The sequence below is a fragment of the Alligator mississippiensis genome, chromosome 2, assembly GCF_030867095.1.
Source record: "Alligator mississippiensis isolate rAllMis1 chromosome 2, rAllMis1, whole genome shotgun sequence".
Lineage (NCBI taxonomy): Eukaryota > Metazoa > Chordata > Crocodylia > Alligatoridae > Alligator > Alligator mississippiensis.
The window spans coordinates 38,006,506-39,126,622 of record NC_081825.1 but is presented as its reverse complement, the minus strand read 5'-3'; the positions used below and the strand labels follow the sequence as shown (position 1 = coordinate 39,126,622).

General features: G+C 42.7%; 3 protein-coding genes and 3 long non-coding RNA genes across 8 annotated transcripts; 5 read left to right on the top strand and 1 right to left on the bottom strand.

Annotated features, from left to right (window-relative positions):
- Positions 1-83,542: 83,542 nt before the first annotated feature.
- On the top strand, positions 83,543-170,150 carry DHX15 (DEAH-box helicase 15). The gene is made up of 14 exons (XM_006260425.4): positions 83,543-83,691; positions 96,210-96,543; positions 103,900-104,093; positions 105,460-105,619; positions 106,002-106,220; positions 135,901-136,068; positions 148,210-148,296; positions 150,367-150,516; positions 150,737-150,845; positions 155,241-155,432; positions 158,622-158,744; positions 163,098-163,288; positions 167,845-168,014; positions 169,586-170,150. The coding sequence occupies exons 1-14, from the start codon at positions 83,621-83,623 to the stop codon at positions 169,701-169,703; spliced, it is 2,286 nt and encodes a 761-aa protein (XP_006260487.1). The 5' UTR covers positions 83,543-83,620; the 3' UTR covers positions 169,704-170,150.
- Positions 170,151-185,591: 15,441 nt separating this feature from the next.
- On the top strand, positions 185,592-749,144 carry PPARGC1A (PPARG coactivator 1 alpha). Of its 2 annotated transcripts, none has more exons than XM_019480208.2 (13): positions 185,592-185,815; positions 669,616-669,795; positions 710,343-710,537; positions 712,136-712,258; positions 713,129-713,333; positions 718,528-718,573; positions 718,682-718,755; positions 729,214-730,126; positions 730,679-730,783; positions 730,918-731,038; positions 741,730-741,851; positions 742,207-742,358; positions 745,462-749,144. In XM_019480208.2, the coding sequence occupies exons 1-13, from the start codon at positions 185,729-185,731 to the stop codon at positions 745,563-745,565; spliced, it is 2,427 nt and encodes an 808-aa protein (XP_019335753.1). In that variant the 5' UTR covers positions 185,592-185,728; the 3' UTR covers positions 745,566-749,144. The 2 variants fall into 2 exon arrangements, with proteins under 2 accessions (XP_019335753.1, XP_019335757.1); XM_019480212.2 differs by lacking the exon at positions 185,592-185,815 and adding an exon at positions 664,426-664,599.
- LOC109281350 (uncharacterized) lies at positions 567,361-631,699 on the bottom strand. The gene is made up of 4 exons (XR_002087963.2): positions 631,541-631,699; positions 601,426-601,533; positions 586,576-586,721; positions 567,361-567,860 (listed from the first exon to the last, which is right to left on the bottom strand). It is a non-coding gene; the product is annotated as an uncharacterized LOC109281350 (long non-coding RNA).
- Positions 749,145-772,991: 23,847 nt separating the features above from the next.
- On the top strand, positions 772,992-860,655 carry LOC109281327 (uncharacterized). The gene is made up of 4 exons (XR_009459739.1): positions 772,992-773,158; positions 799,711-799,768; positions 824,956-825,072; positions 858,951-860,655. It is a non-coding gene; the product is annotated as an uncharacterized LOC109281327 (long non-coding RNA).
- Positions 860,656-919,430: 58,775 nt separating this feature from the next.
- LOC109281329 (uncharacterized) lies at positions 919,431-936,285 on the top strand. The gene is made up of 3 exons (XR_009459481.1): positions 919,431-919,751; positions 929,784-929,832; positions 936,156-936,285. It is a non-coding gene; the product is annotated as an uncharacterized LOC109281329 (long non-coding RNA).
- A 66,465-nt stretch (positions 936,286-1,002,750) lies between these two features.
- Positions 1,002,751-1,023,735, top strand: LOC132248524 (endogenous retrovirus group PABLB member 1 Env polyprotein-like). 2 transcript variants are annotated; one of them, XM_059721612.1, is made up of 2 exons: positions 1,002,751-1,003,043; positions 1,021,124-1,023,735. In XM_059721612.1, the coding sequence occupies exon 2, from the start codon at positions 1,021,732-1,021,734 to the stop codon at positions 1,023,214-1,023,216; it is 1,485 nt and encodes a 494-aa protein (XP_059577595.1). In that variant the 5' UTR covers positions 1,002,751-1,003,043; positions 1,021,124-1,021,731; the 3' UTR covers positions 1,023,217-1,023,735. The 2 variants fall into 2 exon arrangements, with proteins under 2 accessions (XP_059577595.1, XP_059577596.1); XM_059721613.1 differs by lacking the exon at positions 1,002,751-1,003,043 and adding an exon at positions 1,014,477-1,015,073.
- The last annotated feature ends 96,382 nt before the right edge of the window (positions 1,023,736-1,120,117 follow it).

Sequence of the window (1,120,117 nt, the reverse complement as noted above, 5' to 3'; positions counted from 1 at the left end):
TCCCCTGCCGCCGCAGAACCCAGCTGTGGTTTACTTGGAGGGAAGCAGTCCTCCTGCTGCAGACTGGGCTGCATCCCCAACCAGGCTTGCAACATCCACCTCCTTGTCAGCCAGGCCTCACTGCTCCAGCTATGGAGCAGAGGGGCAGGCAAGCCCTGCTTTCTGGAGCAGCCAGCACAGCCCAGCCCAGGGCTAGAAAGCATGCTTGGATGCTGGAGGACTCTGATTTAACATAAACCAGGAAGGGATCTCGAACAGAAGTTTCATAAACTGGTTTGACCTGAATCAGTTAAGTCTGATACTACATTTAACCAGGTTTATCTTGCACCAAGGATCTTTCAGCCATTTTGAAACTGGTTTATGTGTCCTCAGTTTCTGTTGTGTTACAGGTTTAAACCAGTTTCTGATTACTTAAACCGGTTTATATGCAACTTCAGTCCCTAGCCTTAGAGTCCAAGGTACACATGAAATGGAAGGCTTGTAGAGGCTGATGTTCAGAGTTAGAAACAAGCAACTGTGTTCTCCCTCTTTAAAAGGACCACAGAAAACAGCTTGGCGAGGCAGCATTTTCCCTCATGGAAGTGTTCGCAGCAGCAAACATCCCACTGGAGAGATTTGATCACCCAAAGTTAAGAGACTTCCTGAACCAAAAAGTGCCAAATGCTGGCAGTTTTCTGTGTGCCAACAAGCTTCACCAAGACTATCTCCTTGCAGTGATTGCTTTGCATGTGCAGCCCACAAAGGCTGCCTTGTCACAGTATGACTCCTTTTCCATTGTGGCTGATAAAGCCATCGCCCCCTTAAATAACTATGTGCTGCACATTTTATTTGTACCAGAGAGCTGAAGAGACCGATACCTGCCTGTGTTTCAAACACAGCCAGTCCACCTCACGTCTGTCAATTTTTCTACTGTCTCAAGCCATTGTGAAGTAAATTGTCAGCTGTGGCATAGATTTTAACGAAATCTCAGCATTCCTGTCTGAAAATGCCATGTACATGTGCAAGGCCATCTCCAATGTGCTCCAAGGAATGCTGCCCAACATGGTTCTTGTCACTTCCAGTGCAGACATTCTGTCCATAGTATGTGACATCTGATGCAAGCACTTCCCTGATGTGGATAGCCTGGTGTCTTCTTTCAAGAAAACCTTTGAGCACTGTCCAGGTCATAAAGTCCAGTACAGGGAGTCCATAACCAGTCAAAGCGGGGACTCACATGGCACTGTGCTACTGCCTCCAGAGCCTGTGCTCAGACGGTGGAATTTGTGGTTCAATGCAGTCCATTACCGTGACAAGCATATGCAGTACTACCAGCAGCTTGTGAGCAAAGAGCTGGAAATCACATCCAGCACACAGTGCATGCTTGAACTTCATAATCTCTTAGGGCAAGGTGACATTCAAGATCAAGTGATGTTTGTGGCTGACAGTGCCACCTGGTTTATGGAGCTCCTGACATGGTTTGAAGACCAACAGGCTGTGATCCACCACGCACACAACAAGCTGATGGATTTGATAAGCTGAGTTGTAAACAGGGCATCACAAGAACTGTCAAGCTGTCCTCATGAAAACCAGTGCAGAAGTTACCTGTTCCAGGCAATAGCTATGAAGCTGAACCAGTACTACAGGTACTACAGGTCCAACCTGTTACTGCCACCATAGTTCAGACAACCGGCTGCCCGCTTCCTTAGTGCTGTTCACAACCTAGGTGCCTGTTCTGAGTTGTGACCCTCGGCTCCTGAAAGCAATCCCAGGACAGAGGAAAAAGCATGACAAGGAACATGCTGCTTATGTGAATTTTGTCAAAGACTACCAGATGTCTGTGCCTGTGCCTGTGTTTTGGAACTCTGTGACTGATTTCCACATATTTATGACCTGGCAAGAAGCTGCCTCACCATTCCAATGGACTCAGTGGGTGCTGAGCATGCTATCTTAATGCATGGACAAGTGTTCACCCTACAGAGAATGTCTGCAGCAATTGCGGCTGAATGCAGTATGCTTACATTTAATAGCTAGCATGAACTGCCTGTGGCAGAATACTTCAACCTCCCCAGATGTTTCATCGCTGACCTTAAAATTAGACAGCAAAATTTGAAAAAATAATTTGAACAGGAAATTGTGGAACAAGAAATCATCCACAGACTGGATTGCATTAAGCATGGTCTGAACAGGGACTACAGATTCTTATCCCATTATCAGGATTAGCTTTTGTGATCCCTTTGGCCCTATGGCATTATTGTTTGTTTGCCTCACCCAGCACTGCCCCCACTCCCATCTCTCCTTCCCTTCCCTGTCTTTTGCATTCAAATCACTCTCTTCTGTGGGTATACTGCTTTGTGCATGTCCTTTCACAGCATCTGATGATGTGAGTTTGGGCTGACACGAGATTTTGGTATATATTTCCAATTTAGTTAGTCTATAAGGTGCATGTCACAAACCTGGGGGGCGGTGGTTGTGGGGTGTCTTACATGGTTTCTTGAGGTTGTTTTACTGTTAGGATATCTGTGGTCTCTACAGATAGGTAGCATCAACCTGTTTTCAGCCTCACTGGGTGTTTATACATGTGCTCCAGGAGTGTATGTGGTGGTGGGGGGCTTTAATTAGAGTGGATCCAAGAGATGCTCTAATTTAAAGCTCCTGGAGCATCACATGTATCAGCATCCCTGCATTGAAAAAAGGAGGCAGGGATGCTTTAACTAAAGCTCATTAGATAAGCTTTAGTTAAAGTACCCCCCATTGCCATTTTTCATTGCAGGTGATGCTTGAGTCTGCTGGAGTGCAGTAATTACCACACTCCAGCAGGCTTGATTAATTGAGTCTGCTTCCATGTGCCTCTAACACCCTGGCCCCCTGGCCCTGCAGGTGCCTCTCACTCCCCCCCCCCCACACCCCTGCTGGTGGCCCTCGCCCTTGATCCACAGCCCCTAGCTTTCCCCAGCCCTGCTGGAGGGGACCCCCAGCTGCCAGGACTAGAGGGTCAGGGACCCGGGTCTGCAGCCCCCTGCCCCTGGCAGAAGGCGGCGGCTGCTGCAGCAGAGCAGAGCCTGGCTACCCCCTGCTGCCTGCCTGCTACTGGCTCACATGGGGAAGGCTGGCTCCCTACTGAGGCGTGCACTCTCCAGGAGGCATGGGGGACCCAAGATCCCCAGATCTGTGCACAGGGCAGGGGCAGGACAGGCTGCGGGCTTGAATGGGGGGCCAGCTCCCCACTACTGTGCACATTCCCAGGGGGTTGGGGGGACCCACGCCTCCTAGATCTGTGCATGGGGTGGAGCTCTCACCCTGCTGCCCTTCCCTGGGGCCTCCATAGCCCAGTGGGCATGACCCAGCATGGCAGGAAACAGTGGGGCTGCACAGAAAAGCTGCCTGCCACAGCAAGCTCTGTGCTGCCCTGGCAATGCTCCCCCTGCATGCATGGCTGCACTGGGTGTGGCAGTGCAGGGTTGTGCCCCTCAAAGCTGCCATGCATGCAGGGGGGGCATCAGCAGGGGAGCGCAGAGCTCACAGCAACAAGCAGCTTCTCCACATGGCCCTGCTGTTCCCTGCTGCACTGGGTCGCACCCACTGGGCTGCAGAGGCCCCAGGTAAGTGCAGAAGGGCAGGGAGCCCGAGCCCACAGTGGGCAGCTTGCCTGCACCCCCACCCTGCCCATAAATCTGGCAGATGCGGATCCCCCTTGTTCCCCAGAAGTGTGCACAGTGGTGGAGAGCAAGCCCATGGACTCCCACTTCCCGCTGGGGCCCTGCAGCTGTGCATTGTGGCCCTGGGCATCAGCTGCAGGGCCCCAGCTCAAACCTCACTTACCACCCTGCTGGGCATCAGCCCCAGCCCCAGCCCTGCCCAACTCCCTCCCTCCCTGCCTCAATTTCCTCTCCCCCAAGTTACCTGCGGGAGCTGCTCTCCAGGCTGCCTGGGGCCATGTGCATGTACATGCATGTGGCACCCCACATCTGACCACCCTCCTCCCATTCCCTCCCAGACTCCTGCAGGCTGGAACTCAGGCAGCCTGCAGAGGGCTCCTCACAAAACTGCAAAATCCACAGGTTTCTCCAGTAAAATGAGAAATCTGTGTTTGCCTCCAGTAAAAGCTAAAATCTGTGGTTTACTCCATTTTTCCATGGGAAACAGAAAACCCAGATCTCTGCTTATCACAGCGCTTTGACCAGGCTTGCAGGGAGTTTTCCTGTTACTGTTCTGCCCTAGACTGCATTACTCAGTGGGTTGCCAAGACTGGGCAGTGATGAGAACTGGTTGGTTGAGGTTCAACCAATTTTCTTTCCTTAGACTACATATATCATCTTTCTTTAAGTCAAAAAGCTTTTGAAATTTACCTCCACCTTTGTCTGGGGGCAGGTATTATCATTTGTTACTGATGTTCCTTGTTCAGGACTCTGGTTAGTGTCGTTGTTACTCTTGGATGATCCAGTAAAACTGGTATCCAGGATGGGGGGTTTTGTTGTATTATCTCTGGTCATGAGCCACACATCTATCATCTCAAAATTGGTAGAATTCACACTGTAGTAAGCAAAGGTGGCCCAAGCAGGATGGGCAGATCAACCCATGCAGGGCCCTGCCCCCTATCTGATCCCACGGGCCCCAGACCCAAAGAAGCTGCTGCTGCAGTGACAACAGCAGTGGCAGGGGGTGGGAGGGAGCTGCTGGACATGGAGCCGCCATTCCACCCGGCTCCGCGGGGCCTGCCAAAGCGCGGGGCCCAGGGCAGTCACTCCGATTCGCCCCCTTCAGGGATGGCCCTGGTAGTAAGTATATGGAGCTACATCTTAGTCCATTTGGGCATTGAATCCAGCTTGCTCTGGGCAGTAAATTTCTTGTATGTTACCAGTGTTTCTTACTTCTATAATGACTGGCTACCTGCTAGTAGATTAAAAAAAAAAAAGTATTGGATAAAGAGAGCCTTACATGGCCTGGGTCCTGCCAAGTTGAAGTTTTTTTTGTCACCATTTGCTCTTATCACAAGTGAGATCAGACAAATTTAAAGGGAAGCGCTACTGGGAGGATGTCACTGCCTACTGACATAGCCTCCTGACCTAAAGGACAGGTTGCAAAGCTCATGCCTAAAGGTGGTAAGGTGAAACATTCACTCTTTTCACTATGAGGATTAGACAGCTATTGCTGCCACATGGTAGTTTGCTGCTGGCTTTGTCTTAGTTACAATAAGTGTTTACCAAGAAATCCCAATGGCTCCTTAGAGCCTGGGTTAGGCTTTTTATATATATAAACACAAACAAATACAACTGCAAAGAATTTGCATGCGTTTTGAGATGCCTAGCATGCTACACAGTGAGAACTGAAGCACATTCACAAGTACCATGCTGCTCTGCAAAGAAACTAATTTCTGCTAGACCAGGCCGCTTTCAAGTTAGTCTGCAAATCTGATAGGGTAAGCCTAGTCAGTCAGTTCAAAAATAATGTTTAAATTTTAACAGTGTGAGAAAATCCGTTTCTACGTGGAAAGAAATGAGCCTTTAGTAAGCTTGTTTGGAAACAATGTGTCTAAGAATTAGTACCAGTTCTGCCAGCATTATTTAATAGGTGTTGATGTTTGTGTGCAAAATGTTGTTTGTCCTTCACAAGCGAAGATGACTACATCCAGGAGGTGAGGAAGGAGAAGACAGAAAGGAAGCGGGAAAGAAAAAGGGAGGGAGACAAGAGAAAGGGAGAAAGAAAGGAAAAAGGAGAAAGAAGAGAGGAAAGAGAGAGGAAGCAGGGAGGCTAGGTCGCATGGGTACACAGGTGATTTATAAGCCCAATCTTTGGCCTGAACAATCTGCTGAAGCAGGGGCAGGAGAGCGACGAGAACTGGACATGAGAGGCCCTCATTTTCCTGGCCACACTCTTCCTCACTGCCTCTGCTATGTGCCGTTGTTCAAAGGCCAGTCCTCTGCTCTGGATTGATGACCTTCAGGATGGATGGGCATGAGTGATTTGCTTCAATGGCTCCAGGTCGATGCTGAAACTCTTTAGGGACATCTTTAGGGTGTCTGTGCACTGCTTCTTTGGTGCACTATGAAAGCGTACTCCATTTGACAGCTTGCCGTAGAAGATTTCTTCAGCAGGCAAGTGTTGGGCATTCTTGAAAGGTGACCGACATATCTTAGCTGCACCAGTTTCAGTAGGGTGTGGATACTGGAGAGAGCTGATCTTCCAAGCACCTCAGTGCCCAGAATATTATCCTGCCACTTGATCCTTAGCATCTTTTGCAGGCAGCACCAGGAGGAAGTGGTTTTGTTTCTTGACATGACGCTAGTAGATGGACACGCTGTGTGTAAAATATGTATACCATAAAAAGGGAGCGAATAAACTCAAATATTAGGAAATGTTGAGTGTTTGAGTTAATTCTCTGTTTCATTATTAAATATATATAGCCTGTGGTAAATTGTAGGTGCATCGCATTGAACTGGAAAGGTCTGTTTTCCAAATGAAGGAGATTTGTGAAACTAAATAAGCTTTGAAGTCTGATGACCACTGGCTGCAGAGAAGGGAGATCAGTACTTGCTTAAAAATGAAGAACTCAGTATTTCCTGTTGTTATCACTGTCTTCACTGGGTGTTAGTGATGTGTTGTTAGTGCTGAAGTCTCAGGGACTGCACTACTGGCAAAAAGTTGCAGCCAGGAGATCTCAACACCAATCTCATCTTAAAGAACAACCACAGACTCGACCAAGTTTATTGTCTACTAGGCATGGCCCTAACACTTGTGATCTGACAGACCAGGTATTAATACATGTATGCCCATGACAAGGTATAGGCACAGCGCCACATAAGCTCCCCAGGCCAATACAAAGTTCTCATTATTTCCAATTCTTCTTTTATACAGTGGCTGAAACAAATTACATATTACATTCCACCAATATTTTGAATATCTTAAGCTGTCCTGTACAATGGGTTCGTTCCATATTCTCATTCTAGCCTTATTATCCTGGTACTGTTCTACACTTTGTACAGCCATCTCCCCCTCCCATCTCCTGGCAGGAGTGCACATCTGGCCCACATACCAAGTCTTGCTTATGTAAGGAGTTCATGCATTGGTTGGATTCACTGATCAGGCCTACTCTGGCCAATGCTGTAGCAAAGCCTTTGTGTAAGCAGTATATATATTGATCAGTGTTCCAGCAAGGCCTACTTGCTTAAAAAGTATCCATGGTTTCAAGCTGAAACTCAAGAGCCAGAGAATGATCTGGATATTTGTTCCATCAGACAGCAAACAATGTAAACTTGAATCAGTCAGAATCAACCAGTATTCCAAAGAACAGCTCGGTATGTTGCCATTGCCTTTTTCAATGGGTATGTCCGTCAGGTACATGAGCAACAGTTTTAACTTCTTGTTGGTACTTACCCAGTCACCAGGCACTGTTTCTAAATATTAACCAGCAAAAATGCTTGGGTTTTAATACTACCTTTGCACAAACTTTCTCATATTCACTTCAAGTTGGATCCAAGAGTTAGGCCTTTTCTCTCTTGTCCTACAATATTCTGCAGAATAGGGAGGATCATACTTTTGGTTTCAGTCAGAAACCCTCTGTATTCTTGGCTGGGATTCTCTTTTACTGGTCCCTGTATTCTGTTTAGGTACAATGTATGTTGATACCACTATTTACTGTATTTAGAACTGGTTACTTTATGTTGTAGTCAGTAGGAAACCTTGGTTAGCATTGTGGGATGCAGCTTGCATGTGGGATGTTTATTCTGCCCCCTATCTTCTCTGTCCCCAACCCTTGTGGTCTTGGCTTCCCTAGAGTCCTGGTGTAATCTTAAATAATTCAGCATGCCTGGCAGTCATTCAAAGGGAGCTAGAATCCTGAGTTCTCTTGTCTGCCTACTTCTACACGAAGCCCTTGCAATTTTTCTCACTTTGATATTTCTAACTTTATATGTTGACTCATTGGTGGTTGCAGACAGACAACAAAACTCCTGAGTTTCTCTCTAGATGTGATTAATTCTCAGTATCTTAGTCTCATCTCGTTCTTAGCTATTCTGTTTCTTTGAAGTGTTATATTTTCTCTAATCAGCAAACTATGTATTAAGATGTTATCAGCTCCGAGCACAGAACTAATCTAGAAAGCAACTCCCTGAGGCATGCAGTACCAGACAAAGCAAAGACACAATCTTCTGGCCGTTGACCTTGCATTCCTTTTTGCCTTTTCCACTCCTCAGGTGCTGATGATTCTCTTCATCTTCAGTGATCCCTCACAGTCAGAGATGACTGTTATTCATGATTGTCCTATCTGTAGGTCCGAATGTAGCTGATGAGGCTGATACAGGATCAACAGACTCTGCTGCAACTCAGGAATGTGTTTCCGTGGGGGGTGGGTAGCTCCGAATTCTTGATTCAGTCTACAACGCACTATTTCTGCCACTCCCACTTTTCTGTCTCCTGTTGTTATCATAAGGCTACGAAGTACTGAGATCCTTGCAGCAGACTCTTCCTCCACTTGGGGCAGTCTTGGGCAGTAGTCTCCCATCGGTTGATGTTGCTGTTGCATTTTTTTTTAAGTTGGCCTTGAGGATGTCCTTGAAGTCCTTTTTTTGCCCTTGTGAACATAAGCCTTGACTGAGCTGGGAGAATAAAACTTGCTTCAGGAGTCTGGAATCAGACATCTAAATGATGTCTGACTTACATGGCTGACTTACATGGCTGGCCCAGCAAGGTTGATGTTGGATGATCTTTGCCTTGATGCTCATGGAGTTTGCTTGCAACAGGATGCTAATGTTGGTGCATCTGTCTTCTCCCTGGATTCACAGGCAGCACTGATGGTATTTCTCCAGTGACTTGAGTTGTCTCCTGTTGTAACAGTGGGCACGCTCAGGGCCGGATCTCATGCCGGCCTGCCCACCTGTCTCCCTGGGGCAGTCCGCCCAGTCTCACCTGCCATGACCTTGCTGTTCCCATAAACTGGTGGAAAATGCGGGATACTACCTATTACATGCCCTGATACCAGGGGGCGCTATCTGTGGCTCCAAACCTTCCCTACACTGCAGCCCATGCCTCACAAGATGGCATCCACAAGATACGCGTACCCCACACCATGACGGGTGCTCCAGGGTCTCATGGGGACTATCACTCCCCCACTTGGGGCAGCAGGTCATTGTGTTCAAACTACAGGTCTTACTTTCAACCCACACTTGGCCTCCTAGCAGTGGAGGACTTACCAGGGTCAGGACTCGCCCTTAACTCTCTGACTCAGCCCCCCACTCGGCCTGTGGCCCAACTACAGCCTCAGGCATCCTTAGACATACCTTGGCCTATTCCCCACTCCTGGGGTACCTACCGTGCCCGCTCTAGGGACTCCACACCACTCCCCACCCTGGAGTTTTTGTATCATCCTTACTATCACGTCCTGAGTAGACATGGTGAGTATGACTCCGCCCGCATGGTTGGGGGCCCCCCAAACTCTCCTGCCGTGACTTTGATGGTATATAGAAAGGGAGGGGGTTCAGTGGTGTTTTTCTTCCCCTTTAGTCATGGAGACAGAGGTACTCACGGGTATCCCGCAGTGTTCCATGGGGCTCCACCTCCCCTACACCCTGTCCACTTGCCAGCTGCTTGGGTATCCTGGTCTTCATCCCAATGATATTTCAACCCCCTGGACAAACTAGGGTGCAGTATAGATTCTAAATATCCGGTTCAGTACCTGGATGGAGATTCTGCCTGGAGCTTCAACCCCCAGCCTTGGGACCCTCACCACTGGTGTCACATGTCCTCCATGAGATGAGTGCCTGCTTAAATCTCCTTATTACTGGGAGGGCTGGGAACTGCCGGTGCCAGCCACAGCCCCCACTCTTCTGCCGCAGGGCAGTGTCAGTGGAGCCAGCATTGCCTGCGCACAGAGTCTCCTGTGGCCCGGCTTGTCCCCAGCCGGCTCCCCTTCTGCCAACTTCTGATGGGGTTTTTAAACTTCCCACAATGGCGGCTCCAGCTGCTGTAATCAGCTGGCCTATGTGCCGCCTGGGAAGCAGCCGCTTGAAGAGCCGGTGAAACGCCAGTTCGTGTGGCTCCTGCTCCGCCCCCGCCTGCTCCAGAGGTGAGTTCCCCAAGGTGTGGGCATCTCTCTTCTCTCCTCCGGGAATGTTGGGGTTTGACCCTGGCATTCCCGAGGCTTGTGGGGGTTCCTTGCCACCACAGACCTCTCCTGTGAAGCTGCCTTGTGATGTCTTGGCATTCTGCCATGTATCCCAATTGGTCTGATGTTGGTTCTGGTGCGCTTGTTGTGCTTCCTCAGTTGCTTCATCCTGACTGATGTACCTGGAGAGGAAATGCTCTATGAGGTTATCTTTACCAGGGGGATGTATCACTGTGAATTTAAAGGGTTGCCAGGCCAGCAGGTGTTCTCTATATGGGCTTTGGTTAGCCACTGAAGTGGGGCGTGATGTGTGATTACTAGGAATTCTCAGCCCATCAGGTAGTATTTAAAATACTCTACTACCCAGTGTATGGTGAGGCACTCCTTTTCTATTGTAGCATACCTGGCTTTTATAGAGTTAAGCTTATGGCTTGCAAATGTGACTGGGTGCTCATCTTCCCCACATCGTTGTAACAGGGTAGCCCCCAAGGCACTACTGGATGCATCCGTCTGTAAGACAAAAGGGGCAGAGAAGTCTGGGGTATGCACTACCACCTCCTGACACATGGCCTCCTTTAACCTCCCAAAGCTTTTTGCCATCTCGTCTGTCCATTGTGGAGCTTTTGAAGCCCTTCCCCTGAGGGCATTGGTGAGAGGTGCAGCCAATTCTGCGAAGTGCAGAATAAACCTCTGATAGTAATTAATGAGCCCTAAGAAGGCCAGGAGTTGGCGATGGTTGCGTGGTACCTGAAAGCGGCGTATCGCTTCTACATTATGTTTGAAGGGACAGACCATTCTTCGTCCAACACTAAATCCTAGATACTTGGTCTCTCGCCTGGCCAGTTTACACTTCTTAGGGTTGGCTGTCATTCCAGCCATTTTGAATTCCCCTAGGACGGCCCTTAGGGCACAAAGATGACTTGGGACTCCACACCACTCCCCACCCAGTCTATGGTAAAGACAATTATGTTGTCGATGTAAATGGTGGCATAGGCTGCATGTGGGGCATTCGGAAGGCCACTTTGGCGCAATCTGCAGGTCTCATCAGAATTTGCCAATATCCTTTGGCCAGGTCGATAGTAGATATATACCTTGCTTCCCGTATCTTCTCCATGAGGTAGGTAATGTGGGGCATGGGAAAAGTATCAAAGGTCACCGGTGCATTCAACTTCTAATAGTCTATGCACAGGTAAAGTTACCCTTTGGGTTTGGCCACCGGTACTATTGGGCTGTGCCAAGGGCTTCAAGAAGGACAGATAATCCCTTGCCTCTACATCTTCTCTATTTCCTGTTGAACCTCTTGTTGCAGTCAGTAAGGTATAGGCCTCCACCGCTCCCTGACTAGAGCAACAGGTGGAGTCCTGATCTCATGCTGTACTCCTTGGGCCCAACCCAGGGCCTCTTGGAACACATCCCGGAAGGCTTCCACCATCGTAGCTAGCTCCCAATGTTGCTCAGTGTGCAAACCTTCCCCTAGCTGGACTTGTATTCCAGGAGCTCCTCTGTTGCCTAATTCTAGGCAAGGAGGTCCTAACTCTTCCTCCTCCTCCTGGTGTTGTGCCATCCAACCCTGTGGCACTTTCCACTCTTTGAGAAGATTGACGTGGTAGATTTGATGTCCTTGACGGTGTTTGGGTTTGTATACCTTGTAATGTACCAGACCCACTTGCCTGGTCACCTTAAAGGGGCCTTGCCACATGGTGAGCTCCTTGTTTGTTAAGGCTGGAAGTGAAACTTGTACCATATCTCAGGGTCAGAATGTCCTGGGCTTTGTTCCTTGATCGTACTGGGTCTTTTGCCACTCTCGCACTGCCCAAAGGTTCCGATGGGCAATCTGTTGTGCCTTATTTATTTGCTTTTTTAGTTCCTGCTGGTACCTCTCTGCTACAATCCCAGGCCCCACTGACCTCTCCCACTCTTCTCTGACAATATATAAGAAGCCCCTCGGGTTGTGCCCATATACCACCTGGAAGAGCGAGAACTGGGTAGACTCTTGGGGAGCATCGTGTAGGGAAAATAGTAGAGGGGTTAATACCGTATGCCATCTACATGGGCCCTCCTGTGCACACCTCCTAAGCATCCTCTTGATGATCCTGTTGAGCCTTTCCCCCAACCTGTTAGTCTGGGGGTGATATACGGACATCTTCAGGTGGTTGATGCCCAGGTTGCTACATAGTGCTTTCATTACCTCCGACATAAGATTAATCCCATGGTCAGTGAGTATTTGCTTGGGAATCCCCACACATGAAATCCACTTTAAAAGCTCTTCCACCACACGGGTAGCTGTGATGGACTTAAGCAGGACTGCTTTTGGGAAATGTGTCGCATAGTCAACTGGGACTAATACATATTGGTACCCCCCCATGAGACTTTGGCAGGGGCCCCATGATATCCAGCACTACTCAGAAGAAGGACATCTCAATCACTGGCATAGGCTGCAGGGGGGCCTTCCGAGGCCACCACTCCTGTGCTGTCTGGCACCTGGGACATGCCGCTTCCCATCTACCCATGTTGTCTTGTAGCCGGGGCCAAAAGAAATCATGGACCAGCCATGCCCTGGTCTTATTGCACCCTAGATGGCCTCCTAGCAGGGTGTTGTGTGCCAGTTACCAAATTTGCTGGTGGAACGGGATTAGGACCACCAGCTGACATCTCTCAGCACTACTCTCCTGACCCCTCTGGGCCCGATAAAGCAGACACCCCATTACCTCATAATAGGAGGGGCTCCTTGACTTCCCGTCTCTTGGGTCTTCAGCTACTAATCACTGCAGCTCCAGATCTTCCCACTGGGCTTGACAGAATTGAGCCGCACTGGTCACTTGATCCATATCTATATGGGCCTGGCTGTCACAGGCCAGCTGGGCACTGTGAGCGTATCAATTTTATCACAGGCCAACTGGGCTGTTTGGTTCAGTTTTGGATCGAGGAGGCAAAGTTGGGAGTTAAGTAAAGGCAAATTTATTATAGCTTACACACACACAACAGTTAACAAAAAGATAAATGCGATAAGCAGATAATGCAGTATTAAAGAGATAATAGTAAATAATAACAGATAATAACAACAGATATATACATCAATTCTGTCGCAGGCCAACTGGGTACTGCGAGGGTATCAGCCACTGGGCTGTTCAAAACAACAGATACACAGACATGGATTGGCAACTTATTGATAGTCCCTCAATGCCAGGTACGCGTCAAGTAATTCCAGCAAAGTCAGGCGTCCCTGATCGATGCTGCCAGAGGGGTTACCAGGGAAGTTCCCTTGATCAGGATCTGATCCTCACTCACCGGCAGTCCGGGGTTCAGGCCTGGAACAGAAATGACTGTTCTGTTCCTTCCTTCCTGCTGGTCACCTGATGCACGCACTTTTTATACCCAGTCTTGTGCTAATCTGTTGGTTTTAGAGCCACTCACAATGTTGCCCTATAGCTGTTACCTTATGGGATTGAAAGGTGTTAAAAATTATCATAAAAGGTTATTACCTAGACTCGGGTTTATCCAATAAGCAAAGTATAATGCAGCACCTTTAGGTTTGAAATTGACATTGCTCCGCCTAAGCTCCAACCCCTTTTAGGTTTTCTTTGAATATGCTTTCTTGGGATGTGCTTTCCTGGAATGTGTTGGGTGTGCCAGGCAGCTGGATCTAGTTTTTATTGTTAAAGATGAACCCTGAGCAGAAACCATTAAGTCAACTAATCTTAAACTACAGCTTTGCCTATGGGGCCCAGTCAGTTCCACGAACAGTTAATTTGATCATTTTGGTTAAGTTTATGACAGACAAGTTACATTTGCAGTTTACAAACTTATAAACTTTATATTAACTAATATTACCCGTTTAGGCAAAATACCAAATGCCTCTAAGAAGCACATATTTATTGCTTATTAATCCCTCTGGTTCTGGCCGTCACACCTGGCCCTGCTCATCATGCTGGGAGTGTGTTTCCCCTGCCCAGCCTTCTTCTCTCTGTAATCACTTTCTTTCTTTCTCTGTTGCTTTTACTTTCTCTAGTACTGTGTAGATTGGTCCCCACCTGCAGCCTAGGATCAGTTTGCAGGCCAGCACCAGGGCAAGCCCAACCCTCAACTCACCTCAAAATTCCATCACTCTTAATGGGAGGTAGTATCTCCAGAAACACACTTCACCTCCCAGAATGCAGGTCATAACCAGGGGCCCGGCCTCCCTCACACCCACTTTGGGAGCCACGTCAGCACGGAGTAAGGATTGAGAACATCCTGTGTCCAGGGTGGCTCATACTGCCCAGTCGCTGATCCAGGCTGTCACAACTGGTCATTCCTGGCCTCCCTCCTGCAGGGTTGCACCGAAACTGCAATCCATAGGCTCGGTCCTTTCCATTTCCCTGGGCTTGTCTCTAGGGATTGGTGCTCGCATTAACCTGTGGCCCAGCTCACTCAAGCCCAGCCCATGCTCCCTCGTGAGATGGCCGATCCGGTTGCAACGATAACAAATAATGCCCCTAGCTGCCCACTTCTGGGGCCCTATCTTCTTCTCCTCTTCTTGGACCAGGTTTCCTGTTGGGGTATGGATGCCTTGATTGTGCCCACACTTGTTCTCTGAAATAGAAAAAGCCTCAGCCAGGTGGAGGGCCTCTTCACTGTTCTGTGGGTGATGTTACCTTACCTATATCTGGGTGTCTTCCTCCAGGTCCCAAAGGAATTGTTCCAAAAGAACCTGGTCTATGACCCCATCTCAGTCAAAATGATTCACGGAGAGCCATTTATTTAATGCATCTCACAGGTATTGGAGTAGGCTGTGAGGCCTCTTGACCTCTTTTGCCTTCTGTGCTCAGAAGGCCTGTCTACAACTTTTGGGTGAGATCTCAAGCCACAGGATAGCCACTTTCAGCGCATCATAATTCTGGGCCTCTTCCCTTGCCAATGCCTGGTATGCTGCCTGCCCTCTATGTAGACTTTGGGATCATCATCCCTCATCATCTTAGGCATTTTGAATACAGTGGCATTCTGCTGCATTCATTCTTGCTAGTGGGCACCCAGAAGCTGCTGTATCTCAAGTACTTGGCCAATCACCCGGATGGCCTGAGTCAGGAGTTCAGCATGGGCCACAGCTGGAGGCTGCATGGTTGACTCTACCTGGGTCAGGATCACTGATCTGCTATGGCAGGCACTGCCTTCCTAGCCAATGCACCACTGTCACATCCTGAGTAGACGTGGTGAGTATGACTCCGCCCGCATGGTTGGGGGCCCCCCAAACTCTCCTGCCATGACTTTGATGGTATATAGAAAGGGGGAGGGGGTTCAGTGGTGTTTTTCTTGCCCTTTGGTCATGGAGATGGAGGTACTCACGGGTATGCCACAGTGTTCCATGGGGCTCCACCTCCCCTACAACCTGTCCACTCACCAGCTGCTCGGGTATCCTGGTCTTCATCCTGATGATATGTCAACCACCTGGACAAATTGGGATGCAGTATACATTCTAAACATCTGGTCCTGTACCCGGATGAAGATTCTGCCTGGAGCTTCAACCCCTAGCCTCAGGGCCCTTGCCACTGGTGTCAGGTGTCCTTGACAAGAGGAACACCTGCTTAAATCTCCTTATTACTGGGAGGGCTGGGAACTGCCCATCCCAACCTGGTGCCAGCCACAGCCCCCATTCTTCTGCCACAGGGCAGTGTCAGTGGAACTGGTCTTGCCGGTGCACAGTCTCCCACAGCCTGGCTTACTTCCAGCCGGCTCCCCTTCTACTGGCTTCCAGTGGGCTTTTTAAACTTCCTGCAGCAGCGGCTCCAGCTGCTGTAATCAGCTGGCCACCGCCTTGCCCAGGAAGCAGCCACTTGAAGAGTCAGCGAAACGCTGACTCGTGTAGCTCCTGCTCCACCCCTGCCTGCTCCAGTGGTGAGTGCCCTGGGGCGCAGGCGTCTCTCTTTTCCTCTCTTGGAATGTTGGGGTTTGCCCCCAGCATTCCCGAGGCTTGTGGGGATTCCTTGCTGCCACACTTATGATCAACTACTCACAGAATTGGCCCTTGTGCTGCCCTTCAGGCTTACTCCCAGTTTGGCCCTACTCAGGCCCCATCATGCACAGTCCTTCAGGCCTACTCCTGTTCAACTCTACTCTGTGGGGGCCATCTACATCCTTGCCCTCTCAGGGCCTTCACAACTACCCTCTCTCTTCATGGCCACGCAGCTATCTCTGACCAGGGGCCTCCGGGGTCTTCCTCACCTGCGGGCTCAGGTGGCCGCAGCTGTGCCTGGCCCCCACTCCTCTCCTGAGTTCTTCCACCCACTAGCGCTCAGGTGGCCATAGCCATGCTGGGGGCTAGGGGTTAAGGTGCCCTGACCTGCCTTTTGCCGGGCTGGTAACTGGCCTGGCATTTCCTGGGGGCTCCCATGCCACCAGGAGCCCCTCCAGACCACCCATCCCCAGCAGGGTGCAGTTTTAGGTCATGTCCAGGACCAAGAGCCTCCTGCTCTTGCTTGCGAGATGTTTCATACAGCCTTTTAGCCAGGCAATGTTTCTGCCTGGCTGCTAGCAGCAAACTGCTGTGTTTATATAGGCAGCCAGTGTTTTAAAATATCTGCTGCAATCAAGCACCTTCTGGCTGCTTGACTCAGCCCTTAAAATGGCAGCACTGCAAGTGTACTGCCACACCTGTGCACTGTCTCCATCTCAGCTCCATACAGTAAGGTGGGAATCATGACTGCTTGATAAACCAGCAGCTTGGTTTCAGATCTGATGTCACATTCTTCAATCACCTGTTTCCTCAGGTGTCCAAAGGCTGCGCTTGCACATTTGAGGTGATGTTGGATTGCTTTGTCAATGTCAGCCTTCTGTGAGAGATGGCTTCTGACATATGAGAAATACTCAACATTCACCAGTCTCACTATGAATCTGAATTATCAGGGACTGCTCATTAAGGGGACTTCAGTCTTCTGAATGTCAAGTGTCAGTCCCATTTTCTTGTATGTCCCAGTAAAGATGCCGATGATTGCCTGAAGGTCTGTTTCCAAGTGAGCACAGAATACAGCATCATCAGCATACTGGAGTTCAATGAGTGAGCTCAAGGTGGTCTTGGTTTTGGCTCAGAGTCAGCTGAGATGAAACAGCTTCCCATTCATTTGGTAGCTTAGCTGTACTCCGGCTGGAAGTTTGTTGGTGGTCAGATGTACTATCACAGTAAGGAATATCAAAAAGAGTGTTGGAGTGCTGATGCAGCCTTGCTTAACTCCTGTCCAGCCGCAAATACATTTGATATAAACCTGCAACAGTGCTCAAGCTTGGGTGGCCTCATAGAGCCTGCCTACAACATGTCAGACAGTGCTTGGGAGCACCTCTGCGAAAAAAAGTCCTATGTACACACATGCTGGAAAAATATCATGTAGTTGCACTATGGTTCACGTCTAGGACATACCTGGTGTCACACTAATGTTTTTCCTATGTGACATTTTTCAGCACATTCACTCCCAGAGCTCGGAGCTTGTTTTCATGGTGGCACCCCTGAGCACAGGCTGTTGCATGTTGATGTGCCCATAATGTACCACAAATAATCATCTTAAATTTAAAACTGTTCTTGTCTATTTCCAAATCCCAGCCATTAGAACTTCAGAGCAAAGGATGCTATACCTTTGTCTTGTCTATATTATCATGTTTTTATTCCCTTGGTAAGTACTTACTTAGTCAACGAGTCACTGCTTAACCTGTTTAGGCTAAACAGGTTATTTTTATTTCCTAAAAGTCCTTTTTTAGAAGATGCATTTTTCAACCCTTTAATCATTCTCCTGGCTCTTCTGTGAACCTTTTTCATGAAGGTTTAAGAAACATGTTGGACAGACTTTTAGCCATGAGTCCATGGGTTTCTTTTTTTTTGGTTCCTACCAAATAATCAGCTTGGGTTTATCTCCCATGTTCCCCTTTTTAATTTTGTGATAATGCCAAAAACTTTATTTAATATCTCATTCTGAATGCAGTGAGATTTGTGGTTGTGCTGATGTAGTGGACTCCTGCTTATCCGTACAACTGCAGCAACTATGTTATTTTAATGAATTTTAGTAGGTGTTTTCATTGTATAAACAGAATGATGTGTATACACCATATTTGCTTGAATATCACACATACCATACCACCAAAAATTAGCCATCCAAAACTGAGGTATATGCATTAAGTGAGGAAGTTGATTTTCTGCCCAGAATAGAAGCCTGGAAATGCTGTAGTAAGATGACTGCTGCTTCTGTTCCTTCTCTTCCTTTCAGTAGCCTCATGGAGGGAGGAGTGAAGTCCAGCAGAAGTAGATGTGGGGAGTTGGGGTTGCAGTGGTTTGGTCCTGCTTTGGTTTGATTCCTACTCCACCTAAAAATTTAAAATCAACTGCCTGCAGCATCAGTGACATTTCTACTCAGGCAACACTGTTGGAGTCAATTGACTTGACAGCTCATTCTAAAATACTTGATTCCTACTAATTGCTCTGCCCTCCACAGGTGTTAATTATCGTATTTCCTTTTTGAAGGTCTTGATATTCCACTAATCAAGCTATTCATTGTGTGGTAATTTTGCTGCCTGTTAGCTCCTTCTGTTCTCTCTTCTATTTCATGGCCCTGCAGACTGCGTTTAGCTCTTTTCAAAATCCTAGATCCACCCATAAAGTCCAGCCTTCAGCTACAGCTAGTTTCAGTTTTTGGCTGAGCAGCTAAGAGTTGCTGACAAGTCACCTGTGAATGGGTTATAAACTAGCGTTTGGCTGAGTAGGAAAAAGAGGGTGGGTGAGATAAAGATTAGGCTGTCTCTCTGCTTTATGCAGCAATAGCTATGAAAAAAATTGTTCTTCATTCTGCCTTCCCAAAACAGTGTGCATGTCTTATTTAGTGGGGTGTGGTATCCAAGAAAATATAGTAATCAACGGTAGTCACATTGGGCACATCTACACATGCTATTTATGCACTGTAAGTTTACTGAACAGTAAAATAAGCTTTCCCTGGGAGCATGTCTACATGTGTGCCCATTGGCAGCAGGGCTACTCCTGCCTTGCCCTGCTCCCCTACAGCAGCCAGGGGAAGCTCCACGCCCCCCTGGGTGCCAGTCCCAGGCTGGCAGAGGGTATCAGAGTCAAGCCTGGGCTCCAGGGGCAGGGGGAGTTATCCCGCCTCTGGGGCAACTGCCTCCCAGGCCCACACCCCTGCCCCTGGCAGCTGCCTCCTGCTCAGCCCCCACTCTGATTTACAGGTAGTAGCCAACAGTGCAGTAGACTAATTTACTGAGCAATAAATACCTCACATGTGTAGGCAGTGATGCTTTACTGTTCAGTAGATTAGTCTCCTGCACAGTTAAATGTCTCGTGTAGATGTGCCCACTGAGGAGTTCTGAATTCTTTTAACATGGCTTTCTAACCTGGCAGTCTCTCATGTATAGCTTATTTGTAAAGATTATGAATTGTCACTGCTCTTGTAATTCAATGCAAAGCTAAATGATAAAAAAAAACAGACAGTCCCAAAGAAACACACATTGACCCATGAAAAGATATGAATTTTATTGTCTGGCCATCTATTGCAATTTGTTCTGCATTTGTGCTAGTGTGGCAGTGTGGAACACAGGTGGCTTGTTAGATCTTTTCATATTCTAGCAAGAAACATTATTTTCACAGTTAATGACAAGTCACTGCTAGCTGTCTTAGGAAAAGACTTGACTGTGTTTATAACAAAAGCTGAAGTCCAGTTAACCCCTTTCTGTCACTCATGTGTATTTTTTTTCATGCTTGAGATTGGGTTTGTTCAGTTGATTCACTTGGGGTGCCTATAAATGAGTCGGGAGGTTGCTCTGATGCACTGTAATTACAGTGTGTTGGAGAAGACTTAATTAACTGAGTCTGTTGGAGCATGGTAATTACTGTGCTCCGGCCAGCCTCCATGTCTCATGTATCAGCATCCCTACACTTCAAAATGGTGGCAGGAGTGCTTTAACTAAAGCTCATTTGATGAGCTTTACATAAAGTGCCTCCGCTGCCATTTTGAAGTACAGGGACACTGATACATGAGACGCTTCAGAGACACCCCAACCCCCACTCCCAGAGCATGTGTAAAAATGCCCTTGCATGTTTTAGCCTACTGTTCAGTAAAGCTAGGTGTTCAACAGGATTACCTCTGCCTACTAAGTCTGTGCCACAAGTACCATCACCACATGGCAATTAATTTGAGTCTGGAAGCCACTCAAAATGCTGCTGTTGCTAATATGAGGCCTCGAGAATGTTGATGTGCAGATTCACTGGCGACAAGGGCTTTAGGATCCTGGCTTGTGTTATAGACATTGTGTACTGCTTTGAAACCAGCTTCCTCAGCCTCCTGAGAGATTCTTTCAAATTCTGTCAAAGCATCCTAAAGTGCATACCTATATATGACAGTTTGGGGAATCTGTCTCCCCAGTTATAGATAATCTTTGAGAGTATGAACTCTATATAGGTCAGACTGCAAATTCCCATAAAGTTGGTTATTACCTTCCTGCTCTCTCTCACCCCTCTTTGGACTAAGCTCCTAAGATGAGTTACAGAAAGTTGACAGAAGAGCTGCCTTTGAAACTTAAGTTCCCTAGACTCTAAACTAGCATCTAGTGAGGAGAACCAAGTTATCTGAGAGGTTATCTTGGCAAAAAAAGTCACCCTACAGCTGTCAGAGCAGCTGATGATGGCTGCTTTGAAAAAGGGAATGGAACATTATGAAGGGGCAAAAGTAGAGCCATACATCCATGTCCTCTTTAGGAGCTTAAGTTGAGGACAGGCTGCCTCTGGCTCTGTGTGTGTGTGTGTGTGTGTGTGGCCCCTAAATCTTAATTCATGTGCTTAATCCTTAAGTAAAATAATGTCAAGATCAGAGTCTGTTCAAAGCTTTTTTTCTTTCTCAGTGTGTTTGCTGACATATATCACATGCCTCCTAAAGAGTTACAAACCAGAAGGTTGACATCTTCAGTGAGATTCTGGGAAAGGCTGTGTTCAAGCTACATGTGATCAGAGGGTTTTGGGCTGGGCCCTGGGGACAGGCAAGGGGACTGTGAGATCCAGCTTCCAAGATCAGGGGAGGGGGAGGGCTAGAGACAGTGTTTCCTCCTGCCAAAGAATCTGCCCAGCGGTCCTAAAACAGCAAAGCAGTATCTTGACTTACTTTAGGCTACAAAAATTTAAAACCAGAAAATTATTAGCTGGATTCCCTACAATCAGTCTGTAGAGCGGCCAGCCCAGGAGCACTCAGTCAGATACCATCCCATTAGGTTAGAACCAATAAAAGCCATAAGCAGAATCAGGGTATGAAAAATAAAAGCCATGATCCAAAAAGCCTCTGCTTGGTTGCCCATATTCCCTTCCCGGGCACCCTCATGTTCAACTCTAAAGTACCTCGAGTGTTTAGAGCACATGCCCAGAACTCTTTCCACCTGAGCAGCTCAGCACCTACCTAAATCCTCTGAGAGGCCAATGCACGAGGCATGCTCTGAGAGTGTGTAACACACACACTGACAGAACCAGACTCCTTATAAAATGCAGTGACAGCTTTCTTTAAAAAGGCAGGTAATGGTTGCAGTGTCCCTGTTTATATAAATTCTAGACAGGAAAAGTATTTGCCCAAGAAAGAAGAGGTTGTATTTATTCCTTCCCCCATCCCTCTTAGTCCATGGAGGTTCAAACCCACACTTCCATCTCCCAGGTAAGGGCTTTACCCACAAGGCTATAGCCCAAGAGGAGCGGGGGTGGGGTGGAAGTTTTAGAGAGTTAATATAGGAAGTTTAGAAACTCTGGAAGTTTTAGAGAATTAATATAGTATGATGCTGCCTGCTGTCTGTGTTCTGGAGAAAAACAGAAAGTTAGACGTTATCTTTCAGTGGAAGAAAAATAGTTTTCATGGCAAAGTGACTGCCTGCCTTTAACAGTGTTTAATCTAATCTCTTAATTTTTGTAAACATAATTTGAACCCCAGGAGACTAATGAAGTTTAACAGTGTATGTTAATTATTTTCCTTTTGTTGTCTCAGTTGAAATACAGAAGCCTAAATCCTGCATCAAATCTGAAATTCCAGAAGTTCCAGGCCTGGCATCGGACCTTAACCTCTTTGAGTTTCATGCACTATTTATAAGTAGACACACTTTATGCTATCTTCTTTTTCTTAGAACAGATGAATAGCGATTTATAAACATGAGACTCTTCTAACCCTATTTAAAATAATTTTGTCATCTAATTATAAAGAGTAAAGGCTATTTTTTTGGTATTATCAATCAGACCAAGCCTTAGATGGGGAAATGGTAGAAATTTGGGGAACTGATAGAAATGATAGGTGGGGAAATGATGGAAATTATAGAAATGATAGAAATCTGTAAATAAAACTGTTTCAATTTCTAAATTACTCTCCTTCAATTATTTAAATTGTAAATTTTGTAAATAAATTCTGAAGCACTTATGAACAACAGTCTTCTGTTGTGAAGTATGTATCATGGATAATACTTTCACAGAAGTAGATCCCCATAACAGTAAAGAACTTGCACTTGTGAACAAATTTGAAGATGTTTTCTGCATTTTGTTTTTTTTTCCCTGAAAAGGGTATGCTTGGGAAATATGAAGGTATGTATCACAGGGTGACATTCTATTCCATGTAGTGGTCTAAGTTATATTTTCATTTGATCATCCATTTCAAGCCATTAAACTTAATGGCTACTTAGATAACCTAATGGAAATAAAATGTCACCCATAGCGTCTGGTTTCAGGAGTTTGCATAGAGATACATAGCTGTTTAGATACACTCACTCTGTTGTCAGACCAGGTGAGTCCTCTTAGTTCCAGCCCAGGAGTACAGACAATTTAAGTGTATGTCTGAAGCAGGGAATTTAGGAGATAAAAAGAGTGAGTTCCTGCTGGGGAAAAAGCATTAGGAGCAGTTGAGCTGAAGACGGAGCTTGTATTGAGGTTTATTTTGTTGCATAAGTTAACAATAAATGCAAATCTCAGAAAGGGATTAAATTTTAGCAGATCCAATGTATGCGCTGTTAGGAGCAGAGATGGGAATGCCACCTGCCTACAGAAAAAAACTTCAAGCTCTCAAGATATAGAGATTTCACAACCATTCCATTAGCTATAGTGAGGTTTACAGGAACAGTATTTCCCCATGAAACTGGTATACATTTGCACAAAGTTGGTTCCTGCTGAGGCATTTTATGAGTGATGGGTTTTGCCATTCCAGTTGAATAGTATCCTATTATACTATCCTGTATTAGCTACTTCTAAGGGTACATGGTGGAGTCTTAGACTACCAACCATCAGACCCTGATATTTGAACGTCTATTAATGAAAACTTCTCTAAGTATGAAGGTAAATAGAAGAATGAAAATTCAGAACAATAATGTGCAGTGACTTTGCTGGAAGGAATGCAATGAAAACTAGTTCTGGGAAAGAGTTAAGAAAAAATCTGTCAGCTTTCAAATTATTCTTCTATAATTTCATTACAAACTAGAATTCCTGTTCAGCTTCCAAGATGCCCTCCCATAAGTTGTCATCTATCCATCACTTACAAGACTTATTCTGAAAGCCTGCAGACTTTATTAAAACTGTGGATTAAAAGGTTATAAAGTGCCTTGTAGAAGCCAGATACAGAATGAATGTTTTTATTACAGGATTAGCAAATTTTGTCAACAGGAGTGAGTCTGAATAATTCCATTGCAAATGTAACTGTAGTTGTTATGATATGTCTGATCTTGAAAAAGATATACAACTGTACTTTATGGAGGTACAACTCTCTAGCTGTACAAGTTTGACAGGCCATGTTTGTGGTGTATTCAGGTTGGATCTCTGCAAAACCCCATTGTCTTCCAGGGTTTATTGGTCACTGTAGCAGAGTTCTACTCCAGGGGGGGCTGTGATGCCCCTGGAGCCCCCTCAGTCCTTGTAAAGGAGCCTGCCTCTCTTTGGGCACTCTCCCCTTGTCCTCACTTGCCCTGCCTTGATGGAATTATACTTTCAGAAAAGGGAGGCTGCCTCAGGGCTTCCCATCACGGTAAGGACTAATTACACAGGCTCCGTCTTCCCCAATACCCATACCCATGCCTTGCAGATGTTACTAATCAATCACTTATTATCAATCAGTTTCCTGGGTGTGGCCATCAGGCCTCGAACACCCCGTCACGAGCGGCTTTACCCCACATGGTGGGTGATGTTCTCCTCGCCCACTCTGTTTGTTGCTCGAGTAGTTGTTCCCTCCTGAGGCGGTTCGCCCGTATCTCGCCTACCACGACTTTGAGTGTTCCCAGTGGGGGCTGCCTACTCAGGGTCACTCGTCGGGTGTGGTCTGCTTGATGATCACTTATGGGACTCCACCACCCCTACACCCCGCCCTTACTCCCCCTTGCCAGTTGGATGGGCCACGTCACTCCTGTATGGTGAAGTCAAGGATACCAGGATGATCCCTGTTCCGGGTCTATTCTTCTACACCTGCCTGAATAATCTCTGTGTGGTTAATGCCCTTTTGCGGCCTCCTGGCCTATATCCCAAGGGGATCTCTAATGCTCCTTCCTTCAAGACACCAGGGTAGCTGGGCCCCTTTTCTTAGCTTCCCAACCCCTTTGTTTGGGGAAAAATAAAAGAAACACCACAACCACACTGCTATCCTGGGACCTTAAGCTCTTTCCGCTTTTAAGCCGATCCGCTTCTACTCTCAACCCCTTCATTCAAGGAAAACAAAAATTAACCTTGCAAGAAAAAAATGTTTAGCTTAGCATCAATCTGGGACTCCTGGTAGTTCCCTATCTACATCTCTGGGGTCCTCATGCCCTTGAGGTTCCTCCCTGTAGACATGATTCCCACGTTGTCCCCGCCATCTCCTCCCTCTGGACCATACTGAGCCGGTTATCTCAGGTCCTCCCCACCCGCCTCTATTCCTCTTCTGGCTTCAGGGCCCCTGCCCTGTTCTTCCAAGGACCTCCCCGCTGCTCCTGTTGCAGCTTTCCCCACAGGGTTGTTTCTTCCTCCTCCCCGTTGTTCCTCCCCATCTCCCACCTGATATCCTGCAGGTCGCCATGGGCTTGTTCCTCCTTTCCTCGTTTGTGGTGTCTCTGCAGTCTGCAAAGGCTGTTTTAATTCCTTTATGTATCTGCCGGTGCGTTCTCTGCCGTCGCCGGCACACTCCTCTTCAGGAGCCTCCTCTGGCTCCCTCTCTGAGGCTTTGTGCCTCCTAAGCCTCTCTGTATGCTCGTTTGTCTCCCGCACGCTTCTCCCACTCTCTCCTTTCCGTTCCTCACCACCGGTCACCATCTTTATCTTCGCCGGCCAGCGTTTGTTGATGATGTCACCAGCCGTTTTTAATTGGATAAAGACATGGCTGACGAGCCACGTGGGTTCTCCTTCTTGCTCCTGCTCTGCTGCTGCTCCTGCTGCGGGTAAGTGTTCTTTCTTTATTTTTTTTCTTTGTTTTACGGTGTCCCCTCCTTGCTCTTCCCTGTGACACTGGGCCTTCGGCCCCAATCTCACTCAATCTAGCAGGCACTCGGCTCCAGTCCACTTCACTGTCTATCAGTCCCTCCCTGGGCCCTGGGCTCTTTAGCCCCTAGTCGGCTGTGGTCCCAGGATCTGGCATTACTCCCAGGCCTCTCTGCCCTCCCTCTGCCCTGTTCCCAGGCCTATTGGAACTTCCTCCTCCCCTTTGTCCCTTCCTCAAACCCCCAGCATTGCATACTCCAGGCAAGATGTTACCCAGGAGCCCTGCTGCCAGGAGCCCCCCTCCCCAAGGCTCTCAGGGATAGATTGCCAAACCAGATCAAACCCTGAATTTATATGCTTTGAACCCAGTCCCCCTCTGATCAAGTTACTCTCTAATTGGCCCCTGCACACCCACAAGCTGCTTCTCATGCAGCCTGCCTCCTCTTAAAATAGCAGGAATACCAAGCCTCCTGTTATAGTCATGTTAAGAAGAAACTTTGACTCACTACAAAAATATCCAAAGGGCCTTATTTTCTGTAATCCTTTTCCTGTTCATAGAAGAACTCTAGTGGGAGCACTGGCAGTGTGATTGCAGTGCTCAATGAAGAAACATTTTTTAACATTTTCACTAGGATCCACCATTTGAATCAGGAGGTAGGAAAAAGATTAAGACAGAAGTAGTAACCCATGGGTAAAGTTAATCCATTTAATACTCAAGTTAGGTGAGTCCATTTCTGAGTTGTGAATCAGTCATCCAGATCCAATGTTGGTCAAGTAGAGCAACTTGTAAGTATGTGGGGTTTTTGTGGTTAACAACTTTATTAACCATTGGTTGTGTGATTATACATGTGGTGAGGTTATGTTTGTTTTGGTTATGACTGCTTACTCATGCTCCCGTGTGGATATAATCAAATGCACTTAGCTTTGTTTTAAATTAATCAGATTGGAATGGTTCTTAAGCAATTTTCAAGATTTTTTTTTTTTGCGGGTTGGGGAGGGGTAATTTAACAGGAATTTCTTATCTCTACTTGTTCTGCCCTATTGTTCTTCTTTATTTCTTCCTTTTGTTGAAGGGAGTCCATTTGAAATTAAATTAAAATGTGAACATTTTGAGAAATTAATCACTGCACAAGAGAAGCCAGTTGGAATAAATAACAAAATTCATTGTATAGTAGACATCTATTCTTCAGATAGTTACCAAAAATAAATATTATCTGTCAGACAAGAAAATGCTGTCTAATATGTCTTAAGGCTAAGTATTCATTTTCAGTATGTTTCTGTAGTTAGGCCACCACTGTTCATAAATAATATTGGCATATCACAGGATGAGGCGATATCTTGTGGTTACAATACATGTCTGGAGAACTGGGTTTCCATCTCAGGTCATTGTCTCTCTTTCTATGTCCTAACCTCCTCAAAACTCTTATTTCCTCCTTCTATAGAATAGAAATAACAACAACTGGCTCAATTCAATGTTGTTGTTTGTGGCCCTGAGATGGAAGATATTAGAAATCACAAAGAATTCTTGTGATACTGCAGTACTTCAGAATAAATAAAAATAATTAACCACAACCTAAATACTTCTCTCTTTTTGTTCATTTTGCAAAAGTTTTTGAAATATCAGAGCTCAAACTTAACATACACAATAGAAAAGATAGTGGATATTCCTGTCTTGTAGCTTTCTTAAACAAACAAGGGACAGAGCCCAAGTTATTAGTAAATACCAAGGCTTCATTTAGGTTGAATAAAGCTGCAATCCAACAAATAAATGAGCCATCAAGTTTGAATTTATGTAGCATACGAAACACATTAAAACCATCTGACCATGACAAAGGCCATTTCTGCTGTGAATAATGAGGCCAACACACTATAATATCTGTCAGATGAGACATTAAACCCAAGGTCCTTTCTGTTTGTCTCTGGTGGCTGTCCAGGTGGAAGTTAAAGACTCCATAGCATTTTACACAGAGTATGAAATATCTCCTGCATTCTGACAATGTTTTCCATTTCCATAAAACAGATTGGAATGTCCAAGGCTGTGTGTGCACTAAATACTATTTGGTAAGTGTGAACTATGTGCCAATTTGCCTATACAAAGGAACATAGGAAAAACTCTCGCTGACTCCTATGGGTGCATCCTCATGAGTGCGCACGTGTGTCTTGCAGCATCTCAAAGTCCTTTGAGACACTTCAAGAGGCATGTGCATGAATGAGAAAAAGTTCCCCACACCACAAATTTGCAGCACAGGGGCAAAATTGGACCCCTGGAGGGGTAAAAAAAAACTGCGACAGAAAAAAGGGGAGCAGGGCATGGTCCCAGACCGTGCCCTGAGGCAACCGGAGGCTTGGTCCTCCACAGAGACGCTGTGGTAGCCTGCCAGACAATCTCTGTGGTTGGCCCTTTCCTCAGTGCTGAAGCACACTGCTTGCACTGACTGGGACCTGGGCTCCGTGCCAGGTAAGTAGGGGGTGGGGGGAGCTGGAGGAGTGAGGGGTGGGCCCACTGGCTCCCCCCCCATGGCTCCAGCCCCCACCACTTTCTCTGCGGCCGGGTGCAGCCCCCCACTCACGTCCCTGCTTGGCTACACCCCCTGCTTGGGCCATACCTGGCTCCAGCCCCTCAACTTGGCCTGCGGATGGGTGCAGCCACTTGCTCACCTCTCTGCTTGGCTGCAGCTTCCTTACTTGGCTCCAGCCTCCCCTCCCCCCCCCAGCTAGGCCCACAGCCAGCTACAGCCTGCTTGCTCACTTGGCAGCTGGCTGCAGTTCCCCCACCCACTCCCCGCCCAGCTGCAGCCCCCCCCACGTGCTCCCCACACAGCTGCAGCCCCCCCCACAGCTTACCAGCAACAACAGCCGCGCTCTTGGCCTTGTGGCATAGTCCCCGTGCACAGTGGAAGGCAGAAAGCAGGCACAAGGAGGTGAGTGGGAGGGGCTGCACCCAGCCATGGTGCAAGTGTGGGGGGGCTGGAGCCATGCCGGGGGGGCAGCCAGCAGATCCACTTCTCCTCAGCTCCCCCCCACATGGTCCCCCACATCCTTAGTAGTCCCCCCCCACTTCTCCAGCTCCCCCCATCCTGTACTTACCTTGCATAGAGCCCAGGTCCTAGTTGCTGTGGCCCCTGTGGTGGGGGCAGTCCATGAGGTGTGCAGGGGGGCTGTGCCCTGCGGGGAACAGGGGACCCACTCCTCCTGAGCAGCCTCCCCATAGTCCTGTCAACACCCACACTCTCCCCACAAAACTCCCACAAACCCCACACCCTCAAGCCACCCACAAAAATCCCTCACCCACATTCCTGGTCCTGTGGGGCAGGAGTGAGGGGAATGGGGTGGGGAGTAGGTTGTGGGTTGAGAGTGAGGGGCAAGGGCATGGGCAGGGCAGTGACATATCAGCGCTGCTCAACACTGCACATCCTAGTGAGCAAAGGGGTAGCTCTGATTTTTCTATGACAGAGAAGCCCAAAGTCAATGCCAAACTGTATAGATAATTAGAATTTATTTTCATAGTTTCATAGTAGGTAGGGTTGGAAGGGACCTAAGCAGATCAAGTCCGACCCCCTGCCATGGCAGGAGAGAGTATTGGGGTCAAACGACTCGGGCGAGGTGTTCATCCAGCCTCCTCTTAAAGACCCCCACGGTAGGAGCCAGCACCACTTCTCTTGGAAGTTCCTAGCCGATCCTAGCCGCCCTGGCAGTGAAGTAGTGCCTCCTGATGTCTAATCTGAATCTACCCTCTGCCAGCTTGTGACAGTTATTTCTTGTCACGCCTGGGAGTGCTCGGGGGAACAGGGACTCCCCCAGTGCCTGCTGGTCCCCCCTGACTAGTTTGTAAATGGCCACTAGATCCCCCCTCAGCCTTCTCTTGTGGAGGCTGAACAGGTTCAGGTCCCTTAACCTCTCCTTGTAGGGCCTGCCCTGCTGACTCCTGATCATGCAGGTGGCCCTCTTCTGGACCCTCTCCATGTTGTCCACATCCCTCCTGAAGTGCAGCACCCAGAACTGGATGCAGTACTCCAACTGCGGCCTGACCAGTGTCGCATAGAGGGGGAGGATCACCTCCTTGGGCCTGCTTGAGATGCATCTGTGGATGCATGACAAGGTGTGGTTGGCCTTCCTGACTGTGTCCCCACACTGTCGGCCCACATTCATTTTGGCATCAATAATGATTCCAAGATCCTTTTCTGCCTCTGCACTGATGAGAAGGGAGTTCCCCAGCCTGCGTAGGTATTTTATTATGATGGAGGCACTGGTAGGCTTCCAAGTTGCTTTATAATTGTAAATATATCAATATAACATTGCCCAACTGATCTCTCTCTCTCTTTACATATATATATATATATATCTAGTAGTCTTTTGTTTTAATTGTGGAGGAACATGGATTTTGGGGTATTTTAAGGAGTGAATTTGGGATTTTTTTTCAGAGATTTTGCAAGTTTTAAATAGGGAACACTGGAATTTCTGCTAGGGAGGCAAGTGGCAGGACCATGCTGGGAAGTGGGAGTGGCAGGACCCAGGCAGAAGAGCCTGCTCAGGGCTGGCACCTGGGGCCCAGCTGGAGGTGTCCTGGCCCCAAATGTCAAAAATGACAGGAGCCAGGGGCAGTAGGACCCAGGGGAATCCCGGTGGGCTCCCACAACAGCAGGGCCCGCCCCACCCCGCTCTGCTCCCATGTGGCTGCACCGTGCCGGAACCTCATGTAAGGGGGAGGGAGGGCAGGGGAGGACCCCGGGCAGGGAAGGAGCATGGGGAAAAGTGGCCCAGGGAAAAGCTGAGTGTGGGGAAAAGCAACCCTTCCCCTGCCCTGTGGCCAGCATGCCATGCTACAGCCACTCGCAGTGCATGTGGGGCTGTTTTAAACAGGCACAGGCAGCCCCACGCAGGCTGCGAGTGGCCAGCGCTCCCTGCTGCAGCCACAGGATGGGGGAAGAGCTGCTTTTCCCTGTGCTCAGCTTTTCACCAGGCTCCTTCCCGGCGCAGAGGTAAGCATCCCCTCCTCTGCCCCGTGGCAGGTGCTCCCTGCTGCAGCCACTTGCAGCCTGCATAGGGCTGTCCTGAGCAGGCACAAGCAGCCCAACATAGGCTGCAAGTGGCTGCAGCACAAGGTGTTGGCCATGGAGCGGGTGAGGGTCTGCTTTTCCTGTGCTCATCATCAGCTTGTAAACTGCCCCCGCTGCCAGCCTGGGCCCCGTGCTGGCTCTGGGCTCCCCCGTCGGGGCTGTGCCATGGCAGCAGCTGTGGCCCCCCCACTTGCTGCACTGGGCAGTGTTTGCCAGCTCCGCCTCTGTGCTGCCCAGTGCGCAAGCTCCGGGTGGGCAGCAGTAACAAACACAGCCTGGCACAGCAAGCGGGGGGACCGCTTTCCTCTGTCCCGAGAAGCTTCTGCTGCCATGTGCAACCCCGATGATACTGGCTGCTGTTGCATGTGGCCCGCAAAAAGATACTGGCTGCTGTTGCATGTGGCCCACAGGCAGTCAGCTGTACAGCCCTGTATTAACATAACATCTACTCATGATAGCAAGATGCTTGATTTGTATATTAAAAAAGAAATCAATGCCTACCTAACTTGAATTTAATATCCCTTTACTAAGAGAGATTTTCTAAGTGTAGCCTTTTTTAGTATAAAACTGAGATGGATTTATATTAACAAGTAGAATTTACACTTCCATTGACAGAAAAGGGCACCCATTGTCTCAGTTACTTAGACATTTTGGACATAGATGCCTTAACCCATGGGTGGGCAATTATTTTGTGCAGAGGGCCACTTACTGAGTTTCAGCAAGCCATTGAGGCCTGCATAACAGACAGCCCAGGGCAGATTAATATTAATTTTCTAAATTTTTTAGGGGCTCTGCGGGCCAGATAGAATGACCTGGCAGGCTGCATCTGGGCCGCGAGCAGCATTTTGCCCACCCCTACCTTACCCTGAGACCATGGCACAGCAGATCATTAAAAATATACCTTTGCAATCTAGTTGTTTAATATAGTTGTCTCCTATCTTTTTGCTGACTGAACCTTTAAATAAACATAAGGGTAAAACAACAACAAATACTGAAAGTGTTTCTGCAGGGGGAACCAGTGTAAGACTCATGCTGGAGCTGAACCATTTAATCTAAGAACCAACATATGGCTTTTCACAATGAACTGACTGACTGAATCTGGGCATCTTTCTTTCTTTTTTTTTTTAATAATGGGCCAGTTGCTCCCCCCTACAGAGGAACATATGGAATGAAAGGAAGTCAGCTGGAAATTCTGCCATATTTGTTCTGTATCTTCTCCACTAGATGGAGGAGTTTTATACCTTGTCGAAGAGTATGTATTTGGGAGGGAGAGATAGGGCTTTGTGTCATAGCTGAGGCAAAGGATGTATAAATTAGTAAGGGTACAAGGGACCTCAAAAGATCATCTGTTCTAACCAGGGATCAAACCTGTAACTTTAGTGTTATTAGTAGCATGCGCTAACCAACTGTACTGAACAGTAGCTTATCTTGATGCTCTTACTGTTGCTCTCTTGCAGCCTATTAGTAGTATTAGTATGAATTGTGCTACCCACCCATATCTGGGATTAACACTGGAAAAGGGAGTTAATGCTGTTTAAATAACTTAAAGAAGTTTCTATGAGGAAGCCCCTAGTCCTGAGGCAGCTCTGTAAAGAATGGCTCCTCACATCTTTCAGCACATGCCATCTCCAAACTAGGGAACCCCAAACTGATAGCATAGTTGAGGCTCCCAGTGGGGAAGGGGAGGGTAAAGCAAACTTGTCATCATTGGCGGTCCCTCCAAGTCAAGGATGACATCCTTAAGGCTTGATGAGTCCTCAGGTGACTGAGGAGCCTGATTCTGGATGCACAGGTTCTTCAGCAATGGGGGCATGTTGTTGCATGGGAGAGTGCAATTCACAGCCCTGGGTTGGTCTCCTTATCCTTCCTCTGCTGCCATGGTTCCACCTCAGTATCGAGCTGTTGGGCCTCAAAGTGGCATGCATCTTGGTGAACCAGGTGGTGCCATGCTGAGCAGTCAGCAGCTTGCCCCTCCCAGCCATTGGTATCAATGCCCCTGTGCTTGAAGGTGACCTTGAGCCTGTCTTTGTACCATATCCTTTGGCCACTCTTTGGGCATTGGCCAACTGAGAGCTGGGAGAAGAGAATCTGGCAAGGGAGGCTGTTCTCAGACATCTGGACACAGTGGCCCATCCATCAGAGTTGATTTCTCAAGAGCAAGGCTTCAATGCTGGTGGACGCAACTTCCTAGAGGATGCTCGCACTGGTCCAGCAGTCCTCCCATTTGATCCCCAGGATTCAACTCAAGGACCACTGGTAAAAGCTCTCAAGGGTCTTAATGTGGCATAAGTAGATGGTCAGCTTCACTGCAGTAAAGGAGGGTGGTCAGCGTGACAGTCTTATAAACCAGGACCTTTGTCACCTTCCGCAGATCTCTATTTTTAAAGACCCATTGTTGCAGCTTGAAGAAGGTGGCACTTGTGCAGTTGACCCTGTAGTTGACCCACCTTCACAGACATTGAGCCACCTTCACAGCTGTTGGGGCCACACTTGACCCACCACAGTTGGGGTGCAGTTGACTCACCTTCACAGCTGTTGGGGCCACAGCCTTCCCTTGCCTGCTCTTCCATTGAGGACTTTTTGGATCGTTCTTTGTCTTGAACCTCCCCCTCGACTTTAGCGCCATGGGTGGCCCTACCAAGATCATGATGTCCAGATGGCATCAATCTTGCAGTCATTAGACCATGCAAGCCTCTCCACCACAACAAGGTGACGATCCTTGGAGAGGAGCAAGCTTGTACTACTACATCAACACCTCAATCTGGCTCCACCTCATTTTACTGATATCTTCCATATAAGGGATGGGAACCATCTGTCCTAATAAGTAAAGATTACTAGTTCATATCAGGTGGGATTTTCAAATGTGTCAAAGGGACAGGTTTTTAAAGGCATACGGGCCCCTATGCACCTGTCTTCATAAAGATGCAGACAGGTGCACAGTGAGACTCCAAAAAGGACCTCGGTTTAGTGTTAGAGTTCAACTCATAGGCAAAGAAGCTAGGGGTGCTTCAATGCAAAAGCAGGGTAGAAGAATTGGAAGAAAGGCCAACTAGTCCCAGCAAACTACCTCAGACTGTAGTCTATGGGGGAGTGGAGGGTGTGGGGATCAGAATTGCAGCCAACAAAAATCATTGGAGACCATATTCTATCTAAACCAAAGTGAAATAGACTACTTGGGGTAGCTGATCCAAACTGAGAATTTAAGAACTGTATGATATAAAAATTGTTTCACTTGAATGATATAAGATACTATTTTAATTCAAGTAAAGTTTTTATTAGAAGTACTAATAGACAAGGGTGACTGGTGCCACTTTAGTCAGGGGGGGCACATGCCCCCCCAGCAACCAGTCAGTGATTGGGGGGGTCCCCCATGGCTAATCATGCTGACTGAGAAGCAGCTGCAGCACTCCTGGAAGTGGCTGCGGTGCTCCCACTCCCCAGCCAGTGCTTGCAGGGGGGGCACCGGCTCTCCTACCTGCCACGCCTGCCCATTGCCTAAGCGGGGAGTGCTGCTGTCAGGGGGTGCACCAGTGCTCTCAGGGGGTGCACATGCATCCCTGTGTACCCCCTACACATCACCACTGCTAATAGGCCAGGCTAAAGCAGCAACCTATTAATCTTTACTTTGTGTAATGGAAATGATAAGCCTTGCTAGTGGCACATAGTGGATTTAAAACAGCCAGAAAGGGCCAATGGAAAATTTTCCCTGTCCAGGGGGCCTCTTGCATTTGGCCAGAATGGAGCATACACTCATAATTTTTAACCTGCTTTTGATACTTGTATAAATTTAGGATTAGTGGTGTCCCAATCAGGTACATCTTTCATATGATCTGAGTTACTGGTGTGATAATTCCCTTTTACAGTCCATGTATCAGGCCACAACCTTAAACCTACAGCCTCAGTTTTCCTGGATCAGCCACTCACTTTGATCTGCCACCTTCCCAGCTTGCCCTTCAGGCTGAGCAAATACGGCTGGAAACCTTCATTTAGGTCTAGCTGCCCACCCGCTCCCTGCCACTGGAGTGGCCAGCCAGAATCAGCTGACTTTTCACACCCTCCCATATAAACCCGCCTGACCTAGAAGAGGAAGTGTTTGGGCAACAGGGCTTAACTTTTATTCAGGTTTCCTTGCTGTTCTATGACTGGTGCTTCTGCCCAATCATCTGGCTGCTTGACCTGGCTTGCCCATTGATTCCATGCTCTATTTGATCCTCTGGCTTTCTGACTTGGCTTGTCCCTAAACCCAGTTATTTCTTGGACTGCCTTTCTGATTTCCTTATCCAGCCCATCTGGATTCTGTTCACTTCTCTAAACCTCAGTCAGCCCTTTGAACCCTGAGTGACCCCCCTACCCCTGGCCACCCATGATCCAGCATGAGACCATGTGTGTATCTTTATTGTGTAGATTAGAACAGGGATGCCCAACTTCTAAGCAGCTGGGGACTGCTAAGCAGCTGCATGGGTCACATGTTTTGGATACCACTCCCCCACTGCCTCCCTCCCCCTTACTGGTGCACCACACACCTGCACTTGCACCCACTGAACCCCACGGTCACTTAGTAATTACCCTTCCCCCCCCACCTCCTACTGCATCATGTACATGGCCTCAGGCTCACCTTCAACTCTCTAGGCCGTGCAGTGCTTCACTGCCTGCCCCGTGGAAGGCTGGAATAAGAATAGGGAGCCTGAAAATGCCAGCTGCTGTTGCAGCTGGAATGATGTGGGGGACCTGCAGCTGGACAGGAGCCCAGATGCCACAAGTTAACCCCTCAGCCTACGGCCACCAGTTGAATACTCCTGGGTTAGAATATTTTAAATGTGTTATAAGCTTGTTATACTCCACTGGAAAATGTGTATTTTATATATAAACATAAATGTGTGTGTGTATGAGTGTGTGTACATAAAGCTGTAGCTCCTAGAAGCTTCATAGTTTTTTCTACTCAGCAACACAGGACAGAAAACAAAGGTTTCAGAATGTGAATATGCTCCAGAAACAGAGTCATACCACTTTAGCCTTATAGCACGTGTCCAGACAAGCGTGCACATGCCTCTCGCCCTTCCTCAAACCCCTTTGAGGCGGGGTAAGAGGCACATGTGGGAATGAAAAAATGTTCCCCATGCTGCAAGTTTGCAGCGCAGGGAGAAAATTAGACTCCTGGGTATCCAAGGATCTAAAAAAAGTGAAACAAAAAAAAAGCAGGGCAGGTCACAGTCCCAGACCGTGCCCTGAGGCAACTGGAGGCTGGGTTCTCCAGGGAGATGCTCTGGCTGCCAGGCTGCATGTTCAGCATCAGGGTTCCAGTGATGGTGAGTAGGGGCTCGGGGGAGGGCTGGAGGAGGGGGGAGGGAACCATGGGGGGGACCCCCGCCAGCTCCATCTGCTCCCCCAGCCCCCCCGATCCCTGCCGTGCCTGGCCCCTCCCCCTGCCAGCCCCCCAGCTCTCTGATCCCTGCCCGGTCTCTCCCCCTGCCAGCCCCCCAGCCCCCAATCCCTGCCCAGCCGGGTCCTGCCACCCTTGGAGCTCCTGTGCCACCTGCCTGGGCCAGGCCCAGGGTGGCAGGACCTGGCGTGGCTCGCAGGGACCACGCGCTGCACTCGCTGGATCCTGCTGGCCCTGTGGCTGCTTCTACTGCCCAGTTGGGTGGCAGGAGCAGCCCCAGGGCTGGCAGAACCTGTCTGGGCACAGCGCACAGTCCCCTTGCGCCACGCTGGGTCCTGCTGTTTTGGGCCCAGCCTGGCGGCACTAGGGCCCCAAAGGTGGCAGGTTCTGCCACTAAGGGCCCGGCCTGGCAGCAGAGAGTCCTCAGGACCTGGATGGGCCCAGCATACGGTCCCCGTGTGCTGCGCTGGGTCCTGCCAGCAAGGGCCTGGCCCTGCTGGGCAGCAGATGGTCCCCAGGGCTGGCAGGACCCAGCTAGGCCCGGTGCATGGTCCCCATGTGCCGTGCTGGGTCTTGCCACCATGGCTCAGAGTGCCCCAATCCTGCTGCTGCTGCTGCTAAAGGTAAGTTATGGGTCCTAGGCAGGGGAGCTGGGGCCCTCCAGGGTGCCTGGGCAGGTGGGCTGTGGCCCTCCAGGGGGAGCTGGGACCCTGGGTGGGGGGCTGTGGCCGTCCAAGGTGCCTGGGACCCTGGGTGGGGGGCCTGGGGCCCTCCAGGGGGAGCTGGGACCCTGGGCATTGGGGCTGGGGCCCTGTGGGGGATAGAGGCTGTGGCCCTCCAGGGGTGGAGCTGGGGCCCTGTGGGGGGGCATTCCATGTGCTGTGGCGGGGGCTGCACCCTGTGGGGGCCAGGGGACCCACCCCTCCTGAGCAGCCCCCCCAGAAGGTCCCCCACTCCCACAGTCCCCCCAGCAATCGCCCCACACCTACCCACACACCAACCCACATCTCTCCACACACACCCACCCCCTTCCTGCAAGTACCACATCCCCCCATCACATACCCATCATGTGCGAAGAAAACCAAAAGTACACATCAACACATATAGGTATTTAGAATTTATTTTATCATGATGATAGAGACACTGGTAGGCTTCCACATTGCTTTAACATTGTAAATATACCAATAAAACATTGCCAACTGATTGCTGTTTCTCTCTCTCTCTCTCTCTCTCTCTCTCTCTCTCTCTAGATATATGTGTGTGTGTGTGTGTGTGTGTGTATAGAGTGGTCTTTTGTGTTAATTGTGGAAAAACATAAATTTTGGGGTATTTTAAAAAATGGATTTGGGATGCTGCTGCAGCAGTCCAGCTGGCACAAGGGGTAGTGTCCCCAGGTACCAAGTGGCTGAGTCCAAGAAGCTCCAGAGAGCAAGTAGCCCTGAGCTGCTTGCCAGGGCACATGTTTGTATGGATGGGGCCAGGACAGGGCAGCTTTTTATACTGCTGGAGACAGCACAGGTGCTGGCCCCAGGCTCTAGCTCCCCCTGGCTACAGATCTGGGAGGAGCCAGGCAGGGTTATTTTGCCCCAAGTGGTACAATTTGCTCTACAACAAAGTGCATGTCTGAGCACGTGCGCTGAGGCAAAAAGCCCCGGCTCAGATTTGCACTGCTTCTATTTGAGCTGTTGCAAGCCCACGTGCTTGCATGTGTGGACGCGCCCATACTGTTTACAGTATGGGGTCCATGATATGTAGCTGAGCAGTTCCAGTCCCATGCAGGAGAGAGTAGTGGTACACACACACACACACACACACACACACACAAAACAATTCATTACAGTATATTTGCAAAGGCAAAGTAATTTGAAGGCCAAATCAGTGGCACAGATGTTAAGTCAAGAAAGTATCCTCTGTGAACTCTGACCTGCAGAAATGTTCTCATGAAACCAAGGTTTGTGGCTTATTTTACCCAGCTGAGCTGTTCTCTGCTCATTTTGCATGGCTTGAAAAGCAAAACAAAGAAAAAGAGGTGCAAAAACATTAAATGACAGCATACAGAGGTAATTAACAGGGGCATTTGAAGGGAAAGCAGGACCAGACCATTAGCCTCTGCAAAAATCCACTGGAGTTGATGAATTATTTTAATGGGACAGAATGACAAAAAAGGGACTGTTCCGCTCAACAGGGGCAGCTGGTACCTTTGACAAGGATGCATTGCTGTCTTGTTAAGTCTGCCAGCCAGCAAGACTGAAATAATAGCATCAAGAGAGGTGTGAACATTCCCCATTCACCTTAATTGGGCCTTAATATAGAGTCTAATTATGACCACATATATATTAACTCTTTAATAGCTGAATCAACAGCCAACCAACATGCATGCAACATATTTAGGGCAAGGCCTTTTTTTATTTTGTGCATGATATTGTGTGTTACAGCTGCTGGATGGGCATAAATTTTGCAGGTGATAGCATTTGCTTCTTTTGCTGTCACAGGAGTTTCATCTTTGGACAGAATTTAAATCGGAGACCAAGCTGCAATTTTCTCAAAAGCAGAACTTTTCAGTGTGTGTTTAGGGGGGCAACCTTCTTGGTATTTGCAAAGCCATATGGCAGCCCTCCAGTACATTCTGTACCTTCACAGAAGTCTGCCCTTGCTGTGAACCGTACTGCAGCAGCCACAGCCGCCGCCAAGGAACTGGAATCAGCCTGGTTCCTGGAGCCCAGCAGGCCTGTTTCAGAATTCTGCCGTACAGAACCAGCATCACTAAGGATGGAAGATAATGGAGATATGGGCACCTACCACATGTATCAAACCATCTGCCAGGATTCAAAGCACGCCAGGTGGGATTAGAGGATTTAGGCAACTAATTACAGAATTTACTTTCCTATAAAGTGTTGTGTGTGCGTGAGAGAGAGGAGGATTAAGTAAATTGGAGAAATCTCTGGCAGTTATTTGAAAGGTTGTTGTAAAATGATTATTTAATCTTGCATCTCAACTGCTTCAGAGACTACTATTGCTTACACTTAAAAAACAGCAGCAGAGGACAGGGTGGTTTACAGGAACAGGAGCAGGGGCACCACACATTTACTTGCAGGTCACAATACTAAGTCCTGCCCATGATGCAGAGCTCTTACCAGTTGATCTTTTGTGGGATGTGTCCTGGGTAATTGGTTATAGTCCACTGATAAAACCATATGGGTCTGAGTGTGCTTCCATTTAAATTAATAGCTAATGATTGAGAGTTAATTAGCCACATTTCAACCATAAGGGGCAAGCTTGTTGGTTATCTTGGCATGGAAGCCAAGCAAAGAATAGGATCTGAAAACTCATATCTTGGCAGCCTCTCCAGTTTGGGGTTGAGGGGGCACCATCATGGCAGTACTGGGAAACTTGTATTGTCTGTTTTTGGTAGACAAACAGAAGACATTGGTCAGCAGGTTCCAAACCCCACACCTTTCATCAGCATTAAAAATGGAGGTGGGTGAAGCAACAAGGAATAAAAAGAAACCCAACCCCTCTCTCAGCCTTACAATCAAAACAGCTTTGATCAATGGATCTATTTTCAGAACCACTTTATTTTGTTAGTTGTTTTCTAACAAATAAAGAATTGCTCTGCAGTTTCTTTCCAAAGCTGGGATTCAGCTTCGTAGAGCAAGATGAAAAGCTAATTTTCCTGAAGTTTAGCATATTTGTGTAAGCATGTCAGGTGAAATAAATGACATTGATATTCAGTGTGTAGATAGGTGGCACCAGCTCCCAAACTCTATCTCTTTTTCATCTTACTGGAACATTAACTTATGCTCCTGAGGGCTATGCAGCATGCAAAGAGAGAGCACAGACTTCAAGATAATTTATCATAGCTCTCCCTCCTGTGTATCACTCTCCTGCCCCAAACTTTTCCATATCAGAAAAAGAATGGAAATCATTTACTTTTGCCTTAGCTGCTCCAAACTAAACTCATTTAAGGTTTTATTCAAAGCAAGTGTTTACATCCTTAAAATTGACTTTACACTTAGGGTCTTCTTGTTGTTAACCTTGTATTTTCTTGCTACGGGGATGACTTGGGATCTTTCTGTAATAATAAAGGGCATAGGAATTTTAATAGATGGCCTGGTGAATATCCTTGTATTAGCAACAGAAAAATATCTCCCAGCCAAAAATGCATTTAAATCAGTAAACCTTTATTTCAACAAGTTTAATAATTCAGGGGAAGGACAGCCTTTAGGTTGTCATCTCTCTGGGGCTCCTTCTTTACTATTCATTTGTATGTTATCTAGTAAAGTGAAGCCCATTAGTGGTCCCAAGAACCACTTTAATAAGTATGATTATCAATAATAATGCAAATAGAATAAAAATCAGAGTTTAAGAATATCAGATACTATGTCATGCCATCTGTCTTGTAATAGCAATTCATAATAGTGATGAAAATTAGAGTGCTTTGTCCTTTGATAGGACACTATAAATTGATATATTAAATACCACATTTTACAGAAGGGGAAACTGAGGCAGGGAATAATTCCATGCCTTGCATAAAGTCACAATGCAAGTCTGTTGGGAAGTGAGCCCAGGCCTTCTGACTTCCTTACTACAGTTTCCTTTTTGACCTGCCCTTAACCAGGCAAGAATCTTGTTTTTATGACACACGCCCACAGAGTTCAGTCATAGCTATCTGGAGATGGCAGTGCACACAGGTATAAAAAAGGTTAGTTCTCATTCTGATATATTATATATTTTTATTAACAGGGGTGTTTTTTGTCTGTACCACGAGCTGTAGAAAACAAATTCCCTGCCACCCTCTCCAGATGAAGGCCACTGAATAGAAATAAGGAAGAGCAGGGCAAAAACCGGCTGTTGTTTCTGAAGACAGGCTCAAGCACTGCATTTAATCCTACAGGAAAGGAACTGCAAAGCAGGAGTAACTGCCCAACGTGAGACAAGGCCTTCTTCCTTTGAAGTGTCAGGCTTCGGGTAACACACCTTCCCTACCCCTATCCTATCCAAGGCCTCCAGGTAACACACCTTCCCTTCCCCTATTTACAAGCTAACTGCAGAACTGTCTAGTGGCAACACCCTAGATAATGGCATTATCCTGTTGTCTTCCACGATGCCAGACCCCAAGCATGGCAAAGGTCTTGCTATTCAGGATTAAACTCTCTGCCATACCCTGGGCATCCACCCCCACTTCTCTGTGCACTTCATCCTCTTTTTCTATCCCAGCTCTAATCAAGAAAAAGTAGCTCAGACCAAGGAAGTCAGATGCCTGGTTTAAATTCAGAGATTCATAAAACCATAGAAAAATAGGGCTAGAAGGACTCTTAGATGGTCATCTATTGCAACTCCCTGCTCAAGACAGAATCATCCCTGTTTAAACCATTCTAGATAAGCACTTGCCTAACCTTAAAAGCTTTCAACACAGTCTCTTGAGGTAATCAATTCCAACTTTTAACCACCCTCAGAGTTAGAACACCTTTCCTAATATCCCCTGTAAATTTCACTTGATGCAGTTTCAGTCCATCACTTCTTGGCCATAGAGAAGTCTATCACCATCCTCTTTATAACCACCCTTTAAGTAGTGTATTTACTCAAATCTAAGATGACCTTGAATTTAAGAGGACCCCCAATTATTACACTGTAGACATGGAAAATTATAAATTTGTTATAATTCCATGTCTATAATCTAGTTATTGGAGGGTCCTCTTAAAGTCATCCCTCTACCATTACCACAGGGAAACAGTAGAAAGAAAAGCAATGGCTGGGGAGCAGGCAGCCTGCCCCATGCCCCTTACCCTCACTTTGCCACTTGTCCCCTGTACCTGCCCCCCAGCTCCCCTTGTGCCTTCCCCCTTGTGCCTGGCCCCTTCTCCCTTACCTTTGCAGCTGCTCTTTTTCTCTTTCTGCTGGGTTTATGGAGCATCCAGCCAGGCCATGCAGTAACAGGGACTCTAGCTTCAGCCTCCAGCCCCAGTCACATTGGGGCTGAAGCCACACCAGCTCCTGCACCACTCCATGTGGCCTTTCCCCATGCTCCAAACATCCCTTTCCCTGTACCCCCCATACCACATACCCCTTCCCCACACCCTTTCCTACACTCCTCACTTCCCTGCACCCTATGCATCCCTTTCCCCACACTCCCCCCATTCTGCACATCCCTTCACTCCCTGCCACCCCTTCCCACGTGTTCCCCCTGCACTATGTTCCAATTCCCCACGCCCTTTCCCTGCACTCCTCTTGTTCCATGCACCCCCTTTCCTGCAATTCCCCAGCTGTCCTTTTCACCATGCTCCCCCTTGCACCATGCACCCCTTCCCTGTATTCCCCCTGCATCCCTTACCTTGTCTTCAGAAACTTTATCCCTTACCTGCTACATGAGCCACCCTGGCCTGGTTCTGAGCTGCAGCAGCTGCTTGCCTGGCCCATACTTGAATCTAAGAAGTTCCCCTATGCTAAATGGGGGAAAAAAAACCTTGTCTTATATTTGAATAAATAAAGTATTTGAAGACTGTTATCAGTTTACCCCTCTCAGTTTTCTCTTCTCCAAGCTAAGCAATCCCAGATGTTCAAACCTGTTCTCAAAAGTCATGTTTCCCTGACTGCTAATCATTTCAGTTGTTCTCTGCTGGCTTCTTTCTATGTCTATCTTGACATGTGGTGCCTAAACCTGGACACAGTAGTTTAGGTGAGGCCTTACCAGTGCTGAATAGAGTGGAAAAATTAATTCCCTTGACTTGCAAGTGACACTCCTGTTAATGCAACCCACTATGATTTGAGGGTTTTTTGCAGAAAGAATAGCCATCTGTTGCACACAAGTAGCTCCATGTACAGTCCTGATCAGGTTTAAAGTCTCAGTCTTCGTCATCAACGGGGGGGGGGGGGGGGGGGGATTGCATCTACCTGACTCCTCTAAAAATGGCTTCACTAAATGCAAATATATACTGAAGCACATACTGGGATAAAAAGTTAATTGAAGCTTACTCCAGTTTACATTGGTCCAGTGTGTCTACCCTATAATAAAGATCTGCACCAGAGTAGGTACAATGTCATATAGTGCTGTAGAGTGTTATATATGCTGCAGAGCAGGGGTTTCCATCCTTTTTGTGCTGAGGACCAGCAAACCACAGAGCAGCAAGCTGCAGACCAAAAGTGAGTGCAGATCAGCAAGCTGCGGACCAGCAGTGACCAGTAGGGTTGTGCGAAGCTTCAGTCCCTGATTCAATTTGGCAGGGATTCAGCCCGATTCATTGTCTGAATCTCTGAATCCAAATCAAATCAGGAAACCCAATCCGAATCAGGAAACTTCTGGTCCACTTCCGAGTCTGCTGTGGAGTGCGCATGGGGACTCCCCATGCCCTCCTGGCTCAGCAACTGGTACCTCCTTGGTCTGGGGGGCACCCAGGGTTCTCCCTTGGCCGATCGCTGAGTCAGGGGGTGTGTGGGCACCCCAGTGTGTTTGGCAACAGACCCAGAAGTGGACCAGAAGTACTTCCAGGTTTGCTGCCGAGCACATGGGCCCCACCCCAACAATCCTGTGGGACGCTCCATCCGCCCCAACATCACAGCATTCACAAGCCATGCCTGGTACCTCAAGATATGTCAAAAAAACTTTTAAAGCTGTGTCTATGGTCAAATCGCTGATTCTCCGAATCAGCATCGAATCTTCAGATTTGGATTCAGCCAAATCAAATTGGGGACAGTGATCCAAATCAATGAATTGAATCACTGTCCCCAACTCAGGCTAAATCTGAATAAAATACGGCCTGTTTCGCTCACCCCTGGTAACCAGCATACTGCGGGCAGATAGCCAACCCTTTTTATACTCAGTATAAAAAAGTGTTGGCTGCCAGTCTGCAGTATGCCTGTCACTTCCAGTCCACGGTTTGCTGGTTCACTGTTATTTCTGGTCCTGCAGCCAGCCCTCCTGCCAACCAGCAGCCAACCCTTTGAGGCCTGGCACCGGGCCGTGATCCAGGGGTTAAAAACCTCTGCTGTAGAGTAAGGTCTAAAATCCCCAGACCTTGATCATATTTACAAGAGTCTTGATGTTTTGGGCCATGGATACTGAAGTGCCCACCCCAGTCTCCTTTAACCACCTTTGACTTTTCTATTATCTCCTGATAATAGAGCATTGTTACCTTATACTCAAGGTGCACCTTGGATTAGCAAAAGACTTGGAACAAAAACAAACCTCACGTTCTTCCAGCCTTCATGCAGAACAGAAGTGGGCACAATGTGGCCCACAGGCCAGATGCGGCTTGCCAGGCCATTCTATCCAGCCCGTGGGGCCCCTAAAAATTTAGAAAATTAATATTTATCTGCTCCTGGATGCCTGACATGTGGCCCTTGATGGCTTGCCAAAACTCTGTAAGCAGCCCTCCGCCCAAAATAATTGCCTGCCCCTGATGTAGAACCTGCTTTATCAGCTTTGCATTCACCCTATTCAGTAGCTCTGCTATTTGGTAAACATGTTAGGCTCATACATGTGAAAAAACATGCATGGAAATTTTTTCATCTGGGGAAGGAAAGAGAGGAAATCTCTTATGACAAGTGCTAGTCTCCTTATTAATTCTTTGCTGTGGGAGGCACTTAACGGCCTTCTGTGTTAGGAATCAAAATAGAACACAGTAGAGTTTCTGGTTTCTGGTTTACTAGGTCATTCTATTCTGTTCATGCCCTTATTTTGATTAAGATATGATCATGGATGATCTGCTATGTGACCATAGCTTTTTTTTCCCTGTAGTATTAGTTGTTCCTTTTTTACTGAGCATTATGTTGGGACACTTTGCCTGGAATAATATGTGAGAAATATGAAGATTTGTCCTGGAGCTCCCAGTAATATTCAAATAACACCAAAACTAGTGGTATGGACGGGTTCCACATGAGGCTTCCATAAGAGGCTAGGCCTATTCAGTTTAAAAAAGAGACACTTGAGGAGGGACATAAGGGTTTACAAAATACTAAATGGTGAAGAGAAAGTAAATAAAGGTTTATTATTTATTATCTCTCACTATACAAGAACTAGGCATCAGAAAAGAAAACAATTAGGTACTAAATTTAAAACTAACAAAGGGATGTTCTTTTTCACACAACATGTAATTAAAGTGTGAAACTCATTGTCACCAGATGTTGTGGAAACTGATGGTCTAGCCAGATTCAAAAAGAGATTGGATAAATTCTTGGAGGAAAGGGGCATCAGTAAATATTGAGCATGAGAGTTAGGGATACAGCCTCTAAATCAGAAATTCCTAGACCAGGGTGGGCAACATATGGCTGGTGGGCCACACCTGGCCTGCCAGGCACTTTCATCTGGCCTGCAGCGTCCCCTGGTGGGTAGGTCAGGGTGCCTGGGCCCAGCACAGGAGCCCAGTGGGGTGCGGCTCTGGCCAGCACTGCGTGGTGGGGGGAGGGGGGAGTGCAGAGCATGCCCCATCACCAGGACTTGGCACCCTGCGCCTCCAGCTCCAGCACTCACAGCAGGAGGAGCCCCACACTGGAGCTTGCTTCTTCCCCCACTCCTTGCTGTGCAGGTCCCTGTACTCGGCCAGGAGTGCAGGGACCCCTGTCTCTGCTTCCCAGCGGAGTTCAGTGTGCGTCTTCCCTGCTGCAAGTACAGAGCCCCTGCAATATAAGTGGCCAGGCAGGCTGCACAAGGGTGCACTCCTCACTCCCAGTGCAGCACTGGCCCCACACCTGCAGCTTCATACTCACAGCAGGGAAGCCCACACTGGACTCCATGGGAAAGCAGGGGGCAGGGCTCCCTTCACTCCCTGCAGAGTGTGGGGACCTGTGCAACAGGGATGGGGAAGGCAGCAGGTGTGGGCTTTCCCCATTGTAAGTGCTGGAGCTGCAGACACAGGGCATAGAGCCCTGGCGATAGGGCAGGCTCTGCTCCTCCCACCCCCACCCTGCGCAGCGCTGGCCAGAGCTGCGCACCACCAGGCACCTGTGCCAGGCATAAGCACCCTCATCTCCCCACCTGCTGTTGCTGCCAGGCAGCGAGAGCTGCATACCATGGGGGGAGTGTGTAGGGCTCCCTACACCCTGCACCCTCCCTCACACACCACATACCCACACCTTGCTCCCACAACCCCCACCAACATATACATATACCCCAACATACCCTATGCCTCCCCACCACCACACCCTCTCACAACCCCCCCACTCTCCCACACCCCACCACACACATGCACATATGCACACATTAAAAGAATTACACTTTATTTTTGATTTATGAGTTATTAAGCAGTCACTTCTATATACAGTACACAATCACAAGTCATGACAAATATTTTTTAAATAAAATTACAATATATTATAGTAGGTGTTTGACTTCTAGTATATAATTTTTTTTTTTTGTGGTTCTAAGATAGCAGCCCCTTCCCCCCCCCCCCCCCAAAGGAGTATTTGGGAAGGGGAGAGCATGAGGAGGGACTTTCGGTGGCAAAGGTCAGGGGTTAGGGGGCAGGACTTCTGATCCCAGTGTGGCAACCAGGGGGTGGGGCAACTGTCAAGGCATGGGGCTACCTATGCGCCCTGCAACAGCTCACCAAAACTTGTTAAGCAGCCCTTCACCCAAAATAATTGCTCACCCCTGTAATGGCCTCATTGACCTGGGCATGTCGATTTAAGAATCAAATAAGCAGTAACAAGCCTTTCCCAAAAGCTTTGCCTACTGAAAATAGCCAAGTTTGCTAATCAGCCACATTTCTTGAGCCTTTTTGAAATTCACACACGTAGTCGTATATCTCTCTGACATGAATATTCCAGCTGTCTTCTGATGGCCATCAGCATTGACCAATTTCTTCTCCCAAACCCGGCAGAATAACCCTTTCTGTCCAAATGCAGGTAAATATAACAGCAGCCAAGGTTTTAATAAATATTTCTTGAACATTTCTTGGGACACTCAGTACTAAGCAATTCCATATAGAGACCATGGTTACTTTAATGACGCTCATTTATTGACTAAGGGATAAGAGGAGTTTTTATCTTACAGCAAGGTCAACCCTACCCATTTTTGCAGCTACATTTTATTTCAGGATTTGTCTCCATGAATAGCTCCTCTTATACCTTATTTAAATAAGATTTCCCATGCTATTGAATTAACATGCTAAGCCAGTATGAAAATTAAGGGCCACAATGGTGGAACAGTCTTTACATGCTTCATTGTTCTTTGTGTGCCTGAGAAACTTCTATAAATCAGAGGTACTTTCTAGAAGTAGACCTTGCAGTTGGATTTTTGTACATTGGAGGTATCTGTGCCCAGCGTACAACTGGGCCTCCTTGTCAGGAGACGCACACTTTTAGAACTCCCTTCTCCAAGATGTGGCCACAGCTCCCGCCATCTTCTTCTTTAAATGCAAAACCTAATGGTTATTTACTTAGGTTTTTACAGAACATTTGACATATTCTCCTGGTGGAACCAGATAGGGGTTTACCAGCAGAAAATGCAAGTGGGAATGAGGCTACTATCATGCAAGCCTCACACTACCTGGAGCTAGAATTCACTCATCCCAGAAAAGGAATTGACTGGTTGGAGAGCTGCAAGAACCAGAGTTTTGAGTTATTTGGAAAACATTACTGAGTTAAGGGTATTAGCTCCCTTAGCCAGTCTTGCTTAGGTTTGGAGTTGAATAGTGGAAAGCCCTGGTTGTACTGCCCTTTTTTCAGGTGATAATCCCTGGGGTAAAACTTCATGGTGTGTAGTGTTGGCACTGAATTTATGACTCAGATACCTTGTTCCAGATGGAACCAAACCCTCAGACCAACCACAACTTCTTCCATTAGATAATAGGCAATTTTTATTGATACACAGTGATAGCAGATAAGAATAATTCAGACAAGGCAAACAAAATCTCCCTCCCCAGCCCTGATTCTATATCTACCAGTCCTAGGGACTGCTAGATATAGAGGGAAGGTACATCTGGCCAGTATGTGAGCTTCATCCTGTGGTTCCTTCTTGAATATCAGATGTCAGCAGCCTGGAGGTTGAGGGCTGAGGCCCAACCCTCCTCCCCCCAATAGGTAGGTGAGACAGGCTGGTAATGTGACCTCTGTCCATGGTGGCCTTGGGTTCCCCCCTCAGAGACTCTTTGCGGCTCTGAAATTCCTCCCTTTGTATCCTTTTTCTCCTCTGATGACTCTTCATTTCCAGGTACTGTTGATTGGTTTCCCTGTGGTCATCATGTTGTCCATGTTCTGTCTTGTCAGCATATCCCTTTGTTCCAACAAATCCATCACATGCACACATCTTAATTTGGTAATTTACCAGTGTCTTAATTTGGCCATGCCCCAGGCTATTAATTTGGTCCACCCACGAAAACCAGAAATCCCAAGGACTCTGCAGCTGGTCACTGTGGCCTAATTCAACCTTATCTCATGTTAAGTGTACATGGTTCATGTTTTTGGGCTTTTAGGGAACACTGTGGTACACATCTTCAATTTCTCAGTCTGTGTATGTCTGCTTGTCTGTTGGCCTCAAACATGGTGTCTGACTTGAAAGAAACTTTGTCATAACCAGGCTCTTAGAAACCAATTAACCCTTGCTGTTGCCTGGGAACACTGTCCTTATGCAATATCTACTTTACCTACAAGCCAATTCCCAAAAGCAAATCTCTAACTACCATTTTCTAGCCATCATGTAGGAAGTAAATTAAGCTGTATGTCTTGCTCAAAGGTAGTATATAACTTTCTCCCCTCCCCAAAATGTATATATTTCCTTAGCACATTATAAGGAAAAGGAGGACTTTCAGATAGCTGGCTTCATTTATAATTGGTAATGCTCAAATGCCAGGGTGATGTCTCACTGCAGACAAACTGACATTGAATGTAACATTTAAGCTGGCAGCATATTCTACATTTAGATACAAGATGGAACAAGTAACTGTCTCTTTAGCAAGGTTACTAAAGCGGTTACCTACTGCATTTGATGTGACTTACAAACATTCCGACAAGTTGTGATTTAGTTGACACCTGTTAGATTTCAAACCGTATGTAAGTTTGCATAAAATACTTTAAATTTTCCACTGATAGCCATGGGGTTCAGGAGCCTATGAGCCAAACTGAATTTGCGTGAAATGGAAAAGATTGTGCCTGACCTCATCTTTAGTAAGAAGTGTGACCTCAGGAGACTGACAGTTCTAGTATCCAGTACTCCATCTTAATCTAAGCAATCTCCATGGAATTCTAATATTGTAGCCTGAACTTGGATAAAGATAGAAACTCAGATGCTGACCTGTTCCTTTGTAGGTCAGCCATTGGAAGAAAGTGGAATCTATATCCCAGGTGCTTTAAAACAGTGATTCTCAACCAGAGTGCCAAAGCACCCTGGGGTGCCATGAGATCTTTTAAAGGGTGTCATAAGGTGCCACACAATATTAGCACTGTTAAAAACATCTACACATGTTTCATAAGATGAACCCAGAAATTTCAAATAGGTGAAACATGAACATGAGTGAAATCTAAGAGCCAGTATTTTCCAAGGGAAGCACTGAGTCTAACAAGCAGTGCCTTGGGTCTATAAAGGTTAAGAATCACTGCTTGAAATCTAAATGCACACTTTCCATATTAAAATGTGCCAATATAATGATAATTTTTTATAGATGTTCAGTATTCACCATTAGTTGGTAGAACACATACTGATGAATACATTTGGATTGTAAGTCCTGGATTTTATTTGCAAGGTCTGCAGTTTTATTGGGTCATAAGAACATAAGAATTGCCATTTAATGGGTCAAACCATAGGTCCCTCTTGTCTAATATCCTGTGTCACACAGTGGCAGAGAGTGGCTACTGAAATGGAAAGTGAACTGGGTATGACCTGGGTTTTTTTCCCCACTGTTCCTCTTCCACTTGCACCCTCTAGCATTTAGGGTGCTTACAGATGTGGAACAAAAAACAAACAAACAACACTTTACTTTCAGCTTGGTGTGGCCCTGAGTTGAACACAGCACATGCCCAGAAGAGGAATTGAGTCAGTATGACCCTGCTTGCCCAGTGTCTGTATAGTTCACATGCTTCAGTGGGGCTTTATGGTGTTCTTATCTAATAGCTAATTAAATTAGCTGTTAGATAAAAGTGCCAAAAGGGTCTGCTGAAGCACATGAGCCATATAGATCGTGGGGAGCCGGGTCAAACTGATGCAGTTCCTTTTCCGGTACATTGCTGGTGTGTTTTTTTTATCCACATCTGTCAGCACCCTTAAGGTCTAGGACAGGGGCGGGCAATTATTTTGGGCAGAGGGCCACTTAACAAGTTTTGGCAAGCTGTTGGGGACTGCATAGGTAGCCCCACACCTTGACAGTTGCCCCACCCCCGAGTTGCCACATTGGGACCAGAAGTCCTGCCCCTTAACTCCTGACCTTTGCCACCAGAAGTCCCTCCTCTTGCTCTCCCCTTCCCAAATACACCTTTTGGGAGGTGGGGGCTGCCATTGTAGAACCAGAAAAAAACCCCAAATCATAAACTGGAAGTCGAACACCTACTATAATATATTTTAATTTTATTACAAAAAATATTTGTCATGACTTGTGAAGGGATTGCAAAATAACTCATAATAATTAAAAAATTAAGTGTCATTCTTTTAGGGTGTGTGTGTATAGTGGGGTGTGGGAGTGTGTGTGGGGGTTGTGAGAGGGTGTGGCTGTGTAGGGGGCATAGGGTATGATGGGGTATATGTATATGTTGGTGGGGGTTGTGGGGGCAGGGTGTGGGTGTGTGAGGTGCAAGAGAGGGTGGGGGGTGTAGGGACCTCCCACACACTTCCCCCATGGCATGCAGCCCCTGCTGCCTGGCAGCAGCAGCAGGTGGGGAGATCAGAGTGCTTGTGCCTGGTGGTGCGCAGCTCTGGCTGGTGGTGCACAGCTCTGGCCAGCACTGCGCTGGGTGGGGGCAGGGGGAGTGGAGCCTACTCTATTGCCAGGCCTCCACGCTCCCTGCCTGCACTTCAGCACTTGCAGCAGGGGAAATCCCACACTAGAGCCTGCTGCCTTCCCCACCCCTGCTGCACAGGTCTCCACACTCTGCAAGGAGTGAAGGGTGCCCTGGCCCCTTCTTTCCCATGGAGTCCAGTGCGGGGCCTTCCCACTGCAAGTATAACACTGCAGGTGCAGGGCGCAAAGCCCCTGTGATAGAAACAGCCAGCACTGTGCTGGGAGTGAGGAATGTACCCTCATGCAGCCTTCCTGGCCACTTCTATCTCAGGGGCTCCACACCTGCAGCTCCTCACGTGCAGCAGAGAAGCCCCACGCTGAACTCCGTGAAGAAGTAGGGGCTGGGGCTTCCTTCACTCCTGGTAGTGTGCAGGGCTTGATGAAAGTGCCTGGTGGGCTGAGTGTGGCTTGCAGGCTGTATTTTGCCTTCCCCTGGGCTATTGTATAGTGTGCTGTGATGGGGCTGTCTTCGGCTGCATTTTAAAAAAAAAATATGTTGGTAAGTGTTCCCCTGTCACGTCTTGCTGGATTTTTCTTCTCCGGGGATCAGCTTCCCCACTCTCCCTCTTTACTTTCCTGACACTACTTGGTGTTACTTGGTTCTAAAGAACGAGGGAGGCTGACCCACAGGTTACCAGACAGGCCCCAGGCTCACCACCCGTAGCATAATGATGTGTTGCCTTAAGGGCAAAAATACACACTCCTACCTCACCTTGACATGCCCCATGCCTCACAAATGGTTTTATAAGTTTTTCTTTATGTCGGGGTCTCAGTCACCGTGGGCTTACCCCCTCTCTCTCTAGCTGGCCTGTCAGTCAAAACCTACTAATTGGGGCTTGACTCCGAGGCTCTAGCTCTCTAACTCACTTGGGCTCAGAGCCCTCCGTTCCATGCTGTCTGTGATACCAGGCCTATTGGTCCTTCTACACTGTCCACCCCTGTGGTGCCAGATTATTGGGACCTCAGCCCCCTTCGGCTTTGCCCCTCTTTCTGTAGTTAGGGCCTTTTGCCTAAGTCCACCTGCTAGGGCCTGGCTTCAAGGCTCCTATCTCCCCTTCAAGCGACTTTGAGCTCATGGCCTTAGTGCGGGGCCCTTAGTGCAGCAGGGCTTTTTGAGCTCTCTATCACAGTGCCCCCTGGCACTAATGAGGCCTCCTCCACCCCTATAGCCACAAACCACCATTTTTTTTAATATCAAACATAAACCACAGGCTCCTATGGCCATATAATGAAAATAATAATAATAATGAAATAAGAGAGGCAAAGTGCCCACTTACTTTATGTGATCATGCTTCTGTCTCACAGCATGGCATATTCTTCCCAAAGAGGCTACTACAGCTGCACCATAGTCATCAAGAGAGCCCCTCTATGCTGCCTCTCTGGCCTTTTCCACTTGCAGTTTATATAGTTCTGGCCTTCCCCTTCTTGTCACCTGACCAGCTTGCAGGGCTCGATCCTTATCCCTACTCAACCGGCCAGCCACGCCTCGAAGGTTCTGGAGTTAAAGGGACCACCCTGTTTCTTGGTAACAGGGCTAGGGTTCCCTGTTGCATGTGCCCTGAGAAATTTTAATTCCCCTAGCTGACTTCCTGCCCTTGGGGCAGGGGGCTGGACTCAATGATCTCCTGAGGTCCCTTCCAGCCCTAATGTCTATGAAATCTATGAAATCTATAAGATTTTATTCTGTCTTGGAATGCTTAAGGCTAAGTACAGACAGTCAGAAAACCCAAACTTAAATCGATTCAGTCTTCACAGGTTAGTCTAAGCTGTGTAGACTGAACCAATAAGCAAGTGAACAGACATTCACTTTTGATTCTGGAAATGCAGCCACATGCTTGCAGTGGCTCATGCCAGGAGCCAGGGAGTGCTAGAGCACACCTCCCTTCTTGACTGGAGCAGACAGTTTGAGCCAAAGCTAGCCTGCCCACTCTGTGAAGAGGCTCTGCAGAGGAGGTGCAAAGCATCCTGGGATGCTGGGGCCTGTGAGTTACTTTGAATCTGGAGGGGATCTGGGATAGAAGTTTAATAAACCAATTTAACATAAATCAGTTAAGTCTGATACTACATCCATCTGGGTTTATTGTAAATTGGTTTTAGCCATTTTGAAAGTGGTTTATGTGCACCAAACTTCTGTTGTATTATAGATTTGAACTTGTTTCCAATCACTTATATCAGTTTATGTGTAATTTCTGTCCCTAGTCTAAATGTGGACTCCATAAGTAATGCGGAGTGAAGGGCAACCTTCATGAGTATGGTTTTCAGTACATATACAATTAAGACTTTTCTCAGTAGCTATTCCACAGTACAGGACAAGTTGGAAGATAAACTTGATATCATCCACTTAAAACCCTTAGGTTTTGGGGATGCAAATTTTGTAAACTTTAACCAGAATTTAACCAGGCGTATCTTAGCTTTGTGTTACCAGAGCTAAAGCTCTGATTATGTTGACACTCCCATGGAAGGTCTTGATCTTACAAGGAGTTAAATGCCTTCAGTTCATCATATTGAAGGTAACTGGAGCTCAAGATACTCATCTTCTCATATGAGCAGGCTTTGAATCATAGGCAACTGGTGCCTCCCGAGTCTGGAGGGGCACCAGCAGGGCATGACTGGGTGCTCCCCCAGTGGCCAGCACAACCCAGTGGGGGAGGTGGGATCCTGCAGAACCAGGAGGCAGAGTGGCGGTGGAAGTGCCAGCACTTTCACATGTCATGGTAGCGGCACTTCTGCTGCTGGCACTTCTGCCACCAATGTGCTGCTGGCAGAGCCAGTTTCAGATTGGGGCACTAGAACTCTCCATGCCCCACTACCAGCTGGAGTGCTCACTGTCAGGGGGGCACCAGCGCTCTCAGCGGGGCACATGCCCCCCTCCCCCGTGCCCTCCCTATATATCAAATATGCTCTGAATCCTTTTGTTCTGGTTCTTTTGCTCTTAAAGGTTTTATTAGGAATTAAGTGGTTTGTATTTGGGTTCAGGCCTGAAACACTTTTTGCACATTGATAAATTTTGCTAGAAACACATAGCTGAAAGAGGTTAAGCCTACTTGGGAAGGCCAGTTATATACTTTGAGAAACCTGTTTCTCCTCATGACTCAGTAATAATTCAAATGCATTTTAAATTAAATATGTACAAACACTCCCTTTTCAACAAAGACATTCTTCTATTCATTCTTTCTTAATTAATTAATTAAAAAGGATCAAATTCTGATTGTTATTATATAGGTATAAACTCAGATTAATTCCACTGGCTACAGTACGGTTATGTTGGATTAACTTTGGTATAAGAGAGCAGAAGTTGGCACAGTTTCTTCAAGCTAATAAACCTAAATGTTTTTAGACTTTGTGTAACTACTTGAGTATGATTAAACAGATCTTGCTGCTAATCTGTGGAAGAAAAATGTGTGTATGCCTGAGCTGTGAAGCCAATTTTGATCATGGGACGAATATCAGTGATCAAGTTTTAATCCACTGAAAATAGCTGAAGTGGAGAACGCTAATACAATAGCCTAACTATGGCTATGGAAAATGGTACTCAAATAATACCTAAAGTAAATGGAGATAATAAGTGGGAAAAAAGCACTGAGGTGTGTATTTCCTTAAAACTATGTAATTCTGATCATACCGAGTATGGGGATAAAGGAAAAGAAAGAAATAGGAATCTACAGCATGTGGTAGAAAAGTCTGCTGACATTTGCAGAGCATTGTGTTGTTCCAGCATTGTTGTAAGAAATGTCTGAGAGCAAGAACATTGCAAAGTAATGAACTCTGAAGGTCTGTGAAAAAGGATTACATCTGTGTGTGCATAAAGATATATATGTGCATGACTTTATATAGATACATGCATATTTATTAAAATAACATAATGAGATGTATATCTCACCTGTTTTCCAGGTGAGATATTTCTCCTCCTTCTCCTTCAATATACTTAGAGTAGCAGACTGAAGTGATGTGTTTTTGAAAGACACATAGCTGAGATGGAATGCTGACTCTGTGTTTCTTCCACAATCAGAGTAATTTTACAAAAAAGTAAAGCTTGAAAAATGCAGATAGAAGCAACTATAAAGTACTCTTTTTATGTTGCTAATAGATCTTTTAAAAATGAATACTTTAAGGAGGATTATCTTTAGAACGCTCTTAGAATTATTACTACAAAACATATGAATCATTGCTCTTCTGTAGCACAATTAATTATCATAGCTATGTGTGTGACCTACTTATACAGACCACAAACACTAATCTTGCTAGATAATTAAAAGTGTGTAAATATCATTTGTCCAGTCCCTGATGATTTGTTTTAGAATCCAATGAGCTTTCTACAGTAAATTTGCAGATAAGAAATCCTCATTTACGCATAGACTTTAATTATCATATCCTACTAATGATTCTTAATATTAGGTTCTATATTTTATGTTGGGAATAAAACAAATGGTATGTAATATGCTATGAGATATTTTCATCTATACATTTTATTTTCATAAGTGTAACATTCTGAGTGACTCAGGCATGAATGGGTTATACCAAATAGATAAGTACATTACAATCTTGTTGATAATGAGTTTTAGAAAAATATCTTTAACAGAAGTTCCTTTTATTGATGTAAACCATACTTCTAACTGTCTTCTCCTCCTGGCCTCTAGATGGCACCTATGTGTTTCAACAAGTGGTCAAAGCAGTCAAGAATGAAAACTGGCTAAATGCCCATTGCTGTTCAGTGGTGAAATAAAGGCAGTAATTAAAAATAATAACAACATAACAAATGGGAGCAAATGGATAGCAGTAGATATAAATTAGATGTTGTAAAGTCATTAAAATTGATAAGGAAATCTAAAGACATCAAGAGAAAGTCCATAACCAGGATGCATATAAACAATAAAGAGAAACTTTTGAAGTATAGTGGGAATCAAAGAAACCTTACCAGTGGTGCAGGCCCATTACTAGATGAAAATGGCAGAATTGTTATTAATGTTGCAAAAAAGGAAGGAGTGCTAAATAGGTATTTCTGTTCTCTGTGTGGTAAGAAGTAGGGTGATCTATTATTATATGGTAGGGTGATTCCTATTATACAAGGATAGCAAAGTACTTTTCGGTTCATTAGTAACCAAAGATGTTAAACAACGTCTGCTAAGGATAAACAATTTTAAATCAGTAGCCCAGGATCATTAGTCCCCAGGAGTCTTTAAAGAGTTGGCTAAGGAGAGCTCTGGCTTCCTGATGTTTAGTTTTAATATATCTTGCATATATTAAGTGGCGATGTGTAGCGGGGTGCACATGCGCCCTCTGAGAGCTCTGGTGCATCCCCAGACAGCAGTGTTCCCTGCTTAGGTGACGGGCAGGGGGGGCAGGTGAGAGCACTGGTGCCCCCCCTAAGAGCATCGGCCAGGGAGTGGAGGCACCAAGAAAAGTGATCCCCGTGGTACCCCTGCAGCCGATTGCACCAACTGGGGGAGGGGAGGTTCTCCCATGGCCGATCGTGCCGGCCTGGAAGTGCCAACAGCATGCCGCTGGCACTTCTGTGTCGGTGTGATCAGCCGTGGGGGGACCCCCCCCCCAGGTCACTGACTGGCTGCTGGGGGGGCAAGTGCCTCCCCTGACTCAGGAGGCACCAGTCGCCCATGCATATATGCCTATTTCGTCTACTCATGCTTTTAATTTCTTTTATTGTTGTCTAAGATTTTGGTACTCAGTTGTGGTGTTTAGCTTGCATATGACATAATTACAGCTTTAAAAGTCAATTGCTGTTGTTTGTATGCATCATAGGAACTTGCATTTCTCAGGAGACACTAGCAATAGGTATATTTTCTGAAATCACTTCATGTCCATGCATGGTGGCTAAATCACAGTGTTTTGTGGATTATTGCACAATACTCTGTAATAGCCTTGGCTGGGTAACTACATAAGTCTATTGTTACACTAGCTGTCTTTCCTTCCCCAGACTGCTTCTGCTTACCTCTTTGTTTTTATCATGTGAAATTACATTGTCAGCTCTCAGGGCCAAGGACCTTGTCATCTCATATTTACTATGAGGTGCCTAGTACATTTTAAGTGCTATAAAATAATAACTAATAATAAACAGAGCATGGAACTGATGAGGTCTCACATGATTCATTATCAATTACTGTTAGTGGCCAGGACCTCAACTTCGCATCTTATCTGAAAGATGGCATTAGCTATAGCACAGTGCCACAGGAGACCAGACTATAGCTGGCTAAACACAGACATAGAGGGCAGCAGGTTACACACTGAATCACTAATGTTAGTTGGTGCAGAACTTGGGGTTTCTTCCCATCTAAGTATTTAATGTTTAACATAATGAGAGGATGGTTTATTTCATAGCTTAGTGGGCATGTCTACCTGAGACAGTTCACTGCACAATAGACTAACCTACCCAGCCCCCACCTACTCCCCAGAGCTGCTCCAGAGGGCAGGCAAGCTGGAAACCCAAGTAAGAAAGCTGCTGGTGAGCCCTGTGTCCCATCTCCCCTTCCGCCCCAGATCAGGAGGCTTGCCAGTAGCTGTCCCACATCCAGAACAGCTCCCAGAGACCCTCCTGCCCAGCACGGGGCTCACTGGCAGCTATGTGTCCCAATGGGCATGGGGCCAAGAGAGCTCTGCCCTCTGTAGGAGCTGCTGTCTCCTGGCCTGGTGCACATCAGGGCTCCTCCTGCTGTGCACGGAGCAAGAAGATAGCTGCCACTGCAGCTAGCAGAGCTCTACTGGCCCTGTGCACATTGACACCAGCTCTGTGCCAGCCCCTAGGCTAGCACTTGGGGAAGCCTGGAGCTCCCCCTGGCAGCTGCAGATGAGCAGAGCAGGGTGGGAGCAGCTCTGGTGCAGGCTTGCTTTCTTTGGGTGTGTCCACACATGCAGGCACATGAGCTTGTAGCAGCTCAACTAGGAGCAGCACCAGTTTAAATCAGGGATTTTTGCCTCAGTGAATGTGTCCGGACATGCACTTTGGTGCGAGGCAACTTGTGCCACTTGGGGCAAAATAACCCTGCCCAGCTCCTCCCAGATCTGCAGCCAGGGGGAGCTAGAGCCTGGGGCCAGCACCTGTGCTGGTCCCCAGCAGTATAAAAACCTGCCTGGCAAGTAGCTCACAGCTACATGCCCTGAGGAGTTTCTGAGGCCCAGCCAGTTGGTGCCTGGCTGAAACTACTCCTTGTGCCAGCTGGACTGCTGAAGCAGCTCTAACCTGGAGTGGCCCCTGCCCCCTCTACCCAGTGCAGCAGTCTGGCAGTGGAGGCTGCTGCCTGGCTGTGACCTGTTTTCACCTGAGACAGCATCCGCCCCCTTGGACCTGCGGCCCCATGGCTGCACGCCTACCAGACTCTGATGGGGTGCCCCCACACTGGCATCTGGGCAGGTATTGCCCAAAAGATTTGCTCCTCACAGTGGCCCACTTTGAACTGTCCAAAGGTGTCCTCCTGGCCCCAAATGATCAACAGGTCAGCCACCTCCTCTACTGTCCAGCTGGGACCCAAGTGGTGGCCCTGGACAGGCTCCTCTGCACGGGTCTCACCACTCATCTCCACAGCAGAGATCCTGGTGTTCCCTGCTTAAAAATGACATATTCTCTGATAGTGATAAGCAATGCAAATTCTCTCATTAGAATACTCAAAATAGTGTTCTTTTGCTATTAAAATGAAATGCCACTATATATAGAGAGATCAGCTGGGCAATGTTTTATTGATATATTACAAGTTTAAAGCAATTTGGAAGCCTACCAGTGCCCCTATCATCATAATAAAATAAATTTGAAATATCTATACACTTTGGTATTTACTTTTGGCTTTTTTGTCATAGAAAAATCAGAGCTGCCCCTACCCACTTTGTTTACCAGCATGCTCAGTGCTGAGCAGCACTGATATATCAGTGCCCTGCCCTTGCCTTTGCCCCTCACTGTCAACCCACAGCCTGCCTCCTGCCCCAGTTCGCTCACTCCTGACCCACAGGGCCAGGTATGTGGGTGAGGGGTTTGTGGGGTGGCTTGGGAGTCTGGGGTTTGTGGGTGGATTGTGGGAGGACTGTGGGTGTGGTGGGGTCACATGGGGAAGAGCTGCTCAGGAGGAATGGGTCTTCTGCCCCATGCATGGTGCAGCCCCACCGCAAAGCTCCCGGACTGTTCCCCCGCCCACACAGGGACTATAGCTTCCCCCACAGGGGCCACAGCGCCCTCCCCCAAGGGTTACAGCCTCCCCGCAGGGCCCAGAGCTCCCCTGCAGAGCCCCACCCTCCTGCACAGTCCATAGCTCACCGGCAGCAGCAGCAGCCATCAGGGCATTGGCACAGCCCTGGCATAGCCACTCCACACAGTGCAGGGCAGCGGGGCTCAGCCTCGGCCCCCTGGCACCCGGTGCTGCCTCTGCCATATTGTGCGGGCCCCTCCCAGCTTGGCATAGCACTGTGCGCCTTCGTGCACCTTTGGGCAGGTCCGGGCTGCTTGGGCTGTCATCCAGGGCCCTGTGCTGCTTGCAGGGACCATGTGTTGCGCCAGGCCGGGTCCTGCGTGAACAGAACCAACCCAGGTGGGGCCCATGCATACAGGACTGGGCCCAGCATGACAGGTGGTTCCCAGAAATGGCATGGAGCCCCAGGTGACAGCCCGAGATGCCCGGAGCTGCCTGAAGGCACACGACGCTGTGCCAAACCCTGCAGGACCCACCATGCAGCGCCAGGTGCCATGGGTCTGGGGCCAAGCTGTGCTGCCCCACACCATGGGGGGGCTTTGCCAGTACGGCCCTGAGCACCCCAATGGGCTGCTGCTGTAGGGGGGGCGGGCTGTGGGCTATGTGGGTGGGCAGACAGGGGACCCACCCCTCCTGAGCAGCTCCTGCCCCCCCACACCCACATTCCCTCACACCTTTACAGCTCCCCCACTCCAGTCCCTCCCACCCCCAGTCCCTTACTGACCTCCACGAGCTGGGGTCCATGCAACATGCACTCGTCCATGCTGTCCCGCATGTGGAGGCAGCGTGCTTCAGCACTAGGGCAAGAGTCAGCCACAGAGACACTCTGGCCAGCTACCAGAGCATCTTTTTGGAGGACCCAAGCCTCTGGTTGCCTCAGGGTATGATCCTGGACTGTGCCTTGCCCTGTTTTTTTCTGCAGGTTTTTCTTTTTTTGATACTTGGATATCCAGGTATCAAATGTTGAGCCCCTGCTGCAAATATGCAGCGTGAGGAATGCTTTTTTGTTCCCAGTATGCATCTTGCTGCATCTCAAACTGCTTTGAGATGCGGCAAGAGGCACATGTGGGCTCATCTGGACCAAATCTGGGCTCATTTGGGAGCAAATCTTCTCCCAAAAGGGAGCATGTGTAGATGTGCTCCCAGGAAAGGCTTACTGCACAGTATTTTTTACTGTGCAGTATTTTACTGTGCAGTAAGCCTAATGCATATTAATAACATGTGTAGGTGCTCTATGGAGATTGAATTTATTGCATCACCAAACCCTTCTTGCTTCCCTCCATTTCCTTCTACTAGCTCCCTTGTGACTGCACCCCAGGATCCTCTACTTCAGACTCCCTACCCTTCCCCTCTCAACTGGCTTCTTCATGCCAGGAACTCTGTGTGCCCATATTTTAATGTCTTTTCATACCAAAGTCCCCTACTCTGTCCATGCCAGCTGCTTTCTGTATTCCCCAAGTCCACCTAACCCTGTACTGTTCTCATCCATTCCTTTCTCATGTCAGGGTTCCCTTCATTCTTCCCTTCACCCATGCCTGTTCTTCCTCCATTTTCTCCATGCCAAGAATCCATTTTTCCCTTCCACCCATCTATGCCAGGGTTCTCCCTGAAATCCTCCATTAGAGTCTCTGTATGTCTCCCCAATTTCCTCCTCCTAAGCCATGTGCCCATGAGCTCATTATTACTCCATGTCTGGAACCAAATGTGCAAAACCAATCCTCCCTTTCCCTCTGCCATTAGTATTTCCCTCCCCACCTTTCCCTTTTTCTTCTCCTCTCCCCACTCCAATCCAACCCATTTCTGGTTTTAACCAAAAGCCATATGACTCTTGTCTAGTCTTTATAGAATGTTCCTTGAAATTGTGGAACTTAACCATGTCCAAAAGTTATGGCATGACAGGCAGACAGACAAGCAGAGAAGCTGCATCAATTAGAATACTACCTCACTTCACTCTGTAAATTGATGTATTATGAAATTTGTTATAACAACTTGTTCTGGGAACACTATGCCTGCAAAAATGGAGTTCTGATTTGAAAATCATAGTATAAATTTGTTATTAAGAGTGGGTTCAGAGACATAGCTGAATACACAAACTGGCCAGCTGGTAGATTAAGTGTAAATTCATTCTGAGAACTATAAGATCTTGGCATGATTAGGGCTTTATTTAGGGTTCTTTTATTTTTCCTCAACCATGTGCATATATATTTTTCTTTGTCTTTCAAATCTTCTTTGAAGCTTAATGGGTACTTAGCACTCTGTTCCGTCCTTTGGGCATTGTTTAAAAGTAAAAACATAGCCACATATTCATGGGAAGGGAAGCTTCACATATGGCCATGGAAAATCATTTCCTTTCTTTACAGCTGTATAAGAATGTAATGTAGCTTAAGAATGTAGAATCAAATATGCACGTCCCCACTATGGGCAGACCTCTGAAATGTATTTCATTACAACAGGTGTCACTTTCTTCTCAATGCTGCCTATATTCTTCAAAAATGTGGTGTCCTCTCATTTTTGTTACTGATTTTTTTAAACATTAGAAATAGAAATTTGTGACATTGAAATTGTAGACAGGCTTATTTACACTCATGGTATGTATCCTACAACTCAAAATTCTGCTTGAATCATTTTTTCTCTCTCATTTTGAGTTTGTAGCACATAATACCATAGGTAGGGACAGAAGTTACACATAAACTGGGACAGTTTACGGAAGGGACAGAAGTTACACATAAACTGGTTGAAGTGATCAGAAACTGGTTTAAACTTATAACATAACATAAGTTGTGTTATGATGCACATAAACCAGTTTCAAAATGGCTGACAATGATTTAAGATAAATCTGGTTGAGTGTAGTATTATTGTAGTTTTTGGATCAAACCAGTTTATGAAACTTCTGCCCCAGACCCCTTCCTGGTTCAAGTTAAATCAGAGTTCCCCAGCATGCTTTCCAGCCCTGGGCTGGGCTGGGCTGTGCTGTCAGCTCCAGAGAGCAGGGCTGGTCTCACTCCTTTGCTCCCTAGCTGGAGCAGTAAGGGCTGGCTCACTGCCCACCACCCAGGCAAACCCGTGGTCTGGGGCCAGGGAGAGGGGTTAAACTCACTTTCTCCTGTGTACGGAGCTGCCCTGTCCTGTCCTGCTGGCTTAGTGCTGGCTGTGACTGTGGACTACAAATCTCAGAGATACCTGGAAGCAGGAAGAGGAAGTGATAAGGAATCCTGTGGAGTTCTGCTGCTCTGATGCTGGACTGCAAATCCTAGAGACCTCAAGGGCAGCAGGAAAAGTAAGCAAACACACCTCCCAGGCTGTGTTTATAATGATCAGTTTATAGTTTTTCAGAGAAAGAACTATTCCTGTTAAAGCTTTTATGAATTCAATGCTACTACCTCCCTCCCTCTGGCTATGCTCCCTCTGCTCCAGCAGGGAGGGGGGAAAAGCCTTGGAGAGGCTGGCAGGCGTGCTCTAGGGAACCCCTTCCCCTGCACCCAACTTCTGGCTTGAGCCACTGTAGGCACGTGGCTGCATTTCCTGAATCAAAAGTGAATGTGTGTTCATTTGCTTATTGGTTCAAACTCTGCAGCTTAGACTAACCTGAAAAGACTGAATCAATTCAGCCTCAGGCTTTTTGACTGTCTGTATGTAGCCCCTGTGTTTAAACCTTTGCAAGTTAAGCAGTATTGCTATGTTTTTTGTTAAGACTGAGAACTCCCATGACGGTTAATTTCCCTCTGAAGAATGAAACTGAGAACTAACTGGAGGAGAACAAGAGAGAGAACTTTCATAGGAGTTGCATCTAGGTTATAGAACTTGCTCCCATAGAGAATCGCAACTAATTTCTTTGGTTCAGTGTAATGGAGCTTACACAATCCATAAGTTTATATAGTCACAATGAATGGGACCTATTGTACCTTACTGAGGATGATCACCACCAAAAAAAAATCTTAGTTTGTCTTCTGCTTGAGTATTTGTCTCAAGCCTCACACACATGGCTATTCTCATCTTTATCTCCATTTTTTCATACACAGAAAACTAACTTTGATGCTAAAAAAGGTATTTCTCTTACTGGTTGAGAAGGAAGAAGGAAACAAATTATTGCTTTGTCTATTTTTAAATACTGCATTAGGGTTCAGATACTGCAGAGAGAGAGAGAAAGGGAAGAAAATACCAGAACAGACTGACCTCCTTGCATCCACTGCTATTCCATCTAATGTAGCCCCTGTTTTTCAAAGAAAAGTGATGCTGAGGGTGCCTGAGCTTGGGCTAAAAACAGTAGAAAGGAGAAACAACTCTTCAGGGAGATCACTGATAAAGAAGGCAGATGACCTTTCTGGTGTAATAGGACAACTAAGCTGGAAGGAAGTAGAGATACTGGCAGAGAAACCAAACTAAGTATTGTCTATGGACAAACCAGTCAGGAACTGAAGATTAACAAAATCTACCAAGGGTACAGATAATAATCCTAACTTTCTGGGACTTCATGAGACCTTTTGATTTTCACATTTTACCATTCCTCCTTGCCTTCTTAACCAAAAGGTAATATGACCCCATCTGAATTGGAGGTGTGCTTGAAGCAAGAGTGACATGTTTGGCTGCTGTCCTCAGTAACGCAAACAAACAAAATCCTATCTGCAAATCAAAATGATGGCAACATGCTAAAAGTTGCAGTGACATAGACCTTAGTTTGTAAATGAATCCTTGATGTTAGTGCCTGAAGTTGTTCAAGGAATTATACAACAGACCTTTTTACACTGTGCTAGTGGTAGTTAAGAAGTGCAAAGAAATACGTGTAGTCCTGATCATAACTGCAGAAATTAGACAGCATATTTTACCTGAGGACCAATGGCTAGAATAATACATGTATTTAGGCATCTTATTGGAATCAAATGCTTTTAAAATTCTGCTCCCCCTTTAAATTAATAAAAATTATATATCTGTGCACAAGCATGATCTCATCTGTAAATATTCAGACATTAAAGCTGCGTGTAAACAGTATTAAAATTGTGGAAGAAAACAATAACATCCAGGAAATACAAAGTTAAGGGTGGAGTATGCTGTGGCCTTCAAGATCTAAACACAGTAGGGGCAGAAAGACAGTTGTTAATGTGGTGCCTTGCTGTGCTTAGTTATTGAAAGACATATGGTGCATTTCACTCTTAACTGTGCTTTTTCTTGTTCGCATTACAATTGGTCTGGTTGCCAGTGAATGGCAATGTGAGTTTATGTGCCTGACTATATATACCTTTTTTCTTTGAACACCTGAAAGCTAGTATGCTTTTAGTAAGGAAAATGAATCGCCCACCTATGCCATTCTGAAGAATTCTCAAAGCCTGAGTATCTGAGGCTTTCAGCAATATGGAGAGTGTACTGGAAGAGAGGTTGGGTGGCTGCTGTAAGAAGTAACTTGGAGCAGCCTGGGGAAGAAATGACAGGTAGTATAGCAATAGGTTTATTTGGAATAAGCCTGCTGTTTGAATCTCCTCCTGGCCCATATATCATCTGCTAACCAAATTTACATTGATTCAGCTTCTCTTACACCTTCTCACCCCCTCCCCGTACACAGGGCTGGATTAACCCTTTAGTGGGCCCTAGACAAACAAATGTATGGGCCCTGGGCCGGTCAAGACCCCCCTCCCCACCCTAGTGCTGCCACCCACAGGGAACAGGGCTCGGAGCCCCCGCTAGAAAGCAGCTGCTGCTGTGGCGAGGCCAGCAGAGGCGAGGGGAAGGGAAGGGAGGCGGAGGGGGCCATTCATGCCACCACCACAGAGGGAAGGACTGGGCCCCTCCCACAGCTCAGGGCCCTAGGCATGTGCCTAGTTTCCCTATGGATTAATCTGGCCCTGCCCTTATGTCTACATTCAGTACAGAGAACCGCTCTGTATGGAACATACATTTGGAAATGTATTTGTTTAAGGCAATCCCAGGTCTAATCAAGTGAGCTGTCATCTACTACTTCAAAGAGTGCAGGGAACACACGTGAAGTCTGACTGTCCCAAGGCAACCTTTTTTGTGCAGGAAAAGACTGACAAATGATTTCTCATGTTTCTTCCTCCCTGGAGAAGCAGAAGACCTTGGTGGGCTGCTCCTTCACTAAAGTTAAGTCCTGTGGAGCTAAAAACTTTCCCTCTTACCCCATCAAAGTGTTTACAGAGTACAGGTGGCTGGCCAGGAATAAATGTTGAAAGGTGTCAACTAGTTTGGAGGATCATAAAGGGGTAGATGGGGTGGGGGACCTTGTGCTGCTGGTACTACCCATGCAGTAGCAGGAGGACTATGGCCTCCACCTCCACATTGTATGGTCAGCATGGTGTGTGCCCCTTTGGCTGCGCTTAAGTTGGACAGCCCTGTGCTGATTGGCTCACTTAACAGAGAGGTTGAAAACTACATAAGTCTTTGGAAAACTGACTTGGTTGTTCATAGGGGATGTGCTCTTGCCAGACCAAAGCTGGAGGCATGTTGACATGGCAGTGATGGCAGTGTATATGGGAAGCTTCTTCTGCAGATAAACAGGACATTTCATTCAAACGAGCTGTCACTCTGATCATTTTAATCAAGACTGTCTTTTAAATTGAAGTTTATAATTATGTGCAAATTAAGTTATTTTGCGAAGTTGAGCATATCTGCATAAATGTCACACACAGAGCCGCATGCAATTTGGCAGCATGTCTCTGTATCTTCTTTCTCTACTTACCTGGTGTATGTTATTTTTCTTTTTCCTGGTGGTTTTTTTTCTTTTTCCTCTGTATCTTTTCTTGTCTCCCTTTTTTTGTTTCATCTTTCCTCTAGTTACTTTTCTACCCCCCTGCTCCATGGCTTGCTGTTTCTCCATCCCCTGATCTTGCTTCTGTCCTTTGCTGCTCTGCTCTGATGTGAATAAATATAGGGAAGCAACACAATATGTTTACTGATAAAAACAGCCAGATGCCATCCTTTCAGGATATAGGCTAAAGCAACACAAAAGTTTTGCTATAAGGGTTAGATCTCATATTGGTTATAGACTTAAAAAGTCTATAGCCCATAAAGAGGTAAGCTTTCTTGGCCTGTCCAAAATGAATCGGTGAGCTCTGGCAGGAGAGGCCAGGGCCGTGTGACATTTCTAGGGAAGTAGTCCTACTGGAGTTCCCATGTGGAAGATAGTTAAATACCTGGCAGAGGAGAAATACTTGTAGCAAGATGTATTATTTGTTTCTTAAATATATTTTATCTGAATTGCTTTTTCCCCTTAAATACTACTTTGCTGAAAGGAAGCTCTTTAGTCACCGATTACCCCACCAGTGCTCCAAAGGTGACCAAACTACAAGTCAGACCTACCAAGGCAATCACAACTAATACAAGAGCAGAATAATTGCTTAATTCCATCCTGAGCAAAAATGTTGTGTTGAGGCCTAAAACCTGAGAGGCAGGGTACACTAGAGATGAGAACAAGGTCACAAGTATAGTTCACTTTTTATTTGGGACATACATGTGACACTTAAAACCACTTCTTTTATTTGCACATCCAAAGATTTGCTTTAACGGTTGAAAAACACCATTTTAACACTTGGACAACTATTTCTCAGTTAGACAGTTTTTGGGAAGAATATAAACACCATAAATTTCATCCCTAAAAGTCATGCTTGGGACCATTATACACCACTTAAAGGCTTAGACAGAAACTGTCTTTCAATCATTACTATGCTACAACTGCATTACTGTAATTTAGATTTTCCAGCACCTTGGAAAAGTGGAAAAACTTCTGTCACTTAAAAAGGTAGCCATGAAACAACACTGTGGGTTTTGAAAACCCATAAATATAAGTGGGTTAATTGTTTCTTAGGCATAGTTAGGTTTGCAGCATCATATAGCATGTCCATTGCTCAGCCAATAAGAATTTTGTTGTTATAATGTAGTTGATATAATGTTTTAATTGTGCATTGAATTGGTTGAGCATGTGACCACTCACCTGCCTTATGTAGTTCTTAAAGGAGAACTTTACAGATGCTCATTAAGTTGTTTCACTTGATAAGCAACACTACTGCTACCTTTCTCACTCTTAAATATTGCAAACACAGTAAATCTCTGCAAAATAAACTGGCTTTCATGATCTGCGTCTGCCACCCTACAGAGGCTTCAAAAAGGTAGATGTTTGGACAAATTTTGAAAACTGGTCAAGATCTTTCCTGAGGCAGCAAGGTCTTTGTCATCTCTTTTCGATCAACAAGTCTTTTAAAAATAAACTGTGAATCTAGGGCCAGATTTTGTCCTTTATCTGTGCTAGCCTCTTATGGATATAACTGGAGCTGCATGCATGCTCAGGCAGAATTTGTAAACAGAAGTGTTTGTGTGCCACCAAAGATCTTAGCTTACACTGGGGATTGAATCAGAGACCTCAAGGCTTGAAGAATAGTTTTGTACAGCTTGAGCACTAGGTCCTCAAACTAAGAAGTGTAGTAGTGTCAAATTTTCTGTGGAGGAGATATATAATAACCACAGAACAGTGGGTTACATACTCCCTCTGGACATAGGAAACTCACCCTACTCTTGCCAACTCAGCATTTTTTATCATTACACCAAGTGACTTCTTAGGGTTCCTAGTGACAACATTTACATATTCATGATCCTGTATGAGTTTGCAGTGTGTAACACTTGATTGACTGCCTAGTGACATTTTTATGACTATAGAAGGCCTGCCAAGTGATATATAGTGACTTTTTGAGGCAAGTCTGGCAAATTTCTCCTTTCAGAAGTTGGCAGCACTGGCTCATCCAAATATCTGAGTCTTCACCATCCAAATCCTAGATGGAATATTCATGTATATGACAGTTGCCATCCTGACTCATCTCTTGGGGATTAAACCAAGGACTTCTACTGCTGACAGCAGAAGCCTTTACAACTTGAACTAAAGGGCCAGTCTCTTGGCTAAGAGCTACAGGGGACTGACATCGTCTGTAGTTGTGCCCCAGAGGGTGACTCATACTGCACAGATAAGTGGGTTACATTTGCATTGAGTGTGTCTTGTTGTATGATGTCTTATGGGCTCTAATATGCTATGGATCCACATATAAAGCACAGTGAATTGTTATATTCATGTAATACGCTTGATTCTACATGTTCCAAAAATTAACATTTGTTGGATTGTTTATAGTTTAATTGCAAGAATGTTGTATTGCGTATAATACTGAGAGAAATACTAGATGTAATTTAAGCTCCAAACTCCAGTACAGTGTTTCTACATGCTGGGTTTTTTCTCACCCTCCCCTCATATCTGCCAGATGGTGTGGAACAAATTATTCTAGCACTCAGACCAGCTGAATTTTAAGCAGATGAATATAACAGTCTTCACAGTGCTTTCCCTCTTTTTATCATTGGCTGTAGTGCTGGCCTGTTTGATCACACCACAGAACAAACAAATCTCATTAATCAGAGTTTTCCCTTTTCGTTTTCCCATTCAGATGCCTTGGAAAATGTCTTTGGGAAGTATCTTACCTTTGAAATAATATAAATTTTATTGTATAAAAAATATTCTGTGTTTTTTCTTTTAAATAAATTTAGCACTAATGAGAAGTCTGAGATGGACAATGTGGAAGTGAAGGTTGAGGTGGAGGTGAAGCCTGCTGGTCACACGTGGACTGGGCAGTCAAGGTGTAAATTATCTGCCAGAGCCCCACAACCCTAGTCTGTATTTCTGTAGCTGAAAATGTAAAAGAATGAATATCCAGGCCCCTTAGTTAAAGGGATTTTTATGCTGTTGTCAGGAAGCATGAACATTATGATTGTGATGTCATGGATGTGCACTTAAAATGGAGGAGACATTGCCTAAAGAGTCATTCAAGGATGTCATTAAATCACCTGTGCCATGACCAGACCAGATTTGAACCCCTGACTTTGTCTCTGCCCCACTATAAATTGGTTGAGCCAATCTCCCTATTCTTCACTATTAAAAAAAGTGATTTCCTTTTCATGCTTCTGGCTAAGGGGGGTTTGTGGTAAGACTTTATTTGGATTAGTGCCTTTGGCTGTTGAAGAATATTCTCCCCTTGTTGCATACACAAATGCCATTAGCACTAATGAGCATGTTGGCCCTGATCCTGGGTTGCTTTTGGATAGCTTTTGGGATAGCTTTAAAGGTAAAAAGCAGCCATGAAGCTAAAAGAGCAGGTTCCTGTAAGACCACTCCTGTAGGAAGAATTTTCTGTTGGCTGCTAGGTCTGCTGCCACCACAGGTGTCCTGGGGAGAAGTGAATATAGCCAGGCCTTCCTGGCATACCAACAATCATGAGTGGAGATCCTGGGAGGTTAAGGAACCTTTTCATCTACAAAAGGCCCAGGTATCACCAATAGGTTTAAATATAGCTGGCACAGTATCCTTCTGGCAGTGCCTAATGCTAGCTACTGGCTTCCCAAACGTGCAAGTCAAACTCTGCCAATGCCAGCAACCCTACCTATCATCATCAGACACCTTTTAAAGGAATTTTATGCAAAAATGTAGCCTGTTACTTGTTCCAATACACATTTTTTCTCCATTCCCTTTTGTCATGCTGATTTCAATTACTCAGAGTAGTCACATGGCAAATCCCACTCCCTTCATCCTTCCTCCTGCCCCCCTCAATAGTGTTTGAAATCTGAAAAGTAAAATTGGGAAACTACAGTCTTAAAATGAACATCTGTTTAAAAAATATACCATATTTTGATAACTCAGCTCAATCCAAAATACACTTTCAAATGTTTCACACTCCCCACATGCTTTTTGCTGAGGGTGCTCAGAATTAGGCCAAGGGGCCCACTTGGCACATTTCTTCAAAAGCCTCTGTGCCACCCCTTCTCCTGATTTGCAATGTACATTTCACATCTGCAGATGAAGATCAGGAATGGTTTTTGTAATAACCAACAAAAAGATTGGAAATAATATTTCTGTCCCTAAAAGATTTTTTCTCTTTACAAAAATTGATATTTTCTTTGCAGGGGTTTAGGTTGTAGCCGTGTTGGTCTAAGGATATAGGCAGACAAGGTTCCTTGGGTGAAATTGATATCTTTTATTAGACCAACCCAAATGGTTGGAGAATAGTTATTAAGCAAGCTTTCGGGTTCAAAAACCCTTCGTCAGGCTAAGGAAGCTGCAGCAGTTGGTGTGTGCTCTTCCTGGATGGAATGAAAAGTAAAGAAGCCAGGGGCTGGGCTGGGGAGTCAGTTGCCAGGCAGATTGTAATGTATCAAAAATCCAATGTCTATGTTTAGTGCCTGATCTCTAGTATCCAGCAGGTTGATGAAATGGAGCTCATAGGCTCGTCTCTGGGAAGTGTTGTGTAAGTTTCCCTTGAGGATCAGGACTGAGAGAGTGGCCCTCCTGTGAGAAATGTGCCCCCACCGGTAATTGAGTGTTTCTGTCTTTGATGGATTTCCGGTGTGCGTTCATTCTGGTGCGCAGTTGTTGTCTGGTCTCTCCTACATATCTTCCATCAGGGCATTTGGTGCATTGGATGAGGTATATCACATTTCTGGAGGTGCAGCTGTAAGATCCTGGGATGCTGATGGCTCTGTTGTGGGGTGTAGTAGTAGTGGGGGTGGTGGAGACGTGCTGGCAGGTTTTGCATTTCTTGTCCTGGCACGGTCTGGATCCTTTTGGTGTGTTCTGGGCTTGAGGAAGTTTGCTTCTGGTGATGAGGTTGGTGAGGTTTGGTGCTTGTCTGAAGGCTAGGATGGGTGGCTCTGGGAAGATCTTTTTAAGAATAGGGTCTTTTTCTAATATGGGTTGCAATTTTTTGAGGATTTTCCGTGCAGGTTCAAGGGAGGGGTGATACGTCATAACCAGCGTTGTGCGATTTGTGGGTGTTTTTCTTCTGTACTGCAGCAGTTCTTCACGTGGTATCCAGGTGGCTCTTTCAAACGTGCGATCTACCTCTCTGGAGGAGTGTCCTTGCTGGGTGAAAGCCTTTTTAAGATTGGTGAGGTGGCAATCCCGGGTGTTCTCTTCAGTACAAATGCGGTGGTATCTGAGGGCTTGGCTGTATATCACAGCTTTTTTGGTGTGTTTCAGGTGATTGCTGGTTCTGTGCAGATATGTATGTTGATCTGTGGGTTTCTTGTATACTGTGGTCTGCATTTTACCCTTCTGGATACTGATCATTGTGTCTAAAAAGGAGCCACCTGGAAGAAGACTTCCTCAAGAACTGCATCATCAAACCCTTATTATACCTAAGATACATTGATGACATCTTCATCATTTGGAGTGAGAACCTGCAATCTCTGATTGAGTTCCACCAGAAATTCAACAGTCACCATCCCTCCATCCGACTTTCTTTAGAATACTCCAGCACCAACATCCCCTTTTTAGATATCCTTGGCCAAGTCACTTTGCTGCTTTTTGTATCAATTTCCTGATTATGAAGTGGGAATAACATATTTTAGTTGTTGTAATCTCTCCATAGTCCCATATGGGTGCATGTAGGACCAAATAAGGTTGATACAATGATCTTTGAATATCCCATATGCCCACTTTGTCTGGTACATCTCAAGGTTTTGTTACTTTTGTGTCTGTCACACTTTTTCTCTAGCTCAACACTGGAAATCTTCTAGAATGTTAATACATTTTTTCAATGGAACCACAAATGTGCAGTGCCATAGAAGGTCACATTTACTTTACTGACCAACTAGTGTTGTATTGAGACAGGCAACTTCCCAGTTCATGTATGCCCACTCCCATGCCTCAGGGATAATGGAAGCAATAGAAGAAAGGAGTTCAAGTATAAGTTGAATTAATGTATACTCAATAGAGGAAAAAATAATTGGGCTCCTTGTAGCTCCACTCTGTACAGACTTAGGAGTATGCCACTTTGTAATGGGCTGGCTCATAAATGGAAGCACTGTATTAGTTTTCAACATTCATTAGCAAAGTACTTTCCAATACATCCTATGTATGCTATGTACTGAATTGTGTTCAGCAGTAGTGTTCTACCATTATTTTAACCAGGGACTCAGCCTTAATCTGGGGTAACCTTCATGAACCTGAAATGAACCTGAACTCAGTCAAGGATGAAGGACTGGGGGAATCTCTTCATTGATTTTCTGTTAAAGTATTTTTTCAGAAGTGTGTCTGAGGCAGGAAGCAGCACTGTTTGGTAACCAACTTCTATTCAGAACATTTATTGAACATGCTTGTACTTTAGTGTTGAAAAGTTATATTTAGCATATGAATATAACATATTGTTATGATGGCATCATTTAAAATGAGAATTTAATAGGGGAAACCGTTAAGGGAGCAAAAGCTGATGGAGTTCCTCCACACTCTCTGGCTAAATACAGTGGCTGAATTGATTCAATCTTTGCAGGTTAGTCTAAACTGCATAGATTGAACCAATAAGCAAGTGAACAGACATTCACTTTTTATTCCAGAAATACAGCCACACACTTTCAGTGGCCCAGGCCAGAAGCCAGTGGTTTTAGAGCATGCCTCCCTGCTTGGCTGGAGCAGACAGCTTGGGCCAAGGTTAGCTTGCCCACCCTGCAAGGGTGGGCTTTTGCGGGAGGCACAAAGCATCCTGGGAAGCTGGGGGACTGAGTTAACTTGAATCTGAAGGGGATCTGGCACAAAAGTTCAATAAACTGATGTAACCTAAATCAGATGAGTCTGATACTACAACCATCCAGGTTTATCGTAAACCGGTTTCAGCAATTTTGATTTGAACTTGTTTCCAACCACTTATACTGGTTTACTTGTAATTTCTGTCCCTAGCCTCTAACAACGGACACATCCTAGATCTGGTCCAAAACTTTCATTCATCCTTAAGCTTGCCTTATTGTTCATCACTGCGTTGTATATTGTGTGTGTATGTATGTTCTGCACTCTATCAGCAGTGGGCACTGCCCAAACTGCATTTGTTCACGTTGCCATTTGCTGTTCTGCTAATACAATATAGTGTTAAGAGGTTTTAATTGTTAATAAAGATGTTTATTAACAACCCTGCAGATACAAAAAAACCCCAAAACCTTGAAATCCTACAGCTTCCCCATGAGCATGGCTCTTCCTGGGTTTGGGTTTTTGTTCTTCTGTCTCGAGACTAAATGACTTTTGTACTATGGAATTAAAACTAATGTGTTCTGGAAGTGATACCCTCTTTCTGGGATCTAGAATGCCTCCCCAAATTTCTCCCCTAACTTCTAATTTCTTTCTTTTCTTTTAAAATGTTTGACACAGTATAGTCTGGTTCATTATAAAGACAAAGCATGTGCTCTCCAGAAATGAGGCCCAGACAAAAGCTGTTACTGGCAGACACGGTTTATCAAGACAGGGAATGACCTTCATCATCAGAGTCAGAGAAAAGTCCTTCATCTCTTCTTCAAAATGATTAGGACTCTGAGGAGCCCTTGTTAAAATTCCAGCACACCACTGATTTATGAAGCTGCTGAAATAGCAGAAGATCTACTTGACTCAACATCAGCGAATGTCTCCAGCCAATGCAAAGAAGCAAAACTACAATGCAGCAGCTGAGAGATGACATCCATGTATCATTCACAGCACACTGAAAAATGAGCAGCCATAAAGACTCGTAGAGTATGGCATTGAGCAGAATAGCATGCATTGTCACACAGGTGCCTAGAAACAAAATAAAAGTTCCACTTTGTGACATTATTAGTTAGTTTAATCCAATGATAGCAACAACATTTAGAGTTTAGACTCATCCCCAGCTCAGCTTACAGCTTAGCTCACAGCTGAGGTGTCCACAATAAACATTGTATGAATTTTTCTCTTTGCTTTTATCTTCTCTTTATTACTTGTTCTCACCTGTTTCAATCAATTGAATCTGGTCATCTCCTTGGAAATTGTGGTTACTTCTTGTACATCTGGAACACATGCTCACTCGATTCATTTCATACTGAACCTTCTCTTTTCTGTATGTGCACTTCTTCCTCTTTTTCTGTCTCAGCAGTGTACTTTCTTCTTTTTGTTTCTCTTCTCCTTGAGGTGTGGTATTAGTCTCTCAAAATGAATAGCTCATGACCTTTCTCTTATTCTAAATGGGAAGTCAATGTTATATTAGCATTTGTGTACATATATATGTCGATATGCCCACACACACAGGGATGGAGGTGTTGAAGGCTGCCTAAGACCAAGTCTAGTCAACACCAAAACTTTGGCATGAACCGTGGGTAAACAGCATTAGCTATATATATACTTTAGAGTAGTGGGCAAGAGGAAGGACAGAAGCTGAATTAATTTGAAGTTTTCATATCACACCTAATTGCAAGCAAAGAAAGTGGATTTGCATAGGTGCAATGTGGATGACTGTATAAAACTGAAGGAATGCAATATCCTTCTTCCTCTTCCTCTTTGAATGTTTTTCATTTTTAACCCTATATCAGGTGATTTATCTCTTTTCCTTCCCTTGAGACTTCAGCCTTCATTTCAAAGCAATGTCTCCTTGCTAAGCTGAGAAGAAATGTTTGTCAGGATAGATTTTCCTTCAACTTTCTTTTCTTTTCTGTATCTTTTTTCTTCTGGTGTCTGTCAACTCTTATCCTCTTCTATCTGTCATGGATATTTTCTCTTTTCTTCCTCTGCTATTTTCATTTTTTATCCACCCTCTTCTCTCTCTTTTCTTCTCCTTTTATACTGTTTCTCTTTCTCTCTGCTTCCTGGTCTCCATTTCTCTTCTGTGCCTGTTCCCTTGCTAGTATTTCTCCTCTGCTAAAAATTAAAAAAGAAAACTTTTTTAATATCTTGTATTTTAGGAGGTTCTCCCCCCACAACAAAAACATTTTTGGCATCATTTCCCAAGTATCCTTGCTATAAAACCATGTCCCTACATGTTGACCCTCTGCATGGTCGGGTGTTATTTGGTTATACACGTACACATATACAAAGTAAATTTGTTAAAAATATGTCTGCTCTAACTGCTTTTAAATATGCTGACTTGATGTCTTGATAAGAAGGTTCCATTCTATGGCCCTTGATCCAGAGTTGTGCCTGTGCACTATAGGTTTGACACCTATCCTTAGCATCTTCTCTCATTCTGCAGTGCAGAGTCTCCTGGGCTTCCAACTACTGCTCTTCACAGCACAGTCTAGGCATCCCTGTCCAGTGCTTATCCAACCCCTTCTTGAAAACCTCCAAAGAAAGAAATTTCACTATTTCCTTAGGTAGTCTGTTTCACAGTCCAAATGTTCTAGTTGAAGAAGTTTCTCCCGATATCCAGGCTAAGCCTACTTAGTTGCAGTGTCAAGCCATTGCTATGTATCCTGCTCTCTGCAATGATGGAGAAAAGGTGTCTTTTCCTCCTCTTTATGGCAGCCTTTCAGATATTTGAAGATTGCTATCATGTTCCCTCTTATGTGCTTTCTGCAAATTAAACATAACTATTTCTCTCAACCTCTCCCTGAATGACTTGCCTTCTAGGCCCTTTATTATTTTTGTCACTCACCTTTGGACCCTGTTTGACTTCTCAGTTCTTTTTAAAATTCAGAGCCCAGAACTGCACACATTGTTTTAGATGAGGCCTAGTGTCTCCTATTTAGTACTTCTGTTGATGCAACCAAAAAAGGCTTTTGCCTTTTTTGCTGCTGTCGCATGGCTGGCTCATATTAAGTCTGTGATCCATCAAGTCTCCAAGATCCTTCTCCACAGCAGTGCCATCCAGCTTGTTGTCATCCATTTTATGTTTGTGCTTTTGTTTATTCTTCCCTAAGTGTACCACCTTGCATTCGTCAGCATTGAGCTTGTTTTATAGTCTCTAGCCTAGTTTTCCTATTTATCAAGATCTTCTTAATTGTACTTGTGCCCTCCAGTGTGGTTGTAATCAAGGCGCCATAAGGCCTACAGATCTACAAACTTCATTGCAGCTACCATTTTCACATCATACTTGCATAGAAACTTCAGTTATTTATCATCCACAATGGTTGCTTCAGTCTAGAGAGCTGTGAGGAGCTCTCTTTTCCCTGCAGTGCTGATAAGCCTCTAAATAAGATGACTCCATAAGTTCCTTCATTGTAAAAGTGTTGTTTGTTGTTAATAGAATTTCTGCAGAAAGGCCGTGGGTAAAGAAGATGTATTGCTGATATATATGTATCCAAACCAACCAGAATATCACTCAAGTGCAGTATAACAGTTATTCACAAACAAACATACCTATAATAGCTTTGAGTAAACTAGTAGTTTACTCTTACACTAAAAACATTATGGTTCTGGTCCCACAAAGATCTATGTACCTACTTACTCTTTGCTCTCTTAACACTCTTGTTGGTTTTTATGGGACTACTTGCAGTGTGTTAAGCATAGGCACAAGTTTTTGTAAAACTGGTCCTAATATTATCCATAGAATTCCATGCAAAAATCATGCATTCAAGTAACACTGATAAAGTTGCAAAATCAGGCAATTAAAACTTATCAACTATCTGTGCCACTTTAATTCAGTCTCCTTCAGTACGTGCATCAACATCAAAATAGGTCTTTATGTCATTGTAGTAACCAAAAAAATACTTTAAACACATAGGGTTCTGTATGCAGTCCTGTAGTAAGTGCAGGCAGGAGTAAGATATACGCACTTGTGGCTATATGCATTTGTCTGGATAACCATGGTCTGATCTTTAAGGCTAGGGACAGAAGTTACACATAAACTGGTTTAAGCGATCAAAAACTGGTTTAAATCTGTAACAGAATAGAAGCTCAGTATACATAAACCAGTTTCAAAAAGGCTGAAACTGGTTTAAGATAAACGTGGTTGAATGCAGTATCAGATTTCACTGGTTTAGGTCAAACCAGTTTATGAAACTTCTATCCCAGACCACTTCCTGGTTCAAATTAACTCACAGTCTTCCAGCATCCTAACATTTTGCAGCCCTGTGCTGGGCTGCCTGCTTCAGAGATGAGGGCTGGCTCCACCCCTCTGCTCCCTAGCTGGAGCAGTAAGAGCTAGCTCACTGGTCAGCTCACTGCCCTGACCTAGGTAGACCTGCTGGTGTCTGGGGCTAGGGAGGGGGGTTAAACTTCCCTTTCCCTGAATACAGAGCTGCCCTGCCTGCTTAATGCTGGGTGCCACTGTAGACTACAAATCCCAGAGGCACCTAGAAGCAGGAAGAGGAAGTGATGAGCAATTCTGCAGAGGTCTGCATATGTGATTCTGGACTGCAAACTTCAGAGACCTCCGGGCAGCAGGAAGAGGAAGCAAACACACAGCATATGGTGGTTACATGCCAGAGATCTGTGTTCTAGTGCCCCCCAGCTTTTGGCCTGAGTCACTGTAGGTATGTTGCTGCATTTCCTGAATCAAAAGTAAACGTCTTTTCATTTGCTTATTGGTTCAATTTTTGCAGCTTAGACTAACTTGCAAAGCCTGAAACAATTCAGCCTCAGGCTTTTTGACTGTCTGTACTTAGCCTAAATGCACTGTACTCTTGCAGTTCCTTTTGTCTTCAGTGGGAGCTGGGTTGCTCAGCACTTTGGCAAATTAGGTCACTAGTGTCTTGTGTCAATTTGCATGTTGTTGGAGTGGGGAGTGACTTACATGATATTTTATGTTCTCTTCTGGGTATAGTCCCACGAAGTGAGAAGAAAGGATACCATTACAAGCTCTGTAATGTAATCTAATAGTGAAGAAAATGGCTTAGCCTGAGTCTGCTCTCTAATCCTTTAGGGCTTTTATGCTAGTGTTCAGATTAAACTAAAAATAATATTCCCAGCTGTCGGGGGAGAAAGGGAGGGATTGCAAACAACCTAGTTTCTCCCATTCTAGGGTTTTATAGAAACAAGCTGTCAGGAGGAGGAGGTGGTTCCAGCCCATTTTGACAGAGCTGTGGAAGTTCGAATCCCCTTGTCAATTGCTTTCATTGACTGCTAAAGTCTGTTTTGCAAGGACATTTTCAACACAAATCAACCTGAAAGTGGGAAGAGACTATAGAAGCCCTTAATAAACTGAGTCCAGCAGCAGTTGCTAGGCAAGGTGTGGCAGTTAATGCATGCACAATATTCCAGCCTGTTCCTGGCACAAGCTGTAGATATTCTTTTGCATAACTCTGTCACTGTTGGCTAATTATTCACTCAAATGTCCTCAGAAAGAATACAGACCAGACTCAAAACTCTTGGACTTTACTAACCTGGCAGGTGTATGTAATTATTTGATACCTCCGTAACTTTCTGTTCATGTAGCAGTATTTAGCACCTCACACACAGATGGCAAACAGGTCCCAATCCTCAACAGTCCATATGCTTATTTTGGGGCATGTGAGCAGGTCCATTGACTTTAAAAACACCAGAAAAGTGAAGCATACACATAGTTATGTGTATTGGTGTTTGATCTGTCAAAAAGAGTATTTTTCTAAAATAATTGTGAATGAAAACATGTTTGCGCCCAATAGAAAATAAATGTAAAATGTACAAGTAAAATACAGTTTCTCTTTCACTGCTTTAATAAACTTACAAAGAGACAGCAAGAAAGAATTAGACCTTCACAAGAAAAATCATGACTAAGAAAAACCTGCCTTTTATCGAAGTCTTGACATGTGACCAAACAGCAATGCATAAAACTTAGTCTTGGTCTCTGCCTGGATTCAGCAGGTCCCTGTGAAATATTTATTATTCCCTAATAATGCCTTACATGGAGAATGGCACTCCCAAGATTATGGCCTAGAAATTAACCTGGTGGCAAGGAACTCAAATGATTAATTGTATTCACCTGTGATGCTTAACTTTTTGGTTTCAGCAGCCCCAAGTACCTTAAGATGGCATTAAGCAAGCCTGATTCTACCCATAAATTCCTATAAAAGTTCACAGGACAACATGTAAATTTAGTAGGGTGGTTTTATAGTGATAATACTTTTCACTTATGTGGTATTTTATATCTAAGGCTCTCAAAGTACTTGACAAATACTTATTTTTACAAGGTCTTTGAGAGGTAGGTGGGAGTAAGCCCTTTTTTCCAGGTAAAGAGATTTAAAGATATTGGGCAAGTTGCTGCCAAAATTTGGAAGCAGGAGTTCATGCTTAGTTTCTAGTATAATGGAATCAATGGCAAAGTCTGCCCTGTATGGTTGTATTGTTGAATTGCTCTTCAGAAAGTGAAAATACTTTCTTTTTAAAATACAGTTTTGACTTTTCTTGCTAATAAACTTAACCACTTTTGGAGTTTTCTTGTGCACAAATTAGAAGGTACTTGCTTCACAGCTTGCAAGAAGAGGAGGTTAGACTAGAGCTTTGTGGTCAACTATTGTAACTTTTTCTGCTGCTCCTTGTCAGGCCTGCATAGTATCTAGTGAACCCAAGAGCTTGACTGAGATGGATCTGGCTATGTTTGAAATGTAATCTACCTAAGAGAGAGGTGCTATCAGTTGGCTGGTTACATAGCTTCTTTCCCCATTACTGAGAAATGTATTCTCATGATGTATGCTGCTGAGGAGTCCTTCTTGACCTGTATTTGCTTCTGGTGTTCTGGGTGGTGTTGATAGCAAGGACTGAATTTTCCCACAGCAATTGCTATCTGCCCCCCCCCCCCCCCCCAAATGTAAAACATTGACAATATCATCCAGGCTTTCTGATCTCTAGGTTAAATTGCAATGATGAACAGTATATGGAGTTATCTTTTGAAGATGACTCACAAGCCTTCGGTTGTGCCCAAGCTGCAGTGCTTGGTAAAACGGACTGTAGGGAGCACATGACATCTTTGCTTTAAACAGTAGGCTGGTTTCCTATTTATTTCCTGGAACAATTCAAAGTGTTAAGTATTCTTATTGGTAAAGTTTGACAATTTAGTTGCTGTAAATACATACAAGAAACTGCTGCTCTCGTCGCTGCACTTGTTGACATCAGTCGATTCGCTTTTTTGCTAATATATTTGAACGTGTGGGTTTGTTGTCATATTCTTGATAGAGGTGCTTGCCTCTGAAAGTAATTTCCTCTGTTGATATGACAATCCTGTAGGGATTTTGTGTAGGGTCCACTTATTCAGTTAGAGCTAGATCCAAGAAAGGAATTGCATATAGCAGCCCTGATTGTTAAGGTGCTGAGCATAGAATGGAATCCAGAACCCAGTGTTAGGAATGTTGGTTCCCTATACAGTATAATGGAAGACTAGGGCTGGTCTGGAATAGGTCTTGTGGGAGACATGGTTGAATATTCATTCTCCACCTGAGTCCAATGACCAGCTCCTGATCTGGAAGTCTGCCAGTGATGCTGCACTGGGCTAGTCCCCGGTACAAGGTGTTAGATCTGCTAGAGACAGAAGGCTTAAGAGCAGGCTCTGATTATGTCAGCTTTGTGGACAGACAAGCTTTGGGGCATCTCTGTAGACCCGAGTGGTTGGTTGGATGTGCTCAGTCCTGCCCTCCCTAAGGCCTGCTACAGATACAGTACAGACAAACCCCAAGGCATTTCCAAATGACAATCTCTTAGTGGCCTCCCAAACATTTCATTCCTCTGCATGGTGGCCCAGCTTCAACAAGGTAGGTGGAGAAGGTTTCCACCCAGCCTAGCTGATACAGAGAGAAATAACTAGCTAGTTCTACACCCTGGGCCATGGTACCATGTGGTGAAGGGCAGCAGCCAGAAGTTTGCTGGGAGGGGGGGAGGCAAAAGGGGCAAGTTAACCACCTCTGATGCTTCCCTTTCTCTCCTGCAGCACCCTGTTTCTGCTGGCTACTTACTGCCTTTGTACCATATCCTATCAACCCCATTGCTGCTGCTCTGCCCCCTTGCTGTTGGAACCAGAGCAACTGCATATGAGGGGATGATGAGTACTGTACCCCCCAGCTCCATTCCAGTGTTCCCCCCTCCTGACTCCTTTTAGGCACTGCCCTTGGCTAGTGCCCCATGTTACCCTACTGCTGATATCTGGTCATTGAAGTGATCTGTTTGGAGATGGGAAAAGTGAGTCTGATCACCCTCAGGCTGAAGAAAGATTTGAACTTACTCTTTTACTTCCTGGGTAAATGCTCTGCTATGCTATCATATAAAATGTTGGTATTTTTTTCCTTCTCATGCCATGTTTTAAAAATAAAGTACTCAACTGCATTTGGTGAAGGAGGTTGGTTTGCTTGGTATGCATTGCCTGTGCTCTGAGTATGGCCTAGCAGATTGGGACCTTCCAGGCATGTAGGCATCCAGCTCCTATATTCTGATCAGGGGAAGGCAAGTGTAAGTGGTGTTTTGCTCAGATTGGATCTGTGCCCATGCTCAGAGGCATAATTTTAAGCGCTTACAGGACTTTCCAATTAAATAGGGAGGTGCCTAGTAAGGTAAGCAGCCACCAAGTGGGGTTGTTTTGGGTTTAAGCATCTTGGTCCTTCTTTGGATCTATTTCTTAGACTTCACTCTCGCAAATTAGCATATTTTAAATAAACAATAAGACATTTGTATCCAATACCAGGGGAGCCAGGGTGCTTAAAGTAATATAATCACACAGATTCAGCCTGCAGTTCTACATCAACTTGATACAAATCTCTTACAGATGGTTTATTGTGGGAACTTTAGTCTCCAGAGCTGCATTTCAGAACTGAAGTAACAGTTTAAACCAAACTTTCAGGGCTTTTTTGATGGTTATAAACGTTTTAATAGTTTTAAATGTAAAGAGTTTTGGTTTGGGTTAAGCATTTTCTTGCCATGGAAACAACCCACTATAGCACTTCATTGTCCTTGTGTTAATTTGAAACTTGCTAGAAATTTATTGAAAGGGTTATGAAGCTGACTAATCAATCTTTGATTAGGATGAAAAATGGCTTTATTTTGGGTATGACTCTATTCTTAAAAAAAAAAAAGAGAGAATAAAGTGAAATGGAAAAACTGAAGTTTAAGTCATTTTAAAGTGTGTGCATATATAGATGCATGTAGGTCAAAGTATTTTTAATTTTTTTTTTTTTTTATCAGCTTCCTTTGGAAGATGAGGATGCATAGAATATGCTCAGTTTTGGGCATATCTGCTGCATCATTTGTGCTTCTGGTCAGTAGTAGCATCTTACCAATAGTCTCATTGTTACCTGGTCCTCCCTATCTTTCTGCCTGGTTACTGTCTCAAGTCTTGTATTTAGGCCTGATCCTGTGAAAAATTGCATGTGTTTAATTACTTCAATGTTTTCAGGCAGATAAGGTTCTGAAGGCTTCATGGTTTAAAGAATTTCAGGATGAAGACTTCAGATTGTAAACTGTTTGGGCTAAAGCGGTATGCTTATTATTAGGAATCTACACAAATACAAGGGAGTAGGGACCTTTATGTACTACCACAGTGTAACTAATGCAGCGCAAGTAATAAATAATGCTAATATGGCCTTTGGTTGGTTAGTTAAAATTTAGAATTATGTCACATCCACGTAAAGCCAAGATCCAATGACCCCAGAAATAGATATCCCAGTGTTGTCTGTAAGCTTGAAAGTTTGCTAGACAATAACTCTTAATAGAAACTCAGAATCTTGAGCGTCTAAATTCAAGCCCATAGGTTAGTAAAAAGTGTTCCAAGTGGGGGAGCCGAGCAGAGCAGTGACCAGCACCCCCCGGGACAGTGTTACTTACAGTATTTTATTTAATTTGATATCTTCAAATACAAATAATTTTCTATTACAGTTATGCTTAAGACCCCTGAGTCCCCCCTAGTTCATAGTGGAAGACAATCCCAGGCCTGAAGAACTTCTTGAAAAGATATCTCTATAGGGTGTTATTTATCAGTTCCAGACAGGCATAACTCCCCTTATTCAGCAATATGACCGTCCCCATGGGGAGTCATGCCAACGTAACAGTGGCTTTAGTCTGTCTCTTGGGCCATGCTAATACAGGATTTGCCCTGGTGGCTTGGAGGCACAGTCTTTTGCCAACACAGCTGCACTGGCAAAAGCCCAAAGCCCCCAGTTACACTGCAAAGCTGTCTTTCTCAGTACAGATGCTCCACAGCTGGGAGGTGGGTGCCGTCTGGTGCAGCACACCCCGCAGCTTCGCTGTCAGGGCTGTGCCTAGCCCGGGGGCGCTCTGCAGGCCTTCCTGGCTCCCTAGGCGCTTTGCAGTCCGCGTGACCTACGCTTGCAGCGACACCGCCTTCTCACCGCTCGGAGGGACACGGGCGGAGTCAGGGACTGGGCCCTGCCCAGTGGGGCCCTGGGACCCGAGCCCAGGCGCCCTGCGGGGCTTTGCTGTGTGTTGCAGGGCCCGTGTTCTCCTGGGGGTGCCGGGCTCTGCTCCGTGCCCCCTTTGAGACCCTGCTTAGGAGCCGAGGAGCATCACCCGCTTCCCTGGGCTCTTCCACGGGCTGCCCTAGGAGAGTGCAGAGGCCTCGGCCCAGGGACAAGCAGGTCGGGCCTGCGCTGCACGTGCCGTCCATGCGGCTTGACCCCCACCTCCCTCTGGGGCACGGGCGGGCAGCTGCAGCCGAGGCCCAGTCCTGGCGGCCCTCAAGGAGCCGGGCCATGCTCCGGGCCCGCCCGCTCTCCCTCGGCCCCGGCGAGTGGCGGGGCGGGCGGAACCCGCGCGGCGGGGCCGAGTTCCCGGCCGGCGCCAGCTCTGCGCACCGTCCCCCCCGCGCGCGCCGCCAGCTCCAGTGTCTCGCGCCGCCCGGGCGCTTCCTTCCGGCCGCCATTTTAGTCGCTGTTTCTGGCCTCGCGGCGCGGCTGCTGCTGCTGCTGCTGCCGCCGCCGCCGCCGCCTGAGGAGCGGAGCCGCCGCCATGTCCAAGCGCCACCGCCTAGACCTGGGGGACGACTACAGTTCCAGCAAGAAGCGCGCCGCCTCCGACGGGTGAGGGCAGCGGTGCCGCGGCGTGTGGGGACCCGGCCTCACGCCTGATCCGCCCGGGCCCGGAGCCGCGCGGCGCCTCCTCCCGGCTCTGCGGCTTCGCCCGCGCTCCGCGGGGGGGAGGGGGCGGCGCTCCCCCCCGCTCTGCCCGGCTGGCGGCAGATCCCCCTCGCGCTGCCTTGGGTGGTCGCTGCGCCTGTGTCGGCGGGAGCAGCCGGCCGGGCCCCGGGCCAGCGCTGAGGGGGAAACGGGGGCTCGGCCTCGGCTGCCCCGGGCCCAGCGACGCGACGGGCTTCGCCGCACTTTCCGGGCCGCAGCGGGCGACCGCCTCCTTGCCGCGGGTCGGGCCGGGTCGCTCTTGCCTCAGGAGAGGAGTGGAAACGCTTCCCTGCGCCCTTGGCGGCCTCCTCGTGCCCTGCTCGGGCTCGGCCGCTTGCTCTTGTTGTGTGGCCCCGAGCCCCAGTGCGCTTCTCGTCTCCTCCAGTATGGGGCATTTGGGACCTCCCTGAATTCACTCCATTCACTCAAAGTTGGTGCCTGAACTAAGGCACCTCTAGAGAAATAGCCAGTCGCTATCCTTGACAGTGTCTAGTTATGGGAAATGCAGCCCAGGCTGGTTCTCCGAGATAAATGGGGTTGTGGTGGTGTTGCTGCATTTAAAAAGGGAGGTGTGGGGGAGGGACACAGCATTTCTCAGATGAATCCGCTCAGCTTCCATGGCTTGGCGATGCCTCTCTGCTAGAGCGAAGAGCCCTGTTACCAAGTTCCTGGTTTCCATGCGTAAGTATTTCTAGACCCTAACCAGTTGCACCTTGAAACTTCCGTTTGTTCAACTGAACAGATTGGGTTCCTTCACTTAATTGTCATAAGGCATGTTTTCTGACGCTTTCCCCAAAACGTCCTCTCTTTCAACATTCTTACTGACTTGTAGTACTGGCGCTCAATGGAAAGGTAATCTAATTTGTCTTCTCCACAGTACTCCTTGCCTAGACATCCCAAGTGATCATAGTAACCCCCTCTAGTACTAGGAGTTCATATTCGTGGGGTTGTCCCACTGTGATTCCTAAGTCTTGTTGAGAGTCTCTGCTTTCTTATATAATCTCTTATCTTGAGGTATATCCTAAATCCTGGTTTTCTAGATGTCACCTTAAGTGTGGCAGTGTTAGAATGTGGATTGTTTGCCTGAATCCAGCTTATAAAAAGATCCAAAATGTTCTGAATCGGTGTCCTGTTTTCTTCATTATTTATCACTCCTTTGATCTCTGTCATCCACAAACTCTGCCTCTGGTAACTTTTTTTCTTTCAGATCACTGGTCGAAAATAGCCTAGAATAAATCGCTTAGCAAGTCCACCAGGAATGCATCTGCTTGAGAATTCTCAGTTATGATTACATTTTGGCACCTAGCAATTTTTTTAGTCAATGTAATGTGTGTTTGATTTAATTTTATTTTGTAGTAAATGTTAGTAGTACCAACTCAAGTATCTTATAGAAGTCTAAAGGCTTTTCTGCATGAGCACTCTTTTGCACCAACTTTCTGTATGCCACTTGCATTACATGAAAGTGGACACTGGTACCCAGTTGATCATCTTCAAAAGTAGAGTTAGTTACACTGCAAATAGGATTATCATGTTTTACAAGGGTTTACACAGGCAGTGGCATGGAACAGCTAGTGCAGTTTACAGTCACACTGGAGCTTATTTTGCAATACCTTTCTTGGGTGGACAAATCCCTGGTGTATTACATCAGCACTTTTGCATTTATTAGCCAAACTTGTCAGGTAAAAAATGATAGTGTTGTCCTTTTTTAATTCTCATTTGTAATTTGGGTTGTGTATTGGCTGTTCTATTTATTTTACTTGAGTTTGATGTCGGGTTGGCAGGTTTAAAATTGCCTTGATCATCTTTATGTATGTATGTATGTATATGTCTCTTGGAGCTTCCTAGGGTGTGCCAGTTCTGCTGGGACCAAGCCCGAGGTTCCAGGCTAGAAGGTCTAGCCCCTCCGCTCATGGTCTAACTGACTGTCATATTTGGGGTCAGTAAGGAATTTTACCTGATGGTCAGATTGGTATGGACTACAGGGTTTTTTGCCTTCTTCTGTAACAGGGCCATGACCCTCTACCCCAGGATCTGTTGTGCATATGTTGACAGCATTTCACAGAAACAGGACATTGGCTTCCATGGTTCCCCTGCTTTACCTGTGGCAGGTTAGGATGTTAGATCTGTGTTGTTGCATTGGGGTTGACAGTAATCTTATGTAGAGTTTAGATTATGGATTGTGTGAGATGGTTTGGGTAGGGATGGACTAGATGGCCTCTGGATGTCCCTCCTGGCCCTGCTTCTCTATGATTCCTCAGTGTTTCAAGCCATATTGAAAACAACATTAGGGGCCCACAGAGTCCTTTGGACATCTTACTTGGGTGCACATTGCCTGGTGACCTGTATCTATTAATTTCAAATGTCTCACTTCAGTAGCTGCTGTTTGTTGTCATCCAAAGTAATTGCTGCAGTGGAAAGTGTTTCATCATCTGATTTAATACCAGTTTACGTTTTTGCATTATCATTCACTTCACTACCATGTCTAATTATGAATAAAGAGGTAGTTAGCCATGTTAGTTTAAAGTCAGGTAAAAGGCAGCCCAGGATGACATCTGCCTTTTGCATGAGTACTTTAATCATAATGGGCCATTATTAGATTACTCTTGTTCTTGGTGTACTTAAACTTTTTAAATAGCTTTAACTTTGGTGTTTGGTCATTGGATTTCCTTGTGTCTTTGCTTGGATTTTTTGTGTGCATGTTGGAGGTTTTGCTTTTTGTTTCTTTTATGTGCTTCCCAAGTTCTAGTTTATTCTTTTTTCTCTATTTCATGTATGTTTACATAGCTGACCTCTCTTCTAAAACAGGTTATCATTTTTAATCAATATAGTTGCCTTTCTTACTGTGGGACTGTGGCTTTGTGCACATAACGGATGCGATCGAGTCATCATCACTTTTAACCTAAGCAGTTACTGGGACGTTTTTGTTTTTCTAATTTTCGAGAATCGGTTCTTTTTTTATTTATCAAGATTAGGTCTGTGTTATATGCAGCACTTACTAGGTTAAAAAAATTTTCATTTATAATTTAAGACATCCCAAGGATATTTTTAATACTGACTGTATGATGCATCTAGCAGATGTCAGATTGAAGTCTCCTGTAGGATCTTAAGAAGCCACTCATCATGTTTCCTAGTGCGAGCTGGTGATCTTTAGAATCTAGACATAAATCTAGTGTCATATTGTTTTGCTTTATTAGGATGCTAATCTGTAAGTATTTCAGATCAAATGCTTCAAAGTTGTCAGTGACTGGGAAACTGGGAGTTCTATTTTAAACACAATGCCACTCCCTTTTTGCCTGCTTCATTATAACTAGTAATTCTAATTCTCTGTCTCTTCTGAGTTTTAGTAATATGACCAAGAGAGGAGGAAAATGGGATGTGTGTGTAGTGTAGGGAGTTCTGTTCTTTTGAGAGTGTCAGTGTAAAGCCATAAACAATGGAAGTGGCAGGGGGGATTGGTAGATGAATTTGCATAGAACAATTTACTGAGGCTGAAAGTTGAGCAAAGTAGTGTGGGGAGGTGGAAGCTCTTTAAAATGCCATTTAAAAAATCAAAGGTGAGTTAAATTGGTTTAACTTTAGGTTGAACCATTTACATTTTGCAATTAAAATAACATTCTGGGTTGTCTTGTTTGTACGTATGGAAAGCTGTAAAAATTAAACAGAATAATTGGAAATGATTGGAAACAACTAGAATTTACCCAGCTGAATTAGATTAATGGCCCACTGGGTCCACTATCTTCTTTCTGATGGTGCTTAGTACCAGAAGCTTCAGAAAAAAATGAAGGCCAAAGCTGTTGATTGTGGAATAATCCAGCCTTTAATAGAAATTTCTCCTTAACCATGTCAGTGTAATTGGTATGTGCACTGAGACATGTGGAATCGTGGTTTCTTAGTTCTTGCTTCTTTTAATGACAGTTACCCTGTCTAGTAATACTGCAAGTGTTGTTCAAGAACATCTAACCTTAATGAAGTCACACTCAAAGAAATATGAAAGCCATTTGCTATGTTATCTGGCCTCTTTACAGATCTTTCTCTCCAGCAAAATCTTTCTCTGTATGGAATAACTTCCAGTACTGTGAGGCCTGACATTAGACTCCTCTCTGCCCTATTGCACAGGGAGCAGGTCTTGGGGTCTGGCGCCACCCTGTGGGCCCCATTGCTGCCCCCTCCAACCCCTTCCCTTCCAGGATTCGTCCCCAGGGGTCTGTTGCCACCCTCTCCTATTCCATCATGCCATGATTGGGTCCCAGGGGCCTGGCATTGCCAGGCCCTACATCATCATACTAGGGTTGACACCATCCCTTCTCAGCCCTGCATGTGCTAGGATTGGGCTCTGAGGCCCAACACTATCTGCTCCTGGCTCTTTGTGCTATAATAAAGGGTGCCCAATCCAGTGCACAAGGCCCAAGGCACCCCTTGGGTATGGAAACTTGGAGGTGGGGGAGAGGTGCCAGTGATTTCTCACTGCTAAATTTCTGGACCTGAGGGGAAGTTGGCATGCTGGGAGTTGAGCATCCCTGAGTTATGATATGAGGAAATAAGTTTATCAAACTCCAGCAGAGACATTGAGAAGGGTAACGGTGTCACAAAGTATATTTTGAATACAGTTTGTAGGTTTGAGGACTCTTATTTGTATTCTTTAAAAAGACTTTACAGATGTCAATAATCTTGTAGAGCAGGGGTTGGCAACCCCTGGCATGCATGCCGAGCGTGGCACACAAGGCCATTTTGCTTGGCATGCTGCGGCCAGCCCCGGCTCTGGGAAGCTGCTGCCGGCGATGAAGCCCGGGCTGCTTCCATCCAGCAGGGCTTGCGGTGTCCCAGCTGCCTGCTGGGAGCAGCCTGGGATCCTGGCTGGCAGCAGCTCCCCAGAGCCGGGGCAGCTGCGGCCGGGAGGCTCCAAACAGTTATGCCGGGCTCCGGCACCAGCTCTGCACCGGCACTTCCAGGTGCGCCTTGGAATGGGTGATGGGGGCAGGGTCTGAGGTGGTGCAGCCCCGGTCTCTCCCCCACTCCTGGCATGGGGGTGGTGAGCCCTGCACAGCTGTTTGGAGCAGAGGAGAGACAGGGGCTGTGCTGCCTCAGGCCCTGTCCCCACCACCTGCTCTGAGGTGTGCTTGTACATGCCGGTGTGGAGCTGACGCCGGAGCTCAGCACAGCTGTTTGGAGACACCCAGCTGCAGCCGGCTCTGGGGAGCTGCTGCTAGCTGGGATCCTGGGCTGCTCCCAGCAGGCAGCTGGGACACTGCAAGCCCTGCTGGGAGCAGCCCGGGCTCCAGTAGCTGGCCAGGGCCAGCAGGGCTGGGGGCTTTGGGTGGGGGGGAAGGGGCACAAGCAGGGCATCCTGCCATGTACCCCTTGCCCTTATTTTGTTTTTCTGCTATGCTGGCATTCCAGCACCTTCCAAGGTAGGCATTATGGTGTTTTTTGGCACTCCAGCCAAAAACCTTGCCTACCCCTGTTGTAGAGCATGTGTATCAAACTAGGGATGTAAATACCAATTAAAAATATCTATATAACCTGTTGTAATTACAATAGTTAAATGATTAATTGGTATGGCAACTTCTGGCCTGGTCCACGTGGGGTGTCTGTGCCAGGCCCAGCACCTCTGGGGTGGTTTTAGCCCCCTAGGGTGTGGTAGGGACTCAGCAGCTCCCCATGGCCATGCCTTGCAGTGAGCTGGGTGAGCAGGTGGGTCCTCTCCAGGCCTGGGCACAGCACACCATGGAGCTGAGCTGTAGGCCTGGAGGAGCCACCCGAGGCCCTTACCTCTACCTAGCCCTGTGGATCAGGCCCTTTGTGACCTGTGGCAGGTGGTCTCTGACTTCCCATGCTTTCCAGAGAGGGGGCTGAGCTGCTTTTCTTGTAGACAGCAAAGTAAGGGGAAGGGAGGGGACTAGTACCTAATAGCTAGGCTCTGTGGACCCTGGTGCGGCTGCTTGCAGCCTCCCTTCAGTCTGCTATGAGCAGCCCGGACTCTGTGGTGGTTGACAGAGGCCTGCCTGGAAACTAGGCTCCTTGTGGCAAGCAGCGGGGAGGCTGTAGCTAGCAGTAGCTGTTGTGCGAGCTTTCCCCACGCCTGGCTGGGTGGACGGTGTGTGCACAGCAGTGCATGATAGTGCATGGTGGCACTCTGTCCCTGCCTGCCTGCACATTCCCACTTGGGCCTTCTCAAGTACCTCTGGGGATATGCATACCCCCAGTTGACAACCCCTGTCCTATAGTTTTCAAAATGTGAGCAAGGTGTTCCTGAAAAGCTTAGTTGACCATTTTCTTTTAAAGTCTTCCGAGTGCTGTTGTGTGGATTTGTCAGGCCTTTAGGCCCTTCAGATGAGATTATTATGAATGATTTTGTGGCTTGAAGTTGAGGGAGTTATCTTGTTTATGGGTAAAAAAGCCACTAATGCTTTCCTTCTACAAATGTTAGTTTAACAGTCATAGCAACAAACAAAAGTAAATCTAACACTTGAACAAGGCAATTTGATTTGTATTAGCAGTAAACTAATCAGTTATTAGAAGAAATTAGGTTTTGGTTTTAAATTTGTATGAGAGACTTTATTTAATTTCTTCAGCCAAGTTTTCCAAGTTAATCATGATATTCTTTGTTTCAGGAGAGGGTGCTTGAGTTAACACACTTTATGGATAAATTTCTTACTGGAACAGGAATATCCTTCACTGCACATTCCACTACAGCTGACTGTTTCCTGGGGGCGTATTTTCAGAAGTACCTTAACTTTTGGCTTCTCAGCTTTTAGATAGCTTGAGCCTGGTTTTGAGAAGTGCAGAACTTCCTCAGCTCTAGCTGAAGTTAATAGCAGCGCTTTGCAACTTTGAAAATCAGGTCCTATGTTTTTAGGAGTATGGATTCTTTTAAGTCACTGATTTAAAACACTAAGTGCAAAATCACAATTTGAATAATCAATTTTAATCAACTTTTCCCGTGTCCACTTTCTTTATTTTCTAAAGACAGGTGGATTCTTAGTGGTTTATAAAATCACTATTTGTAAATGTATGTTTTTAAATATACCAAGCATAGGGCAGAGACTTTTTTTTTTTCTTTTCTTTTTTGTTATACAGCAGGGTCTACTAACCGTGTACATGTTGTTTAATTATACAGCTTAATGTTCTCAGATTCTTATTCATTTTACATGCTTGCTAGTCCTCTGCAGGTTCAAATCATTAATATAATTAGGGACTTACTCAAATTCCAATTTTGCATTTTTCATAGAAACTGACTTGCAGCAGTTTCTGCAAAAAGCAGCATTCCCCATTGTTTTTGGTGAAATTGTCCAAAACTGCATGATGGGCAATCAGTGGGTGAGGGGCAGAACTGTCACTGGGGCCCCTCAGCCAAATGGCAGTGGGGGTGGGCCTTGGAGCAGTAACCCACAAAAATAGCAGTGGGTGCCATGATGGGCCTGTGAAATCACCCACCTGCCTCCTTGATTTCAGTAGGTCCCTAAATATAATACAGAGCTTTTCAACTTCTAAGTAACTAGGGGCTGCATATCTGCAGGCTGTACCAAGGCAACTTTTGCAGATGCCACTGCTCCCTTGCGCGCACACACACTGCTGCACTATGTGCCTGCGTGAGCCCCCAAACTAGGAACAATCAGCAAAAGCCAGAGACATGGAAGGAGTCTGAAGACTCTGACTGTGGAGTGATGGAGGGAGTGGCATTCAGGCACTGCAGTTCAAACTCCATGGACTGCCAGCTGAACAACCCTGAGATATGTCACCTGCAGTAGTTTGTGCGCTAGTTTGCTTTAGAAAACTTGGGCCACAACCTTATCTTAATGATTTTCAACCTAAATATCTTAATTGATTTATTTTCCAGTATTACATCTGATGTATGGGTGTTTTAGAATTCTTCAATAATTTTATCTTTTCTGATTCTTTTTCTTTTCCTCCTTCTTAGTCTTTCAGCTTGAACAGTGGAAACTTACTGAGGGGGTGGGGGTAGGCAGGAGGCAGTCCATACAGATTTTGTACACATGCTCAGTGTTATGCAATTAGAGGCCCATTGACTTAAAAAATAAAGTATGAATGCGTACAGTGGATGAAGTTAACCACTAATTTCTGCAGAACTAGAATCTTTACTTATTTAGTTAGTTTTTTATCTGTTTCAGGGAACTATTACTACTAACAGTCAGCTGGTTGCAGACATGTCAGGGAAGGCTTTATTTGGAGGGATACCATTACATATTGTCATATTCGCATGTTGCTGTTATAAGTAACACCTAGGATGAAAAAAGTGTTTCAGTTTGTTTGATAGCACTTTGTTCATAGTCTGTTTCACTGTTTTCCCTGTACAACATCCAATTTTTGTTTGTATGAGTCTCTCAAGTTAATGGAAAGAGAAACACCTAAACAAAGCAGAAGCAATTGTAAAATCACAAATTGCTAGCATTATTCAAGGTTAGGTGTAGTGTGCAAAACTGTCTTGTATAAATTAGCGGAATGCCTTTTATTCTAGGCTCTTCTTAAATGTGGTAAAAGAAGAAATTAATTCTTTGAAACCTAAACTTGAGGCCAAATTCATTTGGCTTCTTTCAGGTCACTTGCCTGCTGCTTGCCTGGAGTCAAGTGTCATGGAAGGATTACTGATACTCTTCTGACCCCCATGCTGGTCATCCATGTGGGTACTAGTGATACTGCCAGGGGTGACCTTGAGCAGATTGAGAGTGACTGCAGGGCTCTGGGTGAAGGGGATGGGGGCACAGGTGGTGTTCTTGATTCTCCAGTCAAGGGGGGGGTGGAGAGGAGTGGACACATCCTACAGATCAGTGTATGGCTGCACAGGGGGTGTTGTTTTCAGTGATTTGACTCTCTTGATCATGGGATGTTGTTCCAAGAAGGCTTGCTAGGAAGTGATGGGATCCACCTGATGAAGGGAGGGAAGAGCATCTTCATAGACAGGCTCAATAACTTCATAGTTTCATAGTAGGTAGCGTCGGAAGGGACCTGAGCAGATCATCAAGTCCGATCCCCCTGCCATGGCAGGGGGAAGAGTACTGGGGCCAAACGACCCCAGCAAGGTGTTCATCTAGCCTTCTCTTAAAAACCCCCAGGGTAGGAGCCAGCACCACTTCTCTTGGAAGTTGGTTCCAGATCCTAGCCACCCTGACAGTGAAGTAGCGCCTCCTGATATCTAGTCTAAATCTACCCTCTGCCAGTTTATGACCGTTATTTCTTGTCACTCCTGGGAGTGCTCAGGGGAACAGGGACTCCCCCAGTGCCTGCTGGTCCCCTCTGACTAGTTTGTAAATGGCCACTAGATCTTCTTTCCCCCCCACCCCCTCTGCCACCAGTCTTCTCTTGTGGAGGCTGAACAGGTTCAGGTCCCTTAGCCTCTCCTCATAGGGCCTGCCTTGCTGCCCCTGATCATGTGAGTGGCCCTCCTCTGGACCCTCTCCATGTTGTCCACATCCCTCCTGAAGTGCGGTTCCCAGAACTGGACACAGTATTCCAACTGTGGCCTGACCAGTGTTGCATAGAGGGGGAGTGTTGCATCTCCTTGGACCTGTCTGAGATGCATCTATGGATGCATAACAAGGTGCGGTTGGCCTTCCTGACCATGTCCCCACACTGTTGGCCCATGTTCATTTTGGCATCAGTAATGACTCCAAGATCCTTTTCTGCCTCCTCAACTTAGTGAGGAGGTTTTAAAGTAAGTTCACTGGGGGATGGAGACTAAAGTCCTGAGCTAAGTGGGGAAATGGGAGACCTGGAGGAAGCTCAAGGAGGAGAGGACAACAGGAGAGGCCTCTTCATTCTTACTGAGAAAGTAGGACAATTGGCTAGTTACTACAGGTGTCTGTACATGAATACACAGAGCTTGGGAAATGAGCAGGAAGAACTGTAAGTCCTCGAACAGTCTTGAAACGATGATGAGGTTGGAATAACAGAGACTTGATGGGATAGTTTGCATGACTGGAGTTCTGTCATGGATGCGTTCAAACCGTTCAGGAAGGACAGGCAGGGGAGAAGAGGAGGAGGAGTTGTGTTTATATGTAAAAGACCTGTATAATTGCTCAGAGATCCAGTATGAAACTGGAGATGGACCCATTGAAAGTCTCTGGGTTAAGCTTAGAGGAAAGAGCAACGACGATGATGTTGTGGTGGGTGTCTGCTATAGACCACCAAACCATGAGGATGAGGTAGATGAAGCCTTCTTCAGACAACTAGTAGAAATTTCTGTATCACAGGCCTTGGCTCTCATGGAGGACTTCAGTCACCCTGACATCTGCTGGGAGGGCAATACAGCAGTGCTCAGGCAATCTGTATGCCTAAATGGTTAGGCAGGGTTTTGTTTTTCATTCACCTGGTTATAAGAATGTGTTAAGTGCCTAAGGCCCCAGCAGAGATTGCACTTAAAATGTAATTAACTTGTTAATTGCACCTTTAAATAATAACCTGTTCACACTTTCAAGTCAGTTGTGACTGTGGTGCAACTGTGCCACAAAGTTCTTCCATGTATTTGGTAAAACATCTTTGTGGCTTGTTTGTATCACACCTTAAGTTGAACATGTGGCAGGTTGGGGTGCCTCATGACAGATCTCAATTCTCAGCTGAGTGTCGGAATCTGGCATGGAAGCAACTCCACAGTTTAAGACACAGCTGTCCCTACCCAATAGGGCTGGGGACAGAACTGGTTCCCAGACTCTGTGCCCCACCCTGCCCCAATCCCCAGAGTTGGATGGGAAGAGGGGAGATGCCTTGAGCTTGACATCAGTGTGCCCCCCAGTCTTAAGCTCATTGTGCTTGAGGCCTTCAAAAATCAGGTGTGTAGTTGGGCTGCATGCTCAAATTTTTAAAATCCTGGTCCGTTGATACACCAGGATCAGAGAACCTTTTCATTAACTATGGGTCCGTGTTTATTGGGGATGTCAGAAAAATTCTGGGGGTACCAGAACTAGGCTTGGGGAGAGAATTCTTGATCCTGGGGTCCTGGCATGCTAGAACCTGTGAATACTGTGTATGGAGTCCTTTGTTTGTTTTTTGTTGGTTTTTTGGGGTTTTTATTTGTGGTGCATGGGTGGAGAGAACCTGAAATTTGGGATTGGGCTACCGCTACCTGATGCCAGAGGCCTAGCACCCTAGGATCAAGAAGCCTCTCCCTGATCCCAGCATCCTGTGGGTGCAGGTTTTAACATCCACAGCAGGGGAAGTTCTTTGGCTCCAGCACTCCTAGCAGGAAAGCCAGAGCTTCTGAGCATGGAGTCTTGAAAATTAGCTGATTGTCAGCTTGGCAGGGACCACATAAGGAGTATTTCAAGATGTAACTGACAGCTGATTGTTGGCCCTGTGGGGACCATGCTAGGGCCCGTTCCAGACCCTAGTGCAGTCTCCAGCTTGAGCTGAAAAGTAGCTGATTGTTGGGCACCTAGCTTTCAACTTGCTGGTTCAAGGGAGAGCCCAGGATCATGATTCTGCGTTCCCTCTGCACTGGCAAGTTTGGCACAATTGGAATCTCATTCTTGATCCCAAAATTGTGCCTCCTGTTATGAACATGTAGCGTGGCAGAAGCTGTGATTGTTTGGGTTGGGAACTGGATCATGTCTTTAAATGAATGCCTGTCAGTGACCTAAGGCCCCTCTCAAATGCAGCCCTACATTTCTTTAGATATAAATTTGGGGATGGAGTTATGAGGGAAACACTCTTTTGATATAATTCTGTGATTGGGTTTTTTTATGTTTGAGACTTGGTGACTTCTATATCAAATTTGCTTGATTTGCAAATGTGAAGGGGTCTGCTCAAGTTAAAGAAGTATGCTAGAATGTAGGAATGAAGCAATGTTCTTATCAGTTTCTGCATTCTCTCTAGTAATGGATTCTGCAGTTGTTAGAATTCTGTTTGTGTGCAGAATAGCATTTCACTTTCTCCCTGTAGCTACAGTGATTCTGCAGCGGTAACAAACAAGGAAGAACAGAAAAAGTTGTCAGAGAAGTCATTTGTAACTCTGGTTCTTGATGTTTGTTAATTGATTTAGGAAGGGGCCACTCTTCTGATCTTGTCTGTACTTAAAGGCATTTTGCTATTGTGAAGAACAATGAGCATTTTTGTATAACTAATACTGTATTTGCATCAGATATTACATTCTGCTTTTGAAATGACACAAGCAAGTAAAATTATGTTTATCCCTTTTTGTGATGTCCTTATGTGCAGCTGCTTGCAAGATTGTTAAAAATATTTACTTTCCATGAGCTGTATAATGTAGCTCACAGTGAACCATCAGCCTAATTAGAGTGGTATTTATTCTATTGTCAAAAATTATGGTGGTGTTTTAAGGGGGGAAAAAACCTAAAAATCTAATTCCATCAAGATTTCTTTGTACTTTTTGCACTTGAAGGAAATGTATCCTGTTCTTGAGTATTTATATTAACATTCCGTATTTTTGCTGTGTTCTGCAAATCCTTTAGGAAAGATCGGGATCGGGATGATCGTTCTAAAGACCGTGACAGGGATCGTGACAGAGATAGAGATCGTGACAGAGAAAGAGATAAGGAAAAAGATCTACGTCCATCTAATGCTATGGTTCTTACTGCTTCGGGGATGCAACCTTTAAAACCAGCGGTACTTCCACAGGGTATTAATCCATTCACAAACCTACCACATACGCCTCGATACTATGACATCCTGAAGAAACGGCTTCAACTCCCTGTCTGGGAGTACAAGGAAAGATTCACAGATATTCTGATTCGACACCAGTCTTTTGTCCTGGTTGGAGAGACCGGATCTGGTAAAACAACACAGGTCAGTTTTAGCTTATTTGATATGATGCTCTTAAAATTTAAGACTTGTTGCTGAAGGGTTTAATTTTATGTTTTTTTAATTGCTATATGATAACTTGTCTAAGAATAAGAGTTTTTATTTCAGTGTCTTAGATTTGTTGTCTACGATCATGTCACAAGTCTCAGTCACTTGAGTAAGACTTGTTTAATGAAACTTTCTGATTGCTTAATGACTGAAAATGGAGGAATTAGATTAATCTCTCAACCCCCCCCCCCCCAGTTTCTGGAAGTCTGTTAAGAGTTTCAGTGAAGTCTTAACTGTTGAAGATAAACATTTATAGAAACACTTAAAATGTTAGTTCCTATTTTGCACCTTATAGTTGCAACGAATGCTTCAAAAGTAAAATAAAATAATTACTTGAAAGACGTATCTGCCACTGAATGAAAGAACTGAATGACATGAACTTGAACTTCATAAGAACTATAGAAAAGCTAGTGTTACAGTAACATTTGACTGTTACTTTGTACTGAAAAAAACCCCATGTTAAACCTCAGCACTTGCCAGTGAGAGGATTCACTCTTCAATTACCTAGTCTCCTTTGTGTAATTTATCCAAAGCTTAGGCTATGTGCATCTAAGAAACTGAGTTCAGATCTTCCATGTAAGACCAAAAAAACCCATTTTCTGTTTAACTATTGGCTATTCCTTGTTCTACTACTTCACAGTAGGCAGCTGGCTACTTACTAGGATAGTGAGATGCTCTTATGCATCCTAGCTTGTGCCTTGCTAGGGATATAGTTCTGGTGAACTAGGGTGATTTAGTCCAGGAGTTCCCAACCTTCTTACACCGCGGACTGGCAAACTGAGGACTGGTGAACTGCAGTCCAAAGCGCATACAAAAGGGGTGGCTGCTGCTCTGCAGTATGCCAGTCATATCTGGACTTCTGGATGGGCAGCCAACCCTTGTGGCCTGGTACTGGGCCGCGGCCTGGGGGTTGGGAACCTCTGGTTTAGTTGCCATTGATCCTGCCTTTAGCAGGGAGTTGAACTAGATGGCCTAGGTGAAGTCCTTTCCAACCTTACTTAGCTTTCAAAGCCACTAATTACCTGAATGATGAGATATTTTTTGTGTGTGTGTGTGTGTGTGTGTGTGTGTGTGTGTGTGTGTGTGTGTGTGTGTGTGTGTGTGTGTGTGTGTGTGTGTGTGTGTGTGTGTGCCTAAATAATCCATCCAGAGATTAAGGGATCTCTAAAACATGCAAGATATTGGGAGTGGTAGACTGAAGGGTTTCTTTAAAAATGCAGAAATTTCCTACTTTTGAGTTTAGGTACAAACATATATATTCCCTAGCTTAATGCATACTTTCTCCACAAAGAATTTATGGCAAGAAGTACTTTACTGCATTACTTGAATAAATCCCCCTGTATAGGCAAAAAAAATAGGTACTTAAGTGCGTCTTACCTTTCATGGTTTTAAATGGATTGCAGCTAATTCTAATAGATATTGCAGAAATATATTTAGTTTATAAAATTAAATATGAAGAGTCCCTGCTCTCTTAGAAGAAACCATGAATTTACAGAAGTTTGTAATTTTTCTCCCAAAGTAGAAGTGGCCACTTGGGGAGAAGAGTAACTCAGGAACAGCACAAGTGAAGTGGCTTCCTGGAGAGTCTCAGGAGATAGAACTTCTTTACAGCTACCCAGTGTGCACTTCTCCTTCTCCCTCCCTATCCCACAGAGGGTGACAGCATGTGTCAGTCTCAGCCAAGCAGGGAGCAGAACTTGCCCCCTGAGGGTAGCGCTGAAGCAGATGGAGGGGGCATGTTCTCTGCATAGATTCATAGATGCTAGGGTCGGAAGGGACCTCAATAGATCATCGAGTCCGACCCCCTGCATAGGCAGGAAAGAATTCTGGGTTTAGAGGCATCTAGCTGGGGTCATATCTAACCTCTTCTTGAAGGCCCCCAGGGTAGGGGAGAACACCACCTCCCTTGGGAGCCCATTCCAGACTTGGGCCACTCTAACTGTGAAGAAGTTCTTCCTAATGTCTAATCTAAATCTGCTCTCTGCTAGTTTATGGCCATTGTTTCTTGTAACCCCCAGGGGCACCCTGGTGAGTAAAGCCTCACCAATTCCCTTCTGTGCCTCCATGATGAACTTTATAGGCAGCCACAAGGTCGCCTCTCAACCTTCTCTTGTGGAGGCTGAAGAGGTCCAGGTGCCCTAGTCTCCCCTCATAGGGCTTGGCCTGCAAGCCCTTAACCACACGAGTGGCCCCTCTCTGGACCCTCTCGAGGTTATCCACCTTCCTCTTGAAGTGTGGCACCCAAAACTGCACGCAGTATTCCAACTGTGGTCTGACCAGTGCCCGATAGAGGGGAAGTATCATCTCCTTGGTTCTGTTCGTCATGCATCTGCTGATGCACGATAAAGTGCCATTAGCTTTTCTGATGGCTTTGTCACACTGACGACTCGTGTTCATCTTGGAGTCCACTAGGACGCCAAGATCCCTTTCCGCTTCTGTGCCACCAAGCAGGTCATTCCCTAGGCAATAGGTATGCTGGACATTTTTCCTCCCTAGGTGCAGCACTTTGCATTTCTCCTTGTTGAATTGCATTCTGTTGTTTTCTGCCCATATGTCCAACCTGTCCAGGTCTGCTTGTAGTTGTTCCCTGCCCTCCGGCGTGTCCACTTCTCCCCACAGTTTTGTGTCATCCATAAACTTGGACAGAGTACACTTCACTCCCCCGTCCAAGTTGCTGATGAAGACATTGAAGAGTATCGGTCCAAGGACTGAGCCCTGCAGGACCCCACTGCCCACACCCTTCCAGGTTGATACCGACCCATCCACTACGACTCTCTGGGTACGGCCCTCTAGCCAATTCACCACCCACCAGACTGTGTAGTCATCCAAGTCACAGCCTCTTAACTTGTTCACCAGTATGGTGAACAAGCGGCCATATCGAAGGCCTTCCTGAAGTCTAAGTAAACGACGTCAACCCCATCTCCTGCATCCAGGTGTTTTGTAACCTGGTCATAAAAAGAGACTAGATTAGTCAGGTATGATCTACCTGCTACGAGCCTGTGCTGGTTTTCCCTCAGCATAATCTCTCCTGCCGGGCTCTTGCAAATGTGAGCCTTGATATTTTTTTCAAAGACTTTGCCAAGGATGGAGGTGAGACTGACTGGCCTATAGTTGCCTGGGTCCTCCTTCCTCTCCTTCTTGAAAATGGGGACCATGTTGGCCCTTTTCAAGTCCTCTGGGACCTGGCCCGTGCGCCATGAGTGTTCAGATATTCCCGCCAGTGGCTGTGCAGTGACGTCAGCCAGTGCCTTCAGTACCCTCGGACGGAGCTCATCTGGGCCTGCCGACTTAAACGCATCCAATTCCTCCAAGTGCCTCTGCACCATCTCAGGGTCTACACTTGGTAGTCTGGCGCCCTGCTGCTGCCTCTCTACAATCCCAATGAGAGACTTGTCTTGCCCCTCGCTTAGGAATGAATTGCAGTGCAGCACTTGGGTGCTGGGTAACTTAAAGCATGTTCCCTGCCCAGCCTCAGCTGGGCTGGAACATAGCATGGGGGAGGAGAAGGCTGGAGGATTCTTCACACCACAGACATGTCCCCACCTTCCCTGTCTCTGCCTACATTCACTTAAGAAAACAAAACAAACCCCCCACCCCCCACAAAGTGCTCTCCTGGGCTTTATGCTCCAGGGACCCCTGGCTGCCCAGCATCCACATTGTAGGGTTGCTATTCCTCATTTAAACTTCTGTACGGGTCAGTTTTTCTCTCAGAAAAACTAATCTGGGATAACTGTCCTGGATGATTTGAATGTTTTTATGCAGCCAGAGACTGCCCATGCCATTTGTAGCTCATGAGCCATTAGTTGGCTATACCTTATACACGCCTTTTCGTAAATTAATTAGGCTTCATCTTAAAACTGGTTGAGTTCTTTCCCTCACTCCTGTTGGAAAGCTGTTCTAGAATAGTATTCCTTTGGCCAAAAACCTTATAGTTTCCATATGAAATGTATTCAGTGGCTGCTTACACTCCTTTGTTCTTGGTCCCACATTGAGACAAAAACGTTCAAAAAATGTAGTTCAAGGTGATTCATATATACATGTCAGTAATTGTAGGTTAAAATCAATTTCAGGAATATTTCAGTTACACCAAAACTAAGCATATTAGACAGAATTTCTGGCTTTTGGGGCACCAAAAACTAAGTGTGTTTGCTTATGGGAAAACAGTGAAAGCACATGCAGTATAGCGCTAACTTTTGGGGTTATCATATGATTAATGCATTTGAGCATGCATTTTTCCAAGTTAGATTAAACTGATTTTAAGTAATTTCATCTTCCACTATGTCTTTATATAGAATAGTTGGGACACCTTGTAAATCTCTCTGTTTTATAATGTAATATGTGTAGGTTTCTTATTTTAATTCTAATTATGAATTTACAGGGTCATTCCTCCAAACCAGGAATTAGTGTGCAACTTCATCTAAACATATTAGTGACTTAGGGTAAGAGTTGAAAGTGTATGGAGTCTTTGTTTGGAATGTCCTTGTTTTAGAAACTTTTCATATTTTCTTTATATAAAGATAGGCAGTCCTTTCAGCCAGTTGTTTTTGAGCGGGGGGGGGGGTGGGTGCGCTGTGCTGCCATCTTGGCTGCTTCCTTGTGGCCCCCCCTGCAGAACTTTGCAGCAGGCCTCAGCGGCCATGAGGTTCACTGGGTCCTACTGTGGAGCCAGCAGTTTATTTTTAGTAAGCTGCTTCGCTTCCCTTCTCTCCCCCCCCCCCCCCCTCCCCCCGGGTATAGCGGACAGCATCAGCTTCTTGCAGCTTCTGCAGAATTACAAATTGAGTCCTTACGCAGGAAGAAAGTCCTTATGAAAATTAGCACCCACATCAGGTTTTTTTGTTTTTTTGTTTTTCTTTCAAGTGAACTTAAAGGTAAAACTTTTAGGCTTTCCAGAGTTTTCAACCTTTTTGGATCAGTGTACCCCCAGCAGCCGGATTGGGGGGGACAGTGTGAGGCAGTGTGAGGCAGTGGCAGCCACTGCATGCGAGCTTCCCCCACCTCCTGTGTCCTTTCTACCTGTGTAAGGCAAGGGTTGTTGTGTACCCCTGGGGGTACTTAAGGCCCTAGGGAATATGCGTGGAGGGGTGCGCCCATCCTGCACTGCCTGCCCAGCTGGACACAGGAGGTGGGGGAAGCTCGCATGCAGTGGCTGCCACTGCCCTGCATTCAGCTGCCGCCGCGCGCCGCCGCCCCCCCCCCCCGCCAATCCGGCTGCTGGGGGTACACTGATCCAAAAAGGTTGAAAACTCTTGCTATAAGGAAAGCCTAAAAGTTTTACTTTTTTAAGTTCACTTGAAAGAAAAAAAAAGCTGATGTGGGTGCTAATTTTCATAAGGACTTTCTTATAAAATACAACTTTAAATTATTAGTTAACCATTTTAATGGTATTTTTCAGAAAATGTCTTGATCCAGAATAAGTACTTTAATTACTGGGAGGATATGCCACATCCTTATATAACAGAGTAGCTGAATACTTGCTGTAAATGTAAAACTCGGCTCCTTCTCAATTATGGAACGAAATGAGATGCTTCCATAATATCTTTCAGCTTCCTAAGCATGGACTGAACTACATGGATAATAGCTGTCCACATTTGTTATTTACATATGGCTGCTGGGAAGGTTGAGACTATAGATTTTGCTTTTTGATCCATTACAAATGGGTCCAAGATAGACCACTGTCTCTACAACTAATTTTCACCAGGCTGATCTGGTGGATTTGGAAATCTCTGTCTATTAGAAGCCTCTTAGGACAAGAGATATTAATACAAACCTAATGAAAGTACCGTTTACTACTGAAGAAGTAGCTTGCTTTCAAAAAAAAGTGCAGGCTTTTGGTGGCATTAATTTTTGGTTATGGAATGAGTGAGCTTTATGTTAAGTTCTACAAAGAGAGGGTAGCTATAGATTTTTTCCCTAAATTCCTACAAGGGATGGTGACTGAGTTTCATTTTGGTGTGAATCAGTTGTCTGACTTTGTGCTTGTATGCCCTTTGCAGTGAGGCTCTTTGTAGAAGCTGCGGCAGCTGCCTCCTTTAGTTTCCACCCCCTCCCCCCCATGCTTTGTATTTGAATTTTAACATGAAGGGCTTTTTCCTGGAGATGTGTTTATGATTTACAGAACCTCATCATTGTATTGACTGTAATCTAAGATTATCCTGTCCTCTTCACTCGATGGTTCTCAACCTTTTCAGAATCAAGGCACCCCTTGAAAAATGCCAACTCTTAGTTTTCAGCCCTTTGACTACAGAAAATAGAGAGATTCTTCTGTTGCAAGGAACTCCAAAAGACTGCAGCAGGCCAGAAAGTTATGGATTCCTGTTGAAATTTCTGGACTAATCTTGTGAATTGTGTTGGCACACCTAACATTGCATGGTACCCTTGAAAGGATCTCAAGGCAGCCTTGTGTGCCATGGCATTCTGGTTTTCAAATTATTATTTCATGTGAATAAAGTGTGTGGTGTTCTTGAACCCAGTGTTGTATATCTGTGGAAGCAACTTTTAGGTTGTGGTAACACAAAGTAGCTCATCAGGCAAACACTCTGATTCTAGTAGTAATACATTCATATTGGTATGAGGGAAAACTAATTTTTCTTTCCTAGCCCTCCAGGAAAAGTAACCAAGCAAAGGTTCCTAACTCCTTTGTAAATTTTACTTATCACTGATGATTTTTTTTTTTTAGCCAGGCGTATTTGTTCTTTCAGCATTTCTTTTCAAGAAATTACCCATGTGATTAAGTATTTTTTTTAAGCACACTTCAGAACACATTTGGTTCAAAACTTATGTCCTAAACCAGAATATGTTGTCTTATATGAAATTTTATACAGGCATTTACTTTTATCTTGGATGTCAGTGGAACAATGTGCTGATACTGACTATATTACAGAGCTGCATAGGAAGATATATCTGACAATTGCTTAATGTACTGTCAACCAATACATTTCCGCATTGACTATACCAGGTGGTTAATATGCAGAAAAATAGGAAATCTTATGAAAATTTAGGATTTCCATAGAAGTTAACATAACCCACGTGTACAACCTGATTGTCAGTATTTAATTTAGGTTTAAAAGATTTGGAAAACGTAAACTTTTGCTTTCTTTTTTACCACCAATCAGATGACTTAAAGTATTTAATCTCTTGTGCCTAATTGAGGGAATAAGCATCAAAAATATAATTGTGACTGTAAAATAGCATTTTCATTAACTACCTTTTTGATACAACAGCTTATTCCATATCGTTTGCATCTGAGTGGACATATAAGGTGTACTTAAGCTTTAAATTTGTTCTTGACAGATCCCTCAATGGTGTGTTGAATATATGAGGTCATTACCTGGACCGAAGAGAGGTGTCGCATGTACCCAGCCTAGGAGAGTAGCTGCAATGAGTGTGGCACAACGAGTTGCTGATGAAATGGATGTTATGTTGGGCCAGGAGGTTGGTTACTCTATTCGATTTGAAGACTGCAGTAGTGCAAAAACTATTCTGAAGTAAGTATTGTAACAATTCATCGGAAACTGAAAGCAGCCTAATTTGGGGCTCTGGTTAGCCCATTGTGCTTTGCTTTCTCTTCCTGCCCCATCCCACACGGGGAGAGAGAGTGTTTCTGTCTCAGCCAGCCAGGGAGCAGAACATGCCCCCTGGGTGCTTCAGGCTAGAAAAGGCTGGTGTGGAAGCAATTAGGGGGTGTGTTCTGCTCTTTGCTTGTTCCCTGCCTGAATCGCACTGCAGTGCTTGGGTGTTGAGTAACACACAGGCATACTCCCTTGCCCAGCCTTAGCATATTCTTGCCTACATTCACTTGGAAAAAAAACAAACCCCCAAACCCCTGCAGTTCTTTGCTGGTCTCTGTGCTCTAGGGCCCCTGGCTTCCCAGCATCCACACTGCAGGCTCTGTTTCTGTCTGAACTTCTGAACAGGTCAAGTTTTTTCTCTCAGGAAAACAAACCTGGGAGAGGATGTTCTCAACGATTTGAATGTGTGTATGCAGCCCATATTTCTGCACTCTTTTTAGTGCGCTGACGCTTCAATAGTGCTGCATCTCAGTATCTCGAAAATCACTGTTTTTCATTCAGCTAGACCTGTGCAGTTTTAGGATACTTCTAGCTGGCACTGTACATAGCCTGCCTTTTTTCTGTGCCCCTCTTGTTTTCATTGTGTACCCTGACACATGAAAGGATGTGGCTACTTTTGTTTCCAGCACTGCCAGCCTGCATCCCCATAGTGTGTAGCTGAGGATACAGGCTGGCAGTGTTGGAAACAAAAGTAGCCACCACATGATGAGACCACCACTGTCACCATGTGCCCCATGTTGGAGCTAAAGCTGCCACTGCAGCATGGGGCTTGTGACAGCTCTGGCATGGGAGCTGGAGCTGCTTTCACTGCATGGCCTGCATTGGAACCAGACCTACTGCTATTTTATTGGCGGTGGTGTGTTCTGGGGCTGGAACCGGCCAGTGTCCCAGGCTAAATCTGGCCTGAAAGCAGTATTTTGTTCTGGATCCAGTCTGGGGTGCATGGTGAGTCTGACACCCTGACTTAGTTTGTTAAAAATTTATTCTCATTTAAAAAAAAAAAAAAATTCTCATCAGAATAGTTGCCTAAACTTTCTTAGTTTTGGCCTTGTACCTACTTTGCTTGAGCAGAACTTACTCAACTGCAAGCCTCTATGCCTCTCTTACTTTTTACTCATCCATCCCTTTGTTCAGCACCATTCAAATCAAATGCCCAGAAGGAGTGATAAAAGAAAGATTATAGTGACTATATAGAAGATGCTCTTTTGCTATGGAAGTAGGCAAATATACTTGAGTACCATTTTGGAATTCACTTTGGGGTTTTTCTTCTATTGATGTTCAGGTATATGACTGATGGTATGTTACTTCGTGAAGCTATGAATGACCCTTTGCTGGAGCGCTATGGTGTTATAATACTTGATGAGGCTCATGAAAGAACACTGGCTACTGATATTTTGATGGGAGTTCTGAAAGAGGTTGTAAGGCAAAGAGCCGACTTGAAGGTCAGTTACAGTTATAAATTGGCGTCTCCACAGCATATTCTAGTTTCTCTATATTTCTTTCCATCCTAAGGATTTCACCAGGCTTATTGTTAGTAAAATCTATATTGGTAAGGATCAGATTTGCTTTCTGATGTGCATATGGCTTATCTTTAGTAGAAAATAAACCTGTGTAAATGTAAAAAGTTTGTTATATGCAATGCATCAGGGCAAATGAACATTTTCTACAAATGCTAAAGAATTCATAGAATCAGTAAGTCAAGGGAACTTGGAATAAAGTTTTTAAGTTCATCATTAAATCGCACAATTACAATTATCGATCTAAATTTATATGTAATTCTTGGTGTCGGCTGTGAAGTAATGGTATTTTCTCCCTAACTTGCAGGTCATTGTTATGAGTGCTACTCTAGATGCTGGCAAGTTTCAAATTTATTTTGATAATTGTCCTCTCCTAACTATCCCTGGTCGTACACATCCTGTGGAGATCTTTTATACTCCAGAACCAGAGAGGGATTACCTGGAGGCTGCAATTCGAACAGTGATCCAAATTCATATGTGTGAAGAGGAGGAAGGAGATCTTCTACTATTTCTTACTGGACAAGAGGTATATTTTATATTCTTTGTTACGTGTTTATATTCAAAGGCTTGTGCACATTAAGAAGGGGTTTATCTATGCTTCAGTTTTTTGTCCCTGTTCCCTTGCAGTTAGTTTTAAAAAAGTCACGCATGGTAATTTTAGCTGCTATGAGTGCTTTCTGTCTAGAGCTTTAGGCAGTGAATTAGGACAGAAGATGCATAATAAGTTGCCATATATGAGGAATTACTGACCCCCCCCCCCCCCCCCAGCTTGGAGTTAAACTAAAGTGATTCTCCAGCACCTTTTTATGCCAGTCAAGATGGGTATAAGTGCTTTTTTATGGAATTGAAAGAGTAGAGTGAAGCAAAGCTGTTTTTAAATAAGGATGGTTGTATTCAGAATTCTGGTGTTCATTAGATCAGTAGAGGGGAGATCATTTAACCAGGAAGAGTGCTACATGTGTGTGTTTGTACTTGCTTGTCTGGTGAGTTTAAGTTTATATTGGGTACTAAGGAAGGGTCAGGCCTGGCTGTGACACGGCTTGTGGCTTGCTTGGCTCTTCTTACCTACATGCTGCTTTCATTGGCTCTACTCTCATCCTCAAACCCAGCTGCTTATTTGTCTTGCTCTTGCTGCATGGTTGCCTTTTGAAGGATGGACTTTCAAGTGCCACATAGCAGTTTGATTTTCTTTTTCCTCTCCTCTCTCTCCTCTTCTGGAGCAGGCTAAATGGTGCATATAGTGTGACTATGCTGGAAAGCATGGTACAGATAACTACTAATGTTTGCTCTGCTTGGATAGCTTTTCTAATCATAGAGATTTAGTTGGTAAAATCATAGAAAATTAGGGTTGGAAGGGACCTCAGGAGGTCATCTAGTCCAACCTCCTGCTCAAACCTGCACTGTCCCCAACTATATCATCCCAGCCAAGGCTTTGTCTATCTGGGTCTTAAAAACCTCTGAAGATGGAGAATCTACAACTTCTCTGGGTAGCAGGCTACTTCCAGGGCTTTACTCCTCTCCTCATGAGAGAGTTTTTCCTAATATTTAACCTGAACTTCCCTTGCTGCAATGTGAGTCCATTGCTCCTTGTTCTGCCATTTCCTACTACTGAGAACAGTCTAGCTCCATCCTCTTAGTAACCACCCTTCAAGTATTTGAAGGCTGTTAGTAAATCCCCATTCAGTTTTCTCTTCTCTAGATTAAGCAAGCCCAGTTCTCTTAGCCTCACCACAGAACTCATGTTCCCTAATCCCTTGATAATTATCATTGCCTTCCACTGGACTCTGTCCAGTTTGTCCCCATCCTTTCTGTAGTGGGGGCCCACAAAACTGAACACAGTACTCCAGATGTGGCCTCAAGTCAACTCCAGTCCCAAGGCCACGCTGACCATTGAGGCATCTTTTGATGTAGCAATAACCTTCCTCCATTCTTCCTGGTTTTTTGCAATCCTTGTACAGTCAGTTTTAATCTCGTCCAGTCTTTGATGTTGGTGGTTCCATCTTGTCCTAGGTCTTCCTTTTCTTCATCCATCTGCAGTACCCTGCAGGATGGTGTTGGTAAGGGTGCCTGGATCATCTTGTTTGTTCAAACAACTGCATCTTTCTTATGATTTTCTAGTAAGGGTTCATATTTGCTGACTTGTCTGATTTTGATCTTTTACAGATTCATTTGTTCTATGTACAATGTAGGGTATGCATCTCAATTTGCTTTTTCCAGTGCCGTAGTGAATGTGCAGGACTCACAGCCAAAGAGTTGTTGTTGAAATGATAGCAGCATATAGTAGATGGAGTTTTATTTTCATTGTGATCTTGCTGTTAGTCTAGACTTTCTTCAGCCTTGCTAGTTGTCCAATGACTATTCTTGTTTTTGCTTTTTGTCTGATGAAGCATCTTTTGTGATGGTTGATCCAAGGTGTTTAAAGTGTGTTACTTTTTCTAGTTTCTCATTACCAATTGTTACTGATGCATCGTCATTGCTAGCCTCACCAATGCTGAATAAAGGGGAATAATCACTTCCTTCAGTCTTCTGGCAGTGCTCCTACTAAAGTAGCCCATTATTTTATTAGCCTTCTTTTCAACAACAGCACATCATTGGTTCATATTCAGCTTATTGTTGACTGTAACCCCCAGGTCCTTTTCTGCTTAGCCAGTCAGTCCCCAACCTGTACTGGTACGTGGGATTGTTCCATCTTAAGTGCAGGATATTGCACTTGTCTTTGTTGAACCTCATGAGATTTTCTTTTGGTCCAATCCTCCAAGTTATCGAGGTCACTCTGAATCCTAGCCATACCCTCCAGCATATCTATACCCCACCCTGCAGCTTGGTGCCATCCATAAACTTGTGAGGGTGTGCTCCATCCCATCTTTCAGGTTGTTGCTAAAGATATTGAACACAACTGGTCTCAGGACTGACCCTTGGGGCATTTCATACTAGCTACCAACTAGACATCAAGCCATTCATTACTGCCCTTTGAGCATGATGATCCAACCAGCTTTCTATCCACCTTACAGACCATTCATCCAATCCATACTTCTTCTTTAGCTTGCTTGCAAGTATATTGTAGGAGACCAAATAAAAAACCTTGCTCTAAAGCCTTGTATATCACAGTTGTACTGTTACCTAGAAGATTAAAAAAAACCTAACTTGATAAACTGGCTTCTGGTATCTTATTTCTTCCATTCAGAGGCTAAGACATCAATTGCGTATGCCAACTTGTTTATCACTTTTGGGATTCTGGTTCTAGATTAGTGGGAGTGAATATTGCAGTTCAAGGGATAATTTACTGACATTTATGACTTGAGAAAAAGCAGATTTTCCAGCATATTGACAAGTATGTGACCATCCAGGATTTGAGAGGAGAATTCCATGCAAAGGGGAGATGTATTCTAAAAAGGTCACAACATCTGAGGCATTATCTTCATATTTTGGTTTGGTTTTTTTCTTTGTTTTTTTTTTTTTTTTTAAATGGGGTGTTCTGTAGTCTTGTTATGAGAGATCCCTCCAGATTTTGAATCAATACATTGGAGTGTAGGTTGCACTGCTTAAATGAACCTTTCCTTAGGTCTTTTCTAAGACTGGATTAAAGTGACCAGATCCCTTTTGGCTGTCCCCATATAGCTAACTCATACTTTAGAAACGAAGAAAAGAGCTTTCTGAGGCATTTGAGGAAGTTGTAAGACAAATTACCTCCTCCATGTTTTTTGGGGTTTTTTTCCCGCTGATTTAGTCGAATCTGAAAGAGACTGGGCGGAGAACTAGTGAACAGGTAGGTATTTCTAGTCAAATTTTCTAAGAGGCCTTTGTAATACTTTTTTTTAAACTTCACTGACATTGTTTTGGATAAAAAGATTCTTGCTGAAGCACCAGTACATTTGCCTGTGTAATGCGTTCAAACTGAGAAGAAATACCGCATATTTTTTTGAGCTCTTCAGCATCACAAAAGAGTAACCTTAGCATTCCTGAGGTAAAAACAAGCAGAAAAAGTCGAGACCTAAATTAAACCTTCAAGGCTTTATTTCTATAATTTAGAGAGAAATAGCTTAAGAATGTAAAAGTGGAATATAATTTTGGTGACACTGACCATGAAATGTGACAATAGAATGGAAAGTGCAACAGGAGGCCAGCCTGACTAGATGGCAGTCTCTTTAAGGAGTTGAAACTCAGAAAGTAGTCCTATAAAAAGTGGGAACTTGGTCCTATTGCTAGACAAGAATATAAGATCATTGTATGGGCATTGCAGGAGAATATTAGGTCAAGGCACAGTTTGAGATACAGCTGGTAAGGAACATAAGGTAATAAGGGATTCTACCTGTATGTAAAAAGAAAGAGACCAGAGAAACCATTGGTCTTCTAAGGAATACAGAAGGCAATCTAATTATGGATGATGCAGGAAAGGCCAAAGTATTTAATGCCCTGTACTTTGGCCTTCAGAAATAGGGTGCAGCTACCAGATGATGAGTCCAGGTGGCAGCAAGTATAGGGAAAAAGACTAACAGCCTAGAGTAGTAGAAGCACAGGTTTATCTAGCTTAGAGAAGCTAGATACTTTTAAGTGGATAGGGCCAGATGGAATGCACCCTGGATTACTGAGGGAACTGGCTGAAATAAATTTAGAAATATCGGTTATCCTCTTTGAGAACTCATGGAGGTTGGGTGAATTCCTGAATGATTGGAAAAGGACACATATATAGTGCCCATCTTTAGGAAAATGAGGGAGAATCCAGGGGACGGCCTGTTAACTTACCAACTTATAGAAGGAAACTGGGTTGGTCAGGTGTGACTAGCTCTTGGTAAATGCATACTGTATATTCCCGATTGCGTTGTTCTCCTCTAGGTGCTTCACAATAGATTCTCTGGGGATCTACTTCATAATCTTTTCATGTACAGAGATCAGGCTATGTGGATTGTGGGGAGAGCATTGGGTATGATGTACATGAACTTCAGCAAGTTTTTTTGACAGTCTCCCATGACATCCTCATTAACAAGCTAAGGAAGACTACCGACTAGATCAGGGGTTGGCATTTTTTGCCTTGAGTGCTAAAAACACCCCAGCCTCCAGCCGTGCCTTGACTTGGCATGCCAGAGGCAGGGGAGCTGAGGGGCTTGATCCTCATTGCTGGTGTCAGCTGCATGCCTGCAGATGGCGCAGGAGGGGCGAGGGTTGCACTGCCCTGGCCCCTCCCCTGCTGTGTGTTACAAGGTGTGCGTGCAGCCACCACAGCCTTGGAGCCAGTGCCAGGGTTGTGGAACCCTGTGCAGCTGTTCGTGGTGTCCCGGCTGCAGCTGGCTTGGGCTCTGGGCAGCTGCTGCCTGCCATGGGACCCAGGCTGCTTGCAGCCTCTCTGCCACCTGCAGGCTCTGTGGCTGGTGGCAGCTGCTCTAAGTCCAGGCTGGGAGGAAAATAGCCTCACATGCCATGCTCTGGCACATGTGCTGGGGGTTGCTGATTTCCCTGGACTACAGCAAATCTGATAAGGTGGATACATACAGTACTTGGTTAGCTCATTTTACTCAGTGGCCTAATCTCTAGTTGTGAGGAGGTATCAAGTGGGGTTGCCTAGGGGTTTGTCCTGGGTCTCATATTGTTTAACAGCCTTAATGGTTTGTAAAACTGCTTAACTGACAATTCTAGACAATCCTCCAAAACTCCAGTAAAGGCCAATGGCATCATCAGAAGTTTTATCAACAATAGAAAATTCTCAAAAGCAGACAAACTTCTCCTGCATGGTGAACACAACATTGAAAGAGGCCTAGAACTTTCCCTTAGTAGACTCAAATCTCTGCATCAACTTTGAATTCAAATAGATGATGGAGGCCACCAGCCCCTTCAAAGCTGGAAAGTCTCTGGGCCAAGACCACCTCCATCTGGAATTCTTCATCCACCTCAGTGACCCCATTCTCCTGGCTCCAATGCTTTTTCTCCCATTGCCTAAACAGCCTTAAAACCCCCAAAATCTGACGGCATGCCAAAGTTGTTGCCATTCTTACACCAAATAAACCACTAGAAGACCCAGGTAGCTACAGACCAGTCTTCTTTCAGTGGGATTTAAACTCGTGGTAGAGACTTCTTTACAATCACCTGTACCCCATCATCGATCTCCAGCTCCCAGAGCAACAGGCCATTGGGGCTGCCCAACTACTGACCAGGTCTCTTGCCTCACTGCGGACATTGAGGCAGCTTTTGAAAAAGGACAGAAGCGCAGAACAGTTTTTGTAGACTTATCTGCAGCCTGTGACACGGTATGGCAATGAGGCCTCACTCTGAAGCTCCTTCACAAAATCCCCAACAAACATGTAGTCCACTTTCTGCAAGAACTCGTCTTCAACTGTTACTTCACTCTTCGTATTTGAAAAAATGCATCTACCAGGCACCCTGTGAAGAACAGTGTGCCTCAGGGATCCATCCTAGTACCCTTGCTCTTCAATATTTACACCTCAGACTTGCCCCCCATGACATCCAAAAATACATCTATGTAGACAACATTGCCCTTATGATCACATGAAAAAACTTCAAGACTCTGGAGCAAGGTCTGACAAAGTACCTCACTACAATGAGCACTTGCTCTCAGTGGCCAGTGGTGTCCCTCAGGGGTTGGTGCTTGGTCCAGTACTTCTTAACATCTTTATCAATGATTTGGATGTGGGGGTGAAGAGCTCACTGGCCAAGTTCACAGATGACACCAAGTTATGGGGAATCGTGGTCACACTTGAAGATGGTCCACCAGTATCTGTAGCCTTAGACAGGCGGGCAAGCTGGGTGGATTGGAACCAGATGAAATTTAACATCAAGAAATGTAAAGTGCCTCCACCTGGGGACAAACAGTTTCCTACACGCCTACAGTCTTAGCAATGCTGATCTGATCAGCACGACGAATGAAAGAGACCTGGGGGTAATAATAGACCACAGTATAAACATGAGCCAGCAGTGCAACGCTGTAGCCGGCAGGCAAATAATACTCTGGTGTGCATCAATCTGTGCATTTCCAGTAAAACCAAGGAAATGATTTTTCCACTCTGCTCGGCATTAGTGAGACCACAGCTAGAGTACAGCATCCAGTTCTGGGCATCGCGCTTCAACAAAGACAGAAAAGCTTGAGAGAGTACAGAGAAGGGCCCACCTGTATGATCAGAGACTTGCACGGCAAGCCATATGAAGAAAGGCTGAGGGACCTGGGACTGTTTAGCTTGAAAAAGAGAAGGCTGAGAGGGGTCTTGATACCAGTTTACTGCTACACTAAGGGAGTACATCAAGGGCTTGGTGAGCAACTGTTTACCAGGGCACCCTTGGGAAAAACCAGGAGTAATGGTCACAAACTCCTAGAAGATAATTTGAGGTTCAACATTGTGAAAAAATTCTTCACACCTAGGGTGTCCAGGCTGTGGAATAAGCTCCCTCCAGAGGTGGACCTATTGCCTACCCTGGAAGCCTTCAAGAGGAGACTGGACGGTCACTTTGCTGGGGTCACCTGACCCCAGTTGTCTTTCCTGCTTGGTGCAGCGGGGCTGAACCCGGTGATCTTCCAAAGTCCCTTCCAGCCTCACAGTCTGTTAAACTGGAGGCTCAAACTAAACATCATGAAGACAGTCAGTAGCACTTTCCACCTTTCCCACAAACTTGCCAAAACAGCATTGAATATCATGTGTGGAACAAACTCCATTCCTTTTGAAAACCACCTAAAGTACCTTGGAGTTGCCCTAGACTGCACCCTTACCTATCTTACCCAACTGACAGCCAAAGTACAAGCTTTCAACAACCTGCTCCATCAACTAGTTGGCCTCAGATGCAGAGTTAACTCCATCATACTTTGGATATTCACCCTGGCACTAGCATACTCAACAGCTGAATACTATGCCCCAGTGTGGTGCAGAAGTGCCCACAGTCACCAACTCGATGGCACTTAACAATGGCATGCAACTCATTTATGGCTGTATCCACCCTACTCTTGCATCACAGCTCCCACTTGTCAGCAGTATTGCTTCCCCTGACATCTGCCATGAGCAGCAATGCTTCCTCTTCCATCGCCGCATTGAGTTAGAGCAGAGGTTTTCAAACTAGTCTGTGGACCACCACTGGTCCGCGAGCCCCATTCAGGTGGTCCATAGAAAGGTTGAATATCTGTGGACGAGAATATCTGTATTTGTAAGATAAGACTACTGATACTAAAATAAGAGTTGTGTGCTTTGATCTGTAGAACAAAAAAAAAAGTTTATTAAGAGGTCTGCTGAGTCCCTCAGCAATTTTCAAGTGGTCCACAAAAAAAAAAAAAAGGTTGAGAACCACTGAACTAGTCCATAACCACTACCTACATCACATCTGCTCTGACCCTCCAGTCAAGCAGTGCCTTCAAACTAGGAAACCCCTCATTGCCCACGTGCACCACCTGAGCTCTGTCACCAAAGGTTCTTCCTCAGACGACTGGACTGAACAACTGTGGGGAAGAACAGTGAGCCTCTGAGAACTGCAGATGCAAAACATTCATCCCAAACCCCTCTGAGGCCTCCAAGCTTCGATTTGAACAGACTCTCTCCTGGGTTCACCTCAGACTCCAAACCGGCTATGGCCACTTTTGCCATAACATGCATCAAATGGGCCTGAGATCAAATGCCACTTGTGAATGCGGCACCCCCTCACAGACCAAAATCCACGTAGTTACAGAATGCCCTATCTTGCGTTGCCCTGGAAATCTCAATACCCTCGACAACCTATCTTGATCCTGGCTCAGCTCTGTCCAATGCGAAATATGACTGCACTGTTTTTGTCATACAAAAAAAATTTGTAAAATGGGATTTAGTGCATGCTTAACCAATTTGTGAGTGACATTTGTTGTTCTGAGATACTTGGTGGTTTGGGAGAGTTCCCATCCAGCCTCCTACCTGCTGTCACTCTTGGTGTTCAGGATGCTTGGGTTGGAGTGTTCTTGGAGGTTGTCTGCAGCCAACCCCCTGGAGCTCAGGTGCGACACAATAAGCATTACTTGAATCCATGTTTGGTAGTGAAAGCTCAGATTAGGTTTATTGTCTTTTTATAGGACAGTAGCTAGTGGGTCTGCATAGCAAATCAGCCCGGCTCAAAAAAAATGTCCAGACAATGGTAAATGACATATTATGTGCACAGATGCCCCCTAAGTTGCTAAAAAAGAGTGAAGCTTGCAACCCCTGTATTTATAACCCAGATGCTCCCATTCTCTGCCAACTCTTACTTCTATCTCTGTTGAGATGTCCCTTTTTACTTATCTCTGCCAAGTCCAGACACCTGCAGCTCTTTCCTTGCCAACTGTAGCTCCCCCCCTTCCGAGTTTGGGCATCTAGAGCTCATTCCCTACTGAGTCTGGGCTTTTCTAGCTCATCCCCTACTGAATTTGAGTATCTTCAGCTTATCCCTGCTAAGTTCAGCTCACTTGTTGTTACCTCTGCTTTACTAGCAAGTTCTAACATTACCCCCTAACTTGTTCATCTACTGTTCCTTTCTCTGAATTAGCTTGACTGCTTACTGCATCTCTTATCAGGTCATTTAGCAGTCAGTGAAGCCTGTTTCCTCCCAAGGTCCTTTGCATGTCCTAGCTTAACTAAGCAGAATTGTGGGCTAGCATAACTGAAACTCCTACAACATCAGGTTGAGCGGAGATGATCGTTCACAATGATCTGGATACATTGGAGAAAAGGTTTGCAATCAGTCAGATGAGATTCCTGCGCTTGAGATGGAATAATTGCATGCACAAATACAGACATAGGGAATGATTGGCTAGGCTGCAGAAGGACTGGGGGTTAGAGTAGACCAGTGCTTCTCAACCGTTTCAGACTTAAGGCACTCCTTGTTGGAGTTGAGGCATCCCTCCATAACTTTTGTGAATTCAGCAGCACCCAATATAAAGAACATATTTATGTATTGCAGTGCTTACCTTCTTGCAGAGGGGCTGGGCTGGGCTGGGCAGGGCAGGGCAGGGTAGCAGGGGATTGATGTCCAGGCAGGAATGAGTCTGAGTCTGTGCTTATCTGTTTATCTCTTCACGCTTCATGGCACTCTTCAAAGGATATGTCAGCACCCGAAGGTTCCCTGGTACCCTGGTTGAGAATCACTGTAGTAAAACAGGCTGACCAAAAACTAAGAGGGTACTCTTGTTACAGAGAAGTTAACAGCATACTAGATTGTATTAACAGGAGTGTTGCTAGCAAATCAAGAGAAATAATTCTGCTCTGTTCAGCACTGGTTCAGCAATGGGGGTGCATTTCATGGAAGTCTTTAAAATATCTGGAGCAAGGGTTTAAGCAGCAGCAGGGGAAATTTAGGTTGGAGATTAGGAAGAACTTTCTGAGTATGAGAGTGGTCAGGCATTGGAACAAGCTAGAAATGTTCAAGAGCTGGTTAGACAGGGATGATCCTGCCCTGTGCAGAGAGCTTGATTAGATTACTTTGTTGATGTTCCTTCCAGCCCTACTGAATAGTTGTGCTTCAGATTTAGATACACCTTTTAATAGTGAATATTCTCGCTGTTTACACAAAGTTCTGATTAAATCATGTTATGTGGCTGGGGCTTCAATGAGATGGTTACAGAGGTTGGAGTTGGGATGCTCTAAATCTGCCTTCAGAAACAGAACCCTTGATAAAATTAGAAGTGTCCAAGTTATTCTGGCAGACAAGGTTCCTTGGGTGAATTTGATATCTTTTATTAGACCAACCCAAATGGTTGGAGAATAGTTATTAAGCAAGCTTTCGGGTTCAAAAACCCTTCGTCAGGCTAAGGATGCTGCAGCAGTTGCTGCGTGCTCTTCCTGGATGGAATGAACCCGAAAGCTTGCTTAATAACTATTCTCCAACCATTTTGGTTGGTCTAATAAAAGATATCAAATTCACCCAAGGAACCTTGTCTGCCTATATCCTTAGACCAACATGGCTACAACCTAAACCCCTGCAAGTTATTCTGGTTTCATGACGATCTCAATTTTGTATATTTTCCTGCGTGTCACCTTCTAGTGTGTGGGGGCTCCCTGATTTTATGGTTTGGACAATTTTGTTGAGTTTCTCTGTACTTTAGACCCAGAAGACATGCATTTGCCTATACACCTTCAATATATCAGTGATCTTCCCTTGATTAAGTCATTGCCCTACCTGTTAACAAGGGTGTTATTGTTTTGCTTCTCTGAGATTTAGGAGTTCTTGCTAGCAGGTTGTTGCATCAGTTGCAGAAATTAGCTCCAAGGGAAGCTGATACAGACCTGAGCAAGTAGAATCTATACTGCTATATAGCTGACATGCTGATGTGTCCAGAAAAATGAGATCTAAGAGCTGGATCATGATTGCCCAGCACCTTTTGCTAGAGAACTCACTGGTTACTGTAGCAGCCGTTGCTACCTCGGTTCTCTGCTTGTTAACAAAGTCTACTACTGCTCAGGGTCATCATTACAGGGGGTGGGTGTGCCCAGAATAGCACTAGACAACAGCACCAGGCACTGAAGAGGTTTGGCTTTGCCCACTTTTGGTTCCTCATTAGCATTTATACCTGCCTAATCTTACAGGTTTTGTTTTTTGCGACTTCCTGAAACTTAATGAAATTGAGAAGAAAAGCTGAAACAGAAAAATGCAACTGAAAAATTGGGAGTTCTTAAAGAACTTAGGTAGAGGACAGCTGGCCAAATTTTTTTGTTTTGGTGAAAAAGTGAAGGCAAAAGGAAACAATCTGATAAATGGAAACAGGCAATACATCAGTCATAAAGCATAGAAAAAATGATCAGGCTAGAACATGGGTGAGGCAAAATATCGGTTGTGGGCTGGATCTGTCCCATGGTGTGATTCTTTCTGCTCCTCAGCAGGTCCTTTGGCTCAGGCTAGGGCAAGAGGGTAGCCCAGGCTATGGCATGTGCAGGCAGTTTAGCTTCCCCTGGGTGCAAAGTGCCATGTGGCACAGCCCACCTTGTCCCCCATGTGGCTCTTGGGCACACCAGGAGCTGTAGTTCCATGCGTTGGGGTGAGGGTTGTGCGGTGGCTGGACTTGGCTTTCTGCCAGCCCACGCCGCTGCCTAGGAGCGGGTGCATGCCCTGCTGCCCAGGCATCGTAGCCTGTCTACTCCATACCCATGGCCGTAGGTATTGGATGGGACAGGCAGGTGAGCTGGATCTCCATGGAGACTGGCCTGGGACCCCTGGAAGCAAGATGCGCTTGGATGGGTGGATGGGATGGGGCTACAGGTGGACAAGGAGCAGCTTCCATGAGTGGGATGGCTGGGGCCAGGATCGCAGGGTGGTGTCAGCATGGGGCTGGGGCCTATTGCAGGGATGTGCAGGGAACGGATTGCGGTACAGTCCTGGGCTTGTACTGTCACTGCCCCTTAATTGTGGCCCTGACTCAGACTCCACCCATCCTGCTCCTGGATACCGTGCCCTGTCCACAGGTGTCTTGGGCTTGTCTCCATGAAGACCTTACCCACTGTGTCCAGCACCCCCAGCAACCTAGGGCTGGATAGGATAAATTGGCCTTTTTGCTGGCTGCCGCGCGCGTGCCCCCCCCCTTCCCCCCCCTCCCCCCCAGGGACAGGGGGCTGAGCCAGATGGGCATCCCTTGCCCCCTGGCCTTCAAGAGCTTACCAAAACTTGTTAAGGGGCCCTCTAGCCCAAATAATTGCCCACCTCTGGTGAGGCATCAAGTAAGATTCAGGGCTGATAGGCCTTCATGAGAGTAAGGAGGGTTCTAGAAGCCAAAGCAAGTCTAGTGATTATATAGACCAGGGATCTGCAACTTAGGGCAGACCTGGCCTGCAGAGACATTTGATTTGGCTTTGGGGGCCGGGGGCTTTGGCAGTAGTCGCTCTCCCTGTGCTACTGTGAGGAAAAGTGCTGGCAGCAGTTGGGTCATAGCACCTTCCCACCTCTAACCCGATCTGGGTTAGGGCCCAAAAATGTTGTCTACTGGTGGTATAGACCCATTATTAGATGGTGTTGATAAAAATTTTTGATGATGCAGAAAAGGGATGAGTGTCAAATAAATATTTCTGTATCTAGAAAGAAACATGATAGTATTGTACTGTATGAAGATGAAGTGCTTTCCAGTTCATCAAGAAAGATGTTTACCAACATATATTTGAAATAAATTGGCGGAAATTGATAACTTGACCCCAGGAGTTCTTTAAGAACACCGTGAGGACATCTAGCCTGCTGATGCCTATTTTTAAAAAGTAGCAGGATACTTAAAACATTCCAGAAGACTGGAGATGTGCTAATGTGCCAGTATTAAGAAGAGCAAGCAACGTGAGTTGGTAATCATGGGTTCATTTGATAAAACCTGGTATGCTAATACCAGGTGAAATAGTGGAAAAAGCTGATGGGGGAATTCAATAAATAAATAAATAAATGCGTAATTAATCATTTGGGAGAAGAGTTCTTAAACTTCATCCCATTTGTTTTGTAGTTTGGCTGGCTAATTGCATAGAAGTAACAGTTGGAGACATTTGACAAAGTGCGTCTTAAATGGATTGAGAGCTGGCCAACTGACAGATCCCAAAATAGTTGCCAGAGGAATCATCAAAGGGGAAGTCTGATTCCACAATGATCTCTATTAGGCATGGTACTTTTCATATTTTTATTAATGATCTGGAATTAAATGTGAAATTATTGCTGATTTAAAAATGTGCAGGGGACTTGGGTTCTTCTGTGTGGTTGCTTATAATTTGTTTATGTGGATTGTTTGGCTTGGGCCTTTTCATATAAATGTACATATTTGTATCAGATATTTTAGGAAAAAGAACTTGGACCATATGTTTAGAATAGACTACTGTATCCTGAAAAATGGTGACTGAAAAAATTGGGGTCGGGGTGGGGGAAGAAACTCGGCACGAGCTCCCATTGCTTTTGCTATGGCAAAAGGGGCTGATTTTTGGGGGTGTATAAGAAAAGGAGTAAGGAGGTGACTTGTTGGGGGCTTGATTTTGAAAAAACTGATGGGGGTGGGGGGTCACATGACCACTCAAGCAGATGGCTGCCTGAAGCTAGATCTTCCTTGGAGAGATGGCACAATCCACAAACATTGCCAATTTCCTGACCCTTTTAACTCCCAAAAGCATTCCCCCTGTTCATAGAATGCATACCCCACATAAGGGAACCAGTTGGAAAAGCTGCTTCCCCAGAAGAAACTGAAAGACCCTCATTCTGATTGGCTCATAGGTCTACAGAATTGAAGATGGCTGCTGCAGGGGGAAACGGAACAGGTAGAGCAAAGGAAGATACAGAATAGCCTCTTCAACTAGAGAAGGCTTTCAGTTAATCTCAGAAATCAGAACTTTTAAATTGTCTATGGAGTTTGATAAAATAGAAGCAGAGTTGAAAGTAATTGGGGACAGGGTCACAGACCCGGAGATAAAGATAGATAAAACCTGTAATCAGCAGTAAATCTTTAAAATACAATGAATACGATTTTAAAAGAAAGTTTGCAGAGAAGTTGGGAATAATAGAAAACTTGAGAGAGAAGAAATAAGAATAAGAGGGCTCCCAGAACATGTGGAAAAGGGAAATCCAGCAGAACGTTTAAAGCAGATATTCTATTCCTTCCTACAGATGAAAATAAAGGCATCAGTTTTTGTAGATCTTGTGCACAGAGGTCAATACATGATCCCCAATTGAAATAAATTGGGAGACATGGTAGTGCATTCCTTCTGTTTTAAACAAAAACAGCACATTCTGAAGATTAGAGAGACTTTTGATTGTATGTTGGGATCATATAACAAGTGTTTCAAGACTTGTTACAGTCAACATTAAGAAGGAAGGAACTGAATGAAATTATAGCATTCCTCAGAGAAATAAAAGATACCGATTTGGGTTTTCCTTTTACAGTTAACACATGAAAAACAGCAGTAAGTTACAAAGCAGAAAAAAGGTCTTAAAATTTTTGAGAACTAAATTTTTCCAAGGATGACATCATGGGGGGAGGGGGGGGGGAGGGCCTGCTATAGACCACCAGACCAAGAGGAAATATGGTGGATGAGACTTTCTTCAAACAGCTAGCAGGAGTTTCCTGATCACAGTCTCAACTTCTCAGTCACCCTGACATTTGCTGGGAGGGCAGTACAGCAGTGCACAGGCAATCCAGGAAGTTTTTGGAGAGTGTTGGGAACAACTTCGTGGTGCAAGTGGTTTAGTCGCCTTCCAGGGGTCATGTTTTTGATCTGCTGCTCACAACCAGGGAAGACTGGGCAGGGAATGTACTAGTATATGGCAACTTAGGTAGCAGCGGCCGTGGGATGTTTGAGTTCAGGATCCTGAGGAAAAGAAGGATGGAGAGCAGCAGAGTAAGGCCCTTGGACTTCAGAAAAGCAGACTTTGACTCGCTCAAGGAACTCCTAGGCAGGATCCCCTGGAAAGCCAAACTGAGGAGGAGAGGAGTCCAGGAATGCTGGCTATACTTGAAAGAAGCCTTACTGAGAGTGCAGGAACAAACCATCCCGATGTGCAGGAAGACTAGCAGAAGACCAGCTTGGTTTTAGCAGAGAACTCTTTAATAAGCTAAATCACAAAAAGGAAGCTTATAAGAAGTGGAAACTTGGACAAACAACTAGGGAGGAGTATAAATGTATTGCTTGGGCATGCGGGGATGAAGTCAGGAAAGCTCATTTGGAGTTGCAGGTAGCAAGGGATGTAAAGGGGAACAAGAAGGGTTTCTACAAGTATGTCAATAGCAAGAGGAAGATCGGGGAAAGTGTGGGCCCCTTACTGAATTGGGGAGGCAACCTTGTGACAGGATGCAGAAAAGGCTGAAGTGCTCGAATTTTGTTTCTTTTTTCACCCAGTCTTCACAGGCAAAATCAGCTTCTCAGCTACTGCAGTAGGCAGCACAGTTTGGGGAGCAGGTGAGCAGCCAACTGGGCAAAAGAACAGGTTGGGGACTGTTTAGAAAAGCTGAGCATATACGAGTCCATGGGGCTGGATGGGATGCATCGAGGGTGACAAGGAAGTTGGCTGATGTGATTGCAGAGCCACTGGCCATCATCTTTTTAAAACTCACAGCGATTGGGGGAGATCCTGGATGATTGGAAAAGGGCAAACAGTGCCCATCTTCAAGAAAGGGAAAAAGGAGGATCCATGGAACTACAGATCAGTCAGCCTCTGCTAAGTCACTGAAAAAATTGTTGAGCAGATCCTTAAGTAATCCATTTCTAAGCACTTGGAGGAGAAGGTGATTAGGAACAGTCAGCATGGATTTAACAAAGGCAAGTAAAGCCTGACCAACCTGATTACCTTCTATGATTAGGTGACTAGTCTCCCTGCAGCCACAGAACCAGTGGCTGTGATGCACCTTGATTTTTTAGCAAGGTTTTTGATACAATCTTCCACAACGTTCTTGCAGACAAGCTAAGGAAGCATGGGGTGGATGAATGTACTGTAAGGTGGATAGAAAACTGGCTGATGCATCAGGCCCAGAGGATAGTAATCAGTGGCTTGATGTCTGCTTAGCAGCCAGTATGACTACCCCAGGGATGGCTCTTGGGGCTGGTTTTGTTCAATAGCTTCAGCAGCGACTTGGAAGATGGGATGGAGTGCACTCTCACAAGCTTGCAGATGACACCAAGTTGTAGGGCGTAGTAGATATGCTGGATGGTAGGGCTAGGACTCGGGGTAACCTAGATAAATTGGAGGATTGGGCCAAAAGGAATCTTATCAAGGACAAATGCAGAGTCCTGCACATAGTGGTGCAAGGGATTCTTCCATTCTATAATTTGGAGGACTGACTGGCTGAGCAGCAGCTCTGCCAAAAAGGAACGGTGGGTTACAGTGGACAATAAGCTGAATATGAGCCAACAGTGCCCTTGTTGCTAAGAAGGACTTTATTGGTAGGAGTGTTGCCAGCAGGTCAAGCGAAGTGATTGTTTCCCTATATACAGTATGGGTGAGCCCACATCTGGAGTACTGTTTTCAGTTTTGGGCCCCCCGCTATAGAAAAGATGTGGACAAATTTAGAGAGAGTCTAGCAGAGGGCAACAAAAATGGTGAGGGAACTGGGGCCTATGACCAATGAGGAGAGGCTGAGCAAACTGGGCTTATTTAGTCTAGAAAAGAGAAGAGTGGGTAGGGATTTAATAGCAGCCTTCAACTACCTGAATGGTGGTCCAAAAGAGGGTAGAGCTAGATTGTTCTCAGTGGTGGCAGAGGATGGAACAAGGAGCAACAATCTCATGTTGCAGCAAGGGAAATTTAGGTTAAATATTAAAAGGAATTCTCTCAGTAGGAGGGTGGTAAAGCACTGAAACAGGTTACCCAGAGCAGTTGTGGAATCTCCATCCTTGGAGGTTTTTAAGACCCGGCTAGACAAAGTCTTGGCTGGGCTGATCCAGTTGGGGATGATCCTGCTTTGAGTAGGAAGTTGGACTAGATGACCTCCTGGGGTCCTTTCCTACCCTAATTTTCTATGATTCCATAAACTTAATGGAAATCACCCTAGAATCTCAGTGAGACTGACAATGGGAAGCAGCAGCATAGTACTAAGTGGCAATTTCTTAAGACCAAGAGAAAGATATCAAAATACAAGGACAAGGAAAATGAGTGATGTTACAAATGTAGGGGTATTCAAGAAGATTTGAGTGGGAAATGGGAAAGGTCTGAAATATAGCTCTGCACAACTCCCTCCAGAAAACAGTATTTAAGAAAATTTAAAGTAGTGTCATGACTCCCCTAGGGTGGGAATTGGAAGCTTTCCTGGAAGGAATTTGCTACTTAGTTATGGAGAGATTAAATATTTCCATCTGAGGGTTAAGGTAAAACTCCACGTTTTAATAAAGGGTACAAAAATAAAGACTGTTTGGGAATCCGTATGGGAGAGATATTGGACCAGATAAATAATATGAGGGGGGAAGCAGGGTCTTTAGTAAGTAAAGGTAATTTTAGGGTGCAAATGTATAAAGAATATACAGCAGTGCTGTTTTAATGTATTAAGTAGGCCAAACTTAATCTAGATATGCTTTACTCCTTTGCCTTCACGTCTTCATGAGAAAATGTTCTAGCCAATAAACAAGCATCTCTAGCCAGATTGTTTGAATTTTAACATATGTAAACATTATGTTGATAATGTAGATAATAACTTTATACAAATGTTGTATAACATTTTCTTTGTATATATGTAATAACTAGAGCTGTCAATTAATTGCAGTTAATGCACATGATTAATGCGTTAATCGTTTCTTGCATTTGTCTTTTTAATGCGTTCATTGTGCACGTGGTTTTGGAGCCTGCTCTGGGGTTCCACTCTGCTGCCTCTGGGCAGGACAGTGGTGTCAGCACAGAGGAATGCAGCGCAGCCCCGGCACAGGCTCCAGGTGCCTGCAGCAGGAGGGGAGGTGCACGCACAGGCACACACAAGCAGCTGCAGCCTGCATGTAGTCAGGAACACAGCCCGGCTGTGTGTAGAGCAGTGCTGTATGGATAAGTTGGTAGGGGGAGAGGGAAGGCGGTGGGGTGCAGATAGAGGCCTCCACAGTGAGAGAGAGTAGGGCAGGGGGAAGGGCAGGTTCTGGGGTGAACAGGGCCGGGGCAGATCGTCCATGGGTGTGTGGGGTGGGAGGCATGGGGTGCATGTGCCTTCTGGATTTGTGTGGGGTGGAGGCGGGCTGCCTGCTGTGGTCTAGGACTCTGTGCCCTGCTGCCTTTACCCCAGGAACTGTGGCACCATATTGTGCCTCCTGCGTATCCCCCATGCACCCAGGGGTGCTTGCAGTGGTGGAGAGCTGTGTCCTAGCCCCCCCCCCCACACACACACACACCCGTGGACGAGCTGCTTGCGGCTCCATCCCACAATCTGCCCCAGCCTTGGGGCCCCGTTCACCCTAGAGCCTGCCCCACCCCCTGCCCTACTCTCTTCCTCACTGTGGGGTCTCGATCTGCCCCTTCCCTCTTCCTCTGCCCTTACCCACACAGCACTGTCTCTGTCCCTCACTCCCAAGCCATGTGCTCCCCCCCGCCTCCAAACCCCACACAACTTCACATTCCCCCCCCCATGTGTACAACCCACACTTGCCCTTCCCAAACATATAATGTATCTGCAGAACTTTGAGATTTTCTGCTCATAATTTTGAGCTGTTAACTGTTTGATTAAAGTCACAATTATTTGCAACTAATTTTTTAAATCATGCAACTAATCAGTCACATTTTTAATCATTTGACAGCCCTTGTAATAACCCCAACTTCATGTTGTTCCTGTGTATTTTTCCAGTGTTGGACTTTCATTTTTATATTTACCTGAAAAAAGAAGAAATTGATTTTGGAAAAAATTGGAGAGGGTGCAAAGAAGGTGTAGGAGAAAAAAAGTGAAGGACTGGAGGAAATAGCTTGTATAGTGACACTCTTCAGAAAGACAGATTGAGTTTTTCATCAGAATGAAGGTTGAGAGGTGGCTAGACCACAGTGCAAAAATACTTTCATTGGGAGAAAACAAGGGCTTTTCAGTCTAGCACAAAAGGTGTAATGTGTCATTGGAAGCTGAAGGCAGACAAACTGAAATGGGAAATAAGGCATGATTTTTCTATGGTAAAGATGGCTAATCACTGGAACAAATTGCAAAGGGAAGTATTGGAATCTACATCTTTTACTGTCTTCCAAACTGAGCTCCCTTTCTGGAAGATGCCTATTCACCAGAAAAGTTGTTCAGCTTAACGTAGGGGTAACTGGATGAAATATAATTAATCTCTTATACGCAAGATGTCAGACTGGGTGATCTAATTGTCCCTTCTGGCCTTAAAAATAGGTACAGATTCATTGCACGTTTCTCAGTAGAAGCGGCCCTTTAAAGGGGTACTAAAGGAGGATAATGTGGTGACCTGGAAGACCAACTTGGCCAATCTGCATTTAATGCAGAAGGTGATTCTTGGGAAGAATAATCATAAATGCAAAAAAAGTGACACCTGGCTGGATGGCAGCACTGCAGAGCAGGATCTGGAAGTCCTGGTAGATTGCAGACTCGCCATACCTCTGTAGTATGATGCAGTCGTGCAAAAGGTACACATGGCTTTAGGATGCATCGATTGGGTGCAAGACGTGGGTGGTGCTAGTCATTTTACCTGGCATTATTTAGGCCTCATCCAGAGTACTGTGCAGTTTTCAGTTGTACATTTTAAAAAGGATATGGAGAAGTTGGAGATGGTCTAGAGCAGGGGGTAGGCACTGTTTTTTGGCCGGAGTGCTGAAAAACACCACAGTGCCCTGACTCTGGGTAGTTGCTGCCAGCCAGGAGCCCGGGCTGCTCCCAGCAGACAGTTGGGACACTGCAAGCCCTGCTCGGAGCAGCCCGGCCTCTGTCGCTGGCAGCAGCTACCCAGAGCCGGAGCTGGCCGTGGCGTGCCGAGCAAAATGGCTTTGAGTGCCGTGCTTGGCATGCATGCTGGGGGTTGCCGACCCCTGGTCTAGAGGTAGGTGACAAAGGGTTTGGAAGGCAAGTTGGACAAGGAAAGGCTGAAGAAGCTTGGCAGGTTCAACTTGTGGAAAAGGTGCTTAAGAGGGGACATGATAGTAGTCTTCAAATACCTGTCATAAAGAGCTTGAAGTTCCAATGAAGTAGGTTTAGATTGGATATCAGGAAAACCTTAAGTGTTACAACAGTGAGGCAGCAAAATGTACTGCATAGGTGAGTTGTTGGTTCCTCATCGCTGGAAGCATTAAAGTAGTTGGACAGACATTGGTCAGGGTTGATTAGGCGTAGTTATGCTTATGTTCCACTATTTTGCATTCTTCTGCACTTGCTGTGTGCTTGTAGCATGGGAATGGGAGGGACTTCCTCTGCTCCCCAGCCCCCTTCCAGGTGTCAGAGTGGTTTGTTTGTTTTTTTTAAGTCTTCTTCAGAGGCTGGATTTTGACTGGGGCGTGCTAGTGCTCCTTTGGGGACTTAAACCCAGAGGTTCCTGGCTAGAGGGTCTTGCTCCTCTGCTCAGGATTAGACCAATTGTCACATTTGGGGTCAGGTAGGAATTTTATCCCATGGTCAGATTGTTATGGGTTGGGGGGGATGGAGGAGGGGGTGGTGCAGATTGTTATGGGCTGGGGGTTGCCATCTTGTAGCAAGAGTCATGGCCCTCTTTCTGGCATTTCTTGAATGTATATTAACCTTTGCAGTAGCAGGATGCTTATAACTGTTTGAGTACTAAAGGAAAATGTCAGCATAATATTCTTCTCGTAGGCTTTTGTGAGGATGCTTACATAAAACATCTCGGGGCAGGGAATGGGTCAATGAAAAGTCCCTGAATACCATATTGACTCAAATACAGGGTGAGATTTTTTTCCCTCCTTTAAGGTGGGGATGTGGCAAAGCCCCTCATCTTGCGAACAAGTACAAGGGATAGAAACAGCTGCTGTGGCTCTGACATTGGCCCTAACAAAGCACAGGAGGACAACTGCAGGTGGAGGGGCAGGCACCTTGGGGTGGGGGGGGCAGGTCAGGCAATGGGTGACAGGTGGCAAGGGGCAGGCTACTTGACTCCCCTATAGCCTACCCCACTGCTGTTGTGGTGGGGGAGATTTAAAAAGAACCCTCCAATAAATAGATTCTGTACATGGAAAATTATAACATATTTTATAACTTTTCCATGTATAGAATCCAGTTATTGGAGGGGAGGGTTCTTAAATTCAGAGTCTTCTTGGATTTGGATAAAATCAGTAGTAGTTTAGCTCTGATGCAGCAAACTCCCCAGGGTACTGGCACTGGCCCTGTGCTCTTACCCACTGCTACTTCCCTGCCACTGACCCTTCTGCTACTACTTCCCTACTTTTCCTCCTGTGTGACCACCCATCACTGCTGCTGCTGCTCCTCCCCGCTTGCCCACTGCTGCTTCCTTTTCTCCCCTCCCTCCATACTTCACCATGCAGTCCCAGGCATGCAGCCATGATCTCTGTGGTGCTGGCCAAGGCAGGCTGGCTCTAGCAGAAACTGGGTCCAGCTGCATGGCTGGGACCACATAGTGCAGCATGGAACCAGCTAGGCTCAGCCTGGCCCCCTCAGAGTGGGGTGATTCCCAGCGATTTCCACCCCCCCCCCCTTCTTATCTGAAACTCCCTTGGACAGAGGGTGGGCAGGGGAACATCAGGATGGGCACCAGGCCAGAAGCCTCTGCTAGGCTAAGCTTCTGGTTGGGGCTGGGTGTGGGGCGGATTCAGATGGGCCTTGCTGCTGCCACCGGGCCCTGGCACCAGCGGGTCCTGCTGCTGGTGCCTTGTCACCTTTGACAGGCAGCCACTGGCAGGTAATAGAGGGGCCCTCTAGAATGGCCTGGCAGGCCATATTTTGCCCACCCTTGTTCTGTGTGCTCTGAAGTGTGTTGTCTCAAATTTCAAGTGTGTCTTGAAAGTTGCTCTGTGGGGCTTCTGGGTATGTGATCATTTAAGTAAGGGGGTTCAAGTAATACTCAAATATTTACAAAATTACTTAGTTCTTTTAAGGCAGACAAGGTTCTTTGGGTGAATCTGATATCTTTTATTAGACCAACTTAAATAGTTGGAAAGAAAATTTCAATTATTTAAAACTACAACCTACTTTTAAACCTAATTTTTTTAATTAGGTTTTAAAATTTATTTTAAAAAAAGTCCAACTAAAAAAAACTACAGCCTACACCCTTAGTTCTTTTAATACATTTTGCACACGGTTGTGGCCCAAACTATGGCGCTAATCCTTCCCAAACTAATCTTGCCGGTTCATATGGTCATTGCCCTTTTGAGGAAACAGAATTTCTTAAGCTGTTGAGGGGCAGAGGTGTGGGAAGAAACTCCAGATTGGTGAAGCCAGATTGAAGTATGTGTGCAAGTAGCCTAGAGTTCTCGTGACCTTCTGGCTTGGGGTCTATTTCAATAACTAGATGGCTACCAAACCTGAGCAACAGCCTTATCTGTGACAACTTTCAAAGGAAGTTGAGTGCATTCTCTGCCTGCAGTCCTTAGGGAGTTTACCCTGGTAAGGAGGGAATTAATTTGTTATCTATAACACATTAATGAATAACTGGTTCCTACTGCTTGAAGAACAACTGCATATTAAATGCTAATTTCCCATGACAGATCTATCTATTGCAGCTTTGCTCAAACCCCAGCTTTGGAGCGATGTGCAGTTCCCATGCAGTTCTAAATGGGGCTCCTGAAGAAAGAATAGTAGTTAAATGAAAGGCACTTTTTTTCTGTTTTGTTTTTTCTGTTCATAGATTCATAGATTGTAAGTGGCTAGAAGGGACCTTACAAGATCATCAGGTCCAGCCCCCCCCACACTAAGCAGGGAAGACGGTTCTCCTCTTGAAGACTCTCTTGTTGAAGATTCTCCTCTTGAAGTTCAGTCTCCTCTTGAAGACTTCCGGGGTAGGTGATTGCACCACCCCTGGAGGGAGTTTATTCCACAGTCTGGACACCCGACTGTGAAGAAGCTTTTCTTAGTGGTAAGCCTGAAGTGGTCTTCCAGGAGTTTGTGGCCATTACTCCTTGTTTTCCCCAAGGGTGCTTTGGTGAACAGTTGTTCGCTGAGCCCTTGATGTATTCTCCTGATTTAGCGGTAAGCTGCTACCAAGTCTCTTTTCAGCCTTCTCTTTTTTTTTAGGCTGAAGAGACCCAAGTCCCTCAGCCTTTCCTCGTATGGCTTGCCTTGCAAGTCTCTGATCATATGGGTGGCTCGTCTCTGAACTCTCAGGCTTTTCAACGTCTTTTATTGAAGTGTGGCGCCCAGAACTGGACGCAGTACTCCAGCTGTGGTCTTACCAGTGCTGAGTAAAGCAGAAGAATCGTTTCCTTGGTTTTCTTGGTAGATGCATCAGTTGATGCATGCCAGTGTTGTTTGCCCTCCTGGCTAAAGCATCACACTGATGGCTCATGTTCATACTATGATCTGTTATTACCCCTAGTTCCCTTTCAGTCCTGGTACTGGTCGGTTTGGCACCACCGAGCGTGTAAGTATGTTGGGGATTGTTTGTCCCTAGGTGGAGCTCTTTACACTTCTCAATGTTGAACTTCATCTGGTTCCAATCTGCCCAACTTGCTAGTTAGGCTGCAGATACAGGTGGACCTAGACAATCTTCAAATGTGACCACGCTCCCCAATAACTTGGTGTTGTCCATGAACTTGGCCATTGAGCTCTTCACCCCCACATCCAAATAATTGATAAAGATGTTGAAAAGCACCGGACCAAGCATGGACCTCCGGGGGACACCACTGGCCACTTCTTGCCAGGATGACACAGATCTGTTCATTAGAACTCTCTGGGTCCTACCCCACAGCCAGCTTCGTACCCGCCTGTCAATCAGTTAAGCCTGCAGTTCTCCAATTTTCCTGTGAAACATCATGGGATACCAGATCAAAGACCTTTTGGAAATCTAGGTACAGTGTCAACCTCCTCTCTCTTATCCAGGTGGTGAGTTACCTGGTAATAGAAGGCGATGAGATTGCCCGCAATGAAGACGTGCTGGCTGTCGTTCAGAATCATACCTTCTGCAAGCTTATCATACATGGACACCTTGATAAATTTTTCCAGGATTTTCCCTGGGATAGAAGTTAGGCTAATTGGCCTATAGTTGCCTGGGTCCTCTCCTCCCATTCTTGAAGATGGGCACAACATTGACCCTCTTCCAGTCTTCAGGGACCTCCCCTGAATGCCATGTTTTGGAAGAATTTCGCCAGATCATGCACAAGCTCAACGTCAACAGTAGGAAGGCCATCATTCCCACCATGCCCATTCGGAATCGTATCTAGTATGATTTTCCCCTTAGTCTGGTGAACTACTGAAGCAAAATAATCATTTCAGGAGTTCAGTTTTTTCCTGAATTTTGGTAACCAGCTGTCTTGAGCTGTTAAGCAGTGGTCCCACATGTCCATTTGTTTTCCTCCTGTTCCCTACATACCTGAAAAAGTACTTCTTATTGTCCTTGATTTCTGTTGGTAGTTTAAATTCAGTCACTGCCTTAGCCTTTCTAATCTGCACCCTACAAGTGTGGGCCGTTGTTGTATAGTCCTCTTTGGGGACTGTCCCAAGCTTCCATTGTTTTTATGCCTTTTTTTTTTCCCAAGAAGATCATGGTATCCCTATTAAGCCAAGAGGGCTTGCCAGCTCTTCTGCTACCTTTCCTTTGCATGGGAATAGACTTTGTTTGTGCTTTGAGGATCATGTCCTTGAGGAATGACCACTCTTCATGCACTCCTTTCACCTTCGGTCCCTGGTCCCACAGCGCTTCCCCTTTTGTTGCCCTGAGCCTATTGAAATTCGCTTTTTTTTTTTTTTAAGTCCAAAACTTTGAACCTGCTAGCTGATTTGCCTGCCTTGTGACTGGCAGTGAACGTGATGGCTTCGTGGTCTCTGTTGCCCAGGCTACTCTCTATGTTTAAGTTGCGCACCAGATAGTTTCCTTTGGCCGAGACCAAGTCTAGGAGAGCATTACTTCTGGTCGGCGCGTGCACTTCCTGAGTCAGGTAGAGCTGTTTGATACACGTCAAGAAGCAATCCGACTGACCTGACTTAGCCTAGTGTTCCTCCCAAGAGATGTCTGGGTAATTGAAGTTGCCCATGATGACCACGTCCTGTGCGTGTGTGGCTTGAGAGAACTCCAGATCAAGCTCCTCCCCCTGGTTTGGTGGTCTGTAGTATACACCTACAGTTAGGTCTCTCTCACCGAAGCTCCTTTGCCCCCGTAGTTTGACTCGGAGGGTTTTGAGCCACTTTTCTTTGGAGCCAATGTCGGCCTTCAAGGAGGTGTACTGTTTCCTCACATAGAGAGCTACATCTCTACATTCCTTCCCTACTCGGTTCTTTCTGTACAGGGTGTAGCTCTCTATGGCTGTTTTGAACATTCTGCAGTTCTTGCTTATTTTTTGTAAGCCATTTAACAACAAACAGTCGAGCTGAAGTATTGTGTCTGTATCACTGACTTGTCTGTAGATGCAGCTCTTGGGTGGTTACAAGGACCAGGAATGTGGCCAGCCTGGTCCAAGATGCCCTTTACCTCCCTCCCCGCTTTCCCCTCTCTTGATCTGCCTACACTGTTTACTACTGGTACCTGATTTCATTTTTAAAAATGTGTCTTGATGTTGTTTCTAAATAGAATAAAGGTAAATTATTTGTATAAGCATTTAGATTGAGATGGATACAAAGTATTTAGTTGTACATGGAGAACCACCCCAAATGATCATGCTGTCGCAAAAAAAAATTCTTAAATTTTAAAATCTTGCTCACTTACTATTTTTACAGACTAAGCTGTGGTAGCTCAGTAGAACTTGGATGATTAGGTAGAAGGCAGGGTAAACTTGGACCTTCTAGACCAGGACTGTTAAACTTCTTGGCAGTTGGGGACTGTTTGCTGTGTAAGCTTCAGACTGTGTTACTACATGCTGCTTGGGCCACTTGTTTGAGTATTTTGATGGAAATTTGATTTACATGTAGCCAAGTTATGATACAAGTCTGTGAAAGTTGCTTTCAACATGCACAATGAACTTTCAGATGCACCACAGATAATCCTGTTGATGGGTTCTGTGAAAATAAAGTATACTGCTTGTTTATGGGTACATGCATACATTTTAAGGATTTCCTGGAACATTAGGATGAAGTGGAATCCTTGCATCCTTCACTGCTTTGTTCAGTGTGTACTCTTGGGAGATTTTGTTGATCACAAGCTATTTTTCAAATCATACTCTGACTTTATCTAGTCTTGTAAGAGACCCTTGACATCCTAATTCTAAATAATGATTACTCACTGCAGCAAGGGGTCCACAGAAGGTTAATTTCATCTTGTCTTGCTTATGTACATATAATCATTTTAGGAGTTTGTCTTGCAGACCCAGAGTAATAAAGTTTAGGTGCCAGTTTCTGAAATTGTGAAAAGACGGAAAAAGTTTTGGAATGTTCCCACATGGGGGGTACAGGATTGTATATTCAACATGTATACCATGCTTTCCAGATAGTTATGGGCTCAGGAGCCCATTTTCTGAATGTTTAGTTTTGAATTCTTAATGCTTTTTTGGTGGTTGTTGATATTTGTGGTGTTTTGTTCATATGCATGAGAATAACATTTCAGAAAGGCACTTTGTTTTCCATCAGAAGTCACTTCTGCTTAGAGGTTTTAAAAGTTTAAATTTGCTGCTGGGAGAGGTAGGAATTTGGTTAAAGTAGCTGTAGATAAAACTAAAATAGTGTTTGTTGGCAGAGGGCAGCATTTAGAGAAATAGTGTGCCCTCTGAAGGTAGTGAAGCTCGACTATTTTATCACAGTGGTGTGTAACCCCGAGGTCTCTTTTTGTATTCATTATTCTTGTTTGGCTGTTGGCAGGAATTACATTTAATGCTCCATAAAATGGCAAACCATCCACAAAGATGTCCCACATATAATGTAGAACATTTTTGTGGTAGGTTTGTATGGTGCCTTAAACAGAATGTGTTGCATAAGGTGTTTTACAGCTGGGACTTTCCCAACCCATGCCAACAATCAGCTGATTGTCAACATCAGTTGGCCCTGGTCCTGAGCCTGGAACCATACCCAGGAGTGTCTGGGGCCAGTGTCAGCAATCCAGTGATTGTCAGTTCTGGCCTTGCACAGCCCAACTCAAATCCCCAGAATCCGGTTGGAGGCTGCTCCAAGTCTGGAACAAGACATGCTTCATTCTCAACGGAGTGTTAGGATCGAGCATGGGGCAGCCTCAGGGTCTGCGAGCAGCCCCACAGTGGTGCATTTGGGATATGAGGAATTTTATGCCCCATCCTAAATGCACATCATGGCAGGACCGTGTTTGGGCTGGGACATAAATCATATATCAAATCCCAGTGGCACCATTACTATAACATCTGCCAGGGGCCTTATACTGGCAGCAGTCATTCTTGGTGCATTGCATTCTTTTTCCTAACTGCCATGTGAGCAGTCCACTGGGAAGTGATAGCTATGGTCTTACATGTATGCATTTTTCATCTCCAGGCTGGACTCTTTTAATGAATTAGGGCTACTTCTGTACCAGCTGGAGTGTCTGAATATAATTTTAGAGCTCACTCTCTGAGAAGATACCTGGGGGCTATAAACACAACACCAGGTCTGCACTGGTTTTCTGTTTGAGGCTCACTGACAGACTGTTCTATGCTCAAGCTTAAATATCCAGTTAGCCCTGAGATTCCAGCAATTGATATGAAGCTTTCTGCACTCTGAGCAGCTGCAGGGCTTTCTCACCACAGCCTCTGGCATCTCTTCTGATGGAATGCCGGTAGTTAGTATGGTGGTGTTCAGGGTGTGCTGCAGAGTACACACTTTGTACTTCTAACACATACAAAGCAGTATATTCACAAATCCAACAGTCAGACATTAAATATTTGTAATGGAAGTGTCCAACCATCAAATTCTGTAGATTTTTTTTGTGGTAAACATGCATGCAAGTTTAGAGGAATGCGGGGGACTAAGTGGCTTCAGGTTCTTCAGTATATCCTATTTCTAACATTTAGAGCAAGGGAAAGCAGCCTACGTTGTGTGGAACCATCGGATCCAGTTCGTTCAGCTGGTCTTTGGTGGTGGGGGGCTTTGTCTATGCCACATCACACTGCTGGGCAGTGGGGAGCTTCACCCATTCTGCACTGCAGCCAGGCAGCAAGGAGAAGCAGGCGACCAAGTCTTAGCACCAGTCTGTCTTGGGTTCATGCTGGACCGTTCTGGCCTGTCTCTGGAAAATAATTGCCAACTGCTGATGTAGGCTTTGAATTTATTCTTTTATGAATATACCAATAGGGGCATTCCAGTCCAGATTCTTCAAGGCATTTAAAGGAACTAAATACTTGATTTGTTTGTAAAGTTTACCTTTGTGGGGAAAGGTTAAGAAAAAAAAAATCATCGTAAGTTCTTGGTGCCCTTGAATTTATAACATTTCTGAAGCTACGGTCTGTGTTACCAAATGGTACTTTGTCAAAGCAAAGCAGGCAAGCCAGCAAAGTCTGTGGTTTGCTGGGTCTACATTGGCATTACCCAGACTGTAAAATAATCGGTCCATGTTTGAGTCATAACTATTGAGCCACTGTTGACCAGTATTGTGCTAAAAACACTTTAGTGCAGAGTATCTATGATAAGTTTCATCTAAAGCTATAACTGCAATATGTTTATTTTTCTTTATCCTGATGAATAATTTTCACCTGCTTACCTTTTTAGTTTAAAGGATATTTTTTTCAAAGATTATAGTTGAGAGGAATTTATGCATTTACCCAAATATAAGACAACCCTGAATTTAAGGCAGCAACTCCTCAATAATTAGTTTCTGTGCATGGAAAACTTATAAATGTATTATTATTTTCTATGTATAGAATCTAATTATTGGAGGATCATCTTAAATTCTTCCCCCTACTGCCTGCAGATGATAGGGGGGCAGGAACAGAGTAATGGGGCAGGCAGCGATGGGTTGTTTGCGGATAGTTAATAGTACCATTTTCAGTAAAGCCAGTAGGGGGCATTGTAGTTTCTAGTCTGAGAATTTTAGCATATTAGCCACTGGCTTAAAATTTTGCTGTGGTACTTTTCTGTTAATCAATCATTCCTATAACTAGAGGTCACTTATTTTACATGCAGCTCATTTCTGGAATGAAACCGAGTTGTAAGTGAATGGATAGGGTTAAATATTTTCAGTAGCTCATTTTGATACAATCTGTGGTGTCAGATTATGTGGGTAATCTTATGATAGAAATCCACAAAATACATCCTAGTCTTTATTTGGAATAGTTTATTGATGCATTTTTTTTCTTAAGTTCGGGGGGATTTTAGAAAAATGCAGGATGGAGTTAAGTCTGGTTCTTGAGCATCCATGTTTATACTGTAAAGGTGTTTGTTCTCATTAGGTACAATGAAGCAAATCTTCCATATAATTGCATTAGTGATACGTGACATTAAAGCTTAATTGGGTTATTTAAAATATCTTGCACATCAATTTCCTTTAGATTGTGAAAATTGAAAAGGTCATGAGTGCATTTTAATATTCCTGGGTGAGAGATTTCAATTTTAGTACAATTTGTAGAGAATTAATTAGAAAACATGACTAAAAGAAAAAGGGTGTTGAATGTAAATAAGGTTGTTATATGTTCATTAGAGTGTAAAAGTTACGATATCTTGGACTGTTGAGGAAACGTCACTAGAAATTCAGCAAACATCCAGGCTTGTTTTTATTTTCTGGTTGGACATAGCTTAATTGCCATGCAGAGTTCTTAAATGAACTACTTTATTTTTCATGGTTTTTTTTTTTAACCTTTGTTTTTGCCTTTGTTTTGCTTTTGTCTTATAGGAGATTGATGAAGCCTGTAAGAGAATAAAGCGTGAAATTGATGATTTGGGTCCCGAAGTTGGTGATATCAAAATCATTCCATTGTATTCCACTCTTCCACCACAGCAGCAACAAAGGATCTTTGAGCCTCCCCCTCCAAAAAAACAAAATGGAGCAATAGGAAGAAAGGTATCAATATTGGCAAAATGTTTCGTGTTTTGACAGTCTCCAAGGTGTTACAGTACTTGCAGTTGTAACTGAAATATAACGCGTTTCAGCTATTGGTCTTCAATACATTTGGATAGCTATAAGTAGAAAATTTGGTCTAAGTCTTATTTTATAGCAGTTTTGTACAATATTTCTTTGTCAAATATTTCTCAAATTAAGATCTTAGTAATGTCAAGAGTTCAAATTATATCAGTGTATGGTAGTATCCATTGACTTTGTTTACAGATGTTATTTGGAGCACTTTTTTTTAACCTGTAAAAGCTCTGAATGGTTTAAAATTAAAATTCTGAATAACAAATGCTCTCCCATGGTAGATCAAATCCATTGAAATACTGGACCCTAAGAATCCTGTTTGTTGAAATGCAGGCAGGATGACTAGTTAAGGGACTGGCCACCTTACTGGTTTTACACTTACTTGGTGAGGTGGGGAAGGATGAGTCCTGGGTGCTCTCAGTTCTGGCTTTAAGCATCCAATGCAGGCTGGACCCAACCTGCTTTGGGGACAGTGTCTGGTGGGGAGTTTGGGGTGGTACATCTGTGAAACCATAATGCAGGTGTCCTAAAGTTGAGCTTAGAGAGGACAGAAACCTCTCATGAAGCAAAAAGTTAAAAGCTTGCTTTATCTTGATTTTCAGTTAGGGGACATTGATTCTGGAATTAGCTCTCATCAGAAACCAAGTCTATTACTTTCAAAGCAAGGTCTGTTGGCTTTTTTAGATAACAAGAAAGGTGTGGGCTAAGATGAGCAAAAAGTGTACTGTCAGATTCATAGATGTTTGGGTTGGAAGGGACCCTGCCTTCAGCAGGAAAGAGTGCTGGGGTTAGACAACCCCAGCCAGGTGCATGTCTAGCCTCTTAAAGACCCCCAAGTGAGGGGAGAGCACTACCTCCCTTGCAAGCCCATTCCAGATTTTGGCAACCCTTACAGTAACAAAATTCTTCCTGATGTCTAACCTAAATCTGTTCTCTGTCAGTTTGTGGCTGTTGTTCCTAGTTACTACATGGGCCCAAGGGTTCCTATTCCTTGCTGTTCCCCTTGAATTTATAGGTGGCCACAAGAACACCTCTCAGCCTTCTCTTGCAGAGGCTGAAGAGATCCAGGACCCTCAATCTCTCCTCATGGATGGGTATAAACTGTTCAGGAAGGGAAGGCAAGCGAGAAGAGGAGGACTTGCTCTTTATGTAAAAGATTTCATAGACATTACGGCTGGAAGGGACCTTGGAAGATCGAGTCCAGCCCCCGCCCGAAGGGCAGGAAGTCAGCTGGGGTCATAGGATCCCAGAAAGATAAGCATCCAATTTACTCTTGAAGGTGTTCAATGTAGGTGCTTGAACCACCTCCAATGGCAGGCTGTTCCAGACCTTGGGGGCTCGGACAGTAAAGAAATTCTTCCTTATGTCCAGCCTGAAACGGTCTTGCAGTAGTTTATAACCGTTAGACCTTGTCATCCCTTGGGGCGCTCTGGTGAACAAACGTTCCCCCAGATCCTGGTGGGTCACCCCTTATACACTTATAGGTGGCCATCAGATCACCCCTGATCCTGTGCTTTTCCAGGCTAAAGAGCCTCATAGCTCTCAGCCCGTCGTCGTAAGGTCTGTTTTCCTGACTTCTGATCATGCACATGGCACTTCTCTGGACTCTCTTAAGCTTCTCCACATCCATTTTGAATTGTGGGGCCCAGAACTGGACGCAGTACTTCAGCTGCAGCCTCACCAAGGCTGAGTACAAGGGGAGAATAACGTCCCGGGATTTGTTTGAGAAGCATCGATGCAAGCCAGCGTTTTGGTCACTTTAATAGCTGCAGCATCGAATTGCAGGCTCAAGTTCATCTTCTGGTCAATGATGACCCCCAAGTCTCTTTTTTCTATAGTGCTAGCCAGCATAGCACTGCCAAGCCTATAAGGATGCTGCAGGTTTTTCCTCCCAAGGTGGAGAACCTTGCATATTTTGGTGTTAAACACCATCAGGTTCTTGTCCGCCCATTTCCCGAGCCTGTCCAGGTCAACCTGGATCGCCCTCCTGTCTTCAGGTGCGGATGCTTTACCCCAAAGTTTGGTGTCATTGGCGAACTTGGCCAGTCCGCTTCTAACTCCAATGTCCACATCATTAATGAAGATGCTGAACAATATGGGTCCAAGGACAGAGCTTTGGGGGAGTCCCCACTGGTCACAGGGCACCATGACAATTCCCTTCCCTCGTTTACCACCCTCTGGTTCCGACCACAGAGCCAGTTTCCCAGCCAGCGGATCATGGTGGACCGAAGGCCACAATTGGCCAGTTTCGCCAAGAAGTGATCGTGGGATACCAGATTGAAGGCTTTTTTGAAGTCAAGATATATGCCATCAATCTCTTCTCCCTTGTCCAGGTGGTAGATCACCTGGTTGTAAAAGGAACTGAGACTGGTCAAGCAAGACCCACCTGCAACAAACCCATGCATCCCTAAAGGTGTTGGTGTCGGCCAGTCCATTAAGGATGGCCTCTTTGATAATTTTTTCTAAGACCTTCCACGGGATAGATGTCAGGCTGATGGGCCTGTAGTTTGCCGGATCCACTTTCCTCCCTTTCTTGAAGATGGGCACCACATTGGCCTTTTTCCAGTCTTCGGGCACTACACCAGAGTGCCAGGAGTTCTCAAAGATTCGTGCCAGAGGCTGGGCTATGATGCTCGCCACCTCCTTGAGGACCCTGGGGTGTAGATTGTCAGGGCCAGCTGTCTTGAAGGTGTCCAGCCTCTCAAGGTGTTCCTTCATGAGGTCAGCATTGATGAAGGGCAGGGGATCTCCCTCACCCGGACCTCCCTGTCCTGTAGTGGGCATGGGCATCCCATGGGACTGATGAAAGACTGACGCAAAGTGCCCATTTAATAGGTTGGCTTTTTCCTGGGCGTCAGTTGTCCTATCTGGTTTTAGCAGGGGTCCAATGTTGTCCTTGCTTTTCCTCCGGCTCCCCATGTATCTGAAAAAGGACTTTTTATTGTCTGTGATACTCAAAGCTAGCTGGAGTTCAGTTGCAGCTTTGGCTTTTCTGTTTTGCTCCCTGCAGGACCAGACCAGTGCAGAATATTCCTCCTTGGAGGTGAATCCCATCCTCCATCCTTTGTTGGCCTTTCTTTTTAGCCTCAGGAGGTCTGCTAGATCCCTGGAGAGCCAGGGGGGCTGCTGTGCCCTCTTGGTGCCTTTCCTCCAAGATGGAATAGAATTAGCTTGTGCACTGAGGATCGCTCCCTTGAGGAGCAACCAGTCTTCCTGGACTCCCCTCCCCCCTTTAGGGCCTCACTGATAAGCCTTCTGAGCTTGTCAAAGTTGGCTTTCCTGAAGTCAAGGACTTCAGTGTTGCTGACTGACTTGCCAGCTTTACAGTGGATGGTGAAGGTGTTTAGCTTGTGGTCGCTGTCACCCAGCTTCCCATGGATCACTAGGTCACCGATTAGGTCATCCCCAGCGGCCAGTACCAGGTCGAGCAGCGCTTTACTTCTTGTTGGCCAGTCGACTTCTTGAGTCAGGTAGAGGTCATCCACGCACGATAGGAAGCTTTGCGACCACTTGGATTTTGCTGAGTGATCCTCCCACGAGATGTCTTTGTAGTTGGAGTCATCCATGACAACCACGGTCCTGGAGCATGCAGCGTCAGCCAGTTCCCGGGCGAACTCCTGGTCAAGCTCTTGACTTTGGGTGGGAGGTCTGTAATAGACTCCCACCGTTGTGTCCCCTGTGCTGTGTTCCCCACAGATTTTAACCCAGAGAGTCTCCAGTTGTCCACCCTGGTCACCAACATCAGCTTTCAGTGACGCATAGCTTTCCTTAACATGGAGAACTACACCCCCACCCCTTTTTTCTATTTGATCTCTCCTGTACAAGGTATAGCCATCTATACCCGTGGTCCAGTCATGGGTGGAATCCCACCAGGTCTCCGTTATCCCGATTACATTGTAATTATTTGTGTTAAGCAGTAGGATGAGATCCTGCTCAAGTTCATCTTGTGGTCAACCATGACCCCCAAGTCCCTTTCATCCGTAGTGCTAGCCAGCGTAGCACTGCCGAGCCTGTAAGGATACTGCAGGTTTTTCTTCCCAAGGTGGCGAACCTTGCATTTTTCGGTGTCAAACACCATCAGGTTCTCGTCTGCCCATTTCCCGAGCCTGTTAAGGTCAGCCTGGATTACCCCTCAGTCCTCAGGTGTGGATGCTTTACCCCAAAGTTTGGTGTCATCGGCTAACTTGGCCAGTCCGCTTCTGACTCCAATGTCTACATCTTTAATGAAGATGTTGAATAATATGGGTCCAAGGACAGAGCCTTGGGAGACCCCACTGGTCCCAGGGCACCATGACGATGACTTCTGTCGACCACCACCCTCTGGGTCTGACCACGGAGCCAGTTCCCCAGCCAGCGGATCGTGGTGGACCTGAGGCCACATTTGGCCAGTTTTGCGAAGAGGTGATTATGGCAGATTGAAGGCTTTTTTTAAAGTCAAGATATATGACATCAATCTCCTCTCCCTTGTCCAGGTGGTAGGTCACCTGGTCGTAAAAGGAAATGAGATTGGTCAAGCAAGACCTACCCGGAACAAACCCATGCTGGCTGTCCCTCAGTATGTTGCCATTGGCCAGTCCGTTAAGAATGGCTTCTTTGATAACCTTTTCCAAGACCTTCCCCGGGATAGAGGTCAGGCTGATGGGCCTGTAGCTTGCCGGATCCACTTTCCTCCCTTTCTTGAAGATAGGCACCACATTGGCCTTTTTCCAGTCTTTGGGCACTTCACCAGAGTGCCATGAGTTCTCGAAGATCCATGCCAGAGGGTGAGCTATGATGGTAGCCAGTTCCTTGAGTACCCTGGGGCTGGCTGACTTGAAGGTGTTCAGCCTCTCAAGGTGTTCCTTCACGAGGTCAGCATTGATGGAGGGCAAGAGATCTCCCTCACTTGGGCCTCCCTGTCCCATGATGGGCAGAGGCGTCCCGTGGGACTGGTGAAAGACTGATGCAAAGTACCCATTTAGCAGGTTGGCTTTTTCCTGGGCGTCAGTTGGACTAGATGACCTCCTGAGGGTCCCTTCCAATCCTATTTTTCTATGATTCTTCTCCGTGCTCTGGTCCAAGGAGTTAAGGCCCTTGTTCTTCTGTAGACCAAAGTAGATTGGCAAACAGGTTCTGTGAACACAAACCATCAACTGAGAAATGAAGAGTGTGTATGTATACCAAGATGAGTAGTTTGCAGTTTATATGCATATTCTGCAAATGTTTCTGTGAACTCTGTGAAAACGTGTAAGGTGATCTACATATTGAGTTAATTTGCACCCTAAACTAATACTTTGTTAAACTGCACATTCATAAAGTTGAACAGAAGATTTTGAAGGTCAGATAAAGCTCAGTCATTTTATGTGCTCTAGGCAGGGTTTGTTCCTTGATCATTGCCTTTTCTCTGCAGTATAATGCATGTAGAATACTAGTGACAACTTAATGTTCTGGGTGAATAAATCACTTATTAAATCTAGTGAAACGATCCTTTTTTCCTATTGAAGTTAGTTGATTGCAGAAAGCACGCACTCTGAAATCATGAAACTAATGCTGCAACAAGATTGTTTTAGCAAATGACTTGAATGAATGAAATTGCTTCTTAGCGATGAACAACTTACAGCCTTGTATTTCATTACATTTTTATTTATGGTTAAAATGTAGCATGCCTCAAAACAGGCAGTGTCTATTTCTCTTGATAAATGGGTAGCAAATGCAGATACACAGCATTCAGCTGGTCTTACTGATAAAGCTGGTGCTGAGGATTGACTAACAAGAAGGCACTCTCTAGCCTCATTTAAGTAAGTGTTGTGCCACAAAAAGGATTGCCAGGCTGGAAAGGAATAAACTGTGGGCAAAATATGGCATAAAAATATATGCTTCTAACTTAGAAAGTTAAAATCAGTACATAAAAATAGAACATTATGGAACGGATCTCTGTAACCTGAATTGAAATTACTTCAACAGAAATATGTTAGTAGATTCGTTTTGCCTCTTGCATAGTCAATACAGTATTGAGGAGAGTAAATGTATTCTTTTCTTATTTGGCAGACAAGGTTCCTTGGGTGAATCTGATATCTTTTATTAGACCAACCTAAATAGTCAGAAAATAGTTATTAAGCAAGCTTTCAGGTTCAGAAACCCTTCATTAGGCTAAGGAAGTTTCAGCAGTTGGTGTGTGTTTTTCCTGGATGGAATGAAAAGTAAAGAAGCCAGCGGCTGGGCGGGTATGCATACAAGACAGGTAGTCAGTGAAAATGTAGATTGAGGAGTCAGTGGGTGAGAGACAAGCTGGGGGGGGAGGGGGTTACACAGGGAAGAGAGAGAAGGGGGATGAAAGTGGAGAGATACCTGGGGAGTCAGATGTCAGGCAGGTTATAATGTGTCATCAATCCAAAGTCTATATTTAGTCCGTGATTTTTAGTATCCAGGAGGTTGATGAAGTGGAGTTCATATTTTTCTTATTTGAACACTTTCACTAGAGTTGTTACTATATATTCTACTTTTAAATCTGTATTAGTGACAAATGGTCAAACCAAGATGCAGCTTGAGGTTAGCTAACAAGAAGCTAGCAGCTTTAATGGAAAAACCCCTCTTATGGGGGCATGCAACTTTTAATTTCATGGACAAAGGAAGTGCTAAATCTTTTGCCATTTAGCATTTTATACTAATTGCTGTGGTATAGTCATTATTGGTATTTCTGCTGACTTGTTAAAAACTTTTGGCTGTCTTACTTCTCATCTTTTGGACAAAACTAGCTACTTCTCCAGGGCACTTTGAAGTTTAGCATAAAGAAGACCTTCTTGCTTAGGTTCAAGTAAGCCAGAAAAAGCCGTTCTTTTTCTTCCTAGTCTCTGAAGGAAGATGACTTAACAAGGAAAGATCCCCTGTTTCCCTAGTTTTGACGGAAGCTATTTGTCTGTCCCCCCCAACCCACAATGGGTCTGGAAATCTACTTTTTCAGTACCTTGGCCAAGACTCCTGATCAAAGTTGTCACTTTACCTTTTGATAGCACTGGGGACCACCTGGTAGAGTACTGGATTTCACAGAAAATTGCTTTAGCTCTTAACGTAACAAGACCTCCACCATATACACAAATTCTTGCTGTCTTTAGCCAGTTCTGTATGGTGTGCTTTTAAAAATGTGCACAAGCAGTATAAGCAATTGAAAATAAACATTGTTAATCAGTGACAGGAATCAGGTCACATTTGAGGTCTTTCAGGCTGTGTGGAGGCTAATTCTGGCTGCTCTTTATACTTGGTTCACATTTATGGTTATCAAGAAAATTTTAAAAAGCTATGGGCTTTTAAAAGAATGTCTTGTTTTGTAAACTCTGACACGATTGTTATTTTACCATGGCTGCTTAAGCAGGTCTTTAATCTAATCTATTTACCTAGTGTTCTAGTAATTGTATTTTACTAGATCCTTGATACTTGATTTTTTTTCCTCCAGATGCTTTTAAGGTATCTGAAAACAACTTCATTTTTAAAGAAGTTGTCCTTTTTGGGTGCCATCATGTTATACTTTTCCAAGACATAACTGTTTCTACTTGGTTTAAAATCCATTATTTTAGAGCTGAATTTTAGGAAAAATACTTTAAAAACACTTAAGTAACTCTTTAAAAGTGAGACTCTACCATCATTATTGTATTTTGAGTTTAAAAAGTGAATAAGCATAAATATAACTGCCATAATAATAATTCCATTCCTTTAAATGGACACAATCTAATAACTTTAGAAATGTTTGGTATTAATGCTTAACCATTTTGGTAAGTAGCAGGTAAGGAATCTTACTTCTTTTTCTCTCAGTAATTTTTTTGTAAATTCAATTAATAAAAAAGTAAAACAACACTTTGACAAACGCTCTTTTACGAAGAAGCACAACATTAGTCACGGAGGCAGACTAGAAATATGGACAAGTGTACACTTTAGCTGCTCTAAAAGTTGGGAGGAGCTGCTTTGATGTAATTTTACTAGCCCATGGTAGTCCAAGTTAGCTAAATCACTACAACTTTTACTACAAATTAAGCTGGTTATATTTGTACTGCTCCATAATCATGCAGGTGTGACAGTTGCATCATCATAACAGCTTGCATGGGTATGTTACAGGATGGAGCTGGTTAAGCAGGCATGCTCTTGCAGCCTGTTAACTCTTTCCCGATTTGGTGTTGTACAGGCCATCACAGGTTACTTAGCATTTCATTAGTTGCATATTTAAAACTTGAATAGGATGCTTGGTGTAAATAGGAGAATTCCAGTCAAGTCATGAAGTCCTGCTTTTAGCAATTTAACGTCTCTAAATGGAAGAGTTCACCAGAATTAAAATCCCACATTGAGTTTTATTATCTTAAAGTGTTTCAGATACGTTGGAGGCACTGGTTAAACCCATTATATATACATATATAATATTTAATCTAATATTAAAATAACTTGTTAAATTTGTCTTTCAAACAGTTCATTGTATTGGGCTATTAAATATCAAGTTAACTACTTCTGGAAGAACGAGACCATTGTTTATCCTAAAGTCTATCAATAAATAACAATGTAATTTTTTTAACCTCATAACAACTACTCATGCTTTTACTTCTGTTTATGTTTTTTCAAAGATTTTTTTTTACATATTGTGTAATAACTATGCAAATCATTGCTAATATTGAGTGTGTAATTACCCTTCATGGACCTTTCTTCTTCTAAAAGGTACCAACATGATGGGTTTGAGGGAAAGGGTTGCTATGTTACCACGTACCTGAAAAAGTTCAATGCATGTTGCACAAATGGTATTTCTGGAAGATTGTGTGAAGCACCTAAACTATTACTGGACATTTGTGGACTGAACACAAAGCAGCAAGATGATTTCATTAGCCATTCATCAGGGAGATGCCTTAATGATAGCAGGCTGGCAAAGGCGGTACTTAACTGTGTTGTATGTAGATGCAAGGGCTATTAAATATCAAGTTAGTTACTCTTTAGCTGAACTGTTCATGTGGGCATGCTTAGATTTGCAGCACATCTGCAGAGCTAGAAAGGTTAGGCCTGGTTGGATCATATTATTTATTGAATAGCAAGCTGAATTAGGTATGTATGCTTCCCAAATGCGAAGCAAGTAGCCTTTTAACAAAGGCACGCTACTGTTTAGTTTACAATTTAAGTGATTTATAGCATTTCTATGAAAATGGATCAAGCTGCTCTGTCAGCACTTACTTTAATTGTGTTGATGTGCTTGAAGCTTTTATCTTTGTGCCTAATTTGTATGGATTACCTCCGGATGAAGTGTGTTCATTTCTATATGAGCTGTTCTGTAATAGTATGTTTCTTTCTGTAACATGATACAGCTCCAGTTCATGTCATACATATTTTTCTCTCTGGTTATCACTTTGATTCTGTATTGGCAGTTATGTAAGCCCAGACTCTCTAGAAATCTTGTTGGAAACAGATGAATTGGTATAATGAGTAGCAGACAAATGTAATTAGTGAAGTGATTAGGGCAACGGAATGGGGAATTGGACTGGGGTTATAAACCCAGCCAGGCACTGAGTGCTGTGATCGTGGACAAATCCTAATTTGTCAAGCTCCTGATCAATAAAAAAGAGAGAATACTAACATTTATCAAATGTTTTGTGATTCACAAATGAATCGCCATTTGTGACCATTTACATGAACTGCATTTACTTGAATAGAAGATGATCCTGAATATAAGATGACTGCCCCAATAATTAGGTTCTGTATATGGAAAATTTATCATTTTTAAAATCACTGTCCAGGTATAGAATCTAATTGTTGGACGTTGGAAGTTGAATTTGTCCCTTCCCACTGCTACAGCAGGGGGTAAACAAATCTGAGGGGTCAGGTAGCTCCTTCGCTCTCTACTTCCCACCAACTTTTTCCTTTTGCAGCCCCTTCCTCTTCTCCTCACTGCTCTCCTTAAACATGTGGAAGTGAGGAGCAAATTTGAAAACAATAACTTCGAAATTTAAAGATGGCTGCAGCAATTTGTATCTAGTATCCATGCACTTAATCCATCCAGAATTGATGCATGCTACCTTTTTTATTTATTGAAACTGCTGCAAGTTCTAGTATAGGTACTCTGTAAACACACTTCTGAGCGGCACTTTGGTACCTACTAGTATAAAGCCAGAGTCAACAGCATTTCCACAGTGACCCCATAGCTCAGCTGTGTTCAGTGTATGTGTCTGTGTGTACTTCAGATATCCCTACCACCACACATAAATGATCCCTGTGCTAATTAGCCCTCACTCATGACTGGAACCTGGTGTTCTTGTCACAAGTCCAGGGATGCTCCAAAATTTTATAAGTAGATGAGGTGCAGGGCAACCTGGTCTGGCTTCATGTCACTGGGGCCACACTAATCATATGTACCAGGCTGAGAGAAGGGGTGACAGGGATTTTGGGTGAACTGTATGCAATATTGTGGCTCACCATGACTTGGGGGGGGGGGAGTCAGGCGAGGGAGACTGTGCTTAATGGGTTATCTGAATAAGACTACCATGCATCTCATTCAAATGGGCTATACTAATCTATTCTTTTGCAGGTTCCTATCAGTATGTTTGCCCAATGTGGGCCATGTGTTTTTATAGTCATGCTCAGTGCTGGCCGCATTTAATCAACTTCATAGTTGGTTTCCATTGTTGAGCATATGCTGCTTTTGGCAGCAGTTTAATAATAGTGTATTTAGTAAGATTTTCTTTGTATGTGATTTATAAGGCAACAGGCTTATTTTCCCCATGCCACCTGGGGGGAAACCCTCATCTTGTATTCAAATAAATATGGTATACGTTTTGTTCTATATATATCTATATATAGATATGGTTGGCCATTTGAGAGAGTCTCTACCTGTTTAAATACTTCTCTGATGTGGTTTACAGTCATTCTGTTTAGATGACAACTTAAGTTTTTTCTAGCTGTTGTACTAGGTGCCCAGACAGCAACTTTTAGGCATCTCCAATCCAAGTAACCTATCTACAGAAATCCTATGTAAGGGCTTAGGTGCCTGGGAGTCCATAGATCCTTATGTTTTTGCTGTCATCTTACGTAGACACCTAAAGTTCTGCTGTTTGTAGATAACAAGAAGTCCAGCCATCTTAGCTGACCAAAACATCTTGGTTCTTGATTCATGTCTAAAACTTCTTGGAATTTATAAATAGCATTCCCATTCCTTAGTCTTCTGAGATGCCAAATCTGCTAGGCATGCTTACAGCATATCTAAGGCACATTGACAGTGTTCAGTTCAGCCCAAAGCATTTTAGCTGCCAACACTTCCATTCAGAAGAAGGTTATAAACCCAGCCAGTTTGTGAAGGCAATTGTGATGTGCACCTTTTTAAAATAATGGCCTATTGCAGGGGAGTCAGAAATAGGCCCCATGAGCTAGATACGGCCCACAGAGCCATCCTGCCCCTCTCGCTCTTTCTCGCGCTTTTTCTCTGATTTATGTCTGGGTCTTGCATCATAGCTCTAACCAGGTAGTGATAATGTGGCATAACTAGAAAAACTGCTAAGAAACTGTAAGATGTTTGTGTGTAGACAGTTTGGCCTGGCACATGTTACATTTTAAGGTGCAGTTATGGTGTCAGTCGCTCCATAAATAGTACATACTACACATGCAACTGACTTACGGTGCTGTAAAATGGCAAACCAACCACACAGATATTCCATAAACTATGTGAAACGTCTTTGTGGCTTGTTTATATGGCATCATAAACCAAACGTAGCACCCCACCCTGATCCTGACAATCAGGTGATTGAATCATTTGGGGTTGAAAAACTTCCCAGGACCAGGGCAGGTGGTCAGCCATTTGACGGGGCCCTGAGCTAAACTACTGGCATCTAGCTTTGAATTTGCCAGCTTGAAGAAAGGGTGTGCTTAGGATCTGATCCTAAAAATAGCACCTTCTGCCATGCAGATGTGGTACAGCAGGAGGCACGATAGTTGGGATCAGATCCCATTGTGCCACCAAATGAATGTGTGTCTGGGGTCTGAATTATTATTCTCTTTATAGCTGACTTGTATGTTTTAAGTGGTTTGTATTTACAATAGAATCTGTGTTTTGACGTGCATGTTCTTGTTCTTCAACAGGTTGTTGTATCCACTAATATTGCTGAGACATCATTAACGATAGATGGTGTTGTATTTGTGATTGATCCTGGGTTTGCTAAGCAAAAGGTAAAATTTTTGATGTATTAACCTAAACTGCTGCTTCCTTAGATAGAAAATGTTTTAGAATCTGGTTTTCACAGACACATTTCTGTAAAGATTTCTCTCTCTTAACAGAAAAAAAGTGAAATTTTTTTAGTTCCAATTTTTAATTGTTTGAACAAGACCAGATAATTTTGCAAAGTTCTGTCTTGCATGGATCCATTCTCCTGTAAAAGTGTGAAACTTTGACTGTGGCAATCTCTTCTTGGTTCTACAAGTAAAAGCTAGACCCGTTTCCACTCATTCTTTTCTCTGTTCTATAGTATCATCTGTGTCAGTGCAGGATTTTGTTTCTACAGTTCTATATTTTTTTTCCTTTGCACCTGAGCCATAGAGCAAAATGAAGCTAAGAGTTAACATGAACGTTACTCCAGAATGAAGTTGGGCATGAATAACCCTCTGGATTAATCCCAGTATGTGTCCGCACTAAGTGACCCACAGATACCCAAATGGTTTTGTGTGTATGATTTTGGTGATTACCCTTGGATAGCTGGTGAACCTGAGAAATGCAGGACAGGTGCAATCCTGCAGGGAGAGGACAGGGCACAAGAGATGTGGTTTGACTAAAAGAACTAGTTATGGCAACAAAACTTGTAATGTGATGTTCAGTTGTTAATGTTAAGGCTTAAATATTCTAGACTATTTTGAAGGAAAGTTTACAGGGCTATTGAATATAGTCAGTCATAAGAAGAATTACTGTTAAGTGTCAACTTCAAGGGTGAGAAGAAGTGAAAGTTCTAGCTTGGTCTGATCCTCCTCCTTTAAAAAATATTGTTCATTATCTTTTGAAATGTGGGTTATCATTGTCTGTTTGGTTGCAAGCCGAGAAATTATTTTTTAATGTTTAAGCAAAGCAAGTTAACATGTTTTTGAAATCTTAATGTGTTTGTTTTAAGAACAAATACAGAAGTCCCTTATATGCAGTCATAAATAACATATGAATCAAAGCTGAATTGGTCATTTTATTTCTCTCTGTTTTGCCAACTTTGAAATAATAAACAGTAAGTTATTTGAAATGATTAAAAACACAAAATGTTCAACGATGTTCTCTTGGGTATAGTAGGATTGTACCTGTGGCTTATTAATCTAAAGCTGAGGTATCAAAGTATTGGAATGTTTCATGTGTGCAAGTCAGAAATCTCTCTTTCGACACAGAGGGTATCCACAGTGTTGATCTGCTGATTCCTTTGTGGGGAAAGAACTGTTTAATCATCAGTGCAGTTGCATTTATAGCTTTAATGTTGGGTTTTTATTTTCCCAGACATCCCAGTTCTTGATTATTCAGCTTAGTAATTACACTGAGAATATTTCCTTTACACATGACATTACCTGAGAGCCAGGAATGTTTTTAGGATGGTACAGAAAAAATTTAAGGCGTTAGTCCTTTCAGGATGATCTGATCTAAAAAAGTGGTTGTTCTAAAGAGAACAGAGTCTGAGTGACATGAGCAAATGAATAGAAAGCATGCATCCTTTATAAGGGAATTAAATGTATTTGGACCTTTGTTAACACTCCCATTGTAGGGTGTAGCCAGAATTCTCTTTTCAGGTGGACTGCTTCTAACCAGGAATATGTTTTAAAAAATTAGAGCTAAAGCAGAGTCATCAAACATTCATCCTATGTAAATAGGTAATCTGGCCTTGCTTTTGACCACAGCTGCCAGCAGTGAAGGAATTACCACCACCATACAACCCCTGTCTGGGTGGCTACTGGGGCTGCTGTTTTGATATAGGAAGCACTAAAGTGAACATCACCTCAAATGTAGTGTTTCTAATTGTTGCTGATCACTAACATTGGTGGCAGTTGGCGACAGGGGTTAAGATGAGGCCTGTTTCCCTGGCTATGCCAACATAGTAGCTGTGGCAAGAAGCTCTGTGGGCTGGATCCAGAGGCATCTAGTCTGCCAAATCATTTGAGTTTCAGAACCCTTGTCTAAAGCCTTTATTTTCTGTGTGGCCTTTTCCTCTGTGTGAACATTACTCATTTTCCTTTTTTCTTGTTTTTTTCATTTTACCTCTGCTTCTGACTCCTTCATAGGTGTACAATCCCCGCATTAGAGTGGAGTCTCTTTTGGTGACTGCCATCAGTAAAGCATCTGCTCAGCAGAGAGCTGGCCGTGCTGGTCGTACTAGACCAGGCAAGTGTTTTCGACTGTATACAGAGAAAGCCTACAAAACTGAAATGCAGGTAGGATTAATTACATAAAAATTAATTTGGCTTAGCTTTTGGGGAGGCATGGAATAAAACCCTTTATAGACCCACCTAAGTTTGATTACTTTTGTCAAAGCAGTCACAACTTGTTTTTCTTTTCTTTTTTTTTTAATCAAATATCAGTTTTCCTTATTTAAGGTTGATGGGGAAGAAATGGTTTTACAAGCAAAATGAAAATAATATGTCTCTTTGCCAGGACAACACCTACCCTGAAATTCTGAGGTCCAACTTGGGATCTGTGGTGTTGCAGCTGAAGAAACTTGGTATAGATGATTTGGTACACTTTGATTTTATGGATCCTCCAGGTATGTATTTTATCAGTTTTCTTGAAAATGTTTTGTGGTTTTACTTCTGCAAGCACCTTACTTTGTGACTTCAGAAAACTTTTATTTCAATAATATTATGAATGCAATAATGAGTATGAACTAGCATTTTTTGTTTTTTGAATTTGAATGGTTTTTGCAGTCATCTAAAAGGGATATCTTCTGTTCTCCTGATTGTTAGCACTTTTACCCTTTTGTATCTACCTTCTGTAAACTAAATAGGATAAGGCAAAACACTATGCTTTGGAAAATCTGTTAGTTCTGTTAATGAGTTTTATTATTTAAAACATTGATTATACAGTCTAATTGCACATCAATTAACAGTGATATGTAAATAACATTGGCCGACAGTTTTAAAGTGTAATGCACACTTTCTGGCATATCTGCTAGGGACAGACATTCAAAAAGCCTGAGCCTGAACTGACTCAATCTTTGCAGGTTAGTCTAACCTGGCTAGGTTGAACTGGTTTGCATATGCACAGACATTCCCTCTGGACTGATAAAATGCAGGCACATGCCTTTAGTGGCTCAGACTAGAAGCTGGGGAGTGCTGGAACAGCCCCGCCTCCCCCGCCCCCTTCCCTTTTACAGTGCTGAGCAGAGGGCGGGGCATGGCCAGGCCTCAGCAGAATGCTCTGATTAGGGAGGAGTTTTTTTCCCCCACACACACCCTGCTCCTGACCAGCCCAGCAAGGAGTTGATAACAGTGTTTTTCAGCCTGTCAAGAAAACAAAAGCCTCTCATTAGTTCAAGCTTTTCTTAAACAGCTTTTTCCAGGGAAGGAATGGAGGGACATTACCAGTTACCTGTTGATTAGCAGGGATCTGGGTTTTCCGTTTCCCACAAAAAACAGAGCAAGCAGCGGATTTTACCTTTTTCCCTAGGCAAACATGGATTTCTCATTTTACTGGAGAAACGCATGGATTTTCCAGGTTTGCAGTGAGCTCCCTGTAGGTTGGCAGAGTTCCAGCCCATGGGTAGCTGGGAGGGAGCAGGAGGAGGGTGGTGGTGAGACAGGAGGCGCCACATGTATCTACACGCACATGGCCCCAGGTAGCCCAAGAGCAGCTCCCGCAGATGAGCGGAGGGGTGGGAGGGGAAGAGGGGGATTGCGGCCCCTGAAGGGAGGGAGGGAGGGAGGGAGGGAGCTGGGCAGGGCTGGGGCTGGGGCTGCTGTCCAGCCGGGAGGTATTTAGGGCCTGGGGCCAAAATGCGCAGCTGCAGGGCCCCAGCAGGGAGTGGAACGGGGCCCCCAGGCATCTTGTCCGGGGGGTGGTGCTGGCTCCCTGCCACAGTGTGCACTCACAAAGGGGGGAGGGGGAACCTGCACCCCCCACATCTCTGCACAGGGCAGGCACGCGGGCTGCGGGCACAGGCTCCTGCCCTACTGCCCTCCCCAGGGTTTTTGCAGCCCGACGGGCACAACCCAGGGCAGCAAGGTACAGTGGGGCTGCATGGAGAAGCTGTTCTCTGCTGTGAGCTCCGCATGGCCCTGGTGATGAGCCTCCTGTATGCAGGGCTGCTTTGAGGGGTGCAACCCCATGCTGCTGCCCTCTCTGTAGCTCTGCATACAGGAGACACGTTGCCAGGGCAGCAGGGAGCTCTCAGCCATGAGCAGCTTCTCCGCACAGCCCCACTATGCCTTGCTGCTCTGGGTTGTGCCTGCCTGGTTATGGAGGCCCCAGGTGAGGGCAGCAGGGCGGGAGCTTGCGCCCGCAGCCCATATGCCTGCTCCGTGCAAAGATCTGGGCGTTGCGGATCCCCCCTTGTCCTCCTCGGGAGTATGTGCCACGGCAGGGAGCCAGCCCCACCCACTCTGGCAGGAGGGAGCAGGTGCAGGGGGCTGTGGACCCAGGTCTTTATACCTGGCAGCAGGGGGTCCCCTCTGGCTGGGGGAGCAGGGGCTGTGGGGGGAAATAAGGCATGGGGGGCATGCTGTGGGGAGCCTTTAATTTTAATGACAGCTTTTTGGGTTTTCATTAGAGAATGTGATTCTTTATTTTAATTATTAATATTTTCTTTATCAGAGAATTTGCGATTTTTATATGGGGGGGGTGTGGAAACCAGGATCCCTGTTGATTTAGCTTCAAAAAGCCCTAAGTGGACACTGTCCTGTCTGCCTTACACACAGACACCTCAGTATTAGCTACTATACCACATGCTGGCTACAGTCTGTGCTGTGGGAGAGGGGAGGGGGATCCCTGCTTGGGGAGGGAGTGGAGGCGGTATGGGGAAGCCAGGCAAACCCTGCTGTGCCTGAAGTTTCTACTGGAGCTCCAGCGAAAGAGTAGAGGGGCAGGGCCAGCCCTGCTGTGAAGTGGACAGAACAGCCCAGGCCTGAAAGCATCTGGGATGCTGGGGGACTTTGATTTAACGTAAACCAGCAAGGGGTCTGGGACAGACATTGCATAAAGGTGTTTGACCCAGATCAGTTAAGTCTGATACTACGTTCAGCCAGGTGTATCTCAAACCAGTTTCAGCCATTTTCAAACTCATTTATGTGCACTGAATGTCTGCTTTGTTACAGGTTTAAATCAGTTTCTGATCACTTAAACCAGTATGCGTAATGTCTGTCCCTAGCCATTGAGGTATGAAATGTATGTACATCTTAGTTGCAGGTTTACTTTAATAAAAGTTTTAAAACTAAAAGGAAGTCAGGTTCTCTCATTTCTTAAAAGCTCAACCTGATTGTAGCAGGATTCTTTCCCAGGGGTGGCTGTAGTGTCCCTGGAGCCTCTTCAGCCCTCATCCCTTTGGGGAATTGCCCTTTCTCTGACCTGCCACGTCTCAATGCATTTAGCTTTTAGGTAATGGGAGGCTGTACCAAGGCTTTCCAAACTTGATGATCTGCCCCTGAGCACAGGTGTTTCCACTGTGTCTTAAGGGCTAATTATGTGGCTCTGACTGTGCCTTACACCATGCCCATGCTTCTCAGATGTTACTGATCATACTGATCATTAGCTATCTTGGACCATCAGTCCCAATGACTGGGCCTCCCTCTGGCCACATGCTTTTCCCATCTCTGACCCTCTCTGGCCTTGCTCCTAGGCCTCTGACCCTCTCCCAGGCCTGTTGGGACCTTCTCTGCCTCTTAGTCCCTTCCTTAAACCTCCAGTACTGCTTACCCTCATTCATCTGTTACCCAGGAGCCCTGCTGCAGCCCTGCCAGGGACTCTTCTCTCTCTGGCTCTCAGGGCTAGACTAACTGATCAGCTCAGGTCCTGGGCTTGTATGCTTCAAGCCCAGCTCCATCATGGTCAGCTGACTCTAACTGGCCACTACCACCTCTTCCCTCTTAAAGTGACAGGTGCATTAAGCATCACGCTTATCCAATTAACTTAACAATAATACATTTTAAACATGGCTTCCCTTTCCATACCAGAGAAATATGCATGATAGTACATTATGAAAACTAGTAGTTTCTGTCCTATTTATCTGTGTATAGATACTTTTGCTTTGGAGGAACAGAGGACTAGGATAACATTCTTGCATGTCCTAAAGGACATTTGTGGGAGATTGCAGACATCTAAAGCACACAGCTTATTCTGAGTGTGTGGTATAAAATAGTGATTTAATAAGAAACTTTGTATTTATTTTGCATAAAAATAAAGGAATGAGAATATGCCAGTGCATTAGGTATAATAAGATTTTAAATTGTCTTCATGTTCTTTTCAGAAACCGTACAAGTAATTTTTAGAAACAGAATTCAGCCTTATATGTAAGGGCTGTATCCTAGTTGTAAGGATAGCAAATTTCTGTTAAAACAGTGATTGCTAAAGAAAACAAAGTCTATCAAGAAACAGGACAATAAATGATAATGATAAATATTTCATGTTCAGTTTTAAGCTAGATAAAGTCAGCTTCTTTTGATTAGTAAGAGTCTCTTCACTGACAGAAACCTTGTCTCTTCATCATCATCTTAACCACAACAGCAGATATAGAAACCACTGCTGCTTGTTGTATATATCAATGGATAAGATCTGTTGGGCATTTTATATGTAAATAGACCCCCAAATTACTTTTATAAACAAACATATTTCCAAATACAGTCAGTTGAATAGAAAATATTAGGAATTAAGTTAGTGTTTTGGTAATAAGAGACCTTGAAATTCATTTTAAGAAAATTTGTATTAAATCTTTACTTGACACTACTTTGTCCACTTAAGTACCTTGAATCTTGTCTAGAACTGTCTAAAGTGAAACTAAGTCTTATGTGATTCATTGGTTGCTAGGTCTCTGTAATTGAATTTGATGACAGCTTGTGTTCAGAGTTTGGTTGACTACAGAATGAAAAATGAGCTTGCTTATAATAGTTTGTGCTTTGTCACATTTTTGCTTACCAAAAGCAGCTTGACTAATAGAGTGTTTTTCTTCTAGCTCCTGAAACTCTGATGAGAGCCTTAGAGCTTTTGAATTATCTGGCTGCTTTAAATGATGATGGAGACCTAACTGAATTGGGATCTATGATGGCAGAATTTCCACTGGATCCACAACTGGCTAAAATGGTTATTGCAAGTTGTGACTACAACTGCTCTAATGAGATCCTATCTATTACTGCCATGTTGTCAGGTAATAGCAAGGGAAGCAATGTCAAACAAAGTTCCTATCTCCGATTTGGGGAAACTTTACTTAGTTTGCCAACATTTAATCAATATAAACACGCTTTAAATAAATCTGACTTCAAAGTTTAAGCCATTATGAGTGACTTTCTAAAGTTTAGACATTGCAATTTCTTAAAGCAAACAAAATTAGCATGCATGACATAGCAAAACAAGAATGTAATGTTGTGAACTGTAGCTGATATACCTTTGGTTAATATGGAAAAGTTCTGGGCCACTGGAACAAGTTTCTCTTACACATTTTTCCATTTCTGTTGAACAGGACTATCAGTTCACCTAATCTAATTTGTGGTGTTCCTTTTATACAGTTGGTAAATTTCACTCTTTCTAAAGTGTTCTGATTTTTTTTTTCTGAACAATATGGGTAAATTGCAATACAGTATACATTTTCTAATTTTCAAAGTAAAAGGGAAACTCATAGAGAATAGACATTTATTACTACTCTTAAGCTGTAAAAGGAAATGTCAGTTGAGACTGCCTATCTATAATTTAATGGATTTGTCTGCATAGCTGCTGCAGTAAATGGATGTTAATACGCCATAACAGATGCTTGTCAAGAAGAGATATTTGGAGGAAAAAATGAAGTCAAACAGACTTTGTTTAGAACCCCAGTCATATAGAAGAATTGGCTTTATGCCTCGTCTTAATAAGATGAGAGCAAATTTTAGCCTGATTTTTGGCAATGGGGATACTATATGTTGGTTCTTATTGTTTTACAGACTTCTTTCAATACACACCTACTTCTCATCCTTCTTGAAATGGTTACGTATTTCATATAGATGGTTAGAAAAATGTTTTGGATAAGTGTAAAATTTCTTTCTTCAGTTTAGTCTTGTAGCATATTATGATATGAAAAGTTGTTTGTTTTTTTAAGAACAAGCTAAAATGTTTGTTTTAGAGTTATGATTGTTCAGACTCAGAGCAGATGGGCAGGGCAGAATATAATTCTTTTTAATTTAAATGGTAACTTTTATTTGCGGAGGTGGTGGTAGGTTGGTGCCTGCCTTTTTGTCCATCTTTTTTTCCCCTTTTCCCCTTCCTACCCACCCCAGAATCTGTAGTCTGATTAAATCGTCTAGTATATTTCCTGTTGTCTTTAGCTGCAATTTATAGTCTTTTTTTTTTTTTTTTAATTTAGATTCTTCCCTCACAGTCCATGCTTTTTTAAAATACATGTGTAGCTTTTAGCATAGCAGTAACATGCAAAAAGCTGCTGAAGGATGGTCCCATTCTTTGCTGCAGTTAAAATATAGTCCTTTTAAAGCTCCCAGATCCATTATTTTTAGTGGATGTTCTACAAGGCAGGCAGCTGTGCTGGTAACTAGACTCATTGTATTGTAGAAAGCACAAATGGGAGCTTTCTAGTATCGATTCAGAGATTAGCTGTTTAGGATAAAAGGAAGAACTAAACAACAAAGGAGGAAGGCACAGTGTTATTGAACACAACAGCACATAAAATGAGTTAAATCTCACTTCATGTAGTCCTTGTACAAAAGGTTGTTTTAAAGAGTTTTGAGGGTCTGTCTTAAGCTAAATAAATCTAGGGTATTTTGCAGCATTTATTCCTGAACTCACTGTATTTTCTTGCTGCTGTGGCAGAAGTCTCATAACGATGTGCCTTTTTTGTGGCGCATGCTGTGTATAAGTATTCAAAACAGCGAGCTAATACAGTGACAGTACAATTTTGAATTTCTTTATTAACTGAAGCTAGATGTTTAAACAACACTTGGTTTCCTTTGTTTTCACATATTGAACTGTAAAAGTAATGGGTGTTCCTTCAGCTCCTGCATTTATATAACACCTTGGTGTTTAAGGTTTGTTTTTTTTTCTTTTTACCATGTGAATTGAACAACATGGTACTTTACTAGTATTGATATTGCAGTATCCATCTCTTGCTGCGTTCCATGCAGTATACCTGGTATTTAAAAATAACATGTTCAAGCTTTATATGAATAAAAAAATAAAAAGACCCATTTATTTGTTAGGGACAAATGATATATGCAGAAGTGTGATGCTGAGGTATGTGGTCTTTAGGTGTGAAGAGATGTGCATGGTCCTCTGTGCCTGGTAAAATGAAGGACATAGGCCTTCAGGGCTGTACGTTTCTCATGTTTCATAGCATTTAATTATTTAACATTTGAAGTTTATATAAAAGCTTAGGTAATTTGTTTTTGTTTTACATGTGGTCGACTTAAAGGAAAGTCAGACTCTGAGCATTTTATATGGGGTGAAGATGCATAAAAACTTTCAAATTTATATAAACTTAGTTCAGTGTTAACAAACCTGTGAGGATGGGGAGATTATTCTTGGAATGCAGACAAACTGTGAACTAAGTGATGCTGGAATAACTATTTGTTCACTCAGTTGTCCATAGTTCTCTTAGATTTTGGCACTTAATATTTCTGGTTTCAAATACATGTCAAAGTATTCTTGAGGGATAAAATAATGTAAGAGACCATGAGGCTAGGTAGAACTTGATGACCTTCAGATTTGGATTTTTACTTCAATTAGTACCAAAGGGCGGTATAACCTTCCACCACTACCGCTACCATCACAACTGTAGACCTGTTGACACTTTCTTATTCATCTAAGCTTTTTTTTTTGTATACCAGTGCTGATAGCAATACCTACTGGAGGTGACAGAACACTATTGAAGTTGCGTAGTAGCAGGCTGATAATACAGTTGATGTGCAGCTGGCACAGAATAGTGCAATATAGCTTGAAAATTCCTGGACTTTTCAGAGAGTCTCTTTAAGAAGACCCTGTCTTAGAAATTCACTGTCACTTCAGTGTAGTATTGGTACAGCTATGAGCACTGCGTCTTAAATTAAGATCTATTGAACCTTCTAGTATATTTAGACAATCCTGATGGCCTTCAGTATGAAGATTTTGATGCCTATTTATAGTGCTAGTCAAAATAATCAGGTACTCTGTAGCTTTGAAACCCTCTTGTCTTACAGATGTGGTTAGGTGTTGATGTACCAAATCAAGGTAGTAAACAGTCCAAGATGCAGTTGGAGGCCATCCTGCCCTGCCCTATGCTCTGTGAACTGACCTAGCTAGGCCTTGTTCCTCTATCTGTGAATGCGTGACTCATCGATATGGGCGTTTGTGTTGGGCCCATACCAACCTTGTTTAGTCCCACAGTGTTTTGTTCGCCCCACGGAAGCCAAGAAAGCAGCAGATGAAGCCAAGATGAGGTTTGCCCACATAGATGGAGATCATTTGACTTTGCTGAATGTCTACCATGCTTTCAAACAAAGTAAGTATGAACCCAGGTTTTAATGTGATATTTGACAACAAGCTCATTATGTAATATGAATTAAGAGATCCTATCTCAAAGAAATCAGATGGTTATACTCTGGCATTTCTGTAAAAGAAAAAAATTTAGCATGTACAATAACACAGTAGTGTTTAGTCAGCAGGACTGTCACTGTTTCCTTTTTTTGCATTTGGAAGTAATTTCATTTTACTGGAAGATCGATGCATTAAGACCTGCACATGTATGTTCTCCTAAACTGTGTTTTCTGGCTGTTAGGTTCCTCTACTACTGCTGCTCTCTCATTTGTTTCTCAGGTCTTCATAGTTTCATAGTTTGTAGGGTTGGAAGGGACCTTGACAGATTAAGTCTGACCCCCTGCCATGGCAGGAAAGAGCACTGGGGTCAAACAACCCCAGCAAGGCATTCATCTAGCCTCCTCTTAAAGACCCCCACGGTAGGAGCCAGCACCACTTCTCTTGGAAGTTGGTTCCAGATCCTAGCTGCCCTGATAGTGAAGTAGCGCCTCCTGATGTCTAGTTTGAATCTACCCTCTGCCAGCTTGTGACCGTTATTTCTAGTCACTCCTGGGAGTGCTCGGGGGAACAGGGACTCCCCCAATGCCTGCTGGTCCCCCCTGACTAGTTTGTAACAGGCCACTAGATCCCCCCCTCAGCCTTCTCTTGTGGAGGCTGAACAGGTTCAGGTCCCTTAGCCTCTCCTCGTAGGGCCTGCCCTGCTGCCCCCTGATCATGTGGGTGGCCCTCCTCTGGACCCTCTCAGTGCTGCCCACATCCCTCCTGAAGTGCAGCACCCAGAACTGGACACAGTACTCCATCTGTGGCCTGACCAGTGCCGCATAGAGGGGGAGGATCACCTGCTTGAGATGCATCTGTGGATGCATGACAAGGTGTGGTTGGCCTTCCTGACCGCGTCCCCACACTGTCGGCCCATGTTCATTTTGGCATCAATAATGATTCCAAGACCCTTTTCTGCCTCTGCACTGACAAGAAGGGAGTTCCCCAGCCTGTAGGTATGCTGCTGGTTCTTCCTCCCCAGGTGCAGCACCTTGTATTTGTTAGTGTTGAAACCCATCCTGTTCTCATCCGCCCACCCCTGTAACCTGTCTAGGTCCAGTTGTAGCCTATACCTCCATTCTAGCATGCCCACATCCCCCCACATCTTAGTGTCATCAGCAGATTTGAATAGGGTGCTTTTTCCCCCCTCGTCCTGAACTGATGAAGATGTTGAACAGTGCGGGTCCGAGGACTGAGCCCTGGGGGACCCCACTGCCCACATCCCTCCCTGTTGAAAATGACCCATCCACCACTGCTCTCTGGGTGCAGCCCTCCAGCCAGTTAGTGACCCATTTGACTGTGTTGGTGTCAACGCCACAGTCCCCTAGTTTTTTAATAAGAATGGGGTGAGAAACAGTGTCGAAGTCCTTCCTGAAGTCCAGAAAGACTACGTCCACTGCTACACCTGTGTCTAAGGATTTTGTGACCTGGTCATAGAAGGCCACCAGGCTGGTCTGACAGGACCTGCCTCTAATGAACCCATGTTGGTTGCCCCTAAGCATAACCTCCCCTGCTGGCCCCTCGTGGACATGTGCCAGGATAAATCTCTCAAAAAGCTTACCCAGGATCGAGGTAAGGCTAACTGGCCTATAGTTCCCTGGGTCCTCCTTCCTCCCTTTTTTGAAAATGGGAACCACATTGGCCCTTTTCCAGTCCTCTGGCACCACACCAGAGCATCACGAGTGCTCGTAATGCCATGCCAGGGGTCCTGCAATGACCTCTGCTAATTCCCTCAGCACTCTGGGGTGGAGACAGTCAGGACCAGCTGATTTAAATATGTCCAGTCCCTCCAGAAGTTCCCTGACTAGATCCTCACTCACCCTAGGCCTGGGTGCACCTCCCCTGGGGCCTGAGGGGGCCCCAGGGGATGGGCTGATCTGGTCCCTGTTGAGGAAAATGGAGGCAAAAAAATCGTTAAATAGGTTAGCCTTGTCATCTGGTGTGAGAACCAGATTTCCTAGCGTGTCTTGCAGAGGCCCCACATTACCGGCTACAGGCACTTGGTTCCGTGGGTGAAGGTTAAAGGTGGACCTAGAGACTACTAAGTTTCTGATATTCCTTAACCTGTAGTTATCTCAAGAACTGAAAGAGAGATGGGCTAAATTAACAAATGTGAAATCTTTCCATAATTACCTAAAGTAGCAATCTGTATCTGCCCTTTCAGCCCCTGAACACTTCCCACCCCCAAGTGGGTAATATTATACAGCAAGAAATTTACCTTTTCTAAACATTTGAGGGATTTGAATCTGTGATATGAGGTCTAGGAAGTCTATGCTGGACTGAATTTTGTTTGTTCCCATAGAGGTAACTTTTAGGTAGAGTAAGGCAAAGGGGATTTCATATCTAGGTGAGCTATATTGGTAGTTCCAGTCTCATTTGGAAAGAGTAATTTTTTTAAAGCTGCTTAAAGGTTGGAATAGGTCTCAAGGATGTATTGATGGGCAGAGAACAGGTTGTTTTTTAGCATTAAATGATATCTTTATCACACGAGTCTGTAATTTATTATGGGAGTATTGCTACTATGATCTGTATGTATCTATACAAACACAGTATGCTCTTCTCCAATAAAATCAATCTTTATTTGAGAGTATTTTGGCAGCGTGCGCAAGATCAAAGTGACAGAGAGGTGAAGATAAGAGCTTTGTTTTTGAAACATTACTATAAAAGTGGCACACTGGATTTCAGTGTGTATTTTTTTTCTATTAATGACTTTTTAATGATGAATTTACCCTGTTTTACAAGTCAACCAATCACTTAAATGGCTGAGCAAGATTAACCTGGAACTTGATAATCCACCTGTGGTCTTTTCTTATAATTAATAAATAAAAAGATTTACAAATCAAAGATTTGGCTAACAACTGTGCCTAACAACTATGAAGCAGAATTGAGTCTATTTTACTCATTTCTTTACTCTTTCTGCTGCCACTAAAGAAGGCTGGTTATTTAAATCATATTAACTTAAACGTGCATTTTTACACCACTGTGTTTTACAGTAACCACGTGCAACTCTAATAAAGGAATAGAGCATTTATGTTATTCAGTAGAAGAAACTAAAGATGCCTTTTCTTTAAAAACTGTGACTGAGAAGCTTTTGCAAACGTTCATCATTTGGAGAATTTTGCACTGTTTCCATAGATCCCATTAGTTTCTTAGTTTGAGGGTTTAAAACTCTACAGATTAGTCCATCCTCTAATATGATATGGATACCAAATGTACATATACTGTATTTGGAAGCATTTTAAATTAACTGCCTACCTGATGTGGAGTGTGAAAATAGTGATGATTTACAAACACCCACCCACAACAAACCCCATATATAGAACGTCAGAATGCTCTACCAAGGAGAGTGGCAGCTTTCTGTCCTCATTTAGCACTGAAATAATACTTTCTAGCTTATAATGTAGGATAGCTAGTCTGGGTTGCTTCTCTTTCAATAACATTCATTCAGAACTGTTCTTGTTCCAATAAAGAACTATTTGTTGAGCCAAAGAATGAGGGAGAGACTGACTAGCCTGACAGCCAAGGCATTTGCCTAAGCTATTAGAGGTTGGAGGTCAAATCCCTGTTCCAGAGTATGTACTTGTTCAAAATGAAGCAGATCTAGTGGAAATGGAAGGATGCCTTTTTTGAACAATAACTTGAAAGTACTTCTCCCCTGTAGTTGAATTCCTTTTTCAGTTGTTGAAGAGGGTCTGTTCCCTGTGCAGGCTTTGAGAAGATAGCTACCCAAAGATAGTAACACTTTTATTTTGGAGTAGGAAATGCATAAAAATGTAGTACAAGTTCACGGGTAGCCTTGGTAGCTGGCTACTCTGAGTAATATAGGAATCTAGAGGTGTGGAATTTTTGAAACGTTACAAATCTAGTAGCATGTGCCTAGCCACAGAAATCTGCTTTAATTTTTCTTTCCAGCATTAGAAATGTTAGTTCAAAATGTCAAAGATGTAAAATTGTTCATTATTTAAAGAGGATGTTTTTATTAATTATATGTAGCTGTTAATTGAATACAGTATCACATTGTGTATGTATAATACACACACACACACACACACACGTGTGTGTATATATGTGTGTGTATGAAATACTTTATACATGGTACATTTATATAGTAAGGATAGTCTCATCATTGTTGTTTGATTCTGTAGTTTAGTAAAAAACCCTTGTGCATTTATTTCATATGCAATGCAAAAGAGTCTTCAGTTGGTCACTATTTTATTTACTTGTTTTAATTGGAGGAAATAATTCATTTTTGGATGATTCATGTTTTTTAATGTTGCAGATCATGAGTCGGTTCAGTGGTGTTATGACAACTTCATTAACTACAGGTCCCTGATGTCTGCAGACAATGTACGCCAGCAGCTGTCACGAATCATGGACAGATTTAATTTGCCTCGTAGAAGCACAGATTTTACAAGCAGAGACTATTACATCAATATAAGAAAGGCTTTGGTTACTGGTTATTTTATGCAGGTACGTGTGTGTAGTTGATGGACATTGCCTCTTATTTCCATTGTGTGACTTCTAATCTATTGCAATGAAACTGTTATCAGATTATAAAAACTCTCAATATTGCCTATAAAATAAATTGTAATTTAGGTTATCTTATTAGACTTATTGATTTAAAAATGAGGAAATAACCTGTTCAGTATAACACTAAAAAAAGACTTAGTTAATTTTTTTCAAAATATTTATCTGATAGTTAAGTTGCTGAATACTTGATTGTGACTTATTTAAAAATAATTAAAAATAACAGACCTAATAACTTATTTATAAATTGATATCATTTGAGTTTAAAATGAAAAGACACGCAACTTCCTAATATCAGGAATCTGATAAGTACAGTCTACCTTTTAGAAATATTAGGTTAGTTAATACAAAGAGGAAAATTCTCTTGGGGCTTGCATTGGATTTCCATTGTGAAAGGTGGAAAACCATGTAGCTTCTTTGAAAATGATGCAGTTTCTTAGTTACATTTTTTCCCCATTTGGATAATGATCTGCTGCTTCTAAAACCACATAAATACTCTGACTTAAATTATGAGCAGGGACCCAGATTTTCCATTCGCGACAGAAAAACACAGTTTTTCTCTTTTTAAGGGGAAAGGCGTGGGAAATGGCAAGTTTTTCATTGTAGTCTGGAAGAGTTCTAGACTGCTAAGGCAGGGCTGGGCAAATACAGCTTGCAGACCAGATCTTGCCCACTAGGCACTTTCTTTTGGCCCACAGCACCCACCAACCAATTGTACCATGCTCAGCCCTTCCGCCCGCAAGAGTGAGCATGAGGCACCCACGTATACACTCCTCCCTGCCAACATACTGCACTGTGCCTTGCTCCCACCCTCATGGGCAGAAGAGCCCAGCTCGGCCAGCACACAGCTTTTAGGAGGGGATGCTCCTGCCACTGTTGCAGCTGCTGGGGGACCTGCTCAGCTTTCTCAGTCTTGCTTGCTCTGAGTACCAGGTAGGGAAACAGCAGGGGCTGGCTGGGCTGGAGTGTGGGGCTGGGGCTGGCAGCAGTGGGGAACCTGTGCCCAGGGTGGTGGTGGCAGCAGCATGGAGCTCAGGTGGGCAGAGTGTGGGTGTGAGTGAGGCGGTAGGGTGGGAGGACCCCCCCCCACACCATACACACACTCTGCCCATTGCATGCAGTGCTGGCAGACGGCAGCAGCAGGTAGGGGTGCTCATGCCCACTGCTGGCACTGGTGTCTGGTGGTGTACTGCTCTGGCCAGTGCAGCACATAGCAGCAAGGAACAAAGCCCAGCTTGGCCATCTCTATTGCCAGAGCTTCTCACCACGCGCACACAGCCCCCACACTTGCAAAGCGCCAGAAGGAAGCTCCACACACTGGAGCCAGCTGCCTTCCCCACCCCTTGCCACTAAGGTCCCAGGACTCTGCTGGAAATGGAGAGGAGCCCCGGCACCTGTTTCCCCGCAGAGTCCTGGGACCTGTACAGCAGAGAGCGGCACAGGCAGCCAGCTCCAGTGCATGGAGCTTCCCTCTGTTGCTGTACAAATGCAGGGGCTGCATGTGCATGGCAGGGAGTGCTGGCCATAGAGGCAGCTTGGCTAGGCTGTGCTTGCCACAGTGTGCAGCACTGGCCAGAGCTGCATGCCATCAGGCACAAGCACCCTGAGCGCCCCCACCTGCTGCTGCACTATGAGCGGAACATGGGGGGAGTTCCCACACCTCCCCTCCCTTCCTCACACCCCACAGATGCCACACACCCACACTCCCTCCCAAACACCACCCCACACACTCCACAATACCCCCACGTGCTCACCCCCCCCCACATTCCACCACACGTGTGTGTGTGTGTGTACGCATGCATGCACGCACATGCATGCACACCCCCCACCATACATGCACACATTCCCAACCACACCCCTGACACAATATACAACACTACAGATTTATTTTTGAGTTACTAAGCAATCACTTCTATATAGAGTACGCAAATACAAATCAACAAAAATATTTTAATTTTGTTACAAAAGATATGTTATAGTAGGGTGACTTCTAGTATATGATATGGTTTTTTTTCTGGTTCTAAGATAGCAACTCCCCCCTTCCAAAAGGAGTATTTCTAGAGGGAACGGGGAGGTACTTGCAGTGGCAAAAGTCAGGGGTTAGGGGCTGGACTTCCGGTCCCAAGATGGCGATCAGGGGGGTGGGGTGACTGTCAAGGGGCGGGACTACCCATGTGGCCCTCAAGCTCATCAAACCTCATTAAGTGGTCCTCCACCCAAAATAATTGCCCACCCTTGGGCTAGGGGGGGAGTGGGAGGAGAGTAACTAGGTAGGGGGCGCCACATGCATGTGCATGCTCACACATGCATGTGGTGGCCAGGCAGCATGGAGAGCAGTTCTGTCAGATAATTCTGTGGGGGAGGAAGGGAGATTGAGGCCCCCATAGTGAGGGAGAGGGAGTTGGGTAGGGCTGGGATTGGGGGTGCTGCCCAGCCAGGGTTGTGCTGGGCAGGAATGTGTGACTGCAAGCCCCACGCAGGGAGTGGGACAGAGTTGCAGGCAGCTCGTCTGAGGGACAGCACAGGGGCTGGTTCCCCACTGCTTTGTGCACTTTTGGAGGGGGTTGGCAGCTGCGGCCTTGGGGCTCCCTGCCTTGTTGCCATCCTCCTGAGGGCTTCCACAGTGCTGTGAGTGAGACCCAGCACAGGAGGGCAGAGTAGGATGCAGAGTCTTGGTGCCTGGAAGCAGTGGAGGTGGTGGCACATAATTGTGCCCCCCATTATTGCCAGGCATGCAGGGGGAACCTTGCTATGGCAGCACAGGGCTCCTGGTAGTGGCACCAGGCTTCCTGAGCCCTGCTCTGCCCTCCTGCGCTGAGTCTCACCCACTGCGCTGTGGAGGCCCCCAGGGGAAGGGCAGCAGGGCAGGGACAGCGGGGCAGTCTGCATCTCATCCGCCCCCCACCACGGACTCCACTCTGGCTGGTATGGCTGGAGTGATGAAGGGGAGGGCTCTGGGTCAGAGGTGAGCAGGGGAGTGATGAGCAATGGGATGGGCAGGGGCAGAGCACTGACCTATCAGGGCTGCGCAGTGCCACAAACTAGCAGAGGGGACAGCTGCAGCTTGACCCATGTCCTGGGGGGCAAAGGGGGAGCTCTGATCTTCCATGAGAGAGAACCCAAAATCAAATGCCAAAATTTATCTGTATTTAGAATTTATTTTACTATAGTGATTGAGGCACTGGTAGGCTTCCAGATTTATTGATATATTTATAATTTTAAAGCAGACATTGTGTTCAACTGATACCTGTATATATAGTGGCTTTTCATTTTAATCATGGAAAAACATAGATTTGGGGTCTTTAAATCAGAGAATTTGCAGTTTTTTAATGCAGAAAGCCAGGATTCCTGCTGATTAAGCAGAAATAATTAAAAGTTCCCTGCAGATCTTTTGACTAAGATTTTTGTTAAATTCCCCAGATAGTTAACTATAAAATCTAGTGACAATCCATAACTATAAAAAATCTAGTTTACAAAAGAGGCCAAAGACTGATTAACCAAAAAAAAAAAAAAAGAGAGAATGCACATGCTCCATGATTTGTACTGCTCCAGCTTTGCTATATTTCTTTTTTCTGTCACTTTTTAATATCTTTGTAGTAGATAAAATTATTGGCAGTAGATGTCTTCAATAAAAATATAACTGAGTATAAGGATGACTTTTTTATGTTTAAGTTTAATTATACTTGTGGAGCTAGCCAGTTAAGAAACTCTGCTTTACCAAATCCTAATGAATTTAAGTGTTGCAGTACTTTCATAGATATGAACTTTGGCAGAGAAGTTAACTGACTTAATTTGTGTTGCTGAACCCAGTTGGTTCAGCAACACAAATGGTTTTATGCTGTAACTTCAAGATAATTCTTCTTGAAGTCTTGATGTTTCCTCTGACATACTAGATCTCCAGCTTTTCTATTGGGTTTATTTTTCAGAATCAGTGTCTCAGGACCTTTAGTAAACTTTTCTATTACAAGGCAAAGTACTATCAAAGTGGTATAATGATGACAATTTGAATGTTGTTATCAGTCCAGAAGGAACTACTGCACCTTGTGTGCTCAAAACAGATGTCCTTGTTGAACCAGTACTGGCTTTAAAATAGATTGGACATAAACTTTTTAGCAAGCTTACATTTCAAAGAACCATATTTGATATGCTGTTTTGCTTGTGACTTCTGTCCTAAAATAACAATGAACTAATTTTGTGTTTTTGTTCAGAGTTGTTCACAAACGCATGTGTTCTTTGGCAACTGACAGAAATGTATGAAATATGTTAGTAATATAAATAGGTACTTTTGGGTGGCAAGCAGTGTGCCAAATGCATGTGACATGTTTGAAAGTGAAGATTACTCATTTTGGACAAAGATAAATATTTCCAAGACCACAAGTGTCTTATAAAATTGTATAGGAAATAAGTAGTCTTTAATTTGACACACTGGAAGAAATCTTTTTTGCATAAAGGTTGAAAGGTTGATTTCATCTTATTTTATTTTATCGCCTTTAACTTAGGTGGCACATTTGGAACGAACAGGGCATTACCTAACAGTGAAAGACAACCAAGTGGTGCAGTTGCATCCTTCCACTGTTCTTGACCACAAACCTGAATGGGTGCTTTATAATGAATTTGTCCTTACGACAAAGAACTATATCCGGACATGTACAGACATCAAGCCAGAATGGTGAGCAAAAACATTTATGCTTAAGGATTTTTTTTTAAATAATAGGGAGTTCTGAGGGAATGCACTTCCCTAATATTCCCCTCCTCTCTCTGAGTGGTCTGCTGTAAGATGCTTTGGGAGATGGGCATGATATGAGTGTACTTGCAGCCAGTTGAGTTTCCCTGACCTGTACTGAAAGCTCCCATTTATGTAAATGGGAGCTGCTTGTGAAACAAGAGGAAAACATGCTCTTAATCGTTTTTCAGAGGCACAGTGAGTTCGTTCAGTATCTGGGTGGTGGAGGAGCTGGAGGATGAGGGAATGGCAAAGCTTACCTGCCCTAGCACCCTGCACACTGAAGGGAGCAGCTCCCACTGCTGCTGTAGTAGTATTGGCTCTGGTGGCAGTAGGCCCATGGTATGGGCTGCCTGGAAGTTGCTCCTGGTGCCCCATTTGTTCCCCTAGCATCCAAGATGTACTGTTGGGCACTGGGCTGCCTCTGCTATGGCAAAGACTCATTGAAGGGGTGGGAGGGATTCTAGTGCCTGGCTGGACCCTGACCTCCTCCTCCTGCCAGTTACAGTGTTGCCTCTTTATCTGTTTATTTGATTCTGATTTAAATGTTGACTTACTTGAACCCTTTTTTAAGGACTGAGTAAGAAGATGCAATATTACCTCAACCTTGAGGGGACATCCTCCACTTCACTGAAGTAAATGACAAGTTTGTTATTGACAAGCATTGACTTCTGTGGGGTCAAGATTTCACCCTTGAAAAGCAAAATAATAGTTATTTTGATTTAAAATTCTAGTGTCTTGATGATGCACTTGTTTTTAGCTGCTGCTTTGGTAGCAGCCAGAGGCTAGTTTCTTGGTTTTAATATATGACTTAAATGTCAGGGGTTACTACAAGCTCCTTTATTTGTTTTTTTTTTAATCAAGTGGCTTCTTATGTTTTTTCACTTAGTTGCAGCCATAAAGTTTCTTGTACTTGGAGTGTTTTGGAATGCTGACTGCAGCTCACTAACTTTTTTTTTAGAATGCTTATCTACTATTGTCAAGAAGTAAATCATTGAGCATAATGCAACATTTAGTAGATTTTAAAACAAATAATGTAATTCAGTTCTGTCTCAAGGTTTCTTCTAGGGAGATTTTTCTGGTTTGTTTAAATATTTCCTAGGCACGTAGTCAGTCAAAGTTTGATTGTCTATTAAATGGAAATTGAAAATCAGGTATCGTGTTCCTCTGGCACGTGATGGGATTGAAGTCTTTGATAAGAACAGCTGTACGTGCTAGAGAGTCTGTTTAATCTTTGAAAGGACTACTGCCAGTCCAGACACACTTTATAACTTTTTCTGCTGCTTATATAAGGTTTTAGACAGTTCTATGATAAACCACTTATCCCTGTGAAATTTCAAAATGACCCTTTCTTTTATGGCTTAATTTGGGATTCACAAAATGGGATATGTATATTTCCAGACAGTATTAAAGATTGTGTATCTTTAATTATTTGATGTAGTTGCTAATTGGGCAGAGTTGCTACAGGCTGTATGATCAGAGTTGTGTATTAATTACATGCTTTTGTTTTCTGGCAGGTTGGTGAAAATTGCCCCTCAATATTATGACATGAGCAATTTCCCACAGTGTGAAGCAAAGAGACAGTTGGACCGCATCATTGCCAAACTTCAGTCCAAGGAATACTCGCAGTACTGAATTTATGCTTTGAACTGAAGTTACTCAGAGGACAGCTTTAAAGGATGAACAAACTCAAAGTTCAAGTTGTGCTCTTCACTTCGGTTCAATAATGGCCTTTATTTGAAAGCTTTTTATTTTTTCTTTACAGTAAATATTCCATTCTGATTTCATAAATTAAACATTTATGCCTCCCTTTTGTGTTGACACTGTAGCTCATACTGGAAAAGCTGATCAATGTTTTGCAGTTTATTGAAAGTAGTTCTATATATAACAATGTTATAAGCATTTCTTTAGAAATGGTTGAAAATGCTTCTAAAATGTGATTATCGACCATGGTATGCATGATCGTTGTAATTGTTGACATTCCTTTTAGAAGTTGTGAAATGTTACAACTTGTGCTTATGTAGACACAATCTTCAGCCTCAGTACAGAAGTACTGACTTCAATAAAATCTATTTATACTAACTTTGTGCCCTAGTACATCAGTATTTCTGTTTTTAGCCAATTGTGAAGAAACATTCAGTCTTAACTTAAACTGCTTATTTTGTTGACATTGCATTAGTGTGTTGGTTTTAGATCATTGCAGTTCTGCGTCGCGTCACAGGTAGTAGTGATCAACTAAGTAGCATGTGCATTATGAATTCTCATGCCTGATTCATGAAATTGTGTTTGCTTTATAAATTGAAATGCTATGTGAACTATATACAGTTTCAACAGAGCACATCCCCTGGACATGTTCTTTGATATTTTCTTGGTCAGTACTGTAGTAATAAGAATCTACCCTATCAAGTTTCTGGGCATTTATATACATATATTTGTGTGCTCTGACACGCCGGAAATCCAGCGCATCAGAGTAGACTTAATTAAGTCTGCTCCGCATGTGAGCTGATGCACCTGGTGCTGCATTGCATACATTTGTATAATCAGTGAAATGCACATCAGCACTGAGAAAATGGTGGTGGTGCGCTTAGAACTAAAACACCTCTATGCATTTTAGTTCAAAAGCGCCCTGCTGTCATTTTCTCAGTGCTGACACGCATCTTGCCATTTTATACAAATGCATGCACCGAAGCACCAGGCTCTTTTAAAAGCGCCCAGCGCTGCAGTGCAAACGTGTACAAATGCCCTCTGTGACCAGCTGGAAGTTACCCTTCTGGGCACTGTTCAGATACAGTTCTAAGTAGAGATGGCACAACTCTGTTAAGAATGGAAAGTTCATATGAATTTGGTGTAAATAACAGTAAGTGTAATATAGGACTAACAAGTTGTGCTTCCCCCTGTCAGCCCCACTAATGTAACCAGGGGGCATGACACTGATTCTCAGTGAAATAAGACTTGAATACATTTTCAGAATGGAGATATTGGGATTTGTTAGTCCCAGGTGAAATTATCAAATATTTTATAAGATTTAAGACTTCCTTACCCTGAAATGTACAATAGTCCTTTCTTCATAGAAGAGTTGCTGTACTTCTAAGAGTCTCGGTTCTGTATCTGAATTGCCTATAATGAATCTGGATCCTTTTCATTCTCACAAGGCTAAAATCTAAATCCATCTTGACTGGAGAGCAGAAAAAACAAGATAGTTCCTCTTGCTCATTAGGCTGTTTCCTCTCAGAATGACTGATCCTGAGCACTACTTTTTAGGACACTTTTAAGTTGTAGCACTTGACTACAAAAATACATGGGAGCCAATATATGAAGATTCCTTTCTCCTTTTCCACTACAAACTGTGTTCATTATTCTTAAGGAAGGAGTTATATAGGGCCAATGAAAACAGCATTGCAGAAGGTGAACCTGATGCAAAATTGTTCTAAGATTTTTGAGTGGATGAAGAAGTATGATGAAATCATGACTTGTAATGATCTCTGAACTGACTTGCTTCTTGCTTGTTAATCTGTGAAATCTTACTCCCTTTGGTGGACTCTACTGCCCCCTGTCAGATGATTTTAATTACAAGCATAGGAAATTCAGGCAGGGAAGCAGACTGTTTAGAGTAAATTTAAGATGAATATAAATGTGTTAGTCCTGTTTGCAATCTTAATACTAAAATGTAGACTGGTACTTAACATTTGCAAATAAGTTAAAAAATTAATCACTTCTTATCACGAGTCAAACTGAAGCTCTGCCCCAAGTAAAATCAATTTGTAGGGCCACCAATTACATTTGCTTAGTGCCCACCTTTGCAGTGGAAAAGGTACCGAGGTCACATTCTCTATTCGTCTTCTGGTTGTCTTGTACTACTCCAAAAAGAGGCTGGAGTCTGACTGATTGCCCAGAGAATTCTTTTGAATGCCTAGGGTAGCACTCAGCTGGGTGATGTAAAACCAGCCTGCATGGCAGTGCTTATGTACTCCAAAATCAGGAGAAAGCTGCCAATTTTCAGGTAAAGAGAGTACTTGAGGAACCCAATAGCTTGCAATAAGCTACAGAGCCTTAGATTCCACTGTAGCTTATACTGGCTTTGGAGCAGCCTAAGAACTGGGGAGCAGCTGGGTATAGTGCTGAGTGGATTTTTAACGCTGCAGAGGGGCTGGCCTGTTTTTCTTTATCTTAACTGTTATCCCCACAAACTCAGCTTGGAGCATGACAGCCAAACTGGAATCTTTCAATCACATGCATCATTGGTACCAGAAATGAAAATATTACAGGCCAAATTAATGTCTTTGGTGACAGCTGTGCAACCCATAGTCTTCCAATTAAGTCAGTGACACCTGTGCAAACCACCTAAAGGAGTTAGGGTTGCACAGGTGTCACTGACTTAATTGAAGACTACAGGGTTGCACAGCTGTCACTAAGTATAAAATTTGGCCTGTAGTATCTCCACTCCAAATAGAAATGATGCACAAGATGGAAAATGTTCAGCTTGACTGACAGAACCCTGTCAGAGTCTGGGGCTTGCAATTGAGGAAAATACTGAAACCCACAAGCCCTGGGAATGTAGCAGATTTTACCCCGGGAATGTCTCAATTGCATATCACAATGTTGCTTGCAGACACTTTTAAACTTTAAACTGAAGTTCAAAGCATTAGCAGAACTCCACATTTTTAATAAAATGTTTTAAAAGTTCACACTTGACAGGCATGCTGTCATGTATGTATATTGTCAATAGAGACTCAAATATGTTTGTGTGTTGTATAGCTTATGACATTTCTTGCTAGGTGGGAGTTGTTTTTTGGTGTGTGTTTTTTTTTTTGTTTTTTTTTTTAGGCAGGGTGTACAATTATATTGCACTGTGCACTAGATCAGTGGTTCTTACTTGGAGTGCCATGAGACCCCTTTGTGGTGCTGTGACACTGCTAATGCTGCTGCTGCCATAGCAACTAGGTGAAAGTGCCCTGTGTGCCCGTTTCCAAGAGGTGCCTGCAAAGCCAGACCTGGAAGCAACAGCAGCAGGCGAAGGTGCTCCTGCCCTGTGTTAGCTTACAAACCTAGAATGGAATGGCCTAATGGCAGGCAGGAGTCTGCCTCCGCTGCAGTTGTTTCTTGGTCCAGCTGCACAGATGCCTCCTGGAAACAGATGCTGTGAGTTTGTTTTACATGGTGGTGGTGGAGCAGCAGCCTGGAGATAAAGTAGGTAAGCTGAGACATTAGAACAGTGGTTCTCAACCAGAGCGCCACGAAGTGCCTAAATGTTATAGAGGGCCAGGAGTCAAAAAGGGTTGAGAGCCAGTGCTCTTTCTAGATGATACTACTACTACAACATAATGTTCTTAAGGAAGAGTGGGACTTAATGAGTTTAGGTTAAAACTGACATAGCTTATACTCTTAGGTATATTCACCTTCCTCGTAGTAATGTGCATTTTTTTTAAATGTATTTTTCTTGTGTAAAGCCATAAAGTAAATGGAATGAAACAAGTTAACAGGCATGCTTGACTTTGCTGAAATAGGAAGGAAGTAATATCCATGAAAGAGAAAAGGAAAGGAGGGAGTGGAGATGGGCATAATTATATGATGAAATTATTAGAAATAGGAATTTTTTTTTTCTGTATCGATACTGCATCAGAACCCATTATTTTTTTTAATGAAGTGCTTAAGCATTATCTTGAGAACACAACTTGGATACATTCATCTTTTCATACGTAGATTTCAAAACTGTTATTAAGTGTTAATAAAAATTAAATCTTAAGAATTAATAAAATTGATTTTTATTAAGTTATTTTATCAATAGAAGAATTGAGGGATATAGGGTAAGACCTGTTTATTATATAATCAGTGACTGGGCTAGGAATCAAGTTTTTGTGGCAGTACTTATTTCAGTGACAAGCATGGAAGTTCATACACCATTTAGGTAGGCAGAAACAGAATTATCCAGCTTATTGCTGTAACTGACTCGAGCTGTGTATAATAGGGAAAAGTAAATCAAATCAAACGTTAAATCCCATGTTAATGTTGAACTAAGCAATGGGAAAACTAATTGCTTATTGTTTTAACATTTAACCAAATCCTTATTCATTTTGTGATGTGAAATCCCGTAACTGACTGCAGTAATTCAAAACAGGATGCCATAATTTAGGGGGCAGTAGATGACTGCCCCCTAAATTTTATATTAGGGGGCAGTCATCTACAGCTGTAGGGCCAGATCTGACCTGTAAAAGTTCAAACTGGCCTGGAGTGGCAGTGCAGATCAGGAAGCACACAGTTGTACCAAGCCCTGCATCCCCTTCATGGTACTCTCCTTTGCAGCCCTATTGGCAACTCTCTTATGTCTGCCCTTCCACTGCTGCCAAAGGCCTGGTCTGAGTTTGGTGGAAGAAGGTAGCAGGGAGTTCCAACCCACAGGGGCAAAAGGTTGCCACAACCGTTGTGGATTAAATGACATTTCAGTTTTTTCTGAGGAGACTAGACGTACCTTTTTTCAGGGACAGTCAGTTCTGCTTAAGTGGGGAGGGGTACTGATGGATGAAGTAAAATATTTTACACCTTTCTGCTTGCCCATCGAAGAAAAGATTTGAAAGAAAGCAGTAAGAAACATTTTAGTTGTACAAACTTAGATTGTTATCGTTCTGTGGCTGTGTTCCCAGCCTCACTCATTTCTGGTAAATAGGTTGATGTGTTAAACACCAGCTTGTGCATGAAAGCAGCTTTCTAGGATTTTGGGAATACTGAGGAGTTGAATAATTTGAGATTAGCTTTCAAAAAGTGCAAAACAGTTGCATTCTTATCCAACTTCTTTGGAATGAATAGAAGGAAGATATTGATCTCTTTGTAAAGAGGTTAGCTGTGGAAGTTCCATTCTTTTATTTGAAAATGTGAAGTAAAATAAACTATTTGGATTGTTGATTGTTTGTGCCTGTGTGAATTAGAATAGGAAACAGCATATTAAAAGAGATTGGTAGTGATGTTGTAGCCAAGATGGTCCAGGAATTATTTGAGACAAGCATTTTTGTGGGTGACATATATATTTTTTAATTGCACGAACTGTCCAGTTGGGATAAAGTTAAACAAGCTTTCAAATTCAAGGGATGTATTAGGAATGTATTTTTAGAAAGGACAGAGAACCTTCCACCTTAAGAGTGCTTCTGCATAATATGTCATAAAGTATCCAGGGCTAATGTTGACCTGTGATAAGTGTGTTTAGCTTTATCATCTATACAGAATTAACTTCTGATGATTGGCTGCATAAAACTGCGTTTAGGTATGTGCCTCCTAATATTGTTGGTGATTTGTCATATAGAAGTGACCAGTCATGCTTGCTTTACAGATTTCTATGCATCTTTATAGTATTTGTTCATTTTTTTCATTATATTAGAATAAATTAAAGCCACTTCACACTTCAGTACATTTTAATGTATACAATCTGACAGATTTTGGTTACTAAATTTTTCTTTCTATCCATATGAAAAACAGCATTGATTTGCAAAAGTTGTGCATTTGAATTGTGTTTGCAGTTAAAGCAGTGTGAATTGTTTTTGTTAAGCTGAAATTATCTTGGTATAGGGTGATTGTTTGCTGTGAACTGATCAATTTTGTACTGATTAGTACAACATCACGAATTCTAAAGACTATTTTCCTTTTTTGGATCAAGGCTATTGTGAAACTGACCGAGCATAAGTCTTAAGTGTGTGGTTTTGACTTAGTTTGGTATGTGAACTGCTATATATCTTAAAAATACATCATAAAATGTAACGGTATTTAAATTTGCTTTAATTATAGTGTAAGCGTTTAAAAATGTTCTAGAAACTGGTCACAGGGAAAAAGTTAAAAGGCAAATTACTGAAGATAAATTTATCTTTTGTTAGACACAAAATCATGAATATCTTTCAGCCATGGACTGATAGAATTCTAGGAAAATCCCATGTCCAGTCCCATATCAGGACCTCAGGGAAACGAGACAGAACCTGTATAAGTGAAGTGTACACTTAAAATATGGGAAGAGTAAATATTTCTATTCTCCAACTAAGGAGTGAAACACTTAGGACAAGCGTATTTTAGGATAGCCAAGGTATGATCTTATGGCACAATGTGATAGGCCTTTTAGATCTGATTGGGCTCATCTACACATGCTTCTATGATGCTGTTGTTACTCTGCCGTCATTTAGTACTTCCTTTGGGAAGTACTCTTCCTTGGGAAGTACTCTGCTGTCATTTAGTACTTCCTTTGGGAAGTACTAAAGTACAGTCTGTGCTGTGTTGTGGATGTGGTGAAGGGTTATTTTTAGCTGCTACATCGCTATAGTGATGCACTATACTGAGCAAGCATGTTGATATGGCGACGTAGCTGCAGCATCACGATGTTTGCCTGTAGATCCGATGTCACTAGTGTATTGCTACGGCAACATAGTGTCACATGTAGATGCAGCCATTGCCTATAGTTAGGACTTCTTTTAACCAATAAGCTTGTACTAGTCGCTATTTTCTAGAGCTTTTAAATTAGATTGGACAAAGTTCCAAGTGATACAAAATTTAGATATTTTTGAATTTGAAATGGGTAGCTTTAATATTTCACATGAAAGCAATACGAGTAGGGTTTTTTATTCATCCTTCTTCAGTGTGCAGATGGCTGATTGGCTATCTCCTGATTTTCACTGATGTAATTACTTATTTTAAATACCACTGAGGAAATCCTAACTTCCAGTATCAGGGAATTAAAAGAAATATGATGGCAGTAAAATAACTTTTTAATTGATTGCTATAAATTTACAGTGTAAATTGTAGTTTCTTTCTGATAATTTTGAGGTAGCTTAATTTTGTAAGTTCAGTTAAGCCAATGTAGAGTCACTTAAGCACAGTGAATGTATTTTGTAGGGAAACAAATAATTTTCACTTGTATCTCTTTTGGCTTTAAGTGATTCTTTAAACTTATTCCAGCTATGATATAGCTATGCATTAATTATATCATATTGTATAGAAAAAGAAAACATTTTCACAAACTAATGCTGGCAATAAATCTCTCCTGTGGCTCTAAAGTTTTCTTATTTTTGGTTGGTTTTATTCTTTCATGTAAAGTCTGCCCTTGCTTTTCATTTGAATTCAGTGTCTGTTTTGTAGGCATATCATATTAATGTTCCCAGCCTCATTGCTTCCAGCAGCATAAACAATAAACACTTAAACCATCAAGCACTTATCAGGCTTCAAGCAGTGGAGGATTGCAGGTGGACCAATTTTCTGAATGCTCTGTCAATTCAAATATTCAGCCATGTAGTAAAACCACTTCTGTTTATAAGTGACGGGTTTTATCCGTTAAAATATCAACTTTTTCAGCTCTACAAAAGATGCTAGTTTTCTCCATCAAAATTCATGTACCACTTAGAAGCACTACAAACTGAAATAAGAAAAACTTGACCTTTCAGACCTTAGAATAGTGTCTTTGAAGTTATTATATTTTGCATGTTGAATAAAAGGTAATTTATAAGCTTTTTATTGTGGAAGGAGGAGATAGTTTAGTTCTTTTAAGAAGTTTAATGTACTGTGAACCTTTCCTAAAAGGCTTACAATTTGTACAGTGGCAGAAGGTTAAAAGCAGTGAAATTCACAAAAAGTAGCTGTCAGGATATCAGAAATATTATTTTAATAAGTCACTATATTATATAATATAATAGAAGTAAACTTAAATTGCTGTTAGTTTTACAGACTATAAAAGGTCATTTGATGAACAGCAGAAACTAAAAACCAAAGATTGGCAAAATTTTAACATTCAAGACTTCCATTCTTAAAATCCTTTAAGCTGAAAAGTGAGGCTGGTTTTCATTTTCAGGAAATTTATGGACAATAAACAGCTTCTCTCTCTAATCAAATCCAGTGTTAAAGAAAAATCCTTAAAGGGAATGGAAACAGGAATATTAAAATACTTTGTTTCATTTTGGATGTTGGATCATGGCTCTGCCTTCTATGTTTTGGCTCAAAACTTTGTTGGATTTGCTGCTACATAAATCCTAGTACTCTACTACTTCAAATGCCTACTCTCTGCAGACATAGTGTTGTCAAATACTGGGTTAAACAGCATGTGGTAGTAGAATTGTGATTTTTCTCAAGCCCCAAAACCCTCCTTTTTTGGTAGCAAAAAAAGTTGGAGGGAGAAAAAGTAAAGTATCCGTAAGTTGTGAAACAGGCAGTTTAATGATATAGAATCTTAAATGCCTAGTTGTCACTTACTTCATAAACCCATTTATTCCTCAAACATCTGTCTAAAATGAAAATTGTCTTTCTACAAGTAAAACAACATAAGAGGTTTCTAGTCTATTGACAAGTTAGGCTATTAACTTTAGGTCTGCCTTTGGGTGCAATAAGTTATTATCAACATATTTCAGTATCGAGCCTGTTTGGATCAAACTAATCTGCATGCGTTAGAAACCTGGTTTTGATGCTGAGCTGGTTATACAGGAATATAAGTATACAAAAATTTGATAAAATTGTGAATTCAGCTGTTGTTTTCTCCTTGTTTTTATTTTCACAACTTTATACTATTATAATATAACAATATGGGTGTGTCTACACATGTGCTTTAATGCTCGTTAAAATACTAATGTGCATTAAAGTGTAAAAAAAAAAACCTGCGTTTTTGTTAATGCACATTAAAATACGATAACACCTTTTTCTAGTACCTCACAATGGAGGTACCAACTTTAATGCGCATTAGCAAAAATGCATTAATGAATGTGTAGATGCACCCTGTGACATTTTCTTTCCAAAGAATTAAACATTTCACTCTGCTATTCACATTTCCATCTGTTCTAAGCTCAATTTATTATAGAAAGTAAAATAGTTTAAATGGCATAGTGATATGGATGGTATAAAGACCTAAATAGGGCAGAACAGTTTCCAGGTTTCTCCTGAATTATTTTTAAGATTTTGTTTGTGTTAGGTTCAAATTCTTATTAATTAGATCAAATCAGATTTCAGCTCTGAGGATGTCCTTAGACTCTTTAAAATGTCCTTCAATTACTTCTGTAAGTTTCATGCTTCTTTGCAGAATCTTTTGTGAAAAATGGAAGTTCTCTTTTCTCATGCATAGAGCCTATCACATTGTACCATAAAAGTGCAAAAATAGGGGGAATCTTCTTGACTTCTGCTTGGCTGGGAGTCGTTTTTCCTATCCATGATAAAGCTTATAGTGGCAAAGAAATAGCAAAAGAAAATGCTTTATGACTGTTAGGTGTTATTACTTTCTCAATAAGATTTTAATAATGTGCAGGACACTCATACTTCAGAAGTTTATGATGGCTGTTCTGGAGAAGGTCTTACCTTTTACATTGTCTGAGCAAATGACCGAGACCTTTCAGTGCACTTCACCTTAGATGACAACTTGAGAAACCTGTGCACAATGGTCTTGCCCTGGTCCATCAAAGTTGCTGGAACCTTTGACTTGAATGTGCACAGAATATTTTTTGGTTTTCTTCAGACTACAGAATCGATGACAATCAAAAGACTGGATTTAATTCCTGCATCACAGGAACCATTATTAGGTCATGTCTCATGTTTGGTCCATCATCTTATATTAATGTCAGTTTTGATTCTTTCAGGGTTTGTTTTCCCCACACTCTTCTGTCTTCTCTTATAGTAGGGAGCATTGGACTTGTGAATTTAGAACTCCTCCTACAGAACTTTCGATTGTGGACTAAGTGCTTTAAGCATTTTTTTTGTTGTTTGTTTCAGGTATAACAGAAGGTGGCAACCAAGTTTCTAGTCTTTGCTGAAGGTTTAATGGCATGTACTCACTTTGCTATTTTTGAGGTGTTGCTGGCTCGTGGATGTTGATGTTGAAAAGTTGCTTGAACTAGGAATTAAATTATTGTTGTGGTTTTCTCTTTCAAAGAGTAGCATTGAAAGTATCTGGCTTATATGATCATCAAACTCATGATTGTTGTCTTTAATTTCAGTAGGCAGAGTTTTGGCAAGTGGCATACTTGATCTTGCAGAATCCACAAAATATAATTTAATGCAGTATTTGAGATGAGCACAAATCCAGTTTATCTTGTCGTTTTACTCTAGACAGATTTTTTCATTCACTTTTGAAGACTCACATCTTACTCCAGTCCACTTAGTTGCCTCTTGCTTATCAATTCTGTCACCTATATTTGGGTGAAATCAGTTCCCAGGTAAACAATAATTAGTTGAAGCTGTGATCTTCCAAGCAATGCAGAAGTTAGGCTGATTTGAGCAAACCATTTTGATGACCTTGAATTCAGGAAATAATTTCCTTTGGTTGAAAGTATAATGTACGTTAATAATTACTTGATTCAGTCTAACTTTGGAGTGTTCTTGGAATCACCTTTGATATGAGTAGTTTTATACCATCTCCAGTTGACTAAGAAACTCCATCCCTGTTGATGACCAATGACCTGGGATCAGCTGTGCATGGAACCTTCAGGTTTTAGAAAATGCACAACTGTCACAGTGTACTGCAGCATGTCTATTTACTAACCAATACCAGCTATGACAAATGTTTAAGGCCTATCTACCATTCCTTTTGCTGGTTTTCTATAGAATATATAATCAAGTTCAAAATTTTGGTCATGAATTTCAAGGCAGTCAATGGCTCGGGCCCAGGATGCTTAAAACAATGACTAAAGCTCCAAGATGGAGCTTTAGGCATTCTTCACTCTTCATCACCTGTTTGAATTGCAAAGCACATTTTTACTTGCTTTCTCTAACATATTATAGCAAGAATTCCAAAGTAGAAGCACTTCATACCACATACATTTCTCACGTGGGGGAAAGGATGAGAGAACAGATACTTGACATGTTAGTCATGTTGCTTAATGTCCTGCTTGAAGATACTAGGTATTATGTAGATGAGTTCAATATCTGAATCTATGTAGTATATAATAGAATATTTTTTTTAGAAAGTTGGGTTAGATGCATTCCTACACTGATGACATTTAATAATTATCCATTATACATCTGCTGTATTGATTAGTAGCATTCACACTTGCAGCGTAAATCCTCATGGCATCTGAGTCTTGCAAATTTTAAATGTATATGTACATAAGGGAAGACTTCTATCTTCCCATTTTTATGCAGAACCTGTATTTAGTATGTGTATGTATTTGTTTTGAAAGGATTAAGAAGTCTTATTCAGGTAAGGATAGGTTGAAGAATTAAGTCACAAATTTTACTCAGATGGTGCTGTGATTTATCTTGATCTGTCCTAAGGACATTGTTTCCTGTACACTCAAGTTTCATGATTGAGCTTGATGATTCAAGTGTGACATAGGTTTTGGGAGCTTATAATGACTTGTATTGGGTAACTTAGAAAAATCTTTCAGAAGCCTTTGAAGGTGAGAGCAGGGATCTTGGATTTTACCTAGCATGTAGCAGGAGGCCAGTAAAAGGAGAACTCTGGAGTGATGTGCTGAAAGTGTCCTGGCTTCTGTGTTCTGATCCTGTGGGCTGGTTGGTAGTTTTATTTTTAAATATGTCTAACTTTACGTTGTTCTATTATAAATATCAGCTTATTAAAGAGACATATTTACGCACTAGATTTTTTGTATTTAAATGAAATGAGAGCAATGTCACTTACCATACTGTTTCAGCTTTCTGACAGAAACTATTTTGCTCTTCTTTGATCCTGTTTAGTCTGCAATTTCACAATTGCTTTCATAAACACTATCTTACACACTTACACTCCATGTATTTCATTTCCATTGATTGCAAAGGATCAGGATTTGGTTGTTAATCTTTTGATTTCCTTACCTGCTTTAAGTGCTTAATACTTACCTCTGAGGATGTTCATAAAGCACAATGAGATCTTTTCATAGAGGTACTAGAGAAGCTTTAAAGTATTACCTTAATAGAAAATGTATCGGTGTACGTTTAAAGCCTTTCCTCTTCCATTTTTATGGACTTGTCTTAATTAAGTTTAAAAGGTTTTTAGGCACTTATGAATAGGCTAAGTAGAAAGCTACTTTTTTCTAGCTTTCGAGGACACATGGACAGATAGCTTCACACTTTTGTTATAGAAGGTCTTGGATTATGAGCATTGGTTCAAATGAGAATAAATTTTCAACTAACAGTTAGTTGATGTTTTGGTAAAGTTGGGAGTAAAAAAAAAAAAAGGCTTGTCTCTGTTAATGACAGAAATAAAAATGGCAAATACACTATTTGGCTTGAGATAACATTTATTGTTAATCCAGTTATCTTAGAAAAAAGGTACATGACCAAAATCATTGTAAAATGTAAATTTGTGGTTACTGGCTTAAAAAACTGGTAAATTGTGGTTATGCACAGGACCGTGGATACTCTGCCCTTCAAACCCCATCACTCCCCCCCTCTTCAAATATTTAAACATACCAAATACCTGGCTGTATAATATATTTTAAATAATCTAAAATTCAGATAGCAAATCCAGGATTAAAATGTATTAAAGTGGAATTCCGATTTTTACTGGATAGTCCTCATACCAATTTGTCTGTTTGAAGGCCATGCTTGGTTTAAAGATAAATTAGGTCTTAGTAATTCTTAAGGCTCAACATCCTGATCCAACAGCTAAGATGCTTAAGAGACACCATATTTGCCTTTCATGGAATTTTGTTGAGCAAAATTTTCATCTAGAAAAATAGTACTATATGTGGGAGCAGCTCCCAACCACCAGGGTGGAACACAAGCCTTAGGCTTGTTTTAGTAAAGCATGCCATTCTGGGAGAGACAGAAATTACAATATTCTAAAACCTGTCTCTTTCATGGGAAAAGTGAATTCACAGTTGAGCAGGGCAGAAATGGCTCTCTGATAGGAATGATCTTCAGATGGTGACACCATGCTAAAGTATTGGTGTTTAAAAGTCCCCTTATTCCAGTGTTGGTTTATCTCTTGTTTCTGCATTATATGAATAAAATCCACACACATTTTGATTACAGAAAAACATTTACATATGAGAAAATACTGTGCAAGTAGGAAACTATGATGTGTGGGTTGAAAAGACTGCAAGGGAACATTTATATTAAAAACTTTTTCACTGGAATTAAAAAAAATTGCTATAAGATTTTTATACAACTTTTAAAAAAATGCAGCACAATTTGGGGCATCTAAGGGTATCCCTATGACCACTGTTCCAGGATAGAGGCAAATACTGGAGTGGAATTTAACTTGGTTGCAAATTCTTGTTTGTACCATGTTCTCTTCTCCTTCCACCTGCAGTCTTCAGATCAGAATAACCATGACTTCACCTGCTAAAAGATTAAGGAAATTGCTAAAGCAGGCTGTATACACATAGATTATTAAGTGTTACAACGATGATGGGTTGAGTGATAAACCAGCAGATGGTCTGGAAAATAATGCATAATATTATAACTGCCTTTTTAGACCATGCATTGTGCTAACAGAAGATGGCTACTCAAACTATTTGTGAATTATATTTTTAAAAATATGCAGGTTAAAACAGGAGCATGTAAAAGCTCCATTAAGTATGTGATCACCGCACAATTAAGTTTGACCTCCTACTAAATGGTGACTCTTCTGGGGTAACTCAAATGAATTTCAAATGGAAAGATTTTAGACTGGAGGAAACAGTTAACAGTAGGCTGAGGGGCAAAGTTAAAAGAAAAAAAACTTCAACACAGAATCTGCCTAGAGGCTAGTTAAGAAACTGTATTAGAGGCGCAGATGGTATGTATACCTATGAGCAAAAGGGAAAAAAAAGCAAAGTAAAGAGAGCAGCGTAAAACCTGCATGGTTAAGCACAGAAGTGCACAAGTTCACTAGGGATTGGGGAAAAAATCCAAACTGCAGCATCTTTTAAGTGCCAATTTTGCCTGAACAACATAAATAGATTAGAACACAGACTATGCTAGGATACAGATTCAAAAGAGAATACACAAAGACATGATACGAAGATAAAATACCTAACAATATAACTTTTTTTTAATGTCAGAAGCCAAAAGCCTTGAACATTTGACCCCAGGGCCTCTCGAAACAAAAAGAAAGAAAGAAAGGGTGGGGGGAGGGAAGGACAATATAAGAGAAATGATGAACTACCAAGGAAATTAAAAGAATTGTCTGCGTTAGTTGCTGGTATCTCAACTGATGGTAAAACTCATGCACCATGGGCAGTTCCTGTAAGCGGCTGATGCATGACCTTAATTGAGATTGAAGGCATGTGTGCTTTCTCTTCCTGTCAAGGAAATGATGGAGCAATTTGAGAAACAAATCATTGGGTTAATATTCAATAGTGCAGCAGGTAAGTGTCCCATAATCAATTCCTGGGGGCCTTTCCTGTTGTGTTTTTCACATGGTTTGGGGGAGATAAATGGGGTGAGCATCTCTTTGCATCAACTGAACCATCAGTCATGGAGATTCTTCTGCATGATAACCTCTAATATTCTGACTCACTTGCATTCAGTCAGCCAGAAAAGAGTATGCTTCCCTTTAGGATGCTGAGATGCTTGCTGAGTTGATCTGGTAGTATGTTATTCCCTGGCCAGATATATATGAGTTGTGCTTCTGCAGCGCGAGACTGCAGCATGGAAATGAATGGCTATAAGGATCCCATGGCTTCTACCGGACAGCAGGGTCTTCTTCGGGGAGTGAGAGGTCACGGGGAACTTCAGAGGACCCCCCCCCCTCCGCGACAGGGTCTTACGGGCATGAAAAACCCTTTCGCTGTTCATTAAATGTTCACAGTCCAAGCCCCTGTTCCGGAGAATCCCAGAAGATATTCAACAGCTCTACATGTGTTGCTCTGTATCTGTCCCTTTCTCTAGTTCTCTCTCATGATTTGGGAAGCAAAAATTCTTGACAAGATTCTGTCTCTTTCACAGACACCCAGCTTAACTTGCTTGTCGTTTCTTTTCTTCCCTCCCCCCCCCCCCCCCCGTTTCTTTTCTCTCGGTGCTGCTGGTTTCCTGCTCGTGGCCTCAGCGCTGGGAGCGGGGGAAGTGGCGGAGGTGAGGGCCGCGCGCTCAGCACGGCGGAGCTCCTCGGGGCGCGCTGACCGCCGCCGCTCGCGCGCGGGGCCCGCACCGGACCCGAGCCAGCGAGCACTGCCGGCCCCCGGGCTGCGGGCGCCGCGGGGGAGCCTTCGCTCCCGCTCCTTCGGTGTCGCCAAAACCATCGATTCGCCCTCGGCTCGGCCTCCCCTGCGCGGTGGCACTGAGGAGAGCGGCTCCGTCGTTTCCTCGGGGGAGCTGCGGCACGCCGGTGCCCTGCCGGGCCCGCCTCAGCGGGGGCGGGCCCGGGGGGGCTGCCAACTCCTCTAAGTTTCCTAGGATCCTCCTGCTGCCGGGAGAGCCCCTCCTGCCCCCCCCCCCCCTTGCTGCGCGGGAGCTGGAGCGGGGCTCCGGGCTGAACATGAACTTTTGATCCCCTCGCGCGGGCTGGTGCCGGTGCCGGGGAGGGGAGGGGGCCGCGGGCAGGGCGAGGCGGGGCGGGTGCGGGACCCCGCGGGCGGCGGCGGGAGCGCACACACGTGACTCGGCGGTGGCTCCTCAGAGCGCCACAAACAGCCGCGCGCACACACACGCACGCAACCCGCTCCGCTCCGCGCCTCGCTCCCGCCGCCGCCGCTCTCGCACGCACACGCCGCCGGCGGGGCACAGCCGAGCCGGGCACCGCTCCGCGCTGGCAGCCGCCGCCGCGATCCAAGAAGAGGCAAGAGTTTGCCCGCCCGAGGATGGCCGGCTGCGGGCTCTCGGAAGACGCCTTCTTCTCCTCCTCCCTGTGCAACTACCCCGCGTCCTGGGAAAGCTCCTACAACCAGGTAGGGACGGGCACGTCCTGCGCCCGGTCGGGCCACCTGCGCCGCCACGAGCCGCTCCGAGGGCACCGGGGCAGCCGCTCCCGCCGCCGCGCGCTCAACTTCCCCGTTCCCGGCCCCGCGCTGCCCGGGGGGCGCGGCCGCCCGACGAGGAGCCGCGCTCTGGAGACACGGAGCCGGTCTCCAGGAGACCGAAATCCCCAAACTCGCCGCTGCCAGTTCGAGGTCCCACCTCCGGGCCCGCGGCTGCCAGCCCCCGCGGCGGGGAGCCCCGGCCGGCTCCGCCCCCGCCAGCCGCGGCCGCCCGGGGACGCGGAGCGCGGGGCTCGGACAGCGCCTGGAGGGGCGCGGGGCGCGGGGGCTGCTCTTCGCCTGCCTCGTGCCAGCCCTCGGCCCGGGAGCGGCGCGGGTGCGTGCGTGGGACGCGGCCGCCTCCCCCCGGCCCTGCAGGGCAAAGCCCCGGGCCCGGGCGGCCGGGGCCCCCCCCCGCGCGTCACGCCGCCCGACCCCGCGAGCGAGGGGGAACTTCGCTGCGTTTCCCCAAGCGCTGCGCCTCCGCCTGGCACGGAAACCCCCCTCGCTCCCCCCTCCCGCTGCGGCGGTGCTGGGTCCCCGCGTCCGCCACACGCGGCACGGCTGCTCTGTGCTGCTGGAGCAGGAGTCTCGCAACTCTTTGCCATTAAAAAAAAAAAAAAAAAAAAAGCTCGATCGGATTTAAAAGGCAGACAATCACGTGAAGACTCCTTTGAAACCAAAAGGCGGGGGGGGGGAGCTAGGAAGAATGCAGGCAAAATCAGGTCCAAACCAGTTTCTTTAGATAAAGTTAGTTTCACTATAGTGAGGCATATTTCCATAAGAGGACAACATTGTTAAACGGCAGGTGTTTTTATGCCCCTTCCCCCTTTTCCTTTTAAAGAGCAAGGCCGAATTGTAATGAGAACTAGGAAGAATTACTGGCAAATCTATAGCTGATTTCTTCCAGACCTATATTGTATTATATTCAAAGGGGAAGCCGAGAAGGTAATTTGGGTTGCTAAGGTTCTGTTTTTAGCAGGGCTATATACACTCCAGGATATAGTACACACAGTTGAATTAAATATGCATGATTAGTAAGGGAGCTTACAAGCAGAAGATGTAATCATTATATAGCATTGCAACAAGAAAGGATGGGCTTGCCAGGATTTCCAGGAGATAGAGCAAGAAGAATTGAAGAAGCATCTCCTTTCTTGCATCCGCTGTTCTTTTTCTATTGCCATCTTACAATTCTCAGGTTAGCATTTATAAGAATCAGGTTCTTCAAATGGGAATTACCCAAAGGTGCTACTGCTGATATGCAATCGGAAGACTAATATGGTATTGCTGGGAATATTTTTTTTCTGAGTTTTAACACTTTAAAGGTAGGGTTGGCCCAAATTTGACAGCCAGCTTTTTTTAAAATCTGAATTGCAGCCAAGATCAGATTGCTCCCTAAATATAGCAACATTGCTCAAATCTTATTTGGTTTGTTTACTCTACTGCAATTTAAAAAGAGCCTCAAAGTTTTTAAAACACTACAAAGGAAGGGATGTCTTGTCTCTGCTAGAAAAATAGCTTTTTATTCCTAGATCAATATGATGCACTTTCAATATCTAGTACAATGTAAAAGGATCCCGTGTACAATATTGATAGCAGTTCAGCTGGAGCTCACTAAGATGTCCTCCTGGCATCACTAGACAGGTTTTAATAAAACTAAAAGTAATCAAAATAACACCTAATAGTATCACCACCAAAGTGAAGGAGAATCAAGTACATTTTTCTAAAAGCATAATTTAATACTTGGCCACTTTGAAATCCAGGTGCAGAATAGTTACTTTATGACTCTAAAAAGTGTTAAATTAGGAGTTCTATTTTTTACATTTTTGACAATCCATTTCAGTCTATCATTCAGCCCCAGATATAAAGGAGTGATTTGTTGGTAATGTTCTTAGACAGAATTTTAGTATTGCCTATATAACTGCATGACCTATCCTGGAGATGCCATATCTGGAAGATGGTAGTGTTAAGTGATCTTGTAGCCATGACAGTCCAGAAAATTATGCAAGACGTAAGGATTCCTTAGGGTGATATCTTTTATTGGCCCAACAGCATGGTTTGGATAAAGTTAAACAAGCTTTTGAATGCAAGGCATTTGAAAGCTTGTCTAACTTTATCCCAGCTGTGTAGTTGGTCCAACAGAAGATACCACCCAAAAATCCTTGTACCTGGAGAACATATGGGGAAGTCTATTTTGAATCCAGTTCCAAGGCACTGTCTTAAAATGAAGTACTTATTACAGTTCTTCATACTGTTCCCTTGCACTAAAAATAACTACTGTACTGAAGTTTTATTTTTTTAATTTTTATGAAGAGCATTTAAAATGTTTAGGCAGTTCTGGATTGACAACCCCTGAAACTGAAATTGTCCATTTACAGAAGAGGTCAAACTGGGCAATGGCTGTACAAGCTTTTACACATTAGTCTGCCAGTGTGCTTACACATAAAGTGGAGAAACAGTAGTTTTTACATTGATTCTCATAAAGGAGGTCAAAGAATGGCTGCCAACAAGGCTGTCTGTGCTGGTGGTGGCTTTTGTGTGTACTTGTCCTGCCCCCCTTCCTGAAATTCTCTTTTAATTTCTCTTAAAAAACAAAAAAAAGCCCCATTATTTCTTACTCAATATAGTGACATTGCTCAAGTCTAGCTTGTTTTGTTTACTTCACTGAAATAAAAAATAAATTCCAAACTCTCACTCCATAAGGAAGAATGGTTTGATTTGATTGGGAAAAATAATTCTTGTTTAGGAGTCATGGGGAAAATTACCGCCCCTTCTGCTTGCCAATTCCTCCTCCTTCCCTACCACAAACCTGTTTCCTCCCTGCTCCCTCCACACCCCAAGCGTTTAACAGTATTCTTGTCCATAAATTGTTTTGCCTGCTAATCTGTTCGCTTTTGGTGCGCTGTTTAGCTGTCCTTCTTTACTCCAGAAGGGGCTGCACTGCAGTGGTGTTCAGTCTGTGTGGTGCTTGTTTGGAATGAAAAGTATCCTATGGGTATGACCCTGGACTTTCATTTTACCTGGACTTTGAGAAAATCTCCATAGTACAAATGTAAGGCTAGATGTGATGTGATATGTAAGCTATCTGATCTCTGCAGGCATTTTTGAGCTTTCCCCTTGGAACTCAAAGCTGTGTGTCCTTCCTTTCTGTGTTACTGTTTCGTACATGTCAGTACTTTTTATAAATATGTCCACTGAAAGTAGTTGGTGGATATTGGTAAGTAGTTAAAAGCTTGAGCAGAGTGCTGGTTTTGTGGCTTGGCTCTGTGTCTGAATATGGAAAAGCCAAGGAAAAATGAAACCAGAAAAATATTGACAAAATGCTTTCTTTGGTGATAGACTGAATGTAATTCATTGCTTTATATGCATTTTCTTCCTCTTATGTTTAGAGTACCTCCTGTGGTCCTGGCTTATTTTGGTCCATAGTCAAATCAGACTTTTGATTTGTTATTCTTTTGTAATTTCTAGCTTTATTTGATCACCAAGCTTCAGATTTTCTGTACTTAAAAAAAAATGCTGTTTACATGAACATACTTATGCTCTATGTTACATGTGTATGTGAGAGAATCAAGTAGTTCTGAGACATATCTGCAAGTTTATATGTTGGCAAAGCAATGTATCTTTTTTTTTTTTTTGGTAAAATGGGACTTCTTTTATTATGAACAAAATTGTCATCTGTGATGCATTTTCTGACTCAGAAACCTGCAAAACACTGTACTAAAATTATCATTCCTTTTTAAAATTGTTACCTAGGAAAATTTGTACTAAGGTTTCTGGAGATTAAAAAGACAAAAAAAATAGATTATAGTTGGCTCTTTCTTTTAACAGACACTAATCATGGAGATGTTTTTGTCGTCCTTTAAAATAATAAAAAAAGCACGTTAATATTGGACTTAAAGATTCCCTTGTCTTTTATGCAATCCAGTTGGCATCAGCTGCTACTACATCAGAATCAGAAAGTGAAAGCAAAGTAAAATGAAAGTGAAACTGACGAGACCCCTTTGCCTAATCTAAAAAAAATGGAAAAAAGAAAAATATCCCACTGTTTAGGTTATACATTGGCTTTTAAAACAATGTAAAGTGAGATTACAGGATTTTTAAAATATACTTTTAAATCTGATGTCTTCTTATGGAATAGTGTAGTCTTCAGCTTTTCTTAATAAAAATATTTTAAGCACTTTGGTGATCAATAGAAACTGTTGGTTGAAGACTTATGTAAAAGGGTTGTCAAATAATACTATTGAGCAGCTTGTTGGGATATTTCTAAATGCACATTCTACTTCCCCTTGGTACTACTTTTTTGCAGCTTGATAAACCCAACCATTCCCACAATGAATAAAGGAAGTACTTTTGTTTTTTAATGCCAGTGCCATCTGGTGACTAACTGCAGTTTACACTGGGTGCAGACCATTTCTTCCTGCCCCAGAGCAAAACAGTAAATGATACAGTAGAACAAAGTAATGTCACTGTAAAAACTCATGGACAAATGGGCAAGATGATGCTTATTTTTCTGTGTGTGTGAGAGAGAATTTTTTATAAAGGATATTACCTTAGAATGGAAGACTTAACTTTATCTTGCAGTTTGTAGCTATGTATATGATAAACTAATGCTTTTTTGTGGTTCACAAATTAGATTAGGTTTTCAAAACTTTAGTTGCATAAAGAGGAAAAAAGTGGTAGCAGTTACAGCGATGAATTCTGTAGGAAGAGGGCAGAGAGTTTGTAGCTGGTCACGTGATCATGGTGGTCTAACTGGAAATGTAAAAGTGCAGGGTTTGCATTGGAATGAGAATAGGGTCATCCACCCTTTGTACTCATCATCAGGGAAGCAAAACCTTCTTCCAGAGAGACCATAGGAAATCAATGAGTACACTTTGCTAGTGAAGAGATAAATGTGTACTGCAGAAAGGTATGAAATATAAAAGGGCAGCAGTAAAATGATTTACTACTTGAAGCAGGAAAACTTTTTCTTTTTGGTCACCTAAGAGAGAATTTCCTTTTTTTTGATAGAATTCTCATATCCTACTAGGCTTTTTCTATACTAATAGCCACGCAAAAAAAAAAAAAAAAAAAGAATTGGGGTTAGAACTCAGTAGGCCAGGCTGTTGTGCTTGTTTATAAATGCAAGCTTATTTAGGAATGTTTACATATTTTTGAGCATATTACCTGATGTTTATAATTTAGATTATAATCAACTGACCTGACTTACCAAAAGTTAATGGATTTTTTTTTTAATGTTCTTTTTCCTGAGGCAGCGTGGATGCCTGCTATTTGGTTAGTCTCGCCATGACCAGAAGGTATCACTGAGGGATACCAGCACAACGGACGTGCATAGGAGAGAACTTGACGTACATTTAGGTGTAGAGGCTTAATGAAATGTGGAAAAGCAGGTGCACAGTCCTAATGTGCCTCTGTTTGCTGTGTGAGCAAATCTTCTCATAGATTTGAAACACGTAGCACTAAAATTGCTGAAAAGGAAGGAAAAATAATGCTTCTATAGTCTCCTTCATCTAAGATTCTGGCTCTGCCTACAAGCATTAATTAAGGCTTAAGTAATACCTTTGAGGTAGGTAGGTATTACTATCTCCATTTTACAGATGAAACTGAGGTTTGAGGAGACCAAGAACATAGTTTTAAAAGTAATTTTTGGTTACCTCCGGACCTGATTTTTGAAGGAGAACCTAAGTACTCACTGCCTCCTGCATTTACTGAATGCTGGTCTGGCTGTCAGAAAATTGGACTGCATATGTCTTAGTTTAGACATCGATAGATGGCTTGGATAAACACTTGAGTCCACATTTTCACATGCAAGGATGGGAAACAAGTGGGAGAATCAAGAATAGAACTGAAGTTGTCTGAGTCACACTCCTGGGTTTTAATCACAAGATCATCAGTCCCTCCTTAAAAAAGAGCCTGGTCTATGTTAGTGTGGAGAGAGAAGAGTTTTATCACCTGGCATATAACATGTGAGTGTGTCTGAAACTCTTACTTATACACACACTCTCCACACTTTTAACCCATTTTATTATTTGCAAAAGTAATTTAGTCCCTAATTTTAACAATGATTCTATATTTCCGTTTACAGAATAAATTAGCATTTTGTTTTCCATTACAGCTTTTGAATGAGGAATTATAATGTATAATTTGCTGCAAATAGATATTATCATCTCTTTGGATGAGAACAACCACATAAACTTTTGCAAATGATAAAAATGGAATCAATTACTTCTCAAATGGAAGTAGTTTACAAACCTTCACATACAAAGTGGCAGTAGTAGATGGCTATTGTAACAAATAATTAGGTTTTTTTTAGACCCAACATTTGAATTCTATTGACAATTTAGTAATAGTTCACAAAAGGCAGAAACCCTCTCCCTCACAAAATACATGCCACTTAATATCTGCATTTATAAACTGCATTTTGCCTCTATATTCATTGTTACAGAGTGAATGCACATTTATTTGTCCATGTAGCCTTTTTAAAATAGGTGAACGCTGAGCTGCACTTTTTACACAGGTTCTTATTATCATCAACATTCATAATACATAATACTCAAAGGTTTACCATGTTGAAGTTGGAGAAGGAGAAATGGAGTGACCGTGGTATTGGCCTCATGTAAAGCCTGTTAAAGATGATGGGAGCTTTTTCACTGACTTTACTCGGCTTTAGATCTGGACCTATATGTTGTAGGAGCATGGAGGAGGGAATATTATTGCAAGAATATAATGAAATACTGTATCTTCTAGCATACAGGATGCCCCAAATAAAATATATATCTTGTTCTGGACTGCAGAATATAGGGAAAAATATATATTTCTGGAGTCGTGGCTGACTCTGTGACATGGAGTAAGCCCTCCTGGGAACAGTGTTGAGGAAGTGTAGCATCCCAGGAGACAGTCTGGTGAGGCAGCAGGACCTCTGGTATGGCAGACTTGTCTCTTGGTATGCTACGTTTCCTGGACATTCTGTGTTCCCAGGAGAACTTTATCACACAAGGTTAGGCCCCAGACCTTGCAAAAACAGTAGTAAGACTATTAGTTCTTTAATTTAAGTCAGGGGTATCAACTCCACAGGTCCTGTGGGTGATGTGCGCTAGATCCAGCATGTGGAGCTGGTCCAGTGCAAGTGCCACATGCAGTGTGCACTATGGACTAGCTGTGTGCACTGTGTGCAGTGTATACCCCAGACTGCACCAGCATGCCTTGTGCAGTGTGCATACTGACCATGACCCTACATGTCACATGCAGCATGTGCCAAACTGGTCCCACACATCATACCCAGTGTAGGGCTGGGGCCAGGGCTGGTACGCATTGCATGTGACATGTGGGCTGGTTTGGGGCTCACTGCATGCCATGTGCCCATCCAGTCTGAGACCCATGGGCAGCACTGTGGACCAGATGATGGGCCTCTGTGGGCTAGATCCAGCCTGTGGACCATATCTAATACTTCTGCTATAAGTAGTTCTTCATATAAGTTCCTGTAAATAAAGTGTTGTTTCAGCTTCACAAGCCTCATCAAGATATTTTTGCAGCTCACTTTTTGCTTCAGGCACAAGCTACAGTGCTCAGTCAATAGTTATGGTTGTTAGAGAATTAATACAAGACTTTGCCCCTTCAACTTCCTGAGCCAGACTGGTGATGGTCATCTTGGTAGCTGCATGGCATATACTGTGTCTCCAGGTGTGCTTCTTTTCTGATGAAGAAAACGGCTTCCATGCTTAAACCCCCCCCCCCCCCCCAATTTTGGGGGTGGGAGTGAGGGAAGGTGAGTTGTATGCAAGAAAATACAGTACGTGGAAGCTGTCAGTCGCTTCTAGTTGCACTTGCCCTTGTGTTATGCCTTGCTACATTTAATGTTAGGTTTTGCCTCTACTGAATTGGGTCTTAGGAAGAAGAGCCATTTTCTCTGTCATATTTTTGTTTATTTATACAAGTTTTTATAATTTTTATTTCATTCTTGGATAAAAATAATTCCACTAGCCAAAATTAACTGAAACCATTTCTTCTTCAACCTGCTCACTGTTATGTGTAATAATACCACTCTTCACCATGTCATTTAGGACTACAACATGGAGATCATCTTTTAACTCATTCTTTGCCACATGCATCTTGAGTCGGTCCAAATTCTGATGCTTTTTTATTTTCACTCTGCAATGTTTCTAAGTTCTGACCTCTCTTTCTAAACATCTTAAATCTCTAGCTGGGTCCATATTATCTCTTATCTTGATTTCTCTAGCTGCCTCCTCTCTGGCTTCCCATTTATCCACATACCCATCCAAACCTTATACATACAAATAACATTCCTGTCTTGATGCTCTAAATATGTTATTCCCTTGTGGTTTTTTCCCCCACTAAATCCATCTTCCTCTTTTGCATCGACAATTACACTTATCTTTCTCTTTAAGTCTGTGCATAACTATGGCTTTCCCTATTTTTCTTGTTGCACTACTACCTTTTTCTTTCTACCAGTGAATTTAGACTTGCTCTATTTGATTGCTCCTCATGCAATCTTTTGAGTGCTGTTTCCACACTTTCCCCTGAGATACTGTGGACAAACTTAGGAAGAGTTTTACTACCTTTGCCTCAATCAGAAAGTTTAAGAGCTGTTTCTTTCCAAAGATAAAAGGAAATGAGTCAGAACATCTTTATTTTCTACACCTAAGAAACCAATCATCACTCTGGCTGCTGCTTAGATCTGTTGTGTTCCCTCTCTCCTCTCCTCATCTGTTGTTTTTTGTTTGTTTGTTTGTTTGTTTGGTTTTCTTTTTTAAAGATTGTAAATTGTCAAGATGGGGACTGTCTCTTCCTTTTCTATTTGTACAGCTCAAAGCACACTTGGGTTTGCCCTGCAATACAAAAGTGTCCCCACATACACTCCTTCAATCTGAACTGCTGCATTAAAAACAATTAAGAATATGTTAATTAAGATAAGGAAGAAGTAGTAAGTGCTAAAATGGGAATAGTGTGAAGTGCAATTCAAGATGCGGAGTTTAACGTTAAAGTCCTAAATGATTTGGTTAGTCAGTGATTGCTTTCATTGGACATTGCCGCAGGTTACTTATAATGTAGCCCTCTCATAGTAACATAACTGAGAGGGGACAGCTGCTGGGCATTAAAGTTTCCTCTCTGGAAGTCATTTTTTCCTTTTGCCTACCCAGTATCTGGGTTTCAAAACTTTTTGTGAACCTTCTTGACCATTTTTTTTCCTTTGATTTGAGGAAAATATTAATATGATAGCTGTAGCATTGTAACTAGAACTATAATTACAACCTCCAGAGCTCAGAATGGGCACCTGCTGAAATAGTAGGCATCTTTTGTAAATAGTTGCTAACGAGTCACTGGTTAATAATACTTGGAAAGCAGCATTATGCAACTAAAATGCAGGCAGAGCTAGCACTGGGTTTTTGGCCTTAACTGTTTGCAATCTCAGAACAATATTAGGATTGTTGAACTTGTTGCAAGTAGAAAAATAAATACAGAATTTTTTAAAGAGCCAAAAAAATTGTGATGCTAGATGAAATCTGCTAAACCTCGACTGTTCGTTGCCTTTGATTAGATCTCATTCACTGCCTATTTAGGCAGTGAGAGCGTTTATAGATGTGCTTTGGGAGGAGGGGTAGGGGTGCTTTAATTGGCGAGTTGTGCCAACTAAAAGCACCAGATTGTCATGTGTATCAGCGTCCCTGTGCTGAAAGAATGGCAGTGGGGCACTTTGAAATAGAGCTCGTTTGATAAGCTTTTGTTCAAAGCACTCTGCTGCCATTTTTCAGCATGGGGAGACAGACACACATGATGCTGGAGGTTTTTTGACTTTTGCACTCCAGAAGATTCGATTAATTGAGTCTGCTCTGATGCTCTGGATTTACAGTGCATTGGAGCAGCCCTCCCTGTATGTGTGTCAGTACCCCGAGTGCCTAACTTACATTGTCTATTTAGGCCTTGATCCAGCATAATGTGCGTAACTGTAAATGCCTAGAGTTCATGGAACTGCTCACATGTTTAAGCTGTTTGCTGGATGGAGCCTTGGGTATTTAGCCTTCCAGGATGGGGATCTTTTTCTCCTGATCTGTCAAACTTTTCCTGATCTGTCAAACTATTAATGCTATATAAATAATGATGGTGTTTATAACTAATATATAAAAAGTATGAAGAAAATGGTAAAGAAATCAAGGAAACTTTAGAAGGACAGCATTATTGATTACTGCCAGTAGTCTATTAAATGGATTTGCAAGTAAATAAGAATGTTGAAAAGGAAGACTGTGAAAACCAATTTGTGACAGAATAAATGGGTGTTGCATTAAAAATGCAAAATTGTGTTCAGTGACAGAAGAACATGCATGAAAGGTAATTAAGGACAGGATCTGCTCCTGGACCATATGCAAGCTTGGAAAAAAAAGAGGAAGAGGAGATGTTGACTGTATACATGCTTATTCAAGGTAAGAAGACCTTAAATGGGACACAAATGCGAAATATAAATATTTAAGACATTAAGAACGGAATAAATGAACTGCTGACCAAATTTACAAAGCAAAAGTAAGGTTACATTTGTGATTTTTTTTTTTTAGTTTAGTTTTCTAATAATTAACAATCTCTTGGAAGTAAAGTAACTCGAATGCAAGCACAAAAAGTGATGACGGCATAACCCCCTTGTATTAGATGAGAGTTCCTCTCAAAATGTCTGTTGTGGGAAGGTCACTGAGATCCTTTTCAGCATACTTGGTGAGGAAACAGTGGTGATTGGTAATGTTGGGTGTATCACTGAGACTGAGGAGACTAAACACTATCCTAGCTGTCAGGTTGGAGAGTGTGGCAGTATGATCCAGAGTAGAGGGATCTGAGGGAAGTCTCTGTAAACAGGGACAGAGTCTAGCTGACTGTACTAGATTGGCCTTTTGAAAACATTGACTGATCAGGGCTGGGTGAGCTCTGGCTCCTGCTGGCAGACGAGTGGCAAATCTGTCCAGTGTCCCAGGGACTGAAGGAGGTTGAGGGGAAATTTGATGACTTTTCTTTCAGCCAGAGAGGCATGCATCTCTAAGTACCTGCTGGGAAAGAAATAATTTGTGTGTGTTGGATCCATCCAGAGAAGGCAGATTCAATCTGCACTAACTGGACTCAAGAGTACGAGTAGCATCAGGGATGGTGAAGCTGGTTAGCACCTTATTTGCTACAAGCAGCAATATAATGTATATATTGTGATTTTTTTTTTTTTACCATTTTTCTTTGTAATGTTTTCATTTGTTGTTTGTTGTTCATTTGTTATTGTGCTTATTGTTGTAGGAAAACGACTAATTTGGCCTTTTTTATTATTCATTATTATTCACTGACAAAAACTTGGTACCAAGTATATTGGGTGCTGCTGGTTTATATATACTGTGTACAGTGTACGTGTGTATGTATATATGTTTGTGTAGTAAACCCAGAGGGGTCATGCACTTGGTATTGCATAATTCTTTCAGTATCATATAGTGTGTGAAGTAGGGAGGTTTCAGCTGTACAAGACGCTATAAAAGGAATACTTTTCTCTGTGTGATGTCAAAACAAAAAGAAGAGGTTACAGCTCTTTGATGTCACATTTAGAATAAAAATAAGGCTGTAAAAGAAATGGTACATTCTTTTTCTGTTTTTCTAAGACTTTTATTCTAGAAAGTTAGGGCAGCATTGCTAATTGATTTCTTTTTTTTTCTTTTTCCTGACATTCCTAACAGTTGCATTAAAAATAATTTACAAAGGAATTATTTTTCAGAAGCAGAGCCTTGTAGAATCTGTTATATAAAACTGGATAGAAAATGCATTCATTGTACATTACTGTTCTCACAGAAATATAATCTCCTTCATCAGTAAAGAACATGTTTGCGTGCTTATATTGCCCATACCCAGCCAATGGTATCTTTCAAATAAAATATTAATTTTAAAATTAATTAAAAAAAAACTGTACTTTTGTGATAATGACACCATGGTATCTTGCATCTTTTTTACTATAAATAAAGGCTGTGGCTAACAGCTGCACAGATTTTGCTGGCACTGTATCTTTCTTTTCTGGGGTGTCTCCTTTTTTGACTAAATTGTATTTACAAGAGCTTTGCTCTGGTTACAAATGGTCAAATCATTTCCAGCTGTGAACAGATGCATGTGTATTGTGGGGAGGAGGGAAGTAAAGATAATTAAAGGAGGTTTATGAAATAAGTTTTTGGGGCTGAGGAGAGGATACTTTAGAAAGTAAGTGAGAAATTGGACAGACAATGAATATAGATATCAGTTTATGGAAAATGATGGGTATATCTGTGATTGAAAAACTAAGCATCTCTTCTTTGATTCCTCACTTTCTTAAAGAGGCATGAGGAGACAGTCTTCTTAATTGATCACTTACTATTAAAATGTGACAGAAATAGCAAATACAAACAGTTTTCTCAGCATGTATATTAAAATTATTATTTGGCTACTTTGGCAAATAACATTCTCTTTATAAAAAGAAAGACTAGGAGGCCACGTATTTGTCACATATTTGCTGTTTAGTTGTTTTTGTCTCCACTGCTTCAAAGGAACTTTTAGATGCAACTCTTTGGAAAACACGTAACAGAGCACCTGTACCTTTTTTTTTGGGGGGGGGTGGGGGCAGACAGCCTGAGAGGCAGCTTGCAGGTGGTGTGGGGCTGATTTAGAGGCTCACCTGCTCGGAAGGGGCCTGGGCTTGAGCCATATAAGCCCAGCGTTTGAGCCAGTCAGATGGTCCAGCTCAGAGAGCTTTGAAGGTAGGAGCTCCTGGCAGCAGAGCAGTAGGACTCTTGAAACTAGGTAAAAAATTCTGCTGAGCTGGGAACAGGGGAAGTTGGGAAGTTGCCTGGGTCAGAGAGAAGCTTTTGATGCAGGCAAGTAGCCTTGTTTTGTGTTTAAAGCCAGAGCAAGTTTGGAGGGGGGTGATGTCTGTCAGAGGGCTGGGATGCTTTATATTTAAGTTGTATTGGTGGTTTAGCCTTGGGCCCTGCTGTGGGCAGCTCAAGGCATACTCAGAGACACGGTAATCCAGGAGGGCCTGGAGGGACCCCAAGGGTCCAGAAGCTCAGGGAGGAGCTGCCTGGCGACACCCCAAGGGCCCAGGACCTCGGAGAGGGGCTGCATGTGGGACCGGGGGTCTGGGAACCCAGGAGGGGCTAGAAGTCCAGGAGTGACTGCAGCTGGGGGCTGCCAGAGCCAGTGAGTCTAGTGATCTTGACTAGCCCAGAAGTGGGGCCAGGGCAAAAGGGGCTAAAGGTCCAGGAGGCCGCTGCCAGGACCTACAGTCAGGTAGACTTGGAGCCAAAAAGCCAGGTCCGGTATCGTACACCTGTGCTAAAAGGCCCAGCAAGAGCAAGAGGGGAGGAGGCTGATAGGGCAAAGATGAGAAAGCCCTACAATAGTGTGATGGTATAGTAACACCCCCAAGGCATGAGGTGTGGTGTAGAGGAGGGCAGAGCCATTGGATCCTTAAGGCTCTGGGTGCTCTGGAGGGGCACAGATATGTAATTAACTCTTAAAGCTACCAGCAACCCTGCAGGGGCACAGACATGCTGAGAGGGCCCATCAAGCTTAAGGACTGAACCAAAATTATTGGGGTCTTGGAGAGATCTGGTGCTAATTTAAATGGACTAAGGCTTACTCTATGGCCTGTGGGCAGCTTCCTTTATTCAACTTTCAGTAAGAACCAGGTGTGGCAGGCAAGCAATCAGCTTTCAGAGCCACTGTAATTAAAGCACGTGCAATATGTGTATTCAGCATCCCTGTACTTCAAAATGGTGGCAAAGGCATTTTTACTGAAGCTTGTTCAGTGAACTTTAGTTGAAGTGGATGCTGAATACACGAGATGTGGAGGATGTTGGAGCATGCTAATTAGCATACTCCAGTAGATTCAATCGATTAATTGAGTCTGCTCCAACTTGTGCTAATTAGCATGTGTCAGAGCAGAGGTCCATCATGTGTATAGGTGCCCAATATGCTTAAATCTTTCCTAGTGACGAGATTTACTCCTTTGCTATTACATTAAATAAAAGGTGAAAGATGCAAATACAATTCGCAGCATCATATTTAATGTTTGTTACCCTTGTGAAAAAATGAGCGGTATGAAATGGAATCTATTTGTCTCTGCATCTTGGATCAAGAGGAACAATGTGCAAATGCTAGAGTTGTGAAGTGTGCTACATACTAAAGCTCTGGATATACAAATGTGTCTTTTGAATTGTCACTAGATCTTCATGTCTAAATAAATCTATAAGCTCATTCAGTATCCACTGTCCTTTTTGGCTAAGATTACAATGGGTACAAACCAACATTACCCATACCAGAAAGACTTATCACATTATATAAGTTTTCCTTTAAAATACTTGCATTTTTTAATTCAGAAAAAGGGACCTCAGAGAGTGTAATGTAACAAAACTATGGCAGAAATCACCACATCCATGTACTTATGAAATCACAGGGCATGTGTATGTGGCTTGTTGTTTTTTGTTTCTTTTCTTCCTCCTCGGTGGTGGTTGAACTGTCCTATGTACACTGGAGTTGCTTTGGTTTCTTGGGTGGGCTGCCACTGAAAGAACTTGGATGAGAAACTTAGCAGATTTCAGAAAATGTGCTATAGACCTAGACTTTGGGGAAAAAGGAGACATGGCGAGTTTAAATGTCAGAAATAATAATAATAAAAAATAAATAAAGCAGTGGTTCTCAACCTCTTACATTGTAGGGCACCCTTGCCACTTAACAATACAGGTAAGGCAGTGCAACTGCTTGCTTGTGACTGCCTTGAGTTGTGATCATGCAGGCTGAGAACCTCTGAAACAAGTATAGGTCTATTATAGGTGTCTCCAGTAGTTATCTACCGTGGAAGCAACCAGATGGTTTCCATGATAAGATTCTATTTTCTGCTTTTAACTTTGCCTAACTTTAATCAAATAGGCTGAAACTTTCTTTATTGTTTGTTTTTGGTTTTGTTTCAGTAAATATATATTAGCCATTTCCAAGAATGAAATTGGAGAACAAGATGCAAGTTTGTATGCATTTTGTATTGTTTCATTATATATTGTGGTGATATACCAACAGCAGTGAAGTCAGTAACAAAATACCCATTCACTTCACTGGAGACAAGATCTTACCCACAGTTTTTAATAATGCAGTTATGGTGTTTCTTTCCACACTGTTCCCCAGCCCAGTTTTTTTTTTTTTTTTAAGACAAAGCCTTCTTATTGTAGGGCAAAACAGACACAACTATAAAATAGTTTAGAGGTGTGTGTTTTTTCCTTTAGACTATCATTAGCATTAATTTATATCATATAGTCTGGAAGATATATGTAACCCTAGGCACAACACTACCTGTGCCTTCACCTGACTAGTGGGATGCTGGGGTACCTGGAAGTCAGTTCTCCGAGCGCAGAGCCTCCCCTTACAATCAAACAATCTTGCAGACCGCTATAAAACTATTTACAGGATTTAATTATTTATAAGTAACCTATAACCAATGCAATAGAACCAATATTATTACACTGCATGACCTTGTGATGGTGGCTTAAGGGTTAATGCTTCTTGGATATACATTATACTAGGGGAAAATATTCAAATTACCCATGATAATAAGGAACAAATAAATACATTCATTAATACTCCAACTAATAAACCATCAAGAACTTATTTACAGTCTATAACTTGTACACTGAGGACCCTGTGTGCACTGCCCCTGGCTGGGTGTCTCAGGGAGCTGGACTCTGTCTGTGTCCCAGCACAGGATTTGTGGGCAACCCTGGTGCTGGCATCCCTCGCATGAGCTCCAGGGGTCTCGGTGCAGCAGGCAGTGGCTCCTCCTCTGCAAGAGAGTGATTCCTGCCCCGACCCCTTCCCTGGCTCAGCAGGGAGCAGGGTCTGGGCTGTAGGTTGTAACAGTTTCCCCTGCCCAGCACAGCCTCACAGCACCGGGCAAATGCAGCTCCTTCCTGGGCCCTGCCTGCCCCGGGGCTTCTGGTGGCTGGAGCAGTCCCTGCCCCTGCAGCCCAGGGCTCCCTCCAGCACCTGAGCCTGCCCCTCCCTGGGGCCTTCTCACTCGCAGGGGAAAACCAGGTCAGTCTCCCCACCCCTGCTGTGCTTACCCAGCCACACGGGGGCTTGCACGAGGGGCTTCCCAGGCTTGGAGTCTCCTCATGGGCAGCTCTTCTCTTGTCCTGCCCTGGCAGGGCTCAGAGGGGAAGGGAGGGAGAATGGACACAGTGCAGCACTCTCCGTGCAGCCTCTGCTGCTACTTCTGCAGGGCTCTGCCAGGGGCTCTCGGAGGGGCAGCCGTGGGGAGATCCTTTTCCTGGTCTCCAGCCTGTATCTAACCCCCCCCACCCCTTTTTCTTTCTCCCCAGGAAAACTGCTCCCCTCTTTTAACCAAGCCTCTTGGCCAATCCCTGGCCAGGACTCTTCCAGGGCTTTTACTAATGTCTCTCATTCCACCCCTGCTGGGGTTACATCACCCCTCCCACTTCCAAGAGGGCTGCCTCCAAAACTGCTTCACTCACCCTCACTGCATATGGTGTCCCTACTGGGACAAACTCTGTCTCTTCACACTCTATCCCTCTCCAGGGCAGCCCTTTAGTGCCTGCTCCTTCAGGTGGGTCCATTTTAAATGCTGCTACATGTATAATAGTAACAGCTAATGTAAAAGCAGCAGCAAAAATCAGAGCTGTGTTTGATTTAGGAATCAAAGGTTATTAATAGTGCTGATTACCTGAGCCTAGTTGTTTTTCCTCTAATGTTACACTTACATTTGTTTGTGACACTAATCAAGCTCTCTCTAAGTTCTTATCTTTGACCAAGCAGAATAAACTGTAAAAGGAATAATTGTGTAGTGAGACAGGTTGTGATAACAGAATGACTCCAATTTGGGAGACAAGGAGTAAGCACCTTTCTCAGTGAAATTTATATGGCAAAGGTCCCCAAGATGATGCATTCTGGAGGAGCTGTCTTGTCTTCAGTGAGTCATATATATATATATCTCAAGTAAAATAATATCTTCAAAGAATTCCATGTGCCTCTTTTAAGAATCTTACTAAACACCTAATAACCTTTGTAACGTTTACGGGAGTAGAAAAAGGCTGGGTATTTAAAATAACATTAATTAGAAAAACTGTAGCATTTACTCATAATTGATAGAATTCAAGGCTAGAGATTTTGTTCCTGAGCTCCTGTATATCTTTTGCTATCAAATTTTACCCATTTACCCCTGAATGGATCACTGTGTGGATAACTAAAGCATGTCCTGCGTTTCACTAAGCATATCTTTTACAAACGTATCGAGTTTAGATCTGAAAACATTACAAGATGGCTAATTTACAAGTTTCCTGGGCGGATGAACTGCTAGAGCAAGCTATCTCACTATTTAAATGTTGTGTGCCCTGTTTCTAATTTGAATTTGTCTAGCTTTGGTTTCCAGCCACTAATTCTCATTAAACTCCTCTCTGTCATCTCTCAGTATTCCTTGTGATATGTTAAGCAGAATAAGCTTTCTCACTGTAAGACACTGCCTCCAGCTTCAGTTAATTTTTATGGCACTTTGGACCCTCTTCAATTTTTCAGATTAAAAAAAAAATATGGACCCCAGACCTATATGCAATGTTTAAATATTAGTGTTGTTAATGCCCTATAGAGAAAAAAAATAATTTTCCTACTCCTCTTTAATACTTCCATAATCATACCTCCACAGACTGAATTGGCTCTTTTTGCTACACCATTACAGTGACATCTCATTCTCAGTTGGTTATTCAGATGGATCCCTAACTCTTTATTCAGGTCCCTTGCTTCCCAGGATATAGCTTCTATGAAGGATATGGCCAATATTTGTTATTCCTAGATGGGTAACTTTGTATGTGGAATTATTAAAGCACTTTTTAAAATGGGGTCAGCGTTCCTATCATTGCCCATACCATTATTTACTTTTCTGCCATTTTTATCAGTAGTGACTTTTTCACCAATTATCAGACAGTAAAAATAAAAGTCAATAGTGCTGGGGCTCATACTGATCCCTGTGGAATCCCATTAGAAACTCTACTACTCTATGATAATTGGGGATCTCCATAAATCGCACTGGAAGTGCCCCCTGCAACAACTTTAATGTTTTCATTTTACCGCTTGCCCCCATCTGTCCCTGATTGGTGGAGGTGTCCTACCAGATGGGCCATTTGTCTTTGTTTTAAATTTGCTGCAATTTTCACTTCCCCAACCATCAGTGGCAAATGGCCTGGCCAGTAAAGCCCCTTCACCAATCGGCAGGGGGGGAGCAAGTGGCGAAATGAAAAACATTTAAAGGAGCTGCTGCAGGGGGCACTTCTGGTGCAATTTACAGGGCTCCCTAATGATGGTCCCCACTGACGGATCATTTTTGAGATAGGTTAGCTGTTTTTTAATATTCAGTATTCTAGAGTGTTCTCCAGTACTAAATCAAACTCCCTTGAAAAATCTATTGAGTACACATGGCTACAGTTTACCAACCAGATTTGTGATCTTGTTAAAGACTGCAGATAATATTATCTGAGATGTCTCTGCATGTTCTTTATTCTATGAATGAGACTAGTCTCATGGAGTTCAGATGGATCAATCACCTGCATAAAGACAAGTTGTTTGCATGATAAAGTCTTGTATCCATAGCTGAATTTTCACTTATTTCTACTTGCAGTGCCTACAAGAGAGAGAGGATGTGCTAGTGACCGTGGCACATGGTAGGATTGGGCTGGATGCTTTGGGCATCCAGCCCAAATGCAGAGCTGTCAAAAGGGTTCCAACACTTCCATCACTTCTCAGGTAGAGTTAGTATTAGAATAACCCAGAAATTAACCGACTTCAGGGAATTTTTGTTCTTCAGGACTAGGTAAGGACATTCAAAACGCCCAAGGGAGATTTGACCCGACCTGCATGGGTTTCTCTAAGGGGCATAGATTGGTTTGGGAGTGAACAGAATGCACATTCACTCTTGGGTCGGAGGGAGGGAGGAGGTACAAATGCCTTCATTGGGCGAGACAGGAAGGCAGGGGGCATTCCTGCATACCTCCCAGCATGGCTTCTCTCCAGAGCCACCCCCCGTCCCCTCCTTGCCAGTGGCAGCTATGATAGGGCAGGGTCCTGTGCTCCCTCCACCTTTCCTACATCACACAGCACTGCCCAGCTCAGCTGATGACTGTGTGTGGCTCTCAGTCCCCTCTCCTGCCTTCCCGTGTCAGTAGAGTGGCACAGCAATGGGTGGGTGGGGGAGCAGAGATCCCTGTTCCCAGCTGTGCTTGCTTAAATCTGGAATGGGGTTGAGGCTTTTGCTCCCCCACACTCCCAGCCACTATGTAGCTTGGCTGAGAGAGGCAGCCAGGAGTTGGGGCTGCCAGCTGAGCCGGACAGTGCGGGGGAGGGCAGGGGAAGCTCGGGCCCACAGCCTGGCTCTTCCTCCACCACCCAAACCAGAGAAAGCACAGCTGTGGGGAGGACCCACTTCTAATTCCACAACCCCTTGCCTGTGCCACCACTGGTAGGTGCAGACAGGATGCAGGGCTGGGGAGCAGATGCTTTGCTGCCTGGGGGGTTGGACCAGGTAGACGGTCAGCCAGAGCAGCCCAGCTGAGTTTCCCCCTCCACCCACACCAACCCCTGCCTCCGTGCAAGGGGGAGGAGCAGCGGCAACCAGAAAAAGCCCCTGGGATGCCGTGAATCAATAGGGGATCTGGTGCAGAAGTTCGATAGACTGGTCTAACTAAACTGCTTAAGTCTGGTGCTACATCCTTCCAGATCTTAGATCAGGTTTCACCATTTTTAAACCAGTCTGTGAGCCCAGAACTTCTGTTCTGTTTCAGGTTTAGACCAGTTTCCGAGCACTTATACTGCTTTATGTTTAATGTCTCTACCTGGAGCTGCTGCTCTGAAGTGTGCATCAACTGTTACAAAATGTCACTGTTATATCTGTGTGCTCCTGTAGTGATACAGGTTAGCTGTAATTTATGTACTAATCAATGTAATTCATCAATATAACTTCAACCTTGAATGTTGTGGTTAAAGTTGCAATGGTTTGTTTACACTTGGTTACTACAGGAGCAATGCATATGTAACAGCTTACCTGTATCATTTGATATCAGTACAATTGTTACTTTTGTCTATACCAGGTGTTTAACACAAAGAAGAAAGAAAAGGTAATTCCATTTTACTCAATGGGCTTGCACCAGGACTCAATGTAGTCCAGTAAACTTAAATCTGGGCTTTCAAACTTGCTGTATTGCAGTGGAAAAATTATGAAAACCAGTAAAAAAAAGAGAACATATAAAATCATAATAAAATATCCTTTTCCAGGAAAGCATAGAGTGAAGTTCTGGCCACAAGTGCAGTCATCTGGAGTTTTTGGCACTCACTCCCATGTAGGCAGGACTTCCTCTGTTCTTTTTGGAGCCATAGTTTAAGCTAATCCAGTCTTCCTTAGGTACAGTAGAAGCTAGTTGTTTTTGTAGCCACATTGTTTACAACCAGCTTAATTTTCAGTTCATTGCTGAATTAAGAATTACTTAAGCTTTTTCAGTGCTTTGCTGTTTCTTTTACTTCCAAGGGCACTTCTCAATTACTAGAGTCCATCATCACTCCCACACAGTTGACAGGAGAAGCAAGCAGCCTTTTGAAATAAAAGCCACAGCAAATAGCTGGGGTATAGGTTGTAGCCATGGTCTAAGGACATAGGCAGGCGAGGTTCTTTGGGTAAATCCAGTATCTTTTATTAGACCAACAAAAATAGTTGGAAAAATTCTTCTTTGCAAGCTTTCTGGTACAAACACCCTTTGTCAGGCTGAGGAAGCATCTGCAGGTGGTCTGTGCTCTTCCTGGATGGAATAGAATAGAAGCCACAGGCCAGTATGCGAGTGGCCATCTGTGAAAATGCAAATTGAGGCAGTCAATGGTGAGAAACAGTGGGGAGGGAGAAGGGGAATGTAGACCTGGTTAGAATATACCTGGTAGTAGAGGTTACTTGGGGTATCAGGTGTTAAGCAGGTTATAATGTGTCATAATTCCAATGTTTGTATTTAATCCATAATTTTCTGTATTCAGTAGATTGATGAAGTGAAGTTTGTAGGCTCATCTGCAAAAGGTATTTTTGTAATTAGAAATGAGAGATGAGAGAGAGAGAGAGTGGTTTTCTTGTGAGAAATGTGCCCCCACAGGTAATTGGAGTAATTGCCCCCTACCTGTACCTGTCTGTATTAATATTACTTATTATAGCACTAATGCCTAGGAATGCCAGTTACCAGTCTGATCCCCACTGAGCTAGGCTGTGTTCCTTGTGTATATCTGAGAGCTTTCAATCCCATTTTCCCCACTTATTAAAGGTTAATTTGGTGGTGATACGGATTGATGTCAGAAAAAGTGACCCTATGGCAGTTCTGTGTTCCAGTTTATGTAGCAAGAATTCCTTTGGTAGGCAAAACTGTGCTGTTTTGGGGGCCAGGATGATTGGTTACAGTTGAAATCTCTAAAGCCTAGGAGAAATACTCGGAGAGGAAAGGGCCAACCTTGACAGATGCACCAGTATGCTCCAAAAATAAAGTGGCCTACAATAGTTCACTGTGAAATGTCAGGAACTTTCAAGGGTTTTGGTTTGACAATAACAGTTGTAACTAGAACTGGTGCTTACAAGAACTGTTAGCTAACACCTTCCCGAGTCCTATTTTCAAAAGTGACATAGGCATTTAAGAGACAAGCCCAGTTGCCTTTCACTAAGGCATGGGGTTCCAAGCATGTATATCACTCCTGAAAATGGAATTTAAGAGCTTTGGAATTTTTTACCCTTTTAAAAACAAGCCAGAAAAATTCTCACAAGAACTTCCAAGCCAAGTCCAGTAACAGATATATAACTGTTTTGGAACTGAACTTGTTATAAGGGAGAGGAAGTTGTTGGTGGTTGAGTTTTTTTTTTTTCCCCCTTGGACTAAAACAAAAGTCAAAATTCAGAAGTCAAATTTTATGTTAACTTTGATTTATTTGTATATGTATCAGTCACACAGAAACAATGCTTTCAGCAAAAGATAGTTATATGTGCCTACTAAGAGTTGGAATGGTGGTTTTTGTAGCACAAAATAGTTTATCGCAAGCAAGTATCTTACTAAACAATGAGTTAGGCAAATTAAAAAAAAAAAAAGTTATTTAGCAGAGAGGTAGGTATTTCATAAATAAATCATAATAAATGCCTTGGGCACAGCAGTTTGCTAGCTTTAGTGTTTTCCTGAGCTAAATTTTCTCCCCGCCTCCTAACTCCCCTTCTGCCAACTTGACTCTTTTGGTGAGTAACGCAATTTATGGCATTTAGTAGCCTCATATCCCTTTTTATCAGATCTTCATCTGGCAGGAGTTTTAAGAAATATGTGAGTAGTTTTGTAGAATTGACATACAGAATGATTTTCTTTAGCTTTAATAATGCCTTTCTCTTTTACCTAAGTGTCTTTCATTTGAGGACCTCACAGCTTTTTGCATATAGTAGCCAAATGGTAGGGTGATTACTTTCAAGGTGAAGCTGTACTGTGCTGCTTGAACTGATGCTGCATGATTAAGGTAATACAGTAAGTGCTATTTAATTGGTACAGGCTTGATCAGACGACATTCCAGGTAACCGATTTAGGCCCAACAATGCTTAATTGCAATGACTGCTGCTCAATGAGGATGGTAATTATGTGCAATGGGGATGCCTTCAAATGATTTATTGATGCTTGGTTCTTTTGTGTCTTTCTCATAGTTGGCTCTGTTTGCTTTTCTACAGACAGCTTCCAGTCCCTCCATAAATAATTGTGAAATGCTCAGAAAGTATATTTACCATTTCCTATTGCTGGTGCTTACGCTGCTCCTTTCATGTAGTAGTATTGCCAACTCTACGTGTTCTAAAATTATTTCCATCATGTATCTTGTTTAAAATTCTGAGACTAATAATAATAATAAATTTACAGTTCTTTTTATTATCCTTCTCTGATTTTAATTTTTTAATTTTTGAGTCTTTAATAATCATAATGGTCACATTTTTCAACTTTTTCTCTAACCATGAGAACCAGGAACTTAAATGCCAGTTTAAGTTTAAGAGAAGAGTTTCTCAGAATACTTTTTTTTTTTCTCTCCAGGAGGTGGGTTTGCAAGCCAAACTTCAAATATCATGAGACTTAAAAATCACAAAGGTTGATATGCTGATAAGGGTAGCCCCCAGCTTGCTTTTAACTCAGCATATTCATTGGTACGGTCTCTATCCTATTGTCTTGTCTTTCCTGACCAGTAACACAATGTTTTTTGTTTTTTTTTAACTTCCTGGCATTTGTAGCTCTTCATTTAGAGAAGTGGTGTTCAATCTATGGTCCACGGGCTGAAGTAACTGGATCCAGCCCACGGCCTGACGGATCAACAATAAGCAGCTTTACCCAAGGTGGCCACTTCCTAATCCTGTGTTGTACTACTGATTTCTGCAGCCCTACCTGCTCTTTTCTGTTTCCCATTCCCTAACAGCAGGTGCTGATAACTTTCCCCCTCCCCTTCTCCCTTACCCTTCCTTTCTCCTAGGGAGGGGAGGAAGGGAGGTTATATCCAACAAGCACTGTTTACCTCTCTTTTGTCTCTCCCTCCCCTCCTCTAACATTGGCAGCCATCTCCATCCCCTTCCTCCCCTACTGGAGGAGAGTGGTGACCTGTGATAAAGCTGTATCGCAAGCCCCCTGCCTGCCACTCTGAAAGGTTGAGCTCCGCTAGTTCAGTTAAAAATACAACCAGCTTTGTTCATAGAGCCCTGTTTTATTTATCTTTAAACTTTGGCCTGAGAGAACTTGTTTGTGCATTTGGAGGTCGGCCTTACTTAGTTTAGCTGCTCTGCTGACTTACGGTATCAACAGTCACACTCTCCTCTTTACTTGTGACGCCAGTTTCAGTTGCCTGCTGTCTGTTCGTAACTTCTCCCATAAACACTTCCACATTTTCTTTCATGGTGTCTCCTTAGTGTTGAAGGTACCTTCCTCAGAAAGGTCAGTAAAGCTACAACCCTGCTTTTCTTTAAAGTCCTTCATAAGACCCACTTCCACTGTGGTGTTTACAGAATATTGATAATTGATGTTGAATGAGGAGATAGTGTGTTGTGAAAGTCTGTGAAAGAAGTATGCTCTTTATCATTATTTCCTTTACTATTCTCCTCCTGCTCATGCATTTATCCCAAAGGGAACTGGTCATAGTCTTTAGGTATCTCTAGCATCCTAATACAACATTTTACATGTTGACATGTACTTAATCAATGGGGTATATTCAGTGAATTTCTAGATGGTGTCCTAGAGAAAGGAATGGGGAAGTGGAAGAAAGGAAAAATTATAAATGGAAGCTGGGTGGGGGAGGGGAGAAAAAAGAAGAGTAACTCGACGATATGTCTTAGGCTGTTGGCAAGTTACTGTGCAGTTACCAGGGGCATAGCATGTTAGTCTGTTTCATCATTCATAACACAGAATTGTGGGTACAAACCATTATAACAGATGTGGAAAGAGGCACGTGATCCAGAGATTTTTGTGAATCACTGCTCTAACAAAAGTAATAATAAAGAAATGGCTTGCTACCAAACCTTTAGGCTTTCCATATATTTGTCTCATTTTTAAAATGTGGGCCAGCTCTGGTTAGTTAGTTTTGGGCTCTAGTTCTCTTCCTCTAGATGCCACTGTGGTTTTGTGTGTTTTTTTTTTTTTGTTTTGTTTTTTTGTTTTTTTAACCCATTCATTTGAATAGAAAGAGAACACCCTCTCTATGGAGTGGAGGGAGAAGAAAAGGGATTATTGCCTTGAATGGCTGATTGTGATGGTGAAATGAGGTAATTTTGATAGCTTCCAGCCATCAAGTGTGTCCTGGTAGCTCAAAATATGTTTCTGGAGCTGTAGGCTGAAGGTTCTAGTTCCAGGTCTGCAGGTGTATTGGTGTATTATGGAAAGCTGGCATTCTGCATAATACAGTTAATGTACTATTACACATTTTTGTGATTTACTTTCTATTATTTCAAGAATGGTGTTTCAGGTTTGTTTCTGACAACTAAGTGTACCATGACACTTTGATTAAATCAAGTAAGTGTTTTTTTTATATTAAAAAGACTTAAAATGGTTCTTTGTATTATGTTTGTAAAGAGTCTAATGTTTCTCTCCCATTACACCAAAAGCTCAAAGCTTAGATAGGTTTTGACATTGACTTCTGCAGGAAGCTATTTTCAATGACAGGAACAATAACACGTTTAAGGAACTGCTATTATCTGAAAACTAGGTGTGATTCTATGTCAACAAAACCAATGGAGGTTTAAAAATATGATAGGGGAGAATATTTTGTCACCAACTTCAAACCCAGGCTACACTACCTTATGTTCTGAAAGTGAAATGAGCCTTTAGCCTGGTAAAATTATTATTCTTCCTGCTTTCCCTTCTTGTCTCTCCCCACCTTATTGTTTCCCTTTTTTAAGGGTGACAGAATAACAAAGACTCTAAAGTAACATGCCAAAAGTTGCTTAGGAAGACTTGTGACAGAACCAGAAACACATCTCTGAATTGGAAAACTCATTTTGTTTCTAACCAGCTTTTATAAGATTGCTTCAAATCTCTGTATTTAAAATAAATCTTAGAATCATAGAAAAATAGTCTGGAGGTCACCTAATCCAACCTCCTGCTTCAGGCAGGATTATCTCTATCCAGCCATCCCATACAAATCCTTGTCTAACCTATTACTAAAACTACACAATCAATCCTGTCACAACCAGAAAGCATGGCACCCAAACCTGTCACAGGTAAGCAGCGGGAAAAGGGCGTCCGTTTGGGCTGGTTGGCTAAGTTCTTGTATAACACCAGAGGAGAGATGTTGCAAGAATTTGGGTTGTGGAGCAGCTATTTAACTGAACTCTGGTGCACAGAAGATGTTTTTTTGGCTATATTTGGAAAATGGCCTCTTTGCTTAAGAGTGAGGAGTTTCTGCAGCTCCTTGTCTCTCTCCCTCATGTGCATAAGGGGAGACCTGAATACTAAAAGTGATGATGTGTGAGAATTCTGGCGGCTCAGCCCAGAGTGAGGGTGCGATTTTAATCAGCACTGATCTATCACTGGTCTAACATGCAGAACAGAGTGCTTGACAGCAGCTATTGCTAAAACAGTTGTTCCAGAGCTTGAAGCTCAAGGCCCTAATAGCCTTTTGTTATTGTTTGTTGTACAGTGCCCAGAAGCTTGCTCTGTACTCCAAATGTCAAGATAAGAAAAGTCAGTGCCTTGAGGAGCTTCCAGTCTTAACTTTTGTGTATGACATACTGCATGTAGGCAGCAGAACAGAAGGGATGGCAATGAAGAGAGAAGCAGTTTCCAGCAACAAGTGTAGCTCATACGCTTTACTCAAGGAAGAAGTGTGTGTGCTGCGGTGGGGTGAAGATTATTTGTAAACCTAGAATAAATTGCAGAAATGTACTTAAAAATTGTGGTAGATGTGGAGTTTTAGGCGGGATTTAAATGAGAAGGTGGGAGACCTTAGGAAGTAGCATAAGCAGAAAAGATATGGAGAGAAATGTTAAAGAAATGGACAAATGGGTCATCTGTAATATTCAAGATGCTACAACTAGATCCTGTTAGTAGCTTCAAATGTCATAAACTGATAATGCTATTAGTGTTAAATGCTAGAACAGTTCCTGGTGCCTAATGCTAGGAGTGATTTTTTTCCTTTGGGAGAACGAGTCATGATTTCCCTGTGGAGAGAGGTATTAAAAAATTGGAAACTGGTGATTATGCCATTTTCTGGAAAATGCTGAAATTTGTCATATTACAGTTTCCATTGTTGTATTTCAAGTAGGTTCTTATGTGTAATCATGAGAAATAATCTAGAGAATTTACGTTCTCAATCTAGAAAATATTATTAATCATTAAATTACATCATACTTCCTAGACTCTTAATAAGAACAGGACGCTGTTGTGCTATGTGCTGCACAAATATCTACCTCCTAAGTTTCTGATTTTTGAACAGGTTGTTGTCTAAAAAATCAAAGTCTAATGAAGGTGACATGATCTGTTAGGTGCAAAGGTGGGGAGGGGAAAGAAGAGGTAACAAAATAATTTAGCGCACACTAGTGGTATATACGATTTATAGCAAATTGTCAGCATTTGCTGTAATCACAACCTGACTTCCTATCTTGTTTTTTCTCTGCAAGTAAAACAGAAAAAAGAAAACAAACAATGTCCTCCCACCCTAATGCTTAAGCACTATTGATAACTAAGGAATTTAAAGGAGAATTGTCATGGGCTTTGATTTAAATGGGGCAGAATCAGTAGTAGAGAAAATGCAAGCAAGAAGGAATGTGAAAGTCCCTTGATGTGGTAGGAAGGATAAATAATATGGGGATAAGGCAAGTTCTCTTAAAGCTTTATATCTGGGGAAAAGGGGTGCAGAAGTGCAGTTGTATCCCCTCTTTACAGTAGGATAGCTAGGACAGACTGAGAAGGAACCAGTCCTAGGAACTGATGTAGGTGGAATGGCACCAGCATCCTTCACCCTGTCAGACTTGTTAGTTCCAGAGCATGCTGGGAAATGTCTGGAGGCTCCCTCTAGGCATCTCCCTCCTCTTGTAATGATTGGCTTCATGGGCTGAGTGGCACCCCCAAGGAGCCAGCTGAGCGCACATTTCCTATGGGTGAAGGCATGCTTTTCCAGAGTAGGGCAGTGCTGGGGGTCAGGACCGTTTTCTACCCTTCAGGAGAGAATAGAGTGGCCTGGTGCAGTGTCCTGCTGGGTCACAGTGGACCTGATCTTGGCCTCATCCCCCTTCTTCCCCACATCTTGAGAATCAGCCTTTGTATAAATCCATGGGGATTGGCAGCTCATGGCCCGTGGGTTTGATCCAGTCTGTAATCGAATCCACCCTTCGATGGAGGTGGTGGCACCAATTTATGGTAGTGCTGTCACTGCTGTTTGAGTCGGTAAACGTCTTGTAGAAATCATTAACCTCTGTGAGAACCATGACAAGCTTAGAACCCATTTAATTGCAACTACTGTCAGGTATCACTTACAGACAGCATATCATTATTACTTATTTTATTATTGTGGTAGCACTTTGTAACCCAAGTCATTTGCTGGGACCACTTTGGGTTAGGCTGTGTACAAAAACAGACCAAAAAGACAATGTGAGCAGCAAACAGCTTTTAGTGTGAGAAAAGAAAAACAGTACATCTAGATGGACAGATGGGGGAGTACAAGGAAACAATGAGACACTGCTGTGCAGTTACTACCATCCTGATTCAGTTACTACAGTCCTGATGCTGCAGTCATGCCCCTGCACTCCTGATGAGCCCCACTGTGAATTCACTGCCTCACTAGCAGCTGTATCAGATACTTTTCTTTTGACTTCAGTGGGACTCCTTGTGGATGGTGAAGCCTGCCTGTGTGATTCCTTTAACAGAGGTATGGGAAGGAAGAGAAAAAGATGGACGGGAGTACTGATAACTTGGGGTGGAAACAGACATCACCTTTTGTCACCTTTGTGCCGCTATAAAATTTTTTTATGGCACCACAAAGGCCAAGCAAACAGAGGTCCATGCCAGTTGTCACACCACAGATGCCCAACATTTGTGGCCATGAAAAAGGTGGTATCAATTTGCCATTATTTAGTGACAGACATTTATTTGCTTTGTGGCAGGAGAACCTGGAGCTGCCCAAGTAGGGAGGTGCTTGAGGGGTCTGATCCTGTGCACCTCAAGAATTCCAGTGAAGGATTGAGCCCCTTGAGCTGTGGGAGGGCCTGCCTGGCTTTCAGCTCTTACAGAGACATGCCCTAGGGAATATTGACATGAATCTCTAAGTGGGGAAAACTCCAGGTTCCCTGCTTACAGAGACATGCTCCTGAGATCTCCAAGGGTGAAGGGCATGTCTCTCTAAGCGGAGAAACCCCGGCTTTACTTGCCTATATGATTCCCCATGATGCCATCTCAATGAGGGAAAAGTTGGGCAGGTGTTCCTGGGGTTTATGGGCACAGGAATACCCAGGGCATGTGGGACCAGGGTTCTTGAGCCTTAAGAGAATACATCACCCATTGTCCCATAGCATCAAAGAGCAGGACAATAGGCAATGTATATTTTGCCCACTGAAGCAGATCCGCTGTGCTAGGACTTCATTTGGCAATGATGCTTCGTTTGGTGAAGTCTGTTTCTAGCCTTCAAGTCTGTCTGCTCCATTTTAACAGCTATAGTACAAAGCCAACCAGAATAGGATGGAGGTCACATAACAGAAGGTAAAATAACTGTCACATTTATTGGCTCCCAAAAGGTTCCCAAAAGGTTATGATTTTAATGACCATGGCTTATGGTGACTTGCCACATTCTTTAGTTCAGAACATGGAGCTCAGTCACTTCACTGCTAGCGTGATCTAGTGTAGCATATCTTTTGTAACTTGGACAATTACTTCTACAGAGTTTTAACAGACCATATCTACATTTACAAAGTCACTTGATATATCAAAACAATTATGTACTGTAGACAACTCTGGTTCCCAAGAGACTGATCTGTATTAAATGAAAGACCAAAATACCACCTAAGGTCACAAATCAGACTGCAGAACATAGTCATTCTGCCTTTCATAGAAAATATATACAAACAGATGTGAAAATGAATCCATGAAATATATTTGACTATTTCAGACTTTTTAAAATAAACTCCTGCCCTGCAATCCAAAATAATGTAATCTAAAAAGTAAATAAAGAGAAACTCTTGCAGCACACATCTCCCCTTTTCTGGACCTGTCATTATATAAATGAAAACTTTGTTTTCATTCCTACTTGTATCAGATAAAATCTAAGGGTACCCTTTTCATTGTAGATCAGTAAGATACTAATACAAGAAGAAAACTCTAGCTCATATTTGGCTGAAGAGAGTCTCTTGACAGGACAGTAACTTTCTGTTGTTTAAATCTCCTGAAGTTAGTTTTGACAGTTGGCCATCCCATTCATTTATGCACATGAGAAGATTCTGACTTGCTGCAATTGAATTAGACAGGGAATGCTGACTGGACCTTGTTTTTTAATCCTCCTCCTTTGGATTATTTCCTTTTAAATGTAACTCTCTCTATGAAGCAGTCAGTGAAATTTAATGGAATTCCAGTCTATCTGTTTGGATGCTACCAGAATGAATATATGTAAAAAAAATTAAGGATGGGCAAATCCAACAGAATGGGAGGTTTAGTGAGTTTAAACTGTTTTGCGAATACTTAAAATACATCTTGTTTTTGCAAAATATTTGATTCCAATAAATGAAAACCATGTTTTGAAACGATAATAAATTGGAAAAAATGTTTTTCTATATAGAAGAGCTCTACGTAAATGCTGAAGAAAACTAAAGATGACGTTTTATATAGCAATGCTCACGCATTCCATAAAATATCACCAACGTAGGTGAAAATGGCAGTTGAATTCCTGAGGAATTTAATATGCTCTGTTCAAAATAGATTGAATAATTCACTAAAATAAAAGCATGTGACACTGATGGAAGCCATTGTCTGTGCGTGTGTGATGTGTAGCATTGTAAGTTTGCTCTAAGCAAGAGGCATAAGAAGACTCAAGTATCCGTTTACTGAGTAGAATACCTAAAATGGAGTTAGTAGCATATGGGTGAAGCTTTGTTCTCAAGGCTATAACTCCTTGTCCAATATACATGGGGATAAGTTTTTTGTAGCTTCCCCTTTGCCCTCTCTACCAGTATCTTGACTAATGGAGCAGAACTTACATGGAGGGAGGGATGATCAATGACAGTTGTAGGTTGTGTTGTTGATTATTTGCCTAAGGAGCACAGAAGGAACTAAAGACCAAAACCAGCATGTGAAAGTATCATGGCTTAAAAGTACTTAACTTTCACAAAAAAAAAAAAAAAAAAATTTGATGGCTTTTATTCTTCCTTGTTGTATATCAAGAACATCTGAGAGATCTTCCAAGCATTGCTGTCTAAAACACTTTAAAGAGGATTGGAGAATTGGTTGGGTTAAAATATCACAATCCTCAGCAAGTGTAACCTGATGAAGGTGGGAAGTGAACTTAATCCTGGCTCTTTAAAGCTCTTTGAGTTAAGTAAGTGTGAACAAAGACAGATGTAAATCATTCCTTGCAAACAACAGAAATATCTCTGTGTCTTTTAAAGAAAGATCCAGCAAAACACGGGAATGCCAGACTTCCCATTAACAGTCTAGGTTTGTCTATGATAAATGACGGTATACAGTAAGCAAAAGCTATTTACTTAGTTTTCGTCTGAAAATAAACATCTAGGCCATCTTCATGAAGCAAAGAAGGGCACAAACACTTACTTTTTTTGCTTGGTTTTTCAGGTTATCCTCTGTCTTTTTAACTCAGTTTTTCTCTCTGGTTCTATATTAAAAAAAAAAAAAAAAAAAAAAGGCTGGAGTCTTTATCATAGGCATTTCATTTTTTTATTAATCTCTTCTCAGGGGGTGATATCTATATCTATCTATCTATTTTTGCACAATTAGAAGTTTTAATCTGTCTTGAGACAGGAATATCAACCCATCATTTGCAAATCTTTCTGCCAACTTTTGCTGTAGCCTCATGTCACATTTAATAAACAGATGCAGAGCAAAACATTGTGTAGTAAAAAGTTAGGATTTGCCCCATGCCAGATTAGATTAGAAGGTAGAACATGCCTGGCGGGATGAACAAACAAGACAGCACAAGACCTAGTACAGTAATCATTAATTCAGTCTAACAGTGCTGTTTCTGATGCAGCCTGGTTTAATACTCAGATGTGGAATAATTAGTGTTGCAGTCCATTTACCACAATTTTTTTTATACTGGATAGTAGGATTATGAATCACTTGGGTAAAGAACAGTGAGGGCATGAGTAGTTGAGCACTAAGAAGCAGTGTAACCAAGGGCTGGTGTGTGTGTGTGTGTGTGTGTGTGTGTGTGTGTGTGTGTGTGTGTGTGTGTGTGTGTGTGACAGGCGGGGTGCAGTCACATAGTTGCACCCTCCTTCAGCAATGTAGCTGACCTGCCAGTGCCTCCAGTTCATTGCAGCCACAGACTGAGTCTGAGGCATGGCTGGAACCCTGGGCTGGTGGGGGAAAAAGGGAGGGGACCAAGAGGAGAGCAGGTGAGGAAGGCAGCATCAGCCTGATGCCAGCTCTGTTCTCAGCTGGCTAGGGGTTGGGGAAGGCTTAGGCTGCTTGTGCCCTGCTCCAGCTGTGGGCTGCTGACTTGCAGAGAGCATCTGAATGGGGTGCTAGGCTCATCAGCCATGGCAGTGGGCAGATCCCTGCTTCCTGTCTTCTGCCCTGGGTTTTCCCTACTGGCCCTTTGGGCTCCAGCTGTGGGGAGTAGCTACACAGGGTGCTGGGCTAGGCCATGGAAAGCGGTATTAGTTTCCCCACTCCTACCACCACTGGCACTTGCTCTTGACCAGTGAGGAGAACCCAGGGTGATCTGGCAGGGAGCAGGCACTGGAATGGGAGGTGGAGCGGGGGCAGGGAGGACCTGCCAGCTGCCACTGCTGTTCCTGGCTGAACCTGGCATCCCATGAAGCCACTAACTTCACCCCCTGTCTGTAGTAGGGCAGAAGTGACTCTAAGGTTTCCTGTACTGGGTCACTTGGGGACAGCCATGGGAGTGAGTGGTTCCCTATTCCTACACCTAGAGCAAACCTGGGAGGGGAAAGGGAAATGGGAGGAGAGGTGCTGCTGAGTGCTGGAGGGGAGGGGATGCCCAGAGTGGGGTGGGGGTGGCAGAGTAAACCTGTTTCAGGGAATCAAAGTCACTGGCAGATGCTGCCATGGTGCAGTCTCTCACGGGTGGAGGGGGAGGGCCAGAGGGGGGGGTGTTGTAGCCATCCCTGTGACACTGGTTTCATAATCTTTACTGCGTTCTTGAAATCCTAGATCCACCCATGACTGTAACCATTGTCTGCTTATTTATGAATTTGAATAGTATATTTAGCAGAAGAATTTAGTTAAATTTGGGCAGACCCATGATCAGAGACAATGGAAATTCTGCATTAATATTGACAGGCTGGATTTCTGACTTTATGATACTTCCTGCCATGCAGAATCTTTAGAATATATCATATCTGCCCAAATCCAAGACAACTTTGAATTTAAGGTGATCCACAATTGGATTCTATTTATGGCAAATTTTTATATATGTTATAATTTTCCATATATAGAATCTAATTATTAGAGTGTTGTCTTAGATCCCGCCCCCCACCACACACACTGCTACAGCGGGGAAAACAGTAGCAGGGGCCAGGTGGCTGGGTAGCTCCCTCACTTTTTTTTTTCTCCCTGAAGCCTGCCTGCCCCCTTCCTTCCTTCTTGTGGCGTCTGTCCCCCACCATTTGCTCCCTACAGCCTCAGCCATCTTCTCCTTCCCCTTACTGTCAGATGTGGGTATGGCTTCATTCTTTGCCAGAGCGGGGAACACTTGGAAGTGTGGCCCCAGTGTCCCAGGGCCTGGAGCTGCACTGCTGCTGTTTGGCTGGGAAGGGGATGGAGCTTCCATATGCTCTGTGCCCAGGAAGGAATGGAGCAGGAGCTGGCTCTGGAGCCGTGCCTGGCTGCAAGGTCTGGGGGGTTGCAGTGGCTGCTGTGGCGCTTGGGGCCTGCCTCCCTCCCTCCCTCCCTCCCCTCCTCCCCTGACCCCCCCCCCCCCCAAATCCAAGAACAGGGGCATTCCCCCACACCCATCATGCTGAATGGATTTGTATGAATAGTCTCATATTCGTCTTGGATTTGAGTAAATACAGTACCTGTGCTTGTGAATGGTTTAGTAATTTAAATCTAAAGTGACAAAGTCAGAGTGCTATCTTTCTTTTCAGTGTGGTTGTGAGATCCTTAAATTGTTCATTAGTGTAGCCATGTACCATTAATGTAGTCTCACTTGGAAAGAAGCTGCTGGCCCTGGATTGTTTCAAGAGCTACTCATAGAAAAATAGGGCTGGAGGAGACGTCAGGAGGTCTTCTAGTTCAGCCCTTTGTTCAAAGCAGGGTCACCCCTGTCTAAGCCATTCCTGGCAAACCATTGTCTAACCTGTACTTAAAACAGTTTCAAGGATGGAGATTCTGCAGCCTCTCTACATAATCCATTTCAAAGCCTAACCACCATAAGAAAGCTTTTGTTAATATCCAACATAAATTTTCCTTGTTGCAGTTTAAGAACCTTAATTCTTGTCCTGCTCCCTGGAGTTTCAGAAAATAGTTTGTTGTCAACCTCTTTATAACCACTTCTCCAGACTAAATATTTCCAGTTCTTTCAAGCTTTTCATGCATATCATGTTCCCTAGTGCTCTAATCATTTTTGTTGCTTTACCCTGGACCCTCTCACGTTTGTCCATATCTTTCTTGAAATCCAGCACCCAAAACTGGACAGTGTATTCCACACCTATAAAATCTTGACCCTTAATTGCAGCTACAAAATGAGTTCCCAGGGAGAGCTGTTCTCTGTGCCATGGTGAGCTAAGAAGAATATTCTGTTTTCATTTTATTTGCCTTCTTGCATGGCCAGAATTCTATCACTCTCTTAACCCAGTCTGCCTTCTGGAGAAACTGTGAAGCCTTGATTCTTGGATGCTTTAGTGTACCAGACTTCTTTGTGCACGCTTAATTCATTATGTTCTCATGAGAACAGTTTTATGCTACCCAAGTCTTGTGAATAGTTTGGTTTGAATGCTGACTCAGCAAACGTATCTCCTGTAGCAATCTCAAATGCAGCAAGTATTATGCATATCTACTATATCAAATTCCATTGAGCTTGTTGGTAGTTTGGAAATAATGTAATCTAAGCAATTTTCAAGCACAGCTTGTATCTGGATGAAGGCACTGGAGCCTGTGTAGAGTGCAGCTTTTTAATATATATTTTCCTATACACTAAACAGGGAAGGTGCAGACTTAGAAGAGATATGGTCATTGAAACCAGATTCTCTTATGTTCATGGATTTCAGGAGAAAACAGAAATAGAAAATTGAAAAAAGATATGCCATTTCATCATGTTTGTAAAGGTACTTTTCTTTAAGAGTATCCAGTGCACTGCATTGCAGTTCAGCTTTTTTTTAGTCCTTAAAAATGAGCCCTTCTTTTACTAATGCTTTCATGATGCAAAATTTTAATCATATTTTAGGCATAACAGTTAAAGACCTGCTGCAAGTGACTTCAGGTAAGTGTCAGTGAAAACAGAAAGATGTAAAACATGCTCTTCTTGTTTACATGACCATAACCTAGTGTGCAATTTAACTTATTCCATTCTCAGAGCCTGTAGTACAAAGACTTGACACAGTTTGGTGTATATTTTAGGAACTGCAGCAGTACAGAAGTTAAAACTAAAATAACTTGTGGTTTCAAGCGCTATGGGAATGTCTGGAAATAGATATCATTTAACATTGAGAATAGTAGATCTGGCAGTGTTACTTCATATTTTTTTCAAGTAGGAACAATAGCTCTGTGATATTCCTATTTTAAGCTTTGCCTTTTTCATTTTTAGGATCACAGAAAAATAGGGCTGGAGGAGGTCATCTAGTTCAACCCTCTGCTCAGGGAAGAACCATCCCTATGCATACTACCCCAGACAAATGTTTGTCTAAAATTAGAAACTTCCAGTGACAAGAGATTCCAGAGGTCCTGCATAACCACCTCGATAGTTAGCATATTCTTCTTTGGTAGGCTTGTTGAAAAATGATTTTCAACCTGGAGATAGTAATAGCAATTGTGTTGCAAACTAAAATCTTTTTTACAAGGATCAGTGGTGCTGGTGCCATACAGTAGTAGGCTAAGACGTAATGGAGAAAGAATGACACCTGCTGATGGCTTCAGAAATGTGAGTAAGAATATTATTGTCTAGTATTGTTCCTGCAATTGGAACCCATTACTGAATCAGGACAGGTTTTACAGAGGTGTTGGAGGGCTAATATTGCCAGGTCACCATATTTTCATCCTCATTTTGTTTTTCTCACTTAAAGGACACTCAGAAAAACAGTATGCAGATGGCATCTGTTTTCTTTCAGTGGGAGTGAGAATATAATATGTGGACTGGCCTGTAGCGTGGAGCTTATGGACAGGAAGAGCAGGTGTAACAGGGACTAGGGCTGGTGTTATGACGACTTGTTCCACTGTTCTCTCTGTGATCTGAATCCGTTACAGTTTAAACCCTGGAAGAGGATAGTAAAAGACTTCAGTTTTTCCCAGTTTTAGAAGTAGCATTCAATTCCAATTCCTTGTTCATAGAACAGAGTTTTTTGCTGAGGAAACTGAGGGCATGATGTCTCCTGCTTGGTTTTTCCCTAGGGTGAGGTGGGTCAAAAGGGTTCTGTGTTATTGAATGCTGCTAATGTCATCTTCTGAAGCACCATTGACAGCTTCACTTTCCTGCAGTATGTTAAGATTCTTCTATCTTATCTGTACTTGCAGCTGTAGCCACATCAGCCTTCTTCCCTTTGCACTGCTGAATCACAAGCTGGCCTATTTTATAATCCAACTGGTGGTAGTAATGTTCTTTCCTATCCAACTGACACTTCTTCTTTGTCAGACAGATTATTGTGTTTTGACTTGCACTTGCTCACTGAGGCAGCGTGTTTTTTGGGGAGGCGGGGGGGTAAATTTTTTTTTTCTCATAGGTAGCAATATTGTTATCTTTGCTTCTGTTACCTCTATTGCCAGAAACCATTTTCTTAACTGCAGCTGGTACTAGCATGAGTCACTGAATTGCTGTTTGGGCCTGCCATGTTTGGTGATGATGAAACAAATGGTATAGGAGAGAAGATGTCCTCATATTATCAATGGAAACCATTTTATGAAGGGTCCTTTTTATGTCAATAATGGAAATATGTCAACTGTCAGTCTGGCTAGAAGCAATTCTCAGGACAGAACAACAGGTAGTAAAGCAACTCTCCTTTACGTGGGAAAAGCATTGGTTGCCTCTACTTGAGGGACCAGTTGGATCACTTGTCAATTATACAGTCTGTTTCCCTGGTGCCAGGACAAAACCACATACATCCCAAAATGTGGTGGCCCAGTTAGGCCTTAGAAATTGTTGTTTCTGCCAGACATTATCCAACCTTCTTATTTCTGAAACTCATTTTATGGAGACTAATACTTGACACAAGACACTGAATCAGCAGAGCAGCAGCTGGCGAAACACTACAGGAGAGGTCAAAGTAGGCATCTTATTCCTTTAAAAGAAGGACAGTAGTTAGAACAGGTCCCAAGTAATGAGAGCACAAATAGTGACCTTCTTTATCAAATGAACAATTGAATTGCTTGACAGTACTTGATGAGCATGCCCATCATTGCTATATGCAGTAGTACTAACAGTGCGTTGTCTGTGCTATCAGTATGTTATCTTGGGAATTATTATTTTTTCTCCACTCTGCTTTATGTGGTTCTTTGCTCTACTTTCTGTATTGCAGGAAAAGACTTTCTCCCACTTCAGTCTCTGCTTTCAAAAGGCTTTCCTGCTGGTGTGGTCTTGACTGTTTGATTCATATATTAATTTTTGAGAGGATATTTTCATATGTCAGTATATAATCAACCATCCAGTGATCTGAACCCTATTTAACAAGAACCCTTTTCTGTCCAAATGTCAGGGATGGTCACTGAGAAATGACTTTACTGCATAAGTCTTTGGGTGCTGGCACACTGGTCACACTTCAGCACATAAATCCTTCCCTGCATTGGCAGGTAAATGGACTGGATGACCTATTAGGTCTTTTCCATCTCTGACTTCTATGATTCTGTGTGTTGGAAGCCCTTGAGTACCACTGTTGCTTCCTCCTGCTGAGCCAACTGGCCTCGGGGAAGGAAGCTGTCTGTCAGTGACTGAGGGAGCCTGCCAACAGGCTCTGAATTGTGTGCTAGCTCATGGGACCCTAACTGCATATATTTTACAGCTGGCAGAACTGTTTTCCTTAAGTCTCCAAACCCATGATTTTTTGGAAATTTTTCTCTCTGACCTGTGTTCAGCTTTTATCCAGTGTTCAGCTTTTATCCACTGCATAGTGCTCTCTTGCCCTTTACTTTTGAAATACTATAATATGAGTTTAAAAGCAGGTTAGACAAAACTTGCCTGGGGTGGTTTAATTGGGTGTGTTCTTCCTTGAGTGGAGGATTGGACTACATGACCTCCTGTAGGTCCCTTTCAGCCCTACTTTCCTATGATTCTATGATCAGAAGGAGAAGTACAGTAACAGTTCTTGAGATGGTGTGAAAATAGAGGCAGCCTGCATACAGCTGCGAACTGGTTGGGAGTATCTTAATTTCTTCCCTGTGAGTCAGGGATTCGGAGCTGAGTGTTTGAGCTTCTGCCTCCAGCTGTTCTTCCTCCCAGACACCAGTGGCAGTTGTTTCCACTACTCTTGGAAGTTGCCTTTCCTTCTCTCCTGCTGCTTTTCGCAGCTGACCTTTGCCCTCTGGTTTTCACAAGTGCTGGGACTGAAGGACAAGAAGGGTCAGCTATCGTCCTGTGCTCATTCTCCTATGCAGCTACAGCAACACTAGTGCTGGAGAAGCAACTCCATTGGGGTGGGGGTGGGGGGGGGCAGAGGAGGAGGGAGGAGGACAGGAGAACACACCCAATACACCCATCACACCTTCTGTTCTTGGGGGTCAGAGTATAGGGGCAGGGAGAACAAGGAAAGCACGGATATGGCCAGCACAGTCACGGCTCCACTGATCCCAAATCTGCGTGCTCTTGGTGTAACTTCTAAGTGGGATTAGCTGTGGAAATACTGCCAGCACTCCGTCAGTATGATGAATTCTCAAGGCAGTGCTAGGCATATGGGAGGAGGTTCTCTGTGCTACTGATGAAATGTAATTAAGATACCGTGTAATACCTGGTAAGATGGAAGCCTGAGTAATTGGTATATGAACCTTTTTCCCCTTGGTTAATATTTTGCTTAATTTTCTGAGTGTTTCTTTTCACTTTCATAAAATATTATTATGACTTTTAGAGGTTTTCTGGATAAACGTGTGTATTTCAAATGCTTTAAAACATGGTTGGTCCAATGAAAGAGCACTCTAAGAAATCCTTGCTTTTTGCATTAAAACATCTAAAGCGGAACACATCTTCACATAACTGGTTTATCTGTAAATACATGCCCATGGGTCTGATGCTCTTTGTGCTGCAAATCAGGAGTAATTCCATTGAAATCAATGTATAAAGCTAGTGAAAGCAAGAAGAGAAAAAGGGTTATATAATCAGTTGAGTATGATGAGTTTTGTTTGGATATTATTTTGGAAAATATTCACAGCTATTACATCTGATCAGTGGCAAGCATTTTGGCATAACACGTCTGATTTCCTACCCTGCATTGTGCCATTAGTTTTCTCTTCCCCTCTCCTATGGTAGGTGCCACTTATTTTCTACTTCCCCTTTTCCCAAGGCAGCTTCTGCTTATCAGAGGTAAGTGCTTGCTCTCCCACCTCTCCTTTAGTAGGTGCTGGTTATCCAAGGTAAGCTCTTTTCCTCTCTTCTTCTGCTCCTAACCTGCTAACATTAGCAGCGTCCCCCTTCTCTCTGTTTCCACTTACCCTACCAGAAGGGAATGGTGGCCTATGGTGTAGCTGGGTTGCATGTGGTCAGCCTGCTGCTCTAAAAGGTTGAGCACTGTTGGTCTGTACTATAAGCAGAATGAGAGAGGCACTGGCAGCTTTGTGGGAAGATGACCATCCTGGTTTGCCATCCTAATAGTGTCTTCCTTTTTCTGAACCCAAGCTGTTCTACCATTTCAGCTAAAGAATATTAATGTGAGCTAAGGTGGTTGTATTTGTATAACACTCATGCAATGGAGAAAGAAATGTTTGTGTGTCAATGCAGCATTTTCTTCTATGTATGAAGAGTGGCTTTGGGTGGACACGAGGGCTTCTGAGAGGGGAGAGGCATGAGGTTATATAGATAAACTGGGAAAGAGACAGTGCAAGAGTGAAGAAGAGATAACTGGGTTGGAGTACCAATTGGAGAGCAGGAGTGGAAGAGACATGCGAAAAAACAGAAGAGGTAGGATCTGAAGAAGAAGTATTCTCAAAAATGCCTAAATGACATAGGAACATTGTCTTTTGTGAAAAAGGCTTCTTATTGCCAAAGTGACTTCTGGATATGCTTTTTAGGTTCCTGAGTCATTTAAGTGATTTGTAAAAAAAAAAAAAAACAAAAAAAAAACCAATTTGCTCAAAGTCTATTGTACTAGAAAAGGTTTACCTTGCCAGTCACACCAGTTTGGGCATTGGGGAATGCAGTAAGCAGTGGGGAAGGCCAACTAATCAGAAGTGAGAGAGAAGAATATGTCAGAATATATAATAATATATAGTAGTAAGACATGAAGTGAAAGAATGTCCTTTGAATGCTTCCAGATGAGAGGAGTTAAGGGCCTTGATGCCATTGGTCTGATTGTAGTTCAGATCCAGCCAAACGTTTTCTGCTGGCCTTTGCAACCTCAAAGTAAATTGATCTCTGAACAAGTTTGATATTTTTCAGTGTTACATTCAAATTGCAGTGTGTAACCTATGTTCAACACAAGGCAATCATTTTGGCACTAAAGTTGTTCTTCCTGGAGGAACTTTGAGGAGGTTCTTTCTGGGCCTTAGTCCTGCCAGCAACATTAAGGAGAAGCTATAATAATATCAGCATGCTTAAACAGCAACTACGTATGTATGGAAAATCCTAAATTTAGCCTTTGCCAAGTTGTGCCTAGTCTAAGATGCATACCTAGAATTATTCCCATAGACCACATCCTGTGCTACGCTGTTATATGATGATTAAATACTATTTTTTTAATGTGACACTATTATTGGACAACTTTTGGCAGCAGTTCTGATATTTGCACCTCTTTTCGTGAAAAGTAAAAAGACAAAACAGCTTATTTGCGCATACCTGAGAATTGGGCAAGTCGGTTCACTGGAACTTAATTTTCTGCATGCTGAAAGGCTAGTGTCAAAGGTATTACACAGGCAAAAAAAAAATTAATGCAATTCCTTGGCAGTAGGAATACATGTTACATTTTATGACCTATGGTGTCAGTTTAAAATCTTGCCTTGGAGATTGCAAAGTGAGTGCAACAGGATTTGTGATGCACCTGATACATGTACATGTACCAAATCTGAAAATACCTGTAAAATTTTCTTTACAAGCCCACATGTTCTAACCCAGGGATGGGCAATTATTTCGGGCGGAGGGCTGCTTATTGAGTTTTGGCAAGCCACTGAGGGCCGTATGACAGGCAGTTAGGGGCAGATAAATATTTATTTTCTAAATTTTTTAGGGGCCTCGTGGGCCAGATAGAATGGCCTGGCAGGCCAAATCTGGCCCCTGGGCCACATTTTGCCCACCCCTGTTCTACCCTAATTAGTTTACCATATGCTAGGGAGAAGATTATTTGGAAGTTGTTTGCAATGAATTGCTTGGGGAAAAAAAGCCACAGAAAGAGAACAAAGGAAAAAGAGCTGATGCCCCCACTAGGCTTCATATTGACTATGAGAGAGATGGTTCCAACCACCTTTGTTTTCCACCAGCAGCTTCTTTTAAATGGAGCCTAGATTTCAAGGTGAATGTGCTAAAAACATAGTGGCCAGTGTACTAAAAGAACATAGCAAGGTAAGGAAGTGTTGGTATTGAGCAGGATAGTTAGGATCTTCTGGAGTCACAAGAATGTAGATGAGAGAGCCTGTTTTGGTTACATTGTGCTTTTTCACTGGAATACTACTTAAAGGCTTTGGATGCAAAAGTTCAGAATAAACCAGGAAATTACAGAAGTTGGGGTTGAACCATATTTATTGGTTTATACAATGGCAAATGTGTTGAAAGTTCCTTAGTGTAGATTTGAGACCTTGTTCTTTAAATTCTTCCACTCCTTTTACTCCAAAACTTTGCCTCTTTAACTTAAGTAAGCTCTTGTTCTGGGAGGTGAGATGGTAAATTTATGTAACCAAATAAGATGCTCGCACAAGTCAACAGTGGTCTGTAGTTGAGTCTGTAGTTCATCAGTAAAGACCAATTCAAATATTGGCATCATAAGAATAATACATATTATGTCTTTGTTTGCATTCTGCATTTTTGAAGGGTCCATTTTCAAACAACTAGGAAGGTTAGTAACTTAAAAAATGAAAATCTAGATTTTCCTTTAATTATATTAAGGCTCAGGTGTGACTTGGTGGCAGCCTATAAGTATATAAGGGGTGTGCATCAGGATCTGGGGGGACCATGTGTTCACCAGAGTGCCCCATGGGATGACAAGGTCAAATGGTCACAAACTCCTGCAAGACTGTTTTAGGCTGGACATGAGGAAAAACTTCTTTACTGTCTGAGCCCCCAAGGCCTGGAACAGACTCCCTCCCCAACCCCCACCCCAAGAGGTGGTGCAAGCATCTACTCTAGACACTTTTAAGAAACAATTGGATGCTTATCTTGCTGGGATCCTTCGATCCTAGCTGACTTCCTGCCCCTTGGGCAGAGGGCTGGACTCAATGATCTCTCAAGGTCCCTTCCAGCCCTAATGTCTATGAAATCTATATGACTTTAGGAAATGTGTCTTTAAGAAACGCACATATTGTGAGGCTTGTGATGAAATTGCATGAGTTTGCAAACTAGAACCTCATCTGTTTGGATTCATTTTGTAATGTTACTTTAAACCAAGTTCCTTTACAGTTTAGTAGAATGTATGCTGCTCATCATGACCTATTTATATGTGAAGTTTGAAGTAGCAAAGTCCAGCTGTTGCTACGTTTTCCTCTTCTTCAAAAACAGTAGACACATCATAGAATCAGAAAATTAGAGTTGGAAGGGACCTCAGGAGGTCATTTAGTCCAACCCCAATTAAATCATCCCAGCCAAGGCTTCATTTAGCCGGGTCTTTATAAACCTCCAAGGATGGAGATTCCACAACCTCTCTGGGTAAACTGTTCTAGTGCTTTACTACCCTTCTCATGAGAGAATTTTCCCCTAATATCTAGCCTAAACTTCCCTGAACGTTGTTTTATTATTTTATAACCTCGAGGGATTTTTGTTCAAACGTTACATAAAATAAGTAAACTTGCCATAAGCATGAAGCCTTTGAAATAAATACTCCTACTACAAATGGTGATATAATTTTCAAATATTAGTTTTCTCTAAAAGAACTTAGTGTCCATGAAAGGTGCTAGTTTGACATCTCTAGAAGACTCTGCTTTTCATTCATATTAATGTCCCTGACAGATACTGCACTTACAATTAAGTGGTTATTCTCATTTTATCTTAAAGTGTAATGTGGCCACATGTTCAAGCAATTGATGGCACAACAAAAAGAGAAACCAGCCACAAAATTGTTTTCACAAACATTTTTTTGGCTGTTTTCAATTGTACCTTAAAATGAACATGTGGTTGGATGGACTGCATCAGTGCTTGAATGGGCAGCGTGGGGACTGCTTGGGGGCTTGCATGGGCTCCAGTGTGGTTCTCAGACTGCTCCTGATCAGTTTATCAGTGGCTAGTTCCAGAGGCTCAAACCAGCCTGCTGGACCTCCAGAGCCAGCCAGCCAGCAATTACCTGGTTCTTGGGCAAATATACCAGTGCAGAGAGAGCCTGGGATCATGATCCTGGGCTCCTCCTGTACTGGCAAGTAGCATGTGATTGGTGTCTGATTCCTGATCCCAAAATCGTGCCTCCTGCCATGCAACATGTATCCACAGCCCCAAGCACTATCAGGCCTTTAACAGGCTGCTGACAGATGTTGAAAGTGAAGTAGCCCAATGTAACTTTCCACACAGTTTTGCCTCATTCTTGATTTGAGGTAAGTGTTGTGAGCAATGAAAGGGACTTTGGCCTCAATATTTATTCAATCCCTGGCCTTTGTGTTGAGACCAGTAAAGAAAGAGCTATTTGTGATTTCTTCCCTTCCTAGTTTGGACACTGTTGTTGTTGTTGCTAAGAACTGCACTGAAAGACTTAACTTATTCACTGTTAAAATGACGTTTAGTGGCCTGGCCCTGGAATGAACTAGTGACCTAGAGGTAGAAGACTTCATAGTCCATTAACAGTCCCCTGAGCCATCTATTCCCCCCACCTCCGACATAGCTATTGACACTGATAGCTATGAGTGGCATGCAATGTCATTTCAAGACGAGAGACTACAACAGAGTGAAAAATAATCCTCTAGAATAATCCTCTCATGACACCAGAGCAGCAATTAACTGTCCTGTCTTTCCCCTCTTGGAGATGACTAACATTTCGATTATTGCCAAATTGCTAATACAAAACAAAAAGTTGACCCTTTCCAAATGACCCTTTGTAGTTTTGGATGCTGTCTCTCCTTAAATTAAAAATATTTGTGGTACAGGAAGCAGTTTTAATTATTTCTGTACTAGGAATCAAAGGCAATGCCACAAGGTTACCATAACATTTAGAGGTAAAAATATGCTCAGCATCGCTGGTATTTATATCTATTGACATGTGATTGGCCATGCTTTGTATCAAGGCTGTGCTGTATGATGGGCAGCTGAGTGGGTGGGTTACGGACTCATTACACAAACCAGCTCAATTCTGTGTCATTTTGTCAATAGAGGCTTTATAAAAATCAGTAGGAAGCCATCTGAGATGGAGATTTTGCCAGACTGAAGAGACTTAACAGCTTCTTGCATAGCAGGGGTAAAAAGTGGGTTATTTAGGTAATCAGCCATGTGCTCTGGAATACTGTGGCACTGTAGTTTGTTTAATAAGTATGATGGCTTAAGCCTTAAGCTTACTGTTGAGAATGAAATGGGGATCTCTTTGTGTGAGTAGAGCTGCTAGTAAATGTGCAAAATATAGTAATTTATGTGTTGAACCAAACAAATCTGGTTGCCAGCTTCATCTTTGGTAATGAATGCTGGAATGGACTCTTGTTGCATAAAGACTTTAATTCATCCTCCTTTCTAACTTCCCCATTTATACACTATGGTTGTTAAAATACGCCATATTTGTTAGAATTAGTAACATCAAAACTAACACTGGCTTCTTTGAGTTTAGAGTAGGCATTTGGTCTTGGCTGAAAGAAATGCATTAGTTTCCAGCTTGTAAAAATTGTTATATTGTATTATAAGCCATACTGAAACATAATAACTTGTTCCATGAAATTAAGCACGGAAAGAATTGATTGTCCCCTAAAGAGTCCTCTCGGAAGAACTGGCCAGAGCAAGAAGAAATCCTGTTTCTCTATAGCAATACAAGAATAAAACAATCTGCCTCCTGTGAAGGTTGAGTTTCAGACCTAGGACCTTTAACATAGGCAGCTACTGAACCTCTCTTCTGGGGAGAAGCTTTGAGACAGAATTCTTAGTACTGTACACACAAGAGTTGGTCAACAATAATAGTGTAGACTGGGAACATTGAAGTTCATTAGGTCAGTTGTCAGTAGTCAGTGCTACTAATGTGGTGGATGAGGAACTTTTATGGTTCCATAGATAAGAAGTAGACTGGATTTAGCTTTCTGGATTCAACTTTCTGGATTGAGCTCTACTACTGACCTATTTTTGTGATCTTGGTTAGGTTACTTAACTTCTCTGTGCTGCAGATTTTGAAGGGCAATCTTACATGTGATCTGAAGGTGGTGGGGGCGGTGCTTTAATTACAGCAGCTCCAATAATTGCACTAATGGAAGCACTGCTGCGTCTTGTGTGTTGGTGTTCCTGCACTTGAAAATGGCAGCAGGGTTGCTTGAATTAAGGTTGTTCAACAGACTTAAATTCAAGCACCCCTGCCACCATTTTTAAGCACAGGGATGCTTATACTTGAGACATAGGAGGCTGCCAGAGCATGGCAAATGCCACGCTCCAGCAGATTCGATTTAATCAAGTCTGTTCTGAAGTGCTGGAATTCCAGTGCATCAAAGCAGCCTCCGCACTCGTGTATAGGTGCCCTCTTCTGTGCCTATAAAGTAGGTGTAATGGTGCTAATGGTGAAATTAGTTTTTATAGAAAGAGATATATCTTTAGCATACAGTAATATTTAGTAATTATATCAATAGAAGCAAAGCTTCGGAAGGCAGACAAATGAAAAACCTTAATTAAAGCAGCAGTCAAATTGTAGGTCATGGACCCAAATGGGGTTGCAACATCGGCGGATGGGGTCATGGGGGTGGGGTGCTGTGGGTTGGGAGTGAGGGGCTGTGCTGAGGAAATGGGGCCATAAATGGGGTCACGCTGAGGAAAAGCTTGGGAAGCACTGTATGCCTGTCTTGCTTCAAATACCTGTTCACACGCTGCCCTAGCTTGTGCGTCTGGTCGTGAGTGCAGTGAGGGTTTGTGTGGCCACTGAGAGGGACCTCGATCACCCTGGAGAAAGCCCCTAAACTCGTGTGCCACAACTTTGAATGTATTTCCAGTGGAGGGGTCTTCCTCTGTAGGTCCCTCGGTCAGTCACTCCTCCCAGTGGCTATTCGTGGGGCTCTACCTCCCCTATACCCCTTCCTTATGCCAACACCCCTTCCTTACACGGCCACTTGATTTTCATGTGTCCGTCCCTCTGGTTTAGATGACGTTTGATCTTCACGGCCTCTTCAGGATTGGTTATTACCTTCGTTTCTTTGATAGGCTCTGGGCCTACTGGATATGCCTGTTTTGTCTATCTTCCCCGTTGTCAATGGCTGCTTGCTGAGACTTGTGATCACCCTGGTGGTGCGGTGTCAGGTATATATCCCCCTCGAGGCAGACCTAACCACTGAGGCACCCACAGAAAAAAAGACAGACCACAACAGCAACACAAAAGACCAGTAGCAACTATGGAGAAAAAAGGATTTAAAGAAAAGGATAAGAGAGCGGACAGAATAGAAACAGATCAGGATCCACTGCTGCTTCCCTCTTTCAGCCTGAGAACCTGAGCCAGGTGGCGTCCCCTGGCGCTGCTTTGCTCTGCACTTCTGTTGGGGTATCTTCTGCCCTTCGCCAGGTCACAACTTGGTACCTGTGAGAACCCGGAGTAGAAAGCCTCTGCCGCCTCTGGGTCTGCTATGGCTCCTTTAGGAGCAAGGTTGTTCCCTGGATGCCGGTGCTGCTCGTGACCAGTGCAGGGTTTATTCTCTGCCACTCAGGGTGTCTCACCCCAAGTGTAATCCGCCCCTTTGCACCGGGGCTGCCTGCCACTAATGCAGAATGCCTCTGCTGCCGCTCTCTGGTCCGAATCCTTTCTTTCATGCTGGTGTTGTCTGCTGCCAGTGTGGAGAGCCTCCACTGCCTCTCCCAATCTCCCTGTTTCTCTTCCAGCACTCCCTTTTATCTTCGCTGGCCGGTGATTGCTCCTGATGTCTCCCACCGGCTCCAGCTGTATATAGGCGCGGCTCATGAACTGCGCGGGCTTTGCTCTCTGTTCCTTTGGTGTCTGGTGTCCTGTGGCCGGAAAGTAGTTTCTTTTTCGGGGGGTTTTTACCATGGGGTGTGTAGCCCTCATCCCGGGGTCCCCTAAGGGGAGGGTCTCTTGCTCCCCTGTGGTTGTGCCCCTGGGACACACTGCCTTACAGGAAACTCTAGCATCAGTGTAGTTGCATTTTTATCTTTGCCTTCTCTCAGATAAAGGTTGAATAGCTAACCTCTTTACTAGGAATTCTTGTAAAGAAGTTGTCACTGGTATCAGCTTGAGCTACTAAAATGCTCATGACCTTTGATCATACAATGAGAGAACCTCCTCATAAATTCATAGGGATGTAAAACCAGACTTTTTTCCACCTTACTGCTGCATTGCTTCCTTTAATAAAGTATTTGGCCAGATTTTCAAATGAGTTCAGCTCCCATTCGGGCACCTCAATTTTATATGGCCTGTTCAAAAGTGCTCTGTGCCCAGCAGCTACTTCTGTTCACAAATAGATGCCCAAGTGGGAGATGAGCTCTATTGATAATGCAACCTATTATTTTTTGTGTTGCGATTTAAGGCTCTTAGCATTCCAGGAGCACTCTCTTAAAACACTCATAGATGGGAGGCCTTATGGGGCCATTTATAAAACTATGCCACTGGGCTAATACAAAAAAATTCTAGAGCTGTAAAACCATGTCTAGTAAATAAAAAACAAAAAACAGGAAGGGTAAATTGTTGCTTGTTGTTTCCTTTTCTTCTGAGAATTGGGTTGGAAATCAGGTGAAACTAAGGGCAACGTACCCACTAAAAATATATATATTGAATCGACGTCTCATAGGCTCCTTGTGTTTGGCTCTAAAAATGTACAGGCAGTCCTCAGACATAAGATGCATTTTCAGGAACCAATTGTGTCATAAGTCAAAATGTTGTAACTCGGAACCAATTTTTTCATAAGAAACAATGTTATTTATAATGTTATAAATGGGGGATTGGTTCCTGAACCAAGGCCCTATTATCCTATTTTCACCGAAAATACCCCAGAATTTTGTCACTGTCTTTTACCCTGTCCACTTCCCTTCCCGGTGCCAAGAGTCTCTTTTCAAGGTGGCATTGGCTGTGTCCTCTCTCACTGCTTTCCAGTTATAGGACTGGAACTTGTTCAGAAACATTTTAATGCAGTCCATTTTCTTGAGCTCAGTGTGACTGTATACCAGTAGGTTCTTCCACAGGGCACTCCTGATGCAGGACACAAATTGGTCAAAGTGGGCTGTCTGGGACCCCTGATGTTTAGTCAGGTGTCCATACAGCATCACCTCCCTTGTCATCAGCCTGACTCCTGTCACTTCCTCAAGGAGTTGGCTTACCTTTTTCCACGCTCCTTTGGCTTAGGGGCAAAGCCAAAGGAGGTGGTTGATGGTCTCATTCTCACCTTGGCAGCTTGCCCTGGGGCAGCTGGGTCTAGTCTCTCACCTCGTTCTGTGCCTCCATGCCTTTTCTGGGAGTACACAGTGAGCTCTGAGCCAGTTTAAGTCTCTGTGGTCTTTTTGTAGGTCTTGTGGAAGATCCAGTCCCAGATGGCCTGGTAGTTGTTGTCAGGGAGCAGCTCCATGGTCGATAGCATGTCTCTGTTTCTGACTGCCTTTTGTATCTTCCTGTGGTTGGATATGGTCTCTGGGCTTTCCTGCTATAGCCTGTACTCACTCCAGAACATGTTCAGCACACTGTAGAACCAGGGGTATTCCATGGTGCACAGTCTCCCCTTGGCTGGTGCGTACACTCCCCATGGTCTCAGGAGGTGACCTGTAAAATACTTGACAAGACAGGCTGTTTTGGTTGCTGGCCTGGTTGCCAGCTTGCAGATCTGGCTTGTGTACCATTCCCACAGGAACAGGTGGATGTCTGGCATATGCCTGCCCCCAGCCTATTTTTCTTTGTATAGGGTCTTCTTTGCCACCTTCTCAATTCTGGATTCCCAGAAGAAGACACACATGGCTCTCTGATTCTGCAGGTGATGCACTCGGGGTGAGGGAAGACCAGTGCAGTGTACAGAAGGACTGGTAGCAACACTGCCTTCGTGAGAGCCAGTTGCCCCACCATGGAGAGGCAGCACACGTGCCACAGACCCAATCTTTATTTCATTTTTGCCGCCTCCTCCCAGGCTGTCCTTCTGCTCAGCTCAGGGTCAGACTGCACCCCAAGGATCTTGACCCCCTCGTGGGGAACTGAGACCTTTCCCCTCCCCCCCCATGGTATTCTAGGTCCCCAAGCTGACCCACGGCCAGGCAGGTGCTTTTGCTCACGTTGAGCTCTGCCCCTGCTGCTGCCTCATAGACCTGTGTGTGCCACAGGGCTGTATCTACAGCACGCTTATTCTGGCACAGGATGTTCAGGTCATCCATGTAGGCCAGGACCTTGGTCTTTTCCTCGCTTCAAGATTAATGATTTATTATATATTTAATTTACTGTATTTCACTGGATGCGGACCCAGCAAAATCAACTGCATTTAAGGCCATCACGACCCCACAGCTCAGCACTACTCAGTGTGTGTACTTATACTCCAGAAGCCCGAGACAAACAATCCATGTGCTAATTAGATCCTTTCTCGTGACTGGAATGGGGTGTTCTTGTCACAAATCCAGGGATGCTTAAAAAATTTATATGCAACTGAGGTGCAGGGCAGCCTGGTCCAGCTTCACATCATGGAGGGTGGGTCGGACTACACTAATCATATGTGGCAGGCTGAGAGAGGGGGCAATGGTGGGATTTTGGGAAATGGTTTGGGACTCCATTTCATGATGTTTCCAGACGTTCAGAAATTGAAGGCTGCTGAAGTAACAGGAAAAATTGTAAATGGGAAAGAAAGGCACATCTCAGCCATGGGAGTGAAGAGGAAATCAAAATGTTTTCAGTGTAGTGGCTTACTATGACTTGAAAAAGAGTTGGCCTTGAGGGGCACTGTGCTCATGTATCTTATTCAGATGGGTTGCATTAACCTATTTTTGTGGTAGGAATGACCACTAAGGCAGTTTTCCTAGTCGCTGGGGATAACTGCTTTTCTGGCAAGGCATAATACCCAGGAGGAGGTAATGTATAGTTAACCTCCCAGTTTCATTTCCAATGGGAAGATCTTGGCTTTATGCCCACTTTGTGGAAATGGGAGACTCCTCCATAGCTTGTTCCTGTGGCCATATGGCTGAAGGCAGGTAAAAGAATGGGGGCATCCAAACCCCAAGCCTCTGGGCTTGGGCCTGCACATTGGAAACCCACCAAATGATTCGGAAGCATCTGAAACCCCGGGTGGGGGACGGGGGGGATGTTTTCTGGTATTAGGGCCGCATATGGTTCTTGAATGACTTGCAGACTTGAAATTGATTTGGCTTGGAACACGAAAAAATGTCCTTAAAAAGAATAAAATAAAAGTGTGGTAGGTTCCCATCAGCATGTTCGCCCATATGGGCCATATGTCTTATAGTCATGCTCAATGTTGGCTGCATTTAATCAACTTCATAGTTGGTTTTCATTCCTTAGTATGATCTACTTTTGGCATGACAGTGTATTTAATGAAGTTTCCTTGTATATGAATGTAAGAGGAGGGGCTCTCCACCATGCTGATACGGGAGGAAAACTTTGTCTTGTATTCAAATAAATACAGTAAATAATTTATATACCTGACCACCCTCTGGGTTACTGAAGTTAAAGGGTGCACAGTGGCTGCATTTACATAGTGCAGTGCAGTGCTGTGGATGTACCAGAGCTGGCTCAGTCATACAGGAAGCAGTATAACTATTACTCTGACTCTGCTTGGGGTGATTTACCCTGCTTCTCAACTCAGTTCACAGACAGTTCAGGTCCTGCTTTGTGCTGTGGCACAGTATACTCAGTGGGGTCTCTGGAAGAGCCAGAAATTGGACTTGGATCTCTTGTGTTTTGAACCAAAATTTACACCACAAGATAGTTCTTTAATTTACTTTTCATAATTTATGTTGTGTGCTGTACTAGCAACCACAAGCCGGATTGTGCTAGACACTGTACAGGCACATAGGCATTTATCACTGAAGGCAATAAAGAGGTTCTCCTCATCTTATATTCACTAGAGATGCGTTGGGCCCATCCTGGTCTAAAAGTGTAAGACCCACAGAGCTTACAATTCAGGATGGTCAATAAATTAATTAGAGAAAAGCAGCACTAAGAGATGGTGTTTTGTGCATGAGTGGATGCCCACATATATCTGTTAATAAACACATAAGTGACCGCTAACTTGTGGACATGCCTAAAGTGGGAGTGCTACCAAAATACCTACTTTCCTGAGACCTGTATTCTCTGAGTTGTATTTGGCTTGATATTTTTTCCTTTCAACACAGTACTGTTTCTCAAGGTACATATTTTTTAGATCATTATAAGGATTCCTGGTGGGATAACATTGGAGAGGAAAAAATCCATGCGTGCAAGTCAGCTTTGTAACAGTCTGAGCATTTATGGTGAGATTGCATTACTTAGTTCCTAGCTACACATTTGCTGTGAGCATCAGACCATACTTAAACTGTAACGTATGGTTTTAAGGTCACTACTGGTCATTATCTGATCGGTAATGCCTGAGAAACTGTACATCATTGTTATTATGAACTGGTTTTGTAGTATTTTCAGTTTCCTGTTTTATTGAATAGCTGCCGAAACCCTTAGAGTTTCTTAGAGTTGAATTATAGTGCTTGACGCTCAGGACAATTTTACTGTTTTTTCCTGTGTGTGGAGAAGAATGCACATATCTACTGCCTTCATAGGTGCTCTTAGTAGCATGGGCTCTCCACAGAGGAGCAGGAAGAAGATGGCAAGATGCCTGGGGCAGGGGGCTGGACTTGATGATCTTCAAGGTCCCTTCCAGCCCTAATGTTTACGAAATCTATATCCTGTTTGTTTGTTTGTTTATATGCTGCCTAAAAGTTTAAGTATTTTTGTGTGAAATCAGCTGATATTTTATGACAACTGAACTAATGATCCAGTTTTCTCTCCTCTGTGTTTCTTTTAATAAAAGTATTTCTTGGAAGGAAGAAAGACAGATTTTTTTAAAATATTTTTCCTGCAGCATTCCTAATGATTGATCATTAATAACTCTGACATAGATAGGCGGCAAACTTCTATATTCTTATCACAAAAATAAGGGTTTTCTTTTTGGAGGGGAGAGGTTTTAAAAGGCAGATGGGGCTATATTTATAATTACTAATAAGAGCTTTATCAAGCTTTCATTCTATTGTATTTTTTTATTGTGTGTTTTCCTTTTCTTATAATTAGGACAAGTAGAATATTTTGGTTTTGCTGGTTGCATTTTTTTTTTTTTAATTTTTCAGATTAGGTTATTTAATTCTGGCATACAGTTATAAATCTATACAACATTATGTGTGAAATCTTGTTGGCTATTGTATATTCTAATATTATTTTTCATACAGATATGAAAGGATTACTTGCAAAATAATATAGATAGGGAGAAAATGAGAAATGGTACAACATAACCATTTTCATCTAGATGTGAATTCTTTTTCCCCCTAAGGTGTAGAAATGAAATGAAAGATATTCAGCTGAATAGCAGGATAAAACGGTCTTAATATTAGTAACAGTGTGTGACAGGAAATATACCTCAGAAACCTTGACCATTAGACAGTCATCCTCAGTTTCATTTGCTACTCTGAATTAATATTTTAACTTCTCTAATGTCTGCATGGGAGGTGTATAGTGATTTCATTTGTCTTCTCACTGCAGTGCTGCTGTATTAAAGGGCTATATTAACATTTATAACAGGCAATTTTATTGAGGACTACTAAATAATATAAACCCATATTAATTACTGCCCTTGTCAGAAGTGAAGGAATAAAACATCGTATATCTCTGCCTGTTTGTTTCTGTATGCATTAGAGTACTGATTACTATAGCCAGGTTGCTGAGGGGGGGAACCCCCACATATTGCCATTTTATATATCATTAAGTAAATGACAGTGGGAAGCTTTAAGATGGACTAAAGTTTATAGAAGTCACGATTCTCTTGTAAAAGAATCACTTTTATATGTGATTTATCAGTGCAGTCCAGCTATTGTATAAAATAGCTATAATGCATACATATAATTAAAATACATCTCCCATAATTTCTATGATCATAATACATTTTTCTTCCACAAGAGAAATTAGATGTTTAGTACTATGTGGTGCATGATTTTGCCATCTTAAAGAGGTGTTGAGTATTTGAGTGATAGCTGAATTACCTATTTTATACTTAAGTACATAATCCCAAGAAGGTTTAAATCAATGTGTTAATTGGTAAGTGATACTGTAATTATATGTATAATCATGGAAATTTCAAATTCAGATTATTTACTTGCTCTCAGGAAATTAATCTACAGAGGTCATATATTAGATTGCTTGTTTATTAAGTGGAACCCCTGTAGTTACAAAGTACTGATTGGCTATAAGCTGAATGAAGCATTCTTATAGTTGTATCCAGCAGGTGTCAACAGTTCAAATCTTTGAGTGCTTATTGATCCAGATTCAAACAGTTCATTAATCTAAGCACACATTATATAGATTTTTCAATGTAATTTTGAAAGGGTTGAAAAACTGTATTGAATGATGAGAGATGATACTCAAATTATGTTTTTCTGGCACATCTCCCTTGGGCTTCCAACATATTCATATGGGGATAGGTGCTAAACTTTACAATGGCTAGCATCTGGAATTTTTTTTTCTTTTTTTTTTTTTTTTTTTTTTTTTCTGGCATGAAAAATGCATCCAGTCCAGCAGGCTCAGATAACTTCGAAGAATCCAGATGGGCTTCTTTTTTCCCCCCTCATTGTGCTTGATCCGGAGAATACTTTAGTTCTAAGACACCAGGGCAGGGGACTTAAGCACTTGCATAAATGCAAGGATACTAGCAGGCTCAGTGAAGTCAGTGGGGCAACTTGGCATCCTGAAAGTTAAGCACACGCTTAAATACTTCTCTGTCCAGAATTCATAACACCTGGTTGCCCTGTATTATTGTCCAAGATATTGGGTTTTATTTTCCATTCAGTTACAGTGGTATAACTCGGAGCAGAAATCAGCCTGTTGTTTGGATCCTTCACCATATACTGTTATTCTGAGACGCTTTGAATTTAGTAGGAGAAATGCCGTTTTACTTTCACATTCAATATCTGAATTATTATAGAAACCTGTTTGTCACTGTATCCATAAATTTTTATTTTGCATTTATAAGAATTTGACTCTATTTTTCCAATAATTCCTAAATATTTTTTGGAGGAAAAAGCTAATTAAAAAAATGGTTCTCTGTTATTATAGGTAAGACTGTAAATGAAGGCAGATGTATGTTCTATTTTAAGGGGAAAAGGCCAATATATAGAAACAGGTTGAGGTTTTCAGTAGGTATTACATTTTCCTTTGCTATAATGATCAAACTAGAGAGATACTTCAGTCCTGCTAACCAGTTTTGATTAGATTGTCATAATACCTAAAAGTACCATACATGAGGGTAGCAAGAATGCTTACTCAAACATTTACAACTTATAAAACCTTTTTATTCTTCGTTTTCCACTCCCTTGTGGGATCTAGAAGAAATCTGTGCAGTATTATAAAAGTTACTATGATACCCCTGACACACTTGCTAAAATTAAATATAAAAAGCCAAGCTGTAAAGATGATAGAAATTGTGCAGTAGATCACTATAGATCTATCGTAGCATATAAAAGATATCAAATCTGATCCAAATCTATTTTTTTATTTTATGTTTCTTTTATTCTGGCAACTCTGTGTCCTATTACTATTTTTAAAGTACATTTTGATTTTTCCAGGTGCTTTGTTTAATTTTGATGAATGCTTGTATATTTTAATAATAAAATTTTAATGCAAAACTACAATAAATCTTAAAAAAAAAATGGGTATGAGTTTTCAAGAAGAGTTGACATGCTTGTCAAGATAATGCTGATAGAATTTCATATTTGTGCAGTAGGACACAAATTAATTACCAAAGACTTTGACATTGTTAGTCCTTTTCATGCAGTTGTATGATGGCTTCAGTGCAATGGAAAAAAATTATCAAAGAAGAATAACTCTTTTTTCAGAATACCAGTTTTTCATTTGAAAAATGTTAATGTACATTAAACTTGTAATTAAAAAGAAATCATATAATAAGTTAGTCTGTTTTTAATGTAGAATACTCTTCAGATCCCATAAAGATATGTTATTTAACAAAAAAAAAAATCTGTTTTAAGCATAAAGGTACTATGTTTTTCATAATTTCAACCCAAATTTGGTCTTCCACTTGCAGTGTTTGGGATTGTCATACGCAGTGGTATAATCTTTAGATTTGTGTGAAATGCAAGAGTGTAATTTAATCAAAAAGTTATGATAACACTTCCAACATCAAGTGTAGATTGAACACTTCATGAAAAAATGAAATGCTTAAATCCTTTTACAGCCTTTTTATTTTAAGATATTTATTCAGGCCATCAGTAAATGTTTTGGCGCACACAAAGGTGTAAGTTCTGCCACGTTCAAGAATCAATGTTTGTATGCAAGCAGTCTTTGTACTTTAGCACATGCTGTTAATTCTGTAGATATTTGTATGGAGTTAATGTATTATTTCTTCCTTCTTAAAAGAAGCCATTCAAAACATGGCAAACAAAAGTAACTTAAAATAAAAGTGATGTGTTGGTGAATAAGAAGTTGGTTTGTAAAATTATGTTGACTTTTAAACTGCAGGCGGTATAAATAGCTTGATGTATAGAACCTTTGAAAGGAATACAAACTTTACATTAACCTACCTGCCCACTAGATGTCACTGTAGCTCCATAATAAAGTGGCTGCACATGCATTTTTTTGGCTGTGATTGTAGAGTAGCCTTAGAAGGTAGAAGTTTTAAAAGAGTCGTTCAGTATGCCTGGAGCAGCTGTGAAATACAACAAGTTTCAGAGCCAGCATAAGGGGAGCCAGCATAAACTATAACATAAGGGGAAAAACAAATTTCCATTTTATGCATCAAGAAAAGCTAATGTATTTGGCAGTTGGATAGGAGCTTCTCTCCAGCATAGTCAGTGGAGATGGCAAACACCATTCAGTACTCTGAAGTTTCCACATCTTGGAACAGTAGTTCAAATTCCCGATTTATCACTGGTGAGGACAAGGGGAAGGACAGAGGAGGTACAAGAACACATGCCCAGCATTCCTTCAAGAATAATTTTATTCCCATAGGTAAACAGCAACGTTAAAATGAGACAATAGTAAGGGAGCTGTGACAGGGAATACAGAAGACGCTGTTCAGTGATGGGAATGTTACTAATGATGACTGTTCAGGAAAGATTGATTTAAGATCGGAAAAATCTGTCTGACAGTGAAAGACTAAAATGAAGCTCAGTTAATTCAGTTTAAGTAACTTGATCACCTATATGAAGAGATGATTTCTAGAAGCAGGAAGTTCACCTAGGAAAGAAAAGCATGGTAAGATCCAGGGGCTATTAGCTCAAATTAGAAAAATTAAATCTCGAAATAAGATGCATGTTTTTAAGGGAAGGTAATCAGCTTAGTTACTGATGTGTTAACTGCTCCATCACTGCTAATTTTTAAATAAAGACCGTGGGGTGTCCTCCTAAAAGCCCAGCTGTAGCTAAACTAAAAGTGATGGCCTCCATGCAGGAATTAGTCAATGACATTCTCTGGCCCACGTTATGCAGGAACCAGAGTAGGCGGTCCATGTTGAGATTTATTAATCTTTCTTGACTCCCAGGTAGTCTCTGAAATGTTTCCAGGCATCTCATATTGCTAAATAGGAAGGCCCAGACTATATCCTGACTGAGTAGGAAAGACTGAATACTTCTGATCTAACGTATATAAAATATCAATGCACTTTTAAAATTTTGTAGTGCATTTCTCCTCTGGAAATGACACTATAAAATGGAGTTCCTGTTTGTTGTCTCAGTGATTTGCATATAAAATCGACTCTGTTTACAAGAACGTATTTCATTTCCTAATTCTGGCAAACAAATTCTTGGTTCTTTCTTTCTAACGCATTATCCCCACTAGAAACGATTCTGTGGACATACTTATGTTAAACTCATTGCTTCTGTGGTTGGCTTAGGTGTAACTGAGTTTTAACTTGGTAAGCAATTCTAGACAATGCAGAAGAAAGAACAGAATTAAGCTCACTCTCGGCTGGGTTGGCTCTGCAGTGCTTAGAGCAGGGAGAAACAAATCCAAAATTATTTTACCATTAATTTTAATGGGCAGAACTGAAAGTTTGCAGGGGCATTTTTGTAGTGTAAGAATGTGTTATATTTGAGTATTCACTGCAGAGTAGAAATGCACCTTCAAGCATTAAGGACCAACGTGGTAAACCATAGGTAATTAATGGCAAGGGTAGTGTGACTCAGCAGGTCTCCATTTTACAGGTAATTGATTGCTACAGGGAACCTGTTATAAACTAAATGGGGGATACCTTGCATTACAAACATTTTTAGAAGTAAAATTAGTTTTCTGTACCCAACTAAATCTGGACATGACACCCTCACTGTACTAGGTGTGGTATTTTGACTAAAGGTCTTATTACTTGGGCCCATGTACCCATGTGGGTTAGTGGGGTTGCCTTATTGAGATATTTATTGTGGGTGAATAGGAATACATGATGGATATAATTTTGCACAGGGACAATTACCACTGATGTGCCTCAAGGTGATCCTTTGTCAATGAAAGTTCTGCCCCAGAAGGACTGCAGGATTTGTCTGTCAACACTATTGAGCAGCTTTTAGGAGAGATAAATGAAACATTACTGTTAAACATTGAATTTATCTTGGCTGGACTTTGATTCACACCCTAGGACTAACTATCTATTTCGGATACAAAGGTTAGGGACAGAAATTACACAAACATTGGTATAAGTGCTCGGAAATCGGTTCAACTCTGTAACACAACAGAAGTTCAGTGCACATAATCCACTTTCAAAATGGCCAAACCCACCAGTTTAAGATATACTTGGATGGATGTAGTATCAGACTTAACTGATTTAGGTTAAATCAGTTTATTGAACTTCTGTCATAGATCCCTTCCAGATTCAAGTTAACTTACAGTCCCCCAGCATCCAAGGGTGCTCTGCACCTCTGCTACAACCCCCCCCACCCTCCTCCCTACCCCCCTCTGCAGGATGGGTGGGCTAGCCTTGGCCCAAGCTGTCTTCTCCATCTAAGCAGGGAGGTGTATTCTAGCACCCCCAGGCTTCTGGCCTAGGCCAGTGCAGGCATGTGGATGCATTTCCAGAATCAAAACGAATGTCTGTTCCTTTGCTTATTGGTTCAATCTATGCAGTTTAGACTAAACTACAAAGATGGAATCAATTCAGCTCTGAACTTTTTGACTGTCAGTATTTAGCCAAGAGTATTGGTTCAGTACAACCTCAAAGAAATATGCCATTTATCTTCCTACAGCAGTACTGTGCTTGGTTTGGATTGTCACGCTGATGCCCAGATTTACTTATAGGGTCTTATGTCATGTTTTAGCCTACAGAATTTTGATCCAAAGTCCACTGAAGTCAGCTGGAGTCTGACTTCAATACCATGCTTCCTCCTTCTTCTTTCCTTCCCATAGGATACCATATTTTTCTGGCTGCAGAAGAGGTGAAAGAGCCTGTGTTTAGCTTTTCTGTCTCTTCCCACCCTCTAAATTTGTGGGAGAACAGTGTTCAAGTTGCTGTGACCTAAGGTATTATTGTTTTTGCCTATTACTTTTCTACATGTCAGAAGCCTCTTTGAGTACCTTAAGGGGGATGGACAATTGCAAAGTCCAGGAACTTGTGGAGGAGCAGGAGTTAGAAGGAGCTTGGAAACAGGTAAAGGCCATTTATGTATTTTTCTTCTGTCTCCTTTGGCTCTTTTGGGATTTATGGATTCTGGGTATGGATCTATGGATTCTGAATTTGGTTTTTCCATGGTAGGCAAATCTTGCTTCCCGTTACCTGACAGGATTTCTAGGAAGCTCTGGGAGCTGACTTCTGTCTCATTTTCTCATGCAGACTTTCTGCAGTTCCTTCACTGCATCTGGTGAAATAAGTCCCCTGCTTATAGTATGAGCTTTCATACATTTCTGATTGAGTTAGTCTACAAGGTGTAATACTACCCTGCCTTCTGCATTTTCTTCAAATTTGGAAGTGGAGAAGAATAAGGACTTCCAGTTGGGCCGGGGAAAGCATTGTTATGGCAGTTCTGTGGAGCCATTGAACTAGGAGATGATAATCTAGGGACCAAGCTTATCCAAACACTCCTATTTTATTTAACATGAGACCATGACCCCAGGGGGAGGATAGTTCAGGAAGAGTGGTTGCTCCTTAAGGGAGCAGTCTTCAATGCACAAGCTAATTCTATTCCATCTTGGAGGAAAGGCAGCAAGAGGGCACAGCAGCCCCCCTGGCTCTCCAGGGATCTAGCAGACCTCCTGAGGCTAAAAAGAAAGGCCAACAAAGGATGGAGGATGGGATTCACCTCCAAGGAGGAATATTCTGCACTGGTACGCTCCTGCAGGGAGCAAACCAGGAAAGCCAAGGCTGCAACTGAACTCCAACTAGCTTCAAGTATCATGGACAATAAAAAGTCCTTTTTCATGTATGTGAGGAGCTGGAGGAAAAGCAAGGGCAACATTGGACCCCTGCTAAACCAGATAGGACAACTGACGCCTGGGAAAAAGCCAACCTATTAAATGGGCACTTTGCGTCAGTCTTTCATCAGTCCCATGGGATGCCCATACCCACTACGGGACAGGGAGGTCCGGGTGAGGGAGATCCCTTACCTTCCATCAATGCTGACCTCATGAAGGAACACCTTGAGAGGCTGGATATCTTCAAGTCAGCTGGCCCTGACAGTCTACACCCCAGGGTCCTCAAGGAGGTGGCGAGCATCATAGCCCAGCCTCTGGCATGGATCTTTGAGAACTCCTGGCACTCTGGTGTAGTGCCTGAAGACTGGAAGAAGGCCAATGTGGTGCCCATCTTCAAGAAAGGGAGGAAAGTGGATCCGGCAAGCTACAGGTCCATCAGCCTGACTTCTATCCTGGGGAAGGTCTTTGAAAAGGTTATTGAAGAGGCCATCCTTAATGGACTGGCCAACGCCAACATCCAGAGGGATAGCTAGCATGGGTTTGTTGCGGGTAGGTCTTGCTTGACCAATCTCATTTCCTTTTATGACCAGGTGACCTATCACCTGGACAAGGGAGAAGAGATTGATGGCATATATCTTGACTTCAAAAAAGCCTTCGATCTGGTATCCCATGATCACCTTTTGGCGAAACTGGCCAATTGTGGCCTTGGGTTCACCACGATCCACTGGCTGGGAAATTGGCTCCGTGGTTGGACCCAGAGGGTGGTGGTTGATGGAAGTCAATCATCATGGTGTCCTGTGACCAGTGGGGTCCCCCAAGGCTCTGTCCTTGGACCCATATTGTTCAACATCTTCATTAATGATGTGGACACTGGAGTCAGAAGCGGACTAGCCAAGTTCGCTGATGACCCCAAACTTTGGGGAAAAGCATCCACACCAGAAGACAGGCGGGTGATCCAGGCTGACCTTGACAGGCTCAGCAAATGGCTGGACGAAAACCTGATGGTGTTTAACACCAAAAAATGCATGGTTCTCCACCTTGGGAGGAAAAACCTGCAGCATCCTTATAGGCTTGGCAGTGCTACGCTGGCTAGCACTACAGAAGAAAGAGACTTGGGGGTCATCATTGACCACAAGATGAACATGAGCCTTCAGTGCGATGCTGTGGCTAGTAAAGCAACCAAATCGCTGGCTTGCATCCATAGACGCTTCTCAAGCAAATCCCAGGATGTCATTCTCCCCTTGTTCTCGGCCTTGGTGAGGCTGCAGTTGGAGTATTGCATCCAGTTTTGGGCCCCACAATTCAAAAAGGATGTAGAGAAGCTTGAGAGAGTCCAGAGAAGAGCCACATGCATGATCAGAGGTCAGGAAAACAGACCTTACGACGACAGGCTGAGAGCTATGGGGCTCTTTAACCTGGAAAAGCGCAGGCTCAGAGGTGATCTGATGGTCACCTAAAAGTTTATCGGGGGGACCACCAGTATCTGGGGGACGTTTGTTCACCAGAGCGCCCCAAGGGATGACAAGGTCGAACGGTATAAACTCCTGCAAGACCGTTTCAGGTTGGACATAAGGAAGAATTTCTTTACTGTCTGAGCCCCCAAGGTCTGGAATAGCCTGCCATTGGAGGTGGTTCAAGCACCTACATTGAACACCTTCAAGAGAAAATTGGATGCTTATCTTTCTGGGATCCTATGACCCCAGCTGACTTCCTGCCCTTTGGGCAGGGGTCTGGACTCGATGATCTTCCGAGGTCCCTTCCAGCCCTAACGTCTATGAAATTTATTTCAATAGCAAAACTCTTCCTCTGATTGTTAAACCAGCATTAAAGCAGTCTGGAAACTGGTTTACAACTCAGGAAGGCAGCCATGCATCATCAGTGTCATAATGTATGTCCTTTTTTAGCAAGATATTGGCAGCTAGCTGAAAGGGTAGAAATAACTTATTTTATTTTCAAATTCAATTTGCAGTTTATCCATGGAGAGAAATGATCAAAATGGATGCAGCTGTCTTTTAAATTAACCCCATAGAGCCATCAGTCTTGAAGTTCCCAGAGAAGTGATGATACATTCAGTATTCTCTCTTCACATCAGGAAATTCCAACTCTTCATGGCATCTAAGAGTTAGAGGGTGAAAGCACATGCATGTGTGTCATTGGAGAACACAGGTTGCCATAGTGACAAACCCCCAAAAGAAAACAATGGCATAGCTCACAGGGCATCGGTTCAACAAAAGATCCACTTGTTTTGGTACCACAGGACACTGCTTGATAATGCAAAAGGCTTGCTCTTCTGGGAGCTTTTAATAGAGAAAATACTTTATTTTTAAAGTTTATAGCATTAAAAGTCACTTTGAATGCAACTAGCAATGGCTAATTTTACCAGTTGAGTTATAATTGGCTAACTATACCTTGGTCATTGTTGGAACACTCATTCATTTCTTGGAATTTTTTCTCTTGAATAATACATGTCTCCTGTTTAGGTGATTGCCCTGCCTTGGACAGCTGCTTTAGGTGTGAATATTTAAAGACCTTATGTGAAGAGCAGAGATTTGGCATTAGCTCAGTTTATTTTTATGTTGTTTTTCTGATGCATATTACACTGTCTGCAGGTCAGTTTCACAGATAAATATGCAACATAAGAGAGTAACTTCTGAATTAATAGATCCAGTGGCTCAGCATTCTTGTCAGGCTACCCTGAGTTATTTTAAAATGATATATAAAATGATTTTTAAAAACAGCAAGCCCCCTAGGTTGTTTAATTTTCAAATCTATCACTCAAGCAGAGATGGTTTACAGTACGTGTGACACAGCAGAAGAAGGATTACTGTGTATGGGAAACATGAGGGCACAGATTACTCAGGAAATACTGTGGTAAAATGTACTAGGAAATCATCCTTTTGTGTATAGAAGGTATTAGTTATTTACAATATAACTTATTTGGATATGATAATGACAGTGGGTACCACACTGAGCATGCAAGTTAAGTTAGAAATACAGTCAACTTGGTATAAATTTATGTTTCTTTACCATGCAGCTGCATCATTAAAACTCAACATTTTGGTTGCTTGCTTCTTAAAATACTTTTCTGCAGCACGTGCTTTTTCAAATGTACAAAGAAAGCTCATATAACAGTTCCTATCCCAGTGTCTTGTGACCTGGGAACTGTGCCTAGTGTATAAAAACAGAAGGCAAAGACTATGGAGCCTTGCAATGAGCTTTGAGAGCAGGCAGTTCATTTAAAGTCTAGTTAGATAAATCATAGTTGAAAGATTTTTTTTTTCTTGAGGTCATATTGCTGAAGGTTTTTAAAAGGAAAGCTATAGAATCACTGGAGTCATTCCTGAACCAAATTTTCTCTGCGTGTTAGTGGTATATTCCTTGTGTTTAGGAAAATCAATGTCAGTGATGTAATGGGAGTTTCTACATCACACTTGTATGTCATTCACACGAAGAGAGCATCGTGGGAGCCGGGTGAGATTGATGTCCTCTCTAAGAATAGCACTGATTATAGAACAGATTTTCCCATATACAGAGCCATTTTTAATTCACTGCCTACTGCAGCTGCCAGCCTGCGGAGATAATTCCTTCTAGCAGAATAGCTCTAGATTATTATAGGGAAATCAAATTTGCATAAAAGCATTTTATCTCTCCCTTTTTTTTCTTGTCAAAGTTACCAAACATTTGCTGTCAGTTACTTTTTTTTTGTAAGAACTTTTTTACAGCTACTTGAGGAAATGTTATTTTAAGATCTGTCCCACTCTGTTGTTTTTCACATTTTGGAATGAATGAAAAATTTGAATAAAATTATAACTGCTTTGAATGCATACAGGATAAAGAAGAAATAAATGCATTTTGAAGTCCAGTCCTGCAGTCTCTTATTAACTAGAATTGCCATTTATTTCAGAGGAGTCAGTGAGAAGTCAAATGCCTAAGGACTGAGATGCAAGTAAAATTCGAAGAACTGAGTCCTCATTGCCCAAAGGCAAAGGGAGACAAATGGTATACAAGCATTATTAGTCATATGTGGGTGACTTCAAGCTGTATAAGCATTATTTTGCCCATTTTACATGTAAAGTTACTGAGGCACAGAGATGGTAAGTGAGTTTAGGAAGCAAGTTGCTCAGAACTGTGCATGCTAATCTATTTCTCTATGCTAAAGTATTAGAACAGTAATAAAAATGTTAGCCATAAGTGCTAACATTTCAGGTTCCTATGATGAGCATTTGGAAATAGATGTGAGGGCTCCTGAATTGCATTAGACTGCCTGTTCCACTGGGTCACAAGGTCAAACTTGTGCTATTTAAGGGTGCTATTGTGTGTATTAAAATGTTTATTTAAATAGATTCAACAGCAGTGGCAGTACTTACAGCTAACAGTATTATTTCTGTTTTAATACTTTAGCATAGAGGAGCACAGTTCTGGCCAGCTTACAGCCGAAGTGAAAATAGCTTATACACAAAGAGTACAAACTCAAAGTGAACGTTGCATCAAAATCTTACAGGATGGGAAAGAGGATTCTCTAGTCCCAAGCTTCCTGCCAAAATCAGTGGAAGTTTTGGGGTATGAATGATTTCATATTTTCTGTTCTCTTTAAACTTGCCCTTAAATGTTTATGCCTGATATTGCATGGTATAGAAGTTCTGAATCACTCTTCCTACCAAGTGAGGACTTCTAGCGTCTAGAAATGTCAGCCATGCCCTCTACCACCTTGATATGGCCTTTGCACTGAGGTCTCAATGGTTTTGGTTTGGTGGTCAGCAATGAAATAATTAACAGAACTGATGGTTAAGTGATCACAAACTGTTACACATTTTACAAAATTAGTTGGTGACATTTTGCACTTTCTTTGGCTCTGTTGATTTTAGTCAGTCTGGCTCCAGACACAAAGGTCCTGTTTACACTAGTATTGGAATATTAGTGGCAACAACAGAATATAAATAGGGTTCTAGTATGGTTTCCTTGAATAGTTTTTCTGAGAACTGAACCAGTCTGTTTGAGACCTCTGCTCCTTCTGCTCTTTGTTGCTAACCTAGAGAGTTTATGGTAGTTATAGGCAAAATTACTTTGGAAGATTGTGCTGTAACAGGATAGTTTTCCCTTACCCACAGTGTTATAACATGATTTGGTGTTTTCCGTGGATGGAAGCAAATTGTATTTTACCTTTGCTGCTAAATTGTATTACAGTCTTGACCTTTTATAGATGAGATAAAACTGTATTATAATGTGGTTATAGGAATGCTGTGTTATACAGGTAAAACCTGGTTATCTGAAAGCCTGAAGGGAAAATCTAAAACCTTTTGGATAACCGGTTTTTAAGCCTATAAAACTCCTAAGTAGTTCTGAATTGAAGCTCCATTCCTGCAAATCTGGAGTTCCAGTTGATCAGGAATCACCTGCTTTTATGGTCCATGGTCAAATGATTTGGAACAGATCCTTAGATGGTCTAAGGCAGGGTGGTCCAACTTGTGGCCTGTCTCTGCAAGGGGTTAAATTCCAGATCACAGACACTTTGGCGGGTGCCCTGGCTGCTGCTTCCACTGGAATCTCTGGACTCCCCCCTTCCTCCTCCTGCTTTTGGCAGACCGGCCCATGTGGCCTGTAGCCCAGGGTTGCCGGTGCCCCAGGTAGGTATGACCTGAGTGGCATGCAACTCCTGGCTGCTCTAGAGTTGGACTGTTTTAGCTAAGGTACTGATAGTTTATATCAACTGAAGATCTTTCTCTTTGCCCAGCTGGACTCTTTGGCATGGGTTTCTGACTCTATTCTGTTTAAAAATAGAAACGTTTAAAGAAAGCAGATAACCAACAAAATGTTTGGTGTTCCCAGCAACCAGGAAAACTTAGCTAAAGGCCCACTAGTGACAAGCCTGCTGAAACATGCTTACAGCAGTCCTGTTGAAATGCCGGTATTGTGTGTTTGGTTTTAGCTAATAAGATTCTAGCCATTCCCCAGCTTAGAATATCTTTGAAAATGCAAACGGATACCTACTTAAGACTGAAACCGTGTCATTGATCTTCCCTGTGTAAATGGTCCCATTCTACAGCCACCTCAAATTTGTTGTGTGATGGTATCATGAAAGGAAGGTCTCTTGGCCTTAATTATGATAGGCCTCGGATGAATTCAAAAGTGCAGAGGGCACTGATGGCACTAAGACTGCCACTAATTCTTCCTCCAGCTGGCTCTCAGCAGCTGACTCAGTTGTCCCTCTGAAAAGTTTTGGCCAATGTTGGCTTCCATTGAAGAGCAGCTTAATTATATGAAAGGCAATATGGATTAATGGACCCTGATAGCAAAGGTTTCCTATACTATAGTATTGGCTCTGCTGATGGGGTTGAGTGAATCATGCAAGTCATTCAAAGTTGAGTCTAAAGTTAGGCATCTAAAATTCATACTTAAACCAATGTGGCCTAACATGTAAAGGCACTGGGCATTCAGTTGCAGTTCACAATTAAGTCTGTGCCCTGATTCATGAGCTGTGGATGATTGTGCTTCATTTATACATTGGTCCTTGCAAAAAGTGTTTGTAATGTTGCCAGCCCCTCACCAGTAAAACCATTAGGGCTTCTCCTCTCCTGCAGCATAAGCCTGCCAATGGAGGGGCTGAAGTTGTCTCCCTGGCACCTCCTTCCACTCATTCTAGTTTTGTAAATCAATTATAATTGTTATAGTCTTAGTTATTTTTAAAGGATTTTCCACCCCCAAAAAGTCTCCAGCTGAACATTTCATAGATTATTAGGCTACTCAGGATCTCTATGCACCAGAGCCATTTTAACTAACATTTTGTTTCATAGTCTTTTAAAAAAAAAAAATACAAATCTGGCTCTGGTTTCAGTTTTAATGAAAGCTGGAGCATGACAGTGAATAGCTTACCTCATCCTGGTTATCTGCACAAGAAGGAGGTGTGAGGCTTAACATGGAAGTTTAGGTTCTGGGAGAATATTTATGAAGGCTCTGTCCCAGATCTTTGGCTGGTGTAAATTGCCAATGTGGTGTCAATACAGCTATACCGATTTTACTGTTGATCTTGCCCCATAAATCCTCAGAACTTATGATTTGCCACATCAACAGATTTCTATTGCCACAGCTCATAAGTTATAAGAAATATTACTGTGATTCTTTTTTGTACTTATATTTGAAGGCCCAGAATACAAACACATCTGTCACTTGGCAACTAAAGCAGGTAGGCTATAGTGTGCTTGAAATATAATATCCTATCACCCCAATAAAATTGGAGCTGACATTAGAAGAGTCTAACTGGTCAGTTAAATGAAGCCTACAGTAGTATATCTACAATTTTGATATGATTCTAGCAGACATCAAAATTGATGTCAAAGCAGTTAAAAGAAAAAGTGATCATAATTACTTACTGCCTTTCTACAGATAGTAGTAGCTTGCAATTGTTCATTAGCTGTAAAATAAAAATAATTTTTGACTGGTTTTTGTATAGAAAAGACTGAACTTCATTTTTGACTCTTACTATCTTGTGTATATGACTATCTTGACAAATGTGTAGCAGTGGTTACGTTATTGTAACAATTGGATAAGAAGGGAATGATTAATTGAAGACACAATAAATTAAGAGTACAATAATGTTGTGTGTCAAAATTTTGCAAACTAAATAAGACCTGGCTTGCAATTTATCTGGTGTATTTATATTAAATTGGGAATTACGCTTAGAGATTTGTATAATTGATTTGCTTTTCCATTTTTTTTAATAACAAATTAACTTTTGAATTATGTGCTATTTGCTTTAAATAACAATGATTAGTTTGGTTCAGGCACAGGATGAGGGAACCACCAGACTGGAACAAGAACCACGCCAGATGAACAGCACCATCATCCTTTACAGTTTACACTGGCAGTTAAATTAAAAGTTTTTTCCCAGTAGGACTCTCTTCTCCAGGTTTTAAATAAAGTGTTGGTATGTTCTTAGTGGGTTTTTAAGCTTGCCATTATCAGCAGTTTATGGAAGCAGCTGTACAACACACAGTGTTTCTCTGCATAAGCATTTTGCATGCAAGGTTATAGAATTGTCCACAGCCACTCATGAGGAAGCTAACCTTAGGCTAAAGTAAAAGAGAGGACAAAAATGTTTTTTTTATTGATGATGCACTAATCCATCTCGTTGACTACTTGCTTCATTTTAAGCCCAAAAGACAAGAGTCACTGGCCAAACATAATGGTAATTTATCAGTGGGAAAGAGAAATAAAATACTTAGTTTTTATACTCCTGTTATCCTTATTGGAGCTTAAATAAGGAACTTTGCACAGTCGGAACAGGCATCAGTATTGGGAGAAAGAGTGCAGAATAAGAACAATGGATGTGTTGTTTTTTTTTTTTAAGAAAGTGGTCAACTTTTGTTGCAGGTGTAAGTTCTGAAAATGATAAACAAAAGTAGACTCTATGCAACTATACAAACAATTAAGTTGGTTTAATAGCATTTCAACTTGTTATTAATAAAGCAAACATTTACTAATCTTATCTCTTGTAAGCAGGAAGGAAGTTAAAATGCACAGTAATGCACATTACTGTCAGGAAAAGTGGTTTATAATATCATATGGTATAATTTGCAATGAAGCAAAAACAGCAAATGGCTATATGGGAACACTCTTTATCCTCTTGATTTAACTTCTTTTCCTCCCCTCCCCTCCTCCTATTTTTTTTAAGCTTCCCAATCTTGCTATATTCTGTTTAAATACCTATAGCCATGCTGCAGCAGAGATCATGCTGCTGACGAGACGATGGATAAATGGTGTGAAATCTCCTTCCCTCAGGTTTTTCTTTTGCTTTCTCCAAGGATGCAGCTACTTTGAGGAGCAATCAGCGTGATAGTTTAATTGTACTCTGAGGAATGCTGTGGTACAATCAGGACTGACAAATGATGGTCTGACTAGAGAGAGCATTTATTTAAAAAATTTACTTGTCAATCATTAAAAAAAAAGAGGTGAATCTTACAGATTAATAATGAATCACTCGTCCCCCCCCCCTTTCCCATCTTGTAGACTTTTTTCTTAACCTTCCTTTTGGTGTAAAATCAGGGACAAGATTTTTTTTTAAAGAAATGGGAGACTAAAGCAAAGCTCTGAAAATCCTTATGTAAGACAATGAAAAAATTGCCTGACTTTATGCACTGGGCACCCAACAGCTCCTGCTGTGGTGTAGAGGGGCTGGTATGTACACTTCTGATATTCAGGCATCTAACTTGAGGCTTTTTCTTGACCAACAAAGAATCTGTGCACAGAGGAGCAACTGACAGAGAATCACCAAATTCAGCAGTGTCCCCCTTGTTGTAGTGAAGAGAATGAATTGCTGATTGATTTGATAGTTTTGCATGCAATCCTGATTTCTGCAAACATTCCCCACCTCTTTTGTCTGGAAACGATCCTATAGTCTGCTGACATTTGAAAGAATATACAGCTTATCAATTGTGAAGTCCACTGAAAAATAATTTACTATTCACATGTTAAATATAGGGGCAGTTGGTCTTTCTGTACTAGTCCAATAATTCTGTGAAGGAAATTTCAATGATGAAAATGAAAAAAATTAAAATAGTGATAATTTACTGCTTCAGTCTGCCGGGCAGCTGTTTTCTGCCTCTATCTGTATTCTAATAAGTCTTTTAAATGAAGAGATTTATGAGATTATTTTAATTTTGATGTCTTTTTAATGCTTCATGCATTTTAAATACAACCTTTTAATAGTTTTTGAGATTGAAGAATTTAATTTTATTTTATGCTGCAGAAATAAATGTATTCTCGGGAGACTGCACCATTATTATAGAGGTTTTTTTTTCTTTTAATTCAGCATATCTGCCATATATAACTAGAGTACCAACTGGTATTGATGCACTGAGCCTCAAATATGTGCCTTCATTTGAACTGAGATAGTTGGACTACAAATACATTGACAAATGTACTGCAAACACCCAGCATCCTGTGGGGAATAGTCTTCTGTTGACTTCACTGCATAGAGAGCCAAATCTAGCTCAGGTGAAGGCCACAGAGGGCATTTTTACATATGCTTCAGGGGCACGGGGGATAATGCTCTAATTACAGTGGCTCGGAGAGCTGCTCTAATTGAAACGCTGCAGCGTCCTGTGTATCGGTGTCTCTGCACTTAAAAATAGCAGTGGGAGTGCTTGAACTAAAGCTTGTTCGATGAGCTTTAGATCAAGTGCCTCCACTGCCATTTTTAAGTGTCTGGACACTGATACATGAGATGCAGGAGGATACTGGAGTGTGGCAATTGCCACACTCCAGCAGACTCAGTGAATCAAATCTGCTCCGACGCACTGGAATTCCAGCGTGTCAGAGCAGCTTCCGCGCTCGTGTGCAGGCACCCAGAATGCAGTGAAGTAGGTGTGGTCTTTGTGGTGCAAGCTTCATTTGCATCTCTCAAGTCTGCATCTGTTGCAGGCTTTTAGATGGAGGAAATTTGGGGAAGGGTTAGAGCATGGCTGACAGGCCAGCCAGCCATCAGTCCCCCTGTGTCCTGTAGAGTGCGCAGCTCTGCAAGGGTAGGGACAGACATTCAAAAAGCTGGCACCTGAACTGATTCAGTCTCTGTAGGTTAGTCAACCTGCCTAGACTGAACCAATTTGCAAGTGAATAGACGTTCCCTTTTCACTCGGGGACGTGCAAACACATGCCTGCAGTGGCTCAGGTTAGAAGCCGGGGAGCACTAGAGCAGCCCTCAGCTGCAGGGAAGCTGTGCCAGCCCTGGCAGTAGCCTCAAGTGAATGGGCCAGGGAGGGATTTTAATTCTCTGCCCCCCCTCCCTGTCCCACCAGGATGCTGTGGCAGGGGCATGGCCAGAGGCTGGCTGGCATGGTCCCCAGAAGCAGAGGGGGCAGGGAGGGGGGTTATTTTCCGCCCCCCCTCCCCACCTCCTTGGCCCCAGGAGGACCACAGCCTGTCTGCCAGGCCCAACCACAGCCAATTGCTATCTACACAGAGCAAACAGTATGATAAGCTCCCTCCCTGGCCCCTTTGTCAGATGCTGGAGGGAGGAGGGAAATAATTTCCCTCCCTTCCCCTTTGCCCAAGGGGGCTGTGCTGACTGGCCTCTGGGGGCGCCCCCATCTGCTGGAGCAGCGAGTGGGGAGGGACTCCAACTGGTTTCAGCCATTTTGAAATGGGTTTATGTGCACTGAACTTACGTTCTGTTACAGGTTTAAACCAATTTCTGATCATTTAACTAGTTTTGTGCAACTTCTGTCCTTAGCCCAAGTGTCTCTGACCACAGTAAGAGGACTCTCAGCTCTTACAGCACTCCTCAGTGCAAGTATTTTGTACTCTTGTTAGCATGTAGGTCTATATAGTATGGTATATGCAGTATGTAGTTGTATGCATATAGGAGTTATGATAGTCTGTATAGAGGAAGGAGCAAGCTGCTTTAAATGAAAGAGCCTGGTAGTTATACAGAGACTAGGATCTTGTTTCCAGGGAGCAGGCTGCATATTTTAATTTTATGATTTGAAAAGGTAAAGGTGATGAAGACTGATCATAGCTGCAGGCTGGCAGATGGCTCAGGCTGAGTGCTTTTTAGTCAGACAAACAATGCATCTCTTAGCAGCTGACATGAGGGCATATTCCTGTTTAGAAAAAGGCAAGAAGGTAGATGATTTTGTCCTACCATTGCCAAAGCTGCTAGAAGAGTGTGGCTGCCTACTGCAGTATTTGGCTAGAGCCCTGACTCTCGAGCCCTGCTGAAGGTTCATAGATTTCATAGACATTAGGGCTGGAAGGAACCTTGGAAGATCATCGAGTCCAGCCCCCTGCCCAAAGGGCAGGAAGTCAGCCGGGTTCATACGATCCCAGCAAGATGAGCATCCAGTTTGCTCTTGAAGGTGTTCAATGTAGGTGCTTGAACCACCTCCGGTGGCAGGCTGTTCCAGACCTTGGGGGCTCGGACACTAAAGAAATTCTTCCTTATGTCCAGCCTGAAACGGTCTTGTAGTAGTTTATGACCATTCGATCTAGTCGTCATCCCTTGGGGCGCTCTGGTGAACAAACGTTTCCCCAGATCCTGGTGGTCACCCCTGATAAACTTATAGGTGGCCACCAGATCACCCCTGAGCCTGTGCTTTTCCAGGCTAAAGAGCCCCAGGGCTCTCAGCCTGTTATCGTAGGGTCTGCTTCCCTGACCTCTGATCATGCGTGTGGCTCTTCTCTGGACTCTCTCAAGCTTCTCCACATCCTTTTTGAATTGTGGAGCCCAAAACTGGACTCAGTACTCCAGCTGTGGCCTCACTAAGGCCGAGTACAAGGGGAGAATGACGTCCCGGGATTTGCTTGAGAAGCATCTATGGATGCAAGCTAGCGTTTTGGTCGCTTTACTAGCCGCAGCATCGCATTGCAGGCTCATGTTCATCTTGTGGTCAATGATGACCCCCAAGTCTCTTTCTTGCATAGTGTTAGCCAACATAGCACTGCCAAGCCTATAAGGATGCTGCGGGTTTTTCTTCTCACGGTGGAGAACCTTGCATTTATCAGCGTTGAACACCATCAGATTCTCGTCCGCCCACTTGCTGAGCCTGTCCAGGTCAGCCTGGATCATCCGCCTGTCTTCTGGTGTGGATGCTTTTCCCCAAAGTTTGGTGTCATCAGTGAACTTGGCCAGTCCACTTCTGACTCCAGTGTCCACATCATTAACGAAGATGTTGAACAATATGGGTCCAAGGACAGAGTCTTGGGGGACCCCACTGGTCACAGGACAACACGATGAGTGACTTCCATCAATTACTACCCTCTGGGTCCGACCCCGGAGCCGGTTTTCCAGCCAGTGGATCGTGGAGGACCCAAGGCGACAATTGGCCAGTTTCTCTAAGAGGTGATTATGGGAAACCAGGTCAAAGGCTTTTTTGAAGTCAAGATATATGACATCAATCTCTTCTCCCTTGTCCAGGTGATAGGTCACATGGTCATAGAAGGAAATGAGATTGGTCAAGCAAGACCTACCCTCAACAAATTCGTGCTGGCTATCCCTTAAGATGTTGGCATCGGCCAGTCCATTAAGGATGGCCTCCTTGAAGGTATCCAGCTTCTCAAGATGTTCCTTCACGAAGTCAGCATTAATGGAGGGCAGGGGATCACCCTCACCTGGACTTCCCGGCCCTGTAGCAGGCATGGGTGTCCCATGGGGCTGATGAAAGACCAACGCAAAGTACCTATTTAATAGGTTGGCTTTTTCCTGGGCGTCAGTTGCCCCATCTGGTTCAGCAGGGGTCCAACGTTGCCCCTGCTTTTCCTCCGGCTCCCCACATATCTGAAAAAGGACTTTTTATTGTCCTTGATGCTCAAAGCTAGCTGGAGTTCAGTTGCAGCCTTGGCTTTCCTGGTCTGCTCCCTGGAGGTTCTTTCCTGGGAGGGGAGAATACCTGCTTCCAGGGCTATTTATGTATGTTATCTAATGACCAGTAGCACAACCAGCAGCTACTGCAGGTGCTACCTTTGGTGGGGGGCGGAGGGCACAAAAAGCTGCTGCCAGCTAGCACTGCCCTATGTGCTGCAATTGAGGGTGCAGAGCTGCCCTGCTGTGCTAGTAAGACTTAAATATTTTAAAAAATATATGCTTAAAACAGTCCTGGGATCAGAGACTAGAACCCAGGGCTCCCCTTTTCTTGGAAAGTGCCCATGCTACTGGGCTACAGAATTGTGCTTTCCTGCTCCCTTCCTTTCTGTCCCCATGAATCTTGCCCAGTGTCTCAACTTATGATTGAGATCTTCTATTTTCTGGGAAAATGCTTTAGCTAACTAGGTTATAATATATTAGATGGGCATCACCACTTCCCTCTTGACCTATTTTTTTTTTTTTTTTTAAAGGAATGTAGTGAGCCAGTTGCTTGTACCCAAGCTATGATTTAAGTGCCTAAGCTCAAAAACAAGTTTCAGGTTGTGAATCCTATCTCATGCCTGTGTCTAGGAACAAAGGAAGATTTGAGACATACTTCACTCTCCAGTATTTCCTGTTGGCTGGTTTTGGTGTCTTCCTGTTCAGTATGCTGATTGTTGTGAAGTTAGTAAGCCTTTCCCATGTTGTCACTTACTTTGAGGAATTAATGAAGAAAATAATAAACAACTACCTGCCTTCTCAAGGCAAAGCACACCTGCTGGTTCTCCCAAATGTTTGGATTCATCACTGTTCTAGTGGTAAGGCTTCTGTTGCAGTCCTCCATACTTCTGAGTTTTATGTAATCTCTAGGAAGAAAAAGGTAGAAAAAGTGATCATGTAAATAATGGTTTATTTATTGAAGGGTTTACTTTACTTAAACTATGGGAGTGATCATCCTCAGCCATGAGAAATCAATGCCACCACCAATTTATTGAACTAAGGTACATAAGGAGCCAAGCGAGTTAGATCAATTGTGGAATGTCTTCTTTCCAGTTGGTTTTGCATATTTTGAGACCGCCCTGCACTGATCTACCTCTTGCTAGTTGTTAGGCTAAATCATCAGTATTTGCTGTGCATGCATGTTAGGTTTCAGCTATCACACTTTAGGTTTGTAATTAAGAAATTAATTAAAATACTATACAGTTTACTGCACAGTCTATCAAGAGCAGGGCAGTTTACAAGATTTTTCATGTTATGTGTGCTATAAATTGTATGCTACAGATGTACAGAATTCTATTCATACTGACATTAAAGTTATCCTCCTCCTTCAAAGGAGTATCACTAAAAATTATTGAAAAGGACTGGTTATGGAGTAATTGTCTCAGCAGAAAATCAAGAGATAAGAACCTGGAAGGTTAAAACTCAGTCTAACATAGAATCTGATATGAGCATAGAAGAGAGTGAGTCGTGAGCTTGACCAGGATGCACCCAAAGTCCTGAGCTTGACCAGGAGTTTGCCCAGGAACTGGCTGAGGCAGCTTGCTCCAGGACCATGGTTGTCATGGGTGACTTCAATTACCCGGACATCTCGTGGGAGGATTGCTCAGCAAAATCTGAGCGGTCACATAGCTTCCTCTCATGCGTGGATGACCTCTACCTAACTCAAGAAGTCTATGGGCCAACGAGAGGCCGAAGCGCTGCTCGACCTGGTGCTGGCTACTGGGGTGACCTAGTCGGCGACCTAGTGATTGATGGGAAGCTGGGTGATAAAGACCACGAGCTGATCACCTTCACCATCCGTCGAAAAGCTGGTAAGTCAGTCAGCAACACGGAAGTCCTTGACTTCAGGAAAGCCGACTTTGACAAGCTCAGGAGGCTTGTCAGTGAGGCCCTAAGGGACTGTGACCGCAGGGAGAGGGGAGTTCAAGAAGAGTGGTTGCTCCTCAAGGGAGCGATCCTCAATGCCCAAACTAAGTCTATTCCATCTTGGAGGAAAGGCAGCAAGAGGGCACAGCAGCCCCCCTGGCTCTCCAGGGACCTAGCAAACCTCCTGAGGCTAAAAAGAAAGGCCTACAAAGGATGGAGGATGGGAGTCACCTGCAAGGAGGATTATTCTGCACTGGTCCGGTCCTGTAGGGAGCAGACCAGGAAAGCCAAGGCTGCAACTGAACTCCAGCTAGCTTTGAGCATCAAGGACAATAAAAAGTCCTTTTTCAGATATGTGGGGAGCTGGAGGAAAAGCAGGGGCAACGTTGGACCCCTGCTGAACCAGATGGGGCAACTGACGCCCAGGAAAAAGCCAACCTATTAAATAGGTACTTTGCGTTGGTCTTTCATCAGCCCCATGGGACGCCCATGCCTGCTACAGGGCCGGGAAGTCCAGGTGAGGGTGATCCCCTGCCCTCCATTAATGCTGACTTCGTGAAGGAACATCTCGAGAAGCTGGATACCTTCAAGTCAGCCGGCCCTGACAATCTTCACCCCAGGGTACTCAAGGAGCTGGCGAGCATTATAGCCCAGCCTCTAGCGCAGATCTTTGAAAACTCTTGGCGCTCTGGTGTAGTGCCCGAAGACTGGAAGAAGGCCAATGTGGTGCCTATCTTCAAGAAAGGGAGGAAAGTGGATCCGGCTAATTATAGGCCCATCAGCCTGACTTCTATCCCAGGGAAGATCTTAGAAAAGTTTATTAAGGAGGCCATCCTTAATGGACTGGCCGACGCCAACATTTTAAAGGATAGCCAGCACGGGTTTGTTGCGGGTAGGTCTTGCTTGACCAATCTCATTTCCTTCTACGACCAGGTGACCTATCACCTGGACAAGAGAGATGAGATTGATGTCATATATCTTGACTTCAAAAAAGCCTTCGATCTGGTGTCCCATGATCGTCTCTTGGAGAAACTGGCCAATTGTTGCCTTGGGTCCTCCACGATCCACTGGCTGGAAAATTAGCTCCGGGGTCAGACTCAGAGGGTAGTAATTGATGGAAGTTACCCATCATGGTGTCCTGTGACCAGTGGGGTCCCCCAGGGCTCTGTCCTTGGACCCATACTGTTCAACATCTTCATTAATGATGTGGACACTGGAGTCAGAAGCGGACTGGCCAAGTTCGCTGATGACACCAAACTTTGGGGCAAAGCATCCACACCAGAAGACAGGCGGATGATCCAGGCTGACCTGGACAGGCTCAGCAAGTGGGTGGATGAGAATCTGATGGTGTTCAACCCTGATAAATGCAAGGTTCTCCACCGTGAGAAGAAAAACCCGCAGCATCCTTATAGGCTTGGCAGTGCTATGTTGGCTAGCACTATGGAAGAAAGAGACTTGGGGGTCATCATTGACCACAAGATGAACATGAGCCTGCAATGCGATGCTGTGGCTAGTAAAGCGACCAAAACGCTAGCTTGCATCCATAGATGCTTCTCAAGCATATCCCGGGACGTCATTCTCCCCCTGTACTCGGCCTTGGTGAGGCCGCAGCTGGAGTACTGCGTCCAGTTTTGGGCTCCACAATTCAAAAAGGATGTGGAGAAGCTTGAGAGAGTCCAGAGAAGAGCCACGTGCATGATCGGAGGTCAGGGAAGCAGACCCTACGATGACAGGCTGAGAGCCCTGGGGCTCTTTAGCCTGGAAAAGCGCAGGCTCAGGGGTGATCTGATGGCCACCTACAAGTTTATCAGGGGTGACCACCAGGATCTGGGAGAACGTTTGTTCACCAGAGCGCCCCAAGGGATGACGAGGACGAATGGTCACAAACTACTACAAGACCGTTTCAGGCTGGACATAAGGAAGAATTTCTTTACTGTCCGAGCCCCCAAGGTCTGGAACAGCCTGCCACTGGAGGTTGTTCAAGTGCCTTCATTGAACACCTTCAAGATGAAACTGGATGCTCATCTTGCTGGGATCCTATGACCCCAGCTGACTTCCTGCCCTTTGGGCAGGGGGCTGGACTCGATGATCTTCCGAGGTCCCTTCCAGCCCTAATGTCTATGAAATCTAAGAAATTACCTAGGTTACTTAATATTTCTGCCACTGAACTGTGCTACTTTAACTTTCTGCTGATATCCACTAAATGTCAACATTTCAGAACCTTGAAGTACAAGCTAGAAACTTGTAATTCAGTGCTGTAATATTAGTGTAATACTGAGCCTAGGTTTCAGATATTCTAGATTTTGGATGTATAGGGTCAAATTTAATTTTGGAGCAACTCCACCAAATTCAATGGATTTATATTGGAGATCAGTTTAAGAAATTTAAAGTGATGTTCCAGTCTGTAGGTTTTATAGAAATACTTGAGATGATAGAGCTTTATTTCAATTCCAGGCAGTGGTTAAGGGTGGTCTTTTGAAAGCAACTCGCATATAAATTAAATTATAAAATTTTTCTCTTCAGTAAAACAGAAACTAAGGAATAAGGAAACACAATATACTGGAACTAGCATATCACATGGACCTATGGTATTGGCAGAGCTTTTCTGATTGACCTTTTAGTACTGCCAGGTGTTTACTGCCATTAGTAGAATTGCTAGGAGCATTGATGCCACTGAGGCCATAGAAAGGGAGGAAAATGAGATGGTGCTAGTAGGGGAAAATAAAAATAGAATGTAATGACAAACAAAACCAAAATGTTTCCCCTATCTTGTTGCTCACACTCCAGGCTTATATTGAATGTTTATTTAAAAAAAAAAATTCAGGAAAGTGTTTCACAGCTATTCCAAGTTTGTCAAGAAATGCTAGGCAATCAATATGAATTGGGACAATAGGTTTTGTAAATATGAAAGGGTTTGTGCCTTCATAAACAGATTAGGGTAGCTGTATATGTCATCTGGGTTATGCTGGTGAGCCTAGACTGGCTTGGAGGAAATCTGAGAAAAGGCTAACACATTGAGGGAAGCATACTGGTTTTAAATCAAGTGCCAAAAACCTTTGTGTTCATACACTGAAGAATTGAGTTGTATATAGTGTGTTTGTGAATTGTGGCTAAGTACTGCTAAATTACAGGATCAGATTCTGACACCCACAAGGGTATGTGCTGAGTAGCACTTCACTCGGCAAATGGTCCCACATTATTCAATGAGAATAGGAGCATCTGAGTTTGGGAATTTGGTTGCTGTTGGCTCTGTAACTAATAAACATTCATTAGAGATCCTGTTGTGTCAGAATCTCTTGCATAGTAATGTAAACTGGAAGGCACACTGTTTAAGTCAGTGGAGTTACATTGGCAGATAAGCATGAGAGAGAATTGGGTTGAATTTTATTTATAATAATCTTTTTTTGCACATTCTAGTGGGTGCTAGCACAGACCAAAAGGTGGAGCAGGGCTATTCTTTAGAGCTGCTGTTGTTTTGATTATTGATTATTTCAGGACGTAGTAACTACGGATCTGCTGTTCCCTTCTCCCTGCAGTATTCCTGTTTAGTGTTACTAGGAATTATAGGGCTTTGTAGAAGAGGACAGCCTATCTTCTTAAGATGTATAACAAAAGCTAGATTGACTCAGTTTGCACTGTGGAGTAAGGGGAAATAGGAACTCGGCATGGACTGCCACAGGCTTGGGTCAGGTATTTCATTCTGGGAGCAGGAAGGCAGGAAAGATAGGGGATGGTGTAATCAAACCTGCCTCTAAATGTGTCTGTGGTGCTCCCTAGCAACCATTCTAGGCTCATTACCCTTTACAAACTAAATAGTCAATACTGCACCTCTCGGGGAACCCCATTGTGGCCTCTGAGCTCCCTTTCTGGCCATCCCATGCCACACAGCCTACACAAACAAAAACTATCAAGACTTAAGTGAAAATAACTAAACTCTGGATCCTTTTCATAGGTGGTAGAAGGCGTGGGGGCTAACAGGGTTTACCCCACCAAATGCGGGGCAGCAGTAGGGCTGCAAGACAGCCCGGCTGAGGACTTCTGGTGGCTGCAGCAGGGGTGGGGAGGGAGTGGGGCTGGGGCTGGAACTCAGGGAGGGGCAGGTGCTGCAAAGCTGGCAGGGTGCAGGACTGAGCTGCAAGCAGCTCACCCAGGGGGTGCTGCTTCTGCTGCTATGCATACCCCAGGAGGAATGGGGATGTGTGCCCCCCAGATCTGTGCAGGGCAGGGCAGGCAGCTGCTGTGGGTTGGGGCCGGGCTGCACTCAGGCAGGCAGCAGTGGTGCTGGGAGGGAGCTGGGGAGAAGGGCTGCAGCCACCCCAAAATTTGCTGTAGCCCACCTAACCCCCCCCCCACCAGTGCCAGCGCTGCCCACCCCACATGCAGCTCACCCTACCCCACACAGATCTGGGGGCATACGCCACCCCGTGCATTCCCAGGATGCGTGTAGTGGTGGGACCTCCCTGCCCGCCCCGTGCCTCCTGGACAAGCTATGGCTTCATCCCCCACCCTGCCTTGGCTGTGCAGGGCCTGCCCCAGCAGCAGCATTAGTGTTATTGTAATTATTATTGTGATTATCATTAACAACAACTCAGGATGGGAGTGGGGGTCCCAGGGGCTCCGTCCCTTCTGGCCCAGTGGTGCAGCCAAGGCTGGCTCCACTCTGGCCCCTGACTCCAGGTCCCCCTGGGTGGTGTGGGAGGCAGCCGGGGCTGGTGCAGGGCTGGGGCATGCTGTAATCATTGGCGTGGGAGGCACTGGTGCCAGGCAGTGACTCCAGGCATGGGGGAAGGGGCAGTTGTATGGGCCCAGCCCCAATGCTCAACCTGAGCCTGGCTTGGCTTGGCTCCCTCCTGATCCCTGCTCAGTCCCAGCCCCAGCCCCACTATGTTCCCCTCCCCTTCCCTTGCAACTTTCCTGCCTGGCGGGGCATGCATGCACACTCAGCACCCCCCAATTGTTTTCTCCCTCTGCCTATGGTCCTTACTGTAAAAGAAACTCTGTCCCTATCAGCTCCTCAGAGTACTTTGTCTGTGGATCCCTCAGTGAAGCATACTGCCCAGAGTTCCAGTCCTCATGCTCAGGGCCGTAGAGATTTTTCCAGCCCAGGAGCCAGGTTTACTTAGCCATAGACTCCAGCCCCTCATCTGGTCACATTCTGTGACTTATTCTCTTAACCAGGTGCAGAGACTATTCATTGGCTTCATTAGCGGCTCTCTTTTTCTACAGCAGCCATTACTTATTTAGCTGTTTGAAGCTCTGCCCTTGTAGCCTACTAATGGAGACCGGGAGTCCTGCAGCTTTTTGTCTCTGCTGTGTGGCCCCATGAGTTGGGGCTCCTGTTACAGATGGGAACAGTCTTGGACTGAGTACAGATAGTTAAAAAGCCTGAGGCTGAATTGATTCAGTCTTTGCAGGTTAGTCTAATTGCAGAGATTAAATTGAGAAACAACTGGACACACACTCACTTTTGATTCAGGGAATGCAGCCACATACCTGAAGTGGCTCAGACCAGAAGCCAGGGGACACTACAGCATGATTCTCTGGCAGTAGCCAGCATGGGCTGTGTATTCACTTCCTCTTCCTGCTGCCCCTGAGGTCTCTGGGACGTGCAGTACAGAATCACAGAAGCAGGACTCTGCAGGATTGCTCATCACTTCTTCCTGTTTCCAGGTTCTTCTTGGATTTGTAGTCTGCAGTTACAGCACCAGTAACTTTCAGTAAGTTTAGCAGGGCCGGACAGCTCTGTACTCAGGAGAAGAGGGGTTTAGCCAGGGGAAGGGGGGTTTAACCCCCTCCCAGACCCCAGCCAGGGTTTGCCTGGGTGGAGGGGTGGGGGAAGGATGGTATTCCCTACCTTCCCCAAAGCCCCCCCCTCCCCCCCCCCCTTTCTCTGCTGGAGCAGACAGCACAGCCCGGCCCAGGCCAGCTCAGCCCAGGGCTGGAAAGCATGCTGGGGGACTGTGATTTAACTTGAATCAGACAGGGGTCTGTGACAGAATTTTCATAAACTGGTTTGACCCAAATCAGTTAAGTCTGATACTACATTCAGCTGGCTTATGTGCACTGAACTTCTGTTCTGTTACAGGTTTAAACCAGTTTTTGATCACTTAAATCAGTTTACATGAAACTTATTTTCCTAGCCCTGGTGCCCTTCCCTACTTCCCGGCATACATGAGATGAACCAGTGGGGGGCTGGGCACAGACTGGTGGTGGCCGGACCATGCCCAGGAAGATGTGGCAACTGAGGCAGTAAGTATAGCTATTGCTGCAGCTCCATCAGAAGGGGAGGCAAATGCAGAGCTGTGTTGCTATCTCTCCAGGGTTCTAGAGGTGAAGAAGACTGAAGCTGTTTTAGATAAGGGTGCTAAATCATGTGAAAAAGTGGTGAAGATCTTGGTGTCTGATGCCAGATGAGGTTTTAAAGAAACTGAAAAAAGAAGCTTCCAGTTGACCTAAACAAAATCAGGAAATGGAACTTTGTGTTTTGGTAAATAATTTCTTTAACTAGTAAAAGGTGTGGGGTGAGGGGGGGCACTTTTAAATAAGAGATCATCCAGAAACAGGCTGTGGGTAACTTGGGAGAAACAGACTCCAATATGTACAATACACAGAATCTCCTGGTGATACAAATTAAACTGTTTTTTGCTGTGCCAATTAAATCATTTCCTTCTATGACCAGGTGTTGCACCACCTGGACAAAGGAGGAGAGATTGATTATCATATATTTGGATTTCAAAAAAGCCTTTGACTTGGTTTCCCATGATGTTCTCATGGTAAAATTGGGGAACTGTGGCCTCAACAACCTTACAGTCCGATGGCTGGGGAACTGGCTCTATGGTTGGATCCAGTGAGTGATAGTTGATGCAATTGAGTCAACATGTTGCATGGTGACCAGTGGTGTTTCCCAGAGTTCAGTACTTGGAACAGTACCCTTTAATATGTTCATAAATGATTTGGATTTGGGTGTCATAAATGGACTGGCTAAGTTTGCAGATGACACCAAACTATGGAGAAGTGTGGTCACACTAGAGGACAGGCTAGGGATTCAGGCCGACCTGGACAGGCTCACAAGGTGGGCAGATCAAAACCTGATGACATTCAACACAGAGAAATGCAAGGTGCTCTACCTGGAGAGAAAACCTACATCATACATATGGGCTCAGAAGTCATACACTCACTAGCACTACAACCAAAAGAGACTTGGGAATCATGATTGATCACAAGATGAACTTGAGCCACCAATACAATGCCACAGCTGGCAAAGAAAATACTGGCCTGCATCTACTGATGCATCTCAAGCAGGACCCAAGAAGTCATCCTCCCACTTCACTCAGCTTTGGTGAAGCTGCAGCTGAAGTACTGCATCCAGTTCTGGGCTTTGCACTTCAGAAAGGACATGGAGAAGCTTGAGAGAGTCCAGAGGAGAGCCACGCACATGATTAGGGGTCACAAGAGTAGGCCCTATGAGGAGAGGCATGGGACTCTTCAGCCTGGAAAAGTGAAGGCTCAGGGGTGACTTGGTGACAGCCTATAAATATATAAGGTGTGTGCATCAAGAACTGGGAGAATGTCTGTTCACCAGGGCACCCCAAGGGAAGACAAGGTCTAATGGTAACAAACTACTAGAAGACCATTTTAGACTGGACATAAGGAAAAACTTCTTTACCATCCGTGACTCCAGAATCTGGAATAGACTCCCCCTAGAAGTGGTCCAAGCACCTACTCTAGATACTTTTAAGAAATGCCTGGATATTTACGTTGCTGGGGTGATCTGATCCCAGTTGACTTCCTGCCCCTTGGACGGGGGGCTGGACCTGATGATCTCACGAGGTCCCTTCCAGCCCTAATGTCTATGAAATCTATAACACATTGTTACTGAGCCGCAATAAATTACCATCCTTGGGTCAAATAAGGAAGAGGGGCAGAAATTGGCTGATGGGGCGCACCCAGAGAGTAGTGGTGGACAGGTTGTATTCAGCCTGGCAAGATGGAAGCAGTGGGGTACCCCAGGGCTTGGTCCTCGGGCTCACACTGTTTAACATCTTCATCAGCGACTAGGCCAAGGGGGTGGAAAGCATGCTGTCCAAGTTTGCTGATGACACTAAGATGTGGGGCGAGGTGGACACACTTGAAGGGAGAGAGAGGCTGCAACTAGATTTAGACAGACTACAAAAGTGGGCAGGTGAGAATAGGATGGGGTTCAATGTAGACAAATGCAGGGTGCTGCACCTTGGGAGAAGGAATCCAGAGCATACCTACAGGCTGGAGAGTTCCCTTCTTGAAAGCACGGAGGTGGAAAGGGATCTTGGAGTCATTATTGACTCCAAGATGAACATGAGCTGCCACTGCCAGACCGCAGCCAGCAAGGCCAGTCATACCTTGTCATGCATCCAAAGGTGCATCTCAAGCCTGTCCAGAGAGGTGATACTCCCCCTCTATGCAACTTTGGTCGGGCCGCAGTTGGAGTACTGCGTCCAGTTCTGGGAGCCGCACTTCAAAAGGAATGTGATCAGCCTGGAGAGGGTTCAGAGGTGGGCCACCCGCTTGGTGAGGGGGCAGCAGGACAGGCCCTACGAGGAGAGACTGAAGGACCTCCACCTGTTCAGTCTCATCAAGAGGAGGCTGAGGGGGGACCTGGTGGCTGCCTACAAGCTCATTAGGGGAGATCAACAGCAAATAGGCAGATCCTTTTTCTCCCCAGCACCACCTGGGGTGATGAGGGACAATGGTAATAAGCTGATGGAGAATAGGTTTAGGTTAGAGATCAGAAGGCAATATTTTACAGTTAGGGTGTCCAAAATCTGTAACCAACTTCCCAGGTAAGTGGTCCTCGCCCCTACCTTGGGCAAATTCAAGAGAAGGTTGGATGATCACCTGTCTGGGGTCTTGTGAACCCAGCATTCATTCCTGCCTGTGGCAGGGGGTCAGGCTAGATGATCTGTTCGGCTCCCTCTTGACTGTAGCTACTACAATACTATGAAATTGTGGCTCAAGTATCTCTGAGGCACAATGCCACCTGGAGCTATTCTTAGATCAGCTTAGATTACACTTTTAAAGCTTTTTCTCAGTATTGAGTCTAATATGAAGTCACAGTCCAGTCTAAAATGAATAGCTGGTCTAGAAGTGGAATTTAAATGGTTGCCTCTACCCTACAGAGTCCTAAAAGGCTCGGCACTTGTCTGAGAGACTGCTTCTTTTCCCCTGTAGTGCTGTACCAGCTACAGTCAGTAAGGTAGGGAACTCTTGTCTCTCTGTGGTAAAGGGAAGAAGGCTCCTGGCAGAATGGCCTCTACAAGTGTCTCCTTCTTTTGCAATGCGCTGTGCTTCCATGCTCTAAAGACTTTCTAAGCATGTTGCAAAGCACATAAGGCTGAGTCAATGTCAGGCAGAGCTGCAGCGTTTAAGTCACGTTGTAATGAGACCACATCAGACTTGGGTCCAGCCAGAGGATCAGGGTAGTTCATCCCCTGATGCCATAGGGGAACCATTGCCACTTGCACTGGGCCCAGATCAGAGCTCTCATCCCAACTAGTCCTAGGGAATTGCGGGGCAGCCTGCAGCCACAGGTAACACACTTCATCAACTCCAGCTTTTAAAAGCTAGGCCCAGCCTGCAGTAGTTTATACGGGCGAAGACTTGGGAACTTGCTTTTGACCTCCCTGTCTTTTTCCTCTCCTCTTTCTCTTGTTGGATCACTGGCTCTAGACCTTGATGCACCATGACTCAGCTCTGGCTCTTGATTTTGGTTCTGGCTCCTGGTGAATCTCAGCTTTGGCTTTGAACATCGGTAAATCCTGGCTCTAGCTCTGGCTTACTTTGACTTGTCTCTGACTCCTGATTCTGGTTCTGAGTCCTGGTTCACACTGACCTTGGTTTCTGATTCAGGGTTCCCTGGGACCCTGGCCCATGGACTTGGCCTGTTTTCCAGGTCCTAGCATAGGTTGGCAAAGTGTAGCAGCAGTTTTAAGCTGCACTGTTTACATGACATGATGAAATGGAGTCCACTGGGATGGGAGGAACTAGAAATACTGCTGCTCTGGTCAATTCTCACTTTATTTCTCCTAGGTAGTATATATGTTGGTGACTCCCATGGCTTCAAATAGTAATGTCTCCTTCTGTAAGACCAGAAAACAAATAAATACAGATTGGTCATGAAATTATGAAATATAAATGAATAAATTGAGATCCAGAAACCTGATAGTGATTTGGGTATCTGTTGAAGACTGTTCATAAGTTCTTTGCTTTCCACTACATTATGAGAAGTATTTATTTCATGTTCATTTAATAATGCAGTAAAGATGATGCCTGAAATGCTAAAGTACAATGAGGAATTATTAGTTTTTCTGCAAGAAAAGTAAAGGTACTATGTCTGATTGCCCTGGAGGATAGGCAAGATACAGAAAATGAAATAAAATAAATAAAAAGTGGCAGATGACTAGTTTCTGGATATTGCTGAGTGAATTTATTAATTGCCAATATAGCACTGAGCCATGGATTACTCAGTCATTGCGATTGTTTCAATTTTATGACTTTCCTCTTAAATACAGATTCATTAGGAAGAATCAAATGTCACTGGGCAGTGAATTATACAGAAACAAATGTATGTTTGTGAATGCTGATTTCCCATAATAAGTTATGACTTTAAAAGGACACTGTCAAGGTATTTTAATAATTTTTTAGCATGATTTTTTGTTCCTGGTGTCTATAATAGCACCTCGGATGCTGGCTGATGTAAGTTGCCTCAGACGTTCTGTAAGTCTCATCTCATCATGTATGAAACGAGTTTGGCCACTGGTATATTTTAAAATTCATGTCTTTATTTTAGATAAAATAATTTCAACGTATTTTTGTTTTGGGGAAAAACATACTAGAATAACCTTGCTTGGAAATGGACATTAACATACACAAGCTCATGTTTAGGAAATAGCAATCTTGAGAATAATTAATTCTACATACATAGCTTTTCATTGCCATGGTGTAACTTCAGCATATCCAAAAGGGTCAGTTGTCTTGAAACACTTTCCTGCTGTAATCTCAGAGCATGGCAACTTCACATTTGACCTGTCAAAATCTCTTTTTCATGATCCGAGATGCTTTGCATAAAAGCAGTAGATGACTGATTGTGGGTCCTTATTGCGTAGTCCATGTTTGATGGTTAAGGAGTAGTTTTATAACTGTTAGGACTCAAGCCAATAAATAAAAAGAATATGGGGGAACTGTGTAGCCTTGTGGATTGACATGCATCTGAAAATATCTGCAGTCAGTGTGATTTCATGTTTGTTAGAGCCCCTGTTATTTTATTGTGTTTTGGGAAAATTATGGCTGAAAATCTAAAATGGTTCTGTTGAGTTAATCTTAGCAGAATTATTCAAACAATGAAAAGCAGATACCTGTTTAGTGTGGTAAAAATGGAAGTAGGAATATCCTTTGGCATTTTTCCTTTATATTATTTATTCTCCTTTTGTTTTACAAAGTAAAACAGTTTTACAAGTACTGGTCCAGTTGTTCCCTTAGACACCATACTCTGTCAGTTGCTCAATATGCAATGTAATCAAGTGTAGGATTTTTCTCTATGGCATATTTGTATATATATATTTTTGTGAGTACAGGCAGTCCTCAACTTACAACGTTTCAAGTTACAATGTTTTGCACTTACAACATTTATAAATCGACACCTTGTTTCAACTTTCTGATGTCAGTTTTGACTTTACAACGCTTGATCCGATGCGACGCCACACCAGTGAACAAGTTCGCTGCATCACTCATCTCCCTGGAGAACATCTGTCCAAACTTCCTTGAACACTTTCTTTAAGAAAGCAGACAAGACTCCAGAAGAACCTGCAGCCAAGACTCCTGAGAAGACTCCAGCCAAGAACCCTTCAAAAAGTCCAGCAAAGTCACCTCAAAGAAGTCCTTCCATATCAATACGATTGCTCTTTACAATATAAATATACTAATGTAGTAGCTATATTACTCATCTATAATTGATCAAGTTCAAAATTCTGGGGTATTTTTGATGAAACTAGGGTATCGAGCCTTGGTTCAGGAACCAATCCCCCATTTATAACATTGTTTCTTATGAGAAATTCTGAGTTGCATTGTTTCGACTTAAGATGTGGTTTTCAGGAACCAATTGTGTTATAAATCCAAGGACTGCCTGTATACTGCCTTTCACTGCCATAAATATTTTTTCTCTTTGGTGTTTACAGTATTCAGATACTTGTAGCTATTTTGTTACAAACTGTCTTAGTTGTTATGTAACTAAGTTCTGCCTTCTTAGTTCCTTCACCCTTTTCCTCACTTCCTAAGGTCATAACAGGTTGTGTTCCAAAAAAAGCTGGCATTCCTTCATCTTGTAGTTTAGGAACCAGGAAACTTGTCTGTCCTGCTGCTGCCATCAGTTCATTGACTCTCCAGAGACAGAATTGTGTTTTATATCCCAGATCTATTTATATTGGATTGTAGATAAGGTAACAAGAAGGAATTGCAATGAATCTACTAGGTATGAACTGGTGCCATGGAGCCTGGCACACCTCTGAAATCTTTTTCAAGGTATTTGGGTACCTAACTTAGTGCCTAGTAGATTTAAAAAAAAACGAACAAAAAAAAAAAAACCCATCTAATTTTTTGTTCCATTAGGTGCTTATTTCTAGATCCCTTTTAAGAACTGGTCGTAAGGTTGGTATCAGCCCCACACGGCTCTACCCAATGAGGTCAAAATCTGGAGCCTGATGTGTGGCAGGTCCAAATTAAAAACCATGCTGGAAACTTAAAATGCTTAGGGAGTTGTTCATGCAGTGTACATAACCTGCTTCATAGCCTCTGTGTGGGGGCACCAAATTTGCAAGGAACATAAGTCAACCTGGGATGAAAAGGAGGGAGCACTGTTGGAAATTGAGCACCAGCAAGTTTTCCACATCCCCACTACTGGTTTGTGGGAGATTATTATTAATATATATTCATAATGTCTTAGTGCTTAAAGGCCACCACCAGGTGGGCTCCCATTTTGACTAGGCACTGGATAGTTACATTCATATGCCTCTCTTACCCCTTTTATTTTCAAGGACTTTTAGTCTAAGCAAAATCCTTTACATTATTTTGGCGGTCTGTGTGAGCCAGTCATTGTTGTAGCATCTATATGCTGGTTTCCTTAAAGCTGATGTTGGAATGGAGAATTTCCTTTTTCAGAAGCCACGCTTTATAGAGACTGTAAAACTGTGGTGAAGAGAGGTGCTTTATTGGTCCATAGGCATGAAGAAGAGACTGTAGAAAATGTATGCATAGGAGATCACAGGAGTAACGTAGCAACTTGCTGATATTGCAGTAGATACCTGAATAGCAGTTTATAGGAATGGTATAATAGAAACATATGGCTTTCAAGATTTGTTAAGTGCTTATAACTTTTTTATGTAGCACTTTGCGTCTGAGCATAACTTTTTTGTTAAGTGAATTGCCTTTTGAAATGCCATGCAAACAGAACTTTACAATGCAGTAACTCACTGAGGAAAGGTACAGTATAATTGCTGACAGGGATTCCGTCATAGGCTATGCGTTTATTAGAAATAATCTGCCAGTCTCATAACTGAAAAACACCTAAATTTATAGGGAGAGGTGATTGGTCTTTATTTTACAAACCTGTAACAGTCAACCTACTGGATGTATTGGCAGTATATTTAAGTGTACGGTTTTTTCTAATTATTATTTTTTATTTAAAGAGCGTCAACTGGTTCTGAAGATTTTGCTAGCTAAAGCTTAATCTGATAAGAAAATCTTTAGCCAAGTCAGGTTTTTAATCGCTGTGTTAGTCATCCCATGATTACATAAGGAACACAGTAGGAGCATTTCAAATACCATCAGCCCTTGGCAGTGGAATAACAATGAGGATGAAGTATTAAAAACTATGTACTCATAAAGACAAACATGTCTAGATTGTTACATAGAGAGATCATCCCAGTATTTGTGGCTGAATATATATCTTTACATTATTTCAGCTCATTTCTGAGACAACACACTAGAAGAAAACATAATTTGAATTAATTATTTGCACATATGGTGTGTGCCTGATGTCAGCTAATGCTACATTTAGGACAGACATGCTGGGCACACATTAAATAATAGAGTAAATATTTGTTTTCTTTATGATAAACTGATTCCTTCTGCAGATCTTTGTTTGTGCCTCTGTAAACTTTCCCATTGGGCTTATTTGCTGTAATTCATATAGTGCAATATGTTAAGCATTATAAAAATGTGTTTTTTAAATCTATATTCTGCAGGAAGGACTCGCTATGTTTTCAGAGTGATTGAATATTTAGTAACACTTTAAAATAATAGCCAAAGCATTATGGCCCATCATTATTGTACTGCATGTTTGATTATCATTAATCATGAGGGCATGTTTTGTATCAAAAGTACTTCTGTAAGATTTCTATTGTAATGCAAAAGTAATAAAATATGCATTTATTATGAAGTGTTTCCAAATCCTTATATCAAGCACTGGTTTTTTTGGGTTTTTTGTTTTTTTTAAAGGAAAAGAACTTAGGCTCAGATGCCCTAAACTGCTTCAGCAAAAATCAGAAGAGAGGAGACTAAAAAGGTGCCAGGTTCTAGAGTGCTGCATAGGAAATCAAGGTAGCTCCAGAGAAGAACCCTAGATTCAACTGCTATAAACCTGCATAAAAATATATAATTACTGTAGATCAAGGCATATGGGGACACAGAGTAACTTTCTTAGGACAGAAGGAACCAGAACTGAGGAGGTTCTGAAAATTCTAGAAGAGTCAAAATTGGGGAGAAATCTTAGGTTAAAGTTGATATTTTTGTTGTTTGAAATTTGATAAAAGTTCTTTCCAGGTTGTTTTGTGCTAGAAGGATTCTCCTAGATGGGGCTCAGCACATCTGCACTGGCTCTGTTTCGTAGTGTATGAGCCTGATTTATACCTAACCTTATGTACTCTTCCAATCCTAACTTACTTCTCCTGCTGTGTGGAAATCTGGTGCAGGCAGGGGAAATGTGTAGAAAGCAACTTGCATTCAGTACCAATAAACAGCTTTAAAATGTTGGGGTAAAAAAGTAAAGATAACCTGAATTAGGTCTTTAATTCCTGAAAAAGAAAATACCAGGGATCTTTGTCTACAAAGATTTGTCTACAAAGATTCTTGAATAGTATGGTTGAAAATATTTCCTTCAGCATCTCCAAATCGATAATGGTGGATGCCAGGGGTAAGTAGGGGATAGATCCCTAGATGTATTCAGTTCAGTGCTCTCTTTCTATAGCATCTTTTTTGCCACAGTTGGTAACAGGCTACTGGGCTAGATGGACTATTGGTTTGTCCCAATATGGTGCTGCTTATATTCTTAGGTAAGTAAATTGGAATATATTTGTGCCTTTGTTTTCCCTACCAGGCCAATGTGCATCTGTGTATTTGCTACGTGCACATATCTGATCTTTCATATATAATTTATATAATAATGTGTATAAATACCTTGGATAGCCCATACATTCTATAGATAAATTGGTGGATATTTTGTAAGTCTCTTTAAATGTCTTCATTTTTAAAATATTAAATACTTTTTCACATTTTTTCAAAATATTACATCCAGCTAAATAGATGCATCAGTGATTCTCAGTCTTTTTAGCTCCAAGGTATCTCTCAAGAAATGTCAGATTTTAATTTTCATTCAATTTTTGACTACAGAAAAACAGCAATTCTTCTTTTGCAGAGAACTCAGCAAGACCATAAAAAGTGAGAATATTTTAACACTAGGGATTCCTATTTGACATCTGTGTTTATCTTATAAATCATACTTGCACACGTAATAGTGCTGACATTGGCACCCCATGGTACCTTTGAAGGGATCTCATAGAACCAAGCGTTTTACAGCAAATCAGTTGAGAATTGCCGGTTTAGGTTCTGAAATAAAACTAGCCACTCCTCCAACAATTTTTGTTTTGGCAATTGAAATGGGGTAGGAAATCAGGTCTCTCAGAGCACAATGGAGAACAAAAATGCAATTGTTTTACTTAGATACTAGGAAAAGAATAGGACTAATAAAATAGGCTTTAAATAGGAATAACGGTATGAAAAACCCAATTGCATGCTCTGTAATCCTACACTGTAGGTCATTTTTAGAGCCAGTATAACTGGTAAGAAAATGTGTGATAGAAATTAATCTCAGGAAAGCATGGAACAGTAGATGAATAAAAGCTTTAATTTTTCAATTATTGGGTCACCCTTTTTCATTGGTAACTTTATTGACATAGCATAATAAAAATTACCTTTCCCCACACACCTCATACCCTTTCCTCAGACCCTCCATGTATTTGGAGAATCATGGAAAATTAGGGTTGGACGGAACCTCAGGAGGTAATCTAATCCAACCCCATGCTCAAAGCAGGACCCATCCTCAATTAGATCATCCCAGCATTGTCTAGCCAGGTTTTAAAAACCTCCAAGGATGGAGATTCTACAACCTCTCTGGGTAACCTATTCCAGTGCTTTACTCTACCCTCCTGGTGAGAGAATTTTTCCTAATACTTAATTTAGGCCATGTGTAGACGAAATGAGAGGCATGTGTGCATGACACTTTAAAGTGGGCTAAATGCTTTTGCACCGCTTTAATGGTGTTGCTGCTTGCACACATCAGTGGTGTATTGCAGCTCATCTGTCCTGTACTGAGGGGAGATACCTGGACTGAGTTACTGTCAAGTGACTCCTCCCCTGAGATTATAAACAGCTTGGGCTGTTTCAGCCCCATTTTAGTGTTTCCAAATAGGGCTTTCCCTTTCCAGGGGTTCTGTTTCTCAGTGAGAACCTTAAGGAGGCCGGACTGTCTCTGTTTTCCTGGGGCTTTCTGCAACAGAGGGCTTTCCCAGCTGGGATACTTCTCCCCTCTGCCTTAGAGTGCTCTGCAGGTAAGAGTTTAGTTCTCTCCACACTCTCAGACTTGTCTAGGGGCTTCTTCTGTTTGCTGCCTCCAAGCAGGCTCTGCAGTTGCCCTGTTTCAGCCATTCCTGTGGCCTCCCCTATACTGTTGGGGCTGCTTGTCTTCCAGATACTAAGGGGAAAGGAGTGAGCATCAATTTCTCTTCTCCCACTCCCCCTACTCTTCTACAGGCACACTGTTGGCTTACATTCATCTTATTGTCCAGTGTAACCTCCACATCCTTTTCTTCAGAGCTGCTGCTTAGCCAATCAGTCCCCAGTCTGTATTGGTACATGGGATTTTTCTGTCCTAAGTGCAGGACTTTGCAATTCTCCTGATGGAACCTCATGGGATTATGTTTGGTGTCCAGTCCTCCAGTTTGTCTAGTTCTCTCTGAATCCTAGCCCTATCCTCCAGCGTATTTACTACTTCCCCCGACTTGGTATCACCTGCAAACTTGCTGAGGGTTCACTCCATCCCATCTGCTAGGTTGCTGATGAAGATGGTGAACAAAACAACCCCCCGGGACACCCCAGTAGATATTGGCCTCCAACTGGACATCAAGCCATTGATCGCTACCCTTTGAGCCTGATAATCCAGCCAGTTTTCTATCCACCTTTATAGTCCATTCATCCAACCCACATTTCTTTATCTTGCTTGCGAAAATTTATGGGAGACCATATCAAAAGTCTTGCTAAAATCAAGGTATATCATGTCCATTGCTCTTCCTGTATCCAAAGAGCCAGTCATCTTGTTGTAGAAGGTGATTAGGCTGGTTAGGCAGGACTTGTCTTTGGTGAATCCATGCTGACTCTTCCTAATCACCTTCTCCTTCAAGTACTTAGAAATGGATTCCTTGAGGACCTGCTCCATGATTTTTCCAGGGACTGAGGTGAGGCTGACTAGCCCGTAGTTCCCTGGTTCCTCCGTCTCTTTCATAAAGATGTGCACTATATTTGCCCATTTCCAATCATTTGGGACCTCTCCCAATTGCCATGAATTTTTCAAAGATAATGGCAATCACATTGGCATATTCCCTCAGCACCCTTGGGTGCATCGTATTCAGTCCCATGGACTTGTATATGTCCACCTTTTCTAAATAACCTTCATAAATAACATCCCTAACCTGCTTTTTCACCAGTGCTGGCTGCTCATCTCCTCCCCAAGTGCAGTAGTCTGGGAGCCGGCCATGACTGTGAAGACTGAGGTGAAAGTGAATTGAGTACTTCAGCCTTTTCCATATCATCTGTCACTAGCTTGCCTCTCCCAGGAACCCACAGTTTCCTTTGATCTTCCTCTTGTTACTGACATACTTATAGAAATCCCTTTTGTTATCCTTCTTGTCCCTTGCTACCTGCAGCTGCAGTTGTGCTTTGGCCTTCCTTATTTCATCCCTGCATGCCTGACCAATGCTCTTATACTCTTCCCTCATTGCTTGTGCAAGCTTCAACTTGTAATTTTTTTTAACTTTCTTGTAAGCTTTCAACTCCTTCCCCCCTCAGGCTGGTCCCCCCAAGGGATCCTGCTCATCAGTCCCTTGAATGAGTCAGAGTTTCCTTTTCTGAAGTCCAGGGTCCTTATTCTGCTGTTCTCCTTTCTTCCTTTCCTCAGGATTCTGATCTCAGTCATCTTGTGGTCATTGCTTCCCAACTTGCCTTTCACTTCTCCATTCTCCAGTAATTCTTCCCTGTTTCTGAGGAGGCCAAGCAGAGAATGGCTCCTCGTTGACCTCTTCAACACTTGTACCAAGAAATTGTTCTCAACACTCTCCAAAAACTTCCTGTATTGGCTATGTGATGGTGTATTGCCCTCCCAGTAGATGTTAGTGTGATTGAAGTCCCCCATGAGAACCAGGGCCTGTTATCTGGAAACTTCTGCTAGTTGTCTGAAGAAAGAAAGCCTCATCTCCCTCATCTTACTGGTCTGGTGGCAGACACCCACCACAACATCACCCATCTTGCTCTGCCCTATGACCCTAACCTAGAGACTTTCAATAGGCCTGTCTCCAGTTTGGAGCTCTGAGAAATTATACAGCTCTTTTACATAAAGCACAGTTCTTCTGCCTCTTTTGCCCTGCCTTTCCTTCCTGAACAGTTTTTATACCCATCTGTCACAGTGCTCCAGTCATGCAAGCTATTTTACCATGTCTCTGGTCATTTTAATCACGTTATTATTCTGCAACTATGTAAGGACTTCCAATTCTTCCTTCTTGTTATAGGCATCTGAGGTAACTAGCCATCTGGTGCACATTCGCAGGAAGAATAAGAAGGCCTCTCCTGTTGCCCTCTGCTGCTTGTGCTTCTTCCAGGTCACCTGCTTCCCACTTATCTCAGGGCTTTGGTCTCCATCCCCTAGTGAACCTAGTTTAAAGCTCTCCTCACTAGGTTAGCAAGTGTATCTGCAAAGATGCTGTTCCCTCTCTTCATCGTAGATCTCGTCTCTTCCTAGCAATCTTCTTTCTTGGAACAACATTCTATGGTCGAAGAAGCCAAAAACCTGCTGTTGGCACCATCTGTGCAGCCATACATTGATCCGCCAGATACATTGGTCCGCACCTACCCAGGGCGTTCCCTTTGACCTGAAGGATTGAGAACACCACCTGACTTCTTCACCCCTGCACCGGTAGTCATTTTTGTTTGCTTAGAGTCATCCCTGGCTGTATAATTGTCCACATGGATGAGCATCATGCATTGTAGTAGTAAGAGGGCCAGTTTAGCCTCAGTGATCCTTCTGTGACATCTCGGATCCAAGTTCTGGGCATGGAGCGGACTTCTCGAGATGGCAGGTCAGGCCAGCAGATGGATGCCTCTGTCCCCCACAGGAGGGAGTTTCCAAACCCCATCACCCGTGGAATGTGCTTCTCTTCCTCTGCTTCTAGGGCTCCATATCTGTTCTCTAGGCAAACCACTGCAGGCAGAGATGAAGATTTCTTCTTGCTGCCAGAGGTCACAGGCTTCCACCTTCCTGGAAGTCCATGTCGTCTTTCTTCTCTAGAGCCACATCTGGCAGTCCTTCCTCCGCAGTCCTTGAGGTTTCCTCCAAATTGATGAAGTCCTCATGGTGGACGATGCTGGCTATCACTTGAAGGAATCTGCAAGCTGCAGTCTCTGCAGCACCAAACCAGGTCCTGGGTGGAAGCCTTGATGGTAAGCGGTCCTGCTTGAACAGACACCTCACAGGTGGTAGCAGAGGAAGAGATTGCAGTGGCTCTAGCATTGCAGCATCCTCCAGCCATTTCTTTGGGTCTGTCAATCTGCCATCTGTCTTCCTGTCCCTACCTCCAAGCAGAACTTCCCTAGAAAATTCCCCTATAAGTCAGCCTGTTCGCTACTCCTTGGTCCTGAAAGGTTCCCTTTTCCCTGCTAACCTGCCTCTTCTCACCAAACCTACAGTGAAGGTAGGCAAGAGAGTTTCCAGGCAAACTCCCCCTTGCTCTGGACTCTAGCTAAATATGGGGCTTTAGCAGGCATGGCTGGTAAACTCAGACTGGTAGGGTGGTGGAGCATCCCATGGACATGGTGCAGGGGTTTGCAACTGGCTGGCAGTGGGGGGTGGGGGAAGGGGGGCGATTTTGCAGCTGTCCAGGAGCGGGGTGGGGGAGGGTTGCAGCCTCCCCACTACTGGCCAGACTACCCTGCCAGCTGCCCCTCCCCCCACCCCCGCTCCCATTGTATGCTCCACTTGCCCCACCAGTTTGAGTTCATCAGCCGTGCCTGGGCTTTAGTATTGGTCTAACTGCTGAGTGTTAGCTATTTACGCTAAATGTATGTATGTTAGTTGCTCTTAATAAAAGAAAAAACTTAAAGGCTCCTCTTCCAAAAGTGGAGTGACAAACTCACCTTCAGTCTGCTTGCAAGCTGCCCTGTCTGCTGTCCCTATTTACTTGTTCCCTGGTGTCTCAGAGTCTTCTTTTGTAACCTCCTTTTATAGCCTAGGCCTGGACTGGCTCTGCCCCCTTGTTAGGGCTTTTGTCAGACGCAGACAGCAGTCACCCAGCTAGCAGCTCTCTCAGCAGCTTGGAGTACGTGCCCAAACAAACACTGAGCAAGCCAAACACACAGACAGCCCTGGCTTACTTACCTTCCTGGAGCAGGATCCTGGTGCCTGTCTCTTCTTCCTCTTCCCCTTCCTCCTCTTGCTTCCAATGAACTGCTTGCAAACTGCCCTGTCTCTGTCTCTGTTTGATGACTCCCTGGTCACTGGGAGTCTCCTTTTAGACTCTCCTGGGCCTGGAGGAGTAATGTGATAATACGAATTACAGTTAATGCGGACAGAAGACAGCAGCTAGTAAGTGGGTTTTCCACCCTCTTTGATATTATTTATCCTCCCCACTTCTGTCCCTATTCCTAATTCTGGTATATCATACTGAGAAAGATAATTCTTTCTGCATTAAAGGGCCCGGAAGTAATCCATAGTGTGTCTGTTCTAAAGATGGATGCTGAGACTATTTTACATCTTCAGGAGGCACAATCCAGGTGGTGTAGAGAACAGGTAAATTTAAGCAAATGTTGTACTGACTTAATCCTGGAATGAAATGGCCCCTATTGTAAACTGGAGCTGCTAGCATATGGGCTACTCCACTGACTGACTGCTATTTTTGGAGATGTGGGAAGATGAGCTGGAGAAGACAGCTGCTTTCCTCACGTGTGAGAGGATGAAGGTCTGAGCATGGAGGGTTCCCTCCTATGAATCTGTCAGGAGTAATCCAGGCACAGGAGATGGGAAGACCCATGACTGGCATATGAACTGGTAAAATGTCACTTCGTATTTTTGTATTAAATCTGTGAGAAAGTTGACATGTCACTGTCCAGTTCTTGAAATTTAGCTACCTCTGTTATAAGCCAGATAAATTCCATCATTTTAAGTGATGTTATATTCACTTGCATCAGTGGAAATTTAGCCCCTTAGCTTGAAAATTCAACGTAGTAATTTTGCTTAAAGTTTCAGCAAATTCTTCAGGTAAATGGGGCATTATCCTAATTTTTAAAAATATATAGGAAGCCATCTTAAAGAATGTATACCTTTCATGACAAAATTGCAGTAGGCTGAATGGTGTTATGCTACATATGGATGTAGGGCAGTAAATGTATATCAATGCGTTGTTTCACTTGGCAAAGCACTGATGAGTATAGCCCCTGGTCTCAATTTTGCTTCACGGACAGCCAGGCACTGATCCAACTCTACAGCTCCCTGTACCCATTTGCTTATCTTGCTCACTAATCAGCTACACAGTATGGCCCACAGAATAGGCACCTAATCAGTTTGTAAAGAATCAGTAGTTTGTTATTTAGGGGAAAATGGGGATTAAAATAAAAAAAATTGATTTTTTTTTTTAAATGTCATTTGGGACTGGTTTATAGATTTTACTGCATTAGAGAGACCTTGGTTCGATTCTTGGCAACACTAGTTGGATTAGGAATGTCTAGCATGTAACTGAAATCCTGAGATTGTGCCAGGTATTAAATAGTTGCATAAACCAAGTATTGGGAGAAGGATCATTCTAATAAATGATTGTTGTTTTCTTCTGAAACACAGGAATATATTTTCTTGATAGAAGGCTGGATGTGTTTATGCATTTTCAGTTAAGATGAGACAATGTTGCTAAAGTATTCTCAAACACGTTAGGAATGTAGGCAATCAATTTGTATTAAAAGTAATACAGATTAAGACTCCTAAATATTTTGTTTTTGTTTGGATTTTGTTCGGGTTTTTTCCTTTTTTATTCTCTCAATACTACAAAAATGTTCCTTCTGAGTCAGTTTTAACTTGCTTTCTGTATAAGGAATGGTGTCCCCCAACCCCCCCATAACCATGGATATGTGCATGTACTAAAAAGTATAATGTATCCTGTTACTCATTTACACTTTCTTTGATATGGGATGATGACTATTCTAAAAGAAAAGAAACAAAAAGCATCACATTTTCTATTGTACCATTATATCAACAAGTAGCCAGTCGCCTGTCAAGAAGGTTGGGGCGAGTGGGCGGGAATAGAGCCCCATGCCCCCCCACATCTCGTCCCGCTCCCCGCTTCCCTCCGGCTGCTTGGCGTCCGGGCCCACTCCCCCACTCCCCGCTGCAGCGGCAGGGGGAGGGGAGGGGAGGGGAGGAGCGGGCCTGGGCCCAATGTGAGGGCGGACCGGGCCCAAAGGTGGAGAGAAGCCAGCCCGCAACGGTGGGAGGGAGTAGTGGGATTGGGCCTACTCAGCGGCAGGGGCATGGGAGGAGTGGGCTCAGGTTGACATGAGGGGAGTGTGGGGGAGGAGTGGGCCCCAGGCCTAAGCTGGGGGAGGAGGCTTGCTCCTTCCCTTTCCCAGCTGCTGCCACGTGAGGCCGTATCAGGCTGGGGCTGCTGCTTCCCCCCCACCACAGCAGGCCAGTTTCTCCCCCTGCTAGGGCTCACTCTCTCCACCCCTCCCCCTGTTGCCACTCCTGCAGTCATGGCGCGCTCACTCCTTCCCCCCTGCCCCCTCTTCCCCCCCTGCATCGGGCCTGCTCTTCCCCCCACCATCACAGTGTCAGCCCTGCAGGCAGTGATGACTGAAGGGGGGAGGGGAGGAGCGGGCCAAGGCCAGCGCCCATGGCCTCACTCCACCCCCCCATGGGGTCCTGATCCCACTCGCTGCTGGCCTTGTTCCCCCGGTTCTGTCCACTCCATTCCCACCATCTCCAGGGAGCAGGGCAGGGGAGGCCCTGCCCCGTCCCCCGAGTCCCTGCCATCATGGCTGTGCACTGCCACCTGTCCAAATGCTTCTTCACACTCTGGCTGTTTGTCAGCCAATCAGAGCACGAATAAAGCATTATAGACAGCCGAACTGATTAAGGCTTTTATAATATTAGATTGCCTTCTTGGGCATGTATATACTGTATTTTCTTATATACCACGCACCCCCAAATAAAACATGGACCTTGTTTTTGGAAAGCAGAATGTAGGAAAAAGATTTTTTTCCAGAGTCATGACCAACTGTTCCAGAGCTAAACCTCCTGGATACTTCCTGGTATGGCAAGATAGCAACAAGACTAGATCCTAGACCTTTACAAGAGCAGTAGTAAGACTATTATTACCTTACCGTGAATAGTTCTTTACAGTTCCTTTATAAGTTCCTGTAAATAAGTGTTTCCATACCACAAACCTCATCAAGATATTACAGGCTGCCTGTAACAGCTCATTTGTCCCGAGTTAGCTCAGTGGCTCCTCAGCCAAAAGCTCTTGACTCACCAGCTGGTATGAGAGAGCTAAAACTGGACTGTGTCTCTGTGGTTTGCAGCTCCAGGGAGAAACAGCAGCTCTATTCTACCCTGCTTCTATTTCAGCAAATAGAATTGATCCATGGGAATGATCATCGACCATGGGAGATCACTGATGACAATTCCAGCAAAGAAAAAATAATCAACTCCCCCCTGAAGACGCACATTCCCAGTTTTGGAGGGCTGATTTTTTTGGGGAAAAAGGTGTATGCAATATGTGAATTAATACTGTATGTTCCCAGTTTGCTTGTGTGCTGGGTTCTAGATGTGTAATGGATAACTGCTTTGCGTGGATAGAAGAGGTACATTTTTCTGTTCTCTGCTCTCTCTTTTAGGTAAAACCAGGAACTGATTTAGCCTCTAGCATATGTCAGAGGTCACAAGGCAACTTCAATGTATGTTTCTGTGCCTCCTATGCATCATTTTCACTACTCCAAGATCACTGGAGTATGATGTGCTCTGGCTACTCTGTTTCCTACCCAAAGCAACCGCAGCGTGGCTGCACCAGCCTAAGGCTGCTAAAGGATTTCTCTACAGTAAAGTAATTCCCTACTGTCTTTTGGGGCAGCTTCAGATCTCCTTTGCACAGCTGGTGTGTGAACTGAAGTTGGCCCAATAAATTGAAGATCGAATAGTAACTAAAAATATCTACAGCAATGTATATATGTACAACAGCTGAGCTCTGTTCTCCTGTTGCCTCTCTGGAGGGAGGAGGAGGAGGGGGGAGAGTTCCCCCCACAGCATGGAACAGAGCCTCTCCTTGCCTCCCCACCCCTGCTCTGGGGCAGGGCAGCATCGCATGGAGCCCCACCCGTCCCAGCCCCAGGGTGGCGGGGGGTGGGGGAAGGCGGTGGAGGAAGAAGATTCCCATCCAGCACCTTACAGTCCCCCTCCCTACATTGGGAGGAGGAGGGGGAAGAGTCCCTCCCAGCATGGAAGAGAGCTCCCCTTCCCACCCTGTGGGACAACCAACCCTGCATGCCCCGTTAAGGTGAAGGGGGCAGGGGGAAGGGTTAATTTTCCCTCCATCCCTTCCCTGCAGCTGGAGTCTGGCAGCTCCAGGGGCCACCACTGCAGTCCTCTCCCCTATGCTCCCAGATAGACGGGCTGACCATGACTATGGTGGGGGAAGAGGGGAAAGAGGGAAGAATTAATCCCCTCCCTGCCCACTTTGCCTTAAAGGGGTCTCCACTAGGGCCGGTCCCTGCTCCAGCTAGAGAGCAGAGCAGAGGGGCCAGCTCTGTTGTGCAGCAGAGCCCCTCCCAGCCCAGCTCAGAGGGCATGCTGGGATGCTGGGGGTGTCTGGTTTATCTTAAACTAGCAAGGGGTCTCGGACAGACATCACATAAACCGGTTTGAGCCAAATCTGTTAAGTCTGACAAAAACATTCAACAAGGTTCTCATTCTCAGATTAGTTTTGGCCATTTTGAAACTGGTTTATGTGCACTGAATGTCTGTTCTGTTACAGGTTTAAACCAGTTTCTGAACACTTAAACTGGTTTATGTGTAACGTCTGTCCTTAGCCTAGGACTACTAAGTTTAGGGTAAGAAAAAAATGTAACTTTGCTCAAGTTTGGCAATTATGTGCCATAATTAATCATATAATTAAATGAAGTGACTACATATTTCTTGAAAATGTGTCAAATTATAATACATTTTAGTAATTATGTGCAATGAAACTAATTAAACATTTAAGGATTCAAGAAAAGTATTCATTGATGTGAATGATACATTTGCCTATCTTCTGGCAAAAAAAAAAAATTATGATTATTTATTATGGCTGACTCAACCTTGTAACTGGTCCTTTATGTTTTTAAAGACCTTATGGACTTCCAATATTAGTATTTTTGCCACAAAGTTCTTAGTAAGAAATTTTCTTGGGATTTTGTTGTGTCCTTTAATCTTTACAGTATTATTGGTCACTCAATACAGAAATCATTGGATCTCTTGTTAGATCATTACTCAGGAAAGATGCAACACTGCTTTTATCTAGGGTTGATTTCTTCCTTTGCTGCTGTGAAGTTACACAGAGTGTTTTTAAAAGAAAGGGAAGGAAAACTAGAGGAAACAAGTATTACCCAAGTGTAAGGTGGTACCCTCAGAGGTGTTCTAATATTTTTTTATTGGCATTTGCCAGAAGCACTGAACACACAGAAATTTTCTCAACTGTTGTGGTGGACTAAACTGACCTCCCTTTCATGTTGCAACATTTTTTATACTTGGTTCTCATTTTCATTGCTGCTGTAAGAAATTTTGCTGCCACTGCACATGATAGTGTTAGAAGGGGAAGAGGCATAAGAGAGAGCCATAAAACCATGCTTGTGATATTAATTTTGTCACCTCGGGCTTAATAATCATTTTATGATCATTTTTTAAAAGTTTTTAGCCATAATGTTTTATCTATCTTTATGGTCTCTTATGCTGTGTTTAATCAGTGTAATTATGGAAGAGTAATTAAATATAATGCTACTTAGTTCTTAAGATTTTAGCACTGTTGCTATTAATGTGACTAAAAAAACCCCCCATGTTTAAATCATGGTGCCTTACAAATCTCAGTCAGAGCAAAATACTAGTGCTGCATTTTTGGTATGCAGCTAAATAAAGGAAGTAGTGGTGCCTTTTTGTTGGTATAGCAGCATGGTTCCTCATTTATTAGTTCATTTACAGTCGAAGAGAGATTGCTTAGCACTGATTAAAAACAAGTAAAAGGATGAAGAAACTCTTTCCATTTAGGTGTATTAGAAACGGTTTAGGCCCCAATTCAACAAAGGACTTAAGGCCTTATTGCACATTGCACTTAGGACGTATTGGGTGCCTGTAGATGTGTGGGAGGCAGCTCTGACATGCTATAATTAATCAAGTCTGGAGCATGCTAATTAGTATGCCTCCAGCAGTCTGTGTCTTGTATCAGCATCCCCATGTTTTAAAATGGCGATGGGGGTGCTTGAACTAAAGCTCATTGAATGTGTTTTAGTTAAAGTGCCCCCGCTGCCATTTTGAAGTGCAGAGATGCTGATACACAAGATGCTGCTCTCTGAGAGCTGCTGTAATTAAAGCACCCCCTCCACCTCCAGAGCACATGTAAAAACACTGATTAATTGCACTTAAATTATGTGTGTCTGTGCATTCAAGCAGTAAAACACTTGCTAAGTGCAATCATATCATAGCAAAGTTAAGACTTCTTGAAGGAAGAGTATTTCTGTATCATAGTAAGTAATACCTATTCAGTTATTATTGGACTGCTCCCCAGAGATAATACCAGCACAGTTTGGTGGTTGTTGGTCCCAGCCCATGCACTGTACTGGAGTCCTGAATTGGCTCTGGTGTGCTACCAAGGCTTGGACCAAAAGTCAGCAGATTGTTGGTCTCAGCCCTAGAACTATACTGGAGACAGTTGAAGACTCTGGTGCAGTGCTGGGGCTGGAACTGATGGTTTTGAACTGGTTCCATTGCAGTCCTGCACTGTCGCAGGTTACCCTTGGAGATTGTAGGAGACCTTGTTAGGCGACGGCTCAGAACGTGTTCTCACTTTATTTTATGGGTTGGATTGGTTAAAAAAAAGTTTCAACATTTAAAAACATATCCAATTATCCAGAATATGCACAAGGATAGACTGTAATCTTCTATGGGGTTGCCAACCCTCTGGTAGAATACCGGCCAACCCTTTGGTAGACTTTCAGGTTGGCTGGGATTCTACCAGAATCGGCATTGATCTCCCAGTGACTATTGAAAGCAATTCAGGAGATTGATATTGTGAATGGGTTGAACAGTACAATTAATGAAATTGTCATGTTGGGGAAAACAAATCTCCTGGAATAGCTTCAGTCAAAATTGGCAACCCTAATCTTCTATCAGCAGCGCTACCACAATCCAAATCAGTGTTAACAGAAATCTTGTGTTCCCTGTCTCTCCTCCCTCAGTTCCTTGATGCCAAGCTCCTGTGTTTCCTCATCTCTGTGCAATAATTGACTCTTTTTCCCTAGAACTCTGCATAACACATCTCATTATCTTTTTCTCATCCCTGCTTTTAATTTTTTTAATTTATTATAATTTTTTCTCAAGTATTAATTCATAGAACTTGCACTTAAGTATACAGAAAAGTTTCTCAAATTTTCTGGTTTGGAGGCATGAGAAGATTTATTTTTATAAAGCAAATTAAAAAAATTTCCACCAGATGTTTAAGTAAGCATCTTTTTTGCCTTCTCCCTTGCAGAACACTGACTTGATAGGACAGCTTTTCCATTAGTAAGACTTCCCAAACTTTTTGAAACCAGTCAGTGACTTTATGGTTGTCCCTTCTCTTTCAGGTTTTCGCAGTTCTAATTCGTGCAGCAGCTAGCGATTAGTTCCCTAAGCAGTTACATTTTGCAGAGTTCTCAAAGAAGGCTAAATAGGTACAGTAAAGGATTATCTGATAGTTGGCATCCTGTTGTTTCCCTCACCATGTCTCCAGCCTTCTTCTGGAACAGTTTAATTCTGGGACATGTCCACCACACAGTGGAATCCTCCCGACTGACTGCTCTGTCTCCAATGCTTGCCTGTTCCTATACCATAGATGCACTTAATTTTAAGTATGTCATGATAAAGCTTACTCTGATCTAAATAAAATGCCTGATCAGTGTCCTGTGTGATGAAGCCATTAGCCATGTGCTTAAATACTTTGCTGAGTAGAGACAGGTGTTCTTAAATACCTGCTTGAAACTTTAAGCATGTTGGAATACTTCACTAAATCGTGGTCTGATTATCTGCAAGGTTTGTTGTGGCTTTACATTTTAAATGCTGTATTTATAGATGTATGTGGAAGAAATCTAGGGTCTGAGCTAGTTTTCCACTAAGGCTGATAGAAAACTCCTAATGACTTAGTGAACCTCCTAGTGTACACCTGTTTCCTTCTATAAATATCACCTGAAGTAAAATGTGATTTTTAGAAGAGGGCTTTTCAGGCCTGAAAATGTCTTGAAAGATCTTTCGTAGTTGAAAGAATATCAAGTTCAGGTTGCTACTCCAAAAAAGGGTAATTGTTGGGGTTTTTTTTTTTTCATTCTGCAGAAGCACTAAAATAGATCAGAGAAGGAGGTCGTTTTTCCAGTGTTTTGGGAAGACTGTGCTGTAAGGTAGGAGCTGTGAAGACATTCTTTAGGTCAAATATTGCCCTGGACTGGTAGGCATCACTGTTGATGGTGTGCTACTTTTCTACATTACAGATAATGCTGCAGTCCAGTTACATACCTTTTTGTTTATTTGTGATGGTGATTCTTTGTTTTTTGTTTTTTCCCCCCAAGAAAATAACCTACAACACAGGTCAGTAAATACAGCACAAGTCTTGTTGCTGTCTCTACCTCCTACTTACTTGGCATGCCATTTGGAGGGTCATATATGTCAGTGAGAAGTTTGCCACATACTTCATTCTTAAATAATTGATATAACTAACATGACTAATGAGGAAGATAGCCTAGTGCAGATTAGAAGACAAAAACTGTTGGACTAGGAAATTTGCAAATAGATGAAAGCTGGTTCAGGGTATTTCAAAATGTCCTGGAAACATCAAGAGTGAATTTTGATCGATCCTAGTACAAAAAACTACTGTGGTAATTTGCACTAATTGGCAACACTGCTAGCATTCTTAGGAAAAAGGCCACAAAAATGAATGTGCTTGGAGCATGAACTTTTCTCTCATCCTTTTCAGCTTGTAGTTGAGGCACGTTGGTAGGGCTGAACAGGGGAGTGCATGCTGCTTCTGCCATGCTCCACCTGTCCCAGGAATATCGGTTTGTAAATGTTCATCAGTTTCCAGAATCTTTAAATCAGTCATCTTTCACAACCATGGCATTTGTTAGGAGTTTAAGAAAGAAATAGGATAATTTTGTAGGCCAGGTGCCTAGTTCTAGGCTAAGCCCCACTGAGATGTAGAAATTAGGTGCAGTGGCACAAAAGGCCATGGGCACCAGAATATGGCATTTGTCTTGGTTTAAAAAACCTGCAGACTCCTGACACAACCTATAGAAGAGGTTTGGTCCTGCCCCAACAGTAGCAAATCTACCTCTTGATCGATCAGAACTGAAGTGATCATATATGATCACCTTACAATAAAGGGCCTGTTTATTTTTTATATATTTGAATGTACAGCCTACTTGTTCATATGCAGCTGCCTTCTGTCCAGTTTGCTCTAGGTTTCTGCAACATGATGCAATGTGGCATTCCTCATGTTTTTGAGGCACTAAACCCCAGTTGCTCTGTGCTCTGGCTTCCTCTACCAGCACAGAATGGCTGAGGTTTAGTGTGGCAGGAACGTGGCACTGCAGGAATTGAGGAATCATGGTTCTCTGCAGCTTCATGCTCTCACTTCAGTAAACTGTGGTGGCCCAGTGCTCTGGCTTCCCCTACAGGCACAAAATTGGTGGGGTTTAGCACAGCGGGAATATGGAGTTACATGGAACGAGAAAGCCTTCTTCCCTTCAGCTCCATGTTCCCACTGCACTAAGGTGGCTGGTAGTGGAGTGGCTGGGGCTTAGCATGGTGGAAGCATGCAGTCTCTGCTCCCTGCGGTTCTGTGCTCCTGCCCACACTAAACCCTAGTGGCCCTGTGCTCTGGCTTCCAGCTGTTTCATGGCACAGCCCTCCTCCACCTCCCCAAAACAAGGATGGGAAAAGACAGGTGAGGAGTGGAGCCATAGCCCCGGTCCAATTGTCTGGTCAGTGGAGAGCTGGTAGTGCTTGGGACAAATGGGGCCACATAGCATGGGGAAAATTTGTTAAACTTAAGTAAACACAATTAATTGAACTTTTCCCTGGCTTTTGCCTGGCTAGGCACAGCCCTATCCAGGAAAGGTTCAGGAGAGGCTGAGATCGAGTCAGATGGGACTGGTGGAGAACTGCATGCAGCACAACTGTCTCCTCTCCACCCGCCACTCCAAGACAGGAACATGGAGGGCCTGCAAAGGGAAGCCACAGCCCCCATGCTCTCCTTGCTTCTCTGCTTCCCAGCTCCATGCTCCCACCACTGCAATCCCTCTTCCTTTCCAGGCCCCACTGACAATCCAGAGCAGAGAGAGCTCCCAGGTGTCCAGTCCCCTGCTTGCCAGTTCTCTAGTGGCAAGTCAAAGTTGTGCAGGTCAGAGATGGTAATAAGCCGTAACATGTGATTGCTTAGAGTATGTTTTAACTTTAATACCACATAACATTCCATAGATTTAGTATGGTCTATGTGTAACATGTAACAACACCCTTAGATTTAGTATGGTGTATGTGGCAAAAATATGGCAAAAGTCTAGAAGTATGAATTACTTTTACAAATTAAATTTCCCAGAGCACAATGGGAAAAGTCAAAGACTGGAATTGTCTTAGTTGTGGGAAACTTGCTGTGTTCAAAGGGCTGACCCAGCTTCTTATTTCTGAAAGTTCCAATGAGATTTATGTAGGGCACGTGTCTTGAGCTGGCAGCCTGCAGCAAGGGTGAATGTCACCCCCTAGCTCTATGTTCATGGGTTTAAGTCAGACTTTTTCAGTAAGTACAAGTTCAAAGAACTACTGAGAATTTTAGAATCCTAGAAAATTAGGGTTGGAAGAGACCTCAGGAGGTCATCTAGTCCACCCCTCTGCTCAAAGCCTGACTGTCCCCAACTAGATCATCCCAGCCAAGACTGTGCCAAGACTCAGAATTCCTATCAAAGTGAATGGAAGTTTCCTAGCTAAAGTCCCAAGTAGGTTTTTAAGTCAGTCATGAGGATATCCTGATATTGTGAATGTGTTGGTGATTAATACTTTAGTACACATGTAACTTGTGTTGCTGCTCCTCATATTTCAGTAAAATACAAGATTACAATTTTCAAAATAAAATGTTTATTTATTACATAATTTGCTGCTTAGAAAGGTGCTGTCACTACATATTTTGGTGGTGGGCTCATAAAGAAGGAATTGGGTATCTGTGTGTGGGATTAAAAGGAACTTTAATGAGTTGAAAATGCAACAGAAACTACGTTTCACATCTAGCAAATAAATTCTTGCAGTGTGCACTGATAATTTTAAGCTACATAAGAGATTCAGAGACAGGCTTTTACAGTTTTCTTTCTCTTTTCTCCTCTGTTGAGGTAATTACTTCCTTTGAAAATAAAGGATTCTCTAACTAAAATGAAATGGGGTTCTTTTACAGCACATAAGGGAATGTTTTAAAAACAGAAAACAAAACCTCAACCAGGGTAATGGAACAAGTAACTTAAAATATATGTCTTGTCACTCTTGGATGACTGCATTTTTATTAACTCTTATTACTTTTACACCATGGTAAAAATAAAAAGCTTTAATCAGAAATAAAATGACTGGAAAGCAATATGGACCTGTGGTAAGTAGAAATCCTGACACCAACTGTAGCTTTCCAAACAGAGCGTGAGTCAAAATGAGTGCACACGTGCGCTTTGTGGTGCCTCAAAGGTATACATGAAAGGGTTTTCTGTGCTGCAGCGCAGAAGCAAAATTAGATACAGGGAACTCCAGGTAAAAAAAAAAAAAAAAGTGGGGTGGCACACATGGCTGCAGTGTGTGCTGTCCGAAACCAGAGTCTGGCTGGCCAGAGCCACACTCCAGCTGCTGGCCAGGCTCTGCATACCTGGATCACCACCACTGCAGCCCTGGAAGCCCCCAGGACCCCAGGTAAGGCTGCTGCATCCTCCCCTTCCTCACCTGGGGCAATCTGCTGCACATCAGAGTATGTGTGCAGGGGTGCTCTTTGTCCCCAGGAAAACACATGTGTGCACTCATCTGGATGTGCCCAGTCTCTCTATGCCCTTACACTATTTTTAGAAATACTTTGTGGGTGTTCATGTTTTAATAAATGAGAGCATGTGTTCAGAAAGTTAAAACAATCCATGAATAAAGCTTGGCATTTTTTGCTTTCTGTTTACAATCTCTGCTCCCTGTAGACTCTCTGAAGCATCTGATGAAGTAAACTTTTGTTTACTCTGATTTATGTCTCTCTCATTTAGTTAGTTTATATAGTGCAACTCTACCTTGTCTGTGTTTGGAGTATTACTAGAACTCAACAATAAAGTCGACTGGAAACCTAGGAATGGATCTGTCATTATGAATTGATTGTTTTTTCCCTAGTGGTATCAGTATCAATCTAGCTACAGCTATATTTAGTTGTATGGCTCAGTGTTTCCCAACCTTTTCCAGCCTAAGGCACACTTACATTAATAGTTTATTCCACAGCACACCTGTTAAGGCATTCCCCATCCTCCTACCTATTGTAGTTCATTGCCATGGCAAAATTATGCGGAGCACCTTTTCATTTCTGATGGCACACTTTTGTGCTGTGGCACACTGGTTGGGAAACGCTGAGACAGCTTACATGGTCACCCTCTAACTGCAAAAATTACTGTTTCATTTAGAGTTAAGTATTAAATACTATTCTAGCATGTGTTTTTCTGACCACGGAGAATGGTTCTTTGTTGTATTTTTATTTCTCTGAAAACCCCTGTTATACAGCACCTGGAGAGAGAACTTGCAGTACTTCTCAGAAAAGAAACATAGCTATCCCTTCAGGCCAAAGAAACATTTGCCAGAGATCTTGCTGGCCAAAGGTATTTTTAAAATGTTTGTGGCTAGTACATGTCCACTCCCAGGGGGATGGACAATATTTGAGGGTGAAAGAATTGGTTATCTGCAAGGAAGGCATGTTTCTTGTGGTGCTGCTCTTCTTCTCTGCAGCTGCCAGCTTAGGACTCTGCACCCTCTTGCGTGAGAATCTGCAGAGGAGTTACTAGTAGTATGTGTAAGGGAAATAGTTGATACTGTTACCTATACCATTTCTCCTCCCAACCCAGTCTTCTCTCCTGTCCCTCCTATGAGTTACCTCCTTGTATTGTCTCTGCCAACCTCATCAATTGGTGAGAATCCTATTCTCAAATTCTTGCCTCGGATCTCTTCCCTGCTGTTCTGTCCCGCTTCCCAACAGTTCGCTCTCCAGAAGCATCTCACTTAACTTACAAAGTAGGGCACATCAAACCAGCTGGTGTTAATCAGCACCATAGTTTTGCGTGCAGTGATCAAAGGGTTTCCTGGAAAGCATCCCTCTTTATTGGATGGGCTCTCTTCTGCCATTTCTCTTTCTTCTTCCTGTTCATTCCTTCATCTCTCCTTGCTCCTTACCTTACAAGACTTTTTCTGTACCCCAATAATTGGCAGGCTCTTCCCAAGATGGCTGGCATAAGAGTGACTCCTAAAGCATGTCTGATTTTTCTGCTGTTCCTCTCTTTACTGATACACAACTGCTACCCCGCTATTCTTCCACATAAGGAAGGTGAAAGAGGTATAGGTGGGATAAAAATACTAGTTTGTTTTAAATAGGGGAAGCAAAGCCTTTACTGTGTTGTGCCCTTTGGCACATGCCACTGCCAGAAGAAACAAGTATAGATAAGAAGAATGCATCCTTGCTGCTGACTGATCTGGATCTTCTGCCAGTGAGCACTAATTAATTTTGTATTAGTGTCTTGGGTTGACAGATCCTGATTCTTCTTGCTAAGGGTTTCAGAGCTCTCCTACAGAAGCAATAAGCAGAAAGCGGCATTTTTTAGTAAATTCTTTCTTTAATTAGCAGGAACTGATATCATGTGCAATTAGGTATAATTCAACTAAGTCATATTCTTTGTGACAAAAAATTAAGGTAGGTAGTACAGCACATGAACTTAACATAGGTGAATATGTTCAGGCATTTTAAATAATTTTATATGTGAAATATTCTCAATCTAGATTTAAAAACTTCCCGTTTGGAGCCATGTTATCCTTTTGTGATCTCTCTTCTTTTACTGTCTGATTGTTCATATCTCAGTACCACAGTTGCTGGAAACATAAACATATGACAGGAGGTATAGCAAAAGGCTACAAGGATGGTCCAAGGATTGATGATTCTGCCTTACAAGAGGGGACTGAAAAAGCTCAGCTTGTTTTGTTTAGCAAAACAGAGGCTGAAAGCACATGTGATCACTACCTATGTGGATCATAAGCAACCTGGAAGGAGAAACATTGCTGAATCTAAGGGGCAATGCTGGCACAAGAACTAATGTGTATAAACTGGTCATGAATCACTTTAGGCTGGAAACTAGTGGTTTCTAATCATCAAGATAATATATGGTTCTGGAATAGCTGTTCAAAAAACCTCACTGGTTTTAAAATAGAATATGATTTTGTGAAGATGACATGATGCAGTTGCTTGTGATAGCAGGACCCTGAACTTGATGGCCTCCTAAAAGGTTCCTTACAATCCTATTGATCCCATGTTCCTGATTCTCAAAAAGGTTACAGAAATGACAATGATTAGGACAAGGTTTTAAAAATAGGTCTTTGAGATTATAGCCCTAATTTCATAGTTAGATGCTTAATAAGTGGACTGATTGTGAAAGGTGCTAGAAACTCTGCAGCTTTGAAAACCAGGCCATTTATATGATGTAAAGACTAAGACTCCTAGCTTCAGGTATTCATGTTTTAGATGCTTGCTTATCATTTGCTTCTTTCAGAAAATATGATCAATTTAATCTTTTCTGAATAATTTCTGATGATAATATTTGCCCTGTATAAGGCCATTGTGTATGGCCATTTGAATCCTTTGAGCAGATCAAAGCTTGACCAGGTACAGACATTACATTTTTGCCGGTAAGTGATTGACTGGAAACTGGTCTAGTAACAGAAGTTCGGCACATAAAACTAGTCTATACCTGTAACAGAACAGAAGTTCGGCACACATAGACTGGTTTAAAAATGGTGGAACCCGGTCTAAGGTTTGCCCTACCCCACACATGCAGGTGAATGTGTTGTGTTTGCTACCAATCTAAACTATGCCATTTATAGAAAACTGCTAAGCCTGATTCTGCCTCGGGCTTTTTGAATGTCTGTACCTAACCTTTGTTTACTGGTGAAATATTAGTTACCACTTTGGACTCCTATGTTCTAATCTTAATGCATGGTTTAGCTAACATGGAGCAAAACTGTCAGTGTCAACTAATTTAGGAAATCAAGAGTTGCATTTTTGTACCATCCTGTTTAATCCCTGCAGAGCACCTACAGCTTCAATTTAAAAGTAAAAGGAGTTGTGGGATTCCTCAGAACCTCGAGTAGTAACCTACTTGTTTCAGGTTGAATCCCAGTCACTGAAGCACTCAAAGTTAGTTAACACTTGACTTTTGTTCCTCAGTTTCCCTGTCTGCAGAATGGGTTATCTGTTCAGGTGCTGCGCAGGGAAGCTGGAAGGATTAATGTTTACAAAGTGCTTTGAAGGTGTGATCAGTTCTATAATACACCCACACCTCTATGAATAATACTCTCTGTTCCATTTTTCATGCCAATTAAAGTATTAGGAGAAATTGCATAACTTGGAAAAATCACGGTAGCTGAGGGAATGAAAATCAGAAAATGTTCTTCTTTAAGAAATAATAATAAAAAAGAAAAACTAATGAACTTGGCAAAATCATTTGGGAGAAAAGCATGTGAATGAGCATTAATCCTACCAAATCAATCAACAGCTTCCTCAAGATGGAAGATTTGACTATTTCAGGTTCAGTTGTCATAAGTAAGATATCAGTCAGGCTTCCTCTCTACACCTGTTTCTTAATTTAATTGTCCCTCACACTTTAAACTGGAGGAAAATAAATTAAGCTGTAACCTTAGCAATAAGTAAAATTAACCTTGTATCTTTCAGTTGGAAAAAGTCTCTGCATGCAACAGGCAGGCAAATTATGTGGACCTTATCAACACATGCTAGCTCCGTCTACCTAGATAGGCAGAGCTGAAATGATTCCAACCTTGCAGACAACTGCATCATACAAGTCCAAGCAATATCCAAAAAAATAAAGCTGGCACTATCTTCAGATCAATCCTGTCCATTAATTTGACATCAGTTTTGAAAGGAAAACTGTCCAGTGTGGCAAACAACTCTTCTGAATTTTAGCACTTTGGACAGAGATGTGAATTTACATGTGCAATCTTACATAATGTTTTCATTTTAAATGAGAGAAGCAAAGATTTTCATTTTATGTGGGTACCACACACAGTTCTGAGATCCGAGAATCCTTTTGGATCATTGATTAAATCTGGATGAAGTTATTTGGCTGAGATCTTGTTTTGGAGAAAAGTCTGTTAAAACTAAAATGTTTTGTAAATTTGATCAGATTTTGCCTGTTTTTTTTTTTAGGTTTAAAAAAAAATCAAAATTCATAAAATTGATATGCTTGGTTTTCAAATTTACTCATTTCATTTTTTCAATTCTAAATGACTCCTTATTTCATCATTTTAAAATTTTAATTAAAAGAATTAGTAAAAATTTAAATGTTTAACGTCAAGTGAAGCATTTAATCCTTGGTTCAAATAATTTTTCTAACTTTTTGATTCTATAAAAATTACAAATATTAAAAAATATAAAAAATGTAAAAGTTTGACCCCAAACTTCCCCTCTTCCTTCCCCCCACCCTGATTTTACCCCACCCACCCACCTACATTGTCAGTAAAATGAAAATCTGTTATTTGTCCATCTTGGGTTTTGGCCATTTCTTAGTCTGGGATTATGTTTTTTAAAATATAAAGAGGAAAGCAGTTACTGTGCTTTTGGTCTTTGATCTGAATTAATTTGTTATATGAAAAGTAACCAGTGTCCATCTTGCTATTTTCTCAGGCTATATACATTTGGCAGGTAAATGGAGTCTTACAGCATAGTTCAAATGACCATATAGTTGCAGGTGTGTGTGTGTGCGTGCACGCACATGTGATGGTTCTCTGTGTGCATGTATATGCCATTTCTTTAGCAATAGATTCTCTTGTAGTGAAATTACAACAAATTTCAAACTTGATATTTTTTGGTTTCCACAAATGCTTTTTTAAGGCTGAAATTAGCTCTAGATTTCCACTTGGGACACAATAGTACCACCTATTTCAGAAAGTTTGCCTCTAGGTATACTTAGCAGAAGAATGAGTCAAAGCTTTGAGGAACTGCTATATTTGTCATCATGGGATTATGTATTATTCTGAGATACAAGTTCAAAGAGACAGTGGAATGACAATCAAATCAAATTCAAGTAAAAGTTTTTTTTAATGCTATTAGTTCCAATGTTCCATTCTTTTAAAAAGCTGCTGACATCAGTGCCATTATGTTGGTTCCCTTTTTTCTGACCTGTTACTGGTTTTGCTTTGCTATCATGTTGTCACAAGTGCTGCCCTATTGGTGAGCATCAGCTAAAGGTACTTTTCTCTAAAACAGTTGTTTATATTTAGAAACTTTACGTCCTTTTTGTCAAACACCAACACCCGTGCTAGATTCTGCCCACAAAATGGATATTTGTGGCTAGCTTGACACATCCAGCCTCTTCAGTGTCTAAGCTTTCACTTAAACATTAGGCTTTTCACCATCATGATTGCTAAGAAAAATTTCCAAATGTGCACTAAGTATGACAAACATGCTGAGAGGTGGCTCCAATGTGCTGTAATTACAATGCGCTGAAGCATACTCAATTAATAGTCTGCTGGAATGTGGTATTTACCACACTTTAGCAGACTCCAGTGTCATGTGTATCGGTGTCCCCACGCTTAAAATGATGGTGCAGGTGTTTTAACTAAAGCTTGTTCAAACACCTTTAGTTACAGTGTCCCCACTGCCATTTTTCAGCATAGGGATTCTGATGCATGTGATGCTCCGGGCACTTTTAATTAGAGCAGCTGTCAGAGCCACCCTAATTAAAGCACTCCCCCTCCCCCCTGCCTCCCAGATAATGTCTATAATTGCCCTAAATATGGAGCAATGTTGTGTAATTTGCCTATGTTTGCAATCAGATAGTTAAATGGTTGTAATGGGTACAGCATTTATCTCACTGGGGCATTAACTCTAGAGCAGTGGCTCCCAACTTTGGGTTGTGACCTGGATTTAGGGTTGCAGCAAAAAAAGATTGGGAGTCACTGCTCTAGAGCAATGGTTTTCTATCTTTTTAGACTCGAGGCACCCCTTGGAAAATGTCAGCATTTAGCTTTCACTCATTTTTTGACTTTGGAAAAATAATACAGTAATTTTTCTGTTGCAAAGAACTCAGAAAGACCACAACAGATCAGAATGATTTTGACACGGTACATTCCTATTTGAAATCTCTGGATACATTTTTATGAATTATGTATAGGTGTTTGAATGCCCAACTCTGCTAGTATTGTATAGCACCCTATGGCATCCATAAGGATTTTGCAACTCCCCAGTGTGTTGTGGCACCCTGGTTGAGAATCACTGCTGTAGAGCCTGATGGTGATACTGTGAGCATCAACATTATTTTTTCATTGCTGATTTATTTTAGCAAATGCAGATGGGTGAAAAGGTAAGAATGAAGCTAGGAGGTAAGGGATTGGGATTTATTTCTTGTAGGAAAATTAAGGGGAAAGGAGTGTCATAAAGACAGAAAAGGGAGTCAGACTGAGGGAACAAGGGAAATAGAGAAAGGAGAAGGAAGTGGAGAAACATGTTTTCCTATAGGGAACATATATTCCCATTGAACCACGAGATGATAGGTTAGACCAGGTTTTCAGAAGAACTTAACACTAAGCCACCCCTGGTGTTTACAAACAGTATGACAAAAATGTTCTCATTGAAAACTGTTGGGTTCTGGCTTCTCTTTAAAAATCTTGCCATTGATTTTACCATTATGTATCACTTAATGTTACTACAGAAAGACATCTTCTACCCTTGATCTTTGAGCAAATATCATGTGGAAATCAGGTGCAGGCTGAGAGTATTATGGAGTCCTGTTATCAACTGGGGAAAAAAATTAGAAGAATTAAAAGCTTCCCCAGAATTACAGTCTTTCCTCCTTACTTCTCATGAAGATAGTATCAGTAATTCATGATAGCAGCTTGTTCATTTTTAGTCACTAGTATTAATCCCAATAGGAGAATTCCCGATTAGACTATTGATATGTTTGATTTTGGTATGTGACCAAAACATTGTTTTTTCTAGATCTACCAATTTTCCCCCTACCCCAAATCAAGCTAAAATGAAAGAATTGGGGGTTTTGAGGTGGGGAGAGAAGGGTGTGTTTTGTGGGTTTCATCCCCCTTGTCGTCTTCCTTGTCTTTTTTGCTAAAATTTAAAACCTAGCGATATTTTCATTTTGGGTCAATAAAATATGATTACCTTAATATAACACAACATTTTGTTTGTGTTTAAAAAAAAACCCAAAACCTTTATTTAATTTTAATTATATTGCCTCAAAAAACATTAACTTTGAAATGAAAAACTGAGAAATGTCACTTAGAAAATGTTGAACTGAAAAATTTCAACCTTCCGTCCCCCCGGCCCTCTTATTTTTAGCTGAAACTATATACTGGATTCAACCCAGATTTACAGATGATTGTCACTCTGAAATTCCTTTCTCTGCAAATAACACTTCTTCATTTTTTTTATCCTTTCATTTACTAAGGCTGAATTTTACTTTTCTTTCCCTTGTCCAAAATGAGAATAAATGGACTTTATGTGAGTGTTGCGTGGAATCCATTAGTTTGCCTCTCCCCACCTCCATTTCTCCTCCCCTGCAATAAACATTGAAAACCAATCTGTTAGTCCTCCATGGGTACTACATGAAACATACTGCTAATCCTCCAGTGTTTGGATTGGGTATCTCAGTGATTTCTATATTTTGCTTTTCAATGATGTGATAATGAATTGGTGCTGGCAGCCATGCTCATCGTTTCCTTAGCCTGTCTCAGTACCATCACTGTGCAGAGCTAGAATGGAACCTGAATTTGCTATCCGTAAGGAGTACACAGTCCTCATCTGTCCAATCCTCATGCAGTAGAACTGTGACTGTTTGGGGCCCTGAAAGTTTGCTTTCTGATGTATGAATTTCCCTAAAAGGGAAGAAGGGATAAAAACAAATGAGTGCTGGCACTTGGGTTGGCTATAGAGAATTGCTTCTTGGGAATGAAGTACTTTCATAACTTTATCATACGATTTTGTTATAGCTGTAGTTCAGTGGAGGGTTCAGTATTTTTGTGTCTTATAATCAAGAAATTATAACCATGTGTCATATGTAACCTGGAATCTGAAAGTCTTGACTGTATTTCAAATACAGGAATCAATGGAATGATGTCTACTGGTAAGAGAACTGATATAAAATAAATTAGTTTCTCTTAATAAGATTTTTTTTTTAAAAAAGGAAGTAAAGTAAATGAAAAGAAATTGTGTTTTTTATAGTGAAAAACTTGTGCTACAACCTGAAAACAGACCGCCAGAGCTGTAAAACAATTCAGAGCTAAAGATGACACTTTAGTCTTTTCTAACATGACAAATATTATGGCACAATGTGGGGGTGGGGAGGAGAGGTAAGTTAGAGAAAATGTAAATTTTGAATTTCCTGGGATTTGTCAGCTTTGATCCTGACCACAGCTTAATATGACTATATCTGGATTACCACACAATATTCTGAAAATATAGAGGGTGGGAGAATTCTGTGTTGGACAATGCTGAATGTACTGGTTGAGATGGACATACATTAGGCAAAGAAAGCAACAAAATGGGGTCACCCAATTCCTTAAGTCCAGCCATTTCTTTCATTCATTATAAAGAGGATCATGATACTTAAATGTTACTATGAAGTGGGCTATTACACAAGTACTGTGGTATAATGGGAGTCATGTAAGACTAAGAAGAAGCCACTAAGGATTTCAGATGTGGTGGGATATAAACCTGGTATGTAGATACAATTGAAAAAGGACATAGGAAAGCATAAGGAAGTCCTGAGACCCTACATATTATGCTACCTGACAATTTAATCATCTCACAAGTTTTAGCAAATCATAGCTTTTTGTGCTATGTGTAAAAAGGCATATGCCTCTATTAGGTAAAACTTTAAAACTAAAATGGCCACCATGATGGAAAAATAGAAAAATAAACATGTTGGAGTTTTGGAACTGTCTTACTAGTTAGAATAGACCAGTGTTATGTTTTGTATCTAAAATTGATCCATCTACAGTAAATGTTTGTGAGGAAGTGTAGCTAAACAGTGTATATCTGTTCAGGATAGTTTCATAGTAGTTAGGGGTCAGAAGGAACCTGAATAGATCATCTAGTCTAACCCCCCCCCGCCACTGGTTGGAGCACACGCTGGGATCACATGACCCCAGGATCCTGAGGAAAAGAAGGAAGAGCAGCAGAGTAAGGATCTTGGACTTCAGAAAAGCAGACTTCAACTCACTCAAGGAAATGATGGGCAGGATCCTGCGGGAGGCCAGTCTGAGGGGGAAAGGAGTCCAGGAGAGCTAGTTGTATTTTTTTTTTTTTTCGAGGGAGCAGGAACAAACCACATGCAGGAAAACTAGCAAGTATGACAGAAGACCAGCTTGGCTTAGCAGGGATTTCTTCAGTGAGTTAAAATACAAAAAAAGTTTACAAGAAGTGGAAACATGGACAAAAACTAAGGAGGAGTGTAAGGGTATTGCTTGGGCATGCAGGGATGAAGTCAGGAAGGCCAAAGTGCAATTGTGGAGTTGCAGCTAGCAAGGGATGGTAAGGGTAATAAGAAGGGTTTCTACAAGTGTATCAGCAACAAGAGGAAGATCAGGGAAAGTGTGGGTCCCTTACTGAATGGGGAAGGCAAGGCTAAAGTACTGAATACTCTTTTCACTTCAGTTTTCACAGGCAAGGTCAGCTTCCAGACAATTGCACTTGGTGGCACACTTTGGGGAAGAGGTGGGCAGCCAGAGTGGCAAAAAACAGGTTGGGGACTATTTAGAACATCTGGATGTTTATAAGTCCATGGGACTGGACACAATGCACCCAAGGGTGTTGAAGGAGTTGAACAATGTGATTGCAAGGCCACTGGCCATTATCTATGAAAACGTGTGGCAATTGGGAGAGGTCCCGAATGATTGGAAAATGGCAAATATAGTGCCTATCTTTATGAAAGAGGAGGAGGAGGATCCAGGGAACTACAGACCAATCAGCCTCACCTCAGTCCCTGGAAAAATCATGGAGCAGGTCCTCAAGGAATCCATTTCTAAGTACGTGAAGGAGAAGGTGATTAGGAAGAGTCAGCATGGATTCACCAAGGGGAAGTTATGCCTGACCAACGTAATTGCCTTCTATGATGAGATGACTGGCTCTATGGATGCAGGAAGAGTAATGGATGTGATATACCTCGACTTTAACAAGGCTTTTTATATGGTTTTCCACAAAATTCTCACAAGCAAGCCAAGGAAGTATGGGTTGCATGAATGGACTATAAAGTGGATAGAAAATTGGCTGGATTGTTAGGCTCAAAGGGAAGTAATCAATGGTTTTATGTCTAGTTGACAGTTGGTATCAAGTGGAGGGCCCCAGGGTTTGGTCCTGGGGTAGTTTTGTTAAATATCTTCATCAGTGGCCTGGAAGATGGGCTGGAGTGCACCCTCAGCAAATTTGCAGATGACACCAAGCTGGGGAGAATAGTACATCCACTGGGAGGGTAGGGCTAGGATTCAGATAGACCTAGACAAATTGGAGGACTGGACCAAAAGAAATCTCATGAGGCTCAATAAAGACAAGTGCATATTCCTGCACTTAGCACAGAACAATCCCATACACCAGTACAGGCTGGAGACTGACTTGCTAAGCAGCAGCTCTGCAGAAAAGTACTTGGGGGATATAGTGTACAATATAAGCCAGCAGTTTGCCCTTGTTGCGAACAAGGCTAACCACCTACTGGGTTCCATTAGTAGGAGCATTGCTGGCAGATTGAGGGAAGTGATTCTTCCCATCTATTTGGCATTGATGAGGCCACATCTGCAATACTGTATCTAGTTTTGGGCCCCTATAGAGAGAGGATGTGAACAAGTTGGAGAGAGTCAAGTGGAGGGCAACAAAAATGGTGAGGGGACTGGGGCACTTGACTTCTGAGGGGAGGCTGAGGGAACTGGGCTGATTTAGTCTGGGGAAGAGAAGGCTGAAGGGAAGATTTAATAGCAGCCTTCAAGTACTTTGAAGGGCGGTTCCAAACGGATGGAGCAAGAATGTTTTCAGTGGTGGCAGATGAGAGAAGGAGCAATGGTCTCAAGTTGCAACAAGGGAAGTTTAGGTTGGATATTAGGAATAATATTCCTAATATTAGGAATTGTCTCACTAGAAGGGTAGTAAAACACTGGAACAGGTTACCCAGAGAGGTGGTGGACTCTTCATCCTTGGAGGCTTTTAAGATCCAGCTAGACAAAGCCTTTGGCTGGGATGATCAAGTTGGGGGTGGTTCTGCTTTGAGCATGGGGTGGGACTAGATGACCCCATGAGGTCCCTTCCACCCCTGAAATTCTATACTTCTATGAAAACTAGAAAATATTATGTGCCTTGACAGGAAGTGTTGTCATCAGTTGATGTCCTGAACCATGCCTACCAATACTTATAGCCTAACTCATGAAGTTGTAGTTACATAACTGTTTGATTTAAATATAATGTTGCAAGGTATTCCACAAGATATGAATACATAAAAATATTTTTACTCCTCTTATTGGCATTAATTTTATTTGGTATTACTGGTACATCTAATTTCTTTATCACTTCCTATGTTGTGTTCTTCTATTAGCACTGTTTCTTACTCCTCTTCTTTCCAAACTAAATAACTCCACTTTTTAAAAATACAGTCTTATATGAAATCTCTCCAGGTTTTTGATCAGCTTAAATTTAGGCAAGTCAGATTTTCTATATAAAACTGGACGAGTGGTTCAGTTTCCTACTTCTGGAAGTGAGTATTACCACTTCTTTCAGATAAAGTTATAAGACCCTGAAGGAACTATTTAAAATCTGCCCTCAAGGAATCATTCTTCCCCCTTTGTTAAGGAATGAAACTTTTTATCTTTGGTGTTGTCCTTAAACATTTTAATTTATTTTATGTCCTTTGAGTTAAGGTGATGAAAAATAAGATATGTTGGAAGGGAAAATATACCATTAATATATAGCAGTGGCAATGTAAATAGTAATGTTATCAGTTTTCTGTAGTATTGTCTATTCCCTCTTCAGCATATCCCAACATGCTATTTACTACTTTGCCTTCTTGTGTGTATTGGGCAGGCATCTTCACTGTACTGCCTATGATGAGTCTTGCATCTTTTTTCCCCTAAGAGGTTATAACTAATTCAGAATCCATCAGTACATATAAATAGCTCTATTTTTTCCCCTTCTAGTGTACCCTAGTCTGCATTTTTTACAGTGAATTTCATCTGCTCTCCATTTGCTCAATTACCTAGCTTCTGAAGTTCCTTCTGGAGTTCTTCACAATTCTTTGCAGGCCTGACTAACTTAAATAGTTTTGTGTAGTCAGCAGTCTTGCCATCTCAGTATGTCAGCTCCTAGTAGTTAGTAAATATAGATAAATGCACTTATCATATCACTTACTCTTGAACCATTTTAGTTATGACCACTTTCTACAGTGAATATTAACATTTTTTCCTACCATTGCCCCATTCCCAATTTTTTAGTCAATTTTAAGTCTATGACAGTTTACCATTTATCTTTTAATTTAATTTGAATGATGATTAATTATTTTGTTTAATAATCTTAGTTGAAGCATTCTAACAATTTTAGAATATTTATATAATGTTTTCCTTTAGCCACCATTTTGTAATTTGGATAGTTCTGGACAGATTTTTAAAGCACAATAATTTACAAGAACAAAGACCTTCCTGTTATGTCTGTTATATTCTAGAATCTTAAAGCACTATCTTGTATAATATTAATCAACCTTTTTCCAGCTAAAAGTAAAGTGTACATACATAAACTTAATTAGGTGGATTATATATAACCTCTTCTAAAATAAGGGTTCTGTATTGCCCAGCTTCAGTATTCAGTCTAGGAAAGTAAAAGAAACATCCCCATGAGTAGCTTAGCTATTTTAGTCCTCAGTTTTTTCAGGACTTTTGGATGAGGGCCACTCATCCTTGGGAGAGGTGATGGTTGATTTGTCAAGTCTTATGAATTTTTGATGACTTTGTCTCTGATTGCTTATATAAATAGTAGCCCATACTAGGCACATCCTCATTATTAATTGTGAATAATGACGTAACAACACCTTTTAGATTCTGTGTAATTTACTTTTTCTCTGTAACTGAACTGTTGATACCCAGGTGGTCTAATGAATCCACGGCCTCCTTGGTGAACTCCTTACTTGAGGGGTTCTTAAAGAATCTCGCATCTGACTGTCATGGTGTGTCTGGCTGCTTTCCAGGTGTCTTCCTTAGCCCTCTTATTAATCTTGTTACATTTTACATGATGAAGTTTGTTTTTTTTTTGTCTATTAGCCTTACATAGGCTAGGTTTCCAGTGTTTTTAAAGGTTATGTCTTTGGTTTGAATAAACTGTGTTTTGTTATTTAACCATACTACTTAATTCTTGACTTTTTTACTTCTTTTATTCTGGGGTATATGAACCTGCTGTGACTCTAATAAGGTATTTTTAACAGCCTCCATGCTGTTTGTATGGATTTTAATTTCTTAAATTTTCTCCTTCAGGCTCTATAACTAACTTCCTCATTTAAAAATCCCCTTTTTGAAGTTCAGTGTCACAGCACCACCTCTTAGTAGGATGCCCCTGAAAGGATGTCAAATGTAATTATACTGTGACCACTGTTACTTAATGACATAACTACACTTACTCCTAAACTAGTTCCTGTGTGTTACAATAAGGTGCTCTTGTTTGAGTAGCTACTTATTGAGTGCTACACAATGAGCTGTAGCAGACAGTACAAGGTTAATGGTTGTGAGAGATTTTTTTTTCTCCAGTCTCTGTCCTTGTGTGATACTCATCCAGGTTGTCTTAGTAGCTGAAGCTGGCCATTCTTCCTATTCTAATTAATATCATTTATACATGTGCACAGCTGCTAAACAAATTAGAATCCAGGTGAACTCTCATTCTAGCTTGCCATTGGACTCAGGCTAATCACGTATATGACTTATTCATCTTGAATATGGCTACTACATCCTTTTCCTTCTGCTTACCTATAAAGGGCAGAAGAGGCAGCATCCTTTCCTTATTCCTTCTTATAAGGAGAATCACACTGTAGATTCTTCTCCTTTTTTGCTTCATAATAGGTTAGAAGCCCAGCACTGCATTAATTTCTTCCCCTCTGAGCAGAAGTAAGAGCATCTGACAGGGATGTTTTTTTGGTCTTCCCTTTCCTCTTCCAAGGCTGGAAGGAAAACTAGGGTCCAAGAGCCCAAATGATGGTGGATCAGTGGAAAATTTTACCTAGAAGAACCCCATGTGGATAAAATAGCAGCATGCAGCTTTCCACCCCTAGTCTCCAAAAACTTCTGCATTACTTCCTACCAAAACACCTCGGGCCTAGGTTCTTCTTCATATATGTCTGCCTTCAGCCCCCATCTTCATTCTCATTATGAGATCAGAGATCTCTGTGCCCACAAAACAAATCATCCTTCGGTCAGGAGAAACATTTCATATAGAAGAATTATTTATATTTCTGTTCATGCTTACTCAGAACAATTGGATCCCCTTCTTTTAAAGTAACTTCTTTTCTGCTTGACTCACTGCATCAGTGTGTAATCACTCTTATTTAAATGCATCCTTTTTTTACATAAGCTGCACCTTCATTGTTTTTGTTGGAGAATTTGCTGCTACTGTATTTTCATGATATTTTTTCTGATCTTTGTTTAAATAAGAGCACCAGCAAAGCATATGGTCCACAATCTATCTGGATATGAAGAACCCTAGTTTAAAGTATCAGAATGAAACAACAACAGATTCCATAACTCCCCTCGCACTCCTGGTGCTATACAACAATTTTTATTAGGTCAGCTGATGTACTTGGCTCCAAAACATTCATATGAAAAAAATTGAAGAATTGTGATTAAAATTGATTTTTCCCCTTTGGGAAGTTGGAATCAAAAATGGTTACCTGCTCATTTATGAAACAGATTTATTCTGTTGACATGGAGGCTTGTTTGAAATGTAATTGAATTTCTGTTACCTAATGGAAAGTGACAGTTAACAGTATTTATTTTCCATTTGTGTCTTAGCAGATAACATAACACAATTTTGATTTGTAGTTAGCTTTGGAATCTGAGACTGCTCTATCTCTGTAATTGAAAAGATGGGAGTGTGATGGCCTAATATAATGCTTTTTTTGTTTTTACACCAGTACAGACTGCATTAATATAGTAAACAACATCCATTGTAGTTTAATGGCTATACTGAGATGTTATTTTTGCATTGTGCCTTTCTTATTAGACTCTGAGATGTGGTGGTCTGTTCTGATAATCTTTCCATTTAGACTCTGTTTTCTCTAACTAATTTTTATGAAGAATACCTCCCCTCCCATCTCCACCATAAAATAGGTTAAAAAAAAAAAAAAAAAAAAAGCTAACAGGTAGAATGAATTTCTTAGTAACAACTGTGTTTTTCTTGTAATAGTTCACTAAGAAAAAACTGAGTTAATGTAAATCAACGTAGCAGCTTTTGCCCATATTTAACGATAAGGAACAATTGATAACAAAATTGGTTACAAAATGTTGTAACCTTCAAACTGTACTTAACCAGTTGTAAATCACGGTATGTTAGACGTTGGGCAAGAGCTTCGTTCACACTGGAAGTTTTTATATCCTGTCAGGTAAGTTCTTTCACTTTCAGACCAGGGCTGTCCAACTTCTAAGTGGCTAGGGGCCCCACTAGCATGGACTGCATACCCTGCAGGCTGCACCAGTGGGGTTCCAGGCCCTCAGTTGCATGAATGCACCCCTTGGACCATGTACCCACACTCCCTGCACTGAACTGTGTCCCTGTGCAGGTGTTCTTCCTTTCCCACTGCTGCCATGAGCCCTGCACGGATGCTCCTGCCCAACTGTTGTACTGTATGCCTTTGTGGGCACCCCACCACTGCAGTACACACCCATGTGGGTACCTTCCCAACCATTGCTCTGCCCTAAGCCACAGCATCACTGCGAGTGCCCTATGTCGTGTCCTGCTGTGTCCTTTCCCAGGGCAGGCACTGACCACAAAGGAGCGTGAGGGAGCCTGGAGACTCCAGCTGGTGTTGTGGCCAGGCAGGAGCCTGGGGGCTTCAACCTAACCCCTTGTGGACCACATGTGACCATGGGCTGCCAGTTGGACAGGCCTGCTTTCAAACAATGCCACATCTGTCCCTAGTTGAATCAAGCAGTTCGTAAGCATAATGGCACTTAATGTAATGCAGCCTGATTAATGACTTCTACTTCTTCTTCCCCTTCAAATATTTTTATAGTCTTCAAACACTGCCTAATGTTTGTTCTCCGTAGAATTTTTTCACTGTGACTAATTCATGTTACTACACAAAATGAATCTTGCCCTTCACACTACAGATCCCATTGATCAAGCCTATATCCCAAATCATCCAGTCTGGGGTAAAGATCAACCAACACTTTAACCACTGCTGCCATTCACCAGCTTAAAAAATGTTCTTTATTGCTACCATTTTAAATTACTCAGCAATCATTGTGCAGTGGCAGACTTCCTGCCATGACATAATATTGAGGAAGGGATATTATTCAGGACACACATTTACTACTGTAAAGTTAAGAACTCATGAAATCAAGTTTTTTTTATGTTGCGTCAGATGCATAACTATTAATTATTTTAGCATCAGAGCCTTTTCTTGTTCATATTGATGAATGAATCAAAAGGAAGTCAGATTTTTGAGCTGACTTGAATCTAGAATAATGCAGGAATACATTAGTACAAAGAGTCATAGTGAGTAAAGTAGCTTAAACAAATCTATAATGGAAGTGAAGGAGGATGACATTTTGCAAAAAGATAGTTAAACTAGAGTGATTATTTTAAAGGTTCTGTGCATATGAAAAACAAAGAGCATAGATACAGATTTCTGAAAACTTGGAGTTAATTACTAAAATACAGATAAGGGGTAAATTTTATAGTGCCTCTTTAAAAACAAACAAAAGAAAAAAAACAAACAAGAAAAAAAATTTAAAACACACTTGCCTACTCTTTACATTTTTAAATTTTAACAGAAAGTTCTTATTTTCAGATTACACATTACAAAATCAAAATAATTTTCAATATGAGCTTAATAGAAGTTGAATCTCCCAGTTCAATAAAATGATGAAGTTGTAAAGGTTAAAAGTGCCCACAACACATGCAGTTCTGTCTGCATTTAGTGTACATATAATGTGTTGCTTCTGAAAAACATGAATTATGTTCTTCTGAAGGAGAATGACACGGGCTGTTTGTCCAGGCATCTAAGTTTCAAAGAGCTGCTGTGCTGTTTTTATGAACAACATGTTTTATTCTTGTTGTGTGATGGGCCTATTCATAATTTGAGACTTCTATTTACAATTTTGGGGACTCCTAGTGAAAAATTATGTAATACTATGTAGACATGCTTCTAAAATTGTAAATAAACAGTTCCAAGTAATGGACATCCAAGCTTATAAAGAATAAATATTATTTTAATCTGATCTGATATGGCGATTTCACTATAAATTTTATTAATTGTAGTAAGTCTATGGTTGAGGTGTTTATCAAGTAAAGAAGGTGACCAATTCTGATCATAGATGAACAATTCCCATATGGAAGCATAGAAAAGTTGGGACCTCAGATGTCATTTAGTTCATGGCAGAATTAGTCCTATCTAAACCATCCCAGCCTTGTGTTTGCCTAACCTTCACTTAAATATTTCCAAAGATAGAGATTCCACAACCTCTCTAGATAACCTGTTCCAACCATCCTTACAGTTATCAAGGTCTTACTAATGTCCAGCTAAATTTTCCTTGTTGCAATTTCAGCCCATCACTTTTGACTATTTATTGTGTACAGGTTTGATTTTTACTTGGGATTGGGAAACGCTTTCTCAAATCTTAACATCCAAAACTGCCATCTGATGAAGAACAGTACACTCAAAAGAAATAAATATATCTGTATACTTATGAAGTCCAGAGAACCACCACAGCAGCTTTCTTTATTCTTTCATGTCTGTGCATCCAGAATGTCTGTATTGGCCTTTCTAGTTGGTGTTTAACCCTCTTCTGGCCATGTATGGAACTGTTTTAGTCTTCTATGTGCTTCTTTCTTCTTGCCTAATCCAAGATGGGCTTCCCAGTAATTTTTTTTTACCTGTTTGAACATCAATGAGCATAATAATTAGGATGTTATATGAAATAAGCAATTGGTGGGTGGAAGTTCAAGGTCTGCAGAAGTATCATATATGTAAATACATGTGTGTGCATATACACACATACTATATGAAAAAACAATCCAGTGTCTGTCATATTTCCTCTATTTTTTCCCCATTTTGTTTGTGCTATTGTGGTAATAAATTGTATATCCTTATAACATTATATAGCTGACTAATGTGTGAGGATACGCATGTGAAACAAGTGCACAACTTCAACATAAAACAAAAATAAGATGATGCAGTCAAAGTGATGAGCGTTGTGGGAGCTTCTATATGGGAGGAGTAAAAAGATTAGGATTATATAGTTCAGAGAGGAGATTAATAATAAAGGACGTATTAGAAGCATAGAATATAATGAATGGTATGAAGAAGGTCAACTGGGTTATTATATTTACCCTTTCTCATCATGCAATTTCAGGGAATTTTAATTAAGGTAATCTCTTTTTATCTAGATATTTGTTTATCTATCACTGTAGTGGTTTGAGCAGTTCTAAAGTGTTAATGGATTTATCTTCACAATACTGCCATCATGCACGGAAGTATTATCCCAATTCTTAAAAACCTGAGTTGAGGCAGAGAGCTAAAGTTGCACGTACAAGACGCTATTACCTACTGTGGCACCTACCCCGAAATAATTAGTTGTCTGTCTGCTCTGGACCTGGTGTAATTTACATTGCTGTAGAAAACATTTAAAAGTATGCTTTCTTGATATGATATGCACCTAAGCTCATGAACTAGTTTTTTGCTTTGTGATGCACCACTTAGACTGTGGCAAGTTTGCTCTAGGGGAGAAATTAGATTGCTACGTATGACTGACATCACTGAGAAACTTTCCACAAGGTACTGTGCTCCTCTTGTTGTTTGCTTTTGCCATCTTGATTCAGTTATGTTCTCTCGTGCACTGAGTTTTCAGACAGTTAAATGCAATGAAGATTGTTGCAACAGTGACTTGGGCTAAATTATGTTAATAACATGTATTGAATTATATTTGGATTACTTATTAAATCAAGAATATTATCCATATTGTATCTGTCACAGATGAAAAAAACTTACATATGGATGAGTGTAATCTGCTCATTGGTTTATGAGCATGTAGTCCTCTAGGGAGCATTACAAATCCACACGATGTCCCTGAGTGCTGGATTTAGTATTTAGATCTCTGTGTAGGCTGAAAGATCTGTAAAATCACAGGCAGGACGACACTTTCCCTTTGACTAAACATTTGATGGGGCTTGTGTGCAGTACTTATTCCAGCAGGTGTGTGGAAGATATTGCACTTAAATCCATTTCTGACATGGCAAGACACAAGTGTGAAAATAACTGCTCACCAATTAAAATGTCATTTTCTTTACATTTTGCCTTGATTTTGTTACCTTCAACAGCATTGTCAACTCATGGGGTTTTTTTGAGAGGGGTAAGAAGAACTGGGGTGGTGCAGGAGCTAGTCTAGTGCTGAAATGAGAAACTCTTCATTGTTGCCTGTTTTAGCTTTTCCAGGGGAAAAAAAATCCTTCTGATTAGCTGCTTGCCACATTTGCCTGTCTCCTAGGGAAAAACAGCCATCAGGACTGCTGCAGGAAGTGGAAAGAGGTCTGCCTGCCTTGTTTTCTTATGAGAAGGCACTATTGTAGGTGGTTAGAAAGGCAGGAGGAGGTTAGAAAGTAGAAAGAGCTCAGCGTAGCTCTGTTTTCCTCTTTCCGCTCCCATCTTGTGGAAATCAGGACAGTTGCTGTACGCTACGGAGGATCCTCCCTTCCTACAACAGATCATTTGGAAAGAGGGAAAAGAGAACCCTGTGGCAGGATGATGAAGAACCCCAGGAGCAGAGAAGAGACTAGGGGTGACAGACCTAGGAGATGAGGGGCAGGAAGGTGTCAAGATCCTGACAGGCCACGCGTGAGGAAGCATTGATATAGAGCAGTGGTTCTCAACTGGGGTGCTGTCAGTTTCTTTGAAGGGTGCCATGAGGAGATAAGCAAGGTGTCACGAAGTAAGCAGATAAGCCAGGCTCAGGCTTGTCCCTTCCTGGATGGTCCCCAAGACCTGCTGCCCAGCCCCTGTGTAAATAGGTAAGCCCTCTAATATATAAATCAGTTTTTGAAATTGGGCATGACTCAATTTACAAACTCTATAGAGGGGGGCCTGAAGTCCAGTGAGCCTCAACTCAGGTTTTTAAGAATTGGGATAATACTTATGAATTATTACAATTTTGCATTTGGCAGTACTGCTTCAAACATAGGCCCATCAGACATGCTTATCTGACATAAAAATACTCTTTGGAATGGAGTAACATGCCAGTGGACTAATAATTTATCCTGGAGATGATGCTAGGTTGTGTGTGGATGTGATCAGAAATGTACTTAAATGAGGCGAGTGATGGTGTACAGAAAGCAAAAATAGTTTTGAACTTGGCCCCAGCTACATCTGGATCCCAAGTTCGTTCTCTCCATTAACTTAATTAGGCCAAGACTTTGGACTAGATCCTGACTATGTCTACACATTACGGTGGTTGCTATTGCTTGTCATGTCCATGCAAAACCAAGGGTTGGCTAATTACCATGGACTAAACTAACTGCAATTGTTGCACGGCAATATTTCTTGGCTTTCAATATTTCAAAGTGCTGCACAAACAAAGCTGGTTCTGGTTTAGAAAGGAGCCCATGCAAAGCAGTGTGGTGTATTTTAGGGTATCAGTGCCAGGGATAGGAATTTTGAGTTGACAGGACCTCTGAGAGTCCTCATTCCAAATGCTGCCTTGGTGCCTTTCAGGTATCAAGGAAGCTTAAGGAAGAACTCCATAATTACAGCTGTTTTCAGATGAGCTGTTAAAATGGGAATTAAATCTCTGTTTTAGCATGTATGGAAATTATTGCATGCGAGCAACAAACATGCAACACTTTCTCATCGGTCAAGGACCCAATTTTCAGGAATGTTGGTAGCAATTCCAACTAGTAGTTAGGAGTAAGACTTGGTTTAATTGCTTTCTGAGTCTGAGATTTGCATAGCATTTTTTTCTTGCATTTCATTTCTCACCATCTGACACTGGCCAGGCTTTTGTGCCCTCGAGAAGGCACTCCAGCTTCACTTTTATCTTTCAAGTGAGGATTGTTTTCAGTGAGCTGATGTCTCACTCGACATATAATTATATTGTCTCGCGAGACAGACAGATGCCTATTACTTCTGCTATCTGACAAATGCCTGTTGTAATGCTTCCAACTCTTAAGTACCTGAAAACTATAAAATGTTTAGCATTGCTTGTCACAACTACTTTTATTGATATCTAGGGAGGCAGATAGAGAATGTCTTTGATAAACAACTGAATTACATTACCACTTGTGCCAGGTCTCCATTCCATTGCCCATCCATTCTTCTGATTTTTACAGAATCTCGGCAGTTCCTTACATGTCATCATCCATCTGCTTTTACTTACCTCATCCCTCAGCATTCTGTGGACATTTTAGTGAGCCAAGAAGTTGGTCTAAGTACCAAGTTTAGTGATAAGTAGCCAGCAGGACTGTGTAGGACCTGACCACTTTCTTCACCTAGAACCCCATTTAAACTTCGTCTTAGTACTTAACCTGCTCCCTTCACACCCATATACATACCTAATGTGACTCACTGGAAAGATGTTTAGGAATCATGTGGCTCTGCAGGCAATCACAGGAAGTGCCAGATCTAAAACCTCCTCTTTTTAGGGAACTATTGATGTATGCCTGACTCTTTCAGTTCTGCTATTCCCCCTATTCCTAGAATGAGGACAGGTATGAAAGCTTGGGGGGGTAGGGGGAAGAGTCCAAGGAGGGAGGGGGGACTGTTGGGGGATAAAAAAACCTCAAAACCAAAAACTTTTCTAGTGGTTTATTTATTTTTCTTTACCCAAAAAGAAAAGAAAAGAAAAAAAAATTGGAACTTTTTCCCAATTAAAAAAGCTGACCTGTTGATCACTGGATACGAGATCATTAAATTTTCAAAGCTGAATTACTTTATATTTATATAAGTACATCATGTGTGTATGAAGAGGGCTGTTGAATAGAACAGTGGAAAATAAACTTTTTTCTGAGACGATCACTCCTGGGTGATCATAAATGTCTTAGAAGGTTTGGTTCAGGCTGTTTAGACAGCAAGAGCCAGCAGGAAGAATATTAGGATCCTAGAACAAACTTTCCTTAACCTCAAAAAGACTGGAGTCTGAATCTCTTCGAGAGAAAGTTAATGATTCATGCTATTTCTTGTTTCAACTAAATTGGTTTGCTCATTCATATGTCTGTTCCAAAAATCTTGACCTCAGCTATACTGTTTTTTCAGATTCAGTTGAACAAGAAGTGTTTCTAACTAAACTAGGTTAAACCTACTGTATTTGTGAAGGAAAACCTTGGAAAATGTTCAAACAGTGAAAGCACATAAATTAAGCCTGGCATAGAAAGTCTAAAGGATGCATTTTATGTATGTAAAGCTATTGATTACTCATATATTAGTGGTCATTAAGGCATCATAAGTCAGTAGCTGTTCATTGAATTAAAGTTGTAATTTAGCTTTTATTTTGAATTTAATGTTGAGGGGAATGTGTACAAATATTGAATCCTGTTGATGAACTTCTTAGTTTAGTTCATAGGCTCGATCCTGTGAGATGTGTTAGCAACCTCAAGCCCCTTGGCCTTTCATAGATGTGGTGGCTTACATGAAGCTATTAGCAATTTGCAGGAGCAAGCCCTACACATACTGATATTCGGATTGAAGTCAATGGGAACAAAGTCAATTGTTCAAATATTGTAGCTTGTTACTACTCAAATCTGTGATCCCCTTTTTTAAGGGCTTTTTGAACACTAATTTTTTCCAATATTCACCGTACTCCATTGCTAGTAAATTCAATCAGCAAGCCTCTTCAGTCCTCACGTAAAGGTATGTGCTGCCAAAACGCATGAAGAAATACAGGAGGAACACATGAGGGAATGTGCTGCTGTGGCTGGGAGTCCCGTCAGCCGATGGAACTCCCATCTGCAGCAGCACATGGGGCTGCCACAGATCAGAGACTCCCAGCCACAGCAGTCTATGGGATGGTGCTGTGGCTGGGAGTCTCCTCAGCTGCGGGGCTATTAAATAGAAATCAGCTATAAAGTTAGTACACATTGTCCAGCTCTGATTTTCATTGCTGGATGGACCTTTTAATGGTGTGATGGTTCATTTGCACTTGTAGGTGGTCTAAACTAATTGTGCAGTTAACCTGGTAATCGTGTGGTACATGAAATGTGTACAAAGGGCCTAAGTGACACCACTGTGTAGCTGTTTAGTACATTAAATAGCTATACACTTTTGTCTGTATTGTTAACCAAAGCCCGTTGGTTACATATTTCCCTTGCTTCCCATTTCAGATCAATTTACTTTTTGTATCAGTTGCGTGCTTTTGTCTTTTATGGAAGATCTCTATATGTCTGAATTACACAAACAGCTTCTATTGCTTTAGATAAAAATCCAAATGAAACAACTATATTTTGAAAATTTGAAATGTACCATCACATGCTTGCAGTTATGGTGGTCTAATTTACAAGCACAAATACTAATTGTGGGTACAAATCAGATGTGTGCATGCACATCTGGTATTTGTGTGCGTAAGTTAGGCATGGACAGTTGCACATGCCTGACTTGGAAAATCTCCCCTTTAGTTATTAGACGATGTCATATTTTTGCAGTGCATTATGCAACACAGTGGGGAAAAAACCCACAAATATGAAGCTAACAAGAAAGGTGCTGTATATTATGTTGGCAATGGAGGGAATTTTGAAAAGAGGCTGGACAAATCAGTTGATTTGGGGTAATTCTCCACCTCTCCCTTTACAAGGGGTTACAAGGCAAGGTAAGTGCTGTCTAACCTTTCTGTGTTACTAGACTAAAACCCTGCTGTATATTTTGGTACTCTCTGCATGCCATTGAGAGAGTATCCTTTATTTATTTTATCCTTTGCTTACTCTCCTTCCCTTTCAGTTATTTACTTTCCTTCTTTTTTCTTTTCTGCCTATCATTACCCCTTCCTTTTCATCGTTTTCAGCCCTTTGCTTTTTATCTAGAGAGACCACAAATGTGAAACAGAAAGCCATATGGACACTTTGCTGAGAATTTGGTAGCTGTATTTAGTATGCATTACATCTCTTTTCAAAGATAGGACAAAATAAACAATAATGTGCCAAGGATGAGTAGATACTTACTTACCTCTTTCCTTAGTAAGATGATTGAAGTTGCCGGTTGGTTGAATTTACCAGCAATTGGGTGAGATTATTAAAAAGGAATAACAGATTTAGGCTCTCACTGTCAGAATCCTTGAGCCAAGGTCCTTTAAAAATCCATACTTACCAATCATAGTAAGTGATCGGATTTTGAAAAGCACTGAGACCCTAATAGCACCCATTAACTTTAATGGGAGTTGTTCAGTCCTCAGAACTTTTGAACAACAGGCCACATATTTGGGTTCCTAAATATGGACATAAGAGATTTAGGCACCCACTATTGAAAAACTTAACCTTAGTTGTAACTGCCTGTTTTTCTGTGTTAATAATATGATGACTGGCGTTCTATAAACGTTTGATGCTCATAAGAGAGAGAATGTGAAAGTGGACTCACATGCCTAACTTAGTGGGCCATGTTTGGCCCTGGTGCCATGCTCACTTGTTTGTGTGTGTGTGTATAATAAATATATATATATATAATATAATGTGTGTGTGTGTGTCTATATATCTATATATAGATAGATAGATAGATATATTTTTTGGCAATTAGTTAGCATTAATCAGTGGCTATTATTACTATCTTAAAAGAGAACAAATAGCCTCTTGCAAAGAATAATTATAAATGGATTCATGTCAAAATGGCAGGAGGTTTTGAATGCAGTCCCATAGGGTGGATCCAGATGAACATGCATGTGCCACTTGCAGTGTCTCAAAGCCCTTTGAGACTCTGCAAGAGTCGTGTGTGGGAACAAAAACACATTCCCTGCACTGCAAATTTAGACCAATGGATATCCAGGAATATCCAGGAATAGGTTATTGAAAAATAACCTAGGTGAAAAAAAGTAGGGTCACAGAGCATCTCTGGCTGTCCCTTGCCCTGGTGCTCAACCACGCTACCTAAGTAGGGGGGTGGGGAGGAGACTGAAGGAGGGGGTAGGGGACCATGGGGCGACCCCCGCTTGCACCATCCCCTGCTCACTCCCTGAGTCCCCTGATCACTGCCCTGCCCAGCCTCATCCCCTGCCTGCCTCCAAGCCCCCCCCGCCCACTCCTGAGCTCCCCCATCGCTACCCTACCCGGCCCCATCCTCTGTCTCCCCCTGAGCCCTCTGATTGCTGCTCCATCCAGCCCCAGCATCCCAGCAATTAAAAAAAAGCAAAAAAAGCCCTGCACTCACTGGCAGTAGCAGCTGCTGTCAGGGTTACTGGTGAACACTTGAACCATATAAACTCCCTTAAAGAATACCCATAACTATATAGACCTTGACACAACAACAATCGCCCAAAATAGAGAGTGTACTCAATACCTCCCTGAGGGGTTTCCTTGGAGTCCCTCCCCTTTAGGGGCCTGGGCTGTGGACATGCCCTTCCCGCAATGGAGGGTGGAAGCAGTAAACCCTCCTGTCCCATGCCCACCTCTGCTGCAGAGCCCACTTCCCCAGCAACTCACACTTCCTCTCTGAAGCAGCCAGGGCTTGTCCTGTGGAGGCCGATCCTGTGAGAGCCTTGCTCCAGCGGTGCTTTTGGCTCTCCTCAATGGCCTGGTGCCCCGCACTAGGCAGGTCAGGGCTTGCTGTCTCTCATGGGAGCTGAACCCATATAGGCTCTTTTAGTTAGAGGCGGAGCCACACTTAAGGGTGCTGGTTACTTGGCCTGGGGCCAGGGCTAACTTGAGTAGCTGTGAGTTGCTCCCAGGTGGGTCCTTCATGCACTGACCCATGCACCGGGTGAAGCCCTAGTAGCCATGAGCTACTCCCAGGGCAGATTCTCCATGCACTGATCCATGGACTGGGTGAGGCCCAAGCAGCTGTGAGCTGTTCCCAGGGCAGATTCTCTGTGCACTGACCCATGCACTGGGTGAGGCCCGAGCCGCCATGAGCTGCTCCCGGGGTAGATTCTCCGTATTCTGATCTGCACACCATGTGGAGCCTGAGCAGCCTCGAGTTGCTCCCAGGGCCAGCTCTCCATATGCCGATCTGCACACCAACTACCCAGCCACTTGCCAGGTTCGCAGGCTCAAGCCGCCTTGAACGACTCCTAGAGCCTGATCTTTGTGTGCCAATTCGTGCACTGCTGAAGCTCAGGCAGCTTCGGAGCTCCTCTCTCCTCACCATCTCTCATGATCTCTCTCCAGTGCGCTGAGCATGCTCCCCTTTTGTACCCGTTAGGGGCTTCACCCCCAAAGTTCTCTGGATCTGGCTGGCACAGTTCCGATTCAGGTCCAGCTGCTCCTTGTCCTCTCCCTTCAGAAAAGGGCATGGTATTGCTTCCCTTTTGCTGCCTCCAGATTGGTGGGCAGGCTCCACCAATCAAACAGCAGACCCTCAAGTCTGGGACTCAGCTCAAACCCCAAAAAGGTAAGCCTGCTAGATATAGTGGTCTATTGTTTTAATTGTGGAGGAACATGTATTTTGTGGTATTTTACAGAGTGACTTTGAGATTTTTTTTTATCAGGGATTTTTCAGTTTTCAAATAGGGAACACCAGAATTCCTGCTAGGGAGGCAAGTGGCAGGACCCAGGCAAAGGAGTCTGCTCAGAGCTGGCATCTTGGATCCAGCTGGAGGTGGCTGACCTCCTGGCTAATTGGGGCCAAGAGGACATGCTTTGACAGTTCAAAGCAGGCCACCACACTGGGAACATTCTCTGGGTGATAGGTGCCCGGATGGCCGGGCAGGGGTACACATGGCAGTAGTGGCACACAAAGGCCAACTCTGCAGCCACAGCTCACTGGCAGGTGGCCCAGAGGGGCAGATGCCTCTACTGGCTGTGTAGTCCCCATCCGGGTCTGGCAGGTGCACAGCAGGTCACAGACTGCTGCAGTGGGTAAAGGGTGCAGGGAACTCTCAGGCTGCTTCAGCAGTCTGGATGGCAAAAGGGGTAGTGCCCACAGGTACCACTTGCCTGGGCCCCAGAAGCTCCTGAGAGTGAGTAGCCCCCAGCTACTTGCTAGGGCAGTTTTTTGTACTGCTGGGGCCAGGACAGGGCAGCTTGTTTACACTGCTGGGACCAGCACAGGTGCTGGCCCCAGGCTCTAGCTCCCCCTGGCTGCAGATCCAGGAGGAGCCAGGCAGGGTTATTTTACCCTAGTGGCACAACTTATACCACATCAAAGTGCACGTCTGGGCACGTACGATGAAGCAAAAATTTGCACCGCTTCTATTTGAGCTGCTGCAGCATATATGCCTGCACGTGTGGATGCACCCGCAGGGTGTCCAGGGCTCAGTGCTTTATTAATGCTTGGGATGCTGGAATAGAGAGTGCAAATTTGCTCAAGATGACATGAAACAAGAAAAGATTGCAAACACACTTGAGGATAAGAGTGAAATTCAGAAAGATCTAGACCAGCGATTCTTAACCAGGGTGCCACAGCACCCTGAGGTACCTTGAGATTCTTTCAAGGGTGCCACAATGTGCTGTGCAATGTTAGCACTTTTAGGTATGCAAACTTGATTTACAAGATAAACCCAGAGATGTCAAGTAGCAGTCCATAGTGTTAAAAACATTCTGACCTGTTGTGGTTTTTCTGAGTTCTTTGTAGCAGACTTGCTCTATTATTTTTCTGTAGTCAAAAACAAATGAGAGCTAAGAGTTTACATTTTCCAAGGGGTGCTTTAAGTCTATTGAAGGTTTTTGTGTGTCTATTGAGAGGAGCCTTGAGCCTTAAAATTTTGAGAACCACTGATCTAGATGGACTGGAAAGTTGGGCTGGACTTAACAGGATGTTCTATGCTGACAAATGCAAGTAGTTACACCATGGATAGAATAATAAAAAAACCCACATGTACAAGATATGGTAGCACTACAGAAAAGGGTCTAGGAGTCTTGGTGAATCACAGACTCAATGTGTGGCTGTAGTGTGATGCAGCTGCACAAAAGGCGAATGAGTTTCGCTTGTGCTTCATCAATAGGAGCATTAGGTGCAAGACATGGGATGTGATAGTGCCAATACTTCTGGATTTTGCTGGTTACTGTATGGGGCTGGGAGGGAATTTTCCCCCCCTCCTGTTACTACATGTCCACATTTATTTTTTCCTTTCTCAGAAGCACTTGGTGGTGGCCACAGCGAAGGTTGGGGATTTTGACTGGAGTGTGTCAGTGTTCCTGCTGGGACTAAAACCCAGAGGTTTGACTCGGGGTCAGATTGTTTGCCACTTTGGGAATCAGGAAGTCATTTTACCCCATGGTCAGACTGGTATGGGCTGTAGTGCTGCCACTACAGGAAGAGGGATGGCCCTCTTCCTTGGATCTCTCAAGCATATTTTAACAACTCTTACAGCAGTAGGATATTGGCTGTAGTTGTGTCCCTGTTTTATTGTGGCAAGTTAGGGTGCTATGCTTTGTTATTGTGACAAGATTGCCTGTCCCTTTAGTAATAGACTAGGCAAAGATGTGCGTGGGATGGCTTGGATAGGGACGATCCTGCCCTGGGCAGGTTGTTTGGCTAGATGACTTCCAGGGATCACTTCCAGCCAAATTTTTCTATAACTCGTTGAAAAGACAAGGAACTGTGGGTAGGAGGAAAGTTTGGGCAGCATTCAGTATTTTTGCTGTGCATCCATGAATAGGTCTAAATTTTGTGGTACTTGCTGAAACCTGAAATTGCAAGAGAACAGGAGCTCAGCCTGTATAAAAGCAGTTCCTTTTGGGGGCCAAGAATCACCCACATCTAAACCATTTATAATAATTTCCTCCTAGGTGGTCTTGTTCACAGACACTGTTTGATCTTTCCGATTGTTAGAGTGGACCAGATACTGTGTACATGTGCCCGAGCCCTGATTTATACTTAGGAACATCAGGCCATGATGCTGCCTAAAATAATTTCCCCTGGTGAAGGGAATGAGAATAAAACTACACCAGTGTTTTATGGCTTGTTTGAGAGACCTCAAAAAGATCTTCAGGGCTTTGTCTGGTCGAGGAACCAAGATGTTTGTACCATTGTAAGTCCCCTTTGTGTTTCTCCAGTGGTGCAAAGGTAAGTTAAAGCTGCCTTAAGGCAGCAGATGAGGATTTCCCATATAGCTTATTTAACTTGTGCTGGAGGCTGGCTTTGCCTGTGGCAGCCCTCTGAATCCGAGACAGCAGAAAGAGGATGTAAAGCCACTTACGCCTCCATTTCTCCAGATGTGCTTAGCTTTGCTGTGGTGCAGGTAGGCATCTGGGGCTATGAGGGTTGCAGAGAGTGCTCGCAGAAAAGACTAGTAATGCAGTCTCATACGGCCTTATGAATTACTTCACTTGAATACCTGGTTGTTCATAACTAAGGTTGTTCCTTTATAAATATAATTGAAGTTAATCTCAGCTGATCAATTGCACCTCAAACATGAAGTTTAACAGATGTTTTGTAACAAGTGCCTTTCTCTGTCCCTTCCATTAGTATGATGGGAAGAACCAGAGAGAGTGGATGGGACTGACAATTTGTAGGTCTTTTGGTACAGGTGGGAGGAAGGGCTGGGCAGAGTTGCTGATTTCCAGCTCCTATGAGAATGTCTACACTGACTCTGTTGTGAATCTGGGAGTATGGCTGAGAAGGACACACTGTCTCGTCTTTGCTATTCAGCACGTGCCAAAATATGGATATATGTTCAGCTTGGCTGATTTAATGCAGCTGTGAACATTCCCCCCAAACTGCTCTCAGGCTCTTTGTCTATAGTGTGATTTTTGGCATGCACACAGACTTTCACTAAGCTGGATACACTGCCTAATTTCCAGGCTTCAGTAAGCATGACAAGGAAAAATGGGCAGGCAGTGCTTCTTAGTGGGATTTCTGGGCTCATTATGGAGGCAGTGCAGACATACCCAAAATAAGCTGCTCCCTCCATGAGCAGGTTTGATGTCAGGCTAGTGGCTGCATTCACAAACTTCTTCTTTTACAAAAGATGACTTGGTTCAGGGGTTGCAAACACAGGACAAAGTACAGACCACCTACCAACACCTTAAGAGCAGTACCAGTGGCTCAATCAGGGCACAGGAGATATGGAAGGAGGAGGTGCTAGTAAGCATATGATGTCAGGGGGCAGCAGGGAACTATGGATGAACATGACCTGTTAAAAGGAGGAGTGGAAGGGGAAGTGGGGAGAGGGACCTGAGACTTGGTAAGGGAAGATAAGGATTGGAGTGCAGGGTGATAGAGAGGAGCAGCCATGAGAGCTACAGCAAAGGGATGACTGGTGGGCTGGAATGTATTTTTTGAGAAGGGAAGTGTGCCCCAAATTGTTTGGCTTCCTGATTTTGTAAGTTACCATGTTCAGAATTATTTTTATGTGGGGAGCCGTATTTTGTAAGGATTATAAGGGTGTGAGTGGGATTTGAGAAGGTGGTGATTGGCATCTTGGGCATCAGCCATCACTATTCTTTTTAGGTGTGGCTGTTTGTTGCAAATAAATGATATAGCTATAGCGAAAGAGGTATGCCGGGTTCATTTTGGACAGAGTGATAGATCATCAAACAGTACTGTAATTAGCAGAGTGGACTATATGGCTACATTTTCAATATAAGCTTGTCTTAGGTACTTGCAAAGTGCAAGTTTGCATGCACAATTGCGTGCACAAGCACAGGCATATTCAGACAGGACTGATGCATTCAAAGCCATCTGCCTACTCATTGTGCAAATTTTCCCTGTTTGTGCAAATATGATGCTATTTTGTGAAATTTTTCTCTGTGCCTTTTTAAAAATATCCATGGAAAATGAAATCCTTGTGAATCAATGTTTCTTGAAGGAGTAACTCCATGTAAGGCACATACACATTTCTACTATAGAAAAGTTTGAAACGGAGAAGAAAAAAAAATTGTCAAAATAAAGGACAAATTAAGCAAAATTTATTTGGAGAACTGAACCAAGCCATCTATTATACAACAAGATTCCACATAAGGCCCAAATTCTATTCTCACAGGCATGTTTACATCACCTATTAAAATGCCTAAAAGGTTCGGATGGGGCATTGAAAGCAAGGATTTGTCCCTTAAATAAATTATCTGTTTAAAAGAGTAAACTTTTTAAAATCAGCTCAGTCTCTTATGGCTATTTGACAATGTACCTCTAACACTCTATATATCTAAAAACAATGAATATTTTAACATCTGTATAACATTTTAGTATTCCTCCCCTCCCACAAAATATTCCTTTTACTTACACTAACATGGGTTAAATAAGCTGGTTGCTGTACATTAAATTCCAGCATTAAAAAGTGTTAAAACAATATGTTTTATGTATGTACAACAAATTTGTTTTTCATGTGACCCATGTTCAAAGGCTATCTTTGGGCTGTGGGATGCCAGGTGCAGACTGAAAGTTTTGAGTCCAACTTAAAGCAAGCAATAAGGTTATACATTTGGGCTAGAGACAGACATTACACATAAACTGGTTTAAGTGATCGGAAACTGGTTTAAACCTGTAACAGAACAGATGTTCAGTGCACATAAACCAGTTTGAAAATGGCTAAAACCAGTTTGAAATAAACCTGATTGAATGTAGTATTAGATATAATTGATAGGGGTTACACTGGTTTATGCAATGTCTGTACCAGACCCCTTGCTGATTTAAGATGAACCAGATACCCCCAGCATCCCAACATGCTCTCTGGGCTGGGCGGGGCTCTCTGCTCCACAGCAAAGCTCTCCCTTCTGCTCCCTGGCTGCAGCTCTGGCAGAGACTGCAGGCTGCTCCCCCTGCCCTCCCCCTCACCACTCCCTGCTAAACAGGAATTCTCCCCTCCCCTCTACCTTGCCAAGAGGTGTTTGTGTATTAACTAGCAGACCACATGCTAGCTAGGGTCATGCTGAGGCAGATGAGGACAAAGGCAGAATCAACAGGTAGCTGGTAATGTCCCTCTTGTTTTCTTAATGGGCTGATAAATACTGATTTAGGGGTGATAGACACTGTAATCAATTCCCTGCTGGGCTAATCTGTCCTGCCAGGACCTGGCCATGCCCCCTCTCAGCTCAGTACAGTGGAAGGGAATAGAAGGCTACTCTAGTGCCCCCTGGCTTCTAGCCTGAGCCACTGCAGGCATGTGCCTGCATGTCTGGGATGTTTGTGCCCCCCCAGACCTAAGAGGCACCAGTTACTGAGCTTGGGGGGGAGGGGGTTGGGGCGCTCCCTTGCAGATCCAGAACTGGACTGAAAGTGCTTCTGGTCCACTTCCGGGTCTACTGCCAAGCACGTTCGGGAGCCTCCCGTGCTCCTGTGGGACGCTCCATCTGCCATACCATCTCAGCATTCACGAGCTGCCTGGTACCTTGAAGTATGTAGAAAAAACGTTTAAAGCTATGTCTGTGTCCGAATTGTTGAATCTTTCTGAATCTCTCCAGATCGATTCGGAGGGTTCTGATTCGATTTGGAGAGATTAAAGGGTCTTCTGATTCAGTTTGGATTCAGAGATCCGGCCACCGAATCAGGCCAATCTCTGCCAAATTGAATCAGTGACCAAAGCTTCATACAGCCCTAATGTCTGTCCCTAGCCTTTATTGTAATGTGATTTACTCAAGCCTTCAGGCTAGGGACAGAAGTTACACATAAACTGGTCTAAGTCATCAGAAACTAGTTTAAACATGCAGAAATTCATTGCACATAAACCAGTTTCAAAATGGCTAAAACTGGTTTAAGATAAACCTGGTTGAATGTAGTATCAGATTTAACTGATTTGGGTCAGACCGGTTTATGAAACTTCTGTCCCAGACTCTTTCCTAGTTCAAGTTTAAATCGCAATCCCCAGCATCCCAGCATGTTTTGCAGCTCTGAGCTGAGCTGTGCTATCTGCTCCAGCAGAGAAGGGTTAGGGGGTGGGGAGGAAAGGGAGGCAGCCCAAAGGAGACTGTTGGGCACTCCCCCCCCACCCCCCAAACCCCAGCTGGGATCTGGGGCCAGGGAAAGGAGTTAAACTTCCCTTCCCCCAAGTACAGTACTGTCCTGCCCTGCTAAAAACTTTCTGCTGGCTGCAGCTGTGGACTACAAATTCCAGAGGCACCTGGAAGAAAAAGTGATGAACAACCCTGCAGAGTCCTCCTGTGGTGATTGTAGACTGCAAGTCCCAGAGACCTCGGGGGCAGCAGGAAGAGGAAGCAAACACACAGCCTGTGTGTCAGAGAGCCATGCTGTAGCACCCCCTGGATTCTGGCCTGAGCCACTGCAGGTATGTGGCTGCATTTTCTGAATCAAAACCAAATGTCCATCCAGTTGTTTTTCAGTTTAATCTCTGCATTATAGATTAACCTGCAAAGACCAAATCGATTCAGCCTCAGGCTTTTTGACTGTCTGTACTTAGCCCCAAAGTGGGTATTAAGCTGGCTAAAAACTGATGCTGTCTTTTCTTTGACTGTCCACCTCTGCCATTTAAATATACTGTTCAAGTTTGCTAAATTTTTTAGAAAATGCTTTGCCTGACAACCTGGCTATGTGGGCTTATCAAACAGTGACACTTCAATTGTAAAATAGTTTGGTGAATGATTTTAGCCTGCTTGTGTTTTTCTCATGCTGTGGTCTTTTTTCTCATGCTGTGGTCTTAAATATCTTTGCTAAATAGTGATTTTGAGATGCACTCCCTTTGTAGGATATCAAAAATGGAAATTAATAGGTAAATTTCATATTCATTGTCTACTTGAGCATTAAGATCTATCTATTATTACTGTTGTATTGGAAGCAAATGCCCATAAATGCTACTATAAAGATATGTTCTTCCATACAAGAAGAACATGAAGTTGTTAAAAATAGTTGATGGGGAGGCATCTTTTTGTACAACAGTTTTATGCTGCTGTAGCTTGTAGCTGATAACAATAGTAGGAGAAGCATTTTACATTGTAAATCTGATGTAAACTAATAAAGTAATCAATAATTGAATTATAAAATGAATATTCGTATAATTAAGGTACTGTAATTTTTGTTCATTTGATGGCTCCACAACTATTCTTGCTTGTACCTGTCCCTAGCAATTATTATTATAGATACTTAAAATTCTACTATATTTTTTTCCCTTTTTTATAACAACTGCATTATGTGTCATATCTTTTCAAGATATTTTGCTTGAATAAATAAGTATGATATTAAATTCAACTAGGGTATTAGATTATAAATTAGTTCTGTAACAGGCGTCATAATGTTATTTAGATTTTCAGTTTACACAGATCTTGTAGCAACTCCCTAGAGCTATGCTACAGAATTAGAGGAAGATGTGAGTTGATGTAAGAAAATTGGTTTTTGTAATATGCTGATGTCAGTAGAGTTTTGCTGTGTGGAAAGGTATTTAAATTAACATTTCTATTTACTCTATTGTACAGACTAAAAATTGGTAATGATTTCAAATGACTTTTGGTGGTGTTGGTGTTTGGACTTAGCATACATGACAATAAAAGTCTTTTCACTACTTGAGCAATATTTATAAGGAGTGTGAAAACACCCCAAAACATCCGATTAATGTAAAAAAAAAAATTGCCTTATATCAATGGAATCATTTTTTGCAAATTTAACTGATCAGAGTTTATATATTTTTGGTCTTGCTGATTGATCATGGTCCAACTGGTACTAAGTTCTCTGTGACAAGGAAGAGAGAACAGACGTACAATATTGAATAATTATATCACTGATTAGCAAGCAGAATGACATTTTACTGATGAACAACTACTGGAGAGAGCTGTGAAAACATGCATGTTTAATAAATATGTTTATTAACCAGATGAATGGTTATAGTGTCTCATAAAGAGAACTATTAAGTAATAAAAAGAGTTATAGTTGCTTACATAGGTATTCTCTAATTATTGGAAGCCATAACCTTTGGGATATTTTGTACATTCAGCAGGGAAGAGAATTGTTGAGGGGGGAAGGAGAGGAAGGGCACAGGGGGAGCAAGGGGGTAGAAAAGACTGAAAAGAAACGCATGTCTTTTCTAAGGCATTTTCCTGAAATGTGGGGTAGGAACAATGTTAGGCCTTAATTTAAAAAGTGGGGGGAAAAGGAGAACTGTTTGATTTTTACTAAGGATGCATACTAGATTTAGGAACCAGATCATCCCCTTCTCCAGGGAAAGCTGGCAGATAGGGAAGAATTTTTTAGACTCATGTTTATCTCAGTCTGCTTGTTGAGATGGAATTTCACAGAAAGGACAGGACCATCCTTGGCCATATGCACTGAAGTCTATCAAAACCTCTAGTCCTAATTTCCTACCTCTCTAGCCCAGTACATGGAGACAGGGGACAAGATTTGCTGGTGTAAATTTGAGTTACTCTATTAGGCTAAGTACAGACAGTCAAAAAGCCCAATGCTGAATTGACTCAGTCTTTGCAGGTTAGTCTAAGATGCAGAGATTAAATTGAGAAACAACTGGGCAGATTTTAATTTTTGATTCAGGAAATGCAGCCACAAATCTGCAGTGCCTCAGGCCAGAAAGGGGGGGGGGGGGTGCTAGAGCATACTGGCACATAGCCAGCATGGTCTGTGTGTTCACTTTCTCTTCCTGCTGCCCTCGGTCTCTGGGATTTGCAGTACAGAATCACAGAAGCGGGACTCTGCAGGATTGCTTATCACGTTTCTCTTCCTGCTCCCAGGTGTCTCTGGGATTTTCAGTCTACAGTTGCAGTCAGCAGTAAGTTTTTAGCAGGGCAGGACAGGGCAGCTCTGTATTTGGGGGAAGGGAAGTTTAACCCCCGTCCATGGCCCCAGACTCCCTGCCTTCTGCTCTCCCCTCCCCTCCCCGCTCTGTGCTAAGCAGGCATTCTTCCACCTCTCACAGACACTTCTGCATTAGTTAGCAGACCACATGCTGGCAACAGTCCATGCTGTGGGAGATGACAAGGGCAGACAGGCTTTTTGAAGCTATCAACAGGTAGCTTAATGTCCTTCCTTGGAAAAGCTGTTTAAGAGCTGTTTGCTCCCTCCCTCACCACTTCCTGCTAAGCAGGAATTCCCCCCTCCCCTCAGCCTTGTGGAGAAGGTATCTGTGTATTAGCTAGCAGACCACATGCTGGGTCCATGCTGAATCAACAGGTAGCTGGTAATTAGGCCTGTGCGAAGCGGCTAGTATTCACTGTGGATTCAGATTCAGCCGATTCAAGGAACAGTGATTCAAATAACTGTCCCGAATTGATTCAGCTGAATCTGATTAGGAGATTCAGCCACTGCTGAATTGGCCGAATCTCTGAATCAAACAGGTCCCATCCCCTGCCCGCTCTCCCAGCCCTGTCAATGGCTTCCCCACCCGGCCCAGGCATCCCGGCTTTAAAAAAAAAAAAAAACAACAAAAAACCCCCAGCTGCTGCCATGTGGGGGGGGGCAATCCCTGCTGCCCCCCCAGTTCCCCATGCTGCATGGGGGAGCTCTTCCATGAGCCCCCAGAAGCCCCAACAGCCACTGCAGCAGCTGGTGAGTGTGGGGCTTTTAGAAAAAAAAGAGCCGGGACACTGGGGCTGGGCAGGGCAGCCATTGACGGGGCTAGGAGAGCGGGCAGAGGTCAGGGGGATGGTCAGGGGCCCTGGCAGAGCAGGCAGGGGATGGCCCTCCCTCCTCCATCAGCCCCTTCCCCCTACTTATGGGCACAGAGCCTGGGTCCAGCTCCATGTGGTGGCGAGTGGGGACTGCTCAAATCTCCAAATCTGTCTCCGAATCTTTTTTAATCAATATGGAGGCTTCGAATTGATTCAGACCTTTTTAGTGGTCTCTTGATTCAAGTCTGATTTGGAGATTTGGCTGACAAATCGGGCCAAATCTCCTCCAAATCAAATCAGCACCCGAAGCTTCACACAACCCTACTGGTAATGTCCCTCTGTTTTCTTAATGGGGCGATAAACACTGAGATAAGATTGAGACTGTTATCATCCTCCCACTCCTGGCCTGCTTGTGTGTTAGTTTGCTGCAGACAATATACAGAAGCAGGAAGGGAGATTGAAAAGCTCTGTATCATCAACAGAGGCATGCACTGCACACCCCACCTTTGCCTCAGTGCTAGCTGGGGGCTGGCAACACTCCCGCCCCTCGAGCAGCAAGCTGGGAAAAACCTGGGACTGCAGGCAGGCTGGGGGTTTACACCCCTCCCTAATCAGAGCCTCCTGCTGGGACCTGGCCATGACCCTGCTTCCTCCCCTCGTCACCCCCAGCTCAGCTCTGCAAGGGAAGGGAGGGCTGCTTTAGCCTGAATTTCCTCAGTCCAGAGGGACTGTCTCTTTGGTTTGAAGCTGGTTTAGCCTAGCCAGGTTAAACTAACCTGCAAAGGTTGAATCAATTCAGGCTCAGGCTTTTTGAATGTCTGTCTCTAGGCATGGTGGATTGTCACTGCTCCCTCCCCTAGGGAGGAGGCTCTTCTCAGCCAGACTGGCTGACCTGCTCCACTGGGCTTTAAACTAAGCCCGCTGGGGGACAGGGGCACGACCGCCACTGCTGGCCCGCTGAACAATCCTTGCAAAGCCAGCAGATCATGGCACTCAAGGGAGCCCGCCCCAGCCCCAGCCCTGGTAAAATCTGTGGGCAAGGAAGGAGCCCCCCAGGGGGCACTTGCCTGCCTGTACACTAATGCCAGGAGCTTGGGGAATAAGCAGGAGGAGCTCATCCTCCTGCTCAGTGCAAACAGTTACGATGTCATAGGGATCACGGAGACCTGGTGGGACTCCACCCATGACTGGACCACGGGGATAGATGGCTATACCCTGTACAGGAGGGATCGTGTAGAGAAAAGGGGCGGGGGTGTAGCTCTCTACGTTAAGGAAAGCTACGCGTCCCTGCAAGCCGATATTGGCGACCAGAGTGGACGGCTGGAGACCCTCTGGGTTAAAATCCGTGGGGAACACGGCACAGGGGACACAATGGTGGGAGTCTATTACAGACCTCCCACCCAAAGTCCTGAGCTAGACCAGGAGTTTGCCCAGGAACTGGCTGAGGCAGCTTGCTCCAGGACCATGGTTGTCATGGGTGACTTCAATTACCCAGACATCTCGTGGGAGGATCGCTCAGCAAAATCTGAGCGGTCGCAGAGCTTCCTCTCGTGCGTGGATGACCTCTACCTGACTCAAGAAGTCTATGGGCCAACGAGAGGCAAAGTGCTGCTCGACCTGGTGCTGGCTACTGGGGAGGACCTAGTCGGCAACCTAGTGATTGATGGGAAGCTGGGTGACAGCGACCACGAGCTGATCACCTTCACCATCTGCCGAAAAGCTGGCAAGTCGGTCAGCAACACGCAAGTCCTTGACTTCAGGAAAGCCGACTTTGACAAGCTCAGGAGGCTTGTCAGTGAGGCCCTAAGGGACTGTGACCGCAGGGAGAGGGGAGTTCAAGAAGAGTGGTCGCTCCTCAAGGGAGCGATCCTCAATGCACAAGCTAAGTCTATTCCATCTCGGAGGAAAGGCAGCAAAAGGGCACAGCAGCCCCCCTGGCTCTCCAGGGACCTAGCAGACCTCCTGAGGCTAAAAAGAAAGGCCTACAAAGGATGGAGGATGGGAGTCACCTGCAAGGAGGATTATTCTGCACTGGTCCGGTCCTGTAGGGAGCAGACCAGGAAAGCCAAGGCTGCAACTGAACTCCAGCTAGCTTTGAGCATCAAGGACAATAAAAAGTCCTTTTTCAGATATGTGGGGAGCCGGAGGAAAAGCAGGGGCAACGTTGGACCCCTGCTGAACCAGATGGGGCAACTGACAACTGACGCCCAGGAAAAAGCCAACCTATTAAATAGGTACTTTGCGTAGGTCTTTCATCAGCCCCATGGGACGCCTGTGCCTGCTACAGGGCCGGGAAGTCCGGGTGAGGGTGATCCCCTGCCCTCCATTAATGCTGACTTTGTGAAGGAACATCTTGAGAAGCTGGATACCTTCAAGTCAGCTGGCCCTGACAATCTTCACCCCAGGGTACTCAAGGAGCTGGCGAGCATCATAGCCCAGCCTCTAGCGCGGATCTTTGAAAACTCTTGGCGCTCTGGTGTAGTGCCCGAAGACTGGAAGAAGGCCAACGTGGTGCCTATCTTCAAGAAAGGGAGGAAAGTGGATCCGGCTAACTATAGGCCCATCAGCCTGACTTCTATCCTGGGGAAGATCTTAGAAAAGTTTATTAAGGAGGCCATCCTTAATGGACTGGCCGACGCCAACATCTTAAGGGATAGCCAGCACGGGTTTGTTGCGGGTAGGTCTTGCTTGACCAATCTCATTTCCTTCTACGACCAGGTGACCTATCACCTGGACAAGGGAGATGAGATTGATGTCATATATCTTGACTTCAAAAAAGCCTTCGATCTGGTGTCCCATGATCGTCTCTTGGAGAAACTGGCCAATTGTCGCCTTGGGTCCCCCACGATCCACTGGCTGGAAAATTGGCTCCGGGGTCGGACCCAGAGGGTAGTAATTGATGGAAGTCACTCATCGTGGTGTCCTGTGACCAGTGGGGTCCCCCAGGGCTCTGTCCTTGGACCCATACTGTTCAACATCTTCATTAATGATGTGGACACTGGAGTCAGAAGCGGACTGGCCAAGTTTGCCGATGACACCAAACTTTGGGGCAAAGCATCCACCCAGAAGACAGGCGGGTGATCCAGGCTGACCTGGACAGGCTCAGCAAGTGGGCGGATGAGAATCTGATGGTGTTCAACGCCGATAAATGCAAGTTTCTCCACCGTGAGAAGAAAAACCCACAGCATCCTTATAGGCTCGGCAGTGCTATGTTGGTTAGCACTATGGAAGAAAGAGACTTGGGGGTCATCATTGACCACAAGATGAACATGAGCCTGCAATGCGATGCTGTGGCTAGTAAAGCGACCAAAACGCTGGCTTGCATCCATAGATGCTTCTCAAGCAAATCCCGGGACATCATTCTCCCCCTGTACTCAGCCTTAGTGAGGCCGCAGCTGGAGTACTGCGTCCATTTTTGGGCTCCACAATTCAAAAAGGATGTGGAGAAGCTTGAGAGAGTCCAGAGAAGAGCTACGCGCATGATCAGGGGTCAGGGAAGCAGACCCTACGACGACAGGCTGAGAGCCCTGGGGCTCTTTAGCCTGGAAAAGCGTAGGCTCAGGGGTGATCTGATGGCCACCTACAAGTTTATCAGGGGTGATCACCAGTATCTAGGGGAACATTTGTTCACCAGAGCGCCCCAAGGGATGACAAGGACGAATGGTCACAGACTACTACAAGATCGTTTCAGGCTGGACATAAGGAAGAATTTCTTTACTGTCTGAGCCCCCAAGGTCTGGAACAGCCTGCTGCCGGAGGTTGTTCAAGCGCCTTCATTGAACACCTTCAAGATGAAACTGGATGCTTATCTTGCTGGGATCCTATGACCCCAGCTGACGTCCTGCCCTTTGGGCGGGGGGCTGGACTCGATGATCTTCCGAGGTCCCTTCCAGCCCTAATGTCTATGAAATCTATGAAATCATGGGTGCACATTCTTACAATTTGCATGTTGTCACTGATGTTAGAGCTGCCTTCTTACAGAAGCATGCAGCGTGTCTGGTCCAGTTTCCTTTCCTGTGATTAGTTACACCTGTGATTTCACAACAGAATACCAACGTGCTTAGGCTAATGCTGGTGTATAGCTTAGCTGTTATTTCCCTTTACATAGGAACTCTACTCAGTTCTGCATAGTTGCTTTGTTTCACATCATGCAGTGCAAGCAGCAAATAGCACTAGGTTCTGTGGACAGTGAGGTCAGGGTGGGTACCTGAACTTTTAATCAGTTATTTAGATATATAAGCATGGATTAAAGAACTTTTTTATTTTGGCTCCTTAAAAATACTTAGCCATGGTGAAAAACGGACTCAACTACCATCAATTATTACACTATACACATAGGAGGTCCTTGGGCCCGCACTATTCAACGTCTTCATCAGTGACTTGGGCGAGGGGGTAGAAAGCACCCTGTTCAAATTTGCAGGTGACACTAAGAAGTGGGGTGAAGTGGGTATGATAGCAGGAAGGAACAGGCTGCAAGCGGATCTAGACAGGTTACAGGGGTGGGCCGATGAGAACAGGATGGGGTTCAACACTGACAAGTTCAGGGTAATGCACCTGGGGAGGAAGAACCAGTGGCACACCTACAGGCTGGGGAACTCCCTTCTCGCCAGTGTCGAGACAGAAAAGGATCTTGGAGTCATCATTGATGCCACAATGAACATGGGCCAATGAAGTGGGGATGCGGTCAGGAAGGCCAACTATACCTTGTCGTACATCCACAGATGCATCTCAAACAGGTCCAAGGAGGTGATCCTCCCCCTCTGTGCAACACTGGTCAGGCTGCAGCTGGACTACTGCATCCAGTTCTGGGCGCTGCACTTCAGGAGGGATGTGGCCAATATGGAGAGGGTCCAAAGGAGGGCCACCCGTATGATCAGGGGTCAGCAGGGCAGGCCCTACAAGGAGAGGCTAAGGGACCTGAACCTGTTCAGTCTCCAAAAGAGAAGGCTGAGAGGGGATCTAGTGGCAGTCTACAAATTAGTCAAGGGGGACCAGCAGGCTTTGGGAGAGTCCCTGTTCCCCCGAGCGCTCCCGGGAGTTGCAAGAAACAATGGATACAAGCTAGCGGAAGGTAGTTTCAGTCTAGATATTAGGAGGGGCTATTTCACTGTCAGGGCGGCTAGGACCTGGAACCAACTTCCAAAAGAAGTGGTGCTGGCTTCTACCCTGGCGGTCTTTAAAAACAGGCTGGACGAACATCTGGCCGGGGTTGTTTGACCCCAGTACTCTTTCCTGCCACGACAGGGGGTCGGACCAGATGATCTCCTCAGGCCCCTTCTGACCCTACCAACTATGAAACTATGAAATTTCAACATCCTTGTGCCACACATCTGCTGATACTGCAGACATGTACATTTTTCAGTACAGGACAATGAGTCGTGTCATACTTTTATATGAAAAACACATTGGAAGTTCATATTCTTTGCCTCATCCTGAACATGCTATAAACGCTCATCATTTGAAATGTGATTTGTCATCTAAATGTAGCCTGTTGTTACACACTAAATGTCTCTATACTCTGAAGCCTTTGCTTCTTTTAAAACAACTTGAACAAAGAGAGCACTTCACTTTACACTTTGATGTGCGTCTTTATTGAAAAAGCGCCTCTCCGTTGCTGAGGTATTGAAGCATTTGCATTAAGTGATGCAGGAGATGCCATAGCAATTTCATGAGAATTACCCTTTGCAATGAATGTTAGATTAAACACCTAAGTAAAATCCCTTGAAAGTAGCCAGAAGATAAATTAGAGCAGAGCTGCACCTAGGTAGAACTAAATGATGTACCTTCCTTTTAAAATTGTTTTTAATTGATTTGGCACCTACTCTTTAGTTAGTTAATAAGGAATATTGTACCTGTGGCTATGTGATCACTCATGTGAGTTAGATCTATAGCACTAAGAAACTCCTTTCATCAAAGGAAAACAATTTCATGAAGGGGCTGTCTCCACTTACTGCTTTGCTGCTGATAATATGTCCAGTCTTTTCTGATTAACACTACAGTGTTACACTAATATTGAAGATGTCCCTTAAAAGATAAATACAGGTTTATTGCATCATTTTAGCACTCTAATCTGTTTCTCTTGCATACCACAGGCATTTTCTCATTTCATATATTAAGCTCCTCTGCATCAGGACTTGTATAAGTACTAAAGAAATTGAGGTGGGAGAAGTTGTAACATAAAAAGATGGGCAGAGTAAAAGGGGCCTAGAAGTCATGGAAAAATGGCAGGAATTTACTCCTCCTGTTTTTATCTTTGTGGAAGTTCTGAATAGTGATTTACATAGTGCCGAGCATCCACCATTCTCATTAGAATCAATGAGAGCTGTAGGTGCTCAGCAACAATCCAGATTAGATCCTAAAAGGCAGGTAACTGAGAGAAAATGTCCAGAATAAAATTAACTTGGTCATTCAAGAGCAGGTTTAAGTGGTGTTTTGACCTTTGGCATACCTTTCAAAATGTTTCGTAGATTTCATAGACATTAGGGCTGGAAGGGACTTTGTGAGATCATCAGGTCCAGCCCCCTGCCCAAAGGGCAGGAAGTCGGCTGGGGTCAGATGACCCCAACAAGATAATCATCCAAATGCTAGAAGCTGGCAAAGCAAATGTAAAATATAAGATCAATGTGCTTTGTTTGAAGCCAAAAGTGAATTGTCCCTAGTCAACACAGGAAAGAGCATTTTGTGATGGGGGTCAGGCTCCCTTCTCTTATTTCTTAGACCTACCGAGATGGAGGAGAATAAATGGGGCAGAGGAGGTGAGAGGGTTCTCATTCCTCTCAAAGGCTCTGAAGGCCCTGAGAGAGATGCTACCACCTTAGACTTGGGCGTTAGTACCTTTTCCATGATGTCATCCCTTCCGAGTCCAGGGGAGTTGTGATGACATGGAGAAGTCCCTAGCATTGCCACTGCTAATAACTCTACATAATTAGCTTTGGTCTTTCAGGTTTCCCAAAGCATATAAACTTTGAGAGTCAGCTGTACAGCCTGGTTTTGGAGGTAGTAAAAAGTCTGCTTCTTTTTTATCAATGAAAGTATATGTGAAAGCACCCTCCTGCAAGGTTTCTCATAGCCCCTTTAACTGTTGGTCATGCATCAAATCCAGGCTTGAACACAGAAAATGGCCCATGGTTCCTGTCTCCAGGTACTCTTAGTTTGAAAACATTGGCCTAAACATGTATAATTAAAAGAACACTTATAAAATCAATATCCATACGAGTAAAAGATTTAAAAAATATCCCCCCACCTAACAATTACACATCAAATATTTGCATAATTTTAATTATCATACATTGCAATTATTCCTAATTCATTTCGGTATACAAATCACTACTTTATATATGGCATGTTGTTAATGTTTACTACTATAATTACTAATTTGCAATATAAGGCAGCAATTTTATAGTTATTCAGTTACATATAATTATTATGTCAAATAGGAGATGGCAATTAACAGTGAAATGTATGAGAAATGATTGTACTAAAATTACTCTAAGAATATTTGACACATAATTGTCATGTAACAGAGGATGGATTATATTTTTCTACTATTTTCTGCCCCACTTCATGCATCTAGGAATATTTTTACTTAAAATCCTAGGTATTCCCATTACAGAATCAGGTCAAAGACCAGGGTTTGGGTTAGGACTAGGACTTAGATTAATTTGTGTAGTTTATGTATGATCCAGCACCATTCTTCAGGTTTAGTAGTACTTTCCTTACTAAAGGGCTACTTGTGGATTTAGGCTCTACCTACTGTGAACAAGATCATCAGAATCTGGCCTTAAAATATCAGGGGAATCATTAACAGACCCTCCCCACAAGAATTAACACCATGATTTAAATAAATTCTGATACTTTGTGATAAAATATTTTTCCCTGTAATAATCTGGTTTTGTTATGAATTTTTAATTTGTGCAGCTCTGAGCCCTACCAAACAAAATCCACGGCTGCACATCTTAATAAAGGAAGGACAAGTGCACTGTGCTGAATAAATGCGCCTCCTTCTCTGGACTAAGTGCCAAGCTGAGATAAGTGCACACAGCTCAGGGAGAGCCAAATAGAGCCCTGAGTGTGTTAACACAGCATATTGACTTATATCAGTCCTTTTGCCTGGTTTAAAATTGATCCCCTTAGAAAAGTTAAATATCACCTATGTTTGTAGAATGCTAGACAGCTATTAAGATAATTCTTTTATAAATACAGATGGTGCCCTTATCAAAATTACATGGTAGTAAATAGATGCCAGTAGAAATAATATGACACTTTGATTAGCTAATAAAATGCAGCACAAAGGAGATGGGGGATGCTAAGTTGTGTTGACAGTTTTCATACTGTCTTATTTATTGCTTATTTAGATTTGATAAATGACTATTACAGTTTTTGCTTCTTACACTTTTTTTCAAACTTTTAATTTTTTAAAAGTAATCTGTGTTTTATTGTCTAAGGTATAAAACCCTCATTGTCGATAAACCCTTCATCATGACAGTAAACAGCTTTCATTCTTTTTTAAGCTAAATTGATAAGCCAACTTGCTTGCCAAAAGCTATGGAAACAAAAGGGATTGAGTGTGCCAATTAATGTTATGTGAAAATTATTGATTTAAATAAATAATTGCCAGGAATTTGGCGAGCAATATTGGTTCACTGTTGTGCTGCTCTCTATGCCATGAGAGAAATACTGAAAGTATTTTTCATATACCAGAGCATAGATTGAAGAGAGGAAAATTATACAGAAGGATGATTATACTGTGGGGAGGGAATTATACTGAGAAATTAATTTAAATATTTAGGGCTAGATTCTCAGATGTCTTAAATCGACGTAGCTCTGTGAGCTTCAACGGAACTGAGATCTAGCCCCGTCTATTTCAAGCATTACTTCAGGCAGGTGGGAAATACTAACTGACCTTTTAGAAATATCAGAGTAATCCAGTAATTGATGTAGAATTGACTTACAGCTATAATCAAATGGTACAACCATTGGGTGAGATCTGCACAATTGAAATGTAGCTGGTAAAATGAACATAGTTCCTAGTATGTACAAAAGTGTGATGCTGAGAAGCTATTTTATCTTTTTTAGGTACATAACAAAGATTCACTTACCAACCTTAAAGCAGACAATTATAAAACCCATCAAAGTTTTTAAATGTTACAGTTAAGTGCTGTTAGAGTCTAAGATTTCCAAAGGGACTCCTAGCTGAAATGCCAGGAACCCTGTTGTGGGGAAAACTCAGTTTTGGTTGTTTGGCAGAGCTTAGGAATATGGAGTGTAGTGCTTATAGTGGAGCCTCAAATATATCAATGTTCTTTTAAATTTTTTAAATTTCATTTCCAGGGCCAAATCGGTTCCAAATTCTATTGGACAAAACCCAATAGTTGGATTCCAAATTTGGACTGCGTAGAGCTCAATTGTCCAAGTCTGTGGGTGTGGCTTTACCACTGGGCAAGTGTTCTCCCTCCCAGTCCCATCAGTTTTGGGCTTTGGATACTCCACAAATCTTATGTGCAAGCCTCTAGAGGCCTTGGGGTTCAGATGCTCCATCTTGCTTGCCCCTAGCAAAAAAGGCCAAGAAGCCAGCAATGTTTTGGGTTGGTTATTATGATCCATATTTCCCTCAGGTTCACTCACGGAGAAGAATGTCTCCTCCATTCACCTAGCTGGTTCATGTGAGCTAGAGCCCAGGCTGAACAAGTGAAAATTGGATAGGCAGAGAAAGCAATGGATGGAGTTGTGGAGAGATGCTTATTGTTCTTCTAGTCTCACATTAGGCATTAATACAGCTTTCTTACAGCCTCTTGAAGTTCATTGTATACATGCTGGCTAACAGGAGATGCTGACTATAGTTCCCTGCTATTTCTAGCACAGGAATTTGCATTATGCCCCTGTCTATTATAATAGTTAGAAGTAACACCTATCTGGTGATAGCCTTGGCCTCCGTGCCTGTCCAGGGCCTCTGGGTCCAGGGGCAGTGTGGTGGTGAAGTTGCCACCCCTCTTTGATTCCTGCCCTACCCAAAATTAAAAACCAGTAGCCTCACACCAGCAGCAATATTTCTTCTTGGGCAGTGCTGAGGGAGTCAACTGACTGCATGGCTCTTTATAACATAACTGATTCCTGGTAACCTGACTTCACTCCGCAGGTATTAACCACCTTCTCCCCTTAATGGTCTCGATCATCCACAAATCAAGCTATCCTTTCTGCAATTTTCTAGTCTGTTACTTATTCCTGGCATTGTCTCTCTTCACAGCCTTGCAGACTGTTTTTAACTATAGCTAAAAATTTAGGTGCGGAAACATTAACACAGGTGAACATTAGCACAGATGTGGAAATAACTGTCAGTGCATCCAGCAATAACACTTTGTTGGATGCACTGTCAAGGTATTGAAAGAGACTAGATTTGTTTTATGAATCTGAATATGGATGTACATTTACTTTTAATTACTAATAAAACAACATATTTTGATTATTATTTGCGTAATTTGTTGCGTCTGTGTTCTTAGTCTATAATACAGAAAATTAACACCATTGATTTTAATTATCTTAAACTGAATAGTATAGTCCTAGGCCCCTAGTGTATTAATAAAGCTTCTAGGTTTTTTTAACTGGAGAAAAGCTGGAGAAAAATGTGTTGTGTGATGATGCACCACATTATCAGTACTTCCCTTTTCAAAAACATTATCACCCATGTGCCTATCCAGCAGTCCACTATTTTTACATTGAAGTTATTAAAAATTAAAAACTAGTTTCCAATGTGCCCCCCCAAAACAAAACAAAAAACCCTTCAGATTTCGCATCTTTATGGCTATATTGTCAATATGATGCATGAGGTCTGTGCTGTGCAAATCCCTTTAATGCTACTGGGAGCTGTACTGCTAAAGATTTACACATTGACTTAAGAATAATATTCCTTCATCCTTCTTCTTTTTAGTCTGCTTATTGATTTCCTTCCTCCCCAGCTCCCCTCCATGTTCTTTCTTTGCTCTTTAATAAAAATGCAGACTAACTTAATGGTACTTTTTTGGTAGTGAAATGCAGGCATTCATGAGTGATCCATCCCCCACCTACCAACCTCAGACAAGCATTGTTGAGGAGCTACAACTGATAGGTAAACTCTATAATAACTAGCGATGCAAACTATTTATCTTGCTGATGTTTTTTCCCCAAAAGCAAGCATGGTACAGTCGTGTGACTTCTGCTGTATAAAATGGATATTCATATAAGATGATGTGGCTAAACTTTCTACTGAGAAGTAATGTGGTTGACAAAAACAGATGCACATAAATCTAACATTTCAAGGAAGATCATGTCTATATATATATGACAGGGCAGAATTTTAACATTATTTTGCTAGCCTGGGGCATAATGCAGATTCCCTGGGCTAGAGAGACTTGCTTTTGCTCCCTGAATTTCAATTGGGTGCCTTATTTTAAAAAGGCTTTTACACCACACATTTAAGTGTTAGCTCTTTCCCTCCCTGTCTTAGCAGGTGACAACTGACCTAAACACTGAATCTTTTTGGCCGGTGAACAATGAAAACACCTTTATCTCAGAATTATATGAAAAAGTGCATTCTCGCTCTGTCTTTTCCTAAAGTATTTGTACCATTTCCACTAAACACCTATTGAATTTGGAGAATAGCATGTTGTTGATCTGCTAAGATACACAGTTAAATATAGTTTTTGCAGCCTCTATAACGGGGAAGGGAGAAACTGGTACCTTGCTGGGTGGAGGAAGCAGTTCTCTGCACGTCAACCCCTTTTCAAAATGAGAACTCAACCCAGATGGAATATAGAGCACGGAGAAAAAGGCATTTTGCCAAAATGTTTGTCTACAGAATGGCAGAGATTGAAGCACTTCTAGCTCTGATTGGATTACCATGGACCAGAAACACTAATCTCTACCACTGCTGCTTCAGGGAAACCCAGGGATTGAGACATGTGTGGCAGGACCATGCTGAAGGATCAGATGACTGAGTTTAGTTCCTTAATCTTTTAGTCCAATAGTTGTAGTAGAAAAATGTTGAACCATTGCAGTGGAGATGGAGAAAATAGATTGTAAATAGTTATTTTAACACTATTGTGGGAAAAAGAAATCTCTCCATCATAACGTGGTGGAAGCACCCTCTGCATCATAGGCTGACTAAGGGTTTGCCTACAATTTGTATTAAAATAGGATGTCAAGTTAAAGAACAGTAGCTATCCCTGAACAATTCCACGTGTGGCCACTCTTACACCAATTAAGAGCGTTCTGCTTGGTTTAATTCATTGGAAAAGAGTTTCCACCCAGGGAGTTATGAAGGAATAGTTATGTTGGAATAACTCCATGTGCATAAAAGCTGTAAGGCACAATTAGAGAACTGAACAACTACAGAATCTCAATAAAAGGAAGAAAGAAAAAGGTTTATTAAAAGATTCTAGAATAGAATAGTACAAATAGTTATGGAAAATATAATATGTTATTTCTGTGGCTGGCTAGGAATTATATATGTTTGGAGAGCCTTGTTAGAATGGCTTGGAGAGGCTTGGAGAGCTGTTAGAATGATGTGACTGACGAGTGACTTGTGAGAGTGACGTGAGGGGGGCCTGCAAGTGATAGTGTTTTGCTGTTAACCAGTAAAGCAATTTAATGTGTAAAGGGCTCTGCTGGTGTTGACAGGTTTGGAGGTGTCAGTCCAAGAGTATGGCCCCACCTGGACAAAAGATTTTCTTTGCCACCTAGCTTTTCTCTACTTCCTGTGCATGTTAAAGAACCAATGGTATGCCATTTCCAGGCATAAGGTATGCTAATATCACCATCTATCAGGTCAGAGGACCCTGTCTCACCTCTGTAGGACTGGGGGGAGAGCTACATTTAATGAAGAAAGTCTTACAGCTATTTTTTTAAATTAGCCCTGGATTGTTTGTGTTCCTACAGCAACCACACCAGAGTTCTAGTGAGTTGCATGTTCTTTGAAGTCCTAGTGGTTGAAATTGGGCTTGCGATAGCAGTTGGGAAGGAGAAGAGGGAAATGGGAAAGGTGGCATGTAGTTTCCAAGCATAGGCTGTGTGGTTGGTTTTCTTTGTTTATCTTGGACATGGCTGCTAACTAGTCTGGCCCTTATAGAAAGCTTAGCTCCTAAGTGGAAGTTGACAAGTTTAATAACATGTGGACTTCTTTAATCTTTAAATTCCCCTTCAGACTAGTAGGGGAATGTTGTTTGATCCATGTTTCTTATAGACAATTGTACTAGCTCTGCACTGTGCCTGACTATATATCCTTGTCATTTTAGTTAGTTTATATAACCTTTTTCTATTCCAGGCACGTTGACAGAAATAAAATGGCTGATGCATACCACCCCTGATGTCTGCATTTGGATGCTAGATGAAGTTAAATGAACCCTATAAGCCAAATTCTAAGTTCCTGCTTTTGTTTTTATTAGCTTTTACTTAGGTAAACTCCCATGGAATTTATATTTGTATATAGAATGCAATGTTGTAAAATGTTTTATGGAAGACACTCCGTAAATCAATGAATAAATGCCATATACACATTAGATTGGAAGCTGTTACAGAAGATGCAGAAACTGCATACAGTGCTGAACATGACTGCCGCATGTTTGTATAGTAGGCTACATTTGTACAGTGTGCAATAGTTCTTGTTGGTGATTACAATGAGAACAATAATAATGATGACCAGTGCCATTGCTTGCAGCACCTTGATTTTATCTTGTAACTCTCCTACCAAAAAGATGAACAAGTCTAAACCTGCTTAGATCACAGCCTCACATGGTAGGGTGGTTGTTCACTGGAATATCTGGGACTTTTAATCTAAAGATTTTTACAATTTAGTTTACAGGGATTGGTTTGTATTAACCTGATCTCTCTATATAGGTAGATGTAACACACATACCTAATATACTACTACTAAAGTTGTTAGGAAAACGCAACTGCATGTTGTTGTTGTTGTTGTTGTTATTATTATTACAACCTAATTGAAGAATGGACTTTAGAAATGGAAACTGAAAACAGACATGAAGAAAGTTTTTTCAGAAAAGCTATTTGGAAATAATCTTGAATCCAATATGTCATGAATGCTTGGAGTTGCCTGACAGACCTATGCTGAAGTACCTGTTTTTCAAATTCATGTTTGTTATATTTTCTGGAGACAGAGAAGAACCATATATAGAAGAATGGTTATGTTAATGTGACAGCAATCACAGACACCACTATTGGGAAAGGACGAATGCTGTCCCCTCCAAAATTAACATCATAACCTTATGTCAGTGACTCGCTATTATCCTAATATCTGTTTTTGGATTCTGTCCAGTCCCATTAGATATCCCCGTGTTGATTGCCCTGTTACTGGTGAATATTAATTGCCTCCAAATCTCTTCAGAGTTCAAAAGCATGGGGAAAAGTACTGGCTGGTAAAGCTTCTAGTTTTATTAAGAGGCAAGTAAATAATAAATCTGTTTAGAGATTTGAGTGAAGTGCCTGGGACTTGAGGTATAAACAGCTGATATCACATCTTTCTTTGCATGTCTGTCTTCTGTTAGTAATGAGATAGCAGAGTAAGCCATATTGACTTTCAACATTTAAATGATATCAGCAGTGTCTATCCAAAATCAGTGTACGTTAAGAGGCAGTCGAGTTCTGCATCCTTCCCTTTGGGATTCTCATCTGCTTGACATTAAGTGATGCCCCTATTACCTTTAAGATTATCTTAGATTTAGTGAGACTGTTTAATTAAAACGGTGATGTCAAAATATGGATATAACAAGGCTTGTCACCTGTCACTTAGCATTTTTCTTCCTCCTCCTGGTAATGCATATTTGATGTATCTTCTTCTGAGAAGCTGCTGTTAGGTTTTTCTTTAAAATCAAAACAAAATCTTATGAATATGCTTCTTTTTATTTAGTCACAGAATCCTTTAGAAATAATAGATGGAAAATTCCATTGTAGTTCCATGGCAAAATTGCTTCTTCTAATTAATTTTTTTAGGATATATTTGGTAAATTCTGAGGCTCACATTTGTGCATGTCATGTATGTACACATGTGCACACATACACACTTTTGTTTAAAAAAAGTTAATAACATTTTATGGTATTGAGATTAATTATTTCAGGAGTAGGATAATGTTATCTTTTTATACCATTAGATTCCAGTCTGGATAATATTTAGTATCCTGTTAGAGATCTGTAATGGCTCATTTTAAATGCTGACCCTCCAACTTCTAATTCAGGATTTAAATGTGTTCTAAATACAGTACTATATGCCTATACTGCAGTGCAGTTTAGATAAAGAAAAACAACTCTTGCTATCAACTATGGGACTCCTTGGAAAAATGTATGTCAGCAAGTTATTTGGGGATGCTGGTCAGAAGCTGAGTGTGAGCTGAATGTGTGTTCTGGCCATATAAATTCTACATTAGAGGAGGTAAATTAAAGTTGCTATTTTTGTTATTTTTATTTCAAGTGGTTGTTAGACTGATAAAATATAATAAAAACTACAGAAAATCCTCATCTCTTTTGAGGGTTTTTTTACACTCTGTTGGAAGCCAGTATAAGGGCAAGCTAACATGAATGTACTTAAGCAGTGGAACAAGGTAGCTCCTGTCACTCAGTTATTCTATTGATGGTGAAAATGTGGAAGAAAAAGAACTTAAGAATTCTTTTGTGAGACATACCGAGAGAGAGAGAGTAATTAATGATAATTTTTCATGTAATTAGGAATTAACTTGAGTTGAATAGCCATGGATCAACAATATTTCCTAAAACACTGGCACATCTGCACTTACCATTTGAGATTTCTAGTTGCATTGAATCCTGTGAATATAGTACTTCAAACTACCATGATTTAATATGAAGTGTTAGTCCTTTTCTGCTTTTAAGAAATTGTACTTATGAGAGTAATTCACAGTGTCAAACAGTCAATATTTCTGATGTTTCTAAAACAGTGGTGCTCAACATCTGGCCCACGGGCTGAGTCCAGCCTGTGAGGCCATGTCATCTGGTTTATGAGGCTTTTCACAGGTCTGGAAGTTTAGCAGTGGGGGAAGAACTGGTAGTGTTAATTGTCATGGCTCTGGAAACCATGACAATTCATGCCGTCACTTCTCACCTACCGTTACATTTCTGGACCTATGGGGATTCCCATGGGCTGGATGACATGGTTCCACAGGCTGGATTTGGCTGTTGTGTGGGGTCAGATCTAGTGCTTGTGGGGTTGCTCCAGCACATAGAATCACTCTGGTGCTGTCAGAGTTGGATCTCATGCATGCAGAGTTGAGTCTGGCGTGCACAGAGTCACTCCACGGCTAGATTCTGCCCTGTGACATTCACCTGGCCTGCAGGGCTAGCAGGTTGAGTATTCAGGGTAGTGTCCAGGATTAAGGACAACAAAAAGTCCTTTTTCAAGTACACTGGGAGCAAGAAGATGGCACCAGGCAATGTAGGGCCCCTGCAAGATGCAAACAGTAATCTTGTGGCTATGCCAGACAAGAAAGCTGATATTTTTAACAGTTTCTTTGCCTCTGTTTTCTTGAACAGGGACTGGGATATCTCACCTACCAAAGGTAGGGACAATCTCGGGGATAGCTCTGTCAGGCCTTCAGTCAGTGCTGATGTAGTTAGGGATCTTCTGGAAGGGCTAGACATTTTTAAATCTTCAGGTCCAGATGCCTTCCACCCAAGGGTGTTGAGGGAACTGGCAGGGGTCATCGTGGAGCCCTTGGCCCAGCTGTATGAGCATTTGTGGTCATCTGGCCAGGTGCCGGGGGATTGGAAACTGGCTAATGTGGTCCCAATTTTCAAGAAAGGGAGGAAGGAGGACCCAAACAACTATAGGCCTGTAAGCTTCACCTCAGTGCTCAGGAAGATCTTGGAGAGAATCATCAAGGAGCACATCTGTGGGGGGCCTGCAGGGGAGATCATGCTCAGGGGCAATCAGCATGGGTTCATCAAAGGCAGGTCCTGCCTGACCAACCTGATTGCCTTTTATGACCAAGTAACTAAATCCTTGGATGATGGTGTCGCCATGGATGTAGTCTTTCCAGACTTTAAGAAGGCCTTTGACACTGTCTCTCACCCCATCCTCATCAGTAAATTAAGTGACTGTGGCATTGATGCCTACACAATTGGATGGGTGAAAAATTGGCTGATGGGGCACACCCAGAGAGTAGTGGTGGACGGGTTGTACTCAACCTGGTGAGATGTGAGTAGTGGGGTCCCCCAGGGCTTGGTCCTCAGGCCCGCACTGTTTAACATCTTCATCAGCAACTTGGACGAGGGGGTGGAAAGCACGCTGTCCAAGTTTGCTGATGACACTAAGATGTGGGGCGAGGTGGACACACTTGAAGGGAGAGAGAGGCTGCAACTAGATTTAGACAGACTACGAAAGTGGGCAGACGAGAATAGGATGGGGTTCAACGTAGACAAATGCAGGGTGCTGCACCTTGGGAGAAGGAATCCACAGCATACATACAGGCTGGGGAGTTCCCTTCTTGAAAGCAGAGAGGCGGAAAGGGATCTTGGAGTTATTATTGACTCCAAGAGGAACATGAGCCGCCACTGCCAGACCACAGCCAGCAAGGCCAGCCATACCTTGTCATGCATCCAAAGGTGCATCTCAAGCCTGTCCAGAGAGGTGATACTCCCTCTCCATGCAACTTTGCTCAGGCTGCAGTTGGAGTACTGCATCCAGTACTGGGTGCTGCACTTCAAAAGGGATGCTGCCAGCCTGGAGAGGGTTCAGAGGAGGGCCACCTGCTTGGTGAGAGGGCAGCAGGACAGGCCCTACGAGGAGAGACTGAGGGACCTGAACCTGTTCAGCCTCAGCAAGCGGAGGCTGAGGGGGGACCTGATGGCTGCCTACAAACTCATCAGGGGAGATCAATAGCAAATAGGCAGAGCCCTTTTCTCCCCAGCACCATTTGGGGTGACAAGGAACAATGGTCATAAGCTGATGGAGAATAGGTTTAGTTTAGAGATCAGAAGGCAATATTTTATGGTTAGGGTGTCCAAAATCTGGAACCAACTTCCTAGGGAAGTGGTCCTCGCCCCTACCTTGGGCAAATTCAAGAGGAGGTTGGAGGATCACCTGTCTGGGGTCTTGTGAACCCAGCATTCATTCCTGCCTGTGGTAGGGGGTCAGGCTAGATGATCTGTTCAGGTCCCTCCTGACCCTAGCTACTATGATACTATGATTACTGCTTTAAAATAAAGGTAGTGACCCAGATGTTTTTAAATAGGTACCCCAAATTAAGCCCCATGTATCATATTCAGGTTCTTTAATGAAAGAATTTCTGTTCAGTGAGAAACTTCCATTAACTTTTATTATGAAAATCTTGTCTTTTGTACCTAAGACCTTTGCAGATGTTCTGTTTCTACTGGGAGAATCAGTGCTATCTTTGAGAAAAGCACAAGGGTACAGACATTATAGTGTTTTTCTCCCAGAGCATAAATGGTGGTTCCAGTAGAAAAGTTACCTAAATCCAGCCAATTACAAACTGGTGCTGGAAGAGATTCTTCCAGGAGAATGAATGTTTATACACTTTCCTGTCCCAGAGACCAAGAGGAGTGCAGCTGTAGGGGAAGTCTCTTGTGCCTTCTGGAGTCTGGGATTTGGTCTGGAGGAGACAGCTCCTGTAGACCAGGAAAGGTGCCAGGATACAAATGCTAGCTACTCTCTGCTAGTTCCTCACATACTGGAGTCCCAGTTTGAGTGGTAGGCAAGGGGTTTTGTTCTGCTGCTCTGTCTGCTTGGCTTCTGTATCCTAGGAAGTGAGTGGAGGGAACAGTATCCTGAGCTTTTTAACTGCTTCTCACTCCAAAATCCCTGGAACAAGAAGCAAGCACCTTTGGCTAGGGAGCTTGCTAGGGAAGATCTGCTTGGAAAGAGGAGCAAGAAGAGAAAGGTGGCAGATTAAGAGACCCAGAGAAATGGCTGGAGGATGTTGCAATGCCAGGGTCATTGCTACTGCCAGCTCTTCCTCTGCTTGTCATATGAGGTGTATGTCAAGGAAGGATTGCTCACCTTCAAGGGTTCCACCCAGGTCCTGGTTTGGTGCTGTGGAGACTGGTTTGCATGTTCCTTCCAGTGCCAGCCTGGTGGGGGAGAGCCTATGATGTGATCAGTGCCTCCTGGTGGTGTCCCTCAGAGAGCAGTTAAAAGAGCTACAGGAGGAGTCAGCAAGGCTCTGAAGCATCCCCCAACATGGGGACTTCAATGATTTGATACTGGAGGAGGCCTCTAGGACTGCAGAGGAAGGACTACCGGTGGCAGTGCTAGAGAAGAAAGAGGACATGCACTCCCAGGAAGGTGGCAGCTGAAAGCTTGTGACCTTTGGCAGCAAGGAGAAGTCTTCATCCCACCTTCAGCAGTTTGGCTAGAGAACAGATATGGAGCCCTAGCAGCAGAGGAGAAGAACCAGGTTCTGTTGGTGGAACAGACCAGGCCAGGCTTCCCCAACTTTGGGAGGATCGAGACCACAACCACCAATAGGAAGTGACCGGTGGTTGGAGGCGCACCCTACTGTGAGGGACAGGGGCATCCATCTGCTGGCTTGACCTGTTGTCTCAGAAGGCCTGTTGCTTGCCTAGAACTTGGATCTGAGATTTCATGGGAATTCATGAGATTATTGAGATTCATCTGGCCCTCTGACTTCTACCCCATGCTGCTCATCCATATGGGCACTAGTGATACTGCCAGGTGAGACCCTGAGCAGATAAAAAGTGACTACAGGGTTCTTGGTGCAATGGTGAAGGGTTAGGGTTCAGGTGGTGTTCTCTTTGATCCTTCTGGTCCTGGGAAAGGGGGTAGGCAGGAGTAGACGTATCCTGCAGATCATTTTGTGGCTGTGCAGATGGTGTTGCCAGCAGGGCTTCAGCTTCTTTGACCATAGGATGTTCTTTCAAGAAGAAGGATTGCTAGGAAGAGATGGAATTTACCTGATGAAGAGAGGAAAGAGCATCTTCACAGACAGGCTTGGTAACTCGGTGAGGAGGGCTTAGAGGATGGAGACCAGAGCCCTGAGGTATGTGGGGAAGCAGGTGACCTAGAGGAAGCACAGGGTGGGCAACAGGGGAGGCCTTTTCATTCTTCCTGAGAAAGTAGGGCAATTGGCTAATTATCTCAGACATCTGTATGCAAGTGCATGAAGCCTGGGAAACAAGCAGGAAGAATTAGAAGCCCTTGTACAATCCCAGAACTATGACATGATCGGAACAACAGAGACTTGGTGGGATAGCTCACATGAGTGGAGCACTATCATGGATGGGTATGTTCAGGAAGGACAGGCAGGGCAGAAGAGGAGGAGCGGTTGTGCTTTATGTAAAAGAGCTATATGATTGCTCAGAGTATGAAACTGGAGATAAGCCTATTAAGTCTCTGGTTAGGGTCAGAGGGGAGAGTAACAGGGGTGAGTGTCTGCTACAGGAAGAGGTGGATAAGGCTTTCTTTAAACAGCTAGTGGAAATTTCCCAATCCCAGGCCCTGGTTCTCATGGGAGACTTCAGTCACCCAGCACAGCCCCCACCCTTCCTGGTCTGTTACTCCTCGCACTGCTGGTAGTGCAGCTGGCACAAGGGTCCCAGTGGTGGTAGCTGCAGTGATAAGTCTTGCTACTCCTCTCTACCATGCTGCCCGTGCAGGTCTGGCTAGGTTGACATCTGTGCCCACTGTGGGTGCACAAATCTGGGGAGGGGGCATGTGCCCCTATTCCCCCCCCCCGGATGCGTTGCCTCTGGCTCCCGACCCTCTGCCAACCCTGCCCCACTCCCTCCCTCACTGTGGGGGCTCAGAGTGAGCTGCTGCTGCCACCTCAGTGCCCCCTCCCATCTCCGCTGCATCGCCTATTCCCACCCCCCCATAGACTTACTTGTGGGGAGCTGCAGGAGTTACTCTCCATCACACTGCCTGGTTGTCATGTGCATGTGTGCATGCACACAGGTATGTGGCAGCTCCCTGCGTGTGATCACCCTCCTCCTGTTCCCCCCCAATCCCAAGCAGCCCTTTACAGGCTAGAACTCTGCCAGCCTGCAAGGGGAAACCTGTGTTTCCTGTGTTTTTCTCCATTAAAGGAGAAAATCCATGGTTTTCCACAGCAAATGGAAAACTTGGATCTTTATTTATGAGGAGAGGTTGAGGAAACTGGCCTTATTTAGTCTAGAGAAGAGAAGACTTAGGGGGGATTTAATAGCAGCCTTCAAGTACCTGAAGGGGGGTTCAAGCTAGACTGTCCTCAGTGGTGGCAGATGACAGAACAAGGAACAATGGTCTCAAGTTGTGGCATGTATGGTTTAGGTTAGGAAAACCTCTTGCATGAGGAGTGTAGTAAAACACTGGAACAGGTTACCTAGAGAGGTTGTGGAATCTTCATCCAGCTAGACAAAGCCTTGGCTGGGATCATCTAGTTGGTGCTGGTCCTGCTTTGAGCAGGGGGTTGGTCAAGATGACCTTCTGAGGTCCTTTCTATGATTCTATGAAGCAGGTGGTTTGCTGGGCTGCTCCAGTCCACCTGGGAATGGGAGGATTGGGGCAGCCTACAGTTTCCCCTGGCAGGGATAGTCCCAGTCTCATGAAGGCTCAAGAAGTGGAAAAAGGGAGTGGTTGCAGGCTAAACTCATGTACTGATCTTTCTCTCAGTATCATTTCTAGCCGGGGAGATTTTCTACCGCTAGAATTGTACATACCCTTACTTAGTCAGTGACACTCGCTGTGAAGATACACTTGTCCCATCAAGGCTGTTTGATTGCTTTTCCACAGTTCTGTTCACATTTATGATAAATTCCAGGAGCAGGAAAGCCTGTGTCTGTTGTGTTTTATAAATAGTTTTCATTTTCTTTTTCATTTGAGAGTTTATGATTACACAAATCATATGCAAAGCAAGAAAATATTATTTTCCATTTGTTTAGTTTTATTGTGCTTTTATGTTGCATAATGTATTCAAATGTAATGAAATGTATTAATGATTTATTATTATATAATAATTCTGATCTGGAGGTCTAATGCTGCAGCCCTTACTGGTGGGCATGTCAAAACCAGTTTAGGTTTTCTATTTGTAGACAGTATGAAATGAAATGCTATGTGATTCACAGTTGCAATTTAATAGTTTTCTATCTTTGCTTTAAGTAACATGTCTCTCAGCCTTCGCTGTAGTTTTACTGGTTCAGATGAGTTTTCTTTCTGTGCTGATGTTGATGTGCTGGCAAACATGCTGGAGGCTTCCCTGTTGGTTCACTCCCTTCCACACACATACAGAAAGGGGTTAGCATGATGGACAGAGTATTAGCAGATGGAAAGAGTATTAGCAGAGGTTGAGCAGGAGTGGGAAGAGCCTTCACCAAGGTAGCCAAGAAGTTCTGGGGTCCCTTTTGACCTCTGTATGGGAATGGGATGGTATCTAGGTTATTCTGTTTAGTAATAACATGCTCTAGCCTTTGGTGTATACCTCTTTTCTACGGTGGCTGAATATATATATATTTAAAATTAAACAAGCAACAAAAGGGATCTGAACTTGTGCAACACTGATTACTGGGCCAAAATCACCTCTGGTTTAAAGTTAATCTTGGATTTGTACACAATTTATGGGGTTGTCAGGACTAAATTTTGACCATTGATTATATTCAGATCAGATTCTTTGTATGTGGATGGATTAGGATGTCAACAAGCGCGGATGACTTTTCTTGCAAAGTTTCTAGAGGGAATAAGCCAAAAACAGAATAATTGCCATAAACCAAGGGAAAAGCCCATAATCATAAAACGTAATCAGGTATTGGAAAGATTGAATTCAGTACTTTTTATTTTGCAGAAATCCCAAAAATTGCTACTGTGCCTAACTGCTCATTAACATAGTAGAACATAATTACATTATTAAATACAATGTAGAATTTCAATAATGGGGAACTTTATCTTCTCATCACAATGTGTAAATTGCTGATATTGAAACTCATGCTGAAATATTTTAACTAGTACCACATACTTGCATATCATGTACAATGCAGGATTTTGCTTTAGTGACACTTTCGAACTTTGAGAAAAATACCACATTTAACCAAATCCAAGAAGACTCCAAGATGATGGAGGAAGGACGGGGGCAGGGGAGCAGGCGTGGGGGGGGGGAGGGGAAATAAGCAGCTTGACTCCTGCTCTTTGCCTTCCCCCCTGCCATTGCCTCCTCTTGTTGGCTGCCCCCCATGTCTGTATCTCCTGGCACCTGTCCTTCCAACCTGGGCCCCTTGCTGCCTGGCTCTGTCCCTGAAGCCTCTGCCCCCACAGCCCCTCCACTGCCTTTGCCTCCCATCCTGTCTCCCTTCCTCTTGGGCTAGAGACAGAAGTTGCACATAAACTGGTTTAAACCTGTAACAGAACAGAAGCTCAGTGCTCATAAACCAGTTTCAAAATGGCTGAAACTGGTTTGAGATAAACCTGGTTGAATGTAGTATCAGACTTAATTGATTTGGGTCAAACTGGTTTATGAAATTTCTGTCTCAGACCCCTTCCTGGTTCAAGTTAAATTACAGTCCCCTAGCATGCTTTGCAGCCCTGAGCTGGGCTGTGCTGTCTGCTCCAGAGAGCAGATCTTGCTCTGCCCTTGTGCTCCCTAGCTGGAGCAGTGAGGGCAGCATGAATGACTCGTACCTACTGACGCTGGGGGGGCATGACCGCCCACAGGTGTTGGCGCTGGTGTCGGCGGTGGGGGTGTGTTGGCGGTGAGTGGGGACTGCCCACAGGCGGCCACGGTGATGTTGATGGTGAGGGTGGGCCAAGCAGGACCTCCTGCAGGCAGTCGCAGTGGTGTCGGTGGTGAGTGTGGGGTGGTGAGTGGTGACTCCCCGCAGATGCCAGCGGCAGCCAGTCTTAGGGTGGGCATGTGCCCCTCCAGGCCCTCCCTACATGTTGCCTATGGAGGGCAGGCTGGCAAGGGGGTGGAGGGGTGACAAGCCCAGCTGAGGATGCAGCCCAATCTGCAGGGGGGACTGCCCTTGCAGAGTCCTGGTGTTGTAAGTCTGGACTGCAAATCCCAGAGATCTCGAGGGCAGCAGGAAAAGGACTAGAGCACAGCCAGACAGCTGTGCTCTAGTGCCCCTAGGCTTTTGACCAGAGCCACTGCAGGCATCTGGCTATATTTCCTGAGTCAAAGGTAAATGTCTGTTCACTTCTGTTTCAATGTAATCTGTGCAGCTTGGACTAACCTGCAAAGACTGCAAAGAATCGATTCAGACTGGGCTTTTTGACTGTCTGTTCTTAGCCCTGCTCTTTACATGTGCTGTGCAGAGCACTGGTCCCGCTCCAGCCTGGGGTACGGAGCATGTGTTTGCTCTGGCCACCACCTGGCCTGATACCAGTGGCAGCAGTGGTAGGAGCTCTGGGAGATTGGGCTCTGGGGCTCAGCCAGAGCTGCTGCTTGTACAATTGTTACCCGGTTTATCTGTGGCTGGAGCAAACATGTTCTCCATGCCCCAGTTAGGAAAGGGGCTGGGGCCATGCTGAAGCTGGAGCAATGATAAACAATGGGTGTGGGCAGGCCAGGGACAGAGGCTGCAGGGAGGGAAAAGGCATGGTGCGTAGGTGGTGCATGAGGGTAGGGGCTGCAGTGGCAGAGACAGCAGGAGGGCCGACAGCTGCTGCAGCTCTGACCCTGGGTCAGGACCTGAACTGCAGCAACTGCCCATTTACCTGCCATTGTACTCGAATCCAAGACAAGGGGCTTGTTTCCTCATTTTGGGGGGGGGGGTGGGAGCCCTCGTTTTGGATTTGAGTAAATATGGTAGCTTATTGTAGACAGAGATTTTACAGGGAGGATGCCTAAAATGTGACTTTCAGCTAGAAATGCATCTCATTAACAGAATGAAATGCGTAACTTTTAATTGTTTTCTCACTACCTCTGGAAGTTTTCTAGTTGGTTCTGTAGATCCGATGCATGGAATCAGTGATGCTTATTTCTGGGTAATTGCAAATGTGGCAATGGCTTTTTAATCTAGCTACACTGAATGGGTTTTTCTATTATGTCTCTCTTTCTCCATTTGTTATCCATTGGGATACTTAAACATTTGGCCTAGTTTTATTGCTGTGCCTGTATTTGGAGATTTCTTTGGGTAAAGCTTCAGAGTGCAGAAGATTTGAATTGAAGAGCCAGGTTGGAACTGAGCAAAAGCACTGGCAGACCAATACTGGCTGCTACTGTCTAATGGGAAGTGGTCATGAAGACAGGGTGCTTGCAATTAGATGAGTGAAGGTTTTTTGTTCTTTAAATGTTTGATACTGTGTGGTAGAAAATGAGATCAGGCTGTGGGTTGTCTGTTAAGGAGTGGATGCATGTGGATGTGGTATCAGGAAATGGTACCATAAGATGCATAACAGTGTTCAGAAGAAGCGCCTGTGGGGTATCATCCTGAAGTTAAAAGTGCTCTTGGCCCCAGGGCTTCTTTTGGCAACGTGGGTGCAGTTAAGGGTAAATGTGAAATATTAATTCAGAATGAGAGAATGGTTTCTGGCTTACTAGCATGGCTGCAGAATTCTGTTTTTGTTGACTCCTTTGCTCTATGTTTTTCCTAATTCTTCTCTCATTCCTTTTGTCCTGCCCCTACATCCCCTCATGCACCAGTTACTTTCATCTTGGTGCATTCTGTGCATCTTCTTAGGAGTCTGGCCCTATTGTTAAAATCAGATCCAAAGCAATCATTTACTGCTGTGGTGCCGGATCAGACCTGTGGCCCAGAATTCTCTGCCTGTCCTTAACAGCCAGATGATTACCTTTTGTTAATTTAATATCACTTATAATGTGCATCTGTAAAGAATCATTTAAACCACCTGTCAAGTTAAGAGGAGTGTACCCCCAGAAGTTTCAGTCATCAAACACTCGTGAAAAGTCTGTGCTCATGTAAGTATTATTTGTGTTTGATGTCAATGGTACTGCTCAGTGAGTAACAACTTTTCATACAATTATGGGTGTGAAGGATTGGGGCTGAGATGTCCTTCAAGCACTATTCAGAATCCAACTCACTGAAAAATATCAGTAAATAAAACATTGAACAATTTTATTTGTGTGTTGGGAGGAACCAGGGGACAAAGGATATTATCTCTTTGTTATCTCATATATACACAGTCTTATACAGCTAAAAATTATTGCAGATGTATTTATTATGGATTCAACATGTCAGTTGTATGTAAACTTAAAAGAAAATATGTAAAAGATGACAGTCAGCCAAACTGGTTTAAAACATTTCCAAGATAAGATGTCTGTGACATAGAAATGTTATTAAAATTCTGGTTTCTAAATGTTTTAGCAGTAATTTGGTTTACAGATTGCAAGATTGTAGTTTTCATTTGACTGAAGGAAGAAACATGAAATTGTAGGACAAACTAACTGCAGGTCTAACTCTGTTAAAACCTATTATAAATCAGTAAAAGAAAAAAAGCCAAATGCCATAATAATAATTTACTTGACAATGCTATTGAGTATACATGTAGCTCACAGCCTATGTATATTTCTACTGCCCTAAAAATATAAAAGGCTAACCCCAAGAACATTATTTTTAATAGGAGTCTGTGATGCTGAAGGGAGAGGAGATGTAGATTTTGTGAAATGATAATTTCTGCTGGAGGACCTGTTATGCTGACTATTTATGCAGCTTCTCATGCCAGTTGCAAAAAGACAAACTGTAATGTGCAGAAGAGAATCAGCTTGTCATTGCTATGTATTTCTTCTTTTCTTCATAGTCTTATAAGTAAGATAACACTAAATTTCAAAATGGCTTTCCTAGCTCTGGCTTTCCAAAGTCTAGTCTCAAAACTGCCAAAGCATAATATGGATTAGAAAAATTGTGATGGCTTAGCTGGCATATATATGTTTTTTTGGGGGTTGGTGAGTGAGTGATTGTATGACTGCTGCTTGTCAAATGTGAAGAATGAAAATCTAGCTGCTATTCTGTCTTCTATATTCCCAAAAGGTTATTTAAATCCCACTGGTCACCACTGGGATTTATTTTGGGAAGCAGATTCTGCAGCAGGGTTTAGAAATACAGCTCTGATGCTCTGACAGGATATAGGTAAAGCTATAAGGATTTCAGATATATGGAAACATGGGTTGTTCTGTGATGGGCATTTTTGATCTTCTTACAAAATGGATTTACAGCTTTTTTGAGATTTCCATTTGGCTGTCAATGATATCATATACCTGCCAATAATAATCCTGATGGATTCCTTTTTCAGGCAAAATTCTCATTGAGCAGTGTTGGCATTAGCAATATTATTGGCATGCGTATGAATACAATATTTGTTGTTCAGGATAAGGCCTAAAGTCTGGTCAACAGGCGGGTTTATCCTTCTCTGTGGGCACATCTACTTGAGACGCTTACTATGCAGTAGCTTAATAACCCTGTGCAGTAGCGTGCCATGGCAAAAACCGTATAATATACTGGAGATTCATTTGAGAATGTTGTTGCCCTTGAATGCGTATCTGCTGTCTTGTATGGATAAGAACTTTGTTCATATTTACCAAATACTGAGTTGAAGGGATAACAATCAATAACACTAAAAATTATATCTAAACATCTGGGTCTGGAATTTGATGCGACTTGTTTTGGGGGAAATATTTTCCCCTTTTTCTGTTTTCGCCAAATGCCATGCCAGTATAGTTGTATATGTTGACCTGCAGGGGGTGCTATATAAATCATTTTGTCAGCAATGCAACTTTCTCAGACTGTCAGTGTGACCTGTCCCTTGTAGCCCTGTTAAAACAGTATAGTCACAGTTAAAAGTTTAGATATAAAGGAGACTTGGGAAATATGCCTGAATTTTTTCCCAGAAATAGGAGCATTCTTTGAATAGTTTGAAATCTAATACACTACATACTTTCATTACAACAGCTCAGTCAATGAAATGGAAAACAAAAAGGTGTTGGATCATGAGGCTTCCAGTGGGTATGTATTGCAAGTGAAATGTCACATTCTGAAAGGTCCTAAAATTAATAGTCTCAGTGTCTCATCACACCATGGTCTCTGTTCACATGATTCAAGCCCTTTTATCTGACCCGATCTAAACTAAGATGGCTTTATGCTTTATTTATGAGCACTGTGCCACTATCACCATGATGTATGTAACCTTGGGGTACATATCATTTGATCACTTCAATTTACATTAGCTACCTGTTTCTAAATGGGGAAAAACATTTATTTGACACGTGTTATTCATGAGAAGACACAAAGCAGCTTGTTGGGCTGTCATTAGGGCTGCTTAACACGTAACATAATCCAGCTGTAGAAGTCTGTAGGTTTTCTGTTTCTCGGTATAATGTTTTTTGTTGCTTAAAAAGGACTCTGGCCTCGTTCCAGAGATCTTGGGATGTAACTGTATATCAGGAAGTGAGACACAGTTTTGTGCCTCACCATGGAAAGTTAAAGACCTAGAGATGGCTGGCAGAGATGTCACTTTGCATTACAAGAGCATTTAGCATGCCAGGGTACTGTATCATAATGTATGAAACCCATCATCAGGCCTGTCGTCAGGCAGCTCTTTCATGTTCACGACATATCCACAGGAATTTTTGCTTGTTACAGGAATTCAGCCAAGAATAAGAAAAGAATTCAAATGAGGTAAAATGCTAGAGGGCTTTGGCAGCCTCACTAAATGCTGCTGCTTCTTGTCTACTCTTCTTAGAGGGTCTGGTTCTTGTACCCTGGAAGCATGCAAGAAGTCTGGCTCCTATGATCTTTACTTATAGATGAATATGTTATGAAGCTGCAAGGGATCATTGCAGTGACCTAGGCTGACCGTCTGTATATCTGAGGCTCAGAATTAATTCATATTTGGATCAGAGCATATCTTTTATAGAAAACATCCGATATTGATTTAAAAAATGTGAGTGATTAAGAATCTGCCAAAATCCTCAATATGTTTGTTCATGTGGTTAATTAATCTAAGAGTTAAAAAACTGTTAGCCTGAAATTGCCTAGCTTTGACTTCCAGCCATTAAGTTTTATCTCACTTTTGTTGGCTAAATTGAAGAACCTCTTACCAGACATTTATTTCTCATGTTAGGTACTTGCAAAGACCATGCTTACTCTGTGTCTTCCCTGAAAACATGGGTAAAAATAGACCTGAACTAATACCTGAGATACAAATTTTCCCAAAATTCAAGGATATCTGTATCTGTCACTTGGACCCATCTCTAGTCAAGAGCTACATCTCCTTGTAAAATTTTACTAGTTGGTACAATCACAAATCCTCTTCTTTTGACATAAATATTTGATTTACCTGAATATAAGATGACCCTGACTTTAAGATGACTCCTCAATTATTAGATTCTGTTCAAGGAAAATGTATATATTTGGTATAATTTTCCGTGTATAAAATCTAATTATTCCAAGATCATCTCAAATTTATCCCACTCACCACTGCAGGTGGGGGGGGGGACGGACAGACAGGAAATGAGGGTGGCAGTAATAAGGCAGGTGGTGCGGGGAAGGAGGGGATAGACAGTAGGGGAGGCAGTGAGGGAGTAGGGGTTAGGCAGGCAGTGAGGGGGCAGTAATGGTCCAGGCAGTGGGGGAAGTAGTAGGAGGGCAGGCAGCTTCCACCTGTTGTCCGTCCCCGTCCCCCACTCACCCCCCCATGTGCCTGCTCCCCCACAGTCTTAGGCCCTGCCCCCTTCCCCTGCTCCCCCTCTTCCCCGCTCTGCACTGCTTCTGTCCCTTTCAGCCCCAGCCCCTACCTTCCTCCTGTACCGCTTCATAGATTTCATAGATATTAGGTCTGGAAGGGACCTCAGAAAATCTTCAAGTCCAGCCCCCTGTCCCAGGGGCAGGAAGTCAGCTGGGGTCATAGGAGATCCCAACAAGATAAGCATCCAATTTATTCTTGAAGGTGTTCAATGTAGGTGATTGAACCACCTCCGGTGGCAGGCTATTCCAGATCTTGGGGGCTCGGACAGTAAAGAAGTTCTTCCTTATGTCCAGCCTGAAACAGTCCTGGAGGAGTTTGTGACTGTTCGACCTTGTCATCCCTTGGGGCGCTCTGGTGAACAAATGTTCCCCCAGATCCTGGTGAGTACCCCTTATAAACGTATAGGCAGCCATCAGCCACTTATATCCCTTGTAACCTCAGGCTGTCACCCCCTCTTCTCCTGCCTCCTCCTTCCCCCTTCATGCTGCTTCAGCCCCCAGTAGCCTTGGGTCCTTACCCACCCCTCCCTGCCTTCCCCAGTACCCCCCCCCACTTACCTTTGCTCCAGCGCTGGTAGGCTCTGTCCCTGCTGCAGTCTGGGGCATGGAGCACGGCTCCAGCCTGGTCCTGTTGCAGAGGCATGGAGCTGGCACTGCTGCTATAGGGCTGGGCCATGCTCCGGGTGCAGTAGAGATAGTCTGCCATCACCAGGGTAGAGGTGCAATGGGGGGGAAAGGGGAGGAGAAGCAACATGGTGGGGAGACAGGAGGCAGCAGGGACTCAGGGGAGGAGTGGTGGGGGTACAGAGGCAGTGGGGGGGGGAGGAAGGGAGGCTGCATCTGTGGGTCAGGCCCTGACCCGGGGTTGGGGCTGGAGCCGCAGAAGCTGTCTGCCCAATGCCACTTCATACTCGATTGTATAGAGGGGCTTTTTCCCCTATGTTAAATGGGGAAAAAAAACTTATTTTAATGGAGTAAGTATGGTAGTGTAATTTTTTTTTAATAGTCTGAGAAACAATCCATATGCCAGCTGATCATTATTGTGGGGAAGGGAAGAGAAAAGGCAGTACATACTTAGCTGAGTGTACCTTGTACTTAGAGTTGAAATAGACTAGATGGGTAGAGTAACAAATATAGTGGCATAACTGTCTGCACATTAAAAAGGAAGAGAAGCTTGCTTCCTTCTGTATCCACAGAGCCTCCAAGATCTGTTAGTGACACCAAGGCTGTCTCCTGCCCTACTTGATGGGACTTCTTGGTTTCAAGCAAGATTGCTCTGAATAGGGTCTTGCTGCGAGGGGACTGAACATAGATGTTCAGAGGCATTTGGTAGGGAATGATTCTGTCTGCCCACACGGATTAGCATGTGCAGATCCTGAGCTCCAACAATCCAGATACAGCTGACTCATGCTATTTTGGCCAGGGGGAAGGGGGGCATAGGCCTGGTTAGGCTTCCATTTTACAATGGATCCGAGGGAAAATAAACACCCTGAGAAAACTATTGCACATTTATGATTTTTTCAAATTTGCCAATAAGAAATCAAAAGGATGAAGAGATTGCATCACTGGCATGGGTTTGTTAATTTATCTTGACAATTTTGAAGTATATATAATGCTTCCTAATATTATTAATAAACATACTATAGTAGATGTAAGGGAAGCATGTCTCAATAGTATGAAATGAGATATGACTACAGCATTTTTGCTATTAAGTCTTCATTGGGAGATAGGTTCATCCTGCCATTTTGTGTTGTGTAGACTGTAAAGTCCAGTGATTATGGAGTTTCTGCTATGTAGTTGTTCTGTCACTTATTAAGATCAATTACTGCTGAAAGCACCAGGGCATTTCATGTAATCTGTTAAACAGATACTGGGTTCAGTGGACAGACAGCAACCTACCTCTACCAAGAGCTGAGCAAAGAAATACCTGCTTCAATACCAAATAGAAAGGAAACAGAAAATGAAAGTAATGGAAAAGCCGTTCCAACAAATATGGAAAGACTCCAGTGGGAATCTTTGGAGAGGGAGTCTGATAGACAAGGCACCTGTTCTCAGAAAACCCTGTCATAGATCTAATAGAATTTGAAAAATCTGATGGTATGTGACCTTAAGTGACTCAGTTGATCAGGCAGACTGTTGGGTGACAGATAATCTTCTAAATTGGTCAGTTCTAAGTTATAAAGGGTGTTAATTTTTAGTAGTGAGATCTTGAAATCAGTGGTGACTGGTTTACTGGACACCAGTATAATTTGGAGAGGACAAAATTCTCCAGGTTGTTTCAAGAAGTTTCACTTCCCTGACCCTTTGATAAGGGCCTCTCTTTTGTTGCAGTTACAAAGATATTCCAAAAGGGTGGGCTATATAACCTTAGGAGTATTTTTTATGGCAGCCTGAACCAAATAAATTCCAAAAGTTTCCATAACTTACAAAACTGGTATAAATTGTATTATCAGCCATGACAAGATTATCACTTCTGTGGAGGCAGATTCAGATTAACTTTTTAAGGGATTTTGCTTTGAGTTTTTTCCCAGTTATATTGACTGGAGAAAGTTAACCTTGACCATCTGGTTGATATGAAACTGTATTTTTCATTAACAGTTAAAAAAATTAAAGTCCCTCTCAACTTTGCTTTTGACACCATAAATATGTTATTGGTTTAATTCCCTAATAAGTATCATGTTTTATTTAAAAGCTGTGAGATCTAGCATGTGTTAACTCTTTTAAGCTACAGGTACTGTATTTCATTATAGTACATTTTAAAGACAGCGACTCTGAAAACATATTTGCAGTGGTATAACTCTGTGATAAAATACTTGGATTCGCACATAAAAATACTGCATATCTCTTGCCCCAGTTTTCTTTGCTGGGAGCCTTTTAGGATATAGGGGTCATGTTTATGCTTCTTATAAGAAACCAAAATGCTTTGCTGGCAGTTTAAAGCAATTGAACCACTGTCAACTTATAGTCTTTAGTTGATCAATACAAAATTGCTTTATTTCCTAGTTTTTGATGATATTAGCAAATGCATTTAAATAGAAAATAAAATTAATTGGCTGCTGTTCAGTAAAACGCAATGTGTTTACCTCAGCCTTGTAGCTATTTTGCCCTCCTACAGGGGCTATTTTAATTAGCAGCATGAGTTTTCTATAGTTTAATTTATTTTATGATTGTGTAAAAATACTCCTTTGGAAGGGTGCATTTATAAACTGCCCAGGTAATTAGCAATAATATTTCAATAGCAGTTGTAAAAGCCGGGTGTCCTGGAAAACATGGCTTTCCACTCTTTTTCTAGACCAAGATGACATTTACTAGGGTGTCTTTCTTCTTCTTGCTTTTAGCTGAAGACAGCAAAGTATAACAATGGGGAGATCAGATAATTAAATGAGAAAATAAACATTTAATTAATCCCCTCCCCTGAAATGCTCCTTCCATATAATATAGTAATAATAATGCCTTGTACTTCCACGGTAACTTTTATTTCCAAAGGATCACGAAGAACTTTACAAAGTGTAGGTCCAGTCTTATAGTCACTGAAGTCAGATTCCCCCTTATTTTATTAGGCTTAAGACTGAACCTGATACAGAGAGACATTGTTTGCCTTTTTATATCTTGTTAATGTTTTGTGAGAACTGATAACGTTTAAAATCTTTGAAAATCAAGCCCAAAAAGCCTGAACCTTCCCCATGTGAGTAATCCCACTGGACTTCATTAAAGTTACTTGTATGAATAAGTGTCATTCATGTAAATAAATTTTTAGGAACCAGGTATTTAGGATGACATACAAATATACAGTCATCACTTCACAGATCCTGCTTTATGCTGCCCATTTTATGATTAAAGTACTACAATACTTAAAATTTTTATAATCTTATCTCAGTTTAAAACCAGGTTTATTTCCAAACTATGGCACTTTGAATTTACAGTAGACTACAATGGAGAAGTCTGTTGGTAGTACAGAACTTAATACCAGAAAAAGCCTTAATGGGTAGAAACATTTGTAAATTAGGTAGCATTCCCAGCAAGGCTTTTTCACACAAGTAATCCTAGAAAACTTTTTTTATACAGATTTTTTTTTCTTTAAATTGTGTTGTAATTTCTGTAGTGAATAAACAGAACAGCATATATGATCATGTTTAAAAATGGACTTGTTTTAACATTGGATTATAAGGGAGATCAAGTGTTTTTGATGGATTTTGGACACAAAAGAGAGATGACGTTAGTATATGGTAGGCATGTAGTAATTAGGGATCAAAGTCAGAATATTCACCAATGATCCACTGACATAAGTGAAACTTTTACCTGAAAAAGGGCTAAGTAAAACATGATTAAAGATTATGGCATTTGTACTGTTGATAAAAGGTTCAGCTCTACTTTGAGGATGATGTTACAAGTTACCTTTAAAACATTTTAAATCTGGAATATTATGCTGTTATAAAATAGAACAATTTCAGATCAGTCACAGATTAAGGCTTAATGCCATCTCAGATCTGTACAGCTGTGATTTACCACTAAAGGGCCTGGCAAGGTACCAGGACTCTATCCCCTCTCTGGGATGGGAGAGGAGTGGAGAGGATAGCATGTAGCTTGGAGGTGGGGACATCACCATGGGGGTTGTGGTATCCCTCACTTCTCAGCCAGCAGAACTCAGCTGGAGCTGTGGGTGGGAGAGGAAAACCCTTGGAGAAAAAAAACTATTTGAACAAGAGATAAAGAGAAAGGAGTGGAAAAAAAGAATGACATACATAAAGGATCAAAATCTTGCACGTATTTTATTGAATTTGGATTGGGTTGGGTGGGGAGTTGAGTCAGTGCTCACACCAGGGCAGAGCAGAGACCTAGAGGGCTCACTGTGTGTGCATGACACACCAGGGCAGAATTCAGACTCAGCAAGCTTGCTGCATGCCTGCACCTCAGCATGGGTCCAGTTTGCAACCTGCCTGGTGGCTTTCATTCTGTGGCTCATTAATTTTATGGAGGTAGGTAGCAGATCTGCTGCTGATGTTTGCCTGAAGGTGCTAGAGCAAGCAGCAAACTGGTGAGTTGCACCTGGATGCTCAGAGTGGTTATGCTGTCTTGGGGTCGCGCTGCTTGGGGTCAATGCCGCCCCTCTGGGCAGTAGAGATCAGGAGGGTTGAAAGTTTGACCATGGAGCAAAGGAGTGGGAAGGTCTGCAATTAGGATGTCCTGGAATGCTGGACAAATTAAAAAAAAGTTTTATTTTCCCAGAGCAGACAAATAATCAGGGATCCAGGTTTTCTGTTCACCATGGTAAAATGTGAAATTTTCGTATTTTAAGGAGAAAAACCTGGATTTTCTCTTTTAAAGGAAAAAAATGTGGGAAATGGTAGGGTTTCCCCTTGCAGACTGGCCAGTTCCAGCCTGCAAGGGGCTAGGGGAGAGGGAAGAAGGTAGTCAGGCAAGGGGGTGCCATGTGCATGAACATGGCTGCCAGGCAGCTTGCAGAGGAGCTCCCACTGGTGAGTCTGGTATGAGTGGGGTGGTAACTGGGGAGGGTGGTAACTGAGGCCCCAGGGGGAGGGCAGCAGAGCAGGGAGCCTGAGCCCTCAGCCAACACCAGCCCCATGCAGAAATCTGGGGGGCACGTGCCCGACATACCCCACCCGGGAGTGCATGCAGTAGTGGGGAGCTGCTCCCCCTACCCTAGCCTGCAGTGGGCAGCCCACACGTGCTCCCCCTATGGGCTCCACTCCAGCTGTGCTGCCCATGGGGGAGAGGGAACTGGACTCCATGCTCTGCTCTGCCCTGCCACAGCAGCCGCTGCCTCCTACAGGTGACAGCTGGGGCTCGGATGCTGCCTTGGGGGGCAAGGGGCAGCCAACCCAGGTGCCTTGCCCCATAGCCCTGGCAGCTAAGGGCCCCCTTTGGCAGGGGGAGGGGGTCATGGGACTGTGGGTGTGGAATGAGGAGCACCGGCAGGGCCAGGTGCCTGTGAGTGGGGAGTAAGGGGCACTAGCATGGGCAGTGCACCAGCATATCAGGGCTGCTCAGCACCCCAAAGCAGTGGTGCGGGACAGCCGCAGCTGGACCTTGTTCTGGTAGGCATAGGGGGCAGGGGAAGCTCTGATTTTCCATGGTAAAAAACCCCCACCAAAATCAAATGCCAATTTAGAATTTATTTTATTATAGTGATTGAAGCAGTGCTAGGCTTCCAAATTGCTTTCAAATTGTGAATATATCAATAAAACATTATGTTCAACTGATAACTATATATATATAGATATGTGTGTGTGTGTGTGTATATGTGTGTGTATATATATAGTGATGTTTCATTTTAATGATGGAAAAACACAGATTTTGTGCTTTTTAATCAGAGAATTTGCAGGGTTTTGGCGTGTGCGTGTGTTTTATTTTTTATTTAGTTTTGCTTGAGATCAGCCAATTTAAAACTTTTAAACAGTGAAAACCAGGATTCCTGCTCCTAATACCCGGGGAACAACCTGAGTAAAATGAATCTCAGATAACCCTAACTTGAAGTGGCATAACTTTAAAATGTTTAGAGGGTACTTAGCACAAGTTAATACCCTTTAACGAGTGAACACTCCCCTTTTGAGTGCCTTTATGACAGTTTAAAGGTAACCTGTATAACACTACCCTTTGGCTAGGTGCAGACATGGCATTTTTTCTGGTTTAGGTGGTCAGACACCGGTCTATACCCATGATAGAACAGAAGTTCAGGGCACATAGACTGGTTTTAAAATGGTGGATCGCGATCTAAAATAGATCTTGATCAATGCACCGTCAGACTTACTTGATCTAGTTTAGACTGATGCGTCAAACTTCAGTACCAGTTTTGGTCCTTGATCAAGGTAGGTCGCTGTCCGCAAGTATACCACTTGCCTTTGCAGCTCTTCCACTGCCCCCACCTCATAGGGAGCCTCTGCATGGGCTGCAGAAGCCTGTCACGCTGACTGTTGATGGGGAATGGGGGAGAGAGGGGGAACTGGCTCCCTGTGTTTTACAGATTTATTGGTTGAGCTGGACGTTAGTTGTTGTTGTTGTTTAAAAAAAAAAAAAAGTTCTGCCCCCTTGATGGTCACTGGGAGAGGGATCGAAGAGAGAGGGAGAGTGCAGAGGTGTTGGGGGGAGGGGTGAGACAGAGAGATGGGGTGAGAGAGGGAGCACGGGAGTGAGAGGAAGAGATAGGAAGAGTGTATGAGGGAGAAAGAAAAATCTTTTCAGATCTCTTCCCTCTTTTTTCTTTTGTTTCCTCCCTTGGTTCTTAGCTTCTCTGTAAAGCTCTTTGGCTGTGAAAAGTGCTGACCACCAGGGCTGTGTGAAGCTTCGGTTGCTGATTAGATTCAGCCCGATTCAGTGGCCAAATCTCCGAATCCGAATCGAATCAGGAGACCCATTAATCTCTCTGAATTGAATTGGAAGCCTCTGATTTGATTTGGAGAGTTTCAATGATTCGGCCATAGACACAACTTTATTTGTGGGTTTTTGGTTTTTTTTTTTAATGTACCTCGAGGTTCCAGGCATGGCTTGTGAACACTGAGATGCTGGGGTGGATGGAGCATCCCATGGGAGTGCAGGGGGGCCCTCTGCGCACTCGGCGGCAGACTTGGAAGTGGACCAGAAGTACTTCCAGTCCACTTCCAGGTCCACTGTGGAGTGCGTGGGGGACCACCCTGGCCCCTGGCTTGGCAACTGGTGCCTCCTGGATCTGGGGGGCACCCAGGGTCCCCCTCAGCCGATCGCTGAGCCGGGAGGGCATGTGGGGTCCCGTGCGCACTCAGCGGCGGACCTGGAAGTACTTCTGGTCTACTTCTGGGTCCGCTGCCAAGCACACAGGGAATCCCCTGTGCTCCTGTGGAACGCTCCATCTGCTTCACCATCTCAGCATTCACAAGCTGCACCTTGTACCTCGAGGCACGTAGAAAAAGCATGTAAAGCAGTGTCTATGCCTGAATCAATGATTCTCTGAATCAGAATTGAATCTTCAGATTCAGCCAAATTAAATCGGGACAGTGATCTGAATCAGCAAATTGAATCATTGTCCCCCGAATTGGGACAAATCTGAATTGAATACTGCCTGCTTCGCACACCCCTACTGGCCACTGCAGGAGGATGGAGATCTCTGTATAACTTGGTTAGAGTGTGGTGTTAATAACCTCAAGGTCACCGGTTTAATCCCTAATTGGACCAGAGATAATATGGCCAGGCTGTGCTGGGCTATTTAAAATTTCTTTTTAATTCTTTTTAATTTTTCCTCTCCTGTCTCCACCTTAGAGATGATTTCCATCTGTCCTGCTCCTGCAGCACTGGGGAATTGTGCCCTGCTGCCCCCTGTGGCATCCATTGGCCAGCTCAGCCCAGCCGAGGTGGATTTTTGCCGTACCTGGCCTCTTCGCTTTGATGCACCACAGTGCAAGGGGTCTGGGGGGTGTGTGTGTGTGTGTGTGTGTGTGTGTGTGTGTGTGTGTGTGTGTGTGTGTGTGAGCTTAGGGTGGTAGGTTTGTGTGAGTTGCTGCTTTGGGTATTAGTTTCCTCTCTCCCACCAATCTCCCTGGTGCAGACCCAGCTGCTCCCCATCTTCCTCGTTTCCCTGCTGGCCAAGGCGGTGCTTCTGTTTTGAAGTAAGAATAAAGCAGGTGCCTGTCTTTCCCATCTCTGCACAGGTGGTGGCTATATTTGCACCATCTTCCCTCCTCCATCAGCAGTCAGTGTGACAGGCATGTCCAGCTCATCTGCTCCCTGTCACTGACTCCAGCACTCAGTGATCCCTAACAGCCCAGGGAGGCTGAGTGTCATGCTGAGAGGTGTACTCAAGCTCCCCCACCCTGCTGGCCTTGGCCAGTGCAGGCAGTCTCTCCCCGCCATCTCCCTCCCCATCAAACAACAAACTTCTGTACTGTTCTTTCCCAACCTAAACTGGAGTGCTTGCAGAAACCTGTGTAGGTTTGAGCGATTCTGCCTCCAGCTTTTTGAATGTTTGTACTTAGTCCTTGTTTGGACATTCTTTCATTAGTGGGTGCTCCAGAGACGTATGGAGAACAAATCTATGGATCTAAGAATATGTACAATAGGAGTCTGAGGGGAGAATTTTGTCCCAGTTCTATGCCTTAAGCAAATTAAAATGGTTGTGACAAGTAGTGTCTGCTCTTACACATAAATCATAGCTGCTGCACATTTGACCAGTCCCACTATGATGTGAGTAAGTCAAGAGGTTGCCTAGCTGATTTCATAATGGCCAAAATCTCACACAAAAAAAAGGTACATTACAGAAATAATCCCAAATTTTATGTGATGTAAATCGATAAGAAGCTTTTCTTGACCATCAAGACTAGTAAGTAAACCATAATGTGCAAAATATGCCACTGTGTTTTTATTAGTCTTGCTCTTTCTACAAGATAGGCTTCTGAATTATAATTAAATGAGATACCTGGATCTTTATTTAAACATTTAAATCTATTTTTTTTTAAAGTAGCCTGTTTTCTTTGTGGAAAATAACGTACCATGGACAATACTCTGGTTCCTGCTGTTAAAAAAGAGTAATTACTTACAGCCAGTGTTCTAATATGCTTGCTTGCTAAATGCACAAATCTAATAATGCTACAATACAATGCTACAATGAGTTTCATGAATTGGAAAAGATAGAATTTAAATGCTTTTGGCACCTGACAAACACTTCCTAAAGAAGGTTTGTAATTTCCTGTACAAGTGCTAGCTATATCCTTTAATGAACGCAGCTCAAAAGAGGGGTAAAGGATGTTTCACAATTCAAGTAATTTAGTTTTCAGTCTGCCAGGTGTGCCAGTTTGTTTAGTGCATTCAGTTTTTAAATTGTCAAACTTATTTGGGGATTTTGGGGGGGGGGGGCAGGAGGGGAGTGTTACACAAATTGCCAATTGCTCGAATCACAAGTGAGACCTTATAAAGGGGGATAAGGCAAAATGCCATGTTTATTGATTACATGATTAGACAGAGGTTCAGACACACCACTCATATAGACACACACAGATTATCATGCACAAGACTTACACACAGGCACACACAAACACAAAACAACAATTCCATTCAGACATAGTTACCAGCAGCAGTTGTTCAATAATAGCACTTGGAAGATGCAGATAGCAGGTAGGGTGGTTATTATGAGAGAGAGATCCTGTAGATAACAGCTTAGAGTGGGGTTTTAACAGATGTGTCTGTGCTCCAACGAAATAGCAGTTGAGAGAGAGACTCACCCAACTTGGCATTCTCAAAAGTTCTCTTTTATAGGGGTTGGCATCCTTTGTTTCAGTGCTTTGGGGTTTTTTCATACCCAGCTTCTGTTTTTGCGGGGTTTTTTTTCCCGTCTTCAGCTTCTCAGCCCAAGGTCAGTTTGGTCATCAAAGTTGGTATTTTAGCTTTGGAGTGTCCTTGCTGCCCATCTGGCAGGATGGGTGCATTCCTTCTCCTCATTATCTTGTGTTCTAGGCCTTCAGCCATTCATTAATTAGTTAACTGACTGGTAACTTACATTTGGTGCCTTGTTGCTTACATAAACAATTAAATCTTCTCCCATCTCTGTCATTCTCTCACCATTCACCCTTTTACACACACACATACATAAAGGCTATGCAGAGTTCATTCACTTATGTCAGGCAGAAAGATACAAAATGGAGTTTTCAAGTTGGTTACAGGACAAGACTAACATGGTTACATTTCACTATTATTACGCTTACGTTAACATCAGCTACATTAGTTCAGTTCATGCTACAGGAGGAGGGAGTTGCATTGCATTTGGAATGTGAGACAACACTGCAATATCAAAACCAGTAAGTCAGCCTGTTACTTAAGGTCTCGGGCAGACATTACAGTTACGACATGATTAACTAGTTAATTGCATCTTAAGTTGTAACTTGCCTACCTGTTTAAGCCATTAATGACCTTATAAAACAGGGAATAAGCCACAAAGTTATCACACACAAAATATGTCAAAGCCATTACACAAAATTTGTGTAATAACTTTGTGGCTGGTTCCCATCAGTGGATCAGAGCCTTTCAAGACTGATGCACTCTTGAATTTGGGAGTGCCAGTCAGCTGACTGGTGTGCCCAGCCATGAGAGCTATGGGCTCCAATGTTCTCCTGCAGTTAGAAGCACCAGTCAGATGACCCATACTCTGAGCCATGGAAACACTGAGACCCCAGCTTACTACTTGGCAGTGCAGAGGGAGCATGGGATCATGATCCTGGGCTCCCTCTGCACAAGTAGTAATAGTGCACAATTGGGATCTGATCCCCAATCCCACTCTTGTCTCCTACTTTTCATTTTTGGCATAGCAGGAGGCACAATTGTTGGAATCACAGATCAGGTCCCCTTGTGCCTTTAACTGAATGTCTGCCAGGGGTCTAACTCAATATATTTAAAATGTGCTGGGTGCTGCTTGTATGCATTTAGAGAAGTCTGTATTTGTAAATGTTAATTTAAGCATTCATGGCTCGCTCTACATGTATAAGAGCAGTAGATTATATTGTAGCTCACTGGAGTTTCTTTGACCTAAGCATCAGCCATGGACTTCTTTAATGTAATCTTATCTAGTGTACTCCACAGTTATACAGGTGTAAGCACAAGTCATTGTTCCCAGAGTGACCTGGGCATCACTGATGCAGGACTGTGCAATTTCCCACAGATGATAAAATAAGTGGCATATTTTTTCACCTAAAAGAATTTTATAGATCACTGGCAATGCAGCATTTTCCTGAGAGACAATAAAACTGAATTTATGATGAAAACCATTGTAAGTAATTCCAGGAGCACTGCTAGGAATGTGCACATGTCTGGCCATTTTGGAAATCAACTCTCACATATTGTTTGCTTGGGAAGACTTGGCTCATGGTGCTAGGGAGAATTTGTGTAACATGCACTTCTCCCATAAATGACAGTGCTGTCTCCACAAGAGAGCAACTAGAAAGTTCCCTGCAGGATCTTTCAGAACATGTCCTGCTGTCCCCATGACTTGAGCAGTTCATGCTGCTGTTTGGTGTGGTACTGCTTCTTATTCCCCTTCTGCTACTGCTTAAGGGAAGCTAGTGGGTTCTTACACGTAGGTTGTCACTGCAGACTAAATTTAGTTCTCAAGAGATGGAATAGTTGGTGCAGATGCATTAAACAATGCACACAACCTGTTTTTGGTACCTCAGATACCTAAGCTGCACAGCCTCCTCCAAAAGGCAATGACATCTTTAAATCTTTATGAACCTGTTTGGTTTAATTTGTTGCAAAAGCCTCAGGAATGTTTAGACAGCTCATAATATAATGAAGCAAGTCCCTTTCTCATGCACTGGCTTTTCCCTCTGGCCTGATGGTGAAATGTCACTGTTCCTATGGTTCCACTCATATTTCATGCAGCAGAGTTGCCCTGTGACTGTGTTCCATGCAAGCTTTGAAATGGTTCTACCTTGGCTTTGCCCTCAGTCTGATTTAATTAGAAAGAAGTCCACATACAATTCAGGGTAGTTAGTTTCTCAGTACAAGTTGCTGTTTCTCTTTTGGCTAACTCTCCATTTCTCTTGTGATTGAAACTGTGGGATCTTGTAATTCATTTTGTTCTACCATTATTGATTTGGTGGCAACAGTCCAAATGTTGAAAAATATTTTTCCAGGTTGTTGTTGCCCTTGGTTTACAAAGGCATTGCATACAATGAAGAGCATGGATCAAGAAATTGAAGTATCAGTAATGTCACCAAGATTTGAAGGTCCTTTTTCAAATGCAGACACAGTTTATTGTTAATTATAAAGATTTCCAAGGGCACCATGCTCTTCTGATGATGTGTGAGGAGTATCCTTCTCTGATCTGTCTTCCTCGTTTGGGAAGGCTTGCCAAGACCATTGCCTGTGTAAGTTCTGAAATTACTCTCTCATGGAGGAGAGGTGTAAATATGTTCAAGGTATATGAAGGAATATATTAGTGAATTTCCTTCCTTTATATTTGTAAAAATCAGTTTATAGTAGGTTTTCTTGTCACTACTTGCCATGGTCACTGTCTTGGAGATTTGAGGCAAGGTGTGTGTCAATAGCAGCCTGCAACCTGGGGCATCTTTCCTCAACTAACTTGACCCTTAATAGTATGCTAGCCTAGAAGGAGGTGATTTTACATCTAACAAAGCTTACAGTGGTAAGTGCCATGCTTAAATACTAAGTATTTGCAGGATTGGGTCCTGGTGTATATTATGCTACTTCATACCTGTCTTCTTGTTAACTTGTTAAAATGGGGTGGTAGAAAATCAGATAGCTTACTTTTGCAGACAGGTATTTTTATCTCTTGCTCTACTCGCATTTCTCTGTGATATCATTTGATGCCATAGAGAATAGCATTCTGGGAACCATGTACTAGATTACAAAAGAATGAAATGGCACCAATAGGATCCTATTTTCTTTAGTATCTTCAAGTTATTCCAAAATACATGCTTTGATGACCAGTTTGAATTAGTGTAAAATCACACTATTCTCCATTTCGGCTCTCTGGCTTGTCTTTAATCTGTTGCACAGCTTGTGCACACACTTGATTTTTAGCTGAAACATGTGTGTAGACATACAATTTTTTTTAATAGAGAGTCTTTTTCCTGTGCCTCACCTAGTGCTGATTTGTTATAATAGAATGAACGCCTGTAAATAATAAAGTTGACTGAGAAGCTGAATCAGTGGTTGGTATTTTGTTAATAATAAGCTGAGCTGCCCCCCATCAGGTAGTGTGAAAATGAATTCTGAGTTATTATGAATGCCAAATAACTTTGTAAAGATTAGTAAGTCATTTCATCAGACCTGTTTTGTCATATGTCACTCATTTTGACCTACTGTGTGATGAGATACTTGTTTATAAACTAATACAGGAAGGAATTTCTTACTGTCCATTGTACAGACTTGACTGACTGATTAAAATGAAGATGCTGCAGGCAAGAATTCTTGCAGGCTTATCCTGTGTTTTACTTCCAGATGCTTATTGTGTTCATGTCAAACTAATGAATTCCCTCTATTCTGCTATACTTTATTTTAATAAATCTTCTAGAGCATGAATAGCACAGATGAGAATTATGCAGGTAAGGTACTAACCTGCTTCGATTTGTGTGGTATACTTCCCAGGTTCTGTTGCTATTACGTTAGTTTTCAGTTCTGTGCCAGGCTGAGTTTTAAATCCTGATCCTGACATTCACTGGATTATATGGATCAGCTCTTTCCTGTCTTTCTGAATTACTTATCTATTAAACTTTTCACCTCCATCATCTCTGTGTCAGGTCAGAGAGATTCCAGTCTGTTATGATTTTCTAGGCTGGACCTGTTTTAATTCTTTCCACTCTTGGTTGTATCCTCTTTCAATCTTGAAATGCTTCCCTAAATTGAGCTCTTTAAAGTCAAGTAAAATTGGAAATAATATTTTTGAGCAGCGAGTAAAAGTGGAAGTTTATAGATTCTGGGAATAATAATAGTTTTGCTTTGAAAAACTTGCCGTATTTTAAAAGCGATTCCCCCTCACTTGGAAAGAGATATTGAAGAAATAAGGTCCTGGATGACCTATTCTAGTGACTCTGTCTGGCATCCTCTTCCTCAGCCATGGCCTCATACAAATCTGGTCCAGAGTGGACACTGAAAAGAGCTTACACACCAAGGGCAAGGTCACATGCAAGCAACATTTATTATTTTCTTAACACAAGTGTTTGCAAGGTTTTGTTCTACTTTAAAACAAGAAATGTGGGGGAAGGTGATAGATACAGAGGGAGGTTGAAAGGAATAAGGACATGATGACAGTGTATGTGCTCACTGAGGTGAGTGATTGGGTTTCTTATTAACAGCTATGTGGTGTAGGGATAGTACGTTTGAAAATGTGGTTCTTTTGTGAAAAAGGAATTTTAAAGAGGAAAATAGAAGAGACGGCGACTTGTGATGGTAGAGTTAGAAGGAAGACTTAATGTTCTAAGCCCTATCCTGAAGCTGCACACATTCATAAATTTGTTCACATGATCGTTCACACTGGCCCATCTGGGCCCCCCAACAAACACATGGGTAACCCACCCGGTGGTGGTGGGAGCTAGGGGTTAAGGTGCCCCGACCCGCCTTTCACCGGGGTGATAACTGGCCTGGCATTTCCTGGGGACTCCCGCGCCACTGAGAGCCCCACCAGACTACCCACTCCCAGCAGGGTGCAGTTTCAGGTCATGCCCAGGACCAGGAGCCTCCTAACCATCCCCATACAGCTCCCCCTTACCTCCGGGTCATTCACAGCAGCCCTACAGCCAGGCAATGTTTCTGCCTGGCCTCCTGCAGCCAAACTGCCTTGTTTATATAGGCAGCCTAGGCCTCAAAATGGCTGCCCTAATCAGGCACCTGGAGGCTGCCAGCTCCAGGCCCTTAAAGTGGCAGAGACACCCTGTGCTCTGCCACATTCATATCTAACCTAACCTTCCCTTGCTGCAACTTGAGCAAACTGCATCTTATTTTGTCATCTGCCACCACTGAGAATAGTCCAGCTCCATCTTCTTTGGAACCCCCTTTCAGGTAGCTAGAGGCTTTTATTAAGTCCCGCCCTCAGTCTTCTTTTCTGCAGACTAAATAAGCCCAGTTTCCTCAGTCTCTCCTCAGAAGTCATGTCCCCCAGCCCCCTAACCATTTTCATTCCCCTCTGCTGGACTCTTTTCAGTTCTCTATATTCTTTCTGTAGTGAGGGGCCCACAACTGGACACAGTACTCCAGTTGTCACCTCACCAGTGTGGAATAGAGGGGAAGAATTGCTTCCCTCAATTTGCTGGCAACGCTCCTACTAAGGCAGCCCAGTATGCCATTAGCCTTCTTTACAACAAGGGCACACTGTTGGCTTATATTCAGGTTACTGTCCACTGTAACTCCCAGGTCCTTTTCTACAAAGCTGCTACTTAGCCAGTAAATCCCCAGCCCTTATTGATTCATGCACTTGTCCCATCTTATGTGCAGGACTTTGCACTTGTTCTTATTGAACCTCATAAGGTCTCTTTTAGTTCAATCCTCCCATTTGTCTAGGTCTACCTGAATCCTAGCTGTACCCTCCAATATACCTACTACTTCCCCCAGCTTGGTGTCATCTGCAAACTTGCTGAGTATGCACCCCATCCCATCTTCCAGGTTATTGCTGAAGATATTGAACAAAACTGGCCTCAGGACTGACCCCTGGGGTACTCCACTAGTTATCGGCTACCAGCTAGACATTGAGCCATTGATTACTATCCTTTGAGCCTGATGATCCAGTCAGTTTTCTGTCCACTTTACAGTACATTCATCCAACCTGTACTTCCTTAGCTTGCTTGCAAGAATGTTGTGGGAGACTGCAGGGTTCAAATTACACTTTGATTCTTTGGGGGAAGGGGTGTGTCTGAGGCAGTGGCAGCTGGAAGTAAAGTAAGTTTTCTTTAAAGTACAACCTGGTCTCTTGGACCCCTTTCCCCCTCAGATTAGCTTTCCTGGGGATCCTCCCCATCAGTACTCTGTGTCAGTTGACATCTGCTTTTCTGAAGCCCATAGTCCTTACTCTGCTGTTCTCTGCTTTCCTCAGGATTCTCAATCATCCTGTCCCTGCTGCCCAAGTTTCCATCCACTTCCATGTTCCCCACCAATTCTTCCCAATTTCTTCCCTATTCTTCCCTATCCTGTAAGCAGCAAATCAAGAAGACCATGGCCCTTAGCTGGCTTCTCCAACACTTGCACCAGGAAGTTGTCTCCAACACTCTACTCTCCAAAAACTTCCTGGATTGCTTATGCAGTGCTGTATTGCCCTCCCAGCAGACGTCAAGGTGATTGAAGTCCCCCATGAGAACCAGGGTCTGTGACAGGGAAATTTCCGCTAGCTGTTTGAAGAAAGCCTTATCTACCTTTTCCTACTGGCCTGGTAGTCTGTACCAGACACCCACCATGACATCACCCTTATTACTCTACCCTCTGACCCTAACCAAAGACTTTCAATAGGCTTATCTCCGGTTTCATACTGAGCTCTGAGCAATCATACAGCATTTTTACATAAAGAGCAACTCCTCCTCCCCTTCTACCCTACCTGTCCTTCCTGAACAGTTTGTACCCATCCATGACACTGCTTCAGTCATGTGACCTATCCCACCAAGTCTCTATTGTTCCGATCATGTCATAGTTCTAGGATTGTGCAAGGACTTCCAATTCTTTCTGTTTGTTTCCCAGGCTCCATGCATTTGCATACAGACACCTGAGGTAATTAGCCGATTGCCTTACTTTGTCAGGAAGAATGAAAGTGCTTCACCTGTTGACCCCTCCTGCTTGTGCTTCCTCCAGGTCACCCACTTCCCCACTTACCTCGGGGCTTTGGTCTTCATCCCCTGGCACCTAGTTTTAAAGCCCTCCTCACCAGGTTAGTGAGCCTGTCTGTGAAGATGCTCTTCCTTCTCTTCATCAGGTGGATCCCATCTCTTTCTAGCAACCCTTCTCTTTGAAACAACATTCCATAGTTGAGGAAGTGAGTATCCTGCTGGCAATACCATCTGTGCAGTCATGCATTGATCTGCAGGATGTGTCTGCTCCTGCTTGGGCCCTTCTCCATGATCAGAAGGACTGAGGAGAACATCACCTAAGCCCCTATTCCCTTCACCCTTACACCCAGAACCCTGTAGTCACATTTGATCTGCTCAGGGTCACCCCTAGTAATACAATTGGAGCCTATATGGATGAGCAGAATGGGGTAGTAGTGAGAGGGCCAGATGAGTCTTGGTAATATCTCCATGACATCTCAGTTTCAGGCTCCAGGCAAGCACCAAACCTCCTGAGACAGCAATCAGGCTGGAAGATGGATGACTTCATCCCCCTGCAGAATGGAGTGTGCAAACACCAGCACCTGTTACTTTCCCTTGGTGGCAGTGATCTTGATTCTTCCAGCCATGGGAATACCAGGCCTGGCCTCTTCTACCAATGGAGTGTGCTTCTCCTCTGCTGCTAGGGCTCCATATCTGTTCTTTAGGCAAACCGCTGCAGGTGGAAATGGACTTCTGCTTTCTACTAGAGGTCCAAAGCTTCCAACTTCCAGCTTCCTGGGAGTCTGTGCCCTTGTTCTTCTCTAGTACTGCCTCTGGCAGTCCTTCCTCTGCTGTCCTAAAGGCCTCCTTCAGTACTGAATCGTTGAAGTCTTCATGGCAGGAGATGCTTCAGAGCCTCACTTGACGACTCCTATAGTTCTCTTGCCTGCTCCCTGGGGGACATCGCCAGGAGGCATCACTCACATCACAGGCACCGCCCCATCCCACCTGGCCATGACTGGAAGGAACCTGTAAGCTGCAGTCCCCACAGCACCAAACCCAGACCTGGATGGAAGTCTTATAGATTCATAGATGTTAGGGTTCGGAAGGGACCTCAATAGATCATCGAGTCCGACCCCCTGCATAAGCAGGAAAGAGTGCTGGGTCTAGATGACCCCAGCTAGATACTCATCTAACCTCCTCTTGAAGACCCCCAGGGTAGGGGAGAGCACCACCTCCCTTGGGAGCCCGTTCCAGACCTTGGCCACTCGAACTGTGAAGAAGTTCTTCCTAATGTCCAATCTAAATCTGCTCTCTGCTAGCTTGTGGCCATTGTTTCTTGTAACCCCCGGGGGCGCCTTGGTGAATAAATACTCACCAATTCCCTTCTGTGCCCCTGTGATGAACTTAAAGGCAGCCACAAGGTGGCCTCTCAACCTTCTCTTGCGGAGGCTGAAAAGGTCCAGTTTCTCTAGTCTCTCCTCGTAGGGCTTGGTCTGCAGGCCCTTGACCATACAAGTTTCCCTTCTCTAGACCCTCTCCAGGTTATCCGCATCCTTCTTGAAGTGTGGCGCCCAGAATTGCACGCAGTACTCCAACTGCGGTCTGACCAGCGCCCTATAGAGGGGAAGTATCACCTCCAAGGACCTATTTGTCATGCATCTGCTGATGCACGATAAAGTGCCATTGGCTTTTCTGATGGCTTCGTCACACTGCCGGCTCATGTTCATCTTGGAGTCCACTAGGACTCCAAGATCCCTTTCCACCTCTGTGCCACCCAGCAGGTCATTCCCTAGGCTGTAGGTGTGCTGGACATTTTTCCTCCCTAGGTGCAGCACTTTGCATTTCTCCTTGTTGAACTACATCCTGTTGTTTTCTGCCCACTTGTCCAACCTATCCAGGTCTGCCTGCAGCTGTTCCCTGCCCTCCGGCGTGTCCACTTCTCCCCATAGCTTTGTGTCATCTGCAAACTTGGACAGAGTACATTTCACTCCCTCGTCCAAGTCACTGATGAAGACATTAAAGAGTATCGGTCCAAGGACCGAGCCCTGCGGGACCCCACTGCCCACACCCTTCCAGGTTGAGACCGACCCATCCACCACGACTCTCTGGGTGCGAACCTCTAGCTAATTTGCCACCCACCAGACTGTGTAGTCATCCACATCACAGCCTCTTAACTTGTTCACCAGTATGGGGTGGGATACCGTATCGAAGGCCTTCCTGAAGTCTAAGTATACAACATCCACCCCTCCTCCTGTGTCCAGGCGCTTCGTAATCTGGTCATAGAAAGAGACTAGATTGGTCAGGCACGATCTGCCCACCACAAACCCGTGCTGGTTTCCCCTCAGCATAATTTGCCCTGCCGGGCTCTCACAAATGTGAGCCTTGATAATTTTTTCAAAGACTTTACCAAGGATGGAGGTGAGACTGACTGGCCTATAGTTGCCCGGGTCCTCCTTCCTCCCCTTTTTGAAAATGGGGACCACGTTAGCCCTTTTCCAGTCCTCCGGGACTTGGCCCGTGCGCCACGAGCATTCGAATATTCCCGCCAGTGGCTCTGCAATGATGTTGGCCAGTGCCTTCAGCACCCTCGGACGGAGCTCATCCGGGCCTGCCGACTTAAAGGCATCCAGTTCTTCCAAGTGACTCTGCACCACCTCAGGATCTACGTATGGAAGTCTGGCGCCTTGCTGCTGCCTCTCTACAACCCCAGTGAGAACCTTGTCGTGCCCCTCACTTAGGAACACTGAGGCAAAGAACTCGTTGAGAAGTTCAGCCTTGTCCCCCCTGTCTGTCACCAATTGTTTCTGCCCATTTAGCAGGGGTCCTATTCCTCTCTGGGTCTTCCTTTTACTCCCAATATATCTAAAAAACAATTTCTTGTTGTCTTTTACTTGGGTTGCCATCCTCAGCTCCATGGTAGCTTTGGCCCGTCTAACTGCCTCCCTACAAGCACGAGCAGAGGAGATATATTCATCTTTAGTGATCTCACCTTGTTTCTACTTTTTATGTGCTCCCCTTTTGGCCCTTAGGCTGCCCTGGATTTCTCTGGTCAGCCATGGAAGCCTCCTGGCCCCTTTCCCTCTTTTGCCTCGCTCGGGGATCGTCTTGCTTTGTGCCCGAAGGATCGTTTCCTTAAGGCACAGCCACCCTTCTTGGGCTCCCATCCCTTCAAAACTTCTTTTCTGCAGTGTACTCTTGACTGTGAGTGGTCCTGCCTGGTTACACACCTCACAGGTGCAGGCAAAGGAAGAGCTGACACTGGGAGTGGCTCTGGCATTGTGTCATTCTCCAGTCATTATTCTTTCATAGTCCATCTTTTTTGTGGCAGGGACCGCCGGGACCCAGTATTTTTTCCTGGATCATTGCAAGATGTTAAAATATGATATGTAAGAATCAGTATTGCAGTATATCTCTTAAGGAGGTGGTTTCTTTCTGTATTTCAATTCATCAAAGTACATTTGCTGAATAGCCCCCTAATTGATTACTGTGGTTGCTGTATTTTTTAATGCAATTTATGCATGTTCACATTCATATACTCAAATATTCAAGGAAATTTTGACCTTTTTTCTTTTTTTTTCAAAAGGTAAGGTATTTTCTGTATCTCATTAGACTGAAACTATTTTAAGCTGAGGGAAATGATAGGTATATATCCTTAATGCATTTATCAAATTGCAGGTACGCAACATAATGATAGTAGTAATCTCTGTTTTGCTGATTATGAGCTCAGCTAAGATTGCTTTTGTTTGTGGAGAAACCTGGGCAGTGTAACTCCACTTCGTCATTAAAAAATAGGCACAAATATTTTCTCACTGGGTTTCTCTTGAGTTTTCCAATCAGCTTACAGAGAGCAGTAATAATAGGGAACATTGAAGTTGCTGGAAAGTGCTAGTCATTATTTTTTGTGTTGCGTGTGTTGAGCTTTCTGGTCATTTTATTGTAAAAGTGAATGTGGGAATGATGAATGTCGAATGAGCTGAGTTAATTTGGGGAGGTTGTCACTAAGTGTTCTTCTAGAAAACTAGAAACCAATATTTTGTTTGATAGCAAATACTCCTGGTCTGTGAGCTTGTTCATAAAAGGGATTGTCTTTGTTCAAGGTGCTTGTATAGTTTAGAGCACAAACGAGCTCTAAAACCTGACTGATATCAGGCATCCCTGTAGTATAAATGACAATATTTAATGGATTATTTTTCTGGTACTTTCTGACATTTTTTAATTTTTATTTTTTTTAAATATCATAACTATATGGTAATATCACCTTTGATTTTTAATACTGATTTTATCTTATCATTACTTGCAGACATTTATTCTTGTGACTCTTTAGTGCCTTACAGATATATGTACTTAGAACCTTTCTCTTTTGTTTTTGGGTACTTTGTACCACAGAGGATCATATGAAACCTTTAAGTAATCACTTCTCTTGTTCTCAAGGGTTAAAACATTGTTTACTGGCCATTAGGTTTCCAAGCAAACAAACAAACAGAATCAACATTCCCACTAAAAACCCAAAGTTCTGAACATTAATGTACTCTAAAGAGGGAGGCATTTATTATTCAGCAATTTGGAATCAGTCTTTTATGCTTTTGAGTTTATTTTAATTTTATCATGCTTCCTTTCTAATGTTATATACTAATTTAAATATTAGAACTTGTACATAAACATAGTCATGCAAGAATGACTAAGGATGATAAAATTGGAAAAGCTATGCTAAGTGCAGCACTGCAATCAATAGGACTGCAATGGTAATAACACCAATATGTCTAGTTAAAGAGATGTAAATTGCTCTTAATCTGAAAAAGGTTAGAACTACAATGGAACAAGGAAATGAATAAGCTGTAGTACAGAAGCCAGCTAAGATGTCCATGCCTATTCAGAATATGTCTTGTTTCACACACAAAAAAATAAAAATAAAAAACAATCTCAGGGCACCATCCAGGAATTGCTTCGAAGTGAACAAATACTCCAGAAAACAGAGGAGAGCTCAGATATGGCAGAAAAGCCCTATTACCTAACAAAGTATTAGAGAAAACCAATAGTGAGATTTAAAAAAAATAAAAAGTGAAGCAAGCTAAACAATTGAAAACTAAGCGCCTGATTCTTTAACTCTAACTCATGATTTTAATCTGATAATGTCCATCAGTAAATTTCTGTCAGGTCATGCCTCTGTTGGTCAGGTAAATGGTACCAGGTTAACTAGTACAGCCTGTTCTTTGGTTAGGTTATTGGTGACTAAACCAGTGCCCCACTTGCACCTAGCCAAGGTGAGGATGGTGTATGGACACCCAGAAGGACTGAAAACAAGACCTGTCAAAGAGCAAATGAGCTCCCTGTGAACTAATGGTCATCCATAATGGTTCACCAGAGTGCCCCAACGGATGACAAGGTTGAATGGTCACCAACTCCTCCATGACCGTTTCAGGCTGGACATAAGGAAGAACTTCTTTACTATCCGAGCCCCCAAGGTTTGGAATAGACTGTTGCCAGAGGTGGTTCAAGCACCTACTTTGGAAAATTGGATGTTTATCTTGCTGGGATCCTATGACCCCAGCTGACTTCCTGCCCCTGGGACAGGGGGCTGGACTTGATGATCTTCTGAGGTCCCTTCCAGCCCTAGCATTTATGAATCTATACCTGGAGAGGAGAAGGGTATCACCAGGTCATTTTGCCTGAAGAATCACCAGTGATGCCACAGCATCTAAGGTGGCCCAACAGTCACAGTGGCCTCGGGACTGACTTGACTTGACATCAGTAAATACTACATTTTGGATGTAGGTGTGAAATAGGCTCCCATTGCATTAACCAGGGCAGACAAGATCTGATGCCCCTTGGACATTAACTATTCTTTACCAGTAAAAGTCACTGCTCTTTTAAGATACCATCCTTTGTACATCCTGGTATTTCTTAGTTATTATAGAAAATACTATTTTATAGTTGGCTCATAACAAAGTAGATTCTTGTATAAAAATGAAGGATCTCAAGAAAAATATTCAGTGGACAAATCTAAGAACACTCATAGGTTGTCATTTAATCTCTAACCTAATATCTTCTTGTACCTACTCAAGGTAATTCAGCTCCTTCAGCATTTTTGAAGGATGTTTTTAAGACCTGGCTAGTCAAAGCCTTGCATGGGATGATACAGGTGAGGACAGTCCTACTTTGAGTAGGGGGTTGGACTTGATGACCTCCTTAGGTCCTTTCCCACCCTAATTTTCTATGATTCTAACATGCTAATGCACTTGATGTTCAGAGATTCCTGAGATATCTAGCTATGGAGGGAGGTGAAGTAAGGATACGGCATTTGTCTTACCTCTGAATTTCTTTGATTTTTGCCATCTGCTAGGTCTGCAAAGCCTTTCTAACATTTTCTGCAGTTAATTTCTTCATGGTGCCTTTCAAAATAAGGAAAACCAAACCAAACTCCCTCTCTCCTCCCCCTTTTGCCCTGTTTGAAAACAGATTTTGAAAATTTCACCTGTATATTCCACCTGTAAATTTTGGGTGTACAGACCCACATGTTCCAGGATGTGAATCAACTTATTGCTATGAACAAATCTTTGTGCATCCATATGCAAAGCCATAGTGCAGGGCCTATGCGTTATTTATATCCCACTAGATGAAATTCTGTTCCAGTGAAGTTAACAGAACTCTTGCAATACGGCCTTGATTTAATCCATAATATTTAAGTAAGTGGGTGTCTACCCACAAAATAGTTTGAGGAGATTGACAGGTAAGGTTTCAGAGAAGCCTTAAAACGTGGATTTTACGTTTACAAGTAGAGTTGATGTATTGTGTGCCAAATTCTAGCTCACTATAAAATTACATGGCCAAATTAGAAATACCATTTCATTAAACTTACTAGGAAGTGTCAGCTACTGTAGTTCTTTATCTGTGCCCTTTTATATATAGGCCTATCATACAAACTTTTCCGCCCAAACATAAATCTTTCAGCAACTTGAGAGTATTTGAAAAACTGGAAACAAGTAGCAATAATAATTATTGCAAGCTTTTTTATCAAAGACAGTTGTGGTGATCACTAGAGTATTTGGCAAGAATGGCAGTTGTCTTCTTAATGGCTAACAGATGAGTTGTTTGTGTCCTACTGAAATAGTTGAGTGAATTATTTATATTCAAGGATTTCAACTTTTGAAAAGCATGAATTCTTAACTCTATAAACTCTTATGTAAGAAAACTATTTTTGTCTGTTTCTATGGCACCATCAAAAGATCAGAAAACAAGTTTATATTTGCAAACAAAGAGTTTGGAGAGAAGGGCCGTAGGTATTTCAAAAGAATATAGATGAAGTTGGAATGCTGAATAAATAGGGGGTTTTTTCCAATCAGTAAGGTTTCTTTGAGGTTTTCAGTTTGATTTTTGCACTGCAAGATGGCGGAGGCACAGACGGGAGAAACAGCAGAAAAATACTGATATGTTGAGCTCAGTGATATGAGGACATTGTATCACAGAATAGATAACCTGTTTCCTTTTATTTGTGAGCTTTCAACCATGAATGTAGAAATACCACTCTACGATTATCGATTAGCTTACCCCACTGTTTGCTATTAGACCATGTTCCAGTTAAATCTACCGCCAAATAAAGGACATCAAAATAGATGCCATGGAAAACATGGCTTGCATATTGCTTGCTTACTGAGGTAGAATATTGTATTTACTTTGTGAGGCTTCTAATATTTCAAGAATTACAAGATAAGTGATTTTAAATCTCTGGCTCGACAACATTATCTTATAAGGGCTATTTATGGTATCTGCATGAGTAAACTGATAGCAGACTAGTTGCTTATTGTGGTCCTCCAAATTCATTTTCCTAATAGCTTATTGGAAACTTCTTTGTGGACAGTGCTTTTTGTATGGTTTCCCATCACTCCTGATACAACTGGCTTTCAAATAATTAAAGCCACTCCATTCTAACTGAAGGTTCAGTTCACCACAATAGTATTTTACTTCAACAACAAACGAACAACAACTTGAACAAAATGCACTCTTAATTTTATAGGATGAGCAGACACAACTAAGAAACAAGGGCTAGGTTAGACTCTGCATTGACCTGGTGGTCCAATACGTACATTTTTTTTGTCAAGGTGTAAAGAATCTTTATGCCTTTGAGCTGTAAAGGTGGAGGAACCTTATCGGGGACAGTTTGAAGAAGGGTTGCTGACTCCAGACTTGCATGGAAGTAACCAAGAAAGGAGATTATGGCCAAGACACTCTGGAGAATATTGGGCAGGGAGGTTGAGGATAGAAGTAAGAGGCATAGTACAGGAAAAAGGCTGTCTGGAGAAATTGTTCTAGAGGGTTGAGAGGCCAGGTTAGAGAAGGGAGGCTCTTTGGGGCAGACTGAAAGAAAGTGAGGGAGGTCAGCCTAGATAAAGCAAGGGAGAAGCCATTAGATAGGGTTGTAGGAAACCATGTTAATTAGAGCAGTATGAGGAGAGAAGAGGAAGGATCACAGAAAGGGAGAAATTCCAGCATCCATAGATTAAGCCTCCAGCCCCCCACAGGTTGCAATCTCTTTGTGTACCAGCTAATGCATTGTGGTTATTTCATCATCTAGTGTGTTTTAAAGTTCAGCATAGCCCTCCTCTTGCAGTTTTCCAGCTTTGGCTATAGCTGGTATTTCCTAATCCTTAGGAAAATAATTTGAAATAATGCTGTTGTTTTCAGACAAGCATGTCATTTGTTTTACCGGTCTGTAGTTGATTAATTTGCAAATGATATTCCCAATAAAGTGCTTAGAAGTAGATAATTACAACTATATTAACAGTTACCGGGGAAGCAGATGGTATTCTGAGGAGCTGCCATGTAGAATTAGTGCTGATGCTCTACTGTAATGTACCATATACCCCAGCAACCCACAAACAACAAACTAAAATCCTGCTGATATTCCAGATTGTAAGTAAATTGTGCTATTGCTTCGCATTCAGTTCTTATCTGAATTTTTATGTGCGTTTTCTAGATAGCTACAGTGCTCAGTGAGCTGATACTTTTTATGTTGTCACATAACTCCAAGTCTGTATTTTTGTATTATCTTAGTATTAAACCTACTAAAGACAAGTTTTTAAGCTGTCTATCAGTGTTTTCCCCACATCCTACCAGATATTTTAAAACATAGATTACTTCTGTACAAACATGGACTTTTAATTTACCAAATTACTCAAACCAAAATTCCATGCAAGATAATAAGTTAAAAATGCTCTGAAGCAAAACAGCCCTATTTCACACTCTCTCTCTCTCTCTCTCTCTCTCTCTCTCTCTCTCTCTCTCATGCACATACACTTTCTTTCTCTCTCTTCCTCGTTTAGTTAACATCCATATTTTATTGTGCTGTCTGATAAAATAGGATCCTTTTTATGTTTCTAGCTATCAAGTAAAAGGCCATAATGTCACTGCAGTTCCGCTTGTGCATCTAACCATCAATAGTTTTTGTTTTAAGCAGGCTGGAGTTATGTAAGCAATAACGCACAGCAGGACATGAGGTTATAGTGAAGTTTATATTTGTACCAAGGGTTGACAAGTGCCTTTAGCCTCCAAATAGAGCTCACTATTGCCAGCTGGCCTGAGGGTGTGCTGAATGCATTTCTTTGTTTTACATTTTTAAATAAAAACAAAGTGTGGAGATTTAAAACAAAAAAAATCAGAAACACAAGGAGAGTTTAAAAACAACCAGCTACATTTTCAAGTCTCCCTTCCCTCCCGTCCCCCCAAGGATTGGAAGTCTGCTGGGCTAACTGGAAGAAATCCTTGGGAATTAGGAGCCATTGTCACCTCCCCACCTTCAGCTCTGAGAACAAGATGTGGTGCCTTTACTACACCACCTTCTGTAACAGAAACATATAGCAGTGTGTTGGTAGTGTGTGTATGTATGTATTGTATGTGCAACAATAAGCATTCTCTGTCTTGGGGGAAGGATCATAGAAGAAATGTATGACAGAAACAGGAAGTCACACTGCTTAAGGACCGATAAAAAGTATGCTGGATGGTGTATTAAAATTGGTTGAAGCTGATGGATGTAATAGCTACCTGCATTAAAGGTAAATGCCAGAAACAGGAAGCAACTTTTGGAGGGAGCAGATACCACTCCAGAGGTCTGAGTCTTGTTTTGGTAGGACTGTGCTTGCATGCACATGTGTGTAGACCCAGCAGGTGGAAGAGGCAGCAGGAAGCCAAGGACAGGCAGAGAAGCACCTGTTGCATGACAGAGAAAGGTAAGAGGAAAGCTTTTTGAGCAGAGCACAGACTTGAAAATGGGGCACAAAGGAATTATCTCATTTGTTTAAAAAAATAGGATTTTGTAAATAGGATATCATCAAAGGAATACCCAACTCTTTCTGCAAGTTCTCCTTCTATGGACCCCCCCTCCCCCCCACCCCCATGACCCTGGATATTGGCCAACTGCTCAGGTCAAAGTGAGAGTAACAAGGGAAGATTCTGTCTCCCCGTGTCTCTCTTGTCAATGAAATGGGATTGAAACTGTTGACAGATTTTTAGTATAATCTGAAAAATATAGAAAAGTTCTTTATCCACCAAGGCCCCATATGTATCAGAGTACATCTCTGGCTTCCTTACAAGGAAGCCCAAGCAAGGTTCTTTCATTTTCTTTAATTTTGTTGCTTGGAGTGTCAGGTTATTGGGTTAATTATAAATAGGGAAGATGGCACTGCATGTTTGTAAAGTTATAGGGCACTTCCAGTCATAAGACTTTTTTTAAGTTGCTTATAAATTTTTCAGACTTTAACTCTTTGGGCCAAAGTTTAATTGAAGAAAATGTAGCTGAAATGGTTCAGTTGGAGAATAAGGCAAATCCTTACAGTTCTGGGGCTGACAAAGCTGTGTAATAACCATCACCACAATCAAGAGAGTATGGCGAAGGACTTATTTGCTGTAATGACTGCTTTGTTGAGCTCTGCCTTGGATAGGACCAGCACCAGAACACAGGGTAGAGCGCCTAATTCTGTGCTCTTAGTGGGACAGCAGGCTGGAATTGGCTGGGCAGTGAGACTGGGATTGCAAACCTTGGGAAGAGATAAGGGACTAAAACCCTGTGACGGAAAGCAGGTGGAATTGGAAACAAATTCTGTGTGGGGGGAATAAAGATGCTATTGGTTGGACAAGGAGATTAGAACTAGGAACCAAAGAGAGATATTGAGAAAGAAGGAAGGAGAGATGGATCTGACAAGTTAAAAGACAGAGAAGTAGAACTAACTGGACAGAAAAACTGGGATAAGAAACCTACTATATAATGGGTAGGAAGACTGTGATTGCATAATTTCTGGCAGGAAACTGGGAGAAAAAATGGGAATGGGAGAGAGATAAGGCAATAATTTGCGGACTGCGATGGGTTAAGCAAAGACACATGGGACAAGATTTGGTGCAGGGGTAGGAAGATGGAATTGGCTAGCTAGAAAACTGAGTCTGGGCATTGGGAAAGGGAGAGACAGGTAACCTGAGCAGAGATTGGGACTCAGACAGCAAGCTAAAAAAGGACACCGTAGCTAGCTGGAGAAAGGAATGTATCTCGTCCCTCTCAAGCGCTGGTCTGCATGAGGGGTGACAACCTACTGTTGCTGTTTGTTGCTCCCTAAGCTTGAGTGGTGGATATCTGTGTAGCATATCTAAAAAAGTTCAGTCCTGCTGAGGAAGCATGTAGTGTGGATGGTACCTCCTATTTTTTCAGCTTTCCTTAAACAAAAGGGCATTTAATAATTCCCTCATTTAGATGGAGTAGACCTCTGCTGTTATACCTTCCAGCTTTAGTAAGGTTTCTCCCAGTCTCCAGCATAACAATAGTATGTAATCATATGTTTATATAAGGGGGTTGAATTAAGGTTGCAAAGTTGACCTTATTTCCATCATTTCCTAATTTTTGAGTGTTTGACTGAACTCCAAAAATGTTCTTTTAACATAGATGTAGGGGTGTGTGTGTGTGTGTGTTATTAGTAGTTATGTGAAGCACTGAGAGTTCTCCTTAAAAGATTGTTTTATTTGATACATAATTCAGTTTTTCCAGATGCTTTTTCTGTTTTCATTTTCGGTACTTAGAATTTCAGACTTTGACGTTGTTCTTGTTTTTCTCCCCTCCATTGAGAGTCCTTTAGCATCACTTATTTATTCTGAGTTACATTTATTCATGCTGTTGTTAATATATAATTATATGAAGACCTCACAACCTTTATTGACTTTTCATTCAAAGTTCTGAAAGATCTTTAAAACCAGAAGGTGAGCCACAGCAAAGTTACCACACTTGTTAATTTTTTTACTGAAGCAGTAGCAGTGCCCAGAATCAGACAACCCTCAAATTCTGTCAAAAAACTTGAGCATTATCCCATTTAATTTGATACATTTAAAACTCTATACCAGTAGCATAACTGACAGGGAGATGGGGGAGTGACTGGGGCAGCAGCCGCAGTGCTGCTTTTGATGTGGGGGTGGAAATAGCAGCTGCCACATCTGGTGGCTGGCTATGCTGCTGTAGTGCAGCAGCCAGTGCTGCCCTGTGTACTAGCACTGCCAAAGCATGCACCTGCTGTGCTACACCTGCCCTGTATGCTTAGATGGATGGAAACCCAGGAATGAGTTTTCTGCTTAGGATTTTGGAGACTGGGAAGCTTCCTTTCGGTTTGATGTCAGCAAAATCTGGAAGTGAATTACAGCTGTAGATTCTGTCTCTGATGGAATGTGTTTAAGAAGAAATTGCAGCAGTAGTGGGTGCCTTGTGGTTCAGTGAAACCCAAACTGATTAAAAAAAAAAAAAAAGCTGTCATGAATGTATCATTCTGCAGTGTTATAGCTTTTGGGTTTGTTTTCTGATACAAAGTGGACACAAATTAGTATTTTAATTTTACACTGCTTATCAAAAAAATATTATTTTATTGTGAATTGTGATAATATTCTTTGTCCATGAAAATTAAGTAATTATCATTAGAACAGTTCATAAAAAATCAAAAGTAGGTATAGCACTATCATTCACTAAAAGTAAAAAACCCAAAATACATCTTCTAATTTTCTTTGGAGGTACATGTCTCACTTGCTCAGAATAATTCTTTGTGGGAACTTCAGAATTTACACCGAACAGAAGCATTTATTTACTTTTTTCATGGCCAGAGGAAGTCAAATTTGCAGCCTCTGTGTTCAGAAGTATATTTTTTAACAACCAGATCATGAGGTTTTGCTCTGTTCTGTATATCAAAAATCCTGATATAAGCAAGCTTAGCCAAAGTGCTACTACCGAAGTGCTTAGCCACAAATTGTTCCATCTGTTTTGCAGTGATAGCAGACTTCTGATGTATTATACAAGTATGTAGATCATTGCTAATTTTATCTACATGTGGTTTGTTTCAGTTGGACTGTTAGAGCTGCATAATGCAGATGACAGTGGCAGATCTGCATGTTGTACATACCGTAATTCCACCTGCTGAATGGAGTTATTTAGGTTGGCTGTGCTGATATTGATAAATGTCATAGGATACCAAGCACATAACACATTTTAAAAATATCCTCAAAATGTGTTTACAGATAGGAACTGCTCTCTTGGAACAGACTGCTGAGTTCATCTACTCTAGTATAATTGTCATTAACTGTGCTCTTCCTCAGCAAGGTGGGTTTCCTTCCTTGCCCATGGCCCCAGACTGATTCCCAAAATTGTGACATTCTGTGCCATGAGCAAATGGAATTGCAGATCCTGTTCTTAGTCTCATTTTTTCCTGATGCTCAGTGAGTATTTTGCAGTAACACCTTGCATGAGGAAGTCCTACAACTTGCTCTAATTATTCACAATGGTTCTGTGACCTGGGGGGGCCTGAAATCCAGCAGTCTGCACAGAACTGTCAGGGTTATTGAATAGGGTGAGTTTTGGAGCAGGAAGATACGGGAGTGCAAACCAGCTGCTCTCTGTAGTGACAATCCTGTTTCCAAGTGAAAAGCAGCATTAAGCCCATGTCTGTAGTAGGAGTGCTTTGCTGATATAACTGTGTCAGTATACTATACCAGCAAAGCAGTTTTAGCGAGGAAACAGCTTATATGGGCAAAACCTTGCTTTGGTTAATATTACAGGACCATCCCCAAAGCAAAATAAACTATTAGCAAAAGTTCAGTTTTGCTGCTATAAACTGCATCTATACTTTATCTGCAGTGTAACTGTGTGTACCTGGTGGATTTTGTCTGCAAAGCTGGGTTGGTCAGACATAACTCTGCAAGGAAAATCTGCATGGTCTAAGACCTTTGGAGTCCAAGCCTCCTGGTGCCACAAATCCAGTGTTGTCTCTCCTCGTGGAGCCTCTGAACTAGGGGGACTGGGGGACTTTGCTTTGTGTACCCAAGAGATGCATAGTGTCTTAAAAACTCTGCACAGTTGTCAGCGCCTGCTCATCCTCTCTTGTTGCTCTTGTTAGTTTGTGTTTTGGATTCATTGTATCCATTCTACATATGCTATCTCTTAATTTAGTAATATCCATCTATTTTTTATTTATACTACTCACTGTTTTACATGCCTGTGTTTGCTGTCTTTTGTGTCTTCCACAGTGAATCACCTAGCACTAAATTCGTCTCTTAGTTCCATGGAGTTAACCCCATCTAAATCATCAGAGAGGCATCCATACCAGAAAACAGATACCTGTACTTCACATCTTGTATAGAAACTGTTTCCTTGCCTCTAGTAACGTGCCTGCCTCTATCTGATTAAAGAGTTGGTTCATTGTAATGACCTGCTTTGTGCATCTGTCTGCATTTCAGCATGGCTGTGTGTTCTTATCAGCTGACATTTATTACGAAGTGAACATTTTTGGGACTAATGCCCAGTGCATGATCTTTTTGCCTGATGGGTCCAACTGACTTCCCCTTTTGCAGCCATAAAACGATTGGGGTATTCCAGCAAGAATTTCACCATGGAAGGCTGTAGCTTACAGCCAACAGGAGACTGGTAAAGGAGGTCAATAATAGGGAAAGATGAATGTTCTTTCTACACTCCCAGTTAAATTATAAAATTTGCAAGCATCTCTTTCCTTCTCTGAGGTGATGAACATTGCTGTAGCAAGAGGTAGAACGAAGTGCCAGCAACTAGTAGTTGTCAAAATTGGATTTATACTTGCTATGCTTTCCCTATATATCTTCAACAGGAGGGGAATAATTATATATAGATCATAGATGGCAGGCTAGCCTTTTCCCTTGACATGTTCAGTTGATAAGAACTGGCATCCAGTCTATAACAGCCATCTAAGCACCAGGAACCAACAATAATGTTTGTCTGTCCCTTAGGATAAAAATGGCATCATTATTACTATCATCATCATCATCATCTGCTAGTTGAAAGAATAAGTCCTTTATCAGCATAGTACTAAAGCACCACTATAGACCTTTATAACATCTAGATTACTTCAGACAAAGAACCTAGTTCTAGTTCCCACTGCTTCAATACTTATTTTTGGGTAGTTTGACCCAGGCTCACTTTGTGAAGCCATTCCCCAATTCAGGTTTTAGGAGAATGCCAGCCTTAAACAGCTGTCTAAAGATTTGAGGATTGGGTTCAACCCAATTGACAGTAAATTCCAAAGGGTTGGCCATTGAGAATCTTATGTCCCAGCCCTGTGAGTTCAAATCTGGACTCCATATATATGTAGCTGTTACTTGAAGGGGACAGAGGAACAGTGTAGTTAGTCTGGAATGTCAGTATTTCAATACCAATTTCAGGTACTTGAGTGGTATATATACACTGGGAGTGTAACAGTATGGGAGCAGTCTGCCAGCTCAAGGAGCCTGGGAGCAGTCTGTTGGCATGCAGGGGTTACAGTCCAGCTGGTGGCAGTAAGGGATGATTGCAAGCTGTCTTGGCAGCAGGGTCAACTAAGAGAGATAATTAGCAGGCAGGAAGCTAAAAGACTCCTAAGGAGGGGAGCCAGGGAGAGAGACTTCCAGGGAAAAGAACCAGGGAGAGAGAGTCAGGCTCCCAGGGAAAGAAGCCAGGGATGAGGAGAGTTGGGATCTGGGAACAGAGAGTGGGAGACTTCCAGAGGGAAGTTGAGAAGAGTGGTTACCCAGTGCTGAGCGAGAGAACTCCCGGAGAGCTGACATCCAGGAGCTGGGAGCCAGAAGCTGAGAGCAGCTTAGAGAGAGGCCCTTAAGGGCTGAAAGCTGGAGCTGAGAGAGAGCGAGCCAGCAGGTCAGCTCATGGTGGAGCCCAAGGACCGTGACAGCAGTGCCTCTCTCCCAGAGGACCGTGAGCAGAGAGACTAAGTGAGCCTGTTGCTGAAGAGATTGGAGGGACAAGAGAGAGAGCAGCGAGTGGCGGCAAAACCATGCCTGAGGACTTTCTTCGGGTCTGGGAGAAGACCCCATGCTGTTGAAGCGTTTTTGCCTGTTGGGATTTGTTTGTGTCAACTCCTTGTGGAAGGGACCTTGACCCAGAGAAGTAAGGACAAGAAACAGAGGATGTGAACCTCTAAAAGGACACTGAAGGATGGTGTAAGGAAGCTAATTAACTCAAACCCACTACAGGGAGTTATGAATACATGATACACGCTCCTTGCCTCTTTGGATATAGTAAACATGGGACATTATAATAAAAAAAATTAGGAGCACAGCTGTTCCTCTTATAACCAGTGTGCCCTGTATGCAATAATAATTAAGAAATATATCCACTGTTGTTCTCTGTGGTACTAAATTTTCTCCAGTGAGGCATCTTGCTTTAATAATAAAAACACATTTTCTTAAACAAGGAAACATCAGATTTCCATTGGTAGTTAGTCAATGTTTTCAAAGACCACCAGGATAGGATATTCAAGATAACCAGAAGGTTAACTAGGATGGCTGACTGCATGTAAACTGAAGCCTAGTGGAACAATCCACCATTAGTCTTCATTTCCTTTTACCATCAAAATAGCTGTATTTATGGCACAGTAACTTTAATTTAAATGCCCATTTCCCACAATCAAGGAAAGATGTAACTTTACTAATTTTTGTTTTCTATTATTTGTACTATAGTTAGGAATTAGGGTCATAGATTTACATACTATATGAACATTTACTGGAAAGACAGTTCTTTCCCCAAAGAGCTTATATTTGTAGTCCTGATCCTGTGTCTGAGTAAAGTTAAGCACGTGCTTAAATGTTGGACGATTAGGATTTAACTTCCTATAAATTAGCTTCCCTTGCTGTTAGTTAGAAAATATTGAAATGTTACATCAATGATGTTATGAAGCTTAGTCTAGCAGTCCTTACTTATACTGGTATTCTTTATACGAGTAATTTTATTGATTTGTATGAATAAGGGTGCCATAACAACCTTAATCATACAGTGTTTGAATTACACCTTGACTCTTGGGAGGGTGGGAGGGAGGGGTCTGCCAAAAAAAATTAAAACAGTTTATCAATTAACAAGTCCATCTAAGTGAAGGAGCAGTCTGACTGGAGACCTCCCCCAGGTTGATTTTCAAATCTTACAGGGGGGCTCTTGTCTCTTATGGTGGGTCTCAGCCCCCCTGAGCTGCCCTTTCATTCGTACCCTGATTATACAAAGAAATGTGTTGGTGGATGTCAGGGCATATTTATCAATATTGTTCTCCCTGCTAGGAGGAAAAGGTGTCAGATTATGGTCTAGAGAAAAGAAAGAAATGAGAAGAATATGACAAAAGATGTAATGAAAAATGTAGAGGCAAATACTTCATCACTAATAATCCTGCACCAACCTGACTTTCTGCAAGTAGTATCTCATTCGTTTATCCTGTCTGCATTATATTTATCATCACTGGGGTAGCTGGAAAATGGAGGTCAAATTTCATTTTGGCCTGCGACTTGATAAAAATGACCTGGAAAAGGTAGATGACAGGCTGTTATTTTATGCACTGGAAAATAGCAAAGATCAGATACTATCTCCAGCATGTCCTCTTTTTCTTGCATGTCTGATACTAACTTCTTCCTTTAATGCATCACAAGTAAGTGTCCTGATTTGTTGGGAGGGTGGTCAGGGTTTAAAACAAGCACAATCTATTTCAGACTGGCAATCTCAATCAGTATGGGTTGACTAGGCACCTTTTACCTTGTGAAACACCCCCCTGAATCACTAACAAGTCATAAAAATACCAAGTGCACAGATGTAGCAGTCCAATGTGCTCTTTCTTTTGATTTTATAGTTCATTGAATCTCTAAAGCTATCTATTAATAGTAATTAATGATTCTGAAGCAATTATATTCATTGGATCTCAACATCTTTCATGAGGTAGGAAAAATCTTGTTACTAAATACAGTGTACCAGCTAAGCTAGTAGAATAGAAATAGTGTAAATAGTGTAGACTCTACAAGGGAGGAAAAAAACCCAAACACATGTCTACACCAAATAGAGACTGTAAAGGATTAGTTTAGGATTAAGAATCCTTTAAACTGATGAAGTGCTTAACCTTCATTGTGTCTGTTTCCTACACTGGTTTGCAATATTGCTTTGCTACTTTTGCAGGGAAACTAGTAGCAGAGCGATATTGCTGCATTGCAGCCTTCTCCACGTTGGGTCTTTATGATTCAGTACTACTTTTGGTTTGCTTTGTAAAGATCATTGCAAGGGCTTCTCTTGTGTAATTGTTATTACTGCCATCTGCATTACAGTATAATTACACTTCAAAAATGGTAGATCTCGTTTTCCAGTGTTTAAAGGCAAATAATAGGTAACTAAATTGCAAAGTCATAGGATGTAGTAGAACACAGGTGTTAGTAAAATGATTCATATATTTACAGCATATATTTCTTTACCTTTTTTCCCTGGGAATGGTAGATGACGATTGATTTTTTTTTCCCCTCCTCCCCCCTCCTCCCTCCTGCCTGTCCTCTTTTTGCACAGAGTTATGATTAACTCGTGGCTTTTAGAATTTGTCCTTATCCGAATCTGATAGCTATCATATAGCACAGGCAGGATGATTATTCTGGCATTCTCCAAAGCTGTATCATGTTAATAAAAAATAATGGTTAACAAATGTTAATGTAATGCCTTGCATAGTTTGAACAGAATAATAGGATATTAACAAAAAAATAAATTAGGAATCCCTGGAAAAATAATCATTACTAAACTAGCTTGAGTTTTAGTGTGTTTTAATACACTTTTAAAAATCTATCTATCTATCAAACTTCTCAGCTCGTCACTTTGAAGCCTCTAAATGCCCTAAGGTCCATGCTATAGTTTGATAATATCTTAAAGTTTTCTATTTCCAGAAATTATGTATCAGGAATTACAGTGTGTGCCCTTAGTTACATGTGAATGCCTTTTTCCTGGATGCTGCTGTAAATCATGTATTACCTGAAAGGTTAAAATATGGAGGGTAGGATATTAAAAAGGCGTTCAGAAAATGTAGATGACAGGAAAAAAAGAAAATATGGCGACAGAGGGGAAATACCATAGATAAAATGATAAGGCAGAGAAATAAAGCATGACAAGACCATGATAGTTTGCATAAGTAATGAGAATTCAATTCGTGGTTTTTAAATTGCTGTTTAAATTCCTATTTGCATGTTTATCAGAAATCTCATTTGCTTAAGCAAAACTGGCCTATATACATTTCTTTATCCATGTATAGTACTGATTGTGTTAAACACAGACGTCAGATCCAGTTATGCTGATACCAGTGTATATATTATTTTAAAAGTGGCACTGTACACCTCCTAAAAAGAAAGTTGTCACAGAATATTTCCCATGAAGGACCTGATCCTGATTCCATTGAAGCCAGTAGTTAAACATCTCATCTTATCCTGAATGTTAAATAAAGAACTACATGGATGAGCATGTATGGTGTTGAGCCTCTTAAACCTAGTGAGTGCCCTTTCACAGGTGGCTAACTTCAGCATTTTATGGGGTGTGATCGAAAACCACATCTTGCAAGATTGCGCCCCTCCTACAGGTGTTGAGTAACCTCAGTTTCTACATAGAAGTTGAGCATGCTCAGCCTTAGAAGATGAGGCTCCTGCGTTGTGCCCTTTCCCCTTGTTACCCCCCCCCCCATAATTATACTGTATAGAGATTTGTTACCAGTGATTAATTACACTGGCCACTGGGTGCTCCTGTTTCCCTACATAAATGCAGCTGTAAGACCATATTTTTGCTACAGAAAATGTTGCATTTAATGGTATGAAATGCGAAACTCTAGAACTCTTAGATATCTTTTATTAGACCAGCTAAGAAATTGCAAAAAAAATTATCTTTCTTTTCAAGCTTTCGGGCACATGCCCACTTCTTCAGGCTAATGACAAATCCAAGATTTTAATGGTGACATTCTGGACTGCCTCTTTTAGGAAATACAGCCTCATCTTTTCTCTTCCCGTGGATATGATTTGGCTGCATTTCCATTTGCTTTGTGTGTGTGGCTACGTACAGACAGTCAAAAAGATCAAGGCTGAATTGATTTAGTCTTTTTTTGGTTAATCTAAGGTACAGAGATTAAATTGAAACAGAAGTGAATGGACATTTACCTTTGATTCAGGAAATGCAGCCATGTGCCAGCACTGGCTCAGGCCAGAAGCCAGGGGGCACTGGAGCATGGCTTTCTGGCATGTAGTCAGCATGGGCTGTGTGTTTTCTTCCTTTTCCTGCTGCCCCTGAGGTCTCTAGGATTTGCAGTCCAAAATCACAATAGCAGGACTCTTCTTCTTCCTGTTTCCAGGGATTTGTAGTCCACAGTCACAGCCAGCAGTACGTTTGAGCAGGGGAAGGGGTTTTTAACTCTCCTCCCTGGCCCCAGATCCTGGTGGGGGTTTGCCTGGGAGGTCAGCCCCCTCCCTGTAGACTGGGCTGCATCCCCAGCCAGGCTTGTACCCTCCCAACACCCTTGTCAGGCAGCCCTCATTGCTCCAGCTAGGGAGCAGAGGGGTGGGCCAGCCCTGCTCTCTGGGGCAGACAGCACAGCCCAGCTCATGGCTGCAAAACATGTTGGGATGCTGGGGGCCTTTGACTGAACTTGAACCAGGAAGGGGTCTAGGGCAGAAGTTTCATAAACCAGTTTGACCCAAATCAGTTAAGTCTGATACTACATTCAACCAGGTTTATCTCAAACCAGTTGCAGCCATTTTTAAACGGGTTTGTGTGCACTGAGCTTCTGTTCTAAGTTCAAACCAGTTTCTGATCACTTAAACCAGTTCATGTGTAACTTCTGTCTCTAGCCTGTGCGTGCGAGAGAGATGTGTGCCGCTGTAATAACTGCAATTCTCATATCTGTCACTTAAAACTTACATGCTTAAATGACACAATCCTGTGAGATCCTGATCACCCTTGTGTCTAGTTGAGAGCCATGGGAACTTGATGATATTCAGCAGCTTTAGAAGAGGTATTTGACACCTCTGAGGGCCTGGTCCATAGTGGTCAGTTGTGCTTTCAGTGGTTAGACTCTTATATGAAAGCTTTCTGTGAGGAAAAACAAAAAGCCTTCTGACTAAATTCTTCAGCATGTAGAAGATCAGAATTAGCAAAGACAGAAGTAGCTTTTCTTGGGGCATAATTTTGGCACCTTTCTCACCAGATAAGATAGCCATCTGAAGGCTACAGTAGCTTATAAAGCATGGAGCCACTGCAGACCCGAGTCATGTGCCTACTCCTTATATGCATTCCTATGGCATCTCTGAAATGGATGCAAATTGAATTTCAAACAAAAGGTACCACCACTGCTGCTACCATGGTGAATGACCTAGTCTTTGAAAACTGACACTACTATACAAATTTGCAGATATACACCCTGCACTGATAGTTTTCTGGTACAGTGCAGGATTCCTAGCATAAAAGTAATCACTGTAGATTTTTCTGTAAGATATAAACAGTTTCTCTCCCTCTCTTTTTTTAAAGAAATATATATTTTTATTACACAATCTAAATAGTTGAATTTCCATCTAACATAAATACAGTTGCAGTTTTCAGTTACAGCCTATGTAATAAATCTAAATATCTCTTCTGGTTTTTTCTTTTCTAATACGCTGGTACCATGGAAAGTCATATGTCTAATTTACATGTCCAAATTAGTTTCAACTTAGTTATATTGAATGATAATAGATTTTTTTTCATATAATTAATGTTGTCTGCAAACGTAACGTGGATTAAATTTATCATTGTAAAGATCTTAAGATTTTAATATTTTTGCAGAGGCATAAATACAGTGTAGCTATAATTATTTCATTATGTATGTATAAAAATAGGATACGGGGAAAAGTGCATGCTTTCCCTCACTGATTACTCTTAATGTCTCCCAAATTTCCTGATTTACAATATTCTCTAAGGATGTAGATTTTTCTAATTGAAGTACAGTAATTTGCATATTTTTAGACCTTGTGACACTGTTAATTGATATGTCATTACTTATACGGTACTGCATATATTTTACACATTCTCTGCAGAGCAGGTTTAACTTGAGATTCTGTATCATTTTTCAAAAAAAATTAAAACTATTGCAGTTAGTTTATCTTCTCTTGCCTTCTCTTACCCCTTCCTTATTCAGGCAAAGCAAAAATGGATGATGTGGTAATTGGTATAGCTCCCATTCAGATATACTCATTACAATAATGTTACTGTGTAAATGGCAGGACAAGAAAAGTAAGAGCAAATAAACAAAGAAAGGAAGAATAATGGAAGACACAAGGACAAAGAAGATAAGGTTATAAGACTAAGAGGGGGAAAAAGCTAAATGTCAATAGTATCAGTGCTGAGTGCCTGAAAACCAAACAGTTGTTTTCTTTTTTTAGTGTTCAGTATAAACTTGTTAAATGTTCTCTGTGTCTAGGAATATTTTAAATGGACTGCTTTCAAATTTAGGAATACTGTATGCCTCAGAGAGAAGAGTAATGTGGATAAATCTATATTATTTTGATGATAGAGGGTAATTTTCTCTGTGGCAATGTATTTATTTCTCCAGCTGGATTCTCTTAGTAGAATTGAAGGCTGTTGTGGGGGGGGAGGGTTGTGTGTGTGGTTTGTTTGTTTGTTTGCTTTTGCAGTGGTGGGTGGGTTGGGGTTCCCCCCCCCCTTTTCTCCCCACCCTAAGCTTCAAGAAGGTGGCTCAGTCATTTAAAAAGTATTGAAGAGATTTAAGTTCTTCTTTCCAGGGTTCTGGTTAGATATGTGGCTCATTGACAGGACTGTTGTATTATTTTAAGGAGCTTCAGGAAGCTTATAGTATCATCTGGGTTTATTATTAGTATGGTTACTTTTGTTTATACAGCGTTAGCAGTATAAGAAGGCAGAAAGCTACTCCTTTTAGTTTCAAGAAGACAGCAAGTAAAGATTAACAGATAACAGTGGAAGGAAGTAGAGAATAAGAGTTGCAATGTAACAGGAGTACTAGTTAAATTTAAAAGTGATATAAGTTGCGCTGTAAGTTACACATTAGTGGGTTGTGTTAAGGGAGTTGAATTTACATATGGAAAGGACAGACTGGAGGGTGCACTAGAACAAAGTATGATAATGCAGTGTACCTGCTATGGTAGAGGTACAGGTTGTAGCCGTGTTGATCTAAGGACATAGGCAGACAAGGTTCTTTGGGTAAATATGGTATCTTTTACTAGACCAACTCAAATAGTTGGAAAAACCCTTCTTTTTAAAGATGGGTGTTTAAGTCTTGTATTTTGGGTACAAATACCCTTTGTCAGGCTGAGGAAGCATCTCCAGTTGGTCTGAGCTCTGGAAAATGCTTCCTCAGCTTGACAAAGGGTATTTGTACCCAAAATACAAGACTTAAACACCCATCTTTGCAAAGAAGAATTTTTTCAACTATTTGAGTTGGTCTAATAAAAGATATCAGATTTACCCAAAGAACCGTGTCTGCCATGGTAAAGGTACTGAATTATTGTACACCTTCTCAAATCTCTCCAGTTGCTTGCTTTTTTTTTGTTCCAGTCTCTCACACTGTAAATTACAATCAGTAACTGAAGTGTAACTCTGTCCATGTTTATATTACTTGAATTTGGCAATATGATTTGCATTGCAAGGTTCTTATCAGTGTAGTTCGCTCTTATTTTGTTGTGACCTCTTTTTTCTCTTTCTTTCTGTTTTGAGAGACTAAGGTCAGGCATAAAAGTAGGAGAAGATGTTACAGGACTGGCGCTTGGCAGGGGCAACTTGCATTTTCTTAAGTGTACTGGCTCTATGGAGTTTCTTCTAAGCCATCAGTAAAATTAAACATGAAGACAGTGTATGCAGCTTTTAAAATACTCACGCACTGAAGGCCAGTCACTCACAGATTTTGTTGAATTAAGTTTAGGAGATGAAGCAGTGATTCTGACTTTGCATTAAGTGAAGTGCACCTTTCTTACATATCTCCCTGTTGTGTTTGACTAACAGAATAAATTATAAACAAAAACATACTGATACAAATGGGAGCACTCCCTCTCTCATCCTCTGCAGTTGGAGTTCCATCTTCTCAGAATGGAGAATTCATGTTGCTGGAAGGGATGAGAACAGCAATGCAATGGCAACCTAGCAGCCTATGTGAGAGGGACCATGGTTTGGCTTAGAAATTAATTTTCTGAGAGAAAACTGCAGTGCAAATGTCTGACAGAGGAGGCATCATTGGAAATGATCATTCTCCATACATATGGGCACATGCTACTAAGTCCCTAGGCTAGCTGGAGGGCTGCTTAACGAGTTTTGGTGAGCTGCTGAGGGCCACAAGGGTAGCTCTGCCCCCTGGTCACTATCTTGGGACTGAGAGTCCTGCTCTGACCTTTGCCATCATAAGTCCCTCTTTTTACCTCAGAAGTACTCATTTTGGAAGAGGGATTGCTATATTGAAACCAGAAAAAATGCTAAATCATTTACTGAAAAAAATTAAACATCTACTATAACTTATTGTAATTTTATTTTAAAAATATTTTTGCCCTGATTTGGTGGGTGGTGAAGTGTGTGTGGGGGTGTGTGGGGTATGTGGTTAGGGTGGGGTTGTGTGGAAGGGTGTGACTGTGGGTATGGTGGAGTTGGGGTGGGAATGTGTGTGGGGATGTGTGGGGTTATGGTGGAGGGGTGGGGGATGGCAGTATTCCAATCTGCGTGGGGCTGCTTGGAGCTGCCTGGACCAGGACACTGGGGATGCCACGTGTATGCGTGCACTCGCGCAAATACACATGGCTAGGAAGGCAACCAGGCAGTTTGGAGAGCAGCTCCCTGGAGCTATCTTCAGTGACAGGGCAGGGTGGGAGGGGGCAGATTAGGGGGTACATTAGGGGGCAGGTAGGTCTATGGAGGGAGGATACCTGCTCCCTGCAGGTAAGTCTGTGGTGGAAGGGAGGGAGCTGGGGGTGCTGCCCAGCCAGGGTGGTGCATGCGGCTCAGGGCAGGGGTGGAGAACAGGATGGAGCCACAGGCAGCTTGTTGTGGGGGGCAGCTCCCTACTGCTGTGTACACTCCCAGGGAGTGGGCATGGGGAGACATGTGCCCCCCAGATTTATGTACATGGTGGGATGCGGGCTGTCTGCAAAGGGCTCAGGGCTTCCTGTCCTGCTGTTGTGCCCCGGGAGACCCATTCTGGCTGTGTCACCATGGCAAGGTGCCCCCTGCCCACCTGGCAGTAGCAGGTGTGACAGTGGTGCAATGGAGTTGTGGCCCCCACTGCTGCTGGGCAGGCAGGGGGTGCGTGGCTGGTACAGAGCTCTTGGGGGGGAAAAGCAGCAGGGTGGCGAGCCCTGAGCCTGTAGTGAGCAGCCTGCATCTAGCCCTGCGCGGCCCAGCTTGGCTCTGCTTCAGCCATGTCACCAGCAGGCATGTGCTGCGCCTTTCCAGTTTGAAAAGGTGGTCATCCTACCTCTACTCCACCCCGGGCAACTTGTGCCAGAGCACGTGTGCATGAGTGTTCTGCAGGGACAAGTAGCAGTAGCACAACTGTGCCACTGTTGTTTGTCCCAGGGGAAACGCACATGAGCGCTCATCTGGAGGTGCCCTATGAGAGGAACAGAGTATTGATAATGCATGCAAACAGATGGGGTTCCTGCAGTTCTAGCTATTGGCACTGAGTGAGTCCATGGCCTGTCCAGAAGGGCTCCTGTCTCTGATCAAAGGTTGATTTGAAGTGAATGAAAGAGCTCATTTTGACTTGAATGGGATTTAGGCCATGTCCTAATTTTCCAGAGGTTCTGTACTGGCCACAGGTTTAGCTGTCTACTGGGGACGAAATATTTCCCTTTAATTACTATGTCTAATATTGTGATCCATCTAACTTGACACAGCTACCTCACAAAACATGCACATTGCAGAATTAGTAAAAAGAATTCCTGATGTTTGTAATATTAGACATGCAGCTTCAACTATTTTACAAAGTGCAGTTTCAGGATAGTTGGAAGGTAGGAAGCATTCAAATGATTTCATTAGACTTAAACACCCAACTTCAGTAGAACGTTTCCTGAATACTGTAATAAAACAGAAAAAAAATACCAATGTTTTAAATCCTCATTTTGACTCTTTTAAAAATAATTATAGTTTCCCTTTAAATCTTTTTCTGCACCAAAAAAGTGCAGAACAGTAAAAATCAGCTCTTATAATAAAGACCTCTTAATATAGATTGTCCTTGATTATTGAATTAACTCAGGTGATTTGGATTTTATACTGGGAAATATTTTTTTCTTTCTAGAATACTTTTAATTATCTGAAGAAAAGATATTAAATAAAAGTACATAGCACTAAAGAAATATTTTGTCTGTTTAAACCACTTCTGAGTAGCAAAAATTATACACAAAATCAGAAGTTCTTAGGTGAGTGTGGGTGTTTTTTAAATAATGCTTTTAATAGAGGTTTTCAGGCAGTTCTACTTAGTTGTGGGATTAGCAAAGTGAGAAGTACAACTACCAGATCTTCCTGCCCTTGAGAAATAATGGTAGTGATGTATTGATTGTGTACATATAGAATGCTATAATTTCATAGATGAGTACATAAAGTGCTGCTGTGCTGCAGTTCAGCAATGCTTATATGACTGGTGCTAATCTTCTGTTATTCTGAAGGTTACTCTGTAAATATTAATAAGTTTTGTGCCTTTGTTTTAAGGTGGGAAACCTATTAACCTTCATGTATTTCCAAGAATAGAACTTATATTTTACTTTTTTGTGTTTATTGTAATGTTCATAGATCTCTTGTTAGTGTTGTTAAAGTTTTGAGAAGTTTCACTTTCCAGAGTAGTTTTCACCGGTAGAAGAAACTGGAAGATGTGGAAGAGTCAAGAGGGTGAGTGTGGAGTAAACCTTGAAGACAGGAATATTTTTGTTGTAAATGCATAAAGAAGATATTTTGAATTCTGAAATATGAATATGCCCTGAAAGCTGTTCTGCAGGTTTTGTCATCTGGTAGATGGAATTTCTTCTTTATGACACAATTTCTTCTTTATGACGTTTATAAACTGTACAGGTGGGGATTATTTGCTCACTACTGAAGTGCAGCTACTTCTGGGGTATTCGGTGACAGGAACACTATCATGTAGGTTCTTTAGGAGGGGAAGATTAACTTCCTCAGGCTAATCTTCAAAGGAATTTTAAGAAGGTAGAAGATAATTACCCGAGTTGAAATTTGGCCAAGACAAAAGTTAAAATTGTTGCAAGTTTCCTATGATAGCTAATGATCATAGATAAAATCAGGGCCCTGTAACAGTAAGTGGGGGTTTTAAGGATTTGATCCCTTAAGTAGTCTGTTATTTTCCATCATCTAAATCGCATCTTATCTTGCAGTCCTTGACCACACAAAACTCCCATTGTCTTCTGTGGGTGTTTGTGTAAGTACAAGACTGATAAGTTGATTTCCAAATAAAACTGAAGAACAGCTACACTTATAGCTGGACAAAAGGTTATTAAACAGAAGCTGGGGGGTAGAGCTGGTTGAAAAATGCCAATGCTAGTTTTTCCACTGGGAAGCTTTTCAACTTTGCTGACAAAGGCATAACAAGATCCAGTGGCTGGAAGTTGAAGCTAGATAAATTCAACCTTGAAATGAGATGCAGTTTCCTAGCTGTGAGGGTAATTAAACATTGGAACAGCTTACTGAAGGGTGGGGGAGTGGACTCAACATTGGACTTTTTGAGATGAGATTTTTAAAGGATGTCTTTTTAAAGGATGAGCTTTAGTGGTGGAAATTATTTGACCTCTGTGTGTCAGTGGGGGAAGGAGGAAGGCAGAATGGATAGGTCATGATGAACCTTTCTGGAACTGGTGATCTGAGGGCTCCTATTTATGCCTTTCTTTCAAGGACCTTGGTGAGAACAGGATCATCTACATTTCCTTCAACACTTAAAGATCCATAGCAAGGGAGTGGTTATAATCAAACCTCAGACTTCAGGGCTTCAACCAGTCATCTGCAGGGATCAGGGAAAAAAAATTTCCTGGCACAACTGGCTAGAAGTATTTTGGTTATTTTTAGAGTCAGGACTCTGTACAAGTTGGGAGGGAAGAACCACAGCTTTGAGGTGGCAGAAAACCCTCAGTCTGAAAAGTCTGGCTGGTGTGACTTACATTCTCAAGATCAACCTGATCATCAGATTTGCCGTTGGTAACAATTTCCCTCTACTGATGCCACACTGGCCTTTCCTTTTTCCCCCACCTGTGTCATAACTTAGTTTCCTAAGGACTGAAATATTTCAGAACAAGTGTGTCCAACTCATTCAGCCCTGTGTGCAGGATCTAGAGCACGGGACAAGATCTGGGGTGTGGGACTGGTCCAGAGACTGGATCTGGAGCATAGACATTGGGGAAGGAAATCTGGGGATGGCAGCATTAAGTGCTGTGGCTCCTGCCATCTCCAATTGCCAGACCCAGAGGAGCCCCATGGGCCAATAGACATAGTTCTATGGTCTGGATCTGGCCTGTGGAGCTGTGTCATCCAGCCTGCAGGCTTCATCTTTGATGCCCCTGATTTAGATTAATTGGAGTCTTTGGATTTACTGTAGGACAGCTGAATGAAACTTAACGGACTGTGATATATAGAGGGTCAAACTCAATTATCAAATGTTTCCCTTGGACCAGAAACTCTGAAAAATCTCTCTTTTTTTTTTTTTTCAAAATTCCCCGAACATCGCCCTGTTTTGATTCCTCCATATATCTTTTTTTAACATTGTCATTCAAAGGTTAAAGAGTAAAGGTTAAACGAGGCTGATACGAGAATGTTTACTGCATATGAATGTCACCAGGTGTTTATTCACTTCTTGAGCAGCTAGTCAAATGCTAATTCAGTACTCATTTTCCATCCCTCTCAATGAAATAATTTTTTTTGTCTAACATTCACATATAGATCCATTTTAGAATAATAAGAACTTTTTTTTCAATAAAAATGGTTACCCTAAATGCTTGCAGAAAATCACAAAGTAATAACATATACCCATTAATTTAAATTGTTCAACCACTACTTTACTGAAAATTATATTTTTCTAATTTCTTGATTGTTTTTAAAACAATTTATTTTTATTAACCAACAAGCTTGCTTTGTTGGGTGGTTCATTAGCTGTAGACAGATTTTACTGTTTGTACCAAAAATCTGTCATAAAATTCTAGCAATACTGTTTAGAGATAATTTTTACATAAGTATTAAGCATCAGGTAAATGATCTGCATATAATTGTCTTTTTCAGTCAGAGGCAATTGCAGCATAGAAAAAAGATAATTTTGACTAAAAAATCAACTGCTTTCCTTTTTATCAATGTACACTTTCAAATTGGCTTACACTAAACATATTAGGCTAGCAACACTTTAACATAGAAACAATAGTAATGGTGGTTAAAATTATTCACTATGTAATAGGTGATTGTATCAAATATGCAGTAGAGTAACTAAGGCGGGAGGTGGGGATGGGGTGGGGGAGGTGACCTGGGTAGTGACTTGGCAGAGGACCAAGTGCAAAAATAGCTCCTGCTGGCTGGTCACACTGGTGCCACTGGAACGTGCTTATTGCCCAGGGTGCAGACCTGCCCTTTGCAAGCATGATGGAAACATCTTGGACTAAATAGTAGACCTTACTTAAGCATAACTCAGTAAGAATTGACTTCAGGGTCTGGCCCACTAAAATAGTAACAGTGCTTATGTAATTAATAATAATAGTAATAATATCTTGCATTTTCTTAGAGCTGCATGTTCTGAAATATCCTAAAGCACATTACAAACAAAAGAGTAATTCCTGCTAGCCTTCCCCTTGTAAATAGCCCATTGACTCTGGTGAGACTACTCTTATCAGTAATGTAGAGAACTGATCCTGGAGCCCTTATGAAGGATGCTTTTACAAGGTAAGCACCTCTTGTGTTGAGCATCCTCTACTCCAGTTAACTTCAGTGAAAGCTGCTGGATGCTCAGCATTTTAAAATTTAAGAAACTAAACTTGAGCCCTGAGGGGTTTTTTTGTTGTTTTTTTTAAAGAAATCTTGACCTTGATTTTAATGTTGCGTCTGCAAATAACACCCTTGGCAAGCATATTTGTCCCTATCACCTCAGGGACCACTTCTCACAATAGGTAAAATTGGATCATTAATGATTCTGGAGAATGAATGCCCCTGATACTAATCTTTTTTCTTCTGCGGGCTATTTTGTCAGAGAGAAATTCTCATAGGTCACTGCCTGTTTCAGCACCCAATCCTTCTGTTGCTTGTTTCTCATGCTGTTTCACTTTGTGAGTAATTGATGGTCCATGGACTGCAGTCTGAGAACCACTGCAGAGTTTTTCCTAGTACAGAGGTATAGACAGGGCCTGACCACACATAAATTGCAGGGTCTTATGAGATCACAATTTAATGTGTTCTGGCTGAAAAGTGAAGTGAAACCAGAGCCTGTTCATTTTCTTATTTCCAGCAAGGTTTGGTTACCTTTTATCCTGTTTGGTGTGCTTCTATATTTTCTGCTTTGGGGTATATTCAGAAGTATGCAAATACTGCAAGGCAGACCCAAACGGAGGAATAACTGACAACTCCATTCATGTGAGCTTTCCAGCAAGAATGTCTGATTAAAATAGTTTGGCTAGGGGTAAACAAATGTATGGTCTCTCACTGCTATATATGGCCCCTCTACTAATAGCTGAACTTCATAGAAGATGGCATAAGTTGTATTTCATTTTCTTAGCATTTCATTTTTCATGACTGAAGTTTAATTTTCATTCCATGAGCAGCAAACCCTTGTACAGACAAACCTGTAATATAATTTTTAAGGTGGGAAAACTGAGGCAAACAAAGTACTTTCCTAAAGAGTCCATTTAGGAGTTCCAGGCTCTCAGCCCTCTGCTTGGTCCATTTGTGTTTATGTAAGATTGATACATTAAAGGCAAAATGGGCTCAAAGGTCTGCTGACACTTCCACAACAAGGCCTGTCTGAAGTGATTCTAGGTGGGTTGCAAAATTTACTTTGTGCTGAACCTGGTGCATATTTTCAGGCAGCCTGTTTGTGAATAACTTTTTTCCTGAAATTCAGAAAACTCAAAGACTGCCCATTTTCAAAGTTGTCAGAAAGACATAGAAATGTCTTCACTTTAAATTCTTTCTTCCATGCTGTAAGTTAACAAATTGGATTAAAATTACCTTTCACAGGGTGTTACTGTTTAATGTGGACTTGGCCCATTTGCTATTTATATAAAAACAGTGAAAACAACCAAGAGAGTAATCTTTAAAAACACTCTGCTGTGCAAGGCCAGTGGCTTTTATCACTAAGTGTGATAATCTCTTTATTATGGACAGCATGGATGGACTGACATGGCTCCCAAGGAGAAGCTCCATTTTCTTGGGTAAATAATACATGTTTTTTTTTCCCTGTAATTACCTGATAGAGTACAACAACTCCTTGGGATCCATTCCAGTCTATTGGGTAAATGATACCTTTTCTAATTGCATCTTTGCGCAACAGTGAAGCTTGTGAAATAATAATATATATACTGAAGGCTCTGTGGGGGACTGCAGTGAAGCAGTAGTTACTTTTCATAAAGTTTTTTAATAGGACGTGAGCTCCAGGATTCAAGGGAGAAAACATTTATGTCCTTTGCAGAATATCTTGGAAAATAAATACTGTGCAGTAGCAATCTCTTGGCAGTTTCAACAGATGTCTAAAGAGGATCATTATGAGACCATTTATGATGGGAACATGATTCCATTGCAAGTCTTTGGAGACCCTGTTGGGATGTTGTTACCACTATTTGAGATTATGAGACTAAAGCAATTTCAGTAGAAATCTTAGGAGACTATATGGCAATTATGTTACTGACAATGTCAGGATGATTTTAGTGCAGGCCTACAGAGACTCTAACTCCATAGCGAAATGGAATGCATTGTTGTCCATTCAAATTATATTATTGTTAGAAATAATACAGGATAAAAGTTAAACACATTAAGAGTGTTTAAATGATACAAAGGTGTAGATCTACATACTTTGTGGCAATGTAGGCAGAGAAGCCTTTTAGCGCAGCCTTGCTGTGGGGTCACTACCAACTACAATTCTTCTTTCTAAAAGTGGCTACACACTATGAAACAATAGATTGGAGGTAGACTTTTAAAAAATACTGCTGCTTCTCTGTGTTTATATTGGAAGAACTACTTAAACATAACCTAAATAGTTTTAACTTTGTCTAAATGACTCTCCCAGTAGTGATTTGTAAGTCCCTGCAAGCAAAGGAGGGAAGTATTGGCTTAAAAAAAAGTTGTTAGCTCTGCGACTTTGGGATGTAAAAGGAGAACTGCAACATTACCTGTTCAGAAAGAACATAGTTTGAACCAGCCAGGGTAAAGTGTGTTTGCATCTTATTGATTCTTACCTATTGATTCCGATGGGATGAGCTGTCTGCAAAACAGAAATAGGAGTGACAGCAAGATGAGAACTTGGGCATCTGATACAAGGTAGGCCCTGCATGACAAGAACAAAATTATATAAACAAACATACCAGATATTTTTCTAGGTTAAATCAAACGAGAACAAAAGATTTAAAAAAACGTTTTGTGTTCCTAGGAGAGATGCAGGTGGCATGATATTTATTGAATGAAGTTTAGTTTGCATTTGGTCACTTTTGCAGATGAGAGAGCCAGACAAATATGAATTTCACTACATATCACCTTGTGCTGACTATATTTATGATCCTCTGTTACAGTTATGTACACATGCACACGTGCACGCACACACACGGTGTTTCTACCTCTGTGACTTGGGAATAGGAATTAATGACCTTCCATGATCAAAATATGATCTTCCTGATATCTGGAAAAAGGACAAATGGGTATTCAGTATGCAGACATATTACAGTATCTAAAAATGAGTGCATTAAGAGGCTGTTTTTTTTTTCTTTTCTGTGAGTATTTTTAATGAGTTAATTTTTTTGAAAAGTCCCAGCTATTTATTGAAGGCAATGTCTTTAAGAATATTCATCTTAAGGGTTTCTTTGCAGCTGCATGTACATAGAATAACAAAAAAGACTCTAACTGAATAAAATGGCCAGTATATTGTTACCATGTGTTCAGTTTCTTTTATGTGTACACTTGGGCTAGGGACAGACATTCAAAAAACCTGAGCCTGAATTGATTCAATCTTTGCAGGTTAGTTTAACCTGACCAGGTTGACCTGGTTTGAAACCGGACAGACATTCTCTCTGCACTGAGGAAATTCAGGCACATGCCTGCAGTGGCTCAGGCTGGAAACTGGGGGGCACTAGAGCAGCCCTCCCTTCCCTTCTGCAGGGAGCTGAACTGAGTGGGGCATGGCCAGGCCCCGGCAGGACTCTCTCATTAGGGATATCTGCCTGCACGGTCCCAGGCTTTTCCCTGCTGGCTGCTCAATGGGTGGGAGTATTGTCAGTCCCCAGCCCTGGCCTAGCACTCTGAGGCAAAGTGGGGTGCACAGAGCATGCATCTGTTGATGATACGAAGCTTTTCAGTCTCCCTCCCCATGGGTGACTGCTGCCACCTTAGACAGTGACCGGGGTGAGGATGTAGCCAATCTCGGGGGGGGGGGGGGAGAGGAATGAGGTCCCCCCACGGCAGAAGTTCCAGAAGTGGCCATGGCCTACATCCAGCACTTGCACTCCCCAGGCAGTGCTCACCGGGGGGGGGGGGGGGGGGCGGCACTGGTGCTCCCTCCTGCCGCACCTGCCCATCGTCTAAGCAGGGAGTGCAGCCAGTTATGGGGTACACGTGCACCCCCTATGCATCACCACTGTCCCTCCCTGCTTTGTCATACTGTCTGCAGCAAACTGACAGGCGAGCAAGCCAGCCGGGTGACGATAAGTCTTTATCACCCGATTATCAAAACAGTAGCCTTTCTCCACATGACTTCAAACTTCTTAAATAGCTTACTGGCTGACCTGGTTGATTAGCTCCAAAAGCCCTAAGCGGTCATGGTTCTGTCTGCTTATCCCAGTGAAATTGGAGAGAGAGACACACACACACAGACACCTCTTGGCATTAGCTAGCATGCCGCATGCTGGCTACGGTCCATGCTGTGGCAGAGAGGAGGAAGGGATCTTTGCTTAAGCAGTGAGTGGTCAGGGAGGGGGAAGGAGGGGGACATGGGGAAAGCCTGCAGACCCCACTGTTCTTGCAAGTCTGTGCTAAGCTCCAGCCAGGGAGCAGAGGGGAGGGGCCAGCTCTACTGTGGAGCAGAGAGCCCTACCCAGCCCAGAGAACATGCTGGGATGCCGGGGGACTCTGACTTAACTTAAACCAGCAAGGGGTCTGGGACAGACATTGCATAAACCGGTTTGACCCAAATCAGTTAAGTCTGATACTACATTCAACCAGGTTTATCTCAAACTGGTTTCGGCCATTTTCAGATTGGTTTGTGCGCACTGAATGTCTGTTCTGTTACAGGTTTAAACCACTTTCTGATCACTTACACCAGTTTATGTGTAATGTCTGTCTCTAGCTGTAAAGAACAAACCAGGTGATGGCTAGAGACAAAAGTGGATTAAAATTACCTTGTGCCATCTAGATTCTGGGTGCTGCAGGAGCTAAAAATGTCCAGATGGGTGCTTTAAGTTAGGGTAGTCTTCAGTGTTGTCTGTGTCCCAAACCAGAATCATTTTAGTGGCCCATTCCAGGTAAATCAATATATCTGGTTTTGTGGTGTAGAGGCACAGCAGAGGAAGGAACAAAAACCTATTTTGTTACTGACCAGTAACACAGGAGTTTCAAGGCTTTGGCTTGGACCAAGAAAGCAATTGCTTCCAAAATAAGGAATTCTAAATCTACTTCTAGCTTTACTATATTTACGTGAGAAACTCAAAAACAGAAGAGACAAGGAAAGGAAGGAAAAAAAAAAACCAGGTTTTCACTAAGCCATATATTTCTCACTCTAATCTGGAATTGAACTTGTTTTGTGCTGATTTAGCCCTTTTTAAAGAATTAAGCAGAAATATGAACATGCACATCACAGATTAGATCAGACTTATTTCATTAAGTCAGGTAGCCTGCATCCAGATTAGGCAATTCTAGATGATTTCACCATGCATGATCAGTTCTTCTCTTCCCCTGAATAATCACTGAGGCCAACTGTGGATAGTGTTGGACTGTACTAGGAGATATTTGGTTTATTCTTTCTTCAGTATGTTATGACTGGTGTCCAAAAGAAATAGCAGAAATGGACATTTTATATCTGGTAAAGTTATTTTTCTGCCCTCCCCACCCCCAACTTGCTTCCTCCAAAATAATTTCTGATTAAGTAACATCAGTAAAACACCTAATCAATTGAATCTTTCTCTACAACTCTTATAAACTAGCACCACAGATGATCTGTTGTGGGCAGTGGCAACTCTTACCAGTAGCAACTTTTTCCTGAAAATGAATAGGCAGTATTACCCCATGCACCCCGTTTCCCAAACAGTCCTCCTTGTTCCCTTGTTTTCCCTTTCATGCCTCACAGCCCCCACCAGACTATAGGTTTCTGCTCTCCTCTCCTCACTGTCAACTTAAATATGACATTAGATAGAGATTCAGGGGTGGGGGGAGGGGAGGAAAGCGAACCCTAAAAGTAATAGAAATATTACTGCTTTGCTGGCTTAAATCAAATGGAGACCTTTCTTTTTTTTCTTCTTTCTTTTTTCCTTTAAAAAAAATAAAGCCTGCCCCACCTCACCACTCTGCAGTTGTGAGAATCCAGCTATTCAAGTATTGCCAACATGACAACGATTTGGATCACAGACCAAATAAAAACTGACTTCACTGGTTTTCATTGTCTAAACTGAGAAAAAGGAGAAAGCAAATAAGGGGTGCAATCAGTTATAAGTACATTGGCTATTTATTCAATCAAAGGGTTATTAATAATATACAAAAATAAATTATATGTTTTATTATCTTGCAAGTACTTTGTGCTTAAGGATAGGCACATGCTTGAGAGTCTTTGCAGAATCTTATGTTTACGGTTCCTTTGTATTTTATGTGTATGCTTATGTATTTTAGTCACTTATTTGTTCAAGTAGAATTGTGTGGCTAGAAGGGGTGTTGGGAGTCATATGGTCCAATTCTCTGGCTGGCTTTACAGTACCTAAACTACACTTGACAAATGTCTGTTGAGCCTCTTCAGTGATGGGGATGCTATGATTTCCCTAGGCAGTTTTTTCCTATACCTAGGTGTTGTTTTACAGGAAGAAAAATATTACTTTTGAACATTGTCACGCTTCTATTTATAAAATAAAAATAAAATGAATATTTTCCCTCTACTTCCCCTTTTTTTACATAGATGCAAGAAGAAAGAAGAGTTTATTCGGTCCAACTGTATCAGTGTCCCCACAGTAGCCAGTTGGAATCTCCTGTCAGTATCCAGCTGTAATTCGAAAGCTGAAGTTTCTTTGCTCCCTTTCCCAACTCTGAGTCACTAATTGATTTTCCTCCCATCTCTGTGCCCTGCCAAATAGTAGATTGTTTGAGTTAGAATAAGACAGACACAGGTGGCACCACCTGCTACATGTTTTGTAGTTGCTTTTTGTTTTTTAGCAGCTGTTGGTTTTGGGCTTTGAAAAGTTTATTCAGTAAAGAGGGTAGATGGGAGATTTGATGTACACTTATGTGTTCTCAGCCTTTTTAGACTCAATGCACCCCTTGGAAAATGTCAGCTCTTAGTTTTTACTTATTTTTTTGACTACAGAAAAATAATAGAGCAATACTAATGGTGCAAGCCACTCAAAAAGACCACAACCAGTTGGGCAGTTTTGAGACTTTTTGAAATCTCTGCGTTTATCTTGGGAATCATATTTGCACAGCTAACAGTACTAACATTGTGTGGCATTCCAGAGCACCCTTAAAAGGATTTCAAGGCATCCCAGGCTTCTGCAGCACCTTGGTTGAGAATCATTGGTTTAGAGCCAAAAAAGGATGTAAAACCTGACAAATTTGGTCTAACTGCAGTACATAAAGTCTAGTCACCTGACTCTCCAAGTGGAATCCAACACCCAGAGTTAGGTATCCTGGCTTTCTGTCCAATATATTTGGAGAGTTAGATGCCACAGAAAGCAATCCAAAAACCTCAGAGGTTCACAAGGAAGCTGCCTAGAGCTACTCAGCTGGAAATGATAAGTACAAGAGCATGTTTGAAACTCCTGTCCCTCACCAGAATTCAGATGCTTTACTTAGGGTTTTAGCTTAGATACTTCCATCTATTTAGGGTCTAGAACTCAAAATGCTGCCCTGAGGGGAGCTGCCGACATCCGTTCTTTCAAATAACTGTGCACTGCTTGTTTCTTTTTCTACAATGGAGGAGTGAATACTGCCTCCTCCCTTTAATTGCCTAATGGTTAGAGCACTCACCCAAGAGATTTGAGACCTAGATTTAATGCCCTCCTCAGCCTGAAGAGTGCTCTAACCCCTGAGTGGGTATCCCCCTTTTTTCTTTGAAAGTGTGTGTCTAGTACCATCCTTTTGTGAGTACACAACCCTGTTGGTGTGTACTAGTCTGGTGGATTGGCCTGCGGGGAACTTTGGTGGGAAACAGACATCACCTTTGCTGCCATAAAAAAGTTATTGGCAGCACAAAAGCCAGGCAAATAGACATCCATAAACCATGCCAAAAATGTGGCAGTGACAAAAGCTAGTATAAATTTATGCCACTTTTTTGTGGCATACTTTGTCTTTTTTGGGGAGGGAGAGCACAGGCAGCCTGGACATGGCTGTACTCTCCATCTGCCCCTGGCAGGTGCTCCCAGGGATTCAGGTAACTGATCCTGTGTGCCCCAGAAATCTGCTGCTGGGAAATCCCGGGTCAGCCTCTGCAAGTTGGAAGACTGTGATTCCCCAGTTTGCAGAAGTGTGATGTGAGTGTTGTCCCACAAGATTAGGACCCTGGCCCTCCAGGGAGTTGGAGGTGACTGACCCTGTAGGACAACAGGCAACATCTGTTTTTCCAGTGAAGTGGATCCGCTGTGCTTGGACTCATCCCAACACAGCTTATCTGCTTCATTTGGCAATGTCGGTTCATAACTTCAGGCTCAGCTTCACCTAGTAAAGCCTTAGGCAGTGTTTACAAATGGAGCTTCTCAGACAGGGGCAATTTTGGGCATACTCAGAAGCAGTATGCTAGGTCCCTAGACAACTTTAAGATCAAACAGGGAGTTTCCTAGTGACCTTTGATACCTCCAGGTTAGGCAGCAGCTGAGGATCACAGGTTTAGACTTAGGCTGTGTTGTATACATGTTCAAATAATCTGGGGGAATTCTCCCAGATTTCTTCTCTATGTTGTGGCTTTGGTGCCTGAAGTAAGCCTAGGTACCAAAGATTTTTATTGGATTCAGCTCTATGTTACAAAACTGTGAACCTTTTCCAATTATTGTGGATCTCACAAAACTCCTGTTAATTTCAGTGAGTCAGGACAGCAGAATCAATCTCTGTGCTAGTTAAAGTTGACTTCACACAGGTATTCAATTCCTCCTGGGAGAGTCACAGATGTTCAGGCTTTTTCTCCCAGAGTAAAAATGGTTACTTGAGAAGAAAAGTAAACTGGGAACAACCAGTGTGAAATCACTCCCAGGAGACTTTCTCCAGGGAGAGGGGATATTTGTTCATGCTATGGCTTTTCTCAGAAAAGAACATAATCCTCCAGCACCCCCTATTTGGGAGCATCTGTTATTAGCATGCAGCAATAAACTCTGGTACACATCACTCTGGAGTTTATTGCTCCTGGGTGTGCCATTTGAATATTCTCCTAGGACTGCAGCACATTGAGCCAGGTTAGAGCAGCCCTGGCTCTCAGGAAGTCCAGGGGCAGGGAATCAGCCTGCCAGCCCTGGGCTTCTCTGACCCAGCTCAACATGCTGCAGAGGGGTTAGCTGAGGCACAAGGGTGGTCTGGCAGGCAGCTTCTGCACTGAAGTAGCCTTGTGCTCCATCCTCCTGTGTCAGCATCTACACATGCCCTGCTGCGGAGTTAATTAGTCCCCTGCAGCCTAATAGGGCCACACATGTAGACACAAGACATTTACAGTGGGGCTAATTAGTCTACTCTGCAGTAAACATCTCATGTAGATGTGCCCAGTATGTTACTCACTAGGCTCCACTGCACTCTGAAGGGAGCAAAACATGCCCCCTTCACAATTCCCATATTGTGCTATAGGGAACTGTGCTATAGGGAATTCCCATATTGTGCTGACCATGGGTAGTTGGGCCCAGCCAATCAGGGCTGGCTTTGCACTGCTGCAATTTGTCACCAGGCAGATTAAGGGAGTGGGTAGAGCAGGGTGAGATGTGTCCCTCCAGCTGCAGTGTCAACATGGCAGTAGGGTGGCCATTGGTCCTGTTTTATACTGGACCATCCTGTTTTAAAACCTTTGTCCCATGTCCATTTCTGAATGAGGGCCAGACTGCAAAGAGTACCATTTTTTAGTTCATTGGTGGAAATACATGTCAATTGTTTGTCCTCACAATTCTATTGGCTGTATCTAGAGGTAGGGTGATGCACAGCCAGGAGGAGCAGAATTCTGTGCCAGGGAGGAAGGGAGATGGAGGATCCCAGAAGCTGGTACTTCTGCATCTGTGTAAAGAGCCCTGGCTGCAATGGACATGCAGGCACAGCAAGAGCTGAGGCACTGCTCTCTGCCTGAGCTCTCTGACCCTGGGCTGGGTGTGTGCACGTGGGCCTGGGCCTCAGGGAAGCTGAGCTGCCAGAGATGGGCAGTTGGTCTGCGCACGCACATCTCTGTGCTGTCTCAGCACAAGGTGATGGCTTTGAGAGTAGGCAGGTGGAGCACTGCATTTGTATCTGCTGGAACGCTGGTGGGATGGGGAGGAGGCCCTTGTTACCATCTTTGCGTCCACAGAGAAGCCCCACAAGTCCCTGGGGGGTCTTGTTTCATGGGGAGGGGGAGCTTTGGGTAGAGGGGCCTCTGGGCAGCTGGGCCAGTTCATTAAGTCATTATTTCTCCTCCAGGACAGGCAAACCTGTCTGTCTCCTGGAGAAGGAAGGGATGGTCCTGCTGGGAAGCTGGTTTCACTGCCACAGGTATCCAGTGCCCACTGACCCCACTCAACCCAGCTCTGATCAAAATGTGGCCAGGGCAGATTCCCAGGTGCCTAGTGTCTGTGCTGAATGCTAATAGGTGGGGAAGGTGAGGTCCTTTAGGTGGGGAAGGTGAGGTCCTTGTGCAGTGTCTGCCCCTGGCTCCCAAGCATGGAGCTGGGCTGGAGTGAGACCAGATCTCAGTGGAGGGTAGAGGTGCTTGAGCCTCACACCTGCTATGCCATGTTCTCATAAGGCTGGACTGTCTGGAGAGAATGGCATTGCTGTGGGATATGTGAAACCAGGGGGAGCAAGGTGAGGCTCTCTGCTGACTGAACTGTAGAAGCTCACAAACTTGCTGCAGAGCCTAGCACTTGCTTTCCCTTATTTCACGGGGCGTGGGGTTCATGGACTGAATAAGTCTTTTTGTGGTGGCCACACCCTTTGCTGCTGATTAGCTGAGGTGGCAGCTCCACCCCTTACCGCTGATTGGCCCCAGGGGCTGGTGGTCCCACCCCTCACCAAGGGAATGCCATGTATTCTGGTAATGCATCAGTGGCCACCCTACCCTGCAAGCTCTCCACTCTTCAGGCTTCAAGTTTTGAACGTCCGTACATGCAGCTCTGGGTAATCTTCTCTTCCAGGAGAACAGGCCTTGGAGAACTTTCCCAGGTTATTTGAATGAGTGTATGCAGCCTTAGTGATGTCATTTTCAGGCTCGGAGATGAAGGCATTCACCAGCCTTAACTATTCCTGAGTGCACAAACATGGTTTTTACAGCATGGTCTGGGCTTGAATGCATGAGATCTCCAGCTCATCCCAGCAGTTTAGGTACAGGAGTATGGTCCCCTTGGCCTGAGTGACTAGTTGTTGCCCTGGTTAGAGAAGCAACTGATGATATAGTTCAGGACTAGTATAATCCTATTTTTTTACAAAGAATGTAAAAAGTCCTATGTCCCTTCTCTATTGGATTGGTCTTTCTTCTTTCTCCCACCGAGTCCTTTATCTGCTTGTCAAGTGAATCAAACTACCTCAACCCAATAAACAGCTAGCAGCAACAGTTAGCTGCTCTGCTGCTTTCCTCTGATGTATCTGACTCATTAATGTAACCAGGTCTGGATTCCAGAGATCCTAGGATCCTGACCTGATCTGATCTGTGTCCATTTAGTCAGATATGTAAACAAGTCCTCTTCCTTTTTGCTGATGATTATATTCTTTATTTGCTTCTACATGATTTTCACATCCCATCATGGTAATTGTTTGGCCAAAACATGTAGATTAGGATCTTTTAATCTTTCCTCATATGTCATTCCTTAATTGTTTTTGTTGCTGTTCTCTGTCCCTCCAGCTTGTCAGCATCTTTCTGGCACTGATGTAGTACGAAATGGATACAGTATTCTTTTTCTCCCATGCATCAGTAGGGGCTTTTAATTTGATTGCATGATGTATTTTGTAAAATAGTAATTCAGGCACAATTCAAACAAGGTAGGAAAAATTATGTGATCTGTACAAAAAAGATTTAGCATTCCATGTCACAGTTTGATTTTTAAATGCCTACATTTAATACAAATAACATAGTGGCATATCCTCAAGTTAGTGTGTATAAAATGGAATTATTCACAGTGGATCGAAATGTTACAGTGATTTAGTAAAGAACTTAAAAAATAGACCCCTCCCCCAGGTTCTTCAGTGAAGTTCTAAAGTCCAATTCCAAAATCTCCACTGTGTTCAGTTTGGGAGAACTTGATGGAAATATTACATCTGCATGTTGTAAAAGATGTATGAAATGCAAAATCCCTAGTCCCTGGGTGCACAGGGAGAAGAGAGATGGTGCTTTTCAGCCAAACTGTGATGTTTTGTTAGCTGGAATGTTTAAGCTTAGCCTGATTTTATACAACAGCCACCATCATCACCAAAACAAAAAGCCAGCCAAGTTCACCTAAAGCTTACTATGGTTTGCTACAAAACTGACTGGCATACAAGCTCAGTTGTTGTATTACTTGACATTTTTTTCATGGATCTATGCGTCATATCACCCATAGCACCTGGTTGAATGTATTTATCCTTTTTTTAATTAAGAAAGAATATCAGCAGGAGGAAAATTAAAATGTGGCAGGATGTAGATCTAAAAACAATGTGAAGCTGAAGCTACAATATTTATTTCTGAAAGCAAGAAATCTTCAGCTCATAACATCCTGTTACCATGAGCTTGTTGTTATATTAACGAATGAAAAATATGTACAATGACCATCACTTAATTACAGTCTAATATAAAGGGCATCTGATATTTGTTAGGGCTCTAGATTATACCATTAAAAAAAAGAAAAATAATTAAGAAATATAGTACGGCATGATATGGACACACACACGTATTGTCTTACAACCTATGGAATAAATAAAAGTCTCTGTTAGTTAAAGTAATGCAGTCCCAGGCCTGAGAGCAATTATTTTATTTATAGTGCTCTATGTGCATGTGAGAACTGGTACCTACTTTTCAGATTTTTAAACAGATAAGCAATTTTTTAATTGATGCTTCGTCTGAATACATCTAATGTCAGCCAACTGTTGTTAATAGGAGCTATTATAACATAAAAGTGCTGATATTTTAAATGCAGTTGGTCAATCCCAGCAGGACTATACATTCAGGCCTGTTCTACAAGGTTGTATTAGTCATTTGACACTGGTGCTGAATTTATGTTGTCAAATCCATGCCAGGTATTGAAACTTGACAACTAATTCTGGATAAGAATGATTGGAATTGATAAAACCTTCCTTTATTTTGGGGAAAAAAATTGGAAGTGGCTGCTAGTTCAAATAGAATATCTTATCTAGTATGGCACAATGGCATTTAATAAAAACAAACAAATCTACTCTTGGATTCCACTGAAGATAGAGAGTTGGATGCAATTCAAATCAGTAGTTCTTTATTTTGCATAACTTTGGGGGACATTTCATCAGCCCCTGATATCATTAGCTTAGGCAGCTTCCGCGTAAACTTCTTGGTCCATGTACATGCAAGACATTATGTTAAAGGACCGTTTCAAGATAAGTTATTTGTGTTTTTCTCATCGGTTAAATTATTACATATTACATTTTTAAATCTTACGTGATTTTATAAATTAAGAATGATACTTGGTGTTCAGAGTGCTGTAAAGGAATTTACAAATACTTGATTTCATGGAGAAATTTACTACTAAAATTTGAAATACAAGCTTTGCTTCAAATTTTTACATGTAGTTATTAAAAGGAAATTAATATTCAGCACAGAATAGACCAGGAATAGGCAACGTTTTTTGCCCAGAGTGCTGAAAAACCCCACAATACCTACTTTGGAAGATGCCAGAGTGCTAGCATGCCAGAAAAAACAAAACAAGGGCAGGGGGTACATGGCAGGATGCCCTGCTTGTGCCCTTGCTCCCCAGGCCTGCTGCTCCTTGCTTCCCTCCCAAAGCACTTGCCCCCCAGCCCGGGCTCCATGGCTATCATCAGCTCTCCAGAACTTGGGGCAGCTGCAAACGTTTGCTGCCTCTCTGCCCCAGGCTCGGCCCCAAGCTCCAAAGAGGCAGCAGATATCAGCAATGCTCCCCACTGTGCTGCCCTCACCGCTGCTTCTGCAGGGCAGCATTGGAACCTGGTGTGGCAGGGCACAGGGGGGGCCACAGAAAGCTGTCTGCTCTGAGCTCCCTGCTGCACTGGCTACACTTCCCCTGCAGGAGGGGGAACCTGTGAGGGGCACAACCCTGCGTGCTGCCCACGCCGCTCTCATGCACACAGGGGAAGTGTGACCTAGGCAGTACGGAGCTTGCTTCCAGCAGGGCTTGCAGCCTCCCGGCTGGGAGCAGCTACACAGAGCTGGAGCTGGCTGCAGCTGGGAGGCTGCAAACAGCTGCTGTCTCCCCAGCCCCAGCCCCAGCGCATGCCTAGGAAAATGACTTCACGTGCCATGCTCGGCACGTGTGCTGGGGGTTGCCGACCCCTGGAATAGACTATGCTGTAGTATACTGCATTGTGTAAATGTTGAATTGGACCCACTATGTTTAATAGGTGTTGGCAGTTTCAAAGACAGGTTTGGCAAAATAACTTCCAGTAATGTTATATCTGTGGCATATTGTGATGGATATGGCACTGGGTGGTGTGTTGTGCTATCCAACAAGGAAGACACTCACTCAGCAGACTACCTTACTGATGGGAATTGACTCTGATCATAGAGCTGTTTTGAACCAGCTTTCCTAAAACTTGTGTGCTATAGTTACCTTTAAAGGGATATTTGCTGATGTTATTTCCTCAGTTAAGCTGAGGTTAATATTGTGCTAACTCAGCTACAACAGCCTTGTAAATGTAGGTAAATGGTAACTTTTGAACAGCTACTAATTCAAACTTGTAGTAATCTGATTGCAAAACTTGGTACATTCTGAAAGACTTTAAACAGGTTCAGGGAAGATCCAAGGGGGTTGCAATAGTGCAGTTGCACCCTGCCTTGATTCCTTCTTCATCCAAATTTTAAAAGCAACTGCCTGGCAGTGGCAGAAGTGAGGGAGTCAGCTGAGGCCCTTATTTATTACAATGTACCTGATTCCTTCCACAGGTGTTAAAGCCCTCCTCTTCATTTTAATGGTCTTTAATGGTTCCACCAATCAAGCAATTATTTATTCTGTAATTTTGCTTTATGTTATCTGATCCTGGTGAAGTAACAGCTATTTCCCAGCCCTGAAGACTGTTTTTAACTCTAGCTAGAAACATTAACTTAGGTGTGGAAAGAACATTCAGTGAAGCACTGGGTGCACTGTCAAGATGCTTAAGAAAGCTAGATTTTGTTTTATGTATCTGAAAGGGATGTATATTTAATTCTAATGACTACAGGACTAATGAAACATCTTTTGATTATTTTTGCCTAGTTTGTTTTGTTTTTTATACATAATCTATGATATAGCTAATTAATACACATTCCAGTAAATTATAATTATTTTTGCTTCCATCTTAAACTGAAGAATGTAGTCCAAGGTCCCTTGTCTATTAGTAAATTTCCTAGTTTATTCTTAAATTGTGTAGTGGTTTACGTGGTGATGCACTACACTATCTGCACCTCCCTTTTCAAAATCCTAGATCTGCCCATGAACAGGTTCTATTTTAATATGAATGGTAAATCATAATAATAATTGGTAATGTCTTTTTATCCTTATACAGTAAAAGGATTACTTTATTCTGGGATATGTTGAACTGCACTTCTCCAGGTATATCTTTTGTGCCTCAGCTTTATCAACTGTCTCATTTTCATAAACCCTTCCAGTGGGTTTTGAAAATGAGAATAGGTCTTTAAGAGTGGCTCTTATTTGTCTCTCTCCAAAATTAACTTAGGTATTCCCTGTTTCTTTTCCAGAATAGATGAGACAAAATGTAGGCAAAGAAATGACCACCAGGGGGATCCAAAATTATTTTGCCCCTGAGGTATTTTTTATTTTTGTTGCTGTGCTAAATTTTGTGAAAATTCTGCCTAGAGCAATGTTTTTACGGCTTAGTTATAAAGCTCCTGCAAGTAGAGATTGATTCTGGGAGTGACAGAACCTAGCTAGAGTGGTACAAATGGCACAATATTGATACAAAAGGTTTTTAAAAGTACAGTTTTGTTGTTTAGACCAGGAGTGCTCAACCTCCAGCCTGTGGGCCAAATGTAGCCTATGGAGCCATTGCATTGGGCTCATGGGACTCCCCACAGGTCTGAAAATTTGGCAGCGAGGGATTGGTGACCATTAATATGGTCACCCTCCTCCCTCCCAAGCCCCTGCATGACTGGTTGGAGCCAAGCTATGTCCCCATCCCCGCAGGACCGGGCATGCCTTCCCTCCAACCTTCCCAACCCAACCTTCCTTCCCAACCTCTGGATTGGGGCCAGGCCATGCCCCCTTCCCTCCCTGTGAAGCTGGGTTGGGACCTAGCCATGCTCCTTTACCCCCACAAGGCCATGCCATGCCCCTATCCCTCTTCTTGGGGCCAGGTTGAGACCTGGCCATGCCCCCTCCTCACCACCCCCTTCAGAGATGGCCCACACCCCTTCCTTCTCCGCAAGGCCCAGGCTGGGCAAGGCCATGCCCCCTTCACCCATGGAGGGCCAGGTTAAGCTCCTTTCCCCTGTGTGGCTGTATTGTGGCCATCCTGCCCCCCACCCCCACCCCTTCCTGCAGGGGCAGATGTCACCCACTGTGCCTGCCCCAGGTTCTGGATCAGGACCACTGACTGGATCCAGTTCACAGACAGACTGGGCACTGCCAGTCTTGCTTTTTGTGGAAAAAGGTTGAACGTGACTGGTTTAGGCAACTTGCAGTGCAAAAGATGCTTCTTTGCTCTTTAACAAATATGGATACCCCTGCAACAAATGTGGTTGCATTTAGACCAGGGGTTTGCAACAGTTTTGGGCAGCATGCCAAAAACCCCTTCAACCTTCACTTGTAAGATGGTGGCGTGCCAGGGGCAGACAGTGGGGGGGGGGGCATGAGGGGTCCAACCTTTGTGGTGGCAGTGCAGCCCCCGCCCCTTCCCCACTGTCCACCCTGAGGTGTGTGTACATCTGCCACCAGCAACGGTCCAGGCTGGGGATCTGCAGACAGCTGCCTGTCACAGCCAGCCCAGGCTCTGGCCAGGCCCCTGCTGCCCACCACAGAGCCCAGGCTGCTGGCAGCAGGCAGCAGAGGGGCTGCAAGTGGCTGCACTGGTGTCTGCAGAGTCTCAGCCTGGCTCATTGCCAGCAGCAGGTGCATGCACACCTTGAGGCTGACGGCAGGGAAGGGACCAGAGCTGCACTGCCACCACAAGGATTGGGCCCCTCGTGGTTTCCTCACTGTCCACCCCAAGGTGTGCAGGCCCAGCAAAATGGCTTCACATGCCACACTCTGGCACATGTGCCAGGTGTTGCCTACCTCTGCTTTAGGATGTCTTACTTTTCCTCTGAGTTGTCTCTACAGAAACATTTTTTAAGAGAGGATATTAAATGATTGGAATTAAAAATGCTCACTGACCATTTTTTCCTAAGTCTGATGATCAGGGTATTTATATAGGACTGTTTATCTTTTACTTTCTTATCCAGATGGCTAAGGGGCAATAAAGTACATAGAACTCTCTATTCATATCTTATTATATGAAAAAAGACTGAAATAGCAAAGTAGGAAACTTAATCTTTGGCATTTAGGATGATGAAGAGAATCAGGATATGAAATTCACTTAAAATATGATTCCATGTTCTAATATACATTTTGAATTTATAGAGAATTGACTCATGCCATTTGTTCAGTGCCAGAAAATGCATGTGATCTGCAGTTGAACTTATCGTGCTATAATAATGCACCAGGCAGTTTTCCGAAGTGATTGATATCATTTTTCATGAGTCCTTTCTGCTGAGCTGATTCAAGGCCAGCAACAATCAAAATGGTGATAACCATTAGTAATGCCCCCTGCAAAGTTATTCATTTAGGAACCCTGTGAATAAAGCATTCAGTATTCTGTGACGTGTACTGCCCGAACTCTTGACAAACCAACAGGAAGTGTTCAGTGCTGCAGGGGAGGCAGGGATAGACCAGGAAAAAAGAAGGGTGCGAGTATAACTTCCGTACATGTAAAGAGATACTGGGGAGATTTCTTATTGAATACTTGATGTGCTTTACCAAGTCTTAGAGCCACCATAGAGGCTGACAAACCAGTTCCTAGGGAGCTCAAATTTATTGTCAGCAAAAGCTGCTTCTACGAGGCATCTTGTTCTCCACCTGATTAAGTAGGTGAAGCTTGCTCAAGAAAAGTCACAAATTGAAGGGCTTTTCATTATCTGTAGGCCACCTGCAGTTTAAGGCTTGGCAGCATTATCCGTACCAGACCTAAAGATTTTAAATCCAGTAAGATACATTGGGTAAAATGTATGTAATCTTACTGCGGTCAAAATAGAACATAAGGTTCCACTGAGGGTTGATGCGCTGCCATCTGGATATTTGCAATGTTGTAACTGAAAACATTTACCATGGAAGCATTGTGAGGACTACTCTAAGAATGGCAAACAGAAAGGAGTTTTGGAGGACAAGGAATGCAGACTTTTGGCTTAGATTAGGAACATGGTGATTAATGTGAAACTTTGTGAAAAATGCTTATTTGAAAAAAGAGGTAACAAACAAACCAAGGGCACTTTACCTCTGCCAGACTGGAATGCCGGGGCCTGGGAAACTAAACAAAACTGAGAAGCTTTCATTTTTTTTATCCCACACTATAGGCCTTGGAGGATATAAGACCAATATCTCAACTCATTTTTAAAAATTATTATTATATTATACAATTAAATAAGCTGCTTTTTATATGAGGTTTGTAACCGGCAGCTACTGCTTCCCTTTCTGATGCAGATTGGAAGAATGCTGGGCTGGAGTGTCTACTTTTATGTTGCGTGGAACAAAAGATAAAAGCAGTGCTCGTAGACCAGAGAGCAGAGTTGAAAGCTCTGGTGCATCCGAAGTCAAGGGCTGTCACGTGTCCGAGAACAGTATTTTGCCTAGTATTCAGTAATACTGGGATACAGGCACTTGATACATTGCTACCACAGGTATCTATGGACTTTCTTTCCTGCTTTCCACAACACTTGGAATGAATCTCCTATCTTACCTGCTGTGTAACTCCTTTCAAATCTCTCCTGCAACAGAGTACTGACTGTTTTGACTGTAGATTTCCATGAAGTGTGGTGCATAAAATATAAAAACAAATAAGCCAACTCATTCCTATATTCTGCCATGCCCTGTCTTCTTTTATCTAACCTAAAAGCAGAAATTGTATTTTATACTTATTATTTTTGATACTATGTGCACTATTAATAAATTACTAAATAGTGAAGCTCTTAGTTCTATCATAATATTTTATTCCATGTGCTGTTCCCAGTTGGAATACTCATGGAATTAAGGTAGTATTTATTGTCTGAGTAAGGCTATCAGACTGTCTTGGAGAACCCGTATTAGCTATGTTTTACTTAGGCTACTTGACTCTCCAGTGTGTGGAGTAAAATTCTGCCCTGAGTTGCCTGTGACAGGTTGCAGTGCTAGTGTCCAGCTCTGCTCAGCACCCATCGATACTGCATTTTCTTGCATATAACACAACCCTTGAATATAACCACTCTATTTTTCAAAGGCCCCAAGAAGGAAAATAATTTCTTACTGTGGAGTACAGGTAAATACCTGAGGTCTGGTGTCTCTGGGGCTTGAGGCCATATGCTGGGGCTGGAGGCTTGGGAGCTGGTGGTTGTGTACTGGTCCTGGGGGCTTGGGAGCCAGGGGCCAGAGCTGGAGGGTTGGGAGCCAGGGGGCCATGTGCTGGGGCTAGGGTCACATGCTGGCCCCAATCCTACAGGCCTGCCCAATCCACCATAGCAGTGCTGGGGGCCATGCGGCCTGGCCCAATCTGATTGTGGCGGGGCTGAGGGCTGTGCGGTGACTCCAACCCAACATGCTGGCTCTGGAGCTGTGTGCCTGGTCTGACCTAGCACACAGACCTGGAACCAGCTCATGATCCCGGATTCAGTGTGCCAGATCCAACACAGCACGTGGTTCCAGGCCCATTGTGTGTGGTCTAGCCACAGGCTAAGCTTACATGCCAGCCCAATTCTTTATTTGGGAGCAGGGCCTAAATCCCCTAGATCTGGACATTTGGTGATGAGGGGGAGGCACGGCAGCAGTTTTAACTACTGTGGCTCCCAGAGCTATGACAATTAATGCTATCATTACTCCACCAAATGCCCTGACCTATGGGGAGCCATTTCCTTGAGTATAAATACACCCCAATTTTTCCCAGATGCTTTGGGGAAAAAAAGTTGCTGGGTTATATGTGAGAAAATACAGTATCTGTGTAAACTGCATACATGTAGGGTAGAAAATCTGTGCATACAGAGAAACTAGAACAATGGAGTTAAGATCTGCCATGTGAATCTGGAAGCAGAATTTTGCTTCTGTTGATATAGTTTGCAAAATCACAATTCACTACAGCTGTGATTACAGAGGCATGCACAGTAGCAGAGTACATTAAGATATTCAGCAAATGCTACGTATTTCAGATTAGAATTTGGCCTTTATGGCTGGTGATCTTATTTCCCTGGAAAGACATACAGTAGATGCATAGACACTTGTAGACAAGTCAAATAAATAATAAAAAGGGTCTTTAAACAACCTACTCTTTTAAAGGAATAATGGTTGAAATATGTGAGAATATGATAAGTATCAAACACTTATTTTTCTAACAATGACAAATGTGTCTGGTTTAAAAAGGGTAATTGGGTAATTCAGAGTACAATAATATCTCTGCTTTCTCCCTTATTTTTTTTAATGAAGTACAAACCATAATGCACATTGCTGCAAGCCAACATACAGAAAAAAGCCAACTCAGAACCACTCTTTCCTGTCACGCATCTTGGTCAATAACTAGTTCCTGATCGAAAATATTTGGGTGAATGGAAAGCAAATAAAAAAATCTTGATTCAGTTGTTTTCTTAATCATGTCAACCATTGCATATTCCTGCAAATTTAAAAAGAGTTTAGCACCTCTCACTAAGATCTTTACAGATTATAACATTGCTATCCATCCATATATACTAACCTTTCCCAGAAAGGCTGCTTCTTCTGCTACTGTCTTTGGGATAGTTGCTTCATTCCATTGCAGTTTTTGTGGTAGGTACCTTTTAAATGGAGCCAAAACATGCTGCATGCTTCAAAAGATTGAAGTTTAATAAACAACAAAAAACTGGGATCCTCATGTGTACTAAAATAAAGCTTTGCAGAGTTAAAGAAGATGAAGACAAACCTGATTTCCTGCATTTCTCTATCTGTCTCCTTGTCAAGGATTCTCAGAACCATCTTTCTGCGGTTACGATAGGATGATGATTGAATACAGCTTCTGTAACTTGTCTATGTATCTATTCACATAGGTTTTCCCTATGGCTCACTTTTTTTCATTGGCTAGGGAAATAGGGACTGCAGTATGTGATTCTGGGAAATACTTTGATGCTTACAAAAGCACAGCATCAGTCAGTAAGAATGTGGGCTCCTACACCATTGTATACAATCAGTCTGTTTTTCATTAACAGTTTTCTCATTTTTGTTAAAAATTGCACCTCTCATTCCTCATCCTATACTCATGATAAGACATTTCTCAGACATTTAAAAGAAAAGACTACACTCTAGAATAAAGGCCATCTGTGATTTGTTCAAAGTTTCAGGTCTTGATTAAAGGTTTTACATGGCATTTCACCTTTAGATATTCTTGTACATTTTAACCACTAATATTTTTTTTTTTAAATGGAGGGGATTCAAGTGGTTATATGACAGTACTGTGATCTAGGAAATAAAGAAGCTCTGAGGATGGATAGATCATGAAATTCTTTGCTTCTGTTTCCCAGTTGTCAAATAGGAGTGACACAAATTGTTTGCTGCACTTCTAGGGGTTTCATGCAGCTTGTTTTGTAATGTTTTTGAGATCCTTTTATGAATGATGCTATACACATGTAACTTATTATTATAATAACTTCTAACATCTGGCAATGTCAAAGGCAATCAGAATGCATGGAGATCTGATATATAAATATTAGCAACAAAAGCATTCTCTGGGGTTTTAAATCAACTGCATCACTCAGGCCATGTACAGACATTCAGTTTCTCCTTTACTGCTGCTCTCCTAGGAGAAACCACAAGTGTAGAGATGGTCAGGATTTTTCTCCCAAAGCAAAAATGGTGGCTCTGGGAGAAAAATAACTTGCTCCCTCTCCCTTCCCCCACCCAGGGAGACAATGTGTTACTCAGGCTGGACTTCACTGCTCCAGCTGATCAGGAAACAGAACCACCTCCCTTTCACAATTCTACATTGTGCTGCAGGCTGACCCTCAAGCTGCTCCGTGCACTGATGCCATCCTGTCCCCAGGTGGACTGAGGGAGCCGCAGAACCTGCTAAGATGTGTGCATAGGGGCCCCCTGGCTGCGCGCTGTCAGCACTGAAAGCTCTCTGCTCTTCAGGGGTTTAGCATTCGAATGTCTGCTCAGGCATCTCTGGGTAAGATTTTCCTACCAGGTAAACAAATGCAGGAAAATCCTCCAAGATCATTTGAATATGTGCACACCTGTACCGGTAATGGCTGTGTACAGATGTTCAGTTTCTACTGGGAGAATCATTGTTCTCCCGGTGGAAACCAAAAGTGTAGAGACATAAAGGCTGTTCCTCCTGGAACAAAATATTTTTGTCTCCTCCAGGAGAAAAATAACCTAGGAACAACCAGGGTTACACTGATGGTGGGAGAGTTTATCCTCGGGGACTGAACGTGGTTGAGTGCTTCCACCCTAGAGGAGTGCAAGGAGAGGGGCTATTCCCCTGTAGGGTAGAGCCAGGAGAATACCAACCTCAGAAGAATCCTTCCCTCCCCTGCCAATCAGCTGACTGCTAGGATGGGAGTGCATTCACCCTGGGTGGGAACCTCCCCAGCTGTTTGTGGCAGCTGTTGGTTTTCAGCAGATGCCATTTGACACTTGACAGCTGTCCTCCTTCTCACATTCTGGAGAAGGCAAGCTGTCAATTAGTGAGCTCCCATAAGGATGGGGCTGGCCTAGGGGTTAGCCCTTCAGTGCCCCCTGGATGGAGAGCTTGTTGGTTTTTTGCCTTGAAGGTATTTCTTCCAGTAGAAATGAACACTGCATACAGCCTGTGAGTACAGACAAAAGAATTTAAGGTTTCTCCCCGAATATTTGCTTCTATATGTAAAATGTACTAAGATACTCCCAGGATGGATACCAAACAATTGCTTGTATAATGTTGGATATCGAGGTCTATCTTCCTTCCACTTTACAAATGGAGAGGTTTTTCCTTCTCAGTGCTCTAAGACTTTACACATTATTTTTGCTTGCTTTTTAAATTTAGACTGATGCAGATGTCACAACATTGTTTTAAACATTTCTTCTAAATTACTACAAATGTAAAATAAAAGGAATTACCTGTAGATTGTATTTGATTTTTAAAGCATCATAATATTGTCATTTCTAACTTGATTTCTAAGTTGCTTATATCAGCTATTAGATAAAAGTGCCAAAAAGTTCCACTGAAGCACACGATATATACAGACATTGGGTGAGCCTGGTCAAACTAAAGCAGTGCCTCTTCTGGGCAAGTGCTTTGCTTGGCACAGAGATGCACCAAGCTTAAAGCGCTGTTTTTTCTCATGTCTAAGCAGCCCAAGTGTTCATAGAATTTTCTTTGCCTTTTCCTCTTGAGATGGCAGGAGTTAAGTTACGCTTTTGGGAGCTCCTTGTAAACCTCTCTCACATAGGATAACAATCACCTGTTGAGTGGTCTGGGTATTAGGAAAAAATTGTAAATTATCAAAGATATGTTCAACAAGCAAATTCTTCCCACAAGAGACTTCATCATAAAAAGGCTGCATATAGGTCACCATTCCTCCCATTTTTACTGGGACAGTTTTGGATTTTGGAGGATGCAGGATGCAGATTAAAGCGAGCATCCCAGGAGTGAGGTGTAGTTCGATGGGAAAGGCAAACAGTGTGGTTTCCCAGGAAGGTGGCCAGGTAGGCTGGCTGTTGCAGCATGCCACTCCGCCTCTGCCTCCTCTCCCTGCAGCATGCCACCAACTTGGGAGGGACAAAGAAGGACGGGAGGGGGAAGAAGGAGAAGGGGCAGTGTTCCGGATGTCCCGTATTTCCATCTGGGATGGATGATCTGATCTCCCTATGCATATATGAGACTACAGCCTTAGTCGTTTGTACATTCATTCCCATGTTTGGCATAGGAATGGAAGGAGATGGAGGTAAAATGGTTTTTAAGCCATACTTTGTTTCCTGTGCTTTTATGACACAACTCCTGGCATAAGTTAAAGCATCCTAATAGCTATTCTAACTTCTGCTTCTGCCTGGTGTTCAGGAACTCTGGAAAACTAATGTGTGTTTCCTAGTAGTGTGTTCTCCTTCTGGTGGGGGCTTGTGAGGGAAACAAGCACCATCTGAGAAACTCCCTCATGTAGGAAATATTCTTGCGTAGGAGGTCTTCTGTCATTAAGGATCTTAATGCTGCAAGAGCAGCACAGAGACCTCTTTAGGGCAATAGAGAATTCAGTCCAAAGTGTTTAGAAGAGTAACTGTATGGAATGTAAGCAGCTACGGTTAAAATCTTTGCCAGACTCTAATACAGGCTGCTCTGCCAATGATGCTATTCAGAGTTCAGTTACGAATTTCAGTCATCTAGTACAGTTTATCTTCAAACAATGCTAAATCTATGACAAAAATGGTGACCCTTATCTTTAGGAAATCTGTAACTAATATGTTGATTATGTTTATGATCTGACACACTATGGGTTTTAGTTTAGTTGCAGAAGTCACCGGTGGCTATGAATGTAGGGTGCTTAGCTAAAATAACTTTTTAAACAGGCTTTTTAATCTTAGGTTAAAAAATGTAGATTTCTTGCAGATGCAAAGAGACCCATAAACCTGGAGTGCCGTGGTTTGCTGAAGCAAAATAAATTTAATGTTAGTTTACGTTCTTTGGATACTCAGGATTTTAGATTTCAACTGTCTCTTAGGAACATAAATGTAATGACAGATTTTCCCTCTAAGAAATATAGTAAATCAAACAGCTTCTAACTGGCCCTTATCTAAATTCCTGATGCTGTTAGCTGTCCCTTTCAAGAAAGTTCCTAGTAGTGAGACAGATCATTCATTTTCTCTTTGGAGTGACTCAAGCTTCACTGGACGTTGGACATTGTTCTAGAGGCAAGTGGCAATAATTGTTAATTGTGAGCACATAAGTGTTTCTTATTCTGTAAAAGACACATTTTATTTAGGCTCTGAGCGGTTACAACATAGGACTTAGTTCTTGACAGACGTTGAGCACAGTACCTCGGGACCACCCAAGAAAACCAAACAAGGTGACACGATGAGAGAACAGTTCAGGTTTTGTTTCTGGTTTTCTGCATTTCTTCGGTGGATTATTATGAACAGACTTTGCAAGAGAAACATGTTTTAAAGATGAATTTGAAGGAGGATCGCTAGTTGTTTGACAAACATACAAGAGAGCCATGGGCAAAGCAAGGGAGCAGGAAGAACATTGAGGGCAATATACAGGCAAGTCAGAGTTGTACACGCTTTTGAAGGTGAAGAGTATTAATTTAAGCTTAACCTTGAAGGAAAATAAAGAAAGAGATCTTAGTAAGGGAGTAATATGGGATTATTAACATTTGTTTTTATTTAACCCCTCTCCGCCCCCCCGATCCCATCTTACCGCATTCTATTATTCTGTGTAATTCACTACCGGAGACATGGAGGTCAGGTACTGAAGTTACACTTATTGTGTGGTAGGTACTCAGTAAGTGCTCTACAGCAGTAATTGAACAGATGGTCAGGACACATAAAGCATGGTAAAAAGGGCAGATCCCATTCTGAGAACCCTAGATGGATACGATATCTATCTTCAGCTCTGTGGGTTCGAGTGCTGTAATGAACATCTGTACCAGATCCCATCGTGACTCATGGTAGGTTGCATTCTGCCAGCAACCCACAGGGTTTTGCAGCACCCCACTCCCCCGGCCTTGCGGGCCAGCGGTTTTTAGCCTTGGCCAGAGCTCGATCCCTGTGCCCCAGTGTCAGGCCGGCCCTGCTCCTGGGCTGTCACTGACAAGAGTCAGTGAAGCCCCTGTTTCCAACCCTCATGTGCCATCTGGCCAGCTATGAGCCACTGTCTGGTATTATCGCTTAACGTGCGGATTCCATCGACCCTGTCTGGGCACTTGTAAAGCCTTCAGCTTTTGATTAAGTGCTGTGCTGTTTGCTGGGCACCACATTCACACAGGGTGCTGTCCAGGATAATCATTTTATATAGCATTGTTTTGAAGCATTCGTATCCAGATCTCAATCTGTTCAGCTTGACCCACACTTTGTCAAGGTTGTGCCCAATGGGGCACTCATTTGGTGTAGGTATAAAATGCTTTAGGAATACATTTCAGACTCCTCTTGTAGGGAGACCATTGCCCTCCTGGGCCGGAGTGCTAGGGCAGGCTGCCACCCACCTTCTCCCCTCCACCATGGAGAGCCCTGTTCTCCCTGGAGCAACATGTCTGAGAGTCTTGGAGGGAGGAGGGGGCACCCTGGGTGGTGGCCATGGGGGAATGCTTCACACTGCACATGGAATAGGAGATGCTGTGGGATGGGTAGGCCCCAAAATAGGAGATATGGCACATGGGAACCTCTGACCCGTGGTCCAAGGAGCCAGGAAGGTGTCCAGTGGGGCCAGCTCCGCAAAGTAGCATTGTGGGAGTGCATGGGGACCAGGCTGCTCAAGACCATTGTATACTGCAACATTTTATACTGAGCCATGTCTTTTCATCACCCTGCATTCCCCCACGCCCCAGTGTGTGCTCTTAGGGGCAGTTGTAGAGGGAGAGGGGAAGGGGGATGGTGCCTGGGCAGCACAGCCTGTGATGTAGGGTCAGAGAAGCCCATGGCAGGAGACCTGTGGCCCAGTGCCAGGGCATGGTCACTCAGAGCCCTCTGGCCCAACTCATCTGGGGAGGGCTCATGGTTCACATGGGTGAGGAGTTACTCATCTAGGGCTTTGTGGATCCTGACAGCCTGTTGCAGTGTAGGGCCAGGGTCACCAGTAATGGGTGAAAGAGGAAATACAGGCATCTGGGACATCCGGTGGTGCATGTGAGCACCACCCCTCCCTCCCTCCCTCCCAGGCCCCTGATACACCCACCCTAGGTGTCTGGGGCCTGCACATGCACAGCCCGGGCATCTGGGACACACACACGCACACACTTGGAGGTTGCAGGGTGTACTGGGTGGGCATTCACGGCACAGCCAGCTGATAGCTTGTAGCCATGATAAGCTGCTGCTGCATCAGGATCAGGTGGGTGGCCGTGATGTCTTCACCAGCTAATCGAGGGCGGCTCCGCCATTCGGGTCTGCTCAGGAGTCTTTGGCAGCTTGGGGAACCCGCGGAGCATGCTGGGAGGCATGTGAGAGCCCCCTCCTCTCCCCCAACCTGCTGTGCTCAGGCCATACAGGCAGGCTTCAAGCCCCCCTGCGCACAAGGGCTAGTGTACTTCCTCCTGCCCTAAGCAGGGGCACTTAGGGTAAAGCCTGAAACTTTGAGCATTTGAGCACAGGTTTCTTGAATGCCTTTATTTAGCCAGAGAGCTCCTTCAGTGCTGGAGGCGAGCGAGAGTGTGGTATGTCAGCTACTGTAAATGGTGGGGCTAATAAGGTTGCCAGGGAAGGGGAAGGGGGTATCTTACCAGTCCCAACCCTGCACAGTGAAGGCAGCAGCAGCCCCATGGCATAGACTTCCTGGAAACCACCCTGGTGCTCTGTTTCTCTTTCTCCCTGATATGCTACTGGGTGCAGAGCTACGCCTGCCATGGCAAAAATTTCCTGAGGACAACCATTTTGCTTCCCCACTCACCTCCTGCCCCACATGCACTGCTAAGTGTGGATCCAGGCAGTGCAAGGCTGCACCTGCTGTGGCAAAAACTCCTGTGGGGCCATTTTGGCACCTATTCATAGTCAGCAGCACCTGGGGCTGATGCCTTGTTTGCCTGCATCCCTCCCTCCTCCGCCTCCCCTCCACCCCCACAGTGACACTACTGCTGGCTATTAACTGATCTTCTAAGCCTCAGGATGATCACATTTGTTATAGGCACTTACTGCAACTAGTTTAAGGTACTCAGAAATTTCACATACTTCAGGTTTGTATTTGATCCCCAGTGTGCATCTGGCTTCGTTGAAGCTTAGCATTCACATCCAGCATTCCATCCTTCCATCTGTCATGGGATTTCCCTGTGCTTCCTGGACTTGATCCATGCCACTTATCCCTCTATAAGGCACTTGCATTCATTTTAAATCTCTCCTTTCAGGCCGTCACCTGTTAGAGGCTGTTTTGCTAGCGTTATGGTTGATATAGCAGCCCACAGGAACAAGGGATATGTTTTTTTTTCTCTTCCTTTCTCAGCCACATCCCTTCTCTCTTTAGCTCATAAAGCATTCTAGATCAGCATCTGGGAATGGCTTTAATAGCTGTTCAGAATCCATGCTTAATGATTTGCTTGCCTATGAGCTCTCCAGACTGTTTGGATTTTCTGCTATCTGAAATTTTATTCAAAATGGTTTGCAAAAAAGCCTATCTTGCTCTGGACAGATTATAGGAAATCATGTTAAGTAGCAGAAGCATTCTTTCCTTCACGAATATTCTGTCTAGTCACAAGATAGTTTTCTCTTGTCCAGGTGTTCCAAGAATAAGAGTGACAGTGACTGGGCATAGGCAAGCTCCGTGGATCACATTGTTATTTGATACTTGCACAAGACAGACAGAATCTGTTTTCCTTAGACTCTTCCCATTAATCAGTGTACTTATTTCCAGTTTAATACCTTATGATGCAAGGTTTTTTTTTAGCTAAAGCATGGGTCTTGCATTTTTCTAAGTCACAAGGCCCCTAGTAGAAGTATTATAGTGCATCTCTAAAGGCAGTCGCTTAAGGGACTGTACAACTCTTGTCTCCTTTCCCATTCTGCTTTATTTAAACCAATGGGGCTTGATAAGAACAAGTTCCAGGGCCTGTATGGTGGGAAAACAATTGGAATTGTATGTGAATTTCCAGTGGATCATGTTTAGCGGGATTTCACAATAAGACCAGGTTTTGAAATGCTCTAAACCAGAGAGCTGTGCGTTCTGCTCCAGACATTCAGATCCTGGGCTTTTGTTCAGATGACTGAGTACCAAGACTAATGTGTTTCTGAGTGTAATTCAAAAGGTAAAAACAGATAAGGCCCAGGTTAACTAAAATGGCCTCTGAAGGTGGCTGCGTGGTCAAACTTACCTCCATGGAGACTGCTGTTAAAATTTAATCTTAGTTACCCTGATGTAAATTTGGAGTACCTCAGTTAAGAACAGTAAGTTGCATAAATGTAAATCTAGAGAAAAGGAAGGCAGAATTTGGCCCATGGGATTTGATGTCCTTCTACACATTTCTTTGATGATAGTGTGAAAAATATAAGTGTTTGAGAGGTTAAAATTGCATACATCTCTTTTTGGCTTTAATTTTTATACTCGGGTGTTGCCAGGTTCCCTTTGATTATCTAGGAGCTTGAAGAGTCAGCCAGTGCCAGAAATCCTTTGATTTCTTTTGTCATACAATAAATTTAAATGCAAAACTTAGTTTTTAAACGTCCTTTCCACCATACTCTAGCTGTGTTATATTATCATTCATACAGTGTATCACTGGTATTTTACATAATATAAATAATTAGTCATAAAACAATATTGGAATGTAGCACATTGTCACAGAGTTCATTAAATACAGCAATAAAAATAAAGTTTTAAACCTATTTTTAAACAAGATGTGCTGTCATATGAGCTGTATTTTTGGAGGAAGAGAATTCCATTAAATAAAAGCTGTTACTCCATAAAGCTTGCAAGTGAATCCTTATAAGTGACAGATTTCCCTCAGCAGATCCGGGTGTACCTCCAAGAACATAAAGTTGAGATGCTGGACTGAGGCCATGTAGTACCTTGTAGGTTAAAAGAGCAATTTTAAAATCAATACTTGTGTTTAACTGGCAACCATGGTAGTAGTTTCAGGCTGTGTGAAATATGTTAAGAACAACCTTTTGGTGCAAAGAGCACTGTTGGGTTATCTGTACTAGAGGGCTCTGCAATGTCTTATTAGACATGTAAATCACCGGGGAATTGCAAATAATCTAATCTTGATGTGACAAAAGCATGAATAATCATTTTGAAATCTGATGGAGGCTGAAAATGGCCATAACTTGGTAGATAGGCAGTCACAGAATTTACAATGGATTTTTTCTAAAAGATGAGAAGGAAACTTAAAATAACCTCTTACCCTACGGCAGCATTAATATGCTTGCACTTTTAGTCAAGGGCTTTTGAAGGGGCCTGAACCTTAGTAAAACATTTCTGAAGAGCAACCTGGCAGTAACCCTGTCTGTCCCTCATGTACTAGGTGCTCACTCTTACTCTGCATTAGTGTGGCATGTTGTCACATGTCCTACAAAAAACACTGAAAATGCAGAAGCCATTTGAGTGTAGGTATTCATATGCTCTCAGGTATCGGAATTTAGGATTGATTTTTACATGCAGGGAGTTCAAATGATAAGCCAGTGCAACGAGGGATTGAGTCTGTGACTATAATGTTATTATAGTAACATCAGGGTAACTGAGTTAAACTGACTCGTAAGCAGAAATCTCTACTTCTATAGGATATTTTCTTTTTCTGTTAGATAAGAGTATGTGAATCAGGTTTTGTTTATATGGCAGCTGGACATTTTCCAATATTTCCTTCAGAAGGTGAGCTTAAATAATATAGACTGCAATATTGTAACCGTATTGTAACAGGCATAGCCCTCCTGTAGAGAGGGAAGGAGAGCACCTGTGGACAGCGCCACCCTCAGTATTTAGAAAAAGCAAAGTGAGAAGTGCTGCTTCTTATTCCTTTTATCAATGTTTATCAATGTTGTTGTGATAACATTGTCATAAACATTCTGGTAGTCCAGCCCTCACTGCTTTTCGGTACAAGGTAAAGTAATACCTTGGCCAATAATACCATGGTTCTGGGCTCCCAATCTCCCTGCAAACAGAACAGATTACAAAGAACTCTGTTATTTGCTAAATTCTCAACTGGTGGGTGATCTACTCCAGTGTTCAGGTTCTTTTCTTTCCTTTTCCATGTCCTTGTGATAAGGTATTTATAGGTGGTAGTAGAATTTGTAGATTCATTGGTATTTGATAGGGTCATGTCATGAGCGCTTCTGCTGTGGCCTTAAACTTGCAACCTTTGGGCTGTCAACCATCTTAATGCCCATGCCATCTCACCCCCACTGAAGTATCAGTGACCATGCAGTTCCGATTGTGGTTTGAATGCCTGAGAGTGTACCTCCTGCTTTTCCTTTTAATAGTCTCTGTGATAGACACATAGGTCTGTTTTGTACCAAATACATCAATACATGAGAACTGATTTATGTGCCAGCTATTTAGCAGTTAGGGCCAGATCCAAAAAGGGATGTAGGATCTAAAAGTGAATCTTAGATGGAAACGAGATGCTTCTGCCCAAAAGTGCAGTCCATAAAACCGAGGCAAGGGTTGATGGACCCTGCCAGTCTTGATCTGGCAGTAATCAAGTTTCTCTCCTGATAATTGTTGGTCTGATACCCCTGGGACTTTCTCCCCCACTTTGATTTCACAGCTCTATCCACTGTTGTTAAAAATTACTGTGCTTGCTTTCCTTCTCAGACCTGAAGTAGAATGCTTTGCGTTTGAAAGATTATTTAACTGTATCCCAGCTATACAATTGGTCCAATAACAAATATCACCCATAAAAATTCTTTCCTTTTGCATAATTCCTGAACCATCAAGGCTACAACATTACTGTAACTCAGTGGTGTAATTAGGGTGGTATGAACGAGACAATCACCCTGGGCTCTGACTTGCAGAGGTGGTGATAAAAAAGCAGCTGCTCATGATTGCAACGGCAAATGGAAGTTGCTGCCCCTGTGTCCCGGGCATCCAGCTGTGTTCCTGCACTGCTGCTGTAACACAGCCATAAAAACCACATCTAACTACATAGGCCTCTGAGAATTTGTAGGTACCTGAGCTTTCATTAGTTCATTTACTTTGGTTCTTAAAGTTCTGCTACTGTGTGACCTGAAGCACTTCTGTGTTGGCTGAGCTAAGCATCTTGGTACTAGGGGTGTGCGAAGTGGGCCCTATTCAATTCGGATTTGGATTCAGCCCAAATCAGGGACAGTGACCTAGAGGATAGTGACCGTCGATTGATTGCATTCACTATCTGGCGAAGGGTGGGTAAATTAATCAGCATGGCTGAAGTGCTAGACTTCAGAAAGGCTAACTTCAATACACTCAGGAGATTAGTTAGTGAGGCATTAAAGATCAAGAGCATTGACGAAATTGGGGTCTAGAAAGAGTGGTCATTCCTCAAGCAAGCGATCCTACGGGCGCAGAAGGAGACAATCCCATTGCGCATAAAAGGGGGCAAAGGGGCCAAGAAGCCCTCTTGACTGAACAGGGAAGTCCAGGAAATCCTAAGGGCAAAGAAAGAGGTATACAGGCTGTGGAAACAAGGGGTAGCTATCAAGGAGGAGTATACCTTCCTGGCTCGCACTTGCCGGGAATCAGGAAGGCCGAAGCAGGATTAGAACTTAGGCTGGCAACAAAAATTAAGGACAACACAAAATCCTTCTCCAGGTATATAGGGAGCAAAAAGAAGGCTCAGGGTAGCATAGGACCCTGACAAGACAAACTAGAGCAATTGGTGACAGAGAGGGGGGACAAAGCTGAGCTCTTCAATGAGTTCTTTGCATCTGTATTCCTAGACACAGACCAAGACAAATCTCTCAATTGGATCATAGATAGACACAGGAGGAACACCAGCCCACCAACTGTTAGTGCAGACTTAGCAAAGGGGCACTTGGAGGGGCTGGATCTGTTCAAATTAGCAGGCCCGGATCAACTTCATCCAAGGATGCTGAAGGAATTGGCTAGTGTCATAGCACAGCAGCTGGCGTGACTGCTCAAGAAGTCATGGTGCTCCAGTCAGGTCCCAGAGGACTGGAAAAGGGCCAATGTGGTCCCTATTTTCAAGAAGGGGAGGAGGAAGGAACCGGTAAACTATAGGCCAGTTGGCCTCACCTCTATTCTTGGGAAAACTCTGGAAAAATCATTAAGGATCACATTTGTGGGAGCCCAGCAGGGGAAATAATGCTGAAAGGAAATCAGCATGAGTTCATTGCAGGAAGATCCTTCCTGACTAGCCTTGTTTCTTTTTATGACCACATCACAATATGCTTAGATGCAGGAGTCAAGGTAGATGTCATCTACCTAGACTTTAAGAAGGACTTTGATATGGTATCTCATTCTGTTCTCCTAAATAAACTGACAGGCTGTGATGTAGATGATTACACAGTCAGGTGGGTGGCAAATTGGCCTAGGGGTCACACCTAGAGAGTGATGGTGGATGGGTTGATATCAGCCTGGAAAGTTGTCGGCAGTGGAGTCCCGCAAGGCTCAGTCCTTGAACCGGTGCTATTCAATATCTTCATCAGTGACTTGGATGAGGGTGTGGAGAACACCCTGTCCAAGTTCAGAGATGGTACCATATTATGGGGCAAAGTTAACACACCAGAGGGTAGGGAACAGATCCAGGTGGATCTGGACAGGTTAGAAAAATGGGCGGAACAAAATAGGATGAAGTTCAACAAAGTGCCAAGTGCTGCACCTGGGCAAAAAGAACCACCAACACACTTACAGGCTGGGGGATGACCTTCTCAGCAGCACGGCGGCAGAAAGGAATCTTGGAGTCATAGTTGTTTCCAAGATGAACATGAGTCATCAATGTGATGAAGTGATCAGTAAAGCTAACTGCACTTTATCATGCATTAGCAGATGCATGACGAACAGGTCCAGGGAGGTGCCGCTTCCCCTATATGTGGCACTGGGCAGGCCACAGTTGGAGTACTGCATCCAGTTTTGGGCGATGCATTTCAAGAGGGATGCGGAGAATCTTAAGAGAGTTCAGAGGAGGGCCACTCATATGGTCAAAGGCCTGCAAGCGAGGCCCTACAAGAAGAGACTGAGGGGCCTAAATCTCTTCAGCCTTCACAAGGGAAGGCTGAGAGGTGATCGTGTGGCTGGCTATAAATTCATCAGGGGAGGGCAGCGGGGAATAGGAGATACTCTATTTACTAGGGCACCCCCTGGAGTAAGTAGGAACAGTGGCATGAATTGATGGAGACTTGACATTGAAAGAATTTCTTCACAAGGGTTTCCAGAATCTGAAATGGGCTCCAAGGGAGGTGGTTCTCTCCCCTACCCTGTGGGTCTTCAAGAGGAGACTGGACAAGCACCTCTTGTGCTCTTTCCTGCCCACAGCAGGAGGTCAGATTCGATGACCTACTGAGGTCCCTTCCGACCCTAATGTCTGTGAATTCAATTCAGAGACATTAAAGGGTCCTCTGATTTGATTTGGATTCGGAGATTTGGCCACCAAATTGGGTTGAATCTCCGGTGAATCAAATCAGGGACTGAAGCTTCGCACAACCCTACTAGGTACCTATCACAAATTCAAGACCATGAGGGGCTCAGGGCCATAGGTTTGCTCTGAGCAGGCCTAAGAGATACTACAGCATTAATTTCAACATAAACACCCAGCAGCCACAGCCACTTCCATTCAGAAACATGGTGGTGATGCCAGTGCTCACATTTCATATGATAGCTTAATGGTTAGGGCACTTGCAAAGGAAGTGGGAGACCTGCATTCAATTCCTTCCTCACTCTGAGGAGTTTAAATTTACATTTGCTACTTCTCACAATACAGCCTTAATCACCAAGCACTAGGGCTAGGGATAGAAGTTACAAAAGTTCAGCGCACGTAAATCAGTTGCAAAATGGCTGAAACTGGTTTAACATGTACCTGGTTTAATGTAATATCAACTTAACTGATTTGGGCCAAACCGGTTCATGAAACTTCTGTCCCAGACCCCTTCCTGGTTTAAGTTAAATCAGTCCCCCAGAATCCCAGCATGCTTTCCAGCCCTGGGCTGTGCTGTGCTGTGTGGTCCAGCAGAGAAGGGCTGTGGGGAGCAATCGGGGACTGCCTCCCACCTCCCTGGCAAACCCTGGCTGGGGTCTAGGGCAGGGAGTGGGGTGTGACGGGGCCATCCTAAGGCCAGTCACAATATCGGCCTGCTCACTTGTCTAGGGTAGTCTGCCCACCCAATTCTTCTGCCACACCTTTGTTGTAACTAAATAGTATTTTTCTAGGCAGGAGGCTGCCCATTTAATACTCTGATGTCAAGGGTGTAATACACAGCTCCAGCCTCCCCTTTACTGTTTCCCATGCCTTGTAAATGGCATCCAGAAATCATTTAAAACTCTCCCAGCCCCATTGCTTGGACACACTTGGCCACTGGCCCCAAATGAGGCCTCAGGCATCCCAAGACAGCCTCTGGCACAAACTTGGCTTCAGGTGTCCTTAGACATCCCTTGGCCACATGCCCCTTCTCTGGGACCTCTACTCTGACACACACTCTGGGCTCCTTGCCTCTCATTAGTCTCCTTGCCCTTCACACTCTTCCCCCTCACAGGAGCTCCTGGGCCTTATGCCCTTTGGGCCTCAGGTGCCTGGACTTCACTGATAGCCTATGGCCCATTCAGGCCTGAGGTGTGTATCGACGTGTCTGGGCCTCACTTGTATTCAGGCCTCCCACTAGGCCTCACTTGGCTTTGGACCTTTTGTCTTGGGCCCTCCTAGTCCCTGTGCTATTGCCCAAGCCTGGTGCTTTTCTTTCAGCGTGTGCTCTCCTAGGTTTTTCCCTCCATAGGGTCACCCACAAGGTGCTGAGGCTTTCCAGTGCCGCATACTCACCTTTCACTAGGGTGGCACAAGTGTGGCATTTCCTGGAGACTGCCCCACCACAGGCTGCCTCGCCACACCATCCTACCACAGCAGGGTATAGTTTTAGGTCATTTCCCACGACCATTGCATACCTACCTGCCCTTCTGTATACACAGCCCCTTACTATAGGCTGGCTTCTCCACAGCCCCCTGGACCCCACCTGGGATAAGGGCTCTGAACCCCACCTAGGTGCCTAGGAACCTCCTCCTTCCCCATAGTTCCTACCCTAACCTCTAAATGTTCTTAGAGCAGCAGATCTCTGGCTGGGCGATGTTACTTCAGCGGCATCTCTTCAGCAACTGCTGGCTCTTGTCTCAGGGCCTGGTCTTATACCAAGGCTGCCCAGCCCTCCACCAATCAGGCAGCCTCTTGACTGCCTGACTGGGTATGCTCCCACCTGCAGGCTGGTCCGCAGCCTGCTTAAGCCCTTAAAGTGGCAGGCACCCAAACATGCACTGGCACAGGAGGTTAAACCCACCTTTACCTGAGTACAGAACTGTCCTGCTGCTAAACTTACTGAAACTTACTGGCTGGCTGTGACTGTGGACTAGAAATCCCAGAGGCATCTGGAAACAGGAAGAGGAAGGGATGAGCAACCCTAGAGGGTCCTGTTGATCTGATTGTGAACTGCAAATCCCAGAGACCTTGGGGGTAGCAGGATGAGGAAGCAAACACACAGCCCATGCTGGTTACCTGCCAAAGAGCCATGTTGTCATGCTCTGTTGCCCCCCGCCTTCTGGCTTGAGTTACTGCAGGCATGTGGCTGCATTTCCAGAATCAAAAGTCCAGCTGTTTCTCAGTTCAGATTAACCTGCAAAGACTGAATCAATTCAGCCTCAGGCTTTTTGACTGTCTATACTTAGTTCTGGTAAGCCTGGGAGGGCAATTTAAGAGTCTCTCTGAATCTGGGCCTTTATTATTTTATTAACATTTATTTTATTTCACTTATATATCAGCCCTGGTAAAATCTGTGGGCAAGGAAGGAGCCCCCCAGGGGACACTTGCCTGCCTGTACACAAATGCCAGGAGCTTGGGGAATAAGCAGGAGGAGCTCATCCTCCTGCTCAATGCAAATAATTATGATATCATAAGGATAACGGAGATCTGGTGGGACTCCACCCATGACTGGACCACGGGTACAGACGGCTATACCCTGTACAGGAGGGATCGTGTAGATAAAAGGGGCGGGGGTGTAGTTCTCTATGTTAAGGAAAGCTACATGTCCCTGCAAGCCGATATTGGCTACCAGGGTGGATGACTGAAGACCCTCTGGGTAAAAATCCGTGGGGAACACGGCACAGGGGACACAATGGTGGGAGTCTACTACAGACCTCCCACCCAAAGTCCTGAGCTTGACCAGGAGTTTGCCCGGGAACTGGCTGAGGCCGCATGCTCCAGGAACATGGTTGTCATGGGTGACTTCAATTACCCAGACATCTCGTGGGAGGATCGCTCAGCAAAATCTGAGCGGTCGCAAAGCTTCCTCTCGTGTGTGGATGACCTCTACTCAAGAAGTCTACGGGCCAACGAGAGGCAAAGCGGTGCTTGACCTGGTACTGGCTACAGGGGATGACCTAGTTGGCAACCTAGTGATCGATGGGAAGCTGGGCGACAGCGACCATGAGCTGATCACCTTCACCATCCGCTGAAAAGCTGGCAAGTCAGTCAGCAACACGCAAGTCCTTGACTTCAGGAAAGCCGACTTTGACAAACTCAGGAGGCTTGTCAGTGAGGCCCTAAAGGACCATGACCCCAGGGAGAGGGGAGTTCAAGAAGAGTGGTTGCTTCTCAAGGGAGCGATCCTCAATGCACAAGCTAAGTCTATTCCATCTTGGAGGAAAGGCAGCAAGAGGGCACAGCAGCCCCCCTGGCTCTCCAGGGATCTAGCAGACCTCCTGAGGCTAAAAAGAAAGGCCTACAAAGGATGGAGGATGGGAGTCACCTCCAAGGAGGATTATTCTGCACTGGTCCGGTCCTGCAGGGAGCAAACCAGGAAAGCCAAGGCTGCAACTGAACTCCAACTAGCTTCGAGCATCAAGGACAACAAAAAGTCCTTTTTCAGATATGTGGGGAGCTGGAGGAAAAGCAGGGGCAACATTGGACCCCTGCTGAACCAGATGGGGCAACTGACAACTGATGCCCAGGAAAAAGCCAACCTATTAAATGGGTACTTTGCGTCAGTCTTTCATCAGTCCCATGGGACGCCCATTCCCGCTACGGGACAGGGAAGTCCGGGTGAGGGTGATTCCCTGCCCTTCATTAATGCTGACCTCGTGAAGGAACATCTTGAGAAGCTGGATACCTTCAAGTCAGCCGGCCCTGACAATCTTCACCCCAGGGTACTCAAGGAGCTGGTGAGCATCATAGCCCAGCCTCTAGCACGGCTCTTTGAAAACTCTTGGCACTCTGGTGTAGTGCCTGAAGACTGGAAGAAGGCCAATGTGGTGCCTGTCTTCAAGAAAGGGAGGAAAGTGGATACTACAGGCCCATCAGCCTGACTTCTATCCCGGGGAAGATCTTAGAAAAGTTTATTAAAGAGGCCATTCTTAATGGACTGGCCGATGCCAACATCTTAAGGGATAGCCAGCACGGGTTTGTCGCGGGTAGGTCTTGCTTGTCCAATCTCGTTTCCTTCTATGACCAGGTGACCTATCACCTGGACAAGGGAGAAGAGATTGATGTCATATATCTTGACTTCAGAAAAGCCTTCGATCTGGTATCCTATGATCACCTCTTGGTAAAACTGGCCAATTTTCGCCTTGGGTCCACCACGATCCACTGGCTGGGAAATTGGCTCCGTGGTAGGACCCAGAGGGTAGTAATTGATGGAAGTCACTCATCGTGGGGTCCCCCAAGGCTCTGTCCTTGGACCCATACTGTTCAACATCTTCATTAATGATGTGGACACTGGAGTCAGAAGCGGACTGGCCAAGTTCGCAGATGACACCAAACTTTGGGGCAAAGCATCCATACCAGAAGACAGGCGGGTGATCCAGGCTGACCTGGACAGGCTCAGCAAGTGGGCGGATGAGAATCTGATGGTGTTCAACGCCGATAAATGCAAGGTTCTCCACCTTAGGAAGAAAAACCTGCAGCATCCTTATAGGCTCGACAGTGCTATTCTGGCCAACACTATGAAAGAAAGAGACTTGGGGGTCATCATTGACCACAAGATGAATATGAGCCTGCAATGTGATGCTGTGGCTAGTAAAGCGACCAAAACACTGGATTGCGTCCATAGATGCTTCTCAAGCAAATCCCAGGACGTCATTCTCCCCTTATACTTGGCCTTGGTGAGGCTGCAGCTGAAGTACTGCGTCCAGTTTTGGGCTCCACAATTCAAAAAGGATGTGGAGAAGCTTGAGAGAGTCCAGAGAAGAGCCACGTGCATGATCAGAGGTCAGGAAAACAGACCTTATGATGACAGGCTGAGAGCCCTGGGGCTCTTTAGCCTGGAAAAGCGCAGGCTCAGGGGTGATCTGGTTGCCACCTATAAGTTTATCAGGGGTGACCACCAGTATCTGGGGGAACGTTTGTTCACCAGAGCGCCCCAAGGTATGACAACTAGGTCGAACGGTCATAAACTACTACAAGACCATTTCAGGCTGGACATAAGGAAGAATTTCTTTACTGTCCGAGCCCCCAAGGTCTGGAACAGCCTGCCACTGGAGATGGTTCAAGCGCTTACATTGAACACCTTCAAGAGCAAACTGGATGCTTATCTTGCTGGGATCCTATGACCCCTGCTGACTTCCTGCCCTTTGGGCGGGGGGCTGGACTCGATGATCTTCCGAGGTCCCTTCCAGCCCTAATGTCTATGAAATCTATGAAATCACTTGGATATGCAATCAAAAAAAGAGACTAGCATTGAAAAGTTCTCCAATCAATAGGCATTATTTTCACCCTCTGTTTCTGACATCTCTGAATACACAGACACTTTCCACAGACCAGATTTAGAACGTGAAAAACAGGCCAAGAATTTCATCTTGTCTGCTTGTCTTCATGTCCACCAAAAAACTACTAATTTCCTGCTTCCCCTTTTCTGGATTTTATTTTCAGGTAGCACTTTAAATAAAATTGATAAATATGCACAATTGCTTTTTTGATTTTGGTGGAATAGTCTTATCGTTAGTTAATTGTTTTATTTCATATTTAATCCCTCTTCCATGTTGTAGAGCACTAGCTTTATCCCTCTGCAGTGCTAATTTGGACTCTGGTTAGTCCTTTTCACACTATTTTCCTTAGCTTTCTTCATTTCTAGTAGTTGTCTAGGAGAGAAGTGGTCTTTCTCTTTGTCTCAGTGACTTTCCATTTCTTTTTAACACACTGACCTTCAAACTTGCATCTTCTCTGTTTTCTAGTTATTCATGCCTGCGTTCCTCTTCAAATGTTTTTTATTCTCTTTTATACCTTCTGAAATTTCTTTTTGTCATGTTGCAACATTTTCTATAATATGCACTGTTATATATTTATATGAACTTTTGGAAGGTTAGATGATTTGCATTATCATAAACATACATATTAACAAAAGATGCCCCAGGCTTGAAGCCTGGTGCCTTACTTTAGGTATACAGGTTCCATTTTTTTAAAGGTGAGTAGTGGTTCTTGGTTACATCAGTATTTGGGTAACCCCATCTGAGAACCCTTGAAGAACCCTCATGTTCAGAGGGCAGATGCTCAATATTTCTGAAAAGTAGGCCCTTTTAAAGTGCTTTGTATTGAACATTCAAAATCACTGGTCACTTTTGATAATCCTAACCTCATTTTTAAATTTGGGCCTGCTGCCAAAGACACACTGGGAGAAATTCAGTTCTGGGTAATTCCTTCAAGGCGATTTGTTCAACACTTTACCAGTCTTCCCCAAATATATTTTCAGTGATCACTTGAGAGATAATATAACAGCTTATTGTGGTTAAAGATTATTTAAATTAACTAATTTAAAGTCAGTTAAATTAAGTAAATTGACTTTGTATCTAAAGAGATGTATTTACAAGTAGATAAGTGCAGATTTTTAATCATCATTTTCTTATTAGAGTGATTAGGGAGAAAATATACAGGTTGAAAATCCTTCGTTCAAAATTGGTTTGAACTGTCACCTGACAAAAAGGTTGATAACCAATTTTAAACAGTGTAAGCAACTGAAAGGAGTCTACTCTGTGTCTTCGCATTCTCACCGCTTGGAACCAGCTAACTCATTTCTCCTGGAATAGGCCTAGATAGAAAGTGGAGCTATTAAACAGCTTAAAAAGAACCCTGATAGTGATGCCAAAAAAACCAATATATTGATCCCCTTGGTATATACCAAATTCAAAAGTGATCGATTAAAGCACAAAGATAAATCTACTAGATCAGTAGCAATTCACTGGCTCTAGACAGAACTAGGCATTTAGCAGTTTGATACAAAAAGACACCCCTTGGTTTTCTATCAAGTGTTGAGGTAGCATGTAACAAAAATCTTTACAGCATCTGGTTTTGAAGATTGTGAGGGAAGAAACACAAATGCTACAAATACACAATGTGGTATAATTCAAGAAAGCAATTATTTCTTTTTAATAATATAAAGCTTAAAGAACAACAAGACAAGGGAAGGAGAACAAAGAGACAGTCATTTAAAATGAAAAGGATGCTCCCAACCTTCTGACTTGGTCTTCAATTAGGGCAAAATTCTGCTCAGAGTCAGCTCTGGTGTAAACCAGTAAAATGTCCTTCACTGTTCCAGGACACCAACTAAAAGTCTACTTAACCTATTCATCTAGTTTTATATATTAGTATTACTCACCACTGTCTGAATATATGTGTGTGTGTATATATATCTATATATCTATATATATCTATAACTTCTGCGTACAATACAATTGTTCTCCTGTAAAAGTGAACCCTGCACTGATCTCATTGGAAGTTATAAATTTCATTGCTTGACCTGATTGCAGGTGCTTTAGTGGGAAGTACAGGAGAGGAGAGATTTTACTGACAGTTATTTGAATTGGGAAATTTCCTGTAACAAATGAGAAAGTGAGTTCAATAATCACAGGTGCAAGAGTGGAAAAATATAAGAAAAGAAGAAAAGGTGGTAGGAAAGAACCACAAGAAAAGCTTCCCAGCAGAGATTCCCTATGCCTGACAAAGGGTGACCGCACCCGAAAGCCTGCTAAGAACTTTTTTCCAGCTACTCTATTGGTCTAAGAAAAGATACCACATCTACCCAAATCTCTAAGTGATATTGGCCAGTATTTATTAGTGATTTTTGAGTACCCCAATTTTTGGTACTCAAGTCTTTCAGAAGGCTCTGAATGCACATTCTTAAAAAAAAAAATAGGGAAATGCAGCTACTTTTACATGTCTTCCACTGAGTTCCCCTGAGGAATCCCGGGAGTTACAAGAAACAATGGACACAAGCTAGCGGGGGGTCGTTTCAGGCTAGACATTAGGAAGTGCTATTTCACTGTCAGGGTGGCTAGGATCTGGAACCAACATCCAAAGGAGGTGGTAGTGGCTCCTACCCTGGGGGTCTTTAAAAGGAGGCTGGACATACATCTGGCCGGGGTCGTTTGACCCCAGTACTCTTTCCTGCCACAGCAGGGGGTCGGACTAGATGATCTCAGGTCCCTTCCGACCCTACCAACTATGAAACTACCCAAAAATCTTGGTGCTCCAGATTACTTGTTACTAAAAAATATATCTTGCCCTTTTTCCTATTTACAGAAAATACAAAAACTACAAAATTAGCTATGTTAAAAATCTTCTCTGATATGACACCCACAAGAAAAAAAATGACTTTAAAGACCCTATACAAAACATCCTACCGTATATGCCTGACTTCTACTAAAATAGTTTTGTTTTCTTGAAGTATTTATTGGAAAATGTATTCTGAAACATTGTAACGGCTTGAATATGGTGATCTAATCGCTGTTTCAGTAGCATTTTGAACATGCAAACATACTTCCTATGCAAAATGTCAAAAAGGCAGCAACGAAAATGGGGCATTAAGCTTCAAAACAAAGAAACACTGAACTGATTTGTAAACATTTATATCTAAGGGGGTTTTTTTGTTTATTTTTTTAAAGGGCAAAAGGAAGGGATTTTGAGACACCATAGCAAATTTTTCTTACAACACATGAGCAGAGTGAAGGATCACATTGACTATAACATATACTTGGGATGCATGAAGGATTCACTCAAAGTTTTGATGGAGCTGCTTTAGACAATATTTTTTTTCCAGATTCAAACAACGATCAAGTCTTTGAATATGGAAGCATAAATGAAAGTATGCATAGAGACCTAGGAATCTTTTATGTTGAGAACATAATTTAGCATTTATCTTTATTTACAATAATATGCCCTTTTTGTTGATGTAGTTTACTTGCCATGTGATTGGGGTCAATGGCAATGTTTACTTTTACTACAGCTATTGACTGAGGCAGGTTTGGCTTCTCTGTTCTGGGTTATATCAGGATTTAGATTGACCTAGCAGTCCTGTACAATTCTTAGAACTAATTGGTTCAGGGGATCATGTTTGTTCAGTTTGATTGTGTTCTGAAAGGACAGATTATAATTTGAAGGTACAGTGTGAATTCCCTTGTGGTTTTAACAGCCAAGCTTACCAAGTGTCTTCTAAGTAGTATATAATAAAAATACTGAATCTCCAACATACAATAATAAACTTATTGCAAGAATGATTTTATTGTACATCAATCTTGACAAATCCTATCTGTATGGCAAAGCACTCTTAAAAATCAAATATCTGGTGAAGAAATAAAATTAATAAATCAATGCAATTCTGAATCTTTCAGAGGGACGTGTAATTGTCCTGCGTAGCAGATGAATAATCTTGTAGGGTCGGATTCCCCTCTCATGCATAGTAGGAGTAAGCTTAATGGAATTATAGAATTCTAGAAATCAGAATCAGGCCCATAAAAAAGAAAATATCTGCTGTGCACCAAATTATGCCAGTTGCATACAACAAAATCCCTTTTAAACATATACCTGATAAAGAAATAAATCTGTTTGAAGAGTGAATTTACTTTTCACCTAGGCTATGCATTTGTAAGATTTCTACTGTATTGTGCTTGCAAATAACATTTATTTCTGTAGTGTAAATATGCAAGAGTTCATTTTAATAAAAAGTAAGCCCTAAAATAAGATAAACCCCATGACTAGACTTGCATTGAAGATTTAAAGTGCATTCATCTGCTGTTTTTCTATATAAATATTCATTGGTTTAGTGCTCTCAGGTGTTGGAACTTTTAATCTGCATTCAGATGGAGGTACTTTAATCAGAGAGTTCATAAAAGTCTCTAACTTTTTTCATAAAAAATAGAGTAGTAGATATAACAGAGGGTTGCTAAAGCTTAAAAAAAGCTAAACTGCATCTTTAGGAAAAAAAGTAAACACCAAATGGCATTTTGTGCCATAATATCAATATTCTATTAAAAATAAATCTCTCACTGTTAGACCGAAGAATCTCAAACAACCTGTCACTTTACTGCAGTCTTCAGAGATGACTGATAATGGGTAAAAAAATCCCATAGCATCTGTTTACCATGTACTCACACAAACTGTTAGGAATGTTTTTAAATGTCAGCAGTAATGTATGCATGTATTAGCTATCACAGAGCAACAGCTCAACAAAGACAGCATCCATGCCACGCTAGGGTCTGATGCTATAAATTAGGGAGGCCAAGTGATGGAGATGTAAGCCAAGTACTTCTTGAAACATTGTTTGCTGTACAAAATCCAGAATATACTGCACACTATGCTGCAGTTAACAGTAATGCCGATATATGGAGTTCAAATACTGATACTTCGAAAATAGCTAAGTGGGATTACAGTATATCTTTCAATTGCAAGAAGGTTAACCATGAAAGACACCAAATTTAAGGTCAGTAGGGGAAAAAGAAAGCAACACGGGCTAGGCTATATTTTGTATTAGCAAGGTATCAGATTTCATTTGTGAACCTGAGCATTCATCAAGTATAGCGTGTCATACAGGTACAATTGCTGACTAAACAATGTTTGTGTGACAGCATTGTTAGCAGCTGCTATATTACTTGACAATTCTGCACTGTTTAACTACTTAGATATGAAACAAGGTATGTTGTCCTGGCAAAGTCATTGTATTACAAGCCACTTTTCAAGCTGAAATTCATAAATCAGGGTTTTTTTTTCTGCTACTACATAATAGAAACATTTTTTATGTATGCAGGGGTTTTTTGCTCTACCTGTTTGCTCTTAAGGGGATAAATCGTGGACTCCTAACTCTTCAAATAACATTTTTACCTGATTGCTTTGAAGTCCAGAGTTAAATAGTTTAATATTGTCATACAGTAAAATCCCTGTTATCCGGCATTTGAGTAACTGGAACACTCTACCGAGTGGAATTTCTGGCCGGCCGGCCGGGGGGGGCGGGGGGGGGAGCTCACATATGGCAGGTGCCGTCTCCACCTGCCACCCACCACCCTGCGTTTGAGCTGCCACTCCCCCACCACTCCGCGTATGGCTGCTGCTTCCCCCTCGTTCTGCGTCAAGCTGAAAACTGCCAGCCTCATGTACCCGGTGTTTTTAGATGCCCGGAACCCCCCATTTCCCACTTGTGCCAGATAACAGGCTATTTACTATAGTTAAATGTTATAAAAAGTATCTTATAACTTTAGTATCTGCTGTATTTTGACATTTTTCATTTGAATTTTTAAAATGTAGTTAGCTTGTTACTATGTAGAGAGGTATAAAATAAGATGGATGCTAAGACAACTGGCAGTTCAAATGCATGAAAAATCCTAAAATTTATTTCTTTATCTTCATTCTTAATGGTCATTTCCAGTACTGCAGGCATCTCTGTGTTTACAGGTTCTGTGCCATCAACCTCTGTAGAGTATCAGGCAGGCAGGAGTGGATTGAATTGCTGGAAAAAATCCTTAGAACTTGAATCCAGTGGGGAAAATTATCACTGGTTGAGGCTCTGATTCAGCAAAGCAGTTAAGCCCAAGCTTAACTTTATTCCTGTAAGTATTCCCATTGAAGTCAACAGGACTACTCCTGCTTTAACTTTCAACATGTGCTTAAATGCTTTGCTGGATGGGGGCCAGCATTATGGGATATCTGACTATAATGTACACTTTCTGCTAAGGGGAGCTAAGAGGACTTCACTGAGCATTCTTTAGAGCAGTGATTCTCAACCAAGTTTCTGTGATCCTCTGGGTTGTCATGAGATGCTTTTGAGGGTATTGTGCAATATTAGCACTGTCAGGTATACAAAAACATACATAGGATTTTGAAGGTAAACCCAAAGATTTCAAATAGAATCCACAGTATCAAAAGCATTCAGACTTGTTGTGGTCTTTTAAAGTTCTTTGCAACCTGAAGAATCGTTCTATTATTTTTCTGTATCATAGAAATAATATAATCATAGAGAATTAGGGTTGCAAGGGACCTTGGGAGGATCTACTCAACACCCCTGCTCAAAGCAGGACCATCCCTAACTAGATCATTCCAGCCAAGGCTTTGTCTAGTTGGGTCTTAAAAACCTACAAGGATGGAGAGTCCACAACCTGTCTGGGTAACCTGTTCCAGTGCTTTACTACCCTCCTGGGCTAGGGACAGACATTACACATAAACTGGATTAAGTGATCAGACACTGGTTTAAACCTATAACAGAACAGATGTTCAGAGCACATAAACCAGTTTGGAAATGGCTGAAGCCAGTTTGAGATGAACCTGGTTGAATGTAGTATCAGACTAAACTGATTTAGGTCAAACTGGTTCATGCAATATCTGTCCCAGACCTCTTTCTTCTTTAAGATAAACCAGACCCCCCCCCCCCCCAGCATCTCGGTATGATCTCTGGGCTGGTTGGGGCTCTCTGCTCCATAGCAGGGCTGGCCCCTCCCTTCTGCTCCCTGGCTGCAGCTCCGGAAGAGACTTGCAGGCTATTTCCACCCCCTCCCTCTCACCACTCCCTGCTAAGCAGGAATTTCTCCCTCCCCTCTGCCTTGCCGAGAGGTATGTGTATTAGCTAGCAGACCACATGCTGGCTCTGGTCCATGCAGTAACAAAGGCAGAATCAGCAAGTAACTGGTAATGTCCTTTTTATAATGGGGTGATAAACACAGTTATCAATTCCCTGCTGGGTTAATCAGAGCATCCAGCCGGGGCCTGGCCATGCGCCCCTTCAGCTCCATATTGTGGAAGGGAAGGGAGGGCTGCTCTTGTGCCCCTCAGCTTCTAGCCTGAGCCACTGCAGGCATGTGCCTGCATTTCTGGAATGAAAAGGGAATGTCTGTCCACCTCCAAATCAGTTCAAGCTTTGCAGGTTAGACTAACCTGCAAAGATTGAATCCATTCAGGCGCAGCCTTTTTGAATGTCTGTCCCTAGCCCTGGGGAGAGAGTTTTTCCTAATACCTGACCTAAACTTCCCTTGCTGCAACTTGAGATGATTGTTTTTTGTTCTTTCATCTGCCACCACTGAGAATGGTCTAGCTCCATCCTCCTTGGAACAACCCTTTAGGTAGTTGGAGGCTGTTATTAAATCCACCCTGTCGTCTCTTTTCAAGACTAAGTAAGCCCAATACCCTAAGCCTGTCCTCAGAAGTATTGTGCCCCAGCCCCTAAACCATTTTCATTGCCCTCTGCTAGACTCTCTCCAATGTGTCCACATCCTTTCTGTGCTGAAGAGGGGAATAATCATTTCCCTTGATCTGCTGGCAATGCTTCTACTAATGCAGCCCAGTATGCTGTTAGCTTCTTTTGCAACCAGGGCAAAGTGTGGGCTCATTCAGCATATTGTCCACTATAACACCCAGGCCCTTTTCTGCAGAGCTGCTGATTAGCCAGTCAGTCCCTAGCCTGTAGCAGTGCATGGGATTGTTCCATCCTAAGTGCAGGACTTGGCACTTGTTCTCATAAGATTTCTTTTGGTCCAGTCCTCCAATTTGTCTAGGGGTCTGAATGCTAGCCCTATCCTTCAGCATATCTAGTACTCTCCCAAACTTGGTGTCATCTGCAAACTTTCTGAGGGTATGCTGTATCCCATCTTCCAGATTGTTAATGAAGATATTGAACAAAACCAGAACCGAACCCTGGGGCACTCTAGTTGATACCAGCTGCCAAGTAGACATCAAGTAATTGATTCTTACCCTTTAATCCGGATGACCCAGCCAGTTTCTTATCCACCTTGTAGTTTCCAACCCATACTTAGGAGCTTGCTTGGAAGAATATTGTGGGAATCCATATAAAAGTAAATCACATTCCCCGCTTTAGTTAGTGTTCTGTCCTGACATTTCTTTTACATGGGTATGACCTGTTATGGTGGATAGGCAGCTTCCGTAAATCTGTAATGACCTTTAAATCTAGCAGTTTTTTAAGAGAGATCCAGAAAGAATAAAGATAGACCAAGGACATGATGTTCCTGATGAAACAGAGTGAAATCCCTGAATGACAGAGAGAAGTTTTTATTTTTTAATTGTCTACTTCATTTGGCCAGCGGTGAGCCATGAACACAGCTAGTCAGCTGTGGGTTTGAAAGAGAGAGATATACCGGGCTTACATGTTTGTGTAACTAAGTTATAGCTAAGCAATAAAAGTGGAGTTTTTTTATCATTGCAAAATGGTTCTCATGACCTGGAAGAAAAGTCTCTTAGCTACACCCAGCAGGAGATGCCACTGCTTCCTGGGCTGCTTAGAAAGGTGTGGCGTGGGCCAGCATCTGTGTGCAGTGGTGCATGGGCTCCAAGCTGGCTGTTGTGGCAGGGGGGAAAGAGGTGCTAACCAGCCTGCCAAGGGGGATCGCATCTCTTATGGGGGGAGCTCAGCCCCCCTGTGCTCCCCTGTAATTTGAACACTGCCTCCACTGATACAAATTTTACATAATTGGACAGCATGAGTTACACTGCTGCAAAAAATGGAGCCCAATATGGAGAGGAATGTACTCTTTCTAGAATGAAGATTTAAAAAAAAAAAATTGTTTTTCCATATCCAAGCCAAATTTACCCAAACAAATTCCAAATCCAGGAGTTGGTTCAGAACCATAAGTGGCCCTACTACCAGCTCTACCCCCATCTGGGGCTTCATAAATTTCATAGACATTAGGGGCTGGAAGGGACCTCGTGAGATCAAGTTCAGCCTGCCTGCCAGAGGCAGGAAGTCTGCAGGGATCAGATGATCCCAGCAAGATAAACATCCAGATGCCTTTTGAATGAGTCCACTGCACCACTGGCACTGTTCCAGGCCTTGGACACTCAGACTGTAAAGAAGTTTTTCCTTATATCGAGTATAAATTGGCTGTCTAGAAGTTTGTGACCATTAGACCTAGTTATCCCTTGGGAAACCCTGGTGAACAACTGTTCTCCCAGATCCTGATACACCCCACTTGTATACTTATAGGCAGTGACCCCCTGAGCCTTCTCTTCACCAGGCTGAAGAGTCCTATGTTCCTCAGCCTCTCCTCGAAAGGCTTGCTCTCTTGGCCTTTGATCATACAAGTGGCTCTCCTCTGGACTCTCTCAAGCTTATCCACATCCCTCCTGAAGTGGAGGGCCCAAAACTGGATGGAGTACTCCAGCTGCGGCCTCACTAAGGACGAGTAAAGCGGGAGGATGACATCCCTGGTTTTGCTTGAGATGCATCGGTGGATGCATTCCAGAGTTTGGTTTGCTCTGCTGGCCACAGCATCGAATTGGATGCTCATGTTCATCTTGTGGTCAATCAAGACCCCCAAGTGCCTTTCCGTCACGGTACTAGTGAGAGTAGCACTGCCGAGCCTATACTGATGCTGGTTTTTTCTCCCAAAGTGGAGTATCCTGCATTTCTCTACATTGAATGCCATCAGGTTTAAGTCTGCCCACTTTGCAAGTGTCCCCAGCCTGTCATCCAACATGACCATCTTCCCCCATAGTCTGGTGTCATCTGTGAACTTTGCCAGTCCACATCTGATGCCTGAATCCAGATCATTAATGAAGATATTGAAGAGTACCAGCCCCAGCACTGAACCCTGGGGTAACCTTGGTAACCTTGTGCCATGTTGATTTGTTCCCATCAACTAGTATTCTTTGGGTCCAACCCTGGAGCCAGTTCCCCAGCCATTGGACCATGAGATGGTCAAGGCCACAGTTCCCCAACTTGGTCATGAGGACATCATGGGAGACCAAGTCAAAGGTCTTCTTGAAGTCCAGATAAATGACATCAACCTTGTCTCCCTTGTCCAGGCAATGCATCTCCTGGTCATAGAAGGAGATGAGGTTGGTCAGGCAAGACCTTCCAGTAATAAAATCATGTTGTCTGACATTCAGTAGGTTGCCTTCTGTTAGCCTGTTGCAGATGGATCCCTTGATAATTTTCTCCAAAATCTTTCCAGGGATGGACATCAGACTGATAGGCCTGTAATTCCCTGCATCTTCTTTCTTCCCTTTCTTGAAGATTGGGACCACACTATCTCTTTTTCAGTCTTCTGGTACATCACCCAAGCACCATGAGCTTTCAATACCTTGGCATGTTATGATTTCCACCAGCTCTTTTAAGACTCTTCGGTGTAATCTCTCCAGGCCCGCGGACTTATGGATGTCAAGCCTCTCGAGGTGTTTTCTCACTTGATCTACATTAAATGTGGGCCCATCTTCTGAGCCCTGGTTGCTTTGCATCCTGTCTGACAGCATGGTCCTTGTGGGTGGGTGGAAAACTGATGCAAAGTAATAGTTTAGGAGATTGGCTTTTTCTTGTGCGTCAGACATCAGCTGCCCCATTTGATCTCTCAGGGCGCAATGTTGCTTTTGTTCTTCCTCTGACTTCCCACATATACGAAGAATGACTTTTTGTTATCCTAATTCCAGTGGCTAGCCTGAGCTCAGTTGCCTTGGCTCTTTTGGATTGCTCCCCACAGGTATGGGCTAGTGCTAGTAGTCCTCCTTGGTGATGATTCCAGTTTTCCATATGGTGTAGGCATCTCTTCTTTGTTTCAGGAGACCCAGAAGTTCCCTGTTGACCCAAGGGGGCTTCCCTGCCCTCTGACTGCATTTCATGCAGGATGGGATGGTCTTCCCTTGCACTTTGAGGACTGAGTTTTTTAGGAAAAACTATTCCTCATGGACTCCCCTTCCTAGGGGGCCATGGTCCCTTAGTTCCTGACTGACCAGTTTCCTGACTTTGTGGAAGTCAGCCTTCCCAAAGCTGAGGATTTCTGTTTTACTGAGGGATTTGCCCACCCTGCATTGGACAGAGAAAGTAATCAGATCATGGTCGCTGGCACTAAGCTTGCCTTCAGTCTTCGGATCACTCACCAGATCATCCCCTTTGGCCAGAACCAGATCCAGCAGTGCCTCTCCCCTAGTTGGCCCATAGACCTCTTGTGTTAGGTACAGGTGGTCAGTGCACGCGAGGAAGTTATGTGACTGGTCAGACCCGGCCGTGTGCTCGTATCACAAGATGTCCGGAAGGTTGAACTCTCCCATGATGATCATACATCAGGAACATGCAGCCTTGGTGAGTTCCCAGGAGGTCTGTAATAGATCCCTACGAGTATATCCCCTTCCCATGTTCCCCCCGTATTTTAACCCAGGGGGTCTCAAGATGCCCTCCATGGTTAATGAATTCATTTTGAAAGGAAGTGTACTGCTCCTTGACAGAGAGAGCTATACCCCCACCCCTCTTCCGAACATAGATTTCATAGACATTAGGGCTGGAAGGGACCTCGGAAGATCATCGAGTCCAGCCCCCCGCCCAAAGGGCAGGAAGTCAGCTGGGGTCATAGGATCCCAGCAAGATAAGCATCCAGTTTCATCTTGAAGGTGTTCAATGAAGGCGCTTGAACAACCTCCGGCAGCAGGCTGTTCCAGACCTTGGGGGCTCGGACAGTAAAGAAATTCTTCCTTATGTCCAGCCTGAAACGATCTTGTAGTAGTTTGTGACCATTCGACCTCGTCATCCCTTGGGGCGCTCTGGTGAACAAACGTTCCCCCAGATACTGGTGGTCACCCCTGATAAACTTATAGGTGGCCATCAGATCACCCCTGAGCCTGCGCTTTTCCAGGCTAAAGAGCCCCAGGGCTCTCAGCCTGTCATCGTAGGGTCTGCTTCCCTGACCTCTGATCATGCACATGGCTCTTCTCTGAACTCTCTCAAGCTTTTCCACATCCTTTTTGAATTGTGGAGCCCAAAACTGGATGCAGTACTCCAGCTGCGGCCTCACTAAGGCCGAGTACAGGGGGAGAATGACGTCCCGGGATTTGCTTGAGAAGCATCTATGGATGCAAGCCAGCGTTTTGGTCGCTTTACTAGCCACAGCATCGCATTGCAGGCTTATGTTCATCTTGTGGTCAATGATGACCCCCAAGTCTCTTTCTTCCATAGTGCTAGCCAACATACCACTGCCGAGCCTATAAGGATTCTGCAGGTTTTTTTTTCCAAGGTGGAGAACCTTGCATTTATCGGCGTTGAACACCATCAGATTCTCATCCGCCCACTTGCTGAGCCTGTCCAGGTCAGCCTGGATCACCTGCCTGTCTTCTGGTGTGGATGCTTTGCCCCAGAGTTTGGTGTCATCTGCGAACTTGGCCAGTCCGCTTCTGACTCCAGTGTCCACATCATTAATGAAGATGTTGAACAGTATGGGTCCAAGGACAGAGCCCTGGGGGACCCCACTGGTCACAGGACACCACGATGAGTGACTTCCATCAATTACTACCCTCTGGGTCCGACCCCGGAGCCAGTTTTCCAGCCAGTGGATCGTGGTGGACCCAAGGCGACAATTGGCCAGTTTCTCCAAGAGGTGATCATGGGACACCAGATCGAAGGCTTTTTTGAAGTCAAGATATATGACATCAATCTCATCTCCCTTGTCCAGGTGATAGGTCACCTGGTCATAGAAGGAAATGAGATTGGTCAAGCAAGACCTACCCGCAACAAACCCGTGCTGGCTATCCCTTAAGATGTTGGCATCGGCCAGTCCATTAAGGATGGCCTCTTTAATAAACTTTTCTAAGATCTTCCCTGGGATAGAAGTCAGGCTGATGGGCCTATAGTTAGCCGGATCCACTTTCCTCCCTTTCTTGAAGATAGGCACCACATTGGCTTCTTCCAGTCTTCGGGCACTACACCAGAGCGCCAAGAGTTTTCAAAGATCTGCGCTAGAGGCTGGGCTATGATGCTTGCCAGCTCCTTGAGTACCCTGGGGTGAAGATTGTCAGGGCCGGCTGACTTGAAGGTATCCAGCTTCTCAAGATGTTCCTTCACGAAGTCAGCATTAATGGAGAGCAGGGGATCACCCTCACCCGGACTTCCCGGCCCTGTAGCGGGCATGGGCGTCCCATGGGGCTGATGAAAGACCGACGCAAAGTACCTATTTAATAGGTTGTTTTTTTCCTGGGCGTTAGTTGTCAGTTGCCCCATCTGGTTCAGCAGGGGTCCAATGTTGCCCCTGCTTTTCCTCCGGCTCCCCACGTATCTGAAAAAGGACTTTTTATTGTCCTTGATGCTCAAAGCTAACTGGAGTTCTGTTGCAGCCTTGGCTTTCCTGGTTTGCTCCCTACAGGACCGGACCAGTGCAGAATAATCCTCCTTGGAGGTGACTCCCATCCTCCATCCTTTGTAGGCCTTTCTTTTTAGCCTCAGGAGGTCTGCTAGGTCCCTGGAAAGCCAGGGGGGCTGCTGTGCCCTCTTGCTGCCTTTCCTCCAAGATGGAATAGACTTAGTTTGGGCATTGAGGATCGCTCCCTTGAGGAGCAGCCACTCTTCTTGAACTCTCCTCTCCCCGTGGTCACAGTCCCTTAGGGCCTCACTGACAAGCCTCCTGAGCTTGTCAAAGTCGGCTTTCCTGAAGTCAAGGACTTGCGTGTTGCTGACTGACTTGCCAACTTTTCAGCGGATGGTGAAGGTGATCAGCTCGTGGTTGCTGTCACCCAGCTTCCCATCGATCACTAGGTCGCTGACTAGGTCATCCCCCGTAGCCAGTACCAGGTCGAGCAGCGCTTTGCCTCTCGTTGGCCCATAGACTTCTTGAGTCAGGTAGAGGTCATCCATGCACGAGAGGAAGCTCTGCAACCGCTCAGATTTTGCTGAGCGATCCTCCCACGAGATGTTTGGGTAATTGAAGTCACCCATGACAACCGTGGTCCTGGAGCAAGCTGCCTCAGCCAGTTCCCGGGCAAACTCCTGGTCAAGCTCAGGACTTTGGGTGGGAGGTCTGTAATAGACTCCCACCATTGTGTCCCCCGTGCCGTGTTCCCCATGGATTTTAACCCAGAGGGTCTCCAGCTGTCCACCCTGGTCGCCAATATCGGCTTGCAGGGACGCATAGCTTTCCTTAACATAGAGAGCTACACCCCCGCCCCTTTTCTCTACACGATCCCTCCTGTACAGGGTATAGCCATCTATACCCGTGGTCCAGTCATGGGTGGAGTCCCACCAGGTCTCCGTGATCCCTATGACATCATAATTGTTTGCACTGAGCAGGAGAATGAGTTCCTCCTGCTTATTCCCCAGGCTCCTGGCACTAGTGTACAGGCAGGCAAGTGTCCCCTGGGGGGCTCCTTCCTTGCCCACAGATTTTACCAGGGCTGGGGCTGGGGTGGGCTCCCTTGAGTGCCGTGATCCACTGACTTTGCAAGGATTGTTCAGCGGGCCAGCAGTGGCGGCAGTCCCCCCGTCCCCCAACGGGCTTAGTTTAAAGCCCGGTGGAGCAGGTCAGCCAATCTGGCTGAGAAGAGCCTCCTCCCTAGGATCTATCCTATAGAAGGTATAGCCTTCTATACATACTGACCAGCCATTGGAGGAATCCCACCAGGTCTCCATTATCCGTATGAGGTCATAATCATTATCTTTCAGGAAAAGGGCAAGCTCCTCTTGCTTGTTACCCAAGCTCCTGGCATTTGTGTACAGGTATTTGAGTCTGCCATGGAAAGCCCTAGGCTTCCTTATGTGATGGGATGTAACCATTCCTTGGGCTCTCCTCAGAGTGGGTTCCCTTGGACTACCTAAGCTGATACTGCTGTGATTGGCATGACCTGGGCTAGAACTGTTGTTTGACTGCTCATCCCCCAGCGATCTTAGTTTAAAGCCCTGTTGACTAGGTCAGCCATTCTGGTGGAGAAGAGCTTCTCAGATGTTTCGAAAACCTTTGGCAGGCATCCTACTTGCCGGCCCAAGCCCGGAGGCTTGAGGTTCGGATGCCCCTGAGTTTTGCTTGCTCTCAGCTGTAAGATCCCAGAGGCAACCCAGGGAGGAATCTCCTATTTCCATAACGTGGGCTTAAAGCCAAGACCTTCCTACTTCAGCAGCTAAGTGAGAGGTTTACTATACATTACATTGGCAGGTACTGTCCCCATGCCAGGAGAGCGGTCTTCCCTGGTGCAACTAAGAAGTCCGCCTCTGTGGTCATGGTGTTTCCCTTGCCAGGTAAGTATAAACTACACTTGATCTGAGCCTTCAAGAGGATATATTGAAAGAAGAACCCAGGTAGTCAATCTGAATAGAACAACAGCCCTACATGAAGAGTCTCACAAATACATCACGCTTTATAGTAAGGGTGACCAGAATCTGGAATAGACTAACTAAGGAGGTGGTACAGTCCCCAACCTTGGAAGTCTTCAAGAGGAGACTGGACAGACACTTTGCTGGGATCATTTGATCTCAGCAGTATTCCTACCCAGAACAGGGGGGTTGGACTTGATAATCTTTTGAGGTCCCTTCCAGCCCTTAATTTCTTCTGTGTCGATGGCCGAATCACTGATTCAGAGAATCAGCATCAAATCTTCAGATTCGGATTCAGCTAACTTGAGTTGGGGACAGTGATCTGAATCAATGAATTGAATCGCTTTCCCCAATTTGGGCTGAATCCAAATCTGAATTGAATACGGCCCATTTCGCACACCCCTAGTAACACAGTAGTCCATGGTACAGTTTAGGTAGGAACAAGCTCACCCAATCAGCAAGGAGAAAACAGATCTTCTCTTTGCTTTTTTAGGATAACAGCATCTATGAACCAGTAAAACATCCATTTGCAACATCATATCAATCAATGTATCGTTTCAACTTCACTGATGCTTCTTGTCTGTTTGGCCAGGAGTTGTAAGGCAAACCTGTTGAATTCTGAGAAGTACCAAGGACAAAAGCAGTCTCTAACTTCCACTTTAATATATATATATGTATATATAATGAGACCATTCCTATATTTTGGTTTTCAGCATGTTCACTTTTCAGGGCATGTCTGTACAGCAGTGATAAATCATAGGCAGCCTTCTTTCCCACATCACACACTTTTTTTTCTTTCTTGCATTAATGTGGTTGTAGATGAATAGAAGTCTGGAATGTTTTAGTAGCGATAACTGCATTTCTTTAAAACATTTTTCCTAGTCTCTCATCTGGAAATTTGGGATGGTCATAACTCTAATTCATGAAAAAAGATGAGAAGTTAATGGCCAAATCCTCGAAGATAAATTGTATTTTTATATGTCAGTTTTCCTGGTCAGTAACAGGGTCTATGAGACAATGGCACTCGGGTAAGTGACAAAAGGAATGTTGATGCACCTCCCTCCAAATTACCTAGTACTCAAACTAAAAAAATTGTCCTGTGTAGGCAATGTGTATAAATATATGGCCTATCTTGCTGTTATAAATATTCTTGTCAGGTTAAAATTTTGGGCATATGTTAAGTTTCCCATTTCAGCAACTCTCTTAAGTATGGTTGTAACAGTGCATGTTCATTTTTGCTTCCTGATGTTTTGTAACAACTTCTGAGGTATCTCTGACATGGTTATGGTCCCTTAACATTAGTCTTCAGGCACTGAAGTGAATGCATAAATAGCTCTATTTCTTCAGCTATCCACTTGCTTTAAGAAGCTGCTTCGGTATACTTATAATGCCTTCATTCAAGATACTCTAAATGCTTTAGACATTAATAAAGGAAGCATCCCAACACCTTGCTATTACTCTTTTATAAGCAGTAAAACTGAGGCATAAAATGGCTCTTAGGACAATTACGTGATATTGAAAATCTGCCCAAAACTGAAGTCTAATTTTCAAAAGCAACTTAAGTGTTTTTGGAAGTCTGTAGACTCTTAGTTTAGACTCTTTAGCCATGTCCAGACAAGCGCACACGTGCCTGTTATGGTGTCTCAAAGCAGTTTGAGATGCCACAAGAGGCACGCTGGGAATAAAACAATGTATTTTTTTTCCTCTACTCTTTTTTTTCACTCTAATTTTGATACTGGCCAGAGTGTCTCTATGGCTGCCCATGCCCCTTCTGCCCCAGGAAGCTGCCTCAGCATGCTGGGGCAAATAGGAGTGGGGCAAGGCTGCAGCAGTGGATCAACCCAGGCTCTGTCCCAGGTAAGCAGGAACATAGGGGTGGGGGGGACTGTGTGGGAGGGATGGGACACAGCATGGCACACAGCACTTCCCCCCCGCAGCAGCAGCAGCAGCAACAACAGCAGCAGTGGCAGATGTTGGGGGCTCGTGGCCACTCATGGCAGAGCCCCCTGGCAGCTGCATATGGTGCAAGGCACCAGCCCAGACCCACTGGCACTTGTCCTCGGGCAGGACCAGGCCACTCTTGCTGTCACCTGTGGCTCCCAGCACTGCACACCAGAGCTGCCTCCATGGAGCCAGCCTGGCCCGTTGATGTGCAGGGCACATGGAGACAGGACCCAGCCTGGGCCACAGGTGCACAACTTTGGCATGTGGGGCCAGGAGCCATGGGTGACCGCAAGAGCTGCCCGGTCCTACCCGGGGGTGAGTGTCAGCGAGTCTGTTCTGGCACCCTGAGCCATGTGCAGCCTCTGGGGTCTCTGCCAGGAACAGCCATGAGCGCCCCGATGGCTGCTGCTGCTATGGGGGTAGGGGGGACCCACCCCACCTCACATAGTCACCACCACGCAAGGGTGACAAGACCTGGGTAGAGAAGCCTGCCCATGGTCAGCACCGGGGACCCAGCTGGAGAACAGATAAGTTGGATGACCTCCTGGCCATTTGGGGCCAGGAGCACACGCTTTGACATTTGAAAGTGAGCCACTGCAATAAGCACATCTTCCAGGCAATAGCTTCCCAGATGGCAGAGCAGGGTCACCAGAAGACATGCCAGCAGTGCCACCCTGAGGACAGCTGTGTAGCCGTGGCCCACTGGCAGCTGGCCCAGAGGTTCAGGAGGCTCTGCTGCAGTGTCCATACCGCAGCTCAGGCAGCCGTGCAGTCCCCATCCAGGTCTGGCAGGCGTGTGGCCGCAGGTCCAAGGGGATGGGTGCTGTCACAGGTGGCAGCAGGTCACAGACAGGCAGCAGCCTTGACTGCCAGAGGGCTGCAATAGGCAGAGGATGCAGGGGCCACTAGGCTAGGGCTGCTTCAGCAGTCCAGCTGGCACAAGAGGCTAGTGTCCCCAGATACCAACTGGCTAGGCCTCAGAAGCTCCTGAGGGCAAGTAGCTCAGAATTACTCACTAGGGCAGCTTTTTATACTGCTGGGTTGCTGGCCCTGGCCTCTAGCTCCCCTTGGCGGAAGATCTGGAAGGAGCCAGGCAGGGTCAGTTTGCCACAGGTGGCACAATTTGCCCCACACCAAAGTGCATATTCAGGCACACGTACTAAGGCACAAATCTCTGGCAGAAGTTTGTGCCACTTCTGTATGAGCTGTCGCAGGCACATGTGCCTGCATGTGTGGACATGCCCGTTAAGTGCATAAGTTGTTTGCAAATATAGGCTCCTACATAGCTTAGGTACTTTAAAAAAACAGTATCTAAAGTGAATTGCCCAAGGTCAGTATCTAGGGTTTTTTCTGTAGCTCCTATCATTATATTAATAATTGATCACAAAGTATTTCAGGTGCACAAAGACAGCTGAATTTTTGTAATTTCAAGTTAATTATTTTAACCACAAAACTATTCTTTTCTCTTTGCTTTTACTAAGGAAAGCTGGTCTTGAAAAGTAATTCATATTAACCCCTGCAGTCCTTTGTTATTTTGCTTAGATAGTTGCAAGACAAGCTTTTGAGTTACCCCAATATCTCACTTGAGCTTCATTCATGATAACCTGACATCAAGAGACTTGGCTATAAATAGCATCTTTCAAAATAAATTATGTTTTCAAAAAAGAAATGTATACTAGCTCTTAATCTAGACATCCACAAAGACCATGAGAAATTTAGTATTGGTAATGTTGGCGATCCAACTGCATCATGCACAGTGATAGACACTTGTGAAATATCTATGCTAGACGAGCATCATCATCAATGGTTAAAAACTGAGAGCTGGGAAGCTGGGAAGACCTGAGTTCTGGTTCTGGCCCTGCTATTGACAAGATGTGTGGCTTTGGACAAGGCAGTTTGTTTCTTTGTGCCACTGTTTCCTAGCCTGTAAAATGGAGATAACATTTCCAAACCTGCTTCTCAGAACTGTTGTGAAAATTAACTAACCGGTAGGTTTTGGGCATACAATACATTTACTTCAATGTGAGCAATGTTTACAGGTATATGAGAAAAGAAGCAGACATAAGTTGTATACCCTACTCCAGTGCAACTTTTTAGAATCTGGTGTAAAATTACACCAGGCAAAAAGCAGCAGTAAAAATATATGATAAATTGCACTTGTTTGGGTATTAAATGCCTGCAGTTATTCCAGGATAGCCATTTGCTCAATGCAAGCAGGCTCTTCCTACGCCACCTATTGCTGAGAGAGAGTACTGCAGGCAACTACCCTGGGATAACTGGATGTCTGTCCACTCTAGATTGTAGTATAATTTGCATCAGGCTACAAAAATTATGTAAATTACAGAAGTTTAACATATTGTACTTCAGGCACATAAAGAGAGCCATTTATAAAACACTTTGAAAACATAAAACACTATGTAAGTGCTTTAAGAGTGCAAAATGTTGGTCTCATCTAAGGTGGTATAATCTAGAGCCTTGTTACACAGTAATTTTGGGTGGCTCCTGTAGCTCTTAAGCCCTGGACTCTCTGCACATTAACACCTGAAACTAATTTTAAGCACTCATTAGACAGCTCAAAGTTATGTCACTCCAGGACAGGATTACCTCTGATTCATTTGCTTTGAAAATCTCAGCCCAAGGTGCCAACCAAATAAGTCAAAATATATTTTGGGGGTCGGACTCGATGATCTATTGAGGTCCCTTCCGACCCTAACATCTATGAATCTATGAATCATGTTACCCAGCTTGATATAGCCATTCTAGGCTATGCCTTAGTTCAGGGGGTTTCAACCTTTCTAAGGAGTGTACCCCTTCTGGTGGCAGTGGGGGGGGGGGAATGGGGAGAGGTGGCAGAAGCCAGAAGAGGGGGGGGCTTACATGCAGCAGCATGGGGTGATGGCTCCCCTGCCCTCCCCCACCCCGTGTCCGGCTGGGCAGTGCCTGTGCGGCCTACAGTGGAGAGCTGCTGTCCTCAGCACCCCCCACCAGCCCTGCTCCTGGGAGGCAGCAGCATGGGGTGGTGGGTGGCAGCGGTCCGTCCCTGCCCACCCATGCATACCCCCTAGCACCTTTCCAAGTACCCCCAGGGGTACACATACCCCCGGTTAACAACTCCTGCCTTAGTGTAAACACCCCCCCTGCCCCCCTCCCCCTCTGGCCTGGATCGGGCCCACTGCCCCCTCCCACCCTTCCAGCACCCCAGATCCCTGCTCACTGCCCCCTCCACCCCCTGCTTGTGTGTGGCTGCTCATGCTGTCTGACCTGGGGGAGTAGGCAGGGGAGGGATAAACTGCTGCCACTGCTGTTCTCTGGGTGGGCTCCTCAGCTGGCAGAAGAGCAGGCAGGCAGGTTAACCCTTTTCTTCCTGCTCCCCTAGGACAGGCGGTGCTGGTAGTAAGCGGGGTGGGGGGGAAGCCCCAGGGGTGGGGGGGAAGGGGAAGCCCTGAAGGGCAGGAGGGGAGCCCTGGGGATGGGAAGTGAACTGGGGGAGCCCTGGGGAGCAGGGGTTGGGGGGAAGCCTGGACTGGGACTGGGATGGCGTTGGGAGTGGGATTCTTTCTTTTCAGCCCTCCAAGGCTCTGCTGGCCTGAAGTGTGACTGCTCCAAACTCAAGCTAGCACCAACACCAATCAACATTTTTGCAGCTCACAATGTAAGGAGTAATGAGGCCCCTAGAATAACTCTACTACCTTCTTGGAGTCAGTCTGGAGTGAACAATTTAAATAAAATCAGAATGTGACCCATAAATAGACTGTTACTTTAAGGAAAATGTAAGAAGTTTTTTGTCCACTTTGTTTCTGTGCTTGCTTTCTTCACCTATCCTGTGTCCTCAGATATCTATATTTATTGGGAGTACCTTACCCATCTTGCTTGGGAAACACTATCTCATTCTCAGTCTATTTTCATCTATTGCCTTGTAATGTTTGGCACTGAATCATACCGAACTACAGTGATTTACAGTTTATAAATGTCTAACTTAATTCCCATTATTTAGAAATCAATACTTAATTTGAATTGATTACGTTTCTATGCCCTTAGATCTTTTATTAGGAAAAGAGCTGACTGTGGCACTGGCAGATGAAGATCAAATTTCTCCAGAAAAACAAATTCCTAGGAAGTCATTCTGGTGATTGGTGCATACTTTGAGAAGTATACATACAATCTTCCTGCAATTCAAAAATGTTAGTGTTTCCTTCAACTGAAGTCTGAGAATCCATTTCAGATCTTGCTTATTCTGTTTTAATACCAATGAAATCCTACTGGCTTTAGTGCTGATACTTCTGATGTACATTGATGTAATAGAGAGTGGAATAATCATAATAAGATTAGGATCACATTCTTGGCCTCCTTGTATCTTTTATGGTCAAGGTACAAGACTGGAGAATCAGACCTTCTCTCTTGAAAACTAAAGAGGACTGAGCTATTGATCTGATTGGAAATCAGAAACTCCTGATTTTGATGTCTTCCAAGCAAATACATATTTTTGCCTCAGTTTCTTGTTCTGCAAAGTAGGGATAACATTAATGCATGTGTAACTCACAGTGTGATTGCAAAAACAAATGGCAAAATCCAGATTTATCACTTGGTTACTTCTAGCTTAGTTGTCACAATGTCTGCCCCCTTGAGTGTGATTCATAGGAAGATTAACCACCTACAGTCAATTAAGAGAATTGGTCACTTCAAGGGATGGTATAGAAAACCCAAATGCTGAATGGGGAGCTGTCTATACCTAGCCAGTAGGAAACTTCTGTTGGACTAGTGGTCCTGTGCCCCTGACACTGTTTTACTAAGGCTTCAGCAAAATCTTGGCTGAGCAAAGCCTCAGATTCTGGGATGCCTTCTTCCTCCTCCACTCCTATGTCTCCTTAATTTAATAAGGTCTTTGCATCTAACCGAGTTTCCCTTTTCATTTTGCCTTCCTGGAAGATAGTATCAGGCTTGCTTGGGCTGCTTAAAATATAATGATCAAGGAGTTTCAAGGATACATAAACATATACCAAAGTAGGGTAAACTGCATGGGTACCTGGGTGATACCTGCTCAGTGATCTTTCTTATGCGACTCATTAGAATATGATTGGTTTCTGTAGTTATTCAATTTATAACAAAGGTATAAAAGATGTAACTGTTCTGTCATGCTTTGTTTGGGTGTATAAATACCGCACGTTTCTCTGTGAGCTGGTATGATCAGCTGGCTAACAGTGATTAAAGGTTGTCCAATAATATGTGTCATTTCTTAAACTTAATATGTACTGTATTCAGTAAAAAGTGATGAAAATGACCTGTGCAGGGCTGGGGCCTGGCCAGCCCAGCTGCTTGTAACAACACCAAGCACAGGGATGTATTTAATATATATGCAACTCCCTCTTTTCTCCATTGCGTAGGTGCCTGACTCAAGGCTTCACATTAGGCACTTCAGTTCACTTGGAACCATGACTGCCAAGTTCTCTTCTGAATTTTGACATCTCACTAGTGCTGGTGCCCACCCTTTTTATGAATAACCTTCTGGTTAATGCAGTCACCTGAGGCCTGATAGGCTAGATCTTTTCTTCCTAGTAGGTGCCTAAGTTGTGATCCTGTTCCACCAAGCTCAAGTTCCTGAAAAAAAAATTAATGCAAAAGACAGGTGGGTCCTCATCCCTGCTGTTTTTTGTGGTTTATTCTTAAGGCTAAGATAATGACACACTACAAAAATAGATGTTAACTGTTCAGGTACTTGAACAGGATTGCACTTAGGTATTTAAGTTACCTTAGGTGCCTAATAGGTGGAATAGGATGTGGCTCCTAGATACAGATTGGCATCTGTATTTAGTACTAATTATCTAATGCTTTAGAAATACTTCGAACTTAAGTGCTAGATATTAATAACTAGGATTCGTAAAATTAATTTCAAAGCTTCCTGCATTCTTCTGCAACAAAAATGGAGGCATTTGGAGATCTGAAAATTCTCCTTGTTAGAATAGAAACCACTGTCTTGATGGAAAAGCCAAGAAACTTAGTATTATTGAGCACATAGCTGAATGTAATGATTCAATAAAACCAGATTATGGATTTCTTACTTTTAAGGCAAAATATTTATTTGAGTATTGTAGGAACTAAGAGGGTTTCCTTAAATTTCTCAGCTCTTTTGTATTTATAATCTGAGACTATGATATGATCCAGCTAGCTTACTTCTGAATACAAAGCATAAATATAATGTAAAGATGTACTTTTCCTTTCAAATGTCTAACATACTAGATTTAATATGACTCTGGCCATCACAGTGGCCAGTCACAATGATCAGATATTGATTAATAATTTATTTTTCAGTCTGATGTTGATGTTCTACTTACCAAGCATCTGCATGTCCTTTGTCATATTTTTCTCACCTCATATAAATTCTCAGCATCTCTGATGAAAGCCTAATGGGTGCATCTACACATGCACGTTACTGAGTTGACTAATTAGCCTTGCAGTAAAGCATCAGAGTCTACACCTGTATTAGGATGTAATAAACTAATTAACTCTGCTGTAGGATAGTACTATCTGGGACAAGTACTATCCTACAGTGGAGTAATTATGTGCGCTCAAATACTCGCCCTGCACTATAGCACCCTCATGACTCGGCCAGCCCCTCTGCCTCCCAATACCTCTACCCACAGCCCAGGGCTGGCCCCCTCCCATCCAGGGCCACTCCACCCTGGCTCAAATTGCTGTGGTCCATGCGGCATGTGAAGATGCTGCACCTGGGAAGCAGCTAACTCCAGTGTGAACTGTGCTGGAGTTTATTCAGGTGCATTAATAGCTGTTGTAGATGCACCTACAGTGTTCACTACTTATGCTTTTTGTTTTTTTTTTGTGCACAAGTCACTTTTTATGTTGATCAGTTTGGCAGCAGGTAGATTTATACACAGAGTGTTTGTAGTGTTCCTTTGATTAAAATAATAATAATAAACCCACTGTGGGTGCAATGAGAACACTAGATAGATCAGGGGTGGGCAAAATACAGCCCACAGGCTGGATCTGGCCATTCTATCCAGCCCATGGGGCCCCTAAAAAATTTAGAAAATATTTATCTGTCCTTGATTCCTCTTAAAAATGACAGGAGCCAGGGGCAGTAGGACCCAGGGGAAGCCCCAGCGGGCTCCTGCAACAGCAGGGCCTGCCTGGCCCTGCCCCCCCAGCTAGAAGCCCCAGCAGGGGCTTCTGACCTGGGACCATGTGGCTTCTTCAGCATGGGAAGCTCAGGTAAAAAAAGGGCAGGGTGGGGGTGAAGGACAGGGAACGAGCTGGTGCTGAGTGTGGGGGAAAAGAAGCCCCTCCCCTGCCCTGGGGCCCACGCTCCCTGCTGCAGCCACTCGCAGCCCATGCAGGGCTGTCCTGTGCAGGCACAGGCAGCCCCACACGGGCTACGGGCTCACTCATCAGGGCTTAGCCATGGCGGCAGCAGCTGCTCAGCATGGAAGAAAGCGGACCTCCCCCCCCCCCCCCGCTGCACTGAGCAGTGTTTGTTGCTGCTGCCTGCCCAGAGCTTGCGCCACAGTAGGCTGCAGTGAGGTTGCCACTGCTGCCTCTGTGCTGCCCACTGTGGGAGCTTTGGGAGGGCAGCAGCAGCAAACACTGCCTGGTGCAGCAAGCGGGGGGCTCGCTTTCCTCCAAGCCGAGCAGCTGCTGCCACCGCAGCGCAACCCCAGCGGGCAAGCCCAGAGCCAGGGCGGGGCCCAGGCTGGCCGCGGGGGTGGGTTATAAGCTGGTGCTGAGCACGGGGAAAAGTCGTCTTTCCCCTGCCCCATGGCTGCCACCTGGGGCTGCCTGTGCCTGCTCAGGACAGCCCTGCATAGGTTGCAAGAGGCTGAAGCAGGGAGCTTGGTCCACAGGGTGGGGAAGGGGCTGTGCTCAGCACCAGCTCATTCCCTGCTGGCGAGCAGAGGGTTGGAGCTGCACGCTGCCCCCTGCCTGTACCATGGGGCTGGGGGGGCACTGGGAGTGAGTGGGTATGGGAGCCAGTAGGAACACAGGGCCCACACTGGTGTCCCAGGGCCACTGCCAGCAGGGCCCAGAGTAGGGCAGCAGGAGTACAGGGGTCCCTGCCAGCAGGGGCTCTATGGAGCCAGGCCAGCCCCCCACTGTCCCTGGGTGCAGCCCAGCCCAGCTCCACAGACCCCTGCCAGCCTGCGCCCTGCTTTGGGCCCCACTGGTGCTGGCCCTGGGACATTGGTCCCAAGATGGTGACCAGGGGGCAGGGCATCTTTCAAGGGGCAGGGCTACCCATGCGGCCCTCGACAGCTTGCCAAAACTGAGGAAGCGGCCCTCCGCCCAAAATAATTGCCCGCCCCTGAGATAGATAGATAGATAGATAGATAGATAGATAGATAGATAGATGACATAGTCACTACAGTTTCCTTCCCTAGATGTCATCCAATCACATGTGACTAAATGTATGGGATTCCTGGTTCTCACATGTCCCTGGTGATTTAAGCCCTTGCTGATTGGTTGCTACTCTTAGCTGTGGGCCCAATATCCTTCTTGGGCAACAGGATTGCCTCAAACTCCTGAACCGATGACCTAGCTCTCCTGAGCTCTTGGTTGTGTAGACACATCCCCCTAGAATCAACCTGACTGTGGAAACTATGATTTCTTCATTAGACCCTTCAAGGATGATGTGGCAGAAAATCAAGGAATGCCGATTTAGAAGTATTTCTTAATTAGGTACACTTTACTTTTAACAAGATCATTCAAGAGTACCAGATCCTTAAAAAGAATAAATAGTTCTGATTTCACACTGGCAACTCTAATTTCATTCCTTCTGTGAGTCCTGAGTTTAATCAGTTTCTTTAGGCAACATAGCTCCTCCTGTTTCTTTAGCTGGGTCATCTGGCACTGTTGTTTCCTTTTAGTTAGAGGCACTCTATTCTCTTTGCCAATTTGCTTCTGTAGGATGCATTCTGTGCTGCAGCCCCCTTGTCAGCTCTCTTTGAATGTAGAGAATCATTCCAAGTCAATGAAACTATTGAGAGAAAACTCATTATTCCAATGGGATGGCCCTTGATTGTTCTTGCCTAGCTTTTTCAGGCATAATCTTTCTGCTAATTGTCAAGACCATGCTATAAAATGGAGGCTGTAATCTGCAGACTATGCTGCAACACATCATGATGGTCTCATTTCAGAATGAAATTTTAAATACAAAATGGTGTTCTTTACACAAAAGAGAGTTCAAAATGTGATGAAGTGATATCTCCACTATCACAGATGCATACCACAGGATCAGTATAGATTTACTTGTACAATCTTCCTAGAAATAGAGCACTTGAAGATGTGTTAGTCAAAAATCTGGAATGTTGATTTAAGAATATTGCTCAGCATGTGGGGGCATTACAGTGTCATGAGACAATTGTAAAGGCAGTTGCAACTAGATGTTCATTCCTTTTACAATGTGGATACTCTGAAACTCATGTCTGACAGGCAAAAACTATATCCTGTAACCTCCTGTAATCTCACAAGAAACCTTGTCTCATGAGATTTCTAGCAAGTTCCTCTAGAATTGAAGGGTTTGGATTTTTTCCAATAAGCTGATTTCAAACCAAAGCTGATTTCTGAACTTCTTGGTATCTTCCTTTTCCTCATAGATATATTCCTCAAACATGAGGAAAAAGTTGTTTTTCCTTCAACTTGTAAGCCATTTTGTTTTAATGATATGGCTAATTTTAGACCCACCTATTCTTTTAAAATAAGATCAACTTTAGTAAAAAGCCAGCAAACTAAACTCTATGTTAAAATTCTAGAAACAGACTAGGGTCTGTTCTGCATTTACAGAACTCCATTTAAATTTATCAAAAGTATAATACAATATATAGTATGCTATCACATTTTTCAGATCAAATTGACCATCTATAGAGTTTAGTTTCATAAACAGTATTGTTAGGTCTTATATATCATGAAAATGAACTAAAATATTTTAGTGTTAAGCTAAGGGTGCTGACAGATGTGCAGCTCCCTGGTCTAACTCATGGCGCTTTGCAGAAAGTGCCATGAGTTCGACTGACCCTCCCAACCCAGCAGACATTCACTGTTGGATCTGGAGGGTGGAGGCTCAATCTCTACTTTGGAGCTGAACTAGTGAGAAAGGCTGTGTCTGCAGCCTGTTCCCCTAACCCAAAAGGCCTTTGATTTAGTATCACATGATGTCCTCATGAGAAAATTGGAGGGTTGTGGGCTTAACTCTGAGACAGTCAGGTGGGTAAGAAACTGGCTGCAGGACCCAGAGAATCATAGTGACTGGATTTGTGTCATCCTGGCGAGAAGTGGGCAGTGGTGTCCCACAGGGGTTGGTGCTCAGTCCAGTACTTCTCAACATATTTATTAGTGATTTGGATGTGGGGGTGAAGAGCTCACTGGCCAAGTTTGCAGATGACACCAAGTTATGGGGGAGCGTGGTCATGCTTGAAGATAGGCTACAGATACAGGTGGACCTAGACAGGCTAGCAAGTTGGGTGGATCGGAATCTGATGAAGTTCAGTGTCAAGAAATGTAAAGTGCTCCACCTTGGGACAAGCAACTCCCAACACACCTACAGGCTTGGTGGCACCAAACTGACTAGCACCATGAATGAAACGGACCTGTGGGTAATAATAGACCACAGTATGAATATGAGCCAGCAGTGTGATGCTTTAGCCGGTAGGGCAAATAATACTCTGGCATGCATCGATCAATTAATCTCTAGCAAAACCAAGGAGGCGATTCTTTCACTCTACTCAGCACTGGTGAGACCGCAGCTCACTGCATCCAGTTCTGGGCACTGCACTTCAACCAGGATGTGGACAAGCTTGAGAGAGTCCAAAGAAGAGCCACCTGTATGATCAGAGTCTTGAAAGGCAAGCCATATGAGGAAAGGCTAAGGGATCTGGGACTCTTCAGCCTAAGGAAAAGAAGGCTGAGAGAGGACCTAGTAGCAGCTTACCACTACACATGGGGAGTACATCAAGAGTTCAGTGGGCAATTATTCTCTAGGACAGCTGAGGGGAAAACTAGGAGTACAAACCACAAACTCATAGAAGACCAATTAAGACTCAACATTAGGAAAAACTTCTTCACAGTCAGGGTGCAATCACCTACCCTGGAAATCTTCTAAGAGGAGACTAGATAATTACCCGGCTGGGCTCGCCTGACCCCCAGTTATCTTTCGTGCTTGGCGCAAGGGGCTGGACCTGATGATCTTCCGAGGTCCCTTCCGGCCTTACAGTCTGTGAATCCCAGCTCTGGTGCTGTCTCAGGATGAGAGGGGGAGAAGGTAGGGGAGGGAGGTGCATTCTGGAGTTTGGCCAGTCTGCGCTGGAGTGGAAGGGTGGGTAGATTGGAACACCATTGCCCCTGAGGTGGGGGGGGGTTCCAATCCACCCACCCCACTCTCCAGCGCAGGCTGGGCTAACCCCAGACATAACTCCCTCCCCTGCCTTCTCGCAGACAGCATGGGGGATGGGGCTGGGCTGTTTCAGCCCAGCCCTGCTCCCAGTACACACAGAAGTCAATGAAGGCAATCTCCTTTGAAGCGCCTTCATTTGAACCCTCATGTAATGAGGATTCATTTGTCATGCAATCGGGCACTTCTTTAAGCATGCAGCAGCTGTGCACTTCAGTCAGCCCACAGATGTAGAGCACTTTCAGTGGCTGATCACGGAACAAAATGTCATTTCAGTCAGCACCCTAAGCAATGAAATTAACTTTTGTGTTTCCAAAAACATTTAATCACATAGAATTTTTCCTTCAGGAGCAGGAATATCTGATGCCCAAGACAAAGGGAGGGCATGTTAACAAATATTGGTACAGGGAAAAATCTACTGTGTTTCCTGTACACTAATGTCAAACAATCTTGTTATTAAACTGAAAACTGTGTAAACGATTTTGACAAAGGAATAAACATATTAAATTAAAATATGTGCTGTGCATCTACTTATGTTAAAACAATCTGCATTGAAATTCTTCACAAATGAATACCAGATAAAGGAATAAATTGAATGTACAAGGTTATACTTTTGACAGGTCATCACTGTTGCTATACAAAAAACACCTGCCAGGGAGAGGAGAATAAGGACAGATTTGTTGTTTATACTGGTTACTTTTAGATTGGATGGTCATTTTACAGGTTAGGGCCCATTATTTATAACTGGTTAATAAACTCAATTGACTGATAAAATATTACAAAGTATTTAACTCTACTTAATTTTCCCTGTGAATGAGGAAAAAATATTACTCATTATATAAGTATATCATGTTTAAAGACAGATACTCATGGTGCATCAATCTCTAAAATGAAAAGAAATTTTATCAGTTTTTATATAGTGTATATACGTATAGAGATCATTATAAATGTCAAAGCAGAAAACAAGGCACTTCATCTGAAATGTGTTAAGTTTATCAAAATTCCATGGCCTAAAGAAGACAAAACATCTATGGGGTTATAAAAAAAAGTATGTTTTTTGCCTTTTGTCAAGCTTTGGCTAAACTTTCAAATAGAATTGGAAAAGAATGATACATTTTTGTCGTCTCAATCTGAAATTAGAGAGGCAGGTATGTGAACCAAGTGTAGAACAGTACACACCTAAAAAGTAAATTACTACTCCTTATCATTTTGCAATATTTTAACCAAGTCTAGCATTAAAATTACAGAACTATGCTCAGTCCTTTTTCTTTGTAACCTGTAATGTTTCTTATACCATGGCCTTCAAGTGTTGTTACAGAGAAATCAAAGAATTAACTTCTCTGCCTGATTTTGCTCTTCCTTATACAGTTACACTCCTATTATATACTAGTTTAATTCCTGATTAAAAGTGTAAAAGAAAGGAAAATCAAGCCTTCTGGCATTGTCAGTTACAGGAGCTTTTGAAACACATACCTATCTTATGGACTATTTATTCTATCCAAGGTGTTAATAATATTGGCTGTTCCACTGGGGACCATTGATTTAGGGAGAAAATCTAACTGTATTAAAGTCAACAGGAAAACTGCTATTACTGTCAGCAGGGCCTTTCCAGTGATCACAAGTTCTTTGAATTACAGCAGTGGGGGCCAGAACCAAAACAATAGCTTGATTAAGGACAGCTCTGTTTCAATGTCTTATGGAAATAAAGTAGTGCAAACAGCAATGTGCAGTATCAGTGAAATGTAAGATTATTTTCCTGAGTCAGATTCTGACTATAGGTGAGCCAAAGTGATTTGATAAAGTATATTAGTAGCTGCTTCAAAGATAATTATTTAGAAGCCCTTCCACCAGACTCATTGACCAGTGTATGTCTAGACATGTCTTCTGAACTTCTGGCATTATTCAGAAATACCGATTGACTGGACATAAAACAGATATGCTCGACGTTATTCCTGTTAACACCACCAACCAGACGTTGGACTTATGGGAAAGACATTTTGTTCTCAGCTTGAACCAGAATCCTGGTATCCATCAAACTAGTTCTCACATAACCAAATGACCTATTGCTGTTCCCCATTTATCTCTTATCTGCACGTATACGTTCCTCTCATACATAATTGTTTTCACAAACTCTTGTATAATGAATTTCTCATGATCACTGTGTTTCCCTTAACATTTAGAAATCATTCACATATAATCAGGTAACTGTAAAATCTCAGACAATTTGATAAACTTTCCTCTTTAATTCTTTCTGCTAATTGTTAGATTTCTGTACTTTTGGTATTTCTTTGGTTGGAGCTAAATTTAAAAATCAATTAAATTTAGCAGAACAGGACTTTATGTAATTTAACTTTCTCAGTTTTTATTAAGATTCTCTAATAGTCTCATTCATTCATCTATTTATAATATTGCTTCAAATGGTATGCTTAGCCAGCATTCAAGAATATCTATTTCTATCTGTAGTTCCTTTCGTTATTCAAGAGTCATACTACTCTCATCTGCACTTGCAAAACAACCCTTGTGGAATACACATGTATCTGGCAAAACTGTCCAATTACATTTGTGTTGTCTTCATTAATCATTAAAGTTAAGTTCAGTAAAAAGGGAATAAATAAACAAAAGCCCTTCTGGATTTGAGATTTTCCCATTTTGTTGTTCTTTTACAGAGCTGTTTGTGAAACATATTAAAAGATTCATGGGAGATTGGCTTAATCAAGTTAGGTTACTTTGGAATAGACAATCCAGGTTTTTAAGGTGAAAGTCTATACTTTTTGAAAGTCAGGAATGAAAATGGACGTGGAACACATGGGACCATAGGAGTTCAAGGAACCTGGGTCAATGAATCCAGTTTCCTGTTATTCCAGGTGACCATGTCGTATAACCCTTTTCCATAAGCTGATCAAGTTCCATTTTAAAACTAGCTTGGCTGCTTGTACCAATTGAAGATTGTTCCAGAATCTCATTGTTCTGATGGTTAGAAACTCTCTTTTAATTTGCCGTCTAAATTTACACAATTTATACAGTTTACAGCCAAAATTCTTGTGCCAGCATTTTCCTTTAATTTACATTATTATTTATTATCCCAATATATTTGTAGAAAGCAATCATATTCTCCCCTCCTCCCAGCCTTCATTGTGCTAGGCTAAATGAGTGAAGTACTGTTAACTCTATTTTCATATTAGCTCTCCACTTCCCTGATCCTCACTGCCCCTCTTCGCACCTGTTCCTGTTTACATGTTTATCTTTCTTGGGGGACCAGAACTGTAGACAGATGTCTACAGACGATGTCTTCACCAGTAAACGGGCATTTATGTTTTCCTATTTCTATTGGAAATATCACACACACCTGATATATTCTAAGATCACATTTGACTTTTTCACATCACATTAATGCCTCATAGTCAACCAGTAATTGTCTAATACACTCAAGTCTTTAGCTTTTCCCTTTATCATTTCCAGATTGTGGGTTCCAAGATTATAACAGAAGTGTGTGTTCTTAATCCCCAGAGCATGATTTTGCATTTTATACTATTAAACGTGATCCTATTTCTATTGCTTCCATTTCCTTGTGGTCTTCTTCCTGTACAATGTCCCAATTCTCCTCTGTATTGACAGTGCCTTTCAACTTTAAGTCCATAGCAAATTTCATTAGCTCACTCTTACTTTTTCTGTCAAGACTGTTAATGAAAATATTAAAGAAGTTAAATCCTATGATCATTCCTTGAAGAGTCCTACTAGTAACCGTTCTCCATCTCAATACTTTCTCTTTTAAAATGAGTGTTTTTCATCTTCCCATTAGCACATCTTCCATCCTGATGTGCAGGAAGACTAGTAAGTAAGACCAGCTAGGCTTAGCAGGGAACTCTTCAGTAAACTACATGACAAAAAGGAAGCTTATAAGAAGTGGAAACTTGGACAAATAACTAGGGAAGAATATAAGAACATTACTTGGGCATATAGGGATGAAGTCAAGAAGGCCAAAGTGCAATTGGAGTTGTAGCTAGCAAGGGATGTGAAGGGTAACAAGAAGGGTTTCTACAAGCATGTTGGTAGCAAAAGGAGGATCAGGGAAAGTGTAGGTCCCTGACTGAATGGGGGAGGCTGAAGAGCTCAGTGCCTTTTTTTGCCTAGGTTTCCACAGGCAAGGTCAGCTCCCAGACTACTGCACTGGGCAGCACAGCTTGGGGAGGAGGTGAGCAGCTGTCAGTGGTAAAAGAACAGGTTAGAGACTACTTAGAAAAGCTGGATGTATACAAGTGCATGGGGTCAGATGGGATGCATTCGAGGGTGCTGAGGGAGTTGGCTGATGTGATTGCAGAGCCGTTGACCAACATCTTTGAAAACTCATGGCAATCAGGATTGGTCTTGGATGACTAATGAAAAAGGGCAAACATAGTGCCCATATTTAAGAAAGGGAAGGAGGAGGATCCAGGGAACTACAGACCAGTCAGCCTTACCTCAGTCCTTAGAAAAATCGTGGAACAGATCCTCAAGGAATCCCTTGCTAAGCAGTTAGATGAGAAAAAGGTGATGAGAAACAGTCAGCATTAGGGGTGCACTGATAGTGATTTTAGGGGCCAAGACCAATAATCAATATTTAGCTGCACTATGTTTATCGCCCAAACTATCAGCCACTTCAGGCCAATTTCTGATACAGCCAATTTTCTTTATATTGGTACCGATTCAATACTGGACTGATGTATTGGTGCACCTCTAGTCAGCATGTATTCACCAGCATGTATTCACCTTCTATGATGAGGTGACTGGCTCTGTGGATATGGGGAGACTGATGGATGTGGTGCACCTTGATTTTAGCAAGGCTTTTGATACAGTCTCCCACAGCATTCTCACAGACAAGCTAAGGAAGTATGGGCTGAATGGACTGTAAGGTGGATAGAAAACTGGCTGGAGCATCAGGCTTAGAGAGTAGTAATCAATGGCTCAATGTCTAGTTGGCAGCCGGTATTTAGTGGAGTGCCCCAGGGGTTGGTCCTGGGTCCAGTTTTGTTCACTGTCTTCATCAATGACTTGGAAGATGGCATAGAGTGCACCCTCAGCAAGTTTGCCGATGATACCAAGCTGCCGGGAGTAATAGATATGCTGGAGGGAAAGGCTAGGATTCAGAGTGACTTAGACAAATTGGAGGATTGGGCCAAAAAAACCTTATGAGGTTCAACACGGACAAGTGCAAAGTCCTGCACCTAGGACAAAACAGTCCCATGCATCAGTACAGACTGGGAGTAACTGACTGGGAAGCAGTTCTGCAGGAAGGAACCTTGGGGTTACAGTGGACAATAACCTGAATATGAGCCAGTAGTGTGCCCTTGTTGCCAAGAAGGGTAACGGCATACTGGGCTGCATTGGTAGGTGTATTGCCAGTAGGTTAAAGGATGTGATTATTCCTCTCTTCAGCACTGGTGAGGCTGCATCTGGAGTACTGTGTTCAGTTTAGGGCCCCCTACTATAGAAAGGATGTGGACAAATTGGAAAGAGTCCAGCGGAGGGCAACAGAAATGGTGAGGGGGCTGGAGAACATGACTTATGAGGAAAGACTGAGGGAACTGGGCTTATTTAGTTTAGAGAAGAAAAGACTGAGAGGGGGTTGAACTTACCTGAAGCGGGGTTTGAAAGGATGGAACAAGACTGTTGTCAGTATTGGCAGATGACAGAACAAGGAGAAATGGTCTCAAGTTGCAGCAAGGGGAGTTTAGGCTAGATATTAGGAAGAATTTTCTCACTAGGAGGGTAGTAGAACAGTGAAACAGGTTACCCAGAGAAATGGTAGAAACTCCATTTTGGAGGTTTTCAAAGCCTGGCTAGACAAAGATTTGGCTGGGATGATCTAGTTGGGGATGGTCCTGCTTTGGACAGAACATTGAGCTAGATGACCTCCTGAGGTCCCTTCCAATCCTAACTTTCCATGATCCTATGATTCTATTTCCTTACTCACATTGCAATTCCTAAAATCCCCATATAGTCTCCATTTCACATAATGGCAATAACACATACTGTGGTGAAGTCCAGATAGATTTTTTTTCTCTTTGTCTAGAAAATCAGTAATCAAAAACAGAGATCTGGTTAGTTTGGCACAATATACCTGTGGTGATTCCATGTTGCATTTTATCCCATTTTTCATTTACTTCTGTGTGTTGCATTTTGGTTTGTGTGTGTTACATTTTCAAAATTTGTCCTAAAGCATTGCATACAACTGAGGTAAGACTAATGTGTCAGCAGTTGCCTGGATTTTTTTTTTTTTTTAAGAAAACAGGTACTGTGTTTTCCATCTTCTGCTCTTAGAGTTCCATCCCTACATGATACATTTATTAGCAGTATTTGCTACTGGAACCGCAGATTTATGTACCAGTTATTTCAGAGTAGGATGGAGAGAATCCTCTCTACCCACATTAAGTTCTTTTAAGTTTTGCTTCCATCTCTCTCATGGTAATTTCCATTCTATAGCATTATTCCCTTGGGCCATCCTGCCTTTGGCACAGATTCACCTTCTTCACCCCTTTTAAAAAGTAACACAAAACACTCATTTAGGTTATCTTTAATCTCTTCCCCATCCTCATTGCAGAGTTTTCCCCGTTCTTTTTCCTCTTTCTGTTTTATACAGTTTAATAACCCTTTGCTGTCATTTGAAGTATCTAATTCAGCATGACCTTTGACAATTCTCATTTTATTCCTACAATCCTTGCTCTTAAATACTTGTATGCTTTCACCTTTACATGTATATAATTTTCACACATGTTGTCTTAGCCTTTTGCTGCAACTTTCACATTGGCCTCTGCTACTAGCCATCCATTCCCTCGCTGCACAGTAGACTGGCTTCTGGGCAGCACTGGCATAATAGAGGTTGGTAAGTCCTATTCCCTTTTTTAATTATGTTTGAAGAGGGGCAGCAACTGAAGCACAGGTTAGTCAGAGAGTCTATCCAGAGAAGCAGTGGTTATGATGTAGTCATGGTAGTTAATCAGAATATGCTCTGCAATGCTGTGGCTAAAAGAAACTATCACAATATGTATATAAGGTAGGAGAGAAATTATTTCACCTTTGTACTTGTCACTGGTGCAACTGCTACTGGAATTATTTGTCCAGTTCTGTTTTCCACAGTTTAAGAATTATCTTGATAAATTAGAGATTTAGAAGAGCCACAAGAGTGATTAAAGAATGGCAGCCTTATATTGAAATATTCAAGATTTCACTTCAATTTACTTTAAGAGTACTTTTGGACTTCATGACAGTCTGCATATGCCTATACCAGGAATAGAGGTTTATTGATAGAGGGAACTTCAGTCTGCTGACAAAGGTATAACAAGATCCCCTGGATGGAAATGAGTTTAAAATAATTCAGACTAGAAACAAGGCATATATGTTAGCACTGAAAATAATTAACCATTGGAACAACCTACTGAGGACTGTGATGGATTCTCCCTTACTGGAAATTTTTTAATAACCTTCCCCCCCCCAAATATGTGCTCTTGTTCAAACAGGAATAAATTAATTACTTGCATTTTATGGGAGACAACACTGGATGATGAGAGTGGTTTCTTACAGCCTTACAGCCTATGCATCAATGAATAGATAAAGGTGTATAAAAGGTGCTGGAGGCAATCACAGAATTTGGAGGGTGCAGATGTTTCCCATGTTCCTTGACCAACACATGCACATTTATGAAGTGATGAATCGTAAAGACTAAACCTTTTTGGGGGTGTAATATATTCCCTTTACTTCAGCATGCTTATCCAGTGCCTTTAGCCAGTGTATGGAGGTAGAGCTACAGTACTATCCATTTTCTTAACGGAGAGTAATTTTAGATTCACAGCAGGCACATCTACATGTGCAAAAGATCCAGGAACAGTTTACGCCCAAGTAAACTACTTGAGAGTTAACTCTCCCAGGCACGTGTCTACACGTGCAGGAACTCAGGGCAGGCTCCACCACCAGCAGCAGGCAGCTCCTGGGGGCAGGGAGCAATCTCCTGCCCTCTGCTGCCCAGCTGACAGGGAGTACATTTGCTCCTGGGTAGGGGTCTACACTTGCACTGCTGCACAGTTTCTAATCTCGAGTAAATTTGCTACTTGCAATTGCAGGTGTAGACATGGATACTTATTGTGCAATAGTTAGCTCTGCCATGCTGTAAAGTGTCTTGTGTAGACGCGCCCAGCTCCTACTTTCCTGTCCACACTTTGGGCCCAATCAGATTCTGCACAGACCTATGGGAGGGATCTTACTCTCCTTTCTGGTGTGCATTGACATGGAGGACCAAGGTACAATTTAGCTCAAAATAATTAAATAAGAGAGAGTTCAGTGTTGGCTTAACTCTGCTCTCACTGAAGTTCTTGGTAAAATCCATTAAATAGTTTAAAGTAATTCATTCTTGGGGAACTGTTATTTTAGGATAACATTGATACAGGGGTACAGGTCTTCAACATTTTGATGATAGGTCCATAAACCTACTCTTGGATTAAATACTGCCTTTCAATGCAAATATCGTGCATGTTTATACATATTGTTTATATGCATGTCTAATCCTTTGATGATGGAGACGTGACATGAGACGGAATGGATATTAATATTAAATACCAGCTGTATCATGTATTTAATGATGCTATGTTATAATGAAACAAGGTAATCCTTCAGTGATGGGAGAAGTGGCGTAACACAGAATGTAAAACTGTTTGGAAAAAACAACATTTTTTTTCTCCCAGAAATTTCAAGTAAATATTTCTTTTGATTTTTTTTTTTTTGATGGAAATATTTTTCCACAGGAAATTTCAAATGCATGTAAAGCAGAACATCCAAATAAGCATTACATCTGCATCTAAAAAAGCAAAAATAAAATGACATGTTCAGTCAAAATCAAGCACACAACAAATTGTCATTTTCCCATGAAAATGAGGTGACAAAGATATTGTCAATATAGCAGAAAAAATTCTGTCTGAAAAACGTTGGCCACAAATATTAGACATGAAGATTCTATAAATGTTTACCACTAATTAATAAGTTTTATGGTTTCACTACAAATGTTTCACTACAAATGTTATTTAAATTACTGCAAGATACTGCTGCTGTTTATATGAACACGCAATCTGAAGCAGAAAATATAAGTGTGTGATTACAAGGTTAATGGAGAATGGGGAGTCCCTTACTATATTCTTTATATGGGACTCCTGGCATAATACTTGCAGGATTTCTCCCTGAGCTTGAGAGAGAGATGTTTCGAACTCTCTTTTCATTAACAAACATGAGATTTACCTAGTAATAAAAGGTAACTTTGCATCACCCATAACCACAATAATGTTTATTTAAATATTATCTGATGTCCTCAGCACTTTTATTATTTACCAATAGAAAAAATGACATCATTACTTTTCCTCTGAATTTTTAAAAATGACAACAGTGCAATTAAATTACTGAATTCATTTATATTTAATTGTAGTTTTGGTTTTAATGTGCTATTGGAGGACATTTCTTTCTGCGACTGTTAGTTTTCTATGCAACATGAGAAAATCTAAAGCTATATTAAGGAAATATATTACATAGGCAAGACAAAGTCTCATTAGTGTTATTTATAGCATGCTGAAACCTCATTAGGAAAAGGTATACTGGATTCAAAAATGCATTACTGGGAATGCTTTTTTTGGTGAGGAGAGAAATTACTTTTATTGTGTTTCTTTATCACATACATAGTGGCTACTGGACATGTTGGTTTCTTAAAGAATAAAATAAATTAAGACAGGGGAAAAGGAGTAATTAATCTACAAGCAAATATAACCTCATCACAGACTGAGTATAGCCCATACATGATCAGAAGGAATCTCTGTTTACTATTCACCTTAGTCTCAACTAACCGTTAATTTTTAACTTCTTTCACTGGAAGTAAAAAATGATATTTTTCAATGTAGTAGTTTGCATCTTAAGCAGTAATAATGTGCTTTTAGTGCATTTCAGATCAGGGATGAGTGAAACTTGAGGTGTAGAGTCACAAATAGCCCAATTTAGGTAGTAGTGTTTGGTCTAATGAGAGCTATATATCCAGTCCTGCGTAAATATTGTTTGCTAGGCATGCAAGGGAAGCATTATTTGCAAGTAAATGAGAACAAAAGGAGAGTCCCTGAATTGTCAGTCTCAGACAGAAAAGTCATTTTGTGTGGGGAGTATCCTTCACCAGGTTTGTGTTGCTGCCATTACTTACTGCTGACTAGAGCAGCCACTGTTTATGTTAGAAATGGGAATGCTTTTCCCTTTCTTCCTTCAGACCTTGATCCCTGATGCCGTTGGTGCAAAACAGATGCAAGCAGTTAGTTCCCCTCTTCATTTTGTTCCCAGCTGCAGTTGGTCACTGTCAACTCTGTTCCACAGCTGACAAACTCTCTTACGTTGGTGCTTCACAAGGCTGCCTCTTGACAGTGGCATTACCTGCTAGCCACGCACATTGTTTTGACTTATTATGCCATATCCACTTTATGCTAACACTACACACAATCACTTTGATGGTGCGTATATATATCAGACCTTTTACATTAAGTCTTTTGTTAAAATGTGAATACCTGCAAGGCCCTTTCATTTTTTTTTTTAAATCTATTCTTCTAGCAATAGTTCTTTTTAAAACTACCCCAGCTGTGACATTCATGGCTGCAGCTGTACTCTTTATGAATGAGGTGCTCTGTGGTTTGTCAGGGGGAGACAAGGCATGAGAATGTATGGTCAAGGCCAGACCAATTCAGTCAACCCTGACATGTTGTACACCTCTCTGTTTATATAATTTTAAACCATTGTTTCCATCCAGTGATTAATTCATTATTTAAGAACTTGACTGTCCGCAAGTGAAGGGTTCTGAAAAATTACAAGTATACCATTAATGAATACTTTGTTGCAGTAACCTTTTTGTGGACCAAATCTTTCCTTTTGTAAACTGTATATAATATGAGGGTTGTGTCCTACAGATATTTGTAGGATCTTGCGGATGATACAGGATTCATTCCCTGTGTTGGTCACATGGCTACGGTAGTAGCTGCTGCAGCTGTGTCTTTCTGTCCCTCTCCTCAGGGTTCGAGGTTCTTTCCCCAATATTTTACTCTTATTAATTATATTGAAATAGAACGTAGAAGCCCCGACTGAGATGGGGACGGAGGAAATACACTGAGCTAGGCACTATATGGAAACAAACTCATCGTCTGTCCAAGTCTTGTAATCTAAATAAACAAAACAGATGTGCTAAAGGCAGATAAAAGACAAGTAGAGTTTAGAACAGTGAGCTGATGTGTAAACATCATCTTAGTGCTACATTTTTGTTCATTTTATTGTTTTATACATTTTATATATTTGGGGTTGGTGTTTAGTTGGGGGGCAGGCTAAATGGAGGAGGAGGGAAGATATTGCAATAGAGAGTTTCAGGCTGAAGAGAGTGGGATTAAGAAATTGGCTAAGAGGATCAGGAAAGGGAGAAGAGATGAAGAGACTGAGGGGAAAAAATGGAAGGGGTTAGACCAAACAGCCAGTCTGTATGTACAAGGCAGAGAATGTAAAAAGAAAACTGCAGGAAGCAGCTGGATACAGATGCTGCTGCCAGTGTTCAAAGGGCCCAGCTGCAGCTACTTTTCTGTGTTCCTATCTGTGTGGCATCAAAAAGTGCTCCCCATTAGAATTTGCTGCTTTGCTGTCACTGGGCATGCTCATTTGATCATCTGAGCTGGCCCAGTAACATGCTACTATCAGATTCAGCTTTCTAAACCCTCTCTCCTCCTCACAAAATGATACTAAAAGGGGATGGGGTAACTAATTAAAGTGGGAAGGATGAACAGAATTTGTTGGGGGAAGAAGAACAAAACTTTCCAGAATACTGTAGAAAAGAGGTAGGTAGCCAAAATCAGAGACTAGCTAAGTATCTGTATGGTTTCACTCAACACTTTCTTTCTTCCCCAGATTGCCCTGGCTGGGGAAGAGGAGGAAAGCCCTTGGTTCCTATTGCTTTTCTCAGATTTTTCCTGCAGCGTTTTGGTCTGATATTTTTTGGAATAAAGCCAACAGGGCCTCATCATCATCTTTCTGCCCTTGTAATGCAGCTGTATCTGTAACAGATATCCAGCTGGGTAGCCCTGGCTGAGCCTCATTGCCCTTCTTTCCTCTCTGCTACACCTATTTTCCCTGTGTTGCAGCTGTAACTGCCACAGATCCTCCCCAAGTGTTCCTTTGCATCCATAGCTCTTTGGAGCTGTGTCTTTTGCTTTTCAAACAAAAAAGTATGAAAATGCTTAGGGCTTCCAGTTAGACCCCATATATAGGGGTCTGCTTAATTCACAGCAAGACAAAGCAAGTTTCATGGCTTGATTGTGGCACAAAGAGCCAATTTCTCAGGCATATCCCAGTGGCTGTGTCCCTCACCTCTGATTGGTGGAGAATCACATACCATATAATTTAATAGCAAATTCTGCAGAAAGTAAATTATATCATATCATTTATCATATTATTATAAAACTAAATATTAACTCTAAATTCAAATATATTATAAACTTATATGCAATATGAATTGTAACTTATAGTAATTTATTATTATATGTAGCATTAGTCCTCTGTACTAACCTCTTGCCCTTTGATCAGGACCTTTGGTAGCACTGCAACAGAAACAGGAATTGTACATACCTAATATTTACATAAACATGAAAAAGAAGGTCTTGTGGGTAAGGGTTGGTGGCAGTAAGACCTGAGTTTCATCTGTGGCTATGGCTGGACCACTTACACGACTTTGGCTAAATTATTTAAGGTTGGTATCAATGTTATGAAAGTCGGTGGGAATCTCCATTAACCCATTAACTCTGTTCAAAGTTGAATCATCTCTGAAGCACATGTTCACTGTCTAATGGTACATGCAGACATTCTAGGAGGTTAGGCTAGGTTAGATCGATCGCATTAAAAATGGTCACCTGATCTAACTCAGTTCACCCAGGTGCGGACCCTACACTAAGATCCTGAGTTAGGGTGACTGTACAGAAGTTCAGGAAGGTTAGATTGGTCTAAAAATGGCCAAGCTGATTTAAGTTAACTGTAAGTCAGAGATAGTTTAACTTAGATAAAGTCTGCTGAGACCAATTTAACTGAGCTTCTATACAGTTTCCAGTGCAGCACTGGGACTGGGAAAGACTAGCCTCTAGCCCCAGCCTCAGGGCTGCACTTTTCTTACCTGCCCCCCCGGCACTGGGCTATTTTTAGCCCCTCATCTCCTCCCTCCCCCCACCCCCCAGATAGGCAACCATGGCTGTGGACCAGCCAGCACTCCCTCAAGCCCACCAAACTCCCCATCCTGGAAGCTACTCTCTGTAATGTTTTACTGGTATTTGTCAGGAGTTGAGGAAGTAAGATGGGGTGGGGGGGAGGGGCAGGTGAAAAGGGGGGTGTTTGTTTGGGGGTAGGCACAGTTGGAGGGCTAAAAATAGTCCCTGGTTGGAGGAGAGGGAGAGGCCATTCCATGGACTCTGCTAGCCCCCCTGATCCCTTCAAACCTTCCCAGACATCACCAAGCCCCACAGATCCTTCTAACCCTTCCTAATCCTAAAAAACACCCCCAGTCCCAACCAACCACCCCCTGCAGGCTCCACTAGCTTCCTTGATTCCCCCTAATGCCCCTATGGCCCTTTCTTGTTGTCTCCCCCCGATCCTGTTTGCAGGTCCTGTTTGCCCCACCAAGCCCCTCTGCTAGCCCCACCCATCCCAACTTACTTTAGATTGGGTGGTCATTTTTAACTCAGTCTAACCTCCTCCTAACCTCCTCAAATGTTTGTATGTACCCTGCATTGGAAATGATGCAGCTTGCTTACTTCTAATGGGAATTGTTAAACCACAATTATTAATGCTTGGAATATGCTTTGAGATCTTCTGAGATAGAATCGTAGAAAATTAGAGTTGGGAGGGACCTCCGCAGGTCATCTAGTCCAATCCCCTTCTCAAAGCAGGACCATCCCGAACTAGATAATCCCAGTCAAAGCTTTCTCTAGCCAGGTCTTAAAAACCTCCAAGGATGGAGATTCCACAACCTCTCTGGGTAACCTTTTCCAGTGTTTTATTACCCTCCTGGTGAGAAAATTCTTCCTAATATCTAACCTAAACTTCCCTTGCTGCAACTTGAGATCATAGCTCCTTGTTCTGTCATCTGCCACCACTGAGAACAGTCTCACTCCATCCTCTTTTGAACCTCCTTTCAGGTAGTTGAAGGCTGCTATTAAATCCCCTTTCTGTCTTCTCTTCTCCAAATTAAATAAGCCCAGTTCCCTCAGCTTCTCCTCATAATTCATGTGCCCCAGTCCTCAAACCATTTTACTATCTTCTGCTGGACTCTTTCCAATTTATCCACCTCCTTTCTGCAGTGCGGGGCCCAAAACTGACCACAGTACTCCAGATATGGCCTCACCAGTGCCGAATGGAGGGGAAAAATCACTTCCCTGGACCTGCTGGCAACATTCCTACTGATGCAGCCCAGTATGCTGTTAGTCTTCTTTGCAACAAGGGCATACTGCTGGCTCATATTCGGCTGATTGTTCACTGTAAGCACCAGGTCCTTTTTTGCAAAGCTGTTGCCCAGCCAGTCATCCCCAAGCCTGTACTGTTGCACAGGATTGTTCCATGAAGTTCATGGTCCTTATAAAATTTCAGTGTGTTTAAATGATACTACTGACTGATAACAATATAATATTCATGTAACTTCAGTGAATGCTGAAAGTAATAAAATGATTTGTCTCTTTTTATAAACCCTTCATTAGAGATCAGCGTGAACTAAACCTCTCAACCCTATATAACACGAGGCTCAGGAAAATGTTGTATCATTAACACAAAATACGGCCATGATGAAAAGGTGTTTGTGTATGCCACAGGGATTATATTGTATAGGAGGTGAATGGAGGAGCCATGTGCCACAACACTACTGGCTTGCAGCCTGTCTCAGGTGTTGGCATGTTTGTCCTGATTATGGGGGTAAAAAGGGTCAGATCACGACTCCTTTTCCATGCCATTTAGAGGCATTTACCGTTGCAGCAAAAAAAAAAAAAAAAAAAAAGTTGATGTCAACTGTAGTCAAACCACTGTCAGATCTTGACACTTCTACAATAATCGTAATATTCAGGGCTGGTGTCACATGCAGATTTAGCAGCAGTACTTGCAGTGAGACTTACTTCTAAAGGAAAAGCAGGCAGATTTTATTCTGGTTTCACTCTAAGGGGTACTTGAGAGAGAAATGACAATGAATTTGATTCTTTCTTTCTTTCCTTTTTACTAAATGAAGCTCACTCCTAGCACAATATAAAAAAGAGGCAAAAGAGCTTCCATCTTTTACTAGTAAACCTGTCTCTGGATTTGATGCTATATATTACTTTACATATTGATACTATTTTCCCCTCTTCTCTACTGTACATTGTTAGTATTATTAATCTTCTAACATGGGAGATGGAGCAGACGATTTGTTGCTCAAGTATCCGTGATGATTTGTGAGAAATTAAACTAAAGACATTTGGAACTTCACCACCACTTCAGCATTGATCATGTGGATAAACTAAAGATTATTAGTTTACAGGGGTGCCTGCTTTTTACCATATGCCTAAATAAGAGCACAGTAATAAATGAGAGAGAGAGAGAGAGATGGATACAGTGAGAGAGAGCAAGCACACACTATCTATCAGACTTTGTAAAATAGATATTACTTTTCTAAGTGGGAAATGAACAATAGCAATTCATGACCACACAACATTCAGCCGGCTTGTTTGGCAAATAAAAGCAGAGAAAGTGAAAAAATGCCATTTCTTTGTAGTATTATTTTTATTTCAAGGAATGGCAAAAATGATTGTCAATATTTCAAAAACTTAGGCAAGGGAACCTGATGTACAGCAGAGACTAGGTTCACAGGGCACCTGAAATACACTTCCCACTATGACAGTTCAACGGGACACATTAATACTGAGATGCCCTGAAAACAAAATAGAATATTTCAATTCATGTTTATCTGACACTCAACAAAGGATTTTGTTTCAGTTTTCCCAGTAGGTAGTCAATAGATTTTTGGGGAAAAAAATCCCCATTAAAATCGTCACTGTATGGAAACTGGATTCTGAAGGGACATTCTCAGCTAGTTATAGTATAGACCTATTGCAGTTGCTGGTGTGTGAGAGGTTCCTTCTCCATGGAAAGGGCAGGGGCTTACTAGTTGCTCTTACAGGGCCTGATGCTTGCATCTTGTGGGTGGGGAGCCTGAACAGGCTGTAGATCTGCTCCAGGGCCTTGCACATACTGGGTGCATCTACATGTGCTATTAATGCGACATGATAAACTCTGGAGAGTTTGAACTGGAATAAACTGCTCTTAGGTGTAGTGTCTCCATGTGTGCCTAGGACAGCAGCAATCTGAGCTGGGGTGGAGCAAGACCCTTGGCTAACTAGGTGCAATTTACACCTGCGGTCAGCATTTGCACGTGTTTCAGAGCAGCAGATTATTCTGATGTAAGGTAGTACTGTGCCCTAATACCAGCGCACTCGTAGACAGCAATGCTTTACTGCAGAGCTAGTCTCCTCTACAATAATGCACCACTGAATGTCAGCCTTTGGCTAGGGCTCTGGGTGACTAACCTGCACCACAGGTCAGTAGAACCAGAGGCTATAGCATTATTAATTCCAGGCAACGTACTTGTTAACTCTGCATGGAACAGTCATGATAACTGACAATTGTGTTTGAAGAGTTGCTTTATAATTGACAGTTTTCCATAGTGTTTTCAGCTCATTTTTGCTATTTTGGGGTCCTGTGTGACCTAAAATTATATCATGAGAAAGGGAAAATAAATGAGCTCTTTCTTTTCTTCCTATTTTATGAGCAAATGCTAGAATTCAGTTGCTCTAATTTTCATAGACTCATAAAAACTAGAGATGAAAAAGTACTGTTAGGCCACCTAATTCACCTCTTACTAGAATAGGATTGTTCCTATGCTAGGTTTACACTTGTTCTTTTCTAGAGCCCACACCACAGGATTCTAACCAACAGGCTGGCTCCCCACACACCAACTAAAGTAGCCCCATGTTGCAGGCTCCATGGGGGCTGCCCCATGTGCCATGTTCTGTTTCGATCGCGTATCTAGGAAGGATGAGGAGCAAAGCTGCACCTCCCATGGCAAAAATCTGGGGGGTGAAGAGCACCAATCTGCTCCCCTTTCCCCTATACACTACGGGGCACAGAGCTGCCCACCTTTTGTGGCTGGGCAATATGGACCTGTGCCTGCATAGCGAAGACTTCTGGTATGTGGCAGGCTTGCTCCTCAGTTACAGCAGTCTGTGCCCTGCTACTACTAGCAGCAGCTGCTGCCACTAAAGTGCAGAGAGACCTGACACAGGTAAGACTCCCTCCAGCTCTCCAGTGGTCATCACTCTGCCCACAGCACTGCAAGAGTTCACCTCTGGTTTGTGAGATTAGTACTGTTGAGTGAAACTTGCCCTTGTTCTAAAGATCCTAAGCTCAGTCCTGGACCTTCCATTCCATTTAAGCATCATGGAGAGGACGAAGGATAGTATATCTGCATTCTTTGTGCAGCACAGAGATGGACTTTTGTGACTGCTCTGTATTGGTGAAGGCATAGGGAGATTTTGAAGCAGTGAAGGGTAGATGTCAGCATCTGAAAGTACTATATATAAAGAATCGAGTGCCCTAAAATCTACGTAACGTGATGTGGAGTCACTGTGGCTGCCATTCCAAGTTAGCAACTGTAGCAATGTAGCCTCCTTTCCAAAATCAGATATTCCTCCTTTGTGCAGGAGGGCTGATTGTGCTGATCTAACAATTTTATTTTGATTGAACATTTTGGTGTGGAAAAACCAACTTATTGATCATATTAGGCACTGTCCTTATTTTTTGCTTAATTTAGTCAAATATTACATAGAAACTTGTTGCCCTTTTTAGGGTCTTGGGTGAGAGGAACCATCTGCTGACACCGGAGTGTCAGTAGAAACAGATAGTATCATCCAGGATGCTGTGTCTGAAATAGCTGACAACAGCAGTGAGCTGTCACAATTCCAGTCCATTGTATACCAAGAAGGCTTATTATAATTAAACAGTAGGTGCTGTTTTAATGCTATGTAATGCAGCTAACTCATCTTCAAAAGTCTGCCTCCAAATGCTTTAGAATAAGCTGGTTTCAACAAAATAGACAGTTCTGCATGTGTGTAACAAGGTACTTGAGCATGGTGCATGAAGCCAACCATCATTTTGGTGGGGGGAAGCATTAGTACCACTTCTGGATGACAGTGGTAACTATCTGAAAGAAGGTAGGGAAGGGCACACAGAGAATAAGGCCATGCGTTCATCCCGTTGCACTAGCCAGCAAGCGGTGTCCCATGTATATTTGCTGTGGGGCAAGTAGCTTGATGCTGGATCAGTGTGGTAGATCTGCTAGCTTTATACCACAAACATACATGGGTGCTGACATCCTTCTAATTGCATCTCCAGCACATACTTTGGCTCAATATGAAATGAAGCAAAATATTCCAACTGGTGTCAGGGGTAGCAGTGGTTCAGGTGTGGGAGAGATTTAATCTCTTATTGTCCAAATTGAGTATAGCAGTACCATAGCTGGATTTGGATTTTAGGCTGAGCATAAGGTGCTTCCCTTTCAGAAGCAGAAATACTTTCCTGGCTCTGAGGAGTAGATTCTGTGTCCTGATTCCATTCAGCTCTGCAATTTCTAATGGAATCCCATTAAGTCCAATCAAGCTAGGACACTGACCGAGCTGCAAGGAAAGCGATGGAGTAGAATATAAAGGATCCTTTGATGGTTACATGGCTGTTTTTAGCTTCTCTTTGTTATACAAAATATTAGGACCTGACTTATTACCAACTTGGAAAAATGAACCAATAGAACAAACAACAGGATTGAGAGTGACTTTGTTTTGTTGAAGAAGTTAAAACTGAGAAATAAAAAAAAATCCCCTTCTGGTATTTGGCCTCTAATCTTTGATTACTCATCCAACAAGAGGCCATACAGTGCATTTATTGCCACTCTTGAGACCTAGAGCATGCCTCTGTATTGACTTCTGTTTCTCCTAGAATAGTTAAATCAATAGACCAGATCAAAATGGTATTTTTGACCCTAAATGTAAGTCATAGAATATGGGACTTGCCAGACTGGATTAGATCTATGGTCTGGCTAGTTCAGTTTACTGCCTCTGAGGAAAGCAAAAGAAACCTCAAAGTAGGCAGACATGCAGGAATCTGCTCCTAATCCTACCTAATCTCAAGTAGTTAGAATCTGGTTTAAACTGTGAAGCATGAGGTTTACTATCCCTTTTTGTTTTAAATGTGGATATTTTCTAAGAAAACTTTTATGAAACCTGGCAAATTTCTGACCTTGGCAACCTGTTGCAATGAGTTCCACAGTCAAAATATATGTTGTATATACTTTAAGTTACTAATTTTTATGTTCATTCACTGCCCCTTCATGATCCACTGTGTTCTTATGTTCAGTTAAGATAAAAGAAAACCCTATTTTTCAGCCTCTCTTCAAAGAAGAGAGACTTTCCCTGCTTGTCATAATTTTCATCAAACTCCTCTGACCCCTCACTAATTCTCCATTATTTTTTTTGGCAACCAGCACTACACACTTAAAAAGTAATATTTGTCATGAAACTACAGCACTGATACAGAATTTTCCATACTATTCTCCATCCCATTCATTCTAGCATCATATTTGACTACAGTTATACATTGAGCAGAGGTATTCATTGAGTTATACACAATGGCACTCATGTCCCCTTTCTGTGTTGATAATGTTTAGTTTAAAGATTATCCTCAATTAGCAACTCCATGGCATATGTCAGTCTTAGGTTGGTCCTAAAGACTAGGAGAAATTATATAAAGTGAGTGTATTGCTTTTATGAATTAGTGTGTAATTGGTTACATGAACTTTCTTTGTTAACAAGGAAACAGAAAGGTGCATAACAGTAAATAAGTATTTGTTTCAGGGGGTGTTTATGTGCGTCTGTTATATACATTAAAGGGCTCTTACTGGATTGGGGCTATAATGAAGTAACATGTCAATAAAGAAATACATACTTGATTGACTGTTATTCTGATTCATGCCAGCCCTACAATTTCTGCTGGAAAATAAGCTTTGTTTTGTTTTGTTTTTAATTCTAAGAATTGTAACTGTTAGTGTATTTACCTGATTGAGCCATTACCTCAGACTCGCTCCTAAGGAGATGGAAGGAGCATTTTGAACATGCAGTCTGAATATTCATGAACGCTTAGCTTAACCAAAAGAGGTAGGTTAACATATTTTAGTTGTTTTTATATGTCTCTTATTATAGTATTTTCTAAGGCTCTGAATCAAGGACTCCTATATTAAAAAAGGACTGAGACATGCTTATTGCCCTGTTGCCCCAAGCCAAGAAAAATAGGAAAATGTAGGATGGAGATTCAAATTGCTGAGTCATTACTTCTCCCTTCATCTATGTCAGGGTGTCCTCCTCCTCCTCTTCCCTGTAACTCAGTAGGTAGACAAAAGACAGAAGTTTCAACCTTAACTCTAAATTGCCTTCCTTTGTGGCTTTGTGTCAGATTCTGGATGTTACTTTAACACAGATTTTCTGTAGTTTAATTTATTTTGGTTAGTAAAGAATATTCATCACTCATTTAATTCAAAGAGTATCTATTGATTCTTTTCTCCTCATCTGGTATTTTCTGACATTTTATAGCACTCAATATTGATTTATACAAAATCTGTAGTCTAAATGTCCAAAGGAGTGCTTTATTCACTTGTCATTTGCTGTTTTTCTTAACTAATAAATATAACAGCCATGTATATCCAATCTGTTAAGATCTTGTGGCTCTGCTTTCAAAGAAATGACAGTCTGGCACTAACAAATGAGGAATTCTCTCAGAAATTTAGAAGTTGCAAGATAGGCAAGATAGAGAAGCAAACTCCACCCTGATTGCTTAGTAGCAAAACAATGAAAGCAACTTCATGTAGTCAAAGGACATTTAGGTTAAGGTAGGAAAAACATAACTGATTCAACCTTTTGAATGTCAGGCACCCTGATATTCTTATGACAAGTTTATTTACTGCTTGTCAACAGATAATCAATAAGTATAACACATGCAGCAATACATATGGAAGCAGGCATGTCTAAACAGTGTTAAGCTGCCATATTGCCAAGGGCAACACTTAATTCTTCACGATTCCAATACAATACAATTGACTAAAATACAGTAACACCTATCTATCACATGAGAGGTTGCCTACAGTGATTTGGAGCAGATTATTTTGAAAGTGCTTAAATGGCTTATGAGGCCAAGATCCCTTTTCAAAAGAGCTTTAGAAGCCTGAGAAGCCTAAAGGTCATTGAAAGTCAATAGGATGTTAGGCTCCTAAGATACTTATATGCTTTTGAAAATGTTACTCTTTATGTCCCACCGAGCAGCTCTCCATCTGGATCTGGTTCATACTGGAGACCTCTTTAAGTTATTTTGCTCCATCCCCATATCAAACTGTTACAAGGATCTTTTCAATAGAAATATCAAGTCTTCTGCAGAAAAGAAGAGGGAGGGATATTAATATGGTTCTTTTTATGCCAGGTACTAACAGTGAGCTTTTACAATGCTGGGCTATAGGTGAGGGAAAGGAAAAGCAGGCTGTGCTTGGTGCCTTTGGGGAAACAAAGAGGGTTATCACTGGCCAAATGCTATAGTGTCCTAGGTGCCATCATCAGAGCTGGTGAAAAGAAATAAACTCAACTTTTAAGCTCTCCAAACTCTACAACACATGCTTTTCCTACTTGCTTGGAGTCTAGCTCCTGCACTCCAGTCCCTGCACTCTGCTAATAATATTACTGGGCCATTTTATCAGCCTTATGTTCCACCTGGCCAAGGGGCCTAGAAGACATTATGTTTGTATAATGATTACCATGTTAATTGTGCCATAAATTGCAACATGCCACATGTTCAATCAATTTATGGTGTCATAAAATGGCTAGCCAGCCACAAACATGCCCTGCATATCATGTAGAACAACTTGTAGCTAGTTTATATGGCACCTTTAATTGAATGTGTAGTATGTGTCCCAGACCTATAACCACCCAGGTCCTGATACTGACAATCAACTGATTGTTGGCATAGGGCCCAGGACAATCATGGATCCCAAACTGTGCCTGGCACACATGAAGGGTGCAGTGAAGGGTACTTAAAGTACCACAGTGAACTAATGGGCTCCCACTGCTCCTGGCACCTTTGTAGACTTGCCATGCATGCTGCATGTAGCTTCAGGGTCCAGGATACAACCTCCTCATTCCTTATCCCTGGGATTGGGATGGAGGAAACAGTTGTTCTTGAACCAGGACCTAGGGCTGCCTTCTGCCAGATTCTGATGTTCAGGTGTGCCATAACACAACAATCTTGGGCTGGGACATAAAATTCCTCAGATGCCTATCACATCATTATCTTACCATTTGCCAGGGGGCCCAAAACTTCTATTTTGAAGGCCTGAAAAGGGCAGTAGATAAATCAGTACTAAGCAACCAGAATAATCCCTGAGAAAAGGTGAGCACAAACCTGGGCATATCTGATATATTTAAAGCCACCGTGCTTGGGCAAAAAGACACAGAACAGCTTTATGAGTGGAAATCCAGCTCTAATTCAGAAACTGTATCCTTTTTGTATTTCTATAATGCCTTGAAAAATCAAAATCTTATTCTATGGCAATTCAGAGTTCAGCTGTTAAAATTACAAACCATGCTAAAATTTGTGTATTTCTCACTTTGTTTCTTTATACCACTGCCAGTATGGTGGTATTACCATAGCAAACTAGAAATATTGAAAAACCCAATATTTTGCTACATGCTTATGACCTAAGTCAGACTTTAGAATGGACCTTTGAAGCATCTTTTTTGCTGAGTTTACTGTTTTTACATTAATATTTTTTCTCAATAGAACTGCTACGGAAACCTTTAAGATACAAAGCTGTAATATCTAGAGATGTATTAAGGAAGCATGGGCTAGATGAATGGACTATAAGGTGATGGAAAACTGGCAGAAGCATCAGGCTCAGAGGGTAGTAATCAATGGCTCTATGGCTAGTTGGCAGCCAGTATCAAGTGGAGTGCCCGAGGGGTTGTACCTGTGGCAGGTTTTGTTCAGTGTCTTCATCAACAACCTGGAAGATGGCAGAGTGCACCCTCAGCAAGTTTGCAGATGACACCAAGATGGGACAAGTAGTAGATAACCTGGAGAATAGGGCTAGGATTCAGAGTGGAGGATTGGGCTAAAAGATGCATTGGAGGATTGGGCCAAAAGAAATCTCATGAGGTTCAACAAGCACAAGTGCACTTAGGACAGAACAAGTCCTGCACTTAGGACAGAACTGTCCCATGCACCAGTATAGGAGGGGAGCTGACTGGCTGGGTAACAGCTCTGCAGAAAAGGACCTGGGGGTTACAGTGGACAATAAGCTGAATATAAGCTAAAGAGGATGGAGTGAGACTGTTCTTAGAGGTGGCAGATGACAGAACAAGGAGCAATGGTCTCAAGTTGCACCAAGGGCAGTTTAGATTAGATATTAGGAAGAATTTTCTTACTAGAAGAGTGGTAAAACACTGGAACAGGTTACCCAGGTGAGGGAATCTTCATCCTTGGTGTTTTTTAAGTTCTGGCTAGACAAAGCTTTGGGTGTTATGATCTAGTTGGGGATGGTCCTGCCTTGAGCAGGGAGTTGGACTAGATGACCTCCTGAGGTCCCTTCCAACAATGAGGGCTACAGGTCCCTTCCAACAATGAGGGCTACAGGTTGTACAGAAGGGACAGAGTAGGGAGGAAAGGGGGTGGGGTTGCTCTCTATATAAAGAAGCATTAGACATATACCCTAACCAAATGGGATCAGAGGAGGAGAAAGTTGAGGTATTGTGGGTTAGGATACATGGAGGTCATGGGGAAAGGGACTTGGTGGTGGTGGTCTACTACAGACCCCCACACCAAGAAGAAAAGCTAGATTTGGAATTCTTGAGGCAGTTCTCAGAGGCTTTACAGTCTAGGGATGTGGTTGTCATGGGGGACCTAAACTACTCTGATATCTGCTGGGAGGAACCGTTAGCCAAATCCAACTGTTCGCATAGGTTCTTAACCTGCGTGCAGGACCTTCACCTAACACAGGAGGTATACGGTCCCACTAGGGGGAATTCCTTACTGGACTTGGTGTTGGCTATGGTGGAGGACCTGGTAGGGGAGCTGCAGATTTGTGGTCACCTTGGGGACAGTGACCACCATCAATCAAATTCACCATACATGGAGGGTGGGTAAGATAACTAGTAGGGTGGAAGTGGTTAACTTTAGGAAGGCTAACTTCAGTGTGCTTAGGAGTCTAGTCAATGACGCACTGTAGGCGAACAGTATTGGTGAGATGGGAGTCCAGGAAGGGTGGTCATTCCTAAAGGAAATGATTGTTTGGGCACAGAGGGAGACTATCCCAGTATGAGGGAAAGGGGGGGGAAGGAGTTGAAAAACTTCCTTGGCTAAACAGGGAAATCCAGGAGAGCCTAAGGGCAAAAAAGAAAGCATATAGGTAGGGGAAGCAGTTGGAAGCTACCAAGGAGGAGTATACCTACTTGGCCCATACTTGCAGGGAGGAGTATACCTACTTGGCCCACACTTGCAGGAAGGCTGTTAGAAAGGCCAAAGCAACTACAGAGCTGAGGCTGGCAACACAAATTAAAGACAACAAAAAGTCTTTTTTAGGTATGTAGGGAGTAAAAGGAAGGCACAGGGCAGCATATAGGACCTCTACTGAACAAGGAAGAGCAATTAGTGATAGAGAAGGGGGACAAGGCTGAGCTATTCAATGAGTTTTTTGCCTCAGTGTTCCTTAACAGAACTCAAGATAAATCTCCTAATGGGCTCTTAGATGGGCATCAGAGGGACACCAGCCTACCAACTGTCAACACTGATTTGGTGCAGAGTCACTTGGATGGACTGGGTGTGTTCAAGTCAGCAGGCCCTGATGAGCTACATCTGAGGGTACTGAAGGAATTGTCTGGTGTCATAGCAGAATCACTGGCATGGCTGTTTGAGCACTCATGGTGCTTGGGTCAGGTCCCAGAGGACTGGAAAAGGGCCGGTGTGGTCCCTATTTTCAAGAAGGGTAGGAAGGAGGATCCGAGTAATTATAGGCCAGTCAGTCTCAGCTCCATCCTTGGAAAGGTCTTTGAAAAGAATGTGAAGGATTGTATTTGTGGGAGTCCAGCGGGTAAAATAATGTAGCAGGGAAACCAGCATGGATTTGTAGCAGGTAGATCATACCTGACCAATCTGGTTTTGTTTTATGACAGGGTCACAAAGTGCTTAGATGCAGGAATAGAGGTGAATGTCATTTTCTTGGACTTTAGCAAGGGCTTTGATATGGTATCTCATCCTATTCTCATAAATAAATTAAGAGGCTGTGATATAGATGTTTATAAGGTCCAGTGGGTGGCAAATTGGCTTAGTGGTCACACCCAGAGAGTGGTAGTAGATGGGTTGGTATTGACCTGGAAGGATGTGGGTAGTGGGGTCCCGCAGGGTTCAGTCCTTGGACCTGTACTCTTCAATATCTTCATCAGGGACTTGGATGTGGGTGTGAAGTGTACTCTGTCCAAGTTTGCGGATGATACCAAATTGTAGGGTGATGTGCACACTGTGGAGGGTAGGGAAAGATGGCAGGCAGATCTAGACAGGTTAGAAAAGAGGGCAGTACACAATAGGATGCAGTACAAGGACAGATGCAGAGTGCTGCACATAGGGTACAAAAATATCCATCACATCTACTGGCTGGGAAGTGACCCTCTCAGCAGCACAGAAGCAGGAAGGGATCTCAAAATCATAGTGGACTCCAAGATGAACATGAGTTGTCAGTGTGATGAAATCATCAGCAAAAGTAATCATACTTTATCATGCATCAGCAGATGTATGAGAAATAGATCCAAGGAGGTGATACTTCCCTTCTATGAGGCATTGGTCAGACTTCAGTTGGAGTACTGCATCCAGTTTTGGGTGCCGTACTTCAAGAAGGATGTTGATAGACCTGAGAGGGTCCGGAGGAGGGCCACTCGTATAGTTAGAGGCTTACAGGACAAGCCCTATGAGGAGAGACTTGGGGCCTGGACCTCTTCAGCCCCTGCAAGAGAAGGCTGAGAGGTGATCTTGTGGCCACCTACAAATTCATTAGGGGGATGCAGCAAGGGATCAGAGATGCTCTGTTCACCAGGTCGCCTCTTGGAGTAAGAAGGAACAATGGTCATAAACTTACAGAGAGCAGATTTAGGCTAGATATCAGAAAAAAACTTCTTCACAGTAAAGGTGGCCAAAATTTGGAATGAGCTTCCAAGGGAGGTGGTGCTGTCCCCTACCTTGGGGGTCTTTAAGAGAAGGCTGGATAGGCATCTGGCTGGGGTCATCTGACCCCAGCACTCTTTCCTGTCCAGGGCAGGGGGTTGTTGATGATCTGTTGAGGTCCCTTCCGACCCTAGTATCTATGAATCTATGAACACTAATTTTCTATGATTCTATGATTGTTTTGAGTAATGTCAAGTTAAATGTTGTATATACTGCAAGCCAGATCTATCTGGCCAGGTACAGACAGTACACGTTTACCAGTAAAGTGATCGGAAACTGGCCTATAGCTGGGGTGTGGAGGGCCAATAGGGGGTGTTCCTGTGCTGAGCCACGCACCTCATTGTGCCTGACCACCTTCCAGGATCTGAGTGCCTCCCTGGAGGCGCCTCACGTCTGGCTGACCCCCTTCCGGGAGCACACCCATTAGCCTGGGGATAATGCTGCCACCACCCAGTCTGGACTGTTCCTGGCCCTATGCCCCCTGGGAAACACAAGCCTAGTAGTCCATGAGGGTACTCAACCTACTCCAAAAACTTGGGGTGCTTCCCTCAGTCTGAAACACAAATAGTGGTCTCCCTTAGTCAGCTGAACCAAAGGGACCCCAAGGCATAATCTAGCCCCTCTCCCAATAAGTCTTCTATGCTAGGTACAAAGGAGAACTTTATTGGCTACAAGGAGTAAGTTTGGAATAGGGTACAGGGTAGAGCAATGTCAGAGGAATCCCATAGAGCAAATGGGGTGGCTGGGTAGCCTTTGATCATGCATCTGAGTTACTGCAAGCTATATATCTAGTTAGATCTCAGGTAGCTTACTCATGAGTGTAATCCAGAGGCAGGTGGAGATTCCCTCTGGAGGTAGGCAGCTCATTGATCATGAGTTTCAAGAGAGAGAGCAAGTTTCAGATGGTCCAGCTTCTCTCTGAGTTTTTTCATCATGGCTACTGCCCCTCCTCCTGGGTAGTCCTTCACTTATATAGCCCTTGTGACCTCATTTACCTGGTCCAACGGAGGCCAGCAACTGTTGGCTGCCGGCCAACCAACTTGAAATGCATCACTGGTTGCTGGGTAGACTGGCAGAGTCTCAAGCACCCTCCCAGTCAGGTTGGCAATGCTTAGAACAATAGGGAGCTTAAGCCCCCCCACCCAGGTGTGTGATGCCAGTCACATAGATAGAGGGAGCAGGTTTCTCCCCTCCCTCTGGAAGCAGGAAGAGGAAGTGATGAACAACCTTGGAGAGTCCTGCTGCTGTAATTGTGGTCTGCAAATCCCAGGGACTTCAGGGGGAGCAGGAAGAGAAAGTGAACATACAGTCAGAGAGCCATGCTCTAGCACCCTCCGGCTTCTGGCCTAAGCCACTGCAGTCATGTGACTGCATTTCCTGACTCAAAGGTAAATGTCTGTTCACTTCTGTTTCAATTGAATCTGTGCATTTTAGACTAACCTGCAAAGACTGAATCAATTCAGCCTCAGGCTTTTTGACTGTCTGTACCTACCCTAACAGAACAGAAGTTTGACACACATAGACTAGTTTAAAAATGGTGGGACCCTGTCTAAGGTTTGCATCTTCACTCCCCCCCCCCCCCACACACGCACAAAAGGGTGAGTGTGTGTTCTTGTTTCCACTGATCTAAACTAGATCACTTGTAGAAAATCATGTAACTTAGATTGATTCCTCTTTGGGCTTTTTAAATGTCTATATCTAGCCTCTGAGTCAAGTGGTAGATTATAGGGAAATATGTATAGAATTCCTTTAACTGTATAGAATTAGATTTGATTCTTAGTAAGTAACAGATTTATATGTAAGGAAAAACAAGTTCTTATATATTATTTTTTTATTATATTTTCTTTGCTTCAGGCTATAACATATCAAAGTAATTCAGATGCAGTGGATAAAAAAAGTAGTTTGATTTCCATCAATAACTGTCTTCGTATTTCTCTGGCTGATTCACAATTTGTGCTGTTTCATGTCTGTGGAAAAAACAAGCAAATGTCATAAAATAATGAACTGAAATCCAATGTAGCTTAGAGCTAAAGCATTGCTAATATTTACAATTATAACCAGGAATCCTGGTGTTCTCTGTTAAAAAATGGAGAATTCTCTAATAAAAATCCAAATTTTTCTGATTAAAACTCCCCAAATCCATGGTTTTCTGCAATTAAAATGAAATGCATATATATCTATCTACATCTCTCTCTCTCTCTATATATATATGTATCAGTTGAACACAATGTTTTAGCATTGATATATTTACAGTTTTAAAGCAATTTGGAAGCCTACCAGTGCCTCAGTCATTATAATAAAATAAATTCTAAATACTTATATATTTTGGTGTTTGATTTTTGTTTTTTTTTATCATGGAATATCAGAGTTCCCCCTGCCTCCTTCGCTCACCAGAATGCGGGTACAGCTGCAGCTGTTCCCCCAGCTCTCTTTGTGGTGCTCAGCAGCTCTGATAGGCTGGTGACCTATCCCTGCCCATGTCGTTGTCCCTCAGTCACAACCCACAGCTCCCTGGCCTGCCAGGGCTCCTTACTCCCAGCCCACATTCCACCCCCTGAGCCCTTTTGGTTCCCCTCACTCCAGAAACGCAGTCCCCTGTCCTTGCCAATGCTCCTCACTCCTGGGCCACAGGCCCCTGGTTCTGCTGGTGCCCCTCACTTCTGATTTTCAGCCCCTTCTCCCTGAAAGTGCTCATCACTCCTAAACCGTACCCCCCTGCCGTCCCCAGCCCTGCCCAAGGGGACCCCCAGCTGCTTCCCACCCTTAGGCCCTAGCTCTCCAGTGTGTGGGGCAGGAGATGTGTGGGCATAGGTGATTGTGTAGATTTCTGCACCCACAGCAGGGTACAGGACTGCAGCCTGGCCAGACTGGCACAAGGTGTGATCTGCCTCCAGAGCCCAGCAGACAGGACCTGGTGCGGGAGGGCACAGTGGAGCAGGGAGACTCAGTGCAGCTATGGCTACTGAGTTGAGACACTCACTGCATTTCAATAAAAAGTGAATGTCTGTTCACTTGCATATTGGTTCATTCTCCGCAACTCTAATCTGCGAAGATTGAATTGATTCAGCCTTGGGCTTTTTGACTGTCTGTACTTAGCCCCATGGATTACAGTATTTAATTTATTATTGGGCAGTTGTTAAGTAATGCTATACTCAGTAGGCATTGCTAGGCTTGTTATGCTAAAAATGGGAGAAGACTAGAGAGGTCAGCAGGCTTGCAAGTACATTGAAATCACCATTAATTTGTAGGTCTGATTTCTTAATGGTAAATGTATTCATCCCCAAGCAGAAGGAATTTAAAAAAAAACACTTTTTTCCTAAAGGAAAGTTCTTCGTTATCTCTCTTGTTGCTTGCCTGCTAGGTCTCTTTGTGTCTGAAAGCATTTGACTCCTTCCTGTGTCCATATTGTTTTACCTCATGCTCTCTTGATCTAAAAATAAAATATCTATATGTGTAATAGAATCTAGTGTTCATGCTTGCTCTTGTTATGTAACAAATTCTAAAGTCAAAAGGAATGCTGCAAATAATTTGGCTTTCTAATCTTCACACAAATCTTTTTGATTACTTAAGCAACATTTTAAAACAAATTCTGTGCAAAAGAGTGGAATCATACAGCATACATATAATGTATATAGATGTCTATGCTGAGTATGAAGCATCAAATGTAGGTTTATATTAGGGACATTGTCAACTTGTGTAAAGCCAAAATAAATATTTGCAAAGCATAAGAGCAATAGAAATGTTGCTAGAAAATTAAAGAAAAATGCAAGAGAAGCAGCTTTTGTTTGCATTCAAGCAGCCAGGTGCAGAGCTTGCACTCCACATGTTTCAGCAGTGTATGAGGGTCAGAAAGTGAAAATGACTCTCAAGAAAAATGAAACCAAGTGATCTGTTTTCTTTGTTTGCAAAGTTAATTAAAAGAGAGTAAATAAACAGTATGAATGGTGAAAAGGAAATAGGATTTCTTAAAATTAATGCAATTTCAGTAGATATTATTAGCAGCTAGCAGGCTTGTTCTCTAGGCTGTAATTTAAATATGATGGCACCCCTTTAATTTTAACAAGCAAGCTTAAAAGGTGAATCATTTTTTGATTTGTATTGAACTGAGTGCATAAGAGGTGCCATTATCACTGCATCCAGCTGCCAACTTCCCCCATTTAAAAAATGCCATGAATTTGGTAGTCTCAACTAATGTTTACTGAATAAAATAGAGCAGCAGAAATCCAGTGCTCCTACTTTTTAACCATTTGGCACAAATTTGTGCTTTCAGGAGTTGATTGGGAGCCTGAACCCTCCCTTAGTTGGGGTAGTTCTGTTAGCCCAAGGGAGTGATGAAGAATGAGAATGTGTGCACCACAGAAATTGTGTGGAAGGCACAATGTAGAAGGTGAAGGCTTAAGTGATTTTAAATGATCCAGTCGAAATTGTGACTGATTTTCCTGCTTTTGGGTAGAAATACTTACATTTTGTAAAAGAAAAAAAAAAAAAAAAAAGGAAAAGCTTTCTGCATTGCTGAACCTGGTGTCTGAAACAACTCAGTAGCTACTATGATAATGAGCCCATTTCTATCAAAATATTCTATATTATTATTCATGTTTGTAGGCCACTGAGTGGCTCATGGAGCACTTTTCAAACAGATACGTTGGATTTTTTTTTTAAAGAGCCAGACTCTGTAGATGTTTATGTATTCTTTACTTGAATCCACTGATACAATCTTAATTATAATGACATAAACAAGAGCAGTATTACAATATATGAAATAACACTTTTGGGATGTGTGTGAGAAAATGGTTTTATTAGTATCACCAATCCTAATGCATTCTACATCTAATTAAGGCTCTTTCACATTATCTCCAAAGCTTTTTCATTACACTGCAAACTCCCTAGCTGTAACTATAGATTTGCTGAACCAGTCGGCACATGTCAGAGCACAGTCACACTTTTCACGACCTTTTCACATGTGGGTTCTTCATGTCAAACCTCCACCCCCATTCTACGGTGTGACATTTTCTTCATGACAGTCTGCCTCTGAACTGCACTTGCTGCTGCCTTGGTAAAAGGCTTACAGAGAGAGTATAACAGCCAGTGGCCAATCGAGTTTGTGCAGGCTACATCAGCAATGGATGAAACATCCACAAGAGAGAATAAGGACTTAGAAGCAAACTGGATAAAAGGGCTACGACGGGAAGCTAGCTGGCAGGTTAGTGATACAAAGGCATATGATACAAAAGGCTTTTAAAAGCTTGAAAGTGGATTAGATCTAAGTATTAAAAATCTCTAAACTTTTGAACCTAATTATAGATAAAACATGTATGTTTATTTGTAGCTCAGCAGTATCTGAAGGTATATTCATATGGGGCCAATTGTCAGTATGTTTTCATTTTCTTGGAAAGAAAGGTTATAAGATTCCAAATCCATTTATTCCAAATTACAGAACCAGTAAATAGAGTTTTATAAATCTACTGACATTATTAAATTTACAGTTGTTTAATAAAGGGCTCTTAGTAAAATACCTTACATTAACAAGTTGCAGGTGCATGCTGTAATATCAGAGGGAATGTGTTGGTTTTGCCTGTGTAAATTCAAGTTTAATTCATTATAAAAATATAATACAATACCTGCCATCCTATTACTTAATGGTCTCCTAGTAATTGTAACATGGGGTTTGTTTTAACCTCTTTTAATGAGGTAACCATTTTCAATACACAATGTCTGGTTTCCTTATTATACTGGACTCACAATAGAAGTGTATACAATTCACCTCAAAGGCAGTCAGTTTTCATTAAAGTGTGCAAAACAATAATGTTTACATTATTCAATAACTTCTGAATTTGCAGAATTAGATACTACCCTTTCATACCTGCTAAGTCCTACTGATTGATTTTTCTTTACATTGCATCCTACACATCATCTATGTACTTTTTCTTGGTCTATTGCATTTTAATTAGTCAATCAACAGTATTCCAGAGATGTCACAAAGTTGCTTTTTTATTTCCGTTGCTCCTTAGGTGCCTTTTTTTTGGCAATGCCATTATGAAAAATTCAGATAAAGTGCTGATCTTATCTCTTTTTATCTTGGTGAGGTTGCACAAGGGTCCAGGGCTGGGAACAGTTACTGCAGTCTTCATGTCACAAAGCCTTTTTCCCCTTGTCAGAAGAAAATCTCTGTTTAGTTTAATCTCTTCCCCATAACTTTGCTTTAGAAGAGGGAATATAGGTCTTTATTCAGAGAGATATGATATTCTGTGTAGTACTGATATTTTTTTTAATATCATCTAGCTACATAAGTGGCAAAAGATATTTCTCCTGTATAATGCACAATCAGATCCTCTGAACTACAGGCTACATGCCCCTCTTCCTTCTGTACCACCAATGGATACAAATGTGCACTGACTTCTGTGAAGTGGGCCCAAAACTTGTGAAAGTAAGAGAGCAGAGTATATGCAGCATTACTTATTTTTACCTCAGTAACACTCAGAGCCCTTAGTCCTATTGTGCTAGGTACTGTATAAACATGGTATGAGGAACAGCTACTACCCTGAACAGCAGCTAGTCTAATTTAGAACAAGTGACAAGTAACTTGACATGTGAGTGAACAGGCAGAGAAATGGGGCGAGCATGGGGTAATCAAAGAAAAAGAGAATGAAGATAGGAACTTGGGGCTATACAGCTAGTTTGGTACACGGAGCTACATAGTTTAATGAATGCCTTTTCCCTATGAAGCTCTGGCTTCTGGTGTTTACATGCATATTTGGTGTTTCGGAAGCTGCTAGTATTGCCAATAGTGGAACCCACTGGCTTCCCTGTAGTAAATGGCTTCAGAGTTGATGCTCCTCAAGGGAGTATTAATTTCCAGTTTGTTACTTTATCTTCCTTTTGATAAAGAAGTTACTGTATCTCTGCAGAACTTAGAACAATGGCAGCCTGGTGGGTGAACTCTGCTGACTGCTGCTAAGTGAGGGAGAATGGCAGAATGTCTTAGGTGCTCTTTGCAGAGGGTTTGACATACATGGGAATTTGAGGGACCAAGATTTCCCGGAGATCCTTGAGCTTACCCCATGAGAATGAGGATTCTGTGCCTTCCTCCAGAATTAAATCTGCATCCCCCGTTGGGGCCATTTAAAATATTTTTTTCCTGTCATTTTTACGCAAAAAGGGATGATAATGTTTTAGATATTATGCCATGGATATCAGTCACCATTATAGTACAGTGGGATTCTTAAAGAGAGTTATATTAATGGGTTGTTCAAATCTCATTGAAGTTGTGATTTGAACAACTCTTTTTCACTCCTCGAAATGTTTCCATGGTGGTGGTCATAGCCTAAAACTAAAAGAAATACAAGTAGAATGAGTGTCATAGAACTGTAGTCACTCTTCAATTGCACATGCTAAGAGGTGGTGATGGAGTCGAATCATAGAAAAATAGAGCTGGATGGACCTCAGGAAGTTACGTGGTCCAAGACCTTGCTCAAGGCTGGATTATTTCTGTCTAAAACATCCCAAGCAACCAGCACTATCCAAAGCTTCCAGTGATGGAAATTATACAACCTTATCTGTTAATCATCCTCAGTAAGAAAGGTTTTCTAATTTATCTAATTTAAATATTCCATGTTGCAGTTTAAGCCCATTACTTTTTGCCTTGTCCCTTGTAGACACATAGAACAGTTAATTGTCATCCTCTTTGTAACAATCTTTTTTGTTTATGAAAACTGTTATTAAACCTCTGATAAATTTTGTAGCTCTCCTTTGGACTCTTTCCAGTTGTTAACATCTTTCCTGAAGTTCCATACCAAAACTGGACCGAGTACTCTAGGTGAGGCCTCACCGGTTTTGACAAGAGAGAAAGAATCACTCCCTGTGATTTTCATATGATAGCCTTGTTAGTACATTATAGTGTGCTATTAGCTTTTTCACTGTTAACTCATTCAGTGTATGATTCACTATAACCACTAGATTCTTTTCTGCAATGCTGAAGTCTATTCAGTCTCTCCCCATTTTGTATTTTTGCACTTGATCCTTGTGACCTAGATCCTCTAAACTGCCTGTTACCTCACTCAGCAAGGTTTCATCTGCAGATTTACTAAGTGTTCACCCAGTTCCGTTCTCCAAGTCATTTAATGAAATACTGAACTGTACCGGACCCAGGACAGGCCCCTGGAGAATCCTACTTGATACCTCCTCTCAGTTAGGCATTGAGCCATTGAGGACCACTGCTTGAGCATGATTAATGTAACAGTGTCATTAGAGCTGGGTGAGCAGGACACAAGTCCCTGGAGCTGACTTAGTGCAAGAGCTAGGATAGAGCCCCCTGGGGTGTTTGTGCTGTGGTAGAGGCAGCATCAGCCACCACCAGGAGTAGATAAATCCCTACTTCATCCGTTCCCATGCCACTCAACTGTCACTGCCACTTCTCTTGCCAGCAAATTTCACTGCTACTAATTAGAACCAGTGAGGAGAATTGGTGATACTGGGTGTTAGGGATAAGTAGTGATGAAAGAAGCAGCAGCTTTAGTAGGGAGGCACAAAAGTGCCTGACTTGCCTGCAGTGGGGCATAAACTTATCAGATTTTTGGAAATGCTGGCCCAGGGCACAAAACTGAACTAGTTAAACCTGTTTAATCTAGATCAGGGCTTTCTGATTTGGCATGTGGGGCCATGAAGCCATTTCAGTTGGCCTGTGGGGCTCTTAGAGGTGCTGGGAATTTGGGATGGGGTGAGTATGTGCCAGTGTCACTGCTTCCCCCTCTGCCACTGCTGGCTTGCCTGCTGCCATTGGGTGCAGATCTGGCCAAGAAGGAGCCCCAGAGTCTGGATTTGGCTTGTGAGGAGCCCTGCAGTCCATATCTGGCCCAGTGATGCAGGTGAGTTTGACATCCATGATCTACATCATATTTCCTTAGGATAGGAAGGTCTTGACTGAGAGACAATATCAAAAGCCTTACTAAAATCAAGATATATCACATCCATCTCACTGCTCACCTTGCATCCACAGAGCTCTGTCATAAAAGGAAATCAGATTGTTAAAACAATAAATAAAACAAATAAAACAAAAAACTCCTGACAAATCCTGTTCCTTGTTACTGTGGGACCCTCTAAATCAGGGGTTGGCATCCTACAGCCTGTGAAGTCATTTGATTCAGCCTATGGACATGGACATTCAGTGGTTGTGGGAAGTGGGGGGGAGGGGCAGTCTTTGGCTATAGTCACTGCCCTGGGGCAAAGCAGTGGCAGGGTCTTTCCCTGTGCTACCATGGAGAGAAGTGCCTGTGGTAGGTAGATCCCAGACTGGATTATCTCAGCTCTGGTTTGACAGGCCAGAAGGTGCTTTGTCTGTGTCCGCACTGAGATTAAGCAGCTGGGAGCTGCACCCGTGCCACAGCCACTTCTCCCTTCCCACTGCTTCCAAGCAGTGGCTTGCTGGGGAGCTGCACTGGGGCTGGGCAGCTGGAAACTATGTCCACACTGACACTGTTTCTCCCAGGTTCCCTGCTGGCTGGAAGCTCTGCCCATGCTGCAGCCAGGGTAGTGATGAGGCTGGGGCAAAATGGTAGTATTGGTGTGATCACAGCTCCCAGCTTCATCCACCTGCCCAGGCCTGACAGGGACATAAGCATAGGCAAGGTCCTCTGGCTTTGCAGGCTGGATCAAGTGGCTCCTTTGGCTGGATCCAACCTGTGGGTCATATATTGCAACCCCCTGATCTAACTAATCTCTAATCCCATTTTTGCTTTTAAAAGGAAAGTATAGGTTTTACTTTTAAATGTACCCAGATGTTTAATAACTGGAGCTGTTTTTGAGGAACAGGAGCTTACAGGTAAGCTTTTAAGTCCTTTTTAGGCTCCCAAATAAGTGTCCTGATTTTTCACAAAAGCTGAGCATCCTTGGAACTTAGCACTTCTAAAAATCAGGCCATTTATTTAGAAGTCTAAATATAGCCATAGCTATCTAACTATAGTATCTGTGGTCTTTTTCTATCACACCTTTTAGCCAGAGGACCCATCATGCTGTGAACGATCTGTCCAGTAATCAAATGCACATGAATAAACATCAAACACAGTCAAGTAAAAGAAGCATACAGTGTTTCTTTCAAAGGAAAATTGAATATATTATGTCTCCTAAAGAGACAGATTTTTCTGTGAAGTCAAAAACAAAATGTGATAAAATGGTAATTTTTTCCCAGCTAATTTTTTATTGCCCCATATTGTTCTTGTCAAAGCAAACACCATTGTAGTAGTCTCTGTTACACTGTCTGTTTGTGATGTTTGAGAGAAAGGTGATGTTTCTTGCTGATGTTAGGCAGTTCTTCAGAGCACGTTTTCAAAACCCTGAATAATCCCTTTTCTTGGTGTTTCCTAGGGAACAGCTTCTGGCATCCTACAGATCTATAGCTGTCATGAAGCTAGCACAATTTTACCTTAGGCCAATCACACATTTGAGTGACCACTACTGTGTCAGAAGACTAAACGTGAAGAAATATAAAAGGGTGTGAATGGCAACTGTTAGTTGTGGGGAGGGGATAAAGCAGACCCTAAATATTTAAACAGGTGAATGGATTTTACTTCACATTTACACATCCAGGGCCAATTTCTGCCCTCGGAGATACTGGCATAATTCCAGTTGACATAAATGAGAATTTTGTTTGCATAAATGAGAGCAAAAATATAGTTAAAAATGTCTGTAGAAATGAGGAGTATTCCAGTCACAGCAACTTGTAGGAGCTGACATTTCCTCTGCTGACACAGGAGATCTCAAAAGCCACTATTTTCTTCCTAATTCACAGCTCAATCGTAGTATGGCTTCTGCTTTAAGCTTACATTAAGCTTTGTCCTTGACACGCTGAGTTACTATATAGCCTAAGATACAATGTCTTTATTGAAGAGGGATGGCTACATTGAAAGTAAGTCAGTATAAGTCAGTCATTTAAGTCCATCCAAAATCATTTGGGATATTTCACCAAGATCGGCACACAGATAATTAAAAATAGGCAGTTTGTCAGAGTCTTCGACAATTTGATGATCAATTTCCTACAGGATAATAAAAGCAGACAAGTGCTGCCACTTCCATTTAAGTTTTTATTCTCCTACATATTTGTGGGGAGTGGGAAGAATTTAGCTTGCATGAGATCTTATACAGCCTCAGTAGAGAAGGGAATATATTGATATAAACTACAAAGTGTGAAAGGCCCCTGTATCCTCCTACATGTGCCATGACATTGCAAACCAAGGATACCTATACACGTGCCAGACCTCTGCCTCAGTGCATGCTAATAAGCACGTGTTGGAGCAGACCCGATTAATCGATTGAGTCTGCTGGAGTGTGCTAATTAGCATGTTCCAGCAGCCTCCACATCACGTCTGTTTGGTGTCCCCATGCTTCAAAAAGGCAGCCAGGGTGCTTTAACTAAAGCTTGTTGAATGAGCTTTAGTTAAAGGGCTCCCACCCCCCTTTTGAAGCACAAGATGCTGAATACACATGACGTTCTCAGAGCCACTCTAATTAATTAAAGTGACACTCCCTCTACATGTGTGGGTCTTTATGGGTGCATATTTTAAAGTAATTACAAGGTAAAAGATGATTTTGGAAACGGAGATGCAGACATCACTTGCTGAAGTAATATGTAAATGTTAATTCCTGTTCTGTGGTCTGGATTTTTCATTCTTAAATTAATAAGCATATAGCCTGGAGAAGACCTTCTCTTATTTGTACTAAGAGAATCAGAAATTTCAAGCTACTGAATTCCCCCCCCCCCCCCCCCGAAAATAAATGTCATTTTTCTACCGAAAAAACCAGCTTATTTGTCATATTTTTTTTCTGCTAATCCCAATGATCAAGGCATGGTTTTCTTTGCATTGGTGATAGTCTAACAGGATTATTACATAGTCTGTAATCCATGGGTGTACTATAGACCAACAGAATATCTGGTTTAATGTAATACTCTAAAATACCTCTCTTTATTTTTCCCCACATAGATATTTTTTCTTTTTTGAAGAAAAACTGATTGCCTTACCTGGTGCATTCAAAATTGAGGTCTAATTTCTCTCAGGAGGGCACTATCATGTGATATTTGTTCTGAGCAAGCAAGATAGTGAATCCCTTCAAACAGTGCAGTCAGCATTGCTGCTTGTCTGGGTAACTATGCACAAGAGGTCACAGTTTGGCCCCAAGCTAATCATTTTTTTAATCCGAACTTTTTAAACATCATGTTTTCAATATGTATTTTCAGCGCTGTGACCTCAAGAGGGGCTGTTGTTGGAGTAGTTGTTTGTTATCTAACCAAATTAAATTGCAGAATAAAATTTGTGTAAGTCTAGTAGTCATAGTATCAACTGTGAAGGGAGATGAAACATTTATGGGACAGTGTATAAATTGCACTTATTGTCAGGGCATTTATAATTTATTATTAGGTGCTCTCCTAATGCATTTGAGACTTGAGCACAGCCCACTGAATAGGATAGGAATGTTTCTGGTGACATCAGTGGGCTTTGAATCAAAAGCAGGCTGTTACCAATGAAAGCTTATGCGTTTCTGAACAAGTTAATCTATAAGGTGTGACCCTGGCCTATGTTCTGCCTGATTTCAGATAAACACAGCTAACTACTATCTTTGAATTGGACCTTCTGTTCATTTCAGTGTGGATTTACCAAGGCTCTCTAGTTCAGACTTAAAATCATTTGAATGAAATGGCACTTAAGCAGGGATTTAATGTTAAGCACATGCTTAAGTGGTTTCTGACTTAGGGCTAACTTTAAGAATATATTTAGTCAGAGGCTTAGGCCCTAATTAAAAGCTGCTTAAGTACATCTGCCAAATTTCAAGGAAATGAGTAGCCCCATTCATTTCAGTAGGAGTTTTTATGTTTTTAAAGTTAGATATGTACTCAAGCACCTTTGTGAGTCCAGGCCCTTATCTGCTGCAGACTTCCTAGAAATTAAATTTTAGGCCTCAGTCCTGCAAGCTGCTTCACCAGATGAGACACACAGACTCTCCTGAAACACCACTGGATTCATGGGGCTCCAATAGGGCACACATGGGCCAGCTTGGAGGACTGGGACCTTAGTTGCCTGTGTCACATTAGATCCAGAAGCACAAAGGGCGTCTTTGCACATGCTCTAGAGTGAGGGAGGGGGAGGGGCTGTTTAATTACAGTGGCTCTTGGAAGTGTATTCGGTGTCCTGTGCTTCAAAATGGTGGCAGGGGTGCTTTAACTAAAGATTCTTCAGCAAGCTTTAATGGCTGCTGCCATTTTGAAGTGTGGGGATGCTGAATACATGTGATGGCAAGGCTGCTGGAGATTGCTGATTAGCACGCTCCAGCAGATTTGATTAATTATCACATGTCAGAGCAGGTATTGGGCATGTGTTGTATGTCCCCAAACATGTGAACCTGTATTGACCCACTGAAGTCCACCTCTGAAAGGAGGGCAATTCAGGGAGTGGTAAGCAACTGTAAACAGAAAGCCAGCATGGAAACATGTATGCAACTTTAATTGTGGGAATTGCTGCTACTGTGGCTGCATTTCATTTCTTTATGTTTGCTTCTTTATTTGTATAGATATACAGTAGTTAACACTATGGTACTAACACAAGAACTTGCAATAATTATTAATATGATATATTGTTAGCAAAGAGTGGTGTACCAATAGAGAAAAGACAGCTAATGAATGTCAGTGAATTTCTATTTTAGGGTTAGACTTTAGGGTTAATGTTCTGTCATTTGTCATATTATCCTTGTACTTTTTTACCTTTACTAAACCCATCGTGTTGGGCTATGCACAATTAAGCATGTACGGAACAAGTTGTACCCTCTCCAAAGTCCTGTCTATACCTAGTGTGTTACTAGTTATTTGGGCACATTTTAGGATCATGCCCTATCCCTAGAGGGACAACATGATTCACTTTATTTGCTTTATTCTTAGTGATATGTGTTCTTCTCAATGCTTCTCATTAACCTTAAATGGGTATTTTGTACTTGCACTAAAATGCCCCCAATGGATAAGATAGTGTCAATCTCTCAAAAAAACCCAGGGTTATTCACATAAAAGTTAGAAAGTTATCATAGATCCACCAAGAAAATGTGAGTTGCATTTTGGTATATAATGAGTGTTCGGAGAAAGTAACAATAATAAACTCCAAATGTGATATTAAAATTACATTATTTTAATTATATTATTTTTAAAACCACTAAGTTTTTAAAAATCATACTCTTTGGGGAGGAGCAAGAGATTTGCTACTGTTAACCTTAGTTACTTAATACTCTTGTGAAAAGAACAGTACTTGCTATGCTCAGTTTGCTTTTGCTCCATACTTTAGGATTCTCTATAACTATTCACAGTGCTTAGGTTCTAAAGATAAACTCATCCTTTGATAGGACAAGGTCAATTATTCTAATTTATTGCCAGTACAGAACTGTTTATGCAATTTTATTTATAAGCTGTGTTCATGGTTTTCTTAACATTAAAAAGGTTGATAGTGAAAAGTACAGTTTATTTAAAAATCATTTGCAGTGTGACATATTTTTATATCACATTTTACATAAAGTTCATTGTTGTCCAGGATTCCTGTATGTTCCTTTTAGGCTGGATAAATTATTCTCATGTGCTTTTTAGATGAAGGGTATTGATGTGCAGACGTCTGGTGTTGAACTTGGAGTTGTTCTACTGGCAGCTTTTTTCCTTTGGAATTTGATTTTGCTATTAAAGTAACTTAGAATAAGTGTTCCTTATTTTTCTCCACTACACTGTAAGTGGAGGTTACCAACCAAGTACTACTGCTCAAAAGTGATAGTACTTAACCACCACCAGTGTTCAGTTGATATCTGTAGAACTAAGGTCCCATTTCTAATAAAGTGCTTAAGAATATGTTTAAGTCCATCCTGGTTTAACGAGGCACTTAAGTCAGTGGGGTGTGAGCACGTGCCTGAAGTTGAACAAGTGGTTAATTGCTTTGCTGAATAGTGATGGAATATTGACTTGGGGCTTAAACGTTCAGCACTGCCACATCCAGTAGTAAGTGATTGGCAATTGAGCCCTACACCTGCTCAACTGATGTAAAAAATTATTTGCTAATGATTAATTTGACAAGTGACAGAAATAATCAAATAATATATTTGACGTATGCTGTTTGAGCCACTTATAGAGCTGCTTGAGTAATGTGAAAAATTCTTTCTTGAATAATGTACAGGGTGAAAGCTGCCAGAATTCATCTAGCAAATGGCTTGAATATTATTGGACCAGCAATAAACCACAAATGTTTATGCAGATGCTGGGCCCTGGTATCATAGCAGGGAGATGCTGTATAATAAATATCTACTCATTTTAAAATTTTTTCTTCTATTTTTCAGTCTGAGAGAGAGGATCCTGGGGAACAAAAGGGATATTTATTAAATCTGTTGGAAGCATCACTTACCGATAGTGGGCCCAATGCTTCAGTTTTCTCTAAATGCATTGCACTATGCTATAAGCGCCTGTGACCCCAGTTCAAATGGTCCCAGAAGGATTCACCCTCCTTTAGGATATACTCCAATAATGTAGGGATAATGGGAGAGTTGAGGAAAGGTTATGTGGGAGCACTTGTGACAACTATATGTGCTTCCACTGACTTTCTCTTTGCTCCCCATGAAGGAATTGTTGCCCACTAAATGGGGAATGGCTCTGGAGTCTGGAGATCAGCAATATGTGGCTTTTGGAATGTCCAATGGGACTGCTGACAGCTAGAGTAAGAAACAGCAGCCATCAGACCCTATTAGCCAGCAAATTCAGGCCTAAGACTCTGATTGCTTTAAAGGTGGGGCCAAGGTGCCTTCCCTACACTTGGTAGCATAACTAGGGTGGGGGGGAAGTGGGGCACCAGTCCCAGGTACCAATTTAAAGGGGGTGTCAGGAGCATTAGGCCAGTCTGCACCCATACTTCTCCAGTACACTGTAGCATCTATGTCCAGGACTCCAAAATTGCTAGTTACGCTTCTGCCCACACCCATTCCAAATCTACTCCAAGCAGATGTCAGCTTGTCCAGGGAAAGTCAGTCCATGTTTGTTTATGAATAGACCCTGGTTTAAATAGTGAATTGCTCATGAATGTGTAACCATTTAGATAAATTATTCTCAGAGGTTAGATCTTTCAGGAGCAGTTTGTTTGAGTTTCTTTCATGGTGTGGTGATCCTTGCGCATATGGCTCAAGCACTATAAAAATGTACACAGTGAACAATAACATATTTCCAGTATGAATTTTCAGCCATATAGTGCTCATCTTGAAGTTCATTACATCTGGGATTTGCAGACATTTCCACAAATACCTACCTGGTTTTCTAAACACCCCTGATCAATGAATCATACCACCTAATGAATCATAGCAAGCCAAATGCAGCACTTTTAGTCACACAAATATCTGTGCATCCCTTCTTTTGCTGTTCAACCAACTCTCAGACTTATTTCAAGCTTGGAATAAGAGCTGTTAGTCAGTAAGTAAATGTTGCTGCCTACTCTTCCTTCAGCAGATCTGTGTGTCACCTTCTGATATGCCCCACAGCCCTCATCTATTCAGGGAGTTAGAGGTCTTACTCAGTTCCCAACACTGGGGCTCCTGGAAGGCAGCACTGCATATTACAGCTGAGCCACTAGTTAAGGAACAAGTTGCTTAGGACTTCAGCAGATGTCTCTGCTCCTTTAATTTCTTTTTGTAAAATTTTAGCAATAATTTTAAGAGTAAGAAGCTTGTTTCTCTGATTCTCCAAAGGGTACTTTTCCCCAATACCATTGAAATTCAGAATCAGCAGCAGTTAACAACAGAAATAATGTGACTAAACTACAATTCTTTAATAAGCCTGTGCTCTTTTATCAGGATGCTGGTGACCAGAATCACAAGCTAACTTTTGTGGACTTCCTTGATCAGTTTAATTGAAGGACAAAAGGTCTTCAACATTTAAAATAGCTGACAGAAGGCTCTATTCCCAAGCCTTTTTCTTTAGCTAAACCTGTGATGTGTCAACCCAGTCTCTAGGACACCAACTGTACTGTACTTTTGACCGTTGGCATATTATGCACTCTACTTTGTCCCAGGCTATCTTTCTGCAAAATGAGCTGGATTTTGCTTATCTGCAAAACATAGAAAGCTGGAAAATCCAAATTAGCTAAAATATCTTCTGTTACATGATCATAAATCAACAAAAGGTACAGTAATAATTTTTTACTAACTTTCCAAATCTTATTACTAAGCAGTTTTTTTGCTTTGGCATTTATAATACAGAAGCAATCATATATTGTAGCTATATATTTTTAATGACAAAGGATATCAAATGTTACATCTCTGTATCTTGATTTAGAAATCACTCCAAAATATCAGAGCAAATGAGATGCTGCTTCACGTTCCAAGTATTTTGCTTGTTTTTCATTGCAAATTAAAAATATTTGGGAAAATTGATTTTTAAACTAATAACATGAATTATAGGAGCTGATAAATGTGAGATTAATGGCTAAGAAAGCAGTCATTTCAGATGGATAATTTAGATTTTTATCATTTATTAATCATAAAAAGTAAACCTACTGTATAACTAATTTTAGTTTTATCAAGAAGATGAATTGCTCCAGCTAATGAATGTATAGATATTCTATGCCAAAGGCATTCATAGGAATCTGTTAATCATTTAACTGTGTCATGGCATATGCTTTGTCTTCATAAACCAATTAAAACACAACTTCCTCCAGTGAAATATGTGTTGGTCTTCAGTGCCTAAAGCAAATTAAAATGGCATTTGTCTTAGAATATACTTCAGTGTTGCAGATACAAAATTCAATGCATATAGTGCCTTCCAGCAAAAAGTCATTGGTAGGCCATATATATTGAAAAGACCAACTCAGTTTCTCAGGTGGGAACGATACATGGGCTTGACTCAAGTGAGTCATCCTATTGCAGTTACTTGACTATGCACCTACTTAATTTTAAACTGATTATAAATACCTGAAATGCTGAAGCCTAAATCTAGAAGCAGACCTATGTTAAAGAAGAACATTCTGAATTGCCTTTTGGCAAACATCGGTAGAAAATTAAAGTATATTGGGATAGGATGGAGTATTTGTCATATTTGGGGGTTGTTACCACATGGTTAGAGGTCTCATGGTGAGATGACATTTCATCTTTTGGGTATGAAATGCAACAAGTAGAAGACAGTGGGGACAAAAGAAGAAATGAATCAAAAATGCATCCATATACCCAAGCAAGGCAATACTCAGATAAATTATGGTGAGTGTCTGTGCATCTGTTTATATTCACACACACACACACACACACACACACACACACACGTTCACACAACTGGCAGAGGTGACTACAATCCTAGGGCATCTTTCCATGTGCTCCAGAGTGGAGGAGGGTGCTCCTGAGATCCACTTTAATTAAAGCGCCTCCAGCATATCATGTATTCATGCTTCAAAATGATGGTGGGGGTGCTTTAAAGCTTCTTGAATGAGCTTTAGTTAAAGCACCCTGCCGCCATTTTGAAGCATGTGGACACTGAATACAGATAATGCCAAAGCTCCTGGAGCATGCTAATTAGCATTCAGTTAATTGAGTCTGCTCCAACATGTTCTAATTAGCATGCATTGGAGTAGGCATCAGCCATGTGTATAGGTGCCCCTGGTGTCTACACCTTCCAATTTTCATCAGGATGATGAAATAGTATTGATGTAAAAACATAATAAAAAAGGATGCACTGGAACACAGAGGCATTTGTTACTTCAGATAGTTGAGGCTGCTTTGAAGTATCTTGAGACATTGCAAATGAGGTATCATATGCCAAATGTATGTTTCACCTACTCCCTTTCTCTTAAAGGTTTCTGGAAAACTAGCACCTTTTTGGTCTCTGTCTCTTAGGGATTGTTCTGGTTTAATCAAAAACCTTGATTTACTATTTTCTTTCTCCTTTCTGTAAACACTTACTGCAGTTCCAGAGATGAGCTCATTGGCTGTGTTCACACATGCATGGACATTTGGTTCCCTGTGGACAGCTAGCGGCAGCGCACCTTGTGTTGCTGCTAGTTGTCCCCGGGGAACACCTGTGCCATGCACCCTCTGGTACGTGGAAAGTTACCCTAGGTGGGGTAGGGGAGGCTGGGGCCGGCACTATGCTGTCCCCAGCAGCCTTACCTGGGGGCATCCCATGGCTGAAGCAGTGGCAATCCTGCCGCACAGAGCCTGGCTAGTAGTAGAGTGCAGCTCTGGCTGGCCAGGCTTCAGTTTTGAGTGGCACGTGCTGCCTCTGTATGACCACTCTGCTTTTTTTTTCCCACAGGTTCATTTGACCTCTGGATATCCAGGGGTCAGCCCTCCCCCCGCACTGCTCCCTTGCAGTGTGGAGAACAACTGAACATGCAGAATGTGACCCTGCAGATAGGTCTGTGGCGCCACATACCACATGGCCATGTTTGTTTGGATGTGGCCATTCTGTGCACCTCCCCATGGGATTGACTTCCCTCAGAAAGCAAAGGAGAAGAGTCTGGGCAATGGACTGTTGGGCCTTTCTTCTGGAGCTTCATGTGAATGACTTTGCTAGATTTGCTCCACTTGGCCTTGCATCTGCTGCTTTTTCAGTCTTCTGGTCTCCTGCTGGGGATAGTGTGAGTAGAGAGAGATGGTTGGCAATGTTAGTATGAAGTCAAGCAAAAAGCAAGGCAGGGTGGCATCTTAGAGACTAACTGGTTCAGAGAGGCATAAGCTTTTTTAGGCAATCAGATGCTATGAATGGACTTACAGGAAACAGAAGTTCTAAATAGGAAGTTAAATACAAACGATAAGGGGAGGGAGCACTGATGAGAGATGAAGGTGGATTGAATAGTTAGGAGGTTTATAGAGATAACCAAAGCAGTTAACCCACTGAGGGAGATATAAGCTATAAAATCTAGTCCAGGTACTGGGATAAGAAGTCATCACTGTACCAAAACAATGGGTTATAACATCTGGGGTTTGTTGACCTGCTCTTCTACCAGTGTCATCTATGCTATCACCTATGCTGCCTTCATTGGATGGATGGGATGATTCCTATGGGAAAGAATGAATAAACAAAAGCTTCTCTGAACTAGCCAGTCTTTAAGGGTGCCTGTAAACATGCGAGATGCCTGCTCTGACATGCTGTAATTACAGCACATCCGAGCAGTCTCGATTAATTGGGTCTGCTGGAGCATGCTTTTTAGCACGCTCCAGCAGTCGACATTTCATGTGTTCAGTATCCCCACACTTCAAAATGGCAGCAGAGGTGCTTTAAAACTCATCAAATGACCTTTATTTAAAACACCTACACTGCCATTTTGAAGCACAGGACACTGAATATAGGAGATGCTGCAGGCGCTTTAATTGGGAGCCGCTCTAATTAAAGCACCCCACCCCCACTCCCGGAGCACATGTAAAGGTGGCCTGCCCTGTCTTCCGCCTGACTTGGGACTGGGACTTAAGAGGAGTAAAACAATTTTACTGGTTCCCTATATGATCTTAGACAATAAAAGAAGTTAAATATATGGACAAATGACATTGAGGAGGTGATATGATTCATTAGGGTTGTATAGTTAACCTTGTTATTTCTCTGTGCCTTACTTCTCTATCTGTAGGATGTTTCTTTATGCCTCTCACCACTTGTCCATCTTCTCTATTTAACTTCAAAGACTTTAAGGCAAGGAATGTCTCTTATTCTGTGTGTGCACAGCAAATGCACCACTTCAGTTTGATCCTGAGGTAGATTTCTGGTTGTTACTGTAATACAGATATCAACAGTATCTTCCATTACAGATTCTTTTGTATAAAGCATATTCAGCTGTACCCTATACAGAAATTAGAAAGAAAAAAGGGGGTGGAGGGGAACTGCTGTAGACATTAGTTCATTGAAGATTTTTTTTTTTAAAGGAAGAAAGAAAGAACTTGCATTACTAAATGTACAGCCTGGAAAAGCTTTTGAGTTGGGCATTAAGGCTGGACTTTTTAGCTTCTCTTTAAGCAAGTTTGTATTCTTCCATGCTATGGTAAATTAACAATGAATGTGTAAGTGATTAGGTTTTAGTTACAGCATTGTAAAAATGTCAAAATGAATGCAGGCAGAGACGGAAAGAAAGCAGACAATGAAGAAATCCAGAGGTAGCAAACATTAAAATTATCAGTTATAATTAATCCAGCTGTGAAACGAGGGTTTTTTTTTTAACAACCTATGCCATGCTGTACCACCTATATAGTGTTATTTTATTTATATCTTTAATACATTATCTGTAGGCAACATCATGGGTAAAACACTTACTAAAAGAAAAGCAAAGAAAAAATACAGATATTGTTATAATACATAGCTTAGAAAATCTTCTAAATTGGATTGCAATAATACAAAAGGAAACAGCACTAGATTGCAACATCAATTATTTAGAGCAGGGTTATATCCATTTTTACCCTACTTCTTTTCTTAGAGATATTGTTCAGTCTTTTCATTCAGATTCTTGGAGCATAAAGCTAGGTGATGCCTTGTTAGGTCAAATGTCTATAGCTTTCTGATGAACCGATTCAAAACACTAAGTAAAAGAGTGTTCTTGGGTGCAACAATGTATGGAAATATCTAAGTACATACAGGTATGCTTCCAGTACTGTTCAAGCTATAGTGCTGCTATAAGGCAAAAATACACTTGGCCTTAGGTTTTCTAGGACTTTGAGGAAAATAGTAATTTTAGGCCATGTTGCCCTAGATTTAACAGACTTCTGGGAATAAGAAAAGGAAAGTGGATCCTTGTAAAGATGTAAAGAATGCTGCTGAGAAGGAGGTGGTAAAATCGGGTCCTTATGGAACAGTAAGCCTGGTTTATAAATGGAGTGTGGAAATGTAAGTCATACACTTCTAACTTGGGGATATATATATGGATTTTACTTAACTGATGAGGGAAACCTTCCTTGAATAAGCACATACAGTTATGCCACAGAGATAAGAGCATGGTGGTTTTATGAGGAATTGAGAATAAGACAATGGGTAATTCAAGAGATATAAAAATGTGAGGGTTTTTCTACATACATAAAAGAACTACTTCACAACAAGGAAGGTTCCTTGTCAGTTAGATACATTGGCACATGAAGTCTGAGAACTTGTTTATATTAACATTTGGAAACAGTTCCTTCCTTTTGATATGAGCAATACACGTGGCAATCGCTTTTCAATGTGTGCAAAATCTTTAGTGGCACATTCCTTGCAAAAATAGATGATACTTTGTACAAATTCTGAGTGAATACACATAAGCTGTGAATAAAGTTAGGAGCAGCTGCTGCTTAAAGGTCAGTAAAGCACAGCATTAAACGGCACATTTTGTGCTCCCAGACATGTAACTCATGATAAATTTTATGCAGTACATTTTTGAAACATCTACAGACACATTTTATTCAATAATTCACAACCCTGTAAGAGCTCTCCCCTTTCCCCTTCCCCCCTCCCCCCGCCCCCCTTTTGACAATCAATAGCGGGACTTAGTGTCTGTAAAACTCGCTGGTACTGGACATCCATGGTCAGTTTAATTGCAAGACAGATGATGTTAAACTTTTATAAAAGCTGACAGAGTAATCTGTTCCTGAGCTTTTCCTTCTGTCTAAGCTTTTGACACCTGTAAACTGAAGTGTTTATAAAGCAGGCATAGAAGGATACAGAACCTGCATTAGTATGAGATATTCAGTGGGAAATGTCATCTCTACTACAAGATATTTTTCTGCTTCTGTTTGTTAGTGTAAAGTCAGCAGAAGTAAATTAGCTGGCAGATTTCAATGGAGACTGTTACCAGTGTCCTCTGCCAGATACTGTGTGGAGTGCCAAATTAGAATTGATTTCTCAATAAAACTGAGTTCAGCCTCCTCAACATAATCTAAGACAGAATGACAAAACCTCTCTAACTTGCTTCTTAATTTTATTATTTTCAGTCAGTTGTGTTCTTGGAAATTTTTCCTTCCATAATTGCTTATTATTTTCTTCCTAGAATTTTCCTCCTAGTCCAAAAAAGCAAAATATCACCTGCTTTTATAAGTAATCTAGAGTGGTTTAAGAAGAGGGACACTTAAATATCACCTCTGTCATTACCCCTCTCTGCACTGATTTTCTGTTAAGACTCTTCAGGTGGTAGAGCCAAGAGTACAAGTTTTCTCATTGTGCAGTGACACACAAGCTCAGAGCAGAACAAGCTGTTTACAATCTCCCTCCTTCCCCAACTCACAGCACGTTGCTTTGGGAACCACCAACCAACCTAATTAAAACAAATTTTTCCTATTGCGGGAGTAATTCCCCAAATGCTCTACCTTGCCAGAATCATGCTGTGCCTGCTCAGTTCACTACCTCTATCCAGCTCCCAAAGAGGCTCATCTTACTGTAAAGAAAATCAATGCCTTCTAATGTGGCTTTAATTCTTAAATTCAGTGCATTTATCACACTTCTAGGCATCCGCTTGTAATAAATAGGAGTGCATGAATGTCTTCTTTGCAAACAACCAGAGATAGGGGTGACTTCTAAAATATCAGCAAACCCTGCTCTGTGATCCATTTACAAAGTCATTCAGAATCAAATAAAGCAGGTGAAAACGCCAGATGGCAGCACTGAAGGTGTCCCAAGAGGCTTGCATAATGCATATATAACCCCCCTTAGAATCTGCTTGTTCAATATCTGCTGCATACCATGTAGAGCACCTAGTGGCCCATGTCCAGTCTATGCCTAGGTAAGAGCAGAAAGGTAAACGTTAAAGGAGGGCAAAGTTTTGAGGAGTTGTGGTAAAATGCAGTAGCTCTTTCTCTAATATCCAGGACCAATTTCTCTTGTATAAATTAACTTGGATTAGCTCAAATGAAGGCAGTGCTACATTCCTTCACTTAGGTGTTCATAATTACTTTGCGTTGTCCTTGAAATCAAAATATAACATGGCTTGTGGAGCTGCCCCAGTTGTTATTGAAAACCTCTATGCTTGAGGGTTTTCTGTACAAGTTACTTGAGGACTGGGAAAATGTGGGGGTGTGTGTGTGAGTGGGTGTCCTCATGTACTTCATGGGGTAAGGCAGAATTTCTAGCACAATCATTCAGTAATGTACTAGTATTTTCCAAGCCACTTCTTCATTTCAGCTATCTCTTTCTGTTAGATCAGGGATCTCCATAGCTTCCTGTTGACTCCTTGTAAAACCTCAGTGCCTTGTATATCTGAACCAATGAAAACATCCACATTTATGCAGGGCCCTGTGGTTGGTGGAGCTGCATGCACAGATACATTCTTACATTCTCCCTGGTTGTACCAGTTGAGTTTTGGATTGTGAATGTGCATGTATTTTATAGAGGTTTGTGTCCCCTAAAAGCACCACATAGAAAGAAGGTGGCTAAAGGCCATCATTTCTGGAGCCATAATGTGGGTGGTGCAATTGGTGCAGCTTCACAGGGCTAAGGTTACTAGGGATGCAATCTGACAAGTTTATAAGCCTTTTAGGGTAGATCTGGAACCAAAAACAGTATAGTTACATAAGCGGGGGTCCAGGGACACCTGGAAGTAGGAAGAGGAAGTGATAAGTGACTCCTGCTTCTGTGATTCTGGACTGGAAATCCCAGAGACCTCAAGGGAAGCAGCAAAAGGAAGTGAATACATAGCCCATGCTGGCTATGTGCTAGAGAGGTGTGCTATAGCACCCCCTGGCTTCTGGCCTGGGCCACTGCTTGCATGTGGCTGCATTTTTTTGAATCAAAGGTAAATGTCTGTTCACTTCTGTTTCAATTTGATCTCTGCAGTTTAGGCTAACCTGCACAGACTGAAACAGTTCAGCCTTGGGCTTTTTGACTGTCTGTACTTGGCCTCTGTCTGGACTTAGCCTATCACCCTGTACTCGTCATTTCTGTCTGTTTTCAAGTCCTCTTTTTCTTTGCATCCAAAAGGTTTAGTACTTACATAGTGCCTTTTACAAATATTTACAGCCATTAAAGTACCCCTAGTTGCTGCCATGAGTTCTGTCAGTCACAAAGGCTGGTTTTGGTCACTGTGAACATTTCCTGCTTTAAAGACCTGCTTTGCATACATGTGTAGAGTGTTCATGAGGGGCATGTGTGGGGCACAGAACCAGAAACTGGAAACATTAGGTCATCGTGTCCGGTTGGCAAAATGCTAAATCATCTTATGTATCCCCCTGACAGTGTAAGTTTATTCTCAGAAAGATGAGTTACCTGAGTCATGTTGAATGGGCTATTTTATAAATCTAAAAATAAATAAGTAAAATATTCTTAAGTGCCTTGTCTAACATAATTTTTCCAAAATTAAATGTTTCTGATGAGTAGCTTTGAACATACCAAGCACTATGTACAGTATGTGCTAAGCATTATTATTATTATTATTTAGGGTTTTATTTACTGCTAATGTATTTTATTTTTAAGCTATAAGACTTCAACCTCTTCCTTTGGGAGACTATTCTACAGGCTCATAGATTTCATTGTCAGAAGTTTTTATTGATAACCTATATTTTCCTTTCCTTAATTGCTGCCTGTTATTTCTACTTATGGCTTCTTGTACCTAATTATAAATATTACTACATCAATTTAGGAAAAATAACAAGGGGAGTTTCACAGGGGTCAGGACTGGTTCCTGTATATTCCTTAAGAAAGTACTAAGCAATACACATAGTAATATAATGTGCAGATGATACCAAATTTAAGTGGAATCATAAACACAGCAGAAGACAGAGAGAGATAACAAAGGATGTTGAAAGTTTAAAGAACTGTGCAAAAATTAACTAGATGAGATTTAATTTAGATAAAATACAAGGTCATACACCAAAGGAAAAAAAATGCTAACTCAAAATGGGCGAAATGCTGGTTAGAAAACGGTAGTAATGGTGATGCATTTTACATTTAAAAAGCTCCTTCCATCCTGAAACATCCCAGAGTGTTTTACAAATTTAATAAACAGTATATAGACTACACATATGGATTAGCTTACTCTGTACTTAAATGCAGCCGTCTGTGGTGCAGAACATGGCAACTCTTCAACAGTGCACACTGCAATATTGAACAATGTGGGGCAAATGCATTAGATCCGTTTGATATGGCAGTGCAATTTATGGAGATTAGAACTTGTCCAAGACCCTATTAAAAACTCAAAATGTATATGAAAAGAGCCAAGTGTTCTTTACTGGCCACAAATAGACAAGTTCTTGTTCTTATATCTCATTTTAAATTTAACACAGTGATTCAGAAAAGATTCCCAGGAATAACAGCATACAACAATTATATATTCACTCATAGGATGACACAGTTGCAAAGTAAGCATATGTTTTACTGGGGCATATATATTTATATATGGTATATTTAAACAAAACCCAATAGATATATAGGTATTTCATTCTTCTGTGCATAGCACTGAAAGGCCAAACTTGGAATATTGTCAGTAGTTGTTTGAGAACTTTTTGATATAAAATTGACAGGAGAGTTAACTTCAAAGTTAAGATTAAGAGGGACATTGGGAAAGAAGGATATACAGTGCTGAATGGATTACATGGTGTGACATACAGAGAGAGATTTAGAGACTGGAATGTGCACTGTCAAGTGAAAAGACAACAGGGTTTGGGTATGGGATAGATAAGACTATCATCAATACATGGGAGGTGATGACATAGGAAGGGGTTTGGATAATTTATTTAACACTTCTGCTAATGCAGAATGTGGCAGCATCTTTTCTCTACTAGAATGTTGGCAGTTCAAAGGCCACTCATAAGATTCATAGGGCAGCATAATGGATTTGTCCCCCTAGATATTTGCTATACTAAACAGCCTGGAAACAGGTATGGAGGAAACCCATCATTTTTTGCATTTAGTTTAGGTCATTTGGCAATGGAATAGCTTGCCAAAGGAGGTCATTGCAGCAAAAATAAACACTTAGGGGATTGCTGTAGAATGTGTGAATGCAGGAGAAGATGTGGTTCTTTCCATCCCTAGTTTCTGTGGTTAGGTACAAGTGGGAAATAACCAGTGAAGGGTCATTGTGTGGTTAAAGCACTTAGCCCCAGGCAATAAAATGTTGATTGAAGTGGCTCAGACAGATTTCCTAATAAAAACTGAGAATAGTGCAGTAGCTGACTTGCTAAGGTTTCCAATTTCCTTAAGAGTCCTTGCAATGGTATAATTACAGAGAAAGTAGGGAATCAAGCCTACCTCCACTGGACCCAAACACCTTTGTTCTGTTGAGGCCCCAGTATATCAGTGAACCAGTGATCAGCTGGTGGGTGGCGCAGCACACAACTGATTGCTGCCAATTGATCAACTGCTTTTTGTATGGAGCCAGTGGAAAAGCTGTCCACTGGGGTCATGGTGTCTTTTTGCCAATCTCAAGGATTTGGGACAACATGACCCTAAAGGCTAAGAACTGAGTGTCCTGGCTGGTCACTTTAAGAGCATGACTTGCCTTACCAGGAGAACTTTTTTTATTAGAATTGTCTGTGTGCACGCATATCTGCATTCTGTCATGTACACAGGGCTCTGCCTGCTGGGCCAAAATGAGGGATTCATTCTTGAATCAAATGTTTGGTTATTTTTGTCTTACAAGTTGCTTCCCTCTGTTAAGTCACTCATGGATTTTAGCTAAGCTGTAGCGTAGTTGGAAAGTGTGGCCCTCTGTCATTCTGGATCTATTCTATTGGGAATGCTTTTTAGATTTTTCTCCTTTTGCCACCAACATGTTATGAAGACTTAAAATCCATATTGCCCCCAAGAACAATACCTGTGTTCAAGGTGAAAAGAAAGGTGAAGATTTTCAGGAGTGGAATTGAGGCTCTTAATTCCATTTTAGTGCCCAAATAAGTAGCAGAATTTTGAAATATGCTGCCCCTAGGGTAGCAAACTTGAGTAGTGGCTCATGATTGCTTGCTGTCTTAACTTGAGAAGTCACTTAGATTTGAATGCCAGAAAACAAACAAACTGGTTTGTAGCTGTCATCTGCACTGTCTGTTACACATTGGTCAGACGCTAGCACAAACTTAATCTAAGAGGTTGGACTCATTGGGTCTGATTTTTTCTACTGCCTTGAATCTTGTGTAGTAATTTAAACCTGTGCAAAATGCCATCATTCTGATCTGGCAGCATTTCACATCCATTTTGCACAGGTATAAATGACTACACAGGATGCAAGGCAGTGGAAAATCGGCCATTCTGTTTGTGTTCTGCACTTTATCTCAGCTGTGGCACAAACTAGCACCCTCGTGGTCCATTGGCTGTAAATCCTTGTATAAGAGCCAAGAGGGAGCCTTCCCATAGCTAAGCTAGTGTGAGTTGTTCTAAGCTTGTTTCAGATAAAATAAATTATATCTTTCCTTTTGAATACAGACCTACTGTTTTATGTGGCTGGATATTTGATTGTGGTGAGTACCATAGAATAATAATGCAGTGTCTGAGAGCCTATGCTCATACAGTCTCTTCCAAAGTAAAATTAAGTTTTTCAGGCTTCATCCAGTAGCAAAGAAGTTGTTCCATGGCAGAAAGGCTTCAAGATGGTAGGTGTAAATGTACGTGAGACCCAGCATGATAGACTTTTGAAGTGATAGCATTGCATTTCAAAATCCTTGCAGGTATTATCGCATGCACAGGAGTGGATATTTTTAATGAAATGCATAGTTTTGCATTTTTATGAAAAACAGTTACCCTTAAAAATCTTTGAGGGAATTATCAAGAATCTCATTTGTCTTCTAATTTGACTGAACTGTAGATGAAACTGGATAGACAGACATTAGCATTGTTGAAGGATAGACTGTGTTTCCCTTGGTAGCTGTAGAAGAACTTGCTGTAGTCTGCTACCATTTTGTGCAAAAGAGCCAGAGTGCTTGAATTATGGTGACATCTATTAGAATTCAATTAGTGGTAGTTCACTGATCCTTTGTTAAACTCAACCCAGTGTATATGTATGCTGTTTTCGGGCCAAATGGACCTGCATGGAAGAGAGGCTCAGAATCTGAGGTTGTTGGCAATGCCCTAGCTACTGGATTCAGAGCACAGGCTTATATAATGCCAGCACTTTAGGCTTGCTAATAGAATTACACATGCCTGTGGTTTGTAATTAAACTGTAAATTTCTAACTCAAGGTGAGAGAGAAGGAAAAGAGAAAAATGTCATAATTGCTCAGTGGGCCCTTTGTTATGCTTTCTTTTCCTTTGGTCTGTTTTTAACACTGGCACCTGCTAGGGCTTGTTTAAACAGTGAGGTTCTAGATCTTGAACAATATTTTATCCTGGAAATAAAGCCCATGTTACAAGGGATAAATCAGGGCATTCCAGCCTCACTTTGCTTTCTATGCCAAGCCTTTCATAGATTTTTGACACCACCATATCTACTTAGGCCTGAAATTTGATCTAGTTACTGAGCTATTTTTATTCCCTTTATTGATACTAGATTTTGCTCCATGTTATCCTGCCCTGCTTACCTCCTAAACCAGAAGTCCTCAGTCTTTGCTGGCCCATGAACAACTAGCATGTTGTGGACAACATTATACTTTGCTTTCTTTGGCAAGCACAGTTTTACATTTTTAATTGGGCACTAGGCATGCTGGAGAATCTCTGGCAACATGTTGTTAATGAACCATAGAATAGGGGCCACTGTCCTGCACCTTTCATGTGTCTTATATGTATGTTAAGATGCTTGCTTTGCATACAAGTGTCAATGTATGGCATGTTTTGGGCAAAATTCTATTAGAAACAATATTATGTTCACAATATTTTGGGAAGAGGCACAACCAAAGAAGTTCCTAGCCTCTTCCACTCCTTCCAAGCGGTTTACTTCCTGCCTGAAACAATAACTTGCTGCCAGGAACTGTGTAAGCTGCTATCCCCTTACTCTAGTTATCTCCTGCTGTTGCTTGAATTCTTTTTGGCTAAGATAAAACATTGCGTTCTCTTTATATAGATCTGCATCTTACATATTTTCTCATGGCCAGCCTCTTCTTGGAATAAAGAAAACACTAACCCTGGTCTTTCAACACCTGTGATTTTATTTGAAAGAAAGTAAGACATATTAGCAAGCTGTTGTTAATGATTGATTGCAAAGGAAAAAAAAATCCCTTTGTTAAAATATTTTTCACATACTGCAGTTCCATGCTGACATTTACACTACAAAAGTGGGCTGGGAAGACCTTGTTGTGTTGCACTGGATTTGTTCCCAGGTGTCACTTCAAGTAGTTTAAGCTGTCACTGGGAACCTTAGAGTAGTGTCTTGTAGATATCACTCATTATACTGCACATTTTAATTTTAATAGCCACTGAAGTATATGTTAATAGATACTAAGCCATTTAAACATGGAATTTATGGGTAATTTTTTTTATTATTCACAAGGTATTTATCTCAGACTATAGTTAGATGTATGGAACCAAGTTAATCCCTGAGGTAAATTGGTTGCCAGATCTGAATTGGACTAGAGAGAGCATATACAGCTTGAACTGAAATTCTTCTTCATTCTCTGTGTGTATTTTGTGTTTGTAACTTATTTATACACATTTTAAACATTTTGAATGTACCAATGTCTAAGAAAAACAGTGAAATAACATTAACATCCATAGAGAATATATTTCTGATGCTGACTATGGTTGGTACAAAGTAAAACTTCAAAAAATCTGTTTCCAGTATACTTGAAGGCATTTACTTATCAGCAGCGCAGATGGTACTTGAAATGTTGAATAATAATTGTTAAGAGCCAAGGTAAATGGCAACACAGTTTTAATAGCGGACACAAAAATTATATTCTGTTCAAGACGCACCACTTGTATGTACAGGTGATAGAGTTCACATGTACAAACTGCATTTCACTGCTGAGATGACTCACTAATGTGCTTATTCATTATCCAGAAATACTGGGAACAAACTTGGGTGGAGGAAGAAGGTGGGGAGGGAGGATGGTCAGCTGGCTGCTGATGTACAGAGCTGGGTTCTAGTTATAACTATTTCTGCCCATAACTGGGAAGGAAAAGGGGGTTTAGGGTGCTTCCTAGCTACTTCGCAAGATGCACTGGTGGACTGTTGAGACCTAGGACCTAAACTACTTCTCACTTAGTTTTAACTGCCTCCTGATCAGTTGTAAAACCTCCATCTTTCCCACAGCAGTTTCTTTCTGGGCAGGTACAAAATGTCCATAATTACAAGTTCTTGTGGCATGTTGGAAACTTGCAGGACAATGTAAATGGAAAAATATTTCCAGCCTTGTTCAGTATTCAATTCAGTATCAAATGAAACAGCACAAGGAATGCTCTACTCATTGCACTGTTTTTTTTTTTATATCTGTGCTGTACCACATAGATTGAGGGGTTTGCTGAAAAAAATATAGGTTCAGTGAGTTTTGGTGTACACAGGGCTCTGCTTATTGAGTGAAATGTGCTCCCATGCAAAGGATCAGAATGAGGTCCATGTACTACTTGAACCTTTTTCTGAGGACTGATGTGGAAGTGAAGTAGTGGTGGTACTGTTCGTTCTTTGTTTTACTGTAGTACCTACTGTAATCCCAGTCATAGATTAGGAACCTGTCATGCAAGGTGTTGTTCAAACACAAAACAACAACACAGACCCTCCTTCCCCTGACAAGCTAATAGTCTTAGACATAAAGCAGAAAATCAACATTTGTATAAGGAAGCCCAAAGAAAATCATGCTGTTCAGCATGATAGTCAGGAGTATCAACATACCAGCAACCTAAGCATCATAGCAGAGGAATGCCAAGGAGGGACTAGAAGGCATCTAGGTATCCTGCTGGACCCTGGAGTGAGTCTTACCCATTGTACATCTTGTCATAGCCTCACCAACCCTCTTGGCTTTGCTTGGATTTTATTTTCACATGAAGGATCAGTGTTAGTCACAAGCAAGTGGTTTTTTTTCTATATCAGATGGTCATGTTTTTCTTTTTTCTGTCTAAGACTTTGTGAACAAATGTATTTCTAGTGTCAGGATGGCCTTTTTTCTTGTGACAGCTGTATTTTATAAGACTAAAACTGATTTTTGCTCTCCACCAGTAGTACCACTCTAGCTTCTACTCCTCCTCCAACCTCTCTTCCCTTACCTTGACTAGTGAAAATCAGGCTCCCTTCTCATAGTCCAGTTCCAACACTTCACAGCTGTGCATTTCCTTGCTACTGCCTTCTGACACTAAGCTGCCTGGCAGACAGTAAAACATGGGCACAGTTGTGATTAGAGGAATTTTCTGCCTCATCCCATGTGGAGCTGCCGCCAACCTGGGAAGGGGGAGCTCTGTTCTGGACCCAGGGCTGACTTGTGACCCCAGCTGAGACCCTGGGCTGTCTAAGTCCAGGTCTCACAATCAGCTGACTGTCAGACCCCGCACCAGACAGTTCTAGGGAGGATTGAGACCCTAGGCTGTCCAGATCCAGCACTTGAAAGGATGATGGGTTTGGGGGTTGTCAGGTTCCCTGCAGGTGAAGTCCCTCAGCTCCTCCCACCAGGTGCCTTTTTGTCCTACAGCCTACTTTTGGCATTATGACTAGGGTTTCAGTTGATTCTCAGCATTTGCCAACAGGTGGAAGGTGAGATGCAGAAGGGAGTAACGTGCTTTGGAATACCAGGCGACCCAGCAAAGACCTAGTATCTAATGCGTGGCATGATACATATTCACATTAAAACTTGGTAGAAACCAGCTACATTTTTTGAGCAACATCTCAGTAGCTGGCTGGCCATTTTGTGACTGATTGTCCATTTTTATTATGCAATAATTATCTTTATTTTGCATGTGCAGCATCTCTAAATTTATTGTGCACTAAACCAGTTAATTGCACAATGTGTAACATGTTTCAGGTGCCTGAAACCCACTGCATCTGCAGATCACCTTCCTCTGTCACTGCTAGCCCTGGTGGTCCAAATCTAAATTTTTCATTTTGAGGTTTTACACCTCCTGCCTAGGGTTGCCAACTCTCCCAGATTAGCCGGGAGTCTACTGTAACTATCATCAATCTCCTGATGACTATTTAAAGTGATCTGGGAGATTGATATTGTGAATGGGTTGAACAGTACAATTAATGACATTATGAAAAAAAAATCTCCCAGAATAGTTCAGTCAGAGATGGCAACCCTATGAGTCCTGCCATTCTCCCTTCTCTTTCCTCCTTAGCAGTTGTGGCTGCGTGTGGCTAATATAGTGAAACAAGTGTAGGGAGATATACTTTTCTCCTACCACATTTAGCTATTGGGAGCATGAGAGAGTTGGAATGGGATTTACTATCTTTACTTGTAACTGAAGTGTGCAGAAAATGCACTTGTATCAAACTCCCTGAAGTCTTCATTATCACCAGGAATGGAGACTAAGACTGTGGAAGCTTCTTGGGAATTAGCATTGTTTGCATCATATTGTGGCAATCAATATTAGCCCCTATTTCTACATAAGCCAAAGTATTTCCTGCCTCCTTCCTGGTAATGCAAACCTCTTTATTGTAGCTGAATACTTTCCATGTTGGACTTACTATATTAAGAAAATTCCATTGTCCATGGAGTAGCTGAAATATCATTTTAATACTCCATTGGTTATGTATACTTCAAAGGCCGATACACAGTGGCATTTGTTCTGTCATGCAGAAAATAATCTGTTAAGAAAAAAAGGTATATACATCTGTAACCTACATTTAAAAAAACCCCTCAAACTAGTGAAGAATGACTGTGGGGACAATGAAAAAGAAATCAGATAAAGAAAATGCTGAAAAAATGTAAATGAAAAATAAAGGAGAAACACTGCTAGGTTACATCATCATCATAATCAACAGCAAAACAGGTATTTGAGTTTAAGCTTTACTTCAGCACAATATTTTTGGGACAAAATTCTAGTCACAACATTGCATTAATGTATTGCATTGGAGTAATTAAACTGTATTTTAAGTTTATTAGTGGACTGACTAATGTACTCTTAAATAGCTTTATTTGGAAGAAAGTCAATATATGAAGCCAATAGAGCTCTTGAGAGTTTGTGCCATATACCCATTCACACATTGAAAATCATGTTATCAATTTTCATGTGGCTTTTAATCAATTACAATGACAAAGAGATGATTTGAAGTCAATTTTCTGTTGATTGCTAAATTAGCATTTGATCACATGTGCTTATGTGGGTCTACTATGCTTTCTATTGTAAAGAGCAGTGTAGGACTTGTTTTCAGAGGCTGTCCCTTGCCATCTCCAGGAAGTGACATGCAGTTTAACGGTGTATTTTTGTATGCAGTTGTTACCTTTTGCTATGATTTCATTAGGTTTCAGAAGCTAAGCAGTCTCATGCTTGGGCAGCACTTGAAGTAGGGGAACCTCCAAAGATAAGCAGAAGCTACTGCAAGAAGTGATGGGATTGATTTAGTAAGTGGTATTCTTCACACTGCTTGCTCTTCCCAATGATTCAGTACTCAACCAGTACATAGAACTGTGAGGAAACAAAGAATTCTACTTCCCTCTGTTATATAATATATATTAACCATAGCTTTTGCATTTCATATCTAATTTATTTTTAAGGGAAAAAAGAAAATAAAAAAGGCAAAAGAAATAAAACTGAAAGGGAAAAAAAATAACCCTGGAGGTAATTAAATCGCACATCTTACAAAGAGCTTCCTTGGCAAGGCAAAGGAAAGTCAATCTCATAGTAGTTCATTTTCTCTCACCATGTCCTTCTTCCATTTATTTTCTTTAAAAAGTAAACCATCCCCGTCTTTTCAGTTGCTATTCCTGAAACCACATAACATGCATATTTTGGAAATTTGCACTACCTGAGTTTTTGATGGAATTCAAAGTGGCGTTTTTTTATCTTCAAAACTCCAAAGAACTAAATTTCTAAAAGAGCCAACTACAGATTTTGAAGTGGTCAGCACCCAGGACTGAGACCAGATTTCAGAAATGTCCATTTCCCATATAGGCAACAGAATAAATTACCAGATTCTCAAGAGTCTGGGTTGAATCATGGAATAGATAGATATTTGAAAACCTGGCTGAAAAAAAGATCAAAGTAAGAGATGCTAGATCACAGAATTATAGAAAATTTGGGTTGGAAGGGACCTCAGGAGGTCATCTAATTCAACCCCCTGCTCAAAGCAGGACCATCCCCACCCAACTAGATCATTCCAGCCAGGGCTTTGTTGAGCTGGGCTTCAAAAACTAATAAGGATAGAGACTCTACCACCTCTCTAGGCAATCTGTTTCAGTGTTTCACCACCCTTCTCATGAGAGTTTTTCCTAGTAATCCAATCTAAACTTCCCTTGCTGCAACTTGAGACCATTGCTCCTTTTTGTATCATCTGCCACCACTGAGAACAGTAGTCTAACTCTATCCTCTTTGTAACCACTCTTCAGTTAGTTAAAGGCTGCTATCAAATCCCCCCCTCAGTCTTCTCTTCTGCACACTAAATAAGCCCAGTTCTCTCAGCCTCCCCTCAGAAGTCATGTGCCCCAGCCCACTAACCATTTTTGTTTCGTAGATTTGTAGATTGTAAGGCCAGAAGGGACCTCAGAAGATCATTGGGTCCATCCCCCCTGCAGGAAAGACAGTTGGGGTCAAGTGACCCTAACAAGGTGACTGTCTAGTCTCCTCTTGAAGATTTCTAGGGTAGGTGATTGTACCACCTCTGGAGGGAGCTTATTCCACAGTCTGGACACCCTGACTGTGAAGAAGTTTTTCCTAATGTTGAGCCTGAATTGATCTTCCAGGAGTTTGTAGCCATTACTCCTGGTTTTCCCCTCGGGTGCCCTGGTGAACAGTTGCTCACTGAGCCATTGATGTACTCCCCTAGTGTAGCAGTAAGCTGCTACCAAGTCCCCTCTCCTCAGACTGAAGCGTCTCAGATCTCTCAGTCTTTCCTCATGTGGCTTGCCTTTTAAGACTCTGTTCCCTTCTGCTGGACTGTCTCCAACTTGCCTACATACTTTCTGTAGTGGGGGGCCCAAAACTGGACACAGTACTCCAGATGTGGCCTCACCAGTGCCAAATAGAGGGGAAGAATCACCTCCCTCCATCTGTTGGCAGCATTCCTACTAATGCAGCCCAGCATGCTGTTAGCATTATTGGCAACAAGGGCACACTGTTGACTTGTATCCAATTTAATGCCCACTGTAACCTCCAGGCTTCAGGTCCTTTTCTGCAGAGCTGTTGCTTGGCCAGTTGGTCCTAGGCCTGTAGTGGTGCATGGGATTGTTCTATCCTAAGTGCACGATTTGCCTTTGTTGAACCTCATGAGATTTATTTTGGCCTAATCCTCCAATTTCTCTAGGTCAGTATGAAGATATTGAAAAAAAACTGGTCCAAGGACTGACCCCAGGGGCACTCCACTTGATACCAGTTGCCAACTAGACATTGAGCCATTGAGCACTACCCATTGAGCTTGATGATCCAGCCAGCTTTCTATTCACCTTAAAGTCCATTCACCCAACACATACTTCCTTAGCTTGCTTGCAAGAATGCTGTGGGAGACCATATCAAAAGCCCTGCTAAAGTCAAGTTAAATCATGTCCACTGCTTTCCCCGCATCCACAGAGCCAGTCATCTCATCACAGAAGGCAATCAGGTTGGTGAGGTATGATTTACCCTTGGTGAATCCATGCTGACAGTTCCTGATCTGTTTCTTTTCCTCCAACTGCTTAGAAATGGATTATTTGAGGAGCTTCTCTATGATTTTTCCAGGGACTGAGGTAAGGCTGACTAGTCTGTAGTTCCTTGGATCCTCCTTCTTCCCTTTCTTAAAGATGGGCACTATATTTGCCCTTTTCCAGTTGTTAGGGACCTCCCTCAATTGCCATGAGTTTTCAAAGTTGATGGCCAGCAGTTCTGCAATCACATCATCCAACTCCCTCAGCACCCTTGGATGCATTGCATCTGGCTTCATGGACTTTTACACATCCGGCTTTTCTAAATAGTCCCTAACCTGTTCTTCCACTGATGAATCCTGCTTACCTTCTCCCCAAACTGTGTTGCCTAGTGCAGTAGTCTGGGAGCTGACTTTGCCTGCAAAGACGGAGGTAAAAAAGGTACTCCAGCCTTTTCCTCATCATCTGTCACTAGGTTGCCTCCTCTGTTCTTTAAGGGATCCACATTTTCCCTGACCACCTGTCTTGTTGCTAACATGTTTGTAGAAACCCTTTGTGTTACCCTTCACATCCCTTGCTAGCTGCAACTCCAATTGTGCTTTGGCCTTCCAGATTTCATCCCTGCATGCCTGAGCAATATTCTTATACTCCTTCCTAGTCATCTGTCCAAGCTTCCACTTCCTTTTTGCATTTAAGCTCACCAAGGAGTTCTTTGCTAAGCCAAGCTGGTTGCTTGCCATATTTGCTATTCCTCCTGCACATCAGGATGGTTTGTTCGTGTGCCCTCAGTAAGGTTTCTTTAAAATACAATCAGCTCTCCCAGACTCCTTTCCCCATCAGCCTGGCTTCTGTCTCTGTTATTCCAATCACATTATAGTTTCCTGACTGTATGAGGACTTCCAGTTCTTCTTGCTCTCTGCGTTCATGTACAGACACCTGAGGTGACTAGCTGTTTGCCCTACTTTCTGAGGAAGAATGAGGAGGGCTCCCCTGCTGCCCCCTCCTCTTTGTGCTTCCTTGAGGTCTCCTGCTCCCACACTTCCCCACTTACCTCAGGGCTTTGGTCTCCATCCTCCAGTGAATCTAGTTTAAAGCCCTCTTCACTAGGTTAGCGAGCCTGTCTGCAACGATGTGCTTCCTTCTCTTCATCAGGTGGATCCCATCTCTTCCTAGCAATCCTTCTTTTTGGAACAACCTCCCATGGTCAAAGAATCTGGAATCCCTACTGGCAACGCCACCTATGCAGCCAGGCATTGATCTGCAGAATACGTCTGCTCCTGCCTGGGCCCTTCTCCTTGATTGGAAGGATGGAGGAGAACGCTACCTGTGCTCCTGTCCCCTTCACCCTTGTACCCAGAGCCTTGCTGTCACTCTTGATCTTCTCAGGGTTATCCCTGGCAATATCATTGGTGCACATATGGGTGAGCAGCATGGGGTAGGACAAGTCTCAGTAATCCTCCTGTGACTTCTTGGATCCAGGCTTCGGGTAAGCAGTATATCTCCCGGGACAGCAGGTCAGGCCAGCAGATAGATCCCTTTGTCCCCCGCAGAATGGAGTCTCCAACCACCGCTACCCATTGCTTCCTCTTCATGGCAGTGGTCTTGATACTCCCCGCCTTGGGGATTCCTGGCCTGGCCTCTTCCTTCAATGGAATGTGCTCCTCCTCTGGTATTGCTAGCGCTTCATATCTGTTCACCAGGCAAACTGCTGCAGGTGGGGATGATTACTTCTTCTTGCTGCCACAGGTCACAAGCTTCCACCTTTCTGGAAGTCCATGCCCTTTTCCTTTTCTAGTACCACCTCTGGTAGTCCTTCCTTCACAGTCCTAGAGGAGCTGATGATGCTAAGCACTTTTGAAAATCTGACCACAAGACAGTAATGTGGAAAATAGAAATAATCCCTGAGACAGCTTATTCTCATAATATAAATCTCCCAATTAATCAAAACATGGGATCAAATATATACCTCAGAATGTAGTTATTTCTTTGCCATTCCCCTTCCCTGAAGTTCACCAAAAAGATCTAGTCTATTCATGCTTTAGTAAAGAATGAATATGAGGGTGGTCTCACATGCTCAATCGGTGCTAACTTTAATAAGTCCCAACATGCCAATGATTTGCAATTGTTGCAAGTGCACATGCGAACCTCCTTAATATTCATTTATATTACTTTATGTGGTGGAAAAATATCAGACAGATTCAGACCATTTGAGATTTACAAGTTTTATCCAAAGGTTGAAGTCAAAAGAACCCTTTCCATTGATATTAATAGATGAAGCCAATGCTCAGGCCTTTACTCAGACCAGAAATCGTATCAAGAAACTAAGACAAGCTGTAAATTGTTAATTTTTTCTTTTAAAATACCAAAGAAATGAAAAACAAATTTTCTGTAGAAATTTTTGGGTCCTTTGATTTTTTCTCCTACCCCAATCTTTTGTCTCTTTTCTTCTTTTTTTCGCTCTTTCCTCTTTTTTTCATTTCAGTGGTAAAGTGGAAAAAAAGAAGAGAAAGGGAAAACACCTACCAAAAACAACATTAACAAGAGCAAACAGTTTTCAGTTTTTTGGTGGTAAATGAAAAAATACCAACTGAAATAGAAATGTCATTGTATTTGAGCCAAAAAGCCATTTTTCTATACACAGACAAAGAAAAATGTAGAAAAATAATGAACAAAATCAGCCAGTTTTATCAGCTCTATTGTAGATATTAGAGAACTGGAACAATTTACCCCTGATGGCCGCGTCCATGCGTGCAGGGGTATGTACTTGCAGCAGCACAAATAGTAGCCACAAATTTGTGCCTCAGCGCATGCCTCCAAATGTGCACTTTGTCGCAAGACACATTGTTCCACTTTGGGCAAACTGCCCTTGCCCAACTCCTCCCAGCTCCTGGTGTGCTGGAACAGGAGTGCTGCTGTGGCCGGCAGCCAGAGGACCACAAAGCTTCCGTTTGTTTTGGCACATGCTATTTTTGTGTGGTCTGCATTGCTTTTTTTTTCCTGGTGCTTTTTTTTGCTACCAGGAAATCCCAGTAGCAAATTTTGCCCTTGCGCTGCAAATTTGCGATACAGGGCACATTTTAACATCCCAAGTACGTGATTTGTGATGTCACAAAGAGGTTTGTGGCACCACAAACCACGCATAGTTTCATGTCTGGACATGGCCGATGAGGCAGTAGCAATGAAGCACTTGGTATATATGGAGATGGATACACTTCTTAATTAGTGTGTCACTGGCTTTGCATCAGAATACATTTCTGAATAGAACTGAAGTATTTCCCTGTAGATAGCGTGTTGTAGTAGTCTGTTCTTAGAGTGACAGAGACCCTAGTGCCTATTATTACTGTACCCATCAGTCACAGGAAAACTGTCTGCATGATTTTCCAGTCAAGCAATACTAAGTATGATACTGAAAGTCTGGTTTTTGTGTCAGGTACTGACCTCACTCTATGAATCCTCCATGAGAGGACTCCATGCTTAGAAAACTAAACTAGCGGTTTTTTTAAATATATTTTTTCAGAATTATAATAAAAAAACCTATTTATGTTGTAGCTACAGTTAGCATTCCAGCTGTGAGCACACAGACTAGCCCTTGGTCTCCAAACTGGCCTCCAAACTCTTCCCTCCTGCTATTAGTGTTTCTATTGCCAAGTTTTCATTCAGGTTACAACAATACTTATTATATGTTAATTAGAGATTAACATATAAAAACAGTAGAGCAAAACTTCAGTTTCACAGTACTTCACAAAATTCTTCATAATGAATGATGGTAGCATTTGAAAGAAGATTTATTCAACCGAAGTAGATGGAAAAATATTGCCTGTGCCACTGCTGAGATCATGTTGTAAGCTGAGAATCTAATCAGATCTCTATGCTTTATTGGCTATAATTTACAAAGATCACTTTTCAATGCTAAACTGTAACTCTATACTTAGCAATTTTTCTGTGTTTAATAGGATACTTCTGTTTCTCCCTATGTGACATAAATAATTATTTCTGTTTTTAACCTTGCTTTCCACTGAAGTAAATGGGAATTACTTTTATCCTGTAGGAGAATCGGAACTTTTTTTTGTTAGCTCCTATACTACTTTACAGGTTAATGTATCTCCTTTAGAAATACAGTAGTTGGCAACTCTGTCTTCAGTAATTATTCAGTAGAAGACAGTTTTAGTACTAAATTCCAATGTGCTAGTTGGCTGAATTTTTTCTGGCAATAGCAACAAAAAGCTGTCTCCCTAATCTTGCTCTCTTTTTTCTGTTTAAATGAACCTAGTGATGTCAACATGTGCTCCCTATCTCCAACCTTTATTCTTTTGTTTTATATTTATAAATTTTGGACTGGAACTTGCAGGTGAGTTTGGGAGGTGTCTTGTCAATAATTTGCTTATGAAGCATTATTTTCCTGGTTTGAAAAATGTTATTTATGTGCTAATCCATGTGATGTGGCAGTTATCATAAACTATTAAATTTGAGTATTGTACATGCAAAACTCTAGAAGTTCAGAGAACTCTTGGTTCAGAGATGATACCTTTTATTAGACCAACTAAGAAATCACACACAAAAAAATCTTTTTCTGTATTGTACATGGCACATAAGTCAAATACTGCAAGAAAGGTCTGTGGATAGGTATTTCACTTTAACATTTGCTTCCTTTTAATTGCAGTAGATAAAAAATACAAGATTAAGAATACATTTAGCCATGAAATAGGTAGAGCAATGGTGTGAGTTTTTTGTAAGAGATCCTGAGCTCTAACCTGGAAGCAGTGTCTATAATGCTTGTGTCTGAGATGCTACTGCCTTGTTCTTGATCTCATTCCTGAGATAGCCAGGAAGGGGATCACTTTTGTGAGGCAGATACCCTCAAATGAGATTGTCATATAGGCCACCAAATAGAAGTCTGAGCCCCCTCATGACCTATAATCACTGACCTGGTGTGAGTTCAGACGATAAAAAGAGGCAAATAACTCCATTTCTGATTACAGGTTTATATAAAGGTTCTGCATGTAAAATTCTTAACATTACAGAATTTATATAGGATATATTTAACTTGAAAAACAGTTTATTTTATAGAAATTCCAACTAGCAATAATGTAAATTAAAACAACAATAAAATTCACTTTGTACCGTATGAGGTTCAGATTCAATAATATGCTGCTGCTGTTGTGCGTTTCCAATTTAACAAACGGCAAATTCACACAACAGGTTACCATGTTGGGGTTGTACTAGAGCTGCTTGTCTTTAAAGCCAGGGCTGAACATAGTTGTGGGATCAGTGCTATGGAAACTTTCAGTTTTAGGTTTCTAGTTTGAATCCAGGCTTAACTGGCTTTTCAGCAGTATATGTAAAACAAGATGATAGTCTCAGTATAGATCCTCTTACATCACCAAATAGGCACCTTATAGGTTTTCTTAGAGACATTTAGATTAAAACTGGCATGAAGCCTGAATTGATTTCTTGGTTCTATAGAAATTATTCCAGGTCAGTGTGTAGATAGTAAGGATGGTTGTTCCTTTACTTAGGTTGCATATGTTCTGTTGATAAATACAGGATACAAGTCTTCAGGGTTGTCATTCCAAAAACCGATCCTAAATGCTAAAAGTGCACATTAAATTGATGCAGTGATTGCATGAAAAAGATTCTAGTGAATTTTCATTGTTGCATACTGTGTGTGTGAGGGACACTCAAAAGTCTAAAATGCTTTGATAATGACCCTTCACATTTTAGTGCTGTTTTATTTTGCTGCCATTAGAGAAGTAGCAGGTCACTAATCTGTGAAGACATTACTTCGCAGCCCTCAAACTCCTCAAGGCTTTAGATTACTCTCTATTATCAGATATTTATGGCTTCCAGTTTAACCTGCTTCTGAAATTCGTTGGAGAGTGTGAAAATATACAGAATCCTGGTAAAAAGAAGCTACAGCTCCGACAGCTGCATGCCACAGGGAATAAATACTTTTTACCTCTGAAGATTTGGGGATATTGCAATCCTCAAGTTACTCTTGTGAATATAATTTGAACTGGTATGCACATGGGGAGAAAACAGACCACCAGTGTTCATAACTGACTGGAAGAAAAATCAGCAGTGATGGTTGACTACAAAAGACTGGCCTGTGCCCATAGACAGGGAGCCAAGTGCAGAAATATTGAAGACAAGGTGACATTTGTAGGGTTGTGCAACAGGGAAGTTCCTACCTGTATTAGGCTAGACCAGGTGTTCAGATTTGAGTGACAGTTGCTCCAAGTTAGTTTTGTTGTGTAGGCATAGCCTAAAGGATGCTATCAGAGGCACAGGTTGGAACAGCAGTACTAGATCATAATCCTCCTTAAAACTTGAATCATGTATGCTCTATTGTTTCATATTAAGCACCTATGTCAGTCTTTTTTAAAATAGATTTGTTACTAAATAGATTTACCCTCCTCCCAGTTCAGCTGAACCTCTCTGCTTCAACTCTTACCTTATTCTGTGCCACCTGCTCTTGATTTTTCTAGCTGCTTTCCTATAACTAAGTGCAGTGGAAAATATCCATCTGCTAAAGGGTGAGGTATTAGACTGAGGTGACAGACAGCTTTAAATAGGTATTACAGACATGTCAAACTAAGTTAAAAAGGACAGATTAGGCAAAAATGTCCCAGGAAGATCTGGATAGCAAAAGAGGGCATTTTATTAATCAAAACATGCAGGATGAGCAGAAGATGGGGGAGTGGGTTTGCAGGGTGGAGGCTTTTTAATCTGAGAATATCTGCCTCTAGTTAGATTTCACTTGTACTGCTGAAATACAATGATCTAACCGTGACATGAAGATGATGAGGTGCAACAGACTGTATCAACAGTTTCACAGATGTTTACTTGAAGTTTAATGTTAATGAAATGCATAGATGTGCCTTGTACATTCTTTTTCCCCTAGACCCCATTTTCACATTTGGTCTGCTTTATAGCTGAATTAATTTATCTCATTTAGCACATAAGAACAACAGTCTTCAGAAAGTCATTGCATGAATCACCACAGTTGGAGTCCTGTATTTAAGAGAGTCCAGGGCTGAACAATTGTAAAGGCTAAACGATCATTTAGCCTCCGGAAATAAGATGTCTATTGAGGTGTGCAGGAATTTTTTTCACTGTATCTTCATATCCTGACACTTCTAAAGTCCCTTGTCAGAAGAACTAAATTATTAAAAGTACTAAGTAACATGTCATTACCTTTTGTAACAGTAAGAGATAATTGCAGGCTACATACTTTAAGGAAACAAATTGAGACAAAAGCCTATTTACATATAGTAGGAACATGTGCAGATTAGATACAACTGCCCTGTTTAAACTGTCAATCTGTATTATATTGGAGATTAGATAAATGTACATAAACATTAGAGGTATTTGGCAATATTTCTCTGTCCTTGCACTGTACTATAGTCCAGTACTGGATGTGTAGAAGAAATAGTTGGTTAGCACTTTCATCTCTCTCTTTGAATGGTCACATACATGCAAAATAATTTAACACACAATTTTTAATATACGACATATTTTTAACTGAATATATATATGACAAACAACTTTGTGTCAGAAGCTGATAATTATGGGCTAAGTACAGAAGTTGTGCTTAATGCATGCTGTGTGTGCAAAAAGCACTTTACAACTATAACAGAACAGATGTTCGTTGTACATAAAATGCTTTAAAAGTGGTATGTCCCACTCGAAATTAACCCTGGATGGATTTTTGCCTGGTCTGGCCACAAAAAGTGGTTTATAGGTGTGACCAAACACAAGTGCATGGCTGCAGATAGCTTCAAAAATGGCCGATCAGGGGAAAGTATGACCCCTCATTGCATGAAGTATCAGATAAAGGTGTTTCAAAATGTAGCATCTTGTGTAACTTGTGTCTGTGAAGCTCCCAGCCTGTCATTGTTTTCAGGATGGGAGGGGGGAAAGGGAGCAGAGGGAGTTGACTCTGGGAGGTTTTCAGTCCTGTCTGAAGGGTGGGGTAGGTGTATCTATTGCTTCTGGCTGCTGCTGTCAAGAGATTGGGGTGCGGGAGCGAGGTGGGGGAAGGGAACCCCACTGCTGCATGGAGCTGAGCTCACAGCAGGGGAGGTGCTCTCTTCCCCAGCCCTACCCCACCCAAGCTCCTGACAGTGGCAGCCAGAAGCTGCAGTGTGAGCCTGCCTGGCCCAGCTTTATGCCTTACCCAGAGCTGTGGCTGGGGGCAGGAAAGGAGCCCCTCTACCACACAGATCTGATCTCCCGTCCCCCTCCTAAGGCCCAAATCAGCCAGCAAGGCTGGGTCCACATTGCAGGGGGACTCCCTTCCTGCCCCCCCCAGCCACCAGCTCTGCCAGCTGGTGGGGGGCTGGGGCTGGAGAGAGGGGCCACTCTAGCAGCCTCCTGAGAAACGTGCCGGAACACACCCCAGATGCTGGCCTCGGCCAGTGTGAGCAGGCTCCGAGCCACCCCCGCGGAACAGCATACGTCTGCTGAGTTCTCTCCCACTGACTTTTAGCACTTTGTAAAGCTTGATAGTGTGCTTCTACCAGGGGCTTTTTGAATGCCTGTACTTAGCCCTGGAGCTACATTAATATGATTATTTTGCAGTGTGTACTTTTTTTGTAAATTTGTATTTTTCTGCTTGTACTGGTCACTATTGTGATTGTCACAGTTATTTCAAAGTAATTAATCTTACTGCAGCAGGAATGGAGAAAAAAAGAGAAAATGGTAACAATGTTAATGGTGAGCACTGTCTATTGAGACATTGAGCCTTGCCTTCTATCGACTTTAAGACAAAAAAGAAACCTATTTCTGGTTGAGTGCTGACCCAGCTACTGACCATCTGCTCTTGGACCCCTCAGCAGACAGAGTTCTGTGTGGAAGCAGTAGTCTTGCAGAGATTATTATAGGATCATAACCTTAGAGAAAAGGCAAGAAATTGTCCTCATGGAACAAGGAGGTTGTGGGAAAGTTATGGAGAAGAATGAGGTTACAGCATGGTGAAGAGATCATAAATTCAGGTGACTGCATCTGCTGTGGGTACTTTGGATGGATCTGTGTTACTGTGTTACTCATTGAATAAATGCCTTAATGAACATTGTAGTCAGTTAGAAGGATTTATGCTAGAGTCTAACAACGAGACAGGGAGAATACATGCTGAAAGCCAGAAAATGCTTATCTTACCAAAACCACCCTCACATTTCCTAAATAAACTAATTTAATCTGGATTAAAGACTTTTCTGGCTGGAACTGTGAGGTGTGCATGGATTTTTTTCACTGTATCTTCATGTGAGTATGAAAACTAAAATGTCAAGGTTGTTTTGTTGCTCTAATTGATATTCTTTTAAAATTGTATTTGCCACACCCTTGGCATTAGCCCGGGCTGAAATGGTTTTATAAATATCAAAAATGCTGCTGTTTATTGTTTTAGTAAAACTCAATCATATCACATGTCACAATTCACATCTTTTTGTGTGAGCACAGCACAGACCCCGAGCCCTTACACCTGCATGGTGTGTCTTAAATCTGCTTCAATGGGATTCTGCACAATCATCAGGGATGACCAGTTCATCTCATGGCATTACTGTGAACTAAATATCCCTGAGTCTCATACTTTCATTTGAACATGATTGAAAGAGATGTTCATACTCTAATAAGAAAAAATGTGAGAGACATTGTGGTCTAAATTTGTACTTTTAAATATTTTTCCTTGGTTTTTCAGCTTGAAATTGAATGAATTCTCTTTCTTTGGATATTGTCCAAGCACTTCCTGTTGCCTGTATACTTGTTACAGTTTTGTGATATTTATTTTAAAGAGCAGAACAGTGCATAAAAATCTGAAGCTTTAACTGGGATTATCCATTTAATAGCTGGTTCTATAGCTTAAAAATGTACTGTTCTGCCTCATCACTTTAACAGCTAGCTATTGTAGAGAGGAAAGATGACCCATGCTATGATCTCCTACGGAAGATAATGGAAAGATCTTTTGAAAATGTTGTCAACATCTTTGATGGTATTTTCAAAGGGATTCTAAAATGGACAGAGTGATAAATTTCACTGAATATAATTACTCTGATAGTCCTGTTGTACGCTAGGGAGAAGAATACATGTCCAGACTCATGTGTTCTCTCCTACTGCTTCAAAGGGAAGAGAAGTGTTGAGGCAATGAATGACAGTGAAAAATTTAGTTACTGGGGCATGAAATGAGAGGATGAAGGTAAATATTGTTAGCCTACTGAGCAGGCTTTTGGGAGCGGTGACATCATGGCCTTTTTCACTGCATCATGAATCCAGTAGAAGGACAAAGTTAGAAATCTTCTTGTAAGCATCTAAAATGCCTTTGTACATGTACAAGAGAGTAATATGTTAAATCTGCTGTGAGATTTTTTTCAGGGCAGAGAGCATGGATTGGTCAAACAGCAAGTAAATAAAAGCTTCCACGAGAGTTTCTGGTAGCAGTATAACTATAAAATATAGAAATTCCTACTGACTCTAAAATTAATAATAGGCGAAGTCAATGTTAAATGGCCTCAAGAAAAGAGGCAAAATTCTTATAAAAAATGAGAATCAATATGATACCTTTTCACAGTACAATATTGAACCCGCTTTCCCTTCCCCCAAAATAATATTGACAGTTATACAGAAAGCATTTACTTACTTCTGCTAATGGAAAACTGTGATAACAATCTTTGAATAATAGGTTTTAGAAATATCAGCTATTGGGTCCTTATACTAGCTTTACCAGTCAATACTGCAGGTTTTCTTTAGAGAGGCAGCAGTAGTCAGAAGTGTGGAAGGAATATGTGCTACCCAATCTATCTTAAATTTTTTTTTGTATCTCAGATGAATTATTAAATGCAAATTCAGCAATGCAAGGGAGGAAAAAACAGATTATTTTCCTTTTGAGTTTGCTGATTAGTCAATTGCTTAGTTCATGGAGGATGCCACTTGTGTCAAGTTTCTGTATACTTTCATACAACTGGAGCATGATACTTAACCGTATCTCAAGTGAATGATTTTTCAATTAGCCTGCAGTTCCTTGGCTGTATTCCCTTTGCAGTCCTATGTGGGTGATGTAGAGCAAAGGTTTAAGAGGTTTTGGACAATTTATGATGTTTAGAGAGGTTGTTTGTCAAGAAACAATATCTGCAACAACTTTTATGTTCAATTTTAGTCCTGGGTCTTTTGTTTATTTTTACAGCACTATTTTCTGAGGTGTTAAAGCTAACTTTAAGGTATTGTTAAAATGGAAAAAAAAAAACAGCGTTAAGAGATCGAGTTATCGGGAGGTGCACAACTGTTTTTATGATATAGTTGCAGACAGGAGTGCACTGTGAATTGGTTTACTCGGCCAGCCAAACCGAGAAAGAAAAGAAAGATCAGAAACATTTGAAAATGAGATCATACAGCATGTGAACTATACAGACATCTTGCCCATGTTTTTTTTATGAGAAGTCTTACTGACATTTGAAAAGTAGGGACCTGTTCCCTAGTCTTTAGGTTGACTGACATTTAAGGGCAGCGTAAGGCATGATTTTCTCTCCCTCCTTTTAAATTGAAGTTTTCATAAATCAGCGTGAGGGGAGAAACCTGGTTACATCTTGCAAAGTGCAGAGATCTGGATAGAAATATAAAAAAGTAACCCATGACATTTTAAACACTTTGCTGATTCTTGTTTTTTTTATATATCTATACAAGCACAGATATAGAGATGTGGTTGTACCTGAGCAAGGAGAGAAAAAATCTGAACATGATTTAATTTCTGGTATTTATTGCAGTAGCTTGGATACAATCACAAGGGATTTTATTAAAATTAAAATGAGATGGGCAGATTGAATGTGTTGCTGACTACACTGCTATGGTACAAAACCAGAGCACAGCACAGAGCCATCAGCCCTAGCACAGACAGGCAATGAGGCCTCATACTATAGACAGACTCTGATACCCACTTTAATTGGTGGTGTATGGTGCTGAGTTAGATAACAATGCTGGCTGTTGTGTCTGCTAAGTTTATTTCGGCGGGAAGAGGGGAGACTCAGGAAGCAAGAATTTCTCTTTGATCGCTGATGCAGTACTAGTGGTTCAGCGCTTAGAAAACTGTCCTGTTCCAGAAAGAATCTGTATTCTTCCCACCTCAGCGTTTCTCTGCTCTGGCAAGTCTGAAACACTTGCCCTTCAAATGGCAGTTCCATCTCACCTATTATAGTTTCCCCAATATTTTTGTTAATATTGCATAGTGACTGCAGATCTTGAATGGTTTAAGAAAACTTGAAGCAAAGCTAATATTTTCACCTCAGTTGTGTTTCCCTCACCCAGCAAAGTCTGAAGCCATTCAAGTCCTATGTTGCTGCTGATATCATACCGCATTCCTATTTTCATACTTAAACTCCAACTGCATCATCAAACTAAATAGGAAAATACCAACTTTAGTTAATATTATTAGTAAAGAAATAATGACATCAGATACTTTTTCCATTTAATTAAAGTGGGTGTAGCTCTCCTTGACCATGGAAGCAAGACCTACTTGCTTATGTTTTTAAGCCAACATTTGAAATAGCTTGTTTCTCTTTTTAGCAAAAGTCTCTTTGACTTCTGAGCCCCTCAGACATAAGAATGTCCATAATGAAAAAAATCACGAAGGACTAATCCAGAATCCTGCATAATTCAGGTCAAGCTCCCAAGAGTATGATCAAGGCAGGATGGTAGGGTGCTTCCTCTGACAGAGGACTGGTCCTCTGACTAGCCTCTGACAATGCCTAGTTTTGTTTCTGTTTAGGGCCAGATGTAAGAAGTCATGCATCAAAGCCAAAGTAGAACAATTGTTTTATAAAGGGTAATAAAGAACATGAATCAAGGACATTAATATGGAGGTACGTTCATGCTAAAACTACCTGGAGAGAATTGATATAAAGTGACATGAGATTTTGCTTAAAGTCATTTGATAGCACAGAAAAATGCCAAAAAACCTCGTTGCTTTTATAGCTAAACAAAATAAAAATAAGGGTGCTTTTAATATATCCTCACATCATTGGGTTGGAAATTTAGGCAAGCATTTTGGTATGGCATCACACATTGTGGATATTTATAATGACACTCTGGAAGCTGAAAAACACCACCTTGGGGATGTGGTTTGCTTTAGTGCATAACAGCGCATTTATCTTTTTCCAAGCTTAAAATTAACATACATACATACATATATGTAAAGGCACCTGTTGGCTATTAAGTAAGCTGTTTGGACCAGCATAAATATTTTTTGTACAGTACTATTGTGGCATTTCACTTTTAAATAAAACATTAGAGACCTAGGTCTAGATTTTCTGCTGAGCCAGTGGCCACTCCAGACAAGAGGAAAGCCAGTATCCACTCCAGACCAGCAGCACTTTTAAGACTCTTTGCTCCTTAAGCAGTGGTAGCTCTGGTACTAGTGTGAATGCCTAGGGGCTTCTCTTATTTAAATACAACAGGCTATGTAGACCCTAATAGGGCCACCTATTCACTGTTAGTTAGTGGAACAAAGCAGAGTTGTGCCCCTTTTATTTTTCCCTTTGCATGTTCTCTGTACAGTTGGTGTAGGGGTCCCACAGGTCCAAAAATTCAGTGGTGAGGGAGCCATAGCAGCTAGTTCTGCCTCCACAGTGCTAAATTTCCAGACCTGTGGGGAGCTCTGTTGGCTTGATAGTTCACTAATCAACACATGGAGGTGCCCTAGGGCCTGATCTGAGCATGTAAGGGTTGGCAGGAGGCAGTGTGGAGCCCAAACTTACAGCTCAGGGTCAAGCAGAAGGGGCTTCGATTTGGCAGCATTGGGCCAAGCAGAAGTGGTCTGAGGCCTGTTCTGGCCCATGGACCACCTATCAGGTCCATGGCACCAAAAGGTTGAGTACCACTGGTGCTTGGCAGGAGTTGGCAACATTTTGCCTCTGCCCGCTGGAGCTCGTGACTCGGTCCTCTGGTGTGGGCTGCAAATCTCCACCCCCAGGAGAGCTCAAGCTGCTGCTGTTATGCTCTCCAGAGATATCTGGCCCCTTTGCAATGTGGGTAAGAGCAGCAGGTAGCATTAGGGAGGAAGGTACTGCAGAGGGGATGGGTGGCATGGTGCAGCTGCCTGTGCTGCCCTTGGCCGAGTCAGCTCTTTTTCAGCTGGATCCAACCTCCTTGTGGGCCAGATTCATCCCACAGCTGTCTGTCTCTGGTGTAGGCTATACACCAGCATTAGGCCAAGTGTTAGTCCATTCTTGACTGGGCTGAAGCAACCGTAATTCAGCTCCTTGTGTTATTCAGGAGGGTCTGAGGAGTCATAAAAAAGAAAATAATCTGTCCCTTTATAGTTGAGATATAGTTAGCTGAACTGCAACTCTATGAATCATATACTGCAAATATTTACTGTATCATTTTGTGCATAGATCCATTGAAAGCAATACAAATTCTCACATAAATACAATAGTTATCAGTATTGATGATAGCAGTGGTGTTCTGTGTGGTTTGCCATCAAATCTGTGCCTTGAATCAGATAGAGAATGGATTTCAAGTAAGATATTCCATGTATCCCACTAGAGACTTACTGGGGACTATTGGGTATCTGTGATTTAGGTAGCCCTAAATGCTGTTCCACTTTGTACAAACTGCTTAAATGTTCAGTGATACATAGAATAAGAAAGTGGGACTGGCTCTCTAGCCTGAACTTTCTCCTCACAGGTAGAAAAATGGGTATTTAATTAAATACTCCAATGAGTGATGGCAGTCCACTGTATAATACCATATAGCCTGGGGATTAGGGCACTCTGCTGGACATGGTGATATGGATTCAGATCTTGCCTCGAAGAGGAGGGAATTGAGTCTGGGTCTCCCATGTCCATAGTATGTATTTTGACCCTGAAGTCCTTGGCTTCATACTCCACTGGCATTTTTATGAATCTAGCCCTGAACTTTTTATTTCCAGTTGAAATTTAGCAAATTTGGCCTGAATTCACAAATGATCTGAGATGACCCGCATTGTCATTGTTAACAAATTCATTGTTTACCAAAAATAAATGTTCCTTTTAACCAGGATGATCATAAATTATGATATATAAATTACTCTTTTTTTTTTTTTGGTTTTATTATTTACAAACTTATACAAATAGAAGACCCAGAGTCTGTCAACCTCTTTCACTGAAAGTATGGCTAAAACTGAGTAACAGCCTTCATGTTGATACCAAGGGGACAGGTGTTTTGGAATAATTTAATACAGATGGGCAAATAGATCAGTCTAAAGAACCAATATCAGGTTTTTCACATGTATGCAGACATTATAGTGAAGCTGACTGTTTTAGATGTGAAATGTCAGGGACTCAGAGTTAGGGAGGTTGGAATGAGTGGAATGAGTCTTTTACTGATCTGGATGTAACAAAGTGCATGATTGATGGTGCCAATTGGCTTCTGCCTGTAGAATGTAGCGATGCTACAGAACCTTCTCCATAAACTGTCCTTCTTCCACTACTGACAACGCTATTGCTAACAAGCAATTGCTTGTTAACTGCTAAATGGTACCAAATTAAACATCACCAGTTCTGCAACATTTTTGAGAGCTACTAGTTGATCTGTCTACAGAACATGCCACATGGATCTTGTATTATTTAGCCTGGTTTGGGATGGAAACCAGTTTATTGCAGAGACAGAACATGTGACATGAAGCTTGTACTATTTAGTGTGGTTTAGGATGGAAGCCAGTTTATTGCAGAGATACTCCGGAGAGAATGGAATAAAAATGCAAGGCCATGTCCTCCTCAGCTTGCATAAACCAACATAGCTTCACTGAAGTCAATGAAGCTTCTTTAAAGTACTATGCTTTCTACTCTATTCCCTTGGCTTCTTTCCTTTATATGTCTATTTTTTCTACCCTTCATGTTATGATAGTGATACTAAATGATGATGAAAAAAGACTTGGTCCATCACCAAACACTGATTTTTAGATAATTAATACTTGGCACCAGGATAGCACTTAACAACCATGACTGGAAGATAACTGATGAAAAGTCCAGGCATGGCATCTTCTATTTATTACTTCTTTTGTGTATGCCAAGGACTTAATCATTTGTTACTTCTATTTTTCTAGGGGGATAGGGAATGAGGATTACGTTTCCTTCTTATGAGAGGGGAAGATACTACTGGGATACTCCAAGTAGTCCTTTGAGTAGGGAAAGTAAATTAAATTTGGCTGTTCTACAAGCCTTCTACCCAGAAAAACCATCTTCAACCTACGTCAGTGTTATGCTCTAATGATGCAGACAGTATTGTGGGTTCTTCCATCTGCAAGACTTTTATAGTCCTTGATATAATCTCTGTTTCTCCAGTCAGTGAATCTTGGGCCAGGAAATCCTGGTAGCCCCTCCAGCATTGGACAGACCTAATGTAGTATTTTCCCCTGGTTTTTAATCTACCTGTTGGTGTCCTAGTCTATTCCTCCCCTTTCATAAAGCTCATTTTAAGGTATGTTTCATTTTCTTTAAATACAGGCTGACTATGCTTACTTAGTGAGTTATCCCAGTCTCTCACTGTTCTAAATTTAATCTAGGTTTTTAATATAAATGAACTATCTGTTCAGCTGGGTGAAAACTGAACATAGGTGACAGTGTGCTAAAATTACCAGGACTCTCACCTCTGGGCCATAAGGCTGCATATTCATTAGGCCCATACCAAGACATGGGCTCATCCCCAGTGCTGCTACTTGGTGTTGTGCTATTTGAGGAGCTGTTCTCTGGATGAGATGTTGCACTAAGCAGCCTTCTACCTTTTTCTGGTGGCTGGAGTCCAGGTAAAAATGGAAAGATGCCAGAGATTTATTTATTTATTTATTTTTTGCAGAAAGCAAGGGATAATCCTATTGTCCTAGCTAACGTTTGCCCTCTCAACAAAGCAAGTACTACGGTCCAAGACTGTGCATGTGAGCTATTGCTGAGCACACAGTTGCTTCTTTGTCTAAACTGTTGCAGCACTGATAGTTACTCACTTAATTTTGTAACATGCTTTTAGGATACCTTGAGTGCATCTACACAAACATTTACTCCAGCCTAGATTTACTGTGCAGTAAGGTTCTGCAAAGTAAGGGTTTTTGGGTAGGTGTCTACATATGTGGGGATTAGGAAGAATATTTTTCTCCCAGGTCCTTGCAGCCCTGCAATGGGCCCCTGCCACCCTGGCTGCTAGTCTAGGGGCTGGCAGAGAGCACCAGGCCAGGAGACAGTGTCCCCAGGGAGCTAATGCTTGTAATGGACAATGTCCTCCTGCCCCAGAAGAAGGGAGCTTCTGGCCCTGACTCCCTGATCAGGGGCACAGAGCTTGGAAAGAGCTTCATGGGAAGGACAGGTCCCAGCCCCCTGCCCCAATCTGTTGGTGGGACAGCTAGCAGCTAGCTGCCCAACTGGCAGATCAGGGCAGGGGGCTGGGACCTACCCCACCCCTACAGCTCTTTCCAAGCCCTGTGCCTCAATCACCTGATCCCAGCCAGCCCCGAGCTGTGTGGGGAAGTCTGCATGTGCAGCCTGGAGCTGGCTGGGGATTGCCCAAAACAGGACAGTCCTCAGCTACCTCCAGAGTTCATGTGCTTCCCTGCACAGCCTGGGGCTGGCTGGGAACTATTCTGGTCAGGAGGCAGGTCCCAGCCAGCTCCAGGCTGGGCAGGGAACTGTTCCCATGCAGGGAGCTCCCAGCCCCTGCTTCATGATCACAACTGCAATTGCAGAGTGGAGGCTGGGGAACTTGTTCCCAGCCCCTGCTCTGCAATTGCAGAGTGGAGGCTGGAAATGAGTTCCCAGCCTCTGCTCTGTGATTGAGATCAGGGAGCGGGGGCTGAAAGCTCCTAGCAGCCAGGGCAGGGGGGCATTGTTCCCACCCAGGCACACAGGGCAAGGGCTGGGGAGTTTGTTCCCCCCCCCCCCCGAGTTGGGGAGAGCTTGTTTCTAACAGAACCGGGTGGGGAACAAGGTCCACAGCCCCCACCAGCAGGGATCTCCCAGCACCGGCTTAGCGACCCTGGGGTTGACGCTGGGAGATGCTTATCTCCCAGCTTGAGCTCTGCTGCTGGGGGCCCTGGTTGGGAATCTGCTGCTGGTTGGGGCTCTGGCTGGGAGATAAGGGTCTCCCAGCCCGAGCCCCTGACTGTGGAGCTTAGGCTGGGAAATAAGGGTCTTCCAGCCTCCTGCTCCCTGATCACCATCTTGGAGTGGAGATTTTGCTCCCAGTCAGGCATGTACATGAGTGCTACAGTGCTGTTACTAATTCTCAGTAAATTTGCTATTTACATTTGCAGGTAGCAAATTTACTCGGTATTAGGGACATTTACTGCCAAGTAAGCATGTGCATGTGTAGATGCACATGACTACTTCGCAGTAGAGTATGCTAATGCAAAGTTAAGCATCTCATGTAAACATGTTCCTTGAGAATAAAAGGCAAGTTATAAAGCTACATTTTAGTTTACCTTTGAGAAAGGATAGGAGCAAAAAGCCAAGCACTAGATTTCATACTAGATACTTCATTAACTTAAAAACAGAATACGAATGTAAATTATAGCCCTTGTTATTACTCATAACTACAGTTCAGATGATAACTTGGCAGTTTGCCCACAACTCTTTTATAAACCAGTAACCTCCAGAATAAATTATACATCTACATAATACATAATTGTCCTTAAAAAGGCAATAATTGTTCTAAAAGGTACAGTTTGCAGTATATTTCACATGAAATATATACTACAAAGCCAGCCTTGTGGTTCAGCTCATAGTAATTCTTACCAAGTAACCTCTCTGCTTTCTGATGTCGCAGCTCAGTTTCCTGTCTTGGACTCATGATGGCGTAGTTGGGTGGGGTAAGGCTGGGTAGGAGGGCCGTCCTCCTGAGCAGAGAGTACATTGAGTAATATTCCCTGATGTTTCATTTTGACCACAAGGGTTATTTGATGTTTCTTCTAAGGTCCCCCACAGAGCATTAAAAGGTGGTAAAATGACAAGCTCTGTGGATGACTTGATGACTGGACTTTAGCAAAGTTTTTTACACTGTCCCCGATGATATTCTTATTAGCAAGTTAAGGAAACAGACTAGATGAGTATACTGTTACGTAGATATATAACTGGTTGGATCATCATACTCAGCAAATAGTCCTCAATGGCTCACTGTCTTGGTGGGGAGAAGTATCAAGTGCAGTTCCCCAGGGGACTATCCTGGATCTGGTATTTTTCAATATCTTCATTAATAATTTGGATAATGGAATCCAAATTGCGGATGACACCATATTGGGTGGAATTATGGACGTTCCATTGTTTTGATTCCTGTCTTCTGCGGCCACAAAGAAAAGCCCATCTTTTCTATAATCACCCTTCAGATATTTGAATACTTTTATCAAATTCCCTCTCAACCTTCTCTTCTCCAAACTAAATAACCTTAGTTTGTTCAGCCTTTCCTCATAAGTCTTGTCTCTCAGACCACTGATCTGACCATTCCAGTAGTCAGAAGGTTTCTCCTAATCTCTGGTCTAAATTGCCCCTGCCTGGCTATGAGGGTAGTCAGGTGTTGGAAAAGGATGCCTAGAAGATGTGGAATCTTCATCCTTGGAATTTTTCCAAAGCAGGTTACACAGAAACTTGGTGGGATGGCTTAGTCAAGAGATGATCCTGCCTTGAGAAGGGGGCTGAACCAGATGACTTTGCAAGGCCCCTTCTATTCCTACTTTCCTATGATCCTAGTTCTGACCCTGTTTTTATGTATTGCCATGTGTGCTCCTTATCCCAAAGCTAGTCCCCACCTTTTATTAGGTCTGCAAAAGTACCAAATTGTAACAGGTGCATTGCACTAGCACACGTTTTCACGTTTTCACGTTCTCTCAAGTTCAAAATATGTTGGAACTACCAAGGCTTGGCTCTAATTTTGGGGTACTAGGTGAAACATGACAAAGGGAGTGGCTTATTCTTGAAGAAAAAATGAAAACTCTATAGATCCTGTTTGTTCTGCTAGTTTATTAAAGATTTAAATTATGCTAACTGTAATGGTTTGTCCCAGCATCTTAGCTATGCATGTAGTTTGCCTGCTTGAAATTTGGCCAGTTGCTGTCCTCTATGCTGTATTTTAGCAGTGGACAGTATGATCCCCTTATGAGCATGTTGGTATGTACTCCTAAAGGAAAGGTACTACAAAAATGAGGGCATTACATTTTAATGATTTTATTAAAATACATAGGTATTCAAGTAAGTAAATAGTACGCAGGGCTGTAAATTAAAGAGCTCTGGTATTTGTACAGCTAATAGTCTGATTAGACAGTAGGAACTATTCATTTTTTTTATTTAGAATCGTGTTCTAAATTTTATTTTACTTTTTTAAAAGCCATATTTAACAGAAAACCCTTTTCACTTATAGCATTTCATACAAAAATATTTTTCCATATAATACATGCTCTGCAAACTGATTATTTCATTGTTTTTCCTCTGTTACTTTTAGTGCAGTTTTCAAAAGTTGATATTAATTTGCTAACACAAGATTGACTGTCAAAGTTGCTGGTGTTTTATAATCGAACTCAAGTGATAGTTCTGTTTGTTCATTGATATTCTTATAAAGTGGTCATCAGAAAAGATTACATGTACTTTAACCTGGATTTATTTTTTGGTTGATGGTCTGCAAGACATACTGCAGAGACATTTCACATGGGAGTTAGTGTGTCACTGTAATAATTGATACTAGAAAGTTATGTGAAGGTCTTATTGTATTAAATAAACTAGCTATTTCTCAGAATGGAAAGATAAATGGTTGGAGAGTAAAGAAGAAACCTGCTATAACAATGACCTAAGATGTAAGATATATAACCTACAGGGAAAGAACCCACATATTTTTTATCATTGCTTAGAAAGGTCACTATTTTTCTACAACAGTAACAGAATAATAATATCCTCAGTTAGCAAATACTTGCACAACCAAATGATCAGATGCCAATACATGTTAGAAGTAAATCTTTACCAGGGAATTGTTTTTTTCCATGTTTTGTTCACTGCCCTTTGAATGATTAGATGCTGTCAGTCAATACAGCATTTATATATACGTGATTAGTAAGCTTCCTTATTTCTGAAGGGCAACTGAACTTCAGCACCTCCAGTGGCAGAATATCAGTTATTTTTTACCGTAAATTCTATAATGTTGATACTTCATTTGTAACAACAATTTGATTGTAAACCACATAGCTGTTTTTAAAAACAAATCTAGCCTTAAAGTATCTGTGGAAATCATAATGATGATGATGCACTACAAGAGAGAGAGTTTTTCTCTCACATTTTTTCCCCATTTACTGATACAGAGAGGGACAGACAAACAAATTGTACTGAATTAAAATTTGGGTGGGAAGGGAGATTAACCATAGATTACCTGCTTCATGGTAACTATTTCAAGTGTGACCTCCCAACACAGTTTATGTATTTTATCCAATGACACTTTGGGCTTTGTTACACCTGATGATGTGAGCCACAAAAATGTTGATTAGTGTTAGTGCTAGCTTAGAGTTTGGAGCAGTAACACCCTTTGTCTAGAAACCTTCTCTGACTATCCCCCACCTGCATAGCTGTGACTTGTCACTAAAGGCCTGGTGAGCAGGGAGAGGACTAGAAGTTGTAGCTGTGAGTTGCCACTAGAGGACTGGTGAGTCACAAGAGGCTTCTGTCCCTGTTCTATGTGAGAGATCTGGGAATAGTGGAAGACTTCAACTTGGTTGGCGCATCTGTGGGGAGTGGCCACATCTTAATGGAACAGGAGCTGGGTATTGAACATCAGAGAGAATTCTGCCCTGGAGTGGTATAACTTTGAGCTGCATAAAGTGCTTAAAACCACTTTAAGGTGTTAATGACAGTCTAGAGGTTAAGAGCTCCAGGAGCCACCCAAATTACTATGTAACAAGGCCCTTTACTACAAAGTAGATTCAGGCAGGGACAAGAAATCACTTTTCCTCCCCAGGACAGTGATTTATTGCTGGGCTATAGAGTTATTATCTGTCATACTTATTCCCTCACTCACCCTATGAATCTTGTTATCATTTCTACAAAGCAGCCTGGCTTCATCAGGAGCAGTGGAAGCTCCAATCCTTCAATCCTCCTGGGAATTGGAATTCACCTGGGGGTTAAGCACTCTCATGAAAGGTGGTAGATGTGCATTTAAATCCCCTTGGGTGGAGGAAGGAATTAAACTCATGTATCCTACATCCTGACCACATGCTTTAAATCGGTGGTTTACAAACTTGCTAAAGTCATGGAACTCTTTCACATCACTTCTTCTCCCACAGAACCCCTAGTCTGTGAGCTGAGGTGGAAATAGATGACCTGGTCTCACAATGGCACCGTACCACCCACTCTACCATGACAGTGACTGGATGACTCTGCCATGACCAGCCCCTGCAGAACCCCTGATGAGTGATGACCTAGCACAGTACGCAGTGTGCAAACCACTGTACTAGGTTATGAGTAGAGGTGCACCAATACATTGGTCCCATATTGTATCAGTTCCGATAAAAGGCAAATTAATATTTTCATCAATCGGCTTATTTTGGCTCATGTGGCTGATAATGTTTACCAATAAATGCCGTGTGCATGCATGCAGCCACAGAATGCACATGGCCAGCAGTGCAGCCTGGCATCTTGGAGAACAGTGTCTGGCTGGTAAGTCTGTTGGGGAAGGAAGGGGGTTGGTGGGTGGGGCAGACCAAGGCTCCTGCGGTCAGGGAGGTAGTGGGGCTGGAACAGGGGAAGGTGCTGCCCAGCCAGGGAGGGACATGGGATGGAGCCGCAAGTGGCTTGTCTGGGGAACATGGGGGGGGCAGGCGCGGTGTCTCAGCTCCTGCTGCTGCACACACCCTAGGAGGGCATGGGGTGCCCCTTGGATCTGTGCACAAGTTTAGAGTGGACTGCCACCATGGGCTGGGGCAAGGGTGGTATTGGACTCTTCCAAGTGGAGGGGCTGAGCCACAGTTGTGCTCAGGTTGGGCGGTGGTGGCACTGGGGTAGGGACTACGGGAGGGGAGGGGCTACAAACACCCTAGAATTCTCCATATCCCCCCCATAGTAGTGCTGCCACTGCCCATGCTGAGCACAGCTTCCCCACTGTGAAGAGCCCAGTGCTGCCCCTGGCCCCAGCCTGCAGTGGCAGCCCACCCTCACCCCACATAGATCCAGGGGGTACATGTCCTCCATGCCCTCCCAGAGTGCACACTGTGGTGGGAGCTGACCCACCCTCCCCACTCCCCTCAGACGAGCCACAGCTTTGTCCTGTGCCCTGCCCAGCCCCCCCCAGCACCAGCCCCACTCCCTCCTTCTCTGCAGGGTCCTCAGTCTGCCCCCCCCATGCCCCTTCCTTCACCCCTTCCCCCACAACAGACTTAGCAGCCGGACACTGCTTTCCATTCCCCTGGCCACACATTGGCAATCAGATCATTATTGGCCAGTATAGCTCGTTAAAAATTGCCCATGGGTCTTGGCCCAATAAAATCTCTATCAGTGCACCCCTAGTTATGGGTGTTGGTTGACCACTCCTGCCTGTGTTTTTGAATGAAAAAGGCTGTGGCTGCTGTGTTTTGTGGTGAACTCAGTGCTACTGGTTTGTGTTAGGCATGCTATGGAATATTCTGTTGGGACTCTTGGAGGAGTTACACAGTCTTAGGTGCCTAAATGGTCACACAAGATTTTTGTGGATCATCAACTTTGACTAAATTCCAACATAGTTGCTTTCTCTGGGCATTTTTACACGTGCTCCGGGGGCTTGTGTGTAGTCTAAAAAATTTCTGTCTTAGTTTTGAGCTGACATCTGTGTACCATGTCACAGCACACAAAGATTGGGCCCCATCTTTGTGTGCTGAATCCATCCCACAGGCAATAGTTTGAGCACCACTGGGGTAAAGGAAGAGAGTTCCTCTGAAGTCAGTGTTGTCACACCAGAATGTAATCAGTTTGACCCAAAGCTTAATAAAGTGAATGATATTTACTTCAGCAAGCTGTATCTAGAGAATGAGGCTCTTTGTATGTAGCAGCACAGCACTAGGGGTGCAACAATAAAGATTTCTGGGCCAATACCAATAGCCAATTATTAATGAGCCATATTGGCTGATACCAATCCAATTGCTGATATGCAGCCCAGTAACTTGGAGAGCAGCTGGTAAGTCTGTTGGGGGGAAGGGCTGAGAAAGTGTGTGTGGGCAGATCAAGGCCCCCAGAGTGAGGGATGGAGTGGGGCTGGGGCAGATGCTGCCCAGCCTGGGATGGGGGCAGGGCGGCATGGCACAGGACCGAGCCACAAGCAGTTGATCTGGGGGATGCAGGGAGGGGAGGCAGCTCCCACCACTGTGCACACCTCCAGGAGAGGCATGGGGGTCACATGTCCCCCAGATCTGTGGGTGGTACCAGGGCGGGCTGCTGCTGTAGGCTGTGGCTGGGTGTGGTCATAGGCCTTTCCCAGTGGGGGGCATTGGGCTGGGACTGCACTCAGGGTGGGCAGCAGTGGCAGTGGGAGGCAGAGTTTGGGAGGGCTACAGAAAATTCTGGGAGTGCAACCTGGTTCCAAACCCCCTGACAAGAAGAGCCTACACTTGCCCCAGCCTGCAGTGGCAGCCCACCCTCACCCTGTGTGCAGATCCAGTAGGCATGTGCCCCCCTGCCTCCCACAGAGGTGCGCATAGAGGCAGGAGCCACCCCCAGACAAACTGCTTGTTGCATGATCCTGCACCCCTTCCCAACCCTGGCTAGGCAGCGCCTGCCCCAGCCCCAGCTCCACTCCTTTCCTCACTGTGGGGGCCTTGATCTGTCCCCCTCAACACACTTACCAGCTGGACGCTGCTCTCCACACCGCTGGACTGGTGCATGCATGCGGCATTTATCAGCAACTTTCTTGGCCACATCAGTCAAAAAAAGGCAATTGCTGATAATGTCAATTTTCCTTTTATTGGTCCCGATACAATATGGACTGATGTATTGGTGCACCTCTACACAACACAGTCTTGAACCATGTCATATTGGTTTAGTCCCATTGTAAACAGGAGGGTACACTCTTCCTATTGATTAATCAGCACTATTTCCTGTAGCGCAGCACAACTTTTCCTGGTAAGTCTCTCATCCAGCTACTAAACGAGATAGTAACTTATTTAGTTTACAAGATATGATATTATCAGAGTGTATAGCTTCATATGTGAGGCACTGCTAAATTGAAAAATTTAGGAAGAATTTTGGGTGTGTATGAGCTTCAGGATTGGGCCCCTTTTAGCAATAAAACAACAGTATCATAAAAGGAGCAATTATTATTATGTCTCAGACAATGAAAGAAAGTTCTGGTGCCTTTGCTATTCTTTTATGTTCTTAGTTTCTGTGGAGCAGTGTTTCTCATCCCATGGGTCACAACCCAAAAGTGGGTCCCAGTAGTTTATGAAAGGGTCATGAACAGACTTTAAAAAATTGATCATATTTTGCATACATTTTTCAAAAAAAAGATGCTGCTTGTGCTTCACCGTATATTAAAACGGCATACTAATAAATGGGGGTCCAGGTTTTTTGTTTGCCAGGGAAAAATGCAGATTTTCTCCTTTTAACAAAGAAAATCACAGAAGGAAACCATGGGTTTCCATTTGCAGGCTGGCAGAGTTCTAGCCTGCAAGAGGCTGCTTGGGGCTGGGGGGAGAGGGAGGAGGGCAATCAGGTAAGGAGCACCACATGCCCATGTGCACACACACACATGCATGGGGCAGCCAGGCAGCGTGGAACAGCTTCTTCAGCTCCTCGTAAGTAAGTCTGTGGCACGGGAGATGGGGCGTGGGAGGGACACAGACAATGCATTGCAAGGGCAGGAGGGGCACAGGTGATGCATTGGGAAGGCATGGGAGTGCATGTGCCCCCCCCCCAGATTTGCACACCGACAGCAGGCATGGGGCTGCAGCCTGGCTGGATCAGCACAGGCAGGAGCTGCCTCTGTGGCCCAGCAGGTAGGACCTGGTGCAGGAAGGCAAGACTTGTTGCTCCCACCACCAAGACTCCTGTACCCACTGTGCTACCAGCAGCACAAGGGATAATGGATGGGCGGGGACGGCTGCGCTGCCTCCGCCTCTTGCTACCAGCAGCTTGCATGCTGGTCCACAGCTCTACCCCACCACCATGGCCCGGCGGCTGCTGCTGCTGTCACGCCCCTCCAGGCAGCACTGGTGGCCTAAGGGGAGCAGCAACAGTGGCAGCTGGGCCATGGAGATGAGGTAGAGGCACAGTCCAGCGTGTAAGCAGCTGATGGTGGGAGGAGGTGAAGCTAGCACCGCTCCCCACTCGCTCATCCTTTACTCCTCGCAATGCTAGCAGCAGGGCTGGTGTAGGGTCCCGGCAGCAGTGACAGCAGCAAATCTCACTGCCCCACTCTGCCCTTCCATACCAGGTCCCACCTGCTGGTCCATGGAGGTAGCTCCTGCCTATGGTGGTCTGGCCAGGCTGCAGCCCCATGCTTGCTGTGGGTGCATAAATCTAGGGGGGGCCATGTATACCCCCATACCCTGCCCACTAGCCCTCCTACCTCACATACTGGAGGGCTGGGTCCTGGGGGCAGGGGCAGGGGTTTTGGAGTGAAGGGCACCAGCAGGGCTGGGGGGATGGGTGGGGAGCTGTACTGTCCTGTACTGGAAGCGAGGAACAGATCACTTCTGAACATTGAGCATTCTCCTGAGTAATAGACTGATTTTGAAAAGGCCAGTTTGTGCTTTCAGTAGTTCAGAAGTGGGAATTAGGTTACTTCTTCCTGCAGGCTGTGCCTATGTCCTGCCCAGTCCCTAATGGAAGAAGAATTTAACAGTGCCCACATACCTCCAGCACTTCCTAGGCCATGCATTACATCTGGTTCCTTCTTTGATGGTTTGTTTCCATGTGAGGCCAGTGGTATCACACTACGGGGTTATAGCTGGGTTGGCCGTATTGCTTTTTGTGCTCCTCTACAGTGTCACTCACTTCTAAACAGCTTACTTCTCATTGAAGGCAAGACCAGACCATCTTGTCTCATCCCAGTATGGTTTGACACTTAAATGCCTATTCTTCATAAAGGTACATCAGCAACTACTGGTTATCTTCTATTTGTCAGCCAATTTCTGTGAAACAATGATGACTACTTTTCAATAGGAGATCTCTAAGTCCTTAACAGAAAATGCTGAACAATCCTGATTGAACTCTTCCAATTCTTCCTCTGGTTAGGAGGAAGCATTTCTGATTCTACCTTGTGGTTTTAAACTGGTTTTACTTGGTGGCAGAGCACAACTGTACAGCTTATATCTTTTCCTTCTTAGTCTGATACAGTTATTATATCTGTTTCTGTTACATAAAGAACCCCATGTTTGTGCACTACACTCTAATTAAAGGCTGATATCCAGCTGTAGTAGTTTACATTTCTGTAACAGCTTTTATGGTATTGTTGCATGGAGTTTGCTCTGTTTCCAGACAGCCAGAGTTTAGAGCAGTTAAAGCTTTTGAAGGAGATTACCATAATTACAAGTGATCAACATTCAGTGCTCCTCCCCTCCTCCCCCCGCCCCCCATTTCTCCCCCTTGCGCAGCATCACAAGGCAAACTATAGAAAGGCAATTCAGTGAAAGTGAACATAATTTAGTTGAGAAAACAATTGTTTATGGAATGCTGCTTGAAATGTAGTGCCCCAGAAGTCTAACAGTTCTGGTTACTTGCTTGCCTGTCAGTGTTAAGTTGTTCTCTTTTCATAAAACAGGAGTAAGTTGAAACTACTTTTGCTATTTATTTATTTCTATGTTGTTTTCTTATTATTGCTTTAATTAGGATTTCATTCTTGTCTTATTTATATGTAGGTACCAATGGTCTTCAATATTCTGCTTTCAGAAATTAGTTACATAAAAATAAGATTTTTTTTCTCATTCCCTATCATCTTGTACCACTATGTGCAAACATTTTCAGAGTAGAAATCTTAATAGTGAGGAAGGGGTTAAAACCAAGAAATACTGGTATGTCCTGGATAGATGAATCCATTTTCCCACTAATTAATAGCATACTTATAACAATGGAAAGCCATTAAAACATGAAGGTATGTTTTGTGAATCGCATTTATCAACCACTGTACAAGCTGAAGTTTCATTATTTATTCTGTATTTTTAACGTAATATATGGATTTTTTTCATTCAAATGTAAGAAGTAGCAACAAAAACATATTTTTATCTCCATTTAAAAATATATTCATGCAAAAAGGAAAATGTAATAAGAACAGTACATTTTTATGTCAACAGTAACCTTTATATGGTGCTCTTCAGATAAAACTGTGAATATTGGAAAAGAAAAAAAGAAAGATAAGTGGCTCCCTTATTCATCTTAGTCCAAAATCTATTTTGCCCACCGCTGGTTGTTGGCATTGTTTGATGATATGACACAGTAACAGAGTATCAGATTACCAGAAAAGGAGATTCCCAATTTAATAGTTACTTGCAGAAATCAAAAGTATTTTTTCCTTTATCTCAATGTCTCAAAAATAAGTAGCTGTTAAATTTCAAATCATGTAGTCTTCCTGATTTATCATCATATCATGGATGCACTTAGCTGTCTAGCATCAGGGAATCCAATAAGTCCTGTCACATAAGAAGAAAAGAGAAAATCCTATTGGATAATGGTTTACATTTTCCCCTACAGTGATTTATTTCTGTCACAAGACTTAATTTTATCACAAGGCAGATGCTCCATCTATATCAATGCAATACATCCCTGCACTCATTTGTTTCCCAGAAAAAATGTACCTGATGTATTTTCAGATACATTTGGCTTATTTAGTATATAGAGTGATTAGTCTATGTTTAATCACATGTGTAATTTCCAGTTTTCATAATTTTCAAGCATAATAAAGTGAGTCCTATGTAAAGAAGCATAATATTAAATTGCACAGAGTAGCAAGAGGTGCAGGTGGTATTAACATTTTCAATCTCTAGTACATGTCATGGCAGAACATGTCAAACGGAATAAGCAGAGCTTGCTCAAGTTATCAGGTGATTCGCCTGATGAGAATGTGCCAAACTTTGTCTTGAATTAGCGTCATTGACATTATCTTGGAAAAAATTGTCTTTGCACTTTTGTTTGTTTTCTTCTTTGAAACCTGTACCGGTTTCCGTGTATTTTGTTTAAAATGCAGAAAGCCTAGCCACAGTATGCTTTAATGACAAGCTTGTGTCCTATCAACACTTCCCTCCCTGCAGTCTGCCACTTAATACAGATTATACTCTTCTGAATAATCATCTTTATTCTGAGGGGCAGCTGAGGTCCACAGGTTGGGATCCTCCGCCAACTGTCATTATACTGTGGGAGCTGGCTGCATGTGCTTATGCACATTGCTTTTCCACAGCCACTCTGAAAAAGCAGAACTATTTCCCTCAGACGTAAAGAGGTCCCAGTGAAAGACTGTCAGATTGCTGAACTTTTCAATCAGCTGTAGATATATGTGATTCCCGTTTTGACATTCTGCCTGGAGGACCATCTATTGTCAGCTGCCATTGACAAGTGACAGCAGAGCTGTGACTTCCAGGAAGTTTATTTTCTTTTACTCCCTCTTCCCTACTCTTTCCCTCTCTTTTAAAAATAGACCTTGACCAGCTACCCTTTTCCTGGGTATGGAATGTGGACAATTGAAGGTAGGTTTGATGTAAAGTTTCCCAAATTTGTATTTTGGTGGTATCACTACAAGAAAGCTAATAGACAGGAAAGGAGACCGAGTTAATGACAATTCTCCAAACAGCTGTTGTACGATTCAGCTTCACTACTTCAGTTAATTAATCAGCACCTTGCTGGCAACTCTAGGGGAGATACTCGTTAGATACTGGTAGCAAACAGACAATGCTTTCATATCGAATATGTTCAACACCATCTAATACAGAGATAATTTCCACAAAAGAGGGCAGGGAATAAGGTGACTCTAAAAGCACTTGAGAAGGGACTTTTGATATTTTCATACACGTAGAAGTGCTGGGTGCCTTACATTCATTTCTTACTCTGTTATTTGTACCTGCTCTACCTGCTGTTTTAGCTATCCCTAGATGTACACCTTTAAAAAAAAAATGAATGCATGAGTGTATGTATGTATACATGTATATCAATACATACAATCATGTATTGCTATCAATGTACACAATATGTAATGAACTAAACTACTGTATATTTTATTTCAGGAAACAGAACTGGCAAATTTAAATATTTAATGCACATATATCTTTAATACAATAAAAATGTAATTAAGATTTTAAAAGTCTGAAGAATGCTGAGCCTGCACATTACTTTAAGTTGGCTATTGCCTCAAAGCTTTCCCTCCATCTTCTGCTCTAAAAAGAGATACTCTGCATCCTACCTACCAAGTCAATAACAGCATTCATATTTTATGAGCTATAGTGCACAGAAAGCTTAATCCAATGAAATTACATCTCTATATTTGCAGTATACCGTATATTTTAGTAGAGCTCTAAAACTGCTACTACAAATGTTGATTTCAAGCTGAAGATGAAACTGACTTAAAAAACCCCACCCGATTATGGTGTTATTATCACAAAAGTTTCCTTCCTTCAAGCTGATTTATTGTTAGGGTACAACTGAACATACTGTAGTTCTTATCCTTTACTGTTCCTTTCTTCACTTCTCTGATTTAACCCTGTTGTTGTGGTGCAGATAGTAAATTGCAATGAAAATGACAAAGCTTAAGAGGTTGAAATATATTTGCTGTCAAATGGTCCATACACGTTCACTTCAATTTTTCAGTTGACTTTATTGACTTATTAAGAAGGATAATAGGCCACATATCACTTTATATACATAATTGTTTCATAAATCTTTAATATTACTGACATGCAGTTTTTGTCTTGTTGTAGGATGTAGTGAAATGATTTCATTTTTTGATGCATAACCATTGTGGAGTTTAGAAATTTATTGTTTTATGGTTTGTTAGGTCATATTGTTTGTTTTTGAAGCCTTTCAAAGTTTGACTAATGTGGCAAAATTGTAGTTAGGACTCATTGAAACAATTCCAAGGGTCAGGTTGTTGCATTCTGGAACGAGGGCTTGAGGTTGTATTAACCGATTTATGCAGACAATTTATCCAGTCTACTGGTATGTACTGATGTAGACAATTATAGCTTCAGCTCTTTAATGAAACTTACATTATGGTAGAGAGAATATCATAGAGTCTATTATACTCATGGGAACTATAAAGAGAAATGTCCCTTTTTAAATTAGCTTTACGGTACTGAAGCTTTATGTATTTACATGCAAGTACACTATTAACCCAAACTACTTGTTTTGAACTATTACTGTTGTCAACTATCAGGAAGCAATACTGGCTATAAGAAAAACTTTCCTTATATCTACCTTTGCACATTGTTGGCTTTTCATGTTAATGGAGATCCTTCTAAAACTTTCCTTTTGCTGCAATTGTTCACACTGCAGTGAGAGCATGATGCTTTCTTAATCCTGCCTAATCTGCAGCAAAAACCTCAGATAAAAAGGATTTTTGTTTAATCCAGCTTCTCAGGTAGGTTTTACTTTTAGATGTGAGCTATAAATATCTCTCTTTACTTTGTTCTTCTGAGAAGCAAACTGTTGAAAAGGAGGCATGAATTCATTCTTCAGTGTCCCCTTTAAAAAAAGAAATGGTATTTTTAATTTAGAGAACAGAGAAATGAAAAGGCAATGTTTTTGGTTTGTATCCTTCATTCAGTAAAATTGCTTGTGAGTGTTCAATTCAGAGAACCTTCTTATTAACCCCTAGGCACCAGTGGTATAGAGCTCCCACTGCTAAGTGTTGCTTTGTATTGCAGCTGTGCTAAGCATCAGGAAATTTCAATGTCTGTTTTCAAATAGGTAAGATAGAGTGCATCTGTATCCAAGGCACTTCTGTTTGACCATTTTTTCTCCACCATTGCTCACTTTATAAACCTTATTGTTGAAAGCTCCTTAACAATTCAGTCACAACCATGCATAAGCATTCTTTTAAAAAAAATACAAAACCCACACGCACACTGAAAATAGGGGGATAGATCTCCATATTCTGGATGAATTCCTAGGAGGACCACATTCACCTTAATATATTGATCTCTCTATGTACCTTGCCTGGTTCTGACTGCCTTACAGCAGAATCATTCTTTCTGATATAGGCCCCTAGAAGCCTGAGTGAATTTAATAGGAAGACTCCAATTAAGTTCAGTAAAACTAGATCAGAACCTTAATTTACCAATAGTCCCATCCTTTGATGCACTTTGTTTTGTGAGGACGTAGGGTTTTGAGAGGAGGAATAGTTAAAAATTGTGTGCAAGATGAAATATAATGATTAGATACAGGGGATATAAAATTAATGGACTGTCTCAAGGCTTTCAATCATTCTTCTCTATTTCTCATATATTTTTTCTAAATGATAGTATTACCTATGAAGTGTCCCAGACTGAAATCCTTCAGTTTGCCCAAATAACAGGCAGTGAGTGAAGGAAGTGTATGTTTCCCTAACCCATCACACCAGTATGTCACTAATGGTGTCATTTCTGTATGTACATGTGGTTTAGCTCACAAACTGTTTCAAGATTTGTTTTCCTCATTCAGAATGGCAAGAATTTCCATTTATGCAATTGTGAGGATGACTTTTGTAGTGGAGATAATTTTCTACTGGGAACTAATTGTTTATATAATAGCAACTTATTTCACATAGATAAACAGTCACATAATAAGGAGTACTGGTCTGTTTTCTCCATTCTAAACCATTTTTACTCCTTAGCTTGCTTCTGGTACAAATATGTTATTTTTAAAAAATAAAGATGCAAATAAACTCCCAAAGGGACATTTCTGAAAGCCTTATATATTTTCCATGAGCTCCAAATAGGGGAAGGTTAAAAGATAGATTTTAAAGGACCTTTGAAATAACATGTGTAAATAGTGTGTGTGTGTGTGTGTGTGTGTGTGTATATATATATACACACATTTAAGTGGTATTTTTATAGCTTTTAGGCATGTAAGTCACTAAACGTCATCTAAGTCTTTCTAAGACATCTAGATTCATTGTGCAGCCCTACTGTGACCCTAAAAAGATCTCTAGTTATCTAGACTTGGACTACTGAATATGCTCAGAAGCTAGCTTGAATAGCTGCCTAGACATACCACTCCAATATCTGTTGCAATCCAATTTTATCTGGGAAATACATAATTCCACATAAACCCTCGATTTCCTAGGTGGAGAAAATCCATGGAGACCAGCTGTTTAAAACAGCTCAGTGAAGGAAGAGTCCTGCATCTTTTCCATTAGTGATTAGGGTACTTCCTGTGAAAATGGGAGAACTGGGTTTTAAGTCTTCTGCTGTGAGAGGAGGTTTGAACCTACATTGCCCATTTCCAGAAAAAAAATGCCCTAAAAACCAGGCTATGGGTAGAAAGGACTGAGGGCATTCGTCAGCCTTCCTGTTGGGGCTGATTGCAAAAAGGATTGCAAGTCATGGGGTCAGAAAGAGCTCATACAAGATGGGTATGACTCCACAGAGTCATACCCAACAGATTTGGACCCATATATATAGAGAGAGAGAGGTCCATATCTGTTTTGCGTACTAGATGCCTAAGACTTAGCAGCAGCTTCCCCAAGACTATGCATCTCACCTCGGGAGAGACCACCTGTTCCACCTTGGAAAACATATAGCTCCCCCATTTTCTGAATGGGCAACCTTACGTTCTTCTGTCATGTTGCTCAGAGAGGAGACATCTCCATGAACCCAGGCAATGAGCAGTAGCAATGTCTTAATGTAAAATACAGTAGTGCAGGCAGGAGGACCCATCCAACTTTTTGCAGGTGGCCTAGTGGTTAGGACACTTTCCCAGGAGGTCTCCATCCTTTGCCCTTCTTTTGAAGGTGGGCCACTGGAAAAGCAAGAATGAAAGATTCATAGGGCTAGAAGGCAAAGCAAGTGAGAGAGAGAGCACAATTCCATTGCCTAGTGGGTTGCACATCTTCCTGGGAGGGAGGGAACCTTAGATTTTAGCTCCGTATGTCTGCTCTCAACTCTGTTTATATACTTTATCCAATGATTGTCTGTGAAGTGCATACATATAATTGGGAGTAGGAACTAGAACTCAAGACTCTGACTTTCCCAAGGAAGTTCCCTCTGCTCTGAGCTGAAGAGTTATACCCATCTTGGCTGAGCTCTTTCTGACCCCATGACTTGCAATCCTTTTTACAATCAGCTTCAACAGGAAGGCTGAAGAACGCCCTTGGTCCTTTCTACCCATAGCCTGGTTTATAGGGCATTTTTTTTCTGGAAATGGGCAATGTAGGTTCAAACCTCCTCTCACAGCAGAAGACTTAAAACCCAGGTCTCCCTTTTCACAGGAAGTACCCTAATCACTATTGGAAGAGATGCAGGACTTTTCCTTCACTGAGCTGTTTTAAACAGCTGGTCTTCATGGATTTTCTCCACCTAGGAAATCGAGGGTTTATGTGGAATTATGTATTTCCCAGATAAAATTGGATTGCAACAGATACTGGAGTGATATGTCTAGGTGGCTATTCAAGCTAGCTTCTGAGCATATTTAGTAGTCCAGGTCTAGATGACTAGAGATCTTTTTAGGGCCACAGTAGGGCTGCACAATGAATCTAGATGTCTTAGGAAGACTTAGATGACATTTAGTGACTTACATGCCTAAAAGCTGTAAAAATACCACTTAAATGTTTTAGAGACAAAATTAGATCTGTGCCATAATGTATATCAGGGCTGTCTATCTGATAGCCTGCAGGCCACATGCAGGAGCTGGGAGAAATAGAGCTGCGTGTGGGGGATCGCACCCATTGGGTAGAGCAATGGTGGGGATGCACCCTGTGCAGCAGTAGAGGGAGTGCCTGCAAGGGTACACATTGCAGCAGGGGGTGTGGGGGCAGAATCATGCTGGCACATCTGCACTTTGCAGTGAGTTGGAGGTGATGGGGGGATTTTATGTTCACATGCCTGCACAGTACCCTGGGGGTGGGATACCTTATGCAGTGGTGGATGTGGTGGGTACTCATGTAGGTACACTGTGCACCAAGGTCTGGGGGAGTATGTGTGTGGCCTGGTGGGCCTGACCTCGTTTGGCCCCTGGGGCTTAGAGGTTGGACAACCATGATGTGTATATTATCAGAGAGAAAAAATGTCATTTGGATAAGCAGTAATTCAGAGTTAATGATTAACAATGACTGTGGCAGCTGGTAATGAGGGGCTAATGGGGCTAAACTTCATCAATTACATTCCTTCTTTTCATAGCTTTATAATTCATAAAGGCCAGAGGGACCAATGTGAACATCTAGTCTGACCTTTTGCATGACACAGGCCACAGAACTTCCCAGGATTAATTCTTGTTTTAACAATAGCAAATCTTATAGAAAATATGCAATCTTATTTTAAAATTGCCAGCGACAGAGAATTCAACACAACACTTAATAAATTGTTCCAGTGGCCAGTTATACTCACTTAAATTCTTGCCTTATTTCTTGTCTGAATTTTCTCAGCTTCATCTTTGAGTCATTGGATTGTTATACCTTTGCCTGTTTGACTGTAGAGTCCTGTTTGACTGAAGAATCCATTAGCAGTTTTGTTTCCATGTTAGGCACTTGTAGGCTGTGAGGAAGCAACTGCTTAAATTCGGGTGGGGGGGGGGTTGGTTTTTTTAAATCTGCTAAATAGCCTTTCATTTTAACAAATATCTGCTTAATGACTTCTTTTCCAATGCAGTCTTGGTTGGGAATGGAGAGAGGAAAAGAAAGCAAGCAGCCTCTGGGACAGATGCCATCTAGATTTTAGAGTGCAGTTTAGGGAAGGTAGAACAGATAATATCTAGATCTTCCAGTATTGCTGTACCAGCATGGATGTAGTCTGGAATGGAATTGGCTTGGAAAATTACTTGTCCACTGAGAGTGGCAACCATCAATCCTCCTGGATCACAGTATATACATGAGGGACACCTACACCTTCAATGCATATGCTTGGGCAGAAATTTTTGGAGGAGTGGAGACTGCCCAGACCTTCCATCCTCCCTTTAGGCCACTGAGACAGAATCCAAAGACCAAACAGAGTCCACATGTTTGGTGCTTCTATAGCTGTAGTTATATACATGTCTGGGAATCAAACCCAGGTCTCCTGTGTAATAAACAAGGATTCTACCACTGAACCACAGGGGCTTCCTCTTCACTAGAAAGAATGAAGCAAAAAGCAGAGCAGGTTCCCAGGTTACCTTCTCCATCCTCTGTGAGGATAAACATGATTTGCCATCTCTGGTGTTCCCAGAGAGATTCTTCTTACCACATTCTGTTTACTTGCTCCCATTCATACACACTTAACTGAGGCTGCAAAAATACGTTGATTTTGTGCTGCCATGAACATTTTCATGGGGGCACAAAAGCTGAGCAAATAGACATCATACCTCTTTGTTGCATCATGATAGATTAAATTTTGTGGCAGCAACAAGCCTAATAATAATTTGTGCTGCCTTTTGGGGGCTGATGTCTGTTCACTTAAGTTGAGAGAGTGCAGGCCAGCCCAGGGCTCCTTGCACTCTCCAGCCACCCCGGGTAGGGCCTCTCCTAGCTTCAGGGGATAAATCCCAGAGGAAAGGGGCCCCAGTTGTGTCACCCAACTTGGGGTACCCATTTGCAACTGGGGGAAACCCTGGCTTGGAGAAGTGCCCCTCCTATAGAGTCCTGTAAGGCTGGGTTGTTTCAGGTCCTATCTGAATTTGTTGCAGAGGATTCTGCCAGTGTGCATCTCTAAACACAAAGTGGGGAACTCCCAAATGGATTTCCCTCTCTGTGCATGTAGACTGGGGAAACTTGGAGAATCACTTTTCAGGGGATTCAAGAGGGATCATATTTTTCTTGCAGCCAGTCCCTGGGTTGGGATGCCATGTGCAAGTGGAGGGGTGTGAGATGGAGACCCCTATGTGAGGTCCCTCTTCCATGCTTACTGACACATGCCGGGAGAATGATTTCCCCAGCAGGTGTCTGGAAGCACAGAGAGGGAAACTTCTATAGGGGTTCCCCCCCCTCCACTTTCACATAGTGCCCTGAACTGGAGTGAGGCAGTAAGCAAAGCACCCTGGGTCCTGGCATGCTGCTGCACCCCAGGTCAGGATGCAGTGTGCAGGTGTGGAGCAGGCGGATCCCTATGGGAATTCCCCAGGCCCCATTCTTGAATCCCCTGCAGAGAAATGCCTCTGGCCTGCCTGGTCTGCAAGTACGGAGGTGAGAACAATTTGAGCAGTTCCCCGCCATATGCTGGCAGACAGAGAGGGCTAGAATCCCCTGAGAGGGATTTCCCCACATAGGGAACACATCTGCAACTGGGGATTTGCTCTGCTTGCAAGCAGGTGCCTCAAGTTGGGTGCATTGCCTGGGGCTCTTTCCCAGAAGAAGCCCTAGGAGGGGCAGGGGACTGATCCCTGAGGGACTGTAGCCCTGGCAATGTCTGTAGACATCACTGAAGCAGATGTCACAGGGCAACTGAACACAGCCCAAAGAAAGTGTCTTTTTCTAGCCTGAGAATACCACCCCAAGGGGGTCCCTGGTAGAGTTTGTGGGGGGGAATCAAGAATGACTGTTTGAGTAACTCCCCTAGAGTAGCTTCACTGCTTCATTTCCAGATTGGTGCATACAAACAGGAGTGAATGGGAAGGATGCTCTCAAGAACATCCTTTCCTGAGAATACCAGGGATGTGGTATAAACATACGCGGAGAGTATTGCTAGTATAGAGCTCCACTCTTCTCCCTCTGGAGCTGCTCAAAGAGTCTTCGTGGGAGAGAGCAAACAGAAAAGCTAGCATTTACCACACTTAGAGCTTGAAAAGTAAAGGAAGCAAGTAGTTCGGTAGGATGTCAGGGTTCTTCTGTCACCCCTTGTCTGCCATGTAAATCCTTTGTTTCAGAATAGCCGTTTGGCTGGCAAGGGTAGTCTGCTTCTCAGCTGGGAGTTCATCCAGCCATCAGCTCTCAGTAAATAATGGAATATGTTACTATCTTGTAAGCACCAATACATTGTTCAGTGCTATAAAATACACAATTGCTGTCTTGGGCCTTGTTTACACTTAAAAGATTTGCTTGTGTAACTATACCAGAATAGCTATCCTGGCAAACTACTCCTAACACAGATGCAGTTATATCATCCAAATGGGATGTTAGCTGATACTACTTATCCCACTTTGAATCAAATAAGCTATGCTTGGAAAAGCACTTCTGAGCTGGTGTAACTGTATCTATACTAGGGTTTTTGCCAGTATAACTTTTTAGTGAAAAAATAGCACCCCTATAGACCCACATTAGCAAAAGTAGAGGTCACTGGAGAATATAGAAAAGATGGAGGAAAAAAGACAAGTTGTAATCAGAGACCTTAGGGAGGGAGTTGCTATAGATAATGTTTTAGTCTAACAACTTTCTTCACAGTTGTAGTGCTCAAATGACATGGGTTGATATGAGAGATCTGAATAAAGAAGAATAAGTTGTGCCCTGATACAGAGAAGGGAAGCTCAGAGAAGAGGCTAGTGTGAAGTACGAAATTTACAAATAGGTTGTACAAAGCTGGGATAAGCATACAGACATAAGAAGCTAAGGTGAGAATGCTGCTTCTCCAGCTCTAGAAAGCAAAATCTCTCACAATATTATCTTTCTGAACTTTCACATGCCTTATTTTAACCATAATGTAATTTCCTCCACATTTTGTGACAGTCTTTAAACTAAATAGAATCATTTTAATAAAATTGAATTAAAAATGTTTGTCCTTTCATCACAGTTCTAATCATGGGGCCTCACCTTTGGAAACCAGAAAATTCGAGGTTGATAGACCCCTTGTAACTGAGGATTCAACAATTAAAACTCCTCTCCCAAGGAAAAGTCCCCCCTCAAATTTCCCAAACTTGAAAATACACAAAACAGGAATCCAACAACAGTTCAGTGGCTTTATAATTTCCTGTGAGGATTTACTGTCCATCCACCATTTTAGGTTTGCTTTCTGCATTGGGTTTGAGCAGGGGTTGTTAACCTGGGTATGCGTATCCCCAGGGGTACTTGGGAAGGCCTTAGGGGGTACATGTAGGCTGGTGTGGATGGAGTGCCACCACCCCGCGCCACCACTTCCCAGGAGCAGGGCTGGGGAGGAGGGGTGGTGAGGGCAGCGTAACCCCTCTGCAGGCCACACAGGCACCACCTGGCCAGCTGGACATGGGGGGCAGGGGGAAACTCGCACATGGTGGCTGCTGCCGCCACCCACCATCCCACATACCACCCCTTCCCCCCCACCACATCCAACCACTGAGGGTACACTTATTAAAAAAGGTTCAAACCCCTGGGTTTGGGTATTAGAGAGAATGAAAACAGTTTCTAGTAAGTAGATAGCTAAAGGCCTCTCAAGTAGTCAGAAGAAGCCTTTCAGTGGATTAGTGCATTCATGGTTATCTATTAGACCTGTGCAAAGTGGCTAGTATTCACTTTGGTTTCAGCCAACTTGTGGGACAGTGATTCAATACAGCCAAATCTGATTCAGAGTTTCAGCTGCTGTCGAATCAGCTGAATCTCCGAATCACACAGGCCCCATCCCCTGCCTGCTCTCAATGGCTGCCCTGTCCATGCCAGCTCTTTGAAATAAAAAAGCCCCCACTCACCAGCTGCTGCCAGGTGGAGGAGTGATCCCCACTGCCCCCCTACTGCCCCATACTGCAGGAGGGGCTCTGCCCCTCCTCGATTAGTCAAGGACACACTGCAGAGTAGGAGTTTTGAAGAGATGGGAGCCCAGGAAGGGTGGCTGTGCCTTAAGGAAATGATCCTTTGGGCACAGAGGGAGACGATCCCGATGCGAGGAAAAAGAGGGAAAGGGGCCAGAAGGCTTCCCTGGCTGACCAGAGAAATCCAGAGCAGCCTACAGGCTAAAAGGGGAGCATATAAAAAGTGGAAAAGGGGAGAGATTACTAGAGAGGAGTATACCTCCTCTGCTCGCGCTTGTAGGGAGGCAGTTAGACGGGCCAAAGCTACCATGGAGCTGAGGATGGCATCCCAAGTTAAGGATAACAAGAAATTGTTTTTTAGATATATAGGGAGTAAAAGGAAGGCCCAGGGTGGAATAGGACCCCTACTAAATGGGCAGAGGCAATTGGTGACAGACAGGGGGGACAAGGCTGAACGCCTCAATAAGTTTTTTGCCTCAGTGTTCCTAAGCGAGGGGCAAGACAAGTCTCTCACTGGGATTGTAGAGAGGCAGCAGCAGGGCGCCAGACTACCATGCATAGACCCTGAGATGGTGCAGAGGCACTTGGAGGAACTGGATGCGTTTAAGTTGGCAGGCCTGGATGAGGTCCATTCGAGGGTACTGAAGGCACTGGCTGACGTCATTGCACAGCCACTGGCAGGAATATTTGAACACTTGTGGCACATGGGCCAGGTCCCGGAGGACTGGAAAAGAGCCAATGTGGTCCCCATTTTCAAGAAGGGGAGGAAGGAGGACCCGGGCAACTATAGGCCAGTCAGTCTCACCTCCATCCTTGGCAAAGTCTTTGAAAAAATTATCAAGGCTCACATTTGCGAGAGCCCAGCAGGAAAAATTATGCTGAGGGGAAACCAGCATGGGTTCGTAGCAGGTAGATCATGCCTGACTAATCTAGTCTCTTTTTATGACCAGGTTACAAAACACCTGGACGCAGGAGTAGAGGTTGACGTCATATACTTAGACTTCAGGAAGGCCTTCGATATAGTATCCCACCCCATACTGGTGAACAAGTGAAGAGGCGGTGACTTGGATGACTACACAGTCCGGTGGGTGGTGAATTGGCTAGAGGGTCGTACCCAGAGAGTTGTAGTGGATGGGTCGGTATGGAAGGGTGTGGGCAGTGGGGTCCCGCAGGGCTCGGTCCTAGGACCGATACTCTTCAATGTCTTCATCAGTGACTTGGATGAGGGAGTGAAGTGTACTCTGTCCAAGTTTGTGGATGACACAAAACTGTGGGGAGAGGTGGACACGCTGGAGGGCAGGGAACAGCTGCAAGCAGACCTGGACAGGTTGGACAAATGGGCAGAAAACAACAGAATGCAATTCAACAAGGAGAAATGCAAAGTACTGCACCTAGGGAGGAAAAATGTCCAGCACACCTACTGCCTAGGAAATGACCTGCTTGATGGCACAGAATCGGAAAGGGATCTTGGAGTCCTAGTAGACTCCAAGATGAACATGAGTCGCCAGTGTGACGAAGCCATCAGAAAAGCTAATGGCACTTTATCGTGCATCAGCAGATGCATGACGAACAGAAGGAGGTGATACTTCCCCTCTATTGGGCACTGATCAGACCGCAGTTGGAATACTGCGTTCAATTTTGGGCGCCGCACTTCAAGAGGGATGTGGTTAACCTGGAGAGGGTCCAGAGAAGGGCCACTCGTATGGTTAAGGGCTTGCAGGCCAAGCCCTATGAGGAGAGATTGGGGCACCTGGACCTCTTCAGCCTCCACAAGAGAAGGTTGAGAGGCGACCTTGTGGCTGCCTATAAGTTCATCACGGGGGCACAGAAGGGAATTGGTGAGGTTTTATTCACCAAGGTGCCCCCGGGCGTTACAAGAAATAATGGCCACAAGCTAGCAGAGAGCAGATTTAGACTAGACATTAGGAAGAACTTCATAGTTAGAGTGGCCAGGGTCTGGAATGGGCTCCCAAGGGAGGTGGTGCTCTCCCCTACCCTGGGGGTCTTCAAGAGGAGGTTAGATATGCATGAACCATCTAGCTGGGATCATCTAGACCCAGCACTCTTTCCTGCCTATGCAGGGGGTCGGACTCGATGATCTATTGAGGTCCTTTCCGACCCTAGCATCTATGAATCCCCGCCCAGAGCCCCGAGGCCCCTGCAACAGTTGGTGAGTCCAGGGCTTTCTATTTTGGGATGGCGGGTGGGGTCAAGGGGCTCATGGCAGAGCCCACCATGCAGCACGGGGCAGTGGGAGGCAGCAAGGATCACCCCCCTGCCCAACAGCAGCCAGTGAGTAGTAGCTTTTTTTTAAACAACCAGGAGCTGGGGCAGGCGGGGCAGCCCTGGGGGGGTGCACAAGGAGAGTGGGCTGGGGTCAGGGGGCACTCAGGTAGGCTGGGAGAGCAGGCAGGGTATGGGACCTGGCAGGGGTCCCCCCATGGACCGCTTTCCCCTCCTCCATTCCTCCTTCCCCCGCCCCTGCCCCCTACTTACCAGCATGGAGTCCGGGTCCAGCTCCCTGCTGCAGCCAGCAGGGACTGCCTGAATTGCTGAAGCTCTCTGAGTCTTTTTCAAATAGATGCAGAGAACTTCAAATCAATTCAGGCCTTTATTTGTCCCTGGATTCAATTCGTATTCGGAGATCTGGCCACCAAATTGGGCTGAATCTCTTCCGAATTGAATCGGCACCTGAAGTGTCACACAGCCCTATTATCTTCTAGCTTAAGCTAAAAACCTATTAAAAACGTTTTTGGTTTGTTGTTGGGTTTTTTTTGGTGTGTGTTGGGCAGTGTTCTTTTAATCAATTCTGCTGATTAAGAGCAGCATTCATAAGACTGGGAAAACCTCTGCCTTTCAACAGCACATAGAAAAGCTTCCTTCCTCCTCTCTTAATTTTTTGAGTAAAGAAATTATGAAAGAAAGAAGCCTCAGATATACAGTACCTGAAGTACCTAGGTGAAATCTTTTCTTTTGATCAGCCTTGGTGAGAAGCATTTCTCTAATAGTTTCTCATGTCACTAATGTTACTATCTACAAGTGGTTGAAAGGACCAAAACAGTGAAACTTAAATCTCTAGTGTTCATGAAATGTGCAGTATTACTCAGCAGGAGCTTAGTCTTCAGAGAGGCCAGCTGTGTTCTTATGATTCTGAAATACTAGATAGATGGTGTTACTTATGTTTCTTGAATGTGGATGGCAGTTCCTTATAGACAATGCAGTATTCTAGTAATTATTGAAGGAAAATGATCTAACCTAATGTATATTAGTTCTGCTTGCTATAATCTAAACTACATTAATATTGCAGCAACACTATTCTGTTTAATGGTTGCATTAGTACATACACCATGCATATTATAGTGTAGCGTTGCATTTATATCACATAATTTACTATGATGTCTCCAATATTATTACTTTCAAAACGCAAAGTAAATTATGGACAAAGTGGCTTGATTTCATGGTTGGTCATACCACAAACAGTAGATTTCATGGCTTGTCCAAGATTAATAGAAAAGTTTTATGTGGAAATTATTTATAAAGCTTAAACAACTGGTTATCAATGCAAGTTCTAGTAACAATAAAAATAAACACAGTCCTCTGAACAGTGTGGTTATTAGGAGATTTGTTATAGCATTTGTATTCAGTTTTAGACAACTTACTTGTTTATAGGTATCAAGTTCTGATTATTGCAAGCAAACCAGACCATGCAAATCAGATAGAGCAGAAAAAAAATATGAGGAATCAAACTTGGACCCATATATGATAAAAATTATACCTTATTACTAAAAGGCAATGGGGATTATTAAAAGAAGATTCCATTTAGTTTTAGTATATGTTTATTCATTGCAAAAAGTGCTTTTTCAATTGTATTTAAAAATATCCCCCCATCAAGTATAACTCGCGGAGAAATATGTATAACAGGTCTCTTTGTATCTAAAGCATGGCTGCTGTAAGCCCATTTATGGAATTTGGTTCTTTGGATGAAGTTATAGGTTGCTTTTAGCTTCGGAGAGCTTCAGCTAGAGGGTGGCTCTCACAAAACTCTTCTGTGTCCCCTGTGAGCAGCAACCACTCTTGATACAAATAACATAAAAACTCAGTGCCCCAAACTGTAAGAAAGAAAAGTCTATCTTGTTTTCTAGCAATTTACAAGTCATAAAAAGAATTCCAATGAGAGGAAATACATCCGTTCAATATTCTTATTACTCTTTTCTGATCTCTCGTTTATGTTTTCTGTTATATGGGGTTATATTGTTTATTTTAGGCCATAAAACTGACAATATCTGTTTAAAAATAATTAAAATGCAAAATGTAAGTTCTTATAAGATTATAATATTACATGATTTACTACCTGGCTTTTGCCAAGCACTCCATAGTCACCAACATAACTTTTGATAAATAATTTAAGTGTTTCGGTTAGGGTACTACAAAACAGTTTTGGTGTTTAAAAATGTAACATCTGGTATTAATATTAAACTTCAAAGTTTTCCCTTTTGATTGCTAAGTTCTGTTAAAAATAAGAAATGAATAAAAACAAATTCATAGGAAACTTAGTGGGAATAAGTCTCAGTTGGTTTCATATAATGTCTATAATTTAAATTGAAGTTACTCTGTCTCCCTGAGTAAAATCCTGGCTATATTGCTGCCAGTGGCAAAATGATTCAAGATCTAGAAAACCTGGCTTAGAATGGGAAAATCAATCTATTTACTTTAACCAAGAAAGGGATATGAATTTGCTTGATTATTGTCTACAAATTATGTTATAGAGAAAGTATCTTCAATAGTAGACAGATGTAGCAAAAAAGCATGCCAATATCCAAGAAGAGTGAAGTAAATTCAGACTAGAACTGGGGCAAAAATGCTTAACAATGAAAGTAATTAAGCATTGGAATAACTTGCTGAAGGAGGTGGTAAAGTCTCCATTACTGGAAGTCTTCAAATCCAACTGGATGTTAGCAGCCTTTTTTTTAAAGAAGCCAGACTAGATGTTCAGAATCTTCCCTCTGGCCTTAAAAATGTACAGTCTTGCTAACCCTACATGCTCAGAAATCAGGAGAGACCTCCAACACTCAAAAGATGTGCTGAAAAAGATCTGATGTGGTCCAAAAGAATCAGTTTCTGAAACTTGTAATTTATTTCTTTAGATGAAACAACTTTTTACCCACAGCTCTCCTCCCTGCCTTAAAAAAGCTTACATGATCTTTTAAGAGTCTAAACTTAGTCTTAATATGCATAAAACCATGTGCCCTGCTTTGACAGGACTCCACTTCCCCTCTACTACCATAGAGTACGTACCCTTCCATTGCTTTCCCTGTCCCTGTCCTCTTAACCGTTTTCCTCCTAAACTGTTTCATTCATTTCCTTCTAACTTGTTACACTTTATCATAAGCAGTAAATCCACCTCTGACATCTTAGTAGCCTACTCTACTTGACTCTCAACATGTACCTTCTCTAGCTCTCAGCTCTTCCCTATATTCTGTCCAATACTGAAAAGATACTGTGCCTGCCACATTGGCTCACTGAAAACCATGGGACATGGCAGTTACTTTTATTTGGGGCAGCATCACTTCCAAGTGAAGATATACTTGGTAAAGGTACTCATCTCATTTGTATTAACTTCATTAGCAATAATAGGAGTTGGAAGTGATTTTGAAAAAGAAGAGGTTCGCAATTTGGTAACCTTTTAGAAGAATGTTTTCATAAGGGGCAAAAACAATTTCATAATCACTTCAGCTGTGATGTAATTATGGGAGCTGCTGACAACCAGTTTATGAAATTTCTTACAGACTAAAGAGGGATCCAAAACTCAACCCAAACTTTTTGACTCTCTTACGTGCATGCCTATTAGATCTGTGTCTTATAGCCAATGAATCTATTTAACCACAAAATCATTTAACCATGTGACTATCCACTGACACAATTTAACCATTATATCCATTTAACCATGCCCCACATACCTACCAGACTGTGAGCTGTGGTAAAGGGACAAAAGTAGTGATGATAAGACAGTTTTATATATAGAAATACAGCTAGGAGGAGGGTGTTGCGTACTCATCTGGCATATGGATTACACCAAAATACTTTAGGTGGGCAAACGAGGAAGAAGTCACAGTGACAGCATTTTTGTGATTATGGCCCAGCCCACTAGGGAATCCTATATCCTACTTGCTCCTTGGGAGTGGCAGCTTGATGCTGGCCTATACCAGCAACAAATCACTATCCTCCTTCAAGCAGCTCATCTCTCCTAAGTTGGTGCATTGTGGAGGTCAGCTATCCGCCCCCAACCTGCTCTGGTGAGAGCTAACTTCATGGACTTGAAGGCAGCATAATTGGGGGATATACTCATCTCTATACACCTCTATGAAAGTGCAGAACCAGAAGCAGAGGAGGGACAAATGACCCTAGGCTGTCATTTGAAGTAATTTTGTGCTTAATGTCATAAGTTAACTATAAAGGTATTCTTTTAATAATTCAGCAGACACTCTGGCTGCTGACAGACATGAAAAACAAAACAAAACTGCTTTATCAGAAGAAGCAGCATGATAGTTCAACATGGGTCTGCAGTGTCTGTATAGATCAGGCACTTCACTAGGGCCTTTGGGCACTTTTATCTAACAGCTGGTTCAATCAGCTGTTAGATAAAAGCGCCAAAAAAAGCCCCACTAAAGTGCCTGATCTATACAGATGTGGATGTGCTGGGTCCAACTAACACAATTAGTCTTCTGGGCATGTGCTGGGCTTGGTGCAGGGGTGCGCAGAGTTTAAAGTGCTTTTTTTTTTCTACGTCTGAAGCAGCCTATAAGAGGAAAATTATGACTCAGTAATAATTGAATATAATCTGCTGTGAATGTTATTGTGTACCTATAGAGAATGCATCTGAATATAAAATATAAATAAGGTTTCACTGGCAAATATACCAGGCTCTAGACTCCCAAGAAGAAAAAACTGTCTTCTAAAATGAATGCTATAAAAATCCTATAAAGTATTATTTGTATAAAAAAATATTTCCAGTAATACCTCACTGAGCTGAGTCGTGTCTCTGACCTCAGGATTCTTTGTAAAGCATTTTAATTTTGAAGAGTTAAGTCAAAAAGTCCTAGTATTTAAAGGCTAATTGATGTAGAGAGCTGTAAAGCAAACTGTTCTGTATGGCCCTTCCCCATCCTCTTTTTTCTTATTGGAGTTCTATTTATCTTACGTAAATGTTTTAGAAGCATTTTTACTCTGCCTTAAGGCATTTCAATTAATGCTCAGATATGTGCCAGTAAAAGCTTTACCTTCTGGTTGTTTACTTGAAATTTTCTAGTATTCAGCAACATGCTGAAGAAGATATCAATAGGTAGCAAAGATTAACATGAAAAAGTGAACAAAATCTTTTCCTCTTGAGAGACTTCACGTTTCACACTTTGTTTTAAGAAGGCTACATTCCTTCCAGGAAATGTATTACTTACTGAGATAAGTCTCTATTGCTAAAGCTTAACAGGTTTTACTACAACAGTATTACAGAGCCTATAGCTTGACTGTGGTTGTTCCCAGACAGAAATCTACATTTTAATGACGTTATGGTTACCAGTAAAGCTAGGGACAGAAGTAATCTTAACTCACCTGGTTGTGCCAAGGCAGTGCCAGAAGTCAGATATATTCACAGTATGCGCAGGCATTGCAAGCATTTATATCACTGCTGTAGGAGCCAGAACAGATCCAGGCATTATAGAAATCCCCACTTATGATTGTTTTTGTACTCTTCCAAGCTGTTATGGTAGAATTTACAGTTTATAACATGACCCGACAAATATAAAAATCTTTATAGGAAATGTAACTGAAAGATACATTTACATTTACCTTTTTCTTTTTTAAATACTTTTTTTTTTAAACAGCACTTATGAGATTAATTTGAAAGCTTTTGGATTTTTTTTTCTACTCTTCAAAGATAGGAAACCTCCCAGGTCCTGTAGGTTTCTGTTGATTTTTTTTTTTTTGATCCACTTCTTAAAAGGTCACTTTAAAAACAGTTTGTTGGCAGGCACTCATGCCTTTGGTGTGTTATAGAAAAATGGTTTTAACTGCAAGCTATGTCTAGAGTGACTTCGAGCTGAATTAAGTTTTGTAGCACTCACCCTGGCAGGCAAAAAAACAGCATTATTTCAGGTCACCTATGGAAACTACTCTAAGTGCAGCAAAGATCCCAATACAAGTCTTGGTTGCAGCAATGTGAAAAGTGCACACAGCATGAAAGTGGCCTTTGGAGGTTTGTGTTACTGATTGGCCATTGGTGTGCAGATGCCACAGTAACGTGCAGGTGTTTGCAGCAGACTTTAAATAGACCGTGAGATGCATACATTCTAGGTAATCTGGGAGGGGGCTGATTTGAGCTGCCAGACTGCTCACTTTAACTACGGTTACTGAGGAAGAGTGTAGACTTTGCCTTTGTATACATATAGTCTAAATACAGGCAGACAAAAAGCCCAAGGCTGAATCAATTCAATTTTTGCGTGTTAGTCCAAGCTGTCTACACAGCTTGAACCAGTAAGCAAGTGAACAGACATTCATATTTGTTTCTGGAAATGTAGCCACATGCCTGCAGTGGCCCAAGCCAGATGCTAGGGGGTGCTAAAGCACACCTCCCTACTGGGCTGGAGCAGACAGCTTGGGCCAAGGTTAGCTGCCCACCCTGCAAGAGGGGGGGTGGGGTTGCAGGGGAGGTGCAGAGCATCCTGGGATGCTGGGGGAGTGTGAGTTAACTTGAATCTGGAGGGGATCTGGAACAGAAGTTCAATAAACTGATTTAACTTAAACCAGTTAAGTCTGATACTACATCAAGGTTATTTTAAACTAGTTCTGGCCATTCTGAAATCAGTTCATGTGCACTGAACTTCTGTTGGGCTACAGATTTAAACCAGTTTCCAATCACTTATACTAATTTATGCATAATTTCTGTCCCTAGCCATAGTGACAGTTCTGTCTAATGACTTTGGTACAGCCAGAATAGTCCCATATAAATGCATACACATGGTGTAAATATATATAATTTATTATATATACATGATCAGGACTCGGGTCTGTAAGATTTGAGAATTTTTCTTGATATCTTCCAAAAGTAAGTTATATAAATCTAATGACTGTTTTAGGATATCTTGACTGGGACTCCATAAATATGATAGAATAGTGGTGCGGGTGGTCTGGAACAAGAAATGGCCAGGAAAGGATTTAAAAAATAAATATATCAGAAAGCTGCAAGTATATGAATGAGAAGAAAGACTGTTCAGTTCAGAAAAAATAAAATAGAAGTTAGAGACCCCTTTGCCCACAACAAGATATACTCAGTATGCACAAGACTACTCAGTAACTCTCACTGATGTTTCTCGTGTTGGAGCTACTTCCTGACACTTTTGCTGTAATGACTATTTTCAGTGGCACCGATCAGTCTTAATCATATAATCTTGGAGTTTGTGTCATTAAAAGTTTAAAAGACTTACAAAAACCTTCAGAAAGATTTACTTTAGTGAGCTAATTTAACACCACACTATTGAAGTGGCTCCAAAATTGAGACTTTTTCTATTCCTACCTGCATGTTCTCTTTATTAGGGATTAGGTAGGCTAATATAAAATATGAAGCATTTTATAATGTGCACTAGGGCTGTGTGAAGCTTTGGGTGGTGATTCGATTCAGAGGAGATTCAGCCCAATTCGGTGGCTGAATCTCCGAATGTGAATCGAATCAGGGGATCAATTTAAAGGTCTGAATCAATTCAAAGCTCTCCGAAGCTTCAGCAAAGATTTGGAGAGCTTTGATGATTTGGGCAGTCCCAGTGGCTGCAGCAAGGAACTGCAGCCACTCCGAGCTGGTAAGTACTAGAGGAGGGGGAGAGGGGGCTGGGGAAGGGAGGAGGGAACCATGGGGGGACCCCTGCCAACCCCCCTGACCCCCGCCCACTCCCCAGCCCCCACATGGCTGCCCCTGCCTGCCCCAGCTCCTGGTACTTTAAAGAAAAGCCCCAGTGCTCACCGAGTGCTGCTTTGTGGGTGGTGATCCCCACTGCCCCATGCTGCATGGGGGGGCTCTGCACAAGCCCCCTCAACCCCACCCCCCCAGCTTCCATGGCCCCCTCCATGGCTGCCCCACCTGCCAGGGCTTTGGCCCTTTAAGAAAAAAAAAAGCGGAGAAAAGCCCCAAGACTCACCACTCCTGATGCAGCCTTGGGGGTTCAGGGGCTCCTGCAGAGCCCCCCACATGGCAGGGGGCAGCAGGGATGGCCCTCGCCAGCAGAAGTGATGAGTCCCAGGGTTTCTTCAGGTGTTTTTTTTTCTTAAAGGGCCAGAGCTGGCCCATGCAGGGCACCCATGAGGGAGCTGGGGGCACAGAGGGGGGGGTTAGGGGCTCATGCAGTGCCCCCCACACATCATGGGGCAGTGGGGGGCAGCAGGGATCACCCCCCACCCGTCAGCTCCTGCTGAGCTGGGGCTTTTCTTCCCCCAAGTGCTGGGAGCTGGGGTGGGCAGGGCAGCCATTGTTGGGCTGGAAAAGGGGCAGGGGATGGGCCTGGCCTGGCAGATTCAGCCGAAACAAATCAGAACGGTGATTTGAATCACCGAATCGAATCACTGTCCCCAGAATCGGCTGAATCCGAAGCGAATACAGGCCTAATGTGCACCTGCCTAAGTTTCAGCAGCTATGTAAATATCAAAATCTAGTTTGGGGAAACAAACAGTAGAAAGTAGTTTGTGTCTAGCACATTTTAAAAATTAATTTATATCCAGAACTGCTTAAAATGTATATACAATTATTCATTAATCATGTTTTTAAAGGCATATGTCAGAAGAGAAAAGCTTATAATAGTAGTCGTGTAGATGCAGAAACCATTAATGTTTCTGATGCCCTGTGGTAGGAAGAAATATATTAAAAATTGATTTTTGGTTTCTGCCTTTGTCTTGGTAACATTTATAATAAAGGATATAGCAGAAAGTATCCTTTAAAATTGATATTTTAAAGCTTTTTAGGTTTGGGGTTTGTTTTTTGGTGTTTTTAATGGGCTTATATAGCAAAGTAAAAAGGTCAGCATTTGAATACAGTGGTTTTATTCTTCTATTAAAAAAGTGATGACTTTAGCAATCTTGAAATATTTAAAGATCAACCAAAATATTTGGTACACAGCTATGGTAAGCAGTAGTATTGAAACAAAATTGGAAAATGTAATATCTTTTGAATGTAATGTGAATACAATGTAATACAGTATACAACATTAACTGTCTGTCTCTCTTTACTGGTAACAAGGTGTTGCTTGCTGCTGTAGTTGTACTCATATGTGCTGTGAGCAATGACACATGTATTTATATTACTTTCATTGCTGGGATTCAATCTTCACCAGTTTACACTTTTATAATTGAAGAAGCATCTGTTCATCCAAGAAAAGCGAACTATGATGCGTTTCATAGCTGCTTCTAGTTCACAGCCATGGTGCATTGAACAAGCTCTGTTGTCAGTTTGTTTTTTTTTAATAAAATGTTTTTGAGAAAAAATCCCCAGCCTATCCATTGCTTTAAAGATGTCTGAAATATGACTCTGTAGAAATAAAATGGCATAGAGCAGCTTTAGATGGTTTTTCATTAATCAAATGTTGGTTCTAGCACTTTTTTCTTTCTGGTTTTGCAAATAAGGTACATTTTGGAATAACTTGGTAGAAGTAATGCTGTCAAATGTTTAGATTTATCACGTTAAATTTATCAGGTTTTTTATGATACAGTAGAACTCTTCTAGGATTTGGATCTGTATTAAAAAAGAAAAAGCATTTGATTCAATATAGCAGTGAAGGTTTGAACCGTTAATTGCCAAACCACCTAAAGTGTATAAAGAGCAGCATTTTATGCAGATCATTCATCATATTTTTGGAGAGTCCAGGTGATGGATTAATAAAACACTGTAAATCTTCTATGCAAATGAAATGTTCATAATAAATAGACTTGAATCTAACATACCTAGTGTTAAATGAATTGAAGTAGTATTCAGTAATTGAACACAGAATACAGTATCATAATGACATGACCCCAGTACACAGGAAGTTTGCTTTTCAAAAGTTAATCCTCACCAGTGGCTCCATGGATTATAATATTCTATTTAGGTCCTTAGAGAACTTTATTTTCTGAATAAGTCTATTACTTTGTTTGGAGGTGAATTAGATAGGCTAGATCAGGTGAACTGATTGTCAGTGAGGTATAAGTTTAAAAGATAGGAGTTAGACAATCTTACCTGAGAAGATTTCTTCAACAAATATTTGCTGAAGATATAGGGACTCTGATGCTGTTTTGTGCATTTATAATGTTGCTTTAGCAGCTATAATATATTAAAAGGTAAAAATCTACATGGTAAGTGAAATGATACATATAACAGTGAGCATATATACATGTGCATTAAGATGCTTTTGTAATGTGCATTAAATTTAGTACCTCCACTGTCAGGTACTAAAGAAACATGCATTAAGATGCCGTAATGCACAGTAATGGCTGTGCCTGGTTTTTAAGGGCACTTTTACACATGCTTCAGGGGTGTGAGGGGGGGCTCCAAGAACTGCTCTAAGTAAAGCACTGCTGCACCTCATGTATCAGCATCCCCATGCTTAAAAATGGTGACAGGGACACTTGAATTAAAGCTCATTTGATGAGCTTTAGTTCAAGCACCCCAGCTGCCATTTTTAAACGCGGGGATACAGATGCATGAGATGCAGGAGGCTGCTGGTGTGTAGCAGTTGCCACACTCCAGCATGGAAAATAAGACCGGAGTAGGAATATATTTGATCTACCAGACATTTAAGGGGAGTAATATTGGTATACAGACCTTTTCACTTACAATTCATCAGGTCAAATATGTCCTAGGATGACACTATTGATATTTCTTGCAAAGCTGGTGAAATAAATACAGTTCCTACTGGCCAGATATCCATGTCACAGAAACCACTCTAAAAGTTGATAATAACTAGCACTCTGGTTGGCAGTCACCACAGGAACCATGAACTGAATTGGGATAATTAAGCTTGTCTCCACATTCTGGTTGGACACACTGACAAATTCTGCAATAGCCCTGCCCATTCTGTACTGATTGAGTCTAGGTTCTAAAAGCAATCTTCTAACTTAACTCAGAGTTTCAAAGGAGAAAGTATAATAGTTCTTCTTAGAAGAAAAATAATCTTAATGTTATAGATAAAGCAAAAGGTGCACATGGTGCAAGTCGTGCAGCACAAAACACCTATCTAACACAGAAAAAAAATAGGGTTGGAAGGAACTTACAAGGTCATCTGCTACAACCCCCTGCTCAAAGCAGGACCATCCCAACTAGATCATCCCAGCAAAAATTTTGTCTAGCTGGGTTTTAAAAACCTCCAAAGATGGAGAATCCACAACCTTTCTGGGTCACCTGTTCCAGCGTTTTACCACCCTCCTAGTGAGAGAGTTTTTCCTAACATGTAACCTAAAGTTCCCTTGCTGCAACTTGAGACCATTGCTCCTTGTTCTGTTATCTACTACCACTGAGAACATGTCTCCTAGTTCGTATATATATTTTCTTCCTGGGATCTGACTTTTATATAATTTAATATGAATACAATTAAAACATGAATGACTCATACATTTTTCACCTGAGATCAGACTTTATTAATTAAATATAAATACAATTAAGAAATGAATGATTGTCAAATATTATTGCTGACATAATTCAGTATTAACATGTGATATGAAATCTGCAAAACAACTGAACAGTTTTCTATTTTTAGACTTTTTCTTTGGGATAATCTTAGAGCACCATGATGTTATACCATGCTATCGAACCATTATGCAAATGCAGGGCAAGTCTGGCAAACCCTTACTTACATACTTCACCATCACACACACTTTCACTGAGGATTTCAGTGAGGCTAGCTGCCTGTGTAAAAGCAAGCCGTGTATTTGAAAAATCTGTCTTACGCTCAGAGCAGAAGCCCAGAAGCTACTTAGGGCCTATTTACACTGAGCAGCCCTTAACATAGTGGAACTTTCCCAAAGTAGAGGAACATGAACAACATGGGGTCATACATTCTCCCTCTTACAATAAAGTGCTGCACCTAGGGAAAAGTAACCAAAAGCGCAATTACATGATGGGAGATAAATGCAGAATGGCCAATAGCATTGATGAGAAAGATCTAGAGCAGGGGTGCCTAAGCTGGGGTATGGCACAACTGGCACATGCAGGTTGTGTGTATAGCATGCAATCCCTGGGCACTCAATAAAAAAAGGCGCTGGAATAGAGGCAGCAGGACTCAAATCTCCAGCTGTCTAGAGTGGAGTGTGGACAGGAGGCTGCTGCAAGAGGAAAGTGTCAGGTGCCACTGCCAAGAGCCAGGTTAACCTTTCCATGTTGCCACCACTGAATTTAGGATTCTCATTCATGGTGACACTTTTCTCACAGCAACATTCTGCCCCAATTCATTCCACATGCCTGGAGGTTTGAGTCCACCCTCAGTTTTGACACTCTGGGGTGCAAACTCAATCAGATATGCCTGTAGAGAATAGGGATCAGAACAGCACTCAGAGGTGGGGGAGCTTAACTTACGGTATACCTGCCAAAAAGTTTAGCCACCACTGATCTCCAAGTTTTGGTGGATTGCAGATTCAACCTGAGTAAGCAGTGCAATACAGCTGAAAAGTGGATGTGCTAGTGCATTTGCTGGGAGCAAAGCCAGAGGTTCCTGGCTAGAGGGTCTTGCCCCTCTGCCTAAGGGTCAGGCTGATTGCCATATTGGGGTCAGGAAGGGATTTTACCTCACAGTCAGATTGGTATGGACTGTGAGGGGTTTTGCCTTCCTCTGTAGTGGGGAGCGTGGCCCTCTGCCTGGACCTCTTGAGCATATTGACAACATTTTATAGAAGCAGCTCTTGTGGTTCCCCTGCTTTATCTGTGGTGGTTAGGGTGTTAGGTCTGTGTTGTATCAAGACTGATGATAGTCTTAGGTAGAGTTTAGAAGTTTACATAGGATGGTTTAGATAGCGATGATCCTGCCAGAGGCAGGTTGGATTGAATCAGGAGCCGGCAATTATTTTGGGTGTAGGGCTGCTTAATGAGGTTTAGTGAGTTGTCGAGGGCTTCATGGATAGCCCCACCCCCTGGCAGGTGTCCTGCCCCTGACTGCCATCTTGGGGCTGAAAGTCCCACTCCTAAGACCTGACCTTTGCCACGAGAAGTCCCTCTCCTTCCCCCCCAGAAATACTTCGGGGGGGGGGGCGGGTTGTCATCTTTGAACCATGAAAAACTAAATCTTGCACTAAAAGTCAAACAGCTACTATAACATACTTTAATTTTATCACAAAAAATATTTTTGCCATGATTTGTGTTTGTATACTGTATAGAGAGGTGATTGCACAATAACTCAAAAATAAATTCTTACTCCTGTATATTCTGTGTGGGGGGTGGTGTTGGTTGGGTGTGTGTGGCAGTGGGGTATGTGTATGGGGTGTGTGTGTGTATAGTGGTGGTTGGGTATGTACGGTGGGTGTTGGTGGGTTTGTGTGTATGGTGGCTGGGGTGTGTGTGTGTGTATGAGGGTGTGCATGGGGAATGTGTAAGGGGTGTGGCTATGTGTGGGGGGGCATAGGGTATGTTGGGAGGTTGTGTGGCATTTGTGGGATGTGGGTGTGTGGCTCTGGAACACACTGTCCTCTCCTATAGGCAACAGGGCGGGGGGGGTGTATCTGTGTGTGTGTGCGTGTGGTTTGTAGGGTGTAAGGGAGGGTGGGAGGGGTGTAGGCACCTGACTATACACTTCCCCCCGTGGCACAGCAGCAGGTGGGGGTGCTGTTGCCTGGCTCTAGCCAGCACTTCACATCGCGGTGAGGAGTGCAGACCCCAGTGGGCTGTTTGTTTCCCCAGCACTCCCTGCACATGCAAAGCATGGGAGAGAAGCCCCAGGTGCTGGAACCAGCTGCTTTCCCCTCCCCAGTCCGCTCCAGTGCCTGGGGCTTCTTTTCTGTGCTGCGCAAGTTCAGGGAGTGCCGGGGAAACAAATGGCCTTGCGGGGCCTGCACTCCTCACAGCGCTGGCCAGAACCAGGCACCAGCACCAAGCAGAGCACAGACCCCCTGCTCCTGCTGCTTCCCCCTGCTGCTTGCCAGGGCTGTGCACCATGGGGGTGGCGTGTGGGAGGGGTCCCCATACCCCTCGCCCCTCATACCCGCACCCTGCCCACCCAAGCTCTGTGTTGCCCCCGCATCCTTGGGCGAGGGCCCCGCACTGCAGCCAGCACCAGCCCCAGCCCCACACTCTGCACCCCTGCCCAGCTGCAGCTCCACCCCAGCCCCCAGCTTTTCTACCTGCTGGCTGGAGGGAGTGAGCTGCCAGGGAATACTGCAGCAGCAGCCCTGCCCTGTGCTAGCGGGGCTGGCCCTTCTGCCCATGAGGGTGGGAGCAAGGCGTAACAGGGTATGTTGGGGGTGGGTGTAGGTACCTCACTCCCACCCTTGTGGGCAGAAGGGCTGGGCAGAGCACAATTTGATGAGGGACTCCACTGGCCAGATGAAAGCACCTGGCGGGTTGCATCCGGCCCGCAGGCCATATTTTGTCACCCCTGAATTAGATGATATCTGGAGCCCCACTTCTCTATGATTAAGAGCAAATGCATTTCTGGGCTGAGAGGTGATAGTGCAACTGTACTCAGCCCTGATTAAGCCTCATCTAGTGTGTTGTGTGCGGTTCTGGGCTTCACATTTAAGAAAGATATGGAGAAGTTGGAGAGGGTTCAGAGTCAGGTGACCAAAATGAGGAGGGAGCTGGATGGCCAGTTGTGTGAGGAAAGGTTGAGAGAACTAGGTGTGATTAGCTTGGAGAAGACATGATTAAGGAGGAGCATGATAGTGGTCTTTAAATATTTGAGAGGCTGCCATAAAGGAGAAAAACAGTTCTCCCTTGCCATAGAAGGCAGGAGGTAAAGCATTGGCTTCAAACTTCAGCAAAGTACATTTAGATTAGACCTCAAGAAAAACTTACCTTTAGAACGGTTGAGCAGTGGAATAGACTGCCCGTGGAAACTGTGGAATCTCCTTCATTGAAGGCTTTCAAGAGAAGGCTGGGTAAACCTTGGACAGGGATGAATTAGGAGCAATCCCTGCATTTGTGCAGGGAGTTAGAGCAGATGAGCCTTGAAGTCCATTCTAACCCTATGATTTTATAACTGATCTTTCTAGAAATATCAAATTGTAGGAAGGACTTCTAGTTGTGCAGTTTTTGGCAGGACATTGTGTCATCTATATATTCACTAAGTAGGAATTGCTATTATGATAACTGATTAGTTTTCGGTGGTAAACACTGTAAATGAACCTTACCTGTATTATATACTGTATAGGCAGGGCCGTATGTTCTGCATGACAAGGCTGCCTAAGAGTGCAGTAAGAGTCTGGATTCTGTTGCCGTCTAGCTCAGTACACTGGCAATTCTATGGCACTCACAGAAAGATTTAAAAAATATGTTTTTTTTTTTCATTGCATTCAATATGAAAATAAAGAAATTGTGCAGCACAGCATTCATGGCATTTAATGTGACATTCTTTTGATTTATTTTATACTTCTACTATAATTCTTATTTTCACTCTGCTGCATAATTGTGCATTGAAAGCTTCACTTTATAAGTTGATGGAGAATCCAGAGGTTTTGGTGGGAGGGATAGTTAGAGAACTTTTCGTTATATTGGAGGTGGTTTAGGATTTATATAGGACAAGCACCTTAGCGGAAATGGTCATCCATTAAATAGTTAACAATATTGCTACTGAAATTGTTTTCATTAGAATTAAAAGATAGCTTTTTAAACGAGTGTGACAGTTTGTCTCCTCTAGAGGTAATGTATCAGTCCATTTGCAGACTCAGGCAGACTTGTTGCATCAGTTTGCGCTCTGTTCTATGAGGGGTGCCATCTTGAAAAGAGAAGCTCATATACAGGAGTACAGTTTTGAAAAGCGAGCTGAATTGTGCATCACATTAAATTGCCATAGAATCTCTGAGTACAACAAAGCCCAAACTGCAGTAAGGTATGCCAGTAAACCTGTTTGTGATTACCACTATATACATGCGTTTCAGAAACCCAGAGGTTGAAAATTGACAGATCGCTTGATCAGAACACTGAAGGCCAAATCCTTGCATTCTCTTGTTGTCCTTCTGTTTCCCCAAGGGATGATGTTGTGTTATGAATGACATGTTGACATTCCCTCAAAACATCATGATGCAAATGAATGTGTTCCTAGGAACAAATCCCCAGAGTGGCAACTCTCACCCTTTCTGCTCTTGCTGTTCAGTCTCATTTGTTATACCTGGAGTGGGAAAGCAGGCCAACCTCTTCCATGCAAGGCAGTTGCTAATGACAGGAAAACATTAAGGTCAGCACTCTTTAGTGATGTTTCTTATATGAGGAATACATTAAGGGAGTGGAAACCTCTAGAGATTCCTCTTGTGGGGAGTAATATTAAATGCCATAGTCTTATCATGCCTCTTTTAAAAGGTGAAGATTATTAATGGCATGTTTTGTCTTTCCATTATGTCTTATCAGTAGGGATCCTGGTTTTCTGTGATAAAAAAAAAATCCAAAATTTTCTCATTTAAAAAAACAACAACCCAGAATTCAAATTTTTTCTGGGTATTAAAATGAAACACCACTATCTATATACAAATAGTGGTGTTTCATTTTAATTCTGGAAAAATATGGATTTTGGTTTTTGGGGTTTTTTTAAAAACAGAAACATTTGGCTTTTTTTTAATCAGAGAAAACCAGGATCCCTACTGATAGTTTTCCTCCTTAGTTTCTTTCAGTAACTTCACCTGCTGCTCAGTCCCTGTACTTTTTTTTCCCAGAAATGAATCCAGTTTGCTGTGGATACAAAAGTAGCCCTTCTTGTCTTCACGCATGAAAAAGGAGCTCATGCAAGTTACGCCTTGGATCATACTGGGTTTTTTTGTATCTGTTCTGTGTTCCAGGTAGATTATTATTCCAGAGTGCCTGTTCATTTGCCAGGAACCATCAGTGTCCAGATATTTCAGGCTCTTTACTTTCCTTTGGAAATTCTCTATTTGCTGCAGTTTACTGTAGTCTCCAAGTCTTAGGCCAGTTCATGTATCTACACTTTACTCCATCATTATCAAACCTAGCTTAATACCAGACAGGCTCCACAAGGGGATTTCAAACACATAATAGTTGAAACAGTTCTTATTTTAGATACTTTGTACTCTAAATACAGATTTTATTGTTAATTCTGTTGGATTACAGAAAATCCCTGTGGATCTTTGCCAGTACTCTTTCAGTTCTCTCTACTTAGTCCCCAAATACTTCAACTTAAGCTTTTACAAAACAACTTGATATCTTTTTTAAATAAGGTATTCAATAAGTTATTTTTAAGTGTTTTACTAATGGAAATTATTTTGTCAGTCTTTAGCATTTCCTTATCTATCTAAGTTTGTATGAGACTTTTCCAACTAAATTTAAATTGTGGGCACTGTCACTGTCCATTTTTATAAATGCCCATGGACGATTCTTATGTGATTAGCCTCTAAGTAAGAAACATATCTTGATTACTATCAATTCCAGTGGTGCAAATGGATTGCAGATATTAGTACAAAACAACATTACTACTTATTTAGCTTTCATGGCTTCTTCAAAATGCTGTGCAAGCTAATTGATCTTCCCAATAACCTTTTATGTTAGCAGTATCCTTATTATGCAGAAGGGAAAATTGCGGTGGAGGACCTGAGAGAGACTCTTTTCCAACTTTCACAAAGGTTTGATATTTTTTTCTAAGAGGCAATTCAAGAGAAGGCCAGTTTATATTTCAGTGCATCTATTTCACCCGTAATTCATTACCCAACAAATTCATAGTCAAGTAAGCAACAGTACATTAAACAAAAGTGATTTACATAGATTGATCACGCTCTTTCCATTTCCTAGGAGACTGTGTGTTGGGGGAGTAGTATTGAAATTCAATTAGGAAAGAATGTTTCATGCTTACAGGTGGATATTTTCATCAGGGTGGAGTTTACTGAGTTAATAAATTGTATGTGAAATCTACTTTGTAATGAGAATTCACTTCTGTTAAACCAAAGAAAAGGGTGCATGAAATTTTAGCACAGAATACGTGCTTTATCTTTAAGGAACATTAAAATGGACATCAAATAATGTAGTAATATAGTAGGTTTAAAAAAATTCAGCAAGGAGAAGCACGCAAATTTGTGTGACAACCAATTTCATAGCAAAAACTTTGCAAGAAAAAATTATGTATGTCCAATACTGATAAGACTTTGTGAGTGTAAGTTTTAAGATGCATTTCTCTTAGTATTCCATTCCTCTACCATGCCTCTCTAAGAATAGTAATCACAGTTCCAAAGCATTTTATATATGAAAGTGGAAAATACAGGGCAGGAAACAAAACTCCAGAGCTCACAATTGCAGAGCTAAGGACCTGATATTGAGGGGAAATTGTAACATATCTTTCCCCATCTCATCCCCTTCATTTCAAACTTTGTCCCACTACCTGTCAATGCAGCTTGAAATGAAATATTTGTTTAACTATTCCTTCTTCAACAGCAACAGACCTGGTGCTAGGTGCAAATAGTAAACACGCAATACATGGAGTCAGTAGGCTGGCGAGTAGTAAGTAAGCCTGGTCCACACTCACAGAAAAGCAAAGCCACTTACACATACTGTTCATAAATGAGTTTTAGTGGAAACTTTATTTTTGAATTCTAGCAAAATTGCAAGGTTGACACTTATTGCCAGACCCATAGCCATAATCATATAATCATAGAAAATTAGGGTTGGAAAGGACTTCAGGAGGTCAACTAGTCCAAATCCCTGCTCAAAGCATGATCTTTCCAATTAAATTATTCCTGCCATGGTTTTGTCGAGCTGGGCCTTAAAAACCTCCTAGGACGGAGATTCTACCATCTCTTTAGGTAACCCGTTCCAGTGCTTCACCACCCTCCTAGTGAGAAAGTTGTTCCTAATATCCAACTTAAACCTCCCTTGCTGCAACTTGAGACCATTGCTCCTTGTTCTGTCATCTGAGAACAGTCTAGTTTCATCTTCTTTGGAACCACCCTTCAGGTATTGGAAGGCTGCTATCAAATCTCCCCCATCGGTCTTTTTTTTTCAACTGACTAAATAAACCCAGTTCCCTGAGCCTCTCCTCAGAAGTTATGTGCCCCAGCACCCTAACCATTTTCATTGCCCTCCACTAGACTGTCTCCAACTTGTCCACATCCTTTCCATCGGGGGGGGGGGGGCAAAACTGGACATGGTACTCCAGATGTGGCCTCATCAGTGCTGAATAGAAGGGAATAATCACTTCCCTGGATCTGCTGACAATGCTTGTACTAAGGCAGCCCAGTATGCTGTTAACTTCTTTCCAACAAGGGCATACTATTGACTGGTTTCCAACTTATTGTCCACTGTAACCCCAGGTCCATTTTTGCAAAAAGGACCTGGGGGTTACAGTAAACAAAAAACCACATATAAGCCAACCATATGCCCTTGTTGCAAAGAAGGCTAATGGCATACTGGGCTGCAATAGTAGGAGTGTTACCAGATCAAAGGAACATGATTCTTTCCCTCTATTCAGCAGTGGTGAGGCCACATCTGGAGCACTGTTTCCAGTTTTGGGCCCCCACTACAGAAAAGATGTGGACAAATTGGAGACAGTTCAGCAAAGGGTAACAAAATGGTTAGGTGGCTGGGGCACATAATTTCAGGCTCTGAGCGGCAAGATTGCTGCTGCTGCAGCCCCAGGAGTTCCCCAGGTCCCCAGCTAAGGCTGCTGGGGCCAGACCAATGCTGGCCCCAGCCTCCCCTACCCCTTCCAGAGTAATTTGTCACATGCCAGAGGGCATCTGGCACAGGCGTTCTCTGGGGACAAGTAGCAGAAACGCAAGGTGCCCTGCCGCTAGTTGTCCCTGGGGATACAAATGTCCATGCTCATGTGGACAGGGCCTTAGTGTTTGCTTCTGTCAGCATCCTAGAAGCATAAACAGTTAAACCTCACTGCTTCAAATGATCAGCTCTCCACCACCTGCCTTTTTCCTTTATAACTATTAAGAGCTTTTAAATTAAAAAATACATATTTTTTCCCAACAGAAATGATTGTGGCATTTCATTTTATGAGAATGTAGCTTCAGTGAACTCAATGTGCAAGGAGTGGGATTACATTTTGAGGCCTTTCCATAATACCATTAAATAACAGCGTAATTAAAGGCTCCAGCAATTCACCATCTCTTTTCACATGGAATTACTTCAGATGTCTGGCATATACTCTCACCCTGTTGTTCAAAGACATTACAGTCCATACAGTCAATAATCTTCAAATTAAAAATTCAATAAGTAAATGCATTAAAAATTGCATACTTCCAATTCAGTCTATACTCCCAATTAAGTCTGTTTAGGGCTAGAAGGAGGTTTTACAAGGTACTGACCTCTGGGAGACTATGAAACAATTTCAGTATACCTCTGGTCATACTCAGTGCAGGCCGAGTCGCATTATATTTGTGGGACTAGAGTTTGTTTGCTAGCTGGATTCAGTTCTATAGATAAAAGTGAAAAAAACGTTAAAAAGCATTGTAAAGCATATGCATCACAATTCAAACAAATTGGGTAATGTTTGTCTACAAATGGAGAGTCTATCTGTGCCATGATCAGGACCAGGATTTAACACTGCACCCATAGAACCAGCATCTCTAACCATCCTACTGCCCTGGCTGAGTGCCTCTGAACCAATGCCTCAATATAAACTTAAAGGAAACAGTACCTTTTACAGAATAATCAGATACTTCCTGCAAGACTGATGTGTGTGTTTCCTCTCTAAGTACTTGTTAGCCCAGGTTTCTGAGTTCAGTCAGGAGAACTCATCGAGGTGGTGTAGTGAAAACCCCTTACTGACTGTGGCTACGTGAGAGTTCAGTGAAAGACACTGAAATCAAATGCCCATAGAGTCATTTTTAACTTTCTTTTAAATAAAAGAAAGCACATGCATGCATATCCTTACCTACACTTACAACTCATTGTACCCAATTTTCAGAGGACCCTCTCTTCTCCATGAATTACTGGCCTTTTCTAAAGGGGATTTAAAACTGGTAGCATATTTTTTTCCACCTAAAATCAGTATGTGACCCCAAGTGAGGGACTGGGTCATTTTCTGTGTTCATGTAATCCTTGGCATCTTTGCTAGGATTTGCAAGAGGAGTAAATGGCAAAATGTGCCTATAGGGAAGTTGTAAGTAATTGTACATATCAGCGATGATAGTACTTAGAAGGTTTGGAAGTGTGGTTTAGTTTGCATAAGCACTTGAATCCTTATGCAAGCTGGTATAGCTTGTGCATCTTCCTTTTAATTTCCCTTTCTGCCTGCCTGCCTACTTTCTGTCTAGGTGTTACCTCTTGCCTTGGGTACTCTGAGGCAGTGCAGTGCTTGCAGCCCAGACATTCTCTGGTGTGAATTATCAGGTGTGAAGCCGAAGATTGTTCTCCACTTAGCTCTTGTGCAAGAGGAGGCCCCTCTTTCCATCTTTGTGCTCATAGGCCAGGCACAGATTTTGCACTTTTAACCCATTAAGTGTTCGGAACCTGGTCTATACCCGTTACAGAACAGAAACTCAGCACACAAAACCAGTCTATGCCTGTAACGGGATTGAAGTTCAGTACACAGACAGGTGTAAAAATGGTGAAACTCAGCCTAAGATTTGCCTCCCCACACCAAAGGGCAAATGTGTGTTCTGTTCACTCCTGATCTAAGCTACACTGCTTACAGAAAACCACATAACTTAGATTAATTCTACATCAGACTTTTTGAGTGCCTGTACCTAGCCATATTTCCTTGGGATGTATGTTGGCTCCTGTCATACAAACATAAGAGCCTCCTTGGGGTGAGCCAACTTTGAAGCTGACTCTAAGAGTCAGCCTTACCTTGAATATTAATCTTAACTAACAGGAGTGGTATTTTTCAAAATGTGCTCTGCTCCCAACCCTTCCCTTGGGTGTGGATATGGGAGGATCCAGAAGGAGTGCAATGGTGCAGTTTTACCCCCCTTCTGGATTCCTAGTCTACCTATTTGTATTCAGGCAGTGCTGATGGAGTCAACTGACTGTGAGGCTCATTATTATCAACCTGATTCCTACTAACCTTTCTTTACTCCTCAGGTATTAATGACCCTCTCCCCTTTTTAATGGTCTTGATCTTACACTAGTTGAGCTATCCTTTCTTCTGCCATGCTGCTGTTTGCTGCTTCTGGAAATGTAGCTCCCATATCACAGCCTTGCAGACTGTTTTTAACTGTAGCTACAAACATTAAATCAGGTGTGGAAACAACATTCAGTATAGTATTGGATACACTGTGAAGATGCTCAAGAAGTCAATATATTGTTTCATGAACCTGTAAAACAGATGTACATGTATTTGTAATGACTACAGGCCTAATGAACAACATTTTTTGATTATTTTTTGCTCAGTTGTGTTTTTATATAATATATCATATAGAAAATGAATGTACAATCCAATAAATTTATATTTGGTTTTGTTTCAATCTTAAACTGAATAATATAGCTCTAGGCCCCTAGGTTTTTAGTAAAGCTTTGAGTTCCTTTTTTAAACTGGAGAAAAATTTGTGTTGTGTTCTGTGCAATGATAGATCATACGACCTGCACCCCACTTTTCAACATCCTAGATCTGCCTATGGGTGTGGATGATGTTTCTTATTAACAGTCTTGCTGACTCATAGATTCATAGATGTTAGGGTCAGAAGGGATCTCAGCAGGTCATTGAGTCCGACCCCCTGCATGGGCAGGAAAGAGTTCTGACCCGAGTTAGGTGCTGGTCCAGTCTCCTCTTGAAGACCCCCAGGGTAGGGGAGAGCACCATCTCTCTTGGAAGCCCATTCCAGATTCTGGCAACCCTTACTGTGAAGAAGTTCTTTCTAATGTCCAACCTAAATCTGCTCTGTGTCAATTTGTGGCTATTGTTCCTAGTTACTCCAGGGGGTGCCCTGGTAAATAGAGTATCTCCTATTCTCTGCTGCCCTCCCCTGATGAATGTATAGCCAGCCACAAGATCACCTCTCAGCCTTCTCTTGCGAAGGCTGAAGAGATCTAGGTCCCTCAGTCTCTCCTCATAGGGCCTTGCCTGAAGGTCTCTGACCATACGAGTGGCCTCCTCTGAACCCTCTCAAGATTCTTCACATCCCTCTTGCAGTGTGGTGCCCAAAACTGGATGCAGTACTCCAACTGTGGCCTGCCCAGTGACACATATAGGGGAAGCGGCACCTCCCTGGACCTGTTTGTCATGCATCTGCTAATGCATGATAAAGTGCTGTTAGCCTTGTTGATCACTTCATCACATTGATGACTCATGTTCATTTTGGAGTCAACTATGACTCCAAAATCCCTTTCCACTGCTGTGCTGCTGAGAAGGTCATCATCCAGCCTGTAAGTGTGTTGGTGGTTCTTTTTGCCCAGGTGCAGAACTTTGCACTTGTCTTTGTTAAACTGCATCCTATTTTGTTCTGCCCATTTTTCCAACCTGTCCAGATCCGCCTGGATCCATTCCCTACCCTCTAATGTGTTTACTTTGCCCCATAATTTAGTATCATCTGCCAGTTTAGACAGGGTGCTATCCACGGCCTCGTCCAAGTTGCTGAAGAAGACATTGAATAGCACTGGCTCAAGGACCGAGCCTTTTGGGGCTCCACTGCCCACATCTTTCTAGCTCAGTATTGACCCATCTACCATCACTCTCTGGGTGCGACCCCCAAGCCAATTTGCCACCCACCTGACTGTGTAATCATCTACATCATAGCCTGTCAGTTTATTTATGAGAACAGAATGTGATACCATATCGAAGGCCTTCTTAAAGTCTAGGTAGATGACATCTACCTTGACTCCTGCATCAAAGCATTTTGTGACCTGGCCATAAAAAGAAACAAGTTTAGTCAGGCAGGATCTACCTGCAGTGAACTAGTGCTGATTTCCTTTCAGCATTATTTCCCCTACTGGGCTCCCACAAATGTGATCCTTAATGATTTTTTTTCCTGAGTTTTCCCAAGGATAGAGGCAAGACTAACTGGTCTATAGTTTCCTGGTTCCTCCTTCCTCTCCTTCTTAAAAATAAGGACCACATTGGCCCTTTTCCAGTCCTCTGGGACCTGACTGGAGCACCATGACTTCTCGAGCAGCCATGCCAGCTGCTGTGCTATGACACTAGCCAATTCCTTCAGCATCCTTGGATGAAGTTCATCTAGGCCCACTGATCTAAACACATCCAGTCCCTCCAAGTGCCCCTTCACTAAGTCTTCACTAATGGTTGGTAGACTGGTGTCCCTCTCATGTCTGTCTATGATGCAATTGGGAGATTTGTCTTGGTCTGTGTCTAGGAATACAGATGCAAACAACTCACTGAAGAGCTCAGCTTTGTCCCCCTTCTCTGTCATCAATTGCCCTAGTTTGTCCTGTAGGAGTCCTATTCTACCCTGAGCCTTCCTTTTGCTCCCTATATATCTGAAGAAGGACTTTGTGTTGTCGTTAATTTTTGTTGCCAGCCTAAGTTCTAATCCTGCTTTGGCCTTCCTGATTCCCGGCAAGTGCGAGCCAGGGAGGTATACTCCTCCTTGGTAGCTACCCCCTGTTTCCACAGCCTCTATACCTCTTTCTTTGCCCTTAGGCTTTCCTGGACTTCTCTGTTTAGTGAAGTGGTCTTGTTGACCCCTTTGCCCCCTTTTATGCGCAATGGGATTGTCTCCTATTGCACCTGTAGGATCACTCCCTTGAGGAACGACCATCCTTCCTGGACCCGCATTTCGCCAATGCTCTTGGGCTTTAACGTCTCAGTAACTAATCTCCTGAGCATGCTGAAGTTAGCCTTTCTGAAGTCTAGCACTTTAGCCCTGCTGTTTAGTTTACTCACCCTTTGCCGGATAGTGAATTCAATCAAACAATGGTCACTATCCCCTAAGTTACCTTGTACCTGCAGATTCCCCACCAGGTCATCCCCTGTAGCTAACACCAAGTCCAGCAAGGCTTTGGCCCTAGTGGGATCGTATACCTCCTGCGTTAGGTGGAGGTCCTGTATGCAAGTTAAGAACCTTTGTGAGTGGTTAGATTTGGCTGACTGCTTCCCAGATGTCAAGGTAGTTTAGGTCACCCGTGACAACCATATCTTTCGACCATACAGCCTCTGAGAGCTGTCTGGAGAATTCTAGGTCTAGCTCATCCTCCTGGTGAGGCAGTTTATAGTAGACCCTTTCCCTGCAGCCCCCTTGTATCCTGACCCACAGTACCTCAGTTTGGCCCTCCCCTCTGATTCCATCTTGATTATAGAAGATGTATATTGTTCCTTAATGAATAGAGCAACTTCCTCCCCCTCCTTTTTCCCCACTCTATCCCATCTGTACAACCTGTAACTCTCAACACCTACTGTCCGATTGTGAGTAGGGTCCTACCAGGTTTCAGTTAGTTCAACCAGGTCAAAGTTGTTGCTTGCAAGCAGGAGTGCAAGTTCCTCCTGCTTGTTCCCCATGTTCCTCGCATTAGTGTAGAGACATTTAAGCCCCTCGATGGGTGACCTTGATACCCCCCTGTCCTGATGTCTATGCCGCCCCTTAGTCCTTACTTTAATGCTAACCTGGGCTGATCCAGTGCATTGCTCGTGCCTCACTGATCCTAGTTTCTCTTTATCCTCTGCTTCCCCATCTCCCGACTCTGTTGAATAGTCTGGCTTTTATGCAGTGGCTGCCATCAGACTGCACAGCATGCCTAAAAGGATGTATAGCCCCAGATGGATATGCCCAGCACCCACAGGACTGACTTAACAGAGAAGTTAAAAACACCAAAGATAAGAGATGACATTACTTTTAATCATGAATGATCAATGCAAGAATATTTTAGAACTTTGCTCATGCATGATATTAAGGGCAGTTTTATCTCTGATTCTGATTCATCAGTGCAGTGTGTTACACAAATGCTTTAAATGTCCTCTTTTAAATCTTCGGTGAACTTATATTTGTAGGGTGAAATTTTCCAATTCTGGTAGGGGACAAGAAGGATCCTAACACAACGATTCCATCCTGGTACTCCAGTAGAGGGGAAAGGACAGCCATCGATCAAGCAATCAGGGCAGCTCTACATTCTGTGTGTGGTGGGGTTTCTGCAATAGGCCTGTGTAGGTCAGCCAGGAGGGAAAGTTTTGGAAATGTCTGGAGAAGTGATACATACCCAGTGTGTGTGTGTGTGTGTGTGTGTCTAAAATCCCCTATGTTGGGCATGCACAGAGGTGGTAGCCCCTGTTCAGACTAAAGGTGAGGAAAGAATTTCAGCTGCAATACATTTGAGCCTGTATTCTGCTCTACTGTCAAGTCTCTTCTCAGTTGAATTTAGCCTGTATATTCTAGAAACCAGTTTTCTATTTAATAATTACTAAAGATATTTCTTTTCCTATAGGGCCTTCCATCCAAGCACTTTACAAACATTAATGAAGTAGGCCTTACAACACCCTTGGGAGGGAAGTGAATAACATTTAGTCTTTTTTACTGATAGAGTAAGGTGATGTAATTGCATCACTCTCTTTATTCACTCCTCTCCCCTTTGTCTGATAAAAAACACAAAGTAGGAAAAAAACCCTCCTACCATTAGAGAACTCCTTTTTGGTGCATTCTTATATTTATTATAATATAAGGCTAGTAGTCAATTTAGGCAGGAGCTTAATTGCTGGAGATCAGGGAACATTTTTGGGCAGAGTGCCCAAAACCCTACAACCTCGACTTGTAAGATATTGGCATGCCAGCAGCAGACAGCCGGGGAGCCATGAGGGGTCTGATCCTTGTGGCAGTGCAGCCCTGGCCCCTTCCCTGTTGTCTACTCTGAGGTGTGTATACCAAGCAAAGTGCCTTCTTGTGCCATGCTCTGGCATGCATGCCAGGGGTTGCTGCCCCCTGCTGTGGGGCTAGGGATAGACATTCAAAAAGCCTGATCCTGAATTGGTTCAATCTTTGCACGTTAGTCTAACCTGGCTAGGCTGAACTGGTTTGGAACCGGACAGACATTCTCTCTGGACTGAGGAAATTCAGGCACATGCCTGCAGTGGCTCAGGCTAGAAGCTGGTGGGTGCTAAAGCAGCCCTCCCTTCCCTAGCATAGTGCTGAGCAGGGCAGGGGAGGGGGGTGGAATGGCCAGGCCTTGGCAGGACCTCTGATAAGGTAGGTCTGCCTGCACCATCCCAGGCTTTTCCCTATTGGCTGCTCAAGGGTCAGGAGTGTTGCCAGACCTCAGCCCCCTGCTAGCACTCTGAGGCAAGCGGAGGGGTAGGAGAGGGGGTGCAGTGCATGCATCTATTGATGATATGAGCTTTTCAATCTCCATCCCTGCTTCTTTATACTGTCTTCAGCAAACTGACAGGCAAGCAAGCTAGCAGGGGGCTGATACCAGTGTTTATCACTCCATCAGCAAAACAATAGCCTCTTTCCATTAGTTCAAACTCTTCTTAAATAGCATGCCAGCTGACCTGTTGATTAGCTCCAAAAGCCCTAAGCAGTCACTATTCTGTCTGCCTGTCCCAGTGAAATTGGAGACACACACACACACACAAACACCTCTTGGCATTAGCTAGCATACCATATGTCTAGAGTTCGTGGGCCTCAGGTCTGTATTGTGGGAGATGGGAAAGAGGGAGGGAGGTGGGGATTCCTGCTTGCGCAGTGAAGTGGGTGGGGTAAAGCTGGGGGAATCCAGGAGCTCCAGCCACGGAGCAGAGGGGTGGGGCAAGCTCTGCTGTGGAGCATAGAGCCCTGCCCAGCCCAGAGAGCATGCTAGGATGCTAGGGGAGTCTGGTTTCCTTAAACCAGCAAAGGATCTGCGACTGACATTGCATAAACTGGTTTGACCCAAATCAGTTAAGTCTGATACTACATTCAACCAGGTTTATTTGAAACCAGTTTCCGCCATTTTCAGACTAGTTTATGCGCACTGAACAACTGCTCTATTACAAGTTGAAACCAGTTTCTGATCACTTAAACCAGTTTATGTGTAATGTCTGTCCCTAGCCTAGATGTTTTGCAGGTTTTTTGGTATTTTGCTGATACGACATTTAAACTGAATATTACGAAGGTTTATTATATCCTAAATGCAGCAGTGGCTATGGATAGTAAAGAAAGGTTGAATTCAGTATTTTCCAAACTTTCCCATCTAAGTACTGTAAACAGATTCTTGATGGTATGGTGAGCAAAAGTAAATGAAAGGAGAAATGGTCCCTGCAAGGGCAAATGAAAGAGTAGGTCTGCAGGAATGTTTGCATCATCTGTGGTGCTGTGTGCAGGTTCACCACTGAGAAGGCTGCCCTGGTCATTCACTCTTGCTCAATGCATGCCAAATCCTAAAAAAGAATCAGTGTCACTATCTAGAGCAGACCAAATAGTGAGCCAACAAGCATATCTGAGTTAGAGAGATGGGAGCAGTGCTGAGGCGTGTGTTCAGGGTTGCTCTAAATCAGCTGCATTGCCTCCTCTCTGAGTTTTTGGCATATGCTGAGTACGAATAGGCAGGTTGTGCTTCCTCATTGCACTCTGGGAGTAGCACAGAAGGAGCATAGAAATGCCCTATGCACCAATTCTAAGATGTAATCTGTTACAAATAATTTAGAGAATTAAGAGAATATATAAAGTGACTTAGGTAACAAGTATTTTTACTGTGACAGAAGAAAACTGCAGGCTTCCCTACACTGTAGGTACATGCTGATTTGTACTTATGGGTGGGGAGCAGTAACCATGCCCAGTAAATACAATAATCTGTGTGGGCCTGTACGGTCGATGGAATGCAGGTTGGGTCTTACTCGGTGATTTTTTTTTTTTAATATCAGTACGGTGACACATTTTATTAGCTCTAATTTGAAAGTAAGACAGCAACATTAACATTTGTCAGATGCCATTTTGAATAGTGAAAGCTAACAGGAATTTAAAAAAATCCAGAAGTCAATTTGGACTTGTTTTCACATTCCAGCATGGAATACAATCTGATGCAGCACAACAGCTGAGCTGTACCAGGGAAACACGTTTTACTTATTTTGGCTCAGATACCCACTAGCAATTTGGCAAATGGGCATCCCATTCAAATTCTGGTGCGTTTTATCTGACCAGGTGTCCACTCACTTGCCTGCCACATTCGATGTAAAAAAATTGAACTCGCTCGTTTCTGAGTTCATTCTGAAAGACCATGTGGTGTGTAACGCCTCCCTTTCAATCAGTGTAGTAGTATTTGCATGTATTCTCTGATCAGACATTGACTGAAGAATTTTTTATACTGACAAGAATCCTGTTTTCTCTTACATTACCCTGCCAAATAGATACCGCCAATATTGTGCCATGTGGTGTGGCAATTTTGTGTTTTGGACAAATTTCTGTAACAGACTGATTAGGTGTACACTCATCTAGATTTGCAGAGATTCCCAAATAACCTTCTGTGTATCAAGATAAGAATACCAGTAGATTTGCATGTCAAACATAATGCCAGTTATCTCTTTAAACATATTTTAAATATACAAATATGAATAAAAGTTGTGTGCATAAATATTTTATATTAACCACAAAATAATACTCTCCCCCCGCTTTTTTCTAAATGAATATAACTGTACTTTATCCTGTGCTTCAAAGAGGAAAGCTCAGCATGTTAGATTATCTGTTAATTGTAGGGATTACCTTTACACTTCTGCATTTGGAATTTAACTTTGAACTAGAAATATACATTTTTTCATGTTTTGAAAATGCAACACTAATCTTTAAAAAATGTAGCGATAGATTTCAAACTAAGCCACCTTGATTTACTGGTTTATTCTTGCTGATTTTATTTGAACTGGTTGGCATATTCTTGTATGCCAAATTCCAGTGCCAACAAGTCGGAGAGAAAGCTCCCATTAACTTCAATAGGCTTTGGATTAGGTTCTAAGTGCAGAAACCTAATGTTTGGAGGGTTTTTTTCTCTTTACGGCAGTATACATGTATTATTAATAATAATTATTAACCTACACCATATTTCTAATACTTCCCTGACCTTTAAGAAAATATTTTTTATATTTTACTTTGATATATTTATGCACCATAATGAATTTGTTTGTTATTCATTATAATAACATTTCTAAGTGCATAAATCAATTTTGTTTAGTATTCAGGGGGGATAATAGATGTGTGTTTCTAGAGGTTTTCTGGTGTACAAAAATAGCATTCATTAACAGGAATGTAAACGTTATCTAGTGTTTTAGATGCAATTAGAAAGCATCAGTAAAGAAATCCCAGCCCTGAATTTGTATCCCATTTCAGATAATGTGCTGCAAGTACTCCATACTATATTTAATACTTTGAAATAGATTCATGCTGACCTTTGGTGTTATTAAATTTTTTTTGGTTCATGATTCCAAGCAGAGGGTGTGGAAGGTTTTCTCAGAATTGTAAAAGAAAGGGATGTGATGTTTCAAGAAAAATCATATGTCACCATTTTACCTCCTTCCTTTATTCTCTTGTTAGCCATGCTCTCATTTCTCCTCTAGCTAACACTGATACACCGTGACACATAGTGAAAGTAGCAAGACTACAGCAGAACTATAACCTTCTGTGAAGCTGTTGTCTCATTGTTGGGAATACAACTCATGGCCTTTTTGGCACGTTACTTACATATTGAAGTATCTTAAAGATCCATGAAAGCTTCTGAGATTTTTATTGTGATAAAAACAATGATTAGCTCAACTTAAAAACATTAACACAGAACTGGAAATCTTTTTCTAATGCAAGTATTTCTATGGAAATTAATTTTTTTAGGAGCAGACCCTATTTCCTATGTTAAAAACATATTAAGTATTATAACAATACGTTTTTACATTGCATTTTATCAGAGAAGACCATCAAGTAAATCCCATTATTTTAAAGTAGTTTGCTATTGAATAAACATTGAGTCTAGAATTTATTTTTCTCTGCATCAACACTATTTAGTTTCTCTACATTTACATTTAAATAGTTAGCAAAGTTGACACTTAAATCACAGCATAACCTACCTACAGCTGTGCTGTTTTTTTAAAGGGCAAATCCTTTTCTTGGTTTGACTCTGCCTGGCTAGCTAGGCTGTGAGCTGTGGAGATTTTCAGGAGCTAAACTGCATAATGGTGCTAGTATGTGGGCTGTGGAAGCAAAAGCTGGTCAGGAAACTACTTTGGGGGATTTTTATCCCCTTTAATTTTCAACAGAATTTTACAGGTTTTTTGCTAAAAATGAAAAACCTAAAAACCACATTTCAGCTAATTAGGCAAATTTCCTGAAAAGACCCATCTAATCAGCTGTAACCTTTCAGTTTTTGTTTGCCAAAACCCACCCCTCAATTAAAAAAAAAAAATCAGTTGCCAAAAACTGGAAAAAAAATGTTGATTTGGATGGTTATGGTTTTTCCAGTGAAAAATATCTGAAAAAAATGAATCAAAACCAGGTATTTGCTGCAGAAGGGTCCATTAGACAGCATAGCAGTTTTCCATTGGGACAATTTTAAGGAAAATTTCTCTGTCTAGCACTTGCTTCTTCACTCTGGGAAGCATTACAGGACTGCTCCAGAGTCAGTAGGATATGGGTCAGTAGGATTCTTTCCACTGATCTCAGCAGATGTTGTATGGGGGCCCTTGGAGTAAATAGTAGAGGATCATCCTTCTCTGATTCAACAACTTCTGTCCTGGCCTGAGTTCCCCTTTGTACATCTTTATCGGAGCTCCTACAGAGCTGGACTTTACATGCTGTGTAGAGACACAAATCCTGGAAAGCTTTCATTGTGCTTTAATTCAAGTGTGTGAGTAATCCCATTTAAGTAATTGAAACTAATCATATGCTTAAAGTTAAGTGTGCGCTTAAGGGCTTTGCTGGATCAATGCATGGCCTTATCCAATCCTCCCACAACAGAGCAGAATCAGTTCTGTTGCTAAGAGACCCCCTGTACCTAGGGAGTCCTTGCCCCTACAGTCATTTGAACTTGACTATGCTCAGCATAATTCTGTACTATAGCTACTGGTATTTCCTGCTACATTAGATATCCAAAAAAGTGAAAAAAAGATCTCAAGAGTTTAAAGAAATGTAAAATGTGAAAGTCCTATTAAGTGAAAATTGCAAATATGACACAATTACTAGAAAAAGTCATTAAAGAAATTACTAATGCTAAAAACAAATATGTTTTGTGTTATACTAGCATATGCCTGGGACCAGCCTATTAACAGAAGTGCAATACGTGGAAACTGTGAAAATCCCCATACATTACTAAACTGCTAGAGTGGAAAAATTAAACATGCTTATTTCTCAGTCCACATATAGTATAGTATAGCTTGCTATAAAGACCATCATTTTCTTTTTCAATCCTTCCTTTCCATTGTACTGCCAATAAATTTGGATTTTTGTAAAGAAAGTAAATGTTAAGTGGGTAAGGAGTGTTGTCATAGTAAAAACACATCACACAGTATAGGCTGATGATCATAAAATCATATAAAGCATAGAATCATACAAAATTAGGGTTGGAAGGGACCTCAGGAGGTCATCTGGTCCAATCCCTGCTTAAAGCAGGACCATCCCCAACTAGATCATCCCAGCCAAAGTTTTGTCTCGCCAGGTTTTGCAAACCCCCACAAGGATGGAGGTTCCAGCATCTCTCAGGGTAACCTGTTCCAATGTTTTACTACCCCCCTAGTGAGAAAATTCTTCCTAATATCTAACATAAACTTCTCTTGCTGCAACTTGAGACTGTTTCTCCTTGTTCTGTCATCTGCCACTACTGAGAATAGCCTCACTCCATCCTCTTTTGAACCCCCCTTCAGGTAAGTTCAACCCCCTCTCAGTCTTCTCTTCTCTAGACTAAATAAGACCAGTTCCCCAAGTCTTCCCTCATAAGTCATGTTCCCCAGCTCCCTCACCATTTATGTTGCCCTCCACTGGACTCTCTTCAATTTGTCCACATCCTTTTGGTAGTGGGGGGCCCAAAACCGAATACAGTACTCCAGATGTGGCCTCACCAGTGCTGAATAGAAGAGAATAATTACTTCCCTTGGCCTACTAGCAACATACCTATCAATGCAGCCCAGTATGCCATTAGTCTTCTTGGCAACAAGGGCACACTGTTGGCTCATATTCAGCTTATTGTCCACTTTAACCCCCAGATCCTTTTCTGCAGAGCTGCTGCCCAGCCAGTCAGCCCCCAACCTGTAGTGGTGCATGGGACTGTTTTGTCTTAAGTGCAGGACTTTGCACTTGTCTTTGTTGAACCTCATGAGATTTTTTTTTGGACCAATCCTCCAATTTGTCTAGGTCACTGTGAATCCTAGCCATACCCTCCAGCATATCTATTACTCCCCCCAGCTTGGTTTCATCTGCAGACGTGCTGAGGGTGCACTCTATGCCATCTTCCTAGTCAATGATGAAGACATTGAACAAAACCACACCCAGGACGGACCCCTGGGGCACTTGATACCGGCTGCCAACTAGACATCAAGTCATTGATTATTACACTCTCAGCCTGATGCTCCAGCCAGTTTTCTATCTACCTTACAGTCCATTCTTCCAGCCAATATTTCTTTAGCTTGCTTACAAGAATGCTGTATCAAAAGTGTTGTTAAAATCAAGGTATACCACATCTACCAGTCTCCCCTCATCTACAGAGCCAGTCATCTCATCATAGAAAGCAATCAGGTTGGTCAGGCATGACTTGCCCTTGGTGAATCCATGCTGACTCTTCCTAATTACCGTTTTCTCCTCCAGGTGCTCACAAATGCATTCCTTGAGGATCTGCTTCATGATATTTCTGGGGACTGAGGTGAGGCTCACTGGTCTGTAGTTCCCTAGATCCTCCTTTTTCCCTTTCTTAAATATGAGCACTATGTTTGCCCTTTTCCAATCATCCAGGACCTCTCCTGATTGCCATGAGTTTTCAAAGGTGATGGCCAATGGCTCTGCAATCACACCAGCCAACTTGATCAGCTTATGATATTGATGAAGATTTCTCTTTTCTGGTGCAGTACCAGTGATACCACAGAAACAAATATAAAGGAAATTTCCATTACTTTTGCTTTTTTTTGGACACTAAATATTATTATGAAAATCTAACTTTCAAATACCTATTTAAAAATAATCTACTAATATTGATTACAATATACTGATATCTATCTATCTATCTATCTATCTATCTATCTATCTATCTATCTCCATGTACCTATGTGCATTGTAAAAGAAAATAAGTGCTGATTACTCAAGTATCTATGCTTGAACCCTAGTGTTAAACCTTGGTTGATTTATATTTAATAATTTTCATTATTTGACTGAATAATTCAGTTCTAACTATCCATTCAGCTTCAGAACAAGGTGAATATTGGAGATTTTGTCTACTGAATTTCTTATTGGGTAGATATTGTGGTATATGCATAGTATATTTATGGTTTAAAAGAGTGATGATTCAGCAAATTCACTGCATAATAATCCTTACTTCATTGTTATACTGTAAGTGGTTAAAGCCAAGTGTACATGAATATATAATGTGTTCCTCCAGTTTTGTAGCATAGTAATACATTACGCTGGTGAGCTACTGAGACATTTATTCCAAAGGAAATGCAGAGAGTGATTTAGAAATGCCAATAACAATAATGCAATTACAGTTGCAAAACATCTTGGTTGACCAAACAAATCTTTTCTAAATGCACCCACAATATTTCTTTAGCACATTTAATTAAGAATATATTCAGCATATTTAGTCTGAGACCCAATTAAGCACCAAGCATAGAGGTATAAAATACACCATTGCCTTCCAGGCACTCAGGCTTAAATTCAGCAACAGTTGCATTTGGAGCTTTAAGGCAGTTGCAGAAGTGTAGAAAGATAACACTAGCACCAGGTGCCATATTGCTAAATGCTCCTGGTAGTTATAATAATTATGACAATTATTCAGATATTCAGATATGATAAATATTAAGTAGATTTATCACATGTTGATATAGGCTTCAAGTCTATTAATTTATAATCACGCTAATTGCTGCTTTATTTTTCTTTATTAATGTCTTGAGTTGGTCTGTGTCTCTTTCATATACACACACACATGCACACACTCTTAGGCTAGATTCTTTTAATTTCTGTATAAATAGATCTTTGTACAGTATTTACAGCCATACTTCAGTCTCTGTTTTGTATATCAAGGTGTCAAGATGTCTCACGGCCAAATAGCAGAACACATGCAGTGAAAGTGACAGTGACATGAGGTTGCATTGTTTCAAACAGTAAATCATGATGCTGAGAAACCATAAGAAATTGACAATAAGCTATAAACAGAAGGACATTTTGACCTACAGCATAATACTAGATTAATGACTAGCTAATGCTACCTGTCTTTATTTTCAATAGTTAATAAGAGATAACTGTCAAAATCCTTCCCTATTGCGCATGGCTTTTTGGGGGAAAACAGTATAGGGATATGCTTAGCCTATCCATAAAGGGGAAGTGTGAGATTCAGCAGTGCAGGACTGTTGCTTTTGCAGGCCAAGCTACCAAGTTGAAAAAAGCAATGTCTCTTCCACCTGGGAACTGTGGTTCACAGTTGTCTGGTCTGCCAATTAGAAGGCAACATTCATACCCATACTCTCCTGGGCAGCTTTACATATGCCAGAAACCAATTAAAAAAAAAATCAGAGCATATTCTACACTATACATCCCCCGTTGTCTGCCCCCAAGCTGCAACAGACTACCTTCTGGACCATCTGTAAGGTAATGGACTATCCCTGATAGCAGTTCCCTCAAACACACTGCCCCAGAGGGATAACTTCCTCCTTCCACCTCCTTCCACCTCTGTGGGTAGGTACAGAAGGTACACATAAACTGGTTTAAGTGATCAGAAACTGGTTTAAACCTGTAACAACAGAATTCAGTGCACATAAACTGCTTTCAAAATGGCCAAAACAGGTTTAATATAAACCTTTAACCTGGATCCAACCAGGCTTATCTTAAACCTGTTTTGGCCATTCTGAAAGCGGTTTACGTACATTGAATTCTGTTCTGTTACAGGTTTAAACCAGTTTCTGATCACTTAAACCAGTTTATGTATAACTTCCACATGGGGGGAGAGAGAGCCCCGATAGTGGGGGCTTTTCAACCCTTGGCAGCCCTCTTCCCTCCTCCTTCCCAGCTGTGAGTTGCTTCAGTGGCTGCCACAGGAGGGAGGGAGAAGAAATCCTCCTGGCCAGGTGCCTGCCCCTGCAGCCCAGTATGGGAGCACCAGAAGCCCGGCCTTAAGGTAGCTTCACCCCACCCCAACCCAGGGCAACCCCGGGGAGCTGAGGGGAATTCTTGCCCTCCCAAAACCCAGAGCTGCTTGCCTCAGCCCCTGCAAGTCTCAGGCAGCCTCAGGGAGCAGAGGGAAATTCTCCTGCTGCTCTGCAGCTGGTTTTGCCTCAGCTCCTGTGCTTCTGAGGCAAAACTAGTTGTGGAAGAACAGGAGAATTTCCCTTCACTCCCTGAGACTGTCCCAGGTTGTCCTTGAGACTCACAGCAGCTATGGCAAGCAGCTCTGGGGTTTGGGAGGGGAAGACTTTGCCTCAGCTTCCTGGGGTGGGGGAGCATCCCTACAAGGTGGGGGCTCCCTGGTGCCCCCAAGCTGATCTGTATGGGTAGGCACCTGACCCTGAGGACTCCTTGTCCTTCCCTCCTGCAGCAGTGGCTGAAGCAATCACCAGCTGGGAAGGGGGTAAATCCCCTTTGCTCCCCAGGGCTGCCTGGGCTGGGGAATCCTAGGCTATGGGATCTCCTGAGGGCACCAGCATGTGGATAGGGGGCTCCTTAAACCCCCTGTGGTGGCACAGCAGGTTGTTGGGGACACTTGGCTGGGCTGGCAATAGCCAGCAAGCTGTGAGACATGCACTAGTGCTCCCTGCCTACCGGCCTGGGTCAGCGCAGGCCTCCCCCTCGTAGGCAAATTAATGCACGAGCCAGCTAGGCCAAAGCCAAGGGGCCCCACTTCCAGCTCGCTCCTCATCAGCCGGGAAGTGAAAGCTGCAGTTTTAAACATGATGCCGTTTTTGTCTCCACACTGGTCGGCAGCAAGCAACAGGGCTGCGAGGGCCACTCAGCCAATCAGCAGCGTGGAGACAAAAATGGCATCGATGTTAAAACCACTGATTTGTACATGGGCTTAGGGCAGGCTGCTTGCTGTGGGCTTGGGGCCAGGGGCTGTGCTGGCCTCTTCCTGGTGGGGGACTGGGCCAGAGCTGGGAGCAGGATGGGTGGCAGCACTGCTGGGAGCGATGGCTATGGCAGGGGGGTTGCTGCAGGGAGTTTTGGGGTGGTCATAGACCCTCAAGCCCTCCTTAGCACTGCCTCTGCTCAGGGCACTGTGCTCTGCTGCCTTTCCCTCAGGAGCCCTGTGCCGGCCTCATGCCCACTTCCCACCCTGCAGTGGGGAGCTCCTGAAGGAAAGGAAGCAGAGTGCTGTGCCCCAAGCAGGGGCAGTGTGAGAGGGGCTTGGGGGGCTATAGCCACCTCAAAATTCCCCATAGCTCCCACCCATAGCCACCGTTCCCAGAGCTGTCACCACCCACCCAGCTCCCAGCCCTGGCCCCCCATTGGGAAGAAGCCGGCACAGCCCCTGGACATGAGCCTGCAGCAGGCAGCCCAACCTTACCCTGTGCACAAATCTGGGGGGGGCACATGTCCCTCATACCTCCACTGTAGAGCTGCCCACAACTCCGTCCTGCCCTGGGGTTACATTCACTCTCCTGGCTGAGCAGTGCCTGCTCCACTCCCTCCCTCACTGTAGGGGCCTCGATCTGCCCTGCCCAACACCCCTTCTCTCTCCCACACTCCTTTTCCCTCACAGACTTATGGGCAGGGTGCTGGTCTCCAAGCTGCCCAGCTGCATTCCTGGCCACGTGCATAGTGGCTGTGCGTGTGCACACAACATTTATTGATGACATTGTCAGCTATATCGTCCAAAAAAAGCCAATAATGTTAATTTTCCTTTTATTGTTGCCGATCCAATATGCCACCAATATATCAGTGCACCTCTAGAGGGGGCCTCCAATTTTGTGTTTGCCCAGGGCCCCAATAACTCTTAATCTACCTTTGCTCCCTCTGCTTTTCCCAATTGAAACTAAACATCAGTTCAGTTGGTTATTAGTTCAACCTACACAGCTTAGAGGAAGCTGCCTAGATTGAGTCAATTCTGTCTCGGGCTTTTTGACTGTCTGTACTTAATCAGCATGGCATTTGAAGTGGGTTAATTTGTATAAAGTGACAGTGCTTGTTAATCTGCCCCATATACCTATCTGCCCCAATGTATCTGCCTGAATGGCCATGGCTTCCACTTCAGGAGATAGACAGCCCTATCCCCATGCCATTTCCCACTTACGTAGTGGTGGCCAGTAAACATACAGGATTTCTCCTACTGTACTAAATCTGGTACAGACTTTAGATTATTGAAACATCGTGTCTTTTATTTTGGTAATACCTTTTAAAGCAAGCCAAGTGCTAAGAACATCTTTGGGTGCGGGATAACTAACAGCAGCACAGATTTCCCAACATTATAATGCCATTGAGACTTGGAACTCCGTCCCACAAAAGCTTCCCTGTATAAATGGTGTGAATGGTCTTGTTGTCGTAACTGTTGGAATGGGGTACTCCAAGAAGTAAGTGTTGGAACTGGATAGTTTGCCATTAAGATGTTCTTGTGGCATGCATCTCATCTTCGTGTTTCTGGAGCCAAGAGAAAATGCAGGTTACGTCAGAGGAGAGAGTGGGTGTCATGTGTTTCCCTAAGGATATTTTTCCATCACTGGTGAGGGTTCCTGTTTCAAGACCATGTCCTGAAGAACTGATGTGCACTGGAGGTTTAGTTTAGGGAAACAATGGAAACATGTTAAAAGGAAAACTTTCCAAATGTCTCATAAAGGATTCCTTGCCCTTGAAAATGTGAAAGGCTGTCATATAACCTTGTGGCACCTCCTCAACCTGTCAATCACATGCTGAACATTTGAAACTTGTGAAGTATGATATGGAGTAACAAAAATGGTATTCACTTGTTCAAAATGGTAAGTGGTGAATCTACTGGATTAATCTCTTGAAGTATGCTGATAACAGATGGAATAAAAGATCACATGGCACAGTTTAAACGGACTATGTTTAACCCTAATGTCCCGGTCAGTGTTCCTCCTCCTGTTTAATGCCATTGCTAATTAACTGGCACGAGTGTTTGTAGCCTTATGTGGGATGTTGCTGGAAGCCTGCTGGCTGCTGGCATACCTTTATGCAATCACTACCTGTATGAAATTCAATGTTTTGTTTAGTGCTGCAGGACTTTAGCAACAGGAGAGGTAATGTAGATCACTGGAAGTGTTACAGTATTTAGTTCATTTGGTAGCTGGTATTCAGCCTGCTGATCAAATGGAGATTATGCTGGCTCTTCAAAAATTAGTAAAATGTTTTGGTCTTTTCCACTTGTCAGACAGTAGAGAAGTACCATCAGATCAAACCAACTTTGCCAGCTTTGTTACTCTAAGGCTAATTGAGCTCCTTTCCTCACCCCCCTCCCTCATAAGTAAGCCTCTATATTATGTACTTCATGCTGGACTTTATTGTGACTTTAAGAGGAAATGTAGCACAGAAGCATTCTTATAGTATAAAACTGTACTATATTATTTCATGGGAGACAGGCTCACAACACTACAAATCCTAGAAATACTCCTTAGTTATGCAGGATTTGGCTGATTTCATTAGGTTACATGGTAAGTACTTTATTGTGAAGTTATGCTTCAGTGTAGGGTAAATAGTTTTCTCTACCCTCTCACCAAAGGGAAGGTATTATGATATTTGATGTCCTATAAATGTTATCCTTCTAGCTTCCTGAACTTCTCTGGGTCATTGGTCCTAGCTATTTCCTTTATTCTCCGCTTACCCTTTCTTGGGATCCTCACTTGCAATATGGCAAACTGCCCTTCTGCTTCAAATCCCCTCTTTCACAAAGTTTACCTATGCAAGTCTCCTTATTACTTCACCTTCTCTGACCTCAACTTCTCTCCCTTGTTATGTTCGTATTTGAGTGAGATTGTGAACTTCTTAAGGCAGTTAATCTGTTTTGTTACATGTGTTATAAAGTACCATGTCCATCTCTTCTGTTTATGCTATTCCCATTGAAGTCTTTGTGTATTCTCCATAATGACATGTCCTTTGGAATACTGTATACAGTTCTGTTCTAGAAAGCCGAATTTAAACTGGAACAGGTGCAGAGAGAGATTATTGGAGAAATCAGGGAATGGAGAGCCTATCTAAGAGAGGTGACTAAGTAAGTTTGGGTTGGTTAGCCTGGCAATACAGAAGCCGACAGGGAACATGATTTGTTCTATAACTACATCAGGGGGATGAATACCAGCAAGGGGAAAGAGATATTTAAGCTAACGGACAATGCTGGCACAAGAATAAATGTGTAAACTGGCCATGAATAAGTGTAGGCTGGAAATTAGAAGATTTCTAATCATCAGTGTGGTTCTGAGTAGCCTTCCAATGGGATTAGTGAGGGAAAAAAGCTAATCAGATGGAAACTAGTTATGGAAGGAATGACAAGTAGTTGCTTTCAATAGCAGAAGACTGGACTTGATGGCTCTGTGGATCCCTTGCAGTCCTAATACAATGTTTGTTTGAAATAATACATTGGCTGGGGTTGCCTTTCCTCTTCCCCACCCAAAGGAAGAATATTTGTAGCCAAGCCGCTGAGATTAGAATCTTAGAATGGCTTTAAAAGAAGATCATTGAATAAATAACACCCTAACCTTTTGAACATTTATTATTTTCATCTCTATTTCTTCACATGTATATTACGCAATGTAATTTTCCACCTTTGTACACTGTTATTTTTTGTCAGGTTGTTGGCACACAAAATTAGGAAATAATTTGTCCTAGCATTAAACTAGAGACCCAGGGACTGGGAAATACTCCTGCTCTGTATGTGTAGCAACACAAGGCTATTTTTCAACCTGAAGGGACTATAGAAGGCAACACATTATTTTGGCAAATGTTGCAGGGAACACTGGATTAGCTGGCAAGGGGCTCAGCCTTATATGGACAAAAAGTGAATTTCTCCTTTGTGTCTACATCCTTAGCTCCCTCATGATGAAAACAGAACCTGCTTTAATCCTCATGGGCCTGATGGAAAGATATCTTGCAGACTGCAAGTTGCCACACAATTGTTTGGCAAAATCTATTTTAAAAAGTCCATAAATTCTGCAACCAGACAAACTGGGATTTAAGAAAAAATATATAGTCACTAATGTATTATCATTAAAGAGAGACAATGCTCTTCCCTCCCTATCCTCCTCTTCTCTGAGGGGAGGGAGGAACTGCATATTTTAACATGTAAATGCGGAGCACTTCTAAAGGAAACTCTAGTCACAGTGGGCCCAATTCTGCCACTGTTTTTGCTTAGCTACTGCTCCATTGTGCATGTAGACCCACTGATGACAACGGGGCCACATATGCAATGAGATTCCATGTTGCACGTGAAAAGGTGGTAGAATCAGGCCCTACAGAGATGCAGGCTATATGCTTAGGACTGCCAATTCTGAGTCTCCTGCAGTGAGACACCTCTGCAGATCACATGAGAGTGAGCTCCTCTGTAAATGCGTCAGTGGAGCTTGAAATATAAACTGGGAAATCAGGTTAAGGTTCTTTTTCATTTTCTTCCCCTCCCTACCCCCCATTCTGTCCTCACACAGAACTTTTTTCCTGTTCACTTGAAGTGAGCCGTACAGGAAGTTTTTGCTCACTGTAGAGTCAATTTGATAATTTTTTCCTCATTGATTGAAGTTACAGATTCAGGAAGAGTTAAAATTACCTCTCCCTGCTACTGTTTAGAAAGCCTGAAAGACACATTCCTCACAGGTCACCTACCCTAAATGCCCTTTAAAAAAAATATAGCCCTGAGCCTCAATATACATTCTTCCTATATTTTAAATCATTTGTAAGTGGTTTTCAAGCTGACCTGCTAGTCTTTTATGCAGAAAATTATACAGATTTCCAGAAGTGAATCAGTAGTGCACAAGTTTATTTGACTTTATAACCTCATATCTAAGAAAGGGTTATCTGGGAGTAAACGGTTTTTTGCTCAAAACATACATTGTTTATTTAAGTACTGGAATCATACAATAAATCTTCTGTGAGGAAACCTCCTTTCTGAGTTAAAAATATGAAATGAGAGGTGATTATGACAGAATTATGGTTTTCAACTTGTATTATTATATGTGCCTAAGTTGAGATTCCCAAAGGGACCAATTTACTAATATTAAGTGTTCTTGCACTAAATGGAATGTGGTGAAGAGAAAGCTGCACATTTTTTTAAAGTTTAGGGCTGAATTGCAAATGACTAACAGTAGCAATGGAGTTCCAAGTGAGTGGGACTTTTTCGTAAACCTCTTATTAATTAGGAATTATCATAAGGCAAAATATCTGCATTAATTTGCCAAAGGCAGAATAAAGATTGGTGTATTGCAGTACTCACAAACTTGTTCTGGTGGTACTGCAATGCACAAAACTTCTAATAAATTGGGACTAACTTTGATGAATTTGACAACGGCAATTAATGCTAATCCTTTCTCCACAGGGGCACATTTCTATTAGCCGCATTACAAGGAATCCTACGTATTGCAATCATACTGCATAGGTGTCTACTATAGTATGTTGTGGTAATCAGAAAAATACCTCCTCAGAAGAATACTTGTGGACTGAAAATGGTGAGAAGCAGATTTATGGAATAATCCTGCAGACACTAGACAGAGTAAGACTGTCCTTGGCTACTTGTGCTATTCCCTTTGAAAATCCATTGTCTTCAGCAATAAGAAGATGCTTTTAGAACAGATTATATACTGTGTTCTTGTGTAGTTCATTGTTGTGAGCCAGAATTTTGGAGGCATGTGATCTTAAGCTTATTTACTCGCTAAAAAAGAGCCAGATACTTACTGAAACAAATGGCAGTGTTTTACAAATCTAATTATTTTAATTAAAAAAATATAAAGTGTTTTTGAGCAGTAGTGATATATATAAAAGAGCTATATTTCCTTGTAATTCTAATGGTGTGCAATCAGCAAATTGCACACTATTCTTTCCCAGATACCAGAGAATATACACCACATATTCATAGATGTGGCATTTGTAAGGCCCTAAACCTCACATGATGTATGGAAATAAATTGCATATATAATAGTATGTTAATACAAACTATTTTTAAAACTGGAGGGACAGGGCCCCCAAAAATATGGGGCCTCAGGTGGTTATCAAGGAATCCAGAAGTCCAGATTGCCTCAATTATGGACTTTTTAAATAGGGGTATTGCTACATTTCTATGATGGTACCCCATTCATTTGACCCAGTGGGTTCAAATTATATTCCAGCTGGTCTTTCCAGATATTCCTTAGTTAAGAATGTTACATTCTAAAGCATTAAAGACTATATATATATATATAACGTTTTAAGATGTTTTGCTGTTTTTTATCATGTTTTCCCTTTAACAAGTTATTCTTTTAAGAGTCATTTTAGCTGGAGTTTTAGCCCCTCCATTTAGAATGGGCTGTTCATTTTGCTATCTGGTATTATTCAAAAGCTAGAGTGGTGGAAGGGCAAGAACCTACCTAGTTTACTTAACCAGTCTATGGATAAGATTATCTAAAATAGTACATGTCATAGGAGGGGACTGGACATGATAAAACAATAGCTGATTTCTATGATTTGTATTCCCATGTTTAATTTCTGAGTCATTTTGTAATACACATGCAAATTGGTAGCACTGAACATTGCAGATCAAGTTTAATATCTATTGCTCTTATTTTTAAATAGGGCTGAAAAAGATACACATCAGATAATTTTTTACCTTCTTCCCCATTTGTGCTGCCAGAGAGTTCTAAATTGTAACGAGTGCCTGAGATTTGAGGTTTAAAGTACCTTGAAAAAAACTGTTATCTCTCTCCCCTCTCTCTCTTCCTACATGACAGCAACAGGAGGAAAAGAATGTAAAAAGTTTCAGATCTTGTATATGTATGGATGCGTATGTGTGTGTAGATGTAGATAACAATTCAGATTACCTTAAAACTTGGCCTCGCTTTTAAGTAGTTTATTTTGACTTATCTAGCTCCATTTTAAAATTAGTTATGTTGTTTTGTCTCACTACTCCTATATATATATGTGTGCATGCATGCATGCATGTGTGTGTGTGTGTGTGTGTATATGGCCCCTTCATGCATATACACAAACAAAATAATAGACGTTCCCCTGTGCATTACGTTTGCTGCATTTTATTCTGGTTATTTCAATATGCAAAATTCTATTGAAATTCATGGGTTGCTTTCATCATTGATTTCAGTAGTAAAAATAACAGCCAGTCATATTTTGTTTTACTGTATGAGTTAACATTACATGCCATTATAAAGCAGTTGCTTTTCTTGTCTTGAGTGCTGTGTGGATATGATAAAATCCTTGTTTTGCTTCTGTAGCCAAATAGAGCACTAGTTTTCAAATTTTGTTCCTAGTTTCTGGATGTAGGGAAACTATAGGGGCAGTGATGAGGGAAAACCTCCCAGAGTATGCTAAGGAGCACCTACTTCAGCTTGAGCTGTCCAGTTACCTGAATATTAACATGTTCATGAATGCATGTAAGTGCAGACACACGCACACACACAAACGTGTTCTAGGGTAAGAAGGTGTCTGTATTAGAGCAGCATGATTCACTGATCCCAGCCCATATTCCCAGTGGACACTCATACACCAAATCCAGTAGAGCTGTGCTCTCACGTGCAGAAGAACAGATCATCTCTGTCCTCCATTTCACTGTGATGCAACAGAACCACACCAGTTCAGGTTTGGCAGCCCCTGTGAAAACTTCTGCACCCAGATTTATTTAAATCAGAAATAAAAATAGCTTTTTGACTGCTGGCCATTTAGAGGAGCAATATAGGAATTTGTTGCTGGACAAATGAAAGAATTCTAGAGGGCTGTAGCCATAGAGAAGCCATAGATAGCTTGTCTCTCCCCCAGATGACAAGTTCTTTTCTCCTCGCAACAGACACAGCAACTGAAGAAAGGATGGACATTTTTCCTACCCCAGCAAACTTGCATGGGGGAGAGAAATATGCAGATTCAGACAAAAGCTAGGCCCTTGGTTTGAGAGGAATATTAGTTCAGTCCTAGGATTGTGGCAACTCCTTCACCTCCGGTCACTCCAGGCAAGAGTATCTCTGCTACTCTATGACACAGACTTCTCAGGTGGGGTCTTTCCTATCTTGACAAGGTTGAGCTTTCCCATGAATAGAATTAGCCTCTCTTGTTTTATGGTATTCTCATGCCTTGCATGACTTTTGGCTTGGGTCTTGTGTGAGTTACATATTATTTTTACCATGCATAGTCCTGTGAAAATTTCTGCAATGCTTGTAACATTGCTTTCAGGTGAATGTTTCATAATTAAAAATTGCATACATGTACTAAGACATCTAGGTTTATTTTACCTTGGATGTTTCTGTCATTATAAGCCCTGTAGGCTGCCTTCTCGCTTTCTGTATTATACTGGGGGTGGGAGGGGAAGGTGGGTGTTTTGTTTCTTTGTGTTATCTGCTGTTGTCTGATATATGAAAAAGACTACAGTGGGTGGTTGTCTGTACTTTCTTGGTCAGATTTTTATTAGGTGGCTGCCTCTGATTGCAAAAGACTGGATTGAATGATGTGGACTGTCCTTTCCCATCCTATATTCCTCAGTTTCTTTAGCCCCTAGAACTTTATCTCGCAATCCAAAAGTGATATCCTTTGCTCTTCACTGCAATTTTTGCTGAGGAATTCCTTAGAAATTGGCACAGCAATTTGACATTATGTTTATGATTTACATTTAAAAAAGCAAGACAACTCAAGTGGATTCAGAAACACTTCTATATTAGGTAGACTGTTGAGGGTAAATGTTATTTTTAGGTAGATTTTGGGGATAGATTTTACTGTTCAAGAAAGTGAACGGTTAATAGCACCACTCTACACGCAGCTGTTGTGTAGGCCTGACAATACACCAACACCCCTGACATTACAGGCCTGACTGTCCTGAAAGGAACTGCAGGTCAGGCCAGATCATACTGCAGTTTAGTTAAGTGGGCTAGAAAGAGGGCACCCACCTTATTTGCACTTGTGATTTAGAATAATCAGGATTTGAATGTCATTCTCCTGTGATAAAAGGCTAATTTACTAACCCCCAGTGCCACGCTCACCTCTTTTCTGCATATGTACTGGAAATCATAAAGTATGTAAAATTATCTACTGTCTGAGGCCCCTGGTAGCCTGAGCCTTAATATTATTTTTACATCTTTTTTTTTATATTTAATCTTATATGCTCCAGTTGAATTACATTAATGGATTAGAATACACTATGATCTTATGAGAATTCCACTACAATAGATAGATGGTTGGATGGACGGACGGACAGATGCAGGTTTAAAGCACAAGAGGATTTGCATATTTAGTTCTGCTTTACAGCCTTCTTTAGAGAGTGGGATTAATGATCTGCTAAATTATCACAGTTGAGATTCTTCAGCATTAGTGTGAATTTGTCTCCTGCTAGAGCTAGACTTACAATTTTTCTAGAGACATGTAAGAATAATAATGTTGTGTTTTTTCTGAGTTCTTTGCACCAGAAGAATTGCCATATTATTTTTCCATAGCCAAGAAACAAGTAAAAGCTAAAAGCAGGCTTTTCTGTGGGGTGCCTTGAGTCTAAAAAGTTTGAGAACCACTGACCTACTCACTGACAAAGATAATGCTGTGGAGAAAGAATCAATTTCCCTAAAACAGTTTGTATTTTGCCTGCACCAAGACACTATATTAGGCCATCACTAGCCATGTCTACACGAGACGCTGACCATGCAGTAGCTCGATACTAGGCTCGTTATTACTGCGCAGTAGTGTCACATGGCAGGAAGCATGATGTGACGCTACTGCGCAGTAGTAATGAGCTACTGCATAGTCAGCATCACCTAAAAGCCATTTGGTGACGTTACTGTGTGGTAACTCCAGGTCCTGCGCAGCAATTCAATACTTGTTTATGCAAAAGCTAAATGAGTGTGCAGTCAGCATCTCATGTAGACATGGCCACTGAGAGTAGTTTTTCAGAAACATTGATTTTGAAGGGAGAATAAGGAATTTAGGATTGGTAAGGACCAACATTTCTTATCTGATTTCTGATATGCCAAACATATTTTTTTGAATTAGTATTAACTTTAGTATTTGTCCTGTGTGTCTGAGGCATCAGATCCACTAGGATAAAGTAGGATAAGAAGTTACTGCTGTGAGGGCCGGGTCAGGACCCCAGGCCCTTTTCGTCGCTCTGCACGCGGGCTGTGGCCGGCAGCCCGGGCAGCCGGGTCGGAGAGGGCGGGCGCCGAGCTAGAATTAGGCACAGACACGTAACGGTTGATTTTAAGATTGTTTACTTACACCGAGATGGTCGCGGTGCAGGCTGAGAACTTGCTTGAGTTGCGGTTACAACAGAAAACACGAACACATGTGGAGTTTGCTAGGCTCCACGCAGACAGAACTCGAACAATCATGTGGAGTTTGCTAGGCTCCACGCAGACAGAACTCCGGATGTCCAGGACAAGCGCGCATAAAACTCGTCGATAAGTCTTATAGAAAGTTCCGTTCGAAGACGGGAAGAGGTGGGCGGTGGATCAGGCCGCCAAACTCCTCTGAGCAACACACAGGGCTTCAATTACCCTGCTGCGCACACCCAGAGTCCCCATGAGATGAAATGTGGAGTCCTCTTCGGCTTGGGCGGAAACTGCTCAAGCCTCTTATACGGCTAGCCGGCAAATCGCTAGCCGCCACGTGGGAATAATTTAGCACTAGCCAATTGCGGGGCATGAATTTGCATGCGAAGAGCAGGAACTCCTTTGCACCGTGCATTTCTGTGTTGCAAAGAAAATGCACCCTGCAAAGACAGCTGCAAAGTGGCGGGAACACTCCTTTGCATGCGGGTTCTCTGTGCAGCAGAACTCCTCCGTGCAATGAAGCTGTAAACCCACGGGGATAATTCTTAGTGCCGAAGCACACACAAAAAAAATCAGACCTTTGGGTCATGACAACTGCCACATGGCACATAAACTAGAGCTCCAGTGGAACTGAAGGAAATGATCCTCTTCTTCACAAAGCAGGCGGCAAAAATTATCCAGAAGATTCTTTCGCGTAAGCAAGGAAGTATTGACATATACATTTATGGCCTGCCCTGTGCTGTGCATGCTCTGCACATGTCATTAACCTCTGAATTGAGTCATGTGCCATGAGGAATCAAACCCTGAACCTCAGGGTAGTTTAAAAAAATGCAACTTAACTGTTTGAGCTACAAGATCCCTGTTTGTTAGATCACAGTCAGTAGTTGGCTCATAAAGCTCTGTGTATTCTGGTCCCTGAGAGGACATAGCCCTGAACTGTACAAGGACTGGTTTCACCCACCACATCTTTTGGTCCTGTAAAATAATAATAAATTGCAGCTTGGAATTAAATTTCTGTGTAGGAGAAAATAAATTTCTGCATAGCAGAATAAGGGAAAAGACGTGTAGAGTATAACACTGAATGCTCAACAAGAAGACATTGGCCCCACAGACAGAGAGGAATGAGTAGATCATGCAGTAGATCATGCAGATATGTTAATTTAGTGTAAGTACACAATGTACTTGGTGTCCAAGAAATTGAGGAAAGGAACAATTCCCTATGCTCAGTTTTGCTCTCTAGACTGTGTATGCTCTGGTGATTGATTGACAGCTAGTTTATCATTCTTGGTGAGCGGTGGACCTCATCCAACTCCTGTTGAATACAGTGGGAGTCTATTAGCTTCAGTGAGAGCTGGAGGGGAACCTCCCAAGTGGACTGCTGGCAAACCATGAAAAACTGATTCCACCTTTTACCCTATTCAAGTACCCCAACAGGTTGGCATAATTGTTTTCAAGCCCTCCTTTTGATTCCTAGTCAGGGACTGATACTTAAGGTATAAAAACATTATTTGGTTCTGTAGAATACAAAAATAAGCTGGCAGACACACACACAGTGCAGAGTCAAAAGACTGAAAACCCAAGTGCAGCATTATAGCTATCACTCTTTGGCCCCTCAGGGAAGTATTAAGTGAACGTGTTCTACAATGTGGGTGAAACCAGTACTTGCATGACTTGTTTATTTACTAGTAAAATATAATAATGATTATTGTCATGTTTTATCTCGATTTTTCCTGCTTTTCCTTGTCCCTTAGTTCATCCTTTTATTTCATTTTCCCCTTTCAGCTTCTCTTCCTTTTCTTCTATGAATTTCCTCTTCTCTTAAGCTGTTCACTTCTTTTCCTTTGTCTCTTTCCCTTGTTCCTTACACATCTCTTGTCCCTATTTCTCTTTCTTTCTGGCACACCTCCTTCTATTCTCTGCAGAGCTGGTTTAGATAGTGCTGCTAAAGCTGTGGCTGCATGAACCCCTGGAAGTATAGGATTCCCAGCCTTCTAAAGGTGGGTTGAAATGCTTGTGTGATGTTTACTGCTCCTATTCCAGAGCCACACGGTATAGGATAGGTATACTTCATTCTGTCAGAGCTCTGTCAGGGTAACTTGTGCTTCCTCGTGACTCTTTACATTGATCACCGCCCAGGCACAGACTCCCCTTACCCTCCTGTTTAATAGGAAATTTGCATGATTTCCTCAGTTGCCTCCACACACACTCACACCAGTTCTGGGTATTATTTTTATTACAACTGCTACTTTACTGTGCAACATAGGCTCCAGGCATGGACCAGAACCCCCATGTGCTTCGTGCAATGCAAACAAATTACAGAAAGACAACCCCTTCCTAAAAAGGTTATCAGCTAGGTATGAGATGAGAGACCACGGGTGGCTACAGTCAGGTAAGTACAAGGAAAGGGAGAGGCCATAATACAGAGCTTATTTGGATAAGCTCCACCTTGACCCTTATTCTCCAAACTGGCCTGGCATAAGCATTGGGTAGGTATGGGGAGAAGACTGCATGCTGACTTTGGCCTTTGCTTCTTTGCACTATCATGTCTGTTCACAGGGGCTCTTTTCCCTGCTTCATTTTGGGATCTCTTCCCCTTGCCCCACCCTCCAGTTCTTCTGTCTTTGCCCTTGTTTAGTCTGAGCCCTCCCTCTCACTTAAACTGTTTGTTTAATCCCTGAACTCTCTTTCCTTCTGGCCACAGCAGCTGCTGTTAACCAGTCCCTTGTTGCTCCTTAGGTTTATGTCTCCACCCCCTCTCACACATTCCTCACTCCATCCCCAACTCTTCCCATCTCAATACCTGATTTCTCCCACATTCTCCGTTTCTCCCTCCCATACTCATTATGGCTCTTTCCTTCTTCCCTTTCCCTTGTGCTTTCCTTGTGAGGAGGTATCAGCTGATTTCTCTGTACGCTGTCACCCAGCTGCTTTGCTCTCGTGCTTTGCACTGTATAAGTGACGCATTACAGCAGAGCAGGGAACATGGAAGAGATAAGAGTCAGTGCACAAAAAGGAAAACTCACCCCAAATGCCCTCTAGCAGCAGTGCCTCACCCATCGCAGGGATTGTATAAAAAGGGACTGTTTTTCATTAGCAGGTAGCGCATTAGTTCCCCACTTCAGCACTGGGCAGTAGGAGTAGAGACATTAGCCAACCTAGAGACAAGGAAGCACCCCTGTACAACAGCATGTGTTGCACTGGTCTAGGACTGCCTATGACTATCTAAGCCAAAGTTCAGATGAAGGGCAGCAATGTAGCCAGAAAGTCATGTGGCTCTCATGTTGGTTAGTATGTCACTTTGAACAGCTCTTATCTGATATTATTATGACTAACCCAGTGCTGACAGCATGGAACAGATTACAGAAACCATGTGATGATTATTTAAGGCATCACTGAGTATAACATGCAGCTAATATTAACCCATTCTTTCTGGAATAGCTTTACTTGTAAATTATACTTGTAGAAAGGGCTTTTATGAGAGGACATGTGGTAGCTATGTTCACATGTATTTCCATAGTGTAGATGACAAGTCTTTTTAATCATTTGCCTGGAGCATAGATTTGTGGACTGCAATTGTACAGCTTGCTTTTTTCTTTTTTTTAAATAATATCCTCTGTGGCAGGTGCACACATTTCAGTACTTCTTTTAAGAGCACGTGCCAATAAAATTCAGAAGCCTTTCTGTTTTGTTATGGTTGATCTTTAAAGTTATTGAGAACTCCACTGAAGTCATATCTGGCGAAATAGACTTTCAGTGTTCTACATAAATGTCAGCAGTGAGAAGGTGATACTTTCCAAGAGGCAGTGATTTGCACATTGAATGGGAGTGTGAGGCGAACACACATATTGTACCCTTTAAACAGTCTGACACCTGCATGGGGTATTTCAAAGCAATGCCAAAATGTAGTGTTATATAAAGTGCAGAAGAGGCCGTGACTGCTAAACTGTTTTGACAAATATGATAATGCAGCACATGATGATATTAAGTGAGGCTTCTGCTTTACCTCCGTTGAGCAAGGTATTAATCATGAGTAAAAAGAATGGGTCAAATCCTGCTTTTGTACTAATTTAGATAGTCCTGGGTATAAATGGATTAAGTCCCTCTTGTGGAAGCATGTACATGCGTAGCATTACTGGTGGGAGTAATTGCAGTGGAACTGTTCCTGGCAGCAAAGTTACAGGAGCATTCAAGGAGAGTTAACAATAAAGTACTTGCAGGATTGGGACCTAACTTCATTTCCCTAAAAGGAGGTGTGTGTGTCTGCCAAATATAGGCTGCACACAGTGAATGAACTGTGGATACCTTTGAGCTTGCATGTGTTTGAGGGTTGCTGCAGATGCCGTGTGAGGCATTCCCTCCCTGGAGGTGGAGCGTGCTGTTTGAAAAGCATGGCTGTCTTTTGCCAGCAGGGGGGGAATAACTTAAGTTTGTAAGATTCTGATGCTGGTTATTTGGGAGCTAGCAATAGGAACTACAGACTTCAGAAAGTTTATGCAAGGGGATCATTTTTCTTTTATACTCCTGTGATTAGAGTGGTGTGAAATCAGCATTATCACATGCAGTTTTCCTGTACTTTTGAGGTCAATAGAAATATTGCTGGAAAGGAACAGGAGCAAATCTGCTAGGAAGATAATACGATGGATGGTGGCTATAACCTGCCAGATCCTGACTCGTCATACTCCCCTGTTTCCCTTCTTTTTTCCAATTGCAAAGGCTCAGTCCAACTTCAAAAGGTCTGGGAAGGATTCAGTTTATACAAATCATCCCTTCTATTTTGCATGTATTGATCACTTTTGATCTCCATGTAGGTGCATCTCCAGGGGGATGATCTGAGGGAGTAAGGATGCAAAATATGGTCTAGAGCAGCAGTTCCCAAACTGTGGGTTTACGGCCCCAAATGGTGTTGCAACTTCAGCAAATGGGGTTTCGGGGGTGGAGGGCTGTGGGTTCAGAGTGGGGGGGCCATGCTGAGGAAATGGGGCCATAAATGGGATCATGCTGAGGAAAAGTTTGGGAAGCACTGGTCTAGAGGTTTGTGTGACTAGTTGTGGGTGAACCTCCACAGGATTAGAGACTGGACTTGAAGTGTCCAAAACCCAAATCCTTCTCTGAACCATTGAGACCATCTCAGAGAGAGTTTTCCTTGTGAGATATGTTTCCCTTCCTATTTTGTTTGTGGAGAATGTGACAGTACCACAAGAATGGCTGAACTGCAGTATTCTGTTTCCTCTTCCAGCCAAACTATGAAGTGCGTAAGTATGAGGAAATGAAACAAATGAATATTAGCTGAACTTAAAATAAAAGTCAGTTTGATCTTTGGGCAATGGTTTAGCTCTATTTTCCTGAATCACCAAGTCGTAACAGCTTCTTTCGTCTCACTTTATCTGTAAAATGGAAATAATAAATTGATAATTCATAGGTGTGTTGAAAATTTCAATAATACTTGTAAAGTGTTTTGAGAGCATTGTCTAAAAAGCATTGTAGAAAGTCAAAGACTTGTTTTCTTTTGCCTGCATTGATTCACACAGACCTCATATTCACAAAAACCTATTTACTGCATAGGCTTATTCCTTTACAAAATGCTTGTCCTAATGCTCTTTTATTGTGAGTGGCACTTATGAAATGTATTCTGGTGTGAAGCAGATGTATCCATTTAATAGTTCACTTTGATGGCTCCTTTAAGAGGTTTTATAATCTTTATATTTTACCATTGGGTTTGGAATTTTATGCTCCTTTAACAGGTGTATTACCTTGATCAGATGTTTTCATTTTAAACTATTGACTTACGAGCATATGGCCTGCAGGGATTGATGTGCAGCAAATTTATTCTTTTAAACAGATTTATTCTTAGATTCATTTTTTTTATTTAGTGTAGGGATTCACTTAAAAGGATAGATGATTAATAATAACAGGTCATTAGTAAAAATGAAACTCTCCTACAGTTAAAGGCTTTGTTTTCTCCAGAATAAAAATGGGTCTGTAAGAGACCAGTAACAATATGAGAACACTCATCCCAGTTCAAAATAAGATGCTTTGAGGCCAGAGCTTAGTTTTCTGCTTTATGTTTAGTAAAGCTGCTTTTAAAATATTTCTACCCAGTTCACAGGTACCAGTTTTTGTGCATTCTTTTATCATTCAAACAGTTCAAGATATTTGAGTAGGATGTGCAGAGAGATTACTTTAAAATGACTCATGATAAAAGCTCCCTACTTGATGAATTTGTACAATCAGAACCTACATCCATTTTAACAAAGTCCAGTAAAAAGCTCAATTTTTTCTGTGTATAAGAGAGAATACAGCAGTAGGGCCCTGAAATGAAAACAGCTTGTGTAATCAGGAGAATATAAATGGTAACAGTGTCCTTTACTCCTTTTTATGATGGTAGAAAGGGAAGGAATTCAGTGGGAAGCCACATGACCAAGTCCTGTGTTACTGAGAAGCTTACATTTTTGCATTGTGCTGTAGCACAGAAACTTGTGTATCTAGGAGGAGGTAAATTGTTCCAGTGCCTTGTGACCAGAAACTGTCTGAGGGAAGAAGCAGAATAAAGGACCATTATTTTAGCATAGGCATTAGAAATCTGTGCAACTGCTGGAAGCATTAATTAACAAAATATTTTCTCATAATGTCCCTAACATCCTTCTGAAAACAGAGTGGGGTAGCTATTTGAAATAAAACCTGCAAACAAGACTGGGTGGTTTGCAAGTCAATGTACTGCCTATGCAGACGAAAATGCAGGGAGCAGGCATGGGTAGGCAAGACATGCAAGGCTCAAGCATTTAAGGTTTCGTGCCAGGATAGATTTAAAGTGAGCTTACTCCCTAAGCAATCCTTGCAACGTGAATATGTGATCCTTATGTTGTTGCCGGTATGGGTGGCATTCTTTAGAATCTGGTTGGAGTCCAATCTGTTACTGCATGAAATACTTTTGATAGGGTCAGGTCAATCCCCTATGTATGATAATCCACATCATAAAACTACTGTAAATGATTCAGCATGGCTTAGTATTATTTCCAGCCAGTGCCCAGAGAGGCGAGGGTGGAGCTAGCATTAAGAATGAATTGTACATGCTTCCTACTCTTATATAACCAAGGGTTTAGGTCACATACAAGTACTAGAAAAAAAAATGACCACAGCCTGCTTTTGCTGTGTAGTGTACTTGCTTCCATAGAAGAAGGTTTCAAAGAGGGGTAGGAGGATTGGAAGCAAGGTCATAAATATTTATATTTTAGTTCTATAAATGAGCTGATTTTCTTGTGGAATTTAAAACTGATTCTGGATGTTGCCACAGATTTTTGATATGATGTTGAAGAACATACCCTCAGTACTAGCTAGGGAGGCTTTGCATATTGTAGGAAGTGCTTAGCATTTTTCAGATTCAGGTCTTTTGTTTCTAAGGGGCTTGGAGTAGAATGTGTGAATTTACAGCCAACCATATAATCACCAGCTAGTTATTTCCACTATTGGTGGCCACTGTAGTTTGCCAGTTTTATTGACTAATTTCTTTTTAAAGTTTTGTTCAGATACTTTTGCAGAATTCATTTTGTCAGACCTGAATAACTGCTTGATGGGCAATCAAATTATCATTTGTTTTTATCAACAGCTTGGTAAGAATTACATATTTTTTAATGGGGGATAATAAATTTTCATGTGATTTTTAAAAGCCTGTGTTGCAGGGCACTACTGTGTAGGACTTCAGAATAGTGGACAAGGAAAAGTAAGTTAAGAAAGTTGAACACAATAAAATTAAGGCCCTTGGGCAAAACTAAGAACCGTGGAACACAACAAGTAAGTGTCAAAACTGCTTCCGTTTTTAGCAGTTTATTTGAGTCTAGACTTACTGTTGCAGAGGTTAACTTGCTTGGCAACAAATAACACAGCTCTAGAGAACTGATATATTTGATTCTCATCTACTACCAAACAAGGGGATGTTGTGTTATAAGTGGATGAAGATAGAGTTTACTAAAATAAAGAGACCCTGTCTGTTGTGGCCAGGGATGTCCAGTCCAGCCTGTTTGTTCCCTTTCTCAGCTATAGATAGAAATCATCTTGAGTATATTTCTTGTTAAAAAAAAAATTCTTGCAATTCTGATGGGGAAATTAGTGCAAATAAGCAGCTGTATAGGCACAATGGCTAGGTACATACATTAAAAAAGATGGAATCGATTTAAGCTGTGCGGTTTTCTGTAAGCAGCATAGTTCTGATTGGTAATGAACAGAACACAGATTCACCCTTCGGTGGACAGGGGCAAATCTTAGACTGGGTTCCACCATTTTTAAACCAGTCTGTGTGTGCTGAACTTCTGTTACTGGTATAGACCAGTTTTGTTTGTTGGACTTCTGTTCTGTTACAGGTATAGACCAGTTTCCAATCACTTACTCCGGTAAAAGTGTAATGTCTGTACCTGGCCAATGTGCCAATCATGCTTGCTGCTCAATTGATCCATCTTCAGGTCCTGGTCAAAGTGGACAGAGTTTCTAACAAGTGTGAGCTGAGTTCAGCAGTCTGATTTCTGGTTAAAACAAGACATTGTTTGAAACTGGGTAGCTTTACTCCCTTTGTTTTGTGTTTGCTTTTGTTTTAGCAGAAAACAATGAGTTTCTAGTAGTACTGCTTAGTTTCAAAGAGAGATCAGTTTATGAGTAGTAGGGTATGTGAAGAGGAGTCTGTTTTTTAAGGAAGAGTGTTTTCTTCCTAGGCTTCATTATTAATCTTTGCAGGCCTCTGCAAAGTTTTGCATTTAGAGCTCCATTTCTTCTGGCAAAACTCAGAGCGCATTCACACTTTGTGCACCTCTCCAGCCCTCCTTTCTGTGGGCAGAGCTACTCCACCTCTGCCCAGTAGCTTTTAGAGCCACTGAGAGAGAGCTGAGGGTATATGTAGGTAATCCTATACCTTCAACTAGTAGTTGCAGTCTACTCACCAGCTGGTGCCTTCTCACAATGCACTTCAGGCTTTGGTAGTACTGCTGTTCGGTGCCATCAGAAGCATGCAGGGCTATGTGTGCTCTGGCAGCTTGGTGGTGGTGGTTGTTGCCTACTGCCAGTTCTGCCAGAAGGGGCTGTTCATGAGTGGCAAATCTGCATGGTGGCTAGTCTTACCTCAGAGCCATGTTAACGTCTTTACTTCTGAATTTCTCAACAGTTAAACTACGTATCTGAGTATGGATGTGTTCCCTCTTTTACAGAACAGCACTCTTTTCTCATTTTAGAACTGAGCTTCCCTCATGGTACAACATAACTGTTTATGCCCCAAACAAGTAGGCATTAAGAAATAGAGAATCCTATGTTTCTGTTTTCAGTATACTCCGGATTGTTGTTTACAGGTAAATTCCATGAAAACCTACACAAATGGAGTTTATCATGTTAAACCCCCCCCTTGCCTACACTCCCGAACCCAGGGGCATTGTTATCAATAGAATGTAAATAATAAAATGTACAGTGCGTCATTAAGGTCTTAGAAGTGCCCTGGTTGGAGGACAGTGCTGTATTTTCTATGGCATTTGAAATAGGGAAGGAAACCCAAAGTTTAAACCACAGAAAAAGTTTTTACTTTCCCCCCAAAATTTAAAGGTGTGGGTTTTTGTTTTTTGTTTTTTTTCAGTTTGTATGTGATTACTATTTTTAGTTCATTTTGTCCAAACCTGAACTGTGCCATCTGATTTTGTAAGGACAATAATTCTCACAGTGCTCACAGTTTTTCAAAGGGCAAAAATCTTACTGTACAGACTCCAAGATCAAAAGGAGGATGATTGTTTAGAAACATGGAATGAATGATGGAAGAAGAACTGTGAGATTTCAACATTGCGATGCCACTAGCTGCTGAGAGTTTACTATAATTTGGGGACTCTGGAAACATTGTCCAAAAATATGTATTTCTAGCAACTAATTAGTTCTGAGAAAAGAGATTTTCTGTACCTACACCTGTCAGGCACTGACCTGCTTTGTGAGATGCATCAGGCAGTCAAACAAACCAAGACCTTTACCCGAGTCTAGTTTAGCACCGCTCCAACCCATCTGAAGGGGCACTCCCTCCTACTACACCCTGTTCCATAAGGTGTGTTGAACATGATGCTTATGTGACCTGCCCCAAGTAACATGGAGGAATTCTCTATACATAAAGGCATAGTACAAAGAATAGCAACATCTTTCCTTTATATAGCTATGAACACCAGGACAGTAGTCCTCTTAAACTTTCCAGCTCTTGAGTGAAGACAGGAACTCTTGAAGTGGTTAAATCTTTCTTTAACTGTTGATGGACAAAAATAACAGAAGTCTCATTTCAATAGACATATCCAAAAGAAATCCCCGTTTCTAATGGAGAAAGGTCTCTCTCTTTCTTTTCTCCTTCCCCACCTCTGTGTTCTATCATAGTGCTCATCCCATAGCATTTTAGTCATCTTAATGACTCCCAAGAATTTAACATAAAAACAATTAAATATGGATTGGATAGAAGATACCTACCAGAAAAATGAAAAAAAAAATACTGTTAGGGCAAAGGTGAATGGGAATGTAGTTCCCAATTACTTAGTGTTGAAGGGTACTAGCTTAACACATGAACATTTTTATTCACAGCCAATTTTCACACTGATTTCAATAGATGGGTAACTGAGGAGTAATGTGCATTACTGTAATTATTTGCTTTAAGGCTAAATACAGACAGTAATGAAGCCCGAGGCTGAATCAGTTCAAGCTAAACAGATTACTCTAAACTGTGTAGATTGAACCATTAATCAAGTGAACAGACATTCACTTTTGATTCTGGAAATGCAGCCACATGCCTGCAGTGGCCTAGGGTAGAAGCTAGGGGGACACTAGACCATGCCATCTTGCTGGGCTGGAGCAGACAGCTTGGGCGAAGGCTAGCCTGCCTACCCTGTGGCAGGGAGGGGAGGGGGGAGGTGCAAAGCATCCTGGGATGCTGGGGAACTGTGAGTTAACTTGAGTCTGGAGGGGATCTGGGACAAAGGTTCAATAAACCAATTTTACTTAAATCAGTTAAGTCTGTTACTACATCCATCTAGATTTATCTTAAACCAGTTTTGGCCATTTTGAAAGTGGTTTATGTGCACTGAGCTTCTGCTGTGTTACAGATTTGAACCAGTTCCTGATCACTTATACCAGTTTATGTGTAATTTCTATCTTTAGCCTAAGTGACCTCAGTTGATCCCAGCACTACATCTGCAGAACCAAATGAGTAGGGCCCTACTGGATTCATGGCAGAAGTGGGCTGTGCTGCAGCTTCTTTAGTCTTGCAGATTCCCTTACTCCCCTGCCACTGACTGGTGGAGGGACCCTGCTTGCAGCTGGCTCCTGATTGGGAAGCAAAAACCATGGTTTTAAACTTGCTGCTGTTTTTGTCTCCCCACCAGTCAGCAGCAAGGAGTGGGGCTGAGAGGGCCCCTCAACCAATCACCAGTGGGGAGACAGAATCAGTGCTAAGTTTAAAACCACAATTTTTTCTTCCCTGCCATTCAGAAGCAAGTCACAAATGGGGCCTCTCTGCCAATCAGGGAGAGGTTGGGGCACTTCTGCCATAAGTCTGGTAGGGCCCTAAAAATGAGTGTTTCTTTGAGGACATACAGCTGAGATCTGTGCATTCTAAGGTACCTGCTTACTCTCGTTTTCCACCTGATACTTTGTTGTATTTTTCTTCTTTTTATACAGTTGTATTTGATATTGATTTGCAGATTTTAGGTGGTGTTAAGCTTCTTGTTGACACATAGTGATAGGATTCATTTAAGGAAATCATCAAGTGATAAAGGTGTAAAGATTATAGCTGTAAAATTAATTTCATTTGTATTTAGTCAGGTATGAGCATTATGCATGAAGAATGATCATTTGTTTGTTTGTTTTTTTTAAATCTATCAGGTCCTAATTGCTTTCCGTTCTGGGTTTCCCTTCTCTTCCAAACTCTGGTCCAGTGTTTTACTGAACATATTTGCTGCTCCTAGTTTCCTGATAGGAGTTACTCTCATTTTGTTTGCTGCTGTTGTACTGTGCTGACTCAGTAGCTACAACATAACCTACATTTTGTTCTTTCGTTCTACTCCCGTATGGGTGCAAGCAGTCTGAAAAACAGCTTTATCAGCACGTGAAAAGGTGAAACTTGTTGTCAACAGCAGCTCTTAATCTGGTCAGTTCCTGACAGATTAGTGTATCAGTCAAACCTCATTTTTTATGTGTGAGAACATCTGTTTTTATTACTGGTTGTTGTATAAACAGAGATACTCTGTTTATTTTCTGGAACTGTGTGCTATAGGTAACGGCAATATAACCTACACTTCTAGCAAATTCAGCTCTCTCAGAAGATTCCCCTTTTCAGGGGTGAGAAATATTTCAGGCTGTCTGCTTGGCCCTTCATGGTATGCACTGACTTCATACTAATACCAGTCGTATCAAATTGTTCTAATTATAAATGTGACAGGTCTGTGAATCTGGATTTTAAACTGCTTTTTGTCATATAATATATTGAGACACCAAACAGATTTCACTGAGAGGTTAATGGGAGACTGGAAGAGGTTGTGGGGCAGTGCTTTTTTTCACTAAACCATGTTGTCCACACCTGGAATTGTGTGAAAGACGTGTATCTGCTATATATCGCAATGAAAAAACTATCCTATTCTGTAAGATTGGTATCAGCAGGGTCCTCTGTTTCCAACAATGCACATTTGCTTTGAGTCATGAAATTAATTAATGGAGAAAATTTATTGTAAAATAGAGCAGCAGTTCTGATTTACTAGAGTTCTTTGGATTTGCAAATATTTTTCCCCCTATGGCTAGAGAGATATTAACAGGTTTTGTTTTAGTAAATGAACTGTTATACATATATTAAACAGAGATCTCCAGAATTAAATACTTGTGAGGACTGTAGCATATTCCTTCATTTTGGGGTGGTTGTTTTTTGGGGATTTTTTTGATCTATGCTGTGCACCTCTCTTTGTACCTATTGTCTCTACTGTACTTGCCTGAGAGCTTTTTACACTGAGCAACCTTTTTTATAGTTCTAGTGAATCAGCATTTCTTGAATTATCATCCTCTCACATGTCATGCTTCCATTAGTGACGTTGGAAAAGCACAGAGAGCCCAATCCTGCTGTCATGACTTCAGTGAAGCAGGATCTAGCCCTTAACATGCCTTTTTGGAAGTTTTTAAAATAAGTGATATTTCTAGAAATGGGGCCAGCTCTTAATTCATTTTGTGGAGCAGTATTATTAGTAGCATTTATAAACTGGTTGTCTGTCACATTTCATTTTTATGCAGGGAAGAGGCACACCATTATTTTATAATAGGTCCAATATATACAATAATAAAAAAACTATAGGCTGTTTTATGGATGGATGGAACTTTGAGGGTTCATTGGTTCCTCAAAGTTTGGGACAAATCCCCAGAAATGTGGGAAACGTTTTCGAGTTTGTCCCTGAAATTTATGCTGGCTTTTTCCTAAATCCCAGTCAGTGCTTCTTTCATTGTCAAGCCCTTCTTTCTCAGCTCATCCTCCCCATCCTCACTGCTCCTTTAGTCACCATTCCATACATTTTTATTTTCATATGATTTAGACCAGGTCTGTAAAACTTCTAAATAGCTGAGGGCCACATGCCCCATAAGCTGTACTAGTCGGAGCAGTGGCCCCCCAGGTTGAACAACCCACACAGAGGTGGGTGCTCCCCTACTACAGAGTACAGGGAGGTGTGTGGGTTCCCCCCTCTTGGACTATATGCACAGTGCCCAGCCTTGCCTTCAGCTCCCTGTGGCTCCCATGTTGCAGCACAGCACACAGGCTCTCTAGGATGCCATCTCCACCAGCACTGTGGGCTGTGCCCTAGCACCTCCACCCTGAGGCAGGGGCCTACAGTGGAAGCAGGAGGGAAAACCTTGAGACCCGAGCTGCTGCTCATGCAACTGGAACAGTAGGGGCAGCAGTGTCCAGGTGGGAGCCCAGGGATAGCACTTTATCCTTTGCAGGCCACATACGGTCTGTAGGTTGCCAGGTAGACAGCTCTTACTTAGACCGAGGCTCAGGCTAATTGTTATTGCTTTTAACCTTGTTTGATTATCCCTAGCTGGGATGTTTACAAAAATGGGTAATAGAAGCAGGTACTTCTACTTCATTGCAAGGGAGATTTTCAAAAGTGCAAGGGGGTTATAGGCACAGGTCTCATTAAAAGCATTGAACACCTTGCCCCTCCCTTCCTCCCCCTTTCATGTCTCCGTAAATCTCCGCTTACCTATGCAGCTCATTGAAAATACACAAGTGTTAGGCAATATTTTGAACCTCATACTCATGGTGACTTACACATAAACCACAAATAATCCTGTTGGAGTCACTGGGCTATTTGGGGGAAAGGTATTATTTAACGAGAGTCTCAGAATCTGGCTCAGAGCCAAGGGCAGATGTCATTCCAGTTGGAATCAGTAGGAAGACTGCCATTGATTTTAGATGCAGAAGGATAGGATCAGGCTCTGTTTCTCCCTGAATATTCATGTTTATATAATAAAGGAAAGGAACTCTGTTTCTATCCCAAAGGGATCTTCCCTTCTAGTGTAGCTTCACAATAACCAAAACCTGGAACAATACAGGGCCAGATTCTGAAATCTGACCTAATTTAATGTTTGTGTTGTTGAATGTTTTTTTAAGTTTATATTATAAGCTGTGCTTGATTGTATATGCATTTACAGTATATTAGGAAGAACAGTTTGAACAGCTATCAGTTCAACAAAGTTCATCCTTTGTTAAATCACTTCACTTACATTGATTTGAATACTTAGGAATAGCATACCTCTTGAGTATTACTTCTTTTCATAAGCTCATTTTTGCTTTGTGGGTCTCATGGAATATGTTGATTTGTGTTTTTGTTATGTCAAGGAGGAGTTTATTTCTACCATACACAAAATCCTCTGCACATTACTGGTATGTAGTAGCTGTACTGGGACACGTCTTTAAGTGGTCCTAACCTACTATCTAGTCATGTATCTCTCCTTAATGTTTCCTGAGCGCTGTAGTTTCTGCAAATGGATGGTAGAATCTGCCATTTTGGTCACAACAGTGGGAACTAAATCGGGGACCTTAAGAATTAAATGCGTGAGCTACTACAGCATGAGCTGGACAGCCAACCAATTCATGGTGTAACACACTTATATCTGCTATGGTTCAGGCCTGGAAAGGACCTGTAACACAGATTGACCAGCAAATTATTACACATGCTCAATTCTCAATTGTCCAAATGGGATTTGCACACATTTGTTTTATCACATGTACACTCAAATGGTAAGTTCTATTACCTGCATGTGCAGCTGGGAGTGTTAAGATGTGCATCTAGGTGCTTGCACATGGAGAATTGTACACACGCAAGTGGAGCTGACTTTTTAAAATGCGATCCATTGTATTCAGGATTAATGGAGAACTTGATCATCCGGTTATTATCTGAAACTGTACACCCTGTCAATGTACCAAGTATTCCACATCCAATGTTACATGTTTACATTTTTAAGGTGATGGTTGAAGAGGATTATGTCTTTTTTTGTTTACTATATTAAAACAATTAAAAGTGTTCATGACTAGGAAGTATTTTTCCGGGTATTATGATCCCACCAGTTAAGCAGAGGTAGTAGTGAAGAAAGAGAAAAGAGCACTCTCTAGGCCGTATAAGTAATATGCAATAGCTAACTTTCTGTCTGCATTGAAAAATAACTGTAAAAATAGCACTGGCTTATTCAGCAGGTCTGAAACCTGTCCGTTCAGTTAACTCTGTTGATATTAGGGACATAAATACATATTTACTACTTTTTAGTCATGGTTAATCTGTAGAGCCAACAAAACTCAGGGAAAGGGGGCTGGATTCAAGTCATCATACATCGTGTACTGAACTGCTAATTAAGAACCCAGTTCTGTCCTACAGTACATAAGCAACACTTCCCTTAATAACAGTTAATGCCACACTTGTGTATCTCAAAGCAGAACATGGCCCTAAATCATACTTGTAGGGCCAAAATCTGCTTTCATTGACCTCAGAGAAAGAAATGGAGTTGCACAGGTGTTAATGAGCAAAATATATTCTGTGGGACCTTTCTATTTGTTGATGATGCATCAATCCAGAAAAATGCTGCTTGATTTTCCAATCTCAGGATGCGTTAAAAGGGGTAAACTGTTAGAAAAATAATTGGTTTTTTTAAGTGAGCAAAATGGATTGGGAACAAGACCTAAGAATAATGTAGAACTTAAAATGCCTGAGAGAAGAGCTGCATGTTAAGGGTATCTTGCTTTACTGCAGAGAAAGTATTAATTCTCTTGTTACTAATATTTCAGGATTTTACACCAGAGAAGGCAAGACATATGATTTCATGAATAATCTCCATTTACTACATTGTATGTTCTGCAGTCTGTTCTATAAAGATGTCAATAATAAAAGCAAGGGACTCAATGTGAGAAACAACTTTCTATTAGACAGGATGGCTTTCTAGAATAGATACTGAAGCAGCAAAGAATTGAAAGTGGTTTCTGAGAAGTGTTGACCTCCTTTCGTGCCACTTACTGTGAATTAAAGCTGTGAGTGAGAACTAGTTTGGGCATGTGGTACAGCACTTACAGCAACTGCTGCCAAGGAACAAGATTTGTGTTTCTAAGGAAATGCAACAAAAGAAAATGGATAAAGAGCCAGTAGCTGTCACTGTATAAAAGTGTCTATGTTCAGATAGGGGGAAAAGGCTGAATTAGGTAATTTTATATACTGGTTACAATATGCTTTGATTCAAGTATTGCAAGGTTCAAAAGCAAACAACAGTAAGCATGCAGGGTTTAGCACACCTCATGCGATTACAGCTTTCAAAACCAAACTGGCTAAAATCAGTCGCGACTTGTTGTACGCATGTGATTGCACTATGACTCTACTGTTGTTTGTCATTCCTTTGGGCATTATTAGTAACAATAAGCAACTATACAAAAGGGATATATTTAAGGCAAAGAAGCTGGGTTTTCATGGCTTCTTGGAAATCCATTCCTAGCAAACCAAAAGGCTCTCCAAAACCAATGCCGCCAAACAGTATCACTTTTTTACTACCTTTAAGGTTATATGTTTCTGGGGACATGAAGCTAGTTTACATACTCTTAGTGATTTGTAGCAAGTGTGTTATAATAAGAATTGCTCATACAATAAAATTTCATTAGACGATGAAAATCTTAGCCAGAATGCTGAAGAAACAAATACTTCAATATTTATACAGTGCCTTTAACTTCTTTTTTTTTTCCAGCCCCTTCAGTTGGAAAGGGAACCACCTGTCTCTGTTGCTGATGTCAGACTGCTCCCTCGAGACATAATGCTGTTGGGAAGCACATGATACCGTACATATTTACACCAAGCCCGTATCTGATTGAGATTGGGCTTTGAGACCTGTGAGTTCACCAGTTTCTTCATCAGACTCTCATGCATTAAACATGTGTTTGAACTCTGGCTTGGAAGCTCTGTGATCTTATGATAGACACAACTATGTAATACTTAAATGAATGATCATGTGCTCTCCAACTCCTTTTCCATGCAAATACTGAGGAAATTGAATATTATAATATGCAGTGAAATGTCCTCAATAACAAATTACTATTTAAAATAGCCAATATTTTTATGTATATCAATTGCCTAGCAGATATTTTTGTCTGCTATTTGCATGATATGGAGTAGACTTTCACTAGCAAGCATTTTAAGCTATTTGATGTTGCTTTCCTTTTGGAATGATCAGAAGAGTGCATATGGAGGAATGCACTTTCCATCTGGTTTTCTGAAGCCAGAAAAGTACGTAATTTGTAGCTGAAGAGAAAATTCTGACAGTGAAGAGGCTTAAGTTTGAACTAGTACATCTTTGAGGACTCTGGGTACTTTATTCAGTAGCAGTTAGTACAAATGAAGGACTACATTTTCCCCTTGGAGAGGCAATGTATACCTCCTGCTCAAGGCAAAGGGACCTACTTATGAATATCAAGGACTGTAGAACCCGCAGGGGTCCACCTGCTTGCTGGTTCCTTCCCAACCCCTTTTACCTCCAGTAACTCTCCTGCCACACCTTTGTTACTTGCTGATGGAGAGGGGTTTTTGAGGGTCAGTATTCATGTCGCAGGGTAGGCTGCTCTGTCTGCTCTGACTAGCCACACTGGGAGCCATTTTGTCTTCCCATGGTACTTCCCCATTAAGGGGATACACCCATAGGTTTCTGAGGCACTTGTCAGAGGCTCGGCTATTGTGGCCTTGGCCCCTTTTTCATCTCTGGCTACACCTTCACCTGGGTCTACTAGTCTCTAGAGTTCAGCTTTGCCCTGAGAGCAGTCTTGCTTTTCTGGGAGGTTCACCTGCACCTTGATATCCTCTGTCCCCCTGCCTTATGGCCAAAACCATTGGTGCTTACTGCAAGGGGAGCACACTAAAGCATCCGTGTCTCTGGTCTACTCTGTCCTATATCCACAAACCAGTCCTCCAGTGATTCTAACCAAAACAAACACCAGCCTCGTGGCTGTACAACAAAATCCTCCCAGTTCTGGGTTAATACTTCCCTGCAGCCTAGGAGTTCCCTTTGGCTTCCTCTTCACAGCTTTCTGGCACAGCCTGGATACCAGTCAGCCCACCTCCAGTGGCCACCTTATGCATGAACTCCTTACCCTGCAGCCTGCAGGGCCAGCTTGTTCCTCTCTAGCTCACGGACTGGGCTTATATTCCTCATTGGCTAATCAGTGTCCTGCCAGGGCCTGGCCACATCCCCCTCAGCTCAGTACTGTAGAAGGGAAGGGAGGGCTGCTCTTGCATCCCCCATCTTCTAGCCTGAGCCACTTCAGGCATGTGCCTGCATTTCTGGAATGAAAAGGGAATGTCTATCTACCTCCAAATTGGTTCAAGCTTTGCAGGTTAGACTAACCTGCAAAGATTGAATCAGTTCAGGCTCAGGATTTTTGAATGTCTATCCCTAGCCAACATGAAAAATTTAGCCATATCCCTCACTGTGCTGAAGTGAAAGAAGAACAGGAATACACCCTGTGGCATTTTCCAGAAGACTTATATTGCTTAGGAGCACAAATCCTCTTGAAAGTCAGTGGGCCCTGTTCTCCTGAATTACTTTTGAAATTCTCATCCTGTAGGCCTATGCCTAGGAGCCCAGATTTCGGAAGCAGATGAGGAGACCAAGATCTCTGCTCTTTTTTTTTTTTTTTTAATTGTTGCTGGCTGCAAAGAATGTATTGAAAATCTGAACAGAGTGTAATGGACATCTGCATGAGGCAGCCAGGGGCTTGAATAAATATCTCCAAGAAGTGTGAACCACCCCTTTCAGCTTATCTTTGCTGTAGTCCTACAGAGAGGAAGTGCCACAATGTGTGAGTAAGGCCTATGGGATTGGTTAAAGATAGGGGGTACCTAAGGCTTTAAGTTGCCCTAATGAAGTTCTAATAGAACGATAACTAATCTGTACTTCCATTGGTCATATCCTGGAAACACAGAAGTTATTGCTGGTAAAGAATTCCAGGGTCATCTATTCCATCCCTATAAGCTAGTGTAGGATTTTCTTGTGTTCTGAACCCCTCTGTGCCATAATATATGATTGATATTAATTAGGTTTCTGTAAAGTATGGCCTCCCTCAGCTTGAACTGAACCAGAAATAAATATATTGCTATATATTAACATTTTATTAGCTGAGACGAAGAATAGGATGAAGGCACCTATGTGAAATCCAAAGTACAAGCTTCAGATTGAATTAATGCCAGCAGTGCCTTGAGATTAATTTGGTTACTATGGGTACAGAATAAGAAATAGTATACCATAATGTAACTATGTTTACTGATTCATTTCTGGCATTAAAAAACTAAAACCACATTATATATGCAACAACAGTCTTTTCTTCCTTGGAAGAAGAGAGCAGGTACATTTTAGTAATTAAAGTGCCCTCTGAAAAGTGCCAATACTCTACTGGAAGAAAAGCTGTTATTCTCCTTCAGGATCTATCCCATCACATGCAGCAGGCCTGCGATATACCAAATGAGAGCTGAGAAAAAGAAATCATCCCAGGAAGCTTCCGGTCTTCTACAGCTTCTTGTTAAGTCTTCCTGTATTATGATAGTATCAGTTTTATATGCTGTTCAAAAGAATGACCAAATGTCACTTTCTAACGTCATGCTACTTCATATCTCATCAGTATGTGAGAGGCAGAACATGCCTTGCATCTTAAGATGTTGAATGCTGGGTAATAATAAAATAATGCAATGGAAATACCATATATTCAGAAAGCAATTATTTTAAGGGGTTTTGGTTTCAACGTGCTTAGATTAAGTTTGAAGCTTTTATTTCATACACTTGCTATCAGGAATGTTGTTAAATACTGATGCCACCTCCTAAGAGAATAACTTTTAAATACCAAAATGCGAAAGATAAGCATTAAATATTTTGGTACATATATTATAATGTAATGTCTACTGCCTTGTTCTTAATACAAAGCACAGTAGGGCTTAATTAAAAAGTGATTGTACGATCTATCACAAACCTGCATTGGGAAATGGATGCCAAGAAAATTAAGTTGAATAGGTAGTGATAATGAAATCAATATTTTATTGAATAGTTTTTATTTCTATGGCTTTGTTTTCTGTTCTTTCCTCTCTGTCAGCAGGTAAGACATTTTCTATCCACACTCTTTGAAAGAGCTAATTTAAATCTGTTGCTTCTTTGTTTCATTGTTTGAATTTGCATGAATGATTTAAATTAGTTTGTTCATCTTTTGACTAAGTAAAACATCTTGAAAAACTTTTGATGCAGTGTTAGGGTAGAAGAGCATGACAGTAAACAAGGGAAAGCAAGGCATTCAGATCCTGTTTCTGCCAGTTCCTCCAAAGCTAGGGACAAATATTACACAAAAACTGGTTTAAGTGATCAGAAACTGGTTTAAACCTGTAACAGAACAGATGTTCAGTGCAAATAAACCAATTTGAAAATGGCTGAAACTAATTTGAGATAAGTTTGTAGTGTCAGATTTAACTGATTTGGGTGAAACCGGTTTACGTAATGTCTGTCCTAGACACCTTGCTGCTTTAAGTTAAACCAGACACCCCCAGCATCCTGGCATGCTCTCTGAGCTGTGTAGGGCTCTCTGCTCCACAGCAGAGTTGGCCTCTCCCCTCTGGTCCCTGGCTGCAGCTGCGGCAGAGACTTGCAGGCAGTTTCCCCTTCCCCTTCACAACTCCCTGCTAAGCAGGAATTCCCTCCCTCCCCTCTGCCTTGCTGAGAGGTATCTGTGTATTAGCTAGCAGACTACATGCTGGCTCCGGTCCCTGCTATGACAAAGGCAGAATCACCAGGTAGCTGTTAATGTCCCTCTGTTGTTTTGTTAATGGGGTAACAAACATTGAGTTAGGGGTGTTAAACACTGTTATCAATTCCCTGATGGGCTAATCAAAGAGTCCTGGCCATGCCCCCCTCAGCTCACTATTGTGGAAGGGAAGGGAGGGCTGCTCTAGCACCCCCTGGCTTCTACTCTGAGCCACTGCAGGCATGTGCCTGCATGTCTGGAATGAAAAGAGAATGTTTATCCACCTCCAAATCAGTTCAAGCTTTGCGGGTTAGAGTAACCTACAAAGATTGAATCAATTCAGGCTCATGCTTTTTAAATTTCTGTCCCTAGCCCAAAAGAAAAGCCTTGTAACTACCACTGACTGATTCTGAGGTTATGTATGCAAAACTTGTGGAAAAACTAAAAGGCACTTAGAATCATTGTATCATAGAAAATTAAGGTTGGGAAGGACCTCAGGAGGCCATCTAGGCCAGCCCCCTGCTCAAAGGAAAACCATGCCCAGTTATATCATCCCTGTGAAGGTATTGTCTACCTGGGTCTTAAAGACCTCTAAAGATGGAGACTTCACAACCTCTCTGGCTAGCCTGTTCCAGTGCTTTACTACTCTCCAAGTAAAAAAAGTTTCATGTTTGGTGTAACTTCATCAACTTCAGTTCCATTGATTTTTCAATCCCATTGGAATTCAGGTTATCAGAGTTACACCAAAGATTAATTCAACCCATTCTGCTAAGGCCAAGCAAAATTACTATTTAAAAATTAAATGTAAAAAAATAGTTACTGTGTTCTCGGTCTGGTAATAATTCAACACCAAATGGTAAGTCAATCAGAATTCAATTCACTGTTAGAAAAGTTTCATTATTAAATGCTTAGAAATGTTTAGACAAAGCTACAGTCAGCATTTGAGGGTATCTTTCTTGTTTAGTCTCTCCCCTTTATGTTCTGTATAGGTGGGATACTGCAAAATAGAAAACATGTTATTCCTAACTAGAATTCCTAGCTCAGCCAGACCTTTAATTTTTGTGTCTCAGTGCTCATGTTCAAATTTGCTCTAATATAACACTTTGTGCTGTACATTCAAATAGCACAAAAAGGAGGCAGTGGTGCTTTAAACGATCTTGCTGCTTGCTGTGAGTGAACATGCATTGCATATTGCAGTGTATTGCACATCTAAAGTAGCAACTTGTACTGCACTTTGATGCAACATGCAACATGGGATAAAGCGATAGATGGCAAAAAGCACAGCACAAGTCACTGAAAGCCTTAAGAGCCCTGAAAGTGTGCATTTCTGGTATGCAGCTGTATAGATATTTCAAAGGTTAGGTTCTGTCTATTTTTAGGTAGCCTTTGCATTGGGACTAATCTAAAAATGAGGGTGATGTAAAAATTACATGCGTCTCTCCTGATTTGTCAGAGATTTTGAACAAAGTATATAAAAGATACTGCTGTCTGAATCAGATGGGAGTTTTTGAAGTAAAACAACTTCATATTTAGAAGAGAGCCCTTTATATTCTTGATTAAAATACCTTTACTGTCTATATCATTTTCAGATCAGCATTTTCAGACTTTAGCAAAGTTAAAGACATATGACTCTCCCATTTATTGTTTGGGAAGATTTATTTACTTGTGTAAATGACTTTAAAAAATTGGCAAGGCCTTTTCTCTGGTATAAAATAAATCTGAAGATAAATGATCTTTACTGGTTAATATCACCTATCACTAAAATGACTAAATGAAAACCAAAATATGTTGCTATTTCGTGCCTTTCTGCAAGTGATGAAGTTGCACACGATAACTGGGCAGGAATTGCCAGCTATGCTACGATTTATAGCACTGTCCAGGGCATAGATTACCATTGACCATGTTTCCCAGACCCTACCCTGAAGCTGTCAGCCTTGTATCCCCAAAGTATATATCTTTAGTTTGCAGTGCACACTCACATTCTGCTTAAAAAAGAAAATCTCCCAGCAATGTAATATTGTGTGGAGCAAGAACATGTTTTTTTCTGTTTCTTTGTAAACAGGGTTGCATGTGAGAATGAAACAGCTGGAGATATGCCTCCCAGAAACCCCTGGGGATGCTTCACAGTCATTTCTCCATTGTACGCAGTCTTGGTTTTAATAAATTGGTAACAATATTATGATGAAGTGCTCTCTGGGTTTGGATTGCAGGTTCTTTTTTTTTTAAATCTACGGGTAACTTACAGGATCTACTTAACATTCATGAAAGGCAATAAACTTCAGTCTAACCAGGTTCCTATTTTTGTTTGGTTGGTTGTTCCATGGAGGGGGAGGGGGAATCTGGAATGGGCATAAGTGAGAAACTGATTGTACAGTGAAGTCAAGGGTTTGGTTTGTAACTGCAAAAAAACCTTAATCCTGACCAGCTACTTATAGGTATGGAGTTCTACTGAGAAGAGACTGAAAACATTGCTAAATTGTGTCAAGTGGCTTGGGAGCTTTACAATGGGGAAGGCATCCACTAGGGACAAATAGCAGATCAGTAATCTCATTTTATTTGTTGCCTGACATAGATTTTTAATTTTAATTGGGTCTCTCTTTGAGTGCATGGTTTTTAGCATTGAAGTGAAGAAAATGGTCTTAGCCACCTTTAGAAAAGAGCTGACTATGACTCTTTGTTGGTACATATTTATGAAATGGATAGAAATTCACCAATTATGGGCATAGCTGGTTTGATGTGCCTGAGGGAAATGGACATTATCACAGTATTAAACTTAGCAGGAATAAAGATATTCCCAAATGAGGTGGTGAAGGCTAATGCGATGCTAGTTATGGAATGAAGCTACCTTCCCATTTCAATTAGGGAGAAAGCTATTGGAGTTTTGAGGTTGATTTAAATCAAACTGAAATAAGGATGAGGTAGTTGGAAGAGTTTTTGCTTTGAATTCTTTTGGCTCGCTCTCTAGTGTTGGGGCCTCATCCAAAACCCACTCAAGCCAATGGAAAGGCTCCCATATACTTAAGTAAGCTATGGATCAGGCCCATAATTTCAATTTCCAGCACATTAATTTTAACCTCTTCCTTTCAACTTAAGGTAAATCTTTTGCTCTCCAAAAAATGTGGGTAGGTAGCCTGGATAAAATAAAAAACAAGAAACTTCAACTGAACTGAACTGAAATGTTTCAGAAGTTTGAAAATATGGAGCTAACTTGCCTTTCATCATATTTCATTTTCACTTATCTATATATTGCTTCAGTCAGCCTTAGATGAAAGATGGAGGTGGTAAAACATTGAGGAAAAACATCACTAGAGGAAAGGGAACCTCAAGAAGTCTGGTGGTTTCATTTGGTCCAGATAAAGATGCTACAGTTTAAATGTTCACTTGAATTTTAAATTATCTTAATTTGGATTTACCATATTTCATTGTTCCTGCAGAAATTTTCAGGTTAATTTTGCATATCCAAGAATAAGGTTCAGATTAACACTTTCTATTTTTAGTGCTATTTAACTGGAACCACAAGACCTATGGGGATTCCTCCAGCACTAGTTTACATATTGCAAATTAACTGCAATGCATGGAGCGTTACAGCTAAAAATAACGTCTGGCCTCAGTTGTGGCTGGCAAGGGGTAATGTGCAGTGATCATCCAGGAGACATTGTTCTTAAATGCAGCTCTGTTAGCCAATGCAGAGCAGAGGTAGTGTCATGACTCCATCTCCTTTCTGACTCTCTTGAGATGTGCCAGGCCTGCTAAGAGCATGAGAATGGAACATTCTCTGTATGCAGGAACTCGCCCAGTTTGTGCCAGCTGCTGAATGATATAACTTCTTGTACCTTTCCTGCCCCAACCCCTATCTGTGCTTACTCTACGGAGCAGTCGGGCTTACCCTGGCCCTTTCTACTGTGAAAGGTCAGGTTTTTATTTTGTATAACACTGTCATTTTCTTTCTGTTCATAACATAGCACAACATAGCATATCTATGGACTGTGTTACTAGGATTAGGTCAGCTGACTACAATTCAGAAGTATTTCCACATTGTACTTTGTTTTAATATGAAAAATGCCAAGAGCTAGGCCCAGGAAAAAAGGCTGACTCAGTTCCACAGAGCTCTGTCTGAGGAAGGTTTTATTTGAGGATGAGAGATGTGTTGGTAAGGCTGTCTGTCATCTCTAGTTATTAAAAAAAAATTGCTAGGAGGCACTAAAGCTGTCCACTGCTTTTACCTCTATTCTTTCACTCAGAGGTGCTTCATTCACATTGACTTTACCATAGCAGTTTTGTGTAAAACAAGATTTGATTTTAGAGTATTTAAAGGTTAGTGTTCTTTTCAGTGCTTTGCTGCAGACTTTTATGCACTCCACTACAACCATTTTCCAAGCCCTTTTACAGAATAGAGTATGTTTTCAAGGTATGTTATTTTGTTATCCCCATTAGTTACAGTATTACTACAGATGACACTGGTAGGGAAACGGAGTCTACACAGATACTGAAAGAAAGTTAGCTGTGTTAATCTGAAGTCAAGCAGAAGGTAGGGTAGATTTGCATTTTACAGATTAACTAAATTAGAGATATATAGCATAAGCTTTCATGAGCCTGAGGTCACTTCATCAGAAGCTCTGATGGGACGTGTATAGAACAGCGTATCAAATGGAGAGAGTGATTTGAATACGAAAGACAGGGAATGGAAGGAGAAAGGAGGGGGAACCGTTCTGGGAGAGGCAGTCATCTGCCAGATGGATCTCCCCAAAACTTTGGTTTAAACTGGGAGATCCTAAGTACATGGACAAGTGACCACATCACAAAACCAAACCTAAAATTAACTCTAATCCTGTCATAAATCTCAATGAAGGACCCATTAATTCAATGCCACTGATCTTGAGCTATTCTTTGTAGTAATGAGTTGAGGTACATATTAGAGATAGTATGAAGATGTCTGCTTTGGTGGCTGCTATGTTTTACCATTCCTGTAGATAAATCAATAACTTAAACTGACAGGGTTTTTAAACTGTTACCTTTTGCAAACACTGCAGATACACACAAACATTTTTAATGGAAACAACATTTGCATAACAGTACTTATTGTGATGGTTTTATAGTGTAATAATAGTACAATCTGGAGAAGACTTCTTAAAAGTAATATCAAATGTATATGAGCATTTGCCATGTAGGATCAATAAAATGGTACTAGGACCAACTGAAATGTCTTGTCTCAAGAATTAGGGAAACCTGTAACCCTGATAAAGAAGTTTACCTAAGTCCTGATAGACTTGTTAAAATGCATTCTGAGTGTTCACAGACAACTTTTAATTGGAAATAATGCAAAACGCAACTTTATACCTATTTTTGGGTAGATGTAGGGATCTTCAGAGTAGAGATCTCTGTGAAAATGGTACAATATTTATCAAATTAATTTTTTAGAAAAAAAGCCATCTAAAATAGATACTGGGAATAGTCTTATTTGCTAGTATTTAGTTTTAGTTAGCTAGTATTTCCTGCTCCTGCAGGAGTACCAGGCATCGGTAGCATCCTTAGAAAGACAGCAGGAATTATGTGGCATATTGGACGGGTTTTTTGTAATAAAAATCCTGAGTTTGTTTTGGAATCATAGTGCGTGTTTTGTGGTTGTGACACGAGGGAGGGCTGCAATGGATGTTTTTATGGGGCCTTTTAGACAAATGTTTATCTCATAGTTACCTGTGACCACAGGGAACTGGACTCAAGGACTGAGTAAATCCTTCCAAGCATTTGTTTCTCTGTGTATTTACAGTATTACGCATCCATATATGTAGGTGGTATTTATTGTACAGAGAGAGGAAGTCACTGTTCCTGCCCAAAAGAGCTCACAGCCTAATGTAAACTGCTTAAAAGTGCTTTAGATCAAATCTCAGAACAAAACCTTGGCTTCTAACAAAGAGAAAAAGGGTTGCATCAAAGCACATTTATGCCCCATAAAATATCATATGCATATGGATTATTATAACTAAGATGGTCCTACCTAGGTCCCTCTCAGAAAAAAAGGGAGTTAAAAGTAGATTGTTGGTGATGATAAACAGTGGAAGAGCTATCTATGTTCTATTATAGCAGCTCAAGAGACATTATATTACAGCTGGTGATAGTGGGTGTAAGCAGGAAGAATCTGGGTGGGATTGTCTGAGACAAAGATTTAGAAACTCTATCCCCTACGCACTTTTGAAAATTTCACCTCTAGATTTATCTTCTAACTCTTTTTTGTGTTGAAAGAGCATTTGCCCACACAAGGAAAGGCAATGCTGTAATGATTGCAGTTGTGTATGGAAGTGGAGAGGATTACAGGATTTAGAGCACTTGGGGCCAGATTGCCTCTGGCTACTGAGTGGGAGTGTGCGCCAGGGGACCATCCTGAGACCAACCTCTTTGTCAGCCTACCCACTTGTCTTGGGAAGTCTTCCCACCTATCTCACCTGCTATGCCTTGTTAGTAAATAATTAAGTTGTTCATTAGGCGGGAGGCTGCCCTTTGTGTGCCTAGCTATACCAGGCAGTACATACACACTCCGACTTTCCCTGCATGCGTCTCATGCCTCGCAGGTGTTACTACCATCATCAACTCTATATGCCCCTGCCATTGAGCCTTCTGGCTCCTGTCTCTCTGCAACATGTAGGGACTGAATTCTCTAGAGATTGGCTTTCTGTGGCTCTCAGATGCCTGACTGGGCCTCTCTCCCGGACGCCTGGTTCTGCATCCCTTTAGCTGCGCCCCTCTGGTGCTATGGGTGCTGCAGCCTTCTGGTGCTAGGGGCTCACCCTGACCCTATACATGTACCCTCCAGCACCATGGGTTCACCAAGTCCTTCTGGCTGTGCCCTCTTGGCACTCTGGGCTCACTACACCCCTGTTGCTGCACCTTCCTGGTGCTCTGGTTTCACTGCACCCTCCTGGCATTGTGGGCTCACCCTCCTGGCATTGTGGGCCCCAGCCCTGTACCAGCGCCCTCTGGGCTCACGGCATCCTTCTGGCTGTGCCCCTCTGGTGCTGTGCCAGACACTGGGCTCTACCAAGTCATATGCCCTCTGTCTCCAGGACTCCAAACCTCCCCTTCTAGCCTCAACCTGATCCTCTGGGGTAAACATGAAAATAAACACAAGCCTCTAGGCTATAACTTAAATACTAGCAATAACAACTGTGCTATGCCTCTTTAAGGGAACAAACTTCCACTCTGAGTAACATACCCCTATCTAGATACATGGGAGACTCCCTGTAGGTATGGAGCACCTAGATAGCAGAGCTAGGCAGGCAGCACCAGGTCTCAAGTAGCTTCAGCAGGCAGGAGCTCCTTCCCTGTCAGTTGCTAGAGAGAGCGTGTGTCTGCTAGCTATAGCACTTATATATCCCAGAACCCTGCCTCCTGCTGGTCAGGTGATGTTGGCAGGTATGGCCAAGGACTCCCTTAGGCTGTTACCCCGGCAACCTGCAGCTGGGGAGCTGTGTTTGGCCTGAAGAGCTCCCTGGCCAGGCTTCTTCAGCCTTACGGAACAGGCACGTCTTAGTGCCCTGCTACAGAATGCGAGTAAGATCTTGCAAAAACTCTGCTGACTAGGCACACTGGCTGCCTATACACGTGTGCACAAGTGGGGAAGAGGGATGGGTCAGTGGTTCCCAGACAGCCACTCTAATTAAAACAACTCAGCGTCACATGTATGAAGCCCTTTCATGTTTCAAAATGGCCGTAGGGACACTTTAAGTAAAGCTCATTTGACCCTTGTGGCCTTTTTGAAATGCAGGGGACTTAATATGTGATTCTGAAGCAGTGCTAGAGTGTTCTTATTAGAATGCAGAATGTTCTAATTAGAACACATCAGAGCACATCTATAGACAGCCACTGTGCTCAACATAAGGCACAGCTAGAGTTCTGCACACTTCTGAGGGACTTAAGAAAAGAGAAAATAACTTGGTTTTCTTCCAGAGAAGCATCAGCAGTGTACTGTGGTCCAAATTTGCAATAGACTCCATGTGAACAGTTGTCTGTACCAGTATAGTTCTTGAAAGGTCTTAGGAGGGTAAGCATACCAAGCTATGTTGTTGCTTTATGAATGTCTCAGAAACAATGTGAACATAAGCAAGGACACGCACAGATAATTAAATATATACGAAAGCCTCACTGTCAGGGAATTAAGAACTCTGTACTGGTGCTAATGCAGTTCAGATCAGGTTCTCCTGTTACCATAACCAGTGGCAATGCATAGGGGGTGCACAGGGCTGCATGTGCACCTCCTGAGAGTGCCAGTGCGCCCCCTGACCAGCTGTGCTCACAGATTAGGCAATAGGCAAGGGGGCAGGTGGGAATACCAGCGTTCCTCCTGCAAGCGTCGGCTGATCGCTGTGATTGCTGCAGCTGCTTCTGGGACTGGCTGTGGCTGCTTCTGGGAGCAACTGCAGCGATTGGCTTGTGGGGACCGCCCCCAATCAGTGGGACTGGTTGCCATGGGCACCAGTCACCCATGGCCATAATTTACAGTAGACTACCTGTAACTGTTAACACCAAGTGCTGGGCAGCAGTTAAATAACCTAGTAACCTCTACAGCTGCATATAAATGAGCACAGACATGTGATAAGCGGCACCGCAGACCCATAAACCACACAGCACACATGCAGACATTCCCGTTCACTGCTACCTTACTGTGTGTGTGGGGGGGGGAAGGGGTGAGTGGGAGGGTTGACCCTGGGTGTGCGGGCAACTCAGTGTCTCCATATACACTTCCTAGGCTTTTGCACCTTGGAGAGGTCACCCTAGCTTCACTTTATTTTCAAGCGAGGATTACATTAAGCGAGCTGATGTTTCATTTCATGTAATTCTCTTGTCTCATGAGACAGATGCCTGCCACAGAGTCCCCTGGACCTTAATAGAACTCCAGATGTGCACAAGAATGAGCTCAGGTGCAACAAGTTGCAAGACTGAAGACTGTCTCCGCTCTTACTTTTTTAGTACATCTACTCTTCCTCAAAGATTTCCATAGGAAACTGATATTCTTACATAGCTCAGGCTCCCATGGCTGAAAATTCCTAGCATATAGGTGTGATAAAATAAAATGTGAAAGTTATAGATTAGTCTCCATAAAACAGTGATCCTGGAGTGAAAGCCATTGTTCATGCTGCTTTTAACAAGTCTGACAGGCAGCATTTTCATGCTGTTAATAGAAAATATAGACTCTGGAGAACATATGTTCCAAATGTTTTGGGAACTGAGACAAATGTATTATTTAGACAGTCAGCTTTGGAATCCTTCAAGTTTTTCCTGTTTTAATAATGTTTAATGATAAATAATTTAAGAATGTTTATTAAGGTAGGATTGTCAAAGAGACTTAGGAGAGTGACTTTCAATGGGACTTGTGCTACTAAGTCATTTATCACCAGGTCCAAATTGACATTGTTGGGACCTACATGGATTTAACTGGAATACAGGTGCTTAACTCAGAATTAGGGAATCTAAATCTGTCCCACTTTAGCAGCTACAAAACCACCTAGGCCTCTTCTGTAGACACTTCCCTCTTGATCGGAAAAGTGTCACCAAGACGACTAACTTCTGCTTGAGTCTGTATGCTTCCTGAGCAGAAGGCAACGTAACTGTGTTCATGCCACACTGTGCCCTGACCATGAAAAAGCTCTAAGTAGTCTGTCCAAAGTGCTGCATTATGGGAAAATTGTATATGCTACTAGAGAGCCAGGGAGTGGAAAATCTGTGTTTTGTTCTTTTCTGGAGGTTTCTTGGAGGTGGATTTTGGTTTCTGAAAGTTGTTCAGTTTAGGATATTAGCTACTGCTGCTATTAGCAAGTTTTCACATATGTAAACATGCAGTTGTGTCTATAGTTTGTGAGAGTGGAGTCAATCCTGGCTAAGCACATGCTAATTTAAGTGTCATGGGACAGGGTGAATTGCATCTATATAAGAGATGGAAAAATTATTTCACTCATTTTTGACACTCGAAGACAGGGGTAGTTGATCTGCAGCACTGGTGCCATAAGTGGCATGGGCAGTGTCTGTGTGTGGCATGCAGCAGATAGGGAAGGAAGGAGAAAGTAATGTGGCAGATTAGGCAGGGGGTATAGGAAAGGAAGCAGAAAACAGAGCAGCAGATTGGACAGGGGAAAAGGATTGGAGTGGCACTTGGGGACAGTGCGGGGCTAATTTGTGGCACACCTACCAAAAAGTTGACCCCCAGTACTTTAGGAGACCACAGATTCAAGAAATTTGAATCAGAAATGTTATTGGTAAATGTTCTGGTTAGAACAGACTGGTAGGGAAAGGTGGCAGAATAAAAATCAAGACAGAAAAAGGGAGTACTTAGTGGTTAGAGTACAAAACAAACTCATAGAAACAATGGAAAATGAGTAAATGTGGATAGAGAGATTTCTAGACAAAAATTAATAGGGTGTAGGACATCCGTTTATGTTGGTCTAGGTATAGAGCAATGTCCTTCCACTCTTTATATATAGAACAGGCTTAACTTTTACTGGAAGATTTTTTGTCTTTTCGGGGGTTTTTTAAGCGGAAGTGATGCTTCTGCATATAGTAGTAGAAAAGGCTTACAGCATATGAAAACTGGTTTGTGGATTTTAACTTAGTGAGACCTTAGCACAGTCTTTAATTCTTGAAACCTCAGTGTTCCTTATCCTTAGGCTGTAGAATCTTCTCTGCAAAAGCAGCTACCCCAACTGAATGCCATTAAACTACGGTGCTTAGACAGGTAGGAAACTCACTGTGCATTAATCAGTGGTATGGTAAAGGGAATAGGGCCACATTTCCCAAAACTAGTTTAAGATTTTGGGGTGCCTAAGTTTTTGGGTGTAGAAGTTGGAAATCAAAAAAATGTTGGTGTCCATTTTTGAGGAATTTAAACCACAGAGAATAAAGACAGGTGGGCAAGGGTTAGGGAGACAAAAGGATAAAAAGCATGGATGATAGAAAGGCATTCAAGAGACAGCGTGAATGGGTGAGTGCAGGAAAAGGTTTTTTAGGATCAAAGATCCATTGAACATAGAGGACTGGAAGGGCCCTCTGAGTCATCAAGTCCAATCCCTTGTAACAACAGACAACGGTATCAGATAATATGAGTCAGAAATCTATCATGCTGAATGCTAATTAGGTCGTTTGCCCCCCCACTATTTCCATTGCAAGGCTACTCCAAACCTCTCACAGATGGGATACTGAAAGAAAAGTTATGGTATAACTACATGAGCAGTTACCATGGAGGGTAAGGAGGGTGTGAACTTCAGTATGATAGCTTCTGCATGGAAATTGCCTTTGTGCGTGGTTTTACTCACTGTGGGATAGCTCACCCCGCTTTCACTGAGGGGCAATCTACCCCACATTTACTGCAAAGTAAAATCAACCATATGGGCAGTTACTGTGAAGCCTAATGTACTGCTTGTTCATTCCTTTGCATATCTCAGAAAGTTACCCCTGCAGATATACCCACAGAAAGGAGAGACAGAGAGTGCTGGAAGCAGAGGAAGGGAAATGATGGTCAGCAGGGACCTGGCTTGCTGACAGTTCTGGGGGGAAAAAAGGAAGAAGAGTCTTAAAACAAAAGGTTGTTTTTTTTAAACATTTGTTTCATTTCATTCTGTGGAGTTATTTAATTAGTTTTCTAAGAACAATTGCAATGAGTGTGTGTCTGGTAGCTGCCCATGAAACGGGCATCTGTCCTTTAGCTTGTAGTGGCCTCTGTTAAAATGTCTACCTGTTGGAGAGGAGTTTGTGGCCATTGGTAGATTTGGCCCTGCCAGGGCTCTTTGCTCTGTCTAAACATTAGTGGGCATGTCTACATGTGTACTTTAATAAGCAGTAGCCTATTTTACTGCATGTGAAAGCATCACACCACAAACCGTGCTAATACACTAATGCGCAGTAAAATAGCCTGCTGCACATTAAGCATCACTAAAAAAGCATGCTCTTGCACTACTGTGTGTTAGGGACCTCGCATTAGAGGCACTAAATTGAATGTGCAGTAGCAAAAGCGCATGAATGCGTAGACGTGCTCGGTGTGTAGTGCTTGAGAATTGCCTTTAGAAAAATCCAGACCCAGAACATCCAGACGGTGTCTATGCACTTGAAAAAGATTTCCAAACATGATTAACAGTGTTGTATTTTTTATACTACAAGTACTATGATTGTAAAGCCACATTTAAAAAACATTGAAAGGTATTTTAACTGGTAAGTTTATAGTAAGATTCCTCTTTCAGACTAGAGTAGACACTAATAACATCAGCAATAATAAAAGTCTTTTAATATATACACTGGACACCATTGTTTGAACCATGCCATCTAGAATCATGATAGAAAAATGTATTTCCAAGTACAGCTTTGGCAGAAGGTTCCTTGACGCCCATTCTGGAATACAGTTACTGCTAATACAGGTCAAGCCATAGTATGGACAAGCACTTAGAAAAGCTCTAGAGAACTACATAACGTTGTTTTTTATTGCATATTATGTATCCTATCTATAATGTGCTAGGAAAGTTTTCCCATCTCTAAAGCTTCTATGAAACCATCACTAAGGTTACAGTTTATATTTATCAGTTAACTTGCTAATTTGAAGGAAAGGCAGTGAAGTGGAATTGTAGAAAATAGAAAGAACATGAGCAGGTCAAAATTTCCAAAACAGCAATATAAAATGTTCCAGTGTAAATACATTTCTATAAAAGGTGTGAATGAAACTTAAAAAAAAATGATGGATTCTGTACAGTCAATGAACACAATTATAAGTATGTATTGAAGGGGAATATTCTACCAGGCATGGATCCACTGATAATAATTAATAAGAATATACTTCACTTCAGTCAGTCAGGTGCCCAACATTATTTCACAGTTGACTGTTCTGAGGGTAGAGGTACTGACCTTTGCCCCAAATCTTAATAATTTACTGCAGTTTTATCATTAAATCAGGATATAATTGGGAAGGAAATTAGGTTTTTTTCGTGGTGAGAGCAAAGTAATACCGTTAATTTAATCACATGTAGGAAAATGCTTTCTGTAGTCACTGGGTATTTTGCTGTGGTTTTTTTTAATTAAGTAAAGTAAAAACAATGTCATTTTTTGTCATCTGTGTTTGATGAAAATATGACAGTGTGATGTGATTTGCAACTTAAACACAAGCAAGGAAATCTTTACATTTCTTTAGATTCGGCAACAATAAATTGTAAGGATGGACAAATAAGCTAAGAATTTGTTCTAATTTTTTAATGCATTTAGAATCTGAAAAAAGGGTTGTAGTCTTTTTTTTCTCTGCAAAATTCTCTGTGGCTTGATACAAGAATTAGTTTAATTTAGAATACTCAAATTTGCAAACAACAATGGGAATGAATATTTCATGACAAGGAGAATGATCAATTATAGTTTTGTGACTATAACTAGTAGCCCAGCATGACTGATCAAGCACTTATATTTTGCAAACTAGACTTTTGAGCCCAGCTAATTAAAAAACCCAAACAAACCCCCAAACCCACAACTTTTTAAAAAATATGAAAAGGCAGGTGGAGATGGTTAAATAAGCCCTTTCTTTTTTTTTTCTGTTGTGGGAAATGCTTTCCAGTTGCATTTGGTACCTTCAGTTTATGTATTCAGTGTGTAGTGTCATCATAAACCAGTTGCACCTGCAGCAGCCCCTATTGTCTCAGGGAGAGAGCTGTAAAAGGCTTAAAGAAGAAACACTTCTGTTAATAGCATGTTGGTATTTTCACATGGCGGTGAGAGAATTCTTGTTTTCAAACAGAAAATGCGCAGCCTGGGTCAGTGGGGTTGGAATACAGTGTTTATACAAAAATGCACCCTCAGGCAGTATTGAGGAAATACTACTCATATGAAAATGCAGACAGGAATCTAAGCAGATGTATGTGGGCAGGACCACAGCGTTTGTATTGAACACCTCTACTTTCTAGGGGACGTTTATATGAAACAGAAAAAACAAACTAGGACCTGAAAAAAAATCATGATCTGGCCCATTATGCGTAGCAGATGCTTGCAAACGAAAGCAACGTTTTTTTGCCCTGTGACTTGTGATGTCACAGAGATGCATTTTTGTAGATGCTTCGCACGTGGAAAAAACCCCCCAACTCTGGTTGCATTCTTGACCAGAAGTTACTACTAACAGACCACACTTCAAAATATTCCACAAGGCATAAAATGACTTAGCAAATAAAGAATCATGCAGTAACTTTTTACATAACTCTTGCGATAGCATTTCCACAATAACAGTGCTTGTTAGCTAACCTGGCCTGAGTAGTCCACTTGCGAAGGTTCAAAGCAAGGTATTCAGTGAGTACATTTTAGCTCAGATTAGAGTTACTTTACTTTTTTTCTTTATAATAAATACTGCTTTTTGTCTGTTGTTTGTTTTGGAAAAAAAGAAATTAAAAAAAGATTGTAAGGGATTTTAGTTTTTACAGTATATGGCAACAGCACAATTTAGGGGGTGTGGCATTAAAATCTGATTTTAATCACAGTGTGGTGCTGAAGACTGAAAGGTCTGAGTGGTTTTTAAAAAGATTTACTTCACTTAAGCCTAGGTCTGCCTCTGAGTGACGTCACTAGTTTTAGCAGCAGCACAAGAAGGCTGGGTGAGTGACAGCCCAGCCTACTTTTTAATAGCTTTGTCATGTGACTGGGAACAGTAGTAAGACAGGTGCCTTCAGTTCACTCTCAGTAAGGGTCTAGTTGCCTGCATGAGTGTATGCTCTGTGTGCGACTGTGGACTGTAGTTTAAAAGCTTTACTGCTGTCATTCAGAAGCTGGATGGCGTGGGACATGTGCAACCAGGACTCTGTATGGAGTGATATAGAGGTGAGCTGTGCCTTATAAACAACGTGAGGATTGTCTTGTGTGCAAACCTTTTAAAGGTATTTTTTTTTAAACAGAATAATTACAAAACTGTGCTAGATATAATACTTTGCAAACAAGTCTGAATCTTATCTTAACTCTAGTAAGTTTGCTATTTTAAGGTTACTCTATGATGCCTTGAGCAAATCAAAGCTTAGCTGCTGTCATCAGTATCTCCTGCAGTTGGAAACTATTTTCATGTGCCTTTGGCTCGCTTTCCAGTCATATGCAATATTTATGCTCTAAGATATTGATATGAATCAGTGTCTGAAGTCTTTCCAGTGGCGTTTAGTGGCCTGGTTGGAAAAATGCCATAGCTATTTATAAGATTAAGATTTTTTTTTAATTTTAAAAAGTTAAAATTAACAATTGGTTTCATGTGCTGATTGCTTTTTCACTATATTCTGTTCAGGATTTTTTCTCGTTTAGCAGCTGCACAATTCAGACACACACAGAGAAGGATGAATACCTTGTTGTTTTGTTTTAAATGCCTTTAAAAAAGATTACAGGAAATAAAATGTTGCTTTACTTGTAATTGTTGTATTGGATGATTGCATTGTAGTTGGTGTCCCATAGGATAAGGTTTTCAGTTAATTCAAGTAGTTCAACAAATGGTTAAATTCTACTGTACAACAGAGACAACAGGATGAACCATGAGAATAGAGTTTATGCAGGACTGTGAGAGCTGCTGCTGCTGCCGCTGCTTGTGTAAAAATAGACGGCAATACATCAAATCCACAGCTTCTGCTGGCTACAATTCATAAAGGAAAAAAGCAAGCAGTTCTCTCGTAATCCCTGGAGTATAAAGTGAGGTTGAGGATTTCTGCATGTTTGCATTCAGCAAAATGGAGTGTTATCTGAAAGTTCTGGCAACTTGTGAAGCAAGGGAAACTTTCTTTGGATCCCATTGAGATGAATACAAAATACAGACCAGCTCAAAGGAATTAAGCTGTCCCTAGGAGTTTGGAATATGTACTTGAAATGCTCCCCTTAGGCAATAGGAAAAGAAAAAATGTTACATGTGATGCTTTTTAAATGAGATGTCCTGGTGGTGCAGAGATACCCATCTAAAGTAAAATGTTACAGGGTTCTCCCTTCGTATGGTTGCATTTTCCTCTCCAGCGAAGCATGCATCAGATTCTTGACTTTTTCTGTCATGTTTTAAATATTTGGCGCTCACCATTGCTTTCACTGCTTTCTGTTTGCATATTGTAATTGCTCTTATCTTGTTTTGATTTCTTGGTAAAGTGGAATAGATATGGATAATTCATATGTCCTGTAGCTATTATGAGTCAAGGCTGTAAGTGGATGACTTTCTGGCTCCAAAGTCCTAATTGTTTCTGAGTAGCTGGAGTATCCTGTGGGTTGTTGTCTGGCTTGCAGCATGGGTCTCAGCTGCTGTAGCTTCATTTTTCCATCATGTATTATTCCTAATGCTGCTAGTAGCTGATTGAGGAACCAGCTTATATGGAAATATTGAAGATTTATTTTAATCACCAGAGTTCCTTCAGTAATTTCAAGCTAGTAACAGAATAGATAATATGGAGCAATGGGGGTTTTTTTTCTTCCATAGAGAAAAAGGTTTGATCTTCATATTAATTGTGTGGTGGATGGATTAGCTGTTGGTAGAATTTTACCAACTGTCTGCTGCGTTGCACTTTGTGTAGCAACATAGCATGGTGTGTGTGTGCTTCTCTGGCTCTGGGGATCACCTTTACTGATCTAAAATATTACAAACAGCAGGTACTGTAGGCAGCTTTCATTTTTTGAATCATTAATGTTTGCTGTCAACTTAAAATGCATTATACCCTCTTGCACATAATGACAGGATGGCGTGTTGCTTAATAAAGGCCTGCATCACTATAGCTGATCAGCGTCCCCAGTGTTTCACAGTTTAATGAAGGTGATATACAGTAAGGTTGCAAAGACTGATAGAGAGAATCCACATGACACACATTCTGTCAAGTCTGTCATTCTTTCCTGGGTTCATCCCGTTTCCTATTTTAAAAAACTCGTTAAAAATAAAACAAAGATTATTTTTGTTAATATACTTAATATGGCACAAGTCCAGTCTTTTTTTTTTAATTTACCTACAAAGGCAAAAAATGTCTAAAAGGTTAATGGAGAATTATACTTAATTATAATGATTCATTATCATCAGTACAGTTAAGCTAATTTATTGTTTGCTCCTGAACTAAGAAACAAAAGGAAGTTGGAATGAAATAATGCATAATAATTAGCCTTTTGCGTTTAGTGACTGCTTTATCCTCTTAAATCGTATTATAAAATTTAGGATATCATTATAAAATAGCTATCATGTGAAATAACTGTTGGAAGAGAGTAAAATGTACTGGAGCAATGCAGGCACACCTGTTACAGATGTATAGGCAAAGAGTAAATATCAACATGTCAGATGAGGACAGTTTTAGGACTTGGACTGTTAAATCTGGCATCCACCAAAGGCCAAATATAAATTAATAACAGGAACACTTGCTTCTAATCTGAGACACATTAGTAGCATTATGCCATATTCAGAAACATTGATTTTATTATCATGTCCACATTGGCAAGAGCATATGTACTTCATTTTAGTGAATACATTTTTAAGTGACATTGCAGTCATTATATACAAATGAAAGTTGCAACAGGCATTTTTTAAATACAGCTGTTTTTATTCCTGCTTTAAAGTGTCCACTGCAAGACTTTAAAATGCATATAATCAAAGACATAACATGTTTAACTAGGTGATGTGGAGACAGAAGCTATTTTTACAAATGAAGGCAGTAACAGATCAGCAGGATAGTTTAGAAGTCTACAGCATCAGTTTTAAACCACTGACCTCTGCAACACAAACCTGGGAATGATGCTGAGAATCTACCTTTTCAGTCAAAAACTAGATTATCCTTTAATGAGATCACAGATTTCATCTGTGCATCTAAAAAGGTCATCTCTGCATTATAAGATTGTTGCTGGAAGGTTATGTCACCATTAGAAAAGGGGGAAGCTTTTAATTTTTTTCTTTGTATTTTTATATGACCAAAATGAAAACCTAGTAAATTTCAGCATCCAAAACATTATCCAAGGGAGGCTTTGGCCTGTTGAAGTTTGGAGTCCTTGTAATAGAATTAAAAGCCAGTGATATTTCAAAGGCTCACCTTGCAACCCCTGAGTTTCTGTGCCTCTTGGCCTATTCCACAAGTATCCCACTAGACCTGTGGAAGTTGTAAGGTAAATTATATATCCCACCAGCTGCACTGAGTCTTTATGCCATTAGATACAAAGTGTTTGCTCATGATTATGCTGCTGCATACAGCCTATGCAGTACAGACTTACCAAGAGTCACAGAAATGAAATATCTCAATGAGATTTATCTTATTCCAGGCTGCCTTCAGCAGCTCTCTTTTATATGACTGTGAAAGGTGGTACTTTCAAGAGAGACATAGCAGACATGGAGTAAACCACATCCTGGGTTCTTGTCCTGTAAACACCTCACTGGATGGTGGTACTTCTTGGAGTGCTTTCAATACAAATAGAAATTAGGAAATCATTCAGACTACCCAATCAGCTGACTGTAGTCCGTGAGTACTTGGTGTTTAGATTTTCTGTTTGGTCCATCTTTAACATTAGCACAAGTTGACAAAGCCACAAATAACTGGTTGAAAGTGGTAAGAACTTCACTCTTGACTGGCATTGTTATGGCTTTTAACAACTTAGTTGCCGGATAGTGAAGTGGTTTTTAACTACTTAATTATTGATGCAGCTTCTAAATAGAGGAGTCCAATGCCTTTTTTGCTGCAAACATGGAACTTCAAAGAAGGTCTACAAGAGCACATGGTGGAGCAATGGAAGTACTTGCTGCAGTAACACATTGACTACTGAGTGGGGGATACCAAGTAGGGCCATGGTAACACTGAAGTGGTGGGCTTCAGTTTTTTATATTTTATGACTTCTTCCACGTCTTGTTACACATTTTCTACAATTAGGAAGTGGTTCGGGTAGCATTTTAATATTGTTGTGCTACCAGGGAAACATAATATAAAAATACATATTTTAGCTGAATTGATATGTAAATGACTGTTAATGATTTATGAAAGAAAACCAATTATGGATTTATAGTAATGAAATCAGTGTTGTTTTTATATAAATAGATATGAAATTCACCCCAGTAAAGAGAGCCTGTGCAGTTGAAACCCCACTTAATCTTTTCAAGTTCTGAGATGCAGTGTCGTACTAGCCTCTACTCTAGGGTTGGCCAAAGGAAAATTCCCTTTTAGTACATCTAATAAAGCCACTGCTAGCAGACTCTGAGGACTGAGGAAATTTGAGCAGCTTTGTTAAGTGGGTGCAGAGATTTATGTCCTGGTTAGGAAGGCACAAGATCTCAGGAGATTTGGGGAAGTGCACAGAGCAGTATCTGCTGCTGCATTCTTCAGTGGTGTGTAGCATATATATGATGGCCACTAGTTTGGGACAGAGCTGGGGAGCTGAGTTTCCACAACTTTCTTTAAAGAATTGGCTGGTGTAGCTGCAGAGTGCAATAGATTCCGAACATCATGTGGATTGGGAAGGATGTGCAACAGATTGACCAGTGGATACCTTCCTAGCTATACTAGTTTCTTTCTACTGACTGAGACAAGAGAGAGAGAGGGCTACATCTTGGCCTTGTCTGCTGGGATTACTAATTTTGCAAATACTAGGGTCTCCAGTGAATATAAGGAATTGGGTAGTAGTTGGTTATTGCTGAAGGGTGTGATGGAGAATATAACTTACACCCTCATCAGCTGCCCATCCCTACCTCAACTTTGCTCACCTTTGCTGGACTAGTTATAATTGAATGTTTGGTGTTTCTTTCAGAAAGTAAACTCGAATGACCTTCTTTATGGAACAAGTGACTTGAGGTTTAATTCTCATCACATGCTACTGTGGTTAATAAATTCTTGTAATTAATGAAACTACGTGTTTCTATGTTTCTTCCTGCAGTGTGCTGCTCTGGTTGGTGAAGACCAGCCTCTTTGCCCAGATCTCCCAGAACTTGACCTCTCCGAACTAGATGTGAATGATTTGGATGCAGACAGCTTTCTGGGTGGACTCAAGTGGTACAGCGACCAATCAGAAGTTATTTCCAATCAGTACAACAATGAATCATCAAATATATTTGAGGTAAGGGAAGCCTGTACAAGAGTACATTTCAGATGACTTCGTGTTTCTACCAGGTGGTCTTGTGTATGAAGAAGAGTCAGTAGATGTTGAAGGTCAACTATGACATCTGGTGTGGCCTCTAACTGATGCTTTTAATCCTTGTGATCCAAAGCAGGCCTATGATCTGGAGAGAGAAAATCTTGGAAAGAATAAAACAGAAATTTGATTTTTGAAATGAAAGGGACCAGGGTATGTTGCACTATGGCATAACACTGAGCTATTTCAAAATAGTCAGTTACAAAGGAAAAACAAAAGTTAAAACCTGTTTGTCATCTCCATTCACATTCCTCAGAAAGAAACAAAGTGGAATACAGTATCTAGTGATGGATCATTAAGGTTTATACCTTATTTCACCTGGAGGCTCCAGTTGGGGCCTTATTACACAAGGAAATGTGTACTCACTTAACAAAACAACCTCACAATGTAAGTACAAAATGAGACAGATTGGGGGAGAGCATAAGGTAACAGTGAGATTATTATGATTTTGCTTCACAAGCAACAGTACGAGCATATTAGATAGATAGTCACTTGGGGTGTTTTATAGACATCATGGCTGTGGGCAATTTAAAGTCAGAGTTGAAGGGTTTTAGGAGAGATTTGAATACTCTCTTTAAAATACTGCCTTGAGAATCAAGGTATATAATGGGTACTTCAGACCCTTATATCCCCACCCCCACCCCTCTCGTTTTCTGGTAAGAACTCAAGATTCTCCACTCTGTAATTATGGGACTACCATGCCTCTTTTGAACTGTAAGGTTTTTCCTCCTAGGTGGTAATAAATACAGTTGGTCCCTCTCTTGCTGGGAAATTGGGCAATAAATTGATTAGCTGGCAGGAAGATCTTGTGCAATGATAAGCTATCACCTCGTCACCCCTACCTTCCAGATCAGATGCATGGAAGTACTCCTGGTCCACTTCTCTGGGAAGTCCCCAAATTAAGCAATAGTATATTCGAGAGCTACTCAATATGAACTGTTAAAATACAATAAAAAGCACTTAAAGGTGAAATGTATCTGGTTAGGAAAATTTAGGCCAAATTCTTCCCATGTACACAGGTATAAATGTAGTCAATGAAGTTTCTCTGGACTGTGGTTGAGAACAGAGACAGGCCCTCTGAACCTAATATGTCTAGCACTCATAGTACTGTAACTTAGGACTATTTCCCTGGAGTTATCCTGGTATGAAACTAGTGTATATAAGAGCAAAAGCAGATCTTCCATCTCCAAAAGAAAATAGGGAAATTTGAAGCATTCAATATTATATTTTGAGAGGCTTCAAAAAGCTGTACTTGAATTTCAGTCATAGTAACCAAGTCTCACATCACCACTGGACTGCTCGGTGTGGAACTTTTATAGGATCAGGAGCTAATATGTTTGTAGCCAATGTCTGAATATTGTTGGGTAAGGAAAAGTTTTTTAGCTAGAACTCATGCTCAAAAGAGGAGCGTATTCTCCCTAAATTCTTGACCTCCTTCCTTGGGCAGGGTAAAATCAGCAAAGAATTTAGATCTATAAAAATTAAGGTCTTGATTCTGTGAGGTACATGAGCTTATGCCAAACTATAAGCATATGAGTTATCCTAGTAAGGGGATTACTTAAAGTGATTCAGTGCTTAAATTTATATAAGATAGAGCTGCCCTTTCTTGTGTGAGTTGATCATATTCCTGAAGATCAAAACCCCCCCCCCCCCCCCCAAAAAAAAACTCTGATTTGCTGCTTAGCTATAAAATGACATTGGCTCTTATTGTGGTGATTAATATTAGGGTGTACAGCAATAGTGTTCAACAAACAGCGCTACATGAAATGCATCTGGGCATTTGTATCAAGTGCATCAAGGCAAAAATTGTTGTGTAGGAAACCATGACTTGATAGTGAAATATATTACAACTTTCTTACTGGGAAATTCTGCTGTCGTTTTCACAAATGCTCAGATTTCATGGAGTTCACTGACTTCAAATACTTAGTGATTGCATCTACATGTGTGCTTTACTGCAGTGTTGACTAATTAACTCTGCAGTAAAGTGTCACCATCTACACATGTTGGTTTTAGAGTGCTGTAAATTAATTAACTCTGCTGTAAGATAGTACTGTCACATTGGGTCACTGTTAGGGACAATACTGTCTTACAGTGGAGTACTTGCATGCACTGAAATGCACATGTAGATGGTGACAGGGGCTGGTTGGAGCATGACAGTGCTAAAGTGCAGTTATGTGAGTATACATTGTCTTGTGTCCCTGCCACTTAGTTCTGCACAGTAGCACCCTCGTGTCCCAGCCAGCCCCTCCGCTATCCGACACTGCCACCCAGAGCCTGGGGCTGATCCCCCATGTCCCCTGCCAGCCTGCTGCTGCTCTGTCCTGACTCAAACTGCTGTGGTCCCAGGCACACGTGTAGATGTTGCACCCAGGAGCAGCTGACTCTGGTGCAAACTGTGCTGGAGTTTATCATAGTGTCTTCATGGAATGTGTAGATGCACCCATTGAACCATTTTAACATAGGCCAAAGTTTGGTCCAGAGAATACTTGCTTTCAGGAGCATGTTATTCTCTAATGATACTTTGCAATAAGACAACACTAGATATTAGTTCATATTGTGGCTTTTATGTTACAGCCACATTAGGGAGGCGTCCTACACCATGGGTTAACAGGTAGTTTACTAAGAGAGGGCACATCGAGCATGAAATCACAGACCTTTAAGATGAATAGACTGGCTCCAACAATGGGCTGTAGCTGGTAACAGACATGAGACAAAGGCAGAACCATGACTTGTCCCAGCAGACCTCTTTTATGATGTCAAGGGCTGTTGGCACTAAAAACCTTTCCCACCTAACTTTTAGATATGACAGTCACAGAATTCTTGCTGTCCATATGAGGAGGTTCAGTTGTCTTTTCACCTCATTGCACATGTGTTCCTGCCCATGTAGATTGTGGCCCACTGTGTATAGAACTATCGTGTACATGCAATTCAGCTTGTGAAGACTGGATTGGCTTAAGGCTACTAACATTGAATATCTTGGTAACGTTAATCATTTCCATCCTTACCTATCTTTGTCATCATTTTGCTTCTAGGAAGGGTGAAATAAAGTTGTATATCCAATCGTAATTCCACATTCTGCAAGTATACGTGTAGCTCTATGTCTGGTTCCTTCAGCCTCTTAACATGGCACCTGGGGGACTGTTCAAGAATAATACAACATATGTTCTTTTTTTGAAGATTATCTCTAAAATGCCCTGAGATGAATTAGTTGTGGTAGTTCACAGAACTCTACCCAGTCTCCTACTTGATAATCTCTGGATTTTTTTCCATACTTCAAGCCTTTATTTTTAAACAAGGCAGCATTTTATCTTGGTCATCCTGGAGTTGTGTAGCTTGTAAACCTCAAACTTTTAACTGAGAGCTGATACAGACACTTGAAATATGCTCCAATTATTTTCAAAACAAAATAGCAACAAATGCAAGCATTACCACAGTAAACAAAAATGTAATCGTATTCCTGATGCTACAGAAACATAGAAAAAATAGAGCAGGAGGGGACCTCAGAGGGTCTTTTCATCCAAATCCGTGGTCTAAATAAGAGCCAAAGTTTTCAGAAAGAGTTCTTAAAGTTTGAGGTACCTGAATGTTTTAAGTGTCCAACTTGAGGCCTCTTTAAATAGTTTTATATTATAGAAGGTGAGTGCAAAATCCGTTCCAAAAATCAGATCTCTTTAAGATGTGTGAATCTATGTACCCACAAGCTCAATCATACCAAAGGCATTTCCCCTGAAAATATCAGTATGTCTGAAATTTGTGTACAATAGAGATTATTAATAATTGTAATAGTGTCTAGGGACTAACTAAAAACAAGGCACCCTATGGTAGACACTGTATAAACAGAGTAGGAGACAGTCTCAACCCTGAAGAGTTTCCTATCTAAATATGATGAAATGATACAGTCATCTATATAGTGGGGTTTCTTTGATTCATCAGTGCTTTACTCTACTTTTATACCAGGGTAGATTAAGTTACTTTTTGTTTTTTCCCCCTACATGGATGCTTGTGTTCCTTATCCATGTGTGTGACTCTGCATGCTAAAAACTAAGTTCTTTTTCTATTCAGAGCTTGGCAACCTCTGATTTTTTTAAAATTTTTTGCTCACTTTTTTTTTCTGTTTTTGCACACAATTCTGTCCATTTGAAATGTATGCTAAGAGAGCCTTTACCCCTCAGGGCACTGTCTATTGACATAGGCTTGTGCAAGTAAATAGTTAACAAGCTACACAAGACCAGTTATATAGCTGCCTTTCTTCATCATTCACTTTCATGATTTCCTTTTGTAAAGGAATCAGACCTTAAAAATTATATTTGTAGAAAACTGATTCAGCTGCCTTTTTTAAAAAATATGAAAATGTTTTCAACTCTTGAAGTCAGTGCTATGTGAAATGTGGAGACCTGTAGACCTTTAGGTAATATAAATTAGAAGGCATTTTTGTGTTCTTCCTTTGGAGATGAAAATTATTACCTCCTGAGGTGTTCTTCAAATATATTGTACTCTATTATATAAGGCTAGTCATATTTAAAATTATTTATGACCAGTGCACAGCGTTTGCAGAGGTTAAGCATATACAGTAGATACGTATATATTGCCTGCACAATTCACAAATAGATCAATGGATGTAATCTGAAATGAGAAAGTGTGGTCTATAGGCTGATAGGCAATAGCCAATTAAAGTCTAATTGAGCTATGTAGTATTATAAAGAATTTGCAAGTTCAGTGTTCTAATATCTGAAAGAACATTTTTCACCTTAAACAGATTTAGAAAGGCCTGAATTGCTTGTTCTGCTCTGGATTTAATTCCACTTTAAAAATTATATATAGTCTAGAATTGCTCAGTATGTTTGTTTGTTTTTATTTTTAATTGTTCATCATAGGCATGTTCCAATTTACTTTCAGGACTGTGCTGGGGTGATGTATATTTGGAAAGCTGAATAGGCTACTGTGTTTCACTGGTGACTGCCAAAAGTACTGTGTTACAAGCAATGAGAATGAGGGACGGAATGAGATCCACAATGGAATGCAGACTCTTTATTCTTGGCAAAGGGGAAATATATGAAGATAAATGGCTCCTTATCCAGTTGGAATGGTTTGAATCAAGAAGATGATGTAGGCTTTTAACATCATCAGGGTAATTTGCATTAGTTCAGATTATAAACTCTAATAATCTGTGGTGCTGCCAGTCCCTTTTACTACCGCAAGTTATTCATTCAAGGTTTGCAGCCAGATTGATTAATGAATTACCAGATCTTGCGTAAAATGACTTTTAAACAACCACCAATGTTTTCTTTGCCAGTCTTGTGACTGGTGTTAATGGGTTTCCAGAGGACTGAACCTCTATAGATTTTTCTGAACTGGCCTCTTCCAGCATTTTTTCCACTTCTTAATTTTCTTCAAAACTAGTAGCCCAGGGCAGGCAGTTCAAGGAGATATAATCTTGGGGAAAAAAAGACATAGTAGTCAAATCCTTGATGGCTGATGCCCTTCAGTGCCAAATCAGCATGATTTATCATAGCCATCTATTCAGCACAACAGAGTCTAGAGGTGAGCTGCATGGTGTACCTCACACAATATGCATAACTAGAGCTCTGAACTTTGAAGGAAAGCCTCAGAGCTATTTGCAAAGTGCTGGTGCTTAGTGAATACTAAATTACATTTAGGAAATAGTCTACTGCTACCAGTTATACTTCATTTTTATTCTTGACACAGACACCTAAATCAGAGAACAGTAACATTTCAGAGATTATGGAAGCAGTTTGGGTATGTTCCAACACTATAATAGGATCAGAATTTTAAGGCCTTTTTTATTATTACCAATAGTCACTTAGTTTCTACTGCAGTGTACTTTGTAGGGAATTACAGCTTTTACTAAAAAGATTAAAATGCTATTATGCAAATGATTGCAGTATGTTATTATGTTTACAAATTAACATCCATGGCTCAACACACAAATTAACTAACTATTCCATCTATATTATTAAGGATTTAATAAAGTAACTGTTGATAAAAATGGGGAGCTCAGAACAGTTAATAGGAACTGATTGTGATTTAACATAGAACTTAAACATTGTGTTTAATGTTCTAGATGGTATAATGGCAGAATAAAGCTTATCAAAGTGCTTAAAAGAATTGAGATTGTGTGAACAGCATAGCAGCCTGTCTGAGGCCTTAGTGAGCTCTGGGCAATAGCGTATACTGAGCAACATATCAGTAAATCTGAGGGTAAAGTGAGCGCTGTCTTATACCAATATATAGTTTATTGTATTAATAGGTTGTTTACTCCAAGTATAACTAATATATGTTAAATGCTGAATATACGGTATGCATATCCAGATTACTTAGCAATTTACGCCTCCAAAATGTTTCTCATAATGAAATTTTGCTATGGCAAATGGAGTTTCACTGCAGAGAGTATCACTGTACAACAAAAGAGGAGAAGGGTGAGTTCAGACTGAGATGGCTTTACAAACAGGGCTGCAAATTGCTATTCCTAGCAGTTCATAAGAAATCATAAAAACAAGCAGATAAGAGCCACCAAGGTCCTAGAGAAATAAATGTACAGTATGTGGTTACAGGGTAGATTTAGTAGAGGAACAGACAACATAGTAGGTTTAATACAACAATAAACATAAAAGGCAGAAGATGCAGATTTGGGATAGAAAACTTTATAAGAACAATAAAAGATAACAGTCCTATAATAAAAAAGTATTCTGAGCTAGGAGAAAGACCCTCCTCTGTTCCAATGAAGAAGAACAGAGAATATACAGCGAAAAGCAAGAGTTTTACATTGATGATAATACAGGAGTCACAAATTCCTTTTGCAAAGATGTTTTCTTTTGCAAATGTCCTTGTCTTGGGTTGTATACTGCCAGTGGGGCCAGTCTTTTTGGCAGGTGTGCCACAAATAAAGCAGTGCACCCTCCCCAAGTGTTACTATGATCACCTCTCCCTGCCATATCTGCTGCTCCACTTTCTCCTCCCCACCTTGTGCTCCCTGCTGATCTGCTGCTCTTCTTTCCATTCCGTGCCCTATCAGCTACCCTGCTGCCTGCCTCCTCCCTAATCTGTCATGTGCCAGACACACAGAGGCTACCCATGCCACTTGTGGCACCCGTGCTGTAGGTTGACCGCCCCTAGTTATAGGAATGAGATTGATACATAGTACAATATATCTTTCAAGCCCTGAGTCCACAAATTTGGAGGGTCTTTGCAAGAACATTATAACTTTCTGGAAGTCCTTTGTAAATTATAATCCACCACAAACTTTCCTGGCATTTAAAAACTCTCAAGCAGTAAGTGCAATTTATTTTGTTCAAAGCAGCTACTATGTTGTTGGGAAGAGTTTATGCAAATTTTCTATATCTAGCTTTAGCAAGGTGTGTTGTTTCTCCAACTCTCTTTCCCAATTGGACAAATGGTGCTGTTTTGTACTAGTCCAAATTTGTCTCTGTTAATGTGAGCCCTTGCAAATTGGTGGAAATCTTCAGGCAAAAAGAACTCCTGAACAAACAAAACAACGTTGCTTTGAGAGCTTATTGTTTGATGGCTTAATGGCCTCATACCATTCTCAGGCAAAGAAGAAAGTGCAAATGATCTCCTGCACAGCTCTTCTCTGCTGCCATTTCACTGCATTTGCCAATGCTTCACCCAAAGTGGCCAAGGTTTAAAGAATATCTTTAAGCCTATCAAAGTACATGTACAGGTACCACCGTATCTTTACTCAGCTTATTGCACATCATTTTTCAGCTCATTGCACATCATTTTTACATGAGGGAAAAGTAGTAAAATAATTATATCAGAGGCCAAAGTCTTGGCCCATGTTAAAAGAGGCTCTTAAGGACACTGTGTTACACTGTGTTCCTACCAGTCACATATCTAAATACAAACTTGTGTCAGCTGCCATACAGACAAAAATGTAATAGCCTCCTTTCACATAGGTCATCTTAAATCCATTTTGGTCACAGTCACACTGCACATCTGTTTTAGTGAGATGCAGTTTCTTAAGGTGGCATTTGGACTTCATAAGCACACAAACAACCGAGCTATAAATTGCCACTGCTGGAGTTATTTTGAATAAGTGTATACTGTTTCATATTTATAATGGCAAGGCTTCATAATATTCACAGTGAATATATAACACAGATCAGTTCAACAAGCATGAAATTGTATGTTGTCAACTTGTCACATAAATAGAGCCATATTCTGGCTTACAATAATGTTGAACTAAACATTTTTTCCCTAGAATTGCAGGAAAGGGTCACAAAAAGTGGGAAGGTAGCACTTCCTTTTGTTAGAAAAAATTGTCATTGCTGTTGGCGAATAAATATTTCTGTGTGAATTTTTTTCTTTTCCTCCCCATTTGCTAAAAGAAAAAAGTTTGCTTTAGTTAGACAAATGCTAATTGGCTGAACTATTACATTTCTTTTTCCCCAATGGTTTTATTTCTAGTGTGTCTTTTTTTAATGTTGCTATTTTTGTACTGCACATCAGTGCTAATTGCTATTAAATGGTCCAACTTAACCCTGGCATGCACTCTCCCTCCTCTTCCTCCTCCTCCATCCCACTTAACATTAACTTAAGCCCATGCCAGGAGGAGAAAAATCAAGGCTAGACTTAATTTAGGGCTTTTTTTACTTTGTACCACTAAACTATTGTGTGTGTGATGACAGGGTTTGCTGAGAGCAAAATTGAATAAGAAAAGAAGTTTGGTGTTGGCTTTATACATTGCAAAACAAAAAAAATGCAAGCCTTCTTTAAAGATTGTAATAAATCCATATAAAATATATTTTAAATTAAACCTTAGTTGTACAGAATATGTAAGAGCTTATTTTCAGATATGCCTAAAACACAGAATTCCAAGTGAAGTCAGAGTTGCGAGTAAGCCATATCTGATTTTCAGCCTCTGGTTTCCACTTGTGCATGTATTGTTTTCAGCAAGAATGTATGCAAGCATGAGTACTAGTACCCATGCTTTCAAGTGGCAGCTTTTAACACGTGAACATGAAAGCCTGGTTTTAAGCCCTAAATTTGAACCTTGGCCTTGTACTGCCATCTAGGACCGAGCAGAAGGGTCAAATTTACATTATGTAAAATATATGTCTTAAAACGTTTGTTTGTCAGTAAAAGGTTTGCAGTAAAAAAAAAATATTTTCTTGGGTTCACAACCCCACTGGAAAGGTTAAAATTTGCATACACAAAAACCTATTAAGATCACTTGTACATACATCAATAAAAAGTAGCTTTAGCTATCACAAGAAGTCAGGCTGCACAGAGTTTAACAAATATAGCTTGGAATACTTTTTATGTTTTCTGACACTAAAGACTAGCAGTCTTATTTCCTAATAAGTAATGAGATAGTAATTAGCAGTTTATGATAGTGCTGAGCCTGTATGGCCAATCTTACTTTTTTTTTTATTTCTGTGAGCTCAGTCATTGTGCTTCTTTCTAAAAGCACAAAACCAGATTTTGGTTTTGTTTTAGATTCGTGCCCTTTGGACCATACTTTTTTCTGTCTTTCTTTGTTTCTTTGTTTCTTCTTTGCACAGAGGCTGGTCCCATGAGTGGAGCTTCTAGGTATTATGAAAACAGTATTACAAAAATTAGTAAGACTAGAGTCCTTTCTATGAGGAAAACCTTATAGCTTTGTGCTTCTGCGGTTATTCTGCTTGTTGATTTATTTTTTTTACACCACCAACAGCTTCTCTGAACTATAACTATCAGGTTCATCACACAAAACCTGGAAAGGCTGATTATTATCAACCACATCTCACAGAGTTAGGTATGTGGAGCTGATTCTGATGGACCACCATCTTTGGCCTGAGAATAGCCCCAGAGAATTCCCCTTATCTGTAAATGTTTCTCTTAGCGGCAAATATTCTTTGCAGTTAAACTTCTGCAGAGACTCCTTCACGCCATGTATTCATGAGAGATGAAAAAAGAATGGAATTAGTCTATAGGCTTTCCCTGTGTGTGATCTGTTTAATCTGAAAGGGGAAAAAGCAGGTGAAAAAATGTTTCCTGGTCTTCAAGATTCTTTTTTTTTTTTTTTTTAATGAAATGATAACCAGCATGTGGAGAGGCTTTTTGGCCAGAAGGGCATCCAACTTCCCAGGTGAGTTGGTAAGGGAACTCCCCTGTCGGTTCTGTCAGAGGAGGGTAAGCAGAATCCTGAGATGAAATGAAAACGACTCCCAGATGGACCGAACTCCGAGAAGGAAATAGTTTGCTGCCTTCCTAAACTGCAGAATCATAAGAGCTAAGTGCATCTTCACAAGTTTGCCTCTGAAACATCTTTGGTGAAGCAATAGCCACAACCAGGATCTTAACTTTGGTGAAGATTCTGGGAGCTTATGCAAGTCTGTTAAGCAGTCATTGAAAATGATCTTGGCTCAAAGTAGAAAACATGATGGCATAATAGGTTCCTTCCTGTTACCCTCAAGTATTTCCAGGCTCCATTGCTGGTATGCTGACAATGTTCTTCATTTTCATTTTTTTGTAGGTCTTAAATATTTTGATACAATATAGATGTAAAGCAGAAAAGAGACCCCCACCCCACTTTATTTTTCAAGTATCAGAAATAATAAAGAATGAATAAATAAAACAATCTGCACCCTTAAGTCTGTTTTATGGAATATACTATATTTTAAGACCTGACCCATTGCTTCTCCCTCCTCTCTGCCTGTTAAGAAATGGGAGACAGGGCAAATCTCTGGGAGCAATGAGGAGACTGGCATTTTGTAGACGGTTCTGAGGAGATCAGAGAATACCCAGGCATCCTATTACAAAAGGAAGAATGATTTCTGTCCTTCTAGGCAGTCGATTCCCGGGGCATGATAGACTGTTGTTCCTTTACATCTTTACTAGTACTTTGGGCATGTTTTACACTCTGGCTCTCTGGGGCTCTTACCATAGCACTTTTGGGTTTTGCTTTATTTTTTGCTTTATGTTTAGCAAGGTGCTGAGCAATTTCAGCGTGGGAAAGATAATAAAAAAGATTCTTCAGGGTTTGGCAGGGACTGAAAAACTTAATACCAAACTTTGCCACCAAGAATGTCCTCCTTTAAAAGGCTGGTGATGAGTTTTTCTGCCTGGCTTGAAACTTCTTGGGCTTTGGCCTTAAGTAATGAGCACGGATCCCAGTTTTCTCAAAAATCTCTGATAAAAATCGCACATTCTCTGATTAAAACCCCCAAAATCTGCAATTAAAATGAAATGCCACTATATATACACATACTCCATGCACAGATCTGGGGGCATGTGCCACCCCCAAGTCCTCCCAGGAGTGTGCTCAGTGGCAGGGAGTCAACTCCTTCCCCAACTCCCTAGATGAGTCACCCGCATCCCCATCCCTGTCCCCGCTGGCACCCTGTGGCTACACATTCCGGCCCTGAGCCCCAAGCCCCACGGACCACCCAGCTGGACAGCAGCCCCAGTCCTGCCCAACTCAACAAAATATCGTTTAATTTATATCACTATTCAGTTATATGGATTATACAGACCAGTGATTCTCAACCAGGGACCCATAGTGCTGTGGAGTGTTTCAAGATCCTTTCAAGGGTGCCATGCAGTGTTAGCACTGCTAGGTGTGCAAACATGATTTACAGGGTAAACCAAGAGATTTCAATTGGAATTTATAGTGGTAAAAACATTTCAGCCTGCTGTGTATTTTCTGAGTTCTTTGCAACAAAATAATTGCTGTATTATTTTTCTGTAATCAAAAAATAAGTGAAAACTATGGGCTGGCATTTTCTGAGGGGTGCTTTGAGTCCAAAAAGGTTGAGAACCACTGATATAGACTATTGTGCTTGATTTTGCTTATACAAGTGGTCTCTGAATGTTCTAATCTGAGATTTTGGGTGTTTATATTATAGCACATGAAAATTTTGGATAGGTTGCTCTGCGATCCTTTGAGAATGTAGGTGTAAATGAATTTTACCTTGTTTTTTCCCTTTATAAATGATACTATCTGTAGCCAGACAAATGCATACTTCACTGGGATAGCCTCAATTATCGTGCTCATTTCTGTAAGCTAGCAAATCTCTGGTGGATGGACTAGTGAGATATATGCCACTCTGCTTTAGTAACTAGAAAGCTATGTGTGTCACTGTTGAGCATGGCACACCTCTGGCTGGAAGTGCCCTTGTAAGGCATTTCATTAGTTCACCTGGGGGGGTGGTCGATAAGCAGATCAAAGTGGATTGTGAAGGATGGGGTCTGGGATGCTATTTAGAGCAGATTCTAGAAACTTTGAAAAATTTCCTTTTCCTTTTTTGGTTTTGCTTACATTTTCCCACCAGGAATATGTAGAAGTGGAAAAAAATCCATGAGCATAGATCTCTGCTCCCCTCACTACTTTTAGTAATGTAAAAATTTTAGGCAAAGTGTTGTCACTCTGGATGTCTTTGGAGAAAAGCCAAAATGTGTTGGTTTCCTTCTGGGTGTGAAAATGTTATACAGTTTTAACCTCACAGAGCTTTTCATTTGCAAATGACATCCCTTTCCAGCTAAAGGGTGTCAAACTGATTTTGCTTATACATGGTGGAAGTATTTCCACGTCTTGTAATTTCTTTGCTGTTGTATGAAAGGTCAGTTCAAGTGTCTTCAGAGACCAAGTCTCCCATTTACAACAGGAAATCTCTTGGGTAGAGAAGATAACATTACAAAACAGAGGATAACATTACAAAACATCTCTGCTGCCTCTGGCACAGACCAGCAGCTCCTATCATGATACTCTCACAGCACCTTATTACCAACGTTTTCTTTAAATCCAGTCTGAAGCTGCAGTTACCAGTTTCAGATAGGTGAAGACCATCTGGGTAAAATAACCCTGTACGAGGCTATAGCTGAACCCTGGAGGGGGCTCTTGTTAGTATATCATCTTTTCCTTTTCTGATTACATAACTTGAGTGTGGACTCATGGAAGAGCTCCCAGGAGCCCTTAGTTAAAATTCTGCCAACAAATGGATGAAAAATGCAGATGGCTTCACTGTGTTTGATATTTCTAAATCATCTATAATACATAATGATTTGTGAGAGCTCTTTGTTGAAATTGTGGCTGCACATTTGGGCATGGAATTAAGGCAGGGCTTTTTAGATATACCTGGGCTATTGAACATGCTAGCTCACAGGCTGGTCTCTGTGTGGTATGTCATAGTGCTATGCAGAGATATGCAGAGCTTGCTCAGGGTGTGCTAGCTCCAGAACCTAAAATAGCAGTCACATTAGTGTGGCATTGTGCCCTGGCTAATAAGCCCTGCTTCTCAGCAGTTAAGTTCAGGCATAAATGCCACACTTACAGTTGCACACCTGGTATAACACAGAGGTAGTCTGGGAATTTCTGACTGCCATTGGTTTATTCTGTGTGGATATGCCCTTAATTTCCACCCACTCCATGCTGTTCTCCCATCTGAGCCGCAACCAGCACAAGCAACTTCTGGCAGGACTGCTCCCCGTGCTTCTCTGCTCCCCTCCCCTCCAGCAGGAGCTGCCTAGCTGAAGCATTTCCTTGCCTGCCCGGAGTGGTGCAGCAGGGGCAGGAGCAACAGGAGGAGCTGGCACCGCTGGAGGCCAGGGGAGCAGAGCAGCACCCAGCTGGCTGTACCCGCATGGGGAATAGCCCCTGCAGAAGCCGTGTGTGCTGGCCAAGGCCCAGGTCAGTGAAGCTGTTCTGCTCCCCTCACCTCCAACTGTAGCTACTCCTTCTGCATCTGTCCCCACTGCTCCGCTCTGAGCAGGAGGAGGGGGAGGGAAAGTGGGGTGCGCAGCCAGTCAGCTCCTGCATCGGTGCGCAGGGCTCCACTTCTGCTTCACCAACCTGGAGTGTTTTAGCAGGAACAGAAGGAGGAGCCACAGCTGCAGTGAAGGGGAGCAGAACTGCCATGCCGGCCTGGGCCCTGGCTAGCATGTGCAGCTTCAGCTGTCTGATGCTGCAGTACTCCCCGTTAGGGCTGTGCAAAGGTTTGGGTGGTGATTCAATTCGGAGGAGATTCAGCCCGATTTGGTGGCTGAATCTCCAAAACTGAATTGAATCAGGGGACCAATTAAAAGGTTTGAATCGATTCAAAGCTCTCCAAATCTTCAGAAAAGATTTGGAAAGCTTTGATTCGGGCAGTCCCCAGTGGCTGCAGCAGGGAGCTGCAGCCAACTCTGAGCTGGTAAGCACTAGGGGCAGAGGAAGAGGAGCTGTGGGAGGGGACCATGGGGGGGATCCCTGCCAGCCACCCTGGTCCCTGCCTGCCCCAGCTCCGGCCCTTTAAGAAAAAGCCCCGGTGCTGCTGGGGGGGGGGGGGGGGGGGATCACACTACCACCTGCTGCCCCAACGCTGCATGGGAGGCTCTGCCACAAACCCCCTGACCACCCTCTTGCTCCCCCAGCCCCCTCACAAGTGCACTGCCCAGGCCAGCTCCGGCCCTTTAAGAAAAAAAACCCGGAGAAAAGCCCTACACTCATCACTCCTGTAGTGGCCTCGGGGGGCTCATGCAGAGCCTCCCACATGGCATGGGGCAGCAGGGATCACGCCCCGCCCGCGGGAACAGTGAGTGCGGAACTTTTGCTTTTTTTTTCCTTAAAGGGCCAGAGCTGGCCCAGGCGGGACACCTGTGGGGGGGCTGGGGGAGTGAGGGGGGCATCAGGGGGCTCGCGCAGAGCCCCCCATGGAGTGTGGGGCAGTGGGGGGAGGCAAGGATCGCCCCCTGCCCGGCAGCACCTGCTGAGTCGTGGCCTCCTTTTTGCAAAGTGTCGGGAGCTGGGGCCGGCCAGGGAAGCCATTGCTGGGCTTGGGGGGATGGGCCTGGCTGATTCAGAGATTCGGCACCAGCCAAATCTCCAAATCAGATTCAGTTGAATCGATTCGGGACAGTTATTTGAATCACTGAATCTAATCACTGTCCCCTAATCAGCAGAATCCGAAGCGAATACTAGCCACTTTGCACAGGTCTCCTCCCTGTGCCTCCAGCAGCAGTTCCTCCTCCTGCTTCTGCGCCTGCTGCACCACTCCAGGCAGGTGGGGGAAGCTTCAGTTGGGTGGCACCTGCTAGAGGCCTTCCTCTATAGCCATGCCCGTGCCTCCCTGATCTCCTTTCCTATAATCTAGGTCTCAATACCTATATTTTCAGAACTTCAGGTCTGTATATACCTTTAATTATCCTTGAGCCCCTTGGTCCTGGTCTCACTCCTCTAGAGCTGTGGTCCTGGCTGCCCTTTTCAGGTGCTGGGTCCCAAATCCTATCTCCACTGTCCTTGAGTGATGGGCGCTAGGCACTGTCTGTGTCCTTTATGGATGTTGGGACCCTGGTCCTGTCTCTGTCCATCATGGATACTGGGTCCCTGACCCTGATGCTCACTCTCACCCTCTCTGGCATAGCTGGAACTTCCCTCTTTCCTAATTAGTCCCAATCTGGTCCACCAGTAACAACCTCACATAAGCCCTTTGGCTATAACTAAATTCTTAGCCCACTGGTTCTGTAATAAACCTGTATTCATCCGGAGTCCTAATCCCCTTCCAGCCCTCAGCCCCTTGCTGTCTTCAGGCATTGCAGGACCTCAGTCTCTCAAAAACAGGCATCTTACTGCAGAGCTCTTGCTCCTTTGGCCTGTACGGCCAGACTGACTACCCTGGGCTCAGGCGCTGGTTTATATGCCACTCAAGGCCTGCCTTCTTCCGGTCAGGAGACTTGCTAGCCCTGGCACAGCTGTCTCTTTCATTCTAATGTGTAGAGCTAGTTGTTACTACCCTAGCTACTATAGCAGTGCCTCTGTTGCTTTAGCAGTATTTTCTGTCCTATTGTACTATTGTTGTGCAATTAACACAGCAATAGGCACTAACAGCTTCTGGCCTCTGCCTGCCTATCTCTTTGCAGCTAGCCCTTATTTGTCTTCCTAAGCACTGTTTGCTACTATTTTTCACTCTGTAAGTAACAGGACCCATAGGCTCCATGTTAAAGGCTCCAAGAACTGGATCATACTAGCATATTGGGTCACTCTGGGGTGGAATCCAGCACATGGAGCTGGGCTGGCATGCAAGATTGCACTGCAGACTGACTCCACATCGGTCAGCTCCACACTGGATCCAGCCTGCAGATCAACTCTGCCTGTGGGGCTGGCTCCAGGCCACTCATCCAGTGTGTGGGGCCAGAAAGTCTGTATTATCACTGCAAGAAACAGAACCCCCTGAAAATCTCGTACAGGAACGTAGGTCAGGTCCAGATAAGCCTTGCAGAACCCTCCATTTAGGCTTCCTCGCACCTAAAAAAAAAAAAAAGTACCTTGCCAAATGAACGGGATCAAAAATAGGGTTCAGCATATAAAGGTCTTTAATTGCTCTCAAAGGGTGATCCTATATGCTAAGCAGAGTGGCAGCTAGAACTAGTCAGTAGGACATGCTAGGCCCAGATATGTGTGTCTCAACACTTGTCTTTCCAAGAGCTTGCATGCTAAGAGTGTCTGTCAGCTTGTGATCCAAAGCATGATCCTAATTGACTGGTGGTGGTGCCCATCATTTGCTCAGTATCCTAGTGGTTAGACTATACACTCAGCCATTGTAGAGACCTGGGTTTTCAGCTCTCCTCAGCTTGAGGAGATTCAAACTCACATTTCCCATCTCTTAGGGCTGCCCTAAGCACATGGCTATATAATAGGCTAGCTGAGGGGACACTCTTTTCCTCTCCTAAATTCTTTAGCTGGCACTGTGAAGCTAAGGGTGCAAGATACCTCAGTCCTGAAAAACAAGTGAGAGGGAGCCTGACTGTGACTTAGCAATAACTGTACTCCCTCTCTTGGATTCTGGCTTCTATTCCCCGGACGGTTTCTACGTTTTACTTTAGATTGTCTTTGGTTAGCAAACAGAAACAATTCTGTAAACTGGGACCAGAGCCCAGGTTTTCTGTCCCCTTATGAAAGTACCGTCATCATTAGACAAAAAGACATCTTCTCTTTCTGCCCCTGGGAATGTTACATTCTTGGCCCTCTGACCCACCTCACCCAGAGAAGCCTATAGCTTGGTGGTGAAGACACTCTCCTGGGAGGTGGAAGATTGATTTATATCTCTTCAGGCTGAGGCGGGTCCACGATCCAAGTCTCCCCCTGAGCTGTTATGCAAAACGTGCGCACTGCAACTACTATCAGACAGGTTTCAAGTGACTGGGTCCTGTGTTTTGTGCTGAACTCTATGCTGTTAGTGTGACTTAGCATGATTTGGAACAGATGACAACCTTGGTCAGAGCATAAGCAGATTCATAGATGTTAGGGTCGGAAGGGACCTCAGTAGGTCATCAAGTCCGACCCCCTGCCCTGGGCAGGAAAGAGCACTGGGGTCAGACGACCCTAGTTAGGTGCTTGTCCAATCTCCCCTTGAAGACCCCCAAGGTAGGGGAGAGCACCAACTCCCTTGGAAGCCCATTCCAGATTTTGGCAACCCTTACTGTGAAATTCTTTCTAATGCCCAACCTAAATCTGCTCTCTGTCAATCTGTGGTCATGGTTCCTAGTTACTCTAAGGGATGCCCTAGTAAATAGAGCATCTCCTATTCCCCACTGCCCTCCCCTGATGAATTTATAGCCAGCCACAAGATCACCTCTCAGCCTTCTCTTGCGAAGGCTGAAGAGATCCAGGTCCCTCAGTCTCTCCTCATAGGGCCTCGCTTGCAGGCCTCTGACCATACGAGTGGCCTTCCTCTGACCTGTCTCAATATTCTTCCCATCCCTTTAGAAGTGTGGTGCCCAAAACAGGACACCATACTCTAACTGTGGCCTGACCAGTGCCATATAGAGGGGAACCATCACCTAATGCTTGATGAAGTGCGGTTAGCCTTGTTGATCTCTTTATCACATTGACAACTCAGGTTCATCTTGGAGTCAGCTATGACTTCAAGATCCCTTTCTGCTGCTGTGCTGCTGAGAAAGTCATTCCCTAGCCTGTAAGTGTGGTGGTGGTTCTTATTTCCCAGGAGTAGCACTTTGCACTTGTCTTTGTTGAACTGGATCCTATTTCATTCTGCCCATTTTTCCAATCTATCCAGATCAACCTGGATCCATTCCCTACCCTCTAGTGTATTAACTTTGCCCCATAATTTGGTATCATCTCTGAACTTGGACAGGGTGCTCTCTACGCCCTCATCCAAGTCACTGATGTAGACACCGAATAGCATCAGTCCAAGGACCGAGCCTTGCAGGACTCCACTGCCCGCATCTTTCCAGGTCAATATCGCCCCATCCACCACCACTCTCTGGGTATGATCCCTAAGCCAATTTGCCACCTACCTAACCAAGTAATCGTCTGCATCACAGCCTGTCAGTTTATTTACGAGAACAGAATGAGATACTGTATTGAAGGTTTTCTTAAAGTCTAGGTAGATGACATCTACATTGACTCCTGCGTCTAAGCATTTTATGACGTCTTAAAAAGAACAAGGTTAGTCAGGCAGGATCTACCTGCAATGAACCCATGCTGATTTCTTTTTGGCATTATTTCCCCTGCTGGGCTCCCACAAATGTGATCCTTAATGATTTTTTTTTCCTGAGTTTTCCCAAGGATAGAGGTGAGACTAACTGGTCTATAGTTTCCTGATTCCTCCTTCCTCTCCTTCTTAAAAATAGGGACCACACTGGCCCTTTTCCAGTCCTCTGGGACCTGACTGGAGCACCATGACTTCTCAAGCAGCCATGCCAGCTGCTGTGCTATGACACTAGCCAATTCCTTCAGCATCCTTGGATGAAGTTCATCCGGACCTGCTGATTTGAACACATCCAGCCCCTCCAAGTACCCCTTCACTAAGTCTGCACTAACAGTTGGTGGACTGGTGTCCCTCTCATGTCTATCTGTGATCCAATTGGGAGATTTGTCTTGGTCTGTGTCTAGGAATACAGATGCAAAGAACTCATTGAAGAGCTCAGCTTTGTCCCCCCTCTCTGTCACCAGTTGCCCTAGTTCGTCCTGTAGGGGTCCTATGCTACCCTGAGCCTTCCTTTTGCTCCCTATATATCTGAAGAAGGACTTTGTGTTGTCCTTAATTTTTGTTGCCAGCCTAAGTTCTAATCCTGCTTTGGCCTTCCTGATTCCCAGCAAGCGTGAGCCAGGGAGGTATACTCCTCCTTGGTAGTTACCCCGTTTCCACAGCCTCTATACCTCTTTCTTTGCCCTTAGGCTTTGCTGGACTTCCTTTTTCAGCCAAGAGGGCTTCTTGGCCCCCTTGCCCCCTTTTATGTGCGATAGGATTGTCTGCTGCTGCGCTTGTAGGATAGCTCCCTTGAGGAACGACCATCCTTCCTGGAGCCCCAGTTTGCCAATGGTGTTGAGCTTTAACACCTCATTAACTAATCTCCTGAGCACGCTGAAGTCAGCCTTTCTGAAGTCTAGCACTTTAGCCCTGCTGGTTAGTTTACCCACCCTTCTCCAGCTAGTGAATTCAATCAAACAATGGTCACTATCCTCTAGGTTACCTTGTACCTGCAGATTCCCCACCAGGTCATCCCCTGTTGCTAACACCAAGTCCAGCAAGGCTTTTCCCCTAGTGGGATCGTATACCTCCTGCATTAGGTGGAGGTCCTGTATGCAGTTTAAGAATCTACGTGAGCAGTTATATTTGACTGACTGCTCCTCCCAGCAGACGTCTGGGTAGTTTAGGTCACCCATGACAAACATATCTCTCAACCGTACGGCCTCTGAGATGCTTGGAGAGACATGGTCTTGAGAAACAGAAGTGCTTACAGTTAATGCAGTCTACTAGTGCTTTAATGGCCTCAGACCACCTTGTATTGTAGAGTAGGCCAAGGTTCCCTATCTTCCAGTGAATCAGGATTAATTCAGAGAAGAGGGTACATATAGGCTGCTTCTTCACTTGCAATAATGGAGAAGGGAGCAAGCTACAAAAAAGCAAGCTTCAAGAAACCACACTGCTGAGCCTAGAGAAGCCTGCCTGAACCCGCACATCCCCAACAAGGAGGGCTATGGGATTCCTAAACTAAGTAGAAGAAAGGTGGATGTGATTAGTTAGAAGAGTGTGCATTTGGGAAAACATTCACAAATTCCAATTAAGTTTTAGGGCCAGAATTTGTTGTGAATTAAATAGAAAACACTGGAGCAGGCAAATCTAAGTGTGACCGCCTGGTTCTTATGATCAAAGCTTGATCAGTGGAGCATAGCAAGATATGGCACCTAGGCTTGTTTTCTATGGGATCTATCATCCAGAAACACTGGTATGAGTGATCGGGTAAGGTTCCTGTTCCAGGATGAGGGAAAAGAAATTGTATCAATACATATGTCCTGAAGGCATGCATGATGCCCATTTTAAATAGATGATAGTTTTTGAACAAAGCAGGTATTGTTGGGAGTTACTATCTAGAATTAAATAGCAACAACTGAGACTACACATTGTTTGAAAAAGTGGAAGAAAGGACATTGAATACTATGGTGATTTTGCATCTTATAATACCTGAATCTTAATTGTCCTCACATACCTGGTGGCTTTATGGTAATGCAGCTCCACTGACTTCAAGTTAGTTCTGATTTATACTATTGTAGCACAGTACAATATACTATTGTATTTATACTATTGTGCTGATTCTCATCAGTCCAAATCCTATCATCCAGATATTTTGTCATCTCAGGATAACTGGCTCTTAGTTGTACTACTAGTAAAGCAGGAGTCTGATGTCCCACTGCGTACGCTGATATGACTTCACTTCATTCTGTATTATTCATTTTAATTATTGTAACTTGCCCTTCATCGATAAAATACCCACACATCTCAGCTTCTCTGTTTGAACCCATTTTCTCTCCTGAATGCTGGAAGATGTACAGAAAGCCATTTATCCTCTTTGTTCCTTCCAGTACTTGCTTTTTAGAATACAGTGATAGATAACCAATTTACTATGTTCTGTCGTTACTGCTCTGTTTACAGCAGTTTTAAGAGTTTACATTAGGCCACCGTGTTATCTTCCAGTTTTCCTAATTCTATCTCCTGGCAGTCCCAGCTATAGCATTTGGGGTGGCTGCCTCTGCCCTAAAGAACTTTTTTGTTTCTGCAGGGACAAATCCTCCCTTCGCTAAACTGCTTTGCAGTATTTGCTCAAACTAAAATTTTGACAAAGACATTCTGTCCACATACACCAAAAGAGATTTCCTTTTTTAGATGCACTTGGAGGTAACTGGATGCTGCCTGTACCTGGCTGATAACTGATTTTGTACATCTATGTAGCAAGATCCATACCATTTTTACATTTGTTTCTGAATGACAAATGTGTAACTTCACCGAGTCAGCAAAAGAGGAGAGAGTCCACAGAAGCAGTCCTAGCCCTTCTACTGCTTTGGTAATGGGGATGGCCAACCTGTGTTTTTGCTGAGTTTCTCCATCTATTCCCCCATCACACACACAAAACACTGTTTAAAAATGAATTTAACCAAACATATTGGGAATCATATTAATAGAAAAAATTGTTATGTATACTATCCAGAATCACCTTAATGTATGATTTAGGTCATCTTGTCATCAAGATAATCTGTTGTTCCCTTTCAAACAGTAATAATATAGTTCTGATATATTTCCACTGTCAGAATGGGTAACATCACTTGATGTTTATGAAAATTATGAGTTTCATATGAGCATCAACAGTTTGTGTGGGTTGCTACTGTGACAGAGAACCCAATTTTTGAGTTTGTGTGACCAGACAATAGACTCCTGCGGGGGTGGTGCAGGCGCCTACTGTGGAGATCTTCAAAAGGAGACTGGACACCCAGAGCAGGGCAACTGGACCCGATGATCTCATTAGGTCCCTTCCAGCCCTATACTTCTGTGAATTATTCTAAAAACTAGGAACAAAACTTGTTAACAAGCACTATGTCACATGTTGAAACTATGTACAAATCAGGCCAGGTTTTCCTCAACATTTTGCAAATTGGTCAAAGAATCAGGGATGAGTTCTGTGTTTGTAACTGGACTAAAAATTAAGCAAATTCTCCATGGTTTCAGTTTTCATTGCAAGCACTTTGTACAGTTGCACAATGATACTCATTTTGACTTAGTAACTGTAAATTGATAAGTCAGGTCTTCCTCATAAAGAGATCTGGGCAACATGCCCATGTGGTGGGGTAACAGTCTTTCACAGTAGTGCCTTGCCTTCAGTAGCAAAGGATTCAAAGTGCTAACGGAGTTGGAAGTACAAGATGCAAAACATTGTTGACTGATATTTAAATGCTTGAATCCCTTCAAATTATTTGGATGAAAAAAAATCATCTTGCAGTTCCAAGCTTCAAGAATTCTGGAAATAAGTATACCTGATACTTTTCTGAACACTTGAGCAAGTTTTGATATATATAGGTGTCCTTCCTAGCCCTATAACCAGAATATTTTCCGTATGTGAAGAAGTAGAGACACTTTCCCTGATCTTTGTTTTTCTTTCCTAGTTGGAGCCTATTAATTGTTTAGCATCAGTACACAATTTGACTGACTGATAGACAAACCTGCTAATCCTTCCCTTCTACCAGACTCCATAAGTGAGCATCTTCCCAAATTGCATTCTGTGATTTGGCTAGATTATATCTTATCTCTACTCTTTTTGCTTCAATAAACACACAATATCTAGTCTATCTTCCTTCCCACCTTGCAAACAAGGAAAAACATCAGGACTCAATCAGCTGCTAGCACTAATGGCATGGTTCCTCATACTAATTCCTACTCCCTTTGTCTGCTGTTTCACAAATATCTTTGTGAAAATATTCCACCCATCAAAGAAGTTTTTCTTCTCTCTCCATAACTAATCTTCTGGGCTCTTGTAGCTTTTATGATGACCTTTGCTAGGTGTGTTACTTGGTATGTAGTTATAATAATTCACAATAAAGCTCTACACTGTTCTATTAGTTAGTGAGTCTCTTAACTAGGTGATCTCTGATCTGGAAGCCTTAGAATTATCCCAGAAGAAAATAACAAGGGTCATTACTTGATTGGCAAAAAGAAAAATTAAGTAGGAAAATATTAAAAAAGAAGAGTAGACACGAATGGGGGAGCACCATTGTACCATTCTTTTCTCTACAGTTCAAATCTAACTCTTTAGGTGTCTACCATTTGATCTTACAATTTTTCCATGTGAGTCTCAAGAAACGGGGGCCAAAGCTACTGTCATGGCATAAAGATGGGGCAATTAGTGGCTCCTATTGTTTTACTTTTCAGCATCCTTTATTTTAAAGATTATCTTAACCCCAGGATAAATTCTTTGTCTGCTTACATTAGAGTCATTAGAGATTTTTTGGTATGGAACACTGCTAAATGGAATTTCCATCCTCAGTGAGTTTATTGCCACCTACTCTTCTCTACCTTGAGCTGTCTGCTGTGTTTATGGTTATACAGTAGTGTCTTTTCTATAATGTTTTGGATATTTTTCTGATTATTTGCATTTTTAAGTAAGCAATATAAAGGGTGAATGAAAGGGTGAACACTATATTCTCGGGTGTCCCCTCCATTTTGGGGGGATATTTACCTAGTTGTCTTTTTATTGTAACTTATTCCCTTGTAGTCTTTAAACTATGTTAAGCTTTATGGTCTTAACGTTCACTTTCAAAGCCATGTGTTATTCTATCTTGTTCTATTTATCCAGCCTTTTTCCTTCTGCTTTGTTCTGCCAGTGATGCCATCTTTAATGTCCTTCTCCTATATAAATATCTCAGCGGTTTTATCCCTGCTACCTCTGTGTGTGATACTTTCCTGCTGTGTTTTGACAACCCACTTTCCTTTCTTCATTTAAACCCCTCTGGAAAATTCACTTTTGCAATTCCAGTAAAAAGTGAATGAATGCTCTCATCATTTTATATACAGAAACTCCAAGGCCCCCAAGGGGGAACACTTGCATAAAATGAATATCTACACCATTGTATCGCTGTAACTCATCTTGTTTAAGTCCACCTTCTTCCTCCTCTGTGTAATCCTTACTCATTGTGTCCTAACTAAACTTTACACTGTAAGCAGTTTGAGCCAGAAAATTTACCTTCTTTTGTCTTCTGTGAAGCACCCTGCACATTTTGAAGTATTGTCTTGTTGGTTATAGCACAGGTCTACTCTCTGCTACAGGGTTTCTGTTGCCTGGAGAAAGTCAATTAATCTCTGCAAATCAGTACCCTACTATAAAAATGAGTATTATAATAATATTTTCTCCCACCCTCTCTCTTTCTCTTCTACTTGTATGGTGAGCTCTTTGAGTATGAACTGTCACTGATTTCTCTGTACCCTGCACAATGGGGTGAAGATCTCAGCTGAGGCTGGATGGGGCTATTGTAACACAAATAAGCAATAAGAAATTGAGGGCTTAAAGGATATATAATGAAGTTGAGAACAATGAACCAGATTAATATTTTTGTACATAAATGTGAAGGGGAAGACTGAGAAAAAGATGAATGCAAGTACTGAGCACACATTTTCAGACAAGGCTTGCTCAGCAGCCCAGTGACAATGAGCATGTTGTTTATTTGACAGAGAGGCTATGAACTTACCTCCTGACTTGCAAAGAAAACTTGCTCCCCTAAATGAAGACATATGGTTGGTTTTAATGGCAGTTGCAAGACATGTGGCTGTGTTATACCACCGTGCTTTAGCATATAAAGGTACTGGGTATATATATATATCTTATGAAGAATCTGTGATTTCCGCTGCTGCTTAGGAGCATGCACATTTTTCACCCTTAAATGTGTGGCAAAGAAAAATTATATGTAAAAGGACAGCTTCAGCCAACTCCACAGGATCTTAATGTGACATCTGCCCAAAGAACCAGATGTTGCTACCAGTATGGAAAGAATCTCTCAGCTCCATAGCACTAAGTCCTCATTCAACCTTACTTACTCTGCATTTGACTGTTAGTTGACCTCACTTGATATGTCTTTTATGTACTTCAATTATACAAAATGTAACTTGTTCTGAAATTTGCAGTAAAACCTGACTTACTGGAAAAAAGCCTTACTGGAAAAAATGCTAAAATACACGTCTGAATAAGTTTCCATTTCATACTGCAGTTTTGGCAATTGTTCCAATGCCGTCATTGTTTTAAAGTATTAAAGCTTCAGGTAAAAGGGAGTGGGTAGGAAATAGTTTGCAGAGGCATTTGTGCTGTTTGATTCTTGTGAAGGCTACTAATCTGTTCTCAAGCAACAATAGAAGGAGCTGTGTCTAGGAGTGTTTATTCAGAGGTGAGGTAACAATAAGAGTATTACTAGTCATGCTATTCCTGCTCTTCTCTACTTTATGCTACATGACTGCATTTATGCTACATGACTGCATGATATTTTCAAGGCTTGGTGTAATAAGACTAAAGTGAATATAAGGGTTGAAAATGTCTAATCTGTGCTCTCTCTGTTGGTCCTTGCCGTGACATTTGTGTGTGGTTGTCAGCACAGGAAACTGGCCAAGATTTGCAAATGCAATTAGAAATTTTAAATGCCTAATTTGAGACACCTTAGAGCAACCTAATTTTCCTAGAGCACACGTTGAGAATTCATTTGTTATAATGTGTTGCAGATCAGGCCCCCACAAATTGAGGATACCCAAAATCATTGGTTCCTTTTGAAAACCTTGGCCAGAAAGTTAAGAAATAGCAAATGAGAATTAGTGTTTTCATTTATTAGTGTAGTAAATCATTTTTTTTGGTGGGAGATACAGAGAGGAGGATGAGGGAGTGGCAGGGGAAGAATATCTTTTAATTTGTTGTTTGCTGCTATGTGTTGAATATTTATATTCTGAAGAGGCATTTCTACCTATTCCAAGTGTTTGGCAGGTCCAACAGTTCATTAGATCTTAACAATAGAAACACTGCTAAATAAGAAGGATTCATAGGCAAAGTACCCCCGAGGCTATTTCTCTGAGAGAAAGTGGCAAATAAAATCAGAAACTAATTAAATAGTCAGCTAAAGCAAGCATAACTTAAAAAGCTCTAAAACTACCAAAAATGGAAACACATTACAGTTATCTGCATTCACAGTGCAGAACAAGTTTGGTAGTATTTAAGATAATTCTCTAGTGTCTGCTATTTTTAGTCCAAGGGTAAGCTTCTATAAGAGCCTTTCAGCGTTGCATCCCTTTAACCTGGCCTAACAAGCTAAGCCAATAAGCTGTCTGATTTCCGTCTTACATGAGGAAGAGAGATAGCTAAAACAAACCATTTGTGGTAAAAATGTTCAGCCTATCTTATATTAAGAGCTTTCTTCATATAGATTTTTCAAACATCCCAATATTAAGTGTTGCTTGTCAGAGACCAAAATGTCAAGCTTTGCTGTTTTGAAACTGTAGAAGAAGAGATATAAAAAGTGGGTTTTATAGACACAGCCTAATGGAAATAAACATTACTACATTGCCAATGGTGAAACTGAATTTTTGCAGTTCAGGCAATTGTTATTGATATGCCTAAGTGAAAAGGAATACGTTCAATTTTTCTTTTCAGTAAGAAAGAAAGACCTATGAGATTTGATTCTCTTTGCATTTATACCAGATTTGTACAACTTTAAATCCACTGACTTCAGTTGTGTTGCCTTTGGTTTGTAATGTGTGATGGGTCAGAGAAGAATCAGGCTGAGGATCTGTATCATAATAGTTGTAGGACACTGAGTTTAAGACTCATGAATATTCCACACTGTTGAAGATAGTGAGAACTTTCTGATATTCTGAAATGTTCATTTAACGTTAATAATTTGGAGGTGGGGTGGGGGTGCAAAAGCTTTACAGTATCTATTCAGTTACAAACAGGTTGTTATTACTTGACATACTACCCTTACTTGCATTGATCTGTAAGATAAAGTGCAACCTCTCTTTGCATTCCTCACTGAGTTTACAAAACAGTATTTTATTGCTGCTTCAACACAGTGAGGGCCAGCCACTTCCTCCCCACTGGCTGCGCAAAACTTGTTCTGAGTATCTCATCACTTGAAGTTTATGGTTTCAAAGGTCATATTGTTTTGTTTAATATAGTATATTCAGTCTTCTCTCTACCACTTCACTGGGATGGGGCAAATGGGTAAAAGATGATTGGATTCAAGCTAAAGAATGGGTGTAGTGCTGCATTAGGAGGTGCATAATGGGGTCCATTGTGTGGATTGTGTGCTCTTGTGGCCTACTACTATTGAACTATTGATTTTTGAAACAGAGGTACAGTCAGAAGAGGACATGGATCTCAGCAGGTAGTATTTCATATTTATACAAATAGGCTAAGGACAGACATTACACATAAACTGGTATAAGTGATCAGAAACTGGTTTAAACTTGTAACAGAACAGATGTTCAGTGCACATAAACCAGTTTCAAAACGGCCAAAACTGGTTTGAGATAAACCTGGTTGAATGTAGTACCAGACTTAACTGATTGAGCTCAAACCGGTTTATGCAATGTCTGTCCCAGACCCCTTCCTAGTTTAATTTAAACCAGAGTGCCCCAGCATCCCAGCATGCTCTCTGGGCTGGTTCTCCACTCCAGCAGAGCACGGCTAGCCCCACCCCTCTGCTCCCCAACCGAGTGGGGCAGGCAGGGCCAGGGGTATAGTCAGGTGCTGGCCCCAGAAGGCATCAGGGGAAAATTTTATTCCCCACCTCTCCCTCCCCTGTCCCACCAGCACAGACCTGCAGTATTCCGTGCTGGCTGCTCCAGTGGTGGGGGCTTGGCCAGCCCTGGCGGTAGCCTTGGCTGAACTGGCTAGAGAGTGGTTTAATTCCCCCCTCCCTGTTCCACCGGCAGGGACCCCAGCTGGGTTTGCTGGGCACTCCCTCCTCAAAGCTACAGTGGTGGGGAGGAATGGCCCCAGAGGCAGAGAGGACAGGGAGGGGGGTTATTCTCCTCTCTATCCCCAAGGCCCCTGAGGGACCGCAGCTGGGTCTGCCTGCCACCGCTGCTGCTCACTCCCTGCGGCGTCTGGTGGAGGGGGCTTATTCTGCCGCTTGCCTTGGGCACAGAGCAAGTGATGGTGGTGGCTGGCTGGACAGGTGCCCCGGGGAAGAGGGGGGAGTAACCCTGCTCCCTGACCCCTGCTTAAGAGGCCCTGCCCACCAACATCTGGCCCCGCCCCCACCCGGCCGCTGGAGCAGCAAGGGGGGAGTGACCATGATGGGAGCAGCAGCCCCTGTCATGGTTTCCCTGAGCGTGAGCCCCTTCCCAGCAGGGGGGCTGTGCTGCGGGGTGGGGAAAGATGCTACGAATCATGGCAGCGGCGGCTTGGATGGCTCTGGCTCCCTCCCTCTGAGCCCTAGTGCTGCCACGTGTAGTCTGCCAGAGTTCTGTCCACCCCATCGTGGGGGACGCCTGCTGGGAAGGGGCTCACGTTCCTCTCCACTATGATAGGGGCTACTGCCCCCATCAAGGACCCTTCCCCTTGCCAGTGCAGCAGCTGGGCAGCGGTGTGGCCAAACACCAGCGGGGCACGGCCAGACACCAGCCGGCAGGGCCCCTTCGGTGGGGGGCAGAGGTTATTCTCTGGCATCCGGCAGAGTGGGTTTATTCTGCTGTGTGCCCCAAGCAGGGGGTGAGTGGTGGCGGCGGTGGCAGCGGCAGCAGTCAGGGCTGATAGACCTGGCTGCAGTCCCTCTGGGCATTGGGACTACAGGGGGCCAGTTCAGCCCAGGCTACTGGCCAGACTGGCCACACCCCCCAGCACAGCTTCCCTGCAGGTGAGGGCACACTGTAGGGTCCCCCAGCTCCTGGCCTGAGCAACTACAGGCATGTGCCCACATTTCCTCAGTCCACAAGGAATGTCTATGCTGTTGCAGGTCGGTTCAACCAAGGAAGGTTAGACTAACCCGCAAAGATTGATTCAAATTCAGGCTTTGGCCTGTTGAATGTCTGTCCCTAGCCTTAGTCCACATGAATAAAAAAAAGTTAAATTGAATGTTGGGACCAATTGTCTCTGAGGATCTTGTTTCCATAAAGATGAAGGTGTCTGCAGCTTGCTTTTTTCTTGCAAATTGGACACATCCTACAGATTCCTGGTTGTATATGCCTCCTGTTGCTTAGGGCCCTAGCCATGCTAACTTCGAGATTATACACCAAGTAAAGTGCTATTTGGAATTGATAAGCACATCAACATATTGCCTGTAGTGGATATGAATTAATTTAGGGTGGAAACTTCTGTCTCCTTCCATTGCTTTTGTGTTGCCATATAAAAATTTAGGGCAGCACAAAGTCCAAGCCAACAGATCTCCATACCCTTTGTTACCTCACAAATACCCAAAATTTGTGGCCGTGACAAAGGTGGTATCAATTTACATTGTTATTTAGCTGCAGGCACCTGTTTGTTTTGAGGCAGGAGAGCCCAGGCAGTCTGGAGCCACCCTCTCCAGCCCACCACCTTGGGCTAGTGTTCCAGGGCCTTTATGGATCCCAATCCTGCATACCCCAGGAATTCCCACAAAGGATCAAGCCCCTTTAATCCCTGGGAGTGCATATCTGGCTTTTCCCTCTTACAGAGATGGACCCTAGGGAATGCATTTCTGTAAGCAGGGAAAGCAAGGGTTTTCTGCTTGCAGGGATGTGCCCTGAGATTCCTGGAGATTGCAGGGGTGTATCTCACTAAGCAGAAGAGCCTGAGCTCACTACTTATAGAAAGACTCCCCCAGACATCTGGGATCTCCAGGGGCACATCTCCACAACCGGGGAAAGCCCAGCTTTCTCACTTGCAGAGATGTGCCCCAAGATTGCCCAGGGCAAGGGCATGTCTCTGTAAGAGGGGAAAGTTGGGCAGGCTCTTCAGAGTCTTGAGAGGCTCAACTCTGCAGAAATTCACAGGGCACACAGAACCAGGCCCCTCAAGCCCTGGGAGAACACATTGCCTATTGTCTCAAAAGTTCAATGGGCAGGACAGCGGGTGACATGTATTTCGTCCAGCGAAGCAGATCGGCTCTGCCAAGACACAGCACAGCACAGCTGATCGGCTTCATTTGGCAGTGTCTATTTACAGTATGTCTGTGTTGATGTCACAGCAATGATTGCAGTGTAGTGTAGATGCATCAGACTTCTAGCCCTGAACAAGATAGCTTGGGTATAGGTAGCAAGGTAGTGTGGTAGCATAGAGTTTAGTGATAGCTAATTTACCCTGCTTCTCAGCTTGTTCTGAGCTCTGTAATGTTGTTCTTACACTGCTACTGGTACCCAAGGGAACATAGGTATTTCTATACTACAGCGTAGCTACTGCTCTGACAATAGTATAGATATACCCCAAGAATAAAGGGCCAGATCCCCAGCTGCTGTTAATTTGTGTAGTTAGTGAAGAGGTGCTGATTTATGGCAATTGAACATCTGGACACAAATTCTTTTTCTTTTGGTTCCTAGCAAAAGAATTAAATAGAAGCATACGTTGTTATATGCTTTGTAGTAGTACCTACAAATCCCAATAGTAAATCAGGACCCAATTATGCTAGGCACTATACAAAGACATGAAAAAAAAAAGGTTGTTCCCACTAGGCCTCTGCAAATAAGGAAGAATTTGATTCAGATTCAGCTGCTTTGGAGGACAGTGATTTGATTCGGAGATTTGGATCACTGTCCTGAATTGATTTGGCTGAATCAGCTTTGGAAGATTTGGCGCTGACTCGGAGAGATCTGGTGATTTGGATTGGCTGGGGAGAAGCAGGTAGAGCTGGGCGGCTGCAGGTTCTCCTGCAGCTCCTTTGGCTGTGCCTGCCTGTCCCCGGGTGGGGGGAGCCATGGGACAAGTTCCCATGGCTACCCTGCCTGGCCACATCCCCCACCTGGTCCAGCCTAGTCCTGGCACTTGAAAAAAAAAAAATCCCCGCACTCTCTGACTGCAGCAGGGGTTGTGGGGGCTCTGGGGCCTCCTGACAGAGCCGCGCCCCCCCCCCCACTCCCTGATAGCCCCTCTACCTACCCACACCGCCTAATACCCCTCCCCCCTCACCCAGCCAGAGCAGTCTGGGAATAAAAACAAAACAAAAAAAACCTGCACTCACCGGCAGCAGCAGCAGCTGTGGGGGCTCTGGGGCAAGTGGCAGAGCCCCCGCTGTGTAGTGTAGCCTCCACTCCCTGATCTCCCCCCCTGTGCAGCCCCGCCCCTATTGAATGCCTCGCCCAGCCCCAGCACTTGAAAAAGAAAAAGCCCTGCACCCACTGGCTGCAGGAGCAGTGACTGGGGCCTCTGAGGGTTCATGGCAGAGCCCCCCCCCCATGCAGTGCAGGTCAGTGGGTGGCAGTATAGCACAGAGCAGTAGGGATGGCCCCCCCACCTGGCACTTGTGCTGGAGCTGCCCCATGGCGTGGGTGCTGTGCGGCTTGGCAGGGTGCCACGCACTGCCTGGGAGCTGGGCCTGAGTGCTGCTGGGCTCCAGCTGACACAGAGCTGCCCCAGTTCCCAGAGCATGCAGTGCCCTGCTGAGCTGCCCTATACCCGCACCATGGGACAGCTACTATGCGGTGGCAGGTGGTTGGGGGGCAATCCCCGGTGCCCCCCACTGCCCTGTGCTGAGCAGGGGGACTCTGCCATGAGCCCTCAGAAGCCCCAGTCACCACTGCTGCAGTGGGTAAGTGTGGGGAGGTTTTGGGGTTTCTTTTTTTTTTTTTAAAGTGCTGGAGGCTGGGGCCGGGCAGGGGATGGGGCCAGGCAGGGCAGCCATGGGGGCTTCTCCTACGGCTCCCTGGCTGTGTCTGCCTCTGCCCCAGTGGGGGGAACTGTGGGAGCTCTGCCCTGCTGCCATTTGCCCAGCTGATGAAGGGGGGCATGATGCAGGCATGGTTCTCTCCGAGCAGCATCAGGGCAGAGCCCCTTCTCCCAGTGCTGCTGCACCCACGTCCCATGCCCCGCCGCCCCGGCTGGGCAGCTTGTCCCAGCCCCAATCCCCCCCTTCTCCATGGCCATTCCCTCCCCCCTCCCCCAAGCCCAACAGACTTACCAGCTGGAGGCAGCTGTCAGCTGCCTGTTTAGTCTATGGCTGAATCTCCATATCAGCTGAATCTTTTCTGAAGCTTTTCCAAATTGATTTGGATTCTTTGACTCAATTTGGAGCTTTTACTTGGTCTTCTGATTCGATTCGGATTTGGAGAGTCAGTCCCCGAATTGGGCCGAATCTCCTCCAAATCGAATCAGTTACCAAAGCTTCACACAGCCCTAGTGCCCAGCTTGAGAAGCTTACAACTAATTAATGTGAGACTCAGTGCATGGATAATTACAGCTCTGCACCAACACACTGAAGGGTTATTTTTAAAAAGGCAGTGCAGAAAAATGCCTATGTTCATATTCACCATCTCTTATGAAACAGAAACTTGATAAGGCATCAGTATGTCTCAGACCTAAGAAATGGGAAAAATGCAATCTCTTCTGTCTTTCACAGTGGATGCTGGTGACCAAGCACATAGAGTTTTAAAAGACTATCAGAGAGTTAGCAGTATATTCAATTTTGATTAAGAAATGTTAATGTTGAATGCAAGGAATGCACCCCCTGTGGGATTCTTAACATGCACTACAGCATTAAGCGCTACCCAGCTCAGTCTTTGCCAAAGTGGTTTGGAGGAAACTAGCAAAGCATTTTACATTTTGTAGTGAACCATATTTAATCAACGTTGTCTGTGATGACTAATGAGTTTCAGGATAACTGGAAACTAGGAAGCAGTAGACTTACTCCAGAGAAAACCTGGCAATAGATAGCCTTGCTGTGGTTGTTCTGTGTATTTTTTAAATATTTGCCATTTAAACTCTGCATCTTCAATTTATAATTCTATTCACGTGCACTCCTGTATTAAAATAACAATAAAGTCATAGGACATGGTCACACATCAAGAAAATATATGGTTAAGGGTATGATGAGGTAGCTGAGACAGCTCAACCAATCAGAATCCTTGACTGGCTGAACAATCTGAGACTTCTGTTTAGATAGAAGATTTTAGGGGGTGCACTAGAAGCATATTAGACAGCATCATTTTCTTACCACTTTGTGAGTTGTGGGAGTTGTTCAAATATCATGAATTGATTTAATATGACTGAAAAGCATGGCAACATTCATGTGTGTTCCATGTCATGTCAGTATCTTCACCTGGCCACGCTTCCTTTACTAGTAGTATCTTAGTAGTATCTTCACATTCTGAATATGTGCTTCACTGTATGATCGTTTTCATCACATGCAGGCAATGACAACATAAGGGAAACATGATGGAATGCTAATTGATAGAAACGTGTTCAGCCAAAGGTCTTTAATAGATATGTAGAAGGAATGCCACATTATTGCATAGGTGCCATAGGACTTACCAGGCCAAATCTTTCCTCAGACACTTAAATGCAGCTCCCATTAATTTTAATGTATATCCAAGAATAGAGTTTGACATATTTTATTTGACATTGTTAGGTTTGGCGCTAACTTGCACTACTACACCACTAAAACTATAGTAGCAAAGCTCATTTGTAGAGATACACTATCTAGGGCATTAGTTGCACACATGCTTGTGCTGTAGCACGGGGCACCTTTAAAAGCACCTGGCACTGCGGTGCATGCATTTGCATAAACAGCGAAATGCGCATCAGTGTTGAGAAAATGGTGGCAGTGTGGTTTTGAACTAAAACACATCAAAGATGTTTTAGTTCAAAAGTGCACTACCACCATTTTCTCAGTGCTGATGCACATTTTGCAGTTTATACAAAGGTATGCAACACAGTGCCGGGTGCGTCAGCTCAGTTAATCGAGTCTGCTTTGATGGGCTGGATATCCCGCCCATCAGAACAGACAAATGTATGTGTATGAATGCCGATAGTGACAAAAGAGCACTTTTTTATATGTGATATAAAACAGGAGGTGCGGGTATTGCAAGTGGAAGTGTGTCACTTTGGGGTGTGAGTATTATTTCCGTTCTCTTAGATGGATTAGGTAGGCCAGCAAAACTTTAGGGTATAGATATGCCCGTAGTCTTCTGAAAGAATATTGTGTTGTATCTGCATCAACTCAAAGCCAGCTCAGGAGTGTATGGGAAATGAGGGTATGTTGGCAGTCATCCAGTTGGATCATAATAAAAGTTTATGGGAAGCCCAGATGTATTAACAATGTGCTGATCCATTCACACTACAGGCCTCAGAGAATGCTTGCTCTTCCTGTGTGAGCACAACTGAAGCCTCTCTTTCAAATACTTGTTCAATAGGCTTACTGGGTAAGTTTGATGACGCTGAACCCATTGATCAATTAAAACATTATACAAAGTAATTAATGAATTAGATACTTTACAAATGCAAATTTCTTGGTCAAATTAAATCCAGTTTTTTAAACAGCGGAAGGCACTAGATCAAAGCAACTTTAACATTTTGTTCTTTAAAAAAAAACAAAAAAAATTAGAAACCACTTTAAAAACCTATATCTATAGTTTCATTTCCTCTAACAACAAAAAGGCACCACATAAGTGAACCACATTTTCTAAAAAGAAAAAATTTCCTCCTGTGCTCTAATTTTATCCCAAAAGGATTTTATTTTTGTAGTCATAAAACCTCAGAAATAGGTGGGGGTTTATGATGGAAGTCCTGATGTAATATTTATTATACTGAATACAGCAAATGTGACACTAAAATAAAGAATAAACAAAAATAATATAACTATATTTCATAAATTTTAAGGGAAGGGAATAAAGTGTCACATAGTACATCTTTACCGAGGTGCCTGGTATTACCAGCAAGAAAAGGAAGGATTAACATCAATTTGCTTGAGAGAGTCCAGAGAAGAGCCACACGCATGATCAGAGGTCAGGGAAGCAGACCCTACGATGACAGGCTGAGAGCCCTGGGGCTCTTTAGCCTGGAAAAGCGCAGGCTCAGGGGTGATCTGATGGCCACCTATAAGTTTATCAGGGGTGACCACCAGTGACTGGGGGAACGTTTGTTCACCAGAGCATCCAAGGGATGACGACTAGGTCGAATGGTCATAAACTACTACAAGACCGTTTCAGGCTGGACATAAGGAAGAGTTTCTTTACTGTCCGAGCCCCCAAGGTCTGGAACAGCCTGCCACCGGAGGTGGTTCAAGCACCTACATTGAACACCTTCAAGAGCAAACTGGATGCTTATCTTGCTGGGATCCTATGACCCCAGCTGACTTCCTGTCCTTTGGGCAGGGGGCTGGACTCGATCTTCCGAGGTCCCTTCCAGCCCTAATGTCTATGAAATCTATGAAATTACATTTGTGAAATAATCAGTGAAATATTGTGAGATGCAATTCTTCTCTCCCTAATGCACGGTGCTGCCTAGCAGGCAGATATGTGGACCCAAGGTGTGTGAGCATTTAAAAATCCTGCAGGTGCACGTAGAAATTAGGATAGGCTTGCCACATAAATTAAATACATCAATAAATGTGAGCAAGCATTCAGTGTTGGAGTACTTGGCCTGAAATACTTCTGACACTTGTAGCATAATACTTGTGAGGGGGAGAGGCCAGTGCATCAGTGCAGTCTTATTACTGCCCTTTCTTTCCTCTTTCCTCATATTACTGCGCTTTCTTTCCTCTTTCCACTTTTTAAAAATGTTGTGTGTGTTCATTAGTCATTATGCCTTGTCTGAATTAAGACAAAACTTTTAGATTTTAAGAACCTTGGGTCAGGAACTGTGTCTGTGACTGTGAAGTTCCTAACATTTTTAGGAACACCATCACAACTAATAATCTCCCTGTGGCTTATTGCTCAGGACCATGTCACTCTATGAATGGGGAAAGCCAGTGAGCTTATGGGGAAGTAATTGTGCATCACACCATGTGCCACAAAAGAGGAAGTTGCCAAATAGTAAGCATGGATGTTGGCCTAACTTCTGATACACCCTTTATGAGTGATCTGTCCTCCTGCCTGCTGCAACTTCAGGTACTTTTCATAGGCCTGGCTATTCTCCTGGTTTCACCATTGTCATGAGTACTCCCAAGTTCCTTTCTCAGCTGTGCCATTCCTTTCTTCCCTGTACTCTCTCATTAGTATTTGGTGCTGGACCTCACAGGCACATTCACTTATCTGCAGACTGTAACCTTAGCCCAAATTTCCAAATCTTCTCCTTCTCCTCTCCCTCTACTCTCAGGTCTCCTAACTCTCAATCAGATTTCTGTCTCCTTTATGTTCCTGCCAATGTCTTCTATTCCTTCTCCCTAAGATATGGGTGGGGTCTTGCAGTTGAGCACTTTCTTCTTTGTGGGAAGGGAAATGGCAAGAATATTCCAAGTTCACTCTTGTCTGTCCAGTTCCATCTCTGATCATGCACCTTATGGAGCTTCTGCTACAAAAGGTCATGATGCAGCACGTGTGCATTGTTGTTCTTGTTTCTAGAGTGGGGGAGAGCTCTTGCTATGTCTCAGCACTATGAAATTGCAGCTCGTGATCAGATATTTAGTAATGTTTCTATATGTCAACTTCTGTACAACTTTAAAAATCCCTCTGGTGAGCTCAGACCAATACAAAACATATGTAATGCATTTGCTTAGTAATCAGCAAACTACCTTATATAGCCAGTAAATATTGAGGCCCAAACTGCAGATGAGATCACTTGCTTTCAGGTGTTTTCTCAATATTGTGTTCAGCATCAAGTATAAATTGAACAGAGTGACCTTTTGATATTGAGTCAAATTGACTGCATTTCCAAAGATTCTGTGGTTTCAGTTATCATATATTTGTGATATTGAGTCCACAACCAGTGCATTGGCTCTAGCATAGCAATATCTTACCATTGCACCTATTAACACAATCTGTAGCAGGATACCTTGTTCCCTGTGTTTGGGGATTCTTCCCCCTCCCCCGAATCAAAGCTTGTGGGGAGGAGAGGAAAGGTAGGCAGTTTACACAAAATCTGTTCATTAAATGGATTGCAAAATGTGAATGATTTTTGGTCAAAAATTGTAAAAGGTGTCACAGATTACTAGCTGGATCCTCAGTTTGTGAGATGAATAAGTCAATTAGTAGCTCCTCAGTTTATTAGAATCTTAATTGTCAGGCTGTAATGGAAACTTCTGAACTGCAACAATTCATTAAAAGCAATAAAACATGTGACCTTTTTGTAGATTACTTAGTAGACCCTTTTTTAAGATTCCATATTTATTTCATAGTATAAAAGTTAAACTTTACACCTGAAAAAACATTACAAATGTAGGGAAACCCAATATGAAAATTGCCCCTACCTGTAGTTTTCATATGGCTGTGATGATGGGTGGGGCCTGCAGGGGGATGTTCCCAGGCCCCATGGTGCCCAACACTGTCAGAGACAATTAAACCAGATTACAACCTCAGATGTGGTGAGGGACTGCATTTATGACTAGGTCCACCAGAGATGAACACATGTAGGGGCCAGGCATGTTCTGGTCACCACTATTTTTTTCTGCCTGCCTTTGAGCACATCTCTGCTTGCAGCAAAGACTTTAAGAGGTTACAGTGATAAGCAGTCACTGCAGGGCATTTTCAGAAATGCCATATTTGCATATATTTGTCAAACAATTGCATCCACTGCTCCATCTTCTTCTATGCTGAGGTCCATTTAAGTAGTTCTTCCTGATACTTAATAGCTCCTGATTGAAGAGGAAGTCAGTACAGTTTTCACGTTACCCCGTTTGGAAGGCATGGGCTCCTGTCAGCGAGCTACTGCTGGCTGCCTCCTGTAGCATGCTGAGCAGTCTCAGTTCCCTCTGATCACCCAGGGAATTTAAGGTGCTTAGTGCCTTGAAGTCGTTCCCAGCAGCTCACAGGATGAGGCTCTCTTAAATTAGTAGGTCGGAAGCCAGTATGGAAAAATAACCCTCATAAGTGGGAAGGCTGAAATGGTGAAATTTACTGCATTTGGCTGCTACATAGTTTCTCCCCAGTGCTGTCAACACTAGGACTCAGCCTGTGATAGTGAACCAGAGAGTTGCTGCTTCAGTGATTATTACTCAGATGTTGATCTGCTCTTCCATCTCACTGTCGCCATCTCCTCTCAACACCCTTTCTTCTGTCTCTAATAAATATGTTTCTTTATAAACAGTAATTTAGGACAATTAGAAGCAATAGCATAGTTAAACCTTCTAAAGGTTATCTTGAAATGTCATTTTCCTGACTAATGTGTTCCTGCTGCCATGTCGTTTGTGAACAGACATGTGTTAGCCAGCTAGTGTGCTTCATCTGTGGTGACTTTGATTTATTTGCTCTGTAAATTGGGACTGAAGCAATAATGGAAAGTGACATTAATTGTTTAACAGAGTCCTCTTTGTCACATACTTTGCTTTCTCTGGGGTGTTTGATTGTTGAAACTTGTATAAAACTAATTGAAATTGCTATGATGAGGGCCAGTGTCCACTCAACTTTGTTCCTGAATGTCAGTGCACTTGAATGTCTGTTTAAAGCATGAGAGCTAAACAGCTAACAGCAAATATCGGGGTTTCTTCTAGCATTGTATTATTAAAGACAGCATTCCTAGTCAGAAATAGTAACACTTGGGGCATTGCTGTGGGTTTGGTAGGCTGCTGTGTACAGAGTGGAGGTGGGGTGTGGGTGGAGGAGCAACATACCAGTGAAAACCCCCAGAGGCATTTTGACCACAGAGCTAGTGGTCAAGTAGGGAGAATGCTACTGGGATTGCTTGGGGTAATGAGCTTAGGAGTGGCATTCACCCCACCTCAGTAGGCTGTTATCTGTCTACTATAGATTTCTGTAAGTCGGTTTAAACACTTGATAGAAAAGTTTTCATTCTATTAACTAGCATAAGACTTGTCCATAGTAACTGATTTTAAATGATTTGCCAGAAAATGAACCATTATTTTGCTGTTTTATTACAACAGTGCAACTTGCAGAGCAGGATTCTACTCAAAAACTTGGTTTCCATCTCTCCTCTTCTTCCACTTTCCTTCAATTAACAACTGAGTTAAACTGGTGAATTATGCTTACACTTATGATTCTGCTGTCTTGCTGATGGTGTACTTGTTTCTTTTGTTATGACAGGACTCACTAGATACTGCTGTTAAACATAGGATTCTTTTTCTTGGTGGCTAAGCATTGTTCAGTCTTCTTCATTTTCATGATACAGTTTCTCTTCTGAGCTGCTGTTGCAAGCAGCAGGAAGCTTTCTGCTTTATCTTAATTGTTGCTCCTTAAACAATGGGCAGAGCTATTTTACTTAAGATTCTTGAAAGAAGAATGTGCTCAGATTCTGCTCTGTTCAAAGACAGGTAAACAGTGTGACTATACTTAGACTACACATCACTGCTTTCTCTTCCAAAAGGTTAGCTGGCAATATTTTGCTATTGGATTATTGGATTTACTGGTTTTTTTATGGAGAAAGGTATTTTAAATACTTCCTGGTATTTTATATTTCAGTGCTTATTTGTTCCTTACTGGTATTGTACATCTAAACTGTTAAAACCCTAGAAAATGCTTGCTCAGGTTACTTTTTCATGGTGTACATTGGGGCCTAATCGGCTCCCTTTAAATTCAATTGAAAAACTCCCAATTGGCCTCAGTGGGATTTGAATCAAAGACTCCCTAAAGTCAATGGAAGTCTTTTCATTGACTTTAGCATGACTTGGATGAGATTCCCAACAATAATTGCTGTGACAATATCTCTCTATACATATAAAATATTTAAAATTTGGGGTGGGGAGCAGAGAGTGGTGGGAAACAATGTTTTCCAAGCATGCTATTCAAAATTAAGTATTAATGGATATTAGGAAATGTTTTCCATTAAAAAAAAATTAAAGGAATTTAAATGTACTTGATTTGACAAAAGCAAGGCCTGTTACTACTGAAATAAGATATCTAATATAAATTAGCATAACAGCCACATCTGATTAGGAATTAATCTGCTTTTTATAATTGCAGTCTGAATTAGATAAATGCATACAATAGTCACATTCAGCACTCAAACTCCATAACTGGAAAGGACAAACTTCAAAGGCAACCTGCCTAATACATTTGTTTAAAAAGAACCCAAGAGTGTGCCATTCATAATATGAACATTGATTGCTATTCTTATGTCAAAATGTTTAGAAATGGGGACTTCTGTATTTGTTTTTGGACCAAGAATGTTCAGAGGTGAGGAACGGAAATTTGTCCATTACACTAGCTGCATACGTGATAAAGACTTGCCTAATTTCTCCTAGTAATACATTTTGGTCTTCTGATTAGCTGTCTTATTCTGTGATTCTTGTAATTTTGTCAGGTCAATTAACTGGTGCTCAGTGCTGAAGAGAGAGAGAAAGAGACAGCCCGGGCAGTGCTTGCTTCATTAGATGTCAGTAACTTAGGTGCATTCGGTAATACAGTCCCTACATGATAATTTAACTATAGTTGTTAATAATGGGGAAGTAGGGTTGCTGTTTTTAAAAAACAACTAGGGAAGAAAGTAAATTGGAAAGATGCAATGCAGAGGCAAACATTTTTTTCACTAAATCACCAAATGTAGAAATGGGTAATTTCATTGTAAATAATTATATCTTGTCAAATGTCATTGCAGGTTGCTATTATAAATTTTGCTGAGGTGCTTAATTTTAATATATAGATTGAGCACATTATTCCTCATGTCTCTCTTTATCTGTTTCCATGTTTCCCTTCATACAGAAGATAGATGAAGAGAATGAGGCAAATTTGCTGGCAGTTCTCACAGAGACACTGGACAGTATCCCTGTGGATGAGGATGGATTGCCTTCATTTGATGCACTGACAGATGGAGAAGTGACCAATGAAAATGATACTAGCCCTTCACCAATGCCTGACGGCACCCCTCCAGCTCAGGAGGCAGAAGAGCCGTCTCTAGTAAGAATCCTTCCTACTGTTTAACAGGAATTGGATGTGCCTCTGGCTACCCGCTGCATGGGTATGATGTAGTCACAGTAAGGTTTGGACTTTTCATTTAGACTGAAACCAAAGGAGAATCCAGTCAAATGCTATAACTTAGATGTGACTATAATATTAGAATTAATATTAAGGGGTTATATTAAAAATGTGTCAAAGAGGAATTGTTTGACATTCTTGTTCTAGTGAATGACACTTTTGCTTATCATTATATTCACCTAAGTCATAGCAGTAGTTTTAATTCAGGTTTCATTTTTTGGTTGTTTTAGAATAGTGTATGTATAGAAGTCACTTTCAATAATGTGTAAGGAGATACCCATTAATGGGTCTGGTGCTTAATGGAAGGGCAAAGGGGGAGTCTCCACCTTTAGCATTCTTGCACAGAATAAACAGTTGTGCTGTACACTCCTCACACATTGTCTTGTTGTATAAATTGCAAAATATTGATTTTGAGATTGATATATCTGGGTATGGACATTTGGAGCTCTTTTGAAGGGGGAACAGGGCAAAAGGACAGCAACTGTCATGTTCTGATTGTTACATGTGGGCAAGCTGGAACAATACAAGTGTAGCAAAACCACTCCCACTTTAAATTTGGAGTGGTTTCACTACATTTGGGCACATCCAAACGAGCACACATGTGCTATCCTGTTTCAGAGACCTGTCTGTGTTGCTGCACACCGCATGTGCCGCACATGCAGTGTGGGGGGAGTTTTTGACACTAGGAGATCCCAGTGTAAAAAAAAAACCTGTGCCTAAAAAAATGGGGTGGTGCATGTGGCAGCAGTATGTGCCACCTGAAACCAGAGCCTCAGCCTCCCTACCCCACTTGGAGCAACGAGCCACGTGCCAGAGTGCATGTGCACAGCCGTTCCACAGGGACAAGTAGCAGCGGCACATATTGTGCTGTTGCTGTTTGTCCTCAGGGAAACGCACGTTCCCGCTCATGGGAACGCGCCCTTTGTGTCCTTCCTAGCTTGTCCAAATGTAACAATAATAACACAACAGGTGCTGCCCTTGTGAAATGTTCCCTTTTTGAAATGCCTCCAAATGTATGTGTGTCCATACCCTCACTCAAAGCCCAGTGTCCAATGATATCGATGGAAAACTTCTACTGAAGTCAGTGGCCTTGGAGTGAGTTTTGAAGTATGATGCAAACCCATCATGTATCTTTGCAAAAACAGTGTGAAGATCTGATGCTGCTTCTGCTGTCATTACTTTGGCAGGAACAAGTTCAGATCCTTAACTTCAAAGATTTTACCCAATCTTCTGTTGAGGAGGTTCCTCACTTGATGGAAAACCAAAGCAATCACTTTTTGCTTTGCAGTTTCCTGTACAGGAAAAGGAAGTACCCCAGCAAACGAATAGAAGGAAACCAAACTTTTGTGCTCTGGGGATTCTCAAGCACTTTGTTCTGTGTTATTGTACACTGCTTGCAGAGATTGGTGTAACTAATTTTAAGTAACTATGCAAAAAATTCAGATAAGTTTTTTTAATCCTTAAAGATGCATAACTTTTCTCTTTCCCCCTCCACCTCTCCTTTCCTGATATGTTTGTAGCTTAAGAAGCTCTTGCTGGCTCCAGCCAACACTCAGCTAAATTACAATGAATGCAGTCGCCTCAGCACACAAAACCATGCAAACACTAATCACAGGATCAGAACAAGCCCTGTGGTTGTTAAGGTACAAACTTAATCTTTGTAACAAGGTTAAAAAAATGTAACAAAGTCATTTTTCCTTTCAGCAATCGAATAAGCAGTAGTTGTATATGTTCAGTATTAATCTGCCTTGCGTCTTGCAACTCCTTTAAAAAATGCGGACAGATTATAGACTAGGTTCCAGAAAAAATCACTGGAGCTCCTTTATGTTGTGAGTAGTTCATTTATGCCTTTGTTTTTGGCAGAATTAGCTGCTAGTCCCTTTGTTTCTCTTTGCCCACTTTATACATATAGGGAATAATAGGGGATGCAATAAAATTTGTTGTGGGGATGATGTTTGAGTGATTCTAAGATGCAGGGTTGCCATTTTACCAGCTCTCTAATTTAAGAAAAATTGCACTGGAATCCCAGCAAAAGGTCTGTATCAGCCATTAATTGGATAGGATGCTGGCAATGACATAATTCTGTTAGCAGGCTGTATTAAGCAATGTTTGTCTTGCCATTCACTGTAACTGAAAACGGAGCATTTAGGTGTACTTAAGAGAGTTGTGAATACTGGACTCAAGTAATCAGCCACAAATTAAGGTTTAAACCAGCTTATTTTCTTGTTCACGGTAAAGGCGCTGTAGGGTCTTGTTAGTTACATGTTGCTGAGTAGGAACATTAAAATGTAGGAGAAATGAAATAAAAAGCTGCATAAATGTCATTTAGGAATTTTAAATGTAGTTTTCTTTCCTTGTTCTGCAAACAATTATTCACAGCTCATAGATCTAGTACACTTAGACTGAACACTTCATTGAAAATCTCATCTCTTCAGAAAACTATATCCATTTTGATAAGGTTCAGTTCTCTAATTTTAGCTTTCTTTTTTTTTTTATTATGCCTTGTTTTTAAGACCGAGAATTCATGGAGCAATAAAGCAAAGAGCATTTGTCAACAGCAGAAGCCACAAAGACGTCCCTGCTCTGAGCTTCTCAAGTATCTGACTACAAATGATGACCCTCCTCAGACCAAACTGACAGAGAACAGGAACAGCAGCAAAGACAAATGCAACTCCAAAAAGAAGCCCCAACTGCACTCTCAGGCACATCATTTGCAAGGTAGGCTTGGAACTAAGGAACATAATTTTGGCAGCAGCATTAATGGTAGGAATCTGAAATGCAATGAGTATGAAAACAGTAAAACCCAATGTTACTTCTGCTCTTTCCCTTAGTGTCTCTGTGCTGTAAATTCAGAAGTTCCTTGATATAGAGAGAAGTAAAAGACAGTACAGTTAGGTTAGTCAAACATTGCTTTTTTAGTCTATGGACAATTTTAAAAAGTTCCTACAAATCCCAGAAAAGAAACCTAAAATTTTAGCCAACATTCAAAAATTAACAGATACTGAGCCATCAGGCTTACATATAGAGCACTGTATCACTAAGAAATAATGATACCCCTGAACAAGCTGGGCAAGCCAGTTCATTAGCGAGCTGCTTTTTTTTACCAAAGTAAAAATGAAGGCATTGTTAACTTGCCATGTATTCCTTAAGAGACAATAAATAGTGATCTTGCTGCTACTGAGTAGGCAGTAAATGTGACATTCTTATTATAGCTAGAACATCAGTTTGTTTTTTTATTTTGTAAATAGTTGAAGGTTTGGAAGCCATCCTGACCCCTACCCCACTTCTCCCTGCTCTCTCTGTAAATTTCTTTATGGTCAAAACTAAACATCTGTGTTGACTTTTAGTATCCTCCAATGTATAAAGAGTTGGGCTGTATTGTAAGTGGCTTCTGTGGCATAGATGCAAGAACTTAAAGGCCCTCTCCTGGTAGGCATTTTCCTTGCTTTTCTTCCTATTCCTCCTCCTCCCTCAGATACAGAAAAGCTCTATAAACGTATGGGCCCAAAGGGAGCTTATTTAAAGTTACTGTTACTTTAAAATATGCTTCCTTATGTTCTGCCACTGCTTCCAAGGTAGCCAGATTCTGCTTTCAGTTACATTCATATACATCCAGAAGATTATCATTGAAATAAATGGAATTTACTCAACTGTAAGTGAAATCAGAATTTGACCCAAAGATTGCTGCTCTGATGTGTTGCAGCAGGAACAGAAATATTTTTAAATGACAGTTTTAAATTGACTCCCCCAACCTCATTTTGGGACCATTTTGAGGTAAATTTAAAAAATACATTTCCCCCTCCCTCCCTAAATTCCCTTCTCCCAGCTACATATTCTGATCTCCTAAGTGTGGTTTTCTGCATTAAGGTTTCAAATTCACATAACTATTTTTATTGTAGGAAAGAAATCTAACTGCCCCTAGAGCTTCCTTAATGCCAACTGCCACTCCTTTTGGCTGGTTTTAGCAAGCTGCTTCCGTGCAAAACTGCACTGGATGGTACAGGGATAATATGGCTCTTGCTTCTGCAGCTGTGCAGAAGGAATTCAGTGCAGGAGGTGTGATAATCTGTACTGACCCTAAAAGCTGACCAGAGAGGTAGGTCTTTGATGGCTCCTGTAGCTTATGGGGGTTTACTGGACTTTTTGTGATGGCTGTCGCTTTACCTTTATTGCTATGAAGTTGTAAACTTTTAATTCCCTTTTCCAGATTCTTTTTCTTGAATTTCTGCAATTTAATCTCCAGCCACCTGCAATCTAATTTTTAGCTGAATTTTGCTGTATTATACAGATGTGTTTCCACTGCTATCGGTGAGCAAAATTAGGCTCTTAAACCTGTATTTTCCAGAGGGAACAAAATTAGGCTCCTAATCTTTATTTAGGAGCCCTATGTGTGCACCTAAGGATCTAATTTAAGGCACCTATTGCCAAAAATCTTTTCCTTTATCTTTAAAATAAAGGACCATATTTAATGTAAGGACAAGAGCAGCATGGAGCTTTCAGCTTGAAAAACAAATGCACCCAGATGGGGTATTTTTCTCAAATTTTTTATCAAGGCTTATCAAAAATGTTTTGCTTCTACTATAGACTTGAGCCTGCAACTTCCTTTCAAGTTCCATTTGTGCTTCCTTGGAAAAGCCATAGAGGATAAGTCAAATGGGATTTTCCATTAGGGTTTGTGTCCCAAACATATTGTGAACTTATAGGAATGTCCACAGATACAGTGAGCTCAGGTCATCTGTAGATTTGCAGTGAGATTTGGACATGAGGAAGCTTGATCTTTTTTATCTTGAATATTTTCAACTTACGAAGAATAATAAATGCACGTGAAGCTTAATAGATACTAAAAATACAATTGCAATAGTAAAATTCAGTACAAAACATTACTGATTGTCATAAAGGTACATAAATTGCTAAATGATTACAAGGCAGTGTGAGGATCAGCACTATCTGTAGGGCCTGATTTAAATCATAGGCCCAGCTCGCTATTATTATAGCCTGATCATGGCGATGAGCACCATTTTCACGTCCAGATTGTGGCACCCTCCCACATGTGTTCTCTCCCCCAGTGCCCAACCCCCATCACCCCAGTTCTCCTGCCTGGAGGAAAATGCAAAATTGTGATTTAAACCAGGTCCTAACTTGGTCAGGCTGCAGTTGGAGTACTGCGTCCAGTTCTGGGCGCCGCACTTCAGGAGGAATGTGGACAGCATCGAGAGGGTCCAGAGGAGGGCCACTCGCATGATCGGGGGCAGCAGGGCAGACCCTACGAGGAGAGGCTACAGGACCTGAACCTGTTCACCTTCCACAAGATAAGGCTGAGAGGGGATCTGGTGGCTGTCTGTAAAGTTACCAGGGGGGACCAGCGGGGAATGGGAGAAGCCCTGTTCCCCGGAGCACTACCCGGAGTAACTAAGAATTATGGCCTCAAGTTGATTGAGAGTAGTTTCAGGCTAGACATCAGGAGGCACTACTTCACAGTCGGGGCAGCTAGGATCTGGAACCAACTTCCAAGGGAAGTGGTGCTCGCTCCTACCCTGGGGGTCTTCAAAAGGAGGTTAGATAATCACCTAGTAGGGTCATTTGACCCCAGCATTCTTTCCTGCCCATGGCAGGGGGTTGGACTTGATGATCTGCTCAGGTCCCTTCTGACCCTACCAACTATGAAACTATCTGATTAATGTCAAAGAATGGAACCGAGGCCCCAGCCAGTCATTAATTTTGTCCTACAATTGGGAACTGACAAACTTTATTACAGATCTCAAAACTCACAGGTCCTGCCATGCCATACATGCACGGCAGAATACACAATTTTTTGGATTTATGATAAAACTTGTCAGATTCCAATCCTTCACAGGCTGCTGCTTGGAATCACCCATGTGTGGGTGGACTGGGGATCAAGAACAATTTGAAGGGACACAGGACAGGTGGCTGTGGGTCAGGAAGATCCCCAATCACAGCTGCTCACATTGTGCACTGTAAAATGGCATGCACGCATCCTGTGGGTCAGGGAGCTCCTAGAGCTACAGCCCATGTGCAGCTGGCTGCATATGCGTTGGTTACCTGGTGCCATGTACAGCGGAGGATGAGTGATGTGCTGCTGGCAGCATATGTGCCAGTGGCAGCTTGGTGCATCCCTAGGTGCAGATGAGCTATTGGGCTGCACAGTGGGGTTTTAATGCACCAAATATTCAGATCAAACCATGATAGAAACTAGGCCCAAAGATGTTCCATAGATGTGGGACATCTTTGTTACTGGTTTGCCGTTTTTATTGTGGAATAACTTGCCTGAATGACTGGCATGTTACAAAAAAAATTGTGGGGTGCTCACTTTTAACCTGCAAGAACTATATCGTCTGGAGGGGGCCCAAGAATTATTTTGAGTTCTGTTCTCATCTCTGTCACAGATATACGTGGCACTGTACTTTTCCACCTCAGATTTCAAAAAGCCAAATGGAACTCAAGGGCTTTTTTCCAAAGAAGAAAATATGTTGAGTATAAGCTCCATGTAGTTTTTACTATGTTAAATTCAGTGGCAGCCCTTCTCTGAGATGTAGTTTCTACTCATTGCCATTAAAGCTGAAAATAATCTTGGCATCCCATGGCCACTTTACAGGTACAGTTAGATATTTGTAACTGGGCAAGTATTAGTAGGCACAATTTTTTGTCTAATGAACATATATGTGTAGTAAAGTCTATTCATCTTATAGACGCCTTTTAGTTTGTACATAGCGACAGCTAGACTGGATCAGACATACGACCTTTCTTTGACTGTGACTTCTGAAGAAGGTGCATGAAAGTATCTTCTTTCATAACAAGAAAAAAACAATGCCAGACTCCTGAGGATTAGTTTAATTTAAAATAAATAAATAAATAATTCTTTGGAAATTCTCTAGAGCTTAAAAAATATAATCAATTTGCATATACATTTTTTTTATGTCAATGGGAGTGCCATGCCTGGAATGAATACAAAATGTACTATAGTGACATTCTGGATAAAAGATCTGCAGTGCAGGAGTGTTGGAAAGGAAAGGTTTGCTTTAAATAATTAATTTGTAGACCAAATACCCTATAGTTGTTCTTGATGCACATGTTCTACGGTTAAATAGCAACACCACCTCTGAAAATTAACCTTTTCAAATGACAGTGTGTTTAGTTTTTAAACATTTTTATTCACAATTTAAGGGAGACTGAAAAATATTTTAGATATTGGTTTGCTGTGGAAAAGGATAATTTGAACAAATGAAAACTGCAGAAGAGGTGTATTGACAAATAACATTGTATGCATCTTTTTGTTCATTTACATCAGGACTTTAGCACTGGGAGCTAAACCCCAATTTTAACCATCTGTGATTATGTCTGCAGCTTGTCAGAGTTTGCAGAGTAATTTGCAAAAAAATTAGATTATAACTGGTAGAGTTTTGGCCTCACAAAAACGACCTATTCTCAGTGCTGTATATAAAATTGTATATTGTAGAAGTAAAATCAACTGAATATTCATAACGTTCTGTTGCTTTGTAGTTATTCTGCTGCTCTCATTTCCAAATAAAACGTGAACTGTAGTCTAAATTAAATGTAAGAGAAATAACACTTCCACAGAATATTCTGTTTATTTCCTCACTGATTTTTAACATAAAGTGTTTCATTTTTTAAAGGATCCTAGTGTTGAGGCTTTATATCATGTTTCAGAGGTATAGTAATTAATGTAAAGAAGTGTTGTATGCCAGTAATAAGGGCTCAGGATGAATATTACTGTTATTTATCCACAAGATATATTGAAGTACTTTCCCAAACTACTGGAGTTTATCCTTACTGAGCTCAGGTAGAATTCCAGCACTGATAGAAACAAAAAATGTTGATAAAATTTTCTGAGTCTTCAGGTATTTCATAATTGGTTTCTTTTTTCTGTCTTCAGCCAAACCAACAAGTTTATCACTTCCTTTGACACCTGAGTCACCAAAGTAAGTATTAAGAAGCGTAAAAGTTTATGCAAGGGACGGGGTTTCAATACATTTTGGCTTCAGCAACTCCATTTCAGCTTGTTTTTATAAATGTGCCCTGTCTTCCAGTGATCCCAAGGGTTCCCCATTTGAGAACAAGACTATTGAACAAACCTTAAGTGTGGAACTCTCTGGAACTGCAGGTGAGAGTTGTGGAACATTAGCAATTTTTCTGTATATGTGACTTTTTAATATGAAATATATGGTGAGATGTTAACATGGCCTCTGAGAGATTCATTGTAATATAGTTTAACATTGACATTTTACCCAGTTACCTGGGATGAACATGTTTAAAAATATATGATTCCAAACCTGTGCAGCAGAGCATAATATCTGAAAAAATGTGAATGAAAGTATTTCTCACGCATACATTTCCATCCCCATTTAGCTTTGTGTACTGCTGGGCATCATCTTTCAAATACAAATCCCACTGCACAGAATAATAGATGTTCCATATGGAAAAGTTAAGTCATCCAGTCTTTTTTGCATGCTAGTGTAGGAACTACTCTTGATTGTGTGTTAGTGTTTTGGAAACTCGAGGTTTGAATGTTCCAAGCAGCAGGATTTCTACTTCTTCCATTGGGAAGCTACTCTACAGCCTTAAAGGAAGTTTTAACTGATTTTTTCCCTTCATTTCATGCTATTAACACTCTTTGCACCCTTGATTCTACCCCTGGCCATTCTTCTTCCTACTCCTGGTTTAGACCTTTCATATATAGAGTTTTATTATGTTTTGTATCACCACACTAGATCCATTTTATTCATTTTCTCTGCCCATAAAATCCATTATTCCAGATTTTAGGTCATTTTTACACTTTTTCCCTCAGGTCCTTCCATTTTGCCACTATTTTTCTGGTAGTGACATTCCCAGAACCGAACACAAGATGCTGGGTGCAGTTGCACCAGAGCCATAGAGAGGGACAATTCTATCCCTACACAACAGCATTAAAGGCTAAGGGATGTACTAGAGAAATATTTTTTTCAGTAATATTTATGATGGAGAAGATGTTGAGTTACATAAACTTAGGGAATATTGCAGGGTAGATACTCAGCTGGTCTAAATCAGTATGGAACTCAATGGCTGTTTTACACAAGGATCTTGGCCCTAGATTATGAACTTCCTTTAGATTCTTGATTTCAAATCCCCACTGTACAGTTGGGAGAGGCCTCACACATGTAGGAGGTACACGTGAAAGGGTAACTTTCTCAAGACTATTATCCACTGCTAATAAAAAAAATAATCAGCAGCCTACACGCTTATTTCTGGTTATGTCCAGGAATAAGGAATCACTTCTTGAGGACTGAGAACTTCTCGAGACTGTATAATGGTGCCATAAGACTTGGAAGCTGGAGTTTGTTCCATTGATTCTGTGTGCAGACAAAAATAAGCTGTATAGACCCACTGTACAACAAGATACAGCAGTGGCAAGTAAAAACGTGCTGCATGCCCATATGGGGAGGCACCAGCATAGGATGAAATCTTTCAACAGGAACATTATATTATAGGTCTTTTTTCCTGGAGACTACTTCACTTCCATATGTTAACAGTTGGGACTGGTTACGAGACGGAGAGAGAGAGAGACTGAGAATGAGGAATAGGCTTCTTGAATACAACAGACAAATGGCAGCCTGCCAGGAGTGCTGCTTGGTATCATGTGGGAGCTACTTCTTCCAAATCTCTGTTGGAGGTGGGGGTTCAGCCAGGAGGGAGAGAGGGGATTTTATTTTATTGCTTAGCAGCAGCTTAAATGAGCAGCTCCTTAATGTAAACATTCCACGTGTAATGAGTGACTGGCAGTTTCAATTCAGATTCTTGGGGTAGATGTGATATCTTTTATTAGGCCAACTAAATAGTTGGAAAAAAAGTTCTTTGCAAGGTGATTTAAACATCTTTGCAAGCTTTCAGGTGTTTAAATCACCCTTCTTCAGGCACAGGGAGTCTTTGCTGTTCTGAGAGCTCCAAGGAATGAAAGAAACTAAAAGTGTGTGAGGATGTCAGGGAGAATGTAAATCAGTGGAAATTAGGAAAACAAAAGGTAGAGAAGGGAAGAGGGGAGAGGGAACGAGGGGGAAAAAAGCCAAATGTAAGTAAGAGAGACTCTGGTATAGTAGTTCTCCAAGGTAGGAAAGGTCTGTGAAAAAGTAAATAGCTGGAAATTAGGAAGACAGCGGGTAGAAAAGGAGGGGAGGGGTGGAACAGGGTGTGGGGGGAGAGTGTAAAAGGTCAGGTCTGGCAGGTACCTGGTGAATCAGATGTTAGGCAGATTGTAATGTGTCATAAATCCAATGTCTATATTGAGTCCATGATTTTTTGTATCCAGTAGATTTATGAAGAGAAGTTTGAATGGTCATCTACGAAAGGTGTTTTGTAAGTTCCCCTTGAGGATTAGACTTAAGAGATCAGAGAGGGAGTGGTTCTCTTGTGAGAAATGTGTCCCTACAGGAAATTGGGTATTCTTGTCTTTGATAAGTTTTCAGTGTGCGTTCATTCTGGTACACAGTCTCTCCTACATATTTTCCATGAGGGCATTTGGTGCAATGGTTGAGATATATAAAATTTCTGGAGGTGCAGATGTAAGATCCAGGAATGGTGATGGTTCTGTTACGGGGTATAGTTATTGTGGGAGTGATGGAGATATGTTGGCAGGTTTTATTTTCTTGTCATGACATGGTCTGGATCCATTAGGTGTGGTTTGGGTCATAGGGAGTTTGCTTCTGGTGTTGAGGCTAGTGAGGTTCGATGCTTGTTTAAAGGCTAGGGTGGGTGGTTCTGGAAAGATCTCTTTAAGAATTGGGTTTTCTTCTAGTATGGGTTGCAACTGTTTGAGGATTTTCCATGTAGGTTCCAGGGAAGGGTGGTATATCATAACTAATGGTGTGCGATTCATGGGGATAACACCAGCATTTCCTTTCTGGACACCATGATCAGTATTCAAAATGGTAAAAAGCATTGAACATTGCTAACCTTTCCTATTTACCCTTTGTTTTCCTAATTTCCAGCTATTTACTTTTTCACAGACTGCCTCTTTTCTGCCTTGGAAAACTACTACAGTAGAGTCTCCCTTACTTACCTTTAGCTCCCCCCACCCTTTCTCTTCCTTTTGTTTTCCTAATTCCACCTATTTACATTTCCGCTGACATCCTGTCACACTTTTAGCTTCTTTCATTCCTTGGAGATCTCAGAACAGCAGAGGCTCCCTATGCCTGAAGAAGGATGATTGTGCCCAAAAGCTTGCAAATAACTTTTTTCCAACTACTTAGTTGGTCTAATAAAAGATATCATGTCTACTCAAAGAACCTGGCCTGCCTGTGTCCTTAGATCAGCATGGCTAAAACCAAAAACCCAGCTGGTAGTTTCAGTGCTGGTGTTTTCAAATGATGCATTTATTTATTTATTTATCTGTATGGTGGTTGTGCCTAGGCCATGCTGTGCTATACAAACACATAAGAGAAAGAGCCTGTGTCTCAAAAACTGTACAATCTAATTCAGCAATTCTTTGCAGGATCAGGGCCTACTTTGGTAATAAAAGTAACAACAGCAATAGTGATTAATGCCTAGCAGTTGTATGGAAAGAGACCCTGGCAATTCCCAGTTACATCCAGGTAACCGCATTGCTCTTTTTGCTCATATAATGCACTGCACTAGTACTATTTATTGTAATTTAAATGGCAGTTGCCTTGATCTCACTGCTGAACTGTAGGGCTGCCCACACTATTGAAGCACAAAGTATTTTAATACAAACAGCAACTCCCTTGATCTCTCTGCTGAAAATGGCATCAGTTTCCTCACTGAGGAATTAGCCGTGCAGTAGAAAAATAAATAAATACAAGTGTTTCCCAGTTCAGCCATCAATCCTCATCACATGCATGTTGTGGATGGGTATAAATAAAGTTGAACACAAAAATGTTCTCCTCTCCCTTGTGCTCTTTTGCTTTAGAAGGGGCTTTTTATCCATAAATTTAAATGTTTTCCTTCCTAATCTGAAAAAGTAATTTCTATATTTGTCAAACTGCAAGAAATAAAGAAAAGATTTTTAAAAGGGGACAACAGGTGTGTAAGATGTTCTTAGGACTGAGCATATTTCAAGTGGCCCACCATTAAGGATCAAGTACGTTGTCTCATAAAACCCCAGCTTTGTAAGCCAATTCCTAGTATATTATGTTATACAGCAAATTTAAAAAAACATATGTATTGCAAAATACTGTGGAATCCTGAAAAATCTGCTGGAGCCCAAATGCTGTGTCGGTATCAGCAGCTAGAACTCTAGTGGAGTTCAATCTGCTTACTTCAAGATTTCAGATGGCTCTAAGTCATTAATTCACAGCATACTATGAAGTATGGAGAAAGTTGTATGATCTGGGCAGCAATGGGATATACATGCTTCAGAGCCGGTTAGCAGGACTAGCATGATGTTAATAATGTTAGCAGTGGGCATGTCTACATGTTCATTAATGTGCCATAATATATGACACAGTAAGTTTAGAGCCTGTAATGAAAGGTACTAACTTAATATGCTGTAATCAGCACTACTGGGCATTAGTGAAAATGAACGGGTTTTTTTGTGATGCTTCTGAGCATTAGCACAGGCTTTGTCCACCATGCTAATGCTTAGTAGAATTAGTTTTCTGTGCATTAAGAGTCTGGTGTAGACATGCCCAGTGCTCCTAGTAATCCAAAAAGCAAAGGTAAATCCTACTCCATCAGGAGAGGCAGCAGTATTCAGCTCCACAACCTCATAACTAGAAATACATCCATCCTGAGAGTCCCCTCCTCATATGCTAGGCAAAAGGACTCGAGCACAAGGAGGCAACAGAGCATCATGAAATGCAATCTTAAATGATATTCATGTGGTTGATTAAATTAATCAACCATAGGCGTGGCAACAAGTGATCAAGTTCCTGGTGAACAATATATGTCATCTTGTGCTGTATGTAGAGGAGTTTATGTAGGACAGTTACTCCCTCCTGTGAATGCTAATCCTTTTGCCTTAGTGGCTGACTAGAGTATAGGTACTTTCCTCTAGTATCTGGGGATACAGCTCATACAAAATCTCAAAGCCAGGAGCTGTCTGTAGTGCTGGAGCAATTCTTCCCTATCATTACTGCTTGTGCTGAGGGATCACTTAACTGTATGAAAAACTCATATTCTCCACGTTTTAGTAGCCTCACAAAACTACTGTATAGGTATATCAAGTCAAGTCAGTCCCGAGGTCACTGCAACTGGTGGAACACCTTAAATGTGGTAACAACCCTCCTCTACTCCAAGGTTCGTTGAGTTGCTTTGCATCATTTGCAAAGTAACCTGGTGGCACCCATCTTCTGTCCAGGTATGGATGATCGTTGGCTCGCAGGGAGCTCATCCGCCCTTTGACAGATCTTGTCTTTAGATCTGCTGGGTGTCCCCACACCCTCCTTACCCAGGCTAGCCCAGGTGGGGGCACTGGTTTAGCTGCTGACAACTTGTCCATGGAACAGATTGTACTAGTTTATGTGGTACCAGATAGCAGACCAAGAGAAGCCTGGTCTGACAGGGATAAGGTGTACATATATAGGGATGGATTACACAATGGCTTAGTACACTAGTACAATACAAATAAAAAAACTAAAATAATGGAAAATGGGATCACACTCCCCCACCTGCATACTAGAGGTCATTTAGTGAGGAGTTTCACTGTGAAGGGACATGTTCACATACAGGTGCTCACACTTATTTGAATAAAAGCTCTTCACGTAGATAAAATTTAGTCTCTCTGAAAAGCAGACAAGAAAGGTGTATGAATAAAATTAGACTGAATAATGGAAATTCATGAGCATCCTTGCATATACTTGACCCCCAGTATTTGCTTGTCTCTAAGCCTGAGCTGCCCCCTGGTTATCAGAGCAGACACTTAACTTCTACTCTGTAAGAACTTGTTTCACCTCAAAATAATTTCTGACAAAGTGATACATGAGGGAAAGAGATTTGTCCAGAGGGAATAAAATCTAGTAAATTATTAGATATTTTCAAGGGGTCTGCATTTTATTTTCTTCAGGACTGACAATAAGATTAAACTAAGTGTTCAGCAAGCCTGTAGTTCTTTATTAAATGATGGTTGTTTAATTTTGTTATATTTTCTGTAGTCTTGTGCCATACAAAAGCTCTATCTATTTTTTTCTTGAATCAAGCCATTATCTTGCATTCAGTGCTTTAAGTGGTCTAAAATAATGTTTCTCTTGATAATCCCAGTTTCAAACTCATATGATATGAAACAATCCATTTTTAATAACTCTTATGAGTTCACTGCACTTACTGAATGATACAGAAGATGCATTTCCTGGAAGACTGGAAGGTCCCCCAAAATGCACTAACAAACATCATCAAGTGTTTATATAAGCTGACAGTAACACCAATTTGTGCAAAAAGATTGTTGCCTATATAAAACAGCATTGTAAAAGTGGTATAAAAAGTCTAATTTACACTTAACTGTGAGACACTCTTCTAATTTATTCTGATCAATCTGAGGTAAATGAGTTACTCAGTTTTTGGTACAGTGACTTGTGACATTTGTCTTGGGCATATTTTTCCTTTCCATTCATACTTTCTCCTTTACTATATAGGAGGTCATTAAGCTGAGGTGGTGGAGCTGGCATACTGAAATTCTGTTGTCACACAAATGCAAGAAGGTGGTGATGATTTGGTAGCAATGTTAGTAAATTGATATCCACTATCTTAAAACAGAGATCATTGAGTAAATTCATAGACTATAGAAGGCATGAGGCAAAGTAAAAACTTAACATTTACTGAAGCCATTCAATTAAAGAAAAGTCCCTACAAAGAAAATGGTTTTACAGCATGTCATGAAAAAATACTTGCCATTTACTTTTAAGAAAAGGCTATTTAACGGGTATGATTGTAGAGTATGTACCACTCCTAACAGATTTGCTGTGCAGAAGTACATAAGTGTGAGTGATGTAGAGGTACTTGTTTATTATAGAGCACATTTCAATGCAGTAATCATAAATATTGCTAAGGTTGTGCTCTGTTGAAATATGACCTACATACTCTTGATTGTTTGTGTTACGTGATTTGTCTGACACCCATTACATTCTGGGTAATGGCAGCCATTTGTTGCTGTGCACAGCAGGCTCTTTTGACAAAAGAAAATAGGCAGCAATAAAAAAGCTATAGTCTGAATTACATTCTGCACAGTGCTGCACTGCTGAGAGTTTGTGCAAGTGTGTTAACAATGCTCTGAACTGCCTCTTGTCAGCCTTCAGCCTGTAATGGCCATCTGTCCTTACATAAATCTGTCAAAACCTGCTAAGTTCAAGAGAGAGCACAGAATATACCTTGTACTGTCAACCCTAAAATGTACACATTCAAAGAGAAATCAGCATGCATGAAATAATCCAAGAGTTACAGAATATTTTAACACTATTGATTTAGGGTCATGGCATGAAATCAGGATTACAGTGATTTGTGTAAAGATGAACAAATGTGACACAGTGGCCAAGTAGGTATGCAGTCAGCTAATTTTCTCAAAATTTAGATTTTTTGGGCACTTGTCTGGGGGTGGGGCAGGGGAGGGATTGGAGGTAGGGATCAAGGCAGTGATATAAATAAAACAAAAAACAATTCAGAGCTTTGTAACAAACCAGAAATGCAAACAATTTTCACTTTCAGGTTAAATGAAAAAAGTTTATCTTTTTGATCAATTTATTACCAACTTATTTTTTGGGGGGCACTTCCTGTTTCTTCTTAAGAACAGGAAAAGCATCAAATGTGAAGAGGAATCCTTTCCTTAGGACATTTCAAGCACATTTAAAGGGATGCTGGTAGCATCCATGCTTTTGGGTTTCTTCTCTGAACAGCAAGTTGGTTTCCTTACTGGTTTACATCACTTGTAAAAGCATTCATGTTCTGTATAAAGCTTGCTTGTGTGACCTGAAGGTGAATGGAAAGAATTTATTTGGAATTTTACCATATTAATTATGTTTTTTTAGATTAAAATTCTAAAGTATACAAATGCTACAAATGCTGCTTATGGAATAAAAAATGGTAGTGGCTAGTGTTCCCAGTTTATACTTCTTGAAAGGGCCGGTTTTTTGTAAGTAAGCAGAAATTCTCTGGTAACCTTAGGACTTCTTATGGTGTATCTAATTTGGCAAATCAAAATATTGCTTATCAATTTTATTTTACAACACTGATCCTATTTTAGTCATTAACTCTTTGCTGAATCTGACCCATTAATTTTATTGCAAAATGTTAAAGGGGAATTGCTCTCTTCAGTTTACCAAACTGCTGTTAGCTCATTTGAAATATCCAGGCAGCAAATGGGTAATTGGTTGAAAGTTGTCTAGTCTGAAAGGGAGTTAGGCAAAAAGAGGAGAAAATGGGAAATGTGAACTGCAAGAAGTAGTTTTTCCACATATGAATTTGGCCAGTTGTCGGTGAAGCAGAGGTTGGGGGCAGCTTAAACTTTGAGGGACTAGGATTTGTGTAAGGGACTACTTCTTGCTGACCTTCGTGGCATTAGAGGAAGCCCTTGCATAGACATGAACTGCTCTTAAAAATATTTTCAAATGTTCAGACAAAATCTGGCTTTTCTTTTGCATCAAGTATTCATGTCTTGCTATTCCTATCTTCATTGCAGCGAACACAATGGGACTTCTAGTCTCCATTTATGGCCCTTAGGGAGCACTATGCATTGATGGAGGCTTTTCCTTCTTTACTGCAAAACACTATAAAATACGTTCCATTTGCATTGATCTGCTGAGCTCCATTGCATGGTTAAAAATACAAAACAAAACTCTCTGCCCATATTTGAAATACACATTTCTTCAAAGTGTATCCACATTCTTTCTCCCTGGGGGAGAGCGGGAAGGCCTGCTCTTTGTACATTTTAAAACTGGGCTGGATGAAAGCATTAGGAAATATGCCACATTGGCTCTAAGATTGTTTAAGGGATGGACTATGTAACCTAGTAGGTCTTTCTTATCTTTATTATACTCTTCTATCTCTTTCCCTGATTCAAGAAAGTTCTTAAGCACATGCTTAAATGTAAGCAAATAAGTTGCGTTGAAATCAATGAAATGTGAATTCATGCCTAAGTATTTTCCTCAATTTCCTGAGTCAAGGCTGCACTTTGTTTATGCTGTTGTCTTTTTGATTACCTGAATATTAGTTATTATGAAGTCTGAAGGAAACTTTGATTTATATACTTTTTATGTACATTTATACACCTTTTAATGCAAGTTCACCTGCGGGATGTGTTTTTCATTCACAACTTTTAAAGCTTTAAGTTGAGTTAAGTTATGCCCAAGTTTTCATAGAGATGTAATCTAATAAATTATAATAATGTTATGGAAAAACTGAGTAACTATTGACCTAACTAGTCTTTATTGGATGTATGTTTTTAGTTGCTAAGCATCAGGTAAACTTCAATCCTTTTACCCCAAGACACTCACTAATATTTAGTTTTAAATAGGATGGTTCATTGCAGCTGCAATATTGACTATTATTGTTCACTTAGGTTTTGTTGCTGAACCACCTTTTAGGCAAAATTTATTAGTTACACTTATAAGAATAAATTATACATATATTAGCAATGGTTTACTAAGTTAATGAACTGTGAAGACAAAGAATCATTGCAGTCAAGTTGTAGAGCTGCTGTACTTCCTTGCATTAGTGCTCTGTGTATTACAGAAGTTACTTTGGTAACATTTGTTTAAATTTTTCCAGTTTTGTTTTCATCCAAGTTTTTAAACGTTAATTTCTTTAGCCTTGGGACACGCTTCATTGGTTTGAGGAGGAAAAAAAACAAATGCAGTGAATGCTAAAAGTATCTTCCCTCATAAACATGTGAAAATAAAGGGGTGTACATTGTAGCTGTTTTGATCTAAGGACATAGGCAGACAAGGCTCTTTGGGTGAATCTGATATCTTTTATTAGACGAACTTAAATAGTTGGAAAAGAAATTTAGCAAGCTTTCAGGGTTAAAAACCCTTTGTCAAGCTGAAGAAGTCTCCCTCAGCCTGAGACTTCTTCAGACTGACGAAGGGAAGGAACAATGAACTTATATGAATAAATACATTTATGATCTTCTAAAGCTTCTCTGTTCATCTTTACAGTGAAAAAGTGCTAAGTGTCCTCTTGCCTTGGTTTGTACAAAGAGATTTGCCACATTTCCAATTGAAGGTGTTAAATTGTTGCTTGCTTGCTAACCTGAAAGCTTGCTAAATTTTTTTTCCAACTATTTAAGTTGGTCTAATAAAAGATATCAAATTCACCCAAAGAACCTTGTCTGCCTTGTGAAAAAAAACAATTCTGTAGCTAGGGTACAACTTATATTTTATATATATAAATGTAAGAAAATATAAATGAAGAAAAATGTTGATGAAAAAGTGACAGAAATAACATTGGAGATCTTGATGGCAATGTGTTAATGTTTGGTGTCATTTAGTATTGGAGTTGGAATCACTAAAGACTATTACTGTTGGTGCATAACATCCTACAATATCAATTTATGGTGAAAGAGGCTTAGTGTATCATCTTCTACAAAGAAAAATATACATTTTTGTAAAAGCATTTTTCTCTGTTTAAAAAAATCTTCTTTTTTTAGGCCTAACTCCACCTACGACCCCTCCTCACAAAGCCAACCAAGATAATCCTTTTAGGACTTCACCTAAGCCGAAGTCATCATGCAAGACTATTGTACCACCTCCAAAAAAGCCTCGCTATAGTGAGTCTTCCAGTTCTCAAGGAAATAACCCAATCAAGAAGGGTGCAGATCAGTCTGAGCTGTATGCACAGCTCAGCAAGACAACAGTACTGTCCAGTGGACATGAGGAGAGAAAGACAAAACGGCCTAGTTTGCGGCTGTTTGGTGACCACGACTATTGTCAGTCTGTGAATTCAAAATCAGAAATACATATTAAAATATCCCAGGAACTTCAGGAGTCCAGACAACTAGAATTTAAGGATTCTTCACCTGCATGGCAGTGTCAGATTTGTTCTTCTTTAGAACAAGACCAGTATTACAAGAAAGAGACTTTACAGACAAATAAGCAGGGTTCCCACTGCAATAATAGAAAGCAGCTCCAAGACCAGGAAATCCGGGCTGAACTGAATAAGCACTTTGGTCACCCCAGCCAAGCTGTTTTTGAAGAAGAGGCAGATAAGACCAGTGAACTGAGGGACAGTGATTATAGTAATGAACAGTTCTCCAAACTACCTATGTTTATAAATTCAGGACTAGCAATGGATGGTCTCTTTGATGATAGTGAAGATGAAAGTGATAAACTATGCTACCCTTGGGATGGGACTCAAACCTATTCTTTGTTTGATGTATCGCCTTCTTGCTCTTCTTTTAACTCTCCATGCAGAGATTCAGTGTCTCCATCCAAATCTTTATTTTCTCAAAGATCCCAAAGGATACGCTCTAGATCAAGGTCCTTTCCTCAACGCAGGTCTTGTTCCCGTTCTCCATATTCCCGATCGAGATCAAGATCGCCATGTAGCAGATCCTCTTCAAGGTACAGTATAAAAATGCAAGTATAGTAATATAAAGGAGAAGGCTGTAATATATATGTGATATATGTATAATAAATGCAGAAGCAACAGAATCCAGAGGAACCCTTCTTACTGATTTGAGCTTATTATCACTGAAGATAATGAGATTGTTAGGCAAACATTTGTTGACATTATCCTTTAAACTTGCCAATATTTCACACTCTTAGTGAAGCTAGTCAGAGCAGAGGCAGAGCAGCTGGTGAGAAATTTCCTTAGCTGACTTTTTTCCATTATCTGCAAGCTGCCCTTTGACAATCTAACTGGAATCCATATAAGATAAAGTTGACAATGGCTGATTTGATGCTCTGTGTTAGCATCAATAAGGGACACTTCAAAGGGGAGAAAACGATATTACTCTAGGCCCCTAAGTTGACTAGGAGATCAAAAACTGTCACTAGAAAATCTAAATGGTAACTTGGAAGAAATTGTAGGTCCAGGTAGTATGTAGAGAAAATGATGTCAGTAGATTTATACTAAATGGCAGTAGCAAATGGCTTCTGTGTTTCTTCTTACAGATCTTGTTACTATTATGAGTCCAGCCACTGTAGACACCGAGCATACAAAAGTTCTCCCTTACATGCAAGGTCACGATCCAGATCACCCGGTAATCGTAGACCCAGGTAGTCCATTCTGTTTGCATTTGGCTCACTTTTTATTCTGTTCTTGTGTGATAACGAGACATTCTAGAAATTGTATGATTAATTTTACTTTGTAAAATTAAAATGCTTATTTACATGATAAATTTGTTTTGTAGATATGACAGCTATGAGGAATATCAGCATGAAAGGCTGAAGAGGGAAGAATACCGCAAAGAGTATGAAAAACGGGAATCGGAAAGGGCCAAACAAAGGGAGAGGCAGAGGCAGAAAGCTATTGTAAGCACTGTGAAGATGATTTCATTTTGAAATAGACAGTGGTGATTTTTACAACCCTAAGTCCCACCCCCGCCATGCCCCGGTATGTGGGACAAGAGGAAAAAATGGTTACTGAGTCTGGCAACTGAGTTGCAAGTAGCAGCACCAGTAGCATCTATCTTTCTCATCTTCTGTTCCATGTGCCACTGTCTTTATAAATGAAATGTGATGGGACTGTGCAATTTGACTGCTGTTTGAACCACCCCTGTGGGCCCCCTACCTCTCCTGTTGGTGGCCTGCCCCGTTGACTTTTGCTTTTCTATGTGCTCTCCTTCTTTCTCTCTCCTTTTATCTCTTTACTGCTTCTCCATATCCTGCCCTTCCCATTGCTCTGGATTAACCAACCTGTACAAGTTGAGATCTTGGCTTTTGCAGTGTCTCATTAGAGCCTGATTCAAAGTCCATTTAAAAATTAGAATCTTTACAGTGTTCTTAGTGGGCTTTGCATTAGGGTTACTTGTTTGATTGTCTGTAAAAGTTGTGCATTTCTTCTGATACTGCTTTTGGGCTTAGATACAGAGGTGTGCACAATTTCTTCAATAAAGAGAAGCAGTCTGGGATAGCGGCAAGAGCGCTAAGAGCTGGGGCTGTTCTATTTATGTCTCTGTTCCTACTCTTCTTGGTGGCTGTGTTAAAGTCTCACTTTGCCTGAAATTCTCTTAAGTGTGAAATTGTGGATGATACTTCTTGTTTCTATAACTCCAATCCAAGCTCATTGAGCCAGCACAAAGAGTTCCTATTGGCTTTAGTGGACTTTGGATACGACTGTATCTGAGCTGTTGTTGTTAGTTCTTAAAATCTTGAAGTACTTGAGCTATCTACTAGCTACTTAGACACATGCACTAATATCTAGTAGATGTAATCTCACTTGATAGGTATAGCATTCACTGAAGACCCAAAGAGACGTCTGTCATGAGTTTATCATGTTGCTTCCATATCAGTTACTGTACTTTATGTATATAAGTAATGCTGAATCATGCAGCTGAGTAGATAAAAAAAACGTAGCTTAAAACAAATATATAGTTGGACAGAAGCCAGTCAAGTGAAAGTGAGGAGAATATGGTATTCTAGTATAAGGGTGGCAAAAAATAAAATTAAAGCAATTTTTGGTACCCATAGGTGCAATTTCATATACAGTAAAAGTTTGTTATCCAGCATCCATGCGGAATAGGGGGGGGCTGGTTAATCAAATATGCCAGTTATCTGAGAGTTATACTTATCTTCAGCCCGGCGGGTTGGGGGTGTCTTTGCCTATTTGGGCTGCCACCATGTCTGGTGTGCCAGGGCTTTCACTCCCTGGCATCAGTGTGCCAGGGGACAGGGAGGGGGGCCCCACACAGGCTGCTTTGCCCTGGGCCGTGGTCCACAAGGAAGAAGTGGGACTTGGCTTGCGGCGGCGAAACCGGAAGTGCCACGGTGGGACAGATGCCAGTTGAAAGAGCATTCCGGTTGGTAAAGTGCCAGATAACACAGCTTTTACTGTGTATCAAACAATTTTTAGACATTTCAGAGCCAAAACTGTATTTAAAAAGTAAAAGCAAGCACCTGGTACGCATTTATCCACTGAAATAACCCAGCAATGTGGTAAATTATATCCTGTTAAAATACCAATAAATGCAGTATAACAGAACTTAGGAACCCAAATGCCTGTGTCTGTGTCACATCAGAAGCAGACAAAATCCACTAATTTTTTTTCCTCAAAAAGCTATCTTCAGTATTATTTTTAAAAACTTCATAAAAATCACAGCAGGTTATTCTGTGTGCATTGGAGTGAAACCTTGGCCCACTGAAGTAATGATAAAGTTCCCATTAACTCCAGTTAGGCCAGGATTTTTACCTTTGGCTCTCTTCACCCTCTGTAATTCTTTCCTACTCAGTAAATTCTTTGATCCCCATCCAGATGAGGGATACTCATGCCCTCTTCAACCTCGGGAGTCTCTTTCATGCTCATTCCTTAGAACTCTCCTCCTGTTTTCCTGCAAGTTTTTTTTTCATTACTTTCAATTCTGGGGAGTGGCTTTTGCTCCCATTCCCATAGTCCCTCTTACCCTATAAAGGCTGATCCATGACTTCCATAATCACACTCAGCTTAAATTAACTAAATTCAATTTTTTTTGAGGTCTATCTTTCAGTAAAACCATGGGTGTTGGGTTGGACAGATATCTCTTCACAAAAAATAGAGACAAGGTCTCAGGAGTTGACTGGAAAAAGAAATATGGAGGCAAATGGAGGCTGCAGAGAGGAGATAGGGACAGGGGAACAGGAGGTGTGACTCAGAAGAAGTCAGGTATTAATGGATCAATACCCAGGACCAAACACAGTAGTGAATGTGTGTGTAATACTAATAACTGCATGTTTAAATGTTGACCATGAAATTTGCCATACAGCTAATGAAACCATCTAGAGTCCGACTAAAAATCTAAGCTAGTAGTTTCAAATGTGGACACCTAAGACTTAACTAAACTTATATCTAACGTTTCAGTGAAAGTGAAATGTGCAGAAATGAAGAATATGCTCAGCTCCCCGTGGCATTAATGGGAATTCAGAACCTCTTAAAATTGGGCCATTTATTTGGACACCTCTATATTGATTTTGGACTTAACTTTAAACAACTAAGTTTGAAAATGTGGGCATTAGCCCTCAAATATTTCTTTCTAAACTTGGAAGTATTACAAGGTTAATTATTGTACTAATACTGTCATAAAATGATGTATTTCAGTGAGTGGTTTAATGACATGCTTGGTGAACAGGTTTATAATACCTATAGTGAGAGTCTGGCCCTACTTAAGTTAATAGCAAAATTCTTATTGACTTCAGTGTGACCAGGATTTCACCCTTCATATGTATGTGTTCATTGGACAATATCCAAAGCCCTCTTTAGCTAACAAGATTTATCCAAATCACTTGATGCTAACTGGCAGTTTTATAAACCATCGCAATAAAGACTCATCCATCATGACACTTGTACAATTTTAAAACAATGTAAAGGGCTGTAAAAACTAAATATCTTAAAAACAAAATGAGCTACTTGCAGGGAAGACTGAGGAATGCCTTGTTCCTCTGATATGTGGCATGTATTTGCTGAGATCCTACAGAAACTTTTACTACAGCAGACCGATAGATTTATGTAGCTACTTTTTCAAGGTATCGTTTTAGAAAAATAGCGTAATCCTGGAATTTGAAGGCAGAATAATAATACTTGAATTGTGAGAGGAATTAGTGACTGGGTAGAGACCTCAAAAGAAAGTCTGTGAACAGCCGAAAGAGCAGAGTGATAGCTACATAGTGCCACAGAATGGGAGAGACCATTGTATAATCAGTGAGTGGGGAATAAATAGTAAAAGTCCAGTGAACTAAGGCCTAGCTGTAGTGCAGAAATAGCCTGAAAGGGTTGCAGAAGTACAGAATAGGACACAGAGCATTAGCACTTTAGGAGCATTGAAACCTTTGGATGTTTGGATGTTTGACACATTACAGAAAGGATACATTAGAAGTAAAAAATTAAATTATGTGTTTAGCAATCCAGTGCTTTTAAATCTGTACTGCTTCTGTTGCTGCTGCTACAGTGCTTTCCTGCAAACTTTTCACTCCAACAGTACTTGCTCTCTGCAGAGCCTGCTGCTAGGGAGTATAACAAAATACCTGTTCATATACCAGACTAAAAGATGGCAATTAATATCATTCCTTTTGATTTCTTAACTGTTGGCAAAATGTTCATAACACAGATTGCAAGAGCCCTGCATCCCAGAGAGTGTACAGGCATAAGAAGATAAATGCACTAGGAAGCCACAAAGGAAAGCATTGTTTTAGATAAAATAAATTGCTTTGCAACATAAAGACAAGAAAAAAAAAATTTTGTAAAAGAATTCTTGGTTTCTCTAAAACATGCCAAACTGTGCCTAAAATGGAGTAAGTAATCAGTGGTGAAGAATCTACCTTTTTTTTGTCTCCATGATTTTCCATTCCCCCTAATCTTGATAATTACTGTTTATTACTTGTACTATACTGGCACCTAGACTCTCCACCCAATTGTGGAAGGCACTTTTCAAAGTATATAATGAGCTATGCAAGTCACATGTTTGAATGAGGTGTCTCTATGTCAATAACCTTCATTCTTTGCCCTCTCATTTCAATCCCAGCATCAAGAAGCTAAAATCTGAAAACATGTTGGAGACTTCTTTTTGTGTCCTGGTGCTCTCCATTTTTAGTTCAAGCAAGAGCACTGGCACACCTAGTCAAAATCTTTAACTTTGGCTGAAGCCAACAACCAATGCTTCTGCAAAAGGCAACCCCCCTTTCCCCCTCAAACTCTGGCACCTGTAGCAACAGGAGAGGAAAAAACTTTCCCTGCACCATCTGGTAACCAGCAAAGCCTAGAAGCTTGGGAAAAACCAAGCACCTTCCTCTCTGCTTGACAGCCTGGGAACAGCAAGCATAACTCGGCACATGGCAGAGTCAAACTGGAGAGTTAGAATTCTCCTTTCTATATCCCTTCTATGCATTTATCCCAGCTGCTTTAATATTCTTTCTTACCTAAGCCAATCCATTCCCATTTTTAGTTTTTGTACAGTTACTCTCTTGCATTTTTAAAGTGGTCTAAGGATGAGCACCTTTATTATGTTGTCATAAAACTGATGGGCTAATCATTTAGTAGGGGATACACAATACAGATAGGATGAATGTATTACCTCCCTATTGACAGGGAATCAGCAGGTCTTTCTGACAGGCTCAAGGAATGTAGAAAGTGTTCAGATGTCTGCTTAGGACACCTGAATTACTTGCTGTGTTTATATAATGGATTTACATATGCACAGTGATATTGCATTGCCCAGGCTTCAGAGTATTGCATGCAGACTAAAAAGGATGGTCCAATTTTTGATTAAGCAGTAGGCCTATGTGAAGCAGCTAGTATTCGCTTTGGATTCGGATTCGGCTGATTCAGGGGACAGTGATTTGATTCAGTGATTTGGTTGCTGCCGAATCAGCCAAATCTGTGAATCGCAGATGCCCCATCCCCCGCCCACCCTCAATGGTTGCCCTGCCTGCGCCAGCCCCCGGCTCTTTGAAATAAAAAAGCCTGTACTTACTGCGGCGGGCCAGTAGGGGGCGCCCCTGCATTGAGCCACCCACCTCACTGCGCCCGCCCACCTTCCAGGCTCCGAGTGCCTCCCTGGGGTGCCTCACGCCTGGCTGACCCCTTCCCTGCGGCACACCCGCTAGCCTGGGGTTCCTGCTGCCACCATCCAAGGCTTTGGACTCAATTCTGGCTCTGCACACCTTAGAAAACGCAGGCCTGATCGTCCAATGGGTCCTAGACCCAATACAGGCACTTGGGGCACTTCCCCAAGTCAGGGGCTTAATAGGAAAGTCCCCCTTAGTCCACCGACCTAAGGGGCCTCCTCGGCATAATTTAGACCCACCCCTCAATAAGTCTCCCACACCGGTCACAAAGGAGAACTTTATTGATTACAGGGGGTAGGGTGAAAACAGGGTAAAAGGTAGAGCAGTATCAGAGGAATATCAGAGGAATCCCATAGAGCAAACTAGTATGGCTGAGGTAGCCCTTTTGATCACGCATCTGAGTTACTGTAAGCTAAATATCTAGTCGGATCTCGAGTAGCTTACTCACTCGCATCATCCAGAGGTGGTTGGAGTTTTCCTCTGGAGGCAGGGCACTCTTTGAGCATGCTGTTATGAGGAGAGAGCCAGTTTCAGATTCACCTGGGTGATTGCATGGCTAATGGCTACACTTCTTCCTGGCCCGGGCCTTTAAATAACCTTTCTGACCTCAGCAGCCAGGTCTAATCAAAGCTGCCAGTGCTGGCCACTAGCCAACCAATCTAAAAAAGCATCGCTGGCTACCTGGGCCAGTGAGTGGGGCTTTTCCCTCCCCCTCCCCAGGTGACCAAAGAATCCACACCCAAGGCACCAGGCTTTTGTCATGTAGGCAGGGAGGAAGATCCCCCGCCCTGAGGGATTCGACACCAGCCTCTCACACTGGCAGAGGCAGATGTCTGGAGAGGGACACAGATGGTGGCATTTCTGCCACACTTATCAGCTGCTGCTGGGTGGGAGGGTGATCCCCTCTGCCCCCCACTGCCCCACGCTGCATGGGGGGCTCTGCCATGAGCCCCCCGACCCATGCCCGCTCTCCCAGCCCCTCATGGCTGCCCTGCCCTCCCCAGTTCCTGTCTTTAAAAAAAAACAAAAAACAACCGGGAGCTGGGGCAGGTGCGGCAGCCATGGTGGGGACTGGTCAAGCGGTCAGAGGGTGCTTAGGGGGCTGCAGGAGCAGCCAGGGGTTTGGGCCTGGCAGGGGTCCACCCATGGTCCCCTCCCCCCTCCTCCAGCCTTCCCTCCCCCATCCCCTACTTACCAGCATGGAGTCCAGGTCCAGTTCCCTGCTTCAGCCAGCAGGGACTGCCCAAATCACCGAAGCTCTCTGAATCTTTTCTCAATAGATTCGGAGAGCTTCAAATCAATTAAGACCTTTTAATTGGCCCCCTGATTCAGTTCGGCAATTCAGCCACTGAATCAGGCCAGATCTCCTATGAATCGAATTAGCACCCAAAGCTTTGCACAGTCCTATTAAGCAGTGCATGTGCATTCTCTTCAAGGAGGTAGTGAGCAACACTGTTTGATTCTTTATCAAAGTTCTCTAGCATGTGCATGCCACTAATGTGCAAAGGAGAGGTAGAAGGGAAAGAGACACTGCTGAGCATGGCTTTGCCCTGGGCTGTCTTTGGTTACCACAGAGTCCAGGGATCACTTAACTACCAGCCAACAGGGAAAAGAGAACAGGCAATGGAAAGCCAGGCTTAGAGAAGATAAAATCAGTGTGGAGGTTAGGCACCAAAATACGTACAAGGATCTTAGCCTTAGTCCTTTGCAGAGCTGAAGCTGTGAAAGAAGGAGAGAGTTCAGGACAAAGTTGTGGAGGAATACATTTGAAAGGCATGAAAAATTGTAGCAGAGATGGGAGTTTTTGACAGAATGGCTGTTCTCTGGTCCACATAGATGGTAAACCTTGATCTTATTTTGACTGCAGATAAATCTTGGTAATACTTTAATAACCTTTTAAAAGTTGAAACTCTAAATAATATTAATAGATTTGGAGCCCAAGTTTGTGAGTATAGTAGCTTTTCTGCAAAAGGAAATTATAGGGTAGGAAAAAGGGAATGTGTGCTCGAGATGGACCAGAAAATAAAGAAGACAGGTGTGTTTGGCCTGAGGGGTTTGGCAGGGCATCCTACGTTTTTTCATTTACCTAGCAAATCAGTGAACCATACTCAAAGTTTGTGACGCAAGGTAAATGATCTGCTGACTTGGGGTGAAAATCTTGGCAGCCTTTCCAGGGTTCTGTGGAGATTTCTCTGTGCCACATTAAATTGGAGACAAAAGGATTTCTCTGTAATTTTCCAATGTCTCTTTTCACACATCATCTCCTCTAGCAAGTGCATTAAAGGGCATATTTAATACACAGATAGGGATTTGTATGTGTAACTTGGTATAAAACAAAATACTTTAACATTTAGGGGTATGTTGTAAGCTTGTTATGCTTATGTAGCTCATATTATTTATGTGAATAAAAGGTTTGTGTCTTTATGAGAAGCCTACAAATACATTCCTATTGCAAATGTTAGCCACAAATAAGCAAAAGTTAGCCATGCCGATATCAATATTTCATAAACCCTATGTTTTCTAGTACCTAGACCACCATGGAACCCATTTAAGAAAATGGTTATAAGAACTTCTCTATGTGACTACATATTGGACGACATATGCAATTCATATGTACATTTCAGCTTTAAATTTGAATTTCCTTGATTTTGAAGTTTTAGCTTATTCCCTTAGTGATACTCAATCAGGGTTGTGTTAATTGTTTAGATTTTTTATTTTTATAATTGTCTTAGAAGTTATTAAAAAGACAGAAAAACAAAACAAAACAAAAACACATACATACCTATACAGTCTTTCAGAAATGTGTGCAAGAATTATTTCCATCACATTGTTATATTACATTTTTAATGTCAGTGTGTGAAATATTATGGGCTCCTATACACGTGTGGGGAGCCTGCTCCAACATGCTAGAAGTCCAGGGCACGGAAATTGATGTGCTCCAGCAGCCTTCCGCATCACGCATATTGGTGTCCCCATGCGATCCTGCACTGAAAACATGGGTGGAGCACTTTGAAATAAAAAGCATTTGATGAGCTTTAGTTCAAAGCGCCCTGTTGCCATTTTTTCAGTGCGGAGATGCTGATGCATGTGACGCACGGGCGCTTTTAATTACCCCAGCTCACTAATTTAAGCGCCTGGTGCCTTGTCCCAAACCACATGTAAAAATGCCGTATCTTTTTTCATTTGAGATATATTATCTCATCCAAGGTGTATTAGACAGTCTGCTATGTTATGTTCTGCTCCATCTGGTAGTCATTTAGTTCAATAGCTAGTATCAATGGAATTGTTTCTTATCAAGTATTTTAATGTGGTTAAATCCTTGATTTGATAAGGTGGCCTAAAAAAATAATTACTGTGCAGACTTTCCTGTTTTTAAAGTTTACGGGACAAGTGATTTCTCATGCCAAACTAGGAAAAGCAAGAAGAGTTTGGACAGGCATGTTGGAAGACTTATATCAGATGTTCTCTCCCATCTTCTGTAGTTCATTAAAGCCACTCTGAAAGCTCTTCCCCCATTAACAGGAAAATGGATCTGGGCTGAGACATAATGAAAAGAAATGGGTGAGAGTGGGACCAAGAGATAGCTGCTACCCTCATAGCACATCCTCATAACACCATGGTTACTCAAAATGCTTCTCTTAGTAGCATTAAGTTCTTTGTACTGCATTGTTGTCCATATTCTCCACTAGTAAAACCATATTCTCTTCCAGTAAAAATTGACAGCACTCTGTTGAGGAGTAGAGTGACAGTACTTTATCCCAGATAAAGATTTGGCTTTAGACAGGATGCTACATCTGGGGTAAAGGGGGAAATCCTAGTATTTTAACAAATTGGGCTGCCTAGGATTGGGGAAGATTAAATTGCACTGAAGAGTTGTATGACTAGTGCTACTTTGCCCTATTGTTCTCAGGAAACTTAGGATGTGGAGATCCCTTTCCACCTGTTGCCTGTTCTGCAGCTTGGTAAATCCATCTGAGTGAAGTATTAATCAGAAAATCCATAAGGTGACCCTCACAGGGGTTCCTAGTCTCTCTGTCACTCTGCCAAGGATTTTATTTTAGGAAACTTTGAGATGGCTTTGCCTTGACAATTCAAAAAGTACCTTTGCTCCAAGTGGCAAAAGAGCAAATCAAAAATGGAACTGTAACTTCAAGAAATGTTTTATTTCCCTTCATCAAAGAAACCATTAATTTAATTAAAATTTGTCTGTCAAGCTGAAAACAGGTCTTCCTTAATCTTGAGGTTATGAATTACTGTGGATTATGATGGGAATGCTGATCATCCCTGAGTTGTCTGCTACGTGTGGATTTATAATTCATTATTTATTATTTTGTATATGCTAGTCCCAAAGTGAAATTGGGGTCCCCATAGTGGTGGGCATTGTGTACACACAAAGTAAGGCCACTCCTACAAGTTATAGGTATTGCACAATTAGCTAGTTAATTGTGTAACTAACTGAAACCAGCTACATGTGCAAAGCACCTATCACATCATAAAAAGGTCCAACACGTTACAGAGTTAGACCTCAAAATATATATTAACTTTATAGCTGGTTGGTATCCAGCTTTAATTTGCATGTGTAGTAGGGTTTCCTCTGTGGCTGGGAGCCTGTTAGCTGCTTGGGCTTCCAGCTGCACAGGCACACCATACCCAGCCACAAGTATACCCATGTCCAGCCAGAGCAACAGGGAGTCCTGCAACTGAGGGAATGCTCATTCCCAGCACCTGCTGACTCTGGGTCCCAGTAGCATCCCATGGCTGCTAGGACCTAGTCCCATCACTGCAGAGGCTGGATGCCAGCCTCTGGTCCCAACAGCCTTGGGGTGCAGCTGTGATCTCCCAGCCTCATGTGTGACTGAAGCCTCTGGGGCTGGGAGATCATGGCAGCCATGGTCTCTGAGCCCCTGGGACTTTACACACCCTTCAGCCGTGGGAGCTTGCTTCTCCCTGGTGCAGAGGGAGCTTGTGATCAGGCTCCCCCTGTGCTGGCAATAAGGTGCAGTGGGATCTAATGCACAATCCCACAATCACACCTCCTGCCATGCACATGTGGCAAAAGAATTGGAGAGGAAGCAGATGCAGAGAGAGATGAAGTGACTTGACCTAAGTCCATAAAGCACAATATTGGTTGATCCTTCCATAGAGCCTTCCAATGTCCCCTGGCCCTTACTGCTTATCAAATGTTCTGTTCAAATTCCTCGTTTGTTCTTCAGAGAACTATGTTACTACATTAAGAGGAGGAGGGATACAGGATATATTGCTATGAACTCTGATACTGTTAAAATGCCTCATGTTCTTCTTTAGACAACTGTATTATATTATTAATAGGGGGAGGGATCTAAGAAGTCCTTTTCTCCTCATACCATATTACTCTGACTGCCCATCCTCAGCACAACCGTACAGGTAAACAGAGATCATCTGCGCTACTCACATAGTAAAACTGTCTCTTCCCTCCTTCCCCTTCTCAATAGGAAGAACGTCGTGTGATATATGTGGGTAAAATCAGACCTGACACAACTCGAACAGAACTGAGGGACCGCTTTGAAGTTTTTGGTGAAATTGAGGAGTGCACAGTAAATCTACGGGATGATGGGTACGAACTTTCAAGATTATTTCTTGTTTGGAAGCTGCCATATGTAAAAAATTATGGAGGTAAGATTACTGGTATGGGAGTTACCAGTGTAAGTGCTGTGACAGATGACATGCTGAGTTCAAAACCTTATTTATTTTCTTTCATCCTTATTTATTAATCTTGCTAGTTGAGATTTCCTGTCCCAGAAATAAGTATTTAGCTGCCTGACAGGACAATCATGCTGATAAATGGATGCAGTAGTTTTGGCTTTTGCACTATTGGAACTCCAGTAAGTTCTTGCTTTCAGGAAAGGGTTACATTCACGTGCATTAATGCTTTTTTAGCTTTTGTTCACAACTGTATTTTTCAATTACAGAGACAGCTATGGTTTCATCACCTACCGCTATACTTGTGATGCTTTTGCTGCTCTTGAAAATGGATACACTTTACGCAGGTCAAATGAACCTGACTTTGAGCTGTACTTTTGTGGACGCAAGCAATTTTGCAAGTGTAACTATGCAGACCTAGGTATGTTTTTTCTACTGTACGTGAAATGCGAGTACAAAATGTGGAGATCAAAATAGAACACATAATCCAGCACTATCCAGAATCTGATTTTTGTTCATTGGCTGTAATATGTTAATGCTTTTATAAAATTGCCAGTGTTTTTACGTATTTACTACAACTTTGTCAAATGTAAGTCCTAACCTAAGTTTGAAGTTTTCAGTCATTTCCAGTATGCAAATTGGGAGCCTCTTTTCATGACTATATTACTATGTTGAAATGATAGTTCTATAGAAAAATTCCGCAGGCTTTACTTTTCAATGTAATTTAGTAACTCTGTGATCCATAAATAGGTACACCCCTTACCAATATATATTTCATCAGCATTCTTATCCTGCCCTATGTTTGGTTGCTGATGTTCAGACTCTGCCTTCACTAGGTTCTATACTTGATGATTCATGGTTTCACAGATTTTCAGTCCAGAAGGGATCATAGTGATCATCTATGCTGACCCTAACTATAACCCAGACCAGAGATTTTTATCCAGTGATTCCTGCATTGAACCAAATAGCATGTGAATGAACAAGAGTATCTTTTTCTCAGAGGCATCCAAACTCATTCTTAAACACTCCAGCTGATGGAGAATTTACCATGGCCCTTGGTATAATCTGGGCCAGTGATTGGGACAACTGAAACATGCTGATGGCTAGAATTGTCACACTCCTTCCTAATACTTGACCAGGGAGGGATGTGAGACTCTGACTAAATATCATGTTCAGATCATGACCCAGATCAAGGGCAGGAGAGTGACATCAGGCCATCCAACCCTGAAGTATGCACTCAGATGTTAGAACTTTTACAATAGGGATGCAGGGGTGTGGGAGGAGCAGTTATGTACATACGGAGGCCATATAGACCCTCCTGAAAAGTGCCACTTAAACGTGCTATTATAAACTCACAACTTATTTCAATTAGCTTTTAATATGAGAATTATTCACCAGCTACTATACCCTACCTGACACCTGTCTAAGAGACTAAAGATATAGGAGAGATTCTTTTCCAAGTAATATAGCAAGGGACATATTTCCACAGACCCAACATTAATTGGTTATTGTGTTTTTATGAAGTAATGACCACTATCATTAAAATCTCTGCATAACCTTGTAACACGGCACTAATGAAATCGTGTATGCATTGCCCTTGGCTTTGTGTGAAGTAGGAAGTGAATACAAATATATTTTTTCTAACCAATTGATGTCTTTTCAGAGTAAATGATAAAGGTGATATGCATTGTTCACAATGAATATGCTATAATTCACTTCAACCTGCTAAATAGATAGTGTAAAGCTGAGAAAAGGCAGCTGACTGCTGGAGAGATATAGAGCTCAGGATGAAAATATAAAAGGTGGCAAGTCATTTGTTCAAATGTTGGCTGATAAAAACACTAAAGACAGATTGAAGTCTTGACTTGATTTGACTTATCTTCAGCAGTGATGAAGCCAGAGGTATTTCTAGTATCTCAAAATATCTAGGGTTTAAACTAAGCTGCCTGAAGAGGACCCTCTTGAACATTATTCATCAGTGGGAGTGGTCCCTTGAAGATCTTTCCATATTGAGCAGGATCGGTAAGATAGTTCATAATAGGATATCTTTACTTTGTCCTTTTGACAGCTTGGGTGTCTCTCTACTTCAGATTGCTTTCCCTGTATTTCACAGGGAATCTATATCTGTGATAGAGAAGCAGCAGAGTGAACTTACAAATTCATGAGTCAGTGTAAAGGTAGAAATTAATCCTCTGTGGGTTGAGTGTCTAATCTGTAAAACAACAACAAAATGTCTTGATGTGCGTTTGAAGTGATCAAAATTTAGCACATCAGTGAGGCAGCATCCTTTCAGAGTTAAAGGAACTTGCAGTGAACATTGTATGTTCAAAATATTTAATAGGTCTAGCTAAAGCCTTATGAGTAGCTAAAGAAAAGAAATGTTAGGAAAAAGATATTACCCCCAAACACAAGAACTAGGAATCATCACTATTTTAAGTAGTGATGGGTTTGCAATGAAATGCTCGTGCTATACTATTCTGCAAGCATATGTCTCCATACATAACTTTTTCTACATGAGTAGCCCCAAGAGTGAAGTTATGCATCTGTTTAAACAACTGTAGAATCTAGAACACGGTGTGTAGATTACCTCCAAAACTCGCACTTCATAGCATTTTATTCATTATCATTATTATTATAATTTATCATTACTATTAGCATCTAAAAGTTCCAGCTAGGATTTGGGTCCTTGCTGTATGAACACAAAGATGTTAACCTGAAAATTAACAATATAATGTAATAGACAAAGCTGGACAAATGTTGGAAATGGAAATAAAGATACAGGGAGGTGAAGAGATTTGTACATAGTTACAGTGAAGGTCAGGTTACATTTCAGAATTTAAACCTGAATCCCAGTTCTCTGTCCTGACTAACAGACCAATGGCTTTGCAGAACCAACCTGTAATGCATTTCATAATGGAAATAATTTTGGAATAATGGCTGCTTGCAGACGTTAAAAAAACAAAAACAGTGTTTTACTGTAAACTCTGTGTGCTCCCAAGCTGAGCCCAGCGCATGCCCAGAAGAGGCAGCATGTTAGTTGGACCCGGCTCACTTGATGTCTGTATAGATTGAATGCTTTACTGGGGCTTTTTTGGTCCTTTTATGTAATAGCTGATTGACTCAGCTTTAGATAAAAGCACCAAAAAGGCCCGCTGAACCGCCTGATCTATACAGATGCTGCAGAGCTGGGTCAAAGTAACACACTCCTTCTTTTGGTAAAGTGTCAGGGAGGGGGGTTGGGTTTTTTGGGGGTTTTTTAGTATCTGCAAGTATCCAGTATGTCTTGTGACAGTTGCATGCTAGTGGCACAATTATTGGCATAGTAGCTTGGTGGGTGGCAAAAATACCTTATCTTTTTATAGGCCTCCAAAGAGTAATGTGTCAGCACATTGTTCTTTGGAATCCTGCCTGCTTTACATAAGGTAATTTTCAAGCTCTTTTCCAATAACATTGCTGTTTTTTCCTTTCTCGCCCATGGAGTTTGCAAGGCCTCTTCACTAACCCTTTGTCCCTCTTGGTTTCAGATTCAAACTCAGATGATTTTGATCCTGCTTCCACTAAAAGCAAGTATGACTCCATGGATTTTGATAGTTTACTGAAGGAGGCACAGCGAAGCCTGCGTAGGTAACATGCATCACATCCGAGGATAATGGAGGGATGACGAATACCTCACGGACATCATGTCCTTCAATAACAGACAATTAAAAAGTCATAATTAGGAATTTCTCCTACTTTACACTCTCTGTACAAAAACATGGTTTACATGAACACAGCTGCTCGAAGAATGAAGAGGCAAAATGGATATCCAGTAAGCACATGTGTACCCATGGGTGTCAGTTTTGCTTTCCGGGGTGTTTGGTGGCAAGGGATTCTGGTGTTCATAGAGAGTACAAGTGTAAACCACTTGCAATGGCAGCAGTTCCATAGAGATACGCTTAAATGTCTAACTTCAAAATGTGTATATATTGCCTTTTAACAAGACAAAAACAAAAAAAGCAAATTGTGAACTACAACTGCTGATGTCTGGGAATCAGGCACTGCATTCTTTTCTTTCTTTTTTTTTCTTCTTTTTCTTTTTTTTATTTTTAAAGAAGCTTCTTCTCACCATGCAATGATAATATGACAATCCAGAAGAAACCACAAGTCATAGAAGCCTGCTGTCCTTTTATTTTTCCTCATGGAGAAAATGAAAGGCTAAAACTTTTCTAACATTTTGAAGTTTCATCTTTTAATTCTGACACCCATGTAAATGTCCACAACGATGATCTTCCACAGCAGAAATTTCCAAGCCTTGTTAATGGTCAAGTGTGCAGCTTGTTCAGCGATTTTACTCTGATAAGTGGACATGGTATTACATTATTAATGAGAGTTGGGTATAACTATCTGGAGTGTGTACAGGTAGTTTATTTGCTACATTCTCTAAAGTAGTTGAGTATTTACAAATGTTAAATGGAGTATTTTTATTTTGTGTACATACTGTATGACAATGTTCTTTTTTGTTACAGCTATGCACTGTAAATGCAGCCTTCTTTTAAAAAAACTGCTGAATTTTTCTTAATCAAGAATATTCAAATGTAATTATATGAAGTGAAACAATTATTGTACACTAACATATTTAGAAAGCTGAACTTATGCTTATATATATTTGATTGTAAAAAAAAAGAGAAAAGTGTGTGTATGTGTGTGTGTGCGTGTGCGTGCGTGTGTGTGTGTTTGTTGAGTGCAAAAATATTAATGCTTTACTCACATTCATCCCTTGTTTGGTGAGCTTCTGTAAGAATTTGTCAAGAACTATCCTAGCCCAAAAGGCATTAACCACTTCTGCAATATTTTTCCACATTTTTCTCATGGCTTGTTTTTCTTTTGCAGTTTTATACACTGAATTTGTTAGGGGAATGAAATTTTCTCATCTAAATTTTCTAGGAGATATCATAATTTTGTGTCAAGTCTCTCAACTGGGTAATCATTAAGAAATGTTTTTATTTATGTCTCAACAGTAATTTTGGAATGAGAAGTTTAAATCTTTTTAAAATGCTGTTTTGTTTTATTTTTTGTGATTTTCATTTGATAAAAAATGCTGAGGTATTAAGTACAGTATGATTTTTATGATAATTCTGTGTGTCTAAACACTGTTCTTGAAGCCAGTAATCTTTTCATTAGCAAAGTTTAATGATGGTATTTATCTATATTTTTTACAGTTATGCATCCTGTATAAATACTGAATCTTCATTCCTTTGTTTACTAAAAAGACATATTTATCGGTTACAATTATCCTATTTATTATAAATTATGAGATGACTAAAATAATAAAAAGGCCAGTGGAAATTTTATACCTAGGATGCATGACGGTTGTCAGGTTGGAGTAAGTGCTTCGTTTGGAAAATTCAGCTTTTGCAGAAGCAGTGTTTTTTTTTTTACTATGCACTAGCATGGCCTCAGATGTGCCCATGACATTGTTGTTGATGACATTGCTTCTGCTAAATTAAATAGAAACTTCAGGAAAAAACCTACCATTCTGAGCATCGGGATTTCATCAGAACTTGGAGCCTGTAGACTGAATCAGTAAAGTTTGGAGGCTGCTTGCAAGTTTATATAGATTGGTATTCTATTACTGTTTGGCATTCATGACTTCTTTTAAAGATATGGCACACCTACCTATTTAATTTCTCTTCTCACCCCCTGTCTTAGAAAACTGATTTCACCCCCAAGCCAATGCAGCTGATTTTGATAGCTGCACTCATTTTATCACCAGCATATTGTGTTCTGAGAGATTCCACTGTCTGTCCTGTCGGATGCTTGCTTGATTTTTTGGCTTTATTTCTGAGTAGATAGATAGCAATAAAAAAGAACTTTTTCACAGGTTCTGTGTTACAACTGTAACATCATTTAATCTGCGTAATTCTTGTTGCTCCGTAGGTTAAAATGCAGGTATTTTAACTTTGATTGTGTGAATGCCAAACTAAAGTTTACAACTTTCCTTTCTGGATTTTGAGTATCTTCTGTTGTAAAGAAAAAATATTAAAAGCAATAAATTATTTTTAAGAAATCAATATTTAGTATATCATATTATGTGTTCAAGGACCAGATGCATTACCTATTTTGCCTTTAAATTTCTGTGATTAAATTTTAAATACATTCTATTTTGCCCTGGATTGCTGACATGAATAAATTGGTGTGCTTTTTTTTCCTCTCCAAGCAGACATTATGTCACGGTTCATTTTTTTTTTACTGGCCTGACAAATATTCTCATCTTGAAGATGGCTTTCCTCTATGGATTTACAAATTACATATGAAATTAACGTAGAACTAGGATTGCTGAATAATCTGAATAAAGCTATTTGTATCTTTTGTAGTCACCGTAGGTTGCCCATCAAAATGTAAGCTTGGTGTTTCCTTTTTTAAGAGAATATTTTCAAATTAGTACACAAATCATATTGTCATTGGAGGCAAATTGCAGCATAGCTCTATATGTCTTTTAGATGAAGATCGTACTCTTGCTTCTAAACTGTGGTAAGTACCACATCTGCAATGCTGGTAACAGAACTGGTACTTGGAAACTACGGTCTTTTCTAGAGATGTAAAAGAGTAATTTCTACATAATGCAAAATGATACAAAGCCAAATGGAAGGAGCATAAAACTGGGGGCGGGGGGGGATATCAGTCTGTGCTCAATAACTCCAAACAACATTGGTTACCACTGATAGCAGCACAGAGAGGAAAGTTTGTGCCTCTGGGTTATACCAGTTGGGTCAGTTGAAAAAAAAAATACCTCCTTTACATCCCTTTAGATGTAAGCTTACAGTAGGTAATGATTATGTGTCCTTTTTGATGGCTGTAATGAGAACTTCAATCATTGTAGTATAAGATCTGATCTATAAATGACCTAGAATAGCCATGTAATATAATGTGATTATTCTAAATTTGTACTTATGTGACAGGCATTTTCAATAATGTGAACCACTGATCTGATGGAGCTACTGTAAAATGTGTACAGTAGGTGAATGTGTAAAACTATTGGTTGGACTATGCTGAACAGGGAAAGTAAGCTATTAGTTTAGCCCAAGCTGGGCTATTTTCCACCTGCCAATTCTACCTGTACTTTTGTGGTTTAATCCATTGTATAAAAATTCCTGTGATATTTTTTTTAAATGTGCAGTACACATCAGCCTCACTGAGCAAATAAAGGGAAACGAATGTTTCAAATCCAGTTGTTTCTCTTATTTATCACAAGTGAATAAGTTGTACATTTCCTAACTGGATATGCACTGGGTTTCTGTTAGAACTGTGTTATAGCCAACTTCATCAAACAGTAGCACCACATGCATCACAGTTGCTGTTCTGTATTTTGAGCAAGAAAACAAAAACAGTCAGTTAAAAAAAGAAAGCTACCATGTTAGGTGAAAAACGGCTCTCAGGCTTTCCACATAGGGTCACATTCAAAGAGGGTCACTTTCAAAGACCAGCACATACCTCATAGGAAAACTTTGAAAAGCTTTCAATTCAGATATAATTTGAAGAAGAATTACTGGCACTAAGGGAGCTGTAATAAGGGATACTGGTTGCATCTACATGAGATGTTAAATGATCAGTAGACTCATTCTACTGCACATTAGTGCGGTAGGCAAAAACGATGCTAATGTGCAGTAGAATGAGTCTACTGAGTATTAGCATCACAAAACATGCCCCAGCACTACTGATTATGGCACATTTAGTACCTATAATTATGGCACATTAATGCATGTGTAGACATGCCCACTGTCTGTCACTTCTGCATACCCAGCTTAAACCTGGATCAATCTGAGAGCCAGGGGTGAAAGTTAAATTCATTTGATAGCTGCTGTCCTCAATTCTTCCTAATATCTTAGAAGCACCTGTGTCAAAAACTCATCATCACAAGTATAATTTATTAGTGTCTTTGTCTCAGCAATGAGGCCAGTGTATCAATATACATGGAGAAGTGAGGCTCGAATCTTCTGGGTCTGGCAATGTGCAGGTAAGGTCTGCAGAGGGCAGTCAGGAGTATGCCATACCCAGAACAATGACCTGGGCAACTGTACTCATACCCCTTTCAGCATGAATGCATACAAAAAGAAGAAGCATGAAAAGATGAAAGTGGACTTGCAATTGGATACACTGATGAGCAGCTAATGACTAGGGAAGCCAGTTAGGAGAAAGAACAGAGCTCCATTTTATGCTTCTTTGCCAGAAGCCATTCACAGCAGCCTAACTGTTTAACTAAACAGTACCATGAGGTTGAAAAGGCCCCTCAATTATTCATCAGGTGAGCTCCACCTCTGTGTGATGCTGCTTTGGGATTTTATTTCTTTTATGAAGTGGGGAGAGAAGATAGTAATTCAGGAATATTGGCAGGGTGGTGTGAAAATGCTCGCATTGCTAGTAACCAAGCTGGATTCGTTCAGTAGGCAAACAAAGGATAATCAGTCCTATGAAGTTCAGAAGCAGGTCTTGCAGCGCCGACCACCTCCACCCTGTCCAGATGACAGTTTATTCCAAATCCTGCTGTTCATTAAATCTTTGCTCCTCATTTAATTTCCTATGGCTCTGACTTACACTGGAAGCAAGAAGCATTGCAGTTATCCAGTTTTAAAAGCTGACTGGTATTTAAGGCTGTAAACTGTAGGCTGCCATCATAATTAAATGACATTGTTTCAGCATATGGGCCTACTTTAATATCCTTTCATTCACTTCATTGGGCAGAGCAGTATAAGCAGATCCTGTTGCACTATTGGCAGAGTAGGAGGAAAGATGGGGCATAATTACCAAGGACCTAAAACTGTATAAGTAAGACATCTCTATGCAGCGTCTCCCTGTCTTCCCTGTCTTAGTTATGTGGCCTTGGGATGGGCTGGGCTGGGCAGGCTGGAGCAAGCACAACAGCTGCAGAAGCTGTTTGGGCCATGGGTACTGGGAACTGATGCGATTGTGAGACTTCATTTTGCAGTCTTGGCTTTAGACCCCTCCTTCCTTGAGCTCATTATCTATTCAATCAAAAATCTTTCTACTTCTTCCCACGGGTTCCCTCTTCAATGTCATTGTCTCTTTACCTAGCTAATCCTTTCTAAGCCCAACCTACTACAAAAGGTACTTCCCATATTTGTACAGTGCCTGGCACTGGGTCCCCCTTCTCAGTTGGTCTCTAGGCACTACACTAATCCACATTTACAAACCCTGAATGAGACATGAGTGGCCATGTTGGTCTGTACTTAGGGAGAAATTTGGCCAAATCCTAAATGTTGAGCTTTTTGTTTACTTTGCACTCAGCACGAAACTCTCCTGGGTAGGATTTGCATTATTAACTCATTCCAGATCAAGTTTCAGATCAAGTTAATGCTTAACATTTAGCAGACAAAGTCATCGCTGATGTATTTAATCAATGTCCATGGAGGTACACAAAGAATGAAGTTAGCCCCGTAGTTTTCTAGTCACTATGCTTTTTAATGTAATTTGTTTATTCATGTCATGGTTTTACAAAGCTCTTTGATGCTTGCAAGAAGCACTCTAGTAAATTTGCAATAAAGAAATGTATTTCCTTTTCTCTTCATGCCCTCATTTCATATTATTAAGGTTTATTGTAGAAAATCAGGGCCTCATTTATTAATAAAACCTAGGACTCTGCTTGAAGGTTTTAGAAATGAATACCAAGAGGTAGGCAGCTAAATAAGTGGCCTGATTTTCAAAAATGTTAAATCCAGCAGCTCCTACTGACTTCAATTATAGCTGCTGGTGCTCAGCACTTTTAAAATCAGGCCACATTTTCAGAGCCCCAGTTCAGCAAAGCATTTACATTTGTGCTTAAGTCCATCCTGATTCAGCAAAAATCTTAAGCACAAGTGTTTAAGTTACATTGCAATCAAGTGCTTAATTGCTTTGTACAGAAAAGGACTGCAGAATTGGGGCAGATGTATATAAATATGGATTGGAACACATAATATTAGACACCCATTTTTTAAAACCTTGGTCTTACATAGGTTGTAATCTGGTAGTATCTCTCTAGAAAACAACTAAGGTATTATGTCTGTTAACAGTAAAAATGGTGGAAGAGAAATGATAGAGAATCTTAAATAAAGTCCAAATTGTTTCTAAATTAAATGTTTTTAAGGCCGCCTATACAAGTGCAGTGAGGCTGCTCCAATGCACTGTAATTACAGCAGGTCAAAGCAGGCTCAATTTATCGAGTCTGCTGGAGTGTGGGAATTACCGTGATCCAGCATACTCCAATGTCATGTCTGTCAGCATCCCAGTGGTGAAAAATGGCAGCAGGAGTGCTTTAGTTTGTTTGATGAGCTTTAGTTAAAGTGCCTCCACCGCCATTTTTCAGCATGGGGACGCTGATACATGTGACATTCTGGGCACTTTAATGAGAGTGGCTGTCAGAGCTGCTCTAATTAAAGTGCCCCCTCCACTCCTGGAGCACATCTATAAATGACTTAGAATTCTATGCCCATGAGGCTTATTAATATTTTCTCTCTTCATACTAGTAGATTCATATGTAGTTATTCTATTGTTATCCATAATTAATTAATGAGGCATTTCTTAACTTTTGGCTAATGTAACTTTTTCCTGATATTTTACAACTTACTCTTAACATTGATATTCCATGTTCACAAGCAAACTAAACTATAAATCAATTTTCTCTACTTTATCAAACAGTTGAAAGTAATAAAGAAGGTCACATATCGTACAGTATTTCCTTGGAGGTTTCTAACATCATGATTTAAAGCTCAAAAAGATCGAATCAAAAGTTGAATTAATCCCTAAGGGAAAAGATTCTATATAGATTCCATTGGTAGATACAGAGCATCCCATCTTCACTAAAAGGTAGTGTATTTGCTAATATGTTGGGAGAAAGGTAAAAACTCCCCTCAAATAAAATAAAATGTAATATCCAACAGAAGAAAGTGAAAACATCTTGTACAGTCTCACCACTTCCTGTGCATCAGCTTTTCTTCAGCCCATGGCAGGGATTACATTTATCATGCCATTAACATATCATAACATGCCACACACTCAAGAAATTTATCACACAATTAAATGGCAAACCAGTCACATGGTTCTTCCACGTTTAATGAGGAATGCCTTTGCGGGTATTTTGTATCATGTTTTAATTTGCACACGTATTCACATTTGCACATTTATGTTAGTTTAAAGAGCATTGGGGAAGTTATTCCCTGGTGCTGGGTTACCCCTTTGAACATGCCAGTGTATTGGGAGCCCAGGATCAGGGAGCTGTTCCCTGATCTTGGCATCCCTGCATGTTGGCAAGATGACTAGTCCTCAGTGCCCTGCTTTGTACAGTGTCCTTTGAAGGTCATGGGTGCATGAAGCCCAGAAACTGCCTTCCTGATCCTGGGATTTCTGTGCTAGCAGATGTATAATGGGATCTGATGATTCATAGGATCATAAAAAAGTAGGGCAGGAAGGGACCTCCAGAGTTCATGTAGTTCAACCCCCTGCCTGAGGCATGATCATGACTATTCAAACCAGCCTGTACTAATCTACTGTCTAACCTATTGGCAAAACTACATAGTTAACCCTGATACAACCACAAGACAGAACAATCTAACTTGTCACAGGCAAAGCAGGGGGACCACAGTGGCCAATATTCTGCTGCTGCAGTGTTGTTCAAATACGCATGAGAGATCCAAGGAAAATGGCCAGCCTCCCTCCCCCCCGCCCTCCCACAACACAGAAAGACCAAACTCCCCCCCAAAAAACAAAACAAAACCAAACCAAACCAAACCAAACCCCAAACCCATAAAAAAACTCATAATCTGTACCAGTCTGATCATGGGGTACAATTCCTTCCTCAACCCAAAGACAGTGATTGGTCTGACCCTAAATTTTATACCAGATCCCATTGCCATCAATACTATTGCAGAAGCACTAAACCAATCACTTTCCTAGAGCACAACTTGCTTCTCTGAACTCATAAAGTACTAAATCTTTTGTTTTGATTAAATAAGAAATGCTTTAAAAATTACACTCAGCTAAACCATGGCTAGCACTGCACTTGTCCTGTGCACTTAATCCCATATTGAAACTTGAATTCAAGTGACCTCACTTCAGTATTTTACCAGTGACCAGACTTAAAGAAAACAGAAGAACTGGTCAGAAAAGGGTAATTTCCAGTAACATTTTTTTGGAAATGTTACTGCTGTTTTTCTCAAAGCTGTAGGCAAGAGCTTACAGGATGCCGAACTTTTGTAATATCCTCATGGTTCTTGCATCTTTCCTTCAAATGCTCATGTGAAGCTGTGTTGTTTTAAAGACATCTGTGATTGCATTTAAAAAAATGTGTACTCTAAACACTACAGTTGGTACAAGTGAAGCAAAGCCCCATCTGAATTTAAATAGGATTAATGCAAAAAATGAATTATAGGTAAAGAAACTATTACAAGTATTTTAAATCATTAACACAGAAGTGCCATAACTAGATCTCTGAAATGCATTGCTCCTTTTCAGACTGCATTCCAGTAGACTGGTATAGCCGGTATATCAGGGCAATATGAGAATATTGTTTAAACTTCCATGCTGAAAATTTTGGTTTTTTATTTGCTAATAGAGAGAAATTTAACTGCATATATAAAGGACTGCAACTGAATTAAAACCATTCTACTGCTTCATTTGCTTTATGATAGATTTTTCAGCCAGACAGTAGAATTCAAAGCCAAAAATAAATGCAAAGAAAACTGTGCCCTAAATGGTAAAATACCAGAATGATTATTGGGCATGTTAATTGAATAAAATATTCTCAGCAATTTATTTTTGACAAAGTGCACTCTACTCTATTAAATTAATACTTGATAAAGTAATAAAATTGTTACAGCTATAAAGTTACGGCACTATGCCCTTAGGCAAGACATTCAAGAGATCCCCTTGGTGTCCTCATATTATTGACTCTGACATTATGAAAAACATGTACTTGTACCTCATACTAATGCTTTCCTATTGTATTTCCAACTTGGGCCTATGCTTAGCCATACAATGTGCTAGCAGTAAACTTAAAAAAAAAAAAGCAGCAGCCACACACTTGAAAAATGATGAAGTGCTCTTTCTCTTTTAACCATTTACTGGAACTGTAGCATTGTAAACTGTAGATTTCTACGGTATGAATAATGTATCATATTAGCTAGACATGCCCTCGGTTATACACTCCTGCCAGCAACTAGTAGAGTGGTGTGTGCTATCACTGAATAATGATTAATTACTTGCCCTTCTGAAGGAGTCTGGTTTTGTAAACTGGTCACAGTGTGTTACGTGGATTGTATCAGCTACACACTGGGGCTACTTGCAATCACATAATGAGACATAATGATGCACATCACAACAATTCTTTGGTGCAGATCTGCACACAATGGGAACATAGATGGAAACCCATTTATTTACTTTATTGTACTTGCCAGTGGGTACAAAATTTTAGCGCATTGCTGCAGTGGTACCCTTGCTCCTGCTGCAGTGCTGACATTTTGCATAAAAAGTGGGCACATCTACACATGCATTAATGTGCCTTCTCTACTGCACATTAAGTTTAGTACCTCTAATATTAGGTGGTACATAAATGCACAGTAGCCTGCGCTAATGCACCGTAACAAAGGCACACAATCTTTTTGTGACATTTAATGTGCAGTAGACTAATTCTACTGCACATTGTTGGCTCTGGATTTAGTACCCAGAGACCTTGTGCTGGGGGGACCCATCCTCAGACCGACCATGACCTTTCCATTCCATAATAGGCAAATTTATTGATACACAGTGGTAATAGAAAAGAAGCAATACAAACAATCAAAAAATTCTATATAGCTACCAAATTCTAGGGCTGTCATCAAAGTACATCTGGCCAGGACATAAGCTCCACTCTGAGACTCTTAGGCGTCAGATGTCAGTAAGACAGGAGTCTGGAGGTGGGATGCTGAGGCCCATAGCCCCCCTCCAGTGGGGTGGATGAGATGGGCTGGTAATATGCCCTCCATGGTGGCCTCGGGGACCCTTCCCAGGGACAGGGATGGGGACCCCACTTGGGGAGAAGGAGGAAAAGGGACAGGGAGGGACAAGAAGGAACAGGGAGGGACCCTTTGTTATTCTCAAGTCTCTGCTTTTGTATTCTCCTTCCTTCCTGATGACTCTTGATCCATGGTTGTCTCTGGTTGGTTCTCTCTCTGTGGTCACACTTCCGCGTAGCCTTCTGAGTCTTCTCCTAATTTGGTCTGTTCTCCCAAAATTGGGACTCAGGAGCCCCGCTCTTGTTAGCAGGTGCCAGTTATCTCATGCTATGGGTAGTATGGTACATACTCCCTTGGTTCCCAGCCTTGTTGGTCTTGTTGTGTTAGACAGTATGGAATATGCCCCCTCAGTTCTCAGGCCATGAATGACTGGTGCCTCCTGAATCTGGGGGGCACCCGCAGAAGCCACCGATGGTGGTGGCCCTGTCGGGGGGGTGGGAGGGGAGCACGAGCCCTACCAACAGCATCAGTGTTGGCTGTCGCAGGGGCACCGGCCCCATCAGGGGGGACATGTGCACCCCCATGCACCCCCTACCAGTTGCCTATGTCTCAGGCTGTGTCCATCTGTTGGCCTTTTGTTAGACAGCAAGTCTGCTTGCAGGGCTCTGAGAAACTTTGTGTGAGTGACCCAAGCTCTTAGAAATCAATTAACCCCTACCACTCATCTTGAAACATTATATTGTATATAGCTATACCAAGAAGCCAATTCCCAAAAAACAAACCTTTAAAAAACATTTCTAAGCTAACACGCACTAGCACATTGGCACAGTTTTTGCTGTGACAAGCTAATGCATGATAGAATTAGTCTACTGTGCATTAAGCATCTCATGTAGACGCACCCAGTGTATAGCAGATTATTTAAAGACCTAAATCACCATCATCACTGTATTGTCTTTGGACAGTGTGTGTTAACTAGAAATGTGAAGAAACCTCCATGGCTGTGAAGTCTGTTTGGTTTGGATACTTCCCAATGTGTATCTGAACTCTCAGACTTGGAAATCTTGTGAAGCTGGGATTTCACATCTGATTTTCAGCATACTCATGTCTTATTTTGTCTGGGAATATTGTGCAAACAGCCTATTTTACACACCATTTCATATTTCTACTTCTGAAAAAAAACAAGGACATTAGAAGATAAGTACTCCAACTCTTTTGAACTTCGAAAAAGGTTCATGTTCTCTGTGTCAAGGTCTATTATATCCAAGCTGGTTTGCTCAACTCTATTAGTCTGTATGTACAGTGAGGAGAACCTTTAATACTAACAATGCATTAAAACAATGATGCCAATACATCAGGTGAGTAGTAAAACTGTTTGTTATCCCTCAAGTGATCTGGACTCTATAAATTCAGTATGACCCCTAAGTCTGGATAGGTCAGTGATGTATATTATTCTCATGCGTGTATTTACTGGTGATATGCTTCTTTGCATATATTGCTTAACATAAAACATCAGGCTTTGATGACCAGATCAGCTTTGCATATTCTTATGCAATGCATAATAAGTCTCAGTGTCCATTCTAGAGACCACTTCTGGTCTTTATTATTTATCTTTTTAATTATATGGTACTGTGGTGAGGCTATTGGGTAAGGCTAGTTAAGAGCACTATTTAAATGCTTACATTCCCAAATAACAGACATTTATCTTGACATTTCCCACAGCCTCACCTTTGCCCAGTAGCAATGTCATGTCCTCAGTCTCTACTTTGCCCTCCTATATATGGCAGTTATGCAAAACATGATAGATTGCTATGCACCCTTTCAGTGGGCAGCAAACAGCCATGAGATTCCTTCATGTGATATCAGATGTGTAGCAACACAGTGCAGGAAATCCATCTGTGTGCAGTGGAAGGAACCCAGAGCCTATTTCTACATTGGTAGTTGATCTTTTAAATATTATTCCTTTAGACTAACATGTATGTATGAAGCCTTGGATCCTTGCATATTGACAGCCTGGGCAGCTAGACCAAGGTCTTTGGGGTTATGTTAATGGATATAGACATGAAACACTGAGTGTGAACTCTCCTTACTCTAAAGCAACAAGAGACTTTTATTAGATATACATCCATGTTCAACAAACCTACTTTACTGGGGGTGATTGCTGACAACTCTGCATCATAGTTCATACAGAAGACATGAACTCATATGTTCATTTAACAATAAAGGAGGACTCTGTGGTGTGAAAACAAAGATGCTAAGAAGTGAATCTCCCACCAGCTAGTCCCTACCAGAATTAATTTATTCCATATGGTTACTTATGGCATTAACCTAGGGCTCAGCTATGGAACTTCTGTTGCTATAGCTGTGTTACACAGATAAATTTTCAGTTTTCACTTGGACCATGTCTACACAGTTGTTACTGTGCAGTCTTTTATGCGTGTATACATTTATGGCATGTATGCCTGCACTGTAACTGGAGTTACTGCCCAGTAGTGTTGCTCAACAGCTTTTATGTGATGCTGACTATGCAGTAGCTCATTGCTACTGCACAATAGTGCCACCTCATGCCTCATGCCTCATGCCATGTGATGCTACTGCGATGCAGTCAGCATTTCGTGTAGACACAGCCAGGAAGAAGCAGCATATAACAACAGAAGCAGTTTTTATTCTGGCCTAGGAACATCTTCCGGATAACAAAACTAAGCCAAGAAAAACTATCTTCTGTTGGCATTGGTGCATCTATACCGAGGATTTTGCTGGTGTAGCTGCATCAGATAAGGGACATGTCCTTTTCACAGCCCAAAGTTTTCCAGCAAAAAATTGTACCATGGACCAGACCTGAATTTCATGGCTTTAGCTTTGCTTCCAACTTTAGGTCCAATGTGACCAGACAAACACAGCAAGTCCCCACAGCTTGCTAATGATTTTAAGCTGGCAAGTTGTTCTCTATTGCTGCTACATTTATAGAGGCACAGTAGTAGAATTTTTGTCTTTATCACCCATGTCTGGGAGGCAAAGAATATAATTAAGATATCTAAAGGGAATTGTAAAGTAATCAGTGATGAACTGCTTACAAGCATGCAGCACTGCTCCAGGCTTCAGGCACTACTGTGTATGTCTGCTAATGCACTGCAAACATACTTACCTCATCAAAGCTCTTATAAGAACTTTGGCTCTGCCTTCATTTCAACTTCTCTTCCAACATTTGCCATTTTTTGAACTATTAAGCAGCATTTTTTTTTTTTTGCTGAAAACTGTTCTTAGCATTTGCTCAAGTAGAAATGCAACAATAGACAAATATAGTTATAGAATCTGCCTTAAATTACTAAAGTGATTATTAGACCCTTAATAATAGATTTATGTATATTCTGGACCACTAGTATTTGCTTTACCTAGCTAAATATTAATTGCATTGGGTATGTGCACACAACATGCTAACATCCATTTAGAATGTATTACATGGATGTAAGTTATATAACTACCTGGAGCAGATAGACAACCAACTCTAAAAAACAGCTACCTTCTCTAGATAGCAGATAATAGCTAATAATAGCTGTCTCTCTTTTAGGTGTCAGGAAACCCAATAATTACCTGTTTTCATTGAACAAATCTCCCGTTCTTGGGATGAAATTGACGAGAGCTGAGAATACACATCCTATACACTGGTGTAACCTGTACCTGTGTATAATTAGTTCTTTCTGTTGGGTAACTTTATTGCAGAGTATAGTGATTTACATTGTAGGGCTACCCATCATGTGTCCAGTCTACAGTTACATGGATGTAAAAGCAGATTAAATTGATGTGAATATGCCCTGTGTCTGCACCTTATACCACTCAATGTCACACAGAGTAGAAATTCTTTGTCCTTAAATAGTTAAAACAAAAGCCACAAAGCAAATTAGGCTAAGCCAAATGGGGAATACCTTGAAGATCTGTAAATAACCCAGGTCTTTTACAATATTCATTTTCTTTGATTATTAACTCACCAGAAGAAGAACCAGTCATTCTTGGTTTTTTGGTGAGAGCGACAGTTTGGCAAAATAATCCTCTTGGCTAGTTGTGGTGTCTACTTATTCTTCAGTAGAAATGGCAATGGTCTATTAATGTAGGTAGGCATCTCTAAATGTGGGAGGATGCATTCTTCAGTCTTATTACAATGCCTCTCCTGGGCTGACTGCAACTTTCTCCTTTTCCCCTTGATTATATTTGCCTTGGTGTTGATAGTATAGGGATCTATTAATTCGTTTCTTAGAAAGGCAAATATTTCTCAGTCTTTCTCATCATTCACTTCCATTTGCATCCAAGAACAAGTGCAGTTCTGGCAATGCCCAAGAAGCTTCCTATTTGTCAGAATGAAACCTATATGGAGCTGCTGCACTTCTGTCGGGCTGGCTGATTTCTTTCAGACTTGATTGCTTAGGCACCTTTCTCCTATAGAAGTCAAACACTGGATTTCACGCGGTTTACCTCCATATGAACATATTTTATATAGGCATGGGTGGATCTAGGATTTTGAAAACGGAAGCCTAGCACTATATTCAGTTTAGGATCAAAGCAGAAATAAATATAATTTTAGTGAAATGTGTGCTAATTTGTTAGATTATATATTAAGTTTAAAAATGACAACAAACTAGGCAAAAATAGTTAAAAGATATTGCTTCATTAGTCCTATAGGCACTGTAGTGATATGCATGTCTCATTCAGGTTTGTAAAACACCATCTACTCTCCTGAGTGTCATAGATTTAATAGATTTTTAGGGTCAGAAGGGACTTCAGTAGATCATCAAGTCCGACCCTCTGCCCTGGGCAGAAAAGAGTGCTGGGGTCAGGTGACCCCAGCTAGCTGCTTTCCTAGTCTCCCCTTAAACACCTTCGAGGTAGGGGAGAGCACCACCTCCCTTGGACGCCTGTTCCAGGTTTTGGCAACCCTTACCACAAGAAATGTTTCATAATGTCTAATCTAAATCTGCTCCCTGTCAGTTTATGGCTATTGTTCCTAGTAACCCCAAGGAGTGCCGTGGTAAACAGAGTATTCCCTATTCCTTGCTGCTCTCCCCCTCCACCACCCTGATGAATTTGTAGACAGCCACAAGATCCCCTCTCAGCCTTCTTTTGCAGCGAGTGAAGAGATTCAGGTCCCTCAATATCTCCTCATTGGATCCTACCTGCAGGCCCTTAACCATATGAGTATCCCTCCTCTGGACCCACTCAAGGTTATCCACATCCCTCTTGAAGTTCGGTGCCCAGAACTGGATGTAGTACTCCAGCTGCAGTCTTACCAAGGCTGCATAGAAGGCAAGTATCACCTCCTTAGACCTGTTCTTGATGCACCTACTAATGTATGAAAGAGTGAGGTTGGCTTTACCTATTGCTTGGTTACATTGATGACTCATGTTCATTTTGGAGCCAACTATGACTCTGAGATCCCTTTTTGCTGCTGTGCTGCTTAGAAGTTAACCTCCCAGTCTGTAGGTGTGTTGGTGATTCTTCCTCCCTAGATGCAACACTTTGCATCTTATATTTGTTAAACTGCATCCTATTCTGTTCTGCCCACTTTCCCAATCTGTCCAAATACATCTGAATCCACTCCCTGTCCTCCATTGTGTTTACCTTGCCCTATAATTTGGTGTTGTCCATGAATTTGGACAGAATGCTTTCCACACCTTATCCAAGTCACAGACGAAGATATTGAACAGCACTGGTCCAAGGACCAAACCTTGGGGAACTCCACTGCGCACATTTTTCCAGGTTGAAAATGACCCATCCACCACCATCCACTGGGTGCATCTCATAAGCCAATTCTCCACCCACCTGACCGTGTAATAATCTACTTCACAACTGCTTAATTTATTTATAAGAATGAGATGCAACACTGTATCAAAGGCCTTTTTAACATCCAAGTAGATGACATCTACCTCAACTCCTGCATCTAAGCATTTTGTGACCTAGAAGAAACAAGGTTAATCAGGCTATGAATACATGCTGGTTGCCCTTCAGCATTATTTTTCCTGCTGGATTCCCACAAATGTGTTTGTTAATAATTTTTTCAATGGTTTTCCCAAGGACAGAGGTGAGGCTAAACAGTCTATCATTACCTGGATCATCCTTTCTCCTCTTCTTAAAAATAGGGACCACATTGGCCCTTTTCCAGTCCCTCTGGGACCTGTCCTGACAATGCATCCAATACTTCACTGTTAGCCATTTCCACACCTGAGTTAATGCTCACCTGAGTTTATATTACTACACCTGAGTTAATTTTTTTAGCTACCACAGTTTGCATGGTTGTGAAATAGGAGAAAAACATTACCAGGAATGGCCAACAGACAGCAAAATTACAGAAGAATGGATAGTTAGAATAGTGGACCACCAAGGGAATAATCAGCATCATTAAAAAGGAGAGAGGGTTGTTAACACCTGTAGAGTGAAGAAAGATCAGCAGGAATCACATAGATTATAATGATCCATAAAGTCAATTAAATCCTTCAGTTCTACATGATTGAAAATGCCACTGCCCCTCCCAGGCAGTTGGTTTAAACCTTGGGAGAGCAGGCATGAAAGGCAGGTGCAACTGCACCACTGAACCCTCCACCCCTTCCAGGTCTGCTCCTTTTACCAGGGATTTACAGTATTTTCCTATATAACACACATCCCAAATAAGATATGCACCTTGTTTTGGGGAAGGCAGAATGAAAGAATAAAAAATATATGTTTCTAGTTATGGCTGCATTGAGCAGTGCAAGAGATTAATCTCAGCTCATTCACCTTCCCTTTCCTACTTATCCAGAAGCTACAACTGGAGACCATGGGCAGATATATGAATTTGAAAAGACCTCAAAACCCCCTGCATGCCTGTAAAATAAGAGGAGAGAGACCAGACATAGGTATCAGACAGCAATAAGATAATAAATTACCAGAATAAAGACTATTAAAAGGAGAGAGAATTTGTAGAATAAAGAATGAGCCATTATGTCAACTGACTTCCTCAGTTGCCTGAATAAAAATGCTATTGCTGGTGCTAAGTAGTTGGTTTTAAACTTTGAATGGAGCAGGAATCAAAGTGGAATGCTTCTTTTTTGGGCAAAAAATTGCCCTTTGCTCTGAAGACATACAACCCAATTTGGAAGGCTCTTTGTTTGGGAAAAGAGCATGTATAGTATGAAAATAAATATGGTAATTGAAATGACAAACATAAATATCATTATAAATTATGTGCCCAAGGTTGATTGTTTGGAGGATGATCTTGTAAAACTCTTATATAACCAGAACTCTTTCTCTCTAACCATAGAGCTATGCTAGTCTCCCTCATATTATGGCTAACAGGACCCATCTATCAGGATAAATTCACAGTTATTACTCTTTTTATACAGAATTTTTTGTACTTGAAGGAAAGAGTCCTCCTAAAAGGAGTACTGAATTCTTAAACCCATAAGTAGGCATTAATATTTTTACATGATAACCTATTCTTTGTCATGTCAAGCTAATTTGATGAAGGCACTGACGTTTCTGCAGGAGGTGACACAAGGGGTTTTCAGCTTTTTTTTGGAACTGTGACCTCTTAATTCAGCTGTAGGGAGGCAGAGCAAGTGTGATATCCTCCCTCTGAGTTTTTGCCTCACTGCAAATGTTAATAAAAGCACTTACAGTTGAAAGGAAAATAAATAATTTCCAAAAATCTGGTAAAGTATGCAATTACTTTTAAATACTTCTGTCCTACCTAGCTCAAAGATGCCATCCTACTCAATTTTTACAGATGCTTGTCTGGCAAGTCAGTATTTTTTATGGATTCACATGCTTGGTTTCTTGACAAAGCTTATACTTGGCTCTAGTTGTTCCAGTGTCATTCCTAATCTCTGGTCATAAAGGAGACAACTGCATATCATTCAGCATATTCCCTTTCATGGTGTTGACACTGTATGGATTTACTCCATCATTTAGAGGTACTTAATGTATGTATGTAGGTATTTATTTATTTATTTATTCTTTATGGAAATTGAGTTAGCCTTCATCACCCACATACCAGACACAAATCTTTTACATTAAGAAGCAACATCATTTACCCAGTACACTCTAGATGCTGAACTCCCACAATGTCTCATGACCCTGCAACTATACAGATCAGTAGGATGCATTCTGGGTGTACCAGCAGCTACCACAGAGAAATATCTGAGCAAGGTAGTGTTTGTGGATGTATTTAGGTTTGGGTTTAGAATATTTGTGGGGAGAAACAAGTCCTCAAGACAGGACCTGTCACTATGAAATATATACAGGAATTCTGAGGTACCTTAGGTAAACTTCCCATAGCTCCATGATCCCTTTACTTTTTTGTAAGTTCAGAATTACACACAATTTTTATCCTAGCTTTCAAAACATTATCTCAGTTTCTAACTACAGTTTCTGGGAAATATGTTTATCTAATATCCCACTGACAAGTTTGTTCCTGAGATGTTCATGTTTTATATTCTGCAGCTTTACAGTTGTCTGCTAATTCATACAAAGTCCTTGCAAATGCTCATACTGTTCTCCAAGCTTCTGACTGCTCTGCTTTTGGTATCTCTGTTTATTCTGCTGTGCTCATTTCTGACAACACATGAATAAAATGTGGCTATGTAAGTGGAGGTAACTGGCAAACTGCTTAAAACAATTGCTGGTTTCCAGTACTTCCTAGCTGTGTGCATTCATAAAAACATAAGTAAGTGCCATATTGGGTCAGACTATGATATGGTCCATCTAACCTGATATTCTGTATCAAATGATGGCAGTAGTATGTGACAAGGAAGGATTTTTGTGGGTGATATCTCTTATTGGACCAACTTCATTATTGGGATAGACTTAGATAAACTTTTGAATACAGTGCATTCTTCTTCAGGTCTGAAGAAAAAACAGGCACAGTGAAGATTAAAAACTGTCTGCAGGGGTGTGAAATTCTCAGTGACAGTAGGTAAGCAAATCATAGAATGAAGGATAGCTTGATTAGTAGCAGATCAAGACCTTTCAAAAGGTCTTGATAGGGTCATTATTAGGGCTGTGCGAAGCTTTGGGTGATAACTTGATTTGGAGGAGCTTCGGCCTGATTCAGTGGCTGAATCTCTGAATCCGAATCAAATCAGGGGATGAATTCAAAGGTCTGAATCGATTCAAAGCTCTCTGAATCTTCAGCAAGGATTCAGAGAGCTTTGATGATTTGGGCAGTTCCTGATGGCTGCAGCAGGGAGCTGCAGCCACTCCGAGCTGGTAGGTACTAGGGGTGGGGGAGGGAGGGATGGGGCTGGAGCTGGCCCGTGTGGGACACCCGTAGCAGGGCTGGGGGACTGAGAGGGGGTCAGGGCAGTGTGGGGTAGTGGGGGCAGCAGGGATTGCCTCCTGCCTGGCAGCTTTTTTTCCCCCAAGTGCTGGGAGCTGGGACGGGCGGGGCAGCCATTGCTGGGCTGGGAGAGGGTGGGGGATGGGCCTGGCCTGCCTGATTCGGAGATTCAGCTGAATCATTGAATCAAATCACTGTCCCCAAATTGGCTGAATCCGAATCCAAAGTGAATATTGGCCGCTTCGCGCAGGCCTAGTTATTATCACCTGTAATACGAATAAAGACCATCACTCCTTTACTACTATCTCTCTATCATGTTAATAGATGATTAAAAGGAAAAGTATGTATACAGAGCATGGCTAGTGTAATCCATCCTGTTATGCTTAGGGATGATTGATCCATTAACCATTATCGGTTTAGGGATGTCAGAGGATACAACTCTGACTGCTCTATTTAATAGCTATTAAAGAGGACCTACCTCTGTGAATCTGACTAATCCCTTTTTGAATCTGGTTATACTACCTGGCTTTACAACCTCCTTTGACAATGAGTTCCACAAGATAACTATGCTGCATAAAAAATACTGCTATTGTTTGTTTTAAACTTGTCTCCATATGTGTATGTATGTGCACATCTATGGGAGCGTGCACTCAACAAAAAACCAAAACATTCCCCACTGCATCGATAAAAATTTGGTTTCCTTTTACAGTGCCAGTAGTTTTGGCAAGGATACAAAACCCAGAAGGGGCCAAGTTTACATTGGGTGTATCTACACATGCATTTACTGCACAGTAAGCAGTTTTTAGGCTACCATCTACATGAGCAGGCATTGCAGCGCAGTGACTCTGTGTGTGGACTGACTTGGGACTAAAGTTAGTCCCAAGTCAGTCCACACACATAGGGTTACTGCACAGTAAAGCGTCAACACGTGCCATACTGTGCAGTAATTACTCGGGTGTAAAATCAGGTCTACACCATGCAGGTATCCAGTTTATGATTAAGTCGGTGTAAGTTATTGCACAGTATGGGCACACAGTATGGGCATGCAGTATGGGCACAGATGTGTAGACACGCACCCATTCTACATGGTTATTTTTAATTACTTTGTAGTAACTGTGCACATGTAGATTCGACAATGAGTCATGTTTTGCAAAGGAGGAGCTTGATTTAGCTCTTTGTGAATGATCAGGAGTGCTATTGTTGTTGAAGGAACTGGGATACTTTGCTAAAAAGTCATACACATAGTCAGAAATTCCATAGTTTAGATGTTTCAAGACTGCAGATTATCTGGGAAAAAGAAAATCTCAGTTGGTTTGGTATATGGCTTAAAATGAGAGTCAGAATTCTCTATTTTGTTGGCTACTGTTTTTCAATAACCTTGCACTGTACCAAATATTTAGTTCTGCCTTCAAGTAAATGGAAAGATAAAATTTATTGTACTCTGAGAAAACTAAGAGAAATAAAAAACTCCTTAAAAATCCCAGTGTACCTTTATGATCACACTGAGGTCACAAAACACTCATAGATAATGGAACCGCAGTGCCTGATACTCTGGCAGGCTGTTCTCCTATTCTACTCCCCATTAGTATTAAGAATACATAGATATATTCTACACTATGTATGTAAAAATCATGTTGTATATTAAGGAAATATATAATAGTATGTTTAAGTATAACTCTTTACGCAAGCTTAGATCAAACCTTCAGGAATCTATTAAGCAGAGACAGAGAGACTGTGGTAAACAGAGTAACAGACATTGCATTTCTCCCCCCAAAAAGCCTTTTGTGCCTGGATCTTACAGATGTTCACACCCATGGTCCCGCTTCAAGTACCTGTGAAGTATGCCAGATACAATGTGTGCATCTGCAAGTTAATTGCGGCTCATTTCACTTAATTGCAGTTCATTCCAGGGACAAGCCTATCAGGCTGTATGCTGTCTCTGGCCAGCTACTGGTAGAGAAGAAGTAATGCAACTTGGAAGGGCTGAGCATGTAAAAGGCTTTTCTACTTTGGTTTTGATCCAAGTCAAAACCCAGGACAATCACAACTGCTGCAAATGATACATGTGTTTCAGCCTAAAAGTGCCAATATTATCAAGGTTGAAGGTGCTCAGTCTTAGGAAAGGAGTATTATAAATATGTTAACATAGGGAAAAGCTGGTAGACAATAGCAAGAACCTTGTTATGACAACCACTTGGCTCCAGTATAGCTAGGAAAGCCCACCAAGAATGGGTGGGTAAATAAAGTTTTGGATAGAATGAGCTAAGTGTGTATGTAAGTTTTAGGCTGGGTTTGATGACACAAGAAATCTAAGTGGCTAAAAGAAAGAAGAATTCTTTGCCACTGTGAGCTGAATCTGCTGGAGCCAACCAACGTGGGACAACATCTCCTTTGCTAGCTGTGTTATAAGTACTCTGATTAAATCCTTGTAACCATAACTTTGGTGTGGTGCAGTCATCAGTAGGTGCAGTAACATTGCCATTTTGGCATTTGTTATTGTATTTGTTGTAGCAGTTTAGAGCATTTGTTTAATGTACCTTTATAATTGCTATTAGTTTTAGGATTTACTTACATGGCCAAGCAACTCCCAGTGATACAGTACTACTTTTATATAGGCATGAGTTTCTTGGGACCTTTTGGGGGGTTTAGTACCATTTTTTTTTTCAGACTGTCCTAAAAGGGTTTAGTATATTTTCTTTTTCAGAGCATGGCCTAAAAGGAGATTCTCTTCTGAGGATACCGAAAGAAGTCAGGCCTTCAGGAGAATAGCAGATGTTACCATGCAACAATTACAAAAGCAGTTCTGGCCATGGATGTATTTTAACATCCTACAACTTTTACATCCTACTCAATTTGCAGTGTTCTTATTATTTACTTTATCTCCATAGTTAGTACTTGAGCACAAGTTTAAGTGTATTATATAATAAGTATTAGTCATCTGTTGTAATCATATGCTACTATCTTTGCTTATTGAATGGTAATAAAATTGCTCCGAGGAGGCTGGAGGTTGTAAAAATAACAATGTTCAATGAAGGCAGTAGTTGTGTAGTCCATTTCTTGTTTAGGAAACCTGTATTTTATTCACTGGCAAGCATGCACCATAATATGACCTGAAGCCAACTGTTTGCCTTTTTTTTCACACATGCCTATGCAGGAACATGCATTCTTTGAAGTGCTCATTACTTGGCCTCTGGCCTTTTTGACATTCTTTTAAAATATGTTCTTGCAATAGTAACAGATTAAACTAGTTACTAAGAAAGGAGCATGTTTCAGCACTTAAGTTAATTGAACTGTTACAAACTAAAAATGATTCTAAATTGTTTCTGTATTCCAAATCACTCCATGCATGTAGATAAAATGAAAAAATTACTAAATCGTTTTGAAATGTGCAAATCAGGCATACAATACTGACATTTAGATTTCTGACCTGATCACAATGCAGTGAGTACCTTTAAAAACTTTACAGATTTTCAAGCTGTCGTACAAAACCTTTGAACCACTGCTTGATGTGATATTCAATAAGTGGAAGTCAGACTGCAATCAAATTGTGGAACTGTCTGTATCAGGGTTTTACTACCAATTTACCCAGAAAATAATCTTTCCCCAATTCATTTCACGGGCCAAGTTAAAAGGGGATTGTTGAAAGGAGGAGTGACTTAATTTATAAAACACCATGTTTTTTCTTTGGATTTTTGGTCAGTGTTCAGTTTGTGGACCTAACTGAAATAAGCAGCTCATTCCTCAACGAACAGCAGTCCATATTGTTGAACTACCACACACAATTAGGTACAATGGCTGTCTCTTCTCAAGAAAAGTTGAGGATTCATTTAGCATGGAGACTAAATCACTTCTCTCAGCCATGAAGTGGGAGGGCCTTTTGTGGGACTGTGAGACAAAAAATAAAACATATTGTTTCTTTATTTCAGTATTTCTCTGGGACAAGGAAAATAAGGGATGGGAAAAGACTTATTCCCTTATAATAAAAACCAGATGGCAGCCCTAATTTTCAGCCATTCTCTTTTATTAAGAAGCTAACTACTATCATAACTAGCAGAGTGTTGGTGAAAGCTGTGGTACAGGGAACAAATGGGATACTGCTATAAAATGCAGAAGGTAGACTGGATAGACTGGCAAAATCCTACTGCTCAGAAACATGGGGTAGTGCAAGTACTTGCTGGGCAAATACCCATCTTGTCTTGTACCTTCCATAACCACAGCAGCTAAGCTAAGCATCTTTAGTACAGCTAAGAAAATGCAGACTAGATGAATGTGTGGTAGGGTTTGATCATCATGCCCATTAAACAGTCATCTATGGTTCAATATCCAACAGGGAGGAGGTGTCAGACTGTAGTTGTGTTTCCTCAGGGTCTTTGCAGAGAAAGATCAGGAGGTTACAGTGAACCAATAGCTGAATATGAGCCAACAGTGTGTTCTAGTTGCCAAAAAAGCCAACAACATACTGGGCTGCAAGCGTCACAAATCAAAGGGAGTAGTTTTTCTACTCTATTCAGCACTAGTGAGGGAGTGCAGTGTCCAGTTTTGGCCCCACACTTCAAGAAGGGTGTTGACAGATTGGAAAGAGTCCAGCAGAGAGTGATAAAAATGTTTAGAGGTCTGGGAAGCATTACTTAAGAGGAAGGGCTGAAAGAGCAAGGATTATTTAGTTTGGAGAAGAGAAGATTGAGAAGGGATTTGATAACGGTCTTCAAATACCTGAAGGGCTATTACAAAGCAAATGGAGATAGATAAACTTTTCTGTGTGGCTGTAGGGGCAGAACTAGAAGCAATGACCTTAAGCTTCAGCAGGAGAAATTTAGGCTGTAGATTTGCAAGAACTTGCTAACTAAGAGGGTGTTTGAGCATTGGAACAGGCTACCTAGAGAAGCTGTGGAAGCTTCATCTCTAGAAATCTTCAAGAACAAGTTAAACAGATACTTGGCTGGGATGGGTTATTCAGGAATGAGCTTGACTTAAGCAGTGGGTTGGACTTGTCTGGCTTTATTTTCCTATGATCTTTTCAGTAGGGGCATTCCCTGATACAACTACATTACCAGCTGAAATTCTAATATAGATAGAGTGACCATATGTCCCAGTTAAGCTGGGACAGTCCCGTATTTCAGAAACTGGTCCCAGCTAGCTGTTGAGAATGATAATGGGCATATAATGGGCATCCCAGAAATGCAGGGGCACAGGGCAGGGAGTTGGAGTGGTGTGGTGTGGTGTGGCGCTGCCTGCCCAGCACACCTCCCCACCCCTGCCGACTTGCAAGAGTGCATGGGGTCGGGGGGAGGGAAGGGAGTAGTTTCCTGGATGTCTGGGATTTCCTTTTGGTCAGCCTAAGTATAGACAAGGCTGAGAAGTGGTGTCAGGTTTGAACTACAACAGGGAAGGAAGAAGATGGCTGGGGCCAAGGACTGGGGTGGGGCTGAGCAACAAACAAAAGCAAAGTGAACAGAGCATCTTTTAAAGGTAAATATGGGCTAAATAGATGAGCAGAACAGAAATGAGTGAAAGGAGATAGTATGGCAAATGGGAGTCCTAAATGTGGTGTAAAGATGGAGTCAGTATAAGTTATTGGAGTGTCTTCAGTATACCACAGTGGAGAATATGGCCTGTGATTATGGAAAAGTAATATGGATACATCCCGATCTATAGATGTCCTAAAAACTTACGTTATTATTACAAAAGATGCACAGCAGGTGGCTGAAGAAGGAAAGGAAGATATTATACCTTATATTGCAAACTTTTATTCTGCTCTATATACTAACATTAGACCCGAAAGAGAATTCACAACCCTTTTTGCAGATTTTTAGCTCTTCTCACGGAATCCATTAATTTTCATTACTAGCTATACTTGCTTCTTTCATCTTAGGAATAAAAGACTTCAATGGGATGTAGACTGCAGCTCTATTTTTTAACTGTTAAAAATGAGTTACTGGTGATAAATACAGTCACAAAACAGGGTACCATTTTTATTCCTTATTGATATCAACCATATTCTAACAATGAATTTCAAAGCGCTGCTGATGTAAACTCCACCTGAAGCCTGTTTGATCTCAGATAAGTATCTTCATCCCATTCTTCATTTCAAGAAAATAAAATCTTACTGCACAGCAACATATTCATCTGCTTTGGGTTCTGTTCAAGATAAGCCCTCCTTTCCAGAAAACCTAATTAATATCAATCATATAGAAAACTGAAATTGGAAGGAAATGTACTTTCATTTCTTGATAAACAGATCACCTGTGATTCATACGCAAATGGACAGATCGACTTGCCTTTTTATAAAAGCACCCGAAAAGACACATTCTAGTTTGTGAGTAACTTATCAGAGAATGAGGTCCTAATTGTGCTCTTATTTACATTACTAGACATAATAACTCCACAGCAGCCAACAGAACTCCAGTAGTACGTGTCAGACCAGGGTTTGGTTGTGAGATGGTAGATTCTGTTGCAATCAAAAAATTCTAATAATAATAATTACCTATAGGCTGCGAACACACATTCATTTGTAGCGCCAGAAAAATAGAGTGTTATGAGGGCATACATACATGCACAGCCCCTTGGCTGGAGTGTTACAAAATTGCTGTGAAGGCATTCAACAGTGCCATCTCTAGCTAGGGGACAGTAGGTGGCTTTTCTTTCACGTGTCCTTCAGTGGAGTCTGATGTTTGACAGCTACTGCTGCTTCCAGAAGGGGAGAGGGCAGGCTGTTTTTGGCTGTTTTTTTCAAGGGCCTGCAGGTGGCAGAGGTGAGAAGAGCTGTTCTGCATGCCCAGCAGGGACACTTTGACAGCTGCTGTGGCTCCTGGCAACTGTAGCTTCCCTTTTCATACTGACTCCATTATGGGGAGTTATAACTCTCTGCTGCCACTGCTGTGGTCACACTGGCCTGTGCCATTGTGATAGTGGCAAAAGGGTCCATAAGGACAGTTGCTGCTCCCCTGGACCAGCAATGGATCTGTGACAGCTACCACGGAGTTGGCTGCCAGTGAGCCAGCTGCTTTTTCTCCCTCTCCTTTGGAAGGAGATAGGGAGAGTGGAGTACTCCGGGATACTGGGGAACCAAGAGACCTCAGAAGTACCATATGTAACCGTCCACAAAAGGTAGTAGTAAGAAGAAGTCCCTGTTTCAAACTGGAAAATTCTTGTCTTGTGGTGCAGCCACCATTTTTGTTGTGTTACAGGCACCCTGAATCATAGAGTCATAGAGCCAGAGAGAAGTGGGGCTGGAAGGGACATCCAGAAGCCATCTAGTCCAACCCCCTGCCTGAGGTAGTGTAGCATTTGTAGCATTAGGTTATACTTTTTTTCTTAGTATAGTTGAATCTAGCACGAACGTAATTATTTGATTTCTGTCTTTGAAAAGGTAGCTGCTTGACTATATTCCATGATATAGCTTGACACAAGTGAATGAACTTCGTATGCCCTGGGCATGAGAGAGATATGGGCAAGGGGTGAGTGAATGGGAGCTTGCATGAGAAAAGGAGAGGGGATGTAATGCTTTATGTAAGCAATAAGGCACCATAAGTGTAAACCACCAGCCAGCAACTAACTAACAAACGGCTGAAGAATCCCTTTGAAGCTTGGGGGCACAAAGGAGATAACAGAAGCAGAAAGCTGCCATGTGGGCAACAAGAAAACTTCAAGGCTGAGACCCATCTTTTACAACTGTAGTGACCTCGATGTGAGATAAGGAAAAGACAGATGCAGAACAGCTGCCAGAAACACAGACTAAGCATGGAAACCCCCCCAAAAGTAAAACAGAGACTGAAAACCATATGTAAGAAGAACACAAACGATGCCAAGTTGAGTTAGAAATCTTCCGTCTTCCTTCCGGAGCACAGGCACGCCTGCTTCTCACCTCGCTCCAGCTCATCACCATCATCAGCTACAACATCTCAGCTACTCAGTGAACACAGGGTTGGCCACCCCGTGTTAAACATTGAGCAACTATTGCTGGTAACTATATCTGGTGTCTGTCTGTATGCACAGAGTGGTTGTTTTGTGTGTATGTATGTCTGTGTGTGATGATGTGCGTGGTGTTTTCTGTGTGTTTGTATAGATGCTGTGTCAGAACCTCTATGTCTAATTCAAGTAATCAATAAATGTGGCATTCTGCCTTATCCCCCTTTATAAAGTCTCGCTCGTGATTTGAGCAATTGGCAATTTGTGTAACATTTTTGGTGGAGAATGTGTGTGGGGGTGAATAAGGTTCTATGTTGCGGTTATTGATCGGTCATGTGTTGTCTGTATAGTAAGTCTTGTCTGTATATGTGTTTGTCTGTCCATCTGAAGGTGTGCACACCGCCTGGTGGTAGAAGTGCTGAGTATAGTGGCTTAGTGATCTAGTCCAACCCCCTGCCTGAGGTAGGATCATCCCTATCCAAACCTTCCCATACAAACCATAATCTAAATTCTACATAAGACTACCATCACACCTGACACAACACAGACAGAGGGCCTGGGTAGAGGGCCATGACCCCACTACAGAGGAAGGCAAAAACCCTCACAAGTCCATACCAGTCTGACCAGGAAATTTCTTCCTGACCCCAAATTTGTTGATCAGTGTGACCCTAAGCAGAGGGACAAGACCCACTAGCCAGGAACCTCCGTCTTTGATCCTAGCAGGAGAATCAGCACACTCCAGGTGAAGTCCCAAGTCTGAGCCATAGCTATCACCCAGTGCCTCTGGGGAGGCTTAAAAATAGCCTTACACATATAGCAGAAAAAGGCTCAGGGGTGGGATCAATCAGCAAAGCCTAAAAGCATGGGAAATACCCATGATAGAAAATAGGCATAGCTACACCTAGATCATCCCTGACCAGTGGCTATTCAACATCTTTTGAACACCTCCAGTGATGGAGTGTCCACAGCTTCCCTAGGGAGCCTATTTCACTGACTTACTTACTCTCACACTGAAGAGGTTTTCTGGCTATCCAATCTAAACTTACTTTGCTTCAGCTTCAAGCCATTGGTCCTCATCCTCCTCTCTGCAGCATGAAAGGGAAGGCACTTTCCCTCTTCTAGATGGCAGCCCTTCAAGTATTTGGAGACTGCTATTATGTCCCTGCCTAAGTACCTCTTCTGCAAGCTGAATATGCCTAGATCCTGCCGCCTGTCCTCATATATCTTGCCTTCCAAGCCCTTGATCATCTTTGTTGTCTGGCTGTGGACCCTCTCTATGTTCTCTACGTCCTTTTTTAAAATGTGGAGCCCAGAACTGCACTCAGTGTGTAGTTCGCAGAAGATTAAGGAGTTAAGCTTATAGAACAATAATGCTTGTCTATTCAGACAGCAGTACCCTGCCTGCAGTTCTGCTGTTCCCTCCAAAATCCCCAGGCAAATGTAACAATTTATACATAACACTCTTAAAGGTATCCCACACATCTTCCCCCTTTACATGTAACATCCCCATATAATACTAACATTGGTAGTTCAGTTCAACCCATAGTTAAAACACATTTTAACAAGTCTCTATTAGTCCTTGTGTTGGCTTTTTAGCTCTAAGTGATCTTCTCAGTCTCTCTGCATTCTCAGTCCTTCTTGGGTCAGTTCTTGTTCAGTTTCCTCATCCAGATATCTCTGTGTCATTTTCAGTCTCCTCTGTCGTTTCTTATTGCTTTGTCGTTAGCTCTGTTTCCTTTGGTGAATCTTGTAATGCTGCTTCTTTTCTCCCCTTTATGAGTTGCAAGTGCTATCGATTCCTTCTTAATCCCTGTCCTTCTGGTGTGATTACTTTATAGGATCTGAGAGCTACTTGATGGGAAATTGGTACTTTTTGTTTCCACATTTTTCCATCTGAAATAAGCACCATATCTTTGTTGTGCAGTTGTGGTAAATCCCTGTCATAGTACCATTTTTGGTTTGAGTCTCTCGAATTTTTTAAGTGTTTTCATGTCTTGCTTTTCATTCCGATGAACATCATCCACAAGATTTGGCAGCTGAGTTTTGAGTTTCCTGTTAAACAGCATTTCTTCTGGGGACAGTCCATATTTCATGGATATTACCCTATAATTTAAGAGTGAGAGATAAACATTGTTTTGTGAATCTGTAGCTTTTTTCAACAATTTCTTCACTATTTGTATTCCATTTTCTATCAGACCTTTGCATTGTAGCTATTTAGGACTTGAAGTATTGTGATGGAATCCATATTTGTTTTCAAACTCTTAAAACTCAAGATAGTTAAACTGAGGTTTGTTGTAAGTTCTCACAATTTGTGGAATCCCATATCTAGCAAAAATTGATTTGATGTGAGTTATGACATGGTTTGCTGTTGTGCTTTTGAGCAATGCAATTTCAGGATAGTGAGAGTAATAATCCAGCACTAATACATATTTTTTTCCTGCATGTATGAATAAGTCAATGTCCATTTGATAACACGGAGCTATGAGCTCCTCCATGACCATCATAAGCTCTTTTCTTTGCACTACTCTGTACTTTAGGCACATTGTACAAGTCTTTGCAGTATCTTCTATGTCATTATTTCTGTTGGGCCAATATACAGCACCCGTTGCTCTCCTTTTGTATTTTTCAATGCCCCTCATGTATTCTGTTTAACATGTCTTTCTTTAGCACTGTTGGAACAACAAGTCATGAGCCTTTGAACAAAATTCCATCCAGTACAGACAGCTCGTCCTTGAACTGAGAGTATGGACTAGGTATATGTTTTCCAGGCCAAGCAGTGCAAATAGCTGTTGTCATTTTTTTTAATGTCCTGAGCAGCAGCTTCTGGAATTAGTGCCAGTTTATCTGTGACAGGAATCACTCTTTTAATTCAATTAACATGTACTATGTCTGCAGCTGGAATTCTGTCATTTTCCGTTGTGTCACATACTTTGGACAATGTATCTGCAATAAGTAGATGTTTTCCTGGCATGTACTGTATGCCTAGATCAGGCATATGCAGTTGAAAGAAAAGTCTCTGTAATCTGGGTGACGTGTCTGATAACCCTTTCTTTGCTATAGTTACTAAAGGTTTATGATCCATTTCAGCTATCACAGGCTTCCCATAAATGACCATATGACATTTCTTACAGCCATATACCAGAGCTAAACTTCCTTTCTTGATTTGTGCATATAGACACTCTGACTTACAGAGTTCCCTAGATGCATATACTGGTCTTCAGCTATCCCCATGTTTTTGAAGCAAATCTGCTCCAATGCGTTCTTTAGAAATATCTGTTGACAATTTAGTGGGTCTTTTAGGGTCATAGTATTTTAGTACTGGAGCTTTCACTATTTTTTCTTTCCAGTTTTTAAATTTGGCTTCATTTTCATGGTCCCATAAACACTGAGAATTCTTTTGTAGGAGTGATCTAAGGTGTTTGGTCTTCTTTGCTAAGTTTGATAGATATTTCCTTACAGAATTGGTGATTTCCAGTAATCTTTGCACTCCTTCCTTATTTGTAAGAGGGGTCATGTTTGTCATGTCTTTAAATTGTGCAGGATCGACTTGCACTCCTTTCTCAGAGAGCTTTTCTCCCAGATGATATTTGTTTGATCCTGAATTTGCATTTTTGTTTGGTCCATTTCAAACCTGCTCTGCAAGATCTCTCTAGTACCTTTCTTAGCCTCAAGTCATGTTCTTCCATAGTATTTTCCCAAGCTAATATATCATCAATATAAACCATAGTTCCATCAAGACGTTCAAAAATTTGTTTCACCTTTCTGTGAAATACTTCAGGTGCAGAACACAGTCCAAAAGAAAGCTTACGAAAGCAATACCTTCCGAAAAAAATGCTCCCTTTTGATGTACCTGTAATTTATTTAGGATCCAGACACAATCTCAAGGATCCATCTTTTTTTCTATTATGACCAGTGAATGAACCCAAGCAGTTAGCTGCTTTTCTTTTTGTTATGTCCATGTTAACTAATCTATCTAATTCCTTTTTCAGTATGTCCCTTAGTATAAGAGAAACATTTCTTGGCTCATGCATGGTGGGAGTATTTGGTTCCCTTAATTCTATCTTGTACTCAGTTGACAGTTTCCCTATGCCTTGAAACATATCATAAAACACATCATAAAATATCTACCTAACTTATGTTCTTGCTTTCTAGTCCCACAATGGCATCCATTCTCTTAATAAAACCTAGAGTTGTACATGTTTGCAACCCAATAATTGGCACTAGTTTTCCTGGGACTCTTACAAACTGAATTTTTACTATATTACCCTTGTATCTAATATGCAGTTCACAAAAACCCTTGGTTGTAGTCATGTTCCTGTTATATGGTCTAAGTCTCACTTATTCTCATAGTATGGAGGTTTAGTTTTCATTTTTTTAATAATGTATTCTAGTATTACATTGACTTGTGCCCCTGTATCTAATTAAAAAGTTACCATTAGTCCATTGGTGTCCAGGGTGATTGTTCAATCCTCAGAAGAATAAACTTCTTGCATTGTGCCAGTGAGGAATTCTTCCTTTTCCTTATTTCATAAAGCATGCACCTGCTATTTCTTGTGTGATGCATCCTGCTCCTTTCTTCAAACTCTTGCAAAGTGATTGAATCTTTTGCATTTATTGCAGTGCTTACCAAATGCAGGGCATTGCATGGGTTTGTGGTAACCCCCACAGCATCTACAGCTGACCATTCAAGCAATTCTCTTTGGCCTCCATTTGCCTGCTTCATAGTGAGATCCTCTTTTCTGTATTCTTTCTGTGTTGCCTTAGGTTTCTGCAGTCTTATAATCCTGTCTACTGCATCTTGTTCTCTTTTTTCCTTCAGCTTCTCCAGCCTGGCATTTGTTATCTCAGCCACTTAGCACATTCTAACTGCTTTTACCAAATTAAGCTCAGGAGAGAGCGAGTCTAGCAGAAGGTGACAAAAATGGTGAGGGGCCTGAGGGACATGACTTATGAGGAAAGGTGGAGGAAACTGGGCTTATTTAGTTTAGAGAAGAGGAGACTGAGAGGCGACTTAATCGCAGCCTTCAACTACCTGAAAGGGGTGCAGGGGGATTCAAAGGAGGATGGAGCTAGATTGTTCTCAGTGGTGGCAGATGAAAAAACAAGCAGCAACGGTCTCATGTTGCAGCAAGGGAAGTTTAGGTTAGATATTAGGAAGAATTTTCTCACTAGGAAGCTAGTAAAACAGTGGAACAGGTTACCCAGGGAAGTGGTGGAAGCTCCATCCTTGGAGGTTTTCAAAACCTGGCTAGACAAAGTTTTGGCTGGGATGATCTAGTTGGGGGTGGTTCTGCTTTGAGTAGGGGGTTGGATTAGATGACCTCCTGAGGTCCTTTCCAAGCCTAACTTTCTATGATTCTATGATCCTCTAGAAGTCTTTTCCTGAGGCTTGCATCCCTTATGCCCAATACTATTTGGTCTCTGATGATGGACTCTTTTAGGTCTCCAAAGTTGCATGTCTGGCTCAGCAGTCTGAGGTCTTTGACATACTCTTCTATTGTCTCACATTTTTCTGCTGTCTCATGTGGAAATTATATCATTCAAAGGTTTCATTTTGTTTGGGTATACAATATCCTTAAAACTTGTTATTACTATGCCATACCTTTTTTGTTCTTCTAACAGTTGTAGGGTATTATAAAGAGACAGAGCTTCTGGGCTTGCTATATTTTAAAAAAAATAGCTGCCTTGAGTGAATCTTCCTTCTTTGTAGCTCTACTGGTTGTCATATATATGGTGAAGCTCTGCTTAAATTTCTTCCAGTTTTCTGCTGCTTTGCTGGACAGCTTTAACACCTCTGGCATTCTGAAATGCTCCATCTTTTTCCTTCTTATCCCACTCCTGCTACCATGTGTAGTTCTCAGAAGATTAAGGAGTGAAACTTATAGGATGAGAAAGCTTGAGAGACTTATACATAACATTTTTAAAGGTGTACACACACAGAGTACTTCAGATGTGGTCTAAGCAGTGACAAGTAGGAGGCACTATCACATCTTGTGTCTTGCACCTAATGCTTCTAGTGATGCATCCGAAAACTGCATTTACATTTTGTACAGCTGCATCACACTGCAGGCTCATAGGGCATTTATACACAAGCTCCAGGAGTGGGGGGGGGGGGGGGAGGGGAGGGGAGATGGTGGTGGAGAGGGCATGCTTTAATTAGAGTGGCTCTGAGAGTAGCTCTAATCAAAGCACCTGGAGCATCTCATGTATGTGCCCTGCACTTAAAAATAATGGTGGGGGCACTTTATCTAAGGCTGATCAAATGAGCTTTAGTTAAAGCACCCCACCACCATTTTTAAGTGCGGGGTCCCTTGTTACATGAGATGCTGGAGTCTGCTGGATCACGGTAATTACCATGCTCCAACAGAATCAATTAATGGAGTCTGCTCCAACACACTGTAATTACAGTGCATCAGATCAGCCTCACTGCTTGTGTATAGGCACCTATATTGAGTCTATGATCTACCAAGACTCCCAACTCCTTTTCCATAGTGCTGCCATCCAGACAGGTGTCTTCCATTTTGAATTTGTGTTTTTGATTATTCCTTCTGAGGTGTAGCACCTTGCATTTGTCCACATTAAACTTCATCCTGTTGGTTCTAGCCCATCTTTCCAATCTGTCATGATCTTTCTGAATTGCATTCACACCCTCCAACATGTTCATAATCCTTCCCAGTTTTGTCTCATCTGCAAACTTGCTCAAGAAGCTTTCTTTGTCAGCATCTAAATCATTAATACACATACAAAAAAGAAGAACCCAATATGGAGAGGAAAGTACCCATTTAAGCCTGAAGATATGTAATGAAATAAGAACCCAGGTAGTCAATCTGAATAGAACAACAGCCCTACATGAAGAGTCTCACAAATACATCACGCTTTACGGTAAGGGTGACCAGAATAATCTGGAATAGATTTCCCAAAGAGGTGGTGCAGTCCCTAACCTTGGAATTTATCAAGAGGAGACTGGACAGACACCTTGCTAGGATCATTTGATCTCAGCAGTATTCCTGCCCAGAGCAGGGGGGTTGGACTCGATGATCTTTTGAGGTCCCTTCCAGCCCTTAATTTCTATGAATCTATGATTTCTATGTTGAACAGCACTGGTCAAGGAGAGACCCCTGTGTGACTCTACTCAAAACTTTGTGCAATTCTGACATGGACCCGTTAGTAATTACCCTTTGCTTGTGGCTATTAGGCCAGTTATCTATCCACCTTATAGTAGTTTTAACCAGCTCACATTTCTCCAATTTGTTCATGAGAAGGTCACGTGGGACCATGTCAAAAACTTTTCTGAAGCCCAGATACATTATACATCTGCAGCATTTCCTTCATCCACCCAAGTAGTCACTTTGTTAAAGGAGATGAAACTTTTTGCCATCAATTTTTCATAAATCCATGCTGGCTGCTTGTGATCAGCTTTTCTTCCTTCAGATGCTTGCATATGGCCTTCATTAGGATATGCTTCAGTAACTTCCCTGGTATGGAGGTCAGGCTAACCAATTGGTAGTTCCCTGGTTTCTCTTTCTTGCCTTTTTTAAAGAGGAGCATTGCCTTTTCCAGTCCTCTGCTATCCTGCTCATCTCCCATGACTACATGATGATCATTGCCAAGGCTTTCAGGGCCCTGGAACAAAGCTCATCCGGCCTGGCTGACTTGAAATAATTCAGCCAAAAGCTCTCTGACTGTCTCTTTTGCTATTTCTTCCCTCAACTTGCCTCCTTCCTTATTCAGATAATCCCTATTAAGTGTCAGGGAGCTTAGTTTTTTGTGAAGACTGAGGCAAAGTAGCTGTTGAGTAGCTCTTCCTTTTTTGTATGTTTAGTTAGAAGTTCACCTGGGCTTGTTAACAAAGGACCCACAGTTTCCTCAGTTCTTCTTTTCTGGCCAACAGAATGTATCTACATTAGCTTTTTGTAGTGCTATAGGGGCATATCTAGTGCTACGAATGTAAATTGCGGGCTATTCAGAGAATTTGAAGGATCTGGTATCTGCATTCAAATGTTTTTAAATACTATTTTTTAGATGAACATTATTTGCTAGACAGAAAAAGCAAAAACTGGGACCTTTCACTGCTACTCTTAGGCCATGTCCCAGCAGAACTTCTTGCGAGTCCAGTGCACTCTTTCTTTCCTAATCTTTCTGGACTTTTGCAACTAACCTGCCTAGTTTCCAGTTGAAGGTTCCTAGCCTATGCATTGCACATAGAGTACAAGTTGGAGATCAGTGAGATCTTCCAGTGAGTGGGTCAGGACTTGCTTTAGGCAAGAGTCAGGTGATTAGCTCGTAACAACATTCTGTTCTTTTGAGCACTCTAGGTCAGTTTTCAAAACAGAAAGTTCACAAATCTTTACATAGATACCTACCTAGGACATATACTTGACACTTACTGCATCTTTGAGTTAACCACCAACAGTGATCATTTAAAGAAGAATTCATAGTATGCACAGTTTTGGCTGAACATGAAAAGCTGATGGCTCAAGATTAGTAAGACCCTTATCCAGCAAAGAATTTAAGGATGTGGTTAACTCTTAAGTACACAAATATGGGGCTGAAATGAACCTAAAACTTTTTAAAACTAGAAAATGTCCAGTTCTTCCTTCCCCTGACTTCCCAGCTCATCTTGTCTATTCCAGTTTATTTTACAAGACCTTCTCCTCCCCTTCAACTATATTCACTTGAGCCCTTCACCTGACTTCAGTGGGCCTCCATACTAGTGCGAGTGTCTGACCTCACTGAGGCTGCTGAAAGACTGCGGTCTTATCATACACATTCTCTAAAATAAAAGAGTCTGCTCAACTGGTATTGTGCATAGCCACCAAGCAAGTGATTGGCACTTAATATAATTCATAGTAGGGCTAGGCAAATGCATGTAAACAACTTTTCCAATATAATGCCTGTGAAGACTGAGCATTTTAACACAACAGTATGTAGTAAGTATGGAATAAATATATTGCATAGCCCCACCTTTTTTTTTTTACTGGTTTTATACATTTAAGAAGGAAAATGCATAGTGGATAAATGAGCTTACAGATTTAGGGCCAATTTCAGACCCGGTAAGAGAGACTCTAATTAATCTGCCCTCTCTTTCCACTTATCTCTCAGAGTTTGTCAACACTAAAGTCAAATGTTGTGACTGCAGTGTGTGCAGATACACCTGAGCAAGCTGGAACTAGTTAGATTGGGTAAGGGTAGCAATCTAATTACTGAAGCATGGAGTTCAGCACAGGTCAACCACCAAAGTATTTACCCACCTTCTCTAAGCGGGTTTTCTGTCCATGAAGCTGTATTTTTCTGATTTAGCTGGTTCCAAGGTTCCACCCGGCTTCCAGCACACCTAAACTAGAGTGTAGTTATACACGTACTGAATTTAGTTTGGGCCTATCATTTTAAAGCATTAATCTAGAGGTAGTCTGGGAAATATGGAGCCAGATGAGTTTAGATTGCTGTTTTGCAGGTAACAGAGGGTTCAAAGTCTAATATGTATTTGACAAAATAATACACAGTGGGTACATCTACATGTGTGTGATGGGATTGTCTCCATGGGTGGCCATGATGCCCCTTGGTGGCCACACAATCCTTGTCTCAGCTCCAACTCTAGAGGACCCTCACTTCCTTTACTCTCCCACCATGCCTTTGATGTTATTATTTTGAAAGGAGGGAGGCTTCCTGAGGGCCTTAAGAGTAAACCTGCCATTGTTTAGGTGTTGGGCTTTGGCCTTCTTAGCCTCCACTTTTTTTGCTCTTGCTTGTCCCTCTAGCTCTGGTCCATCGACTGAACTGAGCTTTGGGGTTCCCAGCTTCTGGTCTGGCCCTTAAAGACCTTTATCTCTCTCCCCTCTTGGACTGCTGAGCCTTCCTGGGCTCTCTCTTTGGAACTTGCCGCTCATGGACTCTATGGGATGGCTCATCTGGGTGTACTCAGTGCACCTGCCTCACAGGCAGTATGGGAATGAAACACCCAAGTTGCAAGCACCATTCCTGGTTCAAAAGAACGTGTATGGAGTTCACTGCTCCCCTTGGTGTCAAGCTCCAGATAAAAACAAAACAAAAAAGTGCGTGGAGCACTTTGCTTGCTTCTTATACATGCTCCCAGTTTCCCTTCACTCAGAGCTGCCTGCTAGGTTCTCCCCACAGCCTGGGCTCCAGTCCTCAGCTTCTTGCAGAGGGCTCCATTCTCGATGGCTACACAGCCAGACTACCTAACCAGCCTCTGGGGCTGTCTTATATCCCTTAGGCCCTGCCCCTCTTCTGGTCAGCTGACTTCTCCCAAGGTTGCCTGCAGGTGCCTCCAAATTAATCTTATTAGCTGGTTGCTGTGGCAGCCCAGTTGGAGCTGTGCCCTGCCGGTCTTGCAGGGCCCTCTCTGGGCAGCTGCCCTCTTCAAGTGACAGGGCACTTTAGGCTCTCTGTCACAACATGCAATTATGGTGAAGAAATACATTCTGGAGCACTTTGAGTGAACTTCTCCCAGGGGTAGCACCTATACATGTGCCCAGGACAGCAGCAATTTGAGCCAGGGCATGCCTGGATTAGCAAGGGTCTCTAGGTGGTGTCATCAGGCTGTGGAGGGGCTGGCTGGGGAAAGAGGGTGCAGAACCTGCAGAGCTGTGTGTCTAGATGGTTGCCAGGAGTATGGATGCTGCCTGCTCATTGTCTATACCATCTACTTAACTGTATATCAGTGAAGTTAAGTGCTCCACTATAAGATAGTACTGTCCCTATGCTGGAGTTAATTAGCTCACTGCATTTTAATACCAGCATACATGTAGACTGTGATGCTTTACTGAGGAGCTAATTAGTTTACTCTGCAGTAAAGCACATGTGAAGATTCACCCAGTGAGTACAAATGATTAAAATTTAGCTTCTAATTTGATCCACATTCTGATACTTCTAAATTTTCTACTCAACATTATGAGAATTGTGGAGGAAGGGAAAATTGATCCAGAACTGTTATAATCTAATGTGGATAATAGTACTAGGCAAACCTGCTTAAAGAAAATCAATTCTCACATATTAGAAGATGAAGATCAAATGAACCTTTTTTAGAATTCAGGAATTGTTCGCCATTCGCTTTTTAACTTTGGTTTCCAAGTATCACCAGAACAAAAAAGCGTTGAAGAAATGAGTGAGAATTTGTTCATATTTCTTGCAGGACTTCCAAAAATGAATATGAACAAAATCTCCAAGAAGTTCATTTAATCAATTACTTATCCACTTTGTTTTTTTTTTAAAATGTGGTGGTTTCTCGTAGCATTAGGGTTTTCTGGGCACTTTCATTGAAGATGTTTTTTCCTTCATGGAACTCCCACTGTACCTTTCTTTCTTATTACAACACTTTTTGTTTGAGGGAGACAGAGTAAACAGTACCAGATCTGTTGCCTGGCCTTTATTTAATTTAGTTGCAAGCAATCATACCTAATGATAATTAGTGGGTAAAATTAACATTCTGCACATACCAAATGAATAACTAAGGTTCAAGAAAATAGCCTGGGATACTACTTAATATTTTCTTCCTGGTTGTCCACTAGTTTTACTTGTTGAAGAAACCAATAGCTTCCATTGGCACTATATCCTACCAGGGGGAGGGTCAGAAATCAGGACAAAGAAAAATATGTACTTAATGGTCATTCTCTCTGGCCTTTCTGAAATCACCCCAGAAAATGCCAAATGTGGCAGGGGAGAAACAGAAATAAAAAATTGAGGGAAATTAGTTTTAAATTGCTCATTTAGAATTGCTAGTTTCAATCAATGACAATTTTAAGACATTAAATACATTTCAGAGTAACTTGTCAAAAAAACCAACCCTGCAGTTGCTGACATTCTTGGAGTTTTTTTTAATAAGATCAGGGTCAGTGATGGGAAATAAGCAGGAAGATGAATAGGATGTCAGAATTAAATTGAGTTCCAGAAGACTTATCGTAAGTTCCCCAGAAAAAGAAGCTCATGAAACTTTGTCTCAAACTGGATCGGTAGTGCGTATTTCAGCTGAGAAAGCACAAGGACTGCTGATGATCCTCTCTAGAGGTATTCATATACTGTGTGAAAAACACCTTATTTCTTTGATTTCTGGAAGAGAGAAGGTTCTACTTACGTTACAACCTAATGGGTGCCTATACACATGCTCTGACATGCTCTGATTAGAACGTTTTGGAGCAGACTTGATTAATCTAATTAAAATGCTCCACCGTGCTGCAGTGTTTTGTGTAGTCAGCATCCTGTGTTTCAAAATGGCGGTGGGGGCGCTTTAAAATGACCTTTAGTTAAAGTACCCCCATGGCCATTTTGAAATGCAGGACACTGAATACATGAGATGCTGTGGCATTTTAATTAGAGCAGTTCCCAAGAGCCACTCTAATTAAACACGCCCCGCCTGGAGATAAAGTACCCAATGATCTCTGCTGTGCCACGTTCTGTCATTTTTACACAGGAAACCCACATTAATTGTCTCAACCATCTGACTATCCATTACAATCATACAATATATGTCTTATTAAAGTTTCAGAATTGTTTAATAAAACACTATTTTTCACAACTCAGATGTCCTCATCTTTGTTTTCTGTTTTGTTAAACAGTGTTATGCTTTTCTTCTTGTAGAATGTGAACTACAATATAAATGCACTATAGGATAATGTTATCATTAATCATCATTGTTGTCAATGAACAACCAGCCAGTAAGAGTGAAAAATTGAATAACTAGGACTATGGAGAGATTAAGACTTCTAAATGCCCATTCTGATTAATTATGTTATAATGATTTGGGAGATGCATCTATGTACCATTTATGCCTAAGATTATGAACTCTCTGTATGCTTAAGCCTTTATAATTAAGATAGTTTTGCCTCATAATGCTGGTCCTAAGGAGACAGGGAATGGAGGTGAAGTGTTTTTCTGTGAACAGGGTGGTCATTAAGAACCATCAGCACTTGGATATATCTTGTCCAAAGAAAACAATGGGATAGTTTCAGTATGTTTGCAGAGTTCTGGGGTTTGAGGATTGAAAATTTCCCAGAGTAGACGAACATCTGCAGTAAATACAATTTAGCTAGCTTTAAATGAGGTGACTCTAAGCAACACTAGTTGTCTAGTCCTGGCTATACAACATTAACTTTACTTTGCTTCTGTGCAGGTTAAATTAACTCACATAGAGGTCCCATGCTGCTGTGGCTAGATTGTGTCTGGTCCCTGAACCAGCCCCTTTAAAGGTAGCTTGGTTATCTTTATGTTACACAGCTATTTGCAATGTAGCACTTCCCTTGATGTAAAGCTGTGACAGCACAGGGTTGAACTTACAATGGCTGAGCTGTTTGGCATGAACTCACAAAGGAAGAAGTTTCTAGATCTAGGAGAACCTTTTGAGAGCCAGAGCAGAAGAGCACTGACTGCAAGAATAGGAGAGAGAATAATGCTCTGTGCTATGGAGGAGGTACTGATGGCTAGAAAATGGTATTTAAAGGTTTGCTTTTTGGGAATTAGCTTATAGGGTGTGTGTGTGTGTGTGTGTACGTGTGTGTGTGTGTGTGTATACACACACCCCTATAAGCCAATTCCCAAAAAGTAAACTTCTAATGCATATATCTCTCTCTATATATACATTAGAATGGTTCAGGATGGGCAGCAGGGGTAAAATGATTTCTAAAAACCTGGGTCTTAGTTTTCTTGGCCTTCAGAAGCAGGAAGGGTGTCTAACAAACAAGGACACAAACAGAATATGAACAGTATGATGACCACAGAGAGACCAATCCACAACAGTCATGGGTGGAGAGTCATCAGGAGGGAAGGAGAATACAAAAGCAGAGACTTGAGAGTAACAAAGGATCCTCCTCCCTGAGAGCGTCCCTGGGAGGGGTCCCCATTCCCGTCCCTGGGGGGGGGGTCCCCAAGGCCACGATGGACAGAGGGCACACCACCAGCCTGTCTCATCCACCTCACAGGGGGGAAAGGGCTGTGGGCCTCAGCAGCTCACCTCCAGACTGCTGACATGCTGACATCTGACACCTAACAGAGAGCCTCAAGAGTGAAGCCTGCACCCTGACCAGATTTATCTTGACTCTGATGACAGCCCTAGGATGGTAGATATATACAATTGCATGATTGCTTGTATTGTTTCTTTTCTGTTATCATTGTGTATCAATAAATGTGTCTATTATCGAATGGAAAGGTCGTGGTTGGTCTGAGGGCTGGGTCACCCTCCTCCCCCGTCAGAACAAGGCATCCATGTCCAAAATCCAATGCCAACAGGACCATGTGTTGGAGAATGGAGTCCAACAGCGGGTCTTGGAATTATTGCCAAAATATTCTTAAGAGTGTTGAGGAAATTTAGGTTGGCATACAGGTGTCAACTGCAAAGTCTGTTTATTTTCATCAACTATCGTGTGCTCCTGAAAGGGTCCCTAAACATGGAGGGAGGTTAAAGGGTATTCTTAAGCTAGTGGAGTGTCTTAGGAGTGTCTCAGATGGCCGGAGCCGACTTGAGGAGGATCGCTGATTACTCGGCCGTGAGGCGGGCTGATGGATGGAGAGGCGGGACACAGCGTATTGGTTGCAAAATAACTTTTACTTTAACTTTACTTACGCCGCTGGTGGCCGCGATGCAGGTGGTAAAGTTGCTTATGTAGTTACAGGTAACGAGTTGCTTGCGTAGTTACAGGTAACTGGCAACAAAACGAGCTGGCGAGTTTGTAGACAGAAACGAGCATGCAGGATGAAGGATACATTGGGAACAGATGGTGACGGGGAGATGTTGGAGGATGGCCAGTCCGCCAGCTTTTCTCTGCCACGTGGCAAAGTTCTCCGTCCTCTACCACGTACTCAGAGCTCTCCAACTTGGGCGGAAGCTGCACGGATTTTTATACATTTAGAGTAGCCAATAACAGACTGCCAGGTGGGAATAGCTAATGAGGCAGAATGTACCAAATTTGCGGTTATTCAGGGCAGTTCTATTGTGACAGGGGCACTCAACTCATTTGGTTATGACAAGGAGCTCAGCACTGGTATTCAGGGCAGTAGGCCACATTTCCAAAAGGGTGGTAAGAAGAAGACTAATAAGTCAGCTGTAAAGGCAGAGCCAGAAGGATGACTGCCTGGAGACCACTTAGTGATAGACAGGAGCTTAAGAGCTTACAGGCTCAGTATGTACATTGAAACACATCACATCTGACAGGAAGAGCTACACCAGTACAGCAAAAAGCATTTGAGTTTGATGAAAGAGTGTCTAATATGAAGGTATAGATTTTATTATATATCTCTCACCATACTGTAATTGGGCAGAAAATAGGGTAGGCTCTTTAGAGACTGAATTGGAGAGGCATGAGCTTTTGTAGGCAACAAACCTACATCACTGGATGCTATGAATTCACATACTGTAATTACTGGCCAAAACCTGATTGCATTGTTACTACACATGACTAATGGACTGATTGCATAGCTGTATTCTTCCACAGCAAACTAGAACTGTATTCTCTCATCAGTGTTTGGATTCTGTTTTAGCTTCTTCTGTTAACCACACATCAGAACGTAGTAGTTACTCTACCCTACAATCCAGACTCCAAGTGTCATTTCACACCCTTTTTGTTCTCAAATAAGGTGCTCTCTCCTTAATACCCTCTGAGGTCCTGAGACGTACTACTGCAGTGGACAGGATCATTAGTTTTGATCACTTAGATGTGGAAAGTGATATGTAAGAGCTCATTTTTATTATTCTAAGCGCTTTCATAGACATAGAAGAAATTCAAAGCAGGGGACAGAAGTTGAGATGTAAGTAGAAGTATCATTTTACTGATCTGGGAGTGATTATTGTAATATGCTGTTTAAGCTTCTGAGCATGCTCACTGAGAGCCACTGGAACAGAGGAGTAACTTACTGGTAATCAGAGCAGTGTCAGTTTGAATGAATTGACTGTACCAGTATTAAAAGCTCTTGCCTTTTACTGGTGTAACAGCATAGGGACAGTGCTCATGAGGAGGGTATGTGAGTGTGTAAGCAGAGAGAAGAGGAAACAAGAGAAACAAGAGGGGGATAAAGGGGTTGAATGTGTGGGTATCCATATCCAGCTCATGTAGCAAAGTGTTGGCTTAGTTGTTGCCGGCAATATAGCCATATGTCTGGGTTATTCTGGGATGAACCCAGAACCTCTTGGTGCAAAAGCATAAACAAAGGATTTGTGGTCTCTGGGCTTGCAGTTTCATGTTCCTTTCCCTAGACCACAGGGTGCTGTGGGTCTTGGTGGTTGATTTTGTTTCCTTCAATCTGTGTGAGTGGTAGAACTGTCTCTCTCGTCTTTGTGAGACCATCTGCTCCAGGGGCCAACATGTGCTAATTCTCAGTAATTGGCAACAATTCAGTTTGTAAGGTTTTTCTACTTCCCTTATTGTCTGCACTTAAACTACGTAGGTTTTTCTTAACTCAAGTAACTGCCACTGCTTTCATGAGTCATTAATCATGCTATTTGGATATGGACATAGGGAGGAGGTTAGAAAAAAAAAGTATTCATCAGGGAGATGCACATTACACACTTCAAACCATACAGGCTGAGGTGTAACAGCTATATTATGCTTCAGGATGGTCAATCTCTTCGTCTGCCTTTCCAGTCAGTTCTGTCAGTGAGGCCCACTTGCCCTATCCTTCCCTGCTCTTTTGGGGGCAATTCACATATATTGAGGCAGCCTTTTTGTGAAGCCTTTCTGTGATCACTGTCCACATTTCTGTGCAAATGGCATTTTAAGTCTGGTTCACATTGTATCATAGCAGATAACTGCAGAATACCATGAAAGAACACCAAACTCCCAATGCAAATTCTGTAATTATTTATTAAGTGGGAAGAGAAGTCAAAGGGGCTACAGGAAATTGCAAGCAACGTGGTCCATAGATACAACATTACTTCTTTTCATCAGGGTCTCTTATGGAAGACAAAGAATTATTTAGGTTGTAAGAATCAGTATTAAACATGGGGGGAGGAACAAGGGTTACAAGAGAGAAGAGTTTAGAGGAGACACCAAGAAACAAATCAGTGTGCACATGCCTAGCATGCAAGCTGAAGTTGCAACATCTCAGTAAACAGTTCTCTTAAAGAACCAGTTTAGTTTTATAAACAGAGATTCCTTTTTCCCCCTGATATTACACAACACACAGTACATGAACCATAGTCAGCAGTGGCGGATGGTATAATGGGCTGGTCAGAAAGTTCATGTCCCAACAGTGGACTACTTACTAGTAACCTCAGACTCAAGAAGTCAGAAAGTGCTTGCACAAGAGACACAGCTACAAAAACTGTTAAGAGGAAAGATGTGGTAATCTATGTGGAACTTGGAGGGAAGAGCATAGGTTGCAGAAGGGAGTTTGGTGGCAATACAAAGAAACCAGTTTGTATGCACATGGCTGAAATGTTAGCTGTGGTTGCAACACTTCTGTAAATATTTCTCTTAGGCCTCCTCTACATGTTACAGGTATCACTCAATTAACCGGTTAATTGCGTAATTACATTGATACCAGCGGCACATGCAAAGTACTTATCACAGTGTAAAAAGCTCCAATAAGCAATAAAGTTAGAACTGGAAAATGTTTACTAACTTTATAGTTGGTTGGTATCCAGCTTTAATTTGCACGTGGAGTAGGGTCTCCCCTGCACCTGGCTAGGCTCCCAGCCACAGGGGTGTACTGTGTCCAGCCAGGGCTGGGAGTCCCACAACAAAGGGAATGCTTGGCTACTGGCTTTGAGTCCTGGCAGCACCCAACAGCTGTGCAGTGCAGCTGTTGTGCAGTGCAGTCCCACAGCTGCAGACACTGGGTACCAGTACCACATCTTCCAGGGCTAGGACCCAGATGGGGTATGGCTGCAATCTCCCAGCTGCAGGGGTGCATGGAGTCCCCAGGGATCATAGCTGCTGTGGTCTTCCAGCCTTAGGGGTTCCCTGTCCACCGGGGCTAGAAAATTGCAGCTGCCTTGACATCCTAGCCTTGGAGGTGCGTGAAACCCCCAGGGCTGGGAGTTTGCAGCAGCCATGATCTTCCAGCCTCAGGGGTTCTTGGAGCACCAGAGGCTCAGAAGACCATGGCTGTCATGATCTCTCAGCCCCAGATGCTCCTTGCACCCCTAAGACTGGGAGACCACTGCAGCCATGATCTCCCAGTCCAAGGGTTTCATGCACCCTGAGGCTGAGAGACTCTGGCAGCTGTGATTACCTAGTCCTGGGGTTTCACAGGGTGCTCCCATATCTGGGAGCCCTTCACAGCTGAGGGAGCTCCCAGCCACAGGAGCGTGCTTCTTGCCAGTGCAGTGGAGGCCCAGAATGGCGCTCCCCCTGCACCAGCAATAAGACACGATGGGACCTAATGCATAATCTCAGAATATGGCATGGCAGGAGGCGTGATTGTATAGATTGCACATTAAATCTCATTGCGATTTTACCTGCACATGTAGATGAGGCCTTAATGTACAGCCAATGGCGTCTTAGGCATCTGGAACATGATTCAATAGCTGTTGCAGCTGGGGTTCCCTCCTCTCAGTCAAGAAATTTACCTTTTCCACATGCCCGAACTTCCTTACACAGCCCACCTAAATCCAAGGTTTCGACAGCTGTGGACTCATTCCCCCTGTCTCTCTGAACAGTTTCATAGATTTCATAGACATTAGGGCTGGAAGGGACCTCGGAAGATCATCAAGTCCAGCCCCCCAACCGAAGACAGGAAGTCAGCTGGGGGCAAAGGATCCCAGCAAGATAAGCATCCAATTTACTCTTGAACGTGTTCAATGTAGGTGCTTGAACCACCTCTGATGGCAGGCTATTCCAGACTATGGGCGCTTGGACAGTAAAGAAATTCTTCCTCATGTCCAGCCTGAAACGGTCTTGCAGTAGTTTATAACTGTTCAACCTTGTCATCCCTTGGGGTGCTCTGGTGAACAAGCATTCCCCCAGATACTGTTGGTCACCCTGATAAACTTATAGGTGGCCATCATATCACCCCTGAGCCTGCGCTTTTCCAGGCTAAAAAGCCCCATGGCTCTCAGCCTGTCGTTGTAAGGTCTGTTTTCCTGACCTGTGATCATGAGCGTGGCTCTTCTCTGGACTCTCTCAAGCTTCTCCACATCCTTTTTGAATTGTGGGGCCCAAAACTGTATGCAGTACTTCAGCTGCGGCCTCACCAAGGCCAAGTACAAGGGGAGAATGATGTCCTGGGATTTGCTTGAGAAGCATCTATGGATGCAAGCCAGCGTTTTGGTCGCTTTACTAGCTGCAGCATCGCATTGCAGGCTCAAGTTCATCTTGTGGTCAATGATGACCCCCAAGTCTCTTTCTTCCATAGTGCTAGCCAGCGTAGCACTGCCGAGCCTATAAGGATGCTGCAGGTTTTTCCTCCCCTAACCTACTGATGTGAAACCGAGGCCAGGCAGCAGCTTCTTCTTGAAAGCTGCTGTTGGAGGGGCTTCTAGCCCTTCCATTTTTCTCCTTCCAAGCTGGGTCAGGCTTCTGTGATGTGCAACAGTGGCAGCCTTGGTTCCCACTTCCTCCAAGGTTGCTTAGAATCATAGAGAAGTAGGGAGCTCTGTGTGGGAGGGGGGAAACTTCAGCCAGGAGGCTCTGGCTCTGGCTTCGGCTCTGGCTCCGACTCTGGCTCCAGCTCCCAGCTGCCTTCTACCCACTCTGCCCACAGATGGCTGCTCATTGCACCAGGTGGGTGGAGTGATTGGAAGGCAGCTAGAAGCTAGAGCCAGAGCTCCACACACTGGACAGGAGGCTTCTGGCTGAAGCTTAACCCCCTACCTACTCCCCCCCGCCCCCCCGGAACAGCACAGCAGGGGCAGAGGCAGAGGCGGGGGCAGCAGTAGGAGCAGCAGCCACAGCTGGAGATGAGGGGAGCAGAACGGCCCTGCCAGTCCCAGCCCTGGCCAGGTGCAGCATTTACTGGGGCTGTTCTTGGTGTGGCTGCAGCTGGATGGCTGCTGCTGTGCTCCCCTCACCTCCCAGTGATAATTGGAGCCCAGCCAGTTGCAGCTGTGCTGAGAACAGCCCCACCAGAAGCTGCACAGTGGCAGCTGGGATTGGGGCTGGGGCTGGGGCTGAGGCCAAGGCCAGCAGGTGTGGGCAGGAGTATGGCATGGGTTGCCCCCTGCAGGGCTTAGCCCCATGTGGAGCACTGTGGGGGGCAACTGCCAACCAGATGACATTTGCTGCATGTCCCCCCCGCTTCCTCTGACCCCTGTCTGGCTCCCAGCCAGCCCCCCTCACACATACATGCCCCCTCTACATACCCCCATACACCCCCCACAGCCTTGCCCCCCATAGGGCAGGGCATGCAGGGAGTGGATCACACTTGTCCCACTCCTGAACACTGCTCCACACCCACTCAAAGCCCCATAGGAAGTTTTGGTGACTGGTTGCAGGGGGAGGAGGTGGGGTGCTGACCTGGCCCGGGACAACTCTCTACTTGGCCTTTGGGCCCAAATAATTGCCCACCCCTGAGTCAGGAGTTTCCCTTGGCTTGTTAACAGAGGACCTACAGTTTCTTTGGTCCTTTTTTCTGGCCAACATACTTCTAGAACCTCTTCTTGTTGTCCTTAACCTTGTTTGCCAGGTGTACCTCATTCTTTATACTTGTCTTTCTGATTTTGTCCCTGTAGGTTCTTTCTATTTCCTGGTATGCTTTCTTGGTGACCTGCCTATTCTTCCATTTCCTGTATGCCTTTTGCATTTGAGGCTTTTTAGAAAATCCTTGTTCAGCCACATTGGTCAGGACAGTTTCTTAGTTTCTTGTTGGGCTTCCAATACTGTGTCCTTTAGAAACTCCCAGCCCTCCTGGTCACCTTTATCCTTCAGTCTGTCCTCCCATGATACCATGCCTATTAATTCTTTGAGTTGGATAAAATCTACCTTTTTGAAATCTAGTATCCTAATTTTGCTGACCTCATGCTTCCCTTTCTCAGGAGCTGGAATTCTATTGCATCATGATCACTTTCTCTCAAGTTACCCATCACCTTCACATCCTCCACCAGTTCTACCCTGTTGGTCAGGACAAGATCCAAGATAAATAATCCTATAGTTGTATCCTCCACTTTCTAGAACAGAAAGTTGTCCTCCACACAAGTTAGGAACTGGTTTGACAGTTTATGTTTGGTTGCATTGTTCTTCCAGCAGATATCCAGAGAGTTGAAGTCTCCCATTAGTACCATCACATTTCTTTTGGATAGCTTTGTCACCAGCTTAGAGTGTCTCATCCACCTCTTTTTCCTGATTTGGTGGCCTATAATAAATCCCCATACTTGTGCTACATCTGTCAGCTTTCCGCTTCACCGATATGCATTCTGCATTGCCATCTTCTTCCTCTTGAACCAGGGAACAAGTGTATGTTTTTGACATAGAAGACAACACCACCACTTTTTCTCCCAACCCTGTCTTTCCAAAACGTTGTATAATCCTTGGTGTTGGGTGTTGACATAAACTAGGGATGAGCAATTCCTTCAGCTAGAGGGCTACTTAATGAGTTCTGGAGACTTGTCTCTCCATCTCTGTCTCTCTGTATCTCACTCTGTCTCTATCTTCCCTTCCCTTCCCTTCCCTTCCCTTCCCTTCCCTTCCCTCTTTCTCTCTCTCTGTCTCTCTTTGCCTCTCTTCTCTTCTCTCTGTCTCTGTCTCTCTCCTCCCCCTCTCTCTCCTCTTTCTCTCTGTCTCTGTGTCTCTAATTCATACAGTCAATATTCTCCTCTGGTCTCCATGTCATGTTGCCATACATGACATGGAGGGGATGCCATTACTGAACTCTTTGATTCCCGGAATCAGAGCTGTAGGCAGCAGCTTGTTACACCTATTACTCTTGCCCTGGGAGAAGAATGCATTGCAATTGCTGATAAACTTTCCATGTGTAAGCTGGTCACCTAGCCTGCTGCTTTACATAAGCAAGTCAGTTCTATTCCCATTTTTCCAATTTTACCAGTTTTATTCTTTACAGAAACAACCTTGAGTCCACAATCAAACTACCTCTGTCCTTCTCCATTATTACAAAAGAGCTTCTCTTCAACACAGCAGTCTACGTTCATAACCTGGAGTTCCTAACTCTTTTTGTGGTGCCACCCTCATTAGCTGATTATCCCTTCTGCTGTCCCTCTGAGCCAAGCAGACTATTATCCAGTGACTACACAATGACCACCTTTATCACGATTCTGAGCATCTCCTTACACTATGTTACCAGATTAAAAAAAAAAAATCAGATACTTTGGGAGGCTGCATAGGATGTTTATTTATTCCAGTACTTTAAAAACCTAATGACTTTCATGGTTAATCCTGTTTTCTTTGCAGCTTCTTTATCTTTATTTATTTTTTTGTTTTTTGCCCATGATATAAGTTTGGATGTAAGTGTCAAGGGCATCAGTATATGCCTGGAAAATCACTCAGGTCTTCTATTCAATCATGCAGATATTTGGTGTCACAAAGAACTGAAACCTTGCAAGAGCCAACAGGTTACAATTTTCCAGTAACTGCATCCTTTCCCTCTCTTGCATTATTTTATTAAAAATGAAAAATATAGATTTACTGCTGCAAGAATTACAATGCTTTTCTGGGCATGTCTTCTTTCGACTGCTTTCACTCTCTTTAAATGTGTAGGTGCATCAGTACTTACCTTCATGGCACTGAATCAGCAGTTTGGAATCATCAGCCTTATTGAGGCTTTGATCCTGTTTTCATTGAAATCAAGAGTAAAATTCCCATTGATTTTATTAGGAACTGGAACTTGCTGCAAGCATCTGAGGTTAGCATTCAAACAATGTAATTGGTCAATATTTAACTGCTGGTTCAATAGTACGGGAAGAGGCATCCCAAAATATTTTTTTTTTAAAAAGAAGAGTTCCACAACAGTAGAAAGGAGATGAGAAAACATTTTTTTTATTCCAAGAATTTACTGAAATGTCCTCAGGAGTAGTTAAATCATGTGACATGATTATGACTCATTTTTTGAATGGACTAAAGTTCAGAAAACATAACAATGGAGAACCGATAACACTGCACCACAAAGTAAATCGCCATTGCAATCAGAGATTGTTTGCTCTCTGAATGAAGTGAGAAAAATCCACAGTTTCAGAGACAAACTAGATTATGGCAGCAACTCACATAAATACTGCAAAATCTAAATTCCCGTGTAAAGCTTTAATTTAAAGGAAAAGAAAAATAATATTTCATCCACATAATAACTAGTATGTAAATGACTAGGAGTTCATTTTCTGTATTGTATTGCTACTCTATTGAATTAAATCTTCATCCAATTTGAAGACTCGTCTTACTCTGTCAGTTGCCTGAACAGCTATTCAGCCGCCTATCAACACAACTGCATTTCTATATGTTGAACGTTCTTTTTCATTTTGCATTGTATCCCAATCTCTTATTATAGTGGTGCTGCTAGCAGAGCTATAGACATGAGTGTGTCCGTATTTCCATTCTAAGACCTGTTTCATTGTTAGATGCTTATAACAGGACCATTCTAATTTGTATAATCAAGATGAGGCTATGCACAATTATTCTCCAACCTAATAAGTTTTTCCGAGGAAAATACTTATATTTTGGCCCATTTTCAAAACTCAGACATCCAAAATCTGAAAAAGTTTTGAGTGTGCAAAACTCTTCATCACTGGCTATATTGCTACAATTAAATGAAGGATATGATGCTTTTTACTGAATCAATATATAACACAAATGTTAAAATAAAAGGACCCCAAATCCCTAGTAAAGTCTGAAAGAGAAAGGGTTTTTTCTTCAGAAATATTAAAACTTGCGTTGGCCTGATACAAGGCATGATTTTATCTGTCTTTGGAGATATTTTTGCATTATTCTATTACTATAATTTTGCATGTAAATGTCTATTCCACATAGCAAGCCAGCAGTTTTTTCCACAAGTAAAGAGAACATAAATGATACTTATGTCTATATCTTTTCTATTTTTGGGCAAAGTGCTTTGTAAGGAACACTATCAGAATACAAGATAGGATAAAATAAGCTCAGAAAAGGTCTTACTTCACAGGCTATTTTTACTATGGAAACAACTTTCTCTTCTTCATTATGTTTTTGTTTCTTATACAAATTCAACTAAATACTGAATTTGTTTTCTGGCTGCAAATTCACGATGATAAACCACAGAGCAGTTGTTTATCCCTCAAACCCATATTTCCTTCTGATTGAAGCCTTCCCCAAGGCTGTTGAGCTTTACCTTAAAGGTCAAAATGCTTTAAAATAATTCAAAAAGTTCCTGGGTAGCCTCAATATTATATAAATTCTACCTTATAATATGGTGTATTTCTACAGAATCATTTTTTGCTTCCATTTAGAAATCTCATAATAGCTTATGATCATTAATAAATTAAACTTCAACAACATGCTTCTGAGGTAGGCAGATACCAACTACATTTTACAGACATGAAAAGTGATTTATCTGAGATGATGCAGGAAATTCGTGACAAAGCTGGGAAAAACACCTATGTTTTAACCACACTCTGGTGTTTTAAAGATGAGACAACTTTCTCTTACTGAAGCTGCTCTAAGTTTAGCCCTCTCACGATTGTCTCCTAGGCAGAGTGACTTCCTTTTCTTTGGGCCTACCACTACTGCCAAATTTGGCATTAAAAATAAATAAAAGTGATTTCTGTGAGTCAAGGCCCTAAAAGTGTATGAGCCTTACTACTGACTTGTGTTGGAGAACTCATAGAAGAGCATGCATAACTGTTTGAGAACTGCAGATGGCCGGAAGTCCCAATGGTTATTTCTACACAACAGAAACACTGTATAGGCAACCCTGCTTAACGCTGTTTCACTTAGTGCTATTTCACTATAGTGCTCATTTAAAATTCATGCCTGATTTCACTTAGCGCTGAGCCAGTTTCATTATAGCACTCAGCAAAGCAGCAGCAATGGTAGAAAGTGGTGAGTGGCAGCAAGTGGGTGGGTGGGCATGAGCTTGGGGCCCGCACTGCTGCCACAGAGCTAGGGCCAGCAGTGGCTTAGGGCAGGGTAGTAGGAGCGGGGGGCCTGGGCTGGCACATGGTTCTGGAGCGGCTAGTGGGTGAGGGGGGGTGGGGAGAAGCAGAGGCGGCAAGAAGCAGCAAGTAGGGGGGCAGGCATCAGTGCGGGGCCCCTCCCAGTGCCGACAGGGGGCCATGGCGAGGCAGCAGGAGCACGGGGCCCAGGCTAGCACATGGTGCCGGAGCAGCTGGTGGGCAAGGGGTGGGGAAAAGCAGTGACAGGGAGAAGCAGTGAATGCAGGGCCCCATGGTGCCAGAGCCGGCAGGAGCACGGGCTGTGGGCTGGCATGTGGGGCCGGAGTGGCCAGCAGGCAGGTGGAGGGGTGGGGAGAGGTGGTTGCGATGGTGAGAAGCTATGGCAAGAAGCAGCAGTAACCAATTATTTCTATTTACATTAATGCCTATGAGGAAATGGGTTTCACTTAACATGGTTCTGTTTAATGCTCGGTTTTCCCAGAACCAATTAAGAGCATTAAGCGGGGGTTGCCTGTATCCAGATGGGACATTCCTGTGCATGTCCCACCCACCTACTCCTGCTTGCATGCTCTGAACCCAGAAATATGTGTTGGGGCTGCTCTGGGTCATTCCAGCTATCCTCAAGCCTACCAGAAATTTTTGTCCCAAGAGCAGTATGAGAGAAGCATCTTGGCATAGCCACAGGCAACCATTTGTCCAAAGGATCCACATGCTTGTCCACTCCAACATTTCTTGTTCACCATAAGGCACCCTAATTAAAAAAAACCCAAACAAACAAACCCTGTAACATGACATGGAGGAGAGAAGGAGACTATCAATGTTCTGGAGCTGTTCTCAAGCATGCCAGAGATTTGTGTCTTAAGAGAGACATCCTGGAATGGCCACATCGATTTGGAACATGTTAACAGGAATGAGTTGCTGAGTTGACCTTGGAAACATTCTGGTGGAAGATCCTGGCTCACTCCTAGCAGGGTGCATGGTCTTTTCTGGCACCTGTTCATGAGCGAGTGGAAAGGCATAGATGGGTCACACCAGATTTGCATTCCAGTTATATGAGAATTTTGGTAAGATGCAATTAAATTTGAAATTAGAATGAAATATTGTATCTCTATCTAATGCATGGACCAGAGAATTGCTTGGAATATTTTAGGGTGAGGAGCACCTAACCATTAGTTATTTTTAGCTTAACCCTTTGACCTCATTGTTTGCAAGTAGGAAACTATTGTTCACCATGAGCACCCAGACAATGTAATTTAGTTTCTCAGGATTATGGTCAGGGCCTCAAGGTTAATGTTGTATAAACTACTTTTTAAATAAAGAAACCATTAGTAATCAAATCCAACACTTTTTACTGCCAAGAGGGGCTGGCAGAGAAGTTATGTAGATAGACAGACAAACAGATAACTTCCATTCTGTTGCCTGAAGATCTGTCATTCCCATGGCAATCAATCTACGTCTATTCAGCTTGGCAGTTGCCCTGGAGAGCAATAACTATAATATCCCTTAGTCACCAAAGGAGGATTCAAGCTAATAACCTTTATGTAGCAAGTGTTTGCAGCTGCTTGTTAAATTACTTTGTTTAAACTTGAAGCCTGCCCTGGTGGCCTGTAGAAATTAATGGTAAATTCTCTCTTAGGGAACGTTGGATGAACCAGAATAACTTTACATGATGAATCTGGATGATATGCAACTTGGTAAGTCTGTTGTTGGTGAACTGTGGTTCTGATGCCAGGTACCAGGATAACCTTACTGTGGTACCAGGATCACCTCTTAACAGCTTGGTATTAAACCCTCCCCCCCCCTCCCCCCAAACCAAACCAAACCAAACCAAACCAACAACAACAAAAGACTGTTCAAACCCATGTGCTAGAGGAGCAAATTAGACCCACCAGATAAAAACTTCACAGATTTCTCAGGGGGCAGAAGGGGAGGGGGTCTCATGCATAAAATTTCATCCATAGATAAATGCAAACCAGAGAAAATTTACATTTATTCATATTTTTATCTGAATTTTGCACTAAAAATCCCCAAATGCATATGAATATCAGCCTCTGTTCACAGCCTTGCTCTTTATGCTTTCCTTTGGTAGAAAATTTGACTTCTACTAACAGCAGGTGAAACCTCCCTGCTCAGAATAAGAGAAACTGTTTAAAATATTTAACTCTTGATGAATTTGGGCACTCATTTGTGAATACATATATTTAGAAGTTCATTGACATTTTAATTAACTAATGCTAGTGAATCTTCTGTATACCCAGTTTTTTAAATTGGATCTTGTTCCAAAAAAATAAATATGCATCATTGTCCAGTCAATCAAACAACAGGCTATGACATAGGCAACAGCCCATATATATGAGGCATTGTAATATTCTAGATGTCATTGGTGAAATGTGACATGCTCCACTGAAATAAGCCAGTGCAGAAGCAGGGAAAGTTGATGCTACTGGGTGCATTTACACATACATTTACTCTGGCTTAAATTTACTGTGGTGTAAGTTAAGCAGAAGTAAGGGTTTTTGGGCAGGTGTCTACCCATGCAGAGACTTCCACCACTTCCAGCCCCACCAGCACTGGTGGCTGCACATCATCTAACAGACCTGGGAAAATGAGCAGTGGCTGGGTGGCTTCTGCATGATCCAGGCCACCTTTTGGAACTTACACCACCAGCTCCAGCCTCACCTGGAGCAGCAGGACACCGGCATTTGCCCAGCTCTTCCTGCTGACAGCTGGCTGGCCCTTGCACTGTTGAAGCTGGCCATGCCCACCAGCCTTCAGTATGTCAGGCAGCTGTTCAACGTGGGCAAGGCCACTACCAGACAGGCTATTCTGTAGGTGTGTAGGGCCTCCCCACCAGGACATACAGGGGCACACCATGCTCTGCATCCATGACCCCCTGGCAGTGGTGGCAGGATTCTGTGCACTGGGAATCCCCCAATGCATCGGGGCCCTAGACAGGACCCACATCCCTGTCACCTGCCCATCCCAAGGAGACTACCCTATTACAGCCACAGGATATTTCACTTTGTGGTCCTGCAGGCTATCATGGACCACAGAAGGACATTCATGAATGTGAGCACCAGCTGGGTGGGCAGCATGCACACCACCCATGTGTTTCAGAACTCTGGCCTGGCAGGACTGGTGGAGAGTGAGTGTTTTGCAGTGGGGTGCCGGACCTGCAGATGGGTGCTGTCATGGTCCCACCCCTGGTCATGGCTGACCCTGCCTACCAACCCCTGCCCTGGCTCATGTGCTCCTACACTGGCCACCTGGACCCCTGTCAGGCCCATTTAACTGCTGCCTGGGCTGAACCCATGCCATGGTAGAGTGTGACTTCAGCCATCTCAAGAGCTGCTGGCACACCCTCACCACCCACCTCAAGGTCAGCGAGAACAACTTACTTCAGGTCATTGTTGCAGTCTATGTGCTGCATAATATCTGTGAGGCCCAGGGGTAGCTGTTTAGAAGCCCTGAGTAGTGAAGACATGGTGGGAGACATGGAAGACGCCTGGCAACAGGAGCACAACCTATGGTGGCAGTGGCAGTGGTAGCCCCTGCCCCCCCGCCCACCAAAGCATGATGAGAGCCACATACCTGCCAGTGGAGGCCAGGACAATGGGTGTGGGAGGGTCTAGCTGACCAACTCTTCCAGCATTCCCTGCTTTACCCCACCTGCCCCGCCATCAGGGCTTTTCCTAGTGGGGAATGAATTGGGGTGACTGCCCTGGGCCCTGCACTTTGGGGGGGGCCCTGCAGAGCAAGGCGGAGTGACTGCGGTGACTCTGTGCTGCCACTGGCTTCATGTCTGGCTGCTTGGCACCCCCGCCCCCCCCCACTGCCGAATCTGCTGCTGCCTTCCTTGTATCCGGTGGTGGGACTTTGCACAGGCTGATTTGCCCCAGACCCCGCACCCTGCTCAGGTTGTCTCTGCCCACCACCCACAGACTCCTTACCCTCTGCTTGCCCCTCCAGCACCACTCTTAGTAGACACGTATCTAAAGAAGAAGTCTTTATTCTCCTAATATCACACCCCTCTGCCCCTTCAGCATGCAGAGCCCCCACCCCCCTCAACACACAGAGCCCTCTCCTGTCTCCCTCTCCAACAAACAGAGCCCCTCCACCACCTACCCTACTCACCAACAATAAAAGACCTTTTTCCCCATGAAAATTATAAGTAATTTTTGTGGTGTCCTAGAGTGGGGAGTTTTGGGGTAGGGGTGCATAGGAGGCAGAGCCTGGGGGGAAGTGGCCAGTACCCTGGCTGCTGGTTGTTCCCATGTGGGTCCAGATGCTGTTCCTCAGAGGAGCTGGTGCTGCTGGTGCCTGGTGGTGTAATGGCCAGCCATGCCTTGTGTCTGGCCCTGCAGTTGCGCAGCTGTTGAGGCAGGTGTTGGCCATGGTTCCTCAAACTGCTGGTGGAAACTACAGCTGGGGAGCTGGGCAGGACACCTGAGGCCTCCTCCTCCAATGACATGTCACCAAAGGTGCCAGGCCAGGGTGGGGGCTCAGATAGGCAGCTCATGCTTGTGTAAACTGCATGGCTGCAGTCTGGGTCCCAGGACCCAGAATGTTACTCAGCTGCTGCATAAAGGGCATGGTCTTGTGCGCATGGCCAGGCAAATAATTGTGGTCACAGCCAGGGTGGGGCAGGATGCAGGACTGAGCTGTGAGTGGCTCATCTGGGGGCCATGGATCCTGTTGCTACATGCACCTCAGGAGGCATGAGGGGCATGTGATCTGTGTGGGGCAGGGCATCCAGATCTGTGTGGGGCAGGGCAGGCTGCCACTGCGGGTTGGGGCCAGGGCAGTGCCAGGCTCTTCCTGGTGGGGCAGGCTCAGCCAGGTTGCACTTGGGGTGGGCGGCGCTGAGAGAGGCGTGCAGGTCCCTCAATCTCCCCTCATAGGACCTTACCTGCAGGCCCCTATGATTAATGCATCATAAAGTGTGATTAGCTCTGTTGATCAGTTTGTCACATTGTCGACTCATGTTCATCTTGGAGTCAACTATGACTCTGAGATCCCTCTTTGCTGCTGTGTTGCTTAGAAAGTCATCATCCTATCTATAAGTGTGTTGCTGATTCCTCCTCCCCAGGTGCAGTACCTTGCACTTATCCTTGTTAAACTTCATCCTATTTTGTTCTCCCCACTTTTTCAGCCTGTCCAAATCCACCTGAATCCATTCCCTACCCTCCAGTGTGTTTACTTTGCCCCGTAATTCAGTGTCATCTGCAAATTTGGACGGTGTGCTCTTCATGCCTTCCTCCAAATCACTGATGAAGATACTGAACAGCACTGGTCCAAGGATCGAGCCTTGAGGGACCCGACTGCCCACATCTTTCTAGGTCAATACTGACCCATCCACCACCACTTTCTGGGTGCATCCCATTAGCCAATTCACCACCCACCTGACTGTGCAATTATCGAAGCCACAGCTGCTTAGTTTCTTTTATGAAAATGGGATGTGACACCGTATCAAGGCTTTTTTAAAAATCCAAGTTTATAACATCCACCTCGACTCCTGCTTCTAAGTAGTTTATGACCTGGTCGTAAAAAGAAACAAGGTTTGTCAGGCAGGATCTACCTGCTATGAATCCATGCTGGTTGCCTTTCAGGATTATTTTTCCTGCTGGACTGAATTAAATCCTTAATGATTTTTTCAAAGTTTTTCCCCAAGGACAGAGGAGAGGCTAACTGGTCTATAGCCCAGATCTTCTTTCCTCCCCTTTTTGAAAATAGGGACCACATTGGCCTTTTTGCAGTCCTCTGGGACTTGTTCCGAGTGCCATGAGTGCTCAAACAGTCTTGCTAGTGGTTCTGCTATGACACTGGCTAATTCTTTCAGCACCTGTGGGTGAAGATCATCTGGGCCTGCTGACTTGAACGCATCAATCCCATCCAAGTGTCCCTTCACTAGGTCAGTGCTAACCATTGGTGAGCCAGTGTCTCTGCTGTGCCTGTTTATGGTCAAATTTGGAGATTTGTCTTTGCCTGTGCTCAGGAATACTGATGCAAAAAAACTCATTGAAGAGCTCGGCCTTGGCCTCGGCTCCTATGTGTCACTAATTGTCCCAGTCTGTCCTGTAGGGGTCCTATGTTACCATGCACCTTCTTTTTGCTCCCTATGTACCTGAAAAAGGACTTTTTGTTGTCTTTGATTTTTGTTGCCCGCCTGAGTTCCATTGCTGCCTTGGCCTTTTTAACTGACTCCCTGCAAAGTGCAAGCCAAATAGGTATAATCCTCCTTGGTGGCAATCCCCTGCTTCCATAGTCTGTATACCTCCTTTTTCATCCCTAGGTTTTCCTGGATTTCCCTGTTCAGTCAAGAGAGTTTCATAGCACCTTTGCCCCCCTTTATGCACAATGGGATTGTCTCCTTCTGTGCCCAAAGGATCGTTCCCTTGAGGAACAACCACCCTTCCTAGACTCCCATCTCTCCTAGGCTCTTTTGCTTCAGTGCCTTACTTTCTAACTTCTTGAACTCATTGAAGTTAGCCTTTCTGAAGTCTACCAATTCTGCCCTACTGGTTATCTTTCCCACCTTACAATGGACAGTGAATTCTAACAATTGGTGGTCACTATCCCCTAGGTTACCCTGTATCTACAGGTCCCCCATCAGGTCATCCCCTGTAGCAAACACTAAATCCAGTAAGGCATTTCCCTTAGTGGGACCATATGCTTCATGCATTAGGTGAAGTTCCTGTATGCAGGTAAGGAACCTATGTGAATGGTCGGATCTAGCTGACTGCTCTTCCCAGCAGATGTCTTGATAGTTAAGGTCACCTATGACAACCATATCCCTTGAGTGAACCGTCTCTGAGAGCTGCCTTGAGAATTCCAGGTCTAGTTCATCCTCCTGGTGTGGTGGTCTGTAATAGACTCCCACTACCAAGTCACTTTCATCCTGACCCCCTTGTATTCTGACTCACAGTGCCTCAATCCTTTTCTGATCCCAGCTTGATCACTGAAGATGTGTATTGCTCCTTAACATAGAAAGCAATATCCTCCTACCCCTTTTTCCCCACTCTATCATGTCTGTACAGCCTATAGCCCTCAATGCCTACTGCCCAATCATGGGTAGGGTCCCATCAGGTTTCAGTTAAACCATCCAGGTCAAAAACTTTGTTTGCAACCAGGAGTGTGAGTTCTTCCTGCTTGCTCCACATGCTCCTAGCATTAGTATAAAGCACCCCAGTGGGTCTCCTTGATATCCCCCTGTCAGAGAACAGAATCTTACCTTTCAAAGAGAGATGGAGACCATCATGTCCCCTGCTGGTGTCCTTGTCTCTCTTGTGGCATGTTGTAGGGTTTCTCATTAGGGTGCTTTATGGTTTTGGTGAACAAGAAAGGTTGAAGTGGACAATCTTGTGGACCCTTTAGACAAATAGTTACATGTGAACACAGGGGACAGGATTTTATAGCCCAGGAAGACTTTTTCTGTCCTCTTGGTCAGTGGCTCAGATCCTTGCCACAGCTAGAATTCAACTTTAGTATATTTGAAAAGATGGAATGAAAGGCAGCTTTACATACCTTTCCTAGTCATTTGATTTTCTAAAGCTACTGGAAGATGTTTCAGTCCTCAGGTCTGCTCTAAGTTTATCCAGATTTTAACAGATACCTGGGAGCTGTTAAGTTAATTGAGGCTTGCCAGGACACAGCACGTACTGTCCATGTCAATCAGCAATGGGAAGAAACTTTTTATGGCCTTGGCCTTAATGTTCAGATTCTGCTATCCTTACTCATGCTAAGCAGTGTCACAGAAATACGACTGCTGGAGACCTCATGCTAGAGCCTCACAACTAGTGAAGCCATAGGTGCCGACTTTGTTTTTTGCTGGTGGGTGCCTGCAGATATTAAAAAACAAAAAAAATGGCACTTTACATTTAACTTGGTGCATTCCCATGCTGAGCCCTGCTTATGCCCAGAAGAGGCAATGTGTTACTTCTACCTGGATTTGCAGCATCTGTTAAGATCAAGTGCTTTAGTGGAGCTTTTTTGGCATTTTTATCTAATAGCTGATCGAATTAGCTTTAGCTAAAAGTGCCAAAAAGCCCCACTGAAGTGCCTGATCTTTACAGATGCTACAGAGCCGGGTTGAAGTAATGCACTGCTTTTTCCAGTAAAGCACTTTTTAGTTTTTTAACATCTCGGTGGGTGTTGAGCATGCTCCAACTTTTTTTGGTGGGTGCTTGTGTCCCGGAGCACCCATGAAGTCAGTGCCTATGAGTGGAACCAACAAATGCAAAGACATAAAAGGAAGTGTTTGCATCATTTTGTTCCTGGTGAAGAAGGAACAGTCTTTGTTTGTTGGAGGTCAGTGAATTTTTAAAAGCTTATCAGAGTAATGAGGGCAAAAAGTTATTTCCAAGGTAGATCTGAATCAGGTTATGAGAGCTGTGGCCTCAGGCCTATGCTCCTAAATCCAGTTGCTTGCTGTCATGATCATATAATCCCCTGCTATCATAAGCACCCTACACACCTTTTCATAATTTAATCAAGCAGTATCTTGAAACCAGTTAGGTTCCTTATATTACTATTCCTCCTGGAAGAACATTCCAGAACTTAATTCCTTCCATAGTCGGAAAACTTCCTCCAACTTCCAAAATTTATTCACAGCCCCCTTATACCGATTTGTTCTCATAGCAACATTGTTCTTTAGCTTTATATTTTTTCACCCTCACACATGTTTATTCCTTTGGGAGGTGATATCCCCTTTTGTTCTCATAGGTCATGAGAGAATGTAAGAGGTCAGTTTGTTCAGCCTCTCTCTACAACTACTTCAATTTGAATTAATCTTTTGAACATGAGTGACTAGAATTTTACAGTTTTTTCAGATGAGGTCTTATAAGTTTCTTGCACTGAAGAGAAATACAGCAACATAGGACATAGGACTAAAAGATATACACACTTTTCTATATTTAGAGGATGTACCACTATAAGAATATTTTTCAGAGCTGCATGTCATTGGTGGTTCAGTTATTTTACATTAAATTGTCATATTTACTTGAATCTAAGTCTACCCAGAAATTAAGATTATCCTCCATAATAGATTTTATAATAAATTTATAAATTTTCCATATATAATTTTACAAATAATCTAATTCAGAGGGTTGTCTGTAATAGCATGGGTCTGGACTCAGAGAGAAAGCAGTGGCTGGGGGTGGCCAGGTGGATATCTCCCTTGCTCTCTGTCTCCCCTACTTCTTCCTGCTGCAGGCTTCCTGTCCCCTGCCACTTGCACTCTCTACCCCCAGCTCCCCATTGTCTCTGACCCTTAACAGTTACTCTCTGTAGTCTGTACCTCTCTACCCCCTTGCTGTCAGATGCTGTTCAGGCTCTGTTCCCTCCTGGGGCACAGCTCGTGGAAGGTCAGCCCTTGCCAGGCCACGCAGCAGTGTCAGCACTACTGATTGGCCAGGCAGGGGATTAAGTTTCCACATGCTTCATGGCCAGGAGGGAACTCAGCCCAAACCAGATTTGAACTATGCATGACACTAAAAGGGGGTGGGAGGGAAAGAGGTGGTGCAGAGGGATCAGAAGCTGCAGAGGTCAAGCAGAAACAGGGGTAGGAGTTTGCTGTGAGTCTCACAGCAGCCTCCTGCCCTCCCCCCCATTCTGAAATACAAATCTAAGATGAGGGGTTTCCTCCCCCATGCTGATTAGTGAGGATCTAGTCAGGGAACTTCTGGAGGGATTGGGCGTATTTAAATCAGCTGGTCCTGAAGAGCTCCACCCCAGAGTGCTGAGGGAATTAGCAGAGGTCATTGCGGGACCCCTGGCACAGCTTTACGAGCACTCATGGTGCTCTGGTGTGGTGCCAGAGGACTGGAAAAGGGCCAATGTGGTTCACATTTTCAAAAAAGGGAGGAAGGAGGACCCAGGAAACTATAGGTCAGTTAGTCTTACCTTGATCCTGGGTAAGCTTTTTGAGAGAATTATCCTGGTGCATGTCTGTGAGGGGCCAGCAGGGAAGATTATGCTTAGAGGCATAATTAGAGGCAGGTCCTGTCAGACCAACCTGGTGGCCTTCTATGATCAGGTCACAAAATCCTTAGATGCAGGTATAGCAGTGGACATAGTCTTTCAGGACTTTAGGAAGACTGTCAACACGGTCTCTCACCCCATTCTCATTAAAAAACTAAGGGACTGTGGCATCGACACCTACACAGTCAATTGGGTCACTAATTGGCTGGAGGGTTGCACCCAGAGAGTGGTGGTGGATAGGTCTTAATTGACCTGGAGGGATGTGGGCAGTGGGGTCCTGCAGGGCTCGGTCCTCGGGCCTGCACTGTTTAACATCTTCATCAGCGACTTGGACGAGGGGGTGAAAAGCACACTGTTCAAATTCACAGATGACACTGAGATGTGAGGGGAAGTGGGCACACTAGAAGGGAGGAATAGGCTGCAATCAGACCTAGACAGGTTACAGGGGTGGGTGGATGAGAACAGGATGGGTTTGAAGACTGACAAGTGCAAGGTACTGCACCTTGGGGGAAAGAACCAACACCATACAGGCTGGGGAACTCCCTTCTTGTCAGTGCAGAGGCAGAAAAGGATCTTGGGGTCATTACTGATGCCAAAATGAACATGGGCCAACAGTGTGGGGACACGGTCAGGAAGGCCAAGCATACATACCTTGTCATGCATCTACAGATGCATCTCAAGCAGGTCCAAGGAGGTGATCCTCCCTCTCTATGCAATACTGGTCAGGCGGCAGTTGGAGTACTGTGTCCAGTTCTGGGCGCTGCACTTCAGGAGGGATGTGGACAACATGGAGAGGGTCCAGAGGAGGGACACTCACATGATCAGGGGGCAGCAGGGCAGGCCCTACAAGGAGAGGCTAAGGGACCTGAACCTGTTCAGCCTCTACAAGAGAAAGCTGAGGGGGGAATCTAGTGGCCCTTTACAAACTAGTCAGAGGGGACCAGCAGGCATTGGGGGAGTCCCCGTTCCCCCGAGCACTCCCAGGAGTGACAAGAAATAATGGCCACAAGCTGGCAGAGGGTAGATTCAAACTAGACATCAGGAGGCGCTACTTCACTGTCAGGGTGGTTAGGATCTGGAATCAACTTCCAAGAGAGGTGGTGCTGGCTCCTACCCTGGGGGTCTTTAATAGGAGTCTAGATGAACACCTTGCCAGGGTTGTTTGACCCCAGTACTCTTTCCTGCCATGGCAGGGGGTTGGAATTGATGATCTCCTCAGGTTCCTTCCAACCCTACAAACTATGAAACTATTAGGGGGGAAAAAACCCATCTTCTTAGATTTGAGTAAACACAGTCATTCACCCATATTTTTCTTCTCCTCTGTTGCTTACAACTGATAAGCATTCTTGTTGCCCCGGGGGGTCAGGCCAACTCTCAGGATCTCAATATTGCACTGTTAGACAGGAGGGTGCGACACAATTGCACATATACAAAACACACACAAATTAATTAGGTGCATACACACACACACAATATCAGCTCAGGCACATACACATCCAAACCAGCCTAGGCAAATGCATACCTATCACAAATTCAAGCACATACACTATACACCCCAAAAGTTAGACACAGATCACTAATTTGTATATCATGCACACAATGCCATATATATATATATATATATATATATATATATATATATATATATATATATATGCGCACACACTCACACTAGCAACTGAGATACACACACGTTCAAAATAGCCAGTCTAGGTTCATGCACACCTATCACCAGTATCTATATCTATGTGTATTCACTAATTCACACACATACCACCCACCTACACATACACACAGGTGAGTTCCTAAGTTGGGTGTTGTGATGTGTATGTATGCATGTGCTTGGTGTACTTGGGATACCCGGGGAAAGGTTAAGGTAAGAAAGTAGAAGTGTAAGGAGTTAAAGCTACCAGGACTGGGATTAGAACCAGTAGACTGCAGGGGCCTGGGCTGAAGAACTGAGGCTTGGGAGTAACTTTAGGTTAATTGATCTTAATTGATTAAAAAGACAATGTCCAAAGCCTGAAGAACAGAGAAGCATGCTGGCAAAGAGTCTGGGACTGGAGCCAGAGCTACGGGGGAGCTGAAAAAAGGTAGGTGCTGGAGAGGGAAAGTGGGACTAAGGGAAAGTGTGGGTGTTAAAGAGGGGCTCTGGGTGTGGGGGAGCCAGAGGATTGCTCCAGGGCAGCTAAAGAAGTTGCAGGGAGGGGCAGTAGGTGCTGGGAGCTGGAGAAAGGCTCCAGGTGCTGGAGAAAACTGCAGGAGCTGGGAAGCTGGGGGGAGCCTGAAAACAGAGACGGACAGCAGAAAAGCACAGAAAAAGCAGCAGGAGAGACTGAAAGGTGGCAGGGGCAGCAGGAAAGCAGAGAAAGGCAGAAGAATGTCACAGGGAAAAGGCAGTAGGAATTGAGAGAGAGGAGACTGGGAAACTAGTGGAGAGGGGTGGGGGCTGGACTTGAGAGCGAGTGAGAGAGAGAGAGAGAATGAGGCTAGAATGTAAAGGTAAGGAAGGCACTGGGATTCAGTAAAACGTGACCCAACTTGGGGTTGCAAATGACAGTGGTTTTATTGTACAGGGGAGATGGTGACACAATGCCAAATTGGTTCCCTTGCACCCACGCCCACACACACACAATGGCAGCAGGGGTTAAAGAGGCTTGGTGCAGGGGCTGAAGTCCACTAAAGTCCAGGGGGAGAGAGAGAGTCCAAACTGTATGAGGAGGTGTGCAAGTAATATCTACCTATCCAGGCTGGAAGGGGTCCTTGTCCAGTAGGTGTTGTCGGGGGGGGGGGGAAGGGGGGTCGCTGGCAGGGCCTCTCTGGCGTGGACAAGTAACACGAAGCTGGTCTGGTCCAGATGGAAATGGCGTTCCCACTGGATCCGTCTTCACTGCTCCTTTCTATAGGGGCAGACCTTGTGTGATCCTAGTGACAGGAGGCATGCCCAGGCAAGAGTCAACCCCTGGCGTATTGAGCATGTGTGCTCCATGCCGGCATGTGCAGTTTCTGGTGTCTGTAATGGTGAGAGTTGCTGGTTTTAAAGGGTCCTTTGTCTTTCAAATGCTGGTCTTGTCTCTGTTCCTGGGTGAGGTCCGTGGTTCCTGGGTGAATCAATGTGAGGTGATGGTCCAGTCATTACAGGCCATTCAGTAGAGGCCTGCTACCATTGTATTTCAGTCATTCCCAATCACACTCATTCATTCATCCATCAAGGAACCAATTTACATGGGAGGGGTACGTGACTCATATAGTTGCAACATGGGATGCCCAGGCAGAGAACAGAAGATGGAGGCTTGACATATAAAATGGAAATTTGATGTGACTTTGGTTCACTTACAAACATAGGCCTAAACCATACACTATCCATATAAAACAATAAAAATCAGTACGAAAATGATAATAATACAATATACAACAGTAAAAATGAATACAAGCTTAATAATAATATAATATACAACAGTGGACATCCAAAACCAAAAACTTGCTACAAAAATAAAAATGTTTAAAGCTTATCCTACATCTTAGCTTACTTAAACTTATCTATAGGGAAAAGAGAGGGAGAGAAAAAGTCAGAAATGATTGGGGAAGGGGAGGGAATACATTTTAAAATAAATAAATAAAAAAAAAGAAAAGAAAAAAAAGAGGCTGGGGGTTTTGCTACATTCTAACTTGTAGCATTACCTTGCGCTAGGACATTTTTGTGATTGAGCTGCTTTTATTCTGGAAGTTATTTTATCCCTGGATTGAGTATTATTGAGGGAATCATATTCTGGCTCCCTATAACTGGTCCTACTGAAACGGTAGTGTAAGGTACTACTCAGTGGGTAAGTCTACAAATGCATTTGATGTGGCACCCGTTTACTTGCTAGTAAACTACTCACAAGTAAATGCTCCTGGGTAGGCTTCTACATATTCAGGGACATGGGGACAGATTTGCTGCTCATGGAAGCAAACTGTCCCAGCTTCCTGGGGCCCTGCAATGGGCCCCTGCTGCCACCAGAGGGAACTGGAGGTTCCAGCCACAGCTGCCTGTGGATGGAGACCAACTTGAAAAGGCAGCCTCGCTCCCTGGCCAGCTGTGTTTCTGGTGAGGGGCAGCGTTCACAGAGTGGGGGCAACACAAGGTGGCTCTCTAGCTGCAGCCGCCGACTCCCTCTTACATGCTGCTCCAGCCCCTGCCCCTGGCAGCAATGCCCAGCACCTCAGGCTCTTGCTGGCCCACTGTGCCAGCTTCCAGCTAGCCCACAGCTGTCTGAGCCATGCCAGCTCCCCCATGTGTAGTGACCACCAGCCCAGCCCCACCACACCATCCTAGGGCCACTGCTGCCATGCAGCTGCCACCTGGACTCCATCCTACTGGATGGATCCTGGCAGGGATGCCACTGCTGGGCTCCTGGATGCCATACGCTCCTGGGCCTCCAACCCTGCTGCCTCTAGACCTGCTTGGCTAGCCAGGACTGGTGGCTGCACTTTGTCCAGGCTACCTAGGATGATGAGCAGTGGCTGGAGGCATTCCATATGACCTGGGTGTAGCAGCATGGCATCCTAGGGGTCGCCGTGCTCTCTCCTAGTGCCCCCTTACCGTGCCAAGCTGCCTAATGGGCATCTTCTACTCTCACCCACCACGTCTTTGATGTTATATATATATTATAGGGAGGCTGCCTTTTCGTCCTCTTGGACACTGTTCTCCTCTTATACACTGGCCCCGTTTCTGTAATGGGTGTTCAGGTACACCCCAGCCTTATGGGCTATGCATGGCTCCAACCACCTCTTTACCCTGCCCCAAGCCTTGCTGATGTAATGGACATTGTTCGGTCTCACTTGATGTCTCACTGGTACTCAGGCTCTCCACAGCCCTGTCTCGTTCTGTGCCTCACTGGTGCCTGGGCTTTCCACAGCCTTGTCTTGCTCTGCGCTTCACTGGCGTTTGGGCTCTCCATAGCCCTGTCTTGCACTGCATCCCACTGGCACTCAGGGGTCAGCACAGTCCCAATGCTGCACCCTTTCTGGCGCTTGGGGGGGGGAGTGGGTTGCTGCCCCTCTGTGCCTTCACCGGCGCTCAAGCTCTCCATGGCCCAGTCTTGCACTGCCCCCTCTCTCTGGGGCTGGGGTTCCCATGCTGCTGTGGGTCCCCTACGAGGCCTCCTCCATCCCCTTATAACCTTACCCAAGCCACCAGTTTTAAACACAAAACACAAGCCCCTAGGCTATAACAAACTCTAGCTGCCTGGCTATAACCTTATTCCAGCCACCCCTGGGGTGCTCCATTTCTCACCAGTATCAAGCTGCTCATGCATTCAGGCCTCTTCCCTCTGCTCACTCATGCACAGTTCCTTCCCCCTTGGCTGCCAGCATGGAACTGCCCCCTGGCTTCAGGCCTGGGATTTATATAGGAGCCAGGACCTGTCCCTTCCGGTCAGCTGACCGCTAGCAGGTGTGGGTCACTGGCTCCCTCTGGTTGCCCTAGCAACCGGCACCTACATAGTTATCCCAGCTCTACAAGTAGCAGACACCCTAGTGCCCTGTTATACTGTGCCACCTTCCTGGACCTCTTGGGGCAGCAGAGCACCACCTGGCGTGACAGAACACCAACATACAGCAGTCCCTCCCTGCAGACATCCAGCTGGCCATTGACCTGGTAAGGCTGGCCATACCCACCAGCCTCCATTACATCAGCCACTTCTTTGGCATGGGCAAGACAACCACCAGGAAGGCCATGCTCTGCATGCATGACCCTCTTGAGGTGGTGGTGGGGTTCCATGCTCTGGAATTCCCCCAGTGCATCAGGGCCCTGGATGGGATCCACATCCCATGTCACCTGCCTGCCCCAAGGGGACCACCCCTACTACAGCTAGAAGGCCTTTCACTCCATTGTGCTCTAGGGCATCATTAACCAGCAGTATGCCTTCACCAATGTGAATGCTGACTGGGTGAACAGTGCTCACAATGCCTGCATCTTCTGGAACTCTGCCCTGCCAGTCCTGGTGCAGAGTGGGCACTTTGCACTGGGGGCGCCAGACCTCCAGCTGGGTGCCATGGTGCTCCTGCCCCTCTTCATTGGGGACCCCACCTATCTGCTCCTCCCCTGGCTCAGAGGACCCTTCACTGTCCAGCTGGATCCTTACCAGGCCCGCTTCAACAGGTGCTTGGGCTAGACTCATGCCCTGGTGGAGTGTCCTTTGGCCACCTCAAGGGACGCTGGCACACACTCACCACCTGTCTTGAGTTTACTGAGGACAGCATCCCCTGGGTCATTTTTGAGGCCTGCATGCTGCATAACATCTGTGAGGCCTGGGGGGAGCTGTTTCACAAGGCCTGGGGAGAGGAGGTGCAGCAGGCAGAGGACATCTGGCAGTGAGAGCACCAGCTGTAGCGGCAGTGACAGCAGTGGCCTCCTCCCCCCTCCTCCCTCCCCCTGCTATGGCCACGGGCAAACCGCATACCCACCAGTGGGGGCCAGGGCACTGGGTAAGAGAGGCATTGGCCAACCACCTCCTCCTGCATTCCTTGCTGTAGCCTGCCTGGAAAGTTGCCCACAGACCTCCTCACCACTGCCCATCCCCAGTACCATGCTCACTGCATACAGTTCTCAGAAAAAACTGTCTATATGCCCTCACAACAAACAGCTACCCTCAACAACAGAACCCCTGAACCACCCATCCACAATAAAACACCCTTTTCTCTGTGAAAACTATTTGCAATGTGGTTGGGGGCTGTGGGGTGGGGGCACCTAGGAGGTAGAGCCTGGAGACAGGTAGGCAGCACTCTGGCCTCTGGCTGTATCCCTGAGGGTATGCATGATGTAGCAAGACCAGAGGTCTGGGTGATGACAGCTGCTGGTCCCCCAGTGCAGGTGGCTCCCCCTCTGGTAGCTGGTGGCTATGACCAGCAAGGTCACTGCATGGTCCCAGTCCCATTCCTGACAGATCAAGCTCTGTGCCTGCATGGACCTGGGGTGAACGGCAGGGCGGGGGCTCCTGGCTGGTGGAGGCAGCACTGGACTTCCATCCAGGCCCATGGGGGGTGGGGGGGTGGGCGTGGTGGTGGCAGCTGCTGGGCATTGGGAGGCTGCCAGAGGCCAGGTGGGGCTAGGGTCAGGGTCAGGCCAGTAGGCAGCATGAAGGTAACTGCCAGGGCCAGGATGGTGTCCAGCACCCAGCTTTCATCTTCTATGGCCTGCACTGCTCTGGCTATGGCTGCCCTGCTCCCACAGGGCCTCCACCTGCTCATGCTCCAAGGCCAGGAGCTGCACCCTGAACTTCCAGTCCATCCAGTCCTGTTCCTCCTCATGCTGCTCTCTTGCCTCCTCATACCAGTCACACACCTCCTAGTGCCAGTCCTGTGCATCCTTGTGGGCCATGTCCTGTGCCTGCCACCGGTTCTGTGAAGCAACGTTCTCTGCCTACTATGTCCATGCATGTGTCTGTTGGTCCTCTGTGATCATTACCAGCCAATCCAGGAGGAGGGTCCAATCCTGGGTCTTCCTACTGCAGATCTGATGCATCCACAGGGCCCCAGGTGCGGGCGGCAGTGATCCCCGAAGCCGTATCCCAGCTGCCAACTGTGGCCTCTCCCCCGCGTTTAGCTGCAGGGCCTGCAGAGCATGTTTGTGAGAGTTTGCAACATTTCTGAGATAAGATGTTCTATACCATGCTTTAACAAGGTTGGAGTCCCAAGTGTGGTTGTGGCCAGGGGTTGAATTACAGAGGGAGCTTGTGGGGGCTGAACCCCCCGTAAGAGATGACAGCCCCCTCCCCATAAGAGACTAAGCCTGAAAAGATGTGGGCAGTGGAGTCCCATAAGGCTTGGTCCTTGGACATGTGCTGTTTAATGTCTTCATCAGTGACTTGGATGAGGGCGTGGAGAGCACTACATTCAAATTCGTAGATGATACCAAATTATGGGATAAAGTTAATATGCTAGAGGGTAGGGCATGAATCCAGGTGGATCTGGACAGGTTGGAAAAGTGGGCAGAACAGAATAGGATGCAGTTCAACAAGGACAAGTGCAAGGTGCTGCATCCAGGGAGAAGGAATCACCAGCATGCTTATAGGCTGGAGAAGGACCTTCTTAGCAGCACAGCAGTGGAAAGGAATCTCAGAGTCATTGTTGACACCATGAACCATCAATGTGACAAAGTGATCAGTAAAGCTAACCACATTTTATCATGCATTAGCAGGTGCATGACAAACATGTCCAGGGAGGTGATACTTCCCCTCTAAGTGACCCTGGTCAGGCTGCAGTTGGAGTGCTGCATCCAGTTTTGGGTGCCACACTTCAAGAGTGATGTGGAAAACCTCAAGAGGGTTTAGAGAAGGGCCACTCGTGTGGTTAGGGGCCTGTAAGCAAAGCCCTACAAGGAGAGCTTGAGGGCCTTGGATTTCTTCAGCCTCCATAAGAGAAGGCTGACAGGTGATCTTGTGGCCACCTACCAATTCATTGGGGTAGAAGGGGACAGCAAGGAATGGGAGATGCTCTATTTACCAGGGCACCCCTTGGAGTAACTAGGAACAACGCTCACCAACCGATGGAGAACAAATTTAGGTTGGACATCAGGAAGAACTTCTTTACAGTAAGGATTGCCAGATTCTGGAATGGGCTTCCAAGGGAGGTGGTACTCTCCTCTACCTTGGGGGTCTTTCAGAGGAGGCTAGACATGCACCTGGCTAGGGTCATCTGATCCCAACACTCTTTCCTGCCCAGGGCAGGGGGTCATATTCAATGATCTGCTAAGGTCCCTTCCAACCCAAACATCTATGAATCTATGAAAGCAGTTTAGGTGGTGGTTCCTTCTGGCTTCTGGCTACCACTGCTGCAGGCCCCCCTCCCAAGACTCACAGAGTAATTCAAATCTTGGTCATGGTGCCCCCTGGTGGCTCCATAACCATGCCTCACTGTGTCCCATCTTACCTACCATGCCTTGATGGGAATATAATAAATAGGGAGGCTGCCTTGGGCCTTTGCATGGCTCCAGTCTGACTGAATCTCCTTGCTAGGGTTCCCTGGAACCCTACTGGTCCTCTATAGTTCCAGGCCCCTTGCTGGGCCTCTATAGTCTGCTGTGCCCAGCAGGGCACCCAAAGCCTTAACGGCTAATTGCATGGCTCTAAATCCTCCCCTACCTCATGGAGATTACTATCATGTTATTTCCTCTGCAGGATTTCAGTTCTGCAGCAGCTAGGGGCCATGCTCTTCTTCAGCCACTGCTCACAAACAGGGAAGGTGAGGAATATAGAAATGGATGGCAACTTGCGCAGCAGTGACCACGAGATGATTGAGTTCAGGATCCTGAGGAAAGGAAGGATGGAGTGTGCAGGAAGACTAGCAAGTAAGGCAGAAGACAAGCTTGGCTTAGCAAGAAACTCTTCAGTGAGCTAAAACACAAATAGGAAGTTTACAAGAAATGGAAAATTGGAAAAATGACTAGGGAGGAGTATAAGAGGCTCAGGCATGCAGGGATAAAATCAGGAAGGCCAAAGTACAATTGGAGTTGCAGGTAGCAAGAGACATGAAGGGTAACAAGAAGGGTTTCTACAACTATGTCAGCAACAAGAGGAAGATTAGGGAAAATGTGGGTCTCTTTGGCTTAGTAGGAGCATTGCCAGCAGATTAAGGAAAGTGATTCTTTCTCTCTATGTGAGGCAATTCTTCCTCTCTATTCTTCCCTCACCAGAAGTGAGGCCACATCTGGAGTACTGCGTCCAGTTTTGCCCCCTTCCTCCCCCACCCCGCCACTACAAAAGGGATGTGAAAAAATTGGAGAGAGTCTGTTGAAGGGCAATGAAAATGGTGAGGGAGCTGGGACACAGGATTTACGAGGAGAGGTTGAGGGAACTGGGCTTATTTAGTCTGGAGAAGAGAAGACTGAGGCAGGATTTAATAGCAGCCTTCAAGTACCTGAAGGGTGGTTCCAAAAAGTATGGAGCTGGACTATTCTCAGTAGTGGCAGAGGACAGAGGATAGAACAAGGAGTAATGGTGCCAAGTTGCAGCAAGGGAAGTTTAGTTAGATATTAGGAAAATCTTTCTCATGAACAGAGTAGTGAAGCACTGGAACAGGTTACTCAGAGAGGTTGTGGAATCTCCATCCTTAGAGGTTTTTAAGACCAGGCTAGACAAAGACTTGGCTGGGATGAGACAACTGAGGCTCATCCTGCTTTAAGCAGGAGGTTCGACTAGATCCTGAGGTCCCTTCCAATGCTAGTTTTCTATGATTTTATTATTCTATCATTTTTTATGCTCAAGTATCAGTGATTGTTATTTGCTTCAAGGAGCTATATTTTATTGCTTAACTTGAAGTCCAGAGCTGTACTATATTAAATGTTCATGCTTCTTGGTAATTCTAATCTATCAACATTGTTCTATATATTCCACCTTTGCACTTGGTGCTAGTGGAAAAAATTAAGAATCAGTTTGTTCAGATTGAAAAACTGAGAACGATTATTTAATCAAAGCAAATTGATTGGTGTGTTGTATAAAAGAAAAAAATGTTAATTTGTAATAAATTTTGTTAATGTTAAAGTCACAAAATGCACATATTTCCCTAAAATTAGATGTCATGAGTTAAGTTAATTATCATACAATTACAGTAATGGAAAAGAAAAACCTAATCAAACATGAACAGCTTGTATAATCATTAACCAGGCTATGGTGAACCATTACTTAACGCTGACTTAAGTGATCTATCATGGGATTCATGGCAGCCTGTTAACTAATGCTTAAACAATTCCATCGGAATTTCAAGCTGTGGTGAATGGCAGTACTCAACCATGCCTTCCTTCTTAGTGTCTGTATTTATTTTTAACTGGTATGAAGTTATGCTAACCCCATCTTGCCAACGTTGCAATTACTAATAATTTTTCCCATATGGCACTAAATCAAATGCTTTCCAGATGAGACTTTCCCCATTTCTCCTGTCTAGAAAAGCTGTTCTTTAGTCAGAGAAAGATATAAAGTTAGTTCGTTACAATATACCTTGGTTAAGCCATGTAGCATTTTTATTTTCTATTTACCTTCGTGTCTTTAATTGTTCTTTTAATTTTTTTTTCTTAAGTCTTACACATTAGCGAGTTCAGTTTTACAGGTTGCTACTTGTTCAGATCAATTTTCTTTCCTTCTTAATGGGAGAACTGTAGTTAAACTGAGGGTTGGTTTTAGTTCAGAAATTATATGCCGGCTAAGAAATGGGCTGAAGGCAAGATGGCAATGGCTAATGCTGACAGGAGAAAAAATGGAGAGATGTTACAAGTGGACTTTTTTAAGATTCATTCTTGCAATTGATCTTAGTTATTATTTTAATATTCATTTGACACAAGAAGTAAGAGTATTCTAATGAATTTGCTGATGACCAATATTGGTAGGCACTGTCAGTAGAGGGGTGGCTCATAATAATACAGGAAGAATTGTATGATCTTGAGGACTGGAGCAATAGCTAGGTGGGAGGGGGAGGAATTCAATAATACTACATGAAAACTTATGCACTTAAGATAATATTAACAAGAATTTCTGCTCTAAGATGAGAGCTCATCAGTTGGACAGAGGTAGAGAAGGACCTGAGTTACTAGTGAATCACAGATGTTTAGATGCTGTAGGTGTTAAAAAAGGCAAATGAGATCCAAGAATATATCAGAAGACTTATATCCAGTAGATATAGGGAAATCTTAATGGCAATGTGAGAGACACTGGTGAAGGTCTCCTCTGGAATACTGTGTAGAATCATAATCACTAAAGTTCAAGAAAGATTAATTTGAATTGGAACAAGTACAGAGAGACCTTCTACTGGGAAGGTCTACTGGGAAGATCAGGGTAATGGTGAGAGACTTTCATGACAAGAGATAAAAAGTGCTTGGCTTTTTCAGTCTAGCAAAACAAAGGCTGAGAGGGGATATGATTTCTCTCCATAAATATATATAAATACATCCAGGTGAAGAGTAAGTACCAAGGAGGGAAAATAATTACTTAAGATAAAGAATGGTGTTGGCATTACTGCACATGGGTATTAACTGCCTATTAAAAAAATTATGCTAGAAATTAGAAGACAATTTCTAACTATCAGGGAAGATTCATAGATTCATAGATGAAGGGTCAGAGGGGACCTGAACAGATCATCAAGTCTGCCCCCCTGCCCTGGGCAGGAATGAATACTGGGTTCATATGACCCCCACTAAAACAAGCTCATATAATCCCAGCTAGGTAGTAATCAAGCCTCCTTTTAAAGACTCCTAAGGTAGGAGCCAGCACCACTTCTGTTGGAAGCTGGTTCCAGATCCTGGCCACCCTGACTGTGAAGGAGCTTCTCCTGATATCTAGTCTGAACCTACTCTCAATCAGCTTGTGGCCGTTATTCCTTGTTACTCTGGGAGGTGCTCAGGGGAACAGGATCTCACCCATTCCCCTCTGGTCCCTCCTGATAAGTTTATAGACTGCTCTCTCAGTCTTCTCTTGAGAAGGCTGAACAGGTCCAGGTCCCTTAGCCTCTCCTCGTCGGGCCTACCCTGCTGCCCCCTGATCATGTGAGTGGCCCTCCTCTGGACCCTCTTGATGCTGTCCACATCCTTCCTGAAGTGCGGCACCCAGAACTGGACACAGTACTCCAGCTGTGGCCTGACCAGTGTCACATAGAGGGGGAAGATCACCTCCTTGGACCTGCTCGTGATGAATCTGTGGATACATGACAAGGTGTGGTTAGCCTTCATGACCGTTATCTCACACTGGTGGCCCATGTTCATATTAGAATCAATAATGACTCCAAGATCTCTTTCTGCCACTGTGCTTTCAAGAAGTGAGTTCCCCAGCCTATAGGTATGCTGCTGGTTCTTCCTGCCCAAGTGCTGTACTCTGCACTTGTCAGTATTGAATCCCATCCTATTCACATTCGCCCACCCCTGTAACCTGTCCAGGTCCAGTTATATCCTGTCCCTCCCTTCTAGTGTGCCCACCTCACCCCAAATCTTGGTGTCATCAGCGAATTTGAACATGGTGCTTTTCACCTCCTCGTCCAAGTCTCTGATAAAGAAATTGAACAGTCAGTACAGGCCCAAGGACCAAGCCCTGGGGGAATCCACTGCCCAGCTCCCTCCAGGTCAAATATAACCCATCCACCACCACACTCTGGGTGCGGCCCCCTAGCCAACTTGTGACCCATCTGACCGTGTAGGCATCAACGCCACAGTCACCTAGCTTTTTAATGAGATTGGGGTGGGAGACAGTGTCAAGGGCCTTCCTGAAGTCCAGAAAGACTACATTCACCATGACACTTGTGTCCAATGATTTTGTGACCTGATCGTAGAAGGCAATCAGGTTGGTCTGACAGGACCTGCCCTTAATGAACCCATGCTGGTTGCCCTTGAGCATCCTCTTCCCTGCTAGTCCCTCCCAGTTGTGCTCCTGGATACTTTTTTCAAAGAGCTTCCCCAGGACTGAAGTAAGACTAATGGGCCTATAGTTGCCTGGGTCCTCCCTCCTCCCTTTTTTGAAGAAGGGGACTACATTGATCAGAGCACCACGAGTGCTTGTAAAGCCATGCCAGGGGCCCCACGATGACCCCTGCCAATTTCCTCAGCACCCTGGGGTAGAGAGCATCTGGACCTGCTGATTTGAACACGTCCAGCCCCTCCAGAATTTTCCTAACTCAGTCCTCCCTCATCCTAGGCCTGGCGGAGTCACTCCTAAGTCTGTCCTGAATCCCGGTGGGGGAGAAGTCCTGGTCCCTCCTCTGAAAAATGGAGGCAAAGAATTTGTTACAAAGGTCTGCTTTTTCATCTGGTGCAACCACCATTTTGCCAAACATATCCTGCAGGGGCCCCACATTGCCTGGTGCCTTCTTTTTACCCCCTATGTATTTTTAAAAAAGGACTTTTTGTTGTCCTTGATCCTTGGTGCTAGCCCTAGTTCTGTCTCCACCTTAGCCTTCCTAACTGCCTCCCTACACACTCTTGCTATGGAGGTATAATCCTCTTTGGTGATAGGCCCCCCTTCCACTGGATGTATGCCCCCTTTTTGGCTTTCAGGCATTCCTGAATGCCTTTGGTGAGCCAAGGGGGCTTTTGAGCACTCTTGTCCCCTTTGACTTGTGTTGGGACTGTCACCCCTTGGGCTCAGAGGATCGTCTTCTTAAGGAACAACCACTTGTCTTGGACACCTAGTTCCCCTACTCTCTGGGACTGCAATGCCTCTCATACCAATCTCCTCAACTCATTGAAGTCAGCCCTCCTGAAGTCAAGGGCTATTGCCTTGCTGCAGCCCTTGACACCCTGCGCTGGATGGTGAATTCCAGTAGGTGATGATCGCTATCGCCCAGGTGGTTGAGGACCTGGAGTCCCCCCACCAGGTTGTCACCTGTGGCCAGGACCAGGTCTAGCAAGGCATTTCCCCTGGTGGGACTGTGCACCTCCTGGGTGGAAGTCTTGTATCTCAGCAAGGAACCTATGTGAGCGGTCAGACCTGGCTGACTGCTCCTCCCAGCAGATGTCCGGGTAGTTTAGATCACCCGTGATGAGCACATCCCTTGACTTAACTGCCTCTGCAAGCTGACCTGAGAATTCCCGGTCCAGCTCTTCCCCCTAGTTGGGTGGTCTGTAGTAGATACCCACCATTAAGTCCCTTTCCCCGAGACCCCCTTGTATTCTGACCCAGAGCACTTCAGCCTGCCCCTCCTCTGACCCCATCCTGTTAGTTGAGGATGTGTATTGCTCTTTGACATAGAGCGCCACCCCCAGCTTTCCTCCCCATTCTGTCCCGCCTGTATAGTCTGTGGCCCCTAATGTTTACCGCCCAATTGTGGGTTGAATCCCACCAAGTTTCAGTGAGCCCTACTATGTCTGGGTTTGTACTAGCTATCCGGAGGGTGAGTTCCTTCTGCTTATTCCCCATACTATGAGCATTAGTGTAAAGGCATTTAAAGCCTCCTGTCGGTGCATGTATCTGTCCCTGTTTCCTAGGGCTATCTGGACCCTTGTCACTTACCTGGGTACTTTTTGTGCTCATCACTTGTCTTGGCTGGGAGGTGTCCTCATGTCCTCCTGTGGCCCCATCCCCTGGCGAAGCTAGTTTAAAGCATGCCGTACAAGATCAGCCAACCTGGAAGAGAAGATGCCTTGCCTTTAGGGGGGAGGTGAAGCCCATCCCAAATGAGCATGCCCCCTGCGCAAAAATGTGGGTTGTTGTCCAGAAACCCAATGCCTGCCTGGTGGCACCAACTCTGAAGCCTCCGGTTGACCTCATTGATGCAGGCCTCGTGACGCTGTCTGCATCTACTTACCAGGAGGAAGTATGGGTTTGAAGCAGCCTACTGATCACTTAAAACACTAGAAGAAATGGAGGTAAAGCAACCTTACTGGTTGTGTCTACACATGCAATTAATGTGCATGAATAAACTCCAGGGCTTATTGTTCCAGAGTTTTTTGCTCTCAGGCTTGATTTTTGAATGTGCGCCCGGTAGCAAAAAACTCGGGTAAATTCCTCCGGAGTTTAGTTCGTAGTTGTTGTTAGGGCTGGAAGGGACCTTGCAGCTCATTGAGTCCAGCTCCCCTGCACTTGGGCAGGAAAGACTGCTGGGATCAGATGACCCCATCAAGATGGGCATTAAGACGCTTTTTGAAGATTGCCAGAGTGGATGACTATATCACCTTTGTGGGGAGCTAGTTCCAAACCCTCGGTACTCAACTTGTAAAGAAGTTTTTCCTTATATCTAGCCTGAAGTGATCCTCAATCAGCTTGTGCCCATTATTTTTTGTCCTCCCCTGGGGGGCCTTGAGGAACATATGCTCCCCCAGGCCCTGTTGTATGCCCTTGATATACTTATAGGCAGCAGCACATTAAATCCTGTCAGAGCAGCTCTGGCTGGCAGGAGTCCAAGGCTGCTCCAGCTGGGCTCAGTGTGCTGTGGAGGAGCTGGCGGGGACACAAGGGTTCTTCAGGGTAAGGCTAGCCGGCAGGCAGCCCCCGCAATGAAGCACCCTCATGCCACAGCCAGCCAGGCAGTGTCTAAATGTGGGCTGCTGTGTTAAAAAATTCTGGAGCAGGCTAGTACTTGCATTTACAAGTATTAGCCTGCTCTGAAATTTATTAGTTTCCTGTGCCCTAATAGGGCACACTTGTAGATTTAGAGACATTTACTGCAGAGCTAATTAGGCAGCTCCACAGTAAATGTCTCATGTAGCCCACTGATTTGAAGATGGACCTAGAGTAGTCTATGAAGGAATTATACACTATGATTGCCTGTAATAGCAGGGGCCTATGCTCAGCATGTCAGGAGGTCCCAAGCTAATCCCATGTTCCTATGAAATATGCAGCTTCAGTTTTGTCTACATGCAGAAGGTTGTGACCTCTACAAGGACACTGAAAAAACTTCTATATCAGAGTTTTGTGTTTAAAAATCTTATTTCCACCATAGCCCCTGATTTTCAAATCCTGATGTTTTTAGAACATTGTATTTTATGAGGTGCAATCAACATGTGCTTCTAGACTGAAGTGAACTGTTTAATAGAAGACTGATTATAGGTTATATTAGCAAATATGATTGTATAATTCTTTGTGCTGTGCTTTACATTAATTTGTATTTTGCCTTAAAACAGTAGGATGTTTAGAGAATCTGGAAGAGAAGGAGGTTTAAATTAACTCTCTGTACAATAGGGGAGGCAGCACAAAAGAGCTTACATAGGGAAAATTAGACCTATCGCACTGATTCTGACATTTCCCACTGTCTACAAGTGAGCCTGAAACAGTGACCAATGTCACTGCTAATGAGGAGGAGGGAGCAGAATGCTTTTGTTGTAGCTGCTTTTGCTGCATGTTGCATCACTGATGACCTCCCCAGAGCACATCTCTGAATAAGCAAGCTGTTGGTATGGAAGCACCCACCTCATATAATAATAGTGTGAAATGCATTATGTTCATTCCCTCAGATACCAGAGCCTTTGCTAACAAGAAAGAAACTAATAGACTCAGCCATGCTGCAGTAAAGAACAGGAATGAAAGAGAGAGAGAGAAAGAAAGAAGGCATGTTGCTGTTATTCCAAAAGGTACTGGATGTTAAAGTACAGTTCTTATAATTGTCTTGTCACATTTTGTGATTTTTGAAACTGAAAAGTAGTTTAAGATCAGATACTGACTAGAAGGTTGTGAAGGAAAGGTCTGAAGTTGCAGACAGAATTCTGCAAAGGAGAAGTGAAAGCTGAAGAAAGATCCTTGTGAGAAGATATGCTAGGAAGAGGGAGGGTCTGAAATCTGATTAACTGTGGCAAGCCAAAAAAGAAAGCCCCTAGCATGCTATGGCCAGGATATAAATAATAATGAGGATAATATTAATAATAAATGATGTAATAATACACAATTAAGGTAAGAGTTTGTGTTTGGAGAAGAGGGGGAATAAAAATGCCTGGGGCAAAAGGAATAAGTCCGAGTACAAAATGAAGACATTTCAAAGATGTAGTAAATTTCACAGGATACATTATAAAACAAAGGTACGTTAAACTGTAATAGTTGAAGTCACTACAAATATTCTTTGACCCCCATCACTTATGCTAATGCTATCCCAGAAAATTCTACAGAACCACTACCAGGACTTCCCAACTCATTCATATGACAATTTAGTTCAGGAGAAACAGAACTGGCTTTTTTCCTGAAGTTTGGCCAGTGTATAACTTCACCTTTTATAACTTTGGAATATATTTAAAATGTTGTTTGTAATTTTGCTCTGAGGATCTCTCTCAATGAAATATAACCACAAATGTTTTAATCTACAAACATGCCTTCAACACATTCATGATAGGGGCTGTTTCTGATCTCCGGCTAGTTTTATAGTTTCTATTATATCAGTTCTCATTGACCCTACCATGCACAGTCTCCTGGCTATGCATACTCATAGCCAACTAAAGGAGTATGGTAACATGGCACCTTTATTACTGGTATAGCCAAATTTTCCCCTCCTCCAGATGAACTTCTGTTTCTATGGTGTCCTTTGCTTCAATGCAATTGCTGACAGGGATTTACTGAATTAACCTAGATGGCTTTAAGCCCCAATTCATGCTGGTGCAGCGTGTCTATATCGGGGGTTTGCACTGGTATAACTAATTGATTTATTTACTGCTGTGAAAATTTTCTTAACAAGAGAAGGCCTAAAGTGCTGGCCATGCTAGCTCTGTTGTTTGCAAGTAATCTCCCTCAGCCTGTCATTAGTATAAATCTGTCCTATTTAAGATTCCCATAGAGCTCATTTGCACATGAGTCACACAATAGCAGAGTTTACTTTCTGTTCCCTTTTACGTGAAGATGCTAGAAACAAATGGGCTTTATATGAGCTGTCTGCATTTCTCTGAAAACGTTGTAGAATCATAGGAAAGTAGACCTAGGAGAAGCCTCCAGAAATCATGTAGTACAGTGGTCACCAACCAGTGGATCTTGATTCACCAGTAGATCTTGGAGCCTCTTGTGGTAGATCTTGGAGCCTCTTGGAGTCGATCCAAGCTGAGGTGGGGAGCTGAGTGCCTGTGTACATGCACATGTGCACCCCAGCCCAGCAGGTCAATCTGTGGGTGAGGGAAGGGGTGGGTGCTAGATCAAGGCCCCCACGGTGAGGGACAGTGTTACAGAGGCAGGAGCAGGGGTAAGTTGAGTGGGGCCCTGGCCAGGTGGGATTTACCTGCTGCAGAGACGCAACCCCAAATAATTTTTTCTTGAACTACCCCCCTTCCCTCCCCACAGACTTACCTGTTGGACAGGAGGGAAGGGGGTGGCAGTGAGCTCCTACTTAGAAAGTTTGGAGACCACTGATGTAGTACAACTCTACAGCAAAGGCAGGATCATCCCTATCCAAACCATCCTTTACAAATCCATTGTCTAACTTACTAGTAGAACTACACAGTCAACACTGACACAACTACCATAACACCCTAACCTGCCACAGGTAAAGCAGAGGGCCAACAAAGGTGAATGTTGTGCTGCTATGTGGGTTGTTAAAATATGCTCAAGAAATTCAAGGAAGAGGACCATGCCCTCACTACAGAAGAAGGCATCTATCTGACCATGGGGCCAAATTTCTTCCTGTCTCCAAATATGGTGATCAGTCTGCCCTTGGACAGAGGAGAAGCATCCTCTAGCAAGGGACCTCTGGGTTTAAGTACCAGCAGAAAAACTGGCACACTCCAGTAAAAGTTCCCAGCCTTGGCTGCAGTCAACTCCCAATGCTTCCAAGAAAGGCAAAATAAAAGAAAAAACAACAACAAAAAATCCAACCAATTTAACCCCCCCCCCCCAACAAAGTAACCCCTTCCTTCCCCTGCCAACACACACAGTGCAGGTAGGGAAAATGTTCCTTCCTGGCCCCATGTGGCAACAGCAAATTCCAGAAGGATGGGAAATACCCATAGTAGAACATAGGCATAGCTGACCAGTGGCTGTCCAAATTCTTCTTGAAAATGTGCAGTGATGGAGAGTCCACAACTTCCCTAGGTAGCCATTTCACTGCCTTACAGTTCTAACAATGAAAGAGTTTTTCCTAATATTCACTCAACCTACTTTGCTGCAACTTCAAACCACTGTGTCCTTTTCTCAGCATTATGAGAGAAAAGGTGTTTTTCCTTGTCTTTATGTCAGGTATTCAAGTATTTGAAGATGGATATCATGTTCCATCTTAAGTGCCTTTTCTTCAAGCTGAACATGTCATTCCCTTCATAGTTTCATAGACGTTAGGGGCTGGAAGATACCTTAAAGATCATTGGGTCCAGTCCCCCTGCATTTGGGCAGGAAAATGTCTAATCTCTTCTCATCATACTTGCCTTCACAGCCCTTTATCATTTTTATCACTTGCCTAGTAGACCCTTTCAAACTTCTTCAAGTCCTTTTTAAAATAAGAAGCCCAAAAATTCACTCAACACTTTAGATGAGGCCTAACCAGTAAAGGCACTATCAAGGCCCACATCTTGTGCTAATGCTTCTATTGATGCATCCCAAAACTGTATTCACCTTTCGCGGGGCTGCATCACACTGCAGACTCACACTTAGTCTGTGGTCTACCAAGATTCCTAGGTCCTTCTCTGTAGTGCTGCCATTCAGCCAGGTATCACCCATCTTGTCTATGTGTTTTAATTATTTTTATTGAACTTCATCCTGTTAGCTCTAGCCCCACTTTCCATTCTGTCAATATCCTTCTGAATTGCACTCCTATCCTCCAGTGTGTTTGCAATCCTTCCCAGTTTTGTCATCTGCAAATTAGCTCAAGAAGGTCTCTACTCCAGCATCCAAATCATTAATAAACATATTGAACAGCACTGGGCCCTGGACAATTCCCTGTGGGACTCCATTCAAAACTTCCTGCCATGGATCCGTTTATAATTACCAATAACTGAGGCAGTTGTCTATCAACCTTATAGCAGTTTTGTTTAGTTCACATTCCTCCAATTTGTTTATGACAAGGTCACATGGGACTTTGTCAAAAGCCTTGCTGAAATCCATATACACTATATCCATGACATTCCCTTCATCCACCCAAACAGCTAAAGTTTATCATAGGAGGAAACCAGGTTTATTTGACAAGATTAGTTCTTAGCAAATCAATACTGGATGCTTGTGATCAGGTTTTCCTTCTCCAGATGCCTGTAAATGGCCTTCATTAGGATGTGCTCTAGTAACTTCCCAGGTATTGAGGTGCAACTAATTGTTCTGTAGTTCCCTCGGTCCTCCTTTTTGCCTTTCTTAAAGACCGTTCTGTTTCCAGCTTTCTGCTTTTTAGACCAGGGTTTGTCCACCGGGGATATGCGTACCCCTGGAGGTACTTGAGAAGACCCTAGGGGTACACGTGGGTGGGGATGGAGCAAGTGAGGCTGGCACAGGCACTGCCTGGCCAGCTGGATGTTGGGGGGGAAGATAGCATGTCGCCACCCACTACCCTGCTCCACTTCCGGCTGTGTGCCACCACCCTCCCTACCCCCCCCTCTACTCTGGGGGTACACTTATTAAAAAAGGTTGAAAACCCTTGCTCTAGACTGCTCTGTCCCCTGGGTATAGCTTCTGATATCCTCACCTCTGCCTTTTCCTCAGCTGTTCCACTCCAGCATTCTTGAAAGTGTTTGCTGACTTCAGTACATTTTTCTTGAATTCTGAGGACCCTTCTTCAAGTAGTTGTATGTTGCCACTTCTCTTCTTTTCCCTTTGGCTTCTTTAGTGCCAGCCTCTCATGATTCCTGTCCAAGAAGTCTTCATTGTACCTGCTAGTGTGTTTCCAACCTTTAAGTCTTTTCCTCCAAGATTCATACCACCTTAAACTTAGTATGAAATGCTCCTGACCCTCTGGGAGGAACATGAACATAGCACATCTCTTACAAGTTATAACTGCTCGTGTGAGATCCAAGCAGTTCTAATCGCCATTTATGCTCCTTGGTGGACACTCAGGCTATGAAATATAAAGCAAAGAAAAAGAAAGAAAGAGGGGAACTATGCCATAGATGCACACACTCGTGTACCCACACAAATACATAAACAGGGCCCTAGCATCCTTGTTATGTAGCCTCCTGCAACAAAATCCTAGGCAAACTAATTTTCTGTTTGCTGATCTCGTTTGCAAGCACTGCCTTTCTTTATAAGACTGCCTAGCCTGGGCCTGTCTGGATTTCCCCTCAATTAGCTAAACCACTTGAAGTAAATCACACACACTGCCCTGTTAAGCAGTCACTCCAAAACAAAAGTAACAACAACAAGTTCCAGGCACAAGTCAAACACCCAGGCACCACCCATCAGACACAAAGACCAGAAGGTCTTCAGACCACCAGCTCCTAGAAAAGTTCCTTTCTTCCTCTCACAGGAGTTCCCAAGCAAACTTCCTCTCTTTTTCTTGCTCCTCTGTTTGTCTTATTGTCAGCACGCATCTGTCCATTGTGTGAAAACATTTTCAAGGGAGTCAGAACTTCTTTAATTGGATGCATAGAGTATGTGCATAAAGCCTTCTGCATATTTCTGATTGCTGACTGGCTGAACTGCATCTTTGTAACTCTTCAAACTGAATTTCTGGCAGTATTTACAAATTTGGAATTTGCTTTCCCAGATTACCCTAATATAGTCGTTTCAATTTCGTCATTACTGATCCTGATACTACATTTATTTAACACAAGATACATTAGAATTGAACACGCCAATGCTGTGGAGAAGGTTGGCTCAAACATAAAAACTATGAGATATTAATTTCAAAAACAATATTTGCAATGTGGCATTAAATTTGGGGGCAGATTTCACCTTCCTTACTCAGACAAAACATCTTATTGGCAGCCTCAACATGAAATGCTGACTGAACAGTAACAATTTTGCATACCCAAGTGTTAAGTGGCTGTTCAGTAATCAGCGTTACTGCTCAGTAGCATCCCCGCACAGTTTCCTGGTGGCACTGACTGTGCAGTAGCTCATTACTACTGCGCAGTAGCATTGTATCATGGTTCATGCTATGTGATACTACTGAGCAGTAATAAGTTACTGCACAGTAAGTGTCTCACGTAGACACAGCCATTGATTTCAGTGGGAATGTTCACATGTATAAAACGAGTACAAACAATTATATCCTTGGTTTGGAATTAGAGATCAGATCTAAGTTGAAGTAATAAACTCTTTGTGGAAGGGACTGTATTATATTCATGTCTAGTCTAGTGCAATTGGGGTCTGAATTCTGATTGTAGCTTCTCGTTACTTATGTAATACAAGCTAATTGTAATAATGAATAATAAATCAATCAAAGCCTTCTGTTGATTTTAATGAGCATTCAATCTGGCTGTAGATGTACCACTGCTCTGGGTTTATCTGTTAGCTTTCCACTTGAATGATTATGTCTCCTTCCAGAAGAACAATAGGGGAAATCCAGGGCCCAGTGAAGAAAATGAAATAAATCCCATTGACTTTTCTGGGGCTTAGATGTCACCTAGTCTGTCTAAGTATATTGCCAGCTGACAAATAATCAAAGCAGTTCTTAATATTTCTTTATTGCCTTGGTATCAAAGACATTTCAGAAATCTTTTTTACCTGGAGGCTGAAGCATTGTTTTGAAGAGTTCATTTCAATCCAGTTCTAATATTTCATTTCAGTTAGATACAGAAGGGTTCTTTCCATGTTATTTACTTCAATACTATTAGTTTCTAGTCTCCTACACTCATCCAATAATTGTGAAATGGAAAATACATTAGAAGCATGCAAGTGAATGGGATCCAATTGTCTCATTAATGAACTATTGTATAGAACTCATGAGGGCTGCAACCTTTGTCAGGGTAAGAATTATGCTTTTATGAAGAGCATATTTGAACAATACCCTTCTGCAACCTGATCCAGCAAAGAAATGGTACTGAAATAGTACATTGCAAAAACAGCTAAAGAGAGATTTGTACGTGAGTACTTCTTGATTTGCTTAAATCATAAACCCATATCTCTGTAATGGTTTAAAGATGTTCATATCCTTGGAAAAAATGGTTTTCAAAAGGAAATAAACATAGACAAGTTAATTTTAGTTTTTACTATAGAAGATAACTTGCTGCCATGCTGATGGCCTAATGCAAAAGGAAACAATATTTTCACATATAAAATGAATAACCTTTGTTCTCTTAAGTATATTTCTGCAACCACATACTTTTCTGCTCTTTTATTTATTGTAAAAGACAGATATGAATCAGTAATGTAATTTTCAGGGGAAAGATTTTGCTATAGTCCAAAAATGTGAACTTTTATCCTACAGTTTTATGCATTGCAAGAACTGTTGAAAATTAGGTAAAATAGGGTTTGATAGTCAATGATGAGATCAGCATTAATCTAAGTTCATTTACTAGGTTTTGTACAAAAGCTACATATATCTTTTTCAGCAGATATATGTATGGCTTTCATGTTGTTGTTCAGTTCATCTATTCCTTTTCCGAAGTCAATGATAGTAACTGTGTCTAAGCAGTCCATGCCATAGCCCTAATATTTATTAATTTGCCAATAAGAACCTCAATAAATTAAATTATTTTTGTCAAAATTGGCAAAAATAACCACATTCACTGTAAAGTATTTTTTTAAACCACAAGAAAGTGTTATATTGTTTTACCAACTTCTGATATTACTAAGCCATTTATAAACACTTGCTTGATTTATGCCACTGTTTTTTATTTTGTGTCAGGTTGGTGTCTAGTCTCAAGAGGTTGGTGGAGTGTCTCCAAGGTCTCAGGTTATATGCCTTCAAATAAACACTTGCACCCTTATGGGGAAACAGTGGTAAAGTCCTAGAAGGTGACATTACATTTTATCAAAGAACAAGAAAAGCCTTGAAGTACAAATTAGTGCTCTCTGGCACCTCTCGGAGGTGTGAGTTCATTGGGATGAGTCCTACTCTGCTGGTGGACTTAATTCTCTTGATGCAGGATTGACGTGCATGTGTCTTGCTTCTCTCAACAACACTATTTTTGTCTTGCTGGCTTGACACTTCTTCCCTCACTTGCTCCATTGAAAGTCAGGCAGCGGATAAGTCAACTGCTTACTCCCACCCTCATGCTAAGAGATACTCCCCCCCCCCCGCACCTAATGAGTTACTTTCTTGGATGGGAAAACTTCAAACAGCTCCTCATACATCCTCCCTTCAGCACATCTGTCTTACTCTCCCAAGTATCACTACAGCCAATTTTATCTCCCATAGCACATGCCTTTATAATATATTAAGTCATCGCAAACAGTCTAATAGTATACGTTTGATGACTTGGCTGCCTTTAGCCTGCTGTATTGGTTAGGTTTGTGAGAAACCTTAATTTGGTGTGCAGGAGTGCTGGAGTGTTCCTGCTTCCTCATCTTGCATCCCCTCTGGCCAGAGGTCTGGATTAGACCTCCCTATTATCAAGACCTGTACACCACAGGTTCAGAGTTTGGGATTCCACACTAACAAGTTCTGTGTTCCATACTGCAGCCAATTAAGCACATTGCTTTTAAGCAGCACACTGCCAATAGACATGATCCTGGGTGTCCATCTTGGATTTGCTGAGAACCAGGCTCCAGGAACCCCTGAAGCAGTCATCAGTGAAGGAAGCCAAATTGTTGCCATCAATTTGTGTTACACTCAAAACAAAAGAAATAGAGCTATACAGGCAGTCCTTGGACTTACAACACAATTAGTTCCTGAAAACCACGTCTTAAGTCGCAACATTGTAACTTGGAACCAATTTTCTCATAAGAAACAATGTTATAAATGGAGGATTGGTTCCTGAACCAAGGCCTGATACCCTATTTTCACCAGAAATACCCCAGGATGTTATACTCAATCAATTATAGATGAGTAAGATAGCTACATTAATATATTTATATTGTAGATAGCAATCATATTGATTTAGAAGGACTTCTTTGAGGTGACTTTGGTGGACTTTTTGAAGGGCTCTTGGTTGGACTTTTTGAAAGGTTCTTGGTTGGAGTCTTCTCAAGTCTTGGCTGCAGGTTTTTCTGGAGTCTTGTCTGCTTTCTTAAAGAGTGTCCAAGGACGTTTGACAGATATTCTCCAGGGAGATGAGCGACGCAGTGAACTTGTTTGCTGGCAAGGCATTGCATCGGATCAAGCATTGTAAGTTGAAACTGGGATTGTAAAGTTGAAACAGGATCTCAATTTATAAATGTTGTAAGTGCAAAATGTTGTAACTCGAAACGCTGTAAGTTGAGGACCGCCTGTAGTTTCATAGTGCTTAGGGTCAGAAAGGACCTAAACAGATCATCAGGTCTGACCCCCTGCCCTGGGCAGGAATGAGTGCTGGGGTCTTAACACCCCAGCCAAATATCTGTCCAGCCTCCTCTTGAAGCCCCCCAAGGTAAGAGAGAGCACCACCTTCCTTGGGAGTCCATTCCACAGCCTGGCAGCCCTAACTGTAAAATAATTTCTCCTGATGTCCAGCTTGAACCTTCTCACTAACAATTTGTGGCCGTTATTCTAGGAACCCCCAGTGGTGCCTGAGGGAACAGAGCCTCACCCAATTTCCGCTGGTCCCCATTGGTGAGTTTATAAATGGCCACCAGATCCCCTCTCAGCCTTCTGTTGTGGAGGCTGAATAGATTCAGGCCCTTTAGCCTCTCTTCGTAGGGCCTGCCCTGCTGCCCCTTGACCATGCAAGTGGCTCTCCTCTGGACCCTCTCAATGCTAGCCACATCCCCCAGCTATGACCAACATGCTGGTGCCAGACTGCTGAAACCTGAAGGCAACAGCCATACCTGTGTCAGCTGACTGTGTAGTTAGTGGAAGTGCATACTATGTTATACCTATAGGGCATTTTTGGACAGGATAGTATCATCTGTCCTGTAAGAAGTATCTGGTTAGTTCACTCACCAGGATCATTGCCTTGGAGATAGTGGGCTGTTATCTTTAGCTTGTGGTTGCCATATGCAGAACAGTTCCTTAAGTCTCCATAACCTTGGATGTGGTGTGCCTTGAATGGTGAGTGTATGAAGACTTGGGACCCATGTTCTTTCAATCTATCTTTATAAGTCATGTTTCCCAGACCTCTAAATCATTTGTGGTACTCTCCAATGGACTCTTCCTAACTTGTCCACATTTTCCTTGAAATGAGCATCCCAAAACTGGACACTGTACTACAGATGAGGCCTTGCTAGTGTCAAGAGATTGGGAAAATCATTTTTTTTTGATTTGCAAGTGACACTTCTATTAATATAGCTCAGTACATTGTTGGCTTTTTTTCACTAAGACTACACCGTTGGCTCATGTTCAGCTTATGGTCCACTGTGACCCCCTAGGTCCTTCCCTGCAGTATTTCAGCCTAGTAGTCTTTCCTCAGTCTGTTTTATCCCAAGTACAAGGCTTTGCACTTGTCTTTTTGTTTAATTGACTTTGTACCATTTCTCCACTTTATCCAGGTCATTCTGAATCCTAATCCCACCCTCCAGAGTGTTTGCAATTCCTCCCAACTTCATGTTATCTGCAAATTTGCTAAGTGTGCACACAATCCCATCCGCTAAATTAATGAAGATATTAAACATTACTAGGCCCACCCATGACAGAGCCCTGGGGAATTCCATTTGATATCTTCTCTGAATTGCACATTGAGCCATTGCTGTTACAATTTGCTTTCATTATAACTGAAGTACAGGCAAGCTCTCAGGCCTCTGACAACAAGCCTGAGGCTAACTTCCAAAAGGAGTTTGAGTAGAATCAAGACTTCTGAATTCATACTTGGAGACATAGCCATATTATGCAGGAAGTGTTAGACGTCATTCAGCATGAAACAAAAATTTTTGCTACAGAACAGAGCAGTTGCCTTAGTAACCATCCAGTTACTGAGGTAATGGGCCATCTACTGAATGACGGGACAGCCTGGTAGATAAGTACAGGGACAGTGGGATGATTAAAGAAGTTAGAGAGAACTTACTGCTCCAAAGAGTGGCAAAGATTATGTACTCAAAGCCTTCTACAGCGCTTCAGGCACAGCAAAAAGACTGAGAAGAACACCCACAAGCATTTTTACTTAGTGTGGCTGGCTTCTGCCACAGATTTCATTAGTAGAAGGAATCTCAGAGCAGAGAGAGGGGCCCCTACCACTGATAGAGTTCAGCACATCTTTGCAGTTGGTAGCATTAGAGCACTTGAAGCTGATGCCAGACTAGAATGGGACATCTTACCTTCTGACAGTTATGGATCATTATGTCAAATGCATGCCAAATGTATCCCTTAAATCAGAATTATTCTGATCCTACTTTGTCATAATTTCAATACCAATGTTAAATAGGTTATATTTAAAAACAAACATCTAATAAAAATATTAACAAATTATAATAAAATAACAATCTTTAATAAGACAAAGTATTATTAGCAAATAGTTCAAACTATTAAAATAACTTATAGTAAATTAATCTGTGAAATGAAAGTATTAAGCCATATATATTTTCTGCCAAAGTTTTGATTGGCAAATCATCTAGTTGAAGGAAGTCACTGGCTAAGAACCTGGAACCAGGGTTTGTTGAAGTTTAAAACAAGCTTTTGATATGACTAGGCTCTTGTGCAGTTAAAAAGTGATTTTTTTCTTCATTTCAGTATATTAATCTAGTTCACAATTCTAGAACTGGTTCACTCAAAATTGAGAAACTGGTTGGGAGCTGATAAAGGAGAGAGCACTTTTTCCCTCTAATCTCTGAATAAGGAGAAGGAGATTTGAGATGAGATACATTGCTTCTAAAGTCTTGAAGAGCTTGATGATCAAGTAACTGTAAGTTCAATATGCAAACTATGTTTTGCAAGCAGATATATCTTTTGTTTACCCTGGCTAGCAAAGAGAAGCAGTATCTAGTGCAAAGTTTATATTTAATTGTAAATCATAGTTTAATGTTTACCAAACAATAATTAATCAATTTTGTTTTAGAAAAGTAACTACAAAGAATATGTGCAAAAGCAAGATCTAAACTTTTATGTAAATCTAAAGGCTCTTTCTACATGTTACAGGGTGTGTGGAGCACCTCCATGGTTGGGAGCCCCTCAGGTAAAGAGGCTCCCAGTCGCAGAAGCTTTCTTCTTACCAGTGCAGGAAGAGCTTCTGCTGCATGGGCAATAAGGCATGATGGGATCTTTTATATACGGTCTTGCAATTGTGCCACCTGCGGTACATGTGTAGCATGGCAGGAGGCATGCTTACGTGTTGTGCGTTAGGTCTCATTGCACCTTTACCTGCACATGAAGAGAGGCCCAAATTATCTTGCTTACTAATTTAAATTATTTTTGAAATCAGACATTTTAATCACTCTGATTTAAAGTAATCTGCCCTATTTTATCCTCACAACTCCCTCGACTGCATAGAGCATGTGTAGATGAAACAAGGGTTGTGTGTGCACAACACTTTAAAGTGAGCTAAATGATTTTGCACCACTTTAATAGTGTCAGTGTTGGTAAGCGTTGGCGGTGTATTGTGCATTAATTCCAGCCACTGTAGGAAATTAAGCAGCGTAATGCACCTTAAATGATTTGGGGAACGACATACTAAAACTTCTCTAAGGAGTTTTAGTTTGCTGCCCCTACAGCTGCGGAGCAAAGCACCAGGCTCCGTGCAACTCAGGGGCTCTGCAGGAAGCCCTGCAGGAAGCCTGGCAGCAGCATGGGAAGGCAGGCTCCACCCAATAAAAGCCATGAGCCTGATCTTTTTCTTCCCCCCCTGGAGCTTGCCTGCCTGCCTACCTGAGCTGCACAGGGGCCTGGTGCTTCCCTTCACAGCTGCGGTGCCCCCCGGGACCACCTGAGCCGGGTGTCTGCGGGCGGATGCCACTGGGCAGGGGGGCAATGATGCTGCAGGGGGAAACACCAGCCCACCCCCCCGCATCCCAGGGACCGCTCCACCCGCCAGCAGCTCGGCCTCCTTGCCCCGCTGCCGGAGAGGCAGGTAAGTTCAGGCTGTGTGCATGCCACAGGGGTTTAAAGGGCCCTAAATTGAAGCAATGGTTTTAAAAAACCTACCACTTGAGTTTAGGGCCCCTGTTTCATCTACACACACCCACAGATACTACCTTTTCACAGATGTGAAATTGAAATACAGGACATATTAAGTAACTTGCCTAAGTTAAGCCACAAAGTTTGTTCCATGATCTGAACTGGGATCTGTCTCTGATCCCAGTGCCTTTTCCATTAGATCATGCCTTCTACCACGTATTTCTTCTATGTGTTCCTTCTCTAACACACCCAGTTCTGACTGAGGTCTCTGAATACTACTATTACAAATAATTACTGAAATAACAACAACTTTTTTCCCCTGTCTCAGGAATTTCAAGGACACTTTAATATCTCTCTCATCTCACATACTTTATTACAAGACACATTCTGAACAACAAGATTAAAAAAAGACACTGGCAAAATTATTGGCAGAAAAATAAAAAAAAAGTTTTATTTGTTTGAAAGTATAAACTGTTGTCTCTTTGATGAGCCAATTCTGGCCACATTTAAAATTCCAATTTATAAATACACAAACAAATGCATAAAACACAGAAGACAGAAAATCTCTCTTCTGGTTTTCAGACACCTCTTTTCCTTTCTTCCTTTTACTCTCTACCAATGCCAGCTAATTAAATTGTTGATTCTTCATCATCTGTTCTTGATTCAACATTCAGAGCTATTAATACTTTCCTAAGGCATATTTTATAGATGAAGTACATAGCCTGCTATAGATAAATTGAAAAGGATTCACTCAGCATCACCCTAGTAAAAGATTGGTTGGAAAGCATGAGGAAACATAGATGTTGACTTAAATCTTTTTGAATATTAGAGAAGGGAAAGCAGCTAAATATTAAGAGATGGGAAAGAAGGCATACAAAGAAGGATGTGGAAAGATTGGAAAAACTCTAGCATAGAGTGACAAAAAAGATTAGGGGCCTGGGAACAAGAGTTATGAGGAAAGGCAGAAAGAGCTAGGTTTATTTAGTTTGGGGAAGAGAAGACTGAGGGGAGAATTTGATAACAGTCTTCAAATACCTGAAAGATGGTTTTAGAGAGCATGGACATGTTTTCCTTTTTTTTCTGTGGCCATAGGGGACAGGATTCAGAGCAATGTCTTCAAGATGCAGCAGAGAAAATTTAGGAGATTAAGATAAACTTTCTGACTATGAATGAGGTCAAGCATTGGAACCTCGTCAAGATACCTAGACAAGTTGTAAAATCCCCATCTCTGGAAATTTTCAAGACCAGGTTAGACAGAAGCTTGCCTGGGATAGTTTAGATAGCGACAATCCTGCCTTTCATCACTGGCAATCCCTCACAGTCAAAGATGGTTGTTTTCCATGATTGGTTTATCTGTGGGTTTGAAGTTGGCTGATGAGGCTGATCTGGAATTGACAGACTCTGTTGCAATGTGAGTATGTGTTTCCGCGAGGGGTGGGTGACTCTGGATTCTTGATTTGGTCTGTGACATGCTGTTTCTACCCTTCCCACTTTTCCATCTCCTGTTGTAGTCATAATGTTTCAAAGTACTGAGATCCTTGTAACAGACTCTTTCTCCATTTGCGGTGGTCCTGGCCTGCAAATGGAGCTGATATCAATGTTAATTTTTTTTAAGTTGGCCTTGAGGATGTCTTTGAAGCACTTTCTCTGCCCTCGTCTTGAGCTGTGACCAAGCTAGGAGAATAAAACTGGCTTCAGGAGTTTGGATTCAAACATCTACATGATCTGGCCAGCCCACCAAAGTTGAGGTGGGTTTAGGGCATCACAAGGCACAACTGATGTGATCTTCACAACTTACCAGCTACAGGAAAAATTCCAAGATCAAAATAAACTTCTCTACACAGCCTTTTTTGACCTCGCAAAAGCCTTCAACTCTATTAACCAAGAAGTGTTGTGGAGGATCTTTCTGAAGTACAGGTGCTCATCAAAATTTGTCACCATTCTTTCCCTACTCCATCATGGCAGGCAAATGGTGGTTCTCAGCAACAGATTACTGATCCCTTTGAGATTTATTACTGATCCCTTTGAGGTTGAGATAGAGTTAAGCAAGGCTGCGTCATCGCTTCAACATTCTTCTCAATATTCCTAACTATGATGCTACATCTGACCACCAACAAACTTCCAGTCAGAGTGGAGCTAAACTACTGTATAGATGGTAAACTATTTAATCTCTGCTGACTTTGAGCCAAAACCAAGACCACGCCAACCTCAATCAATCCTGCCTTTAGCAGGGGGCTGAATTAGATGACTTCATGAGGTCTATGTCAGCCCTACTTTCCTACGATACCATGAAATTCAGCAGTGCCATAAAAACAGAGGAGGAGGGGCTGGGCAGTCATAGATGCTGTGGAGGGTGAGGCCCTAGCCATTGCAGAGGGAATAAATGGAACAAGGTAGGCTGTAGGACTCTGGGGGAGCTCTCTATTCCTGTAGGCTGTATCCAATCCCAGCTCTGGCCCATATGCTGTAGATTGCCAACCTCTACACTCAGTTATAGGAAACTAAAGGTGGGCAGCAGCATTTCTGTGAAGGCTCAAACTTAGAAATGCTCAAAGCACACATACTAGATTGAGCTCTTCATGGGTTTTAAGCACTGTTTCACTAAGTTTTTGGATTCCATGTGGCAGAAGTATAGGTGCCTAGCTGATCAGACTAGGGCAGATTGGAGCACGTAGAGAAGCTGAACTTTAGGGTCTAGGTAAATTGCAGGTCAAAGAGGGATGAACCTGCTGAGTTTAAGGACCACTAGGATTAGGTGACCACTGAGTGGGTTTTTTTAATTACAGTTCTGGAATTAAGTTCATAAACTCTCAATCTTGTATGAGGCAGCTAAATCCTTTGTTGAATCTAACCTTACTGACATTCCAGCCACCAGTGGGTGATATAACCACAAATACTTGAGAGGTATCAATTATGCACAGCCTTTTACAAGTGCCAGAGAATCTAGCATTCTATCCATAAGAGGATTTAAAATGTTATTAGTGAATATTAAAAACCATAGTTACCTACTTGGCTTTGTACCGTAGGAAGACAATATAGGACCCCATGCATGGTAACCACATTGTACATAATGTTGACACAGTCTAAAACATTCAATTAGTAATGCAGCCTACCTTATCCTGGGGTATGATATATAGTTATACAAGCCATACATAAGTTGTGAAAGAGAACATCGCTGTATGTACATGACCACTGACTTGTAAACACAGAAACAAATGTTTGGTTTAATGGAAAAGGCATTCATAAACTAAGAGTGCTTTAATATAACTATTTTCCTGTGTAGGATGACACAGACATGTATTGCTTGACTACATCAGTGGGGGATTTATAGAGAAAGCTTTATTAACTTGATACAGCTCACTATTCCACCCTATCACAATGGATGTTCCACAACAAAACAAATACAGTTAACAAAAGCCTACAGGCTTTTGTTCAGGGCTGTCCAACTAGGAGCCTGCTATTGCATGAGGCCCACAAAGGGTTAAATTGCAACCTATAGGCCTTGGCTCCTAGAACTGCTGCTTTGGCATTGTTGCTGCTTACCCTGCACCCACCTGCCTGCTACTGAATTCGTCTGTTCTTGATTCAACATTCAGAGCTATTAATACTTTCCTAAGGCATATTTTATAGAAGAAGTACATAGCTTGCTATAGATAAATTGAAAAGGATTTACTCAGCACTCTAGCAAAAGATTGGTGGGAAGGCATGAGGAAAAATTTTAAAGATATTTAGGTGTTTAACTCTCACTGAAGTCAATGGGATTTACCTATTGATTTTGAAATAATTAAGAACCTTGGAATCAGTGGGAGTTTGGCAACTACATGTCTAAAAAAATCTCTCACAGGCATTGGTTATAATGGGACTTGGCACTGGTGTTTGAACAGAGAATCCTGAAAGAATGGACCCATCTTTGTGGTCGTTGTATTCTGCTGGTGAACTGAGAGCATAACAAAGAATAAACAAGTTGCACTGAGGATACAGTCAGACTCTGTGTTCAGTGATTTCTCCACCAACGGGAAGCTGATGTGCGAAGACTTGATCTTTGATAGCACTTGGCAGAGAGATGACAATACAAAACATTAAAATACCAAAGAGCACTGCTGACACAACTTCCCCAGTGCAATTAGGAAACAGATATGAGGCCCTGGCAGCACTGGAGGAGAATGTAGCAGGGGAAGATGACACATCCACAACAACTACCATGCAGGCTGAGGGACAACCGGGCAGCTGAAGGAAGAGACACCAGGTCATCGTGGTGGGTGACTCCCTCCTGAGAGGAACAGAGGGACCCATCTGTTGCCCAGATCCCACGGTGTGGGAGGCAGTGGTAATATGTACGGGGTGCACGTACACCCCCTGAGAGTAATAGTGCATCCCCTCAAAGCAGCATTCCATGCTTAGGCAGCAGGCAAGGGGGGCAGGTGGGAGTGCTGGTGCCCTGCCTTTAGAGTGCCGGCCAGGGAGTGGGGGTACCAGGAGAAGTGCCGCTGGCACTTCTGGGCATGTCCGTGGCCCTTCCAGGTGCACTGCTGGCACTTCCAGGCAGTGTCCCCTCCGAGAGGCAGCTTAGAGGAAATGCTGCTTCTGGGTCGGCATGCATGACTGGCTGCAGGGGGACCCCCCCCTCCCCCTGGTCACTGACTGGCCACTGGGGGGGCAAGTGCCCCCCTGACTCAGGAGGCACCAGTCGTCCATGACAGGAGGTATGCTGCCTGCCTGGACCCCGGATCTAGGACATCAGTGCGAGGATTCCTGACCTCATCTGGCCCTCTGAATACTATCCCATGGTCCTTATCCATGTGGGCACAAATGATACAGCCAGGAGTAGTCCAGACTGTATCATGAATGACTACAGGGCTCTAGGGGCCAGGCTTAGGAAGTTGGGGGCACAGGTGGTCTGCTCGTTGATCCTTCTGGTCAGTGGGCACCATCAGCATCAAGATGCCTGCATCTAAGAAGTCAACCTGCAGCTCCAGAGTGGGTGCCAGTGTACAGGTTTTGGCTTCTTCAACCACGATCTTCACTTCCATGAAAGGGGCATCCTGGGATGTGATGGTCTTCATCTCTCTTTGAAAGGTAAGAGTCTGTTCTCTTAAAGATTAGCTGATCTCCTACATAGGGCTTTAAACTAGGTTTGTTGGGGGACGGGGATGCAGAGGACAAAGAGAACCTAGGATCAGGGAGCCACAAGCCACGCGCTGGATCAGCCCAGGTGAATACGAAGGGGTCCAATAGGCATCAGGACAGGGGGTACCAAGGGCACCCACTGGGGCCTTAAATGTCTCTACACTAATGCTAGGAGCATGGGAAACAATTAGGAGGAACTAGCACTCCTGCTTGCAAGCAATAACTTCAACCTGGTTGGGTTGACTGAAACTTGCTGGGACCCTACTCACCATTGGGCAGTAAGCATCAAGGGCTATAGGTTGTACAGACCTGATAGAGTGGGGAAAAAAAGGTGGGGGGTGTTATTGCTTTTTATGTTAAGGAGCAATACACATGCTCTATAATCAAGATGGGATCAAAGGAGGGGCAAATTAAGGTACCATGGGTTAGAATACAAGGGTGCTGAGAGGAAAGGGATTTGGTAGTGGGGGTCTACTACAGACTGCCACACCAGGAGGATGAGCTAGACATAGAATTCTCAAGGCAGCTCTCAGAGGCCGTATGGTCAAGGGACATGGTTGTCATAGGTGACCTTAATTACCAAGGCATCTGCTGGGAGGAGCAGTCAGCTAGATCTGACTGTTCATGTAGGTTTCTAAACTGCATACAGGACCTTCATCTAATGCAGGAAGTATATGGTCCCACTAGAGGAAATGCCTTACTGGATTTAGTGTTTGCTACAGGGGATGACCTTGTGTGGGACCTACAGATATAGGGTAACCTAGGGGATAGTGACCACCAATTGTTAGAATTCACTGTCCATTGTAAGGTGGGAAAAATAACCAGCAGGGAAGAAGTTCTAGGCTTCAGAAAGGCTGACTTCAATATGCTTAGGAGATTAGTTAGCGAGGCATTGATGATCAACAGCACTGGTGAGATGGGAGTCCAGGTAGGGTGGTCGTTCCTCTAGGGAGCAATCCTTCGGGTGCAGAAGGAGACAATCCCATCGTGTACAAAAGGGAGCAAAGGGGCCAAGAAACCCTCTTGGCTGAACAGGGTAATCCATGAAAACCTAGGGACAAAGAAAGAGGCATATAGCCTGTGGAAGCAGGGGGTAGATACCCACTTGGCTTGCACTTGCAGGGAGTCAGTTAGGAAGGCCAAAGCAGCAATGGAACTCAGGCTGGTGACCAAAATTAAAGGCAACAAAAAGTCTTTCTTCAGGTATATAGAGAGCAAAAAGAAGGCGCAGGGTAACATAGGATGCCTACAGAATAGGCTAGTGCAATTGGTGACAGATAGGAGGGAGAAGGCTGAACTCTTCAATGAGTTTTTTGCCTCTGTATTACTGAACAGGGATCAAGACAAATCTCCCTATTGCATTACAGATAGGCACAGGAGGAACACCAGCCCACCAACAGTCAGCATGGACCTAGTAAAGGGACACTTGGAGGGGCTGAATGTGTTTAAGTCAGCAGGCCCAGATGATCTTCGTCAAAGGGTGCTGAAGGAATTGGCCAGTGTCATAGCAGAGCCACTGGCACCACTGTTTGATCACTCATGGTGCTCAGGTCAGGTCCCAGAGGACTAGAAAAGGGCCAGTATGGTCCCTATGTTCAAGAAGGGGAGGAATGAGGATCCAGGTAATTATAATCTGGTTAGTCTCACCTTTTTTCTTGGAAAAACCCTTGATAAAATTATTAAGGACCACATTTGTGGGAGCCCAGCAGGCAAAATAATGATGAAGGGCAACCAGCATGGGTTCATAGCAGGTAGATCCTGCCTAAATAACCTTGTTTCTTTTTACAACAAGGTCAGAAACTGCTTAGATGCAGAAGTTGAGGTAGATGTCATCTACTTGGATTTTTAGAAGGTCTTCAATACAGTATCTCATTCTATTCTCATAAACCAACTGAGTGGCTGTGACATAGATGATTATACGGGTAGATAGGTGGCAAAATGGCTTAAGGGTCGCACCAAGAGAGTGGTGGTGGACGGGTTGGTATCGCCCTGGTAAGATGTGGGCAGTGGAGACTCCCAAGGCTTGGTTCTTGGACCTGTGCTAGTCAGTGTCTTCATCAGCAGCTTGGATGAAGGTGAGGAAAGCACTCTGTCCAAATTTGTGGATGACACAAAATTATGGGGTAAAGTAAACACACTATTGGGAAGAGATAGAATCCAGGTGGACCTGGACAGGTTGGAAAGTGGGCTGAAAAGAATAGTATGCATTTCAACAAAGACAAGTGCAAAGTGCTGCATCTAGGGAGAAGGAATCACCAATACACCTAAAGGCTAGGGGACGACCTGATATTTTTAACAGTTTCTTTGCCTCTGTTTTCCTGAACAGGGACTGGGATATCCCACCTACCAGAGGTAGGGGCAATCTTGGGGATAGCTCTATCAAGCCTTTAGTCAGTGCAGATGTAGTTAGGGATCTTCTGGAAGGGCTAGACATTTTTAAATCTGCAGGTCTGGATGCCATCCACCCAAGGGTGTTGAGGGAGCTGGCAAGGGTCATCGCTGAGCCTTTGGCCAGGCTGTATGAGCATTTGTGGTCATCTGGCCAGGTGCTAGGGGATTGGACACTGGCTAAAGTGGTCCCTATTTTTAAGAAGGGGAGGAAGGAGGACCCAAGTAATTATAGGCCTGTAAACCTCACCTCAGTGCTCAGGAAGCTCTTGGAGAGGATCATCAAGGAGCATATCTGTGGGGGGCCTGCAGGGGAGATCATGCTGAGGGGCAATCTGCATGGGTTCACCAAAGGCAGGTCCTGCCAGATCAACCTGATTGCCTTCTACAACCAAGTAACTAAATCCTTGGATGATGGTGTCGCTGTGAACATAGTCTTTCTAGACTTTAAGAAGGCCTTTGACACTGTCTCTCACCCCATCTGTCACAACCCAATTAAATAGTGCCCATGTCACAAGCAAGAGAAACCATTCAAAACAGTTTTTTTTCTGCACTAGGTTAACTAAGGGTTAAGAAATGATAGTAACAGCTTTGTTTTTGCTGCTCATGTCAAAAAGAAATGTATAACTGCGACACCAACATAAAATAGAACTTAGCCTTCTGTGCTGTACATAAATCATTATAATTGGTCAAAGAAAACAAGGAGTAACCCTGTGATAATACCCTAGCGAAGACCGCTAGATAATTGGCGATTCTAATTAAATTTATGACGTGGCAAAAAGCAATTGGCTAGTACACAAACAAAACCCCGCTGCATTTCTGTGAAGTCAGAGAGAGTGACTCCATATACACCTGGAGACCTCTAACATAGGTGTTAGAGTAAACTGACAATTTGATCACTTGCCAGTTCGCCCCCCCGTCTTCGACCTTATCTCAGACGTAATCAACGACCGCCGGCCTGACCTTCTGCCCGACCACTTTTGCGAACTGACCTACTTTGCAGACCGACCTCATGAACTCTAAGCTGTAACTAACCAAGTATCTCTGACCTCCGTCTTTCACCACCTTGACAGCGTGAGTAAATAATCTTGCTTTGCAACCGATAAGCGTCTGCCTAATTAATTCCACTCCAAGCGTCACAAGTACCCGCCTGACGGCTTTCTAAGGCCCCTGGACCGACCCTCTGCCGACCACTGCCCGGGTGGGAGTCAGGGAGAGCTGCTGGCCGGCTGCCCTGGGTCCCGACACCATCCTCATCAATAAATTAAGTGACTGCGGCATTGATGCCTGCACAGTTGGATGGGTAAAAAATTGGCTGATGGGGCGCACCCAGAGAGTAGTGGTGGACAGGTTGTACTCAACCTGGCGAGATGTGAGCAGTGGGGTACCACAGGGCTCTGTCCTTGGGCCCACTCTGTTTAACATCTTCATCAGCGACTTGGATGAGGGGGTGGAAAGCACGCTGTCCAAGTTTGCTGATGACACTAAGATGTGGGGTGAGGTGGACACACTTGAAGGGAGAGAGAGGCTGCAACTAGATTTAGACAGACTACAAAAGTGGGCAGATGAGAATAGGATGGGGTTCCACATAGACAAATGCAGGGTGCTGCACCTTGGGAGAAGGAATCCACAGCATACATACAGGCTGGGGAGTTCCCTTCTTGAAAGCACAGAGGCGGAAAGGGATCTCGGAGTCATTATTGACTCCAAGATGAACATGAGCTGCCAATGCCAGACCACAGCCAGCAAGGCCAGCCATACCTTGTTATGCATCCAAAGGTGCATCTCAAGCCGGTCCAGAGAGGTGATACTCCCCCTTTATACGACTTTGGTCAGGCCGCAGTTGGAGTACTGCATCCAGTCCTGGGCACCGCACTTCAAAAGGGATGCGGCCAGCCTGGAGAGGGTTCAGAGGAGGGCCACCCGTTTGATGAGAGGGTAGCAGGACAGACCCTATGAGGAGAGACTGAAGGACCTGAACCTGTTCAGCTTCACAAAGAGGAGGCTGAGGGGGGACCTGGTGGCTGTCTACAAGCTCATCAAGGGGGATCAACAGCAAATAGGCAGAGCTCTTTTCTCCCCAGCACCACCTGGGGTGATGAGGGACAATGGTAATAAGCTGATGGAGAATAGGTTTAGGTTGGAGATCAGAAGGCAATATTTTACAGTTAGGGTGGCCAAAATCTGGAACCAACTTCCCAGGGAAGTGGTCCTAGTCCCTACGTTGGGCAAATTCAAGAGGAGGTTGGACGATCACCTGTCTGGGATCTTGTGAACCCAGCATTCATTCCTGCCTGTGGCAGGGGGTCAGGCTAGATGATCTGTTCGGCTCCCTCTTGACTGTAGCTACTATGAAACTATGAATCTATGACCTTCTCAGCAGCACAGAGGCAGAAAGGGATCTCAGAGTCATAGTTGATTCCAAGATGAATGTGAGCCATCAATGTGATGAAGTAATCAGTAAAGCTAACCGCACTCTATCATGCATTAGCAGGTACATCACAAACAGGTCCAGGGAGGTGATCCTTCCCCTCTATGCAGCATTGGTCAGGCCACAGTTGGAGTACTGCATCCAGTTGTAGGCACCGCACTTCAAAAGGGATATGGATAACCTTGAGAGGGTCCAGAGGAGGGCCACTTGCATGGTTAGGGGCCTGCAGGTAAGGCCCTATGAGGAGAGACTGAGGGACCTGGATCTCTTCAGCCTCCACAAGAGAAGGCTGAGAGGGGATCTTGTAGCCATTTACAAATTCATTGAGGGTTGGGGAGGGCAGGAGGTGGGGGGAGGCAGCAAGAGGAGATGCTCTGTTTACCAGGGCATCCCTTGGAATAACCAGGAACAATGGCCACAAACTGAAAGAAAGCAGATTTAGGTTGGATATCAGGAAGAACTTTATGGTAAGGGTTGCCAGAATCTGGAATGGGCTTCCAAGGGAGGTGGTTCTCTCCCCTACTTGGGGTGTCTTTAAGAGAAGACTGGACAAGCACCTGTCTGGGGTCATATGACCCCAGTGCTCTTTCCTGCCCAGGGCAGGGGATCGGAGTCAATGATCTATTGAGGTCTCTTCTGACCCTAACATCTATGAAACTATGAAAAAATAAGCCAGCAGCCAACTACAATGCCATGTCAGATAATCAGCTCCCCTGTAGGACTCAGTTCACAACCAGTTAAGTCAAAGTGCAGTCAACAGGAATATGGAATTGCTGTTCTGCTCCTAATGCAGTATGAAACTTGGATCTGGCCTAAATTTAATTTCCTGGACTTTATCTATATGAGCATATATAGCAGCTGAAACAAACCCCCATTGATCAGAAAACTTTATCAAAACACAATAAGAGGATTCCTTTCCCCTCCCCCGTTTTCTTTTTCCAGTTCATACATTTGGACTTCCTTAAGATTTCTCCAAAAAGATGTCTTCTATCCCAGCCCTAGGCGTTGGTGCAGACTCGACTTCAGAGCAGACTCAATTCACAGATTCATAGAGGTTTCGGGATGGAAGGGACCTCAGGAGATCATAGGGTCCTTCCCCCCTGCTCTGGGCAGGAAAGACTTCTGGGGTCAAATAACCCCAGCAAAGTGTGCATCCAGTCTCCTTTTGAAGAGCTGCAGGGTAGGTGCTTTTACCACCCCCACTTGGAGTCTATTCCAGAGTCTGGTCACACAAACTGTGAAGAAGTTTTTCCTTATATACAGTCTAAAACCTTGTTCTAGGAGTATATGACCAGTGCTCCTGTTTCCTGGGGTCTTTGGTATTTGCCTAGCCCCTGATGCTCACCCTGATGTATTTGTAAGCTGCCTCAAATCCTCCCGAAGTCTAATCTTTCTAGGCTGAGCATTCCCATCTCTGTCAGTCTTTCCTTGAACGGCTTGCTCTTCAGGCCTCTAATCATACAAGAGGCTCTTCTCTGGACTCTTTCAAGCTTCTCCACACTCTTCTTGAAGTGTGGCACCCAGAACTGGATGCAGTACTCCAGCTGCGGCCTCACCAATGCCAAGTAGAGCAGGAGAATAACTTCCTTGGTTTTGCTTGAGATGTATTGGTTGATGCATGTCAGTGTATTGGTTTTACAGGAAACAGTACAGGGGTCAAACGACCTCAGCAAGGTGTTCATCTAGCCTTCTCTTAAAGACCCCCAGGGTAGGAGCCAGCACCACTTCTCTTGGAAGTTGGTTCCAGATCCTAGCCGCCCTGACAGTGAAGTAGCGCCTCCTGATATCTAGTCTAAATCTACTCTTTGCCAGCTTGTGTCCGTTATTTCTTGACACTCCTGGGAGTGCTTGGGGGAACAGGGACTCCCCCAATGCTTGCTGGTCCCCCCTGACTAGTTTGCAAATGGTCACTAGATCCCCCCTCAGCCTTCTCTTGTGGAGGCTGAACAGGTTCAGGTCCCTTAGCCTCTCCCCATAGGGCCTGCCCTGCTGCCCCCTGATCATGCGGGTGGCCCTCCTCTGGACCCTCTCCATGTTGTCCACATCCCTCCTAAAGAGCAGTGCCCAGAACTGGATGCAGTACTCCAACTGTGGCCTGACCAGTGTCGCATAGAGGGGGAGGATCACCTCCTTGGATCTGCTTGAGATGCATCTGTAGATGCATGACAAGGTGTGGTTGGCCTTCCTGACTGTGTCCCCACACTGTCAGCCCATGTTCATTTTGGCATCAATAATGACTCCTAGATCCTTTTCTCCCTCTGCACTGACAAGAAGGGAGTTCCCCGGCCTGTAGGTATGCTGCTGGTTCTTCCTCCCCAGGTGTAGCACCTTGCACTTGTCAGTGTTGAAACCCATCCTGTTCTCATCTGCCCACCCTTGTAACCTATCTAGGTCCAATTGCAGTCTATTCCTCCCTTATAGCATGCCCACATCCCCCCACATCATAGTGTCGTCTGCAAATTTGAACAGGGTGCTTTTTACCCCTCGTCCAAGTCGCTGATGAAGATGAACAGTGGAGGCCTGAGGACCGAGCCCTGTGGAACCCCACTGCCCACATCCCTCCAGGTCAAAAATGACCCACCCATCACCACTCTCTGAATGCAGCACTCCAGCCAATTAGGGACCCATTTGACTGTGTAGGTGTTGACACCACAGTCCCCAAGTTTTTTAATGAGAATGGGATGAGAGACAGTGTCAAAGGCCTTCCTAAAGTCCAGAAAGACTATGTCCACTGCTACCCCTGCATCTAAGGATTTTGTGACCTGGTCATAGAAGGCCACCGAGTTGGTCTGACAGGATCTGCCTCTAATGAACCCGTGTTGGTTGCCCCTAAGCATAACCTCCCATGCTGGCTCCTCATGGACATGCGCCAGGATAATTTTCTCAAAAAGCTTACCCAGGATCAAGGTAAGGCTAACTGGCCTATAGTTTCCTGGGTCCTCCTTCCAACAGCAGAATTAAATGGGCTTGCATCATACCTTGTGGAGGCAAATAGGAAGAAATAATAAAAGACTTGCCTCTAAACTTGTTCAGGTTGAACACTGGGACCAAGAACACATCACCCTCTGTGGATCATAGCTGTTATAATATCTAGATATAACATTTAAACCTTACCATTTTTGTTTGTTTTATTTTAAAAGGATAAACAAGAACACATCTGGTCTGAAAATGTGTGCACCATATTTTAGTTTGAGACAATTTTGAAGAAGTTGTTAAACATTGAAAATCAGGGTTCATAAGGGAAATGCCTACTCAGCTAATTGTCGTGCAACTGGTGCAGCTATAACAGGCTCCAAACTCTCCTGGAATAGCTGATATCACCGTATGGCTACAGAGGCATAGATGAGAAAGAAAAGCCAGATGGTGCACTTAACTGCACTTAAAATCTGATTGCATGTGTCAATAATGAATGCCCAAATCAAATTCTTCCATTAAAAAACCCAACAAATAACTATATACAATGGTAGAACAAATCCAAAATCTACAGAAAAAAGTATGGGATGGATTATTGAACAATAACTATGGATGTTACTATTATCTATTTATTCATGTTTGCCATAAGTTTCTAATGCTTAAGGCTTTTGATATGCCATAACATGACAAATACAGTTAACAAAAGCCTGTAGTTCAGGGCCGTCCAACTGGGGCCTATATGAGGTCCACAAAGGATTAAATTACAACCTACAGGGCTTGGCTGCTAGAACTGCTGCATTGGCATTGTTGCTGCTTACCCTGCACCCACCTGCCTTCCACTGAATTCCTTCTCTTTGGCTGCTGTTGGCAGCTCAGATTAGCAGCAGAGGAAATTGGTTGGTGAGCTGCAGTGGTGTTCACTAGGGCTGTGTGAAACAGTATCATTCCATTTTGACTTTCATTTAGACAGGACAGAGTTTCATTTTGAAACACCTGTTCTGTTTCATTTTGTTGAAACTGTTTCGACGTTTCGCCCATAGGCTATAATGGGGAAGCACAAAACTGCCTATAACTTTGTTATTTCTTGCCTGATTTGGACAAAACATGCAGGGATGGTAGCCCCTTCTGTGGCCAGAAAGCCTGCCAGGTTTCAAGGAGATAGGTGCAGGGGTTTCTGGGAAACTGCACCTTAGGCTACTGACAAGCAAAACTTGTGACATGGGTGATAGTGTGTGTGTGTTAAGATGCACCCTCACTGGACTGCGGCCTCTACATGACATGGTAGTATGCCCCAATGAGGTCTCCTCCTCCCCTACAGCCTCAGCTTGGTCCACCACTTTCAATAAGAACTTAGAAAGCAGCACAGTAGCACCAGCAGCATCTCAGGCAGCCAAACTGTCACAGACTAGAGGAGCCTTTCTTTCATTCCTGCAGGAACTTCTTCTCCAGCAGCTGCCAGAGAACTCCCCCTGCCAACCTCAGACCTGGGGCTTAGATATGCCCAGGGCCCAGCATCCTTCCAGTCAGGTGCTAGCTGTGTTTGGTCTAAGGACATGGCACTGGCAGACAAGGTTCCTTTCCTTTGGGTCAATCTAATCTGGTATGTTTTAGCAGACCAACTTAATAGTTAGTTACAGAAATATATTTTAGCAATATATATTTTATTTTCAGGTTAAAAAACCCTTTCTCAGGCTGAGGAAGCACCTGTAGTTGGTGTGCATGTGTGTGTGTACTGTTCCTGGATGGAAGGAATAGTAAAGAGGCCAGAGGCTGGCATGCAAGGAAGTCAGTCAGTGAAAATGGAAATGGAAGCATCAGGGGGTGAAGGACTGAATGGGATGGGAGGGAAGGGGGATGTATCAGTGCAGGTAAAAGTGGGGAGGTACCTGGGGAGTCAGATGTCCCATCAGGCCTCCCTGACCCTGGCAGAGTACAGTTTTAGTGGTCATGCCCAGGACCTGAGGTCTCCTCCTTCCACATAGCCCCAACCCATACCTCCAAGTTCATCCTGGCATGGGAGTTCAGCAGGGACATGTTCTTCCCTTGCTGGCTGGTGATACAGTGAGTGCTTGCTTCAGCTCTGAGAGTGGGGAATTAAACAGCTTTTAAAAAATGTAAAAAGGAAATAGGTGCAGATGGAGTGAGGAGGGTGGCATTCACTCCATTTGCACCTGGAGTTTGGGGAACCCCAGCAATGGGAGGTTCACCTTCAGGAACACCAGCTGCTCCACCAGGATCCAAGCAGGTGCATTAGGGTATCACAACATCCCCAGCAATGCTGAACACCCTCTCACTTGTAACACTGGTCAGTGGACAGGACAGGTGTTTCCAAGCAACCGTGACCACATCCTGCCACATCTGGCTCTGGCTTGCCCTGTAGGTGAAGGAGTCACACAAGAGTGGCTCCACATCCTCGGTGAGATAGGCAGCCACCAAGGCCTGAATGCTATCTGCTTGATGGTGGGGTCTGGTGCCCTTGGCCCACACTGGCAGCACCTGTGGTGGAGGAGACTGGCTGGTGGATGGCGTGCTAGGATGGGACAGTGGATCCCCCTCTTCCACGTTCCCCTGCCTCCACCGTTCTGCCTCCCTGACTCTCTTCACCAGCACCTCCATCCACTGATTCAGGCTTTGGCTGCTGCATACGCTGCCCTTCACCCTCAGGTCACATATGGTGGCTAGCACATGGATCATTCTGCCCCACAAGGGATCAAGACATTTTTTACCAAAATATTCTAAATTTTTATTCCTTGCACACTTATCTTTTTTCTTATCTCTCCCTCTTTTCTCCTACTTTTTTTTTCTTTTTCCCTTCATTAATTATTATTTGTGACACATACATGGTTCAGTTTGATACGTATAGCTGATATATATGTATTTCTAATTTTTGTGCTGCATTTAAAAAATCAAAAACAATTTTTTTTAGAAGAAAGAAATAGATGTATTCTCCCTTGCTCCAATTGTTGTCCAAAGGAGATACATAACTTGACAATTGGGGCCATGCCCTATTATATGCCTAAGTTCCACTTCTGTAACTGCATGAGTGCCATTTTTGATTCTTAGGTACATTTTAAATTCTGTCTGTGAAAAAATAGGATTGCCCAGGTACATGCGCAACAAAGATGACCTGAAGAAAAACAGAAGGAGACTTTACCTACCTTTTAGTCCAATGATTATGGTACCTGTGCACAGAGCAGGAGACCCAGACTTTAGGGTCCCTTCACTCAGAGAAGGTTTGAGCTTATATCTCCTATTATCTAACAAAATGTTCTAACCACCAGGCCATGGTCTATTGCAGGGGTTGGCAATGTTTTTGGGCAGAATACCAAAAACACCTGCAACTTTGACTTGTAAAATATTGCTATGCCAGGGGCAGGTGGGTAGGGGAGCTGTGAGGAGCCTGATTCTTGTAGTGGCCTTGCAGCCCCACCACCTTCCCCACCATCTGCCCAAAGGCACATGTGCCAAGTAAAATGCTTTCATGTGCCATGCTCTGGCATGCACGCCAGGGTTTGCTTACTCCTAGTCTATTGCATAGACTTTATGCAATGCCCAGGGGGCCTTCCAGCCTTTATCTTGAAGTTGAACCATTGGACAGCCAAGAGGACAATATGTGGGCCAGAACAGTAGCAAACCAGGAGTATAGTCATGATCCTGAGATAGATGTTGCCTTTGAATAAAGGGTGCCCTGCACCCCAGTAGGGCAGAAATGATTCCACTGTTTACCCATTTTATCCCTGAAGAGCAGTGCAGAAAATCTCTGGGTGACTTTCAGGGACTTATACACAGTTATGTCCATACCCAGGCAATTCTATTCCACCACAGAGCATATGTAGTGTTGGTAAAGCCATTTGAGCATGCTAAAGAGGGACAAGCATAGCTACACAGGTAGATATAGGATCTTAAATCTTGTGTAGATGCAAATAAGGTATCTACACAGCTACATTAGTGACACTTAGGCACATAAAAGTGAAATAGGACTTGGACTTTGGATCTGCATCATGATCCACATCATGATGATTTTGCAAATGTTTTTCAGCTGGATGCCCTTCCTGACGCTAACCTTCCTCCTTTATTCAGGCTTGGGACAAGTGTTGGATGGGTAGAATCGCTTATCCACAGTGGAGTTAATAGGACTTGGACTTGGATTTATGGAGTGACAAAGATGGATAAAGTGAGACATACTTATATCAGAGGACTGGTGAAGTTAGTGGAGGCGTCTAAGAAACTACAAGAGAGAAGACTGGCACGGTATGGACATGTTCAAAGGAGTCTGGAAGAATATGTGGAAAAAAATTTCCAGAATGGCAGTACCAAGGAGAAGGGAAAGAGGAAGACTGAAGATTAAATGGAGAGATATAGTGGAGTGGGACATGAGAGAAAAGGAGTAGGAAGAAGAATATATGTATGTCCAAAGCTGGTGGAGAGCCAGGATCTGCAACAGTGACCCTGTTTAGATGTGACAAATGAAAGAAGAGGAAGATGACGAAGTTGAAGATGAAGACTATAAGAATAGGATCAACAGGGTAGCAGCGGCCCTTTGACCTTACAAGAGAACATAATTGCAAAGCATGGATAAAAACCTGGTTCCATCAAAGTTATCAGAAGCTTTACTATCAATGTTGATAGAACCAGTATTGGACCCATATCAGGGACCTTCATGTAAGATCTTAAAAGCTGAAGAAGTTCTTCCTAGTATAATAGTAAAGAATCTATAGCTACTTTGTGCAGAGTAAGGATTTGTTTGATTTGTGTGAATTAAACACTTAAAAAATAAAGCTTACACAAGTATGTTAAAACATTTTTTAAAGCAGAGGCATCAAGCACGTTGCCTACAAGATCCACCCCATGGAGCCACTGAGCACAACTACATGAATTGCATAATCAAGTACTAAATGTGCAATAAGTAGTATTACTGTGCAGTAGCATCCTGGCATGGTTGCCTAGTGATGCTTACTGCACAGTAGCACTGTGTCATGGTTCATGCCTGGCGATGACATTGGATAGTAGTAACAAGCTACTGCTCATTAAGCATCTTGTGTAGATGTGCCCACTGTATCTGAACTATTACAGGCCACTGAAAGTTGACAGGGCACTATTGACAGGCCACTTTTGACAGGCCACTGAAAGTTGGAAGGCGTGATGGGGAGAAGTGGCTTGGGCAGCTGGGAGCCAAAGTTTCAATGCTTTAATGGGTTTTACATCATGTAGGTGCTTTAAAAACATATGCAATATCTGGAACCCCTCGAGTGGCAGTGTAAAAATGATATAAGTGGGGCTGGTTAGATCACATTTGCCTGATGCTTATAATGATAAGACACAATATCTTTGTCAGAACTTCAGCCAAAACATGTAAGTTGTTTCTGAGAATGAAGCTAAAGGTAAATATATTGGTTTTGCTTTTGTTAATAATTCTCCTTTGAAAACTCTGGTACCTCCAGGCTCTGGAGTGGAGACTTGGAATTCGGCAGAGTGTAACAGGGTGGCCTCCTCATCGGGTCTCTGCCAGCTGCCCTGCTCATGGGGTAACCGCCCACTTCACTTGTCTGCCATGCCCTGTTGGAAAAATATGAGAGTTGTTACTAAGGCGGGAGGCTACCCATTACTGGCCCTGCTGACAAGGGGCTTAATACCCACTCTGACCTCCCTTCCATGGGTCCCATGCTTCACAGATGTTACTCTGTGAGTGTTACCTCTCTGGCCTATGGTCAGAGCAAACTGGGCACACAGTTGTAGCTCTACCCTACAGCCCTGGAGGGCCATTCACACCACTCCTTTCTGACCAGGGTCCCATTTACTCCACTGGCTCTCACCCAACCTCTTTCATAATGCACTCTCTCAGGGCTACACTCATACTGCCCGGCCTCACCTGGCTTTGGGCTTAGCTCTCCACACCTCGGTCAGCCCCAATGCAGTCTGTTGAGTGTCTCCCGCTATCCTCACCTGAGCGTTGACTGAGCGATTCTACAACTGCACTCCTGGCCCCTCGCTGGGCCACTATGCCCCCACTGGGCCCCCTTACAGGACCTTTACCTCTCTCAGGGTCTCTCTCTACTTGTCATCCCTCTCTCAGGGTCTCACGTGCACCCTCAGGCTTTCCCCTGCTGCTCAGGCACAGCCCCAGGTCCCTCCTCTGGCCTGAGCTCTGCCTCAGGGGTCCTTTATGAGCCTGGGCTCCCCCTGCTTGTTAGAACACCACCAGGGATGTGGGGCTGGGGTTACAAGGTATCCTGACCCACCTTTTACCAAGGAAGTAACTGGTCTGGCATTTCCTGGGGGCTCCCACACCACTAGGAGCCACCCCAAACCACCCTTCCCTGGCAGGGTGCAGTTTTCTATCTTATGCAGGACAAGGGGTCACCTCCAACCCATAGCCCCTGCTCCTGTCCTTACCTTTTGATATTCCTGGAGCAGCCTTTCAGTCTGATGTTACCTCCTTCCTTCCTGAAGCAAACTGCAGCCCAATTTATATCCCTGGGTCCAAAATGGCTGCCCTCATCAGGCATCTGGCTGCTGCCTATTTTCTGCCCTAAAAGTGGCCAAAGGTGCCCTGCCACACAAGGCAATAATGTTTTGCTAGGGATTTGCCTTTTGCCATCCCCATGAAAATTTGTCCCAGCTATAAACCTTTGAAACACTGCTGTTTCTACATGCTTGCTGGAGACTCCTTGGATTATAGCATTTAAATTTACCATAAAGATTCCATCCGTACTGTGTTTGCTCCAGCAGTCAGACCTGTGAGAAAGAGCAGGAAGACTATACTGGGCAAGGAGCCCAGTGAGTAGAGACTGAGACTGGAGGATGGCAAGGGCTGAAAAGGACACACTGGGAGAAAATCAGGGTTTTAGTCTACAGGGCTTGGGAGCTGAGGAAAGACTTTGATTGACTGGATAGGGAAACTGGGACTGAAAACCAGTGGGACAGCAGAAAGAAGCAGAGGCATTAGGAAGACAGATCTGAGGAGGATCAGGAGTATGGGACAGAACTTGTACACAGAGTTTGGATGAGAAGCCGGTGGGAATGAGAGATGTAGGTGGGAAAGGGGAGACTAGGTAGCTGGAAAGAGTGAGAAAAATAGAAAAAGGAGAACTGGTGCTAACATAGTAGGGAAAATGGAAATGGGGGAGAGTGGGACTGGGCTAGATAGTCCAGAGAGGGACCTGGATGAGTTGCCAGAGAACTGGAAATTAGGACTTTCTTCAAGGATACAATAGGATTGGGACTGCCAAGTTAAGGATGGGGAATGAACAAGAATGTAACAAGGACAATTTTAAGGGGATGGAGCAAAAGGGGTCATACCTGGGGACAAGGAGAAGAGAAATCATTTCCCAATCGAATATGTTTCCCTATGGAGCTTGGAATGGAACTCAAAATTCCTGAATGTGACCATTCCTCTGCTTTCAGCAAGTATCTGTGAAATACATTGGCAATGTGCCCCATTGGCAATGAGCCCCATCCCCTTTTACAGCTTGCCAACATAGATGATGAGGATGATGATAACCTATTGCTGCTATCATTTACTGATAGAGCCAGTGGCAGAGGCCTGTATGTTAGAGCTAAGGTTTCAACCCATCCAATTGATGATTCACATGTGTGTCAATATAATGCCACATGATAAAATTCCTCTTTTCTGCTTGCGTTTTTTTTTTGCAGGAAATTTAGGAAATTAAACATGCAAGCACATTATTAAGAGAGCACTATAAAGATTGCAAAGTCAAGCACTCTAGAATTATGAAATGCAAAATTAAGGTTCCTATGCAACTTTAATTTGCCTCTCTTGTCCATAAATATTATAGTGTAGACTAATTATATGACAACATATTTTTTCTATACGTATCCTTCCTCATTAAGTGCATGGGAACTGCTCTGAGGATGACTCAGGTTTTTATGGTGAAGGAGACTGCCATTTTGCTGCAGAAATTGAAGGTGTGTAGTAAATGAGGGAGAGGATTGTAAGAAAAGAGAAAATGACTTCATGATAAAGGCAGATGAATACTGAAGTGGAGAATTAGATTCTGTTTCTGATACAGGGATCTGCAGTGATGCTGGGCAAGTCACCTGAATCAAACTACCAAACTTTCTACACATGGGCTGCTTATAGACATTAAAAAAACACAAACAATGTTGCTTTACTTTAAATTCAGTGCCTTGCTATGCCAAACCCCATGCATGCCCAGAAGAAGTGCCTTAATTGGACCCAGCTCGCCCAATGTCTGTATAGATCTGGCACTTTAGTGGAGCTTTTTTTTTGGAGCTTTTATCTAAAGATGATTGAATCAGTGTTAGATAAAAGTGCCAAAAAGCCCAGCTGAAGTGCCCAATCTATAGAGATAATGCAGAACTGGGTCCAAGTAATACGCTGCTTCTTCTAGTAAAGCACATTGTTTTAAACTTCTATAATCAGCCATGGTTGCTAATTATTTGCTTATCATTTTCTGGACTCCTGATCTGAGTCTTTGAGAGAAGATTTATAGGAGTGCTGAGTATGTGTAGGTGCAACTGAAGTCAATAGGAGCTCTGCTATATACATATGAAGTGCTATACCATGTTAAGGGATTTTTTTCACAATTTCTTTTAGTTGGTCTAATAAAAGATATAATATCTGAACCAAGAGTTTGAGAGTTTTCTATTTCTTTTTGTCTCAGACCAACACAGCTACCAAATACATCCCTGAAACATGGAAGATGCCAAATTTTAGCCAATTTTGGATTTAAACTTCATTGCTGAACAACAAGAAAGATTTCTACACCTCCCTGCCTTTCTGTCATCTGATACCACCAGGGAAGGAATCCTGCCTGATCTGCACAGCAGAGAGCGACTCACAAAGACACTCTCGTAGACCCAGAGGAGTAGACTTCCACCTTCAGCTTCCTCTGTGCAAAGAAGTTTATTTTCTACTTATGGGGACTTTTTACCATCTTTAATTTTCCCTGAGCCTCAGGAAGGGTGCCTGTGTCCGAAAGCTTTCAGAAAAAGATTTTTTTTTCGGTGATTTCTTAGTTGGTCTAATAAAAGGTATCATCTCTGAACTAATAGTTCTAGAGTTTTGCATTTCACACAGTGTTAAGAACTCTGAAAAATCAGGTCTGAGGCACCTTAAATAGTGGATACTTGACCTTAATCTTTTTCTATCTTAGTTCTGCATCTTAAAATGGAGATAATGGCATCACCTCACTCCAAAGATTTGTTCTGCCTATTAACTCTGAATATCAACTATGAACTATTCAAATACTATAGTGATGAGTATTTGGCACCATAAACTAACCCAGAAGGTAACTGATAATTCTGTTTTCATACCAAAGCACATTAAATAAAGCATAGAGCTACACTGTGAACAAAGAAGAAAGAACAACGTATTGTACCTTCCATCAAGTGCACTGAGACAGCGATCTTGTAAAAAACATATCATGTTAAAATGTAATTAAAGAGTGCATAGGAACAACATGCACAAAAAGGGCAAATGAATGTGGCAAAGGCACATTAAATCTGACATTTTCTACTTCTACGTGCTTGACTTTGTAACTTTACTAATAGTTTAAACTCTGATTTTTTTTTGTGTGGTTAAGGGATATTCTGCCATCTTTCAGAATTTTAAAAGAATTATATAGAATAAAGGTATAATAGTTTTTCCTAAAACAGAGAGCTGTGCACACGAGAAAGCATGATGAAGTATTGTTATTCTACCCACTTCACCGAAAGAGCAACAGAATACCCAACTGCGGTGTCTTTGGACTACTGGGAAGTAGTTTTGCAAAAGTAATATCATGTTACATTTCAAAAATTGAAATTTAAAAATACCCTACCAGGGACATGAATGTAACATTTCATTGTGTCCTGTGGAAAAAATGTAATTTCTCTATTGAAATGATACAAAGTCCAAAGCTGATGATCTGGCTGGGAACACTATCAGACTGGAAGCAGCTGGAGAAATGGTAATGTACTAGCAGCATACAAGGATGTTGTGGGAATAGACAAGAGATAATCCAAAACTGACTTTCAACTCCAAAGAGAAAGTAGACATCAGTCAGTAACCATAAGTAAATCGCACCTGGCACTGTAAGTGTTTTAAACGTCAGAAGTTAAACCTTAAATTGTATCCTGATTCTTAAAGGAAGGCAGTAAATTACTCACTGAACAAATGGGTGACATAATCAAAATGAGTAACACTGCTGAATCCTGAACAGGCTGCAGAGTCTGAGCATAGGAAATTGGAGGACTAGTTAGGAGATGTTGTTACGAAGTTACAATTGGTGAAAAGCCAGGCACTACCACAGTCCTCCTACAGCTTGGCTCACCTAGTGATTGCTGAACTGCCCAGCATGCTGCCTGCTTTTACTTTCCTTCTTAAAAGCAGGAAAAAAACCCAAATCCCCCTAAAATCCAAAGCAAATTATACAACAAAACAACTCCCATTACTGAAACACAGAAGAAATAACATTAGATAAATATTCCTTTAAATGGAACTATCAGTACCTTCTTCAGTGAGCTTTTGTAATAGTAAAATGAGTGATAAGATGGTTTTAGATGAAAAAGAAGCCTTTTAATTTACTAAGGAGAAACCCAAGAAGGCTGCTATGACCAGGATTATTAAAGCTTGCTCTTCTGTACAAAGCTAGCTACACACAGGGCAGAGTGGAGGAGGGCTGATGCAGCATCTAAGGTGCGCCAATAGTTGCAACAGCCTTGGGACTGATGTGACTTGGCTTCTGCAATTGATTTGCCTTCCATCTAACATATTTTCTTAGCACTAATGTTGGTTATGAGAATAAACAGCATTAAAAACCTTGAGGAACAAACTTTTCTGCAAATAAGAAAGCAGGAAGGTTTCCATTGCTAAAAATAACAATGTGAGCTTTGCTCACACCGCTTTTTGGAGCAGCTATGAGTCACTATAAATCCTTCTGTTGTACATAAAGGTATTTAAAAGAAAAAAAAAACCCCTCTCTGTATGCAGCAATGTAACTCTTGATTATAGTGGAAGGCCATAATTAGTACCTGAAATACCATTTGTCACTAAAGTGGAGGTTTGGTCTCAGTGATTACAACAGAAACTATATCAGATGGGCCTGGAGGATGCTGGCAAGAAGATGTGCACAGAACAGACTGGGAGCATAGCAATGAACGTAATGAGGCCATGAAAAAATTCCATCATTTCTACTTATTTTGTTGTAGTAAAAAAAAAAAACCTGAGGGGAATCCCCATTAACATTATGTCGTTGTTGTTGTTGTTTTAATGACATATAGTTCAACTGACATTCTCAGTGCATTTTTGGGCAAGAACAACTTGAGAAATTACTTTTGCCACTCATCTGTCTGAGTTGTTGATCTGTGTTCTCACATTGTACATATCACTATTGCATCTTGCTATCAGAATAGAGATCTTCCAGCATAGCGTTTTGGCATTTAGGTCAAAATCTAGATTATTCCCTTAGATACTGCCATTTTAGGCATCAGAATATCTACTGATCAAGTAATGGGCAGTCTGGCCTACTGGTTAGGCCACCAGAGGAGGAACAGGGACAGGGGCAGAGTTCAAAACATGGCTTCAGTTCAGGGTCAGGAAACAACTACTAAGTTGCTCCTGGATTTCCTCTGGATCTGGCAAGGTCCAAATCATAAGCTAGGTCAAAGTTCAGGAGGCCAGATGACCAAAACCAAGGGCAAATCCAGAAACCAGCGTCCAGGAACAAAGTAAGGAGGATCAGGAAACTAGGAGTACTACAACACAGACGCTCGCCAGGGCAGACTTTCAACAGGAACTCGTCATTAGCCAGGAGCCTTTTGTCACAGCTGGACCTAAATGGGGAAGCTGTCCTCCCAGTGGCTAATCAGGAAGCCCAACCAGTGGCCAGTTGGAGTCATTAGCTGTGTTAGGGCTGCCAGTCAAGGCCCCTGGCAGGTGTGGCCCTTTAGGCAATTAGCCCAGGCAGGGCTGCCTGTTAGGTCTCCTGACAGAATACCTAAAATAAGCACATGGTCCTAAAATGGTTATTCCAAGAGACATGGTTAGGCACCGAGCCTCTAATAGGCACTTCGCAAAATGCCAGTCAGAATTGCTCCAGAATCTATGTTTGTGAAGAAAAACTTTATTAGTTGCTTTCTAATGTGTCAACTAGGTTGTCTTAGAATAAAAATCTTTACCCAGAACTTAGTAACATCTAAATATTGATAAATATTAATATGTAGCCCTTTTGTGCCTTCTCTGTTCTTAAAATGGCCTATTTGTGTGCCTTTACTTAACAGTGCATTTTAATTTTGCATCTGGCCATATGCAATTTACTCTTTGTGTAATGTTAACATTTTTGTAACAATAAATTTCTGGCTTTTTGCTGGCTATTACATTGTCCACATACAAAGGATCATCTTCTCCTTTCACAGTGGTGTAAATGAGGAGTTACTGCATTAATCTGTGTAGAGTCACACCAGTATAAAACATACATGAAAGAGAAGAACTGTAAACAAAGCATCAATTCTCATTTCTATGGTGCTTGAGTCTGGGCAGCCTGGACGCTCTCCAAGCAGTTTTTTTTCAAGTGTGTGGTAACTAGAAAGGAAGCTACCACTTGGAGCTATTATTCAGCCAGTTTTTATTATTTCTTTTTGCCACTGTTATTGAATCAAAGAATTATTGATCGGAAATATTTTCTTTGAATGGTACATTCCATATTAATGAAAAGTGATCTGATAATTTGATCAAATGTGGCTGCAGAATTATTGTCCTCAATACATTACTTAATTCCTCTAGCCTATTTCAAGTGTTTTTTGTCAAAGGGTTGAAGCATCTAGTTTATTTAAACAGTCTGTCTTACTCTTTTTATTTGCAGTGATAATTCAATTTCTTTCCTTATTTTGTAGAATTGTTTAAATTCAGATTATTGATCTGAAGTCATGCAGCAATGTCTTCTGATTCCTCAAGGAGGTTTGTGCCAGGTCAGAACTTGTGTAGAGATCTCCAAGCAGCATTAAGATGGTTCAGAAAGAATTTGGCCATGTTGAACCTGTTTACTCAGTCTCCAGGTAATCTCTCTTCCATGTGTATAAGGTGTATAACCTGTCTTGCCAAGCTGTCTTTTAAATGAATCTCGTAGACAAATCCCCAACAAAAACCGGGAAAAAATCCAGACATTTGGTATTTTCACTAGGCTGGAAAGATAAAGATTGACTATACAGCCTTGTAGTTAGGACACTCATTTGAGAGGCGTGTGACTAGCTAGTGTCTTGTGGTTAGGACAGTCTCCTGACATGTTGAAAACCTGATGTCAAGTCCCTATTATCACAGGGGGATTTGAAAACAAATCTCCCAGATAAGTGTCCTACCCACTGATCTACAGGGTAAAATGGTACAGCGGGATCTATTTTTTTGTGAGAAAGGGCTTCCCTGGCTTAGGTGCCTAAGAACTCAAGAGGAAGGTCTTGGCTGAGAATCTTAAGGAAAAAGAGTTACCCCCCTTGGCAGTGGTGTTAGATGTCTACCTACTTTTGTGGTTTAACCTTAGAACTTCCCTTCACTTTCCCTGCATATTTTACTGCCCAACAGAAGTAGCTTCTTGGCATCTCCGGCCACATCCACATGAGCAGGAGTGTGCATTTGCAGCAGCACAAATAGTAGTGGCACAAATTTGTGCTGCTACTATCAAGGAGGGATAAATTGCCCCGCTGTTGCATGTGCTGCTGGCTGGCTCAGTGTGCTCAGGGTGCCTCAGTGTGGGGCTAGCCAGCAGGCAGCCCCCACGCTGAGGCACCTTGTGCCTCAGCTAGCTGGGGAGCAGCACATGGAGATGGGGAAGCAGGCACCCCAGGGTGTATTTGGTTCAGTATGACTGTCGGTCACCCAGGTCTCACTTCTGGATGAAGACTCAAACCACTTCGGTATTGTTAAAATGCCTGGATTCTTACCTCCCAGCTAGGTGCCTTCCTTCAAAATTATACTTGGAGTTTTGGATACTAAGTGGATGGTGTCCGCTAGACCTAATCTTCAGAGATTGGTGGGATTTTAGGTCTGCACTTAATGTTTCTCTTGGGTCCCTCTAACCATGCAGCTACAGGTGCAATGGGATCTAATGTGAGATCCACAGAATCACACCTCCTGCCAAGCCACACATGCATGGCAAGAGGAATGATTGTGGGATTGTGAATCAGATCCCATCATGTCTTATTGCTGGCGCAGGGGGAGCTCCCCCTGTACCAACAAAAGCAAGTTCCCAATGGCTGGGAGGCCTCTCAGCTGAACTGGGCTCCCAGCCACAGAGGCACCCCATGAGTCCCTGTGGCAGAGAGACCACAGGTGATGCAGCTCCCTGGCTGGCTGGGGCACAGTGTGCCTCAAGATGGGGTCTCCACGTGCTTCAGTGTGGGGCCTCCATAGTCGAGCCCCTGCCCTGAGGCACACAGAGGTAAGGGAGCAGGCCCCCCATCTCCACCTGCCACTTCCCAGCTGGCTGAGGCACAGGGTGGAGCATGTGGAGATAGACTGCCTGCTTCCCTGTCCCCATGTTTGTCTTGGCCCATGGCACTTTGGTGTGCTTTACACTGCTTTTTTTTTTTTTTCAGGGTTATTTTTTGCTACTGGGAAATACAGTCTGGATCTGGTCTGCAGATCCAGCCTGCACCTCTGAATCTGGCCTCTGAGTCCTGTCTTATGTGCCTAATTGGTGGGTATTATACAATTATGTCCCATTGTGGATTTAGCCCAAGTTGAAATTCTGAAGTTGCTTATGCAGTGGGGCATGCTAAATTGCAGATACACGTTGGAGTTAGTTGCTTACTTATTTTTCAAACTCCCATCCAAGACCTATTAAATGTTTGAATACATATAAAGATGTGGGCCACAGTCCCCTAGAATACATTTGAAAGTTGGGGATTAAAGTCAATCTAGGCACCTACTTACATAAGATTTAGGTACCTAGGTGGCATTTAGAGCAAAGAAAAAAAAAGATATAAAAATACCCCTGCTTAAGCAGCCACAAAACTCAGTAGACACCTGCATTCATTTGGCACCTATGTGTTTTGGGCTGCAAAGTTATCTACATGTCTACGTTTGGGCTTTTGTGTCAGAAATTCTCCTATCTATGCAGTTAGGTATCTAACTCCTGCCAAAGTATCATGGCAATTCAGGTATGAAGCAGATCAGTATTCATATCCCCAGAGTTAATTGATCCATGATGTGTGCTTCAAACATGCCAAGCATACACATAGCATGGAGTTTAGTACAGTTTAGTACAGTCACAGTCACTTTCATTCAAAAATACAGCTGGTGGATTATGATTCTGCTAATGCCCATTTTTCCATAATTGCCTAGGATTTAGAAATCAGAAAATGGCCTGGATTCAAGGCCTTTCACAGCCTGAGAATATTTAAACCCACATCTTCTTTTTTCCTGGAGTGTGCTGTAAGCACCAGAGTACAGGATGGCATATGTGTTGGGAGAGAGGTGATAGGGTATTTTTCAGAACCAGAAGAGTATTGAGCAAGAAGGAGTCTGCCTCTGTAGTCTAAGAGCTAGACTATTTATGAATTTTACATTATTCAGGTCTGGGAGTGTTTAGCTTCCAAGGTCACTGATATCAGGTGTGTTTGGTCCAGCATGACTGTAGGTCACTCAGGTCTCACTTCTTGGATGAAGATTTAAACCACTTGGGTATTGTTAAAAAGTATGTATTCTTACCACCTAGCTAGGTCCCTTCCTTCAAAATGATACTTGGAGTTTTGGATACTAAGTGGATGGTGTTCTCTAGCCCTAAATCAAGCCTCTAACTTTCAGAGGCGGGTGGGATTTTAGATCTGTACTTAATGTTTTTAGGGCCCCTCTAAACATGCAGCTAAAGGCGCGATGGGATCTAATGTGTGATCCACAGAATTGGGCCTCCTGCCATGCCACATGTGCATGGCAGGAGGAATGATTGGGGGATCATGAATCAGTCCCACCATATTTTATTGTGCACCAACAAAAGCAAGTTCCCACAGCTGGGAGGTCCATCTGCTGATCTGGGCTCCCAGCAACAGAGGCACCTCATGGTCGCTGGGAGACCACAGTTGATGCAGCGTCCCAGCTGCAGGAGCACTGCATGCACCCCCATGGCTGGGACACCCCAGCTAATACTGACTTCCAGCCCTGCAGGTGTGTGGGGCACCACCATGACTGGCAGCCCTGTCCACTGATGGGGCTCCCAACTGCGGGAGCTTGGACCCAGTGTCAGCTGGGAGCTGCACATGGTCCTCCCCAGCTTGGAGCTCCAATCAGCTGATGGAGTTCCCAGACACAGAGGTCCCTGGCCACATGTTAAATTAATCATAGACTCATAGAAAATTAGAATTGGAAGGGACCTCAGATGGTCATCTAGTCCAACCTCCGGCTCAAAGCAGGACCATCTCTAACTATATTTTTCCAGCCAGGGCTTTGTCGAGCTGGGCCTTAAAAACCTCAAAGGATGGAGATTCCATCACCTCTCTAGGTAACCTGTTCCAGTGTTTTACCCTCCTAGTGAGAAAGTTTTCCTAATATTCAACCTAAACCTCCCTTGCTGCAACTTGAGACCATTGCTCCTTGTTCTGTCATCTATCATGACTGAGAACAGTCTAGCTCCATCCTCTCTGGAGCCACCCTTCAGGTAGTTAAAGGCTGCTATCAAATCCCCTCTGAGTCTTCTTTTCTGCAGACTAAATAAAGCCAGTTCCATCAACCTCTCCTCATGAGTCATATGCCCCAGCTCCTGAACCATTTTTGTTGCCCTCCACTGAACTCTCTCCAGCTTGTCTATAGTGAGTTGGGGGGGAAAGGGGGGGCAAAACTGGACACAGTACTCTAGACGTGGCCTCATCAGTGCATAATAGAGCGGAATAATTACATCCCTCAATCTGCTGGCAACATTCCTACTAATGCAGCCCAGTATGCTGTTAGCCTTCTTGGCAACAAGGGAACACTGCTGACTCCTAGCCCCACTCTCCATTGTATCTACTACACCCCACAGCTTGATGTTATCTGTGAACTTGCTGAGCGTGCACTCCATCCCATCTTCCAGATCGTTAATGAAGATATTGAACAAAACCAGTCCCAGGGCCAACCCCTATACCACTCCATTTAATACCAGTGGCCAACTAGACATTTAGCCATTGATTACCACCCATTTAGCCCTACAATCCAGCCAGTATTCTTTCCACTTTATAGTCCATTCTTAAAAACCATATTTCCTCAGCTTGCTTGCAAGAATGCTGTGGGAGACTGTATCAAAAGCCTTGCTAAAGTCAAGATATATTATGTCCACTGCTTCTCCTGCATCCACAGAGCCTCGTATCTCATCAGAGAAGGCATTCAGATTGTTCAGGCATGACTTGTCCTTAATGAATCCATACTGACTGTTCCTAATCACCTCCTTCTCCTCCAAGTACTTAGAAATGGATTTCTTGAGGACCTACTCCATGATTTTTCCAGGGACTGAGGTGAGGCTGACTGGTCTGTAGTTCTCTGCATTCTTTTTCTTCCTTTTCCTAAAGGTGGGCACTATATTTTCCCTTTTCCAATCATCTGGGACCTCCCCCATTTGCCACAAATTTTCAAAGATAATGGCCAGTGGCTCTGCAATCACATCAGCCAACCCCTTAGCACCCTTGGATGCATTGCATCTGTCCCCATGGACTTGTGCACATCCAGAGTTTCTAAATAGTCTCTAACCTGTTCTTTCATCACTGAAGTCTACTCACCTTCTCCCCAAACTGTGCTGCCAAGTGCAGTAGTCTGGGAGCTGACCCTGCCTGTGAAGACTGAGGTGAAAAAGGCATTGAGTACTTCAGCCTTTTCCTCACCATCTGTCACTAGGTTTCTTGCCCATTCAGCAAAGGACCCACACTTTCTCTGACTTTCCTCTTGTTGCTAACATACTTGTAGAACCCCTTCTTGTTACCCGTCATATCCCTTGCTAGCTGCAACTCCAGTTGCGCTTTGGCCTTTCTGACCTTATTCCTGCATGCCCGAGCAATATTTTTATACTCCTTCTAAGTTGTTTGTCCAAGCTTCCACTTCTTATAAGCTTCCTTTTTGTGCTTAAGTTCACTGAAGAGTCCTTTGCTAAGCCAAGCTGGTTGCTCGCCACATTTGTTATTCTTCTTGTACGATGGGATGGTTTGTTCCTGAGCTCTCAGTAAGTTTCTATAAAATACAACCAGCTCTCCTGGACTCCTTTTCCCCTCAGACTGGCCTCCCAGGGGATCCTGCCCATCACTTCCCTGAAGGAGATGAAGTCTGCTCTTCTGAAGTCCAGGGCCCATACTCTCCTGCTTTTCTTTCTTTATTTTGTCAGGATCCTGAACTCAATCTTCTCATGATCACTGCTGCCCAACTTGCCATCTACTTCTACACCTCCCATCAATTCTTCCCTGTTTGTGAGCAGTATGTGAAGAAGAGCCTGGTCCATAGTTGTTCTTTCCAACACTTGCACCAGGAAGTTGTCCCCAGTGCTCTCCAAAAACTTCCTGAATTTCCTGGGCACTGCTACTTTTGCCCTTCCAGCACACATCAGGGTGATTGAAGTCCCCCATGAAAACCAGGGCCTGTGAAATGGAAACTTGCACCAGGGGTCTGAAGAAAGCCTCATCTACCTTAACCTCATGGTCTGGTGATCTATAGCAGACACCCACCACAACATCACCTATGTTGATCTCCCCTCTAACCTTAACCCAGAAGCTTTCAGTAAGCCTATCTCCAGTTTCACATTGGGTCCATGAGCAATCATACAGATCTTTTACATACAGTGCAACTCCTCCTCCTCTTCTACCCTGCCTGTCTTCCCTGAACAGTTTGTACCCATCCATGACAGTACTCTAGTCATGCATGTTATCCCATCAAGTTTCTGTTATTCCAGTCATGTCATAGTTCCTTGACTGTGCGAGGACTTCCAGTTGCCATGATAGGAAGCAGATACAAAGTTATTTTACATATTTTGTGGAATAACTTTGTAGCTTAGTCCTCTTTTTATCAAGCAAGTGATTAATTGATTGATTGATTGATTGACCGGTAAATCATTCCTTAAGTGTAACATGTGGTTGGGGACTTAACCTTTGAACACATCATCTAGGTTCTCTGTGTTGCCCTTTGGAAGCACCTAACTCTCCCCATTGACTACAAGGACCTACTTTTAAAAAATGCCTACTTTTTAAAATCTTCTTCCCAAGGCCAGGCTCATAATTTTGGCACTGTGACATTTGCTTTGGTAGTACATACAGAACCATTCTAGATTTTGACATAAGTGTCCAAATCATCTTGGAAAACTTGGCTAAAAATCCTAAGTAATTTACATGCTTTGAAAAGTGAACCCTTATCATTTCCCCTTACTTTTTCTTTGTATTTGTAATTTTTTCCATATCATCTTAAAAAAAGTTTGCCTAATTTTCAGAATGTATATGACTGCAACATGATTCTAATAGTTTCAAGTCAAGATATGGTGATCGCATTTTAAAGGAAGCTACTTACTTATCTTTACTTTTTGAAAACCAACTATAGCATTTCACTGAAATAAATAATCTTAGGATGCCAGGCATCCACATAATGAATGTCATCTGTGCCCATTTCCTTGTAACAGAAGCTGTTACACATTACAATGAAGTTCCATTATGAAATAGTAATCAATTAAAAGAGACTACATAAAAAGCAAATTACATATCTGTATCTGTGGATCTGATTCTCAGTTACAATAAAGCCCCTTTTCACTGATCTGGCAAACTAAAAAGGCCTTCAAGTGGGCATAAATATATTTCATATCCATTGTATGGCCCAGTTTACTGCCACACCAGTAAATAGGGGGCCTAATATAAATACGAATTGGGCCTTATCTAGCTACAGTTTGCATGTTATGGGGCTGAATCTTGTTTTATTCATAGTGATATAACTCACTGTACCTGATAGGAAACAATGTTATAATACTTGTCTGAGTGATTAACAGGGACCCTGGTTTTCTCTGACAAAAAAAGAAATCCCCAATTTTCAGATTTAAAAAAGTAACCTAAAATCTGCATTTTCCGTGATTAAAATGAAATGCCACTAATATGCATATCTATATATAATGATGTTTCATGTTAATCATGGAAAAAATATGGATTTTGGGTTTCCTTTTTTAATTGGAAAATTGAGGATTTTTTTTTTATCAGAGAAAACCAGGATTCCTGGTGATTTATCAGGCCAGTTCAAAATAGCACGCATGCATTAAGGCCTTTATTAAGTGTAAATTACCTGTACACAAACCAAGGGCTGTTGTAGGCAGGCTGGGAGTTGTTGATGTAACTTCATCTGCCTCTGAACATGTTGATCATGGGGCTTTTACAAGCTCTTCTAGGGTCCATCTTATTCATATATATATCCTCCCTTTACATGTATTTTTAGACACTACAGCATGAATTATTACTCTTACAGAAATGACAGCCAAATCTATTTTTCTTTTGCAAGTGATGCGCCAAGACAGTCTCTGTTCTGTCATCAAGCTTTGCCAAAGTACAAATGCGGATGGCAGAGAATGTTTTTTAAGTTAAAACGGAAATGCTGAGAAGTGACTTTGCTAATTTATCAAAATTGTTTCCTGGCTCTCCTGAGAGTTTTTTGGCGGCTGCCAGGCTCCCTTTTCCAGTGCAACCGGAAACTTTTTGGAACTAAGTCAATATTATCATTCAAGGTTTGTGTTAACTGCAGACCTGATGCTATAAACTGCTGAATCTCCACTACGGCAGGCACCCAGCACTTTGCTGGATCTAGCCCAAGACAGATTCCTTCAGATCAAGCTCTGTTGGCATGATACTTTAGTGACTTGCAAAGCTATCTTAAAATGCTAGTAAATGTAAATGGTAGCATTTCATACTTGCTTTGTCTTTGCTTTACATCATTGTAAATTCTTATATGAGGGCAATAGAGTAAAGAACCAGGCCCCTAACCTCCCCACCCAGTTGTGCAATTATAACTGCATCATAGTCTTCTGTAGGGACTTCAATAGGCTTATGACAGGTTACACATTCTGGAGGGAAATGCTTTTCTTCTTCTTCCTTCACACTCAGATCAGCCCATTTTTTGCTCCCTCCCTCTAAAAGAGCTGGACAGAGGAAGGAGGACACTGTTTTTGTTCTTTTAGACCTATCACTTGGCAGGAGTATTTTACGAGCCTAGTTCAGAAACAGGAGGGTTGCATGCTTTATGTCTTCAGGAAGTGTTTATTACATCGCTTGTTAACTGGATTCACTGATGAAGTTCTTCAGTGCCCTTACATATTTAAAAATGTTGCAGTCAAGTTTCTTACCTTCACTGTTACTATACTTTCAGTATACAAATAATCTTTTTTTTTTTTGCAATCATTTTATTGGCTTCCTTGTATACAGAAAATCAGTCATCAAAACATACTTTTCATTAATCCAGTGCAAACTTCTTACTGTGTAATAGGTTTGCTTTCTCTGCAGGTGAAAGAGGACACTGGATTTCTTCCACAGAGTTTCAGTGCTGCCTATGATAGAAATTAGCTCCTTAGGCATTATGTGAAGTGATATGGTTATAGAAATGTTTTCAGGTTACTCTCTTTTCCTCAGGATTCCTTGCACAGTGATTGAAAAAGCACTTTAAATGCTAGAACTCTTAAATCTTTATTTGGCATTTAAAAAATGTGTGTTTTAGGTCCTACCAATCATGAACCAGACACCCAGCTGGTGTAAATCAGCATAGTTCCAATTGACTTCATTGTGGGTCTGGCACTACCTGTCTCATTGCAGCATACCTGTAAGCAGGGTAAGCAGTAATTACCAACAGAGAGATAATTAGCCCAATTTTTACCATTTTATAACTTGGTCCTTCAGCCCTTAATTATGTGACAGGTTGGTTGAGGTTGGCTGAGCTTGGACAAAGCATATGTTCAAGAGGAGTGCTTCAGGGATGTCCTAAAGGCCAACTTAAAGATGCAAAATTGATGTCAGCTTGTGGGAGACTACTGTCCAGGACTGCCCCCAATGGAAGAAGAGTCTGCTGCAGGGATTTCAGTACTCTGAAACCTCACAACAACAACAACAACAACAACAACAGGAGATGGAAAGCGGGGGCGGCAGAAACAATGTGTCATGGACCAAATCTACAAACCCGCGCCACCCACCCCACATGGAAACACATGTCTGAGCTGCACTAGAGTCTGTTGATCCCAGATAGGCCTCATCAGCTATCCTTGGATGCACAGTTAAGACAGTCATGGAAGACAATCATCCTGGACTATGAGGGATTGCTGAAGAAGGACGTGACAGGCTGGGCTACACAGATGTGCAGGGATGGGAGGACCACACCTCTACTGAGAGCAGAACTCCTTTTTGCCTTATCTTGTAGAGTTGTAGACCCAGATCTTTTCCCCCATGAAACGAACAACAAAGCCCTCTTTGCCATTAAATAGGACAGACACAAGACTTATGGCTGCAGTGTTTTGAGCCAATCCTGAAGGATACACACACTGAGTTCAGCTCCAAGGGTGGGGCAGGTATAAACTGGGTAGTTCTGCCTCTGTGCCTGGTCATCATTTGACAGACAAAACAGTGCTAAGTTTAGCTCCATATTGATTGTAATTTACCATAGGATAGACATGGAAGAGGCTCTAGAAATGGAAGATCAGAATTTATTATTGAATTATGGTATTGATATTGTTGCAAACTTTCCTTAATTTCCACAAGAATATTTTGGATATGGTTTACAAGCCAAATGGAAAATATTAACAACAGTATCTTGGTTTCATCATTTGGAGAGAAAGAAAGAGAGAGGGTTATATTTTGAACCATGTAATAGCATTAATTTGCTTTCTAAATTGGAAATTCTTAAAACTCTGTCTGAATTAAACTTCTTTCTAGCTAGATTTTAAGATTAGATTAGCCAGTGGCTGCAAACTTGCATAATAGCTTTTAGAAATGAATCCTCATATGAGCTGTAGTGTAACAGAACACCCAGTTGGATTTTCTTTCCAAAGGACTTAACTTTTATTAAACAAAAAAAAATTTTCCTAGTAGTGGTAGAAATCAAACCAACCATATATATTCTTCCAGAGGCTCTTCAGCAGACTGCAATCTGCACTTCTGCACCAGGTGTTTAATTCCAACATTACTGCAACAAAGGGGATAGAAGCAGCTGGGACAACTATAGAGGTATCTGTCTGTTGAGCATTGTTAAGAAAAATTGTCTCCCTAGGTTACAATCTCTTGGTGGAAGAATCTGTCCTGAAAGTCAGTGCAGTTTTTGCTCAGGATACTCCACCATTGATATGATATTTGCAGTCAAGCAGCTGCAAGACAAGTGTAGATACAAACAAATACCACTGTACATAGCCTTCATCAATCTGATGAAGGCCTTTGACACAATCAACAGACAGGGCCTTTTTACTGTTCTGAAGAAACGGGGTTGTTCCCCCAAAATGTTAAACATAATTTTTTCATTACATCAAGGTATGAAGACAACTGTAGTGTATGAAAAAAAGAACCTAATTCCTTTGGCATCAACAGTGGGGTGAAACTGGGTGTATCTTAGCCCCTCTGCTTTTTAATATCTACTTTTCATTCCTGCTTCTCCATGAATTCAAGGACAAAAATGATGGTCTTTATCTTTGAACCAGACTACATGGAGGCTTGTTCAACATCAAAAGTTTTGAGTGAGATCCAAAGTGAAAGAACTGGTTCTGAGAGGTTTGCTGTTTGCGAATGATGTGGCCTTGGTTGCCCACAGTGAATCTTTTCTGCAAAATCTCTTAGGCAGATTTTCTGAGTCATTCAAAAACTTGGGGATGGCAATTTGTCTCAGGAAAACTGTGATCATGTACCAAAGGGTGGAAGAACCAGAGTGATATCTCTCAGTCTCAATGACAGTTTTTGCTACGGGTTCTACGATCAGCAGGAATCTTGATCTGCAAAATGAATTGACTAACAGAATCAGAAATGCAGCTAAGAATGTTGGGCTATTACAAAAATATGCATGGAATAACAGAAAACAATCAGCTAAGGTGGAGATGTGAATCTATGAGGATTGTCTACTGTCATGGTTTAGAAATGTGGACTGCATATGCTAGGTGCATTAAGAGACTTTTACACGAGATGTCTGCATAAGATCCTGAAAATGAAGTGGGAAGACAAAATACCCAACACAGAGATACCAGAGTACATAGGACTACCACACTTGGGGACCACTATCAAGAAGAGGAGGTTGCAATGGATTGGCCATGTCAAGAAAATGGGAAGACACCATATCCCCAGGAATATTTTGCATAGCAAGATTTGAGATGGCTCTAGAAATTGGGGTCACCCTCTATGGCAATACCATGATGTGTGTAAAAATGATATGAAGTCATTCAACATCAACATAGAAACCTGTGTTGATTGTCTGAGTGTCTGATTATGAGGGAACATCTGGCACTGGATACAGCACAGCGCAATATGAAGGGCTTTTATCCAGAGGATGGAAGCAAAGCAAGAAAGAAGAAACAAGGATACTGTAAACTTGGACTCCAACTCAGACAACATATTGATCTGTGACTCTTGTAACAAGCTGTGTCGTTCTCAAATTGGGCTTGTCAACCACAAACAGATTCATCAGGCATTTAACTAGACCTTTTACTTTTACAACATGATTCAAAAGATTGTCAGCTGCCTACTACTGCAACATCAGTGGGACATGTCCCAGAAATAAGCAGGTGCTTGGTAGTATGTGTAGTGATCACTGGGTTCAGTAAATACAGGCATAACTTTTATTGTGGAGCAGTAGATGAGCCTTTACAGTTTCTCTCTCTTAACTAACTAGATGCTCCCAGACTGAAGAACTATCTCACAATTCCAAAGTCCTTCAGTCTCCTGTTAGAGAGCATCTCTAACCTATAACTTTGATCACTGTGCTCATTAACCAAGGGCACCAACCTTTGCTAGTTTTCATTTCACATTTCATCACACAATAAATGAAATAATTTACCTCAAGGACATAGAGCCACTTCTGTAACTCTTTTCTAGAAAGATACATGGTTGATCAAGGCCAGAAGAGGCATGCCCATGTCCCTAAACTTCACTTTCATAGAAACCAAAGTTTGCAGTGATTTCCAGAAAAGTTATCTCACTCATACCTGAAGATAAAAGAAAAAGGGCTGTTCATGGAATAACTAGGCATCTATAGTTACTGCAGGAGCTTGTGCTCCACTGAAATGCAAATCAATCAATGTCAGGTTGCTGGAGCACTTTGTATTGGAATATACCTAAGCAGTTAACACATAAGGTGTCAGAAGATGGCTGTCAAAGACATGTAACCTAACTTCTGAGTTTTGTAGGACAACCTTTTGCTCTGAACTGCAAATAGCTTTCTGCAGTACCTCTATAAGCTAGGTCCTTGACATCATTTAGAGAATGGGTACACCAAAGAATCAAGACCAGTTGACCAAGTCAGCTCTTTAGTCAACCTATTTCTGACTTGTAACTTTTCTGGTAGTGCTTAGCTTTCCACCGTCCCATGTAACTTAAACTTTTACATCAATCTTGAAACCAACGAGTGGAGCCAAAATGTGGTTTTCCAAATGGCCAGTGGAGCAGGGTAGTCAACAGCCCCCAGGCATTGAAGTCATATGGAAGAAAGAGCTGGGGAGAAAGCTTTCAGGATTTTGAATTGGGTGGGAGTATGTTGGCTTCTTACATAAGCAACACTCTACAGCTGCATAGACCTCAGATTCAGTGGTAAGTAAAGAAACCTTGCTTTCCAAAGAAATAACAACATATGTAAAGAAAGTATCAGTGTTTAAACCTAAAAGGAAGTAATGTTACAATGGCATATACCCTTTAGAATAATATCTATAATGCAGTGATATTACCTCACAGGCATGTGGAATATATTGAAAATTCTTAGTCATACGTGTCCTACCATCATATACAGACCTGTTTTACTAATTTCTGTGGAATAAATGGGTCCAGTGGACCATATGGGAAAGAAAACGTGAAATACAGATGCACAGCATGGTCTGAAAAAAGCTTTCAAAATAGTGAAGTTTCCTCCCTTCCTCATTTCTTACAGGGTTTTTCCAGTCAGATAACATAGATGCTTAAGGTACAATTATAAAAGCTTTAGAAGATTGTTAGATTATATGAAAGAGGAAATAGTAATATACATCCAGAGAGATACTGAGAAAGAGGGTATATGGATTGAGTCAGAAACCCTCTGATCTGAAAAGCAGCAGATGATGCAGATAAAGTGCAGGCTTCACTGGCACAGCTAGCAGGGAACTTTTATGTGTGTGTAAAGCAATTATAAAAGGTGTTTGATTTTGCATTAAAGCAGCCAATTAATCTCCTTTTAAACTAAAAATATATATTTTTCATTTTTTTTTCGATAGACAACAACCTAAAATCGAGCTTAGAGAAAGACATAACTATAAAGAGCTTTTAAAGTATTCTATAGAAGTGGAGCTGACTTGACAAAAATAAGCCCCTGTTCCCCTTCTTCACAACCTATATGTAACAGCTTTCCAGCATAGCTAATAAGGACATTGGCTTTAGATCAATTCCTTTTCGGCCAAGGATACCAATAGATTTTTTAAAACATGGAGCTGAGTCAGTCTGTAGGGCATCCAACAAGAGCTGGCATGTCAGCTATGTATGCCATTTGTACACTGACTTTGGGGTTATCTCAGACAGCTTGTTTGTTGGTTTTGTGAGCATGTTTCTCCTCAAAACAGGGGAGAGGTCAATGACAGTCAGTAATGAGTAACTGGCCATGAAAAAATGCAGAGCAGAGAACCCACAATCCACAGGAGGATATGGGCATCTCTGTTTTTTTGCACTATTATAATGGCACAATTGTATTAGGGCCTTGTTACACATTGCACTTCGTGCTGCTCAAAAGTTTATCAGAGTTAGTGCTAGTTCGAGTTTACAGCTGTCACATGTTAAAGCTGGTCATATGTCTTGGGGTGGCTGAGAGTGGTGAGGGAAGGCATTTGTGGAGCTACTGCCTGTGCTTCAGGAAAGAAGCCCCAGTTCAAAGGAATCCAATCTGGCCCCCTACCTTGTCTTCGCTGGCAACTTCACAGTGTGGTGAGGAGCAACAGCGTGGTCCTTCTTCAGGATCTCAGAGAGCTCCTCATGGAAGGGGATCTGGGTCCTGGCTGCCCCAGACACATTGTTGGCATCCCTTCCCTTCACAGAGAGAGATTTTAGAGACTTAATTTTGATCAGGATCTGCAGGCAGTACTGCTGATGCACCTGAGTCACCATCTGTACTGCAATCCTCTTGTAGATGGCCTGATTTTGCTATTGCCTTTTGACCCCTTTGTGGCAATGGGCCTCTCTTCTCCCCAGATTGCAGTGAGGTCCAGCACTTTATTGTAGTCCAATTAGATACCCCCCTGATGGAGTACAGGGGAGGCATCCTTTGTCTCATCTAGTGATGGTCTTAGGGTTGTTGGGGCCCTGGGCAACAGTGTCACTTGGGGCCCCACAGAGGCTTAATTTTGATGACCTGTAAGTAAGTTGGACATTTTTTATTTTTCCAATTTTCTTGTCATAACATCGACATAAATTTAAACAGAAGTGCAAGTGTTTTAAAAATGTTTCCATCATAATATTTCACTACAAGACATTTGAGGAGAATATCATAAATATTATCAAAGCCTATTCACACATAGTTATTATGAGAGTATACAAAACAAGAAGCAAGGTGTATGTACTCAGGTAAATATTAACCCAGCACAGTTGTATTGTGGATCTTTTTAATATTCTTCAGGGGAATTAGATAAATTGTTGAGTGTTAAAATGCAAATAGAGCCACTTCCTTGCAAAAACTTCATGCCCCCAAAAAAGGTTGCAAAATTTTGAAGACCCCTAAAGTGTGGGGCCTGGGGCAGTCACCCAGTTTGCCCTCCCCTAAGGCTGCTTCTGGCTTAAGATGGAAAAATGGTTGAGTTGGAGGTAGAGGGAAATTTTCTATTGCTGGCTGGCTACCTGGCATGTGCTCTGTTGTCTGCTTGCACAGGGTTGCACCCCTGGGGGTGGGAAGGTCACACCCCCCAGGGGCAGGAGGGGGAGTTATCTTGGTGCCAGAACTGCCCCCTGGGCAATACAGTTCAGGTGGTGTAACATTTGTCTACACAGGGCAAGAGAGTAGGGAAAGGGACACTGCATTATGGGATTCTCGAGGACTGAAACTTGGGCAGCTCAGCTGTGGGGAGCGGCCACACATTAATGGAAGAAGTTGGGTAACACAGATTGGAGATAAACCTGCCCTGGAGTGACATAACTTTAAACTGCCTGAGGGGTGCTTAAAATTAATTTTACATGTTAATGTGTGGACAATCCAGGGGCTAAGAGCTCTAGGAGCTGCCTAAAATTAACATGTAACACAACACACTTATTTTTTGATCTTGCATGGGAGCAGCTTTCAGGAAGGTTTCTACAGCATCATAAGTCCCCACCACGGATGATTTCAAAGAGCAACTCTGGCAAGTTCAGAAGAACTCGAGCTTTATGTGGAACTCTGGAGCTTGGAATAGGCAAAATGTTGAGATGGTTGGATTTAGAAGGCCTTCACTAAAGATTGCAGGGGCTTAAAATATGCCTTGTTTTATCTGACAGAACTCTTAGTAAAGTTTCTCTTCGTGCCACCTCATTTACTAGCTCTCTGTCCCTTTTTTCCCTATTCCCTAAAGACTAGAAAATTACCTGCCCGTGGCTGTTTTGCACAAAGAGCTATCATGGTTTATTCCAGATACAGGAAAGTACATGTTCTGGAAACTGAATAGCTCTGATTTCTTTGTTTAATAAAAAGGACAAGGCATTCCAGGCAAAATAAATAGTTGAAACTCAAGGTAATGTCGATAAAGAAATATTGAGAGGTTCTTAAGACTTAGGGAATCCCCTAAATTCAGGATAAGAATCAGAGTGAGATTATGTGGTGCCTATTTTAACTTCACAGTAAGAGTGTAGGTGAGCTAAAGTGACAGTAAGCTACCTTTATGCTTTTTAAATACTTGGCTGCTGTATGAAAAGTATGGAGTTTGCCAGGTCTAGGACCCACACTGCCTCTGCTGCTTCCTCCTGCTTCCCAGCTGCAGTCCGGAGCAGGGAGAGCTTCCTATGTGTCAGAGCTCTGGGCACCCAGCCGTGCCATGGCTCCATGTGCTGGATCCAAAGGCTCCATGGATTGGATCTGGCTCAGGGGCCACTGTTTGCTGACTCCTATCTTAGTGTATGCAGAAAAATCTATGTATAGGACAACATAGACCTTGTGAGATTATTGTTTGAAAGGTTGATGAAAAGAGGAGGTTGCTGACGAAAATCATGCCTCTTGGTGGTACACTGAACAGAACAAATAACAATATAATCAGAACTATTTCATACCATCAGTTCCAGTAAAGTTCCTGCTGCTGTCACTGTGTTTTCAGCTGCTGGGATTTTGATCACTGGACAAAGTGGGATGCATTTCACAATGCTGCTATTAACTGACTTTCCAGGTGAAGTGCCTCATATAGCAGCTAATCATTTGCTCCTCAGAAGAAAGGAGACATAAGGAGAGTTTATTTTCTCCTATAAATTGATCTCTGATCCTTTCATCCCTGAGTATGCTGTACTTGTATAGACTAGGAAGGCCTCTCAGGGGTAATAAGTAATAAAGTAGACTCCCAGGAGTGTACATAACCAGAATTGTGCTGTAAGCTATCTTCTTTAATGGATTTGAATAAAACCCCACAGTAAACGGCAAGATAAAAACAAATGTTCCCTTTGTTGTCTTTGGATGTACTGTCCCAAATATTGCTTCACATTTATTTTTAAAACACACATATGTACAATAGCATTTTGAGTTTTGGGGTGTGAGCTGATTACTAGTCAAATACTGGTGTGTTAGGGAGAACCTTAGCGTGCTAACTTATTAGAGACTCTAGGAGACAATGACCCAGCTATGTTCAGATGAATAAACACCCAAGTGAATCAAGTCTAGTTGTGTTAACCCAAGTTGTACAGGCACTTCAGTGACTATTTTAGCCTTTCAGGAGATGCAGGTGCTTGGTTTGTGGGCTGGTTGGGTGATTTAAGCACCTAGCACATTTTAGGGCAATGTATGAAGATACCAAAGACCTGTTACTTGCTGCAGTATATATTTAATAATGGACATTTCAGATGTGAAATTGATACTATACAGCAGGCCCTGTTTGCCTTGCTGATTACACTAACATAGATTATGTAACCATGCACCAGAGAAGTGCTCATGTGAATACTTGAATTTGGCTCAAAAGGAAATAAATGAGGATCTATCCCCACTTTCTCCATCTCTGCAACATGTGAATAGGGAGGGGCACTGAATGAATGGTGATTGGCCTTGATGCCATTTTCCCTACTTACTAGCTAGAGTAACTTAACTAGTGCAGATAGATGAGAATTACTACCTGATAATAGCAAGGAGGAAGAAAAAAAAAGACTTGCAACTGAATCTCACTGTCCCTAGGGCTATGTGTGGGATGGTTCAGTTTATGCACTAACCCTGACTCAGGGGTGAAGTCACAACCCCACAAATTCTCCTTCATTTCTTAGCTCAGAAAGTTTACAATTTTGCTAAGAAAATGAGTATAGAAGCAGCTGGCAGAAGAATCATTTTATAGACGTGCCTTTGTCATAGTTCACAGATTGTAAAGACATGAAGGTTAAATGCGAATTTTAATATTTCTCCAAAGACTTGAACCCTAAAATTCCTGCTAGAACAACTAAAATGTATATGTCTGAGGGTGAAATGAAAGTACACTACAATATAAACTTCTGATAGCTTTAATGCCAATGAGATTGTTAGAGCAGTTATTCACTGTAGATATGGTTAGTGGTATGCAGGCAGGAGTTTTTAGTTCTGTGGCATTTTGCTGACTTAACAGTAAAATGGTCTTCCTTTCTCACATTTTAATGTGCTATGTCAGGAGTAAATTATATAATGGATGCCTGGGACTTTCTGTCTTGTGGACTGATTCTATAACAAATTTCACCCTTCTTTTCCTCAGAGAGGGTAATTAATGGAGTGTACCATGATTTCCATATGAGATAATCTTCAGAGAACTTTTTTAGCTCTGTGTGTGTAGCCTTGTGAATCCTTTAGTTTAAAAAAGGAATTCATTGTTAAAAGCTTAAAGAAGCACAGATAAGCCATTTTTCTACAGAGGATCTCCTTTAAGCAGATACAGGCTTACATTTCATGGTGAGCTGAAGGTTGGCATTGTTTCTCTATTACCTGGCACTACAGGAGTGTACAGAATTTCTTAATTTAATATGATCCTTTTCCAAAGGTCTTGCAATTTGTTGCTTTCAGTGGAAATGTGGGCTTTTCCTAAGCATAAGCAGTGCTAGGATCAGGTCCTAAAGAAGTGACAGACTTCTGGTAGCACAGCATTTGATTCTAGGGCATAGGTCCGCATAGGAGAGGTATAGAGGAATAACTTTATTATTCAGGGATAAATTTGATTTTGGCATTTTTGACAAGCTGAGTTGATTGTGACTCTTTGAGGAGCTTTTATTCTGAGCTGATAAATGCAGAAACACAAAAATGGGCAAATGATATTTCTCTCTGATTTTATTGTCTTTGTTCATCTGCAGTAGTAAAAGTTTCCTAACTATGTGGTAAAATAATCATTTGTCAAAGGAGTAAACTTACTGTACACCAATACTCTGCATTTAAAAGATCCCCAGTGTACTATGAACTATATAGTGCTCATAAAAAGCCATACTCAAGAGTCAAATATTCTTTCTTCTTCAATTACTGTAGTTTTCCATTGTCTCTAAGGATGGGCTATTAAACACTCAGTGTCAAAGCACACCACATTGTTCTTTGTACAAGGTACTGACACACTCATTAGCCCATAGTCTTTGAATTCCTGATTGTACGTATGGTTTTCAGAATGCTACTTATAGGCTCTAATGGAAAAAAATGAAAACAGCCAGCCAGCCAGGCAGTACAGTTTTGAGGGGGATCATGCTTCAGTCCCTGAAAGCCTAGGGTCATTTTAACTGGGACATTGCATAGAGTGTGCCTGCCAGATTCAATATATATAATCTAGTGCCAAGTGGCTGAAATTAGGGTTTTACTATTTGATCTTTCAGGCAAGTAAGCAAATTGTCACTTTCATTTCCCAATAATTGCTGGGATAACAGATCTGGCTATTATTTTTTCCAATCTCCACTATTAACCAAGGTATGAAGGAAGAAGTCTGATCAAAGGTAATTAACGAATCTGAATGAGATTTCATTGGGGTATTGGATTACATTTCCTTTACACATGTCAAGGACATTACATCTGAGGAAAAGATAAGTCTGTGTAGCTGGAATGGCAAGATTTTTGTGAAATGCTCTGAAATGAGGCTTCCCAAAGAAATGATGTACTTTTAAAAGTAATACCTAAAAAAGCTGATTTTATAGAATCTGTTACAAAGAATTCTGTGACTCCCTAGATGTGGTGGAGGTTTTCCAATTCCTGTCAATGGTTATTATTTACTTACTATACAGTAGTGACCAAAGGGCCCAGTGAAATAGAGGTACCATTATATATGCACCGTGCAAACACAGAATGCAAAGAGAGTCCCTGTGCAAGAGTTCCCAGTCTAACTTGATGTAATGGATGTTGAAAGTGTTCAGAATTAGCCTTTATAGAACTGTTTATCCTGTCCTGAGTTCAGCACAAGCACCAGACTGCTAAAAAGTGCACCCCTACAGGATTTAGGCCATAATTAAATGTTTCTTTATAGCTAAAACAGCATTTTAAATGACACAATTAAAGTAATTTCATAACTATTGTGCACGGATACTATTGGAAGAAAATTAGTCAAATGTGATGTACACCAGCCTTTCTTAACATAATGCAACTTCACAGGGAAAGTAAAGTCAGGAATTCTTTAAATATTTCCTAGCAACCTAAAACAAAAGCTAAACAATACCTAGATGGGTAAAAGGCTAAAAAATTATCTCAGAATACATAGAAACAAAATCAGAAGAATCAAGAGACAGAAGGGATTATGTATGTTCATAGAAATGTTTCTGTCAGCTGTCAGTCGGTAGTGTATTCAGCACTTTGGGAATGGCCAATGGATGCTACTTTCATGACTGGATAAAACAGTTAAACATTTTGGAAGAATGCCAGTTCTACCCTTCATACCAGTCAGGGCACCTCCTGTGCTTTTGTTGTTGGAAATGCATCATTTCCTATGAGGAAGTACAGAATATGTGTGTGCGCGCATGCGCGCACACATATTTTTTAAGAGCACTTTTTCATACATAGCTAATCTGTATTCTATACACCCACCATTAATGGCAAGTTTGTTGGAGTGAAAACCACTCTCTGCTTTGCCTTGGGCTGTCTGGTTTGTTCAAGTTATTGTGGCACAGAAATAGCTGTAGTTCTGGCAGTATCAGTCCTCCTTTACTGTAGGGAATATATTACTATTTAGCAGTGAACATTTTCAAATGCAAATGACCCTCCAAATTAGGGATGTCCTGCTTCTTAGAACCACTACTAAACAACCACCTGCATGTGTTCATATTCAAAGCTGGTCTACTCACCCCATATGCATCTCCTCCAGTGTTTTATTTGACAATCTGTTTTAGCTTCGCAAGGGAGCTAGCAAATTATGTATTGCTCATTTTGTCAAAGTCATCATTGATGACAATTCCGGCATCAAGAGGCTCATTTTGTTCTGCAGATGTTTTTTTTCAAATAGAAGATAAATCATGGTTTTGAATCTTTTTTTAAAAATAATTTGAGTGAGTGTGGGTGTGGGTATGTGTGTTGTGCTTCTGGGAATAACATAGGGCACAAATAAAAAATCCTTTCATTTAAATAAATATATAAATATGAGACCTCAAGAGGCTCACTACTTCAAATCTGCAGAGCACATCAGTAGGTGTTATATTTAGCACCACTGTAAGAGATGCAGGGGAAAAAAACCCCTAAGCTATTTATATAAAGAGAACAGTCTTATCTCATTCCCTATTTGGCTAACAGCCCAAATTCCAAATGATGATTTACAGACTCAGCCCAATGTAGAGCTATCCTGCAATAAAGCATCTTCCAAGGCTAAAGAGGGTGGTAACTTTAGTGAGCTCACAAGTGAGGTGCTCTCTGAAAAATAATAGTCTGTTCAAAGGATTGAGTCTGCAATGCTGTCAGTCTCTTGAAGTTGGCAAATAAAATTCCCTGTCTAAGACCAGATTTCAATAAGTGCTCCAGTCCTCAGGGCAAAGTCCCAGAGGACTGGAAAAGGGCCAATGTGGTCCCCATCTTCAAGAAGGGGAGGAAGGAGGACCCGGGCAACTATAGGCCAGTCAGTCTCACCTCCATCCTTGGCAAAGTCTTTGAAAAAATTATCAAGGCTCACATTTGCGAGAGCCCAGCAGGACAAATTATGCTGAGGGGAAACCAGCATGGGTTCGTAGCAGGCAGATCGTGCCTGACTAATCTAGTCTCTTTTTAGGACCAGGTTATGAAACGCCTGGACACAGGAGGAGGGGTGGATGTCGTATACTTAGACTTCAGGAAGGCCTTTGATACAGTATCCCACCCCATACTGGTGAACAAGTTAAAAGGCTGTGACTTGTAGTGACTACACAGTTCGATGGGTGGTGAATTGGCTGGAGGGTCGCACCCAGAGAGTCGTGGTGGATGGGTCGGTATCGACCTGGAAGTGTGTGGGCAGTGGGGTCCCGCAGTGCTCGGTCCTTGGACTGATATTCTTTAATGTCTTCATCAGCGACTTGGATGAGGGTGTGAAATGTACTCTGTCCAAGTTTGCAGATGACACAAAGCTATGGGGAGAAGTGGACACGCCGGAGGGCAGGGAACAGCTGCAAACAGACCTGGAGAGGTTGGACAAGTGGGCAGAAAACAACAGAATGCAATTCAAGAAGGAGAAATGCAAAGTGCTGCACCTAGAGAGGAAAAATGTCCAGCACACCTACTGCCTAGGGAATGACCTGCTGGGTGGCATGGAAGTGGAAAGGGATCTTGGAGTCCTACTGGACTCCAAGATGAACATGAGTCGGCAGTGTGATGAAGCTATCAGAAAAGCCAATGGCACTTCATCGTGCATCAGCAGATGCATGACGAATAGATCCAAGGAGGTGATACTTCCCCTCTATCGGGCGCTGGTCAGACCGCAGTTGGAGTACTGCATGCAATTCTGGGCGCCGCACTTCAAGAGGGATGCGGATAACCTGGAGAGGGTGCAGACGAGGGCCACTCGTATGGTTAAGGGCCTGCAGACCAAGCCCTACAAGGAGAGACTAGAGAAACTGGACCTTTTCAGCCTCTGCAAGAGAAGGTTGAGAGGCGACCTTGTGGCTGCCTATAAGTTCATCACGGGGGCACAGAAAGGAATTGGTGAGTTTTTATTCACCAAGGCGCCCCTGTGGGTTACAAGAAATAACGGCCACAAGCTAGCAGAGAGCAGATTTAGATTGGACATTAGGAAGAACTTCTTCACAGTTCGAGTGGCCAAGGTCTGGAACGGGCTCCCAAGGGAGGTGGTGCTCTCCCCTACCCTGCGGGTCTTCAAGAGGAGGTTAGATAGGCATCTAGGTGGGGTCATCTAGACCCAGCAGTCTTTCCTGCCTATGCAGGGGGTCGGACTCGATGATCTATTGAGGTCCCTTCCGACCCTAACATCTATGAATCTATGAATCATCTACAGTTGAAGTAAAATTTTCAAAAGAGCTCACTTGCTATTCAGGACCATAAAAGAGTAGCCATACCTTCCAGAGAACTCAATACTTAGATGTTCCCATTGTTCTCAGTGGGAACTCATGGGTAGCAGGCAGATCAGAAAATTGTACCACTTTGGCAAGGAACCAGCACCCTCCCCCCCCCCCCAACCCCCCCCCAAAAAAAACAAAAAACAAAAACCCGTGATTTTTGTACGCTGTCCTACAGCTTCCTGGGATTCCAGTTGCCTCATGAACCCATTCTTCTGGTACTCCATTGGTGAAGAGATAGGAATCCTGTAGTGCAAGTGCACCATGACAGCAAATGTTTAGAAGGGTAAGCTATCCCAGAAAGAAGAATGAAGAGATATACCGAACTACAGCTCCCAAAAGACATATGACTATGTTTCAGTCTTTGAACAACAGGCAAAACTTTTTGGGTCACTTTTTGATACACACATACACAAATGAAACTGTTTATAATGAAAAAAACCTATTTAGATTGGTAATTTTTGGCCGGGCTAAGGAACGAGCATGTTTGAAAAAGCTAGTCTTGTCATTTCAGCATATAACTAGGAGTTATTGAACTGCTCAAAAGAACTCAGCTTTTCTGATATTTTGGATGAAGTATTTATTTTTTTTTAAATCAATCAGGAAATTGGGATCTTGTGAGTGACCACATGATGCTTTGTAAAGGAAAAATGTTTGTTCTAGTTATAATCTGAATTTCTCAAAATCATGACCGTTAAAACAGAAGACTCAAGAAATTCAAATAAAGCACTTAAAGAACTCGATACTAAATGTCTTCAGTTGAAGAACCAGTATGGGCTCCTATACATGTGCAGGGAGGCTGCTCCAATGTGCTGTAATTACTCGATTAATCAAGTCTGCTGGAGCGTGGGAGCGTGGTATTACCGTGCTCCAGAAGACTCCAGAATCACGTGTATCAGCATCCCTGTGCTGAAACATGGCAGTGGGGCACTTCAAACTAAAACTTGCTTAACCCCCACCCCCCTCGCCTCTGCCTTCCAGAGCACGTCTATAAAAGCTCTATATGATTAGGTGAAAGGAAAAATATTCCTACTATCTGATTCAATAGTCTGATAGTAGCAGGGGATGTTGGACAAAGAAAGCAGATATTTAACTACATTTTTACTCCAGCAGATACAGTTGGAGTAGACTACCATTTGAGATTGAACCTGTATCAGAAGGACATCAAGGCCACCAGCAACATGCAGTAACTAGATTTGGAGGAATGAGCATCCTAGGTGATGAGATTGTGGTATACAGACCTGGAGACAACATGGCAAAAGATGTGGTAGATTATAGCCACTCTCTGAGACAGAGAAGGAAACTGTTCTAAAACTGAACAAAAACACACATGAGAATGCAAATTATTGATTGTAATTAAATCTATAGAGCCTTCCCAATAGATTTGACCTGACTATCCAAAGGTAAAATCAATATAGCATATGACCACACCTAAAAATAATAAAGTTCAGAGACTATCACGATTTCTAAACAAGATTACAAAATGTCTTCCAAACTTCTCAGATGTGCACAAATCCTGGAGGCAAATAATGGGCACATTTGTATGGTTATCTGAACAAGATATAGCCAAGGAGTTAGTGACCAATTATCGTACCTGGAAAGACCATATTATTAATATAGAGGAAATCATATAATGTGATACTAATGAAATGAGGCTCCAGGCTTAGCTCCTACAAGAGGGACAGATGTTAGCTTTCACATTAGGGTCACTATCAACAGAACAATGTCCAAAAGTGAAATGGCATGTCTCACAGTAGTGAGTAGTTCAACTAGTATGTTCAAGGATTGGAAACCCTTTGAGTAGAAAGTAACCAATAAATCATTAAGACACGCTAGTAAAAGACAGAGCTAGCATCCAAAATGCTTTCAGCACATGCTACTGAAATGGCAATACTACAAGAAAAGGATTGAGATGCATATAGCTAACTTCTTATCCAGAGCAGCCTTGTAATGTGAATACATGGTCACTGAACAAGAATACAAAATTTTCAACCTGCTAGAAACACAGAACATATAGAAAGATCTGGCCAGCATTAAGCAAGCCAGCTGCATACCAGATATATATAGGAAAATACGAAGCAGCAAAAAGAAACAATACACATGTACATTCCTGTTGGGCCTTGGAGCAAACTGGAAAAAAAAAAAACCATTTCAAACACAAACTACATAAAGTACTTTGTTTTGTAGTCTACACTTCCGATTCCTGAGAATTAGACAAACTGGTCATGTCTACATGTGTGCTTAACTGTAGAGTAGACTAATTAGCTGTGGAGTAGAGCACCACCGTCTACATGTATGATGCTATTAGGTCACAGTAAACTAATTAACGCTGTCATAAGACAGTACCGTTGGGGACAGTACTATCTTGTGGCAGGGTAATTAAATCCATTTAAATGCATGTGTAGAGGCTGACTGTGATCATAAATTGTGCCTGGTCAGCCCATATACCAAAGGGCCAGACTCCTGCCTGCTGCCTAGACACATGGCTTTGCATTTCCAGCACCCATATGCCCCATCCAGCCCCTCCTCTGCCCAATGCCACCACCCACAGGCAGGGCTGAACCCCCTGCTCCCCTGGCCCTGGTGTAAACTGCTCCACCCTGGCTTTAGTTGCTACTGTCCCAGGTGCACATGTAGATGCTCTGCCCAGGAGTAGTTTACTTCAGCTCAAACTGTTCTGGTGTTTATTGGTTTTAATTAATTGCATGTGTAGATGCACCCACTGTCAGACATTACCGCAGTGACCATTGTAAGCAAAACAGTGATATGCTTCAGCAGGGCTGGTATCCCAAACCACGTAGCTTTAGACAATGGAGACCAAGCGGTTTGCAATGAGTTTGAATAATATAGTTGGGAACAGGAAATTTAGTCTTAGCACAATATCATTATATCAGAGCCAGTCAAATAACAAAGCCAGATCTGAAGTTAAAGCCACTGATACTTTCATCAAGAAAACTGCAGAAATCAAAGACAATATATGGCAAGCCAATTTTAAATAAAGAATACAAGAAGGTCTAAATAATATCCTTGCAAACATTTGATGTAAAAATATCTGTGTGCCTTGGTGAATGTAGCCCCTGCACTATTAAAACTAGCAGTTGTAAAAAGAGTAGCAGACAGGAAAAGGCTGATGTATAAAGGCCAATGACTACTGTAACTGACAAGGAAAAGACCTTCAGAACCAGAAACAGGAAACCCTATCAGGACCAGATTGTTTCCTCTGGACAAACCACACATTTGGAAGCAAGTCACATGTTTTGAACCAATAAATCCTTATTCATATAATGTGAGTACATATTCCACTACAATCTCAAACCCATTCTTCCATTATAAACAGTAGATATAACCATGGACATGGAGAACGGTGAAATGTCCACTCCTTGAGACTAGATCTGCAAGACATAGAAGGAGCAGAAGCTGACAAATGGGTAATATACATTATAACATTTCTAAAAGCATGTATTGCATGGTTATATATATCATCATCATATGTATAGAAAGGATAATGTTTAGACTCTTAGGCTGCTTGCATACATTAAAAAACTGAAACATAACTGCACTTTACCAGAAGAAGCAATATGTTACTTCAGCCTGACTCTAGCATTTGTAAAGATTGGGTGTTTCAGTGGGGCTCTTTGGCATTTTTAACTAAAGCTGATTCAATCAACTATTAGATAAAAGTGCCAAAAAAGGCCCCACAAAATTTCCTGATCTTTACAGATGCTACAAAGTCAGGTTGAAGTAATGTGCTGCCTCTTCTGGGCATGTGCAGGGCTCAAAAAGGGAATGCATTGAGTTTGAAGTAAAGCACTGTTTTGTTTTGTTTTTAACATCTGCAAGCAGCCTTAATGATCTTGCTTTTCAAGAAGTATTAAATGAAAAAAAATCAGCTATGGAGAAAGGAATAGATCCAAAATATTACACTATCTTGACTCACTTTTTATTGCCAAATACTGAAGTTGGGTGCATCTATATGTTCATTAATGTGCTTTAGGTAATGCACATTAAATCTAGTACCTCCATTGTGAGGTAATAAAAAATGCACATTAGCCTATTTTAATGCACATTAGCTAAAAAGCGCAGTTTTCCCATGATCCTTTAATGCATATTAAAACAGACTAATGCAGATTAAAGTGCATGTGTAGACAGGCCCAGTGGAAACAATTTGAAATAAATCAACATCATTATATTGCTTTAATAAGTAAACATTTAGATCCCATGAATGGAAGATTTTATGTAGTTGATTTGATGGCGTGCTTCGAAGATATCAATAGGATTTGAAGCCAAACTCTAGTTCTTTTTTTTTTTGGACTGAAATCAGTCACTATTGGGGTCTTGCCCTCTCCCCATCTTTCATGCCAAATCTCTTCAGTCTAGAAATCTTTGTTCTAGAGACTCTTTAGAATTTATCCAGTTGCTTCAATCTAGTTTACTATTTAAAGAAGACATTCCATTTGATTTCCCACTCATTCCTCTATCAGCTCAAATGAAAACAGACCAATTAACACATATCTTTAATACTGGGCCATTACTTTTGCCTTTTGTATGGATTTTTTATGACTTTATTTTACTTTTATATGCTTTTCCATTAAAGATTTAGGCAACAAGAGACACAGAAAAGCAAATAAGGGTTTAATAAGCTTTCAATAGATTGACAAAAAGATATGATAACTTAGAAGCCTAAGAATAAGTAATGGTGATGACAAATATAACTTTCAAATTAATCCAAAATACAAAACAAATATATATTTGTAGGTTTACTTTAACTGTTTACTTTTCTCCCTGTTTGGTAAACTGTTTGGCTTTATTTCATTTCCTAATGACTCTTGACATTTTTTTTGTTTGCTTGTTTCTCTGTGTTATGTCTTCTTGCTTTAAAATATCTTTTATGTACTAGTTTTCAGGCACAGTTTGCTCTTCCCTACAAACAGTAGAAATCATGGAACTAGCAGTTAGAGTTACTGTTAGAGCACAAATAGACTAAGACAGATCGTAAAGTCCCTGGTGATCAAGGAACTATATAATGCTGACTAGCTCCAGCAGTGACAACAAAAATTTCATAAGCCAGATGCTTAGATATCAGCAACCCCTTCAACAGTTTCCCTCTGAAAATGAAGTAAACCTGCCTTTATCACTGACAAAAGGGGCACTGTTCTGCCCCTAAAACGTGTTTCAGGGTGTTTAGTGCTAAGCCCTTTCACTGCATACGCCTACAAGAAGGCCAGTTTTATGTGATGAAATGCACCTCCAAAGAATCCCGGAATCCATTAACTCCTACAGAACCCAGCAAGAGTTGAGGATGCGCAGCATTTCTCAGGGGGTTCTTGGCACTTGGAAAGGTCAGGCTCAAATGACTAAAGACTTGTCTACAGAGGAGAATTAACTGGGACAGCTATTAGAGAAGACCTCCAGAGGAAGTGAATTGAACTAAGCAACATAACTATTTCAAATATTCCACACATAGAGCTATTCCAGAATAGCTGCTGTGCTTTAAATTCCCAGGCTACCTCATCCTATAATAACGTCACGATGTAGACAAGCCCTAATCCACTAGGCAGGAGAAGTGATCAAAGGCCTGATCCTGCATGTTATTCTGAGAGTGTTGCGTTCTCAACACCTTGACATATTGGCCGCTAGTTCAGCATCTTCCTCTCATGAATAACTGCATATATACGCTCAGGATAGAAGGATGAATGACTTTTCTTGGCTCTGCTTAAAATCAAGGTGCATCATATACTGTGGCCAGCTGGACCTGCATTCTGCTGCAATCTCCCTGGATTCTCTGCTGTGTTATTGGGATCAGACTGGAAGTTCTGCAATAAGTTAATTTAAATTTTAAAAAAAGTGTTTACTGAATTAAATATGAACATGAATAATAGAGACAGTACAGTGGCCCCCTTTTCTTACTTGCCTTGTTATTAAATTTAATTGATTTTGCATTTTTTCCTGCACTGTTAATGTTTCATATACTGCAGCTTATGACTGTGCAAGTACTCACAGGGCACAATTGGGTCATAGGAATAGTGGATAGGAGAGAACTGGAGAATTTGGCACATAGGGTCATTTGGAACTCAGCTTGGATTTTGGAATTAATCACATCAGCTAGATCCTTCTGCTCAAAATGATCATCAGTGAAATAGTTAAAGAAGTTGACATTTAAATTGTCATCTGTAAAGATTCAGTTAACTCCCACTGGGAGAAATGGGGGAGTTCACACTTAGAACCATTGCTTCAGGTTGAATGCAAATTCAGGATGACAACTTGCTTTGGCTTATACCCGATTCATGTTTTAAAGGCCTATTCATCACCATGGGAAACAGAGAAATACTCATAAAGAAAATTTAGATTTTGGAGTCTGTGGAAAGGGAGGGCAAGCTGACACAGCTTCTGCAGCTGCACCATCATGAAATATATAGCTCCTCATAATCCTGGTGATCCACCCATTCCTCAAAGCAGAGCAATGTGAATCTAGATTTTGGCAATGAATGCCCTTTGAAGTGTGTGATCACCTTTTTCCATTCAACATTATGTTTTAAATAGCAGTGAAAAGAGCCATTGTGGATTATTGTCCACTGCAAATACAGTTAAGAAAATTGTCTATGTTAGAGAATTATGTCATGCTAAAAGGTGAGTTAAGTACCATGATGTTATACATGATTTAACAGTGTAGACAAGGATTCTTTGACATTCATTCAGTTTGTAATTAAAGGAACAGAGGACCTTGCTATATAATGCCCTAAAGTGGATTGAAGACCAACAGACATAACATTACACATAACAACCTCATCTATACTGAGAAATAGGTTCTTACTCTCTCTTATAGGCCTTAAAGTGGCAATAAATGTACTTACCTCCTACTTTAGTGCACTTTTAGCAATGGCTAGAATGGTTTAAGGGGCCCTAGTGTTAACAAGAATTTGGCTCTGAGCAGTCAACATTTTGATGGTTTAACATGATATAACTTTAAAGCCCAGATAAACTTCTAGAAAATGAACTGTAAAAAAGAGTATGTTATCTAAAAATGGTCTCTTTTCATTTTACTGTACAGGAGAATGTGTCTCATGCAATTTGACAAATAGAAGATTTTCATTCTCTCCATTCTGATATCTCTGTTTATGTACAACTTCATAATTTTAACCAGCTAGTGTTACAATTACAACCAGCTAGTGTTAAAAGCTCAGCTCTAAATCAAGGTAAAGGACTTTATTTAGAGTGGCAAGACCAACAAGTTTACTGACTTGTCATCATTGCTTGTAGTGACTTGCATTCAAATTGGAGGAAAGAACAGAAATTGTAGGAGGGAAGAGTTTGAACAAGGCAGCAGGAAGTCAGTCTGTGTGGAATGCTAGGGTCGGAATGCTATATGCAGCTGACACTCTATTCTCCAAGTAATGAGCATTGAAACATAGAAACTTTGGATGCTCTACCCAGCATGTAATATGTGTAAAAATGATGGTCAGATGCAAAACAAGAAAGTGTTAACAAAGAAGCAGCTAGAAGCAGCATAGGTAGGTTGCATGCACTCCAGTGACTAGGAATGCTGAATTTTCAAAGACATTTTGGCGGCAGAGGAAGCAAGGATTGAGTCTGCATACAGGAATGATCATGAAGATCCAGAAGACAAAGGAGACATTGCTGCTAGAATTAATGTCCAAATACCAGCACAGATGATAAGAATATTTGATAAGCACAGTGACACCCAATGGAATGAGTCTGCTTTATCCAAAACTAAGTAGAAAAAGAAAGAGAAGGATGAAAATCTTTGGCACCTACATATAGATTTGAAGACATAAAATAATTCCTAATTATAGACAGGATCATCTCTGAGACACATGATTCTACCTTAGAGGAGGGACTGTTAAGATAAGCAGATGTAACCTCAGAAAGCCAATTTCAAATAACACTGGCAGCTGAACTATCCCAGGTAGAGATCAAATCAATGACATCCATGAGCACAGGACAAGTGCATAGCCTCATGCTCAAGTACCCTAGGAAACAGGACAGAGGCAGAGTGCAAACAAGATTTTGGAAAGCAAATCCAAAGGCAGAAAGAAAAATATCCAGTCTATGAACAATTGTGCAAGTGGTGTAGGAAACAATCATTTTATGCCCAGTTCTGCAGCTACCTGAGGATTCAATACAGCAGTTCTGTCAGTGACTGAGGATGTAACAATTTCCAGTAAAGAAAAGTGTGTCTGCAACAGATTCAAGGACTTTTAGTGCAGTAAGAAGAAGACTGCTAGCCAATCAGCTACCACATTTGTAACTGTGCATTTAGATCAACACCCAGTTCAATTCCAGCTGAGTTATGGAGCCAGCTGCAATATAATCCCAGTAACTGTGATCAGTAGCACTATTAGGCTTAAGAAATGTTTCCAAGCTCTGGTGATGTTCCCTTCTGAAGCCAGTGGGAAAATGCCACCTGTCAAAAAGAAACCCATGAAACAAGATATATTATTGCTTGGGGTTTGTAGGAGCTGACACACAGGAGCACCTGCAACTGCTGGAGAGTAAGACAGTTTAACCTATGGATCTGATCACAGTGAATTGGAAGGATATTTTCCATGAGTGAGAAGAAGCAAAATGTTACTGTGGGCTGTTAGTTACTAGCATTCAGAGTTTCCAGGAGATGAACATTTAGAGCACAAATGTAAAATAGTAATAGATGCCCATGTGTGGCCTATGAAACTACCAAGATGTAGGGTTACACTACCCCTGGAGGAGACAATGATGAAAGAACTACAAATCTGTAAGCTAAAGGTGTCATTATACCAGCTGAAACTAAAACATTGTGGATCAGCAACTGAGTAGTTGTGGCAAAACCTTCAGGTAAACTGAGAATCTACATGCATTCAAAACCATTGAAAATAATATTGAAAAAGATCACTATCCATTGCCAATTACATGCTACCTGATTGATCTGGGACTAAAGTACACACTGGTTGTAATGTCAAAAATGGTTTTTGGCATGTTGAACTAGAGGAGCCATCTAGCCACAAGACATTTTTTGCCATTCTTTTTGGCATGTACTTTTAACTTATGGGTATCAGCCCAGACAAAAAGTAAATGAACCAGACTTTGAGGGACTCTCAGACATCAAAATTATAGCTGATGACATTTTTTTTCAGGAGAAGGAGATGTCAAAGCAATTTGGGTCCATGGAACTGAACTATGGCAACAGGTAAATAGGCACCAGGAACAGAATATTAGTCTAAAAGAGACAAGCTAAACTGAAGGAGAACCAAATTCCTTCTATTAGACATCAGCTGACTTCTATGGGTGTTTACTTCTGAGAAACATTAAGAAAATGCCTAGACCGAAGTATTTGAAAGAAGAACAGTGATTTACAGGGATGGCATGCTATGTTTCCAGATCCTGCACCTATCAGAAACCTCTTAATACTGAAAAAAATTAAACCATGATGCCACATAGGAATTATCAGAGACCTATGAAAAAAGAGAGGCATCAGTCTGAAAAATACTACTCTTGCAGAGTAGTTAGAGCTATAATATATTGTTTCAGGAGGAGGCATAGAAACAGCACTGTTGCAAAACCAGCTGTCCTGAGCGTTTGCTCATAGAGCTCTGACAGACACAGACAGGAGGTATGCTTAGATAGATAAGGAGCTACTGACTGTGCCCTTTAGAATGGAACGATTCCATCAGTTCACCTTTGGACACAAGGTTGATGTGTTGCCTGATCACAAACCATTAAAAACCATCACAAAATAGATACAGCTGAGTACATCCAATTGACTACAACATTGTATTGAGACTTCAGTGATATTAGGTGAAGATAAGGTACTATCCAGGAAAGAAACTACAGGTGGCAAGCAGTGAGCACGACATAACTTCCATATATAGCAAATATATACGTCCTGTATAACATGAGTCAAAGGACTTCCCTAAATATTTAGAGAATATCTTTTAGAAAAGCATCTAATCCATCTCAACACTTGGTTGGTCATTTCAATGGTTATTTACTTTTATAATTAAGAATTTGCAGTTATTTTGAGATTGGATTTGTCTAGCATCAACTTCTAGCCATTGATTTTGTTATTCCTTTGTTTGCTTGACTGAATACCTGTCCATTAGCCAAGTCCTGTTCCTGATGTAGGTATTTATAGACTGTGAAAAAGACAGTCCATAGTCTCCTCTTTGTTAAAATAAACAAAATGTGCTTCTTGAGCTTTTAATTTTAAGGAATATGTTCCAATCCTTTAATCTTTCTTGTGACTGTTCTTGGTACCTTTGCCAATTTACCAGTATTGTTCTTGAATTGTGGACACCAGAACTGGACATGGCATTTCAGAAATGGTGCCACTAATGCCAAATGCAGCCATGCTGTACCTTTCTTATTCCAATGCTTATGCATACATACAAGGAGATGCTTTAACCACACCACTGCATTACGAATTCATGTTCAGCTAATTATCCACCTTAGCCTCTAGGTTTTTCTCAGTGACTGCTTCCTAGGATAGAGTTCTCCGTTTGCAGAGGATACCAAGCTTGGGAGAGTAGTAGATACCCTGGAGGGTAGGGCTAGGATTCAGAGTGACCAAGACAAATTGGAGGATTGGACAAAAAGAAATCTCATGAGGTTCAATAAGGACAAGTGCAAAGTCCTGCACTTAGCACAGAACAATCCCATGCACCAGTACAGGCTGGGAACTGACTGGCTAAGCAGTAGGTCTACAGAAAAGGACCTGGAGTGAACAGTGAACAATAAGCTGAATATGAGCCAACAGTGTGCCCTTGCTGCCAAGAAGGCTAATGGCATCCTGGGCTGCATTAGTAGCAGCCTTGCCAGCGGATTGAGAAATGATTACTCCCCTCTAGTCAGTACTGGTGAGGCTACAGCTGGAGTGCTGTGTCTAGTTTGGGGCCTCTCCACTACAGATAGGATGTGAACAAGTTGAAGAAAGTCCAGCGGAGGGCAATGAAAATGGTTAGGGGGCTAGGGTACATGACTTATGAGGAAGGACTGAAGAAACTGGCCTTATTTCGTCTGGAGAAAAGAAGTCTGAGGGTGGATTTAATAGCAGCCTTCAACTACCCGAAGGGTGGTTCCAAAGAGGCTGTTTTCAGTGGTGGCAGATGACACAAGGAGCAACAGTCTCAAGTTCCAGCAAAGGAAGTTTAGGCTAAATATAAACATTTCTAACTAGGAGAGTAAAACAGGTAGAACAGACAGGTTGTAAACTTTCCACCCTTGTAAGCTTTTAAGACCCATCCCTTGACTGGAATGATATAGTTGGGGTTGGTCCTGCTTTGAGCAAAGGGTTGGACTAGATGACCTACTAAGGTCCCTTAAAACCCTAATTTTCTATGATTCTATGATCCTGTAAGCCTGGCCTTCATGCTTTGTTCTTAGATATTTAACATTACCTTTGGTAGTATTAAAAGGCATATTTGTTGTTTGCATCTAGTTTCTCAGGTGATCCAGATTGTGCTGCATGATGTGTCATTTGCAAACTTTATTAGTGATAATTCTATCACTAATATAATGCATTCTTCTATTTCATGGATAAAATTTTCAATACTGCAGGCATTCTTTAGGTCACACTGGCTTAATAATGATTTTCTAGTCACGTTTACACATTACGTATCAGTTACCAATTAAACGATGTATTGTAGGTCACTGTTGATTTTATATCATTCTAATTTCTGAAGCAAAATTCCATGTGTTAAATGTTTTACACAATACCAAGAAGTAATTGATGTCTATGGTGACTGCAGGTCAGCATCAGAGTTCCAAAATATAGACATTTTGTCCTGGAGGTGACCTTAATCAAGAGGGTTAGTTGAATAGGTTTCTTGCAATGAGAATAGAAATGCACTTAGGTGCATTCCAAGGCTGACCTAGATCATTCATAGATTCATAGATGATAGGGTCAGAAGGGACCTCAATGGATCATTGAGTCTGGTCTCCTACCCATAGCAGGAAAAAGTGCTGGGGTTATGTGACCCCAGTCAGGTGCTTGTCCAGTCTCTTCTTGAAGACCCCCAAGGTAGGGGAGAGCACCACCTCCCTTGGAAGCTCATTCCAGATTTTGGCAACCCTAACAGTGAAGAAGTTCTTTCTGATGCCTAAATCTACTCTCCATCAACTTGTGGCCATCGTTCCTGGTTTTTCCAAGGGGTGCTCTGGTAAACAGAGCATCTCCTATATTCCATGCTGCCCCCTACCGCCCCACTGGGAATTTGTATACTGCTACAAGACCCCCCCCTCAGCCTTCTCTTGCTGAGGCTGAAAAGGTCCAGGTCCCTTAGCCTTTCCTCATAGGGCCTTCCCTGCAGGCCTCTAACCATATGAGTGGCCCTCCTCTGGACCCTCTCAAGGTTGTCCACATCCTTCTTGAATTACAGCACCCAAATTGGATGCAGTACTCCAGCTGCGGCCTGACCAGTACTGCATAGAGGGGAAGTATCACCTCCCTGGACCTGTTCATGATGCACCTACTAATGCATGACAAAGTGCGGTTAGCTCTGCTAATTACTTTGTCACATTGATGACCCATATTCATCTTCGAGTTGACAATGGCTCTGAGATCTCTTCCTGTTGCTGTGCTGCTGAGAAAAGCATCTACCTGCTTATAGGTGTGCTGGTGATTCCCTCTCCCTAGGTGCAGCACCTTGCATTTGTCCTTGTTGAATTGCATCCTATTGTTCATCTAGGCACTGGGTATGTCTACACAAGACACTACTGTGCAGTGGTTACTGTGCATTGTTTTTGTACTTGTTTATTTAGTACTTATTATCTAGTACTTTATTTAGTACTAAATAAATGTGCAATAACCAGAGTTAGTATGCAGTAGTTATAATTAATGCCTTTTAAGTGATGCTGCTGCACAGTAGCCAAATAGACTGTGCAGTAGCATCTCGGTATGGTTTTTGTCATGCAACACTACTGTGCACAGTCAGGGTATCTTGTAGATGTGCCCACTGAGTAGGGAGGCTCCTATAGGCAGCTGGTAGGAATGCCAGGCACAGGGTGAGTCTGAACTCCCATTCCTTAGAACTTACACAGCTCAAGGCAGTGAAGGGAGTGTTTCTGTCATGTCAGGATCCAGATTACTCAGAGGAAAGATACTAAAGGCCCCAATTTTTGCACAATAGCTGAGTGGCAAGAAGAGTTGTTTAGGGGTTCTAGGTCCTCAACATGTCTAATGAAAAGTGCATAAACAGTCCAGGAGCCAGAAAGAGGGAGTATAATTCTGCTAGTTCTTGAAGCATGCCCCTGGGATCAGGAAGGCCCTGGTTTTTAGTAACTTTCCAGGACTGTCCATGCAAGATCTAAATTTCTGATGGCAAGGGCAAAGCAAACAGTAAGCAGTCTCTATCTGACATTGCTGGCCTTTTGCTGGCCACTACCTATGGACTAAACAGAGGCCAGGATGGGGAATGATGGGCCAGAGAATCAACACACTGTTCCTCACAAGCAATAGTCTGTTGTAGTCCTGTGAAAGAATGACCCAAAGAGTACAGAAGCAGTTAAAAGAGGGCCAAGGTAAGGCAAATGGCATACTACAACCAAGGAGATGACCTGAGGCCACTATGTACATGTGTCCATCCACTAATGGAAAAAGACAGTAGTCAAAGCTACAGTGGGATAAAGCTCCCAGGAAGTTGTTATAGACTCACCATAGAGGTGCAGATGAGGCTTCAGAGAACTGCAGAATATCAGCAGGCAGACAGGACCAGAAGGCTTTAAAAAGAGCCTCAGCTATCAGCTGACCTGACATAGGACACAGCTGACAGGAAAATATGAAGCAAGAAGCTGCATGAACTATAGAGGAGACCACCTGGATGCCTCCCAACATAATGAAGGCTGCTACAGGGTGGAAATAAGTCCTCCAAAGAGGACTCAAAGCTCAAAGAGGAAATGGGAAACTGCTTAAATAGCTCGAAGAGGAAATGGGAGACTGACTTGAAAACCAACATACTTTAAGAAGTATCAGGCTCACAATGGGCCGGCATAAAAGGCCAGTCACTCTTGAGTTATGTACTGGCAAATGCTGTGCCAGTACATAACTCAAGACTTACATACTCACTCGTGACTTACATACTCACTCTTTGAAAAGGTGCATCTTTTCTTGCAAAGTTAGAAATGAAGAGAGCCTGCCCCACAGGGTCTCCAAGGGTAAATATACTAAAGGTCCCAGAGTGTTCTGATTCTATACTAAGAAGTCTATCTAGATATAGAGATGCTCTAAGTATTTTGAGTTTTACTCATGGTTAAATATAATTCAGTTACATGCATAAAATTACTTAAACCAGGACCATCAAATTTACTCCCCGGTGAGACCCGTGGAGCCAGCAGCAGCTGCAATGAATCTGGGTCCAGCACCAGTGCTGATCTGAGAGATCTGGGAGTAGGAGTGGGCAGCAGATCTGGGAGATCTGGGAGTGGGCAGCAGTGCAGGTAGGGAATTGGGAAGTAACGTGGGTGGAGGATTGGCCATCATAATGGGTAAAGGATTGGGTGGCAGCATGGGACCAGGAGTGGGCATGGGTGTGGATGCAGGGGTAGGTGGCAGTATTGGTGGGGGACCAGATGGCAGCACACATAGAGTATCATGCAGCAGCACAGATCCAGAGGTGGGCAAGATTGGTCCAAAAGAGGCCAGCAGTGCAATCTACCATTGGACAGCAGCACAGGTCAGGGAGCATAAGGCAGCACTGACATGGGAGTTCAGATCTAGGGGTGGATGACAGCACAGATTCAAGTGTGGACAGCAGTGGAGCAAGTGAAGGCTGTATCATCACTTGCAATGTCCGGGGACATTGGGGTCCAGAGGCTCTGAACTGACTGGTTGGTCAAGGGACTCAGCTTCTGGGACTAGTAGCCCTCTGGATTACTAGTGGGACATATGGAAGGGTTTTGTGGGATGGTTCCAACCCATGGGCCATATGTTTGTTGCTCCTGATTGAAATCAATAACATTTAACCATTTTCTCATTAGCAATTTATCATTATCTTTACCTCATTTTTAACATTGGGATAGGTAAGCAGCAAATATAAATCAGCAAAGTAAACCTACTGACCCATATTCTATCATTATATTATATTATGTCTTATAATCAGGTATAATTCAAGCTTCATAAGATGGTTTTTCTATTTCATTGACTGCACCATCACACATTTTGGGGTGTTTTTAAAGTATCTATTCATGTTTACTACAGTGGCAAATAATATCTATATCTATATCATCTATATCTATATCTACTATCTTTACAGATATGTCACTGTTTCATATATAACAAAATATCCATTACAGGTAATCAGTAGTGTGCCAACCACTCTATGTACTTGCATAAAAACTTAAATATTAGTCACCTGTTAACACAACCTGCATTATGCTTCAGCTTCAGTTTCACTAATAGAAGTGAAACAAATCTGAGACCACAGAAGGTAGGAAACAGAGCAGGTATTTCACAAGGAGGGATGATAATTAAAATTACGTGGAGGATGAGGAATTGTTTGAGAAGATTAAAGCAAACTGGAACTGCATGTTTAATGGCTCAACTTACTTGCTCTGATCGTATAGCTACAAATAATGTTTTTAGCCTGTTAACTGAAGTAACAAGGCCATGTCAAGGTAAAAGAAGAAGGAACTAGAGACCAAACAGTATACTGCAGCAAAGCCTGTGCATTTAATGCACCAACCAAAATGACTGCTGTCCTCATTCATAACTGTAACTTTCCTCTCCCATCACAAGCTGTTTCCTCAGAGAACAAAAGAGACAGGAAAATAGTACTGCTGCTTGCCAAACTCTCTTTTCAATATCAGGGCAGAAAAAAAATTAGACCACAGGAAAGAAGAAAAGGAAAGATCATCATTTTTACACAGCTCTCTCCTAAAGTCTCAGGAGAGCCACATATGCCAGACCTTTTTTGTTTCTTCTAAAAGTCCTGTGTTGTTTTCCAGATATACCTGTTGCTTCTCCATTCTTCTCCAAGGTGACAGTGGAGGCAGGCAGACAAAGCATTTGACACTATTCTCCTATTCATTTTCGACAGGAAAGTCACAGGACCCATAAAAGTCAAATACATTTTCCCTCAAGACTCTACAGTTTTGTAATGGATGACACTGTAATTGCACAACCTTTTACTTGAAAATTGACAATCTACATCCATGCAAAGAGGAATTTACTCGTGATTCAGGGAATCTGGACAGGCAAAAGGTTCAGTTCTTTTCTTCAAGTAGCAAACAAATTAGATGTATCATTTATCTTGAGGGAGGTGAGGATTGCTTTGATCAGATAATATCAAGCTGGTGTATCATCAACTTCATCCTTGCAGGAGAAGGTGGAGAAACATAATGCTTCCTTTCAATTTCGATGATATTTTGTGTGTTAAACCTATTGCAAATTAAGTTGATTGCCTAGAGACTATAGCTACTGCTTATAGCTTGAGAGAGACAAGACAGTGTAATGATCTGTGACTGCATTCCGTACATGTAGACTACAGCCATCAGTCAACTACATAATCTTCAGCATCAAGATTCATTAAAGTCAGTGGGAGTTATGTACTTGAAACCTTGTATGCTACTTGGAAAATGTAGGGGTTAATATTATTGAATCCAGGGATGGGAAAAGAAAAAACTTAAAGGGAAGAAAGGTGATATATAGAAAAGAAGCAGAAAAAGTGTAGTGATTTTGGCTGTAGCTTTCTTATAGATCATTGCCAAATAAACATTTCTAAGGGAAAACAAATTACAATAAAAGATATCTGCAAAGGTGGAGTTTTTAAAAATGTCTTTGTTATGTTCATTAAAATTATCATTCCTTTTTCATTAGCTTAAGAAATAATATTTTTCAGAATGGTGAAGTATTTAGAGACATATTAGCATCACCCCTTCCTCTTCAGCTGAGTAATAAAATGGATCCTTGGTGTTTGAAACTGTTAAAAAGGAAGTTAAACCTTAATTATGGGCTGTGAGGTGCTAAAGGGAGAATACTATGCTGTAGCAATGACATCTGGACTAGTATTAGTGCACGTAATGCATATCTGTCAATGACAACTCACTGGGTTACATTTAATTCAGAATCATCAGTCATGTCTTCTTCTTCTCCAAGCACAGAAAGAAGCTACAGCAGCATCAGTGGCAGAAAGAATGCCTTCGGAGGACAGATTCTTTCACTTGCCATGATTCAAGAAGACGGCCTTACAGATGTTAACATAATGGACACAATAAATGTCAGTAAATTTAAAGTGGGCAAGAGTTTCATATGCTTTGTGAACATGTTTGCTACTATAGCAAACAAAGCTTTCTAAATATCTGTTTGTGTTGTAAATATCTAAAAAAAACCCCAGTCTCTTAAGCAATGACAAGCTTACTCAAAAGGCTCAAAGAGCAAAGCTCTAGGTGCTCTCCATATTTGTGCAGAAATACAAAGCAATTGAATTAAGACTAAAAGAGGTCAAATGGAGTTACACATAAAGAAGGAGAAGTAAATATTGGACATTAGGAGCTTAACTGCTACAAACAACATGGTAAGGTCTCATATTGCAGTTCTGTATGTTTGTCTGAGTGAGCAAGAACCTGTAGGATTGCCTAGAAATATTTTCCTTAAAACATACAACTGTTGCTTCCATGGCTCCACAACTAGAAGACATATGGATGCAGCCTAATTTAGCTTAACAATTCAGTTGAGGGAAGCAAAACAGCAGAAGCTACTACAAAGGCAGACCTCTTTGATCCCAAACTAAATGACAATACTAGCACTAACACTTGTCCAGATGCCTTTGCTACAGATCAGAAAACCTCTTGGCACACTCTCACTCATTTGGCTATAAGTATCTCAGTTGCCCTCCCACTAGATGTAGTTTCACTACATAAGTCATGTTTCAAGATAGTGTGAACAGATGAGCTTGTCTTACTCAATCACTAATATCGATTTACGCATTCACATAGAAGAAAATGCAACTTTGAATTGTCTTGGCAGAGAATACTCCTTACACATGCATAATTAAAGATTGAAAGAAATAGGTGGTACTCTATTCATGGCTCTTAGGATGTGTTCCATGAGTTGACCACACTTCATTATGTTTGTCCTCTTTATACTATGAAGTGAGATGCACATTTTCTTACAGTTTATGACAATTGTGCTTCTTTTTCATGATAGACTGACTAAAATCTCTTTGGACTATCTAGTGTATAATCTTTCCTGGATACCTAATCTTTCTTTATGTATCTCTACTATACCATTGTATGCATTAGCACTGGCCCACTGGGTATCATTTTTATTTCAGGTTTCAAATATACATTCTAATTATTTTACTGCAGCACTAGCATTGGAGCTTAATGTTGAAAATAGATTCTACTTTTCATAAGGTCCACCAACAAAATTACAATTTGTGACACTGTAGGTTAAGCTTTCACTAATAAATATGAAATAATAGGGCACTTTATAGTATGATGTGTGCTGTATTAGCCAGTTAGTACCACATAAAATCAAACAAATTAAATGCATGCTGTTTCAAAATATCTATACATTAGAATAAACCATATTCAGAATGCACTTTTGGTTTTAAACTAACATTTTATGGTATGACAAGTTCTGTTGTGTTTATTTTGTGGAGCGATTATTATTATTTACTACTTGCATTATGGTAGTGCCTAGTGACTGGGATCCCATTGTGTTAGGCATCATAGACAGAGGTTACATTTATGTATCCTCAGCTGTGAACTCCGCTCCTTCTGTGCTCCCTTAGTTTCCAAATTGCTTCCTTCTGATGGCAGTTAAACTTTACCACCTTCAACATCACCCATCTACCCCAGACCATGCTTCTGTAACATCCTCTCCATTCTCTAGCCTATTTTCTTGTCATTTTCAAATCAGTTGCTGATTGCCTCTGCTTCCAGTCTTTATTTCCTTCTGCAAAGTCAATCCCAATAACCAACAATCTTGGCTTTCTCCCAATACCTGTCTCTTTTATTGCTGTTTTCATAACACTGAAAACCTCTGGAGAAAGTCCCATAGACACTACTAATCCATGTTTTTCTCTCTTGGTCCCAATATACTCCTTGCCAAATCACACTGCATCACCTTCCTGTTCAGCATTTCCAACCCTGATCTCCTTCAGAATGCCCTAGCACAGACAGCTGAACTGGCATGGGGAGTATAGTAGCGAGCAATTAATTCTTCCTTCTCCCCAGAACAAGAGGAAAAGTGGTAGAAACTCCATTTTCCTACCAAGTGGAGTCTATGAGGTCATCACTGGAGTACTACAATCAAAAATCTCTCCTTCTGCAGGGCAGACTAGATGCTTAATCTAGCCCATAAAGATCACTACCTAGGATTATTCCATTTTAGAATATACTTTTAATACCAGGTTTTGGGGTCACTTTATTTTTCTTCATACTAGACAGTGTCCACATAGAAGAATGCACAGTCCTACCTATTTCTCTTACTGTATGTCACTCCTTTGGGAATTTATTGTCACTCTCCCTAGAGGTGCATGTTTTGATCAAAGAATAATACAACCACATCACCCATACAGTCTCATTTATTTGTATACTGTATTTGGAAACTGACTTTGGAGAAAGACAAGTATTGGATGTCAACTACAACTAATTGCTAAAGAATATAACTCTAAAAGATTTTGTAGCTTTTTAGGATATAGAATATTCTTATATATATTACACTGCTGGATAAATTAGAGAGAGGTGCATTTTATACTGACATTTGTGGCAGATCGCTTTTAGTATTCATAGGTGTGCCAACGTAATATAATTCATTTAGGAATATGACACATCTGTGTAATTTGTAGGTGTTGACTGTCTAACCTTCAGACAACTTGATGGAAAAAATAATTCATCCATAACAGAGACCTTTATTTTTCCATCCATAACATTCTATTTAATGTATTACAACTACATGAAAAGAATAGGAAAATAGGAATAATAGAACAACAAGGGGAAAAAAAGAAATGCCTTACTGTACAAAGTTTCAAGAAAAAAATGTAAAGATGGATTTTTCCCATGTTTTCCAATTCCTTACAGTGCAAAAACTGTTAGTTTTTCTATGGAACTATCTTACTTATCTTTGTGACAAAGTAAGAAAAAGGCATTACAATCATATATAGATATGACATTTATTCTTCCAGCAATTCAGATAACTCAAACATGACAACACAAGGATTATTTATGAATATTTCATCTCATGATTCATATTCAATGCTCATCTTTTATGTTCAATGCTATAGCTTAGATATGCCATTCAATGCTATACTGTAATTATCGTATGCCACTATATGACCTGTTTATATCATAGTCATTTTCCCAGCATATAGTCAGTAGGGCTGTGCCACATGGAATACCTAGTGTGCTATTTGAAGCTGATGAGATACCCCATGTTATGTGACACCATCAGATGTTCATGGGACATCTATGTTAAGCATATTACTGGCAATCACCAACATAAAAAGAACAGGCTGAGACCACCTCCCAGAAAGGAAAGGTGTAAGGATGGACTGAAAAAGAGCCCTCTCCTTCCCCACCCCCCCCCGCAACTTATGCTATAAAGTCTTGGAAATACTGCTTATGCTACCAAATATAGCACCTGGAGCCCACATGCTAAAGTCAGTGTCTAAGAATGTCTTACCACTTTTCAACTCTGTACTGATGTGGTTACCATGAATTGGGTTCTGTCTCTCTTCTTACCATGCCATCCTACGGAAATTTCAAAACTATTTTATTCCTAACTGCATGATTTAGATTGTGTTAATAAACTTCCATAATGTACCTATGTAGCTATCATGCCTGGGGTCCTGTGCGTCTTTCAACTATCCCAAGCCATATAATAACTGTAAGTTTAACATTTTCTCAATAAAAAGGAACCAGAGCTTTAGTATGCAGTGTGGTGATGGGATTGAACTGACATTGGGAAGTATAAGCAACAATCACAAACAGTGGTGGCTAACTTCTCCTTCCTGTGTCATGCTAAAATGTTATTGGCCACCTGAAGAAGTTTGTGGGGAGTGCAAGTTAATCCCAGCTGCAAGTCAAAGAGAGCTCTTTCAATAAAAACATTGTGATTCCCTCCTTGCTGGGAGTTCCCAGAATTCAAAGATACCATGGTTAGCACGTACTAGAACTGATCATCTCTGGTTTCAGTTCTGAACGCAAAAGAGATATTCAGTCTGACTTATGGTGTCCTTTTGGTCATGTTTCAGACATGACCATTTTCTCCACTCCAGGTTTTTGAGGTTCCTGTTATATTCCATTAAGGGCTGTAATCTGTCTCTGCTCTCTGTTATGGGCAGAAGTTTTGCTGGTTCTTTGTTAGTGAGTGGGCTTTTGTTCTTTTCTGTTAAGGAGTGCTTTCTTTTGTGATGGTCCCCCCCAGGCCCTTCACTCACCAGTGAAAGCATCTGAAAGGGCATTGTTTCCCTTCATCTGAATGGCCTTCCCATTTGCAGCAGCAATTGGTGACAAAGGCATTTCCTTTGAGTAACCTGCATTTGTGTAAGCATTTTGCAAAGTAAAGTGCACAACCCCTCTGGGTTCACTATATAGACCAGCAGCATCCATTGTACAACATTTGTCACTAAAGTTGCCTCATAACAACTAATAATGAAATGAGAAAGTGTTTAAAGCGATCAACTCCTTTTATGATAACAACAAGTGGGTAACAGGTAATAAATGAAAACTGTACAAAGGAACTATTGAGAAGCACAATATGGATGTTATATTGTTCCACTAAGGAGAATACTTCCTAAACCAGTGGTACACAGCCCTTGAGAGCCAGGTTTCAGAGTCCATGAAAAGGAAACAGGGAAAACAGCTGCTGCTGGACATCTCCACTCTGGTTTCAGGTCTTATTACTCTATTAACAGTGAGTGAATCGATGAGCTTCCTGATATGGTCACTTCCCAGCAGAAAGCTGTTTCCTTGTTCACAGAGGCTTCCGGCTGAAAACAGCATACTGTGGACTCCCCTGTACTTGTAGAAATGACCCCTAGAGTCATTTCCTTCCAGGCATGTGTGGTACAACCAACATGGCTGCCAGTTATCACCATTTCCCCCCACTGAACATGTTTAAGATGGCCTCACTGATCTTCCTAAGATGGACTCAGTATCTGTCCATCACTCATTAGGCATGCTTAGGTTGCATTTTGAAAACGATCCCTCTGATACTACAGGGAGTCACATTCGTGAAATATATATCTGCTCCTTTTCTCCAAACAATAGTCAAAGCAAACTATAAAGCATAGAGGAAACCCAGGTAAAGAACTATTGCCCTGCCATTCTAAGCCCCATTTGGTTCAGGGGGTCACATAGGCACAACTGAAAGCAAATTACTTTTTTTCAAGCACCAAGCCAAACCAAATCCCTAGCTTTTTAACATGTTGATTTGTTCTATCCACTAGTTTGGCAGATGCCATAGCAGGGTGGTATTCTTCAGTATGAAACCTAAAGGACCACATTAGCTACTGGTCAGCCTTTTTTTGTGGTTCTGATGATTTACACTACAGGAAGAGCTTGCTTACTTTTCCTGTTAGGCACAAGACTGCTTTCCATATCCCTGGCATTGGTCCATTGGGCCCTAGGGTTGTGGGGAACAAATCAGCTGATGCTCTAGTTCTTTTTCTAGGTTTTTAGTTTATTTTTTTATCATTGTATTTTCTATGCACAAAAGGGAAGTGGTACCCTTAGTGATGGAGACATAACAAGGGAGTTGGGTGCCTGGGGCAACAGGACTCAGGGGGTAGAGAGAAAGCAGTAACTTCCAGCTGCCACTGTACTGCTGGCATTATCATGCAACTATGGTGGCAGATTTCAGATATATGCCCCCCACCCTAGTTATGCTACTGCTTGCCAACCACTATAGGGCACATTCAGGTGAGCGGGAATATGTGTTTCCTCAGGGACAAGTAATAGACTACTTGTCCCCGGGGAATGCCCCTGCCATGCATGCTCTGGCGTGTGGCAGGTTGCCCCAGGTAGAGTAGGGGAGGCTGGGGTCAGCAATTGTGTTGGCCACAGAAGCCTTACATGTGGTCCTGGGGACCTCCAGGAGCTGCAGCTCTGGCACTTCTGTAGCAAGAAGCCTGGCTGGCTAGGCTCCAGTTTTGGGTGGTATGTAGTGCTGTGACATGTGCCACCCTGCTTCTTTTTGGCATGTTTTTTTGATCCCAGGATCTTCCACGGTCAAACCCCACCCCCACACTGCAAAGTAGCAGCATGGGGAATGCTTGCATGTGCAGTATGCAGTGCAGCAGATGGGTCTGTGGCACCACATACTACATGTCCACACTCATCTGGTTGTGCCCATAGATGCTATAGAGAAAAAGCGTTGGGTCATAATCATCATCTATAGAAAGAAGTGAGTCTATACAGAACACGTTATGTTAGCAGTCAGGCAACTGGAATACTGCTGGCAAATATAGCCTCAGTAAGGATTTCTATGGCTAGGGACAGAAATTACACATAAACCAGTATAGGTGATCGGAAACTGGTTCAATTCTGTAACACAACAGAAGTTCAGTGCACATAAACTGCTTTCAAAATGGCCAAAACTGGTTTAAGATAAACTTGGATGGATATAGTATAAGACTTAAGTGATTCAGGTTAAATCTTGTTTATTGAACTTCTGTCCCAGATTCACTCCAGATTAAAGTTAACTCACAGTCCCTCAGTGTCCCAGTATCCTTTCACCTCCCTTGCAGACCCTGCCTCACAGGGTGGGCAGACTAGCCTTGGCCTAAGTAGTCTTCTCCATCTGAGAGGGGAGGTGTGCTTTAGTGCCCTCAGCTTCTGCTCTGAGCCACTGCAGGCATATAGCTTTATTTCCAGAAGCAAAAGTGAATGCCTGTTCACTTGCTTATTGGTTCAATCTATACAGCTTAGACTATACTGCGAAGATTGAATTGATTCAGCCTCAGGCTTTTTGACTGTCTCTACTTAGCATAGGTGTATTGCTAGAACTGAATTCACTAGAGTGGACTAACAGGAAACAAATGGTTAAAGTGTAAGCAGACAGATTTGTAGCTACCAAAACTTTTCTAGATAGGTAGATCCACTTATAAGTGTATGCCAATTTGGCTAAATGCTGTATTTATTGTGCATTCCAGCTCCCCCAGTTTAGGTGCACAAGGAATATAAGATATGGGCCTTTCTCTGCAACAGACAAAAGAGGGAAAAACTGCTCTACCAGTCAGAATATTGTACATCTCTTGGCTTTATAAGTTGGAAACATTCTAAAATGTGATAGTATGCTTGGATATAGTGCAAACCTTTTTTTTTTTAGTAATGAATTTTATGCCTGCCTGTTTCTGTTCCTTTGTCTATTTTTAATTCAAATATGTAAAAGCTTTTTTAATACAGACTCCCAGGTGTCAGTTGCTGCCTGGAGTCCCTTTTCTTTCCTCTATTGTTCTCTTAATTGTTACTTCAAAACAATTAGCTGGGCATTCATATGCAAATGAATGCAAATGTACAGGGGATTGGGTGTGGGAGAATACCACCACTCGTTAATTTCCACTTCAAGGTCTGCTGGTAGGAACAACAAAATTGCTTAACAATGTATTTTTCCTGGGCCATAAAGGGTGAACTCATGAAGAATCCAACCATCCTGCTGGCTCTGCAATTGTTAAGATTCTGCTGTTACTTGGTAAGGTTTTTTTCCTTACAGAAGCTGTGCTAAACCTCTCACCCTTTATGGACCTTGTCCTTTTTCATTCATGCTCAAGTAACTTGGATACCCTCTCGATTAGGATGCAAAGTAAAATAATAATGTTAATAGTAATAAAATGATCAACTGAGGAACATAAAAAGTCTTCCCACTGTTAAGAATTCCTCACGCCTCAAACAAAATAACACTTTTATGATTTATTAAAGACCATACTTTATTGTATTTAAGCCACAGAAGAAAAGATATACTGACTGAGAGGATGAGACAAATGTATTCTAGAGAGATTTTACAAGTTGTTAAGATAAATCTGATCTCCTTTGGAGCAGTTGCAGTTATTGTGTAAATCTGCATTACTATTTTAGGCTATGCATAGTAAAATACCTTCTGAAAAGTAGAGAGTTATTCAGCATTCAGAACTGCTTATCAAAGATAAATACCTTAGCTTTTCACATCCAATTAATATACAGGAAACAATTAAAGGATCAAATCCTGCAATCTTTACTCAGGAAGAATTCTTGGGACTGAGGAGCAAAGCATATCCTAATCAGGAAAACCCTACAGCAGACTGAGGAAACTATTACTCATGTATGAATTTTCTACACATCATCCCATCAGGGGACTCAATTGCCTCTGGGAGGCGTAGATTCAGAGAGCATTTCTGATACAGTGAAGTGTGTTTCTCTCAAATGTTGAAAGACATTATTCATTTTAACACTGCAGTTACCAATATTCTACATGTAACACTTCTCCCTGGCACTGGGTGGCAGTAGCAAGGGCTGGGTTCAAATTTAGGAGTTTAGAATCAACTTTTCAATCTGGCTGGAGACCCAATGCAGAAACCTGAGAAAAGAAATTGTAACTTGCTGTTTTAAAGAGAACACATTTTTCCATTTGCAAGCAATGTTCAATTAAAACAGAGGTTATTGCAGGAGAAAAGGGGAAACACACACACTTTTAAAGAAAACCTTAACTATTAAACATTAGCTGAATCTGGAAACAGTTAACAGTCTCAGTCTCTGGAAAACCAAGGCAGGGAAGCTACCAAATAGCTTACTCAGTTGGGAAGGAATGGCAACATAGCGTCAGTGGGGATGAACCATGGTGCCAATACTACTATTCAGTTGGTTGTTGCTACTGAGCAGCAGGATTGGAAATGACCTGTGCGCCACTGGGTCTGCACAGTAACAGTGGTTACTGTGTAGTCATTTAATAATTGCTACAGCAAGTACTTAATGACTAGGCAGTAACAACTGCACAGCTGGGCACGCACGTAGATGTGTCCTGCATAACCTGTATGAGCCATCTTTCTTATGCTGTGATCTTTTAAAGATACTTAGATTTCTTAAGAGTTTACCCATATTTCTTCAGTGGTGCTCTACAAAACACAGTGAAGAATCACACATTGTCCACATGTACCTGCTCTGCATGTGCCAAACCTGGAAATAAGTCAGGGAAACTGCTTTTGCTTGAAAGAGGTGCTCAGGGAGGCTTCACAGCCTTATTTCTGCTTTTGGTACCTGTGAAGTAGGCAGGGTGGGATTCCCAGTCTTGTTTTCAAAAGCAGTGCAGAAGCAATAGAGACATGACCCCATCCCTTTGAAAACAGTGGGAGTTAGGTGTCTACACACTTTTGAAAATCTTGTTCTTTAATGTTCTGTATTTTAGATTCCTATCCATAGGGGCGTACGTAGGGGGAGCATACGGGTGCACGTGCACCCCCTGCACATGGCAGTGCACCCCCTGCAAAAAGGCGCTGCCAACAGCTGCTCACCACCCCACCACTGGCACCTCAGGTGGCATCTGCAAGCGGTCCCTGATTGCCCCTGGCCGCCGCCAACGCTGTCATGGCAACTGGAGGTGGTTGCTGACCTGTGGTTGGCACTCACCACCCCCTACCCTCCCGCTGCTGACAGTGCCAGTGGCATCTTCAGAAGCTCCCTGCTCACTGCCACCAGGCTCCCACCACAGCTGTGCCCCGCCCCCTCCCCCCAGCTGCTGGGGGCATGCGCCATTCATCCCTATCTATGAAACAGAGAAAATAGCACTTTGCTTTCTGACAGTGGTATTGAGAAGCTAAAGACTGTGAGTTGCTCAGGTCCTCTGGTAACAGGAAGGTATTTTAGGACTTGGTCTGTGGTTTACTTGTCCTTTCATTCAGGTTTGTTGCTACTTGAGGGTTGTAGAGAGAATTGAGGTACAGAGGGGCCAGAAATCAGGAATAGGAATTGTGGGATTGTTGCTGGTAGATTTCCTGTGCTTGAGGCCTGTAACACCCAGGTGAGGTCCACATGAACTATAGAAAGACAATGGTTAGAAGTGGAGCAGATGTGAGATCAACCATAGCAGATCTTCTTACCTCTGGTTGGATTATACTAAGGGTCAAGCTTATGGATGTACAATGTAGATGACAGATACTTCATTTATAATGTAGATCGGGGTAGGCAATGTTTTTTGGCCGGAGTGCCAAAAAGCCCCACAATTCCTACCTTGGAAGGTGCTGGAGTGCTGGCATGCATGAGGGCAGGGGGTATATGGCAGGAAGCCCTGCTTGTGCCCTTTGCCCCCTACCCAAAACCCCTACCCCCCAGCCCTACTGCCCTGTGCCCCACACCCTTGCTTCCCCTTTCCCCCACCCAAAGCCTCTGCTCCCCAGCCCAGGCTCTGTGGCTGTCAGCAGCTTCCCAGAACCTGGGCCAGTTGCAAACATCTGCTGCCTGTCCAACCCGGCCCCGTCCCCGGCCCCGGCCCCGGCCCCAGCTGCCTCCCAGCCCCAGACCTGGCCCCAGGCTCTGGGGAGGCAGCAGATACCAGCAGTGATCCCCACTGTGCTGCCCTCGCCGCTTCTGCAAAGCAGCATTGGAACGTGGCACGGCAGAGCACAGCAGGGGGCACAGAAAGCTGCCTGCTCTGAGCTCCCAGCTGCCTTGCCACACTTCCCCCATGTGCACAGGAGTAGTGTGGGCAGCATGCAGGGTTGTGCCCCTCGCTGCTGCCCCTGCCTGCAAGGGAAGTGTGGCAGGGCAGCAGGGAGCTAGGAGCAGGCAGCTTTCTGCACCCCACAGTGTTCTCTGCTGCACCGGGTTCCAATGCTGCTCTGTAGAAGTGGCGAGGGCAGCACAGTGGGGAGCATTGCCAATATGTGCTGCCTCCCCGAAGCCCGGGGCCAGGTCTGGGGCTGGGAGGCAGCTGGAATCAGGGCTGGGGCCGGGGTGGAGAGGCAGGAGGTGTTTTCAGCTAGCCCAGGTTCTGGGTAGCTGCTGATAGCCACGAAGCCTGGACTGCTTGCAGCAGGGCTTCCATGGGAGCAGCTCAGGCTCTGTGGCTATCAGCAGCTACCCACAGCTGGCTGGATCTGGGAGCCTACAAACAGCTGCTGCCCTCCTGCCCCATTCTGGCCCCAGCTGTCCTAGCTCTGGGCTCCGGGAAGGCAGCAGGTGCCAGAACTGTGCCCATTGGGGGTGGGGCCAGGGTGGCAGCAACTGTTTGTAGCCTCCCAGCTGCAGCTGGCCATGGCTCTGGGTAGCTGCTGATAGCCACAGAGCCTGGGCTGCTCCCAGCAAGGCTTGCAGCATCCCAGCTGCCTCCTGAGAGCAGCCCAGGATCCCAGTTGGCAGCAGCTACCCAGAGCTGGGGCCGGCTGGAGCCAGGAGGTTGCAAACAGCTGCTGCCTCCCCGGCCCCAGTGCATGCCAAGCAAAAATGGTCTCACGTGCCATGCTTGGCATGTGTGCCCCTGATGTAGATGATAGGTATAGGTTTGAGGATAGCCTTAAGGTTGGCTGTATTAATCAGTGTAAACACAGCCAAACTTCCTTATATCAAGAGGGGAAAAGGGTTAGCATCTTGAGTTGTGATTTACATGTGATAGCTTGAAAATGGTATTTAGAGGTTTGCTTTTGGGAATTGTAAAACAGATATACATTAGAATAATGGTCCATGGCAACAGCAAAGGTTAACTGATTTCTAAAAAGCCTGTCTGTGACAAAGTTTCTCCAAGGCCCACTGTGTCTAACAGGCACACAGGTGGCAGACACACTGGCTGGGAAATTAAAGACATGTACCACATTGTTCCATAACATGCAATAAGGTGGCACAAGGTCACTGTGCCCTACTGCAGTGCCCTTGGTATTTCTGGTTTTGGAGAACAGATCAAATTAAGAGAAGACTGGTAAAGCTCAAATTAGGATGTGTGCATGTGATGGGTTTGTGAAACAAAGGATTACGCTGATAGGACAGAACATGGTCATTATGATGACCACAGAAAGACCAATCAGCAAGGGCCAGAGATGAAGAGTCATCAGTGGGGGGGGACAACAGGAAAGAATACAAAAGAAGGGATTTCAAAGGAGCAAAGGGTCCCCGAGAGGAGAGAGGGCATATCACCAGCTCATCTCACAAACCCCACTAGGGGAGGTGGGCCTTGGCCTCCAACCTCTAGGCTGCTGACATCTGACATTCAAGTGAGAACCTCAGAGTGAAGCATGCATACTGGCCAGATGTACCTTGACTCTGATGACAGCTCTACGACTGGTAGATATAGAATTGTTTGCATTATTCTTATCTGCGATCACTGTGTATCTATAAAATTTGCCTATTATTGAGTGGAAAGGTCGTGGTCAGTCTGAGGATTTGGGTTTGCCCGGAACAAGATATCTGGGTCTTAAATCCAGTGCCAACACATGGTGACATCTTTAAACTGCATTGCTTTTCAAATATCTCTGGGCATTCAGAGTGCTCTTTGCAGTTACTCCTTACTTCATGTTCCTGTCATGTTTGGCCACTAGTCTATTTAAATGAGTGCCTTCTTTTTTCCCATGCGTATGTCCCTTTGTTGTGATCTGGCCCTGAATAAAGACTTCAGAATTTGGTCTAAAGGTAATATACAAATGCCAGATAGGTTCTTTAAACATCATTGTTCTATTTCCCCCTGCTTAAAACCTGATGAAATTGAAATATTTGTCTTCATTACAACACAAGTACCTGTAGAAACTTGGAAGGTACTGGATGTATCCTCTTATGGAAAAAATAAATGTCTCATCCCAGCAGTCAGTGCCCTTATTGCAACCTATTCATACCTCACCAACTGATATATTTTATCTTCATATATGACTGAAATAGGGCAGAGTTTTGGGATTTAAAAAGGCAAATAAAACACATCCATCTTCCAATAATCAGAAATAAGGTTATTATTAGCCAGTGGGCTAATACAAAGGCAGACTGAAGTACAGGAAAGGGTAGAAGATTTCAACAGATAAAATACTAAGGAAGTATTTAAAGATATTAGTATGTTCTATCCTGTAATTGCTTATAATGTTTTATCATTAACAAATTGATTTAGTCCTTTTCCTTTTCTTATGTGCCTGACATGGTTTGAAGCTTGAAGATCTTAAGACTATTTTATGTAGGGGTAAAAGATATAAGTAAATACATTTTAATTTCTCCCTTTTGTGCAGTGTTGTGGCAATGCCATGCTTGCTTTGGAAACAGAACCAAAAGGATATTTTATTTAGCATGGTCACTGGCATGATCAAATGGCAGAACAATCTCTGGTGCATGTAGCAGTATAAAAATAAAGCTGCTTTTAATGTCATATACCTTTAAAACTAAGTGGGCTTGCTAATCTGTTTGCACAGCAGTCCTTAGAAGTTTGTCCCAGATGACTACTATTACTGAGTGAGTCACACACACTAGGGACTCGCTTAGACTCTGGGTCTTAGGACTCTAAGACTGGGTCTTAGGACTCTGCTATTACTGAGTGAGTCACACACACACTAGGGACTTCTAGGACTCTGGGTCTCATCCAAATCATTTTCATAGGCGCCTCCACTCAGGAATTGCAATGTCCTAAAAAATTGGCATCTTGCCCCAGGAAAACAACCCAAATTGATAGGGCTAAGTGCCCCGGAAACCTATAGAGTCAATGGAGACAGTTCAGTTCCTCCAAAGGGCCTTTGCTGTGGGCAGGGAAGCATGTACTATGTTCCAATAGGAAACACACAGGGCACAGAGCTATGCCTGAACTCCTTCTCCTCCTTGGAGCTTAGATATTTGAATAAGGGCTGCACATTAGGGTCTATTCCACCTTTTTGGCATTTAGGTGGACTTGGGCACCTAAGTGTAATTCTATTCCATTGCTCCTGAAAAGCTCCTGAAAAGCCATTCTTCTTTGGCAATTCCTTGCAATCGAGGATGAGTTTCTTCCATGACTGCCTTATCTGTGTGTCTGAAGATGGCTGATGAGACCTATCTAGGACGACAGACTCTACTTCAGCTTGGAAGTGCATCTACTTTTATAACACACCAGCATCTGCTTCTTTAAGAACGGTGTCATAAAAAAAGCATCAAAGAGGAGGAGGAGAACCCACCCAACTTGGATATTAGTAGTTTTTTAGAACTCAAGCAGGGTGGAATGAAATTATACTTAGGTGCCTAGGCCCATTTATGTGCCTAATAGGTGGCATAGAGTCTTGTTATAGGGGCTTTCATAATCTTTATATCCTGAGTGACCAGAGGAAGGCACCATGTTATCTCTTGCTTGTTCTTTCACCCATGACACTTTCCAGAGGCTTGGCTTCAGCAGCAGGAATGACAAAAGCCCCTACCCAAGCTATCCATACCTTGGTATTTAGGCAGTCTTACAGGAGAGATGGGTTTGAATCCCCTCAGACTCAGGAAAGCCTCTAAACTGAGGTCTCAATTCCTGTTCAAGTGCATGCTAATTAGACTCACAGGCAACACTGAACATGGATTGTTGGGCTTCTGGTGTGAACCAATCATGAGGTGTGTTTTGTGAATACCTATAGACTGGAGACTTAGGTAGACTTTAGGTCCCCTCCAGCAGTAATCTCTATTGAAACAGAGTTTAAGTGTTTCATCTGGGTGGTTTCTGAGCATGCACAGAAGCCTAAGCTGAGGTGTTTTAGGAACTTTTCAGGGCTTAATAATTTTAGGCACCTATGTGGTTTTGCCACCATTGGAGTAGAGTCCAATGAGGCCTGCATCACTTTTAAAATCACTTAAACATGTACATTGTTCCTAGATCCCATTAGGGTACCTACAAGAATTATTTGGATCTAGTCCTTTACTAAGGATTCTTTTCATCATAAAATACAGAAAAGCCATCCAAATTGAAAAATATGTTAAATCCAATAGTCTCTTTGTAATTCCATCTATTTTTTTATAGCTATCTTTGAACTTTGTTCATTGTTGTTCTGTGTAGCAATGTGTGTGTATATGGATGTGTACACATGTATGTTATATTAATATCATGTGATATAGGCATTATATATACATACGTGTATATATCATGTATGTAAAATTTATACCCACACATTTATTTGTGTGACTAGATACAAGGGTATTTCAGAAACTAAAGGCAAAATGGCTGCCTATTTTGTATAGCTGGGACAGAGTGGGAAACCCACCATTTATTACTATGTAGTGGTCCAGTAAATGATCATTGTACAGACAATGATTTTATTTCAAATTGTCACTATTTTGTCACTGAAACACCCTTGTGTGCATGTATGAGCTTGTGTGTGTGCACATGCATATATGTGTGTGCATATTTATACACACACACACACACACACACACAACTGTAATATATATTTACATTCAGGTTAGAAGTGCATGCAGCCTTTGTATTCATCCAAAGTTTGATATACATAATTGAAACCATAATTGGTTGAGGCTTTTTTGACCATTTGGTTCTTAATGTGGATTCTTCTGGGTTGTGTTACTGGAAGCAGAACAAAGATGCATCCTGAGGAATAGAGAATCACTTCAGCTGAACACTACCCTACTCATTCTGTATTTGTTTGATAGGTCACAGAGATTCACAGGATTTGGGGCCAGTTTTAAGTACAGATTCCATAGAAAACTGTCTAGGGGGCCATGATGAACCAGGGGATTTTGTAATAGCCAAAGAACTAGAACTTGCCTCTTTAATATGGAACAATGAAGCATGCCCAGCCTTCATTTTTCTGAGATTGGGAGATGCTATTAAAATGTGGTTCCCAGAGAATGGTTCCATTTTAGCCATTTAGAGTAGTCTAGGACATCAGCACAACAGTATCAGACACTGCCAGTGTTTTTCATTACATTGGAATCTTAGAGGCAGGCAGTTTGATGAAGCTTCTGATGAGTAAAAAGGACTAGTAATAATTTAAAATAAAAAGCATTCCTATGCATCAAAGCCTTGGGTGTAAAATAATGTATATTATATAAGAACTAACACATTTTATTCCAAAACGATAAATAGAAAGAACACAAATAGTGTAATGCCATCGCCAACATCAAAGCATGCAGATTTCAGAAAGAGAAAGCATGATTAGAATGTGATTCAAGATATAAAGCTTTTCATATCTCAGCAAAATGCGTGCACACACACACACACACGCACACACACACACACACACACACATACACACACACTCTCTTCTCTTGCATAATACAGTTTCTGTAGCTCAGATCTCTGTTTTTAGTATATTCCAGTATCCGCTCTTTTATGTCTGGCACTCCTCATTCAGAATTTTTTTAAACAGATAAAATCCCCCCTAGCCTTTCTCCTTGATAATTGTTTTACGTTTTTCCTTATCTCTTTGCCTCTTTTGTTGGATTGTGCCACTTACACAGACCTTTATACAAGGTTAGTCAAATTAAACATTAGCTAGCTGAATAGGTAGCTGGATAACTACTGTGCTAGGTACGGAGATAAACATCCAGACACTGGATGTTTGAGATTTCTTCTTTTCCACCTTCATTGTTTCAAGGAAATGTTATTTGAAGAACATGTAACCTATTTTCTTAGGATCCATTTGCCTTTATAAGACCTTGTGATAAATGCTCTCTGTTCCAAGCATGGAAGGTAACAGGAATTGTATTTTTAATGCGTCACTGCATTTTGCTCTTTTGGAACATTTAATACATTTGTTTTTGACACGTTATTGCTGCCCTCTGTGGCAATTTCAGAACATACACTTAGAATCAAAGCATGAGAACAAAAGGGAAAAAGCTACTGTGGGCCTACTGCTGCAACTTGGGGAAGTGGAACATCCAGTTCTCTGGAGGAATGGAAGATAATGGTAGGTTAAGATAGTTTTACCAGGCTTCTTTTGAAGACTCTGGGAAGCAGCAGGTTGCTATGACTTTTTGAGCTAAGGTGAGGGGGTGGGGGATGTGAAACCTAGAGGAGGGCTTCATAGATTGGATAATAACGATAATGAGACTTTTGTGTTGTTGTGTGAATCATATCTGTTCTCTCAGAACAGGCCTTATGAATTGTCCTCAAATCATGGGAAAGGAGAATATCAAGTTGTCTAAAAGAAAGATTGAACCATGAGTGTTGGAGGGTCAAGAATGATATTTTCATAGATTCATAGATTGTTAGGTGCTGGAAGGGACCTTGTAGATCATTGAGTTTCGTCCCCCTACACTAGACAGGAAAAGACAACTGGGGTCAAGTCTCCTTTTGAAGATTTCCAGGGTAGGTGACTGCACCATCACTGGAGGGAGTTTATTCCACAGTCTGGACACCCTGACTGTGAGGGAGTTTTTCCTGGAATTGAGCCTGAAGCAGTCTTCCAGGAGTTTGTATCCATTGCTTCTGGTCTTCCCCAGGGGTGCACTGGTGAACAGTTGTTCACCAAGTTCTTGATGTACTCCCTTGATGTAGTGGTAAGGCGCTACCAAGTCCCCCCTCAGCCTTCTCTTCTGTAGGCTGAAGAGACCCAAGTCCCTCAGCCTCTCCTCATATGGCTTGTCTTGCAAGTCCCTGATCATACACGTGGCTCTTCTCTGGACCCTCTCAAGTTTTTCCATGGCCTTGTTGAAGTGCAGTGCCCATATCTGGACACGGTACTCCAGCTGTGGTCTCACCACTGTGGAATACAGTGGGAGTATCACTTCCTTAGTTTTGCATGAGATGCAATGGTTAATGCATGCCAATGTGTTGTTTGCCTTGCTGACCACAGCATCACACTGCTGGCTCATGGTCATGCAATGGTTGGTCACTACCCCTAGGTCCCTTTCGGCTGTGGTGCAAGTCAAATTGTCGCCACTGAGTCTGTAGGTATGTTGGGGATTGTTTGCCCCCAGATGGAGCACCTTACACTTCTGAGTGTTGAACTTCATCTGGTTTCAGGCCCCCCCAATTCTCCAGCCTGTCCAGGTCTGCCTGTATCTGCAACCTATCTTCTGGCATGACCAGGCTCCCCCATAACTTGGTGTCATTCACAAACTTGGCTAGTAAAGTTTTCACCCCCACATCCAAATCATTGATAAAGATATTGAAAAGCACTGGTCCAAGCACAGACCCCTGAGGGACACCACTGGCCACTTCTCACCAGGATGACACAGATCTGTTCATGAGAATGCTTCGTTCTTTGAAATGGACCAGGCTTCTTGATCACCTATGGAACAAGATCTTAAGTTCCAGAACATGGATAGGCTGCTGAGACCCCAGAGAGATCTCGCAGGGCCATTTGTTTTGTTTGTGAGCAAAAACTGTTTACAACCCAACCTAGAACACTTTTTATAAGCCTTTTCTGGCTTACTCAACAGGAGTTTTCAGTGAGGTATGTAGAAAATCATTACATTAAGTTATCCAATATCTTTAATATCACTAAGAATAATACATAATAATACATCATATTCAACAGTTAGTGGTGAACCCGAAAAAGAATTCAACCAAGGCTATAATGCTTATATTCAAGATGCATTGACCAGAACCATGTCAATAAGCCATATCACAAGTTAGAATGGTGCTTATCCACTGTGCTGTTTATCCATATTTTTGCCTACTCTTTCATAAATGGTACAATAATCACCCTCAAAAACATGGTGACAGCCTAAAATAGGCCAAACATCACTGTGTCTAGTACTGTCTAGGTAAAGGAAATTATTCAAAATACGCATTATAAGAAAGGCTTAAGCCTTCTTTCTAATGTATATTAATAATCTTGCTTTTGTTTGACAAATATGGTTACCTTTAACTGGAATTTTCTATTCTCAGGTAATTTTCATTCTTAGGTGGGTGTAGGTTTTGCTCTGACTTCTTTTGCCCAGGTTATATTTATTCAATTTTTAGTTAGCCAACTTCCCAATTTGTTTTAAGTCAGAGACAGTATTTTTCTATCAACTTTCTTGACTGGGTGCATGTCTTGACCACAGTTCAAGCTAAGCATGCTGCTTGAGATAAGCACAAAGGTCAAACCCAGGCCTGAAGGCCTCTGGGTCCCAAAAGCATGCAGGTAATTGCAAATTACCATAAATATGCCGCTATAGTATAGTATAGTATACAAAGAAAATGAAAAACAAAGGCCCTTAAAAAAGAGTATTTTGCTACAACTAGCTGTGATACATTTTAATCTTACCTAACTAGGTTCGGAGCAGAGAAGGTCCTTGGGACTGACTCTGTTTCTGCCAGACCCTGTCCATTAAGTTGTAAGCAATTGATAAGGTTTGCTGACATCATTAGGACATTAGACCTCTCTGATGACAACTGATTGGCTACATTGCACAAGGCTAGTGCAATGTGACTGGCTAGTCACATATATAACTGCCTCTTTCAAATGGATTTTTCACAGTTCTGGGTGACTGACCTTCAGTACCAGCAGCTTGCCGCCAACCATATACAACAAAGCAAAAGACTAAACAAATTTGCCTTCCATCCTCCAACTCCTGTGGCTCATAGCCCAAGGAGAGATGGCTAAAGACTGCTAGTACTACCAGGGCATGGGACATGGGCTTCCACAGCTCATTAATGAGCTTCTCCGTAATTTGAACCTTGCTTTGGCATATTTCCTAATTATTCTCTTTAATCTGCCCTACTGCTATCTAACCATTGTGCATGAGTAGTATACAAACACTGATCTGTACCTTCAGCCCCCTTAATGGATCCCAAATAGAGCCAGCAATAGACTCCTGGATGTCCTGAACAGGGGATAAGGCACGGGCCTATCCCTATCCTACCTGTATATTGGATGACTTTTATGGCTTTGGCTTACTGGAAACTTCCATAGCTGTTCTGGCTGTTTTCTCTTAAAATCAGCAGTATCCCCAGATACAAGTAGTGATTCACACTGGTGTTGAGAGATAGTTCAAAGGGAATGAGATGGGGAATATTTTATATATTCTTTGCTCACAAGCTTCTACCTTTTCTCTCTGCTATGCTACTGGCCCAAATAGTTCTTTCCTGCAGTCTACCTTAGTGTGTCAACACTTTGAACCTGTCACATTTTATGAGGTATGGGCCATTTCTCCATAGACAGCCCTTTTTAATGTAATTCAAAAGGTTATTAATCGACTGTATTTACTTGTATATAAGACATACTAAAATACAAGACTATCCCCCCATGATTAGATTCTATATATGAAAAAATTATAAATTTGTTATAATTTTCCAGGTATAGACTCTTATTATTGGAAGTTTGCCTTGAATTTGTCCCTCTTCCACTGCTACAGCAGGGAAATAAATTTTGGGGGGGTCAGGTAGCTCCCTTGCCCTCTGACCCCCAACTTCTGACCCTGCAGCCCCATCCTCCCCTCCTTACTGTCAAACAGTGCTCTCCCTGAACACATAGAAGCAAGGAGCAAATTTGAAAACACTGACCTTGAAATAAATATATCTATAGTAATTTGCATATAGTACCCATAGACTTAGTTCATCCAGAATTGAAGCATTTTACCACTTTTGAAATTATTGAAGGTTTTGGTACAGGCACTTCATAAACACACTTTTAATCAGCACTTCCTCTCTCCGATTTGCTTCTTCTTGAGAGTTAGATGGAGGATGGATGAAGGTGGGGAGGAGGGGACAAAAGAAGGTAGGGAAAAAAGGTGTGGTGGAATCAGTGGTTTTGGGGGAGGCTTTACTGATGGAAGCAACAAAGGAAGAGTCCAGTTGGTAGGAGAAGAAGAGGAGAGGAAGTCAGGAGAGAGAAATGAGGAAGGAAACAGTGATTGAAGGAGAGCAGAAGATTAGTGGGAGGGATAAGCCAGAGCCACAAAGAGAAAGGAGTTGGGATGAAGTGAGAGATGAAGTGGCAGGTGATCTATGTCTAAGAACAGTATTAACAGGGGAAGGAGAACAGAGAAGTTGGAAGATGAATAGATATGAATTTGTAGAGAAAATATTGTTTGAAGTTTTAGAAGTTAAAGCTAAACATTTGAATAGCCTTGTCACCTTTCCTAATCAGAAGTCTTTGGAATTTTTGTATTGGAGCCAAGAAGGTTATGACAATTTTTGGAAGACATATGCAACAGTAGGTGAAGGAGGATACCATAAGGAGAGAAGATTTATTGCCGGAGAAAAGACAACAGAAAGGGCAATAATTATTCCAATGTACAGTATGCTGATATGCTTGAGATGGGGAGACAGAAAAATGGTTGGAGAATTATATACAAAAAGTTATGTATGTTGAGAAGATATGTGATAAATATGGTATATGGATGGGATCATGGAGAGCTAGAGTGGTAATGAGGATTAAAGGAGTCCTGGTGGGGTAATACACTTACTGTCAGTAATCCAAGTAGAGCCACACCAAGGGTTTGCAATGTATTTCGGACAGCCTAAACTCTGCAGTAATGAACAACATCTGGCTGTACAAAATATGCTACAGATGTGACAGGAAAGGTCACAGGGCAGCAGAATGCCAAAAAGTATTGAAGTGTGTTATTTTTGGGGACAAAGGACATTTACGGCAGCAGTGCCTGTAGTCCTCAAATAAAGCGAGAGCTACAGAGAAGCAGCAAAGACAAGAAAGGGGAGATGGGAAGAAGTTGAGGCAGAATGTTTGACAGTGGAGGAGATGCCACAATAAGGAAGAGCTGGGGAGGAAGAGTGAAAAGTCGAAGTGGGGCAGCTGGTGATAGAAGAAAGAAAAGAAGGAAAGATTAATGGAACAAGTGACTTTGAGACAGAGGTGAGAGAAGAGAAAGAGAAGAGAATGCTAGAGGAAGAAGGAGGAGAAATGAGGACAGAGCAGGAGAAAGAAGAAGAGAGCCAAGTTGGGAAAAGAACAAAATGACATGCTATGGAACTTAGAAAGAAGGCAGTGGACAAAAAGAGAGAGGGGGAGGGAGATGGGTTGATGAAAAACTCATCAGAGCTAATGTGATCTGGGACTAATGGAGAGGGGAAAGGGGAAGGAGGAAGTGCAAATGTGGGAGAGAGGGAAAAGGGGAACCTTTCTTGAATAGTAAAGCAATAAAACAACTGGCAAAGACCACGGGGATGTGAAGAGGGGGGAGGATTAGAGTCGACTGCGTCAAGCAGCAGCATAGAAGATGTAAAAGTGGCGGAGATGTATAATTTAAATGGACAAGCATGACTTTGTGTATTGCATCTATAAACGTTAGAAGTGTTTTATTGAGGAAGAGGTGGGATAAGATTATGCCAGTATTGAGTGGGGTCAAAGTGGACATAATATGTTTACAGGAGTGTGGAATCCCATGGGAAAGGGATTACAGGGGTTTTGTAAAGACATGGGGAAAGGGTCCAGCATGGTGGTGGGCCTGGATGTAAGCAAAGTGGCTAGAATCACAATTTTGCTCAAGAGTGTGGAAGTGGAAGTGCAGGAAGCGCAAGGGATTGTGGAAGGGAGGCTGTGGTGGATGGTAGTGGAGTTTGAAAATAAAGTGTTAGAGATATTAAATATATGCAGCAGCTGACAGAGAAGGAAGGATCAACCTGTTTCAGATATTAAAGGTCTTTGTAGGCAGTGGTAGGCAGCAAATTATGGTGGTGGATTTCAATTGCATTATCAATTGGAGGGGGATAGGAGAGGGAAGGTAGAGCTAGATAGCTTGTCAAAAGTACTGATTAATATAAAAAGAGAAGGAGGTTTAAAAGATGCATGGGCCAGTGGGAAGGTGATTGTGAAGTTGGAACCAAGTGGTGTTGACAATTGATTTTATATTGATGTCAAACAGGCTGGGGACTGGAAAGAAGGATGCCATAGATGTGACCTTCAGTGATCACCAGATGTTGAGAATGGAAGTGAGTTTAGATAAAACTGAAGGTAGGGGAAAGGGATGTGAAAGTTAAATGTACAATTATTACAAGATGAGAAGACCTGTCAAGAATATGTAGAACTGTATAAAGGATGGAGAACACTGAAGAGATACTATGAAAGCATCTGGGAATGTTGGACAATGATCAAGAGAAGATCAAGAAAATTTCTCAGAAATATTGGTTGACAAGAACTGAAGAAGAGGGTCAAAGATCTAAAACTACAAGTAAGGAAGCAGGAATTATTAAAGGCAGTAAGAGGACTAGAAGTGAAAGAAGAACTTGGAAGACATGAAGTGGTGGACTGAACAATGGTTTAAAAGGAAAACAGATGAGAAAATCTTTCTGACTAGAGCACCTTGCATGGAGAAGGGGGAAGGATGGTGTAAGTATTTTTGGTGAAATTGAGGAAAAGAAGGAAGGAACTGATAGCAGTGAGAACTGAAGAAGGAATCCAATTAGAAGAGAGGGCTAAAGTGCTGGATACAGTAGTGGAGTTTTATAAAGAGCTATACAAAAGAAGAGAAGTGGATGAAAGAAAAACAAAGCTGTTCCTTGAGGGGATAAAGGAAGGAAAAGAGGATGGAAAGAAACAAAAATTGGAAGAGCAGTTGAATATGAGAGAGATAGGGGAGTGCTTAAAGCTTGTAAGCCAGAGAAGGTGCTGTGAAGAGACTGACTTCTGGTGGAATTCTATGAAAAATGTTGGCAATGGCTTGGGACAGATGTAATAGAGACATACAGGGAAATAATGGAGAGTGGGGAGATAGGAGAGGATTTTGCTGAAGATGCAGTCATTTTGATATTCAAGATGGGAAAGGAAGATACGTTAAGCAACTGGAGGCCAATAACCCTTTCAAACATAGACTACAAATTAATGGCAAAAAGAACGCGGGATGGTTTAGCAAATGTGATACAAGGAGAACAAATATGTGCTGTTCCTGAGAGAAGGATACCCCAGACTGTATGGGTTAAAGAGTGATGCCATATCAGATGTGAAAGAGAGGAAATGAATCATGGTAATCATGAATTTAGATCTGGAGAAAGCTCATGACAGGGTTGACCATGATTTCATATTTGAAGTATTGTGGAGGATGGAGTTTCCTGCAAAGATGATCAGATGGGTCAAAGTGTCATATAGTAAAACAGGAAGTTGAGTGCTGGTGAATGGTTACTTGAGCAACGCATTCCACATACAAACAGAGGTAAGACAGGGATGCCCACTGTCCCCCTTTCTTTTTGTGTGTGCAATGGAGCTATTGGCACAGAGAATTCATGACAATAAGTTAATAAGGGATGTGAGGATACCAGGGGAGGAAAAGTTAATTGTACATTTTACATGGATGATGTGAATGTAGTGGCTCAGGCAGCATATCAGCTGAGAGGGTAGTGAAGCTTACTAAGGACTGCAGTGAAGTGTTAGGGGCAAAATTACGTTGATGGGAGTGGGGAATTGGAAGAATTTACAGAAGTTCAGGCTCTGGGAGGTAGAGGCTGTAATCAAGATCTTGGGAATCCCAGTGGATGCTGAGGGAAAAGAAACAATGCGTGGGAGAAGTTAGAGGTAAAAGTGAGGCAGATCTTGGCATTGTGGAGTGGTATAATGTTACCTTTCAAGGGTAAAGTGGCTGTGGTGAAAACAGTACTCTTGCCAATCATTCTTTACATGGGACTGGTGTGCATTTTTTGTGGGGGAGGTAAAAGAGAAAGGGAAGCCAGAATGGAGCTACACAATGCCAGGGAATTAGGAGGTTGGGAAATGCCAGAATTGGAAAGCTTTGTATATACTTACATTGTAAGTATGGTCTGTAAAGAGGCAATGGAGGGAGTGGGAAAGACTGCATGTTTCTGTCATTATCTGGCAGGAAGAACATGTATTTTGGGACTACTCTTTTATGCAATGGGTAAAAGAGGGGGTCCATTCTTTTTTTGAGAGCAATCGTATGAACTGTGACTTAACATATGAAAAGGTGTTGTATGGGTTAATGGCTAAAGGACCATAGTTCTTTTTGTGGCAGTAGTGATATGGAAACCTACTGTTGATTAAGGGACTGGCTTTTACCAGAAAAGTTTGTTTGGAGTTGGCAATATATGAATTGAAATATTATGTCAAGATATTATTATCAAGATGTGGATGAGATGGGAAAGGAGAAGGCGGGGAAGAGATGGAGGAAAGGAGAATGGTGGTGCTTCTTCCAAAAGGACAAAGGGCTGGAGTGAAAGTTGTTGCTTCCTCCTGGGTTGGGGGAGGTTCATGAGAGGTTAGTGAGCCATGGTGGAAAGCTGTGTAATAAGAATAAGGTACTGTTGTAGGGGAGGTTTGTGTTAATGTCATTTTTTAGTTGTTTTTTAATAATAATAAAAAAGGTTCCCAATATGGGCCATGTGTTTTATAGTAATGCTCAGTATTGGCTGCATTTAATCAGCTTCATAGTTGGTTTCCATTACTGAGCACATGCTGCTTTTGGTAGCAGTTTAATGATAGACAACGAATTTAGTGAGTTTTCCTTGTATGTGAATGTAAGACAAAGAGCTTTTTTTCTCCATGCTTACTGGGTGGGTGGGTGATTGGGGGCAGGGAGGAACTCATCTTGTATTTGTATCTTGTAAATATTAATTATATATAAAATTTGCCTTCCTGTCCACAACCCTCCAAATAAGGTCTTCAGTTTTGTATTTTAACAAACTTCCCACGAGCTTGTTACTCCCTTAAACCACCCAACAGTCTCCTGGTTCAGAGTAGTAGGCACTTGAAACTATATTCCCCACTGCAGTTTTTCTGGTTCCCAAGCTTATCTATTTTTGTATTGTTCCCATTTCTTCATCTTATCCTTACCTCCTTTCCTGATGTGTCCCCTGCCTTCTTTCTCCCTTTTTTCTTTCAAAGATCAAAGGTCACTTGCTGCTGTCTTCCCCCTTAGGACCTTGTTACATTTTACACTGTGCTGATTGGCTTAATGGTAGTTTGCAGTCATGCCTTAAATTTGAGCAGTACCTTTGAGTGACCACACCTTAATGGAACAGAAGCTGCATTATGCAGATCAAGAGATAATCTTGCTCTGGAGTGGTGTAACTTTCAGCCACATAATGAGTGCTTTAACCCACTTAAAGGTATTAATGTGCGGACAATCCAGGGGTTAAAAACTTCAGGAGCCACCCAAAATTAATGTGTAACAAGTTTTCTTAGTTTTCCCTTTCTTTTTGCCATCTAGGCCTTCCAGACCAGCTCCTCCCCCTTCAGATGCTCTATATTGTCCTTCTCATTATCTTTAAATAATATGGCGCCTTTCTCTTATTTTAGCTTCCTACTCTTCTTTGTTGCCACCAGCAACCTATTCTTACTCAGCCAACAGAAAAAATCTCAGTTCCCAAGTACTATCCTTCCCCAAAGTTAGGCCTGGTTTGTTTTCTGCTTAATCGTTATAGTTTCTAACAATTTCTCTGTCAGCTGCACCTCCCCCAACCTCCTTATTCTACCTTCTACTCTCCCTAAGATACGTTATACCTACCTTATGCTTATGTAGTAGAAGAAAAAAACGTTGCAATGATAAGGTCTTTGTTAAATAAAATACTTCTGCATCCATCTTGGCAAAACTCTGATTAATCCACAATGTTATAGCTTTCATCTGCTGGGGCACAGTGCCTATGTTGCATCTGCTGCAGAAGGTAAGAACAAAGAGTGAAGATAAGGGGTTGTGGCGTAAGAAGGGAAGGAAGAAGTGGGGAAATCTTTTGCATTCCCAGAATAGTTGTGACAAAATCATAATTCTGAAATAATTATATTTGTTATCAGTCAACATAATTTTCTGCTGTTCTACACACAACATCATTTTCCTCTTCTGACAGACAAGCTGAATAAATGGTTCTGTTCTTGTTATTATTTTAGTATGAAGAAGAGCAACGTTGGTTAAGCTAATAGTATCAACACAAGAACATCACGTAACAATGCCAGAATATATTGTGCAGTTTTTTCTTGCTGTCCAATATGAGTCAACTATGTTTGTTATTAATATATATGTTGCTAACATTTTCCCTGCAAAATTATGTTTTGTTGTATAACATTGGTCACATACTATTGTTGTAACACCAGTTTTGTTCTATTTAGGTTGCTACACAGAGCCCATTACTGTGATATCTAAGCACACGAAAAAATTGTAAGTGTAATATACCACAAAACAAGCACTGTGACATAATTCATGCCATGTATTCAAATGCTGTAGGTTACAGTTGCATGATAACACATTTTAAACAATTACTATTCTCTACCCTCTGATTTGTGAAGGAGGAAATATTCTTCTCTGCTAGGGCATGAAAAACTCAATTTCCCTCCACTTCACAAGGGAGATCCATTGCTTCCCAGAGGGATTCACCCTAGTAAAGAACAAGTGATGTCTTTATTACTTTGCCTTAGGGATTCCATAAGGAGAAGGTGGAACCATTAACATGTGCCAGAGGGTCCAAGAAATTCTGGAAGTAAGGAGAATACTCTATTAATCTATTTCCTGGTTGCCTTGGCCATGCTATTTTGCAGATGAGACAGTACAAAATTTGAACTCCACTCTGTGCTGCTGCTAATTCTCCTGAACAGATTTAATTGCCAGGATCCTGCACCCAACTTGCACTAGCAGAAACTCAAATATGCCAAGAGACAAAGGTGATAGATTGTACTTTTTTGGGAAAAGCACTGTTGAGTCACCAATGTCAGTCTGGGGAGGTGGGGATACAAATACTACTACCTTTGCTAGGTGAAGCACTTGCTTCTTCCAGGCTTGAATTTGGCTTTATGATGATAGAACAGAGTATTTCATGTATATATAGAGAGAATGACGGATATAAGAAAACAAAGATCGAGTCTAAGAAAGGTTTGTATTGGCCATCCCTCATACTTGAGGATGATTGTCTTCTATGACTGCTTTATCCATGAGTGCAAATATGGCAGACAAGGCTGATTTGTGATTAACAGACCTGGGTGATAGTCTCCCAGAAGTTGATGTCAATGTTACATTTTTTTCAAGTTGGCCTGGAAGGCACTCTTGAAGCACTTTCTCTGCCCTCCTCTTGAGCAGATACCTTGAATGAGCTGTGAGAATAGAACTTGCTTCAGTAGTCTGGAGTCAGAGATCCAGATGATGTGGCCAGCCCAGTGAAGTTGATATCAAATAATCATTGCCTCGATACTCATGGGGTTTGCTTGTGAGAGAACATTAATGTTGGTGTATCTGTCTTCCCACCGGATTTAAAAGATCTTCCACAGGCAGCATTGATGGTACTTCTCTAATGACTTGAGGTGTTTCCTGTATGTTGTCCATGTTTCAGCTCCATAGAGTAAAGCAGGGATCACGACTGCTTGATAAACCATGAGCTTGGTTTTGGATCTGATGTCATGATCTTTGAACACACATTTCCCCAGTGTCTGAAGGCTGTACTTGCACATTTGAGGTGATGTTGGATTTCTTTGCTGATGTTAGCCTCTGTGAGAGATAGCTTCCAAGGTAGAGGAAATACTCAACATTTTCCATGGTTTCACAATAAATCTGAATGACCAGAGCTGGGGACAGCTCATTAAGAGCTTGTTGAGGGAGGACCATAGTCTTTTGAATATTAAACATCAGTCCCATTTCTTATATGCCTCTGTAAAGAAGCTGATGATTGCCTGAAGGTCTGCATCCAAGTAAGCACATGCTACAGCATCATCAACATACTCAAGCTCTATGATTGAGGTCGGGGTGGTCTTGGTTTTGGCTTGGAGTTGGCTGAGATTAAACAGATTACCATCCATTTGGTAGTTTAACTCCACTCTTTCTGGAAGCTTGTTAGTGGTCAGATGTAGCATTGCAGTAAAGACTATTGAGAAGAGTGTTGGAGTGATGATGCAGCCTTGCTTAACTAACAACTATGAAACTACGAAACTCCCGTCTTAACCTTAAAGGCATCTGTGCTAGATCCACTACTGAGAACCACCACTTGCATACAGTAATAGAGAAGGCAAAGAATGGTGATGAATTTCATTGGGCATCCTTACTTCAGAAGGATCCTCCCCAGCACTTCTCAACTGACAGTCAGAGACTTTTATGAGGTCGAACAAGACAATGTAGACATTTATGTTATTTCTGACATTCTTCCTGCAGCTGGAAAGCAGTGAATATCATATCAGTTGTGCCTCTTGATTCCCTAAACTCACACTGAGATTCTGGGAGGAGATCTTCTGCAAGTGGAAGGAAACTGCTCAGGAGGGTTCTCACAATAATCTTTCCTGTGGTGAACAGCAAGGTGGTCCCTCTGTAATTTCCACAGTCAAACCTGCATCCTTTCTGGAAGACTGACATATCCTGGCATCCCTGAGGTCTTCTGAGATTTCCTAATCATTCCAGATCCTTAAGATAAGAGCATGGAACTGTCATGTGAGCTCCTTTCCCCACTGCTTGAAGATTTCAGTGGGGATTCCATCAGCTCTAGATGCCTTGTCATGCTTCATCTGCTTGATGGCTTTCCTCACCTTGTCAAGGGTTGAAGGGATTCTGAGTTTGTCTCCGACTGGATGTTGTGGGATGGAGTTGAGAGCACTCTTATCAACAACAGAGTCTTGATTGAGAAGGTCTTCAAAATGCTCCATCCAATGGGTGTTTATGGCTCCCCTTTCCTTGGACCCTAGGCATGTGGCATGCTAGCTAATGCTGAGAGGTCTGTGTGTGTGTCTTCAATTTCACTGGGACAGAAAGACAGGACAAAGGCAGATAGGACAGTGTCTGCTTAGGGCTTTTTGGAGCTAATCAAGAGGGCAGCTGGTAATGTCCCTGCATTCCTTCCTTGAGAAAAGCTGTTTAAGAAGAGCTTGAAATAATGGGAGATCAACAGATGCATGCACTTTACACTCCCCCTTTGCCTCAGAGTGCTAGCTGGGGACTGCTGGCAACACTCCTGCCCCTTGAGCGGCAAGCAGGGAAAAGCCTAAGATGGTGCAGGCAGGGTGAGGGTTTAATCCCTTCTCTAATATATATAGGGAGTAAAAGGAAGGCCCAGGGCAGTATAGGACCACTACTGAATGGGCAAAAGCAATTGCTGACAGACAGGGGGGACAAGGCTGAACTCCTCAATGAGTTCTTTGCCTCAGTGTTCCTAAAAGAGGGGTAAGACAAGTCTCACAATGAGATTGTAGAGAGGCAACGGCAGGGTGCCAGACTACCAAGCATTGACCCTGAGATGTTGCAGAGTCACTTGGAAGGACTGGATGCGTTTAAGTCGGCAGGTCTGGATGAGCTCCATCCAAGGGTACTGAAGGCACTGGCTGATGTCATTGCACAGCCACTGGCAAGAATATTTGAGCATTCATAGCACACAGGCCAGGTCCCAGAGGACTGGAAAAGAGCCAATGTAGTCCATATTTTCAAGAAGGGGAGGAAGGAGGATCCAGGTAACTTTGGCCTGTCAGTCTCACCTCCATCCTTGGCAAAGTCTTTGAAAAGATTAAGGCTCATATATGTGAGAGCCCAGCAGGAAAAATTATGCTGAGGGGAAACCAGCACGGGTTCGTAGCAGGTAGATCATGCCTGACTAATCTAGTTTCTTTTTATGACCAGGTTACAAAACACTTGGATGCAGGAGTAGGGGTAGACATCATTTACTTAGACTTCAGAAAGGCCTTCAATACGGTATCCCATCCCATACTGGTGAACAAATTAAGAGGCTGTGACTTGGATGATTACACAGTCTGGTGGGTGGCAAATTGGCTAAAGGGCCGTACCCAGAGAGTGGTGGTGGATGGGTCGGTATCGACCTGGAAGGGTGTGGGCAGTGGGGTCCCGCAGGGCTTGGTCCTTGGACCGATACTCTTCAATGTCTTCATCAGTGACTTGGACAAGGGAGTGAAGTGTACTCTGTCTAAGTTTGCAGATGATACAAAACTGTGGGGAGAAATGGACACACCGGAGGGCAGGGAACAACTACAGGCAGACCTGGACAGGTTGGACAAATGGGCAGAAAACAACAGAATGCAGTTCAACAAGGAGGAATGCAAAGTGCTGCACGTAGGGAGGAAAAATGTCCAGTATACCTACTGCCTAGGAAATGACCTGCTCGGTAGCATGGAAGCGGAAAGGGATCTTGGAGTCCTAGTAGACTCCAAGATGAACATGAGTCGTCAGTGTGACAAAATCATCAGCAAAGATAACTGCACTTTATCGTGCATCAGCAGATGCATGACGAACAGATCCAAGGAGGTAATACTTCCCCTCTATCGGGCACTGGTTAGACCGCAGTTGGAGTACTGCGTGCAATTTTGGGCGCCGCACTTCAAGAGGGATGTGGATAACCTGGAGAGGGTCCAGAGAAGGGCCACTCGTATGGTTAAGGGCTTGCAGGCCAAGCCCTACTAGGAAAGACTAGGGCACCTGGACCTCTTCAGCCTCCGCAAGAGAAGGTTGAGAGGCGACCTTGTGGCTGCCTATAAGTTCATCACGGGGGCACAGAAGGGAATTGGTGAGGTTTTATTCACCAAGGTGCCCCCAGGGGTTACAAGAAATAATGTCCACAAGCTAGCAGAGAGCAGATTTAGATTGGACATTAGGAAGAACTTCTTCACAGTTAGAGTGGCCAAGGTCTGGAATGGGCTCCCAAGGGAGGTGGTGCTCTCCCCTACCCTGCGGGTCTTCAAGAGGAGGTTAGATAGGCATCTGGCTGGGGTCATCTGAACCCAGCACTCTTTCCTGCCTATGCAGGAGGTTGGACTTGATGATTTATTGAGGTCCATTCCAGCCTTAATATCTATGAATCTATGAATCTAATCAGAGCATCCGTCCAGGGCCTGGTCATCCCCTTCAGCTCAGCACTTTGGAAGGGAAGGGAGGGCTGCTCTAGTGCCCCTGGCTTCTAGCCTGGGCCACTGAAGGCATGTGCCTGCATTTCTGGAATGAAAAGGGAATGCCTATCCACCTCCAAATCAGTTCAAGCTTTGCAGGTTAGACTAACCTACAAAGATTGAATCAATTCAGGCTAAGGCTTTTTTGAATGTCTGCCCCTAGCCTAGATGGCTTTGGTGGTACTGAAAAAAACATGCATTTTGTGGATGTCAGAGAGATATTGAATCTCCTTCCCCTAGTCTTCCCACCATCTATTCTCCATATTGTGTGTCCTTTTTTGGACCTCTGCCTTGGCTTGTTGATGATTCAGTTTCTTTTGCTTGAAGTTGATGTCATTATGCCAAGCACAAAATGCCTTGCACTTGTAGGTGATCAGTCCAGCAATCATCAGCTCCTAGCATAGCTTGAGTGATATGGATATCTTTGCAATTCTGGGCATGAACAATGACATAGTCAGTCAAGTACCAATTTTTGGATTGTTGGCATTGCCATGATGTCTCATGCCTGTTATTCTGGTGGAACAGAGCGTTGGTGAGTCCATGTTCTGCACATTTGGTTAAGAGGGGGATGCTGTTAGAGTTGACCTTTCCCACTCCTTCCTGGCCAATAGTTCTGCTTCAGAGGTTTGAGACCATTCTGACTCTGGCATTGAAATCACTGAACAGTATAAGTTTGTCTCCTTCCAGAATGTCAGAAAGGACTTAGTTAAAGTTAGAATAGCATTCCTCCCCAGAAGAGGGCATAGCTGCTTACTTTTTCTTTGAGCTGCCCATCTCCTGATCTCTGGGTTTCACTCAGTGCAGTAATGTTACTATTGTGTTGCCTGAGTTCTCAGGCTACAACTGTGGTGCGGTGCTCTGGGCATTTGCTATTAGAATTGCCCATGAGGATCCTGGGCTTCCAGGTCTCAAAACTGATTGTGTGTCTTGTTGATTTCAACCACAGAATACAGATTACAGATTATCCAGTCAGGAAAAAGGCAGGCAGTCTATATTTAGGGTACCTTTTCTCTCCCCATCCCCACATGGGGTGAGCAGAGCGGATTCTGAAGAGGGCTGCTCAGTTGCAGTTACCATTGCCAAACTGCACTCCTGCCTCATCCAAGTCCTAGGTGACCTTTTTGTAACTGCCACCTTCATGCCAGTTCATGACTAGGACCTTGCAGACAATCAGAAACCTGCTTCCGTCATCACTATCTGGTCACCAAAGGGCTTGAAAAATGTGCTGGAAAAGTTATTTTTATGGAAGATGACTCTGCATGATTTCTTTTATTGTGAAAAGGCTACTTCTACACTGTACTTCATAGAATGGGACCTTGATCCAATGGCATACAGCCCAAGACTGGGATCTCATTCTGTTGCATCCTTCATCCATGTTTGCAGCTGTTGAGATCCTAACATCTTCTTCTGCCTGCTGTGCTCTTGAGGACTTGTAGATCCATGGCTGGGTGCTTAATGTAATGGCAACCTGTACTCATCATGTGACAGCAATGTCAAAGGATTTATGTAGTTTTTCAGGAGGGAAAACATTGTCATCTGCTGTCCCTATCACATCCTTGTGGTGCTGTTGCTGCTTGCTCTGCAACTGCTTATTCATCAGAGTTACCCCTGCTTATTTTGCAGCTAACCTTCCCTGAAGTCATTCTGCCACTTGTGGATATGCTGGGTAACAGTACAGCTCTGCCACCAGAACAAAGGTTTATAGATTTCTTGGAAGCCAAGAAGTGGAAAGCATGTCTGGTAACTACATAAATGCAATAAAGGAAATGACTTCTTAGTTCTTTTGTTCATTCCCTTGCTAGTACTAACTGGGCTCTACCATTTATTCCCATGTGTGCCATCCAGTTCTGTTTCCAATGGTCTGCAAAGAAAATACCTTAAATTTTGCTGATGCTATGTCAAAAACTGCTGTAAAGCATTTTCCAGTAGCGTCACAAGGATCTATGTTGAATGTAGTCTTATTTAGCATCTTTATTAATGATGTAGCAGAGGGGGCAAAGAGCAGGTTGATTAAATTCACAGGTGTTATTAAATTAGGAAGTTCTCTGAATGCTACTGAGGACAAAGTACACAATGGAATCTTGAGAGGTTAGCAATAGAGAAAGTATCAAAATGAGATTCAACTTAGAAAAAGTCTTCAGGGAAAAATAACCTAAAACAGAATATTGGATGCAGAACATTTCTTCTTTACTTATAGCTACATGAGACTTGATTCTGACTACCTGAAAGGAAAACTCTAGCTACTGTACGTTCCAGAAATGTGCATCCTACAGCCTTCCATCCATGTCAAGGGGATCAATGTATTCAACAACAAAAAAGAAGAGCCAATCTTTATTTATGGAGGCTGCCATATATTAATGAAGAGGGAAAAAATGAGATTAGCTGAGCAAGAGAACACTTCTATAATTTACTTCAGTGGAAGAAGTAGTCAATTTTTTAAGTAAGGCTATTTCAGGTAAGAACCAACATATATTTTAAGTGGCTTTTTAAAATGTATGTGTTTTAGGGCATAATTTTAAAATTGGTTTTATTTTATTTTCAAGCACTTGGGCTCAAAATCTCTATAGGAGATTACAATCTGATTCCCCTGATACCTTCTGTGCTGATGGACACTCCTCTGCAGTCTCTGTTTTTCCCCACCAAGGCTCAGCGGACAGTACAGGAGAGGTTTCTGTGCTAGCCAGTTTCTCGCTCTTTAGTCTCATTTCAAAGTCACATTTATAAGAACAAAGGAAGTTTCTCAAACAGGGTGAAGGCCTGAAAATAAGCTAATGGGAGAGTTCTTGGTTAGCCAAATTGCCTCACTCTTCCTAGGGACATAGCTGTTTCATGAAATAAACCCAGAAGTAGTCACTGCTGGTAGGAAGACTTACATTTTGAGTGATTTTCTTTAATAATAATTAACATTACCAGCCCACCCATGCACTCACAGATGGTAAAAAATATGTATATATAGCTATCTATAACTAGATATGGATAAAGGTGTTTTTACTTATATGAAGAATAAAATACGTGAGTAGAAAAACAGCAACACTTCTCACAAATTATACACCAATTGTAGGCTTTAAATCATAGTATCATAGTGCTTAGGGTTTGGAAGGGACCTAAACACATCATTAAGTCTGACCCCCTGCCCTGGGAAGGAATGGGTGCCGGGGTCATATCACCCCAGCCAAATATCTGTCCAGCCTCCTCTTGAAGACCCTCAAGGTAGGAGAGAGTACCACCTCGCTTGGGAGCCCATTCCAGAGCCTGGCAGTCCTAACTGTAAAGTAATGTCTCCTGATGTCCAGGCTTAACTTTCTTTCTAACAATTTGTGGCTGTTATTCCTAGTAATCCCTGGTGGTGCCCAGGGGAACGGAGCCTCCTTCAATTCTTGTTGGTCCCCTCTGGTGAGTTTGTAAATGGTCACCAGATCTCCTCTCAGCCTTCTCTTGTGGAGGCTGAATAGGTTCAGGCCCTTAAGCCTCTCTTCATAGGGTCTATCCCGCTGCCCCTTGACCATGTGAGTGGCCCTCCTCTGGACCCTCTCAATTGTAGCCACAGACTGGCAGTGGGACCGGGTTACAAGCTGGTGCTGAGTGAAGGGAAGAGCAGCCCCTCGCTCACCGTGTGGCTGGTGCCCCATGCTGCAGTTACTCGCAGCCCACCTGGGACTGCCCGTGCCTGCTCAGGACAGCCCCACACAGGCTGCGAGCACCTGCAGCAGGGAGCGCCAGCCATGGGGTGGGCAAGGGGCCGCTTTTCCCCGCGCTCAGCACCAGCTTCTTCCCTGCTGGCAAGCAGGGGTTGGGGCTGTACGCTGCCTCCCGCCTGTACCGCAGGGCTTGGTGGCACTGGGTGTGAGTGGGCGGGGAGCCAGTGGGAATGCAGGGCCCGCACCGGCATCCCGGGGTCAGTGTCAGTGCGGCCCAGAGCAGGGTGGCAGGAGCATGGGGTCCCAGCTGGCAGGGGCTCTATGGAGCCAGGCCAGCTCCCCCCTCTCCCTGCTGGTGCAGCCCAGCCTGGTTCCACAGACCCCTGCCAGCCTGTGCCCCACTTTGGGTCCCACCAGTGCTGGCCCTGGGACATTGGTCCCAAGACATTGAGACATTGGTCCCGAGATGGCGACCAGGGGGTGGGGCACCTGTCAAGGGGTGGGGCTACCCATGCAGCCCTTGACAGCCTGCCAAATCTAGGGAAGCGGCCCTCCGCCCAAAATAATTGCCCGCCCCGATCTATCTGGATTCTGTCCCTCTCCTCCAGTATGCCCACCTCGCCCCACAACTTGGTGTTGTCAGTGAATGTGAACAGTGTGCATTCCACACCCACATCCAGATTGCTGATAAAGATGTTGAACAGTACAGGCCCCAGGACCGAGCCCTGGGGGACCCCACTGCCCACATCCCTCCAGGTCTAAAATGACCCATCTGCCACCACTCTCTGGGTGCGACCATCTAGCCAATTTGCCACCCATCTGACTGTGTAGGCATCAATGCCACAGTCACCAAGTTTTTTTAAGAGAATGTGGTGGGAAACCGTATCAAAGGCCGTCTTAAAGTCCAGGAAGATGACATCCATCCCGACACCCTCATCCAGGGACTTTGTCACCTGATCAAAAAACAAATCAGGTTAGTCAGGCAGGACCTGCCCTCAATGAACCCATGTTGTTTGCCCCTGAGCATTACCTCCCCTGCTGGGCCCTTGCAGATGAGCTCCTTGATAATTTTCTCAAAGGTCTTCCCAAGGACCGAGGGAAGACTGACTGGCCTATAATTGCTGGGGTCCTCCTTTCTCCCCTTCTTGTAAACGGGGACCACATTGGCCCTTTTCCAATCCTCTGACACCTGGCCAGTACCCCATGAGCACTCATAGAGCTGTGCCAGGGGCCCTGCTGTGGCCCCCACCAATTCTCTCAGCACCCTTCGGTGAAGAGCATCTGGACCTACTGATTTAAACACATCCAGGCCCTCCAAAAGTTCCCAAACTAGGTTGTCCTTGACCCTAGGCATGGCAATGCCTCCTCTGGGTCCATCCGCAGTTCTCGTGGGGGAGATGTCCCAGTCCCTGTTCAGGAATACAGAGGCAAAGAATTCATTAAGGAGGTCAGCTTTTTCATTTGCCGCAATCACCAAATTGCCAAGCCTATCCTATAGGTGCCCCACATTAAGAAGCCTTCTTCTTACTTCCTGTGTATTTGAAAAAGGGCTTTTTATTATCCTTAACTCTGGTCGCTAGCCCTAGCTCCATCTCTGCCTTGGCTTTCCTAACAGCCTTTCTGCAATCCTCTTTGAGCAACAGAGACGTAAACCTCCTTTTTACTATTTTACTAAAAATATTTTACTAAGCAGTGAGTACTCCACTTAGGGTTTGATGTACAGAAATTTACAGACTTTCATACCTCCAGTTTAAGTCACTGCATGCTGGAGATGTTGAACAGCTCTGCGGTTCAGGCCTTTAGTCGTATTTTTTATAAAATAGGAATCACCCAGTGAGGATAAATATGAGCACGTCGGTGATTTTCAATGGCACACTAAGCAACAGGCAGTTGACATCAAAACTCAGAAGAGGTGGAATAATCACATGGACAGAGCTAGCAGGACCTAGTAGAGAGATGGATAGATCTATAGGGCTTTAAAGCAATATTTTAGAATTCAGCTAGCCTTTTAGTCCTGAATCCTTTGGAAAAATGTGATACAGGGAACCTGGAGTTTTGAGATGGATGCGAAAGATTTTTCAAGTTGTTAAGGTAGAGGTTACTGACAGTTTGCAGGAGGAACAATGAGGACTAAGCCTCTAGAACTCTGAAGGCATGCCACCATGAATGGATTTTAAGAAACAAAAGAATTGCTAAGGAAGCAAAGTAAATGAGAAATCCAGGATTGCCCTCACTAGAGGTTTATCTTTGATATATGGATACTATATCTGAGATACAAGTTCCATACAACTCTTGATAATTTAGGATGATTTTTATAATGCACCTTGCTATCGCATGCAAATGACATAGCCTTGTATGGAATTGTTTTCTTCAACAAAGCAAGAACCATCTGAACTAAAATTAATGCACAGTATTAAATCAGGTACTTAATCACTCATTTTGGTTTGATTTATTGAAGCTATTGTCTTCTTGTTTTATATTACAAAAAAAATGCAAGAAGCGACTTGGCTGTAAATGCCACAATATGTAGGTTCAATTTAGTAAACAATATACATCATTTTGCTTTTTGGAAAATCAAAGCACTAGAAGACTTGCATATTAAAACATACCTGCACACACACACAATGCTCCTTCATGTGGCAAGTAATGTTTTAGTTGCAGCAAAGTAAAGGCCAATGAGCAAAAATTATTTTCAAGTGGTTAAGAAAAAAAAGTTTATGTACTGCTTCTAAGTCAGCATAGACAGGGACCTGGCCAGTTTTATGTCTGCTATTTCCCTTTATTCATTTTGAGAGAAATTATCACACCACATTCTTTGCTCTTCCAGTTGCAAATTAAGCTGTCATTCACAATTCCATAAAGAGGTAAACCACAGTGAACCCTAAGAACAAACATCACAGCCATTCTTTGTTTAAAAATGCCTTTTTATGTGTACAGTTTTATCATTTTCTTATTCTTTGTCTATATCTGGTGCAAACACCTTGCTGTTTGTTGGCAAGCCTTCTTGATTTTAACTCACCTATCGAATGGCACTATTAAAAAGTGAACAGTAGTGCTGGGAGAAAACTGATTTCTGGCCAGAAAAGGAAAATCTTCATTCATTTTTTAATTTGGATTTTCCATCATCAAAATTGTAAGCTGAATTTTTTCCCCTGAAGAAAATATTAAGCCCAATGAAAAATATCGCTTTTACCAGAGGAAACTTCAAAATGAAAATTTCTGCTTCAAACCAACACATTGAAATGACTTGATTACACTCTCTCTCTCTCTCTTCAGATGAACTGACAGTTAAATTAAAAAGAGAACTCAGCTTTCAATGGCTATTTTTAAAGAATGTTTTGTTTGATGTTTCTGGTGAGAAAACTGAAGACTTTTATTGGAATCGATATTTTTACTGAAATTTTGATTTTGACTAATGTATTTTCCAATAAGAAAACTTTCTGCATGCATAATTACAAAAACATGTGCTAGATACCACTGTGATGACTATAAGTAAATAGCATTACATACTTGTTATAAAATTAGCATAAGAACTTACATATTTTGTATATTTTTTTGAATGGATATGGAAAACATTTTCCAGGCCCTGGTTTCCTAGCCTCCTTTATATATATATTTTCCACAATTTCAATTGCTCCACAAATCAAATTCCAGGGACTAGTAGAAATCAGAAATTACTACATCAGCACCGTCTAGGTTTCAATTTTTATGTTAATTTAATTAAGTACTGAAACTCAAGCATATGCAAGTAATTATTATTTGTTCATGGTGTAAGTGCTAGATGATAAGCTTGATTCCTCACTGCATTGCTGCCGGTTTTCATCAGTAAGTCATTGAAATCATTGGTGTTACGTGGGCATAAAACTGTTGTAAAACAACAGTGAATCAGACCCAATATTTCTGTTTTCAGCAATTCAATGCCCTACATTTTTCTGCAAAGATATGGACCGGACCATTTTAAATTTATTGAATTTAAGTGAGTTTTAGGATTTTCATGTGTTTTTGTCAAAATCTTCCTGTTTCCACTCCTTTTAGGTATAATTTCAGCTAAACCTGTATCTGTACTAGCAGGACAAATACATTTTTGATTTTGCTATGAAGTCACTATCCTTCTGGAAATAAGCCACCAGAGCATACTCTGTGCCAGACCTTCAGTTGGTGTAAATAGGCAGAACACTACATAGTCCTGGCTCTCTGTATTTGGAACAGCTGTGCTTTTCATCAGTGAAGATTTCAAAAGGCTGCTAAAATTCAGCTTTCTGCATATTATCTTATTTTGCTGCGATCTCTGTATCTCCCCCTATATAGTGCAAGCCTTACACATGCACATAAGCCTCTGTGTTCACCACAGGCAAGCAATTTTATAGGCGTTTTTCCTACTTGGACTCTGAGACACAAATACACCTGACTCATGAAAGAAATGCTGAGTCTGGCAAAACTGAATAAAAAAAAATCAATCATGAGAGAAAATGTCAACTCATTATTCCTGCATTATATAAGGCTAGATAGCAGTAGCTCAAGCTACATGCCCAAACAGGAGTTAAAGGGGCATACAGCACTTCTTTGTTCCTTAGCAGCCAGGGATTGAAAAAAAGCAGAGTTAGATCCTATTTCACCTTTATGTATCTAAATGGCACTTACATAGTTGTATAAATTTCTACATGCTTAGAATGGTGCACTCTGATTTTGTTGCCTCTGTGGTAGAAGAGGATCACCCAGATATGACTATAATGCCAAGCAAATGTCCAAAACTTTAGTTGCAGAAAAACCATGACCAGCAAGGGTTCCCATTTAGCCCATTAGCCTAGAGATTAAGATACTTGTCCGGGAGTAGGAAACAGATTCCAGGCCCTGCCTAACCCAAAAGGATTTTATACCTGCATCTCCTAGTGCCCAGCAAAGTGCTCTAACAACCTGGCTGGAGGCTAGGTACCTCCTCTTGAACTTGGCCCACTAGACAGTCAGGAGGGTGAGATATGTGGGGCCAGGAGGGGACAAGGTAGCTTAAAGGAAAGTTGTTCAGTGTGATGGATGCGGCCCTAGAAAGTGTGTGAGAGGAGGTAAAATGGAGGAGGGACCCTTGTGTGGGCCGCAAATAAATTTTCAGCACCTTGCATTTAATATTCATTGGATAAAATTAATAAACATCAGTAGGATAGCTTTTTACCCACTGGAAATACAGGTCAGGGCCCAAACCTAGGGCCCCTTCCCTTCCAGGGCATTATCCATGTCACTGAGCTACACTCCTTCAGGCTTGCTTTTGTTCTGCTTCCAGCAGCCATAAGGTGGGAAGAGTGAAAAGGGCACCAGGAGTGGCCCTCAGGATCAGTTCTATTGCTGCCTGTCTCAGCTGCAACAACTAAAGCTGTGCTGCTACACCAGCAGCTCCAGGAGTTGCAGCTGCCACTCGAATGAGGAGAGTTGGCACAGGTAAGACTCCGCTCCCCACCTCCCTTCCCTTCTCCTCCTCCCAGCCCCACTCTCCAGTGATCAGCAAAATCCTACTCTTCAACCTCTGCCATGACTGCTGGAAAGCTGGCTACACACCTGAAAATATTATCAAATTCAGATGGCTGTTCTAACCATCTAGCCAGTTGGGTTGTTGAAAATTGTGTAGCCACCAGGGAGAACTGTGGTCTGTTCTTAATGTGAAGCATCCGCCCAGGAGGAAGTGTAAAAAATGTTTGGTAAAGGTCACCACAGCAGCGAATTCCTTTCTTATAGTTGCATATGGGCGCTGAGCTTTGCTTAAGCTCAGTTTGCATAGGCTAGTATGTGAGTGGGCAATTATTTGGCTGGAGGGCCACTTAAGGAGTTTTGGTGAGCTGTTGAGGGGTGGGGGTGGGGAGGGCAAGGGGGGTGCTGACCTGGCTTTGGCCCCTCATCATGGCTGTTTACAACATCTGGTGCGGTGGAAGGGTGGGGCTGAGGAGATGCCAATTGATGCTGTCTGGCCCAGGGCCTGTCAACCCCGCACCCATCACCATGGGCACTGGACAGAGTGGGCGGGTTGGGTCTCTGTGGAGACTGGCCTAGGACACCCATGGCAGGGCATGCTTGACTAGGAGGATGGAGTGTGCAGGGAGCAGCACCTGGGAGTGGAAAGGGCAGGTGGGGCAGGGGCAGGATCATGGGGCAGTGACTATGTGGGGCTGGGTCCTGAGTCTGAGCTGTGTTCTTGTCCTGGCATATTCCTGCGATGGCACCAGTTCTGTGGTCTGGGGCTGGGCACTGCCTGTGGAACCAATGCCTATCACAGAGACATGTGGGGAGTATATCATGGCTCTTTCCTAGGTCCCAGCCCCATACTGTCACCACCCCAGCCCTGCCTGCCCATCCTGCACCAGGATGCCACTCCCTGCCTGCCTGCAATCCCATCTGCTCGGTGGAACACACCCTACCCACAGGGGTCCCAGACCAGTCTCCATGGAGATCCCCCCCACTCCATTCAGCACCACTGGTGGTTGGTGCACAGGGGATGAACCAGGATACCTGGGCAGAAGGGCCAAGTCCAGTGGAAGCAGTGGAGACACTGGCAGCGGCAGCTGCAAGTGTGAGTATAGAGCGAGTTGCCGCTGCAGGGTCTGCTTGGAACCCAAGTACAGCTGCCATGCCACCCCCGCTTCACCATGGCACCTAGCTTCATGCACCATAGCTCCCAGTGTGTCCAATAGTCATGCATGGGGCATGTGCTCCATGCCAGGTGGCATGTCCACACCCGGGGTGGGGGGGTGGGACTGGCAAGGGACTCACTTCAGGCTGGATAGAATCACTTGGTGGGCTCCATCTAGCCCCTGGGCATAATTTATCCACCTCAGACTAATACCTTTTACTCACCTCCTTCAACTTGTGACAGAACAGCTCTAATGCCAATGTCACTTTCATCAGTGTCCAACAAGAAGGGTAACTGAGGGTTGGGATATGCTAAGATAGGGGATGACATCAAATGTTGCTTTAGCTCTATAAAGGCATTTTGACATTCTGTGGTCCAGATGAACTTCGCCTTATTGGAGAGCTTATGTAAAGGGCTTGCAATGATAGCAAAATCTGCCACAAATCATCTATAATAGAATGCCAAAACCAAGAAGCTGTGCAATTCTGTTACATCTTGAGGTACTTAAGAACCTCTCTGAATCTGAGCTTATCCCTCCTGTGTACATCACGTGCCCCAAAAAGTTCACTTCCCTGATCCAGGGTCCTCCTGGACAGCCACACCTGTCTCAAATATCCCAATTACAGTGCCCTGATATTTGACCTGTGGTTCGATTGATGTATTAGCAACATGCACAGGAAATTCACCCCTGTGGCTCTTACCCATTGCAGTTTCCACTAGGAATCCCAATTCATTAGTGAACAGATAAGCACTCCTCTTTTCCATGGCACCATATCTTCAGTTTTCTGGAGACCTTCTCCTTCCTAGGAGGTATTGTTAGATTCTTCTCCACTAACACTTCACATGCCCTCACTTGGTCATCTGTGATATACAAGGGGAAAAACCTCCCCAGAAAGGAATAGGAACAATCTGCAAAATTCATAGAGACTAGCTAATTTTTTAGGAAGCTGGTAACTAATAAAGTATCTTGATTGGTGTCCTTTATTAGGAGGATTTTACATCACAGCTGTAGGCCTTAGAAGTTGATGGTTGTACTCTGTTTTCCCAGAATTGGAAGTGCTTCTTCATTGGCTGCCTTGACCACTAGCCTATAGGGTTGAAGGCTTCTTTCTGCCTCTGTTGTAGCTGGCTTCCATCACCAGTTATGTACAATGGATACCTGGGCAATCTTGGAGGAACTGGCAACAAACTTTTCCTAGCTTTCCCTCCAAGTAGTATCCCAACCCTGTGACACCAACAATCAACACCTCATTATGTGGGCTTCTGTATCTGCTAGCAATGGATGGGCCCTCTCCACTGCCCACCTCAGTTTCTCTGCCCTGACCACTACCTTCTCTCTGAGCATTTACTCCAGAAGTGATAACAGCTGCCATCGTGCCAGCATCCATCAGCATGCTCCGGGAAACACCCCAGCTTCTGTGGCCCAAGAGGATCTCCTTTTGCATGTCTGCTCTGGGACTGGGTTTCCATACCCTACTTGAGCTTGTCCAGTTCACCTTGGACCTCTCTCAGTGTCTCCATCACCATTCTCAAGTCTGATGACTCGGGTTGGTGTGCATGCTCCTGAATTCTCGTCTCTGGCATGCACATACACCCTTGACTTGGCATCTTGCATATCTAGGGCTTCCAGTTTTCTCACCATTTCCATCTCGGTGGCTAACTTTATGGCATCATCGAGGATATGGGGCTTCCCCAACAAAAGCTGGACCTGCTTCTCCCCACTGAAGGCACTGCTGACAAACTGGTCATGGGACAGTAGGTCTTGTATCTCAGGGATGACTTGTAGGAAGGCCTTTACAGCTAATCATTTAGGGCAGTGTCAAACTCTTGTACCAATTCTACTAAAATTTTCTTATGATTAAACAAAGCTGCACAGTTCTAGTCAGAACCTGAACTTGGTTCCAAAGTAGTCCTGAGGGCTCCTGTCAGGTACTTGTAATCCTGTTTGGCTTCACTGCTGAGCCCTGGGTAGACTTCCCTATGAGCAACAGGCTCAGGAATTTTAGCTTGAACAAGCCTTTAGTTCTTAGAGTGCCCAAACAGCAGCATGCAGCTGCCCCCAAATCAGAGTCCAGTTCCTTCAGTCCACAGTCCTGGCTGACTGAGCCAGTGAGATCTCCAGCTCCACTGTGCACTCCTCTGTGCAGGGCTGACCAGGTTTCATGTGCATGCTGCTCTCTCTTTCCTTTACTCCAGTCTCAAACTTCCTTGTTTTTTTTCCCTTGCCTCCCAGTCCCTGGGGATTTCTGCAAGTTGCAGTCAAAATTAAGAGACATTACAGCTCTGTAGACTGCCTCTTGGTTCCACCTGCTGTTACACACGTTACGTTCACATTACATTATCTTATACAAGTGTATGTCTAACCAACTCTTCCTAGCTGCTTCCTCTTAGAACTATGCAAATAACCCTGTCATACAACAGCCAGGAACACTTTAACTTGCCACAGGCAAAGTAGGAGTTTGAGGGCACTATCAATGTTTTGCTGCTCTAAGCACAGGAAGTAGTTAAAATGCACTCTAGAGATCCAAAGAAGAGGACTATGCCCCTCACTACAACAGGAAGGCAACCCTCCTCCCCCGCACTGGTAAATACTGATCTGTAGGCCTGTGCAAATAAGGAAGTATTTGATTCAGAGGACAGTGATTCAATTTGGAGATTTGGATCACTGTCCTGAATCAATTTGGCCAAATCAGCTTTGGAAGATTCGGCGCTGAATTCAGACAGATTCAGTGATTTGGATCTGACGGGGAGAAGCAGGCACAACCAGGTGGTTCCTCTTGCTGTGTCTGCCTCTCCCTGGGTAGGGAGAGCTGCAGGAGAAGCCCCCATGGCTGCCCTGCCCTACCCCATCCCCCACCTGGCCCCAGGCTAGTCTCGGCACTTAAAAAATCTGAGAGTGTCTGTTCATGGATTTCTCAGCAACAGCACTGAGTAAGTAATGATAACCTGAAATTTGTAATGATACAACAGAGGAATTATTCATCAAGCTCTTGATTATGACCTTATGCTACCTGTATCAAAACAGTGCAAATAAGGAGACAGAAGAAACCAGCCAAGTTTCCTCTAAAATTATCCCTGGCATCAGAAACAACCAATGTAGATCATAGTATTGTTCTATGAATAGAAGCCAAAGGAGTTCTGGAAGATTTGCAGATCGTGTAATTTTGCAGCTGAAGTTGAGGGTTGGCAGCCGGTTATAGCTCTAGTCGCTGAATAGCAACAGGACTTTAGAGCTGTCCAAACAAATTGCAAGTTACTTTAATACTTGGAAATTTACATAGCTTTCAAAATTTTTTGTTATATCAAAATAAATGTCAATTAACAGGAGCATGACCTCATTTTCAGGTCAATCAAAGTAAAACCTCAGCAAGAGCTGTTGAGCCTTGGTTTGCCAGTTGTACAAATCATAGGACTGATCTTGGAAATGCTTACCAGACATAGCAGGTGTCACATTTGCTCATAAGTATATGTATGATCAGGGCTCAGGGTTTATAATTTCTATTGCAACAACACCTACATGACCTAAACAGAGCTTGGAGTAGCATTGTGCTTAGCATTGAACAAAGAAAACATTCGGAAAGTACACCTAATTGTACTTTAATTAATTGTACCTAATTACCTAAAGTGATTTAGGTAATAGATAACAGGTAAATAAACAGCAAAATCAAGGAAAGAGGTGTGAATATATAAACCAGTAATCTAAGCAGTTAAAGCAATGTTGAAAAAAGCAGGTTTTGTCATTTTTATTAAGGCAAAATCACATGGACATAATGTGTGTCATTCAAAAAGTTATGCACCAGGTAAAATAGATACATTGTTATCTGACACTCTAAGCATATATTTTAAGTGAAAATGCAATGACATTACAGATGTTGACAAATGAAGCATCTTACATCTCCACTCCAAGTTGTTCGTAATGTGACTGCAAACAGCAAGTGTATTGTTTCAACATGGTTAATGTTTATGAGAAGTATTTCAGTTTATAGGTGCACACAGATTGCCTGGAAAAGTACCAGGGCATTTTTTTTTAGGTTAGTGATGAAGGAAGATAAGAATTTAGGTCTATCTGCTCTGCTTTCTTCCTCTCTCCTGTAAAATCACATGGAGGGGAACAAAGAAGTCCAAGAAATCTGAAAATATAGTTGACTCATGAATTTCTGTCCTTACTTTTTTTGGTCTGTGATGCTAATGGGGAAACAGACCAGATCTAAGACAAGGAGAAAGAGGAAAAGACGTGGAGGATGGGGATCCATGAGGAACAGAAAATGAATTTGCAAATTTACAGCCAGACATGGAAAGCAGGGGTGGGCAATTATTTCAGTTGGAGAACCTCTTAATGAGTTTTGATGAGCTGTTGAAGGTCGCAAGGGTAGCTCTACCCCTTTATGCATGCCCCACCCCATGGTTGTCATCTTGGGACTTGAAGGCCTCCCTCAGCCCCCTTGACCTTTGCCATTGGAAGTCCCTCCCCTTGCCCTGGACGTACTCCTTTTTGGGAGAGGGGAGTAGCCAGCTTGAAATCAGAAAAAAAGACTAATCATATGCTAAAAAACAAACATCTACTGTAACTTATTTTAATGTAATTAAAAAAAATATTTTTGTCCTGATTTATGTGTGTTTGCATCATGTATCTAGAGACGATTGCATAATAGTTCAAAATACATTTTTACTCTTGTATATTGTGTGTTGGGGGTAAGAGGGTGTATGTGGGGGTGGTGCTATTGAGAGGTGTGTGTGTGTGTGGTGGGGAGTGGAGGGTGTTAAGGATGTGGGTATAGTTACTGGGATGTGTAGGGGAAGGGGGAGGGATATGGGGTATGTGGTTGGGATGGGGGTGTGTGGGAGGGTCTGTGTGGGAGTGGGGGTAGGGTCCTTGGAGTCCCTGAAGTGTGTGAGTCCCTGGAGCTGCATATGGTGGCAGTGAGCAGGGCCAGCCTCACCCAGCCCCATTGCATGCAGTGCCCTGTGCTCCCACCCCAGTTCTTGACTGTAGGTGGTGGCAGTGTGCGGGGCCAGCCCCACCTGGCCTCATAAGATGCAGCTCCCACCAAAGTCCCTGGCTGCACGTGGTGGCAGAGCACAGGGCCAACCCCATATGGTTCCATAGTGCTCCTGCCTGAGTCCCCAGCCACATGTGGTGGCAGGGTGTAGAGTTAGCTCCACCTGGCCCCATAACATGCAGCTCCCATACTCCCACCTGAGCCCCTGGCTGAAAGTGATGGTAGCATGCAGGACTGGCCCCACTTGCTGCCAGTCCCATCCAGCCCTGTAGTGCTCCCACCTGAGTTCCTGGCTGCTCCTGGTGGCAGGGTGCAAGGCCAGCCCCACCTGGCCCCATAGTGTGCAGCTCCTGCACTCCTGCCACATGCAGGGCCAGCCCAGCCCGGCCCCATAGCACATGGCTCCCCGCACTCCCTCCCCCTTTCCCCCCACTATGAGTTCCTGGCCCCAGCTCAGTGGGGCCCTTACCTGAATTTCCAGGCTCTCAGGCAGGGAGGCTGGATACAGCCACAGGGCGGCCAAGCTAAAGGTTTTCTCTAGCACCCCTGGCTTAGTGCTGAGGGTGGGTCAGGCCAGGCTGGGGTTGCGGGGGGGGATTGCTTCAGAACCAGAGCTGCACCTCCTGCAGGAACCCACCAGCTTGCAGAGGGACAGCGAGGGCCAAGGCTTATGAAGGATTTACAGAGGGGTCCCATGGGCCAGACGGAATTTCTTAGCAGGCTGAATCCAGCCCACAGGCTGTATTTTGCCCATCTCTTATGTAAAGAGTCTTTTCCTCAAGTCACTAGTCATGGCAATGTGGCCCAGATGATTGCTGTACTACTTTTGCCTTCATGACCCTGTGTGCACTCTGTGAGAGTTAATGCTTCAAGCCACATTCATTTTACTCAATATTTATGAAATCGGTTGCTCCCTTAATTCTTCCACACCTCCCCTGTTATGCCTACTACTTCCCTATGACCTTTCAGTCACTTGGATGTTTTGTAAGAAGGAAAGTGCCAATTACATGTAGTGAAAGGAGGGAAGGTAAACAGCAAGTGTCACTTTAGTGGCATTTTATGCCAGTTTTCTACCCAATACACCAAACATATAGGGATAGCATTAAAATGGATAAAAGGGGATAGCAGAGAAATGGACCTGACAGACGAACTATGTTTCAAAGCACCAGGTAATAATTCCATCTATACAGTTAATATTTAAGGGAAAAAGTAAAGGTCACAGCTGAACCTTATTTATTGAGCAAATGATAATAATTGTATTGTATGTAGAATAACTTAAACCACCATCTCCAAAATGATGTATAGCAAGCAGCAAGATATACACCAGAATGTAGCACACAATTTAGTTACACTACTACATGATACTTTTAAGAAAGGAGTAACAGGAGAATACTTACCTAATGGACACTTCAAATAAGACCCAATGTTCCCTACCTGTCCCTCAGTAGCTCTGACATGTGGGAATCACTTTATGTACCTTGTACATCCCTGTTCTTGTTAAAACTTAGTAGCTGCATTAATCAAGCTGTAATAGTGATTTTAGACATTTACCTAGGTATCTAAAAGAACTAAGAATTGGACTCACCCAGAATGGCATAATAAAGGGAAAAGGTTATGTGTAATGAGGGCAGTCCATCCCTGTTAAAAACCATGCATCTAGTTTTTCATGCAGAGTTATTTCCCCTCATTTTCCTGTTTTTCAGTTCTTAATGAATTTTCTATCATCAATGGAGTTTTAATTGAGTGGGATTAGGGATGGATTAAAGGATCTCATCAGAGCTCATACTCCCTGCATCTACTTCCTGTTGGGGCCTCTCAGCAGAAGAGCTTTTGACATTAAAAAAGTGAAGAAATACTTAAACACAGTGAGGGAGAACTCAGTTGAAATATAACTGCAGTAACTAGAGAAAAGGTAAGTATGTCATAGAAACATAGACATCAATGAAGAAAATGACTATAATGTTGTTGTACCTACAACAGGTTTTCATCCTAGGAACATAGCCATATCTAGGGGTGGCAAGTAAGTTCTTCAAAGAAGAAGATAGGGTGTAAAAAAATGGAGGCTGTGTCCATACGGGTGCATCCAGATGAGCAGGAACGTGAGCTTTATGGCACCTCAAAGGCTTTGGAGGCACTACAAAACACAGTGGCACACTTCAAAAGGTTCTCTGTGCTGAATATTTGCAATGCAGAGCAAAAATTAGATACCAGGAAATCCTGGTGTCTAAAAAAAAATGTGCCAATAAAAGCAGTTGCCCACATGGCTGCAGTGTGTGCCACCTGAAACCAGAGCCTGGTCAACCTGAGCCATGCTCTGACTGCTGGCCAAGCTCTGCACACTTGCATCACCACCACTGCAGCCCCAGGATCCCAGGTAAGGCTGGGCCCAGTCTTGGTGCTGGCCTCATTCTCACCTTCCCCACCTGGGACCATTTGCCATGTGCCGGAGCACGTGTGCAGGTATATTCCCCAGGAACAAGCAGCAGTGGCACAACTATGTGCTGCCACTATTTGTCCCTGAAGATGCACACATGCGCGCTTGTGGGGATGTACTCTATGGATGTGTCCAGACAAGTACAGATGTGCAGTATGTGGTATTGCAGACCTGTCTGCAGTACCACATGCTGCACATGTAGGTGTTCCCTGCACTATTACTTTGCAATGCTGGGGGGGAGGGAGGGGGGTTGACCCCAGTAGATCCTGGGACCAAAAACACCTAGGCCAAAAAAAAAAAAAAAAAAAGCAGGGCAGTGCACATGGCAGCATGCGCACTGACCAAAACCAGAGCTTGGCTGGCTGGAGCCACACTCCAGCTGCCAGCCAGGCTCCTTGCTGCAGGAGTCCCACTTAGGACCTGAGGTAAGGCAACGTGGGCCAGCACAGTTGCTGGCCTCAGCCTCCCCTGTCCTACCCAGGCTAACCTGCTGTGTGCCAGGGCATGCGTAGCACAGGCACTCCCTGGGGACAAGCAGCAGCAGCAAAAGGTGAGCCACTGCTGCTTGTCCCCAGGGAAAACCATGTTCCCACTTGTTGGGATGTGCCCTATATGTCCAGTTCATACTCATCAAAACATAGGACAATATCTTGGGTCCAGTTACGTCAAAGGAAAACTGTTAAGAGCTTCAATGGAGATAGAACTTGGCTTGGTATGTTTGATAAAGAGCAAAGGCCCAGCTCTGTTCTCTAAATACACTTTTGTAACTCCCCCTTGAATCAATAAGGGCTAGGCATGCATGCACAGCTGAGGCCGAGATTGTGCCAGAATATTTAAGACTAATTAAAAAGCTCCAGGAAAAATGACCAAATCCCATCAAAAACAATTCCTTATCTTACAAACATTGAGAGGGACTCCAGCAGCAAAATTCTCCTTTCAGATCGGCACAGCAGGTCTCCACTCTGATACTCTGCTGACATCAATGGGATATCTGTGCATGCATGGAGCACAGCATATACCAAGTCAAAATTAGCCATGAATTTCTGAGAGGATAATGTTTCTAATGCCTTTCCCTCCATTGCAGTATTCAGCAATATTAAAACAGGCTGCAGTCTTTCTGCCCTTTCAGTGCACTGCTGGGTGTGATGTAGTTATTCAGAGGCTCAGTTCAGATTAAGCTAAAAAACTTTGCCTCTCTAAAGTTATTTGAACTATTCAGGACTGAAAATCTCTTGGCGATGGACATTCCTGTGAGATGTATTATTTATGAACTTTATCATTATTATTGATTCACTATTGACTTCAGTGTTCAGTGCTTTACTAAACAGGGAGGAAAGTGCTCTCTTTGCCACTGAAATGTCTCTTTTACGTGACCTGTACCATATTATACAATTAGACACAGATAATTTCAGACAGCTTTGTTTTGCTTCTTGTCCTGATTTAACCCAGGAAATACAGACAAGGCCATAAAAAGGCACTGCCCAAACATTTGCATTTCTTTTTGGGTGCATTAATTTTCTAGTTTGTAGTCAAAGTTCAGTTCACTGCTTATTGCTTTTGAACTGTTCCCTTTAAATTAGCTGTGTATGCTATACATTAGACTCCCACTCAGTATGACTTATATTGACCATTCTTCAGCCCTTTGCTCACTCATATAAAATGCTTCTAGTTAATTTGCCAGTAGGAGTACAAGTTAACCGTGTTATATTGTTAGCTTAGAGCAAAAGAAAGTTACTTTCCTTCTCTTTCATATGGTATACCAAATCATACAATTGCAAGTACATTACACAGAAGGTTATACGTGTATGTGACCATTATAAGAGAACCAATGTCAAAATAGATCAGATGCTTTTTTCTGGGATATCCATTCCTGTCTTCATAAGGTAGATACAACATTTTCAGAAGAAAACTTTACAGCTTATGCAACCCCTTTGAAATGCTATGAGGCTGAGGGGCCCTGACAATTTTTAAAAATAAAATTAGATGACATGCTATAATGCTATAAAAAGTCAAAACCCTGAATATAAAGGAGCATTGCAGATCAATGCTTTGAAGTAACTAGGTTTTATAAAGTAATGAGTCTAGCAGGTTGCAAGAGTGCAGCTAAAATACTGCAGAGGTAGATTTCCATAATCACAGAGAACTGAAAACATTTCCTCATTTTAATCTTGTTAATTTTTTATGTACCAAGTATCTATTGTGCACTGTTATGCACTGAACAGAAATTCTCCAGAGAGATAGAAAATCTGAGATGATTCTCAGTTGATTCTCAGTTTCAGTCTGGACTTGAGTCAGGAAAGTCCACTCTTCTCTGACAGGCATGGATTTTTGTGAGTGATATCTCTTGCATGCTTAGAATAGACTTAAACAAGCTTTTGGGTACTACAGTAATCTTTTCAAGGAAGGGTCTCACCTGAGGAAGGTATTATATCAAAGTAAATGCATCTTGCATATTTTATAAACCATCACAGCTAGAGTTTCACTTCAGCATTCTTGTATGAGACCTTATAGGATGTGTGAGTACTTAACAGATAGAAATCTTTACAGTATTTATAGCCTGAGAGACAAAGATAGACTTGACATAGTGTTTTTTGCCCTTCCCTAATAAACTCCTTTGAAACAAGCATTGTAAGGAAATCAAACAGGTTATCCTGATTAGTCTAATAACACCATCTTTTGTGTGGATAATAGCTGCTGCTCAAATGCAGAGAAATATGGTAAGGAAGGAGAAAAATAATAAATTATTGCTGTAGAGAAAGAGCTACCCTATTGTTATCAAAGTTGAAAAGCTAAAACTTTCAAGGAAATTTTAACTTAACATAACAAATAGGCACCAAGTGCAATCCAAGTTCCTCATTTTATAATGTGCACACTCAGCTGTATCATGACTTGAATAGATAAAATAGCTCTAATTACATCTACCATTACCATAAAAGACTGGCTTGTTTCTATACAAGTTTCATCTGATCCAGGGTGCTTGCCTGACACTGTGAATATTGTAAACATTTTGGCACCAACATGGGGTATTGGAATTCTCTCTCTCTCTTTTATTTAAAGGTTGGCAGTAATTTTTCATGTCAAGGTCATGATTGATGTGGGTTAACTTTCATTAAGAATCGTCTGAAGCATTTTGAGTAATGTTAAAAATCACGGCATGTAATACATCAAAATGTTTTTTTCAGGCTTACCGAATAAGTAAACAAACACTAGGGAAATGTGGAAGGCATTCACAGTATTTTGTAAGCAAATTTCAAACTGCCTGTTGCAGATTTATATGCTTCAGAGCTTACACTGAGATGCATATGTCATTTTATTAAAATATAGTGTGGGTGGAGAATAGATGGTGATCTACTACATTTGTGTCTTTGCACATGACAATTTGAAATGGAGATCATTTTGCCAAGAAAAGTGTCCAACCATGGATTATGTAGCCTGTCCATCAAGTGTCAGTTTCCTGGGGAAACACTAATAGAGAATCCTCAATCTTAGACCAAATGTCAGGGTTGCAACGGCCAGCACTCTAGTATGGAACATGGGATTACACAAACATCTGCTATTGACAGGCAAATGTTACAGCTACTGATCTTCAGCAATCACATTCTGAGTAACACAGAAATCCTTCCAAGACATACTTCACAAAGACAACTAAAGTAAGGCAAGAAGGAGACACAGATGAAGCAATGGTGTATTTAGCTTAAAAACAGAAAAACAGGAGGAGGTCTACTATTGCTATTCAGTCATGTACATAAATGAACAAACAGTGTGAGGTTAATCAGGTCATTGGCAGTTCAACTGCACAGATTCCCTGCCCTTTTTAAGGTCAACATCATTTCATTAAACCATTTAATTATTCAAAGAGAAGCAGTAAAGAAATGTCGGAAAGGATGCTGCAATCAGTAAAACCAGGAGGGTCAAATAATCTAAAAATATTACTCCCCTGCTAAGTCAGACATATGCATTATGATGAAAACGAATGTTAACATAGAAAGTCAGGACCAAAGTAACTTTCTGTAAGATTGTTGAAGCTATGGAAGATCTAAGCCATCATATCATTTCAGTGTAAAAAGCCTGTCATTTCTATGGAAAAGGTACATGGCACTTAAGAGTCTATGTTTCAGTCCCTTTTATAGTTATTAGAGAAGTATTATGGAGAAATATCAGGGGAGAAACACCTTTTTACAGTAACATAAACTTAAAATTATCAAAGCCCTGGGGAAGAAAAACTGAAGAAATACATAGTGTCAATCAGAATGCTGCTGTAATGAAGGGCTGACTAAACACAGCATAATTCCCTTGAGAGAGATGCATACTCTTTTTGGATGAATACATGCCCTTTGTCATGATACGCCAAAAGCCAAAAAGCAGCAATATTCATTTAAAAATAAGCTGGCAAATAGCTGAAAGAAGAGGATGTTTGCACTAATGACTGTGCTGTTTTGATTGATTTCAGAAAACACAATGAAATGAGATGGTCATTTGAAAACTCCCTGCTTTGAAATGATAGTATGTCTGGTAAAGGTGATAAACTGACGGCCTGTAGAAGAATCCATATCTATTGAGACTGCTCCATAGGAAACCGTCCTCGGTGAGGATCAAACCCTACATGTCTACATATGCTGAAAGTATTTCTAAGCGCCCACTAACATAATATTTGAGCACTCAGTGGTATATTGGAACCAAAAGGAGCATCATGTCCACAGGGGAAGTTTCCAAGGATGCGTATGTAGCAGTGAAAGGAAACTGACCCTCACGCCTGGGGTACACGGCATGCAATTCAGCAGGATCATCCCCAAAATGGCCCTCATTGGCAAGCAATAGACATGGCTTGGATATTTCAGGATGAGATGATTAATGTAGCTTTGAAACAGACTTCACTTCTCCTGTGCGCTAAAACAGAACAGGTCCAATAGTCAAGGAAAAGAACTTTCAGTGATTTAAAGGAACAGACTTTATGCAATATAATTTTACTTCTGTAGAAGCATAAGTATGGTCTGATAACCAGAGGTCTGGTTTAGTTATGCAGGTAAACTTAAGTTTACATATGGGCTTTTATCTCATTGAAGTCAGTAATCTTTAAGCGTTTGCTTAAGGTTAAACATACTTTGTTGATTCAGGGACTAAAGCAGATGATTTATTGAATTCCTCTCTCTCAGCCACCAATGGTTCACTGAGTTGCCTTTGGGGTGAGTCATTTTGGCCTACATTTTTAAAAGCAATTGCTTGATTTTGGTTCCCTCACCCTTTCACTCCCAATGTGGAAATCAAGTACTTGATTCTAGAGCAACTACAGCTCTAAGTGATATCAAAGCCTCAGTTTATGTCATTACACAATGGGCGCAGTTCTAGACACCTTTCTCAATATGGTATCAAAAGGCTTAATTATTTAATGTTTGTAACACATCTGGAGTACATGAAAAAGGCTATCTAAATGCTATTAATATTTGCATAAATAATTATTATTACTGAATATTTACTCATATTGCTCCACTTCTACCAACAAGCTAGAAAATATTTGAAAAGCAGCACCAAAATTTGTTAAAAAAATTGTAGGGCTGATTTATGAAGAAAAATTGAGAAAACTTTATACAGTCAAATTAGGAGAAAGGGCCTAAAGTGTAAGAATCCTCAACAAGTATTCAGAAGTATATCTATTGATTTTATGCACCCCAGGCAGAGATGGGGGGGAGGGGAAGGTATGTTGTGCCAAGCTCCTGAGAGCAGGAGGTGGGAAACAAGTTCAAGCACCAGAGGGTCTTGCCTGCCACGAGCTGCTGCTACTGAGGTGAAGCTGGCTCCACACACCTTGCTGAATGTATCTGGGGCTAAGGCTGGCCTTGGACAGGCTGCCTGGCTGTGGTTTCTGGGGTGCAGGCTCCCTCGGGGAAGCCATGCCGGTTATTGCTTGTCTAGCCCTCCCCTTCCCCCACTTATGCTACTGCCAATATTCAGGAAGGATGGAAAATATTGCTCAGTGAAATGCAAGAGTGTATAACTAAGTGCCATAGAATGGGGCTGAGCAAAGGAAAGTGTAAGCTGAATATCAGGATGAATCTCCTAATGATGTGATCAAGTAAACTGCCAAATGATTTCCTCAGGGAAGCAGTAGAAGTCCCATTTCTGAGTCAGTTCAAACCAAGAAGAATGCAGTGCATGCAACGTTCTGGCCATGATGAGGGATGGACTAGATCAGTGCTTCTCAGCCTGTGGGTTGTGACCCAAAAGTGAGTCACAAGAATATATGAAAAGGTCACGAACAAAAATGGATTCTCCTTTAAAGGAGAAAAATGTAGGAAACCGGGGCTTTTCCCTTGCGGGATGTCAGAGTTTCAACCTGCAAGGGGCAGGTTGGGGCTACTTGGGGCCCCTCATGCCCCCCACAACCCCCTGCTGCATACACCAACCTCCTGCTCCACACAGGAGGACTGAAGCGTGGGGTGGGGGGGAGGGCAGCAGGTCAGGAGTGAGGGGCCATCAATGTTTACAAACGGGTCCTGGTACAAAACAGATTGAGAACCACTGGACTAGATAATCTAATGGCTCTTTTCCCAATCCTATCTTATTTATAGATTATATTGTATTAGTAAAAAGTAAGCCTAGTCCTCTGCTACACATGCAAGCATGGAGCTGGGGTGGACAACAGTGAATTTAAGGCATGTTTTCAGTTCCTGGCTCTTAAATCTAATTTGTAAACTCCCAGCACAAATTACAGACACTGCCTAAAAACAGGTGTTGCATTTCTCCTGGGACAGAGTCTTTTATCATGGAATTCTACAGAGGGATAAACCCATTGTCCCATATTAAGTACCTGTGAAGTATCTGAATTAGCACTTTGCCCTGGGAACAATAGTGACCAATTCAAATTAATTGCCAGTCAAGCTGTGTGTGTAAATGACAGTCCCATGCCTGTTTTGATGTGAGGGACAGCCCTGGAAAATCAGCCCTGGAATAAACTCAGCATCCCTGAGACTAAAACATCATGGGATTGGCAGGGCCAAAACTACAACTTTGCTCTAAGCACTGGTGGGAGGGGATAGGAAGACCTATAGATGATTTATGCCACCCAATGATTCTCAGTGAGAAGAAATCCTCAAGGAGCCAGTTCAGATAACTAGGTCTGTTCCGTATCACTAGAGCAGACCAAAGCAGCTACAGCAGGGCTGAAAACAGGGCCCACTGTATTAGAAGCATTTAAGAACAGGGTATTAAGTACTGCTGTGTAAATTGCTAGCCTTCCCATCAATGAAATAACTTAAACATATATTGCATACAATATGTTTCTATATGTGTTTTCTATATGGACCAATTCATTTCCTGTTGAAATCAGTAGTCTTACACTGAACAGGCTTGGCCCCTGCACTGGTATGCCTTTGCATATCATTTTCCATGATTTCTTGTGTTGTTTGGAGGCTTCTGAGTGAACTTGGCTCAGGAATAGGATTGGGCCTATATTCAATTTTATGTATTTAGTTTGCTGAGAATTTTTTTAAAAGGTGTCCATCCAAAGCCCTAAGGGCTTAACAGAAATGACAAGGCTAAAACAAAAATAGTAGCAACAAGCTGCACAATTGTCATTGAGCCCCACACCTCCATCCCCGTTCCCCACAACTGAAGGTACAATAAATCTGGCTATCATAGAAACCCATCACACAACAATCTGAATAAATTTACTTTTTCCTCTTGGTTTTTTTAAAGACTGGAGAAGGAAAATCCATTTCTGTGATGCATACGTGACTGGTAGGGGGTAGGCAGGGGTGCACTTGCCCTCCCTGAAGGGGCTGGTGCCCCCCTGATGGCCAACACCAATGCCATTGGCAGGGCCGGTGCCCCCCTGACAGGGCCACTGCCGCCATCAATGGATTCTGCATGTGCCCCCCCCAGATTTAGGAGGCACCAGTCACCCATGCTGTGATGCTAACAGTCTTAGATGGCAAAGGGATGCAGATTTGTACAGCACATCTCTTTTTGGATACCCTGAAGGGCTGGTAATCCCAGCATTGAACTGTATTGCATATCATAATATAAAACACCTAACTGATCCCAGAAAAGTGTTTAAAAAGGCCACAAGGCCCAAAGACCATGTACATTTATAATACATCAATATCTCAGGGGTATCAATATTATACCAATGACAGCATCAACATTTACTGACAGCTAAATGGACCAAAAACAATTTTTTTCCACTTGTCATAGGACAATTTGGCAGCTGTCAAGAAATTTCCTGGCCAGCGGCTAATTCATCTTTTTAAAGTGAATTAAAATTTACATTTAGAAGCTAAAGATCCAGTGTAAAATAAAATGTGTTCAAGTGTAAAAAGTATTTGGGAAATCTCTCATATTATGGTTGGGTCAAACACACTATGGATATGTTCAAGAGAGTAAATGGATTGTTATACAAGTAATAATATGGAGGGATCAAAGTGACATATATAGCCAATCCAGCATTTGATAAAAAATAATTAATAATGTATTTTACTGTACCATATCTACCCAAATCCAAGATGATTTTAAATTTAAGATGAAACCCCAATAATTAGATTCTACATATGGACAAATTATAAATTTGTTATTCTTTTCCATGTCTAATATCTAATTTTTTAAGGGTCATCTTAAATGTAGCCTCCCCTTCCCCCACAGCAGCAGAGCAAGCAATACAGAAGGGGCAGATAGTAGTAGGAGGCAGGCAGTAAAGCAGTCAAGTGGCCTGATCCTTGCCACCTTTCTCCCCCACCATTTGCCCCGCTTCCAGTGCCTCCCACTGCTGTCCCCTGGCAATGTTTCTACCCCCTGTTGCCTGTTCCCACAACATGCACCCCTCCTTCCTCTCCCCCTGGTGTCTGCTGTTTTATTTAGCCCCCTTAACCACTTGCTACCCCTCCCCTCTTTCCCACTGCACCTACACCCCTGGCACATGCCCCCCCCCCACTTACTGCCCTTGCTGCTTGCACCCTGTACTGCCTTCTTCCATTACTGCCTGGTCATGCAGCTGCTGTTTCAGTATGGCAACTTTAACTCTGGCCCCAGAGTTGGGATCAAAGCTTCTGCTGTGTGTAGCTGCGCTGGAGCCAGAAACAATGCGTGCTCTGTGTTTGCTGCCCTGGGCCAGAAAGGGGCTCCAGCTGGTGTCAGGGCTATGACAGGAAGTTAAGCAGTGGTGGCAGTGGCAGTGGCAGGGTAGGGAGCAGAGGCAGTGAGGGGGTCGGGGAGTGAGGGAAGCAGAGGCTACAGAGGGTAGGTGGGGGAGGGCAGTGGCTCCAACTCTAACCCTGAGCTTAGGGTTAGAGTCAGAAATGAACCTACTGTTCTCACCCCTGAATCTAAAATGAGGGGCTTTTTCTCCCATGTTGAATGGGGAAAAAACACTGGTCTTGGATTCAAGTAAATATGGTAGCTAGTAGGGGTGTATGAAGTGGGCCCTATTCAATTCAGGTTCGGATTCAGACTGAATCCAGGACAGTGATTCAATTTGTTGATTCAGATCACTGTCCCTGATTTGATTAGGTGAATCCAAATCTGAAGATTCGATGCTGATTTGGAGAATCAGAGATTTGGACACAGACACAACTTTAAATGTTTTTTCTCCATACCTCAAAGTACTGGCATGGCTTGTGAATGCTGTGATGCTGGGGTGCATGGACTGCCCCACAGGAGCGTGCGGGGGCCCATCCATGTGCTCAGTGGTGAACCTGGAAGTAGACCAGATGTACTTCCACTTGACTTCTGAGGCTGCTGGGGCGTGCATAGGGTGTCTCCCTGTGGCCCCCCCCTCCCCCCAGCTCAGTAATTGGCCACAAGAGGACCCCAGGTGCCCCTCCAGACCTAGTAGGCATCAGTCGCTGAGCTGGAGGGGGTGTGGGGAGGGAGGACCCGTAAGTGGACCAGAAGTGCTTCTGATTCACTTCTGGGTCTGCTGCTGGGGAGCCCCCCACACTCCTATGGGATGCTCCATGCACCCCAGCATCACAGCATTCACAAGCTGCCTGCTACCCAGAGGTATGTAGAAAAAACGTTTAAAGCTATGTCTATGTCCAAATTGCTGAATCTTTCCAAATCTCTCCAATTCAATTCAGAGAGATTAAAGGGTCCTCTGATTCAATTCAGATTCAGAGATTTGGCCACTGAATCAGGCTGAATCTTTGCTGAATCAAATCAGGGACCAAAGCTTCACACAGCCCTCATAGCTAGGATGCTTTACAGCAAAACACTACAGATGTACTATGCATGGAATTAGAGTGTAAACATCTAACTTCCATTGTGTCTTAATAGCTGAACTGAAATTAGTGGTAGATGCATATATAAGACTCATAAGACCCATAGTAGAATTTGACAAGATTTATTTTAAAATGTGTTTGAATGTGCTTCTGGGACTGCAGCATGGCGAGCCAGGTTGCAGCAGTCCCAGCTGGCATGGGGACGAGGGAGGGTCAGCCTGCCAGCCTAGGGCTGCTCCGACACCAGCTCATTGTGCTGCAGAGGGGCTGGCTGGGGCATAGGGTGCTTCAGTGCCAGGCTAGGCAGTGGGCAGCCCCTGCACTGAAGCACCATTGTGCCCTAGCCAGCCCTGTCAGCCTCTACACGTGTGTTGCTGCAGAATAAAGAACTCCATGATGAGAAAGTACTTGTATTTACAAGCACTAACCTGCTTCAGAGTTAATTAGTTTACTCCATTCTAATAGCACTGCACATGTAGATGCTGAGACATTTACTGCTGAGATAATTAGGCAAATCCACAGTAAACATCTCCTGTAAACATGCTCTGTGTCTCTTAAAATGTGACTCTTTAGCACATTTTTAGTGCCACGATCCCAGAGTGAAATCCAGAATCCAATCTTAGGTGGTAAGCTTTTTGTACAGCGTATGGGAGGAAGTGGGCACCCAAGGTTGCAATCCAAAATTTCACTGTGATACCAACATGCTCACTACACAGCTGCCTAGAGCTACCAAACAGGATGAGCTTTAAATTCCTCCCCTTGGGGATGCAAGCAGGCATGTCCTGGGATCTACAGCCCTGAAACATCTCCTTAATGTAGGCAAACTACGCCTTTCTCTCTGAAGAAATGAGGGCACATTTTGGTGGTCGTATCCTCTATTTGTTTAATAGTTAGAACACTTGGCCAGGAAGTGGGAGACCTAATATCTAGGCCTTCTGCAGCCCAAAGGGATTCAGACCCACATTTCCCACCTCCCATTAGAATGTCCTAGCCTCCAGTCTATAGATTATTTTAGACCATCTCACCACTCCTGTTGAAGCTGTACTAGCAAAACATGATTGGGCAAAAAGAAAGAGCAAAAGAGGGAGCATGATTCTGTAGTCTGGTACTTAAGACACTCACCTGGATTTTCAATCCTACTTCGAGGGGTATTAAAATGTAAAATATACCAATTTTGATAGGGACTGATTGGAACTGATTCTTATATAAGAGCTGGGCACTCAATTACTCAGGCCTGGGACAGTTTGAGGCATATGCAGACATGTAACTCTAGATACCCAGGGAACTACAAGGCAAAAGAAAATATAAAAAAAGAAAAAGTCATATATAGAGTTTGGGCATATTGAGTGTCAGGCTGCAGCTCAGATGAGATTTTCAGGACTGTAATCCAGCCTGCAAAGCCAGGACACTGGTAGCAGGGTGCAACAGGGGCAATTGGTGGTACTTTAGTGGTAAGGCTAGAAACAGTAGTATGCCTTTGGAGCAAGCTGTGCTAATTTGTCCCCCTGCTCCTAAAAGGTTGGTGACTATATCTGCCGCAGAATGGAGATTTTAAGCCAAATACCCCTATTATGGAGAGAGCTCTCATCTCCCAAATTTATGTGGGGCCATTCTTTAGCTCTCCTGTTGAAACTGGAAAGCAAAGAAGGAAAGATCAAGTAACCAGAAGAAGAGCATGCAAGAGACAGTCTGACTGTAGCCAGATGAGAAAGTTTTGGAGAGTGGAAGATCTGGGTTTTGTCCCTGCTGTCAGAACTATTTACGTATTTCACATTTCATTGGTTAAAAAGCCTGCCAAGAAGGACCAGAAACGTAGGGTGCCCATACATGCACTCAGTGGGAGGGGGTGCAGGATGTTTTAATTACAGTGATTCCTGGAGAGCTGCTCTGAATGCAGACAGAAGTGTAGCTCCGAGCTGTAATGATTTTTGCAAAGCGTTCTGAGTTACAACGTTACCCTGGACAAAACAGAAGTCCACTGTTGGTTCCAAGAGGAGGGGAATATAGCGGCCAGCTTGGAGCGTGTAGCCAGGTTCCCACAGCCATGGCCAGGGCTCTCTGCCAGTGCTCACTGTTTTCAGAAAGGAAGGGGGGAAAGGCAGTGGTGGGAGCTCATTCTTGGGGCTCCCCAGCCTGTGCTGAAGAGTGGGGTGAGTGAATTGGAGCCCCTTCCTCACCCCCAGACTGAATTCCTTCCATTCCCTTTCCCATCTCTCATTCTGAAAACAGTGACAGGCTGGGAGTTCCTCAGACACAAGTTACAAAAGATGCTACAATTTGAAACATCTTTATCTGATACCGCATGCAATGAAGGTTAAGATTTTCACCTGACTGGCCATTTTTGGAGCTATCTGTGGCTATGCACTTGTGTTTGGTCACAGCTATAGACTGCTTTCTGTGGCCATATTGGGTGAAAATTGTCACTTCTGCCTGTACCCTTTAATTAAAATGCTGCAGTGTCACATGTGTTAAGTCCCTTCAGGTTTAAAAACGGCTGCAGGATGCTTTAACTATAGCTCATTCAACAAGATTTAATTAAAGTGTCCCAGCAGCCAGTTTTAAACCCACAGGGGCTGATACATGTGACATTGTGGTGATGATAGATCATTCTAATTAGAACTCATTGGAGCATGTATATAGGCACCCTTTTTTGGATTTGGCTGCACTTGAAAATAAGTCTAGAACATGCCAGCAGTGGATTTACAGACTTGCTCTACACAGTACAACCACCTAGTAAATGTTCATACACATTTAGGAACAATTTATGGAAATGTAAAAATGGTGACACTTTGAAATATTTTCTTATGCCATTACAGTACCTACACATACATTAGGGGCAGGCAAAATATGGCCCGTGGGCCAGATCTAGTCCACTAGGCCATTCTATCTGGCCAGTGGGGCCCCTAAAAAATTTAGAAAATGTATATTTATCTGCTCCTGGTTGCTTGTCAAAGATGACAGAAGACAGCGGCAGTAGGAACCAGGGGAAGCCAGCAGGACTCAGTAGCAATGCAAGCCAGGACCTCCCTACTACCAGACCCCTCCCACCTCTGTTCCCCCCAACCAGAAGCATCTGCCTACTGCAGCTGTCATGGCTTCCCTGCATGTCTGCTCCAGCTCCACATGGGCCCTGGCTGCATGAGGGAGGGAGAGACTCTGTGTGTGTGTGTGTGTGTGTGTGTGTGTGTGTGTGCATACAGTGAGGGAGGGAGGGAGGGAGACAGAGTATGTATGTAAGTTCACAGGGTGAGTCCCACACCCACATCCCACCATACACATGCACTGCCATACATGCAGGTCCTTGGAACCATATCCCCTCACACACCCCAGTCACCCTCCCCCCCACACAACCCCCACAAACCCCATACCCACCCACACCCCACATATCCACACACACACCCACATGCTCCCTCACCCCATGCTCACACCCCCCACACCCATACCCTCCCCCACACTCTGCAGGCCCACACACTCACAGCCTCCCACAAACCTATACCCACCCCCCCATGCCCCCCACACCCCCACAATGTACAAGAGTAAGAATTCATTTAAAGTTATTGTGCAATCACCTCTGTGTACACTACACAAACGCATGTAAATCAGGACAACAATATTTTTTGAAATCAAATTAATGAATGTTGTAGATGTTTAATTTGTAGACTATAATTTGGTATTTTTCTGGTTCTGAGATGGCAAAACCCCTTGCTGAAAAGAGTATTTTTGGGGCCAGGGGGAGGGCCTTCTGGCGGCAAAGGTCAGGGATTAGGGGGTGAGACTTCTGATCACAAGATAGTGGCCAGGGGATGGGGTACCTGTCAAAGGCTGGGGCTACCAATATGCTCCTGAACAGCTTGCCTAAACTTGGTAAGCGACCCTCCACCTGAAATAATAGCCCACCCCTGACATGTATGCATAATAGTCATCTCATTAATTTTTTTAGAAAACATGGTTTAGGTTCTTTATACTAATTCCCCAAGGTTTCTGAGGTGCTGGTTAGAGTTGCTTCATACATTTGATCTTTCCTCCACAGTAATGTGGTGTAAAAACTTAGAAAAAAGTAAATTGACACCAAGGACTATTAAAAAGGAACACCAAGACTAATGATTGAACCATGAGCACAGGCAATACTGAGAACTGCAAGACAATGAAAACGGTAAGTAGCATGTTACCATGTTGTTCAGTGCTGTTGAAGCCAAGGTCTTCTATATGGATGCTTCTTGGCTTCAATGAACCATTAGCCATTACAATTTTGAGGGTTAACATCTCTTTTTAGTGTGGGAGGGAGGGATGGAGAGTAAGTTGAAAAGTTTTGAAACAACTCCTGGAAGTTAAAGAAAGTCAGAGTATTTCCACTCACCTATTTTATTACTATTGTTTGTTTGGCTAAGCAGAGACATTACAAATAAGCTGGTATAAGTGATTGGAAGCTGGTCTAAACTGGTAACAGAATAGAAGTTCAGTGCACATAGACTGATTTTAAAATGGTTGAACCCAGTCTAAGAAAGATCTGGATAGACATAGTATCAGATTTAATCAGTTTAGGATAGACAGGTCTATTGAACTTCTGTCCCAGATACTCTGTTGACTCAAGTTCGGTCACAGTTCCCCAACATCCCAAGATGCTTTGTGGCTCCCCTGATAACCTGTCTTTATAGGACAGAGGGCTAGCCTCAGTCAGTGCTCACCTGTTCTGGGTGAGTGTCAGGCTAACCCCCACCCCTGGGCTGTCACAGAGCAGAGGCAGCAAAGTTACTCAGCCCTATGTCCTGCCTGCACCTGTCAGGTAGGCCAGGAGGGAGGCCCTGCCCTCACCTGTCTCCACCCTCCAGCCAGAATAGCTGGGGGCTCCCATGTAGCAGGGGGTTCTGTTTCCCCTACCCTCTACCCCCCCAGTTCCTGGCCCAGTGGACAGCTACATGGGTTCAAGCCATGGCTACTGTCTGCAGCTGCCAGGTGGCTGGGAGGAGGAGTGAGGGAATGGAGCCCCTTGTTGCCTGGACTTCCCCACTGGGCTAGCTTAGGGCCAGGGTTACAGGTCAGGGGCTCCACTCCTCCAACCCTCCCCACCCACAGCTGCAGGCAGGAGCCATAGTTTGAACCAATCAGCTAGCTGCTGGGGTGGTGGGGGGAGTAGAGGTCCCCACTGTGCATGCCCCCCCCAGATTGCTGCCTTGGGTCTGGGGAGGGATCAGGCTGGGTCTGTGTAGCAGGGGGCTCCACACTCCCATCACTACCTGCCCCTGGTTCCCAGCATAGTGGAGAGCTGCATGGGTCCAAGCCACAGCTCCTGTCTGTAGCTGTCAGCAGCAGCTGCTGTGTGAGGGCGGTTGGGGAGTGGAGCCTCCAGCTGTGTGGCCCCAGCTGAAAGCCAACACAGCAGTGGGAAAAGGGGGGATGCTTGTAGCAGGGGGCTCCGTTCTCTCCCCCACAACCACCTGACAGCTGCAGACAAGAGCCTCAGCTTAGACTCACACACCTTCTGCCACACCAGAAGCCAGGGGCACAGGGGGAGGAGTGGACCCCCCCCAACCATGCAGACCTGGCCTGGGCCCTCCCCAGACCCAAGCCAGCAAGCTGGCAGGAGCTGTGTGGTGGGGGCTCTGCTTCTCCCCCTGCTCCCAGTCCCTGGGCCACTGAAAGGCCACATGGCCCCAGCCCACCCAGGCCCCAAGACAGCATAGCTGGGGCGGGGACAGAGACCGTGTAGTGGGGCGTTCTGTTCCAGCTCCCCTCCCCCCGCCAGCTACTGCTAGCAGCCAACAGGTCGGGGAGTGGGGGTGTACCTGTGCTGGCCAATGAGGGTAGCCAGCTGCTTGCCTGGGCCTGGCCCTGGCCAGCGCAGGCTGCCTCTGTACCACGCCCCCCGCCCCCCCCCCCAATCAAACAGCAAACATGAGTTATTTTCACTCCTGCACTAATCTAGGGCATTTAGAAAAAGTCACAAAAGTTGGTGTGAATCTGCTTTGGACTTTTTGAACATCTATACTTAGACTTAGGCATAAGAATTGTGCTTTGCACAATATGAGATACAAATAGAAAGCAGTTCCTGTTTCAGAAAGTAAACACCAGTTTATATGTAATGTGATTTGTTATTTGTGAAATTCTCAGATATGAAGATGAGGGGGACCCTGTTAATACCAATGCTGAAGTATCTGGAATACCTTGCAGTTGACTTCACACCCCAGAGGTCTGCCCTTGATAGTTCTGTGTAATTATCTCTTGGCTTATGGGAGCATGCCTTGTCTTGCATAATCCTAGAGACTCTATCAGGAATAAATATGTGGAATTTAGACAAAGGAGCTGATGAGGTGAATTAAACTTCAAACTGCCAAAGTGGTAAATTTCAAAGTCTTAGCACATTTTTACAAATTTTGGCAGACGGACATCATTAATGTTTCAAAAGATCTTTTGATCTCCCTTCATTGCTTTTTGGCAGTAGTTCTCTCCCTGTAGCTTTCCAACATAACATGTCTTATTACTGGGCAGAAGATGTGATTTCTTGTTGGATGGGAATTTTTTTTCTCTAATGAGTTACAAAATAAAACAGAAAATAGTTGTAAACAAGACTTACAACATGGACACCAGGTTAGTGCAACAATCAATCCTTTCCTGTAAACATCTAGCCCTCTTGAGAATTATCATCTTTATAAACTTCCGCCTTGTTAACTGAGTACTTGGGACTCTTTTGCTCTAAGTGCAAGTTGAATATTATACCTTTCTAAAGTCTTTCAGGCAGGAAGATCTAGGTTATGGCAATATGTTAAAGTCGTGTAGTCAGTAAATTAAATTAATTAATTTTATTTCTGAGGGTTTGGCAGCTCGTTCTATGTTGGCATTCCTTGCACTTGAGCACATATCTTACAAGAATCTCAATATTTAAATTTGATTTACCATTATAAAATATTTTTATTATTGTTGTTATTATTATTTTTTGATTGTATTGTTATCAATTTTTAAAGTCGATTTTACCTACAAGTACCCTGCTTTGTAAAGGTGTGTTGCAAGATATTAGACTTAATTTAAGAAAAATAAAGGGGATATAAATTCTCATTCATAAGTAGACCCTCCCATAGCCCTGTTAGAGATGTTGTCTGCTCTGGGCACTTGTATCCACTAGCTTCTTGCCCCGTCTCCTGAAGTATCTGACATTTATTATCTTATCTGGTTAAGATATTTTAGTAACAGTTTGTTATTTTCCCTGAAAAATAAATATTGTAGGCAACTAAAACAAGGAGGAAAGTCAGCATGTAAAATTCACAGTACTATGTTGGCAATATGAAAGACAAAAACATTTAAATTTAACATTCTTAAATTTAATGTTTCCATTTTTAATTATAAAATTCAAACATTACCTTCATTGGCTAAAAAAATCTAAAAGATGAAAATCACGTGAAAGGTTTTATTTAACCTGAAATAAAAATTGTTCTGCTTTTTCATGCAAGTGAGAAAGCCTAAAACCTGTTGGGATGACCTGAAATAATTTTTTCATTATAATTATTTGGTTTGGCATTTGCACAGCTGCACTGATTACTGTCAGAGAAATGGTACTGGCTTAGATTATCTGAGATGCTAAGGAAATTCCAAAAATACAGGTTTCCAAACCCTCCATCCAACTCCCAAATACTTCACAGTATTAACAATAACAACAGCACTTATTTAAATACCTCTTTTATTTAGAGGCATTTACATGCAGGAAGTTAAAATGTTAGGGATCGTACTTTCTGTAAAACATTCTGTCTCTTTATGTAATGGGCTAAAATTTGCATAGCCAGACAAGGAGCACCCTGCTTTCAGTTTAATGAAACAGGATACAATGATTGCAGATTAGTTCACTGATTATTCCCAAGACAGATCAGATTTGTTAAAGCAAAAATAAGGACTAATCTATTCCCACATTAAGACTTGGCAGTTCCTTTGTAATTGAGACCTAAATATCTTAAAAATCAACTTGTGAGAAATAAGCCTTGGTATTACAGATGACTGGGTCAGCCTGCATGTGAAGTCTGTAGACATTAAGGACCAAATCCTCCACCTTTTGCCCTTAAACTAATTCCTTTGCTTTCCATGGCATTATTCATGTAAGATTTACCCATGAGTAAAATTATACAGTTGGGACTTGTGTTATATAGTGGATCAGTGGGTCACATTCCCAGCTGGTCTAAATTGATACAAATGGACCTACATCCATTTACTCCAGCATTTTTACAATGGATAGTTTTAGATTAACCTGATGAATATATAATGTAGGAAATATGAAAATGTGATTCTATTTAGATAAAAAGACTTCATGTTAACATATGGGTAACTACCAGCAGGTTGATCCTGCATGCACTGTTCACTTGGAACCATCATTAGCATCAGTAGGAATTCCTTGTGCAGGGCACAGTCAGCCTTATCAGAGCACTTGAAAAATCAAGCTTTTAAGGCCAAATGCTGACAACCTGAAAGACTGCGTAATAATGTGCTAGATCAGTGACTGAAGAAATGACATAATGGTTCCTTTACTATATGAGTTCAATGAAGGAGCAGGAGATCATATACCACAGTATATCAAGTCAAGAAATATTTAAATACATTTTAGTTTATAGATCAATGGTCTGATAAACCATAATGGAGCTTGCTGAGCCATTATGATCTAATAGGGATAATGCAAGTTCTGTTCATCTATTAGAGTGCAAGAGCTGCAGTGGAGCTGCAGTGGTCTACTGTGTCAAAGACTATATAGAGCATTTTTAATTAACAGCTCCACTCATTAGTCTAGATTAATTCAGAGGATCCATTAAGATCTAGTGAATCAAAAAAGGTGTCATGCCATGAGCCCATAAAGCTTTAAGAAGTTACTACCCAGTCATGACGCCATATTATAGACTTAACTGTCAGCAAAATTGCACCTGTAAAGACAAAACTAGCTCTGAGTATTTCAAGTGCAAGAAAATACCTTACATCTTACAGCCATTATGTTCCGAGTAATACAATTAAACAGATAGGGCCTAAACTAAATTTTTTACTCCAAATCTTCTAAACATACCATGTCTGTTAATTTTCACTGTATAATCACATTATAATATTTTGTCAGCACTGACCTAGAAAGACTATTAGAAAGACTGTAAGAATTAAGTATTGTAGGAGCCAATCTTCTTGTTAATCCCAGATCCAGCAAATCGTCACAATACAATTTTCAAATGCAATAGGAATGAAAAGAAAAATCTCCAAAGCATTTAGAAATCTTAAAATATTTTAAAAAATGGGATGGTTGTGAAAAGATTTATATTTCCTCTCTAAGAGCTTAATAGGAGACTAAGACATATATTTGTCTAAATACCTTCAATTGATTTGTTAACTACTATCAAGCTCCAGAAAATGCATCCTTTTATGCTGAGATTACTCATGTGAGTAAATCAGCTATATCTGGTCCTTAAATGTACTTAAGCAGCAAACCTGCTCAGGGGTTACATATTTCTGTATAAGAAAGGTGTACCATATTTAGCAGTGAAACAGGGACTATGTACTGTATATGAATGCATAAGTACTTTTATGGAGTGTATCTCCTTCCTGAGTGTCTTCAGGGAACTTAAAACCACACTTCCCTATCTTATGGTTCTGGATATTTCACATAAAATGTAGCACATATAATAATTTTCTTAACAGAAGGATCTACTCATGCATCTGAACTGATGTTCTTCTTGCAAGAAAAAGGCAGTACCTTGGAAAAAAATTGGTTAAGAGCTCTCTACAGTAATATATGATGTACATACAAAACAGACAGCCTGAGAAGACAGTACATTTTCTCTTTCTATTGATAGGGGTTTTCTTTGTTTGTTTGTTTTGCTTTGCTTTTGTTTTTCTGTATTTTGGCACAAATAAGAAAAAAAATCACTTAGCATACTGCAAAATAGATTTGCATATTAAATGAAATGAGCAAGCCCTGGATGCTCATCTGTCTTACAGAAAGAGACATTTTATTACTATGGCTCAGATTTTTGCCAAAGGTGAAAAATTAATTTATACATCACAGACAATGGCAAAGGAAGAAAGAGGTAGAAGTCAAAATTGAAGCTTCACTGGTGCAGTGTATTTTCATGACCTATTCTTTACCTAAGTGATCAACAGTACTCACTCACAGGACCATATCCAAAGCCCAGGAAAGGCTTTCCCTTGACTTCATGGACTTTGGATCAGGTCCATACTTAGTAGATTGGAAATCAGAGTGCATTTGAGCATTGAAAGAGTTTGTACACTGTTCCTAAAGAAAAAAAAAAAGTACCTGGCAGGGAGTGAAAGTCACCTTGTTTCATTATGGCCTCTATTCATGTTTATCTTCCCTCACGTAGAGAGGAGAGGGATGGGGGTAGTTGTTGTTAGTTATTAAATACTGTACCAAGGCTTTCCATTACCTTATTCAGTGAAGCAGAGCTAAAAATACGTGTGTAAATGCAATAAGATATGTTAAATATAAACACGTTACATTAAAATGGCATTCAAGTTAATGTTACATGTATTTACACATACGTTCTGGATATGAAGCATGTATTTTGCAGTACATATAGATAATATTTTATAAAAGAAAGTGATGATTTAGGATGTATGATAAGTCTTTACTGTCTTTTAACCCCAATAAGAGATGTACTAATGATCCCAAGTCTCTGAATATCTCAGTCTTCAGATTATGGAGGGGAACCCTCCCCTGCTCAGCACCAAAAACCCTGCAGAAAAGCCCACCCCTACAGATACATTTCTCTCTTTTCCCCCAATGGGATACATGGAAATCCCCAATGGTCTCAGCAAATGGACACAAATGTATTTGGAGCAGTTTCAAAAGAGGAATGTTTCAAAAGGGCAGCAGCTGTTACATTCTAATTACTACATGTGGACAAGCCTGGAATGATTCAAATGTACCAAAACTGCTCCAACCTTAACCTTGGCTGAAGCTATATTAAAGTTGAATCAGTTTTTCTACATTTGTATAGTTCCAGCTTGTCAACATGTAAGAATAAGAATGCAATGTCTACTTCCCTTTTAAAGGGTTCCCCCATTTGAAAAGGCTCCAAATGCACTGTGTCCATATCCTAAGATACAATGTCCTATTTAGGACCGGGGGTTTAGGTTGTAGCCGTGTTGGTCTAAGGACATAGGCAGACAAGGTTCCTTGGGTGAATTTGATATCTTTTATTAGACCAACCCAAATAGTTGGAGAAAAGTTATTAAGCAAGCTTTCGGGTTCAAAAACCCTTCGTCAGGCTAAGGAAGCTTCAGCAGTTGGTGTGTGCTCTTCCTGGATGGAATGAAAAGTAAACAAGCCAGGGACTGGGCTGGGGAGTCAGTTGCCAGGCAGATTATAATGTATTTAGGACCAGTGTCACAGCTGAGCCAAGTGTATATGATCTATTATGGTTCCATGTGGTAAAAAAGACTAATTCTTTTGTTTTGTAGACTTGATTTCACCTGCTCTTTTTACTTTCATTAATGGTATGTTTAACTAAAGATAAGTTTAACTGTAAGAACAATAGAACAAGCTGCCTAGAGGCATTGTGGAATCTCCTGCAATCACTGTTTTCAGGTAGAGGCTGGATGGGCATCTGTATGAAACAGATTAGGAGCAGGGCATCCTCAGAGTGCAGGGGGTTCAACACAATGACACTTGAGATCTCTCTCAACAGTACAATTCAATAAATACAACCTCACCTGATATGCAAGCTAATTTAATAATGTTTCCCAGATCTCAGTTTATTTTTTTATTTAAACTTGAAAACACCAAATACCTGAGTTTTAAGCCGAATGAAAACTATGATTAGCCATGAATAACTATAAAATGCGACTAAAAACAGGAAATAAATCAATGCATGACAAACTAAGAATATATTTTTCATGAACAGAAAAAAGTGATTAAAAAGCATTTAATATATATTTTGATTTTTTGCTTCACAGGAAAGACACTTTTGTAGAACCTATGCAATATTCATCTACTTAAGATTTCAATCTCTCGTAGTAAAGACACCTTTGCATCTATGTAGTTTTCCTGAAATCTGTGCAATACAGCAGGAGTACAGATATTTATGTTTGTGGATCCTGATACAGGATTGTGCTGAAAGGTTCTTTAACTCCAATTGCTTTTCCATTGTTTTTAGTGGTTAAATCTGATTGTAAGACCTCAGGCTTGTTAAAGTGCAAAATATGCCAATTGCCCCTCTTAAAAACTTTGTTAGGAAGTCAATGCACTTGGCATGTCGCAGAAAACACACATGCTTCAGTTCTTCAAAAACTTAAATGAGTAACATAGGCTAGGTCTTCACCATAGGATTTACTACAATCTGCTAAAACATCTTTAAACCTCTGTGTGGGACCAGCTGCAACCCCAGGTGAATTACTTAATCTTTCTATATGTCAATTCTAAAGGGATATTAATACTTTTCTACTCACATCCAATATTAATTTTTTATATTCATACTGGAAATGTATTTCAGTAGGAACCCCTCTCATCATGTGTTTGTAAAGACTGACTACAGTTACCTCTCAGTGTTACTGGAATCTTAACAACAATGATTTGCACTAGTGTAAACTAAGGCTAAAAACAGATGTCGGGTTTAATTTGGGGCTGATTTGACTCCTGTTAAAACAGGCATTGGACATCATTGACACATACAGCTTGAATGGTAATTAACTCAAATTAGCCAAAGTATTAATATGGATACTTCACGGGTACTTAACATGGGAAAATTGGGTTAGCTATCTGTAGGATCCCAGGAGAAATGGCTTTGTCCAGGGAGAAATCCAACATCTATTTTCAGCCTAAAACTAAACACAAAGTAAGTGATTTATACAAGTTTAACTTAAAGCAGAATCTGGCTGTTTTTAATACCTCCTCCTGAAACAGACTAAAATGGGCCATTGGAAAAAATGTTTCCAAAATGGTGGGTGCATGCATTTATGACAGAGTGGGAAGTAGACAATATTAAGCTCAGAGATGACATCCTAACATCAGAGGACACCTATACGAGGAGGCTCCAATGCACTGTAATTACTGTGTTCCAGCAGTCTCCTGCATCTTGTATATCAACATGGGGTTATTTGACCCCAGCAATCTTTCCTACCCAGTTCATACAAGGTTTCTTCTAGCCCTAAATTTCCATGAATCTGTGTGAATCCCTGCACTTACAAATGGTGGCAGGAGTTCTTGAACTGAAGCTCATCGAGTGAGATTTAGTTCAAGTGGCCCCGCTGCCATTTTAAAGCGTGGGGATGCTGATACAGGAGACATGGCAGCACTTTAATTAGGGGAGGCTCTTGGAGCTGCTCTAATTAAAGCACCACCTTCCCCACTGCTGGAGCACATGTAAAAATGCCCAGGAACACTAGAAGGAAGCAAAGATCATAGCATCATAGGAAGGTAGGGATGGTAGGAAACTCACAAGGTCATCTAGTCCAGTCCCTCGCTCAAGGCATGATTATCCTCAACTAAAACATCACAGCCAGTAACTATCTAACCTGCTCTTGATAATTTCCAAGAATGGAAATTCCACAATTTCTCTTTGTAGCCTGTTTCAATGCTTAGTCAACCTCAGTCAGAAAGTTTCTCCTAATCACCAACCCAAACTTTCTCTGTTGCATCTTGAGGGCATTGCTCCTAGTCCTGCTGCTCCATCCCTTCTGGAATTGTGCTTCATGTATTTGAAGACCATTATCAAATCCCCCCAGTCTTCTCTTCTCCATACGAAATAACCCTACATCTTTCAGCCTTTCTTTATAAGCCTTGCTTCCCAAGCCACTAACCTTTTTTTGTAACTCTGTGCTGGACTCTTTCCAGTCTTGTCACATTCTTCTTGAAGTGTGAGGCCCAGAACTGGACACAGCATTCCAGTGTTCCCACCAGTGCTGAACAGAGTGGAAGAATCACTTTCCTTTGTAAGTCACATGCTGTTGATACAATGCAGGATGCTGTTGGCCTTTTCTATTTTTTTTTTTTTTTTTGGTAACACAAGCATGCTGTTGGCTCATATTCAGCGTATTGTCTATGTAACAGGGGGCCTTCTTGGGACTGATCTACTAATGCCACGCCCAGCTGTTTCTGGTCCAACCACCCACCTTCTCTCCTGCCATGCCTTGATGACAATTAATTAAGATGTTAATTAGGCGGTCGGCTGCCCATTTCTTGAACCAATGCCAGGGGGTGTTATCTGCAGCTCCGTTCCAAACTAAGAGGTCTGCAAAAGATGATTATGATCAAGCAAAAGTATGTGAATACCCACACTTACAATCCAAAGGTGTCTGCACCTCCATTCAGAAATTTTTAGGGGTCCACAAATGACAAAAGTTTGAAAACCACTAGTCTAGCGTAACTCCTAGGTCCTTCTCTGCAGTACTGCAGCCTAGCCAGTCATTCCCTAGTCTGTATTTGTGCATGAAAGACGAAGACTTTTCACTTGCCTTTGTTGAATCTCATTTGATTGATTATTGACCATTTTCTCCAGTCTATCCAGATCATTCTGGATCCTAACCTTGCCCTCCAATGTGTCTGTAACTCACTAACTGGTATCATCTGCAAATTTGCTAAGGGTGCACACAATCCCATCATCCTTATTTTTATGGATATTTTATGTCCCTAAAAGAAGATTCCAAAGCACTCAGATCACTGAAGGGGGGGGGGGGGGGGAGGGTGAGACTCCAACAGACAGTCTGAGTGTTTCACACACAAAACTGCCTCACTACTAAAACTATGAGAGGCGAGATACATTTTTTTGAAGGGAGAAGAAAAAGCTAGAGTTGTATTGTACTCATCAAAGGGAAGGAAGAAGCAAATGAATCAGAAATCAAAGATTGAATATCATCAGTCTTGCTGACAAAGCAATCAGCAATCCCCTCACAGCAAGTGCAGGGGTTTGTTGAACAAAGCAAAGGGATTTAAAAGTCTTGAATAAAAATAGGGTCTTTCCATTTATAAACTTAGACACATAATTTTAGAACAACGTTTTGATTTAGCAGCTGTAAAGAATCACTGCATTAAAAATATATAGATCCCAATTTTGTGATGTACAATTATTAATGACTTTCTCCAAACCAGCTCCCAGCCCCCCTCTGTAATTCTCTTAGGAAAGCATTAGATGAGGGCATTTTCACTTTAGTTGAAAATCAATGACACTTCAATGAAGCATGCATCTCCAAAATATTATGCAATTGAGAACCATGCCATTCTGCAAGTAAGACAGGAGTCCAACATATGACAAGTAGCAGTGCTGAGTTAGCAGCAGAGACTGAAAGAACCCAGACCAACAGCCTCAAAAACATAGGGTCCAATTCTACTCTATCTGAAGTCATAGAACAAATCCCTCAATTTCCTTATGCAGTAAGCAGCTTGAAACATCAGACTGGAAAAAAAGTGATACCCGACAACAAGCAGCTAAGCAGCATCATTTTCTAGTTCCTTTTTAAAGTGTATTTTGCAGGCTTATCAATTCTCCCTCATTATCCTAGCTACTGTATGTATAATACTGTATGTATAATAATGGAGTGGCAGAGTTTAAGTTTTGGATTAGTATTAGCAGTCAGGAGACCAGGATTTTATGATTAGCCCTACTACCACTGACTTGCTCTCTGCTCACAGAGTCCCTTCATCTTTCTTTGTCCCCCCTACCATTCCCCCCCACCCTTGTCTGCCTTGTTTATTTGACTGTAGCCTATTTGCTCTCTTATGCATTTGTACAGAGCACCTAAAGGCTCTGATCTTTGCTGGGGTCTACTGTGAGATAAATAATTAATAATGGTAAGCACATAACAATATTGAAGATGACAGGTTTGAAGAGGGAAGAAATGCAAGAATGAAACTATTTGAACCAGTAGGCAAAGAACTCATTTCCATGAGAGGGCAGGGAAGCAATGCAAAGTTTGCACTTCTGGAAATAGAAATTACAAAATTTGTTTTCTGTAATGCTAAGGACTAAGGACTCAAAATAACAACAGTAAATTGCCAGGAAAAATAAACAAACAAATGCAGCAGTAGCAACAAGAAAAATCCAGACTTTGTCCTATTGAAACATATGAGCAAATGTGGTTATTCTTACTTCTCTACTCCTTGAATTTTGGCTGCAGTAATGGAGAAAGACAAGAAATCAGCTGAGACTGCTTTCAGGAAATGGCAAATTATCTGCTGGCTAAAGCCAAGTTTCTGTTAAATATCTCATGTTATCCTAGGTACCAGTCATATAAACTCTTATCAGCAAAACTTTTTCTTTTTTATAATAAGGAACATGTATTAAAAAGGCCAAAAAGGAATTTCTAATGAGAAAGGATGTGCCTGCTTTTTGGGAAATTAACTGCTCCAGTGAATTGCAAAGATAAAGCAGAGGAAATTATCCTCATAATTTGACTGTTGTGATTTGATTAGAGATGGGCTTGAGCTCTTCAATTCACAGCCAGATTCAAAACTCCCCTAGATTGGGGGCATTTGGACCTTGAGTTTTGATTTGGGCTCATCTCTTTGTAATCAGGCTAATGTGAAGATCAGATACAAGTTAAAACTCCAGGGATCTGTTCATCTGCATCTATTTATTTGCCACAGGATATGTGCAACTGCCACTGACTTAATAGTAGTTACTCAAATTCTTACCCACCATGCTTATGCCTGCCTGCCCACCCACTTCCTCCCTCCCTCACTCCAGCTGCCCCCCTCCACCACTTATTTTCTGCTCCAGCTTTGGTCCCTCTAGCCTTGATCTGGCCTGGCCAGGAGTTGCTGCAGTTTCTCCCTGGCTGGGCTGGGCTGAGACACCACTGCTACTAACTGCCCAGTGCCCAAAACAGAGCTGCAGCAGAAGGTAAGGTCTTCTGCCCCCAAGAGGGGGGCAGGCATGGGGGACAGGAGGCAGGGGCCTGACACAGATGGGGGGGACAAAAGGTGCAGGGGTAGGTTGCAGGAGGAACAGGGTGTGAGAGAGGGAGCAGGGGGCAGGCACAGGGGGCACGGGGTAGGGGACAGGCTGCAGGGGGAACAGGGTGTGAGAGGGGACACTGGGTAGGGGGCAGGCTGCAGTGGGGAGCAAGGGGATAGGAGGCAGGGAGTTGGGGGCAGTCACAGGCATAGGCAGAAGGAGCAGGGGGCAGGCACAAGCATGGAGTGGCAGATGGCAGGGGGGCACATAGAGGGGGGAGGCATGGTTGGGTTAGGTACAGGCAGGGGAGGAATGAGGGGTGGGGGGCAGGGGTCCAGCCCCTTACCCCTGCCATTGCTTTCCATGCCACAGCAGTGGGGGGCAAGGGGTGTATTTCAGACAAACTTTCACTAATTAGATTCTATACAAGGAAAATTATAACAAATTTTGCATAGAATCTAATTTTGGGGTGTATCATCTTAAATTCAAAGTTGTCTTGGGTTTGGGTAAACACGATTATTAATTGTACCCTGGGGAGGGAGAACAAGGGAGGCTCATTACACAGGACACTTAGTATGTGTTCTCTCTATGGGATGTTATGTGGTACAGGCAGTTCTCGACTTACAGCGTTTCGAGTTACAATGTTTCGCACTTGCAACATTTATAAATTGACACCCTGTTTCAACTTTACAATGCCAGTTTCGACTTACAATGCTTGATCCAATGCAATGCCATGCCAGTGAATAAGTTTGCTGTGTCGCTCATCTCCCTGGAGAACATCTGTCCAAACTTGCTTGGACACTTGCTTTAAGAAAGCAGACAAGACTCCAGAAAAACCCGCATCCAAGACTCCTGAGAAGACTCCAGCCAAGAACCCCCCCAAAAGTCCAAGCAAGAGCCCTTCAAAAAGTCCAGCAAAGTCACCTCAAAGAAGTCCTTCCAAATCAATATGATTGCTATTTACAATATAAATATATTAATGTAGCTATATTACTCATTTATAATCGATCAAGTACAAAATTCTGGGGTATTTTTGGTGAAAATAGGGTATCGGTTCTTGTTTCAGGAACCAATCCCCCATTTATAACATTGTTTCTTATGAGAAAATTGGTTCTGAGTTACAACGTTTTGACTTAAGATGCAGTTTTCAGGAACCAATTGTGCTGTAAGTCCGAGGACTGCCTCTATTAACATTAGAACATGTTCTAAGCTGTTGCAGGGTAATGTCTGCTACAAACCCTATGTGCACAGCTGGTGCTCCACGTCTAGAGGGCTGGTGAACAAGCCTCCTGGCACGCTATGCTAGAGCAACTTTTTTCCATATTTTTGACAGCAACTAAAACAGCAAAACACAAAGGAAAGTGCAGATTGACCAAGGTGAGGTTAAGATGCAGATCTTCCAGTCTCACCTTGACTGATCATTCCATCTGACATTGGATATCCAGGGGCTTCCTGGAGATGAGAAGTGGCAGAATCCAGCAAATTAAGCTAGCTTTCTAATGGCAGAAACCTGAGGAGAGCATATAGCTGCCCTGACCTGACCACTGTAATCCACAGACACTCTGTGCTCCTGGCCCTAGTGACACACTACTTTGAGGACCATGATGCTGTCATGGGTATCACACTGGTGCACTTGAAGGAGGCATAGCACAACACCACACAAGCTGGGGGCTGGGGTGCTGAGGACCCAGTATCAAGTGCCACCTCCTTGATACTGTGCACTACCAGTGAGCTCAGTCTAGTGAAAGCGGCTCATGTTTTGACTATGGGATGATGAACAGGAGTGAGAAAACTTTAGGATGTCCTGTGGCACATTCATGGGCCTGTGCACTGAGCTGCCCCCCTGCTCCAGAGTCAGGCCACTGGGCTTTGGTGCTCCGTATTCTGAGAGATGCACGGTCCTGGTGATTTGGAAGTTGGTGAACACTGACAGCCTCTGTTCCATCACCATCCACTTCACCATGGGGTGGAAAATAGTTAAAATGGCCATATTTGAGGAGCTGGGCCTTGGTTCACCCAGTTTAGGGACCTGGAAGAGGTCACTGCTAGTTTGAATGGATTGGCTTTCCCTAATATGTGGGGCCACTAATGGGAACCACATACTCATACTGTGCCCTCCCTCACTGTGTTTTGGATTACATACATTGTAAACAGTTCTTTTCAGTTATACTCTATGGATTTGTGGACCACCAGTGGTGCTTCACTAACATTAGTGTTGGGTTTTGGGCTGAGTACAACATGTACATGTATTCAGGAACTCCAGCTTCCTGGAGATGATGGAGTAGTGGGTATTTACCCCTGTTGCTCCCAGCATTGATTTGGGTGGCCTAAGCATTCCTCCTTTGATCTTTGGGGACTCAGCCTAGCTGCTACTCCTCTGGCTCATGAAGCCATATGCTGGATGGCTGGACCCTAGGAAAGTGTTTTTCAATTTCCAGATGAGCAGCTGCCAGATCATGGCAGAGTACCTTTGGGTGCCTATAGGTGCACTGGAGGTCCCTGAGGGTCTGCCTTGAACTGAGGAACATTCCCAACTTCGTGGCCTCTACCTGCATTCTCCATAACATATGTGAGAAGAGGGGGGAAGCCTTCCTGGAAACCAGGCTGGCTCTGGACAGACCCATGGTGGGGGAAACCTGTGGCACTTTTGATGATGCCTGGGCTGAAGTGACACTCTCAGTCAAGCATCCTGGATAGAACCGTCCATCCTGGAAGCATTGGATGACCACTTTTTGGGGCAATGTTTTGCCAGATGAGAGGGAATACAGGAGACCTTTGAGTGAGTGTAAACGCTTCATTTGCTGGATTATGCCTTTAATGTGCTTCTCCAAAACATCAGTAAAGATCTTGCATGCTACCTATTGGGCTTAACCCACCCCTCTGTGGAATGGGGATGCTGGAAGATGTGTAGGAGTTTGTGAGGGCTGGCTGGAAGGGGGAAACTGAGGCATGGGATCCTGCATTTGGAATCTGTGAGGGCTGGCTGGCTGGCTTGCTAATCTATTCCCTCCTCTCCCATGCTGGGTTGTCTGTCTGCCCCTTTTTCAAGACACTGCTTTGGCTGATATCTCCCTGGCAAGAGTGTCCTGGCAACACAGAGAGGAGCTCGTGGAGCTTGCACACAATGACCTACAAGACATGCCCTATTGCTTCTGTGAGCTCTTGTGTCAGCACTGGCCCTAGAGTGATGGAAGAGAATACCCCATTATGATGCTCACTGGAAAAGGTAGTGATTTCATGGAACATACATGAGGCTTTGGAAACCTTCCTATGCTTGTGTTACAGCTTCATAGCTCTGTCAGACCTAGCAATGAAAGCTAGGAATGATCTTATCCTGAACTAGGATCGATTTGCCCTCCCCACTGCAAACTCTCCTCTGAAGAAGATGCATCATCCTGTGCCCTGCCAGAATGCTCTGAGCCTGCTGTCACCATGACCCTGAGTTGTGAGGGGGACCTGGAAGCCCCAAAAATGACAGCTTTCACTGCCACTCAAAATGGCTGCACCCAGTATCCCTGGGGTGACAGAGGTGGCTACCATGCTGGGATCTAAAGGATGGCAGCATTCCCTAGTGCTGGACCTGTCTGTGCCCCTCCCTCACAGAAGAGCATGTGGGACTGCCACTGGCTGAACAGCAATGCTTTTGGGAGACAGGGATGCAGAGCAGTGCGGGAGAGTTTGTTCTATACTTTTCTCTCTTCTGGTTTATTCCCTCTGCTCATGCTCAGATACACCTTAATACAAGCTTTTGTTTATATATTTTTGTGTGTTGGTTTCCCCAAAAGTTGTGTATCCTGAGGTGTTGAAGGAGCACAAATCAATTGTGTTTGCTCCATGGAGCAGGCTGATGGTAGCAGAACATGTGTTACTTAATATAATATGGATATACTCTTTGCCTGAAAAGTCCTAAGTTTGTTAAGACATGAGCACACTTAGCTGCTTTACTCCTTGAAAGTGTGAATACTTCCGTTATAAGTGCGTTTAGCACTCACTAAATGTCTCCTGTGAAATGGCTTTAAAAACAATGTTTTTCAAAACTAGGAGTGGGAGATGCAGAGGTAAGGACTGACTAAAGAGAAAGCATAACTATAAGCAAATCAACATTGAGAGCTTTATGGCAACTCTTGTAAACAGTGTGCCACATGGTAGCAATCAAATGACAAGTCCTCAGAGAGTTACAAGAGATTAAAGACGTGTGCCACAGTAGCAAAACCAAAATTATGGGGATTAAATAATATATTTTGAGACCAGAAAAGACTACTATGATTTATTCTGACCTCCTTTATAACCTGCTATAGAAAATCATCCACTGGGTCCTGCATCAAGCCTGTACTTGTGATTGAATTAAAGCCTATCTTTTAGATATGGCATTCTAAACAATTAAAGACACTGGGGCCAAGAAGATATTATTTGCAAATAATCCACTAGCCAAGCAGAAACTAGTAGCAAAGCAGATGAATTGATCAGGAAAGTGAGAGGGTGAGGTGGAGCAGGAGAAAGCAATAGACAGTAACCACTACAGTGAGTTTCAAGTTAATATATCTGATGTAAGAACAGTTTTATTTCACTCTATCAAAAAAAAAAAAAAAAAAGCCACCTGGAGAGACATGGAGTACAAACAGGACAGTAATCAACAGGTAAAAAAAAATACCAGTCCAGCAGCACCAACAAATTAATGCTAAGCTCCTGCCACCATCATCAAAACAGCCGCCCCAAGCCAGTTCCAAACAAACAACAGAAGGGAAAATTGCATCGCTAATTCTAGTTCCCACAAGTTCAAAAAGAGTGAATAAAGCACACTATAAACATAAATGCATGCCTGCTAATTAAGTAAAAACTAAAGCAAAAAACCAAAACAATTATCGAGCAAATAAAGGAAGCTAAAATCAGCCCAAACCCTATAAAATCTGGAGAGAAAAAGAAGCTAAAAACATGACTATACCAGACCTCAAAGCACAGCAGCCATCTGTGCCAGTCAGGATCTTGTAATAATGTGACTCCTAATAGCAACATGGATAATAAAAGTAAAAATCTCATGAGCTGCCATGGTTATGTAGTTACAATAATAAATTTTTTCCGTGGTCCGTGATCTTTGCTTATGGATCATTATAACTCCGCTTAACACTTGAAGGGACACAAAATTTCTCCTTTTAAAAGTAATACCAGTACATATATACGTATCTCAGGCCAAATTCTGCTTTGTGAGTCCTGTTTTGAGGATTTCCTGGAAGAACTCTTCCCCCCTCCAGCTGTGGAGGCAAAACTTCCATAATTGCTATTTGAAAAAATTGGATCACTATAGCTTCCAATCCAGGGAATAACATAAGAGGCAACAGAGGTGGAAGGCAGGGTAGAGTTGTACCTTGTAGACTAACTAAAATAAAAAGTGCAGCATTTTTCCTTCTGTACTGAGGAAAAAGGAACGGTTCATTCCTCCCTTTTTTGGATTCCCAGCTCCTTCAAAGCTCTGCCTTTTCTTGCTTGGTGAATTGAACATTCATGAGGTAGGGGGAATCTGGAAGAGAAACAGCAGGGGGAACAAAGTGCCTGGCTGGAAAGTTTGTATGGTGTCTGGCTATCCTGACAGGATGGGACAGAAGCAGAAGAGAAAAAGCTGCCTCAGTCAGAAGTCTCTTCAAGTGCTCACACTTCAAAAGTGCTGAAAAACTGTAAGAGGTTTTAGAAGAGAGAAACAAAACTGTTTCATGATCTAAAATACACATCATACAGTGGAAAGATTAAGGCACTCAATATATCTAGGTTACCAAAAAGAAAGTTAGAGGGGATCAAATTGCCTCTAAAACAAGGAGAAGCTGTCTGATACCTGAAGGCCTCATTAATCGAAAAAGCAAAAGGCATAAGAGCAAATGGTTGGGAGTTAAGGTAGAAACATTCAAACTGGAAATATATATTTTTAACAATAAGGATAATTAATCAGTAGATCAAGTTACCTATGAAAGCCAAAATCTTGGATAACTTTAAAAATATACGCTTAATTTCAAAATGTGGGTTATTGGGTTTGAAGAAGGAAACGCCACAGGAGGCACAGGAAGTGCTATCATCTATGTTAACTATGAATCAGATTAGATTATTATAAAGTTAGCTTTGGCTTTAAAATCCAGGAATCAAAAATCTATCTCCTTTCCTCCTCAGTAGAAAGATATACTCCCCCTGTCCCCTCCCAGCACATGGTCCCTCTTGGTTTTCTGTGAGGTGAAAAGAAATAAAAAAAATCTTCACAAGAAAAATTGAGGGACAGGATGGTTGTGGAGAATGGAGAAATGGAGATATGAAAGAATGATTCAGATGGGGGAAGGTGGTAACAAAAGTGAGTTACAGGGGACGCACGTATATAGGAATAGGGGGCTGAAAGTCTTCATTTCAAATAGTTATTAAGAACAACATCTTATATTCTGTCTTGGCAGGCTCTAATTCTGAAAACTACTCTGGCTGTTGGCGTGCATTTATTCATTTTGATGAGTATGTCTGATGGTTATGTTCAGGGCACAGTCGGTTTGGTGCAATGATAACTCCTGGAGAATTCAGTCAAGGGAGATGAAACAGTTTGCACCTTTGGCAGAAATCTCAGATTTCTCCCTTCCACTGGCAGATTTCTGAGATTCCTGCTGGTGGAAGGGAGCCTTAATCAGTGACCAGAGCTCCAGCCAAGCTTCCCAGGAGATATACAGATGTAGGCATCCCTTGTGCCCATACTAGGTCTGCTCTTGGTTAGAGGGATTTCCAATAAGGAGATAGTTGCAGACTTATATTACCACAGGTCCTCTTTGGGGTGTATTTTCTGCCACCGTGTAAAACTTTGTCCCCTGTATGACACTGAAATGTGCACAATCAAGTCATCTAAAAGGCTTAGAGAAACATTTAGTCTCCTAAAAGAGGGCTGCTGTTCCAGCAGTATTGCCCCCCATATATTACTGAGGCTATCAAGGAAGTTCAGGAATATCAATTTCTAATTTTGTCTGTTCAAATCATACCATTACCAGTATTGTCAAACTCATCCACTGAACAACCAGGAGTCAGGCTCCCTCAAAATTATAAGTTCTTATAAACACTAATGGCCAGACCTTTCTCTTGACTGCCTGATCTGTAAACCATTAGAAGTCACATTTTCAAGCTTTTCTCTGCAACCATAATGTTTAAAAAGTCCCTTTTTCCAAATCAAGGTGGAGATTTTCCTGTCATCACATGACTCTGGAAGCTAGGGTTTCCAGAGAAAGAGCAAATGGAAAGAATCTCAACATAAAATTACAACATGGACAATGCTAATTTGTGGGTTTCAAAATGTTTATGCTTAGAGATGCTATATACAGTTATTAGAAGTTGGAAGAGGATCCCTTGCTTAAATTATATTGTTATCCTTCAGTCAGGCACACTTAGTCTGAACCAGATGCTGGGTAGACCCTCCCTGATATCAGTGGGGCCTGCATGCAGACATAAAGGCTAACCACCCAGATCTGGTTGCAGTGTCAGGGTTTATGTTTATAATCATTAATGATTTTTCTGTGTGTGGATTCAAGTCAGGGGATGAAATTAGAGTTTATAACTTGGGAAGATTGTTCATTTTGTGGGAGGCATGTTAAAGCAATCCTACAGAAAATTATGTTAAGGCAGTGAGTCCCTGTAATTTGTATACAAGCCCAAGTAAGAGCACTGAATCAAGAAAACTTAATTTTGACAGCCCTGATATATAGTCTATTTTGGTTAACCAAAAGGAACACATACATTTTCTACATTAGAGAAATTTCCATTATTTTTCTCTCAGCCATGAAAATCGATTTTGATGTGATTACACTCAGAGGCCGCTTGATGTGCTTCTGACAGTACAAAATGGATAGAAACGGTGGGTGGTGTTGAATTGAGGATACTGTGGTTAGCTGAACTCTGTCACAAACTGAAAATGGTAAGATTAAAGCACACACCATTAGTGTATTGTGCAGGAAAGTGAGCCTTAAGAAAAATTGTGATTACAATATTTTGATGTTGAAGATTGCGAATGATTCAGAAGGCTTTCATCATCTTCTGTTTACTGTAAACACTGCAATTTGTGGAAGTGGGAGTAGGTCGCCAACACTCATCAGATAAAAGTGGCTCTTAATAGTAAACAGTGAGCTATGTGTAAACAGAGGAAGCCATGTAGTGATCAACACTGTATACTAAAGACCAAATTCTGTTCGTATTTACCAGGCACGTCTACATGTTTCCCTGACTGTGCAGTACCTGCCGGTTTCAACCCTACTGCACAGTAGCACCATAGCATCTTGTGTAGACTCACCCACAGTGGAGAAACTCTATTGACTTCAGTGTAACAACTTCAGTCTTTGAAAGTAGAATTTGCCCTTTATTTACGTATGTCGGCAAGTTAAATAATTTCTTATGAAATGTCTACTCTTAGCCCATCACAAAAAAAGATTCTCTCCCATCCTGAGAATCTGCATTGCTGAAAAACACTAACTTCTTCAATAATTTTCAAAACTTTTATGATTTACCTAAAATTGATTGTCTTCATAATTCAAATCAATTTTAGGTAAATCATGAAAGTTTTGAAGGCTTGATTCAGTGCTAAGCTATAAGCCTGTTCTTTAAGTCCTGTTGACTTCAAAGTTTAGCGCATGCTTAAGAGCTTTGCTGAATCTGTTTCTAACCTCTCTGGACCTGAGTTTCTTGTAAACAAAAGCAGGTAAAATGTAGATCATAAAAATACCTCCCAACTTTACAAAATGAGTAGAAATGCATTAAAGTTTGGCAGGTGCCCATTTACTATAGAAGTCAGAGACATCATAGTATCAACTAAAACAAATGTTATCTACTTTCTTTAATGTAGAGTCCTTTTTCTTGTCCTGACTCAGCTCCCAGTGAAGTCAATGGAAGCCTTTCTAGTGACCATAGTGGGATGTCATTCAGGCTCATTGACATAACCACAATTCTAGTAAATGTGGTGAGTTTCTTGGCCCTAGTCTTCCCTTTATAAAATCAACAAAGTGTGATTCCCCTCCCCCCCCCCCTTTCCCATCAATAAGCATTCTCAACCCTCTTTTCTTTCCCCAGTAAAACAACTCTTCTTGGGCTTTAGTTACTTACCGTATCTACTTCAACTCACACACCTCTTCAAATACTCAGAGTGCATACCTGCCATTTTCACTGACATAAATATTAAATCTCCTAGTGAGGTCAGCAGGAAGATAAGTGGTACCTATTGTACTTGTGGCATGGTCAAGGGTCCATGTCTTTCTCTTTTTATAAGGCACCAGTTATTCATCTGGGTAATTATATTTGATAAAAATACAAATTTTCTATTTTCATGTATAATATTTTTCCTCAAGACAGAGCAGTGTGAATATTTGCAGCTGTCATACTTCATGGAACATGTTCCAGTCCTCATATTCATGTAATTGTTTTTGGAAACACTCCAGTTTTTAAAAAATATCTATGTGATATAGGGGCCTATATCACGTTTCAAAGCACATAAGAGCAGGTAATTTAAAAGTAAGTCAGGCACCAAAAGATATAGATAGTGTGATTTTCAAAGGTGCCTAGATGCTTAACTCTCATTAAAATTAACAGGAATTATGTACAAGCCATTTTGTATTGCAAACTGTGTTGTTATATATGGTTTTAGTTAAATATGATTATATATTTATGTTTTTTTCTGCTGTGCTGTATGTACCCATGTTTTCTATATTTAAGTATCTTGTTTTCTCTTGCATGCTTGGGTAACCTGCAAACAGTGAGGAAATACAGAACATAGGCAGTTACCTGAAGCAGAAAAGGCCCTTTTGTTTAGGCCTATTGTTTTAGAAACTCCCCTGCATTTACTGTAAACAAGACACCTGGCTTCTTGCCACATAAGCATGGGGAGGGGGGTTAGATCCCTAGCCTAAGTGGCTAACTGGGCAGTGATTTTTTAAAAAAATTAATTGGTTAAGAGAGAAAAACTGAAGGCCTGGAAAACCCTGATTGGAAAAACTTGGGTGATTTCATGCCAGGTATATAGAAACTTCTCAACTGGGACTCAGGGCTCTTTCTTCCGGGGCTGCTAAGACCTGAAATGCTGACCTGGGAGCAAGAGAAACTGCTCCCCAAGACGGGCCAGGGGTGTCTCCCCTCCCTGGAGAAGCAAGCTGAAGCTAAGTGAAGAGAAAGCCTCAGGTACAGAGAAAGAAAGTTTGTTTTAGGGCTTGAGACCCCTATTCTCTCCCTCTTCTTTCCCTTTTGTTTTTCTGGGCTTTGAGTGGGATAATACTGTGGTATTAATAACCTCTAGAGTTCCCAGACTCTGACAGATTGCACACCACCAATTTAAAACAATACAACCTTAAGCACCACTAGCAAATTTTATAGTTCAACCTTAGGTACCATTATCAAATTTTTGTCATATAATTATGATAAATCTATAAGCATGTACCACTGACAGGTTGTCTGCATACCACTGGTGGTACCCTTACCATGGATTGGGAACTGCTGCCCTAGACTGTGCTGACCAGGCTTGGAGCCTGGCAGTTTTGGTGGTGTGCTTTGGGCCAGGGTGAGACCTGGCGTACTTTGGGCCAGGGCTGAGAGCCTTGCATATTTTAGTTGCTGTTGCAACCTGGCTGTGCGGCTGAACTCCAGCTGTATGTCTTGCTGGCAGTTTTGGCCAGAATTAAAAACTCAGCAAATATGAGCCAGGCTGTAAGGCCTTGCGGGGGATGGGGGAAATATTAACCCCTTGGAACAAACTGATCAAAATGGAGTCCTGGTAGTTATTGGTCAGGATAGGCCTCTGCCCACTTTGTTGCTTTAACAACTATTTTGTCTTAGACTAGTTTGTGTGGCTGAACACCCCCCTCCCGCCCCCTGTATTCCAGGTCCTCAGTACAGACTCAGCCTGGGTCTCTTTTCTTGCTTGGCCCAGGCCTTATTGCAGGCTTGGCTTGGCCCTTCTTTCTCTTGCAGTTTTCTGCCCCAGCAGGGCAGGCTGGGGATTGGGACTAGGAATTTTGGGGGTGCGGTATGTTGACTAAACTGCAAGTGACCTACTCAAAGCCACAATACAAAAGTGAAGATTAGCTCCCTATAGGTTCCCACGGAGCAACAAGGACCTTGTGTACCACAGAAGGACCTACACTCATTAGCAGCTCCCTGAGATGCAGCAAAGCCCAAGGAGCAACTCATAGGACTCTCCTCCTGAGTAGCAGGTATAGGGGTGCAGGCCCCTGGAACTAATGCTTGGGTGAGCTGCCATGTCTCAAGACTGCCTGGGCATGGGTGAAGTCTCCCCCAAACGGGTACAAACTAGAGACTGCACTTTGTAGTTGGTAGTGTCTTAAATTACATTTGATGTTTTCCTTTGTTTTCTGTAATAAATCTGTCCTTTGTGTTTACAGTGCTTGTGAGGAAGGGGTTTTGCTTATGTGGGAGCACCAGCCAAATACAGTGATCCCAGATTTCTAGGTGGGGAGTTGAGTGAAACTTATTGGGTACCTCGAAATCTGAATCTGACCCTTGTTGCTGCTGTCCAGTGCCTGGCAGAAGGGTTACCTGTATTTGGATACTTTTGAAAAAACACAGTAGGTGCTGATTTAGACACCTAAATTCTAACTTCTAAAAATCTGCCCCTACCACCAAAGCCTATTGAAAATTAGACTTACGCCCTTTTGAAATGCTTAAACTTGATGGTTTTTTAAAATATCAATAACAAAAAGTATTACATATTTGTTAATCCTTAATAAAGTGCTTAAAAAGTAAAATGTATTTATATAACAACCTAAAATATAAACTCAGCTGCATGCTGTTGAGATGCTATATTACATCAGCAGTGGGTCTTGGAAAGGACAGGACTGAGCATGTCCTGCTCACTTTAGTTTGCTCATATGCTGCGCTCCAGAGCTGGAAGTTTGCCTATGACACTGTTCTGGGTTTGTCCCTAGCACCTGCTCTCAAACCCTTCGTGTCTGGTGGAGTGGGTTTTAGGGATGAGTCTGGATGAACCTCATTAACAAACACCTGGCTTCAGCTGATACTGGTGTGTAGGGAGTTCTCAGGCCCAAGACAGTAGCAACTATCCCTTAGTGGCATAGCCTATCTGTAATGGTATTCACAGTGCTCTCATTATCATTTAGGCTCATAATATGTGTGTGTATCAAGAGGAAAATAATCTCTTGATTATAGGGTTACATTTTAAAACTGGATTTGCAAATCCTAGTATTAGAGTAAATCTAGAAGTCATTACTATTTTTTCCCCAGTCATCACTCGATCAGAATTTCCACAAGGGCAGATTTTGCTGTTCAGAATTTGTTTCATGATTAGTGTGACTTGCATGTCTATTTTTCCTTTTATGTAAATGTATCCCTTTAATATAAAGTTTTATTTGCATTACAATTTACACTGTTTGGTACTAACTGACTGCTTAGGGGTTTCTTAGGTTTATTTTGTTTTGCTCTTTTGTTTGCTCTCTCTGTTTGGAGACATAAATATGCTATCTTACTATACAATGTTTCCCTTTGGCTTGGTAATAACTGTAAGTTCATCCCGCAGGCTGCAGGCCGCATTTTGCCCACCCCTGGTTTAGGTAATCTGCTTATCTCTTCACATCTCACTTATCTCCTCACACCTTGGGGCACACTTCCAGGCTAGGGACAGACATTCAAAAAGCCTGAGCTTGAATTGATCCAATCTTTGCAGGTTAGTTTAACCTGGCTAGGCTAAATCACTTTGTAACTGTACAGACATCCCAGACATGCAGGCATATGCCTGCAGTGGGTCAGGCTAGAAGCTGGGGGGTGCAAGAGCAGCTGACCATTCCCTTCTCTTCCACAGCACTGAGCTGAGGGGGAGCAGGGCAAGACCCTGGCAGAATACTCTGATTAACCCAGCAGGGAAATGCTAATATTGTTTATCACCCCCAACTCATTGTTTGTCACCCCATTAAGAAAACAACAGAGGGACATTACCAGCTACCTATCAGCTACCTGTTGATTCTACCTTTTGACTCAGCACAGACCATAGCCCACCTGGTTGAAAAATCACTGGTCTACAGTTTAGATCAGTGGCAGAACACTTAGGAAGGGAAGCCAAGCAGTCCACTTGTCAGGGATGGAAAATCTGGAAATGTCCTTTGCTTTTACAGTTCTAATCTTTCCAGCATGATAGAATTCACCAGAGGATAATGAGGGAACTAGCTGAAAAAATCTGACAATATTTGGAAGATGAAGGGGTGATCACTTAACATGTGGTAAGAACAAATCACACAAAAATTCCTTTGTTGACAAGATAATTGACTTGATGTATAAAGGGAAGGAGTTGGACATTGGATACTTGGACCTAGCAAGGTTATTGATGTAGTATTACATACTCATAAATAAGTGGGAAAATTTTGGGCTAGAAAAAATTATCATTAGATGGATTCATGATTGGTTGATTTACTGCAGACAAATAGATCAATGTCATTCTGGAACATGGTCTCAAGTGCAGTTCCACAGAGATCTGTTTAGGTGCCAGTGTTGTTTAACATTTTTATTAATGACCTTAATTCAGGAATAAACTCATCAAATATGTGATAATACAAACTGGAGGGGGGGGGGGTTGCAAACATTTTAGAAGGTAGGATTAACATTCAAAGGGTTCTTGATAATGTAACAGGCTCACCTTTCAGAGCTTGGGTTGAGTTCCAGGCTTGAGATCCTGTTGTTTTCATTGGTGGAGCCCATTCACCAATCAGGAGGCAGCAGGAGAAATAATGTCACACCCCTTTCCTGAGGGCAGGGGGACAAGAGCTCCCCTGGACCTGATTGAAAACTATAAACTGTCAGGTCTGAAAGACTTCAGGGGTGGAGCCCTGGAGCATATAAAAGGAGCTGCATGCCCAGCATAAGGGGCAGATGCAGCGAGGGACTCGGGATGAGTGGAGCCAAGAAAAGCTGGGAAGCTCTCCCCCAGTGGGCAATAGGCCCAAGGCTCCTGAAGCTGCCACTGGAGGAGCAGCTTTGCGAGTGGTGCGAGACCGCTCAGGCTGTTGATGGCGCACAGGGATGGTGTGTGGAGACCCGGCCCTGGGAGTGGTGTGACGCTGCTCAGGCCCATCATGGTGCACAGTTCAGTGCACAGAGCCCAGGGTTTGGGAGCCACAAGTGGCAGCTTGAGCCTGCAACTCCCGCAGGGCCTTGGGGGCCACCGTGAGGCAGCTCAGGTCCCATCTCCCAGTAAGCGGCCAGGTCCCACGGTGCATAGGGTGGCACATGGGCCCGAGCCTTGGGAGCCAGGGAGCCATGGAAGCTGCTTGGGTTAGCCACCTGGCATGAGGATGGCTGGCCAGAGCCTGAAGGGCCTGGCCTGTGCTAAGAGAGCCCTCAGTGCCGAGCCAGGGCACAGGGAAATAGTAGTGCTGCAGCATAAGGCTCAGCATCCAGGAGAGAGCAGCAGTGGTGCAGCAGCTGAGAGGAGCTGAGCCCTCAGTGCCCAGAGCCAGGCACAGGGTGGAGAGGAGCCCAGCAGCACAGGAGAGGCCTGGAGAGGCGCTCCAGCAAAGGAGGAACCCATCAAGCTGTGCCCTGGCCACCGCCACCTGAGGAAGTGTGAGTCATTGGGCCCTTGTATCCTACAGGGGAAAGACGTTTTGGGTGGGCAAACCCAGAGAAGGGGCTGGGTTAGCAGCCCCCTGTCTATTCTAGGCCCTAAGGGGAAGGGCACCTGGTACTTCCTGGACACCCCCAAGGGACCCCACTGGAAGAAGGACTATCTCTTGCCATGGGTGAGGGATTATATTAAGGAATAGATGTTCATAGATTCATAGAAGTAGGGTCAGAAGGGACCTAAGTAGATCTTTAAGTCCAACCCCCTGCCCTGGGCAGGAGAGAATACTGGGCTAATATGACCCCAGCTAGATAAATGTCAAGCCTCCTCTTAAAGACTGCCAAGGTAGGAGCCAGCACCACTTCCTTTGGAAGTTGGTTCCAGATCCTAGCCGCCCTGGCTGTGAAGTAGTGCCTTCTAATGTCCAGCCTGAACCTGCTCTCAAACAACTTATGGCCATTATTCCTTGTTACTCCAGGAGGTGCTCGGGGGAACAGGGTCTCTCCCATTCCCCACTGGTCCCCCCTGGTAACTTTATAGATGGCCACCAGGTCCCCTCTCAGCCTTCTCTTCTGAAGTCTGAACAGGTTCAGGTCCCGTAGCCTCTCCTCGTAGGGTCTGCCCTGCTGTCCCTGGATCATGTGAGTGGCCCTCCTTTGGACCCTCTCGAAGCTGGCCACATCCCTCCTGAAATGCAGCGCCCAGAACTGGATGCAGTACTCTAACTCTGGCCTGACCAGTGTCACATAGAGAGGGAGGATCACCTCCCTGGCCCTTCTTGTGATACATCTGTGGATGCATGACAAGGTGCGATTAGCCTTACTGACCACGTCCTCAAATTGGCGGCCCATGTTTATTTTGTAATCAATAGTGACTCCAAGATCTCTTTCTGTCACTGTGCTTATGAGAAGGGAATTCCCCAGCCTATAGGTATACTTCTGGTTCTTACTGCCCAAGTACAGCACTCTGTACTTGTCAGTATTGAATCCCTTCCTATTCTCATCTGCCCACCCCTGTAACCTGTTATTAACCACCACCCCTTAATGTTATTAAGATTGTTCATGTTTGTGCCTTATATTGTGTAATTGAAATGTTGTATTGTGATTTAGGTTAGTGTTCTCTGTGTAAATATATATACATGATATTTAGTTTTATGTTTATGTGTATTATAACTTAATAAATTGTATCCAGTTAAGAACTTTGGGCTTGGGTTAACTCTATAGAGGGAAGAGGGATCTGCTTGAAATTCTGGCATCCCTCTCACAGCACCCCTTCCTGCCTACCCATCCCATACACCCTTGGGTGTACCCAGGTTACAATAAACTGGAGAACTGAACTACAGAAAATAAAATGAAATTCAGCAAGACAAGTACAAAGTACTACATATAGGAAAGAGAAACAAAATGCAAAACTACAAAATGGAGAAACCTGGATAGGCAGCAGGATTGCCAAAAAGTGCAAGAGGAGGGATCCGACTGGTGCCAAACTCAATGTAAGTGAAAAATTAACAAAAGGGAGGATGCATAAAGACATTTAAAAAAATCTAAAATAAAATGCCTAAAATACAAGGCACAGAATTATGTATAGTTCCCAAATTAGTTCATCCCATCTTTACAGCCCAAGGAAGTTTTCCAGGAAAAAAAAGGGAAGTCACTAGATTACAGTTATTACCAAGCCAAAGGGAAACATTGTATAGTAAGATAGCATATTTATGTCTCCAAACAGAGAGAGCAAACAAAAGAGCAAAACAAAATAAACCTAAGAAACCCCTAAGCAGTCAGTTAGTACCAAACAGTGTAAATTGTAATGCAAATAAAACTTTATATTAAAGGGATACATTTACATAAAAGGAAAAATAGACATGCAAGTCACACTAATCATGAAACAAATTCTGAACAGCAAAATCTGCCCTTGTGGAAATTCTGATCGAGTGATGACTGGGGAAAAAATAGTAATGACTTCTAGATTTACTCTAATACTAGGAATTGCAAATCCAGTTTTAAAATGTAACCCTATAATCAAGAGATTATTTTCCTCTTGATACACACACATATTATGAGCCTAAATGATAATGAGAGCACTGTGAATACCATTAGAGATAGGCTATGCCACTAAGGGATAGTTGCACACCAGTATCAGCTGAAGCCAGGTGTTTGTTAATGAGGTTCATCCGGACTCATCCCTAAAACCCACTCCACCAGACATGAAGGGTTTGAGAGCAGGTGCTAGGGACAAACCCAGAACAGTGTCATAGGCAAACTTCCAGCTCTGGAGCGCAGCATATGAGCAAACTAAAGTGAGCAGGACATGCTCAGTCCTGTCCTTTCCAAGACCCACTGCTGATGTAATATAGCATCTCAACAGCATGCAGCTGAGTTTATATTTTAGGTTGTTATATAAATACATTTTATTTTTTAAGCACTTTATTAAGAATTAACAAATATTAAGAATTACCCCCATGTGCCTCCTAGTATTAACACACACAGCCACTGAAGTGTGTGTTTGTGTGTGTATATACATGTATGTGTGTGGACCCATAGTGTCGTATGTGCAGTTTGTGTGTGTATCATTTTGTGTCATGCTGTCCTGCCTAACAGCGTGATATTGCGATCCCGAGCGTTGATCTGAAGTGTGTCAAGTCAACAACTGTGCATCTGGGAGCACATATAGACTCTCCCACTGTATATGGGACTCAGAAGGCGATAGTCCTATTCTGTTTTCCGCTGGCCTGCCTTAGCTGGAATACTCTGTCCATTCTTGGGAACTGCATTTTAGGAAGGGTATTGAGACTCAAGAGGCAAGCAACCAAGATGATAAAGGGATTAGAAAGCAAGCCATATGAGTAATGTCTAAATGAACTAGGTACATTTAGCCTAGAGGAAAAAAGGGTATTAAGAAAGACATGAGAGTAGTTTTCAAGTATTTGATAGACTTAGAGAAGAAAGAAGAAAAATGTTCTCCCATGGCACTGAGGGCAGGATATGGAGGAATGGCTTTAAACTACGGCACAGCAGATTAGATTAAATCTCAAGAAAAGGTTCCTGAGTGTAGGGACAGCAAAACAATGGAGTAAGTTGCCTAGCAGAGTTGTGGAATAACCTCTGATGGAGTTTTCTAGAAGTGTGTAGGCAGGTATGTCCCAGATTCCTTTAGGAATAACACCTCCAATATTTTTTGCACAGAGTTGGACTAAATAAACTTTTGGTATCTTCCAGGCCTATGATTTTGCATCTTCTCTCATATAGCCTTACGCTCTAAATCTGTGCCCTAGTTACTACAGTAACGCAAATAAATAATAATGAGATTTAAACATCCTTACCTGTGATATCCTGCACATTCTTGCTTCAATTTACATTTCCTTTCTCATTTTTGCTCTATATATCCTCTTTTTCCTTGCCATCTTGTTACCACTTTCACAATTGCTGTCTCCTTTATTCACTTATTCCGCTATTGTGTTTTATTCATCTCCCCTCCTGCTCCTTCAGTTTCCTTTCTAAAACTTACTTCTCTTAGCAACCTTTCTTACCTTCTTTTTCCTAGCATTAATACCCACATCATTTACCTAGTACCTCCTAACACAGGGGGGATTTGATATAGTATAAAGTCATCAAAGGTACCCTAGACTCCCCTGACATAGGGATATCCAGAATGGTGAGAAAACATGAGTGCTGGAGGTTTAATTCAAAGTGGCACATTAATACTGTCATATTCCTTGGGACAGAATATCTCTAGCAGGCCAAAAAGAAAAGGGAGCAGAAAGTTGAGGGGCAGCGCTCCTTCCCTCTTCTAGTTCTGTCCTGAATACAGGTCAGCTAGATGCACTAATTTAGTTCCTTGATCATAGCATCAACACCAGTGAGATGAGGAAAATGAGGTAGAAACACTATTTGACCAGTATTTTCAAAGGGGGTCCAAGAGAATATGATGGCCAACTTCCAGTGAAGAGCAGGGAGTTGGGAATCTAATTTCCCCAGACTCCTTCGAAAATCTCAGTCCATCTTAGTCCAGGTTATGCAGGAACTGAATTCAGACTACAGAACAGCTCTCCAGTCCTGTGCCTTATCCACCAGCTAATCTTTTCTTGTCCTTCAAGATGCACTCATTTTAAAACATGCCCTACATCATGGTGTAAAGTACTGTGCATACTAATTTATGGGGGTGTCTTATTTCATCCACATTTTTTCATTATATAATATTAGTTAGCTATTTCATAATAGATAATTTCATTAACTAACATATCTTGAAGTCCTTACTCAAAGTTAATAGTAGGTTTGCCTGAGTAAAAACAAAAAAGAGTATATCTCTTTGGCGTAATAATATCTTGACTGGTATTCTGACCTTGTTATGTCTAAGATATGCAACACTGAAACAGCATCTAGGAGGAGATTTGGTGAGGACACAACTGAAAGCAGATGGCATATATAACAGAGATCATTGAAAAGCAAAAGCCCTGCTGAGAGGGATATGTGACATTCTGAAGAAAATATGCCTTTTGACACATTGTATTATAATTTTAAAAATTTAAGATCTCTTTTATGAGTAGGAGAAACAGGTCCTGCTGATGTTCAAGAATGGTAAAAGGCCATGCATGAGCCACGTGACTAAATCACATCAGAAATGCGCATTGTCATATGTCTTTCACTACATATCACTGGAGGCAAAAATAAGGGAAGATGCATATTTCCTTCCTGTCTACCTGCTCTCTCTCTCTCTCAAGCTTGGGGCAAAGGTAGCCTCAATCTCACTAGACACCCAGGCAGACATAAGCATGAGCCTATCTCTCTTCACATCTTTACAGGGATTGACTGGTGCTACCAATGCCTGGTGGGGCCCTACTTGGCCTGCATCCCAAGTGATTGCCCTAACTGCTTACCTGTAAAAAAGGCTCTGTCTGGTGGAGCACTATACTGACATGAGCATTCACCAAAAAGGGAAATGCATAGAGCAGCAGGAGGAGCTGATGTCTGACCAGGCAGTTTATGGCTCTTCATCTTCCTGCCATTAGGTAGAATTGCAGCAGCACCATCAGACAGGCACATGGGTACTCTAAGCAGGACTCCCCTATCTGCCCCATCTCTTTCAAGGGAAGATCTTCTTCCTTAACCATTATTTTAATAATAAATTAATATTACTTATGTACAAACAAGAATGAGAAGCATGGCCTAGCCTTTTATAGCCCTAATTTTAATTTGTACTTTAGGCAAAGTCTGGCTTGTGTCTTTTCTGTCTAGAAATAGGAATTCATGTAGTAATGTGCAACAGCATTTTAATCTTGATTTGATAATTATGGCTGGAACCTATGTAAAGTAGCATATTTAAGTGATATACAGTATGCGATGCTGTTATTTGTAAGTCATAAATTATATTTATGGATACAGTTCTATAAGCATAAAAAATGCAAAAAGCATTTGTAAAATGTTAGTTACTCAAATGTAAATATTAAACCATGATATCTGCATGAACCTAATCAGCCCAAGCGTTCTGTCAAAGCTTACATGACAGGCTAGCTCATCCCTGACAACCTAATTGACACTATTAATCTTATGAGAAGAACAACTTTCACAATAATGTACAGTACATACAGATGCAAAGAATTTATAGACAGTTTTCTTTTTACTGAGATGTTTCAGAAATAGTGTTTAGCCTGTATAACAACATTTTTCATACTCTTAAATTTTATGCAGAGCCAGAAGCAATGCATGCTGTGCATCCACCTTCTGAGGTGAAGGAAACAGGGGTCCTGTGAAAAAAAGTCACATAATCAAAGACTGTGCCATAATGCATATGCACAAGGAGATTGAATTTTAGGTTGCAGAAACAACATGAATGCTGACATTTCCTAACTTTTGTGTGCTTGACTTTGCAACCTTAACCTTAATCACTGAAGTGCAATTCTATTCCACCTTGCTCGATCTCCTGAAAGACTGCTAATACAAAAGGTGGATGGGTCATACTCCTCGCTGCTTTTTATGACTCAGTTTTAAAGGAAGGGTAAGCTAATGGTTGTTACAAAAGTATATGTATTAATGGATTTTCAGCTACTTGAGCAGAGTGGAATAGAATTACACTTAGGTGCCCAAGTCCATTTACACACTGAGTAGGTGGAATAGAATCTGGAGCCAAGATCTAATAGTCCAAAGAGAAAGTTCTATATTGCTGCTCAGAGAACTTTTAAACCTCTTTTCCTAAGAATTATTGCTTTGACACTACATTTAACCTATTCTGCTCTCACACTTGCGGTATTCCCATATCTCTTTGTTCTTCTCTACCCTAAGTTCAGAGCTATCATCCAGTCCTTAGTTGTTGTCCAAATAAAACTGATGTTAAATACATTGTACTTAATTATCAGAAAAACACAGATTGTCATATTCATCTTTATTATAATCTATAGATAAATAAATCACAGCCAAAGCTGTGAGTCATGCAGAATAAATGAAGGTGTTTTTAATTTTATGTGAAAGTGCGACATCTATAGCACCCCTATTATTTTTATTACCTATATCAATTGTGGTATATTAATTCTTGTACTTCTGTGGTACTCAGTAATAGTCTTAATATTCTGTATATACAGCAGGAAGATAAATGTTTATTGCATTAGTCAGGTTCTCTCCCTCCCCCTGCCCATACGCATTCATATTCATAGATTCATATTCATAGATTCATAGATGTTAGGGTCAGAAGGGACCTCAATAGATCATTGAGTCCGACCCCCTGCATAAGCAGGAAAGAGTGCTGGGTCTAGATGACCCCAGCTAGATGCTCATCTAACCTCCTCTTGAAGACCCCCAGGGTAGGGGAGAGCACCACCTCCCTTGGGAGCCCGTTCTAGACCCTGGCCACTCGAACTGTGAAGAAGTTCTTCCTAATGTCCAATCTAAATCTGATCTCTGCTAGCTTATAGCCATTATTTCTTGTAACCCCCGGGGGCGCCTTGGTGAATATATACTCACCAATTCCCTTCTATGCCCCCGTGATGATCTTATAGGCAGCCACAAGGTCGCCTCTCAACCTTCTCTTGCGGAGGCTGAAAAGATCCAGTTTCTCTAGTCTCTCCTCGTAGGGCTTGGTCTGCAGGCCCTTAACCATACGAGTGGCCCTTCTCTGGACCCTCTCCAGGTTATCCGCATCCCTCTTGAATTGCGGTGCCCAGAATTGCACGCAGTACTCCAACTGCGGTCTGACCAGCGCCCGATAGAGGGGCAGTATCACCTCCTTGGACCTATTCGTCATGCATCTGCTGATGCACGATAAAGTGCCATTGGCTTTTTTGATGGCTTCGTCACACTGCAGACTCATGTTCATCTTGGAGTCCACTAGGCCTCCAAGATCCCTTTCCACTTCTGTGCCACCCAGCAGGTCATTCCCTAGGCTGTAGGTGTGCTGGACATTTTTCCTTCCTAGGTGCAGCACTTTGCATTTCTCCTTGTTGAACTGCATTCTGTTGTTTTCTGCCCACTTGTCCAACCTGTCCACATCTGCTTGCAGCTGTTCCCTGCCCTCCGGCATGTCCACTTCTCCCCATAGCTTTGTGTCATCTGCAAACTTGGACAGAGTATATTTCACTCCCTCGTCCAAGTCACTGATGAAGACATTAAAGAGTATCGGTCCAAGGACCGAACCCTGCGGGACCCCGCTGCCCACACCCTTCCAGGTCGAAACCAACCCATCCACCACGACATAATGCAGGTGGCATATGCATTTTTTTTCCACTGCTGATTTTGCCTTCATTTTGTTGAAAAGCCTTTTTCTTTTGAAATTGAAACTTTTTAAAGTGAAAAACTTGTAAATATTAAAAATGCCTCCTCTTACTATAATTGTCGCCTCATTTCTGCTTCACATTTCCTCCACATTTGTTGCCTGTTGTGCAGGTTGCTTTGATATAATATTAGTAATGGCTATGCCTGGATCTCAAGTGGTGATAGAACTACTGATGAATTGAACCTATGAAGATAGGCAGGCATTCCCCTAACGGGGAAACAGAGGTTTAGAGAAGTTAAGTGATTAGTATAAGTTGAGCTACCTATGGTCACCAGGGTCTTATTGGATCAAACTGTATGGCGGAACTGAAAGAAAATACAGTGTTCTTGTTTCTACATTCATGTGTTTTAACTAGTACGTTATACTTCCTTCTTAATTTAACTTTGGGGCATATATTGTTATTCTCCTTAGTTGATGTTTGAGGATCCCAAAGGATAAGAAATATTTTCCTCTGTAAAGGTAGAAAGGGGCTTGTTTAGTGACCTGAAATAAGCATGGATCTCTATCTGGCGAGCTCTCACTGTGGAGGTGTGCAGGACTGGATCTATAGGAGAAACAGGAGGAAGTTACAAAAGGTGAGAAACTGCGAAAGATTTTGAGGCGACAGAGGTGGAGAGAAACTATGGCTCTGCTTAATAGATCTTCAGTAGTTTTGGAAGAATTTGTCTCTGACTTCAAAGCAAGGATTCAGAGGAAAACATCCCAAAAGGATTAGTGCTTGCTAGCCCACTTCTCTGTTAGGGTCTGTTAATACACTTTTTTTAAAAACAGCTCAAAGAGAATTTTCTGGAGTAAAATAAAATGTCTGCTTTTCTCCCCTGTCTCTTTCTTTCTCTCTCTGACACTCGCACACAAGTGTGAATTGATTTCATACTGGCTAGAAGAGATCCACTGTTAACCACAGCACCTTTCACTCAACTTAATGAATCTGTTCTCCCTTTAAAAAAGTACTCAGCTGACTGGTAATCTGCTAAAAATTGAACTTTTTTGTAAAATGAAAAAAGAATCAAAACAAACAGTCTTTATAAATAAATTAAAATTCTAACTAAAAAGCTAATTATAAGGGTATTTGTTTTGTTTGAGGTAAGGCACATCTATTATCATAAAGATAATTAACTCAGTCTGACAGATCTAATAAAAAGACAAGTTTAGCATTGGCTTAGCCAGAAGCCCAAGGCAAGCAATTTTTATAATTACTAGTTATTGTAACTGGGCTCAGAGAAAATGGCCTGTGATATTTAAACAGTAACGTCAATTTGCATTTAGACTTATTTTTTTTTTCTTTCCCAGGCAAGATATATTTTAACTGGAATAAGTAAAAGAAACTCGAATAACTAAATACAAAAAATAAAATGAAAAAAAAATCAGAATGGCTGTCTCTTCCCCAGAAAATCCTGAAGTGTTTTTATGCCAGGGTAATTAATATCCTTACAAGGTAAGTGCTCTGGTAATCACAAAACAATTAAACAACTTAACACAATTTTAACATGCAGAAAATGTAGAATTTTCAGCTTGAGCTGATGTGTCTAAACAGTATGTTTTTAGGGCAATTGTATTTACTAATCCACAGATCTGTTATGGCTACCTTTACCATGCATGCCCTCAAACCAGGCTCCTGCTGTTAGACAGATGAAGAAAGAGTTAGAGCTGAGGGGGAGGGTGGGGAAGAGGTATTCCAATTTCTGTAAGGAAGTGGTGCCCATTCACAAAGAGAAAAGGAATAAAAATAATGTTTAGGAATATATGCGTAAGCAGTAAATTGCTCGTGCTGTCATGTTGTGGTAGCCCTGTAACTAGTGCTTACCTCAACATTTCACAGCACATTCTCTGTGAGAAAAACAAATCAACATTTTCAAAGAAGAAAGTTATTTTTTAACTGCTTCTGTAATGAAGATTTTTGATATAAGTAATAACCAGTCAGAAAATACATTGGTGATATACTATGAAAAAGTATGCTATGTCAAGTACTTGGCATTCAAGTATAAATTTTATTATTTACCACATACAGATAATGTTAACCCATTGCATTTTGCTAATTCAGGACCAAATCATGGGGGACCTGTATAGACATGTATAGCCAAGCCCCAAACTGGCTTAAAGCTTTGGGCCAGATCCTCAGCTCCTCTAATTAGATCTATCTCCACAAACGAAAGTAAGTGCAGGCAGGGGAGGGGGAAGGGCAGATCTGTGTCTGCCACATATCTAATAGTCTAAAACACTATGTGCTCATAGGACTAGGATCAGTACACCTTATTGCTATTCTCCTCACATCTGAGCCCTATAGCATCAGCCCAACCATATAGTCACTTCTGGTTTTGGGGTGGTAGACATAGGTCTAGCATTGCCTTTTCATGTGGAGCTAAATCTTTTTGCTTCAGTTCCCAAGATTTGACCCATAACCTGCTGGCTCTGCCTACATTACTTGTAATGCACTAGGTCTGGGGTGGCCAACCTGCAGCACATGTGCCAAAGTGGCATAGGAAGCCTCTTTGTTTGGCACAGGGCAGACCAGAAAGGGGGTATGCAGTGCAGTGGCAGATAGGGTGTGGCATAGAAGGCAGAGAAGCAATTTGGGCAAAGAGGACAGGGCAGGTAGCAGAAAGCAGAGCTGCAAATCAGGCAGAGGAAGGAGATGGGAGTGGCTTTTGGGGAGGGCGCAGGGCTTACTTTGTGGCATACCTGCCAAAAAGATCAGCTCTCTCTGTACTAGGTATCACTGTATTGGTTTGCTTTTGGGGAGATTGTATCAGGCTACATTTTGCCATGCTCTATTTTATATCAGTATACATAGAGGGAGATGTTGCTTAAACTCAGTATCTACCATTGTGTTCTCTGCCCGGAGGTTTTATATTCATGTCAGCTGCCTGACATTCTTATGCTTTCTTCTAAATGGCTTTGATGTGGTTTTGAACACTTCAGTCAAGATTTTTTAAAAAGGAGAGGCTAACGTTAGAATCTTAAGTTTCTATTTAAACAGTTAGAGTGGCTTGTACTTTATCTTCCACTGTGGTTATTGGTTTTAACTTAGATTTTGTTGTTAAAGTTGGTTCCCTTTAAAATGTATTTTTCAATAAACAAAAGATAAAAGAAGGAGTGAGTTCTGGCCTCTAAATAATATTTTCAATATTTTTTTTTCTGATTCAATTTCTCTCACATTTCATTTGATGTTTCATACTTTAAGGGCATCCTAACTAAGGCCCCAGGCCTGAAAAAAGGACATACATAACTTAAGCACATAAATTATGCCATTGAATCAGAGGGGCCACTGCCCTACCCACTTGTTTAAGAGTTGCACGTATGTATAAGTGCCTTGCTGGGTCTTAGGGCACCTACACACTTACCCGGTGCCTGCTCTGATACGTGCTAATTAGAATGCCTTGGAGCAGACGGGATTGAGTCTGCTGGAGCATGCTAATTAGAATGTTATAGCAGCCTTGGCATCATGTGTATTCAGCATCCCCACAATTCAAAAAAGCAGTGGGGGTGTTTTAATTAAAACTTATTGAATGAGCTTTAGTTAAAGAGCCCCTGCTACCATTTTCTAGTGTAGGACACTGAATACACAAGACACTGGGTACTTTAATTAAAACAGCTGCTGAGAGCTGCTCAAATTAAAGCACCCCCCCCATGTGAATGGAGCACATTCAAACATGCTGATCCTATGAGGTACTAAGAGTCCAATCCTGTGAGGCACTAAAAACTTTTAGTTCTCACTAGCTGCTTATGTGGAAATTGCAAATGGCCAGCAACAATTAGGATCATACCTTAAAAATAGCAGCAAAGCACTGAGCTCTGGCTATTTTGGAAGTCAAAAGGGAGTTGGGGGACCTGTTTTCTTCAGGTTGTTTCTGGGAGAGGTTGTGAATGCCTTCAACTTGTATTGACTTCACCTCATTAGATTTCAAGAAAGCTACGTAAGATTATCACTGAGAGACAGAAACAGTTCCTTTTCATTAGGTGTAACCTTTGAATCATATTATGTTAGTGATTCAGTCTAAGGAGGTTTAGAAGTGCTGGGGAAGAAAGACAGGCCCCCCTCCAAGAATTCTTATGTGGGCTGGGGAGAAGTCCTGCATCGTGCTCTAGTCTGAGTTGTTTCACTAATGAAAAGTCACCAGCAGGACTTCTGGATGCACCTTGTTACCTGCTGAACTCCGTAGACTTTAAGTACTTCCTCTTAAGGGCCTTAAGAATCCTATTTGTTACATCACTATCAGGTTTTCTAGACATGGGCCCTATAAGCAATTTGCTTTAGATTATTTTCCAATAATTTGGAGAACGTATGAAGCATTTTACACCACATTTTGAAAATTTTAAATGGGTCATTTTCTGGACCTAAATAGTTTGATGGTGGCCCCTTACATATATGCCTGTTGTCATATGTTATTAATCACCTTGGCAGACATAAAATCTAAAGTCTCCTTGCTGAGAAGAGCATGTTTATGAATTGATCCCAGGATTATTCCTCATGGGATTCTCCCCTCCCCCTTACTCTTCCAAAGAAAAAGGGCTTTCAAATACATATGTGCTAATCTGTAGGAAGCTCCAGATTGATCTGTGGACAACAACTTGGGTTGAAAAACTGAAAGAACAAACAATTACTTAAATAGCCTTGAGGTCATTTTTCAAAATAGCAATCTAGCCAGTGATGGGCAAATGTAAAAAGGTTTAAGGACTGGGTTCAGTTTAGATAAATACTTCATAGACTTATCTTCTGAGGATTATATAGAAAATATAAGCAGTTCTGAATTAATATTTAACAGTCCAGTATAAGGGATGAGAAATTGCTTTGCAACTAAATTCTAACATTTCTGTGGTGCAAGAGAGGGCTTGGTTTTGATCTAGGAATTCCAACGTTGGAAGAGAATGCCACAGATTTCGATTTTTGGGTGTCTTCTCTTTCAGGAGCTACTTCAGATGAGAACCAACCTCTGCATGATGACTCAGAGTAATGGTACTCATACTAAATAAATATGTAATAACCATGAATGCATGTTCAATTATTATTTTTTATTGTTTCCAAAATAGCTAAAAAGCTTGTAAAACTACTATGGGCAGTCTCAACTCTTAGTTCTTGTCTATTTTACTCATAGCCTTTTTTTTTTGTTATCTTCGTCCATGTTGCCCTAAGCATGAAATGCTATTATTGCCTCAAAAATCATGCTTAAGATAATTTTTCCTGTGATATTTACAAGAAGAGATAAGTTGAGGGACGATCTTGTGCATAAGCACAGACATAAGTGTATGTCCAGATATTTATACCTATTTTTTACACAACAATTATATATATTTTGATTGTATCCTTTTCCCTAACCCTTAACTATTGCTGGTCTTAGATCTGAGGTTCTTGGGAGAAAGGAGAAAGACGCAAGGAATTGGTGGTGATATATCTTTTACTGAACCAATTGCATCATTGGGATAGATTTAGACAAGCTTTCAAATGCAATGCATTCTTCATCAGATCTGGCAGAAAGTAGATCATTTTCTCTTATTTGTAACAGCTAGGAAAATGGAGCTTGATGTCTCTGGAAGCTATGGTAACACTAATAATAATAATGTGTTATTACATGAGTAAATAAATTCATCAAACAACTATTATAATTTAGACTGTAGCATTTAAAAAAAGTATATATACCCGCTTCTCTAGTATAGTCTCTGCTGCAGCTTGGCAACATTCTAGCTGCAACATTAACAGATCTTTGTTTGATCTAACAGCCAGATGGTCAGCAGTTGTGAACTACTTACTGAACTGAACTTGAAGTAACACCAAGATATTTGTATATGTATGTTCTTTCTACAAGTCAGTACTACAGGGTCATAAGAATAAGGTCAGAAGTGATTTGGCTTGTGTATAAGGGGGTGTGCCTTGGCTCATCCAGCCATGCAAGGTTGCTGAGCTACAAACAGAGCAGGTAGTGCAAATAATTCATAACAAGTAATTTATTCATTGAAATTTGCCTCTTCTTGTGTTTGCAACTTGTCCATGAACAGACTCTGATTTTCCTGAATGTATTTGTTGTTCAGAGTTATTTGCTGATACAGGCAGCAGAAGCTAGGCTAGCAACACATGGGGAAAGCAAGCCTGTTGGGGCCTATTCCCTCCTCTACACACCTAGAACTAAATTATAGTAGCTCCTCAGAGTGGTGAAGTGTGGGGGGTGCACAGGGGTGCATGTGCACCTGCTAAGAGAGTTGGTACACCCCCCATCAGCCAGTGTTCCCGGGTGGGGGGGGGCAGGCGAGAGTGCTGGCACCCTCCTGAGAGCACCAGTTGGAGTGTGGGGGCTCTCCCGGAAGAGCCAGCACTCTCCTGGAAGTGTCAGTGGCATGCCTGGAAGTGCCAGCGGCATGCCACTGCCACTTGTGGGTTAGCGGGATTGGCTGTGGGGGGGAGCCACCCAGATCGATGACTGGCCACTGGGAGGAGCAACACAGGTGCCCTTGGCTCCTCGTTTGGGCCTCCAGTCATGTGGGCTGCCGAAGGAAGTGCAGTACCTCCCAGAGACGGGCCCAGAATGCTAAGAAGTGGAGAGAAAAAAAGAACTAAACAACTTGAGGGATGGTTGTAGCCTACTAACCTCAGTGGAAAACTGCCTACAGTGAATGGATTTGGACAGTTTGTTAATGGGATATTTGTTCTATTGTTCTCTTCCTGGGCTATGGACAGACATTCAAAAAGCCTGGGCCTGTAACGATTCAGTCTTTGCAGGTTAGTCAAACCTGCAAAGCTTGAACCAATTTGGAGGTGGATAAACATTCCCTTTTCATTCCAGAAATGCAGACACATGCCTGCAGCGGCTCAGGCTAGAAACTGGGGGGTGCTAGAATAGCCCTCCCTTCCATTCTACTGTGCTGAGCTATGGGAGGGGGGGGGTGTGGCCAGGCCCTAGCAGGATGCTCCCAGCAGCCCAGAAGGGAGTTTGTAGCACAGTGTTTATCACCCCTAAATCAGTGTTTATTAACCCATCAACAAAACAAAAGGATCTCTCACTAGTTCAAGCTCTTCTTAAATAACTTTTTCCATGGAAGGAACAGAGGGACATTACCAGCTACCAAAAAGCCCTAAGCAGACACTGTCCTGTCTGCCTTTGTTCTATCTACCACAGTATGGACTGTAGCCAGCATGTGGTATGCTAGCTAATGCTGAAAGGTGTCTGTATAAGGCAGAGGGGAGGGAGGAATACCTGCTTCAGCAGAGAGTGGTGAGGAGGAGGGGGGGAGCAGGAGGAAGCCAGGCAGACCCTGCTGTATGTGTACTCTCTGCCAGAGCTGCATCCAGGGAGCAGAGGGGAGGGTCTAGCCCAGCTCTCTGGAGCAGAGAGCCCCACCCTGCCCAGCCCAGAGAGCATGCTGGGATTCTGGGAGACTCTGATTTAACTTAAACAAGGAAGGGTTCTGAGACAGACATTGCCAGACATGGCTGGTGAACTCAGACTGATGGGGTGGTGGAGCATAACATGGGAGTGGGGGAAGGGTGTGTGTTTGCAGCCAGGCCAGGAGTAGGGGGGGGGGTTTGCAGAGTGTAAACCAGAGTGCATGACTGGCTGCAAACCCCTCTCCCCTCTTCCCACAATAGGCCAGCTGCAAACCCTCCTTCCCCTGCCCTGTTTCCATGGGACGCTTCACCACCCCACCAGTCTAAGTTCACCAGCCACACCTGGACATTGCATAAACCGGTTTGACTCAAATTAGTTAAACTTAGTTGAATATAGTATTAGACTTATCTCAAAATGGTTTCAGCCATTTTTAAAATGGCTTATGTGCACTGAACATCTCTTCCATTACAGACTTAAACCAGTTCCTGATCACTTAAATTGGTTTATGTGCAATGTCTGAACCTAGCCTTGATGGCTTCTTTCCAGTTCCCAGAATTCTCTGGCCCACCATTCGTCTTCTCTTTTCTTTCACCCTTTATCCTATTTCCCCCTATTTCCCTAGTAATTAATCCTCTTTCTGACAAAACCTTATCTTCAAACTTTATCAAGACAAGACCCATATTTTCTCACATACAATGCACGTTTTACCCTCAAAATCAGCCCCCTGACTCCCCAGTTAGGGAATATGCTTTAAGCCAGGAAGCTGTTTTTATCACAGGAAGAGAAGCAAACCTGGAGACACTGTGTATGCCAGGCAAATGTTGGCATTGGTGGCTTGGTGGGAAAGTATGAGGGAAAAACAGTGTATTTTCTTTGAGGATATATTATACACAAGAAAATATAGTTTGTTTTGTTTTAATAAACACTTTTTGTTTTGTTTATATTTTTTGTTTTCTTTTTTTTTTTTTTTTAATAAGAAGTCTTCCCTCAACCACTTAAGAAAAAATTTGGATATTCGGGAAAGTTCAAAATCTTATCTAACCTCTTTGTTGAGTTGCCTTGTTCTCTCCCTTCAGTTTCTACCCATTATCATTTTGTATCAAAGTATCAGTAAAGTGCCTCAGACCAATACTGAGGACATCCTTGCCCTGGGATTTATAATCTAGACCAATAATGTTATTTTTCCTAATTTTTTCTTTTCATTATGGCAAACTTTTATGTACTTGCAGCTTGATGTTTACCGGTAGACTCTGTTAGTGGTCTAGAGGCTGACTGTGAACTGCTTCAATGGGACATCTTTTTTCTCACTGGTTGCCCTTGGCCCTGGGAAACATATCATTGGTAATATTTAGGGCCACAGTTTTAAAAACTCACTTTCCATTAATCTTTTGAAACTTTCATTTATTTTTGAAAAGTGTGAAAATATTTAAAATTTCCACTCATGCCTTGGGATTTTATTTTACTGAAATTAATTTTTTCTGTCCAGCAAACATTGCTGACATTAAATTATTTAGCCTACATAACTGTCCAATGGGAAAATGGAAGGAATGTGAACACAAGAAAATTTGATTACAAATTGAAAGGAATATTCATAGGAAGCTATTATGGTATTCTGTCAATTTTGTGCAAATTTCACTTACTCTCTAGTCCTTCAGCTAATGTGCTAAAGTTCAGAGAGCTACAGAATATCAACTGCTATTCTGTATTTACCTTCTTCTCTCAGAGCTGTATAGTGGATTCATGGGTGAAAATGTCTTTCAAAGATACAGTGTACTCTGGCTCAGCAGTTGCCTTATACATCTGAAAATTCCTGTAGAAAATTTAAGAAGGGCAGTTAAGATTTCAGCCTGAGAAAACACAATTACTCTAAGTGGTTCATAGATTCATAGATGTTAGGGTCGGAAGGGACCTCAATAGATCATCTAGTCCGACCCCCTGCATAAGCAGGAAAGAGTGCTGGGTCTAGATGACCCCAGCTTGATACTCATCTAACCTCCTCTTGAAGACCCCCAGGGTAGGGGAGAGCACCACCTCCCTTGGGAGCCCATTCCAGACCTTGGCCACTCAAACTGTGAAGAAGTTCTTCCTAATGTCCAATCTAAATCTGCTCTCTGCTAGCTTGTGGCCATTATTTCTTGTAACCCCCGGGGGCGCCTTGGTGAATAAATACTCACCAATTCCCTTCTGTGCCCCCGTGATGAACTTATAGGCAGTCACAAGGTCGCCTCTCAACCTTCTCTTGCGGAGGCTGAAAAGATCCAGTTTCTCTAGTCTCTCCTCATAGGGCTTGGTCTGCAGGCCCTTGACCATACGAGTTGCCCTTCTCTGGACCCTCTCCAGGTTATCCGCATCCTTCTTGAAGTGTGGTGCCCAGAATTGCATGCAGTACTCCAACTGCGGTCTGACCAGCGCCCGATAGAGGGGAAGTATCACCTCCTTGGACCTATTCGTCATGCATCTGCTGATGCACGATAAAGTGCCATTGGCTTTTCTGATGGCTTCGTCACACTGCCGGCTCATGTTCATCTTGGAGTCCACTAGCACTCCAAGATCCCTTTCCACCTCTGTGCCACCCAGCAGGTCATTCCCTAGGCTGTAGGTGTGCTGAACATTTTTCCTCCCTAGGTGCAGCACTTTGAATTTCTCCTTGTTGAACTGCATCCTGTTGTTTTCTGCCCACTTGTCCAACCTACCCAGGTCTGCTTGCAGCTGTTCCCTGCCCTCCGGGATGTCCACTTCTCCCCATAGCTTTGTGTCATCTGCAAACTTGGACAGAGTACATTTGACTCCCTCGTCCAAGTCACTGATGAAGACATTAAAGAGTATCGGTCCAAGGACCGAGCCCTGCGGGACCCCACTGCCCACACCCTTCCAGGTTGAGACCGACCCATCCACCACGACTCTTTGGGTGCGACCCTCTAGCCAATTCGCCACCCACCGGACTGTGTAGTCATCCACATCACAGCCTCTTAGCTTGTTCACCAGTATGGGGTGGGATACCGTATCGGAGGTCTTCCTGAAGTCTAAGTATACGACATCCACTCCTCCTCCTGTGTCCAGGTGTTTCGTAACCTGGTCATAGAAAGAGACTAGATTGGTCAGGCACGATCTGCCCGCCACAAACACGTGCTGGTTTCCCCTCAGCATAATTTGCCCTGCGGGGCTCTCACAAATGTGAGCCTTGATAATTTTTTCAAAGACTTTACCAAGGATGGAGGTGAGACTGACCGGCCTATAGTTGCCCGGGTCCTCCTTCCTCCCCTTTTTGAAAATGGGGACCACGTTAGCCCTTTTCCAGTCCTCCGGGACTTGGCCCGTGCGCCATGAGCGTTCGAATATTCCCGCCAGTGGCTCTGCAATGATGTTGGCCAGTACCTTCAGCGCCCTCGGATGGAGCCCATCCGGGCCTGCCGATTTAAAGGCATCCAGTTCATCCAAATGACTCTGCACCACCTCAGGATTTACGTATGGAAGTCTGGCGCCTTGCTGCTGCCTCTCTACAACCCCAGTGAGAGCCTTGTCGTGCCCCTCACTTAGGAACACTGAGGCAAAGAACTCGTTGAGGAGTTCAGTTTCTAGGCTTTGCTAGTTGACATTGGACAAGCCTACACAAGGCGCTACACTGCTGTAGCAATGAGCTATGGCAACATAGTGTCAGCAGGCAAGGACTGTACAGTGATGCCACCAGTACTTCACAGGAGTTTGTTGCTACTGTGCAGTAGGGTCAGAAACGACCTGTGTAGCGTCAGGACTGCGCAAGCACTAAAACAAGTACTAAATAACTGTGCAGTAACAACTGCACAGTCAGGTGCACATGTAGACACACCTAGCATAAAGGCCTTTAATCTCTTGTTCTTCTATACAAGTCCAAGAGCATAAGTTACATGTCCTCTCAGCTGATTGTTAGGTAATATCTTCCCTAGATCTATAGAAATAATAGTGTCCCAGATAAATCAGTTGCTTCCTGTGCAGCAGGAGAAAATGACTTTATGAAATCTGTTCAATGGACTCTTCAGTCCACATTGAAGAAAACACATGCCTTTATCCTCTGACCATGACTCCAGGTTTTATTCTCTTTGAGAGAATCCAAAGCAGTGATATTCCATAGCATTTCAGAAGAGAACAGTACTTGCCTTTAGCAACTCTTTAGTTCCCAAGCTTTTAGACTGCCTGTAATAATTACCATTCTAGACAACAGAGAGTCTGAGTTTGCCCTTAATTACATCTCAACAGTTTCCTTTTCTTTTGGTTCTGCTTGCAGATCAGCTGGAAAAAAAAAATCCTCCTTGATATCTCTGACCACAGCACAATTTTTCCGATTTCTGGATATGCTGTTAGATTTGACGCTGATATCACTTTGTGGGATGCTTTCCTTTTTTTTCTGGCAACACTTCAGCATTGTTGGGAATCTGAAGAAGTGCACAAGAGCAACAGAAATTAGATGTCATGCTGCAGAGTGTGTTCAGGGCTAACTGAAGTCAGCATACAGTGTCTGTCTCCCTTTGCTAGTTTGTGCATCTGAAACAGACTTACATGCATCCTCATGCCAGATACAAATGTTCTCTGAAGGCAGAGCTGCTGGAATGAGAAATGCCTCTCTTGCTCCTCAACTTATCTTATCAGCTTCCTTTCCTGATCCCAGGATGCAAGGGAATTGCTAGCATAAACCTTAAGTACTCCCACAAGCTACTGAGTCATCTTAAATACAGAAATTATTAAGCTCCTTAATTTAGTCATTTTATTTCTTAAGCCCGAATCGCTCTCCAGAAAGTAAAGGAGAAAAGTCAAACATTTATTAAAATAGTCACTTATCTAACTGAGTACAGCCTCTCTTTAAATAACTTTCCCATGACGTTTGCCCACTTTCCAGTCTCTTTACCTTGGAGAAATTATCTTAGAATGAGGAACCTCAGGAACCACAAAATGCAAAAACATGCAAATAGAGGAAAGCCTGATTTCCCAATTACATATATACATATATTACATATATATTACAGAGAGAGAGAAAATGGCCCCAAGATAGCTTCACCTTGGATAAATTCATTGTCCTCACCTTGGATCAAAGATTGTAACAATTTACATTATCATAGCTGGCTGGACAGAACAGAACACTTGAAAAACTTGGAGTAGTATCAGAGGATACACATTCTCTTCCATATTTATTTTGTGTTTTGTCTTATGACTGCTGTAAAAATATTGTGGTGGCATTGGTGGTGACATTGGTGTCTGAGAGGTGGAGAGAGAATTTTGATTTGAGACAAATGACAGGAACCAAGCATGAGAACAGACAACCATTCTTTATTTATACACACACACACACACACACACACACACACACACACACACACACACACACTTTATACGTGTGTGTGTGTATTGGTGTCTGAGAGGTGGAGGAAGAGGTGGACAGACTATCATTCTTTATCATTCTTTATATATATATATATATATATAGACACACACATACATACACCCCCCACATATGTCTATCTATGTGTGTGTCTATATATATAAATAAATAAATACATTATATATATATATATATTGTGGAATCAGAAAAAATATATGCCTTAAACTTTGATTATTTTAGTTATAAGATGACATAACCGCTTTGTGTAGAATTGCTGGCTCGGTACAGTAGAACAGATAAGGGCAAGTGTTTGTTCTTTGTAACTCTTCTGCAAATGCTTCACTCACCGCGGCCTTGAAGGTAGAAAAAAAAAAAAAGTATGTACAAAGTAGATTTCCAGGTGCAAGAAGGAGGTTTGTGAACTAACCCTATCTCCCCCATAATTCCCATCCTGATAACAGCAAAGAAATAATGAAGTAATATTATAGCCGCTTTTCATGCTAATATCACTATATGATCACGTGAGTTGTAAGCGACTGTTAAAAAGTATATAAGCCTCCTGATTTTGCTCTTGGGGGGGGACCCCTTCCAAGTGCTTGGGAAATCCATGTCACTTTGGAACTCCCCCTACAGCTGTAGTTTCTTTTGAATAAAAGCTTCTGCTGACCTGACCCAAAAGTACTCTGTGTGTGTTTCCACGACAATTCCTGGTGCCGTGACTCGGATCCAGAACACAGGCTGAGGAAGGAGGACCGCAGGCTACCCCCCCCCCCGAACCCTGAGGCGCCAAACTTGAGAGGTAAGAGACCTAATTCAAAATCTCTATTGGGGTTTCGGAGGAGGACTGCCTGTAGGCTCCCAACTTGGCCGTGGTAACTGGATCTGAACCTTGTTAAAACAGGTCAGTCTGAACCTTACTGCCGGCTAAAATTTTCTGTCTGGTAAAGGATCCCATTTTGTGTCTGGTAACGTACGTTTTAGGGAGAAACTGTTTGAGGCACCTTCATCCAACAGCACATCGGGCTTGTAGTTAATTAACTAAGGCGGTGTGGGGTAGGAGGTCTGGCTGACTGAATAAATGTGCATGTGTGTGTGTATTTAGAAATATGAGCCACTGACCAGGACTGAGACTACGGTTGGGCTCAGCCGCCCCAATTCTGCCTGACAGGGCAGTTTTGAAAGCAAGGGGGCCCAACTGGAACCTCGTGACCCAGTGGACAGGGCTTATTGAATGAATGTGTGTGTGTATTTAGAAATATGAGCCACTGACCAGGACTGAGACTACGGTTGGGTTCAGCCGCCCCAATTCTGCCTGACAGGGCAGTTTTGAAAGCAAGGGGGCCCAACTGGAACCTCGTGACCCAGTGGACAGGGCTTATTGAATGAATGTGTGTGTGTATTTAGAAATATGAGCCACTGACCAGGACTGAGACTACGGTTGGGCTCAGCCGCCCCAATTCTGCCTGACAGGGCAGTTTTGAAAGCAAGGGGGCCCAACTGGAACCTCGTGACCCAGTGGACAGGGCTTATTGAATGAATGTGTGTGTGTATTTAAAAATATGAGCCACTGACCAGGACTGAGACTACGGTTGGGTTCAGCCGCCCCAATTCTGCCTGACAGGGCAGTTTTGAAAGCAAGGGGACCCAACTGGAACCTCGTGACCCAGTGGACAGGGCGTCTGAGTGATTTTGTCTTTTCCAAACCCCTCATCCCAGTAGCTTCTGCCGAAAGCAGGAGTGAAAGGATCCCTCTAGTGTTTCCCTCCCCATTTCCATTTTATGAGCCGGTGTCGGGTCAGAAGCCTTTTGTCTGGGCAGTGAAAAACTGCGAGGCAAGGCACTGAGCGGCCCGGACATCCTAAATAAGCCTCTCCTACGTCTCCCTGTGTGACTGAAAATGGGAACAAGTCAGTCTAAACAGGTTCCTGTCCCCCCTAAGGGGACTCCGGCGTACTTTATGTACACACACTATTCTCCCGAGACTTGCAAGTACCTGGATAAGTGGAACTGGTATACTAGGGATGATCCTGTGAAACATTTTCCACAGGAAGGAACATTTGATCAGGATAAAATAGTGCACTTGAGAGGGGCGTTAGAGTCCCGTGGATCCAAAACACCACAAAACCAGTGGGACGCGTTCTTTTATTGGTATGATGAAATGTCCAAAAGGCGGACAGAATCTCAAACTAGGAGCCTAAAAGACTCTCAAGAAAAATTAAAACAGCAGTTAAAAGCTGTTCGGGAGAAATTGGCTGCTCCCCCAAATTACACGCTGGCCACCGCTCCAATGTATCCAGCATTGCCCGGGGCGCCCCCACCACCGGAGCCAGCAGAGGATATCCTTGACCTTTGTTCGAACCCCGCTCTCCTGGGACTCCCACATCAGCAACAACCGGTTCAACATCAGGCTGCAGCCCAGGCTAGTGACCCATTAGCTAAAGCTCCTTCAGTAAATCCATCCACGGAGCTTAATAGTCCAGACTCATCCACCATATCTGCCACTCAATCATCACCAGTGTGGCAATTTACTCCTGGGTCACAACCCACCACAGGTGTATTTAGAAGAATGGGAATAGGCATGGAAAGATCTCCCATCAATCTGAGATCCCGAACTGCACAAGTTTACCCCCTAAGACAAATGCCAGGCATTGGCACCGATGGACAAAATATAATAACTGTGCATGCACCCTGGACTCCAGGTGATCTCTACAATTTAACTCAAAAGTTCCCAAAAATCAGGGAAGACCCAGAAAAATTTCAGGAAGAATTGCAGACTGTTATAAATTGTTATAATCCAACATGGGCTGACATTAATCAGCTCATGCGATCCATTTTGCCCAAGGAGACTATGCTACGTCTGTACGCTGCCTGTACTTGGCCAGATCAAAACCCAGGGATTGGCCAAGACTTTATTGACAAGAGAAATGCTTTGGTTCAGGCAGTTCTCACAATTTGCCCAAAAAAGGCAGACTGGACCAAAATAAATACCTGTAAACAAAACAAAAATGAACACCCCAGTGACTATTTGAACGCCTCAAACAGGCATTTGAACGATACTCAGGAATGGATAACCCAGTCGGAAATGCTAAACAAGCAATAGTGGCAGCATTCGTCCAGGGACTTAACCCTAAAATTGCTGAGAAAATTCAAACAGTAATTATTGGCTGGAAAACTAAAGATTTGACCGAAGTCCTTGCTGCGGCTAACCATTTTCATAACAAATTGGAACGGTCTAAAGACAGTGCCGAGTTTAAGTTAATGGCCTTACAGATTTCTCAGTTGCAGGGTCCAGGTAGAGGAAGGAGACGAGGACGGGGAAGGGGAGGCCCGGGTAGATTCAGGGGAAGAGATAGATCCTTGAGCCCACAAAACCCAGGCTATGGGAACCAATGTCATTATTGCAAGCAAGAAGGACATTGGAAATCAGAATGCCCCAACCGCCCCGGCCAAGGACCCAGACCCCAGCCCCCACCTCCACTTCCTGTCAATTTTCCCAGTGTTGAATAGGACAGCCTGAGGGACAGTGACATCATTGCTCCTTTGCTTGCTACTGACCAATCTGGTCCGTTTGTTAAATGCCTTATTTCTGGTAAACCTGTCTCCTGTCTTGTCGACACCGGAGCGTCCCGCTCCACACTAAAGGCTGCTGAGTTTCCTTTTCTACCTTATTCTCCTAAAACTGTAAATGCTGTCGGTATAGGCGGACAACCTATCCCACATCCCATCTCTGAACCTGTCTCCATCTCTATTGGCCCTTTGTCTGAAAATCATGCCTTTCTTCTTAGCCCCTGTGCACCTGTCAACCTTCTTGGTAAGGACTTGCTGTGTAAACTGGGATGCGTGATTTATTGTAGCCCAGATGGTGTTTACCTTGAGGTACCGGAACATAGGGAAACCGAGCTTCTGGCTTTGCTAACCCAGGAGTACTCTGATTCTGACACTTCCTTCTTACAAGAGGAACTGTTGGCACGAGTACCTCCACAGCTGTGGTCCACCCATGCGAATGAAGTGGGGCACATGCTGAGTGCTGAACCAGTGCGTATTATCCTGAACCCTGCCAAGCCACTTCCTCGTGTCCCACAGTACCCCATCTCAAAGGAAGCTGAGGAAGGGATCAAGCCTGTCGTTTCCTCACTCCTTGAGCAAGGGATTATTGTCCCAATACGCTCCCCTTGCAACACACCTATCCTACCTGTCAAAAAACCTGATAAAGATACGTATCGCTTTGTGCAAGATCTTCGAGCTATAAATGCCGCTGTGTTACCCGCTTTCCCCGTGGTCCCTAACCCTGCCACTATTCTTTCCTGTATCCCTTCAGATGCTACATATTTCACAGTAATGAATCTTTGTTCTGCTTTTTTCTCTATCCCCGTTCATAAGGATAGCCAGTATCTGTTTGCATTTACTTATCAGGGATTTCAATATACCTGGACAAGACTCCCTCAGGGATATACAGAGTCCCCAACCCTGTTTTCCCAGATCCTAAAAAAAGATTTGGATCCTATCACGTTCAAAGGGGGGTCCACCCTTGTTCAGTACGTTGATGATCTATTGTTAGCCTCACCCACTTTAGAGGCCTGTGAGCAAGATACTTTGACACTCCTCACAGCTTTAGCTCAGAAAGGCTACAAGGCCTCAAAATCTAAATTGCAGCTCTGCAAGTCTAAGGTACATTATTTAGGGCATGATATCTCAGCAGGAGAACGACACCTTTCCCCTAGTAGAGTTGAAGCTATCCTCAACATTCCCAAACCTATGACTAAAAAACAGATGAGGGGATTCTTAGGTGCAACGGGTTATTGTAGACAGTGGATCCTGGGTTATGCTGCTTTCGCAAAACCCTTGCAAGCATTCACTCATGATACCACCCCGGAACCCCTCCCTTGGACTCCTGAAGCCGAACAAGCATTTGTGGTCCTTAAACAAGCCCTCACTCTTGCTCCTGCTCTTGGACTTCCTAATTATAAGAAACCCTTTACCTTGTTTTGTCATGAACGGGAAGGAATCGCTTTAGGAGTACTCACTCAGCGGCATGGTGAAAAACATCGCCCAATTGCATATTACAGCTCTGCCCTTGATCCCGTAGCTGCGGGACTTCCTCCTTGCCTCCGTTCAGTTGCAGCTGCTGCCTTGTTGGTTAAAAAGGCAGATTCTCTAGTTTTGGGACACTCTTTAACCGTTGCAGTTCCACATGCTGTGATGGCCCTTCTGCTCAAGGGCAAAACTCAGCACATTTCCAATTCCCGTCTTACTAAATATGAGAAACTTCTACTGTCAGCTGCAAATGTAACCTTAAATCGCTGTTCAATTCTGAATCCTGCGTCACTTCTGCCTATTGCCTCTGATGGTGAGCCTCATGATTGCCTGTCTATCACAACTCAATTGTTAACCCCTCGAACTGACCTCAAGGACATTCCTATCCCGAACTCTGACCTTGTTTTGTTTGTTGATGGTTCCTGTCTTAGAAATGATGCAGACAAATTAGTTGCGGGATATGCAGTATGCACTCAGTATGCTGTTTTGGAAGCCTATTCTTTACCCCAAGCTCGTTCTGCTCAAGTTGCTGAACTCATTGCTTTAACACGTGCTTGCATTCTTACAAAAAATCAAACCACAACCATTTATACTGACTCTAAGTATGCTTTTGGTGTTGTTCATGATTTTGGACAAATCTGGAAACAAAGAGGGTTCCTCACTTCATCAGGGACCCAAATCAGTCATGGTTGTTATGTAAAAGCGCTCTTAGAAGCTGTTCAATTGCCTCTTGCTATTGCTATTGTTAAATGTAAAGCTCATGAGAAACCGTTTGATGATGTCACACGAGGAAATGATCTGGCAGACCGTTCTGCCAGAAATGCGGCCCTTTCTGGCCCACAGGCTCCTAACTCTGTTTTTGTTTGTTTTTCAGCAGACCAGTCTCCTTTGGCTAGCCTTTCAAGTCTGGCCCTTCTTCAAAATCAGGCCCCAAAAAAGAAAATAAATGACTGGCTGCGTGCAGGATGTTCACTGCACCCCGACTCTCTCTGGCGCTCCCCGGACGGCCGCCTGGTGGCGCCTAGAGAGCTTTTGCCACATCTTGCTCGTTTAACCCACTCTGTGGCCCATACGAGCAAAGGAGGAATGATTGCTACAGTACAAAGAAATTGGTTTGCCCCAAATTTTCCTTCCATGGCACAACAGTACTGTAGCTCCTGTCCCATCTGCTTAGCTCACAACATTGGGCAACGGATAAAAACGACACCCGCAGCCCATCCCCCTCCATGGGGACCGTTTGTAAATCTGCAAATTGATTTTGTGCAGCTACCTAAGTGCTGTTCTTATGAATACATTCTTGTTATTATTGATGTGTTCTCTGGATGGGTGAAAGCCTACCCATGCGTACGTGCTGATTCCATCACTGTAGCAAAAAAATTGCTCAAAGAATTCATCCCTAGATTTGGATTGCCTCTCACAATAGATAGTGACCGTGGCACCCATTTCACAGGACAGATAGTAAAAAACATCTGCCAAGCACTCAACATACAGCAACACCTACACTATAGTTATCATCCACAGTCAAGTGGTGCTGTAAAACATAAAAACTCTGATTTAAAAACGCGCATTTCGAAGATTTGTGCTGAAACAGGCCTCAAATGGCCTGATGCACTGCCCATTGCTCTTATGCACATTAGAAACACTGTTAACAGAAAACATGGCCTAACCCCTTATGAAATACTCATGGCACGACCCATGAGGATGCCAGCTACACCACCTGTTGCCCCTCACCAAACAGACCTACAATTAACTGATGAAACTGTACTAAATTATTGCAAGGCATTAATGAAGTATGCCAGGTCTGTTCATTCACAGGTCCAAGAAGCCTTACCTCAACCACCGGATGTTCCCTGTCACAACCTCGAACCAGGGGATTGGATCTACGTAAAGGTCTATCAACGGAAAAACGCACTTCAACCCAGATGGAAAGGACCTTTCCAGGTACTTCTAACCACTAATTCTGCTGTTCGTTGCCAAGGTCACCAAACGTGGACTCACGCCTCGCACTGCAAAAAGGTATCACCTCCATTAGACCCCGAAGCAGCTGTATTCCAACCAAGGTTGGGATCTTTCCCTGAGGCCAAGGACAAAGACCCTCAGGACCTCACTCAGGCAAGTGAGGAGCATCAGGGTACAAGTGCTAGTAACCTCTCCCCTGCACCCAACACCTCAGCCCAGCCGAATTCATCAGTTAAAGAACGAAGATATCATCTTCGGCCTCGAAGAAAGTGAATGCTACCATTCGAAAGATCACCACCTCGATCAAGACCAAGAGCCGACATTATCAGTCCTTTAGGTAACTTGAGCCCAGAGGACGAAAAAAGACTTTGGCTGCCATCCTGGGTTTGGCTGGTAGTGTTCTTTTTCTTACTGGTGCTGGTTATGTTTGTTGTTAAGATTCTTTGTCCCTCCTGTATCTAAAAATGGCACTGAAATCCTTATATATCACACTTGGGTATCTCAGTATCACCCAAGGGGGGTGGGAAAAAAATTTGTATTTGCAGATCTCCCATGCGGTGGCTCAAGCTGGAAATAAAAGTGACTGCTGGATATGCTCTCACAGCCCAGCACACCTACACCAAGGAATCCCAATGATCAGAATACCAATATCCCTCCAGCAATGGGGAACAATAAACGGCGGCTTCGTTAGACACTACTCGTTAGCTGCCCATCGGTCCGCTCCTAAAGAATGGAGGGCCGCCCCTGCTAACTGGATAATCTCCCCAAGAGTAAAGGCGCCTTTCTGTTACAGATCCAACAACACCGGAGCTTATAATAAAGCCACACCTGTAAGACACTACCCTCATTGCCTAACTACTCTAGATTATAGCCCTAGTAGCACCAGTGAAATCCTGTTGGGTAACGTACCCTCTCTCAATTGTACAGGATTCATGGTCTACAACTTTTCTAAGGAACCTCATGTTGCTCTCATTGCAAACAGATCAGAATTTTACATTCACTCCAATTTTACTTCTTGTAATATATCTCGGTCCAGCAGAATAACAGCTGAACGTAGACCATCCTATACGATGCATATCAATCAAAAGTGCCGGATAGGGCACAACAACTGCCGAGATTTGAATACCCTTTCTGCCCCAGGCCTTTACTGGCTCTGCGGAAACAGGGCTCATAAAATCTTGCCCTGGAATTGGGTGGGGGCATGCACTCTTGGACGTGTTATCCCTGGTTTCGAAATGCATAGTGCAATATATCTGAAACAAGTAAAAAATTTCAACCATCACATGAAAAGGGCGGTTAACCCCTTAGCTACCAGAAACACAGGGTTCCATCGATTTGTGAGAACCTTCATACCGTGGCTTGGAGTAAGAAAATTGGAACTAGCCATAATTAACATTTCAGCCACAATGGAAGCTATGAGAAATGCCACTGCGGATGCAATTCAGGCTCTGCAAAAAGAGATCTCCCAGATCTCACAAATAACTATACAACACCACATAGCCCTAGATTACCTATTGGTATCCCAGGGAGAAATATGTGCCTTAATAAACTCCACCTGTTGTGTCTATGTCAATCAGGACATGCGAATCGAAACTGACATTCGCAAAATCCGAAATCAATTAAGGGTCCTACATCAAGTGGCCTCAAAAAATACTGACTGGGGTCTAAAAAAAATGTGGTCTTGGCTAACCTCCTGGCTCCCAGATTTCGGGGCCCTTGGCAAAAAAATCCTGTATGGAATATTGTTTGTCTTGATAGTTCTGATAATGTTCTATGTCTTAATGCAACTGATCCTCTGCTGCGTGAAAGCCAGCAGGAGAAGCTTTAGCAAGGCAAGAAAACCCACAGCAGAGTCTAAAATAATGGTGTTACAAAAGTGTGAGCAGATTAAAAGAAAACATAAAAGGCTGCATGATGAAATAGAGGGGCTCATGAGAATAAAAATTTAAGGCTAAAGTGAGACTAAATAGTCTCAAAGGGGGGGGCTGTGGAATCAGAAAAAATATATGCCTTAAACTTTGATTATTTTAGTTATAAGATGACATAACCGCTTTGTGTAGAATTGCTGGCTCGGTACAGTAGAACAGATAAGGGCAAGTGTTTGTTCTTTGTAACTCTTCTGCAAATGCTTCGCTCACCGCGGCCTTGAAGGTAGAAAAAAAAAAAAGTATGTACAAAGTAGATTTCCAGGTGCAAGAAGGAGGTTTGTGAACTAACCCTATCTCCCCCATAATTCCCATCCTGATAACAGCAAAGAAATAATGAAGTAATATTATAGCCGCTTTTCATGCTAATTTCACTATATGATCACGTGAGTTGTAAGCGACTGTTAAAAAGTATATAAGCCTCCTGATTTTGCTCTTGGGGGGGGACCCCTTCCAAGTGCTTGGGAAATCCATGTCACTTTGGAACTCCCCCTACAGCTGTAGTTTCTTTTGAATAAAAGCTTCTGCTAACCTGACCCAAAAGTACTCTGTGTGTGTTTCCACGATAATATATATATATATATAATGACTGACTGTTCTCATGTTTGGTTCCTATCATTTGTCTCAAATCAAAATTTTCTCTCCATCTCTCAGACACCAATGCTACCATAATATTTTATATATGTATGAGGGAGAGAGAAAGAGAATGTTTTAAGGAACAACAGTATCACCTCTTAGTATAAGTTTATTTAGTTTATTTTAGCATATATTTTGTCACAAATTATCAGTCAGGAGACTCTGTGCAGATTCTACAGCACTTGGGCTTGATATGTATATTTTGTTGTTTGTTATATTTTCTTTGGCCTTTGCTGATTTCAACTTCTTTCTTGGTCACTTTCACTTCTTCATTTAACTCCTTCCTACTTGGACCTGGTCAGGGTTTTATATCACCTGATCTGCATTTTATATGATTGGGAGTGGGACTAAGACCTCGTAATTTGATTACTATCCCATTCTTTGGTACGCCCGTTCTGGTACTCCCGTTCTGCCATGCCAGCTGAGGTCTGAAAGGGAGGCCTTGGGTATTGATGGCTGACATCTGATTGGGTGGTCATTGGCAGGGCATTCCTCTGCTCCAAGCCCTTATCTTTTATAGGACTTGCTTTATGACTTTCAGATTATGGAAAGTTGGCTTTGTTTAAGCAGGCTTTTAGCTGCATACTAGTTTATTGCTATTTTGTGTTTTCCTTATGGTCCATTGTGTCCCTTAGGCCAAGTACACTGTCTGAAGGGCATGGCAACATACAGATTCCTTTGGAGAGTTCCAAGGCCATTTCTGCACCTAATTATCCAATGAAGGATTCTCAGTGAGGCATGGCAGAGGGTAGAGCAGAGTGGCACCTGAGAGAGACTCTAACACACTCTAAGGTCCCACTCTGCCCTACCCTCTGTCTGGCCCCAGACTAACATGGTTTACCACCTCTGTTCCCACTGAGGTAGGTGACTATACTCTACTGCAAATGTGCAGAATATCTCTTTTTAGGTACTTTTGCAAAGTTCTACTTGCCTTGGTGAACTGCTAATTTGGAGGAGTAAATAAAATCTCTTAAGCTTCTTCATTACCAGCATTCTGAAAAGCCATCACAGATTTTGTACCAAGCTCACAAATTTTACAAGGCTGGAAATATGTAAGAAAAAATAATAGCTAAATGAAAGTAAATATAAAATTATAACCAAGCTAAAAAGAGAATAGATTCTCTCTTCTCTTCCATGCAATTCTCTTCCATACAGACCATAATAGAGGCCTGATATAAAGCTTACTGAAATCAAGAGAAAGAACCCCAATGAACTGCAGCACATAGAGTTACATTAATGCTGAGAACTTCTGAAATTCCCACCCCAGCGTATTAGTGAGATTTTAAAAGTTTGGGACATGGACCAATCATGGTCCCCCAAGGCTCTATCTTTGGACCCATATTGTTCAACATCTTCATTAATGATGAGGACACTGGAGTCAGAAGCGGACTGGTCAAGTTCGTCGATGACACCAACTTTGGGGCAAAGTATCCACACCTGAAGACAGGAGGGCGATCCAGGCTGACCTGGACAGGCTCACCAAATGGGTGGACATGAACCTAATGTTGTTTAACACTGAAAAATGCAAGGCTCCCCACCTTGTGAGGAAAAACCTGCAGCATCCTTACAGGATCAGCAGTGCTATGCTGGCAAGTACTACGGAAGAAAGAGACTTGGGGTCATCATTGACCACAAGATGAACATGAGCCTGCAATGCGATGCTGCAGCTACTAAAGCGACCAAAATGCTGGTTTGCATCCATAGATGTTTCTCAAGCAAATCCCGGGACGTCATTCTCCCCTTGTACTCAGCTTTGTTGAGGCCACAGCTGGAGTACTGCATCCAGTTATGGGCCTCACAATTCAAAAAGGATGTGGAGAAGCTTGAGAGAGTCCAGAGAAGAGCCACGTGCATGATCAGAGGTCAGGAAAACAGACCTTACGATGACAGGCTGAGATCTATGAGGCTCTTTAGCCTGGAAAAGCACAGGCTCAGGGCTGATCTGGTGGCCACATATAAGTTTATCAGGGGTGACCACCAGTATCTGGGGGAACATTTGTTCACCATAGTGCCCCAAGGGATGATAAGGTCAAATGGTTATAAACTACTGCAAGACCGTTTCAGGCTGGACATAAGGAAGAATTTCTTTACTGTCTGAGCCCCCAAGGTCTGGAATAGCCTGCCATTGGAGGTGGTTCAAGCACCTACATTGAACACCTTCAAGAAAAAATTGGATGCTATGGATCCTATGACCGCAGCTGACATCCTGCCTTTGGGCAGGGGGCTGGACTTGATGATCTTCCGAGTTCCCTTCCAGCTCTAATGTCTATGAAATCTATGGGTTTCTGTGATCTACCAAGCACATTAGCATGAAGTCAAAAAATGTAGAAAGTTAATAACAAAACATTAATTGTGATGGTGTCCCTTAACTGCTATGGGTGATTTTCCAGCTACGACCTGTGTACTTCCTTATGTGTTCTGTGTATGAGTACGTTTGGATTCGGGTTCACATTTTCAAGCTGATGTTGTTTTGACACACAATACTTCCCAGTCTGTGCTTTTCTGTGCTTGCCTCACATGGTCATGAAGGCAAAATAGAGTATAAATACCATGGCTTATAAGGGTGTATGCGCCTCATGAATGCTGGTGATTATAACTGATAAATGTAAGGAATAGATTCCTTTACAGGATCAGAAACGAGTCACTGCTCTGCCCAAAGGAGAGGCACATGGCATAGGCAGAAACTGAACTGTGTGGCTTGACTTGAGGGGTTTCCCAGAAGACTGACAGAACAAACTGGGAGGCTGGAGCAGTGTATGTAACTGGATGTGCAGGAATATTGCAGCAGAAGTAAACAAAACAAACAAAGAAAAGGAATGAGCCCCAGACACAGTCAGAGAAACTCTGGTAATATGACCCTAAGAAAATCCTAAATCAAAGAAAGCTTTTGAGTAATGAGTGAAGGAGCATTAGAAGGGTGAAAAAAATTGCTACTTTCTTTACTTTTTTTATTTGTAGCATCTCCAGGGCAACAGGACTTTGTACATTCACTGTAAATAAATAAAATAACATCAAAGAAGCAGCCACCTCTATTTTCAATGTCTCCTCCTGCTGACAGGACAGGAGACCCTGCTAGAACCAATTTACTCACTATTTGGGTGAAAAACTGGTAACATCACACATTTTGTTAATGCTCTGAAGTTTTTGTTTAAGAAAAAAACCCAAAGCCACAACTCTTGCAGTAATTAAGAAAAGACCCCTCAGTTTTCATGTGCCATATATAAAACATTCTACTTCTCTTGGTTCCAAAGAAAGTTTGGGAAGAAAGCTAGGTTTTACAGAAAAGAACACCCAAAAATCTCCAAGTAAATGTTTGAACACCTAGTATATCACATGCAGGTCACAGGTTTTCAATGATGGGAGCAAGATTGCCATTAGAAGCCTGGTCCAGAATCAAACCCAAAAACATACCAAGCCTCCAGACTCACAAATCCAAACTGGAAACCAGAGCAGGCAGGAACTCAGGGCAAGGAATAAGACATTAGGGCTAGGGACAGACATTACACATAAACTGGTTTAAGTGATTAGAAATTGGTTTAAATCCCTCAGCAGGGCCGGGCTGGGCTGTGGGGGTGGGGTCACCCATGGAGGCTACAGCTCAGTGACAGCCACTCCCCATGCCCAGGCTGGACTGGGCCAGGCCAGGCAGCCCTGCACAGAGCCTGCCCTCCCTGCCCCATGGTGGCAGGGGGCAGGGCAGGAATAGGAAGGGGAAGAGTCCCCCTCCAGCACCAAACAGAGCCCCCATCCCCACCCCACAGCATGGGGGAGGAGCAGGGATAAGAGAGCCCCCCTTCTGACACGTGCCATTGCGGGGGGAGGGGGTGCAAAGGAGAAAGAGGAGGAGGGTCAGAGCATTCCTCCCCACCACATGGCCATTTGTGAGAGGGAGAAGGGAGAAGAGTCCCTCTCTGGGGCCAGGCAGCGCTCTGTGCCTGGATTGCTCCTGGCAGCAAGGGAGCTGTGGGGTGGGCAGAGCTCTCCCCTTCTCTTACTCATTTTCCATCCCACATCCACAGGGGTCTGGCCACACTCCCTCTTCCCCCACCCTCCAAACCCCACAGGCCAAGGTTGGGGTTTAAACCCCTCTCTCAGCTCATCTTCCCTGTGAAAGGGAAGGGAGGGCTGCTCTAGCACCCTTGGGCTTCTGGCCTGAGCCACTGCAGGCATGTGACTGCATTTCTGAAATGAAAAGGGAATGTCTATTCACTTTCAAACTGGTTCAATCTTTGCAGGTTAGACTACCCTTCAAAGATTGAACCAATTCAGACTCCAGCTTTTTGAATGTCTGTCCCTAGTCTAGAATCAAAACAACACAATTCAAAGGCAAAATTAGGCATGAAGCTACAGAAACAGTGGACGTGTGTACATGAGATGCTATGTCACCATAGCAATGACCAAGCAAAAGTACTAAAGCAAGTACTAACTGACTGTGCAGTACTAACTGTGCACATGTAGATGTGCCCACTGAATACATTTTCACTAAGCAGCCTTCAGATCACTCCTGGAATGGACTTAAATAAGGACCATCTGCACTTTTCAGCCAGTCATCCTAAATGCATGTAAAAATGAATTTCATATGCTAAGAACTACTTTGTACCTTCAGTTATTACTTGTTGATTTTTTTAAATTTAGAATTCAGTATCTATTTATAGTTAATTATTTCATGTTCCTAATACTTAAGAGGGCATTTCTAGTTCAGTGTACAGGGATTTAGCTTTGTGAATCCTATTTAAATTTAATGGAGGTCATGCAGTTAGGTTGTCATACCTCACACTGAATATTTGCCCCCAAATGTCCTTAGCACATGTGTCCTCCCTGTTGGGCTCCAGAGCCTCGTGTGGAACATGCTCTCCTGAATTTTGATCTGGTTGAGTTTTGCGCAGCAGTTGCGTTCTACTGCACCTTGCACTATGCCATCTGAAAACCATTTCACTGCTGTGTTGCTGCTTTTAATTGTATCATTAACAGGTGTCTGCCAATAAAACACAACTGTATGAGAAGTTCATTTCTAAAGGATGAACAAAGGATCAAACTCTAGAGCTCTTGAGTTCTAATCTGAATCCTACAGCTGATTTGGTATGTACTTGTAAGCAAATCATGGTGGGACAAATTCTTTCTGTGCTTTGTCTTGTGCAGTACCAATGGAGTCATCGTCCATGTGTTAATATAACTGAGACAGAATCAGGCAGGGAAAGACTTGTCTTTCCTGGAAGATGAGGGTCCTTTGCATCAGATTCAAAGTCCCAAATGCTTCCAGTTTTGATACTGCTAATAAGGGACTAGTGTGTTGACCTTATCACTTATGTACCTTTTATTTCTACATGAATATTATGATTATCATAAATGAGATTAATTGCATGAATAATATTTACACTCTGCTTTAATATAGGCTACATAATATACATTGCATATGTGTAGTTCTGCTATCCAGAATTAAACAGCTATCCTATTATCTCAACACTTCTTTCTGGAAGGGAACAAGCAATCCTAGTATTGTGGTTAAGAATTATCCTCACAGTAGAGCCTGAGCTCCTCAGAGAACTTCATTTTGTGATATTCTGAAATCAAAATATTACTGTCCAAAGAATATTAAATATTTTAAAAGAAACAATTTTGCTGAAAAAGTATGTAGATAGCACTCATAGCATTACCACAGCGCTCAAAATATTACAGCAGCCAACATCTTTTCATTGACCAAACATATTTTCCTTCCTAACAAAAAAATTTTAATACTCAAACATTTTAACTGATGCCAATAGATTCCCCCGACCCTAAAATGCATGTCTAAATATTCATATCATTTTTGCTTAAGCAAATACTTTTCCCCACAGTCAAGCAACATTAAACCTAACCAACGTTTATTCAGATCAATACATTTTAATTGAAACTAATGGCAGATAGCTTAAACCAACAGATTTTTCACTGAACTAAGTACATTAAATCAATACATTTCTAAAAATTGCTATATCTTGTATAAAAGGTATTTTTATTCTTAGCTAAATTCATTTTTATTGAAACATGCATGGATACTAACAGTAATCAAAATACTGATACTGAGACACTATGTGATGACATTAATACATTTAGAAAATTATAGGCAGAGGCATACAAATCAGCTGCTTCAAAATAACAAAAGACTAATGTGTAGAAAAGGTTAAGGGAGCCAGTTGATGGCTCTTCAGTAAACTTATTGTTAAGCTCAAGTAGATCACTTAAGGCCAGAGCTCTAAATACATTGGGGCCTATTTTCCAGGATTTCAGTGGGAGTTAGTTACTTAAATACCTTTAAAAACCTGTCCCTTAGTCTTTCTATGTCTCCATTTCTCAGTTGTGAAACGGGTATACTAGTCTTTGTTTCTCTTGTTTTCTAGGGGTATAATCTACACTGAGTCCCAAACATGATCAAGAAGGAATGTCTCTGAGTGAGCCCCATGCACCTGCTCAGTGTGGAAGTGAGGCAATGAAGCCACTCTGTAAGAGTCCCACTGTAGTCTCTCTTGAGATTACTATCTGGTATGTTTGAGGGGAGCCACAGGGATATCCTGGGAGACACTTTATTGTTTCATTTTTGGGTTTGGTGCATGCCCATGCTGAGATCATCCTTCCCTAGACATACTGGAGACATGGTGAAAGTTTCCCTATAGATTTGGGGACAAGAATTGTATAGCACACAGTGCCAGGGGGCTCCAGCTGAGCTGCAGCTTCCAGGCAGTACCATAAAGCTAGTGATACTAGCACTTGCTCACAAAGTTCCACTTGCATTTTAGGACGCAAATGGGTGCCTAAATGAGCATTCAATAATACTTGCATATAAAGTACTTTAATATTTTCAATACGATGTATTGAAGAACATAGGAACACTTGTATTGGAGCACAAAGACAACCGGGTGGGATGGGGGCTGGCACGTGGTCATCTGTTTAAGTATTCAATTACAATCACAACATAATTAGGCTGCTAATTGCATGTCCAAATTTAGTTGATGAATTTGTAAGTGTAATTATGATTTATTGGAACACACTGGGTTTGCAGTGCTAGGCTCTCCATTTCCTTCTAACGGAAGGATAGATTTTATTTTTCATCTCTCTTGAATTAAAATCCTTAACATTAAAAAAAGATGACCACAAACCCTCTTCCCACCACCTGCCAAGGGTAATTGCACCCCTGTGTCTTACAAATAGCCACAGCCTGAAGCCCAGCCACTTTTAATGCTTTCAGATAAAGCCTTAACCTTGCAAGCTGATCCGTGTGGGAGAATTCCTGTCCCAGCATGGAGCTGCATGGACTTCAGTAGAAATATAGGCAAGAATAAGGACCCACCTACATGGACTGAATTGCAGGATTGAAGCCTGGCTGTGCAATAGCTCTGCACTCACTGTCGCTGCTGTAAATGGCAAGATGTATCTTTTTGTGAGCTCAGCTTTTCATTAAGAAAGGTACCTTCCAGTGAAAGAAAAGCAAGGATCACCTGAAATTGTCTTCAATATTTTATACATTAAACCCCTGCTCATTTCCCACAACAATAAAGTGAATCAAAGGCACAGATCCTATAACAGCTCTTAAAGCAGAGTAGCACCTTATCTGCAGCTTACTGGGGAAATTTTCTCTCCCTTTGCCTCCATTTAGTTCCCCAATACTCAGATGAGATATCTGGGTTGGGCATAGAGGAGAGGATTTGTCCCTTAATAAGAAGCTCAGAGGATGCATTAGACAATATAAAAGCTTTGTTTTTATTTGATTAACCTTCTCAAAGGAAGTTTTTTCAACATCTGAAGTGGTTGCCAGGATTCCCTTTCCCATGAGAAGCTAATGTGGCAGCCACATGACATATGGGCAGGATTTTATGAATCCCGCAAAGAGAAATCTCATAGGGCTGGAAAGTCCGTCACACTTTCAAAGAGATGCCACAGTACTTATAAGACGGCCTTCACCAAGGGAGAATTCATACTGAAGCAAGCAGCCTTTAGATTCTGCGAGGGTTTAATTTAATTAAAATGAGAGATGCTCCTGAATAAAACTTCAGAGCTAGGTACTGCTCACCCTCAACTTCCAGGAAAATCAGAATATGATGATTTTTGGCTGTTCCCTTTATGCAATCATGAGGCAGAGTGAGCACTTCTTTCTGAGCACTTGAAAAATTGGGGAAGCTCAGCCCAGTCCCTAATGAAGATATATAATATCATGGTATGATACACATACAGGGTTATAAAATATAGCCAAATGTGACACAATATTTCCTGTGTTGTAAATGCAGGTTCAATGTTTTATTAAACACAGGATTTCTGGAATGCTAATTTTTCATATGTATGTGCCTAATGCCAATAGCTTATGATCCTCAGAGACCAAGTACTGAGCCTTAAGGCCAAATTTCTGAAACAGAGTGACAGAAAGAGATTGACATACAACATACATGGATAGTTAGAGTAGGTCCACACCAAAATGAGTTATCACAGTTCTTGATGTCACCTAATGAGATGGAACCAAACTGGAAAATAAACTCTTAGCTCAGAATTGCCTTGTGATAAGAGTAAAAGGACATGAACAAATTCCATACAGTGTCTTTACAGTAATAATTGTTTAGACAGAGTATATGAACAGGACATGTCAAAAGTGTTCCATGCAATGCCATATCCCTCCTGATATCAACCAAGGAATGTCACAGTATACATCCCTGGCTATTCTTTATAATAGTTACCAATGAACTGGTCTCCCATAAATTTGTTGAATCCCTTTTTGGACCCAGTTATACTATCTACCTCTACAACCTCCTGTGGCAATGAGCTCCACAAGTTAACTACATTCTGTGTTAATAAAAGACTCCCTCTTGTTTTTTTAGAACTACCTCCTAATAATTTCAGCGAGTACTCCATAGATTTGGCATTCTGGGACTTGGTGAATAGAAATTCCCTATTCATTTTACTGACCTATGTCACGGAGCAAAATCCCCGGGGGGGGGAGGGGGGGTGATGCCCCAGGTGGCTCTGTGACCATGCAGGCTCTGCCCTGAGGGCACCCTCTTATCTCTCCTGCCACATCTTTGATAGAAAAATAATTTGGGAGGCTGCCCGTGAGTCCTCACTTAGTCTGGGTTCGCTGAACCTTACTCAAGCTTTCTGATGTGTAGGCCCTTTGCCAGACCTCTCTTCAGTACAGTGCTGCATGAGGCACCTCAGGCTTTATAGGCCAACTGCATGGGTCCAGCCATCCTTTTATTATGCCCCCTGCCTTGCTGGTGTTACATTGCTGTTATGCTCTGTTGGGGCCTTCGCCTACTCACACTCCACCCCTTTGATATAGGTAGGCCTTCTAGCCTAGACCCACTGTGTTGGACCCAGTTTTGAAGCACTAGCCCACACACTGCTCTTGTTACTGGGCCCCTTGTAGCTTGCGCCACTCTTGCTGTATCTTCCCTGGCACTGGGCTCTCCATAGCCCCTGAGACTGCACCCCTCTGGTGCTGGGGCTCTACACAATTGTGTGCCCCCAATGAGGCCTCCTCCTCCCCTATTAGCCTCCTCCTGGTCCACCAGTCAAACAATAACACAAATCTAAGCCCCTGGGCTACAACATAACATTAACAAGAAAGGCAGCACTCTGTTCCTTTAAGAGAGTCTACTCCCTACCTTAGAATACCAGACCCCTTTATCTCTGGGCAACTTGTGAGCCCCTAAAGTCTTATTGCATTTGGAGGTAGCAAAGCAGGCAGCCAGATGCACTGGGCTGCTCTCTTATGCAGGAGCTCCTTCTCCCAGCAGTTACCAAAGAGAGAGTGACTCCTGGCCAGCCTTAGTCCTGAGCTTGTATGTGCCCTGGGCTCTGACTCCTTCTGGTCAGTTGACTGCCTGCAGGTGCCGGCTAATTACCTTGTTAACCAGTTACTCAGGCAACCTGCAGCTGTGGGGCTCTGTAAAGCCTGTCAGGCTCCTTTGCTAAGCTGTTTCTGCTCTTAAAGGCATAGGTACCCCTTGGTGCCCTGCGACGGCCTACTTCTTGATTTCACAGACCTCTGTTATATGCTTCTTGACTCTTTTCCTTTCCAAACTGTAAAGTCATACATAGTCTTTTCAGTCTCTCCTAGTACGACACCTGTAAAAGAGATAAAGCATTGTTTTGAGAAATAAATTTTAAATGTCTATTTCTTTCTTGACTTGCTAAGGACTGTGCAGAATCTCACTAGCATGGGTTAGGCATCCTACTTTGAAAAGTTAATGGAAGCAGTAATCTTACATCCTAAAATCCTTAGTAGTGCCAGAGGCATAACAGGGCAGTTCTGTGCCCTGCACTACAGAAGAGTTCAGGGCAGTACTGGCTGCTGCACTGCCATCAGTGGCAGTGGGCAGTGTGGCAAGCTGCCAGCTATGGCAGTGGCTACTTTTTGTTGTGCATTGTCCACTCACAAAAGGTGGCAACTTGGGCTGCTGTCCCAGTTATCTACCCCCCTCCTGCGTTAAGTTACTGACTATTGTTTTGTGTCTCTGTTTTGGACTTCGAAGGAGACAGAAAGGCAGAGTGCAAGAGGGCAATTTCTTTGCATTTATCATAAAAACATGATATCCTTCTTTTTGGAGGACTTATATAGAAAAGTCTAGTAATATTATATTGACTTATATTAATGTTATTAATAAAACTGACCACTGTGTAGGCACCCTGTCTTGTTGAACTCTCTGCGTTCTGTCTCCAATATATATTTTTTGTATATGTTCCTTCACTCAACCTCACGGCCCCATGGATTCATTGTGCATAGACTACCTGTAGCATGTTTACACAGCAATGTTATAGAACATTTCTTGAGGATAAGAACATATAGAAAATGCAGACATGTATGTTCAGGCACAGACCCATCACAACTTTTTTTAGCCAAAGTCCAAAATCTAATTTCAGAGCTGTGCTCATTCCAGCCAAGTCCAGAGAAGATGTCTAAAATAAATTTTACTAAAAAAAAAGGAGAAACTGCCACCAGAACTCTCAAGGGTACCTGATTCTGCCGAATTTTATTTGAATATGACTTGGTTCCTCTGAACTACAAGCCACACAGTGTTCTGCAGACATGAGAAGGTGAGACTCCTCCCATCCACAGACTCTGTAATCTAGAGGAAAATGGTAGGAACAAGAAGTTTGTGAGCTCTGCTCTAACATCTGTTGATCTTTTGTTTATATTACTGAGCACCTCAGAACCTTTATGATCATCAAGACCTCATACTATACTTTAGAAGGCAGTCAAATAATATTACCCATATAACAAACAAGTTAATTGAGATATAGCACACTGTGTTCTGCTTACATGTTCTGTGAGAAATCAATCAATTCCCCATGACTAGCTCAGCATCACTACTTTTCAAATCCCTACACGCATGGCTGAAAACTGTGGTTCTTCCAACCAAAACAAGAAAAAAGAATACACACATCATCCTAATTTTTTAACCAAGAAGACCAGTGTCGCAGGGCACCTCGGTACCCCTGCTCCTAGAAAGGAGGAACTGCCAGGGAGCGAGTGAGCGTGCCCTGGCCTGACATAACGAGCCCAGCTGAGGCTTGCTCAGGTAATGAGCGCAGCTGCGGGTTGCCGGAGCAACCAAGCGGAGCCAACTGCCTGTAGGGGGCAGGGCCTGGCCCTTATAAAGCCCAGGGCTGAGGCTAGGCTGGCAGTTCTCTGCCAGCAGTGGGAGAGGCAGGAGCTCCCTCAGCTGAGATATGGAAAGGAGCATGACTCGCAAGTACAGCTTGTGATAGCCCTGAGAGGATAGGCACTATGGTTTAGCCAGGGGGCTTTAGGTTTGTGTTATAGCCAGGAGGCTCTAGTTTACGTTTGGCTCTGTATATTACACCCGGAGGCTTGGGCGAGGCTGTAGGGGTTGGAGGAGGCCTCAATTACTCGCACGCCAGTGCGTGAGCAACTGGCGGTGAGGAGCGCGGCCAGTGGGTCGCGGGCGCAACCTGTAGGTTGCGGACGGGGACCGAGACCCCGGATTGCGTGTGGGGGAACATAGCCCCCGGTCCCAGGAAAGGGGCGGTATTACTGAGTAGCCCAGTGCGGGCACGGCGAGCCCCAGAGAGGGGGGAACGCCCTTGTACAGTATTGAGTAGCCCAGTGTGGGCGCGGCGAGCCCCAGAGAGGGGGAACGTCATTGTGCTTTGCTGAGTAGCCAGCCCAGTGTGGGCGCACGGGCATAGCGAGCCCGGCTGCAGGCTAGTGCGGCAATACCCCTCAGACCAAGGCAGGGCGCTGCGGTTGCCCCTGAGAAGACAGGGAGTAGCAGCGTGGGGAGCCAGAGTCAGGGAGGGTATCTGTGTGGTTGGCCCATAGGACCGGAGGCCCGCTAGAGAGTCCCAGAGCGGAACCACACCGGCAGGGGAGGCTCAGAGTGGCCTAGACGAGAGTCCCAGCAAGAGGCTGGGCATGAGAGAGGAGGCCCGGGAAGCGGGCGTATAGACCGAACAACGTCCATTACATCTGCGAGGCTTGGGGCGTGGTATTAGGGGCTGGTAGGAGCCACGCATAGCCCATAAGGCTAGGGCGCTTGGGTAGCGCCCATTGTACAGGGAGACCCATGAGGGGTCCAGGAGCTTACGTGCCCGAGGAAACACAAGGCAGCCTCCCTATTATATATTCCATCAAGACGTGGCGGGTGAGAATGGAGGGTGCCCTCGGGCCGAAGTAGCGCGGTGAGAGGGCCTCAAGGAGATCACGGCCCTCCGTGAGGACCCCGCCGTGACAACCAGTTAAAAAATCCCAAAAGCAAATAATTACACTGTAAAATATTTTCTCTCTCTCTCTCTCTCTCTGTCTCTCTCTCACACAATTTTTCAGGTACTTATTAAATACAGTAGTTAATTATAGCTACATCATAGCTATATCAAAAAGATGTTTGTACAGAGCCTTGAAGATATTTAAGTGTTCATTGATTATTACAATTATTACTAATAGCTAGGAAGCCCTTTGATTGAGCTAACTTTTTGTGACGGTACATTGAGGCAGCCTACAAAATACAGACCAACCACCTTGCATATTACCCATGCTTTGCTCAGGGGTTGGTCCTAAACAAGGGTTGAAGAGAGAAAGTTCTTGCTAGCACAAAACATCAGCATTTTTTAATTACACTATTATGTGGTGTAAGGTAGGCCTGTGAGATGACCTGCAGGAGGAAGTCAGCACTTTTTGAGTGAGCACCAGCATATTTTTACATTTGCTTCCTTCAGCCTTCTACACACTTTGAAATGGATCAAGTTCCCTTTCTTTGGATCTTTAGCTTTTGTCCATTAGTACATCCCCAAAGACTATTTTATCAAACAAAGCGAAACACTTTAAAGAAGATTTTAGTTCTTTCGAGAGTTATAGCCAATGCTTTGTTTATGTATAGTGATTATTTACTGAGTTAGCACTCCCCAAAGGAAAATCTGGGTAGATACCAGAAAAATGCTTTAGATAATTGCTACTTGGTTTGATCTCCTGGTATTTTGTGGTATTTTATGCAGTCTTAATGGCATCACCTGAGAATCTCTGGGTACAAAAACATTTTAAACTGTGGTCCCTAATAAATTGTAAAGGAGTGATTTTAAAATCCTGGTAGTAACAAGCTATACTGAAAGTATTTTGATGTCCAGGCCTCTCTCCTAGATCCTATAAGAACAAATGGATGTACAATTCCTACCGCCATAAGAAATATTGGACAAAGAGATTGTGATCACTGCAAACCTAACTCTATACAACAGTGAACAAGTGTTTCCATTTATTCCCTTCTTCAGTTCCTATATTTTAATGTCTAATAGATTGCTTGGTTTATAATGCTGATCAATATGTTCTTGCTTTACATGCTCATATTATTGCTAAGAATTGGTTTTCTCTCCAGATGTTATTACTTTTAGGAATCCTAACGAGATATCCTCAGTTTCCTTTGACATCACTGTCTGAAGGATAATTTTGGAAACAGTATCTGTGGGTATTGCCCACTTCATTAATTTGAGTTCGTACAAAGCAACAACACTCCTAAACAATAACACTCCTAAAAAAACCCCAAGTCTGGTATGTCATTACCTTGATATAACTCTTTTTGAATAACCCCTGTCTGATAAAATATGAAGTTATAAGCTCAAAACTTTAAAATGTCATCCATTTTCCTCTGCTCATTTTGCCAATGACAGACTTTCCCAGGAAGACACTGTCAGCACCTAAAAGATTTGGGAGAGAGCCTGAAAGCATTTACAGATACTTTTGAGCCCAGATAATCAGGAAAATCCTGCTGTTCTGTTGAGGTGTTGCAAATAAGAAAAACACTGGGAAAGCATATTAGAGTCATGGAATATTTCAACACACAACTGACGTTAGCAGTAATTTTTCATTGCTTAACATTCTGGGGGCCTCTTTCTGGACCAGTGATGACCACACACTTTGTATATTTCAATGCCTCAGTTCTGTTCACTGTTTGTTATTTCCCCTGTCATTTCAATTTTACTGTTCACATACCATATACTGAGAAGAAATAAAAAGTAAACAGACAAGTGTTTAAAATACCCTTTACTGTTTAAATTCATCATTCTAATTAGAGGGGAGTTATTTATAAAAGATCTCTAAAAATAACTATGTATGTTGTACAACATACAAAAAGTCAGCAACCCAAATTTTGCTCTTGTTTATCCACATGCAACCCTGCAATAAGTTTCAATGTGTAAAAACAAAATTTGGAGCATCATCTATATTCTCATTAGACAGTGTCAAAATATTAGCTTTTAGCAATCAATAATGTACACGTGGATCATAAGAAATATCCTCTATATTTAGCCATCACACCTTTTACCCTCTCTTTATCTTGTCCTCTACTCCCAGATGCCAGCTGCAAGCACAATATTTGTTCTTGTGAAGATCTACGTATGTGTGCTAGCAGGGAGTCTCTCACTGTAGATAGGATCTGGCAAAGAAAGAGCACCACATTATTTTTCCACAAAGACAACTGTCACACCATTTCCCAAGTGGCCAATCACACTGTAGGGGACAGCTTCATCTGTATTGTACCTGCTTAACATACTTCATTAACTCTGTCAATTACCAGCTACTTCAGCACCTTTTGTGGTCACGTTGCACAATTTATTCTTTCCATATCCCAATCAGCACCATTTTAAGAACCTCTTCATAGTATGAGCAACTGGACAGGAACCTTAAATATGTATATGAGGGGCAATTAAACTTGAATTTCTAGATGGTTTATGACCTGATTTTCCATGGTGTTCAGAAACCATTGTTACCACTGAATTTAATATATATGGTAGGTGCTGAACCCTTTTGAAAATCAGGTGTATGCCTTTACATATTACTATACTTTTCCTTGACAAGATATTTCTGAAGAAGTTTTCACACCCAAAGTTTGTTTTATTTTATATTTTAGCCTGCTTTAAAGATAAGGTTGACTCCTCCTGATGAAGCATGCCTTGCATTAATCTCTTGCTTCAATTTGTAGAGCTACTGGGTCAAGAGTATTCTATTCTATTCTATTCTATTCTATTCTATTCTATTCCTCACCATCACTCTTGTAAATTATCACAGGCTAAAACCACCACTTTTGGATTCAGAAAGGAGATTTGCACATACTTGTGGGTGACCCCTCTACATAAATTCTGAGACTGAGAAAGTATATACCCCAAAGCCAGCTTTAAAACGTGTCAGTGAACTTGTATATGCAAGCCACATACAGTCATTAGGGGCCAAACCAAAACAGGATTTAAGTGCCTAAACTAGGGTTTAGGCGGACTTTAGGAACTTTTGTTCAAACTTGAAATCCAAAATTGCAGTAGCTGCCTAACCCTGGAAATGCCTTAAACATGGGGTATCTCCTTGTTTTACCTGAATTTTTCCCAGGTGTCTGCAGTTCTGCTTCTGCACATACTCAGAACAGTTCCAGACTGATCAGTTATGTATTGAGCTCCTGACTAATTCCCACTGGGATCCAAAATGTGGATGAAGCAGTCTTCTGATGAATGCACTCTGGTTAGTGGGATCAGGCTGTCCAAAATGCAGGTGTAGCTTATTTATTTTTAAGAATGCAGGTGGAGGAAGAGAAGGTGCCCACCTTTGTATAATAGCTAGGCACTTATTGAAATCACGGTGGAAGTGGTCTGTGTGGCAGCTTCTTTAATCTTTCAGATTCCCCCATGCATCTCCCCCTTTGCTGATTGGCTCGTGGCTCTGCTGCTTGCTGCTGGCCAGCTGGGAGGCAAGATAGTGCCATATTTAAAACCATGGTTTTCACCTCCCTACTGATCAGGAGCAATCAGTGGAGGGGGCAAGGGGAGGGAAGGGACACACAGGGGAATCTGCAAGATTAAAGGAGCCACTGTGCAGCCCACTTCTGCCACAAATTTGCTAGCTCCCTAATAATAGCTAAGCAAGCTAGAGCACTCACCCAGGAAGAATATGACGTGGACTGAATTTCTTCTTCAGCCTGAAGAGATTCAAGCCCACATATCCCAGCACCCAGGAGCATATCCTGAACAGTAGAGAATAAGTTATGAGTGGGGAGAGGTGTAACTATCATGTTTGGCTCCCAGGGAAGAACTTCCCTGGGAAGTAGGTGCTGAGGGTCAGAGAGCAGGGAGAAGGGGAGAGGGAAGGAGAGTTTTATCTGTCTCAGTAACCCAAAGATCCCCCTCTGCTCCTACCATGTACTCACATCCAGCAGCTATATCTGGGTGGTGTGAGGCTGCTCCTGCCATGTCTCAGCACCTGGCTCTTACAGCAGGGTGGCACAGAACTTTTCCCCTACACAAAGACTCCAGGGCAAGGGTAAGCCCGAATGGCACCCCTCTGTTAGTGCCCTTCTTGCTGTGCTTCTGGTTGAGAGGACAGGAGGTGCCTTCCACCACTCATGTTGAAGCTGTACCACTGTGCAGAAAGGAATGTAAGATTAAGGGGGTTGGGGGAGAGCAAATAGGAAGCGTGAGTTGAGGAGTATATGAAAATTTAGAGTACACACTTAGGAAGGGAGAAGTGTGTGTTCCACTTCCTGCTTCCAGGACTGTTTATGTATTTTGTACTATACGCTCTGCTTGGCACTGGTTAGGCCTCATCTGGAGTACTGTGTACAATTCTGGGCTCCACATTTTAAAAAGGATACAGAGAAGTTAGAGAGTCCTCAGGGGAGGGCAACAAAGATGACCAAGGGCTTGGAAAGCAAGTCATATGAGGAAAACAAGTCAGCTGAAGGTGCTAGGCAAGTTCAGCTTGCAGAAAAGGCACTTAAGAGGGGATATGATAGTATTCTTCACATACTTGAAGGGCTAATGTAAAGAAAAGAAAAATTGCCTTTTCTTTCTTGCTGCAGAGAGGAAGATACAAACCAATGGCTTGTAGTTGAAGCAAAGTAAGTTTATATTGTATAGCTGGAAAAATATCTCCACTGCTAGAATAGTGAATCCGTGGAATAGATTGCCTAGGGAAGTTGTGGACTTTATCACTGGAGGTGTTTAATAAGAGATTGGACAGCCACTAGCCAGGGATGATCTAGGTGCAGCTATGCCTATGGTGTGCTATCGGTATTTCCCATGTTTCTAAGCTTTGTGGTTGCTTCCCCTTAAGGGCATTGGATGCTGGCTATGGCCAAAACTGGGACTTTGACTGGAGTATGCCAATGCTCCTGCTGAAACCAAAGCCAGAGGTTCCTGGCTAGAAGTTGTTTCCCCTGTGCTTAGGGTTAAACAGATCCCCATATTGGGGGTCAGGAAGGAATTTTACTCCATAGCCAAATTGGTATGGACTGTGGGGGGGTTTTTTGCCTTCCTCTGTGGGGGCAGGGGTGGCCTCTACCCAGGATCTCTTGAGCATATATTGACAACATTTCATAGAAGCAGGACATTGGCTGTCATGATTCTCCTGCTTTACCTATGGTAGGTTAGGGTGTTAGATCTGTGTTGTGTCAGAGTCGATGGTAGTCTTACAGTTTAGATTATGGATTGTATAGGATGGTTTGGGTAGACATGCCCCTACCTCAAGCAGGGGGTTGGACTGGATGACCTCTGGAGGTCCTTCCCAGCCCCGCTTCTCTATGAATCTATGAAACAGTCCTTGGATAAGAACCAGCAATAGGCCTGGAAACAGGGATCAAAACTCAGCTCCTAGGACAGTCCCCTCCCAACAGAGTGCCCTGGTCACTAAGCTACTCAGTCGCACTCCTTGTTTTCTCTCCTGTTATCCCTATCCCTGAATACTGGCACAACTTTAACAGTGGAGTGGGAATGTACCCCCTGACTTTGTCTATACCCTGGTGTGTAGGGCATTCTCATGGGAGATTGCAGACATGACTTGAGCCCATTAAGGCTGAAGAAGGCATTAAAACCAGGTTTCCCAACTTCCTGAGTTCTATAGCAACTAGGTGGCTGCAGGTATATAAAACTGGGTGGCAGCATAACCACCACCATCTTTATTTTTAAAGGAAAATAATGAATCCTGCTGAGTTCTTTGAAAGAACAGCAGTAGATGCCTACCTTTAGGAAAACACCCTGGGTTCTGTATCCTGAGTGGGTGGAAGCAGCTGCCTGCCATCCTGATTTAGGTCCCTCAGTTCTAGGGAAGGCAAGATTTCAGACAATTGTGCTCTTAATATTTCCCATTGCAGCACCAAACTTGCTGGCATGTACTTCTTTTATATTTCACCTTCTGATTGGCTTATGGAAATCCAAGGTTTGGGGCATCCAAAAATAAATATCTGCAAAAGCTTGTAGCAATTCAGAGGATGCCTTTGAAACTAAGAAAATCTGTATTTTCATAATAAAAATGAAATGTCATCAATACCAACCTAATGCCTGTTACGTGAGATACACATGATTAGACAAAATTTAACACACTGGAGCATCAAACCTTCTGAAAGAGAATAGATGAACCAATAAAATGGGTTAAAATGGAAATATCTCCATATTATTTGGTGTTTTCCTGGTCAATTGCCAAAAGGAGGCAAGAGGTGTCTAATGTCTAATGCCACTGTTTCAGTTAGATTAAAAGGGGGATCCTTCAAGCAGGATAGAGGTTATCTATACTCCAACAGTGGAATCTTCTGTACGGTATTTCTTTTTTAAGTGCTTCACATGATGTTCTCCCAATTCCCTACTCCACTTTTTCTGTGGTGGCTTTATGTGTCTTCCATCCAAATTAGTGGAATTTGTTGGATTTGAGAGCTGCAGAGCCTGCTGCTAGCATTGATCTAATTTTTGATAAATTAAAGCAAGTGACATTACTTGTAATCTCTTCCTATGCTATGGAATGATACAATACAATATGAAGTTTCAGTACATCAATTAGCTTTTAAAATACCATACGCTCATATTGAGAAACAGCTGATACTGTCTTATGCCACATTTGTACCTCTACTATGATTTAGTACACCCTTAGGAACAATACTGTATTTCCTAGTACAGTTGGAATTTGTATACAGCCTGAATACATGTATAAAGTGTCATCATTTCAGTGCTCATCACTGAATTTCCAGTCCTTCAATGCCCTTCTATAATCCTACCTACATTCTTACATATTTTAGTTCTGTCTGGACTGAAATTCTTTTATGCATTAGTAGGACAATCATCTAAAGAGAAATATCTAATTGCAATAAAAATAAAACCTAGAAATTCTATGATGTGCTTATAACTTGAATATTTGAATTAGTCCAGAGGTGGTTTGGGAATTCCAATATACAGTAAGGTCTATCTTCATTCCTGAAAAAGCTGTTTGTTCATAGTCAGGTGTAATATGGCTTGATTTTTTTTTTAAAATAAAAATGAACACTGTGCAAACATAGGCTGACTCCTTTTTAATCTGTCAGCACATTCTTTACATCTGTGCATAAACATTATTATCACAAACTCAGTGTGTTACCACAAAAATTATCAGAGTCCTCAAAATGTACTCTCTGCAGCTTCAGTAGGATACAACTTTAATGCATTAATGTGAAGACAAGCAAGCTTTAGGAAGAAAAAATAGGCTTTTCATTTTCACACAAGATTAGCCAAGGTTTCCTTCACTATCATATGTACATACAGGGTAAATATTTTGTATTTAGTACAATATTGTCTTATGACATATACTTGGCCTTGATAAAATTTTCCACTGTATTCATATAAAATATTAACTGCTGATGAAAAGACACAGTCAGACTAGGAGACAGAGATATGGCAAGTTATCAGAGATTTTTAAGATTACCTTGTGAGAACTGAACGTCTAAGTACCTTAGCTGCAGAGATGAGTGCCTGTTTGTAGAAAAAAATTACAATAATATTTTTCATGTTTATAGGGATGACCTTTTATGTTATAGTACAATGCTTTGAAGCACAGTTATTTTTAATTGCTTTATGTGCCTACTGAGGCCATTCTGTGTTTTGCTGTTATACACAGTATCAGTGCACATATGTTTAGTCAATGAATCTTTTGGTGACTTGGTATTTATGTGAAAGTCTGAATAGGAATGGAGGAAATGTTGTGCTTTCTGGACTTCTTTTTTTTTTACCATCAGTACTGCTGTATACCTAATGAGGTGACAGAAAGAATTAAAAATGACAGATTGTTTTGGCTGCAATGGGGCCATCTGAGATATAGTTTCCTATAATACAGCTCAATAAACCCAGCTTGTGTGAATCCCTCTGTGTATGATTCATTGCTGTAGCAAGGGTACTCATGGAGGCTTCAACAAGAGATGGTCTTGGGCTGGGCAGCAGGGAACTAGAACTGCTGTCAAAAGGCAATGCTGAGAACTGCCTGCCAGCAGTGCTACAGGACTTTACAGAGGTTGGCCAGGCTACAAAACAGTACATATTATTGCCTAAAACACCTAATTAGAAGTTGCCTGGATAAACTAACACAATTATACATTTCTGGCCAAACACCCTGTAAAAAGGGGAGCTTCTAATCCAGACTGCTTGCAGCAATGTCCCTATCCCTTCTGTGGTCAGTCTCGCAAGACCTAAAGTCAATGGATTATGCTGGTATAAAGCGAGCGTCAGTCAGATTAGAATTAGATTCTAGGTCTGCAGTAATAAATGTCTTAACATCCATGTGCCATTTTGCTGCCAAATGTCTGGTGGAACAATAAAAGCTATCAGAAGTGATTCTTCAGGACAGAATGGTTAACTACAGATGTTAGATGATAGCCAGTCTAATTAAGAAAAAAGATCTGTCATTTCATAGTCAGTGCAGAATAAATTCCAGATATCTGTGCTTAATCTTTCAATGTACCTTTATCTCTAGAGCCACTGAGGGTGACCACAGAGTACCCTGAACCCAATTATGTGCTTTCTGATTATCATATTTTTATTTCTCAAGACACAGGGCTAATATGAAAGATCAAAAAATGTTTGAACCGGAGTAATTTCAAATGTCAAGAACTAGTTTTCTCTACAACAAGCTCCCAGGTCTTGACAATGTAAGCTGTTCGCTGTTTGGTTTGATTCCTCTTGGGGAGGGGAAATGAGGGACTAGGGGATTTAAAGTGACTTTGTACTGTGGAATCAACATATGCTATTGAGACCTGCAGTTGACACTGGCTTTGTGAGCTTTTTTTTTTTTTTTTTTTTTTTTTTTTTTTTGGAGAGAAATTTTCAGAGGAATTGCAGGCTGTCGCCACCCATGAATTTCTTTTAAACTCGCAGACCATAAGATTTTAAACAGGTAAAGGTCTTCAGGAAGAAAGAAGGGTATCAAGGGAAGTTAAGAATCTAATAAACAAAATTCATATAATAAATTTATTTCAGGAGAGAAAGCCTTTCTGCTGACAACATTACTTTAAAAGTCTCCTCCAAAGTCCTAGCACATTATTTTAGAAATTGCTGAGCACCTGCAGCCTTCACTGGATGCTCAGCCTCTTTGAAAATCAGAGGCCCCCCTCCACCATGCATCTGATAGATGCAATACAGTGACTGAGGGTTTTAAAACTCGTTCCACATTTACAAGGATTCAGACATGCATAATAGCACCACTAGGGGAGCCACTAGCTTCTTTAATGTAAATGGTTTGCTCAGTGAACATAAACAAATATAAATCAGGACAAAAATGGATATCACAATTGCAAGGGAAAGGTCTCACTTTCCTTCTACTGACTAATCAATGAAATAGCTTGACAGACTGCATGCTCCATTCTCCCAATGACAGAAAAGTACTGCTACAGGAGTCATCAGCAAAAAGAAGGAGCTAATTAAAAGAAAAAAAAAAGCTCTTTACTGAAGAACTTCTGTCCCCATATGAAAGCATCAGAACCTTGGCCAGTAAAAAATAAAAAGTGAAAGTAACTTTTAGGATGTGGTTCACCCCCCTCCCCTGGAAGCTTGTAGTTATTTTGATTATAGCCAACTCAAGCAAATCATTAACACACTAGTTTTGCAAAGTAAGACAGAAGATGGAAAAATACTGCAAAGTATCATGCAAAGTAAAATTCTGAGGAGAGCTTCAAGAGAACAAAACAAAACCGTTTTCACTGAGATCAATCATGTTGGTTTTCTCTGGGTTTTTTTTAGTCCTAATTATCAGTGCCAAGCAGGAATCACAGATTAGACACAACTGAAGCTATTTTTAAGTTTAGCTTATTGAAACCTGTTCTTTTCAATGAATTTGCTCGGGGAAAGAGGAAAAAAAAAACCCTTAGCATTTAGATTCTCTGGTATGCTGTTCAGAGTATCCCTGAAAAGGAAGAGGCAGATGGGGGTAATTTCTCCTGGGACTGAGACTACTGCCAAGAGTGCAGAGGCACACATGCACACGGTAAATCAAACAAACATTTGGAGATGGGCTGAGGACACAATATCTTCAGTTTACAAAACTTTGCTATTTGGGGTTTGTGCTGAAACCCACCCTTGCATTGGATTCCATGCTTTAGACCCACCCAAGTTTAAGGGAGGGCTGATTTAAGCCTCATTGGGTTTCAATCCCTTAAACTTCTTTAGAAAGGGCAACTTTGTACAGTATCATTTTGACTAAATGTCTGTCATTAGTTGCACTTGCACTACAAGAGGTTATGGAGCTACTTTCCCATGGTGACGTCTTGTAACATGTCAGTAAAACTGAAAGCTTAGCTTTTGGTTTTCCAGGCAATTGTTTTATATACAAAATGTACACATTTTCAAACCTATGCAAGATGCTAGTTTATGCTTGGATAGCAAACTCAGTCTCCAAAAAGCTGGTACATTATTAATGAGATAGTGGAAAAGCTCTAGAATCAGCTTTCATCTAAATAAAGGTGATGATGTTTATCTGTACCCTTTTTGTTCATTGTTGTCTTGAGTGCACAGTGCTTCCTGTTGGTATGCATGCTATTGATTTGCTGACTAATCTTTTTATCTGATCATTATAGATTGTAAGTCTCAGTCTATAACCTTTATTCATACAGCTATTGTGGTTAAAGAAAACCAGATGCAAAATAATTAACACGGTTATATTGATATTTCCCTCCTAGCAAATAGTTTAAGCAAGAGTTGCATTTGACAAGTGGAAGCAGTATTTTTAGAGAAAAGTGTAAATAGAAAATGAATATACAATCCTTAGTTCCTTAATATAAATTACTCAAGAAGAAATAGTATGTTGCCTTGGGGAAATCAACAGCTTCTACAATTGGATTGCTTCTGTCACTGCATGGACACAGTCTTGTTTGATGTCCTCCTACCATTTGTCTTGTATGGAGTCTTTTATCTAAATCCAAAGCAATGCAGTCATCACTGCTGCAATTCAATAATGGCTCCACAGGAGCTGTCATCCACAGTTTGCTATTCATCTTGTAAAGCCTTTGAGTTTTCAAAGTACCAACTAAGGTTGGTATTTCAATGCTGTGGACAGATCACTTAAGGTTCTTTTGTATTTTCAAAACAGGTCTAAATTGAGGATGAGCAGATACTGAAATACACACCTTATTGTGTCTGGGTGCCAAAAGATACCATGAAAATGTCAGAAGGTAATTGGATAATCAGATCCACCTTCCAGCTAAAAAGAGTGTGACTTCATAGGTTTGAATCACATTTTGTATTGTAATAGGCATTGCACGGGGGAAATGGATTCCACTTAAACAAAGGAAAGAAAGACAAAGGAATGACAGTGGGAATCAGGAAAAAATGGAAGTAGCCACTGGTAGTACCAGAAAGTGAAGAATTATCATATGATAAAAAGTTGGAGTCTAGAATAAAGAGAAGACTTTATACATATTTCTTCACCTGGTGTCTTTCCCAGAACACTCAATATAAATAATTATTTTCCAGAAAGTACTATTCTGTTTGGATGCTAAATACTGAATCAGCAGAAAGTTGCTTGCGTGGGTACTTAGATTCATAGATTCATAGATGTTAGGGCTGGAAGGGACCTCAATAGATCATCGAGTCCGACCCCCTGCATAGGCAGGAAAGAGTGCTGGGTCTAGATGACCCCACCTAGATGCATATCCAACCTCCTCTTGAAGACCCCCAGGGTAGGGGAGAGCACCATCTCCGTTGGGAGCCCATTCCAGACCTTGGCCACTCTAACTGTGAAGAAGTTCTTCCTAATGTCCAATCTAAATCTGCTCTCTGCTAGCTTGTGGCCATTATTTCTTGTAACCCCCGGGGGCGCCTTGGTGAATAAAACCTCACCAATTCCCTTCTGTGCCCCCATGATGATCTTATAGGCAGCCACAAGGTCACCTCTCAACCTTCTCTTACGGAGGCTGAAAAGGTCCAGGTTCTCTAGTCTCTCCTCGTAGGGCTTGGTCTGCAAGCCCTTAACCATACGAGTGGCCCTTCTCTGGACCCTCTCCAGGTTATCCGCATCCCTCTTGAAGTGCGGTGCCCAGAATTGCACGCAGTACTCCAACTGCGGTCTGACCAGCGCCCTATAGAGGGGAAGTATCACCTCCTTGGATCTATTCGTCATGCATCTGCTGATGCATGATAAAGTGCCATTGGCTTTTCTGATGGTTTCGTCACAGTGCCAACTCATGTTCATCTTGGAGTCCACTAGGACTCCAAGATCCCTTTCCACTTCTGTGCCACCCAGCAGGTCATTTCCTAGGCAGTAGGTGTGCTGGACATTTTTCCTCCCTAGGTGCAGCACTTTGCATTTCTCCTTGTTGAACTGCATTCTGTTGTTTTCTGCCCACTTGTCCAACCTATCCAGGTCTGCTTGCAGCTGTTCCCTGCCCTCCGGCGTGTCCACTTCTCCCCATAGCTTTGTGTCATCCACAAACCTGGACAGAGTACATTTCACTCCTTCGTCCAAGTCACTGATGAAGACATTAAAGAGTATCGGTCCAAGGACCAAGCCCTGCGGGACCCCACTGCCCACACCCTTCCAGGTTGAAACCGACCCATCTACCACGACTCTCTGGGTGCAACCCTCTAGCCAATTCGCCACCCACCAGACTGTGTAGTCATCCAAGTCACAGCCTCTTAACTTGTTCACCTGTATGGGGTGGGATACCGTATCAAAGGCCTTCCTGAAGTCTAAGTATACGACATCCACCCCTCCTCCTGTGTCCAGGTGTTTCGTAACCTGGTCATAAAAAGAGACTAGATTAGTCAGGCACGATCTGCCTGCTACAAACCCGTGCTGGTTTCCCCTCAACATAATTTGTCCTGCCGGGCTCTCGCAAATGTGAGCCTTGATAATTTTTTCAAAGACTTTGCCAAGGATGGAGGTGAGACTGACTGGCCTATAGTTGCCCGGGTCCTCCTTCCTCCCCTTCTTGAAAATGGGGACCACGTTGGCCCTTTTCCAGTCCTCCGGGACTTGGCCCGTGCACCACGAGCGTTCAAATATTCCCGCCAGTGGCTGAGCAGTGATGTCGGCCAGTGCCTTCAGCACCCTCGGATGGAGCTCATCCGGGCCTGCCAACTTAAAGGCATCCAGTTCTTCTAAGTGACTCTGCACCATCTCAGGGTCTACGCATGGTAGTCTGGTGCCTTGCTGCTGCCTCTCTACAACCCCAGTGAGAGACTTGTCGTGCCCCTCCCTTAGGAACACTGAGGCAAAGAACTCGTTGAGGAGTTCAGCCTTGTCCCCCCCTGTCTGTCACCAATTGTTTCTGCCCATTTAGTAGGGGTCCTATTCCTCCCTGGGCCTTCCTTTTACTCCCTATGTATCTAAAAAACAATTTCTTGTTGTCCTTTACTTGGGATGCCATCCTCAGCTCCATGGTAGCTTTGGCCCGTCTAACTGCCTCCCTACAAGCACGAGCAGAGGAGGTATATTCGTCTTTGGTGATCTCTCCCTGTTTTCACTTTTTATGTGCTCCCCTTTTGGCCTTTAGGCTGCCCTGGATTTCTGTGGTCAGCCAGGGAAGCCTCCTGGCCCCTTTCCCTCCTTTTCCTCGCATTGGGATCGTCTCCCTTTGTGCCTGAAGGATCATTTCCTTAAGGCACAGCCACACTTCTTGGGCTCCCATCACTTCAAAACTCCTACTCTGCAGTGTGTCCTTGACTAATCGCCTGAGTTCATTGAAATCAGCTTTCCTAAAGTCTAGCACTTTCACCCTACTTAGATACCTTACCCACTCAATGTCTTATGAAGAATTCTATTATTAGGTGATCACTGTCCCCCAGCTGGCTACTGATCTGTAGGTCCCCTACCATGTCATCCCCCGTTGCCAATACCAGATCCAGTAAGGCATTCCCCCTAGTGGGACCGTGTACCTCCTGTGTCAGGTGGAGGTCCTGTACACAGGTTAGAAACCTGTGTGAATGGTGGGACTTTGCTATCTGCGTCTCCCAGCAGATGTCTGGGTAGTTTAGGTCCCCCATGACTACCGCCTCTTTAGCTTTTATGGTCTCCGAGAGCTGCCTCAGGAGCCCCGAATCTAGTTCTTCCCCTTGGTGTGGGGGTCTGTAGCAGACCCCTACCACCAAATCCCTTTCTCCTTGCCCCCCATGTAACCTAACCCACAATCCTTCTACTTAGACATTACATTTAGATCAAACTAACTAGCATTAAGTAGATCTTAATGCCCATCTGTACAGATGTTCAGGGGGTTTAAACTGGGCCAAAAATGCTGATGAGTAGGTGAACCAACTTAGATTGGCAATGGCTTAACCCAATCCAGAGAATGTCTGTGTGTGTTTGGAGCACAAACCTGGGACTGAAAAAGCCCAACTATTCATCCCAGCTCCAGACCTGTTCTCTTCCTACCCACCCCCAAGCTTTGTGAATGCTATTTTAGTCTCTTGACACCCTCACAACTAGACCACAGATAATGTGTCAGTGTTGACAGCTGGGAGCACAACTCTGCAGCACCACCCCCACTTCTGCTGGGTGCTGGCTTCACCAGGATGCAGCCCTGCACCCTGCTATTGGTGCAGAAATCTGGGGTGGAGGCACATGGCCCCCGTGCTCTCTCCATACACAGTGCCCTGGACTGACAATGCCCCCAGTAGACCCACCAACCACACTGCAGATCCACCATGACCCCCCCAACTTGATCCTGCCAAATCCTTTCCACACCCACCAAACTGTCCTGATCCTGCCTACTCCTTCCTCCACCCTGAGTTACTTACACAGAGTTCCCTGTACAGCTCCAAGCACCAGCAAATCCTTGTATATGCTGCTTCTGCTTTATGATCATGTGGCTTAGATTCATAGATTCATAGATGTAGAGTCAGAAGGGACCTTGTAGATCTTCTAGTCTGACCCCCTGCCCTGGGCAGGAGAGAAAACTGGGCTCAAATGACCCCAGATAGGTAAACGTTGAGCCTCCTCTTAAAGACCCCCAGGGTAGGAGCCATCACCACTTCCCTTGGAAGTTGGTTCCAAATCCTAGCCACCCTGACTGTGAAGTAGGGCGATGTCTAGTCTAAACCTACTCTCTAGCAACTTATGGCCGTTATTCCTTGTTACTCCGGGAGGCGCTCGGGGGAACAAGGTCTCTCCCAAACTCCACTGGTCCCCCCTAGTAAGTTTATAGATGGCCACCAGGTCCTCCCTCAGCCTTCTCTTATGAAGGCTGAACAGGTTAAGGTCCCGTAGCCTCTCCTCATAGGGTCTGCCCTGCTGTCCCCTGATCATGCGAGTGGCCCTCCTTTGGACCCTCTCAATGCCTTCCACATCCCTCCTGAAGTGCGGCACCCAAAACTGGATGCAGTATTCCAGCTGCGGCCTGACCAGTGTCACATAGAGGGGGAGGATCACCTCCTTGGCCCTGCTTGTGATGCATCTGTTGATGCAGGACAAGGTACAGTTAGCCCTACTGACCGTGTCCTTGCATTGTCAGTCCATGTTCATCGTGGAGTCAATAATGACTCCAAAATCTCTTTCTGCCACTTGTGTGTGCGGGCCGGGGGTAAGCTGGGCCCATCTTTGCGCACGTGGGCTGTGGGCAGCAGCCCGGGCACGCGGGGCCGGAAAGGACCGTGCGGCGGCAACGTGCGCACGGGCTAGAATTAGTCACAGAGGCGTAATGGTTGATTTAAAGATTATTTACTTACACCCAAGATGGTCTCAGTGTAGGCTGGACAGTTTCCAGGTGCAGCTCCGCTTAAATCCTCGTTGGAGGACTACAACAAATTTGGTTCTTTGGCCTCGGAGTTGTTAAGGCTCCGCGGGTTCGGTAATTTCTTTCCCACGGAGTTGTCGAAGCTCCGTGGGTTTGGTTCGGTTCTCTGGCCCCGGAGTTGTTAAAGCTCCATGGGTTCGAATCCTTAGTATATAGGAAAGGGATAAGTCTAGGATTGCGCTCGGCGACAGGGAGAGGCCAGAGGCTGTTTAGACCTCTGTTGCTTTCTTAAGAAATGCGTCAGGTCCGTAAGGATTCACAGCGCTTAGAGATCTTCACACAGCGCGAAGTCTCCTCCTCCTGATGTTCGTGGAGTCCTCCAACTTGGGCGGAAACCACTCAAGCTCTTTATACGGCTAGCAAGCCAATCGCTAGCTGCCACGTGTGCATAATTTAGAATCGGCCAATAATGTGGCACGAATCTTCATACAAATGGTGGGAACTCCTTTGCACCGTGCATTTCTGAGATGCAAAAGAAATGCACCATGCAAAGAAAGCTTCAAATTGGCGGGAAATTCTCCATTGCACCGGGGTTCTCTTCTGCAGCAGAGAACTCCACCATGCAAGGAAGCTGCAACTTAGCGGGAACATAATTTAGCAGCGCCGAAGCACACACAAACAAAAAATCACAACTTTGGGTTGTGACATTGTGCTTTTGAGAAGGGAGTTCCTCAGCCTATAGGTATGCTGCTGATTCCTACTTCCCAAGTGCAGGATCCTGCACTTGTCAGTATTGAATCCCATCCTATTTTCATTTGCCCACCCCTGTAACCTGTCCAGGTCCTGCTGTAATCTGTCCTTCCCTTCTAGCATGCACACCTCACCCCAAATCTTGGTGTCATCTGCGAATTTAAATGGGCTGCCCTTCACCCTGTCATCCAAGTCGCTAATAAAGAAATTGAACAGTGCGGGCCCAAGGACTGAGCCCTGGGGGACTCCACTGCCCACTTCCCTCCAGGTTGAAAATGACCTGTCCAGCACCACTCTCTGAGTACAACCCCTCAGCCAATTTGCAATCCATCTGACTGTGTAGGCATCAATGCCACAGTCATCTAACTTTTTAATGAGTGGGTGGGAAACAGTGTCAAAGGCCTTCTTGAAGTCCAGAAAGACTACATCCATCACGACACCTGCGTCCAATGATTTTGTGACCTGATCATAAGCCACGTGATCATAAAGCAGGTATGGCCATCATTTGTATGCACCCAATAAGTATAGCAAATTTCTCCTATAAAACAACTATATAAGCCAGATCCAGATCTCATTTCAACACAGGGAAGATATACAGGAAGAAAAGGTCTGAAGTAGTCTCTGTGGCTAATTGGCAATCCCATCTGCAGTACAAGATCCATGCACACCTGGAGCCCTGTTATATAGGCCTTAGCACAGGGGTAGGTAATTATTTCAGCTGGAGGGCTGCTTAATGAGTTTTCGTGACCTGTCAAGAGCTGCAAATATAGCCCTGCCCCACTCTTTGGCAGGTGCCCTGTCCCTTGGTCACTATCTTGGGACCAGAAGTCCCAACCCCTGACCTTTTCCACTGAAAGTCCCTCTCCTCACCCTGGATGTACTCTTTTTTGGGGTGGCGGGGGGTGGGGGTTGGGGATTTGCCATCTTGGAACTAGAGAAAAAACAAATCATAAACTAAAAATTAAACATCAACTATAACATATTTTAATTTAATTTCAAAAATATTTTGTCCTGATTTATGTGTGTGTGCATAGTGTATATAGAGGCAATTGCATAATACTGTAGCTCAAAATGAGGTCTTACTTTTGTATATTGTGTGTGGGGCTTAGGGGGGTATATGTGTGGGGTGTGTGTGGTTGGGGGAATATGTGGCTGGGGTGGGTGTGTGTGTAGGGGATGTGGATATGGTGGGGGTGTGGTGGGGTTAGGGACTGTCTGTGGGGTGTGGGTGTATTTGTGTGGGTGTGGGATGTGTGCGGGGTGTAAGTATGGGATGTGTGTAGGGTGGTATAGGTTGTGTGTGGGTATGGTGGGGTGGGGTGTGTGGGAAGGTATTGGGTGTGTATGTGGATACAGTGGGGGGTTGTGTAGGAGGTGTGGGTGTGAGAGTGTGTATGGGGGTGCAGCGTGGGTGTGTGTGGTGTGTGGGATGGTGTTGGGTGTGTGTAGTTGGGGTGTGAGTGGATTGGATGTGTGTGTGGGGGGCTTCCCCCCCCCCTTGCTCTTTGTGGGGTGGCTAAGCCCAGCCCCTCTGCAGGTGGGGGTGGGGGAAATCAGTGCTGCCTGTCTGGCTTGCAGAGTGCTACAAAGGGGCAGGAAAGCTGCTGCTGCCGGTGGGCAGCAAGGGAAGCCCCTAGAAGAGGGGAAGAGGGAAAGCTGAGCCTGGTACCATCGTCTCTTTTGGACTCTTGGACCCTAGGAGAGGGGAAGAGGGCTGCAGCCAAACCTGCACTGGCTCCTGCTGCTGCTGCTGCTCCCGCCCCACCTGCCTGTTCTGTGCCTGCCCAGCAGGGCTTTGTGAGCAGATGAGGTCCTTCACACCCCCGCCTCCTCCATCCATTCGCTCCCCTGTGTAGCCATGCATGAGCAGGACCAAAGGGAGCTACAGGCAGAGCCCGCCTCCTGCCATGCTCCCCTCCGCACCACAGCTTCCCCTCCCTGCCTGTGCTGGCTCCTTGGATTCGCTCAAGGCCCAGTGGGCACTGTCCAGTATGATTTGCTGAGTGTCTCCCCTTGGCACTCTATTAACCTTTGACCAGCACTCCCATCCCTGTTTTTTCATTATTTGTCTCTAGCAATTTGTTGTCACCTTTTTGTAGCCTCCCCATCTTAGGAAGGCTAATAAATTACCTGGTGGGCCTAGGCCCATGTCTTTCAAGGTGATAAATAGGCCCCTCCCTATCTGCTGCCTGGAGCACTGAAGCAGGAGCAGGAGGAGTCATCGCTGGAGGCTGGGAGAGCCCAACAGTTACCTTGGCAGTTGCAACAGTGGCAGCAGCAGCCCTGCCTGGGAGCTGTACTTGCAGGATAGGGCTGGGGCACTCTAGCAGGGGAGGTTGGGAGCGCAGCACACGCTACCCCAAGCAGGAGCTGGCAGCACTCTGCCCCATGTGGAGTGCAGCTGGGGCAGGCACTGGCTGGGCTGGTTACAATTAATTGGTGGGTGCCCACCTGCATGCCAGGTCTAATCAGCTGGCAGGTCAGATCTGGCCCACAGTCCATATTTTGACCACCTCTGCCTTAGAAACATGTAGACCTTGTGCTAATTTTTTTACACAGAGGTGAATTTTGCATAGTAATGTAACTACCAAGATATACAGCCTTGGTGGCAGTAGGGGGTGAGCCAGACCAGCTACAACAGAAGTAATGTCTTTGTACCCCGTCTAAGTACAACAGTTCCCTGGTTATCCACCCTTCATTATGCTGGTGATGCTTCCCTCTCAAACTAAAGCCAAGGAGCCACATAACTATCAGGATAGAGTGTTAGTATCTTAACACAATGGACATATACCTTCTTTGCCTTCTGCACCCTGCTGCTCCCTTTTGTTGAACTGAACAGCAAGAGTTTCATTGCCCAGGTCATTTCAGTGACACTGGTGGTGGCACAATTTCTCCTTATTGAATAAAAATATACTTTCTAAGATACTCAAACATTCCTTCTAAGTCTTTTCATTTATTCAAATCTTAATCCTGTGTTATTAAACGCTAGTCTTGTGAAACAAACCTAGCACAACCTCCTGTTTTATCCTTGACACTGACCCTTCTCTTATTTTAATTATATACAATAAAAAGGGAATACATGCATGTATTTTTCTAAGTGGTTCAGAATATTTTAAAATACAAGAGTCAGCTAAGCATAAGAAAGTAAAATATAGATATTAAATTATTCAGACTCAATGATATAAAATAGAATCTAAATTGAGCAGTTTCCAGTAGCATTGGGAGACCTCACCCCACAGCTAACAATGTAACAGGTGTAGCTCACCAACAACTCCGAAGTTACAACAGAATTATATCCACAAAGGAGAGTTCTCTGGCCTACTTTAAATCTCTTTTTTTTTCCTGCTTAAATTTTATATCCATTTTGTTTTCAAAATATTTATAAATAAACAAAATGAAACAATAATCATTTAAAATATGGTCACTCATAGGAAAAAAGACACTCTATCATTTATAGTTCAATATAATTTGTATAATGATAATATTTATACATGGTGCACTTTTGCCACAATGATTACTAATGAATGGGTTTCCATTCATTTGGAATAGACCTGAGCAAATACTGAAAGTCTAATCTATTAAATTAAATAAGAGAGACATTCAAATCAGTTAGTAAAATTAGGTATTCATTTATGTATAAATGAGACGTATTAGAATCTTACAAGCAATCTTATACCGTTGACACCTATTAGTAGCAACACATTGGTGGCTTGGTGTTACATTGCTCTGAAGTCACTGTTTCAAGACTGTCATCTGACTATATGGTACAGAAAATGTGAGCTCCAAGTGCAGGGGTCAAGTAGGACAGTGGTTGCATCTGTATATCAACTGTTTATTTGGTCTGTTCACATTCATGTTATGGTGGTTCAATTTTAGTTTTTTTCCTATGATATATATTTGGGAGTCTTTACATGTGCTTCAGGGAAGGGTGCTCTACTTAAAGCACCCACAGTGTCTTGTGTATTCAGCATCCCACGCTTCAAAATGGTGGCCTTAACTAAAGCTTGTCCAATGAGCTTTAGTAGAAGTGCCCCTGCCACCATTCTGACGTGCAGGAACACTGATACACAAGATGCCAAGGCTGCTGGAGCATGCTAATTAGCACGCTCTAGCAGACTCGATTAAGCAAATCTGCTTTGACACACTGTAATTACAGCACATTGGAGCAGGCATCCTGCATGTCTACAGGCACCCTTTATGTCATTGAAATATATTATTTTACAGTCTGTAAAAATTTAAGAAAACAATAATCCTTTAACAGATCTTTTCTGGAGTTCTGCTTAGGCTCAGTTAAGCAGTTTGCAGCCTAGCTTGGAATTTTTATCCTAATTACTTTGTGTCAGAAAGTATGGAATAAGTTGAGAGTATGGAATTACTTCAGTAGGAGCCATTCAATTTAAAAAATCAAGCCATATTTTTAAATTTATGGAGCTCGACCCTAACTTTAAGGCTTCCATTTTTGCAAAATATGTCCAGAAAATATGGTAAAACAATTTGCTTCAATGGAATTGGCCTTTGCAGATTCTGACTATATTCCAGAAGAGATGTGCACACGACTAAGAAATTTAGAAGTCTAATATCTGTGAATAAAAGGAGAAAACTGACACAATTCAGAGGATTCAGACAAATGTTAAAATAGTAATTTAAAATGGTACACAATGATTCATGTTCAGTAGAGTCAATTTCAGTCCAGTTTAATAGATGGTGCCAAAATAAGGGTAGGATGACTAAACTGCCACAACAAAAATATCTAAAAGACAGAAGTAACTCATTTTCAGCATATGGAGAATTGCTAACGTGATAAAGGACTATACCATTAAAAATATATGAAACAGATGAAATTTCCATGAAATTATTGGCACTCCAATTAAAAAGGCAAGAGACATCTATTAGAAATGACATTAATAACATTCATTTACTATTAGCTGAAAGAAACTGCCCAAACTTTCAATACACAAAAGGATACTGGGAAAGAATTTTGTGGGGGGAATTATTAAAACAGTGAGTCAGACAGCATGGAAACAAATGAAGTTTAAAATCCTGCATAAATTATATGGCATACAAATCACCTAGGTAAACTTGGTTTGAGAAATAATAGAAAATGCTGGAACTTCTTAGAAGTATTAGATGATTATAAATATATGTCATGGGCATGTAAGAAGCTAAAACACTTTTTGGGAAAATCTCACTTAGCAACACTGATGTGTGAGGGGATGGAGGATTAAAGGCCAAATCTAGATTCTGACTCTGACTGGGGAAAAACAACTCTGTTTAGGGCAACAAAGTATATCTTAAAGGTCAGCTCATGTTTCAGTGCTGCTTTGAGTAGAGCTGGCTTATGTATGTGCATAAAAGCTTTCCTGAATTGAAGTTTTTAAGAGATTTACTCCTGTCACTACTCGCATGAATATGGCTTGGTAGAAATAAGCCTACGTTTGGAACCTATGCATATATTATCAAACAATTCTGGAGTGAAAGGCTAAGGAAATATTATGGGCACCTGGTAATCTGATTGCAGTAGAATGAATCTGCCAAATTAAGATTATGGTGGCCGTGTCTACACAAGACACTGACTGTGGAGTAGCTCATTATTACTGCACAGTAGTAACGAGCTACTGCGCAGTAGTAAGAAGCTACTGTGCAGCCAGCATTGCCAAGAAGCCATTCGGGGACATTACCATGCAGTAACACCAGTTACTGCATAGTCGTTTAGTCAGTGTCTTGTGTAGACATGGCCAGAGAGAATGAATTGCCTGTAAAATAATTCACATTGGGTACATCTACATGAGAAATTTAGTTAACTAATTAGCTGAGCAGTAAACATCTTGGCATCTACATATGTGCCCCTATTAGTCTGGAGTAAACTAATCTACTCCACAGCAGGAAAGTACTTGTAAATACAAGTACTATCTTGCTGCAGAATAAAAAACTCTGCACAAGTGCATGTGTAGACACTGCCCGGTTGGCTGGGGAATGAGGATGCTTCAGTGAGGGGGTCACCTGCTGGCTAGTCCCAGGCTGAAGCTCCCTTATGCCCCAGACAGCCCCTCTGCAGCACATTGAGCTGCAGGGAGCAGCCCCAGGCTGGCAGGCTGGCGCCTGGGGCCCCCTGTCAGTTGGAGCTGCTACACCCAGGCTCCATGTGCTGCAGAGGGGCTGTCTGGGGCATAAGGGAGCTTCAGCCTGGGACTACACATGCACTTGTGCAGAGTTTTTTATTCTGCAGCAAGATAGTACTTGTATTTACGAGTACTTTTCCACTGCACCTGAATAAACAGCAGAGCTTATTGCTCTGGAGTTAATTGCTTACAGGCGCACATTCAAACAGTGCATCTGGGAGCAATTAAGTCTGAAGCAATAAGCTCTGGACATGTCCAGTATTTCATAATTATGATCTTGTATAAAAAGAAGGTTGCTTATGGTATAGAACATACATATAAAAATGGGCCTGATGAGTGGCACAAGCCTGGTCTGCAGCTCTATTGGGTCCACAGACCAGCCCTGCATTTTAGATTCAGTACATGGGCTAAATCAGGTCCATAGGCTGGCTCTACATGCTGGATCCAGCAAGTATCTTACACCAACCCTGCACACCACATGCAGTACAGAGGCTAGTTCAGGTCAGACCACATTTAATGAATGGATCCAGTTGAAGAGCCACAGGTAATACTGTGGGCCAGATCTTTGACACCTTGGTGTAGAATATAAAATGAATAAGTTCCATCCAATTTGGAATTCACGTAGTTTTTACAGACTGAAAAGGCTTTACAAAAGATTTTAGGAATACTGACTAGCTTTTATGTGCAAAAGGTCAGGGAGGAGTTCAGGCTGTACTTCAAGGAAGCTGCACTGAAAGTGCAGGAACAAACCATCCCGATGTGCAGGAAGACTAACAAGTGTGGCAGAAGACCAGCTTGGCTTATCAAGGTTATTAGTTTGGCTTATTAGTTTACTTATTACTTCAGTAAACTAAACCACAAAAAGGAAGCTTATAAGAAGTGGAAACTTGGGCAAATAACTAGGAAAGAGTATAAGAGCATGGCTCAGGTATGTAGGGATGAAGTCAGTAAGTCCAAAGTGCAATTGGAGTTGCAGCTAGCAAGGGACATGATGGGTAGCAAGAGGGGTTTCTATAAGTATGTCGGTAGCAAGAGGAAGATCAGGGAAAGTGTGGGTCCCTGACTGAATGTGGGAATTGACCTTGTGCCAGAGGATGCAGAAAAGGCTGAAGGGCTCAATACCTTTTTTGCCTCAGTCTTCACAGGCAAGGTCAGCTCCCATACTACCTCACCGAGCAGCACAGTTTGTTGAGGAGGTGAACAGCCAACAGTGGTGAAAGAACAGGTTAGGGACTATTTCGAAAAGCTGGACATATGCAAGTCCATGGGGCCAGATAGGATGCCCCAAACATGCTGAGGGAGTTGGCTGTTGAGATTCCAGAGTCACTGACCATAGTCTTTGAAAACTCATGGCAATCAGGAGAGTTCCAGGATGATGGGGAAGGGCAAACAGAGCACCCATATTTAAGAAAGGGAAAAAGGAGGATCTAGGGAACTACAGACCAGTCAGCCTCAACTTAGTCCCTGGAAAAATCATGGAGCAGGTCCTCAAGATCATGGAGCATTTCTAAATACTTGGAGGAGAAGGTGATTCAGAAAAGTCAGCATAGATTCAACAAGGGCAAGTTATGCTTGACCAACCTGATTGCCTTTTATGATGAGCTGACTGGATCTGTGGATGTGGGAGAGCAGCAGACATGATATACCTCGCCTTTAGCAATGCTTTTGATACAGTCTCTCACAACATATTTTCAAGCAAGCTAAGGGAGTACACATTGGATGAATGAACTGTAAAGTGGATAGGAAACTGGCTGGATGATTAGGCTCAATGGCTTGATGTCTAGTTGGCAGCCTGTATCAAGTGGAGTGCCCAGGGATCGGTCTTGAGGCTGGTTTTGTTCAATGGATTCATCGATTACCTGGAAGATGGCATAGAGTGGACCCTCAGCAAGTTTGCAGATGACACCAAGCTGGGGGGAATAGTAGATACGAGTAGACACTGGAGGGTAGGGCTAGGATTCAGAGTGACCTAGACAAATTGTAGGATTGAGCCAAAAAAAATCTCATGAGGTTCAACCAGGACAAGTGCAAAGTCCTGCACTTAGGACAGAACATTCCCATGTACCAGTATAGGTTGGGGGCTGAGGACTGGGTAGCAGTTCTGCAGAAAAGGACCTGGGAGTTACCATGGACAATAAGCTGAATATGAGTTGTCAATGTGCCCTTGTTGCAAAGGCTAATGGCATTGGGCTGGCAATGCAATGATGATACAATAGGCTGCATTGGTAGTTGTGTTGCCAGCACATCAAGGAAAATGATTATTCCCTCTGTTCAGCACTGGTGAGACTACAACTGGAGTAGTGTTCGGTTTTGGGTCCCCCACTACAGAAAGGGCGTGGATAAATTGGAGAGGGTCCAGTGGAGGGCAACAAAATTGGTTCAGGGGCTGGGGCACATGACTTATGAGGAGAGGCTGAGGGAACTGAGCTTATTTAGTTTGGGGAAGAGAAGACTGAGAGGGGATTTAATAGCAGCCTTCAACTACCTGAAGAGAAGTCTGAAAGAGGATGAAGCTAGACTGTTCTCAGTAGTGGCAGATGGCAGAACAAGGAGCAATGGTCTCAAGTTGCAGCAAGGGAAGTTTAGGTTAGATATTGGGAAGAATGTTCTTACCAGGAGGGTAGTAAAACAGTGAAACAGGTTACCCAGAGAAATGGTAGAAACTCCATCCTTGGAGGTTTTCAACAGCTGGCTAGATAAAACTTTGCTGGGATGATTTAGCTGGGGTTGGACTAGATAACCCCCTGAGGTCCCTTCCAACCCTTATTTTCTATGATTCTCAGGCAATACTAATTTCAGCATTGTGGAACTTCTCGCAGATGAACTAATGTAGACTGAAAAAATATGGTCAACATACAGCAGCCTATAGATATGCATGGTTTTTTGGAAACTCCAGTCTGTTAATTTAAAATGCCTGGATCTGCTGTTCCTGTGCTCCTGCATTGGAATAACCCATGGCTCTATGATATTCAGATCTAGAGAATAACTCCTGTAAGAATAAAACTTATGGCCTTTTCTAGGAACCGCAGAAAAGCAGACAGCAGAGGGGACAAAAAGTTGTAAGAGGATGGAGTGAACCCTGGTAGCAGATCTGGGACCAGCTACAATGTTCCATATACTTTATTCGGTGCAGCAGAATAAAAGAAAGGAAGTAGGAGGCAAGGATTCAAAGGCTGTAGTTCCCTAAACAACAGTATGCTGACAGAGGTTGAACCAAATGATTTAATAGATTTCTGCCCCACACCTGTATCTTCTCTGCTTTCTTATTATTTTTTAACAGGTCTGGGGCTAATTGTAGAGGCCAAAAATATAGAGCAAACCATGCTTTTAAACAAAATTGCAAGAGTCAGAATGCCAAATATCGGTTGTCTAAACCGGCTGCATCTTTATATCTCTGTCTTCAGGGACAGAGACACAACATCTTAACTACAGAGTAATTTAGCCTAGATTTTAGTCCATATTAAGGAGTAGGCACAACATCATCTCTCCCAAGCTGGCTGCAACCAGTAGGCATTATTACAGTGTCTAGCCACTAGGTGACAAAATTCTCTAGGGGAGCAGAAAAAAGCAACCAGTACACTGGAGGGGAAGCAGGGATCTGGGATCAGAACACAAGTCTTCCTCCCTTCCAGGACAGTGGCTGTCCTATTGAGCTACAGTGCAAAGCTCCTTCTAAACCTAAATATCTTCCCCTCTTGCTGCCCAGTGGGTCATTTCAACAAGAGGGTTGGATCTGCCTAACCCATGGCCTGGTTGTTATGGAACTTCACTTTGACTGAGCAAAGCCTAGTACCTTGGTATCCCAGAAGAGACCTAACCACTAGACTATTTGACAAAGAAATATGAAGTGTCACCCTCTGCTTTCTGTCCTTCACAGCGTCCAGTGCTCCCGCTTCTGGCACTAGTCCTGCTCCTGGCACTAGGTTTTTCTCTGCCTAAGGCTTGCAACTTATATGGAATTTTGCACTTTCCCAGGCAGAAAAGACCTGCAAGAAGATGAGAATAAGTGATCCCTTTTGAGCATGCTCAGAAAGATGAGCAGGCGGGAGTAGAATCTAAAATCTGAATATGGGGCCCATAGATAATTAAAGGTGGACTTGGATATGGGTCATTGTGGCCAACTTAAAATCTTTCAGCTTTAAGAATTGTCTCAAAACATGCTTTGCTAAGGAATAAAGATATTTTCAGTTCAGCACTTAGAAGTGGTGGAGTGGTGCCCATGCGTAGAGTCGTAGTGAAGTAAGCAGATCTTCTGAAACCAATGGGCTTCATAGAATCAGTAGAATCCATCTGAATGGCATATTTTGCAGATTTATGACCTAATCATTCTTACCTAAAGCAGTACAGAACTAAAACAAAGTATATAGGATGTTTCAATCGATAAAATGACAGTACATGGTGTGGGCTCTATACATTCGTTTCAGTCATTAGATACTGCCCATGGAAGACCGAGGACTTAAATGGCCCAGTGAATTTTATATTTCTCTGTTCCTAGAAGTTAATAGGACATTAAGGTACAAAATATTTACATTTACTACACAGCACTAAATTCATGAAGATGAAACAAAGTCATTAATCTCCTTAACTCACAATACTGTGGAGGGAAAAAATAGCACAAGAGTCAAACACCTCTTACTGAATATCAGAATCTTCTTTATTTAAATCATGACATGTTTGTGGTACTCTGGGTCATACTAAAAATGTTTACCATTACCATTATCCAAAGATACAAATGTGACAGTCAGATGCTTCATGTTTGTCATTTCACATTATTTGCAGACATTTCCTTCCCCACCAAGATGTAACATTTTTACAATAGACTGATTTTGAACATGCTGGATGCATAGTTTTTTTTAAAAGTATTTTAATATTTCTTTTGCAAAGCAGTTGCATTCTGAGTAGCTATATAGTAATTTTCAGTACAGTGTTTTGTCTACTATTTTGAGGGGGAAATTCAAATACATAACTTGTCAGATCACATGATAGTATAACTACTTGACTTTGGGAATCTGCATAAATAGGGCATGTAAAAGTTGGCATTTGGCATTTTTTAAAAAATAGTCTTAGCTTCTATAAATCTGAGAAGACTTTAAGAAGATAACCTTCCTCTTTACTTATACTCAGATATTTAGGACATGCCTGAACATGTATGCATGATCTTTCCTTAGTCACAGAATCATAGAAAATTAGGTTTGGGAAGGACTTAGGAGGTCATCTAGTCTAACCCTCTGCTCAAAGAAGGACCATCCCTAGCTAGATCATTCCAGCCAAGGCTTTGTCTAGCCAGGTCTTAAAAACCTCCAAGGATCCACAACCTCATTGGATAGCCTGTTCCAGTGCTTTACTATCCTCCTAGTGAGAAGGTTTTTCCCAATATCTAACCTAAACTTTCCTTGCTGCAATTTGAGACCATTGCTCCTTGTTCTGTCATCTGCCATCACTGGGAAATAGTCCACCTCCATCCTTTTTGGAACCTGCATTCATGTAGTTGAAGGCTGTTATTAAATCCCCCCTCAGCCTTGTCTTCTACAGACTAAATAAGCCCAGTTTCCTCAGTCTCTCCTCATAAATTATATGCCCCAGCTCCCTAACCATCCCTTGCCCCCCTCTGGACTCTTTTCAGTATGTCCACATCCTTTGTGTAGTAGTCAGGGAGGGGGCAAAACTGGATACAGTACTCCAGATGTGGTCTTACCACTGCCAAATGGAGGGGAATAGTCACTTCCCTCACTCTGCTGGCAATGCTCCTACTAATGCATCCCAGTGTGCCATTAATTTTTTTTGAAGCAAGGGCACACCATTGTCTCAGATTCAACTTATTGTCCACTGTAACCTCAAGGTCCTTTTATGAAGAGGTGCTACTTAGCCAGTCGGTCCCCAGCCTGTACTGGTGCATGGGATTGTTTCATCCTTAATGCAGGACTTCGCACTTGTCCTTATTGAACCTCATGGGATTTCTTTTGGACCAATCCTCCAATTTGTCTAGGTCTTTCTCAATCCTAGCCCTCTCCTTCAGCATATCTACTTTTCCCCCACCTTGGTGTCATCTACAAATTTGCTGAGGGTGAACTCCATCCCATCTTCCAGGGTGTTGATGAAGATACTGAACAAGTCCGGCCCCAGGAATGACCCTTGGGGCACTCCACTTGATACCAGCTGCCAACTAGAGATCAAGCCATTACTACCCTTTATTGATTAAAACCATTTGAGTCTGATGACCCAGCTGGTTTTCTATCTACCTTTTTATCCTCCATTCATCCAACTCATACTTCCTTAGCTTGCTTGCAAGAATGTTGTGGGAGACTGTATGAAAATCCTTGCTAAAGTAAAGGTATATCACAGCCACGGCTCCACAGAGCCAGTCATTTCATCCTAGAAAGCAATTTTGGTAACTCCATGCTGACTGTTTCTGATTACCTTCTCCTCCAAGTGCTTAGAAACGGATTCCTTGAGGACCTGCTCCATGATTTTTTCAGGGGCTGAGGTGAGGCTGACCTGTCTGTAGTTCCCTGGATCCTCCTTCTTCCCTTTCTTAAAGATGGGCACTAGATTTGCCATTTTCCAATCATCTGAGACCTCTCCCAACAACAAATTTTCAAAGATTATGGCCAGTGTCTCTGCAATCATATCGTCCAGCTCCCTCAGCACCCTCAGGTGCATTGCATCTGGCCCCACGGACTTATACGTGTTCAGTTTTTCTAAATAGTCCCTAAAACATTTTAGCTCACTGTAGAGTTCCCTTCTAAGCCATGCTGGTCTTTTGCCATACTTGTTAGCCTTCCTGTGCTCTGGGATGGTTTGTTCCTGTGCCCTCAGTAAGCTTTCTTCAAAATTCAACCAGTTCTCCTGGACTCCTCACCTCCCTCAGACTGGCCTGCCAAGGGATCCTGCCCATCATTTCCTTGAGGGAGTCAAAGTCTACTTTTTTGAAGTCCAGGGTCCTTACTCTGCTACTCTCCTTCCTTCCATTCCTCAGAATCCTGAACTCAAAGCATCTTGTGGTCACTGCTTCCCAAACTGCCATCCATTACCACCTTCCTCACCAAATCTTCCCAGTTTTTGAGCAGCAAGTAAAGAAGAGAATGGCCCCTACTTGGAAAGTTGTTTTTAATACCCTCAAAAACTTCTTGGATTGCCTGTGTGCTGCTGTATTGCCCTCCCAACAGATATCAGGTCAATTGAAGTTCCTCATGAGAACCAGGGTCTGATTCAGAAACTTCTGCTAGCTGTCTGAAGAAAGCTTCATACACCTCATCCTCCTGGTCTGGTGGTTTATAGCAGACTCCCACCATGGCATCACCCTCGTTGCTCTCCCCTCTGACCCTAACCCAGAGACTTTCAACAGGCCTATCTCCAGTTTCATACTGGAGCTCTGAGAACTCATACAGCACTTTTACATAAATTGCAACTCATCTTCTTCTCCCCTGCCTGTTCTTCCTGAACAGTTTGTACCCAACCATGACAGTGCTCCAGTCAAGCAAGCTATCCCACCAAATCTCTGTTATTCCAATCATGTCATAATTCTGTGATGGTGTGAGCACTTTCAATTCTTCCTGCTCATTTCCCAGGCTATATGCATTCATGTACAGACACCTGAAGTAATTAGCTGATTGCCCTACTTTCTCTGTAAAAAATGAGAAGGCCTCCCTTGTTATCCCTTCCTGCTTTTGCTCCCTCCGCATCACTTGCTCCCTCACTTATCTCAGGTCTTTGGTCTCCATCTCTCTCCAAACCTAGTTTAAAGCCCTCCTCACTAGGTTAACGAGCCTGTCTGTGAAGATGCTGTTCCCTCTCCTCATGAGGTACATCCCACCTCTTCCTAGCAATCCTTCTTCTTGAAACAACACCCCATGGTCAAAGAAGCCAAAGCTCTGCTGGCAACACCATTTGCACAGTCATGCATTGACCTGCAGTTTGCATCCATTCCTGCCTGGGCCCTTCCCCATTGACCCAAAGGATCGAGGAGAACACCATCTGGGACCCTGTCCCCTTCCTCTTTACATCTAGAGCCCTGTAGTCACTTTTGATCTGTTCAGGATTACCCTGGCAATATCATTTGTGTCCACATTGATGAGCAGCATGGGGTAGTAGTCAGAGGGCCAGATGAGTCTTGATAATCCTTCCATGACATCCTGGATTTGCATTCTGGGCAAGCAGCAGGCATCCCAAGACAACAGGTCAGGCTGACAGATGGATGCCTCCATCCCCTGCAGAAGGGAGTCTCCAACCATCACCACCTGTTGCTTCCTTTTGCTGGCAATGGTCTTGATCCTTCCAACTTTGGGGATGCCCGGCCTGGCCTCTTCCACCAATGGAATGTGCTTCTTCTCCTCCTCCTTTGTAGCTAGGGCTCCATATCTGTTCTCCAGGCAAACTGCAGCAGGTGGAGATGAAGACTTCTGCTTGCTGCCAGGAAGGACTGCCAGGGGCAGTGCTAGAGGAGGAAAAGGACTTGGAGTCCCAGAAAGGTGGAAGCTGGAAGCTTGCAGTCTTGGAGATCTCCTCTAGCATCAAATTGATGAAGTGTCAATGGTAAAGGATGCTTCAGAGACTTGCCACTTTCTCCTGTAGCTCTCCTTTCTGTTCCCTGATGGACACCATTAGAAGATACTACTTACATTGCAGGCACTCCTCCACCTGCCTAACACTGGAAGGAACCTGCAAGCTGCAGTCACCACAGTGCCAAACGAGGATCTGGGTAGAAGCCTAGACAGTGAGCAGTGTCTATGGCATTGGAACATCCTCCAGCCATTTCTCTGGATCCCTTAATCCGGTACCTATATCTTCCTGCCTTTCTCCCCAAGCAGACCTTCCCTAGCAAACTCCCCCTTAAGGTGACCTGGTCACTACTCCTTGGTCCCAAAAGGTTTCCTTTTCCTTGCTAACCTGCTTCCTCTTGCCAAGCTTACAGCAAAGAACAGTGAGATTTTTCCAGGCAAACTCCCTAGCAAACTCCCTCTTGCTCTGGACTCTAGTTAAACAAGGGTATTGATTTAACTGCTGAGTGTTAGCTACTTACACTAAATATGCATAGGTTAGTTACTCTTAGTTACAGAAAGATCTTACCTTAAAGGCTCCCCTTCAAAGAGGGGCATGGCAAACTGACCTGTGAACTGAGTTGTAAACTGCCCTGTTCGCTGCTCCAGTTGCTCACTCCCTGGTCCCTCCAGGAGTCTCCTTTTATACCCTTCCAGTACTATTTCTCATCTCCATTTATTTTGCTTACAATTTCATGCCTCAGACTTAATTGCTGGTCACTGTATTTAGAAAGCAAGATCCTTGTCTTCTCCTGTGTTCATGAAGATGTAAAATACAAGTGAATTAATATAAAATGACATTTTTAGAAATGGATAAAATGGCTTTTATTCCCAGTTTGAAACCTTGTATTCCTACAGTCCAGAGAAAATAATAAATCAAGGGTTAATAGGGAAGTAGTGACAGATTTTAGCAACATGACAACACAAACAGTTAAGACTATAATCTAGGGAGACTTAAGTGTAAAGAAAGAACCTGATTTATGTGGACCTGGTTGGCTGCCAAGGTGAGATTCACCCCTGTTCAGAGAGCCTAGCATGAAGCCTAAAACAAATCCAATCTAAACCTTACTTTGAAGGCTTAAGTGGGATTCAACCAGCACATAACCCTTTGCTGGCCTCATCTACAGGTGTTGATTCTGCTTCTGTGAGTTAAACAGGGAGTTTGCTATTGGTTACAAAGGGAGCCAGTGACATTTCTTTACAGTCTTCTGTAAAAATCGTGATAAAACAACCTGTTGAGGTTTTGTTCAAATCATCTTCCTTACCTGTTTTGCAAACTCATGGTTCCAGTACACTGAAAAATAAAACACACTCAAGCTACTTCCTAGCAATTTTTTTTAGTTATCATGCAATTGTGGATTATTTGATCCATTTCACTTGAATCTCATCTTGATCCTAAAATTAAAAGCAAATGTTATTGTCAGCATGAATAAAAGGCAGTTTTGATGCATGTTTAATACTTCTTTGCTCTATGGTCCATTTTTTATGTGACAGATCCATGCAAAGTATTGGCTGTCCTTTCCCTAGATTTCCAGTTTGCTACAATGTATAGCAGCGTTTCTCAACCCGTGGGTTGGGAGAATAGATGAAAGGGTCGCAAACAAATTTTCAAAATGGATTCCCCTTTAAAGGAGAAAAATGTGGGAACCCCCTTGCAGGCTGCCGGAGTTTCAACCTGCAAGGGGCTGCTAGGGACTGCTTTGGCACTTCCCTGCTGCACACAGCCACCCCCTGCCACACACACTGGGGGCCTGGGGCCTGGGGGTAGTGGGTCAGGAGTGAGGGGCACTAGGTCAGGTCTGGCCATTGATGTTTAAAAATGGGTCCTGATACAAAAAAGGTTGAGAACCACTGGTCTATAGAATGCTGCCAAGATTATCTGCATTGAAGAAACAGTACATTGAAAGCTGGTACTTCAAAGAGATACCACAGAAAATGGCATTCTGAAAAACTTCACCAGCATCTGTGGAAGCCTGTATCAAAACAGCTGGCTGTGTTTTCGCTCTCATAGGCTGCGTCCAGATGAGCGCAGCTGTGCAGTATGTGGTGCCACAGACACTGCCACATACCACGTGTTGAGTTGTTTTTTGCACTGCAAGGGAGCAGTTTAAAGAGTTTCTTTGACCCATGGATATCCCCAGATATCAGTCATCCCCAGGGAACCAAACATCTACACCATGTGTGGACACGGCCATAATGTACACTTTTGAATCAACTTTGTGTTTATTTTTATTTAATTTCTTTCCTTTAATCAGCTATATGTCAAGATGATGTCTGTATTTCATGCACATAAAGCAAATGTTTCTCCATGGATACCTTTTCTGTTTTTAATAAATTCTTTCTTTTGCTTGAAGAGAATTAGAAGCTGGCTTTTGACCTCCATTAATTTTTTTAATTTAATAGTGCTCTGCATGCATTAATAAATATTATTAACCATACTTTGTTCTACAGCATTTCTATTCTTCTTCCCTCCAATGCTTTCTCATCTGCTGCAGCAGGTACCCAGTTGGAGAACAGATTAGTAAAATTAGAGGGAATAAATAAAGAGATTCACGACCAATATTCCGCCTCCTCATCAAAAATAAACATGGGGGTCTTAGTAAGTCTCTGTCTCTACCCATGTGTTGTATAATTGACTACTTTACAAAAAAAAAAATGCGATTATAAACTACATGGCTAATTTCAAAGGTTTGTCTTGCCAAATAACATTTTAAAATAGCTCTCTGTTGTTTTTTTTTTAAGTTAAAATATTCTCAGATTATAACTATATAAATTAGGTCTTCTAAGAAGTTTTGCTTAAAACCAAATTGTTCCACACTTGCCTCTAGCACCTAACTCAGCAAGCAGTCATACTTGTGGTTGGGTGGCTTCTATTGTCAGGTGACTAGAAGTATTAGAGTCTAATTTTAGTATCCCAGTCCTTTCAGTATATCCTTGGCTTCATCCCAGTAAGAGCCCCTCTCCTCTCCCCCTCATTTTAAAGCTGTAAAGGTATAATGAATTCTTAAGTCAAGCTGCAATTGCCATTTATGAATACAAATATAGCCCATAATATTTAAGACTTCCCTACAGAAATTTTTAAGACAAACAGCATGTAAAAGTCAAATAGCTCTCTGTACATTTGTTACAAGGCCAACTTTTTTCTCGTTAGTTTTTTGTTTTTAACAGCAAAGTGACAACTAACAAGTATTGTTAAGAGGTTACCCACTTAACAGCCTTATGGCAAAGCATTTGTCATACAGGAACAATTGACCCCTCTAGTGGAATCAGCAATGTACTGCAATTGTATGTTTATGGCTACTTGGAATTAGCAATTCAAATAGATCTAAAGCTTTTAACAAGATCCATGGCAGAGTGGCTTGTTTTGACAGCATAATGAAATCATCTCTTGTAAAAATGGTATCGTGGATCCTTAAAATGAAGGCTCACTTCTTCTGTGATATCCATAACAAAACAAAAACAAAATATTAACTCATCCCTCTGTCCATTTTTTCCTCTGTTTGTGCTTTCCCCATACATGGTGTTAATTCTGCACCAGTAGTTCTGCATGCTTGCTCCTTTGTGCAGGGACTCTCTGCATGTTCTACACTACGGTACTAAGTACGCTGATGGAGTTTAACAAGTCATCTATACTAAAGCAAAGGAGATTTTTTTCTATTAGTATCTATTTACACTAATCTAAATTTGTATCTTATCTGGATTTGAATAATACTTGACTGGGAAAGTATTCTATAGAGTTAAACAGCAACATGAGGGTAATTTTTGTATCAAGGTTTGTGTCTTTTTTACAAAGATTTATGGCTATGAAAATACCTCAGAGTTTCAGAGAACTTTTCCATAAAAGATAGCAATAGAAAATGTATAACTCAACAGAATAATGTAAAACAGCACAGATCATAAGCACGGTACACACTCTCTCTCTCTGGCATCAAATGGTTCCTTTATTCCATTTCCCCCCCTCAAACTATTCCTTGCTTTATCTTCTCCTGCTAACATTGCTATATGTTGCCTCATGTTTCTGCCTTGCCTGTGATAAATTTCAATATCTTTGGATCTGCCACTGCATTTTATTTTATGATGTGTAAAAGCTATGTGCATTTACCAAACTATCTAAATACTTTACAACAAAAAGGAGGTAGTGATATTGGTACTAAAGAGAAACCTGCACTAAACAGCACATCCAAAAGGCAACACCTTGTTTTAAATGATCACTTAGAGCATCCCCAAGCTTTTCAGTACAGTTTTACTTGATGGTTAAGGACCACATTGTAGTCAAACAGCAAATTCTTGCTGTTCTGTTGGGTGCCAGCTTAAGACAAGTTTGTGAAATTACTTTTTTGATTTCATATACACCCAGACAGGATGAGAATTTAGGGCTTGCTTGGCCTTTTGACTGAAGACAATGCACAGTATCAGTGACTTTTTGGGCACTTTTATCTAACAGCTGATTGAATCAGCTATTAGGTAAAAGTGCCAAAAAGCCCTGCGGAAGCACCTGATCTATACAGATGCTGCAGAAGCAGCCCAAACTAATGCGCTGCTTCTTTTAGTAAAGCACTTTTTTGTTTTTGTTTTTCCCCACGTCTGTCAGCAGCACTATGTGCTAAAATGTTTTATGCTCAAGCGAACCCAAAATGAAGCTTATTCACTCTCCCAAGTGTTTGCAATGTGAGATGCCAGTCCTGTAATATATAAACAAACATGTGGGGCCGACCTTTGTGCCTCAATGGTCCTACCAAAGTCAACATAAAAGCCTAGTTTATAGGTCTGATTAGCCCAGAGGGCTTTATAGACATCTATTTATGTATCTGTTCATTATTATTTTCCTTTTAGGAAGCAAATACCCATAAAATGGTCCAATCCATGCCCAAACACCTCTTCAATAGCAACAGCTCATAATATTTCCACTTTAAAAAATAAGCTACCTTGCCTGTATGCAAATTCCCTCCTAGTGGAGATACTAGAAAAGGAATTTCATGTAACAGAAAGTTACTGGTTTAATTTATTCTTGGAAGGCACTCAGCCACCAAACTGAATGTGAGACAAGAATAAAATAGAATGTACAAGTGACTTGAGTGTGGAAAAGTTTGCGGTTTGGTGAACTGGTAACTTAATACCGAATACCTCATTCATGGCTAAATCTATCTTTGAAAGGGAATGGGCTCAATGATCCAAAAGGTCCATCTCAGAGTCCTGTAGTCCATTTCATTGTGCTTATTGAAGAAGATTAAGATTGTACTTATCACATCTGCTAAAAAGTATCCTCTCTTACCCCTCTAGATACTTATATGGTACCTAAGCAAAACACAAAGATGTAAGGATTTAATGCAAAGCCTCAGGGTTAATGTGGAAATTTTTCTGAGAGAAATCAGTCAATACTTTTGCGAATTTTATTTTGTCTTTTATAATAGGGTTTATGCATTAATATATATCATGCTATTTTATCTATAGGTCATGTAATACTTGTGGTCTGACATGGATTTTGGAGGTCTAAATTGTGATGTAATTGGCAGAACAATCCAAATCAAAACAACAACTAATATGCTTTTAGAGTGCATCATGCAAATTCCATTTTTTTTGCTTAATTATAGACACTAAGACATGGCCTTTGGTTGTTGCACTTAAATTGGTATTAATTTGATAATTATTTATTATCACATTTTTGGGAAAAGGTTGTATTGCACTGTCCATTGCGGGGGGTAGGGGGGATGGGAGGGTAACAAATGTGAACTGCATCTTCATTGAGATGTTAACATTTAAGATATGGTATCAAGGATGTTTTGTATTTTAGAGCTTCTTTCTTTATTTTTTCACTTCCACTTTGTATTGGCTTTTAATGAGAAAATATGAAAAGAACAAAACAGCATTTTTTTAAAAATAAGAAAAGAACAAACTGAAAAAAAGAAAAATCAGAATTTTAGAATATATGTTTGTAGTGTACTGAATACATTTGTGGACTCCAGCCAGATGATTTATTGTCTCCATTTTTTTGCTTCTGTAATTCCCAGAACTACTGTACCAAATATATGAGCAAAATCAACTTCCAGCTTTATACATATAAAACAGACTGCCTCTCAGAAGAACGCAATTATTTCAAGAAATCACAGTACTGCTAAATATTAGTAATTTTTGAAACACAGGAGTCCAATCAAAACACGTAGCTCAAAAATCCAATGTTTTGTCTTTAAGAGATTGTTCTGAACTGTAATGACCATATGTATGAGCATCAGAGGTTGAGCACCACAGACAAAATCCTGTGAGACTAAGAAAGTATACAGATGTTTGTTCTCCTGGAAGCAACCTGTATCGGGTGGGAGGTGGGTTATTTTTCTCTTAGAACTGCCATTTTTGTTTTAGGAGAAACTGTGTGAATGCATATAAACTTATGGTTTCTGCCAGGAGAGCTATAATTCTCCTGGTAGAAAGGTAGCACCTACATGTGATCCAAGAAAATGCAAGGGGTATTAAAAAACAAGAGCTAAAAGTTAGAGTTTTTCCAACCAGCATGGTGTTATATATATTATAACCGACATGTGAATCAACATTAGACAGAAATATCTGATTCTCAAAATGTATTTAAAAAGCTGATATATTAAAAAAAGAAAAATAAGAGGAAATTCAGGCATAACACTAAATCAGACTTACCATAGCAGAAGTATAGAAAGGTGGAGTAGAAATGAGAAGGTGTTATTGTAAATCATGCTTGTGAAAATGAAACTAGGAAATCCATCTGTTGTGGACAAATCAAAGCCAATGTTAGACATCACATGTAGCTGTAAATTCAAAACATATGTGACTACAAGAGTGTTATCTGTATGTTTAGAAAGAGCAGATCTATATATAAATTGGAACAGTAAGTTAAAGAAGCCAGTAAGACAGAAGCCTGAAACTCAGAATACAAATAAATCAGTTTTGTTAGCCTCTAACAGATTGAAATCCTGGCAGGGTAGGAAAAATGCAAGGGTCCTGCTGTGAGACTGAGGCAGGCACTGCAGATATGTGATGAAGGTAAATGCTGATATACTAATGAACCATTTGTGCCTGAAGGACTGATGCTGAAAAAGTTTAAGTTGCTTATTAAGTTTTCAAAGTTACTTTTAACAGATTAAGTATTTGCTGCCTCAAGAATTGGAATTCTGCATATCTACTTCAAGGAATTTAGTGCATTGTTGAAAACAGTTAATACCTCTGTAAAATAGGAATAGTTTGTCATGTGTAAGGTAAATAAAATAGAATTTTTCTTTCAGTCTGTCTGAGGTACTTAAAGAAATAATTATCCTATTAACTTGTTACTATTCAATAGATACTCAGAAGAGGAAAAAAGGATATTCCTGACTGATGTTAAATTAGGCAAATTAGTCATTGTTAGCCTTGTATAATACAGATAATGTAATAATGTCCAACCTAGTTTTGTTTGACATACTTAGTTTTTCAGAACAGGTAGGGTATAGGTCATCTTATCTGCTGTACCCATTAAGCTTGTAGTTCTGACAAAAAGGTAAAAGAGTCTAAATGAAAAAGTCTCTGTCATTTATAAAAAACCAAGGAGATTACTAAAGATATATTGAAGCCCTGACATTTGCAGGCTTTCAACCTTAACTAGCTAAAAGTAACTTCAAAAAGATTTATGATTTAAATAGTGTAATTGTTGGTGATAATCTTCTTTCCATTTGCTATCAGTAAAGGGTACGAACCAAATTCAGCCCTGCTGTAACTCCATTGTGATCAATGGAATTACAGAACAGGTCTTTTTGGCCCATTGTGTAATGTTGCTCATGATATGGTCCCTCTTAAAGGGGACAGTTTAGAATTTGAAGACTGAGCTCGTGTAGACTGGGATCGATCCACGAAACTACTTCAGTTTGTACTGAGGATATGAGCCAATATTTGTAGGGTTGAGGCAAAAGGAAAAAAATGCTTTCTGCTTCCCTGCTTGAAGGATTACAGCTGTTAAACCAGTATGTTAAACATACCTCCAGATATGTGGGCACCCTGGAGCATAGTTTACATTCCTTTTAAACAGTCAACAGTGCATACCAGTATTCTGCAAGAAATGCAGCAATGTATGCTCATATATTTAATGGCTGCATCAAGCCCTAAGCTTTTCAGTAGCAATCAAGTGTAATTTCAGAGGGGAATGAAAAGAGCTGGCTATTACTTAGTGTGAACCAGGGTAGATATGCACATTTATAGACTAAATAATGAACAAAATAAAACCATGAGAACAAGCTAGATGGAAAGAGGGGTATTTGACATGTGAATGAACTGAAGAGCTAGTGTAAGGGGAGACCAATTTATGGACCTCTTTTATTATCAATACCTATGCAATATTGGTGGTTCTTAGTGCCTTACCAAGTCTAAAGTTTTTTATTAATAAAATCTCTAATTTTTTCCTTTCTCATTTGGACCTGGATATATAAGTAGGGAACAATCTCTCTTTGCTTTGCAATAACAAAACTGCGGCTAGTAAAGCGACCAAAACGCTGGCTTGCATCCATAGATGCTTCTCAAGCAAATCCTGGGACGTCATTCTCCCCTTGTACTCGGCCTTAGTGAGGCCGCAGCTGGAGTACTATGTCCAGTTTTGGGCTCCACAATTCAAAAAGGATGTGGAGAAGCTTGAGAGAGTCCAGAGAAGAGCCATGTGCATGATCAGAGGTCAGGGAAGCAGACTCTACGATGACAGGCTGAGAGCCCTGGGGCTCTTCAGCCTGGAAAAGCGCAGACTCAGGGGTGATCTGATGGCCACCTATAAGTTTATCAGGGGTGACCACCAGTATCTGGGGGAATGTTTGTTCACCAGAGCGCCCCTAGGGATGACGACTAGGTCGAACGGTCATAAACTACTACAAGACCGTTTCAGGCTGGACATAAGGAAGAATTTCTTTACTGTCCGAGCCCCCAAGATCTGGAACAGCCTGCCACCGGAGGTGGTTCAAGCGCCTACATTGAACACCTTCAAGAGCAAACTGGATGCTTATCTTGCTGGGATCCTATGACCCCAGCTGACTTCCTGCCCTTTGGACTGGGGGCTGGACTCTATGATCTTCCGAGGTCCCTTCCAGCCCTAATGTCTATGAAATCTATGAAAACAAAACAAAAACAAAAACAAAAAAAAAAAACCAAAAAAAAAAAGAAAAAATGAGCTGGAATGAATGAAAGAAACCCCTCTTTTTGCTTTGTACTGATTTCTTATACAGGACAATATCATAGCCCTTAAAATGAATCTGTTATTTTTAATCACATAAAGTTGTTGCTTTAGAAAACATATGACCAGAATTTAGTGTAAATTCTGAGATTGCAAGAAGCATGTAATACAAGAGAGAGAGAATCTAGAAGACAACACAGAGATGGCACTGCTCAAATGATCTCGTAACCTCTTCGTAACTATGAATAGCCTCCCATGTCAATACTCCTAAATGTATCAGCAGCCTTGGACATAATGGACCACAAGGTACTACTTGGTACATTTGCTGGACTTGGTACAGGGTGCTAAGAGTTGTACTAAGATGACTCACCCTATCCCTTTTAGCAAGATCACAATGTATTTTAATTGCAGCTGTATTGGCTGTCTGGATCAGAGTGAGTATAGTGCTCAGTGCAAGATACATATTTTACAAAGCAGTAAAGATACAAAGGGGCCTAATCTATTTCCTCTTTGACTTCTTCCACTTTTTATACTATACTTCAGATTTCCTCCATACCATAATCCACTAAAGTGGAGCAGAAAATATGGTATATCTCTGGACACTTTTGATACATTTTTTATCTTGTTCTAGTCAGTAAGTTCTCTGGAAACCATAAACTATGCTCATTTTCTACTTCTCCTAATCTAGTTAACTCTCTATATCCTATGCAATCAATTTTAGCAATCCCTCCACCCTCAGACCTTCTGTTCTAATGCATTGTCAAGATTTTAAATGCTTTAACTTTCCTTTCCCTTTTTCTTTTTCTATGTACCGAGAACATGTGTAGGTTTTTACATATCCTTTATTAAATTATCTGAGGATATTCTTGAACATATTCAAGTTATTAAAATAGTTTTAATAAATACATACATCCATGTATTTATTAAAGTACATTTTAGTAAATAAGAGCACAACATACACTTTGTTCCACAGTTAACTACCAGTGCACTATTTCACTGTAACTTTGGTAGTTTTTTTGGTACAGAAAAGTTTTAACCTACCTTAAAAATACAATACAAGAATGTATGCATTCCCTTTTGGTGACAGTATGAAAAACTGAACATGTATGACTACTTTTAGTAGAAAAGTTGCCAGAAGGCACTTGAGCCTTCATTGGCTACCTTGTAAATACAAGCCATTTGCTAACAGTAGCAGAAAACTACTTCAAATGCACTTCCTTCATTCCAAGCTAACTGCTTAATGCCAAAAGCAGTTCTAATCTACTCCTTTTTTACGCTGCTGTATTTTATTTTCATTCCTGAAGTCCAAAGAAAAGGAGAGCATCAGTGGAGAGGAGGAAAGAATATGTTATACAGATCAGTCTTTTTATGTGTGTTCTGAAATCAGTGGGCAGAACTGTAAGTGCACAAAGTACCTTGGAAAGGCAGTGTTTATTGTCCCTGAATGAGACTATATGGAATTCTCTCGTATGATGAGAAATCTTGTGCATTACAGACTTCTTCATCCGAGAACTATCTGGAACTGACTACATCAGAGTTTCTGGAGAAGAGCCAGGATGATCAATCTCAGGCAGAGATGACAGACTGAACAGGTGTTTTAAAAGGCACAGACCTAAGGAACATACTGTGTTTACAACAGCAGAAGTGTGATCTTCTGCAGTGAATTTTTCAGACTTAGAGGTAATGTTCACAAGGGTACTTTTGCCACCATGACATTTTCAAAAATAAGTGTCAGAGGCCTGTCCGAAGCCCTATTGGTCCATTGGGCTACCATGTTTAAAACACATCAGTTCCTTTAATCCATGGCACACAAAGGAGTAATGTGGCTAGTATCATGCTTGGCAAACTTTGAGACTTCCACCTGAGTATTAACAGTTGGTTTAGTTTAGGTCTGCCTTCAATATGAATCTGAAGTGAGGCTCAAACTCATCTTTAGAACAGCATCTCCCTGTAGCAAATGCTCAGCTACTATATTGATGTCCACCTCTCATGACTATAAAGGTTGCAGAAGTCACAATTACTAGGTACTCTACAACTGCTTACAGACATATCTGCCCCTTCCCCCCAAACGGCACTTTAAGATCAGTGCACCCCTGCACCGAGCCCAGTGCATGTCCAGAAGAGGCACTGCGTTAGTTGGACCTGGCTTGCCCAATGTCTGTATATACTGGGTACTTTAGTTGGGCTTTTTTGGTGCTTTCCTCTAATAGTTGATTGAATAAACTTTAGATAAAAGTGCCAAAAAGCACCGCTGAAGCACCCGATCTATACAGAAGATGGAGAGCCAGGTCAAACTAATGTGCTGCTTCTTCCAGTAAAGCCTGTTTGTTTGGGGTTTTTTTTTCCTAAATCTGACAGCAGCCCTGGGTTTTGTCTTAACCAGCGAAGAATACAATAGAGGCAAAGCCAACCAACTTAGCTTGGGAACTGGGAGATGGTCCCCCAGTTAAGGAGCCAATCAATCAGAGCAAGAAAATGTGCAGAATTTGCTTGCTGCTCTACAATTAGTTTGCCGTTCATCTCATTCACTGTATGCCCATGTTTATCGAAACCAGCGATCACTACATGGTGAACGAAGTGGTAAAATAGAGCTTGACAGAACTGAAGATCCAGACTGAAGAAGTTGGAAACTGAGAGCAAGTGAGCAACACGGCCACTTACAAAGGACAAAGGTCACTTACGGTTTAAGTAGAAGGACAGTTAGTAATGGAAGTTTTGCAACTCCACCTACCCTTCTGATGTCAGACAATTTAACAGAGAACTGGAGGGCATTCAGACAAAACTGTTGAGTGATACCTAGCTGCCACAGGGGCAGAAGAGAAAAAATGACAAAGTCAAATTCTCAATCTTTTTGCATATTACGGGTGGCAGAGTTAGGGAGAAGGGGGGTAATTCCTTTCATATTTATAACACCCTTACCTTTGAAAAAGGTTAAACTCTGAAATTAAGTAAAATATTGTTCAAAACTGACATGTGCTGCATGCTAAAAAAGAATGAGATTCTTAAAAAGACACACATCTTTTATGCACAGACAAACAATAAAAAAAGTATAGATTGGCATGTTATTGAACTAAAGAGACTGAGTTAAGAACTCTGCTTTTGGAAACTTGTCAGAATTTCTGATTAGATCTAGGTTTATTTGTGGTACTGCAGATACTGCATCACAAAAAAGGCCTTTGCATGAGGGAGATTTGTCCCAAGAAATGACTGTCTAAATGTGCAGGACAGCAGAAACTGTGATTGCTCAGTTTGCAGAGCTTAATAAACCAAAGGGGTCATCCATGCAATAGGCATGAAAGAATATGGCCAGAAGAAGCCACCTCACAGGGGAGAATTTTCTGCTGGTAAGAAGCCTGCTCACATGGTGAAATCTTTCATTGGCAAGGAGACTAAGCAGAGGAGAGTGAACAGTCATTTATGCAACAAGTGTGGAAAACAATATGGGCCCTATTGCTGTGCTGCATTTGGAAAGCTCTGTTTTAACTGTAGCAAGAGGAACTATTTTACCAGGTGCTGCAGATCTCAAACACAAAAACCTCAAGGCATACAGTGGAAGGCACACTGGAAAAAATGTGTACGCATATGGGAGAATCAAGCAAAATCAATGAAAGGAACTGGATTTTGCCAGTGGAAGCACAAGGAACAAAGGTTTCATTTAAATTGGACAGTGGAGCTCAAGTTAATAACTTATCAGAGTATGAATACAGAAAATGAAAATTGAGACGAAAAGTTAGTCCAACAAATACCAAAACAGCAGAAGCGTGTTCTGCTGTCTGGCTATTCAAGGACAAATATACCAGTGAAAAGGATATTCATTGCTAGCATCCAATAAAAAGTAGAATATATAATCTCCCATTCATTGTGGTACCTAAGGAGATGACACCAATTTAAGTCTGGCAGCTTGTGAGAAACTGAATCTAGTTAAGTGTGTGCTTGCAATACAAGATGACACAAAATTTAAGCCTCCTGACGATCCTTTTGGCTGTCACGGCCCAAATCCATACAATTGTCTTAGGAAGAGACCAATTGTTCCAAAACACAAGAAACAATCATGTCCTTATGGGAAGAAATATACTTACAGACACAAAAGCAAATACTATAAAGATTTGGAGAAAAAGCTTCCCACCAAAAACAAACCAGAAACTAGATCAAATATTTCATAATGAGAAGAAAGGGAAACCTCCTGATTGACTCACAGAGGCTTATTAATACAGCTGCAGAAAAGGGGGAATAGGAAAGTGAGTGGTGAAGACTCACTTTAGAGTGATGCCCTAGTAGCCTCTCCTTTATAGATAGGTGTTAACAACAAAATCAATTCACACAAATCAATTATTGCTAAGAGGCAAGATGTAATAGACATTGTAGTTTGGAGACACTCTCTTACTTAGGCTACAGAGGTTGAAAATTGGGAGATGGTCTCTCAGTTAAGAAGCGAGTCTGAGCCAGAAAGGCTCAACGGCAGAAGCTGCTTACTGCTCCACAATTGAAGTTTGTTGCTCTTCTCACTCACTGTATTTTTGTGCTTATTGAACCTGGTGATCACTACACTCCTCATCGCAGAAGCAAGATACTGAGGGAATCTAAATGGGACAGCAGAGTCAAATATATCAAGCTTGGAGAGGACTGGAAAGTTAAAGTAAAGACAAGAGGTGGTGGGTGGCAGGAAAAATGAAAACAAGATAGACAGAGAGAAAGAGGGATGGGCAGAAGTTGGGAAGTGCATTAAATAAGGGAAGGCTTTGGAAAAATGAAGGTACCTCAGAAGAACCGAGGAAGCTGCCTCATGGGATGTCAGAGGAGAAGTAGCTGTTCTTTGCCTGGCAGATGTGAAAATGTAAACTGCTGCATTTTCTGGAAAGCAATGAGCATGCAAATATATGCAAAACATATGCAGGATCTTTTATCTCCAGCTTTTTGATGGTCCACTGTAGCCAGGTCTAAAATGTAGTTATCCAGAAGATATCAGTGAGTTCATGCTGGTGAGGCAGAAACTTCTGAGTATGGACTACTAGTTTTTATTTCAGTTCTACTTCAACAACTAAATTAAAATAAATGAATAACTGCATTTTTGGCCACATGCTGGACTGGAAGTCATTTTTTAAGAGAATCAGAGGGGTGCGTCTATGTGTTGAAATAAAAGAAGAAATACATTCTTCTGAAGTCTCTAAGACAGGGTGCAGTTGTTTTAAATCAGAACTTTACTTTCTGAGAGTGGCTATATATGAGCAGCAGGAGGAGTCACCAAGAAAATATGCAGAGAAAGATTACACTGAGTTTAACTAAATAATGCTTTGTTTAACCATTTGCTAATTAACATTGTAAGTATTTGTAAAATGCTTCTTCTTTGGTAATAACTATCCATCTTGGTGCTCCAAATAACTATACATGCTCTCTGATTTGGAGGCAACTGTGCCATGTTAAGAGATGTTAAGATTTGAATTTTAAGTCTTATAACCCTGAGTTGATGGTATGTAATTGTTTATGAAAAGTCCTGAAAAAATCCAACTGTGTTCTACTCTCTCCTTCAACAAATAATGAAGTTTCATTGCATGAAGGGGTGCGTGATAGTGGTGATTACTGTTGGGTGAACATTTGCAGAAAATATTCATTCGAATTAACTGCAATTAACTATTCACACCCTTTTTGTGTATACTTTCCACAAATATTCCAGCAAATCAATTTATGTTCCCCACAGCAGTGACTTTGCATTTGTAATTACTATTATTTTTATTAGAAAACAGGCACTTAGGAAACAAACACGTGACCTGTATGACCAATCAATGCAGCCAGTTTTGAATTTTTAATATGAATTACTTAGGAAGTTTACTTGCAAATGGTTCATTCTAACAGGAATGTGTGTAGAAGTTCTTCCATCAAGCAATTCAAATAATTGAATTTGAAAATTAAAATAGAAAATGAGGGGAAAAACTAATTACAAATTAATTATCAATCATTCAGTCAGGCTGATTACTGCTGTATAATCTGTCCCAATGTCTCAGTTATGTAATCAACCTTTTTTGAACTACTTAGCAAATGGATGACTCAAGATGATTCAATGCCTGGATTTCATCACTAGATCCAGAAATTCAAGTGCAACAAATAAAAAGGTTCAATTTTGATGATATCAGAGGAGTCCAAGTTAAGCTATAACATACCATTTCACCTTGGATGAATCTTCTTCATCTTATCTTTATCCAACAGGACCACCACCAACTGATAGAAAAACTTAAGACCCAGGAATGAAAAGTAGTGTCTGTATGCATGAAATAAGTTGCTGAACTTCATGAAAACAGTACAAAAATGATTTTAAATAATGGTTAATGCTGATATTTCAGTTAGAAAACCAGGTTCAATCTAATGAGACTTTTCTATTTTCTTAACTAAACAGTTTGCAAGTGGCAAGATTTCTTTCTTTTAAATTATTGATTGGCTCCTGGAGCATCTGTCTTTGGCAGGCCATTTTAAACTTTGTTACTGTATTTACTCAAATCCAAGATGAGTTTTTTCCCACCAAACAACATGGGGGGGGGGGGTCTCATTTTACATTTAAGTACTGGATTGGGGCACGTGGCAGCTCAGCTCTGGCTTTGTCTTTGGGCAAGAGATGAAGCCAGAGCTTAATCACTGCCTGCCCCAGCCTGGGGTGGATCGTGTGGCAGGGAAGGGACTCACTGCTGGGGGAAGCATGGGAAGACTGCATTGTGGGGAGAATGGGGGAACATGGGGGAGACCTACCTGTGTGGCTCCAGGGGAGACTGCACAGCCCTGCCTACCTTCCCAAACCCAGCTTTCCACCCCCCTATCCCCATGCTTACCTTCTGTTCCAGTTCTGGCCCATCTACCTGTGATGCAACCAGGCCTAGAGCAGTCACTGCTCCTTCTGCATGATAAGCCAGTGCTGGGGCTGGGTTGGACCCACTGCCACTATCTGTAACTGAGTCAGAGTAGAGCAGAGCAGCAGAAGGTAAGTGGGGGGAAGGGGTTGCAGGAAGTCAAAGGGCAGGATTGTGGGAGGCAAGAAGTCAGAGGGCAGGATTGTGGGAGGCAGGCATAAACACAGGTGCAAGGGGCAGCGGCCAGGCAATAAGGAAGAGCAGGGGGCAGGGGGCAGGGAGAGCTGGGCAGTTATAGGGATGGGGGAAGAGGGAGCAGGTGGCAGGAGGGCAGGCACTGGCATAGTGGGGGTAGCATGTTGGGGGTAAGTGGCAGGGAGTCAGGTAGAGAGGGCAGAGGGTGGGGTCTGGCTCTTCTCCCCCCACTGCTGCTTTTCCTGCCACAGCTGTATGGGGGATGAATTTAAGACAACCTTCCACTAATTAGCTTCTATACATGAAAAATTATAACAAATCTGTAATTTCCCATGTATAGCATCTAATACTAGGGCTGGGAGTATCTTAAATTCTATGTTGTCTTGGATTTGGGTAAATACAGTAAATCACCACGTGTGGAAGAAATGACTCCTAACCTACATTAATGCTGAGTTTTTCTGAGTTTTACTTTGCACTTTATTATCAAGTTTCTAGCCCTCTCAAACAGATTTGTTAAGTTTAACTTTTCTTTCTTACGAAAAAACAGTATCCTCTCTATTTTTAAGATTGTAACCAACTTCTAAAATCCTATTTGGCCCTTGTCTAACTTTGACTTGGAAAATGTGTTTTGTCTTGAAATTTTCCATATTGTGAAAAAAGGAGGATAATTAATTTTCTTCAAAGTGCATAATCACAGTATCATTTAAACCTTATCTGATTGTAAATTTATTTATCTAATGTTTATTTTTGTACCTGTAGCATAAAACTTGATTGTTACCTTCTCTTCAAACTTTCCCTATAGTTAAATTTACTTGAAAGCACATGTGGCCGCCATCTTGTAGGGAAATTATATAATAATTGAGAAAAACTAAGAACTATTTCTGTTGTGCTTAGTATTTGGTCATATCCACATCCAATTTGTTTTAGTGTTTTATTGTCTTTGGTTTAAGCAGGACTGGATGCTACATGTTTGTGAGATGGTTGCTCTTTGACAGTTGTTTGCTACTTTAAAACATATTCATTGAACTGAAGTCTTTCTTTAAACCAAGGGGTAGAGGCCTGTGTCTTTGACGTTGCCAAAATCAAAGACCAATTTTCCAGTTCTGCATGTTTAAATGGTTTATTATAACAAGGTATTACCCTACTAGACTGATTTCTCTGCCAAAGAAACACACTTACATATTTAGACTTAGCTCTTATTGACAAGACAGTGTTTTCTGAGGAACTGGATTAGATTATGTGTTTTGGTGATTTAAAGAGGAGGCACAACTCTGCATGAATACTTCATTATAAGCCTATAAATGTAGCTGGATGACTTCTGAAAAGGGAGAAGGCACTCCAAGATCTGATTTCCTCTACTGTCCTCATCAAAATTCCTATTTGGCTTCACAAGAGAGGTACTTGTGTCCACTTCCCACATAGGGTAATCAAGGAAAGAGTTAGTCCTTGATTGCAAACAAAATTCTGATTGCAAAAATAAAAAGGACATCTTTTGTGAAAATGCCAATTTGGTTGAGATAGAGGGTGAAAGGGCCTCCAGTGACAAAAGAAATAAATAAAAATAATATGTACAAAGTTTAAAAAAATGGGAAAAGTGACAGTAGCAAGTATAAAAAGTGGTCAGGAAACACAGGTAAGAGAAGCTAAAAGGTATACATGAAAATCTATTGTGATTAGGTTTATGAGGACTAAGGAAGAAGTCTGTAAATATGATCAGAAATAAATGAAATGCTAACGATGATATAGATCTGTTAGTAGATCAGATGTTAAAATTGTTCGGCAAAAGCAGAAACATTTGTTGAATATTTCTGTTGTATATTTGGAAAGAATTAGCATGATGTATTCTTATTGTAAAGTGATAGTAAATACTTTACAGTTCGTAACTAGAAAGGATTTGAAAAAAAAAAAATCATTAAAGCTACATATTTGTTAAATCGAACAGAGCAGGGGCTAGATCCAGCCTGATAAAACTAGATACCCTAAAATGGGACTCTCAGATATCACACTCATTAGATGTTTACTTTTTGGAGCTGGAAGTTCCCTGGGCTTTTGCTCCCAGCTAAATTCTGCTGAGATCCAAGCGCAAGGTAGATCAATTACTAAAATATAACTGAATTGTTGGAGAGGAGAAACTGATTTTGCACTAAGAATTCCTAATGCAAACAAATGACATCAAGTTTATTACAAAGTACAGCAGTCACAGTGGGGGTGTTAGTGCTACCTGCTCCATTTTTTATACCATGGCCTAGTGGTTATAGTGCTTCCAGGAAACATTTCTATTTGCGAGTAGCTTTAAGGAAAATAAGGAGCAAGTCTTTAAATATGTCTTTTCTTAGAGCTCATTGAGAGTGCCTCCATTCTATGTCTGGGTCTGCTGCTTAAAAGGGCACATACCACACATTCCCTCACACCCAGTGACTGCCAAATCCCAAGAAGCAGGCAGTGGAACTGACTTCATAGATTTCATAGATTTCATAGACATTAGGGCTGGAAGGGACCTCAGAAGATCATTGAGTCCAGCCCCCTGCCCCAGGGGCAGGAAGTCAGCTGGGGTCATAGGATACCAGCAAGATAAGCATCCAAAGTTCTCTTGAAGGTGTTCAATGTAGGTGCTTGTACCACCTCCGATGGCAGGCTGTTCCAGACCTTGGGGGCTCGGACGGTAAAGAAATTCTTCCTTATGTCCAGCCTGAAATGGTCTCGCAGGAGTTTATAACTGTTCAACCTCGTCATCCCTTGGGGCGCTCTGGTGAACAAACGTTCCCCCAGATACTGGTGGTCACCCCTGATAAACTTATAGGTGGCCATCAGATTGCCCCTGAGCCTGTGATTTCCAGGCTAAAGAGCCCCATAGCTCTCAGCCTATCATCGTAAGGTCTGTTTTCCTGACCTCATGCACGTAGCTCTTCTCTAGACTCTCTCAAGCTTCTCCACATCCATTTTGAATTGTGGGGCCCAAAACTGGATGCAGTACTCCAGGTGCAGGCTCACCAAGGCTGAGTACAATGGGAGAATGACGTTCCAGGATTTGCTTGAGAAGCATCTATGGATGCAAGCCAGGGTTTTGCTCGCTTTACTAGCCGCAGCATCACATTGCAGGCTCAAGTTCATCTTGTGGTCAATGATGACCCCCAAGTCACTTTCTTCTGTAGTACTAGCCAGCATAGCACTGCTGAGCCTATAAGGATGCTGCAGGTTTTTCCTCGCAAGGTGGAGACCATGACGATTAACGATTGACTTCCATTAATTACTACCCTCTGGGTCCGACCATGGAGCCAATTTCCCAGCCAGTGGATCGTGGTGGGCCCAAGACCACAATTGGCCAGTTTTGCCAAGAGGTGATCATGGGATACCAGATCAAAGGCTTTTTTGAAGTCAAGATATATGACATCAATCTCTTCTCCCTTGTCCAGGTGATAGGTCACCTGGTCATAAAAGGAAATGAGATTGGTCAAGCAAGACCTACCCACACCAAACCCATGCTGGCTATCCCTCAGGATGCTGGCGTCAGCCAGTCCATTAAGGGTGGCCTCTTTAATAAACTTTTCTAAGACCTTCCCTGGGATAGAGGTCAGGCTGATGGGCCTGTAGTTTGCTGGATCCACTTTCCTTCCTTTCTTGAAGATGGGCACCACATTGGCCTTCTTCCAGTCTTTGGGCACTACACCAGAGCGCCAGGAGTTCTCAAAGATCCATACCAGAGGCTGGGCTATGATTCTTGCCAGCTTCTTGAGTACCCTGGGGTGTAGACTGTCAAGGCCAGCTGACTTGAAGGTATCCAGCCTCTCAAGGTGTTCCTTCACGAGGTCAGCATTGATCTCCCTCTCCCAGGTAGGGGATCTCCCACACCTGGACCTCCCTGTCCCATACTGGGCACAGGCATCCCATGGTACAGATGAAAGACTGACGCAAAGTAGCCATTTAATAGGTTGGCTTTTTCTTGGGCATCAGATGTCAGTTGTCCCATCTGGTTCAGCAGGGGTCCAATGTTGCCCTTGCTTTTCCTCCAGCTCCCCACATATCTGAAAAAGGACTTTTTATTCTCCTTGATACTCGAAGCTAGTTGGAGTTCAGTTGCAGCCTTGGCTTTCCTGGTTTGCTCCCTGCAGGACTGGACCAGTGCAGAATATTCCTCCTTGGAGGTGAATCCCATCCTCCATCTTTTGTAGGCCTTTCCTTTTAGCCTCAGGAGGTCTGCTAGATCCCTGGAGACCCAGGGGGGCTGCTGTGCCCTCTTGCTGCCTTTCCTCCAAGATGGAATAGAATTAGTTTGTACATTGAGGATAGCTCCCTTGAAGAGCAACCACTCTTCCTGAACTCCCCTTCCCCCTGGGGTCATGATCCCTTAGGGCCTCACTGACAAGCCTCCTGAGCTTGTCAAAGCCAGCTTTCCTGAAGTCAAGGACTTCCGTGTTGCTGACTGACTTGCCAGCTTTATGGCGGATGGTGAAGGTGATCAGCTTGTGCTTGCTGTCACCCAGCTTCCCATCGATCACAGGTTGCCAATTAGGCCATCCCCAGTTGCCAGTACCAGGTTGAGCAGCGCTTTACCTCTCATTGGCCCGTAGACTTCTTGAGTCAGGTAGAGGTCATCCACACATGATAGGAAGCTTTGCGACCTCTTGGATTTTGCTGAGTGATCGTTGCATGAGATGTCTGGGTAGTTGAAGTCACCCATGACAACCATGGTCCTGAAGCATGCAGCCTCAGCCAGTTCCCGGGTGAAGTCCTGGTCAAGCTCTTGACCTTGGGTGGGAGGTCTGTAATAGACTCCCATTGTTGTATCCCCTGTGCCGTGTTCCCCACGGATTTTAACCCAGAGGGTCTCCAGTCATCCACCCTGGTCGCTAATATCAGCTTGCAGGGATGTGTAGCTTTCCTTCACATAGAGAGCTACACCCCCACCCCTTTTATCTACTTGATCTTTCCTGTACAGGGTATAGCCGTCTATACCCATGGTTCAGTCATGGGTGGAGTCCCACCAGGTCTCTGTTATCCCTATGACATCATAATTATTTGTGTTAAGCAGGAGGATGAGTTCCTCCTGCTTATTCCCCAAGCTCCTGGCATTTGTGTACAGGCAGGCAAGTGTCCCCTTGGGGGCTCTTGCCTTGCCCTCAGATTGTACCAGGGCTGGGGCAGGGGTGGGCTCCCTTAAATGCCTTGGCCTGCTGGCTTTGCAAGGGTTGCTCAGGAGGCCAGCAGTGGCGGTAGTCCTCCTGTTCCCCAGCGGGCTTAGTTTAAAGCCCGGTGGAGCAGGTCAGCCAGTCTGGCTGAGAAGAGCCTCCTCCCCAGCAGAGAGAGGTGGAGGCCATCACTTCCCAGCAGCTCACTGCCTCTCTCACCAAAGAGTGGGCTGTGGTCATGGAAGCCAAAGTCTTGCTAATGACACCATCACTGCAGTCTTTGGTTAACTACCTGGATCCTCCTTTCCCTTCTCAGGCCATACCCCGAGACTGGGAGGATCAAAGAAAACACCACCTGTGCCCCCAGACCCTTTGGCCCCACTTCCAAATCCCTGTAGTGCCTCATGACCCAGCTGGGAGTGCTTCAAGCCGTGTCATTGGTGCCCACATGAATAAGGAGCATGGGATAGTGGTCTGTGGACTGAAGCAGCTTAGGGATCTTCTCCACAATGTCTTGGATGCGGGACCCTTGGAAGCAGCAGACTTCCTGGGCTAAGGGGTTGGGGCAGCAGATTGCCCCCTCAGTCCCCCTCAGGATGGAGTCTCCCACAACAAACACTTTGCGTTTTGTCTTGGGGAGAGTGGGGGCGGTAGCTACAGTTGAGCCTGTGTTGCCTGTGGGAGCTGGCACCTTAGGCTCTGCTGGGGCTGCATGAGGTTTGTACCTGTTGCTAAGCTCCAGCGGGGAGGGCCTTAGGGCCCTTGACCACCTTGGTCCATCCCCCTGACTGGACAGAATAGGAGGTCCCGGAGTCCTCCCTTGTCCTGGAGGGAAACCGTGGTCTACTCTCCGGCTCCCGGGGGAGAAGGGCCTGACAGTAGGAGTCTATCTCCTGCTCACAGTCCCTGATGGCACACAGTCTCTGGACTGTGGCCTAGAGCTCCTCCAGCTGGCATGCCAGAGACCCCAAAAGGGACCAGAACTCACAAGGGGAGGTAGCCATGCTTCTGGGCCCCAGAGTCTGAAAAAGGGACAGGCAGCCCCCGCAGTCTAGAGCCAGGGGCTCCATCTGCGTGGAGCCTGGAACCATGGGCTCCGTCTGGGTGGCCATCTCTGAGGTGCTGGGGGGGGGAGGGACTTAGAACAGCCCTGTGCACACCTGGGATGCACAAGCATGGTCAAATAATTAGGAAGGAAACTCAGGAATAAAACCTAAGAGCAAGCTCTCTGGAACATGGACTAAGAGCTGCTCTAGCTGACTACCTGCCTTGTTCCAGGGGCTTGGCAGACTCTGGGTGCATCTACACATGCATTTACTTTGGCCTAGATTTACTCTCGTGTAAAATAAGCTGGAGTAAGGGTTCTTGGGCAGGCATCTACACATATGAGATTAGGGAGCAAATTTGCACCCAGTTCCATGTAACCCTGCAATGAGCCCCTGCTGCCACTGGGGAGAGCTCCAGGCTCTTCCTGGGTGCTAGCCCAGGGGCTGGGACAGCTGTCTCCTGGTCCCAGGGGGCTGCCAGGAGCTGCCCTGACAGCTGTCTCCTGGTCCCAGGGGGCTGCCTGCTGCTGGAGTGGGGACATCATCCCCCTGCCCTGGCAGCAGGGAGCTCCTGGCCTTGGCTCCCTGATCAGGGCAGGAGCCAGGACTGGGACAGAGCTGGGGCTTCGAAAGAGCTGCAGGGGAAGGGCAGGTTCCAGCCCCATGCTCCAATCTACCAGTGGGGCAGCTACCAGGGAATCAGGGCAGGGGCCTGGGACCTACTCCACCCCTGCAACTCTTTCCAAGCCCCGTTCCTCAATCACCTGATCGGGGCACAGGGCTGGGACCTGGCCCTGAACAGGATGATTCCTGGCCAGCTCCAGGCTGCATGGGGAAGTCTACATATACAGCCTGGAGCTGGCTGGGAGCTGGCTGAAACAGGACAGTTCTCAGCCACCTCCAGGCTACACATGCTTCCCCATGTAGCCTAGGGTTGGCTGGGAACTGTCCTGCTAAGGGGTAAGCCCCAGCCAGCTCCAGGATGGGTGGGGAACTGTCCCCAAGCAGAGCAGGGACTGGAAACAAGCTTCCAGCCCCTGCTCTGTGATCATGATCAGGGAGTGGAGGCTGGAAGATTCCTGCTGCCAGGTCCAGGGGACATTGTCCCCACCCAAGCACACAGGGCAGGGCCTGGCAAGCTTGTTCCCCATCCAATTCTGTGACTGTCAAGCTGGGGTTAGACACAAGATTTCCAGCCTGTTCCTCCCCCACAGCTTTGCATTCACAGAGCTGGGTAGGGAACAGGCTCCCCTGCCCCCACCAGCAGGGGCTCCCAGCCTGAGCTCTGACATCACGTCTTTATCAGTGACTTGGATGAGGGCATGGAGACCATTCTGTCCAAATCACAGATGATACCAAATTATGGGGTAAAGTTAACATACTAGAGAGTAGGGAATGAATCCAGGTGGATCTGGACAGACTGGAAAAGTGGGCAGAACAGAATAGGATGCAGTTCAACAAAAACAAGTGCAAAGTGTAGCACCTAAGGAGAAGGAATCACCAACACATTTACAGCCTGGGGGAGGACCTTCTCAGCAGCACAGCGGTGGAAAGTGATCTTGGGGTCATACTTGACACCAAGATAAACATGAGTCATCAAAGTGACAAAGTGATCAGTAAAGCTAACTGCACTTTATCATGCATTAGCAGGTGCATGACGAGGGAGGTGATACTTCCCCTCTGTGTGGCATTGGTCAGGCTGCAGTTGGAGTACTGCATCCAGTTTTGGGCACTGTTCTTCAAGAGGGATGTGGACGACCTTGAGAAGGTTCAGAGGAGGGCCACTTGTATGGTTAGGGGCCAGAAGACAAAGACCTATGAGGAGAGATTGAGGAACCTGGAACTCTTCAGCTTCCACAAGAGAAGGCTGGGAGGTGATCTTGTGGCCACCTACAAATTAATCAGAAGGGGAGGGGGGAGCAAGGAATAAGAGATGCTCTGTTTACCAGGGCACCCCTTAGAGTAACTAGGAACAACGGCCACAAACTGATGGAAAGCAGATTTAGGTTAGACATCAGGAAGAACTTCTTTATGGTAAGGGTTGCCAGAATCTAGAATGGGCTTCCAAGGGAGGTGGTGCTCGCCTCGACCTTGAGGGTCTTTAAGAGGAGGCTTGACATTCACCTGGCTGGGGTCATCTAACCCTAGTGCTCTTTTCTGCCCAGGGCAGGGGGCGGACTTGATGATCTACTGAGGTCCCTTCTGACCCAAACATCTATGAATCTATGGATCTAAAGATTACTTAAGCCTCCACTTCTTGTCTGCCTCAGCATGCCATAGTCATCCGTGATCAATTTTAACAGGAATCATGCAGTGTCATTTGTCCCAACATGAAGGATGATAAGTGAATTCTCCCTCACATCTCTCAGAAGGTTTTTTTTACATCCGGTATCCTTGCTCCCTACAGATGGCAGATTCTTTTGATCTGCTGTGGTGATAGAGCTGTCCGTTCCTCTTAAAAAGGAGTTCCTAGTCACATTATATTAATTCTGGATATTTTTGATATCCATAAAAATATCCAGTTCCTCCGTAAGTCTCAATGAAGTTTTGGTCAGAATGCCCTCCTGCACTAGTGAGTTCTAGAGTCTAGTTACAAGTTGTAATAAAAGCATTTCCTTTTGAACAGCCAACATTTTATTGACTGCCCTTTAGTTCTTGTATTATGAGACAACCTACCTTCGCTGGGTCATTAATTATTGCATATATTTTATTGCATCCACTCTTACTAATCTCCTTATTAAACAAGCCCAGTCTTTTCAACCTCCCTTCGTAAGGAAGCTTTTCACGCTCTTAATAATTTTCATTGCCGATTTCTAAATTCGTCTTTCAGTCTGAAATACCTTTTTTGAAATTGAGATGACCATTTCTGAACACAATGCTCACAATGAAGTCATACCACTGGGTAATATAATGGCATTATAACCTTTTATGTATTTTCCCTATCCAATTATTTATGCATCATAGCATCTTATTTACTAATCTGATGTAGCTGCACATTGAGCATACATCTTCACTGAAGCAGTCTACAGTGGTACCCAGGTTCCTTTTTTAAGTTGATACAGCCAATTTAGAATGCTGTCAGGAATACAAATAGCTTATATTTTTCCCTCCAGTGTATATTACTTTGAATTTATCAACATTGAATTTAATTTGCCATTGGGTGACCTGGTCACCCAGCTTATCTAAGTCTCTAAAGCAGTGCATAGTAGTCCTTGTTGTCTCTAAATAATTTTGTATCACTGCACGGTTTGGTACCTCATTGCTCAGTGTCATATCCACATCTTAATAAGTGTATTAAAGAACTTGGAAACTAGTGTAGAACCTTGTGGAACTCTTATACTAACCTTTGCTGTGATGAAATTTGACTATTTGATTCTCCTCTTTACCACCTTCGTCTCAACCAATTTTGACCCATGACATTTGGTTTCCTAAGTTACTTTTTGATGATGGCCTTTTGGAAGTCTGAATAAGGTATGTCAACTATTCACTTCTTAATGTATGCAAATAATTCTAAGAGATCAGTAAGATACTGCTTACCTTTGCATAAACCATACTGGTTTATGTTCTGTCCTAATCTTATAGAAATTGCATTATCTTATTTTTTTATAATTAACTAAATTTTTAGATATAGGGATCAGAATTATTGGTCTATAATTCACTGGATCACACCTGGAACTCATATAAATAGTGTTATATTTACTATGTACCATTCCCCTGTAACATATTCCATAGGGAGCTGTCCATAGCCCAACTCTAGTCAGTATTTTTGTTGCTCATGTAGAGCAAAAAGAAAGATCATTCATGATAAGAGACTTATAAAATATGAACTATAAGGAATCAAGGTCTTTTAATTTAGAAAGTTAAAAAAGAGTGGGACATGATAGCAGATTGTTATAAAGGGGACAGTGATCAATTGTTCTCCATGACAAGTGGGAAATGAAGAAGAAGAATAAATAAGGTTAATTTGCAGCAAAAAATAAATAAATAAATAAAAAATCAGGTTGAGTATTAGGAAAGAATTTCTAATTAAAACACTGGAACAGGGCAGCTAAAGAGATTGTGGGATCTTCTTTGCTGCTAGCTTCTAAAAGAGGCTGCACAAACTTTTGTGAGGGATGGTCTGAGTATACTCAATTCTGCCTTACTATGGGGCTAGATTTAGATGGTCTCTTTCAGACTCTTTGGCTAAGTACAGACAGTCAAAAAGCCCGGGGCTGAATTGATTCAGTCTTTGCAGGTTAGTCTAAACTGCAGAGAATAAATTGAAAGAGAAGTGACCAGACATTTCCTTTGATTCAGGAAATGCAGCCATGTGCCTGCAGTGGCTCAGGCCAGAAACCAGTAGGTGCTAGATGATGGCTTTCTAGCACATCCAGTATGGGCTGTCTGTTTGCTTCCTCTTCCTGCTGCCTCTGAGGCCTCTGTGATTTGTAGTCCAAAACCAGAGCAGCAGGACCCTGCAGGGTTGCTCATCACTTCCTCTTCCTTCTTCCAGGTGCCTCTGGGATTTGTAGTCCACAGTTGCAGACAGCAGTAAGTTTGAGCAGGGGAAGGGGTGTTTAACCCCTCCCCCGGCCCCAGACCCCAGCTGGGGTTTGCCTGGGCGGGGCAGCCCCACCCCTCTTTGCAGACTGAGCTGCATCCCCACCTAGGCTTGTTCCCCCCTTCCTACTCCCCTTGTCAGCCAGCCCTCACTGCTTTGGAGCAGACACCACAGCTTAGACCAGGGCTGCAAAGCATGATGGTATGCTGGGGGACTCTAATTTAATTTGAACTGAGAAGGGGTCTGGGACAGAAGTTTCATAAATCTGTTTGACCCAAATCGGTTAAGTCTGATACTACTACATTCAACCAGATTTATCATAAAACAGTTTCAGCCAATTTGAAACTGGTTTATGTGCACTGCGCTTCTGTTCTGTTACAGGTTTAAAGCAGTTCCTGATCACTTAAACTGTTTTACGTGTAACTTCTTTCCCTAGCCTTTTAGCTGTACATTTTTACAATTGGCGAAATGGAAAATAGGAGTGGGTATTGGTCCCCCTAACTGATCTATCTGGATAGCTCATTTGAACCACGTGCACTATAATATAGCCAAACACAAGGTCAGATATCTAGGAACAAAGAATGCAGATCACAGTTGCAAAGTAGGAGACTGTCCTGGAATGCACAGCTCATTTCAGATCTGGAATGCAGTGACATTTAAAAGGCATGAGGGATTATGGTATATACCAAACTGAATAGGAGTTCCCAGTGAAATACTGTAGCTAAAACAGAGCATGTAGTGTAGAAGCAGGGTTATATCAAGCAGAAGTAGGGAGGTTGTATTACCTCTGGACACAGCATTAGTGAATTCATTACTGAAATATTGTGACTGGTTCTGATGGCTACATTTAAAAAAAGATGTCAAGTTGAAAAAGAGCTATAAGGATTAATTCAAGAACTGGAAAATATGCCATCTACCAGGAGCTATAAGAAGCTTAATCCATTTGGTTTATACAAGAAAAGATTAATAGTAAATTGAGAGTGGTCTACAGATATCTACATGGAGAAAATATTTTTGATAGTGGATAGTTCTTTAATGTAGCATAAAAAAGCATAAGGAGATCTGATGGTTGGAAGCTTGCTTTCTCTGCCCCTTTTTGTGTTTACTTCTTTCAAATTTTCTAACAAAAAGTTTACTGGCAGGAATATTGTAAGAAACACTTTATGTTTAATGACTTCTGGAAACCTAAGTCTATGTTATATTCATTGTACTAGGTGATAGATACTTAACATGTGATTAGGGTAGCCAGTAATATAGCTTAAGTTGGTAACTGATAACTTTTAAATTAGAAATAAAGAATTTTTCTTTAAAATTTTGCAAATAGTTTCAAATAAATTTGAGAAGGAAAGGTGTTTTGATGATATCTTTCATGTGAGTAACTGTATAGCTGGGAGAGATATTAGATAAGCTTTTGGGCTCAAAGGGCACAAAGCCTGAAAGCTTGCCTAACATCTCTTCCAGCTACAGAGTTGCTCAAATGAAATATCACAAAAAGCTAATTTCTTACATTTTCCAGGCTATCACAACTACAGCACTTCTACCCTACTGCTAAACAAATTTGAGACATTCATAATCTCATCACAAAGTTCCTAAATAGAAACAAATTTACATTTGTTGAATAAATAATTATGAATTATTCACGCAGCAGTAGTCAATTGTTTGGCTTGAAACAGTCTGCACAACTGTTTATGGTGTATTTTCAAGTTGAGTGAATTTATTGTTTCCTTGCAACTGACTTGTTTGTTCAAATATAAGGAAAAGAAAAAATGTCTTAAATGGATGATGATAGTCTTACCTTTGTTGTCATATTTAAGCAAATAGTTTCCACAGTACTTGGAAATGTGTTGAAATTACAGATTTGTTTCTTGTTTTCAGCATTATTTAGTGACTATAATTCATAGGATCACTGGAAAGTAGGTGCTTACAAAGTCATTTGGTCCAGTCCTCTGATCAAAGAGGATCATTTCCAATTAAGGCAACCCCAGCCAAAAAACTGTGTAATTGGCTCTTGAGCACTTCTAAGGATGGAGATTCCACAGTTTCCCTAGGCAGCCTGTTCCAGTGTTTGATAACCCTGTGGCACTGTAGCCCAATCAGCCGCAGCAGCAGTTGGGCTGAAAGTTTCCGATGGTGACCCAGAAGCACACCAGGCATGTCTGGGGATGCTGGCCCCAGGATGAGCCCATCTAAGAGGAGCCTGCCAGGCCTGGCAGGAGGGGCAGAACATGGTGGTGTTCAAAACCCACCCAGGCATGGTGGAGAGGGGGCAGGTTTTTATATTGCTGGGGCCAACACAGGGCAGGAGAGGGGGACCAGAAGTGGATGCCGTAGCTCCGCAGCAGCTGCCCGCTGGAAGGCAGGGCCTGGCAGGGGCAAATTGTGGGAACTGCAACAGGAAGTGGCTCTTACCAGAGCTGGCTCAGAGGAGCCGGATCAATTGCTGGAGAGCCAAGACTGGAACTCGGCAATGACGACTCCTGGAGACAGGCCAGGCAACACGGTGTAGCCGTTAGTACTGGGGCTGAACACTGAGGAAAGAAAGCTGAAATCCCCTAGCCTCAGTATGCGAAAAGTGGTGTAAAATGGACTTTTAAGCTCCCAAGTGGGAGGGGAAAATGTACCCCCCCCATACACATGCAGGATTGCGTATACCTTCACAATAGCGCCAGAAGAGACTATTGCAAATTCTGATTGAACATTATTTTCCTGTGTTTTCATAGATTCATAGATGTAGGGTCAGAAGGGACCTTGTAGATCTTCTAGTCTGGCCCCCTGCCCTGGGCAGGAGAGAACACTGGGCTCAAATGACCCCAGCTAGGTAAACATCAGGCCTCCTCTTAAAGACCCCCAAGGTAGGAGCCAGCACCACTTCCCTTGGAAATTGGTTCCAGATCCTAGCCGCCCTGACTGTGAAGTAGTGCCTGTCATCTGGGAGGTGCTAGGTGGGGTGTAGGGGAGGCAGAGCCCTAAAATACGGGACCTGCAGCATCTGTGTGGAGGCTATATCAGGATAAAGATCAGCCTCTCTATTTTTCATGCAACATCAAAGCCTTGGCAGGCGAGAACTGATAATGCTTACACAGATGCCCTAGCCAGCAAGCTGACTACACATCGGAGAACAAATATCCACTCTACAGGCCAGGGGTCCTGCCAGTCAGTGAAGGACATGCATGGGAGATTACATACCCTCATAGTCAGAAAGTTCCTCCTAATCTCCAAAATAAATTTCATTTGCTGCAGCTGAATGCCATTGCTCCTAGTCCTGTCTCTTATGGCCACAAAAAAGGGCCATCTCCAGTCTCTATATACTTGTCCTTCAGGTATTTGAAGACTGCCATCAACTCATCTCTCAGCCTTCTCTTCTCCAGACTAAATAACCTCAGCTCTTTCAGCCTTTCTTAAGTCTTGCATCCTGACTCCATAATTTTTTTCTCTCTCCTTGCTGGACTCTTTCCAATCTTTCACATACTTCCTGAAGTGTGGAGACCAAAACAGAACACAATATTCTAGGTGAGCACCTTACTGGTGCTGAATAGAGTGGAAGAATAACTTCCCTTGATTTGCTGATAACACTCCTGTTAATACAACCCAGGATCATGTTTGCTTTTTTTTTTGCAACAGAAGCACACTGTTGTCTCAAGATCATCTTATAGTCCACTCTAACTAGGATGATCATATGGGGCAATGAGAAACCCAGGACACTGCTCCTCTCCCACCCCAACTGCTGCTGCAAACTGCAGGGTATCAATGGTGTGTTAATGACCCATTGTTCTTTACTTCACAGGTGTTAAAAATCACCTGTGAAGCAACAGTTAGTGTTAATCAAGCCAATGTATTTTAGGGCAATTTTTCTGTCTCCTTGAGCTTCCTATTTCGCAGCTCCAGCTACTTTGCCTCCATGCCTCATGGCCTGTGCCCAGAATGCTAGTTTTAATTTTCATCAGGCAGCCAGGACCAGCCTATGAAATCCAGGACTGTCCCGGCCAAACCAGGACATATGATCACCCTAACTATAACCCCCAGGTCCTTCTCGCAGTACTGCAGCCCCTCCAATCATTCCTCAGTCTGTATCTACTGTATCTTACTGTATCTATGCATGCAGTTATTCTGTCCTAAATACAGGACATTGTACTTTGATCCAATCTAATTTTTGCAGTCTATTTAGGTCATTCTGGGCCATTGTTCTACCCTCCAGAATGTCTGCTACCTACTGTATTCCTGCAATTTGGTACCATCCACAAATTTGCTAAGCATGCACTCAATCCCATCACCCACATAATTAATGAAGATGTTAAGCAATACGGGACCCAGGAGATAAACCTGGGGTACTGCATTTGATACCACCTCTCAACCAGATACTGAACCATTTATGACTACTCATTAAGTATGATGATCCAAACAGTTATGTATCCATTTTACAGTGCTTTCATCTAGTCTGCTTCTTAACTAGTTTATAAGAATGCCATGGGAGACGATATCAAAAAGCTCACTGAGGTCCAGATACATCACATCCACTGCTCTCCCCCCATCCACAGTGCCCATCACTTTAGCATAGAAAGAAATTTGGTTGGTTATGCGTGACTGGGCTAACTCATGCTTAGCCCAATCAGGATTATTGCCTGTGAACCTCACAACAACTATTTGTCTGTCTCCTAGTTAACTAGCTGGTCAGCATCTCTGGCTGCCTTCATGAATTCAGTGCCCCTGGCGGCTGGGTTGGGGGTGTGGGGTGGGGCACAGCTGCTTTGGCCACGTGGTGGGAGCCCAGTGGCAGTGGTGGGAGCCTGGCAGCAGCAAGCGCAGAGCTCCTTTAAGTGTATTTAAGAAGTGGGTTCAGCATTCACGAATATTTGAAACCATGAATGCTGAACCCGTGAATAGCAAGGGTTTCCTGTGTAGCAATAAAACATTGCCCATCTGACCAATCCCTCTCTCTTTCTCTTTTGTTCTAATTGTGGAAGAATGTGGATTTTTGGGTATTTTAAAAAGTGAATTTGGGATGCTGCTTCAGCAGTCTAGTTGACACAAGGGGCTACTGTCCCCAGATACCACGTGGCTGGGCCTCAGAAGCTCCTGTCTATTTGTCCATCTAATTACCATGGGTAAGGCCCACCTGGCTAACTAGTAACCCCTTTTTACGGGGGCTAATGGATGAATGGAACAACTAAATTCTTGGGACAACTAATGAAAAAAACAGGATAGGAGTGTCGTGTGGATCAAAGAGTCAAAACATAAAAATAAGTGCCTGAGGGGGGGCACCAAGCAGAGGCCCCTGGGCCACACCCACCAGTCCTCAAAGTCATCCAAGGAACCAGTGGACGCTGCCGACTGGTGCTCTGACTAGAAACATGCACAGACAAGTGAGAGGAAAGTGTCACTGCAGTCTCCAGGCACCTTTCCAGCCAGAGCCTCCTTCCTGGTCAAGTACAGGGCCCACTTGGCCAGGGCCAGGAGGAGGTTGACCAGGAGGTCCCAGGACTTGGTGGGGCCATGGATGGGGTGACCAAAAGCAAAAAGGTGGGCGTGAAATTCAACCAGAACCTCAAGAGGAGGCTCTGGAGGTAGAGGCGGAGAGGCTGCAGCCTGGTGCACTCAAGGGTCATGTGTGCCAGGGTCTCCCTCTGCCTGCAAAAGAGGCAGGAGACGGGGGTGTCCATGAAAGTTGCCGCATACATGCCCGTGGTGACAGCTCCATGGAGGAGCCATCAGCTGCAATTGCCAGCAGCTCATGGGATGAGGGTCGAGTACAGACTCAGCCACTGGGCTGCCTCAGACATGCCCTTACCGAACTGGCCCCACCACTTGTCCTCAGAAGCTCCTGAGGGCAAGTAGCCCTGAGCTGCTGGCCAGGGCAGGTTTTTATATTGCTGAGGCCAACACAGGGCAGGTTTTTATACTGCAGGCTCTAGCTCCCCCTGACTGCAGATCCAGGAGGAGCCAGGCAGGGTTATTTTGCCACAAGTGGCACAATTTGCTCCACAACAAAGTCCATGTCTGGGCTTGTGCGCTGAGGCAAAAAGCCCCAGCTAAAATTGGCAGCACTTCTATTTGAGCTGCTGGAAGTGCAAATGCTTGCATGTGTGGATGCGCCCACACTCTCTACTCAGGAACAGGCTATGGGGTTCCCATTACAGTGACTTATAAGAAAAGGCTGAAAGAGCTAGGATTATTTAGTCTGGAGAAGAAGGGATTGGGAGGGGTGAGTGATATTTGATGATAGTCTTGAAATAGTTGAATCATGATTGTAAATAGGATGGAGATAGAGTTTTCTCTGTGGCTGTCAGGGACAGGACTAGAAGTAATGGCTCCAAGCTACACCAGAGGAAATTTGGGTTGATTAGGAAAACCTTCTGACTACAAAAGCAGTCAAGCATTTGAATAGGTTACCTAAAGATGGTATAGACTCTCCATTTGTGGACATTTTCCAGATCAGGTTGAAGAGACACTTGTGCACGGATGGCTTGTTTAGTGAGGGGTGATTCTGCTTTAATCAGGGGAGCTGAGCTAAATTGACTTGTGAAGTCCCTTCCAGTTTTATTTACTATTCCCCTAATTACCCAAAACTGAACAAATCAAGTAGGCTGCTACCCTGGACTGCAGAAGATCTAAAATTAGTTTCCTTCACCACAAACTCCCATGTAAGTTGAGGCATGTCATGTACTCCAAGATAAGAAAACATGTTAGGAGAGCCAAATAGGTAAATTACATATACTCGTGAAGAATGGTGTAGGAATTTCTCACTCTTGTCTTGCTGCCCAATTTTAATTTATTGATGCAATTTCTAAACCGAGATAGAATTTTTAAATAATTAAAAAACCCTCTTGTTTTAGCTTTACCATCACTAACACAGAACACAACATTTGTACTGCCACAAATGCTCTTCCTGCTACAGAATGAGAATTTGTTCAACAGCGCCTGCCAATATCTGAAAGGATGACTGCTACCTGAAGGGAAATCTCACATAGTTTGTGATCCGATGTGGCAGCAGGGTAGGAAACATGCTGTGGGTCAGCAATAGCAGCACTCTTCTTCAGCTGCAGGGTAGCTGCACAAGTCATGACCGCAGGAGACAGCATAGGATGGCAGCCAAGGAGAAACAGAGCAAAATCGGATGTCAGGGTCTTACAAACACAAGTTGTGAGGGAGCCACCCTTGCCTGTAAAAATGCTGGTTGCATAAATCACAGTTCCCTGAGTGAAGAGTGGTGTTACAGATGAGATGCTCAGTGGAAATTAAATTAAAGCACTCTGGAGATGTTAGAAGAATAAGATTTCATTTCCGAAGGTAAACCAGGAAAATTGATTTAAAACTGCTTATTCTACTTATCCAGCCATCTATCCCAGGCAATTCCAGGAACCTATCGCTGTCACCATGAGCCCTGTGTGGTGGCAATCTGCCTATGGAACCTCTTCTCACATGAGCCTGATAATTCAGAGTTCATCCAAACAGGATCTGGACAGAAAAAAAGACATAACAAGAAACCCCATGCCTCTTCTGATTCTGGAACTGATTCATAACCAAAATTATGTGGTGAAATTTGGATTCAAATCAGAATTCCCCTTGAAATCCAAGCATGGGAGAGCATTAGTTGACATTCTTGTTTTGAAACAGGGCCTTCACTTGAGTGTCAAAGAGCCTAATTTGGAAATCTTTTCTAGGACCTATGGCCCTTCCAAGGTGACGCAGATGACCCAGTCACTCAACAAATAGGTATCTGCAATTAGGCACAAGGGGGCATTTGAATTCCTGTTCTGCCTCAAAGCTTAGGCTTCTTACTCCATGCTACACATGGCAAGGAGGCACACTTCTGTCATGTCAGGATTGCTCAGAGCAGCACTACCTACCTGAACCAAAATGTGTAACTCCTTCAGCAGCACTGGTGAAAGAGGGAAAGGATCCATCTACTCTTTGCCCAATAGACTAGTGATTAGGCAGCACCCATGAGGTAGGAAATCTGGCTTCTAGCTCTCTTTAAACCTGAAAAGGTTTGAATTCACATCTCCCGCTTCCAAGAAAAGTACCCTAACTACTTACGTAGGGACTGAAGAAATTCTCTGTCTCTTCTGTTGAAGTCAGCCGACTGGGCAGCCATGAGTGAAAGACTGATGGGGCCAGAAGGTGAACAAGCAAGAGGAAGTTTGCTTTGTAGTTTTAGTGAGAAGGACATTGTCCTTAGACTGGGGAAATGGCTGGTTCTTGTTTTTGCATTATTTCCATGCTGCTGTTGTGTAATGGCATTCTTTTTAAATGCATTATTAGTGTCCTTATAATAATGTACAAACAAGGAGGTTGGGAAGGGAGATATGAAAAGAAGATTTACTTTTGGATTTAAAAATATGATGATCTTTTCTACTCAGGATTACTGTTAGTTGTTTGTTTAGCTACTAGTGATTTAATGTGTAAGCCACTTGAATATTCACTGTATTTATGTAATACTTTTCTTTATCTCCATGTGATTTTCTTCAGATATTTGCATTTATTTTCTTGTAAAATGAAAAAAAAATAATGGAAAATAATAGTTTTATAAAGCATATGGAAAAAGAAGAGGAAAACGTATGTGTCAGAGAAGAGAAATTAAGGGCAATAAAAAAGGAAACCCAAAAATCTGAAGTAAAGGGGACATTAGCAAAGGGAGTCATGGGTGGAGAGTGAAAGAGGGGAAAGAAGGGAGTGACAATGGAGTAAAAATATTCTGAACCCTCCGCCTCAGTGGCCTATCTGAAAAAAAGGCCAAGGAGTGGTCTATTTTTAATACAAGAACATTGTGACTAAAACAGAATATTCTGTTATTGACTGGATGCCCTCCAAGACTTCAGTTGAGCAAGAGCACACTAGTAGTCCAAATACTTTCTGGCACCAGAGCACACAAGAACCCAAGGATGGAAACAGACATCACTTTTCTTTGCCTTTGTGCCACCATAATTTTTTTATGGTGGAACAAAAGCAAAGCAGACAGAAGTCCACATCCTTTGTTGTGCCACAAATGTACAAAATTTGTGGCCACAACAAAGGTAGTAATGGATTGTGCTGCTTTATTGAATCAGATATCTGTTTGCTTGGTGATAGGAAAGTGTGGACAGCCAGAGTTGTCTGTATTCTCCAGCTGTCCTGGGCAAGGCCTCTGGAGGCCTGAGGGGCCCTTTTCTGCACACCTCAGGGAATTCCTGGGCAAGATTGGGCCTCTTAAGCCTTTAGTGTGCCGTCCCAGGGGATAGATCAAACTGTACTGACTTTTCCTCAAGGCAGAGTGTAGATTGGGGGTGCTGGGAGGAATAAATAAAATTGGAGCCTAAGGAAGACCCTAATAATTCTCATCATTGTTGGTACTACCTGTCTTGAAAAGAAGAATTCAAACTAACAGGTCATAAATGGTGGTTTGGAGGGTATATGACCTTAACAAATTGGATGGTTCCTGAATTTAGATTTAATAAAGCATTAAAACCTTCTATCCATTCCTTCCCTGTGTAGAAGTATATTTACTCACATATCACACATCTTTTTCCTCAAAACTAGCCTTCCAAAATTGGGATGCTACTTAAAATGGGAAGCTCTTTTTCCCTCAGAATAAATGCACTGCACTTTGATTCCTGGTCCATCCAAAATCTAAAACAAATTGTCCTTCAGCAGAAGTGGCATTTCCATTTAGGCTACTGGAGGAGGCATTTGATGTAATGACTCATTGTTCTCTATTCCACAGCTGTTAATAGATATCTCTGCTTTTTAATTGGCTCAATGTTCCACTAATCAAGCAAACCACTAATCAAACAATTTTGCTGTCTGCTAACTACTTCTGGTCTCTCTCCTATTTCACAGCTTTGCACGTTTTTTTTTAAATTTATAGATTCACTCATGGACACCGGTCTTCAGAAGCAGTTACTGTTTCAGCCTTCAGATGAGCAGGAAGGGAGGGGGGCCAAGCTGAAGATTCATTTCTATCCTTGCTCCATGCAGCTATAAATCTAGAAAAAGCTTATTTCCCCCCATTCTGCCTTCCCCAAAATAAAGTGTTTGTCTTATTTAGAGATGTATGGCATGCAAAAAACCATGGTAGCTTTCATTTCCCTCCATTGCCATAGTATCAGACTGCCTAACAAGCATCACCTGAGATTACCTGGGAAAGACTGTGTGTTCAGAAGCTTGTCAAACTTCTTTCCCAACTATACATTCTGCGCAATAAAGGATAGTACAACCTCCCTACCCCCAGTCTCTTGTGCATTTTCTGGGCCATCACAGCAACAACAATACTCCAACCCTACTACAACATAGAGCCTATATACCAATCCATCAATACCTGGTTTTGACCAGGATCTTTCAGTACTGTAGAAAGACCATTTTAAAATTGCTGTGTCACTTCTTGGTATCAAGATGGAACTGATGAAGAGAGACACTGAATCACAGAAAATAAGGGTTGGAAGGGACCTCAGGAGGTCATCTTGTCCAAACCCCTGCTCAAAGCAGGACCATCCCCAACTAGACTGTCCCAGCCAAGACTTTGACTAGCCAGGTCTTAAAAACCTCCAAGAATGGAGATTCCACAACCCTTCTGGGTAACCTCTTGTAGTGTTTCACTACGCCCCGCATGGGAATTTTTTTCCTAAAATCTAACCTAAACTTCCCTTGCTGCAACTTGAGACCATTACTCCTTGTTTTGTTATATGCCACCACTGAGAACAGTCTAGCTCCATCCTCTTTGCAACCATGCTTCAGGTAGTTGAAGGTTGCTATTAAATCCCCACTCAGTCTTCTCTTCTCCAGACAGTATTAGAAAAGCAGGTTCTACCTCCACAGAAGTAGTTTTTCACCTCATTTGCCAATAGCCTTAGGTCAATTTAAGATTAATTCCCTTCTTTAGAAAATCGACATAATCATCAGGTTTTGAAGAGATAAGGATCCTTTGCCACAAAGCTATTTCATTTGTTATAATCCATGCCAAGTCTGCATTTCCTAGATGATGATGTAGTTGCCCATGAGTGTATGTAACAAGGTCCAATTATGAGTCTGATTGTCCTTTGCAAATATTTCCCTCTGCTTAGTTTGAAGAAAGACAGTAAAATGCAGCTTGATTTTTTTTATTTGTGTTGTAATTGGGAGTCCATTGAAGGCATTTATGTCTCTGAAAGTAGATGCAAACAATGCTAGTGCTCAAGTCAATCAAGGACTAGAAAACCTTCATATGTAGCATTTTAAAGTGTTATCTTTTAAACCACTTGAGGCTAAATAAAAGACAAAAGAGGTATAAAGCACAGAGAAAGGAACAGGGAGTTAAAGGAAGTGATCATGGCAATCAGGCCTGCTAGAGGCTCTCCAGGGCTAAGTACAGACATTCACAAAGCCCAAGCCTGAATCAATTCAATCTTTACAGGCTAGTCTAACCTGTGTAGATTGAACTGAGAAGAAGCAAGTGAATAGATATTCACTTTTGATTCTGGAAATGCAGCCACTTGCCTGCTGTAGCTCAGGCTACAAGCCAGGGGGTGCTAGAGTAAGCCCTTGGCTGGAGGGAAGCTGAGCTAAAGGAGGGGCATGGCCAAGCCCCAGCAGGCCAAGTATGATTGGGGAGGATTTTAATGGAGGCGAATGGGGGGGATGGAGCCGGGGGAGGGGGGGTGTTAATTCCTCCTCCCTTCCCTCCTCTGTCCTACTGGCACCGACCCCAGCTTGGGTCTGCCAGGCATAACTCCCTGTTCACTTTAAGATGTTGCTAAGGCTGGCCATTCCCCCCCAAGCAGCGAACGGGGCGAAATGCCTGAGAGGGACTGCTGTATCCCTGCCTGGCAGAACTTGGCTGGGGTCCATTCTGGTGGCACAGGGGAGGGAGGGGGGAATTAAACACCTCTCTATCTCCCTGTTTGTTTCAGGCTGCTGCCAGGAGTGGCCATGCCCTGCACCATTCAATGAGGGATGTGATGAGGGGTGTGGTATACCTTACAGGGGCTGCTATGCCCCCACAAGGTAGACCCTGGGAGTCCCTTATGTCCCTGCTGGGGGGGAGGGGACAAAGGAGGGAGGGAGATAAACCCCTTCCCTTCCCAGGATGGCGTCTGGCCATGCCTCCACCCTTGCTCCAGCTATAGAGCGGAAGGGTGGGGCCATCCCTGCTCTCTGGAGCAGACAGCACAGCTATCCCAGGGCATGCTGGGATTCTGGGGGACTCTGACTTAACTTAAACTAGGAAGGGTTCTGGGACAGAAGTCCCATAAACTGGTTTTCATAGATTTCATAGATTTCATAGACATTAGGGCTGGAAGGGACCTTGGAAGATCATCGAGTCCAGCCCCCCGCCCAAAGGGCAGGACGTCAGCTGGGGTCATAGGATCCCAGCAAGATAAGCATCCAGTTTCATCTTGAAGGTGTTCAATGAAGGCGCTTGAACAACCTCCGGCGGCAGGCTGTTCCAGACCTTGGGGGCTCGGACAGTAAAGAAATTCTTTGACCTCAGTCAATTAAGTCTGATACTAAATTCAACCTGGTTTTTCTTAAACCAGTTTCGGCCATTTTGAAACTGGCTTATGTGTGCTGAACTTCTGTTCTGTTACAGGTTTAAACCAGTTTCTGACCACTTAAGCTGATTTATGTGTAACTTCTGTCCCTAGCCCAGTAGGCTTGACTTCAGCCAAAGAGATGGAGGATGCCCTCAGCCCATATGTTGGTAGTTAGAGTACTTTTTTTGGAAGTGGTAGATGTAAGTTCAAACACTCTCAGGTTTAGGAAGACTAGAATCCAAATGATCACAAAGAAGAGTATTAGCTGATAATACTATCTGAGAGCTATCACAAACTGTTTCTCAATCTCTCAAAATAAAACTGTATGCTTTAAATTGCTATGCCTTATATATCTAGCTAATATTTATTTCATAATAGTGAGAAACTGTTTGGAATATTTGCCATGATTTCTTTAGCTCTTCTAAGTTTTTTTCACATCATTTGGGAATGATGCCTGGTTATAACATATTTGATTAATAGATGCTACCTTGTCAATATACTGATAAAGGACCATGTTATGAACCCCTTACATCAACAGATGAGCAGCTGCTCAAATGATTCATCCCACTGATTTCAATGGACCTACTTTTATGAGCACAAATTTGTCACCTATGAGAATATGTAGCAGGCAATAACAGTATTTGGCTATACTAAAAGTAAGAAACACTAGCTAATTCTTTCCCCTTCTTTATTGGGTACATCTACATGTGTGCCATTGTTACTGCACCATCTTTTAGTACTTGATTTTGGAAATACTAAAAGACAGCGCAGTAACAGCTTGTACTGCATCATGTGTGCTGTGTACGGTTATTTTTAGGCACTATGTTGCCATAGCACTGCACTATAATGGGGGAGTGCGTCACTACAGCAACACAGCTGCAGCATCATGGGTTCTTCCTGTGGACACTACATTGCCATAGTGCATTGCTACAGCGATGTAGCATCATGTCCAGACATGCCCCCTGTATATTACCCAAGGGTGGGGTGTATTCAGAACAATATGATGATCAGTTAGGTTGCTCACATCCCCTATAGCTCCATATACTTCTTCTGGATCTGATCTCTGACTGTTAGGTCTGGAATGCCACACTAGACAACTTTGTAATGATCTGTGGCATATTGCCAAATAGTTCCTATTTGATTTCTATCCAAGGCAAAAAAAACTAATATTACATTTACCAAGTCTTGTATCAGACTGGTGACATAGTTGGAGAGTGATTAATTGTGCCCTTTGGGTCTATATAATATTCTATTTTGGACAAAAAGATCTTTAAAAATACACCTAAGAACAATAACTATGAATGAGGATAGGGATCCATAACTGTTAACTAGTTCTCTTTGTTCCTTATTAAGTATCTGAGAACAATTGAAAGAAGGAAAGCTGGAGAGTATTTTGTACCAGCAAGCAGAATGCAGAAACTTTTCAGGATAAATTCTATTTGCTATGAACAGTTTTGTCTAGTACCATATTTCACAGTGTATAAGTCAAAGTTTGGAGCCAAATATTTATCTTTAAATTTTCACTTTGACTTATATACCATATACACTTTTGACCTCCACCCCAGCAATGCCCTGGCCTGGCTCCAGCCCCCGCCAAACCTCGGCCTGGCCCTGACCTGACCTAAACTTCCTCACCTACTGACAGTGTCCCTGTTGCTGGAGGCCATGGGGCCTGGGCCCAGCCTGCCTTCAAGCCTTGCCATCACCACAGAGATGCTGCTTGGCTGGGCACAAAGCCCAGTCCTGCCCCCTGTGAGCGGTGTTAGACTCAGTGGCCAGCTGGCACTACCCCATCCCCTATGTATGGCACCAGGCTCAGCACTTGACTGGTGCAGCCCAGGCAGCACCACTCGCAGGGTATGGGGCCAGGGTTGGTGCTCAGCTAGGGCAGCCCAGGCAGCACTGCTTGCAGGGGATAGGGTCGTGCCAGCTGAGCACCGAGCCTGACCCCATTCCTAGTGAGTGTCACAGGGCACTAAGGTGCTTGCTCCTTTAAGGGCTGAAACTGCCTAGGGAGAGAGCCCTAGCTGTCAGTCAGGAACCCCCCAGCTGCAAGTTACCATGGCAGCAGGAATGAGGGAATTAGCCCACACCTGCAGGAGGTCAGCTGACCAGAAGAGGCAGGGCCTGGGGCATATATAAACCCCAGGGCTGGGACCAGAGGGAGTTCTCTGTCAGCAACCAAGAGAGAAGGAGCTCTCTTAGAGGAAGCTAAGTGAAGAGGCTTGATGGCCCATCTCCTGCTTCTGGTAAGATTAAGGGACTTCAGGAGCTGACCAGACCCTGGCCTACAAGACATGTTGCGCTGGGGGAAGGGTGATTCATTTAAAGGGACAGAGCACACCCTGAGCAGCTTGCATTATGTTATAGCCTAGGGGCTCATATTTTGATTTCTGTTTACAAACTGGAGGATCAGGTTGAGGCTATTGGGGAAGGAGGAGGCCTCACTGGGGGCCCACTACAGTGTAGGGACCCCAGCACCAGTGTAGGTACAGTATCCAGGGTGCACAGACCCCAGCGCCAGTGTGGTCATAGTATCCAGGGTGCACAGAGCCCAGTGCTGAGGGGCACATGGAGAGAGAAACACAGGGCTGTGGAGAGCCCAGTGCTGAGGGGCACAGAGAGAGAGAGAGAGACAGGGCTGCGGAGAGCCCAGTGCTGAACAAAGGCCAAGTGAAACTAAGACCTTGGAGGGACACTGTGAATGCCATCTGCAAGGCTTGGGACATGGTAAAGGGATGGTTTGGGGCCACGCATCTAGCCCATAAAGCTGAGGGTGTCTCAAGAGACATCTATTTTGGAGTGGGACCCAAAAGGGGTCCAAGAACCCACAGGTTCAGTGGGGTCCATCAGAACCATGTCTAAACAAACTTGAGGGCAGCCTCCCTATTTATTGTAGTTACACCAAGGCATGGCAGGAGAGAAAGAGGGTGCCCATTGGGCAGGATTGGCATGGTCAAGGAGCCCTAGGGGTACCACAGCCATCCCTGGGGACCCTATCCCATGACAGTGAGTGGCACTGCCAGGGCCATGCCAACTAAGTACCAAGCCTAGCCCCATCCCTTGTAAGCAGTGCTGTGGCACATGTCCCCCCCGGGTGCCCGGCACACTGTAAGGGTGTATAAGTTGACTCAATTTTTCTGATCCAGGAAGTGGGGTCAACTTATACACTGGATCTATGAAACTTCTGATTTTTTTGGATCAGAAAAATGGGGACCACTTATACACCACATCGACCTGTACACCATGAAATATGGTAAGAACTAATGTATTTATTACTCTTTTCTACAAAGTAGTGGACAGCAATGACCTGTCAGCTTAATGAAATACATCAATGTCTAGCCATATCTTTCTGAAGAGGGCCCAGATGCCCTCTACAGACTCCACCTTCCAGTGTCAGTAACAACTCTGACACTCTCAGTACTGGAATTATAAGACTTTTTTTTCAGAGGTTCATAATGCAGAGAGTTGACATTTATGCATGAGTTCTTAATCTAGTGAAGAATGAAGATGTTACTATGACTTTTCATATTAATTTAAAAATATGCCCCCAGCCAAATTGGACAAAATTTGAGATATAAAAATAACTGTATTATAGTAATATCTGTATGCTTAATTGGAAGGAAGATATAAAAATAGAGTGGACAGCCAAACAACTATAAATATCTTAACACTGATATTTAAGGGGTCCACATGTATTCCATTGACAATTACTTAGTAAATATTGAAACTGGCTCAACTTTTGCATTTAATTTTAAACACAGATTTGTAGACGCTAACTCATTATTCTTCCTATTGTGTATTACAAGATGAGGGCTTCCTGCAAAGACTGGTGAAGTCAATGGGAGTGTGTCCATTGAATTTGGATTAGGATCAGAGTCCTTGAATTGTCTCTCATTTTAACCTAGATCAGAAGTTACTCCACTGAAGTCAGTGAAATTATACCTGGGTGAGTTTGCAATGAAAAACCAAATCAACTCTTAACATCCAATAAAAGGCAAACATTCAGCTCTTTTAGATATACACAGCAGCAGGGTGCTTCACAGAAAATGTAAGATAGAAAGTTTCCAAGACTATTGGAAGAGTAATATAAGAATGTTGGCTGACTTTCCATAAGATTTAACATGAGGAAAACAAAAACTAATATGAAAAAAATACTGAAGTTCAATATTTAATTGGAGGGGAAATCTTGGAAGTTGTTAAAATAGAAAAAATCCTTGAGATTAGAGGTATAGAAAAAGACTTGTTTAGACCAGCAAATTGTACCACTTTAACTAATATATGTAATTGAACAGGCAATGCCCCTGGTTAGAAGATGAGCCCCCAGTAATTAGAATCCATATGTGGAAAATTTATAAATTTGTCGTCATTTTCCAGGTATAGAATCTAATTATTGGAGGTTTGCCTTGAATTTGTCCTTTTCCCACTGCTATAGCAGGGAAAACAAATCTGGGGGTGATCAGATAGCTCTTTGCTCTCTGCTTCCCCCCATCTTTTTCTCCTGGCAACATCTTCCCCCCCCCCCCCCTTACTGTCAGACCCTGACTGTAGCCATTTGCATACACTACCCATAGACTTAGTTCATCCAGAATTGATGCATGTTACCTTTTTAGAAAAGGCTGCAAGTTTTAGCACAGGGATTTCATTAACACACTTTTAAGCAGCAATTTGGCACCTACTTATATCTAGTATAAACTGGGGCCAAATCAATGCCATATTCTAAATTCACTTGGGCAAAGCCTAAGAGTCAAGTTCTGAAACTTGACTGAGCTAAGCTCAATCCTCAAGTCTGTGTGGCTCTACCACCAGGAAAGTATCTTCCCCTCAGACCCCTCAATCTGTGATATAAAATACTCCCCAGATCCATGGCAGGCATGCTACATGCAAGGCCCAGGCCTAGAAGCCTTGGAGTTAAGATGGCCCCCTAGTCTCTCTTGCTCCTAGCCAAAAGGCTGAGGAAGAAGCTACGGGGAAAGTACAAGAGCAGCACCCCATTGCCACAAAATGCCCAGAGTGCAAGGGACAGGCCTCACCCTATAACTTGATTTTAGTGTGTGCACGCACACACCCCTTCTACTTTAACAGCCCTGTCATGTAACTGGTCCGGTCCATTGACAGTCCCTAACACACATACAGTACATCGCTACACCATCCACTTTCTCTTACAATTACTTCACCTGTGCACCCAGCTGGGGAAATGAACAATGAGATATGGTAGAATACAAAGCCAATGAAGTTTTTGCTCTTACAAAACAAGTAAGCCCCAGGCCCCAGCATCACATCATAAAGCAGAAAGGTAATGTACTCTTCCACCCAGGCTCTGTTTGAGATATAACATTCATTTGTGGACTTCACATTATTAAAAAACATACTTAGAAACTACTGGTTGATCAGATAAGCAACAAAAAATGACCAGGTAGCTGAAGGGACTGACATATGAAGGAAGAGCTAGGTAGGTGCAGTTATCCCCTGCCCTGACTAGGTAAGGATACAAGTTAGCATCTTTGAAAACATTGGAGCAACAGAATTTGGAGTAAAATGATCTTTGCCTTTTCTGCAGAAGTGGGACAGCCTGTTGCTAACTCCAGGTCATCAATCACAGGTTTATGAGAGCAGTGGCTACATTCATTTTTTGACAATGTATCCTTTCTTTGAAAAGCCTTGACACCCAGCACTTCAGGCAGAGAGAACTCAAGATGTGTTGTCTACAAATATTTGAAGGGTTTAAATACTATGGTATTTTATTTAATATAGTATGTAAGAATATAAAAAAAGCGTAGAGTGTATAATTCAGGAAATGTTTCCTATGGATATCTAGCACCTCTTACTAACGACAAAATTTATTAGCCTAGGATATAAATCACTATTAAAAATTGTAAGACTCGTGATTTGGGACATTTAAAACTAAAATGGAAAAAATACTTGAAAATAAATCACAGTTAAACCTCCTATTGAAAGGGAGAGGGAATGGATGACCTGAATGATCTTTTGCACCTTTCACCAAACATTACTGTATCCCTACAAAGAGAGGGATATTGCAAATTGTAATGAGGACTAGCCATTGCAAGCAAATATTGATACTGGCTCAGTGCAAATATTTGATTGTACTGAGAAACCAAGATGCCTCACATCCAGATGTGAAAGACAGATGTGCAAATTCCAGCTATTTCAGTAAGTGAACAGGTTGATAGATTATGGGAAAAAGCACACACAAGTCATAGAGCAGCAGGATTACAGTATGTTTATTTTAAAAAAAGAAGTAAAAAATAATCATTTGAACTCCCCTGCAATAGTCACATAGATAATAAGATGTAATGATTTCTATAGCTGTTACACCTTCCTTCTTTGTACTGAATAATGTAGCAATCACTTGTTGCCCTTTCTCTTAATTTAGGTTCCATTTCTACAAGCACTTATCTGTGTGCTTAACTTTAAGCATATGCAGAATCCCAATGACTCCTTGGTCAAGCCTAGGATGTTTGTTTATCACACAGCATGATGGGCACTTATCCTGATTGGGACCTTTATGTATTACTGTAGCACAAATACTGATTATTAATAATATTGAGATAAATGACTTATTAGCCTTGTAGGGAAAGTTATTTCCAGCAAAATAAAAACTAAAATAAGTGCTTTAAAATAAGGCTCCTGTGTAAAGAGTATGTAAAATAAAGAAAACAAAAATAACATGGAAAGAGGAGGAGAAGGTCAAAAGGGAACAACAGCAACAACAACCACAACACACCAGATGCAAGAATCATGTTATGAAGAGAAGGATATGAGAAAAGGGAAGTGGTGCTTTTAAAATTCAAGGGGTATGGAGAGAAGGAAGGCTGTCATAAACCACATTAATAAGAATTCTAAGTAGGGATGTTGATTAACTCAGGAATGATTTATATGATTGATGGGACATTATGCCTAGAACTGAAATGACAGGATATTAAATGTGTATCTGAGAAAACAAAGTGGAAGCTGCATTTCTTGTGGATAGGTAAATGTTTATGTGTTATAGGAAAATCTTTTACATGTTATAGGAAACTTTGTACCGGGTTTATTGAAGAGGCCAGGAAAATCTAATGAGAACATGAAAGTACAAAGGTGCAAGTAAGTAAGAAATTTGGTGTGCTATAATTGGGACCATGAACATATACAAGAAGTTTTTAAAAATTTAAAAAAGAACTGTGGAGTGGAGCAAAGAAAACACGACTAAAAGTGGAAAAATTATTTCACGGTATACTTATTCTACCTTGTCATGTACTGGAAAACTGAACATCCATAAGTCTAAATCTACTGACAAAAAATAAGATAGCTTTAGCCGGGTGTACTAAATTATTGGCATTTAATTTAGTTTTGAGAGAAGCTAAAACTACAGGTGCCCATCTAGTAATGTTTAGCAGGCCTTACCCTACAGAATCACCGTGGACATGCATAGTGAAATATTTAACAGGAGGGAATTAATAGACATTACGTAAAGGTGTTCAACACTGAAAAGGAAGTTTTGCTGTATACACTTTGTTATATGAACATTAACTTACAGCCAATTATGGAATGACCAGAAGTTGTGTATTTTTCTATTTTTTTATTTTTTTTTTTCTCAAGAACAAGATGTCTGGAAGTATGACTATAATTATTAATTTCAGAGAAGAGGCACACTAGACAGTCCATTTACATGGTTATCCACGAAACAAAGCAAACTATGGCAGAAGAATACATGCTATGTTACAGAATATTCTACGCCTCATGAAATGAGCACAAATGAAGTGGCAAGAGAATAAGAAAATGATGAGCTGGTGGAACTGAGGAGATGCATTCAGACAGAAGAGTGATTATAAACAAAGCTGCAACCATATAGATCAGTAGAGTGAATTGAGTGTGCAAGTTAAATTACTCTATAGGGAGGACTCTGAAGAGCAGTACAACGACAGCAGGGAGCAGACATTTTGAATCTGGCATATTAAGAACATGGGGCATCACAAAAATGATCAAAAGTGTGGTGGTCTGGCATCAATAAAGAAGAGAAGTTAACTGACAAAAGTTGATATGAGTATCAGCAGGTAAAAGCGATAGATTGACCTGAATCAACAAGGAAGAATTCTTACAACCGATACCATAGGATCATTACATTCATTAGCCAGCATCCTCAGAACGTTAACTTTGATCTATTGATTGATGCCTTTTAGAATATATCTCACAGTTATTCTAAATGCTTGCTTTGCACATTACATCATCTGATAGATCCCTGAAAGTCTGGATTAAGCATTTATGACTCAGAGAATTGATCAGCATTCTTATCAGGTTACTTTAATGAGAATCTTGAACAAAATGGGTACTGTATAAAACTCTGACACCATTTTGGCTTACAACACAACAGTAGCGTAACTAGGGTGGTACAACCAGGATAGCTGCCCCACATGCTGACCTGTGGGGTAGAAAGTATTTGCTACTGCACCTGTGTGATTGCACCATCAGCGGAGTGGTATGTGGAATTTGCTGCTGCCCCTGTGTGTGGCAGCTGCTTCCGGTACCTATAGTGTTACACCTCTGAAACAAAACATCATAAATACCAGCATTTTCTAGCTTGTCAACGAAATAAAAACTCATGAAGATATGTAAATATGCCTGCAGCATCTGGAGGGTTAACCAAAGCCATCAGAACAGCACAAGCACTAGAATATTACATTGGAAAGGAAAGTTGAGAGTGTTTCTAATACATTATGGAAAGATATTACCCTCTACAACAGGAGTTAGCTTAGCTGAATGACTTTTGAGAAGACTGATTAGGACAAAATTGCCAGAAATAATTGAGATCAACAGAGACGATTTAGAAATCGGATTCAGGGAATGGAAAGAAGAAGAGATATGCAGATTAAAGGAGAAAGCTAGAATATTCTCAGCTACAACCAAGCAGACCAAATATTATTGCAGAGAAAATGCAAAGACATGTTTAAAACTGTGTTTGAGAATGATCCATATCTAGTGATTCAGAAAAGTTTCTTATCGAGAATGCAGTCCTCTGAAGGATAGCCATATATATGAGAAATTCATCCAATACAAAGGATATTGAGAGTGAAGAAGACTATAATAAATCTGAAATAGGAGGTAACAAAGATGATACAGGTGGCTTTAGTAGCCAGAGTAATGAGAAGAAAATTGTATCAGCTAGACCAAACACAATAGAAAAAAATCCTCCCAAACCACAAGCACTGCCTAGATTGATGCTGAAAGATTGTAGGCAGATCTCTCCTGTCTAAAGCAAATAAAGGCAGCAGATGTATTGGTTTATGAAACATTTATTTATAGTGTGTGTGTGTGTGTGTATTTGATTTCAGAAATAAGCAGTTCTCAAAGAATTTAATTGCAAGAAAGAATAGTGATTCTCAAAGGGAAGGAAGAAATAGATTGTTCTCTTGTTTTAGATCAATATCCCATGGCAGAAAACACTACCGGCTAGTTCACAGAGTTGACATCTGCTATATAACACCGAGTAGACATGGAAGACACAGGAAATTTAGGATTATAGATTAATAAAGGAATAATAAAAAGTTAGATGACACACAGATTGCTCATGAATGCCATCTCTGTGTGAATTGAATTCTGAAGCTGAAACTATATGATTCATATATTTGTATAAATCAAGAGGGGCCCTACACTAACCCACACCTTTGCTTATTTATGAAGCCAGAATTAAGACGTTTGGAGGCATTTAGAATAGGAAGAATAATCAATCTTAGCTTTTATATAAAATAATTAAATAGATGTAAAATGGTTGTTTCCAGCTCTTTCCTCTGCCACCCTACCATGTCTGTTCTTACCAAAATATCTCTAGGAGGACTGTCCCACATGCAGTTTTTGTCAAAGCTGTCCAACAATGACCCTGTCTTCACAATTCAACTCTTCCCTCCAGGAGACAATGCAGCTACCATATTTACCCAAATCCAAGATTACTCTGAATTTAAGACAACCCCCAATAATTAGATTTTATATGTGGAAAATTGATAAATGTTATAATTAGATAGAATCCAGTTATTTGTATACCCCGCCACTGCAGTGGGGAAAGTGGCAGAGGAGAAGGTGGTGGAGGAGCCAGTATGGGGGGGCTGGGGGAGGGGGAGGTGATAGGGCAGGTGGTATCAATTTCCCCGCACCTTCTGTGCCAGGACCTATCACCTTCTATCCTTTTTTTTACAATAGATAATTAAGAGATGCTACTTAGAATCAGTAAAAAGTCAACCAACCTAGCCTCTTCAGCTGCTGTGCCATGTTGTTCCTACTCTTCACTCAGTCTGGGGAAGAGAAGAGATGCTCAGGCAGGCATGTACTGAGCTAATCTAGCTGTGGATAAGAACCTCCTTGCAAATTCCTGCCTGCCTCACAGAGAACTACATATCCTAAGGCAAGGTAGCTGCCACTCTCTGCTAACCAATCACCTTTCAGAGGCCAGAATCTAGAGCAAGGGGAGATTTGAGTAATCTGGCTGTATGGTGGCTGGCTCACACAGGAAAGTTATACCATTATAAGCTCAGAATTTAGAGCAGTGGTTCTCAACCTTTTTTGTACCAGGACCCATTTGTAAAATTGATAGCCAGTCCTGACCCAGTGCCCTTTGGCCCTGACCTGCTGCCCCTTGCCCCAAGCCCCGAGTCCCCCGGTGTGTGGGACGGGGGGGGGGGAGGGCAGGGGCAGGTGTGTCTGGGGCATGGGGGACCCCAAGCAGCCCCTTACAGGCTGAAACTCTGATAACCTGCAATATTTAACCACAATAACAGAACTAACTTTGATTCACTGATTGATGCCTTTTTTTTGCTTTATTATTTTTGTTATCTTGGAATTTGGTGTGTTTTCCTGTTACTAATAGCTGGTAACGCCCCCCTCCCAGTCCCCCCCCCAAACAACAAATCAAAACAACAGCAACAAACAAACAAAACCGGAGAATATATATGAACTGAAATAATTTTTTGTAACATATAGTATTTCTAGATCTTGTGAATGTTGGGCACATCTACAGGCAACTACACACATCTACACACAACTACGAGCTTACATTGAGCTCGTAGTTACAGCAATGTACCATCAGCGGGCACAAACTGGGACACCATTGCTACTGTATTGCTTATTGCTACTGCACAGTAGAGTCAGAAACTCCCTGTGAGGCAGTGGGACTGCACAGTATTGGTGGTTACTGGGCAGTCATTTAGTATTGCTTTACTTTCTGTTATTTTTCCTAAAGCAAGTACTAAAAGACTGCACAATAACAACTGCATAGTTGGGCGCACATGTAGATGTGCCCAGTGTTTCTAATTTAATGGGAAACAAAATTCCACAAACACATAAATGGACCATAATGGACATCAGTTATGATAAACATAAGTACGTTTGTTCATTTGCTCAATGGTGAGACATAATTAAGGTTCTTATGGTGAAACAGGAATTCTTTTATACAGGATAAAAATAACAAATGATAGGTTATAAGTGATGGGGCCAGGAGATGACCTCCCAAGGTCCTTTCCTGCTTTATTTTGATTTTTATAATGATTTTCTATATGGATGATATAAGCTATATATTGTATTTAACTATTTCCTTGCAAATAAGTGCTTTAGTTTGGTAAATGCTGTTGTGGATAACGATATTGTTTCATTGTGCAACGTTTTGTTGTTTTAGGAATTTTCCAGTTTTTTCCCCCCACACAAACAAATACATATTTATAGGCATGCAAAAAATTGGAAAATTCCAGACTTCCATTTTGAAGTGCCAAAAGGCCAAGCGGAGAGGAACTAGCTTTAATCCATACCAGTCTGCTTACATAGACATTTATGGGTGACATACACCACTTTTTGATCAAACCCTGCATTTGTAGTAAACACTAGGCATTGTCTATTAAAAGATACTCTTAAAAAGGAAAGCAGCTGTTGAAGATGGGATACCACAATACCACTAACAGGCATCACAAATAAACAAAAATGGCAGCTGCTGTTGTTGCCAGCCAAGCTACTGCCATTCCTTGCCCAGCCACCATCACTGCTGCCCACCCTGCTGCTGCCACCACCTCTACTGCTGCTCCTGCTCAGGGTGCAGAACTTGGTTGTTACGCCTCTGATACCTCCATATCCTGTCCTGCATAAAAGATAAAGAGCTGCTGAACTTTCCAACTAATCTCAGCATTTTAATGACTTCATTCCATTTAGTACAAAGTTTCATCTTGGAACATTTGCTTTCAAAGACATTCAGATATCTCTTATCTCTTTGGTAGTTTTCCAGCATTCACATGCATAATTCAACATAGAAATAACATTTGAGTAGAAAATCTGTATTTTGGTCTTTACAGTTGAAAGTTTCAATGACCAAATGATGGTTAAACTGGTAAATGCAGTAGCCGCTTTGCCAATTTATGATATTATTTTCTTCTTGATATGTTCATGGGCTTGTACATTAATGACAAGGTATGTGAGTTGACTCACGTCTTGTATACTTTGTCTTCTGACATAGTGCTATAGTTGGGAGTTGTTTGGTTCTCATTAAATTTGTTTTTTTCATAATGAATTATTAACCCTGTCTCTTTTGTGATACTTGCTTGCATGCTGTTGAGCTGTCACTTAAAGCTATGCTGTCAGGAGAATCTTCTAGTGATATGTACTTCTAGTGTAGTGTTCTGAAGCCATGTAATGCCTGTGTTGCATCTATATTTTTTCTCATAAACAAGCCAATAGTAATCCAAACAAAAGAGGTGAGCAAGCACTTCCTTGCTTGACACCAGTACCTACATTGAAACTTTTGTTTAAGTGTGCATTTACTGAACCCAACATACTCCTTTGATCATGTTCATTATTTTGTTAACATAACACTTCAGGATGTTCTAGGAGTGAATCATGATGATGGGTGTCAAATTCTTTCTTAAAATCTATGAAATTTCTGATGTGTGACTTTTGCTATTTGATGTTCTCTTCAATCATTGTGTTTAGCATGAAAGTTTGCTCAATACAGATCTTTGAGGTTGAAATCCGTCCTGCTTTTCTCTTAGATTTGTTTCCACTGCTTTCTCTTTTATGCTTAAGATAATACTGCAGGAGATTTGGCCTTTCACTGAAAGAAGTATATCACCTTACCAATTATTG

Excerpts from the sequence above, each read along its gene's own strand:
- DHX15 (XM_006260425.4), top strand. The coding sequence starts at position 83,621 with ATGTCCAAGCGCCACCGCCTAGACCTGGGGGACGACTACAGTTCCAGC. Across the intron at positions 96,544-103,899 it reads GATCTGGTAAAACAACACAG|ATCCCTCAATGGTGTGTTGA; the intron begins GTCAGTTTTAGC and ends TGTTCTTGACAG. Across the intron at positions 158,745-163,097 it reads CTACCATGCTTTCAAACAAA|ATCATGAGTCGGTTCAGTGG; the intron begins GTAAGTATGAAC and ends TTAATGTTGCAG.
- PPARGC1A (XM_019480208.2), top strand. The coding sequence starts at position 185,729 with ATGGCCGGCTGCGGGCTCTCGGAAGACGCCTTCTTCTCCTCCTCCCTG. Across the intron at positions 730,127-730,678 it reads TGTAGCAGATCCTCTTCAAG|ATCTTGTTACTATTATGAGT; the intron begins GTACAGTATAAA and ends TTCTTCTTACAG. Across the intron at positions 741,852-742,206 it reads GTAAATCTACGGGATGATGG|AGACAGCTATGGTTTCATCA; the intron begins GTACGAACTTTC and ends TTTCAATTACAG.
- LOC132248524 (XM_059721612.1), top strand. The coding sequence starts at position 1,021,732 with ATGGCACTGAAATCCTTATATATCACACTTGGGTATCTCAGTATCACC.